The following is a 1,043,022-nucleotide window of genomic DNA, read 5'->3' as shown; positions in this document are numbered from 1 at the left end:
TATGTATGTAATGTTATATATATATATATGTATGTAATGTTAAGAAAAAAATATATATGTATATGTAAAAATATAGAAGAAAAAAAAAAAATATATATATATATATATGTAAAAATATAGAAGAAAAAAAATATATATATAGATATGGAAAAATATAGAAGAAGAAAAAAAAAATATATATATATAGATAGATATAAAATTTATAAAAACGAAAAGAAAAAAAAATCCTTAGCTCACTCACAGTACACATGTACTATATGTTTAATAACTTTTTGTGGGTTGGAACAACATAAAAAAAATCTTTACAAGGCCAGGTATTGCTAAATTATGTTAGAAAGTCAGTTATTTACTTAACTGGCTTTCTGCTTTTTTAAGAAAAAATAAATGCTCCTTGACACCAGTATTTCAGCATGATCAGTTTACAGTTTTCAATTGCTTTATACCTGATTCCAAAATGGACAATGATGTTAGCAGTTGTAAGTAACAAGCATCATTATGAACTGATTATGCATACTTTGGTAAAATGATACAATTTTTGAATATATATATAAATATATCATGCATAATATAATATTTTATAATATGCAGCAAAATAAGTACAAAAAGTTATAATTCAGTGGAGTATTTCAGCATGATCAGTTTACAGTTTTCAATTGCTTTATATCCGATTCCAAAATGGACAATGATGTTAGCAGTTGTAAGTAACAAGCATCATTATGAACTGATTATGCATACTTTGATAAAATGATACAATTTTTGAATATATATATAAATAAATCATGCATAATGCAATATTTTATAATATGCAACAAAATAAATACAAAACGTTATAATTCAGTGGAGGCTTAAGATTTTTGCTGAATGTCCAGAAAAAAAAAGTTCAAAATTTTTGAATTTTTTTCATGTTGCAAATTTGTAAAGAAGTATCTTCTTTGTTCTTAAAACTTTTAGTTTACTGTATATTTTATTATTACTATTTATTTGTTATACATAAAATGTGACTCAAAAATTTCTAGTATTTTGACTTTTTTTTGTTTAACCCTTCATAAAATTGAACCTTTATAGTGTTCAACAAAATATATGCCATGTTCTGGTGCTGATCCATCTCACTCTCTGTAAGTGGTTCAGTTTCATTATCATACTACTTGATCCTTGGAAACCAAAGCTTCTCAGTATTAACAAAAAGTATCTATCTGTGCATTAATGAAGCAGGGATCAGAATTGGTGATAATTATATAGCACAAGGACTGAACTGTATGTTGGTTATGTGACAAGAACCAGCTCCTTGAAATTTTCTGGCATGTTCAGTGCTATGTGTCTGGTCTGGTGTCCTCTGGAAGGAACACCTGCTTCTGAATGGCTAGTGCTAAGTATCACTTGTACAGAGTAACATACTTGAGAATGAAGAACTGTCTTCAAGAAGCATCTTTCTGTAATTAGTTCAAAGGGAATTGTACTCTTGAAATGTACAAGAGTACAATTCAAGAGTACAATTACCCTGTTCTTTTCAGTTTGATGCATTGATTTTGTATTTGGATTATTGCCACATGTATTTCATTTAACAATTTGCTTGATAAAACATTTGTCCCACAGATTAGTAAACATTTTTCTACAGATAGTGTACAATTTTTTTATGGAGTATCATGTTTGGCTGTCAGTTGACAAGTATCTGTAGTCAGGCCAGCCTTTCATGGCTTGATGCCAGTAACCTTTAGCCGAGATGACCTAACCAATGCCAAAAATTCCTCCCACTTGTTCTGAATGCTCCTGGCATTAGTGTACATAAATTGCAGTAACCTCTTAGGCCTACTGCTGTCCTTATGCTTTATACTAACTATCCCATTGTTACCAGTGGTACTAACTTAAGCATTTTCTGCACATTCTTACACTCAGCTGCCTCACTGGTATCTATGCTTACTCAACAACCTCTCCCTTAAAAGCTGTAGTTTCCCTGATTTTGCACATCCACTCTCACTTCCTTTAGCAACACTTTTTCCAGAGTCTGAACACCAAATCCATTAAGATGCAAACCATCCTTCTTTCATAAGTCCTTTCTTCTGCCTAACTCATTCCACATATCCACAAACTCCACATGATTCCTCCTGCATAACCTATGCATTGACTCATTTGCTATTATGGCCCTCCTCCTCATCTCAAGTCTGTCGTACTCTGGAAACAGCCACATAACTCTCTCTCACTCTTTTCTTTTGCTGCTTTTAGTAACTTTCATGTCCTCCAATTTGTTCTAGTCAAAATAATCAATTCTTCCGTTTTACCCTTTTGCATTCTAATAACATCGCTAATATTGTTAATTTTTGCACCCGGAAAGCATGATTTTGTCAACCTCTTGCCAAGCACACCTCATTCATCATCTTTCTTTTATTTTTTGGTAAATTATGTTGATATATACATAGCAGGTCACATATCATTGGATCTCTAATTATTGGAGTACTCTGGTTATTAGGTTGTCTTGTTAGATGTGCCAAGTCCTATGATTGGTTTATAAATGAGCAAAAAATAGAAATTGACATAATTGTTTGTAAGTAATTTGTGTTTTGATATTAAAAATGAGTAAATCTACATGCAGCTACCCGTTTGAGTTTGCGCACAAAAATTACTTGTTTAGCACCAAAAGCGTTTGTACTAAACCAGTAATCACTGAGACTGATCATTGATTATCCTCCATCAGTTGCTAATACTAACAAGTGGTTGGATATCAAACAAGTTAAAATCAATAAATTCTTTAATGCCTTTTTATTTCTCAAAGAAAGCAGGGAGAATTCAAGTTTTGGAAATTTGCAATCAGCCAGTTCACGTCTACCAGTTATTATTTGAAGGCATTATTATGTGACATCTCCATAGAGTTCAAGCATCATGGGATGAGTACAGCTCAGTAACTGGATTTTTGTCTGTTAATTGTGCATATTCTCTGGCCAGTTTGCCTGTATGTGAGATTAAAGACCCTACTACCTCTGTATGAGCACATCCACTCATTAACTTTGAGTGGATGTGCTAACTCACTTTCTGTTGAGAAAGTCCATATGAAGATTTTTCTCATTGAAATGAGAATCAGATTTTGGATCCTTTCCACTCAAAGTGTGTTTGTCCTGTCATTCTCCCACTTGTAGTATGTTGTATGCAAAGATCTATAGGTGTCAAGAGTACATCAGGCAACTGTCACTATTTCATGTTCCTCACTAACTGGTATTATTATTATCTGAAGTGGTGTGAGGTCTGTCAAGTTTTCTGAATTGTGAGGTTAAAAACCCAAGTTCCACAGTGATAAAAACTGCTTTCTTGTCAAAGATTATTTGAGTCAAATAATCTTTGACAAGAGAGAGAAAGATCTATAAAAAGTTTTACTAATCAGTGACTAAAATCAATCTTTTAATGGATTTTTTTTTAGCATTCAAGCATTATGAAAACATTGCCACAGGGTGACAAGACACCCTGTGTGATTTTAGTGTACTATAATATTCTAGTATAATTTTATTGAGTAATATGTTGAACTGGTAGTAATGTTTTGAGAATAATAAAATTCTTAAAAATGCATTTTGACAGACTTGAGTTACATTATGTTACTACTGCTTTTAAGTTAATATCCTGCTGTTACATTTTTATATATTCTTTAAAATTTTTCAAGTAGTGTTTTTATATTTAAAAAAAAAAAATCAGCTCAATTAATAAAAAGATAGCACTGTTGAATCTCATGTATCCATGTATACATTGGAACTATGAATTAACATGGGGGTCCAAAGTGCCCAGAGCAGCACTTTGGGTCTCTGCCTAAAGAAAAAAATGGTATGAACTTAACGGTATGTAATGGTACAAACAGATTCATCATAAATGCTAGAAAACAAGGCAATTTTGAAGTTTCACAGATAGCTAATATGGATGAACTGCCTCTGACTTTTGATGTGCCCTCAAACAAGACTGTTGACTCCAAAATGATAAAAAAATATATTATTGTTAAAACTTCTGATCACGAAAAAACCCACTATACTGTTGTTTTTTAGTGCTGTATGGATGAAACAAAATTGTCACCTCTTTTAATTTTTAAAAGAAAAACAATGCCCAAACCAAAGAAAACTTCCCAAAGGCATTTACATTCATACTCATCCAAAAGGATGCATGGATAGATGAGGAAAAGATGAAGTTATGGATTAAGAAGGTGTGGTCGGGACATCCTGACATTTACAAAAAAAAAAAAAAAAATTATATATAGGCATAATTCGTGCATCTTATATTGCGACGAATATGTTTTTTCCAAAAATTCAACATGAAAAATGCAATGCATCCAATACAATGTTGCATCTTATAAGGCAAAAAATATGGTATGTCCCATTCAGATATGAATCTGGTTGAATACAGTTTCAGATGATTATTAGAGAAGGCAATTAATAGAAATTAATTATTTCTATTAATTTCTTGTTATGCTACACTACTTACAGATTTTTATGTAAATGATGTAGCATCAGATCATGAGTAAAATTCTCTTAATATATCTTTTATCTAAGTCAAATTTAATGGGATTTACCCCCCCCCCAAATTGGCCAAAGTGGATGAAATATTCGCACCTTAGAATCAACACCTCATCAGCCATTCTGCCTTTTCGTGGTGGTGATCGTGTAATTACGATCACCACCATTAATCCTTTAATAGCCATTAGTGGATTAACTCTAATGTAGTGACCTTTGTGTCACTTGACTTATACTGTGGTACTTGGAACTTCCTTCAATATATGAACTTTTTATGGCATAGTTTATTTATGTCTGTTCCCAAAGATAAAAACAAATTTCACATGTGTGAAAATTAATAGTCTTGAAATGACCACAAATCTGCCTTTGAAGTGAATTTATTTAGTAATAGCAAATTGATTGTCTTTTATTTTTCAATTTTTCAAGTGCAGTTGAACATGACAGTTTATGTCTTTCATTTTACTGACAATATTGGAGAAATTATTTTCGAGCAATTTTCGAATGCCTGCATTGAAAATTATTGTGTTAATTATATACAATATACACACTTCAAATAAGATTTATTAAAATGAATATGAACTTTTGTTTTCTTTCCTTGCAAAATACCATTATATGGATCGTGATGCTTCATTTTTAGAAATGAGTGTTTCTGTTTTTATGAACAACAAATATTAAATTGTAAATTTTCAGTATCAAAAATTTATATCTAGTGATACTTCAGCTGCCTTCTTAAAATTGCAACAGATGATTTTTAGTTTTAGTTTTTTTGTTGAATGCACATTCCTATAATATTCAGTGCTTAATCACTGTAGATATAAAAATAGATGAAAGATATCCTATACCGACAGATTCAAAATTTATGCTTATTTTGAAGATTTCCAATTGCATCCTCTCCCTCTTCGCTCCTGGAGCTGAATTATAAATAACTCAAATTTTTTACTGGGTGATTTGAAAATTTTCACAGACAGTATTCAAAATCTATCACTTTATTTTACAATTTTGATAAAAGAAATAAAGCAGTTATATTATTGTATCTGTCTGTTTCCAGACTATTTCTTTGCTATCTACAATTTAGAAATGCTATGCTATATTTTCACCATATAAAAACTGTTTATACATATGCCAGAAAAAAAAAAGTTATTTTTTTTCTTAAAAATTTCAAATATTGGTACTTTTCCCACTGCTAGTTGTCATTGCTGAAATAAGCTATGTCTTAGAAATACTATATAATAATCCTCTCAGCTGGATTTAAAGGCTAAAAGTTTAGATTACTCTCACTGCTATCGAGAAAGAAAAGAAGGAACACTTCCTCAAAAGTGACACTAAAGAGCCTCAAACAGTAGGGCTGAATACATTAGCAGTGCCTTGATTCATTTCAAACTGATTGATTGATTAACATACATGTCAAAATAATTTCTTAATTTATAATAATCAAATTTCACTTTTATTATTGAAAAATTATAAATTATTTGATTCACTTATCTTGGAAAGAAAGAAAGATTTGATTTTTTTTTTTTGGAAAAAAAAAGTGCATGTGTTTACATAAACATTCACTTTTTTTAGCATTAAGCATCCTATACCAGAAAAAAAGTACCCAAAAAGCAATATACTACATCTAATGAAATAACTGCCTTAAAAAGTTCTATATGAATAAAAATATTATTATTACAAAAGCCGATAAGGGAAATGCAACAGTTATCCTGAATCAAGAAGATTATAACAGAAAAATTCAAGATATCCTATGTGACAGTTCTACATACCAAATTATAGATCGAGATCCCACTATGTCTCAAAAGAAAAAAGTCCAAAAATTACTGAAAAAAGTGACTTCCTGGCCAAAAGAAATCATCAAAAACATAAAACCCAGTTCATGTTAAACCACCCTGTATGCATGGATTACCAAAAATCCACAAACCTAATATCCCCCCTATCCCCCATAGTCAATAGCATAGATAGTCCCACATATAAACTGGCCCAACAATTAGCCGAGTTGCTTGCCACCCTTTACTGGCAACTCCCCTCGTTTTGTAAAAAAATTCAGTCCATGTCAAAACACTAGTTGAAAATCACATCTTTAAAAATTCAGACATAATGGTTAGTTTTGATGTCACCTCTTTATTTACCAGTGTACTACTGATAGATGCCCTTGATTTGATCAAGTCTAAATTTTCCCCCTGATAAGAACACTTTGAAAACAAAGTACTTACCATAGCTACATACAAGCCACTAGTGTGGTTATGCTATGTACATGATGTGTTTGCCATTTGGCCCCATGGACAAGTTTGATGCGTTTGTCACTTACCTAAACAGCCCAAAATCCACTTCACAGTAGAAAAAGAATCAAATAACTGTTTACCATTTCTTGACACATTAGTCACCTGCCTTTCAGATGGATCACTATCTTTTTCCATTTACAGAAAACCAACACACACACAGGAAGATACTTACATAAACAATCACATCATCATCCAGTTCCACAGTATGGCATTTTAAAAACACTTACACACAGAGCCAGAGCCATTTGTTCTAATGATATAGCTCTGTCCACAGAACTCAAATATCTGCTCCATACGTTCTTGGCCAATGGCTACAATCCCTACAAAATAGATAAAATACTCCATAGCCCCATGATCCCTCCCTCCCCTAATACACAGGAACACAACATTACCATTTCTATTCCCTATGTGAGAGGTACATCAGAAAAGGTAGCCAAAGTACTGATGAAACATGGCCTTCGCTCACATTCAAACCTCACGTTAAACTAGCAATTCTGATCCGTTCACCTAAGGATAAATTTCACCCTCTAGAACACCCTGGAGTATGAAGTTCCCTGTGACTGTGACTCTACTATGGGCAAACAGTTAACATCCGCCTGGAAGAACGGATCAGAATATATTCGCTACTATTACACTATGGACTAGCAGACCACTCGTTGGATATCCCTTTACACAGGATTAGACGGAGGAAAACGAATGTGCTGTTTAGAAGCATTATAGATCTGAAAGATTATATTTTGAGTTAGCCATCGTGGCTTTGAAGAATTCTCCTAACCTAAACAAATATGGTTGCATTAATTTGCCAAAAATTTGGGAGAGTGTTATTCTAAGAGCAACTTCCACAGCTGTAATACAGAAATGCGTAAGGGTTTTTTTGTTTATACATTAGAGGACTCCAAAAAACAAGACATCTTTTGTCCATTACAATTGTATTGTTTCACTTACTCACTGTCACCTATATTAGCTCTGATGATGCTGATTTGAAATTCAGTGAAATATAAGCAGTTAATAAAACATCCTTTGATGCAATTGTTTGGTGTTGTTAATATCGTTATAAATAAGTCATGGAAACTTAAGAAATTCTACAGACTCTCTTACCCCCTTGACATTAGCATCCTTATTAAGTTTTACAATGAACTTTGGATATTTTACATAGCAGGAAAAAACCTATAAATAGATTGAATTTCTTATATTAGCAGCTTTATTCAGTTTTACAATTAACTTTGGTTATTTTACATGGCAGGCAAAACCTACAAATAGATTGAAGGCATGACTATGGGCTCCACCCTGCCCCCATAATCTCTTCATGGAACATTTTGAAATTTAGCCTTAAACTTAGCCCCCTCTCAAACCAACAATTTGGTTGTGCTACATGGACAGTGTGCTCTCCATTTAGCCACATGGCAGGGATACATTGGAAATATTTTTAGCAAACTCCAATACCCAAGGTATGTTTCACCATTGAAAAGGAAAACAACTGTCAATCCTTCCTTGACACTCTTGTCACCTGACTTGTTAATGGATCCCTATTCTTTCATGCCTGCAGAAAACATATCCACATGAAGGTTCATATATCATCATCAGTCACATCACCACCCTTCCCAGCAATATGGTCTCATGGAAACTTTATGAAATCTTGCTAGAACCATTTGCTCTCACCACGCTATTCCCTCCAAGAAATCGCTGACATCTGGGACACTTTTTTTAGCCAATGGATTTCCCCCTTCATAAAATGAACAAAACTCTTAGCTCATCCCAGAATCCCTCTCCTCTCCATAATTTAAAATACACAAAATCCATTCTATTCTCTATATCCAGAGCACCTCAGAAAAAATTTCACATGTTCTAAAACAGTCCACCATACTGATCTCCTTCAACCCATGCCAAAAACTATCTAACCTTATCTGCCCACCAAAATATCCTTTCTATTGGCTAGACCATCCTGGAATCTACTGCAGCCATTGTCCTGCAAACTCTCCTCATTTAAACAAACAGGAAGAACACAAGAATAGCAGACTGTGCCCTGGATATAGATCATCAGATTCAGGGGGAAAATCTTTGCAAATCAAATAATGCAAAGATCTGGAAGACAATTATCATGTGATCTTCAGCAAGTTTCCATCATCACACCTATAGAGGGTGCCAGTTAGAATTGTAGGATCCTGCCAGTGACACTTGGTCCATGTTTGCTTTCTTTGCAGCGTGCCTGCATGCACATGCTTGGTGTTTTTTCTCGTGACTTTATATTTTGCCATTTGAAAACCAATGCAAAATATTGACATAATAATTTATTAACCAACTGAAGTCAGTTATTATTTTATCTCTAGACATGTATCTATTCCACAAAATATCAACATGAATGGAGTTATCCATTGCCGAGAATATCTCTTCAGCTATAGAACCTTGTGCTTTTCAGTTATTGCCACTTTATTTATATATGCATTAATTAATTTGATATTGCTTTCTAATGGTTCTTAAAATTAGAATGGTGTAAGCATAGCAATCAAGTTACTTAACTTTGATGTAAATCTATCATGTCTCAAAGATGTGTAAATGTTTGCTTACACAATTGTTAAACAATCTGTTTTTATCCAGCAAAACTATTCTAAAAGTGTTACTTTGAATATTCTAACTCAGTGATATTTGTCTTAGTTGTATTTTTTTATTCTTTTCAAGTTGAAATTTCTTGTTATTTTGTTCAGAAGAAAGAATACAGAATTGAGGAATTTTTACTATCAGTTGAACAGTTTCTTCTATAAATAAGATATCTTCATCGCATTATTACTTTAGAACTGGGCTTAAACCAAATTAAATTTAAAAAATCCTTAGAATAGACATTTTAGTTCTTGTTAAAAACTCAAAAATTTCATGTAATATAAAAGTACATACATTTCATACAAACTAGGTGCAATCAGTTAAGTGAATCAGATAGCCATTTGTTAGTGTTAATCTTAGGTTTTAGAAATAAGCAAGATGCTATTCATCATCCCTACTCCAACATAAAAATAAAGCTTTTACTCATCTTAGGTTCTCCCCAACCACCATCATTGCCATTGATGGCTCATTAATGTTTTATCAGAGGTTACTAAGAATTGCGACCCTGCAAGCAAGTAGTTTCAAGGAAAATGGCTGAAACTTCATGCTAGAAGTTTAATGTAACTTAAGTTCTTATTAGCATGTTAGTGATATAAAATTTAATGGTATTATAAACAACATCACAGGGAGAAAAATGAATCAGTTGTTTTTTTTTACTTGGAAGTAATTGCCATTTAGTTTTATGGATGATAAAATTAAAATTGAATGTTGTATTGGAAACAAAAAGTGGGTAAGAAGATTGTAAAATGAATAAAAGTTGAGCAGCTTTCAGAGGTGAACTGTAGATTAAAATACTATGCAAAAAAAAAAAAATGAAAGCATTTGAAACAAGAAATGAAACCATGGAAATTTATATGCAGACCTTGAAGGAAACTCTTTGATTGATTTGCTCAAATATGCATTGTAGTAAGGTTGTCTACAAAGATAGAAAAATCAGAACTCAGTGATGGACTTGGGAATTGAATAGGCAGTGAAGGAAAATAGGGAATTGTATTGAAAGTTCCATACATGTAAGTCAGCTTCTGCTGTGAGAAAAATTAAAGAAAGTGAAGCACTGTGTAAAAGTAGCTAAAGAATTCATGCGAATTATTATTATTCAGGCCTCCATGGAGTCAAAAGACTCATCGTGGGAGGTCCTTCCTAAGAAACACAAAGTCTATCAAGACTCATCGAGGGGAGGTCCCCCCCCCCTAAGAAACACGAAGTCTATCATACCACTCCTTGAACTCACTGACCATTCTCGCTCTCACCACCCCATCAGGCAATGCATTCCATGGTTCAACCACTCCTCACCCTCTTGCTCACAGTTTCCTTTAGTAACTTCCAGGGATGGCGTCTTGTCATCACTCCTTCCTGCTGTTCAACCAAGCGAAAGAACCCCCCAATGTCAACCCTGTAACCACCTCTCAACAGTTTAAAAGTCTCAATCATATCACCTCTCCTTCTTAAAACATAAATATATTTCAGGAAAATAGTAAGATATTTTGGAAGCTATTGAAAACATTTAACAATGGAGGAAAGAGTACTATAAAAGAAATCAGATGAAAAAGTGACATGAAAACTGAAGATAAAGATATTCTAGTTGTCTGAAGTAATTAATTTGAAAGAATTGCTAAATGAAACAAACATTGACAGCACAGTGGTCGAAAACATTCAGAAGCAGTGCAATCTGGATTACATGTCAATACTTCAAATAGAAAAAGCCATCAAAAACCTGAAATGTAAAAGACAGCTGGATCAAAGATCAAAAATGTTCAAATTATGAAAGTATAAATATTTTAGAGTGGCTACATTGCATATTCAGAAGGCCTAGTTAAATGGTTGAAAATAAAACTATATGTGAAAATTGATTAAATTTTCTTACTCAGTTTCCTGGTAAGATTTATGCAAGTATACTGGAGAAAAGGATAAGAAAACTTGTGGAAGGAAAGCTTAGAGATGAACAAGCTGGATTCAACCCAGAGGGTTGTCAGTATCAGATTTTTACTTTAAGACAAATAGTTGAGAAATTATGAGAATATAACAAGGATCTGGATTTGGTTATAGCATCAGAAGAGTTGATAATAACTGAGTTGACGTCTCTCCCACCAGTTGGAGAGAGTGACCATATGGTGTTGACATGGAAAATGAATAGACATGCAGGAGTATCAAAGAGACGGGAACTTATGTGGAATTATAAGGCAGGTGATTATAATAGTCTTAGACGTCAACTTCGGGAAGTTTCATGGAGGGAGGAATTGGACGGCCGGGATATCACCAGTGCGTGGGAAATTGTGAAAGAATATTTGTTATCAGCAATGGTAAGTTGTATACCACGAGTGAAGAAGAGGGCGCAATTTGGAGTAAAGTGGATGACAAACAACATTAAACAGGAACTGCATGCGAAAAAGAGGCTATGGAAGAGATATAAGGAGACAGATGAAGAGAGGATGAGTGAAGAATATAAGACACAGGCCAGAAGAGTGACTCGTGTGGTAAGGAAAGCGAAACTGGAATATGAGAGGAGATTGGCCCTAAGATCCAAAGAAAATCCTAGGGAATTTTTTAGCTATGTGGCCAGTAGGAGGAGAAATGACTGTGGAAGAATGATATTGTGGGATAAAAATGGGAATAGAGTGACTGATGCAGAGGACATAGTGGAATTGTTCAATGAACACTTTATTGGAGTATTTCATCCTAGAGGAGTCAGTTTTAATGCTAGAGGGATAGGACTGGTACGAGGTCTGGAGGTACAGGAGGAGAGTGTGTTTCAGATACTGAGTACTCTGGATGTCAGTAAAGCTGTGGGACTGGATGGTATTTCGCCACGAGTTTTGAGAGAATGTGCTAGCGAATTGACAATACCTTTAACGTGGCTTTACAATGAAAGTCTGGCTTTGGCAAAGGTGCCCAGGGAATGGAAGGAAGGTAAGATAGTGCCATTGCATAAGGGTGGTAACAGACTGGAAGTGTCTAATTATAGGCCAGTCTGTGTGTCATCAGTAGTTGTTAAGATCTTGGAGAAAGTAGTGAGGGACTGTGTACAGCATTGGGCAGATGAGGGTAATGTTATCTGTGAGAATCAACATGGATTTGTGAAAGGACGCTCTTGTTTTAGCAATATGCTAGCCTTTTATAATAAAGTTACAAGAGCATTAGATGAGGGAAAGGCATATACTGCAATTTTCTTAGACTTGGCGAAGGCATTTGACAGGGTGCCACATGATAAGCTGATATTTAAGTTGCAGCACATGGGTCTGGATGTCAGATTGGTCAACTGGATTCAGGATTGGCTGTCTGATAGGTATCAGAGAGTTGTGTATGGTGGAGCAGTTTCCAGGAGGCAGAGGGTTACAAGTGGGGTCCCACAGGGCTCAGTACTAGGACCTATATTGTTTAACCTTTATATCAATGACATAGCCAGTGGATTGCAGGGGGATATTCAGTTGTTTGCGGATGATGCGAAGCTGGGAAGGATTATTAGTAATAGCGCAGATGTGGTAGCCCTGCAAGAGGATTTAAATAAGCTAGATAGATGGGCAAATGAATGGGGGTGTCAGTTTAATGCAGCAAAATGTAAGGTCTTGAGGTTTGGGAAACATCGATGGGATGCTGCATACTCTATGGGAGGAGTTATACTGGAGGAAGTAGGGGAGACAAGAGATCTGGGGTTGATGATTGATAGAAACCTGAAGTTTAGGGGACATATTGCAAAGGTGGTGAAGGTAACACAGAGGATTGCTGCTATTATGAGAAGGACACTGACCTGCAGAGATAAGAGGGTTATCATTCCGTTGTATAAGTCTCTGATCAGACCACACTTGGACTATTGTTCTCAGATTTGGTCCCCAGGATTTGAAGGGGATAAATTAACTGTGGAAAGGATACAAAGACGGATGACAAAGATGGTTTCAGGACTGTACAATGATAGTTATGAGGATCGGCTGAGAGAATGTGGACTGCAGAGTTTGGCGGATAGAAGAAGGAGAGGTGATATGATTGAGACTTTTAAACTGTTGAGAGGTGGTTACAGGGTTGACACTGGGGAGTTCTTTCGCTTGGTTGATCAGCGGGAAGGAGTGATGACAAGAGGCCATCCCTGGAAGTTACGAAAGGAAACTGTGAGCAAGAGGGTAAGGAGTGGTTTCTTTGTGTGGAGGGTGGTTGAGCCGTGGAATGCATTGCCTGATGGAGTGGTGGGAGCGAGAACGGTCAGTGACTTTAAAGAGTGGTATGATAAACTTTGTGTTTCTCAGGGGGGGACCTCCCCTCGATGAGTCTTGACAGACTTTATGTCTTAGGAAGGACCTCCCTCGATGAGTCTTTTGACTCCTTGGAGGCCTGAATAATAATAATAATAATAATAGTAATAATAATCTGTATCTACATTTTGTAGTTCTGTAAACGGCATGTGATAAGGTGCCAAGAAAAAAAAAGGCTAGCTGTTCAAAGTGCTAATGGCTCTATGATGTAAATAGGACATTAGATCAAGCATTATATAGTATATGTTTGAGTGGTAAGTCACATTGCAAAGGAAAATGGAAATAAACCTGATATCAAAATTGGAAATGTTAATCTCAGCTCTTTTCTTTATGCAGGTCATGTTATACCCATAAAGAAATCCAGTACAAATCTGCAGGATTCCCTAACTACATTTAATAACTGTTGTAATAAATTTTGTATGAAAATCAGCATTGAAAAGATAGACAAACTGAAAATAGGCAGAAACATTGAAAACTTCAACTGCATCCTGAATGGAGAATCTACAGAACAAGTCAAATATTTCAACTATTTAAATACAACTTTTAGCAAAGATGGAAAATTAAATATGGAAATATTAATGGAATTAACAAAGCTGGTATGGTGGGAAGTCAACTGGATAAATTAATATGGAATAAGAGAGAAATTAGTCAAAACACTAGACTAGCTGAAAACAAGACAGTGTTTAAACTAATTTTAATTTATAAATCTGACAGCTGATCAAAGACAAAATATCACAAAGAAAATCTGGTAATGATTGAACATTAACCTGGATTCAGTATCCACTTGATTTTTATAATTAAACTAAATATTTCAGGTTCTTTATATAGTTTGCACAACTTGTGGTTCCATCTGATTTTCTGGAAACAGTTATCATTTGCTAAACCATTTTCAGAGCCAAATAATATACCTACATATACACACAGATATAACAGCCAACTTTGCAATGGATTGTCATACAGAGCTTTGAATGATCAAGTAGCATAAGCCATTCCAGATTTGGTCTCTTTATTGAAGATTGCAATACTCTTTTTTATGCACCCACAATAAGTATTGTAGTATAAGTCCAGTAGTATAACATGTGTTGATTGGGAAGGGTTACTATGAGCCTACACTTATTATCCATAGATATGGGAATTCCTTACATTGTAGTCTTTCCGTAGTGTGGAAGGATGCAATTGTGCTGGAATATCATCTTTAATATCTTTCACTTTCATCATGTGAACTTCATCTAAAGCAGTCCAGATATGTTATTATTATTATTATTATTATTCCTGATACCTCCAAGGAGTCCGAAGACTCATCGCGGGAAGACATCTTCAACTGTCTCTACATCTTACCTCTACTACGAATCAACGCCATCTACCGCCCACCTCCAACACTACCACAACTAGTAATTTTTGTCTGTAAATTGCGTGTGTTCTGAAGGGCCGATTTGTATGTATGTTTCCTTTGTTATTGCTGGTAATGATTGAATATTAATCTTTTGGACTGGTACAGACATGTTTAGATAACTTGATGCAATTTAATCCCAAATCCCCCACATGGTGCCAAAGCACTATTGTTTCATTTTTATGAAAATTTCTGTAAGTAAATGTTATTGTTGCATAGTCATATAAATATTTTTTTTCTGAAAATGTCACATGGCATAGTCATCCTCTTCAAAAACATGTGCAGAATATGCACCTTACAGGGGAACAATTGCAGCCTTCTGTGGAAACTTTGAGTATTGCAAATCTCCTGCACTTGTAGTATGGAGGATTTCAGTTATCTGACAGTAGCTTGTGTTGGCTTGAAGTAATTTTGCAGAAATGCTTCCCTTATTAGACTCAGTGTTTGCCTCACTTGCACATTTCAACTCTTCATATTTCTGGTTTGAAATATGAAGCCTCATAAGTATCAACATGCTGTTTAGATCAAGCTATGGGGGATCACTCTACATTGGTATAGTATTATCCTCAAGATTTTCTTAGCCTTCTTGAAATGCTTAAATCACTTGGACATATGACACCTCCATTCTCTAGATGTTTTTGTCTTTATTTCATATCCCTTAAATATTACATAAATTAAAAAATTTTACATTAACAAGCAATTCATTGCAACAGTTCTACAAAATATTCCATACAAAAAGTTGTAATAAAATATTTCAAAATGAAATCGGGCATTATGTGATTTATTTTTAAATGTTGCCAAATGTTTGACTAACCTGGAAAAAATAAATATGTAATGAGTTTGTTTACTGAAAGAAAAAGAAATTAGACTAAACTATTGTCATGTATGTGTGTATGTATATACACACACACACATGTTGTAATTATCTTTTTCATAGAATGTGGGGATTCCTGTTTCGGTAAGCAGTAAATCACTTCAACTATGGTCCATTGTTTCTACGAAAGATCCTGGTCAAGTGAGTGCTACATCATGGTCTATCGGTGCCTTCACAAGTGCAAGTAAGACTATAAAAAATTGCTTGAAAAATTTTGAAGGCATGTGTGTAGAACAGTTCATTTAAAGAATTTTGAGAGCTTATATTGATTTCATTATTACAGTGTATATAGACCAATTATGATATGTCTCCTCTTCATATGCATTTCAAATAAACAGAAATTGCTCTCCATTTTTTTAGTTTCTAAAGATTTTCCTGTTGAAATAAAAGTGATTTGAACCTCTTTTTTTTTAACTTGTATATTCCTAAGTGAAATATGAGAATAAACTGTATGAAAGAAGAAAAGAGCCTAAAAGCTTCAACTAGGCCTCAAATCTTCCCCGAAAGAGAGTATAAGAATAATGACGCTCATTATGATTTTATACCAGGTAGGCATTCAACATACATTGACTTATGTTGGGCAGAAAATAATCTCATCTTCAGTTATTTGCTGACGATGCTAAACTGGGAAGTGCAGTGGTAAATGAAGATGATGTGGAAATCCTACAGGAAGATTTAAACAGACTAGCAGTATGGGCAGAAGTAAATGGCTGCCAGTTTTAATGTGCCCAAGTGTAAGGTGAGATCAAGAAGCTGATGAGGCCAAGCACTTAGATGTGATTGTGGACAGGGAGTTGAAGTTTAGAGAGAATATTGCAAAGGTAACCAAAACAGCATATTACATAACATGGTTGTTGAAGAACACGCTAACAAGTAGGGATAGAGAGATTATTTTATCCTTATATAAGGGTGCATTTTTCGTAAGGCCACATCTGACTACTGCATACAGATTGTGGCAGATTTGTGGAATGTTCCCTATAAGAATAGATTGATGGTCTGTAGGCTTCAAAAATTAGCTGATAGGCAAAAAAGAGGTGACATGATAGAAGCATTTAGGAAGTTATTAAGGAAATTTTATAGGATTGACACTGAAATCTTTTTTCAGTACATGGTTGCCAGAAGTGGTTGCAGGTGCTTCATCAGTGAATGAGTTTAAGGAGGGATATGAATGGGTATTGTGTGAATGATGGCTGGTGTGTGTTAATGGATCTCCCACAATGAGTCTTCTGACTCCATGGAGATGCCTGTATAATAATAATAATAGGAATGATCTTCTCATCCCCCCCCCCATGCATTAGGCTTAGTGCCCTGTCACAACCAAGTAACTTTACTTCACACTTATTAGCTAATCTTATTTGCATAGTCTACTATGTTTGTAAATGCATGGCTAGATTTTATCTTTCAGGATAAAATCTAGCCTAGCATATTCTTTGGCTAGATTTTATCTTTCAGGATGAAAGAACCTGCGTTTCTGGGAGGAATATTCTGCAATCTCTATATAAGATCAGCTAACTCTCCTTTTGTTGAAAAGCTCTTTTAAAAGTTCTTTATATTCAAGATGATGTTCGAATCCATCCATCTAGTTTTCTATCCATTGGACATCATCATGATGAATCAAAGGATGAAACCAAATTCTTATGGGAGGATAACACCTTCATAACTTACTCATGTAATTTTGATCAGTTTCATTTATATGAAATAGAATGCATCTTTTTGTTTAATTTTACTAACAATTTCTTGAATTATTAAAACATTACCTTCAGGTAATTCGGATTTGGTTGGTTTTATGCTTCTTGTTTCCTTTTGACATTCTGAAGAGATTATGAGTGTATGAGCATACACGTGTCCTCTCCAACAGTGGACTCTGAATACAGTAGTCCTAATTATATGACTATTACCTGGCATTCCAGTTTATATGACTGGAATGTCTTGGTAAATCACAGCTTTTGCTGTGATTTACCAAGGATTTAACTGCAGAATTTAATCCTGCAGTTTTTCAGCCAATTATGATTGTTACCTTGTTTCCTTTTGACATTTTGAAGAGATTACGAGTGTATGAGCATACATGTGTCCTCTCCAACAGTGGACTCTGAATACAGAGTCCTAATTATATGACTATTACCTGGCATTGCAGTTTATCTATCATATCTAGTGATGTGAACACTCTTTTAAGCCTAAGTCTTAGCTATGTACAGTGTTGAGATGTGCATGCATTTGATACAAATACCATTGTTTTTGTCTGTGCTAGTGCAAATTGTACAAACTGTAATTAATTGATTTATGTTTACAATGGAAAAAAAAAATTCATGACAAGTGAAAATAGAAAACAATGGTTCTTTCAATTGAGAAAAAACTTGGATCTTAAAAAAATATTATGAAAAGGTCTGTGCAAACAGTTGCATCTAAACTTGGCATAGGAGACTAATCTTTAAAGGTACCTATGATATAACTATAAACAGCAAATTACATGATAACCGCAATAATTGACTTTAATGAAAATACAGATATTTCATAACTCTCATTAAAGTTAATTACCGTGCTTATTATGTAATTTGTTGTTTATTGTTTTGGCATAAGAGAGTTACAATTGGCATGCCTATATCAAATCCTGTATACTCCAAGCAAAAGCTGTGATTTACCAAGAGGAATTTAATCCTGCAGTTTTTCAGCCAGCTTATTAGCATAGATTGGCTTCATTGATGAAAAAAATTATGCCAAATATTCGTGGAAAAAATTATTGTCAAGTTTTGAAGAATTTTTTTTTTAAATTTTAAAATAAAATTTCATCATCTTACCAAAAATGATTGAGTATCAGGAGAGGAATTATATAAGTGCATTGAACCTTTATAAAATGCTGCCTGCAAGAACTTCATCCCATGCTGAAGCTTCAGCTTATGGATATAAATGAAGTAAAAAAAAAAAAAAAGTGACTATTCTTACTTGGAGTGATAATGCTAATAACTTTAAGTTACAGCTTGCATTTATTAGAAAGTTAGAAAAACAACCTAGCTCATACAGTGCTTTCAATTTCTTATGAGAACCAGAATAAAGCATGGCTGGATTCAGATGGCTTCTGAAGGCTAGTTTTTTTAATGAGTTTGTTCATCAGTAGTAAAGTTTTTGAAGTTGCTAAACTGGACTTTAGTTTTTGTATGTTTTTAACTTTGTATCAAAATTGATACCAGCCATCATTGTTATATCTTTACTTTACCAATTTTATTGACATTTTTCTTAAGAGTGCAAATTAAACTTCTAAAGGGGTGCTTAAGGGTCAAAGCTGTATAACTAAAAGGAGACCTCCACATAGCCTTTAAAGGAATGCGGAGAACGGACCAGGGCTTCTGACCTAATGTCCAATCCTCACCTTCTTGTAGTGCACCCTGTTGGGTATCTACTTGGATACTGAATAAAGCTAAATCCCAAATTGCCAGAGGATGGGCTGGCAATTTGGGATTTAGCCGACCAAATTGTATTCTTATTGGTTAAACCAAAATATAGAATGATGGTACAACATGACAAAATTTCATGCCGGCTGGGGCTTCGCCCGGTTAAACAAGGCCCCCGTTGTTTTCGCCAGGGAACCAGGGCAAACAGCAAAAAGTCAGCTATTGGAACAAATCTGAAAATAAACCCCAACTCAACATCACCAGAGTTAAAGATCGGTACTATCGACCTAAGAAGCCTAAATGGCAAAGAAATGGAGCTAGCTGAGGAATTAGATAAGTACCAGATCGACATCATAGGGGTGACTGAAACAAAAAAAAACAAAAAAAACTGGTGAGATCTTTCTGAGCAATAAATACAAAATGTTATATTCAGGCAGTGACAATCAAGGAAAAGAAGGAGTAGCCATAGTATTCAACACAAAATACGAGGCTAATCTTCTTGAATGGCACTCAGTCTCAAGTAGAGTAATGTGGGCAAATATGAGAATGGGGAACTGGACAATGAGACTTATTTGTGTCTATGGTCCCACAGAAGGTTCTACTAAGGTAGAAGTGGAGAAATTTTTTGAGGCTTTAGAAAAAGCAACTGACACAATGAAAAAGGAAAAGTTGGTCCTTGTTGGGGATCTAAATAGCAGAGTAGGAAATGATTGTGAGACATACATAAATATTTTGGGAAAATTTGGAGAAAAGAGCAAAGCTAATAATAATGGCAAATATCTGTTGGATTTCTGCTCAGGACATGGACTGGTTATTACTAACACCACGTTCCAACATAAAAATGTGCACAAATTCACGTGGAGAGAAGAGGCAAGGAATAAGAAAAGTCTCATTGACTATGTTATTGTTGATAGTGATGTTTTCTCCCTGGTGCAGGACACCAGAGTGTACAGAGGATTTGAAATTGGAAGTGATCACTATTTAGTCTTGAGCAGGATAAAATTGGATTTCATATTGAAAAGAATGACATGTAAGAAAGTTTTAAAGCGAATAAAAGTTGAGCAGCTCTCGGATGTGAACTGTAGACTAAAATACACAAAGATTATTGAAGAAAAAATGAAAGAGTTTGAGAACAGGAATCAAACCTTGGAGATTCAGTGGCAAACTCTGAAGGAAACATTGATTGATTCTGCCAGAGAGGCATGTGGTGAGGTTGTGTGCAAGGATAAAAAAATCAGAACTCCCTGGTGGACACAGGAAGTTAAAGAGGCAGTGAAGGAAAAGAAGAAAGCATATCAAACGTTTCTGTCAAATAAGTCAGCTTGTGCTCTTAGAGAATATAGAGACAAATGCAAGAATGCTAAACACTGTGTAAAACTAGCTAAACAAAAGTCATGGGAGGACTTTGGCAAGAATGTAGAAAATAAATATCAAGAAGGTGGCAAAATATTCTGGAGGTTGTTGAAGAAGCTTAGGAATGGAGGAAAGAGTGCTGTAAAAGGAGTTAGAGATGATAAAGGTGACATGAAAACGGGAGAAAAAGATATCCTTGAAGTATGGACTAATTACTTTGAAAAACTGCTAAATGAAACAAGCAGTGATGATAGCACAGTGATAAAAAACACTGACCAGGCATGCAGTCAGGAATACATATCCATACTTGAAGCAGAAAAAGCCATCAAAGGCTTAAAATGAGGAAAGTGGTATTAAACATGATATCAAAATTGGAGATGTTAATGTCAGCTCTTTGCTTTATGCAGATGATGTTATACTTCTAAATAAATCTGCTACAAGTCTGCAAGATTCTCTGACTAAATTGAATAGCTGTTGTAATAGATATGGTATGAAGGTCAGCAATAAAAAGACAAAGACAGTGAAAATAGGCAGAATCATTGGAAATATCAACTGTGTTGTGAATGGAGAACCTGTGGAACAAGTAAAACATTTCAGCTACTTAGGCATGATTTTTACTGAAGATGGTAAATTAAATATAGAAATAGACAACAAAATCAGCAAAGCTGGTGTGGTGGGAAGTCAATTGAATAAATTCATATGGAATAAGAGAGAAATTAGTCGGAACACTAAATTAGCTGTATACAAGACAGTGTTCAAACCAGTTTTAACTTATGGATCTGAGAGCTGGGTCAGAAGTAAAACACTTGACCAAAGACTAGAGGCCGCAGATATGAGAGTCCTGAGAAAGATTATAGGCGTGAACAGATGGCATCAATGGCAATATCATATTAAAAACGAGGATATTAGGAAAGAACTTGACATTGTCAGCATCCAGGAATGTGTTAGCAGCGCTAATCTCAGGTGGTATGGTCACTTAAACAGAATGGACGAGGAAAGATTAGCAAAACAAGTGTTCTCTGCCAGGTTTGCAGCAAAACGACCCAGAGGAAGACCAAGATATAGGCGGATTGATGCGGTACAAAGTGTCTTAGACGATAGAAATATAAGATCTGATAATGTTGGAGTCTTGACAAATAACAGACTGATTTGGAGGAAAATTGTAGATAGGAAGTTAGTAATGATGTAATTTTTTTCATGTAGTACTATCATATCCTGTATACCCTTTGAGAGTACATGACAGGAATTTGATGATGATGATAAATTATGTACATGTGGAAACAATACCATCAGAAATGTATTGAGCCATTGTTTACATACTTCTGTTTTTAAAGTTTGTCTTCAAATCAGCAATGAATTTTGAAGTTGCAGTTATGATTTGATGTACAATATAATGTGCTGTGTGCATGATGCATGCATGCATGCAAGTGCATATCAATGTATAGATGGTAGCATAACATATATATACAGTGGTGGGAGGAAAAGTGCATAAAAGCAAATCTGCATAAATCAGTAGTTGCCTGTGTAGTGATGTGAATAGATTTTCTTTTTAAGACCCACCAGATTAATTCTCATGGCATTATATATTACCTTTTGAAAGCAATGATTGCAATTAATATAAATCATTTTTGCCCTAAAGTCAAATTGATGTTCCATTATATTCAGTTGATCCCTCAGATCTATCAGTAATCTTTTTTTCACAATTTAGTTTCACAAAAATTGTTGTGACATTTCCGTTACTTTTGAAAATTGGTCACACGACTTTTGTTTTATATATCATTATTTTTATTTTATATAGCATTCTTTCATCTGTCATTTTTTTGAAAAGCAGTCAACATATTAACTCTTCCCTTCCCTAGCTTCGATAAGTAGACCATCAAGGGGCATTGCCTTCTTGTTTTTCTTTTTGCTTAAAGTTTATACTGTCTATTTTTTTGCTATAGATTATATATTTATTTATTCTAAGTGAATTTTCTTGATTATAGAATATGTGAAAATATCTTTATGATTGTTCTATCATACAGTATCTTCATTCCTTGTTGATATACTTTGGTTTTCATTCATTATATATTTTACTTTTATTATGGCCTTAGTCATTTTGTGTGTTTTGCCAGTCTCTAAATTTGTTTTTCTTCTAGGATTGCCAACTCTTCCAGGGCATGTGCCAGAAAATTACATTCTGGCCAGTGATTTACATACCCACATACCCTCCCTTGAGATGTAAATTTCAGGAGTGTTAAAAAAATTCATTTTATTTATTTTTTTTTTCTAATTTTGATATCAATAAACAAAACATGATCAGACCAAATTAAATATTTATAGTATACAAAATAAACATTGAGTTATTTTTATTTCATCAACAAACTAAATAAACATTCTTTATCAAAAAAAGATAGTTTTTTTTTTTTTTTTTTTTTTTTTAAATTGTGGACTTTGGCAGCCTTTAAGGGTGTAATTTGTTTAGGTCATTTGAGATAGCAATGACTGTCTTGCATTCCATATTAAATTTCACATAACTAGCTTTGATATCTATAACTCATATGTAAAAATGAGTATATTTATATTATGTTATTAAAATTTAATTAAATAAAAATTATACACGAAGTTAGCTTTGCATTATGAAAACCCACCTAATAACTCTTTGGTTCACCTCTCTGTGCAATCACAGCTTGCAGATGCCTAGGAACAGATTCCACAAGGTGTTGAACATCCTTCATGCAGAACTTGATCCCATATCTGCTGCATCAACTCCGTCAGTTCACACTGTGAGGTCCATTGCTGATGTTATTTGGCCCAAGCGAGGCATTGTTTGTGATGTCTGGCCATCATTGTGGATACCCTGGTTGGTCTCTGGCTGTGGAAACCCAGGCAAAGCAAGGTACAGGGCATGATGCATATGAAAATGAGTCGAACAACCCTGCTGTTGTACTGGTGGGTTAGCTGTGTGGTTGTTGCATGTCATTGCTGAGATACCAGTCGTAACACCTGACGCTCACCTCTAGGATCAACTACCCGTGACTGACCAATGTGAGCCTGTCTGCCAGATGTATCTAGTCTTGGTACACCCTTGATACTATAGTACAAGAGCAACCAACAAGTGCAGCTTTTTTTTTTTTTAAATACAGTCATCCCTCAACTTACGCCAGGGTTATGTTCCATCTGGCAGGACATAAGTCAATACATTAAATCAACAGATTAAGTTAGGGACTTAACTGTAATAACTATACTGTCATTTTAATTTTTAAACCTTATAAAACTGTACTGTGTGTTACTGCCACTATAAAACAGGAGAATAATCACCCAAATCTTCCTCCACAATCACATCTTCATTACCTTCCCTATGTGAAGGACCAGACTGCACCTCTTCTGGTGTAATCTTTTATTTTTTGATGAAAATGTCCAATGTGCTTTGCTTATTCCCCTTCTTCTTTTCATCACAAATTTGTTTATAGCAAGCAAACACATCACTTTCCTTTTTACTAATAAGTAGTGTTCAATATTGGGGTCATGTCTTCAGCCATTTTGAGAACATTGCTAACTGCAGAGAACATTTCTGCAAGACCCTTCACTGTGAATTGTTTAACTACCTCCTCTTGTTTCTTTTTTCCTCTTCCTTTTCTCGTTCTTTCTCTTTTGCAACATGTTGTTCCTCCAGTTTGACCAATTCTTCGTTGGTCAACTCTTCAGGAGCACTTTCTTTGAGTTGGACTATGTTGTCATCAAAGGTCCACTTCAAGATTCAGATTGTTTGCTAGACCTACTATTTCTTCACTCAATTTACAAAGGTCTTCATTTTTTTCAAAACTTCCAGAATCACGCACAAACCTTTTTTAGTGTCCTTTTCCATATTCCACTCATATATTGCAAGGTCACTTCGTCCCAAGTCACAGCAATATTGTTAATAGCGTGATAAATATTGAATGTGTTTCAGAATTGCATGAAAGTCTGATTATTTCCTTCAGTGGCAGAAATGGCTTGGAAAAATTTCTCCATAGATGATAAGCCTTAAACACTGCAAGAACTCCCTGATCCATTGGTTGGATCAATGAAGTAGTGTTTGGAGGGAGAAACATGACCTTAACCTTGGAGTGAAGATCACTAATGCAAGGTGGATGACCTGGAATATTATCTAGAATTAATAAAATTTTTAATTCTACATTTTTTTTCACACAATAGCTTTCCATTTCACTCGCATAGCAGTTGATTAAGGCATCGTCTAACAGTTTTTGAGTTATCCACGATTTCTTATTGTTCTGATAATGAACTAGAAGAGTGTGCTTCCTAATGTTTTTGAAGGCTCATGGATTGTCATTGTGCCATATCATAAATGGTTTCAATTTATATCCAGCCACATTACCAAATCATAACATGATCTTTAAGAGCTTTGAAACCAGGCATAGAATTTAGCTTTTGGTGGATGAATGTCTGCTTGGACATTTTTTTCCAAAACAAGGTTTCATCCATATTAAATATTTGCTGTGGCAATATAATTTTCCCCCATAATAATTTTATCCAATTTCTCCACAAACTTTCTCCAGACTTCTCATTGTCACTTGCGATTCACCATACATTTTTACATTATGCAGCACAAAACTCTACTCACAGCTTCTACAATTTTATCCTTATTTTTCAAAATGGCCGTCACTGTAGCATGAGACCATCCCAAGTCATGTGCGATCACATTGACGGGCTTGCCAGCTTCATGTTGCCTTATAATTTGCAACTTCATTCCAAGATCAATTGTTCACCTCTTTTTCTGTGATTCTTCACTAGGTTTTTTTGATTGGACATGTAGGGGCCATGTTGCACAAAAGATCACAACGTATTTAAGATAAATACATAAATAACCTATTTCTCAAACAAAATCAACAGAGGAACTGTTGAAGACGTGCTAAATGCACTGTTGTCACTGCTCATGATGCATTGCTGCTAAATAGAAACCTTTTTATTTTATACTTACTTACTTGCATCTTGTTCAAAAGTATAGTTGAAAATGTTGTTTATTCCCTTATGGGATCACAGACATAAGTCATGGGATGACTGTACTGTCACCTGCCCTCTGTGCCCCAACTATCTGCCCGAGGTCAAAGTGGCTTATGTAGCCATGTTTCCCCATTACTGATAAACATTTACTGATTACATACAGAGATTAGGTGTGTCCATTTATAATAGCTGCATGTAATGGTGATATCACATGACGCTGTATTTACTTGAATATAACTCACACTTTTTATCCCAAAATTAAAGTTAAAAAATCGTGATGTGAGATATATGCGGGGATTTTCAGAAACTAAAATTTCAGGAAAAAACTGAAAATGGGTGACTTGTCAATTATCTCCTATTCACTATAGCTACTTCTGGCCTCGAGAGTGGTTTCCTTGTGTGCATCGTCAGAGTCATCTACCCAAATAGCATTATCTCCTTTAAAGCAGAACGTGAAACAGACAGCAATGGTATGCTGGTAGACACAGAGCAACTATGAAGACTTGCATGTGATTGGTGCAGTATTAACAAAAGCTCGCACAACCCAATGACAAAGGCAAGGTGACAATTGTTGAGTTGAAATGCTAATTGTTTTCAAATTAATTCCATAATATCTGAAACTGCCATAACATATTTTTTAATATTTTTTTTTAGTTTTAACACATTCATGACTGGGTGGTGTTTTGCCCTTTATTCGTTCCAACAAACTTCTCATTACCGTTTGTGTACCGCTTTTGCGTTGTGCAGGTGGGCTCAACTCGCACGAAGTTTCAACCCTTTGGTTGAATTTTATTGCTGCTTGTTTGCGTGTCACTTCTGCATCTTTCAATTCGCTGTAGAATTTTATTTGAAGTTAACCATTGTGATCTGTCTTAAAGACATCGAAAATTACAAAGGCAATCAAATAAACACTTATTTCATGTATTCGAAAAATTGGATGGTAGTTTTTAGTTAGATACTGTGTTTGCTGGTGCAACATGTGGTTTTGCTTGAGTCTATACAGCATAGCTTCTGTGGGAGGAGGACATGTGATTCATTAGTTAGTACTATTTTTTATCCCAGTTTTCTCTAATTGCACTATTTGTTCGGAAATATATTACACAGACTGCAAATGTCTCTGTACCTTATTCAGGAATACAATAAAATTACTTGTTTTTCTTGTATCTGCAGTATAGTGGCTGTGTTGTTTACTACAGCAAGGGAGTTACTGTTCATAAGGCATATTCCGGTAATTGGACCACATTTTTTTATTAAGCTAAAAGCACAATAAAGAAATAAAACCCGACAAGTTTCGTAAGTCATTTGACTTACATCTTCAGGGGTAAAAGGTAACTGAAAGTTAAAACAACAAAAAAGAGAAATTAATGGTTCATACTATATAGTTGTAGCCGTCTGACTGTTTATAAAATTAAAAAATCGGAATGCAGATTCAAAGCAGTGCTAAGTTTAAACAATGCTGGATGATGCCATTTTCTGTTGTTCACGATCATAATGTCCGAGGTCTGACTGAGGTATATTTTTTATCAAAGCTGACCAAACTTGGTGTAGAATTAAGCCTTGGTTTTTATTGCATTGTGTTGGAATTCTAAGTATGTTTGCAGCTTCTTTAAATTTCCTTATGTAACAGTTTTTTTCTATATAAGACATGTGTGTTTTCTGCCAGAGTACATTGTGGCTGGTGGAAGTGGTATGGAAAGCTAGACCTGATTTGTGTTCTCTTCTGTTTTGTACATCCTTTTGGTGTTCGTTCATGCGTATTTCCCCAGATCTTCCTGTCTATCCTACGTAGCAGATGCCGCAAGAACAATAAATTTTATTAACACCTGGTTTTTTTAAAGGATTATGTGGAGGTTTCAGGGGATATAGAAATCTTTTCCAGAGGCAGAAAGGCTAATTTGATGTTATGTTTGTTTATGTAATTTAGCCATCTTGTCTGTAACATTCTTGATATATGAAAGCATGATGGCATTTATGAAATATTATTTCTGTGGGATGCTTGTAGGAGGTGTGTGGAGGATTTTTTTGATAGTCTTGGGTTCATAACCAATTTTTTTGAGGATCTGTGTTAAATATTCCAATTCTTCATTTCTCTGTTTTTCTCTGCTGGAAATATTATAAGCTCTGTCCCTCACGGTTTTTATTAGATCTAGTTTTTGTGAATGGTGGTGGTGTGAGGCTGCATTAAGAAATCTTCCTGTGTTGGTGGGTTTTCTATATATTGAGAAAGAAAGTTTATTATCTTTTTCATTGACTTCTAATAGGATTTCAAGAGAAGGAAGTTTTCTAACTTCTTGTTCTAAAGCAAATTTTATATTCTTATGTAAATTATTCAGGTAATTTTTGAAAGCAATGAGTTTTTCTGTTGTTCCTGGCCAAATGATGAAAATGTCGTCTACATAGCATAGCCAAATTTTAGGTTTTTTTTTTTATGATAATTGATTAAAGCATTATTTTCAAAATGTTCCATAAAAAGGTTAGCTAAAGCTGGAGAGAGGGAAGAGCCCATAGCCAATCCTTCTTTTTGTTCCCAAAATTTGTCTTGATACATGAAAAAAGTATTGTTACTATTGCTGTTACTGTTGCCCCAACATGAGCATGTTTAAACTTTTTTTTCGTTTGTGAAGTATATGCAAAACTTTTTAATTTCTTTTTTTTTTTTTGTAAAGTAAAATCAGGGGGTGTGAGTTATACATGAGGGCATGTTATATTCGAGTAAATGCAGTACTTCATTATCGCCGAGTATGTAAATCAGTGGGGTGTTCCAAATGCAAAGCTAAATCAGTGTATTAGCAATAAAATGTTTATATTGGTAATTTATTTATTCATATGGAGTTTCCTCCCTTTTCTCCCCCTTTGCTATTGGGGTGAGTTGAGCCCCCTTATAGGGGGTAAAGTATTTATGGCTGTAGATCCGTGTGTTCACGAGGCTGATTTGCTTGCTTGCAGGATGAAAAACCCCAGATAAACTGGAGGGGGGACCCTGCTGTCCACGCCTAAGACCGGCTAACTTGGCTATGGCTGAGGAAGATCCTTAAGCTCCTCACGTCGGTGACAGGAATCGAACCCAGGACACTCCTTCCCCAGGCATATGGTTGCGAAGCGCAAAGCCACTAGGCTAACCGTGCGGACTATATTGGTAATATAAGATATTAACATATGGAATTATAATTAAATTTATCAAGTTTTAGTAGTAATGGTAATATAAGAAAAATATACTTGAATTATGGTGCATGTGGTGGGAAATACACATAACACATCAAATGTTGAAATATGCAGAACCAATGAATTCATATCACTTGCTGTTCTATAGGCACGGGGATTGGCTTGCCATTTTGAGAGACGACAAACCCGAATTTCCAAGAGTAAAAACCTACATCCCCCATATGAGACTAACTCACCATTTGATTGAAAAGACTTGAAAAAAAAAAACTGTTTTTAGTTTTTCAAGTTTGAATTCTGGAGAAAGCTACTTTACTAAATTTAAAATATGTCTTTTTTTTTTTTTATTTCACCAGTCTCATTTTCCAATTACTGCACTGTGTAGAAACATAACTATTTGTTTTTAATGTAGATTTTAGGGGGTTTAGCAAACAATAATTATATTGTTTAAATAATCCAAATGTTCTTTATGTTATTTTAGGAAGAATATTGTCATATAAAGATATATTTTGCATACATATGTGTTGGTTACATTGTACTCCAGTTGTTAAATAACTTTTAAAAAGCCTAATTTAGCATTTAAAAACTGGTATCATGTCCTAGTTATTTTTTTATATATTTGAAGAATAAATGAAATTTTCCTTTTCTAGTTCGTGTATTTACATATTTTGTTGATGTTTGGGATCCTGCATTATTCGTAAATTTATTGACTTCTTTGGTTCTCAATTCTGCTGTTGTGTTTGCAACATTGTATTACAGACAAACAGCATTATCAAAATATGTGTAGTCTAGTAAGTATGAATTTTATTTATTTTCTCTCTTGCTCTCTCTCTCTCTCTATATATATAGTATGAAATCTTCGAATCTTTTGTTAAGAAAAATAAAAGGGTACTCAAGAATTATACATTTATGTAAGGTGTTGGCAACCAGGGATAGTCAACCTTTTCAGACTGTCAGGCCACGTTCAACTTTTATCTTTAATAATCGGGCCACAACCGTTTAATTAAGAGAAAATAGTGAGTGAAAAAAATACTTAAGTTATCAATTAAAAAAAACAGAAATATTTAAAGTACGAGATATGAAACTCAATGAAAAATTATCACATAAAAACAAAGTAATATAGTTTATACATTACAATATATGTGTCTCCTTGCTTAATGTGACTTCTGTGATTGTTTTCCCGTAGCCAAGTTATCTATATCCACTTTATAACCTGAGGTGCAAATTTGAATTGAAGCATGCAAATGTGCATCAGTCAGTCAATCGAGAAGAAACTTTATTTTTTCTAAAACTCACCATATGTATGTGCTTCCAAATGCAACTATCATCTTCCTTGTGTAACTGATTAATACTTCACATTTTTTTGGTAAGCATCGATAACATTTTTGGATATTTTCTAACAGAGATACGTTCTTTAATGTTTCATTGTGTTGTAATTCCAAAACTTCCATCTGTAGTTGGTTTGCTATACATCATCAATGTCGACATTAAAAAAAGGCTTCAAACATGATTGCATTTTGATGCTATTTTTATGAAAATCAACTATTCCTTATCCCCAATACCTATATCACACATATCGCATGTGCGATACCATGTATATCGCCCGTGTGATATTTGTGATATAGGTATAAAATTATTTTTAATTTATTATTCATATTAGAAAATGTATTATTTAAATAATTCAACATGTGAGCCACTGATTGCCGATCCCTGGTATATTAAATAGCCATTTTCTAGAATAAAGAAGACACAGTCTTGTAACCTCATATTTCAAGTAAAACTTGTAGCTGTAATAGTTTCATGCATCTTTCCATCCTCAGACTCCTGTATTTCTATTTCCGAAAATTATATAATGCTGTAGAGATTTTGGATGTCATCAGAAAGTTCTAGAATTTTAATGTCAGACCTGTGGTATGTCTATCTACTCAAACACACCAAATAAGCCAGATAGCCAAGATAAATTGTATAATTCTAATGATTAAATTAATGTTAAAACCTTGGAATTATGCATTTTATCTTGGCTATCTGGCTTATTTGGTATGTTTGAGTAGAGATAGACATACCACAGGTCTGACATAAAAATTATAGAACTTTCTGATCACAGAAAACTTGGAAACTCAGTAGAACTGATATTCAGAGCACCATGATGTAGTGTATACACTGAAATTTGAAGTCTAGTTGGTCTTCTACAATTAAATCCTCTTCCTACACAGCTAGGAATAAAGTGATCTATCTATTGAGATATGGCATTAGTAATCCTTAGAAGCAAGGCCAAAGCCTCTGTTGTACTAGGCACTGCTAGTACTACCAATATAATACCATTACTTTGCTTATTGGAAGCCGATACTTTTATAGCTTTTTATACTATATTCGGCATGAAACTCTCTGATTCCAATCTTTGAGTTTCTTATTCAGTTTTAAAACGATGTGGGATCTAATATCCCCTTAATTTAATTAATGTTTATATCGCCAAAATGAGGCCTGTTGGCTCTTTATATTTAAGTAACTTAATGGGTGCACCTTTTTGGACAACTCGTATAGCAGAGTATATAAGTTCTTTTCGCTTTACCCTTTGGTATTAATTTGTATTTTATATACCCTTTGGTATTAGTGACCTCCCTGCCATAATGTAATAACAGCATACATTTCCTAGGAAATGTTTTTACATTATGGAAAATTCCAAGAATAGCAATCGGAACTTTCCCCACCTTTGCAACGAGTTGCCCGTGTTTGTACTACATGGATCTAATATCCCCTTAATTTAATTAATATAAAAAATTGATAAAAAAAATCCTTAGCCCACTTATAGTACCAAATGTTCTATAGGTTTACAGATAGCCTTTTATAGGCAGGAGCAACATAAAAAACTTGTATGCTGTTTGATTCTTTTTATCACAAAAGTGATATTTATCATGTTTGCTCTGATAAACCATACGATGTCAGAGCATCTCCAACTAAAATCTCTGCTTTATAATGCACTTTTGGCTAAAGATCTTTGCTGCTATCAAATTTATTTGTTATTATTAAAGCACTTGAACCAACTAGAACTGAACTCATTAAATAATATGATCTCACATCTAATTAACAGTAAATACCATACCCCAAATTGCAACAGCGAAACCACTTAATAACATTTAAAATATATTATCTAAACCATATAAAAACATACTTCATTATTATTATATATATTTATCATTACTATATCCTGCTTATTGGAGACCTAAAGTGGCTTGAAAAAGTTCCATGTTTAGTTTCTAGAACAGGGTTTCCAGATTATGTAAAAATAAATTAAAAATAGAAAAAAAAATATCCTTAGCTACCCACAGTACAAAATGTGCTATAGGTTTGCAGATAATCTTTTGTGGGTGGGAGCAACATAAAAAGAAAGAAACTCTGTTGTTGTAAATATTTTATTTATCATAAATTATCATAAATTAAACCAAGAAGTTATATTCTTGGTTTAACCCATTATCCGAGTGTAAGCAAACAAAGTATGCACATGAAGTAACTTCATGAGAGGACACCTTATATATAGAAGCTAATGACTTCGCATCAATTGCCTTAGTATTCTATACTGCAATGCACATATCCTTACGAACATGTATAATGCTATGCATTATGGGAAGGGTCACTACCCAGACCATTTTTGACCTTTATTGAGGTCTGATCAGTGGAGCCAGATCCAGAAGTGATACCAAGGTTGAAGTAATGCAGAAGTCATATTTCCATATACAAGTAGTCAAAAGGTATGACACCTTATTACTAAAATACTCTGGATTAGAGATAGATGTTGAAAATTTTTCCACTTGGTTATACTATAAATTAAAGATGCCAAGAAGTTATATTCTTGGTTTCATCTTTGAAACTTTGAAAGATTGCTAAATGATACTAGAAGTGTAAGCATGGTGGCAAAAAACATTGAAGAGGAATGCAGTCAGGAGTACATATCAGTACTTGAGGTCTACCTCAAGTACTGATATGTACTCACTCACTCTCTTGTTCTGGTAGCTTGCTAGAGCAAGCCACCAGACACATGAAATGTGAAAGGCAACTGGAGTAGATTATATTCGACCAGATGATATTCTCAGAAATGCTCAAATATGGAGGCATAAAAAGTTTTAGAGTGGCTACACTTCATAATTCAAAAGGCCTGATTAAAGGGTCAAATTCCAGATGATTGGAGTAGAGCTCTCATATTACCATGTATAAAAAAGGGAAACAAAACTGAACGTGAGAATTGTAGAGGAATTTCTCTGAGTGTTCCTGGTAAAATTTAGCAAGCATGCTTAAAAAAAAGGCTAAGAAAAATTGTGTAATGAAAGCTTCTCCAAGCTTTCATTACACAATTTTCTGGCTTGAAGCCAAATAGAGGTTATCAGGATCATATTTTCACCTTAAGACAAATACTTAAAAATCATGAGAATATAACATGGTAATGTATTTTAGTTTTGTAGATCTGCAAAAGGCATGTGCCAAGAGAAAAGCTGATCAAAATGTTGGTTATGTGGTATAAATAGGACATTATATTGAGCATTATATATAGTCTTTTTGAATTGTAACTCAGGAATGAGACAAGGGTGCATATTATCTCCACTGTTATTTATCTATATGAATCACATTATGAAGGAAAGTGGCATTAAACCTGATATTAATATTGGAGATGTTGATCTCATTTCTTTACTTTTCTTTACTTTGTCTGTATTTTATTTTGTAGATCTGGAAAAGCCATATGACAAGATGCTAAGAGAAAACCAGATCAAAATGTTGTTTATATGGTGTAAATGAGATTATATATTGAGCATTATTATTATTATTCAGGCCTCCATGGAGTCAAAAGACTCACTATGGGAGGTCCTTCCTAGAAAACACAGTCTATCATGCCACTCATTAACCATTTGTGTTCTCACCACTATCAGACAATGCACTTCATGGTTCAACCACCCTCTATGCAAAGAAACCACTCCTCACTCTCTTGCTCACAATTTTGTTTTGTGACTTCCAGGGATGGCCCCCCTTTGTCCTTGATCCTTCCCTCTGTTCCACCAAGCAAAAGAACACCCCAGTGACCCTGTAACCACCTCTCAGCAGTTTGTCTCAATCATATCACCTCTCTTTCTATCCACCAAACTCTAGTCCACATTCCCTCAGCCTTTCAAAACTAACATTGTACAGTCCTGATACCATCTTTGTTATCTGCCTCTGCACCCTTTCTACAGTTAATTTATCCTCTTCAAATCCTGGGGACCAAATTTGAGAACAATAGTCCAAGTGTAGTCTGATTAGAGCTTTATACAATGGAATGATAACTCTTTTATCTTTGCAGGTTAGCATCCTTCTCAGTATTGCAGCATTCCTTTGGGTTATCTTCACCACTTTTGCAATATGTTCCTTGAATTTCAGGTTTATATCAATCATCAACCCCCAGATCCCTTGCCCCTCCCACCTCCTCCGGTACAGTTCCTCGGACAGAGTATGCAGCCTCCCATCAATGTATCCCAAACTTCAAGACTTTACATTTGCAGCATTAAACTGATACCCCCATTCATTAGTTCATCTGTCTAGTTTATTCAAATCCTCTTGCAGGGCTACCACATCTGCACTATTACTAATAACCTTTCCCAGCTTTAAATCATCTGCAAACAACTGAACATCCACTTACAATATCACTGATATAAAAGTTAAACAATATAGGTCTCAGTACTGAGCCCTGTGGGTTCCCACTTGTAACCTTCTGCCACCTTCATATTGTCCCCATACACAACTCTGTGATACCTATCATATAACCAATCCTGAATCCAGTTCACTAACCTGACATCTAAACCCATGTGCTACAATTTAAATATCAACTTATTATGTGGTGCCCTGTCAAATGGCTTTATAAAATCCAAAAAAAATGTTAGAATATGCCTTTCCCTCATCAACTGCTCTTGTCACTTTATTATAAAAAGCAATCATATTACTAAAGCAAGAGCTCCCCTTAACAAATCCATGTTGACTCTCACAGATAACATTACTCACATCTGCCCAAAGCTGTATGTGGTCCCTCACTAATTTCTCCAAGATCTTAACAACTACTGATGAAACACAAACTTGTCTATAATTTGACACTTCAGTCTGCTACAGTTGGTACCTTTTCCTATGGCCAGACTTTCATTGAAAAGCCAGGTCAGTGGAGTTGTCAGTTCTTTAGCACATTCTCTCAAAAACTCTGGCGAAATTGCATCCAGTCCCACTGCTTTATTGACATCCAGAGTACTCAGTATTTGAAATACACTCTCCTCTTGCACTTCTAAATCCCAAACCTGCCCTATTCCTCTACCATCAAAACCTACTTTTCCAGGATGAAATATCCTAATTAAGTGTTCATTGAACAACTCCACTGAGTCCTTTGCATCAGTCACTCTGTTCCCATTTTTTTGACCATATAATGTCAATGGCATTATGTAGTCTGTTCAAGTTGTAAATTCAATACAAGTCTTCAAGATTCCCAGACTAAATTGAAAAACTGCTGTAATAAATTTGGTATGAAAATCCGCATTGAAAAGACAAAGCGAAAATAGACAGAAAGAAGCATTGTAAACCTGAGTGGAGAACTTATACAACATGTAAAACACTTCTACTATTTAGGCACAATTTTTAGTGAAAATGGCAAATTAAATGTGGAAATGGACAACAGAATTAGCAAAGCTGGTATGAAGTCAACTGAATAAATTTATATCGAATAAAAGATAAATTAACTAAAGTAGCTATATAGAAGACGGTGTCCAAACCAATTTTAAATTATGGATTTGAGAGCTAGATTAGAAAAGAAAAAAAAAACTTGATCAAAGACTGGAAAACACAGATATGAGAATTCTGAAAAAGATGAGGAGAGTGAACAGATAACATTAGTGGCAGTATCATATTAAAAATAAGGATATTAGGAAAGAATGTGCCATTATCCACAGGAATGTGTTATTTAGCAGAGCTAATCTCAGGTGGTATGGTCACTTAAACAGAATGAGAGAGGAAAGATTAGCAAAACAAGTAGTTTTTTTTTTTGCCAGGCTGGCAGGTTAAATACTTACTGGAAGACCAAGATGGATTGATCAACTAAGAAGTGCCTTGGAAGACCAAAGTATAAGTTCTGATAACATTGGAGTCCTGACAGGTAACAGATTAATTTGGAGGAAGGTTATTAATAGGAAATTAGTAATGGTGTAATCTTTTCTTGCAGTACTATCATAATATCCTGTACACCTTCCCCTAGAAGTGCATAATATCACGAATTTGATGTTGATGAAAACCAAGCATTTAATCAGAGAAAATTATGAATAAGTTGGTGATCACTAGCACTGAAATTTAATATTAGTTGCAGAATTGGACTATATTAATGTGTGCCTGCTGGATACTGTGTCATATGATCACTAAAATCAAACATGAGACTGGAAATTTATAACAGGTTGCTTCAACATTGTTTATGGAAAGGCAGTGCTTTCCCTTGCAAAATCATGACTGCTGACTGGGGACAAACATTATGTTCATTATGACCATGAAATGAAAATCATTCCATTGAATATTGCCACCCTACCTCAGTGGGAAAAAAAAATTCAAAACTCAACCTTCTGCCTAAAAGTACATGGTTACTGTCTTTTGGAACAGCAAAGATCTATCCAGGTCACTTCACACTCTCTTGCTTTTACAGCAAGACAGTGTGAAGTTACACATGCATTCACTTCAACAACTAGAAGATATCAGATTTGAAGCATCCTACCTACAGACTTGGCTTCATCAAAATTCTCATTTCTTAAATTGAAGAGACATCGCAAGCATGCCCATTTGAAAATCATGAGAATGTACAACCACAAATGAGAAAATGGTTCTGAAAGCAACCTGAAGAGTTATGGTCGTACAGCTTTGGGGAAAAAAGTATTGAGATGAGGGAAATTATATTGAGAAATAGCATATGAAAGTAAAGTAGAGAGACCTCAAACTATCTTATGTTTATTGACATATCTCATTAAAGGAGATGTATGTTTGACATATTTTTAAATGAACTTTTCACTGCTTTCTGCTTTAAGATCTATATTTGTAAAAAGTGCATTTTTTATTTTGATTGCATGAATCACTTTCTGGCTCACTTTTTTTTTTTTTTTTTATATAACTATTGAATAGAAATACTTCAAAAATATTATTTATCTTTTTATTTACTTATCAGGCAGAATATCCTGCAAACATAAAATTGCCAAGATGAAATAATCTGAAAAACTTTTCCATATTGAAAGAAACTGTTTGCCAATTGAAACTGAAATGTTTTAGAATGCCAGTTTAGCAAATCCTAAAATGTAATTCCAATTTTTTTATTTTATTGCAAAATATATATATATATATATATATATATATATATATTTAAAATTGTCATTTTATAGAATTCTTATATCATTAATTGTTTCTCTGTTATAAGTTTATATTCAGAAGCAATTTATTTCATTTTTTAATCAAAATCTGAACTTAAAAGAATTGTATGATAGTATTGTTTAAATGTGATAGGTGTTTCATAGCTTAGAATTTTCTTTTACTTTCCAGTACAGTGCAGTTTTTATGAAAAGATATTTGTGTGTATATATGTGTTTAAGAATGTAGAAATCATATGCCGAGATAGTCAAACATTAGAATAGAATATTGCAACTTTTTAATATACAGTTCAGTGTCTGGGTGTAGTTTCCCATGTTCAAGTGTGTCTTAATGAATCTCAACTGTATACAAAAATTGACAAAAGTGAGGAGCTTGTTTAAAAACATACACTTCATTATCTATGAATGACCCATCAAATATTTCCGTATAATCAGGAATAGTTTCAGCAACACAGAAGCTAAAGAGTTAAGAATATTTGACCCCTCATTAAGAAATGTATTAAAGTTTGTTTAAAGTAATACTAGGAAATACAGCATTTTTTAGTATTTTCTAATATAACCTTTTGTCTCGCACATCTTTTCTCAGTCTGGTGCACATCGTGCAATAAATCTAAATAAATGTAAGTACTCTGTAGATGGGTAGTCCATTTCAACAGGAAAGTTTATCATTTGCTGTGCCAAATATTGCCAAACTGCAATTTGCAGATCATATAGTGGACCATTAGTAAGCATTTATGGGATGGTTGAGGATCAAAAGGACTGTTGTAAAATGTTAAGTTTTCTTCACTTAACTTGACCAAATGTGACACATGGGATAAGTTGCAAATGAATTAGGCAAGGTGATTCAAATTACTTACCTGGCAGAATTGTCCAGTCTGTATTTTGAATAAGCAGAATGTCAAGTCAAATAAAAAGCAAGCAAATAAATATTTGCTCTCTCTTCCTCTGTAGTATGCTAAATACCGTTTGTGGTTTTATTTCAAGAGATGTTATTTCTGCTTGAAAGAGCATCTTCATCTCTTTAAGGTGTATTCTATAATGTGGTATTTTAATTATTTTTAATGTTCATGAGTTAAATGATTGGTTTAACATTAGTTCAGATATACTGAAATATGGATAATCCATGAAATTTAGAAAATAAAAATATCATAAAAATATTGCAGTAATGCAATCTTTTTATGATAATTCATGATAATAAATATTCACTGTTGGTTTTTAAAACTCATGACGTTCAAATCAGTAGTGAAAAAGATTACAAGAATTGAACATAGGCAAAAAATTAGAAAACATCACTTGCAGTATCCATACTAGATCACATATTTATCCAGCAAAATAAATTGATGCAGATTAAGTAGGAAAATCAAAACACCAACTGATTGAGTTGAATTGAATGTAGTATATAAGATAGGATCTTTAAATAACTTTTACCATTTAAATCAGATAATAAGATTCTGTGAAGATATTTGAGTTTGTTATACAATCAGATTATTTAGCTGGAAAAATAAGATCCATAAACAGATTAGAGTGTGGCCATTGGGAACCATGTATCTCTCCCCATCTTTCGCTAATTATTATTTAAACCATCTAGAAGATACTGTATTCTCAACCATTCATCCTCGGTCCTCTTTCTAGGTTTGCTATGTAGATGACAGTTTTGCCATCTGGTCTCACATGAACTAACCACCTTCCTACATAGAATCAGTAGCACACATTCACATATTCAATTCACATTGTAAAAGGAGATTTCTGAGAGTTCACCCTTCTTGAACACACTTCTTACTCACACAGCATATGACACTTTGTCAGTCAGTATATATAAGAAACCTGTCTTTACTGACTAAATCTTCTACCATCTACAAAAGAAAAATTTTCACCATTGTCTGTAGCTGATGTTTAAACAGTTTCCTTGTTAATCTAATCTAACATACTTTGCACAGACAGGCCGTTCTGTAGAAAAGAGGACAAACATCAGTATTACATTTGATGAAAAGCAGTATGATATTGAGATGTGAAAGAAACATCCACAAAAATTGTAAATAAATAGTTTAATTCAGTAACAAATGGGTACACGAAGACAGTGCTCAAAGCAAGAGGTCAAAATGAGATTGTCCAAGTGCCTCAGTAAGGATGTGGTCCCCTTACAGCAATTTAGCACTTACAGTGACAGTTCATACTGTTTATAATGGTGTCGAGCAGCTCAGTTAGTAATAACAACCATTGCTCCTGCAAAGTCCTCTTAAAGTCCCTTAGTGCTTTTGGGGGAACACAGCAACACATCTACCAGGAGCAATCAAGACATGCTCAATAGGATTAAGGTCAGGAGACCTGGCTGCCCAGTCCATATGTACAATAGTCTCTTCGTGAAGATATTGTTCCATGAGCTTTGCTTGATGAGAATGAACATTATAATCTTGTAGGATAAATGTCTCCCCATCACACCTGCATATGGATGAACATAGCAGACCAGGACCTTATCTCTGCAAGTTGCTACATTCATAGTTCTGCTAGAAAGCAATATAGAGGTCAGCGCATCGACCCAATGAGATGCTTTCCTAAACCATCATGCCACCTCCACTGTAATCAGCCCTTTCATTGATATTAGAGAGAGATGATAACACGTCCCTGATTCTCTCCAGATCAGTGCATGCCTGGTATCGCTTTGTAGAGCAAATCAGGACTTGTCAGTAAACAATACTGATCCCAATAATGTATATAAATATACATTATTGTTAGTGTAGCATTTCAGGATAAGTTCTTTACACCTTGAAATCTGTGTAATGCTAAAAGTGATTTCTTTTTCCTTGGTGCAATTGCATACAGCAAACAAGGATTTAAGGATTTGTGCCTCATATGTTATTCAAATATCAAACAAGTTTGGTCATAAAATTGTATTTGACATTTTTTACCTTACTAAAAATTCATGAAGTTTTTCATGAGTATCTTTTGTTCTTGACAAATAGATATTAACCATGGATTATTAAGCAAACATGAAGTATTAATTATTTGTTGTTTGTTATGTTGATTGTTAGAAATTAGTTACTTCATTGCATGTTCACTTATCAGCTGTATTTTAGAGAGAAAGAAAAGAAAGGGATGAAAAAGTAATAATATATATAAATTTCCTTTTGCTGCACTCAGTCATTATCATCACTTAAAAAGAATCAAATATATATAGTTTTCTTGATGATGAGGATCATGCTGAATACATACTTATTGGATATATTAAAAATATCTGTGTGCCAAATGGAATCCATTAGTGACTAAGATTATTTCTGGAAGACAGTATCTGCATTCAAGTGGGTGTTATTATGGGTCATGATTAATGGAAGACAATAGTGGGAGCCAGACTTAAGAATACCTTGTAAACAGGGGACCTGCTAAGATAACTCTGCATAAGTGTCCAAGTATACCACAAATGGTGATAAACAGACTTTCATGTTAACATCGAATGTGTGGTCATAAAAACGAATTAATGTGAAAGACAAGCAGATTGACAGGATTGAAAACAGACTCGCAAAAATTCCTTATATGACTGCCCAGGCAACTAGACACTATGAGAAAATATATCTGAATACACCATTGCATTGGACTCTCTCTGTCCTGGATGGAATATAACAGCAAACAGCCATTATGGGTACTATGCCTTTCAAGTAAAAACAAGCAGTTACTATTAAGGTGAACAAATAGGTATAAACATTGGGCATAAGGCTGAGAAAAGTCACATGGAATGATGAATCTCAGTTTCTCTTATTTCATGCCAACATGAAATAGGGTGGGAACTTGTCATTCATTGGTTTCAACAATGCAAGATGATGGCAGTGGAATTATGATGGTCTGGGCTATATTTCCTGATGTGGCTTAGATCCCTTTATTTATTTATTTATTCATATTGAGTTTCCTCCCTTTTCTCCCCCGTCCCTATTGGGGCAAGTTGAGCCCTCTCATGGGGGGGTTAAGTATTTATAGCTATAGATCCATGTATTCATGGGGCTGGTTTGCCTGCTTGCGGGATGAAAAACCCCAGATAAACTGGGGGAAAATCCCTGCTGTCCACACCCAAGACCAGCTAACTTGGCTATAGCTGAGGAAGATCCTTACGCTCCTCATGTCAGTGATGGGAATTGAACCTGGGACACTCCTTCCCCAGGCATATGGTTGCGAAGCGCATAGCCACTGGGCTAACTGCGCAGACATCCCTTTATTGAGTTTCAGGAATGACTTGCTCTGGCATATCAAAGCTGTTCTGAAAGCTCACAAATATCTAGCATGTTTTTAGGTGAGTATCTCTAATAAAATGGCCACTTGTATATTTTGTTGTGCACATATTTTAACTTATGTTGTTAGATCATAATATTATGGTGTGGTACAATTTAATCCACATTTATTGATATTGATCTGTTCAGGTATTACAGATCTTCCTTCTCTCTCTCTCTCTCTCTCATGCACACACACACACACCATATTCCTCTCTAATTTTGTGGAATCCGCCAAAATCGCATGACTTTGAAGGGCTGAAAATGGAAAAATCCAAACCCTGTCACCTTTCTTGAACAAGCTCCCAACTATCTTTCAATTATCCACTTACGTATGAATAGACTTGGCTTAGAAAAATATCGCCTGTGAAAAAAAATATCACAAGTGATGCCGATGTAATATTTTTATCACTGCATTTTAATTGCTTTATGAGTCAATTACTCAATGATTATATGTTTAATCCTATTTACAGTCACCCCCCCCCTTCACTATAGTAAACATTGTTATAACAGACTGAAAAGCTAATTGGTATTGGTAACTGCAAGTTCTGTGTTGTGAAACTATAAGTTAATAATGAAAGTCATGCAAGTCAATCTTGCATCCTTTTCTTTTCAAGATGTTAACATTATGTTTCTGGAAGTGTCAGGAAGTAGTGTTGCAAAACTCTAGAAAAAGACCAGTTTTTATTTACTTTTGTATGATTTTTAGACTCTCTTAGAGTGATTATGAGTTCATTCTTTCGAATTTAATTTATACGTACAGTAGAATCCAGTTATTTGGGACATATCTTAAAGAACAAAACCAAATCGAGAAAATTGTCAGAGTTTTCTTTGCTTATTTGGGACAGGAGACTACAACACTCAAGATTATCCATCTAAGGTAATCACTCGTAAATGGTCAGTGGTTTAAGGATTATTGCCAAAAGGAGAGCAAAGGTCACACTTTGCCAAACTACAGCTTGTAAATGACTTATCAGCTTTGTTCCACATGTTTTCCCCATGATTACATGGCATATTACTTTTTAAATATATTACCTTTTTTATAGCATCAGTTGTGTGCACTTGTCATCTTTCATGCTGAGCCGATGACTAACCAGAAAAGTATAGAGATTTTTCATTGCTCTGTTTTTGGATAGTTTTGTTTTTAATTTTAATTGTAAAATTTGGGACCCTTACCAAGATGCCACATAAAGATTTGTCTAACAGAAAAAATTGCCTTACTAGACTAAATCAAAGACCAAGTGGAGTACTGAAATTTACTATTGCACATTTTATATTATAACAAGATATGTGGAAAACAAGATACATACCAAAAACGAAAGTGTGAAGGATGAGTAGTGTGCATTAGTGGTCCAATGTTAAAAAAGAAGTTGGAGGAGCTAGCTAAGAAGCTGGGTCATAATCATTTTAAAATAGGAATATATTGAAGGACTATGGTTAACAATTCATTGTCTCTGTTGATATTGATGATGATAATGGAAATTTAAATATATACATATTTAAATTTCTATTATAATTATAATAGACTATTATAATTAATCTAAATAAATTATTTGTTCCTCAGCGAGTTAGTCTTTTTATATCTTTTGAACTATTGAAATGAAACTTCACATAATTCGGGTAGCTGCATAATTGGGCCAAAATGATCTAGTCCCAATGTGTCCTAATTAACTGTAACTTACTGTATTTAATGAAAGTGATGTGTGATTCTTTTTGATGAAACAAGATGAGGAACAGAGGATTCGTGTCTGGATGAGTTTGTATTATATAATGTGTAAGTAGTGACTATACAACTGAAGGAGAGCTCATACTCATAAAATTTATTCAGAGAGTAGGGAAAATGACAAAGCCCCAGGGAGGGAAGAGATGAAAGTAGTATATTAAGGTGGAGAGTAGAAGTAATATGGTGCAAAGAGATACAATTAAAGTAATAAGAGGAGAATGAATGATGAGATTGATATTAAAGAAGATGAACTGATGTGACAAATAGGGAGTTGGTGAGAATTGAATGTTTTCAGGCATTTATAAGGGACGAAATTGATGAACTATGCAAGGAAAGGAGTTGATAACACAATAAACCATCTTAAGGCTCTGACCTCCTTGCCTTCCATACACATACATTTGTAGAGGGTCTTATTTATCAAAATTTTTCATTTGTTATAAAATGTTATGACACTTAATACCTACTGATTTCCTAGATATTGGCCATATACATTATTACACTACAGGTAACTGTCATTATACATGATTTCATTATCTACATTTTCATATTTGTTACAGTAAATATTACAGCACATAAGGACTATTGCCGTTTCCTGTGCAAGGTTTGGAAACTTCTGTGCATGCGCCTTATTTCCTGTCGCCATCCGCTGTGTGGCTCTGTGTCCATTTTGTGTCCCTACTCCTTATTGGTCTATGCAGTATTGTCTGTATCTGGAAAAAAAAAAAAAAACTTCTCTCTTATCACAAAATGTCTGCTAAGTGAAAATAAGAATGTGAATTAAAACCATGTGAAAGAAAAGGCCTAGGAAATCCCATTCTTTATCTGTGGAGTTGGAAGTTCTGAATCGGTTTGATAAAGTTGAACATAGCGTTGACATTCAAAGGGCCACTGGATTGTGCGATTCTATAATGATAATGGCTGATACAATTTGCAAGAGCGCTCAATCATTCACGAATTTCATCGTGACCACAGTAACAAAATCTCAATCTCGTGCATTTGAGAAAATGGAAAATATGCTGGCTATATGGATCAAGCAGCAGAACATGCCTTTGTGTTGGGTAGTCATATGAGAGACAAAAGATTTGTATGAAGATCTGATGAAAAGCAACCGCCACCATCTGCTGGAAGTTGTGGGTTGTTTGCTCACTATAAGAGTCGCTGTTCCACAATCTCAACAAGACTGGTGAAGCTGCAGATCACATTGCCACCAAAGAATTTTGCAAATTTCTTGTCAAAGCAAAGATTGCAGAATGATGTTACACATTGAGAGGATACAATCAGAAGTTGAAAACTGCAAGTCAGGTTTCTATTGAGAGATTCTTGAAAATGCAGTTTTCAACTTCAGCATGCCAGCTAAGAAGATGTGATTACAATGTATTATTATTATTAATATGTGACACCTCCAGGGAGTCCAAAGACTCATCGAGGGAGAGTGTGCCAACAGCATCGAACGATTGACCCCTTCCAACTACTAGCTGCTCTCAAACTTGCTTAAGTTTTTGCGAGCCATTAGTAACAAAGGCTCTACCAATCGACCAACCTTTGATGGCAATGATTAATCATGAAAATAAAGAACTACTTGAATAGCTAATAGTTATTTGTTTTTCATGTGTTGAATATTTTATTTACTACTCTTATGCCTTAATATATATGAAAAAAGTGCGTTTTTGATTAAATTAATCTTGAAAAATTGGAATCTCACTTGTTTAGGAATGTAACTTCTATAAAATGAGAGGCTTATATGTTATAAGCCTCCCATCTTATGTGTTTGATATTTATGCGTCTATTCTTGAGAATGCAACCCCCCCCCCAGCATATAATGAGAGTTACCTGTATTTTATTAATTGGAGACTGAAGATATAAAATTTTAAAAAAATACTGAAAAAAGTTAAAATGCGAAATTTTAACTTTTGAAATTTTAAAGAAGAATAAAAGGAAAATAGGTTGACTACATATGAGTGAGCATGTTCTGCACCGTGAGAGAGAGAGATATTGCTGTTGGCAAATGTATGTCTGCTGAAGCAAGACTTCTGTTTCCCTGTCTTGCTTCAGTAAAGAAGAATTCTGGTAATGAGAAGTAGGGAATTTAAAAATGCTTTACAGGCACATGAGGGAAGAATATTTTAAAATTGTTTGCATAGATGTACAATCAGGGGTGCGCTAGCCATATGTGCAATGTGTGCGACGCACACAGACACCAGGATAGTAAAGGCTCCAAAGAGGGTGGGGATAAGGGCGCCAACTAAAGTTTTGCACACAGGTGCCGGACGCTACTGTCGCACCCCCTGTGTACAATGCAGATTGTTATCACAGAGATTGTAGAGAGGTTAAAAAAAAAAAAAAAAAAGAGCAGATGAAATTATTTTCTTCTGTGAAAATGAATGGTTGCAAGGAAGAGGACTGTACATAGTGCGTAAAATTTGAATGTTTTTGAAATGATGGATAGAATTGTGTGTTGTATTAAGGTTTTCACAGTAGAAAGCTGAGCGAAAGAATACTGGTCATAAATGATATGATAGCTGGATGTATAGAATGAGTGATCTGGAATATTCGATATCAGTTATAAATTTGAACATGCTCGCTCATGAGCGTGCATGTTCTGCACCAAGAGAGAGAGAGCGAGATTGCTGTTGACAAATGTATGTCAGCTGAAGCAAAACAGGGAATAGAAGAGTGTGAGCTAATTGTTACAGTACAGACTGGTGATGGAACACCCAACAAGAATGATAACAGTTTATCTTACAAGTTCACAGATGAGATTTTATGCTTTATTGCAATTTCCTAGGAACTGGATAAAAGAAAAGAAAATATTGCTAATTAAATTAAATAAATTAACTTTATTTAAATAAAATAAATGAAATCTCTCCCCACTCAAAATGAAGAAACAAGATACTAGTGACATTACTTTCAGGTTGTTTGGCACATTGGAGTTGAGGTTAATAGAATGAAATATGTTATATGTTGCCCATAGAGCTGGAAATGTTGAGACTGCAAGATTGAGATATGAGATATATTAAATATAGCAACATATAAAGGATGGAATAAAGGAAATGTGAGTATTTTTCTTGTTGAATTTGGTAATACTAAAACAGGATATGATAGCAAACAAAGTCTATGTTTCTTCCAGTTGGTAATAATGATTATGTGATCCAAACATATTTTCCTTTACTGAAGGAAAGAATATATGCAATTGCAAAGTAAGAGATAATAGTATTGATAACAGTTTCAGGAGACCGACTGCAAATATGCTATGGCAGAAGGATCCAATTAATGTTGTTGAATAACATTTATTAGTTAGTTTGAAATTACTTGAAAATGGCATTGTCAAAATGTTTTCTATTCTGAGAATTAGTAGAATAAATGGTGGGTAAATAATTAAATTAAGCAAGAATTTCAGAAAAAAGTACAAATGATATACAGATAGGATGGTAATCAAAAGTTTCATAAAGATTATAAGGACATACTAAGAAAATGACAAGCTGAATAGGGGAGGAGAAATTGGAAGGAAAATCATAATGAACTGAAACTGAAAGCTGAAAGAACATCCCAAGAAAATCTTGGAATTTCTTTAGTTATGTGGCCAGCAAAAGAAAGGCAAGTGTGGTTGCTTAACAAATACAAAATCTCTGCAATATTATGTGAACCTGATGATAATAATAAGCTAGGATGAGATCATCGTATTAATAGGAATGTGCTGAGGAACGAACTGACATAACCTTTGATCTGACTGTTCATTATGTGAACCGGAAAGATCTAAGATATGAAGATATTTTGTTTCTGGAGTGTTGGCAAAGATTTTATTATAATCCCAATCAGAATGAAATTGAGAAAAGGAATCTTGACCTCCCCTTAACAAAAACCCATGCTGAAAAATTAAAGTTTCTTAAGGGGATATCTTATTTCAGTAATTTAGTCATATTTTTTGGGTAACTTCATCAGAAAAAATAAAATTACTTGGGTAATTTTCCTCTTCTGTAACTCTTTGATTTGGCAGTTCTAGTGTCATTTGGAGTTCTGAATTATCTTGATTGTTCATATTGTCTTGAACCTATTCATATTCTTGAATGTTTAAAGCATTATTTTCATTGGAGTTTGGTTAATGAAGTACAACTTTGGCATCTGCTCTTTGAATTTTATATAATACTGGCCTGGTTGGCTGAGTGGTTAGCAATCCACTCTCCAGCCAAAAGGGCTGCAGGTTCGAATCCTCCTGTGGGCATGGATGTTTGTGATTATCTGTGAAAATAGTAGTGGTGCTGGCAGGCATTGGTGTAAAAGATCTGGTTTGCTGCAGTTGGTGAATTTGAGTGGTGGAGACGGAGAGTTGTAGAGAGTAAGTGCCCTCCCTCGATGAGTCTTTGGACTCCTTGGAGGTGTCACGTAATAATAATAGTAACAAAAATCTCCTTTCCTACAAATATGAAGATTTATGGGTGGTGTTTGCTTATCCATTCAGTCTTCTATCATGCCTGTTGGGTGTGGTCAAGTATTTGTACAGACAAAGAGAACCACCTGCAGGTTAGTTCTGAAGCATTTAATGAAGTCTGTTCCCAACCCGTATCTCACCGAACTATGCTCAGATAATTGAAGATGATGAGTATTAGCAGTTGCATGCCTATACAGAAAAATACAGTAGTTTCTGTATAGGCATGCAACTGCTAATACTCATCATCTTCAATTATCTGAGCATAGTTCAGTGAGATATGGGTTTGGAACAGACTTCATTAAATGCTTCAGAACTAACCTGCAGGTAGTTCTCTTTGTCTGTACAAACCTTATGTTACCTTATGTTACACGTAATAGTTTTGTTGGAACAGTAGTGAGCCAGTATATGGCTTGATGTACTACCGACCTTATATTGTTATAATTTCCAGCAATGAGTTAGTTGGTGTCATCTGGTGGAAGCCAAAAATGATAACAACAATAATATTAAAAAGGAATGAACACATTACATGATATTTCTATATTATAAGTCAGGAATACTTAATAATAAAAGTTTCTGTGGCCAGCATGTGCAGTATATCTGTCCTGTTCATTGTTAGATCAAAAGAAGCAGCACTGCATATTTCTTTGTAGTTAATGTCTCCTCTTGCTTATTGATAAATATTATTATTATATGGGCACCTACCTGCAGTCTACCAAACCCCACCTACTCTTTCTGGCAGAAACTCAAATCTCACCTCCCTCCAACACTATTTACCTCAACCTTCCAAATTACACACTCTTTAACTCCCTTCAACCCAAGGGGGTGGCATTTGTGCATACATCCGCTCTGACATACCTTGCCAGAGAGCACCCAATTTGACCTTCTTTGGATGAAAATGACCCAACTCAATCAAATTCATATGCTGTCTTTATCATTCCCCTAATGCAACCAACCAACCACTCTGAGCTCTTCAATTTCCTCTCCTTAAAAATTGACTTTCTCCAATCCCACTTTCCCAACAGCGAAATCATTCTCCTAGGAGATTTTAATGTCCACAACACCAACTGGCTTTCCTCCTCCAGCTACACAGATCTTGCAGGCAGAGATACTGGAACATTCACCATCACTAATGACCTTACACAACTAGTTCAGATGCCAACCAGAATATCCGATAACCCAAACCACTCTCCAAATACCCTAGACCAGTGTTTCTCAACCTGTGGTTCACGACGATGGGACAGGTGGTCTGCAGGCAGACTTAAATCAAAATTGAATAAGTAAATAAAAATTATTGAAATCAAATGGAGACTTAAAAAAACAACAAATAGCATCAGAATGTTCAAAGGCAGAAGCAATAAAACTATATTGTTGTTCACTTCACTCCTCTTATTATTCGTCATTCCGCTACTACAAATTATTGTAGTGCCAGAATGACGAGTAATAAAAGAGGGGTGAAGTGAACAACAATATAGTTTTATTACTTCTGCCTTCCCTTGTTGTTTTGTCAGATTTGAAGTGAACATGTGTTATTCACATTTTAACCAATTGCTTGTTGTTTATTGATTTTTGTTATTGAAGGTTTTTCTCCTTCAACCAAGGCTCAGTATACCTTCAGAAGTGCTAAATGATACTTGGACAAAGTGTGTCCTGAGTTAACCCCAGTATTTATATATTTTATGGAAACCTTTTTTAATAATGGAAAAGTGGCTTAGAACTAGGACTTTGAAGAGCAAATGAAACAGGTGATGCTAATCCAAATTGTGATACTTGTTGTAACGCTGAGTAAATCTGATACTATTAAAGTAGAAGAAACAAGCAGTTCAAAGAAAAATTACAGTGGAAAATATAACAGTTCATATTTGGAATTTGGGTTTACTTGGTGTGGAGATGAAAGTGAACAGAAATCTCAATGTGTTTTGTGTTATGAAGTGTTGTTGAACGAGTGCATGAAACCTGCGAAACTCCGACAACATTTAGAAACTAAACATTGTGATGTGAAAAATAAGCAAATTGAAAAAAAAAAGCCAATTTCAGCAAATCTTAGTGACATTAAATCATGGGGAAGATGTAGTTTTGGCCATACATTCAATTAATAGCAAGGCACTGGAAGCATCTATCTCTTAAGTTTATGCATAGAGAAAACAGGGAAACCTCAATTCTATTGGGGAAAATTTGCTACTTCCAGCTATAAAAGATGTGGTAAAAACTATGTTTGGCAACAAGTTACTAAGAGATATTGATTTGACTCCCATTGACACTGTAGGTTGCAGAATTAACGATATGGCAGTGACGTAGAATCTCAGTTAATCTAAAGAGTTAAGAAAAGCCCTTATTATGTATTACAAATAGACAAGACTACTGATGTTACAGATGATGCCCTGTAAATATGCTACGTAAGATATGTGCATGATAACAACATTCATAATGATATTCTGTTTTGTAGAACTATGTCATACTGAACAACTGGAGAAGAAATATTTCACACTCTCAATAATTACATAATACACAAAGAGATCCAGTAGGAAAAATGCATGGGCTTCTGTTGTAATGGAGCTCATGCCCTACAGGCAGGCATAGTTGGGGGTTGTTTCTATGGTCAAGGAAGTGACTCTGGATATGAATCGGGTATATTGTTTCATACATAGGGAAAGGTTGGACTCCAAAGGGAGTGCCACCAGAATTTAAAACTGTGCTATACAACGCTGGAAAGCTAGTTAATTTTATTAAGGCTTGACTGTTAAATAACAGGTTATTTTCAGTACTCTGTGATGAAATGGGCAGTGAATATATATATATATAACTTTTGCTTCATTCTGAGATTCACTGGCTTTCTAGGGGCAAAGTACTAACAAGATTATTTCAATTAAGGCACAAAGTTTTAATGGTTTGTAAACGAACGTAATTCTAATTTTGCATCAAAATTTCGAAATTCCTTGTTGACGAACGGTTCTCAACACTATCCTATCTTTCAGACATTCTTTTCGAAATTAAATGAACTAAATCTCTCCCTTTAGGGAAATTCTTTAACCGTTCTTGATGCCTATGACAAAATAAAGGCATTCGAGGGGGGGAAAAACTGATGTTGTGCATCAGTTATTTTCTCCTAAACTATGTAAAAGACAGATAATTTGCACCTTTTCCAACATGGGAATCCTTTTTAGGGGAAAATGATCTTATTGTTGATTTTGAGTTTCTGGAAAGGGTTTGTGACCACCTCAAAACTCTGAAACAGAATTTTGAAACATATTTTCCGAATAATTAAATAATTAAGAAATTGGCTACATGGTGTGTAGTGTTTTCAGAGAGCTCCCGAAAGCTAAGTATAATTTTGATGGAAAATTGGAATATTGGTTTAAATCGTAACGTAGTATTGTTTATTTTTGGTAGCTTGTTGTGTCTGTGTGAATTCCGTTTTATTTAACTTAGTATTTTAACAATATGTTTCATAGAATAGCACATGGCACCAATGCGACATATGATAATGGCGTCCAAAAATATGACGCCTTTGTTCAAAAACTGTAATGTGAAGGAGTTTGTCCAATGTGATGTGTGTGGGATGTATGCATTCCTGAAGGAGGCTGGAGTTTGGATGGAAAGTGATAGTCGTCGGAGAATGTGCAGAAAGTGTAAGCAAAGTGAGGAATTGAAATATGTGTCAGGTCGTGAGATAGTTATAGGTGAAGAAAGACAGAATATGAGTGAAAATAGTGGCTTGATAGGGAATTGCGATGGCAATGAGAGCGGTGATCAAAGAGAGAGAGTGAAAGCAACTGTACAGAGAGAGAAAATGGTTTAAATGATGAAAAAAAATGAGAATTATTTGTAGGGAGTGAGATCGCTAGGTTGCACGCAGTGATACACAGTGCGCAGCGGCAGTTGGAGCACCTGCAAAACCCTTTCCAGAGTGCCTCGGCTAACAGAAATAAACAAGTGTTTGAAAGGAAAAATAAGCGTAAGAGTGGGAGAGTTTCTGAAATGAAGGAAAGAGTATTGTATGGCGACTTGTTATTAAGAGGAGTGATAGATGGGATTTTAATTAAATCGTACTTACCGGGTGCAAAATTTAAGGATGTAAGTGAGAGTATTGGAGCGCAAAAACCGAGGGTGAAAGAATTGATAGTTGTGGTGGGTACGAATGAATTGAAAGGAGATAAATTTTTTATGAGAGAGGACTTGAAAGTATTGTTAAAGGTAGTGAAAGAAAAGAGTGACAGAGTTAGGATGGTGAGTCTGTTGCCATGGTACGACAAAAAGGAGTTTAGAAGGAGGGCCATAATCGCAAATGACTTTATGCGCAGGATATGCAGATGGTGTGGTGCGGAATTCGTGGACATGTGGAATGAGTTTGATGGGCGAAAGGATTTATACAAGATGGATGGCCTGCATTTGAATGGATTTGGTGTGGAGAGACTGGAAAAAGTGTTGCTGAATGAAGTGAAAATAGATGTGCAGAACCAGGGAAACTAGAACTACCAAGGAGGGGGGGGGGAGTGGATATGTGGACATCAGTGAGACAGTTGAGTATAAGAATGTATATAATGTACCCAAGCCAATACTAAGGACAAGAAATCAGAATGGGATAGTCAGAATAACGCATCAAGATAGGGGTGGGACAAACGGACCTCTCCATTTCATGTATACTAATGCCAGGAGTATTAGGAACAAGAAGGAAGAATTTTTGGCCTTGATTGGCTCTTCCTGGCCACAGGTTATTGGCATTAGAGAGACATGACTGAAGGAAGATGATATAGTTAGTGGGATACAATGTGTAGGTTATAGTGTAGGAGGGACAGAGAGAATAAAATGGAGGGGGGGGGGGGGGTATTGATGATAGCTGATGAACTGCAGGCAAGAAGAATTGAAGTTGTATCGCAGGATAGTGAAAAGAGCTCATTTGAGGCTATTTGGTGTGAGATTGAGACTGGCAGAACAAAATATACAGTTGGGTGCTGCTATAGACCAGGTGATGGATTAGTTGGTGGAGATAGTATGCATAAGCAAATAGAAGCAATGAGTGGAAGGAGGGTAATTATTATGGGGGATGTCAACTATGGTAACATCGATTGGAAGGAGGCGAGAACACATCTGAGAAAGAACTGAATTTTATTCAATTATTAAGGGAACGCTATCTGAGACAGCATGTAATTGAAAATACTAGGGGTTTGAGGTTTGAGAGTGCTTGACCTGGTAATAGCATCTGAGAATTTGATAATGAATATGACCATGTTGCCACTTATTGGTGAGAGCGATCATAAGGTCTTGATAGGAGGTGGCTAAAGCTCTGGAATTTTCAATTAAGACAGGGTATATGTAGAATTACTGTGCTGGCAAGTATGACAAGCTTAGGAGATTGCTTGGTTCAGTGCCATGGCATGTAAAACTGCAAGGGCTGGATGTCGATAGAGCATGGGAAGTGGTCAGGGAGCATTTACAGGAGGTTATGGCTGATTGTATACCTAGGATCCGAATATAATAAATTTAGTTTAATCCTTTATCCAAGTGTGAGCAAACAAAGTTTGCACCTGAAAGTATCTTCAGGACTGGGATAAGGTGGTACAACACCATGAATTTATTTTATGGTGTTGTACCATAAAATCCTTTATCCAAGTGTGAGCAAACAAAGTTTGCGCCTGAATAAGGTGCTTGGATAAAGGATTAAACTAAATTTATTATAGTCTAACCAAGTGAAAAATAAACTTTCAACATCTTTCTCTAAATCCAGAGTAATTTATTAAAAAGGTGGCACACCATTTGGCAACTCCCATAGGTAGAGATGACTTTGCTAATGCTTCTGGCTGGTATCTCCACTTGGGCCTGGCTCCCACTGAAGAGACCTTAATAAAAGTTGAAACTAGTCTGGGTAGTGGCCCTTCCCTTAATGCATAACATTAGCCATATCTGCAAGGAGATGTGTTTTGTATTATGGGAGATACTGAGATAGCAGTGATGTTAGCTTGCTCCACCTTTGCAAGGAGTTGCCCTGATGTTGTACCACCTTACCCCAGTCCTGGAAGATACTTTCAGGTGCAAACTTTCTTTGCTCACACTTGAATAAAGGATTAAACTAAATTTATTATATTCTAACCAAGTGAAAAATAAACTTTCAACATCTAGGATCTGAATAGTAAAACAAATAGGGGTTAAATGGATGAATAACACCATTAAGCTTGAGCTGCAAAAAAAGAAACAACTGTGGAGGGACTTTAAAGAGAAAGGTGACCTGCAGGCACACGAACGGTATAAAGCACAGGCCAGAAAGGTAACGAGTGTGGTAAAAAAAGCAAAAGCGGATTATGAAAGGAAATTAGCTATGCAAGCTAAAGAGAATCCTAAATAGCTCTTTCAATATGCTGCAAGCAAAAAAAAAACTGTACACGGCAGAATGATTTTAAGGAATGACGATGGTAAGGAGGTCACTGAATCAGTTGATATAGTGGAATTACTGAGCGAGCCCTTTGCAAGAGTATATTATCCAGGTGGTGACATTGAAAAAATGAAGGAACCATTACTTTATATGGGAATCGTGATGAATGAAGTGAAGGTGAATAGTCTATTACAGAATCTTAATGTGAATACATCTGTGGGATTGGATGGTATACTGGCACGGGTCTTACATGAAGCGGCTAAAGAATTATCAGTGCCCTTGACCATGTTGTTTAATCCGAGTCTCAGGTCTGGTTTAATCCCGAAGGTATGGAGAGAGGAGAAAATAGTTCCACTGCATAAAGGAGGATCCAAGATTACTGTTGCAAATTACCGACCGATCAGCATATCAGGAGTCGTTGTCAAGGTCTTGGAGAAAGTAGTCAAGGGAAAAATACAGGAATGGATTGATGAAAATGAGATACTGTACGGTGGACAGCATGGCTTTGTGAAGGGTAGTAGTCATACCTCAGTAACTTTCTCAAGTTTTATAACATAGTGACGGCTGAACTGGATAAGGGTAATGGGATTACAGTGATACTGCTGGATCTGGCTAAGGCATTTGACTGGATACCACATGGAATTCTAATCCATAAACTACATCATATGGGAATGGATATAGGGTTGGTGAGATGGATAGGTGGGTGGTTGATGGAGAGAAATCAGAGAGTAGTTTATTCAGGAGTAGAGTCCAAAAGATGGCCTGTGACTAGTGGTGTGTCGCAGGGTTCTGTTCTTGGACCACTGCTGTTTAATTGTTCATTAATGATATAGGGAAGGATCTAAGAAGAACAGTTCATTTGTTCGCTGATGCAAAGTTGGGTAGGGCAATAGTGAATGCAGAAGTTGTTAAAATCTTGCAGGACGACTTGGATAGATTGGAGTTTTGGGCTAAGGAGAATGGATGTCAATTTAATGTGACAAAATGTAAGGTTATGCATTTTGGGATGAAAAGATTAGCAGCAGTATACCACATTGGTGGAACTATACTCCAGGAGATTGATGAAGCCAGGAACTTGGGAGTGTTGGTGGATAGGGAGATGAAGTTTAGGGTGCACATTGCATAAGTGGCTAAATCAGCTCATCGACTCACTTGGTTGTTGAAAAATGCTTTGACGAGCAGAGACAAGCAAGTTATTGTACCTCGGTACCGAGCCTTGATAAGACCTCATCTTGACTACTGTGCCCAGATTTGGTCACCTAGGTTTCTTCTTGGTGGGGAGGAGGTGGAGAGATCCAGAGGTGAGTGACCAAAATGATAGCAGATCTATGGAATGAACCTTATGAGAACAGGTTGAAGATTTGTGGGTTGCAGAAATTAGTTGATAGTCGGAAAAGGGGAGATATGATTGAGACATTCAAATTGCTAAAGGTTTTCTATAGGATTAATTCAGGGGATATTTTTGAGATCAGGACTGGTCGTAGGAGAACTAGGGGATACCTATGGAAGCTGGGCAAGGGTGTTAGAGCTGGGTTCTTCACTTTTAGAGTGGTAAATGAGTGGAATAAGCTGCCAGAGTCTGTTGTGGGTGCTATGACGGTGAGTGAGTTCAAGGCAAGGTATGATAGATACTGTGAGAATGTCGTATAGTTGTGTGGACATGATGTTTAGGGCCTCCCTCGATGAGTCTAAGGACTCCCTGGAATCGCCCATAATAATAATAATAACTCTTAAAAGAAATTTCTGTGGGTTCAAGATCTATTTCAGGCTTATAGTCACGAGAACGACCCTTCGATCAAAAAAAGAACAGTTAATTGAGCTTTCAAGGGACAACGGGCTTAAAATGCAATTCCGTGAACTTGGTTTGGCTCGATTCTAGATCTCGCCTTCAGTGAGAAGTGAATTTCCCGAATTATCTGAAGCATTGAAAATCGTCATGCAGTTTTTTACAACCTATCTTTGTGAGAAAGGATTTTCATCGCTCCTTCAAATAAAAACAAAATACAGAAATCATCTTGGTGTGTGTGTGCAGATCTTCGACTGAAGTTGACCAATATTGAACCATATATCTAGCAACTCTGCAGAGGCCGAGAAGCTGAATCGTGACATTAAAAGTAAGTAGTAACATATTTATATCATATTATTTATTTGGACTGCAGTTTCTGATTATTCTTGTTACTGGTTTTGGAATTAATCCATTTCCAAAATCGGGGATGAAATGAAAGTTACGCAAAGTGACGTCACTGTGAGGCTCAGCTCTACTGATGAGGAGGATAGCTACCCGCATATCAGTTAGTGAAGTTCCGTATCTCTTACGGCTGCTTGCGGGGAATATGAGGCCGAGAACACCGAATCCGTCGCATGCAGACAACAACAACATCCGTACGGTTATGGATTGTACAGAAACACACATCACAATGTGATGGATATAAATAAAAGCACCACATGATTAATTAATCTGCCAGATTTACGACGACCACTGTTGTGCCTCTGGATAAAACAGAACGGATATAATTAAAACCACCATCATAACAAGATTAGTAAAAATCACGTGCATACGGTCGCTGGCAGGAAAATGCGACTGACATCATGGGTTGGACTGTTTATAGATATCGGGAAGGACCTCACATAACAGGTTGTCTTAAATTTTTTTGCTGGTCAGGGAAATAAGGCAATTCGTATCAACAGGAAGTGTGTGGGAATGGATGGGGGGTGCGCATTAATGGCTTTGGGATGTTCTGAGTGAAATTTTTGGGCATCTGCAGGGAATGGTTTGGACAGATCAAGGGATGTCATCCATGATGGAATCCATGGATGTCAAGTTCGTATTCAGTATTATGATGAATGGAGTAAGATGGGAACAACATTTTTTCCTCGTCTCACAATGCACTTAGCGAATGGAACAGTTTAAATGTCGCAGGTCGAATCAGAGAGGGCGTGAAGATAAAAGTTGTTGTGAGGGAGAGCAGACCTCCACATAGCCTTCAAAGGAATGCAGAGAACCAACCAGGGCTTCTGACCTAATGTCCAATCCTCACCTTCTCATGGTGCACACTGTTAGGTATCTACCTGGGTACTGAACGAACCAGGATAGGCTGACAATTTGGGATTTAGCCAACCAAATTGTTTTTTTCTTGGCTTAAACCAACATTTCAAATGGTGGTACAAAATGACAGAATTTCATGCTGGCTGGGGTGTCGCTCGTTTAAACAAGACCCCTGTTGTTTTCGCCAGGGAACCAGGGCAAACAGCGAAAAAGTCAGCTATTGGAACAAATCCTAAAACTTACCCAAACTCAACATTACCAGAGTTCAAAGTCGGAACATGAGATGCCTGAATGGCAAAGAAATGGAGCTCGCTGAGGAATTGGATAAGTACTAGATCGACATAATAGAGGTTACTGAAACAAAAATGACAAAAACTGGTGAGATCTTTCTGAGCAATAAATACAAAATATTATATTCAGGGAATGATAATCAAGGAAAAGAAGGAGTAACCATAATATTCAATACACTAAATACGAGGCTAATCTTCTTGAATGGCAGGCAGTCTCAAGTAGAGTGATGTGGGCAAATATGAGAATTGGAAACTGGACAATGAGACTTATTTGTGCCTATGGTCCCACAGAAGGCTCTACTAAGGTAGAAGTGGAAGAATTTTTTGAGGCTTTAGAGAAAGCAACTGACACAATGAAAAAGGAAAAGTTGGTCCTTGTTGGGAATCTAAATATCGGAGTAGGAAATGATTGTCAGACATACAAAAATGTTTTGGGAAAATTTGGAGAAAAGAGCAAAGCTAATAATAATGGCAAATATCTGTTGGATTTCTGCTCAGGACATGGACTGGTTATTACTAACACAATGTTCCAACATAAAAATGCACACAAATTCACATGGAGAGAAGAGACAAGGAATAAGAAAAGTCTCATTGACTATGATATTGTTGATAGTGATGTTTTTCCACTGGTGCAGGACACCAGAGTGTACAGAAGATTTGAAATTGGAAGTGATCACTATTTAGTCTTGAGCAGGATAAAATTGAATTTCATATTGAAAAGAAGAACATGTAAGAAAGTTTTAAAAAGAATAAAGTTGAGCAGCTCTCAGATGTGAACTGTAGACTAAAATACACAAATATTATTTATGAAAAAATGGAAGAGTTTGAGAGCAGGAACCAAACCTTTGGAGATTCAGTGGCAAGCCCTGGAAAAAACACTGATTGATTCAGCCAAAAGGCATGTGGTGAGGTTGTGTGCAAGAATAGAAAAATCAGAACCCCATGGTGGATACAGGAAGTTAAAGAGGCAGTGAAGGAAAAGAAGAAAGCATATCAAAAGATCCTGGCAAATAAGTCAGCTTGTGCTCTTAGAGAATACAGAGAAAAATGTAAGAAAGCTCAACACTGTGTAAAACTGGCTAAACAAAAGTCATGGGAGGACTTTGGCAAGAACATAGAAAATAAATATTAAGAAGGTAGCAAGATATTCTGGAAGTTGTTGAAAAAGCTTAGAAATGGAGGAAAGAGTGCTTTAAAAGAGATGATAAAGGTGACATGAAGACAGGAGAAAAAGATATCCTTGAAGTAGAAAAAGTCATCAAAAACCTGAAATGTGGAAAGGCAGCAAGAGTAGATGATATTCGACCAGAAATGCCCAAGTATGGAGGTATAAAAGTCGTACAGTGGCTGCACTGTATAGTTCAGAGGGACGAATTCCAGATGACTGGAGTAGAGCTCTCATAGTACCCATATATAAAAAGGGAAATAAAACTGAATATGAGAATTACAGAGATATTTCTCTACTGAATGTTCCTGGTAAGATATATGCAAGTGTACTTGAGAAACAGTTGAGAAGGATTGTGGAAGAGAAGCTTGGTGAAGAACAAGCTGGATTCAGACCAAATAGAGGTTGTCAGGATCAGATTTTCACTTTACGACAGACAGTTGAGAAATCCTGGGAATATAACAAAGATCTGTATTAAAGTTTTATAGATCTGGAAGGCACATGACAAGGTACCAAGAGAGAAGCTATTCCAAATGCTACAGTTATATGGTGTTAATGGGGCATTATATCAAGCAATACTTAGTCTTTATTTGAGTTGTAAGTCAGCAGTTAGAATTGGAGAAAGTACAGTAAGATGGTTTAATGTTAAATCTGATGTCAGACAGGGATGTACATTATCCCCTCTCTTATTCATTATCTATATGGATCACATTATGAAGGAAAGTGGTATTAAACCTTATATCAAAATTGGAGGTGTTAATCTCAGCTCTTTGCTTTATACGGATGATGTTATACTTTTAAATAAATCTGCTACAAGTCTGCAAGGTTCCCTGAATAAATTGAATAACTGTTGTAATAGATATGGTATGAAGGTCAACATTAAAAAAGACAAAGACAATGAAAATAGGCAGAAACATTGAAAATATCAACTGCAAGTGAATGGAGAACTTATAGAAAAAGTAAAACATTTCAACTACTTAGGCACGATTTTTAGTGAATATGGTAAGTTAAATATGGAAATAGACAACAGAATCAACAAAGCTGGTATGGTAGGAAGTCAACTGAATAAATTTATATGGAATAAGAGAGAAATTAGCTGTATACAAGACAGTGTTTAAACCAAACCAATTTTAAGTTATCTGAGATCTGGGTTAGAAGTAAAACACTTGACCAAAGACTAGAGTCTGCAGATATGAGAGAGTCCTTAGAAAAATTAGGGGCAGGAACAGACTGCATCAGTGGCAATATCATATTAAGTGACCATACCATCTGAGATTAAGCAGAGTTAATCTCAGGCACTATGGTCACTTAAGCAGAATGGGAGAGGAAAGATTAGCAAAACGAGTGTTTTCTGCCAGGTTGGCAGGAAAAAGAACCAGAGGAAGACTAAGATATAGGTGGATTGATACAGTACTTTTGCCTTAGAAGACAGAAATATAAGACCTGATTAATATTTGAGTCTTGACACTTAACAGACTGATTTGGAGGAAAATTGTAAATAGGAAGTTCGTAATGATGTAAATTTTTCATGTAGTACTATCATATCCTGTACACCCCTTTGAGGGTATATATCAGGAATTTGATGATGATGATGATGATAAAAATTAAAACTTTGTTCAGTGATGATACACTTTTAATCATTTACTTCCACCTTAATTAACAGAATTAACCAACTTAATTATGTTTCCATATGTATTCAAAACATGCTTTTAAATTTATTATGTTATAAAAGGCACAGTTTTTCCAAAATGTTGGTAATTCTCACATAAATTAAAAAAAGAAAATTACATAATTTAGTGGTCTGTAGAATTGTATTAGGCATTTTACTCGTCCTTGGGCTTAGAAAGGTTGATAAACCCTGCCCTAGACCTCTTCCTGACTAGTCACCCTTCCAAATACACAGTGAATGTAGAGAGCCTGCTTGGCAATTCTGACTACAACCTAGTGCTCATCTCCTCCCCCATGCAACAATGCTTACACAGCCACTCCCATGCAAGAGTAGTTTGGGATTATAACAGTGCCAAGTGGGACAGTTTCTGCAACTTCTGTGCCTCATTCCCATGGTTAGACTATTGCCCAACCCAAACACATGCACTGAACTCATAACCAAGTAATCCTCACTGGCATGGAATCATACATTCCCCACAGTACTCTGACCTGCCGTTCCCTAACTAAATCCTGGTTTATGCCCCAAAATGAAAAACCAAACATACCATTACTGGCTTAAATCAAGAGCCCCCATCATCTTCCTTTAGAGCTTATATCCAAGCCTGAAATAAATGCAAAAAAAACAATCAATGCTTCCAAAACAGAGTTCGAAAGAGCAAGAAGCAGAAAATTAGCAGCCTGTCCAAATGGCAGCCGAGCCTTTTGCTCCCTTGCCAAAGCAATCGGTTGTAACTTCTGCCCAACTCTATTCCCATCTGTGTCATACCCAGATGCAGCGGCAGCCGGTGAAAATATTAAGTGGGGGTTCTGCATATATAAAATAAAATAAAATTCTTTTTTTCCTAATCAGTAACCAATTTATTAATAAATAAATTTACATGTTAAAAAATTGCTTTATTAAAAATATTTCACCTTCACCATGAACAAACATCAATAATAAAAGTTTCGTATCTCACAGAAATAACACACTCAAGCATACGATACACTGCCCAAAAGAGTAGTGTCAAGCGTAAACGAATATTGGCGAGTCTACCTGCAATTGGCGCGATCATTCTCGCACTGCTTCGGATCGCAGTGCATTTGTTTCGTGTAACCATAATTGAAAAAATATAATTCTTTTCAGATTTTCAACAGTGACACTCATCATAATTCAGCCTGGTATGTATAATAAATAAATAATTATATGTTATTTTAACAAAATAAAATAAGATTTGCAAAAAAATAGTTCACCCTTTCGTATCTCGCAGAAATAACGTGCACAAGCCTACTATACACTGCCCAAAGAGCAGTGTCAGATTCTCTAGTTACATGCAATGAGAAGCGCAAATGAATATCGGCGAGTCTGGCTGCAATTGGTTGAATGTGATAATTCGGATGTTGCGTTAAATAGCAGTGCATTTGTTTCATAATCTAAAGCGCTAATTGAACAATTCCAATTATTAACTATTCAATGTCGAAACATAAGCTGGAACCTTTATCATGTTGTATTGCATTTATATAATGTTGTAAGCATTGTTATTATTTATAAACATAAACAAAATTTAATTTTTTCATTTTTTCTTTCGGGGTGCTGCAGTGTCGCAGTGCTTATGTACGGGCCGCCACTGCCTAGATGGCTCCATTGCATCATCACCTACAGAAAAGGCCAATCTCCTGGCCTTACACTTTGCTTCCAATGCACACATAATCGACAATGACAAATGTCCCCCCAACCATTCCAGATGCCCAACATACAATGCCCACTATAGCCTTTTGCTAGAAAGAGATCAGCAAAATACTGTCCAAATTAGACACAAAAAAGTCTCCCTGTCCTGGTGGCATTACTCCAATTGTCCTGAAGGTTTGTGCACCAGAACTGTCTCCTGTCCTATGTCGCTTATATATACTGTCTTACTCCACTGGTATCTATTCCACAGCCTGGGAATTGGCCTATATTCAACCCATTCCCAAGAAGTCACTGCCATCCAACTGCCTCCCCCCCCCCCTCGCTCACCTCAGTCCTGTCTAAAGTAATGGAAAAAATCATCAATTCCCAACTCTTACATTACCTTGAAGCTACCCGTCTAATAAATGACTGCGAGTATGGATTCTGTCACTGCTGATCAACAGGTGATCTGCTCACATATGTCACTCATCTCTGGACAAATGCCATGGAAAAGTTTGGCGAATCTCATGTGTTTGGACTTGATATCTCCAAGTCGTTTGACCGGGTCTGGCAGAAAGGCTTACTAAGCAAACTGCCGTCATTTAGTCTATCTCAAGACCTCTGTAGTTGGATTGCCAGCTTTCTGTCTGGATGCACACATGGTGGATGGCTCCTTATCCTCTCACCATTCAACTAATGCCAGGGTTCCTCAAGGTTCTGTCCTCTCACCAACCCTCTTCCTACTATATATGAATGACCTACTTCAGCTTAACCTCCAACCCAATACACAGTTTTGCAGATGACAGCACATTGCACTCCTCCCTTTCTTTTGATAAACCTTACTCCACACAACTCGCCTCAACCTACAGAACAGCAACCACCACTGCTTTCAATTGAGACCTCCAAGCCATCCTCCAATGGGGTTCAGATAACCTGGTCAATTTCAATGCAAATAAAATCCAGTACTGTCTCATTTCTCATAAAAAAGAACATTTTCTCCCAGTATTATTTTTGACAACACCCAAATTTCCAAACAATGTGCGATTTCTCTTCTTGGAATTACCCTGACATCAAGCCTCTCCTGGCATAAACACATAACAGCCATTGCATACTCAGCTTCTAAAAAAACTAGGATTTCTCTTTCACTCAAGACGTTACCTCACCCCTGAACAGCTGTTAACCTTATACAAATCACAAATCCTTCCAACCATCGAATACTGCTCCTGCATGTGGGTTGGACCCCCAAATGATCCCTCAAAATGCTCGACTCAATACAGAGGAGAGCAATCAGACTTACTAATGACCTATCTCTTATGAACTCACTCCTCCCACTTTTGCACAGACGATTGGTCTCTACACTGTGTTTTCTACAAATATTTTCATGGAAATGTTCATCCGAAATAGCATCAACAATTCCCCCACATAGTACTAAGCTCGTTGGAACTTGTGCAGCTGCTGCTCAACATCCTTACACAGTGTACCTTAAAACCCACAGAATAAGTTTCTTCTCCTCCTCCTTCATCCCTGCAACTGCTATACTGTGAAACAGTCTTCCCCTTGATATGTTCCCTAAAGAACACAATATACAGTCATTCAAATCCATTGTGAACAAGTACCTTCTTTCCCAACCGATACATGGTACTAATGTACTATAGGTTGATCTACGAACCTCTCATATGGGCTGAACATAAAAATAAAAAAATAAATAAAAAAAACTCCATGGAGTCCAAAGACTCATCATGGGAGACCTAATCTCTCCTTGAACCCATTAACAGACAAAGCACTCAACTGACTCTGCCAACCCATTTCACTCATTCACAACTCTCCAAACAAAAAATCTAGTCCTCACAACCCTACTAACCACACCTTTATTCAAATACTGCCAGGGATGATCCCTTGTTCTGGTCCCTCTAGCCAAGTGTGCTGAAACATTTCCCCTGCATCTATCCTATAAAACCCTTAAAGCAACTTAAATGTTTCTATCATATCCCCTCTTTTTTTCCTATCAACCAACTTCTGCATTCCACTTATCTTCAATCTGTCCTCATAGGGAACATTCCATAGGCCACTTACCATCTTGGTCACTCACCTCTGAATCCTTTCCACTGCTTCCTCATCCCCAAAACACCCAGGGGACCAGACTTGAGCACAGTAATCCAGATGTGGGCATATCAAGACCTTATAAAGAGGAATGACAACTTCCTTATCTCTATTTGTTAATGTGCTCTTCAATAGCCAAGTAATATTTTGATTATTATGGACTACCTTAGCAATATGTTCTTTAAACTTCAATTCTCTGTCTACCACCACTCCTGATATACAAAACGAGTGAGAGTAATTCAGATATTATTGGCTTGCAACAACTAAAAATGTACTTTGATTATTTTTCAATCTAGTAATTATAAGTTTTTTTGACTTGTTGCTTAAAGTCATTCTCTAGATATTTTTAAATATTTTTCACTTTAAAATGACCCCATCACAATGATACTCATAATGCACACCTAATAATGTAATAGTTAATTTCCAGACTACATGGGCTAGATTCCTTTCTAAACTTCCTGTTATTTACTGAATGATTGCACTGTTTTAGTGACCGTTGATTACAAATTATCAAGGCAACAACCTGAAGTTTGTTATTCATGACAAGCTATTGCATTTAGCTATCTGTATGCAATTGAGGCAAGATACCTTACCACTCTTAAGTCTTACTTAAGGGATGCACTAAGCCATAATTCTTTGCTATGGTAGGATACACTTTCTCTCAAAGGTAAATAATGATGGTAACACTGAAGATAGCTCTGCTTGTGATTATTGATCACCCTCCATTTGTTTCCATACTTTTCATTGCAAATTATCAGGTAAATATTGCTTATGAGAGCATCCTCAAATAAAATTGACTCACTTTACCTTTCCCTTATTGGAATTTATTGTTCAGGTTTAACATTGTACATGTAGAAAGTAAAGCATATATTTTAAAACTATGCAGGTGCACAACTCACTGGCATAAATAGTTGTATTTAAATGCATAACTACATAATTTTTTGTATGTGTGCATTCTGATAGATCATTAGGTAATTACACTCAACTCTCACTATGGCAAACATCATTATAACATATTATGGGTTGTACTGATGTCTCACAGGCACTGTTCTGTGCTAAAGAAAACTTGCTATTCAATATAACAAATTATTTCTGTGAGTTTTCTTCAAAAATAGCATTGTGCCTGTGAGACATCCTGTCAGACCTAGCAATATGTTATTATGATGTTTGCTATAGCTTGATGATATAGTTTAATTTTGCATAATTTTTGATATAGCTGTATCAAAAATTATGCAACTAGAACCATAGGTTATGATTTTCCATTATCATTTCCAGAATGGTTTACCAAAACATCATTCTGGAAACATTTTAAAGCTAGTAAAGATGTCTTTGATTCATTTTCATATATAATGTTCCTATTTGCAAATTCAGCATATGATAACTGCATATTTGTCTTTTTTATTATCATTATTTTGAATATTGAATGTGTATATACATTACAAATATGTGTCAGCTGTATATAATGAATTGTTAATAAATTGTTATGCAGTCTAAAATGTGAATATATTATAAATATAAAACATATACAAACATTAATCAAATAAAACATATTTGTTGTTAACATGTTTCTATATTTAACAAAATTCACTTTGATATTAGAAAGTGCAATAGGGCAAACTGCTTTTACAGAAAACTTAAGTCACAATTATAATATAGTTGCCCTTGGTTAGATGGTTTTTCATTCCCTGAATTGTCATGTTTATGTTAGTAAGTGAATTCACAATATGTCAAAACTAAGGCATTTAATCTTACTTAGTTGCTTGGTATTTTTTGTTTTATGCCAACTGTGGTATAATTGTGTAATAACATATCCACACACAGCATTCATTTGCTGTAGACTTTGCAGCCTATAGCAGAGCAAGGTATTGGGGGGGGGGGGGGGGTGGAAGCTGTGTGTGACAGCACTGTCCAAACTGTTCATTTTTATTTCCACTGCTGTTCAATTTTGATTGACAATATTCTAGATGTTAATGAAAAAAAAGAAGCAACTATGTTTGCAGATGATGTGGTAGTTTGGACGTATTCAGAAGATCTACAAATTAAACAACTGGAATAGTATATAATGACACAGAATGCTGCTCAGTTGCATATCAATATTAAGAAGAGTAAATCAGGGAGAAAATGTACAAATTAACAGTGTTAGACTTGGTGACAAAGTTCCTGAAGGAGTGAAATTGTCAAATATTTGGGAAGTTTAGATCAGAAAATATTGAATAAGATAATTGAGCCCTAGCTTCTTTAATGATATAGGTGGTCTGTTTTGTAATAGTGAAGTCACACTTGAAGTGTAAGCTTTTGATCAACACAAGCTACTTTTTTTTTTTCATCCATTTTGTTTTATACAGCAGAGATTTCCTGACTATTCATCTGATTTCACTGCCATTAAAATGTTATTTCCTTGCTCTTAGTATTGATATAACTTGAAACTGCAGATAAGATGGGATGTTTTCCCCTTTCTTGGCATAAAAAAATTATTGACTCAATACGAGAAGTTCAGCAACCAAGAGCTATCTGTTGAGAAAATAATTTTCCATAAAATTAATGTTTTTACTATTCTTCCTGTTTTTTATTTACTACCTTTTCCTTCTTTGAATGATTCTCACACAAAAAAATATTCTCTAACCATGATACAGCACCACTAATCACTTTAGGAACTCTATTGACTTATTGGGACATATCAATAAAAAATGGGAGCGGAGAGTATATTTTTTGCATGGTGAGTAGCATTTGACATAATTTATCATCCCTCAAGCAGTGAAAAAATGTTGACAGACAGCAATCAACCTAACAAAAAATAAATCATCTTTAAAATGAACAGCAGAAAAATAAACATTGCAAAGATCTTAAAGAGCAAATGTGTTGTATCTGGAGTGTTTGCCAATATTGTGTTAATGTTATGAGATCTCTGTATGAAAAACCAGACAAGACAAATTGTACAATACAAAATAAAGTCATGATGTGGGATCTCTATGAAATCTCATATAATGACTGTATGGGTTCTAAGGGATGGTGATTGCTTAATATTATGAAATCCTTGACTTCATGATATATAACATATAGCCTCTTCCCACCTCAAATACCTCAAATACTCACATGGTGGAACCTGTTATCACAAAAAAGGCTCTGGTGACTGGGTATCAGAGGTATAACTGAAACATCTAGGCGATAGTAAATGCTTATGTATAAAATGCATGTCTGGATGCTGAGATAGTAGCCCTACCACCAGAATAAGAACTCTGTGGGCTAACAACTCGCAAGTCTTTGAAAATTTAAATACTGTTTTCCAGTCAGATAAATGCATATCCGACTGGCAAATTAGAAATGAATTGGCCAATGGAATGTTAAAACACTCTTTCAAACAGAAAAACTAGCACAACTAAGAAAGGAGATGGAAAAATATAAAATTGAATTATTGGGGGTGGGGGATGATGGAATTACTGGAATAAAGAAACACATTTTCCCGGTGGGAATGTGTTTCTTTATTCAGAGATGCCTAATATAACTGATATACATCAATATGGAGTTGGAATCTTCATGAGCAAAAGATTTAGTTAAGCAATGATTGAATGGGAACTAATTTCAGAATGAATAATAACAGTAAATCTTAAAACTAATTGGAAGACTAAGAGTTGTTCAGTGCTATGTCCCAACTGAGAATGCATCCTCTGAATTAAAAGAAGAGTTTTTACAGTCTGCTTGATAAGACCTTGTTGATGACACATGGTAATGAGAGCATACTTCTCATGGATGACTTCAACTAAAGTTGGTAAAAATAATGAGGAGTGGAGAATGTAACGGGTAAGCATGGTTTTGGAGAGAGAAATGTAAACGATAAACTGTTGGTGGAATTGTGTGACAACTATAACTTAGTAATAGGTGGCACAATCGTCCAGCATAACAGAATAAATGAAGTAACTTGGGTGTCACCAGGTGGCAAAACACAGAATCAAATCAATCATATTGCCATCAGCCAGAGATGCAGGAAAATGTTATTAGATGTCCAAAATAAAAGAAATGCTGATATTTGCTCAGATCATCACCTAATAAAATAATATATCTATGCAGTTATATATTCGAAAAAATCATCAGGGGAAAACATTTAATAGACAAAAATTTGATATTGCTAAATTACAAAATGCTGAAGTCTCTAATGAGTTTAAAATAAAGTTAAGGGAAAATGTGGATATTAATTTTGATAGTGGAATAAGGAATGATGATATAGAGACTAAATTAGAAAAAGGTAAAAAAGTCCTTAATGATACAGCAGAACATGTTTTAGGATATGCTAAAAGAAAGAAAAAGAATGGTTATCAATGATAACTTGAAGATTAGTGATTGAAAGAAAAAAAGTAAAGCTGAAATTATGTGCAAGAAATACTCCCCAAAAGGAAAACGAACTTAAAGACAAATATGAGATTTTAAATAAAGTCAAGAGAAGTGCTAGAAAAGATAAACAACAATGGTTTGAAGAACTGGCATCAAGGACACAACAAGCTGCAGACAAGTATAACAGTAGAGAGTTGCGCAGTATTATAAGAAGACTTTCTAGAGAAGCCATGCAAAAGAATGTCTCAACAGAAAAATTGTACTGTCAACAGAAGAACAATTGGAAAGGTGGAGACAACATATTGGTCAAATGTTAAACAATAGCTTGATAGAATACAAACAAAAAAAAGAGTAGATGAATTAAAAATTGATACCCATCATCTAAATTGGAGATAAAAAAAATTTTTTTTTTAAAAAAACTATTAAAGAAATGAAAAATGGGAAAGCAGCAGGACATGATGGTATCGTGGCAGAGGTTTTAAACTCTGACACCACAATCACAGGTATGCTCTAGCCACTATTCCAAGATATCTGAAAAAAAGAGACATTCCCTAGAGATTAGAATACAGGAATAATAGTAAAATTTCCAAAGGAAGGAGATTTAATTGGAAGGGCATAAGCCTGCTATGTGTCATTAGCAAAATTTTCTTTAAAATTATTCTTTCAAAACTCAATTTTATATATTTTTTGCAGATATCAAATTCTGACTTTTTCAATGACACAGCTGACTGTTGAAGAAAAAAAAAAAAAAAGTCCCAGAGGATGTTTTGCTACAAAGTTTTTTTTTTTTTAGAAGGTTAGAACAAATTTACAAGTAATGCCTTAAGTCGTTGCCTTCTCTCCTATTATTACACTATCCGAAATTAAAGACTATGCCAAGCTTAACCTCTTCTTTTAGTAGGGTTCTCATAACCAGTGCTGCCCTTATCCCCAGGCAGTAGGAGCATCTATCCCTGGGTCCTGCATTTAGTAGGTCCCACTTGTCACAAAAAATGAAATAAGAGATAAAAAATTAAATATTGACAATCAGTCTTCTGATAAAATAAATTTTTAAAAAATCTAATGTTTTTTTTTATTCACCATGGAGACTAAGCAAGGCCATTTTTGCCTGGAGACTGAGGGTATAGTTCAATTTCCACTAGTAGCCAATCAGAGATAGCTGGCCCAAGACAACCGTTAATTATAAATGGCTGAGGAAAATAAGTGTTGCCATCTTATGGTTCCTAATACAGCATGTTATTTGAAATAATTTGGGTTCTACGGTGGATTTTCTTTGAGTTTATGGGATGAAAAACTGAGTTTCGAGGAAAAAAAACCTGCATGTCCATGCTTGAGATCGACTAATTCAGGAACCATTATCTAATCAATAAAATTTATTTAGTGTGTGTAGCCCTGTGGAAATGGCATTTGCACCTATAGTACTAGGCCACTCAAAGAATGGATTAGAAAAAGTTGCCGTCAGCAACTACACTTGAATTGAAGACATTTCTGTGGGCAGCATAAAAATTAAATATTCAGAATCAGTCAATGAAAAATAATTTTTTTTTTAAATCTGCTAATGTCATTTATTCACACGACTAAGCAATTTTTTTTTTTTGAAATAAATATATAATTTATAACTTATGTCTTGATTTTGTTACTCATCCAAGCATCATTGGTCCACCAAATACACAATGATAATTAAATTCAATCATCTTAGATATTTTTCCAACTTTCAGTCATATAAAAACCATCGCTTTACACACATTTTTCAGTTTTGTCATAATGAAGGTATGTTTGCCAAGGTAGGAGAATTGAATTTAACAATTTGTTAGCTTGATTTATAACTTTTAAATCTTCAGATGTATGTTATGTGCAGTACCGTCGACATGGTGTAGCATAGAGGCAGCCTGCCTCACAGCGCGGTTTAATAAGGGCACTCGTTCAGCCATATTGCAGTAGGCGCTGTCACTACGCTAACAATTCCTGTTAGCATAGCAAGTGCAGAAAGAAGTTCTTCCAAGCTTAAACTGATTAAAAATTATTTGCGAACAGCAATGACCCAAGAAAGCTGGTTGGTCTAACAACTATATCGATATAGGCAGACATAGCTTATAATTTAGAAGAGCTTATGAATTAGAATTATAAAATAGAATTATGAATTAGAAGAGCTTATAAACAGTTTCATTGTGCAATATTCCCGTAGAGCAAACTAATATTATTATGTAATCATTTTGCATTAATGTTTCTCTTGTAATAAAAACAAAATAGTAATTGGAGATTTTCTTATATTTTTATCTTATAATCCATCAGGGGTGTTAATTGTTTGCCTCAGGGTGCGATCTAATCTGTCGACGGCCCTGGGTATGTGGGCATCAATTTGTACTCTTGTCCTGTCCCAGGCTACGGAAGCAAAAATTACGAGGAGGACCTGCTTATAACCTCATTAGCTTTGATACTAGTAGAATGTTCCATCTTATCTATCACAAAAAACACTTCCATCGCTCTTACTTTGCAATCTCAAAACATGGTAAAGTTTCTCTTCTTTCTTAGATCATTAATTATCTTTATAGCATAAACATATCACAAGTACTTTCTCAGCAGTGAAGAAATTAGGTTTTCTCCTTTTCTCTAGATGTTATCCATTCATGAACAACTACATTGCTCTTTAGGAGTGGAGTAGGCAAAGTATTAATTATAGATGTAACTATACAAATCGCAGATCTGTTCAACCATTCGTATTGTCTGCAAATTTGAGATGGTGCTTCCTATATATTATACACAGGCGGCGCAGAAGAAAAGGCGCCTGAAAGATGTAAAAAAATATGAGATAAGAGTTTAAATGAACAACGAATGGTACATATAATTATGAATGTACGTCGTCTTCCGTTCGGGCCCCTTCAGATCTTCCCGGAAACAAATTCTGAAATTGTATCCTGGACCTGATTATTTTTTATTAAAATTTACGAAAATATGCCTAAAATAGTTCTTCTTTATTTTTTGATGTATCATAAATCAACTTATTAGTTGTCGAGTTCCGTGTAAAAAAAATTTGTATAAGCATGACTAATCCGTAGGTAGCATTATACTGTAAAGCAGTTTTCATTTGTTTTTCATTTCCTGTTCGTTTTATTCACACTTTATTCAAAAAAAACTTTTTTGGAAAGATGCCAAACATTAATCTCACACACAAGAAAAATACTAGGCACTGTGTGTGTGTGTGTATATATATATATAAAAATCTTAGATTAATGAAGAGGTCAGATTAATTAAAAATCCAACTCTTGCCAGTTTTTTGCATATTTGTTTCATGCAGACATTACTTTTTTTTTGCATGAATTTTCTACAGATGGTCTGTCTCTAATCCAGAATATTTTAATAAGGTGCAACACTTTTTGGCTACTTGTATATGGAAATAAGATTTCTGCATTACTTCAACCATGGTATCACTTCTGAATCTGGCTCCCACTGATGAGACCTCAATAAAGGTTGAAAACGGTCTGGGTAGTGACCTTTCCATGCATAGCATTATATGTGCTTTGCATTATGGGATACTAAGGCAATTGATGTGAAGTCATTAGCCACTATATATGAGTTGTGCTCTCACGAAGTTACTTCACGTGCATGCTTTGCTTACCCTCAGATAATGGATTAAACCAAGAATATAATTTCATGGCATCTTTAATTTATTCTATGGTCAGTGTTCCACAGAATTGGCAACAATAATTCTCCCCCCCCCCTCCTAGTTCTCTAAATCTTTTAACTCATTGCTTGTACTGCTGTCCTTTGGAATCATCTCTTATAAGTTTCAAAACCAGATGTTAACAAGCATCTTCTTTCTCCTCCACTTTCTGTTCCATCTACATTTCTAAAGTAATATAGGTTACAAATTCTTGTGACTAATGAAAAAAAAAAGTCTTGTTATTGATTAACGAGGAAATCAAAAGAATGTTTTATTGAATAATTATTGAGTAGTGATAAATATCACTTTTCAGTTCAGGAAAATTCTGTTTTGTTGGATTTTTATATATAAATTATTATGAATATTTTTTTATATATACATGTAACATAATGGAATATTACCTTATTATTAAATATTCTGGATCAGAGATAGTTGTAGAAAGTTTTACTACTTGGTTACTTATATAATTAATATATAGAAAAATATATTAATTATAAAAAAAATATATAATAAAAATTATAGAAAATACATGACTTCAACATTGATTTAATATTATCATTATTATCCAAGCCTCCATGGAGTCAAAACACTCATCATGGTAGGTCATTTTTAGGAAACACAAAGTTTATCATACCACTCCTTGAACCCATTGACCGTTCCAACTCCAACCACTCTCTCAGGCAATGCATTCCAAGGTTCAACCACCCTCCATGCAAAGAAACCACTCTTCTTGTGCACAGCCTCCTTTTGTAACTTCCAGGAATGGCCCCTTCTCATCGCTCCTTCCACCAAGTGAAAGAACTATCCAATGTCTACCCTGTAACTGCCTCTCAACAGTTTAAAAGTCTCAATCATATCACCTCTCCTCCTCCTCCTCCTATCCACCAACCTCTGCAGTCCTGAAACCATCTTTGTTATCCGCCTCTGTACCCTTTCCACAGTCATTTTATCCTCATCAAATCCTGGGGACCAAATCTAAGAACAATAGTCTAAGTGTGGTCTGATCAAGGTCTTATTCAACAGAATGATAACTCTTTTATCTCTGCAGGCCATTGTCCTCAGTATTGCAGCAATCCTCTGAGTTACCCTCACCACCTTTGCAATATGTTCCCTGAATTTCAGTTTTCTATCAATCATCACCCCCAGATCTCTTGTCTCCCCTACCTCCTCTAACACCCCCATTATGTCAAGTGTAATATATATATTTAAATATATATATATATTAAGACATAGTTTTAGTTTTTAATGGCAATTTCCTAGGTATATTAAGATATAGTTTTAGTTTTTAATGGCAATTTCCTAGGTAGCCTGTGTAGCTCAGCGGATGTGGCGTTTGCACACCGCCGCGCTTGGCCGCACGAAGGAAGACTTGGTTTCGAGTCTAGTCGGCGACTAGAGGAAATTTTTCTAAGCCTTTTTTCGACCGGTTCCCGAGTTAGTCGATCTCTGGCACGGGCAAGCAGGTTTTTCCTCCCGGAACCTCGGTTTTTTCGTCCTGTAAACTCAAGAAAATCGACCGTAGAACCCACATTATTTCAGACATTAAATATATTGTGTTAGGGACCACGAGATTGCTGCACATTTGAGCCGTCTCTCTTCACTGTGTACCGCTTAATTAGTGATAGCCTTGGGCCATCTGTCTCTGATTAGGTACCAGTGGAGATTGAACTGCCCACTCAGTCTCCAAAAGTTAGATAGGGCTAAATGGCCTCGCCTACTCCCGTATACGGGAATAAAAAGGCGTTAGCTGATTTTTTTTTATTATGGCAATTTCCTATACATTTAGCATACAAGTCCATCATTCAGATTTTGACAGGAGAAAAATTTCAACTTTCTTTTAAAAAAGACCTTCAAATTTATACTTCTGTTATCCCAAAGAATCATATGGTTAGTGTTATTAATTCCATGTTCTTCAAAATCAAACTTCTCAACATTTGTTTAGGTCAGTATATGATTGGCGTTCATAAATATATTTGTGACTGAGTGGCAGGTTTGGGTGGCAATCTTTAACAGTAGGCAATCAGAACGTGGCTTCAACAGTTCTGTTGATTTTGGGTTTTAGAAATAGAAGAAAAAAAATCAGCTAATGCCTTTTTATTCCCGTATATATAGAGAGTAGGCGAGGCCGTTTAGCCCCATCTAACTTTTGGAAACTGAGTGGGCAGTTCAATCTCCACTGGTTCCCAATCAGTAGCTGGCCCAAAGTTATCACTAATTAAATGGCATGCACTGAAAAGAGACGGCTCAACAAGTGTCGCCATCTCGTGGTTCCTAACACTCCAATTTAATGTCTGAAATAATGTGGGTTCTATGGTCGATTTTCTTGAGTTTACAGGACAAAAAAACCGAGTTTCCGGTAGAAAAAACCCGCTTGCCCTTGCCAGAGATCGACTAACTCGGGAACCGGCCGAAAAAATGCTTAGAAAATTTTCTTCTAGTCGCCGACTAGATTCGAAACCAAGAAGTCTTCCTTCGTGGTGTTCAAACGCCACTGAGCTATACAGGCTCCATTTTAGAAATAGATTACTTGTTAATTTCTCGTTAAATATTTCGCGATATTTTGTGCAACATGGTCCTCCCTACACGTCCAATCCAATCAAAAAAACCCCTAGTGAAGAATCACAGAAAAAGAAGCAAGCAATTGATCTTGAATCGAAGTTGCAAGTTATAAAGCAACGTGAAGCTGTTAAGCTAATCGATGTGATCACACGACTTCGGATGGTCTCATTCTACAGTGACAACCATCTGCTACCGTTAAATCGACGATAGTGACGAAGCAACAACAAGGTCCTATTGGTGATATGGAAAAAGCTACTTGCATCATGAATAGAGAGCTTGAACCAAAAGCGCATATCCCTTAGCACTATGACCATAACCACTAAGTTTCTTCAACACGCTGATGGAGGAAGTAGGGCCGATTACGACTACGAATTCAACGCATTTTCCGGTTGATTCAAGCAGAGTTTTGCGATGCATAATATGAAAATATATGGTGAATTTGCAAGAACCGATGAGAAGGGTACCAATGAGTTTGTGGAGAAATTGGATAAAATTATTACGGCGGAAAATTATTTGCCACAGCAAATATTTAATATGGATGAAACTGCCTTGTTTTAGAAAAAATGCCCGAGCGGACATTCATCCACAAAAAAGCTAAAATGTATGCCTGCTTTCAAAGCTCTTAACGACCATGTTACGATTCTGTTAGGGGGGGGGGTAATGTGGCTGGATATAAACAAACCATTTGCGATAAGGCACAGTGACAATCCATGAACCTTCAAAAACATTAGGAAGCATACTCTTCCGGTTCATTATCAGAACAATGAGAAGTGAAAGAAAATGTAGAATTTAAAATTTTAATAATTCTACATAATGCTCCACCAACCTTACGTTGGTGATTTTCACTCGAAGATTAAGGTCATGTTTCTCCCTCCAAACACTACTTCATTGATCCAACCAATGGATCAGAGAGTTCTTGCAGTACTTAAGGCTTATTAAGGCAGAAATGGCCTTAATTAAGGCCATTTCTGCCACTGAAGGAAATGATCAGACTCATTCAATTCTGGAAAGCATTCAATATTTATCATGCTATTTAAAATATTGCTGTGACTTAGGACGAAGTGATCTCACAATGTGAGTGGCATATTGAAAAACACTAAAAAGGTTTGTGCACGATTTTGGGAGTTTTGAAAAAAAAATGAAGACCTTTGTAAATTGAGTGGAGAAATAATGGGCAAAGCAAAAAAATCTGAATCTCGAAGTGAATGATGACGACATAATCCAACTCAGAAAGTGCTCCTGAAGAGGTGACCAAAGAAGAATTGGTCGAACTGGAGGAACAACGTGTTGCGAAAGAGAAAGAACGTGAAAAGGAAGATGGGGAAAATAGAAACAGGAAGAGGTAGTTAAACAATTCCCAGTGAAGGGTCTTGCAGAAATGATCTGTGCAGTTAGCGATGTTCTCAAAATGGCTGAAGACGACCCTAATATTGAACACTACTTATTAGTAATAAGGAAGGTAATCATGTGTTTACTTGCTATAAACAAATTTGTGATGAAAAGAAGAATAAGCAAAGTACGTTGGACATTTTCATCGAAAAAAAAAAAAGTTACACCAGAAGATCTACAGCCTGGTCCATCCAATCCAATAGGGAAGGTAATGAAGATGTGATTGTGGAGGAAGATTTGGGTGATTATTTTCCTGTTTTATAGTGGCAGTAAGGCGTAGTACAGTTTTATAATGTTTAAAAATTAAAATGACAGTATACTTATTACGGTTAAGTCCCTAATCCGTATAACTTGATTTAATGGATCGGCTTAAGTCCTGCCGGATGGAACGGAACCCTGAAGTAAGTCGAGGAATGACTGTATATAGACGATTGAGTGAGGCTTATGTCTTTTAAGTAGTCCACGCTAAGGCAACTCGTGAATGACAGGGAGTGTAAGTTTGTTGATCAACTTACCTTATGAAACTTTCATAGTTTCTACATTTGGATTTGAAATTAATCTAGATCTAATATCCACTTTGCCTGTGTAATTTTGCATCGCCGAACTGAAGCCTTTTGGCTCCTTAACGTGTGAAATGAAAATAATAGGAAGAATTATAAAAATAAAATTTAATAGAATATCAGTTACAACCAATAAACGAAATCATAAAATAAATTGAGTTCAGAATGGAATGAGCATGTAAACAGAATGGATTGGGAAAAAAATGTGAATAAAATATGAATTGGGAGACACTTAAAAAAAGAATAGTAGACCTGATTTATCACCATAATCACGAACCATGGGCCCACTGTCCGATGCCTCCTTTGCTATCTTCTTCCACTTTTCTTTGTCCAGTGTACAGTGTCGCAGTTTCTGTACACCCTTTCCATACCAGTGCTTTATGTCGTCTATCCGTTCTTTGTATGGTTTACCTCTTCTGTCCACACCATCCATAATACCAAACATGAATGCCTTTATCTTCCAGTCCTCACTCATTCTGCAGATGTGTCCAAATAATTACAGCTTCTGTTTTATAATCTTCTGCATTAGATTCTCCTTTGGTTGAATCTTCCGATAGAGCTCTTCATTTGGACTTTGTGTACCCATCTTATTCTTAGAATCCTCCTTTAACAAGTTCTTTCAAATGTCAAAATTATTTTTCTTGATTCCTTATTTATTACCCACGTTTCAGATCCATACAGTACGCTGGTAAAGATGCATGTTTACAGTATTCTTAGTTTCGTTTGCAGGCTGATCACTTTACTTTTCCTGATGTTATCCATGGCCTTCAGATTTGTTCTTCCCTTTGGAAGCCTGGTCTTTATTTCTTTTTTACAGTCGAAATCATATGTCATTTTACTTCCCAAGTATGTGAATTGTTCTACATTTTCTATATCAATTCCATCCACCTGTATCTTTTGTTTCATGTTCTCACCCAAATACCATTATCTTTGTTTTTTCCAAGTTCATAACAATTCCAAATCTCTTCCCTTCCTCATTTAACAGTTTCAATTTTTTTGTAGTTCTCTTTCTCTTCTTCAGTAATAGCAATGTCATCTGTAAATCTCAGATTGTTAATTCCCATCCCATATACTGATGTTCCTTTTGCATCTTCCTTCATTTTATCCATTGGTCTTTCTAAATGTGCGATGAAAATATTTGGTGGTATTGGGTCCCCCTGTCTAGTACTTCTGCTTGTTCTAAACCGTTTCCCCAAATCATCACTAAATGAAGAACTCTGCCTGCTGCAACATAGCTATTAGTTTTCTATCAATTCCATAGGATTCTAGCTGCTGATGTCACTTTCTGGTCGATACTGTCAAATGCCTTCTGAAAATCAACAAAGCAAGTATATATGTTTTTGTTTTTTCTCCTAGCTTTCTCTGTTATTAACCCATCATCAAAATCTGTTGAACTGTAGTTCTATCTTTTCTAAATCCTGCTTACTCGTCTGCAAGGTATACTTCCAATTGTGTTCTCAATCTTTCTGTCAATATCATTATCATCACCTTATCAAGGTGACTTGTCAAATCAATTGTTCTATAATTTTTACATTCTAGCTTATTTCCTTTATTTATAATGTCACTAATATCGATTTCACCCACTCATTTGGCATTTTCCCGTCTTTCCATAGCATATTACATAGTTGGTGCATTTCTGTAACCATTCTTTTGCCACCATATTTAATCATTTCTCCAATGATATTATCATTACCAGGACTCTTGTTGTGTTTTAGCCATCCTATTGCTTTTCTCCCTCTCCTCTTAAAATGGCCATATCATACTCATTACCTGGCGGTGATATCTGCTTTAATTCTTCAATCAATTTCCCAACGTTATCTAAATTTAGATTTTCTTCATATAACTCACTACAGTATCTTGTCCACTGCTGTACAATTTTATCTTTATCCATCAATACTTTGCCTTTTTTATCTTTAATTGTGGTCTGTTTTGGTTTCTACCTTCTATTAATGGTTCTAAACATTTTGTACGCCTCCCTAGGTTATGCTCTCCATAGTGCTGTTCTATGTTATTGCATTGGGCTTCTGACCAGTTCATCTTATCTATTCTCACTGCCTTTTTTCACCTCATTGCACTTTCTCCTATATTGCTCCTCTATTTGTTCTGATGTATCCCTTCTTATCTTAAACATTCTCTTCTCCTGTGCTAACTTCAGCGTTTCTTGTCTAATTCACTGCTTCTTCTTGATCTTCTCTTCTTCTGGTACTGTTTCTTCAACTGCATCTTCTATCGCCTTCATTACTCCTTTCACTCTTAGATTCGAATTTGTTTCTCTGTCCACACTTTTCAGTTTCTCTTCAAACACTGTTCTTTACCTTCCTCCTATTTCTCCTTCACTTATTCTTGCTATATTTTCTTCGTTTCTGATGATGGGGTTTATATTTTCTTTTTAATTTCAACTTGATGTTTGCAATCACTAAACTATGATCCGAGTCTATATCCGCTCCTTGAAAAGTTCGACACTGCTGTACTGATGTTATTTATCTTCTTTTAATCGTAATCATATCGATCATGTTCTTGGTTTTCCAATCATTTGATCGCCACGCCCATTTTCAACTCTTTTTGCTAGAATCTTGTGTTACAGGTCATCATCTCGTGATCCACAGCAAATTCTAACATTTTTTCACCTCGTTCATTTCTCTCTCCAAAACGATATCTTCCCATGACGCTTTCCAAACCATCATTATCTATTCCGACTTTGGCATTCCGATCTCCTTCAATAATTAGTACATCTTCCTTTGGTATTGTTTCAATTGATATTATAAACATGGCTTTATAAAAGCTTTTCAGCTGCAGGCAAATTAGACAGTATTATGCGATGGCGGCATGGTTTTTCGCTAGTATGAAAGGAAATTAGCACCTTGTGCTCAAAATATTATCATAAAAGAATAAATTCGCTAACGTGTTTTATATGTAATCAAATTTTTGTATATATGATATAACTGTGTTGCTTTTAGACCCTGTGTTTTTTGCGTCCCTGACGTGTATCCTATTTGTTTTCACTTCTTAATGAACTGCACATCACATCATGAGCTGTATTCAGTTAAAATAAATAAAATAATGTGTGTGTATAATACGCCGCTTGGAAAGAAGTCAATGGACACCATAGTGTGAGGAACAAATAGGGAATTTCGGACCATTCTTTCTATAGGCATGTAATGGGGTCCTGGACTGTTGTGGGGCAGACGTCGCATGACTTCACCCAACGTTCCAGTTCATCCCACAAATGTTCAATAGGGTTGAGATCACGATTCTGTGTGAGGCCTGTCAAGTGTGGTGACATTTATGTTTACAAACCACACAGTTATAGCAGTCTTAATTACAAGGTGCAATGGCTTGCTGAAAGAGACAATAGCAAGTTCCGTAAAAACATCACAAAGTAGGTAGGTTCTAAGATAAAAAGCCAAACGGCTATTTTTTCTGGCGAAGTTAATTGTAGGTAGGTTCTGTTCTCTCACCAACCCTCTTCCTGCTATATATCAGTAACCTACTTCAGCTGACCTCCAACATAAACACAGTTTTGCTGATGACATTGCATTGCACTCTTCCTTTTCATTTGATAAAGCTTACTCTACACAACTCACCTCATACTACAGAACATCAACCACCACCACCACCACCACCACCACCACTGCCCTCAGTTCTGATCTTCAAGCCATCTTCCAATGTAGGTCAGATAACCTAGTCTATTTCAACGCTAATAAAACCCAGTACTGTCTTATTTCTCATAAAAAAGAACCATTTTCTCCCAGTATTATTTTTGACAACGCCCAAATTTCCAGACAATTTGAGATTTCTCTTCTTGAAATGACCCTTACATCAAGACTCTCCTGGCATAAACACATCACAGCCATTGCATCTTCAGCTTCTTTAAAACAAACTAGGATTTCCTAATATTGCTCTCACATATGGGGTGGGGACCCCAAAAGCTCTCTCAAAATGCTTGACTACAGGGGAGAGCATTTAGACTTATTAATGACCCATCTCTTACGAACTCCCCTCACTTTCGCACAGACGATTGATTTCTGCAATATGTGTATTCTATTCTACAAATATTTCCATGGGAAATGTTCATCTGAAATAGCACCAATAATTCCTCCTACTAAGCACATTCACGTGCTTAGTACAATAATTAGTACTAAGCAGGTGTTCCAACGAGCTTAGTACTAAGCTCGTTGGAACATGTGCAGCTTCTGCTCAACATCCCTTCACAGTGCCCCTTGAAACCCACAGATCAAGTTTCTTTTCCTCCTCCTTTATCCCTGCAACTGCTGTACTGTGGAACAGTCTTTCTCTGTTGTGTTCCCCAAGTATAGTTTATGAATATTTTATATTATAATATACAATATAAAATATTGTATATTACAATATACAATCATTTAAATCAAATGTGAACAAGTTCCTCCTTTCCCAACACTACCCATACTCGGTATTAATGTACTATAGGTTGATCAACCAACCTCTCGTGTATGGATTCAACATAATAATAATAATAATAAAACGCCACCTCGGAATTTCATAGTTAGGGTTACTCACTCTGGTAAGATACGTTCACCGCACATCCGCCACAACACACAACCAGTCCATCTGCTCAGTAGAGGATATAGCGTGATTCGTCAGTCTATATAAAGGCTTTCTGAGCTTCCATATCCCACTGCACACGCTCTTGGCACCACTGAAGACGACGCTTAGTTTGGGTAATGTGGGGCTTGCATATTGCAGTCTTACCATGGAAATCCATATTGCGAACCTCGGTTCTGAATGTTTTGTGCAGGTTCGTGTTCCAGTCGATGACCAGAATTCTGCATTTAACCTATCGGTCGACGAATGGTGGTAATTTCATATCCTTCGTATTACCCTACGGTCATGGTCGATGAGTGTGGTGAGTCGTCTCTCCCGGTTAGCACTTGCAGTTGACTCCATGCACTTCATCTTAGTATGGTATCAATGATTGACTTGGGATGGCCCAATTTGTCAACAATTTGCCCAACAGATAGGTCTGCAACATGTCATCATATCACAACACCTCTTTCAAACTCGGTCAGTTCCCTTCTCTGGAGCATGTATTCCTTCAATTTATACCTGCTACAAACACATGAGTCATTACATGACACGATGCACCTTTTCATCAAAACAAGAGTGGATCTCTCGCTTTGATCCATGGGACTCCATGAAAAATAACGACACCATAAAAAGTTTCCCTTTCTGCAACTTAAACACTACAATTATACCAAAGAACCTATTTAAATAATCCCAAACAGAGTTACCATTAAACTTTCTGGCACCCTGGACGAAAAATAATGTGGCATATTCTTTTTTCTTTTTTCTTTTTTTTTATTTTCTATTCTTTTTTCAATTTCCCACCTGGGAAATTCTTCGAGTTCCTGGTTGTTGCTGAGCGTTTTGTCTGCGATCGACATACCCCTGCAACAGCTATGAATTAGACTTTGGCACAAAGGGACAGTTACTTAACAATGTCTTCATTGTTACCAAACGATGTCTTCACAAGTTCTGTGAAGACATCGTTTGGAAAAACTCTGCTTCTTGCCATATAACCCGTTCATTAAGTGATAATCACACACACACACACACACACACACACACACACACACACACACACACACACACACACACACACACACACACTGTTTGTCTCTTTCATGTGTACTGTGCAGTACAGCAACGAGGGTATGAAGCGCCTGTGGCAAGTTTCTAACTTGCGCCCCCCTAACCCAAAAATGACAAAAATTTTGAAAAATTTAAATGTAACAAGTTAAATTTTACTAAATGCAATATGTTAAATATTATTAACCCCATCAAAATGAGTTGCGGTGTGTTTAAAGCGGCGTATTGCCGAAATTTAAAAATACAATATAAAATAGCGGACTTTTATATCTATTTATTTATTTTTATTTTTTATGTTTTGCGCCTCAAACCTACTTGCGCCCGTGGCGAGTGCCTCTTTCGCTACGCCCTCGTTACGGCACTGGCACAGTGCAGTCAACTTTGCGTGTATAAAACACGTTCCAACAGAGAGGGGGGGGACAAAAAAGAAACATTCCTCTGAAATCTGCAGCAGCTGAAAAGGCCAATACAGCAGTAGCGCACCCAGGGAGGGGGCCAAGGGGACCCCCCCCCCAAAAAAAAAGAAAAAGTTAAAAAACACTAGAAAATTTTCCAAAATACTTTTTTTTTATTTATGTTGTGTCATGTCTTCTATTTCTATACTACTTATGAATTAGGGATCACATAAGGTGAGAGAACCCTATAGCAGTGTTTCTCAACCTATGGTCCGCGGACCACAGGTGGTCCAAAAGCTTAAATTAACCAAATAAATCTATATATTTTAATCATTCAAACAAAACAAATTAAAATTGAATAAGTAAGTAAAAATTATTAAAATAAAATGAATACTTTAAAAAAAATAGTGGCAGAATGTTCATTCCATGAACATTCTGCCACTATTTTGTAGCGGCAGAATGACGAGTAATAAAAGAGGGGTGAAGTGAAAAACAATATGCTTTTATTGCTTCCACCTTCCCTTACTATTTTGTCAGATTTGAAGTGAACATGTGTTGTCCACATGACCACATTTCAACCAATTGTTTATTGTTTATTGATTTTTATTGTTGAAGGTTTTCCTCCTTCAACCAAGGCTCAATATATCTTCAGAAGTGCTAGACAAAATGTGTTGTGAGTTAACTTCAGTATTTACCGTATATATTTTTCGAAAATCGCGCAAAAAGCAAGCTGACAATTGAGTTTAAATGCTAACTCTCTTCAACCGAATTCCAATAATATGTGAAACTGCCATAACAGCATTCACTATATATTTAAATATATCTTAGTTTTAACACGTTTACGAATTTTAACACTTTCGGTTGAATTTTATTGCTGCCGAGCGAACTCACACAATCTAATTAATAACAATAGTTTTTAGTTAGATACTGTGTTCGCTGGTGCAACATATGGTTTTGCTTGAGTCTATATATACAGGATAGTTTCTGTATGAGGGGACATGTGATTTATCAATTAGTGTAATTTTTATCCCAGTTGTCTCTAATTGCACTATTTGTTGAGAAATATATTACACAGACTGCTTATACCTTATTCACTGACATAATAAAAGTACTTGTGTTTCTTGCCTCTGCAATATAGTGGCTATTAGGGGAGGGCGTGTTGTTTACCACGGGAGCAAGTTACTATCGCTCTGCTCTGAACGTGTTTCAGCTTTTTTCATTTGCGAGGCATATGCGAAACTTTTTAATTTATTTTTTTCGAAAAGTAAAATCAGGGGTGAGAGTTATATGCGAGCAAGTACGGTATTTCAATTATGGATAAGTACATTGGTACCTTCTTTAAACGGAAAAATATCTCGGATGACAGTGATAATACAAAACGAGTTTGTAATGACAGTTTGTGTTCACAGAATTCCCATCAGTTGCAATGCGATAATATTAATACGCTTAACGAAAGGAAAGATTTGCTGACTTGCTGGACACTCGACCAGTAGATCGCATTTATAGGTAAATACAGTTGGTTATTTTGTAGGAATTTTTCTGTTTTGTGACTTTCTCCCTTTACGGTAATTATGCTTACATTGTTGTGTTATTATTCAACAATTGTTTACAGGTTTGAATGTGTATATAAAGTCAACATCAACAGTAGCTTGATTACGAACGCGTGATGAAAGGGACGGGGAGGTTTGGAGCTTCCTCCGGATAGTATTCAAAAGGTAAATACAATTGGTTATTTTGTATGGGGCCCCGAAACTTATTAGTTTAGAATTTAACCACTGGGGAAAGGGTTTGTGTCCACCTCAAAACTCTGAAACAGAATTTGGAAACATTTTCCGAATAAATTTTTATAAGAAATTTCTGTGATTTCACAATCCATTTCAGGCTTGCAGTCACGAGAACTACCTTTCGTTATCGAAAAAAGAGCAGCTAATTGAGCTTTCAAGTGACAGTGGGCTTAAAATGCAATTCCGTGATCGTGGTTTGGCTCGATTCTGGATCTCGCCTTCAGTGAGAAGTGAATTTCCCGAATTATTTGAAGAAGTTGAAAATCGTCATGCAGTTTTCTACAACCTATCTTTGCAAGAAACGATTTTTATCGCTCCTTCAAATAAAAACAAAATACAGAATTCGTCTTAGTGTGTGTGCCGATCTTCGACTGAAGTTGACCAATATTGAGCCAGATATCCAGCAACTCTGCAAGGTCGAGAAGCTCATCCATCTCATTAAAAGTAAATAGTAACATAATTATATCATTTTATTTATTTGTTTAATAAAAATTAAAACAAAGTTTTAATTTTTATCCACAAAATTTAATTTTTTATCTATATATCCGGACTGGTTGGCCGACTCTCCAGCAAAAGGCTGCGAGTTCGAATCCCGCCGTGGGCATGGATGTTTGTGATTGTCTGTGGCAGTGAAAATACTAGGGGGCAGTGGCCGGCGGTAGACAGCGTTGGTAGATGATTATTATTATTATTATTATTATTCCTGATACCTCCAAGGAGTCCGAAGACTCATCGCGGGAGGACACCTACAACTGTCTCTACACCTAACCTCTACTACGAATCATCTCCATCAACGCCATCTACCGCCCACATCCAACACCACCACAACTAGTAATTTTTGTCTGTAAATTGCGTGATGATGATGATTGTAGTTGTGGTTGGTGAAAACGGAGAGTTGTAGAGTATGTGCCCTTCCTCGATATGTCTTTGGACTACCTGGAGATGTTATGTAATAATAATATCGACTAGCTTTATATGTTCATTGTGCATCACATAGTTTGAATTTGGCACTTGGAAATGCTATATCTGTGACAAATAAGAAATTGCATTGGTATAATTGAAAAGGTACACAATTTCTTCAACCTCTGAAAGACAGGACGTCCTTGTTGTTTCTAATATTATAATATTAATATCTTTTAAGATTTATAATATCTTTATTTAGCTTGCAAAAAATATTTGCGTGCACCTTACCATTGTCTAAAATAATGCAAAAATCTGACCTCTTAATTGCCCTAAATTTTGTTGATGATGCTGTGGCTCAATTAAATATCGTTTGTGAAACACCAGATTCTTCATTTAAAGATGTTTACGATGAAGAGTGTATAAAAGCCAATAATTTTAATATTGACATTAAAAAGCCAAGGACTTCATCAAAACAAACATTAAGGTCCAAGTTCCAGGCGATTCTGCAGAAGAGTATTTCAGGAGAACTATTTCATTCCATTTATTGACCAAATATTGACTCAACTTCATGAACGTTTCACTCGGCGCCGCAATATTTTTTTCTCTTCTACCAAATGGAAAAGATGCCCCAACAGCAAGTGCAATGGAAGATTTTCGTCAATTGTGTGAATTTTATGCCGGTGATTTGCCTTCTACAAATCCAGCAATTTTGAACGCCGAATTCAAGTTGTGGTATAAGAAATTTGACAAACCGTTTGCAATAGATCCATGCAAAAATGCCGTTGATGCAGTTTCAAAGTGTGAAAATGATATATCCTAACATCTATAACTTATTAAAAATATTTGCAACGCTTCCGGTAACAACATGCGTCAGTGAAAGGTCATTTTCTGACTTACTCCTTTTAAAAACCTATTTTAGATCTACCATGACACAATCACGATTGAACGGACTGACTTTGCTATATATATATACACACACACACACACACACACACACACACACACACAGAGATTAATGTAACCACGACTGAAATAATTCAAGAGCTTTGTAAAAAGAAAAGAAAACTGGATTTTATTCTTTAAAAATTTTTTTATAATTACCTAATGAATAAAATTTAATGAATAAAATTTAACGAATTTTAGTTGAACGGATAAAAATATTTTTAATGCAAATTCATTGTATTAAATATATTTTTATCCGTTCAACTCGCCCCCCTCCCCCTAGATTAAATCCTAGGTGTGCCACTGCAATACTTGTAAGTATATCACTTTCCTATAATTATTTCGCCTACTCCACCAAGACCTCAACTGTGTAGGCCGGCCTGTAGGGGAACAGGACACTTACGAAAATACAAATAAATCTAAGTAGCTTAAACACCAACTTAGATTTTGATTCTATATCTGTCCACTCGTTGACCCATTAGATAGATGGGCTGATAATATTTCAATTTGTGTTAACGGTTCAATTTTTTTTTTTTTTATTAGGATCTAAACTATTTTACCTTCTAATAAATGATACTTAATTAGTTTCATTACAAAAATGACCTCATCATCATCATCATCATCATCAAATTCCTGCCATGTACCCTCAAGGGGTGTACAGGATATGATAGTACTACATGAAAAAATTACATCATTACTAACTTCCTATCTACAATTTTCCTCCAAATCAGTCTGTTATTTGTAAGACTCCAACATTATCAGATCTTATATTTCTATCGTCTAAGGCACTTTGTACCGTATCAATCCACGTATATGACCTATACCACAAAAATGACCTTTAAGCTGCATATGTTAACTTGCTTCATTTATAGCTAAGTAATTATTTCCTGTAAGCATTTTGACAATCAATCTGGAAATTACCTAAGTATATTCAACAAACGCAGTAGTTACCGGTAACATCACTACCGTATCACGGAGTTTCGCTGTACGGTAAAGTTTTACGGGGATCCGGAGAAAGTACAGTACTGTTATGTCCAACGAGCTTGTTACGAAAACCTTGACAAGTGCTTCGCCCCTGTTTCTTATAATTGTACCATAGCAATAGATTACAAAATCATCTTACTCATATGCGGGGGTGCTCGCGCGCATTTCAAGTATATTTCTGTGAGTATAAAATGGAGAACTTTGGATTTTCAGCGCAGTTACGGAGGGTGAGCTATTGATTTATGAAAGTGAATGGCTGATAAAATTGCAAACAGTTGAGAAGAACGATTACATTATACGCATGCACTGTTTTCTAACTTGCACAACAAATTATACGGGTTCATAAGACATGACCTTGATCACCTCATTATAGTCTGTCTTATTTCATACTCATAAGGGAATTACCACGTGATGTCCCTGTAGCGCAGTGGATAGCGCGTTGGACTTCTAATCCAAAGGTCCCGGGTTCGAGTCCCGGTAGGGATGAATATTTTTTCCCCTTTTTTTCTTTCCTTTTTTTTTTTTTTTTTATTTCCCCTTCTTCCTTTTTTATTTATTCTACAATTTTTTTTCTTTTTTCTTTTCCTTAATTTTCCAATTTTTATTAATTTATCTTCGATTTAAAATTTTCCCTTTCTTTTTTCTTCATTAAAATTTTTTTCTCTCTTTATTTTTCTCCTTTTTTTTAATCTTTTTCTTTTTCCTGCATTTTTATTACGTATTTCCTTCTGTAATTTTCATATCTCTTATTTCTCGTATTACTTTTTCTTTCTTTTTTTTTTTTTTAAAGAATTGGTGGAGCTGTTTCATTGACTTTTAAAGTACAGTAATAATTCTTAAATGAACGGAAGTATATAAAAGAATTTATAATTCTTCTGATATGTGGATATATATATATATATATATATATATATATATATATATATATATATATATATATATATATATATATATACAGGGTGTCCCAAAATTCACGCAAGATTTAAATTTAACGCCATTTGTGTGGTAAAGTGTTGCCAACGAGAAACAAAAGACAGCATGACAGCTGACAGTTCAGGGTTATTAAAAATGACCACACACAGCGAATAGAGTTCGTTGAATGGATTATGGAACAACAACAAGTGGATGCTTATTTTTTGAACAAAATCATCTTCAGCGATGAGGCTCATTTTCATCTTGATGGCTTCGTCAATCGACAAAATTGTCGCATTTGGGGTTCAGAAAATCCACAAGTGATTGTTGAGAAACAAATGCATCCACAACATGTTACTGTTTGGTGCGGATTTTGGGCTGGAGGCATCATCGGTCCATTCTTCTTCGAAAATGCGGCTGGTAAGGCAATAACAGTTAATGGCAACATGATAATCCAGTTTTTTGTGCCTAAATTGCAAGATGTGGATGTGGACAACATGTGATTTCAACAAGACGGTGCCACGTTCCATACAGCTAGAGAAACAATTCAATTACTGCATGAGTCATTTCCTGGTCGTGTAATTTCCCGTTTTGGTGATCAGAATTGGCCGCCCAGATCATGTGACTTAACGCAGTTGGACTTTTTTTCTTTGGAGTTTTCTGAAGTCTAAGGTTTATGCCAACAAGCCCACGACCACCGACGCCTTGAAGGAGGAAATTGGGCGCTGTATCAACGAAATTCAGCAACATTTATGCAAAACGGACATGGAAAATTTCGACAAAAGAGTGCGTATGTGGCAGCAAAGCCGTGGAGGCCATTTACCCGATATGCTATTCCATGCATAACCGTATACTGTATACTTTATGAATCAATAAGAAATTACAATTTTTAATTAAAAACCTGTGTTTTCTATCAAAATTACTTCTTGCGTGAATTTTGGGACACCCTGTATATATATTATTATTATTATTTTTTTTTTTAAATTTTTTTTTTTTATAAGAGATTTAATGACTAAAACCGAGAATAATTATAAGGCTTTAATGATATAAAACACTACTAGTTTCGGCTTTTGACAGCCTTCTTCAGGTGTCTTCTAAAAATAGGAAACAGTAATAAAAACACTGAAGTTTAAAACTGAGAAGCACAGGAAAATTGCAGCACATAATTGACATGAAAAAAAACGTTGTATTTTCATTTAAGTTGTTCTTTCAAACGTGGCATTGTTTGTTGAGTGCGTGCCTGCAGATATATATCACGTTCCTCGCATTTTCCACCTATCAACCAATTTCTGTAACAAACAAATCACTCCTCATATGTAGCATCCCATAGACGTACATTCTTCTTGGTTCTGTACAGCCTCTGGATTCTTTCCACCACTTTCACATCTCCAAGAGATGCAGATGATTAGATTTATGCAGATGATTAGATGAGTAGATCCAGATGGGGCTATACCAAGTCCTTATAAAGAGGTTTAATAACCTCTTTATCTCTGTTTGTCACCAGGTAGACCTATAAACAATTTCAGCCACTTTTGTAATATGATCTCTGAACTTTAACTCACAGTCAAGGTTGTCGTTTTCCCTCTCCCTCCAAACTTGTCACTCCTAGGCATTACTTCAGTGGGTTAGTGGATTATGACGGTCTTGCATATATAAGTTATAAACGGATCAACTTATGTTAAACATCACATATTTAACATAAGCTGATAATCGCCTACTCCCTATATAAGGGAATAAAAAGGCGTTAGCTGATTTTTATTTTATGATAATAAGTTTATAACAGGCAGCATAAGTTTTTGAAAAGATACTTCCTTCTTCTTCACTTTTTTTTTCTTCTTCTTCTGCCTGGTTGACCGAGTGGTTAGCGTACCCTCTCTCCAGTCATAGAGGCTACGAGTTCGAATCCCAGCATAGGTGTTTGCGATTGTCCAACTAACTTTGTATGGAAAGGACATCTGTGACCCTACCACTTCTAGAAGAAAGGCTTCTCTCCCAAACCCCTATGAGATAAGAGAGTGACCATACGGAGTCCATTGACGTCATATGCAAATAACTGACTAACCTCTCTTCTTCATTAATTGACTCATGGGAATGTGGTGCATGATCCTTTTACAGACTAAAAATGTTTATATAATCTTCTTGTGGCCCGATTGCTGATGAAATGGCCTATCTGGTAACATAATTATTACAGATTAAAAAAATCAGTTGATCAGAATTAAATATTATGAAAATTATTACACTACGCTATGTACACTATTTATCTTATATAATGGCTTCAATATATTATGTTCCGTAATCACTAGATAACTTAAAACTGGGAGGAAGCCCTGTTATCAAAGAGCTGACTAAACTTTTAGTAAATGCCTAAAACAGAGAAAAATTCTAAAAAATTGTAACAATTCACTTCTAATATTAATTTTTAAAAAGGGCAATAAGGAAGAAATTAAAAACTACAGCCCTACACCCTACTCCCTACTATATATAAAATCTTCACAAAAATTATAAATAATAGAATAAATTATAAACTAGAGGGAATGGAATCCTGTGAACAAGCTGGATTTAGAAAGAATTACAATACTTTGGACCATATTCACGCATTAAGACAGCTCATTGAAAAATCAGTTGAATAAATACAACAAACCCTTATGTCTGGCCTATATAGACTACGATAAAGCATTTGATTCAGTTAAAACAGTGGCAACACTAAAAGCACTTGAAACCCAGCGAACTGAGAAACCGTATATTGAAACACTACAACATATTTACAATAATGCAACTTCTGTAATTAAATTATATAAAAACAGTGAAAAGTTCCCAATACAAAAAGGCATCCGGCAAGGCGACACCATATCTCCCAAATTATTTACAGCTGCACTAGAGGAAGTCTTTAGAAGCCTTGATTGGGAAACAAAAGGAATAAACATAAATGGAGAAAGGCTGCATCATCTGAAATTTGCAGATGATATTGTCCTAATAGCAGATAATCTTGAAGTTCTGGAAGAAAGGATAAATCAGCTAAATGAAGCCTCCAGAGTAATTGGATTAAAAATAAATAGAGAAAAAAAACAAAAATAATGATGAATAAATACATAAACCATAGAACTGTCAAAGTTGAAAACCATGAAATAGAACAGGTTATTCATATGTATATTTTGGCCAATTGTTATCATTTGAGTATTGCCAAAGAAAAGAGATTGAATGAGGAATTCACCTTGGATGGGTGGCTTATAGGAAAATGAGAGGCATATTCAGAAGATTCCTATGAGTCTAAAAAGGAAAGCTTTCGACCAGTGCATACTTTCTGTCCTAATATATGGAGGAGAAACATGGACTTTAACAGAAGCTCTAAACAAAAGGCTGAGAACAACACAACATCGCATGGAGAGAAGTATGCTAAAAATAACATTAAGAGATAGGAAGGCAAATATCTGGATAGGATCTCAAACAGGTGTCATGGATATTGTAAAATACATTAAACAGGCTAAGTGGAGATGGGCTGGCCAAATTTCCAGATGCAGTGACGGGAGATGGACTACGAAAACAACAGACTGGAGACCAATGGATGGAGCAAGACAAAGAGGAAGACCGAGAAGAAGGTGAAGGGATGAACTGGAACAAATTGCAGGAGCGAAATGGATGGGAGAGTCAGAAAACCGAGTGGTCTGGAAAATCATAGGGGGAGCCCTTTGTCCAGCAGTGGACAGAACCAAAAGGTTGAAGAAGAAGAAGAATCACTAGATATAAGGAAATTGCAAATCGCATGACGAACTTTAAAATACTGATTTTCTTTATAAAGCTAATACAGTATAACTATTATATTAATATATTAATTAATATAATATTTAATATAATACTTATTAATAATACTGTATAATATAATTTTTATAGTGTACTACAGGAAAAAATAAACACGGGTTCTTTAAGTAAGATGGCAGCACGATCGATTTTGGAAAGGCTGAAAATAATATGAAATAACATTTGATATATGCAGTAGAATTAAGTACAGTATATTGAATTTAGAATACGTATGTGAGAATGTGAATATTACTTCTTCAAAAGGTATTATTTAAAATCATGAATTAATTAATGCTTTTTGTAGTATATTGTTTACTTATTAATATGATTTTAATATGTGATATAAGTGTGTAATTCTCAGTTGGATGCTTCTTTGAAGTTGTGTTGGGTATTTTTGTATTTGTTATCTGCTTGTATATATGAGTATGGAATCGTTGTTATTAAGCCTAATCTTGCTATTGTGACAGTGTGTATGTAGTGGGTGTCGGCTGGTATTTAATATAGTCTTTTTAAATTGAAAATTGTTGATTATAAGTGTATAATAATCAGTTAAATGTTTCTTTGAAGCTACGTTTGTAAATTTTTTGTGTTAGATATTTTTTGTTTGTTCAATGTTGTTCATTTAATGATGTATTTGGTGAAGCATTTTGGCAATACAATACATGCATAGTCTTTAAAGTAGTCAGGTGAGTAATTCGTTAATTACATGACTTGTTGTAGGAAAATTAAGCCTAATTTTCTTCATTACAGTTGTTGAAAAATATGTCGCATCAATAGGAAATCAGTTCTAATGTGTATATATATATATATATATTACCGAGGAAATAATTATTGAATATGCTTGTCTGATTATATTAAAAGTACTTCGGTTAGATTATATTAAAAGTACTTCAGTTATGATTTATAAATGTGTTATTGAATATTTACAACTGCTTTTAGTAAGTGGATTAATTTGTAGTGAAATTGGTGTTTAATAAAATCTAATAGATGGAAACTGGCCAAATTTGTTTTAAGCGGAACAGTTACGAGACCAATATATTAACCGCCTTTTATCGGTTATTTTCAAATTAAGTCCTGGTAGACTGATATTAACATGTGAGGGATTGAGTTTAAAGACTCACAAAATGGCGTTATCTGCATGTAGTCCTTTCTTTCAGAACTCCTTTATTGAATATTCTTGTAAACATTCTATTATTATTCTTAATGACATGATATACACTGATCTGAAAACAATTGTAGACTTAATGGAGAGGTGAAGATTTCACTGGAACAGCTTCCTGCACCTGAAAGCAGCTAGTCTTTAAGGGGGAAAGGTTTAGAAGCCGGTCACGGGTGAGGAACTGGGTGATTCAGATATTATAAAGAAGGAAGTAATTCAAGTTTTGAAGCTTTGTCTGATCCATCTGAGACATCCACGTCCAGTTATACTCCTCGGGATTCAGAACAGGTTATCAAATCAGGCCATGGTATCATTTAGAAAGAACTTCCCACATCGCTAGTGAGAGTAATAAAGTCATGACAGGTATAATATATGGCGATTCCATGATTCCGAGTGTGCAGAGTAACATGTTCGAAGAGTACTTTCATGGTGGAACAATGGAGAGGGTACTTTAGCCATGAAGAGAGGACAGAATGTGGAGATGATAGTAATGGCTGGCGCTAATTGACTTGAGTGGTAGCATTAATTGGGTGCCAAAGGATCTGAGAGCAATGTTAGAGACTGTGCAACAGAAAAGTGTGATGGGGTAGGGTAATGTGTGTGCTTCCTCGCTTTGACAATGCAGAGTTAAGTAGACGAACAGTGATAATGAATGATATAATTGCAAGAATATGTAAGAAAAGAAGTCTAGAATATGTTGATATTTGGAGTGCATTTGATGGTAGAAGAACGCCATATGCAAAAGATGGGTTACATCTGAATAGGGAAGGACACAAGATTTTAGAGGTTGCTGTTCTCTGATCAAGTGGAAGTGTTCGGACAGGGAAACTAGAATTGATAGGATTGAGAGCAGGAAGTGCAGCCTCATGTAGGGAAGAAGAAGAGTTTGGGTGTGAGGAAATTTCACCACGTGTTTTGACGAAATGTTCCGGAGCGTTAACAACAGCTTTTTCATATCTTTTTAATATGAGTTTTGCACTCGGCCAAGTTCCAAAGGAGTGGAAAGAGGATAAAATTGTTCTGATTCATAAGGGAGGTGATAAGACTAGGGCTTTGAATTATAGACCAGTCTGTGTGTATTTGAAGTTGTGGTTAAAGTGTTAGAGGGGTTAGTTAGGACCAAGATTCAGAATTGGGTTGACAACAGAAAAATACGCTTTGGTGGCTAGCATGGATTTGTTAAAGGAAGATCGTGTTTTAGCAATCTGCTTACTTTTTATAATAAAGTGAAAAATGTATTGGATAAAGGTGTTACATACATAGTGGTATATATTTAGATTTTGCAAAGGCCTTTGATAAATTGCCACATGACAAGCTGGTAATTAAATTGAAACGAATGGGGATGAACAGTAGATTATTTCGCGGTATTGAAGATTGACTGTCTGATAGTATCAGCGGGTTGTCTATGGAGGAGCGATATCTCAAAAGAGGAAAGTTATTAGTGGTGTAATTCCAAGGGTCTGTTTTGGGTCCACTGCTGTTCAGTGTGTATGTAAATGATATTGGGAGAGGTCTGAATGGTGATATGCAGTTGTTTGCAGAGGATGCAAAATTATGGATAGCTATCAGGAGTAGGACGGATGCTGTGGCTTTGCAAGAGGACTTGAATCCACTAGCTGAATGGGTAAATGAGTGAGGATTTCAATTCAGTGTTGCAAAGTGTAAGGTTTTGAAATTTGGGAAGCATAGATGGGACGTAGAGTACACAATCGGTGGCAATATCTTTGAAGAGGTAGAAGAGATCTGGGAGTGATTGTGGACAAGGCCTAAAATTATGAGATCAGCACAGCGGATAATGGGAATGATGCAGAGGGCACTGACTTGTAGAAGTAGGGATGTTATGGTTCCCTTGCACAATGCTTTGATCCATATGTGAGTTACTGTGCACAGATTTGGTGACGACCTGTATGCAAAAAGATGAAGATGTATTGGAAAAGGTCCAGAGACGATTGACTAAGGTGGTTTCTGGTCTCTGGAATGTTGAGTATGAAGACAGATTGAGAAATGCAATTTGCAGAAACTGGTGGACAGAAGGAGGAGAGAAGATATGATCGAGACCTATAAGCTGTTGAGAGGTTATTACCAGATTAATGCCAGGGAGGTTTCATAGAATGGTAAAGACAGGGAAAGAACAAGAGGTCATCCTTAGAAGCTGTATAAGGAGATTGTGAGCAAGGTGGTGAGGAGCAGTTTTTTTGTATGGAGAGTAGTGAGTGATTGGAATGCATTGCCCGAGAGTGTGGTGAGGGTTGAGACGGTGAACATATTTATTGCGTCGTATGATAAACTGTGTGTAACAGTGAGACCTCCCACGATGAGTGTATGACTCCTCCATGAAGGTTTTATAATAATAATAACAATAATAATAATTTTTTAAATAATAATAATAATATTAATATATATATATATTATTATAATAATATATGATAATAATAATAATAATAATAATAATAATAATTTTAATAGTATAGTGAGAGTGCAACTACGGAAAGCTAGTGTATACGATTATGACTAAACTGATACAAACGCATGCGTGTATATTTCGCGGTGTGTGTGTGTGAAATGCAGTACAACATTTCGTAAACTAAGGGAAAGGAGGTTATTTACACTATTGGAGCCACTTTTTTTAATGGGTTATAATCTAGTATTACATAAACGAGAACTTATTGTAATACTGAAATGTGTTATTATAATGAATATTTTCATGTTTTAGGGAATTCAAAATATCATTGGGTTCAAGTGTATTTATATCTGACCTAAAGCAACAGAGCAGTACAGGCACATTATATAACAATATATATCATTATAGACATTTTTAACAATCGGCAGTTTTAGTTTAGCTTGTCATAAAAAGAAACTATGGTAAATATTTTTAATAGATTAGTCTGTTAGGTACATTGGGACGCCATTTTAGACTACTATGATCTCATATTAACGACAAGTGATATATCCATTTCTTCATTTTTTTTTAAATTTCATTTAATCAGCTATAATTCATTTTATAACAAAAATAATTTAATAATTGTTTTTGTTTTAAAAGGAAAATAAAGTTTTAATTATATGTAATCTAGACTACATATAAGAAACTTCACCTCCCCAATGCATCATTTATATCCTGATTATGTGTACATACTCGTATTGAAGATAGTCTCAGATCTGTGAAGTGTGGAATATTCCTTATGAGGATAGACTGAAGATTTGTGGGTTATAAAAATTAGCAGATAGTAAGTAGAGAGATAAAATAAGTAAGCTGATAAAATGGTTTTATTTGAATGGAAGTAGGAAGGGGAAAGTTTTCAATATATAGCGGTGAGGGGTTAAAGTAAAGCAAGGATATGAGCTTAGATTTTTTTCTACGAGGGTGGTGAATGAGTGAAATGGATTGTTTCACGTTTTCAGTGGTTGGTCGGTGAATCAGTTTAAGGAGAGGTATGGTTGGTTTGTGTCTTCCGTGGTGAGAGATTTTGGACATCGACAGGTTTATTGAGAATATTGTTTGTGCGGCTTCCGCACACAAACGTCCACCACACCGCTTATACAAGCCTTCAATCTCCCAGTAAACTTGGTAGAAACGGTTGATATTGTTTCTTCTTTCGCAGGACTATGTTCTTTAACTTCTTCAGTCCACCACGATCTAACATTTTTGCAAACAGTGTTATCTTCAGATGTTGATGGTAAGTCTCTAATGTTTGAATGCTGTTTTCAGGTTATTTCGCTTTCAGGTCACTCTCACTTCTGAAAGGTGCTCAACGTTGATTGTTTTGAAAACTTTTTTTTTTTTTTGGACTCAGTCATTGATTCAAAAAATTTCAGAGCAGGATTCCTATTTATCAAATAAGAATATTTTAAATTTGCCATTTCTTCATTCGGGAAAAAATTCATAATCCAGGAGAAAAATTGTGGATAACTTTGAGCTTTAATATATATATATATATATATATATATTAACTGCCATGCAAAATTAAGTAAAAGTGCTATGTATTTCACTCTTACTATTATTAAGCGATCCCATATTTTAACTGGATTTTTTTTTATTTTTGTAGAAATAACTAGTTCACATTACTCGGTAATATTATTTTGATTTTGAATATAAACAAAACGAATTAATTTATTAAATTAAAATAAAAAAGTTTTTAATTTTTGAAGTTCCCAGAATTTGAGGTCCCCTTGAAATATAAAGGCTCAAAAGGCTGCATCAACCCATTAGAAGACAAACCTTGTAAACTTAAGAAGTCGGTATAATCCAGAGCAAACTTTTACAAACAATCATCATAAACTTTATTAGCTGAACTATTAAGTTGATGCTTATTTCCGCTTAGAATAATGAACGATGAAATTATTAATAGGCGTTGTTAATGTGCAAAGTAGAGACTAGACGATCCCTCCCCCCCAAAAAAAAGTCAAACCAACGTGAAAAACGCGAACATTCTACAAACATAATATAAATACGCTTTTAGGATATTTCAGAGCAACCAAGTATAACAATTTCCAAAAATATACATTTCCTTCTTGTCCGATGTTAATTTTAAATCATGTCAATGAAGACAAGTCTTTATAGGGTTGGACTGGATTGATTAGAATTATGGCCGAAGCTCCCAATACTATGATCCCAGCATATTATCGATGAATTTCACAGCACTGCAAGCAGTGATAGCTAATGATGTCGTCACATTTTTCTTCCTTTCTCTTACCTTATAAAGCCAAGTAGGTCAGCGGAGCCAGAATTTCTCTCGTTCAAAAGAACAGCATTTGGTAGGTCAGAAAGTTATCGGAATTGGAACGAACACATCCCACGTGCGAGCAGTACACCTAATTGTAATCCTAGGCACAACTTCCTTCAAGCCTTTTGGGGATATAATTTCAGATTATAAAATCGAAGACATTTTTTTTTTTTTTTAATTTCAGTAGCCAAATTGACTATCTTACTTTGTTAGTATTCATAGTGTGTCAAGGGCGGAGGGAGAGTTTGCACTCATCTCTAGTAGAGAAGCACACACGTGGGAATAAAATAATGATTTAGAAAAGTGGAATGGGTGGTGCTTCAAGGCTTCCCGATAGTATCGACCAAACCAAATTTGTTAGCTGTACTCCTATTGCGGATGACCGGTTTTCTCTGAATGGAGAAAGAAATGGTATAAAAGGAGCTATTGCACTAACCTTTCCACCTTTTTTATTACAATGCACCTTCAACACTGGCGTGATTCACTGTCGAAGAAACTACTTATGATCAGAGAGAGAGTTTTTGTTTGTATTTCAAACAAAAAACATGTCTTTTGTTTGGAATACAAACAATACGATCACTGAATTGGGTATCCGTTTGAGGAAATGCCCAGCAGCAAGAGATAGTATTGGAGAAAACACGAATCATATGTACTCTGTCATGACATCACTTCATGATTGATTTTGTGGAACGTGCATGTTGTCGTTAATTACTGGGGGAGTAAAAGTCCATCGAGTCATGTTTTAGCGAGTTTGTCATGAAAACGATTAGTCGTGTAGTGTTCATGTGATCTGAGAGATAAGGGATATGTAGTGCCGATCGATGACTAATGACATTTGGAGAAATATATGAGAAGGGGGGGGGGTTCTGTGAAGTTGTGATAAACACCTAGAACAAAATGATATTAAAGCAAGTGAGATAACCACGAGGAAGAACATACCAACAGCAGAGTTATGAAGGTAATTTGTGTTCTTATATTATATCCTCGTACGTTCTTTCCAGACCCCGTCCCATCGTATCTTGACGAGACTAGTTATCTGGTCGTGTCGAGATTGACATCCCATTATCGACACAGAGCAGATATCTCTTTAACATTTTGATGGCTTAGTATCCAGTGTTGTTATTTCGAGACTTCAACTTAAAAAAAAAAAAAAGAAGGAAATATTAGCTATAATAAATTATAACGAATATTTTCAATTTGGGGACTTCATTTCTGGTACCAGACTCTTAGAAACTCGCTAGAGCGCCAAAGTAGAAAATAATATCACTCCACAAAACTAACAATCTTCTGAAGGTTGTAAACTTTGTGGAGGAACATTATTTTCTACTGAGATGACAAAGATTAACACAACTGCCTCTGAGGACAACGCTGAAACTGAGAAGATGAAGATCATCCTCATACTTAAAACGAAAAATGTGCATTTTTAGTTATAATATATATATATAAGTTTTTTTTATATAAGTTTCTTTTATTACAGTATCATTAGAAATAAATATTATTTCTAATCAAGGAAATAAGGCATAACAATAAATTATTTCTTGAGTAAAATACATTAATAAAACAAGAATTGTTTAAAAAAAACGCATAAGCATATCTAAAGTTTTCTTGCTTACCAATATCTAAATTATCCCTTATAAAACTGAAATCCGAACATCGGCCATTGCTCTGTAATAACCCTGTATAAAGGCATATTTTGTGGCAACGCTGCTAGTGCCGTAATGGTAACTACAAAAGAAAGATCATTATATGTTCGATTTCCGGAAAGCGCTTTGACACCGTAATTTTTAAGCAAGTAACTCAGTCAATCTTTTATTCCGGCAAGTAGTATTTTTTGTACTCCAGAAACTAGGATTTTAATGGCATAATTAAAAGACCATAGAATTTACACTTTTTCGAATAATATCATTTAACGGAGTAATACCATTTCACGGAGTGACTGCGGCCATCACGTGTACACAAGATGATGGCAGTTATTCCGTATTTATCTTCAACGAGGCCTAAAAAGCATCGGCAGTCATGAACTCAACTATTTGCGATAACTAAGAGACGAGTTTGGCTACCTACCGATTTCCAAAAGTTTAAGACTAAGAGTTCTGCCTGCATCGTTTTTGTTTTCTTGGGGGGAGGGGAATTAAAAAGGCATTACAGAGGGCCAGTTAAGAAATTTGCTTTTGGGACCCTAATTTAATTAACAATTGTTTTCTTTAAATTATGATAATTGTAGTCTGTTTCTATTGTAATTCATTATTATTATTGTTACATAAGTACAAAAAATAAGTCATTTGTAAAAGCACAAGAAATTTTTAATATTACGATATGTTTTGACAGTGCCTCTTTTTTTATAGGAAACATAAAATTATTTAAAGTTAACCTTTAACGGAAAACCACTCTGTGATTTATGAGGTTTCCAATTAAGAATTTCGAGACTTAAAATATTATTATTTAACACACACACACGTTCTTGTCCTTCCAAGACGGATTGAATCCTCTAATAAGGGTTTATAGCAATTTTATGAAGTCTTCTTGCCACTCCTCCAAGGATAAGTATTTTATGTCTGTAAATGAGTGTGTTCATGGTGTCGATTTGCTGTTTTGAGGGATGAAAATCCCAAATTTCAGGGAGGAAAAAAAAATACTCCACCCCCCCCGCCTTCCGTATGAGATTCATTAACTCACCGATAAATGAAAATCCTTGATAAAGGTTCTTCACAACTCCAAGTCTTCGTCGAAATCGACTGAGGTAAGACTCCATTTTATTTCTTTGTTTCGCCTTACGTATCATATGACATCACCATCAGTATTAACTCATTGCTAGCTTCAAGCCTATCAACCAAATTCATAATATGTTACCCTCTCCAAAGGCCAAATTTTCACCAATGATAGTGAAAGTATTTGATGTGTACCATGTTCGTGAGACTTGTCTTACTGTCAGTAAACGAATTTCTAATTGAAAACCGCATCCTACTTATCAAACCTCGCAAATCGGAATATGAGCTTTCTTTCAAAGAAAGTGCTGAAGCCTTACTTTTACGACCGAAACTTAATTGTAATAACTGCCTTACCATCCTTAAAATTTGGAAAATTGTTATCTTAACTATATTAAATAAGTTGTATTTTATTTTAATTATCATTTCCAACTGAATAAGTTTTAATTTAACGAGCATGAGACTTATGTATCGAGTTTCTAATTTAACGCATGCTCTCTACCGTTTCTTTTGTGCAAATTCCTTACTGTTGTTCTTCGCTCACACTGCTGATGTTTGTACAAAAAAAAAAAAAAAAAATCTACTATGGTACACAACGGGTTTTATAATGAGAAGCTTCAAAGGTACTCTCTTTTTAAATACGTGCATACGTCGCATTTTTTTTTTTGATGGTTTTGATTACACAGATGTTTTTAAACTGTTTTCACGCTTTATTTTATCTGTAGCTGAGTCACAATTATTCACTGGTCCACTACGCTGAAAAAAAAAATAAATTGTCATATAAATTCAGACTATTTTTTCCTAGAAATTTCAAAATTTACAAAGAGGAATTAATAAGTGCCTTCTTTAAAAAACAAAAAAAAATCGTAAACGATGCGATATTGGCATGTAGAAGCGAGTTTCTTTTTTAGCTTGATGTCCATTTATCGTTTTGAAATGAGTCGATCAAGAAAATAATGAATGATAAAAAAATTTGAACTTTACGGATTCTCGTGACATAAACCAAAAGCCGCATAAACCATAATTTATGGTTTAGCCATAGTCACATGCAAATCGAGGTGTGTATGTCAACAGCACTGTGTTTTATGCCCGAATAACAAACAAACTGACAGACATTAATCTTTGTAAATAAGTTTCTGGAGTCTTATGTGAATCCCATCCACGAATGGTTATTAGCCGATAGTACACTAATGTTAATACCCCGACTAGGCTAAGGGTTAGATAAATCCGAAAATCGGCACTCGTTTACTAAACATGAAACTTTTTCAAGCCACTTTAGTCCTCCAATAAGGTTAGATAGTTTAGTTTTGGTTGTTCAGGTTATATGGGACTTTATTCTTTTTTGTTATTGTTGTGCTGTCGACTTAAAGGTTATATTCTTGCAAGAAGGGACAAATCTTTTACCCTCCTTGTCCTCGTTATGGTATTTTTCTTATGCATATCAGGATATCACTATGATTAACAAAAGTCGCGTTAAAGTGTTTTGCTTAAAAGGCGTGGGAGGTTCACTTCTCGTGTGGGACTTCCTGCAGGTAGAAGGATCAAATGCACGCGATCGTGAAGACCGTTGTAATAGTCAATCGTGCACATCTAAACAACGATCACTCTTACACCCCCATCAGATAAGTGCTTGAACAGTGAAAGTTAGCACCGCCTCAAGTCGTCTTCTCCAGGCTATTGAGAGTCGGAACTACACCACGCGTAAACAATAGGTACGTCTTAGGCTTACTAACGGGGGGTCACTCCGCACCCTCGGGGCTGCTCAACCAGTGGTGGGTTTAAGTATAAGGCGAGGCGAACAGTGCCACTGCAGACTAGGAGCATCGTAACAAATCGGTACAAGCCACCGTTGGTGAGAGGCGTCTTGAAACAGATGTGGCCATGAAGGCGTTATTACGGATGATTGGAGTGTGTTTCTGGTTGTTGCTGGTAATTATCAACGGGAATTTCGTAGCCGCATACACCAAAGGTGAGTAAAAGTATCTTTACATTGTCAAGAATAGTGTTTTTGTAACATGTGCTTTCCTAATGCACGTGTTGTGTGCAAGCAAGTTACCGTACACTACCCGAAGCAAGACCACCTCTCGCTTTCTTACAATACCACCTGTTACATGTTTCTTGAGCTGTCCTTTCACACCTGATTTTTTTCGTCTAAACTTTTCATTGGTAGGTATCAGAAGTGTTATATATCGTTAGACCTTCAACAAAACTCCGAAATACTAAACAAAACTGCGTGAATACAGATTATTTACCGTGAATAAGTGCCTACCAATCAAGGTCGTCTCTGCAGAAAACAGGAAATGAGGATAAGCAAAACGAGTGCAATATGATAATTTTAAGTATCCCCCAGATGTTTTCTATTTCAATGCTATCTCAGCTACAATACTTTAAAGAAAAATATACATTTAAGATAGGGTGTCGATATACCGAAGTGGCCAAATAGGACATATTTTTGTGTGGAAGAGATAAAAACTTGAACAATAATACGGACGTATTAGTTTTTAGTACAATAAATACATTTTGGCAATCACAATATTAATGTTCCAATAACAGAAGAAAAATCATTCAAAATAAAATTATATAACTAAAATGTAAATTATCGCACAAAATTTTGAAGAGAACCTTTTAATAATTTTCGTTAATTAAATTCATGAAATATTTGCATTTCAGCTCTTTTCAGTTAATCTCCATAATAATGCTAATTTTTAAATCAACTAGCCATTACAGCGAAAAAAATAGCCGATACTATCTGTCTTGTTTAACAAAACAAAGGAAATTCTGCATAATTAATAAATAAAGACGAGGCTAAATCTCGCTTTTTATTTATGCGTAGTAGATGACATGCACTGTGTCATCTACCACGCGCTAAGTTGTGTTTGGCTGTCAATTGCGTGTGGTCTAGCAGATTTGCTTCTTTGTCGAATGATAAACCTGAGTTTTGGGGATAAAAAAATCTTTTATTTCCATATGAGATCGGCTAAGTTGCCTACAATTGACGAAGCAAACAAACATTAAACAAGGTTTAAACAAATAAATAAAATTCTGCTCTTTCTAGTACTACTTTTATTACTTTGTGCGTTTATTTTGACGGAAATGCTGGCTCAAATTAATAGCTTACAATTCATTTAAGCCCTCCAATTTATCTAGTGACTTCTGATAGAGACGAATCTTATCTTGTTAGACAAAGCTGTGGCAAATATACTTAAGACTTTATTGAAAAGTTGGCATTTTTGTAAAAGTTGATTTATTACTTACTATTGATTACTAAATAAATACATCAACAGCCTTGATAGTTTTCACTATGTTTAAGATTTTCCTTCTCAGATTCTATTTTAGGAATGTTGTGTTTTATTTAATAAGTATGAAAATCTTTTTCAAATTGGATGTTCTAAATTTATTTATTTTTGTTTACTTTATGTTTTGGTGGACGTCGGAACAGTTCTATGAAATCGGGAACACATCCGATAAAAGTGGGACGTATAGAGACTTAACTTGCGCATGCTAATATATAAATTGCGATCAGGCAAAACCTATCCAATAAATTTTGCGGCTGAAGTTCAGTTTTGTGTTTATATTCTAGATAGGATTTTTTTTTTTTTTTTTTTTTTATCTTTTATCCATCTTTCGTGGATGGGATTCACATTAAGAATTCTAGCCTAGAAAAATCTCCCGATGAGTGCTGATTTCAGGAGATGCTTAAATAATAATTGGCCGTGTGGATAACATTTTCGCTTTCCGGCCATCAAGCTCTTCTTGCAACTCACCTTCAACTGAAGGTCAGTTAGCAAGTCGCCTTCAGCCGATGAGTAAATGCCTCGGCTGTGTATTTGGAGGCGCTCCCTCACCTTTCTTTGGTAGGATTGTTTTAAAAAAAAAAAAATCGTGTTTAGGATTATGATAACCTATTAGTTGTTTTTTTTTTAATCATAATTTTTTTTAAATTTTTTAATAATTTTTAAACCAGAATGCCATGCTCTGTTCATAGTGGAAAAATATACATTACAAGGGAAGAACAGCTATAAATTGCCCATGGCTTGGTCTTGAGCAATTCATTATCTCCTATATTAGTAAATTTATATTTAGAAACATTTGAGGAAAAAGCAATCAGTTCCTTAGCTTTAAATCTCTTAAAGCCAAGGGATTGGAAAAGATATATTGATGAAGTGTTTTCGTAATTTGGAGCAATGGACCTGATTCTTTAAAAGAGTTTCTGAACCATCTCAACAATCAACACCCAAGAATACAATTTACCTCGGAATTGGAAGTTAACTGTTCTTTCCCCTTTCTGGATGTCAAACTCACTCCTGTGTCAGAACTGAAGATCTCTATTTATACAGTAGAAAACCCACATATACTAACATATCTTCATGCGCTATCTCATCAAGATTCACCCCAAAAGCTTGCCATTATTTCTCCATTAAGTAAACGTGCTTGCTCCTAAACAGACTGTTCATAAGCTACTATTTAATTCACCTGCTCACCCACTGAAGTAGTACTGATGTAAAAGACTTTATATCTCCATCGTATATCAGCTCCATTTCACCAAAGTTAGCTGAAATCCTCATAAAATTTAAACTCCTCACTTCTTTTACTCCTCTATCCAAACCGCATTCCTTACTTGTACACCTAAACCAAAACATGACAGCTTAAAGTATCCAGGAGTTTATCGTCTTTGATATAACTGCAAAGTACCCTATCTTGGTCAGACGGAGAAATCCATTCAGTTGCGTATGGAAGAACATGTGAGAGACTTCACATGTCAGCGCACTATCTAATCATGTTCTTAATTCTGCTCACCTTAACGATGAAGATTCTGTCACTCATCCAGTGATCTGGAAAATCAGGAAACATTTTTAGATGCTACGGTGAACTGGAGAGAAGAATTGTGGAATCAGCAGAAATTGTCCTCATTCCTGTCCATTTTAATACTAACCTTAGCTATTATTTATCTGATTGTTACTCTTCACCTATCAACTTTGGCGTACATGAGATCATGCCTGCTCAGCAATACCATGGCATCCTGAACGCCTTCAGATGTCAGCAATATTGACGTTTGCAAGTTAATTTATCGCTGCCTCTTGCAATGTTTATTTATTTTTTATTTATTTATTTCTCTTTTCATGTTATGCAACGGATGAAGTCTTCTAAGAAGATGAAACTAGTTCAAATAATAAATATATACTTTTTCTCTATTTTGGTATCTCTCGGCTTCTAGTCATTAAATTTCTTTAATTATGTCATAATAGCTGAATAAATCATTTGCATCATATACGTATATATATATATCGCATTTTCTTTTTTTGTCCCACATGATGGATATTAATGAATTCTGGTAATAATTTAGTAATACTGAAACATAAACTCAGCATTCAGTTTTGATCAAGATTGGCAAATTTTATGTACTGTTTTGCTTACATCGAAGTTTATACACAACAGCCCGATAAAAACACTTTTATTAGGGTAAAAGCCTGTTTTTCTATGTTTCTTGAAGTAGGGCTCGTGCAGAATGCTAACAGTATTGTGAGCCTGCTCTAATAGGAAATGGACAGTTTGTGTGTGTTTCTCTGTTCATTATGTACCAACTTTGGGAATTTATGTCATATGTCATAATTATTGGTTAGTGATTAGAATAGGAACTTGATCGGTGTGTCCAATACTAGCTACGTATCGTATCCCAACATCAGAAATCTTGTTAACTCATCATACTAATTATTGTCTTAATATTCAAGCTACAGATAATTTATGCCTTCGAGTTGTTTTTACTAATTGTGGAGATCTATAGTAGATGATAGTTCGCTTCGAAAATTTCGCAAAGTTACACAAAATTTCGGGCGTCATATTGCCTGCTGTCAAGTCCGCCGATGCACCAATTTCTGAAAGTTTTTACACTGCATTTATATTCCTATTAGAAGCAAATTATTATAACATTTTCGCTGTTCATGAAAAAGTTACTGTCTAAACGTCTGAGGAGCGAGATTTTTTAATTTAATTTAATTTTTGATTTAATAATTAAATAAGTTTACAAAGTAAAGAATGTCTTGAAATGTTCCATCTTGGAAAATAGGAAAACCATGGAGTTGGTTTACTCTGTGATTTTCCTTTTGATGCATAATTTGATGTATTTTCGCCTGATAATTAGTTCCAAGTATCAAATACAAAAAAGTTTTGACTCATAAATATCATTAAAAAAAATTGCAGGCATTAAAAAACTTGTTTCTGCCGTGATCTTAAAATTTGGTAAATAATAATTACGTTGTTAATATTTCACCTCCCGGTGTGAGACCACCTCCTCACTTATGGGAGGCTTGAAGAAGTTCCATGTTTCGTACCTAGAGTAGGGTTCTGGAACTGGTAAAATATTAATAACAATGTAAAAAAAAAAATCCTTAACCCACCCGTGGTATGAATATGCTATAGGTTTATAGATTCCTTTCCTGTCTGGGAGCCACATAATTTTATCCTCCATTCTTTCTCGGCATAAACATATCATGCATATCGCTTCTTTAGTGTACCAAGAGGCCAGGCGGCTTTTTCTTTCGCTTACTTTACTTAGTAGTTACTTTACCTCTAAGTAAGAACTGAAAATCCTCTAAACGTCGGAAACTCCCCTCCCCCCAAAATGGTATCCAGATGTAAGGATAACTGTTCTTACATATGGACACCACCGTAAAGGTTTTTTACAGATCATTAAATCAACAGTAAAGTTGATTTAATGATCTGTTTTTAATTTTTCCTGCTCTAAAAACCAAGTTCAAAATGCGTCTGCACGTCGGTCTCAGTACTTGCAACTATTAATAGAAATCAGAACAATTTAATACAAAAATTAGTAATTTGTGCAATTTACGTTATCATGTGTCACCCAACCGAATAATAATAGTTAGTTAGATAGATAGTAATAATAATTAAATGGATCTTTTATTATAATCATCTAATTCAGTAGCCCAGTTTTGAACCATTTTATCTTCACTTTTGTTTATGAATCTTTGGAGACATTCCGGCTGAAATCAGGAATGCTTCGATTGTTTGAATCCGTCTTCAATCTCATAAATGAATGTTCTTTGAAGTGAAGACGGATAATCTTTAAAACCATTTTATTTTATTACAGGATTTTAAATGTTTTCTGCTACGACTTGCTCAGGAATGAGTCGTTAAGATAATGGGAGGGGAGCAAAAGAACGAAAATATTTGTCTGTTTAAGACATGAGACGAAAACAAAATAATTGACTCAAAGGACTTTTGTAGATTATTTCAAGATGATAATCTTCAGCTCACGTTTGTATTTTCAGTATGTTAAGGAGAACGTGACGCTTTGTAGGTTTGCCTTATGATGAATGGGTATTTTGTTGATTAATTCAGAGCAGATGTTTAGTTGAAGAAACGTACAAGTAATAAATAAAATAAAAACATTGCAGGCATCAATCATTAGAGACACCAAACAATACTGAGATTACTAACTTTTTTTTTAATTTTATGGCAGACCTAGGTTTGAAGCTCACAATACATCAGTAAGCGAAGCGTTAGTTACTTTTTAAAAAAACCTTGCTCAGAATGCCAGATATGGTCTCTTTCATACCACTTAAAAACACCACTAGTCAAACATGGCGTTACATCGGATAATGAAAGTCATCTATCCATATCATATATTGCATGATGTTGATTATTGTTTACAGTTTACGAACTAAAGCATTTGACATTTAATGAAAATTATTATTTTTTATATAACAAATAAAAAAATGTAAATTTCTTCTATATTCCTACCTCTACCTTCCCATGATACCTCTGTTTTATAGCTCCTCAATCTTTCATTGGTGAGGTTACCATAAAAAGAAAAAAAAAACGTCAAACGTCAGGGGAAGGAATTGAACTTTTCTGTTTTGTCATGCCAGCCTTCTTTGTAGTTTTTCTTCATTTCTTTAAACGGAAAAACCCCAAAGGAATGTAGTGTGTGTGCTAAACCATGATTATTAGCCAGTTAATAATTTGGAGGCTGTTTTGAATTTAAACAACCGCACAATAACTTCTGTTTGCTGTGGATAGCTAAGCTGTAATTCCACATCACTCCCCAAAACGACAGGCCACTGTATTTGAACGCATGAACGTTTTTCCTCCCACCTTTTTCCGTTTACTTAATTTCACAAGTTGTTTCTAACTTTATACATTGACATAGGTATAAGCTTTTTTTTATCTGCTTCACTTGGATTTCCTTTCTTAGAATACTTGGAAATAAAGAAGCATTTTAATACTTAGAAGTTGTAAATATTACCAACTACTGCTGAAGGACTAGCCTAGTAGAAACAACACTTTCAGTGTCCACCAATGTTATCTCATTAATAAGACACTGACGAATAGCCAAACAAGATGCTTTCACAGGGAGAGGTTGCTCCTAATTGTGATAAATGCCGGCGAAGGCACTTCGTGGCAGAGCTAATGTGCTATTGTCGGCAACTGTGATTCCGGGAGCAGAGCGTGAACTTGAAGCGCCCATCAGTTCAGTTATCTTGTCGTGTCAAAAGGATGGCTATTCATTAATGTAGAGACAGGATAAATACTCTCTCGGATCGGGTTCCTGAGAGATGGTTCCACTTTTCTTAGACCATCAGAGGTTTCTTTGTGGCATTTATCTGTTGGACGTTGTGCATTCTTTTTCTTTAGGCGATGACTCGATCCAGATGAGCTTTCACTTGATCGTTTAATCTATCTCCTTAAATGACATTTTGTTTTTATTTCTGTCATTCTCCCTTTTTTATATTATCTTTCATTCTCCCCCCCCCCCATTCTCTTCTCATACATGTACAAATTTAATTTCTCTCAGCAGTTTCGATTTGCACTGTTTTTTTTTTTTTTTAAAAAAAGCACCGAGGATGTTGCCAGCATCTAGACTTGAACGTTCGTCCATTGTTGGCGGAATAAGTGGAAGCACCTAAACACAGGGAGAGAGAGAGACCGAGAGAGTTTAAGTCGACATTGAAAAAAAAAAAAAAAAAAAAAAAAAAAAAATTCAGTATCGCATGGTACCGTTGTCAACCATCTTTTATGGTATGAATGTTTCATTATTGAAGTTTCCTCTCGTAACTGCTACAGCGAGTTGAGTGGATTTAACATTTGGTTCACCTTTGTGCAAGAACATAAAATCGCTCTACGAATCAGCACAGATTAAATTCATCGTGTGTGTAATTGTAAGATTACGAAGGGTATTTGAATAGGCCTGGAATCAAGTGTAGTCGCTCCGTATAAAAATCCTTTTCTGCTCTCGGCCACCTGCATAAAATAATAACAAATTTATGAACGTCATCATCAGAGTGAAAAAAAAATAGTTGTAATGTTTCTTTTAACAAAGTATTTTTTTAATCAATTTATTTCTCAAATATATAGTTGATTAGGTATATGTAATGCGCGCTACTTACCTATAGACATTATACGGTAGCTAGAAGGAAAAAAAAAAACAGAAAAAGAAAAACAACTAGTAATCCATCAGGCCTTGATGCTATAGGCTAATTTCATAAATACCACACGTCCTGCAGCTAGGGTCAAGGGACGATGACGCTGCGCGTGCTTGTGATGGCAGTATCCACAGGAAGGTCATTTCGTTGTTAATAGGATTATACAGAGAGTTACGAGGCGTTTCTCCCCACATACAGCAGACGAAAGAATAAAATAGAAAACAAAAGTGCATAGATCTATTTCAAGATAGCTGCTATTGGACAGTTAGACTGGCCAACTGATATGATATTTCAGTGATTTTAACGTACAGGCGCAAACATATGTACAACATAAAAATTTACTCCTGAAAATTTTTTTTATAAAATTTTCAGGAGTAAATTTTGTTTATTCGATGTTAGGTTTGAATGCGAGAGATGTATATTAAAAACAATTATGTTATGTTATGCAGTATCATGTGTTCGCGTAAAGTTGCATATGTCATAATAGCTTGAATGATTCCCTTGTTCCTGTTTCGTGGAAAGCAAACACCCATTCGACTCAGTTTTCATCCCATCTTTCGATAGATTTCGTACATGAATTTCCATGAGATTAATATTTCTCATATTTTTATTTGTTTATTTTTGTTGACAAAAACAATCATCTCTACCTGGATTTTTTAAATTAGTCCATTATAACACAATGCTATATTCAGGGAAATTTTATGTCCGATATTAGATGTGCAGAATATAATGTTATAAGAAAAACAGTGACAGATATAAAGACTGTATTTTCAAATACGTTGGGTCCCACGTCCTTAAAATAGCTGATTAAGATATCTCCCCCAAATGCTTAAGTAAGTTCTTTCAGATTGAAAGTAAACTACTTTGCGCAAATAGCTATGAGAAAGAATTTAATATTGTGGGACTTTTCCAATGGGGAAAAGTTTTTTTTCCCAGTATGGAATTCGACAATACAGAATTCTGTTTGCACTTAAGAAATAATGGTAAGACTTATCTTAATGGTCGTCTTTTTGACTATACGCCTTGCTTAGTTGAGTGGAACAAATTCCAACCCTCCCCTCCCCCACATCCTTCCGGTCTGTTTATTTGGCCTTTTAAGTAAGCAGTAACTTGTTGACTAAAGATACATCTGTTCATTTTGGGTGGTGCTTTTCCTCAATCTTTTGTTTATTGTACAAACAGCCCACAGAGACGCGCACACTTGAGAGAGGAAGAAAAAAAAATTCTCATGCAGAAGAAACAGAGCATGCACCCAGCTGGATGTACATATTTTTGGGTATATTTTTAGTTTCAGTTTGATTTCTCTCATCGTAACTGCACTGCCTACTTGAAAATGAATATAAAAGAGCAAGCAAACAAATAAACTTCATAATGCTTGTACTGTCGGTGGTGATACATGGATGTTTTAGCTTTATTTACTACTACGAAAGGAAGTACTACCCTTTCTGAGATAATGGAACATACAGTGAATGATTTTGTGATTCCATGGCACACAATTTGGCCAACTTCCTGTCATATTACTAATATGTATTTATACGTTTGTAATATTGAGCACGGAATATTTATAGATCTGTTTCTGTCTAGAAAGATTCCGATTGACTGGGCCAATTATATACGAAAACCTTATAACTCACACATGTGTAATCGCGTTTTATGTTAGCGAAGGCACAGTTTTCTGCTCCTTCGTACGTTGTCAAGTGGTTTCGCTACTCATGTATGAGGTCTTTTCAGATGGGACCACTACTCGTGGAATGGAAAGGTCGTGAAGTTTAATAGTGTTGATAGGATAGCCAGGCGGCATGCCAACTTATGAACAGAACAATTTTGGTCAGCCTATACATTCTTATGAACAGATATCACGAACAAAAACATTAATTAATTTCGGCATCAAGGTTGATCATGCTGCTGATAGCAACTTCAGGCGAGTACTGTCTGTAGCACTTCATGAGGTACTGTCATTTAATAGCAGCAATTGCATAAAACATAGTTTTGGTCGCTGTTTAAACTTTTTGAAAACTAAAAAGGACCATTCACTCTGATTTATTAATTTTCGTATTTCTTTTGAATACAGATACTATCCGACATTTGTGACATGTTCGACATTCTCACGAACTTAAAATTAAGTAATAGTCTTATGATGAATGATGTCTTATCAGTATCTTATTCGATTATGTCGCATTGCTTACCTTCTTAAAACTATGCAAAATTATTCCATAATTGAAAATATAATAAAATCAATTCTGTACAGCTTACATAGGTCATTTATTTCTCCCCGTCTTTCGTCGATGAAATAATCATCGACGAGATGATTATTTCTCATCATCTCGTCGATGAGAAATAATAATTTCTCATTATTATGACAAATTATTATTTTTTAATAATAATTTTTGCTAATAGTTTAATAATAGTTTAATAATAGTTTTGCTAATTTTTTAATAATAGCTTATTAAAGCGACAGCAGACATTGAACTTGGAAATTAATTGTGCACTTGAACTCAAAAATGAGATCTTGCAAGACAGTGCAGGGAGAACAGTAATATTCTCCCTGTACTGATATAAATCTGCATTTTTCGCCGTTGGAATTTTATTCACTGATATGTTTAAAAACATTCATTTTGTTTATTGCGAGTCGGCTAACTAAATAATATTCATTGTCTTTGAAGTAGTGTCTTCTCAATCAGCAAATGATAGCAACAGCAGATGACAATCTTCTTTTGGATAATTTAGTTGTCTGGGCGTGAATATCAAATATATATTCTAGTCACGTTCTGAATGAACTTAAGTAGCCATTTGCTAGGCCAGATTGCTGTCATCATTCATGTTGCATGAATGATCTCTCTCTGTGTGTGATATGAAGGAATTAGAACACACACACACACACACACACACACACGAGAGAGAGAGAGGTCGATGATCATTCCACTTTAACAGACAGATTCAACGGCGTTTCATTGGACAAAAATATAAAATAACATTTTTAAGTTTCCGTAAGCGATTGCTCCATAATGGTCTACATGCTTAGTCCACCTTAACCCACGAGTTACCTTGGCATTGCGGCCATTTTTGGAAACTTCATCTTCCTCTCACAAATATTAATAAGAAATTATTACAATATGTTTTGCTAACATTAAATTGACCGAGTATTTGCTTTTCTTGGCACTACCTCCACTAGTCAGATTTCTGTCGCAGCGATACTCATGATTGACTATTCTGTTCACTATTATGCACTTTATTTATTTATTCATATGGAGGTTCCTCCCTTTTCTCCCCCGTCGCTATTGGGGCGAGTTGAGCTCCCCCTCATGGGGGGTTAAGTATTTATGGCAGTAAATCCGTGTGTTCATGAGGCCGGTTTGCCTGCTTGCGGGATGAAAAACCCCAGATAAACTGGGGAAAAAAAACCCTGCTGTCCACGCCCAAGACAGGGTAACTTGACTATGGCTGAGGAAGATCCTTAACCTCCTCACGTCGACGACGGGAATCGATCCCAGGACACTCCTTCCTCGTGCATATGGTTGCGAAGCGCAAAGCCACTAGGCGAACCACGCGGACACTATTAATACGAATATGCACTGAACACTTTTAATACGAAGCATATTGCTCCCCCCCCTTTAAACAACAACATAAACTTTGGTTGTATTTCTAGAAAAGCGACGTTTTTTATTTTATTTTAGTTTTTTATTATTATTGGCAGCTATCTGAATGGTCCACTGTAGCAGAAGCGGAGAACCTGTGGCCTTCATTGTGCAGTGTTTTGTGACCTTCAGCACAACATTTCTTTTGTGAAGGGTAGGTCGTGCTTCAGTAACTTGCTCATGTTTAATAATACGGTGACAGCTAAGTTGAATAAAGGTAATAGGTTTGCAGTGATACTGCTGGACTTTGCTAAGGCATTTGACAGGACACCGCATGGAATTCTAATTAATAATTTACATGACATGGGGATGGATATAAGGTTGGCGAAGTGGATAGGAGGGTGGGTGTGGAGAGATATCAGAGAGTAATTTATTCAGGAGTAGAGTCTAGGAGAAGGCCTATGACCAGTAGTGTGCCACAAAGCTCTGTTTATGGGCCGCTACTGTTTATTTTGTACATTAATGATATAGGAAATGATCTGAGAGAAACTATTCAGTTGTTTTCCGATGATGCAAAATTGGCAGAGCAATAGTTAATAAAGATGCTGTTAGAACATTACAGGATGACTTTGGATAGACTGTCAGTCGAGGCAAAAGAGAATAGATATCATTCTAGTGCTAAACTATCAACATACACTGGATACGTAAACAGAAAGCACTGAACAAAATCTCGTGTCCTGCCTGAAGATCAAGTACAACACCAGTCCATTTGTCTCTTCCTCTCGCGAACGTGTTAAGTAAAGCATTTTATTAAGTTTTATCGCTTTCGCAGATGTTCTGTTCATCTAAGAAGTAATGCAAAAAATTGTCTTAAATCATGAAGTAAAAAAATGAAAAGATAGTTAAGAAAAAGGACAAGTGAGAAAATGAGTGACATAGCCTCTTCATTAAAAGTGGCTGTGTCAAAGACTGCTTTTGTTCATGATAGTATCAGCGTCCAACAGCAAGGAGTGACTGACATTAATGACTAGCGAAGACTGTTGATTAAAAAAAAAATAATAAAATCTGTGCGAAGTATAACTGGCTAAATTATCAAAATAAGTGACTTTGATGCAGGACCCTTGTTAGGGCATATGCAACCCGTAACGTCCCCTAATTCAAGAAAATATTTAACTATTTTTATTTTAAAAAAGGTGTTTTTTTTTTAGTGGTTGAGATACAATTTTGCCTCCCTCAAAGCCCTCTCCTAGTTTTCGTTTCCTTATTGTAAGGAATGAGGAAACAATGAAGTTGCCTATTTTGCAAAACTAGACAGCAAAAGCTAGTATCTTTAAGAAGGAAAACATTGTCACACTATGAAGTAAAAATATTGGGCAAATGCTTATTTAGTTTTCTTTTCTTTTAATTTCCTTCAAATTTTCCATTTTTCCCGCTGGAAGAAAATGAGTACCAGCACTTTTTTTTTTTTACAAAAAAAAAAAAAAAAAAAAAAAAAAAAAATTCCATTGATGCATCATCTAATGAGGCGGCATGAGCCTGGAACATACAGGAAAAAAAAAAGTATTTAGATTGTTTGATAAGATGCTACAACACTTGGCGTTACGTACTTTAGACCTCAACGTAATAATTCTGACCTATCATCATCTTCATTATCCATCTGAAGCGGGTTGAGCCGCAATGAACACCAGCTTTCCATTCCACTCTGTCGGCAGCCAAGAAATATATTTTTGTTGTAGCTAAAGTTATGTTTTTGATGTTTTCTTTTTCCATTTCTTTCTTGGTGTCCCTGAAAGGTCTCTCTGCTCTTCCCTTTTAGAAATGTGGAAGTCTTTAGCATTCTGTACACTTGTCCATACAGCTGTAGCTGTTTTTTTTTTTAATTCCTGCTATTATTGGAATAGAGTAGTTCAATTCGTTTTTGCTCTCGTCCTTGTGGTTCATTGTAGTCCATACTATTTTATTATTCTTCTCAAATACTTATTTCCAAAACCCCGTTAATCTTTCTTTTGTTTGATAACCCATGTCTCTCACTCTGAACTGTAAAGAACTATGAGAAATACCAGTGAGCTGTCTTTAAGTTATTTGGAGAAATGTCATTTTTTCTAAATATTTGTAAGTTTATTCATTGTAGAGTAGCATAGATTTATCCTGTAGTTAATAGTTTCTTCGTAATTTTACTTGTCTGTGATTAAAGTACACATCTAAGTGGTTATTTTTTAAACCGTTCATTTTATTCCCCTCAACATTTTATTTGGGTTTAAAATTTAGCTCTCTTCTTAAAATAAATATTACTTTAATGAATTAATATTTAGACACGCTATAGCACGAGTTGGCAACCAATAGCTTAAAGAATATTATGAATTTCGTAAGGTATACCTGTGTTCAAGAAGTGCTTTGTCCTTTACGTATAATGTAGGTGTGGCTATTGCCACATGTGAGGTAACGCAAGACCTTGTTTCTGTGTCACATAGCACTTGTTTTTATTAGAGTCGCCTAGTAATGTTTTGCTAATAGTAACTGGATGCACCCTTGGGTTCGTTTTTCTTCATCCTTGTACTAGGAAGGTTAACAACACTGGTCCTGGGGAGAGAGAGTGGGGGATGAAGGACTGGAAAATTACACCTCGTAGCCGGAAACTTTGCACTAAATCATTTGACATGTCAAAAACTTCACCATAAGGAATTGTTTTCCCCCTAAGCCTTCTAGAGGTCGGCGAATTATAGATCTTTAAATTTGTCCTCTCTTCAAAGTAAGTGCCGCTGTCTGGGACCTTTTGGGCATAAATATCCAGAAGGATCACGTTCTGTTCTTCTCAGCGTCATCAAAACCTTGTCTCTAAACTCTCTACCCCCTTTTTGTTGTTGTTCGTCTTTTTTTGTGCGAGTGTGCGGTGTGGTACAAAGTCGTAATTGTTTCTAGCCCACACACGTAAATAAACTGCCCTTTCTGATGACCCTATATTTTGACAAATGATATCTCTCTCTTTCCGAACCGATCCCTGGAGCTATGTCGAGGAACCAGTAATATATAATGAAGATATCCAAAAAAATCTCATTGTCAGATATCACTTATATCTTCATTGTCATTATAATGTCTGCATATTTTTCAGATGCTAGTTTTTTTAGAAGTACTGATTGGAAGCACATGTTTAAGAGTGCGTTAATTCACCTCAACGTAAAACTTGAGGCTCATAAACAATCAACAGATCTAAATAGTGTTTCAAAGCTAAAATTAAGGCATCATTATAATGCACGATATATTGTATTATCTCACTCGATGGGTAACGGAAAATGAATCGCTAAATGCTTTCTCTGGCTAGAAGAAACTGAACACAAATCCTGGTTCATTACAAAGGTGCACTTCGCAATCAGACAGCAAAAGGAACGGATTTTTTACAAATTTTTAAAAAGTTTTTAAATTTTCGTGTAAAGATTTTGAAAAATCTATACACTTTGAAATTTTTTTTTTTTTTTTAAAAGAGAGAAATACTTACTAAGTAAAGCGTACACTGTTAACAAGAAGAAAATGTTTCATGTTTCTAAAGCATTCGTGGGGGTTGACTTCACTCTAATTTGTCTATGTCAGTGGTGGCGAACCTTTTTATGTCCGCGTGCCAAAAATTTACAAATCAAGTTGCAGACGTGCCAGGCACGTCAGCAACTAATTAATACAAAATTAATTGCAGAATTTTATTGAGACAAGTTTAAAAATCAATATAGAATTTCATAATAATGAACACATAATTTGACATACACATTGTCGTATACAAATCAATATTAACCTTTTATCAATGTCAATATATCAATTTATTAATAGATTTTTGCTGTTGCACATTAGATTATCAGGTTCATATTTTGTCACTTTTAGTAATACACACACGGAAATAGATTCATCAGTCATTCTATTTCTTAAACTTTCTTTTATAAATTCATTAAAAAAATAATGACTCACAAGCATATATAGAGGAGAAAATTGATAATATAGCCATCGCTAGTTTTTTTTTAAACAACAAAAGGTTTCAGGAATGGCATTCCAAGTTCTCAATATTTCCTCTTCTGCATTCTTTTTAATTGCCCCCAATAATCGATCATTTCCCATTATTTCCAAGTCATTTCTCAAATCGACAAACTTTTGTTTCCATCTAGAACTAGCTTGAAAATCGATTAGTTGCATTTCTGTATCTTCCAAATCCAGCCACTCGAAAATCTCCAAATTGAGTTTATCTGTTGATGTTGTGTCCGGAGGCAAAATAAATTTTGATGTCTCTGCAAATTGCCTGAACTGCATAAATATTGAAGAAAATTCGTTAATTATCGACTGAATAACTGTAGAAAACTCTTTTGTCAATTTAACTTGATCTGTTTTTTCATGGGATTCTGGATCTGCAAAGACATTTTTTGTATTTGGAAAATATCGGAAGGTATTGGAAATGACGTCACGATTAAAAATTGGTAATTTAGCTTCGAATGCTTTGATTAAATCAAACATGACAATAATTGTCATGTTAACACCTTGTTTAACATTTAATTCATTTAAATGTAAACGCAAATCAGTAAAAAAACATTAATTTCGAAAGCCATTCGACGTTCATTAATTGATTGTATTTTTCAATGATTTTCTCATTATGTAAAAAAAAGTCTGACTTCATCTAAGCACTCAACAAATCTTTGAAGAACTTTCCCACGACTTTTTGTGGGAAAAACAGCGGACGTTGTTGTACATAAGCCATTGTACACCGAGTTTACCTCGCTTAATAATTCTATACATTTTCGTTTATTTAAAGCGCGTGCCGATATAAAATTGACCAATTTTGTTACAATGCTCATAATATCTTCCAGTGGCTTGAAACTAGCCTTTGCACATAAAACCTGCTGATGTATAATACAATGAAAACCCAGAACTGAATGTCCAATATATTTGGTAAATGAATTGACGAACCCATTTTCCTCTCCAGTCATACTGCGAGCACCATCAGTAGTTACTGATACAATTTTGGAGGGATCTATATCTCTTTCAGCAAGTGCATCTATTCCTTTTGTTGTTGTTAATGATGCTAAACTTATCAATTCTTCTTTGATGTTATTCCCAACACAATAACGAATAAAAATTGCTAAACGAGCTTATCCAGTTATGTCAGTATTCTCATCAAGACAAACGGAAATTAAACCAGAAGATTTTATATCTGTTTTTTGCTGATGAATTATATTTTTTTTTTAGCCATTTCTGTGATTCTATCTTTCGCCGTGTTTCTAGCCAAAGGCACATCTTTTATTCTTTGAATAATTTTTTCCTTGTGAGAACTGGTGCGCATTTTAACCATGCTTCCTCTCTATATATCCCCCATCACTAAAAAGTTTCCCGTGTTTAACAATTACATTTGAGGCAAAAAAAATAGCAGCAGTTATATATGAACGACTGCCGATAAATTTCATTAGGGTTGATGACTGGATATTCCTATTTTTAATTGCCCGAACAATAAATTCTTTCTGTTCGTCCTCAAGGAGCGATTTATGGTTTGTCTCATAATAACGTTTTACTGACGACGTTTTGCACACAACTGCCCCGGAACATAAAATCGTATATTGCTTTATTGTCTTTATTAATCATGCCATACTCTTCACTCCACCAGCTTTGGAACTCTCTGCTGATAATTTTCGTTTTTTTATTTTCGCCAGCCATGTTCGGTAGAACTGTAACAAAATAATTCACAACTTAAATCAAATGCATTTTTTATAGTCTCAAAAAAAATCAACATTTTATTATATGCCTAAATTAAATTATCTTTATAATTCCCATTTACAATAGCAAATACAAAACAGTGCACATACGCAACAATAATGCACCTGCCGCTGCTTATTTCTGCCTACTGGCGGATGCGCGGTGCGAAATGCATAATTAACGCACGGCCGATTAGAAATGGGAAAAGTCAGGGAATCCTAAGGATCAGTCGTTCTCAATTCTTTTTCTATAGACTATTTTTATTTATTCTTACTGTATTAGAGGGTTCAGTCCCAACAAACTTACTCGTAAATACCGTTCCCATTTTTTTAAAGTTCATACATTAAACTAACATAAGTATTAATATTATATAAATTAAGTGGATATTAAATCCAACATTATTTCAAAGCCGACTACAGTAACTATAGAATTTTCGTGGGAAATTTGGCGAGTGTATTCTCATAAGATATCTGGTCAAATTTCGCAAGAAACGTCTATAGTTTCTGTAGTCTGCTTTGAATATGTTGGATTTAATATCCACTTAATTTATATAATTTTGTATCGACGATGTGAAGCCTTTTGGCTATTTATTTTACTAAATAAGTATTAATAATTAATTATGGCATAATCATAGAGAGTATTAATACACTTAATGCATATGGTGTAGCATGTCGACAAATATAAAAAAAAGTACGCATTTAAATTAGTTATTAATCACCGAACTAATGTTACAATATTGTAGTTTCCTCAGGCCAACATCATCATCATTAAATTAACTTCTGGTAAGTTTCATTGACATATCCCATTCTGATCACCAAAAATTTATAATATTATTCAGTATTAAAATTGATTATTGCATTATTAAATTGATTTTAATGATGTTGGTTTGAAAAAAAAAACGGTAGTCAGAAAAATATTTATGCATTGTAACTCACCATATAAGTCAGCGGAGCAGGGGAAGTAGCAGAAGAATGTCGACTTGTCGGCGAACGCTTACCATCGCATATAACTTGCCCTCGCGTATAACTGGCACCCCTGATTTCACTTTACGAAAAAAAGACATTAAAAGGTTTTGCATATATAACTCCCACACAAAAAAAAGAAAGTTTTATTGTATCTCTGAATAAGGTACACAGGCTTTTGCAGTCTGTGTAATATATTTTTCATCAAATAGTGCAATTAGAGACAGCTGGAATAAAAACGGCTCCTAACTAATGAATCACATGTCCCCTCTCACAGAAACTACGCTGTATAGGCAAGCAAAACCATATGTTGCACCGGAAACACAGTATCTAACTAAAACTATTGTCCAATTTTTCAATTACATGAAATAAGTGTTTGTTTGATTGCATTTGAAATTCTCGATGTCATTATGACAGATCACAGAGGCTAACTTCAAATAAAATTCTACCACGAATTGAAACATGCCATATAATGCTTGTGTGAGTTCCCCTTCCAGCTAAAACGCAAACAAGGCAATAAAAACCAATCATGGGTTGATACTTTGAGTTGAGCCCGCCGGTAATGAGAAGTCCTGTCTCTGTCGGAACGATAAACGACACCCCGTCGTGAATGTCTTAAAAATAAGAATTATATAGTAAATGTTGTTATGACAGTTGCAGATATTATGGAATTCGGTTGAAGAGAATTAGCATTTCAACTCCAAAATTGTCGGTTCCATTTGTCTTTGGGTCGCGTGTTCTTTTGTTAATACCAATCAAATTCATGTCTTCATAGCTGCTCTCTCCTGTAAAACAAAATTTAACTTGTACGTATTGTAACAATTAAAAAAAAAGGCTGAATAATTTATAAGCGTATAAAAGGATATCACATGTAAATCGTTGACGTGCCAGCAAAATTCTCGGGTGTACCGCAGGTTCGCCACCACTTAGTAGAGAAAAGCACGTTGAATTGTGGTTACCGACAAATTTTGTTTATTCGCGATAAGCAGTTTGTGGAGAAAGTTTCTACTGCAAGGATTAGAAGTCCTTAACTTCAGTAACCGAACTAACTTGGGACAAATTTCGTTGGGCGTTGAACACTTGTAAATAAAACTTTGAATTGTTCTTGATGATGTATGCTTCACTTTTGTAATTCTTCTTTTTTTTTTTTTTAATAACTGTTAAGGCGCATTATTACAGAGATAATTTGTGATAACCCAGTACGTTGATTATTTATTGAAAAACCTCACTACCCAAGCCAAACACTAATAATTCATTACTGTTTTATAATTGTATATGCATGAAATATTGATTTTTGAAGTTAAAAGAAAGAAAGAAAGATTTAAGAAAGCTTGTTATTCCCAAGGCACAGGAATATGGTATATACCGCCATTGATTTTTTTTTTCAACTCTCAGCCAAAGCAACAAATTAAAATGGTGCTGATTTTTTGTTTAAACTTAAAAACGCCTAACTGATTTCAGGCTAGAAGGTTTTTGCTTCAGCTCCACGAGATATATGCATAGTAGTAAAAATTGCAACACAGACTGTAGACTGACAGTTTTGATTTTTAGCATCCCCCCCCCTCCCGTTTAACCCTTTTAATTTCTTCACTTGAGCTACCTTATTAATTTTTGATAGTTATGCTCTCCATAATAGGTTGGTTTTTCTGTTCTCCTGCTGTGGGAAGGAAAGATTGTCGGTTCATTGTAACGACTTTTTTTTTTTTTTTTTTTTTAACCATTGTCAGACAATGGTTAAAAAAAATAAAAACTGAAAATAAAAAAATAAAAATAAATAAAAAATATTAACCTACTGAGTATGTCGTGTACATATTATTATACCTTCTCTCTCTCACTGAAAATTTGTTAATTCAATTAGCTACGAATGTATTAGATCGGACATCTGAAACACCCATCTGGAGCGTTGAAAATCTCTGCCCGTGATTAGATTTTAATGATAAGTATAACGCCGTCCTTTTAAGTGCCTTATGCTAGTTGATATTTTTTAATTAATATTTATTTTATAGTTTTCAGAATGAAAGAAAATCACTTCAGTCGTGTAATTAATAATTTTCTAGCGATAGACGAAGTAAACATTATTTCCACAATGGGAAATTTACAAGCAGGGGAGAAACCTAATGCGCAGTCTCCAGTAGCCAGTCGTTAAGTTAGTAAATATTTACCGATTGGTTTGTTTTTGGTTGTAGCTAACCTTGTACATTAAAATGAATAATATGAAACTAACTTCTAATTTAGATTCTGTTTTAAACTCTGTTTCGTGGATTATTTCATAACCTTTTGCATTATAACAAATTTAGTTTTAGCAGCTTAAGTCTTGCTACTTTTTACTATACGCTCTCAGTGATCATTTTTTAAGATCAACTGTTGGGTTCAAGGAGAAAAAAAAGATTTTAAAAGGTATTTTTTGTTATGTTATATTCAGGGACGAATGCTGGTCTTGAAATTCACGCTTGCTCTTGTTATCATTCAGAGAGTGAGAGGTATGATTGAAGTCTGATTAGCGGAATAATGAATTACTGACCATTTAAAACTATATATTTAGAAATGTATGTACATTTAATCACACAAATACAACATTTATTTTACAAATGATATTCTATCTTTTTCAATTTAGCTACTTGAATACAAATTCTACCCTATGTTTCTTCTTTATGAACTGATCAATAACATCATCATAAAAAGTTGGTTGCAACTTAATTTTCCCAAGCAACACGCACACTTTTAAAGGCTGGCTGAAGCTCACTGGCTAGAGCTACGTTGTGTATGGCCTGTGTTTAAGCAACAGAGTGAGACGACGTGAAATGGCTATGCGCGCGCATGAAATCACAGTGCTGCAGCGAGGACCTGGAAGCTCCCACAACTAAGCAAGCCAAGGTAGCTTTGACTAGACGAGCAAGCATCTGCCTTCGATACACAACGCAAAGCTCAATTATATATTTGTTAATAAATGCATGCATTTATTAACAAATAAATATTACTTTTCAAATAATGAGCTTGCACAGCAAGCATGGAGAATTTGCTTATATTTATAATTCGGTTATATTCCATAAATTTTCCGAAAGTCTGCTCTGCCTAAAACTTCTAATTTTTTTCTAATACAGTATTGACTTGTTTCGAGATTTATGACTACTTCTAGCTTAGAATTCAAACTCATTGCTATCCCTGGTTTTTTGTCTGCTTTAGCCATGTCCTTTACTTTATTTACAAAATGCCGCAATTCCTCTAGGCACTTGCATTAGGAGAATATGTGGTTTAAAATTCTGGGTGTGGGCTACAGACACCTCAAGATACGAATGCATCTCCAAGGCTGATTATTGAGCTTTGTAACTCCTACACTGCTCATAGTTTACAAAGTATTGCGAAAAATTCGCGCATTTTGAAAATTCTTCCCGGCAAACTATAAAGTAAATAAAAAGTATTGTAAAATCCATTTTTTAAACTCCATATTTTAAATATAGCTCATCTGTAGCGCAGTTGGACGATCGATTCTCTTGACAAGGGAAATCTTTATATGGGTTTTTTCAATTTAAGGTGAATTAGCTGATATCATACGAGATTAATAGGGGTTTTCATCTCGTATACATGCAGATCGGCCAGAAAATACACTCAATTTACAGGCAAATTACAGACAATTAGTGGGCGGCAGGCGGAGTAGTGGCTTAGTGTCTAGATGGAGGGTCAAGCAATTAAGGTTGTGTTTGTGTAGAGAGAATTCTTCCGCGTGAGTTTTGGAGGTGTCACATGATAATAATAAATACTGACACATCCATCTGGATTAAGTACAAAATTTTAAATGCATTATTTTTCCTGCTCTATTAATATTCCCCCCCCCTCGCTTTGTAATGTCTGAAATAAAACGGTTGGCCTTAAAGTTTAAAAAAAAAAAAATTAATTCAAAAATTGCCTTCCAAGTGAAAAACTTTGTGCTAAGAAAATGACTGAGTGTACTATTTTGTACTACAAATTGCAACAGTTCTAGTGGTAAAATAGCACCGTTACTGGATGAGTTTTATTCATTTAATACGATTAGCATCCACTTCTAAACATATAATACATTAGTACGCTCGCCCACTAGATTTTGCCAGCTGACGAGTAACAACAGACAGACTGGACAAAATAGAATCTTTTCAATTAATAAAAAATAACTTCCTAAAATATCTTTTTTTAACTTAAAAACAGAATCAGCACTACTGATCAGTTTATCGATCTTCTATTATTAAAATATTAATTTTATTTATTTTTATAATTCGGACTGACAAGATTGGGGATGTTTCAAGCTTTTATTGACTTTTAAATAGCAAATACTTTTTTTTTTTTATTTCTTTCAGAAAATAACTTCACCATAAAAGAACTCGGTTTGAGGAGGAGGGCCTTACGAAACTTTTTTTTTTTTTTTTTTTTTGATACAAGTAGGTAAACTGGTGACTTCGCCACCCTCTTCATGATGCGTATATACGAGTTTAGCCATAACCGGCTATAGGTTTTTTTACCGCCCCAAGCTAGAAAAAATGTAACTCCCCCGTTTTTTTTTTTTTTTTTTAATTTTTACTTAATAATTAGTCAAAATTTAGAAAACAGCGAAATTTTATATTTCATAAAAGAAAAACGTTTCCTTCGAATTAGTCATTTTTATTTTAATGTAATCAGTTACAAAATTACAGTATTGAAGATCTTAAAAAAAACATTGTTTTCCTGTTGATGGAATGTCGTTCCTATAAGTGTGCGGTCTCAAACACGCCCCTTTCTTTGCTGGAGCCTAGAGTCGACCCTGAGCTGAGCCCACTTATTGTACTAAGGTTGCACTTATATTTTTGTGATTTCAGGTATGAAGTAATCGGGTTATCCTATAGTTGTGGTAATATTAGAAGCAGTTCACAGAAAACTGCTTCTGACTCGTATTATGGTAATAATTACTAACCAGAGTTCGCTGTTTAACCTGCACATCCCCTGTCGTTATTTCTGTTACTGCGGGAAAGGGAATCCACCAAATCTAGCCGCTCCATCTGTCCGCACCACTAATTTAATGTAAGCGACCGTCAGCAGTTGTGTTTTGTTGGCAGATGCTTATCGGTGAGTCATGCGCATCCTTTAGATCTTCCCTCGCCATATGAGGTGAGGTTTAATGGTGGCTTGCGGCACCACCTCGTGCATTCAGGAAGTGTTAACGCCCCTCCTTAGGTGGAGCTGGCACGAAGGACCATGGGAGGGCGGACACTGTGTCGCCACGGTGTGGGCTGCCATCAGAAGGCACTACACAATAAAAGGAAGTTTGTATTGCTCGAGAGTTGTCACTCAAACTGCTCTCTTCGATATTTTATTTTTTTTTGCTAGCCTATCTATCCATTTTAAAATGCCTCTGCAATCAAACAAACATGTTTTTCCCCCCTTCTTTATTCATTTCCGATGTGGTGAATCATTGGAACAATCATATCACTACGTGAATCATAAGATTGCATTTAAATAGGATTGTTCCATTATGAATGGCGCACTGCCTTACATGCGTTTCATACAAACGGAAGTGTTTATAAAATTATCAAATGTTTCCCATTGTCATTTCTTGACTGATGATTCGACATATCGCTAAGCATTATAAGTAGAGTGACCAAACAATACTGGGAACCCGAACGCGAAAGATGTTTTTTAGGATATTTAATAATTATTTTATACTTTTAATCAGTTTCGAATAATTTTTAATAATAAGAAAAGTTGCAATATTGAAAGATGTAAACTAGTTAGCAAAGAAATGATTTTAAATTAAGCTTTATCAGTAAATGATGACTAGGATTTAAGGGAGCCTCTAGTTTTGGAAACCGAAGTAATAGCATGCAGTATATGGGCAAACTGAAATTATAATTTTTTAAAAAATTATATTTTATGTAAAAAGCGATAAGAATTGATATTTCAAGTTTTTTGGACCTCCCAGAATTTCCTCATTAGTTACATTCATTTTGTCTGTCTCTCCTGGAGACAAACAAAATTCACCTGGAGCATTTTTCTTAATCAACTTTGTAACCCAGATATTTACTGTTCGTTCCACACACCCCAGAATGCCATAGTTGCACTCAGCCGGGCTTCATGGAAGTCATTCCTACTTTGTGTGGGAGTGAGCACAGATCTGAACTTGACTTTTAGGATGGGAGCGGTTAAGATTTTAAAGGAACCATTAGGACTTTTATCATTTCATCTTAACATTATTTACCGCAGTTTTCACTAATAATATTTATTTCATTCTCTTTTAATTTGATAAACATTAAAGTACTGTATACACAATAGTATTTATTATTTTAATTTTTAGTGGCGAGAAGATTGCTTCTGCCCTTAGTAAAAATATGTACTGATAACTTCTTTATGTCCTTCGAACTGGCTTCAGAAAATGCATAAAAAAGTCAACTGCCCGCTATGAAATGTCATCTCGATTCTGCAGTGATTCTGTGAAATGTCTTGTTGAATAAGTAATAGGGAGGGTCGCTTCTCCTAAGAAATTACAAGGAAAAAGACCCTCAGTCTTTAAATTTAAATAACACAAATCTCACCGCATTTTTTGAATTAAACGGAAATTAAAAGAGCTTCGTCTATTCCTTCGGTGAATAAAAAGCATTAGAGGATTTTTTAAGAGTAACATTTAAAAGTAAATGTCAGTGAAAATAGCAAATTAAATTAATAAAACAAACACTAAAAAATCAGTTTATTCTTTCCCTAAGATCTCAGTCTCTTTCCAACGTTAGTCAAGTCTTGATTCGCATATGATCGCTAGGAATGGAAATATGTGGACTGTCTAATACTCTTATTACTCACTAGATGGCAGCACTAACACTGAATTTCTTTCTTTCTATCCTAGGTGCTTTTCGATACCTACTGTATATGCTAAGAATACAATCTCAGCAATAATTCTCATAAGTACTTTGGAAATTATTCATAGCTGCAATCTGACCTACATATCACTCCCAGTTTGTGCACATTATATTCTGAGCATGCAAAAGTAGAATATATTACTGACAGGACATGCTTTTAGAACACGAACACTGCAAATTAATAAATAAATATTTAAGAGCTCATTGGAGTAAGAAAACCAAGTACAGCATACATATTTTTAAAATTTGAAATCGAAACTTTTGTAACGCTCGATGCTACTTGAGCTCGGGCCTAGGCAGCCAAATATAAACTATTGCCTTATCACAAGGATAAAAAAATAAAAATAAAAAAAATCTGCGTGTGTTGAAGAACTAAAAAAAATTGCAATTACAGTATTTTAAACTTCTATAATCGCACATACTTCTTATAGCGCCTGTTATTGTGTATGTGAATAATAAAACGGGTGGATCTGTTTGGATAAGACAGATAGGATGTTTCTTTGACAATAAGTTACATTGCCAAGAAAGAAGCTATCCTTTTGTTAATCAGCGTAACTTTATTAGAGTATCACTACTTCCAAATGTTCTTTTTCGTGGTCATCTTATCGCACTTACAACCGTTTTTTGGCACGGCTTTAAACGTGACCATGGAAAATAAAAACTAGAAATATACAAAATCTCTGAATTTTCAATTATTTGGAATTAAAATAAATAACGTGCTACTTCAGCCGAAACTACGTAAAAAAAAAAAAAAAATTGATGGAACTGGCCCTCACGCAGCACAAATTGCGAAAATTAGTTGTGCATTATTTTCCAACATTTAATCAATTATGCGATTCATCCTGTATTCGCCTAATAGTGAATAATGTTACTGTTCTGTATACTTATTATTGTATTTCTTATTTCGTTATTTTTTTTTTTTTTTAAATAATGTGCAATGTACGATTATTTCAACTCTTTTTACGCATTTATTTCAACGTTATTTGGAGAATATTGACTTCTTTATATATATATATATATATATATATATATATATATATACACACACACACACACACACACACACACGAGAGTATGACATTTGGAAACAATTAAGCCTGTTAGAAGATTAATTTTTAAACGCCACAAAATAATTCCTGATAGTTCTGCTTTATGGTACTTGATCAAATATTTCCTTCAGTCCCTAACTAAAAGGGACTGACGGAAATACTGCAAGAAATGTTTAGAATTTATGTGCCTAGACAGTAAATAGAGGTGATGCTGTGTGACGAAATAAATTTGAAAACTTGAGATTAATATGCAGTTATCCTTTTTTAAATTTCCAAAGTACAACTATAGTACATGCAATAATAATAAGATAAACGCTTATGTATGGGAGACCTTCCATTTTTGTCAGTTGTGGAGTTGACAGTAGCCCATAAAAGGAAACAGTTGAATGAGGAAACTGGGAAATAGCTTAGAGGAAAGAACTGAGTGCACTGTATCAACAGTTATGTCATATTTTTAGGAAAGCACCCTTCCTACATTCGCAGGTTATGAATGCACATATCTCCTTTTTGCTCTTTTTTTTTTTTTTTTTTTTTTTAATATATGGTCCACACACGAAAGGCCACAAGACCTATAGCACATTAGTGCAGTGTGCGGGCAAGAAGAATAGAAGAGAGGAGGAGTTTGTTCGCATTCTGCTTCAGCTGAGGGTTGTAATCTTTGGGGAAGGCAGAGTGAGGGAGACTGTTCCAAAGGACCGAATTAGATGGGATGAAACAGGAGGCAGTGAAGATAAGCGGGAGCTGTTTCTTGTGAGAGATCACACAGAATTGAGTTTTGGTGGCATTGCAGTTTACAAGGTTGACCTTGCCCACCGGGATATAGCTAGGAGCTCAGAGTTCAGGTTCCTGCCCTTGTACATCTTGAGGATCCTAATACTTGAGCACTACAAGGTTTGTCGAATGTAATCAAGGAATGGAGTATATTGTCGTCAGCAAAGCTATGGATGGGATTGGAAGTTTGTGAGAGTAGATTATATATATATATATATATATATATATATATACACACACACACACACAACAGGAAGAGAGTGGGTGAAAGAACAGAACCATGGGGCACCCCTGCATTGGTGGGGAAATCTCAGGACAGTAAACAGTTCACCATGACACGAGGTGAGCGACAAGTGAGAAAGTTGCCAATCCAGTTGCAGACTATAGGATGGCAGTTTAAGTAGGTCCCTGTGCCAAACCCGATCAAATGCCTTTGAAATGTCGAGGGCAACCACGTAACTTTCTACAAATTACTCCATATCCTGAGTCCATAGGTGGGTGGTGAAGGCAAGAAGATCAGCTATAGATGCGAATGGTGGAATCCATACTGCTGGTCATTGATTAATTGATAATGTCTCTGGGTGGTTCAATAGTGGGTTGCTGATGACCTTCTCCATAATTTTTAAAGAACCAAAGTGAGAGCATTTGATCGGGTTGACTTATCACCTTTCTTTGGGATGGGTTGAATGTGGACCCGTTTCCACGTTGTAGGGTAGATACCAGTTGAATGGGATAGATAGAAGAGGTGATACAGGATAGCTGTTAGTTCTGGGGCGCAATTTTTTAATACAATAGCTGGAATACCATCAGGACCAGATGCCTTGTTTGTGTTCAGGTTATTAAGGGTTCTTAGGATTTCTTTTTGTCAGAAGATTATGAGAGACATGAAAGCCATTCTTTGTGGAGTGGAAGGAACTTTGTCCAGGTCATCAATGCATTAATTGAAAAAAAAAAAAAAAGTGATGCCAGTAAGTTAGTCTTGCTGTTTGGTGAGGTAACTCCAGTACCTCACTAAACTGGATGGGAGAATGGTGGAAACCTGGGTGGGCAGAAGTTGTGCTCAGGGGCCTTGTCAAGGGAGGCAAGTTTACAGCATTTGGCCCTTTCAAAGTTTGACTTGGATTTGGTGATAATTCTTTTGCAAATGTTGCGAGCTGCAGAGAGGGCAGTTGAAGTTTTGGTCTTGAGCCAACTGTGGTAAGCAGAGGTTTCTTGTTTACAGCATTGGCACACTTTTTTGATAACCAAGGTTTTGGACGGTGACTGAGAATTTGGAGTGGAATAAGGGATGAAAGCATTCCTATGAGGATGATTTCTGTTATTCGGTCTGAGCAGGTGTTTATATCAGAACTGAGGCACTAGGGAGGGGGGAATGGAAATCACTGAGGTCTTCCCAGTTGGAAGACCTCAGTGATTTCCATTGTGGCAATTCTGGTTTCGCTCAAAATTTCTCTATCAGAAATTTTACAGAGGGGAGTCAGTCTCCTCTCCATAAGTGGCCTCAACAGTTCCCTCTTTAGCCACAGTATTTGGTGTCCTTTCAGTCACGAAAAACTGGTACAATACTTGGTTGCCGCTAGCTGATCGGGAAGCCTCCTGGTTCGGCCCGTGTATTAACCAGTGGCCGACCTACCGAACCGTTTTACTGCTGTCCCCTCGAATGGGGAGGCTCCGGGTCTCCTACAGTGAAATTAGTATGTCCTTGATGGTATCACTCATTGCATGTGAGAAAAGTGGGGGACAGAAACCCGGAACCCTTGCTCTAGCGACCAAACATGGCTGAAGCCAGTTCAGGTCTCTAATAAGCAAGGTTGAGGAATTTCACCGGGGAATGAAAGACATCTACCACCTAGAGGTTTAGTTGGCATTTCCTCCAACTTGGGAAGATATGCTTTTGCGCTGGCAATGCTCGCCAGAGGCCCGTTTGTGGAAATGACTATACCGTTTCAAATATAATTTTAAATAGTACGATTTTTAATCACTATGGTATATATCTGACTATAATAAATTCCGAACACTAAATCAAATTGAAATCAAGTTGAAATTCACATAAAACAGGTAATCTGACATTTAAGGACTTATTATGACGGTTAGCGTATTCGCTTTCTAGCCAAAAGGCTGCGGGTTCGAATCCCGCCGTGGGCATGAATGTTTGTGATTGTCTGTGAAAAATACTATAGTGGTAGTGGTGGACGGTAGATGGCGTTGGTGTAGTTGTGGTTCATTGTGGAGAGAGTTGTAGAGTAGATGCCCTCCCTCATGAGTCCAAAGACTCGCTTGACACCTCCAGGGGCTCCCTGGAGGTGTCCAGCAATAATTATAATTATTATTGTGGGAGGACGCTCTTCAGTCCACTGTCTAAACTTATTAATCGTGTATGTGCATACATACAATGACATCACCACCATCTGAGTACTACCCCACCTATCGCCCACGAATAGTGTTCCTGTCTGTAAAAACTGCATATATTCTCTGGCTGATTTGCCTGCGTGCACGAAAGAAAAAAAAAAAGCCAGTTTCCAGGTTCTTCCAATTTCGCTACTGAAACAATTAAAAAAAAAAAAAGTTTTTCACCTCAGTGTAAAATGATACTCAGATTAATGAAAAACAAATAATATTCCTTTTGAAAGTTTCGGTCTTATAGACATGAAATACTATTTTATTTCTTTCAAGATGTAAATAAATTTACACATCGAATAGGTGTGTAAATTTTTTAAATATTTTTTGAAATTTATATATTAAAAAATATAATTCGAGAAACACAGATTTTTAAAATTTTTCCTATAAATTTATTTCTGTTTTTTATATCAGCAATTATATATAATAATTATTATTAAGAGAGATTTCCAAGGAGTCAGGGACTCATCAAGGGCGGCTACATACACCACTACACTACTTGCACATGCAACATCCATTGGCAATCCATTCCAATTACACACTACTCTATGAGAGAAAATCAAGGATGCCCCTCATCCTTTTCCCCACCCTCCATAAATTGAAAAATTCCATCAACTGAAATCCTCTATGACACTTTCAGAAGTTTATAAGTCTCGATCAAATCACCTCTCTCCTGTTGGCTAGTGTCTGCAGTCTAACAAATTCTCAGTCTGTCTTCATAATCAGTATTCCACAATCTTGATATCATTTTTAATACCTCCTTTTTCTCCACTGTATCAGAATCACAACGGAGACCAGACCTGCGCACAATAGTCCAAATGAGGTCTTGTAAAGAGGCAAAATGATATCCTTATCTTTACATGTGAACGTTCGTTTCAGCATTGAGATTTATCTTTTGTATTGTATTTGCAATCTTTGCTACATGGCTCCTAAACTTCAACTTGCTATCTACTAATTCCAATATCCTAGCTTGGTCAGTTTCTTCTAGCGTAATCCCACCAACGTAATATGACATTGGATATCTAATCACGCCAAAGCGCATGATTTTGCATTTACTGACATTAAACTGATCTCTATTTTCCCATGCCCACAATTCCAGCCTATTCAAATCATTCTGCAAGTACTGCATATCAGCAGTACTTGCAGAATCAGCAGTACTGCATATCAGCATTCCTGATTACCCTACGTATCTTTGCATGATCAGAAAAGAGTTGTATGTCGTTAAAGTACAGACTGAATAACAGTGGACCAAGGACTGATCCTTGTGGTACACCACTGTTTCCCTTAAATTTTGCACTCCCATTCCCCATATCCACTTTTTGATATCACTTAGCCATTCTCTTATCTACGCTAATATTTTATAATACAATCCCATATTATTCAATTTATGCAACAGTTTTCCATTCTGTATTTTATCAGAAGCTTCAGCAAAATCCAAAAATATTGTGGTATATCCATTTCACTTGTTCTAACTCAGTAGTACCATTATTATGGATGTTTTTTTTTTTTTTTTTTTACTATCTGATCCAAATACGAAAGGCTACAAGTCCTATAGCACATTAGTGCCGTGTGTGAGAAAGAGGAATAGAAGAAAGGATGAATCTGTTCTTGTGCGAAAAGTACACTGAGTTTTTTTGGCGACTGCAGAAGCTATAATTGAAATATGGTTGTCGCAGGAAAGATCAGAAGTGCAGATCAGTCCAAGAAGAGAAATCTGATCATGTTTGAATATCAATATTACTGAAGGTAAGGGGAAGAGATGTGACTCCTTCTTGCGAGAGTTCAGACAGGATACCAACTGAATGTGAGCAAGTTGCTAAAACATGATCTTCCCTTAGTAAACCTGTGCTGTTCGTTGCATAGTATAGATTCTCTATCAACCCATTTCTGAATGCGAGCCCTCCCCAACTTTTCCAAACCTTCACCACCACTCCTAAGATACTGATCGGTCATTAGTTGGATACATCACTCACCGACATATGAAAAATTGTTACTAGTATTACAATCATAGGCCTCAATACTAACTGGATTCAATTCATCCGATATTAGTATCCGAAGCAGACATACCAGTTAGTATGTCTGCTTCTGATAGCCAGGTCTCATTAATGCCTATAATCTGAGGTACCAACGTATTGACGAATTTATTGTATATTATAATAACTTTATATCTGTCTGAAACTATGCTTTCTGTAGCTCCTTTTATAATATTAGATATAAAAAGATAAACTAACTTTCTTTATGTAGCACCCTCGGATCTTTTTTTTTTTTTACTGTAGTTTTTTTTTAATACTACGTGATGGTTTGAAGTAAGGCAGTTTTGCGAATACTGTCATCAGAATGAAAAAACAAAATTTTATAGTGCGCGTTATGCAGGCTGTGCCAATGATCTAATGGCATTTTGATTGGGGGAAGGTTTTTCGTTAAGGCTTTAAAAGAGATGCCGTCAAAACAAGTTCTGAGCTAAGGATACTCCTTTAAAAAAAAAAAAAAGCATTGCTTTTCTCTTTATACTTACTATAATATCGCCTTTAATATTTTAAATACATTAAAGTGACTTCTAACCTGAAAAATTCAAAACAGTTATTTTCTTTTTACATCATTCGAGACATATCTTCTCCTCATCACAGTGTTGCACTTTCTTCAACTCTTTTTTTTTAAAGCGTGACATTAATAAAGAATAACCTGGACAAATGCTGTAAAAGTATACCGTCCTGTAGATTGAATGCTAATTCACTAGAATTCTCTCAGTTCGAAATATTCTAGATTTATTCAGCCCTTACTAGTAAGATTGAATATAACTCCGTCTCGTAAGTGAAAGATTATTTTTATTCCCATAGTACACGGTTTTTCCTAATGAGTAGACTTTCTAGGAGAAAATTTCGTCCATTAACACCCACAGTGATTCATAGTTCGGTGGTTAGATCAAATCAACACAGGCTAGTATGTCGCTGCTACCCCCCCCCCCCTTACCCGCAGACCATGAGATTTTTTTTTTTAATTTAATTATTTATTTAATAATGTTTTTGCCATTTGATAGTTATGTTTTGGTTGTATAAAGTAAACTGGAGGAGAACATCCAGAGCGACATATAGTGGTTTTCATCGGAGCGTATGTAGCTGTTAAGTGTAATGGACCAAGCGAGTTTGATGGGCGCAATTTATGGCCACACCCTTCTATAAATATACTGTAAGGAAGTCCAGACCCCTAAGTCCTGTGTTATGGTTACTTACCATTAACCGCGCGAACCAGTTAAGCTCAGATAAGTCAGATAACTCCCAGCCGATCGCATTACGCCTAGCGTTCGTGGGATAATGGACCTTACTAACGACATTCTTATTAACGCTTTTGGGGCTGTTGTGTATATTCACCGTCTTCATTTCTGCTTGTAACATATGGCTGAGTACGGTTAAGTGACTGCCAATTTTTTTCCCTCGGGTAGCAAAAGAGGGTGTAAGGTTTATAAATTATCCAACTTTTGGCCTTTTGCCTGCTTCTGATGCTAGCCGCCACTCTGTGTCTTATCAGCTTCCTGTCTCTGACAAAACATATTTAAACGCAGTTGAAAGAAGAGAGAAACGAGCAGAAGAAGACACGAATAGCTTTCATCGCACCTAGGGAAATTAGTACTTCGTTTGTAAGAGTTAGATCTCTACTTACTTACGTTTTTATACAGTGTAAATGTGATTGCATTTTAATTCACATCAGTTGAATATACCGGCGTGGATTTTGTACTATCATTAACAGGAAATCGAGCTCTTCATATCCCAGACTTATTTGAATAAAGAGCTTAAGTCTTCGTCTTGGTGTGGAAAACATTTAAAAGAAAAATAAAAAAAATTCATTAAAAAATGAAACTTCTAAAGTAACTCATGCAGCCTTCAGCGTGAGTCGCTCGACACTGCACTGCTTAAAATTGCATGATCCACGAAAACTCCACGTATTCCCCCCCCCCCCCCACACACACACTTTTTTTTTTAAATAATTAAAAGATCCACTTACCTGACAATACTGTTTCATATGTGATTATACAGGCTCGTCCAGTGGCGCACCCAGCGGGGGGAGGCCAAGGGACCCGAGCACCCCCCCAAAGAAAAGGAAAAAAACACTAGAAAAATTTCCAAAAATCTTTTCTTAATTAAAATTCGTTTTTTTTATTTATGTTGTGTGCTACTTATGAATTAGCGATCACTGCAGATGCTCAGTTATAGGTCGTATGTGATGTGTAGTGTGTATTCGCAAAACGTCTATTCAACTCGGCCCCCTCCAAGATTCAATCCTGAGTGCGCCACTGGGCTCGTCTATGATCACCTTTGGTACTACATTAAGTTAATTTTTAACTTAATGTAGTACCAAAGCAATTCATGACGAATATCACGCTGTATTCGCAAACTGTCGAACACTTCCCGAACTTTTAATGAAGTTTAATGTTTCCTAATTGTATTATTTTGGTAAAATATGAAATTTTGATCTTCCATATAAATAATGGTATATCCCAACTACTCAAAACTGGAGAACATCTGTTTTCTGTTAGATGCAGTATGTGAATATATTTAAGATGTAGTACTTCCCACTTAGTACTGTCAAGGATCATCACAATGTCGCGAATTAATGGTTCTTCCACCTCTCTCTCGGGCTCAACCCCATTTCAGTCACACAGATCGTGCGCTTCAGTCTTCCACCTTTTGGTTCTGCAGATTAATTCTCTGGACACGCACCTGAATGCCATTTCTCCGTGTCCCTTGAACCTTAATGGATCGAATATAGGTTGGCCAACACCAGCAAATGTTGAACAGGTAACCCATACATCGCCCAATTTGAAATCTGCCGAATTAGTTGAAAAGAAAAGTTTTTTTATTATTATTATTATTTACAACCACTAGCCCATATATGCAGTATAAATAATCTTCTGTAAACTTGAATGAATCTGGAGGTACATAGTCACAATCACAAATGAATACAGTCAGTTCTCGATTTATGACGTAATCAACTATCAATCTAGTTGTTTATTTATTTTATTTTTTTTTTTTGAACACGCTCACGTCATTTTTAATGCTACTGCGATGTTCATTCGAACATCCTACTGCACTGAAGTGGAAGGAAATTTTCATTATAGTATTAAGGTACCAATATATACAGATGCTGTTTATTATTACTTAATTTAAATAAACGAACCAAATATAGAATTTCCCTTACTTATTGGTTTTTAATATGTCCGAAAACCTATTCCTTCCCTTCCGTCTCTACATGGTTTTGGTTTCGATGGAAGCGCATACTATGATTGATGGAATGCTCACTCCAAGGTCAAGTGAGACGATTTGTCCCTTCTTGTGGCAAATGTATTAACTTTTATTATTTTCGACTTCAGACGCATAGCCATAATCTAATGACGACCGCTCCATCCCCAGTACGATAACGTAACGCTTTCATTTTGATTTTTTTGAAATGTAATTTCTTTGTGAAAATGGAAATCAACCGAAAAAGAGATGTTATATAGGGATTTTGCAGTACTAAAAAATTCTAAAACTCAATTTTTTTAAATGTCGATAACATGAAGCTGCACACAAAATGTGCATGAAACTGAAAATACACCGGCCACAGCACATTTGTGTATTTTCCTGTTTTGACATTCCCATTTTGTGCGAGTTTTATGTCCCTGAAAAGTAGTCTAACTGGCCGGTGAAATTTTAAGTTGGGGTGCTGCCTATACAAAATAAGCATAGGCAGCACAGCACCACTTAAAATTTCACCGGCGCCACAACTAGACTACTTTTCAGGACGCCTAAACAAACCCTAATATCGTAATCTATTAAATGAAAGAGTTACTGTGCATGGAAAGTCACGAAGCAAGCTATCTCTCTCTCGAGAAATCGCAGTACCGTAGTCCCCCCCCCCCCCTTATACGCGGTCAACCCCGGTCCGAAAATATTAAATCGAAAATTCCAAAAATAATTTATAATTACATCAGCGAAGTGGATATTAGATCCAACATTATTCCAAAGCCGAATGTTTGTAGAAACTATGAAAGTTTCTTAAGTTGACCTGATAGCTTACAATCCTCGGAATCCCCGAGTTGCCTTAGCTACTTAAGTCAAGTAGCGCAAGCTAAGGCAACTCTGGGATGCCCGAGGGGTGTATTCTCGTAAGCTCTCAGGTCAGCTTAAGAAACTTTCATAGTTTTCTACAAACATTCGGCTTTGAATTGTTGGATCTAATGTCCACTTTGCCGATGTAATTTTACATCGCCGAAAGGACTCTTTCTTTTAGTAATAGACAATTCTTAAATTTTAAATTGCCCGCCGTTCTGAGTAATTCTCGGTTATCAGATTGATTGTGCAGTATCGTATTGCTTGTGTTCAAGTATCCCTTATTTTACTTAATAATGGCCCCAAAGCGCAAGAGTAGTGATGCTGCAATTCGGATATGCCAAAGGGAAGCCGTAAAGTGCTCCCCTTTTAAGTGAAAAATGTGAAAGTTCTCGACTTCATAAAATAATAATAAAAATGTATGCTGAGGTTGCTAAATTCCATTCATATTCTGATAACTTTTATTACAGTCTGTTGTTATAATTGTTTTATTTTATCATGTTATTGTTGTTATTCTCCTACTGTGCCTAATTTTCAAATTAAACTTTATCATAGGTATAAATATATAGGAGAAAAAGAGTATATGGCGTTGGTGTAGATGATGATTCTAATTGGGGTTCGTAGGTGCCCTCCCTCGATGAGTCTTTAGACTCCCTGGAGGTGTCATGTAATAATCTACTCTATAATACAAAATGATAAGCCTTTTTTTTTTGTAACGTTTTTGTGTTACGTTTTTCTGTCACGTTTTTTGTCAAGTTATTTGAAACTTTTTGAAACTCAGGGGCTACCCTGAGTGTCGAGTCTTCAAAATTCGAGTCATCAGAATTCAAGAAGAACCGGCCTACCAGTCCGAAACTCGGGGGGGGGGGGGGTTGGGCGCCGTAGGCTCCAGGGATCGGAAATCCCCTTTCGAGTCTTCAAAATTCGAGTCATTAGAATTCAAGGAGAACTGGCCAACAGTCCGGAACTTGGGGGGGGGGGGGGCGTCACAGGCGCCGGGGTGGGTGGGAGGGCCGCTCCTTTTGAGCTTTCAAAATTCGAGTTATCAGAATTCAAGGAATTCTGATAACTCGAATTTTGAAATTCGAGTTATCAGAACTCCCCGATCTCCGGCTTACCAGTCCGGAGATCGGGGAGTTGGGTGCAGTAGGCGCCAGGGGGGGGAAACGGAACCCCTTTCGAGTCATCAGAATTCAAGGAGAACCTGCCTACCATTTGGAACTCGTGAGGGTTGGGCGTCGTAGGCGTCAGGGGGACGGAGCCCCTTAATAATAATAATATACTAATAATAATATATAGAGGGTTCGGTACTATCCGCGGTGTGTCTTGGAACGTATCCACCGCGAATAAGCGCCGGGGGGGGACTACTAGTTGTGCTGTTTTTAGCGGACTTGAATACCTTAATATCTGCTCTTTTGCTTTAATAATTGGTAAAATAAATATTAGGTACAGTAAACTGTATTATTTAATTGTTGTTTGATCCATTAGCAGCAACAATAACAAAAAAAAATCACCTTTATTTCAAATAAAAACATCTTATAAATAAAATTATAAAATCTTATAAGATATTTCAATGCAGTGTCTGCTGACTTCATCATTCATGTCTACTAACAGGTATACTTTTCTTCACAGATCTGATAGATTGAAGGTTACCAGTGTTGTCATTGATAATATTAGCATTTATTCAAACTGGCCATTATTTCGTTTCTATTAAAAATTTTTTCTTTAATAATTTTATTCCTATATTACAAAATAAGTAAAAGTAAATCTGCTCGTTCATGATGAATTCTTTTCTTTGATAAGACAAGGTCATCCGAATATGGGAACAGAACGCGATTTCTATTGGACTTTCTTAAAATCAAAAAAGGAAAGATGTTTATTCATACAGTATTTCTGCCAACTAAAGAACACAGTCCTTCACTGTATTTGCCACTTCTTGAGATAACGTATCACAAAATAATCTGGGATTATCACTATGGCGTCACAAAGGTTTGCGGGATAGGAAATATCCTACAGTTTAGTGTCGAGATTGCTCTAAAATAGAGAATAAAATTATTTGTTTAAATAGGTCACATTCGTTTAGAAATTGTCTACAGTGCAAGTTTTAGGATCCTGTAACCTTCATGTGTGGTGAGGTCACGAAGAAATTCACTTGGTAACGATTCGTGATTCAGGCAGTTTGTTTTCAAGATATCATGTTAATTCCATCCAAATATGAAACACATTCTCTTATACTCGTATATAAATGGAATTAAAATGATATTTAGAAAACAAATTGCCTGAATCACGAATCATTACCAAGTGTGTCATACGGAGTCATAGCGACAACATCCGCTGATTTGGAATGATATGGATTCGAATTTCATAAAGCTCACAAGAAATCTTTGTGTACTTTTCAGCTGAAGGCGAGTTAGCCAGTCTCGTGCAGAGGTGTGTACTCTCAAAAAGCAGACAAATTAGCCACCTAACACAGATTGACATATTCCTCATCCTGTAGAGATAGGATATTAATATATCACAGCATCAGTTAGGCTTACTGTATTCGTACTTAAACATGTGACAGAATTTTCAATGCCATTTAATTGGCAAGGCATTTTTTCCCGAAAAGTCACTAGTTTTCCCCCTCTCAGAATAGCCAAATAGGCCAGAAGCCCACACGCAGTTAACCGACAAGTATATTGTCATCATAATTTTAGTTACTTTGGCCGTAATTCCAATCAACTCTACCCATGAGCAGAAGAGCAGGTTCTTATTTGGCAGTAACACTCAGTTAAGCCTAACTGTATGAAGAGGAAAGTGAGATGATACGCTCTTGTGTGTATACGAGGGATATTTCCATATCAAGAAGGGAAAAAAAAATCTTTAAACTTTGATTACCAAATATACTAAACAAATGGTTTTTGCTCCAGAGTCTATCAACGTCTGGATAACATCCATCCGGATTAAATGGCTACCAATAATGGCAGATTGAACGAGCGAATTTGGTGGATTCACCATAATTGCGTAGGTTCTTGGGCTCGTGGGTCCAGCTATGGGAATGGATATTTGTTCATGCCTTTAGGTTGTAATTAAATTTCATTGCCTGTTGTAAGACTACTATCCTGTTTATTTGATGGCGTGAAATGGTTTGAAAAAGTACCATATTTGATCTGTATCGAGCTTTTCTGAATTATTATTATTGAGCGAGACCTCCGGGGAGTCAGGGACTCATAGAGGGAGGCCACATGCTACAGGCCAGCTATCATACTTGTACTTGAATTCATTCACACTGCATGCACACACAACATCCAATGGCAATCCATTCCAATCATGCACCACTCTGAGAGAAAAACCTAGCCGTCACCCTCTTCTTAGCAGCATTCATTCGCAGCTTCCAAGGATGCCCTCTTGTCCTTTCCCCATCCTCCATAAAATGAAAAATTCCATCAACTGAAATCCTGTATGACCCTTTCAGAAGCTTGTAAGTCTCAATCATATCACCCCCCCCCCCTTTCTCCTTTCTGCTAGTGTCTGCAGTCTACAAATTCTCAGTCTGTTTATATAATCAGTATTCCAGTATTCCACAATCCTGACATATTTTTAACACCACTTTGCTCTCTCTCTCTCTCTCTCTCTCTCTCTCTCTCTGTATATATATATATATATATATATATATATATATATATATATACTGTATCGGAATCACCACGGACACCAGACCCGCACATAATAGTCCAAATGAGGGCTTATCAAGGCCTTGTAAAGAGGAAAATGACATCCTTATCTTTACACGTCAAAGTTCGTTTCAGCATTGCAATTATCTTTTGAGTCGTATTTTTAATCTTTGCTACATGGCCCCTGAACTTCAACTTACTATCTACTAACACTCCAAGATCCCTATCCTGATCAGTTTCTTCTAGCATAATCCCACCAATATACTACAACATTGGATATGTAAACACACCAAAGTGCATGACTTTATATTTACTAACATTGAAATGACAGCCATTTTTCCATGCCCACAATTCAGCCTATTCAAATCATTCCGCAAGTACTGCATATCATCAGTCTTCCTGATTACCTTACCTATCTTTGTATCATCAGCAAATATCGCCTGTCAAATCCTTCTCATTATCATGGTCGCAATGATATTATAATGTCATTATCAATGTCTCAATGTCTAGTTACCTTAAATCTTGCAGACTCACATCCTCCGTATACCACTTTTTGTTATCTGACAGTCAGCCATCCTCTTAACCACGCTAATATTATATTTTATTATCCAAATCCATATTATTCAATTTATGCAACAGTGTTGCATGCTGTATTCTGTTAAAAGCCTTAGCAAAATCCAAAAGTATCAAGTTTTATCCATTCTCCTTGTCTAATTCAATGGTAACATTATTATAAAATGTGATTCTGTTCATTGCGAAGCAGAAATTCGCTGTCAACCTGTTTTCTGAATGCGAGCCCTAACCAATTTTTTCCAAAATCTTCACCTGATACGCTGATTGGTCGATAGTTAGATACATCGGTCTCTGCACCATCCTTGTGCAATGGAATTGCCATACATTCTTTCCACTCCTTCGGAATCTTCCCTGTTCTGAAACTCAAATTCTATAGCCTAGTCAAAGGAGTAGCCTGTTCAGCTGAACACTCTTTTAGCACACGTGCTGATATCCCATCAGCCCCTATTGCTGAATTCTTCAGTTTGTGCAACAGCTCTAATACCTCCTCTTCATACACCTGAGTTTCTTCATCCAGTGGGGGAAGTAGCAGTGAACTCAATGTTGCATACACCAGGTTGATAGGTTTTAGCAAAATGGGTACTCATTAGTTGAATAATCTCTTCTGCATCTATCACCCTCATACCATCTGCATTGAATAGTTATTCTTTCATGTTTTCTTTTATTGCAGCATTTTGATAGAATTCTTGTAGGTTATCTTTAGCTTGTAGAGCCAGTTTCTTTTCATACTCAGACTTATCTTTCCGTACAACAGTCGACTCTTCTGACCTGCTGCTTATAATTTTCATGACGGACAACATCCTTTGCACATGGTATTCCTTCCGCGCCATTCTTTTCTTACGAACCTTTTGCTTAATAAGATTACACATCCATTTAACTCCTACCCTATTTATTCTTCGAACTCTCGGGAAACATTCTAATATATCATTTAAGTATTTTTTAAATGCTTTCCATGCAGCTTAATAAATTTCATTCTTCTCATGAGATTTTACTGCTACCCAATCAATGTTTGGATAATTAAAGTCTCCCGTTATGATTACTCTTTTCGCGTTCATCGTCTCTATTTGGTGATGCATTTCTGCATCACTAGTAACCGATCCTCCAGGCCTGTAGCAACACCCCATTATGTATTTGATATTGTAAGATTCCATCTCGCACCAGATAGCTTCAAACTCACTGGCACATGAAATACCTTTTAATTCTGCAATCTAGTACTGCAGTCATAGGTCTTCACCCTAACTGGATTCAACTGATATCATGAGTATCCCCCCTTCTCTTCTATCGTGTCTCTATCCTTCTTAAAAATACTGTACCCTTTACACTCGATTCCAGTTAGTATGTCTGCTTCTGATAGCCAGGTCTCATCACCAATGTGCTTGCCTGTTAACTGCGTGTACTTTTCTGGCCGATTTGCTGTTCTGAGTTCTGTGGGACGAAAAAACTTGGGATTTCTAGAAGGGAAAAAAAAAAAAATAAAAAAATAAATAAATATATATATGTTTCAAGAGAAGTATACACACACACACACACACACACACACACACACACACACACACACACACACACACACACACACACTCGGGTCTCTTTTTATGCGTATCTTTTTTATGCGGTTTTGAAGTTATGTACCGTTGTACATAATGAACAGCGTGTTGCAGCTCATTCTTGCGTAACGTGTAAGCAGTGAGTGTCCGTGAAGTTTAATTTTTCATGTAAGTTTGTGTTTGTCTTTTTATTACCGTAAGTCTAAAGTTTGCTAATTTTTATTTTAAAGATTTAATTTGGCCCAATGGAGAAAAAGAAAAGCAATTTCTTCGGAAATGGAAATTGCAATTTTAGATCGCTTAGCAAAAGGAGAGAGATCTACGGCGATTTGGTAAACATTTTAATTTAGGCGAATCTACTATAAGAGCAATTAAAAAGAATGAAGTCGCGATAAGAAAATCTGTCATTTCTGGCACACAAAACTACTCAAGAGATGCTTTATTAGGAAAAAAAAAAGAAAATTAGAAAGGAACGAGCGCTCTTAATTTGGATTGAAGAATTAACTCAAATAAGAATTCCTATAAGTGGTTATTTAATTAAATAAAAAGCTCTTCGGTTTTATGAACAGATGAAGCAATTAGAGCATCTACTTTCTCTTCCCGGGCTGATAAAGAATTTTCGGCTAGCAAAGGATGGCTAACCGGCTTTTTAAAAAGGAATGCATTTCATAATGTGAAGATTACAGGCGAGTTCGCAGCAGCCAAAAATTTTCAAGAGAAGTTAGTCAAAATTATTGAAGATGGTGGATATTGTCCCGATCAAGTGTTTAACGCTGACGAAACAGTATTGTTTTGGAAGAAAATGCCTAGTCGAACTTACATCGCAAAGTCTGAGAAAAAAGCAAGTGGGTTTAAAGCAAGCAAAGATCGAGTAACGTAGTTTCTTTGAGGCAATGCATAAGAGGATCGAATGTTGAAACCCCTCCCAGTAAATCGCTCTCTAAAACCACGTGCTCTAAAAGGCAAAGATCTAAAACAGCTGCTGTTACATTGGATGGCTAATCCAAAGGCCTGGATAACAACTGCTGTATTTACTGAATGGCTCAATAATTGCTTTGTACCAGAAGTGGAAACATATATGAAGCAAAAAGCTCTCGATTTTAAAGTTTTATTAATTGTTGACAATGCACCAAGTCATCCGCATTTAGAACATCCAAATGTGCAGGTAGTGTTTTTTCCACCCAAATACAACAAGCATTATTCAACCATTAGATCAAGGCATAATTGCTGCTTTTAAAAAATATTACGCTAAGCACACTTTTCAATTTATATTGGATAAACTAGAAAATGAATCATTAACAGTAACTGATGTTTGGAAAAATTTTTCTATTTTGGACTGCTTAAATCATGTTGCATCTGCTATCGCTGAAATAAGACCACAAACTTTAAATGCCTGCTCGAAAGCTGCTTGGCCTGGATGTGTTGCAAACATTGCAACCATCCAAACATTTACATTATCAGCTGAAATCATTACTTTGGCACATGAAATTGGTGGAGAAGATTTTGATACATTTAGCCAGAATGATATAGATGAATTGCTTGTGGATAATGCCTTAAGTGACGATGATATTATTGGATATCAATTAACTTTAGATATCGTCGAAGATCCAGAAAACGATAGTGAAGCGGAAGAAAAACCTGTCCCCCTCACTGCAAATATAATTCGAAGTCTAGAACTCTGAAATAAATTGGAAAATCATTTTCTTGTTCATGAGACAAATTCTGAACGAGCCTTTAAATTCCAACTTGAACCGAAGAATTGTATGTCTAGATATCGCGAGCTGTATAAAAAAATTTAGTAAAATCATCATCGCAAAGTTTAATCGCTGATTACATTGTCAGAAGAAAAAAAATCAGCGCAGAACGAGGGTCAAGCTAATTCTGTTTGTGAAGCCTTGACCATACAGATCTGATGCGCTGACTATTTTTTCTGGTGATGAAAGTGATTTCGCCCCAGTTCGCAAACGTTGCCGAATATTGTCTAATAGCGACGATAAGTCTGATGAAAAATATGCAAGAGGAATAGACGAGAGGAGGAATCTGTTTACATTTTTCTTGAACAGCTGAGGATCGTAATCTTTGGGGAAGACTGTTCCAAAGGACAGAAGTAGATGGGATGGAGGAGGCAGTGAAGTTGGTTCAGTGATTTCAAGATGGACTGTAAAAGGGTGTTGGTTATCAGCGGCTCTTGTTTTAATGATTTTGGAGGAGAATGGAGGAATTATAGTGGCCAATTCAGCAGAGCACTGTACATGAAAGTATCTGTAAAAGAGGCATAAGGAAACTAAACGTCTGTAAGAGGATCATTATTCGGATTGCCCTTCTTCTGGATAGATCAAGCAATTTTAGAAGATTTTGGTGCACCACTCCAAATATGGCAGCAATATTCCATGGCTGGGCGGATTTGAGCTTTGTAGAGAGTTAGCCGCTGTGAAAAACTGTCTTGTGCAAAAAAAGAAATAAGAGAAACGTAACATTTAAATCTTCGTTCACTAAGGGATCCAGACCTGCAACGAGTTACTTGTTTCATGATACCAACTCAGAAAATTTCTGATTCTTAATATCGATTGGTGTGTATGTGCGTGTGTCAAAAAAAAATCTCATACATTAATAGCGAGTTCTTCCTACAATCATTTCGATCCTTAATATTATTGACTAATAAAAAAACAAACCCTCAAACGAAAGGTTTAATTTTACAAAAGCACTTGAATTCAAACTTTTCGAAACTAGAACTTTATAAAAAAAATCTTGTTAGTTAGCAGTTAGGGGAGAAGTTACCACCCGTTTATGTGACAGCTGATCTCAGCTTTTCACTTTTCCTATATTGGGGAATGAACTCAATGGAGCTACTCATTGTTCTTTTCGACCACTGATTATATACAAAACACACATAAACTGAGTTTAACTGGTCGGAGTTTTTTATTGTAAAGTAATAACTTACTAGTTTCGCCGACTTGACTGTTGGCTTCGGCTGAGCATACAAGTGACAAAACAGCTTAAAAAAAATCATAAAACAAGTTAAGGATATCAGGTTATAACATAAACGAATGTTAAATATTATCTTAATTCAAATAAAACACTACATCAAACAGTCATTGTTATACATGTATGCTCTATAATTGGCAGCAAAATTGAACTCCGATGTGTTTAGTGATCTTATGAGACTTTTCCATATGTCACCAAGGATCATCCTTTGGTTTCTGTTCAGGCTACCTCTTGAACGGATAACTACTGCAGCTTCTTTGATGTTGCGGGAACGAAAATCTTCTTCCAAGTACGACATAGTACTTTTATTCTATTCAATGTTGTGATTGGTATTAAAAAAATGGAGCGCCAAGCCAGAATTGTTTTCTCTGTTGTTATTAACGTCCCCGATATGTTCTTTCTTTCTTATCTCTAGACTTCTAGACGTTTGTCCGATATAATTTAAACCACAAGAGCAGGGAATGTTATAAACTCCAGGATGTTTAGGATGTTTATAGAAAGCATTTTTGTCCTTAGGTGATCTTAACAAGTTGTGGATAGTCTTTATTGATTTGAAAGCCACTCGGATCTCATAAGGTTTGAGCATTTTAGCAATTTCTGTGAAACAGACCTAGCAAAAGGAATGGAAATTGAAGATCTGTAGTGGGTATCTTGAGTTTGTTGGGAGGGGTTGGAGAAAAGAATCTTATTTATGAAATTTTTTGGATAGTCATTGTTTATTAGAGTTTCGAAGATGAGGTCTAATTCATGTTTTAAAGTTTTGTCATCTCTTGTGATGCAAGATGCTCGCTCTTTCAGCATATGTAAAATACTCAACTTTTGTGAAATGTGGTGTGATGAGGAAAAATGTGGGTCGGCTTGCGGTAAATCTTTAGGTCAATATTGCCATCGTTTGTTTTGTGATTAAGACGTCTAGAAACGGCAATTTTCTTTCTCTTTCGAGTTCTAAGGTAAATTTTATATTTTGATGAAATGAGTTTATTTTAGTTAGGAATCCAAGTAGTTCTGCTTCTGTATGTTTCCATATGATGAAAATATCATCGACGAACATTTCATTGAAATGTTGTGTATTTCTAATACACATCAGTCGAAAGTACAATATGGTAAGATGTGGGAATTATCATATGGATTTCGACTGGAAAGTCACTTCTCTTTACAGGATCTAATGCAGTGATTCTTAACCGGTGTTCCCCGGAACACTTGTGTTCCGCGAACTGGTTGCAAGTGTTCCGCCGGTAAAAGATATCACATGGCACAGTTCTGAGTGTAAATGGTTACTCTGAATAAAAATGTCGAGGGAATTATTTCCATTATAACAGAACAATTAACAATATTAGAAGAAAAGATTTCAAGTTACTTTCCTTCCTTAAATACACACAATTATGACTGGATACGAAATCCATTTGGCACAGTTCATACATAGAGTTGTGAATTTTCGTAACAAGAAGAACAATTAGTTACCTTGTCAGCGGATCGTACTCTAAAAATGAAATTCTCTGAAATAACTCTTGAGGAATTTTGGATTTTTGTCCAAGCCGAATACCCAGCTCTCTCCACAAGAGCACTGAAAATTTTGGTACAATTTTCAACATCATTTGTGTGAGTTCGGTTTCTCAATATTAACCCATATAAAAACTAAAAAGCGTGAAAGACTTCCTAATATAGACAAAGAGATGAGGGTAGCTATATCACATATTAGACTTGATATTGCTGAAAGCCGACAAGCTCAAGTATCGCATTAAAATAAGTTCCATTTTTACTCGTATAAAAAGGTAAGTCCACGCATTTTATTGTTAGTTTTATGACCGTAATGCTTTTGGTGTTCCCCAAATTTTTCTTATAATCAAAAGTGTTCCGTGACTCTGAAAAGGTTAAGAACCACTGATCTAATGAATACTACATTAAATATAAACCGTTAGCTACGTATGTAGCGGTAAATTCTCAGGATCCTGTGACCTTAACGTGCTGTTGATGCTACTGTGTACAAGTATGCGATCATTTGAAAAAGACTGCAGTGTAAATGCATGTATTATAACGTACTAGCATTTTCTAAGACCAGAAATGTCCAATACGGATTAGATAGATTTGTTCAGACACTTAGACTCCGTCATTTTGATTCAGGGTCTTCATTGTTCATTGTAATCAAGTTGTGACACACTCACTGAAATGTGGGTTATCAGCAAATCACACATATGAATGAAGATATTTCGAAGTTGTTGCGATAACGCACTAAATCTAACGAAAGGTAACATGTTTTCTGAAATCATTCGCAAACTTTTACTCTTCACCCCACACGACTCTCTCTCTGTGTAATGATGCACTGATGATAGACATAAGAAATCTGTAAATCAATCAGTGCGATTTATCCGGACACAGTGTTTATCGTGGCGAGAAGTATGACATCGTGTCATCGACGAATGGATGCGGTAGTGGCATGCACAAACGACTTTGCTTTTTTTTTTTTTTTTTTTCAAAAATTAGTCGCTTTATCGTTTTTCATTTCATAACAGCAAAAATCAAAATTGGTAATATTTGATGTCCACGATTTTTCACAGTATGTGAACGGTCCAGAACTTTGGTAGATCGATATCTTATCGTATTACGATTAAGAAATCCAAGGATAAGTACTTGGAAGGCTGTGGGCGCTTAGGTGCCTGTTAATGTCATTGATGGAATGGAATTAAATGTAATTTCTGGGAGGGGGAAAAACTTTATTGAATGGGGAAGATACTAAATTTTGTAAGTTGACTTATTACTAGAACAGTTACGTTATTTTATTATTTGTAACATTATGTATCATTATGTTTTCTTGATTAAATATTTTGTAGGTAACTGTTCATTGTCATGATTTATTTCCGATCATTTTTTAATGAAAACTTTCATAGAATCTGCGGAAGGATTCCTTACAGTAGTTTAAAAAGTTCAGTAAGAAACATTATTGAAGGGGAAAAAAAATTACCTCGTGGTGAGGTTGGATTATCCTCTCTACATAAGCGATGAATTGAGAAAATTTTCCGTTTTCTCTATTTGTAAATGAGAACCACATTATTGAAGAAAAAAAAAGTTTGTATGTGTGGTAATACAGAAACGGTTATTTGTTTTGCCTACTCCCATTAATTTACGATCATATCTGTCTGCAGCAGTGAGTCGTTTTCGTTTAATGGAGAGCACAAGAAGTTTACAACTCATCTGTAATTAGTTTCGTGACATTTAGTATATCATTTATTTAATAATAAAACTAAGTTATTATTAAAACAGTGATACTAATATCTATTTATGTTTAAAAGTTAAATTATAATGATAATAAAATAGATCTGCTAACGTCTTTTATTCCCTTATACGGAGTAAGCGAGGCCGTTTTAGCCCTACTAACTTTTGGAGACTGAGGGGGGGGGTCAGTTTATTCTCTACCGGTAGCAATCAGAGATGCTGTCCCAAGACTTAATTATAAACGGCATCCGGTGAAGAGACGATTGATAGTCGAAATTATAAAAAAATACTAAATTTATTTAATGACATATTAATTTTTTTAATATCTTTAATTTATTATACTTATTGATTTCACAAATATTTAAATTTACATCCAATGAATCGGTATGCTACTGGCAAACTAGCACCGGGTTCAATCATAGAACAACAAAACTTCAGGTTTATCTTGTGATGCCATTCTGCGTTTTCCTTTTCTTCATATGTGGGCTTAATTTTATGTAAAGAACGTTACTTTATGTGAGGATTTTTTTTCTCTTTTTTTTTTTTTTTAGATATGCTTTAATATTTATTTGTTAAAATGGTATCCAAGTACACTAATGTAGACTGAAAATCAACTTCTTGTTACAAAAATATGAAGAGTGGGAAAAAAAAAAGTGCATCCACATTCAGAGTGAGCACTTCCGCTTCCCGCTTTTGTGTTTATACAACGGCATGTGCCGTATAACAACCAACGCGACCCTTTACCCCTCTTACGTCAGAGTCCGTCATTTTGATTGCTCACAGTCATCGAAGTGATAAAGTTTGGCGACATGCTGATAGTCAACTTGCGAACTACTGATAACATAGCGAAAGGTAGTAATTGTCTCACACATTGTGTCTAATATTTTTTATGCCTGGGGACCATACTTTCGGAAGAGGAGAATTTATTATTATAGGGATGGTGAGAATTAATTTTTTTCCATTAAAAACGGAATTCGACTGAAAAAAAAGTTCATAGACTTTTATAGCCACGTATGGAGTATAATTTTTAAGCCAGTCAAAAAAAAAAAAAAAGCTAAACAGATTTTATTAACTAGGTGTTCTGTCCTCAGAAGCTTTGTTCACCAACCAACAATACCTGTAGATGACTCTACAATAATGCTGTGTAATCCGAACTTGACTAAATATGAAGGTTTTCCCATATGAATGTAGAATATTGCTTGTCAGTTATGATTTTACAGCTTATTACTGTATAATGTAATAAGTAGCAAATGATCACTGTTTGCATATGGATAACCTGTATAGACAATTTCCCCGCTCTCTTCCAAATTGCTCTGTTTTCTAATGTTTTCAGCATTCATGTTTGCAATTATCGAAGGTTTTTCATTACACGATTTGTTGTTTTATTTTTCAAATTAGGCGTGTCTTATAAATATTCAATGCTAATAATATAAGGTGGGGGTCAGCTAAGATACAGAGCCAGAAAAGCTTCGGTTTGGAAAATTAAGTAATAAAGAATGAAGATATTAAAGATATACTGTTTTTGTTTCTGATTTTTATTTTATGGCGAAATAAAATAAAACTTGAAAAGTTGCCAGATTTTTACCACAGTTTATGAGAATATGACCTTTGGCATCAGAGTTTCCGCTTATATTATTTAAAAGACGCGAACTCTGTCCAGGACGGAGATAATGGATCTTACATATCCTCAAGTGAACGCATCTTTTAAGGAGGTTATCTTGTCCACATCATTAATATATTTATAATATAAAGATGAGGTTTACAAAAACATTATGTTAGAATACAGGCTTTGTCTTTAAAATTGTGTGTTATACTTGAAGTCTTTCGTCATTTTACTTGCGAGGCCTTAATTTATGAAAATTTCGACTTCCAGAAATTGCTCATAGAATGGGGTAGAAAAAAAAATCCAATCTACTAGAAAAAGCGCTTGATAATGATGCAATTATGCCTAAAGATATGTACATTGAACGTCAAAATGTTATTTCGCCTGAAATTATACACTTGTTTGACTTCTGCCATTCCTTAAATTATCAAGCTTGTCTCTTACGTGCTGGGAAAAAAAAAAAAAAAGCTTTGTGATCTGTCGAGTCGTCTCGAACTGGTCAGCTATTCACGATTAAAATAATCCAAAAAGTAGATGCCTATATTTCAGTTTCAGAAAATAATCACATATGCAATAGAATACAGGTAAGTACATAATAAGTAGTAACCGACGTCTCCCGAAAAATTTTACTATTATCAGAGCACTAAACATATACAGTTCAAGGTCATCTAAGACATACTATTTAACACGTAAAGGTGTCCCACATGCTTCGAGTCAAAATTTCCTACGTATCCTGATTTTTACATAATTATTTACAAACTGCAGAACTGGTCATGGAATCCGTAGGTTTTTAACACATGAACAACTGTATGTCACGAGTCCGAAGCGTTAATCATTTAAAAATAAAAATCATACTAGTAGTACATGCTGCGAATACTGTTCACAGCGACCTATTATAACGGTATTTTACAATCAATTTCAATTTGGAAAGCAATTATAAACCACAATATAAATTATTGATTGACTTGAAAACGAACCGAATACAGAATTAGAAGGAAAATGCGCCAATTAAAAATGACGATTTAGCGACGAGAATCCATAGGATATCTATTTTTTTTCTATTTTTTTTTTTTTTTTTTTTTTAATATCTGGGATTATCTGTGTCGTGAGAGAGAAAAAAAAAGGAGTAGGGACTAGGGCCTAAAAATCTAAAATATATTTACTCGTAATTTATATATTGCTATTAACCACATATCGTTTCCCACTGTTTGAATAAGTAATGGAATTTCACTTAATATTCCTTTTTTTTTTTTTTTTAAATCGCTGGCAATATCAAAATGGGTTTAAACTTAATGTAGAATGATGAAAAAACACTACCAGTCTGGGTAGTGGCCCTTCCCTTAATGCATAACATTAGACATATCCGCAAGGAGATGTGTTTTGCATTACAGGAGATATTGAGATAGGAGTGTTGGTAGCTTGCTCCACCTTTGCAACGAGTTGCCCTGGTGTTGTATCACCTTAACCTAGTCCTGAAGATACTTTCAGGCACAAACTTTGTTTGCTCACACTTGGATAAAGGATTAAGCTAAATTTATTATATTTTAATGTAGAATGAGTTAAATCTCAAATAATGTCATTTGAATTAATGTCATTTATCTTTCACAAATTAGTTTTTTTCTTTTTTCCAAATAAACGAAAAATGTTGATGTAAAAGTCAGTACCCTCTAATCCGTTGTATGTTCTTCAGTAAGCCATCTGGTTTGTTAACTTCACATGTGTTTGATGACCACTCCAGTCACTGTAATTATACGGATGCAAAAAGTATCAATATTTACGTAAGATCTGCCAAGACGTGTATCTGGAGACGAAACACCACCGTAGACTTAGTAAACAATACTAGAAGCAGCTGTCGGATATACTCATACGTGCAAGCACCTTTTTGATTATTTTTCTTACTAAAATTAGTGCCTTTGCTAAATTTACAGTTCAGACATCTGAAAGCAGCAGTGCTTCCAACATGCTTCTTGGAGAGACTTACCTAAATGGATGATCAAATAGTTTCAGGCTGTCGTTGTAACATTAAAAATACTGTTTATCTTTGAAAATAAGATATCAGAATGGACATGTTAATGATTCATGTCAGATATAAACAACATTAAAGAAAACAGTGCACTATTACGAAACAGAAATTTTCCGTTTACCTACATTTCTGCATATCCTTTATAATAACTTAAACCTTTTGTTGAAGTTACAAAAATAGAAATAAATATTTCAGCATTGCGTGACCTGGGCCAGAGAGGGAAACGAATTTCCGTGATACTTCGTGGCATAGGGAAGAGAGGGTGGATGACTCAAAAGTCTTGAAAAAAGTGACATCGTCTAGGGATCTCCTAAACCTAGTTTTTCAGTTAATGAAATAAATGTTTCGAAGCCCAGAAAGATGCCGCACTAAAAGACGACACAGTAAACTCGCCAGTTTTTGTAACAAATAGTTCGTATTCGTGTTTAGTTCGAATGGTCAGAAGACATTCGCGAGAGCGGACTTGCATTGTAATTTATTGAAGCATTATTTTCGTATGCAATAAGTTTCAAATTTACTGTTTACCAAGTTTCTTTTCGACCACTAATTCATCCAAGTCCTGTAGGAAATATGACGTGTTGTTCCATTGGACATAGGACCGAATAGTTGGTGACAGTCGTTGCATGTATCAACAGATTTAGTAGAGGAGACATTACTAATTCCAGTTCTATGCACATACTATATATATATATATATATATATATATATATTGAGACCTCAATAATATATATATATATATATATATATTATTGAGGTCTCGTCAGTGGGAGCTCCCACTGACGAGACCTCAATAAAGGTCGAAACCGGTCTGGGTAGTGGCCCCTTGCCTTTAATACAAAACATCATGCATCCCCTTCTTGGAGATGTGTTTTGGCATTAAGGGTAAATATTAAGATTAGTGATCGGAGCTTGTTCCACCTTTGCCACGAGTTGCCCTGGTCCTGCATTACCTGTGGGATCAGTTAGACTTGCATCAATTGCAGGCGCAAACTTGACTTTTAGTCTGTTTGCTTACTTGGGAAATGGAGTAAAACCAGGTTTAAAATTGCTTGGTATCTTTAACATATTTATACCCAAGGTAAAAATACCTTCTATATATATATATATATATATATATATATATATATATATATAAAATTAATAAAAAAAATAATAAAAATTCGTAGCCCACTCACAGTACTAATGTACTATAGTCTTACAACCTTTCGTAAATTTGAACCACATAAAATAAAAAAAAAGCAAGTCATGATCAGTGAAATCATGTGATAAGTTAGGACACAGGTCTGTTTCCTATATTTCTTTTCAAAAGTGTTCCATGGCCAAATAAGTTTCAGATGGTTTGGTAGAATTACGGTCAAAGCAACTAAGTTAATGAAATTAGTGTGGTATGTTTGTTTATTACTTGTGTGTGTTATCCGGTCAGTTCGCCCGTTTTGCAGGATGAAAAATTCGAGTTTCCAATAATAATAAATCCTGCCCACTGCCTTATGAGACCTAGCTAACGCATATTCATTTCAGAATCCCCTGTAAAGGTTCCTTGCTTCCCCAGATTTGAACCCAGATCTCTTCGGCTGAAGCATATTGTAATCCTCGGCATTGCTCTACGGAGGCCTATTAATTCGGAAAACTGCAGTAATGTGTTAATATACTATATTTAGATACTACTGGGGTTGAATTCGGAGTGCATAGAAGCTGCGGGGGAGAATTATTTAAAGTTGTGATTTCAGGATGAAGTCAGCTACTATGACGAGAATAATTGTCAAGCCAAGTATTATATTGCAGTTTTGATAAATTATCCCGTATATATTTTTTCTGAATTTCATCCCCCATATTCAGAAAGTTAGTCTACAATGTAGATTTCACTATTATTAAGTTTTAGTTTCAGATTAGGGATCACAAAATCTAACCACTGTGTATTCAAATTGCATTAAGTGGGATAAAGTTCAGACATCAACTAATAATAATGACAACCATCGCACATACATTAATATATATGCTAATAGCAGGTCTTAGTGACTGCAGATGGAAATCTGTTTGGGAATACAATGTTAATATCAGATTTTTGTTCATATCTATGCGTAATGGTTTTCATTTTCGAACCATTTTTAAACCAATCTTACAAGAAATAACATTAATTATATCGATTTTAAAGGCATCTATTAATAAGAGTGTTGTAACATGTTACGCTACATACAAGTAACGTTGCATAATAAACATATGCTAATAATTGATAACGCAGCTAAAAAAGAAGAGAATTTGTTTAACTATGATTTAAATGACTACATGAATAATACGTATGCGAATGGGGTTGAATGAGCTGCACTGGATGAACGACATATTTATTTTCTAAAAGTGTAAGGTTGTAAAATTGTCCTGCTGGGATGCTGACAAATAAGTTTATCAAATGGATAAAATAAATCACCACCAAAATAGTTAAATATCTCCAAATGTTTGCTTGAACAGTAAGGTTATCAGATCACGGAGCGATTACGAAGCAGACTCTGTTAGCTTCAAAAATGAGTGATTTGACAGCAAAGAATCGAATGTTCTTCCAAGGTCAAAAGAGGGAAAATTCATCACTTTTAATGAGGATTTTTGCTGTAATTTACAACTGACCTCATTCTTGTTTAGTTTGGATTTATATCTTGTCGAGATTGCATCGGGCACGTGTTCCTGTAGGCTTGATTCAAACTTAAAAAAAAAAAAAAAAAAAAAAAAAAAAAAAAAAAAAAAGGAGGGGGAGACCACAAAAATTCTTACGAATATGAGAGATGCAGCGTTAAAATGTGTAATAGGTACAGGGTAAAAAGACAATCAGCTGTGTGCAGCCATCGCAAAGTATTTTTGAAATAATGGTTGGAAAAATTTATTACCGGATTGAAAAAAAAAAATATAAAATAATGGATTGCGAGCAGTTTCTGATTTTTCTTGCTTTCATTAATGCGTTACTTTGGCATAGTTCTTTTCCCTGAAGCACTGCCTAACAAGGTCTCTACTTCTGCTTTATTTGCGGATGTATGAACTATAACCTTTTCCTCCTTTTTTTTAAAAAAAAAAAAAAAAAAAACTCGGTGTATTCTATATTAAGAATTGATTTAAAATAAATATTAATAACTGTAAGATTAATACAAGTAGTTGGGAATAAGTAGCTATTCGAGGTAGAAAGCCCATGCACAAATGCTTCAAAATAAATATTTCGGAGGACAATAAAAGACAAAAAAAAAAATGAAAAAGAGGGAGAGAAAGATAGGTTATATTTAGATCCTCCAGCTATCAAGAGAATTCGAATGGCCTTTCTTTCACTTTACCCAATCAAGACCACTTACCGTTTCTTTAGCTGCCACTGCGCATTTCATCGAATTATGTGAAACATTTCTTTGGTCTCGGTAGGTCTGAAGAATTGTCTGCACGAAGGAAATTTGCAGGATTAGGAAACACGCCCCTAGCTTCTTACCATTTATAGAGAATGAACAATAGTTTAAACCAGAAATAGATAATAAACATATGATAAAGATAACAATATGATAGCGAAAAATAACGCAAAGTTGAAAAAAAAAAAAAAAAAAAAAACGAAAATTCCAAGCCTACGTGGGAAGGGGAGGCACCGAAAATGTTCATCTTTGTATACAGAGATATCCAAATAAGCAACAATAAGGTTATAGAAAGCTTCTTATTTCAAACCCATAAATTCGTATTAGTCATTTTTTATTAATTTGTAGGTTTTTTTTTTTTTTGTTTTTATATTGGTATCAGCGTTTCTGATAAGCAAATCTTGCTCTGAAGACCAAACATGGTCCTTTTTGTCAAACCACATCAGACCTTCAATTACAGGATGGTCGGAGACCACACGCAATTAATAAACGAAGACACTGGACTCATCTTTGGCAGTAATTCCAAACAGTCCAGCTCACTGCGGTATGTTTTAAGTAACGACTCCTTAATGATAAGCTTAGATCACAAATAGCATTGATAGATAAAATATTGTCAACTTTGGCATATCCATGTTGCAAGCACATTTTGTTCAAACAAGGCTTCCTTATTGCTTTCAAGACCTTTTTATCTTCTACAAGTACGATGTGTTTAATTTTGACAAATCTGCCTTAAACGTTTTCATGAATTTTTTTAATTTTGAACCAATTACTTGTTTTTAATTTTATTTCAGTGATCGAAGCTAGCATAAATTTGTCAGTTATCGAGTTTTATGTAATCTTTAATTATATATAATAATAAGAAGAAAATATTATCTGTTGAGTAGTAGTAACTTTCTTCAACTTTCCTATATTTCTGAAAATGCTATTTCACTCCCCTTTACTGAGAACTTAAAGAACCTCTCGACTCAGATAACATAGTTTAACAAAGTAGTTGACCCTGTAAGGCAATAGTTTTTCTTTTGAAAATCGCATTCCTATGCATTTATGTGCTGAAATATGTGCCGATTTCTTTTAATGTATAATATTTCTTTCTGGACGAGATCCAAAGGAAGTATGCTAACATTTTAGATTAACAGCGATGAATCGAGACCGGAAATCAGTAAAGTGAGTGACTGAGAATGATGCAATACAAACCGAATGACAGAATGGAAGCAAGGGAAGTTTTGAATAAGCAAATCCTAAGCTGCTTTGCTTATTCAAAACTGGGCTAGGAAGAAATTTAAAAAATTGTTATACTGAAAAAAAAATATTGTGTTAAGGTTCAAATGATCATTAATTGTATAAATACTGCTGTACTTCTGGTTTCGGCTTCGTACTTTGTCGGCAGCTTTTTGGCCCTTCACGTATATTCGTATGTGACGCAATGAATCGGCATGAGAGTAAAACGTGCCACAGAATACCTAACTTTGCTGATTCATTCAAGCGCATAGAATGAATTAACACTCAGTTCAGTAACAAAATCTCATGCAATTTTTGTGCAGATTTGAACAGTTCACCGCCTCATTAAATTTAGATTTATTCTAGATTTTAATAATACTTGATTACTTTTGTCTCGATTAATCAAACATTTAATCCTATTTAAAAATAGCGTTAGGAGCTGCAATAGTAATATCAATATGGTATATATAAACTTCTACAGTTACTATTTGTCTGCTTATCTGCTAGATACAAATTTTGTATTTAAATCCACAAATGTACACGACATTAAGATGACCACGATGATGTTGATTCAAACGTATCGTATCTTAAGTTTGTACTTGAATTTGTTTTGCTAGAAATCTTTCAACTCGTGTTTTTATTAACGGTCAGCAGTTTCTAGTGAATTAATCATTTATTTTGAACTCGCAAAAAATGTACACATCTGTTTTTGAAAATACATTAAAATTACAAATATACCAAAACAAAACTCTTTATAATTGACAAACAGAATCAAACCTCAAATTTAAAAGAAGAAAAATCTGAATGTCACACAAAAAAAAAAAATTACTTTTAACAATCACGTGATAATGTATAATTTCAATAAAAAAAACACACATGCAAAACCGTCTAGCGCAGGTAAAGAAAACAACATAATTGACACTGTCATTTCTGCATAAAATGCATACTAGTTTTCACCAGATTCATTAGAATGCCAATATCCGAGAAATTCTCACCAGGCTCGGCATTGCTGAATGATATAACTTTACCTGCAGCGCATTACTTTGAATGATTACCCTGACTTTATGTACAAAAGCTCTTAAACAAGGACTTCTCGTTATACGCCGCACGTGTTACATCCTTAACTGTGTTTTTATCTGCATTCTTTATTTATTGATATTATTGTTTTGACTTGTATGCTTGAATAAAAATGTCAACGATGTTGTATATTATGCTTTTACATTTCTTCAGCGTGTGTGTGTGTGTGTGTGTGAGAGAGAGAGAGAGAGAGTGTGTACGACGATGCCCTTTGGTTGTAAAGATCTCAGTTTGAATCCCGTTTAAGACGCAAGGAGCCTTTATAAGGGCTTTTCAACTGAAGGAATTAGCGTATCTCTTACAGAATTGGAATGGTTTCCTCATCCCGGAGACTTGGGTTTTTCATTCCTTAAAATATACACACCATGCAGAAGAACACACACAATTAGCTGGTTTATTCAAATCAAAAACTGGCAATCAAAAACAGACGGAGAGGGTACTGTGAAGAAATTGTACAGCAGAGAGGATAAGGAAAATTTGGAGGTGTCCTCTTACCAAGAAAATTTTCGAATTGGAACCTCCTCCACTTAGGCATGAGGTTTTAAGAGCAGTTAAAGAGCTTAATAGCAATAAGGTTCCTCGTATAGGTGGAATCTCAGCAGAATTAAGGCTACAGGAGATAGAGGGATAAGAGTGTTTCATATATTGATTACAAGGAAATGGGAGACAGGATCATGGCTTAGAGACCCGAAGAAGTCTGTTTTCATACCACTACACAAAAAAGGGAGATATGAAGGATTGCAATAACCTATAGAACTATTAATTTAATCTCTCATGTAAGCAAGATTTTATTAAAGATCATTCTAAATAGGACCGAGGCAGAAATGCCTGAGGTATAGGCAGGTTTTAGGAAAGGAAAAGGTACTAGAGATCAGATCTGCCTTAGATCATTGAAAAGTATAAAGAATTTAGACACCTTATGGTAATGCGTTTCATAGTCTACTCCAAAGCTTTTGACTGTTCAGCATATGAAATTGTGGGAGGTAATGAAATTATGAAAAATGAATTGGGTTTTCTTCAACACATTATCTGGTTGATAGCTAACTTGTACAGTGAGCAAGAAGCCGTTGTAAGAACAGGTGTTGGATTAACTGTCTTGCTTCAGGTCGGTGCAAGGGAGTTAGGCAAGGATGCCTACTTTCTCTTCACATGTTTATTATCAGTGCAGAGGACATCATGCGTGAAGTATTTGATGAGCTTAACACAGGAATTAGGATATGTGGTAGATTAATCATAGTAATCTGAAGTACGCTGATGATACAGTACTCCTTTGTAATGACATGAAAGAACCAGAATGAATCCCTAACAAACTTAATGAGATCAATAAGAACAGAGGACTTCAACTCAATCCTAGCAAGACAGAGATTATGGTTCTCAAAGGAAATACAGACAGGGAAGCTCATGAGAAACAAGTGTATCTTAATGGAGAAAGAATTGAAGTCCAAAAGTTCGAACACCTGGGATCCATTATTAATACGAAGAATTGCTATTCGGAAGGCATCAGAAGAAAACTAGGAATGACTAAAATACTAGTCAGACTTGTCTAAAATCTGGAAGGATAGATCTGTTTCCACAAGAACAAAGTTGAGAATTCTGGATACAGTTGATTTTCTAACAGCATCTTCTCGATGTGAGACTCGAAACCTAAAGAAGTCTGATAAAAAAAAAGAATAGCGGCTTTTGAGATGTGGCGTTACAGAAGGCTGTTGAAGATATCATATACCGAAAGGCGGTCAATTGAATGAGTGCTAGAAAAGATCGGCAGAACTTTAAGGCTCCTTAGAGATATTCAAAAGGGTAGACCGTCAGTGAGATGAATGGATGGATGGTATGTCTGATCTTCCGCGAGTTGAAGCCTCCAGAAAAGCATACAATAGGACCACCTGAAGTGGACTGGTTTGGAACATCACCAAGGAAAGGAGTGACTATACGGCATCTGATGTCTAATGGGTAGATGGATAATACATTGTACTCAGCACTTCTTCGTCCGTCCGTAAATCCGAACAGTATCGCAAGTTGTAAACTTAAGCAGTTCAGTATTGATGGGGATTGAATTATAATCACCGCAGGTTTCAGTCGATGACTTATCCACTAATGTATGTTATGTTATTTTATTTTTTTTTTTTGTGTTGTGCGTGTGTTGTCGTTTTGATTTTTCTTTTGATTTTTTAAAGTAGTTAAATAAATCTAGTGAGTATATAACTTAGGAATAGTTCTTTTTTTTAAATTTACGCTGAAGTGAAATGCCAAAAGGAAACTATTTAATAAGAAAGAATTATTTAAACAATGAAATTTTTGTTATTCTGAACCATCTCATTAGTGTTGCCAAAAGTGCTGTCTTAAAGGGGGGAGCGTATCCCATATAAATTGAGACCATGGACCAGGACAAATTTCAGCTTCTCTGGAATCCAAAAATTTGGAGAGGAGCAATCAAATATTCAGGTGTATGAATTAATGAAGAGACTTGCTTCGATGAAAATAAGGGAAGCAAGAAAAAGAAAATTTTGAAATTGCCACTATTCTAAAAGGATTTTAAATGAATTTAAATTTTTTTCTAGTATTTCCTTACCCCCCCCCCCTTCTCCCCAGCTTATCCACTCCCCTGACTAGCTTACTGTATGTCGTGATTCTCTAAGTCAGGTTGGTAACAATAGGTATTCATTCTGCAACTAGTCCAAAAAATGTAGTAATTAAGCTCTGAAAATGGTTGTACTTAAAAATTCACCATGTTCTCTGTATTTAAAAAACAACAACAAAAGTCTTAAGATTACGCTGACTGTCAGTACGAATTACCTTTTTTATGGCTCCTCTCTATTAGTTTGTTCCCTCTCCCTCTGGCCTACTTCTGATTCTAACACTCTTCCACCTAATACCGTGCTGAACCATGCCATACTTGTACACTGCAGTTATTATGGTCGACTTTATATTAGTCTACCTTTTTAAAATGCGGTGTGCCTAGTTAGGTTGTGGAACAAAGAGCTATTCATATTTGCAATTTAGAATACGGCAGTGTTTGAAGATAATTGCCTGTCTCAACTGGAAATGACTTACAAAAGATGTTCATTACTTACCTTTGTTGGTTATACGGATAGCCAAAATGATTCCAAGGTGGATTAATGAGCTAAATTTCTTCCGAGTATTATCTCAATTGTTTATTTTGGTTTTAAAGCACGTTAAGAATAAAATGTTTAAACCAGTGTACTAGCATTCATAATACATACACTCGGAAACGTCAGCATGACAATTTGCAGCTAGTCAATTATGAGAAGCGCTACGAAATGTTTCATATGCTGTTTAGATATCAGTGGTTTTCTCGAATGCCATCAATCTTTTATGCCAAGCATGGAGAACAGGAAAGAGGCTTGGATATCTTTCTGTAAATCCCATTCGTAAAGGCTTTTACGGATGGGATTTACATGCCTTTAAAGATATAGCATATTAATATTAGTAAGGTGGGTGAAAGGGCTATGGGTTATACTTGGGGAAATACTTGCATGTGCTCTTTGTATAGCAATTATGTATTCACAAATCCATAATTGGCAGTGTGAGAAATGGAAATCTATAGGTGACACTCTTGAGCTCAAAGTACAAATTAGCCGTATTTTGTGCTCAAGATACGATCCTCGACAGGGCCGATTATCTTGTCACTAGGTCCTAAAACATTTTGGAAATAACAGCACCGTATAAGTATTTAGTGACCCGTAAGGAGTTGCATGCTAGTAGTTTTCCACGAAGAGCTTATTAATAACATTGAATACACATCGTCGATTGGCATGGACCAAGGCGCACAGAAAGCTGGACCATCGGAAAATGGAAATTAATCATGTGAAGGAACGAGCCGCACTTCACGCTCTCCTAATTTGATGGATCCAATGCATGAAAAGTGTTTTTTAAATGATCGGAGTGCGTTATTCCAGCGAGGAAGTTGGGGGGGAGGAGTTGCTTCTAATGATTTGAATCAGTTGTGACAATTTTATGGTACTTTTATCTTTCCAACAGGATAACGATGCATCTTGAGAAGCAATATTGTATAAATCTGGCTTGATGCAGTGGTCAGCACAGAGGCTCAGCTTGAATCCGATAGAATCTGTGGGACGAACGGGAACACAGAATTGGGACTCTGCGTAATTTCGTTATCACTGTTCGTTTCATTAATTTCATTCTTTCTACTCATATTACTCAGGATGTAATTCATAAAGATATTTGATACCCTACCGAAGTGTGTACGTTTCTCTTTACTCAAATACTATATTTGGTATCAAATATAACATACTTAAGAACAGTTCTCCAAGAACAAACCGATGGTGACTGTTTAGTTATTTCGTATACATATAATTCGGCTGCATAGTAAAATTACCAGTACAAATAAGCATATGGACGAACGAGTTTGTGTTAGATGATGATGCTGAAATTATAATTATTCTTAGTTTTAATTGTTATTTATGTCTAAATTTTCTGGTGGGGTGATCTGCAAGAAACTGGAATGGAAATAAGTCATTTAATAACTAAATTAGACATTTAATTTAGTGCTAAGAATGCTATGACTATAGCATTTTTAGCACTCTAAGAATGCTATAGTCATAGCATTAATTTGGACTTCTCTGAAGCCAGGTTAGTTCGTAGTGACGAATTATTAATATTAAGCCTAGAAACTTACAGCTTCCAAAGAAGGATTTTTCGGAGCTAGTTAATTTGCGTGCGCTTTGATTACACAGAAATGTTCTAACCGAGCGAACAATCGACAAATTCATAATTTCAGATGTGTGTAAAATGAAACATTGTTTAGTCTGGAACTTGATCTAGGTTGATATTTTAGTATGGATCCCACATCACAAATTGCCATATGCCATATTGAAATTCATTAGTCATTTTGTGTATATCCACTATAACTACTGTTGTATGTAATATGGTTAAAAAAACAAAATCAACTTCATTACACAGCATCTTTCTGATCCAAAATCTCCATATAATCAAAATTATATTCCCAGCGCTTAGCGGACTAATACACCATCATCTCATCTTCTTTATACCCGCTTTTACCTTGCGGTGTCGAGGGTCCATTGATCATCGGACCTCAATCCGTTTACAGGATAAGGTGGTCAGCCCTATGCCCCGGTATATCCTATGGCCTGTAGTGTTAAGTTCTCAAGTCCAGTTTGTCTGCTTTGCGGGATGAAAAACCCCAGAATAAACTGGGGAAAAACCCTGCTGTCCACGCCCAAGACTGGCTAACTTGGCTATGGCTGAGGAAGATCCTTCAGCTCCTCACGTCACCGACGGGAATCGAACCTAGGACACTCCTTCCCCAGGCATATGGTTGCGAAGCGCATAACCACTAGGCTAACCGCACAATCGCGATCCTTCAGTACTTAGTATCGTCTATTGTTCTTGATGAATTTCTTTATAATGCATATATTTAATTCATATTTCGGACGACATCGCTAATTTAGCTTAACAAATTTTGGTAAGGATACCAAATCTGAGCAAAAACTACAGCTCTTATAAGTGCTTATATATTTTGAGAAACACACACACATTTAAAGAATGAAATAGGAATGATATGTACGACGAATCTCTAGTTTTTCGATTTTACTACAGTGCAAATATACTAGTAGAAGTGATTGACCGTTAGATACATACAATCGGTGCAACATCATACGTACAAATGTGCGATTTTTGTGTGTGAGAGAGAGAGAGAGAGATCAAACTGAGTAAAATGATCACACGCGGAGATGCGTAGCGTGATCCAGTTTTTGCACGTTAAGGGGTTCCGCACCAGCAGAACTTAATCGTCAGTTAGAAGTACAGTATATTGAGCCGACATTGGAAACAGGTTTGGACTTGGGGTAATAGCTTTGCTCATCTCAGGGCTGATATCCAACATGAGTGGGGATCTAGATTCCCAAGCACGTCCGCCTTGGCCATAATCTCAAAGATATATTCTTACTCAGCGAAAACTAAAGCGTTAAATTGTAACTTCGCCCAAGAGCATAGCATCTGTAGTTTGTGAACATCGTTTTTGACCGCCTTCATTAAGATAGTTCAGTTAAGGAAGCTTGAGTACTAAAACTCACGGATGTTCGCAAAGTTCTTGAATAGACTGGCTCTTCACTGCACAGTCCTGACTTTGCACTCGGTGATTTCTTAGTCTCTTCGCACCACTAAAAGAGTACCCCGGATAGCAATCAGTTTGTAACTGAGGGCGATGTGTAGCTCACTGTCTTTCCTGGTTACGCACTTGACACCAATTTGTTATACTTCAGAACAAATGCCGTAAACATCTTTGACACAATGTGCAAAAGCAATATATCTACCAACAAACTCCAGCGATTGTTGAGTCCAATTGACAAAAAAAAAAAAAAAAAATAAAAAATAAATAAATAAAATAATAATAAATAAAAGTAAAATAAAAATTGGAAAATTTTGCTGAACCGAAAAGCAAGAAAAGTTTCTTTATGATTAGTTTCTTTTGGGTAAAAGTAATAAATAAATATATATACCTCTTTTTCATATTATTTAATAGCTATATATATACCCGACATCTGATTATCTTAAATTAGTTCCCCCCCCCCCCCACACACACGCCAAAACGATCCCAGTTTGGGTTCAAACTGGGACTGCCAAAGTGTCTCATACATATGCATCCAAGCCGTCATCATATTTTTAACAACTTTGTCTACGTTGTCTCTTATCTGCTTGTATATTCAACACCGAAATATTGATCTGAAAGAATACAGCGCAATCTGTTGATCAAGTAGTAACTGTTACTGCTAGACTATTTCAACTTCACTCCACTTATATTAATATTCATGCTGTGTCTTAATATGTTTAATATTTTGGATACTATTGTAGTAAAGAAAGGAATATTGGAATTTGGTTTAGAACGGCTTACTGGAGCAACCCAAAATTTATTTGGAAGGAAGGAAGGAAATAATTTGGGGAGGGTAAATGAAATGTTAAAATCCAGTTTATTTCTGATTCTGTGAAGGGGGAGACAGCTATTCCCCCCCCCCCCCTCCTGGTTACGTCTTGTGCGCTGCGGAGTTCCTAGTTCAAAAAGGGAAAGGAGAAAAGAACCCAAAAGTTGAAGCCATGGCTTAAATCACCAATTATATATTTACGTGTAAATGTATATACATTTACACGTACGTTTAGACTGCCTTTTCGGATCTTTGGGATCCCAAACATCAAAAAATATTAGATTCATCTTTATTATCATTATAATTATAGGGACACTTAATATCTTGATTAGATTCATATTTATTAGGGACGCAAGATCATCACTTATTTCTAAAGACAAATACAACAGCAAAGAAACTAAAATTATCTCTGTCTGTTTGACGAAGCCTGGTAGCTTTTGTTATAACAGAATAAGCCACCTGTCGGACGGCATTGTAAATGGATTATGGCTGAGATATATTCCAAAAACGCACGCACACAGAGTGACGTAATAACAAATATATATACTTCCTATTTCCTGAATTGGAGGTTAACATTGCTAGTTGCAGTTTGAACTGAAAATAAAGCATCCATTCACTAACTTAAGAACTTTTTATCTCGTGAAAACGTTGCATGATAAGACGCATGATGCACTTCGCCGATGGCTTCAAGTACGCATGTGTTCAATGGCACGGAGCAAAACTGCACCTTTCCATTCACGAGTGACCACCTTATTGAATAGACATCGTCTATCTTGAGCTACACAGCTGAAGTGACGACCCACCCGCCAGTCCTTTTCGCTTTTCACAGTGAGATAGTCGGCTGAGAAAAGGAGTAAGGCTTCAGACGCCGGTGACTACGGGTGTCTGTGTTTCGTTCTTAGTCGTTTAGTTTTGTCGGCATCTACAGACACGCGATTTTTGTTTGTTCTCGTCAGAGAAATGCGAAGTTTTTTGTACTGCGTTCGTGGTCATATGATATTGTGGAAAGTTGTTAGCATTGTATTGATAGTCACGTGTTCGACGAAAGGAGAGGATACAAAAGAATATGCTTCTGCCGAGTGGTACAGGTGGTCAGTACCGTGGGATGACTATTACTACTGGGACCCAGGTAGGAAATTGCGTACTACATGCTTTTTAGTTTTAGAATTGTATTATTTATGAGTAACAATACGCTCGATTTATTCAAAGAATATTAATTAAACAAGGGTCATTCATTGAAAAACATCAGTCACGCAGCAGGAACGAAACATCGTGCAGCTCTGAACATTACGAAATGAAAATTTCGACCACTTCATTCCTAACACTAAGGTGACGTCAGCAATAAAAAAAAAATCCTTTCGGTTTCACGAGGTCAGTATAACAGTGTTATCCTCTGTTTGCTTTTCTAAATTCGAGGAAGAGAACGACATCTAGTGACTTGTGTAAGCATATCATGCAATGCAATATATAAAATATTCTAGAAAGTGTGATTAAATATTAATTTCATTTTGTGAAATCAATAATGCGTAAATCACAAATTCATTTTAAGTTGTGGTATCTTGTTTGCATTAGTTGCATGACATTAAATAATGGATATTAAATTTCTCGGACCCTACGCTACTAGCCTCCACTTGCTACATTTACCATTTACTTTCTGTTAATGTCTCTTCCCGAGCGCGCGCGCGAACACACACACACACTTATATATATCCGGGAGTTAATTCCGGATATATGCACAAATTCTGCTACGTTCTCTTGACTGCGCTACAGAGGCCTTCTATGTTCAATATATTTAGAATTGAGCACGGATTCATAAATGAACTACTATAAAGTATTTTGTATAAGGCATTCATTCGAGGAACCTGCAAGTTTCTTGTGCCCAAGGTTATCTATCACATCAAAAGCTTTATTTCTTTTTATAGTTTATGCATATACACTTCTGAAAGAACTGCACAAACAAAAATTCAGTCAGTCGGCTATATATTTATTTTTAATATAGTGAGTATTGACCTCGGAATTGTAATTGCCGCTTAGGCGTTGTGCTCAGTCATTTCGATGAAGTCTTTTAATTAGTAAAACCTGGATTCAAATCTCTCTAAGACGCGAAGAGCCTGTAGGGATTTTCGACCGAAGATGAGTTAGCCAGTCTTATGCGAAAGATTTTTTATCCCGCAACTAAGCAAACCAACTATTTGAATTCACGTAATTTGCTTACAAGAATATATCTTTAGGCATAAGACTAACTACTTTATAAAATTACAGTCCTGTAAGTACCACGGATATTATTATATAATTACTTAGTCTTTGTTGCATGCCACGTAGGCCTTTTCCAACTCATCCCGTAATAGTCATTGAGTTCTGGCTCGAACTAGCTGTACTATACGCGTACCACGAACTTGGTAACAACACATTTCCATGTTTTTCGGTTAAGGTAATACGTTACATTATCAGTTCTTTGGAGAACATCTTGCTGTTCCTTAGAGCCCAGCCTCTGCTTTACTGAACGGGGCCTAGAAGTCAGCGGACAGTTCACTTCTACATTCAGAACTTAACTCCTAGGACTCTTTTCTGTAAAACTGCGCAGCGGTCTGTTCTTGATTCAACGTTGATTGCCCATTTTTGTCTTCCACTCACATGTGCATATGTTCAAATATTTAGAAACGTAGGGTTACTAACATCTCCAACTATTGGACCTGTTTCAAATTCATACCACTCGACATTTTGCTGCTCTTCCGTCATTGACAGGAGGCGTCATCCCATATCAAAAACTAGACATGGATCCCTATTTTTAGTTGAACTAAATAGTTGACGATATGTCCACTCCAACTTGGAGTTAACTGGCGTCAGTTCATTTTGTTCTTGCTTTAGTCGGATTCTTTTCCTAGCAAACTCATCCCGACCACGTCACACAACTGAACTTGCTTTTTTAGTGATATTTGTTTCCATTAATTGTTTCGTGACTGTTAATTCAATTTCTCCTTGTATGTTGGTATTTGTCGTTTTTTCTTTACACTTGGTGGTTCATATTTCTGTGCCATATGTCATAGTGTTGTTCTAATCAAATCAGAATTTGACTTTTCAGTTATCGCACCAATTGTTGTATAATTCATTCATAATGACTAGTCTATTCCAGTTGGTTATTTAAGGATACTCCAGTAAATATTAAGCCTAGATAGTTGAATATCTGTCCGTATGGATGGTCATATGAATTATATAATTTCTTTTTTTTTTACATTGAGGAGATTTTTTTATTTTAAATTCTGTATCTATCTACTAGACCTCACCAAGCAAGATCCTTACTATTAATAGCTCAAGTTTGGAAAGTATTTTCAGAATCACAAATAGTTAATTGAACAAATACAGGAAAACCTCGCTTGACGCGATTAATTGATCAATTAATGCGCGCTAAGCGAAACCACGTTAAGCGAATGCAATAAACAATAGGAATAATATTAATTCATCCATCAGTTAGCGTAAATTTGGATAAAATATTACAATATAAGCTATATCAAAGGATAAAATCATCGGAGTTGATAAAAATCAATTACATTTTTATTTCATGTCTAAACATTTCATTTTGAGGTACTTTTTACAAAAAAAAAAAAAAAGTAAAGATGTTTGAATCGTGCTCAACTTTTTCATCTTGTCATGAGATTTGCGATAGCTGGCGATCGCTTTATCAAGATTTCGAAGCTTCGTTCCATATTAGCATCAAACAAAATTTCCTTAGCATGCTCGGTGTGATTGAAAACTAGCTCAAGTTCTTTTGCAGTTGGCTTCTTAGTCGTAACATCATATGAACTCGTAACTTCTTAGTCTCTTCTTCATATGAACGCGGTTCTTCTAGTTGAAGATCCTTTTCGCTTAACTGTTCTGAATGGGAATCGAGCAAGTTTCTCGCATCTTCATTATCCAGTTCATCAAATCCAAGTTCTTTTCCAATTGTGCTGATTTTTTAAATAATGTTAGATCTTGGATTTTGCGAACGATAAACTAACATAGGCTTGAGTTTAAAGTCGCCTTCAGCATTGCCTCCTAATAAAAATCGATCTTTAGATACTTTGTATCCTGATTGAGATACTTCAGTTTTAGCTAGGAAAGTTTTTGTTGGCACATGCTTCCAAAAGAGTCCAATTTCATTGAATATTTGCCGATTGCCATAATCACCCTCTTGAATTATCCTTTTGCAATTCTTCAGGAAACTTAGCCGTAAAATCTTTATCCGCATTAGCAGATTCCCCAGTTATTCTTACGTTATACAGTCCAGTTCGATTTCTAAAACGGTCAAACTATCCTAAACTCACAGTAAAGCTTTCATATTCCTCTTGAAATTTGATCTCTTTCAATGAGGTAACAATGAGAGCTTTTGCCTGAATATTCCTGTACTAAGAGGTATTCCTTTTTGATTATAATCCTCAATCCAGAGTGATAGAAGACGCTCCATCTCGATCAGTAAATGGCTTCTATTTCTGGGATCTGCATGTTTAAAGAAGCAGTAGCAACTTTTCCTTGTTCTTTGTATTCTTTGTTCTTATTTCATATAGTCCAAACTATAGACACGCTGTATCCCAGGTCTCGCACAATCATTGTATCACTAGTGCCACTTTCATGTCTCTTAATGACTTCTAGCTTTTCCTCTCGCTGCAGATTGGCGACAAAAAATTTCGCGTAACTTCAAAAATTTTGCGTAACGTAAAAAATCGCGTTAACTGATTAATCACTCGCTTAAAGCGGGAAAAAGTATCATTTCACTCCATCGCGCATATCGAATTCGCGTTAAGCGAGATTTTCCTGTAGTTCAGTCGACAAATCCCATTCAAAAGCTCGATTGTTGTATTTAGTTGGGTCCATAATGTGCATATAAAACACTGTTAGTCACGTGTATTAGGTATAATTACGTATTGATTTTTAAGATAAGGAAGTCACCAAATTACAGCGATGACTTTTTTTTTTTAATTGTTATTCTATTTTGAATTAGAGATAGTTAGTAGATTTCGATTTACGGTATAAGCAACTCAGGCTATGAGGCTAGTGTATTATGTCTGTTAATTGCATATGTTCTTATGGCCAGTTTTCCTGTTTTGCGGAATGAAAAACCCGAATTTCTGGAAGGAAAAACCCTGCCACCTCCCTTGTGAGACCGGCTAACTCATTTGGCATGAGAGAGAGAATAGCTGGTTTTCGGACACCCAGTGCCGACGAGGGGAGGTTCGGGCTCTGGTGGAAATTTTTCCAGTAATAAGAACGGACTGGCTAACATTTCCGGGTTCCCTTCCAAGATACTGATATTTGTACCCCCCCCCCCCACACACACACACACGCACACTTGTCAGCCTTGCTAACATCTGCATGTTTCTGAATATCAGCCAGTTTGTATATGGTACGGTGTGAATTTGAAAATGTCATCTCATCTTGGCTATTAACATGTTGAGGAATATATTTATTTGATATTTAATTCGTGGTAACTTGTGATAAGAATATTATTGACTCCGATTTCTGGAAATTATGGATTTGCTCAGGCAGCTTAAGTCAAAGTAAGCATAAGAAGTTTAAATCATTTTTATTATATCCTTAGAATCCTTGGAACTCGTTAATATATATATAAAAAAATTCCCTCTCCTGGAATTTCAAAATTATTTTATTATGCTTTTTTTTTTTTTTTTAGTTGTTCACCCACGTTATGGTCTTCATATCATCAGTGGTCTGAAGATAATCTCGTGATCAGTAGTACTCAGTATTGCATATCTCATTCGAAATCAGCGTTCATTATTTAAACTGATACCCCCCCCCCCCTCAGAACTGTATAGGCTTCCAGGAAAAGCTATACAGAGAACTTCCTGGGTTTGCGAGGATGACTCTGTTTTATAAATTAATATAGATCCGATTTTCTTCTCATATTCGAAGCCACTGAAGATTCTATTTGTTCACTGGGTATTTCGAACCATTAACAAATTTCAACAGCAAAAGATCTGTGTACTGGGCTTCCTTTGTACACATGCTCAGAATGCTGACCTTATTGTTTAGTGAAGCCGAGTTCAAACATCTACATATTTTAAGATAAATTTCTGAATGTGGGTATTTATAAAAGTATGTTATAAACGATAACGATGATCAGGCACAGAATATTCCCCCCCCCCCTCTCCTACTGTAGAAAATTAAGTTGATTACAGCTCTGCTAAATTAGCTCTATGCTTAAATATTACTTTTAAAAAAATCAGAGCGGATGTATCAGATTTCTAATGACAGATTGTTTGGAACCAAGTGATCAAATTCAGTACGCATATACGGAGAGAAAGAGAGAGAGAGATCAAATGCCACATCCACATGTCATTGTATGATGAAATATAACGCACATTCATGTACACTTTAGGACACAACAGTTTCAAGTTATAACTGAAGCACAATTAATGGGTGTTGTCTTTTATTCAGCCCCTCTAGAGTAGCGTTTCTCAACTTTTCCTGTACTTGGATTTAAGTTTCAAAATAAAAGAAACACAAAGCTGCTAAATTAAACAAATCAAAGTGATGGCACGTATAGAACTTTAATTTCATAGTGTGTGTATATAAATATAATAACAGATGTACATACATTTTGTACATTTGCTTGTCACAGGCTTTTAGATTCCGGACAGTTTAGAGAAAATGAACAAAACTTAAATCACTTTGAATAGGCTTCCCCCCCCCCCCATCCTCGCTTTCCACATACAACGCAATTTTTTTCCTTCCGAAGTACGCTCGTCTCGCTGAGGATCATGATTTCCCGCAAAGGGAGAGAGTACAATTGGTAAAGACTGTGGGTTCTAATCGCGCTTAAGGTATCGATGTTTGTAAAAGTCTGTTCTGGACGAGCTTATATTAGTTCCTTGTAAATAAGGCTATATTTTCTTTCTTTCTTTCTTTCTTTCTTTCTATCATTTCCCCGCTTACTACGGATTTGATAACCTATTATACGTTAGCCATGAATTGCATAACCTGCATAACCTGCCCTAGCGACGAAACATGATTCTTCTTCAAGCTGTTTCATGTACCTTTATAGCGTATTTGGAAGAACGACGGGACATGTGTTGACGGGACAAGTTCATTTTTACGAATATTTTTATACGCATGGTCAAAGTAATAATGCTAAAATATAGGATACTTTTCGGCTGTAACACAAGTAGTAGAGGGCTAGCCATGTAGAAGTGAAGTAGATAAAAGCAGCAGTATGCTTGAAGAGAATCAGAATACTCTTTTATAAGATCACTGCAACATTTTATTACCGAGTATCGAATTACAACATGGATTTGAATAATGAAAGCTAACATGAATAAAACGTGCTATATCAATATGTAACTAGTTAATCGTACTCGAACTAGTCATATACAATAAATTGCTGTATTTTGCGCCACGTAACATGCACAGTTTGCGTTAAGATGGCTGTACAATTTCGTAGTAATGATCATGAGACCAGATTGGCAGAAGAGAATCCTATAGACTATTTTCAAACCATTCTTTCAGTCTGTTCCCGAGTTACCTGTTTTGCGACTCGGTTAAATAGCATTTGCCGGTTTTACAAAATAATACTAGTTCGTGTAATGATATTTCGTGTTCCTAGTTGAGATTAGGAACACGAGTAGCAGTAGTTTTTATATTTAGTACTTAAGATCTCTGTAATACAACACAAACTTTAACAACGTTTTATATATTATTATTATTATCGTCATTATCATCCGAGACCTCCAGGGAGCCAAGGACTCATCGAGGGAGGCTATAAATCACCCAAACTAGCATTCATACCTTCCCTTAAATTCATTCACACTAGATGCACTCACCACCACTAGAGGCAAACCATTCCACTCACTCACTGATTTTGTAAGTGCTGAACATCAGTAGCATCCCTGATTGCCCTGCCTATCTTTTCATCATCGGCAAACAGTTGCACATCTGATGTTAGACCCTGCTTGATGTCATTAATGTATAGATTCAACAATAATGGCCTAAGGTGAACCCTGGGTTACACCACTGTCACTTAAATCTGACAGATTCACATACACTGTATACCGCATTTTGATATCTGGATTTTGATATTTTTCAACCATCCCCTGATCCAAGTCAAGTGTTTATATTCCAATCCAATATTCTCCAGTTTATGCAATAGCTTTTCGTGTTATTTTTTTATTACCTTATTTTTTAACGCCTTATTTCCTATTAACCCAATTATCTTAAAGATTAATTATTATTTTCTATTATTTCCTAGCACGTGGCAACAATTGTATTTTAATAATTGATCCACCGAATGTCGTTACTTGTATTCCATTCCTATAACTGTTTGTGTAACACTGAATATGTACTATTAGTTTTAGTATGAAATATCTGCACCTTTATTAATTAAAAGTTATTACTGTGGTCTTACGTGTTCTTTTAATAATTATACTATGCCACAGGTACCTCTAAAAATAAAAAATTGTCATTTCGAAACTTTTTTTTCTAAAATGTTATGATAAAAGTTATCAATTGAGAACAAAAACTGAACCGTGCAGACAGCTTCTTGTACTGGCAACTTCTACTAATTCCGCTAAATCAGAGAGTTATTGTAATACATAATTTGGACACGTTATAGTTGTTACCCAGAATATAGCTGAACTGGAACGGTTCGACATTTTCTTGTAAAAGTTTCAAATAGCGAATCTGAATCGGATTCGCTTTTGAAACTTTTATTCATCCCATAATAATTATATTTGTTTTATTATGGGATGAATAAAATTCATCCCATGATAATTAACTGTATTGAAGTCGCATATTACTACTAGTAACAATAATAATAATAATGGAGCTTGCGTAAACTGGGCTTTTCCTCCCGGAAACAGGCAAATCAGTCTCATGATCAGATATGAAACAGTTATCGGACAAGAAATACAATAAGAAATCATATTGTTCTATAATTATTCCCTATTAAAGTACCATTGGTATTTCACTCTGCACGGTTCAGTTTTTGTTCTAAATGGATCACTTTTATCATAACATTTTTTCGAAAAGTTAACATTTTCGGTGAATTGTTTTTTCTATGAATTGAATTTTCGACGAATTGTCGTTCGATGAATCGTTCATTCGATTAATTGCCTTTTCGATGAACTCTCATTTTAAACGGAGTGCAATAAAAATCGGAATGTGACGAAGTAAAATGGAATATAATTAAGTAAAATAAGCGCGAATTAAATTTCGCCAATTAAAATTTATTTGCAAATGTAATTTATTTACGATCAAATTATTTTACCAAAGAGAAATATTTTGCGTTTATCATATAAAAGTATTTTAAAATAAGTTTTAGGCTCTTTTGTATCCGACATCTAATCTACACTCAGACTCTTCGAATATCAAAACACATTCTTCCCAAAGAAATTACTACGGTAGCGTTGGCGTCACTTATTCTGATCTCACAAGGGAATTCCAACTTCATAATTAACAACTCCGTGACTTCCTATCTTCAGGCCGTGATCTTCCCAACGATTCGAAGATATTCAAAGTGTAGGGATTACATCATTTTGTGGGGATTAATGTCACGACATCTGTACACCGACCAAGCAGTTGTTTATCACTACAGCTTGGAATTAGTGAACGAATTAAGAAAATTGAACATCAGAAGACAAAAAATAATTGTTTTTGAATTGCTTATACAGTGCAAGTCAGATAAATTCCTTTCATAGATTGTGGTTAGCGATTAAAGATCCATAATGCACACTATTTCGAATCAAGTGATAATTCATTGAGCGGCGTCATATAAATGTAGCTTCCTCATTAAAAAAAAAAAAAAAAAAAAAAAACCAAAAAAAAAAAAAAAAAAAAACGTTAGTTGGTTTTCTCTTGCATGGCAGTGACTGCATTCCACTTTGAAACCTGGAGCCAACACCAAATTGCATTCGAACGATATTTTTCTTTTGCCATTTATTATACGGCTTGTAGCCTACTCCTTGACACTCTTACAACCTTTTGGTTCACTCAAGAAACTATTCATGGATAACAAGTTTGTTTTTGAAGAAGTCAGAACGGTCATGCTTCCGACAGACCGAAGCGAATATTTTTTCCTACAAAAAATGCTAGTCTTTGTTTCCAGGTGACTTAAAGTTATTCAAAAGGACGAAAATGGCGATTCACGATTACCCCCCCCCCCTCACCCCAAACAAAAGGTAAAATGAGAAAATTTTATAAGAATGTAAAATGAGTGTAAAAAATCTCTAAGTAGGGAGTGGCATTCAAAAGTAATTCATTTTCATTTGCAAAACATTATTTTTGCATAAGATAGGTAAGTACAACTGCAACAACTTAGTTTCTTAGGGCCATTTTAAGAAAATGCATTAAGATTTAGTATAATTTATTTTGTGAATTAAAAGATAGGAAATAATTTCTGCTGTTATTGTGATTTTTTTAACAACTCTCCTCATTATTACTTTATTTTACACGGATTTTTCAAAAAATTTTCCCCGATCTAACTGCCTTTAGAACCGCACAACTAAACAGTTGTACAGTGTGGACTTGGTTTTTGCACGAGAAATTAATGTTTGTTTAAAAAGAACTGGATGTTGAAATTCTGAACAAAATATCTTCCCAGTAAGTTTAGCTAAGTCTGACTTAATCTTCTTTTTATCTTGTTGTATATTGCATCACATTCTAGTATGAATTTATTAGCACATTGGTTACCTTGTGGATAATTAATATTAAACTGTGTATAGCCATCTAGAATTATCACACAGATAATGAATTTAATTTAGCAAAAAAAAAATATGAGTTAAAATTATTTTTCTAACTTGTATTTCATGATATTTAGTGTAGTACAGACATCGATCGGGAAGTCGTATACTTCATATTTGTTAAACTGATATGCTTTGCTTTGATAACCGAGAAAAGAAATCTGATGGGAGGTATGCTCTCTTGTTCCTTATTCAAGAGAATAAGGAACAAGAGAGTATACCTCCCATCATGTTCAAGAGAATAAGGAACAATTTCTCGACAGTTTTAAGCAGACCGGTTTGTGAATACATTCTCCCAATATCGACATTGTCCTTATCCTATCCAAATTGTGTTGAAAGTAAAGTAACGTTATCGATTATGAACATATGGGATGACATGAACGGAAAACCTGAAATCTTATTTGTTAAGGGTTTAGATGATAACAAAATTATTTTGGTTAGGCATTTCAATTTCTGAACATTTTCCGGTAACTGTCATTTATTAATTACGTCCCCATTACTTTTAATTTGCATGTAGAAGAACGGAGGTTCCCCTTATACAAACAGGCTTTTGAGTACTACTTGTCAATATAAGTTTTAAAAATCCAGAAAAGTTGTAGTTTAGCAGAAACATTTTGATGTTGGTCGAAATGTAATACGAAGTATAGAAATGTCTCTGACATGTAAGGCGCCTTTTGTGCAAAAAGTTTCCCCCCCCCTCCCCCATAATTATTTTTATTACGAAATAGGACAGTGGTTAAGACTCGATGGGAAGTCTGGAATAAGTACGACTATTTTCATTACATAGTTTTAATAGATATCAATTAAAATACCACAAATATAGTCATAATCAATAGAAAGACGGAAGGGTTTTGATTTGTATCTACATAGGATACTCGGCTCGTACTGGTTAGATCGAGCTTCCCGGAAGTGTAACAATATGCTCACTAGAAGAAGACAGCGGCGCCGATAGTTTCAGATTGCGCGATACGTGCGGTTTCTGTGAATTGATATACAGTATACTTATTTCGGAAGAAGTGAAATCTGACGTAAGCGAACACATGTAGATGATGTTCTGAATGGAGAATTGATTTTTAAAACTTAATTTTGCGCCCTTCCCTTTTTATGGTGCCCTTTGTGCGACAAACAACCAGCACAACTGGTTGCTTGCGGCCCTGAGGGGGGGGGGTATTATAGTACTAGTGCTGTGAGCGAGCTTTCATACAAACTTTTGCCACTTGAAGTCTTCAGTAAGTAATGTGGTGGCGTTGACATGCACTGTGTTAAAGTATAGCAACCTTTACATAACTAATTTATAAGCTCTCTGATTGGCTACCAGTGGAGATAGAACTGCTACCTCAGTCTAAAAAAAGAAAGTTAGGGTTAAATGGCCTTGCCTGCTTCTTATAGGAAAATAAAAGGCGCTAGCCAACATATTGTATAGGGCCACTCAAAAGCATGTGAAATACGTGATCAACATGCAGATGGCAAAAAAGTTCGTAAAAACTGGAAGAGGCATAAAAATAACGGTTCCAATCCTGGTGGAAAAATTTTGATCTTCTATAATGGATCAAAGATATTTGTACCATGTCATACTTATCTAATTCATAACTGAATGCCTCACAATTCTAGATTTTATGAGCGTCCACTGAACAAATACACGAGCTTCTTCTGTGCTAATGTACTATACGTTTACAACCTTTAGTGGATGGAATTTACATAAATATACATATTTAATTTCATACTCTAAATTAGTCGATCAGTGATAAAGAAAAAGTCACCTTGGAAGTTATTATTATTACTTTTTGTCATATGATGCCTCCGTGACACAATTGGAAGAATGAGGACATGCACTTTCAATTGAAAAGACTGGGATTCCATTCTCTCCAGACACGAAGGATATTTATATGGGCTTCAGTGGTGAGTTAGGCAGTCTTATACGGAGGTATTGTATGCTCACACTTCGTAGAACTGACCTTGGCTTTGTGCCAAGAATAGTCAATTTGTGCTGAAGGGGGGTGAAAGAAATAAAGGATGTATGAATTGGCTACCAACACGCGAAGTCACATGCTTATACATAAATTTTCAGACTGTTGTACAAGCAAAATAGCTACCACATGAAGAAGTAGAATTTTCATAAAAGAAAAGCTAATTTTCTGATGTACAAGAATAAACACTCATCCCACGAAACGCATTGATTACCGTAATATCGGAATGGATTCTTCTTTTGACATGCGCAGAAGTGTCGAAGGGGTCTTGCATCTGTGGGTTTACAATAGCATATACAGGGGAATAAAAGTTAAAGTATTCTTACTTAAAGCCTTATGGAATGCCATCCGGTGATTCAAATGCAACGAAACTTTTCAGGAATGCATTGTGCATCATGCAGAAGCGATATCTGAGGGGTGGAAAGCAGCTCAAAAATTCACCACCAGGGGCTTCCATATGATATACTGAATATAGATGCAATTTTTCCGAGTTTGTGTGTGTGCACGTGCAAGAAGGAGAAAAGCGACACAAGCATAAATAAATAACACATTTTTATTCACTTCTGTTATGCATTCACGGACTGTACTGTTTGATGTGCTGTTCTTCCCAGTATGACGCAAACTGCATCCTTTGCACAGAGTGTTTAATGATAGAACACAGCTGGTTGGGACTGATATTGTGTTATGCTGTCTTTCAGCATTGGCAAGTTATCAGGATGATCCTGATAAATCCAGTCTTTGAGAAATCTTGAAAGCCAGAAGTCACAGATGATCAGATCAGGTAAACGAGGTGGCCATGCAGTGGGAAATGCACAGCTGATCACTCTGACTTCCATGAAATGTTCTCGAAGACCCTCCTGTATGAATTGACTGATGTGTGCAGGAGGTCTATCTTGCATAAAAATGACTGAATCCATTCACAGGCATTCCTGTAGCTATGGCACAACAAAGTTATTTATCATATTGCAATACTTCTCAGCAGTAACTGTCACAGGACCTGACTGGCAAATGTCCTCAAAGAAGAAGAATGGTCCAATGATAAATGAAGCTGTAAACCCACACCAGACAGTAACTTTGGGTAAATGCAAAGGAATTTGTGGGAAGTAGGTTTTGCATAGTCCATACCTGGCAGTTGTGTGGGTATTTACAGCTTTGTTCAAGTGAAAGTAAGCTTCATCTCCCCACAAAATCATCCACAGCCATGCATCATCCAATTCCATTTAAGCAAGGAGTGTTAAAGCAAATGTCAGTTGATTTACAAAGTCCTGCAGGTTCATCCCCTCTGTCATGGTTATATTGAATGAGTAGAAATGCAGAATTTTTCAGACAATTGTGTAAACATGCACTCTGGGAACCAATGTTGTTATTCGTGGCTTGCTCCACAACAGCAGCAGCAGCAACTTCATTGGTTGCTACTGCTGTTGTGGAGCAGGTTGTTATATACCCTTGCAGAGGGGTCGCTGAGTAACTCAACTATTTTATCTGCTTCTGTTTCCTCATGACCATCACTCTTGTGCTTTTCATTATTATTATTATTATTACATGACACCTCCAGGGAGTCCAAGGACTCATCAAGGGAGGGCATCTACTCTACATCTCTCTCTGTCTCCACCAACTACAACTATACCAAGGCCATCTACCACCTGCCATTACAAGTGGCAGGCGGTAGATGGCCTTAGTAGATATTTTCACCAACAATCACAAACATTCATACCCACAGCAGCATTGCCATCCATTACCCTCCCTGGATACCATTTTAGTCGCCTCGTATGACATGCATGGACTATAGTGGGGCTGATATGTAAGTAACGCCCTCTCTAAAAATTAAGATGACTCCCTGGACCACTCCCTACGAGTTACCGAAAGATCGTCCAACTCAGCGTTGGTTCCACTCAGTGATGGCATGGGATACTAAGGCCAGGGCCAGTGGCATAGCTAGGGGGAGAAGGGGAGATCTGCCCCAGGCAGCACTTTGAACCTTACCCTATACGTGGGTTTGACTTTTTTTGTGGTATTTTTGGTGTGTATTGAGAGGGGTGGCAAAAGCTCTAGCAACGCCACTGGCCGGGGCCATCGCCAGATTAGATTGTACTCTGAGGCAAATAATTAAATATCGACCCTGATTGATTATAAGACAAAAATATAAGAAAATCTCCAATTGCCATTTTGTTTTTATTACAATAGAAACATTAATGCAGCACGATTACATAATAATATTAATTAAATGTTTGCTCTTTGGGGATATGGCCAGCGCCTGGTTGGCCGAGTGGTAGCGTATTTGCTCTCCAGCCAAAAGGCTGCGGGTTCGAATCCTGCCATGGGCATGGATGTTTATGATTGTCTGTGAAAATACTAGTGGTGGTGGTGGACAGTAGATGGCATTGGTGGTGGATGTAGTAGAGTAGGTGCCCTCCCTCAATGAGTCTTGGACTCCCTGGAGGTGTCAAATAATAATAATAATATTGCACAATAAATCTGTTTATAAGCTCTTCTAAATTTAAATTATAAGCAATGTCCACCTCTATCGATATAGTTGCTAGACCAACCATATGATTGTCTGTGAAAATACTAGTGGTGGTGGTGGACAGTAGATGGCATTGGTGTAGATGATGCAGTTGGTGGTGGATGTAGTAGAGTAGGTGCCCTCCCTCGATGAGTCTTGGACTCCCTGGAGGTGTCAAATAATAATAATAATATTGCACAATAAATCTGTTTATAAGCTCTTTTAAATTTAAATTATAAGCAATGTCCACCTCTATCGATATAGTTGCTAGACCAAGCAGTTGAGACAAGTTGATAAACAGTTGTTACCAGGTTAATGTGGAAGGAATTTTTTGTAGAATGGGGGGAAGGGGTAGAAAAAGGGGATATGCCTGGAAGTTGTAAGGAGGGTGTGAGCAGGGGCATAAGGAGTAGGTTCTTTGATTGGTGAGTGGTTGGTCAGTGGAATGCATTGGCTGACATTGTGGTGAATACAGATACATTGAATGAGTTTAAAGTTTCATGGGCTTTGTGTGTAACAGTGTACGCCTACCGTCAGGGCCGGCGGAAGCGGGCATGCAGAGCATGCGGGCGCCGCTACGATGGGGGCGCCGCCGCCAGGGAGCGGTTCATAAGTTAATTTTTAAGAAACAAAATTTTTATCATAAAAACAGAAAATTCTTAGAATGATCAATATTAAAATAAATAAGGCCGGATACACGGAATAAAAATTAAAAAAAATGTATATTGCCGCCTCTTTGATCAGCCGGCTGTTTACAATTTGCAGCTAGAGCAGGCTAAATGCTTGCCTGCAGAATGTTGTGTCTACTGCAGTCTATCTAAAGTGAAACGGTTTTTATGCGCAGAAACAAATTTTCGTACAAAACATTTGTTGCTAGTTAGCCAGTCATATGGTACGCATCTCAGTAGGCTACTTACAGTAGCGCAGTGCCGACTATTATTTCGTCTCTGTGTCGTGTTGTGTAATAATTTCTTGTGGGTATAAAATAGAAATGGAATCAAAAATTTAAAAAAAAGTTATTCAGTGCACAAAATCGTAAGCGTCATGCTGCGAAAGAATCAGATATTAAGAAACAAATTGGGGCTCTTAATAAATTTGTTAAAATATTAAAATATTCTGATGCAGATTGTAATCAACTCGATACATCAGAAATCAGAGTTGAAGAACCGTGCACATCATCCAGTTTTCAAGAAAGTACTATTGCAACTATTGAACAAGATAATTGAACATGATTTAAGTGAAAAATAGTTAGGATTAGTCAACTACAACAAGATTTAGTTGTAGTTGACCACGAAACTAACACATTGCTAGTCTCTGTAAATTTAGAAGATCCAGGTGAATGGGGAAATATTGATGAAACATTACGAGCTGTTTTAATTGAAATGGGGCCTGTTCAAAAGAAAAATATAATATATCCCAGAGATACATATGGTCGTAAATTTGGCGACACGTATTATAATAGAAAAATGGAAAACGGGAGCTCGTGCCAAGAACATGGCTCATTTATTCCGAAACTTTTAAATTCCGTTTTTTGCTTTTGTTGCAAACTTGTCGCACTTACTAAATCAACTGAATCACCTACTGAGTCTTGTAGAAGGTTATAACGATTGGAGAAATGTGAGTACAACTTTACATAGACATGAGACTAGATTAACTCGCATGAAAAATTTCTTTAAATGGAAGGAACTTGATAAAAATTTAAAAAAAAACAAAACTACTATTGATTTCCATTCTCAAAGCATGTATGAAATGGAAAAGAAACATTGGACGAGTGTTTTAGAACACTTGATTGAAATTTTAAAATTCTTTGGTAGTCGAAATTTAGTTTTTCACGGATCATCTGATAAATTATATGAAAGAAATAACGGCAATTTTTTAAAATTAGTCGAACTGTTTGCGAAGTTTGATCCCGTTAAATCATGTTGAAAGGGCCCTACAACGAATACAATAGGGTACACTATTTGAGTAAAGACAGTCAAAATGAAATATTGAAAACTTTAAGTAATGCAATCAGGGATACAATTTTATTATCAATTCGAAAATCTAAATATTATTCCAAAATTTTAGACTGCACACCTGATGCAAGTAAAACAGAACAAATGACCATTATTATTCGCTTTGTTTCCTGTGACAATGGAATTGTCAAGATCAGGAAAAACGTTTTAGGTTTTGCAGATATATCAGATTCCACAGGACGTGGTTTCTGTGCAACAATAATGGAACAACTGGAAAAATGGAACATTCCCATTAAAGACATGCGAGGTCACGGGTATGACAATGGGGCAAATATGGGCTCCAAAATATGCTTTTGAACAAAAATCCTCTAGCTTTTTACGTGCCATGTGCTGCTCATGCTCTAAATTTAATCGTTAACGATGCAGCCAAAGTGAATGTTGATACATTTAGTTTCTTTGCAATTATTCAAGAAATATAAAATTTCTTTTCATTCTCTTACAAACGTTGGGCAATCCTTTTAAAGTTCTTAAAAAAAAAAAAAAAAAAGTAACATTGAAACAGCCATCAGAAACGCGATGAAAAAGTAAAATTAATGCAATGATGCACTTTTTGAAATTTTAAATAATGAAAATTTTAATAAAGAAACTGAGCATGAAGCACAAACATTATGTGCTAAAATAAAGGACTGCAAATTTATTTGCTCTCTTATAACTTGACATGATTTACTTAACAGAATAAACCTGTGAGTAAAATGCTCCAAGACAAAAATATGAACATTACACTTGCTTTAGAATCTACCGAAAACTTTAAAATTCTTACAAGAGTATCGATCAGGTACAAATTTTAAAGAAGTTCAAAAAACGGCAAAAGAACTGAGTGAAGAGGTGGATGGAGAACAAAGAATTTAAAACTGGTACGGAAGTTCGACGACGAAAGAAGACACTACAATTTGACTACGAGCATCATGACGAATCGCCAGAAGATAAATATAGAGTGAATGTGTTTTATACACTTATAGACGTTGCAATGTGTTCGTTAATAGAACGTTTTGAACAACTAAAAACATATGATAATTCCAATTTCTTGTATAGATTACTACAAATTAATAACGAAGATTTACGAAAAAATTGTGCCGATTTAGAGTTCTCTTGAAGGACTGCGACAATAAAGACGTAAATGCAATAGAACTATATTACCAGTTATGTGCTTTCCGGGATATTTTTCGGAAGGATAATTTAAATATTCAAAAGCCCTTTCGATATTCTTAATTTTATTGTGTCCAATAATTTATCTTTAACTTTTCAATTGCTTTAAGAATACTATTAACCTTACCTGTTAGTGTAGCGAGCGGTGAACGTTCCTTTTGCAAGTTGAAATTGATTAAAACGTACTTAAGAACAAGTATGTCACACAAAAAAAAAGCTTGTTAATTCGGCGTTAATAGCTATTGAAAATGATATATGTGCTGAATTAAACGTTAAAACCATTATTTCTAATTTTGTGAATACGAAATCAAAAACTTTGAAATTTTAATAAAAAAAAAAATTCAAGTATATTTATGTAATTTAATTTATTTCCTGTTATTCTATAAAGATGTCATTTTTTGAATACTTATAATAAATGTTCTAATTATTTCTGAATTCTTTTCTTATTTTCTCATCTATTTTGAGTTTCTTTTATTTTTCTAAAAGATAGTTCCACTTATAAAAATTATTAAAAAAATTTTTTACAAGTTACTAAGAATTTAGTAACTTGTAAAATGCAAGAATATTTTAAACTTTAGTTCAAATAAATTTTAACTTCAATTAAAATTCATTTTAATTTTATTAGCGATTTGGGTCGGTGAGAAGGCTATAATCCCTGTATCATTATATTCAACGATTAAAGTGAAGTGGCTTTATCAAAATTTACTTTGACTTTTGAGAATTATTCTGGTTTTTTAACATCCTGCCTAGCCAACACCCCCGGTTCGTTACATTTAGCGAACCAACGTGTGGCAGTTCCGTCAAAATTTATTTAACAAATTCAAATAATTAAAATTTTTATTATCGTAAAAGAACCACACTCTCCCGGATCATTACAGGGGCGCTTAGATAGAAATTGCATGCCAAAGACCCTAGCGCTGGCTCTGCCTCCCGTGATGAGTCTTTTGACTCTATAGAGGTCTGATGTTAATAATTATAATAATAATAATGTAGGTCTTAATTCTTAATCTAGATTAATCTTAATCTTAATTTAGATCTTAATTCTTCATCAACCTACATGGTTGATGAAGAATTAAGATCTAAAAAAGGCTAATTGTTTATTTACTTCTTCTAAGGTGAATTGAATCATGGGATGAAGTGCATTTAATTTAGAAAGAAACGGTTGTAACTCGGAGAAAGAACTATTCCAAATTGAAAAAATATCATCCACATATCTGAACCAGCATGTAGGTGTAGGTGAAATGTTATCAGAAATACACTGTTCAAAATGTTCCATGAAGAAGTTGGCAAAAATAGTATTGCCCATGGCTGTTTCTTTGATATGTTGATATAATTTATTTTTCTAAGAGAAATAACCAGAATGTATTACAACAAATATTTTAACAATATCTGAAGGAAATTCTTGTTGAAGTAATTCGTTGGTGTCAGATAAAGGAATATTAGTAAACAAGGCAGGGACGCCGGCCATATGTGCAATGTGTGCAACGCATATAGCGACAGGACAGTAAAGGTACCAAAGAGGAGGAAAAACTTAAAAAAACGTTTTTTAAAAGTGATTTTTTTATTGGGGGGGGGGTAGGGGCACTAACTAAAGTTTTGCACACAGGCGCCGGAGACTACTGGTGCGCCCCTGTAAACAAGGATACAACATTTACAGGAAACATTTGAACTAATTATAATATCTGAAGCATCCAAGTGAAGATTAGAAATTTTATTTTTAAAATCCAAAGTATTTCTCACAATGCCTATGATACTTAAGTGAAATTTCTGTGCTAAAGTTTTTACATGAGTTTTCCTCTGGTTTTATAATTCTCTCAAAATGTTCCACATAGAAGTTGGCTCGGGGTGGAGGGGGCTAAGCAGTCCCTTCCAGCTGTTCGTGTATTTTTTCTTTCCATATGAAATAACCAAAATAAATGGTGAATTTGGATAATTTAGTTATGTCAGAATAGAAATATGGCTTAATGAGGCAAGGATCTCTGCCAAAGGTGCATTGAGGAACAATGAAGTAATGTCAAGGCTAATCATGTCAGAATCTGTGGGTGTAAATTTTTTTTTGTTTAGTAATGTTTTACGGTGCAGACAATATTTAGTAAAAGTGAACAAGTTATCTGTTTGGGGGGGGGGAAGTGAAGATGAATATTTGTCCAGTTTGTAGGTGGGGCTGTCTCTTAGCTATTGGACAAAGGAGATTATTAGATTTGTGAATTTTTGGGACCTCCTATATCTGGGGTAGTTTAACATGAATTGTTACATTTGAGTTGTTTCCAGTGATTTAGTTGAGTACCTTGTGCTTGTCATAGTTATAATTTGTGCTTTGAAGATGCTGGGTAGGAAACCAGCAAAATCTAAAGTTTAAATAACTTAATCAATTTTTTTCATGTATTGGTGTCATTAATACTATGAAACGCTAGTATGAATAATCAAAAGGTCATTGTTTTTGAAGGTCAGGTGAACGGTAGATTATTGTATCTCATTGTCTTTATTTTTGATACTCCTGGTATTTGCATACAGAAAAAACAGCGTATTGCCAGCTTTCTCCATATACGATGGTGGTCTGAAATGTTCTTGGCCTCTACCCTAAATGGCAACGCTATCGGCAAGATTTTTTTATCTAAGTTGGCACATCTGTCAAAAGCATCCATATGAAATTGCAAGTCATTCTATCAAGTAGTTTGTTTTATACAGCTGTCTGAAACAAAAGTGTTGTCTGTATCCCTTGAAATGGATAAAATTGAGTATCGTACAGTTTTAAAATTCTTTATAAAAGATGGTCTAATACCAAAATCCCTTGGTATTTTGGTAAAAGAAATTCATTCGAAGTTCATAAATGTTTGTGGGCACTCTTCTCCTTCGTTTTCAATAATTAAAATATGGGCTGCTGAGTATAAACGTCGCCGTACCAGCCTTGAAGATGATCCATGTGAAGGACGTCCAAAAAGTGTAACAACACCAGAAATCATTGATCATGTGCACAATATGGTATTGGATGACTGGTGAGTCAAAGTGTGTGAAATTGCTGAGAATGTAAGCATTTCAAAAGAACGTGTAGGATATATTTTTCATGAAGAATTGCAAATGAAAAAGCTTTGCACAAGATGGGTGCCGTGCTAGCTCACAGCAGATCAAAAACGCACTTGCATGAAATTCTCTGAACAGTGCTTGGAGTACTTTAACAAGAATAAAACTGATTTTGTGTGTTGATTTTTTACTATGGATGAGACTTGGATTCACCATTGGACAGAAGCCGGTTGTTCAGCACCAAAGAAGACAAAGTCGGTTCCATCAGCAGGAAAGGTCATGGTATTGGTGTTTTGGGATGCTAAAGGCATTTTGTTTATTAATTATCTTGAAAAGGGTAAAACAATACCCAGGGAATATTATTCCGATCTTTTAACCAGACTAGAAGAAAAAATCGTGAGAAAACACCCGGTTTGCAGAAGAAGAAAAAATCATGTTTTATCCGGACAATTCACCTGCCCACAAAAGTGTTTTGGAAATGGGAAAATTAAGGGAATCTGTACTACAAATTGTTGGAACATCCACCATATTCCCCAGATTTGGCTCCCTCTGACTTCTATCTCTTCCCAAAACTAAAACTCTTCCTCGCTTGTCAGTGTTTTTCTTCGAATCAAGAGGCGATTGCAGCTGTAGAGGGGTATTTTGCAGATCTTATTGAGAACCACTACAGGGATGGAATAATGATGCTGAAGCATTGCTGGAATAAATGTATTAGTCTTAAGGGAGATTATGTTGAAAAATAGAAATAATTTTGAAATTATAAATTTGTTTTTTTCATGGTTAGGCTGAGAACTTTTCAGACTACCCTCGTATATGTACCAGTACTCGCAGTTGCCACATATCTCTTATTGTCTTCACCAGCTTCTGTCCTTCTTCAAGAATGTATAATCTCCCAAACCACCTTTCCCTACACAGTCATTCTTGCCATCCTCCAGTCTATCAATTCTAGTTTTCCTACTCCAATTTTCCTATTGGCTCTGGGAACAGTAACTCTCCAAATGCCTGCATCCTTCCATAATCAAATCATGGTATCTCCACTTGGGCCTGGCTCCCACTGAAGAGACCCCAATAAAGGTCGAAACTAGTCTGGGTTGTGGCCCTTCCCTTAATGCATAACATTAGACATATCCGCAAGGAGATGTGTTTTGCATTATGGGAGATACTGAGGTAGGAGTGTTGGTAGCTTGCTCCACCTTTGCAAGGAGTGCCCTGGTGTTGTACCACCTACCCCAGTCCTGAAGATACTTTCAGGTGCAAACTTTGTTTGCTCACACTTGGATAAAGGATTAAACTAAATTTATTATAATCAAATCACTTGTGTACAGTTCTCTTTTGCCATCAAATGCACTCCAAACATTCACATATTTCAACTTCTCTTCCTGCACATTCTTGTGATCATGTCAATCATTATCAGTACTCCTCTCTGTTTTTCTTATGTTTGAATAATGATGAGAATAACAGAAAAATTCTTCACTTACCTGAAGGAGTTGATAGTTTAAGATAGTATGCCTCATGAGCTGCAACAAATTTGCTTACATTAGTGTTTTCAGTTTATTTTTTTTGATTATCAGTTTTGCTTTGTACATTAAGTAGTCATATTATTAGAAGTTGCCATATATTAATCTTTAGAATATGTTTGATATGTCATAATATTGTTTGGTGTAGTTCTGGAAACACTTTGCAGGTATGTATTCTTCCCTAGGTATATGTGATGAAATCGTATAGTTCCACAAGATTTTCTGGCAGTTTGCATTTATCTCAATGGGATTAAGGTAGAATCACAATAGTATTCCTGTAACCATTCTTAGACAGCACATACCCTGTGACATGGTATATTATTCCACTGGAAAGTCCAGTAGCATAAGGATTTTTACTGGGGATTTACCATTTAACAGCCATTTTATTGAACATGATATACTCAGGTAAACAGTTCGTATGAATAGATTTTTATTTAGCTCTTGCTTTGCTAATGTCAAGGGAAGATCCCTAAGGAGTTCCAGGAAAACACGCTTTAGATCAGTGGGTCTCAACCTTTTTAGTGATTGGCACCCCCTTGAATCTAAAAATAAGTTCTCGCACCCCCTTGAAAAATGTGTTTCTATTTCTTTATTTAGGAAATTACATCTATTGCAAGATAATTTATTTATTGAAAAATAAACACATACATTTACATATTTACAAAACAATATCTCAATTTTTAATGGCTATGTTGTTGTTGTTTATTCATAATAATACTTTTGAAGTGAGGCTCCTTTTTTGAAAGAGCCACGCTTAAGTCATCAGTTGCATTTAAGTGATTTCTGGCTTTCGTTTTTATGTGCAAAAGTGATGAAAATCCCATTTCACACAGGTAGGTGGTGGCAAATGGTAAAAGTGTCTGAAATTCTGCTTTTGCCAGCTGTGGATAAGGTTCTAACTGTGTACACCAGCATTGTTGTAATTCCAGTTTTTCAAATTCCATTTGAATACGTGCATTGGCTCGTATTTCAATAAGATCGTCTTTTATTAAATAGCTGTCGTCCATCGAATCTGGGTCAAATAGAAATGGATCCAATATCCATCTCTGAACTTTGCTAATATTTCCTGTGGTAAAATATCCATGAAATGATTCACTCATTTGTTGGAGGTGTATTGCAATTTCAGGTAGAATTATTATTTTCTCATTTTCCAGAACGATTGAATCAAGCAAAGGAAATTTTGTAAAATTCCCATTTTCAACTCAACGTTTCCAAATTTTTAGTTTTTCAATAAATGAAGATAATTTTTCATTATCTGTTATTATGTTCTTTCCAAATTCTTGCATTGATGTGTTGAATTCATTCAGATGGCTAAATATATCTACTAAGTAGGCTAGTCAAAGTATTGCTTCTCTTTTTTCAAAAGCTTTAACTAAAAATTAAGCGGATAAAAATCCTATGTTGTTATATAGCCAGTAAGTGAAACTCAAGATTGAGAACTATGATATATATGAGTTCCAGTGCCAAAAAACTATCGGCGAAGGCAATTCGAAGCAAAGGTGGAGCAAGATCCCTCACTATTCTTGATATTCTCTCATAATGTAAAACACAGCTCCTAGGAGATGTAATACTGTCATTACATTATGAGGGGAGGTCACTACCCAGACCGGTTTCAACCTTTTTTGAGGTCTCATCAGTGAGTAGGTAGACCTGGAAGATATCAAAGCTTAGTGAAAAGAACTTACATACCTTCACTATACGAATGCCATAAAGGTGTGCTTGTATTTTGTAATTAAAATGAAAAGCCAAACGGCTAGTTTTCTGGCAACTTAATAGAAATTAAGCGGATAAAAATCCTATGTTGTTATATAGCCAGTAAGTGAAACTCAAGATCGAGAACTACGATCTATATGAGTTCCAATGCCGAAAAACTATCGGTGAAGGCAATTCGAAGCAAAGGTGGAGCAAGATCCCTCACTATTCTTGATATTTTCTCATAATGTAAAACACAGCTCCTAGGAGAGTTGGGCTTTTCATTTTAATTACAAAATACAAGTACACCTTTATGGCATTCGTTTAGTGAAGGTATGTAAGTTCTTTTCACTAAGCTTTGATATCTTCCAGGTCTACCTATCAAGAATAGTGAGGGAGCTTGCTCCACCTTTGCTTCGAATTGCCTTCGCCGATAGTTTTTCGGCATTGGAACTCATATAGATCGTAGTTCTCGATCTTGAGTTTCACTTACTGGCTATATAACAACATAGGATTTTTATCCGCTTAATTTCTATTAAGTTGCCAGAAAACTAGCCGTTTGGCTTTGTATTTTAATTACAAAATACAAGCACACCTCATGGCATTCGTATACTGAAGGTATGTAAGTTCTTTTCACTAAGCTTTGATATCTTCCAGGTCTACCTACTCACTGATGAGACCTCAAAAAAGGTTGAAGCTGGTCTTGGTAGTGACCTCCCCTCATAATGTAATGACAGTATTACATCTCCTAGGAGCTGTGTTTTTCATTATGAGAGAATATCAAGAATAGTGAGGGAGCTTGCTCCACCTTTGCTTCGAATTGCCTTCGCCGATAGTTTTTCGGCATTGGAACTCATGTTGATCGTAGTTCTCGAACTTGAGTTTCACTTACTGGTTATATAACAACATAGGTTTTTTATCCGCTTAATTTCTATTAAGTTGCCAGAAAACTAGCCGTTTGGCTTTTCATTTTAATTACAAGCTTTAACTAAATCACAATTTTGGTTAGTAAGAAACTGTATAATTTCCTCGTGTAATTCAAAAACCCTGCTTAGCATGCAGCCCTTGGAGAGCCACTGTACTTCAGTGTGATAAAGAAGCACGGTATGAACAGCACTGATTTCTTTGCACAAAGCACGAAAGATATGATGATTAAGCACTCGTCCTTGTATATACTTTACTACATTTACTGCAGTAGTTAAGTGTTTTAAATTCTCTGGTAAAGCTTTCGATGCAAGTGCATGACAGTGCAACATGCAATGCATTATTGTAACTTACGGTATTTCTGTCTTGATGTATGAAAAAAATCCAGAATTTTTGCCCAACATTGCAGGGACACCATCAATGCAAATTGAGCCTATCGCATTCATGGGTATTTGATGTTTCAAAAAAAAAGTTTTTAACATGATTGAAAACATTAATTCCTTTTGTCGTCAATTCCAGTGGCTCGCAAAATAAAAATTCTTCCAATATTTCTTTTTCCTTAATGTATCGCACAAATACCAACAACTGACTGCAATTATCAACATCAGTTGACTCGTCCAGTTGAATACTCATTTTTAGAGGACTGGCTTTGATATCTTCTACTACTTGCAGTAAAATATCAACACTGAGATCTTGAATGCACGATCAAATCACATCGTTCGATAACGGAATCTGCTGAATTTTCCTTTGTGCATCAGAACCCAATACAATTTTTGCAATTTCAAGTGCGCATGGTTTTAAATTCGTCAGCTATTGTATGACCTTTTCTTTTCTTAGCACACAGATATGCCACTTGATAAGAAGCTTCTAACAAGGGTTTTTGAACTGCCTGCAACGTCAAATTTTGTGATAGTACCGCTGGTATCAAATCATGCCTTCTTATACTTCAAGATGTTAAGAGTATGTCCTGCAGATTCACCACCATGCTGATTGTTGAAATGCTCTAACAACTTTGACGGTTTAAGATTGGAGTTTGAAAATATTTTGCAACATAAAATGCATTGTGGTCGTTGCATACCATCTTTTTCTGTTGTACAAGTGAATCCATAGGCAACATAATCGTCTTTCCATTGGTTGACATAACGAGGGTTACTACAATCAATAAAATAATAATTATAATTTTTCAAAATTTGCAGAAAACCTTTATGTAATCAATTGATCGTATCCGGTATGGGCTTTAGTCACTGATTAATGTTGGTAAATTAAAGAAAATTAGTATTCGTTTCTGCGTCAAACCACCTTGTTAACATTCGTACTCGGAGTATGCGAACACGTGCGCGTATCAACCAGTTTCTTATTGTACTGCATGTGCTGGTAAGTGTGATGCGCTGAGGCAAAGGTAGAGAGGGTAGGAGTGGGGGTCCCAAAAATCGACATAGCGTTCACTAGTTTCTCACAGGCGGTCAGGCAGTAGTTTCCATATTGAAAATTTAGAAACTTCTCTCGCACCCCTGGAAATGCTTCACCCCCTCCCCCCAGGTTAAGAACCACTGCTTTAGACCATTACTCAGCTGCCACTATGTTGCATTGTTGTGATCAGGCATAATGGAGACATGTCATGTTTTGCGCTACCCCATCCTTGTATTCACATGAAAGCTGAAATTTGGATTCATCACTATTTGATCCCCCCTCCATCCAATCATCTGGTGTCAGCTTTTCAACAGAAATAAACATAATACTAGTCACTAGTGCATGGGACATTCAGATATACATGCTTGTAATGCTAGTGGTATTGTTCAGTCAGTTGACCATTTAACACATCCTTTTGATTTTATGATCCTGTTAGTCCATCTACCTTTCACATCAATGTTTCAGTTATTTTTGCTGAGCCATTTTCAGCCACATGCTACATTCACTTAATGTTTTCTGTGTTTATTTATCATTGCTATTCTGTTATACCTGTGATGCTGTTGCATATAGTCATCCTAGCATGGCAGCGATTTCACAGCACTCTTAATAGTAGTATTTAATAAATTCCTGGTTTTCTTTTATCTGTGAAACTGATATTTAAAATATTGTACTATGTCTATAAGCATGTCCCTACTAGATGGCTAGAAAGAGCTTTCCAGAACTAGAAAGACTAGTAATACTATCCTTTCTTGTTCTCACTGTCATTCTATTTAGAGTTGCTCATAACACATGAACTTTGCTTAAATTCACACTTATTAAGATCATATTTATCTTTCAATAATTATAACACAACACACACACACACACACACACACACACACACACACACACACACACACACACACACACACAAAGGGCACACACAAATATATATGTTAGTTTATTATAGGCAGTTATTATTATTATTATTCGTGACACCTCCAAGGAGTCCGAAGACTCATCTTTTGAATTAAAGATTAATTTAAAATGGTAGTGGTATGCTGCTTGCTGTTATCACATTAAAAGAAAGGATATTTATAGGAGATGCTCAATATTATTGGAGAGTAATTTGAATATTGCACTAAGCACAAAGATGTCTCTTCACTGGTCTGATCTGCACATGATATTCCAGTTTATCCTAAACATGCATGTTCTTTTGTGTTGAGATTGGGTCTCTGTGCAGCCAGCTGAGCTTTTTTGCATAATTTTCTCCAGACCATGCTGCAGTAGCACCCTTCAGTATGATACAGTGCATTGTGTGAACCTATGCAGACCCTTTGTGCAGTTGGTTAATCATTTCCATGTTGGATTGCCAAGATTTTTATATCAACCTTTCAAGTACCCTTTAGTCCCTTTCTGAATCTTATATTTTTTGACTGAGGTGCATCTTCACATTTTCCATCAACTAATAATGCTGTCTGTAGTTAATTTTTGATGAAGTCTTTTATCAATGTCAAAAATGGATAGACCACTGATATGACATTCCATGATAACATCTCTTTTAAAGTCTGGTCTTGTTTAAAATTGAGGCAGAAATAAAACTTACATGAAAATTATCTTCTATCATTAAAATAATTTTCCCATAAGTTTTATTTCTATCTCATTAATCAATTATGACAGCTTGGATACACATCCTTAGATATCTTAATTTCTTCTCCTTGTACTTTTGACAGTAAATGTATATTTGATTCTGGAAGTATATATATTGCCATATACAGCAATATAGGCTATACATGTTGGCAAGAATATATGTATTAGTTTGTTTCATTTTAAATGGGAAAGGTCCCAGTACTTATTTTAGTATAGTGTATATGCCTTATTCAGATACTTCTGTGTATTATACATTTATTTGAATACTATTATATATTTTTGTTTTCTGATTTGTCTTCTAGATGGTAATCCAACAAGAGGACTTTTTCCAAATGTATTCAACTTAGCAAGTGGGGCAAATATATCTGTGAATGCAACATGTGGTGAAGCAGGTCCTGAAGTATACTGTAAACTTGTTGAACATGGCTATGTTAGGTAACTATAAACAGTTCAAAAAGCAGTGACAATTGTTTCTATGTTCTTTTGCAGTCAGTGTGAGAATGTGAATAAAAAAAGGAATATATGTTAAACTATAAGAAAGATGATTATGACAGACTGAAAAGGCAGCTGCAAGCAACCCTTGCCATGAATAATTGCATGGTAGGGGAATATGCAAAAGTATTCCCCTACCTACTGCTTAAAATATTAAAAGTTGTTGAGATTGCATTTTGCAATACATTTGCAAGACAGAAGCTGCGAACTATACACCTGTTAGTATCTCAAAGTAGGTGGTTAAGGCTAGAATTCAGGAAAGTAATTGAGGAGTAGCATAGCACCTCATGTTGGAAGTTTAATGGAATATTGTTTGACTTGGCAAAGGCATTTGATAGGATCAGTGGCGTAGCAGGGGGGAGGGGGGGTCAACACCAAGAGGCACTTTGAATGTTACCCTATACGTCGTTTTGACTTTTTGTAGTATTTTTTTCTTGCATTGAGAGAGGGGCAGCAAAAGCTCATAGAAATTCACTTAGTAATCTGTTAATTAAACTGGAGCAAATGTGGGTGAATATGAAGTTAGTGATGTGAATAAGAAGGGCTGTGAATCTTATTCATGTCTTACTCAATTTTATTTGCAGTGAAAATAAAGCAGAATCAAAGAGAAAGCAAGTCACCAGGATGTATAGCTGGTTACTGTTTAGTCTTTTGCTATTTAATTTGTAAATTAATGATATTGGAGACAATTTAAAGATGATATCCATTTGTTTGCTGCTGATGATGATAGTGGTAAGGGCAATAGAAAACAAAGGATAATGTTTGCCAGTTCAGCGTGTGGCAAAAGTGTGAAGTTATGCACTTTGAGCTGAAAAGATGTAAACTATATATTATATTGATGGGATTATGCTGAAGAAAATTGATGAAGCTAGGGATTTGGGGATAACGGTGGACAGAGAGTTGAAGTTCAGAGCGCATATTGCAAAAAGTGAACAGAATAGCATGGTGTTGATAAACACACTCACAAGTAGGGATAAGGAAGTTATTATCCCTCTTTATAAAACTTTAACGATGGAAGTCACGTAAAATTGTTTATTTGTATTTTTAGAAAAATTTTGGCAATGTTTCATAGCCATTTTCAATACATTGCAGGAAAATAATCGCAAAAAAAAAAAGAGAGAAACAATTAAAGTGAAAGTGTGTGATATTATATGCACTATGGACTGCAGGAGAATACCTCCATCTTCATTAATAGATATCAAGAAATAAAATAAAAATGATTAATAAAATATTTTAAATAAATAATTAATTAATTACAATTTATGAAACATGAATGGTGAGTATTAGTTAGGATGACTTCCCAAAATTTAGAATTTATGGCAATTATTTTTGTTAAGGTCGGGATTGTGAATGTGTGCTTCACAGCTCTCTTTGTATAGTCTTTCCAAAAGAAAATAGCTTTTGTGTAGAACTTGGTATTGTTGCACTGATTTCTGTATTTTGTAGATAAGGTGTAGTTTTAACTAGATTTATTGGACTCCTTAAATGGTGCATGCTACAGTAGGGGAAATGGAGAAACCAAATTTGAACAAAATAATCTCAGTGTTTTTTTTTTTTTTTACCTAAACCATTTGATTTGGTACAGATATGTTGATAAGGTATTTGATGTATGGAACTCCTCTTTGTCTTATCTTCATGAATTTCTTGAGAAAATTTATTTAGTAAACCCAAGAATCAAATTTACCTAGAAGTAGCAGATAAATAATAGAAGTAGCTTATTTACGGAAAGAAAAGGCAGGGTAGACCTAAAAAAAAAAAAAAAAAAAAATAAGAAGGATATTGGATGGATAATGAGACCGGAACAGACCAATATGGTCTATACCCATAATTAGTGTTATGATGAATGCTTATTTGTTGACTGAAAATAAATATTTAAAATATTTTTTTCTTGTTTACAAAAAAAAAAAAAAAACCTAATTTATTTTTCATCATAAATTAGAATTCTGTTTTCATATATAGCATATTAATTTCAAAGATAGAAGTGACACTGACTTTAGGTGCACCAGGTTAATATAACATTGTGAATAATGTAGTCAGATGCTCGAGACTGCAACTAACTGTCTTTGCACTTCAACTTTTTTTCTTTGAAAACCATCATCGTTTGTTTCTATATATTAACCTTATGCATCTTATTGATAATTACTTAAAAGTTTGGAGATTGTAGTCCATGTCAGAATGTTATTGTAGAGGACAGGCAGGTGGAACAAATGAGGATGAGAATTTGGTTTGACAGGTTTGAAGTTAGACTGTGAATGGATGTTGATCAGCTGATCTCATTTTATCAAGTTTACAGGAATGATGGAAACCAGTTTAATAGAACACTGCCCAAACAAACTGTGAAATAGCATTAAAGTGATATTGCGATGATCCATGTATCTTGATGCTTGATGCTGAGTAGATAGCACGTCTACTCTCTATCAAACTGGCTGTGGGTTTGAATCCCACAACCAGTTTGGTCATGGGTGATGGATGGTCATGGATGTTCATGAATGCCTTTAGGTGGCAACTTTTTTGTGTAGTGTGAAACGACCATAATCACCCTGCTTATTGGAGATTTGAATATGATAAAGACGAATAAAGATGACCCAAATGTGCTCTGTTTGGTCTCTAGAACACGGCCTCCTGATTTTTAACTTTTTCCCACCAACAGTATGCGATATACAATAGATTTACAACCAAAATTTTGTGGGTGAGATTTACATAAAAGCAAAATTAACTAATATAAATTAATTAAAATAAAAATTAACATATTATGAATGACATAAATATATTACCTTCTTCTGTATAGTATCAAGAAGTTGTAGGAGCTTTGGTGTACCATCCCATATATAAGAACAGTATTTTCAAGTTGGACAGACTTGGGATTTGTTTGGGGTTATCAGCTATATGGGTGAAAAGTAGTATCTTAATCAGAAAGCCATGTTTGATCTTGTTTGGAGAGCTGGGTCTTATCAAAGGTAAGAGGAAGAATTTTTGCTTTTTGAAAGAAGACAGGACTATGTTTTTGTAGTACTGCAGAAGGAAAGGAGATCAGTATTCAAGGCATAAATTATGGTTAATTTTGAAATATGAAATGTCTGAGCGCTGCAAGATTTGTCAAATATAAAGGAGAAATGCTTTTTGATGTTGGGCCCATTTAGGAGAGGTTGGCTGGTCAACCTATAGTACGTTAGTACTATATATGGGAAGTGGGTTGGGAAAGGAGAAACATTTGCATTTGATTTAAAAGCCTGTATGTTGTATTCCTTGAGAAATATGTCAGGGGGAAGACTGTTCCACAGTAAAGCAGTAGCAGGGATGAAGGAGGAGGAAAAGAAATTTGTTCTGTGAGTTTCAAGGTGTACTGTGAAAGGATGTTGGGCGACAGCTGTTCATGTTCCAATAGGCTTAGTACAGAGTGGGGGAATTATTGAAGCTGTTTCAGATGAACATTTCCCATGGAAATATTTATAGAATATACAAATTACAAAGACCAAATGTCTGTGTGAGGGGAGCGAGTTGGTAATAGATGGGTCATTTATCAGTCTGTGTTAAGTCAAGCATTTTGAGGGAGCTTTTAGGAGCCCCACTCCAAATGTGAGGAGAGCAGTATTCGAACAGTATATGTGGATTTGTGATTTGTATAAGATTAACAGCTGTTTGAGGTGAAGTAATGTCTTGAGCAAAAGAGAGAACCTAGTTTTTTTGGAAGCTGAGGATGCAATGGTTGTGATGTGTTTATGGCAGGAGAGGCTTGATGTCAAGGTAATTCCAAAAAGAGAAATCTCATCTTGTCTGGGGATTTGAGTGTTATCAAAAATAATGCTGGGGGGAAATGGTTCTTTTTTGTGAGAAATAAGACAGAACTGGGTTTTACTAGTGTTGAAGTTGACAAGGTTATCTGAGTCCCATTGGAGGATGGCTTGGAGATTAGAATTAAGGGCAATGGTTGTTGATGCTCTGTGGGTTGAAGTGAGTTGTGTAGAATAGGGTTTGTCAAATGAAAGGGAGGAGTGCAGTATGCTGTCGTCTGCAAAACTGTGTATTGGGTTGCAGGTCAAATGAAGTAGGTCATTGATATTATTATTATCTCAGACCTCCAGGGAGTCAAGGACTCATCAAGAGAGGCTGTAAATTACCCAACCCAGCTATCATTCATACCTTCCCTTAAATTCGTTTACACTAGATGTACTCATTACCCATAAGGGCAAATTATTCTACTCACTCGCTGCTCTCTGGGAGAAAAACCTAGCTCTTAACTCTTTCTTGACTGAGAACAACTTTAACTTCCATGGATGCCCCCCCCCCCCCCCATGTTCTCTCCCCGCCTCCCATTTAACGAAAACTTTCATCATTTGAAATGCTATAACACCCATTCTAAAGTTTATAGACCTCCATCATATCTCCCCTCTTTCTCTTGTTAAACAGAGTCTGTAATCCACATACTCGCAATCTGTCCTCATAATCTAAATCTCATAATCTGGATATAATCTTTGTAACGCTTTTTTGCACCCTTTCCACAGTTTCTTTATCCCCTTGGAACCTGGGAGACCAAATCTGCACACAGTAATCCAAGCATGGTCTTATCAAAGCCTTATAAAGAGGCAAAATTACCTCCTTATTCTTACATGTCAAGGTTCACTTCAACATAGCAATTATCCTCTGAGTTGTATTTGCAACTTTTGCTATGTGACCTTTGAACTTAAAATTCTTATCCACCAATACACCAAGATCCCTTGCTTATTCAGTTTCTTGTAGCATAACCCCGCTAATATAATATGCCACTGGAACTCTAATCACACCAAAGTGCATAACTTTACACTTACTAACATTAAACTGATAGCCATTTTCGTTTGCCCAGATTTCCAGTCTATTCAAATCATTTTGTAATTGCTGAATATCAGTAGCATCCCTGATTTCTCTGCCTATCTTCACATCATCAGCAAACAATTGCGAATCTGATGATAGACCCTGCTTGATGTCATTAATGTATAGATTGAACAATAATGGCACAAGGACTGAACCCTGAGGTACACCACTGGTTATCTTAAATCTGGCAGATTCACACCCACTGTATACCACTTTTTGATATCTGTCTGTCAACCATTCCCCGATTCAAGTCAATAGATTATGTTCCAATCCCATATTCTCCAGTTTACACAACATCCTATTGTGTGTATCCTATCAAATGCTGTAGAAAAATCCAACATTATCATAGTGTATCCAACTCGGCCGTAACATTGTTATCAAATATGAACAAATTGTTAAAACATGACCTTCCTGTAATAAACCCATGCTACTCCTTGCAGAGTATAGCTTGCTTGTCTACCCATTTCTGTATGCAAGTTCTTTCCAACTTCTCTAAAATCTTCACTACGACACCAGAGATACTGACAGGTTGATAGTCAGACACATCAGTTTTTGCACACCCTTGTACAATGGAACTATCATACATTCCTTCCATTCCTGAAGTATAATTCCTTAGCTGAGACTCAAGTTATACAAATGTGAGAAAGGCCTAGCCAATTCAGCTGAACATTCCTTTAACAAACAGGCATATATTCCATCTGTCCCTATTGACAAATTCTTATCTAGGTTATGCAAGAGCTCTTCAACCTCATTTTCATGAACTTCTAACTCTTCATCCAACTTAGCAGTAGTAGCATGCACCATGCTACATCACATACACCTGGTTGATATATCTTAGCAAAGTGAGCACTCATTAACTGAACAATCTCCTTAGCTTCCGACACTTGTGTACCATCTGCATTCAATAAAGTTATTCTTCCGTATTCATTCTTTCTTTTGCTTGCAGCATAACGATAAAATTCTTTTGGATTGCCTTTAGCTTGCATGGCCAATTTCTTTTCATACTCCATTTTAGCTTTTCTCACAATACTCGTTGCTTTTCTGACTGGAGCTTTATATATTTCATAACTCCTCTCACTCTTATTCTCATGATATTCTTTCCACATCATCTTTTACTTGTGGATCTCTAGCTTAATAAGGCTGCACATCCATTTCACTCCCAACCTATTTATTCTTCAAACACTAGGGATATATTGAGATACCGCCTCATTCAAGCACTTTTTCAAAGATTCCCATGCATTGCTGACATTTTTTCCATTCAGTAACTGATACCATGGTACCAAAGATAGTATTCTTCTAAGTTTATATCATAATTTCTAGCTTTGTAATTCAGCATGTTGTTTGATTTAATTGGAGCTTCAATACAAGTAGATACTTTTCAAGAAAGAACAGCGTGATCACTGTCACTAATTGGTGGTAAAATAGCCATATTCTTGACAGAGATCCCTTGTGACGCTATGAGCAAATCCAACACTCTTTGACCTCGAGTTCCTTCTTTCACATGCTGCTTGAGAAAGTTATCTCGCAACATTTCAATAAATTCCTGTTCTTTCTGATCATGAGATTTCTCTTCTACCCAATCAATGTTTGGAAAATTAAAGTCACCCATAATGATCATTCACTTGGTACCCATAAGGCTAAATTGGCATTGCATTTCTTTGTTCCCTACAACTGAGCCGCCAGGTCTGTAGCAACACCCCACCCATATTTCATTCTGTTAACCTCCGCTTCACACCAAATAGACTCAAACTCATCGTGACATGGGACATTGTTACCATCATTGTTTTCTTGTATTTCTACCCTAACTGGACTTAAGTCATCCGATATCATTAGTAGCACTCCTCCTCCTCTCCTATCTCTTCTGTCATTCCTAAAAATAGTATATACAGAAGGAAGAGAGTCGGTGAGAGAACTGAACCTTATGGGATCCCAGCATTAGTTGGATGGTGAGAAGACAGGGAGCCATCTACCATCACACATATACTATCATCCAGACAGGAAGCTGGCAATCCATCTGCAAAAGTCCTGGGACAGTCCAAATGATGTAGGTTTCCTTAGTAAGCCTTTGTGCCATATCCGGTCAAAGGCTTCCGAGATATAAGTGCAACTACTTGGGATTCGCCAAATTTCTCCATGGCATTTGTCCAGCGATGGGTGATGTATGAGAGTAGATCTCCTGTTGATCAGCATCGACGGAATCCATACTGGTGGTTGCTTAATAGCCAGATACCTTCAAGGTAGAATAGGAGTTGAGAGTTGATGGTTTTCTCCATCATTTTGGATAGTACTGAAGTTGAGTGAGATAGGGCAGTAGTTAGATGGCAGTGATTTGTCACCCTTTTTAGGAATGGGTTGAATATAGGCCAGTTTCCAGGCTTTGGGATATATACCAGTGGAGTAAGAGAGTATGTACAGATGGCATAGGATAAGAGTCAGTTTTGGTGCACAGACCTTCACAGGACAATTGGTGGAATGCCATCAAGGCCAAGAGACTTTTTTTTTGTGTCCTATTTAGGCAACAGGTTTATGATCTCTTTTTAACAAAAGGATACAGGGGGCATCGTATGTTGGGCATTTGGAATGACTGGAGAGGGCATTTGCCATTGTCAGTTATGTGTGTATTAGAGGCAAAGTGTGAAGCCAGGAGGTTAGCTTTCTGTCAGTGATGTTGCAATTGAGCCATCTGGGTATGATAGGGGTGGGAATAGTGTAGGGCAAAAGTTGTGACCAATTGCCTTGGCGAGAGACCAAAAGGCATGGCTGTCATTTGGACAGCTGCAAGCTTCCTGCTTTTTGCCCATTCAAATTCTGTTTTCGAAGCATTGATAATTTTCTTGCATCTGTTTCTGGCTTCAGTATAGGCATCGAAGGAGGATGGGGTTCTTGATTTCAGCCAGTTGTGATATGCCTGGTTTTTCATTTGTACAGCCTTGGCACATCTTTTGGAGAACCAGAGTTTAGATAGGGGGATGGCAGTTCAGAGTAGTGTGGGAAATGTATGTTTTCATGCCAGTGAGGATTACTTTGGCAATACGTTCGGTGCATATGTTTAGACTGGAAACAATAATACAACCATGGAAATGAAGCATAGTGGTCTCTGAGACTGTCCCGATTGGCATTGTTATAATGGCAAACTACTTGTTTGGGAATGCCTGTGTAAGCGTTGTTGCATGGGGGAGGAGATTAGCATTAGATTGTGGTCAGAATTACCTTGGGCTCACTACCTTTACAGCATATTTGGAGGAGTCATTGATGAGGAAGAGATATAGGGTATTTGGGGAGTGGTTTGGGTTATCTGTTATTCTGGTTGGCTTTTGAACAATTTGTGTAGGGTCGTTAGTGATGGCAAATGTTTCAGTATCTGTGCCTGCAGGATCTTTCTTTTATTTATTCTATTCATTATCTCTAATTCATTATTCATTATCATTATCTAAATATTATTTTATTCATTGCAATTAATGTATTTCAAAAGCTTTTTTCTCATAGGACTCTTTCATAAGAATAGCATATATCACTAGAGGAATTTCCTGTGTGTGTGTGTGTATATGTGAGAGAGCAAGAGATTAATGTCTCTCTCTCTCTCTCTCTCTCTCTCTTTCACACACACAGTGTTGCATCAGAGATTAGCTTAAACTAATCATTGATGCAACCATGAACAAATGCCATTCATCGAATCATGTTTTCTCCTTAGAATTTCTCTTCATCAGTTAATGTTCTGCAAAATGCAAATTCACTCAGAAAAAAAAAAATTGATAATTCTATTTTTTTCGACCACCGACTTTAATTTAATAATAAAATTAGACTAGGATATATTGGCTGAAGATTAGTTGGCAAACCCAAAAAAGTTGATTCAGAAGATACTTTTCTCCAACCCCTCCCAACAGTAACCCAAAGAAACTGAATACAAATCTTCATTGCCATTCCTTATGCTGGGATAGTCTCACAGAAGATTGCAACACTTCTTAAACCATTTGAAATAAGAGTAACTTTCAAACCAATTAAGACAGTCCACATCTTGTTAAGATCACCAAAGGATAACAATGCTTTCTTCAAACATTCTGGCATTTACAACATCCCTTGTTCATGTGGTTTTAATTACGTAGGACAAACTTCCAGAAGTTTGGAAATAAGAAAAAAAATATATATCGGAGATGTTAATAATAAGAGAAAAGATAATTCCCGGTTAGTCCTTCATTTCTCAAATACCAATCACAACATTGAATGGGACAAAAGTTCCATGCCATATTTAGAGGAAGACTTTTGTAACTGAAACTTCAAAGAAGCTACTATGGTAATCCATTCAAAAGGTAGCCTTAATAGGAACCAAGGGCCTTGCTGATATATGGAAGACCCTCATAATATCACTTAGCACACCAGAATTCAACTTCATTGCAAATTACAGAATGCACTTGCATAACAGTGTCTGACATCACACACGCTCCATGCATTTGATGTAATGCGTCCAGTTTGATATGTAGCAGTAGCGTTGTTATCCGTGCTCTTCTTAAAGTAAGTATTTTTATTAATAGTATCTGCATTTGATTAAATTTTCGGCACTGATCTGCCGGCCGATTGTGAACAATACTTGAAATTACCAGAACTGTGTTCATTAGTATTTCCTGACTCGTTTGGCAACCACGTGTAGTACGTTCGTATTAATGGCGGCTGCTTAACATTGCCTTAGCTCTTTGTGCACATGTGAACGTGAAGTTGTTTGGAACTCCACTATCGTGCTTCGTTCCTGACCACCAGTTATATTTATGTGCATTCATATCTCTTCCCACGCGTTGAAATCTCTTTACCTTTTATTCTGAAGTGCATAATCTTGAGCCGTGAATTATATTCTGCCGTGTCTAGTAACTTTTTACTATGGCACAATCAAAAATAATTCGGGATTTTTCCACTCGAGTTACTTTTGAACAACGTGTTGACGAAGATATTTTGTTGTCAACTGTCATGGAAATAGTAGGATTAAATAATATGAAGGCTTTAAACTGTTGGGATGAAGCACGTGGATGTTTTGAAATCACAGTTAGGAACATGGCTGCTAAAGAAAAATTGATTGATAAAGGAATAAATTACGATCAGAAAAATTATTCCGTCAACTCAGTCGGATCAAACATAATAACCATGACAATTAGAAGACTTCCAGTAGAAATTACTGATGATAATCTGCAAACTGTCTTCCAAAAGTATGGACAGGTACTCAGCATTAAGAGGCTAGTGTTCAAGAATTTTCCCACAGTAGAAAATGGCATTGTACACATAAAAATTAAAATGTTAAAAATGATACCAAAATGTTAAAAATGATACCAAACATTATTTAGTTATTGTACCAACTTACGTTGGTACAATAACTAAATTATGTAGTAGATGCTACGAAGAAGGCCATCTCGCAAAAGACTGCCCTAATTCACGCTGTGGGAACTGCTCTCTCATTGGCCACACCCAGCCAATATGCACTGCCCCATGCAGGAAATGTGGCACCCAAGACCATAGGACATATCAGTGCCAAATCCAAACATTTGCTGATGCAATCAGCAAGAAATCAACCACCGTGAATAAAAAGAATTTAAGCACACCTCAGGCAAACATAATAGGAAAAGAGACACCCAGAGATAACAAAATTGAAAATGGCAAACCAAATTCTACCCTGACAACAAGTGTTGAAACACAGGAGACACTAAATGGAAAAGATACAAGAAGTACTACACACTCACCTACAGAAAATGAGAAAACAGAGACAACCACAAGTCAGGAAACCTCAATAACACAGATGCAAGATCATCACTGTAACTCAGAAAGAGAATGTAACATTTTGTCAATACAGGGAAATGCAAGACACTCAACAACCCCAAACCCTCCAGCACCTTCTAAAACTACAAACACTATCACCCAATGTAAAGAATCAGACCAACAACCAAATTCAGAAGAAGGGACGCCAATAACAAATACCAGAGAAATTGAAGATAAGGTGGATCCTACAGTAGGAAATGTTATAAATACCCCTAAGCAGCTAATAATTCCGGAATCAATTGAAGACAATAACACTGATGGGAAAAAAAGGGGAAGTATCCCACTTGATGATAAAATCAAAACCAAGAGAAGCAGTGGAACACAATCACTGCCTACCCCACAGCCCAACTCATCAACTACTCCCAAGGTACAGATTAGTTCGATCAAGAGCGCCAAGAGAAGCCTCAAAACAAAATAATACAACTAAAAGCAGAACAGAGGCATGCCCAAACCCAAAAGCAACCCCGGTTCACCATACAAAGACACAGAATAGAGCAACACAGAATGTTGAGCAACCTTCAAACCAAGAAACCAAGGATCACACTAAAACTAATAGTACAATAGAAACCTTTTCAGAAACAAAAGATCACAGGCAAAAAAACTGCCCAACAAACAGAGAAAATATAGCAGAAATTGACATTCTAGATATTCCTTTTGAAACAGTATGTCACAGCAACTCCACTACCGTCAATGAAAAGACCAAAGAAAATAGCAGGAAAGTGAAAGGAAAAGGAACCAGCTCAAAATAGGAAAAAAAATAAAAATAAACCCTCTAACTCAACAATGGTTAGAACGCTTCTCAGAATAGGCACCCTAAACACAAGGGCTGCATAACTCCACAAAAACAAGGAGAAATAATCAACCGAATGAAAATAAAAGGCATCCATGTGCTTTTCCTTCAGGAAACCCATATCACCAAACTCACAGAAATCAAGAAAATGGAGAAAATACACAACATCACAGTGTACTGGAGTGGAGGAAGCAATATTGCCAGGGGAACAGCCATAATCCTGGCAGCAAACTTTCCAGGAAAAACCATCTCCAGCACACAAGACCAAGAAGGAAGAATAATATCTGTAATAACCAAACTGGGAAACCAAAGAGTAAACTTCACAAATATATATGCACCCAACAATGGACACCAAAGATCACTTTTTTTTAAGAACCTTGACACTTACATGGAAGGGCCCCATGATCACATTTGGAGGTGACTTCAACTGCTTAACAGATGAATCGGATAAAATAAAGAGGCAACACCCATAGAGGAATACAAGGCAGAACCGACTTAAACACTCTATGTGTGAAATACAGCCTGGAAGAACCACACAAAATCCTAAATACAACCTAACCCCCACCCACTTGGACCAATGGAAGAGTATCCACAAGAATAGACAGGCTTTACTTCAGTAAAAACCTACATCACCTCCTAGACTCAACAGATACAGTCTCAGTAAATAACAGTAAAAATCTATCAGACCATATGATGGTAATCATCAACATAAATTACAAAACCACCAAATCATGGGCCTGGATTCTGGCACATGAACCCATTTCTAATGAAAGAGCCAGATCTACTAGCAACACTGGAAGAGACTGTAACTGCAAACTGGGAAACAGGAAAAACAGAACAAAGCAGAACTCAAAGACCACTAATGGAAGTGTGTGAAAACCTAAAGGGAAAATGTCGTACAATAATAATGGAATAGGAAAAAAACAAAAAGAAAGAACAAAGACAGATGACTTCCACACTCTACAAGAAAATCAATATACTAAAAGCCGGCTCAAACAACCACAACATGCCCAGAATGAAGGACCTGATCAAAAAGTATGAATCAGAAATAGAAAGAATCAAAGAAACACAACTAAACACCCTACAGTTAAAAAGCAGGTTGACCAACATAACAGCAGAGATAAAATTCACCAAGCCTTTCTACAACCAAATTAAAAAACGACAGGAACAGGCAATAGAGGAAATACAGCACCTAGGCTTAACAGTTACAGATTCAATAGAAATAAGTAAAATCTTCACAACTTACTACAGAGAACTACATGCCACAAAACAATCAAACAAGAAGGAATGGGAGGAAATAATCAGTAACCTACCTAAGATACCACAAGAATACAGAGAGGACTTAGAAAGAGAAATTACAGAAATAGAAGTAAAGCAGACAATCTCCACACTGAAAGTAAATAAATCACTAGGCTCAGATGGACTTGGGAACGCCTTTTACAAAACATTTAAAAACAATCTAGCTCCCATCCTGACACAAGTCTACAACACACTCACCAAGATGGTGAATTAGCACCTTCACAGAAACTAGGAATTATAACCCTAATCCCAAAGCCTAAGACAGACATATTGCAGGTCAGCAATTGGAGGTCCATCACCTTGCTGAACACTGACTACAAAATATATTCAGCCAAAATAATAACCAACAGACTGAGCCCAACACTAAAAACAATAATAGACACAAATCAAACCTGTGCTATACCAGGCAGACACACCTTCCAGACAACTAGTTTAATCAGAGATATCATCCAGTACACCCAAGAAAAAAAAATAAATGCAACATTGGTTTCCCTTGACCAAAGCAAAGCTTTTGACAGAGTTAACCATGAACTCTTAACAGCAACCCTAACAGCACATAACTATGGCCCACACTTCCTACGTATGATAAACTGTCTATACAAGAACATAATTAGCAAAATATGTATCAACGGTAACCTCTCTGAAGACATCAACATAATGCAAGGTGTAAGGCAAGGCTGCCCTGTTTCACCAGCTTTATATGTAACACAAATTGAGTTGCTTGCAAAAATGATCAGACAGAACTCAGAAATTAGAGGATTTATAACACCAACAAAGAAACATGAAATAAAATGTGTTTTACATGCTGATGATGTCACTTGCATCATAACCAACAACACTGCCCTTAAAACTCTCTTCCAGACAACAGAAAAGTACAACAGAATAACAGGATCTCAGATTAACAAATCAAAAACAAAAATAAAAGTATTAGGAGCTGGTGCAACACAACATCCAGCACCAATCACTATACTAGGAATTTCTTTCAACCACCTAGGCCAACTTGAAAACGAAGAAGAAATAATTAAAATAAATAATTAATTAAAATAATTAAAAAAAAAGAAAATCATCTGTATAAAAGAAACTTGGCAATCTGTACTCCTAACTGCCACTGGAAAAGCACAAATCATGAAACAGTTAATGATCCCCTTGATAAAATACTACACAACTCCATTTCCACTCAGCAAACTACAAACTAAAAGACTGGAAGACATTATCTACAGTTTTTCTGGAACAATAAAAAGGCAAAGGTCAGTAAAGACAAATTGGCCCAAAGAAAGGAACAAGAGAGTCTAAACATCCCAGGAATAAAAGACATGCTTTCAGTAGAAAAAATTATGCAGGTAATTAAGATTATGCAAACTGCATATCCTTCCCATGAAATGTGCCAGTACTGGCTAGGAGTAAAGTACAAAATGTTCACAGGCCAAACCCACAGTGGTGAAAAGGCAAAAACTTCATCAGAATACTACAGAACCATATCTAGACAAGCAAGAATCATCACCACAAAGAAGAACAAACAGCACCTTCAAGAACTAAAAAAAGAGGACATATTACAGGCAATTAGTAACATTCCAACAGATACACTCCCCCAAGAAAAGGAAAAATAGAAACACTGTTACTTCAAGTACACCTACCCATCCAGACACAATTTTAACTGGAGGATGTTACACAACATCTTACCAGTAAATGCAAAACTCCTGAAATGGAGAATACTTCAAAGTGCAAATTGTTCCTTTTGCACCCTACAAGAAACCCAAGAACACCTGTTCTATGAATGCGCAGTGGCAACACAAATATTGGCATGTAAGCAACACCTTCAACATCCCCACACTCAGGAAGGAACAAGCACTATACCTGCAAGACCTACCAGGGAAAGGAAGCTTGAAAATTCAACTACTCTACCTACTAATTGAAATTAAATATCACATTTGGAGAATTAGGAATATTGTAACATATCAAAAACAAAAGAAAACAATAGAGGATATCAAAAGAAGTTCAAGAGCATCAATCAAAAACTACCTGAGACTACAGTTAGCAGAACTGGGACCAAATCTTTTCAGGAAAAGATGGAGTTCCCCACCTGCATTATGCTACCTATTTGAAGGCAGCATCATTCTGAAATGATGCTGCCTTGAAATGATGAATTCCAAGAAAAGTAAACAAAATGGCCACAACAACCTCATTTTTTTTACTTATTTCTATTTATTTTATTTATTTTTTACTATTATTATTATTATTATTATTATTATTATTATTTTTTATTTTTTGTTATCCCCAAAAAATTCTCACTTTTACAATTGATTATAATTTAATCCTAAACAGATCTTTATGTTAGCCTGGCCCCCATGCTCAGGTTTAATCAACCTCTTAGGTTCATTATTTACTTAAAGCCTATGGTACTATACTCTTAAATAATGCCACCAGAGCATATGTTAACCAGGCTAACAAGCACACCAATATCTCTATTACTTTCAGAGAAGTGTTTCCCCCCAAGCCTCTGACATACACCTAATAACCAATATTAGCAACTCTCTGGATGCAGAGAAGAAAAGCTATTATCATTATCCCGTAACCAAAATTAATGATTAAATAATTATTAAATAAATAATTAATTAAATAATTAAAAAAATTAATAAAAAATCAAAATAAAAACTAAAATATAAAAATAAATTAAAATAACTTAAAATAAAATTATATAACATAGGCAAAAACATTAACAGTAAGGGAAAACACCAAACAAATTAAAAAAGACAAAACTGTCTAGTCCATTGAGTTGCCAGAACCCACTTTTGGGAAACTGTCCCCCAAAACTGGAGACAGCCCCTTAAAAGTAAAATTAAATAGGAAAATCCTATATGATCTATAATTATTCAACCCCCCCATCTCCTTCAGGACAGACCACTCACTTCATCTTTCCTGTCTTCTTATCTCTTAAGGCCATAGCTTCATAAGAGACTGTCAACTTTGCCACAGGAGCAAAAGACCTGTTCCTGTAAGAGTTGATTACAACCTGAAAAACATGCAGACAATGTCAGTACTCAAGAAACAAGATGGCAAGCAATTAAGGTACAAGTGATAGCTAGAGTGGTGGAAAGATACTGAAACAGCTCTAATTATGACTGTAATGAATACAACCCTCTCTGGTTTTGGTGGATGAAAGTCCAATACCACTAACAAGAAGGCACTAATTACATAATTAGTAAAACAAAGATCTGGTATTCAAACAAGTTCGATGTGATGCGTCTTTTGAATTTGTATAACGTTTAGTACTTGTTTATGTTTCTTGCTTCGGTTGTTTTAAGTTGTTTTTTATCACCTTATGTATGCCCAGACGAAGCCAATAGTCTAGTTGGCGAAACTAGTCGGCTTAATTATTATTATTATTATTACCACCCCAAGACCTCATGGAGTCAAAGACTCATCTGGAAGGTCTTTTTATCACACACATATCTCATCATACTGTGTTTTAAACACATTCAAACTCTTTGCAGGCACCACATTCTCAGGCAAGGCATTCCAATCATTCACAACTCTGCATGAAAAAAATCTGCCTCTCACTCCCCTACTCACACCCTCTTTATACAGTTTCCAGGGATGACCTCTGGTTCTCCCCTGATCTCCCACTATTCTCTGTAAAACTTCTCCAGCATTGATCCTATAACAACCCCTAACCAACTTGTAGGTTTCTATCATATCTTCCCTCTTCCTCCTGTCGACCAGACTCTGCAAATTACATCTTCTCAATCTTTCCTCATACTCGACATTCCAGAAGTCAGAAACTACTTTAGTCAGTCTCCTTTGGACCCTTTCCAACATCTCTTCATCCTTCTGAAAACCCGGTGACCAAATCTGGGCACAATAATCCATGTGTGGCTTAATCAAAGCCTTATACAACTGAACAAGAATCTCCCTACTTCTGCACGTCAGTGTCCTCCGCATCATTCCCAGACGCCTTTGTGTTGGCTTCACAATTTTGGCTATGTGTCCCCTAAATTTTAGATCCTTATCCACTATCACCCCCAGATCTCTTATTTCCTCTACCTCCAACAATATGTTCTCACCAAGCATAAATTCTGCATCCCATCTTTGTTTTCCAAATTTTAAAACCTTACATTTTGAAACATTGAACTCACATTCCCATTTCTGTGCCCAATCACTCAATCTATTCAAGTCTTCCTGTAAGGCCACAACATCGTCACTACACTTCATGGTTCATCCCAACTTTGCATCATCTGCAAACAACTGAATATCTCCATCCAAATCTTCACCTATATCATTAATATACAAGTTGAACAGCAATGGACCTAAAACAGACCCCCTGAGGCACTCCACTAGTGACTTTCCTTTTCCTGGATATCGCTCCCCCATACACAACTTGTTGATACCTATCAGATAGCCAGTCTCCAATCCAATGCACCAATCTAATATCCAACCCCATCTGCTCTAGTTTGACTGTCAACCTATCATGAGGTACTCTATCAAAAGCCTTTGCGAAATCCAAGTATATTACTGTGTATCCTTTTCCTCTGTCCAAGGAAGCAGTCACTTTATTGTAATAAGTAAGTAGATTACTAAAACATGACCTCCCTTTAGCAAATCCATGCTGTCCATCAAAGATAATACCATTATTATCAACCCAACTCTGGATCCTAGTTCTCACAAGCTTCTCCAACAACTTAACCACAACACCTGACACAACTACTTCCCTACTGCACTTTCAGTAGAACACAGGCAAAATTTCATATAATTCAACTTAACATGATGGTTCATGTTATAAAAATTCATGCTTTTATTTTAGTTAAGACATTCGCAAAATTTTATGAATAATTTTTGTTTACCTAAATAATCAGATTGTTTAAATAAAAAATAAATCAGTTACTGTATTATGGATAAGAAGTTGTACTAAGTTGTCTGCTAATGATAATTAGTAATCTCATTTAACGTGTTACTAAAATCTTCTGCCAATATATCCCAGTCTAATTTTATTATTGAATTAAAAAAAAATAATTCTAAATTTTGTTGATGGCAAAACAAAATGACTTTTATACCTTTCTCTGAGGATATTTCAGTGCATGTTTGGTGAAATTCAGATCTTGCAGGATCATTCAGCTCTGCTTGAGTTATCAAGTGAGGTGATTAAATCACTGCTGGCTGAAGGTCTGAATCCTGTTTATGAGAACATGATGCTTCAATATCAAGTTTTATTGGTAAACTTTGTTAACAGTCATGAGATACTAATCTTGTGGCTGATTCCAAGTTAGAACTATTGTGTTAAATTGTTTGACTTTGGAAAACACAAGTGTTTTTTAATCAGAGTTGGCTCCTTCTATATGCCACTGAAATAGCAAATGGTATTCATGGATATGCGCCATTTAAACATCCTCTTAAATGCACACCTGTTTGCAAACGTGTGGGTAGCCCAGTTCTAGTCCTGATATCCTGCTTTACATCTATAGTATAACTTATACTTTTTTGATCAGCAGAGTGGATGCTTAGGCTAGGTTCCCGTGCAATTTTGGTGATGTATATCGCTAGATTGGTAGAAGAAAAATCTTAAATTTGATTCTGGTCAGTGGAGGAACATTTTCTACCCCCCTCTCCCATGATTTACTGAGTTAGTCAGTCATTAATTTGGATAAGTAGAGTTTTTATCTCCAAGAAGATATTTGGGAGGGAGCTTAAACCTTACAACAAGGAAAAAAGTCAACTGTAGAATTCAACTCATGCTGTATTTACACAGTAAGACAAAAGTCTATAGATACACTCATCTTCCATTAATGATAAAGGAGGAGGCCACCTGCAAACTGAATTCCAAAACTTAGGTAGCACTCCAGTGTTTTTTAGCCCTGTTTGTTTTGAAGAATAAGCAAAAAAAAGTGTAGAGGATTTATTTATTAGGAGCAACCACTTGTTTTACAGATTTTAATTCATTTCAACATGCGCATACTATCAGAATGAATCTGCACTGTTCACATATTGGGACATAATGCAATAACTTCAAATAGTGAGCAAAATCATGTAGTCTCTGCCTGCCTTTTGTGCAAGAAGTGAGTAACTACACCAAAAGTGCACTCACTAAATCACTGAATGCACAGCATGTGCATGCTCCTGCTCTTCATTGATGTGTGGTTACAGTATATGAATAGTGCCTTGGTTAGTGACAGCAGTATGTGTGACATAATGTGATATTATAGTCTTTAGGGGTCTGTTGAACAAAAGACAAAAGATAGTTTTCAGCAATAACATAGATGTCATTTTGGCATTAAGCGCATACACAATTAAAATCATAAAAGATCCGGGTTTGAATTTCATCTAGGATAGAAGAACATTCATAAGGGTTCTTTTAATTGAAGATGAGTTAACTGGTCTCATATAGACATGCAGAACTTCCCCCTTGGAAACTTGGGTTTTTTTCATCCTGTGAGATGGGCAAACTAACCACAAGAATGCATGCACTTAACATGATACACTGGCCTTATAACCTAATTGCATTAGTTGTAATTCAAAACAATCCAACAAAGCGATTGTCTACTTCCCTACTGCTCTTTCAGTAGAACATGGGCAAAATTTCATATAATTCAACTTAACATGATGGTTCATGTTATAAAAATTCATACTTTTATTTTAGTTAAGGAATTTGCAAAATTTTATAAATAATTTTTGTTTACCTAAATAATCAGATTGTTTAAATAAAAAATAAATCGGTTACTGTATTATGGATAAGAAGTTGTACTAAGTTGTCTGCTAATGATAATTAGTAATCTCATTTAATTAATTAGATGCTGTTATCACTCATATTTTTATTTATAGGAAGCAACAGATGCCTGAGAATGACGATAATAATAATTAATATTATTGCATGCACTCACTACCTCTAAAGGCAAACTATTCCACTTACTCACTGCTCTGTGAGAGAAAACCTAGCCCTTATCCCTTTCTTGACTGTGAATAAACTTAACTTCCATGGATGCCCCTGTGTTCTCTCCCCACCTTCCACATAATTTAAATTTCATCCTATGACATTGTATAACACCCATTTTGAATTTATAGGCCTCTGTCATATCACCCCCTCTTTCTCTTGTTAACCAGAGCCAGTAATCCACAGACTCACGATCTTTCCTCATAATCTAAATCCCATGATCCCAATATTAATTGTAACTCTTCTTTACACCCTTTCCACAGCTTCTTTATTCTCTTGGAACCTGAAAGACCAAATCTGTGCACAATAGTCTAGGTGCTGTCTTCTCAAGGCCTTATAAAGAGACAAAATGACTTCCTTATCATGTCAAGGTCAACCTCTCATGTTCAACCTTGCAATTATCCTCTGAATGGTATTTGCAACTTTTGCTATGTGACCTTTGAACTTCATATTCCTCTCCACCATGATGCCAAAATTCCCAGCCTCATCAGTTTCTTGTATTATAACCCAGCATAATATAATATGCTCTTTGAAATCTCATCATGCCAAAGTTCCTAACATTATACTTACTAACATTAAACTGATAGCCATTTTCATTCATCCAATTGAAACCATTGAGCCTATTGAAACCGTTTTGTAAGTGCCGGATATCAGTTGCATCCCTGATTGCCCTGCTTATCTTCATATCATTGTCAAGCAATTGCATTAATGTGTAGATTGAATCAATATAGATAGATAAATAAATCCTGTCCAACCGCAGATGCGAGATCCTCGGCTGGCATTGTGCCAAGAAGATTCATGTTGAAGGGGAGAAAGGAATAAGGCGATGTATGAATTTGTTACCAACATGCGAAATCATGTGCTTTATATGTAAATTTCCCAACTGTTATACAAGCAGAATAGTTATCACTTTAAAAACTAGAATTTTCATAAAAGAAAAGCTAATTTTCCAACGTATAATAATAAACACTCATCCCATGAAATGCACTGATTATCCTATTATCGGAATGGATTCACCTTCTTCTGCCATGAGGGATCTCGCATCTGTGGTCGCACAGTAGAATGAATTAAATCTAATGGAATCACACCCTGTGTATACTACTTTTTGATATCTGTCTGTCAACCATCCTCTGATCCAAGTCATGAATTTATATTCCAATCCCATATTCTCCAGTTTATGCAACAGCCTTTTGTGTGATATCCTATCCAGGGGTGTCTCTTGCATAGGCTCTACAGAACTGCAGCACCCCCAATTTTTCTTGATATATAAATATATTTATTAATTTATTTATATATCTTGTAATATTTAATTTTATCATCAACAATTCTATACAATTCTCTTATTTTGTATAAAAAAATAATAAAAATCCATCTTGTAGCACTTAGGCAGGCAAAGGACGCTAGCAGTGTCATATTGCTATGCATGCAAGCATATGCACGTCATAGTGAGATGCGAGCTATTAGCATAATGCGGCACTGTCCGTCGCGCAGTTCCACTGTTGTTTATATGCAGTTTGTGCCAGTAGTAGAGTGTTCATAGTTCTTATCGTGTTTACTCCATCCCTTTAAATATTTGGACATTACAATTAAAGGATTTAATTGTAATGTCCAAAAATTGTAAATCCATTCCTTTAATTACAATTAAAGGAATGGATTTTATTTTTAAGTAATTTTGAATTATACTAAACTATATAATTTTATCGATCATAAACAATATTTTTTCATGAAACAAAACAAGAAGAATATATTTTATTTTTAAGTAATTTTAAATTATACCAAACTGTATTATTATTGATAAAATTTTAAATTTTATCGATAATAAACAATATTTTTTCATGTTTAATTTTTTTTAAAAATTTTTACCATAATTTTGATATTTTATCCAAACACGTATATGTATATTTTGAAAGATGCAGCACCCCCACGATTTAAGCCATGAGCCTACTGATCCTATCAAATGCCTTAGAAAAATCCAACATTATCATGGTGTATCTATTCCTTTATCCGACTTGGCCGTAACATTGTTATAAAATATGAGCAAATTGTTAAAACATGACTTTCCTTTAGCAAACCCATGCTCCTCCTTTCAGAGTATAGTAATAATAATAAATGTTTTGCTTGTCTACCCATTTCTATATGTGAGTTCTTACCACCTTCTCTAAAATCTTCACTCCCACACTAGAGATACTGATAGGTTGGTAGTTAGACACATTAGTTTTTGCTCCACTCTTGTACAATGGAACTATATCATATATTCCTTCCATTCTTGAAGTATCATTCCTGAGCTGAAACTCGGGTTATACAAACATGTGAAAAGCCTAGCCAATTTGTTGAACATTTCTTTAGCATATGTGCTGATATTCTATCTGTCCCTATTGACAAATTCTTATCTAGGTTATGCAACAACTCTTCATCCAATGCGATATTTAATTTTATCGACTACAAACACCTGGTAATTAACTAACTTTTATTTAGTTATTAAACTATTATCCAATATTTTGTCTTGGTCATCATGGCATTTCCCAGGTACAAGGATATGTTGCCAGTAATTTATGAGATTTTGATTACTGATCATAGTACTTCTCCTGTTAAATAAATAAATTCAGTGTGATGATACAGCGTTCCCCCTTTATACGGGAGTTCATGGTACCATCTAGTCCCCCCAAATTTTATCTGGGTTCCGGAACCGGTATAGGCTGATGAATCAGACCTATGGCTGGGTCAGTATTTCTGACTGTAATCCGTGTGTGTCCTCTGACCGGTTTGTCAGCTTGCGGGATGAAAAACACCAGATAAACTGACGGACAAAAACCCTGCTTTCCATGCCAAAGACCGGCTAACTTGACTATGGAAGATCCTTGAGCTCCTCACGTTGTTGACGGGAATCGAACCTAGGACACTCCTTCCCCAGGCATATGGTTTCGAAGCGCAAAGCCACTAGGCTAACCGCACGGATACTTCTCCTGTTAAAAACTATGCACTTCATATCTTGCTTGTCAGACTTAATCTTTAGCGATACTAATATTATTCAATTTTATTATTCAATTTTGATATAGTCTTCCTTTTACTAAAAGAAACTTCAGAACTCATCCAGACTTTTTTTGCTTCTGCATAACAATCTGTATATAGGTTTTATAGCAAGTAAAATAACCAGCACACACAGTAAAGGCTTAGATGTCTTTTCACTTAAGCCCTCAATATGGCCAATGAACACATTGTCAGTGGTACATTCATAATGTCTGAATGTATATGTTGGATAGGTTAGAAATGTTTTAATGCACACTTTAACTGCCCTTACCCTGGGATCTGTTTTACTATTAAAAACATTTTCAATTCATTCATTTCCCTTCTTTGACACTCTAGTTACTTTGCCATCCAACAGATCCTTTATCATGTTCTGTGTACAGAAACCCTCCCTACACCAGTGGGTACATTCATCTTTCACATTATCACTCACCCATCAATATGGTGTTGATAAACTGTAGCAAATTGAGCTAAAACTGTCTCTTGGTATCATATTAGTCCCCTCTTTCTCTTGAAATCAGTGATATCCGTGACAGTTTTTTTTTTTTTTATGGCTAATGACTTCTCTGCAAAATCAGCAAATTCTACATTCTTCTCCAAAACTCAGATCACAAAAAATCAATTGCTGCCCCTTGTATGTGGAGTACCTCAGAAAAAACTTCATTTCTTTCAAGTTATAATATTCAAACAGGCATCAAGACTTACTGAAAATTCTCATCTCATCTTCCTTGTACCTTTCGGTATCGAGGGTTTATTAATTTGGCTATGGCTGAGGAAGATCCTTCAGCTCCTCACGTCACCGACAGGAATCGAACCTAGAACACTCCTTCCCATATATGGTTGCAAAGCACACACAGCCACTAGGCTAACCGCACACACTTACTGAAAATTAGCTATCTTATTCATTCACACAAGATTCTCTTCACCACTTAGATCACCAAGAAATCTGCTTGAGTTATAAATGTGTGAATGCTGTATGTACTGCTATAAGTTTTTGCATAACCCCTTGGGTTCCATTGAACAGAATTTAAGAAACACTGTCATAGAGGATGCAATTAGGACTGCAAGGTTATGCAGTTTTGAATTCACTCTGTGTTTGCTTTTCTGCTGTTTAGCTTGTTTATTTGCATATTTCATGACCTTGTATCTGTGAAAAATGTCCTGGTGACCCAATAAAAATATCAGCAAATAATAACTAAATAAGTTTATTGTTATTCCCAGGTGTCTTTTTCTTCCTTATATACAAAAACATTAGCAGTATAGTAGTTCTCATAATGCATTTATTTGAGACCTTGCAATGAGACCACACACAATAAACTAAACTAAAATAAATAAAAATAGAACTAGTTTTGTCATTCAGAATTTAAATATTGATTTATTTTTTTAAATAAATGAATAATTTTATTTTTATTGAAAATGAAAATTAACTATTTATCAAAAGCTTGATCAGTGATGTCATTACTTTTGAGGACTTTTGTAGTACACAGTATATTTTTAGGGAACCACAGTGTGGCGTATGTGATGCTAGTGGAGCAAGTCCTGATAAACATCATCCTATTGCTCATGCAATTGATGGTACAAATCAGTGGTGGCAAAGTCCAACTCTACAAAATGGGAAGCAGTATGAATGGGTTACCATCACTTTGGATCTTGGGCAGGTAAGCAGTTACATTTAATCATCATCAAATTCCTGATAATGTATCCTCAGGGGACATTTAGAATACTATGATAGTATTACATGATTAAGTTTGCATTATTACTTACTTACTTTTCAAAATATCCTCAAGTTTAGGTTGTCATTTGTCAGGACTCCAATATTGTTAAATAATGTTATATTTTAACTAAAACACTTTTTTTGAATGTTAGTCAAGTGGGTTTTAATTTATTGTCCTACATGTTTCGCCGATTTTTGCTATCGGCAATTCTTCAGGGAATACAATTGGTAAGCTATATGAAGGTAACAGACTAGGTTTTAACTGACCTAAAAATATAGGTAAAAAAAAAAAAAATTTTATTTTTTTTTGGTCAGTTAAAACTTAGTCTGTTACCTTCATATAGCTTACCAATTGTATTCCCTGAAGAATTGCCGATAGCAAAAATTGGCGAAACATGTAGGACAATAAATTAAAACCCACTTGACTAACATTCAAAAAAAAGTGTTTTAGTTATTATACAAGTAGTCAAGGAAGAAAATCACAATGTTATATTTTGTTTTTACAGTACATCTAACTGCATCATTCAACCTGGATCTTATCTTCCTCTAAGTCTTTTTTTTTGTCATCCTGACATCACTTGTTTTGCCAACCTTTTCCATTCTGTGATCATGGCACCTTAGATCAGCTCTTTTCACACATTCTCAATGCTATTAATGTCAAGTTCATGTGATTCTACCATTGATGCCATAAGTTCATGCCTTGTAATTTTTTCTAATTTCTAGTTCTTGATCCAACTGTTTTCTTTCTAGCCCAGTTCTCAGATCCATAAGGTCAGATTCATTTGAACACTCCTGTAAACAGTTACTTTATTGTTTTGACTAACTCTGTGTTATTTCATATAAATTTAATTAACTCCTCATCATATTGGCTTTGCTTATTTTGTTATTTATTTTATATTGAATTTGCCATCTTCATTAAAAATTTTGCTTTTAATAGCTGCAGTATTTTACTTATCCTGTAGGTTCTCTGTTGAGATTACAGTTAATGTTTTACCATGTTCCTGCCAATTTATATATTCTCTGTCTTTTCATTATTATCTATTTGTGCATGGCCACGGAGTCAAAGATTCATCACAGGAAGCATGCATTAATCATTATTCACAGATATGTATCATACATCTCTTTGAACTCATTCACTGATAATGCACACATTGTTGATGTTTTTTTGGGGAGGCAGAAGATATCTTAAAAGTATTATGAAATTCTTCACATAAAACATGAAGCTAATACTGAAAGGCAGTGCTGAATTTTTTGTGTTCATCTGTTTTAAGTTGTATTTTTCAGTGTTTGCATGAAAAAAAAATTTACTCTTTTTTTTTTTTTTAATCCTTTAATGTCATTTATAGAAGAGAAGGCAGGTGACTAATAATAAAGTATTGCAGGGGCACCATTATGTCCTCTGTTATCTAATACATTAGTGATATAGAGAATGACTTAAGGGTAGATATTCATTTATTTGCTGATGTTGCAAAACTAGGAAGAGAAATAGTTGATGTCAATATATAGAGATCCTGCAGAATGACTTAAATAGACAGGAAGTATGAATCAAAGATAAGTGCCAGTTTAATGTAGCTAAGGGTAGCTTATCACTTTGGGATAAAGAGAACATGAGCTGTGTACTATATTGATGGAACTGAACTGCAGGAAATTAATGAGACCAAGGACTTGTGTAGTGATTGTTGACAAGGAAGTTGAAGTTTAGCATATTGCAAAAGTGGCCAAAACAGCACATATGATTATGTGGCTGTTGAAGAGCACACTGACAAGAAGGGATTAAGGAGGTTATTATTCCTCTTTATAAGGCATTATTAAAGCCACATCTAGACTACTGCACACAGATCTGGTCATTATTAACATTTGATCTCCATGGAGTCAGTTCCACAGAGAGGATCCAGTGGCAAGTGACCAACACTATGTTAGGTTTATGGAATCCCTATAAGAATAGATTGAGGATCTGTGGGCTCAAATCCTCAGATCCGAAAGTTGAATAACAGGGGACATTTAGAAGCATTTAAAGGGACATGATAGAAGCATTTAAGTTATTTAAGGGGATCTTCTAGGATTAACACCAATTTATTTATTTATTTATTTTATTATTACATGACAGGAAGGGAGTGAACATTATATAAGAATGTGGTTAATATTCTGAAAATTGTATAAGAATGTGGTTAATAAGGCTGTTAAACTAGATTTTTCATTTTGAGAGAGAGAGAGAGAGAGGGGGGTAGGGTAGAATGTTTTGCCAGTGGTGTTTGTGAGTGCTTCATAATGAGTTCAAAGAGAGGTATGATGAGTATGGTGTGAACAGTGGTTAGTGATTTCCCATGAGTCATTATGGAAATACCTGAGAAATAATATTTTTTACATCATAAAAAAACAGTGAAGTTTTTTAATGATTTTTTTCAGCAATGTGCTATTATTATCACACATTTTAATGCAACAATTAATCAAAATTTTTTAATTAGATACAAAATTTCTGTTTATTTAAAATAAGGTATTATAGTTTCCATAATATTTTCAGTAAATTATGAATTTGAGACTTGAAATAATGAAAATTTGTTAGTGATTGTCGATCCAAGCACTGTTTTGCCAATTTTTTAAAGGCATGTTTCTCAACATTGCTGAAGCCTGTAAGGATTGCTTTGGCTTTTATAAACTTTATTATAAATGCAGTGATGTTTCTAGAGATAATGTTAAGTTATAAAAATGTTTAATTAGCAGTTGCCAATGGTTGGATTAACATTAGAAAAAAGGAAAAAAAAAATCTGATTTAGTACTGAGAAACCTTAAACCTTCATCTGTGATATGTCAAAAAGGTCAAATCTGAGAACACGGAATATCGCAGAGAAATTTTTAGGCATATTTTTAATTATTAGAATTAAAAAAAAAAGAAGCCAGAAATTGATATTTTTTTTATTTATTTTTATTTATTATTTTTTAAAAAATTTTTATACTGAGTTAGTGTTTTGTTGTATACAAAACACTAACTCAGTATAAAAAAGTTGCATTTACATGCACACAAAGATGATTTAAAAATATGTTTTTATAGAATTTTAGAATTAAATGATTTATTCTTTGAATAAGTGAATATGACTTTTTAAGATTTCATTAAAATTCATTTTCAGGAATATCAAGTAGCATATGTCATTGTAAAAGCTGCAGTCTCTCCCAGACCTGGTAACTGGATTTTGGAGCGATCTGTAGATGGCATTATCTATAAACCATGGCAGTACTATGCTATTAGTGACACTGAATGTTGGGAAATTTATGGAATTCGTCCTACTGTTGGTAAGCCTTATTACAGAAGTGATGAAGAAGTGATCTGTACTTCTTATTATTCCAAGCTTAATCCACTGGAAAATGGAGAGGTAAACATTAACATTTTATGGTTTTTGTAGCAATAAAAATATATTAGATGTGTATAACTGTTATTGTTCTTGTTATTAAATCGGCTATTAGCTAATGCTTTTTATTCCTTTATAGAGAGTAGACGAGGCCTTTTAACCCTATCTAGCTTTGGAGACTGGGTGGGCAGTTCAATCTCGACTGGTAGCCAATCAGAGATAGCTGGCCCATGACTTTCACTAATTCTATGCAGCAACCAATGAAGAGATTGGCAAACAAGTGCTGCCATCTCTTAGTACATAACCCTAACAAGGTGTGTTACTGTCTGAAATATTGCGGGTTCGACAGTTGATTTTCTTGACTTTATGGGAAGAAAAAACCAGTTTGCCCATGCCAGAGATCGACTAACTCGGGAACCAGTCGAAGAAAGGCTTAGGAAAAGTTCTTCTAGTCAGCAACTAGACTTTAACTTAAGTCTGTCTTCAGGTGGCTTAGTGCAATGGATGAAAACATCACTTCCACTGAACTAAACAGGCCTTGTTCTTGTTGTTATTGCCAATTTATTTATTTATTCGTATGGGGTTCCCTTCCCCTTTCCTCTGCCATCCATTAGGACTGGTTAAACCCTTCTAATGCGGGATTAAGTATGTATTTTATGACTGTAGATCTGTGTGTGTGTGTTCATGGGCTGGTTTGCCTGTTCTGTGGGACGAAAAACCCGAATTTACGGGTGAAAAAATCCTCTGCCTCCATATGAGACCATTATTGCCAATTGCAATCTGTAGTTCTTATTACTCCAAGCTTAATACAAGAGGAGAGGTTAGCATTAACATGTTTTTTATTTTTTCTATAGCATTAAAAATATATTAATATATGATGGTAATGTTGTTATTATTGGTATTACCAATTCTGCCTAGAATTGTAAGGCTCTCTAGAATGGCAATGGTCTGAAGAAATCTATTGTTGTTGTCAACTTATTCTCTACCTCCTCTGTCTGTTCCAGATGTTTATATATAATGTTCCTTGTTCTTGCAATTTATCATTTTATGGTCAAGCTGGAAGAACATAATTCATATTTATAAATTTAGGGACACAAAACACACGTGTTGAAAAGATTATTTTACTAATTATTAATAAAATAGCTTGACGTTTCGACCCCTGTATTGAGGTCATCATCAGAAGGGTACATGTATATAGGAACCAAGCTACATGCTGTTGCACTCTATAAAGATAAATTAAATCAGCGTTGTTAACTAATCTTTTTCTTAGCCCGACCTCTAGTGATAAAAAAAAATAAATAATAAAATAAAATAAAATAAAAAATAAATAAAAACTACAATAGACTCTGCTAAAGTCCTTAAGTACTAAGATTCTTCTGGAATGGTACAGTTCATATTGTTATATTAGAATTATCTTCTGGATTTGTATGTTCAGAAAAAAAAAAAAAAAAACCACTTCACCAAGTCTTCTTGTATTGAGATTTTTCTTTGTGGTTGCTATGAAGGTTGCAGATGGGTCCTCCACATTCTTGGAATGGTTAGACCATCATTTTTATTCCAATTCAGATTATGTTTGAGCATTTCACATGCTCCTTTGAATTTCCACTCGAACCAGCTGCTCATGCTTTGTTACACAGAATCAAATAGAAAAAAACTACTATGCTTCACCTTACCAGATACAAATATGAAAGACTTTTTTTTTTAAAATCAGCAGCAGATTTAAAAAAAATTATTTACTATAGCTTTTATATTCTCAGTGTCATCTAGACTAATGTACTCAAAATTGTCAGAGAAACATGTGTTTAGAGTTTGCTGAATTATATTTTTCTTCTTTATGATAATATTTTTCAAAACCAGTATGTTAAAAATGGCATTTGATATGTTAAGTGTCATTTACATGCATCTCTTAGTTTCAGATAGGATTTTCACAATGTAAGTTACTTAATTTACAATGTTTTGGGCTTTTCAGACATCATCTAGTTTGATAATATATTATCCAACTTGCAAAGATCGTTGGAAGGAAAAACCAGAAAATTTGTTACGATAACTTTCTTAAGACTGTAACACCATTCTTGCAGGGTACTAGGAACAAGCCACAGAAATGTGTGGTATGCATAAGAAACACAACATACTATTTGAAAGTATTAGGCATTGCAACAGAATGACAAAAGTACCAAAAATGTGAGTGATGACTTGCATCATAATTTTTGTTTCATGAGTGTTCTACGGTTAAACGTAATTTGTTCCTCATTCTGTATCATTGTACAGTTAATTCTCTCTATAGCAAGCACCGTTTAAACTCGTATGCTATAACAAACTACTAAACTATCCTGATCAATCCTCATTGAGCACAATGCTATGCCAAAGAGAATTCATTGTAACAAACTACTCCTATAGTCCCTACAAGTTTACTGTAATCAGTTAACTGTATTTTACTTCTTTGCCTTAGAGTTTCACGTTTCTGCTTTAATAATAAAGATTACTGCATACTTAGCATTCATTTTGAAATTGCAAATCCATGTTGTTTATTAACATTTTTTCTGTATAATAAATCTGAAAAAAAAATGTATAAGAGTAGAACTTTTTCACAAGATGTTGATTATAAATTGCTTATCTCTTTCAGATTCACACGTCGTTAGTTAATGGAAGGCCAGGTGCAGATGATCCAAGTGATAAGCTGAGAGTGAGTTTTATATTGATTTTAATATCTGTATTTGTTATTCTAGGAAATGGTTTAGAAATCAAGTTACTACTTATGAAATCAGATGATGTGTCTTTTTATTGGACTAATTTCAAAGGTACCTGTGGCATAATATATGGAATAATATATATGGATTATATGGAATAATAAATAACACAATAACAGTAATAGTTTTAATGAGATAAAAGTAAGATATTTCGTATACTGAAATTAAGAGTACATCATCAGTGTAGTCAATAAGCAATTCAAAGGAATGGAATACAAAGTACATAACAGTTGGTGGATTACCGATTAAAATTGTTGCTGCGTGCTAGAAATTAATATTAATAAATATTATTAAAATTATTCTGATCTGGCACAACATAGTATTGACTCTAAACACAATATCCACTTGGATAAAGCTTGTCTTCTCTATAGATGCAAGTTTAAATATGAACATCTTTTCAAAGAAGTATTGAAGGCCCTTTTACATCGGCGAAATCTGAATTGGAATCATTGTCTCTCTCTCTCTCTCTCTCTCTCTCTCTCTCTCTCTCTCTCTCTCTCTCTCCCTCCCCCTCCCTCCCAAAAGTTTGGGAGATTCTTGCCTTATGTAACCATCAAAAAAAAAAAAAGTTTTTAAGAATAATATTTAATAATATTTATTAATATTATTAAATTTTTTTCTCTGTAACACAAGTGTTCTTTAGTGGTTCTGCTTTTGGAGTTTCATTGTTATATATTGTGTTATTTTTGGGTTACTGAGAAGGCAAGGCAAGGTGTCACAGTCAGCAGCATTTGCGGTGGAAAGAAGATAAGTTTTTGCTATTTAGTATAGTTGAATATAGCGTTTTTATATATATATATATATATTTAGCGTTTAGTTTAGTAGTTTCTCGGCAGTAAGGAATGATGGCAGCTGCAGCTGCAATCACAAATGCCATGTCACCAAGTCCTCCATCATTTAAGAACTCCACTATACGTAACATAATAAAGGACTTTGTGGCATGCAGTGCTTGCTGCATGTATGTGACCCAGGAGTTGGATATGTGGCGAGTGAGAGAAGGGGGATTAAGATGGTTTCTGAACTGTGCAATGATAGTTATGAGGAGCGGCTGAGGGAATGTGGACTGCAGAGTTTGGTGAATAGAAGAAGGAGAGATGAAAAATTGGCATGTTATTATGGTACCTTCCATATAATGAAAAATTTCATCAGATGATACCTATAATACCCATTCAAAAGTTTATAGACCTCTATCATATCACCCCTCTTTCTCCTGTTAACTAGAGTCTGCAATTCACATACTCGCAATCTATCCTCATAATCTAAATCCATAATCCAGATATAATCTTTGTAACTCTTCTTTGCACCCTTTCCACAGCTTCTTTATCCCCTTGGAATCTGGGAGACCAAATCTGTGCACAATAATCTACGTGGTGTGGTCTTATCAAAGCTTTATAAAGAGGCAAAATACTTCCTTATCCTTACATGTCAAGGTTCGCTTCAACATCACAATTATCCTCTGAGTTGTATTTACAACTTTTGCTACGTGACCTTAGAACTTCAAATTCTTATCCACCAATATGCCAAGATCCCTTGCCTCCTCAGCAGAGGCATAGCTAGAGGGGGGCGGTCCACCCTGGGTGACACTTTGAACATTTTTGAACTTTTGCAATTAATTCTAAAATACAGTCTCGAGAATTCGGTTCCAACTATTGTAATACTACCGCGAATTTTCCTTACAATTGCTGTAAGTATTGCTAGTTGTGAGAGGAGTTTTTCTAAATAAAATTGATTAAGAATTACCTACATTACTATGAAATAGACTTCAACATTGTGATCGATTTTACTAACAGAAAAGCAAGAAAAATAACATTATATAATGTTGAAATTAAAGTTTTATTTCAGAAATAAATATAGTGTTTTAATTTATTTCCCTATACGTCGTTTTGACTTTTTGTAGTATTTTTGGTGTGTATTGAGAGGGGTGGCAAACTTAGGGACCGCCCTGGGCAGCAAAAGCTCTAGCTACATCACTGCTCCTGAGTTTCTTGTAGCATAATCCTGCTAATATGAGCCGCTGGAACTATAATCATGCCAAAGCGCATAACTCTACACTTACTAACATTAAACTAAGAGCCATTTTTGTTTGCACAAATTTCCAGCCTATTCAAATTATTTTGTAAGTGCTAAATATCAGTAGCATCCCTGATTGCCCTGCCTATCTTTGCATCATCAGCAAACAATTGCACATATGAAGTTAGATCCCGCCTGATGTCATTAATGTATGGATTGAACAATAATGGCCCAAGGACCAAACCCTGAGGCACACCACCGGCCACCTTAAATCTGGCAGATTCACACCCACCATATACTACTTTTTGATATCTGTCTGTCAATCATCCCCAAGTCATCCAAATTATTCCTTTTATATTACTTTTCTTTTAAGTTATGTTTTTAAAATATACATCATTAATGTTTTAGTTTAACTGGAGTAAATAAAGGCAATGATGTTATACATGGGCTACTCCTTATGAAAATAGCAAAATAGCCATAAGTATCACTATCAATTTTAGAGGAGTCACATGGAAATTTTCTAGAAATAATATTTAATTTTAATTTTTTTAAAAAATTTGTCAATATAATAAATTTATACTATAAATTTATAAAATATATACTAAATTCTTATGATGCATAGTGTATATATATATATATATATATATATATATATATATATATAAATCTTACATGTCAGATCTTTTCTTATCTTTATATACAGGAGTTTACTAGAGCCAGATATGTGAGATTGAGACTTCAGAAGATACGTACTTTAAATGCAGATCTCATGATGCTGCAAACGGATGATCCAGAAAAGATTGATAAATCAGTTACAAGAAGGGTAAATGATTTTTTTTTAGTGTTATACTGAATATTTCTTTTTTAAAAAAAGAAATTAAAACTAAATTTGTTCATTCACAAACAGAGCTGCTTTCAGATGTTTCAGTGTGCTTTAGCATAGTGTCGAAGTTACTAATGTTATTAATGTTATAATGTAATTAAAGTAACTATAATGTTATTATAGCAGAAGATTCACATTTTGAATCTTCTGGTATAATCCTAACCCATGTCAAATGCAAAGTTTCTTTGACAACAGAGCAAAATCCCAGTATTATTGAGATCCATGCACAGCTGTTTACCTACATAACTAGATCTGATTTTTGTTTATTATTAAGTATTGTATAACCTATATATAAAATCATTAAAGAGTCTTGATCAGTGCAGCATAGTTAACTTAAATATATAACTTCCTAAGTAATTGTCTTGAATGGGACAGAGACATTTATATATCATCATTAATATTCTTTGTTATGCTTTTTGCATGATTGTCTCTCAGGGCATGTAGTGGTAGTTTAGAAATTAATGGATGCATAGTTTGGACATGTTTAAAAGCATCTGAGACTATCTTACATTAATGAGTATCATAATAAAAAAAATTCTGTCTGTTGAAGTTTTCGCTTGTGCTCGGACATCTTTGAATCTCTTTTGTTTGATTAATTTATTATCATGTTTCATGTTTAAAAGTGCTAGCTGTAAAACAAGCCCGAGCTACTTTTGTTTTATCTGTAGTAACTCATTTACAGATGTTAAGCAGTGATAGCACATCACGTGTAAGGACTGCATTCTTCCATTACTTTTGGTGTGAAATAGGAACCAAGATAAAAAGTGACTTTCATTACTTAGAGTCCACTTTTTACATCATGTCCTGTTAAATTAAAAGCCATTGTCTGACTTTTGAGGTGCAGATGATTGAGGAGAATATATTGTTACTTATGCGTATGTAAAAAGTATTTTACACCTGAGCAAAGCACACTGTAGATTATACATATATACCCTGGCTTTTCTAGTGTGAAAGAGCCAGGGTATGCACTCATACTAATTGAAATTCTGCAAACTGAGATTTGTGGAATTTCTGGTATTATATAGTTATAGGGGTTGCTTAAGGGTCAAAGCCCTGGGAGGTGACCTCCATATCACCTTGCAGAGAACCGACTAGGGCTTCTGATCTAATGTCTAATCCTTACCTTCATGTGGTGCACCTCATTAATAGGTATCTACTAGGTACTGAACAAATGAGTATGGACAGGCAATTTCGGATTTAGCAAACCAAACTGTACTCTCTCTCTCTCTCTCTCTCTTGACTTAAACTACAAATGCATATGATGGTACAATATGATGAGATTTCATGCGGCTGATTGACTAGTTAAAAAAAAGCCCCTGCAATTTTTGTCAGGAAACCAGGGCATATGGTGAAAAGACATCTACTGGAACAAGCTCCAACTCAACATCTCAAAGAAGAGTTATAAATCTTCTTTGAGATGAAGAACTGTAGATAGGAACCATCAGTATAAAGAGCATTAATGAAAAGTAAATTGAATATGTGGTAGAATTAGAAAAGTGTCACATGGACATAATTGGCATTACTGAGACAAAGAAGACAAAAACATGAGATCTTACTTAAATAATAAGATGCTATTATATTCAGGCAATAATGATCAAGGGAAAGAAGGAGTAGTGATAACATTCAGCACCAAAAGTGAAGATTCTTGATCAGAAGGCAGTTTCAAGTAGATTGATATAGGCATACTTCAAAATAAGAAAATGGACAATTAAACTTATTTGTGTGAAATATTAGTTTCAAAGAAGGTTCTTCTGTGGAAGAAATTTCAGTCGCAAAATGGAAAAAGTGGTCCATTTTTGGAGATCAACAGCAGAGAAGGAAATGAATCCCACCAGTCATATAGGAATGATTTGGAGAAAAGGAAAAAGCCAATGATAATGTTTGCTGAAATACTGCTCATGGACTAGTCATTACTAACACCATTTTCATCTAAGGAAATATGTGCTGAAATTATCTACAAGAATAGAAAAATAAGAACCCCATGGTGAACATAAGAAGTTAAAAGAAGCATTTATTGAAAAGAAGAAGGCATACCAACAGTTCATAGTAAATAAGTCAGCAGATGGCCTAAAAGAATACAGGGAAAAATGTAAGAGAGTTAAGCTATGTGAAAAGTAGCTAAACAAAAGTCATGGGAAGACTTTGATAAGAGTATGGAAAATAAATATCAGCAAGGTGGCAAAATATTCTGGAGGCTATTGAAGAAGCTTACAAATGGAGGAAAGAGTACTGTGAAAGGAATCAAAGATGATAAAAGTGACATGAAAACTGAAGATAAGAATATCTTATATGTCTGGAGTAATTACTTTGAAAAACTGTTTAATGAAACAAGCAGTGACAGAACCATACTAGAACTTTTTCGGGAGGAGTACATATCGATACTTGAGGTAGAAATAGCCATTAAAAATTTGAAATGTGGAGTAGATGATATTCGACCAGAAATGCATAAGTATGGAGCTATAAACATTTTGCCAGTGGCTATGCTGCATAATTCAGAGGGCCTGGTCAAATTCCAAATAATTGGATATTTGGATAAGGGAATAAAGCTGAATATGAGATTACAGAGGAATTTCTCTGCTAAGTGTTCCAGATAAGATTTATGCATGCATACTTGAAAAGAGGTTGAGAAAGATTGTAGAATAGAAACTTGGAGAAGAGCAAGCTGGGTTTAGGCCAAATAGAGGTTGTCAAGATCAGATTTTCAGTTTATGTCAAATAGTTGAGAAATCATGGGAATGTGACCAGGATCTGTACTTAAGTTTTATAGATCTGGAAAAAAACATATGGCAAGGTGCTGAAAGAAAAGATTTTCAAAAGACTACAATTATATAGGGTAAATGCAAAATTAGACTGAGCAGTACATAGTGTATATTTAAGTTGTCACAACAGTTACAATTGAAGTAAATATAGTAAAAGATGGTTTAATGTAAAATCAGGAGTAAAACAAGGATTTGCATAATCTTCACTCTTATTCATCATCTATATGGATCACATTATGAAAGAAAGTGGCATTAGGCCTGATATTAGAACTGGAGATATCAAACTTAGCTCTTTGCTTTATACAGATGATGTACTTCTAAACACATCTAATGCAAGCTCCAGGATTCTCTAACTAAATTGAATAACAACTCTAACAATTATTTGATATGAAAATAAGCAATAAAAAGACCAAAACTATGAAAATAAGTCAAAACATTGAACATCAACTGCATTCTGAATGGAGAGCCTATAGAATAAGTAAAATATTTCATCTATTTGGGCACAGTTTTTAGTGAAGATGGCAATATTGAAGCTCACAAGTATTAGACTAATCTGGAAGAAAATTGTGGATTGAAACTAATAATGTGAACTTAATCATGGAGTGTTTCACAGTAGCCCGAACATCCTTGAGGGCTATATATCAGGAAATCGATGATGATGAGAGAATTATGACCACACTATGCATTTTATTCATTATTCATTTTATTAATTGCCAGAATGGCATAAAAAAGCAGTCGGATGCCATATTGCAGGTATTAAATAGATTTTGGAATGTTGTCTTTCTAAAGACTATTTTTTTTTTTAATATCATGTGTAGGTGGAGATAGTCTTTAAAATTGTTGAACTGAGGACCATCTGCAAACTGAAAGAGATCTAAGTGCAGTCACACATATTTGCCAAAGAAAAATTAAACATACAGCTATGTTAACATATGTTATTATTATTTATCATTTTTCATCACTGTAAAGAGATTTGTAAAGAGTTCTAAGGTATGATTGGAGGAATTTTTTATAGCTTTAGAGAAAGCAGCTGACACAATGAAAAAGGAAAAGTTGGTCCTTGTTGGGGATCTAAATAACAGAATAGGAAATGATTGTCAGACATACAAAAATATTTTTGGAAAATTTGGAGAAAAGAACAAAACTAATAATGATGGCAAATATCTGTTGGATTTCTGCTCAGGACTGGTTATTACTAACATCATGTTCCAGCATAAAAATGTGCACAAATTCACATAGAGAGAAGAGGCAAGGAATAAGAAAAATCTCATTGACTATGTTATTGTTGATAGTGATATTTTCTCCCTGTTGCAGGACACCAGAGTGTACGGAGGATTTGACATTGGAAGTGATCACTATTTAGTCTTGAGCAGGATAAAATTGAATTTCATATTGAAAATAAGAACATGTAAAAAAAAGTTTTAAAGTGAATGAAAGTTGGGCAGCACTCAGATGTGAATTGTAGACTAAAATACACAAAGATTATTGAAAAGAAAATGAAAGAGTTTGAGAACCTTGGAGATTCAGTGGCAAACTCTGAAGAAAACATTGATTGAGTGAGCCAGAGAGGCATGTGGTGAGGTTGTCTGCAAGGATAGAAAAATCAGACTTCCATGGCGGACACAGGAACTTAAAGAGGCAGTGAAGGAAAAGAAGAAAGCATATCAAAAGTTCCTGGTGAATAAGTACGCTTGCGCTCTTAGAGAATACAGAGACAAATGTAAAGAAAGCTAAACACTGTGTAAAACTAGCTAAGCAAAAGTCATGGGGAGACTTCGGTAAGAGCATAGAAAATAAATATTAAGAAGGTGGTAAGATATTTTGGAGGTTGTTGAAAAAAAAAGCTTGGAAATGGAGGAAAGAGTGCTGTAAAAGGAATTAAAGGTGACATGAAAACTGGAAAAAAAGATTATCCTTGATGTATAGAGTAATTACTTTGAAAAATTGCTAAATGAAACAAGCAGTGATGACAGCACAATGGTAAAAAAACACTCGACAGACATGCAATCAGGAATACATATCCATAGTTGAAGTAGAAAAAAAGCCTGAAATGTGGAAAGGCAGCTGGAGTAGATGATATTTGACCAGAAACACTCAAGTATGGAGGTATAAAGGTTTTACAGTGGCTACACTGCATAGTTCAGAGGCCCTGGAGAAGGATGAATTCCAGATGACTGGAGTAGAGCTCTCATAGTATCCATATATAAAAAGGGAAATAAAATTGATTGTGAGAATTACAGAGGTATTTTCTTGCTGATTGTTCCTGGTAAGATTTATGCAAGTATACTTGAGAAATGGTTAAGAAGGATTGTGGAAGAGAAGCTTGGTGAAGAACAAGCTGGATTCAGCAACATGAACACAAATGCATCACTGGCAATATCATATTAAAAACAAGGATGTTAAGAAAGTACTTAACATCGTTAGCTTCCAGGAATGCATTTGCAGAGCTAATCTCAGGTGATATGGTCACTTAAACAGAATGAGAGAGGAAAGATTAGCAAAACAAGTGTTCTCTGCAAGGTTGGCAGGAAAAGGACTCAGAGGAAGATCAAGATATAGGTGGATTGATATAGTAAAAAGTGCCTTAGAAGACCAGAAATATAAGATCTGATAATGTTGGAGTCTTGACAGGTAACAGATTGATTTGGAGGAAAATTGTAGATAGGAAATTAGTGGTGATTTAAGTTTTTCATGTAGTACTGACATATCCTGTACACCCCTTGAGGGTACATGTCAGGTGTTTGATGATGATGTAAAGAGATTTGTTTTTACACCGAATGTTTAGTAAATATACACGAGTTCAGTCTGATTGGTGCAATGACTTTTTATTCTATTATTTTGGAATCTGAAAAATTAATGACTTAAGACTAAATAAAAATATATATATATAATATATGTATTTAACAAAACTAAAATATTGTATAAATTTTAATTCAAATTACATCACTACAAAGCTAATTGGATCTAACAGATACTAAAATAAGTCTACTCTTTAGAGATTTCTTTATCTTAAAAAACATATTCACTCTCTGACGCATTCTGTTACTAGGCTGTGTAACACATACTTAATCATGTCTACCAGATTAGCACCTTGTTTTCGCAACAAAATGTTCATCATTCAGTTTCTTTTTTAGGTGACAGACAGTTTTATATTTTATCTGTGGGCAGACAGTTTTATATTTTATCTAAAAATATAAAACTGTCTGCCCACAGGTGAGAGAACTGTAGTTGGCAGAGTGCCAATAAGAGTCAATTCATGTTGAAGGGGGGGGGGAAGAATAAGCGACATACAAATTCGTCACCAACACACAAAAACACGTGCTTTTATGTGTAAAATTTTCCAATAGTTATAAAAGCCAAATAGTTCCACTTTAAAAACTAGAATGTTCACAAAAGAAAAGCTAATTTTCCAATGTGTAATAATAAATACTCATCCCATGAAACATATTGATTACCCCTATTATTGGAATGGATTCACCTTCTTCTGCCATGTGCAAAAGTGTTGAGGGTTCTCTCTTCTGTGGTCGAACTATACCTCTTCACTTCCATGGGCTCTTTGTTTTATTTCACCATTTTACATATGCCTGTCTTAATCATCCTCTTTGCCTCACTGGAGTACTCATATTTTTACCTCACTCAAATCAATATGACACAGAAATCTCAAATTCCTTATTAGACAAAAAAACAGCTTCTTTTACTTCATAATATATCCAAGTAGTGGTATTCATGTTAAGTCACAATTTCAGAATTTGCCAATTCCATCACTCAAATAGAATAATAATTAGATCTGGCGTCTTTTAAACAGAAGATGTTACTTGCCATTTATTTTCATCAAATGTTGAATTAGAACATCTACTGAAATGTCTTCTTTTATTTACTGATCACTTGGCAGTCTCAACTCTTCCAGTTTAAAGATTCACAGTGCTACAAAGTCCCTTTCAGAATCATCTATTAATATTCTTCTGACTATCACATTTTCTTAAAAACTTCTTAAAACAAAATTCTCTTGTTGCCCTTCTCTCTCTCTCTCTCTCTTCTTGTTTTCCTCGTTACCGAAGTGCCAAATGCTCTCTCTGTCAGCTCAATCATCCGTCACTTTCTTCAGTGACCATTCACACTTCATGTAAATGTCAAGCGAGAAGTGGGGTAGTAATAGCTGACATGTTGTCGTCATTAGCAAAAAGAGAATGTCTCTACAAGGAATGAGAGATATATGAGCACTTAACAATTCTGAAATACAATAAAGAGGATTGAAATTATTACAAACCATCAGAATCTAGTAAGTATGAGGATGGTCTGAAAAGTTCTTGGCTTAACAATGAAAAAAACGAATTTATAATTTCAAAATTATTTTTATTTTTCAACATAATCTCCCTTAAGAATACATTTATTCCAGTGATGCTCCAGTGCAATTATCCCATCCCTGTAGTGGTTCTCAGTAAGATCTGCAAGACACCCCGCATAAGCTGCACTCACCTCTTGATTCGAAGAAAAACGCTGACCAGCGAGAAAGAGTTTTAGTTTTGGGAAGAGATAGAAGTCAGAGGGAGCCAAATCTGGAGAATAGGATGGATGTTCTAACAATTCATAGTGCAGATTCCTTAATTTTCCCATTGCCAAAACACCCTTGTGGACAGGTGTATTGTCCTGATGAAAGATGATTTTTTTTCTTCTGCAAACCGGGTCTTTTCTCACGAATTTTTTCGTCTAGCCTGGTTAAAAGATTGGAATAATATTCCCCGGTTATTGTTTTACTCTTTTCAAGATAATTAATAAACAAAATGCCTTTAGCATCCCAAAATACTGATTCCATGACCTTTCCTGCTGATATAACCAACTTTGTCTTCTTTGCTGCTGAACAACTGGCTTCTGTCCATTGTTTTGACTGCTGTTTGGATTCTGGTGTGTAATGGTGAATCCAAATCTCATCCATAGTAATAAATTGATGCACAAAATTAGTTTTTGTTAAAATGCTCCAAGCACTGTTCAGAGATTTTCATGCGCGTGCATTTTTAATCTGCGCAGCACCTATCCCATCTTCTCAAAGCTTTTTCATTTGCAATTCTTCATGCAGAATATATCCTACATGTTCTTTTAAAATCCCTATAGTCTCGGCAATTTCACGCACTTTGACTCTCCAATACCATATCGTGCACTTGATCGATGATTTCTGGTGTTGTTACACTTTTTGGAAGTTCTTCATGTGGATCATCTTGAAGGCTGGTATGACCACGTTTATACTCATCAGCCCATTTTTAATTGTCGAAAACGAAGGAGAAGAGTGCCCATAAACTTTAATGAACTTTGAATGAATTTTTTTTGGCGTTTAAACCTTCTTTTACAAAGAATTTTTTAACTGCACGATACTCAAGTTTATTCATTTCAAGAGATACAGACAACACTTTTGCTTCAGACAGCTGTATAAAACAAACTAGTTGATAGAATGACTTGCAATTTCACATGGATGCTTATGACAGATGTACCAACTTAGAAAAAAAAATTCTTGCTGATAGTGTTGCCATCTATGGTTGAGGCCGAGAAATTTTCAGACCACCCTTGTACATCAAATCTCAAAAGCCTTAATTTCATTTTAACAATAACAATACCAGGTACATTGCAAATGTTTGATCATATGTGTTACAAATACAAAAACTAATAATCAGTACCATCTACAGGGTGTAGCATAGAGGCAGCCTGCCTCACGGCAGGGTTAATAAGAGCACTCGTTCAGCCATATTGAGGTAGGCGGCATTGCAACGCTAACAGGAATTATTAGCTTAGCAAGTGCAGAAAGAAGTTTTTCCAAGCTTAAACTGATTAAAAATTATTTGCGAATAGCAATGACCCAAGAAAGACTGGTTGGTCTAGCAACTATATCGATAGAGGCGGACATAATTTATAATTTATATTTGAAGAGCTTATAATCAGTTTTATCTTGCGATATCCCCATAGAGCAAGCATTTAATTGATATTATTATGTAATCATTTTGCATTAATATTTCTCTTAATAAAAACAAAATAGCAATTGGAGATTTTCTTATATTTTTGTCTTATAATCCATCAGGGGTGATATTTAATTGTTTGCCTCAGGTCATGATCTGATCTGGTGATGGCCCTTCTAATAATATATTAGAATAGTGAAACAGTTGTAAAAAGATTCATAATTGTAAATTATGATTATTTTTACACACAATATATATTATAGCCTGCAAATCATGATCGTGAATTTTGAAGCTCATTATTTGTTGCATTAGTATTGTGCCTATAGCTGCTCAACTCTATAGTGCAGAGGAAAAGAATGAAAAGACTTGCTCTCTCTCTCTCTTTCTGTTGTGCAATGAATATCACTGCTCAATGTTTTCATGGTGAATTCATTTAACTACCTAGGATGTATGATCACATATGAAAAAGATATAAACGCAAAAATTGCAAAATATTTAAAAATAACAGGTGTAATTAACTCTATATTTAAACCAAACCTAGTTCAAAAACAAATCAGGCTAAAAGTATACAATGCATTAGCCCTACCAGTCTCTTAATGTATGGAAGCGAAATCTGGACAATAAAACAAAAAGACAAACAAAGATTAACAACAGCAAAAATGAAGTTTATGAGAAAAACTGCAAAGTATACCCTATTTGATCACAAAAGAAACGAAGATATTATGAAAGAATTAAACCAAGAACCAGTAATAGAAAAAATTAAAAAATATAAACATAAATGGATGGAACACGTTCAAAGAATGAAAACAGAAAGATTATCAAAACAAGCCTTAAAGTACAAGCCATTAGGAAAAAGAAAACCAGGACGTCCTCTTAAACGATTCAACTGTGACTTCTAAGGCCGGAACAGGCCATGCTAGGCCTAAATCCTTGATACGTATGATGATGATGATGATGTTTTCATCTATTTGAAGAGGTAGGCTGTTGTCTCAGCTCTTGAAATATATTCAACCAAGCTGGCTAAAAGTATATGTTAGTTGCATATTGTTTGCGTTTATTTGTAATACGGTGACTTAAATTTCTTATACTGACATCCTAGATAATGCAGCACTTTCCGTGATGATGTAAAAGCTTACACATTTAAACAAAATAGTATTATTCTCATATTTGGATGTGTGTGACTAGGTTTAAAGGACTGAAATGATATCTCAGAGCACACCAAATTATAACTATTTTTCACATTTGTGGAATATGTTGGAAATGTGCATTAAAAATCACCTGCATAGGTCCATCTGAAAAAAAAAAAAAAAAAAAAAAAAAAAAAAAAAAAAAAAAGACTGTTATACAAGAAGAACAGAAGAATAACCTGCTGATATATCAAATCGGTGGAAAGTATGCTGCATAGGCTGTGTTGTAAGTTTATGTAAGATATATACTTTTATTGATTGTTCTTTAATTTAATAACCTTTCATACTTTACAACATTTTGCTTTACATTGATCCACTCACGTAATGGTTTAATAACATTATGCTGCCATGAATCAGCTGATGCACAGGCCCTTGGACTTTGGTTATATCATTTACCTTTACATTTGTGTTGCTTACCTTGTTGTTTGCTGCATCTTTCTGTGTTTTGGTGTTTCTCTATGAATGTTCAACTGTTTATAACTAACTTTATTGTTGCTAATAATGGCAAATAAAAATCAAGTATAAGGGTAGGCTTTCAGTGAAAATAAAACTTGCACACCTATTACGTTAGATGCTAAGATTATAATTATTAAATTTAGTGACAATGGTGTCACTAAATATAATAATTTAATGACACCATTGACATAGGTTGGAAGCTAAACATAAATTTGCATTATTGTTGTTACATTTGTTAAAAGCAAAGATAAAGCTCTTGGTTTACTAAGAGCTTTATCTTTGCTTTATCATTGCTTTTTTTTTAAACTTTGCTTTTTTTACTTTATCATAAAAGTAAAAAAAGTGCTACACCAGTTAATACTACAGTTGTTCATAAATGGGACAGTCTTATTGCTAAAATGGAGGAAATCTTCCATTTCAGCAAAAAAGTTTTCATTTTAGAAAATTATTTAAAATTTTTCATTTTAGAAAATTATTCTAAATTTTTAATTTGTGTAACAAACACTGTTTATTCAAATGCCAGGATAATCAGGAACAAAGATGTTGAGTTTGTTGTCTCGGTAAATACATTGTAGCCTAAGATTGTTGGCATTAGTGAAACCTGGTTCTCAGAGTCAGATGTAATAACTGGTATAGTATTTTTTAGGAGAGACAAAAGAGAGAGATGTATGTGTGGATGTGGGCTGGCCAATATATACATTCTGATGCTTACCACCACTTTTCGCAAAAAAAAAAAAAATGGAATCTTGAACACCCTCAAAAACATAGCCATATTAATTTGCTCTAATGAGCAAGCTCTTAAGAAAGAATTGAGAGTTATTAGCAATACATTTATAAATAACAACTATAGAAAAAATACCATCAATAAAATTCTTCATAAAACTACACGTAGAAATGCAAATATAGGTTACAGTAAAACAATTGCTATTCCTTACATTAAAGGGGGTTATCAGATAAAATAAATACAATACTACACCATTAACAACCTTAATTCTACTTTTAAACCACCTATAAAATTAAGCATTCAGCTTTTCCAAGGATCCCCCTCCCCCCACTTGGTCTATCCTGGCATATACTGAATCCATTACACCTGTAACTTACCTTATATTAGTGAAATGGATGCACAATTCCAATCCATAAAAAAAAGAACATAAATGAAAAAAATTAAAAATTTTGGTAAATCAGGCATCTTGGATCATGTACTTAACACTCCACACCAAATTGATTGGAAAGGGGTACCTGTTCCTTAGGCCATTCCAATAGAACCATGTGCGAACACAAATTTAAGGAAGTATGTGAAATTTTGACCAGCCATCCTAATTTAAACAGTGGTGGCATAAAAAATCTCGAGAATATGAATGGCACACATTCAGACTACATAACTTCTGTTTGAATTTCTCCAGCAAACCTCCACTTTAGGACTGTAAATAATAATTTCAATTCTTATTTCATATATTGACCACCATCAATACTGTTTTTGTTCTAATTTATTTGTGAGTAATCTCTAGTCTAACTTTTGTTAATTTATCAGTTAGTAATTTCTAACCAAACTTATAACAGGACTTTAGTTTTGATGTAATAAGTTTTTATTTTATTTTATTTTTTTACCCCTCCAGAGTTCAGGCCAGTAGCTTTAATGTTGATCAAATTATCATGTATTGTCTTGTAGTTTGTTCCTTTGTATATATATGTGTATGCTCCCAGATGATGCCCTTGATATCAAGATCAAAATGTCAGGTGATCATTTTGGTCTATATTAAACTGAAGTTTTTACTAGACATGGTTTTATTTTATTTTTTAACTTAATGGTGATCACCATGTAACCATGAAAGAAAGGATTCCCTAACTTATTAATTTTTATATTTTTTGTATTATTTATTCATTTTTTTTACCTAGTTCAGAAACCCTGCTCTAGAGACCAAACACAGAACTTTTTCAAGTGCTACTTCAGGTCTCTAATAAGGATTGTGATAGTCTCACACTAGGCAGTGAAATTCATCTACCACCTAAAAACAGTCAGTCAGCCTGTTGGCTGGAGAGCAGTCAATTCCCCTTTTATTTTTTTATTGAAGGATTAATTCACTTGATTATGTGTCATCTCAAGAACAGGGTTCTTACATTATCTAATTCTTATTCCATCCATGTTATCAATGCACTGTTACAAAATTTCAATACAAAATATTTGTAAGTTGTGAAAATTCATTTGTTACTTAGTGCAGTGAAGTATACATCATTTGGTTGATCAGTATACATATATTTTCTTTATTTATTTACTTATTTATTTTTGTTTTCTTTTTCAGTATTTTTATTCTATTAAAGATATATCTATAGGTGGACAGTGTGTCTGTTTTGGACATGCAAAAGATTGCCCTTCTGACAAAATATCTGGTGTAAGTTTTGATTTTATAGCAATTATTAAAATATAATGAACAAATTAGATCATGTTTTATGAATCAGTAAGTCTCTCATAGAAAGGTTTCAGGGTTCTCATGAAAGCAGGGAAATTGGCCCAACGAACACACACATAAAGATATAATACGCTCATCTTTAGAGCACACAGCAAAGACATGTTAGAAAAATATGGAATTTATTAAAAATATTCAGTGTGGGACATCATCAGAGAGAAACTTTAACCTCTCTGATTGTATGCCAATTTCAAAGTTTTAGAAAGTAATCACTATTAACTTCATCATGATATATTACCAATATTGATTAGGTTATTCAATTTTAGTTGGAGAAGCTATTCTATTGGTTCCTTCGAACTCTAATAGTTGATTCCTATCAACTCAGATGTGACAGAGACATAAGCTAGTAGTCACATGCTATGTGACTCATATCTTATGATGCTTGTTTCTATGTAGGAAAATGTATGATGCATGTAAGACTGATCTCTTTTCTCAGTATGTTGGATGAAATATGTTGAAGATTTTTTAATAAATTCTGTGTTTTTTCAATGTGTGTTAGATGTAAATGTTTAGAAATATATGTAAATATTTTCATATATCCAAAATGATTTTTAAATAACTATACATATTGAAGAGGGGTGGGAGTGTAAAAAGTGTCATATGGTTGGAAGGGACGAAGAACATAGCCAAGTAAGCACCTGTTTTTATTTAGTTATTTATTTTATTTATTTTTGCTGCAGAGATAATCATTACAAAATTGCCTTTCTTTTGGTTTTAATTATTGAATTAAAATTTTAATGATGAATTACAAAGCTGAAAATTATGATCAGCTTAGGAGAATACTATCTTTTGGTCCCATGGTATCAGTTACTGAATGGAAAAAAATAATAAATTTAGTTTAATCCTGTATCCAAGTGTGAGCAAACAAAGTTTGCGCCTGAAAGTATCTTCAGGACTCGGGTAAGGTGGTACAACACAGGGCAACTTGTTGCAAAGGTGGAGCAAGCTAACATCACTCCTATCTCAGTATCTCCCATAATGCAAAATACATCTCCTTGCAGATATGTATAATGCCATGCATTAAGGGAAGGGCCACTGCCCAGACTAGTTTCAACCTTTATTGAGGTCTCTTCAGTGGGAGCCAGGCCCAAGTGGAGATTATCAGGCAGAAGCATTAACAAAGTCATCTCTACCTATAGAAGTTGCCAAACGGTGTACCACCTTTTTATTAAATTACTTTGGATTTAAAGAAAGATGTTGAAAGTTTATTTTTCACTTGGTTAGACTATAATAAATTTAATTTAATCCTTTATCCAAGTGTGAGCAAACAAAGTTTGTGCTGAAAGTATCTTCAGGACTGGGGTAAGGTGGTACAACACCGGGCAACTTGTTGCAAAGGTGGAGCAAGCTAACAACAGGGGAAAAATGTCAACAATGCATGGGAATCTTTAAATGAGGTGGTATCTGAATGTAACCCCTTAGTGTTCGAAGAATAAATAGGTTGGGAGTGAAATGGATGTGCAAGCTTATTAAGCAAGAGATCCACATGAAAAATAAGTTGATGATGTGGAAAGAATATTGTGAGAATAAGAGTGAGAGGTGTTATGAAATATGTCTTGGGCCAGAAAAGTAATGAATATTAACGAACATGCAAGCTAAAGGCAATCCAAAAGAATTTTACCATTATGCCGCAAGTAAAAGAAAGAATGAATGTGGACGAATAACTTTATTGAATGCAGATGGTAGTTGTGAATTGGAAGCTAATGAGATTGTTCAGTTAATGAGTGTTCACTTTGCTAAGATATATCAAAAGGCACCTTTTGGTGCACAGTGCTACTACTACATTGGATGAAGAGTTAGAGGCGCATGAAAATGAGGTTGAAGAGCTGTTGTATAACCTGGATAAGAATTTGTCAATAGTGACAGATGGGATATCAGCATGTTTGCTAAAGGAATAATCAGCAGAATTTGCTAGGCCTTTAACATGTTTGTATAAGTTGAGTCTGCTCAGGAATGATGCCACAGGAATGGAAGGAATGTATGATAGTTCCATTGTACAAGGGTGGTGAAAAAACTGATGTCTAACTACTGACCTATCAGTATATCTGGTATTGGTAGTGAAGATTTAGAGAAGTTGGTAACAACTCACATACAGAAATGGGTAGACAAACAAGCTATACTCTGCAAGGGGCAGCATGGATTTACTGAAGGAAGGTCATATTTTACAACAGTGTTACAGCCGAGTTGGATAAAGGGAATGGGAAAACTATGATAATTTTGGATTTTTCTAAGGTATTTGATAGGACATGAAGTGCTGTTTCATGAACTGGAGAATATGAAATTGGAATATAAACTTTTGACTTGGATCAGTGGACGGATGATTTGACAGATATCAGAAAGTTGTATATGGTGGGTGTGAATCTGCTAGATTTAAGGTGATCAGTGGTGTACCTCAGGGTTCAGTTCTTGGGCCATTGTTGTTCAATCTATACATTAATGACATTAAGAAGGGTCTAACAGGAGATGTGGAATTGTTTGTCAATGATGCAAAGATAGGCAGGGCAATCAGGGATGCTGCTGATATCCAGCATTTACAAAATGATTTGAATAGGCTGGAAATTTTCGTTTGTCCAAATTTCTATTGTGGACAAACGAAAATTTAATGTTAGTAAGTGTAAAGTTATACACTTCGGCATGGTGTGATTTCAAGTCACATATTATATTAGTAGGGTTATGTTACAAGAAATTGATGAGGCCAGGGATCTCGGCATAATGGTGGATAGGAATCTGAAGTTCAAAGGTCACATAGCGAAAGTTGCAAATACAACTCTGAGGATAATTGCAATATTGAAGACACCTGGATTATTATTATTATTACAGGCTACTCCAAGGAGTCCTTAAACTCATCGAAGGAGGCACTAAACATGTGAAGAACTATCCAACATTTTGTATTATCTATCATACTTTGCTTTGAACTTATTCGCAATCATGGCATCCACAATAGACTCTGGCAACCCGTTCCACTCATTCACCCCTCTCCAAGCAAAAAACCTGGTTCTAACACCCTTGCTAACTACACTCTTACTCAGTTGCCATGGATGGCACCTAGTTCTCCCATCACCAGACCTATTCTGAAAAATTTACTCCGAATTAATCTTGTAAAAACTCCTCAGCAATTTAAATGTCTCAATCATATCATCCAATTTCCACCTATCAACCAGTATCTGTAACCCATAAATCTTGTTAGTTCTAAGGTTCATTCCATAGACCTGATACCATCTTGATCACTTGCCTGTGAATCCTCTTCACCTTCTCCTCATCACCAAGACAACCTGGTTCCCAGATCTGTGTGCAGTAGTCAAAATGGGATCTTATCAAGGCTCAATAAAGAGGAACAATAACCTGCTTGTCTCTGCTCATCAAAGTATTCTTAAGTAAGCAAGTAATCCGATGAGCTGCTTTAGCCACTTTTGCTATGTGCTCCCTAAACTTTTAACTCCCTGTCCACTAAACACTCCCAAGTCTCTGGCTTCATCAATTTCTTGCAGTACAGTTCCTCCAATGTGGTATACAGCTGGTAATCATCCCTCCAAAATGCTTAGCCTTACACTTTGTCACATTAAACTAACATCCATTCTCCTTTGCCTAATCTGCCAATCTATCCAAATCATCCTGCAAAATTTTGACTTCATCTGCTATTGCTCTACTCAATTTTGCATCATCATCAAATAACTGAATAGTTTCTCTCAGATCCTTTCCTATATATCATTAATGTACAAATTAAACAGTAGCGGTCCTAGAACAGAACCATGCCACTAGTCACAGGCTTTCTTTTGGACTCTACTTCTAAATAAACTACTCTCTGATATCTCTCCATCAATTCCCCCCCACTTCCCCAATCCATCTCGCCAACCCTATATCCATCCCTATGTGCTGCAGTTTACCGATTAGAATTTCATGTGGTATCCTGTCAAAGGCCTTTACAAAGTCCAGCAGTATCATTGTTAACCCATTACCTTTATTCAACTCAGCCGTCACTGTATTATAAAACATAACCAAGTTACTAAAGCATGATTTACCCTTCACAAAATCATGCTGTCCCTCATACAGTATCTCATTGTCCATCTATCCATTCTTGTATTTTGCTCTTGTCCAACTTCTCCGATACTTTGAAAACAACTCCTGTTATGCTGATCTGTCGGTAATTTGCAGCATCAGTCTTGCAGCCTCCTTTATGCAATGGAACTATTTAACCCTCTTTCCACCCTTTTGGGACTAAACCAGAGCTGAGAGTTAGATTAAACAATATGGTCAAGGACACTGACAATTCTCTCACTGCTTCATGTAAAACTCGAACTGGTATACCTTCCATTTAAGGTTACACGGTGATCAGCATTCATATTAATTAAATTAAGGAAACAAAACACACGTGTTAAAAAGATTATTTTACTGATTACAAATAAAATAATAACTTTACGTTTCGACCCCTGTATTGAGGTCATCTTCAGAAGGATACATTCAGAAGTATAAGAACAAGCTACATGCTGTTGCACACTACACAAGTAAATTACATCTACGTTGTTAATTAATCTTTTTTCTTAGCCTGCCCTCTAGTGGAAAAATAAATAAATAAATAATAAAAAAAAAAAACTACAATAAACTCTGCTAAAGTCCTCATGTACTAGGCTTCTTCTGGAATTATACATTTATATTACGATTATCTTCTGGATTTGTCCAGGTTGCTATTGAATGTTCAAGGGGGAAAAAAAAAACAAAAAAAAAAACACTTCACTGGGTCTTGTATTGAGATTTTTCTTTGTGGTTGCTATGAAGGTTGTAGATGGGTCCTCCACATTCTTGGGATTATTAGACCATCATTTTTATTCAGATTCGGATCATGTTTGAGCATTTCACATGCTTCCTTGAATTTACGCTCAAACCAGGTTTTGGTGCGGTGTAGGGACTTGGTACCTTTCCAGTCAGTTCTGTGGTATGTTTGGAGTGCATGGTCAGAAAGGCCGGTTTTTCCAAATTGGAGGTATTTTACGTGACGTTTGTGTTCATCCTTTCTGATTGGGATGGTTCGTCCTGTTTCCCCTATGTACGGTATGTTACAAGTGCAATCTATTTTGTAAACCCCCGGGTGGGCTAAGTGTGGCAGGGGATCCTTGGAAGAATTGAGTAGGTGCCTTAATTTTGTCAGGGGTTTGAAGGTGGTTTTGATGTTGTATTTGTGTAGTGTTCTGTCTATTTTTTCTGAAATGCCTCTAACATATGGTATAGCAATAGCATTCTTGACAAGTGTAATTGACAGTATAAAAACTGTATCCATTTTTTATAAAGGTATGTTTGATGGTCTCATATTCATGGTTAAGAGCTTGTTCAGTTGAACAAATGGTTTGAGCTCTGTGTTTAAGGGTGCTTATAACCCCTAGTTTTTGTGTTGGGTGGTGATAGGAAGTTTTGTGTATGTATTGGCCTGTGTGTGTAGGTTTGCAGTAAACTGAGAAGGAGAGACAGCCTGAAGTGAACGCATCCAATTCACCATTGAAATAGAAAAAAACAACTCTCTTCCGTTCCTAGACACACTTGTCACACGTCTTCCTTCAGGCTGTCTCTCCTTCTCAGTTTACTGCAAACCTACACACACACACAGGCCAATACATACACAAAACATCCTATCACCACCCAACACAAAAACTAGGGGTTATAAGCACCCTTAAACACAGAGCTCAAACCATTTGTTCAACTGAACAAGCTCTTAACCATGAATATGAGACCATCAAACATGCATTTATAAAAAATGGATACAGTATAAAAACCATTCACAAGATCCTCCACAAAGATACCACTAATAACAAAAAAGATTTCAAGAATGCTATTGCTATACCATATGTTAGAGGCATTTCAGAAAAAATAGACAGAACACTACACAAATACAACATCAAAACCACCTTCAAACCCCCGACAAAATTAAGGCACCTACTCAATTCTTCCAAGGATCCCCTGCCACACTTAGCCCACCCGGGGGTTTACAAAATAGATTGCACTTGTGACATACCGTACATAGGGGAAACAGGACGAACCATCCCAGTCAGAAAGGATGAACACAAACATGACATAAAATACCTCCATTTTGGAAAAACCGGCCTTTCTGACCATGCACTCCAAACATACTGCAGAATTGACTGGAAAGGTACCAAGTCCCTACACCGCACCAAAACCTGGTTTGAGCGTAAATTCAAGGAAGCATGTGAAATGCTCAAACATGATCCGAATCTGAATAAAAATGATGGTCTAATAATCCCAAGAATGTGGAGGACCCATCTACAACCTTCATAGCAACCACAAAGAAAAATATCAATACAAGACCCAGCGAAGTGTTTTTTTTTTTTTTTTTTTTTTTTCCCTTGAACATTCAATAGCAACCTGGACAAATCCAGAAGATAATCGTAATATAACTGTATAATTCCAGAAGAAGCCTAATACATGAGGACTTTAGCAGAGTTTATTGTAGTTTTTTTTATTTATTTATTTATTTATTTTTCCACTAGAGGGCAGGCTAAGAAAAAAGATTAGTTAACAACGTAGATGTAATTTACTTGTGTAGTGTGCAACAGCATGTAGCTTGTTCTTATACTTCTGAATGTATCCTTCTGAAGATGACCTCAATACAGGGGTCGAAACGTAAAGTTATTATTTTATTTGTAATCTTGATGTTATCTGGTTAATCGAACCAGATAACATCAAACTTCTTGAAAAACTATTTAATAAAATATATGAAAGTGATGAATTTCCATCAGATTGGCTCAAATCTACATTTATCACTATCCCAAAGAAACCCAAAGCGAATTCCTGTGGTGACTTCAGACTTATTAGTCTAATGAGCCAAACATTAAAAATATTTTTGAAAGTAATTCAGAATCGCATTTATAGAAAAAGTGAAGAAACTCTAAGTGACACACAATTCGGCTTTCGGAATGGTTTTGATACTAGAGAGGCCCTTTTCTGTACCCAAATATTGATACAAAAATGCATAGAAAAACAGAAATCTGTCTTTATGTGTTTCATAAATTTTGAAAAAGCATTCGACAAAGTCAGACACACCAACTTAATAGAAATCCTTCAACAAATAAGGCTAGACGAACAAGACATAAGACTAATAACAAATCTGTATTGGAATCAGTCAGCTACCGTTCAATTAGACGACATTACCACCAGTGATATTAACATCAAAAGAGTAGTGAGACAAGGATGTGTGCTCTCACCACTCCTGTTCAACATATATGCAGAGGTAATCTTTAAAAAACCATTGGAAGAATGTCCAGAGGGAATCACAATAAATGGAAAGATTGTTAACAACCTACGATATGCAGATGACACCGTGCTAATTGCAGATAACATTATGTATCTCCAAAAACTTGTTGACAGAGTATACATAGAAAGCCAAAGAATGGGAATAAATATAAACATCAACAAGACAAAATACACGATCATCAGCAAACATCCAGCCTCATCAATGAAACTGACACTCAATGGGAAAAATATTGATCAAGTGTCAAGATATAAATATCTTGGTTGCTGGCTTAATGAACGGTGGGATCCAGAAATAGATATAAAGACAAGGATTGAAGTTGCACGGCAGTCCTTCATGAAAATGAGAACACTATTCTGCAATAAAGACCTAAACATGGAAGTCAGATGCCGAATGCTGAAATGTTACGTGTGGTCTATTCTGCTCTATGGAGTTGAAACATGGACATTGAAGGCGACAACCATCAAGAAAATCGAAGCCTTTGAGATGTGGCTATACAGAAGAATGCTAAAGATATCATGGACAGAAAAAATTACCAATGAAGATGTCTTAAAATCCATTGGCAAAGCTAAACATCTTGTACAAATAATCAAGAAACGAAAAACATCATATCTTGGCCACATCATGAGAAACAGCAAATACCAACTTCTGCAAACTATTTTGGTAGGAAGAATTGATGGCAAAGGAACTAGAGGAAGAAAAAGAATATCATGGTTTGACAACATCAAGACATGGACAGGAAAGAGCAGTGCACATCTGCTCAGATTAGCACAAGAGCGCAGTTTGTTCACCAAGATGGTCGCTGACCTTCGATAGAAGATAGCACAATAAGAAGAATCAGTAAAATAATCTTTTTAACACGTGTGTTTTGTTTCCCTAATTTAATTAATATGAATGGTATACCTTCCAATTTCCCATAGCCGTATTCACATCAATGTTCTGTAATATGCTATGCGCCTCCATTTCACTTACCTTAGTTTCCATATAAGCCTTTGGTTTTCACGTTCTTGCAATATCACCATCTGGATGATATACTGATGCAAAGTGTTCACTTAGTAATTCTACTATTTCAACTGATTCAGTTACCTCCCTACCATCAGCATTCATTAAAATCATTCTGCCCATATACATTCTTTCTTTTATTTGCAGCATATCGAAAGAACTGTTTGGGATTATTTTTAGCCTACATTACTAACTTCCTTTCAAAACTCTGCTTTTGCCTTTCTTACCACACTAGTTACTCGTCTGGCCTTTGCCTTGTGCTGTTCATGTGCCTGCTGGTCACCTTTCTCCTTAAATTCCCTCCAGAATTATTCATTGTTTTTTTTTTTTTTTTGCAGCTTCAGCTTGATGAAATTTATCCATTTAACTCTAACTTGATTTACTCCCCTGACTCTAGGTATGCAATCTGCCATTACCTCCCTCAAACACTCCTTTACCACTTCCCATGCACTATCAGTATCAAGCCCTTGCAGTTTTACATGCCATGGCACCGATCCAAGCAATCTCCTTCTTAACTGAAAATTCCACACATTTAGCCACCTCCCAGGTCAAGACCATATGATTACTATCACTAATTGGTAGCGACGTAGTCATATTTGTTATAGACAAATTCTCAGATGCAGTTACTAGATCTAGCACTCTCAAACTCCTAGTATATTCCATTACATACTGTCTCAGGTAATTGTCCCTTAGAAACTGCATAAATTCCATTTCCTTTCTCCCATGTGTCCTCTCCTCCTTCCAATCCATATACCCATAGTTGAAATCCTCCATAATAATTACCTGTCCTCCACTCATTGAATCTATTTGCCAATGGATATTATCTCCATCATCTTTTCCATCCCCTGGTCTATAGAAGCATTCAACTGTATATTTTGTTCTGCTGGCCTCATTCTCACACCAGATAGTCTCAAATGTGCTATTTTCACTATCCTGCAGTTGAACTTCTACTCTCTTTGGTTGCAGTTCATTGACTGTCTCATCATTAACACCCCCCCCCATTCTTTTCTCTTTGTGAAGTGTATAGTGAACACACAATACCCTTCACATTCTATCTGATTAACTATATCATCTTCTGTTAGCCATGTCTCACCAATGCCAGTAACCTTTGGCCAGGATGTACTAATCAATGCCAAAAATTCCTCCTGCTATTTCCAAATGCTCCTAGCAGTAGTGTACATAAAGTGCAAAAGCCCCTTAAGCCTACCGCTATCCTCATGCTTTATACTAACCATCCCATTCTGGTTTGTTACCAGTGGTACTAACTTAGGCATGTTATACACATTCTTACACTCATCTGCCCCACTGATGTCTGCATATCCACTCAACAGCTCCCCCCCCCTTTCCAAAGCTCCAGTTTACCTGACTCTGCATATCTGCTTTTACTTCATTCCAAAATACTTTTTACAATCGCACCAAATCCACTCCGAAACCATCCTTGTATAAGTACTTTCACATGTCAAACCCACTCCATACATCCACAAACTCCACACCATTATTGTGTGCAGATTTAGTCTCCTTCATTCCAAGAGAAGAATAAAGATGTGGAAAGAATGCAAAAAAGAGTTACGAAGATTATATCTGGATTATGGGATTTAGATTATGAGGATGAAATGTGATCATGTGAATTGATCATGTGATGAAATTTTTTGTTATATGGAAGGTTGGGAAAGTACATGGGATCATCCATGGAATTTTATGATCATGGATGATCCCATGACTGTAAACAAACATGGAAGTTATGTTTGTTTACAGTCAAGAAAGGGATAAGAGCTAGGTTTTTCTCTCACAGAGTAGTGAGTGGGTGGAATAGTTTGACTTTAGTGGTTGTGAGTGCATCTATATTTTTTAATATATATATGCTCTCACATATATATTTGTGAATGAATTTAAGGAAAGGTATGAGAGCTGGTTTGGGTGATTTATAGCCTCTCTCTTGAGGGGTCCCAGGAAGTCCTTGAAGCAAATGATTTACCTGTGCTCCATTTACCTGACAGAAAGTCCTGTCAGGTAAATGGAGCACAATAAAAATATATATTAAAATAGCAATAGAAAGAGTTGAGGAGGAGGGGCCATGGTTGCAAATGAGTCAATGCATTCCCTGCATAGGTTGTGCAGGAGGAAAGGTGTGCAATTTTTGGATGTGTAGAGTGAGCAAATTTGATGAACAAAAGAACTTATATAAGGTTGATTATTTGCAGTGGATTTAAAGTTAGGAGTCTGAAAAAAGTGCTGCCAAATGTGAAAAATTGGAAGATCAAAATCAAAACAGCTATAGGGATTGGGAGGGGGGGGGGATGATACAAATTAGTGTGTATGAGAGAGAGAGAATGATGAAAAGAAATTGCTAAATATAGTTCCTCAGGTAATGAATTGGAATGGACAGTTGCAGGCTTGAGGGGCTGTTGTACAGATAGAATGAATCTCCAATTCATTACCTGATGATGCAAATTAGTGTCATCATCATTCTCTCTTTCATACACACAGAACAAGTGTGTGTATGAGAGAGAGAATGATGAAAAAAAATTGCTAAATATAGTTCCTCAGGTAATGAATTGGAATGGACAATTGCTGGCCTGAGGGGTGGGCTGTTGTACTTTATGTCAGAAGCACCAGAAGAGGAAGTGGAGAAAGAGTTTCTGGCATTGGTTAGTATTTAGCCAAAAGTTGTTAGTGAGACATGGTTGATAGGTAATATAGTTATTATGATAGAATGTGGAGGATTTTGTATTTTCAGAGATAATAGAGAGAACAGAATAGGAAGGTTATTACTGTTGATAGCAGATGAATTGAAGCCAAAACGAGTGAGAGGAAATTCATCAGAAGGTCAGAGACAAAGAAAACTTTTGATCTGCTGAACCTTCATTTCAGGATTATATAGACAGAAGCCAACAGGACAAAATGTGTGGTTGGTTGCTTCTATAGACCAGGGGATACAAAGGATGATGGGGAAGCTGTGTATCAGAAATATGAGTGGAGAGTAAGTAATAAGTCATTATTATGGGGATTATACTATGGTGACACAGATTGGAGGAAGGAAAAACTTTACGACAAATAGTTGAGAAAGCATGGGAATATAACAAAGATCTGTATTTCAGTTTTGTCGATCTGGAAAAGGCATATGACAAGGTGCCAAGAGAGAAGCTATTCAATACACTACAGTTATATGGTGTCAATGGGGCATTATATCAAGCAATACTTAGTCTTTATTTGAGTTGTAAGTCAGCAGTTAGAATTAAAGGAAGTACAGGAAGATGGTTTAATGTTAAATCTGGTGTGAGACAATGATGTACATTATCCCCGTTCTGTTATTCATTATCTATATGGATCACATTATGAAGGAAAGTGGTGTTAAACATGATATCAAAATTGGAGAATGTTAATGTCAGCTCTTTGCTTTATGCAGATGATGTTATACTTCTAAATAAATCTGCTACAAGTTTGCAAGATTCCCTGACTAAATTGAATAACTGTTGTAATAGATGTGGTATGAAGGTCAGCATTAAAATCTCAACAGGACAAAGACAATGAAAATAGGTAAAATTGTTGAAAATATCAACTGTGTTGTAAACGGGGAACCTGTGGAACAAGTAAAACATTTCAGCTGCTTGGGCACGATTTTTAGTGAAGATGGTAAATTAAATATGGAAATAGACAACAGAGTCAACAAAGCTGGTATGGTAGGAAGTCAATTGAATAAATTCATATGGAATAAGAGAGAAATTAGTCGGAACACTAAATTAGCTGTATACGAGACAGTGTTCAAACCAGTTTTAACTTATGTATCTGAGAGCTGGGTCAGAAGTAAAACACTTGACCAAAGACTAGAGACTGCAGATATGATCAGAGGCGTGAACAGATGGCATCAATGGCAATATCATATTAAAAACGAGGATATTAGGAAAGAACTTGACATTGTCAGCATCCAGGAATGCGTTAGCAGAGCTAATCTCAGGTGGTATGGTCACTTAAACAGAATGGGTGAGGAAAGATTAGCAAAACAAGTGTTCTCTGCTTGGTTGGCAGGAAAACGACCCAGAGGAAGACCAAGATATAGGTGGATTGATACGGTACAAAGCGCCTTAGACGATAGAAATATAAGATCTGATAATGTTGGAGTCTTGACAGGTAACACTGATTTGGAGGAAAATTATAGATAGGAAGTTAGTAATGATAAATTTTTCATGTAGTACCATCATATTCTGTATACCCCCCTCGAGGGTACATGTCAGGAATTTGATGATGATGACAGTTATATGGAATATTTTTCTGTGACTTCCACTCACAATTGATCATTTATGGTACTATGAGTGGGTTAAGCTTTTTTGTTTATATTGTTTATATTTATTTATTATAATTTTTTTTCTAATTTTTTACATAAACCAGAAACTGTGTTCTAGAGATTAAAGAGAACTTTTTTAAGCCACTTCAGTCATCTATGGTATAATGGTATAAATTAAAATTATGGCAGAATGGTATAAATTAAAGATGTCAAGAACTTATATTGGTTTGATCCTTTATCCACGTGTAAGCAAACAAAGTTTACACATGAAGTTACTTCATGACTGAGCTACTTGTATATAGAAGCTAATGACTTCACATCAGTAGCCTTAGTATCTCATAATGCAGTGCACATATCCTTTCAGGCATGTATAATGTTATGCATTATGGAAAAGCCATACCCAGACCAGTTTTGACCTTTATTGAGGTCTCAACAGTGATCCAAGGTTCGAATAACTTCATTCACAAACTTTGTTTGCTTACACTTGGATAAAGGATTAAAGGGAGCAAGATACACTTTTAAATATTTTGTAGCACATAACTGAGTCAAAAATTCCTTTGAGCCTCACTGTTTGACTAGATTAGGAACATCTTTAATGTATAGTATAACCAAGTGGAAAAACTTGCAACAAGCAGAATGGTGGTCTCACACTAGGAGATGAAATTCATCTCTTGCCTAAATACATTCACAAACAACATCCATACCCATGGTAGGATTTGACCTCAGAGCTTGTTGCAGGGGATCTGGATCATGTCAGTATTAAGTGCCCCTTTCTTTTTCCTAAATATTCTATGGAGTACTTGATTTATTGATTTTCACTTTTAAATTTTCTCCAACAATCCCAAAACGATCATATACCTGTTACACGTGAATCGAATCATTCACGTTATGAATCGAACATTTAATGGTTTTTACAAGAGCAAGTTGTATGCATTAACCTTGGTGATTCCCTTGAAAGCATGGAAACCATTTTGGACAGACTTGTTGGCCTCTCATGTTGATTATGTTACCTTTCTCAGTTTTCTCAGGAAAAAAAAAAAAAAAACCTGTTACATCAACTTTTTTATTTTTAGTGAAAGATTATTGCAACATCATAATGTCATTTTTTTTCTTTCCCATCTTCATGTATCTTGTTTACAATATTTTTTCTCATCAAGGTGGTTGTGAAGATATTTAGTTACCTTAGTGGTATAAGAAGCAGAAACAGTTCAGCTTCTAAGATAATAATGTACATTTATACAGAGCAAACAGCAAAAGTGAATACAGCTTATCTTCTCTTTCAAGAATAATTTACTTATTAAAACTTTCTCAACCATTTTCTTAAACCATTTCCACTTTTTATCCCCTTGTAGTATATGGTGCACTATTATCATATTGATACTTAATTGGTTCCACAAATGTGCATTGTAAGCAACAGAATTATCAAGAATCAAACAACAACATGCCACATGCTAGAGAAATTATATTAAAAAAAATAAAAAGAAGAAAAAGCTATTTTTGATCTTTACATATGATGAGAATCGACCAAACATTTTTGGGGTAGAGAGAGAAAGAGAGCAAGAATCATTTTCATCCAAGTTAGGCCAGTATAAATGTGTTTCAGGACTTTCTTTGAAAATATGAAAAATTGTAAAGCCTGTTTACACCAGCATAACCTGAATTAGAATGACTCTCTTTCTCTGTTTCTTGCTCTCATTCTCTCTCCCAAAAGTTTGGGAGATTCTCATCTTATGTAAATATCAAAAATACTTTTTTAAAATATTATTATTTCTCTAGCATATCATGATACCATGTTTGTTATATTTAACAGGTGGGATGATACAATCTGCTACTAATCTTCTCTTGCAACCAGAAAATAAAAATATATCCATCTGATTTCATGCATGATTTATTATTCCCATCACTTTTCCACCCTATTGTACTATCCTATTGAACTTGAACATCACTTTTGGTGACATTTGGTTTGTACACAGTGGTCTTTCTATGGCAATTTACCCATATCACTCTACTTTAAATTGTCTGCTATTCAAGGTTTAGAAGCCTCTATAGTGATTATTGACAGTGCTAATCTGTTAGAAAGAACTGAGTTTGAATTCATGTAAGACGCACAGAACCTTTTTATAAGGTTTTTCGACTGAAGGTGAATTAGGAAGTCTTATATAAAGGTGATAGAGTTTACCTCTCAGAAACTTTGGGTTTTTCATTGTGCAAACCAGTCAAAACACATGGATTTAACAGATATAGTATATTGGCTGCATAGCTTTAGTTGCTTCAGTTTAGTTGCTTATATATATTATAAGTTTAATTACAATTAGGTTTATTGGTATTTCCACATCACTATTTTTTTTATAATTTATGCAGTACTTAAATTTTGCTGTGTCCTTTGATAGAAACAACGCTGCAAATGTGAACATAACACCTGTGGAGAAAACTGTGATGTTTGCTGTCCACTTTTTAACCAGAAACCATGGCGAGCAGGAACAAATACCGATGGAGCTGTTTGTGAAAGTGAGTTTTCTTTTATACTTTCATTTCCTTTCCCAGTCATTTTTTTAAGTTATGAAATAAAATTTATTTTCTACATAATGATACTTCATATGATATGAAGAGACCTCTGCATTACTTTTAAAGGAATGCAGAAAATATTGAACACATTCAAGAGGAATGCATATAATATTTGACATAGGAAGAACCTTCAAAAACTTGAAATGTGGAAAAGCAGCTGGAGTTGATGGTAATCAACCAGGAAAGCTCAAATATGAAGATATAAAAGTTTTACAGTAGCTACACTGCATAATTCAGAAGGCCTAGTTGGAAGGTTGAATTACAGATGACTGAAGTAGAGCTCTCATAATACCATCTATTAAAAAAAGTAAATAAAACTGTTAGAATTATAAGAATTTCTCTACTGGGTGTTTCTGGTAAGATGTATGCCAGCATTCTTGAAAAAAAGGGCAAGAAAAATTGTGGCAGGTGAAGTTGGATAAGAAGAAAGTGGGTTCAGGCTTGTCAGGATCAGATTTTTACTTTAATACAAAAAATAGTTGAGAAATCATGGAAATATGGCAGGAATCTGTATTCTGTATTTGAGTTTTGTACATCTGGAAAAGGCATATGTATAGGTGTGTGTGTGTGTGTGTGTGTGTGTGTGTGTGTGTGTGTGTGTGTGTGTGTGTGTGACAAGATAAAAGCTGTTCAAAGCATTGTAATTATGTGGTGAAAACAAGACTTTATATCTAGCAATATTCTATATTTGAGTCATAAGTCTAAAGTTGAAGCAAGAGTTGGTAATAGGAAGATTTCATATTAAATTGGTTGTCAGACTGTTGTGTTCCCATTACTTCTTTTTGCTGTTATTCATCATCCATATGGATTACATTATGAAGGAAAGTAGTATTAAACTTGATCTCCAAATTGTAGATGTTAATCTTATCTTTTTACTTTACGTAAATAATGTTATGCTTCTAAATAAATCCAGTACAAGGTCTGCAGGATTGCCTAACTAAATTGATTAACTGCTGTAATAAATTGGTATGGAAAACAAACAGCAATAAAAAGAAATGATTATGCAAGTAGGCAGGAACACTGAACACGTTAGATGCATTCTGAATGGAGAGTATATAGAACAAGTAAAATATTTCAGCTATTTAGATACAATTTTTGGTGAAGTTGGCAATTTAAATATCTAAATAGACTACAAAAGTAACTGACTTGTATGGTAGGAAATCAACTGAAAAAATTTATATGAAATAAGAGAGAATTACATGATGGAAATGTAAGCCATGATTAGAGAAATAGCAACTCATTATGGATTTAATACACATATAATGTTCGTTATTTATTTAACATAGTATTTTAGCCCTAGTATCAAAGATATCTTCAGTATGACCAAATTAAACAGGTCAAAGAGAACCAAAAACTCAATAATGAAAATGTGTGAGGTACACATACATCATATAGAGTGTCTTGGTCTAAAATACTTTTTCTTTTAAGGTTACATGATGATCAGCATTCATATTTACGAATTTAGGGATACAAAACACACATGTTGAAATGATTATTTTACTTATTATTAATAAAATAACACTTGCCGTTTCGACACATGTATTGAGGTCATCATCAGAAAAATACAGGTGTATAAGAAGACAAGCTACATGCTTTTGCTCTCTTCAAAGGTAAATAATATGCTGTTAATTGATTTTTTACTTAGCCTAACCTCTAGTGGTAAAAAAACAAACCACAATGAACCCTGCTAAAGTCCTCCCATACTAAGCTTTTCTTCGGGACTTGTACAGTTCAGGTTGCTATTGAATGTTAAAAAAAAAAATAAAAAAAAAAAAAATCTTCACTGAGTCTTCTTATATTGAGATTTTTCTTTGGCTTGTTCTGGTTGCTATAATGGTTGTAAGTAAATGGGTCCTCCACATTCTTGGAATGGTTAGACCGTCATTTTTGTTTAGATTAGGATTGTGTTTGAGCATTTCACATGCTTCTTTAAATTTCCTCTCAAACCAGGTTTTGGTGCAGTGTAGGGACTTGGTATCTTTCCAATCAATTCTGTGGCATGTCTAGAGTGCATGGTCTGAAAGGCCGGTTTCTCAAAAATGGAGGTATTTAAAGTATCGTTTGTGTTCATCCTTCCTAATTGGGATGGTTCGCCCTGTTTCTCCTATGTATGGTAAGTTGCATGTGCATAGCATTTTGCAAACCCCTGGGTGGACTAGGTGTGGAAGAGGATCTTTGGAAGAACTGAGTAGGTAAATTAATTTTGTTGGGGGTTTAAAGGTGGTTTTGATGTATTTGTGTAGTGCTTGTCTATTTTTTCTGCCTCTATCATAAGGAATGGCAATGGCATTCTTGAAATCGTTTTTGTTTTTAGTGGTGTCTCTGTGGAGGATCTTGTGAATAGTTTTTTTTTACTGTATCCATTTTTTATAAATGTCTGGTTGATGATCTCATATTCCTGGTTTAGAGCTTGCTCATTTGAACAAATAATTTGAGCTCCGTGTTTAAGGGTGCTTTTGACACCTAGTTTTTGTTTTGGGTGGTGGTAGGAAATTTTGTGTATCTACTGGCCTGTGTGTGTGGGTTTGCAGTAGACTGAGAAGGAGAGACAGCTTGAGGGAAGACGTGTGACAAGTGTGTCTAGGAAAGGAAGAGAGCTGTTTTTTCCTATTTCAGTGGTGAAATGGATATGTTTTGTGTTGTTTGTTTAGGTGGCTAAGGAATGTATTTAGTGCTTCGCGACCCTTGGGACCAAATGGTGAAAATATCATCAACGTATCTGAGCCAAATTTTAGGCTTTAGGCACACTGACTTTAGCGTTCGTTGCTCAAAGTCTTCCATATGAAAGTTAGCTATGGGGGGGGGGGGAGTGGTGAGCCCATGACTGTACCTTCTTTTTGAAGATAAAAATTGTTTTGGCACACGAAATATCCAGAGCAGAGTATGTGGGCAAAGAGAGCCATGATGTCATGTGGAAATATGTTCTGTAGGAGCACAGTAGTATTGTTGATTGGGACGTTGGTGAAAAGGGCACTTATGTCAAAGCTGACTAATAAATCTTGATTGTTGAGTGTAATGTTTTTAATTTTGCTTATGAAATGTTGTGCATTTTTTATGTAGGAAGGGGAATGACCTACCAATTCCTTGAGTGTGGCTGCTAATTTTTTTGGCTAAGTGGTAATTTGGGCTTTCAATTCCTTCAACAATCGGAGATAGTGGCGTGTTTGTTTTGTGTATTTTTGGCAGACCATAAATTCTGGATACACGGTTATAATAAGGTATTAGTTTTTTGGTAGTTTCTTCTGGCCATGTGTTAATGGATTTAATTAATTCAGTTGTTTTCTTTTTGATGCGTTTCGCGATTGTAGTTTACCATTTGGTAGGTTTTGTGGTTGGATACCAAATGGTTTATTTTTTCTATGTAGGTTGTCTGATCTAAAACAACAACGGTAGCATTCCCTTTATTTGCTTTTGTGATTATAATGTCCTTGTTGTTTTTTAGGGATTTGATGGCCAATTTTTCTGTTTTGTTTAAGTTGCTGCTTAGTTTTTTGTTTGTGTTTAGTATGCCCGATGTTTCCATACGTATTTTGTCAGCTAGAGATATCGAGAGAGGTCTAAGATTCCTCAGGGAGGGTCTTAGACCTCTCTCGATATGATAAATGATATCCAATTTGTTTACTGACCTTGGCGCAGTGCCTTAGTTTAGGCCTTTTTCCAGTAGCGAGAGTTCACCTTGGGTGAGGTTGTAGCTTGATTTGTTAATAACCAGGCCATGGTCTGATGGCGGTTGGTTGCTCCTAACTTTGGTTGTTGGTGATTGGCTGCTCTTTGTAATGTTGATTTGTGATTGGCTGCTCCTTTGGTTATTGTCATCCTGATTGTCTTGTGCTTTCTTGCTGTTTTAGTGCTTTGTCTTGGTCTTGGAAATTGGTTTAAAATACGTTTAAGGTCCAAACTGTATGCAAATTCAAACAAGAGAAAAGAGATACGGCCATGAGTAGTCAGTACTCTTTCTCCAACAGTTGCTAACTACTTCATGGAGCAATTCAAATAGTGGCCTTGCTCCTGTCCTTTGTGTTTGGATTATGAGCTTTCTTTTCATTTCATTATATGTCACTGTGGATGGCATCCTCTTATCATATTTTTCTTTTAACACTGGGGCACAACAGGGATCTGCTTTCTTCCATACTTTTCCTTCTTTTCTTATTAGCTTTAAATCCTATGCATAATTTTGCTAATATCGGTACACAAAACTCTTTAACGCTCAATTAATTCAAGCCTCAAGAACTTATATAACTGATGAGCATAAAATTGATCTTCTTACAAGTCTTATGTGGATTGAATATAATCTAATGAATTTCAGTGCTCTCAAATCACTGTTCTTGCTTAAAACAACTTATATAGACAATCTTGTCTATACAAGTTGTTTTATGTCCTTTCAAAAGAGGTGCAGTGTGACATTTGCTGTTCTTGTGCCAATAAATCAACCAACCTTTCAAAAGATTTTAAAAGATCTGGTCAGTGTCGAGCATTTTATGCACATCAGATTTATGATATTCTTCTCCATATTGAATATAGTATTGGTGTTTACTAATTCTCTTCTCTTCTCTTCTCCCATGGAGAAGTTCATTTGTTCAAAATGAAAAAGGGTAACATTCATTTCAGATCATATAAATAACAGGTAGAGACAGAGGATAGGTTATCCTTAGTGGTAAAGAGGAAACTAGGAAATTTGTTGATAAAACTTGGGAACAGGATGAAACTTCCTCACAAACTTTTGCAACAGGCTCAGAGAAACATAAGAGATAGGAACAAAAACATAAGGTATAGGAGCTCTTCTTTCCATTGTGGTATCTCAGGTAGTTGCAGTGGATATTTGAGTCAATGATCTGTTGAATTTTCTAAGTTGTAGTTTAATTGGAATAATTCACTGGAGTATACCCATTTAACCCCATAATGGATTTGATAGTTCAACATTCTTATTGTAAAGCTGAAGAAGAAGAGCAAATAGTTTAGGTTTTGCTAAGTAATATTTTAATGATGCTATTCTTCTGGTAGATGATGAGCCAAATCTTGTATGTACCTGTCAATGAAGATCGGGTTTGGGTTCAGGATGCTAAAAGCACTTTGGGTCAGTCTCCTTTTCCATAATGAACTTGATCTGTGGATGGTGTTTTTTGTAAGATCAACTTATTTTCTGGATGCAGCTAGATTGCAAAAATATCAGATGTAGTGTACCAAAGATGGTTAAGATGAAATGATGGGAAACAATATATCTTCAAGACATTAAAGACAGTAGTTGGCATTGAAAGTAACAGAGGTCTTCCCATAACTGTACCTTCAATCTGCTTATTTATAGATATTATTCTTCCAACTAAAATGACCTGGCTGCATAATGAAGTCAAAAATCTTCACTATAATATATAAGAAAAGTCATGAATAATGTCAAAAGTGATCAATAGAGTGTAGAGAAATGTCCTAGATTTTTGTAAGGAGATCTCCAAATTTTCTGATAAAAGAACTAGACTGTCCAACATGTGCACTCAACTGATAAAAATTTTGCAACCTATAAAATCTATGATACAAGGTGCCAGGAAAAAAAATGTTCAAAATGCTATAGTTTGAGGTAAACTGGATATGGACATATATAGTTATCTGGGCCAAAAGTCAAACTGCAGCAGTATTGATTAGATTGAATTAGGTTTGTTCATATTGTGTTAGAATTATCTAATTTATTTATTTCTATTTTCAAATATAAAAATAAATTAATATCACATAATGAATAAGCTTACATTCACTTCATAGAGTTTCAACATTGAAAATGATTGGAAAACAAAAAAAAACAAGAAATGCTGAAAGAATAAGGGAAGTGCAGGAAGAAGCACATGAACAAAATGCACCACATAGTGAAATGGAAATGGTTTATACATTAACGGTATATATTAGAACACAGAAACTAAGTAAATAATTAATTTATTAACTTATTGCTGATATTTTGCTGGTGTTATAACCAGCATCTTCAGAGCACAAAAACACAGTTTGCCACAATACACGAGACTATAACAACATGTTGTAATCAACGGACTAGTTAAACAAAATTGTAGCAGCAACACAAAGACTAGAGTCCTGATTTTGATGCCACACCTTCTTGGCCAATGGCTATAATCCACATAAGATAACAAAATACTAAATGCTCCTAAGAAACCCCTCCCACCATCCACCACAGAGAACTACAACAAAACAGTCACCATCCCATACATTAAAGGCACATCACCATGTAGCAAATTAGCAACCCTTATCCGCTCACCCAAGGACAGCATTCCCCCTTTATCACATCCAGGAGTCTACCAAGTACCCTGCTCATGTAATCAAGCCTACTACGGTCAAACAGGAAGAACTGTGAACATCCACATCAGCGAACACAAAAGATACGTCCGGAATTATCACTATGGCAAGTCAGGCCTGGCAGACCATGCTCTCGATACCCCTGCACACAGGATCAACTGGAAAAACACAAAAGTACTACACAGAAGCTCTTACAAGTCGGAGAGATTGTTCTTAGAGATGACAGAAGCCCTGAAACACACTCCAAATCTCAACAAATATGGCTGTATTAACGTTAACTTGCCTAAGATATGGGAGACAGTCACCTTAAGAAAAAACTAGTTTTTTTTTTTTTTTTTTTTTCAGATAGAGGGCACCAAAAATCAGGACTCTAGTCTTTGTGTTGCTGCTACAATTTTGTTTAACTAGTCCGTTGATTACACCATGTTGTTATAGTCTAGCGTATTGTGACAAACTGTGTTTTTGTGCTCTGAAGATGCTGGTTATAACACCAGCGAAATATCAGCAATAAGTTAATAAATTAATTATTTACTTAGTTTCTGTGTTCTAATATATACCGTTAAAAAATAAACAACATGTTCGACGAACACATAAGTCTGTCCACAGGTTTATACATTAAGAGATAGGTTTCACAAACATAAACTATTGCTGATCTGCTACTCAGGAAGACCATCAGAGTTGCTGAAATTGTGGCAGTTACTCTGAGACTGCAGAATGCTTGAGTGCTGAATTGGGCATCTCTAGAGGCATTCTTTAAGAAGAAGAAGAACACTAGATGACTGCAGAGTTAAACCTTATTGGCCATACTTGATCCACAGTCTTATATGGTATGGTGCAAAACAAAAAAAAAAAGTACTGAATTTTGAAACCCCCCCCCCCCCCTTCAGTACACACACTATGAGATATGTCATTTGATTGTATGCACATTAATAGAAAGAGCATGTGTAGAGTCTATACCATTACATTTAGCTGTAGCAATAGTGTTGACATTGGAGTTGGTAGAAGAAATGGTCCAAGCATACAACATGTTTGTAAGCATGCCCCAAGCAACAGTGTCATCATTGCCTCAATGGTGAGGTTCCGATGTACGAGAATATTTTGTCATAATGCATAGGGTTAAGGAGGAGGGCATTGATAGCAAATGATTTCACTCACAGGCTGTGAGAGAATTGGTTGCGAGTTTTTATATGTATGGAGTGAGTTTGATGGCAGAAAAGGCTTGAATAAGAGGAATGGCTTGCACTTAAATTCATTTGGCATCAGGAGCCTGGAAAAATTGCTTCTTGGTATGAGATCTAATGCAGAGAGTCAGGGAAACTAGATCATCAAGGGAGGAATGGGAAAAATGTGTATGAAAGTCCAGCTATGGTATGCAAATGTGATAAAGATATGAATGTCTTCGAACATGGTTATGTATGTGGTGAAGGGGTGGAAAAATATGCTTTGGATTCACTTGTTTTGAGTATGTCTGGGGAAGGAAAAGAGAAAGTTCTAGAACAAGACCAAATAGATTGCATATTTAATTATAAGAATAGGCTAGATGGTAATTTATTGTCTATACACAAATGCCCGAGCATCAGAAACAAAGTGATTGAGTTCATTGCTTTATTGAATATGATACGGCCTAAGATTGTTGGCATTAGTGAAACCTGGCTATCAGAATCAGATATGGTAAATGGGATCGAGTGTAATGGGTATACTATTTTAAGGAATGAAAGAAGAGATAGGAGAGGAGGAGTACTACTAATGATATCAGTAGTGAGTTTGAGTCTATCTGGTGTGAAGTGGAATAGCACAGAATGAAATATATGGTGGAGTGTTGCTACAGACCTGGCAGCTCATTTGCAGAGGAAAAAGAAATGCATTGCCAGTTTAGCATTATGGCTACAAACGAGTGATCATTATGGGTGACTTTAATTATCCAAACATTGATTGGATAGAAGAAAAATCTCATGATAAGAAAGAAGAGGAACTTATTGAATTGTTATTATTATTATTATTTTTGGGCTACTCCAGGGAGTTCTTAGACTCATCGAGGGGGGCCCTTAACATCATGTCCACACAACTATACGACATTCTAACAGTATCTATCATACCTTGCCTTGAACTCGCTCACTGTCATAGCACCCACAACAGACTTTGGCAGCTTATTCCACTCATTTACCACTCTAAAAGTAAAGAACCCAGCTCTAACACCACTGCTAACCACACTCTTGCCCAGCTTCCATAGGTGTCCCCTAGTTCTCCCACCACCAGTCCTGATCTCAAATATATCCTCTGAATTAATCTTATAGAATCCTTTTAGCAATTTGAATGTCTCAATTATATCTCCCCTTTTCTGCCTATCAACCAGTTTCTGCAACCCACAAATCTTCAACCTGTTCTCATATGGTTCATTCCATAGACCTGCTATCATCTTAGTCACTCGCCTCTGGATCCTCTCCACCTCCTCCCCATCAAGAAGGAACCGAGGTGACCAAATCTGGGCACAGTAGTCAAGATGAAGTCTTATCAAGGCTCGGTACAGAGTTACAATAACTTGCTTGTCTCTGCTCGTTAAGGTATTTTTCAACAACCAAGTGAGTTGATGAGCTGATTTAGCTACTTTCGCAATGTGCCCCCTAAACTTCATCTCCCTATCCACCAACACTCCCAAGTCACTGGCCTCATCAATCTCTTGGAGTACAGTTCCACCCATGTGGTATACTGCTGCTAATCTTTTCACCCCAAAATGCATAACCTTACATTTTGTCGCATTAAATTGACATCCATTCTCCTTAGCCCAGAACTCCAATCTATCTAAGTCATCCTGCAAGACTTTGACATCTTCTGCATTCACTATCGCCCTCCCCAATCTGTTCCACTTAGATCCTTCCCTATATCGTTAATAAACAGATTAAACAGCAGTGGTCCAAGAACAGAACCCTGCGGCACCCCACTAGTCACAGGCCGTCTTTTGGACTCCACTCCTGAATAAACCACTCTTTGATATCTCTCCATCAACCACCCATCTATCCATCTCACCAATCCTATATCCATTCCCATATGTTGTAGTTTACGGATTAGAATTCCATGTGGTATCCTGTCAAACGCCTTTGCCAGGTCCAGCAATATCACTGTAAACCCATTTCCCTTATCCAGTTCAGCCGTCACCTTGTTATAAAACTTGAGCAAGTTACTCGGGCATGATCTACCCTTTACAAAGCTACGCTGTCCCCTGTACAGTATCCCATTTTCATCAATCCATTCCTGTATTTTTCTCTTGACTACTTTCTCCAAGACTTTGACAACAACTCCTGATATGCTGATCGGTCGGTAATTTGCAACCATAGTCTTGGATCCTCCTTTATGCAGTGAAACAATTTTCCCCTCTTTCCATGCCTTCGGGACTAAACCAGACCCGAGACTCAGATTAAACAGCATGATCAAGGGCACTGATAATTCCTTAGCCGCTTCACGCAAGACCCGTGCCGGTATACCATCCAATCCCACAGATGTATTCACATTAAGGTTCTGTAATAGACTATTCACCTTCACTTCATTCATCACAATTCCCGTATAAACTAATGGCTCCTTCATTTTTTCAATGTCACCACCTGGATGATATACTTTTGCAAAGTGCGCGCTCAGTAACTATACTATATCGACTGGTTCAGTGACCTACTTACTATCGTCATTCCTTGCCATGTACAGTTTTTTTCTTGCTTGCAGCATATTGAAAGAACTGTTTGGGATTCTCTTTTGCTTGCATAGCTAGTTTCCTTTCATAATCGGCTTTTGCTGTTTTTACCACACTCGTTACCCTTCTGGCCTGCACTTTATACCGTTCGTGTGCCTGCAGGTCACCCCTTTCTTTAAATTCCCTCCACAGTTGTTTCTTTTTTTGCAGCTCAAGCTTAATGGTGTTATTCATCCATTTAACCCCTACTTGTTTTACTATTCGGACCCTAGGTATACAATCAGCCATAACCTCCTGTAAATGCTCCTTGACCACTTCCCATGGACCACTTCCCATGCTCTATCGACGTCCAGCCCTTGCAGTTGTACATGCCATGGCACTGATCCAAGCAATCTCCTAAGCTTGTCATACTTGCCAGCACGGTAATTCCACATATACCCTGTCTTAATCGAAAATTCCACACCTTTAGCCACCTTCCAGGTCAAGACCTTATGATCACTCTCACCAATAGGTGGCAACATGGTCATATTCATTACAGTCAAATTGTGAGATGCTATTACCAGGTCAAGTACTCTCACACCCCTAGTATTTTCAATTACATACTGTCTCAGATAGTTATCCCTTAATAATTGAATAAAATCCATTTCCTTCCTCACATGTGTCCTCTCCTCCTTCCAATCAATGTTACCATAATTAAAATCCCCCATAATAATTACCCTCCTTCCACTCATTTCATCAATTTGTTTATGCATACTATCTCCACCATCTATTCCATTACCTGGTCTATAGCAGCACCCAACTGTATATTTTATTCTGCCAGTCTCAATCTCACACCAAATAGCCTCAAATGAGCTACTTTCACTATCCTGCAATACAACTTCAATTCTCCTTGGCTGCAGTTCATCAGCTATCATCAATAACACCCCTCCCCCCATTTTATTCTCTCTGTCCCTCCCCTAAACACACCATAACCTACACATTCTATCCCAGTAACTATATCATCTTTCGTCAGCCATGTTTCACTAATGCCAATCACATGTGGCCAGGAAGAGCTAATCAAGGCCAAAAATTCTTCCTTCTTGTTCCTAATACTCCTGGCATTAGTATACATGAAATGCAGTGATCCCTTTGTCCCACCCCTATCTTGATGCGTTATTCTAAATGTCCCATTCCCATTTTTTGTCCTTAGTGCTGGCTCAGGTACATTATATACATACTGTCTCACTGATGTCTGCATATCTACTCCCCCCCCCCCCCATCCTTGGTAGTTCTAATTTCCCTGGTTCTGCACATCCATTTTCACTTCATTCAGGAACACTTTTTCCAGTCTCCACACACCAAGTCCATTCAAATGCAGGCCATCCATCTTGTATAAGTCCTTTCGCCCATCAAACTCATTCCACACGTCCACGAATTCCACACCACACCATCTGCATAACCTGCGCATAACGTCATTTGCGATTATGGCCCTCCTTCTAAACTCCTCTCTGTCATACCGCGGCAACAGACTCGCCATTCTAACTCTGTCACTCTTTTCTTTCGCTATATTTTCGCAATACTTTCAAGTCCTCTCTCATAAAAAATTTATCACCTTTCAATTCATTCGTACCTGCCACAATTATTAATTCTTTCACCCTCTGTTTTTGCACTCTAATACTCTCACTTACATCCTTAAATTTCGCACCCGGTAAGTACGATTTAGTTACGCTCCCATCTATCACTCCTCTTAATAACGAGTCACCATACAACACTCTTTCCTTCATTTCAGAAACTCGCCCACTCTTACGCTGGTTATTTACGTTAGCCGAATCACTCTGGAAAGAGTTTTGCAGGTGCTCTAATTGCCGCTGCGCATTTTGTATCACTGCGCACAACCTAGCGATCTCACTTCCTACAAATAATTCCTCATTTTTTTTATCATTCAAACCATTTTCTCTCTCTCTGTATAGTTGCTCTCACTCTTTCTTAGATCACTGCTCTCATTGCCATCTTGTACATTGCAATTCCCTATCAAGCCACTATTTTCATTCACATTCTGGCTTTCTTCAACCATAGCTGTCTCACAACCTGACACATAATTCAACTCCTCACTTTGCTTACACTTTCTGCGAGACACTTTTGTTGCAAGACAACTTTCTCAAGCAGCATGTGAAAGAAGAAACTTGAGGTCAAAAAGTGGTGGATTTGCTCATAGTTTCAGAACGGATCTCTGTTAAGAATATGGCTATTTTACCCCAAGTTGGTGACAGTAATCATGCTATGCTTTCTTGGGAAGTATCTAATTGTATTGATGCTCCGATTACTATAGTTTACGTGCTGAACTACAAAGCTGGAAATTATGATCACCTTAGGATAATAGTATCTTTAGTCCGATCGTCTCAGTTACTGAAAGGGAAAAATGTCAGCATTGCATGGGAATCTTTGAAAAACTGCGTATCTGAATAATATCTGCATATCAGGCATTATCTGAATGTATCGCTAGTTTCCAAAGAATAAATAGGTTGGGAGTGAAATGGATGTGCAGCCGTATTAAGCAAGAGATCCACAAGAAGATAATGATGTAGAAAGAATACCGTGAGAATAAGAGTGAGAAGAATTATGAAATTATAGTAACTATCCCATTCTGATTTGTTGTCCTTATTCGCTCGGGCATATTATACTCATTCATACACTCAACTGCCTCCCTAAGATCTGCATATCTACCCCCCCCCTTAATAAATGTAGTTTCCCTGATTCTGCACATCCACGTCATTCAACAACACTTTTTCATGTCTCCTTACACCGAATCCATTTAAATGCATGCCATTCACTTATATAGATCCTTTTGCCCATCGAACTCACTCCACACGTCCACAAATTCCACACCACTCACCACACATAACCCACTCATAAAGTCATTTGCAATTTTAGCCCTCATTTTAAACACTTCACTGTCATACCGTGGCAAAAGACTAATCATCCTAACTCTCTCTCTCTCGTTTCTTTTGCTACCTCAAACAATTCATTCAGGTCCTCTATCATTTCCATTTTATCTCCTTTCAAATCATTCGTACCTGCCACAACAATCATTTCTTTAACCCTTTCCTTTTGCTCTCTAATAGACTCAGTTACGTCGTTGATGGTCGCACCAGATTGGTACGATTTTGTCAAATCCTCTGCTAACACACCTCGTACTAACGAATCTCCATACAGCACTCCCTCCTTCATTTTGTTTACTTTCACCCTCATACTCTTATTTTTCCTATCATACTTTTTATTGTTGGCTGGTACACTCAGTAGACTTTTGTTCATACGCTCTAGCTGCCGCTTTGCTCTTTGTATTGCTCCGTTCAACAACACGATCTCACTCATTGCATCTATCTCATCTTTTTTATTTTCTGTTAAATCATTAATTTGCTTTGTATTAATACCATCATTCACACTTTCTACATTCACGCTCTCACAGTTCTCTGGTACAACCTCGCCATTTCTTGTCATATCACTATTTTCTTCATTCTGAAGTTTGACAAAATATCACACTCACAACCTGAAATACACTTTAATTCCTAATTTTTCTTACATTTTCTACACACATTCACTCTCCTTTATTATCATCTAACCATACTCCAACCGCACACTGCAAATCGGGGCAAATCACCGCAAAGTAAGACTACTGTTAGACAAATGTCCTGCACACCTTGAAGATCTGCAGCTTAGAAACATTAGATTAGTGTTCTTTCCCCCTAATTGTACAAGTGAGCTTTAGCCATTAGATCTGGGCATCATCCATGCATTTAAATGGAAATATAGAAAAATGCTTATTGAAAAAGCTGTGTTTATACATGATAGTGGTATGGATCCAAAACAAATGACCATATCAATCCTTATAATAAATTTAGTTTAATCCTTTATCCAAGTGTGAGCCAACAAAGTTTGCGCCTGAAAGTATCTTCAGGACTGGAGAAAGGTAGTACAATACCAGGCATCTCATTGCAAAGGTGGAGCAAGCTTACATCACTCCTATCTCAGCATCTCCCATAATGCAAAACACATCCCCTGCGGATATGTATAATGTTATGCATTAAGGGAAGGGTCACTACCCAGACTAGTTTCGACCTTTATTGAGGTCTCTTCAGTGGGAGCCAGGCCCAGATGTGGAGATACAAGGCAGGAGCAATAGCAAGGTCATCTCTACCTATTGGAGTTGCCAAAAGGTGTGCCACTTTTTTTTATTGAATTACTCTGGATTTAGAGAAAGATGTTGAAAGTTTATTTTTCACTTGGTTAGACTATAATAAATTTAGTTTAATCCTTTATCCAAGTGTGAGCAAACAAAGTTTGTGCCTGAAACTGGTGGTTTCAGAAAATGCTGGTGTGTGAGATCATCAATGGTACCAAGTGTAGACGACATCCTTTCCAACCTTTCCACTGTGGTGAAGAAGAAGTGGTCGAAGAAGTTGTGATCAAGGACCTACCATCCCTACTACTAAAGATGCAATGAAAGCTATATCTGTTTCATGAGAATAAGAATGACTGGACTTATAAACTGTGGGCTAGAAAACGTTATTAGTATTTTATGGACATCTAAATTGAAATATTTAAAAAAAAATGGTTGGGCTGCAAGTAAAAGAAAAAATTCACATGGAAGAATAATTTTTGTAAATGCAGACACAGTACCCTTGTGCCAGAATTAGATGCAATTGTTGACATAATGGGTGTTCATTTTAATCAGCTTTATCAATCCAGTTTATGTAACATAGTGCACAGTGCCACAGCATTGAATGAAGAAGTAGAGTTCACAAGAAGGAGGTTCTAGAGCTATTGCATAACCTGAATAAGAATCTGGCAATTCTGGCTTTTCAGTATCTCTTGGGTGCTTGGGAGATTTTATAGAAGTTAGTAAGAACTTGCACACAGAAATGGGTTGATAGACAAGCTATACTTTGCAAAGAACAGCATGGGTTTACTGAAAAGAGGTCATGTTTTAGCAGTTTGTTTGCTTGTATTTGGTAATAATGTTATTGCCGAATTAGATAAAAGGAATGGGTGCACTATGATGCCATTGTACTTTGCTAAAGCATTTCATAAGATACCAGATGAAAGGCTGTTGCATAAACTGGAGAATATGGGATTGGAATATAAACTGTTGACCTGGATATGTGGATGACTGATGGAGAGGTAACAGAAAGTAGTATATGGGGGTTATGAATCTATCGAATTTAAGGTAACTAGTGGTGCACCCCAGGGATCAGTCCTTGGACCATTGTTATTCAGTCTAGACATTAATATTGGGAAGGACCTGACAGTAGATGTTGAATTGTTCATTGATGATGTAAAGATAGCCAGAACTGATATAAGACATTTAGAACTGAGTGATTTGAATAAGCTGGAACAGTTGGCATGCTAAAAGGCAAAAGAAAGGAAATTGGAAAAGACATGGGAAATGTTTATTTGTAAAATTTTTGCCTCTGTTTCACAGCATCTTTAATACAAAATTGGAACAGCAACTAAATAATAACAGAAAATTCTGAAAAGTACCACCTTAGTAGCTAGTGTGAGACAGCACATATAGTCAGTATTTTCCTAAATAATTAAAAAAAAATGTAATTATATTTAGATATTGTTTTTCTGAAATTTTTTCAGAATTTAATTATATTTAATTAAAACTTGGTACTTCCTAAATCAGCTGATCTTTTCTATTTCCCATAAAGGAGATAAACATAGACCACCGGATCTATTTAGGTTAATACAGTGGAGCAAAATTTCACAAGTTTGTTTATAAAGTTGTTCTATTAGAAATTGGCTTTGAAGGATTTTTGTCTTATTCCAGTGAACTCTTGCTTGGTGGTGATGTTATGTTAAGCAAGTTGAGACTGTTCAGGCTCTTGCTATTTGTTAAAAGACTTTTTCTCTTTGTAATGAAGAACTTAGGTCATATCAAATATCTATCTATCCTTCTCATCCATCCTAGGGCGGATTGAGGTCCCATCCTAATGAGAAGTTTCTGGCTTATTAATGCAGCTGGTTCACCACTCCTCTGCTATATCCCCTAAGTGCGATATTCATGACTGTAATCTGTGTGTGTGTGTGTGTGTGTGTGTGTTCACTGGGCCGGTTTGCCTGCTTGCAGGATGAAAAACTCCAGATAAACTGGGGAGAGAACCCTGCTGTCCACACCCAAGACCGACTAACTTGGCTATGGCTTAGGAAGATCATTCAGCATCACTTCCCCAGGCACATGGTTGCGAAGTGCATAGCCACTAGGCTAACCGCATGGACTATCAATTATCAGCTAGGAAAATATTCATCATTTTGTTATCTTGTACTCGCTAATAAGGTGGCTCTCGTAGATAGGCTTATACGTTGGTTATGCATTTCTAAATAACTTAGGGAATTGAAACAACGTAGATACGAATATAAATTAAATAATACTTTAATAGATATTTCCGATATTTCGGCAATGTCTCATTGCCATTTTCTAAAGGAACTTACAGAAAGGCAGGAGCACACAGGCCCTAACAATACAGTAACTGGAAATGAAGATATGAAGCTATCTTTCTCCTAGAAGTCCTGATGGTGCCCTCTGGTGGGCTAAGTAGGCATTCTTGGCCGTTGGGCTGAAGGTCTGCTGATGTATGCCTCCCAAATTTGGGGCAGTCACATACAACCAAATTTGTTGAGGTTTGGAGAGTTTCTTAGGGCAGAGGCTGATTCCATAAATAATCTTTCAAATTTATATTTGCTCCGGTGTATTATTTTTGCTTTCTTCCACCGTATTCAGAGCATGGTCTGCAAGACCAGAATGGCTATATTTGTAAAACCGGATGTAGTGCACCTCAGAAAAAATTACCAAAATCCTAAAAAAACACGACCTCACCTCCTGTTACAGACCTTACAGAAAATTGGCATCCCTTATCTGCTCTACCAAAGACCAACCACTTCCCCTAGACCTACCTGGTGTATACCAGGTCCCTTGCAGTTGTAAACTGTCGTACTTTGGCCAAACAGGCAGGACAGCGAATATCAGAATTTCTGAACACAAGGACTACATCCGGTTTTACAAATATAGCCATTCTGGTCTTGCAGACCATGCTCTGGATACTCGCCACAGAATACGGTGGAAGAAAGCAAAAATAATACACCGGAGCAAATATAAATTTGAAAGATTATTTATGGAATCAGCCTCTGCCCTAAGAAACTCTCCAAACCTCAACAAATTTGGTTGTATGCGACTGCCCCAAATTTGGGAGGCATACATCAGCAGACCTTCAGCCCAACGGCCAAGAATGCCTACTTAGCCCACCAGAGGGCACCATCAGGACTTCTAGGAGAAAGATAGCTTCATATCTTAATTTCCAGTTACTGTATTGTTAGGGCCTGTGTGCTCCTGCCTTTCTGTAAGTTCCTTTAGAAAATGGCAATGAGACATTGCCGAAATATCGGAAATATCTATTAAAGTATTATTTAATTTATATTCGTATCTACGTTGTTTCAATTCCCTAAGTTATTTAGAAATAATAAATTGGCTCATATTAGAATTTTTTGTTATTGCTTAATTGTTGTTCCCTTTTTGTTCTGAAGATGCCTGTGAAACATGGGCAATAATTTTACAAATAAACATTCTTTTCCCTGTGAGATTTCCATTTTTTATATTTCATTCTTAGTATGTCTACTCATGGCATTCCAATCTTAAAACAAACAGTGGGCAAATGATGTCTGTCAATTTAATGTTAGTGAATATAAAGTTATTTTTGGTGCAATGAGATTTCCAGTGGCATATTATATTGTTGGTATTATGCATGGAGAAACTGATGAGGCTAGAGATATTGGAGTTATGGTAAATAGTATTTTGAAATTCAAAGGTCACATAGAAAAAATTGCACATACAAACGAGAATAATTGCTAAGCTGTAAGAATAAGGGAGTTATTTTGACTCTTTATAAGTCCTTGATATGACCTTGCCTGGATTACTAATGTGCACAGATTTGGTCTCTTGGATTTTGAGGGGATAAAAAGCTATGGCAAAGGTGCAAAGAAAAGTTACAAAGATGATATCAGGATTATGAAATGAGGGTTATTGAGATTATGTGGATTGCAGACAGTAAACATGAGAGAGAGAGAGAGAGAAGGCTGATATGATAAAAGTCTATAAACTTGTGAGAGGGTGTTATAGGATATCAACCGAGGAATTTTTTCTTTTATATGGAAGGTGGGGAGAGGATAAGGGGCATCAGTAGAATTTAAGTTTGTGTTCAGTTAAAAAGGTGAAAGCTAGAATTTTTTCTCACAGAGCAGTGAGTGAGTGGAACAGTTTGCTTGTTGGAGTAGTGAGTGCATCTTGTGTGAATGATTTTGAGAGAAGGTATGACAGCTGGTGTGGATGATGTGTAGCTTCCCTTGCTTACTCCATGAATTCTAAGGTCTCTCATGATGATGATGATGATAATAATAATAATTAAGGTTCTTTGCATATTGTTGGGATTCAAACTCCCACCAATACCTTATCAACTGAATCAAACAAAATCAACTGAATCAAACAAAAGTTGTTGGTTTTCAGTTGTCAGTTGAAAACCATCAACTGAGCTATGGAGACTATTTATATTTAATATTCACAGTGAATTCTACACATACTATTTAATTGGCAAAAATATTTAAAGAAATAATCTTTAATTTTGTTCAACCTTCATATCAATGATATTGTCATTGGATTACAAGGGGATATTCAGTTGTTTGCAGATGATGTGAAGCTGGGAAAGTTTATTAGTAATAGTGCAGATGTAGCAGCGGTGCAAGAGGATTTGAATAAACTAGACAGATGGACAAATGAATGGGGGTGTCAGTTCTATGCAGCAAAATGTAAAGTCTTGAGGTTTGGGATCCATCGATGGGAGGATGCATACTTGATTGGAGGAGCTGTACTGGAGGAGGTAGGGGAGATGAGAGATCTGGGGAGTGATAATTGATAGAAAACTAAAATTCAGGGGCATATTGCAAAGGTGGTGAGGGTAACTCAGAAGATTGCTGCAATACTGAGAACGACGCTGCCCTGCAGAGATAAAAGAGTTATCATTCCGTTGTATAAGACCCTGATCAGACCACACGTAGACTATTGTTCTCAGATTTGGTCCCCAGGATTTGAAGGGGACCAAATCTGAGAACTAAATTGACTGTGGAAAGGGTACAGAGGTGGATAACGAAGATGGTTTCAGGACTGTACAATATGAGTTATGAGGATTGATTGAGGGAATGTGGATAGAGTTTGGTGGATAGAAGAAGGAGAGGAGATATGATTGAGACTTTAAAACTGTTGAGAGGTGGTTACAGGGTTGACACTGGGGAGTTCTTTCGCTTGGTTGAACAGCAGGAAGGAGCGATGGCAAGAGGCCATCCCTGGAAGTTACGAAAAGGCTATGCACAAGAGGGTGAGGAGTGGTTTCTTTGCATAGAGGGTGGTTGAACCTTGGAATGCATTGCCTGAGAGAGTGGTTAGAGCGGGAATGGTCAGTGGGTTCAAAGAGTGGTATGATAAACTTTGTGTTTCCTAAAAACGATTTCCCACAACGAGTCTTTTGACTTCATAGAGGCCTGGATAATAATAACAATAATCTCATTTCCATCTTTTTTTTCTCTGAAAAGGACAGCCCTTTATGCATTTGAACTGTTTTACTATTATTCATTTAAAGGAACAAACATAAAAAAAAATGTTCTTTAATTTAACGATTATCAGTTTCTTCTTTTCTAACACTTTAATCCAGGCATGGTACTAGAATGCTGTAAGCTGGGGGAATGTATATTTGTGGAGTTAGTTTGGATCTGGCTTAGAAAGAAGTGATAGTTAAGAATTTTTTTATCACAGAGTAGTGAGTGAGTGGCACAGTTTGCCTGTTGAAGCAGTGAGTGCATCCAGTGTGATTGAATTTAAGAGGGAGTATGACAGCTAGCGTGGATGATCTGTGGCCTTCCTTGATGAGTTCTCAACTCCCTGAATGTCTCAGATAATAATAATAATTTTGTGAAATATTTTTTTACTCTTCCAAAAGAAACTAAGTTGATCAAATCCCAGCAAATATACATGTAGAAGCCAGCTTTCAGATTGACCTTGAAGCAGCAGAGATTGCTTTTCTACCTAATGAGTCAGTAACATGCTTTGGAAGATCTCATTATCATCATAATGCTAAATATGGATATAGACCATATTGATCTGCTTTGCTCTCAGTTTCGATCTGATATTCTCTTTTGAGGTCTTCCCTGCTTTCTCTTTCTAATTGATTTATATTTTATTAATTGTTTAGGATATATGGGTGTTGGCTATTCAGTTTACATGCTCTATCCAATTTTGTGTGAATTTGCTTCATTTTTCTTCAATTGATTTTATTTTTAACATTTATAAAATATATTCGTTTTTTTTTTTTTTTGTGTGTGTGTGTGTAATAATGTCTATGTTGCAGTTCTTCTCATGAATCTCATATCCCTTGTTTTTATTCTTTGTTTATCTTGTTTATTTCTTGCCCAGATTTTTCTGCCATATAATAATGTAAGTGCTGCTAAAGTAATTATGTTTTTAAGCATGTTTCTTATTTGTACAATATTAGGATTGTGCATTCTATTTATCAGACCTATAATCTATAACAATTTAAGTTTTTAATTTTATGTCTTTTTTCTCCTTTATATGATATTTCATCTCAAAGATAATTAAAAGTTTATTTGTTTTATTATTTTATTATTAATAACTATTCTACTTCAAAGTGCAGTTTGTCCACAAAATGCCATTGTTAGTTTTATCTATGAATATTTTCATTCCAAACTGTTATACTATGATGTTTAAATTATATATTTCTCTTTGTAACGTGTCTTCCTTATCTGATATTATTATCTGATCATCTGCAAATAATAACATTTATTTGATTATTCCTGGAAATTTCTATACTAGGGTTATTTAAAGTGTTCTGCTGTATTAATTTTTAATTAATATAAATATTAAAAAAGCGCTAGAGATTACTCCTTGGTTTATAGATTGTTTTTGAGACATTTTTCATTTATTTTTATTTTGTTATCTTTGTATATATTCAATATTGCTTATATTAACATATTAGGTATATTTATTCTTTGTAATATATCAAACAATAGATGTCTTTTACTTTATTAAAATCTATAAACAAAAGGTGAGTTTCTAAATTAAAACTTCTTTTTCTATATAAGAAGTTTTAAACAACAACAAAAAAAAGCTGCATCCTTTTCTAAATCCATTTTGTCATTCTGGTAGATGTCATAAGGATAAAACATAATTTTACCTCCATTCTATCAAATGGAAAGATTTATGAAAAAAAGGAAAAAAAAAAGTAACTTCTAAATTCAAGCCTGTTGAAACAGCTGCAGAAATCTCCATTTCTATCCCCCCCCCCCAAAAAAGAGATGTTTGGGAGGGATGAGGGGAAATGTATATGTATCCTAACAATCCTAGAGAAAAATGGATATTTTATTTTTAGCCTCTGAAGACTTTAAGACAATCACATGTCCATTTCTGGATTCAAACCAACAGCCTATTGGTTGGAAAGTGGTTATGGTAACCAATCGTGTGATTGTCTTTAGGCGCGAGATGTTGTAGTCCTTCTTTTATTCTCGGCCAATACCAATGTTGAAGGATTACAACGTCATATAGACTGGAACTCAACTTCAAACATCCATAAATGCTCTGATGAATTAGAAAGACGTATCTTGGAATCCAAAGAAATAGTTCTCGACCCTACCCATCTAAACAGCAATCTCAGTTACAGCCTGTCCGATTCACATAGCGCTGTAATTCAGTTTTGGCGCACTCATGGTATCATTCACACGCACAGTGCTTCATGCCAGAACTAACACTCGAACTCAATTTCAAACACAACTACTACTTATTCTAAACTTTGTTTTGTCTAAAGTACAATATATTTTTAAGATGTTGTTTTTTCCATGGTATTCACCTGTTGAAGTCGGCATTTCTGATGAAACTAGTAGTGAAACCTTATTAAATCTCTTATATTTTTTCTAGGTGTTTAAGTCAGTTAATAATTTTAAACATGTATGTGTGTGTGTGTGTGTGTGTGTGTGCGTACACCGTATTTTTCGATTTATACAAGAAAGTCTAAATTCGCTAAAAATGAACATGCGCGGTATACATTAGAAAGGTATGAGAGGTAAATCAAATGTAATAACAAAAGTAAGGTAGAAGTATTACTTAATATTTATTGAACATTACATTATTCAAATTCAAAAAATTCTTCGTCAGACTCAATATTGAAAGAATCAATTGCGTTAAAAATTTCGTTTGGTATTTCTTCAACTTTATAATCATTGTCACCACTGCATTCCCTTGTGCTTTAATGAAACCATTTCTAACACAGTTTTCACTTACAGCAGCCCAACTTTCTACAGTCCACGTAACTATATCTTTATATGACGTTCTTTAGATCTGCCCTGTTTTGTTATATTCGTGGATGCCATTCATCATCCAGTCTTCCCACTTAGCCCGCAAATTGTCTGTGAATGGTTTATTTACTGCAAGATCAAGGGGTTGGAGTTTTTTTTTTTTTGTTAAACCACCTGGAATGACGGCCAATTTGGACTATTTACAATTGTTTTAACTTCTGCTGTCATGTGTGCCCCACACAAATCCAACGCTAACAAAGATTTTGGGTTGAAAAATGCCATTTTTCTCTTTTGCTATGCATTCTCCAACCAAAATTTCATAACCTCGGAATTTATCCAATCTTTATCATTAGCAATAACAATAATATCTTTGGAATCGCAACCTTTTGGAACAGTCTTTCTTTTGAAAATCACCATCGGTGGCAGTTTGGAATCATCTGCAGTTACGCAGAGAACCACAGTAAAGTTAGACCTTTCATGCCCATTGTAGCAACTGAAACCTCTTTTTCTCCCTTCAGATTCACAGTCCTAGAACTAGGCATGTCAAAACTTACGGGAACCTCATCCATAATCCCAAAGTGACAAGCATCAACCCCACACAAGTTTTCTCTCAGAAACAAACGAAATTTAGCTACTTTTGCTTTCAAGTTGCATAGCAAATTTTGTCCAACACTAGTGGAGGAGCACACACTTAAATTGTTTCTCTTCATAAATCCAAAAACCCAAGATGGGGTAGGCCTTGAAATCCTTTATATTATCATTTTGCGCAATTCTTTTCAACACACGGACAGTAGATATTCTCATACCCTTTAGCTCTTTCACTAACAACCCAATCAAACAGTTTTTTTTCTATAGTTGTCCACAAGCACCTTCTAAACCTCATAGCACTTTTCCTTGTATGTAAACATTTCAGGACTGTTTCAGCCTTTCGCCATTTACGAACATCACTTTCTCCAACACTGAACAATTTACCAACTTCACGATTCCCTTTTTCCTTTGCTACTTCTACCACTTCAAGCTTGAACTGTGCTGTGTAGGATTTTCTCCAAGAAGTACTTCTGTCTTCCATGGGTAATTCAGATCTAATAACAAAATATAAACAAATAATGATTTACTTTATGAAATATTTAAAACAGGATGTACGGAATAATCGATCACTGCTACTAGCAACGCACATGCTTTTAAAGAATTCCTGCATCCTCTGTCTGTACTTCCTTACTCTACTGCTAGTTGGTGCATGTGCGTTATCTATACATTCAAAAGGAGTGATGAAAATGTTGGGGGTGCACGTTATACATTAGGTGGGTGTTATCTATCGAAAAGTATGGTGTGTATATATTTGTGTATTTATGTATGTGATGGGTGCAAAAAAAAATCTCCACACAATCTTTGGAAATCTGATCTAGACTTTACAATGTTTTTTCATGTAAACTTATTAATAATTCCAAAAATTATAGATGCTTAAAAATTCTGAAATGACTTTTTTTTCCCCTTACTAGAATGTGAATGCTTTGGGCATGCAGAAGAATGTGTTTACAGTGAAGATGTTCACAACAGACTTGCCAGTTTGAATGCTGATGGAAAATATGAAGGTGGAGGAGTTTGTAAAAATTGCCAAGTATGTATCATGACTACTGACACAAACTTTTTTTAACATGGAACATGAGAAAAATGTATCACTTTTTTGTCTCCTAAAATTGTCTTGTAGAACATAAAATAAAAAAATTATAAAAATAGGTGAATTTCATTATAGTAGCATTCAATTGTTATTGCAACAGTTGAATCTAGAGCTGTTTTTGGCATATGTACTATAGGCATAATTTGGTTTCTTTTCCCTTTTGGTCCAGTTTAAACAAAACTGAAATAACTCAACAAATTTTAATCAAAATCCTAAATAATAAATTCTGTTAAATTCTATCAAGCCAGAGAAGAATTATCGTTATTTGAATCATTTTGCTAGTAAAAATAGTTTCATTTATACAGAGGGGAACTCCCCCCCCCCCCATTCTGTCACATATGTACATATTCAAAAGGGCTCTGTTGAATAGTAAAAATTGGAATGTTGTGATGCTTTAAAATACAAGGTTTATGAAAATGTAAATAATTTTTTAGTTGTCTTGCTTAATTGAAGTGACCTGACAACTTTGAATAGAGATTCTATCTAGCCCTTGTAGATTTATTCACATTTGAAATCATTTTGCCAATAAAAAAAAGATTGGTTATTTTTTGGTCATTCTAAATACCAAATTTATTTAATGTCTGAATAATTTGTCCCATTTTGTTCTTACGAATGACCCAGATCTAATAAATACAAATTGAGATGGCCTGTCAAATTTTTACAAGCTTCCAAAAACTGAATTTCATTGAAAATTCATCCATCCATCTAGTCTGTGGATAGTTTGTGTACAGACAGACAAAAAATTTTAAATTTAATATGTGCTGATACCTTTTGCGAGATGTAATTAAAATATTAAGGAGAAAATAAGAGGGTGACTGTAGTTTAGAAGAGCAAATAGCTTGCTTACATTATTTTTATTAGTGATATTGTTCTGCTCCCACTATTGTTTATAGTGCTGCTTGCTCAAATTTCATGGATGATTTTATATTCTCAAAAATTAAAACAATATGCTTGGACCCTTAAGTGACCAATGGGGGGGGGGGGGTCATTTAAAGAATGTGGAGAACCAATGCCCCTGATGATGCTCAATCCCCACCTTCTTGTGGTGCATATTAAAAATTAAGATTTTGGAAAGGAACTTGACATTATTAGCATTCAAGAATGTGTCAGTTGAGTTAATTCAAGATGGTACAACCACTTAAATAGCATTGGTGAGGAAAGATAGCAACACAAGTGTTTGATGCCAAAATGACAGGAAAGAGAACCAGAGGAAGACCAAGTCTAGGTAGATTGATTCAATCAGAAGTGCCTTAAAAGCATGAAATGTTAGATATGACAATATTGAAGTGCTCACAAGTAATAGATTGATTTGGAGGAAAGTTGATGATAGGTGATTAATAATAATGTAAACTTAATCATGTCATGATAACCTGAACTTCCATTGGGGTACATATCAGGAAGTTGATATTGGACTTCAACTATGGGGACATGGCTGTAGGAGAGAAGGGTGCATGACAAGATGTCATGGAGGAGAGGAGAGGCTTGAGAGTGCTGGATCTGGTAATAGCATCAGAAGATGTATCCATAATAACCATGGTAAGTTACCTGCCTCCAATTGAGAAGAGTGAGTGAGTCTTGCTTTTGGGAAGTTGCTAAACATGCACTTCTCTGTCAAAAACAGGTTTATGTTGAATTATCTTGGAGCAGTACCATGGCTTGAGAAGCTACAAGGAAAGAATGTCAGTAGTGAATGGGAAATGTTCAGGGATTGTTTAAGAGAAGCAGTTTTACACTACATACCCACAGTTAGGAGAATAAACTAAATGGAGGTGAAGTGGATGAGTAGAGATATAAAGCAAGAGCTACAAAAGAGAGAAAGAGAGAGAGAGCATTGTGGAGGAATATATAGAGAAAGGCAATCAGCATATTCATAAACCACATAAAGTGCAAGCGAGAAGGGACTAGTATGGTAAGGAAAGCCAGATCAGATAGAGTGAAAATGAGTAAGCAGGGCAAAGTATATAGTTGGCCAAGTGGTTAGCTTATCTGCTCTCCAGCCAAAAGGCTGCAGGTTCGAATCCTGTTGTGGACATGGATGTTTGTGATTGTCTGTGAAAATACTAGTGGTTGTGGTCAGCAGTAGATAGTGTTGGTGTAGATGATGAACGTAGTTGCTGTTTGTGGAGTGGTGGAGACGGAGAGTTGTAGTGGGTACCCTCCCTCGGTGAGTCTTTGGACTCCCTGGAGATGTTAAGTAATAATAATAATATCTAAAAGAGATTTATACAAGTAGGAGGAAAAATAACTATGGAAGGATGACTTTAATCACTCTGATGGTACGAAGGTTACAGAGACAAAAGGAATAGTTGAGTTGCTGAGTGACCCCTTTGCAAAGGTGTATCATCCAGGTGGAGATTTTGCATTTGCTGATGTAACAGAGACTCATGTCAAAGATATGGATAAGCTGAAAGTGCTCAGCGTATTTAAAAATATCAGTATGAATGCAGCAGTGAGACTGGATGGCATGTCAGCCCATATACTATGTGATGTGCAACAGGGCATTGGCTCAGAATGTTGTTCGAATAGGGGTAAGATAGTTCTACTATATAAAGATGGTGGTATTACATAAGATAATGCATGTTAGAATTCAGTTAATTCACATTCATTAGATATATTAGGAATTGTCAAGATTAATGCTATTTGTTTAACTTTTCTATACTTATAAAAATAAAGTTACTGGAAATTTCCACACACCCAGAACAAAAAAAACTAACTGATTTTTTCCAGCACTTTCAATATTATGAACAGATATGTATTTTCTGGCTAAGAATAATTATCATTTAAACTTGTCAGTTTTCGACATTTGCATAGGCATAATACCAAAATATTATTCCCTATACAGTTTTCTTGCAGTAAAGAATTATAATGATTTGCTACTTATATGTATAAAACATAATATTAAAATACCTGGTTGCTGAGAGATCTAAAATATTGGATTATTTCACATTTAAAAATTCTGCACTGATGAAAAATGTGTGACGTGCATCCATGATTATTCTAAGCTGCAAATCCATTGGGGTATTCAAATTAGTATATGATTCAGAATGATAACTATTATGCACAAAATTACTATTTGCCTGCAACTCATCCCAGCCAACTATTGATGAAAAGAAATGAAACTTTACATAATATCATCATGATTTCCTGGTTTATCTCTTCAAGGAATGGTAGAATTATGATAATAATGTAAACATTATTATAATAATGTGAACTTAATCATAATTAAGTTCACACCAGCTTACCAGCTTCCAGTCAACAGTTTTTTTCCTAACAAATCTATTATTTGTTAGGTCTCCATATTTTCAAATCAAAAATTTTTGACTTCTAAGACATTACTAACTGAATAAATCAACCTATATCTAGATCATCCTCTACATCTTTTTTTTTTTTTTTTTTTTTTGTTTGTTTGTCATTCTGTCATAATGCACACACCTGTTTTGCTTAACCTTTCTTCTCTCAAAGAACTGGAGATGTGAAATATGCTGTCAGCTGTAGTTAGCAGCACATTCCATACTTTATGCTAATAAATCAGTATAGTACACCCAAGATGAACTGATAATTTCTCCTTCCTCTTTGTCAGGTTTCATCACTGTATTGTATAGTACATATTGGTCATCTATAGCATATCAACAGGTAATAGTAAAATCATTCAGGTTATGATAGTTATTTTGCATCCTCTTTGCTTTTTTAAGCAAAGAAGATGCAAAAAAGCCCACATTTGGAAATATTTCCATTGGTTTGTACTCATAGCCCTCAGTAATCATTGAATTGGAATAATCTGATTTCATTTTTTATGTATGTTTGTCAATAAAATTGCCATTTAGATACATTTTTCAGATTACATATTTAATATATGGTTTTAATTTTTTTAAATAGCATAACACAGTTGGAATAAACTGTGAGCAGTGTAAAGATGGCTATTATAGGCCCCTAGGAATTGCACGTAGTGATCCCAACCCCTGTAGAAAGTGTGCCTGTACAGGTCCAGGAATGACTGGCATATGTGTGAAGGATGAATCTCATTTACCAGAAGGATTAGTAAGTTTCTTAATATATCATATGCAAAGTGTTATAATGTGCTATCTATTTGGTTGTGCATGGCAAGAAATATTTTGCCATGTACAACAACAACAGAAATATATGGCATAAGTTGCATTCCGGCACTAAATATTTGGAATTAGCAACCACTTATCTTTCTATTACATAAAGATGGTGATATTGACCTGTTGCATTCCACTGCTGGGAAGCCACATCCAGTAGTTTTTTGTAGTTTTTTCCTGTTATTTCCCTGATCTCATTTCATCTCTTTATTTCATCCTCTGTCTTCCTGTGAATCTCTTGTGCTCTTTCTCTCTCTGTATTTGGGAATCCAAACTATAGAATTAATATAATACACGCATCATATAATTGTGATATTTGACTACATCTGATTGTAATATAATATAATAATCATTATATCTGGTGTATCTAATATATGGCACTGCAAAAAATAAAAATAAATAAAAATTACATTTTTCATCAAAGATGGAGGCATTACATGGGCTTTCCCATTCTACTGCTGCTTCTCTTCCATCATCAAGATGGGTTGAATCTCATATGGATAAGAGCCTTCCACCATTCTCTGTCTAAAGCAAGTTCTTTCATATGCAAATGGCTTTTCAAAAGCAGTTCTAATGACTTTATGCCATGTTAATCTTGGGCTTCCCCTGGATCTTATACTCTATATAGTGCACTTCAGTTCCATTTGCACAATGCAACCAAACCAGTGGAATTGATATCAACTGTGTTAGGAATTGTTGAGTTAGGGATATTTCGCACTTGTACATTAGTCTTATGTTCTGTCCTATTGATTTTCATAAAATGTGTTTAATTTCAAATGCCAGCAGAGTCCTTTCTCCTTTTTTTTTAAAGATCCAAGTTTCTGCCCCTAAGAGAGCTGTTGATAGTATTATTCTTTTGTATAATATACACCCTCTGTCCAAAAAGAAACCAAACTTTTTGAAAATAGAAGAAACTAGTGGCACCATCTGTTGTATCTTTTTGTTGTCGAAAGCATCAACCTTCATTAATGTTGTATCAACTGTTTATGACATTTGTTTCATTAGAAGCTGAGTTATAGTGCTAAGAGTGACAGTGTGTTTTGATAAATGGTCGGAAAATGAGTTTCAAAAAGAGAGCTGCGATTGACTTTTGTGTTAAACTTGGTAAAAGTTTTACCGAAATGCATCGAATGCTTCAAAAAGCATACAGTGATGAATGCTTATCCCGTACTCAAGTTTACGAGTAGTGTAAGTGATTTCAAAGTGGTCGTGAGATGCTTGAGGACCACGAAAAGCCGGGCCAGTCCAAAAACTGGACTGAGTGAAGTTAACATATAAAAAGGGTGTGATTTCATCAAAGAAAACCCAAAATTGTCCATGAGATTGAATTGGGGATTCTAAAATCAACTGTGCACAACATTTTGACTGAAAGTTTGGGCTTCGTAAATTGAATTCACGATTGGTTCTCCACAAGTTAACCGACGACCAAAAAATGTATATCAAGTTGAACACTGCAAGGACCTCATTAAAACTGCTCGTAAGGACTCAAACTTCCTTGAAATGATCATTACTGGTGATGAAACGTGATGTTTTGAGTATGAGCCCGAAACAAAGTGCTGAGTGGTGACCACCAGAAGAGAGGTATCCGAAAAAAAGTTGCTTGGAGAAGTCAAAAGTAAAGACAATGCTGATTTGTTTCTATGATTCTAACGGCATTATCCACAAAGAATTCATTCCGCCTAGCCAAACGGTCAATGGTGAGTTTTATCTCAAAGTTTTGAAGTGATTGATAGCGAGAATTCGTTGCATATAGCATGAATATCGTGATGCAGGCAGCTGGTCACTTTTGCATGATAATGCACCATCTCATCGTTCGAACATTGTGAGACAGTTTTTGAGCAAAAAACAAGTTTATCACTCACCGTATTCACCTGATTTAGCATCCTGTGACTTCTTTCTCTTCCCCCCGACTTCATTTGCCGATTTAAGGAAAGTGATACGACACCATTGAAAACATTCAAGCAGCAGTAACCACGACCCTCAACAGTATCCCAAAAACAGATATAAAAAATTCATTTAATGAATTAATTGACTGTGCCAAATGCTGTATCGAAGCTGAGGGAGAGTATATTGATTGAAATAAATAATTTGTTTAATTAATTGAACTTGTTGAAACAGAAGGTTCTACAGGCCAATTATAATTATTTAAATAAATGATTTGAATAATTATAATTGGCCTGTGTTTTATTTTGTATCAAAAGTCAAAAGTTCGGTTTCTTTTTGGACAGAGGGTGTAATTTTATTTTTAGAGTTGTAGGAATTTTGTTACTTTTACAAATTTTATTAAGTTTATTCATCGTTGACCTTGCTATGGAGAGCTTGTGTTTTATTGTTATTATATCATTTAAATTTGAAGTCAGATATGCTCCTACGTAATTAAAACCATTAACTTTTTCTATGGGGTGTTAAGGGTCAAAGCTGTATAACTGAGAGGAGACCTTCACATAGCCTTTAAAGGAATGCGGAGAACCGACCAGGGCTTCTGACCTAATTTCAAAACCTCACCTTCTTGTGAGGTTTTGAACAAACGAGGATGGACTGGCAATTTGGGATTTAGCCGACCAAATTGTATTCTTATTGGCTTAAACCAAAATACAAAATGATGGTACAACATGACAAAATTTCATGTGAACTGTAGACTAAAATACTCAAAGATCATTGAAGAAAAAATGAAAGAGTTTGAGAACTGGAACCAAACCTTGGAGATTCACTGGCAAGCCTTGAAGAAAACCCTGATTGATTCAGCCAGAGTGGCATGTGGTGAGGTTGTCTGCAAGGATAGAAAAAATCAGAACTCCATGGTGGACACAGGAAGTTTAAGAGGCAGTGAAGTTAAAGAAAAAGCATGTCAAAAGTTCCTGGCAAATAAGTCAGCTTGTGCTCTTAGAGAACACAGAGACAAATGTAAGAAAGCTAAACACTGTGTAAAACTAGCTAAACAAAAGTAATGGGAGGACTTTGGCAAGAACATAGAAAATAAATATCAGGAAGGTGGCAAAATATTCTAGAGGTTGTTGAAGAAGCTTAGAAATGGAGGAAAGAGTGTAAAAGAACTTAGAGATGATAAAGGTGACATGAAAATGGGAGGAAAAGATATCCTTGAAGTATGGAGTAAATACTTTGAAAAACTGCTAAATGAAACAAGCAGTGATGACAGCACAGTGGTAAAAAACACTCAACAGGCATGCAGTTAGGAATACTTGAAGTAGAAAAAGACATCAGAGGCTTGAAATGTGGAAAGGCAGCAGGAGTAGATGATATTCGACCGGAAATGTTGAAGTATGGTGGTATTAAAGTCTTGCAGTGGCTGCACCGCATAGTTCAGAAGGCCTGGACAGAGGAACGAATTCCCAATAATTGGAGTAGAGCTCTCATAGTACCCATATATAAAAAGGGAAATAAAACTGAATGTGAGCATTACAGAGGTATTTCCCTACTGAGTGTTCCTGGCAAGATTATGCAAGTACACTTGAGAAACGGTTAAGGAGAATTGTGGAAGAAAAGCTTGGTGAAGAACAAGCTGGATTCAGGCCCAATAGAGGCTGTCAGGATCAGATCTTCACTTTACGACAAATAGTTGAGAAAGCATGGGCATATAACAAAGATCTGTATTTCCGTTTTGTCGATCTGGAAAAGCTATATGACAAGGTGCCAAGAGAGAAGCTATTCAATATGCTACAGTTATATGGTGTCAATGGGCCGCAGTTAGAATTAAAGGAAGTACAGGAAGATGGTTTAATGTTAAATCTGGTGTGAGACAATGATGTACAATATCCCCCTCTGTTATTCATTATCTATATGGATCACATTATGAAGGAAAGTGGTATTAAACATGATATCAAAATTGGAGATGTTAATGTAAGCTCTTTGTTTCATGCATACGATGTTATACTTCTAAATAAATTCACTATAATTCTGCAAGATTCCCTGACTAAATTGAATAAGTGTTGTAATCGATATGGTATGAAGGTCAGCAATAAAAAGACGATGAAAATAGGCAGAATCGTTGAAAATGTCAACTGCTTTGTGAACAGAGAACCTGTGGAACAAGTAAAACATTTCAGCTGCTTAGGCACGATTTTTAGTGAAGATGGTAAATTAAATATGGAAATAGATAACAGAATCAACAAAGCTGGTATGGTAGGAAGTCAGTTGAATAAATTCATATGGAATAAGAGAGAAATTAGTCAGAACACTAAATTAGCTGTATACAAGGCGGTGTTCAAACCAATTTTAATTTATGGATTTGAGAGCTGGGTCAGAAGTAAAAAAACACTTGACCAAAGACTAGAGCCTCAGATATGAGAGTCCTGAGAAAGATTAGAGGCATGAACAGATGGTCAATGGCAATATCATATTAAAAACTAGGAAAGAAATATTAGGAAAGAACTTGACATTGTCAGCATCCAGGAATGCGTTAGCAGAGCTAATCTCAGGTGGTATGGTCACTTAAACAGAATGGACGAGGAAAGATTATCAAACCAAGTGTTCTCTGCCAGGTTTGCCTGGAAAATGACCCAGAGGAAGACCAAGATGTAGGTGGATTGATGAGTTACAAAGTGCCTTAGATGATAGAAATATATGTTCTGATAATGTTGGAGCCTTGACAAGTAGCAGTCTGATGTGGAGGAAAATTGTAGATAGGAAGTTAGTAATGATGTAAATTTTTCATGTAGTACTATCATATCCTGTACACTCCTTGAGGGTACATTGCAGGAATTTGATGATGATGAACTTTTCTGTGGTTTCCTGATTAAGTGTTATCTGTATATCTTCTGGGTGTCTTCCAATTTTTATTATCTTTGTTTTACTTGAATTTATAATCATATTATAATTTCTGCAGGTTTCTTGTAATTTTGCAAGTTAGTATTGGAGATTTTATTTGATATCTGTTATAATTACTACATCATCTGCATATATGATATGTGTGATTGGTCTTCCATTGACTTTTACCTCATTTTGCTGAGAACAATACTACTTTAATGAGTTCTTGGATGAAAATGTTAAGGCATTGGGAGAGTGGGCATCCTTGCATGTCTCTTTTGATTTCAAGTTTTTTAGTTGTGATATTTTTATATTGAACTATTGCATTGTATTTTGAGAGTAGTTTGAAACAAATCTCAGTATTTCAAAGTCGATGTTTTTTTCTTTGTTAATATTTGAATAAGTTTTCCTCTACTGACAGAATCAGATTCTTGTTTAAAATCCATAAAACAGCAATAAAGCCAGTTCGTTATTTTTATATTAACTGTTTGTAACTATTATAAAAATAATACAGAATCATCTAAATAAAGATTTTGTAAGAGTGGAAAAGAAGAGTAATTGATCTACAGCATAATTGTTTCATTTTTGAACATCCGTTTTTATATGTATAGGCAAGATTTTGTCCTATTTTCCATTCATTTAGGATAATCCCAGTGAAAAGAATATTATTGAAAACTTTGGTTAGCTGCTTAATTAGATCAGGTCCACCATTGTCAGAGCTCTGTGGGTATTTATTTCATCAATTCCAGGTGCTTTTGATGATTTCATTTGATTTAGTAAAAGATTACTTCCTCCTGCTGGATTATAGGTACTTTATCTTTCTCACTGGTTGGTATATGTGGGTGAAAGCTTTCCCATAAAAGAATGTTTTATATTCTCTCTAAAAAGAGAATACAGAAATATTCTGTGTTATGTTTTTTTATATTACTGAATGGCAGTTTATATATATTTCTGAAGGTTTTAGTGAAAGAAAAAACTGAACCTTATGAATTCATGTGAACTGATTTGAAAATGCTTATAGATATAATTATGAAACACGGTATTCCATGTATAGAAACACAGGAAAAGTTGAATAAAGTAATACATCATTATGAATCGTACTTTACAATAGGTGTGTAGTTTTTTTTTTTTCCTGCAAGGCTGAGCAATGTGTTATATTTGACTAAAAAAAATTATATTCTTAGCTTCATCCATATTTACCAACGTATATGCATGCTAGTACATGAAGTATGTTCATGGCTGTTTTTTTGTATACCAAGAGAAACGATGAATAATTTTATTTATTCTTTTTGGATTTGTAGTCTATTATAGATATAATTGTTCTGTATTTTTACTACAGCTGATGAGCAGAATAGTGGTGTGTGTGTGTGTGTGTGTGTGTGTGTGTGTGTATATAACACTAATATTCCATATTATATTACCATCAGTATTATATAACACCAGAAACAACAACAACAAAAAAGTTTGTTATATTGATGTAGGGAGGGAGAGAGAAAGAAAGAAAGAAAGTTGTCCATTTGCTCTTCATAAGTAAATCCAACAAAAAATCTTATTATAAAACTTTTTTTTTGTTTCAAATAGGATATTCAATTGAAACAGTTCTCTTAACACGAAAACTTCATTCAGTTGATTAAATCTGCATAACGTATTTTCAAACATGATTGTTTGTTTAAAGAATGTGCTGAAGATGTATTACATCACCTCCTGAATCTCAACTGCAATGAGTTTATTCATCCCCAGAATTTGGAAAATTGTGATTTGCGGTTCCATCCATATGTTCATTGGACATCAACAGATGCTGTATGATCACTCAGATGCTCATTGATGTGCTATGTCATTCCTCACCATGGGGGTCTTGTTGTATGCTTTTCTGGAGGCTTTAACTCTCTGAAGATCAGACATACCATCCATCCTTCTCACTGATGGTATCCCCCTTCATCTTTTTCCAGGAACTTTGCTTCTATTACTGTTTTGAGACATCCTCCTTCCATCCTTTCAATGTGTCCAAAGTATTTCAACTTTCTTCTGTCAATATCCTTAAGGAGCCTTGAAGTTAGGCACCACTACTACCATTGTATAACAAAACTGTCACATTCTCTCCATTCTTGCAGGATCTTTCCTAAGCTGAAACCCAAATCATACAGACATGTTAAAGGCCAAGCCAATTCAACTAAACATTCCTTTAGCATATGGGCTGATATATCTGCCCCCATTGCCAGATTCTTATCCTGGTTATGCAATAGTTCTATAACCTCCTTCTCTTGAACTCTACTTCTTCATCCAATGTTGTAGCACTATGCACTATGTTACATACACTGGATTGATAGAGCTGATTAAAACAAACACCCATTATGTGAACAATGTGACATTGTTCACATAATGGTGTTCGTTTTAATCAGCTCTATCAAAATCAGATGAGATCAAAATCTCACCTGATTTTGACACAAGTTTGTCTGCATTTACAAACATTATTCTTCCACATTAACTTTTTCTTTTACTTGCAGCACAATTATTTTTTTTAAATATTTCAATTTAGATTTCCATAAAATACTAATAACTTTTCTATCCTCCAGTTTATATGCTACATATAAAGCTGATTAATAAGAGTCCAGTCACTCTTATTCTCATGATATTCTCTCTGCATCATCTTCTTATGGATCTCTTGCTTAATAAGAATACATATCCATTTCACTCTTATCATATTTGTTACATTCAGATACAGCTTCATTGAAGCACCTTTTCAAAGCTTCTTCCTATCCATCCATCCATTCATTGGACATCAACAGATACCGTATGGTCACTCAGATGCTCGTTTATGTGCCACAATAGTCCTCGCCATGTGGCCCTGTTGTATGCTTTACTGGAGGCTTCAACTCTCTGAAGATCAGACACACCATCCATTCATCCTTCCATCTCATTGATAGTCTACCCCCTTTCTCTTTTTTCCAGAAACTTTACTTCTATTACTGTTTTGAGAAGTCCTCCCTCCATCCTTTCAATGTGTCGAATGTAATTCAACTTTTCTGTCAATATCCTTAAGGAACCTTGAAGTTCTACTGATCCTTTCTAGCACCTACCCACTCATTTGTCTGCTTTTTAGTATATGATATCCTCAACAGCTTTCTGTAACACCTGAAAAGCAGCTATCCTTTTCTTATCAGACTTCTTTAGGTTCTAAGTCTCACACCTATAAGTCGCTGTTTGAAAAACAGCTGCATCCAAACACAAGATGAAATCCTGTACATCAGACATGTCAAACACGTGGCCCACCGACAAGTAATATACGGCCTGCCAAACTGTGTAATCAATGTGGTTATTTAACTTTTGACAACACCAAATTAAATAAACATATTTAAAAAATTAACATTTCCACTTAGATTATTTTATATACCAAACTACTCTGCAATTTCTTAAGGAAATAATGTTCTATTTGTCATTTCAGAAAATCTTGTTACACCACTGCATAAATATCTAATTTTACCAAATTTTAATGCTCAAATCTACGTACACGGCTACATCTACTGACCACGGCAATCGGAGGCTAGCCGTTAGCAATTTTCAAGTCGTAAGAAAGTGTAGTGTTTTCTTTATAATTAATAAAGAATTTATAAAAATGTCGAAACCTTCAACCGGTATTAGTAAAAAACGATTAATTGAAGAAGAACGTCATAGTTTTCAAGAAAAATAAGTTGCAATATTTTTGTATTCAAGGGAAAAAAAAAATTATGCCTGATATGTAGAAACTCTATTGCAGTTTGCGAAGGATATAATATTAAAAGGCATTACATTACAATACAAATCATAAAGAAACCTATGACATATGTTGCGAAAATTCGTGAAGATAAATTGTCAGAATTAAATTTGACACTTCAAAATCAACTAAGTGTATTTACCAAACCTATTGTAGATAATAGAGCTATGGTAAAAACCTGTTATTTGTTATCACATTTAATTGCAAGTAAGTCGAAACCATTCACTGAAGGGGGAATTTATTCACGAATGTATTTGAGCAATTGAAACATTGTGATCAATTAAAGAAATTTAAAAATATAAGCTTATCTTGCAATTGACGAAAGTACAGATGTATATGGGATATCGATCAGCTGGCTGTTTTTATTTGTGGATGTGATATGAACTTAAAAGTAAGTGAAGAATTTCTAGAAATTATTCCTATGCACGATAACCACCGGAGTTGATATTTTTGATGCCCTTATGGAAGTTTTGAATGAATACAATTTACCATTAAAAAAGCTAGTTTGTCTTGCAACTGATGGTGCTCCTGCCATGACTGGTGTTGTTAAAGGAGTTATTACAAATTTAAAAGAAAAATACAAAGAACAAGGTAATAATAATTTTTAATTTTTAACATTTTCATTACATTATTCATCAGCAAACACTATTCTCTAAAGTTTTAAATATTGTTCCTAAAAAATGTCAATAAAATTGTAAATTATATTCGTGTACGTGGGCTTAATCATTGTCAATTTAGTAACTTTCTAGAAGATATAGAAAGTGAATATAGCGATCTACCTACCTTATTATACAGAAATTAGATGGCGTTCCGGTCATAAACTTTTAAAGTAATTCTTTGAATTGCTAGACAAAATTACCATTTTTTTTAGAATCAAAAAATTATGAATGCGCAATATTAAAAAATGATCAATGGATAAAGGACCTGGCTTTTTCAGTTGACGTTGTAAGTCACCTTAGTCAACCTAATCTTAAGCTACAAGGCAAACATCAAGTAGTTACCATGTTATATGACAATATTAATATTTTCAAACAGAAATTATTACTTTGGAAAAAACAAATTCAAAAAGAAAATTTATCCCATTTTGAATGTTGTCAATCATTATTACAAAAATCACTGAAATTGAAATTTTCAGAATATGCCAAAGAAATGAAGTTATTAGAAAATGAATTCGAAAGAAGATTTTTAAATTTTAAGAAATATGAAAATCAGTTTTGCCTATTTACTTCTCCTCTCGATTGATGTAGAAACTGTTGACGACAATTTAGTAGGAATTAATCGAAATTCAGTGTGATTCCGTATTGAAACAGAAATATATGGATGTTGGAATTCCAAAGTTTAATAATTATTTATCGTTGATTGGTACCCCAATGTGTTATGTGCAATTATGTGTATTTTATCTATGTTTGGTAGCACATATTTATGTGAACAATTATTTTCAACTTTAAAAATAATAAAACTGTGGAATGATCAAGATTAACAGACCAGCATGTGCAATCAATATTGAAAATAACTACAGCTCAACAAATTCAACCAAATTTTGAAGATTTCATTAATAAAAAACGTTCTCAAGTTGCTTCAAAAAAATGATATGTATAATTTTATTTAAATATGTAAACTTTATATTTTATATGTATTTTTGTAACATGGCTGTATTTTTTACTTATATACTCTAATGTTAATATTAAAAATCTGTTTGCTGTTTATTTCGAGATTTTTTTTCTGTTGCGGCCCACGGCTTGATGTATAATTCTTAATTTAGCCCTCGAAGGTAAATGAGTTTTATATGCCTGCTGTACATGAAGATTTTAGACAGGTCTCTTACTGTTGTTTTAGCCATTCCTACTCTTCACATTAATAATGGATCCCAGAACTTGCTGACCCTCAATTCTTTCTCCATTAAGATACCCTTGTTTCTTAGGAGCTTCCCTGTCTGTATTTCCTTTGAGAATAAATCTTTGTTTTGCTAGGAATGAGCTGAAGTTCTCAGTTCTTTCTGATCTTGTTAACTTTGTCAAGAATTTGTCTGAGTTCTTCTTTGTCATTATAAAAGAGTACTGTATCACCAACATCCTTAGATTATTGATCAATCTGTCACCTATTCTAATTCTTGTCTTGAGGTCATCCAGTGCTGCACGCATGATGTCCTCAGCATAGATATTAAACAAGTAGGAAGAAAGTAAGCATCTTTGCCTGACTCCCTTTCCAGCCTGAAGCCAATCAGTCAGTCCAACACATGTTCTTACTGTGGCTCCTTGCTCACTATACAAGTTAGCTATCAACCTGATAGTCTTTTTTCCCCATCCATTTTTGATTTCCATTTCTTCTGTTAGTACCGCTCCATTCCTATCTTTAATAGCATTCAATTTGGTCTTAAACTTGTGCTTTAGATCACAAACTAATTAAAAAATCCTTTTATAATTGTGCTTCCTCATCTGGAACACTATCTGTTCATATTTACTAGTATAAAACTTTTCCTTGTCTTGTCTGATGGCTCTTCTGACCTCTCTATGTAATCTCTTATATTCTTTAGTCCCTGTGTCTCTTTGTTTCTCCAACCACCTTCTTTCGATTAGATCTCATATTGAATCTGATATCCATGTGCTTCTTGGTCTTCTTATAGGGCTAGATACATCTTGGCTGTTTCCTGTATTATCACCTTGACTCTTTCCCAAAACATTTCCTGCGAGTTCCCTTCACTAGTCTCCAAAAATCATCCAGCTGAGTTGATGTTTTTTCTGTGAATCCACTAGGAATTACTCTGACATTCAGTCTAGTGGGATGTGCCTGACTTTTGAAGGTTTCAGAGTCTTAGTCTTACTTTGGCTTTTACTATCTGATGGTCTGTACCACAGTCTGCTCCAAGACAAGTATGCACATCAGCGATGCTTGTCCTCCACCATTAGAGAGCCAGGATGTAATCAGTCTGCCTTGACCTATCAATGTTAGATGTCCAAGTACAGGTCCATCATGGGTGTTTCTGGAAGTAGGTATTGGCAATAACTAATCTGTTAGCATGGACAAATTCCAACAGTTTTTCACCACAGGTGTTACATTCACCAAGGCCAAACATGCCATACTCAGGCCTAATTCTCATACTCTTTCCCACTTTTGCATTTAAGTCCCCTTAGATGTAAAGTATGTCTCTCCTTGGTAGGTAGTCCAAAACAGTCTATAAGTTTTCATAGAATTCCTCACTCTCTCCACGTGGGGTACATAAACTACCATAATTGGCACAGTGTCTAATACAAAGTATCTTGTCATTAATAGGATTATAACCAGAAAGGGATCTTGTCTGCACTGTCTTTAGTATCACAGCTACTCCCATAATGCTTTGAGTCACCTCCTGAATAAACAACCAGATTACCATCCTGTCTTTTGAAGTGACCTTCTCCATTCCAAATGATCTCTGTAATTCCCATGATGTCAATTTTATACCTCTCCTTCTCTTTAGACAATCAAGAATACCTATCTGTAGAGCCTGCACATTCCATGTGTCTATCTAAAATTCCCCTGTGAGATTAATCCTATACCTTCCATTTTCGGCATTCAGAATATCACTGACTTTTGTTCGAGACTGTAATATACTTCTCGAACTGGACCCTCTGCCTAAGCCCTGAATAGGGCTCTGACTATTCTGCACAATAACCAGTGCAGCATGAGATGTATTATAAGGCAACCATATTAGTATTTTTGAATGAAGTCACTGCAAGAAAAATATGTTAATATGGTTGTGCCTTATTTGGAAAATTGTGATTTACAGTTGTATTAATTTTTTTTCCTCCAGTGAGGTTATTGTTATAAGCTCTCAATAATGTTGTAGTTTTATGGTTTATACAAGAAGTAGGGAGCAGTACAAATCACTTTTCACTTTAAACAACAGTGAAAAAATACAAAGTAACAATTATTTTATTTTATTGGTTTCTTATGCACTATATCCTACTTCATCAGTAATGAAACTCTTACTTTTAGTTTTGTAACTCTTACTATTAGTAAGAGTATTGCTACTTGGTTGCCTTGTGACTGCATACAAGGAAAAAGTCCATTCTCCATGTATCTTTATCATTGTTTGATTTTGAATTTCCCACTGTATCATACTACACTGAAGATGGTTCATGATATGTGTACTGAAATATCTGTGCTGTAATTAGTCTTGGTCAGTTAAATGTTTACCTAGGATTAACTTATAGTTCTATTTCAGTGAATACCACACATAATATTCACTGAAATAGAGTGAAACACGAAATTCTGTGCTTAGTGAATTGTGTTTGAAGGAAGCTCTTTTTTGTGAAGGAATAAAGTTGCAAACTTGGACCTTGTAATGTCTCAAAGACATCATATACAGTAAGTGATTTCACATGAGGAAGAATTGTTGGAAAGCTTGAAGGCCCCAGATATTTTCTAGAGGTCACCCTCACTCTATCATGGACCATGAAGACAGATTTTTTGGTCATAACAGGAAAATGTAATTGACACACCTCAGCAGGTCAGGAACACAGATATTTCGACAAACTGTGGCAAGATGTCTGCAATAAGTAGACCTGTAAGCCCAGAGGCCAAAAGGTTTGTGTCCCTTTATTCACAGTGTGTTGTATTCATAAAAAATTGGACTAGACACCATTTGTGACTATTAATGTACTCTTTACAGATGAGAGTTGTCATTTTAGTCTTTTCTCTGATTTTAGATGACACTTGAACAGGCATGAAAGTGGTACTGCTTGCCATCACAAGAATGTTCTTGAAAGGGATAAATATGGTGGTGCGGTGTCATAGTGTGGGTAGGCATTGTGCTTAATGGATGCACTAAGCTAAAAGTGCTGGAGTGGTCAGTATACTCCTCAGATCTCAACCCCCATAGAATATGTTTGGGACACAATAGGGAGATGCATTGCTGCTTGAAATTCCTCTCCAGAAAACAAACAAGGGCCATATCCATACCCACTTCTCCTTTGAAGGAGGAGTGGACCAGTTTGCCTCAAGAATTCCTGAATTATTTGAAGGTAAGCATTGCATGACGTTGTGAGAGCTGCATTGCAGTTCGGGGTGGACATAATCCATACTGAAATGTCACTCCACATAATTTTATGTAAGCACTGTACATTAATTCCTTAACTTTGTTCTTAGGAAATTTGTAACTTTTGCCAAAAATGTATTGCAATTTAATTTGCACAAAATTTATATGACTTTTTTTTTAATAATATAATTTATTAGTCTGCTGGCAATAAATTTGTCCACATTTGACTATAGTCATGAAAATGTTTTCATATAAGGTAAGAAATGTAGTTTGTCCTTAGATTTTGGACACAAGTGTATTTTCATTGTCTGGCCAGGATCCAAATAAACCCTATACACAACCCATGCTGAATAATATATGCACGTAAACACAAGAAAGATATTTAATTAACCAAATATTTCGGTCTGGAAATAGCAGACCATTTCAGTGGCACTACAAGAACAGTTTTAAAAAAATACAAGGTGGAATACTAACAATAGATCATTCAAAAATAGAACAAGCTGCGTGATGTTATATCACTAAGTATTAAAGGGAATATTTTTAAGCAGAGACATGATTGAAATAAAGATATTAATTAATAATATTAAATAACATAAAATTAATATGAATTAATGAGTTATCCTGATTAGACTTTCTCAGATTTTTGATATAGATATACAGTCATTCTGATTCAGGTTAGGACGATGGAGTAAGGCCTCTACACTTTCTTTGAATAAATGTCCAAATTTATAACGGGATCTATGTAAGAGGCGAGTTTTTTGACCAAAGGATGTTGTGGTTAGTTTCAATCCCGTGCTGAGCCAATCCAATTTTTCAGGGTTGTTGTGATGAATGGAGGATTGATGTTCTTGGATTCTTTTTTCAAGAGAATGTCCAGTTTGTCCAAAATAAGAGAGATCACAGTTGCAGGGAATTTGATAAACTCAGGAAGAGATATAGTTGAGCGTTTGTCTTTAGGAGAAGGAAAATGGGAAGATAATTTGTTAATAGGTGAATACTTAGCTGTTAACTCATATTTCTTCAGAATTCTTGTGATAGGTTCTGAAATCCCGGAGATGTAAGGAATTGGAACTCGACATATTGAATCTTCGTTGTTTTGTGGTGAATTATAAGAATCGAGAAGATGTTGAGTACTCTTTTTGGAAAAGCCATTGAGTTTCATGTGTTGTTGGATAGTAGAAAGTTCTTTCTGTAGAAAAGTAGAAGTAGAACAATTAGTTTTGGCTCTTCTGATAAGACATTTTATGATTCCTGTTATCATCCTTGTCAAAAAACAAAAAACTTGTTGAAAAAAGAATCCAAGAACATCAATCCTCCATTCATCACAACAAGCCTGAAAAATCTGGATTGGCTCAGCACGGAATTGAAACTAACCACAACATCCTTTGGTCAAGAACTCGCCTCTTACATAGATCCCATTATAAATTTGAATGTTTATCCAAAGAAAGTGTAGAGGCCTTACTCCATCGTTCTAACCTGAATCGGAATGACTGTATATCTATATCAAAAATCTGGGAAAGTCTAATTAGGATAGCTCATTAATGCATATTAATTTTATGTTATTTAATATTATTAATTAATATCTTTATTTCAATCATGTCTCTGCTTAAAAATATTCCCTTTAATACTTAGTGATATAACATCACGTGGCTTGTTCTATTTTTAAATGATCTATTGTTAATATTCCACCTTGTATTTTTTTAAAACTGTTCTTGTAGTGCCACTGAAGATGGTCTGCTATTTCCAGACCGAAATATTTGGTTAATTAAATATCTTTCTTGTGTTTGCGTGCATATATTATTCAGTCTTTATGTCACAAGTATCATTAAAACATCACAATCCATGCTATAAACTACTTCTAAGTATCTTAAACCATAAAATCTGTTTCTCAGAGGAAATTGAAGAAAACATGACACTTTCTTTCTTGGATATGCAAAACATACTATCTTGGTATGCAATAAAAAATTTAAGACTGGCAGATATTTACATGCTACTTCTCATCATTACCCTACAGAAGTGAGCTGTCATAAAGAAATAGAGCATATACCACATCTAGACACAATAACAAAAAAGAAAAAAAAAAAAAAAAGGAAATAGATTACCTCAGAGAAGTGCTTCTAAAGAATAGTTACAATTTGAAAACTATCAACAGCATTTTACAAAAAGCACCAAATGACTCAGTACACATGCAAGCAAACATTAACTATGAAGGCGAAGTTACTTTACCATACATCAAAAACATCATTGATAAAATAGCTAATGTATCGAAGCAGCCTTCACACCTATGATAAAAAGTTTCTGTGTTGCCCTTCCAAACAGCCTCATTCTGATAAATTGAATGTTTGGGGAAATTCACATGAAAACCTATCAAAAGTGTAGAGAAAAATAGAGCTCACAAGTCAAGCCTGGCTTTTCATATTATTAATATCAGGTTATTTAGCCACTCACAAGAATGACATTTATTGAATTTAACAGCAGTATTTAAAAATTTAAAGAAGCTGCTGAAATGACAGGATGGTCAACACAGTGTAATGTAAATCAAAGCCTTATCTTAAATTATCTGTGGTCACCTTGTGTAAAGGATGTGAGATACTCAAAACTAGGTTATGATAGCCATTACACAGCACAGATAAACAATGACATCTTGATATGATATTATCACCAGCTTAATGACGAATCTGTCATCATCAGCTTATATATGAAAAATCATTCTATTACTGTATGCTTTCAAATTAAAAATGGCTTTTTTTTCCCTGATGAAGTACTCCATAGTGTGTAGGAAACTCATATAATAAAACACTTTTTACTTTATTTTTTCATTGTGGTTTATACTGGAAATAGGTTTTCAAATTTTTTTAAGCACACTGAATTTTGTAGGACAAAAATATATGTCCTACAAAAATACCTTGAAATATATGTTTGTCAGTTAATGTTGAATTAATTAAAAATTTTCATCCTTAAATTTTGGCTACATGTTTTTCTAATATGGAGTCTAGGGATGCAACAAACCATGATTTGGCTGAAGCACCAAATATTCAATTTTTGCTTTGGTATTCAGCATATTTTTCAAATATTTGGCTTTGGCTAAATCAGCAAAAAGATTCGATATTTGACTAGCCGAAGCAGAAAAATTTCTATTACGTGGCTTATAGCAAATGCAACCAAAATCAGGGAAAGCCATCCCTTATTCCGTGCAATCACATCCAAAGACTTTTCGATTGTGATAGGTACTTTCTATGGTGATGTTTTAGTCTATATTATGCAGTCTCAAAAGTCTATATCATGCAGTCTCAAAAGTATCAAATACAGGGTGGCCGTTTATTAACTTTCCCTCTTTGGAGGTATCTGTAGCTAAAACTAATACATGAAATGAGACCACATTTTATATTGAGACTTTCGAAGGTATGGGTAGATGAATTCCGCAAAAAAAAAAAAAAAAAAAAGATTTAGTACCAAAAGGCGCCAATAGGGAAAATTTTGGCGCTGGCAGAGCTGAAAGCAGTCAAATATTTGCAGTAAATGCAGGTAAAAAGGATTATGCAAATTTTACTGTGCGTATGTGACAGCAGCACCACCAATTCCACATTTCAATGGTGTAGCTGTCGCTTACACCATTGAAATGTTATTATTCCTTTTTATCTGCCTTTAATGTAATTCTTGTTAAAAGGTGTACACGATTATTATATGTTGGTGTACACGATTATTATATGTTGGTGTACACGATTATTAAATTACTTAAGGAATTTCCGCAACGTAAAGTGGAATATAAATTAAAATAAACTTTAATATATACTTCCTATATTTCTACAACATCACGTTGCCATCTTCATGGGAACTTAAGATTAAGACACATGCATGCAGGCACTAAAACAGCAAATGAGGTCGAAGAGAGAAGACTACTGTTTTTTCTAAAGTCCTGATGGTGCCCCCTAGCGGGCTGTATTAGATATTCTTGGCAGTTGGGCTGATGTTCTCATGATGTATGTCTCCCAAATTTGGGGCAGTCTCATGCATCCAAATTTGTTGAGGTTTGGCACGTTTTTTTTAGGGCTGAGGTAGATTCTATGAATAGTCTTTCAAATTTAAACTTGCTGCAGTGTATTACTGTGACTTCGCAAGCCACAGCAATACACCGCACCAAAGTTTTGAAAATTTGCCAGAGAGTTTATGAGAACACATAACATTCAGAATCGCTTTGCTTTGCACCGTTTAAATGACATGAACTATACCCAGAAGTCTGAATATTCACCTTTTTATTAGTTCATTGATTATTTTTCACAACTGTCTGCAGCTGTTGGTTCTCATCAAATGCCAGGCTTCAAATTGCCAAATGCAAATGTGCAAAATCACATCAATTCGATTGTATGATTGCATTTTTATTGACGTATGAAAGTTTTAAGAATGCATAATGCATCAGCGCTCATCTTAATTGGTCCAATGTGTTTAATTGTAAAATTACTTTGAATACTTTAATTTATCAATTAATATAATTTTAAATATGGAAAGCATGAAGGTCAAATGAAGTATAATGCTCCATGAGCACCATTTATGTGATGAGATTAGATTATCATTGGCAAATACTAGAATGAGACTCAGATAATTTGAATTTTGATATGATTTTTAAATGCAGCCATACAATGTGCACAGAAATTGTAAAAAAATAATCACTTTGTAAATGATTAATTTTCTGGATTGAACTAAAAAAAACCCAAAATAACTTATTTTACTTACTTATTTACAGTATAAACAAGTTCCAACCTCCTTTGACTATAATCATACAATCCGTGAAGGCTCTGGCAGAAAACTGGACATTCAGTACATCGTCAATGCTGTTTCCCATTGTAAATATGGGGAAAAAGTTGTAAATTATTTACAGAAAACTGCTTGTCTATATCAGTGTTCTAACCAGTCAGTTCATGTTTCATGCATGCAAAACAGATGAAACTCAGAAAACAAAAAACAGTACCTAATGACAATGTTCAGTTGGATTGGTTGACACGATAACGAATCACAACCACTGATTTCTAGGTGCTATTGTCTCACCGCACACCCTACTTTGCCTTCTGGGTGATTTTAAACCACTTGAATGCCAAGAATCTGACCTGCTGTGCCATCTGTTCAAAGGGCTCAAAGGTGTCTGTATTTGTGACCTGGGCTATTAACACAAACATGATGCAATGTTTATAAGTTAAAAAGTGTCCTCTTCATGAAGCATTAGTATATTGTGTTTAATTTTATTATCATGCGAAGCCAGGAAACAATAGGGGAGTCTCTAACGGGAACAAATGCAAAAATATAATATTGGCGATATTGCTATTCCATGAGTGTGTACTCCACATCTAGCACATCCTGAATATATGCCCCTGATATATGCACTCATTAAAATTTTTATCCTTTTTAATGAGTATTTTTCTTTTAAAACATTACGTTATAAAATTTATTTTAGAGTATTTTGTTCAAATATCAATGCTTTAGCCAAATCATGGTTTAGTGCATCCTTACCAAATATAGAATATTTGGTTTAAAAGTTTGCCAAAGCATAAAATATTTGGCTGAAGCATACTGATTTAAATCTTATAAACAAATGTTTTTTTTGGGAAAAAATACTCATTAAAAATTGATTAAAAAGTTTAATGAGTGTGTATTTATTTATTCAAAACATTTGTTTATAAAATTTAATTCAGTATGTTTTGGTTGAATATTCAGTATTTAGGACAAATTGCAGAATGGAGAACGATTAAAAAAAAAAAGTGTAATAATACTTTACCTAACTATATAACCACATGAAAATGCAAAAAGAGTGATCCTTATTTCATAGTCAATTATGTATATAGAGAAACTTTGAAAGTTTCAAAAATTGACACAAGAACTTTGAAAATATGATCCTCGGCATTGGAGTTGCATTAGCTTGCACTACTTAAGATATGAGCACTGTCCAGGCATGCATATATTCACTTTTTATTTGTTCTTTTGATTAAGGATTTCACTGACATGACAGCAGTTTCAAACTACTGGCTCTTATCAGAGATAAGATAGAAACCTTAAAATGACAAGAACCATTATTCAATACCAAAACAATCCTGTTTCAGAGAGTTGTATTTTTAATAAGTGAACAGCAGTTGGTGCATAAGAGTAACTATCAAATTTGATTAATAATTTGACTAAAGATACATGCTACTCAGAGCCTAAAAGCCATATGAAGACAACTCTGATGGCAAGGATTGTATACTCATAAGTTCTCTGGTCTTTATTCAAAACTTTTCAAGTTTCCATATTTTCAGCTATTCAGCTTTGAGTAGCATGGATCTTTAATATCTATTTCTGTTTTACATTGCCAAAAAAAATGAAGTCTTTAAGCTCTTTTTTGATGAAAAGATAAAATAAAAATTTTTGTTTTTGCTAAATATAACTGTCAAACGTTAAATCATAAAGCTGAAAGGTTTCAATTTTGCATAAGTGAGATACTGAAATGGGGGATATTATGGATCCATCCACATTTTATAGCCTAATTTAACTAAGGAATGTTCCACTAGCTGATCTTCCCAAGTTCCATGACAGCAAGAACTGGGGTCTTCTTTAATAAGGCCATGCACCAACACATAAATTTTGATTAATAGTTTACTGTAATAATAATAAAAATAATAATAATTTACTGTAATAATGAATGCTAGGTTTTGCTCATTGTAGAATGTACTTGAATCAGCTTGGTCTGATAGATTGAATCATGAGCAGAATAATACTTCATTTTTAATTTTTTAAAAATGAAGGAAAGATGGATTCAAAAATATATTGTTCATTAATGTATTTTTACTGATACTGTAATGCTAAAATTTAAAAAATAAATGTATATAAAATTAAAATTTACAAACTAAGTTCAGGTAAAAAGGCAGTATTGCATTAGTCTGATTAGATAATTTTCTTAAATAATCTGTATAGAAATTATTTCTTCATTTTATTTTTCAGAATCCAGGAGATTGTTTGTGCAAAACTGGTTTTACAGGACCTTCTTGCAGCCAGTGTGCTGTTGGGTTTAAAAATTATCCATTGTGTGAGCCATGTCCTTGTCATTCTGCTGGAACTTTAGATGGAACAACATGTGAAGGAGAATGTATTTGCAAGGTGAGAAATGTGATTTTACAATATACTCATTCATACTTAAAAAATCTTATTTCATTTATTTTGCATGCAGTTTATGTTAGGTAGTTAGCTACTAGAGAAGTCTAGTATTGCAGAATATTTCATACTCTTTAATGTTTGATAATAGGATCAGCAGGGAAAGAACACTTCAAAGCCATTTTAAACATTCTTAACTTTAATTGCAGTGAGTTTTGTTAATATCATTTTTGACATAGTTTGATGAATAGGCAATCTGCATGTTGTTTAATGTCTCCTTTCATTAACTTTGGTAATTTTATAAATTTTCCATGAAAAATTTAACTGTAAGGTACCAAAATGTCAGAATACATTATTTATATTCCAAATAAGTGTGGTCGTTTTAGAAAGGAAATGTAGTGATTGGGTCCGCTTGGTCATTAGGTTTGAAGGCTTTGAGATAAGTGTTTCCTAGATGTCAGACAGTTCTGTGCATCTAACATTTAGGACTTTAGGCTTTGCTTTGTTTCCTTATATCATATGCACTTACTTATATAGTGTTCTTAAGTAAATTAGTTATTATCATATCTGTTTTTCTTATATGCTATAATTTATACAGAATCGTATTAAATGGATAAATTTGTCAGTTTTCCTGACTGTAGCATAGAAATAAAGATGTTCAGAAATGAAAGGAACATCTTGATTATTTAATATATATTTCTATTTAATATTGTTAAGATATTTGCATACAGGTGAGTTATGATGAATAAGTACTTTGTTGGAATACTCATTCATCATAATTAAAACTAATTATCTACAAACTAGGTAAATAACATTATGAAAAAAAAAATTAGTAAATTCTTGTAAAAATGATTGTTTTAATAATAATTGGACCACTAATGGACAGGGATGTGCAACATGCAGCTCTCCTTGTCAAGTCAAGCCCACCATTCCACAGTGTGGTCTGTTTCCACAAATGGGGCTCTGGTGATACCAACTAGTATTTCCACTACAAAGGGATACCTTTCCTAGTTGGAGGAAATGCCAACTAGACACTATGTGGTAGGTGTTTTTCATCAACTAGTGAAATACTACCGCCTGGCTCATTGGAGGTCTGTAGTGATAAATGACATGTTTGGTTTCAGCCCCCCCCCCCTGCACGTGCTGTGAGTGATGCCCTTCAAGGCTATGATAAACATACTCAGGGATCAATAACCTCCTCCATTTTGAGGGTAACTATATCTCAAACAGCAGGGTTCTAGACCAGCCTCCAGTTAGTGTGTGGACCTGAACCTGTCACTAATGAGTCAGGAGGCTTCTCAATCAACTGATGCATAATTCTGATGCCACATACTCTGCTAGGTTGTGCCTGGAGAGGGAGTCTGAGTAATGGTATATGGGGATCATGAAGACTAGTTTCTTTCCATATGAATGTCAGGTTCAAGAGTCATCTTCTCTCATTGCACACCCCAACTATATCCCTCTGTCTCTTTAGTGAATCTCTTCACTAAAAACTCACTTTCGCATCCATTTTACTAACATCTGTGGCATTAACACAAACATAAACGATGTTTACCATAACTTGCAGTCTTCCAAACCAGGCCTCTTATTCTTGACAGAACTACAGATTGCAGCTACATCTATTACTGTCTGTCTCCAGTGCCCAAACCACACACACTTCACAATTCTTTTCACCACAAGAGTGGCACCTGTACTTTTGTGAAATCTGACATAGCCTGTCAGAGAATGGCTAATTTAGAATCCCCTGCTTTTGAATACTGATAACTACTCACTGATAACTACCCAGATATCTTCACATTCCTTTCCACGAAACAACCACCTGCAATCTGGCTGTTCCAAATAGTGAGTTCATCTTTCTGGGTGACCTCAATGTCCACAATTTCAGTTGGCTTCCCTACTCCAACACCACTGACCAAGCAGGATGAAAAGCCAAAATGTTTGCTATAAATAATGACCTAACACAAATCAGACATTGTTTTTGACCAGTTCTTCTTCCAGATATATCATAGAGGTCACCTCTCCTCTTGGCAACTCAGATAACAATCTTGTACAAGTCTCTTCTCTCACAGAATGCTCCTCCTTCGACCACTCCTGACCTTGTATCCTCTGGCACTAAAAGGAGTCAATTGGGATGTTCTCTGGAATTTCTACTCCTTTCCTTGGTTTTACTATTGCTTCACTCATCTGACTCTAACACCATCTGCAAATGAGTCACAGAAATTATTCTTACTGGTAAGAAGTCTATCATCCCCCATTCAATTCATAATCCTCCTCTGCTTTCCCAGCCCTGGTTCAACTGAAAATGTATCAAAGCAGTTGAAGGGAAAAAATTCAGCTTAACGCATGTGGCTTGCATTAAGAACTCTGTCTTTATACTCTGCCTGTACCAAGGGCACGCAACATATGCAAATCACTCATCAGCAGATCCAAATCAGATTTTATAAAGGCCAACAGTAGAAAACTTGCCTCCTGTCCAAATGGAAGCCATGCCTTTTGGTCCTTTGCTGTGAAGATATTGGACACAACTTCTGCTTTCCTGCACTTCAACTTCTCTTATCCTGATGGCACTACTGTTACTTCACCCAAAGATAAAGCTAACTCTGTGCATCACTGTTTTTCCTCGAAGTCCGTCCTGCATAGATGACAAAGGGAAATCATCTCCTTACCATACTGGAATCCAAGCTCCATGTGCCTGCTTTAGTTTTTTTGACAAAAAATACATTAGAAAACTACTGAATAACTTGGATACTAAAAAGTCTTCAGGTCTCCTGATGGCATCTCTCCAGTTCTCAGCCATTGGGGTACAGAGCTAACACTGATCCTGCATTGTCTCTATAATTCATTATACACATCTGGTACTTATTCTAATGCATGGACGCAATCTCATAACCATCCTATTCCAAAAAAGGGTGATAGAAGTCAACCATCAAACTACTGACTAGTTGCCATTGCCTCTGTCATCTCCCAAGTAATGGAGAAAGTCATCAATAGCCAACTCCTCCACTCCTTAGAAGCCAATCAGTTAATCTACCATTCAAGATCCACAGCTGACCTTGTAGCTTACATCATCCACCACTTGACATGTACTATGGAAAGATTTGGAGAAACTTGTGCTGTTGTCCTTGACATTTCCAAAGCTTTCCACCATGTGTGGCATCGAAGCCTACTAAACATTGCCATCCTTTGGTTTCCTTGCCACCCTCTGTAATTTGGTAGCCAGCATTCTCTCTCTGGTCATTCTCTGTTAGTCATGGTGGATGGTTCCTTCTCTTTAAGCTTCACCACAAATGTTGGAGTACCTCTAGGCTCTGCCCTATCACCTGCTCTCTTTCTCCTGTACATAAATGACCTACTCACAATAACCAATAATCCTATCCATAGCTTTGCAGACAATAATACTCTCAACTCATCCTACTCATTTAACACAACATGCAGTAATCTGACATCCCAGGCTATAAGATCATCTACAACTATTATCTTAAACATTGATTTACATATTGCACATTTACATTACATATGTCTTGTCTTTTCTTGCACAAAAGAAATTCCAGCTTACCTATCCCTTTACCCCTAGTAATACACACTTCACCAGACAAGATCAGATCTCTCTGCTTGGACTGACGTTTAGCTGCATTCTTTCCTGGCATAAACCCATCACATCAGTAGCCCTCCTCATGAAGAATTCCCAAACAACTAAAACCTGCAACTCTTCAAAAAAAAAAAAAAAAAATCTCAGTCCTCATCTGCTACCTACACACAGCACTAATGTGCTTATAGGTCCCTTTGGCCTCTTGTGCATGGTCCTTTATGACCTATATATATATATATATATATAAATGTCCTAGGCGATGGTGCACTAAGAAATTTTAATGTACAAATTGTTAAATGTACAAATTAAACGTTTTTTGACATGTACAAATTGTTTGTTGACACGTAAGGGTATACTAATAATGGTATATACTAGTAGTTATCTGTATGTCTTATAAACTCCTAATTTTTGTTTTTTTTTTTAAGAGAGAGAGAGAGAGAGAGTCCCATCTTATGACTGTTTACTGCTGGTGAATTGTAACAATATCTATGGTTAGTTGGTTATTAAGTGTAGTAAAAATATTACCTGGATTCTGCTGCTGACTGTGAAGACACTGAGATATATGCCTTGCAGATTACTGTTTACTGCTCAATCATCAAAATAACATTCAGAGTACTATTAACTTTCCTACTGGCCATGACCTATTTATGCATCTTACTGACAGGCTTTGTTGGACTTTGTTCATAATATTACTACTTAAAATAAGTAGTGAAGACTGTGTTTACATATCCACTGTAATTTGAATGTAAAGCATATGACAGTGTTGAAGAAATATGGATAAAAAGTGCTAGTTTAATCCAGTTAAGCATTCAAGAAAACACTAATCAGATTAACTTGTATACATAGCTGCCTCTCTGAGACAGTAATACTGAAAGCAAGAAATGTGTAGGTAATTTTAGTATATGCAGTGCAGCTGTAATTTTAAATGAGATATTAGACTACACACATACACTGCTTGGAAAGAAGTCAATGGACAAGGTGCATTGTGCCATATAATGAGTAACGCATTTGTTGCCAGTATAAATTGGAGGAATATGATGCTTCCAAGTCAGTGCAATTGTGTTCTGTAAAATGACTGCAAGAAGGGAACTGATGGAGTTGAAAAGAGTCATTGTGGTATGATGCAACATTGCAGGCATATCTGTTTGGCAAATTGTTGACAAATTGGGTCATCCCAGCATCCCATGTCAACAATCCATGATGCCTTACTGAAATGGAAGCACCTGCAGTAGATAACCCACCACACTCACTGAATGTGACCATAGGGTGCTACGGAAGATAATATGTAAAAACTGCAATTCGTTGGTTGACACATTGAATGTGGAGTTCTAGGCATCCACTGGAACACGAATCTGCACAAAAACTTTTGGTTTTTATGTCATGGGTTTCCATGGTAGGACACAATATGCAAGCTCCACATTATCTGAACACATTATCTCCACATTATTATATGCAGTGTATTAGGTGGTGCAAAGGGCATATACAGTGAGATGTGGAATCTTGGAAAGCTGTGTTATGGAGCAAACGAATCATGTTACACCCTCTATCAAGCAGATAGACAGGTATGGATGTGGTAGATGCTCAATGGACATCTCTTACCAGAGTGTGTAACCCCAACTATATAATTCAGAGTTGGTGGTGTGATGATATGGTCCTGTTTTTCCTGGTTTGACCTTGGACTTTTTTTTTGTTTTGGAACATGAACATCGAACTCAGAGTGATATCTGAACATGTAAAAACCATGCAGTGGTTTTTACATGTTCAGGACAATGGACATCCGGACAATGCAGTGATTTCTGTGACTCATTTGCAGCTGGTGTTAGGGTCAGATGAGTGGAAGCACTAGTAAAACCAAGGAAAGGAGTAGAAATTCCAGAGATCATACCTTTCTATGGGACTGACCATTGTCTCTTTCAGCAAAACAATGCATTGTGCTATAAGACTGTTGCTGTAACTGCAAGGTTTGTGGATATGAATATCACCACTCTTGACTGGCTTCCATAGAGCCCTGATATCAACCCTGTTGAACATCTGTGGGATGAACTGGAGCATTGGGTGAGGTGAAGGGATGTTTACTCCACAACAGTCCAGGATCTCATTACATAATTACAGGAAGAATGGTTCAAAATTACCATTGATTGCTATCATACGCTTGTGGAAAGTATGTACTGTAGGATTGCTGCAGTCATTGCAGTGAAATGTCCTACATCTTGTTAAGGTGGGCACTATGGCCATTTGATCCTCACACTATGGTGTCCATTGACTTCTTTCCAAGTAGTGTATTTATACATACAATTTATTTTTACATTTCTAGTTTTTTTTTTATCATATAATTATAGTTTATTGTTAATGTTAATGACAGAGCAAAATAAGCAGCCCTAAATTTTTTTGGCTCCCATCCACAAAAGGTTTTAGTAAACCTATAGTACCTGTGTGTTCAGGCTTAAGTGCCGTAAGGACATCATGTTGGAGGCTTAATGGATTGAATACAGCTCAGAAAGGATTAAAACGGAATTTAATACTTCCTATATTTCGCCTCAGTCACTGAGACATCTTCAGGGATTACAAAAAAACTAATGTAACATATACACAAATACCACACAATACTAAGCCACCCACGTGGGTGACTCTAAAGTCCTAGCTAGATGGAGCGCCCTCTATGGGCACTTGTAGATGGCCTGGAATGTAAGTGGGATCTCTGATGATTAGTGTTTCCCAAATCTTAGGGAAGCTTAATGCAACCATGTTTATTTAGATTTGGTTGATTTCTGAGAGCTGCTGAGATTCTAAAAATAGTCTCTCTTTTTTTTTTCCCAAGAAAAATAATGCCCTATTGTGTGGAGCATGATGGTTTTTTCCAAGAGATCCTGTGGGTTGTATCCAAGCCATGGTCAGCCAGACCTGACTGACCATAGTCGTGGTTGCAGATGTATGACTTGGATGACTATTGCAAATGTTTCTCTAGGAGGATAGTTGCTGATCTGCCTGTCTGTCCAAAGTACACCAGCTTACAGGAACAGGACACTTTTTAAAATCCAGGCACTGAGAGAGGAGGGAGCTGATCTTTTGTAGAACGGAAAAGGGTAGCAAGTTTGCGGTGGGGCTTGAATGCTGTGTGTAGGCTGTACTTTTTAAAAATCTTGGCCATTTTTTCTGACGTGCCACTGATGTAGGGAATGGTGATGGCATTTCTAAACTCTTTCTGAAGAGATGGGCGAGGAACTGATTATTTTTTTAATAGTATGATCGCTGTAGCCATTGGAGAGAAGGTGTTGTGTATGTGGTAGAGCTTAGTTGCAAGGGCAGTTCCACTGGAACAAAGATTGTGGACTCTCTTGGTTAGAGTTTTAATAATGCTATATTGTTGAGTAGGGTGATGGTGGGAGAGTCTGTGAATATATCTGCCTGTGTACGTAGGTTTTCTATATACAAGTGAAGGAAAGTGTACCATTAGGAAGGCGTGTAACTAAGTTGTCTAGGAAGGGTAAACTATTGTTCTTTTCCATCGTAAACTGGATTCTTGGATGTAGGCTGTTGAGGCAACTGAGGAAGGAGTCTAATGTGTCTGGGCATGAGGCCAAATAGAGAACACATCATCTACATATCCTAGCCAGATAGAAGGTTTGAGAGGGGCTTTCTATGGCTCGTTTTTCAAAATTTTCCGTATAAAAATTGGTGAGGGGGGGGAACCCATGGTGGTTCCCTCTATCTCCTTGTAGATTTTGTTCTTCCAAGAAAAATAACGAGAATTGATGGCAAATGAAAAGAGATCTAATATGTTCAAAGGAAAGACGTTTTCTAAGAGTGTTAAGGTATCAATTAAGGGAATATTGGTAAGCAGTGAGGAGGTGTTAAAGTTTACCAATAGGTCTGTTATTTAAGGTTAGATTTTCTATTAGGGTTTTAAAATGAGTATAGTTTTTTATATGGCATCTGGAAAGTCCAGTGAGGAGGGTCAGAGAGTTAGCCACTGTTTTGACAGTTTGTAGCAAGGTGCGTTAGTCGCATCTGACTGACCATAGTCGTGGTTGCAGATGTATGACTGTTGCAGATTGTAGCAAGGTGTGTTAGTGGCTGGGGGGGGGGGGGGGATGGGAACAGAAAGGTTTGAGTTTTTTCTTAACCTTGGTTGGTTAAGGATTTTTGTCCTTTTTTTATTAATTATATATATATATTTTCTCTCTTTTTTTTTAATTTAGTTTTTTCACATGGTCTGGAAACCTCATAGAGACTACACATGGAACTTTTTTGACGCTATATTATGCACGGCATTGGTCTCATCTCCCACCTAAAGACAATCACAAACATTCATGCCCATGGCATGGTTACATACCCATGCTCCAACCTACATTTTGTTGGTTGGAGCATGGGTATGTAACCATTCAGCTAACCAGATTAGCAAATGAGTAAAGATGGATGGATGTGGAAAATTACATGGTTGCAGTAATTTACTGCATGTTAATCATCTATTAGCCTGGGAAATGAAGTGCTAGAGGGAGGGCCCGCTCACCAATTCTGCTTAGAAGTCACTTCGCAGAATGCTTAGTTTCTACACTTGTATGATTTTTATTTACAAAAAACAAAAATATTTTCACATACTATTGCACATATTATAATAATGTACAATAGTATGTTATCTGATTTCAGCTTCTGTTTCCCCTTTCTCCATTTCAAGGAAAAATACATTACAAATTGGAATAAGGTTATGGAACAAATTATGTACCAAATGATGTCTTTGTATGAAATGAAACTAAATCAGTATCAATATTAATGTTACTCTTATAATTATTTTTGATGTTTGACAAAAAAATGCAAGAAAATGATATTCTGCATGTTCACTTAGTTTTAAAAAAGAAAGAAAGAACATTGTAAATAAAATTTGATTTTGAAAAGATCATGTCTAGTGAAGAAGAAAATACTACATATTATTATTCGGTATCTTCTTGTAGTAGGAAGAGTAATATACTACACATCTGGAAAAAAAAAGCCCTTACTGCTAGGTTTGAAATGTGGAATTTTTGAAATAGCCATACTTTTACTACTGCCTCATGCTACACTAAAAATGCTATACATGAAAATGTTTATTAACATCAGACCATAGACCTGGAGTCAGAGACTCATTGTGGGCTTTATACCCTGTCACACACAAAGCTTATCAAATCATGTCCTAAACTCATTCAGTGTGTTTGCATTCACAACATACTTCAGGTAATAATCTGACCCATTTTGCATGCAAAGAACCTGATCCTTTGCTCACACCCTCCTTATACAGTTTCCAAGGATGACCTCTTGTTCTATTCTACTCAACCATTTCCATTCTATGAAAAAAAAAAAAAAAATTCTTCCATGTTAATCTTATAATAACCCCTCAGCCACTTATGTTGTCTCAATCACGTTGTTTGCAAGCTGTGTTCCCTCAAGGATTTCTGCTATATCCTTGTCCCATGAAAACCATGTCCCATGAAAGACCAGATCTGTCACAATAATCCATATGAGGTCTTATACAGTGGAACCATAAGCTCTTTATTTCTGCATGTCAAGGTCCTTTGCATCATTGCCATTTATTCAATGTGATGACTTCACAATTTGTGCAATGTGACCCCTGCACTTCATGTCCCTGTTCACCCCCGGTCCCAGAACTCTCATTTCCTCTACCTTTTTCCAAATTTCTCCACCAAGTGTATGCTTTGCATTCCATCATTGCTTACCAAATTGCAGAACCTTAACTTTTTGAGCTGATAGTTTCGCATACTTGCCCATTCATGCAATCTCTTTCAAGTCCTTTGCGTCAAAGAGATGTTGTGTCCTCTTGTAAGGCCACAACATCTGCATGCCTCTGTATTGTTCTCCCCGATTTTGCATCATCTGAAAACTGTTGCTTATCTCCAATTAATCCTATCCCACTATCATTAAAATGCACATTTAATAACAGTGGTCCATTTGCTGGCCTGGTTGGCCGAATGGTTAGCATATCTGCTCTCCAACCAAAAGGTTGTGGGTTCGAATCCCCCTGTGGGCATGGATGTTTATGATTGTCTGTGAAAATACTAATGGTGATGGGCAGTAGATGTCTTGGTGTAGATGATGCAGTTCACTGTAGTTGGTTAATTGAGTGGTGGAGATGGAGAGTTGTAGAGTAGGTGCCCTCGCTCGATGAGTCTTTGGACTCCTTGGAGGTGTCACGTAATAGTAATAATAATAATGCAGACCCCTGAACATCCACTGATGACTTTCCTTTTTTGGGATACTGCATTCCCATATGCAACTTTCTGATACCTGTCTGACAGCCAGTCACCAATCCAACTCGCTACTCAGTTATCCACTCCCATCTATTTCAGTTTATTTAACAGCTTGTTGTGTTGCAGTTTATTAAAGGCTTTTGAAAATTTCAAAGTATACTATTGTATATGCATCTCGCTTGTCAAATACATTTGTCACTTGTACATAAGTCGGTAAAACATGACCCCCCCCCCCCCATTTAACAAACCCATGCTGATTACATCAGAGAATGCTGCTGTTATCAACTATTTCTGTATACCAGTTCTCACAACTCTCTCAAATACCTTAACTACAACTCGAGATATATAGATTGGCTTATAATTATAGCGACAACCTTATCACCACCTTTATGCAGTGGAACAGTTTTAACTTCCTTCCTCTCTCTTTGGACCTGTGCTATTGTGAGACTTATTAAACAGATATGCCAGTTCTGCTGCCAACTCCCTTGAACATTCCTTTAAGACATGATATATCATCAAATCCTATTTTCTTATTGACTTGCTTCTTATTTAATTAAATCTTGCTTCTTATCATGCTTATTTAATTCCTTATATGCTTTCTGCCCCCTTGCAATTTAGCCATCCTCTCCTATTTCCTCTACTTGAGCTTCTCATGATTTTGCTCTGATGACGAAGAAAAACTTTTATAAATTGTTCACTGAATACCTCAACTATGTCCACTGCAGCAGTACTATTCCACCATCTTTCTACCATAATCATTCTTCCTTCTTCTACCACATATCTGGAAAAAAAAAAAAAAAAAAAAACTATGATTTTTCTTGGCCTGATTTTCCAATTTCTGCTCATTCTGCACTTTTGCTGCCTTTACCAACTGAGTCACTTTCCTGGTCTGGCAGTAGAATGCTACAGTTATTCATTTTGTGCTGCCTCCACAGTATCCTCTTCTTCCAGATTTCATGCTTAATCCCTTCTTTCATCCATTCGACACCTACCTTGTTCAACCTTTTGACCTTCAGAATACATTCACAACATTAATGTTGTTAAATATCTCTTAGTCAGTTGCCACGCAGCACGTCTCCCTCCTGCTCAACTCCTTATTCCATGCTATAGCTCGGAGCTATCTCCTAAGTTATAGATATGTACAAAGGGGATTTGGAAAGTTCTGATAAACACCTAGAACAAAAAATAAATTAATTTTATGTCCTCGTATATATCCTAAAAGAAAAAGAACAAATTATTACAGTTTAATGAAACATGGAGGGGGTAAAGGGTTTTAAGATATGTTCTTTCTTGTGATTATATCAGTTGCTTTAATATCATTTTTGTTCTAGATGTTTATCAGAACTTTTTCAGGACTCCCCCCCCCCCCTCCCTGTATAAGCACATGTTCCCAAGTGAAATATATTTTTAATGAAAATCTGAAATATCATAGTTTGAGGAGGCATTTAAATTTTTTCTCAAACATTTGAAACACAGCTCACAGCTACACTTTTTACTTTTTCCAAATTGTTGTTTCCTTTGAATATAATGGTAACAAATAATTTACAGTCTTTCAGTAATAAAAGCGAAGCTATGAAACATACTTCTTAGGGCTGGTTAAGCAGAACTAGTTATCACAAAAAATGTATCAGCCTACAAAAGAAATAACAGTATTTCTGTTTAGGATGTCTACTATCAAACAGATGGATGTAAACAAAACATATAATTATGCGATTAACAGACACATCAACTTTACAGAGAAGGATAACTGCTCTGTGATATTGATTGCATTTCTATGAAGCCAAGTTATTTAGCCATGACAGGCCACCCTTGAGCCTAACATGTTGAGGAAGATGAGATAACTAAATGATGTTGATGATCTTGATGCAGGTGATGGCAACAACATGAAATTTTTATTACATAGAAGTAATTCTCCTTATTGTTTCATTAATATTCTCCAAAATCAAATTCTTGCCTTGGTTACATAAAGTATTGCCATAAAATTGTTATTTTATTAATGTGTATATATATATATATATATATATTTTTTTTTTTTTGGTTTAATTGAGGGGGGGGATTTTAAATTGTGACAATGAAAATATAGGAGAAGTAAGGAAGATCTGGTGTAATCATTATTTTAATCTGTGTTATTTTACTGTAACTTTTAAAGATCTTCATTTTGAATATAGAAAAGTGGGATATAAAATACGAGGGTGGTCTGAAAAGTTCTTGGCCAAACAATGAAAAAACGAATTTATAATTTCGAAATTATTTTTATTTTTCAACATAATCTCCCTTAAGACTAATACATTTATTCCATTGATGTTCTGGCACCATTATCCTGTCCCTGTAGGGTTCTCAGTAAGATCTGCAAAATACACCTCTACAGCTGCAATCACCTCTTGATTCAAAGAAAAACGCTGACCAGCGAGGAAGAGTTTTGGGAAGAGATAGAAGTCAGAGGGAGCCCAATCTGGGGAATAGGGTGGATGTTCCAACAATTCATAGTGCAGATCCCTAAATTTTCCCGTTGCCAAAACACTTTTGTGGGCAGGTGCATTGTCCTGATGAAAGATGATTTTTTTCCTTCTGCAAACTGGGTCTTTGCTCACAAAGTTTTTCATCTAGTCTGGTTAGAAGATCAGAATAATATTTCCCAGTTATTGTTTTACCTTTTTCAAGATAATTAATAAACAAAATGCCTTTAGTATCCCAAAATACTGATTCCATGACCTTTCCTGCTGATGGAACCAACTTTGTCTTCTTTGGTGCTGAACAACTGGCTTCTGTCCAATGTTTTGACTGCTGTTTGGATTCTGGTGTGTAATGGTGAATCCAAATCTCATCCATAGTAATAAATTGATGCACAAAATCAGTTCTTGTTAAAATGCTCCAAGCACTGTTCAGAGATTTTGATTTTCATGGGAGTGCATTTTTGATCTGCTGTGAGCAAGCGCAGCACCAATCTCGTGCAAAGTTTTTCATTTGCAATTCATCATGCAAAATACAGTAAACCCTTGCCAAGCGCAGATTTGCGGAATGCGATTTTGCACATATGTGTTATCTTAATTGTTTCCATTTAATTTGTACAATGCTAGAATTTCATTCATACGCGGTACTCTGCAGAGCGTCAGCCGGCAACCCTGCTTGGTGCTGCCCGCTAGCTGAGTGACCCAGGACGAGTTGCTGTCATTTCACTCACGTTAGAGGAGCTGTAATTATCAATGTTTATCCTCTTCTCCTTTTGCATTTGTATTTCTTTTAATTTCAAAAATTCAATATGACATCTAAGAGGAAGAATGAAGATGATAAAGCAGCAAAAAGATGCAAAGTTTTGACATTATTTCAGAAAATTGAAATTTTAGATAAGTTGAAAAATGGTACATGTGTTTCATCGCTTGCAAGAGAACTAGCTATAAATGAATCAAGCATAAGAACAATACGGGAGAATGCAGAAAGATTCGGTCTAGTGTCAAAGCTTTAGGCGATACTTCGGCAAAAGTTGCTCAAATTTCAGGAAGAATTACGCAATTGGAAAAGATGGAAAAAATATTAATAGCTTAGATTGACAATCAAGTAAATGAAAAAGGCTCAGTTGTAGATGGCGTTGCTATTCGAAACAAAGCTTTAAATTTGTTTTCTTCCATTTTAAATAAAGATGGCCAATTGTCAGAGAAAATTGACTTTCAAGCAAGCAAAGGTTGGCTTGAAAACTTTAAGCGTCATTTTAATTTGCACAATGTAAAGCTTCAGGGAAAAGCCTGCTCTGCAGATAAAGAAGCAGCAGAGAAATTCAAACCCCAATTTTTGAAATTTATTGAAGAGAGTGATTACGTTCCGCAACAAGTTTTCAATGCAGATGAGACGGGCCTATTTTATAAGCAAATGGAACAACGAACTTACATCACAAAGACACAAAAGGTTGCCCCAGGTTTTAAAGCTTTTAAGGATAGACTCGCTTTGCTTTTTTGTGGAAATGCATCAGGCGACTTCAAGTGCAAGCCTCTGCTCATTTATCGATCTAAAACGCCTCGTGCATTGCAGGGAAAAAATTTTGAGCAATTGCCCGTTATGTGGAAGTGGAATAGAAAAGCTTGGGTAACAAAAGCCCTCTTTAATAACTGGTTTGAAAATTCATTCGTTAAAGAAGTCAAACATTACTTAGAACAGCAAAACTTGTGCTTTAAAGTTCTCCTAATTCTCGATAATGCTCCAGGACACAATGCTGAAGCCCTCACAACATTGCATCCAAATGTAGAGGTTTTATTCCTCCCACCTAACACCACTTCCTTAATCCAACCAATGGATCAAGGGATCATAAAAACATTCAAAGCCTATTATGTCAGGCATGTTTACACCTCTGCAAATAAAGCACGATACGCTAAAGGCATTTTGGAAGCAATTCAACATAAGCCACTGCATAGAAATGATTAAACTCGCATGGGAACAAGTGAATTCATCAACATTGAATGCTTGCTGGCATCAGCTCTGGCCAGAAGTTGTCAATAATTTTAAAGGATTTCCATCGATTGAAAATGAAGCCAAAGAAATCATACAAATTGCAAAAGCAATTGGCGGTGAAGGATTTTCAGATATGGAAGAAGGAGAAGTCAAAGAATTAAGAATGACGAATGAAGAATTGGATGATCTTGTAACACCAGCCGACAGTGAAAGCAGCGATAGTGAAGAAGATAAAGTGCCTTTAACTTACAAGAAGTTAAACGAATTGTTAAAAAAGGCACAGGAATTCTGATTTTGCAATGGAGATTGACCCAAATGAAGAAAGAAGAGGATACTTTATGAAACATTGAAAAACTCTGTGCTCCTTACTGCGAAACTTTTAAAGAGTTGCGTCAGTCATTGTCCCAAGCAAAAATCACTAGCTTTTTAAAAAAATAATTGTATCATGTACCTACTTATTAAGCAGTAATAAAAATCCTTTCGGTTAACATTTGTTTCATTTTTTCCTTCTAATTACAACAATATTTAGGTTAGTTTAAATTATACATACATACTTTCTTAATTTGAACTATACCTAACACATTTTTTTCCATAGAAAGTTAACTTTGTGGAATGCAATTTTGCCATGCACGCAATGTATTAATGATGTAACCCCCGCATTCAGCAAGGGTTTACTGTATATCCTACATGTTCTTTTGAAATGTCTATAGTCTCAGCAATTTCACGCACTTTGACTTGCTGGTCATCCAATACCATATCGTGCACTTGATTAATGATTTTTTTAAACTCGTTTAAACTCACAGCCCATTTCTTAATTATCAAAAACGAAGGAGAAGAGTGCCTATAAACTTTTATGAACTTTGAATGAATTTCTTTTGGCGTTCGATACTCAGTTTTATCTTTCAAGGGATACAGACAACACTTTTGCTTCAAACAGCTGTATAAAACAAACTAGTTGATAGAATGAATTGCAATTCCACATGGATGATTATGACAGATGTGCCAACTTAGAAAATAAAAAATCGTGCCATTGATGTTGCCATCTATGGTTGAGGCCAAGAACCTTTCAGACCACCCTCGTATCTCATTTTCTTTCTTTCTTTCTTTTTTTTTTTACATGAAAAATACTATTCAAAAGCGTTATTGCAAAAATTTATTGCAAGATGTTCTACAGGGAATTTTACAATTATTAAATTTCAGAATTGATTCCTTGAGTGATTAAATAGTTAATTATTAATAAAATATACTAAACAGTTATGGGTTTGCTTTTTATCAAATATTGAGATAGCAGTTGTAAGAATCAATAACAATTCATCAATAATCCACCCTCTCCCACTTACTTTCTAACAAATCCATTGAAACACATGCAACTACCATGCAACATCCCTTCACAGTCCAACTCCATAAAGTCTCTTCCTCCTCCTTCATTCTTACCACTGCTGTACTCTGAAACAGCCCCTGTTCCAATCTGTTTCCCAAAGAATATAAACCACAGGTCTTCAAATCTAATGTGAACAAGTTTTTTCTTTTACAAATCTCTTCTTACTCATAGTACTAGCATACTAACCTCTTGTATGGGCCCAACATAAAGGAGGAAAAAAAATGACAGGCTATCTGGCTATCTTGAGGATTACTGATGATTTTTTCCTTTTTTAATCAAGTTTGATTGGTGCACATGGATGTCTGTGGAAAATTAGATCATTTGGTGTGTGTGTGTGTGTCAAGATGATATTAATCACTACATTCCAAATAATGTGTTATTATGCAACAATCCAGAAAGCAGACATTTGAGCAACTATTATAAAAAAGATTATTATTGATTATTTCTTAAAATAACTGACTTCCCAGCTAAGTTTCATTATATTAAAGCATTTTCTAACTTCCAATCCTAAAATAAATGTTCAACACAGCATTCTACTGTCATTTTTTTCCTCCTTTATGTTGGGCCCATACAAGAGGTTAGTATGCTAGTACTATGAGTAAGAAGAGATTTGGAAAAGAAAAAACTTGTTCACATTAGATTTGAAGACCTGTGGTTTATATTCTTTGGGAAACAGATTGGAACTCCATAAAAAAGTCCAACTCCATAAAGTCTCTTCCTCCTCCTTCATTCTTACCACTGCTGTACTCTGAAACAGCCCCTGTTCCAATCTGTTTCCCAAAGAATATAAACCACAGGTCTTCAAATCTAATGTGAACAAGTTTTTTCTTTTCCAAATCTCTTCTTACTCATAGTACTAGCATACTAACCTCTTGTATGGGCCCAACATAAAGGAGGAAAAAAATGACAGTAGAATGCTGTGTTGAACATTTATTTTAGGATAGGAAGTTAGAAAATTCCTTAGCTGGGAAGTCAGTTATTTTAAGAAATAATCAATAATAATCTTTTTTATAATAGTTGCTCAAATGTCTGCTTTCTGGATTGTTGCATAATAACACATTATTTGGAATGTAGTGATTAATATCATCTTGACACACACACACACCAAATGATCTAATTTTCCACAGACATCCATGTGCACCAATCAAACTTGATTAAAAAAGGAAAAAATCATCAGTAATCCTCAAGATAGCCAGAATGATTTTGAAGTTATTCTTCTATATCACTATTAACAATATATTATATTTTATTAGCATGAACAATCCTTGCATTGATTGTGTAGACAAGGCTGGTAACAATTAAATTGTAATAATTCAGATAATCATCTGGGTTATTAGAATTTAATTATCAGATTACTCACTTTGGAATTTAATATATTTAATGTATGTTCAACTGCTTAGTAAATCATCTGTTAAAAGTTTTGCTGCTGTCTTTTATCTTAGCCCAACGTGAAGGGTCCTCGCTGTGATCAGTGCAAACAAGGCTATTATAACTTAAATGCCGATAATCCAGATGGGTGCTCCCAATGCTTTTGTTTTGGAATAACTCATGAGTGCGAAGAAGGTGACTGGGGAGTTGAAGTAGTAAGTTTCAAACTTCTGATTCTCTAACTATATGATCCATACACTCTTGTAAATTTTTTATAAATGTGTGTAATTTTTTCATGAAAATTGATCACAGTTTTCTAAAATGTACTTTCCAGGATGTAGAGATGCTGTGATAGCTAGACCAAGATAGTTCAGGTTACAAGTTGCTGATCTGTCAGTGATGCCATTGGTTATCTTTTAAATTTTTAATTTATATATTTTTTGTAGAATTCTTGCATCAGTGGCTTCCAGTCTTGTCAAGTTTTTGTTTTTCATCCAACTCCAATCCATACATTAAAATTTAGACACTTTGTTATATTTTATACTGAGTTTGGTGTGTTTTCTGATTTTATTGTTGTTTCTTATAAATTGGTTTTCATTAGACAGAAATTGATGACTATTATGTTTCCATCACGTTAAAAAAAAATAAAAAATAAGTAAATAAAAACTTAAATGCATTGCTTGTTTGATTAATTCATTTTTGACAGTGTACTCACATCGGAATGAAAACTGCAGCTATTAAATTTGATTGATGAGTATGAAGAGAGAAAGAGACTCCTTTATAACTTGAAGTGAATTGAGGAAGATGACACAACTGCAAAGGTTTTTCAGGGTTTCTTTACCCTTTTTTTTTTGTACGAATTAATCTGCTGTTTAATTTGATCATTTCTTGTTCCAGGTAATTCATTTAATCTCTAGTTTTTCCTTAGTATAATTTTTGCTTCAAGCATATGTTTTGATGTCTTTCATCTGGCAGAATGTTAGCTGGGGGGGGGGGGGGGCATAGCTGTACCCTCTATTTGTTTGTAGAATTTTCCTTGCCAAACAAAATAGCCCAAGCTCATAGTGAACTGAAACTGAGCCCAGATATTGGGAGGAAATTCTGCTCGGTAAGAGCCACAGTGTCCTTAAGTGGGAAATTTGTGAATAAGGAAGCAACAGAAACTGACCATTAAGTCAGTGTTGCAGAGTGCAAGGTCTTGTATACTGAACTTAAAATGGGTTGTATTTTTGATGTGTGATGAGGTATTGCCAGTAGTATAAGAAAACACTTTGGCTAAATGTTTAGCTAATTTGTAGTTAGGTGAGTGTATACCATCTACAATAGGGTAGAGGTACCTTATCCTCTTTATGGATTTTTGAAAGTCCCTACAATTCCAGACCTCCCCAGCCATATTTATGGACTTCCAATTATTGATGAAGAAGATGTACCTCTATACCCTATTATCTCACCTTTTCATATCTCCTCCAGCAGCACCACATCTTCAATTTGCCTCTATCATGTTTGGTCAGGTTGGTTGATTTGAACTTATGGCTAAAGCAACTCAGGCAATGAGGCCAGCATGCATATTATGTTTGTTAATTGTGTGAGTTCTAATAGCTAGTTTGCCTGTTTTGCGGGATGAAAAACCCAAGTTTATGAGAGGAGAATACCCTGCTACCTTCATTCGAGACCAGCTAACTCACCTTCTGTTTGGTCAGTGTGCAAGTTTCTGAAGCATCATCCGCTATACATAAAAGTTTATCATTCTTTACTTTAAGGATCTCTTCTCATATTTGTAGTAAGCAAAATTTTTCTGGCTATGCATGGTACTTTATTTTTAAGAATTTATCATTTTCTATGATGAGGCATCTCAAGTATCTGACTTTAAAAACTTTTTAAATTTAATATATTATTTTTTTTTCAATAATTAGATATAAGCTGTGTAGTATTTTGATCATTGCCATATATTTTGTCTTTATGATATTTATTATGATTCTGTATTCTCTGTTATGATTGACTATCCATCATTTTCTTTAAGTTATTTTTGCATTGGGAGATGATTGGCCTTGTTATTTGCCATCATGTCTTCTGCAATGATGTTAATGTATTAACATCATGAGGTGTATTCTGCTTATTACAGATACACATTGTTTTACTTCTCATGATATTTACAAAACTTTGAAGCTTAATGAAAAGCACTTTGTTATAGATTCTTACTCTAGAGGTTTTGATGAAGTTTTTTTTTATTTCTGAGGGCACACATTGACTGGCTCTCCAGGAACTTTTGATATAGTTCCTTCTTCTTTTAGAGGATTCTGTTTAACTTTTTGGTTCCATAAAGTTCTGATTTTTCTGTCCTTTCAGAGAACTTTATTGCATGCCTCCTGGGCTGAGGCAGTTAGTGTTAAAAAAAATTAGAACTAAACCTCTAAATGCGGTTGTCATTTTCCAACTCTTGCTCTCACTTTTTCATCAAACCTGCTTCATCTGTAATTCTTTTAAAACTTTTATATATCTTTATTTTCAGGAAATAATGAAATATTATTATATCACATATTTCATTATTATGTGATATTTGTTTTTATCCTGCTGAAAACTTACAATGGTTATCACTTTCTATTTCAAATCCCCTACACATCCTTGTATCCTTAACCAGTCTAAAGATAAACGGTATCAGCAATAATCTAATCATTAAAACTTCTTTCTTGTATGTTTTCTCCTTGTGAATTCAAGCATATCTTGATATTAGAACATCATGTTAATAATGAACAGAAATCCAAACAGGTACTTACCATTGATGTTAGAGACCACTGTTGTTAGAGTAATGAGAAGAATTAGGAGAGTGAGCAGGCATCATGAATGGCAGAATCATATTAAAAATGAAGATATTATAAAAGAACTTGACATCATTAACATTCAACAATGTGTGAGAAGAACTAATCTTAGGTGAAAGAATGAGAAGAATGAGCTTGAACAGAATGAGAAATGAAAGGTTAGCAAAACGAGTGTGAAATGCTGAGATGGCAGGAGAAAGACCAAGATAGAAGTGGATTGATGCAGTTTGTAGTGCCTGAGAAGACTGGAAATATTCAATTTGAAAATATTGGAATACATTGCAAATAGCAGATTACAGAATCCCTCACTTTCCATAGTTAATGTTTTCTTCTTTTTCTTCCTAACATGGATTTTAGTCCAAGTGGCCTGTTCCAGTCTCATGCCATCTCTTTCTTGGTCTTCCAATTCTTCTTTTTTCCACTTATTTTGTATCTGTATTTGGTAGTTTGCCATTGTCCATGCGACTTAAATGTTCTAGCCATTTTTGTTTATACTGTCTTATGTAGTAATTAATTGGTTTTATTTTCAGGGATTGTAAGATTTCTTCATTTGTTTTGTGGTCCCACTTGATATATCCAGTTGTTTTTCTGAGGAACTTCATTTTTGCTGTTTGAATTCGTTTTTCATCTTTTCTTTTTATGGTCCATGTTTCGTTTCTGTACAGTAGAGTTGGTTTTGACAAGAGAGAATGAGAAGAATGAGCTTTATATTATATAGTCTGATTCTAGTGTGTTTTTGTACTAGGGATGGCTTAAATATATTATTTATTATGCCATTTACTTTCACAAAGTTTGATATTTTAGAGTCTGCCTTTTTCTTCTTCTTATGAAAGATCACATCCCAAGTATCTGAAAGTGTTTACTTGTTCTAGTATTTTATTATCTATCACTATTTTATTTCTTATTGGGTTTTCTCCTTTGAATGCCATTATTTTTGTTTTTCTTTAGATATTGTCATATTATATTGTTTTGAGATATCATTTAATGATTTTAATGATCTTTGTAAATCATTTTCTGATGTAGTTAATACTATTTGATCATCTGCAAATAATAGTATCTATCTTCATTTGCAGGGTCATTTGTATACCAAATGGGTTACACTGTTTCCAGATTGTTATAATTATATATATATTGAAAAACAGAGGTGAGAGGGTACATCCTTGTTGTACCCCTCTTGATATATCTTTCCATTCTGAGATGTGTTCTGATTTAACTGCTATTTTATTTCCTGTATATATTTCTTGAATGGATTGTAAAAGTTTGGTATGTTTAAATCGGTTAATATTTTAAACAATTTTTGTCTACTAATTTTGTCAAAGACTTTTTCATAATCAATAAAGGCCACGTGTGTTTCTCTTTGAAATTCTCTTCTCTTTTCTATTAATAATTTTAAAGTAAAAATTGGATCTATGCAGGGTTGGCCTTTTCGGAAACCAATTTGTTCTTCTAGTAGTTTGACCTCTCATAGTTAATGTATCCTGTGAAAATGCCATGCTAAGCAAAAATGTGTTAATTGAATATATTAAATAATGAAATACAATGTAACTCATCTGTGGGATTTCAAAATCTTTACTATTTTTTTTTTTTTTTTTAATATATATTTGTTTTTATAATTTTTACTGCCAATAATCAAAAATAAAATGTTTGAGACAATTGAAAGTTTAATTAAACTATTAATTAATTAAACACTGCATAATATGTATTCATGATTATTCATACATATACATTTAAAAGAAAGATTGTGGGAAATATTTGAACATGGCAGTTTGCGATGCTTTCGCTTCTTTTTCTGCATTTACATCTCACGATACAGCTCATAACTTTTTCTACATTCCAGTAAACTTTATGAAATGAAATTTAGGGTCAATATCCATAAGTTGCTTTAAAGTTTCAATAGTTCAAAACAGTGATTAAAATTCTTTTAATATTATGTTCTTCAGTGGCACGTTTTCTTCTTTGTTGCAGTCATGTTGTTCTTCGTATGTATATTGTATATCGATGTTAACGAGGTCATTATCAATCATTTGTTCTGAATGAAAATTGCTAAACATTTATAGTGTCCATTTCATTTAAGCCCAGTTCTTTTTTCAATGTTAGCTATTTATTCAACAGCAGAATCTATCTGTTGGGTAAAAGCCTACAAAATCATTTGTACACAAGTTTTTTTTCTATACACCTATTATGTTCTATACACCTATAATGCCTCCGTAGCGCAATTGGAAGAACGACGGTACATTGCGCCCTTCGATTGGAATAGGCCTAAGTTCGATTCTCGTCGCGACGGGAGGAATCTTTATCTGGTCGATTTCAATTCGAAGGTGAGTTAGCCGATCTCATACGGAGGTAGCAGGGTTTTTTCTCCCGGAAACTCGGGTTTTTCATCCCGCATACATACAAATCGGCCCTTCAGAACACACGCAATTTACAGACAAAAAAAATTACTAGTTGTGGTGGTGTTGGAGGTGGGCGGTAGATGGCGTTGATGGAGATGATTCATAGTAGCGGTTAGGTGTAGAGACAGCTGTAGATGTCCTCCCGTGATGAGTCTTCGGACTCCTTGGAGGTATCAGGAATAATAATAATAATAATAATAATAATGTTAATGTCACTTGGTGCCATGCTTTGTCAGTATTTTCAGTAGAATTTTTATATTATAATTTGTCCTGAACTCCACCAATGTAATCGGCTTGCTGCACATAATTGCTAGAATCCTGCTCTTTTGTCAAAAGTTGGTTTCATGTAATGAGCCTTAAAAAGTTTGCAGTTGTACCTTGATCCTTAGGCTGTGAAATTAATGTTATATTTGATGATAAATATATCTTCTATATATATTTTTTCATTTAAATCATCTAGAGAAACATATTGGGTAAAAGGGATTGTCTAAAAACAAAACAGCCCAATGAAGATTTTCTTTACAAGACTTTTCAACTAATGGACAGAAAATTTGTTGAACCAGTCTTCATAGATATTAATGTCCACCTATGCATTTTTTTGTTAGCATGCTGAATGACAGACAGTAATTGCCAGCTAATTTAAGTACTCTAGGATTTTGTATATGGTACATACACAAGCATGGGCTTCAGTTTAAAATCTCCTTCAGCATTACCACCTATTAAACTGTTATTCAGTCTTTTGATGATTTATAACTAGGTTGTGATTTTTCATTCTTTGCAAGAAAAGTTACAAATAAAATTTGTAAAATTATTATTTGTGATATAGAAAATCTCAAATGCAATTCTGATTTCAAGTTGTATAAGTCTTTATTTGCTTATGAAAATTTGCTTTACATAAATCGGTTCGTTTCTGTGCCCATTGGTTGCATTATAAACAGAGTTACTATGTATTTCTGCAACTGAAATTTTGAAAGAGGATATATGACAATGTTTTTAGTTAGATACCATGTTTGATGTTATAATAAAACTGTTTTGTTGGCATGTATGTGCAGTATAGCATCTGTGGGATGGGAGATGTTTTTTTTCCAGTTGTCCCTAATTATACTAATTGTTGCTGAATATATCACAGACTCTGTCTGTACTAAGTGATGCAATAAAGCTTCACCTTATCTCAAGGTCAGCCTGAGAAGTTTCATCAGACCAGTGAGAAGGGAACGTGTTAAATAAATTATGGTATCGGTTTATTCACAATGTTAATTTGAAAATCATATTATTTGAAATCATGTAAAGTGGAGGATTCCTATATTTTTTGGGGAAAAAAAATTAATAGGATGCATATAACAATGAACCTAATTAAGTAGTACTTACTTAGATTCACATTATTATAAGGAATGTATTCCAGACACTCACTGAAGAATGTTCATGTCAGAAAATGATGGAAAAAAAGTAGAACAGTTCCTTGAAACACTTAGAAATGGTATAAGATAGAAACAGCATGTCTAAGAAAGCTATTGTATTGAGCCTGTGAGATAAGTGTCATCAGTTAACTGGCTTGCTTCATTTTGGAAGCATCAATAATTTTTATGGGTTTTGTGGTGCAACTGCAATATTTTAAGGTTGGGCAGATACGAGAATTGTGCAGAGTTAGCATCTATACAGATGAGAAGTATATCATGAACAATAAAGGATATCAAGTTTTTTAGAAGCTAAGAAGAGTATGGATGCAACATTTATTCCAGGAAAAGCCAGTGTTATAAGTCAGCACAAGAAGAGAAGTGTGATGTTGGGCAGATATGAGAATTGTGCAGAGTTAGCATCTATACAGATGAGAAGTATATCATGAACAATAAAGGATATCAAGTTTTTTAGAAGCTAAGAAGAGTATGGATGCAACATTTATTCCAGGAAAAGCCAGTGTTATAAGTCAGCACAAGAAGAGAAGTGTGATGTTGGGCAGATATGAGAATTGTGCAGAGTTAGCATCTATACAGATGAGAAGTATATCATGAACAATAAAGGATATCAAGTTTTTTAGAAGCTAAGAAGAGTATGGATGCAACATTTATTCCAGGAAAAGCCAGTGTTATAAGTCAGCACAAGAAGAGAAGTGTGATGTTTCCTGGAGACCTTGGTGTTATCCGAGTTAAGGGAAGTGAAGTGACACTTTTTTATTTTATTTTATTAATTTTTTTAAAATGAGAGAGATAGGGGTTTAACACTAGCAAACGTAAGATGAATATGAAAAATAAAACAGGACTGGATGTTTTGATAGAATAAGAGTTCAGATCAGGTTGTCCTCACCCCATGGAAAATGTTAAGATCAGTGCTCAGGTCATTAGTGTTGGGAGATCTTGGAAGATTTGAACACTACAAAATTTGATAAATGAAGCAAATGAGTGGAGTATACTATCATCAGCAAAATATGGATTTGAGGTTACCAAGAGAAGATCTTTTCATCTTGTTCCATAATTATTATTCCCTAGTAAAGTAGCATTGCTACCCCACCAACCATTAGGTTGAGGAGAGAAGAAGAAGAAGAAGAAGAGAGGTCATTTATTTATAGATGGATGAGATTAGCTAGAAGTATGAAATCCTAGGGTCCTCTGATATTGGTGGGGAAAGTGGTAATAAATATTTTTATCTTATGATGGATACAAGAGAAATGGGTAATACAGTATTTGGATATAAATGTAATAACAAACTCAAAAAGTACTATACTCATTACTGTTACCTAAAATGCCTATCCTAACCCCCCTCCCCTTTTTTTTTTCTGTTTAATGTAACCACAACTGAAATATTTTGATCGTATCTTATTATTAGTGAAATTAATGCCTCCATGGCATTTACTAATTACATTACAGTTGCCACACTGGATAAACAAAGTACAAGTGAGTACTACTTCCATCTTATAGGCTAGCCCTACTCTTTGCTTGGTTTACCCACCCTTCCAAACCAGTCTTTGATTTCATCTTACTAATCTATCCCAATGGCTAGAGGAGGTTGGAACTTATGTATCTCACTGCATGTAAAACATATATAAATATAATGCATTTAAATTCATATTTATTATATGTGACCCTTACTAAATCATGTATTTTAAGATTATACAAGTCTGTTATATTACAGTAGTCATCACTATTTGTTAAATATTTGTAACAGATCACTATTTGTTTATAATAATTCAGATTCAAAAAATGGAAGACTGGAGAGTTACAGACATTAATGGAACCCGTGTTGTGATACCAGTAGCTGAGAATGGAAATCTTGTAATTGCTAATGATGATATGGCTGGATACAATGAATATTACTGGCTTGCTCCTGCAGATTATCTTGGCAAGAAAGTAGGTAGAAAAACTAATTTATCATTAATTATGAATTTAGAATGAATTAGCATGAATCTTTATAATAATAGTATTTTACTTTAAAATGCATTTCAATTATCAGCAAATAAATTTATATTAAATGTTTTCATAAATGGTATAATTTATTAATAGAGACAGTCACATTAATAGCATGTTCTGATTATGGATTTGATTTAGTATAGTATTTTGGTGACCTGGTTAGCCAAGTGTATACTCCTCTTTCCAACCAACAGACTGTGGGGTTGAATCCCTCTGTAGACCTGGATGCTTGTGAATGTTTTAGGTGGTAAACTATTTTCTTCACTGAGTGTGTGAAGAAAATAAACCACCACCACCTGCTCAGCAAGGCCTGAAGTGGCATGAAAAAGTATCATGCTTGGTTTCTAGTTCAGGGCTCTTAGATTTTCTCATCCTTAGCCCATCCATTTCCTGATATTTACCTTCAAAAGGGATATATATACTATGATAGTAATACATGTAAAGTTGATGTTATTACTAACTCTTCCTTTCAACAGTTTTCTTCCAAATTAATGTAGGCTTCAGTATATTTAGATCTTATATTTTGGTCTTCAAATGCACTTCTGACTGAATGAATTCACCTAGATCTTGCTCTTCCTCTGGATTTTTTTCTTGCTATTACTGGAATCAAACACCTTTTTGACCAACTTTTCCTCTTCCATTCTATTGAAGTGATCATTCTACATCAGATCAGCTCTGCTTACAGATTTCTGAATGAAGTTCTGATTTTTATATCCCTGCCTGCCCGTTAATGTTTTCTTTAGTTCTTATTTCCACAACAATAAAACCAAAACAATCCAATTCAAACTGTCAATCCAATTTTTTTAAAAATAAAACTGCTTAATAAATAAGTTAGCTGATTTATTAAAATAAAATAAAATGTGCTTTGTCTGAATGAAAATCATTAGATACTCCACATTTTGCTTTCTTACATTTTTCTCTGTATATTTTCTGTATTCATGACTGCCTCTTAGATTTCCTAAGTCCACTATGAAGTTCTGATTTTTATATCCCCACCTGCCTCTTAATGTTTTCTTCAGTCATCTGCCACTGTGTCTCAAATGTTTGATTACTGTTTCTGAACTGTTTTAATTTTTTTCTCTAGTGATATTTGTATATTCAAATCTACTGTTCACCTTTGAAAGCTGCTCAACTTGGATTCTTGTCCATGTACATATTAATACATATTTTCTTTTTGATAAGATAAATCATTTTTCCTGTTCAAAACCAAATGATGATCACTTCTTATTTCAAATCCCTGTATACTCTTGTATCCTGAACCAGCTTGATAAAACTAAGTATACTAGTACCAATAACATAGTATGATTATTTTATAATATCATCTCTGTGCATGAGTTTGTTTACATCTTTTATTATTATTATTATTATTGTTCCGGGAAACTCCAAGGAGTCGACAGACTCATCGAGGGAGGCCCTAACATCATGTCAAGAACAACTATTCAACATTCACACAGTATCTATCATACCTTGCCTTGAACTCATTCACGGTCGTAGCACCCACAACAGACTCTGGAAGCTTATTCTACTCATTTACCACTCTCCAAGTAAAGAACCTAGCTCTAACACCCTTGTCAACCACGCTCTTGCCCAGCTTCCATGCATGGCCCCTAGTCCTCCCACCACCAGTCATATTTTCAAAAATATCTTCTAGATCAATCTTATAAAAACCCTTCAGTAATTTGAATGTCTCAATCATATCACCCCTTTTCTGCCTATCGTCCAATTTCTGCAACCCACAAATCTTCAACCTATTCTCATAAGGTTCATTCCACAGACCTGCTATCATCTTGGTCACTCGTCTCTGGACCCTCTCCACTTCCTCCCCATCACGAAGAAACCCTGGTGCCCATAGCTGGGCACAGAAGTCCAGATGAGGTCTTATCAAGGCTCGATACAGGGAACAACAACTTGTTCGTCTCTGCATGTTAAAGTATTTTTCAGAAGCCAAGTGATTTGGTGAGCTGTTTTAGTTACTTTTGCAATGTGCCCCCTAAACTTCAATTCCCTATCCACCAACACTCCCAAATCCCTGGCCTCATCAATCTCCTGGAGTATGGTTCCACCAATGCGATATACTGCTGCTGTTCTTTTCACCCCAAAGTGAAAACCTTACACTTTGCCACATTAAATTGACATCCATTTTTCCTAGCCCAGTCCTCCAAACTATCAAAATCATCATGTAAAATTTGGATATCCTGTGCACTCACAATTGCTCTACCCAACTTTGCATCATCAGCAAACAAGTGAACACTTCCTCTCAGATCCTTTCCAATATCATTGATGAACAAATTGAAAAGCAGTGGTCCAAGAACAGAGCTCTGTGGCACTCCACTAGTCACAAGACGTCTTTTAGACTCCACTCCTGAATAAACCACTCTTTGATATCTCTCCTTCAACCACCCTCTTATCCATCTCACCAACCCTATATCTATACCCATCTGCTCCAGTTTACTGATTAGGGTTCCATGTGGTATCCTATCAAAGGCCTTGGCAAGGTCCAGTAGTATCACTGTAAACCCATTACCCCTATCCAGTTCAGCCGTCACTGTGTTATAAAACGTGGGCAAGTTACTGAGGCATGATCTACCCTTCACAAAACCATGTTGTCCCCCATACAGTATCTCATTTTCATCTATCCAATCCTGTATTCTTTTCTTGACTAATTTCTCTAAGACCTTGACAATGATTCCTGATATGCTAATCGGTCAGTAATTTACAACAGCAGTCTTGGAACCACCTTTATGCAGTGGAACTATTTTCCCCTCTTTCCACCCGCTCGGGACTAACCCAGACCCGAGACTCAAATTAAACAAAATGGTCAAGGGTACTGACAATTCTTTAGCTGCTTCTCGTACAACACGAGCTGGTATACCATCCAATCCCACAGATGTATTGACATTGAGGTTATGCAATAGACTACTCACCTCCACTTCATTAACCACAATTCCCGTATAATCTACTGGTTTATTCGTTTCTGCAATGTCACCACCTGGATGATATACTTTTGCAAAGTGCTCACTCAGTAACTCAACTATCTCAACTGATTCAGTTACCTCCCTACCATCGGCATTCTTTAAAATCAATCTGCCATGTACATTTTTCCTTTTACTTGCTACATATCTAAAAAACTGTTTAGGATTCTCTTTAGCCTGCATGGCCAATGTTCTTTCGTAATCCTTTTTTGCTTTTCTTACCACACTCGTCACCCTTCTGGCCTGCGCTTTATACCGTTCATGTGCCTGCCGGTCACCCTTCTCATTAAATTCCCTCCATAGTTGTTTCTTTTTTTGCAACTCAAGCTTAATGGTGTTATTCATCATTTAACCCCTACTTGATTTATTATTCGGACTCTAGGTATACAGTCAGCCATTGCTTCATGCAAGCACTTCTTAACTACCTCCCATGCACTATCAACTTCTAGTCCTTGCAGTTGTACATGCCATGGCACTGAACCAATCAAACTCCTAAGCTTGTCATACTTTCCAGCCCGATAATTCCACATGTACCCTGTCTTAATTGAAAATTCTACACCTTTAGCCACCTCCCAAGTTAAGACCCTATGATCACTCTCACCGATTGGTGGCAATGTGGTCATATTTGTTACAGCCAAATCCTCAGATGTAATTACTAGGTCAAGCACTCTCTGACCCCTAGTATTTTCCATTACATGCTGTCGCAGTTAGTTATCCCTTAATAACCGCATAAAATCCAGTTCCTTCCTCCCGTGTGTCCTCTCCTCACTCCAATCAATGCGACCATAGTTGAAATCTCCCATAATAATCACCCTCCTTCCACCCATTTCTTCTATTTGCTTGTGCATACTGTCACCACCATCTTTTCCATCACCTGGTCTATAGCAGCACCCAATTGTATATTTAGTTCTGCTAGCCACAATCACACACCAAATGGCCTCAAATGTGCTCTTTTCTCTATCCTGCAATTCAACTTCTATTCTCCTTGGCTGGAGCTCATCAGCTATCATCAACAATACTCCTCCCCCCATTTTATTCTCTCTGTCATTCCTGAACACACTATACCCATCACATTCAATCCCACTAGTTATATCATCTACAGTCAGCCATGTTTCACTAATACCTATAACCTGTGGTCTGGAAGTGCCAACCATGGCCAAAAACTCTTCCTTCTTGTTACTAATACTCCTAGTATTAGTGTACATGAATTTAAGATCCCCATTAGCCCCAACCCTACCTTGATGCCTTATATTAACTATCCCCCTCAGATTTGTTGTCCTTATATGCTCTGGCATGTTATATTCATTCTTACATTCAACCGCCTCCATAAGGACTGTATCTCTACTCCCCCCCCTTAACAAATCTAGTTTCCCTGAATTTGCACATCCACTACATTCAGCAACACTTTCTCAAGTCTTCTTACACCGTAACCATTCAAATGCAAGCCATCCATCTTATATAGATCCTTTTGCCCATCAAACTCACTCCACACATCCACAAATTCCACACCACGCGTCATACATAACCCACGCATAAAGTCATTCGCAATTATAGCCCTCCTTTTAAACATTTCACTGTCATACCATGGCAAAAGACTAATCATTCTAACTCTCTCACTCTTTTCTTTTGCTACCTCAAACAATTCATTCAGGTCTTCTATCATTTCCATTTTATCTCCTTTCAAATCATTCGTACCTGCCACAACAGTCATTTCTTTCACCCTTTCCTTTTGCTCTCTAATAGACTCAGTTACGTCCTTTATGGTCGCACCAGGTTGGTACGATTTTGTCAAATCCTCTACTAACACACCTCGTACTAACGAGTCTCCATACAGCACTCTATCCTTCATTTTGTTCATGTTCACATTCATACGTCTATTTTTCCTGTCATACCTTTTATTATTGGTTGGTTCATTCAGTCTACTTTTGTTCATGCACTCTAGCTGCTGTTTTGCTCTTTCTATCGCACTATTCAACAACGCGATCTCACTCAATGCATCTATCTCATCTTTTTTGTTCTCTGAGAAACCATTTATACTATCATTCACACTTTCTACATTCACACTCTCACAATTTTCATGTACAACCTTGCCGTTTCTTGTCATATCCCTATTTCCTTCATTCTGAAGGTTGACAAAAATATCACACTCACGATCCGAAATACACTTCAATTCCTCATTCTCCCTACATTTTCTACACACATTCAATCCTTTATTATCATCTAACCACACTCCGACCGCACTCCGCAAAGCGTACATTTCACAGCTAGTACACTGGCTCATTTCTTTTATGCTACCGTTCTTTGATAACGATGGCGAACCTTCATTACTGGCCGCCATTTTCCTTCGCACAGGTGCCATACTTATCTGTAACGTGTTTTGTCAAATTATACGTTATAACACACCAAAAATAGACGCACTAAAATACGCAAGGCAAACAAAACAAAACTACACAATATTAAGTAATTTGTATCGATAACTGAAAATGATACTTATCTTATCTGGAGCTTGCACGAACACTACACATTACGAATTCATCTAGCGGCGACTTCCCGACATAGTTTATGTTATAAAACACTTTAGTACACTAACCACGCTAATAAAGCTCCAATAATATACCAAAATTACACACTTAAGTCCATTAAATTGAATCCAAAACATCAATAAATCAACAAAAAACACAAATCTCTCAGGAGCTCTCCGATAGCACGTCCGTTCACCAGCTAGCCTCGACACCAAAAGCATAGTTTTAATGATGACTAGTCTGTTCTGAACAAGAATTGAGCAGGTACTTGCCATTGTTACTTGTTGTTTACTCCAAATTTTCTGAAAATATTTCTGTACGTCTACTATGCATTTTTATTCTTTTGTATAGATCTCCAACAGCAACCAAATGTTTCTGTTTTTTGTCATTTGCCTTTTCTGTGGTCCCATATTATGAATTTGCCCTCTTTCAAGAGTGTTTGTGTTTAGTGTTGAATACTCTAGCCCTTCCATTTCCTAATCATTATTGCCTGGATATAACAACTTGTATTTATTATTTAGAAGAATCCCCCCCCCCTCCCTTTTTTGTCATCTTTCTTTTGATAACACCAATTATGCTAATGTGGTACATATATAATTTTTCTGCCAATTCCACTTCTTTTCCATCAATACTTCTTACATCAGTGGTGCCTGTCTTGAATTCTGATAAGTTGAGTTTGGGTTTGTTCGTGGCTGACTTTTCATCATTTGTCATGGTTCCCTGATGAAAACTGAAAGGCCCCTTTAACTGGTTGATGCCTTAGCTGGTATGGTGTTTCATTTTGTTTTACCATTTTCTTTTGGTTTAAGCCAATATAGAAGATAGTTTGGTTGGTTAAATTCCAAATTGTAGTGTCATCCTAAATCATCCAGTATCTAGGCAGATGCTTGTTAATGGAGTGTACAATGAGAAGATAAGGATTGGATATTAAGTCAGTAGCTCCATTTCTCTGCACATCATAAGACTAATGTGGTCATCTCCTTCTGGATTATCTAGCTTTGAATATTGCTTGACTTCCTTACCCATGTGCGGGATTCGCTTAAAAAAATTAATAAGTATATAGATTTCAGTATTTAAAATGAAAATTTAAAATTATAAAAAATCTGAAAAATATATAAGGTATTAATTAATTATCGTATGATGATACAGTGGCTATGAGTTTCCTTTATGGAAATGTATGGCACCATCTCAGCCCCCCCCCCACACACACAAATTTTATCTGGATTCCAGAACTGGCATAGCTGATGAATCAGGCTTATGGCTGGGTCAGTATTCTTGGCTGTAATCCAGTTCATGGGCCAGTTTTCCTGCTTGCGGGATGAAAAACCATGGATAAACTGACAGAAAAAACTGTTGTCCATGCCCAAGACTGGCTATGACTATGGCTGAGGAAGATCCTTAAGCCCTTCACGACGTCGTCGTCAACGGGAATTGAACCTGGGACACTCCTTCTCCAGGCATATGGTTGTGAAGCACAAAGCCACTAGACTAACCGGTTTAAGAAAGACTCGGTTTAAGAAGCTATATTTTATTAACTATTATTATTATTATTACAATATACCTCCTAGAGTCTGCAGACTCATCACATGAAGTTGCATTATATTGCACAAAGCTTCATCAGCTACATAATCCATCATCCACAGTACACCATTTCAGACTTTTCATAGTATTTTCTATCTCAAGTATTGATATGTACTCCTATCTGTATTTCTCTTGAATATTTTCTGCTGGTGCTTCTTTGTTATTGTCTTTTGTTGTTATTTCTTGTTCTGTCACTTCTTGTTACTTTTAAGTCTCAAAGTAATTACTCCAAACTTCTAGAATATCTTTACTTCAGTTTTCATGTCTCCTTTCCTTTTACAGTACTCTTTCCTTCATTTCTGAGCTTGATCCTCCCCTTCTCTCCAAATAATCCAGAACTTCTATACTCTTTTAGGTATCTGACTTATTAGCTTGGAACTTGCAATGTGCTTTCTTCTTTTCTAGGACTGTTTCTCTATCTTCTTGTGTCCACCATATATGGTCTTACTTTTTTTATCCTTGCAGACAACTTCACCACATGCCTTCCTAGTCAGTGTTTTTTCTACAGAGTTTACCACTGTGACTCCAAGATTTAGCTCTAGTTTTTGAACTGTTTCATTTTTTCTTGAATAATAGTTGTATAATTAAGTATACAGTTCACCTGTAAAAGTTTCTCAACTTTAATGTTTTTTTTAAGCTTTCTTACATATTCTTCTTTTTGATGTGATCATCATTTTTATCCTATTTAAAACTAAGTGATGATCACTTTCAAATCCTCTGTATACTCTTATATCCTGAATCAGCATGAAGATATTGCTGTCTGCAATAACATAGTCAGCGAGGCTTTTTTTTTTTTTTTCTTCTTGTGTCTTCTTAGACACTTCTGCTGTTAAATATATTGTAATTAGGACCCATGCAGTATCTGTCTCCTTTCCAACCAACTTCACTTTACATGCTCTAGCTTTCATTTGTGTCTAAGTTTCTCATCACAGACCTTTTAATTCTGCCTATATCCTTTCCCTGCAGAGGTTCTCATGGTCACTTTTGTCCAAATGGAGGAAGGTTAGCTGCTCCATTTACTATTACATCCTTTGATGTGATAAGATCTGGGATACACAGCCTTAGTGTGTGTGCCCTATGTTACGTATTTCCTAAGATAGTTTTACCTTCAAGAATTCAAAAAATTCATTCTCCTTATTCCTTGATGCTACCTTTTTGTTTTAATCAGCGTTACCAGAATTAAAATCACCCATAATGATCACCCTTCTCTTGCTCTACCCTTTACATTCCCTAGCCTATAGCAACATCTTACTAAGCATCTTATCCTATCAACCTATAATCTCACACCACACCATAACCCTGTACCTTGTACAGATGTAATTCCCTTGCTATCATCAGCATCCCCCACTTCCTGTCTTGCCCTTCTTATCCTCATAAAAGCTTCTTATCCATCCATTTCTATCTGGCATTGTTAAATAATCATAGCAATTTATCTCTTGGGTTGTAACTAGTCCTACCCATGTCACTCCCTCATCTGTGACTTTTCTACACCAACTCTTGTGTACTCTTCTTTATAACCTTTATCCTATATATCTCTGGTTACTCAAGGATTCATGCATTCATTACCACTTCAGTAATCCACTCTTCTTACACTATGTTCCCCCCCTTCCATTTTCCTGTTTTTGCATTCTTATCTCACACTCTCATAAATAGTTTGGTCTTACCTGTTCTATCCTCCTAATCCACATTGCTTTTAACTTCCTCTGATCTTTTGTTCACATTACTCTTCTTTCTAGCAACAGTGTCTCCATTTGCTCCACACCAGATCTGTTTAAATGCAATCCATCTCTTTTATTTCCATCCACACATCAACAAACTTCACCCCTTTCTCCTCAGACTATTCTGCTAGCATACTGTTCATTATTTTGCTTTCTGTCTCAATTCATCATTATCATACCCAACTACCTTTCCCACCATACTCTTACACTAGTATCCTTCAGATATCTGTCCTCACATTCTTGCTATGTCTGTCCAAATCATTTGTTCACATTACCACTGACTCCCTCACACATTTACTTCTCAAATCCAAATCATCTCTCACTCTGTTCATCCTTCCTTCTGGAAAACAAACCTTGTGCACTCTCTCTCTCTCATCCATCGCACTTTTAACAATGTAATCTCCATAAAATACTGCTCCTAAGTTCATTTGCCACTTCTTTCCTCCAGTATCTTTCATTTTTATTCTTTCACTCTTCCATTCATGTCTATCAGTTGTCTCATTTTATTTTGCACATGCCTTGTTATACCTCATTTTTTCCCAATCATCTCATCATATTTTGCATATACCTTATTCCTAATTTTTTCTCATCTTAATCATCTCATTCTTTAACACGTGTATTCTGTCAGTTGCATTCTCTTTTGTACTGGCAGTCACTCTCACTTTTGCTCTGTTAGCCATGCTCATTTCCATTCCTGCAGGGATAATTGCATTTGCTCTAGTCAGCCATATTCTTTTTCATTCCTGCAATGACATCCACTTTTGCTCTTCCAGTCTGTTCTGTATTTGCAATCATGTTCTCTGCACTCGGTATTCTCTCACCCACCCTTCCGACTGATATCATTCTTATTCTTACACTTTTCACCGTCTTTTAGTGAGAAGCGTACGAATTCACTTGCAGGCCATTAAAATATCACACTTTCTGTAGATGCATACTCTCTCACTTTTCTTGTTCAATCTCTTGACAAGCACATCTTCCACATTCCCCATGCATACTTTTCATAGCACTTACAACATTTAATTTTTTTTGCTATCTATCTAGTTGTTTTCACTGCCATTTTGTCATTATTAACCATAAGCTGTATAATACAAAATTCATGACAAAACCTATAAACAATCTCAACAGGTCTTAACTATCAATAATAAATAACCATAGACATGCATACAATTTTTCACTAATATAACAGAAAACATCTTGGTTTGAGCACTTCCCAGTGATGTTCTGCTGACAACAACCATGTCATCTACCTTATTTAATAACAAAATTTACCATGCTACAGGAACAATATTAATACATAAAATCACAGATTCGTATAGATAAAGTTATATATAGGAAAATAAAATTGAAAAGTATTAAAGTACGTTAAAGCTTAATTTTCCTAACTTTAGTGTCAAAATTTATGATAATTTCCTTGAAGTTCAGTCAGTTCATATTAAGTTGAATGACACTTAGCACTGGTGTGCAGCGTTATGCAAATTCATCTCAAATAATTCTTACCAAGTTTAACCTGCTAAACCTTCTTTCAGCTGTGGTTACAATTGTACCCATTGTAAGGAATATGTTAAGTTTTTTTTTTCAATATCTGGGTAAGCTTCTTACAATTCCTAGATAGCCAATATATTTAAAATATGTAAATGATATATATTATGGGGAGTTTTGTTTCCCAATATTTTCAATAATTTGCTGTTTAAAGCAATTTTAAATTGGTCCTGATTTACTCCAGGATATTTTTCTGTAAATAAAATTGGTCTAGTTTCTAAATCCTCATTTGTTGAATGGAACCACTTCACCTGTCAAAAAATTAAAGCCTTTTGCTATTTTTTTAAGATATTCAAATCTATCTAAATATGTTAGAATATAATTAATTATTAATAAACAGGAAATCTTTAATGCATTGATGTTCAGTGATTCATCTTCAGCATTCTCACCTGGTTTTTTTTTGTTTTGCTTTCCATTTTTTTTCAATTTTAGTAAAAATCTAAATTTCTGTCTTTCTTAGGTCCTTAAAATAATCTACAAGTCTTTGAATTAATATGCATGATTGATCAATAAATATCTTTTTTTTCCCCTGCAGTTTTGTTGACTCTTTCACTTGTTTAGACTTAATTGCTGAGTAGAACTCATATTGGAGTGAAAACAGTACTTAGAAAGGAATTAAAACCACTATTTTGTTTCTGTAACAGAGACATTTTCAGGGAGTACACCATAGAATTATAGCGCGCGCACGCACACACACACAGAGGTAACACAAAACTAAGTGAAACTCAGAAGATACAAGTTCTAAGTTGGTAGGGTGCCAGTCAGAGGCCTCAATTTTAACATGGGATCTCTGAAACTAATGTTTCTCATATTTGGGAAGTTTAATGCATCCATATTTATTGAGATTAGGTTAGTTTTTGAGGATATCTGCAGATTCTAAAAAAAAACCTTTCACTTCTAAATTTGTTGTAATGGAGCATTGTGGTTTTTTTCATTTGCTTTCTATGTGTAATATTCAACACATGATCCATTAGAACCAACTGACTATAGTCATTATTTGGTTTTTTTTTATGATTCTTCTATGCAGATGGTATGTATCAAATTCCAAAAACACAAACTTGTAACCTCTTCATTTGACAGTACTACAATGATTTTGCAAGAGATAATGGGATGATCTTTCATTTTGTCTAATATTAAAATAATTTGTTTGAGTTGCCATATATTTACTTCTGAACACCATCTTGTATTGGTATATCTTCAGGCTGATTTTAATGACTAATGATAGTTTTCCCCATCTACTAATGGATGAAGAGCAGAAATTGTAATGACTATATAATAGTTTCACAAAAATAGCACATCCCCATTAATGCTGGTACATGTATTCCTATCAAATTGAGATTATGTGATCAACATACAGTATATTGTGCAAGCAGATTATCTTTTTGAAAAATAGTTTGAATACCTTTGCTTTGCACTTTCCTGCCACAAGCATCATGCCTTGACCATGTATATTTTTAATGAATAGACCATCTGGAATTAGTTTTTGATTAATTTCTGATACAATCCACTCTCCTGTCCTTCTTGTTGTATGTATGAAATTGATGTTCCTCTCTTTGAATGTATATTTTTCATCTGAATATTTTCCACAATGAATAATTTCTGTTAATTGATATCTGTGCAGTATGTGGAGTGCTACCAGATATTATACTATAATATTTGAATCCATTTGAATGTCTTTTATTATTTCACTTTGGTGCTTTTGATGCTAATTAATTATTAATTAACTGTTAATAATTAAGAAATTATAAACACTGCGCTATTACTTATCACAATTATTTATCACTAGAAGTTCATTTTGAACTTCTGGTAATAAATAATTCGTGTAGTGTTTGGTATGCAGTTCAAGAGCATTTTTCTTACCAACTTTGAATTGGCTGACAAATTTGATCAGGTTTGTAAATATACCACAAATCTTTTTTTTTCCCCCTTATTACTACCATGTCTATGAAATACAGCACAGAACAATATATATTTTAATATTTTTCAGTATATGTGCTGTTTCAAAATTTCACTTCTTGGTGCTGTAATGAATTCTCATAAAATGTTTGGATTTTAATGTCTATGTTCCTTAATTAAATCCAAGTTAAAAAACAGAACGTTATTTGGTGCTAGATACAAGGGCACAGAAAACAGTATATTGCGACTTTGTTTTTGTAATAAAATAGCTATTTCCTTTTTTTCTCCAAAAAAAAGTTTTGTTCTATGAATTATTGTAATATTTGCTACTAGTGACAGTAGAAATATTAATACTATATATCTTCTGAATCACATTGAAATATATATAATTTTTTTTTAAACATATCTGTTTATATATATGTTAAAATATTATGCAGTTGGATCATTAAATTCACACTGTCATGTTCTGTATCAATATTCATCAATATTATTACTTTCAAGGTTATTATGTTGTCTGTGCAGTATGCATTCAGATTTAAAGATGGATGTACTCTCCAGCTGCCCTCTCATAATATGCCATTTGGCAAAAGTTTATATCATCTCATCTTTCATACTCATCTTGATGCAGAATCTGTGGGAGACAAAATGTTATGTTGTTATGCTGCAATGCCACTATTTTGGTGAGAAAAGTGGAAGCACAGCTGGACAAAAACAAAATTTACACCCAACAACTTTTACAAGAGACATATAGAAAAAATGACCGTCATTGCATAGGTGGTGAGTTTATTTCATTTACCCCTATCAAAACCAGATTTAGTCCCTTTAATGGTGATTAGTGCAGGCTCTAAATGAAGCTGGAATTTTTGTTTCAAGTCACTTATGATAAGCTGTTATTTTTTTCTTGGTTTACACTTTTTTTTTCTGAAACTAGACTGAAAAAATTTTGCTCTTAATAAATATTTATTTCCAACATAAATGAATTCTATAATTTATTTACTTGGATTATCCCTCTTTTACCTGTTTGTTAGTGTCTACAGTCCACACATTCTCAGTCTGTCCTCATAATACATTTCACAATCCCAATATATATATATCTATCTTTGTGCTTTCTTCATAGTATGTGCATCACTTCAAAAACCAGGTGACCAGATCTGTTCACAATAGTCCAGGTGAGGTCATATCAAGATCTTATAAAGAGGCAAAATTGAAGTTCTAGGGTCACATAGCAATCTTCGCTATATGAACCTTTGAACTACAGCTTCTAATATGTCAAAACTCCAAGATCTCTATCCTGAAAATTTTATTCTAGAATGATCCAACCAACATAATATGCCCTTGGAATTTTCATCACACCAAAGTGTATAACTTTGGTGTGATGAATTTTCATTCTTCCACTATTCCAGCCTATTCAGATCATTCTGCAAGTGCTACATGCTGGTTGCTTAACTGCCTATCTTTGCATCATCAGCAAACAGCTGTAAGTCTCATGTCAAATCATTTCCAATGTCTATAATATAGCAGTACTCTATTATAACACTAGACCAAGAACTGTTCACCTTAATTCGTGCAGGACCCCCCCCCCCTGCGCACAGACAACAATCCTGGATATGTTATTCAGCCATTCTCTTATACAAAGTAATAGCTTATAATCCAATCTCATATCCTCCAACTTATGCAAGAGCCTTCTATACTATATGCAGTCAAAAAGTCCAATAATATCATAGTGTATCTATTCCTCTTCTCTAACTTCACTGTAAGATTATAATAAAATGTGAGTGCGTTACTCAAATATGACCTTCCCTTTGTAAACCCATGCTGTTCTTTGCAAAGTATAAATTCTCTCTCAACTCATTTCTGTGTGCAAGCTCTCACCATCACTCTGGAGATATTGATAAATTCATAATTAGATACCTCAGTCTTTGCTTCACCTTTGTGCAAGGGGATTATGATATGTTCATTTCACTCCTGTGGATTCTTCCCTATGCTGAGACTCAAGTTACACAGAATAGCCAAGAACACAACCAGTTCTTCTGAAGCTTGTTTAGCATTCTTACTGAAATTCCAGCAGCTTCTGTAGCCAAATTCTTACTTTATGCAACAATATACTTCCTACTTGTATACTTGAGTAACATCCTTGTGTGTAGATGTATTGTTGAGCTCTGTGTTGCATGCACCAGGTTGGTAGCTGTTGAAAGTTTTTTTCACTTGGTTATGCTATAAATTTAAAGTTGCCAAGAAATTATATTATTTGTTTTATCCTTTAATCCAAGTGTAAGCAAGCAAAGTTTGCATGTGAATTATCTTCATATGCAAACTTGTGCTAAGGGATACTAAGCATTATGAGATATTGCATTAAGGGATACTAAGCATTACATACACCTGAAAAGGTGTGTGTAATGCTGTGCATTATGGGAAGGACCAACCCAAACTGGTTTCGACCTTTACTATGTTAAAGCGTGAGGATACTTCTCCAAAAACTTTGAATGAAATACAAGATCACTCCAAATCTCATTGAGTGATCCTAAAGGATCACTACTAAATCCATCATTCCTGACCTGAATCACTTCAGGACTGGAAACTCAGCAGTGACTCAGTGGCAGACAAAAAACAGCCACCAAGCAGAACCTCTTTGCTACTTCTGTGTTGTCTTTTCCTTAATTTAGTATATTTCTAATAGCAGTAGCATCTGAAAGCCATGTTTTGTTAATGCTTGTGATCTGAGGCCACAGTGTATTCAAACAAACTCGACTCTTTGTTTCTGATACTTTGGCATTTGTGTTCAAAGATAAATAAATTATCTCCAGTCTTTTTTATGTATTCACTTTCTGTATCCTACCTGGTTCATTTGGACAACTTGGATCCTTATTCCTCTGTAATGCTTTACTTATACAGATATCCTTTCCTTCATGGTTACACAGTGATCAGAATTCATCATCAAAATTATGAAAACAGCTACCATGTTAGAGTAAAAATTTCAGTTTAATTAAACCAAAATAATCACTCGACATTTCGGCCTTTACATTAAGGTCATCTGGAGTATACACATATATACAAAGAAACAAGCTGCACGTTGGTGTACACTAGAGTCCTGTTATTTTTATCTATTTGGTTATAAAAATAAATTAAGTTAGAGAGCAACATGTTTACACAAACTTACTCATATAAGTATACATATAAATTTAAACAAAACAGTATGGATGGTGGCCAATAATAGCTGAAATAATTGCTTACAGTCCTAAAGTCAGAGTTTGCTATAAAACTTGAAGAACTAAGTGGGCTGAATGTGTGCCATCCAAATTCTTGGGATTTTTATGCCACCATTGTTAAGATTAGGATGTTTAATCAAAATTTTGACAGGCTTCTTTAAATTTCCATTTCATACCAAGTTTTTGTATGATGTAAAGAACATGTACTTTTTCAATCAGTTTGGTGCAGGGTGTTAAGAGCATGATATGATAAGCCTGCTTCACCAAAATTGTTAAATTTAATGTGTCATTTGTATCCTTTTTTTTTGTGGGTAGGAATTATATGTCCAGTTTCTCCAATATAAGGTTAGTTATAGCTACAACAGATACAATAAACTCTAGCATAAGCCAATGGGGGGGGGGGGAAGGAGAGGATCCTTAGAGGAGTCGAATATGTTTCTTAATTTTATCATCATCATCAAATTCCTGCCATGTACCCTCAAGGGGTGTACAGGATATGACAGTACTACATGAAAAAATTACATCATTACTAACTTCCTATCTACAATTTTCCTCCAAATCAGTCTGTTACTTGTCAAGACTCCGACATTATCAGATCTTATATTTCTATCGTCTAAGGCACTTTGTACCGTATCAATCCACCTATATCTTGGTCTTCCTCTGGGTCGTTTTCCTGCCAACCTGGCAGAGAACACTTGTTTTCCTAATCTTTCCTCTCCCATTCTATTTAAGTGACCATACCATCTGAGATTAGCTCTGCTAACGCATTCCTGGATGCTGACAATGTCAAGTTCTTTCCTAATCCTCATTTTTAATATGATATTGCCATTGATGCCATCTGTTCACGCCTCTAATCTTTCTCAGGACTCTCATATCTGCGGTCTCTAGTCTTTGGTCAAGTGTTTTACTTCTGACCCAGCTCTCAGATCCATAAGTTAAAATTGGTTTGAACACAGTCTTGTATACAGCTAATTTAGTGTTCCGACTAATTTCTTTCTTATTCCATATGAATTTATTCAATTGACTTCCCACGATACCAGCTTTGCTGATTCTGTTGTCTATTTCTATATTTAGTTTACCATCTTCAGTAAAAATTGTGCCTAAGTAGCTGAAATGTTTTACTTGTTCCACAGGTTCTCCATTCACAACACAGTTGACATTTTCAATGATTCTGCCTATTTTCATTGTCTTTGTCTTTTTATTGCTGACCTTCATACCATATCTATTACAACAGCTATTCAATTTAGTCAGAGAATCTTGCAGACTTGTAGCGGATTTATTTAGAAGTATGACATCATCCGCATAAAGCAAAGAGCTGACATTAACATCTCCAATTTTGATATCAGGTTTAATACCACATTCCTTCATAATGTGATCCATATAGATAATGAATAACAGAGGGGATAATGTACATCCCTGTCTCACACCAGATTTAACATTAAACCATCTTCCTCTACTTCCTTCAATTCTAACTGCTGACTCACAACTCAAATAAAGACTAAGTATTGCTTGATATAATGCCCCATTGACACCATATAACTGCAGCGTATTGAATAGCTTCTCTCTTGGCACCTTGTCATATGTCTTTTCCAAATCGACAAAACTTAAATACAGATCTTTGTTATATTCCCATGCTTTCTCGACTATTTGTCGTAAAGTGAAGATCTGATCCTGACAGCCTCTATTTGGCCTGAATCCAGCTTGTTCTTCACCAAGCTTTTCTTCCACAATTCTTCTCAACCGTTTCTCAAGTATACTTGCATAGATCTTGCCAGGAACACTCAGTAGGGAAATACCTCTGTAATTCTCACATTCAGTTTTATTTCCCTTTTTATATATGGGTACTATGAGAGCTCTACTCCAATCATCGGGAATTCGTCCCTCTGTCCAGGCTTTCTGAACTATGCAGTGCAGCCACTGTAAGACTCTTATACCACCATACTTCAGCATTTCTGGTCGAATATCATCTACTCCTGCTGCCTTTCCACATTTCAAGCCTTTGATGGCTTTTTCTACTTCAAGTATGGATATGTATTCCTGACTGCATGCCTGGTCAGTGTTTTTTATCACTGTGCTGTCATCACTGCTTCTTTCATTTAGCAGTTTTTCAAAGTAATTACTCCATACTTCAAGGATATCTTTTTCTCCTGTTTTCATTTCACCTTTATCATCTCTAATTCCTTTTACAGCACTCTTTCCTCCATTCCTAAGCTTCTTCAACAACCTCCAGAATATTTTGCCACCTTCTTGATATTTATTTTCTATATTCTTGCCAAAGTCCTCCCATGACTTTTGTTTAGCTAGTTTTACACACTGTTTAGCTTTCTTACATTTGTCTCTGTATTCTGTAAGAGTAAAAGCTGACTTATTTGCCAGGAACTTTTGATATGCTTTCTTCTTTTCCTTCACTGCCTCTTTAACTTCCTGTGTCCACCAGGGAGTTCTGATTTTTTTATCTTTGCACACAACCTCACCACATGCCTCTCTGGCAGAATCAATCAATGTTTCCTTCAGAGTTTGCCACTGAATCTCCAAGGTTTGATTCCTATTCTCAAACTCTTTCATTTTCTTTTCAATAATATTTCTGTATTTTAGTCTACAGTTTACATCTGAGAGCTGCTCAACTTTTATTCGCTTTAAAACTTTCTTACATGTTATTCTTTTCAATATGAAATTCAATTTTATCCTGCTCAAGACTAAATAGTGATCACTTCCAATTTCAAATCCTCTGTACACTCTGGTGTCCTGCACCAGGGAGAAAACATCACTATCAACAATAACATAGTCAATGAGACTTTTCTTATTCCTAGCCTCTTCTCTCCATGTGAATTTGTGCACATTTTTATGTTGGAACATGGTGTTAGTAATAACCAGTCCATGTCCTGAGCAGAAATCCAACAGATATTTGCCATTATTATTAGCTTTGCTCTTTTCTCCAAATTTTCCCAAAATATTTTTGTATGTCTCACAATCATTTCCTACTCTACTATTTAGATCCCCAACAAGGACCAACTTTTCCTTTTTCATTGTGTCAGTTGCTTTTTCTAAAGCCTCAAAAAATTCCTCCACTTCTACCTTAGTAGAACCTTCTGTGGGACCATAGGCACAAATAAGTCTCATTGTCCAGTTCCCCATTCTCATATTTGCCCACATTACTCTACTTGAGACTGACTGCCATTCAAGAAGATTAGCCTCGTATTTTGTGTTGAATACTATGGCTACTCCTTCTTTTCCTTGATTGTTATTGCCTGAATATAACATTTTGTATTTATTGCTCAGAAAGATCTCACCAGTTTTGGTCTTTTTTGTTTCAGTCACCCCTATTATGTCGATCTGGTACTTATCTAATTCCTCAGCTAGCTCCATTTCTTTGCCATTCAGGCTTCTTACGTTGATAGTACCGATCTTTAACTCTGGTGATGTTGAGTTGGGGTTTGTTTTCAGATTTGTTCCAGTAGCTGACTTTTCGCTGTTCGCCCTGGTTCCCTGGCGAAAACAACGGGGGCCTTGTTTAACCGGGCGACGCCCCAGCCGGCATGAAATTTTGTCATGTTGTACCATCATTTTTTATTTTGTTTTAACCAATAAGAATACAATTTGGTCGGCTAAATCCCAAATTGCCAGCCCATCCTCGTTCGTTCAATATCAAAGTAGATACCCAACAGGGTGCACCACGAGAAGGTGAGGATTGGACATTAGGTCAGAAGCCCTGGTCGTTTCTCCGCATTCCTTTAAAGGCTATGTGGAGGTCTCCTCTCAGTTATACAGCTTTGACCCTTAAGCACCCCTTCTTAATTTTATAGGTGGTTTAAAAGGGGCATTAAGGTTATAATGGTAATGGTGTAGAATTCTATTTATTTATTTATTATTATTATTTTTTTTTGATAACTCTTTAATGTATGGGATAGCAATGGTTTTACTGTAATCTATATTATATGTATTTTTTGATGAAGTTTTATGAAGAACTTTATTGATAGTTTATTGATAGAAAAGAAGAATTACAAATTACTAGCAATACATTTATAAATATTGAAAGTTTATTTTTCACTTGGTTAGAACATAATAAATTTAGTTTAATCCTTTATCCAAGTGTGAGCAAACAAAGTTTGCGCCTGAAACGAGTTGCCCGGTGGTGTTGTACCACCTTACAAGGTTTGTGCCTGAAGATACTTTCAGGTGCAAACTTTGTTTGCTCATACTTGGATAAAGGATTAAACTAAATTTATTATGTTCTAACCAAGTGAAAAATAAACTTTCAACATCTTTCTCTAAATCCAGTGTAATTTAATAAAAAGGTGGCACACTGTTTGGCAACTCCTATAGGTGGAGATGACCTTGCTAATGCTTCTGCCTGGTATCTCCACTCGGGCCTGGCTCCCACTGAAGAGACCTCAATAAAGGTCGAAACTAGTCTGGGTAGTGACCCTTCCCTTAATGCATAACATTATTATTTATCCGCAAGGAGATGTGTTTTGCATTATGGGAGATAGTGAGATAGGAGTGATGTTAGCTTGCTCCACCTTTGCAATGAGTTGCCTGGTGTTGTACCACCTTTCCCCAGTTCTGAAGATACTTTCAGGTGCAAACTTTGTTTGCTCACACTTGGATAAAGGACTAAACTAAATTTATTACATTTATAAATAATAGCTATAGCAAAAATACTATCAATAATGTTCTTAATAAAACCTCTTAAAAAAATACATATAATATAGGTTACAGTAAAACCATTGCTATCTCATACATTAAAGAGTTATCAGAAAAAATAAATAGAAATCTACACCATTATGATCTTAATGCCACTTTTAAACTGCCTATAACATTTTAAAAAAAACAAGCATATTCAACTCTTTTAAGGATCCTTTTCTCTCCATTGGCTCACCGTGGAGTTTATCCTGTCTATTGCACCTGTAACTTACTTTATATTGGAGAAACTTGACATATAATCCCTATCCGTTTAAAAATAAATAAATAAATTAAAAAAAAATGACACATTAAATTTAACAATTTTGGTGAAGCAGGCCTCTCAGATCATGCTCTTAACACCACATGTTCTTGGATGTCTGCAGAAAATTTTCTGGTGGGGGGGAGCTTGGAGATAAATAATTACATCAATAAATTTTTATTTAATGATTTCATTTTTTGTTTTTTTTTATTACAAGTAAATTATAGAATACAGTATTGCATCAATACAAAACACATACATAATGTATATAAATTTGCAATATAAAGGAAACAAGAATTAATATAATATATATAAATATACATATATAAATATATATATATAAATAGACAGATAATAATATCAATAATCATGTATCATATATGATTTGAATTTTCCATCTATCGCTTGCAAACCTGTCGATGACATTTTCAATAAATTTCTTCTTTACCGCTTCCTCTTCTAGTTTCTTCCTGTGCACACTAATCATACATAAGCCTGATAAGCACATTTCTGAGATAGTGGACCTTAACCTTCTCTCTGTGTACAAATATTTTAATGTTAACCATGTACAGGGGTGTAATTACACCCCCATGCATTTTCAGTGCAAAATGTAAAGAAAAAACTTTGGCATAAAACTTCCAGCATATATTAGAAGGCCAATCATAGTATAGATTTCATCTGTATCCTACCAAATACAAGGTCGTTTGTATTGCTGTGGATTTCTGGATGCATTGTAATGATCTCTGGCTTTTCTATTTGTTTCACACATAATCATGTTTATAATTGTTTCAGGAATTATTTGTTTGAAACAGTCCATTGCGGAGAGTAGATTTTGAGTTAATATTGCTCTGGTAATTTCCTTCTCTTTCTCAAAATACCTGAAAGTCAGGAACTTTATGTACATCAGGAGGAACATTGGTCTATCTTCTGTGCATTTTTGAGTTTCTATTCGGATACAACATTTTCCAGGATATTCTCAGCATAAAAACCAGCAGCTGAAGCTTCCACAGTAGCTATAGATTCTGCATTTGCTTCTTCTTCTCTTAGTTCTTCATCTAATTGTGGTATATATTCTTCAGCATCATCGTCAAAAGCTGAGAAATAGCCATCAAAAATATCGTTTTCTAATTCCACATCTGAATCATCATCATCATCATCACTTGACATATCTGATGAAGCAACTGATGACACTTTCTCTAAAAGATCTTTCAACTCGGAACTGGTACTATGCCTTTTTCTTCCTGTCATAATTATCTAAAATATCCACAAAAGAAAAAAATATTCTATAAAAAACTACAATAAAAAAAAATAAACATATCACAAAACAAATTTACAAACTTAGTAGTAATAAGTACTATAAAATAAGCAGTAATGAAGGGGAAAAAAAAGCAATAAACACAGCAGATAATAGTTCGTAATTCACAAGACGATGTCAGATATGAAAACCATAAACACTTACCACTAATTTAATAAAAAAACATATATTACTTTGAAATGAAGCAAAGACTGAACTGAAACTGCATCAAATCATTTTAGAGATAATGAAATTATTCTACAGCGTACACCAGTAAGCTGAACAAAAAATTACTAAAAACGAAGAAAAATATACATGCTCATACAAGAATCATACATAGTTCCAAAGCGAATATGGTAGCAAAGCAAAAAATATATATTTCAGGCAACAGGAATGTAAATACAAAACAAAGTATAGGAAAATACTAATGCAGCCGCTTACAAAAACCAGTTTTTGTATGGAGAATATTGCGGTGCATATGCAACCATGTACACAGTTAAGCGCTCAGGTGCCTTTTGAAGCCTTACTACTACATTCAAATACACCGATTTCAATGAAATGTTTTTTCAAATTGTGTGTGAAACATATCACAGATAGCATTCCTAAGAAAACTTTGGAAATTTTCCACTTGGCAACTTTTTATTTACATTTTTATTAGCTTGGGATGTGTTTGCACCCCTATACACAGAGAGAAGGTTAACTGTGTTTTCATGCATCTCAAGGTGCTGAAATTTCTTTCAATGGTACAGGTCATAACAGGTAATGTCATACCAATAGTTATTGCTGAATTAATAGAAGGGAAATAGTCGCAATATTCCAAAACTTCTGGTAAAGGTTGGGGAATAACAGTCGAAGGAAACTTTGTCCATTTTTCATACCATGTTGTTGCTTCTATTTCTAAATATTGTAAATTGTATTTTTCGCTTACTCATGACATTGTTTTGGAACTTTATTTTATCTATTTTTAGAATATTCTTGGGATGAAACTGAATTACTGAAAATGCTATTTCATTATCCAAGAAAAATCTTAATTTTAATGATGAAATTAAAGAATCTAAATATAGGATAAATATTGATTGCCTATAATAGTCTTCAGGTGTGATTCCAGGTTAATTGCATCTATATATCTGTATGGACATCGTCTAGGTACTTCTATTTTTATTGTTAATTTTTCAGCCATATCTAGTAAAAGTTATAAATCTCTTCAAACTTTTCTTCAGATTTTTCCCTATGAAATGCAGATATTTTAACTAAGTCCTCAATATGTTAGTGAGCAGCTAGTAAATCTACATCTATGGCTTGTAATGCTTGGATTATTAGTTCAAGAATAGCAGAATATTTTGCTATTATATTTAAACAAATAATAAACATTGAAGTACTGCAAGATGTTACTAAGCGATGCGCTTCTTGATGTTTGATTCTGTCCAGTTAATAGACATTTCTTCTAATTTATTGAAAATGAGTTGAAAATTCTTTGAAAAAACCGATATACTTTGATCCTTTCCTGCCATACTTGCACAGCCATCGTATCCTTGTCCAATTAAATAATTATTCAGTGCATTTATTTAAAATAGCAGAACTAATACTTTTTTGAAGTCCATCTGGTTTCTGAAAGTAAAGGAATTGTTGGCACGGTGGCTCTTCATTTTGGACTTTCTCTAAAAAAAATTTTACTATAGATTTTATAATTCCCATTGTCTGGCGAACTTCTGGTACAATGTTTAAATCATTCACAACTAGGTTTAATCCGTGAGACGCACAATGTACGTTAGTGACTTTTGAATATATATTTTTTATCTGGGCTTGAACTCCAGCTTCCTTTCCTGCCATACTTGCACAGCTATCATATCCTTGTCCAATTAATTTGTTCATGTCCAAACCATATTCAGTACATTTGTTTAAAATAGCAGATCTAATACTTTTCGCATCCATATCATAGAGTTTAGTAAATCCTAAAAATTCTTCCCTTATATTTTTATTTTTGTTAACAAACCTAATTCCAAGTGAAAGCTGCTCTATTCCAGCGATATCTGCGGTTTCATCAGCTAAGATTGAAAATGCAATAGATTTATTTGCAGAAGATACAATGCTTTCTTGTATTTCATAAAGTTCTGTTAGTTGATGTTCAATTCTTACAGACATTTACCAGGCATTTGGTGAAGCTTTCATCAAATGATCTTTTAAAATTAAGTCTCATGCTTTGATCCAAAATTGAAATAAATCATGTAAATTTCCAGAATCACTCCTTTTCACTCATAATGGTGAAGCATGTGTGGCACAAAATACAATGGCTGATAAAATAGAACATAATTTAATTCTACTGGACTCTATAGTATTTTGTACTGATTTATCAATTTAACAAATTATATCTTTTTCTGGATGTTTGTGGATTGTTATAAAATTCTGTGCATCAGTAGCAGCTTCTTTATGTCATTCAGATGGCATATGATTTCTGGCGGTTTGATTAAAATCTTTATATTTTATAAATGGAGTTTTTATAAATGCACCTTGACAGCCCTGATGTACTTTTGATACAAACAAAATGCAGTATTTGCAAAACGCACCTTTTTGTAGTTTTGAATAACACAACTGTGGTGAATATTCCTCACCAAGCAAATCTAAACTGTCTCTTTTCAGAAGAATCTTTTTTGAAATCATAGTCCTTGTTGAGGACATAAGTATTAGAAAGGATTTCGAATTTTAAAGTTAGTATTGTTAGAAATTATTCATTCAGAATCTAACATAAGAATTTGGCTAACTCAGATAATACCTGGTTAACAGCACAGTTCTGAATTTATGTTATATAGGAAGTTGTGTAATAACATGTAAATCGCACTAGAAAAATCTTGTAGTTGAAAACTAAACTGAGGGATTATCAGATAAATAAATTGATAATAAGGAAATAGTAGTATAATCTTGTCCCATTAAGCTGTCTTAAACTTAATAAGTTGCCAAAGAAGTTGAGAGTACGAGTGCAAAGGTCGAGTTACATATGCACGTATCGGCTGTAATGCCGCAAGCTACAACGTATGAGGAAGATGACGCATGCGGGATTCCCTAGAATACAGCACCTAACGGCAGCTAGGACTTTGAGGATCGTCTTGAGGGCATGAAAACTAAGGGTCGTGCGGAAAAGAAGGGACAAAATATAAGGCAATGTGCGCGATAATACAGGGCTTTTTTTCTGGTTGTTCCTGACTTCACCTCAAGGATTCCTGACTAGTGGACGGAATAGGGACGAGCGAGAGGGTCCCACAATGCCGGATAAAGGACAGGCATCCTGAGTAAGCTGAACAAGATTCCATGACGAGCAGCACGCGAATCATCGGCCTATGCAGAAATTGTGTCAGTCGCCGGATGTTCCACTCGAGTAGGAGCAGAGACAACACTGTATCGAGGCAGTGAGAAGCATGAGTCCGGAAGAACTCGAACTAAAACGGACGGCGTGGTCATAAGCCTATTGCAGAAGCAACCGATCGAAGGAGGACCCGAATAACACCTGGCCGTTAACAGACCTTCGGAAAAAGAATGGGTAACGTAAAGACCTGTTTGAATGAGACAGAATATAATGTTAGATTATATTAAGTGGACAATTCATAGTGGACTATAATAAGGATTTGTATTATTTGATAGAGTAATTCTGCTGAACAAAGGAATGTCAGGAATGAAATTTTAGCTGCATGTGACTGAGATTATATGTGAATTTGTAATTTTGTAGATGATCTATACCAGAATAGTAACGGTTTGCGAAATGTCTTTAAATGTAGCATGCAATAAGAGTTTGATTTAGAATAACATAGTTAGCTAGTTTTAATGTTTTATAGTTTGTGTGTGATTAGCAATTTGATCTGTGAGTGTTTTGTTAGATTAGCATTGAGTAACTAACTTAGCAAGAGATTTTGAAAAGCTTAGTATCCTATTCCAATTATAGTTGTAAGGTGTAATTTGTTCCAATAAACATGTTTTGTTGTATATGCCTGACTCATGCCTGATTTTGAGAATTCAAATTACCACTTGCAAAAATTTAGAACCACAGCGGGAGGGAACTTAATGAAAGTGTTTGAGTAATAGATTATTAGCCACGATTGCAATTAGTACCAGTATCTATTTAGTGTATATTAGAATGAATGCCAATTAACCTAGGAATATTCCCTGAATTTTGAATAAGCTCATATTATAGGACTCTGGCTGGTGCAGCAATAAAAAATAAATTTGCCAGTGTCCGAAAAGGAATCATTCCTAGGTAGAGTTGTGTTAGGCACACTTTAAGGAAGTATATTAGCATATTACAGCAGTGAAGTAAGTAAGAGAAAAAATAAATAAATATAAAAGGAAGAGAGAAAGAAAGATACAAATAAATAGACAATATCTTTAACAATAACGAAAGATAACGAAGATATAACAATATTATAGCGGAAACTCCAACATAAGAACCAATATCATATTCTAATAAATTATTTGATAAAATTGACTCGTCAGTCATTTTGAATTGATGTTCCAGGAATCAGATCAACTTGTGTATCTGAAAGCTGTTTTTCCTGCTCAATTTCTATTTTACGTCTTTTTGCATTTTTTTCTAGGGAAGAAAAATAATTCTTTATATCCATTCTGAAAGAGGGGAAACACAAATAAGAAAATTTTTTTTAGAATAAAACTATAAACACATTATTTTCATTTTACATCGCTCTTGCACGGAGGGTGTAAGGTTACATATCTCAATCGCTTTTATTATTACCATATTTATTCGAATATACCTTGTGACAGTATGCACAAGCAAATAGAAGAAATGAGTGGAAGGAGGGTGATTATTATGGGAGATTTCAACTACGGTCGCATTGATTGGAGTGAGGAGAGGATACACGGTAGGAAGGAATTGGATTTTATGCGGTTATTAAGGAATAACTATCTGCGACAGCATGTAATGGAAAATACTAGGGGTCAGAGAGTGCTTGACCTAGTAATTGCATCTGAGGATTTGGCTGTAACAAATATGACCACATTGCCACCAATTGGTGAGAGTGATCATAGGGTCTTGGGAGGTGGCTAAAGGTGTGGCATTTACAATTAAGACAGAGTACATGTAGAATTATCGGGCTAGTAAGTATGACAAGCTTAGGAGTTTGATTGGTTCAGTGCCATGGCATGTAAAACTGCAAGGGCTAGAAGTTGATAGTGCATGGGAGGCAGTTAAGAAGTGTTTGCATGAAGCAATGGTTGACTGTATGTCTAGAGTCCGAATAATAAATCAAGTAGGGGTTAAATGGATGAATAACACCATTAAGCTTGAGCTGCAAAAAAAGAAACAACTATGGAGGGAATTTAAGGAGAAAGGTGACCGGCAGGCACATGAACGGTATAAAGCGCTGGCCAGAAGGGTAACGAGTGTGGTAAGAAAAGCAAAAAAGGATTACGAAAGAACATTGGCCATGCAGGCTAAAGAGAATCCTAAACAGTTTTTTCGATATGTTGCAAGTGAAAGAAAAAATGTATATGGCAGAATGATTTTAAAGAATGCCGATGGTAGGGAGGTAACTGAATCAGTTGAGATAGTTGAGTTACTGAGTGAGCACTTTGCAAAAGTATATCATCCAGGTGCTGACATTGCAGAAACGAATAAACCAGTAGATTATACGGGAATTGTGGTTAATGAAGTGGAGGTGAGTAGTCTATTGCATAACCTCGATGTCAATATATCTGTGGGATTGAATGGTATACCAGCTCGTGTTGTATGAGAAGCAGCTAAAGAATTGTCAGTACCCTTGACCATTTTGTATAATTTGAGTTTCGGGTCTGGGTTAGTCCCGAGTGGTTGGAAAAAGGGGAAAATAGTTCCACTGCATAAAGGAGGTTCCAAGACTGCTGTTGTGAATTACCGACCGATTAGCATATCAGGAATCATTGTCAAGGTCTTAGAGAAATTAGTCAAGAAAAGAATACAGGATTGGATAGATGAAAATGGGATATTTTATGGGGGACAACATGGTTTTGTGAAGGTTAGATCATGCCTCAGTAACTTGCTCATGTTTTATAACACAGTGACGGCTGAACTGGATAGGGGTAATGGGTTTACAGTAATACTACTGGACCTTGCCAAGGTTTTTGATAGGATACCACATGGAACCCTAATCAGTAAACTGGAGCAGATGGGGATAGATATAGGGTTGGTGAGATGGATAGGAGGGTGGTTGAAGGAGAGATACCAGAGAGTGGTTTATGTAGGAGTGGAGTCTAAAAGATGGCTTGTGACTAGTGGTGTGCCGCAGGGCTCTGTTCTTGGACCACTGCTTTTCAATTTATTCATCAATGATATAGGAAAGGATTTGAGAGGAAGTGTTCACTTGTTTGCTGATGATGCAAAGTTGGGTAGAGCAATTGTGAGTGCACAGGATGTCAAAATTTTACAGGATGATTTGGATAGTTTGGAGGACTGGGCTAGGAAAAATGGATGTAAATTTAATGTGGCAAAGTGTAAGGTTATGCACTTTGGGGTGAAAAGAATAGCAGCAGTATATCGCATTGGTGGAACCGTACTCCAGGAAATTGAGGCCAGGGATTTGGGAGTGTTGGTGGATAGGGAATTGAAGTTTAGGGGGCACATTGCAAAAGTGACTAAATCAGCTCATCAAATCACTTGGCTTCTGAAAAATACTTTAACATTCAGAGACAAACAAGTTGTTGTTCCTCTGTATCGAGCCTTGATAAGACTCCATCTGGACTACTGTGCCCAGTTATGGGCACCAGGGTTTCTTTGTGATGGGGAGAAAGTGGAGAGGATCCAGAAACGAGTGACTAAGATGATAGCAGGTCTGTGGAATGAACCTTATGAGAATAGGTTGAAGATTTGTGGGTTGCAGAAATTGGTCCATAGGCGAAGGGGGGTGATATGATTGAGACATTCAAATTACTGAAGGGTTTTTATAAGATTGATCCAGAAGATATTTTTGAAAATATGACTGGTGGTGGGAGGACTAGGGGCCATGAATGGAAGCTGGCCAAGAGCGTGGTTGACAAGGGTGTTAGAGCTAGGTTTTTTACTTGGAGAGTAGTGAATGAGTGGAATAAGCTTCCAGAGTCTGTTGTGGGTGCTACGACTGTGAACGAGTTCAAGGCAAGGTATGATAGATATTGTGTGAATGTCGAATGGTTGTTCCTGACATGATGTTAGGGCCTCCCTCGATGAGTCTGTCGACTCCTTGGAGTTGCCCGGAACAATAATAATAATAACTTCAAATAAATATGGAAAAAAATTGTGGTGCAAGATATATGCAGGGATTTTCAAAAACTTAAGTTTTCAGGACAAAAAACTGAAAATGAGTATGATTTATCAAGAATCTCCTGTTCGCTATCGCTACTTTCGTTCTTGAGAGTGGTTTCTTCGTATGCATCGTCAAAGTCGCTTATCCAAATAGCATCATCTTCTTTCCTATTATTTCTAGCAAAATTAACCATTAATTTACAACACTTGATGTACATCCTTCTTGAATGACTAATGAATGCTAAATGACTAATGCTAAATGGACAGCAGTTGTAGACCAGTAGAGATAGAGCAGCTATGAAGATGTGCATATGATCAGTGCGGTATTAACAAAAGATCGTGCGACCAAACGACAAAGGTGAGCCAATAATTGTTGTGTTGAAGTGCTAATTCTCTTCATCCGAATTCCATAATATCTGAAACTGCCATAACAATATTTACTATATATTTCTTAGTTTTAACAAGTTAATGACTGGGTGGTGTTTTGTCCGTTTATCATTCCAATGGAACTTCTCATTACCGTTTGTGTACCGCTCCCGTGTTGCATGGGCAGGCTCAACTCATACTAAGTTTCAACCTTTTGGTTGAATTTTATTGCACAGATTATATGGCGTGTTTAAATTCGTGGTAGAATGTTAGTCTTTGTGATCTGTCTTAATGACATTGAAAATTTCAAATGCAATCAAACACTTATTTCAATTAATTGAAAAATTGGATGCTGTGTTTGCCTGTGCAACATATGGTTTTGCTTGAGTCTATACAGCATAGTTTCTGTTGGGGGGGGGGGGATGTGATTCATTAGTTAGTGCTGTTTTTATCCCAGTTGTCTGTAATTGCACTATTTGTTGAGAAATATATTACACAGACTGCAAATGTTCTCTGTACCTTATTCATTGATACAATAAAACTACTTGTTCTTGTTGTGTAGGGCATGTTGTTTACTGCATGGAGCAAGTTACTCGCCCCAACATGAACATGTTTAAACATTTTTTTGTGTGCTTGGTATATACGAAACTTTTTAATATCTTTTTTTCATAAAATAAAATCAGGGCTGCGAGTTATATTTCAGTAAATACAGTATAATTTGGGGAAATTTTTTACTCGCAAATGGGTGGGACACTCACCCACTCCTCTGCAGACTCCCAGGGTTCTTTACATCTAACTTTAAATTTTTCAGGAAATGAAAATGTATACTAAAATATTAATTAAAAAAAACTGTAATCAATACTTTCCTATATTTTGGCAATGTTACATTGCCATCTTCTGGGAACATAAAACTATGATATGTGCATGCAGGCACTAGCAACTAGCCAAAATTGCCGAAATATAGGAAGGTATTGATTAAAGTTATTTAATTAATATTTTAGTATACGTTGTCATTTCCTGAAAAATTTAGTCATAGTTCTTTACATCATGTTTATTAAACATGATATCAAAATTGGAGATGTTAATGTCAGCTCTTTGCTTTATGCGGATGATGTTATACTTCTAAATAAATCCGCTACAAGTCTACAAGATTCCCTGACTAAATTGAATAACTGTTGTAATAGATATGGTATTGAAGGTCAGCAATAAAAAGACAAAGACAATGAAAATAGGCAGAATCGTTGAAAATGTCAACTGTGTTGTGAACAGAGAACCTGTGGAACAAGTAAAACATGTCAGCTACTTAGGCACGATTTTTAGTGAAGATGGTAAATTAAATATGGAAATAGACAACAGAGTCAACAAAGCTGGTATGGTATTCAGTCAATTGAATAAATTCATATGGAATAAGAGAGAAATTAGTCGGAACACTAAATTAGCTGTATACGAGACAGTGTTCAAACCAGTTTTAACTTATGTATCTGAGAACTGGGTCAGAAGTAAAACACTTGGCCAAAGACTAGAGACCGCAGATATGAGAGTCCTGAGAAAGATTATAGGTGTGAACAGATGGCATCAGTGGCAATATCATATTAAAAGCGAGGATATTAGGAAAGAACTTGACATTGTCAGCATCCAGGAATGCGTTAGCAGAGCTGGTCTCATGTTGTATGGTCACTTAAATAGAATGGACAAGGAAAGATTAGCAAAACAAGTGTTCTCTGCCAAGCTGGCAGGAAAACGACCCAGAGGAAGACCAAGATATAGATGGATTGATACTGTACAAAGTGCCTTAGGTGATAGAAATATAAGATCTGATAATGTTGGAGTCTTGACAAGTAACAGACTGATTTGTAGCAAAATTGTAGATAGAAAGTTAGTAATGATGTAAATTTTTCATATAGTACTATCATATCCTGTACACCCCATGAGGGTTCATGGCAGGAATTTGATGATGATGACAGTCTTTGATAAACTGCTTTATTCCTAACCCAGTTATCAGATCCAAATGTTAAAATTGGATTTGAACAATGCCTTGTGTGCATTGGTTGGAGAGTGAGTATGCTAACTACTTGGCCAACCAGGCTAGCACTGTTTTAAAGGAAATAATATCTATAGCAGTGATATAATAGTATCTATTATTATGATGTAAATTTTGCTTACACTCTTTTAAAGAAATACAAATATGGATGGTTTTGATAACACAGTAAATATAGTTTTACCAAAAACTGTTCTGATTTCTCTGGGATTTCATCCACAAGTGACTATATTTTTTAACTCCCAAACTACTGGTATGTTGCTGTTATGTGTAACTCATGAAGCTGTTTTGCTCTTTTAAAGTGGATTTCTTGCAACAATATAAATGCATTTTTTTTATCACTTCACTCAACGTTAATCTGGTGGCATTTTTTGTGAATTATGAATCGCAGATCAGCTGTCATGTTTGTAGAAATTAAACATGGAAAGTAAAACTTACGTAAAGATTTAACAGATATAACAGATTGCCTTAGTATTGAAAGCATCCTCAGTACGTTGACAATGTTCCATTGTCAGTGTACTGAAGTTCAAAAATTAAACTCCAACTTTACCTAATAATTTATGTATTCCTCTGTTTCTAATAAGTTCATTAATTCACTTAGGCATGGACTCTATCAATGTAGAATATGTTTTTATTATTTCTGCATCTCAAAACCATACTTTTATAATGAATTGTATTAAGTTATCCTTTGTATCACAATTGAATTTTTGAAGTCTCTTTTTCACTGCGGCCCACAAATTTTCTATTGGGTTAATGTCAGGAGCGTTCACTGGCCACTGAAGCCATTGGATGTTGTAATTTTTGAGGAATTCTTTCACAAGTTCTTTGTCTTTCTGGATCTGTGAGACCACTCTGTCTCCAATATTTTTATATTATCATAATCTTCATCATAGTTTAGTCACACTATGATACAATGTGAAAAGAGATTTACATTAAAAATTAAAGATTGCAAATTATGGCCCATTCATTTGCCCATCTGTCTAGCTTATTCAAATCCTCTTGCAGGGCTACCACATCTGCACTATTATAATAACCCTTCCTAGCTTTGCATCATCCGCAAACAACTGAATATCCCCCTGCAATCCACAGATAATGTCATTGATATAAAGGTTAAACAATATAGGTCCCAGTACTGGTCCCTGTGGGACCTCACTTGTAACCCTCTGCCTCCTTGAAACTGCCTCACCATACACAACTCTCTGATACCTATTGGACAGCCAATCCTGAATCCAGTTGACCAAGCTGACATCCAAACCTATGTGCTGCAACTTAAATATCAGCTTATCATGTAGTACCCTGTCAAATTCCTTCGCTAAATCCAAGAAAATGGCAGTATATGCCTTTCCCTTATCTACTGCTCTTGTAACTTTATTATAAAAGGCTAGCATATTATTAAAACAAGAGTGTCCCTTCACAAATCCATGTTGACTCTCACAGATAACATTACCCTCATCTGCCCAATACAGTCCCTAACTAATTTCTCCAAGATCTCAACAACTACTGATGACACACAAACTGGCATATAATTAGACACTTCCAGTCTGCTACCGCCCTTATGCAATGGCACTATCTTACCTTCCTTCCGTTCCCTGGGTACCTTTCCCATAGCCAGACTTTCATTGAAAAGCCAGGTCAAAGGAGCTGTCAGTTCTTTAGCACATTCTCTCAAAACTCGTGAAACATCATCCAGTCCCACAGCTTTACTGACATCCAGAGTACTCAGTATTTGGAATACACTCTCCTCCTGCACTCTAAATCTTGAACCTGCCCTATCCCTCTAGTATTAAAATTTACTCCTCCAGGATGAAATACACCAATAAAGTGTTCATTGAACAATTCCACTATGTCCTCTGCATCAGTCACTCTATTCCCATTTTTATCCCACAATATCATTCTTCTACAATCATTTTTCCTCCTACTGGCCACATAGCTAAAAAATTCCCTAGGATTTTCTTTGGATCTTAGGTTCAATCTCTTCTCATATTCCAGTTTCACCTTCTTTACCATACTAGTCACCCTCCTGGCCTGTGTCTTATATTCTTCATGCATCTGCTCTTTATTTATCATCCTTATATCTCTTCCATAGCCTCTTTTTCACATGCAGTTCCTGTTTAATATTGTTTGTCATACATTTTGCACCAAATTGTGTCCTCTTCTTCACTTGTGAAATACATCTTATTTCACATTTGTTAGCAGCAATTTTACTATTGCTGCTAACAAATATTCCTTCACAATTTCCCAAGCACTAATGATATCCTGGCCTTCCAATTCCTCCCTCCATGAAACTTCCCCAAGTTGATGTCTAAGACTATTATAATCAACTGCCTCATAATTCCACATATGTTCCTGTCTCTTTGATACTCCTGCATGTCTATTCATCTTCAAAGTCAAAACCACATGGTCACTCTCTCCAACTGGTGGGGGAGAGATGTCACCTCAGTTATTATCAATTCTTCTGATGCTGTGACCAAATCCAAGACTCTTGAACCTCTTGTTGTCTCTATTACTTGTTGCCTAAGACATTTGTCCCTCAAGAATTCTAGAAATTCCATTCCCTTTTTGCTACATGCATCTTCCTCTCCCCAATTTATACTGCTGTAGTTAAAATTTCCCATAACAATCATTCTTCTTGCACTTGCCAAGCTCAACTCTCTGGTCCCCATCTCATGGTCCTCACCCTCTGTGCTCCTTGCATTTTGCAGCCATTGTTTCATGATTTAATATTGAAATATATATTAGTACCTGAAATATTATTATTAGACACCTCCAGGGAGTACAAAGACTCATCAAGGGAGAGTGTGCCAACAGCATCGAACGATTGGTCCCCTTCCAACTACTAATTGCCCTCAAACTTACTTAACTGAGCAGAGGCTCTACTAATCGACCAACCATTGCTCACATATAGAAACATTATATGCTTTTCTGCACCAGTCCATAATCCACCTTAGTTATTTTTGCATTTCTGTTATGTGACAATGCACATAATGATACCTATTTGTGATTCACCAAATCTATAATGAATTTCACAATCCCATAGTTAGTTATTTACTAAGAAACCAAAGCTGCCTTCATTATTGGTTGTTTATTTTTTTCTACAACCACAATCCCATTTTTAACTTTCTTTTCAATCCAGAGTTTGCAAATGTGCAAATAAAACTCATGCCTATAAACTCAACTGCTTTCCACATGGCAAGATCATATTAATTATTCATTATTTATTTTTCTTTCAATAGAATACAAGTTTGATGCAGTGGTCAGCAGAGTATTTGAGATGAATGGTTTTATCTCAGATTGTTGTGAAAATGTATTAAGAATTCATTCATTCGTAGTAGAAATATAACATTTCATTATTTTAAGTATTATAAATTTTATGAATGCATGGTTGATTCTTTTGTACAATTTGTTTTTATGATAATATTCCAGCTGTATTCTTATGGAGCAGATTTGAAGTTGACAGTAAGCTATGTTGTAGCAAGAGGTGATACTTCAGGAACTTATACTGAAGGACCAGATGTAATATTAGAGGTAATGTATGCTGTTAAAATAAATCCATATTTTAGGGATTTTATTTTACAAAATTGCTATTAAAAAAGGTACATTTGTCTTAGACAGTTGTTTTTGCAAAATGATGCCTTAAGTTAATAAATGCAGAGAAAAATTGATGTAAGGATTGATGGCTTCAGAAAACTTGACTGTCTATTATTATTGGTATGGTAGTCCCTTACATTTAGAATGAAATGTGTAGTAAACATTTCTTCTTTTTGCATATGATGCAATTCATATTTGATATTATTACTTTTTTTTATTACTTCCTATTTCCCCCATTATATTGCATTTTTATCCATTGTATTTATTTATTCCATTCATTATATATACACTGCTTGGAAAGAAGTTAATGGGCATCCCCATGAGCAAGGTGCATTATGCCATGTAATGAATTACATGTTTGTAGCCAGTATAAATTCAAAGAGTTTGAAAGAGAAGTTGTGATATGAGGCCACATTGCAGGCTTATCTGTTTGGAAAATTGTTGACAAATTGGGCCATCCCAGGTTAACAATCTGTGATACTGAAATGGAAGCACTGGGAGTCGACTACAAGTGCTACCTGCAGTAGATGACCCACCACACTCACTGAATGTGACCATAGGGTTCTACAGAGGATAATATGTAAAAACGCATTGAATGTGGAGTTCCGGGCATCCACTGGAATATGAATCTGCACAAAAACATTCAGAACTGAGGCTCATAACATTGTGTCCTACTATGGAAACCCATGTTTTGAGCCTCGGTTCTGAATGTTTTTGTGCAGATTCATATTCCAGTGGATGCCTGGAACTCCACATTCAATGTGTCGGCCAATGAATGGCAGTTTTTACATATTATCCTCCGTAGCATGCTATGGTCACGTTCTGTGAGTGCAGTGGTTTATCTACCACAGTAGCGCTTAGCTGACTCGTTGTGCTGCTGTAACTGCAAGGTTTGTAGATGTATCAACCCTGTTGAACATCTGTGAGATGAACTGCAGCATTGGGTGAGGTGAAGGGATGTTTATTCCACAACAATCCAGGACCTCATTACATGACTACAGGAAGAATGGTTCAAAATTACCATTGAGCACTATCATATGCTTGTCGAAAGTATGTACCATAGGATTGTTGCAGTGATTGCAATGAAATGTCCTACATCTTATTAAGGTGGACACCATGGCCATTTGTTCCTCATAGTATGGTGATCGTTGACTTTGTTCAAAGCAGTGTATATTATGATTTTAATATCATCTAGGATGATATGAATTATGTTATTACAAAATTATTGTGTATGTAGGTGATGGTTATTTAAACGTTGCATTTCTCCTTTGGTATTTATTATCTTGCTTGTTTATTGTAATTGGCATCAATCATTTATTAACCAAGTTGTATCCGGTGAAAGTAATTTCATATCAATATTATTATTATTATTATTATTTGTCTATTGTTTTGAAATGACAGTAGCAAGTATATTATTTGCTTCATGCCTCAATTGGCATTTTGTGTGTGTGTTTAGGGGAAGGGAGATGAGGTGTGCAACAGAAAGATACTTTTTGCCATTAAGAAATTTTTTACAGTGTCATATGATAATAATGTAAAAACTGTGCTTAGAATAGAATGTTTTACATCATGAAATTTGTTTGCAGTAAACCTTATAAAAAAGTCTGATGTATAGGTAACCCTCATATTTTAAATATATAAACAACAATGACATATCCAACAAAAAATATTTTTATTTAATTCAAATAACTCATGTAAGTTAAGAAAACACATAAACTCTGAAACAAATACATAGTATAAAGTTATAAATTGTATGTAAACTTCATTGCACATAATGCATAAATGTTTTAGGCAAAATAAAATAAAGTGCATATTTTAATCTTTCATAGCACAAGGATTTGAGGATTGATTAATAAACATTGGTTTATTAATCAAAAAAAAAAATGTTTTTTTTCATGTAATCACCTGATGCATTACTACAAAACAGTAGAGTAATTCTATCTTTGGAAACTTTGAATTCAGGAGCTGATCTTCCATTTTTTTGAAATATAGGGGCGTTTTTTTTTTTTTTTTTTTTTTTTTTTTTTCCCAATATAACCCAGATTGATTTGCATTGAACACCTGGTCTGCACTATAAATGTTCATAAACTTTGAGAGAATTTTTTGTTTAATAAGATCTCCATCCAAAGGAATTTTCTTTTGAGTGCAAGCTTCTATCCAAATCATTAGAGATTTCTCCATTTTTTCCATTAGAATTTCGAATACATGAGCAACTCGCTTTGCACTTACTGTTGACCCAGCAATAAACACTTTCTCAGATTTTATGTTAATTTTGTTTGAATTGTTGATTAATTTAAATTCAAAGTCCTTGCAGCAACTGCTGGTTTTTCCTCCATTTTTCAACAGATCTAAGATTTAAATTTTTTCTTTGAGTAATGAATTTTCTTTTCAATGTTTGTTTCCCCCTTTCGTTGCAGTTTGTGGCCATTACTAAAAAAATTTTTTTTTTTACATAAAAAAGCATCACATATTAATTATGTATGTAACCCACCAGAAAATGAAGTGCTCAGCTTGAGATTAACACGCTTATGATTTCCTGGCAGAAAACGAAGACAATTTTCAACAATAAACACTTTACACGATAAACAATTGACATACATGCATGCTAAAGGGTATTTCCCCTAATATAAATTTGCTACTTATAACTACGTGCAGGATGCGGGCAGACACAAATTTAACGAAGATAAAATTTGATTTTTAAGTCGCACGGTGAAAAATATATGAAAAGATAAAGGGTTATTACGTGTTTTTATCAGAACGCATTGTATGAGTACTGTGGTGAACAAGGGTTACTGCAATTTGTAGACTGCATTATAGTGAAACCGCATTGTATAAGTACCTCGTTATACGAGGATTACCTGTATATTTTATAATTATATTTGGTATAATAAATATGATAAATTATACATGATAAATAATACATCATAGTTTCTAATTGCAGTTTTGATTTAAAATACATTGAAGCAGAGTTAATTGAAATGGCTGACTTTATTTGTATTTCTTTATGAGCAGGGCTGACATTTCTAAAAAAATGAAAGTTTGTATAAACTAATGATCATTTTATTGTTTTTAAAAAACAAAAAAGAAATGGTTATATTATGAACACCATATTTGTTTATGCTACACAGAACTCTAATGGTGGCAGCCAAAAGCTGTTCTAAGATTAAGATTAATGTAAGATTAAGCAGTGTTGCTTAATCTTACATTAATGATATTGGATTGGGACTGACAGGAGATCTTCAGTTGTTTGCTGATAATGCAAAGATAGGCAGGGTAATAGGTCATGCACTTTGGTATGATGTGATATCCAGTAGCATATTATATTGGTTCTATTATGCTTGGAGTAACTGATGAGACTAGAGATCTTGTATGAAAGTTTCAAGGTCAAGTTTGATGTGACCTCTTTATTTACAAATGTCCCACTCAAGGAAACTTTAAAGCTAATCCAAGCTAAATTTTCTCCTGATATCTCAGCCTTATTTCAGTTCACAATGAACTCAGGCTATTTCGTTTGGCAGGGAAAATTCTACAAACAAATAGAGGGGACAGCCATGGGTTCACCACTCTCCCCACCCTTGGCCAATTTCTTTATGGAGACCTTTGAAGAAAAAGCCTTAGCCTCTGCCTCACAAAAACCAACCATATGGCTTCGCTACGTTGATGATGTGTTCGCTATTTGGCCACATGGCTCTGAAACACTTCTCTCCTTCTTAACACACTTAAACAACCAACACCCTAGAATCAAATTCACTCTGGAAAAAGAGGAAAACAACAGCCTCCCTTTCCTAGACACACTAGTCACCCGCCAGCCTAATGGATCCTTGGTTTTCTCAGTTTACAGAAAACCCACCCATACAGGCAGATACATTCACCAACAATCCCCCCCCCCTCACAACAATATGGAATAGTGAAAACACTATACAACAGGGCTAAACTAATCTGTTCAAACGACTTGGCCCTAAACACTGAACTAAATCACATCCTCAACACTTTCTCAGCCAATGGCTACCCCCCCAAAAAATCCAAAAAATATTAGAACCTACAATCCACAGATCTCCCCCCCCCACAACAAGGATTACCCTAAATCCATCAACATTCCCTACATCCGAGGCACCTCGGAAAAGATTACCAAAATCTTAAAAAAACATGATCTGACCTCCTGTTACAAACCTTACAGAAAATTGGCATCCCTTATCTGCTCCACTAAAGACCAACCACTTCCCCTAGACCTACCTGGTGTTTACCAGGTCCCTTGCAGTTGTAAACTGTCTCACTTTGGCCAAACAGGCAGGACAGCGAATATCAGAATTTCAGAACACAAGGACTACATCCATTTTCACAAATACAGTCATTCTGGGCTTGCGGACCATGCTCTGGATACACGCCACAGAATACGGTGGAAGAAAGCTACATTGATACACCGTAGCAAATACAAATTTGAAAGACTCTTTATGGAATCAGCCTCAGCCCTAAGAAATTCTTCAGACCTCAACAAATTTGGTTGTATGCGACTGCCCCAAATTTGGGAGACCTACATCTGCAGACCCTCAGCCCAACGGCCAAGAACACCTACTTAGCCCGTTAGGAGAACAATAGCTTCATCTCTTCATTCCAGTTTCTGTGTTGTAGTGCCTACGTGCACGTAACTTTTTTGTAAGTTCCTTTAGAAAATGGCAACATGACGTTACCGAAATATCAGAAAATATTTATTAAAATTTAATTTAATTTATATCCTTAACTACGTTGTTCTATTCCTTAAGTGTTTTAATAATGCATAACCAACGTATAAGCCTGTCTACGAGAATTTCAAGGTCACATAACAAACATTGCAAATACAGCTCTGAGGATAATGCTTAAGGGTCAAAGCTGTATAACTGAGAGGAGACCTCCACATAGCCTTTCAAGGAATGCGGAGAACCGACCAGGGCTTCTGACCTAATGTCCAATCCTCACCTTCTCGTGGTGCACCCTGTTGGGTATCTACTTGGATACTGAACGAACAAGGATGGGCTGGCAATTTGGGATTTAGCTGACCAAATTGTATTCTTATTGGTTAAACCAAAATAAAAAATGATGGTACAACATGACAAAATTTCATGCCGGCTGGGGCATCGCCCTGTTAAACAAGGCCCCCGTTGTTTTCACTAGGGAACCAGGGCGAAGCGAAAAGTCAGCTACTGGAACAAATCTGAAAACACACCACAACTCAACATCATCAGAGTTAAAGATCGGTACTATCAACATAAGAAGCCTGAATGGCAAAGAAATGGAGCTAGCTGAGAAATTAGATAAGTACCAGATCGACATAATAGGGGTGACTGAAACAAAAAAGACGAAAACTGGTGAGATCTTTCTGAGCAATAAATACAAAATGTTATATTCAGGCAATGACAATCAAGGAAAAGAAGGAGTAGCCATAGTATTCAACACAAAATACGAGGCTAATCTTCTTGAATGGCATTCAGTCTCAAGTAGAGTAATGTGGGCAAATATGAGAATGGGGAACTGGACAATGAGACTTATTTGTGCCTATGGTCCCACAGAACATTCTACTAAGGTAGAAGTGGAGGAATTTTTTGAGGCTTTAGAAAAAGCAACTGACACAATGAAGAAGGAAAAGTTGGTCCTTGTTGGGGATCTAAATAGCAGAGTAGGAAATAATTGTGAGACATACAAAAATATTTTGGGAAAATTTGGAGAAAAGAGAGCAAAGCTAATAATAATGGCAAATATCTGTTGGATTTCTGCTCAGGACATGTGCTCTTAGAGAATACAGAGACAAATGCAAGAATGCTAAACACTGTGTAAAACTAGCTAAACAAAAGTCATGGGAGGACTTTGGCAAGAATATAGAAAATAAATATCAAGAAGGTGGCAAAATATTCTGGAGGTTGTTGAAGAAGCTTAGGAATGGAGGAAAGAGTGTTGTAAAAGGAGTTAGAGATGATAAAGGTGGCATGAAAATGGTAATTACTTTGAAAAACTGCTAAATGAAACAAGCAGTGATTACAGCACAGTGGTAAAAACCACTGACCAGGCATGCAGTCAGGAATACATATCCATACTTGAAGTAGAAAAAGCCATCAAAGGCTTGAAATGTGGAAAGGCAGCAGGAGTAGATGATATTCGACCAGAAATGCTGAAGTATGGTGCTATAAGAGTCTTACAGCGGCTGCGCTGCATAGTTCAGAAAGCCTGGACATAGGGACGAATTCACGATGATTGGAGTAGAGCTCTCATAGTACCCATATATAAAAAGGGAAATAAAACTGAATGTGAGAATTACAGAGGTATTTCCCTACTGAGTGTTCCTGGCAAGATCTATGCAAGTATACTTGAGAAACGGTTGAGAAGAAATGTGGAAGAAAAGCTTGGTGAAGAACAAGCTAGATTCAGGCCAAATAGAGGCTGTCAGGATCAGATCTTCGCTTTACGACAAATAGTCGAGAAAGCCTGGGAATATAACAAAGATCTGTATTTAAGTTTTGTCGATTTGGAAAAGGCATATGACAAGGTGCCAAGAGAGAGGCTATTCAATACGCTACAGTTATATGGTGTCAATGGGGCATTATATCAAGCAATACTTATTTGAGTTGTAAGTCAGCAATTAGAATTGAAGGAAGTACAGGAAGATGGTTTAATGTTAAATCTGGTGTGAGACAATGATGTACATTATCCTCTCTGTTATTCATTATCTATATGGATGACATTATGAAGGAAAGTGGTATTAAACATGATATCAGAATTGGAGATGTTAATGTCAGCTCTTTGCTTTATGCAGACAATGTTATGCTTCTAAATAAATCTGCTACAAGTTTGCAAGCTTCCCTGACTAAATTGAATAACTGTTGTAATAGATATGGTATGAAGGTCAGCATTAAAAAGACAAAGACAATGAAAATAGGCAGAATCATTGAAAATGTCAACTGTGTTGTGAACGGGGAACCTGTGGAACAAGTAAAACATTTCTGCTACTTAGGCACAATTTTTAATGAAGATGGTAAATTAAATATAGAAATAGATAACAGAATCAGCAAAGCTGGTATGGTAGGAAGTCAATTGAATAAATTCATATGGAATAAGAGAGAAATTAATTGGAACACTAAATTAGCTGTATACAAGACAGTGTTCAAACCAGTTTTAACTTATGGATTTGAGAGCTGGGTCAGAAGTAAAACACTTGACCAAAGACTAGAAACTGCAGATATGAGAGTCCTGAGAAAGATTAGAGGCGTGAACAGATGGCATCAATGGCAATATCATAGTAAAAATGAGGATATTAGGAAAGAACTTGACATTGTCAGCATCCAGGAATGCGTTAGCAGAGCTAATCTCAGGTGGTATGGTCACTTAAACAGAATGGGCGAAGAAAGATTAGCAAAACAAGTGTTCTCTGCCAGGTTGGCAGGAAAACGACCCAGAGGAAGACCAAGATATAGATGGATTGATACAGTACAAAGTGCCTTAGTAAATAGAAATATAAGATCTGATAATGTTGGAGTCTTGACAAGTAACAGACTGATTTGGAGGAAAATTGTAGATAGGAAGTTAGTAATGATGTAAATTTTTTTTCATGTAGTACTATCATATCCTGTACACCCCCTTGAGGGTACATGGCAGAAATTTTATGATGATGATGATGGATAATTGTGATGTTGAAACCAACCTTGACATGTAAGGTTGTTTATTTTGCCTCTTTAAAAACAGATTAAGAAGGTGTACGGACTTTGCAAAGAAGAGTTACAAAGGATATTAGGGAGATGGAATGGAGATTATAAGAATAGATTGAGAGTATGTGGACTATAGGCACTGGTAGACAGAGAGAGGTGATATGATAAAGGCTTATAAACTTTTGAGAGGGCATTATGTGATTTTGGGTGATAAAATTTTTTGTTATATGGAAGGTAGAGAGATGACAAGAGCTTATTCATGGAAGTTATTTGTGCAGGTAAGTGCTAGATTTTTTCTCATTATGTCGTGAGTTAGTGTAATAGTTCACCTTTTGAACGAGTGATGCATCTAGTGTGAATGAGCTTAAAAAAAAGGTATGACAGTGGTGCAGGTGATGTATGGCCTTGTTCAATGAGTTCTTAAACCCTCCCTGGAGGTCTAATAATAATAATATATCTTCTAATCCAGCTGCATTTAGTTCACACATTTTAAGTTTTTAATGGCTTTTTCTACCTCATTCTACTTCAAGTATTGAAACATATTCTTTATTGCAATCTTCTTGAAAATTTTTTATTAAAATTTCCAAGAAGATTGCAATAAACAAGTGCATTAAACATGACAAAACAGTGCATTAAACAAGCACGGTTTTGTCAGTGCTTGTTTCATTCATAGTCTTTTAAAGTATTATTTCAGATATCTAGGATATCCTTATCTTTAGTTTTCATGTCACCTTTATCATGTTTTATTCCTTATACACTACTCTTTCCTCCACTTCTAAGCTTTTTTCAAGAACATAGCCTCAAGAACATTGTGCCACCTTCCTGATGTTTACCTTTTATATTGTTACCAGTCTTCCCATGACTTAGGTCTCTTACATTTTTCTCTGTATTCTTTTAGGGCATCTGTTGACTTATTTGCTAGGACCTAGTCAAATCAATTAATTTTTTCTTCAGAGTTCACCACTGACAAAACTCCAAGGTTTGGTTCTTGTTTTTGAATTAAATTTTTTTTTCAGTAATGTTTGTATAATTGGTTTACCTGTAAAAGTTGCTCAACTTTAATTCTTTTTGAAACTTTTTTGCAGACTGGTTTTTTTTTTCCAATGCAATATTCATTTTATCCTTACAACCAAATGATGATCATTTCTGATTTTAAATCCTTAGTACACTCTTGTATCCTGAACCAGCATGAAGATATCATGCTCAACAAGGTAGTAAATGAGACTTTTCATATTTCTTGGGTCCTCTCCACATGAACTTGTGCACATCTTTATGTTAAAACATGGTGTTAGTAATGACTAGTCCATGTCCTGAACAGAAATCCAGTGGATACATATCAGTATTATTAGCCTTGCTTAACAGTTCTGACTGCTGACTTACAACTTAAATATAATATTGCTCTGTATAATGCTCTGTTTATCTCATTCAACTGTAGTGTTTGAAAAGTTTTTCTCTGGGCACCTTGTCATGTGCCTTTTCTAAATCTTTAAAACCTTAAATACTGATCCTTGTTATATTCCCATGATTTCTTAACTGTTTGTCATATAGTGAAAATCTGATCCTGACAACCTGTAATTTGGCTTGAAGCCAGCTACTTTTTCTTGAAGGTTATCTTCACACAATTTTTTCAGTCTCTTTTCAAGTTTTTTATGTATTTCTAAACTATCAAATGAGTGAAGTTGGCTTTGTATAAATGGGTATTGTCATAATTGAAAACTGTCATATGTGCAGAACATCGTATGGCAAAAGATCATGAGGTGCGGCCCTTACTGTATACAATGAGAAGTAGTTGTAGATGTCCATTCCACCTTTGAGTTAAGTCTGGAGATATGAAAAAGCTTTTCATTGTTGGCCATATTTGCCATAGTAAGATTTCTATTATGATTTCTGATTATCTGTTTTTGTTGCTAAACCTAAAGAACTTCTGTATTGTGACAATTTATTTGTAAGTGGATGGCATACAGAATTACTTGCATTCAGGAAAAAAAATTATTATTAACAGATTTTTAGATCTTGTTTTGCAACTGTCAGAATAGCAGTTGCATCCTATTAATTGCAAGTGGAAAGCTTCACTTATGAACTATTCGAATTCAAGAAAACAAAATAAAAATATTTATCACAGAATTTTATTAATTCTAGGATAGGAAAGTGGACGGCCAATGTGATTTCCAATAAAAACTCTTTGCATGAATTCAAAATATTTTATGGATGATATTATAACAATCAGTTGATAAAACATCATAACTCAGTGGCTATTGCCACTGACTTATGATGTTTATATTTGTTTTTATGATAACTGAAGAATGCCATATCCAAATATCTTATCATCAAATTACTATTAAACATGCAATTCTCCTTGAATCTCATATCAGTGCCAAGAAAATTGTTGTTAAATCTCATTACTATCTAAAGATTTTGTAGATGATTTTGGTAGTAGCTTCGAAAACTATTCTCGCCATGGACTTCGTGTTTAATACGAATAATGACCTTCATAACATTTCTTATTCTACTGCAAATAGAATTTGTCGTCAGGCAACATATTTCTTTAGATGCTATATTTCTGTAAATTCAACATTGTCAGATGTTATTTTTCAGCATTGCTAAAATAGGCATTGCAATGTGTATTGAGCACATATCTTGTTAAAATCTGTGTCTCCTCAAGCTGGTCTGACCAGTAATGACATTTTAGCTCCAGCATCTCTCAAGCACAATAAGTATATTATAATGATCAAAACTGATAGCAGACATGCTGTTGTCATTCATGATGAAAAGGACTATTTCAGGGAACTTAACCTTTTACTTAAGGATCATTCCACATATAGATTTATCTCTAGAGATCCTACCCAGCACAAATTAATAAACTGAATAGTCTTCTGAACAAAGACAATCTTGGGATGAAGATGATCAAAAAGGATTCTCTTTCATCATACTAGAACTTCCTGACTTTATGGCCTTCCTAAGATACATAATGAGTATGTTTCTTTGAGACATTGTAAATTACATTGGCTGTTATTAAAAAGACTATAAAAGAAAGCTGTGAAGCATTAAATGAACTTTAACAGAAATGACTGTATGAAGCCTTCCCAAATTTTGGGAAGTTACCCTTAGCTTTTCATTGTTGTTTTAAGCGATTTGTTTTGGTTAATTATTATTATTGTTTATTTGTTTCCTTGAATTATAATAGTTGATGATGGGGCTCTCTTCCTGCAATTAATATCATGCATTGTAACATGTGCTTTACTTTCAACTATTATTCTGCTGATAATAAAATATTTTTTCCCTAACATAAAGATATCCATAATTTTCCCTTTTCATTATAAAGAATTACTGCATATGCTTTTGTCACAATACTTTACAATGTTTTAAATGCTTGTATTTAAAGTATACCGTTTTTATAATCAGTATATTTCCTTTATATAGATTAAGTATAGACTGAACCGATAAATAATTATTTTTTAACATTGCATATAAGTGGAATAAAATTACATGCTAGCATGTCTTGAGGTAAGAAAGTGGAGAGGAGAAGATGTCAGTGCAATAATTAAATAAATAAAATAAAAGAGGAACAAATAAGTGGGAAGGGAATGGGGGTATATTGTTGTCTGGTGATATTAAAGTTTATTTGATGTCTCAAGGGTTTGGTAATGTTGCAAAACTTAATACTATAAAGTATATGGTCTATGCTTAATTAGTTTAATAATGCACAAATATATGTGCTATCTTAAATGAATAGAGAAAATTAGGTCCATTCTCATCCCATTTCTTCTTCTTATTATTATTATTCCTGACACCTCCAAGGAGTCCGAAGACTCATCGCTGGAGTACACCTACAACTGTCTCAACCACTACACCGAACCTCTACTACGAATCATCTCCATCAACGCCATCTACCGCCCACCTCCACCACCACCACAACTAGTATTTTTGGTCTGTAAATTGTGTGTGTTCTGAAGGGCTGATTTGTCTATATGCAGGATGAAAAACCTGAGTTACTGGGAGAAAAAAAAACCTGCTACCTCTGTATGAGATTGACTAACTCACTCTTTGATTGAAATTGTCCAGATAAAGATTCCTCCCGTCGCGATGAGAATAGAACTTAGGCCTATTCCAATCGAAGGGTGCAATGTACCATCGTTCTTCCAATTGCGCTATGGAGGATTTCTTATATCATTATTTCTATAATGCTCTACTTGTGATATTCCTTATCCATATTAGCACTTTCATTTATGTCTTTTGTAATTGTTTTTTAGAATGTCTATCTTTCTATTCAGTGTCATTGCATGTATAATCATTTCTTCTACTATTTGCATTTTATATCTAGTGATATCTTCTTGTAATGCCCTTCCTTTTTTTTTATTGCTCTCCATTTTTGGAGGCTTAATGGATTTTTTACAACACTCAAAAAGAATTAAAATAGAATTTAATACTTCCTATATTTCATCCTAGTCACTAGGACATCTACGGGGATTACAAAAACAGTTAATGTAACATGCACACACAAATCTTACAATACTAAGCCCAACCACGTGGGTGACACTAAAGTCCTATCTAGGTGGAGCGCCCTCTAAGGGCGGTAGTAGGTGGCCTGGAATGTAAGGTGGGATCTCTGGTGATGAGTGTTTCCCAAATCTTCGGAAGCTTAATGCAACCGTATTTATTAAGATTTGGTTGGTTTCTGAAAGCTGCTGCTGCTTCTAAGAAAAGTCTCTCTTTCTTGAATTTGCTGTGGTGGAGCATGGTGGTTTTCTTCCATGATACTCTGTGGGTGGTGTCCAAAACATGGTCAGCCAAGCCTGAATGGCCATAGTTGTGTTTACAGATGTAAGACTTGTGTTCCTCCAGGCGGATGGATGCTGATCTGCCTGTCTGTCCAAAGTACGCCAGCTTACAGGAACAGGGTACTTTGTAAACTCCAGGCAGCGAGAGAGGAGGGAGCTGATCTTTCATAGAACGGATAAGGGTAGAGTTTGCGGTAGGGCTTATAGGGCTTACCGCCCTTAGAGGGTGCTCCACCTAGATAGGACTTTAGTGTCACCCACGTGGTTGGGCTTAGTATTGTAAGATTTGTGTGTATGCATCTTACATTAATTGTTTTTGTAATCCCCGTAGATGTCCTAGTGACTAGGACGAAATATAGGAAGTATTAAATTCTATTTTAATTCTTTTTGAGTGTTGTAAAAAATCCATTAAGGCTCCAACATGATGTCCTCACAGCACTTAAGCCTCTTCACACGAATTGCTCTCCATTGTTTTCTCTCTGCATGTTCTTTGTAAATACAGTAATCTCTCAATTATCCAGGAAAAGAGAGATTTTGCCATTCTAATGGTTAAAAAATTGGATACTATTGTGCTGTGCCAGAAGTGAGATGACACTGTAATCCATTAAGTCAGTGTTGAAGGGCCATTCATTTGAAGCTTGGATAACTGAGAGATCACTGTATTTTGCATTATTTATTACCTTTATTTTTTCATATATTCTGCAGTACTATTTTGAGTTCTTTCATTCTGTTTATTTATGTTAGCCCCCCCCCCCCCCCCTCCTGGTGATAATTTTATACATCTTGTTTCAAAGCATTTTCCCAGATGTGTTTTTGCATGGAAATTTTCTATTCATATCATTGGCCAGCCTGGTTGGCCGAGCGGTTAGCGTATCCGCTCTCCACCCAAAAGGCTGCGGGTTCGAATCCTGCCATGGGCATGAATGTTTGTGATTGTCTGTGGAAATACTGGTGGTGGTGGTGGTGGTGGTGTGATGGAGGCAGGCGGTATATTCCATTGTAGTTGGTGGATTGAGTGGTGGAGACAGAGAGAGAGAGAGATGTAGAGTAGGTGTCCTCTCTCAATGAGTCTTTGGACTCCCTGGAGGTGTCAAGTAATAATAATAATAATAATATACTGATTCTAGTAAATTATGGAGACAACTACCATGTTATTAGTAATAACTTCAATTTAATATAAATCACAATAATCCCAGTAATTTAAGTCATACTACTTTGGTCAGTCATTAACACTACTGGTCTGACATCTGGTGGCCAAAAAAATTTGCTACATCAAAGCTACAATCCTGTTATCTGTTTAGCTAGAATGTATTAACAGATAAATTAATGAAAGTTAGGCTAAAGATTACTCACAGATAAATTAGAACAAAAACAGTATTGAGGGTGGCCAATGCATGAAATAAGAGCTGAAATTATTGCTTAGGATGAGTCCTAAAGTGACAGTTTGCTGAATAACTTGAAATAGAAGTTATGTGGGCTGAATGTGTACCATCCATATTCTTGGAATTTTTAGGCCACAGTTATTGTTTAGATTAGGATAGTTGATCAAAATTTCACAGGCTTCCTTAAATTTGCATTCATAGCAGGTTTTTATATGACATAAGGAACAGGTACATTTCCAATCAGTTTGGCATGGAGTGTTAAGAGCATGATACAAGAGGCCTGATTTACCCAAATTGTTACATTTTTGTGTCATTTTTGTTCCTTTTTTTAATGGATTGGAATTGTGCATTCAGATTCAGCAATTATAAGATAAGTTATATGTATACAGGTGATTTGGTATACCTCAGGATAATTCAAGGGGGAAGGTGATCCTTGGAAGAGTTTAATATGTTTGATTTTATAGGTGGTTTAAAAGTAGCATTGAAGTTGTTAATAGCATAGCTTTCTATTTATTTTATCTAATCACCTTTAATGTATAGAATAACTATGGTTTTACTGTAATCTGTATTACTTTAATTTTACACACACACCATTACAACCTTAATGCTACTTTAAAACCACCTATTAAAAAAAAAATTCAGCATCTCCAAGTAACTCCAGTAATGGTATGTTTATCTAGGTTTATTCTCATGCCAGTATTATAAAAGGTGAAGAGAAAAAAGAGCAGGGAATACAGTGAGAGGAGATAGACAAAAGTTAGTCACCACCACCCTGTCCTGAAATCTTACGCTGAGAAGTTGGTAGTTAAGCAAATGGCAACAGCAACTCAAACTTGTATATATCTATCCTGCCATAGATAATTTTGCCATACATGGACTTTATGATTGTTAGTGCTTCTCTGTTGAGCGTATCATTGCATGACCTATGGTCTTACTCCAGAATTAACTCAAAAATCATTCCATTTAATGAGAATCCACTTGTCAAAAAAAATTATGGCAAGGATATCACTTAAAGGTGAACCAATAGACCCCCCCCCCACTCTTTGAAAAAATGGATACTTTGGTATTGACTTAAAGTAAATTAAACTTACTAGCTGATCCTGACACATCATATGATATATTGAAATTTTGTCCAGAGGAAGAGTTGAATGATGGCCATTCTTAGTTCCCAAAATCAATTGATAGATTGGATGGACAAGTCGACAAATCCAAAACAATATGAAAAATTTTACAATGGAATTGTTGTGGTTTTCTTTAGAATACTGATGATATCAAGGTTTTGCTGCAGAAACACCAGCCTCTCTGCCTACAGGAAACATTTAAAACCTAGTGAGAACCCTACCTTAAGGAATTTCACAGTTGTATACAAGGACAGAACTGGAGATGGACCTGCTTATGGTGAAGTAGCTATCTTAGTGGGCATCATGTCCAGCTTAAAACTTTTCTGGAAGCAGTAGCAGTTTGCCTATCTGTGGGATTTCTTATTACAGTATATTCAATTTCTTTACCTCCAGGTTATGAGATAAGTGAGCTGTAATTTGATAATGTTATATTGTAACTGCATGAGCCCATACTTCTTGTGGATGACTTTAATGGGCACAACACTGTGGGATTCTGTTCTCTCCTTGTTGGCCAACACAAATGGACAAAGTCATATCATTGAATGAGTCCTTGAAAATAATGACCTCTCCCTTTTGAATAATAGACTCATTATTTTCTTCCATATGCCTACCTACTTATATTTGGCAATCAATCTTACAATCTGCTCCCTTGCCATTTTCCACTGCTCATATTGGGATGTTGAAGAGAATATATAGGGAAGTACATATCCTGCCACATCAAGCTTAATAGCTTTTCAACGTAAGCATGTTATGTGAGATGTCACAGTCAAAAACAATCTTGGATCCATTTTATTTACCTCATTGAGGTTAAATACAGAATCCACTGTTGGTCTATCCTAGACCAATAATGGATGTGCTGTTGCTGATCTCAAAGCTATTGTAGATACTCTGGGAGAAAATTTTGCAGAATCTCAGCAACAGCTTCATATCCTCCTGAGTTTTTAATATTGAAAGAGCAACAAAAGAAACGGTTGCTAAATTTTTCTATCAGTGGTTCAATCCATATAATCAGCCATTTGTTAAGGAGGAACTAAAAAAAATCATTTTTTTTTGTCTCACCATGCAGTATGTCCTGATGGCATCCATTATAAAATGATAAAACAACTTCCATTTTCTCTTCAGCTTTTCTCTTAATATATAACAGAATACTTTTAGATGATGAGCTTCCAGATTCTTTTCATAAGTCAGTTGTCATTGCTATCGCAAAACCAGGAAAAGACACAATGCCAGCAAACAGTTATCAACCTATTTGCTTTGACCAGCTGCCCTTGTTAAATATTAGAGAAAATGGTTAATGACAGACTTCTTGTATTTAGAAAGCAACAATCTTCTCTCCAGTACACAATGTGGCTTTCATAGATTTCTCAGCCATATCAAGAATAGGCTGTGTTCTCCAAGGTTCCATTTTAAGTGTGTCACTTTTTGCTATCAAAGTTAACTCATCATTAAACAGCTTCCTCTAGACAAACATATGCTCTATATGTTGATGACTTCACAATTTACTTTCATCCTCATAACATGAGTGTAATCGAAAGACAACATCAGCAAGCATATAATCATGTATTTCCATGAGCTCTTAGTGGTTTCAGGTTTTTAGCTGAAAAAAAGTATCTCTGTACACTTCTGAAAATGCATATTTTCACCCACATTCTGTGTTAAAAATGGGACAAACTGTTGTCTTTGACAGAAAACCTCATTCCTTGCTCACATTTGTCAACTAAGGGAAAAGTGCAAGAGGGCATTGAATCTCCTTCGCACTCTATCCTCTACTAAATGGGGTGCTGATTGATCTTCATTGTTTTGTCTTTAATGTGCACTTATATATTCAAAGCCAGATTACGGGTCTTAAGTCTGTAGTTCTGCAAGGCAGTGTATCCTGCAATCCTATCCTGCAATGATTGTATCCCATTCATCATCAGGGTATACAGATAACTATTGGTATGCCCACTCAAAGCCTTTATGTTGAAGAAAATAAACCATCTCTATCACTTAGGTGGAAACAGTTGTCCCTTAGCTATGCCCTAAAAATAAAGTCTCTTCCAGTTTTTTCTACGTTGGGAGGCTCAATATCATTCACATTAGACTGCCATACCTCCTTTTGGTGCATGTGTTAAAGAGATTATGTGGCATAATGTTGATAACATTACATCCATTAAACATAACAGCATTCCTCAATGGTAGGTTTGCACTTCTCCTGCAATCTTTCATTTTGTCAACTAAAAAAAAGTCTCATACACCACCATCTGTCCACCTTCAATCGTTTAATGCATACAAATCAGCCGACTCTGATTTCTTCCATCTATACTGATGGTTCAAGATCAGAGATTTCCATTTGCTGTGCTGTTGTGTTTCCTGATGTTACTATCTCTTACCAGGTCCTACTCAGTTTCATAATTATACATCAGAGTTGCATGTCATTCAGCTTGCATTTGTGCATATAAAAGAAAAACACTAACAAAAGGGTGTAATTTATACAGAATCATTGCGTTCTTTACAGGCTATCTCCTCTCCTATGTATAATCCACATCCATTGCTTTGTGAGGTGTTACAACCGTTGTACAAAATGAAGATCCTTAATTTTGGTGTTTTTGGTTGTGCTGGATTTCCAGCCACATTTCAAATTAGGGACAGTCATCATGCCACCCTGACAAACAATTGCATGATATTAATCATTGGCAGTCTAGTTAATATAGAAACAGAAGAGTGAGGAAGTTGTTCTTACTAGTCTCCACATAGGTCACAGTCATCTTACACATTCTTATTTATTGAGGACTAGTGACCCACCTATATCCGAAAGATGCAACACATGTCTTACAATTTATCATATTCTGGTGGAGTCATCTCTTCACACTAGAAAGGAATGAAATTTTACTGATACCTTAACTGGCTGAGCCATATACCCTCAGACAGATGTTATCAGACTCAAACAAATTCCATGGCATATTTAACTTTTTATGAAGAATTAATTTTTACAACCCATTTGATTATAAATTTTATTTATATTTAGATACTGCATTGCTTAACTTAGTTTTTTGTATATACATATTATTTATTAATTTATCTCTTTATGACTATTTGTTAATACCTTGTGTACTGCTATAACCTTTGCTATAATGCTTAAATCAACCAACCAACTCTCATGGTTATGCAACAGAAAAATCTAGTTCTTACCTTTCTTAACTGCACACAAACTTGACTTCCATGGATGCCTCTTTGTCCTCTGGGAATCTTCCATGTAATGAAAAATTTCATTAGCTGATATCGTGTAATACTCTCTGAGAAGTTTACACACTTCTATTATATCACCCCTCTTTCTTCTATTTAATAGCATTTGCATTCTACATACTCTCAATCTGTCCTGATAATCTACATTCCATAATCTTGATATTATCTTTAATTCTTTGCAGCCTTTCCACAGTTGCTTTATTCCCTTTAGCACAAAGACCAAATCTGCACACAGTACTCCAAGTGCTGTTGTATCAAGGTCTTGTAACAAGTCAAAATGACTTCCATATCCTTACATGTCGGTCTTCATTTTAAACATTGCAGTTATCTTCTGAGTTGTATTTGCAATATTTACTATATGACCTTTGAATGTCAGCTTCCTATCCATCTTAGTTCTATGATATCTAGTCTTGTTAGTTTCTCCGGGCATATTCCCACCATAATAATATATTCCATTGAATATCTCATCATGCCAAATTTTCGTAACCTTACAGCCATTGTCATTTACCCACACTTCCTGCCTATTCAAATCAACATGTAACTGCTGTATATCAGTGATATCTCATTGCTCTTCACATCTTTACATCATCAGTAAACAATTGAACATCTCCTCAGGCCCAGTATCATTAATCTCTAGATTAAACAACAGTGGTCCAAGGACTGATCCCTCGGGCACACCACTGGTTACCTTAAATCTGGCATTTATCCCATCCTTTGTATACCACTTTCTGATACCTGTCTGTCAGCCACCCACTTATTCAAGCCAATAGGTTATATTTCAATCCCATATTTTCAGTTTATGACACAGCCTTTCACGTGGTATCCTATCAAATGCAGTATCAATGTCCAACTTTTATAACATACCCATTTTCTTTATCCAACTCAGCCATAACATTATTATGAAATAAGAGCAAATTTTTCAGACATGACCTCCTTTTAGTATGCTTATGCTGTTCCTTGCAAAGTATAGCTTGTTTGTCAACTGATTTCTGTGTTCAAGTTTTCACGAACTTCTCTAAAATCTTCACAATCACCCCAGACATACTGATAGATTGAGAGTTAGACACATGTCTTTACACTACATTATGCAATGAGATTATCATATATTCTTGCCATTCGTGTGGGATCTTTTCTGAGGCTGCGATTCAAGTTATACATCTGAAAATAATAATAGAAAATTTATTTCTCAGTGATATGGATACCCTAGTATTTGGTATCATGTCACTGTTCATGAACATACCACTAAATGAAACAATACATTTAACCCAGGCTAAAGTGCCTCCATACTTAGCAACTGTTCTTCTTTAATAAGGAATTTTCATCTGAAAGTCAGGTAGCAGATCTTTTGCAGAGTGGACAGGGTTTTCCACCTGGAAAGTAAGTTTTTCAAACACCGCCAAACAGGCAAATCAACCGAAAGAACATGTGCAATCAACAGATACAGTATGCTTGCATCATGTGCTCTCCCTCCACCAAACACACCCATGAAAGCCTATGAACAAAAAGGTCACCTTTGCCACTTGCAGACCTCAAAATATAAAGATCAGCCTCAGACACGTTTTTCTTGAATATGCCTTAGGAATTTCATAATTTGTAGAGTTTAGACCACTATTACATTAGATGGACGAACATCTCTTGTTAATTTCATCTTAGCTTGAAGAATGCATGTTAACTATTCTTGGATGACTTAATAACTAGACTTCCAAATTAGATTTCAAAGTTCTTTATCTTTCAATATACGGAAAATCTATCTACACAGAGATAGCTGCAGAAAAATTCAGACCTGCATGCATAATTATATGGAAAAATGAAAACTTTTGCCTGTTTTCTAATTGACAAATGCATAATTGCATAGCAGTTTTGTATTTGTGTTAAGATTGTTTTGCATAAGTTAAAAAACTTGAAAAATTGTAAGAAGTTATTTGCATTTGTAGAAAACTAGTATATTTAAAATGTTTAGGAAGAGATTTTGGGATAAAATAGATATGAAAATGCTGAAACAAATTTATAGCATAGATTATTCGCTAAATATGTTGTTTGCCTAAAATTCAATCAGGCAAGCACAACTTTCATATCGTAATCTGTAATGAGCTTTTATATTAAATGAAGTATTTTTGTATTTGTATTCACTGGTAAGTTCACTTAGAATGCTGAATTTTATTATTTGTAGGGTAATGGTATACGTTTAGGTATTAACTGGGGAGTACGACCTGAAGAGGAGTCAGTTGTCATTAGCATGCCTCTTCGTGAACAAAAGTGGTTTATCCTGACATCTTCAGGCAAGAGAAGTGGCCCTGTTAACAGGGAAGCATTTACTCTTGCCTTAAATAACTTGAGTCGGCTAATGATTCGAGCTAAATTTCATACAGATCAGATTGAAGGAGCGTGAGTATAATATTTGCAAATTAATGCAGTATATAATAAAAGCACATAATATAATTCTAACAAGTTTCATTCATAATGACCTTCATGTTTTATTTATTCTAATTTTGTTTACATGCTTCAGAGCCATTGTACAATCAGGAACCCATTTCCTACCACCTAAATTTTTGCACTGCTTAGATGATAGCGGATTTTAGCAGAGCAGAATTTTGAAATTTTATCATACACAAGGCTATGGGACTAGATGGAAACTCTTCAGATCCAATCTGAAACTTCTTTGAGCATTTCGGTCCTCCCTCAAGCAGGGTAGTGATCTCACACTAAGAGATGAAATTCCCCTTCCACCTAAATGACATTTACAAGCATTTCTGCCTCTAGTTATTCAATCCCACATCCTATGGTTGTGGAGCCCAAGCTCTCTTCACATGAGCTAACCAGACCAGCATTTCATGCAAATTGTATTATTATCCTAATATAAAAAAAAGAAACAATACATAAAAATGAATAAAAAATAAAATAAAAAATCTAAAGCCCACTCACAGTACTAATGTAATATTGATTTACAACCTTTCATGAGTGGGAAACAAAAAAAAAAAGAGAAAAGATTTTTATTCTTTCACTTGATGGTAATGTTGCAAGTACTTTTGATTTTGCAGCCTCTGGTAGATTATAAGATGGGGGTGGGGGCAGTGATGAGCTATAAGGGGGCTCGCCCGAGCCCTTTGTTAAATTTTTCTCAAATTTGAGAGTCCCTTGTTCTTATTGTTTACTTTTTTATTTTTCAAAAAAAAAAAAAAAAAAAAAAAAAACCATCATTTTTTGAAATATATTAAGCAACAAACTCATACGGTAACCTAACAAAGTGATTTTATTAAATAAAATATTATATTTACTGTTACCACCATTTTGCAAATAAAAATTCACATTTGGTAATTGCATATAAATAAATGGGACTATAAAATAATGCCCCTTGATTGGTACCATTGATTATCACATGAAGTATGTGAAGTATAAAAACAGAAGAGAAATACAACATATTTCAATATTATTGTGTTTAGATAATATTTATTTATTATTTATAGATTGTTTGTCATAAAAACTACTATCACAAACAAAACAAATTTATTTGGTTTATAAAAAATGCGGACTATTGCATATGCGTGATTAATAAAGATTTTATTCTTATTATATTTTGACAGTTAAAAAAACGTTTTTCTTATGTAAGATAAATTAACACAGATGATTGTGTGCAAATATTTCATGTTTAGATCATGAAATATTTGTTTAAAAATGATAGCCTTTAGAGGTTGATTGTCCCCCTCATACTTTTTGATTAAGGAGTACACAAGCTGTTTTAATTTAATAAAAGTTTTTGTGTGAAATACGGCTTTTTTTTTTTTTTTTGACGATGGGAGCCCTTTGTTAAAATTTCCATAGCTCACCACTGGGTGGAGGTAAGAATTCATAAAGGAGTTGAAAAGAGTTCTTAACTTGGGGGTGGTGGGGGGAGGTCACATATAATTCTAAGATTATATTTGCAGACAACTCTATCAGTTTTATTTCAAATACCTTTAATTTATTGAACTGTTGTTTTTGTATCTGAGTTGCTAATGGTTTATTAAGTAATGATTATTTAAAATGATGGCTGATAAATGTCTTGCCAACTATCATGTGTGTGTGTGCACGCAGCTCAAATAACCAGAACTGTTAGAGCAAGTTTTTTGACTAGGTTGGATAGTATATTACAGAGTTCAAAGTTTTCACAAATTAATACTGATATTTTAAATGCAAATGTTATTGTTGAAATTAAAATAATATTGGTTTTCATCAACTGTAAAGCTGTGTGTGTTCCCCCAATCCCATTCTGATGAAGAGATGTAAATATAGTAACAGTGCAACAAAAAGCTTGAAGGAAAAGATATTTTTTATTATCCAAAGTTTGATTAGTGTAATTAGTTTAATGAAATTGACGATGTTAAAGAATGCAAGTCTAGGAGATACCCAAGAACATTTTTAAGAAATTATTGAGTGCATCCATATTGATCTTTCTCAGATAGGTGACTACTTTGATCTTCATGAAGATCAAAGCATTCACCTATCTGAGAAAGTCTGGAGTTGGTTTCAGTTGCTTCGCTGTTCATGGTATTTTCAAAATTTTTTTTTCACTGTAAGCTACATAAGTTGCTGATCACTCAGCATACTTTAGAAACAAATAGACAACTCTATTTCTGATCTGCTTTGATTAGGTGTATATTGGAAAACAAAGCATATGATGATAGTTGAGGAAACTTTCACAGTAAAATAGTAACTTAAGGTTAATCACTATGTTCTGCATTTCAGGGAATGTAAATAGTGAAATTTTAGGTTCTGACTTGCCGAAAAAAGAATTTGGCAAACTGGAAAAAAGATTCTCCAAAAGCAATATCTGTTTGTATAGATATTAACAGTTTCCCTGCACATTCCTTTAAAATGCGAGCTGATATCCCATTCAGTCCCACAGCTGTATTTGCATTCAGATTTTGTGATATCCTAAGTACCTTCAATTCATCAACTTCTGTTCTCACCTCTGTCATAACAATATCTTCACTTGGATACCTCCTTGCAAAATTATCACATAGTAGCTCAACAATTTCACCTGCTTCTGTTACCTCTATATTATTAGTACTCATTAAAGTTATCTTTTCATATTCTTCCTCCTACTTGCCACAAAAAAAAAAAAAAAAAAAAAAAAAAAAAAAAAAAAAAAAACCTTTTCGGAATTTTCTTTCACCGTTTTGGTTATTTTCTTCTCATAATCTGATTTTGCCTACTTTACTATGCTGGTTTCTTGCCTAATCCTTTTACTTTTCATGAGTTAGGGTAATTTCTTGTGCAGAAATCTTTGCAAATGAAAAAGAAAATGTTTAAGGATTGACAGTTAACTGCAGGGCAGTAGATTTATTATATCATTAGTAAGGGGACTAATGTGGATAGAATTTATGAGAATGGGAGAAGGATAATTCATTCAAAAGTAGTTCGTTGCATCCTGGATATGCACATTGCATGAAATTATACCAGTCTATCTAATTCTGATGTTTCTTTACTCTAGTTAGGGTTATTAGATAAATATCTAATATTTACTAAATATTAGAACTAAATATCTACACACTCACATGTATCATATTGAAACTCATTCATAAATATTAGTATAAAAGATTAGATTAAATAAAAAGCAGTGAACAGGCAGACAGCAGAAACAAAGTGTGTGTGTGTGTGTGTGTGTGTGTGTGTGGTGGTGGTGGTGGGGGGGGGGGGGGTTCTGACACTTAAACAGAAATTGGATGCAAAATTTTTTTTAAGGTTGTTATCAGCATGAATTTTGTTTTGAGGAGCACTGATGAATCCTTGGGCAACTAAATTAAACTATTATTAATGTCACCTTATGGAACCAGGCTTAAATTATACATATTTTTGGTCATAAAATGTTAAAAAATATAAGACTTATAGATGAACTGACCATAGATTTTTAATTCATACATATGTTCGTATAATATTGCTTACCGGTTTCGTGTGTAACTGACTAGCTTTTTCAAGGCTTGCACAGTACAAAAAATTGATAAATGCAAAAAAAGGTTTAAGAATACAAAAAAGCGTTAGTACCTGTTAGGTAGCTAAGGTAACACGTTCATGTGACATGTCTGTATGAATTGTGACTTTCTACTAAGTATCATGAACACGCGTTACATGCAAACGCGTAGTATGATTATTCGCATACTGTAGTTCTGTTGAACTGAGGGAATTAATTAGATTTTTCCAAGTATCGTTCAGTATGGCCCCTTGATTTCTGTTTAGGTTGCTGCCTGTACGTAGCACTACTGCCACTTCTTCGAATAATCGATGTCTGTAATCATCAACTACGTAGCGCATAGAGCGGTTATCCCAGTCTATAGTGGTTCGAAGTTGAAAAGTGAGGTACTAAACTGGAGGTGATCGTTCTGTTGTGATTTACATCGCCAACATGAATAAGTGAAATACAAACATCAAAATATGAGTGAGGAAAAAATAAATCAGACAAACAAGAATTATAGTATCTGGTATCAGTTTGAAATGCTGATCTAGAAGTGATGCACAGCATGATGTAGTGCAAACATACAATTCTCAAGAAGTGTGCTATACATACTTGAAGCAACCTGGAATAAAGATATCTTCCCCCTTCATGTATAAAGTGCAGTGTCCTGTCATGGTCAAACAACTTGTTTCACTTAAACCAAATTGATATCATAATAGAGCAGCTAGTCCTATCTGAATAGTTTGGTATGTCTGTCAAAGCTTGTATTTTGTAGCCAATTTATGTTTGGCAGGATTTTGCAGTTTCCAGGAAAGAAAATGCTTTTTCACCTTTAGTTGAAAAGCTCTAATAATGGTTCCTCATGCGAGAGGTAGAATTCAAACCAGGTCTTCCTGAGTAGAGGCATTACTGATATTATTATTACACAAACATCTCCTGGAGTTAAGACTCATCAAGGACTATCAACTGAGCTACACAAGCTCTGTAGTAAAATTAAGGGTGCATCTTAACTGATAGCTGGTTGTGAAGGCTTCACATGCAGACCTTTGTTTGCTTATGCCAGATTAAAATATTGATAAAATCAAGAATATAATTTCTTGTTAAGCATATATATATATATATATATATATATATATATATATATATATATATATATATATATATATATATATATAATAATGTAGTGGTTTTCTTTGTGAAAAACAAGACTTTAGGTAAAGGACTTAAAACTATACTTCTACACCAAGTTTAAGTTTTACAAAAATAGTAGCTTATTCTGCACTTTTAACTTGTAATAGTATCATTTTAATGCTCTAAGATTCTTGGTTTTAAAAATAGCTCTAGTCTGCATCTCATTCTTTCAATATTGGTATGCATTAATGTTCTAGGATCTTAAGAATAGCATCTGGCACATAACTTGTACCATGCAGTAGTTCGATCATGTTCTTCCATAGCATACCAAAACATTAGAATTCTAGTTACATTCTCATTGTTCTTCCACTGTGGACATAATTTATCAATTTTTTATTAATGTTATTCATGTGGATAAGTTTTTATTCAGATTCCAGAGGTTTTTTTTTTTTTTCTAAATGGATTTGTTGTAATTTTTTAAACTATCTTTTGTAAATTGGTGTTTGCTGTCTTAAAATCTGATTAGTTGTCAGCTAATTTGACCAATCCATAATGGTCTGATTAGTTGTCAGCTAATTTGACCAATCCATAATGGTCTGATTAGCTTACTGGATGCATTTACTTCTCAGAGCAGCCTTGATATGGAGACTGAAAAGTTGCAAAGTTTTAAAGGTGGAAGTGAAATTTGGACAATGAAACAAAATGATACGCAAAGATTAATTGTAGCTGAAATGAAATTTGTGAGAAAAACAGCAAAATACGACATATTTGATCATAAATGAAGGAAAAATTAAGCCAAGAACCATTAATAGAGAACATAAAGAAAATAATCAAAATCAGATGGATCATGCTAAAAGAATGTAAATAGAAAGACTGCCCAAACAAATATCTCATTATAAACCATCAGTTAAAAGATCATTGTGGCCAAAAAAAGGGTGGCCATTGAAGAGACTTGCTGATGGCTTCTAAGGCTGGAACAGGCACAATAGGCCTAAATCCTTTAAGTGCATGATAATGATGAAAGTTCTATTCCTTTCAACTTTTCAGATTTTATAAACTCTTTAAAATGCACAACATCAGTGCTTTACTGGATTTCTCTACCATCTTCAGAGAAGGTGAGACAAATGCAGAAATAATAACTAGTCAACCTATGGAACTACTTGCGTATTAGTTTGGCCCACTCAGACCTTTTGAATATAGAAACTATATTCTAAAGGTCTGAGTGGATTTTTTTTTAAAATGCAGGTGTGATTATGCTATTCGAGACTCTTGGTTTTCTTAACTTCTATAACAAATAAAACACAGGGTATATTTCTACCTACAATATTTATGACTTTAAACAAGGTAGAAATTGAACACTGGCAAAATGGTGTTTCCCAGTGTTCAATATTTCTCCCTGAAATGTCTAATGCCCTGGAAGTTCTAATGTCTATTATTATTCTGATAACAATCTCGCTTATAACACAGTTCAACACAATTTTTGCTGACTTTTATATGAGACTTGTTCTTTTTTACTAATTTGGGTGTGCTGATTTCAAATATCAAACCCATTTTTCTCTATCATGTCAGGTTTTTCCTCTATGGCATTTTCATTTTTTTTTTTTTTTTTTTTTGCTAATTTGTAAGTTTTTGATAGTTTTAAGGAGGCAGTACTATTTAGAGGATCAAAAAAATCGATTTTTTAATATTATTTTCTGAAAGTATGTACTTTTTAAAAATCTGTTCCTAACTTTTTATCAAGAAATTCGAAAAATTCCCGAAGATATAGCCTATTATTCAAAGCGGTGCACAGATCAGAATCGGAGCGCTCACCGCTCTCGCTTATTAGTAAACGAATAAATGCGTAAGAACCTGCAATGGCACGTACTGGCGCTTTGAATGCGAGAGAGGCCAATAATTAGATACATAACTACTTAACAATATTCATTAAAAATTACAAGAATATTTATAAAAAAATAACAGTTTTACTTACACATGAGTTTCAGGGAATAAATTTTTGTTTGTAGCAATTTCTGCTGTGTGTTCTGTTTTGGCAATCCCTTTGAATACTCCAACAGTAGTCGGCCATCATGTGAGAATCCCATCTTCCTTGGTACCGATCTTCCATAGTTTTAAATTCTTGATGAAATCTTTCTCCTTGTTCATCGCTTACAGCACCTAAATTTTCAGGAAATCTATCAAGATGACTGTATAGGAAATGAAGCTTTATGCTCATGTTGCAACCTAGGCGCTGGAAATTTTCAAGCATTGTTTCCACTAGATCTTTGTAATTGCACGCTTTTTTGTTTCCAAGAAAATTATTCGCACCCATCATAAATGAAGTCCAGGCCTCTTTCTCAATTTCGTTCATAGATGATGAAATTTGGGTCTCTCATTAAAGTTCTAATTTGCAGTCCATAAAATACACCGGCTTTAATTTTTTCATAACTAAGTCGTGGAAATTTTTCACATATGTATTGGAAACAGTCACCTTTTAAATCTAAAGCTTTAACATACTGCTTCATAAGACCTAGTTTGATGTGTAAAGGGTGGAAAAATGATTTTTTCTCTGTCGATTAAAGGTTGATTTATAACATTCTGTTCTCCAACATTTAAGGGTATTCTAAGAGGCCAATGTTTCTGACTCCAGTTTTGGTTTCTAGCTCGACTATCTCCCAGAAGCATAGAAAACACGGAAACTTTGTATATCCTCTTGGAAAACCAAGTAAAAAGTTCACCATTTTAAGATCCACACAGATGATCCAGTTATGGTCTGTATATTTTAATAACTTCAGAACCTTTTTAATGTCCTCATATGTTTCCTTTAAGTGGACCGAATAGCCAATAGGAATTGAACCATATACATTCCCATTGTGTAGTAAGACACACTTGAGACTCTGCTTGAACTGTTGATAAATAAAAGCCACTCATTTGGATGATATTGTACAACACTCATTTCAGTTAGTAAACCTGACACATTTTTACAGTAAACAAACCCACACTCATGTTTAAAATATTGTACAAGGTTACTTTCCCTGCTACGATAAAAAGTTATCTTCATATCTTGCTCCAGTAAGTTTTTTCATTTAATCTTGAAGCTAACAATTGTGATGATTCCTTTGATAGGCCCAAATCTCTTACTAAGTCATTCAATTCCGCTTGAGTAAAACATTGTGGTCCAGAACTAGAAATTAAATTTTCATTGTCTAAATCAACATCCGGGTCTTGGTCCTCGAGAACATCTGGCATATCCCGATCATGCTCGTTCTCAAGTAAAGGAAGTCCTTCATAAATTGGCACGGCTATTTCATTGGAATGAGCAACTGGCCGAATTGCTGAGTCAAGATTTGGATACACAATTTTTTTCTTATTCTTCTTATTATAAAGAAGTCTGAACTAAACAAAAATAGCAATCATCTACGTGATTTTTCGGTTCACACCAAATCATTGGAATGCCAAAAGCTAATTTTTGGCGTTTTCCCTTGCTCCACTGTCATAAATTTTCTACACATGACTCACACACTTTATTTGGAGCCCATGAATTGTCCTGATTTGCAATTTTTACGTCAAAGTATGCAAAGTACACTTTCTTAATGAAATCAGTGATATTTGTCCTTTGACTGGGAACAGTAAAGCTGCCACAAATGTAGCAGAAGGAATCTACACTATTGACACATTTTCGAGTGGTAGACATGATGTATTTTCTTCACTGCCGACTAACATGCAATTAACAAGACAAAAAAAAAAAAACCAGAGACTTTATTGAAACGCTATAAGCGCTCATCATACTTTCACGATCGATTAACGATTGACTGATTTCGATCGTTCTTTGTCCGCTATGATGCATATAGCATTCATTTGTTTTAGGCAGTTGTCATCGCCTACTTTTCATCACCTAAATGTATTAGGTCGGTTATCGGCCTCTCTTGCATTCAAAGCACCAGTACATGCCGTTGCAGGTTCTTATGCATTTATTCATTTACTAACAAGCGAGAGCAGTGAGCGCTCTGATTCTGATCTGCGTACTGCTTTGAATAATAGGCTATATCTTCGGTGATTTTTCGAATTTCTTGATAAAAAGTTAGGAACAGATTTTTAAAATTACATACTTTCAGAAAATAATATTAAAAAATCGATTTTTTTGATCCTCTAAATAGTACTGCCTCCTTAAAACTATCAAAAACTTACAAATTAGCAAAAAGAAATGCCATAGAGGAAAAACCTGACATGATAGAGAAAAATGGGTTTGATATTTGAAATCAGCGCACCCAAATTAATAAAAAAACAAGTGTCAGATCATAATCAGCAGAAAAAAAATTTTTTTTTGCTGGCCAATGTAATTATTCTGATAACAATAAGTTAATCAGAGGTATTCAACAGAGGTATAATATTTCAATAAACAATAACAGTTGTATTTATATTTCTGTCTTCAAAATTTAGTTTAATATACTACAATTTCAGCCTTCATAATGTGGGAATGGAAACTGCCTCAAATGAATCAGGAAGTTTAAAACGACTAGAAGGAGTGGAAAAATGTAAATGTCCTCCTGGATATTCTGGATTGTCTTGTGAAGTGAGTAAAACGATAAATATAGGTGCTGTGTTAAAGTATTTATGTCTCACTATAACTTTTTCAGTTGTTTCATAATTAATACTTTTTTTTTTTAGTTGCATGTGAAGTAGAAAACTTTTGTTTCAAGACTTAATAAAATCACAGTACTGGCAAAAAGTCATGGTTTTACAAGAACACAGAAAAAAAGTTATTACTAATATCCCCATATTTTTCTGCATGTGAATGCAGAAAAAAAAAAGAAGAAAGAAATGAAATTCATGTAAAATGCAAATTAAATAATCATATATAATCTATTTGATGATGCCTTTAGATATCACGAGAGGTTTTTGCTATATCCTGAATATGAGGGGCATTCTCAAAGTAAGGCTTCTGCTATGATAATTCCCCACTCACGGATGTTAATGAAACAAAAAATAAAAGATAGTGCAGTTGTCTGTTTTATTTTTATACATGCTTTCTCAACATAACCACCCTTCCTACCTTTTCTTTCTTGTGTAACAGACTTTCAAAGATGTCACAGCAAAACTCTTCAGATTGTTTTTTGCAACCATTTTTTTTTCAGTTTATATTGACCTGTTTGTCATTTTCAAAATGGATACCTTCAAGATGTCTACAGTCTAGGTAGGTATATTTCCATGTTCAAATTTCTGTAGTTATTGCAATAATTCACGTTGAACTTTTTAATTCAAAAACTTCACGAAACTGCACTGAAAATAAATAATTTACTGAACTAAATTATTTACAAGCTTGATGTTTCACTCAGGCTGGCATCATTAAAGGCTTTAACATATTCACATCAAGACGATCATGTAGTAGCTCTCTCACTATCACCCTAGTTATCTGACAGGGCAAGAGAAAATGCTGTGCCTGTGGAAAGTTCTCTTACATTTTGGTAGATGCACTATGTATTGTAATGATTGTTTAATTGTAAACAAAACTTCATAGAGGGAGAGGGGAACTATGTGTTTATTTTAGAATACATTGAAAAACAATAACGAAGGGGAATGCTATATATGGTGTTCATGTCTTATTTTTAATGGTATTAACAACATCAAATGAAACTATTTTATAAAAAGATGTTTTATTCACTTGCTTATATTTTGCTGAATTTCAAATTAGCATTATCAGAGCACAACACAGCATATATATGCAACAGTGAGTAAGTGAAACAATAAGATTATAATGGACAAAAGATCTCAAGTCCTGTTTTGGCACCCTCTAATGTAAAAAATAAAATAAAATAAAAAACATTACACATTTCCATATTACAGCTATATGGAAGCTGCTCTTACAATAACAGTCTCCCAAATTTTTGACAAATTAATGCAACCATATTTGTTTAGGTTAGGAGAATTATTCAAAGCCATGGCTGACTCAAAAAATAATCCTTCAGATCTATAACTGCTTCTAAACAGCACATTCATTTTCTTCCATCTAATCCTACATGAAAGGATATCCAACGCATGCTCTGCTAGTCCTGACTTGCTATAGTAATAGTAGCGAATATATTTTTTATGTTCTTCCAGGCAGATGTTAACTGATCTTCCTGTTTGCCCATAGTAGGCCAAGTCACAAGGGAACTTCATACACTCCAGGGTGTGCTAGAGGGTGAAGTTTATTCTTAGGTGAACAGATCAGAGTTGCTAGTTTAACATGAGGTTTGAATGCTCCCACATAGCTGTAATTTTTTTTTACAATATTAGAGGACACCAAAATAGGACTTTAGGTCTTTTGTCCAGTACAAATATATTGTTTCACTTACTTACTGTCACGTATACATGTGTTGTGCTCTGATGATGCTGATTTGAAATTCAACAAAATATAAGCAAGTGAATAAAACATCTTTTTATAAAATAGTTTGTTTGGTGTTGTTAATACTGTTAAAAATAAGTCGTGAATAACATCAACACCTAAGTTTATATGCTAGATTATATTTGGTTGATATATTTGAATTATTCAAGGTGTAAATATATAAATATGTACCATCATTAATAAACCATGTGAGAATGGGAAATGTAAAGGAAAGAACAAGTGTGAGTAAAAATACTTTCATTACTGGCAAACAAATTATTATTAATTAACATTTGTGATATTATATGTGTGTCCTGTAAGTTGCTGGGTGCAGTGAATGCATGTGATCCTATAATATACATGCATAAATGAATTTATGATGGAATAATTAAAAAAAAATCTCTTTTCCTCTCCTTGTATGCAGAGGGGTAGAGATTTAACTAACCAATAATAAACAGCTGCTGTATACATTTGGTAGTTCAGTAAATAATTATAGGGAGGGGCTAATCTGATGAACTATTTAATAATGTTGATCAGGCAATTCCTTTAGGCTGGAATACATGTGAGTGGATTGGAGCAGCAAATTATCTTGTAAATTTTGTTGTGCTTGTTATGTGTATTTATTTCTCTGTTTGATTTATATTTCACTTCGTTTTCTAAGCATGGTCTTTTGTTTGCATTTTATCAGGATAGTATACATTTTACGCAGTAATAGGATACATAATATCCAATTATTATCGGAATTATCCATGCTTTTGTGAATCCTACATTTATTACTTTTTTTTTATTATTGTCAGCAGCTCTTTTGTCATATCAATAGATTTTTCACATGCAGATACTTCTTATAATACATAGAATTATTCATTTTTATTCAGAAATTATAAATGTTTACTACGAAGACCTTTTTTTCCTATGTTCCTATACATGAAGAACATTTTCTTGCTTCTGCAGAATCAGAGACATTCATATTGGAAAAACAATCCCCTCCCACAGACTGTTCTGCATGAATGCAAGTAAAACAGATTTATTGCAGCCCCAAATATAACAACTAACTAAACACATTTCTAGCATCCTCTTGCAAGTTTTCTATTCCAGAAATACATATAACAGCTGATTATAATACGGTCATTAGATATGGAAGGCACACAATTCTCTTCTTCTTCTTTGGTGCATCAATCTGAAGATTGGTAATTATAGCAGCACATCATAACATCCTGTCTTGTGACCTCCTTTTTATCTCTTCATAACTCTTAGCGCCAGTTAGCATCATTATGTTATTTATATATGAAATTCTTGGTCTACCCTGTGGCCTCTTTCCTTCCTTCCACAACCCCTCCTCCATTATTTCTGTAATCAGTGTCATCATCATCATCAAATTCCTGACATGTACCCTTAAGGGGTGTACAGGATATGATAGTATTACATAAAAAATTTACATCATTACTAACTTCCTATCTACAATTTTCCTCCAAATCAGTCTGTTACTTGTCAAGACTCCAACATTATCAGATCTTATATTTCTATTTTCTAAGGCACATTGTACTGTATCATTCCATCTATATCTTGGTCTTCCTCTGGGTCGTTTTCCTGCCAACCTGGCAGAGAACACTTGTTTTGCTAATCTTTCCTTGCCCATTCTGTTTAAGTGACCATACCAGCTGAGATTAACTCTGCTAATGCATTCCTGGATGCTGGCAATGTCAAGTTCTTTCCTAATATCCTCGTTTTTAATATGATATTGCCATTGATGCCATCTGTTCACGCCTCTAATCTTTCTCAGGACTCTCATATCTGCGGTCTCTAGTGTTTGGCCAAGTGTTTTACTTCTGACGCAACTCTCAGATCCATAAGTTAAAACTGGTTTGAACACTGTCTTGTATACAGCTAATTTAGTGTTCCGACTAATTTCTCTCTTATTCCATATGAATTTATTCAATTGACTGCCTACCATACCAGCTTTGTTGATTCTGTTGTCTATTTCCATATTTAATTTACCATCTTCAGTAAAAATCGTGCCTAAGTAGCTGAAATGTTTTGCTTGTTCCACAGGTTCCCCGTTCACAACACAGTCATTTTCAACAATTCTACCTATTTTCATTGTCTTTGTCTTTTTATTGCTGACCTTCATACCTTATCTATTACAACAGTTATTCAATTTAGTCAGGGAATCTTGCAAACTTGTAGCAGATTTATTTAGAAGTATAACATCGTCTGCATAAAGCAAAGAGCTGACATTAACATCTCCAATTCTGATATCATGCTTAATACCACTTTCCTTCATAATGTGATCCATATAGATAATGAATAACAGAGGGGATAATGTACATCCTTGTCTCACACCAGATTTAACATTAAACCATCTTTCTGTACTTCCTTCAATTCTAACTGCTGACTCACAACTCAAATAAAGACTAAGTATTGCTTGATATAATGCTTCATTGACACCATATAACTATAGCGTATTGAATAGCTTCTCTCTCTTGGCACCTTGTCATATGCCTTTTCCAGATCGACAAAACTTAAATACAGATCTTTGTTATATTCCCATGCATTTCCCATTCAGGCCAAATAGATCCTGAAAGCCTCTATTTGGCCTGAATCCAGCTTGTTCTTCACCAAGCTTTTCTTCCACAAATCTTCTCAACTGTTTCTCAAGTATACTTGCATAGATCTTGCCAGGAACACTCAGTAGGGAAATACCTCTGTAATTCTCACATTCAGTTTTATTTCCCTTTTTATAGATGGGTACTATGAGAGCTCTACTCCAATCATTGGGAATTCGTCCCTCTGTCCAGGCTTTCTGAACTCAGTCTCCTATGCCTCAAATAGTGTCCAATTAGGCTTTTTCTTCTCTTATTGATGTGTTTCATTAATGACCGCTCTTCATGAACTATATTCAGAACTTATTCAATACTTTTCCTTTCTGTCCAACTAATTTTTATCATCTTTCTCCAGCACCAAAGTTTAAATGCCTCCAACTTTTTGATGTCTTGTTTTGTTAGAGTCCAGGCCTCACAACCATATAATGCAGTGCTCCATTTGTATGTTTTCACTAGCCATTTTTTGAGCTGGGTGCTAAGTCCTTTACTGGTAGAAATGTTTCTTTTGTTATAGAATGCACACACACAATTCATGTAGTGCAAAAAGATCAATATGAGAATATATATATATATAATCTGAAATCAGTTTCAGATACGTTTGAGATATTCAACATCATCCAGACACTTCACAAATATTAATTTTACAAAGGAAATTCTATCAGAAAAGTTGCAACTAACATGCCATATAAACTTTGTGAAAATGCAGCCATTCTACATGGAAGTGGCATGCATGCACACATGCAGACACTGCCGGCATGAATGTGTTAGCAATACACAGACAATATGGAAACCAAAAAGTGAACTAGTACAACATTCCTTGGAGGAAACCCATTTCATCAGATTTGGAAAAGCCAGGCTACTTCATGAATTTCAGTTTAAATCAGAGACAGCAGCACAAGTTCTAAAATCTATTTAACTGCAACAGAACTCAAGGTGTGTGATCTTGCATATATTTTGTGCCCTGCCCTATCATCCCATTAAGATTAATAATAGAAATTACCATTGAGAGTGTTGTGGTTCTTTCTTGTTCTGGAGGTCATTTCATTCCCTATCTTTGCTGACTGTGTTAAAGCATCTCTGATAAATGCTAACTTGAGCTGGTAAAACGTTGGCTTATAAATAATTAATTTTAGTCAGTAAATTATTTATTTGCACTCCAGTTTCAAGTAGCTTTGGGTTCAGAAACTTCAGAATGATGAAGTTTAGAAAATAAGCAAAGTATGATGGAGCAAAATGCATGTCATAAGTAGAATGTTCTACTTTGCTCTGATCTCTTTAATATTTGTTGAAGTGAACATACTCATGTACAGCTTTGCATTGTCATGTTACAAATGCTATGGCTGTTACTTGGCACAAAAAACATTAATTCATTGTTTCAACTTTCTCAAGGTTTCACATAACTTTGTAAATTTATTGTTACTTTTCATCATGCATTCCTGGTGAATTGACATTTTTTCTGCCCCAAAAGGCAGTCACCATGTGCACCATCCAGCAGAAGGTTGAGCTTTGAACTTTCCAGCCCTCAATGAGGTAGGGTTGTGATATTCCGTAGACTGGATTTTCATTTCTGACTCATCCTAATAGAGCTAAATATCGCCTGTAGTCACAATTTTGTGAAGAAAGCATTGCTCTCCCTTTGATAATGTTGAAACACTTGGCAACAAACTTCCACTCTCATCTGTTTCATTTTCTAATCAGATGATGGGACACCAAACGTGTATTTTGTTTGTTTTTAGCCTGTGTCTTCCCCACTTCTGGGTAAAGGCCTCTCCCATTGTGGGAGGGTTGGGACTACTTCTCCCATGGTGACTCATTCCATCTTGGGAGAGTGTATATATAGTTGTATACAGCAAGATTTGAACCTGTAGCCTTTTGGCCGGAGAGTAGGTACACTAATCACTTGACTGACCAGGCTGGCATGTGTACTTAATTGTAGCCCAATTTTGGAACTCAATCTGGTTGACTCATGCTAATGTAATATTCAGTTTCAGTGATTTCTGACTTATTTGCTGATTTTCTCTTCCAGATATACTCTAGATTGCTAGTTCTTTTCTTAGTGACTCAGACCTAAACCTTGTCCAAGATTCCCTTACTACAGAACATACTTCAACCAATCAGTCTTAGACTTGTGTCATTTAGTGTCATGATGGTGCTCTTATGAAATTTCTGAAATAATTCTAACTGGAATGATGGCCTTTATCATCATTCTTCTCAAAGATTCCCAACTGCTACCCCTTCATGTGAGGCTCCTGTTCGTGACAGAGGGACTTCCCAGTGATAGTACAGGCCCTTTTTGTTTTTATTATTTTTCTATGCTTTTCTTCCCATAATCTTCACTCAACATGAGTCTTTTTTACTATCCTATCATCCAGACTACCATCATTTGGACTGGAACCTTGCTTCCATATTCACCATGCAGTGCAATCTGTGGACATCCAGAAAGGGGAATTCTGATAGTCTTGCACTATTTTGCCTCTGCTTCTGCAAAGATGACCAGACCTGAATGGGCAGCCACAATCAGTCAGCTAGTGGACATTGCCTGCAAGGGGCAATGCTTTCAAAACACATCAAGCATAAGCATCCTTTGTGTTTTGAAATTTTAGAACATTTCAACAATTTTTTGAATTAGTGAATTGTGATAGATGTGAGTACATAGTACATTTGAGGCCAAGGGGATGCAAGAGAGTGATATGAATGATATATGGCAAATTAGCATAATGAATGTATCCCAAGTAATTATTATAGGTGACTTCAACTATGGGGGCATAGATTGAAAGGAAGAAAGTTCACATAGAGGGAAGGAAATCGTATTTATGAACTTGCTAAAGGACATAAATAATTAAAAATTACAAAATCAATCCCATAACAAACTCAGTAATCAAATATAGGAAAAACTGGCTAGATCATATAGCAGGAATGCAGAGAGAGAAAGGCTACCAAAAAAGATCCTAATATGTAATCCTAGAGGAACAAGGAATAGGGGACAACCAAGAAGAAGAAGATGGACTGAGTCTGGAACAGGCCACATGGCTTAGAGCCTGGATAGGAAGACTACGACGATGGCTAAAGAACATTTATTTCTAAATAGCATGTAATGAATGGGACTATGGATTCAAGAGTGCTGGATCTGGTAAAGCATCAGAGGATCTGTCTATAACAAAGTGTCCACATTGCCTCTGATTAGGGATCATCAGGCTTAATTCAAGATGCTTCTAAAAATGAGGAATTTTCAGTGAAAAGGAAGTGGGAGGTAGGGTGCATATGGAACTACGAAGCATGTGAATATGACAGGCTTAGGAGATACCTTGAAGTAGTGCCATGGCATAGGAATCTGCAAGGGAAGGATGCTAGTTGTACATAGGAGCAAGTCAATGGTGTTTAATATTTATTTATTTAGCGTTTAGCTAAGAAGAATACATGCATATGCTACTGCACACAAAAAAAAAAAAAAAACCCACATACAAGACAACAAAATGCATAAAAGAATACAATAGTGTGAAGTAACACAGTAGTCATATATACATATAAAAATATACAAATAAGCATGAAATTAAAATTGAATGTCAAATGTGATATGATATGTTGTATAGTTTGGTTATCCTCACCACGTTCACAAGATAAGTTTGGTCTTATCCCCCCAAGAAAATAAGGAAGCTCCGCACCTACCATGGTTGGTGCGAACCCTGATGGAGGGTTGTTTGAGTTAACGACAGTCTACCAGATTACCGGGGCTTTGGCAGTCCATTCCGTCTGCCATGCTATTGTTGCATCATAGCCCTCAGTGACAAGTTGTTGTGCCGTTATAATAGGCAGGTGTCTTGACTTAAGCCTCTGGGATCTAAAGCTGTGAATATCAGAGTATATAGGAAGTAGTGGATTCTGGCAATTTTGTTATATTCACAAATCAGGTTGTCTTGGTATCGTAGTTGTGGTGGTTGTATGTGGCTCAGAACTGGTAGCCACTATGATGGAGTTATCTTTATTGTTCCAGAAATGATACGCATTGTCTGATTCAACACAGTATCAATTAATTTAACATGTGCACTCTTCAGCCAGACAGCTGAGCAGTATTGCAGTTAAGTAGATGAGGCCCAGAGCAGATGTCCTTAATGTGGGAGCACAAACCACACAGGTTGTTCTGGCAAGTTTATCCAGTATGTTATTTCTAGTTCTGAGTTTGGCAGCAATATTGGAGAGGTGTCTATTAAAAGAGAAAGTTCTGTCCAGATACTTTGGATTAAAATTGTGCGGTGGTATGTTCCCATTTAGTGGCACTCTTAAGATGTCTCGTGCCATGCTGTTGTTCAAATGGGAACAGCACGTTTCAGTCTTGGTAGTGCTTGGAATAAGATGCCACTTCTCAAAGATGTGGTTTAGCTCCTCTAGGTCATTAGTTAGTATGTGCTCTATAGTACAGAAGTTCTGGTGTTGGAATGTGATGCATAAATCATCAGCACATGCGAATTTTCTAGACGTTGTCCATGGAAGGTCAGAAATATACAAATTGAAAAGTACAGGGGCCAGAACTGACCCTTGTGGGAGTCCATTGTTAAGTTTTCTTGGCTTGCTCATATCATCACCTAGAAGTACCTGTATTGTTCTATTAGATAGAATAGTGTTGATCAGATGGGTCATTTTTTTACATTTCAGTATTTTAAAGCGCTTATAGATCATGCTGTTCTACAATGGTGTTTGATGGAGTAAGTTTTAAAAGAGGTATACCGTGAGTAGACATATCGATACAAAATTAATAACGGAAAAAACTCACGTACAAAGATTATTTAATAGTATAATTTTTGCCTGTGTGTCACAGGCATCTTCAGCACAAAGATGTACTGAAGATGCCTGTGACACACAGGCGAAAATTATACTATTAAATAATCTTTGTATGTGAGTTTTTTCCATTATTAATTTTGTATCGGTGTTTGATGGAGGCTGTATCAGAGTGTATTCTCAATGTCAAGAGGATAAATCAGTTAGGATTTAGCTGGATGAGTAGTATCATTACAGAAGCTACAAAAAAGAGTGTCAGTATAAGACTAGATTTTTCTTTTGGAGAGTAGTGAATTAGTGGATGGATTGCCATGGTCTCTTGTATTTTATTGGTGAATGTGTTCAGAGAGAGAGAGAGAGAGTTAAGATAGGTAGTGTGTGATTAGATTTAGACTGGACCTCCTACATTGATTCTTCTGACTCCATGGAGGTGCCTTAACAATAATAATAATTGTTTACCTAGTTCTGATGCATCCACAAAAAAAAAAAAAGTATAAGTAATGCTGGTGAATTTCTTTGAATCTAAAAAAAAAGAAATGTACACATTTCAATAATAATTGAACAAGTCAGAAAAAAGTGTCTGTTTTGCACACTGATTTAATTTTCATTATCTTTTTGAATTAAAATGCAATGGATAATTATGTTTATAAGTGTATACTTATTTTTTGAGTTGGCTTTCAAAAACTACATTTTGCATTTAATTTCTTGTTAAATTTTGTTAAAGTTACAAAAGAGAGTAGTAAATAAAAGGATAAAAAGTAAGTTTTTTGAATGGAGAGTGGTTGGAGCATGGAATGCATTAGAGGGTGGTGAACATGCAGACAATGGATGAGTTTAAGGGTGTGGTATGATAGACTTTGTGTTGACCTTCCATGATTAGTCTTGTGACTCCACGAAGGTCAGGAAAATGATAACAATAATTTCAATTAAATCAATCAATAATTTAAATTAAAGATGCCAAGAAATTATATTTTTGGTTTAATCCTCTATCCAAGTGTAAGCAAACAAAGTTTGCACATGAAGTTACTTCACAACTGGGCTACTTGTATATAGAGGCTAATGGCTTCACATCAGTTGGCTTAGTATCCCCATAATGCAACACACACACATATCCTTATGGACATGTCTAATGCTATGCATTGGGGGGGGGGGAAGGGACACTATGCAGACTAGTTTTAATCTTTGAGGTGAAAAAGTAAAGGGTTGCTCATCATAGGCTTAGAGTAGAGGGGTGCAAGAGAGCCTGATAGTATTAGGAGAAAGACCGATAGATAACATGAGTGATAGAGAAAAGGCCTCATCATATCATCATATAGCCAAAGGCCATCAATTTTCCTTTTTCACCAATCTCATATAGATGAACAACCAAAAGACCAGTTGAAACTAAAGTGCAAAGATGACTGATACCCAGGTGGTTAGCCCTGTGTGGGTTAACTGCCTTGAGTTGGCCTTCTCTGCCTGGGATTGTTCTCCAGTCATCCCCACAATTGACTATAAGATCACATTGAATTAAGAGGATGACACTATTTAAAAACCTCTCATAGCAAGAATAGACAGAATTTTATCTCTCCCTGGTGGATATTGCACAATGTATTTATTGCTAATATATGTTGAACATTTTTAGTAGCTTTACTTGGAAATTTATTTAAAATATAAGCCAGTTATTGCCAGAATTTTTTTTAAGAGCGGGTTGATTTCGTTTTGTGTACTAAATACTTAAGTCTTAATAATCATGTTTGTTTTTTGAGGGGTAGTAATATGTATCTCTGAAGATATTATCTAGTATTGAGTTGGTTTTCCGTAGACCACGAAGTTGAGGTTATCATCTTGTTATTGGATGCTGTAAATGTTCAAGAAAAGCAACATTTTTATACTTTCCACGGTAAATTTTCCAGCCTGGTTGGTCGAGTGGATAGCTTATCCGCTCTCCAGCCAAAAGGCTGCAGTTTCGAATCCCACTGTGGGCATGGATGTTTGTGATTATCTGTGGAAATACCAGTGATGGTCAGCAGTAGATGGCATTGCAGTAGTTGCAGTCATTTGGTGATTGAATGGTGGAGATGGAGTTGTAGAGCAGGTGTCCTCCCTTGATGAGTCCTTGGACTCCCTGGAGGTGTCAAATAATAATAATAATAATTTGTGGGTGTAATTGATTTTCTCTTCAATTAAATCAATGGTAGTTTATGAATTAGGCAGATCACAAAATTGTTATTGATATTAGCCAAATAGTGGATCAAGATTCTTTCATAGAATTTTAACCCATATTCAGTTTAAGAATGTGTAGGATCTTCAAATTCCTCCACCAAATGTAAGAATATCAATCTGCTACACTGAAGCAAATTAAAAATGTTAGAAATATTAAAATTTTTAAAAAAATGTAAAAATTGCACAAAATAGGTTGTTGTGATATATGAAATTTGATGTAGTATGTTAGATGTACAATAATAATAATAATATTTTTGCAAGTTTTGTTAATCAGCTCTGAATGGTGTTTTTAATAGTTATGTGCACCAGGATACCGTCGCATAGCCAGCAGCCTTCCTGGAGGCGTATGTGAACGTTGTGATTGTTACAATCATGCTGAATCATGTGATCCCATTACAGGACAGTGTCTGGTAAGTTATAAAGATTTTTCATAATGGAACATGAATTCAGCTTTATTCAGAAATGGCTGTGATCTAAAGAAATAATTTGTTAGAATATTTGCAAATATTAAAAAAGCTGACTATGCAAGCAGAATATAATAATTATATATTTAGTTTAATCCTTTATCCAAGTGTAAGCAAACAAAGTTTGCGCTTGAAGTATCTTCAGGACTGGGGCAACTCGTGGTAAAGGTGGTATAAGTTCTCATCACTTACCTTAGTTTCTCCCATAATGCAAAGCACATCTCCTTGCTGACATGTATAATGCTATGAATTAAGGGAAGGGTCACTACCCAGACTGGTTTCGACCTTTATTGAGGTCTCATCAGTGGGAGCCAGACCCACTGGTGCTGATACCAAGGTGGAAGTAATGGAGAAGTCATATTTACCTATACGAGTCACCAAAAGGTGTCTCACCTTATTATTAAATTACTCTGGCTTAGAGAAAGATGTTGGAAGTTTTTTCACTTGGTTAGACTATACATTATATATTTAATTTAATCCTTTATCCAAGTGTAAGCAAACAAAGTTTGCACCTGAAGTATCTTCAGGACTGGGGCAACTCTTGATAAAGGTGGACTAAGCTCTCATCACTTGCCTTAGTATCTCCCATAATGCAAAGCACATCTCCTTGCAGACATGCATAATCCTATGCATTAAGTTCAGGTGCAAACTTTGTTTACTTACACTTAGATAAAGGATTAAACTAAATATGTGATTTATAGTGTAACCAAGTGAAAAAACTTCCAACAGAATATAATAATAATTATTTATTTATTAATGTTTATATATATATATATATATATATATATATATTAAAGAATAGTACATAAGAGATGATGAACTGTAAGAAAGGAAGTTAAAATAATAATAATAAAAAAGTTCTAAAAGAATGACTTTTGTGAAGATATATATGGTCATTTTGGGCATTCAGGTTGCCAATTTAACTGAGAGCGCAGTTTACTGAATGTGAAATTAGATAGTGCTCTTCTAGACATCAGTTTGACACTCTAATCTGTTCGCTGGCTTGAGATCACTATGTGTATCTCTGTATACATATATTTACTGTAAAGATATAAAAATATTAACAGTTAAAATATTGTTACTGTACAGTGTTTTGTATTATGTGGAGTACTATCACATTAGCATGGATTCTTTTAAAAATTGAGACTTAATAGGAAGAATTCATCATAAAATATTATTACCAGAATCGCTTGTGTTTAATTTAAATGTCTTTATTTGTAAAATTTTTGTCTAAATTTCATAGCCATTGTCAATACAGTTATAGGAAAACACAAAAAAGAGAACATCAGTTCAATTGAAAGTATGTGATATTATGTGCACTATCGGCTGCAGGAGAATAGCTCCATCTGCATTAATAGATATTCAAAATAAATTACAATAAAATAATTTAGTTAATAAATTATTTTTAAATATAAAAATAATTTAATTACTTAAAAAATTAATTACAAATTAAGGAACACATGAATTGAGTATTAGTCAGTATAACTTCTCTCAAACTTGAGCAAGTTTTAGGCAGTCGATTTGTTGGGATCTTTAAGTGAAATGTATTCTTGATGTACTTCAAGATGAATTTGTGTAGAACGAGCAGTTTGTCCCAATAACATAAACCACAAGAGCAGGGGATTATGTAAACTCCATCATAAGAAAGAGGAGGATATTTGTCTTTAAACAAAGAACTATTTATTATCAGAACTACCTTTATCTCTAATGGTTATAAAGCAAAAACTATTAAAAAAAATTAATAATTATGGCCATCATCCTAACCTGCCTCAAGAAGAAATTACCAGAATTTGAATTCCACATGTTAAAGGACTTTCAGGAAAAACGGCAAGACTACTTTGACAGATTAACTTACAAGCCTCTTTCCATCCTGTTTGCAAACTTAATACCTTCCTTATCTCACCTAAAGGCATTAGCTTGGGAGAATAGCATTCATGCATGACTTAGAAATCTTACAGCAAGTTTGTAGATTAATTGGTAATACACAACGCTACCATTATACTTCACTCAACAACTTCTGCAATTATCTTGAATGCCAAATTCCATCACCATCTGCTGCAAAAATTGGCATTATGCAAATTCTAAGAGACCCCAGCATACAAAATCTTCAGCAGTATAGACAAAAGAGCTAGAATACATCCATTTCATTCTACCAAAACATCTTCAACCAAACATTAGTTAATAAAATCTTACAGCAATCTCTATACCACAAATGAACAAGAAAATCAATTACAAAAGTGCATGGGATCAATGCCTGTTGTCTGATGCCATCTTGATAAGATTCTTCCACTGCATTCTAATTTGTGCAAGATGACTCAGTTTGTGTATAGAGTTTCCATACCATTTGACGATGTCATCGCCCCATTCTCTGTTTGGTCTTCCTCTTTTGTTCTTTCCTTCAATCATTCCAATGAGCAATGTTTTTAATTTTCTCTCATCATTCAGTCTACATATATGGCCAAATAGACGTAGTTTCCTTTTGATTATTTTCTGTATCAGGTTTTCTTTTGGTTGTATTTCTCTATAGATTTCCTCATTGTTCACTTTCTGGATCCATCTTATCCTCAAGATCTCATATCCTCCTTTCAGATTCTCTCAGGAGTACCCAGGCCTCACATCCATAGAGCATGCTGCTGAAGATACAGGTTTCCACAATGTGCAGTAGTGTGAATCTTTATAGCTCTGTTCTTCCATATTTTGTCTATGGCTTTTAAGATAGCTGTTGCTCTGGCTGTTCTAATTTTTACCTCTTTTTTTTTTGGGTCCAAGTCATGAATCATGTGACATCCAAGATAAGTGAAGTGTTCCATATTTTCCAGTTGAAATCCTTCAATGGTAACTTTGTTCAGTAACTCCTGCTGTCCAAATATCGTTGTTTTCATAGGTATTAAGAATGCATAGAAATGGAGGAAAGAGTACCACAAAGGAAATAAGAGGTGATTCTTTATATGTGGAATAGTTCTCAACATGTTATAGATATTTGGAGTAATTACTCTGAAAAATGATTAAATGAGATAAGTAATGATAGAATTATCATAACAATATTCAAGAAGATTGCAATTGGAAGTATATATATAATAGTTGAGGCAGGATGAAACTATCAAAAACCTGAAATGCAGAATGGCAGGTCTAAAATATGATGATATTAAAGTTTCACAACGTAATTTAGAAGGTTTGTTCAGAAAGTCCAGTGCACAAGTGATTTGAATAGAGTTGTTAATGTTCCAATTAATGAAGAATGAAAATAAAGCTAATATATATAGCAGAATGTCCTTGCTGAATTTTCAAGGATTATTTTGCAACTATATTAGTATATATCTTTTCTAGATAAGAAAAAAATGTTGAACAACTGGATTTAGGCCACATAGGAGTTACAAAGACTAGATTTTTACTTCGGAACCAATAATCAAGAAATTATAGGAATGCAATAAGAATCCCTATGAGTTTTGTTAATCTAAAAAAAAAAAAAAAAAAAGCACATGATAAAGTAGCAATGGCAAAATTGATTAAATCAATTGAAATGGATAAAATTGAGTATTGTGCAGTTATAAAATTCTTTGTAAAAGAAGTTTAACGCAAAAAACATTCATTTGAAGTTCGTAGAAATTTATGGGCAACCTTCTCCTTCATTATCGACAATTAACAAATGGGCTACCAAGTTTAAACGTGGCCGTACTAGCCTTGGAGATGATCCACGTGAAGGACGTCCAAAAAGTGTAACAACACTAGAAATCATTGATCAGTGCACGATACAGTATTGGATGACTGGCAAGTCAAAGTGCATGAAATTGCTGAGACTATAGGCATTTCAAAAGAACGTGTAAGATACATTTTGTACGAAGAATTGCAAATGGAAAAGCTTTGTGCAAGGATGGGTGCTGTGCAGATCAAAAATGCACACGCATGAAATTCTCTGAACAGTGCTTGGACTGTTCAGAGATTTTCAAGAACAGTTTTATTCTTGTTAAAACAAGAATAAAATTGATTTTGTGCATCAATTTATTACTATGTTTGAGACTTGGATTCACCAGTACACACCAAAATCCAGACAGCAGTCAAAACAGACAGAAGCCGGTTGTTCAGTGCCAAAGAAGACAAAATCGGTTCCATCAGCAGCAAAGGTCATGGCATCGGTGTTTTGGGATGCTAAAGGCATTTTGTTTATTAATTATCTTGGAAAGGGTAAAACAAGAACTAGGGAATATTATTCCAATCTTTTAAAGGACTAGATGAAAAAATTCCCGGTTTGCAGTAGAAAAAAAATCATCTTTCAACAGGACAATGCACCTGTCCATAAAGGTGTTTTGGCAATGAGAAAATTAAGGGACCTGCACTGAATTGTTGGAACATCCACCCTATTCCTCAGATTTGGCTACCTCTGACTGCTATCTCTTCCTTGTTGGTCAGCGTTTTTCTTCGAATCAAGAGGTGATTGCAGTGTAGAGGGGAATTTTGCAGATCTTACTGAGAACCACTACAGGGATGGGATAATGGTGTTGGAGCATCACTGGAATAAATGTATTATTAGTCTTAAGGGAGATTGTTAAAAAATAAAAATAACTTTGAAATTATAAATTCGTTTTTTTCATTGTTAGGGTGAGAACTTTTCAGACTACCCACATATTTATTTATTTATTTATTTAAGAGTAATATTAAGAGCAGTTATTTAAGAGTAATCAAATTAAACTTGGGCCATTATGGACTGGTGATTGCTCAATACAAACCTCTCCCAATCAAGTTATCCCTACTGTTAAATTGTGAATGAATACAATTCACTAAGGAATGTTTCATTCATAATTTGACAAGTTAAAACCCTTGAAAAGGATATGCTTGTATTTTAGTATAAGTTGTATATAGCCTGACAAATATTGGATACCGTAATTAGTGTAAAACTTCGTGTGTAGAGGCTTAAGTACTGTGAGGACATCATGTTGGCGGCTTAATGGATTTTTTTACAACACTCAAAAAGAATTAAAATAGAATTTAATACTTCCTATATTTCATCCTAGTCACTAGGACATCTACGGGGATTACAAAAACAATTAATGTAACATGCACACAAATATCATACAATACTAAGCCCAACCATGTGGGTGACACTAAAGTCCTATCTAGGTGGAGCGCCCTCTAAGGGCGGTAGTAGGTGGACTGGAATGTAAGGTGGGACCTCTGGCAATGAGTGTTTCCCAAATCTTCGGAAGCTTAATGCAACCACATTTATTAAGATTTGGTTGGTTTCTGAGAGCTGCTGCTGCATCTAAGAAAAGTCTTTCTTTCTTGAATTTGCTGTGGTGGAGCATGGTGGTTTTCTTCCATGATACCCTGTGGGTGGTGTCCAAAACATGGTCAGCCAAGCCTGAATGGCCATAGTTGTGCTTACAGATGTAAGACTTGTGTTCCTCCAGGCGGATGGATGCTGATCTGCCTGTCTGTCAAAAGTATACATGAACAGGGTACTTTGTAAACTCCAGGCAGAGAGAGAGGAGGGAACTGATCTTTCGTATAAAAGATAAGGGTAGCAAGTTTGCGGTGGGGCTTATATGCTGTGTGTAGGTTGTACTTTTTTAGTATCTTGGTTATTTTTTCAGATGTGCCACGGATGTAGGGTATGGTGATGGCATTTTTAAAATCTTGTTGATGAGAAGGATGGGGAAATAACTGATTATTTTTTTGATACTGTTTTTGCTGTAGCCATTGGAGAGGAAAGTGCTATGTTTCCTCTCCAATATGAGGGCGGTTCCACCAGAACAAAGATTGTGGGCTCTCTTGGTAAGATTCTTGGTAAAATTGGCATTTTGGAAACTTCCACACAGAGAGAATTTCAAAAAATAAAAAATAAACACGTCAAGAAATATAGCAACCTGGTTAAAGACATACCACAACCACAAATTCAACTGCTCCAGACAGTAGTAAACCTCTCTTCCAAAAGGCTCAACGACGATGCCGTCAGCACCCTTTGCCTCGGCCGTAATTTTGCAGTCGCTCCGAAGGAAGTGCCGATGCTTGATGTAATGGTTAACATCGAACGGGGGATCGGTAGCTTACCATCAGAGATAGCCAACAACATCAGACTTGATGTAGAAAACATCCTCGTTCATTCTTTGCCTCCAAAAAGTAACTTATCGTATGCCCAATGCATGGCTCACCTGAAACTACGGAAAGAAGAAAGTATCGTCATCACCAGAGCTTAATACCAGTGAATACAATCGTAAAATGAACGTATCCTCCACGATCGCACTACCTACATCCCACTAGAACACGACCCCACAAAAAACACAAGTTAAGAAATTAAAAATATTACTTAAAAAAGTATCTTCCGGGCCCCCTGACGTCACGAAAAAACTTAACCCCCCCCGAATATACGGTTTACCAAAAATCCACAAACCCAATTCCTCACTCAGGCCTATAGTAGATGCCACCAATGCACCTTGCTACGGACTGTCTAAACAGCTGGCCAACACTCTGACCCCTCTCACTGGAAAGTCCACTTCCTATATAAAAAACTCGACCCACTTTAAAGCCCTCACAGAAAATTTAACCTTGAATAATGCAGACATATTGGTAAGCTTTGATATCTCCTCTTTGTTTACCAATATACCCTTAACTGACACCTTATCTCTTTTAGAAAACGTTTTTCCCTCTGACATCGTAGATCTCTTTTCCTTTGCCATTAACTCTGGGTATTTCTCTTGAAAGAACAAAATCTACAAGCAGATAGAGGGAACTGCCATGGGTTTCCCCCCCTCTCACACCCCTTGCCAATTTCTATATGGAAGATTTCGAAAAATGAGCCATAGACTCAGCCCCACTCAAACCTTCTATCTGGCTAAGATATGTAGATGATGTGTTCTCTATTTGGCCTCATGGGCCAGACACGTTAGACTCCTTCCTCAGTCATCTCAATAGCCTACATCCAAGAATCCAGTTTACTATGGAATAGTAAAAGAACAATTGTTTATCCTTCCCAGACACCTTAGTCACACACCTGCCTAATGATACACCTGCCTTCACTGTATACAGAAAACCCACACACACAGGTAGATACATTCACAAACTCTCCCACCCCTCTCAACAATATGGCATTATTAAAACTCTTACCAAGAGAGCCTACAATCTTTGTTCTAGTGGAACCACTTTCCTCTCCAATGGCTACAGCGAACACAGTATCAAAAAAATAATCAGTTATTTCCCCATCCTTCTCGTCAACAAGATTTTAAAAATGCCATCACCATACCCTATATCCGTGGCACATCCGAAAAAATAACCAAGATACTAAAAAAGTACAACCTACACACAGCATATAAGCCTCACCGCAAACTTGCTACCCTTATCTGTTCTACAAAAGATCAGCTCCCTCCTCTCTCTCTCTTGCTGCCTGGAGTTTACAAAGTACCCTGTTCCTGTAAGCTGGCGTACTTTGGACAGAAGCAGAAGCAGCTCTCAGAAACCAACCAAATCTTAATAAATATGGTTGCATTAAGCTTCCGAAGATTTGGGAAACACTCATCACCAGAGGTCCCACCTTACATTCCTGGCCACCTACTACCGCCCTTAGAGGGCGCTCCACCTAGATAGGACTTTAGTGTCACCCACATGGTTGGGCTTAGTATTGTATGATATTTGTGTGCATGTAACATTAATTGTTTTTGTAATCCCCGTAGATGTCCTAGTGAGTAGGACGAAATATAGGAAGTATTAAATTCTATTTTAATTCTTTTTGAGTGTTGTAAAAAATCCATTAAGCCTCCAACATGATAGTGTAAAACTTGTAAACATTCCCGTGTAATATACCTACTAAATTGTATGTTAGACAGTGAATATGTTATATACATATTTTCTGTTAGAATTGATATAAAAGAATTACTGTGTAAATTGCATATAACCAACTGAGATTATAAGCTCAAAGTACACGGGCAAGACACCGGATTAGTAAGTTGCTTCAAGTGGTCATGTGTGCTTACGGCAAATGGCAACCTAAGTTTTCAGGGAAGACACTATGAAAAGGCAAGACCCACAAGTACAAAGGAAGAACGTGTTGGTTAAAAATTTAGGGTTACAAGGAGTCCTGGTAGGGGTTGATATAAAAGGGTTGGAAACCACTCCAAGAGACTTTTTGTCTGGAGTCTCTGTTCTCTCTCGGTGGCAGAAGTTGGAGGTGTCGGGTCGTGATTAGAGGGATCACAGATTCAAAGGTCCTACGATGAACGAATAATGGATTTTCAAAGCAACGGGCAACTCCCGGATAAGATAGTGGCCAGGCAGCATGCCTTATGGATGCAGAATCGCCTCATGCTAAGAATATTCTAGGCATATATGATCAGTATGCAGACTCCATGAGGACCAACCTAAGCTGACAGGAATTTTAGCCTTAACATAGAGGGAAGAAAATGTTTGGAAGGAAAGGAATCTAAGAATCGAAAAGACAAGCATGAGGAATCCTCGCGTTCGGTATAGTAAACCTTTAATCAATTAATGTGTGAGAGGAAGGTAATTATAACTTAAGAATCATAGATCTTCATAAAGTTTTGTGACTCTATCTAAAAATTAAGACAGAACTGTGATATTTTAATTGTAGTTAGTGAGCAATATGTGCTATGTATTATAATTGTACTTGTGTTGGTTGCTAGCTATGTTTAAGAGCTATAGAGATGTCTAATCCAGACAGCTTGATTAACACCTAAAAGTCATTATTGGTTTTATAATCTAAGAATGCGAGCTTTGAATCTTTGAACATAATGTTTTTGTAGTATTAATTACTGTGTGATGCATATTGATTAATTTTACTTTGTAATACAGTAGTACAGTGATAATTGAAAGTTTTTTACTTTGTGTGATGATCATTATGTTAAATAAATCTTTTGCTCTTATTAATTTGGTTGCCTGTGTCTAGGAATCCGATGCGCCACTCATAAATTATTCAGATCTAAGCGGGAGATAATTGTTAATTAAGACCACGACATGGTTGATTATAGAAGGTATTGATAATTGTTAACTTAGTATAGAAATAGATTAGATTAACCGCATGCATATCTGAAGGTTCACTTCTTGACCGAGAAGTTTTTCCAATCTAAGGGTTCTGGGTGGCACAGCGGAACAAATAAATTTTCCCAGAACCTTAAAAGAAGTTAACTTCAGAATCTTTGTTACTAAGCAGTTGGTTTAACCTTGAGACAATCTCTTTGTAGATCAGACTCGTGCACGTGATAATCTGAGGGGCTGAAGTTTATAATAGTAAGACAAAGACAGACACATTATAGGCATTGCTTTGATAGGACAAATCATTCAAGAGATAGTTAAGTAAAGGAGTTAAACCATAATAAGTAAATATTACCTACGATGACACATCATAACACTACTTTCCTGTGGTGTGACTTCTTTCCACAATTGGGAGCTCTGGCAGGGCAAGTATTGCTGTCTTAAATGCATAACTTCCCTCCTTGTGAGGAAATGCCAGATAGACCTGTAGGTTGTAGATGTTTCTCATCACCTAGTGAGTATTATTACAGGTATCTCCATGGAGTCAGTAGACTCATCACTGGAGACCCAAACTATCAAAACAATATTTATTATACTTCTTCTTGAATTCATTTGTAGACGAAGAACTCACAACTGAGTCAGGCAATGCATTCCACTCATTCACCACCCTCCAAGCAAAAAATCTAGTTCTCACACCCTTGTTAACCACACTTTTCCTTAATTTCCGGGGATGACCTCTTGTTCTTCCATCACTATCACACAGTTGAAATATTTCCCCTGTATCAATCTTATAAAAAACCTTTTAATAATTTAAATGTTTCTATCATATCCCTTCCCCCTTCTTCTCCTATCAACCAACCTCTGCAATCCACAAGCTCTCAATCTATCAATGTAGGGAGTATTTTTTACATCATTCAAACTTAGTCATTCTCCTCTGAACCCTCTCCACAACCTCCTCATCTCCAAGGAATCCAGGTGACCAGACTTGAGCATAGTAATCCAAATATGGAAGTATCAGCTCCTTATAAAGGGGAATAATAACCTCTTTATCTCTGGATGTTAGTGTGTTCTTCAATAACGAAGTAATCCTGTGTGCAATCTTGGACACATTAGTAGTGTGCCCTCTGAACTTCATCTCCCTATGCACCAACCCCAAGTCCCTAGCCTCATCAATCTCTTGGATTACCGTTCCATCAATGTGGTACACAGCTGGTAATCTTTTACTCCCAAAATGCATAACTTTACACTTTTCCACATTGAACTGACATCCTTTACCTTTTTCCCATTTTGCCAGCTTATTTAAATCTAGTGAAACACCATAACCCTGCATTTTGGGGATGTGAAGTGGCTATTACCATGTATGATCCCTAGAGTAGGTCCTCCATCAGCAATAAAATAATCTAACAATATGAAAAATACAATAAAATAATTGGAATAAATAATACAAATATTTCCCAACCATCAAAATGACACGAAAAAAATTTTTCCAATAAAACACAATTCCATATTCATTTCACCAATATTTGAGACATTAATACAAACATCAGTGATACACACTACCACTTACAGACATCAAAACCTGATTGATCTCTTTTCCCTAACAGAACTACAATTGGCATCATCCACTGCCACAGTCCACCTCGACTGTCCCAACACATCCTGTATGATGCATTCCACAAAAAAGGGAGGAACATGTGCTTTTGTAAAATCTGATATCCCTTGTCAAAGACTATTCAACTTGGAATTCCTTCTTTTCGATCTGCTCTGGTTCAAGATTTCCTTATCTCACTTTCAGCTTTCATTTGTTGCCTTTACTGCTCTCCTAACTCTGACAATCATGCTGCCCTTTTTGACTACCTATTACCAAGAATTGATTTCTTACAAACTAATTACCCAAACTGTGAGGTTGTCATCCTTGGGGACTTCAGTGTTTACAACACAAACTAGCTCCCCTACTCCAGTACTCGAGGCATCTGAAATCTATCCACATCCGAAACCTGAAATGTGGAAAGGTACACAGAATAGATGTTATATATATAGATGTTATCCAACAAAATTTCTCAAATTTGGAGGTAAAATTAATACAGTTTGCTACAGCAGACTCCTCTTAATAAAAGCTGGGAGTGTATACAATGCATTTTGTCTTGTCCCACAACAGCAGAAACAAGTAAGTATCACATGGATTGCTTGTGGAGAGCATTAGGCACAGTTTTTTTTTCCACTTTTTATAGACAGATACTATGAGAAGTTCAATCATCCAGAATATGACCTTCTGCTCTCCACAAGCAATCCATGTGATACTTACTTGTTTCTGCTGTTGTGGGACAAGACAAAATGCATTGTATACACTCCCAGCTTTTATTAAGAGGAGTCTGCTCTAGACATAGCCAAACCGTTTGAGTTTGTCCTGCACTCTGGCTGTTTCTTTTACAGAAACCAGTTCTACAAACAAATGAAGGATTTGCCATAGGAAGCTCCTTGTTACCAATACTTGCCAGTTTCTACTTAGAGTATCTTGTGGATTCCCTATTCTCTTCAATATAACCTCAACCTTCCTTTTGGATACAATATGTGGATGATGTGTTTGCCATCTTACCAGACTCAGAAACATTTCTATCAACCTTAACCAAAATCAATAGCTTATACTCACACATCAACTTCACCATGGAAAAAGAAATGGATGGAAAATTAGCCTTCCTGGACATCCTTCAATCATGTATCCCTTCTGATATACTTATAACTGTTCACCATAAACACCATAAAGGCTGCTATTTCCAAAAAGAACCAGCACATCATCCATCTCAGAAAAGTTCTGAGATCCATCTTCAAAGTTATGTTCAATAGAGTACTTATTTGCTTCAATTTCCAAGCTCTCCAACAAGAATCGAGGGTCATCCAGTGCATCATACTATAGAATAGCTTCTCCTCAAGGAAGTTTAAACAGATCCTGGAAACATACAGGGCCTAACCCCAAGAAACCTGCACAGTGAATCCTGATTCTGAAAAGATTGAATTTAGCCCCTACATTCTTCATTATCGACATAGCTTTCTTCTTATTTTTGCACTTTTTTCCTGATTGGTAATTTTTACTCATGAAAACTTTTTTTTTTAAATTTATTTTCTTTTGTTGTTTAATTTTATTTTGTTTTATAGCAATTGTGAATGTTGTATTTCAACATCCTTGATCAGCAAGCATCCATATGGGAACATGGAATTGGTAATACCACAGTCTCTCTTCAAACAGAATTGAGCTAACCATGTCATTGCATTTTACTGATTGTAACATGGAATTGGTAATACCACAGTCTCTTCAAATAGAATTGAGCTAACCATGTCATTGCATTTTACTGATTGGTTTCTGCTAGAGAGTCAGTTAAGAAATTTTCTCCAACTTTTAAACAAATTCTTTGTATTAGTTATTTATTTATTTATTTATTATTTTCTGTTTTTCATTTAAACAGAAATGCTTAAACTATACCACTGGTGAAAAATGTGATAGGTGCTTGCCAGGATATTATGGAAATGCAAGAAGGGGTACTCCCGAGGACTGTAAGAAATGTGCTTGTCCCTTAGAACAGCAAGAAAATAATTTTTCTCCATCATGTCAAGCTATAACAACTTCTGCTGGAGAAAGTGATTATATTTGTACTGCTTGTGCTCAGGGATATGAGGGTGACAAGTGTGAGAGGTAAATTATTGATAGCTCAGTAAATTTATTATCATTAATTTGAAGCAAGACATTTAGAAGATATGTCAGCTTTCAATTCTAAAATATATATATCGATTATATAGCATATAAGGCTTCTGATTTTGTTATTATTATATTATAGCATTGATTAATTCAGTGTTATTAATTTTTCTTTTAAAGTTTCTAAATTATTATTTTTTTTTTTTTTTAAGTATAACTTTTTTTGCACTTGCATTTATTTTATGAATGAAATTTTATGAAACATTTCTTAAATATATCGCATGCTTGCTCATGCTTGAGAAAATATCTTGGTTTCTGAATTCTCAGTATAAGACATAAGTTGAAACCACCCAAAAAATTTTTTTTTAAATTTCTAAAAAGACAAAAAATTAGGGTGTGTGTGTGTGTGTGTGTGTGTGTGTGTGGTGTGTGCATTCCTGCACACAGAATTTGATAAATATACTTGCCAGTGGTAAGTAGTGTTTGCCAGCTGGCAAATCATTGCAGACTGGATAAAATAGAATATTTTTTATTTAATGAAAAATGACATTCTAAATAGAACCATAATAGAATCTTTGAGAACCATAATATTTGTCTTGCTAAGATTGTCAAGAATTTGTCCTGGTTCTTCCTTGTCATTACAAAGGAGCATTGTATCGTATTATCAGCATACTTCAGATTACTGATCAATCTACCACCTATCCTAATTTCTGTCTTGAACTCATCCAATGCTACACGAATGATGTCCTCAGCATAGATACTAAACAAGTGAGAAGAAAGTAGGCATCCTTGCCTGACTCCCTTTCCAACCTGAAGACAATCAGTCAAACCAACACCTGTTCTTACTGTGACTTCTTGCTTCCTGTATAAGTTAGCTTTCAGCCTGATGTGTTGAGGAAAACCCATTCTTTTCATTACTTCCCTTTTATATTCTTCCCTTATATATTCTTTTATGCTTTCCTATGATCTGTCTAAGGCAAAGGATCTGATCTCTGGTACCCTTTCCTTTCCTAAAACCTGCTTGTTCATCTCTGCATTGACTTTGGCCTCAATCCTGTTTAGAATGTTTTTAATAAAATCTTGCTTGCATGAGTTATTAAACTAATTCTAATAGTTCTATAATTCTCTTTCATATCTCCCTTTTTTATGTAGTGGTATGAAAATTGACTTCTTCCAGTTGTTAGGCTATGATCCTGTCTCCCATATCCCTGCAATCAATCTGTCATCTGGCAAACTCAAAAAATAGAACATACAAACAATAGATTTCATGCTTATAGCAAGTCGCAAGTTAAATTTTTCATCTAACTGGTTTTAATCTGCACAGTAATATAATATAATATATATATATATATATATATATTATTTTTTTAAATTGCACTTATTAAGAATTAAAGCCTTTCAAACCTTCAGTTTGGAAAATTTTAATTCTTCCTGCATAGACATTGAGTTTATGCAATAAGACCTTTGAGCTTTAATTAGCCATTTATAATTAAAATGGCTTCTGTAGATCAAGGATATGTCAGACCAAAGTATTATATGTTCTGTGTTGACTCCATGCTGAATGAGACTAAAATTAATACATTTTCAATAACAGATATAGTGTGGTGTCCTTGAAATTTCTTCTATTGAATGACCAGTTTATCTAACAATTCTAGAGAATGCATTTATGTGAAACTTGGCAAACACTCAGTTGAGACAGTCATGAAAGTTTTGGTTACCAACCACCAAAGTTATGGAAAAACATAGTTATAAGATAATAGGATTCTAGCAATTGGTGTAGTGATACCATAGATGTAAGTGATAGGAACCCTATGCAATAATAGTTACATGTGATGATTTTACTAATCTTTAATTGAGTTAATAATTAATTTGACATGGCTTATTTATTTATTTGGATTAGACGATTGACCAAGTCTTCATTCTTACATTTATACTGTTTGAAAGGAGATAAATTCAGCAATTATTTCTTGGATTCTGGCTAAATTAGATTAACATACCTGATCTTTGCTCTTATTTTTTATGTGGTATACTTTCAAGATCTGTTATTCAAACCATTTTATTTAAATAGTAACAAGTTGTAGTGAGATTGATGAAATCATCACTGTACCATCTTTTTTCATATGTTTTTTGATATAAAAAAAAAGTGCTAATGCTTCTAGAAACATTTGGCAGATGCTTCTTATAATAATAATATACTCTATGGGTAAGTTTGTGAATATGCCAACCATGTTTAGACTTCCTAATAATCTGTGTGTTTTAGGATCACATTTATTTTTTAAATAAAATTTTCTGGAATTTTTGATGTTAGAGTCCAGCTTTCCAATTTGTGGATCAGATTGTTTGTATAAGAATTGACCAGCTTTGGTGGGTATACAGCATTCAGGAGTTGGCATAATGGCACCTGAAGTTCACATAATGGTTTGTGAACTTTAAATGCCTTGGGAGAAATCTATCTCTGATTTTTGTCAGGGTTTATCTTCCATACAACAATAATTTTCTGCCAAACATAATACTGTTTGGCTGAAAACTCAAACGTCTGCTGTGTGTAGCTGTTATATCACAGATAAGGTCAAACAGGTGTCAGAAATGATTTGTTCACCCACTGAATTCAACAGGAATAACACAGGTTAATGAAAGCCATACTTAAGTAAGCAGTCATCCTCATATTTAACATTATTAATACAAAGACTAATTTTGTTTGACTAGTGCTGTTTGATGGTCTTAACTTTTAAGAGATGATACTATGGGTATGAACATATTTTTAAGTATATTATTGACAACTTTATCCCAAAGAAGCAGACCAAAGATTCTGCAAAACGTTTTTATGTAGACATATTGCATTTTTGGCATTAATCACAGAAGCTTAAAGATGAGGATTATTTATTACTCAGTGCTTTTAAATGTCGATATTTTACAGTTGTCAGCTGGAGTAGATGATATTCGACCAGAAATGCTAAAGTACAGAGGTATAAAAGTTGTCAGTGGCTACACATCATAATTCAGAGGACCTGGTCAGAAGGTCAATTCCAGATGATTGGAGTAGAGCTCTAATACTTCCCATCTATAAAAAAGAGAATAAAACTGAATGTGAGAATAACAGAAGAATTTCTCTACTAAGTGTTTCAGGTAAGATTTATGCAAGCATACTTGAAAAGAGGTTGAGAAAGATTGTGGAAGAGAAATTTCGAGAAGAACAAGTTGGGTTCAGGCCAAATAGAGGTTGTCGAGATCAGATTTTTACTTCAACACAAATAGTTGAGAAATCATGGGAATATGACAAAGATCTCTATACTTAAGTTTTGTAGATCTGAAAATGGCATATGACATGGTGACCAGCCGGCCTGATTGGCCGAGTGGTTAGCGTATCCGCTTTCCAGCCAAAAGGCTACAGGTTCAAATCCCGCCGTGGGCATGGATGTTTGTGATTGTCTGTGGAAATACTAGTAGTGGTGGTCGGCAATTGATGGCATTGGTGTAGTTGCAGTTAGTTGAAGTTGGTGGTGGAGACAGAGTTGTGGAGTGGGTGCCCTCCCTCGATGAGGCTGTGGACTCCCTGGAGGTGTAATAATAATAAAACACCACAATTATACGGGGGTTAATGGAACATTATACAGAACAATACCCACTACATATTTAAGTTGTAAGGTATCAGTTACAATTGAAGGAAATACAGGATGATGGTTTGATGTAAAATGAGAGGTAAGACAAGGATGCATATTATCTCCACTCTTATTCATCATTTATATGGATCACATTAAGAAAGTGTCATTAGGCCTGATATTAGAAATGGACATGTCAGACTTTTTTCTTTGCTTTATGTACTTATAAACACTTGCAGGATTCTCTAACTAAATTGAATAACAGCAGTAACAAATTTTTGCATGAAAATCAGCAATAAAAAGACCAAAACTAAGAAAATAGACAATGTATTCTGATGGAGGTTCTATAGAGCAAGTAAAATATTTCAGCTATTTGGGCACAGTATTTAATGAAGATGGCAAGTTAAATCTTGATAATGATGATGATAGTTTGAAGTTTCATTTTGTTAAGGGTCTTTAGAATAAGTAGTGGCTAAAGACAGAAATTTGAGATCATTTTGAAACTACCATTTGTTTCTAATATAGTGAAATTTTCTTTTATGCTCAAGAAATTTATATTTATCATGAAACTGTGCATACTTTTATGGTCTCACTGCCAGAACAATGAACAATGCTAACTTTTATATTACTGAAAGTTTATATTTTTCTCAAATTTTAACTTAATTTTTCTATATGTATTATATGTCCTGACTATAAAAACTTTCCCAGTTATACATTTTGTAGTTTGCTTCTCAGAATTTTTTTATCCTCCAGTATAGTTGGATTCCTTTCTTAATCAGCAATGCAAAATATGACTATATGACTACACACTTTGCATTATGCACTTATCTCAGCCCTATTTCAATTCCTTATGAACTCAGGCTATTTCATTTGGCAAAGAAAATTCTATAAACAAATAGAGGGGACAGCCATGGTTTCTCCAAGTCTGACCAACTTCTTTATGGAGACCTTTGCAGAAAAAGCCTTAAACTCTGCTCCACTTAAACCTACTGTTTGGCTACGCTATGCAGATGATGTGTTCGCTATTTGACCGCATGGCTTGGACACATTCCACGACTTATCACACTTAAACAATCAATACCCCAGGATCCAGTTTACTTTGGAAAAAGAAAACAATAACAATCTCCCTTTCCTAGACACTCTGATTACACGCCAGCCTGGTGGATCCCTGGCTTTCTCTGTTTACAGAAAACCTACACATACAGGTAGATTCATTCACCAGCAATCACCCTGTTTTGATATGAGATTATTTGAATTTAATCCCTGTTAAGAGAAGATCTCTGTTTGACTGCACCATTTGTTTAGATAGGATATTATTATTAATTTTTATTCAGTCTATCTTCATTTTTATGAGATTTTCTCTATAACAATTATTTCTATTTCCAAGTGTATTTATATATCACAAGAGTTCACTCCACTTAGTGCAATGATGTTTTTACTGTTTCTTTCAGAATACAAAAAATTCACTCACTCAAGACCAAAATACAAAAATTAGACATTTAATAAAACAAAAACAATGTACAGGTATCCCTCGATTAACGGAGTTAATTAATCCCTCGATGTTACTGCGTATATCAAAATTGTGTTAATCAAATTTAATAATCAATGGTAAAAATTACAATTCATCCATGATCGATTACTGTATTAATAATTCGTTTTATATGGTACTCTTTTAGGAAAGATAAAAAAATGAATGCAAAGTAAATGTTTAATAAATACTTGAACCTACATTATTTACTGCAATTTTTTTATCAAAAGAAGTTATCAAGAGTCGTTCGAACAGTTTTAGTTTTTTTCTTATCGGCATAAATTCTATGATAACAAGCAAAATGACTCTCCAGACCTCGGCAAACAAGCAATAAAACATAAAGAAAAAACACTGCAAATATAATATATGATGGTATAAATTAAGTGAATATTGAATCCAACATTATTTCATAGCTGACTATAGAAACTACAAGAGTTTTGTGCCAAATATATAGAAACCAAATGTTTTGGCAGATGCAAGCATAAGCAACCTTATGGGCAACGCATAGTAAAGGTCGAGTAAGCTCCAGATCACTTTCTTAGTATTTTCCATAATGCAAAGCACATCTTCTAGAAGACATGTATGATAAATAAGCCTTTGGCTCTCTATTTCAGTAATACGTGATGGTTTATTTATTTTCAGTTACAATCTAGAAATGATCGAACAAAGAATAAAAAAAAAATTCTAAACCATACTATACTGACATCGGAGGTTGCGGTATCTCTCATATACAATTTACTGTCAAATATCACAAATCTTTACATAACATGTGTTAAACCAAACTTACAGCAAAAAAAAACAGTGCGGAATATCACTCGTAACATAAGAATGCACAGCTACTCATGACCTCCAAGCTATACACTGAATTGTGTAAGAATATTTATATTAAACATCTTGCATGTATCTGTCAGATCAGCTGCGAGCTCCGCAGCATTAAAGGCGTGTTAATCAAAACTCTTGCCGCGTATATCAAGGGATTGTAACAATTAATTTCTCCACATTAATCAAATTTCGCGTTAAAGAAGGGATACCTGTATATACACTTCAAACAAAATTACATAACTAACTACAAAATTAATTGGATCCTAGGCCTTTTAAAATAAACTTACACTTAACAGATCACCCATTTTCTAACTCATTCTATTACTGATTTGTTTAACATATACTTCATCACAACCACTAGACTAAACACTTTGTTTATGCTGTAACAGAATGTTCATAGCCAGTTTCTCTGTTAAGGCCCTTTTCCGAAGATATAAGATTCTCTTCTTCTTTTTCATAGGATCCTTTCTCATTAACTCTCATGTAGCACACATTAATTCTTTCTGACCCTGAAGTTGTAGATATTATGAATTCACCAAAGTATGATTACTCTCACTTCATGCTATTCAATTTTGTTAATTTTTATACCAGCAAAAAAGTTTCTTCTATGGCTTTATCTAAGTTGCTAAATTCCGTCTCCTATTCCAGTATAGATAACATATAGATCTGGCATCCTTAAAACAGATGAAATTTTCAATCAGTGTTTCCTCGAACATTCCTTTAGAACATCAATAGCAACATCTTCTTTTATTCACTAATACACTTTAACAGTCTTAACACTTTAAAACTTCATAGTTCTAAGATTCCTTTTTCGGAATCTACTATTAATCTTCTAATCAGCATTTCCTCGAACATTCCTTTAGGATGTCAATTGCAATATCTTCTTTTATTTATCAATACTTATTGGCAGTCTTCCACTTTTAAAACTCACAGTTCTACGATTCCTTTTTCGGAATGTACTATTAATTTTCCTCTGACTGTCACATGAAAAAAACTTAATTTCCTCAGAACCCAAATATCTGCCGGCCTGCGTTCTCTTTTCTTCCTGAATGCTCTTTTGTTTTTTCCCGTTACCTCGATACTGAATGCTCTCTGTGTCAGCTGTCAATCGCCCATCAAACTCCTCGGCAAGCATGCACACTCCGTGAAAGTGGCAAGCCAGAAGCTAAGTATAATGGCTGAAACGTTGTTTCCGTTAATACAAGAGAATGTCTTCACAAAACGCAACACTTAATCATTTTAAACTGCAATAAAATTTCTGAAAGTAACACAACTATCCAAATCCTGTAAGTACATGAATTTTTTTTAAATGCTTTACATTTCATTTTGACAAAATAACATCAATAACACAAGTTCCAACAATACGTATTATGAAACCAAAAACTAATAAACATACTAACATAAACAATTTGTAAAAATATTCAGAATTTTAAATTATAATGATTTTTACATCAGTTTCATCTTTCTCTGAAAATAAAAAAAAAAAAATTTTTTTTTAATGTTTAACCTATATCTAACAAAACTTTTAATGCTTATTCCTAGATCTTAAATAATAATGTGATTCTTGCTTATCATTATTCATAATCTCTGAATCAGTAGTTTCAGAATCATCTCATGCTAGAGATAATTCAGAATTTACATCTTCCAATTTATTATACAGGTAACCCTCATATAATGCGGATGTAATGCTCCATAGAAATGCCTTGTTATATAAATTGCGTTATACGAGTCATAAATCACATAGAAAAAGTAGGGTTAGTTTCCGAATTTTTTTTTTTTTTTTTTAATTATAAAAACAACAATGACATATCCAACAAAAACAATATTTTTATTTAATTCAGGTAATTCATGTAAGTTAAGATAACATAAACTATGACAAATACATAGTATAAAATTATAAAAATTACAAATTGTACATAAATTTCATTGCACATAATGCATAAACGTTTTAGACAAAATAAAATAAAGTACATATTTTAATTGTCATTACTGTCTTCAGAAATAACATTTCGTAGATGTTCTTTAAGTGGCCGGAGGTCGTCACCACTTTAAATCTCTTGGACATCATTTGTATAATTCTCATTGCATACTTCGGCTGGTTTAGTCATCAAGAAGTCAGTAATAAGACTTTGCTTTCCACTATGTTGCAATTTTTTTATTAAGTTCATAATATGGCGCTAAACAAATATCCAATTGTCTCGTGAATTTTTCCAAGTGCTCCATTGAGGGATAATTGTAAAATAACTTTCTTGCCAAGTCCAATCCTTTTGCTAATTTCTTAAACTGAATTCTTTAACAGATTCATCAAAATCAGAATCTTCAGCAGAACTTTCCCTGCCATTTGGTTCGATGCATCTATTAATTGCCAGTTGCTCCTCATTTAAATCTCTTTCTCCATCAATTAATTCACTAATTTCGTTTTCAACCATATCGCAAAAGCCCTCTCCACCAAAAATGTGTGCGACGTTTATTATATGACGTAGCTCGGCATCCACTGGAGGTACGAAATTTTGTTCCATTATGGCTTCAGGCCATATTTTTTTCCAGCAAGCATTCAGCATAGAGGATTGTAATTCCTTAATGGACAGAGAAATAATTTTTACACAATTCAATATTGAAAACTCTTTCCACGCTTGAGGCAGTGTCATGTTTGGATTAGATTCCATTTTTTCCAAAATTAATTGAAATGTTCACTGAATATAATATGACTTAAATGTTGATATTATTCCTTGGTCGAGTGGTTGAATAAGTTTAGTAGTATTAGGCGGCAAAAAAGTTATTTTAATATTCGGATGGCTTAAATTTGTTGGTTGGCCTGGGGCGTTATCTAAAATTAGTAGAATTTTGAAGTCCATATTCTTTTTCTTTGTGTAACTTTCTGCATCAGGTACAAAACACTTGAAAAACCAATTTTCAAACATGCTAGTTGTAACCCATGCCTTTTTGTTGGCCCGCCAACAAAAGGCATGGGCAGGATGGACTTCTTGAGCCCTTTCATTGCATGATTTGCAGATTGGTTAATAAACATTGGTTTTGTCATGTAATCACCTGATGCATTACTACAAAACAGTAGAGTAATTCTATTTTTGGAAACTTTGAATCCAGGAGTTGATCTTTCATTTTTTGAAATATAGGTGCGTTTTGGCATTTTTTTCCAATATAGCCCAGATTTATCCGCATTGAACACCTGGTCTGCACTGAAACCACCTTCTTTTATGATTTTTAAAAGTTCTGCTGGGTATTTCTGGGCAGCTTCAACATCTGCTGATGCTAATTCTCCCTGGATTTTAAGATTATACAAAGAAAACTGCTTTTTAAAGTTTTTGAACCAACCCTTACTGGCAGAAAATCCATGCTGAGAAATTTCTTCTGAAGAATCTTGATCAAGTTCTTTTAAATGTTTATAAACTTTGAGAGTTTTTCTTAATAAGCTGTCCATCCAAAGGAATTTTCTTTTGAGTGCAATCTTCTATTCAAGTCATTAGAGATTTCTCCATTTTTTCTATTAGAATATCGCGAACACGAGCAACGCACTTTGCACTTACCATTGACCCAGCAATAAACTTTCTCAGATTTTATGTTCGTTTTGTTTGATTGTTCGAATTGTTGATTCATTTAAATTCAGAGTCCTTGCAAGAATTCCTGGTTTTTCTCCAATTATCAACCGATCCAAGATTTTAATTTTTTTTTCGAGAGAAATGAATTTCCTCTTCAATGTTGGTTTTTTCCCCTGTTGTTGTAGTTTTAGTGGCCATTACAATAAAAAATAAACTTTTACATTAAAAAAACCCCATTAAATATGTATGTAACTCACCAGAAAATAAACTGCTCTGCTTGAGAATAACACACTTATGATTTTAAATGCGCTTTCCTTGCTGAAAACAAAGACAATTTTCAACAATAAACACTTTATACAGTAAACCCTAGATGGCAAACCTATGGCACTCATGCCAGAGGTGGCATGTCTGAGAAATTTGCTGGCATGTCTGAGAAATTTGCTGGCACGTCAATGATTTACAGGTGATATCCTTTTATACGCTTATAAATTATTCAAGTTTTTTTTTAATTGTTACAATACGTACAAGGTGAATTTTGTTTTACACAAGACAGCAGCTATAAAGATGTTTTGGTGCATTATTAACAAAAGATCACACGACCCAAAGACAAAAGCAACTGACAAGTGTTGAGTTGAAATGCTAATTCTCTTCAATCGAATTCCATAACATCTGAAACTGTCATAACATTCACTATTAGTTTTAACATATTCACAACAGGGTGTCATTTATTGTTCTGATGGAACTTCTCATTACTGACTGGCTCAACTCACACAAACGTTTCAACCCTTGGTTAAATTTTATGGCTTCTTGTTTGCGTTTGAGGTGGCAGGCAAACTCACGCATCCATTATATGGCATGTTTCAATTCTTGGTAGTCTTTTATTTTAAGTTAGCCTTTGTGATCTGTCATAATGACATCGAGAATTTCAAATGCAATAAAAAAACACTTATTTCATAATTGAAAAATTGGATAATAGTTTTTAGTTAGATACTGTGTTTCGGTGCAACATATGGTTTTGCTCAAGTCTATACAGTGTAGTTTCTGTGAGAGGGGACATGTGATTTATTAGTTAGCACCGTTTTTATTCCATCTGTCTCTAATTGCATTATTTGTTGAGAATGACACAGACTGCAAAAGCCCTCTGTACAGTACCTTATTCAGTCATACAATAAAACTAAATTCGATACTTATAACTACTTGCACGATACGGGCAGACACAAATTTAACGAAGATGAATTTGATTTTTAAGTCCCGTGGTGAAAAATATGAAAAAAAAAAACAAATAAATAAAATAAAGGGTTACTAGAAATTGTAGACAGCGTTATATCGAAACCGCATTGAACAAGGGATACCACAATTTGTAGACCACGTTATATCAAAACTGCGCTGTATAAGTACCGCGTTATACGAGTGTTACCTGTACTTACAAATTTCATTTCTGTACTTCTCAAATATTTCATTTAAACAACTTGAATTATGCCCTAAATCTATAGAATCATCATTATCAGAATCAAATTCTACAGGTTTCTGCGATTCTTTATCCTTATTAACTAAATTAGAGGTATTTTCACATTCCTCTGGTTTATTTAACTCTAAGTTAACTAGCCTATGATATTCTGCTATTATTTCATCCATGTTAGAGTCAGTTTGATTATCATCACTCTTACATTGTACATTATCTGAATTATGTACCCTGGGATTGCTAAAATTTCTTGTATTAGGTTTTGATTTACCTGAATTTAAATGAGTTAAAGGCAATGGATTTGAAATCCATTGGGGGTTTCCCTGTGCAAGTTCGAATCCTGCCGACGGTGCCATTTGTTGTGTCGTCCATCCTGGCTTTGAATCCGCCATCTTGCTGGAACGTTGTTCTTATTTAAATTAATTAATTGTTGGTTGATTACTAATCAAATATAGAGAAATTTATATTTATACTGCACCACCCTATATTCAGATTAGTCTATGCAGAATAGTAGAATCAATCATCAACTAATTTAAGCAATCTCATTATTCATACAGGCTGAGTTTAAAATTAACATTTAAGGCTTCCGCAAGGTCTGATATCTTTATGAACGGTGCAATGAAAGAGAATCAGGCACACACAATATTGAAATCAATAAAACAAAACATTTAGTGCAGGGTTATAAGACAAGTACATAAACTTAACTCTGAAAACAAGATAATGCAAATAACTTAGTTCAACTGGTCATAACATTCTCATAGATTTAGACATTAGACATCCAGTTATTAAATCTATAGTTTTCCTAATAATTAAAATGGCTCACACAGTTCATTATTACAGAATCTCTCAGTAAATATTTTAACAGTTGTATTCTTTAATTTATCACTTAGTCAGCAAACACTTAATTTTTGTCATGAGGAAGTACTTCAAGGGGGTGGGGCGCAGTTTCAAGCTTCTAACTACGGCTAATCTCAGCAAAACGCCACAGTTAATGTTGGGATAAAATAGGAGGAGCCAACTCTCAAATCTTCACTCTGAAATACAATAAAATAGGATTGTTCTTACCGGGTTAAATCCTTGCACATCTGTTCACTATAGGCACACTTTAAAACTATATTTTACTTATCACTCTGAAGCAACACTATTCAAAAGAAATCTTCTCAATGATAACTGAATTATTATTCATCGCGCTTCACAAGTCTTGACACACTTGTAATAAGGCAGAATACTTATTCATATCTACTTCTATATGATAAATTCAGCTTTTCACTATCCTTCTTTAAAACGACTTTGGAATACGTAGTAATTCTAGAACTCAGTAGAATTATTCTGAATTGCCTATTAATTTCCCGGTCCTTTATTAATCCTATTACAGCACTGTAATTCCTATTACTGCAGCCCCTTACTTTACTCCGTGCTGCCTATAAACTCATTTCCCGGTCCCTTCTTAATTAATTACAGCACTATAATTCCTGATACTGCAGCCCCTTACTTTACTCCGTGCTGCCTCTAAATTTTCTCCTCGTCTACTGTACCATCCTGAGTGCTCCCTCCTTCCCTCTTATCCATACTGTCGTGAGTGGTTCTGCCCCCAGTGCTCCTTGTTTACTTTCGCTTTCTGCTTTTATACCTACATTTTCCCTGCCAAAATTGTTCTCATAGTCCAGCTCATACTAATTCTTTCTCCTGTCAAATACCATAGCTCACATTCCATGCTTGCGCTATCTATTTTTAACTCTGTCTCCATGACAACAACCAAAACAAAACATAAACAGAAGCATTACATAAGATTATACCTTTACATACAGTAATGAAATATAAAAAAAAATATTATAGTTTACATAAGATCACGCCATCATTTAGTAATAAACAAAATTCAGGGCAATTATATGAGTAATACAGTTTAAGCAAGAGACAAACAATAAACAATATTTACAAGTCTTGCTTAAGATATGGAAGATTATGTTGGATTCTGAAAGAAATATCAATAACTTTAATTTCTCTTATTTCAGAATCCAACAGTACCCTGGGATTTCTAAAATTTCTTGTATTAGGTTTTGATTTACCTGAATTTAATATTCTCTCTTGCTGTGTATTTGAATTATGAGCTTTAAAACTATTCCCCTTCCTATCAATTGATTGTGAATGAGGTGCACAAATAGTATCAGGAAAACAACCCTCATCTTTCAATATTTTATCCACATTGTCTCCTAATGTAATTAAATTTCTACTCCCTAAAAGAGTACCTTTTTAACCTATCATAGTGTACACTTATAATCTTACTAGGATTTTTGACATCTTGAATCCTAAAATTCACAGCATAAAATTTGTCTAGAATTCTATATGGACCTGAAGCTTTCCTTTCTAATTTTCCAACCCTTTTTATACTAGATTTATCATCTAACAATACTAAATCTCCTAATGCAAATGACTTATACTTTCTAAAACGATTTATATGCTGTCTAGTTTTCTGTGAACTTAATTTACTTATTTCACCTACTAATCTGTGAGTAGTGGAAAATTTATCTACTACTGTTTCCAAATATCCATTTATGTCGTATCCTGTATTAGGAATGACTGAAACAAGTTCATTCCTAATACAGGATAGCAGAATGAAAAGCAGATCTGCATGCAAATAATGCTTGAGAAAGATATGTGTCCCAATCATTCATTTAAATCTTCCTAACTTTGAGTAATGTACATAATTGTAATAACAATTCAGATGTAAAATTTGTTCCTTGATCTGAAAGTAAGGTCTGAGGAGTTCCATATCTACAAATTATCATATTCAAGAACTTTCTTGCAATAGTCTTTGCAGTTTGATCCTTCATTAAGACTGCTTCAGGAAATCTAGTTAGCATATCTATGGCTACTAGAATGTACTTATTGTCTTTTTTAGTAGTTGGCAGTGGACCTACTACATCAATAGCAACAGCCTGAAAAGGTCTAGCTGGAATTGGAAATGATTGTAGTGAGCTTTTCTTCTGAAAGGGGATCTTAATTACCACTTATGGCATGATTTGACATATGTGAGTATGTCACTCTTCATACCTTTCCAGATGTAATGATCCTTTATTCTTTCCCAAGTTCTAGAAAATCCTTGGTGTCCTGCCAAGTTAGAATCATGGAAAGTGTACATAATCCAAGGAATCATTTGAGTTGGTGCCAATATTTTTACTTTCAACCTTCCTTCCTTCTTCCATTTGTCTAGATAAGAGTAATCCATCTTTAAATATAAGTTTTCCAGGTTTAAACGTGTATCCAGTTGAGTTTCACCCTTCAGTACTGCTTCATAAATAGTTTTGAGTATTGGATCATCTTTCTGAGTTTGGACAATCTCATCCTTTTCCCAAATTTGTGAACTAGGTTCCTTATTTTTTAGAGTCTCAATATTAAACACTTGATCATTATCATCAGTGTGTTTAAAAACTTCAGGAGACTGCTCTAATTTTCCATTGTCACCTGATGTCCTGTCCAAACAGCATTCTACTCCACACAAGGACACTGTACCATCAGCAAAATTACATGCAAAAGCATGACGTTTCAGAAAATCAATTCCAAATATTACTTGTACATTTGGATTAGAGGATTCTGGAAGAACTATTAATGGATGACAAACTTTCAAAGGAATACAAGGAATTGAAATAAAAGCATCTATTTGCTTATTAGCTGAAATTTCTGATTCAAATATACTCTTCAGTTTAATTGGATAACTTAAAATTAAAATATCATTTGGAATTAGAGTTTTAATTTTATTAAACAAACTGTCAGAAATGAGTGAAATATGTTCACCTGTGTCAAGTAAGATTTCACAAGCACATTTTCAATAAATCCTTGTGAACTGTCAAAGGATTATCTCTATTAGCATAAGGAGCTAATGATACATCGAACTCTCTTTCAGGGTTTGAGCTGTCTTTAGCTTTACCCATGTCTAATGAGTAGTTTGACATTTCTGTCCTTGCCAGTATGATATTGGAGTAATAATTATTTCCAGATTTTCCTTTATTCTCTGATTTCTTATGTTGAAAACAAGATTTATCCTTAACGTAACGTCTTTAGCAAAATGACCAGGTCTATTGCATCTAAAGCATTTTGGAACATATCTCCTTTGAGATCTTTTATTCCTGTCAATACCATTAGATTTACAAAAGAAAGATTGATTTTCTGTAAGATTCTTGGATATTGTTAAATCAGATATCATCTTAAACAGAAGTTTCTGTCCTTTTACTATTGGTCTCTGTTGTCTTTCTATTTCTTCACTAAGAAATGTTTTCAGTTCCTCTAATTTTCCCAAATCATGTGATTGTACCTTGCACTCAGATCTGGAACATTTTCTGTTAGATTTACAGAAATTTCTTTAGACTGTTTCTTTTTCTTAGCACCTTTTAATTTTTGAAGCTTCCCTTCTCTCACTTTATCTGTAGCCACAATGTTAGGAGAATGAGTTTCATTATACTGAAAAGAGTCTATTTGTTTATTATTTGTGGAATGAAATATATCTCTAAGTCTCTCTCTCTCTTCCTTTTCCCTAACAAGTTGAAAACACTGTTCAAGATCTTTATCTTGTATGCTGTCTCTTTCAAATTATCTTTAAGGCCAAGCCTAAATTGATTAAACAGCAACCATTCTAAAGAGGATCTCTCTTCAGATGAAACATTAAATTTATGAGCAATGCTCCAAAGTCTGTGATAATACTCTGAAACAGACTCCCTATCACCTTGGATGCACTGATGAATTTTTCAAATGTTAGTCCCTAATTCTCTTACACTTGAAAATTCTGATATTAGCAAAGCGGATGTGTTTAAGAATGTTTTGGCTTTGCCCAATAATTTATTACGAAGTATAATTAACAAATGAAAATCTGACCATTTTCCTAAATCTCAAATTTTTTCTGCATATCTAAAAAATGTTTCTATGCTTTCACTACTATCTCCTGAGAAAGAAGGTATTACTAAAGTTGGATTAATTAACCTTAAAAATTCCTCATATTTAACTAAAGAAATGTCACAACTAGAATTACTATCTCCTGTAGCCATTTTACTTTAGTCAAGATTTACTTTCTGTAGTCTAAAATAAAGTTAAGTCACAAACCAATCCTGTTGACTGCGCCGTTTGTTTTGATATAAGATTATTTGAATTTAACCCTGTTAAGAGAAGATCTCTGTTCGACTGCACCATTTGTTTAGATAGGATAATATTATTAATTTTTATTCAATCTATCTTCATTTTTATGAGATTTTCTCTATAACAATTATTTCTATTTCTGAGTGCATTTATATATGCACAAGGGTTCATTCCGATTGGTGCAATGACTTTTTTACTGTTTCTTTCAGAATCCAAAAAATTCACTGACTCAAGACCAAAATACAAAACTTAGACATTTAATAAAACAAAAACTATATATATATATATATATATATATATATATATATATATATATATATATATATACTAGGGGGCTCCACACCCTAATGCCTATGGCACCCAACCGCCTGTGTTCCAGACTGGTAGACCGGTTCTCCTTGAATTCTGATGACTCGAATTTTGAAGACTCGACACTTTCACTACTCCGATGACTCAAATTTTGAAGACTCGACATTCAGGGTAGCCCCTGAGTTTTGAAACTCAGGAGCTACCCTGACTGACTTGTCTGTTTGTTTACTTGGGAAATGGAGTAAAAACCAGGTTTATATTTAAAATAACTTGGTATCTTTAACATATATTATACCCAAGGTAAAAAATTTTCTACATCTATCTCTCATCCTGAGATTTTTATTTAATAAGGTCAAAGCACCTTATGGTAACTTGTGTTGGTAAAATATTTATAAGCTCTGTATTACTTAAAACTTAGTATTTCTTAGCCCACTGATGAGACCTCAATAAAGGTCAAAACTGGTCTGGGTAGTGGCCCCTTCCCTTTAATACATAGCATCATACATTTCCTCCAGGAGATGTGCTTTGCATTAAGGGTAAATATTAAGAATAGTGATCAGAGCTTATTCTACCTTTACCATGAGTTGCCTTCGACTTGCACTACGTGCAAGGTCAGCTTGACTTGCAACACTTGCAGGCGCAAACTTGACTGACTTGTCTGTTTGCTTACTTGGGAAATGGAGTAAAAAACAAACCAGGTTTATATTTAAAATAACTTGGCATCTTTAACATGTAATATACCCAAGATAAAAAAAAAAAATTTCTACTTCAGTTGTTTTCTTCAGCCATATTTGTTTAGTGTTAGTTCCTGTGTGCACATATAATTATTTTTATGTTCTCTGAAGATGGTAATGTAACATTACCGAAATATAGGAAGTATTAATTAAAGTTTTTTTAATTAATATTATAGTATTCATTGTCTTTCCCTAAAATCTGACAGTTATGTGAACTAGAAATTAGCAGTTTAGCATCTTTTCATAATTTTTTCTTTTGATTTCCTTGACAGGAGGAATAATTTCACACAAATTCCAGAAATAGTTATGCATATTATCCAATATTTCAAACAACAGTCTACTGTTTGGTTGTATTTCATTCTAATTTCACAACATAAATAATAAAATACTGCTACGGTAACTATAAGTCACTCCTAGTGGAAAGCTAAGTATCCAAGCTCTTACTCCTCACTGTGCAAGCCATTTGTCAATGAATCTACCTATTTTGCAGTACATGGATAGTTGACTTTAAAATTAGCACGTACTGTTGTGCCACTCCATATGTGTCATATCTGTCATAAACAGTTAGAAATGGCTACGATTTCATTAGGTAATCATGTTCCCAACAAAAGTTTTCTATTATGCAATGAAGAGAACTGCCTAAAGAGAACTATAGATATACTTTTTGAATGTTTAGGTCACCACAGTGTATACATGCTGAATGTTGAAGTTTGATTAGTCTGCAGCAGCCAACTCTCTGCTGCTTACACTTTTGTGTTGTTGTTTGTTAGTAGCCATAGAAATATCCCCTAGTCAACAGGCATTTAACCTTCAGAGAAGATAGAACCAACATTGCCACAAGTAAGAGTGTAGCAGTCACACTCCTTAAAGGAAAGACTAAGTCTCTGTGGTGCTAGGCATCATTGGATGTAGAATAAGTTTCATCACCTGATATGATGCCACCACTGGTGTTATTATTGGAACCTTGAAGTGTCCTCCCTCCCCCAAAAAGTTTGGATTCCAGAGCAAAGACCGTTTAAATTTTAGATTAGATCAACTGGCAAATAATCTTACTGATGCTATTTTCACTCATATTGATGTTTAGTGATAAGAATATACACCTAATGCTATTAATTAACTAACAAAATTTTTGTAGCTAAGATCACTGAGGCAATATTTTGCCTAGATCACAAAGGCATCTTCATGGGCACATAGATAATCACTAAGCATGTGCATACAGGCAGACAACTAATTATAAAATGCAGGCTTTTACAGTTCTAATTGGTGTCTTCAGTAGGTGTGGTGGTAGTGGTGGTGGAGTCTTGCTTAATTCTAGTAGCAATCCATAATTCCGTAAACTAATTACCAGTCTTGCTTAAGGTCCCAAAATGATAAGTTCCAAGATTTTTGATTGATGTGACACAGATGAATTTGTTTAAGTTTGGAAAATGTTGTAGTGTTGTGTCATATTACAGACATAGTTCTTCAAGTCTGTCCTAAATATGTCCATCACCTGCACTGCAGTAATTCTGGAGTGACAGACCATGAATCAATGCAGATCATCAGATCCAATGAGGATGGGACTCTCTCTCTTATATGAAAACTGATTTAAATCATAGAAGCTATTTCTGAAATCCGCTACAGCACCATACAGCTTTTAACTTATTTAGTAATCATTACTCACTTTATCCCAGTTACCTATTCTTTGACTCTAGATCTCAAAGGTGAAATTTGTGCATATGTTCCTTCTGATATCCTGTGTCAGAGAATGTATACAACTTAGAATCTCCCATATTTGTTCTTTGGCTGAGATTCTTTTGTTCCTTATTTTATCAGATTTTTTTGCTATCTTTATTGGTTTTTTTTGATGTCACCAACCATTCCAAACTTTTTGATTGCCTTTCCTTAAATGCTGATTTTTCACTGTCCAACATTACTTCCAAGTCATCTTCCTCATAGCTTTTAATTTTCATGTTTCAACTGAGGTGACTTTCCTTTTCTGGCTAAACTTGATTCATCAGATAGAAATACCAAGTCATTTGCTGTTACCAATGATTTTTTACACAAATTGATCACATGCCTAATAATTCTAACCCCTGTACACATACTTTTGATCTCTCTCTCTTAACAGTATACCTAGGATGCTTTTTGTTCTCTAAAGCAATTCAGATCATAATACAGTGTTGATTTCTTCTTCCATGGAACACTTGCACAGCCACTCTTATCTGTATGTCTGTCTGTCTGTCTGTCTTTAGTGTGTAACTTCTCCACTGGGTAAAAGCCTCTCCTATTGCAGGAGGATTCGGTATATTTCTCCCATGGTGATCCATTCCATCTTAGGAGAGTGTAAAAAATTTTCTGGATGAATGTATAGAGGTGAAAGACAATCACAAACATCCATGTCCTAGATGGATTTCAAACCCACAGCCTCTTGTCTGGAAAGTGGATACGCTAACCACTCATCCAACCAGGCCAGCTTATATATTTATAGTCTGGCATTATAAGAGTGCTGAATGGAATGAACTTTGATTTTTCTGCATAATTTCCTTGGCTGGATTATTGTTTTTAGTCTTCTGATCTATGCATTTGTACTGAGATCATCATCAAAATAATTCTTATTGATTTGAAAACTTCACTTCCCATTTCAATTTAAATTCTCATCTCTTATTTAAGCTTTGATTCTCCAAGAAGCATGCCAGGAGAAGAATCAAGTATATTCCAAATGACTTTCTGAGATATCTCCATCATCCTTTTCTCTCTACACTAATGCCCAAAATAGTTGCAGGCAAATAATCAATGGCTGATTTTGAAGAGGTTAAAGGCAACAAATTTGCATCATGTTTAACCACCATACCAGCCTTGATGTGTATATATGTCCATAATTACATGGATGTAAAGTCATGAACTCAATATAACCTTTGGATATTATAGAAATAATATGGATACAAAGCATATATTTTGATATTTATTTGTGTGACTGTTTGGTGGTTAAATGCTAGATCATGTTTTCTAATCTCATGTAAACTATTGGCATAATCTATTCCAAAAATATGTTAAAAAAAAGAGAATAAAAAAAGCAAATCTTCTGACTTCATACATCTCCTTTGTTTTAATTAAGTTGTAGTAAATATCCAAATGGCCATTCCAAATATGCTCATTCAGTATCTCCCTTTGATTTTTCATCAAAAAGAGATCAGAAGCATCTTGTACAAATCACGTAGTATTTTTGGTATTTCTAGTAAATAGTATTTTTATTTTAAATAGTTCTCTTTAAGCCTTTATTTATTGTCTTGTTCATTTTCTAGGCATACTTATCACAGAAAAAAAAGTGATGCTTTGTTTGTTAAGATTTGAAACATTCAGATTTATTTCCAATTATGTTTTAACAATTGTGTCAGACTCTTGTTTCTGACCACTTACCTACACACTTCACTGTTGTGTCATAGGTCTTGGGACCTTTCTCTTTTGTGATTGATAATAAAAACAACAAAAGATGCCTTCATCATTGTCACAAATAAGTGTCAAAAATTCACTCTAGATTCTGTATCCATCCTCTTCCTATCTCTGCTTATTCTTACAGCAAGACAAGCTATATCTAGAGACTGATTTTAAGGAATTCAAACTGAATTTTAAGGAAGCCAATACTAAATCAGCATTAGTTTCTCTGGTATTATCTCAGTGGTGCTCAAGGAATTGCTTGATCATTATGCGATATCATACCAGTCTGTGGAATTTGTTTTTTGTAGCTCATACAACTGTTATACTTAAGATTTTTACAGAGATTAGACTAACTTGTTCATATAATAATAAAAAAAGTGATTTTTTTAAAATTCAACCATGGTAATCAGATCTTCCTTATTTTTATTTAATTAATTAAGTTATTTTTTAATATAATGCTGCAGCAGTGCCTTTATTTTGAAGAGTCACTATATTTATTTATTTTATTTTTTCCTTTTTCAGTCAGTTCAAAAAATCTTACAGGAAGTTAATATGGGAACTATCAGTTAATTTTATTTCTGATTACACCCTAATATGAATCGACATGCTAGATACATGCAATGTATGTCAGGGAGATCTTTATTAAGAATATGAACTTCTCATTTTCCTTCTATCTATAATCCCCCCCCCTCCTTGCCATATCCTTAATCAATTTTACTACTTTTGTTAACATTGCAGATGCTCAGAAGGATATTTTGGCAACCCAAGGTTCCCAGGAGGCTATTGTCAGCCCTGTGATTGTAGTGGCAATGTTGATACGTCCATTCCAGGATGGTGTGATTGGCTTACTGGTCAATGTCTGAGATGCATTGGTAACACTGGTGGTTGGAACTGTGGTGAATGCTTGCCTAATCACTATGGAAGTGCTCAACATCATACATGCAGAGGTAAGTTTTCATTAGTAGATTTTAAACCGAAAACTCATAGCTAACTTCACCACATGCTCCCTGGGCTGAATCAGTCAATATTTTCTTTAGGGTTTACCAGTGAGTCTGCAGGGTTTGATTCTTGTCCTTCAACTTTTTCATTTTTTTATTATTTCTATACTTGAGCCTACAGTTCAACTCTGAAAGCAGCCCAACTTCAATATTTTTTAAAACTTTCTTACGTGATTATCTTTTCAATGTGATGCTTAATTTTATCCTGCTGAAAACTAAATCACGATCACCTGTTTCAAACTCCTCTGTATACCCTTGCATCCTGAAGTAGCATAAAGATATTGCTATTATCAATATCATAGAAACATAATAACTACTTCCTCAACTTCAAGTGGTCTAACTTATAACTTCAAAATAGAAAACACTGAACTAAATTACAACTCAAACTTGCACACAGATTCGTACTCCAGAATATCTCATATATAACTTAACTTCTTAATAACCATTTAATTCATTAAGAGGCTTTGGATATCCTTATAACCAAAATAAAAATCTCTAATTTACAAAAAGTAACACCCAAACATATACAACATAAAATCAATATAGCTTAAACAGATGGCAGTATATTATTATTATTGGTTGAAACCTCCAGGGAGTCAAAAACTCACTGAGAGAGAGAGAAGGAGAGAGGCTATAAATCACCAAAACCAGCTGTCGTACTCTCCCTTAAATTCATTCATACTAGATGCACTCACTACCCCCCCTAAAGGCAAAACTATTCCACTCACTCACTGTTCTCTGAGAAAAACCTAGCTCTTACCCCTTTCTTGACTGTGAATAAACTTACTGTATTTGCTGGCATATAAGACGCACTTTTTTTCTTTGAAAATAGGTCTGAAAAACATGGTGTGTCTTATATGCCGATACTCAGTTTTTTATTATTTTAATTTCTGGAAATTTTCTCTGTTCCGAGTTATGCGATTTCTTTGTTGCTTCCTTGCGGTGTGTGTGTGAGCATTCCAGTTACGTAGAGCAGTGTTTCTCAAACTTCAGACATCCGCGTTCATATGATTGGTGCAGTATTAACAAAAGATCGTGCTACCAAATGACAAAGACAGGCTGACAGTTGAGTTGAAATGCTAATTCACTTCAACCGAATTCCTTATATAATATCTGAAACACATTCATTATATATTTCTTCGTTTTAACATGTTCACTCAAACAAAACCATATGTTGCACCGGCAACATATGGTTTTGCTTGAGTCATACAGCATTTTCTGTGGGAGGGGGACATGCGATTCATTAATTAGTGCTGTTTTTATCCCAGTTGTCTCTAATTGCACTTTTTGTGGAGAAACATATTGCACAGCCTGCAGCTCTGTACTTTATTCAGTGATACAATAGGAACGTTTTACGATCTCGAACTTCACGGATACATTGAATTTTATTCTATGTGTTAATGATGCATAGCCGAAAACTGCCATGGACCCCATGAAGACCTTTCATGTACCTCCGGGGGGGTATGTGTACCACACTTTGAGAAACACTGACGTCGAGTTCAGTGGATGCGCATGCGCTGTCATCGACGATCACAGCCGTGTCCTGTTAGTTTAAACTTTCCAATTGTTGTCGCAGTTGTGAACGGTGATAAATTTCTGCCGTTAAATTTTCTCTAAGTTTCTTGGCAAATTATGGCTGAAAAATGTCGGCATTGTTACAGTATTGCATACAAGTTACGTGTGATTGCATATGCTAAAGAACATGGAAACAGGGCTGCAGAGAGGCATTTTGGACCACCCCCAACTGAGAAAATGATAAGAACTTGGCGGAATCAGGAAGAGGATTTAAAAAAAGCAACTCACAGTAAACATAACCTATGAAGTGGAACTGCAAAATGGCCAGAACTTGAGGCAGAACTGAATACTTGGATTTTAGACCACAGAAAAACAGGACTTTCATTATCTACAAAAATGATTATTCATCAAGCAAAAATGATAGCCACTAACAGAGGGATCGCCAACTTTACTGGATCAGCATAATGGTGTTCAAGATTCATGAAGAGAAATCAGCTATGTATGCGGACTAAAACAAAAATATCACAAAAGATGCCAGCTGAATATGAAGAAAAAATGATTGAATTTCTCGATTTGTCATTAACGCAAGGAAACGAGAAAATTTTGAATTGCCAAATAGGAAACATGGACGAGGTTCTGCTGACTTTTGATGTGCCCTCAAAGAAAACTGTAGATTCCAAGGGCACTAAAAGTGTTACTATTAAAACTTTGGAGCACAAAAAAACTCACTACACGGTTGTTTTATTCTTCTGTGCTGATGGGACAAAATTGCCGCCACTATTGATTTTTAAAACGAAGACGTTATCCAAAAACTGCGTAAAGGAGTGTTTGTGCATGTTCACACAAAAGGCTGGATGGATGGATGGAGGAGGAATGAAGTTATGGATAGATAAAATTTGGTTTAGGCACCCTGGTGGACCGTTGAAGAAGCCTGCCATGTTAGTATGGGATCAGTTTCATTCTCACAGAACAGACGATGTTACAAATAAACTCAAGGAATTGAAAACTCAGTTAGCTGTAATTCCAGGAGGTCTAACTAGTGAGCTTCAACCTTTAGATGTCTGTATTAATAAACCATTTAAAGGATTTACGAAGGAGAAGTGGAACAGCTGGATGCAGTCTTCAGATTTTGAGGTTATGCCATCAGGAAGAAGGAAGAGGCCTAGCATTTCGCAAGTTTTTGAGTGGGGTCAAAGCTGCATGGGATGCTGTGAAAACTGAGACAGTGGTTAAATCATTTAGGAAGTGTGGAATTAGTAATGCACTGGATGGTACAGAAGACAATTTGTTGTATGAGGACTCAGATTCTAATTTAGAAGAGGTTTCAAGTGTCTCTTCATTTAGCTCTGGAGATGAATTTCTGGGTTTTGACGATTAAAAGGTGGTTACTCTTTCTTAGTTAGATTAGGTATTTGTTGAAAGTAGACTTAGTTATTACTTTATATTTGAAATACTGTAAATTCATTATAATATTCAATGATAAAGTTTTTTCCCTAAAAAATGTGTACAAAAAAGGGGGTGCGTCCTATACACCATGGATGCTCCCATGTTCTCTCCTCACCTTCCATGTAATGAAAAATTTCATCAGATGATATACTATAAAACCCATTCAGAAATTTATAGATTTCTATCATATCATTCCTCTTTCTTCTGCTAGCCAGAGTCTGTAATCCACATACTTGCAATCTGTTCATAATCTAAATCCCATAATCCTGATATAAGCTCTGTAACTCTTCTTTCTCCCCTTGGAATCCAAACGATCAAATCTGCACACAATAATCCAGATGCAGTCTTATCAATACCTTATAAAGAAGCAAATTGACTTCTTTATCCTTACATGTCAAGGTTCGCTTCAACACTTCAACTTCACTATTATCCTCTGAATTGTATTTGCAATTTTGCTATGTGACCTTTGAACTTCAAATTCGTATTCACCATTACGTCAAGATCCCTAGCCTCATCAGTTTCTTAGCATAACTTTACACTTACTAACATGAAACTGATAGCCATTTTCCTTTGCCCAAATTTCCAGCCTATTCAAATCATTTTGTAAGTGCTGGATATTAGTAGCGTCTCTGATTTCCCTGCCTATCTTTGCATCATCAGCAAACAATTGTACATCTCCTCTTAGACCCTTCCTAATGTCACTAATGTATAAATTGAACAATAATGGCTCAAGGACTGAATCCTGAGGTATGTACACCAATGGTCAACTTAAATCTGCCAGATTCACACCACCGTATACCGCTTTTTGATATCTGCCTGTCAACCATCCACTGATCCAAGTCAAGAGTTTATATTCGAATCCCATATTCTCCAGTTTCTTCAAATTAGTTTACAACACAAAAATAATAAGAAAATAATTAAAGATTTATTTAACTTACTTGCTGATATTTCACTGGCAAAATACCCAACATCTTCAGAGCACAAAAACAGTTTGTCACACTATTCAAACAGCAGTAGGATCAGTTGAAAAAATTGTAATGGACAAGACAAGGAACTGAAGTCCTAATTGGCATAATCTGTTGTTAGATAAAGAGAGTATTCATTTGATCTTAAAATGATTATCTCTCAAATTTTTGGTAAATTGATTGATACAGCCATACTTGTTGAGGTTTGGATAATGTTTTAAAGCTGATACTGATTCCAAGAATGCCTCTCTAACTTATGACTTCTGTGTAGCACTTTGTTTTTTTTTCCATTTGATTCTGTGTGAAAAGGGGGGGGGGTGTATCCAAGGCATGGTCTTCTAGTCCCAACTTGCCATAACGATGGTGCCAAATATATTATTTATATTCTCTGAGGTGGATGTCAGCAATTCTTCCTGTCTATCCATATTTTTTCACTTGGTTATACTATAAATTAAAGATACCAAGAAATTATATACTTGGTTTAATCCTTTATCCAAGTGTAAGCAAACAAGTTTGCAGCAACTGCCTTTTGGGAACTCGTATATGAAAATATGACTTCTGCATTACTTCTACCTTAGTATCACCTCTGGGTCTGGCTCCCACTGACAAGACCTCAATAAAAGTCGAAACCGGTCTGAGTAGTGACTCTTCCCATAATGCATAGCATTATACATACCTATAAGGATATGTGCTTTGCATTATGGGATACTGAGGCAACCGATGTGAAGTCATTAGCTTCTATATACGAGTTGCCCTAGTCCTGATTATATTTCAGGTGCAAACTTTGTTTGCTTACTCTTGGATAAAGGATTAAACCAAGTATATAATTTCTTGGTATCTTTAATTTACTGTCTATCCATAGTAAGCTAGGTCACAAGTATAGGCACTTCATATACTCCTGGGTATGATAAAGGAGAGAGTTTGCCCTTAAGTAAGCAAATAAGAGATGCCATTTTGCTTTATGGTTTTAAGCGTGGTGAGGAGCTGATATGAAGTGCTTTGGATATCTTTTATTTGCCCTGAAATGATATTCAGAGCAATTAATAAATATCAACTGCTTACCCACTTCTCTGCATTCCTTAAAAGGTCTTGTGGTGGCCTTTGACCAGTTTTCTAGCTTTGAGCACTAAGTGACTCCCATCTATTTATTGGATATCATCTGATGCAGTATGGTCCTCACACACCAGTTCTCATCAGATAGTCCTGTTGTAGGCTTTTCTGGAAGCTTCAATTCTCGGAAGATTGGTCACTGCAGGCACACCATCCATCCATCTCATCGACGGTCTACCCCTTCCTCTTTTTTCAATAACTTTACCTTCTATTACTGTTTTGAAAAGTCCTTCTTCCATTCTTTCAGTATATTCAAAGTATTTCAACTTCTGTCAGTATCCTTAAAGAGCCTCAATTTTTTCTATTGATCCTTTCACCCAGCTGTTTGTCTGCCTTTCAGTATATGATATCCTCAACAACCTTCTGTAACACCACATCTCAAAAGCAGCTATCTTTTATTATTATTATTTTAATATCAAATATTAATATTTTAATATCTTGTCTTTCTCAAATTAGATATATTGGATATATTATTTTAGATACATTAGATTTTTTATTTTATTTTATTGCATTACATATTAATAGCATTAAATTCTAATTATTATTATTTTATAATAAGATAAGATATTAGTAATTAGCAATCATTTATTTTAATATCTCACTTTATTATACCTAATCAATATGTTCATAGATTGTTTTGTATATTACATATATATCATTTTTTTTATATTGTAAAATTATCATCATCATCATCATCAAATTCCTGATATATACCCTCAGAGAGTGTACAGGATAATTATAATTGATCTGTTACCTTTCAAGATTCCAATATTATCAAATCTTATTCTGTATTTTAAGGTGCTTTTACTGTATAAATCCATCTACATCTTGGTCTTCCTCATTTTTTATCACCAGACAAAGAACACTTGTTTTGCTAATCTTTCCTCTCCTGTTCTGTTTAAGTGACCATACAACTTGAGATTAGCTCTATAACACATTCTTGAATGCTGACAATGTCAAGTTCTTTCCTATTATCCTCATTTTTAATGTGATACTGCCATTGATGCCATCTGTTCACTCCACTAATCTTTCTCATAACTCTCATATCAGGGGTCTACAGTCTTTGATCTGGTGTTTTATTTCTAACCCTGTTCTCAGATCCATAAGTTAATATTGGTTTGAACATCATCTTGTATACAGCTAATTTTGTGTTTTGACTAATTTCTTTCTTATTCCATATAAATTTATTCAACAGACTTTCTACCATACCAGCTTTTACTAATTCTGTTGTCTATTTCTATATTTAATTTGCTATTTTCACTAAAACTACAAATTTTATTCAAAAGGTAAGAGAAACAACAAATGTGATTTGCTGAAAACAAGTAAGTATCTTGGTTTACTTGTTCTATAGATTCACCATTCAGGATATAGTTGATGTTTTCCTCGTTTCTGCCTATTTTCATTGTCTTTCAATTTCTGTTGCTGATTTTCATACCAAATTTATTACAACAGTTATTCAATTTAGTCAAGTAATCTTGCAGACTTGTATTGGATGTTATACTGGAAGTATAACATCATCTGCATAAATTAGAGCTAAGATTAACATCACCAATTTTGATATCACATTTAATACTGCTTTCCTTCATAATGTGATTAATATAGATAATGAATAATAGTGGAGATAATATGCATCCTTGTCACACGCCTGATTTTACCTCAAACCATCTTCCTGTACCTCCATCAAGTCTAACTGCTGACTTACAACTTAATAAGAGCAATACATATAGACTATGTATTACTTGATATAATGTCCTATGAACACCATGCAACTGTAGTGTTTTGAAGAGCTTTCCTCAATTATCTTGGCACCTTGTCATATTCCTTTTCCAGATCAACAAAACTTAAATGCAAATTCTTGTTATATTCCCAAGATTTCTCAACTATTTTTCTTAAAGTGAAAACCTTGTCACACACCTGATTTTACCTCAAACCATCTTCCTGTACCCCCATCAAGTGTAACTGCTGACTTACAGCTTAATAAGAGCAATATATAAAGACTATGTATTACTTGATATAATGTCCCATTTACACCATGTAACTGTAGTGGTTACATGAAAAGCTTACCTCAATTATCTTGGCACCTTGTCATATTCCTTTTCCAGATCAACAAAACTTAAATATAAATTCTTGTTATATTCCCAAGATTTCTCAACTATTTTTCTTAGTGAAAACCTGATCATGACAACCTCTATTTGGCCTGAATCCAGCTTATTCTTCACCAAGCTTCCCTTCCACAATTTTTCTTAGCTGTATCTCAAGTATATTTGCATAAATCTTACCAGGAACACTCAATAGGGAAATACCTCTCATTCAATTTTCTTTAACTTTTTATAGGTGGTGCTATTAGAGCTCTACACCAGTTTTCTGGAATTCAACCCTCTGATCAGGCGTTTTGAGTTATGCAATGTAGCCAATGTAAAACTTTCATAACTCCATATTTGAGCATTTCTGGTTGAATATCATCTACTACAGCTGCCCTACCGCATATTAGGTTTTTGTTGGATTTTTTCTACTTCAAGTATTGATATATATTCTTGTTGAGTGTTTTCTAACACAATGCTGTCACTGCTTGTTTCATTTAGCATCTTTCAAAGTAAATACTCCAGACATCTAGAATATCTTTGACTTTGATTTTCATGTCACGTTTATCATCTGATTCCTTTTAAAGTATATTTTCCTCCATTTCTAAGCTTTTTCAATAGCCTCCAGATTATTTTGCCTCCTTCCTGATTCATATGTTTTACGTTCTTACCAAAGTGTTCCCATGACTTTTGTTAAGCTAGTTTTCTCTGGTCTCGAAGAGCACAAGCTGACTTACTTAAAGGAACTTTGAAATGCTTTTAACTTCCCAAGTCCATCATGGAGTTCAGATTTTTCTGTCCTTACAATCTCATCACAGGCTTCTCTGACTGAAACAATCAATGTTTTCTTCTGGATTTGCTGCTGAATCTCCAAGATTGGGTTCTTGTTTTCAGACTCATTTTTCTGAAACAAGAATTATGGAAATTTTAAAGAGTGCAGGCAAGAAGATCTTATCTTCATTATGCTAAAACCAGTAATGTGCAGAAATTATGATTTTCAGTTATGCCAAAAATAATATCAAACATATAACAGTTAAGAATATGCAATGTTGATTTCCTGAATTTTAAATTCTATTTAAAACTTTAACTGTGTTTCTTGATTGTTTTGGCATAAGGGAGATGATATATATCTTACATGTTTCTTGTTTATTGAATTTCAAAATGCTAATTGTTATCTGATTATATGAAAGGTTGTAGAGGTATATGTACATTATTATTAATGCTTTGGGGTAGATAATCCAGAAAGCCTGCTCTAGAAATGAAACACCCATTAAATTTCAAGTTCCATGTTTAGGCATTGACTTCAGGTGTCTGATAAGCAGGGTGATTAGCAGAATTAAAGACATTCACAAACATCGATATCCACAACAGGATTATAATCAATGGCTTGTTTGGAAAGTGTAAACATAATCCAGTTTGTCAAACATGCTGGCCAAATTGTATGTAATTGTACATTAAGTTCAAATTATCTATAGCATGTATTGTAAATATATATCTTTCACTTTTTTTTTTTTTTTTTTTTTTTTTTTATCAAGCATGTATTTCAGTTCTCTGTTCCATATCATGTACACTGCTTTTGACTAAAAATTGCTGAACCTCAAGTTTTGACTATCAGTCATTCAAGGTTCAGAAAGGCTAGACTTGAAAATTTTTGATAAATTCAACTCCAGTCAGTGCTCTCAAAGAGTAAAATTAAACTTTTGCTACTGAATAATAAGGAAATGTTCATCTTGTTGTTTACGTTCATATATTAGTTTTGGTTTTGTAACACGCATATCAGCTAGCGATGTGCCTGCTATTGATATTATTATTATTATTATTATTATTATTGTCAAAATGAAATGGAAATTTTGATGTGCTTACTAGATTCTGATAATTGTGTTACTTTCAATCCTATTATTGTAATTTAAAATTATCAAGTGCTGTGTTTTGAAAAGACATTCTTGTTATGCTAATGGAGACAACGCGTCAGCTATTATACTTAACTTCTCACTTGCCATTTACATGGAATGCACTTGCTCATCGCGGAGATGGATGGGTGATTGTAAGCTGACAGAGAAAGCATTCAGTATCAGGGTAACGAGAAAAACGAGAGAGTTGATGGAAGTTTAAGAATGCAGACCAGAGAAATTTTGTGCTTAGGAAGTTTTTAAGTTTTACATGACAGTGGGGAGAATATTAATAGAAGATTCTGGAAAGGAATCGTAGAACTGTGAGTCTTTAAGCTGGAGGAGTTAAGACTATCAACAAGTATCTAGTAAATAAAAGAAGATATTGCAGTTTACCCTGTTTATTTTTTTCTAAAAGAACAAAAACAGAACATTCATTCATAGACTTGTTACTGCTATTGATTCTTTTGAAAAATAATAGTCAGTGTTTATAAAATTATAGTTGTTTTTAAATTTAGTTAAATTTATTTTTTGCAGATTGTGACTGCAGCCCTCATGGTTCTTTAAGTTCTCAATGTGATAAGACAACTGGACAATGTCTCTGCAAAAGTAATTATATAGGACGCACTTGTGATCGATGTTCAGTAAGTGGATTTATATTAATTTTTAAATTTTCCATCAGCCACTTACCAAGTCAGTAGGTTATTTTCCAATTCCATATTCTCCAATTTATGCAACAGCCTTTCATGTGGTATCCTATCATTTGTCTTAGCAAAGTTAAACAGTATAATAGTGTATCCATTCCCTTTATCTAACTCATCTGTAGCATTATTATAAAATAGAAGCAAATTGTTCAAACATGACCTCCCTTTAGTAGGTTTATGCTATTTTTTGGAAAGTATAGTTTGTTTGTCAACTCATTTCTGTATGTGAGTTAATACCAACTTCTCTAAAATCTTCACTGCCACTTGAGTGTTAATGATAAGTCAATAGGTAAGACACGTCAGTTTTGCACTACCCTTGTATACAATGGACCTGACAGGACCTGTACTGAGACTCTAGTTATGCAACATGTCAAAGGCCTAGCCAGTTTGACTGAACATTCCTTTCGTCTATGTGTTGATAATACCATTTGTCCCTATTGCTGAATATTAGTTTATGGAACTCCTTCTCATGCACCTTCCCACTTTCTCTCTCCATCTAATGTATTGTTGAATTACCATGTTGATAGATCTTTGAAAACTGAGCACTGATCATTTGAACAATCTCATTGCTTCTGAGGCAGGTCTGTAGCAAAATCCCACTATATATTTTGACCTATTAACTTCTACTTCACATCAGATAGCCTCAAATTCAATGCTGTGTGGGACATTATTACTTTTTTTGCTTTGATAAGTTTCTACCCTAATTGTCTTCATTAAGTAACATGATTCTTCCATGTTCATCCTTTCTTTTACTCTTTTAATATTGGACCATGCATGAGAGGTTGGTTGATCAACATATTGTATGTTAGTACAGCATATTGGTGGTGAGTTACATAAGAAAAGGCTTATTTACATTTGATTTTGAAGAAATGTTTATTGTATTACTTGGGAATCACATGAGAGAAAGACTGTTCAAAGTTCAGCAGTAGTAGGGATGAAGGGAAATGAAAAAGAAACTCATTCTATTAGTTTCGAATTATACTGGGAAGGGATGTTGTGTGGCAGCTGCACATGTTTCAACAGATTTAGTAGAGTGGGGGAATTATTGATGCTAGTTCATATGAGCATTAACCTTTGAAATATTTATAGACAATACATATTGCAAAAACCAAATGTCCTTTATGAAAGAGGGTGGACTGAGTTGGTAAGAGATGGGTCATTGATCAATCTGCTGATTGTCTTCTTCTATAATGAGTCAAGTACTTTGAGGGAGCTCTTAGAGGCACTACCCCAAATGTTGAGAGCAGTATTCAATAGTTGCAATTATAATAAGGTTAACAACTCTTCAGAGGTGAAGTGGCATTTTGTGCAAAAGAGAAATCTATATTTTTGGATGCTGAGGAGGCAGTGGTTGTGATGCATTTATTCCAGGAGAAGTTTAATGTCAAGATAAATTCCAAGAGAGAAATCTCATTTTGTTTAGAGATTTGAGTACTGTCAAAGTTAATACTGGAAGAAATGTTTTTTTGAGAAACAAGACTGAACTGTGTTTTACTAGCACTGAAGTTGATGAGGTTATCTGCTCATTGGAGGATGGAATGGAGATCAGAATTGAGGGCAAAAGAAGTGTGATGCTCTGTAAGTTGAGGTGGTTTGTCAAGTGAAAGGGAGAGGTGCACTGTGCTGTCATCAGCGAAGCTGTGTATCGGGTTGGCAGGTCAGTTTTAATAAGTCATCGAGAGTATTGAGTACTGGACATGCAGAATTGTTGTGTGTGTGTGGGGGGGGGGGATTTACCAGGATTGGTTATACATGCATTGGAGGAAAGGTATGAAGCTAGGAAATTGGCTTTTTTGTGGGTGAAGATGCAATGGTGCTGTTGTTGTTGTTGTGACAGGTGTGGGAGAAGTATTGGGCAAACATTATGACCAACTGCTTTGGCAAGGAATGAAAAGGCTTGGACGACATACAAGTTTCCTGCTTTTTGTTTGCACTTACAAAGTTTGTTTTGGAAACATCATTGATAGTTTTCTTGGAGCTATTTCAGGTTTGGCTTTAAGCACAAAAGGAAGATGGAGTTCTTTTTGATAGTTTGGTATGGTATGCTCATTTTTTTTTTTTATACAGCCTTGGCTCTTGGAGAACCAAAATTTAGATAGGGGACAGCAGTTTAGTATAGTTCCAACCTAAACACAATGTGTTTGGGTTGGAAGGTTTAAAACTGTAGTCCAACCAAGGGAATGAAGCTTAGAAATCATAAAGGTCTTCCCACTTGGCATTGTTATAAAGCCAGACTCTTCTTGATTGAGAATGGCAGTGTGAGTGTTGTTCCATGAGAGAGGAGATAAGTACTAGATTGTGGTCTTGAACATTTACAGTGTTCTTGGAAGGGTCACTAGTGAGGAAGAGATCTAGGGTGTTTGTGGAATGGTTTTGAGGTTATCTAGTAGGCATGTGAAGAAAATGTGAGAGATCAATAGGAATAGGAAATGCTTCTACATCTCTGCCTGCTTATACTGCACAGACCTGCTTGGTCTGTGCTGTGTGATCTCAAATTCTTTCTTTCACATGCTGCTTGAGAAAGTTGTCTTACAACAGCTCAATAAATTCTGCTTCATTCTTATTATGAGTTTTCTCTGCTACCCATTCAGTGTTTAGATAATTTAAATCATGTATAATGATTACTAGTTGAGTATTCATCAGAGTAATTTTGCATTGCATTTCATTGTCCCCAGCAACCAAATTAGCAGGTTTGTAGTAACACCATATCATATATTTCATCATGTTAACTAGATAGACTATCATAACTAGATTCAAGTCATTTGATATCATTAGTATTCCCTCTTCCTTTTGTCCTTCCTAAAAACCCTTTATATTCATTCAAACCCTTGCACTCAAACACTCAGTTTCTTTACACTAAAAACCTTTTACACTTATGACTATACACGAATTCCAGGAACATCAGGAACAAAGGGGGTTGAGTTTCTTGCCATAGTGAACATGTTTTGGTGAAACCTGGCTCTAACTCTGACTCTTAGAGTTAGAGCCAGGTTTCACCAATGTCAGTAATCTTAAATCTTAAAAAAAATCTTAAATAAGAAAGTATGTAGCACTTGCTATGAGCAAACTTGTCTTTGTAAGATAATTGTGTTTTTTTAAATAACAGTATTAAAAAGCATTTTCATTATGTGATATGTTCAAGTATTTAATTATGCTAAGCTAATTCATGTTATGGAACTGAAAATCAGCTTAGAAAGTACTACTATATTACAATTGTGCACTTACTTCAGATGTTAAGGTGTTGAAATAATAAATGTATGGATGTACTAAAGCATTTAATTAGATTAAAAAATAGTTCTGAAACTTAAAGGAGATAAAAAGACAGAAGAAAGTGAAGATGAGTTTACTTTATGACTTTTAGAGAAAACCAGCAACAAAATTGCAAGTCCTTTTATGATTTTAATAAATTTAGTTTAATCCTTTATCCAAGTGTGAGCAAACAAAGTTTGCGCCTGAAAGTATCTTCAGGACTGGGGTATGGTCTGGTCACCTGGACTTGGGCCTGGCTCCCACTGAGGAGACCTCAATAAAGGCCGAAACTAGTCTGGGTAGTGGCCCTTCCCTTAATGCATAACATTAGACATATCCGCAAGGAGATGTGTTTTGCATTATGGGAGATATTGAGATAAGAGTGATAGTATCTTGCTCCACCTTTGCAAGGAGTTGCCCTAGTGTTGCACCACCTTACCCCAGTCCTGAAGATACTTTCAGGAGCAAACTTTGTTTGCTCACACTTGGATAAAGGATTAAACTAAATTTATTATATTCTAACCAAGTGAAAAATAAACTTTCAACATCCTTTTATGATTATTTAAAAGGAAATGCTGCAGCATTCAAATTCTGCATTTCAAATGCAGAAGTTTTATTTCCTACTCTCTGGGAATAAAGCTTTTTTTTTTTTTTAATAATAATTTCATTGTCAGCCACCTGGGATAAAATAACATGTCAGTGAATGAGATAAATGGTTTGAAATAAAATAAAAATGTTGTCAATTATGTCCAAAAAGAAATAATATATATGTTATTATTATTACGGGTATCTCCATGGAGTCAGTAGACGCATCGCGGAAGACCCAAACTAGCAAAACAATATCTGTCATATCTCTTCTTGAATTCATTTACAGACGAAGAGTTCACAACTAAGTCAGGCAATGAATTCCACTCATTCACCACCCTTCAGGCAAAAAACCTCGTTCTGACACCCTTGTTAACCACACTCTTCTTTAATTTCCAGGGATGACCTCTTGTTCTTCCATCACTATCATACAGCTGAAACATTTCCCCTGCATCAATCCTATAAAAACCTTTCAGTAATTTAAATGTTTCTATCATATCCCCTCTTCTCTGCCTATCAACCAACCTCTGCAATCCACAAGCTCTCAATCTATCAATAGGGAGCATTTTTTAAATCACTCACCAACTTAGTCACCCTTCTCTGAACCCTCTCCACAGCCTCTTCATCTCCAAGGAATCCAGGTGACCAGACCTGAGCACAGTAATCCAAATGTGGAAGTATCAATGCTTTATAAAGGGGAATAATAACCTCTTTATCTCTGGATGCCAGTGTGTTCCTCAACAACCAACTAATCCTACGTGCAATCTTGGACACCTTAGCAATGTGTCCCCTGAACTTCATCTCCCTATCCACCAACACCCTTAAGTGCCTAGCCTCATCAATCTCTTGGAGTACCGTTCCATCAATGTAGTACACAGCTGGTAATTGTTTAATCCCAAAATGCATGACTTTACACTTTTCCACATTGAACTGACATCCATTACCTTTTGCCCATTCTACCAGCTTATTTAAATCATCACACAAACTTTCAACATTAGCTTGATTTTTTATTGCGCTACCCAACTTTTCATCATCAGCAAACAACAATATCTCCCTATAAGCCATTTCCTATATCATTTATATACAAATTAAACAACAATGGCCCAAGCACAGGGCCCTGAGGCTCACCACTGGTCACCTGCCTCATCCTGAACTCTGCTCTTCCATATACCACCTTCTGGTATCTCTCCCTGAGCCATTCTCCTATCCATATCACCAATTTAGTATCCATTCCCATCTGCTCCAATTTGCATAACAGTGTTCCATGGGGTATCCTGTCAAAAGCCTTAGCAAAATCCAGAAGTACCACTGTGTAGCCAGTTCCTTTGTTCAACTCAGATGTCATTCTATTATGAAAAGTTAGCTTGCTAAGGCAGGATCTACCTTTAACAAAACCATGTTGGCCTCTATAGAGTATCATATCCTGATCCATCCATTCTTGAATTTTGTCTTTAACCAATTTTTCCAATACTTTTACCACTACTCCTGAGATGGTGATTGGTCTGTAATTAACTACTGCAGTTTTAGAGCCACCCTTATACAAAGGAACCACTTTGCCTAACTTCCACTCCCTAGGGACCATACCAGAGTTCAAACTTAAATTAAATATCCAAGTAAGAGGGGTTGACAATTCATTTGCATGTTCATGCAACACCCGAGCTGATATTCCATCTAAGTCTACAGCAGTGTTTGCATTTAAACTTTGCAATATATGAAATACCTCTGATTTCTTAGCTTCAATTCTCACATAAGTTATTGCTACAGGTACAGAGATATCCTCACTTGGGTGATAGACTTTTGAAAAGTGATCACTCAGTAACTCGACTATTACATCTGATTTTGTCACCTCAATACCATCAGCACTCACTAAAGTTATCCTTCTGAAGTCATTCTTCCTTTTACTTGCCACATAGCTGAAGAACTCTTTGGAATTACCCTTGATCTCTTTGGCTAAGGTCTTCTCATAATCTGATTTAGCTTTTCTTACTATGCTGGTAACCTTCCTAGCTTGAGCCTTGTATACTGATCGCCTTTCTCCCTGTAAGTTTTCCATAACATTTTCTTTTTTTTGCAGATCAAGCTTGATACTACTGCTCATCCATCTAACACCTGCCTTGTTTGACTTCCTGACCATTGGGACACAATCTGATATTACTTTTCTCAGATACCCGCTGATTTTATCCCATGCACTGCTAACATCTTTCCCCTGCAATATGTTCTGCCATGGAATGGCTGCAAGCTCACTCCGAAGCTTGTTATAATTGCCTAACCTGTAGTTCCGTATATACCCTTTCTTAACAGAAAAATCTACAGATTTTGCAATCTCCCAAGTCAATACCACATGATCGCTTTCACCAATTGGAGGTAACGAGGACACCTTACTTATGCATATATCCTCTGAACCAATAACCAGGTCCAACACTCTCACACCACGTGTCCCTTCAGTTATGTGCTGTTTCAAGTAATTATCTCGTAGAAGATGCAACTCCATTTCCTTTTTGCTACGTGATATTTCCTCCTTCCAATTGATATCACTATAGTTAAAATTCCCCATAATAATCATTAAACCTGCACTCGTTGCACTAATTTGCTGATGCATGAATTCAATATCTCCCCTTGTACTCCCTGGCCTATTGCAGCATCCAACTGTATATTTGGTTGCATTGGTCACTATTTCGCACCAGGCTGCCTCAAATGAACTCTCATTCACATGTCTATCATCTTGATATACTACTTTCTTTGGCTGCAACACATCAGCTATCATCAACAGTACTCCTTCCCCTGTTCTGTCTTCTCTATCCTCCCTGTTACATTCAATTCCAGTGACCACATCTTCTACTGACATCCAAGTTTCACTAATGCCTACAACTTTTGGTGAGATTGCACTGACTAAAGCCAAAAATTTTTCTCTCTTATTTCAGATGCTTCTTGCATGGGTATACAAAAATTGCAGATTCCCTCTAGATCTTGTACTGGCTTTAGAATTAATATATAAGTCAGTAATTTCAGTAGTCCCATGCCGATTTTTATCCCCTCTCTTCTGCAATTTATTATGCGAATAAGGATCAATAAATATACAATCAGTGCTATAGTTTCTCTCTCTTACACTCCACCTTTTCAATATTAGTTTACCTGCCCAATTACTTCAACTTGTTCAGAAAACAGTAACTTCTTCAATCGCTTATGTCCTTCCATGTTCTGATGCAGCCCATCTCTAGCAGACAACTGTCTTTTTCCTTCAAACACACTCCAAACATCAACAAATTCCAGACCTCTTTTTTTGCACATTCTTGCAATCATATCATTCATTATCATTGCTCGTCTACTTAACTCATAATTGTCAAAACGAGGCAGCGCACACAATCCTCCCATTGACACTTTTCCAGTTCACAATATTTAACAATGTTCTTAAATCTTTTCCTACCCGATTTATACCACCACTCTCAGGTCATTTGTACCCACCATAACTATCATCTTGTCTGCTTCATGCCCTCTCTTTATTGCTAAAGCCACTCTTTCTATTGTCCCACCAGCCAAGCACTCCTCATGCTTACCACTCTCCATACCCTTAATCATAGAATCACCATAAATCTTATCACTCTTAACTTCATTCAAGTCCACACAAGCGTCACTCATGGACTCATTTTCTACGCTATTCAGCATGACTCTCCCAGTTTCATTACTCAACGCCCTTTTACTCCTCCCCCCACGACATCTCGTTTCTTCTAGGTCTCTTGTGGTTTTATTTTGTTGACTCCCAATCAATGCTATACTATTTATTACTGCATCATTCACCAAAGACTCACCCATACGTAATCCTGTTCTAGTTACTTCAGCTAAAGTAATCTCTGTAGTCCTAATTTCTCTGTTTAACACATTAAACTCACTTTTAACTTCCAGTATCTCCTTACTGAGCACTTCCAATTCCTCATGCAGAAGATGAAGGTCATTTTCATGAACTCCTGCCAAAGTTCTTCCACTACAGTCCCAATGTCAGCTTCCATTCCTAAACACTCCAGCCTATCCTGACACTTCTCACATACGTCGATGTTTTCGTTCTTCTCATTAGCCATACTGACCACAGATCCTTCACATTCTTCGGCGCATACATGTAGCAGTTTCTGCAACACATCCATTGCGAAAAATCTAATGCTGAGCCAGCCTTTCGTGTAGAAATAGAAGCCCTGCGACCCGCTGACGTACGTTCCTTGTTGGACGCCATTTTTACACGTTGTGAAACAAACGGCAGCGAAACACAATATATACAACACAGTTTCAAACAATAACATCATTGAAGGACAGTTGTTTCTAACTGATGCACAACTGCAGCACAATTTGAGACAAAAAGCCACACTATATTTACATTTAAAAACACGTTTTCTAGCCTAACTAAACACAACCGCCACATTGACCAAGGACACTAGCGCCACCAATGTTGAATGCATTTAGAATGAGGCTGACAATTCACTTGCTACTTGACTCTGTGGTGAGTGGATTTCAGGAGCACTATGTAAAGAATAGTGACACAGAAATAGGATATTATATATAATACTACATATATATATGTTCATTTTAATACAAACTGACTAAAAATCCGAATTATAACAAATTGAGATTTATTTAAAAACACAACATGTTTCATCGGGATTGACTTCATCTGGCATTAAGAACATAGAAAGCTATTAAAAGACACTGAAAAAAACATTGAGACACTCTAAAGCTATACAATTTGTTGTACACTTGTGCATGTGTGGAACCATGTGATCTCCATTATCTGATAGTAGAGCTGAAAGAGTCAGGCAAATTATAGCTGAGATTATTGTTTATATGAAGAGGGTCCAAGGTGATTTCTTTTGACTCGACAATGCGGCGTTCTACCTCATCATGGCAAATGTGTAGGTTTGAAGTTGTTGTCCAATTTACTTCATGTTGGTGGCTTTCGTTGTTCGTGTTTATTGAAAACAAGACATGGCCTGATAGGGCAGTAGTTCTGGTTCTCTTGTAAGCAATGTCTTTCTGGTGTTCCTCGAGACGTAGGAGGATAGATTTCTCTGTTTTACCATAGTAAGGTTTTCCGCACTCACATGTGACTTTGTATGCACCTGGGAATTGAAGAAGGTTGCGAGATTGTTTGTAGTTGCTGAAACTTGATTTTATTTTTGGAAGAGTCGAGAAGCACGTTTGTATGTTAAATTTCTTTAAGATTCTACTCAGTTTTTTGGATAGTGTGCTGATATATGGCAAGGAGATATAACCTTTGGAGTCGTCCTGTGTCTCTATGTTGATGGTGGGATTATTGTTTGTTGATACTTTTTAAAGAATAACCATTGCTTTTAAAGGTCCATTTAAGATGTTGTAGTTCTTTTTTTAGTTCTTCTTCATCTGACAGTCGAGATCTTGCACGATTCTCAAGAGTTGATATAATACCCAACTTTTGCGCTAGATGGTGATGTGAGGATGCATGCAAATATCTGTCCGTGTGTGTTGGCTTTCTAAATATAGAGACTTTTATTGATCACTCCATGATCAATTTGATATCCTGATGGAGGTTATTTAAGGGGTTGAGAAACCTGTGAAGATTCTCAATACTATGCTCGCATATGAGGAATATATCATCCACATATCTAAGCCAAATTCTTGGTTTTAAACTAAAAGAGGAGATTACCTTTTGTTCAAAATCCTCGAAAAGAATGTTTTCTAATACAGGAGAGAGACGGGGCTTCCCATGGCTAATCCTTTGACCTGTTTATAAAGTTTACCTTCGAATTCAAAATAACCAGAGTTTACACAGTGAGATAGCAGAGAGAACATTTTATTTGAAATCTTGTTCTTTAAAATATGGAGAACGTCCTGTGTCGGAATGTTGGTAAAGAGTGCTATCATGTCAAAGCTCACCATGATGTCAGAAGATTTGAGTTTTAAGTCCTTGATTTTAGAGACAAAATCTGTTGAGTTTTTAATATAAGAAGATTTTCCTGCATAAGCTTTTAACGATGACGCCAGATATTTGGATAACCTGTATGTGGGTGAGTCAATGCTGTCTACTATAGGTTTCAGTGGATAGTTTTCTTTTTGTACCTTAGGGAGACCATATAACCTTGGAATGAGTGGGTGTAAAGAATGGATGGAAAGCCGTGTATTTTGTGGAATTTCTGTGGTCTTTTGTCGGAGATTATTGGTTCTTTTGTGCAGTTCTCTTTTTTGGATCCCTCTCAATTTACGAATAACTATCTGACTCTAACAATGTTAAGATTTTTTCTCGGTAGTCTATTTTATCTAGAACTACATTCTAGATAAAATAACCAGAATGGATAAAATAACAAGAATGCAGCTGTAGAACTACAGCTGCATTCCCCTTATCAGCTTTTAAGATGACGATGTCCTTGTTAATTCTTAGATTATTAATTGCAAGTCTCTCACTAGGGGATATATTATCAGAAGGAGGTTTTGCATTGTTGATTGCAAGAATTGTTTCTATGCGAAGTAAACTCGCGTCTGCTGTAGGAAGTTGGAAAGCTGCTTTCTCCATGTTAGTTAAAAGTAGTTCTTTAGGAATGCATTTTGGTGCCAATAAAAAATTTAGACCTTTTTCGAGAATTTTCTCTTCATCGGGACTTAGGACATATGACGATTTGTTAATCACCAAATTTTTAAGTCTGTTATGACAGTTATTTAGAGTAGACCTTTCTCGTCTTGAACTTGAGTAACTTGAACTTTCTGATTAGCTTGTGTTTGTTTAAGTTTTCAGATCATAATGCGTGCTGTGTACTTAATTCTTTAATATAATTCCAAGAATCAAGGTCTAAGCAGGCTGCTAATTGGTTTTCTAATGATGTTTTTTCTGTGAAAAGCAAAGATAAATTGCGTATTGTGTCGCAAATCTTCTCCTTTAAAAGATCTAGTTTAGCCTTAGTGTAAATTCGATGCACTCTTTCTGTAGTAATGATTTCTTTAAATTGTAGGAACTTTGGAATAATTGAGGAAAACGTGCATCTTTTCAAGAAGATGAGTCTGTTGATATTAATTCCAATGCTGTTGAGTGTCTTCTGATATGCTTTCGTAAGTGCACAATTACTCTCGTGAGAATGGAAGTGATGGCTATTACTATTAACTCGGAGGTTGGATGTGTTAATTTTAATATAAACTGACTAAAAATCCGAGAATTATAACAAATTGAGATTTATTTGAAAACGCAACGTTTCGTCAGGATTGACTTCATCAGGCATTAAGAACATAGAAAGCTATTAAAAGACATGGAAAAAAACATTGAGACACTCTAAAGCTATACAATTTGTTGTACACTTGTGCGTGTGTGGAACCACGCTATCTCCAGTATCTGATAGTAGAGCTGAAAGAGTCAGGCAAATTATAGCTGAGATTATTGTTCATATGAAGAGGGTCCAAGGTGGTTTCTTTTGACTCGACAATGCGGCATTCTACCTCATCATGGCAAATGTGTAGGTTTGAAGTTGGTGTCCAATTTACTTCATTCATATTTATGAATTTAGGGACACAAAACACACGTGTTGAAAAGATTATTTTACTGATTAATAATAAAATAATAACTTTACTTTTCGCCCCCTGTATTGAGGTCATCTTCAGAAGGATACATGTGTGTAAGAACAAGCTACATGCTGTTGCACTCTATACAAGTAAATTACATTTATGTTGTTAACTAATCTTTTAGCCTGCCCTCCAGTGAAAAAAAAAAAATTAAATAGATAAATAAAATAAAATAAACAAAAATAAAATAAAAACTACAATAAACTCTGCTATAGTCCTCACATACGAATTATACAGTTTATATTGTTATATTACGATTATCTTCTGGATTTGTACAGTACAGGTTGCTAATGAATGTTCAGGAGGAAAAAAAAAAAAAAAAAACCCACTTCACCAAGTCTTCTTGTATTGAGATTTTTCTTTGTGGTTGCTATGAAGGTTGTAGATGGGTCCTCCACATTCTTGGAATTGTTAGACCATCATTTTTATTCAGATTCAGATCATGTTTGAGCATTTCACATGCTTCCTTGAATTTCCGCTCGAACCAGGTTTTGGTGCAGTGTAGGGACTTGGTACCTTTTCAGCCAATTCTGTGGTATGTTTAATGTGCGTGGTCAGAAAGGGCGGTTTTTCCAAAATGGAGGTATTTTATGTGACGTTTGTGTTCTTCCTTTTTGATTGGGATGGTTCACCCTGTTTCCCCAATGTATGGTATGTTACATGTGCAATCTATTTTGTAAATCCCTCGGTGGGCTAAGTGTGGTAGGGGATCCTTGGAAGAACTGAGTAGGTGTCTTAATTTTGCCGGGGGTTTAAAGGTGGTTTTGATGTTGTATTTGTGTAGTGTTCTGTCTATTTTACATCAGCTGAAGTGCTCCGTATCTATGCCAGGCTAGAAAAAGCTTTGTTAAGAGAAAAAATTCATGAGACACGAAAGAACTTAGCATTGACCCAAGCCAAAGTGTTACAACTGAAATTTGAGCTATCCAGTTACGTTAACTATTACACAAAAGCAAAGAACAGTTAATAACCAAGTTTCAAGCATTAAAACTACAGGAAAGCACAAGACAGTTATGACACCATAACGGAAGGAGCAGCCAATCACTCAACAACGCAGTTAGGAGCGACCAACCACCATCGGACCACTGTCTGGTTATCAACCAATCGGATTACACCCTCACACAAGGTGAACTCTTGCTACTGGAGAAAGGTTTAAATTACGGCATTGCTCCGAGGTCAGTAAATAAACTAGATATAATATATCATATTGAGAGAGGTTTAAGATCCCTCCCGCCAATTTAGCTGACAAAATATGGATGGAAACTGTCTGTTTACTAAATTCAACCATAAAATTAAGCAGCAACCTAAACAAAGTGGATAAACTGGCCCTCAAATCCCTCAAAAATAACTGTGACATTATTATCACAAAAGCTGATAAAGGGAACGCCACTGTTGTTTTAAATCGGACAACCTACATTGAAAAAATGAACCATTCTGTATCGGACCACAACACCTACCAAATGGTAAATTACAACCCCATGCAATGTAACAAAAAGAAAACTACTGAACTACTTAAATCATTAACACGTGGCCGGAAGAAACAATTAAAAAATTAATACCGCAGTATACCCACGTGCCTAGATTTTATGACCTGCCAAAAGTACACAAAACAGACACACCATTACATCCAATTGTGGAAGGAATTGACAGTCTGAATTACTACTTAGCCAAAAAATTAGCGGCCACATTCAAGGAATTGGTTGGTCATTTCCCTTCCTACATAAAAAATACACAGCAATTCATAAACAGAATTAAAAATATTACACTCAATGACCAAGATCTATTAGTCAGCTTTGACATAACTTCCCTTTTCACCAATGTGCCAATCAATGATACTATCCTACTCTTACAGAACATATTTCCACACGACATCACGGCCCTCTTTGTCCACGTACTCCACATACTCGGATATTTCGTGTGGCAAAACAAATTTACCCCCCCCCCCCCAATAGTAAACTTTTATATGGAAGATTTTGAGCAACAAGCGCTAGAATCGGCGTGCCTAAAGTCCAAAATTTGGCTCAGATACTTCGAAGATATTTGGCCCCATGGCCACCAAGCACTAGATACATTCTTTAGCCACCTGAACAAACAACACAAACGCATCCAATTCACCATTGAAATTGAAAAAAACAACTCTCTTCCATTCCTAGACACACTTGTCACACGTCTTCCTTCAGGCTGTCTCTCCTTCTCAGTTTACTGCAAACCTACACACACAGGCCAGTACATACACAAAACTTCTTATCACCACCCAACACAAAAACTAGGGGTCATAAGCACCCTTAAACACAGAGCTCAAACCATTTGTTCAAATGAACAAGCTCTTAACCATGAATATGAGACCATCAAACATACCTTTATAAAAAAAATGGATACAGTATAAAAATCATTCACAAGATCCTCCACAAAGATACCACTAATAACAAAAAAGATTTCAAGAATGCTATTGCTATACCATATGTTAGAGGCATTTCAGATAAAATAGACAGAACACCACACAAATACAACATCAAAACTATCTTTAAACCCCCGACAAAATTAAGACACCTACTCAGTTCTTCCAAGGATCCCCTACCACACTTAGCCCACCCAGGGATTTACAAAATAGATTGCACATGTAACATACCATACATAGGGAAAACAGGGCGAACCATCCCAATCAGAAAGGAAGAACACAAATGTCACATAAAATACCTCCATTTTGGAAAAAACGCCCTTTCTGACTACGCACGTTAAACATACCACAGAATTGGCTGAAAAGGTACCAAGTCCCCACACTGCACCAAAACCTGGTTCGAGCGGAAATTCAAGGAAGCATGTGAAATGCTCAAACATGATCCGAATCTGAATAAAAATGATGGTCTAACAATTCCAAGAATGTGGAGGACCCATCTACAACCTTCATAGCAACCACGAAGAAAAATCTCAATACAAGAAGACTTGGTGAAGTGGGTTTTTTTTTTTTTTTTTTTTTTTTTTCCTCCTGAACATTCATTAGCAACCTGTACTGTACAAATCCAGAAGATAATTGTAATATAACAATATAAACTGTATAATTCGTATGTGAGGACTATAGCAAAGTTTATTGTAGTTTTTATTTTATTTTTGTTTATTTATCTATTTAATTTTTTTTTTTTTTCACTGGAGGGCAGGCTAAAAGATTAGTTAACAACATAGATGTAATTTACTTGTATAGAGTGCAACAGCATGTAGCTTGTTCTTACACACATGTATCCTTCTGAAGATGACCTCAATACAGGGGGCGAAAAGTAAAGTTATTATTTTATTATTAATCAGTAAAATAATCTTTTCAACATGTGTGTTTTGTGTCCCTAAATTCATAAATATGAATGCTGATCACCGTGTAACCTTAAAAGAAAGAGACGATTTACTTCATGTTGGCGGCTTTTGTTGTTCATGTTTATTGAAAACAGGACATGGCCTGATAGGGCAGTAGCTCTGGTTCTCTTGTAAGCAATGTCTCTGGTGTTTCTCGAGACTTAGGAGGAGGATAGATTTCTCTGTTTGACCATAGTAAGTTTTTCCGCACTCACATGTGAGTTTATATACACCTGGGAATTGTAGAAGGTTGTGAGACACACGGACAGATATTTGCATGCGTCCTCACATCACCATCCAGCGCAAAAGTTGGGTATTATATCAACTCTTGCGAATCGTGCTACAGATCTAGCACGATATTAGATATTAATAAGGCTGTGGGAATGGATGACATCACCATGTACTACTACACAGTAGCACTGCTGATGTTAATTCCCTTCAGCAGTAGACCTTTTACTTGGAAAAAGAAATGGGGTTGTAATTTTAATATTAATAAATATAAGGTGTTGCATTTTGGAGTGCAGAAATGTAAGGCTATGTATTATATCGACGGTACCATACTGCAGGAAGTAGATGAAATTTGAGAGTGATGGCTGACAGTAGACTAGAGGGCATATTGCTAGTGTTGCAAACGTTGTGCATTGTAGTGCTGCTATGATAAGAAGTATTCCTACATATGGTGAAAAAGAAATGGTTGTGCCACTGTATAAAAGCACTGGTCAGACCACACTTGGACTATTGTGCTCAAATCTGGTCACCTGGTTTCAGTGAAAAATAAAGCCTTATATTTCTGCACTCCAAAATGCAACACCTTATACTTATTAATATTAAAATTACAACCACATTCCTTTTTCCAAGTAAAACGTCTATTCAAAAGTCTATTGCCAAAAGGAATGTGGTGCAACAACATATAGAAGGGAGACAAATTTTACAAGAATTGGAAGTGAAACAGAAGTGTATCGGGTGTTGGTTGGGATAGATATTAATATTGAGGTGGGAATGGATGACATATCACCATGTACTACTACTACACAGTAGCACTGCTGATGCTTCAGCCCTTCAGCAATAGACTTTTTACTTGGAAATAGAAATGGGGTTGTAATTTTAATTTTAATATTATAAGTAGCACTACTAGTGCTACTTATAATTCTCCCCAACTTTGCATTATCAGCAAACAACTGAAGATACCCAGTCAGTTCATATGATATATCATTTACAAAAAAGTTAAACAGCTGGGCCCCAAGAACAGAACCCTGGGGCACGTGACTGATTACTCCCCCCCCCCTTTTTTTTTTTTTTTTTTTTTTTTTTTTTTTTTTTTTTGTGACACTGCTCCATCATACACAACCTGCTGGTATTGTTCAGAGAGTCAATCTCCAATCCACCTAACCAATAGACAATCTATTCCCATCCTCTGCAGCTTGTATACCACTTATCATGTGATAATCTGTCAAACACTTTTGCAAAGTCCAAGAATATCACTGTATATGATTCTCCTTTATCTAACACACCCATTACCCTATCCTAAAATGCAAGTAAATTACTAAAACATGACTTAACTTGTACAAATCCATGCTGACCATTATAAAGAATGCTATGTCCATCAACACAATCCTGTATTCTATTCCTAACCAGTCTTTCCAACACCGTGACCACATCTGCAGTTATACAGATTAATCTATAATTGGAAACTTATATCCTAGAACCATGATTGTGAAGTGGTACTATTTTGCCTTCTTTCCACTCCTTAGGAACCCTACCCACTGCAAGACGTTCGGTAAATAACCAGGCCAAGCTTATGGCCAACTGTGGTGCACATTCCTTTAGAATACATTGGAGAGGGTGCAGAGACCAAGATCATATTAAGACTTTGGAATGCTGACTATGGAGAGAGGTTGAAGAAATGTGTATTGGATTGCAGAGTTTTAATAGATAGGAAGAAAAGAGGTGATATTATAGAGAAATTTAAGCTAATGAGAGAATTTTATCAGATTAATCCAGATGAGATTATATAAAGAGTAGAAGGCAAAAGGAGGAAAAGCCAGATGCCATCCCTGGAAATTATGTAAGAGTGTGGTGAAGAGGGGTGTGAGGAATAGATTTTTTACATGGAGAATTGTCATGGAATAGAATGCATTACCAGAATGTGTTGTTAATGCAAGGACTGTTAAGAATTTTAAGCTTCGATAAGATAAATATGTTGTCAGTTGAATGAACCTCTCACGATGAGTTAGCCAACTCCATGGAAAGTGCAGCAATAATAATTATATATATATATATATATATGGGGTGCTTAAGGGTCAAAGCTGTATAACTGAGGAGATCTCCACATAGCCTTTAAAGGAATGCAGACAACCGACCAGGGCTTCTGACCTAATGTCCAATCTTCACCTTCTCGTGGTGCACCCTGTTGGGTATCTACCTGGATAAAAATGATGGTACAACATGACAAAATTTCATGCTGGGGCATCGCCAGGGAACCAGGGTGAACAGCAAAAAGTCAGCTACTGGAACAAATCTGAAAACACGCCCCAACTCAACATCACCAGAGTTAAAGATCGGTACTATCAACATAAGAAGCCTGAATGGCAAAGAAATGGAGCTAGCTGAGGAATTAGATAAGTACCAGATCGACATAATTGGGGTGACTGAAACAAAAAAGACAAAAACTGGTGAGATTTTTCTGAGCAATAAATACAAAATGTTATATTCAGGCAATGACAATCAAGGAAAAGAAGGAGTAGCCATAGTATTCAACACAAAATATGATCTTCTTGAATGACAGGCAGTCTCAAGTAGAGTGGTGTGGGCAAATATGAGAATGGGGAACTGGACAATGAGACTTATTTGTGCCTATGGTCCCACAGAAGGCTCTACTAAGGTAGAAGTAGAGGACTTTTTTGAGGCTTTAGAAAAAGCAACTGACACAATGAAGAAGGAAAAGTTGGTCCTTGTTGGGGATCTACATAGCAGAGTAGGAAATGATTGTGAGACATACAAAAATATTTTGGTAAAATTTGGAGAAAAGAGCAAAGCTAATAATAATGACAAATATCTGTTGGATTTCTGCTCAGGACATGGACTGGTTATTACTAACACCATGTTCCAACATAAAAATGTGCACAAATTCACATGGAGAGAAGAGGCAAGGAATAAGAAAAGTCTCATTGACTATGGTATTGTTGATAGTGATGTTTTCTCCCTGGTGCAGGACACCAGAGTGTACAGAGGATTTGAAATTGGAAGTGATCACTATTTAGTCTTGAGCAGGATAAAATTGAATTTCATATTGAAAAGAATAACATGTAAGAAAGTTTTAAATCGAATGAAAGTTGAGCAGCTCTCAGATGTAAACTGTAGATGAAAAGACACAAAGATTATTGAAGAAAAAAATGAAAGAGTTTGACAACAGGAACCAAACCTTGGAGATTCAGTGGCAAGCCTTGAAGAAAACCCTGATTGTTTCAGCTAGAGAGGCATGTGGTGAAGTTGTCTGGAAGGATAGAAAAATTAGAACTCCCTGGTGGACACAGGAAGTTAAAGAAGCAGTAAAGGAAAAGAAGAAAGCATATCAAAAGTTCCTGTCATATAAGTCAGCTTGTGCTCTTAGAGAATATAGAGACAAATGTAAGAAAGTGAAACACTGTGTAAAACTAGCTAAACAAAAGTCATGGGAGGACTTTGGCAGAAACAGAAAATAAATATCAAGAAGGTGGCAAAATATTCTGGTGGTTGTTGAAGAAGCTTAGGAAAGGAGGAATGAGTGCTGTAAAAGAAGTTAGAGATGATAAAGGTGACATGAAAACGGGAGAAAAAGATATCCTTGAAGTATGGACTAATTACTTTGAAAAACTGCTAAATGAAACAAGCAGTGATGACAGTACAGTGGTAAAAAATACTGACCAGGCATGCAGTCAGGAATACATATCCATACTTGAAGTAGAAAAAGCCAACAAAGGCTTGAAATGTGGAAAGGCAGCAGGAGTAGATGATATTCGACCAGAAATGCTGAAGTATGGTAGTTTAAAAGTCTTACTGTGGCTGCACTGCATAGTTCAGAATGCTGGGCAGAGGGACAAATTCCCCATGATTGGAGTAGAGCTCTCATAGTACCCATATATAAAAAGGGAAATAAAACTGAATGTGAGAATTACAAAGGTATTTCCCTACTGAGTGTTCCTAGTAAGATTTATGCAAGTATACTTGAGAAACAGTTGAGAAGAATTATGGAAGAAAAGCTTGGTGAAGGACAAGCTGGATTCAGGTCAAATAGAGGCTGTCAGGATCAGATCTTCACTTTACGACAAATAGTCGAGAAAGCATGGGAATATAACAAAGATCTGTATTTAAGTTTTGTTGATTTGTAAAAGGCATATGACAAGGTATCAATACAGAAGCTATTCAATACACTACAGTTATATGGTGTGCGTGGGGCATTATATCAAGCAATACTTAGTCTTTATTTGAGTTGTAAGTCAGCAGTTAGAATTGAAGGAAGTACGGGAAGATGGTTTAATGTTAAATCTGGTTTGAGACAAGGATGTACATTATCCCCTCTGTTATTCATTATCTATAAAAAGGAAAATAAAACTGAATGTGAGAATTAAAGAAGTATTTCCCTACTGAGTGTTCCCTCTAAGATATATGCAAGTATACTTGAGAAACGGTTGAGAATTGTGGAATAAAAGCTTGGTGAAGAACAAGCTGGATTGAGGCCAAATAGAGGCTGTCAGGATCAGATCTTCACTTTGCAACAAATAGTTGATAAAGCATGGGAATATAACAAAGATCTATACTTAAGTTTTGTCGATCTGGAAAAGGCATATGACAAGGTGCCAAGAGAGAAGCTATTCAAAAACGCTACAGTTATATGGTGTCAATGGGGCATTATATCAAGCAATACTTAGTCTTTATTTGAGTTGTAAGTCAGCAGTTAGAATTGAAGGAAGTACAGGAAGATGGTTTAATGTTAAATCTGGTGTGAGACAAGGATGTATATTATCCCCTCTGTTATTCATTATTTATATGGATCACATTATGAAGGAAAGTGGAATTAAACATGATATCAAAATTGGAGATGTTAATGTCAGCTCTTTGCTTTATGCAGACGATATTATACTTCTAAATAAATCCGCTACAAGTCTGCAAGATTCCCTGACTAAATTGAATAACTGTTGTAATAGATATGGTATGAAGGTCAGCAATAAAAAGACAAAAACAAGAAAATAGGCAGAAACGTTGAAAACGTCAACTGCATTTTGAACGGAGAACCTGTGGAACAAGTAAAACATTTCAGCTACTTAGGCACGATTTTTAGTGAAGATGGTAAATTAAATATGGAAATAGACAATAGAATCAACAAAGTTGGTATGGTAGGAAATCAATTGAATAATTTCATATGGAATAAGAGAGAAATTAGTTGGAACCCTAATTAGCTGTGTATGAGACAGTGTTCAAACCAGTTTTAACTTATGGATCTGAGAGCTGGGTCAGAAGTAAAACACTTGACCAAAGACTAGAGACCACAGATATGAGAGTCTTGAAAAAGATTATAGGTGTGAACAGATGGCATCAATGGCAATATCATATTAAAAACAAGTATATTTGGAAAGAACGTGATATTGTTAACATCCAGGAATGGTTTAGCAGAGCTAATCTCAGGTGGTATGGTCACTTAAACAGAATGGGCGAGGAAAGATTAGCAAAAGAAGTGTTCTCTACCAGGTTGGCAGGAAAATGACCCAGAGGAAGACCAAGATACAGGTGGATTGATACAGTACAAAGTGCCTTGGATGATTGAAATGTAAGATCTGATAATGTTGGAGTCTTGACAAGTAACAGACTGATTTGGAGGAAAATTGTAGATAGGAAGTTAGTAATGATGTACATTTTTCGTGTAGTACTATCATATCCTGTACACCCCTTGAGGGTACATGGCAGGAATTTGATGATGATGATGATATATATATTTAAAAAAAAAAATTTTTTTTTGTAACATGTTGCAGAATTAATCCATGTTGTCTTTACTGATCACTGTTCAACTGAAGTTTGAAGGGTCTCTGCAATTTAACATTTTTTATTTACTTCACATTCATGTATCATTATCATCTCATCATCACATCATTTTCTGATATGGGCTTTCGAAATGTTTATTGTAATAGTGAAATGCAGAGAACAGTTATTATAGGTATTATTTCTGAAAAAATTCCCATGCTACTCTAAGCAAATATTATTTTATATGGCTATTTAGCCTCATTTTGTTTAGGAGTGCCCCTTTTATATAATGTCATTGGCTTTTTTACTCATATTTTAGGGCATTACTGATGTTTTATATGGACAGATATATGAAGAATATACAGGAGGAATAATTCAGACGTTTGTAGGATGTTGCTGGCTGTCTTCTTATTCAGTGGCACCCCCGGCATGTAGCGATATACATTCATCTGCTGTTAAAGGAAAGGGGGGTTGCAAAATGTAGGGGTAGAGAGATATGGGAGAATTATTGGTGAGGCAAGCGGTATTGTGAACTTTTTGAAAAACTTGGTTTTTTTATATGATTTAAAGGTGGGCAGAGAATACTTTGGGAGGCGGGTGAAAATAGAAATTTTTGGGGAAGGGGAAGGATAAGATGAGGGGTGGGAATAATGGGGTGTGAGCCATTTCGACAGTTCGTCATCTTCGGAGCTTGTGGGGGAAGTGGAGGTTATGTCATACCAGCCTGGTGTTTCTGTCTTTGGTGTATCTGAGTTGTTTGAAACTATTGGTCAGAGTAGTGACCTGATTTTTATGTTATGGAGCTTCCAACTCTCCTCACCTTTAATAATATAAAAAAAACCTGTGTTTTTTCAAAAAGTTCACATACCCCTTGCCTCTCAAAGAATTCTCCTACATCTCTATACCCCTACATTTCCATCTCCCCCCCTTCCTTTAATAGAATATATATCGCCTCATGCCAGGATGCCACTGAATAAGAAGACAGCCAGTAACCTTCTACAAAGGTAAGTTCGAATTATTCCTCCTATATATTCTTCATATATCTGTCTATATAAAACATCAGTAATGCCCTAAAATTTGAGTAAAAAGCCAATGACATTATATAAAAGGGGCACTCCTAAACAAAAATAGTCTAAACAGCTACAAAAATAATATAGAGAACAGTGTTTTTATACTTTGCAATATATGTTAACTTTATTTTTAGGATGGTTTTGGTAATGTAGAAGCTGGTTGCTTACCTTGTTGGTGTAATCGTGATGGAGCAAGATCAGAAACTTGTGATCCAGTTTCAGGTCGATGTCATTGTAAGCCTGGTGTCTTTGGTACTAGATGTGACTCTTGTTTAGAAGGACACTATGGATTTTCAGAAGATGGATGTAAAGGTAAATAACTCATGTGCAAACACCAGTAATGCTTTAATAAAGTATGTGTAGAAAATTCACCCGAAAAAAAAAAAAAACTCACGGTTTTTTTTTAAATTGAAAAAGAAGTATGTGTGTGTGTGGGGGGGGGGGGATCGCTATTCATCGAATGACAATCAGAAATATACACTACATCAAAAGTCAAAAAAATGTACAATTAATCAAATGCTGTTTCTTTAAACAATACACTTTTTTTTAAAATCATACTGTGGAATGATTAAAAAAAAACGAATAAAATAAACTTAAAACACTAATAAATTTGAACATAAATAATTCTGTGGTTTATTAAATCATATAATTTCCAGTATGGAGACCACATGTTTCTAAACATAAAGAGATTTATTAAAATAAACAGTATAAGCTGACAAGTTGCATAAGTCATCAGCCTGACATCCTCAGGAGTATTGCAACTGGAGTATTACTATTCAATCAGAAATGCTGATATATATATATATATATATATATATATATATATATATATATATATACCCAGAGGAAGACCAAGGTATAGGTGGATTGATACGGTACAAAGTGCCTTAGACGATAGAAATATAAGATCTGATAATGTTGGAGTCTTGACAAGTAACAGACTGATTTGGAGGAAAATTGTAGATAGGAAGTTAGTAATGATGTAATTTTTTCATGTAGTACTGTCATATCCTGTACACCCCTTGAGGGTACATGGCAGGAATTTGATGATGATGATGATGATATATATATATTACTACTACTATTAACTCGGGGTTGGGATATGTTCATTTTTAATATAAACTGACTAAAACCCGAGAGTTATAAGAAAATGAGATTTATTTGAAAAACGCAACGTGTTTTGTCGAGATTGACTTCATCAGGCATTAAGAACATAGAAAGATATTAAAAGACACTGAAAATAACATTGAGACACTCTAAAGCTATACAATTATAAAGTTATAATATTCGACTGTGAATTACAGTTATTATGAACTTGTGCTATAGTCCGTGTTAAAGTTCTATTGTTGTACACTTGTGCATGTGTGGAACCACACAATCTCCAGTATCTGATAGTAGAGCTGAAAGAGTCAGGCAAATTATAGCTGAGATTATTGTTCATATGAAGAGGGTCCAAGGTGATTTCTTTTGACTCTACAATGCGGTGTTCTACCTCATCGTGGCAAATGTGTAGGTTAGAAGTTGTTGTCCAATTTACTTTATGTTGGTGGCTTTCGTTGTTCGTGTTTATTGAAAACAAGACATGGCCCGATAGAGCAGTAGCTCTGGTTCTCTTGTAAGCAATGTCTCTCTGGTGTTCCTCGAGACGTAGGAGGATAGATTTCTCCGTTTGGCCATAATAATCTTTTCCACACTCACATGTGACTTTGTATACACCTGGGAATTGTAGAAGGTTGTGAGATTGTTTATAGTTGTTGAAACATGATCTTATTTTTGGCAGAGTCGAGAAGCACGTTTGTATGTTAAACTTCTTTAGGATTCTACTCAGCTTTTTAGATAGTGTGCTGATATATGGCAAGGAGATATGACCTTTGGAGTCGTCCTGTGTCTCTACGTTGCTATGTTGACGGTGGGATAATTGGTTGTTAATACTTTTTAAAGAGTAACCATTGTTTTTAAAGGTCCATTTAAGATGTTGTTGTTCTTTTTTTAGTTCTTCTTCATCTGACAGTATAGATCTTGCACGATTCGCAAGAGTTGATATAATACCCAACTTTTGCGCTGGATGGTGTGAGGACGCATGCAAATATCTGTCCGTGTGTGTTGGCTTTCTAAATATAGAGACTTTTATTGATTCAAGCATCTTGGTGAGTTTAACATCTAGGAAACAGATGGAACTATTTTCTTCAATCTCCATGGTCAATTAAGTGGTTGAGAAACCTGTGAAGATTCTCAATACTATGCTCCCATATGAGGAATATATCGTCCACATATCTAAGCCAAATTCTTGGTTTAAACTAAAAGAGGAGATTGTCTTTTGTTCAAAATCCTCGAAAAGAATGTTAGCTAATACAGGAGAGAGGGGGCTTCCCATAGCTAATCCTTTGACCTGTTTATATAGTTTACCTTCGAATTCAAAATAGCCAGAGTTTACACAGTGAGATAGCAGAGAGAACATTTTATTTGAAATCTTGTTCTTTAAAATATGGAGAGCGTCCTGTGTCGGAATGTTGGTAAAGAGTGCTATCACGTCAAAGCTCACCATGATGTCAGAAGATTTGAGTTTTAAGTCCTTGATTTTAGAGACAAAATCTGTTGAGTTTTTAATATAAGAAAATTTTCCTGCATAAGCTTTTAACGATGATGCCAGATATTTGGATAACCTGTATGTGGGTGAGTCAATGCTGTCTACTATAGGTCTCAGTGGATAGTTTTCTTTGTGTATACCTTAGGGAGACCATATAACCTTGGAATGAGTGGGTGTAAAGAACGGATGGAAAGCCGTGTATATCGTGGAATTTCGGTGGTCTTTTGTAGGAGATTATTGATTCTATTGTGTATTTCTCTTGTTGGATCCCTCTCAATTTCCGAATAACTATCTGACTCTAACAATGTTAAGATTTTTTCTCGGTAGTCTATTTTATCTAGAACTACAGTTGCATTCCCCTTATCAGCTTTTAAGATGACGGCGTCTTTGTTAATCCGAAGGAGGTTTTGCGTTGTTGATTACAAGAATTGCTTCTATGCGAAGTAAACGCGCATCTGCGGTAGGAAGTAGCGAAGCTGCTTTCTCCATCTTAGTTAAAAGTAGTTCTTTAGGAGTGCATTTTGGTGCCAACACAAAATTTAGACCTTTTTCGAGAATTTTCTCTTCATCGGGACTTAGCACGTATGACGATTTCTTAATCACCAAATTTTTAAGTCTGCTATGACAATTATTTAGAGTAGACCTTTCTTGTCTTGACTTGAGTAAGTTGATCTTTCTGATTAGCTTGTGTTTGTTTAAGTTTTAATATCGTAATGCACGGTGTGTACTTGATTCTTTAATGTAATTCCAAGAATCCAGGTCTAAGCAGGCTGCTAATTGGTTTTCTAATGATGTTTTTCAGACTTATCTTCTTGAAGAGATGTAAGTTTTCCTCAATTATTCCAAAGTTCTTACAATTTAAAGAAATAATTACTACAGAAAGAGCGCACCGAATTTACACTAAAGCTAAACTAGATCTTTTATTGGAGAGGATTTGCGATACAAAACGCAATTTATCTTTTTTTTTTACAGAAAAAACATCATTAGAAAACCAATTAGCAGCCTGCTTAGACCTTAAAAAAACACAAGCTAATCAAAAAGTTCAACTTACTCAAGTCAAGACAAGAAAGGTCTACTCTAAATAATTGTCATAGCAGACTTAAAAATTTGGTGATTAACAAATCGTCATACGTGCTAAGTCCCGATGAAGAGAAAATTCTCTTCATCGGGACTTAGCCGCCAACATGAAGTAAATTGGACAACAACTTCAAACCTACACATTTGCCACGATGAGGTAGAACGCTGCATTGTAGAGTCAAAAGAAATCACCTTGGACCCTCTTCATATGAACAATAATTTCAGCTATAATTTGCCTGACTCTTTCAGCTCTACTATCAGATACTGGAGATTGTGTGGTTCCACAAATGCACAAGTGTACAACAATAGAACTTTAACACGGACTATAGCACAAGTTCATAATAACTGTAATTCACAGTCGAATATTATAACATTATAATTGTATAGCTTTAGAGTGTCTCAATGTTATTTTCAGTGTCTTTTAATATCTTTCTATGTTCTTAATGCCTGATGAAGTCAATCTCGACGAAACATGCTGCGTTTTTTAAATAAATCTCATTTTGTTATAACTCTCGGATTTTAGTCAGTTTATATTAAAAATGAATATATATATATATATATGGAAGTGTAAAAGTTTTGCATTGGTATGATATACAGTTGTTGTTATTATTATTACCTTAAGACCCCATGAAGTCAAAGACACGTCCCTTTTGTCATACACACAGCTCATCATGCCATGCCTTAAAACATTCAAATTTTCTGCAGGCACCACACTCTCAGGCAAGGTATTCCAATCATTCACAACTCTGCATGCAAAAAACCTGCTTCTCATTCACTTGTTCACAGCTTCCAGGGATGATCTCTTGTTCTCCCCTAATCTCCCACTATTTTATGAAAAACCTCTTCAAAATCGATCCTATAGCCAACCCTTTACCAACTTGTACATCTACATCATATCTTCCTCCTATCCACGAGACTGTAAATTGCATCTTCTCAACCTTTCCTCATATTCAGCATTCCAGAGATCAGTAACTAACTACTTTAGTCAGTTGCCTCCAGACCCTTTCCAACATCTTTTCATCTTTTTGAAAATTAGGTGACCAAATCTGTGTATTGCACACCATGACCTTCTTCTTCTGGGATATTGCTCTCCATACACAACTTGCTGATACCTATCAGATAGCCAATCTCAGGTCCAATGCACTAGTCTAATATCCAACACCATCTGCTCTAGTTTGACTATCAACTTATGTGGTAATCTATCAAAAGCCTTTGCGAAATCTAAGTTTATTACTGTGTATCCATCTCCTTTGTCCAATGAAGCCATCACCTTATTGTAATAAGTAAATAAATTACTTAAACACGACCTTTGTTTAGCAAATCCATGCTGTCCATCAAAGATAATACCATTGTTGTCAACTCAATTCTGGATCCTGGTTCTCACCAGCCTCTCTAACACTTTAACCACACTACTGACACACAGATAGGCATATAATATTGATGCTTGAGTTCTGCCACTTATGATGTGGCATAATCTTGCCTTCCTTCCACTCTTTTGGAAGTTGATGCAGTGCAAAACTCATATGAAACAAATATGTTAATGCAGATGCCATCTCCTTGGCACAATCCCTCAAAATACATGGTGATATATTATCAAGTCCCATAGCCTTATTAACATCAAGTTTGCTCAATACCTCTCTTGCTTACTTACAGTCAGTCTCTCCTCTCCCTCATCCACTACATACTTAACTCGAGTCATTTCTTTTTCTCCTTATTCATCTTAGAACCTTCTTGAAATTCAACTGTACTCCCTTGATCCAGGTCATCCCCCCCTTTTTTTTTGTCTACATATACTCTCTCTCACACACACACACACACACACACACCTGGAGCATCAGCCTTACTCACTCTGTGTTCCTCCTCTCCACTCTGAGCCTCCCCATTTCCCTGTTGTCTTTTGTACACTTGTTTTCTCATTCTTTATACTCATGTTGCCCACTTATTCATTCATGACTACCTCTTCAGTGTCTCCTTTCATCTCTCCTACACGTTCATTCCACTTCTTACTTGATCAGAGTCATTCTCTGTACTCATTTCTCTACCTTCCAGCAGCAGCAGCTGTCTCTCCAAATGACTCGCATCAAACCATGTAAATGTAGTCCATCACTCTTATACAGTTCAGTTTGTCCTTCAAACTCATTCCACACATTAACAAACCGCACTCCTTTCTTCTTGCACATTTCTGCTAACATATCATTCTTAATCTTTGCTGTCCACCTCATTTCATCACTGTTATATCCGGGCAACACACTTGATTACCTTTCCGATCATACTCTTATATTTTATCCATCTTGACAACCTCCTGATATCCAGTTTTACATTCTCCTTGTTCCCAGTCGAGTCATTTGTTTCTATTACCACTACCAACTCTTTTGCTTATTTACTCTTCATAACTAATGCCTCAGCCACTCTGTTCATTCTCCCCAGCAAAACAAGCAAAAGAGTTGCTTGTTTCACATCCATTTCATCTCTTGCCTCATCTTAACCAACTCAGCTTTCAAATTTTGCATCACATTTTCACTTTCATTCACTCTCTCAGTTTCATTGCCAGCCATACACATTTGTTTTCACTGTTAATGCCACTTGCCACCTTACATTTAATTGCACTCCATTTTTCAACTTCTATTACATCACTTTTGTCTTTCTTACGATTTTGTCGATTTTGTGTCACTTTTGTCTTTCTTACCATCAACCGCTAACTTCATCAGATTGCTTGTTCGCTTTTGAAAACTTTTTTACTATTTTTTTTTCACTGCTCTTTTTAACACTGTCCATCTTTTCTATGAGAGCACTCATCCTTCTTTGGCATTCTCACTACTAACACTTTTAGTTGCCAGTATGTCACCACTCATCAAGTCCTCATTCAGATCACACACAGTCACTTCTTCCATCCATAATTTATCTACATAATCAAACAAATATCTGTAGCACACCTTGCATTTCACGAAACAACTGAAATCAAAATTAAATTCTTGCAAAGTGTTATTATGTTGTTATATCTAGTTATATCGATATTTTTCTACTTTTTATATCTTTAACTCAATTAGTTGTTTTACCTTTATCTATCCTTTCTTACTTAAATCTTATACGATCAAAATCCAACCGGCTGCTCTATTGTTATATATTTATCTTTCGTTATTTATTCTTTCTTCTCTTACTTTAATCTTATTTTTATATCTAGGATTGTTTCCTCTTCGGATACTGGCAAATTTATATTTTGCTGCGCCAGCCAATATCGTATAGCAGAAAAGATCCTTGCTCAGGGATACAATATTAGAATCTGAAGATTACCTACACAATATCTTAATTTTACTGCCGTATAGATTCAGATTATTGCAGTCGTGACCTAAATCTATATTTTATATTCACTCTCTCTGAATCCTTCCTGCCAAATTAGGTTCTATTTTTATAAGTGGTAATTTGGAATCGTAATCAGGCATGACTCAGGTTCAGGAATATATGACATGTTTATTGGAATATCTAAAACACAATACAAACTCAATACTAAATAAACTCAAACTAAGAGATTAACACATTCGAACTAATTAAAACTTATAAGGCATGCTAAACACAGTAATTACACGTTGCGATATAAATCAAATGATAATAAGTTAAGCTAAATCCCTTCTAGCAGTATTACTCATAAGAACAAACTATCAACCCTAATGTTACTGAGACACTAAATTCTACCTTTCATATCGCATCAAGTTAATCCTATCACATACAAGTTTCAAAAGATCTCTCCTAAACAATTCTTACTTACTCACAAACGAAGTTAACTTTCTAAATAGTGACTGTCCACAGAGTTCCTTACTATAAAGTTCTTAATTTCACAATTGTAAACAATCTTCTTTCTTCTAATGATCATTCACACCAAATTAGAGCAATAGCACCTTACCGACTTTTTTCAACGTCATTCTGCACCACGTGTTTGTCTGGATATTTCTCATCTATTTTGGCTGTCTGTACACCAACGTAGGGGTTACGCTATCTTCATTCTTTCTGCTGGAAATGGACACTCAAAATCTTTGTGTTTCAGGAACAACTCGATGGGGCTTTTCAGCGATGGCCTGATTCTGCTAGGACTGGAATTTTTACCTTCAGTTTTGCTTAGAATCCAGCTTCATTTCTTTACGAACGCTCATTGCCCAACATCACAGACTTCACTCCCCCCCCCCTATGCGAAACTGCCTGCCAACTTCCGAACCACCCAACAGGAAAACGATACAACAAGAGATCAAGACAAAGGTCTGTGTTCCAGGCTCAACCCCCCCTTTTATACTCCTGTAGAGCGCCCTCTTTTTCAGCCCCTTTTTTGCACATGATCCTTACTAATTTCACCCTTTGGCTTATCCTTCGTTTCTATGATGCTGATATACTTGGATTCATGGGATACATGGTTATGTGATTTTCCGAATAAGCTATACCCACCAGCATTACGCTGTACGCGTGTAGCTTTAGGCCTTCCAGGAATTAATACTTAATTCCTGGAAGGCCTAATGATAACTTTATGATAACTCACAATAGATTTTACATAGCTTAAGTAAGGCTTAAATTTAATTCACATTATCCCTCTTTTTTAAGACATATAAAATGAAATCTCAAATTAATCACAATAGCTTAAATATAAGGTGCTTAAATAAAGAATACAAATTTTTTACATAAAGTGAGGAAGTTTCACTTTTAATTACAACTGATGTGCAGGTATTTCTCTATGTTTGCAATTTTTATATGTTAGACCCTAAATGAATGATTTCTTTCCAAGATTTCTTCATTTAGGATCTAACAAAAGGCAAAGCCACTGCAATCTTTCCTTCACCAGTTACCATACTAAGCTCTTAAGTTTAATGATTTCAAAGCAAACAAGCTAATACACCAGAAACAGTGCAAATGCACAACTTTCACAGCAACTCTTACTCATAAGAACACACTTATTTACAATTAATTATTCAAAAAAAAAAAATAATTTATTTGAAACAGGAGCCTTCTTTACACAAACATTCCAACAAAACACCACCTGCCGGCAAATTCAGAAGGGCTGGTAAGAAGGTTCAATTTGAGATGATTTGAGCAGAGCTCTCATAGTTTCCATCTATTTATTTATTTATTCATGTGGGTTTTCCCCTTTCCTCCACCATCCCTTAGGACTGATTGAGCCCTATGAATGAGGGATTAAGTATGTATTTTATGACTGTAGATCCATTTGTGTGTTCATGAGCTGGTTTGCCCGTTCTGAGGGGCAAAAAAAAAACAGAGTTTCTTGGTGAAAAAAACCCTCTACCTCCATATGAGACTGACTAACTCACATTTAGCCAAAAGAGACCAGATAAAGGTTCCTCAAATCATGGACAGGAATCAAACCCAGGTCTTTCTGACCTAAGGGCTTCGTATATACAGACTGAGCTACAGATGCTCTAGTTCCCATCTGTGAAAAAAGGGAATGAAGCTGGATGTGCGAATTACAGGAAGAATTTCTCTTGCCATATGATGTAAATAAGTCTTGTGAGAATTCAGTCTTATAGAACAGGTTCACCCATACAGCTGAATTCTTGCAGCTCATTAATACATGTTCTGGTGTTGAGACTGGATGCCCTCTGTATGGGCCACATGTCTAAGAGCCTATCTTCTCCCAGAGTCTGTTCCTGCTCTTTTTTCTCATTGCTTCTGAAATACTAACATATTAGTAAAGCCAAATAATAAATCTAATATATCTGCAATTAAACTAAAAAAAACAAACCTCCCTTGATTAAAAAAAAAAAATCTCAAACTTTACAAAAAAAGAAATTCTACCATATTCATATAAACACCAAAGTAAATGATGTGCACCATCACCTGTAGGCATTCACACCTGATCTGTTTTTTTTTTTGACACAAATTACTACCACAACTACAACAAAAACAGTGCATCTTTATTGTCCAACTTGCAGTCTGTACCTTCCATTCACCACATGAATAGCATCTGTGCTTTTGTGCAATCTTGATATTCCTGGCTGGAGATGCCTAATCTAGAATCTCTTCTTTTTGACCTTCTGAGGCTTAAGATTTCCTTGACTCTACATATCATTATTATTATTATTACGGGTATCTCCATGGAGTCAGTAGACTCATCGCGGGAGACCCAAGCTAGCAAAACAATATCTGTCATATCTCTTCTTGAATTCATTTACAGATGAAGAGCTCACAACAAAGTCAGGCAATGAATTCCACTCATTCACCACCCTCCAGGCAAAAAACCTTGTTCTGACACCTTTGTTAACCACACTCTTCTTTAATTTCCAGAGATGACCTCTTGTTCTTCCATCACTATCACACAGCTGAAACATTTCCCCTGCATCAATCCTATAAAAACCTTTTAGTAATTTGAATGTTTCTATCATATCCCCTCTTCTTCGCCTATCAACCAATCTCTGCAATCCACAAGCTCTCAATCTATCAATGTAGGGAGCATTTTTTATATCACTCACCAACTTGGTCACTCTTCTCTGAACCCTCTCCACAGCCTCCTCATCTCCAAGGAATCCAGGTGACCAGACCTGAGCACAGTAATCCAAATGTGGAAGTATCAATGCTTTATAAAGGGGAATAATAACCTCTTTATCTCTGGATGTCAGTGTGTTCCTCAACAACCAAGTAATCCTATGTGCAATCTTGGACACCTTAGCAATGTGTCCTCTGAACTTCATCTCCTTATCTACCAATACCCCTAAGTCCCTAGCCTCATCAATCTCTTGGAGTACCTTTCCATCGATGTAGTACACAGCTGGTAATCTTTTAATCCCAAAATGCAAGACTTTACACTTTTCCACATTGAACTGACATCCATTTTCTTTTGCCCATTTTACCAGCTTATTTAAATCCTCCTGCAAACTTTCAACATCAGCTTGATTTTTTATTGCACTACACAACTTTGCATCATCAGCAAACAACTGAATATCTCCCTTTAAGCCGTTTCCTATATCATTTATATACAAATTAAACAACATTGGCCCAAGCACAGAGCCCTGAGGCACACCACTGGTCACCTGCCTCATTCTGGACTCGGCTCCTCCATACACCACCTTATGGTATCTCTCCCTGAGCCATTCTCCTATCCATATCACCAATTTAATATGCATTCCCATCTGCTCCAATTTGCATAACAGTGTTCTATGGGGTATCCTGTCAAAAGCCTTAGCAAAATCCAGAAGTACCACTGTGTAGCCAGTTCCTTTGTCCAACTCAGATGTTATTCTATTATGGATAGTTAATAGATTGCTAAGGCAGGATCTACCTTTAACAAAACCATGTTGGCCTCTATAGAGTATCATATCCTGATCCACCCATTCTTGAATTTTGTCTTTAACCAACTTTTCCAATACTTTTACCACTACTCCTGAGATGGTGATTGGTCTGTAATTCAATACTGCAGTTTTAGAACCACCCTTATGCAAAGGAACCACTTTGCCTAACTTCCACTCCCTAGGGACCATACCAGAGTTCAAACTTAAATTAAATATCCAGGTAAGAGGGGTTGACAATTCATTTGCACATTCACGCAACACCCGAGCTGATATTCCATCTAAGCCTACCGCAGTGTTTGCATTTAAGTTTCGCAATATATTTAATACCTCTGATTCTTTAGCTTCAATTCTCACATTAGGTATTGCTATAGGTATAGAGATATCCTCACTTGGGTGATAGACTTTTGAGAAGTGATCACTCAGTAACTCGACTATTACATCTGATTATGTCACCTCAATACCATCAGCACCCACTAAGGTTATCCTTCCGAAGTCATTCTTCCTCTTACTTGCCACATAGCGGAAGAACTCTTTGGGATTACCCTTGATCTCTTTGGCTAAGGTCTTCTCATAATCTGATTTAGCTTTTCTTACTATGCTGGTAACCTTCCTAGCTTGAGCCTTGTACTGCTCATGGGTGTCCTGATCGCCCTTCTCCTTGTAAATTCTCCATAACATTTTCTTTTTTTGTAGTTCAAGCTTGATACTACTGCTCATCCATCTAATGCCTGCCTTGTTTGACCTCCTGACCATGGGGACACAATCTGATATTGCTTTCCTCAGATACCCGCTGATTTTATCCCAAGCACTGCTAACATCTTTCCCTTGCAATATGTTCTGCCATGGGATGGCTGCAAGCTCACTCCGAAGCTTGTTATAATTGCCTAACCTGTAGTTTCGTACATACCCCTTCTTAATAGAAAAATCCACAGATTTTGCAACCTCCCAAGTCAATACCACATGATCGCTTTCACCAACTGGAGGTAACGAGGTCACCTTACTTAAGCATATAACCTCTGAACCAATAACCAGGTCCAACACTCTCACACCACGTGTCCCTTCAGTTACGTGCTGTTTCAAGTAATTATCTCGTAGCAGATGTATGAACTCCATTTCCTTTTTGCTACGTGATATTTCCTCCTTCCAATTGATATCACCATAATTAAAATCCCCCATAATAATCACTAAGCCTTCACTCATTGCACTAAGTTGCTGATGCATGAATTCAATATCTCCCCCTGTACTCCCTGGCCTATAGCAGCATCCAACTGTATATTTGGTTGCGTTGGTCACTATTTCGCACCAGACTGCCTCAAATGAACTCTCATTCACATGTCTATCATCATGATATACTACTTTCTTTGGCTGCAACACATCAGCTATCATCAACAGTACTCCTCATCCTGTTCTATCTTCTCTATCCTCCCTGAAAATACTGTACCCATCACATTCAATTCCAGTGACCACATCTTCTGCTGACAGCCAAGTTTCACTAATGCCTACAACTTTTGGTGAGATTTCACTGACTAATGCCAAAAATTCTTCTCTCTTATTTCTAATGCTTCTAGCATTGGTATACAAAAATTGCAGATTCCCTCTAGATCTTGTACCGGCTTTAGAACTGATATATAAGTCACTAACTACCGTAGTCCTATGCCGATTTTTTTCCCCCTCTCTTCTGCAATTTATTCTGCCTATAAGGATCAATAAATACACAATCAGTGCTAAAGTTTCTCTCTCTTACACTCAACCTTTTCAATATTAGTTTCCCTGCCCAATAACTTCAACCTGTTCAGAAAACAATAACTTCTTCAATCTCTTATGTCCTTCCATGTTAAGATGCAGTCCATCTCTAGCATACAACTGCCTTTTTCCTTCAAACACACTCCAAACATCAACAAACTCCAGACCTCTTTTTCTGCACATTCTTGCAATCATATCATTCATTATCATTGCTCGTCTACTTAACTCGTAATTGTCAAAACGAGGCAGCACACACACTATTCTCCCATTGACACTTTTCCTCTTCACAATATCTAATAATGTTCTTAAATCTTTTCCTACCCGATTTATACTACCTCTCAGGTCATTCGTACCCACCATAACTATCATCTTGTCTGTTTCATGCCCTCTCTTTATTGCTAAAGCCACTCTTTCTATTGTACCATCAGCCAAGCACTCCTCATGCATACCACTCTCCATACCCTTAATCATAGAATCACCATATATTTTACCACTATTAACTTCATTCAAGTTCACACTCATGGACTCATTCTCTACACTATTCAGCATGACTCTCCCAGCTTCATTACTCAACTCTCTATTACTTACCCCCCCACTCTCACTACATCTCATTTCTTCTTGGCTACTTGTGGTTTTATTATGTTGACTCCCAATCACTCCCATACTATTTATTACTGAATCATTCACCAAAGACTCACCCATATGTAATCCTGTTCTAGTTACTTCAGCTAAAGTAATCTCTATAGTCCTAATTTCTCTGTTTAACACATTAAACTCAGCTTTAACTTCCAGTATCTCCTTACCGATCACTTCCACTTCCTCATGAAGAAGATGAAGGTCATTTTTCATTTTCATAAACTCCCGCCGAAGTTCTCCCGCTACGGTCCCGATGTCAGCTTCCATTCCTAAACGCTCCAGCCTATCCCGACACTTCTCACATACGTCGACATTTTCTTTCTTTTCATTTTGCCAGACCGACCACAGATCCTTCACATTTTTCGGTGCATACATGTAGCAGTTTCCGCAACGCATCCATTGCGAAAAATCTAACGCTGAGCCAGCCTTTCGTGTAGTAGTAGAAGTCCTGCGCGCCGCTGACGTACGTTTCTTGTTGGACGCCATCTTTACACGTTGATATAGTGATACAAACAGCAGTGAAAACACAATATATACACCACAGTTCTAAACAATAATACCACTGAAGGACACTTGTTTCTAACCGATGCACAATTTTAGCACAACTTGTGACAAAAAGCCACACTATATTTAACTTTAAAAACACGTTTTCTAGACTAGCTAAACTCGACCGCCACATTTACCAAGGACACTAGCGCCGCCATTATCTTGTCTCTTATTTCAATCATTCATCTGCTATCACTACTGTTTCTACAGTCATTTTCCTTTTGACTTATCCTTTCTCACTATATAGTGAGCCCTGCAGTGCACAAATATCTCATACCACAAGATCTCAAACAAGATTCTAAATATGATTTCTGTCATTCTTCAGAGGAACAATAACAACCTAATCATCTTCAATGTTTCCAAAATAGTTTTTTCTCTTTTTTTTTCCTTGAAAAAAAAGACCAAAGTTTGTTCTCCCCTTGCCTTTGATAATGTTCAAATCAACAGGTGAAGACTTGATCTCTTTTTGGACTGACTCTTACTCCTGGCCTCTCGTAGCATAATAATATCACTTCTATAAGCATCTTCTTTTCAATCAAGAGATGTTACTCTGTATGAACCTAAAATTCACTCAACCATGGAATACCTCTCATTTGGTGTGGTTCACCTAAAACCTCTCTCTAAAATTCTTGTTTAGAAGAAGGCATTTCAGTCAATAGTGACCTTTCTCTCTCTCTCTCTCTCTCTCTCTGAAATTTTCTTCAGCCACTGTCTCATAAGAGGCTAGTAGCATCCATCATGCCCCTCTCCACACATCTCTGCACCTACAGTAACTTGAGCAACAGTTGCTAACATCCTATTACAGCTGAACTGCTGTTGAATGAACCTGCTACTCCCATTCATCTTCCATTCCACTTCAGTTCTATGGAACAATCTTAAATCCCATGTACTATTCCCCAAATATTTTTCTTAGTTTGCTGTTTTTAAGTATGCTTGCATTTGTCTTACCTCAGACACTCAGTTGGGAAATTCCTCTGTAATTTTCACATTCAGTTTTGCTTTCCTTTATATATATGAATAAGCACTGTAGTGTGCAGGATCACCACTGTAAAATGTTTCTATCTACATATTTGATTATTTCTGTTTGAATACCATCCACTACTCCAGGTGCTTTTGCATATTTTAGGTGTCTGATGTTTTTTTTCCCTATTGATTGCAGTCATCCTTAGTATTTTCTTCCACTGTTGTCTCTGCTTATTTGATTTAACAGTCTTTTAGAATAATTTTTCTAGACATCTGGAAAATCTTTATCTTCAGAACTAAAGTGTTAAAATGAAGATTTTAACACTTCAGTTCTCTGATTAACCTCTGATTCCTTTTACAGTGTTCTTTCCTTTATTTATAAACTTTTTTTAACAACCTCCACAACATTTTGCCACTTTTGCCCTGTTTTTTTCCCCTATATTCTAGTATCATTCCATGACTTTTGTTTAACTGTTTTTACAATAGCTCAGTAGAAGTAGTGTGTGCATCTAGAGTGCTAGGCTATGTGAAGAATGGCAACCCAAGTTCAACTCTAGTCACTGACTAGAGAAACATTTATAGCACCTGTGTAGCTCAGTGGAGTGGCATGTGCTATCCATGGATCTAGATTAACAGCTAGGTGCTACACTGCCTGGAGAAAGAGTGCAGTAAGTTCCATTCTAGTCATCAACTAGAGGTGCTTTTACTAAGCTTTTTTTCAGCTGGTTCCCAAGTTAGTCAGTGTCTGGCAAGGGCAAGGAGATTGTTTTCTCCTGGAAGTTTGGGTTTTTCATCCCATAAACTGAAGAAAATCGACCATAGAATCCACACTATTTTCAGACAGTAAACATAGTGCTAGGATTATAGACCATGAGATGGATGGCACTTTTCAACTACCTCTCTTCACCAGAGGCATGTATAATTAGGAATACCAATTGATGTGAAATCATTAGTCTTTGTATACAAGTGGCCTGTTTGTGAAGTGACTTCACATGCAAACTTTATTTGCATACACTTGGATAAACAATGAAACCAAGAATATAATAAAGAAAACCAAGAATATAATAAGAAAATAATTTCTTGGTATCTTTAATTCATTGTCTTAGACCAGCTATCTTTGATTGGCTACCAGTGGTGATTGAAGTTTCCCCCTCAGTCTCAAAAAGTTAGATAGGGCTAAAATGACCTTGCCTACTTACTCCCTGTATGGGAATAAATGGCATTAGCTGATTTTACACATAGCTTAGCTTTCTTACATTTTTCTTTGCATTCTCTCAGAGAATTTGCTGACTTACTGCTAGGAACTCTTTCTGTGCTTTGTTCTTTTCAAAAGATGTCTTTAAATTCTTGAGTTCATTATGAAGTTCTGATTTTTCTATCCTTACAAAGAAATTTACCTTGTGAAATTTGGTTGTAAAACCATGTACCTGCCTCATTGTTTTCAGCCTTATTTTTTCTTGAACAGAATTGTATATTTAAATCTGTAGTTCACCTAAATAAGCTACTCAAATTTAATTCTTTTAAAAACTTTCTTGCATATTTTTCTTTTCAGTATATTCATTTTTATTCTGCTTTTTTGACCTGGTCCTGCATGAAGATGTTACATCAATAAGTAGTGAATAGAACATCACTAGTCAGTAAGGTTTTCTTATTTCTTGTATCTTCTCTCCATGTGAATTTGTGCATATCTTTGTTAGAACATCTTGTTACTAATGACTAGTCCATGTCCTGAACAGAAATCCATCAGGTACTTAGCATTATTATTAGCTTTTTTTCTCCAGATTTTTCCAAAACATTCTGAATATCTGAGATTCATTTTCTATTCTCCTTCTTCTTGGCCAGAGGGAGGAGAAAGGAAAGAATCCATTGTAGTATACCATCGAGCAGTTTGTATATTTTCCATTTCTATGAAAAATAATCCAAGTGTATACATGTGAACTGTTTCTGCAAAATCTGAATATTATGTTTATTTACACAGTTATTATTTGTGCTCAAAAGATGTTTATTTGAAATCCAGTGAATTACCAGTAACAAGAAAAAATTATTTATGTTGGTCTTCTGGTACTGTACTTTATGGCATAAACAACAAATAGATGTTATATGTATTTCTAATACTAGACATCAAAAATGAAAAGATAATATGAAAAAGAAATTTATATTTATTTATAGGTATAACGATTCATGCATTGATAAGGAAGAAAGCAATGATATGATAGTAGCCTAGTGCAATCGATACAATTCTTTGCCTAGCCTATACACTAATGAATGAATTGTTATAAAATTTTTATTTTATGCTAATTAATAAATAACATAAAATTAACTAGTTAATAACAGTTAATTTTATGCAATAATGATTTAACACTGCATCTTTACATTTATTTATATTTCTCTCAACTGCAAATGGTCATGTATGGTCTGGAAGTGTATGTGTGTGTCTGTGTGTAAGTTTTGATAAATTTTAACTTTTTAGAATAGATTTGTGTATAGTTTATGGTAGTAAATGATAAAATAGAGTAGTATCTACATATATTTTATACATTTGTAACGTACCTAACCTTTTCTTGATTTTTTTTTTTTTTTTTAGATATTTCTAGGCTACACAGTTCATCTGCAAGTTTGTTTAACTTGTTCCATTTTTCAAAAAAATTTTCCAATATATTTATTCAAAAAAAAATGTGTATAAGTGGACCCACACAGTTCAAATCTGCATTCTTCAAGGGTCAATTGTATTTACAATTTTTATACAAAAACTGTCATTGATTTACAAAAAAAAAGAATATTAGCTAATAAATGATTTTTATACATGCAATAATAGCTATAATAACACTTATATACAGTGAATTTCTTCAGAAGTTTCAAATAGTATGGTAGATTTTGAAGCATGGTGAAGCATACAACCCTATTTGGCAATTGGGGTACCGCATATGCGTTTCTCTGTGAACCTTCTTTTCTCAAAGTGGTCTTGTGCAACAAACTGCACATTTTCTTCTTGCCTCTGCTTGCTTGCTTTGCAGTGGGGGAGGGGGATATATATTGTAGACAGTCTGATTGGGTCCCTTCCTTTAGCTGGTCTTCTGCCTTTTTTTTTTTTTTTTTTTTTTTTTTTTTTTTGTTAGCCCTTAGAGTAATAGTAAGTTTCAATGATCTTGTCTATGAGATCCAGCCTAAAAGCTGTCTGATCAAGCTTACCACCTAACCTTTATGTGTCGGACAAAAGCATTGTGCACAGAGATATGTAAAAGGTGTGAATATTTTTACATAGCATCTCTGTTTCTTCCAGGTAGCAGGATAATATGAAAGTATTTGGTCTAAAAATTAACACCTCCCATGGTGTTGTTGTACTGCATACCACAGCTGGGTTTTTCACTGTTCCTTTCCTTATCGCTATATCCTCTATTTTGTTCCCATGAATGGTGCTCAACATAGTGACATCATTCTTGTCTTTCGATTTCAAGAGGCAGTGACCTTCCCATGCTGAAAGAAATAAGTTTCTCCTCTCTTCAGCTTCTTCAATCTAAATTCCTTGGGTATTTCTTTTCAGGTCGTTTCCATAAAGATACGTTTTCTTGGTAACTAAGTAGTCTGTGAGCTCAGGACTGTTCAAATAATTATCTAAGGTAATGCAGTACCCCTTATTCAGCAGCGACAATGCTAAAGTAACAACAATTTGCATACCAGAAGCAGCATTAGGCGATAAACTACATACCTGAGTGCCTTTACCTGTTTAAATTATCAGTTCATATACATAGCCACTAGTGATTCACAAAGAATTTCAAACCAAAACAAACAAATATCTTGTTATGGTGTATAAACTTTCTGGAACTTTTTTTGAAAAAAAAAAAAAGCCTATTTTTTTTTTTTTTTTTTTTTTTAGTTTTGGATTGGGATAATTAGAATCCTTGTTGGCAAAGTGTAAAAATTTCATTATCAAGTAATACCTACATTCAGACATCACTTCTGAAAAAAAAATGGTGTCTCAGTCATCTGTTTTTTAGACCAATAACATTTTATTTCTGATTTCTCAAGACCTTGAAGCAGTAATAATGCTAAAAACACTTTCGTTTCACTACTGTCTGTGTCTTTCCAATAAAAACAACAAGAAAAACTTTTGAGGGTTGTAGTAGCAATGAACTGCTCTTTGTTGGTCATTTCCTGAACTAAACTGTTCATTATATCTTCATCAAAATATAATTCAAACAGTTCCAGTGAGCAACCACTTACAGGGATATCTTGAGAAATACCACGTATTCTCGTAAAAGAAAAGTGAGGACGATGTAAACATACCAATCCAACTGGTATATGGCACCATTCTCCTAGTGCTTGGGACAAACACAACTGTCTTCATCACTATTAGAACTCTCCAATGACACATCAACATCGCTGTCATCACTTACATCTAAAAAGAATTCATCTTTTTCCTGTTAATGAATCATTTTTCATCTGATTCATTAACAGAATCTCTTGTAAATAATGCAGCAGATGTCTTGCATTTCTACAAACCTGATGTTGAAGCCATTTTTTACACAATGCGCATCCTTCAAAATACTTCATTTCTATGTGTAAGCAAGAAAACTATATCATAAATATCTATAGTGGTGGGTATAGCGATTATAAAACGATAGTTTATGGAAATGTGCTCAGAGCTAATATTAGTGACACTAATAACAAATTATGGAAATGCACTCAGCATTAATAACATTAAAGAAACAATACCAACGAATATGCTCATCATGTTTGTACGTTTAAAGGGTTATATAACTGCTCAAACCTAAAGCAGCATTAATGTAAAAGGTAGTGTTAGGTAAAGTATGAAAGTTAGATAAAGTTACGAAAGGTAACTCTTTCATTTTTTCTTGAATAATGTTTGTGTATTTTAGTCTACAGTTCATATCTGAGAGCTGTTCAACTTTTATTTGCTTTAAAACTTTCTTATATATTCTTCTTTTCAATATGAAATTCAATTTTATCCTGCTCAAGACTAAATAGTGATCACTTCCAATTTCAAATCCTCTGTCTACTCTGGTGTCCTGCATCAGGTAATAAACATCACTACCAACAATAACATAGTCAGTGAGACTTTTCTTATTGCTTGCCTCTTCTTTCCATGTGAATTTGTGCACATTTTTATGTTGGAACATTTTGTTAGTAATAACCAGTCCATGTCCTGAGCAGAAATCCAACAGGTATTCGCCATTATTATTAGCTTAGCTCTTTTCTCCAAATTTTTTCATATTATTTTTGTATGTCTGACAATCATTTCCTACTCTGCTATTTAGATCTCCAGCAAAGACCAACTTTTTCATTGTGTCAGTTGCTTTCTCTAAAGCCTCAAAAAATTCCACCAGTTCTATCTTAGTTGAACTGGTGGAATTTTGCTGCCTGAATATAACATTTTGTATTTATTGCTCAGAAAGATCTCACCTGGTTTTGTCTTTTTTGTTTCAGTCATCCATATTGTGTCGATCTGGTACTTATCTAATTCCTCACCTAGCTCCATTTCTTTGCCATTCAGGCTTCCTGGTGATGTTGAGTTGGGGCATGTTTTAAGATTTGTTCCAGTAGCTGACTTTTCACTGTTTGCCCTGGTTCCCTGGTGTTGTTCCATCATTTTATATTTTGGTTTAAGCCAATAAGAATACTTAATAAGAATTAAGCATTTTTAATAAGTATTCTTAATAGGAAAACTCAATAAAATATACATATATAATGTCAACTTACACGAAAATGGAGATAATATGACTTTGCTTTGGGTGGAGCTACTACAACAGATGGAAATATTATAATGAAGTACCTCTACTATGTTTCCTTCCTTTTTATTGATTTAAGGTGCTTTGCCATGTGATAAAAACCATAATTTATTTTAGATAATGTTCTTCTCTAATATTCTAAAATAAAAAACATGATCTTTTACATTACTTTAAATTTTCAAACTGAAAGCAAATAGAAGTATAGAAGTATTTTTATTTTAATTATAGAATGTGGTTGTAATCCTAGAGGTTCTTTTAACCTTCAGTGTGATGAAACCACTGGCCATTGTGCCTGTAAGCCACATGTTACTGGTCGTGCATGTGATAAATGTGAGGTATGTCTCTCTTTCAATAATTGATATTTAGTATACTATAGTTGAAAATATAGTAACACTATAATTTCCTCAAATGTACTCTGAAGTACACTGGTGTCCAGGTGGCTTTGGACAAACTACATTTTTACCTGTATGTGAAAATAATTTAATGACTACAGCCAAATGTGGACATACATTAATTGCCAGCATACTAATAAATTATATTACACAAAAAATGTGTTATAAATTTTGTACAAATTAAATTGCAATATTTTGTTGGCAAAAGTTACAAATTTCCTAAGGATGCAGTTAAGAAGTTAATGTACATTGCCTACAGAAAACTATCTGGAGAGACATTTCATAAGGAATGTGTCCGCCCCAAACTGCGATGCAGCTCTCGCAATGTCATACCCCTTAATCCACCAAGTGATTAAGGGGTTCTTGAGGCAAACTGGCTCACTCCTTCAGAGCAAGGATAAGGCCTTTGCTTTCTGGAAGAGAATTTTGAGTAGCAATGCATCTCCCTACTGTGTCTCAGTCATGTTCTTGGTGATTGAGATCTGGGGAGCATGCTGGTCACTCAATTCGATTATTATCCTTGGTCTCCAGAAGTATCTCCATTGTTCATGTACAATACAATGCAGCATTGTTATCCATAAATATTAATTCTTCACCTAGTAGCACCACACCGCACCACACCACTGACGGACCTTTGGGAACTGAACAATCGAAAATAATGTTGAAGAACTTTGCTGCAATATCATTCACCAGTCATAGTCTCTTTTTCCAGCACTTGTAGCTTGGTGTGTCCATTAAGCATAATGACTCCAGTACCACCATATATATCCCTTTCAAGAACATTCTTGCGATGATAAGTAGTACCACTTTCATGCCAGGTCAAGTGTCATCTAGAATCAGAGGAAAGACTAAAATGACTCATCTTGAAAGAGTACACTAGCTTATTGGTGTCTTGTCCAACTTTTCTGGCTACAACACACCACTGAAAATGTGTTTTGCAATGAGCTGAGAATAAAGGGATGCAGACAGGCCTTTAGGCATATAGGCCTGCTTGTCTCAAACATCTTGCTACAGTTTGTCAAGATATCTGCATACCTCTGTTTGAATGGAGCTGACTGTTGTGGTGCATTGATTATGTTTTGCTGTTATAACCAAAAATCTGTCTTCATGCTCTGTGGTAGGGTGAGGATAACTTTTTAGCAAACACTTGGAACGTATTCCATTGGTTTGAAATACTGCCCATAACCTGGATACAATGCTCTGTGAGATTCCAAACTATCTGGAAATATCAGTAATTCTATGGTCATTTCCAAGTTTTCCAATAATTCTTCCTCATGTGAAATCATCTAGATAATGTCTAGAAGACATCCAAGTTTGCAATTTTATTCCTTTATGAAAAGAGCTTCCTTCAAACACAATTCACTTAGCTCAGCCTTTTGCCTTTTATCCTGTTAGTGCTACAACATTGACCCCCTTGCATGCAATTTGAAAATTTGAATTTGTACCTGCTTTCTATTTGAAATCATCAGTTATACAAATTGCCACAAGCTGACTCATCTGAATTTGCAGTGGTAATCTTCAGAAATAGTGTTCACCCTTAGGTTTTGGGCACCAGTGTATATGGGATACTATGATAGCCCCAAAAATGTCAAGACTGCACGAACAGCTTTCTGTCAGTAGGCTGTTATTTATTTGTTAAGTATCTAGCTAGTATTGTTGGTCATCTGTCTGTATAACCCAATACATCTCTCAGTTATCTCTGACCTTCAAATGACTGAACCATCAAATTAACCATGGTATGGATTAGTTTATTAACTGACTTCTAATGCATCACAACATATCATATCTTCTACTGTAATTAGATAATTGAGATATTATTGTATATCAACTTTATAGTTAATTAGGTTTGACTTAGATTATATTAAAGTTGATGTAAATCTGTTCATAATGAACTTCAAAAAGGTTACTGTATATGTTGAAAGAACCATATAGGTTACTAAATTATACTTAAGGAAATAAAACTTCTTTAAATTTAATGAAATGGGACAATTGGATTTTGTGCTCAGATCTGGTCACCAGGATTTATGGGGGATGAAGTAACCTTGGGCACAGCACAGAAACTGATTACAAAAATGATATCAGGACTGTATAACATTGATTATGAGGTTAGGCTGAGAACATGGAGTTGGTTGATAGAAGGCAAAGTGTGTGTGGGGGGGAGGGGGGGGATATGACTGACACATTTAAGTTGTGAAAGGTTTATTGTCATATCAACATTGAAAATATTTTTCATATGGTAGAACGAGGGAAAGGAGCAAGGACACGGGATCATCCCTGGAAGTTGCAAAAGAAGCTGGTGAATAAAAGGGTAAGAAGTGGGATTTTGCATGGAAAATGGTAGGAGCATGGATGCATTGCTTGAGAGGTTGGTGAATGTGCAGACTGTAGTTGATTTTAAGGAGTGGTATGATGGACTTTCTGTTGACTGGTGTTGGCTTCCCACGATGAGTCTTGCAACTTCATGGTCAGGAAAGCTATAATAATAAATAGCAGTGAACATGCAAACACAATATATATATATATATGTATATATATATATATTATTATTATTTTTTTTTTTTTAAGGAGAATCGCTTATATGACTATATAGCTGAATGTCGTCATCATCAAATTCCTGCCATGTACCCTCAAGGGGTGTAAGATATGATAGTACTACATGAAAAAATTACATCATTACTAACTTCCTATCTACAATTTTCCTCCAAATCAGTCTGTTACTTGTCAAGACTACAACATTATCAGATCTTATATTTCTATCGTCTAAAGCACTTTGTACTGTATCAATCCACCTATATCTTGGTCCTCCTCTGGGTCGTTTTCCTGCCAACCTGGCAGAGAACACTTGTTTTGCTAATCTTTCTTCACCCATACCACCTGAGATTAGCTCTGCTAATACATTCCTGAATGTTGACAATGTCAAGATCTTTCCTAATATCCTTGTTTTTAATATGATATTGTCATTGATGCCATCTGTTCACACCTATAATCTTTTTCAGGACTCTCATATCTGCAGTCTCTAGTCTTTGGTCAAGTGTTTTACTTCTGACCCAGCTCTCAGATCCATAAGTTAAAACTGGTTTGAAAACTGTCTCATACACAGCTAATTAGTGTTCCGACTAATTTCTCTCTTATTCCATATGAATTTATTCAATAGACTTCCTACCATACCAGCTTTGTTGATTCTGTTGTCTATTTCCATATTTAACTTACCATCTTCAGTAAAAATCGTGGCTAAGTAGCTGAAATGTTTCACTTGTTCCACACGTTCTGCATTCACAACACAGTTGACATTTTCAATGATTCTGCCCATTTTCATTGTCTTTGTCTTTTTATTGCTGACCTTCATACCATATCTATTACAACAGCTATTCAATTTAGTCAGAGAATCTTGCAGACAGGCGTAGCGGATTTATTTAGAAGTATAACATCATCTGCATAAAGCAAAGAGCTGACATTAACATCTTCAATTTTGATATCATGTTTAATACCACTTTACTTCATAATGTCATCCATATAGATAACAGAGGAGATAATGTACATCCTTGTCCCACACCAGATTTAACATTAAACCATCTTCCTGTACTTCCTTCAATTCTAACTGCTGACTTACAACTCAAAAAAGACTAAGTATAGCTTGATATAATGACCCATTGACACCATATAACTGTAGCATATTGAATAGCTTCTCTCTTGACACCTTGTCATATGCCTTTTCCAAATCGACAAAATTTAAATACAGATCTCTGTTATATTCCCTTGCTTTCTCAAATATTTGTCGTTCTTGCTTGTTGTGGAAGAAAAGCTTGTTCTTTGCCAAGCTTTTCTTCCACAATTCTTCTCAACCGTTTCTCAAATATACTTGCATAGATCTTGCCAGGAACACTCAATAGGGAAATACCTCTGTAATTCTCACATTTAGTTTTATTTCCCTTTTTATATATGGGTACTATGAGAGCTCTACTCCAATCATCGGGAATTTGTCCCTCTGACCAGGCATTCTGAACTATGCAGTGCAGCCACTGTAAGACTTTTACATTACCATACTTCAGCATTTCTGGTCGAATATCATCTACTCCTGCAGCCTTTCCACATTTCAAGCCTTTGATGGCTTTTTCTACTTCAAGTATGGATATGTATTCCTGACTGCATGCCTGGTCAGTATTTTTTACCACTGTGCTGTCATAGCTTGTTTCATTTAGCAGTTTTTCAAAGTAATTACTACATACTTCAAGGATATCTTTTTCTCCAGTTTTCATGTCACCTTTATCATCTCTAACTCTTTTTACAGCACTCTTTCCTCCATTCCTAAGCTTCTTCAACAACCTCCAGAATATTTTTCCACCTTCTTGATATTTATTTTCTATATTCTTGCCAAAGTCCTCCCATGACTTTTGCTTAGCTAGTTTTACACAGTGTTTAGCATTCTTGCATTTGTCTCTGTATTCTCTAAGAGCACAAGCTGACTTATTTGCCAGGAACTTTTGATATGCTTTCTTTTCCTTCACTGCTTCTTTAACTTCCTGTGTCCACGATGGAGTTCTTATTTTTCTATCCTTGCAGACATTATCACCACATGCCTCTCTGGCAGAATCAATCAATGTTTTCTTCAGCGTTTGCCACTCAATCTCCAAGGTTCGATTCCTGTTCTCAAACTCTTTCATTTTTTCTTCAATAATCTTTGTGTATTTTAGTCTACAGCTCACATCTGAGAGCTGCTCAACTTTTATTCGCTTTAAAACTTTCTTACCTGTTATTCTTTTCAATATGAAATTCAATTTTATCCTGCTCAAGACTAAATAGTGATCACTTTCAATTTCAAATCCTCTGTACACTCTGGTGTCCTGCACCAGGGAGAAAACATCACTATCAACAATAACATAGTCAATGAGACTTTTCTTATTCCTTGCCTCTTCTCTCCATGTGAATTTGTGCACATTTTTATGTTGGAACATGGTGTTAGTAATAACCAATCGATGTCCTGAGCAGAAATCCAACAGATATTTGCCATTATTATTAGCTTTACTCTTTTCTCCAAATTTTCCCAAAATATTTTTGTATGTCTCACAATCATTTCCTACTCTGCTATTTAGATCCCCAACAAGGACCAACTTTTCCTTTTTTATTGTGTTAGTTGCTTTTTCTAAAGCTTCAACTCCACTTCTACCTTAGTAGAACCTTCTGTGGGAACCACAGGCACAAATAAGTCTCATTGTCCAGTTCGCCATTCTCATATTTGTCCACATTACTCTACTTGAGGACTGACTGCCATTCAAGAAGATTAGCCTCATATTTTGTGTTGAATACTATGGCTACTCCTTCTTTTCCTTGATTGTCATTGCCTGAATATAACATTTTGTATTTATTGCTAAGAAAGATCTCACCAGTTTTTGTCTTTTTTGTTTTAGTCACCCCTAGTATGTCGATCTGGTACTTATCTAATTCCTCAGCTAGCTCTATTTCTTTGCCATTCAGGCTTCTTATGTTGATAGTACCGATCTTTAACTCTGGTGATGTTGAGTTGGGGTTTGTTTTCAGATTTGTTCCAGTAGCTGACTTTTCGCTGTTCGCTGTTCGCTCGGTTAAACAAGGCCCCCGTTGTTTTCGCTAGAGCAAAAACAACGGGGGCCTTGTTTAACCGAGCGACGCTCCAGCCGGCATTTAATTTTGTCATGTCATACCATCATTTTTTATTATGGTGTAATCAATAAGAATACAATTTGGTCGGCTAAATCCCAAATTGCCTGCCCATCCTCGTTCGTTCAGTATCCAAGTAGATACCCAACAGGGTGCACCACGAGAAGGTGAGGATTGGACATTAGGTCAGAAGCCCTGGTCGGTTCTCCGCATTCCTTTAAAGGCTATGTGGAGTTCTTCTCTCAGTTATACAGCTTTGACCCTGAATGTTAAATTAGAAAATAACTAATTTTTAAGGGCACTACTAGTTTCATCTTTCTAGAAGACTTCATTGGTTGCGTAATACACAAAAGAAAAATGAGATAGACAAAAAAACATTGCCTTGGTACATCACTAAAAATTTAAATTATTAACAGATTGCTCAAATTAGAATGGATTCGCAGATCTGCGACTTTCTGCTTGAGAATGACAATGCAGCTGGTCTGTGAATTCATAACAACCTCCAATTCATTCACCTTGGTTCCCACAGTAGTCTTTCCCTTATGTCACAGCAGTGACATCACGTTGATGATATACCATTGCAAAGTGGTCACTCAGTAACTCAACTATTTTATCTGCCTCTGTCACTTCATCATCATCATCACACATGTAGGTTATTCTTCCTCTCATTTGCCATATATTGAAATAACTCTTTGGGATTTCATTTGGCCTACTCAGCTAGTCTCTTAATCTGAATTTGCCTTCCTCACTATCTGGATACGATTCTGCAACATCCATTGAATAACATGGATAAGAAGTGCAGTTTTGTCTCTCACTATTTCATCCACCTCAGCCAGTAGGGAGGTTAAAAGTATTTAGAGATAATGATCTTAATAAGCCATCAACTATTGAGTTTGCTGACACAATATTGTAAAACTCAATAATTTAAATATCTAGGCTCTATAATCACCAAAGATAATAAGATGCAAACAGAAATAAAGATGAAACTCCAAACAGGGAATAAATCACACGTCTCACTTCATCACCTCCTATCATCTAAAAATCTGTCATATGAATCTAAAACAAATACTTACAGAATGCTAATTAGATCAGTCGTATTATGCGGTGCAGAGACATGGAATATAACAAAAGCTGATGATGATCAACCGCAACGTTTCTAACAAAAAATCTTAAGGAAAATATTTGGGCTAGTTAAAGATCCTGTGGCAGATAAATGCAGAAGGCGAACAAATAAAGAACTGTATGAACTTTATAAGAGGCCACTAATAATAAATGAAATCAGAGCTAGTTGCATCAGATGCTTAGTTCACCTGAAAAGAATGGGGGGGGGGGGATAACAGGCTAGTGAGGAGAACTCAAATGGAAAATGTTGTAGAGGAAGACCCGACAGAAGATGAATAGATAACATCAAAATGGACATGAAAGAGCTGAACCTGCGAAACTCGAAGGAATTGGCTAAGAATAGGAAAAAATAGAGAACTGTAGTGCTTGCAGCTAAGAACCTTAAGAGTTTGCGAAGCTTGAGAAGAAGAAGAAAGCTCTCTCTCTAGTCACCTAACACTAAAAAAAAATTTAAGGGATGCAATCTGTCGACATTATAAATTCTTCATTCTGTCAAACTCAGGCCATAGGTTCAACAATCTGACATCATTCCTTCTGCACAATCTGCATATGGATTCATTTGCTATCAACATCCTCCTCCTTTGTTCACCTCTGTCATTTTGTGGCAAAAATTACAATTTTTACCTTATTTTTCACTTTGTCCAACAATTCCTTTCCATCTTTCCTCATAGAATACTTCTGTCATCCCAGATCAGTAGTGCCAACCAAGACAATTAGTTCTTTTGCCTTACCTGACTGCATCTGGATGCCATCAATAATATGATTAATTTTTGCACCAAAGAAACAAGATTTTATTGCACTTCATCAAGTACTCCTCTGATCACTGAGTTTGTGCACAAAATTTTCTCCTTGCTTTGACCACTTGCTTCTTTTTATACTCAGCTCTGCTAATCTCTTTTCATTTCTGCAATTTTTCAGTTTCATACTTTGTCCTGTAAAGGATAACATGCAAGCATGCCATTTCCTTATTAAGGCTTGCTTCATTTTGCTGAACTTCCACCACCACACATTCAGCAATAATTCTGACATTAACATTTCTCAATCTACCACTGATATGCGTACTTTAATAACACTTGATTTGTTCTCACCACTGAACTGCAATTACTCTTGAAACACTTACCACACTTGCTTACCAGTTTTGCTCTCCTTCCATCAATCGTTTTGCAACAAATACATCCCTCTCTCGTGCATGTGTGCACAAACACACACATACACACACACACTGTGCAAAATCAGATAAATACGATTCACCCAACAATGAAGTGTTTGCCATCATTGCTCTACCACCCATTCATGCCATACATATTGAATTTAAACAAAAACTACAGTGAAGTAACCTATTATTAGTAACTAAATCATGAATAAATGACATCTCTCAGCACTGCTAATAACAATACAATATATAAAATGTCCCACCTCATGGTGAATCTGATAAAAAAAATATATAATTTTTTTATCAGATAATTTAAAACGGTAAAAATTTTTATGCCAAAAATTCAGAAAATCATCAGCATTAAGGATGTATATTTATTAATTACAGTCTGGATAGTATATAAATTTCTGTTGATTACAACAAACTTTAGATGATGTTCTTTGCTTAACTGTTATTCACTTCACTGTTTGCTGCATGTTGCATATCAATCAGTTGTTTTTGTGCTAGATACCAGTCATGTAAATATCTCACTAGCGAGGTGTCCGCCAAGTGGAGTACCATGGTCATCTGATATATATCACAGTTGTATGTTCACAACTGTGATATACCAGGTGATTATAAAATAACATCAAGTGTTCAGAGCCCTCTAGCGAGTAATGTATTGGACAAAACACACAAATATTCGGTAGACATACACAGTGGAACATGGGGATTCGATTTAATGGAAAAAAATAGTACAAAAAGTCGCCATGGGGAAATTTTGGCGCTGCCAAATTAATTTTAGTAGGCATGACTAATGAATGACTAAATGACAAATGAGAGACAGCACACATCAATTTCATGATGTTTATTGTTGATTACAAATGAGGTTCAATATGACCACCATTCTTATGTTCCAGGAACTGCATACGGTGCACGACATTTTCCACAGCGGCTCGCAACATATTGGAATTGATTTGTCTCCCGTGTAACATTATTCGATCTTTCAAAGTTGGAATATCAGATACATGTCCTTGATACACAATGCTTTTAAGAAATCCCCACAGACAAAAGTCAAGGATTGAGATCAGGCGATCTCGGTGGCCATGGCGCAGGAAATGCACGACTAATGATTCTTCTGTCAGAGAAATGTTGTCGCAAAACACGCTGTACCTGTAGTCCGATGTTGGGTGGTGCACCATCCTGCATGAAGATGGTTGAATTGCGACATCCTCTTTGCTGCAGTTGTGGAACCACAAAGTTCAGTAGCATATTGGCATACCTGTTAGCATTGACGGAACAGGTCACTGGTCCATTTTGGTGATTTTCCTTGTAAAAGTATGGACCGATGATAAAAGATGCCGTAAATCTGCACCACACTGAGACTTTGGGCAAGTGGATAGGCATCTGCAGACACACTTGTGGATTAGTTGCAGCCCAAATGTGACAGTTGTGTGTGTTAATATTGCCATTCAAATAAAAGTGCACTTCATCACTCCATAAAATCTGCCACGGCCATGCATCATCCACTTCCATGCACGCTAAGAATCTCAAAGATAAGTCGATTCATGTGGTCGCAATTCTTGAACATGACTGATTTTACAGGGATAAAACTTCAACATCTGATGTAGAAGTTTTATCCCTGTAAAATTTTCCACACTTGTGTATACGATATCCATTTGCCGGGATATTGCTCGTGCACTGCTGGTACCCTGCACATACGTCATCTCTTTTTCCACAATAGCAGTTGCAGCTTGTTCAACTTGTTGGTGATTGATTGGTTTGCGTCCCCTTCCTACCTGACTGCTAGAGTTCCAGTAGTTTCAAATCGGCGAATCAATTTTTGTAAGTTTGTTATGCTAATCTGTCCTTTTTGTAAATTTTTCATACGCCGAAAATCACGAAGACAATCTCTGGCATTATTGTTCTGCTGATAATAGAGTTTGACTAACAAAGCACGCTCACACAAGGTAAGAGGCATCGAAAAGCAGTTTGTCTATGAATGATAAGTACTCTCACAGGCTTTTCTTTTATTACATGATCGCTCACAAGAAATGTGATAATGCAAATTAATGCATTTTACTCGGTAAACAGCGCCAAAATTTCCCCTGTTGGCGACTTTTGGTACTTTTTTTTCCGTTCCCCATGTTCCACTGTGTACGTCTACCGAATCCCCATGTTCCACTGTGTACGTCTACCAAATGTTGGTGTGTTTCGTCCAATACATTACTCTCTAGAGGGCTCTGAACACTTGACGTTATTTTTTAATCAACCAGTATATCAGATGAACTTGGTTGTTTTTAAGCTTTTGTTAATGTGGCTAACATTTACTCTGTGTTACTGCCAATGTTGAAGCAAATATGTTAACTATTTAAATAGTAGCTTGTTTATCAATCTGTTGGACAGATTGATAAAAAGAAAACCCAAACATTTTATTGTGATAGATTACCATTTATTATTATTTATTTATTAATAATATATGATTATTTTCACACACATTTTCAGTTCTAATGATTATAGTATGTCTTGACTCTTTTATGCCACTATCCCCAAAAAAAAAAAAAATATATATATATATATATATATATATATCATAAAAACAAACAACAACAACAAAAAAAAAAAACTCAGTAAAATGAAACTCTTAACATTTGAAAAGCATTTAGGTTACATTTTTAGAATCAATATAAAGTTTATATATTTTTGGAAAATAAAAAAAATAATTAATTCATTCTCAACTATCCAACTTTCTACACATTCCATTATTAGGTATGAAGTAAACTAATTATGAGTGTCCACTGCTCATGTTTTAGGTTGTTATGTTATGATTAGCTGGTTACTTTGTCGTATGCCTGAGTACTATCTAAAGATAAAGCGATGCATGCATATTCTCTCATCTTATTAACTCTGTAATGGAACAGAGTTCCATTACAGAGTTAATTATAATTCAAAAAACAGGTGAATTATCATTAGTAGTAGGTGCATTAAGTAAGTTTTTTTTTTTTTTTTTTTTTTAACTATTTATGACATAAAGTATGTCATGAAACACCAACATTACACAAAGAGAAAATGGTTTGAATGATAAAAAAAATGAGGAATTATTTGTAGGAAGTGAGATCGCTAGGCTGCGCGCAGTGATACAAGATGCGCAGCGGCAATTAGAGCACCTGCAAAACTCTTTCCAGAGTGATTCGGCTAACGGAAATAAACAGCGTGGGCGAGTTTCCGAAATGAAGGAGAGAGTATTGTATGGTGACTCGTTATTAAGAGGAGTAATAGATGGGAGTGTAACTAAATCGTACTTGCTGGGTGCGAAATTTAAGGATGTAAGTGAGAGCATTAGAGTGCAAAAACAGAGGGTGAAAGAAATAACAATTGTGGCTAGTACGAATGAATTGAAAGGTGATAAATTTTTTATGAGAGAGGACTTGAAAGTATTGTTAAAGGTAGCGAAAGAAAAGAGTGACAGAGTTAGAATGGTGAGTCTGTTACCGCGGTATGACAGAGAGGAGTTTAGAAGGAGGGCCATAATCGCAAATGATATTATGCGCAGGTTATGCGGACGGTGTGGTGTGGAATTTGTGGACGTGTGGAATGAGTTTGATGGGCGAAAGGACTTATACAAGATGGATGGACTGCATTTGAATGGACTTGGTGTGCGGAGACTGGAAAAAGTGTTGCTGAATGAAGTGAAAATGGATGTGCAGAACCAGGGAAACTAGAACTACCAAGGAGGGGGGGAAGTGGATATCCAGACATCAGTGAGACAGTTGAGTGTAAAAATGTATATAATGTACCTGAGCCAGCAATAAGGACAAAAAATGGGAATGGGATATTTAGAATAACGCATCAAGATAGCGGTGAGACAAAGGTAACACTGCAATTCATGTATACTAATGCCAGGAGTATTAGGAACAAGAAGGAAGAATTTTTGGCCTTGATTGGCTCTTCCTGGCCACAGGTTATTTGCATTAGTGAAACATGGCTGACGGAAGATGATATAGTTAGTGGGATAGAATGTGTAGGTTATAGTATGTTTAGGAGGGACAGAGAGAATAAAATTGGGGGAGGGGTGTTATTGATGATAGCTGATTAACTGCAGCCAAGGAGAATTGAAGTATTGCAGGATAGTGAAAAGAGCTCATTTGATGCTATTTGGTGTGAGATTGATACTGGCAGAATAAAATATACAGTTGGGTGCTGCTATAGACCAGGTGATGGAATAGATGGTGGAGATGGTATGCATAAACAAATTGATGAAATGAGTGGAAGGAGGGTAATTATTATGGGGGATTTCAACTATGGTAACATTGATTGGAAGGAGGAGAGGACACATGTGAGGAAGGAAATGGATTTTATTCAATTATTAAGGGATAACTATCTGAAACAGCATGTAATTGAAAATACTAGGGGTGTGAGAGTGCTTGACCTGGTAATAGTATCTGAGAATTTGACTGTAATGAATATGACCATGTTGCCACCTATTGGTGAGAGTGATCATAAGGTCTTGACCTGGGAGGTGGCTAAGGGTGTGAAATTTGTGATTAAGACAGGGTATATGTGGAATTACCATGCTGGCAAGTATGACAAGCTTAGGAGATTGCTTGGATCAGTGCCATGGCATGTACAACTGCAAGGGCTGGACGTCAGTAGAGCATGGGAAGTGATCAAAGAGCATTTACAGGAGGTTATGGCTGATTGTATACCTAAGGTCCGAATAGTGAAACAAGGAGGGGTTAAATGGATGAATAACAACATTAAGCTTGAGCTGCAAAAAAAGAAACAACTATGGAGGGAATTTAAAGAAAGGGGTGACCTGCAGGCACACGAACGGTATAAAGTACAGGTTAGAAGGGTAACGAGTGTGGTAAAAACAGCAAAAGCCGATTATGAAAGGAAACTAGCTATGCAAGCAAAAGAGAATCCCAAACAGTTCTTTCAATATGCTGCAAGCAAGAAAAAAACTGTACATGGCAAAATGATTTTAAGGAATGACGATGGTAAAGAGTTCACTGAACCAGTCGATATAGTGGAGTTACTGAGCGCGCACTTTGCAAAAGTATATCATCCAGGTGGTGACGTTGAAAAAATGAAAGAACCATTAGTTTATATGGGAATTGTGATGAATGAAGTGGAGGTGAATAGTCTATTACAGAACCTTAATGTGAATACATCTGTGGGATTGGATGGTATACCGGCACGGGTCTTGCATGAAGCGGCTAATGAATTATCAGTGCCCTTGACCATGTTGTTTAATCTGAGTCTCAGGTCTGGCTTAGTCCTGAAGGCGTGGAAAGAGGGGAAAATAGTTCCACTGCATAAAGGAGGATCCAAGACTATGGTTGCAAATTACCGACCGATCAGCATATCAGGAGTCGTTGTCAAGGTCTTGGAGAAAGTAGTCAAGGGAAAAATACAGGAATGGATTGATGAAAATGAGATACTGTACAGAGGACAGCATGGCTTTGTGAAGGGTAGATCATGCCTCAGTAACTTGCTCAAGTTTTATAACAAGGTGACGGCTGAACTGGATAAGGGAAATGGGTTTACAGTGATACTGCTGGACCTGGCAAAGGCGTTTGACAGGATACCACATGGAATTCTAATCCGTAAACTACAACATATGGGAATGGATATAGGGTTGGTGAGATGGATAGTTGGGTGGTTGATGGAGAGATATCAAAGAGTAGTTTATTCAGGAGTAGAGTCCAAAAAACGGCCTGTGACTAGTGGTGTGCCACAGGGTTCTGTTCTTGGACCACTGCTGTTTAATCTGTTCATTAACGATATAGGGAATGGTCTAAGTGGGACAGTTCATTTGTTCGCTGATGATGCAAAGTTGGGTAGGGCAATAGTGAATGCAGAAGATGTCAAAGTCTTGCAAGATGACTTAGATAGATTGGAGTTCTGGACTAAGGAGAATGGATGTCAATTTAATGTGACAAAATGTAAGGTTATGCATTTCGGAGTGAAAAGATTAGCAGCAGTATACCACATTGGTGGAACTGTACTCCAAGAGATTGATGAGGCCAGGGACTTGGGAGTGTTGGTGGATAAGAAGATGAAGTTTAGGGGGCACATTGCGAAAGTAGCTAAATCAGCTCATCAACTCACTTGGTTGTTGAAAAATACCTTGACGAGCAGAGAAAAACAAGTTATTGTACCTCGGTACCGAGCCCTGATAAGACCTCATCTCGACTACTGTGCCCAGATTTGGTCACCTCGGTTCCTTCTTGATGGGGAGGAGGTTGAGAGGATCCAGAGGCGAGTGACTAAGATGATAGCAGGTCTATGGAATGAACCATATGAGAACAGGTTGAAGATTTGTGGGTTGCAGAAACTAGTTGATAGGCGAAAAAGGGGAGATATGATTGAGACATTCAAATTGCTAAAAGGATTCTATAGGATTAATTCAGATGATATTTTTGAGATCAGGACTGGTGGTGGGAGAACTAGGGGACACCCATGGAAGCTGGGCAAGAGCGTGGTTAGCAGGGGTGTTAGAGCTGGGTTCTTTACTTTTAGAGTGGTAAATGAGTGGAATAAGCTGCCAGAGTCTGTTGTGGGTGCTATGACAGTGAGCGAGTTCAAGGCAAGTCATGATAGATACTGTGAGAATGTTGAACAGCTGTGTGAACATGATGTTTAGGGCCTCCCTCGATGAGTCTAAGGACTCCTGGAGTAGCCCGTGGTAATAATAATAATAATAATAAATGAAGTTTCAGCAATGAAGCTGAAACTCCTGTTTTTTTTTTTTTTTTTTCCAACCACAAATTCTCATCATAAATAAACAGATAAGCATTTTTTTCAAGCACTACCAATGCTAAATATATCCAAAGGTTATAAGTTAGGACATATTTTTGTGTATTTTTTATAATTTCCATAGCGTATAAAGTGCATCTGTTTACTTTAGAATACAATCATTTATAAGGGTTTTGTCTCTTCTCTTATTTGATGACATCTGAAGTTGGAGTATGCCGAGAAGGGCCATTACACTTATGTTTATTTTTCCATGTTATGTTACTTTTGTTTTTATCTATTCTCTGACAGTTCTGATTGAGGACGTCATTGGTAAGCAATGTCAGACATATTGATCTACCCTACTTTAGGTAGTTTTACCTGGATTTAGCAAGCATACACAGAAATTTTAAAATTAGTATGATTTTTTTGTATATCCTTTATAATTTCCATAGCTTTTTTATATTTCTTTCTCCAATTTTATATCTTTCTCCAATATAAAGTATCTACACCTCTTCACACTGCAAAATATCTTTCTGAAATATTTCTGAAACTTAGATTGCTAATCTATGTTAGTGCAAGTCTCTACCTTAAGCTGAACTTAGCAACTCTATAGAAAAGATTATCTTCTCACAAATAAGAATAGACTATTTTTGCACTTTAGTCATCATCGTGGATGACAACACACAGTCATAAAAGAAAAACTAAACTTTTATCTCTTTGTATTCTGAAGTATGCATTGCTGAGTAAACCCTAAGAACAGGAAACATAAAAACTGCCTCTACCTTTGTTTACTGACAGATCTATCAGGCATTGGTTACAACAGGTATGTATAGTAGCTAACAACGAAAGAAGTGACAGTTCATTGGTGTGGTTGGCTGAATGTTTAGCATATTCACTGTCCAATCTTTGGCTGCAGATTTGAATACTGCTGTGGGTGTGTGGATATTTGTGATGTTCTTTAGGTGCTTCTTTCTTTATTTGGAGGCTTTCAAAAAACGTTCCATGCCTGGTTTCCAGAAAAAAAAATCCAGATTATTTAATTTTTTTATTTTTTTTAATTATAAAATTAATAACAATGAGAAAAGAATCCTTGTTCTTTCATAATACTAATGTATTATGGGCTTACAACCTTTTGGGAGTGAAGGGGTTATTTAAAAACAATTTGATGAATGCATTCAAAGTATTAGCATTGTAACTTGCGCATAGGTTTTTCTTCTTATTACTATTGTACAGACACCTGCATGGAGTCCAAAGACTCATTTCAGGAGACTACCCACACAGTCTATCATACCTCTCCTAGAACCCATTAACAGACAAAGCACTCACAACTGACCCTGGCAATAAGGGCCACCGAGAGAAATTTTCGGGCCCGTGACAAGTCTGTGGTTCGGGCTTAAAAAAAGTGCATCACTTTTGTTTAATAAAAAAAGTCATATAAAACATTTATTTAAAAAAAGTGTACAATAAATTCAATAAATTCAAAATCTTGATCTTCCGTCTTCAAATATTTCAGTATTAAATGCTTTTTTTAAAATCTTCTTTTGCCTTCTCACGATCCCTTTTTCCTTTCGTTTTTGTTTTCCAGATTTTTGATGATACATTTCTGTTGGTCAAATTTCTATTTTTAAAAATATAATTTTAATAATTAAAAAATTAAATTAATAAGAGTTTATTAATTTTATTTTTATTTTATTTTTTAGCGCACGGCCTCCACTATACAGTTGCACACTTTACAAACAATCACAAAACCTTCGTCTATCAAAATACTAACAAGAACCAAGCGTTCTGGCAGGGAACATTACTGTGAATGCAATTACTAGCTAGCGCAACCGACTGCAACATCCTTTCACGAATGCCTATTAACGTTATCACCTGCTATAACTATAGTGATCTGTGCCGAGAGAAGCAGTGTCTTCCGGACACTCACGGGGAGCTAAAGAGCATAGCCGTCTGTCTAAAACCAAACACAGTATCATTCTTGATATGTCATTATCCTTTATCATTGTTATATTATTACGAGAATTGAAACCATGCATTATAAACACAGTTATGTGACACGTCGGGGCCCTTTTCGATGCCAGGCCTGTGACAAAAGTCTCAGATGTCACCCCCTCTTGGTGGCCCTGCTGGCAACCTATTCTACTCATTTCCAACTCTCCAGGCAAAAAAAAAGCTAGTCCTGACACCCCTGTTACCCACAACTTTCTTCAACTTCCAGGGATAATCTCCTCTTCTGGCCCACTCTAAGCTGAGTGCTGAAACATTTCACCTGCATTAATTCTATAAAATCCTTTAAGCAACTCAAATGTTTTTATCATATCCTCTCTTTTCCTCTTATCAAACAATTCACACTCTCAATCTATCCTTATATGGAACATACCACTCACCATCTTGGTTGCTTGCCTCTGAAACATCGCTGAATCTTCTCCACTGCTTCCTCATCCCCAAGAAACCCAGAAGACCAGACTTGAACAGAGAAATTCAGATGTAGATGTATCAAGGCCTATAAAGAATAACAACTTCCTTATCTCTGCTTGTTAGTGTGTTCCTCAATAGCCATATAATCTTATTGGCTACCTTAGCAATATGTCCTCTAAACTTCAACTCTCTGTCTGCCACCATCTCTAAATCTCTAGCTTCATCTATTTCTTGAAGTACAGTTCCATCAATGTGGTACACAGCTTGTAATCTGTTTATCCCAAAATGCACCCTTTATCTTTTTCCCATTCTGACAGTTTCTTTAAATCCTCTTAAAAGCTCTCCACATTGTCTTGATTAACTATTACCCTACCTTACGCTACATAATTTTGCATCATCAGCAAACAACTGAATATTTCATTTCAGGTTGTTTTCTATATCATTTATGTACAAATTAAAAAGTAGTGATCCCAGCGCTGAGCCTTTCAGCACACCACTCATCATCTGTTTTTGTCTTGATTCTGCCCTCCATCCACTTTTTGATATCTGTTCAGCAGCCACACTCTTATCCACATAACTAGTGGCATCCATCCTCATTTGTTCTGATTTGCATAACAGAGTTTCATGTGGTGTTCTGTCAAGAAGATTTGCTCAATTTTGCTCAATTTTGCTTTTGCAAAATTGAGCAAATCTTCTTAACTACTTCATCATGTAGCCATTTCTTTTATCCAACTGAGCTGTTTCTCTTATAAAAAGTTAGCAATTACTAAGGCATGATCATCCCTTTACAATGCCAAGTTGTCCCTCATACAGTGTTAGATTTTTATCCACCCATTCTTGAGTTGTCTTTTTGACCAATTTTTCCAGTATATTTTTTCCACCATGCCTGATATAGTGATTGGTCTATAATTTATTACTGCAGTCTTAGAACCTCTTTTATGCAAGGGAATTATTTTGCCCTCTCTCCACTCCTTTGGACTTCTACCATGACTTCTGAGCCTAGTCAGAGGCATTGCCAACTTCCTTGCATATTATCGAAAAACCCTAGCTGATATCCCATCTAATCCTACAGCTATATTTACATTGAGATTCTGCAATATCTTAAGAACCTCCAATTCATCCACTTCTGTTCCCGCATCAGTGTCTGTACATATGTTACAGCAGTAACCTCACTTGGATGATGTATCTTTGCAAAGTGATTACTCAGTAACTCAACTATTTTATCTGCTTCTGTCACCTTGTCACCGTCAGCACCCATTAATTTTAATCTTCCACAATCATTCTTTCCCTTACTTGCCACATGACGAAAGAGCTCTCTGGGATTTCCTTTGACCTGCTTAGCAAGATTCTTCTCATAATCTGATTTTGCCTTCCTTGCCATGCTGGTCATCTTTCTTTCCTGAGCCTTGTATACACTTCACAGCATATTCTTCTTCTTCATGCTTAATGATCTTACTTATTGATCTAACTCCTATCTGATTAACCCTCCTTACCTTAGGTATACAATTTAATATTGCTTCCTCTAGATGACCCTTAACTATATCCCATGCACAACTAACATCCTTACTCCGCAGTGTTTTATGCCATAGCACAGTTTTAAGCTTCTTTCTAAGCTTGTCATAATCACCTACCTTGTAGTTACACATATATCCCTTCTTGACAGAATATTCCTCATGTTTTACAATCTCCCAAGTCAGGACCACGTGGTCACTTTCATCAATCAGAGGCAATGTGGTCGACTTGGTTATGGATAGGTCTTCAGATCCTGTGCCCAGGTCCAGTACTCCCCCCCCCCCAGTCCCCTCCATCACATGCTGCCTCAAATAATTACCTCTCAGTAGGTGTTAAGCAAGCACTAGAAGGAATTGTTCCAGGACCAAGGGTTAGGGATCGACCTCAATTAAAATGGACTGATAACATCAAAAAAATGGACAAATTCCTCCCTTTCTCAACTGACATCACAAACAAGAGACCGAGATGACTGGAGGAGGCTAACCAAGACTATCACCTACCAACCATGAATGACCCAACGGTCCATTTAGGACTATAGGAGAAGAAGAAGGTGTATAAATTCCATTTCCTTCTTGCCATGTGATGTTTCTTCCTTCCAGTATATATCTTCATAGTTGAAGTCCTCCCATAATAATCACTTGACCTATACTCATTATATTAATTTGCCAGTGCATGTCTTCCAGATCATCCATGGACCCTCTATAGCAGGGTTTCCCAAAGTGTGTTCCGTAGAAAGTGAATAAGTGTTCCGTGATGTTAGTGACCAAGCCATGTATTTTTAAACATGGAAGTAATTCAGGAAAGGGAATACTGCTGATTATGACAGGTTATAAAAATTGCCTGCAAGCCGATTACAGTATTATGACAGGTTATAATACTGCTGATTATAACCTGTCATAATCAGCAGTATTATAACCTGTCATAATACTGCTGATTATGACAGGTTATAAAAATTGCCTGCAAGCCGATTACAATAATGGGTGACGTATTCTCTATTCTAAAAACTGAATGAAATAACATCTCTGTTGCAGATGTTAGTGACCACAGCAAGGAAGTATAAAGAAAATTTTTCCACTGAAATTGAAGATCAAGATAGTCTGTATCCGGTTTTCAAATCTAGTAATACTGAATACTTTCTTCGCAAGTTCGTATTGTAGGGTGAAAGTGCTTGTTTCGAAACCATAGTGCCATGATTTTTTAAATGTAATAGGCCTACAGATTTAAATTTTAATATGAATAAGAGAGAAGGGACTTTGTTTAATTTTGGTGTTAAGAAATCTCTTATTGAAGGCGTTTGTGATGCAACAGATAGCGATTCATCCACCTCCAGCCTACAAAGCGATCTCTAGGATGTACAAAAAGAGGGTAAAACTGCCAGCACACAGGAGAAAAAAGTCTGCATTCACTCGTAAGTACTTATAATAATATTATAAATTTTTGGTGAACAGAATGGGATATGTCAATGAAAATTAGCACAAATTAATTTAATGATGTAGACCTGGGGAAACTACAATATGCTACAAAATTTCATTAGTTCAGTGATTGATAACTGATTTAAATGTAGTTTTATATTTGTCAACATGTCACACCTTATACATAAGTGTCCTAATACTCTTTATGATTATGCCATAATTGATTATTAATACATTACAAAATAATCAAGGTGTTCCGTGAAAATTTCAGGATTTGTGAAGTGTTCCGTCATAGGAAAAATCTGGGAAACTGCTCTGTAGCAACAAGCAACTGTATATTTTGTCTCACTGACCTTGATCTCACACCAGACTGTTTCAAACAAACAGCCACCCTCACACCTGTTTCTATTCTTTTTGAGTGCAATTCATCTGCTGTCATCAGCATTATACCCCACCCCTCCCACCCTGTCTTCTCTGTCCTCCCTGAAGATACTAAGGATACTTGTATTCTGTGGCTGTAACTACATCATATGCTGTTAGCCAAGTCTCACTAATGCCTATTACTTTTGGCAAAGTTGCACTAACCAATGCCAGAAACTCCTTATTCCTGATACTTCTGGCATTAGTATAGGGAAACTACAGCATCCCTTTAGCCCCCGCCCCCACCCTGCCCTTTACTTCCTGAAATGACAATCGTATTCAAAATTTATTTGGTCATGCATTCGGTCAGGTTCTCACACTTACTCACTTCATTGGTTCCTATTTGTGAGTGCTACTCTGAGGAAAAGTGAGTTTCACTTTGAAATGTGTCATAGAATAAACTTCAAGGTAAAGCAATAAAGTGCCTTCTTGTGATGAGTCTTTGGAGGTGTCATATTGTAATAATATCATGGTATTAAAAAATAATAATAAACTTGATAGATGCATATGTATGCTTTAATCCATGCACTTTTAAAAATTGAAATGTTAAATGATATTGAGTTTTACTCTGCAGCAAACTTATAGTGCATTAACAGGGTTCCCATGAAGATTCAGTTTAGCACTGGTAGCACATTTGAATTATTACATAATGCCATTAATCTTTATATCTGATGTATTCAGGATTCCTAATTGATTCCCAAATATTAAATAGAGTGTGTTATTGTCTCTATCTTCTCTGTTAATTTGAATTTGAAGTAATGTATTTTAATTAGGGAGGATACTGGAATCTACATTCTGGTCACGGATGTGAAGAATGCCGCTGTAACTTGACAGGATCAGTGTCTTCTGCTTGTGACCAAATTACTGGACATTGTAACTGCAAAGTTGGAGTAGGTGGAAGATTTTGTGATCAGTGTTTACCTGGGCATTTTGGTTTTACTTCGAGAGGATGCAGAAGTGAGTATGTCTTCCTTTTCTAATACTCATTATAATTATTATGGGCTACTCCATGGAGTCCTTAGACTCACCGAGGGAGGACGTTAACATCATACCAAGCACCATCTAACATTTGAGCAGTAACTATCATACTTTCCTTTGAACTCATTCACAGTTGTGGTACCCACAACAGAATCTGGCAACCTGTTCCACTCATTTACCACTCTCCAAACAAAAAAAAAACCTAGTCCTCATTTTGTGAAGTTGGAAAAATTACTTTCTAACTACACTCTTACTCAATCGTTAAGGATGGCCCCTAGTTCTCCCACTATAAGACCCGTTCTGGAAAATTTCTCCTGTATTAATCTTGTAAAAACCCTTCAGTAATTTGTATGTCTCAGTCATATCACCCATTTTCCACTTGTCAAACCAATTTCTGTAAGCAACAAATCTTCAACCTGTCTCATAAGATTCATTGCATAGACCTGATACCATCTTTTGCCCCAGGATCCTCTCCACCTCCTCATCCCCAAGAAACCCAGGTGACCAGATTTTTGTGCAGTAGCCAAGATGGGATCTTACCAAGGTTCTATAAAGAGGTATAATAATCCACTTGTCTCTGCTCCTCCCAATGTTCTTCAGTAACCAAGTAATCTGATGAGCTGCTTTAGCCACTTTTGCAATATGCCTGTAGACTTTAACTCGCTATCCACTAACAACCCCAAATCCCTTGCTTCATCAATTTCCTGGAGTGCATTTCCATCAATATGGCACAGTAATCTTTTCACCTCAAAATGCATAACATTTTGCATTTTATTTTGCTTCATTGGCAAACAACAGAATAGTTCCTCTTGGATCGTTTCCTGTATTTTTAATGACCAAATTAAATAGGAGGAAGGATGTATATGGGAAGAAAGGTCATGCAGGTGGATGTGCAGGGGAGGAGGAAGTGTGGGTGGCCAAAGAAGAGATGGAGGGAGCTGGTGGAGGAGGACTTGAGGATGAAGAACTTGAATGTAGTTACAGCCTAAGACAGGAGGATATGGAGGAGACTCATTAAAAACAGTGACCCTACTTAAGTGGGATAAGCTGCAGAAGAAGAAGAACAACAACAAAAATAGTAGTGGCCCAAGAACAGAGCCCTGTGGTATGCCACTAGTCACAGGCCTGAGGTATAATTAGTTACTGAGCTACAATCACCTTCCCCCCCCCCCCCCATATAGTATTCCATTTCTGTCTATTCATTCTTGTATTTTGCTCTTGATCAATTTCTCCAGTACCTTTACTATGACTCCTGATATGCTGATGATAATGATATGTACAAGTACAAATTTTGCACATAGTTTTATTATTGCAATATTTTTGGTTGCACAGTAATATTTCTTGCAAATTATTAAAAAAACAATTTTTTTTTCCTTTTATTTTTCTAGTTTTTTAAATTCATTTTTATAACATATGGTACTGATATGAAAGTGTACAGTTTATTTATTAAATCTTTCTGTGTGTGATTTACACCCACACACAAAAATGCTTTTTTTTCTAAAATTATAGGTAACAGTATTCATTCCTACGTTAGCACAAAAATCGAAATGATATGAAAAGAAAATTAAAAAATTATTTACTGATAGCTTTCCTTCATTGTGTGATAATGAGTTTGAAATAAGGGCAGCAAGTTAAGCATATAACACATAGTTTATTAAGCATAAATCTAGTGCACAAATATATAAAAAAATAAGTAAATATTGATTGGGTAGCAGTAGAATCTCATGAGAAGAATGAAAATGCATTTATTGAGCTGTTGCTGGACAACATCCTCAAGCAGCATGTGACAGAAGGAACTCGAGGTCAAAGAGTGTTAGATTTGATTATTGTGGCAGAGGGCATTTCAGCTAAAGACATAACTATTCTGCCTCCAGTTGGTGACAGTGAACACTTGGGAAGTGACTACGTTTATGAATGTTCCATTCAGAAAAGGTTACATGCTGAACTACAAAGCAGGAAATTATGACCAACTGAAGAGTTCAGTGGGATCGGTTGCTGGATGGAAAGAATATTGACAGTGCATGGGAAGCATTTAAATAATACTTAAATGATGCGATATCAGAATGTGTCCACAAGTTCGAAGAATAAATGGAGTAGGAGTCAGATGGATGTGTAATCTTATTAACAAGAGATTCGTAAGAAAAGGACGATGTGGAAGGAATACCATTTGCACAAGGATGACGACCATTATGAACATTATAAGCAGCAGGCTGGAATAGTCACAACTGTTGTATGGAAAGCAAAGTCTGAGTATGAAAAGAAACTTTGCTCTGCTTGCTAAAGACAACCCACAAGAATTCTATCGATATGCTGCAAGTAAAAGAAAGAATGAATATGAAATAATAACTCTTCTAAATCCAGATGGTGTGAGGATTCCAGATGCAGAAGAGGTTGTTCAGTTAACGAGTGTCCATTTCATTGAAAGCTATCAACCTGGTGAACGCAACATTGAACTCGCTGTTACCTTTTCACTAGATGAAGAAACGCAAGTGTATGAGGCTTTGGTATTAGAGTTGTTGCACAAATTGAATAAGAATTCGGCAATAGGGACTGATGGAATATCCGCACGTGTTCTAAAAGAGTGTTCAGCTGAATTGGACATTCCTTTGACCAGGATGTTTAATATGAGTCTCAGAACAAGGATTCCTCAGGAATGGAAGGAATGTATGGTAATTCCATTGCACAAGGGTGGTGCAAAGACCGATGTATCCAACTATCGACCAATTAGTATCTCAGGAGTGGCAGTGAAGATTTTGGAAAAATTGTTTAGGTCCTGCATTCAGATGACACTGAATCTACTTTGCAATGAACAACATGGCTTTACTAAGGAAAGATCATGTTTTAGCAACTTGCTCACATTCTATAATAATGTTACCATTGAACTAAACAAAAGGAATGGATACACCATGATACTGTTGATTTTTCTAAGGCTTTTGACAGAATACAGCATGGTAGACTGTTGTATAAATTGGAGAAAATGAGTTTATGTTAGCATGGATAAGAGGATGGCTGACTGACAGATATCAGAAAGTGGTATACGGAGGATCTGAATCTGCAAGGCTGGCTCAGGGTTCCATCACTTAGATGGCTGATCCTACACTTACGGCTCTCCAGAATCGTGAAGTTAGAACTATCTTCTTCCCATATCTGCAGAGAGGCTTTCTATAGCCCATTAATACAAAAAGACTTTAGTCAGGCTAAAGGCTGGTCCCGTTATCAAGGTACCTTAATTGAGTCAGCACCTGCAGAACACAAGAGATGGGCATCTCTGCTGCACTGTTCTGTAGATGGTGCTCCTTTGATAAGGTCAATATACTCGAACCCAGGGAGGAGTCTGGTGCTATCCCTTATCCAGTCATGCCTCCCCAGCATGATTGGATAAGGGACAGCACCAGACTCCTCCCTGGGTTCGAGTATATTGACCTTATCAGGACGAGGATCAATGCCCTGTCCACTCGAGCCTGCACAGCTCGATGGGGGTAGTGACAACTCAAACTGTAGGGCCGGCTGCCACTACAGTGAGACATTGTCTCATATAGCCCAGTGCTTCCCCACCCATGGGGGTCCGTGTGCGAAGGCATGATGCCGTGGTCTCCATTCTGAACAACTGCTCTAAGAACAAAGGTTCTTAGAGGTGGAACCACATTATAGGACCTCTGCGGGTTTGTGTAAGCCAGATTCTGTGATTAAAACAGATGGTGACGTTTGGGTAGTTGATGCCCAGGAAGTGGGAACAGGGTGCCCACCAGCCTATAGTAATAATAATAAGGTAAACTATTATAAGAATAACCAAGATCTAGTTAGTAAGATACAGGAGGAACATGAGGCAACTCTGAGGTTTACCGGTGCCACCATCTCTTTACATTGTGTACGGAGCGCAGATATAAGGACAGCTTGGGCTTATTCAGACGGATATAAAAGTTCTTTCCTTGAGGGTGCTACAGGGCACACTGGTGGCATGGCATTGCCACCAGAGAATGACTACAATGATAACTAGAACAGGCATAGGGTAAAACGCTTGTAAAGGTTTATGCCTATATCAAGTTTGGACGTGATGTAAATGTAGTACTGCCCATAACCAGTACAAAGATTAATTTTTTAAAAAAATAATAAGTGGTGTACCACAAGGATCAGTGCTTGGTCCACTGTTATTCAATCTGTACATTAATGATATTGAGAAGGATTTGACAAATGACATACAGCTATTTGCTGATGCAAAGATAGGTAGGGTAATCAGGAATGCTGCTAATATGCAGAATGATTTGAATATGCTGGAATTGTGGGCATGGGAAAATGGGTGTCAGTTAAATATCAGTAAATGTAAAGTCATTCACTTCGGCATGATTAGATACCCAATGTTGTATTATTTGGTGGGATTAGGCTAGTAGAAACTAATGAGGCTAGGGATCTTGGAGTGTTAATAGATAGGAAGTTAAAGTTCAGGAGCCATGTGGCAAAGATTGCAACTCAAAAAATAATTGCAATGCTGAAACGAACGTTCACATGTAAAGATAAGGATGTTATTTTGCCTCTTTACAAGGCCTTGATAAGACCTCACTTGGACTATTGTGTGCAGGTCTGATTTCTGTTGTGATTCTGATATATTGGGGAGAGTACAAAGGAGAGTGTTAAAAATGATATCAGGATTGTGGAATACTGATTATGAAGACATATTTGAGAATTTGTAGACTGCAGACACTAGCAAACAGGAGAAAGAGGGGTGATATGATTGAGACTTCCAAACTTCTAAAAGGGTCATACAGGATATCAATTGATGGAATTTTTCAATTTATGGTGGGTGGGGAAAGGACGAGAGGGTATCCTTGGAAGCTCAGAATGAAGGCTGCCAAAAAGGGTATGAGGGCTAGATTTTTCTCTCAGAGGGTACATGATTGGAATGGATTACCTTTGGATGTTGTGAGTGCAAGCAGTGTGAATGAATTCAAGAATAAGTATGATAGCTGGTGTGTGTGTGTGTGTGTGTGTAGTATGCAGTCTCCCTTGATGAGTATCTGAACTCCCTGGAGGTCTCTCATAATAATAATAATAAAATGTATGTGGTAATTTTAATAAAAAAAAAGTTTGTATAGTAAATATTAAAAGTTTTATATAGCAAATATCTTAATAGTGGATGTAATGAAAAATGTAAATTTAATTAAATAACTACACTTATTTGCATACTAGATAAATGTGTTAAATATGCTTTATATTATAAATTTCTACCTGTATTGCATCCATATGTTACACTTCACTGTTCATAAAGGTGCTGGTATCATGGTATGTCATACTCTTATGTACCTTTCAAAATAATAATAATAAAAAAAAAGCACTACATGTTGTGTGTGTAGGACTAACTAATATTGATACTTAAGTGTTATTAATTTGTAAATGAGTAATTTAATTTAGTTATAACAAATTGGAAACAGCCAATAAATTGTGGAATCCTATGAGGATTCCACAATGAATCCTTTTCATTGACCAACATTGGACCTCACATGGCAGCAGACCCAGGTAAGAGAAGGTGAAAACCCTAAGAAAAAATCCTTCCTGATGCTGGAGCTTTTAAAGGATCACACTTTATGTATGCATGCGCACGTCTCTCGAAACTTCCATGTATGGTCATGGATCATCATCTTTTGAAATTGCCATATACGGACTTGGATATACATTGATGCACAATGACATCATATTTCATGCATCACAATGGTTTAACAATGCCATGTGATTAAGTTATTACATGCAAAAAGATTTATTTTAAGAATACAAACAGTGACCTCTCGTAGACAGGCTTATACGTTGGTTATACGTTACTAAATAGCTTAAGGAAATTAACAACGTACACTGAATGTAAATTAAATTAAACTTTAATAAATATTTCCAATATTTTGGCAACATTACATTGCCATCTTCAAAGGAACTTACAATAAAGGCATGTGCACGCAGGCACTACTCACAGCAGTAACTGAGAACGAAATGAGGAAGCTAATGTTGTTTTCCTAAAAGTCCTGATAGTGCCCCCCCCCCCCTAGCGGGCTATGTAGGTATTCTTGGCCATTGGGCTGAAGGTCTGCTGATGTAAGTCTCCCAAATTTGAGGCAGTCTCATGCAACCAAATTTGTTGAGGTTTGGCATGTTTCTTAGGGCTGAGGCTGATTCCATGAATAGTCTTTCATTGAACTTGCTATGGTGTATTATTGTAGCTTTCTTCCACCGTATTCTGTGGCATGTATCCAGAGCATGGTCTGCAAGACCAAAGTGGCTGTGCTTGTGGAACCGGATGTAGTTCTTGTGTTCTGAAATTCTGATATTTGCTGTCCTGCCTGTTTGACATGTCTGATATACCTGGTATACACCAGGTAGGTCTAGGGGAAGTGGTTCGTCTTTGGTGGAGCGGATAAGGGATGCTAATTTTCTATATGGTCTGTAACAAGAGGTCAAGTCATGTTTTTTTAAGATTTTGGTAATTTTTTTGGACATTCCTCGGATGTAGGGAATGGTGATGGATTTAGAGTATTTATTGACTTCCAAATGTGCCATTACATCCCATAGTGGATGGCACAAATAGCTAAACATTTGGCCAAAGCACTCACACCATCACACATAAAAAAACTCAGCCCACTTCAAAACCAGCATAGAAAACCTTACACTCCAACATACTGACAATGATTAGCTTTGACGTCTCTTCCTTATTCACAAATGTCTCACTCAAGGAAACCTTAGAGCTAATCCAAGCTAAATTTCCTCCCGATATATCAGCTCTATTTCAGTTCACAATGAACTCAGGCTATTTCGTTTGGCAGGGAAAATCCTACAAACAAATAGAGGGGACAGCCATGGGTTCACCACTCTTCCCCCTTGGCCAATTTCTTCATTGAGACTTTTGAAGAGAAAGCCTTAGCCTTTGTCCCACAAAAACTAACCATATGGCTTTGCTATGTTGATGATGTGTTCGATATTTGGCCACATGGCTCTGATACACTTTTAAAGGATCACACTTAAAAACCTTGGTTTTTTTTTCAGTTTTATAGAAAACCCACCCATACAGGCAGATAAATTCCCTCCCCCCCACAACAATATGGAGTTGTGAAGCCACTATTCAACAGGGCTAAACTAATAATCTGTTCAAATGACAATGCCCTAACCACAGAACTAAATCACATCCTCAACACTTTCTCAGCCAATATCATTATCATTGCCCCCCCCCCCCCCTGCAAAAAAAATCCAAGGAATTTAGAAACTAGTAACCCCCCCCCCCCTTCACAACAAGGATTACTATAAAAATCCATCACCATTCCCTACTTCTGAGGCACCTCAGAAAAAATTACCAAAATCTTAAAAAAAACATGACTTGACCTCTTGTTACAGACCATATAGAAAATTGGCATCCCTTATCCGCTCCACCAAAGACCAACCACTTCCCCTAGACCTACCTGATGTATACTAGGTCCCTTGCAGCTGTAAACTGTCTTACTTTGGCCAAACAGGCAGGACAGCGAATATCAGAATTTCAGTATATCAATGAACACAAGGACTACATCTGGTTCCACAAGTTCAGCCATTCTAGTCTTGCAGACTGTGCTCTGGATACACGCCACAGAATACGGTGGAAGAAAGCTACAATAATACACCATAGCAAGTTCAAATTTGAAAGACTATTCATGGAATCAGCCTCAGCCCTAAGAAACATGCCAAACCTCAACAAATTTGGTTGCATGAGACTGCCCCAAATTTGGGAGACTTACATCAGCCAAGAATACCTACATAGCCCGCTAGGAGAGCACCATCAGGACTTTTAGGAAAGCAATAGCTTCTTTGCTTCATTCTCAGTTAATGTAAGTAGTGCTTGCATGCATGTGCCTTTATTGTCAGTTCTTTGGAAATATTTATTAAAGTTTAATTTAATTTATATTCTAGTGTACGTTGTTAATTTCCGTAAGCTATTTAGTAACAAACAATGCCATTTTTTGTGTTATTACTTTAGAATGAAAAAAAACCTTGTGAAAACGAACATGATAAATTATTTATCATGTGAGATTTTACAAGTTCATGGAAATATACCATTATGATGTGTTAGCCATTTTGACACTATTATGTGAGAATGATCAATCTGGTACAGATGCTTGGAAGTTGTTTAATCATGTTGATGTTTCCTGTAATAAAACAGACATCTAAAGCTAATCATTTACTAACTAAACTTATTTAGCTCATCACACAATGCCTTAAACACATTCAATATCATTACCACTACACACTCTCAGGCAATACCAACACATAAGCAACCGTGTGGCTTATCAAGGTTAAGGCTTCATTTTCTGAGTTTTCTTTCGTAAATAAGCCTTGCTGAGAACACAAACAATGACATAATGATTCAATTTTATCTGAACTCTCCTTTTCTCTAAATTACGCAAAACGTTGAAGCATGTTTTGTTTCATAGTGGCAGCATATATTGTATTCTTTCAACACAGCAATGTTTTTACAAATGAGACATACAGCTTTATCCTTTGAGTTCGATTGTATGAAGAAGTATTTTATTCCCCATTCTTCATTAAACACACGACATTCATGATTAACTTTCCTTTTCCTTTTCTCATCAATGTTAACCCTATAAAAGAGAATAAATTTATAAATAATTATAAAAAATTCTTTATTTATTTTAAAAAAATGTTTGTAAAAATTATCAAAAAAAATCTTATCACGATAATTTCTATGTGCAAACTGATACTTTTTTTTTTTTTTGAAATAGCAGAGTTCCTTTTTTTCTGTTCAGGAAACAATTTGTTTAAATATTTGCTAGTCGTTAGTTTTTCAACTGAATATACACCAACAATTTACATGTAACTTTTTTTTAATTTCGTATAACTTCGAGTTTTTTGTCAATGAATACAGTACAAATCGGGAAATTTTGCTTTTATTTCATTGTTTGCTTGTTAGTTCATTTTAACTGTGTTTTTGAAGACTTTTTTAAGTGTTCTTATTTCGTGTGACATAAATTTTTTTTGTTGATAAAAAAGTTTATTCGGATGTAACTTTTTTATTTAGTTTTGAATTCTTTTAAATATTTTTTCTTCGTTAGTCCATTTTAACCAACCTTTTACAGTCAGAAAGACCTTAACTTGGATTCCGGTTACTTTTTGCTATTCAGGAATATATTTTGAACACAATTTTAATTAATGCATTTGAAATCCATCAACACCCCGTTTTTTTTTTTTTTTGCGGATTCTTATTGAAAAATTGGTCCACTTGGCAGGCCAGATAAAATCATATCGCGGGCCCCATCTGACCTGCTGGCCGTAGTTTGGAGATCCCTGCTCTAGATGATGACCTTAATAAGAAGGTCAAAACGTCAGGAAATTAAAATAATTATTTATAACACAGTGGTAGAGTCCATAATTTGCATAAAATTAATGCTGATCACCATGTTCCTTTTAGGAAAGGAACAGCATGGACTTTACTAAATTTTCATATAGCATTTATCAAGAGGTGAGTGACATAAGCTAGATAGTGATGAGTAATGTGAGGAACAGTCATGGTAGAGCTCCTATTGGCAGTCGGTAAAGACACTATAAGAAGTTGGCAGTTAAGACAAGTTTTTCACTTTTTTTTCTCATCTTAACATGGATTGATTTAAGGTTCTACAGTATTTTGATTTTTTTTAATTAGCTGTCTTTGCACATGTATAGAGAAACTAAGACCTGGATAATGGATAAGAATTCAGGGTAGAATGAGGGATGAAAGTATCCCTATCACTAAATAGCTTTCTTTCTTTTTAAAAAAAAAAAAAGAAAAGGGAGCTATACAAGCTTGTCCAGAGCAGGCTTTTACAACCATCAGTGCCCAAGATAGGATTTGAACCCACTCCGCTTGGCCAATCAGGCTGGCTTATTTAATTCGTGTGTTCTGAGCACATGTCAGGTTTGGAAACTGAAAGTAATTGCCCAACCAAGAAAAATTATTCTAAGATAAAACAAGTTTAAAGTTCTTAATTCTGTATGTTAGTCAAGTAAATAATAGTTTAATATCTGACATTTCACTGACTGATATCTGTCAGCATTTTCAAAGGATACGCTGGTAAGCAATAGAAAGTAACAACTAGGAAACTAACTGACAATTCTAAAAAATATATAAAGTTATCACTGTGCGTGATAACAATACGACACGTGATACAATACGCATGTCGCAAGTACAACATTTTATTTGTTGAGATATTTATTGAAATTTTCATGAAAGTGAATAGGTCAGCACAATTCTTGTATCGGCCTATTCTTAGAAAATTTGGAAACTCAAATTTTATCCCAAATTACCCCTAAACCAACCTACCTCGTCAACATACCTAAACCACATGGTTTAGGTATGTTGACAACATCTTCATCATTTGGAATCACAAAAAAGAAGAACTAATAGATTATCTAAACAAAATTAATGGCTTCCATAACACTATCAAGTTCACATTGGAACTAGAAAAATATAATAAACTTCCATTCCTAGACATCCTTATTAAGAAACAAACCGACAATAGCATCAAGCTGTCGGTATATAGAAAACCTGCTATCACTTGATGCTACCTCCATTTCGACTCGTCTCACCATATATCCCAGAAACTCAGCATTATCCATATGCTCAAAAAAAGAGCTATACAGTGTACCACAGACCCTGGCAACTTACAAGAAGAATTAATGAAAATATCCAGAGATCTATTCCTAAATGGCTACCCTACAAGAATCATCAACAAGATTCTCTTTAATGACATACCACAAAGACAACGAGATGAAACCCAATACATCAGCTCTATAACAATTCCATTTGTTAGTACCATATCCAAAAAATTAGCTCTTCTTCTAAAACCATATAATATCAGAGTAACCTTCAAACCTATTGAGACCCTTCAAAAGTTTATAAGATCACCGAAAGATAGTCATCCTTTCTACAAATACTCTAGAGTTTATAGCATACCCTGTTCATGCGGTATCAATTACATCGGACAGACATCTAGAAGTTTTGAAACAAGAAAGAAAGAACACAGGCTATGTAAGGAATAACAGACAAGATATATCAGACCTTTCTTCCCACTTTGCCTCTACCAACCATAATATTGAATGGGATATGAGTCATATGCCCTACATAGAAGATAACTACCATTCCAGAACATTCAAAGAAGCTGCTACAGTTGCCCGTTCAACAGGTAACTTAAATAAGAATCGAGGCCTAATCCTACCAGATATATGGAAAACTCTAATCAGATCATTTAACCAAAAAGAAATGAACTTTCATGAAAATTACAATAAATATCTCAACAAATAAAACGTTGTACTTGTGACACACATATTGTATCACGTGTCATATTGTTATCACGCACAGTGATAACTTTATATAATTTTTAGAATTGTCAGTTAGTTTCCTAGTTTTTGTTACTTTCTATTGCTTACCAGTGTATCCTTTGAAAATGATGACAGATATTAGTCAGTGAAACGTTGGATATTAAACTATTATTTACTTGACTAACATACAGAATTAAGTCTTTAATTTATTAATACTAGTGGTCAAGAAAAAGGTCATAAGTTTAAAGTTCATTGCACTAAATGAAAATAAATATGTGTGATTTAAAACTAACTGATGAATCATACTGTAAATCAAATTACAATCAGACTTTATGTTATTACTGTATTGTTTTACATCAGCAGTAATTTTTATTAGATAAAAAAGTTCAGTCTACTTGTACAAATTCATCTCAGTAATCAAAAAGATATACTTGCCTTTGGAGTTTTAATTAATTCAAGCTGATAGGATGAATGGATTTTTAAGACAAAATGTTTCTTTCTTTCTTTCTAAGTTCTTTCTAAAGATGTGTAGACTATAAATAGTTTTTTCTTATTGCATCACATGGAGTGTAGACTCAAATTATAGTTTTTACCATCTTTACTCAAATGTAACTCACCCTCACGTATAATTCGCACCCCTGATTTTACTTTACAAAAAAAGAAATTAAAAGGTTTTGCATATACATTACACACAGAAAAGAGTTTAAACAAGTTCATGTTGGAGCAATAGTAACTTGTTCCCTGCTGTGAACAACACACCCTCCCCAACAACCACTATACTGCAGATGCAAGAAAATGAGTAGTTTTATTATTATTATTATTATTCAGGCCTCCAAAGAGTCAAAAGACTCATCGAGGGAGGTCCTTTCTAAGACATAAAGTCTGTCAAGACTCATCGAGGGGAGGTCCCCCGCTGAGAAACACAAAGTTTATCATACCACTCCTTAAATCCACTGACCGTTCTCGCTCCCACCACTCCATCAGGCAATACATTCCACGGCTCAACCACCCTCCACACAAAGAAACCACTCCTTACCCTCTTGCTCACAGTTTCCTTTCGTAACTTCCAGGGATGGCCTCTTGTCATCACTCCTTCCCGCTGATCAACCAAGCGAAAGAACTCCCCAGTGTCAACCCTGTAACCACCTCTCAACAGTTTAAAAGTCTCAATCATATCACCTCTCCTTCTTCTATCCACCAAACTCTGCAGTCCACATTCCCTCAGCCGATCCTCATAACTATCCTTGTACTGTCCTGAAACCATCTTTGTCATCTGTCTTTGTATCCCTTCCACAGTTAATTTATCCCCTTCAAATCCTGGGGACCAAATCTGAGAACAATAGTCCAAGTCTGATCAGAGACTTATACAACGGAATGATAACCCTCTTATCTCTGCAGGTCAGTGTCCTTCTCATAATAGCAGCAATCCTCTGTTATCCACTGTCAGATCCACTGTCAGCAAATGTCAGCAATCCACTGTCAGATTTCTATCAATCATCAACCCCAGATCTCTTGTCTCCCCTACTTCCTCCAGTATAACTCCTCCCATAGAGTATGCAGCATCCCATCGATGTTTCCCAAACCTCAAGACCTTACATTTTGCTGCATTAAACTGATACCCCCATTCATTTGCCCATCTATCTAGCTTATTTAAATCCTCTTGCAGGGCTACCACATCTGCACTATTACTAATAATCCTTCCAAGCTTCGCATCATCCGCAAACAACTGAATATCCCCCTGCAATCCACTGGCTATGTCATTGATATAAAGGTTAAACAATATAGGTCCTAGTACTGAGCCCTGTGGGACCCCACTTGTAACCCTCTGCCTCCTGGAAACTGCTCCACCATACACAACTCTCTGATACCTATCGGACAGCCAATCCTGAATCCAGTTGACCAATCTGACATCCAGACCCATGTGCTGCAACTTAAATATCAGCTTATCATGTGGCACCCTGTCAAATGCCTTCACTAAGTCTAAGAAAATGGCAGTATATGCCTTTCCCTCATCTAATGCTCTTGTAACTTTATCATAAAAGGCTAGCATATTGCTAAAACAAGAGCACCCCTTCACAAATCCATGTTGACTCTCACAGATAACATTACCCTCATCTGCCCAATGCTGTATACAGTCCTTCACTACTTTCTCCAAGATCTTACTAACTACTGATGACACACAAACTGGTCTATAATTAGACACTTCCAGTCTGTTACCACCCTTATGCAATGGCACTATCTTACCTTCCTTCCATTCCCTGGGCATCTTTGCCAAAGCCAGACTTTCATTGAAAAGCCACGTTAAAGGTATTGTCAATTCCCTAGCACATTCTCTCAAAACTCGTGGCGAAATACCATCCAGATCACTAAATAAGGTACAGAGACATTTGCTGCCTGTGTAATATATTTCTCAACAAATAGTGCAATTAGAGACAACTGGGATAAAAAAACATTACTAACTAATGAATCACATGCCCCCCCCCCAGAAACTATGCTGTATAGACTCAATCAAAAACCATATGCTACACAGTATTCAACTAAAAACTATTGTCCAATTTTTCAATTACATGAAATAAGTTTCTTTGATTGCATTTGAAATTTTCGATGTCATTAAGACAGATCACAAAAACTAACTTCAAATAAAATTCTACTGCAAATTGAAACATGCTATATAATGTGTGCAATAAAATTCAACTGAAAGGTTGTGAGTTGAGCCTTACATGGAAGTGGTACACAAATGGTAATGAGATGTTCTGTTGGAACGATAAATGGGCAAAACACCACCTCATCATGAATGTGTCAAAACTAAGAAATATATAGTGAATGTTGTTACGGCAGTTTCAGATATTATGGAGTTTGGTTGAAGAGCATTAGCATTTCAACTTAACAAATGCCTGCTTGCCTTTGTCGTTGGGTCTCAGGATCTTTTGTTAATACTGCACAAATCATATGCACATCTTCATAGCTGCTCTATCTCTACTGGCATGCCATTGCTTTCCATTTTGCACTCTGCTTTCACTTCTGATTAGTCATTTGTGAAGGATTGTACATTATGTATCTCAAATCTTGGAAATTACTAGTAATTTTTGCTAGAAATAATGGGAAAGAAGATGACTCTATCTGGGACTTTGACGATGCACACAAGGAAACTGCTCTCGAGGCTAAAAGTAGCCATAGCGAATAGAAGATTCTTGGTAAGTTATACCCATTTTCAGTTTTTTTTCCCTGAAAACTTTAGTTTCTGAAAATCCCCACATATATCTTGCACCATGATTTTTTAGCTTTAATTTTGGGAAAAAAAAGTGCGAGTTATATTCCAGTAAATACAGTACTTATGGCATAACATGAAACGTAGATTATAATTTTTTTTATGCCATATCACAAGAGTGTAGGCTATAAATAATTTTCTTTATACTATAACATAGGATGTGTTAGGATTAACTTCTTCACAGTCTTCATAAATTGCTAAATGTTAATAAGTTTGGAATACTTAATCCTTCTAACTTACACCCACTGTCCAAAAAGAAACCGAACTTTTTAAAAATAGAAGAAACTAGTGATGCCACCTGTTGTATCTTTTTTTGTCGAAACGCCAACCTTCATTAGTGTTGTGTCAACTGTTTATGACATTTATTTCATTATAAGCCGAATTATAGTGCCAAGAGTGATAGTGTATTTTGATGAACGGTCAGTCATCATGATATTCATGCCGTACGCAATGAATTCTTGCTATCAATCACTTCAAAACTTCGAGATAAAACTCACCATTGACCGTTTGGCCAGACGGAATGAATTCTTTGTGGATAATGCCCTTGGAATCGTAGAAACAAATCAGCATTGTCTTTACTTTTGACTTCTCCAAGCGACTTTTTTTTCAGATGCCCCACTTCTGGTGGTCTCCACTCAGCATTTTGTTTTGGTCTCATACTCAAAACACCATGTTTCATCACTAGTAATGTTCATTTCAACGAAGTTTGAGGCCTTATGAGTGGTTTTTAATGCGGTCCCTGCAGTGTTCAATTCGATACTTTTTTTGGTCGTTGGTTAACTTGTGGGGAACAAATCGCGAATTCAGTTTACGAAGGCTCAAACTCTAGGTCAAAATGTTGCACACAGAGGTCAGTTTGGAATCCCCAGTTCATCTTCAATCAATCGCACGGACAATTTTGGGTTTTCTTTGATGAAATCACACACTTTTTTGATGTTAGAGCTTCTCTCAGTCCAGTTTTTGGACGGCGTGGCTTTTCGTTGTCCTTAAGCGTCTCATGCCCACTTTGAAATTGCTTAAACCACTCATAAACTTGAGTACAGGATAAGCATTCATCATCATATGCTTTTTGAAGCATTTGATGTGTTTCGGTAAAACCTTTATCAAGTTTAACACCAAAGTCAATCATAGTTCTCTGTTTAAATCTCATTTTCCAACCATTCGTCAAAACACACTGTCACTCTTGGCACTATAACTCGGCTTCTAATGAAACAAATATCATAAATAGTTGACACAACACTAATGAAGGAGTTGCCACTTTCGACAACAAAAAGATACAATAGGTGGCGCCACTAGTTTCTTCTATTTTCTAAAAGTTCGGTTTCGTTTTGGACAGAGGGTATATTTGTGCTGTATAAAAGAAAATTTATTTTGTTATATCCTTATTGCAGCTATATCTGTGTTTTTAAGAGTATAATATATTTTAGCATTTCCCCAAACATTAAAATAGAATGCTTTACAGGAATTTCTTTTCTTCTGGTAAATTAATTTAATTGTCACTTTTTGGGTACTCTCCACTTACAGTATTAATTCTCAACACAGTTACATTCATTTATTTATAAGTTCTTTTATGGAGATAAACCGTGTTACTTATTTTTGTCTGTAAAATACTTTTTTGAACTAACAAATTCTCTTGTATCTCTCTCTCTCGCTCTCTCTTATCTTCCATTTCAAATCTAATAACTGTTAACATTTGATAGATATCATTGTTATAACTATGTGCAGACTAAGTTATCCAATTTAAGACCAATGATTTAATAATGGCTATCATGCTCTTTGGCAAGGCTAAAATCTCTTTACAACAACAACGAAAAAAGAGATTATTGAATAGCAATTTCAGTGATGTATAGAGCAAACAGGCAAGTGCCAGTAGAAAGTATATTTGACAACCAAAACTAAAACTTCTTATTATTGGAAGTTTTTGGTTTTTTTTAGTCATAGAAAACTTGGTACTACTATTGGTATGTTTCAGATATACTAAAAGTATGAATAATGATTTAAGGCATATATAAAATAGGATTTGTTGTCTCTTATATTTTATTATTTTATTGCTTGTTAGGGCATCTTCACACACACCCCTCCAAAAAAAACCACATGTGTGCACCACACACGCACATACAGAGAGAGAGAGAGAAAAATGTTATGAATGTGACATGTTACATTTTGAATGTAATTTTAAATAACACATCTTTATATATGAGCCCTACTTGGTTTATTTATTCGTGTAAGGTTCTCCCCTGTTCCTTGACTGCCCCTTAAGACTGGTTGAGCCCTCCTAATGAGGGATTAATATGTATTTTTTGACTATAGCAGTGTGTGTGTTCACAGGGGCGGTTTGCCTGTTCTGAGGGATAAAAAAAACCTTAGTTTCTGGGAGAAAAAACCCTCTACCTTCATAAGAGACCGGCTAATTCACCTTTAGTCGAAAGAGACCAAAGGTTCCTCACGTCATGGACGGGAATCGAACCCACTTCTTTCTGACCAAAGGGCTTTGTCTACAGTGACTGTGCTACGGAGGCTCTTAGCTCTACTTAGTAAAGGGATTGTTAAATCTATCATACATTAGTGCCATGTGAGGGCTAAGGATTATATAATCCAGATATCCCATTCTTTTAGGAAGCTGCTAGTACCATAATTTTTGATGGTAAGATTATTATGTGCTTTTAATTCTTTATCATATAAGCATAGGAAAGGTTCAATACTGGGGGGGTTTGATGCTATTATAACAAATCATGGGCTGAAAGCCATCCTGGTTGTCTGAGCGGAGAGTGGACATGCCTGGTTAGCATGTCCGCTCTCCAGCCAAGAGGTTGCAGGTTTGAATCCCGCCATGGGCATGGATGTTTTGTATATTTTGTGACTTTCCTAACTCTGTGAGAAAAGGGAATCTGTGACCCTACCACTTATTCTAACAGAAGACTTCTCTCCCCAAACCCTATGAGGTATTGTTGCAAGTCAACTTTACATTGCATTATTACAGAACTATTGTTATTTTTTAACTACAAATATAAGAATTGTCCTTCTCTTAGAAACATTAACAGTAAAAAATTTCTCACCTCTTGCCATCTACAAAAGAAAAACTGTCACCTCCATCATTAGCTGGTGTTTACCAGATACGCTGTGAATATAATCTAACATACTTTGGGCAGACAGGCCGTTCTGTGGAAAAAAGAATTAATGAACATCAATATTATATCGAGTACATGAAACTTCAAAAAAATCTGGTCTGGCACAGCATAATATTGACACTAAGCATAGTATCCAGTGGGATGAAGCTCATCTTCTCCATAGAAGCAGGTTTAAATATGAACAAGTTGTGAAGCCCTTTTACATTGGCCAAATTTCAAGTGGAACGATTCTCTCTCTCTCAAAAGTTTGTGAGATTCTTATCTTATGTAACTATCAAAAATAGTTTTAATAATATTTTTAATAATATTATTTATTAATATTAATTTCTAGCACGTGGCAACTGTTTTTAATTGGTAAACCACCGACTGCTGTATGTATCTTGTATTCCTGTTCCTTTGATTTGCTCGTTTCTACACACTGGTGATATACTGTTATTTTCAGTACAAAATATATGTACTTTCATTTCATTAAAGTAAATTACCGTGGTTATCGTGTAATTTATTGTTAATAGTCATGCCACAGGTACCTTTTAATTAATCATACTGAAAGGTGAATGCATGCAGTTATCAATATCTTGAACACACACACACAAAATCATTTCATGACATATCTGATATGATCGTGGTACTATAAGTGAAAAATCAGAAATTTAATGGATGAGAACATTGCTTTATTGAGCAATCAGATTTTCATAAATTACAATACTTGTTTTCATTAAATGTGACATCCGAATGTAATTTAATTATCCTGTTTTAATATTTTAAAACAGCTCTTAAGTTGTCAAAAAAAAAATGAATCTCTTAATTTATTTTTCTTTTTATACTTTTTTTTTAAGAATGTGATCCATGTGATTCTCCTGGTCGAACTTGTGATCCAAAAACAGGCAGATGTGTGTGTCCTCCATACACAACTGGAAACAGATGTCAATTCTGCTCTTCAAATGCTTGGGGTTATGATTCTGTAATAGGATGCAAGGTAAAATAAATAAATAAATGTTTTGTATATTTTTGTACATTCTTTATCTTCTTTTAATTTAAATACATTGAGTTCTAGTTTAATTATCTCATATTACTGCAGATGTAGAATGCTGACAGTTTAACTTGCTATCTGTTTTGAATGTACATGCATTGTAAAAATATATTCTGCTTGCTGAAAAGTATACTTTTCAACAGACAGTAATAGCATGTTTCTGGGACATTGCTGAAATTCTCTTTAAAATAATTTGTTCCAGTTTCTTAAAAAGTTTAGTTTTACAGAATTAAAGAACAACTTGATTAGATATCATGCATGCAGATTTTGCATGAATAATAAGGATTTTCTTTTGAATAACATTTTCATTTAATATAAAAGTTAACTCAAATTCCTTAAGGAGCATCCATATCACAGCCACTCCATATCATAGTCACAATAGCCTCTTAGTTGGAAATATCTGGGATAGTATCTTGTGTAGGACACAAAGAACCTTTATAAGATGTTTCAGGTGAATGATAGCTACCCAGTCTTGTGCACAGGACAGGATTGTTCATCTGATAAGACCAACAAACTGACCTGAGAATATACACAACTGACAGACATAGTACTCAATGCAGGTAGGATTAACAGTAATATCAACAGTAATACCACCATATCAACAGTAAGAGATCATTGAGTTTAGCTTGTAAGAGGAAGAAGAAAAATAAATTCTTTATGCTAATGACACTTTTATTAACAAAAACAGCAGCAGCAACACTTTATTTATAAACAGTTTACATAATATTAAAAGATTAAGGGAACAATATTTTTAGCAAGGATAGATAGGAGAGGAGGGAATGTGCTGCTAATGATATTAGATGAATTGAATCCATTTACAATTGAGACCTATGACTACAATACTAATAACAGTTTTTCATGTGGAGTGAGTTCGAAGCCATCTGGTGTGAGGTGGAGTCCAACAAGATCGAATACATAGTGGGATGTTGTTATAGACCTATTGGATCAGTTGCCAGTGATGAAGACATGCATTACCAAATAAACATGATGGGTGTGAAACGAGTAATCATAATGGGGAGACTTTAATTATCCAAACATCAATTGGGTAGCTGTGAGAAGAATGAAACGTGAATTTGTTGAGTTGTTCCGAGACAACTACCTCAAGAAGATGAGGCAGAAGGAATTCAAGGTCAAAGACTGTTAGATCTGCTTATAGTGTCAGAGGGGATTTAATGAATATAAAGGTGAAGTTGATAAGAGGATGGTTGATGGAGTGATATCAGAGAGTACTTATTTGGGAGTAGAGCCAGGTAAGAAGGCCTGTGACTACCACAGGGCTCTGTTCTTGGGCCACTACTATTTAATTTGTTCATTAACAATATTGGAAAGGATCCAAGAGGAACTATTCTATTGTTTGCCAATGATGCAAAATTGAGTAGAACAATAGTTAATAAAGATGATATTAAAATTTTGCAGGATGATTTAGATAGACTGGCAGCCTGGTCAAAGGAGAATTGATGTCAGTTTAATGTGGCAAAGTGTAAGGTAATGCATTTTGGGATGAAAAGATTACCAGCTATGTGTCACATTAATGGAACTGCACTCCAGGAAATTGAGGAAGCCAGGGATTTGGGGATATTAGTGGATAGGGAAGTTTAGAGACATATTGCAAAAGTGGCATGGCTAAAGCAGCTCATCAGATTACTTAGTAACTGAAGAATATTCTGATGAATAAAATGGAATATTACCAAACATGACATTGACAAGGATTATAACATGCTCCTGGAAAATCTATCCAAGTGCATGGAAAATTCAGCAACACTTCCAAAAAGAAAGACTTTCCATACAAACTTTGAATTTACTAAAAAAGAGAAGAGAACTGAAAGATAAACCAAACTCACAAGTTGGATATAAAATTATTTGCAAAGTATTAAGAAAGACGATCCCAGAGGACTATCAAACCTACAGGGAAAAAAGAGTGAGAAATGCCGCTTAATATAAAAAGAGTTGAGAATTTAACTATGAAAAGGCCAATCCCAACAGCATTACTAGATCAAGATGAAAGAAGGCACCCCCCCACCCCCCCACACACAAAATGGAAAAGATAGTACAAGACTTTTACAATGACTGTTTTGCATCAAAATATCCTTTATCCGAACCAAAACCAAAACTTGATGATATATATGATTACCAGAAGTGCTCCCAGATGAAATAGAATATGCACTCAAAAACATGAAGCCAAATACAGCTTAGCACTGATCAGAAGAAAATCGAAGATATTCAGTAAGGAGGACCACAACTTTATAAAGCTCTGACCAAAAGATTTACTTAGTACCTAAAAAGAAGGAAATTTACCATCAAAATTGAAGACATCAGAAACTATTCTCCTATTCAAAAAAGACAATATAGAAGACATCAAGAATTACCATCCTATATGTCTGCTACCACATATAAGTTAATGACAAAAATTATATCAAAACAGAATCAAAATTCACCTTTAGGGTGAACACTGCTAAAGAACAAGCAGGATTCAAAAAAGATTATTCTACAATTGATCTCATACCAGTAGTCACCCAGCTCAGTGAACAATGTAAACCAGATCCCTCTTTGCTTTCTATTTATCGACTTTAAAAGCCTTCAACACCATAGAAGATAACAGTTTTACAGACACTGCTAGAATAAGACATTGATCCAGTTTATATAAATCTAATTAAAGAAATTAACACTGGTAGCTCTACACAAATAACTTTATTTGATGACCTTATAACAATCACCATAAACTGAGGTGTGCGACAAGGAGATGTCATATCACCAAACTTTTTACGTGTACTGAAAATGCTTTAAAGAAAATTGACTTAAACGGTGGCATAAACATCGACAGAGAGCTGTTCCACATATTAATGTTTGCAGATGGTATAATATTCGTAGCTGAAGACCTTCCACAACTTGAAGCAATGCTTCATCAAGTGCATGATGCATGATAGGACTAAAAATTCACTATGACAAAATCAAATGGATGAGAAACAAATACTACCAAACGCACACCATCTAACTAAATAATTTCATCATAGAATGTATAGAATCCTACACATACCTTGGTCAAACAGTAAACATGGACAATGATATTTCTGAAGAAATATCAAAAAAAAAAAAAAAAGAGCTGCATGGACCTTCTTTAACCATATCAAACCATAATCACAGATCCTAAGCTAGATATCAAAATAAGAGCTAGCATGTTTAACAGCTGTGTCCTTGTCCTCTAATCTTTAACCTATGCCTCCAAAACTTGGAGCACCACGCAAAAAGAAGAACTTAGTCTACAAACTCAGCATGCCATAGAAAGAAGAATCTTAGAGATAAGTAAAAAAGACCACATCACAAATACAACTATCGTCAAATTACCCAGAGTAAAAGAAGTGGTGAAAGCCATATATGACAACAAGGCACAGTGGACAGTTCGAATTGCAAGACTCAATGATAACAGGTGGACCTACTGTGTCACAAATTGGTATCCAATATCAACCAAGAGAAAACCCAGTAAGCCTTCAGCTAGATGGGAAGATCCTCTAACTAGAGTGATAGGAAACAAATGGAGAAGAATGGCCCAAGATCACCATCACTGGAAACTTTTGTGGAAACACCCAGAATGAAACAACATGTCCATCAAGGTAAATCCTGATGAGCAGAGACAAATGAATTATTATACCTCTTTATAGAGCCTTGGTAAGACCCCATCTTACCAAGATGGGGTCTTACCTACTATCTGGTCAACTAGGTTGCTTGGGGATGAGGAGAGGATCCAAAGGCTAGTGACTAAGATGGTATCGGGTCTATGGAATGAATTTTATGACAGGTTGAAGGTTTGTGGCTTGTAGAAATTGGTTGATAGGTGGAAAAGGAGTGATATGATTGAGACATGCAAATTATTGAAGGGTTTTTACAAGATTAATTCAGAGAAAATTTTTTGTCAGAACAGGTCTGGTGTTGGGAGAACTAGGGGCAATCCTTGGAAACCGAGTAAGAGTGTAGTTATCAGGTAGTTTTCCGAACTTCAAAAAATCAGGACTAAGTTTTTTGCTTGAAGAGTGGTAAATGAATAGAATAGGTTGCCAGAGTCTGTTGCATGTGCCATTACTGTGAATAAATTCAAAGTAAAATATGATTGATAATGTGAAAATGTTCGGTTAATACTTGGAATTATGTTTAGTGCCTTGTTGGATGAGTCCGAGGACTCTATAGAATAGCTCATAATAATAATTACTATATTGCATTTATTTGCTAGACCTTTGTAGTTTTACAGAAATGTTTGTCATTTGTTTATGAGGATGTTATTACATTATTTGGGAATGATAGTTTAAGAGCTCTATCTTTAAATTTCTGATTATCATTGATTTTGCTTTATTAGCATTCATGTGTGAAGTATTACATATTTGTATATTTTTACAAAGCATTCATAATAATTTGTCATTGCATTGCCATCTCTATATTGAAAGACCTTTCATGAGTGGAAGTTATTTAATGTTATGTTCATAAATGTTAAATAAGTCTGCAATAGTAACTGATCTCTGAAGAAATATATAACTAGAAATCAGAGCAAATTATTTGGAAAATGGGTGTGTGTGTGTGGGGGGGGGGATGATTGTTTGCTTCCATATTCTGTTTAGTTTTCTTGAGTGTGAATTTAAATCATCCAGAGTCAGGTTTTTCCACCTCTTTTTAAATCACTTTTACAGTTTTTTCATAAATTAATGTCCTCATTTAAAAATTTTCCATGATGTTTCACAGACTCAAGACATTTAAACAGTTATGGTTTTTCATGCTATCACAGTTGCACCATTGATTCAGATATGTTTGTAACGTAAACCAATATATTTGAATACTTCTGATTGTTATTACCAGCAATCAAAAATCAGTTCTATTACTCTATATTTGCCAAAGTTTCTTTGCTTCAACTTACTGAGTCACATTCTTGGCTGAGACTATTCCTTTTAAAGATTTTAACCTAAATCCTAAAAGATTTTTAGGATTTAAATCTGTTTATGAATTAATTAAGATAATTTTTGTAAAAATATTTCTGAGCATGTTTTATGATAATGTCTTCATTCATTTATTTTAGCCTTGCAACTGTAGTTCTCGAGGATCTCCAAGTCAAACATGTGATCCTAATACAGGGAACTGTATATGCTTAGAAGGATTTGAAGGACGTCATTGTAATCGTTGTCATCCTGGTTACTATAGTTTTCCCAACTGTCTTAGATGTGATTGTAATCTAATGGGTACAGAACTTATTCAATGTCAGACAACCGGACATCAATGTCAATGTGATGACATGGGACAGTGTCCCTGTAAGGTGAGTAATAGGGACATTTGTAATACTGTTGTAAACTAAAGATGTCTTGAACTTTTAACACTGAAGAAAAATATAAAAGTCTTTAACAGAGATGTGAAAATGTCTTCATTCACATGAAGCCTGAAAAAATTAAAGATTTTTTATGTTTATTCATTTTTACATTATTAGTTCTTATTCAGTATTGTTAAAAATGAATTATGTAGTAGATTGATTTTCATCACCTACTGTGTGATCACCTTCTTACTTACTGGGTTACCTCAAGAGCTTTTAAAAATACCATAGTTGGCTCTAAGCCCAATCAAGATACTCTGCGTGAGATACCACAGATATTAGAATTCTGAGGAAAATTAGGCAATGGACATATGACCCTACACTAGTAGAACTTTATTAAAATGAAGATATCAGAAAATAACTCAACATTATTAGCATTCAGAATTGTGTGACGAGCAGAGCAAATCTAAGGTAATGTCATTTAAACAGAAGGAAAGAGAGAGGAAAGATAAGTTAAAAAAAAAAATGGGTGTTTGATACAAGAATGGGCAGGAAAAATACCCAGAGAGAAACCAAGAGCTAGGCTGAAAGATTATGTGAATCTTGAAGGCCCAGCAGTTCACATTTTAATTTGGAAAGAAGTTGATAAGAGGCTCATAAAAAAAGTGAAAAATGATAACGAAAAGTTTTTCATTTTCCTGTTTTCATTATCAACCTCCTATCAGCAGTTTTTTTTCCAAATTAAAATGTCAATTGTTAGGAGTTCAATATGGTTAGCTGCTACATTTATGTCTTATTAAATTTCATTGCTAACCACATCAATCCAACCACACCTTTGTCATTCTGTTGGTATTTTTCCATATTACCTTACTACCTTAGATTAGTTTTGTTCACACAATTAAGAGTTAGACTCTCTTAATATTCTGTACATGCCTTGGTGATACATATCAGGAAATGTAATGATGATAATGGTATTGTATACTGAATTTGATTTAACAGTATAGATGCGAACACAGATTGATAAGAAAATAACTATTTATTAACTTAAAAGCTAATATTTCGCTGGTATTATATTCAGCATCTTCAGAGCACACAAACAAAGTTTGTTACAAATGCAAGACAACTTTCAAAGACTACTATTTGGACTACTGTTTTTTTTTTTTTTTTTTTTTATTATTATTATTATTATTATTTAACTTAGAAGGTACCTCATTAGGACTTTAGTCTTGTGTTGCATGCTGCAATTACTCATACTAGCCCCACTGTTACACTGGATTGTGATTGTCTTGCATTTGTAACAAACTTTGTTTGTGTGCTCTGAAGATGCTGGATATAATACCAGTGAAATATTAGCTTTTAAGTTAATAAATTGTTATTTTCTTATCAATCTGTGTTCGCATCAATATTGTTTAAATCCAATTCAACATGTGTGACGAACACATAAGCCTATCCACACGGTTAAATATTCTTCACGGAGATAATATCGTACGCAAGGCACTACAATATGGTAAGTGGAAAGTAAAATTGGCGTGGCAACTGAACAGGTTAGCCTTCTTAAAAATGTGCCGAGATACCAATTTGATACCAAACTGTATAAAAATTAAGAACAAGTTACACTTGGCCAAAGCCCAATGTATTTATAAACGAACGAGTTTAGCACTATTATGAGAACAGGTATACGGTACTCACCAAGAACTTTCAAAAATAAATTCTTTAATCAGTGCACTATGTGATATACTATCTGACATTTTGAACCTTGAGCTATGGGACATCCTGGATAGAATATCCGGCTCTATAGCTAACGAAGAATTCGCTAAAGTTAAAAACTGGCACCAGAAGAAATTTGAAATCCTTCAGCAATCCTTCATTGTGGCCACTACGTACCACTTCAGCAGTGGTACGTAGTGGCCACAATTACATCAAGATGGCATCATTGTGAACTTATCATCGGTAACCTTAACCAAAGAAGCCACGAGTGCATTAAAGTCATGGACACAATTTTGCTGTTACTCCTAAAGAAGTTCCAAAAACCAAAATAATGGCTTCCGTTGAACATGGAATATACGACCTGCATCCAGCAATTGCCAGTAATATTAGGTTAGACATGGCCAATATCCTAATCCATTCTAAGCCTCCCAAAAATAATATCCCACATAAAGAAATAATGGCTCTAAAAGAGCTACACAATAATAACCACATTACAATAACCAAATCAGTCAAAGGAAATGCCACTGTAGTAATGGATACAAAAGAACATGAAAGCAAAGTGCACACACTTCTCCAAGACCGGTCAACATATCAAATTATAGATCGAGATCCCACCAACTCACAAAAGAATAAGGTGTGCAAATTATTGAACAAAGTCACTTCCTGGCCAAAAGAAACTGTCAACGAACTCAAACCTTTTCATGTTAAAACACCCAGAATATATGGAGCTCCAAAAATTCACAAACAAGGTACACCTTTATGCCCTATTGTAGATAGTATAAACAGTCCTATATATAAACTAGCTAAACATTTAGCCAAACTACTAGCCACATGCACAAACAATTCTCCTTCTTTTGTTAAAAATTCTACCCACCTAAAAAGTATTCTAGAAAACCACACCTTAAATAGTTCAGACCTAATGGTGAGTTTTGAGATCACCTCATTATTCGCTAATGTACCATTGACTGAAACACTTAACTTACTAAATTCACAATTTCCCCCTGATATATTTCAGCTATTTAAATTCACAGTACAGGCAGTTATTTTACATGGAAAGGGAAAATATACAAACAATTAGATGGAACAGCTATGGGATCCCCCTTTTCTCTCCTCCTTAGCCAACTTCTACATAGAACATCTGGAAAAGCTAGCTATCAACACAGCCACTCTCAAACCTGGCCTCTGGCTACGCTGTGTTGATGATGTGTTTGCTATTTGGCCACATGGCCCAGACACGTTGAATACATTTTTAGTGCATCTAAATAGCCAGCACCCTAAAATCCACTTTACAATGGAACAAGAAGCCAATGACTGCTTGCCCTTCCTCGACACACTGATCACACGTATTCCAGAAGGTCCCTTATCATTTTCGGTTTATAGAAAACCCACACATACAGGGAGATACACAAACAATCACACCATCATCCTTCTCAACAATATGGTATCTTAAAAACACTAACCCATAGAGCTAGAGCAATCTGTTCCAATGACATTGCTCTCACTGCTGAACTTTCTCACCTGCATCACACCTTCCTAACCAATGGCTATAAACCCCATATGATAGATAAAATACTAAATGCTACCCAGAAATCCCCCCACTATCTACCACAGAAGACTACAACAAAACTATCACTATCCCATACAGTAAAGGTACATCTGAAAAGATATCTAGGGTGCTTAACAAACACCAACTGTGCACCGTATTTAAACCTTATGTGAAATTGGCAACTCTCATCCATTCACCTAAGGACAGATTCACTCCTTTATGACATCCAGGAGTCAATGAAGTGCTCTGTTCATGTCATCGAGCCTACTACGGACAGACAGGAAGAACTGTGGACATCCACCTCAGTGAACACAAAAAATATATCCAGCACTTTCGCTATGGCAATTCGGTCTGGCAGACCATGCTTTGGATATCTCGGCACACAGGATCAATTGGAAAAAACCAAAAGTACTGCACAGAAGCTTCTACAAGTCAGAGAGGTTGTTCCTGAAATCAACAGAAGCCTTAAAACATACTCCAAACCTTAACAAGTATGGCTTTATAAATCTACCAAAGATTTGGGAGACAGTCATCCTAAGATCAAATTAATATTTATTTATTTTTATTTTTTTATTTTTTTTTCAAAACTTTGGACTACCATTTTTCTGAACTTTCAAAGAGTGCTATTTGGACTACTATATTTTCAAAGCTTTGGACTACTGTCCAAAACTTTTTTTTTTTTTTTTTAACTTAGATGGTGCCTTATTAGGACTTTAGTCTTGTGTTGCACGCTGCAATTACTTATACTAGCCCCACTGTTACACCGGATTGTGGTTGTCTCGCATTTGTAACAAACTTTGTTTGTGTGCTCTGAAGATGCTGGATATAATACCAGTGAAATATTAGCTTTTAAGTTAATAAATAGTTATTTTCATATCAATCTGTGTTCGCATCAGTACCATTTAAATCCAATTCGACATGTGTGACAAACACATAAGCCTATCCGTGCAGTATTTTATTATTTAGCAATGTTAATCCTTTAACCCAGAGGCACTGCTTCTGTGTTAAGCAGTTAATAAGGTTAGAGAGAACACTACACATCAGAAACTTTTCACTTGTGTGGTAAGTTTATAACTTCATTTTGAAGGCACATAATAGACTAGATTATAACCCAACTTCATAAATAATTTGAATATACTAAATGTGATAAACATCATAAAGACATGATGATTTCCATTATCATAGCTTATATGCATTTTTATTTAGGTAAATACTGGGGGAAGAACATGTGATCGTTGTAAAGAAGATACGTTTGGGCTTAGTGCCAGTAATCCCAAAGGATGCTTTGAATGTTTCTGCTTTGGTCATACATCTAAATGCTACCAAGCTAGTTTATCATGGTCAAGGGTAGGTAACAAAATATGATTTGAAAAATATATCTTTATGTACTGTGTTTAGTGCATAATTAAAAATCATAATGAGATAAGGTAAATTATTTTTTTTTCTCCTTACAGTTTGCAGATCTGTCATTATTCTGATTTAGCTAGATTCTTTGTGATTCCTCACCCAGTTGTAAACTAGCTGTCACAAATTTTTGAATTAACATCTAACTATCTGTCTGACATATAAATATTTGTCATTAACCCAAGCAGAATCACTGTGGAATGTTTATATGTCATCTCTCTGACATAAACATTCTGCATTGATTCTTCTTGGGCTAAAATAAAACTTCTTGACTTGAAAGAACACACACCATGCTTGGAAAGAAGTCATGGATACCTCCATGGGCGAGGTGTATCATGCCATGTAACAAGTCATGTGTTTGTAGCCAATATATTGAATATAATATATTCAATATGTAGAGTGTGGTGGTCTACAATATATATTGTAGCCCCACCATGCTCACCTGTAAACACCACCATTCGTCAGCTGTCACGTATTCAGGGCATTGACTGGAACACGAATCTGGATAAAAACGTATAGAAATGAGGATCACAACATGAATTTATATGGTGGGACTGCAATATGCAAGCCTCCACATTACCCAAACCAGCGTGCAGCAGCAGCATCATGTTCGGTTGTGCAAAGAGCATGTACAGTGGAACATGGAACCTTGGAAAGCTGTGTTATGGAGCGATGAATCGCACTACATCCTCTGCCAAGCAGATGGACAGGTGTAGCAGATGCCTAGTGAACATGTCTTACCTGAACTTGGAGGTGGCATTGTGATGTATGGTCCTGTTTTCTGGTTTGGTTTTGGACCTCTGTTTTGTGGCACCATGAATACTGAACTCCAAGAGGTATCCGAACATTATGTACAATGCAGTGCTTCTTACTTTGTGGAATTTCTGTGGAAATGACAGTTGTCTCTTTCAGCAACACAATGCACTGTATCAGAAGGCTGCTGCTGCTGTAACTGCGTAGTTTGTGGACATGAACATCACCACACATGACTGACCTCCACAGAGCCCTGATCTCAACCCTATTGAACATTTGTGTGATGAAGTGGAGCATTGGGTGAGGTCAAGCGACGTCTTCCCCACAACAGTTCAGGATCTCATTACAAATCCAAAATTCCCATTGATCGTTATCATATGCTTGTGCAAAGTATGCCCCATAGGATCTGCAGGCATGACTTACCTCTTATTAAGGTGGTTCCATGGCTGTTCGTTCCTCACGCTATGGTATCTGTTGAGTTGTTTCCTATTGAGGTCTCTTCAGTGGAAGCCAGACCCAGAGGTGATACCAAGTTGAAGCAATATAGAAGTCATGTTTACCTATTCGAGTTGCCAAAAGGTGTCACACCTTATTATTAAATTACTCTGGATTAGAGAAAGATGTTGGAAGTTTTTTCCACTTGGTTACTATAAATTATATATTTAGTTTAATCCTTTATCCAAGTATAAGCAAACAAAGTTTGTGCCTGAAGTATATTCAGGACTAAGGCAAGTGATGTGATGTGGATACTAAGGCAAGTAATGTGAAGTTTGCCCATCTTTGCAACGAGTCGCCCCAGTCCTGAAGATACTTGTGCAAATTTTATTTGCTTACACTTGGATAAAGGATTAAACTAAATATGTAATTTATATTTTATTTACTAAAGATCTGGGAGGCTATCATTTTAAGTCTTAATAGCCAGACTTTCCTGAATTAACTTATCTGATCCATAGAGGGGGGCACCACATAAGGACATTAGGTGTCAGTTACAATTTAAATTGTTTCTACAATTACTTGGTTTAGTGCTGTGCACCTTTCATGGTTTCATTGTGCCCTGATGATACTGGATAGAAAACCAACAAAATATTAGTGAGTTTAATAAATAATTTTTTTCCCTCTTGGTGATAATTATACTGTTAAGCTTTATTACAGATAATGAACAACATCTAAGCCTTTTTTTTGTATGAATGACACTGGATTCACAGCCATTCCCAGGATGCCACTTGTTTGCATCACTCATCTCTTTCCTAATGCTGTGGAGAGGTGTGAAGAAATCTAGACAGAAACCTGTTCTCTAATATCTCCAACACTGGAGATATTAGAGAACAGCCTTTCCTTGTACAGTAATATTCCCGAAAGTTGTTTTATCTTCTCTTTCTTCTTTTTTTCCCCCTATCTCAGTAACTGTTTCTCATCTGAATAAATGCTTAGTTCTATAAATTCACTATCCATACAGATATGAAATAATGCTCTCATGTTTGGGAAAGCACTTTCCAGAATGTCTTAAATTTCTGATACAGTTCAGTAGAGCATAATCAGATCGATTAAATAACTCTCCTCTCTTACTAATTCACTTCACTTCACTTCCTGAAACAGATGTTCTACTCTATTCTTTTACAGGCACTTCCATATCTGAGCTGTAAGCTTGTATCTGTAATTCTGCCACTCCTCAAAATGTACAATAGCTTGAGCAGCAATCATTTCACCTCCATCAATTCAACTTCAGACATATATATATATATATATATATATATATATATATATATATATATATATATATATATATATATATATATATAATATTGAGCCTCTTTTCTTTTCTTTTTTTTATTTTAAATTAAATTTTTTAAAATTATTTATTATTATTACTACTACTTAACACCTCCAGGGAGTCCAAAGACTCATCAAGGGAAGGCACCTACTGTACAGTTCGTCTTCACCACTCAATCCACCAACTACAATGAACTGCAACTCCACCAATGTCATCTACCACACAATCACAAACATCTATGCCTGCAGCCTTTTTTTGCTGGAGAGTGAATACACTAAACATTCAGCCAACCAGGCGAGCATAATAATTTTTTTTTTTTTTTTTTTTTTTTTTTTTTTTTTTTTGTCACGGAAGAAGATTCTTCTTCTGTTAATTCTGGAAATCGATCCCAGTGTGTTTAAATAGAAACTGATAATTTTCTACTTAGCACTTGGTTCAGTTATAGTATGTACTATAAATTTTGAATATTTTCTGGATGAGATATAAATTCTGCAATCAAACATAAATAAATTAGAGACTTGTCGGATTATGGAATTTTTCCACTAGAACAAATTCTGATTGAATGTAAACACTGTTAGATCAGTAGCTTCTGATCTGTTGATCAACTTTTAGTCAATGTAGCACTGCAGTTTGCACTACTGTATCATACATCACGTGTAACTCCTATCTTTTGTTACATTTATCATTTTTATTTACACCTCAGCTCAAATTTGTATTATTACTATCAAAGGCTAGTGCAGTGCTAACCAGAATACTAGATACTGATCTTTACCAATGCATTTACATTGCATCATATAACAAAAATGGAAATGATCCATTAGAATGATAAAAAAATTTGTGTTCTCTTTTAACAAAATACCTGCAGTTAACTCACAGCATTACCAACTAAAATTTTTGCTAATGCTACCTCTGTTTATAACATGCTGTTATTATTATAAATGCTGATTTATCATAGTTTTTGTTTGAATTAATCAGTTAAATCAGCAAACAATGCAATGGCAGTCTTATATGTTGACACATCCCAATATCACAGCAAATTAAACCCAGTACTATGAGATGTATGAGTAAATCTACATATAATTTATTTATTGTTGCTCGTAATGTGAAATTTTTTGTAATTTAAAATCATGCTATCTAATGTTGGTACTTAAAATGACCTGATATTTAATCCAAAATTGAGAAGGCTCAATAAATTTTAGTAAAGATGCAAAATGCCAAATTTTCTCAAAAACCAGAGCAGATTTACTTATGCATGCAAATACACTGATAAATGAAGGGACAGAATGAATTCAATAAGTATCCACATGTATGTGCGTGTATGTGTGTCTGTATATATATCGGAGTTCATATTTACTCAGTTAATAATATTATGAAAATAAATATAGCTTGAATGACTATAACACCGAGAATAAAAAAAAGAATAAGGTTTAATTGTTAAACACTACTAGTTTCGTTGATAAATCAACTTCTTCAGGTGTTTTGACACCTGAAGAACAAATACAAAGTCAAATTTATTTTCATAACATTATTAACCGAGTAAATATGAACTCTGATATCAGTACTCCTTATGACGAGTATTTAAATTTGCTCATCAAGGATTATCAGAAAACTCTCATAAGCATTGATTTATTCATCAACAGACTAGTCTTCCTAAAAAGATGTATGTGCCATTCCATCATACCTCATTTTCTTAATTTTAAGGAATCAATCAAAACAGCTAGAGCTCAAAGAATTTACCACAGAGCTAAACTGGATCTGTTATCTGAAAGCATTGTGGATACCAAACGTAGTCTAGCTGCTTATTTCTCTAAGAAAACTTCTCTAGAAAACTGCTTAAATAATTCTCTGGACAATTTATCTTGGAACAAAATAAAAGAAATTAGCACTCTCAATGCTTCAAAATCCCAGAACACAAATAAAATTAATCTTATCAAAAAGTTTGATTATCTAAAACAGTGCTTCCCAAACTTTTGGATGTAAAGGCCCCCTTGGAAAAATTAAAATATTTCACAGCCCCATCGAAAAAAAAATCGTAATACAAACATATATTATTATAATATATATTGTATTTATATTCAATTCAAAACATACACAGCGAATATTGCAAAAATCAAATGCAAATATTACATTTTTAGCATCTTACATACACATTTGATATGGCACACGCTTAGTCTTAAAACATTTTAAATTTGTTTTCATTATTTCACGGCCCCCTCAACAAAACTAACTGTCCCCGAGGGAGTCGTTGGCCACAGTTTCGGAAGTGCTGATCTAAAACATATGCAAGATCATTCCTCATCTCATCACACTTCTACCTATTTAAAAAAAGTTGTCATAAATAAATCCTTCCATACTCTTTCATCGACAGAAGAAACTGTTCTTGCTAAAGGTCTCAATTTTGTTCTCGCTCCTACATCCATCCCCAAAGAACCTATCCTAACAAAGATAGAAAAAGCTGCTTCCTCACTATCAAACCAAGAATCAAACCTTCTACGTATGGAAACTATATTTACTATAAATCATGCAAGACCCTCCATCTGATAACATTTCTCATACTGAAAGATTAGCCATTAAAAACTTAAAGAAGAATGAAGATATCATAATTCTTCCTGCAGACAAATGGAATGCTACTGTCATCTTAGACAAAACTGATTACCATAACAGAATTATTGAATTACTGGAAATTGACACTTACTCTGAACTGAATAGTGACCCTATAAGAGAACTCCACAATAGAATCAACAATTTGCTAAAAACCACCTCAGAGTTGCCAAGGACCATCCTTCTTTCCCTCAGATCTATTCATCCGCTAATCCCACAATTATACAGACTCCCAAAGATCCATAAAGTGCACACCCCACTTAGACCAATTGTTGAAGGTATCAACTTGCCTACTTACAACTTGTCTAAATATCTTGCTTCTTTCTTGAAAAACCTAACAGGAAAATCCTTCTCTTATATAAAAAATTCAGCTGACTTCGTGTCTAAAATCAAAGACTTCAAACTTAACAAATCAGATTTAATGGCTAGTTTCGATACAGTTTCTCTCTTAACGAATGTTCCTACCCAGGAAGTCCTCAATCTTCTCAAGAGTAAATTATCCAAGAAATTCTTTTCCTCACTTTCTCACTGTGTTAATTCAAGATATTTCAAATTTGAGATTAGATCTTGAAACAGAACTCAGAATTAGCTATGGGTAGTCCGCTCTCTCCGGTATTTGCAAATATATTTCTTGAAGACTTCAAAGAAAAGGCAGTTAATTCCTCAACACTAAAACCTAAAATCTGGTACCGGTTTATTGATGATGATGCTTTCCTTATTTGGGAACATGATTTAAACAACCCCCATTATTTTTCTAGATTATCTTGACAACATTCATCAAAAAATTAAATTCACATATGAACTAGAATCCAACAACTGTCTCTCTTTTTTAGACTTAAAACTTACAAGATGCTCTGAAGATATCAAAATCTCAATTTTCAGAAAGCCCCCACGCATGGACAGATACCTTCATGTTTCCTCCTTCCATATGAAATTTCTTCCTTCCATATGAAAGAACACAAAGGGACGTATCCTACAATAGAACCTGAGCCAGCGCTCTCTCAAGCCACGTTCTATTCTCTATAAACTCCGATGAAGGCTGCCAATACCTCATAGACTGGTCTCAAACGTCCAATATATACATACTTGTTTTGATGAACTCGAGAAAAGGATCTAAAGAAATATCCTTTGATTCAATCCATATGAATAACAGCCTCAGCTACAATTTATCTGATGAATTTATCTAGGGTCATCAAATGCGATCCCAGATGCCACGGTCTGCAAATTACTTTAATCAATAGGAAAATGAGGAATTTTGATTTTTTTTTTTTTTTTTGGATACTTTTTGTGGCAAAAGGAGTATTTAAAAAAAAAAAAAAAAAAAAAATCATCGCTCGAGTTATCTTGTAGTTGCCATTCTGAGAGAAGTCATTCTTGTGGAAAGGCTTAGACGTTGGTTATGCAATTTTTACTAAATAATTTAAGGAAATTACAACATCAACAAGGATATACATTAAAATAAATTTTAATATACTTCAGTATTTCGGCAACGTCACATTGCTATTTTCAAGAAACTTAAGAACAAGACACATGCATGCAGGTACAGCAAACAGTAAGTGAGGAAGAGGCAAGAAGCTATTATTTCTCCTAAAGTCCTGATGGTGCCCTCTAGCAGGCAATGTTGGTATTCTTGGGCGATTGGGCTGAAGGTCTGATGTAGGTTTCCCAAATTTGAAGCAGTCTCATGCAGCCAAATTTGTTGAGGTTTGGATTGTTTCTTATGGCTGAAGCTGATTCCATGAAAAGCCTTTCATATTTGTATTTACTACGGTGTATTATCGTGGCTTTTTTCCACCGTATTCTATGGCAGGTATCCACCGCATGGTCAGCAAGACCAGAATGGCTGTATTGGTGAAACTGGATGTAGTCCTTGTGTTCTGAAATTCTGATATTTGCTGTCCTGCCTGTTTGGCCAAAGTAGGACAGCTTACAGCTGCAAGGGACCTGGTATACACCAGATAGGTCTTGGGGGGGGGGTCTTTAGTAGAGCGGATAAGGGATGCCAATTTTTTATATGGTCTGTAACAAGAAGTTAAGTCATGATTTTTTAGGATTTTTGTAATTTTTTCGAGGTGCCTCAGATATAGGGTATGGTGATGAATTTAGAGTAATCCTTGTTGTGATGGGGGGGGGGGGGGGGGGGGGTGTTACTGGTTTCAATATTTTTTGGAATTTTTTAGGGGGGGGGGGTAGCCATTGGCTGAAGAAGTGTTGAGAATGTGGTTTAGTTCTGTGGTTAAGGCATTGCCATTTGAACAGATAAGTTTAGCCCTGTTGTGTAGTGTCTTAATGACTCCATATTGTTGCAAGGAGAGGTGGTGGGAATGTATCTGCCTGTATATGTGGGTTTTCTATAGACTGAGAAAACCAAGGTTCCATCAGGCTGGCGGGTGACTAGTGTGTCTAAGAAAGGAAGGCAGTTGTTTTTTTTTCTTCTTCCAGGGTGAATTTGATTCCGGGGTGTTGGTTGTTTAAGTGTGTTAGGAAGGAGAGGAGTGCATCGGAGCCAAATAGCGAACACATCATCAACATAGCAAAGCCAAATGGTTGGTTTTTGTGGGGCAGAGTTTGAGGCTTTCTCTTCAAAAGTCTCCATATAAAAGTTGGCCAAGGGTGGGGAGAGTGGAGAATCCATGGCTGTCCCCTCTATTTGTTTGTAGAATTTTCCTTGCCAAACAAAATAGCCTGAGTTCATTGTGAAGTGAAATAGGGCTGTGATATCGGGAGGAAATTTAGCTTGGATTAGCTCTAAGGATTCTTTGAGTGGGACATTTGTGAATAAGGAGGAGACATCAAAACTGACCATTATGTCAGTGTGTTTGAGTGTAAGGGTTTTCTATGCTGGCTTTGAAGTAGGCTGAATTTTTTATGTGTGAAGGTGGGTTGCCAGTATAGTGTGAGAGAGCTTTGGCCAAATGTTTAGCTAGTTTGTATATGGGAGAATCAATGCCATCCACTATGGGACGTATTGGCACATTTTCCTTATGTATTTTTGGGAGTCCATAAATACAGGGGGGTGGGGGGTATGGAGTTAAATGGTTTTAATTTGTTAGTGATTTCCACAGGCCAACAAGTGACCTTCTTAAGGAGCCTGTGGAGTTTTCTAATTTGGGGGGATTGTACTCGATAGGGAGGTAAGTAGCCCGATCTAACAATAGAGCTTTCAGCTTACCCGTGTAATCTTTTTGGTAAAGCAATACTGTGACCTTCCCTTTATCAGATTTGGTGATTATTATTTTCTTGTTTTTCTTTAATTCTAGTAGAGATTTAATGTCCTTACTGGACATGTTGACTTTTGGTTTAGCTTTGGTCAGAATACAAGCCACATTCAGTCTAATATTGTTGGCGACATGGTTTGGAAGGTGTCGTATCCCGCGTTCAATTTGTTTCATAATATCTTCAGCAGGTTTTCCCCGCTTCAGTGCACGAGAAGTCGTATAAAATAGACCAAATTTCATGGCTCAAGGTGCTTGGAAGGTCATCTTTGAGTGCCCGGATAGCTAAGTTAGCTATCCATGAAGAATTTAAAAAAGTACGAGATGACACATCAAAAAATTTGAAAATTTAAAAAAGAACTTGATCTCGAAACCACAACTTCCTACCGAAACAGTAGTCAACCTTTCGTCATTTAGTGTGAAACCTGAAGCACTTGACGCCCTCGCACGTGGCCACAACTTCACCATTGCACCCAGAAGAATACCTGCTGAAGATGATATGATACGAATTGAACGCAGGATACGACACCTTCCAAACCACGTCGCCAACGATATTAGACTGGATATGGCTTGTGTTCTGACCAAAGCTAAACCACCAAAAGCCAACATGCCCAGTAAGGAAATTAAATCTCTACTAGAATTAAAAAAAAACAAGAAAATAATAATCACCAAAGCTGATAAAGGTAAAGCCACAGTATTGCTTAACCAAAAGGATTACACAGGTAAGCTGAAATCTCTATTGTTAGATCGGGCTACTCACCTCCTTATCGAGTACAATCCCACCAACTCACAAATTAGAAAACTCCAGGCTCCTTAAGAAGGTCACTTCTTGGCCTGTGGAAATCACTAACAAATTAAAACCACTTAACTCCATACCCCCCCCACCCTCCTGTATTTATGGACTCCCAAAAATACACAAGGAAAATGTGCCATTACGTCCCATAGTGGATGGCATTGATTTCCCCACATACAAACTAGCTAAACGTTTGGCCAAGGCTCTCTCACACTATATTGGCAACACACCTTCACACATAAAAAAACTCAGCCCACTTCAAAGCCAGCATAGAAAACCTTATACTCAAACACACTGACATAATGGTCAGTTTTGATGTCTCCTCCTTATTAACAAATGTCCCACTCAAAGAATCCTAAGAGGCTAATCCAAGCTAAATTTCCTCCCGATATCACAGCCCTATTTCAGTTCACAATGAACTCGGGCTATTTTGTTTGGCAAAGAAAATTCTACAAACAAATAGAGGGGACAGCCATGGATTCTCCACTCTCCCCACCCTTGGCCAACTTTTATATGGAGACTTTTGAAGAGAAAGCCTCAAACTCTGCCCCACAAAAACCAGCCATTTGGCTTCGCTATGTTGTTGATGTGTTTGCTATTTGCCACATGGGCTCCGATGCACTCCTCTCCTTCCTAACACACTTAAACAACCACCATCCCAGAATCAAATTCACCCTGGAAGAAGTAAAAAATCACCTGTCTTCCTTTCTTAGACACACTAGTCACCTGCCAGCCCGATGGAACCTTGGTTTTCTCAGTCTATAGAAAACCCACCTATACAGGCAGACATTCCCACCACCTCTCCTCGCAACAATATGAATTCGTTAAGACACTCTACAACAGGGCTAAACTTATCATCTGTTCAAATGACAATGCCCTAACCACATTCTCAACACTTTCTCAGCCAATGGCTACCCCTCCAAAAAAATCCAAAAAATATTTGAAACCAGTAAACCACAACCCCCCCCCCCCCCCCCCTCACAACAAGGATTACTCTAAATCCATTACCATACCCTATATCTGAAGCATCTTGGAAAAAATTACAAAAATCCTAAAAAAAACATGACTTAACTTCTTGTTACATACAGACCATATAAAAAATTGGCATCCCTTATCCGCTCTACTAAAGACCCCCCCCCTAGACCTACCTGGTGTATACCAGGTCCCTTGCAGCTGTAAGCTGTCCTACTTTGGCCAAACAGGCAGGACAGCAAATATCAGAATTTCAGAACACAAGGACTACATCCAGTTGCACCAATACAGTCACTCTGGTCTTGCTGACCATGCGCTTGGATACCAGCCTTAGAATAAGGTTGAAAAAAGCCACGATAATACGCCGTAGTAAATACAAATATGAAAGGCTTTTCATGGAATCAGCTTCAGCCCTAAAAAAACAATCCAAACCCCAACAAATTTGGCTTTATGAGACTGCCTCAAATTTGGGAAACCTACATCAGAAGACCTTCAGCCCAATCTCCCAAGAATACTAACATTGCCCGCTAGGGGGCACCATCAGGACTTTAGGAGAAATAATAGCTTCCTGCTTCTTCCTCACTTACTGTTTGCTGTGCCTGCGTGCATGTGTCTTGTTCTTAAGTTTCTTGAAAATGGCAATGTGACATTGCCGAAATATTGAAGTATATTAAAATTTATTTTAATGTATATCCTTGTTGATGTTGTAATTTCCTTAAATTATTTAGTAAAAAATCTGAAAGAAGTAATACTTCCATACGCCAACTATGAATTACCTTCTACTGGTTCTAGTTATCACTGTGTATTGTTTCATTGTGGCGGCTTGTGCAAACTAGTTGATTCTTGCAGAGTTAGATTCAGTCTAGATATCATTCAGTTTTATGCAAAGTGCACATACAACAGCATACAAATCATGTCACAAAAAAGAAAGCTAGCATAAAGAGAAATAGAAATTTATGCAAATATGAGTGAATCAGATTGTGTGAACTTTCTACAGGATGCTTCAGATGTCAACGAAAATTATCAGTCATCAGATACAAGTACAGGTGAAAATGACGAATATATGTTCGAAAGTGAAACCGAAGATGAAGACATTCAGCAGCAATCTACAATGAGAGAGAAGAGATATTTTTGTCCAGTTTGTAAAGAAAAACCCACCATATGTGTGAAAGAAGGTTTCAAGAAATATCATGCAAAAAATATTTCATATACCTTGAAAAATTGAAAATGTGAAATGTTTTTTTATTTCCTGAATAAATCCATTTTATTTATGATTTGTTTCATTTCCTGTCACCATCAAGGCTTTGGATGGACTTGCCACAAATGCCCAATACGTATAATTAGCACATATTTGCTACGAGAATGATCATAGTTAGCATCATAGATAGTCCTGGCCACCACGGGATAACTCGTAGTGGACGTTCAGTGGCAGACCACCAACTACGAGTTATCTCCTATTGGCAGTCAAACTGTTAAAAATCGTATCGAAATTCAAATTACTTATGTCTCACTCTAGTATTTGCCAACGATAATCTAATATCACCACGTAGTGTATGAAAACTTTTCATATAAAGCATAGTTATTGCTCCTTTGGCCTTTATTCTTTCCATATTTAAAATTATATTAATTGATAAATTACAGTATTCTAAAGATGAAAAACAAATTCGAACACCAGAAATGAAGTTCCTCAGAAAAACAGCTTGATATTCCAAGTGGGACCACAAAACAAATGAAGAAATCTTACAATCCTGAAAATAAAACCAGTTAATTACTACATAAGACAGTATGAACAAAGATAGCTAGAACATTTAAATCGAATGGACAACAGACTACCAAAAATATTATACAGATACAAAATAAGTGGAAAAAGAAGAATTGGAAGACCAAGAAGGAGATGGCATGAGACCAGAATAGGCCACTTGGCCTAAATTCCATGTTAGGAAGAAGAAGTATTCCAAGTTAATTAATTGCACATTGGACCAATTAAGATGAGTGCTAATGCACTATGCAATCTTAAAACTTTCATACATCCATTAAAATTATTGAATTGAATCTATGATATGATCAAATTGCCATGACTTTTGAAGCACCGGTTGCATAAGCCACACGGCAGCATACCTAACCTATATTGGCACATGATGCCACTGATATATGTGGGTGGGTGGCCTGAAAAGTTCTTGGCCTCATCCATAAATGGCAACACTATCGGCAACATTTTTTTTCTAAGTTGGTATATCTGTCATAGACATCAATGTAAAATTTCAAGTCATTCTATCAAGTAGTTTTTTTTTATATAGCTGTTGAAAGCCAAAGGGTTGTCTGTATCCCTTGAAATGGGATAATGGCACTGGAGCATCGCTGGAATAAATGTATTAGTCTTAAGGGAGATTATGTTGAAAAATAAAAATAATTTTGAAATTATAAATTCATTTTTTATTGTTAGGCTGAGAACTTTTCAGACCATCCACGTATATATATACAAAATACCGCTCTACAACTGCAATCAACTCTTGATTCGAAGAAAAATGCTGACCAGTGAGGAAGAGTTTTAATTTTGGGAAGACACAGAAGTCAGATGGAGCCAAATCTGGGGAATTGGGTGGATATTCCAACAATTCAAAGTACAAATCCCTTAAATTTCCCATTGCCAACACACCTTTGTGGGCAGGTGTATTGTCCTGATGAAAGATGATTTTTTTTCTTCTGCTAACCTGTCTTTTGTCATGAATGTTTTCATCTAGTCTGGTTAAAAGATTGTAATAATATTCCCTGGTTATTGTTTTACCCTTTTCAAGATAATTAGTGAACAAAATGCTTTTAGCATCCCAAAACACCAATGCCATGACCTTTCCTGCTGATGGAACCAACTTTTGTCTTCTTTGGTGCTGAACAACTGGCTTCTGTCCAATGTTTTGACTGCTGTTTGGATTCTGGTGTGTAATAGTGAATCCAAGTCTCGTTCATAGTAATAAATCGATGCACGAAATCAGTTTTATTCTTGTTAAAACACTCCAAGCACTGTTTAAAAATTTTCATGTGAGTGAGTTTTTGATCTGCTGTGAGTAAGTGCAGCACCCATGTTGCACAAAGCTTTTTCATTTACAATTATTCATGCAAAATATATCCTACACATTCTTTTGAAATGCCTATAGTCTCAGCAATTTCACACACTTTGACTCGCCAGTCATCCAATATCATATCGTGCACTCAATCAATGATTTCTGGTGTTACACTTTTCGGACATCCTTCACATGGATCATCTTCAAGGCTGATACGGCCACGGTTAAACTAGGCAGCCCATTTCTTAATTGTTGAAAATGAAGGAGAAGAGTGTCCATAAACTTTTATGAACTTCGAATGAATTTCTTTTAGAGCTTAACCTTCTTTTACAAAGAATTTTATAACCGCTTGATACTCAATTTTATCCATTTCAAGGGATACAGACAACACTTTTGCTTCAGATAACTGTATAAAAAAACTACTTGATAAAATGACTTGCAATTTCACATGGATGATTAGGACAGATATACCAACTTAGAAAAAAAAATCTTGCTGATAGTGTTGCCATCTATGGTCGAGGCTGAGAACTTTTCAGACTACCCTCGTATACACACACCCATTTATATAACGTGTATATTTAATTATATTATTACTATTTGCTTTCTTTCCGCATCATCACGATGATATGCACTTATAATTCTAATACTTGGGTGAGAAAATGTAGGTGCAGCTGAGCCAAAAGCATGCTTTGTAGTTGTAGTCAATTTATTTAGTTTACTTTCTTGTTCTCCTTTATGTTCTGAATACAAACTTTTCAAGTTTATGTTTGTATTCATATCTTATTTTCAAATTTGCTTATCTTTTCTTATATCTGCTCACCCACTGAATCACTTTTACCCAATCGTAATAGCTACTTTTATCTAATTTATCCTTCTTAACAAATAAATTCAGATAGATATATGTATATACTTCAGGAATGAATATTTTCATTCCGTCTGCTCTTCAAACTTGCTATGATTTGTACAGACCAGTCTGATATTCTCATCTTAGCTATCGAGACAAGTGGAAATATATATTTATATATATATACCTACTTTTCAGAAAACAGTGCCTCCTCGAGAAGTGACTATGGAAATAGGAGATTCAGAAATTTCTACTTTATTTGGATTTAGGATTATTCCAGGGCAAACAGGCAGTGCTCGAATGGCAATACCGTATGTTCTTGATCAACCAATTTATTGGAATTTACCTTCAGAATTTCTAGGTGATAAGGTAAGAAAATTTAACTCAGTACCAGTAATAATATATGATACAATATATTTAAAGTATAAATATATCATCATATTTGGAATACCTTTTAACCTTGTGGAGGTCGTGGCTGATCTGACAGATAATAAACAAATTGTTTAATATAAGTATTCTTACACATATCCAGTGTATAGGTTGGAGGTCATGACTAGCTGTGCATGCATATATTACAAGCGATATTCCACACTGCTTATGCGGTCAGTTTTGGTTTATCATGCGTTATGTAAAGATGTGTGATATTTGATAGTAAATTGTATCTGAGAGATACTAGCAAACTCCAATGTCAATATAGTATTGGTTTTGTTTTTTTAATTTACCATTAAAAATGCCTGGAAAAATATATTGATTGGATAATCCATCAGATGTTGAAGAGATTCAGCGATTTTGTTACTAGAGTCCAATGATGAGAATGATAGAGTCGAATGCGAAGTGAAAGTGATATTTGATAATAAATTGTATCTGAGAGATACCGTGAACTTCGATGTCAGTATAGTATTTGTTTAGTTATTGTTTTTTTCTTTGTTTCTGTTCAATAATTTCTAGATTGTAACTGAAAATAAATAAATCATCATGTATTATATTTGCAGTGGTTTTTTTTTAAGTTTTATCGCATTTTAGCACATACTAGTAATGAATCTATCTCTTAGATACACACGACCTAACCTACGCTGCAATTTTTTTGACCGTGACTTCCACAGGGCTAAGAGATGTATAGATATGACAGTCCAGTATAATCACTGGTTCATTCCTGTGAATAGTTTGTTCCTAACTGGTCTGCATTCTAGGTTCTTATTTGATCTGCTTTTATTCTTCTGTCTTCTAAAACATTGTTTCTGAAACTGTGTTCCACGAAATCCTAGGGTTTGTCTAAAACTTGTAGAGGTTTACCAGAGTACACAGACATTTATAGCTTGTGTTGATATAGTTTCTGAAAGAAAAAAAAAAACTTCGATGAATAAGGGAAATACTATTTTTTAAAAAAATTCAATTGACTTCTTTCTAGAACAGTTATATTAATTTACTATTTGTAATATTATGTTTCATGTGTGAAGTGCTTAAGGATCAAAACTGTATTATTGAGAAGAGATTCCACATAGCATTTGAAGGAATGCAGAGAACTGACCAGGGCTTCTGATCTTATCATGATGCACCCTGTTAGGTATCTACCTGGATATGAACGAACAAGAAGGGGCTTGCAATTTGGGATTTAGCCGACTAATTGATCGGCTAAATTCCAAATTGCCAGCAAAAACAAAGGCTCCTATTGGTTTTACCAGGGAACCAGGCAACAAATCCTGAAACATATCACAACTCAACATCACCACAGTTTAAGATTGGTACTATCAACATAAGAAGCCTGAATAGCAAAGAAATGGAGCTAGCAGAAGAATCGGATAAGTATAAGTACAAAAACACAAACTGGTGAAATCTTTCTAAGCAATAAATACAAAATGTTATATTCAGGCAATAGCAATCAGGGAAAAGAAGGAGTAGCTAAGGGAAGATGGTCCTTGTTAGAGATCTAAACAACAGAATAGGAAATGGTTAGCAGATATATAACAGTGTTTTGGAGGAATGCAGAGAAAAAAAGAGCAAAGCTAATAATAATGGCAAATAAATGTTGGATTTCTGCTCAGGACATGGACTGGTTATTGCTAACACAATGTTCTAACATAAAAATGTGCACAAATTCACATGGAGAGAAGAGGCAAGGAATAAGAAACGTCTCATTGACTGTGTTATTGTTGGCGGTGATGTTTTTTACATGGTGCAGGACACCAGAGTATACAGAGGATTTGAAATTGGAAGTGATCACTATTTAGTCTTGAGCAGAATAAAATTGAATTTTGTATTGAAAAGAAGAACGCTTAAGAAAGTTTTAAAGTGAATAAAAGTTGAACAGCTCTCAGATGTGAACTGTAGACTAACACATGCAAACATTATTCAAGAAAAAATGAAAGAGTTTGAGAACTGGAACCAAACCTTGGAGATTCAATGGCAAGCCTTGAAGAAAACCCAGATTGATTCAGCCAGAGAGGCATGTGGTGAGGTTGTCTGCAAGGATAGAAAAATCAGAACTCCATGGTGTACACAGGAAGTTAATTGGAAGTGAAGGAAAAGAAGACAGCATCAAAAGTTCGTGGCAAATAAGACAGCTTGTGCTCTTAGAGAATACAGAGACAAATATAAGAAAGCTAAACACTGTCTAAAACTAGCTAAACAAAAGTCATGGGAGGACTTTGGCAAGAACATAGAAAATAAATATCAAGAAGGTGGCTAGATTTTCTGGAGGTTGTTGAAGAAGCTCAGAAATGGAGGAAAGAGTGCATTAAAAGGAATTAGAGATGATAAAGGCAACATGAAAACTAGAGAAAAAGATCCTTGATGTATGGAGTAATTACTTTGAAAAACTGCTAAATGAACCAATCAGTGACAACACAGTGGTTAAAACACACTCAACAGGCATGCATTCAAGAATACATATCCATACTTGGAATAGAAAAAAAAAGCCATCAAAAACCTGAAATGTGAAAAGGCTGTGGAAGTAGATGATATTCAATCACTGATGTTCAAGTATGGAGGTATAATAGTATTGCAGTGGCTGCACCACATAGTTCCGAAGGCCTGGACAGAGGGATGAATTCCAGATGATTGGAGTAGAGTTTTCATCGTACCCATATGTAAAAAAGGGAAATAAAACCGAATGTGAAAATTAGATAGGTATATCTCTACTGATTATTCCTTATAAGATTTATGCAAGTATACTTGAGAAACTGTTGAGAAGGGTTGTGTAAGGGAAACTTAGTGAACAAACCGGAATCAGGCCAAATAGAGGCTGTCAGGATCAGATTTTCACTTTACGACAAATAGTTTAGAAATCATGGAATATAACAAATATCTATATTTGAGTTTTGTAGACCTGCAAAAGGTATATGCCAAGGTGTGAAGAGGAAAGCTATTCAATACACTACAGTTTTATGGTGTCAATGGGGCATTATATCAAGCAATACTTAGTATTTGTTTGAGTTGTAAGTCAGCGGTTAGAACCGAAGGAAGTACAGGAAGATGGTTTGATGTTAAATCTGGAGTCAGGCAATGATGTATATTATTCTCTCTGTTATTCATTATGTATCTGGATCACATTATGATGGAAAGTGGTATTAAACCTGATATCAAAATTGGAGATGTTAATCTCAGCTGTTTACTTTATTCAGATGATGTTATACTTTTAAATAAATCCAGTACAAGTCTGCAAGATTCCCTGACTAAATTGAGTAACTGTTGTAATAAATTTGGTATGAAAATGAGCAATAACAAGACAAAGACATTAAAAATGGGCAGAAACATTGAAAATATCAACTGTATCGTAATGGAGAACCTATAGAACAAGTAAAACATTTCAGCTACTTAAGTACAATTTTTAGTGAAGATGGTAAATTAATTATGGAAATAGACAACAGAATCAATAAAGCCAGTATGGTAGGAGGTAAACTTAATAAATTTATATGGAATAAGAGAGAAATTCATCAAAACAGTAAATTAGCTCTATACAAGACAGCATTCACACTAATTTTAACTTATCAATCTGAGAGCTGGGTTAGAAATAAAACACTTGACAAAAGACGAGAGATCACAGATATGAGTGTCCTGAGAAATATTAGAGGCATGAATAGATGGCATTAATGGCAATATCATGTTAAAAATGAGGATATTAGGAAAGAACTTGACACTGTTAGCATCTAGGAATGTGCTAGCAGAGATAATCTCAGTTGGTATGGTGACTTAAACAGAATGGCAGAGTAAAGATTAGCAAATCAAGTGTTCCATGCCAGGTTGGCAGGAAAAAGACTCAGAGGAAGACGAAGATGTAGGTGGATTGATATAGTAAAAAGTTCCTTAGAAGGCAGAAATATGAGATCTGATAATGTTGGAGTCTTGACAGATAACAGATTGATTTGGAGGAAAATTGTTAATAGGAAGTTATTAATGATGTAAATTTTTCATGTAGTACTATCATAATATCCTGTACGCTCTTTGAAGGTACATGTTATGAATTTGAAGATAGTGATTATAATGTATCATATGTTTTCTGGATTAAAATATTTTCAGCTCAGAGTTTATTTGTCATATTTTCTTTCCAGTAATTTTTATGAAAATTTTCATAAGGGTTCTGCAAAAAAGGTATAATTTTATGTAGAGCTTCATATTTCTCAAAAAGTTTAAGAAAAAACATTGTTCTAAAGATTTCCTAACTGCATTAGACCATCTCCATTTCATCATTCTCCTAATTTGGGCTTTTTTCCCCCTGCCATTTTTGTTTTAAATACCTATTTTTCTAATTAAAGATAGGTATTCTAGTATTTCTTAGTCTTTGATCTTTTGATGACAAATCTGAAATCTGAAAACACATCCCAACTCAACATCAGCAGAGTTAAAGATTGGTACTATCAACACAAGAAGCCTGAATGGCAAAGAAATGGAGCTAGCTGAGGAGTTATTACATAAGTACCAGATCGACATAATTGGGGTGACTGAAACAAAAAAGACCAAAACTGGTGAGATCTTTCTGAGCAATAAATACAAAATGTTATATTCAGGCAATGACAATCAAGGAAAAGAAGGAGTAGCCATAGTATTCAACACTAAATATGAGGCTAATTTTCTTGAATTGCAGCCAGTCTCAAGTAGAGTGATGTGGGCAAATATGAGAATGAGGAACTGGACAATGAGACTTATTTGTGCCTATGGTCCCACAAAAGGTTTTACTAAGGTAGAAGTGGAGGAATTTTTTGATGCTTTAGAGAAAGCAACTGACACAATGGAAAAGGAAAAGTTGGTCCTTGTTGGGGATCTAAATAGCAGAGTGGAAAATGATTGTCAGACATGCAAAAATATTTTGGGAAAATTTGGAGAAAAGAGCAAAGCTAATGTTGGTTTTTGTGCAAAAAAAATTCCATTGCCACATACATCATCATGTTAAATATTAATTCGCTTCATTCATTCAAGAAGGTGCTCTCAGTAGCACTATATTGTTTCCATAACTCCCTGCCTAGTTTTAAAGCTGCACTCATAATCTGGATCATTTTTTATGAGTTGGTTCATAATTTGCATGATTGTACTAAGAATGCCTGTACTAAGTCTGTACATCATGTTCAGAATCAGAGGCTGTAGATTTTGCCTGAATGTCTTGCTCAGCATGTCTCAAAGATCATTGTTTCTAACTTTGTGTGTGTGTGTCTTTTCTCTCTGTGGTTGTCATTATAACCTCTAAATCAAAAAATCAGAATACTCAATGTGTTGTGAATGATATTGTGAATTAAAATGTTGTGAATTTCTATGAAATAAATTAGAATTTGCAGTTCTAATGTATTGCATAGAAAATAATTATCCCCAGATAGTGAAAGGCAGAAGCGCAAAAGCTTCTTATCGAACTTAACCAGCCGTTCTTCTGTTTGCTGTGCCTTCCTTCGGTAAAACAACTTCTGAACATAGGTAAACATGTCAAAAGCCTCGAACATCAATGCTTTAATAAAATTTTTATCTCCAAAATATGTGCAGTCGAAGCTAAGCTAGAACAAATTGAAAACCAGTGCAATGCAAGCTCCACTCCGCCAGTGAAAGAACTTCACGATCTAATCGCATCAATGGTAAATGACTTGATGGAGGCTAAACACAAAAAACTCAATGCCATCATTTTTAATTTCCCGACGGAAAACGGAAAATCATTACAAGAGGACATCAACAAACTAGCTGACGAATGCAATATCGATCCTAAGAATATCGTCAGGTGGCATCGTTTCGAGCCTATAAATAAAAGGAAGGACGGTACGAACTTTCCACGCCTAGTAAAAGTGACTTGCGACATGCCGACAAGCACATCAAAAATAATAATAGCGATCATCAACAAGTTCAAAGACACCTGTCCCCAATTGCGCATACATGCACAACCAGACCTATCATTTTCGCAAAGGGAACAAAGACGCCAGCTTTGAAGACAACTCGAAGAAAAATGTCAAAATGGTGACAACAGTTGGACCATCGACTACAGACAAGATAAACTGGTGAAAAAACCAAGCGATGCCCCTAGCAGCCACCATGGAGACCAGCCAGGCACCGCATAGGAAACGTGCAAGACCCATGCGGTCCAACATACGACTCACAAAACCCTACACATCCACTTCACCAACATCTGTGGCCTAAACTCCAACCTAGTGTTCCCTACCACCTACAGTCTACCAAACCCCACCTACTCTTCCTGGCAGAAACAAATCTCACTGCCCCCCCCCCCCCCCCCCCCAACATTGCTTATCTCAACCCTTCAAACTACACACTCTTCAACTACTTTCATCCCAAGGATGGTATCTGTGCATACATCCGCTCTGATGTACCTTGCCAGAGAGCAGCCAACCTAGAATCACCCAACTTTAACCTCTGTTGGTTGAAAATATCCCTTCCCCGCTCAGTCCAATTTATCTGTGTCTCTAATCGCTTCCCCAACCACCCTGAGCTCTAATTTCCTTTCCCTAAAAATCGATTTTCTCCAATCCCACTTTCCCAACAGTGAAATCATCCTCCATTTTAACGTCCACAACACTAGCTAGCTTTCCTCCTCCAGTTGTACAGATCTTGCAGGCAGCTATGCCAAAACATTTGCCATCACCAATGACCTTACACAACTTGTCCAGATGCCAACCAGAATACCAGATAACCCAAACCACTCCCCAAACATCCTAAATCTCTTCCTCACCAATGACCCCTCCAAATACATAGTGAAAGTAGTGAGTCCCCTGGGCAATTCTGACCACAACTAGTGCTCATCTCCTCCCCCATGCAACAACGTTTACACAGACACTCCCATACGAGTAGTTTGGCACTATAACAGTGCCAAGTGGAACAGCCTCCGCAACTTCTATGCCGCATTCCCACGGTTGAACTATTGCTTCCAGCCTTCCAACCCAAACATATGCACTGAGCTTATTACCAAAGTAATCCTCACTGGCATGAATACATACATTTCACACAGCACTCTGAACTGCCATTCGCTAACGAAACCCTGGTTCCAAAAGACTCCAAGGCTGTAGAGATAAAACACCAGACATACCACAACTGGCTGAAATCAAAAACCCCATCCTCCTTCAAAGCTTACATCGAAGCCCATAATAGATGCAAAAAAAAAAAAAAAAAAAAAAATCAACACTTCAAAAACAGAGTTCGAAAGAGTAAAAAGCAGGAAATTAGCAGCCCCAAGCCTTTTGGTCTCTTGCCAAAGCAATTGGCCGTAACTTCTGTCCAACACTATTCCCACCCCTATCACGCCTGGATGGCTCTACTGCATCATCACCCACAGAAAAAGCCAACCTTCTGTGGGTGATGACAATGGTAAATGTCCCCCAACCATTCCAGACACCCAACATACAATGCCCTCTATATCCTTTTGCCAGGATGAGATCAGAAAAAACACTGTCCAAATTAGACACAAAAAAGTCTCCTGGCCCTGATGGCATTCCCCCAATTGTTCTGAAAGTTTGTGCTCCAGAACTGACCCCTATCCTATGTCACCTATATATACTCTCCTACTCCACTGGAATCTATCCCACAAACTGGAAATTGGCCTATATTCAGCCCATTCCCAAGAAGGGTGACAAGTCGCTGCCATCCAATTACCCCCCTATCTTGCTCACCTCAGTCCTGTCAAAAGGTAATGGAAAAAATCATCAATCCCCAACTCCTTCACTATAAATGACTGTCAGTATGGATTCCGCCACTGCCGATCAACAGGAGATCTACTCACATATGTCACCCATCTCTGGACAAATACAATGGAGAGACTTGGTGAATCTCAAGTGGTTGCACGATAGCTCCAAAGCCTTTGACTGGGTCTGGCACAAAGGCCTACTAGGCAAGCTACCATCATTCGGCCTGACCCATGACTTCTGTAGGTGGATTGCCAGTTTTTTGTCTGGACTCACCCTGTGTGTGATGGTGGACGGCTCCCTATCCTCTCACCACCAAATTAATGCTGGGGTCCCACAAGGTTCTGTTCTCTCACCAACTTCTCTCACAAAGCTCTCTCAAAATGCTCGACTCAATACAGAGGAGAGCAATTAGACTTAGCAACGCTCCATCCATTAGCAACTCTCTCCCCCCACTTTCACACAGATGTATGGTCTCTGCAGTATGTATATTCTACAAATATTTCCATGGGAAATACTCATCCAAAATAACATCAATAACTCCTCTGCTCAATACTAAACTCATTGGAACACATGCAGCTGCTGCACAACATCCCTTCACAGCACACCTAGAAACAAACAGAACAAATTTCTTTTCCTCTTCCTTCATCCCTGCAACTGCTGCACTGTGGAACAGTCTCCCACCTGCTGTGTTTCCCAAGGAATGCAATTTAGTCATTCAAATCAAATGTAAACAAATTCCTCCTTTCCCAACCCATTACCCATACACAGTACTGATGTACTATAGGTTAACCAACCAACCTCCAGTGTATGGGCCCAACATTAAAAAAAAAATAAAAAAAATAAATACAATTTAAGTTCAGACAGTGAAGCAAGGCTTCAGCACTCTCTTTAAACGAACATTCAAATTTATAGTGACACCTAAGGAATAGGTACAGACCACAGTTTTATTGTGATCCATATCTATTATGCTATGCCATGCCAGATTTCTCAGATTTCCTGTTGTTGATATAAGATTGGTGTTCTCGTATTCTTTTTTCCACTGAGCATGCAGTTTGTCCAAAGTAAAAACAATAGCAGTCATAAGGAACTTAAGAGAAGCCAAGAAGAGTTGGGGGGGGGGGGGATTTATCTTTCTTTGGAAGACAAAAACCATGATAATATGTTGATAGCAAGAAAAGCAGTCACTAAATTCTATTTAGTATTTATGGGTTCTGAGATGCCAGAAGTGGATGGGATAGGGACTCAACTTATTGTTTCCTTGTTATGTGAGCTAATATTATAGGAATCAAAAAGACATGTGGTCCCTGAGAAGCCGTTGAGTTTTATATATATATCATTTCATGTTTAAGAGTTTTTGCTGTAATTTTTGAGGTGTAGAACATATAGTATAAGCACGTCATACTAAAGTTTTGATTATTCCAGTCTTCTGCGAGGGATGGTGATCAGATGGATGTTGAATGTAGCATCTGGTGCAAGTATGCTTTCGATAAATGGAAGCAATTAGTTCACCTGATGATGAGCAGAGGAGTAGAATATCTAAGAAGAATAATTTGTCTTTTTTCTATATCTCTAGTAAATATAATTTATGGGTGTAGATTGTAATGATGGTCTGTAATATATGGCTTTAAATAAATATTATTTACTTATTTCCTTGTGTTTTCATGTGAAGTAGAGAAGACTAATAATCACCATCATCAAATTCCTAATATGTATCCTTGGAGGATGTACAGGATACTATGATGGCACAGCATGAAAAGTTTACGTTGCTGCTAACTTCCTATTGACAGCCTTCCTCCAAATTACTCTGTTATCTGTTAGGATTCCAATATTGTTTTTATATTTTTGTCTTCTAATGATTAACACTTCTAACTGCATCAATCTACCTACATCTTGTTCTTCCTGTGGATCTTTTTCTTGTTATCTTAGTAACAAATGCCATCTGTCTACTTCCCTAATTTTTCTTAGAACTCTCATATCTGTGGCCTCTGTTATTGATCAACTATTTTATTTCTAAACCAGCTCTCGTATCCAAAAGTTAAAATTGATTTGAATACTATTGTATACAGTTGTTTTTGTATTTTGATTAATTTTTCTCTTATTCCATACAAATTTGTTCATTTGACTCCCCCACCATACTGGCTTTGCTTATTCTGTTGTCTGTTTCCATTAGAAATAGATAACAACAGAACATATTCTCACTCACTCACTCACTCACACACACTGTAATTAGTTGCACAATAAAGATCCTTTGTTTGCAGTATTGGATGCACATAATACAACACCTATGAATTATTATTAATTTATTTGGTGTGAGGAATGTATTTATATTCACACCTATTCTTTCCCCTCTTTTAACATGTCTTGATGATTTGCCATTTTGCACTTTGTCTTTTGGTATCCAGATCATACTGGATGCACTAACTGTTACCATCAGTAATAATATTGCTTACAAAACCAAGTGCAGTATTAAAGCTTGAACAAATCTTTGCAAGCATATAGATGACTGAATTTTCTTCTTCATGCAATACAGTGTGGAGCAAACTTCATGCAGATCTTCCTTATTCTCTGGCCTATAATAATTACGAAACTTATTTATTCCACAGTCACATTTAACTTCCTATCATTCTCAGCATAATCAGCAGTGAAATATTATTCACTGCTGAATTATTAAACACCTGTGAATTATTATTAATTTATTTGTGTGTGAGGAATGTATTTGTATTCACACATATTCTTTCCCCTCTTTTAACATGTCTTGATGATTTGCCATTTTGCACTTTGTCTTTTGGTCTCCAGATCATACCGGATGCACCAACTGTTGCCATCAGTAATAATACTGTTTACAAAACCAAGTGTAGTTTTGTAAACAGTATTATTACTGTTTACAAATTTTCTTCTTCATGTAATACAGTGTGGAACAAACTTCATGTAGATCTTCCTTATTCTCAAGCCTATAATAATTCCAAAACTTATTTATTCCACACTCACATTTAACTTCCTAGCATAATCAGCAGTCAATGGTTAGTAAACTGTGTGCTTTATTCGTTAATTTAGGGGTGCAGTTGATTTTCAGTCATCTATCTTTGTTCCATTCTTTCATTTTTTGACATTAAACCCAATGCATTAATAATGTCATTAAAAAAAAAAAAAAAAAAACTGAAAATTAAGGCCAACTTCAGTTGAGATTCCCAAGGTCAAAATTCTGTTTTTTTCTTGTGCTCTCTTAGGGAACAATACTTGCATGTCTGATTTTTTTTTTTTTTTTTTTTTTTTTTTTCCCATAGTGTGTCATCATCAAATTCCTCAGTGTAGTGTATATGATCTTTTGATAGTACATGTAAAGGTATATCATTTCTAACTTCCTATCAACAACTTTCCTCCAGATTAGCCTGTTATGGTTCAACATTCCAATATTATCAGAACTTATATTTCTGTCTTCGAAGGCACTTTTTACTGTATGAATTCTTCTACATCTTGGCCTTCCTCTGGGTATTTTTCCTGCCATCCCTGCAAAGAACACTTATTTTGCTAATCTTTCCTCTCCCATTCTGTTTAAGTAGCCATATCACCAGAAATTAACTCTGTTAACACATTTCTAAATACTAACAGTGTCATGTTCTTTCCTAATATCCTTGTTTTTAATATGATACTGCCATTAATTCCTTCTCTTCGGTCCCCTAATCTTTCTCAGCATTCTCATATCTATGGGCTCCAGTCTTTGATCAAGAGTTTTATTTCTGACCTTGCTCTCAGATCCATAAGTTAAAATTAGTTTGGATACTGTCTTGTATGTAGCTTGTTTAGTGTTTTTACTAATTATTCCATATAAATTTGTTCAGTTGACTTCCTCTCATACCAGCTAATTCCGATGTCTATTTCCAAATTTAGTTTGTCATCTTCACTAAAAATTGTGCCTAAATAACTAATATGTTTTACTTGTTCTATAGGTTTTCCATTCAGGATGCAGCTGATGTTTTCAATGTTTCTGCCTATTTTCATTGTCTTTGTCTTGTTAGTGCTCATTTTCATACCAAATTTATTACAACAGTTATTCATTTTAGTCAAGGAATCTTGCAGACTTGTCCTGGATTTATTTAGGAGTATAACATCATTTGCATAAAGTACAGAGCTAAGATTAACATCTCCAATTTTGATATCAAGTTTAATATCCCTTTCCTTCATAATGTGATCCATATAGATCAGGGGGCAGGGAACTTTTTTACCTATTACCCCAAAATATATTTATTTGTGCCGACGTTATCCCATTGATTTGAAAGGGAGAAAATCATAGATTATTTAAATTCAAAAGGTTTATTGAATCTATTTATATGGAGAATACAATTATAAATATAAAAAGCATAAAATAAATGCAATAAAATAAATTAATATCCTCATTATGAAACAAAAGGATTTCTTTGAAAACTTTTTCACTTCAGGTTTTGGAGAAATGATGTTTCATTTTTGATACAATAACATCAAAATTGGGGCATTTTGATGTCAGAGCAATTTGGATACTGTCTCTGGGATCCAATCGATTTCTCTGCTTTGTTTTCATGTTCATTAGAGTGAAAAATCCTTGTTCGCAAAGATAGGTTGTCGCAAAAGGCAGCAACTTTTTGACTGCCTCCTCATGTGCAGTTTTGAAAGCCTTTGCAGCTATTGACATCCAAAAATATGACAGATCTGCTTTGTTTTCAAATTCAATACCGTGCTTCATTATTGGATCGAAGTTCAAGAAGTGCCTCTGCCACCCTTGAGGCTCTTCTGGTACATCAGCAATTTCACATTTTAAGGGATCTACAACCCAACTGATGTATGTGAATCAAGATCTGGAAAGTAATCAGAGAACTGCTCTTTGAGTTTGGTAAGATGCCTTATAACTGTATCCTTGATGTCGTTAAAAGTAATATTTTCATAATCTTCCAAAAACAAAGCTAACTTTGAAAAGGCAGCTATTTTGTTTTGTTCTGCTTTCTGTCTCCAATATAAAAGCTTTAATCCAAACGCTGAAATCTTTTCTCTGGCTGAAATTATATCGATGTTTTTTCCTTGCAATTCTTTGTTCAATGCATTCACATACTCAAAAATATCAGCTAAATATGCGAGATGTTGCAATCCACTAGGAGTTTGTAAACTTATCTGCGAGAACATGCTTTTGATCAACCATAAAAATTTCAAGTTCGGTTTTGTCTTTTAGGACATTTCCACATGAGAGCTACCTCACTTCTGTTATGATAAAGGAAGTCTGTATATTCAGCCTCACCATCTTTACATAATTCACGAAATAGTCGCGTGTTTAGTGCATGTCTTTTTACAACATTGAAAGCCTTGATAACATCATGCATGATGGCTTCCAGTGCAGTTTCCAAATGTTTCACAGGCAGTGCCTGGCGATGGATCATACAGTGGTTAACTTCAATTTTTGGATTATTCTCTCTCGCCAAAGCCGAAAAACCACTTACATGACCCAACATAGCTGGAGCTCCATCAACAGACACAGCAATGCAGTCTTCCCACGTTAAATTAATGTTAATAAAGTATTCATTAACTTTATTGAAGACATCAATTCCACGAGATCGCAACCCGAAAGGAGAACAAAACAACAATTTCTCTTCAATTGCATGTAAACCTTTGTAGCGAGCATACACCATCAGCTGTGAATTACTACTGACATCTGTAGTCTCATCAAGCTGAATAGCAAAGCATTTACTCTCTTTTATTGAAGAAATAACTTGTTTTCTCACATTTTCTGCTAAAATAGAAATTCTTTCTTTCACAACTTTTGCACACAAGGGCACTGAATTTAGTTTCATGGCTTCTTTCTGACCACACATAATCTCTGCCATTTTCAAAGCTGCTGGTTTAACCAATTCCTCACCAATAGTATATGGTTTCTTGTTTCTGGCAATCAACCAGGCCTTCAAAGCTCACTTTTGATGCGGAACGTTGATAGAATGTACCTTTCAAGTCTGTCCAGTCTTTGTCTTTTGACAGACATTTCCAAATTTACAAAGTATTCCAGCAGCTTGGAAGACAGATGTGGGTGCAAATTATCCAAGTGTTTCTTCAGTTGACTCTTTTTGAAAGATTCTGCAGTCAGTACTTTCAAAGAGACAACACACTGTGGTTTCATTATTCCTTTGTCTTCTATTTGTGTAAAGCCATAATTGAGGAACTCTTCCTGGTATATTCTTTTTCTAGTTGATGTCATCTGAAGGGTAAAAAAGACAGTGATTGAATTTAAGTTTATTTTTTATTTAAAGTTCATTTAAATTTACAATAATTTAATTGGTAAATGTGGCACTAAGACATGTCCTCAAGATGAAGGCAATATTTAATTATTTTATTGACCATTGAAAATTAATTGAGCAAGGAGAAAATATATTAATCAAATTATCGAACTAACATAAAACTAAAATATGGTTAATAAATGAAAATCTTACACTTAAAATAGAACTATTGAAATAAATTAAATTAAATAACTACTTAAATCCACTTACACAAAGCAAAAACACATGTCAAAAAATGAGGTTAAGGCTGGTAATAGACAACTGACAAATAATATCTGTTTAGCCACTTGACAACGCCTGAGCAACCAAATTGTTTGGAGTTCAACATGGCGTGACGTCTCCTAAACACGTATATTACATTGGCCAGATGCGGTGTTGCCAGAAAAAAAATTTCTGTCGTAATAAGGAACATGCTTTTTATATAATTTTATTTATGTCTATTGAGTCCTCATTATCCCCAAGAATTTCATTTTTACCCTTGGGGTAAAAATGAAATTCTTGGGGATAATTACACTTGGGGTAATTTACCCTGGTTCGCCGACCCCTGATATAGATGATAACAGTGGAGATAATGTACATCCTTGTTGCACACCTGACTTAACATCAAACCATCTTCCTGTACCTCCTTCAATTCTAACTACTAATTTGCAACTTTGATAGAGAACTGTGTATTGCTTGATATAATGTCCCGTATATGGTGTAAATGAAGCATTTACATTTATATGGTGTAAATAAAGCATTTTGAACAGCTTTCCTCTTGGCACCTTGTCATATGCCTTTTCCAGATCCAGATACAAAACTTAAATACAGATCCTTGTTATATTCCCATGAGTTCTCAATTATTTGTCTTAAACTGAAAATCTGATCCTGACAATCTGTTTAGCTTGAATCCAACTTGTTCTTCTCCAAGCTTCTCCTCCACAATTTTTCTTATCTGTTTACCAAGAATACTTAAATAAATATTACAGGAACACCCAGTAGAGAAATTTCTCTGTAATTCTCAATTAGCTTTATTCCCTTTTTTATAGATGGGTACTTATGAATGCTCTACTCCAATCATCTGGAACTTGACCCTTTCTCCAAGCTTTCTGAATTGTGCAGTGTAACCAATGCATCCACATTTTAGCATTTCTGATCGAATATCATCTACTTCAGTTGTCTTTCCACATTTCAGGTTTGTGATTGCTTTTGCTACTTCAAGTACAGATATATATTTTAGGTGGCATTCCTTTTGAATGTTTTCTACCACCATGGTGTTATCACTACTTGCTTCATATAGCAATCTTTGAAAGTAATTACTCCATACATCAAGAATATCTTTATCTTCAGTTTTCATATCCCCATTATCATCTCTAATTTTGCAGTATTCTTTTCTCCATTTCTGAGCTTTTTCCATAGACTCCAGAATATTTAACCACCTTCCTGATATTTATTTTCTATGTCCTTACTAAAGTCTTCCCATGACTTTTAACTAATTTTACGCAATGCTTTGCTTTCTTACTTTCTCTGTACTCTCTAAGAGCGCAGGCTGACTTATTTGACAGGAACTTTTGATATTTAATTTCCATGGTTTTCTGATTTTTCTATCCTTGAAGATTACTTCACCACATGCTTTTCAGGTGAATCCAAGTTTTCTTTAGGGTTTGCCACTGTATCCCCATGATGTTTTCAGACTCTTTCGGTTTTTTTGTGGATAATGTTTGTGTATCTGAGCCTACATTACACAAGTGATAGCTGTTCAACTTTGATTCATTACAAAATTTTCTTACACACCCTTCTTTTCAATATAGAAGTTAATTTTATCCTGCTCAACACTAAATGATGATTGCTTCTTATTTCAAATCTTCTGTATGCTCTGGTGTCATGAACCAGTGGGAAAACATCTCTATCAACAATAATGTAGTCATTGAGAATTTTCTTATTCTTTGCATCTTATCTTCATGTGAATTTATGCACATTTTTATGTAGGAACATGGTGGGTGTAATAACTAGTTCATGTCCTGAGTAGAAATCTAGCAGGTTTTTACTATTATTTTTAGCTTTGCTCTTTCTTCCAAAACATTGTTATATGTCTGCTAACTATTTCGTATTCTGCTGTTTAGAACTCCAACAAGGACCAACTTTTCCTTTTTTCATTGTGTCAGCTGGCTGCTCTAATGCTTAAAAAATTCCTCCACTTCCTCTTTAATAGAGCCTTCTGTGGGACCATATGTACAAATAAGTCTCATTGTCCAGTTCCCCATTTTGATATTTTTGATATTGCCTATCATTCAAGGTTATCAGGGCAAAAATATTTAATGTTGAATACTATTGCTACTCCTTTTCCCTGATTGTTATTGCTTGAATATAACATTTTGTATTTATTGCTTAGAAAGATTTCGCCAGTTTTTGCCTCTTTTTGTTTTAATTACCCCTATTATGTCGATCTGGCTTATCCAATTCTTCTGCTAGTTCCATTTCTTTTTTATTGATTCTTTTTATGTTGAAGGTGCCAATTTTGATCTCTGCTGATTTTAAGTTGGGGTTTGTTCCAGTAGCTGAATTTTTGCCGTTTGCTCTGGTTCCCTGAGAAAAACAATGGGGGCCTTGTTTAACTGGGTGATGCCCAAGCCAGCCTGAAATTCCATCATATTGCACCATCATTTTGAGTTATGGTTTAAGCCAATAAGAACACAATCTGGTTTGCTAAATCCCAAATTGCCAGTCCATCCTTTCTATTTAGTATTCAGGTAGATACCCAACGGGGTGCACCATGAGAAGGTGAGGATTGGACATCAAGTCAGAAGCCATGGTTGGTTCTCCGCATTCCCAAAAAGACCATGTGGAGGTCTCCTCCCAGTTATCCAGCCTTGACCCTTAAAAGCCATAGTATGTGTGTTTAAAAACAGAAGCTGTTAAGTAATTTTTTTTTTTAATTTTCCAAACATTTTTGCCCCGTATTTTGCATACGTTACATGGGCAACTCTCTGAGACTTGGTGCAGTAGTTGGTTTTAATTTGTTATTTTTGTGTAGGACACATGACATGTTTTCCTTTGAGAGTCTGTATCTTAACGATGTTACAATATTGTTTCTGATGGAGTTTTTAATCAGACTCTGGAATGATAAGGTGATATGCACAGAATAGCAAAGCAAAAGACAGGTTATAATTATTAACAGTTTTTAATTATTAATTTATTATTTTCATTTCAACTGCATGTTTGTGAACCTAAATTTTTAATAAATTACCCTTTACAGAGCAGAAATTTACATTTAATCTGAAATAGGTGATTTTACTATAATCACATGCGCTGAATCGAAAAATGGCAGTTACATTGTCCATCACTTACTATTTGCTTAAGAAAATATCTTTCAGCAGAAGTCATTAGCATTGAGCATCAAAAAGATGCAGCAGGTGTTCATAGTATTTGAGAGAGAGAAATATGCATTTGTTAATTCTATTTTATCTCACTGGTAATGCAGGAAACCTAAAGATTATGCAATTGATTGCCACTTTGTTTAACAACTATCTGCAGCTCTTCTGCAGAGTCAAAGCATGCAACACAGTAATACTCAAATTTGTCATCTGCTATAATTAGTATTCATAATAGTAACTAGCCAGTTCCTAAACTACCTGAGATAAGTATCAACAAAATTTAGATTTCTCTCCCCTCTCTCTCTTATGGTCACATGGATGTTTTGCAGCAATGTTAACTAAATGCCTGGGAAAACAAAACAAAAAATCTTGTAGAAGACATTTGTTCTTAGTTACATCAAAGCTTAGTTTGAATGTGGCGGTGCTTCAGAGATTTTTGTATCAGGAAAGAATAGCATTTTGCATAATTTGAAAAGTTTGGTAAAAATTTTTGTTAGATTTTTAAATAAGACTGGAGATAGTTTCTGGAGTTAAAAAGACAAGTTCCAAAGAATAAGAGATGCAATAAAAAGGTATTTTCACCTGTTTTTTAGAGTTTGTTATAGTTACATATATCTTGAAAACGGCATGCTATCAAGCAGTGGTATGCACAAGGTCCACTTTATTCATTCACATTTTGATTTCTTGGTGATCATTTAAATGCTGTCAATGACAAATGGTAAATGACTCTATCAGGGTGTTTCTTGTTCAGGAAAACCTCGCTTAATGCAATTAATTAATTCATCAATTAATGCACGCTAAGCAAAATCATATTAAGTGAATACAATAAACAATAGGAATAATTATAATTCATCCATCAGTTAGCGTAAATTTGGAAACAAATTATAGTATACGCTATATTAGAGGATAAAATCATCAAAATTAATAAAAATCAAATGCTTAAATTTTTATTTAATGTCTAAATATTTGATTAAGGTACTTTTTTACAAAAATTTAAGTAAAGATGTTTGAATCGTGCTCAACTTTTTATCTTGTCGTGAAATTTGCGATCGCTTTATCAAGATTTCGGCAGACGTCAAAGCTTCATTCCATGTCAGGATCAGCATCAAACAAAATTTCCTTAGTAAAAGAAGTAGCTCAAGTTCTTTTATAGTTATCTTCTTAATCATAACATTCTCTTCTTGTTCACACTCCTTATCTTCTTCTTCATATGCATGCCGTTCTTCTAGTGAAGGAGATAATTCTCACTTAAATGTTCTGAATGGGAATCAAGTTTCTCAGATCTTCATTATCCGGTTCATTAAATCCAAGTTATTTTCCAATTGTCCTGATTTCTTCAATAATGTTAGATCTCAGATTTTGCTCATGATAAACTAACACAGGCTTGAGTTTAAAGTTGCCTTCTGCATTACCACCTAATAAAAGCATAAGACAATCTTTAGATACCTTCTATCCTAATTGAGATGTTTCAGTTTTAGCTAGGAAAATTTTGTTGACATACACTCAATTTTGTCAACGTTGAATATTTGCTGATCATTATAATCACTGTCCTGAATTATTCTTTGCAGTTCTTCAGGAAACTTGGCTGCAGAATCTTTATCAGCAGTAGCAGATTCCTCAGTTATTTTTAGGTTATGCAGTCCAATTCAATTTTTAAAATGGTCAAACCATCCTAAACTTGCAGTAAAGCTTTCACATTTGGCCTGATTGGCTGAGTGGATAGCGTATCCGCTTTCAAGCCAAAAGGCTTCAGGTTCGAATCCCGCCATAGGCATGGATGCTTGTGATTATTGTCTGGGGAAATACTGGTGGTGGTGGTCGGCGGTAGATGGCTTTGGTGTAGTTGCGGTCAGTTGGTGATTGAATCGTGAAGACGGAGTTGTAGAGCAGGTGCCCTCCCTCCCTCGATGAGTTCTTGGATTCCCTGGCGGTGTCAAATAATAATAATAATTCCTCTTGAAATTTGGTCTCTTTTAATGAGGTAAAAATATTGAGAGCTTTTGCCTGAATATTCCTTTTACTAAGAAATATTCTTTTTTGGCTATAATCCTCAATCCAGAGTGATAGAAGACAATCTATCTTGATCATTAAATGGCTTCTATTTCAGGTGATCTGCATGCTTAAAGAAGCAGTAGCAACTTTTCCTTGTTCTTTGTGTTCTTTGCTCTTATTTAAATAGTCCAAACTGTAGACTCACTGTAATCATTGTATTACTAGCACCATCATGTCTCTTAATGATGTCCAGCTTTTCTCTTTTCTCTTCGCTGCTGATTGGTGATAAAAAATTTCACGTAACGTAAAAACATTGTGCTAACTGATTAATCACTTGCTTAAAGCTGGAAATAATATCATTTCACTCAGTCATGCTAACTGATTATTGTGCATATCGAATTCGGGAAAACCTCCCATTAAGCAAGGTTTTCCTGTACTTTGGCAAATGAAATTCTGATATGACTACTGAATTTTGTTGATTCTTTATTATTATATGAAATTTCCATAGTATCTGAAATCTCATCACAGGAGACCCTCTTATTTAAACCATCATATTTAAACGAATCAAAAAAAAAAAAAAGCATTCAACAGTTGCTAGAGATGACCTCTTGTACTCTTCTTTCCTTTCATTTATTGAAAACTTTCTTTTGCATCAGTCCTGTTAGACCCTTTTAGTAACTTTAAAGTTTCTGTTATATCTCATTTTTTCTACCTATCATCCAATTTTCATAACCCACAGATCTTTAGCGCATCTTTACAGGGTACATTTTATAGGTATCTCTTATTTTGATTACTTGCTTTTGGATCTCTACCTTTTCCTCATCTTCTCCCCCCCCCCTCCCCCCCAAAAAAAAGACATCTAAATCTGTGCACAATAGTCCTGATGAGGCCATATCAATTTAATAATAATATATTACAAAGCTTGTTATAATTTCATTTCTCAGAATACATAACATGAACTCTGATACATCACACTGATAATCATTATCATTTGTTCACTCATCAGTCTATTTAAATTGTCCTACAACCTCTTCATCATCTTTATTAATAATTGCTTACATAGTTTTGCATCATCAGCAAGCAATTGGATATTTTTCCTCAAATCATTAGTGAACAAATTAAGTTACAGCAGTCCTAAGTAGCACATCATTTGATGCTTGTCCATCATTCGTCCTCTTACTCATATCACCAGCTTCAATAGCTGAAATTTATATAACAGAGTTCCATGCAGTATTTTATCAAATGCCTTTACAGAGTCCATATATAATTATATATAATTATGGCCTTCATAATCATATTATGAAGACCATAAAGAACTCAGCTGGCATGTTATAGAAAATCAGCAAATTACTATGGAAACTCTTCCCTTTTATGAAGGTGTGCCATGTCACTAATAAAGTATCATATTCCTGTCTACCTATTCTTGAATTATGACTTTGACTAACTTTTCTAATACCTAAACCACCACTCCTTAGATATTGATTTGTCTGTTATTTTCTGCTTGTCTTGGAGTGTTCTTCTGTCCACTTGCATTCTCACTTTAGATCATTTGGATCATTCTCACTTTCATATTAATTTTCACATTCAAATTTTTGAATTGTGTGCAAAAGGGTCATGGTAGCATGCAACAGGATAAAAGGCAAAAGGCTGTGCTAAGAAATTGTGTTTGAAGGAAGCTCCTTTCATGAAGGAACAAAGTTGCAAACTTGGATGTCTTGTCTCAAAGACATCATCTAGATGATTTCACATGGGGAAGAATTATTGGGAAGCTTGAAGATGGCTGCAGGATTACTAATATTGCCAGAGAGTTTGGAATCTCATATAGCATTGTATCCAGGCTCTGGGCGGCATATCAAACCAAAATGTAATAGATCTACAATGACAGGTCAGCTTATAAGTCAGCTCCATTCAAGCACAGGTATGTGGATATCTCGACAAGCTGTGGCAAGACATCTGCTACAAGTATGCCTGTGGTCTGTGTCATTTTATCCACAGCTCATTATAGAGCACATTTTCAGTGGTATTGTATCCATAAAATTTGGACAAAACATCAATGGGCTAATGTATTCTTTACAGATGAGAGTCATTTTCATCTTTCCTCTGATTCTAGACGACACTTTGACCTGGCATGAAAGTGGTACTGCTTACCCATACAGAATACAGTGGTGCTGGAGTCATGGTGTGGGGAGGCATTATGCTTAATGGATGTGGAGAGCTACAAATGCTGGATAAAGGAAGGGGCCATGACTGGTGAATAATTTTGACGAAGTTCTTCAACTCATGTTCTATCGTTCAGCGGTGCTGTAGGCAAAGAATTCCTTTTCATGGGTGATAATGCCACACCACATCATACGTTCTGTTACAATTGGGGTATGGTATATATTTGTGTAATGGATGTAGTAGCAATAATCCTTTGAGCCAGTTACTTAAACAGATAAGAAAAACAAAGACTGAGGATATTAATCGAATCGAGTGACCAGCATGCTTCCCAGATCTCAACCCCATGGAACACATTTGGGATGCAGTAGGGAGATATATTGCTGCTCGAAATTCCCCTACAGTAAACACATAAGGCCCAATCCTTGCTCTAAAGGAGTAATGGGCCAGTTTGCCTGAAGAACTCATGAATCACTTGGTGCTATGTATGGTACAACATTGTGAGAGCTGCATCGCAGTTCGTGGTGAATATTTTCCATACAGAAATGTCTCTCCACATAGTTTTCTGTAAGTGCATTAATTCCTTAATTGCATCCTTAGGAATTTGTAACTTTTGCCAAAAACATATTCCAATGTAATTTATACAAAATTTATAACACATTTTTTATGTAATATAACTATTAGTATGCAGGCAACAACAAAAGTGGTTGTTGTCATGAAAATTTTTTTTTCATGTACAGGTAAAAATGGAGTTGATCCTTAGCCTTTGGACATCAGTGTATTTGTCTAATTATTGAATTATTCATTCTGCTTTTTCATTCTCATAGTTGGTATTTCTTATATTAAAATCACCTGTTAATAATAATTTTCTTTTTCTTATCTGTTTAAGTAACTGGCTCAAAAGATTATTGCTACTACATCCATTACACAAATATATACCACACCCCAACTGTAACAGAATCCATGCTTATGTTTCTCCACACTATCTCAAATTCCTGTTCTGACAACAGGATTTCAGTGTATGATTAATCTTCTCTAATCAATATGATAGGCATGTTACTAGTTAAGTGGAATCACTATAAACAACAAATTACACGATAAGTGTCGAATGTAATTTGCTATCAGTACCTTTGGAGTGCATTTGCAAGGATATCATGACATTTGTCATTCATCTGAAAGACTGACTTTAATTGAAATCCAGCCTAGAATATGAGAAACCTTTCCTGCAGCTTTGCAGTTAAAGTTGAGTTAGCCCATCTTATGTGGAGGTGGAAGAGATTTTCATCCTGGAACAGACCAATTGGCCCAAAGAACACATGCAGTTAATAGTCATGATATGCTGCTGGAATTGGTAGCCTTATTTGCTTTGGCCTTGATTCCAAAAAAATCCAACTTATTTGTTGTTCTTAAATTAATGTTGACATTATTTTATTATTTACTCATTATTTTATAATAACTGATAGTCATTTTCTTCATAACTCATTCTGTAGTAGTCCATTCTGTCTTACTTTACTTTTATTTTATTTTATTTATTTATTTATTTTTTTAGTGTGATATAAAAATGTCAATTTTACTTAATTTTATAGGTAACTTCTTACAGTGGAATTTTGCATTTCCGCCTTGATAGTAGAAGTGGAAGTCATTTTCCTGAGGCAACCATGCAGCGATTTCCACTAATTATTTTGCAAGGAAATCAGCGGCTAATTTTGATTCATTCTCCTTCTACTGTAGTTACCAATGGACAGTACAGTGTGAAGCTTCATGAGGTGAATAGAAATTTATCGATATATGATTTGCATTAATGATTGTCTAAAGTTTTTAAACTAACTTTTTAACTATTATTCATATTCTTATTCCATAGATCTACAGATGATATCCCACATACACTTTAGTGTATATATCAAAGATCCTAATTGGTGTGACTGAATTGAGAAATTGTCTGCCTTTTGCTTATTCATACATATTATTAATAATGTATTTTAATGTCTATTAGCATAAAACTTAAAACATTTAGCTAGTTAGAAAGGTTCTCCTGTAAACCTATAGCATGTTCATATCATGGATGAGCTGAGGATTTTTCTTCTTTTTTATAAATTATATATATATATATATATATATATATATATATATATATATTGCATGGTATTTTTTATATAGTGCAGAAACTCTGCTTAAGAGACCAAACAGAACATTTTCTTTTTTGATAGGCAAAAAAGAGGGGATGCAATAGAAACATTTAAGTTACTGAAAGGGTTTTATAGGACTAATGCAGAGGAAATATTTCAGCACTTGGTTAGAAGGGGTAGACAAGAAGTTATCCTGGAAAAGTGAGTAAGAGAGTGATTATTATATTTTGCTTGAAGAGTGGTGAGCGAATGGAATGAGACTGCCAGAGTCAGTTGTGAGTGCTTTTTCAGTGAGTTCATGGAGGGGTACAATAGATATTGTATGAAAAGCTTGAGTCAGTCAGTCATGAGTCTTTGGATACTATAGAGCAGAAGTTGGCAGACCTTTTAGACCATTGACCCCTTCATGGAATCCTTGATCCCTCATCGACCCCCCGTCATGTTAAATAAATGTTATCAGTAATACATTTCACAATTTAGAAATAATAATTCCTTCACCCCTTTATTCATTACCGCTTCTCAATAAGTAATATTTAAAGAAATTTAAAGAAAAATACTTAAAGAAATTTATAAAGAACATTAAAAATGTATTCACATTTTATTGATTTACTAGGAATGGTTAATGAGAACGATGTACTTGATGAATAGTAACCAGTTGGCTTTGAATGTTTACTAGGTGTTACTCAAAATCGTTTTAGGTGTTTATTGATCCCCTTTGACCACTAGACATTTATCGACCATTTTGCCAACCCCTGCTGTAGAGGAACTTGTGCAGTAATAATTTTGCTACCTTTCTCATATTTATATTTCATATTCTTTTGAAAGTCTTCCTATTACTTTTGTTTATTTTACATTTGTTTATTTCTTTTAATTACTTTTATGGTTTATTTTCCTTTCTTACATTTGTTTCTGAATAACAGAAAATAACTGAAAAACAGAATACAAACATGTCGTACATAGAAAAAAACTGTTACATACGGAAATTTAAAGAAGCTGCAAACATGCTTAAAATACCAACACTGTGTAATAAAAATCAAGGATTAATTTTCCACCAAGTTTGGTGAGCTTTAATAAAAAAAATATACCTCAGTCAGGCCTTGGACATTATGAACGTGAACAACAGAACATGGCATCATCCACCATTGTTTAAACCCAGCACTGCTTGGAATCTGCATTCTGATTTTTAATTTTATGAATAGTCAGATGGCTACAACTGTATAGTATGAACTGTTAATCTCTTTTTTGTTGTTTTAACTTTCAGTTATCTTTTACCCCTGAAGATGTAAGTCAAATGACTTACGAAACTTGTCGGGTCTTTTATTAATTCATTGTGTTTTTTATAACTTATTAAAAAAAAATGTGGTCCAATTACCAAAATATACCATGTGAACTTCTAAACCACAGAAACCTCCACTTACAAAAATACTTTTTTTACTTGCAAAAAGAAGGCACAGCTAGCAGCCTCCCTTCCCCACAATTGCTAACTTTTATATGGAAGCTTTTGAGCAACATGCTCTAGATTCTTTTACTTTAAAAGTCTGACTTAGGTATATTGATGACACTTTCATTATCTGGCCACCATACTTTAGACACCTTCCTCAGCCATCTAACCAAACAACACAAATGCATACAATTCACAAATGAAATTAAAAGTCAGAACACACTTCCATTTTCTTATAATCTAGACACTTGCTACATGTCTGCCTTCTGGTAGTCTTAACTTCACTGTTTACCATAAGCCTGCATGTACTGGCTGGTATATATGCATAAACTCTTAACCACCACCCAACACAAAAACTAGCTGTCACTCAAAAAACATGGCTTTAAAGATTTGCTCCATTGAGCAAGCACTTAAGCATGAATTAAAAGTTATCAGCAATACCTTCCTAAAAAAAATGGCTACAGCAAAAATACTATGAACAAAATTCTTCACAAGACTGAACTTAATAATAAAAATAAACTAGATTACAATACATCTGCAGCCATTTCCATACATCAAAGGGATATTAAATAAATAAAATAAACAGAATACTACACAAATACAACCTTGATGCCACCTTTAAACTGCCTGCAAAATTAAAGAACTTATTCAACTCCTCCAAAGATACTCTTCCTGCCCTGGAGTATATCATATTCGATGCATCCATAACTTGTCTTATATAGATGAAACTGGCTGCACAATTCTTATCCAGAAAAACAAACATAAATAACATATTAAATTGAATAACTGCATTAAATCTGACCTTTCTGATCATGCCCTGAATACTCTATATAGAATTGACTGAAGGTACCTATGAAATTCTAATCAGCCAGCCTAATCTTAACATAATGATGGGTTAAAAATCCCAAGATATGGATGCTCATATTTTGTCCACATACTCTTTTGTTCTAAGAGTTCATCATAAATAATAACTTAATATAAAGATCCAGGATCTTAGCCTTAATATAACAAATAAATGTGTTAAATTATTGATTAGGCCACCAATACTGCTATATCGAAAGTATTAATATCAATTTGTTTTCTGACCATGTTATAAACAGGGTATATAGCTTTGATGTCATTTTTTTCCCCACTAGAGATAAGGCCAGTAGAATAACAGTTTTAAGTTATTCACAACTGCATGATTCTCATTACTAACAAAGTACCGGTCTTTGTAGTCTATAATTGTTAAATATAAAATTCCCTTCCCATCTATTTCTTTTCATGTTTGACTTTTATTTTTAGCATCTACATTTTGTACCAATAGAAATGTATGGAATATCATGTGAGCATCTTCTCACTACTTCTAACATGAATACACTGCTGTAAATTTAATATCTTTCTTTCATCCTGGTGTTTAGGCTTATACGTCAATTCTCATGCATTGTGTTGTTTCAGGAAATTGACAACATAGAGTAGATAATAACTCATCATTATCAAATTCCTGCCATGTACCCACAAGGGGTGTACAGGATATGATAGTACTACATGAAAAAATTATATCATTACTAACTTCCTATCTACAATTTTCCTCCAAATCAGTCTTTTACTTGTCAAGACTCCAACATTATCAGATCTTATATTTCTATCGTCTAAGGCATGTACCGTATCGATCCACCTATATCTTGGTCTTCCTCTGGGTCGTTTTGCTGCCAACCTGGCAGAGAACACTTGTTTTGCTAATCTTTCCTTGCCCATTCTGTTTAGGTGACCATACCACCTGAGATTAGCTCTGCTAATGCATTCCTGGATGCTGACAATATCAAGTTCTTTCCTAATATCCTCGTTTTTATTATGATATTGCCATTGATGCCATCTGTTCACGCCTATAATCTTTCTCAGGACTCTCATATCTGCGGTCTCTAGTCTTTGGTCTAGTGTTTTTCTTCTGACCCAGCTCTCAGACCCATAAGTCAAAACTGGTTTGAACACTGTCTTGTATACAGCTAATTTAGTGTTCCGACTAATTTCTCTCTTATTCCATATGAATTTATTCAATTGACTTCCCACCATACCAGCTTTGCTGATTCTGTTGTCTATTTCTATATTTAATTTACCATCCCCAGTAAAAATCATGCCTAAGTAGCTGAAATGTTTCACTTGTTCCACAGGTTCTCCATTCACAACACAGTTGACATTTTCAATGATTCTGCTTATTTTCATTGTCTTTTTATTGCTGACCTTCATACCATATCTATTACAACAACTATTCAATTTAGTCAGAGAATCTTGCAGACTTGTAGCGGATTTATTTAGAAGTATAACATCATCCGCATAAAGCAAAGAGCTGACATTAACATCTCCAATTCTGATATCATGTTTAATACCACTTTCCTTCATAATATGGTCCATATAGATAATGAATAACAGAGGGGATAATGTACATCCTTGTCTCACACCAGATTTAACATTAAACCATCTTCCTGTACTTCCTTCAATTCTAACTGCTGACTTACAACTCAAATAAAGACTAAGTATTGCTCGATATAATGCCCCATTGACACCATATAACTGCAGCGTATTGAATAGCTTCTCTCTTGGCACCTTGTCATATGCCTTTTCCAAATCAACAAAACTTAAATACAGATCTTTGTTATATTCCCATGCTTTCTCGACTATTTGTCGTAAAGTGAAGATCTGATCCTGACAGCTTCTGTTTGGCCTGAATCCAGCTTGTTCTTCACCAAGCTTTTCTTCCACAATTCTTCTCAACTGTTTCTCAAGTATACTTGCATAGATCTTGCCAGGAACACTCAGTAGGGAAATACCTCTGTAATTCTCACATTCAGTTTTATTTCCCTTTTTATATATGGGTACTATGAGAGCTCTACTCCGATCATCGGGAATTTGTCCCTCTATCCAGGCTTTCTGAACTATGCAGTGCAGCCACTGTATGACTCTTATACCACCATACTTCAGCATTTCTGGTCAAATATCATCTACTCCTGCTGCCTTTCCACATTTCAAGCCTTTGATGGCTACTTCAAGTATGGATATGTATTCCTGCCTGCATGCCTGGTCAGTGTTTTTTACCACTGTGCTGTCATCACTGCTTGTTTCATTTTGCAGTTTTTTCAAAGTAATTACTCCATACTTCAAGGATATCTTTTTCTCCCGTTTTCATGTCACTTTTATCATCTCTAACTCCTTTTACAGCATTCTTTCCTCCATTCCTAAGCGTTTTCAACAACCTCCAGAATATCTTACCACCTTCTTGATATTTATTTTCTATGTTCTTGCCAAAGTCCTCCCATGACTTTTGTTTAGCTAGTTTTACACAGTGTTTAGCATTCTTGCATTTGTCTCTATATTCTCTAAGAGCACAAGCTGACTTATATGACAGGAACTTTTGATATGCTTTCTTCTTTTCCTTCACTGCCTCTTTTGACTTCCTGTGTCCACCAGGGAGTTCTGATTTTTTTATCCTTGCAGACAACCTCACCACATGCCTCTCTGGCTGAATCAATGAGTGTTTTCTTCAAGGCTTGCCACTGAATCTCCAAGGTTTGTTTCCTGTTCTCAAACTCTTTCATTTTTTCTTCAATAATCTTTGTGTATTTTAGTCTACAGCTCACATCTGAGAGCTGCTCAACTTTTATTCGCTTTAAAACTTTCTTAAATGTTATTCTTTTCAATATGAAATTCAATTTTATCCTGCTCAAGACTAAATAGTGATCCCTTCCAATTTCAAATCCTCTGTACACTCTGGTGTCCTGCACCAGAGAGAAAACATCACTATCAACAATACCATAGTCAATGAGACTTTTCTTATTCCTAGCCTCTTCCCTCCATGTGAATTTGTGCACATTTTTATGTTGGAACATGGTGTTAGTAATAACCAGTCCATGTCCTGAGCAAAAATCCAACAGATATTTGCCATTATTATTAGCTTTGCTCTTTTCTCCAAATTTTCCCAAAATATTTTTGTATGTCTCACAATCATTTCCTACTCTGCTATTTAGATCCCCAACAAGGACCAACTTTTCCTTTTTCATTGTGTCAGTTGCTTTTTCTAAAGCCTCAAAAAATTCCTCCACTTCTACCTTAGTAGATTGTTCTGTGGGACCATAGGCACAAATAAGTCTCATTGTCCAGTTCCCCATTCTCATATTTGCCCACATTACTCTACTTGAGACTGACTGCCATTCAAGAAGATTAGCCTCGTATTTTGTGTTGAATACTATGGCTACTCCTTCTTTTCCTTGATTGTCATTGCCTGAATATAACATTTTGTATTTATTGCTCAGAAAAATCTCACCAGTTTTGGTCTTTTTTGTTTCAGTCACCCCAATATGTCTATCTGGTACTTATCTAATTCCTCAGCTAGCTCCATTTCTTTGCCATTCAGGCTTCTTACGTTGATAGTACCGATCTTTAACTCTGGTGATGTTGAGTTGGGGTTTGTTTTCAGATTTGTTCCAGTAGCTGACTTTTCGCTGTTCGCCCTGGTTCCCTGGCAAAAACAATGGGGGCCTTGTTTAACCGGGCGACGCCCCAGCTGGCATGAAATTTTGTCATGTTGTACCATCAGTTTTTATTTTGGTTTAACCAATAAGAATACAATTTGGTCGGCTAAATCCCAAATTGCCAGCCCATCCTCGTTCATTCAGTATCCAAGTAGATACCCAACAGGGTGCACCACAAGAAGGTGAGGATTGGACATTAGGTCAGAAGCCCTGGTCGGTTCTCTGCATTCCTTTAAAGGCTATGTGGAGGTCTCCTCTCAGTTATACAGCTTTGACCCTTAAGCACCCACTGACCCTTAGGCACCCCCCCTATTATTTCTTATATTTTGCCAAAGATAATTTGGCATCTTCGGAGATTAATACATTGGTATCAAACACGTGCATGTAGGCACACTTCAGTATATAAACATGGAACAGGAGAGATTGGATGACCTAAAGTCCTATAATTATGCCACCTATTAGCTTTGGTTGGGTGTTCGTGGCTACTGGGCTGAATGTGTGCTGATGAGGGTTTCATATGATTTGCTTTACTCCACCGAAGCAAATTTAACTTTGAGAGGCTGTTCCTCGAATCTGCTGCAGCACTTACTAACTATCCCAACCTAAACAAATATGGTTGTATCAAACTGCCTCTCATAAGGTAAATCCTCATCTTCAGTGGAGTGAAGCAAATTTAAATTTTAGAGGCTGTTCCTCAAATCAGCTGCAGCTCTTACCAACTATCCCAACCTAAACAAACATGGTAATATCAAACTGCCTCTCATATGGGAAACCCTCATCAGCCAACATTCATCCCAATGGCCAAGAACACCCAACCAAAGCTAACAGGTGGCATAATTATAGGACTTTAGATCATCTGGTATCTCTCCTATTCTATCTTTGTTACTCAAGGGTGGCTGCATGCACATGTTTTTGATACCAGTGTATTAATCCACAAAGATGCCAATTTAGCTTTGGTGAAATATAGGAAATAATAATTAAAATTTTTTTAGTTATTATCTACTCTACATTGTCGATTTCCTGAAACATCATGATGCATTTCTAAACATTTGCCATTCTTCAAGCAGAAGAATAATTTTTCCGTATGTATTATTTAGACATTGAGGGTATGTGGCTATTTCAGAATAATTCCTTAATTTGCCTATTTTTGAAAAAAGATGCAAAGGAGGTAGTATTTCTAATTTCATTGGAGATTATTTTGCATGTAATAGTTCATATAATTTAGAATATGGATAGAAAAGAGGAATAGAAAAATTTTTATAACCCTTTGGTTCACTTACACAAATCTTATCATATTTTAAAACACAATCATTCTTAGAGATTTTTTTATATACATTTCTACAAAAATGACTAAGAATGTTGAGTGCTTTCTCTTAAAATTCACAAAATAATGATTCTCTGGTATATTATTAAATTAACATGAACAGATTAACAATAGATTTAATCGATAATTCCAAATATGACTCAAGACATCCAGGAAGTTTATTATAAATTTTGTTCATGTTGGAATAATTTCTCTAATGTAAATTATTTATCTAACATTCTGTTATGAGTGGTTTATCCTGCCATGAGTTCATTTCAGTATTTAAGTCAGCTTGAGATCTCTCACATACAGAATGGCAAGTAATAACCTCATCAGTTTCATATACCATGAAGCGACTAAGATAAAATGGTAGGTATACCCAGGGCTGTTTCTACATTTTGCAAAATGGAAAAGTGGGGCCCATGAAAGTTATTAACATTTATGGAAATTTTAAATGGAAGAATATCTTGTTAATTAATTAATTAAATCAAATATGAAAAATATTTATGCATATAAATAAGCATGCTCTTTAGCATCAATTTAAGTAAAGGGAAAAAATTAGTTAAAAAATAAATCTGTTTGTGTGTACATGATATATTATTTTATTATGTAAGTACACATTATCATATAAATACACCAGAACAATGATTTATTTAATAATATAAATAATAATATAAAAATATGAAAAAAATATCCATTTTTACTATAAAGAATGAAATATATATATAACAACTTATAAGATTTAAAAGAAATCTTAATATATTAAATTTTATTTAACCTAATGCGCTTATCAATAAAATCATTTATAATGCTATCAGAATTCAATTTCTTTACAATTTCATGCTCTATATATATTATTGCCAGGGACGACAAACGTTCTTGAGACATAAAAGATCGCAAATAGGTTTTTTTATTAATTTTAATTTGGAAAATAACCTTTCTGCTGATGCAACCGTAACTGGACTGGTCAATAATATTTTAAATGTCGTAGTAATATTTGGATAAATATCCGACAAATTATTTGCAATTATGAATTTTAAAATATTAATGGGTGCATCTTCTGGAACAATATTTCTAAAAATTAATTAATTCATTGTAAAATTCAGATTCATCAGTATCTGTATTTAATTTTTGATACAGCTGTTTGCAGCAAAATTTTAATTCATTTTCTGTCATTTTTCTTATTCATTTCATATCATAAAGAAATCCAAATAATTTTTGGTGAATTTCATACAATTCAAATCTTTTTTTGACAGATTGTAGAGCAGTATCTAAAATTACAAAAAAGAAATTTATCCTAAAATTATCTTTGTTTATCACCTATGTGTGATTGATCAGGCATTTCATAATCAAAAAATACTTTTCTTCGACGTACTCGACTTTCTTTACATTTAATTTCTATTTCTAATAGATTTGACAGTTCTTTAGCAATCTCAAAAAAGCTATCGAATCCCGATATTCTCTGCTCTTCAAAGTACTGCACTAACTCTTTAATATGCTTAGTTGCTACGTCTATGGGAAGTTTTGCATTTCGTAATACTTTACTTACTAAATTAACTTTTGACAAAAGCTCACACCAAATTACAAGGCTTAGTGCTGAAATTCTCCAGCAACGCAATGTTACGCAGCGGCTGCAATTTCATCAAGATGGCGTCGTTGTGAACCTATCATCGACAACCTTATCCAAAGAGGTCATGAGTGCATTGTCTTGGACACAATTTTGCCATTACTCCTAAAGAAGTTCCTAAAACCAAAATAATGGCTTCCGTTGAACGCAGGATATACCACTTGCCTCCAGTTATAGCCAATAATATTACGTTAGATGGCCAATATCCTAATCCATTCTAAGCCTCCCAAAAATAATATCCCACATAAAGAAATAATAGCTCTAAAAGAACTATGCAATAATAACCACATTGCAATAACCAAATCAGACAAAGGAAATGCCACTGTAGTAATGGATACAAAAGAATATGAAAGCAAAATGCATGCACTGCTCCAAGACTGGTCTATATATATCAAATCATAGATCGAGATCTCACTAATTCACAAGAGAATAAGGTGTGCAAGTTACTGAACAAAGTCACTTCCTGGGCAAAAGAAATTTTCAAAAAACTCAAACCCTTGCACGTTAACAGCCACTCAAAGTTAAATTTGCTTCGGTGGAGTAAAGCAAATCATATAAAACACCCAGAATATATAGTGCTCCTAAAATACACAAACAAGGTACATCTTTGCATTCTAGATCTTCTTCTACATATAAATCTTCTACATATAAACTAGCTAAACATTTAGCCAAATTACTAGCCACTTACACAAACAATTCTCCCTCTTTTGTTAAAAATTCTACCCACCTAAAAAGTATTTTAGAAAGCCACACCTTAAATAGTTCAGACCTAATGGTGAGTTTTGATATCACCTCATTATTCACTAATGTACCACTGATTGAAACACTTAACTTACTAAATTCACAATTTTCCCCAGATATATTTCAGCCATTTAAATTCACAGGCAGGTATTTTACATGGAAAGGAAAAATATACAAACAATTAGATGGAACAACTATGGGTTCCCCCTTCCCCCCCCCCCAGCCAACTTCTACATAGAACATCTGGAAAAATTAGCTATCAACACAGCCATTCTCAAACCTAGTCTCTGACTATGCTATGTTGATGATGTGTTTGCTATTTGGCCACATGGCCCAGATACATTGAATATATTTTTAGTTCATCTAAATAGCCAGCACCCTAAAATCCACTTTACAATGGATCTAGAAGCCAGTGACTGCCTGCCCTTCCTCGACACACTGATCACACATCTTCCAGAAGGTTCCTTATCATTTTCGGTTTATAGAAAACCCACACATACAGAGAGATACACAAACAATCACACCATCACCCTTCTCAGCAATATGGTATCTTTAAAACACTAACCCATAGAGCTAGAGCAATCTGTTCCAATGACATTGCTCTCACTGCTGAACTTTCTCACCTATGTCACACCTTCTTAACCAATGGTTATAATCCCCATAAGATAGATAACATACTAAATGCTACTCAGAAATCCCCTCTATCTACCACAGAAGACTACAACATAACTATCACCATCCCATATGTTAAAGGCACATCTGAAAAGATATCTGGGGTGCTTAACAAACACCAACTGCGGACCATATTTAAATCTTGTGTGAAATTAGCAATTCTCATCTGTTCACCTAAGGACAAATGCACTCCTTTATCACATCCAGGAGTCTATGAAGTGCCCTGTTCTTGCCACCAAGCCTACTACAGGAAGAGCTGTGGACATCTGCCTCAGTGAACACAAAAAATACACTTTCGCTATGGCAAGTCGAGTCTGGCAGACCATGCTTTGGATACCACAGCAGACAGGATCAATTGGTAAAAACCGAAAGTAATGCATAGAAGCTTCCACAAGTCAGAGAGGTTGTTCCTGGAATCAACAGAAGCCTTAAAACATACTCCAAACCTTAACAAGTATGGCTGTATAAATCTACCAAAGATTTGGGAGACTCATCCTAAGACCAAATTAATTTATTACTTTTATTTTATTTTATTTTTTTCAAACTTTCTAAGACTGTTATTTGGACTACTATTTCAAAACTTTTAACTACTTTTTTTTTTTTTTAACCTAGATGGCGCCCTATTAGGACTTTAGTGTTGTGTTGCGTTGCGTTGCACGCTGCAATTACTTATACTAGCCCCACTATTACACCGGATTGTGGTTGTCTTGCATTTGTAACAAATTTTGTGTTGTGTGCTCTGAAGATGCTGGATATAATACCAGCAAAATATTAGCTTTTAAGTTAATAAATAGTTATTTTCTTATCCATCTGTGTTCATATCAATACCGTTAAATCTACTGCAACATACAAAGCTTAGTATAAACTCAAATGAATCTATTTGTTCATATATTGAAACCACTTCTACTTTGATAGTATTATCTGATGCAGTTTTAAATACTTCTTTTAGTGCATTTAAAAATTCTGGAATTTGAAAATGTACAGCTCTAACTGATTCTATTCTACATTCTAATGGTTTTGAAGTTAATTGTTTAATAAATTTCTTTAATATGTCCTAACGTGAATTTGAGTCAGCAAATAATGTATATATATTTTGTATAACATTAAAAAAATGTATTACTATAATTGATGATTTTGCAACATCCCCTAAAATCAAATTTAAATTATGACAGGCACAAGGAGTATAAAATTCCCTTTTCGTTTTCATTTACAATGTAACCACGGACTTCCTTGTATACTCCTTTCATATTTGCTCCGTTATCATACTCTTGCCCTCTACAATCTGACAATTTAAGATTTAATTTATTCAAAAGTGATTTTATATTTTCATATATACCTTTACCAGTGGTCATTAGTTGTTAAAAATGTCAAAAGGTGTTCACGAATTTCAATATCGGCTTCAAATATATGTAAAAATCTAAAAATTACTGAAATTTGCTCCTGATGACTAACATCAGGACTACAATCGAGAATTATTGAATAATACTTTGCCTGTTGTATCGTATTTACAATATTTTGTTGAATTTTGGGTTCCCATATCAACAATTAATTCATTTTGCACAATGGGTGATAGATACGAATTTTGTTTCTTATCTATAATTTTTTTTCTGAACATCGCATTAAATTATATTTTAAAAGTGGATCAAATTCTGCAATTAATTCTATGATTCCAAAAAAATTACCATTATGGGCTGTGTACAAAGTATCAAAATTACCTCTAAAAGCTAAATTATGTTCGGATAAATAAAGAATTGCTGCTACTATTCGTCTTACAACATTTCTTAACTGTTCTGCTTCAAAGTTTATGACATTTTGATTTGCCTGATCAATTGTATTGTGATTTTTTAAATTACATTCCATTTGTGTCCATGAATACATGCATTTCATGTGCACTGGATTTTGTTCGTGCAACTTTAATCTTTCACTTACATGTCGCCAGTCAGAAAAGCCATTATTAGATAAAAAAAATTATCATCAGAAGAAAATAATTTGCAACAAAACAAAAAATAGAGTTGGAAGAGTTTGAATATACAAGCCATCTTCTGTTTTGCTTCTCTCCGTTTGCAATTGTCCTAACAAAGTGAGCTGTGGAAAATCACCTCTTGTTGTCATCTTTTGGAAAATCATTTTCAGTCGAAGGAGACGGTGGACCACGTTGTACAATTTGTGTTAGTGTTGCGTTGTTCAAAATTTTGGGCCATTTTGCTGGATCATCAATAGTAAATAGTTCACCTTCCTCTGGTGTCTCAGTTTTAGGATCTTCAATACTTATTGTTTGACCAAACGCGTCATGTTCTCCGCTTCCTTTGAGTATTTTAGAATGCTCATTATTAATTAATGTTGAAGCGAAAGAACTGTTTGTAGTTATTTTAGAACTCTCGTTATCAACTGATATATCTGAACAAATATATGAGTTCAACTTCATAAATTTAAACATGTGAATTTCTTTGACGTTCCTCAGCCGCTTCTTTTTCTTGTTTTTGCTTTCGTTTTTCATGTCCACTTTGGTATTTTCTTCCATAATAATCTCTCTCATGACTAGTCATACTCTAGAATTAAATACGATAGATTTAATTATAAAATAAGTTAATAAATTAAAACAAAATCAATTATCTGATAAATAAAATATATCTAAAATAGATAATATTAGAAAATAAATAAATCTAATATAGATTTAAAACTGCTATTGAAGAAAAACTCTGATGTCGGATAACCTAAAACCAGTTTACAAAATATATTTTTTAAGATGTTTTGCAAGTAATGTCACATAAAAAATTGCCATGACAGTACATTGATATACTTACTTGTTCATAAAATCATAACCTAAAATCAAAAAACTCCTTAAAATTATTAAAAACACCTGTTTTAAAATGCACTTTCGCCTATTTAACACTATGTTGTACGATATTGTTATATATCTTAGAGTAGTTTCAAATACTACCGCTCTACCTCTACAATCTTATTTCACTTAACACTATAACAACAATAGTTGGTTGTAAAATTATATACATATATTTTTTATATAATAATTACAATATTAATTTATATAATAATTAAAAAAAATAATTGATTTTTTTTTTTTAATTTTTTGAGCTTTGCAGGGCCCTGTGCCACTGCACAGTTTGCACGCCCATGAACACGGCCTTGGGTATACCCATTGATCAAGCATGATTGATGAAGCATTCCTTCAAGTGCAGTAGATGGAGTTGTGATGCTGCAATATAGATAAATAATTTTTTGTATATTTTCTTGTTCATAAGAAGAAGAAAAAAAAATCTGTTTTTTTCCACTGTATTATTCTGCAATCAACTACCACTGCTGCATTGGTTAACTGTTTGTTGATCCTTGATTTATGTACAAATGCATGATTGGTTTAAGAAAGAAAAACATTTATGAATTATTCTTTCCCCTCATCTTTTTTTGTAAATTAACTTTTAAGCTGCATATGAAAATGTATCAAATCAGTTCTCATATATTAATGTCTTTGTTTTGTTTAGGATGAATGGAAGTTATTAGATAACCCACACTTACCACTTACAAGAAAGGTTTTGATGGTTGCTTTGCAGAACATACAAATGATTTTAATTCGTGCAACAGAAGGTGCTGATGTGAAATATGCAAGGTATTTTAATACTTTAATTAAAATTCTTTTTATTTTTGTCATTTTTTTCTTTTGCTCTGATTCCTGTGCTTCTTATTTTTGAGTATTTAGAGATATTGATATATGGTTCCAAATATTCTTATGTGTCATATATCTTTCACTTTGGTCACATATAATTAAACACAAACTGGTGCATTATCCAGTGCATACATATCATAAAATTATTTTTATGATCATTAGAAGTTAATGAAGATATTAGGTCTTCATCTGTCTGTTGTTGGTATTCCTATGCTCTGTACCCAAAGCTGGTTGTTTTTAGCTGATAAGAGCAAAACTGCTATCCTAAGTTGTGTTTTATTACCATTATTATTGTTGTTGTTATTAAAATCTATGGCATATACAAAAGGAAGATGCAAGAGCATGAGATTCCTTCTGCATCAGGGATTTTCCCATTATCAAATCTTACACTTATATAAGAAAGGTAAAAATTAGTTATAAATTAATGAGCAATTCTAAATACACATACCATAAATGTTATTTTTCTTTTCAGTATTTATAATTATTTATCTTCAAAAATATTAGTTTCCCCTGATTCTTAACCAAATCTCATTCATTACATGCATTCATATCAGTTGCAGCAATAAGACAAGAGAATTGCAAGCAGATGCAGTATTATTTAAAATTGTTTAATTGTGCCAAAAAAAAAAAAAGTCTCTTATGCATGCATGCATGCGCGCACATGCACACGCACACACATTTTTTTTTTATATAGAATTTAACTACTAAATTTATAGAAATCTTGCTAGATCCTTCATAGTTCAGTCAGTAATGACAACATCCTTTGGTTGGAAAGAGCTGTGTCCAAATCTTGTCTAGGACGTTCAGAATCTTTATAAGAGATTTTTGACTGAAGGTGAGTAAGCTGGTCTCATATGGAGGTGGGAGTATTTTCCTCTCAGAAACTTGGGTTTTCCATTCTGGAAGACAGTCAAACCAGCCAAATAGCATAAATAGCGTGCCTGTTTAGTAATGAGATTGATTTTTCACAGGGCAGCCCTTTCAATAAAAGTAACAAACATGTTTATAGTTTTTAACTGTAGAGTATGTTGTAATGGCAGGTGCAACTTTCGAGTCGGGTGATGCAGCAGCTTTTGTGTGGCAGCCATTGAAGTAAGAGTGTAAGCAGCTGTGATAAAATTTTACTTAAAATTAGGAAAATCTGCTACAATAGTGTACCAAGACCTAAAAAAATTTATGGCAATGAATGTTTGAGCCATGCGCAGGTTCTAATGGTTTTCAACATTTAAAGAGGGCGGGGGGATTTCCTGGAGGATGAACCACAGTGTGGATGGCCAGTTTCTGTATAGACAAATCAAAATGTGATGAAAGCTAGGGAAATTGTTGTTTTCCTAGATTTGGTCTAGGTTTCTGCCACACATGTTGACACACGAACAGAGAGCGCACCCAATTGCATGTTGTCAAAATTTCATCCATGCAGTTGATCAAGATCATGATGTGTTGCCACTGGTGATGAAAGCTGGTGTTTTCAGTTTGATCCAGAAACGAAACATTAAGAGCATGGAATGGCATGGAACATCTCCCCAGCAGAAGAAAGTCAGGTTACAGAAATGACATGTCAAGACAGGGCATTGTTTTTTCGATACTGCTGGAATTATCCACTGTGAATTTGTTCCTGAGGGCACCACAGTGAATGATCAGTATCATTTAGGAGTAATGCAATGTCTGTATGCCTTCATGCAACATGTCAGGAAAGAACTGTTCCACAACAATTGGTTTCTGTTGCACGACAATGCACCCATGCACTATTTGCTGCCTATGAAGCAGTTTCTTGCTTCGAAGTCAATCTGTGATCGAACATCCCTCTCCTATTTGCCAGATTTGGCTCCTTCAGACTTTTTTCCTCTTCCCAAAGATGAAGTGTAGTTTGAAATGGGAGCACATCAGTGACATTGAATACATCCAACAGAGTGTGACCCAGAGACTGAAGGAAGTTCCTGTTCGGGACTTCTACCTTACCTTCGAACACCTGTATGACAGGTGTAAACGTATGGAGTTGGAGGGAGATTATTTTGAATCTGTGTAATTGACAATTCCAAATATAGTTCTTTGTTTTGATATAATAATTGTTGTCTCATTACTTAATGGGCACACTGTGTACATATTTCAGCAGACATAGTGGACAGGGCAGTTAATCCTATCTAGCATTAATTAGGTTTCCAAAAAGCATGGAATCAGATAAGTTAGTGCATAATAATAAAAATTGGGTAAATCAAGTTGAATGTAAATAGAAGAATGTTATTTGGTATGGTGACTATATCATAAAAGATGCCATTGAAGAGCGAATTATAATGTAAATTTTCCTGGAGCAAAAATTAAAAATGCAGTGTAAGCAACTGAAAAACAGAAAAGCAAAGCAAAAGAGGCCATAATAATGATAGGTACCAATGACCTAGTGATAACTTCAATAATGAGAGAGGACATGAAAGGATAGTTGTAAGAAGCAAGAGTGAGAAAGTAAAAATAATTAATATATTACCTGATATGATGGAAATAAATTACAAAGAAAGGCTATGATGACAAATGCAAGGCTGTGTAGAAGGAATGGATATCAGTTTTTGGATATAAGGAGCGAGTTTGAGAGAAGAATGTATTTTGTATAAGAGGTACGGCATCAGGAGTCTTGAAAAATTTTTAATTGGTATGAAACCTAATGCAGAGCCAGGGAAACTGAATTATGATGGGAGGAATAATGAGAATCTGTGTTTTAAAGAGGTAGTAACTATGTTAATAATGAGAATGAAGAGAGAACGATTCTGTGTTTGTCTGGTTCAGACCTATCAAGCATGTGTAAAAATGTCTGCATTCATAAGGAACTAGATAAGAACCGAGATGTGCAAGTTGTCAAACTGTGTCATGCAAGCCACAGACAAGTATACAAAAAAGCATGCAGGTAACTATGCCTGTACACAAATGCTAGGAGCATCAAAAACAAAGGAGTAGAGTTCATTGCCTTTAATATATTTAGAACACATGTTATAGGCATTAGCGAGATCTGGCTATCAGAAGCAGACATACTAACTGGTATTAAGTGCAGAGGGTATAATATTTTAAGAGAGGATAGCAGAGAAAAGGGAGAGAATACTGCTAATCCTGTTAGAGTTGAGACCTATACTGCAATACTAATAACAGTTTTTCATGTGGAGTGAGTTTGAAGTCATCTGGTGTGAGGTTGAGTCTAACAAGATCAAATACAGTGGGATATTGTAACAGATCTGGTGGATCAGTTGCTGGTGACAAAGAAATGCATCATCAAATAAACACAATGGGTGCGAAAAGAGTAATTACAATAGGGGACTTTAATTATCTGAACATTGATTGGATAGTTGTGATATCAAATGGAGAAGAATGAAACTAAATTTATTGAGCTGTTGCGAGACAACTTCCTCAAGCATTATGTGACAGAAAGAACTCATGGTCAAAGACTTAGTTTGATTATAGTGTCAGAGGAGGTTTCAGTTAAAGATATAACTATTCTGCCTCTGATTTGTTGACAGTGATCATGCGATACCCACTTAGGAAGTGGCTAAGTTTATAAATGTTCCATTCAGAGACTACATGCTGAACTAAAACGCAGGAAATTATGACCACCTGAGGAGTATGCTGGGTCATGTGGCATGGTATTAGTTGTTGGATGAGAAGGATATTGACAGTGCATGGGAAGTGTTTAAAAAATACTTAAATGATGTGATCTCAGAATGTGTCCCTAGAGTTTGAAGAATAAATAGAGTAGGAGTGAAAGGGATGTGTAATCTAATTAAGCAAGTGATTCCTAAGAAAAGGATGATGTGGAAGATGTGCATGAGGATGGTGTTCCTTCCCTTTATGTGTCATCTCCAATCCAGGAGGTTGGCTACCATAATGTAACTCATGGTTGACTACGGGTGTAACGACATGTCGTGAGGACCCTATGTCTTCCACATATTGAAGAAGTAATGTCCTCATAGGGTAATACTTGTAAGTATTCATGGCTGTAAATCCATGTTTGTTCACAGGGACGATTTGCCTCTTCTGAGGGGTGAAAAACCAGAGTTTCTGGGTGAAGAAAACCTCACCTCTGTATGAGACTAGCTAAATTCATGTCATGGACAGGAATCGAACCCAGCTCTTTCTGACCAAAGGACTTTGTCTATACCAACTGAGCTATGAAGGCTCTATGGATGTTGCCAGTTATGATAATTATAACCAGCAGGCCAATAGAGTCACAAGTGTTTTACAGAAAGCTAAGTCTGAGTATGAAAAGAAGCTAGTTCTGCAAGTTGAAGACAACTCAAAAGAATTCTATTATTATGCTGCAAGTAAAAGAAAGAATGAATTTGAAAGCATAACTACTGAATGTGGATGGTATGTAGGTGACTAATGCAGAAGAAATTGTTCAACTAATGAGTAGTCATTTTGCTAAAGCTATCAACATGGTGTATGTAACATTGAGCTCATTTCTACCTCTTCACTGTATGAAGAAACTCGTATATATCAGGAGGAAGTACTAGAGCTGTTGCACAAATTGAATAAGAACTCTGCAATAGGAACTAATGAGATATCAGTATGATGCTAAAGAGTATTGGAAGCTGAATTGACAATATTTTTGACTAGGCTATATTATTTGTGTCTCTGAACAGGGACATGAATTTGAATTAAGATTCCACAGGAGTAGAAATAACGTATGGTAATTCCATTGCACAAGGGTGGTGTAAAAACAAATGTATCCTACTATCGACCAATGAGTATCTCAGTGGTGGTGAAGAATTTGTAAAAATTGGTTAGGGCTTGCATTCAGAAATGGGTTGACACAGAATGAACAGCATGGATTTACTAAGGAAAAGTCATGTTTTAGCAACTTTGCTCACATCCTATAATAATGTTACCTCTGAGTTAGACATGGGGAATGGATATACAATCATATTTTTGGATTTTGCTAAGGCTTTTGACAGAAGAATATGGGATTGGATTATAAACTATTGGCATGGATAAGAAGATGGATGACTGACAGATATCAAAAGTCATATATTGGGGATGAATCTGCAAGATTCAAGGTAATCAGTGGTGTACCTCAAGGATCAGGGCTTGGTCCATTGTTATTCAGTCTGTACATTAGTGACAATGGGAAGGATTTAACATGCAACATAGCTATTTGCTGATGATGCAAAGATAGGTAGGGTAATCAAGAATGCTACTGCTGATATGCAGTACTTGCAGAATGATTTGAATAGGCTAGAATTGTGAGCATGCGAAAATGGCTATTAGTTTAAGATTAATAAATGTATGATCATGCACTATGGTATGATTAGATATCCAATTTCATATTATATTGGTGGAATTATGCTGGAAGAAACTGAGGCCAGGGATCTTGGAATTTTAGTAGACAGGAAGTTGAAGTTTAATGGTCATAAACTAAAAAAAATATATATATTTTTTTTTAAAAAGAACCACAGATATCATAGATTAGCTGGGTTTTCAAATAATCTCCTTAATTTCCTAAATTTACTTACAGGAAACAAAGAAGTAGAGCAATTTTTTGCTCACTTATTTCTTTCCAAAAATATCATTTCCTTTTCTTTAAATTTAAGCAAAACTTGTCCTTCCTCAGCAGATTTCAGAGTTAATGTTTTAACTAAATTTAATTCTTTCCTTTAGAATACATTCAAAAAGATTAATTAATTATAAATTTTTTTGTTGATGGACAGTTTATTTGTACAGGCTTTTCAGCAGAGAAACTTTATTTTCTTTTCCTCAAATTATTACTAGATATAACATACTTTGTTTTATAATATGTAAAAATTATGTAAGGAACACTTAAAATTAAAAATGGCTATAATTTTATAAACAGCTATAGAATAAAACTTTATCTCCACTGCTAATAAATTTTATCTAACTCTGTTATAATAACTTTTAAAACAATAATTGAGGTCGTCTTGAGATTTATATCTTCTGTTGATCATTCAGTATAAAAATAAATAAATAAATAAAAAACTTTCAGCTAAAATGGTTGTCTCTATTTTTTCATTTCTTAACTTTCTTTTAATTCTCCAAAAACTGTCTTACATTTGAATCTCAACATGCTCATGATATTATGCAGATATGATATGTTGAAATTCTGAATATTAGATATGCTGAAAATTAGTTGCACCGATTCACCAAAGTCTGAATCTGCATACTCACTAGGAATACTTAAGGTGTTCTTTCTTCAGGTTGAAATGACAAGTGAAATTAATTCTTTGTGGTAATGAAAACAGTTTCATTATACAGATCATTCTGCTAAAGAAAAGGATGACATATTCTTGACAAAATTCTTAATAAGCTTTGGCATCTCTTTTCACTAATGTTCCAGTGGATGAGACGCTGAAGCTTCTTTCCAACCCCCCCCCCCCCCCCCGATATTTGAATATTCTTTAAGCACTAATAAACAGCTCTTTTAAAACAAATTATTGAAGGTGTAGTAATAGGATCATCACATTCACTCCCCATTACTAACTTATACACAGGATCATTTAAAACAGCACTTAAATCAGCCCCCCCCCCCCTCCCAGGTCCAAAGTATGGTTGAGGTATATAAATGATGTTTGGCTTATAGGCTCTTTCCAACTTTTTACAATTCTTCAAAAATATCCTCCCCGGAATATCTTTTAATGTTGAAGAGGAAAAAAGAGTAAGGATTCTTCTAGCTGTCTTGGATACGTTACATAGCAACTGGATGGGTCCTTCACGTGTTCAGTCTATAGGAAGCCCCCCCCCCCCTTTCACCCCCACACAGACAAATTGTTTATGTTCCTAAGATAAATTATGGACCACCAGCATCCTTTCTCCTTCCCAAGTGTTACAGTGTTCTCTGTCAATGTGGGATCCAGTAATGTAGACAACCAGGATGGACCATCATTACTAGAAGAAAAGAACAAAAAATATATTCAGTACGGACAATCAAAAAGTGGACTAGCCCAACACACGTTAGATGAAGACCATTTCATCAGGTGGAAAAAAGTGAAGCAACAACAGGAACAGGAATTTCATATTGAAAAGAAGAGAATGAAAGAAAGTTTTAAAATGTATCAAAGTTGAGCAGCTTTCAGAGGTGAACTGTAGACTCAAATATACAAACATCATGCAAGAAAAAATGATAAAGTTTGTAAACAAGAACCCAATCTTCAGGATTCATTGGCAAACCCCAAAGAAAACATTGACTGATTCAGTCAGAGAAGCATGTGATGAGATTGTCTATTAGGACAGAAAAATCAGAACTCCTTGGTGGACTTGGAAAGTTAAAGAGGCAGTCAAGGAAAAGAAGAAAGCATGTCGTAAGTTCCTGGCAAGTAAGTCAGCTCATGATCTTCTAGAGAAAAATGTAAGAAAGTGAAACAGTCTATAAAACTAACTAAACAAAAGTCATGGGAAAACTTTGGTAAGAACATAGAACATATGTATCATGAAAGAAGTAAAATATTCTTGAGGCTATTGGAGTCAAAATTACCATAAAAGGAATCAGATGATAAAGGTGACATGAAAACTGAAGATATTGATATTCTAGGTGTCTGGAATAATTACTTTGAAAGACTGCTAAACAAACCAATCATTGTCAGCATGGCGATAGAAATCTCCCAACAGAAATGCATATTGATACTTGAACTAGAAAAAGCCAGCTATTTTTCCACATTTCAAAAATTTGAAATGTTGAAAAATAGCTGGAGCATATGAAATTTGATGAGAAATGTTCAAATATAGAGGTATAAAAGTTTTACATGGCTGCATTGCATAATTCAGAAGGCCTGGTCAGAGGGTAGAATTCTGGATGATTGGAGCAGAACTCTCATAGTTCCCATCTGTAAAAAGGGAAATAAAACTGAATGTGAGAATACAGAGATATTTCCCCACCCAGTTTTCCTGGTAAGATTTATGCAAGTATACTTGAGAAATGGCTAAGAAAAATTGTGGAAGGGAAGCTTGGTGAAGAGCTGTTGTCAGGATTAGATTTTCTCTTTAAGACAAACAGTTGAGAAATCTTGGCAATATAACAAGGATTTGTATTTAAGTTTTGTTGATCTGGAAAAGGCAGATGACGAGGCGCCCAGAGGAAAGTTCTTCAAAATGCTACTTATGGCGTAAATGGGACATTATATCCAACAATACATAGACTCTATTTAAGCTCTAAGTCAGCAGTTAGAATTGAAGGAGGTAAAAGAAGATGGTTTAATCTTAAATCAGGTGTGTAACAAGTGTGCATATTATCTGCACTGTTATTCATTATCTACACCCTCTGTCCAAAAAGAAACTGAACTTTTCAGAAATAGAAGAAACTAGTGCTGCCATCTGTTATATCTTTTTGTGGTCGAAAGCAGCAACCTTCAATAGTGTTGTGTCAACTGTTTGACATTTGTTTCATTAGAAGTTGAGTTATAATGCCAAGAGTGATGACAGTGTGTTTTGAAGAACAGTCAGAAAATGAGTTTCAAACAGAGAGCTGTGATTGACTTTTGTGTTAAACTTTGTAAAAGTTTTCTGAAAGGCATCAAATGCTTCACAAAGCATACGGTGATGAATGCTTATCTCAAACTCAAGTTTACAAGTGGTTTAAGCAATTTCAAAGTTGTCGTGAGACGCTTGAGGACGACAAAATGCTGGGCCATCCAAAAACTGGACTGAGCGAAGTTAACATACAAAAAGTGCTTGACTTCATCAAAGAAAACCTGAAATTGTCCGTGAGATTAATTGAAGATGAATTGGGGATTCCAAAATCAACTGTGCACAACATTTTGTCCGAGAGTTTGGGCCTTTGTAAATTGAATTCACGATTTGTTCCCCACAAGTTGACCAACAACCAAAAAATGTATCGAATTGAACACTGCAAGGACCTCATTAAAACCACTCATAAGGACTCAAACTTCCTTGAAATAATCGTTACTGGTGATGAAACGAGGTGTCTTGAGTATGAGCTTGAAACAAAGCACCATAGTGCTCAGTGGTATTTAGGATTAGGATAGTGGCATTGTTAGTATTTAGGAATGTGTTAGTAGATCTAATCTCAGGTGGTGCAGTCTCTTAAACAGAATGGGAGAGGAAAGATTAGCAAAAGAAGTGTTCTTTATCAAGTGGCAGGAAAAAGCCTAGAGGAAGACCGAGATGTAGGTGGATTGATATAGTAAAAACTGCCTTACAAGACTGAAATATAAGATCAGATGATGTTGGAGTCTTGACAGATAACAGATTAATTTGGAGGAAAACTGTTGATTGGAAGTTAGTAATGATGTAACGTTTTCATGTAGTACTGCCATAATTATCCTTTACACCCCCCTGTGAGGGTACATGTCAGGAATTTGATTATGATGATCTCCAGTGAGTCAGGGACTCATCCAGGGAGGTCATGTACCAGCTATCATAATCTTCTTGAATTCATTTGCACTACTTGTACAGCCACACACACAATATCCAGTGGCAATCCATTCCAAGAGAGGTCACAACACTATGAAAGAAAATTCTAGTCCTCACCCCCTACTTGATAGCATTCATTTTCCTCTTGCAAGGATGCCCTTTTCATACCCTTCATAAAATGAACAGCTTCATCTACTGGTATCCTATATCATCCTTTCATCAATCACTAATAACAACGAAGATTTATTAGTCAGCTTTGACGTAACTGCCCTTTTCACTAATGTCCCAATCAATGACAATATTATTCTCTTACAGAACATGTTTCTGCCTGACATTACTGCCCTCTTTGCCCACGTACTCTGCTCTAGGTATTTTGTGTGGCAAAATAATTTTTACCTACAAAAAGAAGGTATGGCCATGGGCTCACCCCCCCCCCCCCTTTCCCCCAATAGCTAACGTTTACATGGAAGACTTTGAGCAATGAACTCTGGATTCAGCCAGCCTAAAGCCTAAAGTCTGGCTCAGATATGTTGATGATATTTTCGCTATTTGGCCCCATGGGCACAAAACTTCAAATACATTCCTAAGCCACCTGAACAAACAACACAAATGTATCCAGTTCACCATCGAAATTGAAAACAACTCTCTTCCTTTTCTAGACACTTTCACACATCTTCCCTCAGGCTGTCTCTCCTTCACAGTCTACCGCAAAACTACACACACGGGCCAATACATACATAAAAATTCATACCATCATTCAATACAAAAACTAGGAGTCATAAGCACCCTCAAACAATTTGCTCTAATGAACAAGCTCTTAACCAAGAATTCGAAATCATTAACTAAACATTTGTAAAAAATGGCTACAATAAAAAAACTGTTCACAAAATCCTCCATAAAAATGCCACTAAAAACAAAAAAAATTACAAGAATGCCATAGACATGCTATATCAGAGGCAGTTCAGAAAAAATAGACAGAACACTACATAAATACAACATTAAGACCACCTTCAAATCCCTGACAAAATTAAGAAATTTACTTAGATCTTCCAAAGATCCTCTTCCATACCTGGCCCACCCAGTGATATTAAAAATCCCATGTACCTGTAACCTACCCTTACATAGGAGAAACAGGATGCACTATCTCAATCAGAAAAGACAAACACACAAATGACACATTAAATACCTCCATTATGTTAAAACAGGCCTATCAGACTACGCACTCCAAATATGCCACAGAATTGACTGGAAAGGCACCAAGTCCCTACACCACACCAAAACCTGGTTTGAGAGAAAATTCAAAGAAGCTTGAAATGCTAAAACATTATCCTAACCTGAACAAAAATGATGGATTAATCATTCCAAGAATGTGGAGGACCCATCTGCAACCCTTATAGCAACCAGAACAAGCCCACAAGAAAATCGCAATATGAAATGACTTTAGAAATGTTTAATGTAGTTCCATTTTTAATTTATTTGTATTTTAATTTTTTATTTTATTTATTTATTTGAATTAAAATTTTATTTTATTTATTTATTTATTTATTTATATTTTTTTCCCCACAAACGGTCAGGCTAGGTTAAAAGATTAACAAGCATTTAGATTCATTTTACTTCGTATAGTGCAGCATCATGTAGTTTACATCTTATACATATGTATTTTTCCTGATGATGACCTCAATACAGAAATCAAAACATCGAATGTTATTTTCCTAATGTTAAGTAAAGTAGTTATTTTAGCACGTGTGTTGTGTCTCCATAAATTCTTCGGTATGAATTTTATTATATCAGATTATTTCAATCCTAATTGATTAGGTTTTATTTCAATATAAAGTTTGAAATTCTTTCAGGATTTAAGGCACTTTTATTTTATAGACTCCTTGATGTTAGCATGGATGTAGCTGTTTCTGGCTATCAAACATCACAAACAGCTGAAAGTATTGAGATGTGCCGATGTCCTCGACAATATGAGGGCACATCTTGTCAGGTATGGTATCACACATCCTATGTTTAAAAATTTTTTTTTTTTTTTTTTTATTTATATGCCAAATTTTATGACTGAAAAAATACTAAGGAAAGCATTTCATAACCATGTTGATGCTAGCAATACAGTGTTAATATGAATAACTGAATGAAAGTTATTTTATTTTATTCATTCAGTCATTTATATTATAAAATAAATTATTATTTAATGTATTCATAAATAAATATATAAATAAAAAACAACAACAATGAATTGGGTAAAATATATTGTTCTACTCTTTTGAAGATGGATTTAAAACTGATTATGGACTATTCTTCTTTCCTTATTGCAAGGGAATTTGTAGTTAGGGTGTGTCCATAGTCCTATTATGATAGCTGCTTCAGTTTTTAATATTTGCCTTTCTGTGTATTTGGTGTTATCAATACTGTAAAGAGCTCGTCTAATGCTCTTAATAAAAAAATATCCCTCAAATAAACATGTAATTATAAGTAATAATTTCATTAATAATAGTTACTCCAAACCAGCAATCAGTTGTTTCAAGGAAGGAGAAGCAAATAAATACTCTCAACTCTAATCTTTGATTGATCTTATTCATCTTGATAAATTACTTCATGAAGGAGAATTAGTTCAGAGTATGTTTAGATTGTGATAGTTTTGTATGGTAGTATTGTATTTATGTTAGGGTTAGAATATAATTTTATCTTGGTATGGTCAGGAAATCTAAGAAATAATTGACAGCCAGTCTAAGAAAAAAAAAAGAAGTAGAATTTAAGAGTTCTGACTGCATTGAGATATGTGCAGTTATTATATGTAGTTGTTATATGTGCAGTTGTATTGATCATATGCAGTGCAAAGAAAGTGGTACAAGTAATTTTAGATTTATTTGTAAGCATTGCTTAGAAATATCTGAATCAAATTAAATACACCCAATTCTCCATTTACATAGTAGATTGGTTCCAGAAAAAAAAATGCAAAAAAGAATATAGTGCATATGAAAAAACAGAAGAAATAAAACTCTATTTCATTTTAATGGAATATTTTTTATTTTAAATACTTTTTTAAAGTACGAGGGTGGTCTGAAAAGTTCTCGGTCTAATAATGAAAAAAAGAATTTATAATTTCAAAATTATTTTTATTTTTCAACACAATCTCTCTTAAGATTTATTCCAGTGATGCTCCAGCACCATTATCCCGTCCCTGTAGTGATTCTCAGTAAGATCTGCAAAATATCCCTCTATAGCTGCACTCACCTCTTGATTTTAAGAAAACGCTGACCTGCAAAGAAGAGTTTTAGTTTTGGGAAGAGATAGAAGTTAGAGGGAGCCAAATCTGGAGAATAGGGTGGATGTTCCAACAATTCATAGTGTAGATCCCTTAATTTTCACATTGCCAAAACACCTTTTGTGGGCAGGTGCATTGTCCTGATGAAAGATGATTTTTTTCTTCTGCAAACTAGGTCTTTTCTCGTGAATTTTTTCGTCTAGTCTAGTTAAAAGATCTGAAGAATATTCCCCGGTTATTGTTTTACCCTTTACAAGATAATTAATAAACAAAATGCATTTAGCATCCCAAAACACCAATGCCATGATCTTTCCTGCTGATGGAACAGACTTTGTCTTCTTTGGTGCTGAACAACCAGCTTCTGTCCACTGTTTTGACAGGATTTTGGATTCTGGTGTGTAATGGTGAATCCTAGTCTCATCTATAGTAATAAATCGAGGACAAAATCAGTTTTATTCTTGTTAAAACGCTCCAAGTACTGTTCAGAGATTTTCATGCGAGTGTGTTTTTGATCTGCTGCGAGCAAGTGCAGCACCGATCTTGCACAAAGCTTTTTCATTTGCAATTCTTCATGCAAAATATATCCTACATGGTCTTTTGAAATGCCTATAGTCTCAGCAATTTCACACACTTTGACTCACCGGTCATTCAATACCATATCATGCACTTGATTGATCAGTGATTTCTGGTGTTGTTACACTTTTTGGACTTGCTTCACGTGGATTATCTTCAAGGCTGGTATGGCCACGTTTAAACTCAGCAGCCCATTTCTTAACTGTCTAAAATGAAGGAGAAGAGTGCCCATAAACGTTTATTAACTTCGAATGAATTTCTTTTCGCATTAAAACCTTTTTTACAAAGAATTTTATAACTGCACGATATTCAATTTTATCCATTTCAAGGGATACAGACAACTGTATAAAACAAACTACTTGATAGAGTGACTTGCAATTTGACATGGATGCTTATTACAGATGTACCAACTTAAAAAAAAAAAAAAAAAATCATGTCGATAGCGTATTATCTCAACCTTGACCATCTATGGTCAAGGCCGAGAACGTTTTAGACCGACCACCCTTGTATATACAGCTTTCTTAAAGGAAATAGTGTGTCACTAATAAAACAGAAATTCAAAAAGGCCCAAATACACCTGGGCATATGGTTATTATTTAAATTTTATTTGCCATCAATTTCTGATGGTAGTCGCATTCTTTTGTGTGAAACTGGAATTAAATCACTTCCATCACTTGAAACATTTTGGTCATCCTGTTCATACTGCAATGGCAAAACGTTTTCTTCAGGAAAAGTTACTAAAATTAGCACTAATTTCCAATAATTCTGAAGGTTGATTTTTTTTTTTTTTTTTTTTTTTTTTTTTTTTTTAAACCATGAACTCTGTAATTAATTGTTGAGATCTTGTTTTGACTAGATTGTTGTATAATTTTTCTTCTTATTGCACCATACACGACTTCAGTTCACGTTTAAGCTGTTCACCTCGTTCAGCATTTAGATCACGTGTAAGAAAACGACTTTGCAATTTACTAGCCATTTGAAGCCCTTTTTTAATTACTCCTGCAGTGAGTGGAATCTCTACATTATCACTTTTTTCTTTTTCATCGAGATTCTCAAGGATAGCTTCTATTATTTCATCTTCACTAACAGCCTTGTCAACCATCAATTCTTCAATATCTGCAGACGAAAAATCATCAAATCCTTCTCTGCCAACTGCACGTGCTAATCTGATATTGGGATATTCAGTTGTATGCAAAAGGGTACAGGGTTTTTCTTTTTCACATATTCTAGCCAAGTAGCTTTCCAGCATGCATCTAAAGTTGATGGTTTCAATTCTGATAATGCAAACTTAGCAAGTTTGATGCAATCCAAAATAGAAAATTTCTTCCACAGATCACTGACTCTCAATAAATTATCCTTATCTAATTTATCTAAAATGTATTGGATTGTTGTTCTTATATAGTAAGTTTTGAAGATGGCAATCACACCCAACTGGTTGCATTAAGGATGTTGTATTAGGTGGCAGAAAACAAAATTCCACATTTGGGTGTTCTAAAACAAGATGGCCAGGCGCATTGTCTATAGTCAATAAACCTTTAAAGTCCAGATTTTTTTTCATCAAATAGTTTAACTTCTGTAACAAAACATTGATTCTTGAACCATTCATTAAAAAATTTCTTTTGTAACCCAACCTTTTTTGGTTTGTCTTCCAGTGCACTGGTAACGTGTTAAAATCCATACCTTTCATTGCCTGTAGTCTTAGGGATCGATTAATGAGTAATGGTTTTAATATACGATCTCCTGAAGCATTGCTGCAAAATAATAGTCACATGATCCTTAGTTGCTTTAACACCACCAACACTTTTGTGATTTTGCTATATAAGTTCTACTTGGCATTTTTTTTTTCCAACAAAGGCCAGTCTCATCTGCATTCCAAACTTAATCAGGGGGAGTGTAACCACCATTTTCAATAATTTTGGACAGTTTTGAAAGAAATTCGCTAGCTGCCAGCTCATCTGCAGATACAGCTTCTCCTTTATTTTTGCATTATGAAACACACATCTTTTGATAAATTTTGAAAGCCAACCTGTGTTTGCAGAAAAATCACAATTGTTGTTTAATGTTGTTGGCTCCTTTTCCTGAATCTGTTTGTACAACCACAATGCTTTCTGTTTGATGACATTTCCATCTAAAAGTTTTTTTTTTCTTTTTTTTGTGAGCAATCTTCTATTCACATCGCTAGGGTCTTTTCTTTCTTCAAAATTTAATACATACCTTTATAACTCTATTGCTCTAACAAAACTTTCATGAACAAAACACAAGACATTGAAATGTTTTGAACTGTAAACAAGAAATGATTATTTAGCAAACAGCTTAACTCCTTCCAAGCAGCTTTATATAGGCAGGCTTTCTGTAGCAGACCAACTTAACTTGAAGGAATCGGCATAGCACCCTTCTGCTTCTAGGAACCAACCGCAAGTGAATATAGTGGATCATCTGTCGGATTAACTTCGGGAATCGTAATTACAAAAATTGATTTTTTTTTGTTGTCGTCACAGTTGTCTAAGGAAATGCAAACAGAAAAGAGCTCTTGAGAAACGTGTACTTTAATGGAGAAAGAATTGAGAAAGTCAGCAAGTTTTAGTACCTGGGATCCATTATTTATATGAAGAATTGCTGTTCAAAAGATGTCAGAAGAAGGTTAGGAATAAACAACAGTCAGAGACCTATCTAAAATCTGGAAGGATGGATCTGTCTCGATGGGTACAAAGTGTGGATTTTGGATGCAGTTGTTTTTCCAACAGTGACTTATGGATGTGAGACTTGAAACCTAAAGAAGTCATATAAGAAAAAGATATCTGCTTTTGAGATGTGGTGTTACAGAAGGCTGTTGAGGATATCATATACTGAAATGCGTACAAATGAATGGGTGTTAGAAAAGATCAGTAGAACTTTAAGGCTCCGTAAAGATATCGACAGAAGAAAGTTAAAATATTTTGGACATATAGAAAGGATGGAAGGGGGACTTCTCAGAACAGTAATAGAACGTCAAATTCCTGGGAAAAGAAGAAGGAGTAGACATCAATGAGATGGATGGTGTGTGTGTGGAGTGACTGATCTTCAGAGAGTTGAGGCCGCCAGAAAAGCAAACAACAGGACTACATGGCGAAGCCTGGTGTGGAACATCATCCAGCATCGGAGTGACCAATGAACATATAGATAGACAGTTGTCTACATTCTGGCATTCTGTAGCTTAGCATTATCCCTGATATTTAAAACATTGAGGGGATTCCCCAAAATTCAAGTTTTAAATACATATGTACCATCTAGGAAATGATAATAATAAAGGAAATATCCTTTTTAACAGAACTGAATTCAAACAGAAATTTTAAAAATAAGCACTATTTGAACCATGTTAAATCAAAATATACCATGCAAAAATAGAATTGCTTTTCTTTTCTAAAACAGTGTTATTTCGAAATCGTGTAAAAGAAAAGACTAAAAAGAGAGTTACCTGTACTGTAGATAGTAACAAATAAGACTGTACTTATTCTTAGTGCAGTACTAAGTGTAGACAGTTTAGTTGATGATATATCATGTAAGTTTAGGAATTGTTTAACTGACGAGTTAAACAATTTATTTAATATAACTTAATCAAGTTATTTAAAGAATTCATGATTTTTGGGAAAAGAGGATTTAATATAGGATAAGTTTTCTTATTCATAAAGTCTAAATGAGAACTGAATACAACAAATCAGGGATAGATAATTCTGGCTATAATTCTGTTTAAAGTAGCTGGTGTTTGATAGATTAATCCGTTGAGGAGAAGGAGTCTGTTAAGCAGTACTCCTTGTCTGGTTCCCTGATGAAAACACCAGGGATCTTATATAACTGGAATAGCCTATTTCACTTCCATTCTCGAAACAGCAATCTGTGAGTTAGAATCCCACTGCAGACATTGATGATTGTAAATGTCTTTAGGTAGATGAATTTCATCTGTGAAATTCATCTTATTAAAATTTTACATAATTTTTCTCTATTGGATATCTAATCTTCAATCCAACAAAAATAAATAGAGAGAGAAAGAGACATGATGCACAGTTGACTATAGAAAACTTCTGAGGCTCAAGAATAGTTTAAGTCGATTGTTTGCTATAGTGAATTTTCTGTATTATAGCATTGCTCCTATGGGGCTTCAGTGAGGGACTTTTTTATGGATTGATATAACAAGCAAATTTGTTCTAACAGTGTTTGCTATATTCTGAAAGTCAGCTGTAGCATCATTGTAATGTACTGTATTCAGTTTTAAGCCTATTGTTTATACAGTTTTTTTTTTTATCTTTTATCCTTTTTTTTTTAATTTTTCCTAAGAACAGTTATTAAAATCTCATCTATGCCACAAGAATCATCACATTTTTATTATTATTTTTATTATTATTACGGTTATCTCCATGGAGTCAGTAGACTCATCGCGGGAGACCCAAACTAGCAAAACAATATCTGTCATATCTCTTCTTGAATTCATTTACAGACGAAGAGCTCACAACTGAGTCAGGCAATGAATTCCACTCATTCACCACCCTCCATGCAAAAAACCTTGTTCTGACACCTTTGTTAACCACACTCTTCTTTAATTTCCAGAGATGACCTCTTGTTCTTTCATCACTATCACACAGCTGAAACATTTCCCCTGCATCAATCCTATAAAAACCTTTCAGTAATTTGAATGTTTCTATCATATCCCCTCTTCTTCGCCTATCAACCAATCTCTGCAATCCACAAGCTCTCAATCTATCAAATGTAGGGAGCATTTTTTATATCATTCACCAACTTGGTCACTCTTCTCTGAACCCTCTCCACAGCCTCCTCATCTCCAAGGAATCCAGGTGACCAGACCTGAGCACAGTAATCCAAATGTGGAAGTATCAATGCTTTATAAAGGGGAATAATAACCTCTTTATCTCTGGTTGTCAGTGTGTTCCTCAACAACCAAGTAATCCTATGTGCAATCTTGGACACCTTAGCAATGTGTCCTCTGAACTTCATCTCCCTATCTACCAATACCCCTAAGTCCCTAGCCTCATCAATCTCTTGGAGTACCTTTCCATCTATGTAGTACACAGCTGGTAATCTTTTAATCCCAAAATGCATGACTTTACACTTTTCCACATTGAACTGACATCCATTATCTTTTGCCCATTTTACCAGCTTATTTAAATCCTCCTGCAAACTTTCAACATCAGCTTGATTTTTTATTGCACTACACAACTTTGCATCACCAGCAAACAACTGAATATCTCCCTTTAAGCCATTTCCTATATCATTTATATACAAATTAAACAACATTGGCCCAAGCACAGAGCCCTGAGGCACACCACTGGTCACCTGCCTCATTCTGGACTCGGCTCCTCCATACACCACCTTATGGTATCTCTCCCTGAGCCATTCTCCTATCCATATCACCAATTTAATATCCATTCCCATCTGCTCCAATTTGCGTAACAGTGTTCCATGGGGTATCCTGTCAAAAGCCTTAGCAAAATCCAGAAGTACCACTGTGTAGCCAGTTCCTTTGTCCAACTCAGATGTTATTCTATTATGAATAGTTAATAGATTGCTAAGGCAGGATCTGCGTTTAACAAAACCATGTTGGCCTCTATAGAGTATCATATCCTGATCCACCATTCTCGAATTTTGTCTTTAACCAACTTTTCCAACTTTCACCACTACTCCTGAGATGGTGATTGGTCTGTAATTAAATACCGCAGTTTTAGAGCCACCCTTATGTAAAGGAACCACTTTGCCTAACTTCCACTCCCTAGGGACCATACCAGAGTTCAAACTTAAATTAAATATCCAAGTAAAAGGAGTTGACAATTCATTTGCACATTCACGCAACACCCGAGCTGATATTCCATCTAAGCCTACAGCAGTGTTTGCATTTATATTTGCATATAGTTCATAGCACTTACAGTAGAAAATATTTCATATTCTGTGATAGGCTTTAAATCTGATATTACCATGATATCCTATGCTTAATCTATCAGATAATTCAGATATGGGCTTAAATTTGATAATTCCTGTTCTGTTGAGTGTTTATGCATTGATCTTTGGTTGCCCAACTGATTGTTTGCCTGTGGAGAGTACTTCTGCTGTCCAGCCATTAGTTTGGGGATTTGAATCCCACTATAGGCACATATGTTAATGAATGTCTTTTGATGGTAGATGAATTTCTTTTCCACAACCTTGCTTACTGGAAACTTAATTTCACTTGAAAAAGTTCCTTGTTTGGATTGTCTAATTGCCAGTTCACCTATGGTATTAATTAGTTAAGTTAAGGGGATAATAAATCCCTCATTATTTTAAAGCTGGATACGAAACTCGGAGATCGAAATCTAAGAGTTTCATGCCGAAGAACTATCGGTGAATCCAAGCGTAAGTCAACACCTGAGTAGTACAACACTAGGGCAACTCAGAGCAAAGGTGGAGCAAGCTCCATCACTATCCTTAATATTTTCTCATAATGCAAAACGCAGCTCCTAGGAGATGTATTACTGTTTTCATTATGAGGAGAGGTTACCCAGACCGGTTTCAATCTTTATCGAGGTCTCATCAGTGAGTAGATAGACCTGGAATACCAAGGTTTAAGTGAACCGAACTTACACATACATATAAATTGCCAGACTGGTGTACCCATATATTATTATTACTACGATAAAGAGCCAAGAAGCTATTTTTCCGGCGGTGTAAATTAAGTTAAGGGGATAATAAATCCTTCATTATTTTAAAGCCGGATACTAAACTCGGAGATCAAAATCTTTCAAAATCTAAGAGTGTCATGCCAAAGAACTATCGGTGAGTCCAAGCGTAAGTCAACACCTGGGTAGTACAACACTAGAGCAACTCAGAGCAAAGGTGGAGCAAGCTCCGTCACTATCCTTAATATTTTCTCATAATGTAAAACGCAGCTCCTAGGAGATGTATTACTGCAGATACACCAGTCTGGCAATTCGTTAGTAGGGGTATATGTAAGTTTGGTTCACTTAAACCTTGGTATTCCAGGTCTATCTACTCACTGATGAGACCTCAATAAAGGTCGAAACCGGTCTGGGTAGTGACCTCTCCTCATAATGTAAAACAGTAATACATCTCCTAGGAGCTGCGTTTTACATTATGAGAAAATATTAAGGATAGTGATGGATCTTGCTCCACCTTTGCTTCGAGTTGCCCTAGTGTCGTGTACTACCCAGGTGTTGACTTCCGCTTGGACTTGTTGATAGTTCTTCGGCATGAAACTCTTAGATTTCAATCTCCGAGTTTCGTATTCGGCTTTAAAATATGAGGGATTTATTATCCCCTTAACTTAATTTATGCCGCCGGAAAAATAGACTCTTGGCTCTTTATTGTAGTATTAATTAGTAGAAGGTTTATAATCTTCACTGATAGGATACAGGAGGAAAAAAAAAATCGAGGATTCTATCATTGATGCTTTACTTGTTTGTTATCATTCTAAATGTCAAGAAAATTTTATTTTGCCTGTCACACTGTCACGACTGCTTTTTCCAGTCAGACCTTTTGTTTTTGATTTGGGAATATTTATGAAAATGACTATCAAAGTCCCAAAATAGTTAACTGAATTTTTTTTTTAGTTGGTTATGTCATGCAACAAAACAAAATTGTTAACTTCTCTTCAGTTATAAAAGGACTTTGATCCATCATGATATAAAACATACTGCATATGCAGATCCTTCCAAGTCAACTTCTTTGTCTCTTTCATTCTATCTGATAGTGTTCTAGGAACACTCTCCCTCACTCTATCTTTCTCAAAATCTAAAAACCTTCAAAAAATCTCAATAGATTCCTCCTTTTTCTTACCTTCTTGTCCACACATGGCACTGGTGATGTGTGGGTAAGAAAACAACAAACTTTTAGAACACACCAGCTCAATTTATGAAACCTAAATTGGCTTTCTATTCAATATCTATCACTAGTAAAACTAAAAATGAAAGAACTTTCATTTTTAGTTTTTCAAAGGCTGCAGGTTCAAATTCTGCCATGGGCATGGGTGTTTGTGATTGTCTGTGAAAATAGTATTGGTGGTCGGCAGTAGATGGTGCTGGTGTACATGATGATGGTAGTTGTGGTTAGTGGAGTGGTGGAGACGGAGAGCTGTATGGTAGGTTCCCTCCCTCGATGACTCCTTGAACTCACTGGAGGTATTATTACTAAATCACTTAAGGAATTGAATAATGTAGATACGAATATAAATTAAATTACACTTTAATAAATATTTCTGATATTTTGGCATCGTCACGTTGCCATTTTCAAAAGGAACTTACAAAAAAAGGCACATGCACGTAGGCAATACAACACAGTAACTGAGAATGAAGAGATGAAGCTATTGTTCTCCTAAAAGTCCTGATGGTGCCCTCTAGCAGGCTAAGTAAGTGTTCTTGGCTGTTGGTCTGAAGGTCTACTGATGTAAGCCTCCCAAATTTGGGGCAGTCGCATACAACCAAATTTGTTGAGGTTTGGAGAGTTTCTTAGGGCTGAGGCTGATTCCATAAATAATCTTTCGAATTTGTATTTGCTACGGTGTATTACTGTAGCGTTCTTCCACCGTATTTTGTGGGGTGTATCCAGAGCATGGTCAGCAAGACCAGAATGGCTGTACTTATGAAAGCGGATGTAGTCCTTGTGTTCAGAAATTCTGATATTCGCTGTGTAATAATAAAAATATTTTTGTAGGTTTTTTCAGTTTTCTAAGTTTATTTAGTTAAATTTGAGGAATTTAACTAAATCTTACTTTAAATGAAATTTAACTAATAATTTAACTAAATATGATGAAATTATATTTCATCATCATAGAATGAAAATATCATTCAAGAAGAATATCAGCAAAATTGGCTACACCACATAGAAAGGATAAAAACAATAGGATTCATATTTTGGATAAATATAAACCTACAGGAAGAAGAGACCATGGACGTCCAAGACTAAGATGGAAAGACCAACTTCATCTGCAAAACAGGAACAGGACAAAAAAAAGTCTATACCTGAATCTCAGACGACGATGACGAGAATGAAAATATATAATGTCAGTATTCATATATAAACTAGCATAAAAGTTTATCATATAGCCCAAGCATCTGATGATTGGTAATACATATATAAGGCTTTCATCCTACCTTAATGAATTGCGTGATAACATCATGAACATGATTAAGAGGCGAAATTTAATATACATCCATCCATCTGTTCATTGGACATCATCAGATGCTGTATGGTCACTCTTTACTTCAGTAATGTGCCTCGCTAGTCTTCCCCAGGGGTCCTGTTGTATGCTTAATAGAAGTCTCCAGAAAAGCATACAACAGGACCACCTGGAGAGGACTAGTGATTTACATATCGAGGCTGCTGTTCTCTAAAGATCAGTCACTCCAGACACACTATATAAACTAATTTTAATATCCTGCTTCAATATTTATAAGTTAGGTATTCTTAGTTTCATTTTGTCTATTATTATAGAATTATAAATTTTGATGTAGCAGAGACAGAGTGGGTGATACTGTATTTGGAAAAATTTTTAAATTTGATAAGTTTTTATTTAGGAAGAAGATTGCATGTCTTTTTCAAGCAAATTATGATGGAAAAAAAAAAAACAGAATTTTTATTCTATCCTGATATTAATTGTTTCATTATAGGATCCTGCATTAGGCTATTATCGGAAAAGGAAACCTAATTACTTAGATAGTAAGGATGTTCTGGATTTGGTGGGATGGGCAGAGCCCTGTGCATGTAATAACCATACCCGTTTCTGTGATAAAGAGACAGGAATTTGCATTGTAAGTTGTTCATTTATTCAAAAAAATGTTTTTTATTACATAAACTTATTATTATATTAACTTATTTTATTATATAAAATGTTGAATATGCTGTAGTAGGAATAAAGAAAGAATTTTTATTATTGTAGAATGCCCATAATTTTATTCATCATTCATGGAAGAAATGATATTGAGACTTGGTCTCATGCCTTTATCTTTCCATGATGTGATTTTGATATTTTTCATTCAAAATTTCAAAATAAATTTGAAAAAAATTGAAGTCTTCTAATCTGATACTTTGAGTAAATTATAGTAGACAAAAATTGTTTTAATCCTTTACTCCACAGTTTTTGGATGAAATATCTTCACCTACTACATTACTTGTACACACATATTGCTGTTGATTTCAATTGCTTTAGTATATCCCATAATGCACATGGTCTTATTCTACTATATTCTGTGATCTAGAGTATTTTAATTATATGGTGATACACCATTTACATTTCTTGTACTTCTTGCAAATCAGTGGATGATTCTTGTATATATAGAAAATATGACTTCTGTATGAAGGATGAAAAACTAGTTTCTTGGAGGAAAAAACCCTGCACCTCTATATGAGACTGGCTAAAATTGAATAAAACTGATACAAGTTCCATATCTCATAGATGGGATTCAAACTCGGGTCTTTCCAACCAAAGGGCTTATCTATACCAAGTAAGCTATAGAGACTTGCATTATGGAATACCAACTTTTTATAATATATTATAATAAGAAATTATAACATCACCTGTAACCATTCAGCAAACTAGATCTTAGTAGATCTCCTATTTATATTTGAGTACGGAAATGTAACAATAACAGGCAGATGGTAAGCAACAGCTTTGGACGGTGGGGGGGGATCACTTGATATGATAACAAACAAAAAATAAATAAATGCATACTCTCTAGCAGTAAGTCATAGGTTGATCCTCAAGCCCAGCTTTGTAATGACTGCTTCAGAAAACTGCTATGCAAAATGGCCGTATATGTATTCTTTCACAGTTTTCTAATAATGTGTAGCCTGGAAATTTCTTGTTTATAACCTAAGAACAACTAAAGTTAGTTACTTTACTAACATGTTGTTTTTACTTTTTCATCTTTGCATGGCTAGAGAAAAGAGAGAGAGAGAGAGAAATATTTAGTAAACATTGTTTCTGTCTGTGTCCCTTTAAAGTACAAAACACAGAGTATCTGTTATGAATCTGCACAGTAGCTATTTTTTTAAATAGCTAAAATGATGTTTAATGATAATTCTGCCAGTGAAAGCAAACCTGTGGTACATTTGTACTTTGGATAGGTTAAGAGTAAGATATCCTTGAAATCTGCTGTGAAGACTTTTTTTTTTTATTGACCACCACCTCAAATTACTGATAAGCAAGGTAGTATTTTCACAATCATCATCATCAGTAATACTATCTAGCTACACCGCCTCCACTTGGAGAAAGTGATCATGTAGTCTTAACCTGGGAGATTGCTAAACATGCAGAATTTTCAATTAAGAAGGGAGATATGTGGAAATATAAGACAGATGATTATGACAAATTGAGGAGTTAGCTTTCTTCACAGTCATGGCATAAGAATTTGAAGGGAGAGAGAGATGCTGGTGGTGCATGGGAGGTGGTCAAGGAGTGTTTAAAAAAAGTACTAAATGTATCTAAATGTATAACTAGAGTCAGAAGCATAAATCAGGAGGAGTTAGCGGGATGAATAGCTTTATTAAGCAATAGTTGCACATAAAAGGTTGTTGGGGGATTATAAAGAAGAAGGTGATCAGCATGAGCAGTATAAGGCATGGGCAAGAAGGATGACCGATGTGGCAAGGAGGACTTAAACTAATTATGAGAGAATGTTATCTGATGAGGCCAAAAGAAACTCTTAAGAATTATTTTGCTATGTGGCAAGTAAAAGGAAGAATGACTATGGAAGGATGACTTTAAAAAGTGCTGATTGTGGGAAGATAACAGAACCCAACCACTTAGTTGAATACTGAGTGAGCATTTTCAGGAATTTACCATCTAAGTAATGACATTGCAATGCCAGATGTGACATCGACTAATAGGAGAATAGAAATTGAAGAAATGGAGGTGCTTAAAATATTGCAAAACCTCAATATGAACACAGCCACAGGATTAGATGACATATCGGCCCATGTATTATGAGAATGTGCAAGGGATTATCAGCTTCTCTGACCAAGCTGTTTAATTTAAGCCTCAGAGCTGGAAAGGTGCCAGTGGAGCAGAAAGAAGGCAAAATACTCCCATTGCATAAAGGAGCCCCAAGACAGAAGGAGCAAATTATAGGCTAGTCAGCATCTGAGGAGTGGTGGTCAAAGTATTGAAGAAATTGGTAAAAGACAGAATTCAAGACTGGACAGATAGGAATATGATGCTCTGAGTACAGAGCATCATATTCCTATTGCATGAATTGAAGCAAGTAGGAATGGATATGAATCCGATGATTTGGATTAGAGGGTGACTGATGGACAGATATCAAAGAGTTGTTTATGGAAGAGTTGAGTCCAGGAGAAGGCAAGTAACCAGTGGTGTACCACAAGGCTCAGTATGTGGTCTTCTGTTGTTTAATTTGTATATCGATGATATAGGAAATGATTTGACAGGAAATATTCGGTGTTTGCTGATGATGCTAAACTGGGAAGGGCAATGGTAACAATGAAGCTGATGCAGAGATCCTGCAGGAAGACTTAAACATACTATCAGTACAGCAAAAGTGAATGGCTGCCAGTTTAATGTGGCCAAGTGTAAGATGATGCACTTTGGAAAGAAATCAGAAGCTGTGTATTATATTCATGGAACTGAACTGCAGGAAACTGATCAGGCCATTCACTTGATGATTGTGGACAGGTAGTTGAATTTTTGATGTTCCACACAATAAACATCCTAGAAAGGGTTCTTGATGGAAGACTGAGAGAGGAGGTAGAGATTGCAAAGGAGCAGTTTGGCTTCATGCTGGTCGATCGATGACTGATGCTATCTTTGGGTTATGGCAGATAATGGAAAAGTTTCGAGAGAAACAATGGGAGCTACACCTGGTATTTATTGATCTGGAGAAAGTATACCATAGAGTGCCAAGGCAAGAAGTCTGGAAGTGTCTGAGGAAGAAGAAGAAGATACCAGAGAAATATGTAAGATTGGTGCAGGAGATGCACAGAAATGTGAAGAGTTCAGCCTGCTTGGGAGAAAACTTTCAAGTGACAGTTGGTTTGCATCAAGGGTCAGCATTAAGTCTGTTCCTGTTTAATATTGTGATGGAGGTGGTGACGAAAGAGGTGAGAGAAGATGTATGTGCCTTGAACAATGTTGTATGTGGATGACATCGTGCTGTGTGCAGAATCAAGAGAAGAAGTGACGGGTAAATTGGAAAGACGGAAAGAGGTATGAGGCTGAGCAGAAGTAAGACAGAGTACATGTGTTGCAAAGGGGATGGCAGGCAAGAGGCAGAGCTGGAAGAAAATGTCATCAGGAAAGTTAGTGACTTTAGATACTTAAGTTCAATGGTGAAAGAGGAGGGAGAGGGTGAGAAGGAAATGGGATGCGGGATACAAGATGGATGGAGGAACTGGAGAGAGATGGCTGGAGTGCTATGTGATAAGAGGATGCCAGTCAATCTAAAGGGAAAAATCTATAGGACAGTGGTGAGATCAGCTATGACATATTCTGTGGAAACTGTGGCCCTGAAGAAAAATAATATCAGCAGGATGGAGATAGCAGAGATAAGAATGTTTAGGTGGATGTGTGGTTTGACCAGAAAGAATTGTCTGAGAAATGACTATGTAAGGGGAATGGTGAAAGTTACAAACTTAGGAGCAAAGATACAAGAGGCAAGGTTGAGATGGTTTGGATAGGATATGAAGCATGAGGATGAGTATGTGGGAAGAAAGATCATGCAGATGGATGTGCAGGGGTGGAAGCGTGGGCAGCCAAATGAAGAGATGGAGAGTGCTGGTGAAGGAGGATCTGAGGATGAACAACTTAGATGTGGTTACAGCCCAAGACAGGAGGATGTGGAGGAGACTCATTAAAAACAGCGATCCTACTTAGTGGGATAAGCTGAAGAAGTTGAAGTTTAGAGGGCATATTGCAGAGATGACACATCAGATTACATGATTGTTGGGAGCACACTAACAAGCAGGGATAGAGAGGTCAATTGTTCCTCTATATAAGGCTTTAATACGGCAACATCTGGGTTACTGCACATGAATCTGAACTCCCTGATTCCGTGGAGATGAAGTTGTGGAGAGGATTGAGAGACGAGTGACAAAGACTGTGGAAGGTATATGGAATGCTCTCTATGAGAATAGATTGAGGGTCTGTAGGCTTCAAAAATTAGCTGTTTTATAAGATTGACACTGAAGACATTTTTCAGCACATGGCAAGAAGATAGAAACAAGGGGCCACCAGTGGAAGTTGTTTAAGACTGTGATTTGCAAGTTTTAGGACTAGATTTTTGATTGGTGAATGGGTGGAATGGGTTGCCAGAGGTGGTTGTGGAGTGGTATGATAGGTATTGTGTGAGCGATGGCTAGTGTGGAGACTAGCCACCATGCATCTTCCATGATGAGTCTTCTGACTTCATGGAGATACCTGTATAATAAGAATAATAATATATCCTCACTGGAAGTGAAAATCATCTCCCATAGAAGGCTTCACAAATATCTATTACAGTGGGATTGTGAACCTGTAGGTTGTAAAATTGTAAAAAATCTTGTAAAGTTTTTACAATTTTTACAAAAAGAGTTACAAAGCCAGAAACTTTGATATTATTCACACGTCTGCTGACAATTTCTGTATAAATTCTAATGCAACCTTCAGATACTGCTGTCATATTTGGAATGGTACACTCCCCCCTCTAAAAATTATTTTCTTTTCATTCTTTTTTTTTTTTTTTTAAATCAACCTCACATAAAAGGCCACAAACCTGTGACATAGCAGTGTGAAGTGTGGGTAAGATAGAATGAAAGAGAGGAAGTTTGAAGCTGAACTGTTATAAGATGCTGCTCATATGTTAGAAGAAAGTAGAGAATGATGATGGAGCAATATCCATGAATATACCTATTGAAAAGGCATAATGCTGAATTGAGCATGTATGAGTAAGTGATTGTTAGGAATCTGAAAGAGGAGTCACCTATCAAACAAATCATCCTCTTCCAAATAGTAACAAGTAATTTAATGATAGTTTTTCATGCACTACTCCAAATGGGAGAACAGTATTTTCAAAGTTTGGTGCATTCGGAATTTGTACAGAGTTAGTTAGATTAGACAGAGATGAAAAATAATATCTTGAATGAAAAGAATAATAGATTTTTTGGAGGCTGAAGAAGCCCTTGATATGATGCAGTTCAGATCTTGACTGGAGATCTGAATATTTTCAAAGGTAAGCGAGCGTAAAGGGAGATCTTTCTTCCAAGAAATTAAACAACGTTTTTGTAACAGTGAAATTCACTAGACTGTTTACATCCCATTGGAGAATGTCAAAGCTCACTGCTTTAAACATTATTTATGGAATATCTTGATGCCATCTGGAAGGTTGAATGAAGATGAGGAATTGAGTGTCTATACTGTCATTAGCAAATCTATGGATACGATTTGAGGTTACTGAGAAAAGGTCAATAATATATATCAGGAAGAGAATGGATAAAAGTGGAGTCCAGTAGGTATCTATGTCTCTGCATTTGTTTAAGAGATCTTCATAATAAAATCTATCCCAATACAGAGGTCACATGTTAGGTTAGTGAACTTAATAAAGTATTCATCATGAACTATAAAAAAAAAATAAAATAATCTTGATGACTTCATGTTGATTTTTTGTTACTCTTTGTATCAGTTACTTTATGATGCCTGTTAAGACAAAATACTTGTTATAGCCCTAAATATTCAAATACCCACTTCCCACCCTCAGCATAGATCATTCTGCTTAGTAGTAACCCAACAGATTATGATGTGTGTTTTTTAAATATGAATTTTAATGTTTTTATTATTTATTTATTTATTTTATTTTACGTATTTATTTATTTTTTGGTCATTAGAATTGCACAGGCAATACCATGGGGCAGCAGTGTCATTTGTGCATTAAGGGATATTATGGTGATCCAGTCAGAGGACCTTGTAGACCTTGTGCATGTCCCCTTTCAGCCAATAGGTATGTTCAAGGAGTCAATAGACAATTTCGTTTAATGTGTAACTTATAATCATTCAAAATCTCTGTTTACATCATTAAATATGTTCTGCTAAAAATTACAATAAAATGTTTTTATAACAACACATCAATTCAATTGAATATTTGAGGGCATTATAATCAGAATTTGATTACAAATTCTTAGTTAATAATACATAGTGCAGATGATTAAAAACATACAAATACAGATTAGTTTATTCAAAGTTACTAACACTTGGTTACAGCACCAGGATATTGTAAAAATAAACATAATAATATAATATAAAAGAAATATAAGCAAAAACATAATAAATGCATTTACATCCCTAATATTTAAATGACTGGGACAAATGTTTGTATTTCTATTGCTAAACTTTTTTTTTTTTTTTCTCAAATGTGTGGAAAGGCTTATGTGTTTGCTGTGTATGTTAATTTATTTTCACGGTATAGATAACAACACATAATGATAAGAAAATAATTAATATTTATTAACTTATTTGCTGATATTATATCCAGCATCTTTCAGAGCACAAAAAGAGTTTGTCACATTATGTGAAACAACAATTTGATATAGCAGTGGGACTAGTTTAAAAAATTGTAACAGGCAACACAAGGGACTAAACTCCTAATTAGGCACCATCTATGTTGGAAAAAGAGAGACAGCAAGTATTAATTGGATCTTAAAATGACTGCCTCCCAGATTTTTGGTAGATTTAATATATAATATAAATCAAGGATTTCAATTAACTATACATTTGTAAATAGGGAAGCAGTATCAAAACACCTTTTTAAGATATGGTTTTCTTGGGGTGCTTAAGGGTCAAAGCTATATAACTGAGAGGAGACCACCACATAGCCTTTAAAGGAATGTGGAGAACCAACCAGGGCTTCTGACCTAATGTCTAGTCCTCACTTTCGCATGGTGCACCCTGTTGGGTATCTACCTGGATATTGAACGAGCGAGGATTGGCTGCCAATTTGGGATTCAGCCGACCAAATTGTATTCTTATTGGCTTAAACCAAAATACAAAATGATGGTACAACATGACAAAATTTCATGCCAGCTGGGGCATCTCCCGGTCAAACAAGGGGCCCCCCCCCCCCGTTGTTTTTGCCAGAGAAACGCCAAAGCATCTTCTCCACAGATAAAAAAAATAGACACAATTACAACCTCCAAATCAAAATATCATCATCAAATTCCTGCCATGTACCCTCAAGGGGTGTACAGGATATGATAGTACTACATGAAAAATTTACATCATTACTAACTTCCTATCTACAATTTTCCTCCAAATCACTCTGTTACTTGTCAAGACTCCAACATTATCAGATAGTACATTTTTATGATCTGAGGCATTTTGTACTGTACCAATCCACCTGTATCTTGGTCTTCCTCTGGGTCATTTTCTGCCAATCTGGCAGAGAACACTTCTTTTGCTAATCTTTCCTCGCCCATTCTGTTTAAGTAACCATATTACCTGAGATTAGGTGATATGGTTACTTAATATGGTGATATGGTTACTTGATATTGTCAGCATCCAGGAATGTGTTAGCAGAGCTAACACATTCCTGGATGCTGACAATATCAAGTTCTTTCCTAATATCCTCGTTTTTAATATGATATTGCCATTGACGCCATCTGTTCTTGCCTCTAATCTTTCTCAGAACTCTCATATCTGTGGTCTCTAGTCTTTGGTCAAGTGTTTTACTTCTGACCCAGCTCTCAGATCCATAAGTTAAAACTGGTTTGAACACTGTCTTGTATACAGCTAATTTAGTCCGACTAATTTCTCTCTTATTCCATATGAATTTATTCAATTGACTTCCTACCATACCAGCTTTGTTGATTCTGTTGTCTATTTCCATATTTAATTTACCATCTTCACAAAAAATCGTGCCTAAGTAGCTGAAATGTTTTACTTTTTCCACAGGTTCCCCATTCAAATCACAGTTGACATTTTCAACGATTCTACCTATTTTCATTGTCTTTGTCTTTTTATTGCTGACCTTCATACCATATCTATTACAACAGTTATTCAATTCAGTCAGTGAATCTTGCAGACTAGTAGCGGATTTATTTAGAAGTATAACATTGTCCGCATAAAGCAAAGAGCTGACATTAACATCTCCAATTTTGATATCATGTTTAATACCACTTTCCTTCATAATGCGATCCATATAGATAATGAATAACAGAGGAGGGGAGGGGGGAAGGATAATGTATATCCTTGTCTCACACCAGATTTAACATTAAACCATCTTCCTGTACTTCCTTCAATTCTAACTGCTGATTTACAACTCAAATAAAGACTAAGTATTGCTTGATATAATGCCCCATTGACACCATATAACTGTAGTGTATTGAATAGCTTCTCTCTTGGCACCTTTTCATATGCCTTTTCCAAATCGACAAAACTTAAATACAGATCTTTGTTATATTCCCATGATTTCTCCACTATTTGTCGTAAAGTGAAGATGTGATCCTGACAGCCTCTATTTGACCTGAATCCAGCTTGTTCTTCACCAAGCTTTTCTTCCACAATTCTTGTCAAACATTTCTGAAATATACTTGCATATATCTTACCAGGAACACTCAGTAGGGAAATACCTCTCTAATTCTCACATTCAGTTTTATTTCCCTTTTTATATATGGGTATGATTATAGCAGAGCTCTAATCATTGGGAATTCGTCCCTCTGTCCAAGCATTCTGAACTATGCAGTGCAGCCACTGTAAGACATTTATAACACCATACTTCAGCATTTCTGGTCTAATATCATCTACGCCTTTCCACATTTCAAGCCTTTGATGGCTTTTTCTACTTCAAGTATAGATATGTATTCCTGATTGTATGCCTGGTCAGTATTTTTTACCACTGTGATGTCCACACTGCTTGTTTCATTTACCAGTTTTTCAAAGTAATTACTCCATACTTCAAGGATATCTTTTTCTCCTGTTTTCATGTCACCTTCATGATCTCTAACTCCTTTTACAGCACCATTTCCTCCATTTCTAAGCTTCTTCAACAACCTCCAGAATATCTTACCACAATGACACAATGAAAAAGGAAAAGTTGGTCCTTGTTAGGGATCTAAATAGCAGAGTAGGAAATGATTGTAAGATATACAAAAATATTTTGGGAAAATTTGCAGAAAAGAGCAAAGCTAATAATAATGGCAAATATTTGTTGGATTTCTGCTCAGGACATGGACTGGTTATTACTAACACCATGTACCAACATAAAAATGTGCACAAATTCACATGGAGAGAAGAGGCAAGGAATAAGAAAAGTCTCATTGACTACATTATTGTTGACAGCGATGTTTTCTCCCTGGTGCAGGACACCAGAGTGTACAGAGGATTTGAAATTGGAAGTGATCACTATTTAGTCTTGAACAGGATAAAATTGAATTTCATATTGAAAAGAATAACAGGTAAGAAAGTTTTAAAGCGAATAAAGGTTGAGCAGCTCTCAGATGTGAACTGTAGACTAAAATACACAAAAATTATTGAAGAAAAAATGAAAGAGTTCGAGAACAAGAACCAAACCTTGAAGAAAACACTGATTGATTCAGCCAGAGAGGCATGTGGTGATGTTGTCTGCAAGGATAGAAAAATTAGAACTCCATGGTGGACACAGGAAGTTAAAGAGGCAGTAAAGGAAAAAAAGAAAGCATATCAAAACTTAGTTCCTGGCAAATAAGTCAGCTTGTGCTCTTAAAGAACACAGAGACAAATGTAAGAAAGCTAAACACTGTGTAAAACTAGCTAAACAAAAATCATGGGAGGACTTTGGCAAGAACATAGAAAATAAATATCAAGAAGGTGGCAAAATATTTTGGAGGTTATTGAAGAAGCTTAGAAATGGAGGAAATAGTGCTGTAAAAGGAGTTAGAGATGATGATAAACGTGATATGAAAACAGGAGAAAAAGATATCCTTGAAGTATGAAGTAATTACTTTGAAAAATGTAATTATTTATTTATTTATTTATTTAATTATTTATTTTAATTATTTAATAATTTTAATTTAATTACCTTTCAGGCGCAAACAAAGTTTGCACCTGAAAGTATCTTCAGGACTGGGGTAAGGTGGTGCAACACCAGGCGACTCTTTGCAAAGGTGGAGCAAGCTACCAACTCTCCTATCTCAGTATCTCCCATAATGCAAATTGCTCCACCTTTGCAAGGAGTCGTCCTGGTGTTGCACTACCTTACTCCAGTCCTGAAGATACTTTCAGCGCAAACTTTGTTTGCTCACACTTGGATAAAGGATTAAACTAAATTTATTATATTCTAATCAAGTGAAAAATAAATTTTCAACAGCTTTCTCTAAATCCAGAGTAATTTATTAAAAAGATGGCACACCATTTGGCAGCTCCTATAGGTAGAGATGACCTTGCTAATGCTTCTGGCTGGTATCTCCACTTGGGCCTGGCTCCCACTGAAGAGACCTCAATAAAGATCGAAACTAGTCTGGGTAGTGGACCTTCCCTTAATGCATAACATTAGACATATCCACAAGGAGATGTGTTTTGCATTTGGGAGATACTGAGATAGGAGTGTTGGTAGCTTGCTCCACCTTTGCAAGGAGTCATCCTGGTGTTGTACAACCTACCCCAGTCCTGAAGATACTTTCAGGCGCAAACTTTGTTTGCTCACATTTGGATAAAGGATTAAACTAAATTTATTATAAGTGTTCTCTGCCAGGTTGGCAGGAAAATGACCCAGAGGAAGACCAAGATATAGTTGGATTGATATGGTACAAAGTGCCTTAGATGATAGAAATATAAGATCTGGTAATGATGTTGGAGTTCTGACAAGTAACAGACTGATTTGGAGCAAAATTGTAGATAGGAAGTTAGTAATGAGGTAAATTTTTCATGAAGTACTATTATATCCTGTACATCCCCCTGAGGGTACATGTCAGGAATTTGATGATGATGATGATGAAAGGCATTTTCATAAAATCTGTAAAATCCAGATGAGTCTTCAAATTAAATGCCAGCAAGATAGTTCACAAAACATGAGTTTTTCTCAAAAGTTCTACTGAAAAAAGTTTCAACTGGTATTCATTAAATATTGATGAATTTCCAAAAATGTTTTTGCCCAGTGCAGAAAGGGCATAATATATGGTCAAGCAAACTCTCATCTGATGTGCAATAATGACCGTGAATGAGTTCAAGGTGAGGTATGATAGATACTGTGTGAATGTCAAATAGTTGTTCTTGACATGATGTTAGGGCCTCCCTCGATGAGTCTGTTGACTCCTTTGAGTTGCCCTGAATAATAATAGTAATAATATATGGTCTTTTTAGTCCTCTCTCCACATGATAAGTAGAAGAACCTAGAGTATAATGTGAAGTGAGGGTTGAAGAAGTAGGAACGTATTGGCATTTTCTTGAAAATTTAGAGATTTGGGAGCACATTTTGAGGAAGCTGTTTCAGAGTATGGAAGAAGATGGAATAATGAGGAAAGGAGAAGAAGTTTAGTGCATTTGTAGTTACACTGTAAAAGGATGGTTGTTGTGTAGAGGCTTAAGTGCTGTTAGGACATTATGTTGGAGGTTTAATGGATTTTTTACAACACTCAAAAAGAATTAAAATAGAATTTAATACTTCCTATATTTTGTCCTAGTCACTAGGACGTCTACGGGATTACAAAAACAATTAATGTAACATGCACACAAAAACTTACAATACTAAGCGCAACCACGTGGGTGACACTAAAGTCCTATCTAGGTGGAGTGCCCTCTAAGGGCGGTAGTAGGTGGCCTGGAATGTAAGGTGGGACCTCTGGTGATGAGTGTTTCCCAAATCTTCGGAAGCTTAATGCAACCGTATTTGTTAAGATTTGGTTGGTTTTTGAGAGCTGCTGCTGCTTCTAAGAAAAGTCTCTCTTTCTTGAATTTGCTGTGGTGGAGCATGGTGGTTTTCTTCCATGATACTCTGTGGGTGGTGTCCAAAACATGGTCAGCCAAGCCTGAATGGCCATAGTTGTGTTTAACGATGTACGACTTGTGTTCCTCCAGGTGGATGGATGCTGATAAAAAACATAAAAAAGTATAACCTACACACAGCATATAAGCCCTACCGCAAACTTGCTACCCTTATCCGTTCTACGAAAGATCAGCTCCCTCCTCTCTCTCTGCCTGGAGTTTACAAAGTACCCTGTTCCTGTAAGCTTGCGTACTTTGGACAGACAGGCAGATCAGCATCCATCCGCCTGGAGGAACACAAGTCGTACATCGTTAAACTCTGTCACGTGGTCACAACTTCATCATTGCTCCTAGGAAATTACCAACTGAGGAATTCATGATCCAGATTGAACACGGGATTCGCCACCTTTCAAACCACATCGCTAACGATATTAGTTGGATGCAGCCTGTGTTCTCACGAAAGCAAAACCACCAAAAACCAACATATCCATTAGTGAATACAAGTCACTACAAGAATTGAAGAAAAACAAAGAAATAGTTATCACCAAAGCAGATAAGGGGAATGCCACTGTGGTACTCAATCATAATGACTACACAGGTAAGCTTAAGGCTTTACTATTAGATCGAGCTGCCTACCTCCCCATTGAATACAATCCCACCAACTCAAAAATTAGAAAACTCCATAGGCTCCTGAAGAAGGTTACTTAAGTGGAGATTGCTAACAGACTAAAACCATATAACTCTAGACCCCCCCCCCCCCATATATATGGGCTCCCAAAAATACACAAAGAAAATGTGCCATTACATCCCATACTGGATGGCATTGATTCCCCCACTTACAAACTAGGTAAGTATTTAGCTAAAGTGCTCTCACACTATACTGGCAATACACCATCACACATAAAAAAACTCAGCCCACTTCAAAGCCAGTATAGAAAACCTTACACTCCAACATAATGACATAATGGTCAGTTTTGATGTCTCCTCCTTATTAACAAATGTCCCACTCAAAGAATCCTTAGAGCTAATCCAAGCTAAATTTCTTCCCGATATCACAGCCCTATTTCAGTTCATAATGAACTCAGGCTATTTTGTTTGGCAAGGAAAATTCTACAAACAAATAGAGGGGACAGCCATGGATTCTCCACTCTCCCCACCCTTGGCCAACTTTTATATGGAGACTTTTGAAGAGAAAGCCTTAAACTTTGCCCCACAAAAACCAGCCATTTGGCTTCGCTAATGTTGTTGATGTGTTTGCTATTTGGCCACATGGCTCCGATGCACTCCTCCCCTTCCTAACACACTTAAACAACCAACACCCTGGAAAAAGAGAAAAACAATAGCCTCCCCTTTGACACACTAGCCACCTGCCAACCTGACGGAACCTTGGTTTTCTCAGTTTATAGAAAACCCACCCATACAGGCAGATACATTCACCAACAACCCCCCCCCACACACAACAATATGGAGTTATTAAGATGCTATTCAACAGAGCAAAACTTATCTGTTCCAATGATCAAGCCCTAACCACTGAACTAAATCACATCCTTAACACTTTCTCAGCCAATGGTTAACCCCCCCCCCCCCCCACACACAAAAAAAAAAAAAAAAAAAAAAAAAAAAAAAAAAAAAAAAAAAAAAATCCAAAAAATACTTAAACCAGTTATCCACTTCCACCCCTTCACAAAAAAGATTACTCTAAATCCATCACCATCCCCTACATCCGAGGCACCTCAGAAAAAATCAACAAAATCCTAAAAAAACATGACTTAACTGCCTGTTACAGACCATACAAAAAATTGGCATTTCTTATCTGCTCCACTAAAGACCAACCACTTCCCCTAGACCTACCTGGTGTATACCAGCTCCCTTGCAGCTGTAAATTGTCCTACTTTGGCCAAACAGGCAGGACAGCAAATATCAGAATCTCAGAACACAAGGATTACATCCGATTTCACCAGTACAGCCACTCAGGCTTGCAGACCATGCTCTGGATACCCACCACAGAATAAGGTGGAAGAAAGCCACAGTAATACACCGCAGCAAGTTCAAATATGAAAGACTATTCATGGAATCAGCCTCAGCCCTTAGGAACATGCCAAATCTCAACAAATTTGGGAAACATATATCAGAAGAACTTCAACCCAAAGGCCAATAACTACCAATATAGCCCGTGAGGTGGCACCATCAGGACTTTAGGAAAATGGTAGCTTCCTCGCTTCTTTTCTCATTTGCTGTTATGTAGTACTTGCGTGCACCTGTTCTTTATTTTAAGTTCCCAAGAAGATGGCAACTTGACGTTGCCGAAATATTGGAAAGTATTTATTAAAGTTGTTTTAATTTATATTTCTAGTGTATGCTGTCAATTCCTTAATTATAAGTTATCATGTTTAACCAGCGTATAAGCTTTTCAACAAGAAGTATATATCAAAAACATAAACTAAGGGAGCTATCACTATAATTTCTCTTCTCCACTCTTCACTTTACCTCTGCAGCAATCTTTCAACTTGTTATTTTTTCAAAACCAATCAATTCCTTTTATTTCCTTGTTATTGTTTATACTTATGAAAATTATAAACATTGTTTTCTGATATTATTGTTTCTTTTCTCCCTAATTTACTGTAATTTGTGTATGGTTTCAGCTTTAGTGATACATGTCGCACTGATGGAATAGATTATGTGTGCATTGATTGCCAAACAGGGTATTCTGGTAGACATTGTGAAAGGTAAGGATGAATTCTTTAAATTGTTTCTTCCTATAAAATAATCATATGCTTTCTATACATGCATATAACTGTGAATTTAATTCATATTTTTTATATAAATTTTCCATTCATTCTTTAGATGTGCAGATGGTTATTATGGCAATCCAGCAGTACAGGGAGGCAGCTGTCAGCCTTGCAACTGTAATCCGTATGGATCACATGGCAGAGGTTGTAATCAACTAACTGGCCAATGTTCTTGTAGAGAGGGAATTAGTGGAAGAGACTGTACTGTATGTAGACATGGATTTATTCTCACAGAGTATGGCTGCAAATGTAAGGATTTTATCTCTAATGGAGTAATATTATTAAGAATATAATTATATTATATTCTTAATTATATTATATTATATTATATTGTATATATATTTGATATATACATACATGTCAAAAGAACAACTTCCTCATATATAGTTACCAAAGTCTTCTACTCTTGATAGTATCGAGAGTAGAAGACCAGTTATATTCTCGTAGACAGGCTTATACATTGGTTATGCATTACTAAATCACTTAAGGAATTGACAACATAGATACGAATATAAATTAAATTACACTTTAATAAATATTTCCAATATTTATTAAAGACACTTCGTTAAAGACACTCTTTAACGAAGTGTCTCTAACGAACCAGTATGATTGTAGTATAGCTTGTTTCTTGTGTATATTTGTACGCTCCAGAAGATGACCTTAACATAAAGGTCGAAACGTCGAATTGTAAAAATTTTAGTAATAGTAAACTAAAGTTTTTATTCAAACACGGTAGTTGTCTCCATAATTTCCAAAAATGCATTCGGATCACTGTGCAAGCCTAAAAGAAAGGTTTCCAACACTTTGATCACAGCTGCAGATATAGACTAGTCTATAATTGGAAACTTATGTTCTCAAACCATGCTTTTGGACAGATATTATTTGCCTTCTTTCCACCCCTAAAGAACCTTCTCCACTGCTGGGGAAGGTTTCATATTTTTCATATGCAAGACTTATTTTAATTGACAACATTACATCATCCTAATTGCACAGGATTTTTTCAGGTGTAAGCATACAAACTACTAAACTAGTAAGCAAAACAGCAAGGACTAACCAAGGTGGCAACTGTTATGCAGAGATCGATATTATTTTAAAATATTTCTAATTGTTCAAATGTTGTGCATGCTTATGTATTCACAAGAACATGTTTGTCTAATGAAGGCTACGATGTACTCAGACAAGTTAATACTTGAGTTAATATTTAGATGTTTAGGATCTAATGCTATTTCCAAAGGCTCTCAGATTTTTCTCTTCATTGTATCATAGCAATGATGTAATAGTTCAGATTTATTATTATTATGTGGATACCTCCATGGAGTCCGAAGACTCATCCCAGGAGATCCAAACTATCCACACAATTTATCATACCTCTCCTTGAACCCATTAACAGATAAAGCACTCGCAACTCACTGTGGCAACCCGTTCCACTCATTCACAACTCTCCAAGCAAAAAATCTAGTCCTCACTCATCTACTTAACCACACATTTATTCAACATTTCAGGGATGATCCCTTGTTCTGGACCCTCCAGCCAAGTGCTGAAATATTTCCTCTGTACCAATCCTATAAAATCCTTTAAGTGACATAAATGTTTCTATCATATCTCCTCTTTTTTCCTCCTATCACCAACTTCTGCAATCCACACCTTCGATCTGTCTTCATACAGAACATTTCACAGACCACTCGCCATCTTGGTCACTCAACTCTGAATCTGCTCCATCGCTTCCTCATCCACAAGAAATCCAGGAAACCAGACTTGAGCCCAGTAATCCAGATGTGGGTGTATATTGAGGCCTTATAAAGAGGATTAACAACTTCCTTATCTCTACATGTTAATGTGTTCTTCAATAGATAAGTAATCTTATGGACTACCTTAACAATTTGTCCTCTAAACTTTAATGCTGTCTCCCACTACCCCTAAATCTCTAGCTTCATCTATTTTCTGGAGTACAGTGCCATCAATGTGATGCATAGCTTGTAATATATTTATCCCAAAATTCATAACTTTACATTTCTCCACATTAAACTGGTGCCCATTATCTTTTGGAATACAGACAGCCTATTTAAATCATCCTTCAAGTGCTCCACATTGCCTTGATTAACTATTACTCTACCTAATTTTGCATCAGCAAACAACTGGATATTTCCTATATCATTTATGTACAAATTAAACAGTAGTGGTCCCAGCACTGAACCTTGCAGCACACCACTAGTGATCTGTTTTCATCTCAATTCTGCCCCTCCATATACCACTTTTTGATATCCGTCCAGCAGCCACCCTCTTATTCATTTAACTAGTATCGTATCCATCCCATGTGTTCTAATTTTCTTAACAGAGTTCCATATGGTATTCTGACAGGTGCCTTTGTAAAACCCAGCAGAATCATTGTGTAGCCATCTCGCCTCTGAATCTTCTCCATCACTTCATCTTCTTCACCACTTCCTAACCCACATTCACTCTTTTCATTTATTTTATCCATCTCTGCTGTTACTCTATTATAAAAAGATAGTAAATACTTCATTTATCTCATAAAACTGATGTCTCGTTTGTGAAGCATTTTGTAAGTCAGCTGAAGAGAGCACATGTGATTATGAATTATATATATAACCATAAAGAAGAACTTTTTCCTTCTAACATAATGTTAGTTTCTCTAGAAAGTACACATAATAATTCTTTGTGTGCCTAACTGATGGCAAACTGGAAGTATGGGATAATTTGTTGCATCCCATCCACGGGCGAGTACAGAAGAACACAATTTGTGTTCTGTCCATCATGAAAGTGTTAAATGAAAACCTAATTTATATTGCTTATATGGAACTATGTTAATTTTTAGTGTCAAGAAAGTCAATATTTAGGTGATTTTTATCATCCAATGTATGTAGTAGTATCTAGAACAGGATTCCCAGCTTATATATAACCTTTAGACTGACTATCTTAAAGAAAAGTATAAAGTAATTTTAATCTATTGTGATTTGAAGATTTTATTTAATCTCAAAAGACAGAATCTTATATTATAAAGAATTTATGATTAACTTGATAATACATTGCTTTTAAATTACTTTTACATTTCTGCTTACTATAGAAATGCATTTTTGTTATGAATTTGCAAATTATTTATGCAGATTTTTATATTTAGCATGTGATGATGAGTGTACTGGTACACTGCTCATGGAAGTATATCAGCTGCAGCGTAAAGTTGAAGATACAAATTTAACAGATGCACCTGTTCTTCCTTGGAGATATTTATATACTATTGAAAATGCAACAAATGCATTAAGAGTAAGTGAATTAGCATATTTCTTTATTCTCTCTCCCACTCTCTCTTGTATGTATGTGTGTGTCTATGTATATATCTATCTATCTATAAATATATATATACTATTGAAAATGCAACAATTGCATTAAGAGTAAGTGAATTAGCATATCTTTGTTATTCTCTCTCTCTCTCTCTCCCACTCTCTTGTGTATATACCTCTGTTAATGTAGATCGAATTTTCACAGATTCAAACTTTGACCCAATGTTTTTTTTTTTTTTTTTTTTTTTTTTTTTTTTTTTTTTTTTTTTTTTTGCACATCCAGCATGCCTAGGAAGAGTCAGGAAGAATCTAGTAAAATGACTGCTGAGCAAGAGTGAGCTGATGATGTTCATGTGATCTGCACATGACATTCAAGCTTCTTGTTAATCTTGTTGCTGCTGACTTGATGTTAAATTAAGTGCTCGTGGATTTGATTTATTATAAATTCATTTTAATACACTTCATACAAATTGTAAATTACTAGTAGATTATGAGACTAAATTAATAAAAATATTAATATCAAGAATACTCAGCCATCAATATTGAGTCACATTCAGATGATTTACCACATCACTAATTAGAAAAGTTTGATGAAGGTAAAGATGGTGATGATCATGACCCTGTGGAGGATAACCAGCCCTCTGAATTTGCAAAATTTGTCTAGGTTTTCATTAGTCTGCAGGCATTTAATAATAATAACAACCATGCTATTATTATTTCTCTATTCAGTCATGAAACATCATAATGAAATCTCTAGCTGGCAAATGAGTCCAATTTGGGCCTTATCCAAAGGCCAAGGAAATGACTAGATATCGTGCAATATATGAGATGTCCTTAAGTGCCATTTTTTTTGTAGTTGAGATGATGTTATATCTGAGAGGCTAAGCTTCTCCAGATGTTTCATAAATACACTTGATATTGCTCCAAGTGATCATATGACATTTGAAACTTTGCCCTTTTTGTCCAACCTGCTAAATTTCAGTGTCCAAATCTCCATACTTGGTTAGTTTTCCCCCTGGTATTGCCTCATCAATAGACCACATGTTATTGTTAGATTACATTATTCTTATTATTGAACTGAATGTGCATCATACTTAAATAGCCCAAAAAAGTTATGTTAAGCAATATTATTATTATTTATATGGATATTCCATGAAGCCAGAAGACTCATTGCAGGAGACCCACACTATTCATTAACACAATACCTACCATACATCTCCTTAATTCACATTTGGGACACTTACAACTACCTCTGGCAATCCATTCTACTATGCATTCACCACTCTCCAAGTAAAGAATGAAGTCTGCATCCTTACTAACCACACTCGTAGACAACTTCCAAGTACAATCCTTTGTTTTTCTCTACTCCCCATGTATTGAAAAATTTCTTTTATGTCAATCTTATAGAATCCCTATAGTAACTTTTATGTTTCTATCATATCCCCTCTTCTCTGCCTGTCAGCCAAACTCTGCAACCCACACACTTTTCTATTTTCATAAGGTACATTCCACAGACCTATCGCAAGCTTGGTCATTCATTTCTGAATCATCTCCACCAACTTCTGGTCCCTTAGAAAAGTAGGTGACCAAATCTGTGCACAGTAGTCGATTTTGACCAAATCATAGCCTTATAAAGAGGGATAATAATCTCCCTATCTTTACTTGCCCATGTGTTCTTCAACATCCAAGTAATCCTCTGAGCCATTTTGCCACCGCTTGCAATATGTCCTCTGAATTTCAAGTCTCTATCCACCATCATCACCAGATACCTAACTTCCTGTAAACTAGTACTACCAATATGAGATGAAGTATATAATCTTTTCATTCTAAAGTGCATTATCTTACATAATATAACATTAAACTGACAACCATTGTCCTTTACCCACACTGCCAATTTAAATCATTCTGCATGATATCTGTCATCTTTATCAACTATTGCCCTCTCAATTTTGTGTCATCAGCAAATCACTGAATATCCTCCCCCCACCCCTCAAAGAGTAATGGTCCTGGTAATTAAAGAGTAATGGCACTGAGGCACTCCACTAGTCACCCTCATTTGCCTTAATTCTACTCCACCATACACTCCTCCCAACCATGCCACTACCCTCATATTTATTCCCATTTGCTCCAACTTATATAATAATTTTCCATGTGGTATTCTGTCAAATGCCTTTGCAAAGTTCAGAATGTCACTGTATAGCCATTTCCTTTTTCCACTTCCACTGTCCCATTATTATAAAATGTGAATAAATTACTGAGGCAGGACCTCCCTTTTGCAAAGCCATGCTGCCCCCCCCCCCCCCATAGAGTATCATATTCTTATCCACCCATTCCTGAATTTTACTTTTAACCAACTTTTCCAATACTTTAACCACCACTCCAGAGATACTAATTGGTTTGTACTTTGGAGCCACCTTTATGCACAAGCTGACATACCATCCAGGCTCACTGCTGTGTTCACATTGATATTTTTCAATATACTGAGTACCTCCAGTTCATCTACCTCAATTCTCACATCAGTCTGTCACATTGGTAATTGCAGTCACCACCTGGATGATATATCCTTGCAAAGTGATCACTTATTAACCGAACTATTTCTTATGCTTCTGTCTCTCTCCCACCATCAGCACTGAGTAAAGTTATCTTTCCATAATCATTCTTTCTCTTACTTGCTATGCAGCAAAAATCCTCCTTTGGATTTACTTAGCTTGGCCTGCTTATCTAATTTTCTCTCAAAATCTGATTTAGCCTTCCTTACCATACTCGTTACTTTTCTTGCTTATGATTTAATGCTCATGAGCATGCTGATCACCTTTTTGTTTATGACAGGGTTAAAAATAATATTTTTTTTTATAATATAAGAGTGTTAAATAAGACAGGTGCTGAGAGAAAAGTGGTAGAAAATAAAGAATGCAATCAGAAGTCATATTAATACTTGAACTGTAAAATTATAATTACTCATTGACTAATTATAATTTGCACTGCATAATTCAAAAGCATGTTCAGAAAGTCAAAATGCAAATGATTGGAAAAGAACTCTCATAGTACCAATATTTTTTAAAAAAAAGGACATAACACTAAATGTGAGAATTACAGAGGACATTCCCTATGTAGTGTTCCAGGTCATATTTGTGCAAGTGTGCTTCAGAACATGCTAAGAAAATTGTGGAAGAAAAACTTGGAAAAGAAGAAACTAGGTTCAGGCCAAATAGGAGTTGTTAGGATCTGTTTTTCACTTTACAATAAATGTTTGATAAATCTGGAAATGGCACATGACAAGGACAAGGTGCCTAGAGAAAATCCGTTCAAAATTTTATAATACAAATGACATTATATTGAGAAATATATAGTCTGTATTTTGAATGCAAACGATCAGTTAGAATTCAAGGAAATACAAGAAGATATTTTGATATAAAATCAAACCATCTTCCTAAGTCTCAAATTAAAGGAAAATGGCTGATGTCCACTCTTTACTTTATGCACATGATATTGTACTCCTAAACAAATTCAGTATGAGTCTACAGAATTCCTTATGTAAATTGAATAATTGCTATAACAAATTTGGTATGAAAATCTGCTTTAAAAAAAAAATCAAAGACTGAAAATGAACAAGACATTGAAAACATCAGCTGTTCTGAATTGCAGAACCTGTAGAGCAAGTGAAACATTTCTACTCTTTAGGCAAGGAAGTATATAAGACATTATTCAAAACATTTTAATTTATGGATCTGAGCTGGATTAGAAATGAAACACTTGATCGGAGACTGGAGACTACAAATATGAGAGTTCTGCAGAAAATTAGAGGAGTGAATAGATGGCATCAGTAGACCACAGAGACTGGAGACCACAAATATGAGAGTTCTGCAGAAAATTAGAGGAGTGAATAGATGGCATCAGTAGTAGAATCATATTAAAAATCAAGATATTGGTAAGAAATTTGTGAACAGAGCTAATCTCAAGTGGTATGGTCACTTAAACAGAATGGGAGAGAAAAGATTAGCAAAGTGGATGTTTGTTGCTAGGATGACAAGAAAAAAGATCTAGAGGAAGACAAAGATTTGGATGAATTGAGTCAGTTAGAAATGCCTTAGCATGACAAATATATAAGATATGATAATATTGATGTCCTTGCAGATAATAGACTAGTTTGGAGGAAAATTGTTAATAGGAAGTTAGCAACTATGTAATCTTTTTTCATGTATTCATGTAATACTGTCACAGCATTTTTTACACCCCTTAAGGATACATATCAGTGATTTTATGATGTTGATCATGAAGGGATGCAAGATTTCTTCTTTATCAGGATATTGCTTTAAAATAGTCATTCCACAGACCAAACACAGGATATAAATAAGACCAAGTGTAATTGGTAATACTTCCAAGTCAGTGAGCATATAATGTTGCTGTTATTCTGCCAGGTTTGCCTGTAGTAAGTTCAAATTGTGATATGCAAAATAGTTGTGGAGACCAGTTTACAAGTTGAAATTCTTCATAGCATGGCTTGATAAGAATCCATTACGTTTTTTAGAATTCATGTACCTATATTCCAACATGTGAATACAGTCACACTTCTCGGTCTTCCAGCTTCATTCACAAATATAAATGGTCTTACCTCCCATCTCATAGATGTTCCTTTCTTCTTCTTTCGTAGTCTGCAAAATGACACACACACAGATTCTTAACAGATACTGAAATTTCAGCTTCTTTGAGCACTACTCACCTCAGTTTTCCTATTTTTGCTCTTGTTGATTATTTTCATCTCAAAGATGATATCTATATACATGTTTCCTCAAATATACCATGTCAGAGAGTTTTCAACTTAGAATCTCCTTTTTCTTTCGATCTTCTATGGCTAAAAATCTCTTAACACCATTCTACCAGATTCATTTTTTGTCTCTGCCACCACTAATACCACCAGATTCTGAACGCTGATATCCTTTCTTTAAAAGTTGATTTTCTCCAGTCTAGGTTTACTAACAGTGAAGTCATTTCCTTGCTGATTTTAATATTCTGCAACTCCTACTGACTTTCCGTATTCTACTGCACAGATCGCGCAGGTACAAAGATTCTAACACGTGTGTTGTGTCTCCTTAAATTCTTCACTATGAATGCTGACCACCATGTAACCTTAAAAGAAAGGAAAGATGTTAAGGCATTCTCTATTACCAGTGATCTTACACAAGTTGTTCACACACTTACCAGATAATCTTAATGTTTCTCCAAACAGTCTAGATCTCCTACTTACTAGTGATCCTTCTATGTAAATTGTAGATGGTTTGTCTTCTAGTAATTCAGACCACAATTTAGTATTGATTTCTTCTTCCATGGAGCAACATTCACACAGTCACTTTCACCATATGTTGTCTGGCATTATAAAGTTGCCAAGTGGGTTGAGCTCTGTTATGTATATGCCTCATTTGCTTGGTTGCATTATTCATTAAAGATACCAAGAAATTTTATACTTGGTTTTAATCATTTTCCCAAGTAACCAAAAAAAGTTTTGCACGTGAAATATATGCATGTCTGAGCTACTTGTATATAGAGTCTAATGACTTCATATCACTTGCCTTAGTATGTATCCCATAATGCATGGGATACACACTTAAAAAATTCTTCTTAATATATGGTCCTGAAGGCATTTCTCCACTTATACTGAAGGTTTTGTGCTCCATACTTGATTTTTTTTCTACGTTTCCTTTTTATTTATTCTCTCCTATTCCATTGGTATCTATCCTGCAGTCTGAAAATTAGTCCGTATACAACCCATTTCTAAGCAGAGTGACAAATCAGAGTGAATCATCTAATTGCCATCCAGTTTCATTCATTTCATTTCTTTTTAAAGATGGAGTAAACCATTAACACTTCACGTGTAAACAGTCACCAATATGGATTCTTTCACAGTCAATCAATATAGGATCTTCTTGCTTATGTTACCCACCTTTGGGAAAAATGCCATGGAAAAGTTTGGGGAATCTGAAGTGTTCTTCATATCTCTAAAGCAATCAACTGATTTTGGCACAAAACCAATTGATTCCTTTAGAATTTAGAGCTTTGGGAAATATATAAAAATAATGAAGATTTATAGCCTAGCAAGTGATAGTAAAGATGATGAAATGGCAATATTTTATGAAGATGTCAAAAAAGCAATACATGAAGATAAATGTCAATATACCATAGTCACAGGAGATTTAAATTCTAAATTGGGAGTCAAGAGGAGCTATAATGAAACGTGTAGGAAAATATGGAGTTTGCTTTGGAATGAAGGGGGAGACAGGATGATCAACTTCCTGACTAACTTCGAAACTATGAATACCTTCTTCAAGAAGAGACCCAACAGAAGATGGACTTGGTTGATCCCAAATGGAACAACACAAAATTAAATAGATTTCATACTTTCTTCAAGTATTCATATCTTCAAGGATGTAGTGTTTTAAACCATATTGACATTACCTCTGATCACAGAATGGTGAGAGGTAAAATAGAAATATTTTCATCAGTGAAAGCTGAGAGAGTTGTATTGCAAAAAAGGAAAAATATTATAAAAGCTGAAACACTTTACACAAATAGTGATACCTTCAAGGTATTGGTGGAAAAGAAACATAAAGAAAATATACAAATGATATGAAATACAGGAATAAGCATTGACCAGGAAAAAGAAAAAATAAGAAACATTCTTATTGAATCAGCACAAAATTTAAAATAAAACAAAAGGAGCTGGATTGGGAAACTATCAGAAAAAAATAATAAACCTCATTGAAAAATGAAAACAGTTGACTGCAGAATATGGTCACTTAAACAGAATGGGAGAGGAAAGATTAGTGTTCTCTGCCAGGTTGGCAGGAAAATGACCCAGAAGAAGACCAAGATATAGGTGGATTGATATGGTACAAAGTGCCTTAAACGATAAAAATATAAGATCTGATAATGTTGGAGCCTTGACAAGTAACAGACTGATTTGGAGGGTACGTGTCAGGAATTTGATGATGATGATGATGAACACCAGAATGGAAGAAAATTATTTAGCAAACAAGACATCACAGAAGAAGTAAAAAATTTCTACATGAATCTATATAAAAGTGAAGATAGAACGAAAATTCCAGAATCAACAGAAAAAAATGAACTATGACAATAATACCTTTGATATATCTCCATTTAAACTCTTTGAAATTGAAAAAGCATTAAAACAAATGAAAAACAATAAAGCTGTCAGAGAAGATGGTTTAATTACAGAGATGATTGAAGAAGGTGGGATATTCTTAAACAAATGCATCAAAAATGGAGAAACATCCCAAATATGGAATAATGAAAACATTATTTTACTGCATAAAAAAGGAAGTAAATTAAAACTAGAAAATTTCAGACCTATTAGTTTGTTATTCCCATATTTATAAGCTTTTCACTAGAATTCTAACCATCTTCTCTGACAGCTTTATTGTTTTTCATTTGTTTTGATTAGTAACAAGACTTGATTCAATACAACCTTCTGAACAAGCTGGTTTCAGAGAACTTCAGTACATATTCAATTAATGCAATGAATACAACCTTCCTCTTCACATGGCCTTCATAGATTTTTTTTGAAAAAAACTTTTCATTGCATAAAAACATCAATAATAGAAGATCTTAGAAATTATGACATTGAAACACAATTTGACATAATATATTTATGAAAATACTACAGCAAATATCATTCTCAGCAAAATAAGCAAAAAATGTCACATAAATCAAGGAGATGCCATTTCTCCCAAACCATTTCACATAAACACTGGAACATGTAATGAGCAATTTAGAATGGTCCAATAAAGGAGTCAGTATTAGTGGAATTAAATTAAACAAACTAAGATTTTAAGTTAAGGGGATAATAAATCCCTCATTATTTTAAAGCCGGATAACTTAATTTACGCCACCGGAAAAAAAAAAAGTAGCCTCTTGGCTCTTTATCAAACTAAGATTTGTTTTTGATATTCTTATTATTACAAACAATATGATATGAAAGATTTAAAAGAAATGCTAGAAAAACTGATAACTAATTCACTAGAAATTGGATTAGATTTTAATTCTGAAAAAAAAACAAAATAATGACAAACTGTAAAGATATGATGAAATGCAGCATTATTTCAAAGATAAAATCAAAAATGAAGAAATATAAGAGCTAAAACAAAATTTTTAGATATTGGAGAAAATATACTTCAAAAGAAATGGATGGGACACATCACAGTAGAGAAATTGAAATAGTAGATGAGTATGTATACTTAGGAAAATTGTTAACAATGAAGAAACAAGGAGTCATGGAAGAAGTGAAAAGAAGAACAGCAATGGGATGGTCCATAGTGAAAAATTTATGGAGGCACAACACAAGTTAGAATAATTACTTTACTTATCATTAAGAAAGTAACATTCAACGTTTCAACCTCTGTATTGAGGTCATCATCAGAAAAAAATACATATATGTAGTGTACATGACAATACACTACACAGAAGTAAGATGAATGTAAATGCTTTTTAATCATTTACCCTAGCCTGACCTCTGGTGGGAAAAAAATAGACTAAATTAAACAATTTCTAAAATCCTCTTGTATTAAGATTTTCTTCTGTTTGCATTGTTCTGGATGCTTATACGGGTTATAGATGGGTCCTCCAAATTCTTGGAATAATTAATGCATCATTCTCGTTCATATTTAGATGATGTTTCAGCATTTCACAGGCTTCATTGAATTTTCTTTCAAACCAGATTTTGGTGCAGTGCAGGGACTTTGTGCCTTTCCAATCAATTCTATGACATGTTTGAAGTCTTACTGGCCTGTTTTACCATAGTGGAGGTATTTAATGTGCCATTTGTATTCATCTTTTCTTAATGATAAGTAAAATAATTATACTAATGTGTGTTGTCTCTGTAAATTCTTCACTATATATGTTAACCACTCTGTAACCTTAAAGAAGGAATGGAATGGTCAGCTTTTGGAAAATTAAAGAGATTTTTAAACAGCAAAATAAAATCTGAGAACAGCACAAGACTGTTCAATCAGTGTGTATTACCTGTTATGACATATGGAGCAGAAACCTGTCCAATCAAAAAGGAAATAATAGATAAAAGACAAAAAACAGAACATAAAGATGTCTGCTAAACATAAAATGCAAAGATAAAATGAAGAAATAAGAGCTAAAACAAAATTTTTAGACATTGGAGAAAACATACTTCTGAAGAAATTGAAATGGATGGGACACATTGTGATATGCAATAGATGGACAAAAGTTTTACTGGGGTGGCAGCCATATGAAGGAAAAAGATCTGTGGGAAGACCTGAAAGAAGATGGTTAGACGATATATAGAAAACAACTAGAATTCCCTGGCACCAACAAGTTCAGGATAGAAACAGATGCAGAGAATTGGAGGATACCCATAGCCAGAAGTTGCTATAATAAGGGTTAAAAGAAGAAGTTTCATACCCCCACCCACCCACTCACCCACTGTGGTATTAAAATATTATTGGTTGAACACCTTCTCATGGATGAAATTGCCAATTTAAAAAAAATAATAAAAACAAATCCATGCCACAGTGGTATATTGTCCATCATATCAGTCTATCCCATTTTGCATTCTTCTTATGATCTGGTAACATGTAATCATATGTTCTCCTGAATTTCATTTCTGCTGCAATAAATCTGTTTTTATCCTGATCTTTAAGAGTACACAGTTTGCTTTCACAATTAGAACAGGTGTCACTGATGTTTTATATGCTTTAATTTGGGTATATTGGTATACTTGTGAGATTTTAAACATTATTTTTTACTACCATAAATATGTTATAGGTTTTCAATTTTAATATTAATAATTTTTCTTCATTGTGCGATGTTATAACCAAGATTCTCAAAACTATTAGTTTCTTCGAGCATTTTGTTATTTATACAAATTTTATTTCTATTGTCTTCTTTTCTTCTGAAGGGCTGATGTTCATCTTTTCAGTATATGGCTTTTTTCACTACTGTTTCTCAGGGACATTAAAGTGAATCTTTGTAATCCAAAGTTAGCAAACTTATTTTACAGATTTTTGTTTCATTGTTTATATTTTTATGTTAATATCCTCTTTTTATGTTGATTCTATTTATTTAGCTTGTCATTTCAAGCACACACTTTTTAATTCTGTAACTGTGAATAGAATTTTAAAAAAAATGTCATTTGAATTCAACCAAATAGCATATGTGAACCAAATAAAACTATTTTGAAAACAAATACATTAAAAATTTATAAATCTGTTGATTTCAATAATCTTTCTTGGTATACATTAATATGATGTACTGCTCCTAATTAAATTTGATATTAAAAATGCAATTATTATTTCAGCCACCTGTAAATGAATATGAGAGGAAAGTTACACTAGGAAAACAGCTGGTGAACAACTTTACTTTTTATTTTGATTTGGAAACGAAGGCAGATCTTCTGTTTGTAAAGGTAATAGAAATACTATATTTCATTTTGTAACCTTGACTTTAGCTATTTTGATTAAATTATAGGGTTGATATAGCTCTCACATGATTGCGTTTTTATGATTACATAACAATTTTTTTTTAATTTTTATTCTTTTTTTTCTATGATTCTGATTTCATTATTGAAATGCTAGTATTGCTGTAATAATATGAATTTTCAACTTGTTTTACTCTATACTAATAATGTGTTCTTATTTAATAGTGTTGATGAAACAAAGAGAATGAGTTGAATAGATGAGTCCTATTAATGCTGGTTTTTTTTATGTGGATGATGACATGATAGAACATGAATGAATGAATATAATGTGTGTGTGTGTTCTTCCAGAAAACTGATGACTGAATGCTTTCATCTGGGTAGAATAGAACGAGATCTAAAAAGTAGGGGTATGATATGAGGAGATCTGAAAAGCAGATACAGTGGTGTCATTGGCAAATCGTTACCTCACCGAAGACTTAGGTTGAATGTACCAGAGAATACATTCAAACTTTCTCTGTGAAATAGTTAATCACAGTGGAAGATAGATCCCATCACTGTTCCTTCATCTTGTTTATATTTTGCAACTAAAATAGCAGGTGTGAATTACAGAATCAAAGAGTCTGATAACTGGGAAAACAAAGAATTTGTCCAGTTTATGGTAAAATGACTTTGAATAAGATTATCAGTATAAACATACAATAGCAATATTCCCTGAGTCTGTTCACAATTTGCTTGAACAATTGAGGGTTGTAGTCTTTGGGGAAAGCATAAGGGGGGGGGGGGGAGGAATAGTGTTCCAAAGGACAGAAAAAATGGATGATCATGATTCTAGTAGCAAGGCTTATACGTTGGTTAGACATAACTGGTAATTAGTTTACGGAATTAACAATGCATATAAAGTATATTAATTAAAGGTAACTTTAATGAATAACTTTTATATTTTGGCAACATCACGCTGCCATCTTCAGGAACATAAAGATATGGTATGTGCACGCAGGCACTCACAAAGCAAATGAGGAAGAAAGCAAGAAACTAATATTGTTCCTAAATTCGTAATGGTGCCCTCTGGCAGGCTAATTTGGTAGTCTTGGCAGTTGGGCTGAAGTTCTCATAATGTAAGTCTCCCAAATTTGGGGTAGTTTCATGCACCCAAATTTGTTGAGGTTAGGAACGTTTTTTAGAGCTGCTGAAGATTCTTTGAATAATCTTTCGTATTTAAACTTGCTGCGATGTATTATTTTTGTTTTCTTCCAACGAATTTTATGGTGGGTATCTAAGGCATGGTCTGCCAGCCCAGAGCGGCTGTACTGGTGAAACCAGATGTAGTCTCTGTGTTCTGAAATCCTGATATTTGTTGTTCTGCCTGTTTGGCCAAAGTAGGACAATTTGCAGCTGCAAGGGACCTGATATACACCAGGTAGGTCTAGGGGAAGCGGTTGGTCTTTGGTAGAGCAGATAAGAGATGCCAACTTTTTATATGGTCTGTAACAAGAAGTAAGGTCATATTATTTGAGGATATTGGTTATTTTCTCAGAGGTACCCTCGATGTAGGGAATGGTGATAGACTCGGTGTAATCTTTATTGTAGAGGGGGGAAGGGGGTTGTGGTTTACTGGCTTTAGTATTTTTTGGATTTTTTTGGGGGTTATAGCCATTGGCTAAGAAAGTGTTGAGGATGTGGTTTAGTTCAGTAGTTAGGGCCTTGTCATCTGAGCAGATTAATTTTGTCCTGTTATATAGTGTTTTTATAACCCCATATTGTTGTGATTTGGGGGGGAATTGCTGGGGGGGGATTCCCCTCTATCTGTTTGTAGAACTTTCCTTGCCACACGAAATAGCCTGAGTTCATTGTGAACTGAAATAGGGCTGAGATATCGGGAGGAAACTTGGCTTGGATGAGCTCTAGGGTTTCTTTGAGTGGGACATTAGTGAATAGAGAGGAGACGTCAAAACTGACCATTATGTCAGTGTGTTGGAGTGAGAGGTTTTCTATACTGGCTTTAAAGTGGGCTGAGTTTTTTATATGTGATGGTGTATTGCCAGTATAGTGTGTGAGCGTTTTGGCCAAATGCTTGGCTAATTTATATGTGGGGGAATCAATGCCATCCACTATGGGACATAATGGCACATTTTGTTTATGTATTTTTGGGAGTCCATATAATCGGGGGGGTCTAGAGTTGTAAGGTTTTAGTTTGTTAGTGACTTCCACAGGCCAAGAAGTGACTTTCTTAAGTAGTCTGTGGAGAGTTCTAATCTGTGAGCTGGTAGGATTATATTCAATAGGGACGTAAGTGGTACGGTCTAGTACTAAAGTATTAAGCTTACCTTTGTAGTCCTTTTGATTTAGCACCACAGTGGCTTATCCGCTTTGGTGATTACACTATTTTTTTGTTGTTTTTCAATTCTTGTAGGGCTGCATATTTGTTTTTGGATAAGTTGGTTTTTGGAGGTTTGGCTTTAGTGAGAACACTGACTACATCCAGTCTAACATTGTTGGCGATATGGTTAGGCAGGTTGCGAATCCCACGTTCTATTTGGATCATGATTTCTTCAGCAGGTATTCTTTTAGGAGCTAGGGCGAAATTGTGACCACGTGCAAGTGCGGTGAGTGCTTCAGGCTTTAAACAGAAAACCCACCCATACTGGCAGATACATTCACCAGCAATCCCCCCCCCCCATCACAACAATATGGGGTTATAAAAACACTATATAACAGGGCAAAATTAATCTGCTCAGATGACAAGGCCCTAACTACTGAACTAAACCACATCCTCAACACTTTCTTAGCCAATGGCTATAACCCCAAAAAAAATCCAAAAAATACTAAAGCCAGTAAACCACAACCCCCCTCCACAATAAAGATTACACCGAGTCTATCACCATTCCCTACATCGAGGGTACCTCTGAGAAAATAACCAATATCCTCAAATAATATGACCTTACTTCTTGTTACAGACCATATAAAAAGTTGGCATCTCTTATCTGCTCTACCAAAGACCAACCGCTTCCCCTAGACCTACCTGGTGTATACCAGGTCCCTTGCAGCTGCAAATTGTCCTACTTTGGCCAAACAGGCAGAATAACAAATATCAGGATTTCATAACACAAAGACTACATCCGGTTTCACCAGTACAGCCACTCTGGGCTGGCAGACCATGCCTTAGATACCCACCATAAAATTCGTTGGAAGAAAACAAAAATAATACATCGCAGCAAGTTTAAATATGAAAGATTATTCAAAGAATCTTCAGCAGCTCTAAAAAACGTTCCTAACCTCAACAAATTTGAGTGCATGAAACTACCCCAAATTTGGGAGACTTACATTGTGAGAACTTCAGCCCAACTGGCAAGACTACCAAATTAGCCCACCAGAGGGTACCATTAGGACTTTAGGAACAATATTAGTTTCTTGCTTTCTTCCTCATTTGCTTTGTGAGTGCCTGCGTGCACATACCATATCTTTATGTTCCTGAAGATGGCAGCGTGACGTTGCCGAAATATAGAAGTTATTCATTAAAGTTACCTTTAATTAATATACTTTATATGCATTGTTAATTCCGTAAACTAATTACCAGTTAAGAAAAAATGGAATAAAAGAAGAGGCAGTGAAGTTGGTTTGGTAAGTATTAAATTAGACTGTAAAAGGAGTGAGTTAGCACTGCTATGATAAGAAGTACTCTATGAAGAAGTATTGTATAAAGCACTGGTCAGACCACACTTGGACTGTTGCGTTCAGGTCACGTGGTTTTCAATGTGATGTGGAAACATTGGAGAGGGTCCAGACACAAGTGACTATCAGGATTTTGGAATGCTGGCTATGGAGAGAGGTTGAAGAAATGTGGATTGCGGAGTTTGGTGGGTAGGAGGAAAAGAGGTGATATGATAGAACATTTAAGTTAGTGAGAGGATTTTATCGGATTAATCTAGATGGGATTATAAAAAGAATAGAAGGCGACAGGGAACAAACTAGAGGCCATCCCTGGAAATGATTTAAGAATGTGGTGAAGAGGGGTGTGAGGAGTAGATTTTTTTACATGTAGAATCATCACTGATTGAAATGCATTACCAGAATGTGTTGTTAACAAGGAGTTTTAAGGATATTAAGATTCAGTATGATAAATATGTTGTCAGTTGAATGGATCTTGCACGATGAGTCTGCCGACTCCATCGAGAGTGCAATAATAATATAAGTTAAAAAATAGGTCATATTAAGAAAGGAGATTACTAGTATATTTTTGGAAGTGAGTACATGATTTATGATATTTAGCTAAAACATTTTGCTCTTCTTGAATTAGAGAACAGCTGGTAATGTTTATTAGTAATTTGTTGGTCTTCACTATAATAAATTGTAATGACAATTAACAGGTTGACAGTTACTTCAAACTTGGATAAAGATTCTATTAAATAATTATGTGGAGGTCTGGTTTATGACACTAAATGGTTTGAGTGACAGTGTCAATAATAGTCCTTTATAAATAGATTAATGTTCACATTACAAAATGCTAATGATTTCTGGCATCATGAAGTTGACATATTAGCAGACATTTGCTGGCTTGTAAATAAATGCGGTGAGCCTTATCTTGTCATCCTTTAACTCAACAATGAAGTAATATTCCCTCCAAAAGCCAAGAATTTGCATTCGCTCCCAAATTTATTCCTTAACATGTTTTAATGGTGATAGACGGGGGGGGGGGGGAATAATAAGGACACGACAGTGTGTGGAAGGTTAGCATTATGTAGTAGAATATACACTAAAATGTGAATATTGCGGGGGGAAATATTTATAATAATTGATTAGAAGAGTTACTTATTATAATTTAAGAGTTAGTCTCCCAAATTTTGAGATGAATATATGTTGTCACATTAAGATTGGGTGAGATGATGATGATTTATGGCACGAGGACAGCAGAAGTCATGCATTGGTCATACTATAAGATATCAAAGGTTATAACAGTACTTATATAAGGTACGACAATCACAAACATCCATGCCCACCATCAGGATTCAAACCCACAACCTGTTAGTTGGAGAGCAGGCATGCTAACTACTTGACCAACCAGGCTGGATTAGGTAAGATAAGTAGTCACATTGAGATTCGTTGAGGCTTTTCCAAATTTTTTGAAGTATTTTTCAAAATGCAACTTCTTATTTCATTTGATGAGTTGTTAGTACTGATGAGCAACCAAGCCAAATCCTACAAGTTTTCATGAAATGCTTTAATCCTTATGCTCTTCGGTCCAGTTTCAGCCAGATTACTATTTGTGTGTTATAGGAAATGCTAATAAGGTAAGAAAGCCATTTGGTGGCAAAAAAGAAATCTACATTGGTTGATATTTTTTGACAATTCTTGGTGTAATACGACATCTGAAGATCAAATGGATATAATTCCTAGAGAAGGATATTGATAGGAATCTTGAGAATGCAAAGAAAATCATGTTTTATTAACCTCCTAGTATTTTATGTTACTGTAATATAGGGATTAAATCGAATGCGACGCAGCATGTTATATTTGAATTTTAACAGAGCTTTTGGTTGGTACTACATGCTTCATGAAAGACATTGATATGATCTTAAGAAAATTAAATTAATGGAAAGTTGAGTTACAAATGAAAGTACATCCGAGGAATCTGATCTGCATTTTATTTGTAATTTACATCTCAATGATATTCCTGGATTGTAATTGGAGATATCCATGGCAGCTATCATACACACATAAACACACACCATGGGGATGAATAAGTTATAATTTTTAAATTTGATTATTAGGTTAAATAAAGAATATCTTACTAAATCAAAAGGTACATTGAGCTATAAAGCGTGCAATATGCTTTTTATCATTTCTTTCTCCCAGGAATGAATATGGCAAAAAATTTATTAAAAGAATAATGAGCTCCTTCATTGCTTGAAGGCCCCTGTCAGTTCTACCTGTTAAATTTTTCTGTAACTGATAGGAATGTAGCAGCATGTTTTATTTTAAAAATATATTTTATTTACTATTATATGTTATTTGATTTTGATGAACATAGAATTATAAGTAAATAATTATTTATTGACTTATTGCTGATATTTTGCTGGTGTTATAACCAGCATCTTCAGAGCAGAAAAACACAGTTTGTAATAGTTCTCTTAAGATGTAAGATATAACTAGTAGCTGCTTTCTCTCCCCGTTTTTTAGAACTTCAGTCTTCGTGTTGTTGCTACAGTTTTATTTTATTTTTTAATTTTTATTTATTTATTTTATTAATTAATTTTTTTTTTTTAAGATAGAGGTCGCCTAATTAGAACTTTAGTCTTTGTGTTGTTCCTACAATTTTGTTAAACTAGTCCCTTTGTTACACCATGTTGTTGTAGTCTTGCATACTGTGACAAACTATGTTTTTATGCTCTGAAGATGCTGGTTATAACACCAGTAATAAGTCAATAAATAATTATTTACTTATAATTCTGTGTTCTGATATACCGGGTGATTATAAAATAATGTCAAGTGTTCAGAGCCCTCTAGCAAGTAATGTATTGGACGAAACACACCAATATTCGATAGACTTACACAGTGGAACATAGGGATTCGATTTAATGGAAAAAAAAGTACCAAAATTCGCCAACAGGGGAAATTTTGGCGCTGCCAAATTAATTTTAATAGGTGTGACTAATGAATGACTAAATGGCAAATGAGAGACAGCACACATCAATTTCATGACGTTTATTGTTAATTACAAATGAGGTTCAATATGACCACCATTCTGATGTTCCAGGAACTGCATACGGTGCACGACATTTTCCACAGTGGCTCGCAAAATATCGGAATTGATTTGTCTCACGTGTAACGTTATTTGATCTTTCAAAGTTGGAATATCGGGTACATGTCCTTCATACACAATGCTTTTAAGAAATCCCCACAGCAAAAAGTCAAAAGGATTGAGATCAGGCGATCTCGGTGGCCATGGCGTGGGAAATGCATGACTAATGATTCTTCTGTCAGAGAAATATTGTCGCAAAACACGCTGTACCTGAAGTCCAATGTGGGGTGGTGCACCATCCTGCATGAAGATGGTCGAATTGAAACATCCTCTTTGCTGGAGTTGTGGAACCACAAAGTTCTGTAGCATATTGGCATACCTGTTAGCATTGACGGAACAGGTCACTGGTCCATTTTGGTGATTTTCCTTGTAAAAGTATAGATCAATGATAAAAGATGCCGTAAATCTGCAGACACACTTGCAAATTAGTTGCAGCCCAAATGCGACAGTTGTGTGTGTTAATATCACCGTTCAAATAAAAGTGCACTTCATCACTCCATAAAATCTGCCATGGCCATGCATCATCCACTTACATGCACGCTTAGAATCTTAAAGATAAGTCGATTTGTGTGGGCACATCATCAGGGTACAATTCTTGAACATGACTGATTTTATAGGGGTAAAACTTCAGCATCTGATGTAGGATTTTCCACACCGTTGTGTATGCGATATCCGTTTGCCGGGATATTGCTCGTGCACTGCTGGTACCCTGCACATTCGTCATCTCCTGTTCCACAATAGCAGTTGCAACTTGTTCAACTTATTGGTGATTGATTGGTTTGCATCCCCTGCCTACCTGCGCTGCTAGAGTTTCAGTAGTTTCAAATCGCCGAATCAGTTTTCATAAGTTTGTTACGCTAATCGGTCCTTTTCGTAAATTTTTCATACGCCAAAAATCACGAAGACAAGCACTGGCATTATTGTTCTGCTGATAATAGAGTTTGACTAACAAAGCATGCTCACGTAAGGTAAGAGGCATTGAAAAGCAGTTAGTCTACAAATGATAAAAAATCTCACAGGCTTTCCTTTATTGCATGATTGCTCACAAGAAATGTGATAATGCAAATGAATGCATTTTACTCGGTAAACAGCGCCAAAATTTCCCCTGTCGGCGACTTTTGGTAATTTTTTTTTTTTTTTTCGTTAAATCGAATCCCCATGTTCCACTGTCTACATCTACCAAATATTGGTGTGTTTCGTCCAATACATTACTTGCTAGAGGGCTCTGAACACTTGAAGTTATTTTATAATCACCCGGTAATTTCCTTCAAAATTAAACAACATGTCCGACGAATACATGAGCCTTTCTACACTATTATAATTTCTTCATCCCTAATGGTGTCCAACTTATAAATACCCTGATTTTTGCTAAATATGTTTAACTGGGGAGAAATGGGGTTTTTATTTTGCAAACATATAATGCATTAGTACCATGGGCAGACTAATGATTTTTTTTCCTGTTTTTATTAATTTTTATATGTCTGGAAACACTGTTCTAGAGAGCCCCAGGCAATGAAATGTATCTCTCACCTCTCTACTGATAATTTTAATTCATTGGATTTGTAGGCTGAGAAGTGGAGATGTTTTTTTTGGTGCTCATTTTGGACAGGGTAGGGATGAAATAATGTCTTATTGCTCTTCTCCTGTTAAAATTACAGGAATAGAGAAATGATGGTATTAGTCACATTATTTCTTTATCTCACTACTCACCATTACTATTATTTTTATCATATCACAATTTTTTAAAATCTTTTCTATAGCTCAGTCAGTATCAGTGATATCATTTGTTTGGAAAGACATGGATTTATTCAGTCCAGGATGCAAAAAAAAACTGCTATAAAAGTTTTTCCATCTAAGGTGATTTACTTGATCTCATATGAAGGTGGCCAGGTATTTCCTCCAAGAAACTTATCTTGCAAAACAGACAAACTTGCTAGAAGAACATGAAGTTTATGCACATAGCACACTGGCTCATAGTCTTAACTGCTTCAGCTTTGATTCCAAAGAACCAATCAACTATTGATCGCTTTTGTAGTGCTTTTTAATTATGATGCTTTCCAAAATCTAGGAACGAGCCTACATTTTTATCTGAATATGAAAATATTTTCATGACTACATTCAAATGTGGACATAAATCCAGCATACTAATAAATTATATTACACAAAAAAATGTTATAAATTTTGTAAAAATTAAATTGCAATACATTTTCGGCAAAAGTTACATCCTAAGGACAGTGCTTACAGAAAACTATGTAGGGAGATATTTCAGTATGGAATATGTTTACCCTGCACTGTGATGCAGTTCTCACAACATAATACTGTTTTTATTATTAATTATTGTAATCAGTTGTTCCAGTTATTTAAAAAAAAAACTGTCAGCTACACCATTATTTATTTTAATCCTTTTGTGTCTCTGTAAAGAGATTTTTTACTCTGAGTGTTTAGCATTTACACAAAATTCAATTCCGATTGGTTTAATGACTTTTAACTATTTCTTTTAGAATCTGGAAAATTATTGACTTGAGACCAAATAAAAAAAAAATATATATATTTAATGAAACTAAAACATTATATACATTTAAATAACATTACATATATATAAAATTTTCAAGTGGATCCAAGGCCTTCTAAACTAAATCTACCTTTAGAGATTTTCTTATCCAAAATATTAAAATCATTCATTCTGTGACTGTTTGACATATACTTAATCATGTCTACCAGCTTGTTTTCACAACAAAAATGTTCATCGGAGTCAGTTTCTTTGTTAGGCCCTTTCCGAAAATATAAAATTTTTTTCTTCTTTTCCATGGGATCCTTTTTTTATCTTTCTTGTGTAGCATACAATATTATTCTTCCTATCCTACTGAAAGAGGCAAGAATATTTATATTCTTGCCTCTTGCAGTTCTGTTTGATGCACAATTTACTAAATTTTGTACCAGAGAAAAAAGTTTCTTCTACTACTTTATAAACAACACATCTAGGGTTGAGCTCTTCATGTTACAATTTTAAATTTCTATAGTAATCCGGTGTCCTTAACACAGTAAGATGAAACTCTCCATTCAGCATTTCTTCAAACATTCATTTAGCACGTCGACTGCAATATCAGCTTTTATTTACTAAATGCTTGTTGACAATCTCAACTCCTCCAGTTTAAAGACTTACAGTTCTATGATGCCTTTTTGGAATCTTATATTAATATTCTACCGACTGTCACGTACAACTTAAAAACTTCCTAAGAACAAAATTCCCTGTTTGCTTTTCTCAAATTTCCATTAGCTCTACTTGTTTTCCTCATTACTCCAATACTGAATGCTCTCTCTGTCCGCTGTCAATCATCCATCATTCTCCTTGGTGAGCATGTGCACTCCATGTACATGGCAAGCAAGAATTTACGTATAATGGCTGACATGTTGTCTTGTTAGCGCAAACAAGCCACCACAAATACCTCAACACTTAACAATTTTAAATTACAATAAAAAAAATTGAAAGTAACAACTATCAGAATCTAGTATGTATATCAATTTCAAATAATTTACATTTCATTTTGACAATAATAATATCAATAACGGTCACATCACAAGTGCCAATTTCCATTTTACGAAACCAAACCTAATAATATATTAACATAGACAAATGTAAAAAGATTCATAATAGTAAATTATGACTATGTCCGTAAGGTTAGTCCAGGGCTATGCACTTCGCAACCATATGCCTGAGAAAGGAGTGTCCTGGGTTTGATTCCCATTGCTGACGTAAGGAGCTTAGGACCTTTCTCAGGCATAGCCTAATTAGCTGGTCTTGGGCGTGGACTGCAGGGTTTTTCTCCCCAGTTTATCTGTGGTTTTCATCCTGCAAACTGGCCTTGAGAACTCAGTGCTTCTACAGAACATAGGATACACCCGGAGGCTTAGGGCTAACCACCTTATCCTTGTGTGCAGTTGCAGTTAAATGAATAGAAAATCCTTGATACTGCAAGGGAAAAAGGAAAAAGAAGAAATCATGACTATTTTTACAATAATTTATGATTATAATTATTTTTACAATACCATGCTTAGCACCAAGTGATTCAGGAGTTCTTGAGGCAAACTGGCCCACTCTTCAGAGCAAGGGTAAAGACTTGTTTGTTTTCTGAAGGGAATTTTGCGCATCAGTACATCCCATATTGAGTCCCAAATGTGTTATATGGGATTGAGATCTGGGGAGTGTGCTGACTACTTGATTCGATTTAATATCCACGGTCTCCAGAAGTATATCCACTGCTTGTGTATGATGTGATGTAGCATTATCATCTATAAAAAGGAATTCTTTGCCTACAGCACCACAGAACAATTGAACACGATGTTGAAGAACTTCGTTGCAATATCGTTCGACGTGTCCATTAAGCATAATGCCTCCCTACACATGACCCCAGCACCACCATATCTATCCCTTTCAAGAACATTCTTGCAATGGTAAGCAGTACCACTTTCACACCAGATCGAGTGTCATCTAGAATCGGAGGAAAGACAAACAACTCTCATCTGTAAAGAATACTTTAGCCCATTATTTTCAGCACTGCACTTTCTGTGGTGTCCAGAGTGCTCCTGTCGCCCGCTTGAAAATCCGAGGGAGAGAGTGTGATTTTTGTGCCAGACCGTATCCATATCTTCAGCAGGTCTCCAAGGTGAACAACCTCTAGTCAATAGAATAATGTAGGTAAGGGAAGTTGACAAGACAGATCCATAACCTTGGGACAAGGATTGGCTCTAAGGACTGAGGTTCGAAGCAGGTATGGTACTGCACCGGGACTGGGCGAAACTCTCCAGTGATGGACAGTTGAGCCCGAACCAGCGTTTGAGGCCTTCTTGTAGAATGCCTCAGCTGCGCAGCATGTCAGATGGCTTGTCTGGTGCGACCATTTCGGCTGGCAACTAACAGCTGACTCAGAACTGGCACAGACCAGGGGAAGCTGACTTGTCTAATTAAAACAAAGCATATTGCGAATTGGCTTTGAGAGGTGTTGCTGCTAATGTGATTTCTACCCAGTAGTCTGAATGTTTAAGTGAAAGAATATCAATCAAGATTGCACGTAATTGGCAGGAGTAAACATGACTCTCCTTGAGGTAGGTGTGCTGAATGGAGCCCTTGTTCAGCTGGTGAGATTACTTAGTGTTTCTATTGTCATAATTCATCAGGGGAAGCCTGATATGTACAGAAAGCACAATTCTTTGGTGAGGAATTTCTGAAGATATAACAGGATAATAATAAATATTTATAAGTTTTCAGTAGCATACATCAGAGAGAGCCTATTGATAGGTACTGGAAGTAATTCCTGGTTATACCAGTTCCTGGTGACCTTGAAGGATCCCAAAGAGATATGCCTGGGCTAGTTGTGGATCCGAGAAGGATCGGGCCTTCGTGCTGTCTTTAACGTGGAGTTGGTCGCCCACTCTGGCATACCTGTGTGCTCATCATGGGGAATTAAGACCAATACGACGATGTCTAGTTGGGAAGAGATGAGAGTGCCCTTAAAGACTCTTTCTAACTCACAGACATTGGTGTTCTCGGTGGATTATAAATCATGGGACTCGCTGAGTCGACATGCCTAATAATGAATTACTCTGAGTGATGAATGTATAATTATATTATATTATTTTATTTTATTATTATTTGAAGTTCCCTGGTAGGAGTAGGAGGGAATCTAGTTAATAGATGTAAGCTAGTTTAAGTTGGGAACAAGTAGTCATGTGCTTGGTCAAATATTTGAGAATGAAATTGAGTTGCTAATTCAAGTGGCGATTAGGCCACTAGAATGGAAGCATCAAGGCAGCCATTGAGACAATACGGCAGCTGCTTCCTACGCCACACCATTCAGGTCTGATGTGCAGGCACCATACTGTGATCTATTGAGACTCATCCTCTGAGTGGAGGATTTGTCTCCACACCCTGAAGACCCACCCAATGGTTCCTGTTCTAGTGGTTGAATAGAAGGCTGGTGCTGATGCAGTACAAGTGAGAGCATGAAAAATAATACAGGTCTGTAGGTATAATATTAGTGGCAATGGAGCATGAATTGAATGTCTTTAGGTTCATGTACCAAAGGGCATGAAGGACTTGAACGCTTTTAAGTCTTTGATGCCAGATAGGAGTGCATTGCCAAGAGAGCCCATCCTGCACAAGATGGGAGACAGGGTAGTTTTACCCTACTGATGACTAGTCATTGCAATAGTAATCCTGCTCATTACTAGAGGAACTGCAGGTTCATACACTTGGCACATGTGCTTGGTCGAGTGACCAGTGGTGCAAAGCTACCATCCGTGGGATCATGACTGAATGCCTCTACGTCAGATTCCCGTCTAGCCACTATAACGATACCATTCATGCTTTGTGTGTTAAAAGGCAGCGCTAGCCAGAGTTGCTTTCGTATTGTTACGGTGCGATTGCTCTGGTGATGAGGCCACTAGAATGGAAGCATCGAGGCAGCTGTTGAGACTATGAGGCAGCTGCTTCCTAAGCTGCACCATTCAGGTGTGATGTGCGGGCACCAAATCATCTGCAGGCGACCTAGGTACTGGTCTGGGTGTTGTGCTTAGAAGAGCAGTCACAGTACTGCGATCTATTGAGTCATCCTCTCTATATGCTCCAGATAACGACCTTATGATTATGGAACACCTCCAAGGAGTCGAAAGACTCATTGAGGGAGGGCAGCTACTTTACAACTCTTCACCTTCATCTCTTCACCATTCAAACCAGCTAGAGTGAACCGCATTATCTATATAGCTTAATAAATGCCGCTGGCCTGGCTGACCAGATGGTTAGCATATCTGCTCTCCAGCCAAAAGGCTGCAGTTTCAAATCCCGCTGTGGGCATGGATGTTTGTGCATGTCTTTGAAAATACTAGTGATGGCGGTAGATGCCGTTGGTGTAGTTGTGGTTTGTTGTAGTAGGTGGATTGAGTGGTGGAGACAGAGTTTTGTAGAGTAGGTGCCCTTCCTTAATGAGTCTTTAGACTCCCTGGAGGTGTTGCATAATAATAATAATAATATATGTGTATGCTCCAGAATCATAACCTTATGATTATGTGACACCTCCAAGGAGTCCAAAGACTCATCGAGGGAGAGCAGCTGCTCTACAACTCTTCACCTCCATTCAAACCAGCTACAGTGAACTACATCATCTACACCAATGTCCTCCACTTGCCCACCACTGGTATTTTCACAGACAATCCCAAACATCTGTACCCCTGGCAGGATTCAAACCCCCATCTTTTGGCTGGAGAGTGGATATGCCAACCAGGCCAGCATGAATTAAGGTTGAAATATCAGGAAATTAAAGTAATTATTCCTAACACAATTGTAGTTTTAATGAAAGTTTTCCTGAAATGAATGCTGATCACCATGTGACACTAAAGGAAAGGATACTTACAATTAACAGACATAGTATGCTATGTAGACAGCATTAAACCTTATAAAGCATTCATCTTTTTTTCTAAGAAGCCACATTACTTGACTATGAAAGGCTACTGAAAGACTACTGGTTAGCGTATCCACTCTCCAGCCAAAATGCTGTGGGTTTGAATCCCACCATGGACATGGATGTTTGTGATTGTTTGTAAAAATACTAGTGGTAATGCATTATTTGGCATTGGTGTATATGATGCGGTGGAGATAGAGAGTTGTAGAGTAGGTGCCCTCCCTTGATGAGTCGTGGGACTCCCTGGAGGTGTCACATAATAATAATAATATCTTATCTGTATTTCAGGCAAGAGATATGGCAGCCAAATCACCTGAAGTTTCTGAAAATGCCGATGAAACAAGAAAAAATGCCGTTGCTTTCTTTGAAGAATTGGACAAAATATGGAGCACTATTCAAGGTATGGAGTACTATTTTGAAATGATATAATTTTACAAATTAAAATGACCTGTACAAAATTCAATATTTATTATGATAAAATGTCAATTCCTGTAGAGGACTGAGCTCAGAATAGGATACTCCTAAGCCTCCAACATCTGTTAAAACAGGGTATCTCAATTGTCCTGTTAGATAGTGCATCCCTAATCCACTAAGATGCTTCTTTGTAGTACAAGAAAGCTAAATGTGTAAACTGTCGAGGATATCATCCAGCATACTCCTGTGCATGTCAGAAGTGGAAAGATGAGAAAGAAATACAGAAAAATAAACATCAAACAAAACATATCATATCAGGATGCAAAAAGAAAGTTAGCCACTACTACTACTACCACACCCGCTCTGAGATCCTGTTATTCTGAGAAGGTAGCAATTGAGAAAATGTCAACAGCATCTCACACTTGCTCATCTATTCCACCATTTGATAATTTCACCATACCTGTACTTTATGATCATGACTGTTTCTCTCTTGAGTGCATCAGTCGCACAATGTATAGACTCCAAAAATGGTTCCATTCAATGAGAACCCACTTGTGAAAAAAATTGTGGCAAGGTTATCACTTAAAGATAAACCACCAGACCCTCCTACAGAAAAAATGAATACTTCAGTATCTAGGAACTTGAACTTATCCAGTGATCCTGATACACTGTATCAATATGAGGTGTAGTCGATATTTTTCCAGAGGAATCAGATGGACACTGGTCATCCATACTTCCCAAAATCTAATGAGAAATACAAACCCAATATGCAAAAACAAACAGACCAGTCTATGAAGCCTAAACAAAAGGTAAATTTTTAAATTGGAACTGTCATAGGTTTAACAAGAATACTGATGATATCAAGCACCTATTACAGAAACACAAACCTTTTTGTTTATGTTTGCAGGAAACTTATTTGAAACCCAGTGAGGATTCAACCTTCAGGAATATCACTCTTGTACAGAAGGACAGAATTGGAGATGGCCAAACACATGGTGGAGTAGCTATTCTCATGAGCTGTCATACACCTTTCTATCATTTTTAGTTTAACACTGTTCTGGAAGCAGTAGCAATTTGCCTGTCTGTGGAATTTCTAATCACAGTATGCCCAATATATGAGGGTGTGCTGAAAAGTTGCAATAAACACCATGAAGGAGTTGAGGTAGAACCATGTAACTTATATAGTTTTCTATATATCTCCCACAAAGTGTTATACACATGTTACACCACTACTGTATCATTTGCAATCCTCTGAGAAATTGCACAAACCAGTCCTCAGCTGCAAATATGACTTCATCATCTGTGGCAAAATTTGTTCATTTCAAGTGTTGTTTAAAGTTGGGAATAGGAAATAGTTAGATGGGGCCAATTCTGGCAAATAGTGTGGGTGAAGCAGACATTGAAAGCCCAAATTATGTATTATCTGTTTGGTACATGAGCAGTGTGAGTGGATGCATTATCCCTCAAAAGCAACACATACCTCTGCTCAGTTTCCTGCAGCGTTTTTCCTTCTATATCTCCTTCAATTCCTTCAGAGTTGTTGAGTAAACTGCTGGTGTAACAGTTTCACCTTTTATGAGGTACTTGGTAAGGATTATACCATCCATATCCCAAAAGACAATGGCGAGAACTTTCCCTGCTGAATTTTGGGTTCGGAACTTTGGCTGTGAATCTTTGTGTTCCCACTCCATTGATTGCTGTTTGATTTCTGGGTCATGGTACTGAAGCAGTGTTTCATCAACAGTCACAATTTGACCGTTTGAGCCAAACAGTCAAATGAGCCTTGAGATGACAGCAGGTTCTCTCTTTTGGGCACCATTCAAACATTTGGGGATCCACTTTTGCTGAAAGCTTCTGCACGTCCAGATGTTTGTGGATAATGACTCCAACTCATTCTCTGGATATCCCCAGAGTCTTTGCAATGTTTTGGCTGGTATTTGTTTATCATCAAGGATCATGGCATGCACTCTATGTTTTCAGGTGTGATCACTGTGGAAGGTCTTCCTGACCTGGGGGCATCAGTTTTTTTTAGGATGCCCAGTTTTAAACTTGGCCTCCCATCTGGCGACTGTTGGATATGCTGGGAAACAGTCCCCTATAGTCTCACACAAAGCTTGGTGAATCCCAGTTGCAGACTTTTCTTGCAACATGAAAAACTTGACAACAGCCTGCACTTTTGTGTCTTCGAATTTCTTCAAAACCTCTGAAAAAGAACAAATTATTACCATGTGATGAAACATAGCAGTTGAAGGGTTTTAAGATATGTTCTTTCTTGTGATTATATCAGTCGCTTTAATGTCATTTTTGTTTTAGGTGTTTATCAGAAATTTTCAGCCCCCCCCCCCCTCATGTTTAGCTCTAAATTCTGAATTAAAGGAAACCAAACTCGATTATCTCATTTTGCAACCCCCTCAACCCTACTGGGTGACTTTTAATGTCTGTGGGGTAGCACCAACACGAATAGACGAGGTTGTATCACCAATTGAATGCTTGATAACCATAACCTCTCCCTTATTAAGAACAGTATAAATGCCTTCTTTCACTGCTCACATAAGATGTTGATTAAAACATATATGGAAGCGATCATCTTCCACTTATCAGCTTTGTCTTCACAGGAATCATGTCTTCCTACACGGATGCCCATGTGAAAAATGAACCAGGCTGATTGGAATACATTTTACCATCTTTCAAAATTTAATACTGAAGGAGTCAGCCAAACACCTATTATGAAGATTGTATTGTATTGTATATACAGTCACTGCAGCAGTTCCAAAACCATCATCCCGATTTGATGACAGCCTGAACTTTTGTGTCTTCGAATTTCTTCAAAACCTCTGACATGTCTTTTTATATATCCTAAAAGAAAAAGAACAAATTAGAGCATGGATATATTTCATAGATATCATACTACAACCAACTTAATAGTATTTAAATGTACTTGATCAACGCACACAATGTGAGACTTCAGAGTCTAAAACAATCCGGGATTAAATTTATACCATTGATTAATCAAACAACTAGTGCAATAACTATCTGAGGTAAAATGAGGAAGAGGAAAAATAGATACAGAACACACCATTTGTCTATTTTGATCAGCAAAGACATAATGGATGTCTTGTTGCTGATTGAAAAGCTACTGCAGACACATTGGAAGAAACTTGCCAGGATTTCAGCACCAATTTCCTATCCTACTATTTTTTTTTTTTTTTTTTTTTTTGTAAGTTTGAAAGAACAAGAGAAACAGCAGCTAAGCTTGGGATTGAGCCATGCAATCTACCATTGTTAAAGAGAAACTAAAAAAAAAAGAGAACTTCACCCTCATCCTAGCATAGATGGCTCTGATGACATCCATTATGAGATGATATAACATTTCCCACCATCTTCTGTGGATCTGGATCTTCTCCTATTTTTATTTTACAACAGTATATTTATAGAGGATGAATTTTCAGACTCTTGGCTTAAATCAGTTGTCTTTGATATCCCAAAGCCAGGCAAAGATCCAGCCTAGGCCAACAATTATCACCCCTTACTCTGAATAGTTTGTATGGTGTTGGAAAAAATGGTAAACACAAGGCTTCTCTGGTGCTTAGAAAGTAACAAACTTCTTTCCAGTACACAATGTAACTTTTGTGCATCAACTTGAGACAATTTGGTTAATTTAGAAACATGTATAAAAGATGCTTTCCTGAAATAAGAACATGTGGTTTCAGTGTTCTTCGACATGGAAAAAGCCTACAACACAGCCTCAAGATATGGCATCTTAAAAGACGTGTTTAATCTTGGTCTGTGGAGGCACCTTCCTGTTTTTATTTAGAACTTTCTATCCAGCTGTATATTCAAAGTCCAAATGGGAATCATGTTATCTTGGCCATATCATCAAGAAGATAGGGGGGTCCCCTCAAGGCTCTGTCTTAAGTTAATCCTCTTTGCTATTAAAGTGAATGAACTTAATTACTGAACTTAATCATTCACACAAAGCAATTTCCTACTGTGGGAAGAAGGAAATTGCTTTGTGTGAATGATTTCACAATTTACTGTCACTGCTGCATTAGATTCTCCTTTGGGTGTATCTTCTGATAGAGCCCTTCATTTGTGACTTTCTGTACCCATCCTATTCTTAGAATCTTCCTGTAACAAGTTCTTTCAAATGCCGAAATTCTTTTTCTTGATTCGTTATTTAATACCCACGTTTTAGATCCATACAGTACACCGCTAAAGATGCATGTTTCCATACTCTTAGTTTTGTTTGCAGACTGATAGCTTTACTTTTCCAGATGTTATCCATGGCCTTCAGATTTGTTCTTCCCTTTGCAAGCCTAGTCTTTATTTCTTTTTTTACAGTCTAAATCGTATGTCATTTTACTTCCCAAATATGTGAATTGTTCTACTTTTTTGAAGTTCTTTTTTGCCTTCTTTAATAATAACAATGTCATCTGCAAATCTTAGATTGTTAATTCTCATCCCATGCACTGATATTCCTTTTGCATCTTCCTTCATTTTATCCATTGCTCTTTCTAAATGGACGATGAAAATGCTTGGTGATATTAGGCCCCCCCAGTACCTCTGCTTGTTTTAAACCATTTACCCCAAATCATCACCTATTCTAACTGCTGCAATTGCATTCTTATAAACGTATTTTAATATAGCTATTAGTTGTCTGTCAATTCCGTAGGATTCTAGCACTGGTAATGTCACTTTCTGGTCAGTATTGTCAAATGCCTTATGAAAATCAACAAAGTAAGTATATATGTTTTTGTTTTTTCTCCTAGCTTTCTCTACTATTAACCGCATTGTCAAATGAAGTTAATAGCAGAGAATGCTCAAATGCCTTAGCAAAGTCCATCAGTATTAAAGTGTATCCATTGCTTTTATCCTTTGCTGTCCTTGCACCATAAAACACCAAATCAATCACTCAATCAATGTGCAATCCACATTTCTTCAACCTCTTTCCATAGCCATCATTCCAGAGTCCTGATATTATCTTAGTCATCTGGACCCTTTGCAGTGTTTCTACATCACACTGAAAGTCAGCTGACCAAATCAGCACATAATATTCCTTTGGAAATCTCATCATGCCAAAGTGCATAACTTGACACTTACATTAAATTGATAGCAATTATCATTTATCCACATTTTCAGCCTACTCAAATCATTCCATAAGTACTGGTATCAGTAGCATCCCTCATATTCCTGTCTATTTTGCATTATCATCATCAAGTAATTGCACATCTCCTGTGAGATCATTCTCAATATCATTATTATATAGATTGAACAACAGTGGCCCAAGGACCGATCCTGTGGTACACCACTACTCATCTTAAATCTTTCAGATTCACACTCTCAATGTACCACTTTCTGATACCTGTCCGTCAACCACTCACTTATCCAAGTTAAGAGTTGATATTTCAATCCCATATTCTCCATTTAAGTAGCAGCTTTTTGTGTTGTATTCTATCAAATGGCTTAGCAACACTCATCAGTATCAAAGTGTATCCATTGCTTTCATCCAACTCAGTCATATTATGATTATAAAAATGAGCAAATTGCTCAGATGTGACCTTCCTTTGCTGTCCTTGTAAACCTGTGCTGTTCCTTGCAAAGTATAGTTTGTTTATCCATGCATTTTTGTATGCCAGTTCTTAATAACTCCTCTAAAATCTACACAATCACTCCAGAGATGCTGACATATCAACAAACCAGTTAAACCCATCAGTCTTTCCATCATCCTATACAATGGGATTGTCATATATTCTTTCCGTTCCAGTGGGATCGTTCTTGATCTAAGACTAAATTTATACAATCCATGAAAAAATAAAAGAATTTGGAACGTGAGGCTAAGAATCAAACCAAGACTCACTGACAAACTCTGAATAAAAAATTGAGTCAACCAGGGAAGCATGTGGTGAAGTTGTTTGCAGAATATTTCTAGATTTTAAAGAATGACATATGAAAGTGAAACATGGACTCTAAAAAACTGAAGATTACTAAAAGAAAAATGGAAAGATTGCTACTTAGTATTCCCATTCAAGATAGAAAGCACAATACTTGGGTTAGAGCTCAGACCAAGGTGAGAAACATTGTAACAGCCATTAAAAATCCAGATAGTAGTAGGATGGGCATACTGCAAGAAGTAATACTCAAAAATGGACAAACTTGATATCTGGCATTCTTGATATCTGGAGTGCCATCATTTATGGCACTCCAGATAAGAAGATCTATAGGAAGACCAAAGAGATGGTGGGGGGATGAAATTAAAGAGGTGGCTGGAACTCAGTGGCATAGAAAAGCTCAAGATAGAACAAAATGGATTATTTGGGGATGGAGGTGCCACTGATAGAGATGGAGGGGCTCCTCTATCAGTGGACCAAAAATGGCTGATGATGAAGCGAAATATGTGGTCAAAATCAACATCCACACTGTTTCATTAAAATACTGATTTGGAAACAGCCTGCCACTTTCTGTAACTGGATATCCAACTTTCTCTCTCTGGTTGTTCTCTGACACACAGTGAACAACCAGAGAGAGAAAGTTGGATATCTCTCTCTGGTTGTTCAGAGAGAGATATCCAACTTTCTCTCTCTGGTTGTTCACTGTGTGTCATGGTGGATGGAACCTCTCTTTGAGCTTTGTCACCAATGCAGGAGTGCCTCAGGGATGTATTCTGTGTCCTGCCATCTTTTGCTTATGCATAAATGACCTACTTTCAATCGCTACCAACCCCATCCACAACTTTGCTGGTGATAGCAATCTCCATTCATCCTACTTCTTTGACAAACCATGTAGTTCTCAGACTTCCCAAACACCAAGATCATCTGTAACCACACTGCCTTAATCACTGATCTCATGACTTCCTTCAGTTCATTGATACTGGGATAACCTGGTCACCTTGAATTCCACCAAAATGCAGTCTTGCCTTTTCTCTGGCTCTCCTTCCTTTATCCTCAGAATTACATGCACATGTATCACATCACCAGACAGGATCAGATCTCTCCCCCCCCCCCCTTGGACTCACATTTATTCCCAGCATCTCCTGGCACAAACACATCAGTCAGTAGTTTTCTCATCCTCTAAAAAACAAGGCTTTGTTTTTTATTCAAGAAGCTGTTTTACACCCACACAGATACTAAATGCATATAAATCCCCAGTCTTCTCATCCTTAAAATACTGTTCATGCATTTGGGGTAGGGCACCGAAAATGTCCCTAAAAATTTGTGATGTTGTTCAGAGACGACCCTTCTCTCACAGGCTCATGTCAATTTCTATCTCACAGATGCAGCATTTCAGCTCTGTATCTCTTCTATGGTATTTCCATAGTCACTGCTCCAGTGAAATGGTAAACATAATTCCCCTGCATACTGTTGGTCCTGTTAAAACATGAGCAGCAGCTTCTCAGCACTTCTTGTTAGCACAACTGCAAACATATCAAACCTGCTTCTTCTCTTCCTCACTTATTCCATCTGCCTCTGTAACAGCCTTCCTCATGTTTCCCAACAACTTTGACCTCCAGCTCTTTAAGAAAATTGTCAATATATTTCTTCTTTTTCAATCCTTATCTGCACCTTATACATTGCACTGATGAGATAATTCTTAATCACTTTACTACTGTGGCCCTAACTAATTCTCTGTCCTCTATATCCTTCAAGACTCTAGCAAATCTCCATTACTGTAAGACATGATTATAGGACATGAGCAGTGGATTACTAAAGTAAGTGCTATCTTTAAAAAAACCATGTGATCTTCTGTAGTAGATCTTAGTACTGTCTATTAACTTTTGGATGTGATTTCTAACCAACTTCTCTAATACTTTGATGACCAAACCAGAGATATTGATTAGTCTGTAATCGTATTCAACCTGCAGCCCTTTATGTATAATAGAATTATCTTACTGTCCTTGCATTTGTTGAAATTCAAAATGAACAGATCGGGTACACGATCATGGCTCACTCTTATGCATGTTCCTTCAACATCCATGTTGGTATTCCGCCTGGTCCAACCACTGTATTTGAATCTAACTCTCTTAAAGGCTTTAATACCTCTAACTCATCTACCTCTGTTCCTTCATCCAGTTCCTCCTCGACATTCAGAAAGCTACTGTGATTGTCCAGAATGTATACCTTACTAGAGTGAACACTTAAAACTTTGTTGTTTCCAGTGCATCTGACACTTTTCTTTCAATATGACTGTCAATTTCATGACCTGCTCTTTATACTGTTCATAAGTCTTATTCTCACGATATCAAATCCACAGCAGTCTATTTTTTATGCATTTTTTGGTTTTAAAATCAAGAGTATTCGGTGAAGTAAAGTGTTATTCATCCATTTAAAAACACCCTTGGTGTTTATTCTCTTAACTCAGGGGGATATCATTCGGAATCAGTTAACAGGGTGTTGATCTAGAGCAAAATCACAAAATTCCAACCCACAAAATAGTATGAGAAATAATTATGTAAAACTTTATTTTCTGCACATATTCTGTGTATGTGTTCTAAACTAAAGTGGATACAGAATGTCATGTTTGTTCATGTTTGTATTTTTATGATGATTCATTTTGCAAATAAATTTTTTTTTCCTAATAATGATTTAGCTCATAAATCTAACAAACTGACTCATTACAAAAGATTGGAGATACTCCTCTCTGATCTAATAATATTAAGGAATATGAGTTGCTACAATGATTGATGTGTTCTATATATTCTAGAGGTAGTGGCTCAGCTGCGAAGGTATGGACTAGATCCCATTAGACCAGGTTTATCGTTTGAAAGGCTGTTGGCAGAAGCTGAGAGAATTCTCCAGTATATTAAATCACAAAATTTTAATCCAAATAAAGAAGAAGCAGAGCGTGAATTGAGGTACAACTATAATTTTTATTAAATATTTGAATATGTTTGCCATACTCAATTGCATCTAATAAAAATCACAATGTTTAAAATTTTCGTTAACACACACACACACACACACACATGGCACCCACAACAGACTCTGGAAGCTTATTCCACTCATTCACCACTCTCCAAATTAAAAACCTAGCTTTAAGACCCTTGTTAACTACACTCTTACTCAGTTTCCATCGATAGCCCTAGTTCTCTCACCACCAGACCTGTTCTGAAAAATTTCCTCTGAATTAATCTTGTAAAAAAAACCCTCGGTAATTTGAATGTCTCAATCATATCACCCCCTTTTCTGCCTATCAACCAATTTCTGTAACCCACAGATCTTCAACCTGTTCTCGTAAGGTTCATTCCATAGAACAACTACCATCCTCTCTACCTCCTCCTACCCATCAAGAAGAAACCCTGTTACCCAGATCTAGGCACAGTAGTCAAGATGGGGGTCTTATCAAGGCTTGATAAAGAGGAACAATAACCTGCTTGTCTCTGCTCGTCAAAGTATTCTTCAGCAACTGCAACATCATCAGCATATACTGTCAGAGTTATGGTTTGGTGAAGAAAGTTTAGGACGGGATGCCCTAAGCAACAAATTTACTTTGTGCAGAAAAGGCTCTATGGCGATTATGTAAAGGGGACTGAAAAAGGGACAGCCTTGTTTACTACCTATACTGTATGGTATGGACGTGGTGAACCTGTTGTTTATTTTCATGCAAATGTGTGCTTTAGCATATAACATCTTAATGGCTTGAATGATGCCTGGGTCAATACTCGAAGGCTTTTAAGCATTTGAATAGGTAATAATGTTTGCGATGGAAAGCTTTTTCTTGGTCTAGTGTTAGAAGCCAAATTGGTCTTTATAATTTGAAATAATATATTCATTCATTTCTAGGGAGATTTTCTGGGGACGGAGGATGGAGTGTTCACTTTAAACCATTGCGTAAAACCTCGATTTCTTCTAAAGAGATCTGCATGGTTAGCCTAGTGGCTTTGAGCTTCGCAACCATTTGCCTAGGGAAGGAGTGTTCTAGGTTCGATTCCTGTCGACAACGTGAGGAGCTTAAGGATCTTTCTCAGCCATAGTCATGTTAGCTGGTCTTGGGTGTGGAGAGCAGGGTTTTCTCCTCAGTTTATCTAGGATTTTTACTCTTGCAAACAGGCAAATTGGCCTCCTGAACGCACATGGAATACAGTCATGAATACATCCTAGCCATATGCCGGTCGTGAGCCGGATAAAATGGGAGGGGGAGCAATGGTGAACTACTCTGTAAAAATCTCACCAGGAATACTTTTTTTGTGGGCAATGCATACAAGTCACTTGCGGTCGGAAATGTCTGAAAAAGGGAAAATCTGTCAGTCAGTCGTCTAAAGAATGCGTGTAGTTGATTATACCAATCTAAGAGTGCAATGATTGGTGGCAAGTGGAAAGTGCAGGTGGGTAATAGAAAAGTGCTAGGATGACACCATCTGCATCAATATATTTGTTAATTTCTTTTTTTATTATGCCACTCTTCTATTAATCGTTCGATCTGACTTTAGAAAATTTTTGCCGTACCTTTGGGTCTGAACGGCAATTTCAGCAATTCTTATTTCTCTGGATATAGTTATGTCTATGTTTTTATACAGTAATTTTATACAGAACATTAATCCCTCGATTAATGTTCCCCCGATTAATGCGACATTCTTTTTCGATACCCAAATTCGATTAGTGCTCCTTTACACATCTTAAAAATAAATGTTACAGATTTTTTAAATTTTCTATCTATACATTTTTATGGCTAACTATTTTAAAAAACCACTCACCAGACTGAAATAGTTTAGTTACCGATTTAAAGCATTTTACAAAGTTATTTTTAATGTCATACTAAACTACTTCCCTGTACACTATGTATACTGTGTTCCAAATTTTTACTGCTAAAATTTGTCTTCTGCTATAGTACGTCCACAGATTCGAGACCCTTCGACACTTCTGCGCAGGTCACAAAAAGGAGAATCCATTCCGATAATTAGTGTAATCAATCCATCTTCTGGGATGTTTATTATTATATGTCAGAAAATTAACTTCTCTTTTATGATCATTGTAGTTTTTAAATTGGTAACTATTTTGCTTGTATAACAGTTGGGAAATTTTATCTATAAACACGTGATTTTGCTCATTGGCGACCAATTCGTACGTCTTTCATTTCTTTTTCCCTTTCATGACAACGTCCAAGAGTTAAATAAATCTCATTCTGAAGAATTGTGTGATTCCCACCTGCTAAATTTAGATGCACAGCAGGAAGATCCCGAAGAATATGAAGAAATGCAACCACTAATAGTCAACCAAAAGAGATTTCACAGAAATAATTTCAAAATATTTTTTTGTACAATCAAAGTTTTTAAACAGCAATGTTTTGAGGCTGACCCTGATGAAGCAATAAAATTTTCGGAAGAGTAGAAGAGGCAATAGGGCCATACAGTCGGGTGTATGAAAAACGCCAAACTACATTAGTTCAAGGGTCAAAAAAGAAATTTGAGGAATGAATTATACTTTTTCCCATAGGTGTGTTAGAAGAAGTGTTTACGTTATTCAGAAGAGGTTATAAAACTGTTAAAGAGGAAAGCCGTAAATAGGGTGATCTGGAGGAGGGAATTCTGTATATCCACAGGGATTCTCAAACTATGGTACGCATACCACTGCCAAGTGGTACGAAAACAGAGTATAAAATAAAAGGATTAATTAACATATTTTTTTACTCGCAACATGAATTGAGAATTAAAAATGTATGAACAAATATTTAACAGTTCTACTTAAAATATTTCATGCAACTAAATGAAAACAATTAGATTTTATATTATCATTAAAAACTTTTGTATAATAATATACAAAAATAATAAGATTTGAATTTAATAAGTATTAATCAAATGACAATGACAGAAAGTAACTCAAACATATTTGATCGGACAACAATGGGAAACAGTTTGTTCGTTGTCGTTTGTTTAGTCACGAGCAGCAGTTACAGTTAACAAAGTAGTGGCGTTAGATTATTGCCTTTGACTGTGAGATTTTATTTGCAAAATTGTCATATTTATATGTAGTTTGTTCCAGAGGATAGAAATGGAACATGAATAAGTAGTTAACGAGCAGGGTCCTTAAAAAGATTGAAGGGTGAAATTGGTGTAAGCGGGAGAAACAATTCTTCTCTGCCAGAAGCCACTTCTTCGAATCCTAACCAACCGACGGAGCACATCGTTGTACAAGAATGCAACAAAAGCCCCATACAGCACAACGTAAATAAAATCTTAGTTATTTATTATATGGTTTCACGTATATTGGGAAAGGAGCCGCACCTGTTCCCCATTGTAATTTGTTATGAAACACTATCAAAATATTCGATGAAGCCTTCCCCCTTTTTAAATGGCATTTTGAAACCAAGTGGCAATTTAAAACACAAACCTTTGGAATATTTCCACAGAAAACTGTCCGATTTGTCAGCAAGGAAAAAAAAATAACCTCATTTTCAGGATTTAACACGAAGGGTCTGGAGGCATCTTATGAAGCCAGTTTAAGAATAGCTAAGGCAGAAAAACTTCACACGATCTGAGAGTGATTAATATTACCAGCAGCTACAGATATGATTAGAATAATTTGGGGGAGAAATTCTGCAAAACAATTTGAAATGATTCCATTATCCATGACACCATATAGCGAAAAATTTCAGATTTGTCTTCAAATGTTAAGAATCAGTTAGCAGAAAAAGTTCAGGCTAGTAAATATGTTTCCATACAGTGGGATGATGCTACTGACATTACCAGCATGGCTCATCTTCTTACGTATATAAGATTTATAGTTGGGAAAAGTGTGAAGGAAGTGTTCTTGTTTTATGATCCACTGCCTGCTCGAACAACTCAAATGAAATAATTTCAAAATTAGACCAATTTATGAAAATCAAATAGAATGGAATAAATGTGTTGGTGTTTGTTCTGATGGAGCACATGCAATGGTTGGGAAACACTGGCATTTCAAAAATTAAGAAGTAGCCCTAAAAGCAACATTTGTGCATTGTAGCATTCATCGTGAGGCTTTAGCTGCAAGAAATATGCCTGTTGCTCTGAAAACGATTTTGAATGAAAGTGTGAGAATTGTTAACTTTATTAAGTCCAGAGCTATGAATTCACGACTATTTTCCATTTTGTGCAATGAAATGGGTGCTGAACATGATTCTCTTTTGCTTCACATCGAAGTTAGGTGGCTGTCGAGGGGAAATGTATTAGTAGTAATGGTGACGCTTTGAACCAGATCAAGATAAGGAATCGTGACGTGATTGGTTGACGTCATTGTGGACGTGGCTTCATGGGTTTGGAATGTCAGGAATTTCCCTGTGGACATATGTGTCAATGGCTTCAGTTGTGTTTTGGTTCGCGTATGGAATTATGGGTGATGGTTGAGATAAGGATTCGTGTTGTGATTGGTGGACACTTCTGACCAGATCAAGATAAGATGAGGTATCGTGATGTGAATGTTTGTTGTTATGAGATGTAGATAAGTGACGTCATTTGTTAGTTGTCAATAAGTGACGTTATTGTTTTGAATGGAAAAGGGAGATATATTAGTGTATAAGGAATCGTGTTGTGATTGGTGGGACACTTCTGACCAGATCAAGATAAGATAAGAAGTGTACCACCAATCACAACACGAATCCTTATCTCATGTTGTAATCCTTATGTTGTTATAGAGTTTGGAATGTTTGGTATTTCGCTGGGGCCCTCTTCTGTCAGAAACATCACGTGGTGTTTTTGGCTCGTTTATTGCCTTGTGGGTGATATTTAGAGATAAGAATCGTGACGTTATGTGTTTGGAAATTCACAGTTTCAAGGTTTTCTGAATAATTTAATTATATGTTATGTCACTCAAACATACAGTTTTTTGTTTTTTTTTTCCTTCTATAGATGATTGTACTAATTTTCAATACATTTTGGGGTATTTCTTTACTGTTAAAGGGTGGGAATTCTTAGAGTATGTCGTGATGGTAGGTGTGATTAGGTTTTCTGAATAATTTAATTATATATACTAATGTAACTCAAACACACTTTTTTTTTTTTTAATAGATGGTTGTACTAATTTCCAATACATTTTGGGGTATTTCTTTACTGTTAAAGGGTGGGAATTCTTAGATTAAGTCGTGATGGCGGCAGTGTTTCGAGCTTTTCTGAATAATTAATTATATACTGGTGTCAATCACACACACACACATATTAGACATGACAAGTCACTAATGTATTCATGTTGATACTCTATGTACCCTATGATTATTCTTATGAAAAAAAATAATAATAAATAAAATATAAATAAAAAAAAATTCAGTATTAGAATACGCTTACCAAAAACATACGACCAGTAATTATTGAAATTACAATTATCAGTTATGTTTAAGTTAAAAATTAACTTACATTTCTTTCCAGACTGAGAACATCTTGGTACTATCTAGGTTTTCTGAATATTCCAAATTGTTGATTATTAACATATATTCACAGTCCGTGCGGTTAGCCTAGTGGCTATGCGCTTCGCAACCATATGCCTGGGGAAGGAGTGTCCTAGGTTCGATTCCCGGGAGCTGAAGGATCTTCCTCAGCCATAGCCAAGTTAGCCAGTCTTGGGCGTGGACAGCAGGGTTTTTTCCCCAGTTTATTCTGGGGTTTTTCATCCCTCAAAGCAGGCAAACTGGCCTTGAGAACTCAACACTACAGGCCATAGGATACACCGGGGCATAAGGCTGACCACCTTATCCTGTAAACGGAGTGAGGTCCGATGATCAGTGGACCCTCGACACCGCAAGGTAAAAGAGGGTATAAGGAAGATGATGATGATGATGTGTGACAAGCTATAGTTTTACTGTTGTTGACTATGCTTATCAGATCCCTTATGACATGTAGGTTTTCATGGATGGATTGTCCTGGGATAGAATAGCTCTCGCATCTATTATTTCATTCAGCATGGATTTGAGTTTGTTGGCAATGGCTTTTGATATTATCTTAGAATGGTGTTTATAATGGAGATGGATCACCAGTTTCCTAATTTTGTAAGGTTTCATTTCTTGGGGATAAGAAATCTTGATATGACAATCTGACACCCAATATAACATCTTAATAACAAATGTCATATTGGGTGGGAAGCCATTGTTAGTGACTTTGACATATATTCTGTGAAGGATAGGTCCAAGCTATTCCCAGAAGGACTGACAAAATTCATTATTCAGCCAGTCTATGACATGAAATTTATATTTTGGTAAAGAAGTGCAAGCAGCTCTCAAATCATGTACCATGATGGGAAGTTCTGTCTTATGCTGTATCATGCATTAGAGTGTTTTGGCATCAGAGAGGATTATACTAGTTGCATTAATGGATGCTGCATTAGCTTGGTGTAAATTTTTATAATACTGCATGTAATATAGGAGGATTTCATCATGATCTTCTATAATGCTTCTATTATTATAGCAGAAATGGAGGTGCACTCTTGTTGGCATTTTTGCAGTGAAAAGAAATACTTTATCGGTTCATCTGTGAAGCTTGCCTGCATCATGCTCTTATAAGCTGTCCTCTTGCAGTGTGCTCTAGACATCAACATATGGTGGCTTCTAGGAACTTGTATCCCTCAAAATCCAGATGATGTAATTCCTGTTATTGTAGATAATCTATACATGAACCAGGTGATTATAAAATAACGTCAAGTGTTCAGAGCCCTCTAGCGAGTAATGTATTGGACAAAACACACCAATATTCGGTAGATGTACACAGTGGAACATGGGGATTCGATTTAACGAAAAAAAATAGTACCTAAAGTCGCCAACAGGGGAAATTTTGTTGCTGTTTACCGAGTAAAATGCATTAATTTGCATTATCGTGTTTCTTGTGAGTGATCATGCAATAAAAGGAAAGCCTGTGAGATTTTTGATCATTCATAGACGTACTGTTTTTCGATGCCCCTTACCTTACGTGAGCGTGCTTTATTAGTCAAACTCTATTATCAGCAGAACAATAATGCCAGTGCTTGTCTTCGTGATTTTTGGCGTATGAAAAATTTATGAAAAGGACCGATTAGCGTAACAAACTTATGAAAACTGATTCGGCGATTTGAAACTACTGAAACTCTAGCAGTGCAGGTAGGCAGGGGACACAAACCAATCAATCACCAATAAGTTGAACAAGTTGCAACTGCTATTGTGGAACAGGAGATGATGAATGTGCAGGGTACCAGCAGTGCACGAACAATATCCCGGCAAACGGATATCACATACACAGGCAGAGGTTCTTCTGAAGACCAAGTTTCTTTAGTGGTACTTGGTTGTTGATTTTGGATCCTCAGTATTTGGCTGAAAGTTTTGTACTTGAGATGTTTACTGTGGTACTCCATTTTTTTGAATTTAATGTTTCATGTTTCTGGTTTTCTTATCTGTTTTGGTTAGTAGTATTGTTAGCTGGTCTCTCATTCTATGTGGCAATAAAAGCAGCAGCAGTAATGTAAAAGGTGTAATGTACACTGTGCATATTTATTATTTTAGGTATTGAACTGATTGTGTTGTCGTGAAAGTGCATTAAGGCCCTAAAACTTCTGATGTGGATGTACTCATGCTTAGTAGTAGAGGCTCACAACATTTGGATTTTGCCTCAGGCTGCACCATATTTTGACATTAATCCATGAAGCATTTAGTGGCTTATTTCCATTGTATGCTGTGAATCTAACCAACTGGCGAAGCAAGTAAAATTACCAGCAATTTCGTTCCTGTGTGCCGTCGGATGCACCACTTTTCATGGCAGTTTCTTCAATTGTAACTAATCCTGCATTGTGGGGAGGGGGGTTAGGTAGGAAAAAAATGTCTTTTCAGAATATATTAAAAACCAATAATTAAAGAGAATGATATATTTTATTATTAGTTACTATACTTGATTTACTAAAATATGTAAATAGCTAACATAAGGAAGAGAAAGAATATGCTTGAATAAAAATACTTTCAGTACTGTAAAATGGATTATGAATAATTTACATCTGTGATACTATTTTTTTTATTATAATTATTTGACACCTCCAGGGAGTCCAAAGACTCATCGAGGGAGGGCACCTGCTCTACAACTCTGTCTCCACCACTCAATCCACCAACTGACCTGCAACTACACCATGCCATCTACCGCCAATCACCACCACTGCTATTTCCACAGACAATTGCAAACATCCATGCCCATGGCTAGATTAGAACCCACAGCCCTTTGGTTGGAGAGCGGATATGCTAACCACTCGGCCAGCCTGGCTGGCAATTACATTATGTGCTTGTGTTGTAAGTGCCTGGGGTGGAGTGAAGAATATGGAATATGTGATCTTATAAACTCTAGACTTTCATAATTAAAAAAAACTTATGAAGAGATGGAAAAGGATTTGTTTGCAACATGTAAATCACTAACCAATAAGAAACAGCAATTGTATACATTGCTAGCTCAGTAAATAACTATACACTTGTTGGTTTTCATGAGATGCATTCTTCTTATAGAACATTAGGATTCATTTTCAGTTAGGAATAGATAAATTTTTACTTCCCACGTGTATACTATCTGAAGACTGGAAGCAGCTGTCCCTATATAGTGAAAACACGTCCTCCCTAACAGCCACTATGCTACAGACACAAGAAAAACAAGTAGTTTAATTGTATCACTGAATAAGGAACAGAGACATTTGCAGTCTGTGTAATATATGTGTAAGCAAATAATTCAATTAGAGACAACTTGGATAAAAATGGCACTTCCTAATGAATCATATGTTCTCTCCCACAGAAACTATGCTGTTTAAACCCAAGCAAAACTGTTTGTTGTACTACCAAACATGGCATCTAACTAAAAACAATTGTCCTAACATTTGTTCAAATTTTCAAATATATGAAATAAGTGTTTGTTCACAAAATTGTCAAAATTCTACCGAAACAGTTGCAACTAACATGCCATATAAACTTTGTGTCAGTTGAGCCTGTCCATCTGATGTGGAAGTGGCACACAAATGGTAATGAGAAGTCCCATCGGTACAATAAACATGTAAAACACTACCCAATGTGAATGTTAAGTAATGAAATGAAATACAGTATAAATGATGCAATGCAAGTGGATTACTTGTGCTTATGCTTCATACCACTGTCATCACTGTGAACTGGCTCTTGCTTAGAAACCCTAACCGGAATTAAATGCAAGCAAAATAAGCTAAGGCTCAATCAAAATCAAGAGATCACTAAGTGAGCATGCACACAAGCAAAGCCATCTATGTCAGTCCAGTGTGCTTGGTGGAATTTCATCAGCTCTATCTTAATTTTGTCTGAACTAAAGGAGGTGTCAAACCATGTGTTGCCAGAAAATCTGTGTTGTATCTATCTGTTTAATTTATTATTATTACTATTATTATTGTTCATGCTTCTTCAAATATTTCTTCATGAAATGAATATGCTCAACTGAAATAACTCGGACAACGTTCATGTAGTCCATTTGCCCACACCACATGCCATAAACTGTAAAACTCTCCTTACCAACTTATGTGATTATGTGCTTCTCTCCTCTCTGTTTCTCAATGTTTGAAAACCTCATTCTATCAGTCTCTCCTCACATGCACAAATCCAGGGTCTAGTGACTTCACAAGAGGATTAATTTGAAGACTGTCACATTATCAATGAACTGAAAGTAAGTTTTCTGTGTTCTTTTGAACCATAATCATATGTTACCTTTGATATGCACTGGTAACATATGATTATGTTACCAGTGCATATTTATGCTGCTAAACCTGTTGTTGCATAACTTAATATTTCAGCAAATTTTGTTTGGGGCTGTTATGATTACGATCCAGCATCTAGACACAGAGTTCAGAAACCATCACAGAAGATATACACTAATTATTATTCACACGGTATCTATGATATCTCTTTGTAAGCTTTGTGTCACTCTAAATACTCACAATCACCTCTAGCAATCCATTCCACTTGTTGACTGCACTCTCAGTAATTCTTTGTTCTCCTTACTCTTATCATTGATTGAAAATTTTCATTTGTGTCTATTTTGCTCATAGGAACATTCACAAACTTGTCACTGTCTTGATCACTTGGAACTGGATCCTTTCTACACTTCCTCATCACCAAGAAACTAAGCCAACCCAAATCTGTGCACAGCCTTAAAATGTGGTTATATCCAAGCTTTATAAAAAGGATGCTAACGTTGCTAGTGAATGTAGCGGTCGTGTTGAGCTATGCTAGAAAAAGTGTTCTTAAATTAAAGTATAGTGTGGCTTTTTGTTTCAAATTGTGCTGCAGTTGCTTCGGTTGGATGCAAGTGTCCTTCAGTGGTGTTATTGTTGAAACTTTTTGTATATATTGTGTTTTCACTGCTGTTTGTTGCACTACTTCAGCATCTAAAGATGGCATTCAACAAGAGACGTACGTCAGTGGCTTGGAGGACTTCTATACAAAAGTCTGGCTCTGCATTGGGTTTTTCTCAATGGATGCATTACAGAAACTGCTATATGTATGTGCCAAAGAATGTGAAGGATCTGTGGACTGTTTGGCTAAATGAGAGGAATGAAAACGTCAACGTATGTGAGAAGTGTCGGGATAGGCTGGAGCGATTAAGAATGGAAGCAGACGTCGGGACCGTAGCGGAAGAGCTTCAGCAGGAGTTCATGAAAATGAAAAGTGACCTTCGTTTCCTGCAAGAGGAATTGGAAGTGCTCAGTAAGGAGGTTCTGGAAATTAAAACTAAGTTAAATGTGTTGAATAGAGAAATTAGGACTATGGAGATTACTTTAGCTGAAGTAACTAGAACAGGATTAAGTAAGGGAGAGTCTTTGGTGAATGATTGAGTAATAAATAGTATGGGAGTGGGGAGTCAACAGAATTAAAGCACAAGAGGTCTAGAAGAAATGAGATGTCGTGAAAGTGAGGGAGTAAGTAAAAGAGCATTGAGGGAAAGTAATGAAACTGGGAGAGTCATGCTGAATAGCATAGAAAAATGAGGCCGTGAGTGACGCTTGTTTGGATTTGAATGAAATTATGAGTGGTACAATATATGGTGCTTCTATGATTAAGGGTATGGAGAGTGCCATGCCTGAGGAGTGTTTTGCTTGTGAAACAATAGAGAGAGTGACTTTAGCAATAAAGAGAAGGCATGATGCAGAAAATATGATAGTTATGGTGGCCTGAGTGGTAGTATTAATCGGGTAGCAAAACATTTAAGAACATTGTTAGATATTGTGAAGAAGAAAAATGTCAAAGGGAGGATAGTGTGTGTGCTGCCTCGTTTTGACAATTCTGAGTTAAGTAGACGAGCGATGATAATGAATGATATGATTGCAAGAACGTGCAAAAAAAAAAGAGGTCTGGACAGCTGTATGCAAGAGATGGGTTGCATCTGAACATGGAAGGTCATAAGTGACTGAAGAAGTTATTGTTTTCGAACAAGTTGAAGTAATTGGGCAAGGAAACTAAAATTGAAAAGATTGAGTGTAAGAGGGAGAAACTTATGCAGTGAATGTATATTTGTTGATCCTTATTCGTGGAATAAATTGCAGAATAGAGTGGATAAAAATTGGCAAAGGACTACTGAAATTAGTGACATGTATATCAGTTCTAAAGCTAGTACGAGAACTGAAGGGAATCTGCAATTTTTGTATACTAATGCAAGAAGCATTCGAAATAAGAGGAAAGAATTTTTGGCATTAGTCAGTGCAAACTCACCAAATGTTGCAGGCATTAGTGAAACTTGGCTGTCAGCAGATGTGGTTACTGGAATCAAATGCGATGGGTACAGTATTTTCAGGGAGGATAGAGAAGATGGAACGGGGGGGGGGGAGAGTACTGTTGATGATAGCTGATAAGTTGCAGCCAAAGGAAGTAATATATCACGAGGATAGACATGTGAATGATAGTTTCTTTCTTTTAGTGTTGCACGGTGATCAGCATTCGTTTTAGAAATTATGGACTTTGCAACCATGTTATAAATAACTTTTAATTTCCCAATGTTTCGATCTTCATATTAAGATCGTCATCTGGAATATATACAAATATACAAGGACAATCTGAGTTACCTTATACACAGTAAGCTAAAGAAACAATGATTTGATCATCGGTTATTCTACTGGCATGACCTCCAGTGGGAAAAAAAAAAATTACAAATTAATTAGTTATTTAGAAACTACATCAAAGCTAAATTCTATTTAAGAAAACATGAGAAAAACATTCTTTCTTATAGATAGTCTTCTTTCAGTAACAATGCTGTCCTATTTTTAACATTACAATTGTTATTTTAGATTTAGGATTCTGGATTACTTACAGTCCTGTTTATAGTTAACGCTTAAAGAGAAAGGTTCCATGGGTAGAATATGTGCCTTCCACATATGCTTGGGATTTTTAGACTATCATTATTGTTCAGATTGGGGTGATTAATAAGAATCTCACAGGCTTCCTTAAATTTGCGTTCATACCATGTTTTGGTGTAAACAACTGGTGCTTTTCCAGTCAATTCTATGTAAAGTGTTCAGGGCATGATCAGAAACTATAGTGAAGCTGGCTCTTCTGATCATGCCTTGAACACTTTACATAGAATTGACTGGAAAAGCACCAGTTGTTTACACCAAAACATGGTATGAACGCAAATTTAAGGAAGCCTGTGAGATTATTATCGACCACCCCAATCTGAACAATAATGATATTCTAAAAATCCCAAGCATATGGAAGGCACATATTTTACCCATGGAACCTTTCTCTTTAAGACTTAACTATAAACAGGACTGTAGGTAATCCTAAATCTAAAATAATAATTTTAATGTTAAAAATAGGACATCATTGTTACTGAAAAAAGACTATAAGAAAGAATGCTTTTTTCATGTTTTCTTAAATAGAAATTAGCTTTGATGTAGTTTCTAAATAATTAATTTGTAATTTATTTTGTTTTTTTTCCCCATTAGAGAGGTCATGCCAGTAGAATAACCGGTGATCAAATCTGGAGTATATGAAGATCGAAACCTCGGGAAATTAAAAGAGTTATTTATATTACGGTTGTAAAGTCCATAATTTCTAAAATGACTGAATGAATGAAAGTTCATTTGAGGCGGTCTGGTGTGAAATAGTGACCAATGCAACCAAATATATAGTTGGTTGCTTCTGTAGGCTAGGGATGCAGGGGGTGATATTGAATTCATGCATCAGCAAATTAGTGCAATGAGTGCAGGGTTAGTGATTATTATGGGGGATTTTAATTATGGTGATATCAGTTGGAAGTAGAAAATATCACGTGGCAAAAAAGGAAATGGAATTCATACACCTTCTAAGACATAATTACTTGAAACAGCACATAACTGAAGGGAATTATGGTGTGAGAGCGTTGGACCTGGTCATTGGTTCAGAGGACATATGCATAAGTAAGGTGTCCTCGTTACCTCCAATTGGTGAGAGTGATCATGTGGTATTGACTTGGGAGGTTGCAAAATTTGTGGATTTCTCTCTTAAGAAGGGGTATATATGGAACTACAGGTTAAGTAATTATAATAAGCTTCGGAGTGAGCTTACAGCCGTCCCATGGCAGAACATACTGCAGGGGAAAGATGTTAGCAGTGCATGGGATATAATCAGTGGATATCTGAGGAAGGCAATATCAGAATGTATTCCCATGGTCAGGAAGACAAACAAGGTAGGTATTAGATGGATGAGTAGTAGTATCAGGCTTGATCTGCAAAAAAAAAAAAAAAGAAAAGAAAAGAAAATGTTATGGAGAATTTACAAAGAGAAAGACAATCAGTACACCCATGAGCAGTACAAGGCTTAAACTAGGAAACTTAACAGCAGAGTATAAGAAGACCTTAGCCAAGGAGATCAAGGGTAATCCCAAAGAGTTCTTCTGCTATGTGGCAAATAAAAGAAAGAATGACTTTGGAAGGATAACCTTAGTGGATGCTGATAGTATTGAGGTGACCAATTCAGATGTAATAGTAGAGTTACTGAGTGATCACTTTTCAAAAGTCTATCACCGGTGAGTATATCTCTGTACCTGTAGCAATAACTAATGTGAGAATTGAAGTTAATAAATCAGAGGTACTTAGTATATTGCAGAATTTAAATGCAAACACTGCTGTAGGTTTAGATGGAATATCAGCTCGGGTGTTGCGTTAATGTGCAAGGAATTGTCAATGCCTCTTACTTGGTTATTTAACTTAAGTTTGAACTCTGGTATGGTCCCTAGGGAGTGGAAGGAAGGAAAAGTAGTTTTCCTTTGCATAAAGGTTTCTCTAAGACTGCGGTAGTTAATTACAGACCAGTCACCATCTCGGGTGTGGTGGTAAAAGTATTGGAAAAGTTGGTTAAAGACAGAATTCAAGAATGGGTGGATCACAATATGATACTCTATAGGGATCAACATGGTTTTGTTAAAGGTCGATCCTGCCTTAGCAATTTATTAACTTTTTATAATAGAATGACATTTGAGTCGGACAAAGGAAATGGCTACACAGTGGTACTTCTGGATTTTGCTAAGGCTTTTGACAGGATACTCCATGGAATACTGTTGCGCAAATTGGAGCAGATGAAGATGGATGCTAAACTGGTGATATGGATAAGAGAATGGCTCAGGGAGAGATACCAGAAAGTGGTGTATGGAGGAGCAGAGTCCAGGATGAGGCAGGTGACCAGTGGTGCACCTCTGAGCTCTGTGCTTGAGCTATTATTATTTAATTTGTACATAAATGATATAGGAAATGGCTTGAAGGGAGAAATTCAGTTGTTTGCTGATGATGCAAAGTTGGGTAGCACAATAAAAAATCAAGCTGATGTTGAGAGTTTGCAGTATGGTTTAAATAAGCTGGCAAAATGGGCAAAAGGTAATGGATGTTAGTTCAATGTGGAAAAGTGGAAAGTTATGCATTTTGGGATTAAAAGATTACCAGCTGTGTATTACATTGATAGAACGGTACTCCAAGAGATTGATGAGGCTAGAGACTTGGGGGTGTTGGTGGATAGGGAGATGAAGTTCAGAGGACACATTGCTAAGGTGTCCAAGATTGCACATAGGATTACTTGGTTATTGAAGAACACACCACACTAACATCTAGAGACAAAGAGGTTATTATTCCCCTTTATGAAGCATTAATACTTCCACATTTGGATTACTGTGCTCAAGTCTGGTCACCTGGATTCCTTGGAGATGAGGAGGTTGTGGAGAGGGTTCAGAGGAGAGTGACTAAGTTGGTGAGTGATGTAAAAAATGCTCCCTACATTGATAGATTGAGAGCTTGTGGATTGCAGAGGTTGGTTGATGGGCTGAGAAGAGGGGATAGAAAGAAAGAAACATTTAAATTACTAAAAGGTTTTCATAAGATTGATGCAGAGGAAATATTTCAGCTGTGTTGATAATGATGGATGCACAAGAGGTCATCCCTGGAAATTTAGGAAAAGTGTGGTTAACAAGGGCGTGAGAACCAGATTTTTTGCTTGGAAGGTGGTGAATGAGTGAAATGCATGCCTGACTCAGTTATGAGTTCTTTGTTTGTAAATGAATTCAAGAGGAGATATGATAAATATCGTTTTGATAGTTTGGGTCTCTCGTGATGAGTCTACTGGCTCCATGGAGATACCCATCATAATAATAATATTAATAATTTCCTTCTCTCCTTGTATGATAGACTTTGTGTTTCTTTGGGGGGGGCCTCCCCTCGATGAGTCTTGATAGACTTTATGTTTCTTAGGAAGGACTTCCCACGATGAGTTTTTTTGACTTCATAGAGGCCTGCAAAATAATAATAATAATAATAATATTTATACATCTTTTTTCCAGAAAGGCACACAATCTCCTTGCACGAGTTAAAAAGTTGTCACTTGATAGCCAGCACCTTGATGATCTTAATGACAGAATAGATCGTTTGGGTGAACTGTTAAGTGACATTATCAGAAAAATAGAGGAAGATGTTGACAGACCTTTAGAACGTGCACGGGCTACTATTCAGACTGCTCGACTTCGATTAACTGAAGTTCAGGTAAGGGGAAATTTTTTTTTATATTTTTCTGTATTACTAAAATACTGTAATAATTATTTAAATAATTAGCCTCACCTGCTGAAGAAATGTCAGTGCTACACACACAGACAAATATGCATATATAAATTTTTTTACGGGCAGTGAGAACTCTCTTACGAAGAAAAGGCAAACCCTTTTTATAAACAAATAGCTGATAGCTTGAAATTTTGTTGATCAAATTCTATTCTCTAGTAACTTAAATCTCTTAATTGCCAGTATGGTAAGCTTATTATAGTAAAAATCTTGGTTTTGGTTTCGTTGTTGGGTAACATCCCCAAAGTTGTTGTTGTCAACACCAAGATAAACAGTGATAAGTCAATTAGTGGACAACCTTAATTGGCTTTAAAAATTAATTCTACTTTTCATAAATATACAATTATTTATTATGACATGCCAGTAATAGTGACTAGGGAAATTTCAGGATTTTGGAAAATCAATTTGTGCCTGTAATTAGATGTTTTTTAAAACATCTAGTTGTTTAGTAGACATGTTATATTAATAATGGTTAACACATGCAGATGTGTTAACCATTATTAGCTAAATTATAAAGTACTATCTCCCATAAAGATTAAGAATAAAGATTAGCTGAATTATAAAAATACTATCTCCCATAAAGGGGATAGACATAAACCATCAGATCTGTTTAAATTAAGCGAGTGAAGTAAAGTTTCACTTGTTTCTTTATAAAGTCGTTCCATGAGGAACTGACTTTTGTGAAGGACTCTTGTCTTTTTCCAATGAACTCTATGTCTAGTGATGATGGCATGTTCTGCAAGTCCAGACTGTTCAGGTTCAAGGTATTGAATATAAGACTGGTGTTCTTCTAGCCGAATAGATGCAAATCTTCCTGTTTGTCTGAAATAAGATAATCCACAAGAGCAAGGAATCTGGTAAACTGGATAATTAAGATGTGGAAGCTTGTCCTTAAGAGAAGTGAGAAAGGTGGAGATTTTTCTGAACAGTCGAAAGGCAACAAAAATATTCAGTGGTTTTAAAACTTTTACCATACGTTCACTAATGCCTTGTACGTAAGGGATAGGAATGTGCTTTATTTCTTCTGTATTTTAAAGACATTAAAACTACTCAAAGCTCTTTTGATGAAGGAATTCTTATATCCATTAGATAGAAAGGAAGTAGTAATATATTGCAGTTCTTTCTGTAATAGATCGTCTGAAGAACAAAAGGAGTTGGCCCGATGAACCAGTGTTTTAATAGTTCCTGCCTTTTGACTGGAATGGTGATGAGATTCAGCATGGATATAATGGCCTGTATGAGTCTTCTTTCTATAGACTAAGAAATGTAGGTTACCATCTGGTTGGCGAAGAATTAGAAGATCTAAAACAGCTAACTGCTTATTTCATTCTACTTCTAGGGTAAATGTCAACAGGAATTTCCTTCAGACATTGTAAAAATATTTGATTTTGTAATACATTCTGGTTATTTTTCCTTTAAAAATAAGTTGTATCAACAAATTGAAGGAACAGCAATGTGCAATCCTCTTTCTCCTGCTATCTCCAACTTCTTTATGGAACATTTTGAACAACGTATCTATGACAACATTTCTCCCAGACCTACTCATTAATTCAGATTTGTCGATGACATTTTTGCTATATGGAATGGCTCTTCTGATGAACTTCAACAGTTTCTCACTAAATTAAATGCACTTCATCGAAGGATCCAGTTTACCCTAGAATTAGAATCAAATAAGCAGTTAGCCTTTTTAGATCTTCTAATTCTTCTCCAACCAGATGGTAAAGAGAATGCTCCTGTTCCCTTCAATCATACTGCAGAAGTCTCAAATATAATAAGTTTGGCATGAGAAATTTGCGGAGAAGGATTCGATGATCTTATGTCAGCAGATATCGAAGAATTGTTAATTGATAAATCTCTTGGTGGAGATTGTTTCTGAGACTCCTGAAAGCGAAGAAGTTAATGATAATGATCAAGATAATCCTACTTTTACTGCTGATATTATTAAAGAAGGTCTTAAACTGGCTAGTAATTTAGGGCAATTATTTTGCCCGACATGATCCAAATGAAGAACGTGCTGGGAAGTTTTCACATGAGCTTAAGTTGTTAATGTCTTCATACAGAGAATTATATCGCGACTTATCTGAAGCATCAACACAGCGATTAATAACTGAGTTCATGCCTAAAACTACTGAAACAACCAGTGATACTTTTGTTCAAGACATGACAAGAAGAATTCCACAAGTTGAGGCAGAAGTCGATGACGATAATACCATATCTAGTGATATTACAGTCTCACGAAAATGAAAGCTTTCGCATTTATTGTCAGAAACTGATAGCAAATAACATAATTTTTTTATAGAATCCTTAGCAAACAACTGAAATGAATATGTTTTTTTTTAAAGTTATTAAAATTCATTATATGTAGGTGTGTTCTCCATGAAATGTAAATAAAACTCTTATGATCCTAATGAATTTAATGTTTGTTTTTTTCATTATTTTGCTTATATTTCAGGTTTGGAACCAATCTTCACTTTTTCTATGGAGTCAGTAGTTCTTTTTACGCGAATCTATTTACGTGTAATTTTTAGGAACGTATCTATCGCATAAAAAGAGGTTTAGGTGTATTACTTCTTCTTTTCTATCTAATGGATATAAGAATTCCTTTATCAAAGGAGCTTCGAGTAGTTTTAATATGTCTTCCTCTTCAAATACAGAAGAAATAACATGCATTCCTATCCCTTATGTACAAGGCATTAGTGAACGTATAGCAAAAGTTTTAAAACCACTGAATATTTTTGTTGCCTTTCGACTGTTCAGAAAAATCTCCACCTTTCTCACTTCTCTTAAGGACAAGCTTCCACATCTTAATTATCCAGGTATTTACCAGATTCCTTGCTCTTGTGGATTATCTTATTTCGGAAAAAATATCTTATTTCAGAAAGATTTGCCCCTATTTGGCTAGAAGAACACTAGTCTTATATTCAATACCTTGAACCTGAACAGTCTGGACTTGCAGAACATGCCATCATCACGAGACATAGAGTTCAATGGAAAAAGACAAAAGTCGGTTCCTCATAGAACGGCTTTATAAAGAAACATGTGAAACTTTACTTCACTCACCTAACTTAAACAGATCTGATGGTTTACGTCTATCCCCTTTATTGAAGATAGTACTTTATAATTCAGCTTATCTTACACTAGCTACTTAGGTGGCGCTTTTTGGAATTGTCAGTTATTGTTTAATTTGAGCTTAAAATGTACTGTGACACCCAGGCGAAAATTATACTATTAAGTAATCTTTTTATATGAGTTTTTCCGTTATTAATTTTGTATTTTAACAAGATAATATTTATTGCTTCTCATTCCACTGAAGACAAAAAATAAAGGATTTATTTGAATCATTAATCAGAAGTGAAATGAAACTGGAATGAATACCTTATTGGATTGGATTTCTTCCCTGTCCTACTAGATGACCATAAATTCAAATTAAAAATTTCTTTCCCTCCATAATTGTATTCTGTTAGCCACACAAGAGTAAATGGGGGGGGGGGGGTTTGACTTAGGGTCAAAGCTGGTTAACTGGGAGGAGACCTCATGTAACCTTTTAAGAAATACGGAGAACAGACTAGGGCTTCTAATCTAATAACCAATCCTCACTTTGCTGTTTTTCACCTGAATATTGATTGAATGGGGGGCAAACTGTATACTCACTGGCTTAAACAAAGGTAAAATAATGATACAGCATGATGTAATTTCATTCCAGCTGGGGCACTGTCTAGTTAAACAATGCCCTCCCCCATTATTTTTGTCACTGATTGAGCAAAAAGTCAAATATGGGATGAGTATCAGCAGATTAGCGTGATCAACAAAAGAAGCATGAAAAAAGAAATGGAACTAGCAGAAGAATTGGATTACTATCATATCAACATCTGCCATTTGAGTTTCAGAAAACAAAAATAGATGATATTCTTCTAAGCAACAAATACAAGATATTATGTTCATCCAGTAATGATCAGAAAAAAGGAGTAACTATAGTATCCAACACTAAATACAGAATAATCTTCTTGAATGATAGGAAATATCAGGATTTGGAATTGGACAGTGCCTGTGGTCACATATAAGGCTCTACCAATAAAGATATGGAGAAATTTTTCATTACTAAAGGCAGTTGACACAAATCAAAAAAAGGAAAAGTTGGTCCTTATTGGAGATCTAAACAGCAGAGCAGGAAATGATTACCAGGCATATGGAAATGTTTGGGGAAAATATAGAGAAAAGGGCAGTGCAAATAATAATAGTGAGTACCTGCTTGATTCCATATATATATATATATATATATATATATATATATATAGGATATGGACTAGTCTCTACTAACTTTATGTGGATAAAGATAAGGACAAATTCATATAGAAAGAAGACAGAAATAAGTCTCATTGACTTTGTTGTTGTTAGTAATGATATCTTCATGCTGGTTCAGGACACGGGTTATACAGAGGATTTGAAATGCAAAGTATTCACCATTTAGCTTTGAGAAGAATAAAATTGAATATCACATTGAAAAGAAAAGTAAGAAATTTTTAAAAAATCAAACTTGAGCAGCTTTCAGAGATGAACTATAGACTAAAGTGCACAAATAATACTAAAGAAAGAATTAGACTTTGAAAATGAGAAACAAACCTTGGGGATTCCATGGCAGATGTCTAAAAAAACATTGCATGATTCAGCAGATTGTCTGCACTGATAGATAAATGGTGTACTCAGGAAGTTGAATAGGCACTCAAAGAAAAGAAGAAAATGAATTGAAAGTTCATGGCAAGCAAGTCAGCATGTGCTCCAAGAGAAACATGGTGAAAAAAATGTAAGAAAGTGAAACAGCATATAAAACTAACTTAACAAAAGCCATGGAAAGGCTTTGGTAAGTACATAGAAAATATATATCAGGAAGGTGGCAATATTTTCTGAAGGCTATTGAAAACACTTTAAAAATAGAGGAAAGAGTACTCTAAAAGGAATCATATATTATAAAGGTGACATGAAAGCTGAACATAAATGCACTGCTTGAAAAGAAGTCAACAGACATCCCCATGGGCAAGGTGCATCATACCACATGTTTGTAGCCAGTATAAATTGGAGGAATATGATGCTTCCAAGTCAGTGCAACTGTGTTCAGGTGAGATGGCTGCAAGAAGGGAACTGATGGCATTTGAAAGAGGAGTTGAGATAGGATGCCATGTTGCAAGCCTATCTGTTTGGCAAATTGTTAACAAACTGGATTATCCCAGATCAACGATCAGTGATTCTATACTGAGATGGAAGTGCAGGGAGTCAATTACAAGTGCTACCCACAGTGGATGACCCACCACACTCACCAAATTTTACAGTGCTACGAAGGATATGTAAAAACTGCCATTCATCAGTTGACACATTGAATGCAGAGTTCCAGACATCAACTGGAACACAAATCTGTTCAAAACCAAGGTTCACAACATACATTTCCATGGTAGGACCACAACATACAAGCCCCACATTACCCAAACCAATATGCAGCGTCATCTTCAATGGTGCAAAGAGCATGTTCAATGGGACGTGGAAGCTTGGAAAGCCGTATTATGCAACGATGAATCATGCTATACTCTCTACCAAGCTGGTGGACTGTTGTAGGTGTGGTGGATGCCAGGTGAACATCTCTTATCAGAGATGTTCACCTGACATCTCTTAACAGAGTGCGTAACCTCAGATCTGAAGTTAGGAGGTGGCCATGTGATGGTATGTTCCTGTTTTGGCTTTAGGCCTCCGTTTGTAGTGCTATGAACACTGAACTCTGAGAGGTACCTGAACATTGTGGTAAATGCAATGCTTTTTTACTTTGTGGCATTTCTACAGAATTGACCATTGTCTCTTTCAGGAAGACAATGCACTGTGTTGGTTTGTGGACATGAATGTCACCACACTGGACTGGCCTGCACAAAGCTTTATCTCAACCCTAATGAACATCTGCAGGAGGAACTGGAGCATTGGGTGAGGTCAAAGGATGTCTGTCCCATAACGGTCCAGGATTTCATTACATGCCTATAGGAAGAATGGTTCAAAATTCCCATTCATCACTATTGTATGCTTATGTCCCATAGGATTGCTGCAGTCATCGCAGTGAAAGGAGGTCCTACATTTTATTAAAGTGGGTGCCATGGTTGTTTGTTCCTCACACTGTAGCTTCTATCTGTTTCTTCTTTCCAAGCAGTGTATATTCTAGATGTTTGGAGTAATTACTCAAAGGATTGCTAAATGAAACAAGTAGTGACACCATGGTTGTAGAAAATATTCAGTGGAAGTGCAGTCAAGAGTACTTGTCAATACTTGAGGTAGAAAAACCAAATATGTGGAAAGGCAGCTTGAACAAATGACATCCAAAATATGGAGGTATGAAAGATTTATAGTGACTACATGGCATTACTCTGAAGGCCTGATCAGAGTGTTGAATTCCAGATCATTGAAGTAGAGCTCTTGTTGTACTCACCACCTGTCAAAAGGAAAATAAAACACTGTGAGAATTGCAGAGAAATTTTTGAATGCTTAAATAGAAGAATACTTGATTAAAAGCTATGAAAAATTGTGGAACTTAGAGAAGAATAAGCTGGACTCAGGCCAAATAGACATTGTCAGGATCAGATTTTTACTTTAAGACAAACAAATAGTTGAGAAATGATGAGAATATAATAGATCTGGAAATGGCATGGTACAGGTACAACAAGATATCAAGAGAAAAGGTGTTCAAAATGAAAATTATATTGTGTAAATAGGAAAAGATATTCAGCAACACATACTTTACATCTGAATTGCAAGTGAGTAGTTAGAAGTGAAAGGTACAAGAATGTCTAATGTTAAATAAGGCATGAAACAACAGGGCACATTATCTCCTCTATTATCCATCATCTATATTGATCATATTATGAAGGAAACTGTCATTCAAGCTGATATCAAGTGGAATGTGATCTCAGCTCACTGATTTATGCAAATTGTTGTACTCCTAAATAAATCCAGTACATCTCCAGAATTATTTAAATTGAAATAAAAAAATCAGCTATAAAAAGACAAAGATAATGAAAATAAGAACGTCGAAAACATCAACTTCATTCTGAATTGAGACTGAGTTATAAAATTTAAAATGAAATAATAAAAGATTAAAAACTAGAATGTAAGGCTGTAAAGGATAAAAAAAAAAGGGGGGGGGAAGGAATGTAAAGACATTGAAAGTAAAACATAAAAATAAAATATATAAATCTACGATGAAGATGAAATCGATTTATGGGGTAGAGTAAGGCCGTTTCAGTATAGTTGTCATTAGAATAGAAGGATAAAATTTTGTGGTTTACGTTATGTAGGCTGTGTTAATGTCATTAGGGTGTTTTAATTGGTGGAAAGTTTCAGATTGTGGAGAGCTGCCAAACCTCAGTTGGCAGCTCTCCCTGTTGGGGTATTTGTCATTGACAGTTGAAATGTGGTGTTTTATTTCAATGGCTTCTGATATTCTTAACTTTGTGTGTTTCATTTTTTGGAAGCTTGGAATGGTTACTTTTTTATTTGTGGTGTATGGTTATATTCTATTGCACGTGCTGCTGTTTCTGTAGTTGGGGCTTTTGTGGTTATACCAAATTGTTGTTGTTGTTTCATGTACTGTGACAAACTGTTCTTGTGTTCCGAAGATTCTGGATATAACATCAGCGAAATATCAGGTTATAAGTTAATAAATATTAATTATTTTCTTATCATTGTTTTGTAATCAATACCTTTAAAATAAACTAACATGTACTGCCAACAAATAAGCCTTTCCACTTGTTTAAGGTATTTGACTATTTATGTGGGGTGCTTAAAGGTCAAAGCTGTATAACTGAGAGGAGACCTCAATATAGCCTTTAAAGGAATGCGGAGAACCGACCAGGGCTTCTGACCTAATGTCCAATCCTCACCTTCTCGTGGTGCACCCTGTTGGGTATCTACCTGGGTACTGAACGAACGAGGATGTGCTGGCAATTTGGGATTTAGCCAACCAAATTGTATTCTTATTGGCTTAAACCAAAATACAAAATGATGGTACAACATGACAAAATTTCATGCCGGCTGGGGCATTGCCCAGTTAAATGAGGCCCCAGTTGTTTTCTCCAGGGAACCAGGGCGAACAGCAAAAAGTCAGCTACTGGAACAAATCTGAAAACACACCCCAACTCAACAGAGTTAAAGATCGGTACTATCAACATAAGAAGCCTGAAGGCAAAAAAATGGAGCTAGCTGAGGAATTAGATAAGTACCAGATCAACATAATAGGGGTGACTGAAACAAAAAAAGACAAAAACTGGTGAGATCTTTCTGAGCAATAAATACAAAATGTTATATTCAGGCAATAAAATTGTTGGAACGTCCCACTTAACTGACTGTTCCATATATGATGGTTTGTTAAACTTATTTTTACCTCTTTAAATTCCTTTCTTCGTTAGTTGTTGATTGATGCTCATCTGAATATAAGGAAATTTATATTATACTGCGCCACCCTATATTCAGATTAGTCCAAATAATACAGAAGAATCAATCATCAACTATATTTATATTATCACTTTATTTTCATGCCGGGGTTGTTAATAGCATTTAAGGTTTCCACAAAGGTCCGATTAGGAAATTTATATTATACTGCGCCACCCTATATTCAGATTAGTCCAAATAATACAGAAGAATCAATCATCAACTATATTTATATTATCACTTTATTTTCATGCCGAGGTTGTTAATAGCATTTAAGGCTTCCACAAAGGTCCGATTAATTTTATGAGCGGTGCAATGAAAGAAAATCAGGCAAACACCAAGTTTAATTCAACAAAAGAAAACATTTAATGTGGAACGGTACAACATAAACATACAATTATAACTATCTGCAAAAAGTTATCCAATTAAAATTTATAAGAATACATATTCAGATATTAGTAACTTCTAAGTTAGGTTTGTAGATTGTGACTAATGTTGACATTTCTTAATTCTAAAGCTTTAGTATTTCTTTCACATAGTTCTCTCTATCCAATTGGATGAATCATATCATTCTTTATGCTCAAGTCAATCAAGTTGAGATTAGTTCTTAAAAGTTTAAGAACTAATCTCAACTGGCTACACTGTATTCTTTCTCAGTCAGCTAACACCTAATAGAACAACATAACACTTATTGCTTCGAGGGGAAAATACTTCAGTACAACTAATATCCGACCATTGATTGACATGATATCACAGCTCAGGTCAAAATATATCCGACGGAATTAACTGATATTACTTCACAAGTCATAGAAAGGACAACTCTTACCGGGTTACCACTTCAAAGCATCGAATTCGCATAGGCATAATTGGATTTCTTATAGACTTTTACTTTATGGCAACACAATTTAAAAGAAATCTTCCAGTATAATAACTGAATTATAGACAAAGAAATACATAAGACTTGATGCACTTGGTTTAAGTTATTTACTGATTCATTATTTTCTTCTATGTATTGACTTCAGTTCTGCACTATTCTTCCACAAACCATTAGGAAATTATTGAATTCCAAATGCCTATTAATTCCTTGTCGTTTCCTAGACGATTTTCAGCATATATCAACTCCCCTTCTGCCACTCACTACCAATCTCTATGCTGTCTCTAGGGCTTCTCTCTTTACTTTTTATTTCCAGTCAACTACATTCTCCTTTTCCCATCAAAATCCGATTTTAACCCATTTAGCTTATAGCAACTGGCTTTTCTCTTTATACACAGTAGCTCATGCTCTCCGCACGAGCTAACTAAAATAAACTCTGTTTCTCTGTCAGTAGCCAATGAAATCTCATCAGTAAAATTCCATAAAATTATCTTTACTTATAGAAATAACAAAAAATATATATCACGGTTCACATAAGATACATTTAAATTTATATACACACAGTTTCTTATAATAAATTTTACAGAATTAAGTAAATAAATTGAATGTCATTTTTATATAGAGTCTTTTTATTATTAATACATATCATAAGGTTATACAATTAGTTTATAACAAACAAAACTCCAAGCATTTATATGAATAATATATTACAAGTAAAAAGACTAACAACAAATAATATTTACAAGTCTTGCTTATGACATGATGCGTTATGTTAAATATGAATGAAGTATTATAATATACAGAATATCTTTATTCACAATTTAACACAATAAAGAAAAAGAAAGAGTAGCCATATTAATCAACACTAAACACGAGACTAATCTTCTTGAATGGCAGGCAGTCTCAAGTAGAGTGATGTGGGCAAATAACAGAATGGGAAACTGGACAATGAGACTTATTTGTGCCTATTGTCCACAGAAGGTTCTACTAAGGTAGAAGTGGAGGAATTTTTTGAGGCTCTAGAGAAAGCTACTGACACAATGAAAAAGGAAAATTTGGTGCTTGTTGGGGAGCAGCGTAGGAAATGATTGTCAGACATACAAAAATATTTTGGGAAAATTTGGAGAAAAGAGCAAAGCTAATAACAATGGCAAATGCCTGTTGGATTTCTGCTCAGGACATGGACTGGTTATTACTAACACCATGTTCCAACATAAAAATGTGCACAAATTCACATGGAGAGAAGCGGCAAGGAATAAAAAAGGCTCATTGACTATGTTATTGTTGACAGCGATATTTTCTCCCTGGTGCAGAACACCAGAGTGTACAGAGGATTTGAAATTGGAAGTGATCACTATTTAGTCTTGAGCAGGATAAAATTGAATTTCATATTGAAAAGAATAACATATAAGAAAGTTTTAAAGTGAATAAAAGTTGAGCAGCTCTCAGATGTGAACTGCAGACCAAAATATACAAAGATTATTGAAGAAAAAATGGAAGAGTTTGAGAACAGCAACCAAACCTTGGAGATTCAGTGGCAAGCCTTGAAGAAAACCCTGATTGATTCAGCCAGAGAGGCATGTGGTGAGGTTGTCTACAAGGATAAAAAAATCAGAACTCCATGGTGGACACAGGAAGTTAAAGAGGCAGTGAAGGAAATGAAGAAAGCATATCAAAAGTTCCTGGCAATTAAGTCACCTTGTACTCTTAGAGATACAGAGACAAATGTAAGAAAGCTAAACACTGTGTAAAACTAGCTAAACAAAAGTCATGGTTGGACTTTGGCAAGAACATAGAAAATAAATATCAAGAAGGTGACAAAATATCCTGGAGGTTATTGAAGAAGCTTAGAAATGGAGGAAAGAATGCTGTAAAAGGAGTTAGAGATGATAAAGGCGACATGAAAACGGGAGAAAAAGATATCCTTGAAGTATGGAGTAATTACTTCGAAATGAAATGCAAAATGAAACAAGCAGTGATAACACAGTGTTAAAAAATACTCAACAGGAATACATATCCATACTTGAAGTAGTAAAAGCCATCAAAAGCCTGAAATGTGGAAAGGCAGCAGGAGTAGATGATATTCGACTAGAAATGGTGAAGTATGGTGGTAAAAGAGTCTTACAGTGGCTGCACCACATAGTTCAGAAGAGCTGGATGGAGGGACGAATTCCTGATGATTGGAGTAGAGCTCTCATAGTACCTATATATAAAAATGGAAATAAAACTGAATGTGAAAATTACAGAGGTATTTCCCTACTGAGTGTTCCTGGTAAGATATTATTATTCCTGACACCTCCAAGGAGTCCGAAGACTCATCGCGTGAGGTGTGCAATATATATGCAAGTATATTTGAGAAACGGTTGAGAAGGATTGTGGAAGAGAACCCTGTTGAAGAACAAGCTGGATTCAGGCGAAATACAGGCTCTCAGGATCAGATCTTCACTTTACGACAAATAGTTGAGAAATCATGGGAATATAACAAAGATCTGTATTTAAGTTTTGTCGATCTGGAAAAGGCATATGACAATGTGCCATGAGAGAAGCTATTCAATACACTACAGTTATATGGTGTCAATTGGGCATTATATCAAGCAATACTTCGTCTTTATTTGAGTTGTAAGTCAGCAATTAGAATTGAAGGAAGTACAGGAAGATGGTTTAATGTTAAATCTGGTGTGAGACAAGGATGTACATTATCCCCTCTGTTCTTCATTATCTATATGGATCACATTATGAAGAAAAGTAGTATTAAACATGATATCAAAATTGGAGATGTTAATGTCAGCTCTTTGCTTTATGTGGACGTGTTATACTTCTCAATAAATCTGCTACAAGTCTGCAAGATTCCCTGACTAAATTCAATAACTGTTGTAATAGATATGGTATGAAGGTCAGCAATGAAAAGACAAAGACAATTAAAATAGGCAGAATGGTTGAAAATGTCAATTGCATTATGAACGGAGAACCTGTGAAACAAGTAAAACATTTCAGCTACTTAGGCATGATTTTTAGTGAAGATGTTAAATTAAATATGGAAATAGACAGCAGAATCAACAAAGCTGGTATGGTAGGAAATCAAATGAATAAATTCATATGGAATAAGAGAGAAATTAGTTGGAACACTAAATTAGCTGTATACAAGACAGTGTTCAAACCAGTTTTAACTTACGGATCTGAGAGCTGGGTCAGAAGTAAAACACTTGACCAAAGACTAGAGACCACAGATATGGGAGTCCTGAGAAAGATTAGAGTCGTTAACAGATGGCATCAATGGCAATATCTTAATAAAAACGAGGATATTAGGTAAGAACTTGACATTGTCAACATCCAGTAAGACGTTACCAGAGCTAATCTTAGGTGGTATGGTCATTTAAACAGAATGGTAGAGGAAAGATTAGCAAAAGAAGTGTTCTTTGCTAGGTTGGCAGGAAAATGATCCAGAGGAAGACAAATATATAGGTGGATTGATATGGTACAAAGTGCCTTAGACGATAGAAATATAAGATCTGATAATGTTGGAGTCTTTTCAAATAACAGACTGATTTGGAGGAAAATTGTAGATAGGAAGTTAGTAATGATGTAAATTTTTCATGTAGTACTATCATATCCTGTACAATTTGATGATGATGACGACTATTTATGTTTAAAAATTTCATACATTTCTTTTCAATTTAATATTTCATTTTTATCTTGCTTTGCATATTTCACACTTCAAATTCTCTACAGATTCATCATAATGAAATTCCTGATATGTACCCTGAAGAGATTTAGGATACTATGACATTACTATTGAAAAGATGAAAGGTTAACAAAATACTTGTTTTGCTAACCTTTCGTCTCACATTCTTGAATGTTAATAACAATATCTAGTTTCTTCCTGATATCCTTGCTAATAATTTATATTGTCTCTGAACTTCTAGTTCATGTTGCTCCTTTTGTAATCTTCAATATGATAAGCCAAGCTTTTATGTTATGGAGTACCTTTTAGATCAGGATGTGTCTTTTGATTTTGACTTGTGTATTGAGGAAAAAGAAACCATTCTAAATTTACAAACATCCTTGAATAACTTTTGAGTAACAGATTGCACTTCACCACAGAATGTGAAGGAAAAAAACTAGATAAATTTTGTAAATCTCTTACTCAATTATATAGAAAAATTTATCATAAACCCACTAACATAGGAAACCACATACACTTTGATGTCTACCATCTTTACACCATTAAATCAGTAGTACTTTCTCAATGCATACACATATACAATGGTTCACAAAGATTTAAATAAACCAAAAAATTACCCATCTAAAGCAGAACTTCTTAAACCATACTTATCCCCAACAGTTAATCAACTACATTAATTCAACAGCCAAATTAAGAGCAGCCAACTCTTGGGAGAAAGTAAATATTTCTTAAAATAAAATCTTAAAATTCCATATATATACAGACTATCACACAAGACTACAGCAAAACTGTTACCATCCATCCCATACATTCAAGGCACATCTGAAAAGATATCTTGAATTCTTAATAAATATCAGCTATGCACGATATTTAAACCATATGTCAAATTGGTAGCTCTCATCCATTCACCTAAGGACAAACTCTCTTCTTTATCACATCCAGGAGTTTATGAAGTGCCCTGTTCTTGTGACCTAGGCACCAAGGCAGATGTCAACAGTTCTTCCTAGAGAGGAAGAACTGTTGACAACTACCTTGGTGAACATAAACAAATATATCTGGCACTATCGTTACATCAAGTTGGATCTAGCAGACCATGCCTTGGATATACCTCTCTTCACACAAGATCAAATGGAATAAAACATCCATAAAACATCTGACTTATGACTTCTGCTATACAGAAGTCGTAAGTCAGAGAGATTGTTTTTGGAATCAACATCAACTTTAAAACATACTGCAAACCTCAACAAGCATGGCTGTATAAATTTACCAAAATCTGGGATACAGTCATTTTAAGATCTAATTAATGCTTGTTTTCTCTTTTTTTCCAACACAGATGTTGCCAATTAGGACTTTAGGTCCTTGTGTTATCTGTTACATTTTTTTCTTAAACTAGCCACACTGTTATACAAAATTGTTGTTGTTTCGTCTACTGTGATAAACTATTCTTGTGCTCTGAAGATGCTGGATATAATATCAGTGAATAAGTTAATAAATATTATTTTCTGATCATTCTGTGTTGTAATTGATATCATTAAAATAAACTAACAGTCAAATACCTTGCAGATATCTATTCCAATTCTATCATTCCAATGGTGCACTACTCAATAAAAAAATCTCGCTGTCACCCCTTTCTTCTCTTCTACATTCATTCTCAACTGCTGTGGATGCCCTCTCACCTCTCCCACCCTCTATAAAATGAAAAATCCCACCTATTGGTATCCTGTATGACCCTTTCAGATGTTTGTAGGTCTCTGTTATATCAACTGTCTCTTTCCTGCATGCTAACATCTGCATTTCACAAATCATTTGTTAACTTCTTGAACTCCATGGAGTTACAAAATTCATTATGTGAGATCAACACTAGTCAATACAAAATCTATCATACCACTCCTTAAACTTATCCACCTTTTGCACTTTCATTACCTTCTTAGGCAATGCAGTCCATGCTCCTACCATCATCCATGCAAAAAAGTTCTTTCCTCTCATTCTACCACATAAAAAAAAAAAACTCATGTTATTGCTTGTTTTTGCATTGCCATTATCTTCGTAATCTTTGCTATATGGCCCTTGAACTTCAAATTCCAAATAATGTCACATGACATATTATATTGGTGTAATATCTCAAAATACCAAATTACATAACTTCATCATCATGATCAAATACCTAGTATGTACCCTCAGGTGTATACAAGATAGCACTACATGGATAAATTACATTATTGCCAACTTCCTATTGACAGTTTTCCTCTTAAGTAATCTGTTATCTGTCAGAACTCCAATAGAATAGTCAGATCTTATATTTCAGTCATCAAAAGCACTTCTTACTGTATTAATCTACCTAGACCTTGGTCTTTGAGGGTTGTTGCTGTCATACTGGCAAAAAAGTACTTGTTTTATTAACATTCTCTCCCATTCTGTTTAAATTGTAATACTACCTGATATTAGTTCTGAATGCTAATGATGTCAAGTCATCAAATTCTTGATATGCACCTTTGGGGGGGGGAGATATAATAATACTACATGAAAAGATTGCATTATTACTAACTTCTGATCAACAATTTTAATCAAAGTAATCTTTTATCTGTCAATACTCCAATGTTATCAGATCTTATATGTCTGCTATCTAAGGCACTTTTTACTGTGTCAATCCACCTGCATCTTGATCTATCTCTGGGCTTTTTCTCACCAAACTGCTAATCTTTCCTCTCCCATTTTATTTACATGACCATACCACTTGAGATTAGCTCTGCTAATACATACCTCAATGCTAAAAATGCCAAGTTCCTTCTAATATCATTTGTAATGTGATACTGCCATTGATGCCATCTGTGATCCTGGTTTATACATTGATTTGCCAGCATCATGTTGTTTCTGGAAATTAACAATAGACTAGATAATAATAGGGTGCTAGCTTTTTGTGCAGTTTATAAGTGGTCACAAGATTGTGCTTTTTTACGATTTTGGCCACCTTTTCCATCACCATCCCCTGTATTCATGGTGTCTCAGAAAATATGGCCACGATCTTAGAAAAAGCACGACCTTGTGACCACTTACAAACTGCACAAAAAGCTAGTAAGCCTTATTTGCCCTCCCCCAAAGACCAGCTACAACCTCTGGATTCACCTGGAGTGTATCAGGTACCCTGCAGCTGCAACTATTTATACTATGGTTGAACAAGTAGGATAGCCAACATCCATACATCAGAGAACCAGGATTACATTCGTTTCCACCACTACAGCTGCTCAGAATTAGCAGACAATGCCCTGAATACCTGCCACTGTATCCATTGGGGGGGGGGGGGCACCTTACTCCATCAAAGCAAATTTAAATTTCAGAGGCTTTTTCTCAAATCTGCTGCAGCTCTTACCAGCTATCCCAACCTAAACAAATATGGTTGTACCAAACTGCCTCTCATATGGGAAACCATCATTATCTGTATCTATATGGATCATATTATGATCCATATAGATAACGAAAAACAGTGGGAATAATGTGTACCCTTGTCCCATGCCTGATTTAACATCAGACTGTCTTCCTGTAACTACTTCAATTCTCACAGCTGATTTACAACTCAAATATAGACTAAGAATTGCTTTGATATAATGTCTCATTTCCACCATAACTGTAATGTTTTGAACAGCTTTTCTTTTGGCACTTTGTCAAATGCCTTTTCCACATCTGCAAAATTTAAATATAGATTCTTGTTATATTCCTGTGACTTCTCCACTATTTGTCTTAAAGCAAAAATCTGATTCTGACAACCTTTCGATCTGAATCCAACTTGTTCTTCACCAAGCTTTCCGTGCATACTTTTTTTTATCCATTTGCTTAATATACTTGCATAAATATTACCATGGAAACTCAATAGGGAAATATCTCTGCAATTCTTGCATTCAGTTTTATTTCCATTTTTATAGATGGGTACTATAAAAGCTCTACTCCAATCATCGGGAATCGACTTTCTGACCAGGCCTTCTGAATTATGCAGTAAAATCATGTAAAACTTTTATACTTCCATATTTGAACATTTTGGGTTGAATATCAACTACCGCAGCTGCCTTTCTACATTTTCATAGCCTTCTCCACTTCAAGTATCGATATGTATTCCTATTGAATACTTTCTATTACTACTATGCTATCCCCCAAAGACCAGCTACAACCTCTGGTTTCATTTAGCAGTCTTTCTCCAGACATAATTACTCCAGACAACAAAGATATCTTTATCTTCAGTTTTCATGTCACCTTGATCATCTCTGATTCCTTTTATAGGCTCATTCCTCTATTTCTAAGCTTTTTCCAAAGTCTATTTTTTTCAAAAACAGTATCAAGTTCTTTCTTAATATCCTCATTTTTAACAATTCTACCATTGATGCCATTCAATCTCTTAATCTTTCTCAGAATTATGTTATTTGTGTTCCCCAGTCTTTGATTATTATTTCTAATGCCACTCTCAAGGCCATAAGTTAGAACTACTTTTGAAAACTGATTACATCTAGTTTAGTGTTTTTGAGCAATTTCTCTTTTATTCCATATAAATTTATTCAGATGACTTCCTGCCATACCAGTTTTGCTGATTCTGTTATCTATTTTTCATATTTAATTTGCCATCTTCACTTAAAACTGTGCCTCAATAGCTGAAATATTTTTCTTGTTCTATAGGTTCTATATTCATGATGTAAATAATGTTTTCATTATCATACCAGTTTTCATATTCAATTTATTACAGCAATTATTCAGTTTAAGTTGAGAATCCTGAAGGCTTGTACTTAGTTATTTAGGAGTTTGTCAATTGCATAAAGCAAAGAGCTAACATTAATCTCTAGTTTGGATATAAAGTTAAATACAAATTTCCTTCATAATTTGTGCATATACAGAATGGATAACAGTGGAGATAAAGGCTACTCTTGTCTCATGCCTGATTTTACATAATTTTTTACCTCCTTCATTTCTGGCTGTTGACCAGTTTGTAGGCCTGATTGCCCGAGTGGATAGCGTATCCGCTCTCCAGCCAAAGGGCTGCGGGTTCGAATCCCGCCGTGGGCATGGATGTTTGTGATTGTCTGTGGAAATACCAGTGGTGGTAGGCGGTAGATGGCGTTGGTGTAGTTGTGGGTCAGTTGTGATTGAATGGTGGAGACGGAGTTGTAGACCTGGTACCCTCCCTCGATGAGTCCTTGGACTCCCTGGAGGTGTCAATTAATAATAATATAATGTCCACTGCTGGGTGAAAGCCTCTTCCTAATGTGAGAGGGTTGGGTCTAATTTTCCTATTGTGAACCAGTCCATCCTGAGAGAGTGTATACATCTGTAAAATTCATGAGAGACAATTAGAAACATCTTTGCCTGTGAGGGGAATTGAACCTGCATGCTATTGGCTGCAGAGTGAATACGCTAGCCACTCAGCTAACCAGACTGGCTAATGCAGACTTATAACTCAAATATAGAGTATGTACTGCTCAATGTTTCATTTATACCATATAATTGCGTAGTATAACTGAAACACAAATCCTTTTCCATAGCATTTTGAACAAGATTTTATCTTGGTAACTTGTCATATGCCTGTCCCCTCCCCCAGACCTACTCAACTTAAATACCGATCCTTATAATATTCCCAGGATTTCTCAGCTATTTGTCTTAAAGTGACAATCACTAAATCACTATATAGTCTGAACTCAGGTTGTTCATCTCAAAGTTTATCCTCCAATTTTTCTTGACCTTTTCTCAAGTATACTTGTATAAATATCAGGAACACTCAGTAGAGAAATTTCTATGTGATTCACAGATGCAGCTTTGTTGGCAAGATTGGTTTCACTTTTTATAGATCTTCTGTATGTGAGCTCTACTCCAGTCATCTGGAGTTCAACCCTCTGGCTATGCCTTTTGAATTATGCAGTGTGGCCACTGTAAAACTTCATATTTGAGAATTTTTTGTTGATTATCATCCATTCTAGCTGTGTCCACACTCCATGATTTTTTATTGCCTTTTCTACCTCAAGTATTGATGCATACTCTTGACTGCATTTTTTTTTTTTTAATGTTCCTGCAACATTTGAAAGTAATTACAGCTTTCATGTGATGGCTATCATCATCCCTGATCCTTTTATGATACTCTTTCTGCCATTTCTAAGCTTTTCGATAGACTCCAGAAGAGTTTTTCACTTTCCTTATAGTTATCTTTTATGTTATTACTGAAGTCTCCCAAAGTTTTCAGAAATTTTAAATATATTTTGTTTTTTTTTCCTTGAGTGCATCATTAACTTCTTGAACACCCATGTAATTTTTAATTTTCTAACCTTACAGACAACTTTGTTACATGCCTCTCTGGCTGAATCAATGTTTTTTCAGTTATCTGCCATGGAATCTCCAAGGTTTTGGTTCTTGGATTCATTTTTTCTTCAATAATATTCATGTATTTGAGTCTCTACATTTTGAAAACTGCTTAACTTTGAAAATTTCTTCAACACTTTTCTTTTTCAATATGATATTCAATTTTATTCTGCTCAAAACTAAATGGTGTCACTTGCTATTTCTAATCCTCTGTATACTTGTGTCTTTAATTTGCATGAATATACTGCTGTCAACAATAACAATCAATAAGATTTGTTTCTTGTGTCATCTTTCCATGTGAATTTGTGCAAATCTTTATGCTGTAACATGTTAATAAGAATTAGTCCATATCCTGTATATGGTCTCCAGCAAGTACTTATTCTTGTTTGCTTTTTTTGTCCAATTTTTCCAAAACATTTCTATATGTCTGGTAATCATTTACTACTCTGCTTTTTAGATATTCAACAAGGACCAACTTTTCTTTTTTTTTTCTTTGTGTCAACTATCTTTTCTAATAAAAAATTACTTCATTACTTAGCTAGAACCTTCTGTGGGACCATAGGCACAAATAAGTCTCAATGTACAATTCCTCATTCTGATATTTGATAACTCTACTTGATACTGTCTGCCATTTAAGGTTATCTTCATATAAATACTATAGCTACTCTACTGCAGTGCATAACTTGACATTTTCTAACATTGAACTGATAGCCATTTTCACATGCCCACAATTCCAACCTGTTTAATAATTCTGCGAGTTCTGCATGTCAGTCATATTTCTGATTACCCTGCCTGGCTTTGCATCACTAAGAAACTGTCAAATCCTTTTCTATGTCATTAAGTTACTGATTGAATAATGGTAGACCAAGGACTGTTCAGAGAAATACACCACTGGTCACATTTCATTTTGCAGATTCCCATTTCTCATACACCAGTTTTTGGTATTTGTCAGTCAGCTATCCTCTCTCTCACCAAGCTAATATTTTATAATTTAATATCATATCCTCCAAGTTATATAACTACTTTCCATGCTATATCCTGACAAAACCCATAGCAAAGTCCAAAAATATAATGACATATCCATACCCTTTTCAAACTTAGTCATGAAATTGTTATAAAAAAAGGTGGCAAGTTACTGAAATGTGACCTTCCCTTAGTACAACTTGGCTGTTTAGTGCATGTAGATTCTATAACTGAATGATAAAACTAATGTTAAAAACTATTGCTAAAAAAAATCAGAGATCTTTTATCACGTTGTACTTGAGTACAACTACCATAGTATTAAATTAAAAATGATTTGAATGAATTCTTGGACTAGCTGTTTTACCATACTCAAATGAGGTCATGGTCTTCTTCTTCGTGATCTATTATAACCTAGTCTCCCAGGTTTCAAGGAGATAAAGAAGCTGTGGAAAGGGTGCAATGAAGAATTACAAAATTATATTGGGATTATGGGATTTAGATTATGAGGATATATTGCAAGTATGTGGATTACAGGTGCTCGTTAACAGGAGAAAGAGGGGTGACATGATAGAAGTCTATAAATTTCTGAATGGGTATTATAGGATATTGTCTGAAGAAATTTTTTGTTATATGGAAGATGGGAAGAAAACACGGTGGCATCCATGGAAGTTGTTTGTTCCCAGTCAATAAAAAGGAGTAAGAGAGCTAAGTTTTCTCTCACAGAGCAGCAAGTGAGTGGAATAGATTGTCTTTAGAGGTAGTGAGTGCATCTAGTATGAATGAATTTAAGGGAAGATATGAGATCTCAGATGATGATAATAATATTACATATGCTGTTATAATACAATAATAATAGTGATGAAAGATCTTCAGATCTCATTCTACAAATTATATATCATTAGGTTTACTTGAATGAGGCATAACTATAATGATTTAACATGTAAACATAATAATAATCCAGATAAAAATGCAATACATATATCACTATTATATTTTGCTTAATATTTAAAATGTTTCATTATATTTTTTACATTTATATTACTCAATTTTATTTGTATATAAATAATATATATATATATATATATATATATTTGCTTTTCATTTTCTCATCATTATTTCACTAAATCCTCATCATTCAAACTTTACACAGGACACAGTTGGAGGAATACAAGAGCTAGCAGATGCTACCAACAAGACATTAAAGGATGCTGCTAATTTACTTCACAAAGCGAGGACAGCAGTTATTGATGCTACAGTGAAATTTGAAGTGAGTTTCAAATAACATGAAAAATGCAGTTTTTAGAAGATTTTCATTAACTTGACGTCCCCCCCCCAGTTTTGTGTTCCCTTTCCATTTTCCCGTCATTATTTTACTAAATCCTCATCATCAAGTTTTCTGATATTATAGCTTCAAGGGGTATTCAGGCTACTATGACAGCACTACATTATTAAGTTTACATTATTATTAATCTCCTATCAACAAATTTCCTCCAAATTAATCTGTTACTTGTAAGCATTCCAATATTGCCATATCTAATATGGCAATATTGGATACTTCTGATTGAATCAATCTACCTAAACCTTTACATATATCACTATTATATTTTGCTTAATATTTAAAATGTTTCATTATATTTTTTACATTTATATTACTCAATTTTCTTCCTTCCTCTGAGTCTTTTTCCTGTGTCTTGGCATCATACACCTGTTACTTTAACCTGTCTTCTCCCAATTCTGTTTATATGACTTTACCACCTTAAATTATCCTTGCTCACACATTCTTGAATTCTAAAAATGTCAAGTTCTTTCCTAGTGTCTTCATTTTTAATATGATTCTACCATTGATACCATCTGTGCAATCTCTTAATTTTTCTCAGAACTCTCCTATCTGTGATCTCTAATCTTTGATGAAGTACTTTATTTCTAATCCAACTCTTAGATCTATAACTTAAAACTTGGAACAGTATCTTGTATACTTGTTAGTTCAGTGTTTTAGCTAATTTCTCTCTTATTCCATATAAATTTATACAGCTTGCTCCCACCATACCAGCTTTCCGTATTCTGTTATCTATGTAATTTACTATCATCACTAAAAACTGTGCCTAAATACCTCAAATTTGATATCTCTGATTCTAATATCAGGTTTCAAGTCACTTTCTTTCATGATGCAGCACAAATAATGTAGATCCTTGTCTTACACCTCATTTGACATCAAACTATTTTGCTGCATTTCCTTCAGTTTTAACTGCTGACATATAATTTAAATAAATATGTATTGCCCTGTTTAATGTTTCATTTACCCTATACAATTGTAGAGTTGGAAAAACATTTCTCTGAACACATTGTCATATACCTTTTCCAGATATACAAAACCTTAGTACATTTACTTGGTATATTCTGCAATTTCTCAAGTATTTGTCATGAAGTAAAAATCTTATATTGACAACATCTATTTGGCCTAAACCCAGCTAGTTTTTCTCAGAGTTTCTCTTCCACAATTTTTCTCGGCCTCTTCTCGAGTATATATTAAAGATACAAAGAAATTATATATTTTCAGGACTGGGACAACTCTATATAGAAGCTGATCACTACACATCATTTGCCTTAGTATCCATAATATAAAACACATATCCCTTACAGTTATGTATAATGCTATGCATTATGGGAAGGATCACTACCCAGAATGGTTTCGACCTTTATGGAAGTCTCATCGGTGGGAGCCAGACCCAGAGATGATATTAAGGTTGAGGTAATGCTGAAGTCATAATTTCTTATATGAGTAGCCAAAAGGTGTCAAACCTTATTATTAAAATGCTCTGGATTAGAGATCGTTGTTGGAAGTTTTTCCACTTGAGTATACTATAAATTAGATACCAAGAAATTATATACTTGGTTCAATCCTTTATCCAAGTGTAATCCTTTATCTGACACCTTTTGGCTACTCGTGTAAGAAATTATGACTTCAGCATTACTTCAACCTTAGTATCGCCTCTGGGTCTGGCTCCCACTGATGAAACCTCAATAAAGGTCGAAACTGGTCTGGGTAATGACCCTTCCCATAATGCATAGCATTATCTATCTTCTCGAGTATGTTTGCATAAATCTTCCCTGAAACTTTTAGCAGACAAATTCCTCTGTAATTCACATTTAGCTGTATTACAATTTTTTTATAGATAGGAACTATGTGACCTGTACTCCAGTCTTCTGGAATTCGACCTTCTGACTAGGCCCCTCTGAAAAATATGTTGGAGTTATGCAATGTAGCCAGTGCAAAACTTTTATGCCTCCATATTTGAAATTTGGTCGAATATCATCTGCTAGAGCTGCCTTTCCATATTTCAAGTTTTTGATAGCTTTTTGGTCTTAATGTGTACTGCAAGCCGACACACACAGGCTGTTACATGCATTTTGCCTCATCACACCATATTTCACAAAAATTAAGCATTATGCATATGCTGAAGAACAGGGCAACCTCTATCGTAAGAGATGACAAAATATTAACAGATGAATTAGATTTTATTCTTCAAACATTAACAAACAATGGATATCTGAAAAAAATAACAAAAATAATACTTTTCTCCAATCCCTCTCCACAGCAAATCCAAGAAACTTATGATAGGACTTTTATTTCCATTTCTTTTGCTAGCACACTTTCACAAAAAATTGCCAACCTCCTAAGGTCTCATATCATTAGAATTGCCTTCAAACCAATAAGCAATATGTTACACTCACCAAAAGACAAGAATCCTTTCAGTAAACACCCTGGAGTTTACAACATTCCTTGTTCTTGCAGCCTGAATTACATCGGACAAACTTCTAGAAGTCTAGAAATAAGACAAAAGGAGCACGTCAGAGACATAAACAACAACAGTGAGGAGAGTTCTGGTTTATCTTTCCATTTTTGCAACACTAACCACAACATTGATGGGATAAAAGTGCTGTGCCATACATAGAAGATGACTACAGCTTCTGCAACATAAAAAAGCTGCAGTAGTTATCCGCTCACAAGGCACCCTGAATAGAAACCAAGGGATGATCCTTTGTGATATCTGGAAATCACTCATAAGATCCTTCAACACATCAGAGTTTAACTTCACAGCCAATTATAAGACGCACCTGCTTAACAATGACTAAGTGCTAGCATCCACGTTCCATGTATTTGTGTAACGGTTCCTATGAATTTGATAATTTTTCATCTTTTAGTTATGTATTGATTCGTAACCTAAGCTCATTTTGTTTTAAGCTGTTACAGGGTGTTCGGGATAAATTTGACATATTTATAATTAATTATATTTTTCCGTAAGTTACATGTATTAACACACACTTCTCTTCATTTAAAAGTTTGGACCCTTCTTCATTCATATACAAGATGTCAGAAAGGATGGATAGCTGGAACCCACCTGAATCATGGAAGAGAATAACTTGTATCATGATGATTCGTGCCTGCCATCAAAATAAGGATATTACAACTGCTGCCCAATGCTCCCTGAATACAGTAAAAACAATCAGGCATGAACTAGAGACTTGCAATGGTGACTACGAGGATGTAGCAAGAAGAAAGATCCCTAGCAGACGATCTGATTGCGTTCGTACAGCAGAATTCCTCGCAAATCTGCAGGAACAGGTGTTGAAGAACCCTGGCATTGGAATTCGGGCTTTGTTCGTGGAGTTGCTAACTGTAGTCAAGCCCTGGATAACAAGGGTAGCCAATGGTAGGCCGTATGTATGGCAGCAGGATTCGGCCCCTTGCCACACCTCTGGGAAAAGTCAAAAATGGTTGTCTGAAAATTTCTACGACTTCACCAGTCCAAATGTTTGGCCTCCAAACTCCCCTGACCTTAACCCCATGGATTATTTTGTATGGGGCGCAGTTGAAAAAGACACCAATCGCACTTCCAGTAATACAAAAGCCCAGTTAATGGATAAAATTAAAACAGTTTTTGCGGCCCTTCCCAGGGAGACTGTAGCATCAGCTTGTTTGAGGTTCCGCAGCAGAATTGAAGCTGTGATCGATGCTAATGGTGGTTATTTTGAGTAAATCTTGTTGATAGTATTGTAATTAACTCTGCCTGTAATGTTTTTTTGTCAATTCATTAAATTTAATAGATACAAAGAAGATTTTCTTTTTCCTTACGAAACTGTCAAATTTATCCCGAACACCCTGTATATGTATATTTATCAAACCCAGAAGAAGCCACCAGTTAATGTGATGAAACTAGTAGGTTAATAGTTGTATCAAATTTCCAACCAATTAAAATGTAATTTTTCTGTCATCTTATTTGAATAGTGATTACTTTGCTAGTGTGTATCATAAGTGGAGATATTGCAATGAGTGACAAAAACCGATGTGAGAAAAGAGGTAGTGAAATGGAGGTGTATGGAATATCATTCCAAGCGTTATGAGAAGACAAAATAGCCCCCTCCTTGCACAAAAGATGCCCTGTTGCATAAAAGATGATCCAAGAAAGAGGTAGAAAATTATAAGCTGATCAGTATCTCAGAAGTGGTGGTTAAGTTATTTGATGAGCTGGTCAAAGGCAAAATTCAAGAATGGATTGATTGGAGTATGGAGGCATCAAAGGACATCATACATGTGAGGCAGATCAAAGACTCTGGAGGAAGAGTATTAAGGAACGATGTGGATATAAGAAACAGATGGAGAATATACTTTGAAGGGCTTTTGAATGAAGAAAATGCAAGGACTCACAGAGAAGATGGGGAGCCATATGAAGGGATGATGCAGAACATTAGTGGAGTGGAAGTGAAGGAAGCCATAAAGAGGATGAAAAATGGAAAATCTATGGGCCCAGCGGAGGCATGGAAGGCACTGGGAGAAGAGAGAATTGACCTGCTGTGGGACCTGTTAATAAAAGTTTGTCAGCAGGAAAATATTATTATTATTATATCACACCTCCAGGGAGTCCAAAGACTCATCGAGGGAGGGCATCTACTCTACAACTCTTCGTCTCACTACTCCACCAACTTTCATCATAACACTAATGCCATCTACCGCCAACTACCACCACTAGTACTTTCACAGACAATCACAACATCCATGCCCACGGTAGGATTCGAACATGCAGCCTTTTGGCTGGAGAGCAGATACGCAAACCACTCGGTCAACTAGGCCAGCATGGTTATAAATATACTTGAGAAACAGAGGGAAAGTACTCATGTCCCCATCCACAAGAGTAAAGGGGTTGCCAAAGACTGTAGGAATTACAGAGGAATAAAGTTGATGTCCCACACAATGTAACTAGAGATGGTTCTTGATGGAAGACTGAGGAAGGAGGCAGAGATTGCAAAGGAGCAATTTGGCTTCATGCCTGGTCGATCGACGATAGATGCTAACTTTGGGTTATGACAGATGATGGAAAAGTTTCGAAAGAAGCAATGGGAGCTACATCTGGTTATTGATCTGGAGAAAGCATATGATAGAGTACCAAGGCAAGAAGTCTGGAGGTGTCTGAGGGAGAATAAGGTACCAGAGAAATATGTCAGGTTGGTGCAGGAGATGTAGAGAAATGTGAAGACAAGAGTTTGAACCTGCCTGGGAGAGACAGAAAGTTTTCCAGTGACAGCTGGCTTGCATCAAGGGTCAGCATTAAGTCCATTCCTGTTTATTATTGTGATGTAGATGGTAACGGATGAGGTGAGAGAAGATGTGCCTTGGACTATGTTGTATGCAGATGACATCGTGCTGTGTGCAGAATCAAAAGAAGAAGTGGCAGCTAAACTGGAAAGTACTGGAAGAGAGAGATATGAGACTGAGCAGAAATAAGACAGAGTATATGTGTTATACTTTAGATACTTAGGTTCAACAATGAAAGAGGATGGTGAGGCTGAGAAAGAAGTGGGATACAAGCAGGATGAAGAAACTAGAGAGAGATGGCTGGAGTGCTATGCGATAAGAGGGTGCCGATCAATCTAAAAGGCAAAATCTACAGAACAGTAGTGAGACCAGCTATGACATATGCTATGGAAACTGTGGCCCTGAGGAAAAATAACATCAGGAGGTAGCGAAGATGAGAAGGCTTAGGTGGATGTGTGGTGTGACCAGAAAGGATCGTCTGAGAAATGACTGTGTAAGGGGAATGGTGAAAGTTACGAACTTAGGAGCAAAGATACAGGAGGCAAGGTTGAGATGGTTTGTCATGTGATGAGGAGGAAGGATGAGTATGTGGGAAGAAAGGTCATGCAGATGGATGTGCAGGGGAGGAGGAAGCACGAACGGCCAAAGAAGAGCTGGGGGGAGATGGTGGAGGAGGACTTGAGGATGAAGAACTTGGATGTGGCTACAGCCCAAGACAGGAGGTTGTAGAGGAGACTCACCACAAACAGCGACCCTACTTAAGTGGGAAAAGCTGCAGAAGAAAGTTGATTGGAGTAAGGTATGTAAGAATGGTTGAGACAACACAGCTTTGTCAAGGCAGGTCTTGCTGTTATAATTTACTTTTTTAAATAACGAAACCTATGGTGCGATCATAATTAAAAGAAACACACGTATTAACCACAGTGAAAATTATTTAATTGTAAATATTTCATCCTAAGTATCTTAGGACATCATCAGTACAGTAGTTTTAAACAATAATAGGAATAACATACAGTTAGGGCACATGATTACAATAGAATCTCATTAAACGTGCTACAGTAGTACAAAAAAAAAAAAAAAATTATTTAACATAATTTTGTATGACAATTTCCCATACTTTAGGAATAGTAAGACCGTCGTTGCGGTTTAAGTTTGGTCTGTGTAGTAGGGCTTCAGAACTTTCTTTGTATAAACGTTCATGTTTATATAAAGATCTATTATGTAAAAGTTTAGACTTTTCCCAATGGATCCTATGGTTTGGATTCTCAATTCCTTGTTGAGAGAGGCCAGATTTCATTGGTTTAAAAAGATGAATGTAGTCTTGATGTTCCGAGATGCGTTTCTGAACAGACCTACCTGTCTGTCCAAAGTAAGACAATTTGCATGAGCATGGAATTTCATAAATGCCAGGCAACATCAAAGGTGAGAGTTTTTCCTTAGGAGAAGGTAACAAGTTGTAAATTTGTTTGATAGGTTTGTAAGTAGTGGCAAAATTGTATTTCTTCATAATTTTAGAAAGACGTTCTGAGATGCCTTAACGTAAGGTATGGGAATCCTATGGACTTCTTCCTGTCTGGTTTGATGTGTGGAGAAGTGACAACTGATGATTTTTTTGAGTTGTTTTAGGATTATATCCATTTAGGATGGCTGTATTTTTGATTACTTCTAATTCCTGGTTTAGATTCTTCAGAGGAGCAGAATTTGTGTGCTCTGGAAACTAGTGATTTAGTAATGCCAGATTTCTGAGATGGATGATGAGCAGAAGAATTGTGAATGTAGCGACCTGAGAATGTAGGTTTGCGAAAGACAGATGTGGTGATGGAACAGTCTTCTTTTCTTTGGATATGTAAATCCAAAAAGGAGATACCCTGTGGAGATTCTTTTCCTAACGTAAAGTTGATGCGATGATGAAGAAGGTTAATTTTATTTAGAAACAGTTGTAATTCATGTTTGGGATGATCCTAGAGTGCAAATACTTCGTCGACATATCTTAATCAAATTTTTGGTTTGGGTTCAAAAGTGAATATTTTTTCCTCAAGATGTTCTAGAAACAAGTTTGCTAGGTTTGGTGATAAAGGAGATCCCATTGCTGTTCCTTCTTCTTGCTTGTAAATTTGACCTTTCCAGGTGAAGTAACCTGATGCAATAACAAACTTGAACAATTCAACTATATCAGATGGAAATTTTTGAGTTAGTAATTCTATTGTTTCTTTATGGGGAATGTTTGTGAAGAGGGAGACGATGTCGAAGCTGATTAACAAGTCAGTTTTTGATAGTTGAATGTCTTTAATTTTTGTGTGAAACTCAGTAGAATTTTTGATTGAAGAAACTGAGTGGCCTATGTGAGGGCAGAGAAGGTTAGATAAGAATCTTGATAACTTGTATGTTGGACAGCTGAAATTATTGTTTAAAACTAATGTACTGATGATGTCCTAAGATACTTAGGATGAAATATTTACAATTAAATAATTTTCACTGTGGTTAATACGTGTATTTCTTTTAATTATAATTTACTTTGCTTACTATAATAAAGTGATAACTGAGTTAGGCAAAGAAAATTGCTATATCATTATATTGCTGGAATATTGCACAGACACTTGAAATAATGACACTGAATGATCTTATAAAAATTGGAACAAAATGGCTTGGATATGACGCTGTTAGCATTATTTTAAGAAGATGCTGATGGTGAGATATGTAGTAGTAGTGGTTTTTTATTTTAATTGTTGCTCCCACCCATGAAAGGTTATTTTTATCCTATAGTACATTTTGTACTCTGGGTAGGCTCAGGATTTTTTTTTTCTATTTTTATCAATTTTATATATTATTTTGTATTTTTAATTTATTTTTTGCATAGTCTGGAAACACTGCTCTAGAGACCAAACATGGAACTTCAAGCCACTGCAGGGTGGTAATCTCACACCAAGCAATGAAATTCATCTCCCACCTAAAAAGTATGGAGGAAAAGAATCAGGAAAAATTAGGTGACTGTTGGTATGCTGCAGGGCTCTTCTGTACTTGTGCCAATACTATTTAATTTGTACATGATATGTTGTGATATATGATAAATAATATAGGAAAATATCCAGTTGTTTACTCATGATGCAAAACTGTGAAGGACATTTGTTAATAAACATGATGTAAAAATTGTGCAGGATGATTTAAATAGACTCATGCCGTGGGCAAAGGATAATGGTTACCAATTATGTATTTTGTGATGAAAAGATTACTAGCTGTATATTACATTTAATGGACTGCAGGAGATTGATGAGGCTGTGATGGTGGATGAGGAGTTGATGTTTAGGTAGCATATTGCAGAAGTGGACAGGATACCTCATATGATCACTTGGGTAAGGAAGTTATTATTTCTCTTTTTATAGCTTTGATATAGCTACCTCTAGACTATTGTGCACAGATTTAATTGATTGCATTTTCAAGGATGGGTAAGTGGTGGGGACAACCCAGAGGCGAGTGATCAAAATAGCTATAGCTTTATAGAATGTTCCCTATAATAATAAATTGAAGATTTGTGGATTACAAAAAACTGGCAAAGAAGATATACAATAGAAACATAAAAGAGATTTTATAGGATGGATGTAGAATAAGTTTTTCACTTCATGATAATTAGATAGGAAGTTAGTAATGATGTAAATTTTTCATGTAGTACTATCATATCCTGTACACCCCTTGAGGGTACATGTCAGGAATTTGATGATGACGACTTCATGATAAGAAAAGAGGAAATGAGGGGTTATTCTTGGAAATTGTGTAGGAGGATAGTTGGCAAGATTTCTTGAGTGGCGAATGAACGGAATAGGTTGCTCAAGGTAGACATGAGTTCTTTTCCAGTGAATAAGTTTAAAGCAAAGTATGATAATTACTGTGAGAATAATATAGAAAGTTTTTCCACTTGGTTATACTATCAATTAAAGATGCCAAGAAATTATATTCTTGGTTTAATCCTTTATCCAAGTGTAAGTAAACAAAGTTTGTGCATGAAGTAACTTCATGACTGAGCAACTCGTACACAGAGGCTAATGACTTCATCACTTTCCTTAGTATTCCATACTTGTCTGTATATGAGTTGTACAGTCGTGAAGTTACTTCACGCACAAACTTTGTTTGCTTCCACTTGAATAAAGGTTAAACCAAGAATATAATTTCTTGGCATCTTTAATTTATAGTATTACCAAGTGGAAAATCTTTCAAAATCTATCTCTAATCTAGAGTATTTCAGTAATAAGGTGAGACATCATTTGGCTACTTTTATATAGAAATATGGCTTCTACATTACTTCAATTTTGGTATCACTTCTGGATCTACTGAAAGATCCAAAAGCTGAGATTGTTCCTGAATACTATACTGAATACTCTGTGCTTAACTCTACAACTGACTGCTACAACACTCTGACATTGACATTCTTTCCATTAAAAAAAAAGTAAAATTTGGTATAAAGAAATCTTTAATGTCTCTCGTCGCAAACTTCCACAGTTGGGTACTGAAACAACAATTTGTTTCATAACCTATTGAAGTTCCAAGGATGCCTTAACTGGAGGGATCTTGCTTGGAGAATTGCATATGGTTGCCTTCCAGTCAATACCTTCAAATGGAGGTACTTTAACATTGAAGATCCAATCTGTGACATCTGTTACAGACTGGAAACAGTAGAACATGCAATCTACAGCTGCCCTCTTGCCCTGCATATTTGGAACAGATTATGTAATGTGGTTGTCAAAGTCCAGCATGCTAAAATGATTGTACTATTAAAAAGAATTGGATTAGATGGTAAAGACATCAGGATCATTGAAAACTTATATTGGAACCAAAAGGCATCTGTTCAAGTTGATGACATTATTACAGACTCCATTAACATCAAATGAGGAGTAAGGCAAGGATGTGTGCTGTCACCTCTTCTTTTTAAGATCTACTCAGAAGCCATATTTCAAAAAGTTTTTGAAGGAAGAAAGGAAGGGATTAGTGTAAATGGTGAAATCAGCAGTAACATCCAATATGCCGATGATACAGCTCTTCTGGCTGACAATATTCAGGATCTTCAAAATCTTTTGGAACTAATAAATGAAGAGAGTGAAAAAATGGGATTAAAAATAAATATCACCAAAACTAAATTCATGGTCATAAGTAAGAAACCAATTCTTAATTTAGCACTTTCTTTAAATAGGAAACAAATAGAAAGAATGGCAAAGTTTAAATATCTCAGATGCTGGTTAAATGAAGATTGCAATCCAGAAATGGAAATAAAAGTTAGAATTGAAATGGCAAGAAAATATTTTCTCTTGATGAAATCAACACTGTGTAACCGCAGTTTAAACTTAGAGTACGTATGGTCTGTACTGCTGTATGGTGCAGAAACTTGGACCTTAAAAACAACATCAATAAAAAGACTTGAAGCTTTTGAGATGTGGTTATACAGACGAATGTTAAAAATCCCATGGACAGCAAAAATGTCCAATCAGGAAGTACTGGAACAAATGGGGAAATCACGTGAACTTTTAGATACCATAAAAAGAAGGAAAACTACATATCTTGGTCACCTACTTCATAATGAAAAATATAAGATACTTCAACTGATTATAAAAGGGAAGATAAATGGAAGAGGACAAGGAAGACGAAGAAAATCTTGGCTGGCAGACATCAGACAGTGGACTGGTATGAACTCTGAGAGACTGCTCAGAGTAGCTGAGAATCGCTCAAAATTTGCCAAGGTGGTCGCCGACCTCCGATAGGAGATGGCACTCAAAGAAGATGAAGATGTAATGTGGTGGGCATTCCATTACTTACAACAGAACAGGTTAATTTTTTGCAGTACCCACCACCTGTCAGCAATGGAAAGAGAATTTTGAATTCATTTTTATAATTAATGAATTAAAATACCATTTATGGAAGGTTAGAAAGAAACATGAATTTCAAAACCAGCAATATAACATCCAAATGCTTTATAATATTGTACTTTGGAAATTTTATTGTTCATTAAATTTTTGTACTTAGAAAGAAGCATTCTAGGAAGCATTAAATTTTTGACTAGGTGGTGTAGACCAGAGCTTCTTAAACTGTGGGTTGTGACCCCAAATGGGATCGTATAACCGAATGTGGGGGTCACAAAAAATTTGGAAACAGTAAAAGGTTTCTGAACGCACAGCAACCAAAAATTAATTCAGATTCGAGGGTATTGTTTGTAATTCTTTACATAAATGGTAAAATTATATGGATACCAAAGAATTATTTTAAAATAAATTTCTTTATGATTTATTATCAGTAAATGTTTAATTTATATACCTATTTTATATATCTATATACCTGGGGTCGCGTAAAAATTTCTCAGGTGAAAAGGGGTCACGAGTGGAAAAAGTTTAAGCGCTGGTGTAGACCACCCATATTATGCAGTATTCACCAGGGGTGGGGTATAAAGTTCTGTCTATTTTTGCTATGAGAGTTTTTTAAATAATTCCATCATTCAATATCAATTGCAGGGATGTCTGCAGAGCAGTCCTGAGCAGAGAAGGCCAACTCAAGGCAGTTATCAGATAAGGCTAACCACCTTGATATCAATCATCTTTGCGCTTTAGTTTCAATTGGTCTTTTGGTCGTTCATCTACATGAGATTGTTGAAAAAGGAAAACTGACAGCCTTTGGCTACATGATGATATAAAAGAAGCCAAGGCCTTCTCTCTCTCTCTCTCTCTCTCTCTCTATCTGTCTTTTCTTTCTCCTAATACTATTAGGCTCACTTGCACTACTCTAGGCCTATGACAAGCACCTCTTTACTTTTTCACCTTAATAAAGATCGAAACTGGTCTGGGTAGTGATCCTTCCCATAATGCATAGCATTATACGTCTGTAAGGATATGTGCTTTGCATTATAGGATACTAAGGCAAGTAATGTGAAGTCATTAGCTTCTATATATGAGTTACCCAGTCCTGAAGTTACTTCAGGTGCAAACTTTGTGTGCTTACACTTGGATAAAGGATTAAACCAAGAATATAATTTCTGGCATCTTTAATTTATTGTGAGAATAATGGTTGGTGTGGGACCTCTTTGAAGGATGCATTGAGTCTGCAGACTCCATGCATATGCTCGTATAATAATAATCCTGAAACACTTACCTTCTGCTACATCACTTTCTGTTAAATCTAATAAACCCAAACTCTGAGTTATCAACTGATGAAATTTTTCATTATATAGAAGGTAGGGAGAGGCAAGAGGACATCCAGGGAAGTTACGTTTGTGTGCAGTTAAGAAAGGAGTGAGAGCTAGATTTTTCTCTCACAACAGTGAGTGATTGGAACAATTTGCATGTTGAAGTGGCAATTGCATTCAGTGTGAATGAGATTAAGAGAAGGTATGACATCTGATGCTGGTGATCTATGTCCTCTCTCTCTGTAATTGACTTCTTGGAAGTTTCTAATTAGCTTAATACAAGGGCTGTTCGATAAGTCCATGCAAAGTCTAAGAGATGGTGCCACCAGTACATATCGAGGTTATTTTTAGTTGCTGGCAACTGTTGGAGGATCACACACTAAGTTTCAGTCAGATAGATCTATTACTCTGTGTTTGGCATTCATTTGAATCGATCAAGTACCGTGATTTGTGAAAAATGGATGAGAAAGAATTTCGTGTAATGATTAAACATTACTTTTTGAAAGGCAAAACAGCTCAGGAAACTAAAGCTAAGCTTGTTAAACATTATGGTGAGACTGCACCTTTGATTAGAACGGTTTATAAGTGGTTTAGTAACTTTCGAAGTAGCCATATGAGCACAAGTAACACTGAACATTCTGGATGCCCTGTTGAGGTCACTACTCCAGAAATTATTGAAAAAATTCATGATATGGTGATGGATGATAGAAGAGGGAAGGTACATGAAATTGCTAAGGCTGTGGATATCTCAAATGATCGCATACATAATATTTTACATGAACATTTACATATGAGAAAACCATCCACAGGATGGGTGCTGCGTTTGCTCACACTGGATCAAAAGCGTCAATGTGTGAATTGTTGCAAGGACAGCTTGAAGCTGTTTCAATGGAATCCAGAGGAATTTTTGTGTTGTTTCGTAACAGTAGACAAAACAAAGATTCATCACTACCAGCCTGAAACCAAGGAACAGTCAAAAGAATGAATTTCAAGCAGGGGAATCTGCACCAAAGAAAGTGAAAACTGTTCCTTCAGCAGGAAAGGTTATGGCCACCATCTTCTGGGATGCTCGTGGAATAATCTTCATAGACTTCTTGGAAAAGGGCAAAACAATTACCGGAGTGTATTATGCATCTTTGCGGGATCATTTAAATAACGGAATAAAGGAAGAAGTGAGCGCTTACTCTTCTGCAATTGTGACTGCAAAATCGTTCGCTTTACACTACGAAGTCCTTTCGCATCCCCCCCTCTCTCTCTCTCTCCAGATTTGGCTCCCTTGGACTACTCTGTTTCCAAACATGAAAAAATGGCTGGCTGGCAGGAAAGAGATTTTCATCAAACGATGAGGTAATTGCCAAAACAACTGCCTATTTTGAAGAGTTGGACAAATCATACTATATGGAGGATCAAAAAACTCAAGCATTGTTGGACTAGGTGTATTGACCTCAAAGGAGACTATGTTGAAAAATAAAAAATGTTTGTCCAAAAAAATTATGTTTTCTTCATTTTTGCATGGACTTATTGAGCAACCCTCATAACATTGCCTTGCAATTTCATTGTGTTTGATGTCACAAGCATAGCATAATTCTGTTTATGATAATTGTGATCTGCAGTCTGGAATTAATGAACTAATAATAAAAAAAAAAATTCTATTAAACCTAATATTGCCCTCACCACTTGTATTGTACTTGTTGATATGATCAGCATACCATAATGCAATCAACAGTCTTCCATGCTCAAATTCTAATTTTCAGGAACCAACTATTTTTCCTGCCACTAATGCCAAATAAATAAAAGTTTCAGACTCCATAACACAAATACAATCCTACCTTAATGTACCACTCTGCCTTACTCTAAACTAATTCTTCTTAGAATTAGTTTAAAATTAAAATTAGAAACTGTTAAAGGAAAAATAAGATGTTATGCATCTTTATGTGTTGGCTTACATATTTCAGTAGTGGATAATCTGTCAATGAAACTTGTTTTGCCTGTGTCTGTCCTGGCATGAACAGTTGACAAATGACAAGGGAACTAGAAGATCCAAGATGCACATACTTAAGTTACATCATTATTACCTCACATAGTTAAATATTGGATCCCTAATGTTATTAGTAAAAAGCGTTTTCCAGATATTTGAATGGACTGACATTCAGTAAGATTTAGGTAATATGGTGTCTTGCATGTTCTGCTAATTATTTGAAAGGTGTGTCTTCTGTGTAGAATCTTTAGTTTACTGCATTTAATGTAGTGGTCTGTAGAGATCTCATGGTTGGAAATTCCAGATGGATTGAATGTGAAATAGATGTTGTCCTGTTGTTCTTATATTCCAATTAGTACAGAACTTCCTGTTTAGTTTATATATGATTGCTTACAGTGAGATTAAAATTTGTCAGATTTCTGGATGAAAGAAAGGATGACATCTGTCTTTTGCTGAGCAGATAAGGAAAGCGTTTTTTTTTTTTTTTTTTTTTTTTTTTTTTACCAATTTAAAGATAGCATTCAGATCATATGTTGTCAAACTTTGGCTGTGTTAGCTGAGTATCCTTTTGGAGAAGTGAGATGACATTATGCAGTTCTTACAATCTGTGTTCAGGAAAAGGGTAAGCCAGTTATTTTTAGAAAGTTTTTCTTAAACATGCACAGGTTTCTAATAAGTAATCTTGGTAATATCCAAGCAGCTGATTCAAAAGTTTGAATGTGATCAAAGGTCCTTGATCATATTCAAAACCTTTTCTTCATTGGTATAAATAAAGGATATTTATTATCCTTTCTTTTAAGTTTCATTTCTAAGTTGAAGCCTTTATAGTCTTTTCTTCCTTAATTACATTTCAGTTTAGTTATGTCTCTCTCTCTCCACTCCATATACTTCATGCAAGCCACATACATCGATGACATTATGCTACAGACAGTTGTTACTTTTGTGATGATTCTAGACTATTTTATCTTAACTTTAATGGTGCTCACAGTCACAAATGTACCAAATAACTGATGCTAATATATGCCATACACACAATTTGTTTCAAATTGTTATGGTTGACAGTTTACAGCCAAGTCAATAATTTTTTTGCTGAATTGTTGTATTTGATTTTTAGTTGGAAAAATAAGAAGCATTTCATCATTTTATATTTCATCCAAAATTTTATTGGGGATGAAATACCATATTCTGGCTGTATTCTGCATCATGGTATCAGTTGTTCCATGGGAAGGATATCGACAGTGCAAGGGCAATGTTTAAAAAATACTTAAATGATGCAATATCAGAATCTATCCCTAGAGTCAAAGAATAAATAAAGTAGGAGTGAAATGGATGTTTAGTCTTATTAAGCAAGAGATTCATAAGAAAAGGATGATGTGGAAGGAATACTGTATGCATAAGTCTGTTATGAAAATTATAACTGGCAGGCCAGAAGAGTTGCAACTGTTGTACAGAAAACTGTCTGGATATGAAAAGAAACTAGCTATTCAAGCTAAAAACCCCACAGAATTCTATCATCATGCTGCAAGTAAAAAGAAAGAATGAATATGAAAGAATAACTACTGAATGCAGATGGTGCAAGGGTGACACAGCTGCAGAAGAGGTTGTTTAACAATTGAGTGCCCATTTTGCTAAAATGGTGTATACAACATTGTGCTCGCTGCTACCTCTTCAGAAGGTATTAGAGTTGTTGCACAAACTAAATAGGAATTCAGCAATAGTGACTAATGGGATTTCAGCACAGATGCTAAAAGACCATTCAGCTGAAATGGTTATTCCTTTCACCAGGCTATACAGTTTGACTCTAAAAACAAGAAAGATTCAATAGGAGTGGAAAGAATGTATGGTAATCCCATGGCACAAAGACTGGCGTTTCCAACTGTTAGTATCTCTGGAGTTGGTAGTGAAGATTTTAGAAAATTTGCTTAGGATGCACGTTCAGAAATGGATTGCCAGAGAATATCTGCTTTGCAGTGAAAGGCATGGGTATACTAAGGGAACGTCATGTTTTAGCAACTTACTCACATTCTATAATAATGTTACCACGGAGTTAGACAAGGAGAATGGATACACTATGATACTTTTGAAATTTGCTAAGGCTTTTGACAGAATACAGCATGGATCACTGTTGCATAAATTGGAGGATACAGGTTTGGATTATAAAATATTAGTGTGGATTAAAGGATAGCTGTCTTGACAGATATCAAAAAGTGGTATATATGGGATGCGAGTCTTAAGGTAACCAGTTGTATACCACAAGGATCAGTCCTTGGTCCACTCTTATTCAATCTCTACATTAGTGACATACAGCTATTTGCTGATGATGCAAAGATAGGCAGGTTGATCAAGAATGTGACTGATATGTAGTACTTGCAGAATGATTTGAATAGGCTGAAATTGTGGACACGGAAAAATGGCTCTCAGGTCAATGTTATCAAACGTCATATTATATTGGTGGGATTATGCTAGAAGAAACCAATCAGGCATGGGATCCTTGATTGAAATGAACTTTGACACATAAAGTCAAAAAAAAGTAATTTTGTCTCTTTACAAGGCCTTGATAAGATATCACTTGAACTATTTAGCGCAGGTCTGGGCTTGTGTTTCCTTGGTGATTCTGATACTGTGGAAAGTGCAAAAGAGAATTTTAAAAATTATATCAGAATTGAGACTTTCAAACTTCTGAAAGGGTCATAGGATTTCAGTTGATGGAAATTTTCATTTTATGGAAGTTGGGGAAAGGATAAGGCATCCTTAGAAGCCAAGAATGAATGCCTTCAAGAATGGGGTGAGAGCTAGATTTTCTCTCATAGATTGGTGCGTGATTGGAATGGACTGCCAATGGATGTTGTGTGTGCAAGTAGTTTGAATGAATTTAAGAACAAGTATGGCTGCTGAAGCATACTGTACATGGCCTCCCATGGTGAGTCGCTGACTACTTGGAGGTCTCTCTTAATAATAATATGAATTCAAATAAAATGAACAAAAGACTCCCCCTCCGATGTAGAAAAGGAAGTAGTAACAAGAAAACAAATAATCAGGAAATCATAATTTCAACAGAAAGAATAAATTCTTTCTTTTAAGTTTACACGGTGATCAGCATTCGTATTTATAAATTTAGGGACACAAAAACACACGTGTTGTGAACAGATTATTTTATTAATTGCTAATAAAATAAAACTTGACGTTTCGACCCCTGTATCGAGGTCATCATCGGAAGGATACAAGTGCATAAGGAACCAAGCTACATGCTCTAGCCCTGTATACCGGTAAACTAGATCTACATTGTTAATTAATCCTTTCCCCTAGCTTGACCTCTAGTGATTAAAAAAATAATAATAATAAATAAATACAACTACAATAAAGTGCTAAAGTCCTCATGTATTAATATTCTTCTGGATTTGTACAGTTCTGGTTGTTATAATATGATTTCTTTCAGTTGCTGTTGATTGTTTTCCAATCAATTCCGTGGTATGTTTGGAGTGTGTGGTCAGAAAGGCCAGTTTTTCCAAAATGTAGGTATTTAATGTGTCGTTAAATACATTAAATACCTCCATTACAATTATGTTGTACAGTCTACATACAACATACATTGAAAAAAATGAACCATTTGATATCGGACCACAACACCTACCAAATGGTAAACTACAACCCCCACAAAACATAACAAAAAGAAAACAACTGAATTAATCAGATCCGTCCACACATGGCCCGAAGAAACAACAAAAATTAATACCTCATTATGCCCGTGTGCCCAGAATTTATGGCCTGCCAAAAATACAGAAACCAAGCACACCACTAGGTCCGATTGTTGAAGGAATTGACCCAAATTATCACTTAGCCAAAAAATTAGCAGCCACACTCAAGGAATTGGTAGGTCAGTCCCCTTCCTACATAAAAAATACACAACATTTCATTAATAAAATTAAAAACATTACACTCAACAACCAAGATCTATTAGTCAGCTTTGACATAACTTCCCTTTTCACTAATGAGCCAATCAATGACACTATCTTGCTCCTACAGAACATATTTCCACACGACATCACGGCCCTCTTTGCCCACGTACTCCGCTCCAAATATTTCATGTGGCAAAACAATTTTTACCGTTAAAAAGAAGGTACAGACATGGGCTCACCGCTTTTCCCCCCCCCCCCCCCCCCCAATAGCTAACTTTTATATGGAAGACTTTGAGCAACATGCTCTAGAGACAGCATGTCTAAAGCCCAACATTTGGCTCAGATGCATCGATGATATTTTTGCCATTTGGCCCCATGGCCGTGAAGCTCTAAATACATTCCTTAGCCACCTAAAAAAACAACACAAATGTATCCAATTCACCATTGAAATGGAAAAAAAACAACTCTCTTCCTTTCCTAGACACACTTGTCACACGTCTTCCCTCTGGCTGTCTCTCCTTCTCAGTTTACCGCAAACCTACACACACACACAGGCCAATACATATACAAAAATTCTTACCACCACCCAACACAAAAACTAGGTGTCATAAGCACCGTTAAACACAGAGCCTTAACTCTTTGTTCTAATGAACAAGCTCTAAACCAGGAATACAAGATCATCAACCAAACATTTATAAAAAAATGGATACAGTAAAAAAACTATTCACAAGATCCTCCATAAAGATACCAGTGAGAACAAAAAAGATTGCAAGAATGCTATTGCCATTCCTTATGTTAGAGGCATTTCTGAAAAAATAGATAGAACACTACGCAAATACAACATTAAAACCACCTTTAAACCCCCAAATATGTTAAGACACCTACTTAGTTCTTCTAAAGATCCTCTTCCACACTTAGCCAACCCAGGGGTATACAAAATACAATGCACATGTAACATACCATACATAGGGGAAACAGGGCGAACTATCCCAATCAGACAAGACGAACACAAACGACACATTAAATACCTCCATTTTGGAAAAACTGGCCTTTCTGACCACGCACTCCAAACATACCACAGAACTGATTGTAAAAACACCAAGTCCCTACACCGCACCAAAATCTGGTTTGAGAGAAAATTTAAAGAGTCACGTGAAATGCTCAAACACAACCCAAATCACAACAAAAATGATGGCCTAACCATTTCAAGAATGTGGGGGACCCATCTACAACCTGTATAACAACCTAAACTAGCCATAGAAAAATCCCACTACAAGAAGACAACCTGGTGAAGTGTTTGCAACATTCGACAGCAACTGAAAGAAATCATATTATAACAATCAGAACTGTACAAATCCAGAAGAATATTAATAATGAGGACTTTAGCAGTTTATTATAGTTGTATTTATTTATTTTATTTTTATTTTTTAAAATTTAATGTTTTTTTTTTATCACTAGAGGTCAGGCTAGGGAAAAGGATTAATTAACTACGTAGATTTAGTTTACCGGTATACAAGGCTAGAGCATGTAGCTTGGTTCCTTATACGCTTGTATCCTTCCAATGATGACCTCAATACAGGAGTCATCATCGGAACATCAAGTTTTATTTTATTAGTAATTAATTAAATAATCTGTTCAACACGTGTGTTTTTGTGTCCCTAAATTTATAAATATGAAAGAAAAAATAAAATTAGCACTTCTGTAGTGCATTCAGTTGTGATGTACCTATTGGTTGCAAAGGGCACACTGAGATTAAATCTGTTCTAGAATGTGAGGAACTTTTATAAATAGGTTTCCAGCTGAAAATGAGTTGGCTAGTTTCATACATTGGTAAATGGTATTCTTCCTCCTGCAAAGCAGATAAACAGAACACACACACAATTTAGAGGGAGCAGACTATTCCAGACAGTATTATACATCATATCATAAAGCTATTAAGCTCAACATGTTAAAGGGAAAGATTAGATGAATAAATATAAAAATAAATACACTGTAATAAAATAAATATGTTGTCACAGCAATTTAAAACTGTTTGTAATTATTTAGTTTTTGTTCACCAAAAATAATTGGCTTACATTAAACTGAAAGTTTAATGAAAGTCAATATACATTGTGTAAGGAACATACTACATATGGATTCATCGCAAGTTACTCTATGTATTCATTATACATAGACTGACTTGTGTTGAATCCAACTGCTATCAGTAAACAAAACAATAAATAGGTCATGAATAGAAGCCTAATATTTCTGTAGTTTAATAGTTGTTCATTGAATTGCCAGCATAGTGACATATATTCAGTACCAAGAACCAATTTTATTAAAATAAGAATAAAACCCAACTAGTTTCATAAGTTGTTGGAGACTTGCATTATGAATCAGGAGGAGATCTGGGATGTGACACATACTAAAGAAGTGACAGCAATAAATAGTTTTTGTTCTGTCACATACCATATATACGTGACATAAATGCACTCCAAACATGGTGTAGTATTAAACCTTGTTTACTGTTACACTGTATTGGGATATGGAGTATTTATGGAGCCTCCTTAAATTTTCTCATAGAACAGTTATGAACAATGTACAGCATTTCCATTTTTTGCCCTAATACTTAGTGGCCTGTTGGTTGTGTGAAACACTATTCTTAATGTATGTTTCCCTATCTTCACAACATCTTTTACATGCTGTTGTTGCATTTGCAATGTAGGCCAGATGGGATGCTCCAGAGAGAGATCCATATATCAGAACCTGTAAAAGATGTTGAAAGGGAAAGGAATCATAGATCTGGATTAACCTTTCACACAACCAACACAGGCCACCAAGTATTATGTGAGGGGGGGGGGGGGAATGCATACATTAATCATAACTGTTATGTAAGATAATTTAAGGAAATTTCAGAAATGCTCTATTTCTGAAATTGCACCATGCAGTTTAACAAAAACCAAGGCTTACTAAGTCTGCATTTATTAAAAATCTGATACGTATGGACCTGTGATACTAGATACATTATGCCACAAAACGTGACAAATTCAACGTGTTTTTGTTTTAACAAAATTAGTTCTCCTTACTAAATATGTAGTGTCTATGCTGGCAATCCAATTAACAATTAGTCAGAGTTACTTCTTTCACATACTACTATTGTTTACATATGCTAGGGTAAAATATCAATGAAAGTATGATTATGATTTCTTATCATAATAAACTGATTTCAGCCACAAAATTGGAGATACATTTCTGACTATCTGAAATCCAGAGTGTGAGTGGAGAGAGAGAGGGAAGAGTATATAAAAGGATGTTTGCCATTGTGTTAGCTTAATATATTTCCAATGTGCAAGCTATCTACAGACTAGCAGACTACACTTTAGTAAATGTTACGTGCTATAAAATGACTTGTTATAATATTTGATAATTTGTATAAAATTGCCTGTGTTAATGATAATTATATTTTATTTAAGTATCTTCCAAGAATTTTGAAAAGTTTAGGAAATGCCACCGGTGAACTGGAACAGAAACGTAGCATCTTAGCTCGCTTAAATCCCTTATATAAAGATAATGTAATTGCAGCTCAGAGACATGCAGATGATCTAGAAAGGCAAGCCAGAGCTTTAGCTGGGTAAGAAACTTTCCTATAGATTTAGTTGACAAGTCATAATAGTAAACAGAGTTATAATTTTTAGAGGTACCTGTGGCATAGTATAATTATTAAAAGAATACGTAAGACCACAGTAATAACTTTTAATTAATAAAGGTACAGAAATTGTATTAAAATACAATTGTTGCCACGTGCTAGGAAATGATAGAAAATAATAAATAATTAATCCTTAAGATAATTGGTTTTTTATTGATTACATAAAAGTCTCCCAGATCTTTGGGAGAGAGACAATCATTTTGATTTAAATTTGGTAAGTGTAAAATAGCTTCACAACTTTCTTTAAAAAGGCATTTATATTTGAACCTGCATCTATGGAGGAGAATAGCTTTATCCCACTGGATATTATGAGTAGCGTTAATACTGTGTTGTGCTAGACCAGACTTCTGAAGTTTCTTGTATTCAATATAATATTGATGTTCTTTAATTCTTTTTTCCACAGAATGGCCAGTTTGTCCAAAATAAGAAACATCGCATTCACATGGTATTGTAAATGATACATCCAAAGATAGAAATGACAGTTTATCCTTTGTAGAAGGCAATAAAGAGGAAATTTTGTTGATAGGAACATACGTGGGAATCAATTGATACTTTTTCAAAATTCTACCTATAGGTTCTGAGATTCCTGGAATGTAAAGGATTGGAACTCTGCGGACTGTTGAAGAAGAAACCTTAGGTAGTGGAACATAGGATTCAATTATCTGTTGGATTTGATTGGGGTTGTAATTATTCAATTCCATTAACTTTTTAATGAGGGAAAATTCTTGTTATAAGATTACTGGAGAAGAGCAAACTTTATGTGCTCTATTAATTAGAGATTTAAGAATGCCAAGTTTTTGAGATGTGTAGTGAGCAGACTTTTTATTTATGTATCCGCCAGTAAATGTGGGCTTTCGAAAGACGCTTATAGATAAGGTACCAGAAGAAGTTCGAGTAAGGAGGATGTCCAAGAATGGTCAAGTACCAGAATTTTCTTTTCCCATGGTGAATTGAATACGTGGATGAAGGCTATTTATCTGCTGTGGAAAGCTCATCTTCAGTATGTGGCCAGATAGCAAAAACATCATCAACATAACGATACCAAAGGGATGGTTGAGGATGAATGGATGAAAACATAGTGTCTTCATATTGTTTCAAAAAGTAGTTTGCCAAAGTGGAGACAGAGGGCTACCCATGGCAGTACTTTCAACTTGTTTGTAGATCTTGTTTTTCCAGCTGAAAATGGATAACCTGAATGGATAACAAATTCTTGCAATATCTGGAGGGTAATCTTCATACAATAATTTGGCTGCTGGCTAATGGAATATTGGTAAACAGAGAAATAATGTCGAAACTGACTAACAAATCAGACTCTCTGATTTTTATATCCTTGATTTTTTCAAGAAAATCTGTCAAATTTTTTTATATAAGATCTAGAAAGTCCAGTGAAAGCATTTAGGGAACGTGACAAGACTTTTGCAATTCAAATGTTTGTCTCTCTTTCTCAAAGATCTAGGAGAGTTTAATTATTTATTATTTTCTGACTGATCATTTCCTAGCACGTGGCAACAATTGTATTTTAATAGGTGATCCACCAAACGTTCGTTACTTGTATTCCATCCTATAACTGTTGTGTGACACTGAAGATGTACTATTAGTTTTAGTATGAAATATCTGTACCTTTATTAATTAAAAGTTATTACTGTGGTCTTACGTGTTCTTTTAATAATTAAAGAGTTATAATAATCTTTTTAAGTCTTTACATATAAAAATTTACTCACCATATATATTTTTGCAGTTTCTGTAAGGATATTTTATCATTTCATAAATCAATTTTTCCTTAAAGTGATTTTTCTTACTTTTTACTTTTTTATTTTCTTATATTTAATAACAAACAGTGGCAAATCAAAGCCTGCTGAATCACTGTTTAAAAAAAATAAACAGAAATAGGCCTGGCTTTAAAGAAATACAGTATAACTTCAGTAGTACATTTCATAGATAATTCAAAGCTGTTTAATTCATTATGCTTGAAAACCTATTTTGTCTATACAACATCTTAATCTCCTTATTGCCATGACAGTATAGCATGAAAAAGAATTATACTGGAAGATTGGAAGGGTGGGGAGTAGATTTATATTTTTCAGACAAATCATGACACTCAAAGATGAAAGATATTATTATGCTATGCCTCCAGGGAATCCAAGGGACTTATCAAAGGAGGGCACCTACTCTACAACTCTGTCTCCACCACTCAATCCACCAACTACAACAAACTGCAACTACCATCATCATCTACACCAATGCCATCTATTGCCATTACTGGTATTTTCACAGACAATTACTAACATCCATGCCCACGGCAAGATTCGAACCCACAACCTTTTGGCTGGAGAGCGGATAAGCTAACCACTCAGCCAACCAGGCCGGCATATGGTTCACGAATCACAGAAGAAGGGAAAGGAATATGCTTGATGTAATATTCCTTTCCCTTCTTCTGTGATTCGTGAACCATAGAAGAAGGGAAAGGAATATGCTTGATGTAATATTCCTTTCCCTTCTTCTATGGTTCACGAATCACAGAAGAAGGGAAAGGAATATGCTTGATGTAATGCTTACAGATGGAATACCCTCTCAGTTTATCAGATGATCAAGAGCAGATATACAGGATACTGACTATCCAGTACATCATGCATTCAAAGTGGACATATCACAAGATATAGCATAAGATGGCTTAAATTATTAAGAGAATGAAGATTGATGGATAGCAGTAGCAGAGGAAAAGGCCAAAGAAGAGATGGCAAGATGATATCATGAAGAGTGCAGTGAATGAAAAAAAGCTAAAAAGAAACTGGGGAGGCTCTTCCATTGCTGGACTGATCGTGTTTCAAGAAGAAGCTTTTGAGTTCTGTAGGTACTAAGAAGATTATATTTTTATGATCATTCTGTTGCTTTCTTTAGGGAAAACCCAAAATATTTATAATAGATAACTCACTATTGGCTTTAATTATCAAAATTGCAAAAAGAATATCACTGTTATAATCGCTTTACCCATTTTTTGAAGTTTTATTTTGACTGATGATTTGCATAGAATTTGTAAAACAGGTATACTCACTTGTTGACCTTATCCCGCAGTGAATTGGTGCAAGGCGATTCTCTGCCATTCTGTTTTGTGCTGTAAATGTTACTGTTTTCTGAAACATAACTGGAATTTATCCTTAGGAAATGCTATTACTCATTTGGGAATGAAATGTTTAATGTACAAAACCTTATCTTCTGGGTTTTTTGTTTTTTCTAGAAGTCAAGAATTACTCTAATTGTAAAGAAAATACTTTAACTAGATATTTAAAATGATTATACATTTACCAACCTGGTTGGCAAGGAAGCAATGTGTCCACTCTCCAACCAACAAGATGTGGAGTCAAATTTCACCATGGGCATGGATGTTTGTGACTCTCATTGTTCTCAGATGGACATGAATTTCATTGCCCATCGTGAGACCATTCCCTCTGTTTATTGAAGGTCTGAAGTAACTTTAAAAGGTTTCATGTTCACAGTTCTGTATTATGTAAAAAAAAAACTTTAGGTCAGTCACAGCATTAATGTACCAACCTTTCATGGATGGGAGTTGCATTAAAAAAAAAAAATTAGATCATTCAATATATGTGTGTGTTGCATATGTATTACATATAAATGCAAGTGTGAGCATCAAGCGACATCCCCCCCCCCCAAAAAAATAGGTTCATGCAGTTTTTAGAATGAATAAAATAGTCATCAAAAATTACTAAAAATACTTGGAGAAATAAGCACCTTCACAACCAAATAACTTTTTCCAGTGTGAGATATCACTCCTCTAAGAGTTGTGATTTAAAAATCATTCAGAAGTGAAAAAAACTGTTCAGCGTAGTCTTTGATACTTCTTGGTTTTGAACTTGCAAGTTGTACATATGATTGTTGAGCATTATGACAAGGTGCTGATCAGATGTTGAGATGTCTGAGACATATGGAGGATGGATAGAATTTTCCAACTAAGGCTGTGAAGCATGACTCTGGACTTCTGGATATATCTGGACTTTATCAGTCCAGATATGTTCCTCCACTAAGGGCCATTGCATCTCTGCAGTTAACCATTGTAGGATTTTAACATTTCATCATGAACCTGCTGCAGTTTGCCAAGAGATGTGCTTGAAATTGTTTGGCCAAAGAGTAGAAGCTCCTGCTGAACAACATCAGCATTGGTGTGTGACTCATCAACCAAAGCAGATTTTTTGGGCTGTGAGCACTCATTGTATCTTTCCTGAATGACATATGTATCTTGATGATAGTTTGTATGGCTTTTGTGCTTCATTTATAATAATAAAGTAACCATGCTTGTATAACTGTCATTGAGGTGGCTTTGTTTTCATCGCTCAGCATTGTACTTCTGGAAATTCCTCAATGGCTTCCACATAATTTTTGTTAAAATAAATTTGCAAAGATTGTTTTTTTTTTTTTTAATCATCTGAGTGCTCATTTTTTCAGTATGGAAAAAGAGCATCCTGATCTCAACAAATTGGGAAAAAAAAAAAAAAACATAGAATAACTCTAAAAGCAAAAACCCAAGCATATGTTATGCTTGGGATTTTTGATCTGGATTTGATCTGGAAGACATTAATCACCAAATTAATACGAGTACAGGTTGAGTGATAATTATGAGAGACTTCAACTATCAAGATATAGACTGGAAGGAAATAGAATTTATACACCTGCTGAGAGATAATTACTTAACCTCCCTACCGGCAGAGGTGGATGAAATAATGAGACCAAATTGCACTTCTTATCCATGTTATTCAACAGGTGTCACAGAATTGTATCCAAATTTAGCTGGACATCTGTAGACGTCATGGCTGGTTGGGGGTTAAGGCAGCATGTGATGAAGGGGACTAGGGGGGTGGGAGAGTACTGGACCTGGTCATAGGATCAGAAGAGCTATCCATAACCAAGGTGACAACATTGCCTCAAATTGGTGAAAGTGACCATGCAGTTATTATTTGGGAAATTGTAAAACATGAGGAATATTCTGTTAAGAATGGCTATTTGTGGAACCACAAGGCAGGTGATTATGACATGCTTAGGAAGAAGCTTAAATCTGTACCATGGCATAAAACACTGCAAAGTAAAGATGTTAGTAGTACATGGGATAAAGTTAAGGGCCATCTAGAGGAAGCAGTATTAAATTGTATACCTAGGGTAAGGATGGCTAACCTCCCTACCGGCCGTGGTGGATGAAATGGCGAGACCAAATTGCACTTTTTATCCATGTTATTCAACAGGTGTTACAGAATCGTATTCAGATTTTGCTGGACGTCTGACATCATTGCCGGTTGGGGTGTTAATCGGGTAGGAGTTAGATGGATGAGTAATATCATTAAGCATGAGCTGCAGAAGAAGAAAATGCTGTGGAGCGTATATAAAGAGAAAAGTGACCACCAAACTTATGAACAGTACAAGGCTCAGACAAGAAAGGTGAACAGCATGTCAAGCAAGGCAAAATCAGATTATGAGAAGAATCTAGCCAAGCAGGCCAAAGGAAATCCCAAAGAGTTCTTTCGTTATGTGGTAAGAGGTAGAATGACCACGAAAGATTAACCTTAATGAGTGATGATAGTCACAAGAAGACAAGCAGATAAAATAGTTGAGTTACTGAGTGACCAGTTTGCAAAGAGTATATCATCCAAATAAGATTACCGCTGTAACATGTGTGACAGACACTGATTTGGAAACAGAAGTGGATGAATTAGAGGTTCTTAGGATATTGCAGAATCTCATTGTAAATACAGCTGTGGGATTAGATGGGATATCAGCTAGGGTTTTGTGAGAATCTGCAAGGGAATTGGCAATGCCTTTAACTAGGCTCTTTAATTGAAGTCTCAGCTCTGGTAGAGTTCCAAGAGTGGAAAGAGGGCAAAATAATTCCTTTGCATAAGGGAAAGTTTTAAGACTAGGGTAGAAAATTATTGTCCAATCAGTATCTCAGGCATGGTGGTAAAAGTACTAGAAAAATTGGTAATAAAAGAGAATTCAAGAATGGTTAGATAAAAATATGATACTGTATGAGGGTCAACATGACTTTGTAAAGGGTCAGTCATGCCTGAATAATTTACTAACTTTTCATGATAGAATATCAGCTGAGTTGGATAAAGGAAGTGGCTACAAAATAATTTTACAAAGGTATTTGACAGAATACCACATGAAACTCTGGTATGCAAATTAGAACAAATGGGAATGGATATGACACTGGTTAAGTTGATAGGAGGGTAGCTGCTGGACAGATACCAAAAAGTGGTATATGGAGGGACAGAATCGAGGTTTCAAAGTTCAGTGCTGGACCGTTACTGTTTAATTTGTACATAAATGATATAGGAAATGACCTGAAAGAAAATATTCAGTTTTGCTGACGGTGCAAAATGGGTGTCAGTTTAATGTGGAGAAATGTAAAGTTATGCATTTTGGGATAAATAGATTACAAGCCGTGTATCACATTGATTACACTATACTCCAGGAAATAGATGAAGCTAGAGATTTAAGGGTGGTGGTATATAGAGAGTTAAAGTTTAGAGGACATATTGCTAAGGTTGCTATGGGCTACATTGGCTACTGAACATGTATTATATATATAATGAACTCAAGATGTATTACTTGAGCACAGTAATACATCTGTATTACTGTGCTCAAGTCTGGTCCCCTGGGTTTTAGGGGGGGATGAAAAAGCAGTGGATAGGATTTGGAGACAAGTGACCAAGATGGTGAGTGGCCTGTGGAATTCTCTATGAAAATAGATTGAAGGTGTGTAGATTGCAGAAGTTGGTTGTTAGGAGAAAAAGAAACATTTAAGTTGTTTAAAGGATTTTATATGATGGGGTCATCCCTGAAGTTGAATAAAGGGTGTGATTAGAAGGGATGACTAGATTTTTTGCTTGGAGGGTTGTGAATGAGTGGAATGGATTGCTAGAGTCAGTTGTGAGTGCTTTATCTATTAATGGGTTCAAGGAGTGGTATGATAGATTGGGTCTGGCACGATGAGTCTTCAGACTCCATAATGTACCTGCATAATAATAATAAATTACGTTGTTGTTGAAGAAAACACTGACAAGCAGGGATAGGTAAGTTATTGTTCCACTTTATAAGGCATTAATAAGACCACATCTGGACTACTGCACACAGTTCTGGTCACCTGCATTTCTTGGTGATTAAGAAATGGTGGAGAGGATCCAGAGGTGAGTTACAAAGATTGTTGCAGATCTGTGGAATGTTTCATGTGAAGAAAGGTTGAAGGTCTGTGGGCTACAAAAATTAGCTGATAGACGTAACAGAGGAGATATGATAGAGGCATATAAATTATTAAAGGGTTTTTATAGGATTGATACTGATGACTTTTTTAAGACCAGTGCAGGAAGGGAGAGAATGAGGAGCCATCCCTGGAGATTGTGTATGAGTGGGATTAATAAAGGTGTTAGGACTGTATTTTTTGCTTGGAGGGTTGCGAATGTGTGGAATGCATTGCCAGAGATGGTTGTGAATGCTTTGTCTGTTAATAAATTTAAGGAGAAATACTATAGGTATTGTGTGAATAATGGTTAGTGTGTCAATGTAGGGTCTCTCGCGATGAGTCTTATGACTCCATGGAGACACCATTATAATAATAATAACTTATAGGATACTATAATTACATCTGCTAGGGTAATAAATCTTCCAAATTCATAAAGAATCCCACTAAATAGAGCTAAATGCCAGTAAATTGTTCAGAGATATTATTGAATGGCTTTTGAGTAACAATAAAGATGCAAATTATAAAGAATTAGTTGATTAACTAATAAAAAAAATACCACAAGGTGAGAACTAAGAAGGGAAGCAGAAAGAAATAGAGAAGATTGGCTTAAAAAACAATGTGAAGAAATGGAAAATTGTGAGAGAGTGGAAAGATATGATCTTTTGTACGAAGAAGCATGAATCTCAAAAGAAATGGAATTAGAGTTAGAGGCTGGAGTCTTGACAAGTAACAGACTGATTTGGAGGAAAATTGTAGATAGGAAGTTAGTAATGATGTAATTTTTTCATGTAGTACTGTCATATCCTGTACACCCCTTGAGGATACATGGCAGGAATTTGATGATGATGATGGCATAGAAAATAAGAATGGGAAAATCATAACTGAAGAAGATCTATATGACAAGGAAAATAAATAGACCAAATGAGTTGCCATTAGAAGATATAAAGAAGGTAAATGAAGATGATCTAGGCCCAGAGATTTTGAAGACAAAAGTAGAAATGGCCATTAAAGAACTAAAATGTGGAAAGGCAGAAAGATAGATGAAATACCTGCAGAATTCCTGAAACAACTTCAGAAGAAAAGAAATGAAGAAATAACCAAAATAATAAATTTAATTTATAACAAAGAAGAATTAACAAAAGATTTTGACCTTAATATTTATACCTATACCAAAGAAAAGTAATGCAGTGAACTGCAATTTAGAACAATAAGCCTCATTTCCCATACATCAAAAATACTTTCTAACATGGAGCATTGCATCTAAGATGGAAGAATTTCGGAAAGGTAGGGGAACAAGAGATGCAATTGGACTGTTAAGAATAATAAGTGAAAGAAGTCTGGAAGTAAATAAAGAAGTTAATATCTGGTATATAGATTTTGAAAAAGCTTTTGACTTTGTAAAATGGGATAAGAGGTGGAAGTAATGGAAAAGATTGGAAAGACATGTGGTACAACAGAACTAGGTATCATTCTAAGAGGAGTAAGATAAGGCTGTTCTCTGTCACCAATTTTGTTTAACATGTATTCCGAAGCAATGCTAAAAGAAGCACTGGAGAATTCAGAAGAAGGAATAAAGACTGGAGGTAGACAGATATTTGCAATACAATATGCAGATGACAAGGCATTTTATCAAATACTGAAACAGGACTACAACATTTGTTGAACAGATTACTGGAGTCCTGTATCAATTATGGAATGAAAATTAACACAAGGAAAACAATGGTAATGAAAATAGCAAGGAAAGAGGCAAATATGGATATCAGAATAAATGGGGAAAAATTGAATCAAGTAAAGACATTTAAATATCTAGGAAGTGTGATTAGCAGTGATGGAAGATGTAAAAGTGACAAAAGCAAGAATAGCGATGGGAAGATATGCCTTTAATCGAAAATGGAATTTATTCAGAAGTAAAATGGACAGAAACCTAAAGAAAAGACTAATAAAATGTTGTATGGAGTGTTGCTCTCTATGCAGCTGAAACTTGGACATTGAAGAAGGATGCCATCGAAGGAAGAGTAAGGAAAACAATGCTAGATGACATGCTGAATGGAGACAGGTACACAACCTTGAAAGAGAAGGCTCAGAACAGAAGAGAGTGGAAGGAAAGTTTTTGCTTCTAAGAGAAGAACCTGCTCATTTGCAGAATACTTAAGAAGAAGAGAACTAGGATATCACTGACTATTTACTTCCTTCATAAGGTAAGTCAAGCATGATAAACAGCTTCACCAAGGAAACTGGAATATTAATATGATGGAAGAGTATTAAACACTCTTCACCAACCAGGTCACCATGGTTAGCTGAGTAGTTAATGTGCCTGCTCTCCAACCAACAAGCTTTCAGTTTGAATCCCACCAAAAGCATGGATGGATGTAATTGTCCTTAGGTGGAAGTTACCACATCACTTACTGGAGTGGGTTGAAAAAGTTCATGGCTGTAATCTAGAACAAGGTTTTGGGATGATATAAAAAGAATAAATAAAAATTCTATATTCCCCCCATTGTACTAATGTGCTAAAAATTTACAACCCTGTGGATGAAAGTCACATAACAGTAAAAGATTTATTGAAATTAGGCAGCAAATATTTTATAGTGCATCATCAGTGTGGAATAAACGGGCAATTTTATTGAGGCAGAATGCAAGGTAAGTCCACCAATCTGACAAATGCCATGATCTAGAAGGATAACATCCAATAGTTTTCAGTTACTTATGTCAGTACTGTTATTTTTAGTATGACATATTGTTTGCTTAATTTAAATAAATCTTTTGCTCTGTTTCATACTATATCGGTATATCATGTTCCATGAAGGGTATGATATAGTATGGCAAATTGCATTGGTATTTTTCAAAACAAGACAGACTGAGATGCTTATTCGCACTTTTAAATTTGTGTGTATTTTTAACAGTTGAAAATGATATTTAAAATATTGTAAAATATGTAGGTACTTGGATTTGGGCTATTTATATTCATTGTACAAAATACAGTAAATTTTTTATCCTAATTAACAGGGTTTTTTTATTTAAATATAAAGAACTAAAAAGCTTCATTTCGGCGATATAAACAATATTAAAATTAAGGGGATATCAAATCCCACATTGTTTTAAAACCGAATAAGAAACTCAAAGATCGGAATCAGAGAGTTTCATGCCGATATAGAAAACTATAAAGTATCGGCGACACTAGCGTTAGCAAATACAAGTGACCCTAGTACGTAGTACAATACCGGACAACTCGTAGCAAAGGTGGTGAAGCTCTGATCGCTATTCTTAGGTATTTTCCATAATGTAAAAACACATTTCCTAGGAAATGTATGCTGTTATTACATTATGGTGGAAGGTCACTACCCAGATCGGTTTCAGCCTTTTTTAAGGCTTCATCAGTGAGTAGCTAGACCGAATACCAAAAGTGTATAGCGAAAAGAACTTATATACTTTGCTGTACAAGTTTCCAGACAGGTGCAACCATTCGGTTTTAAAACAATGTGGGATTTAATATCTCCTTAATTTTAATAGGATTTTTTAATTAAAAAATAAAAAAAAATAATAAAATTTTTTTTTATAACAAACAGTACTTAGTCAAGCTTATTTTTGGAATATCAAAACTGCTCTGTTTTGATCTTAATTCCCAAAATCCTTGTTGATTGATATAATTAAAAGTTTACTGTGTATTTTTATTTTTTTACTACTCTTACTTGCCCGAAAAATGTTCTTTTTAAATTTAATATTTTCAAGTTTACTGTGTATATTTATTTTAATATATACTTTATGTTTACATAAATAGTAACAAGTTTTTCTTTGATTTAGTCTCTTCAATGCAACACGAGAAGTTTCAGAATTCCCTCTGAAAGCTGCAGGCGCTTATCAATCAATTATTGATGCACTTGCTGCAGCCGAAGAGGCTGCCAATAGAGCAGATGCTGCTGCTGAGGTTGCATATAATAAGGTGAATGTTTGTGTACTAAAATTTAAAATATTTTCATATATTCCAGCTTAGGTTACTGAATCAGTAAAGTTGATCACTTGGCCACTATTTAACTTTAAATTCATATATCATAATGAAGGAATGAATATTTCTAAAATTTCCTCTATATTAGCTTATTATTAAATAGACCACTCCAAGGAGTCCTAGTCACCTTGAGATTGATACATAATACATATCTCCCCTTGAATGCATTTACTACAGATGCATTCACAACACTTTACATTGATCTATTCCACAAACTCACCACACACCATGATAAGAACCTGAACCTCATATGCTTCCTAACTATACCCTTTGTTATCTTCTAGAGATTACATTGAATTCTACCTCCACTTACCATCTCACTTGTATCTATACTGTAAGGTCTCCTTAACAATTGGATGTTTCTTTTCTCTTCTCCATCTATTCCTCAAACTCTGAAAACCACATTTCCCTCAGTCTCTCCTCATATGCAATTCCATAGGCCTGTTATCATCTTGGTACCCATTGCTGGGTCTTTTCCAGCAATGGGTACCAAGATGATAAAAGTTCTCCCTATCTTATCGAAACCTGAGTAACCATATCTCACACATTTACATTTACTGTATATCACAAGTTAGCAATCTGCACTATAGAGATATCTTCAGGACTGCTGTTATCTGATGTGATGTAATTACCTTAGCAGCATGGCTCCTAAACTTTAACTCTCTGTTGAATATAACCCTCAAGTCCTCTAGCTTCCTTTGCTACTTGCAGGAAATTTCCATTAATATAATACTCTGGCTGCAGTGCTCTCCATGCAAAGTGCATAACTGTGCAGTTGTCAACATTCAACTGATATTCATTGTCATGTGCCCATATAACCAGTCTGTTCAAGTCAATCTGCAGAGATTCTGTATCAGTTGCATCCCTTTTTACCCTTCAGGTCATCCTACGTGTTATTAATATACAAGTTAACCAAGCCTCTATAGCTCAGTATAGAGGTAAAGCCAATCCTCTTGGAAAGATGTAGGTTCCAGTCCTGTCTAGAAAGCGAAGAAGCTTTGTAAGGGCCTTTCAACTGAAGGTGAGTCTCATACAAAGGTGGCAGGGTTTTTCCTCTGGGAAACTCAGGGTTTTTTATCCCACAAGACAAACCAGAAAATATTGATAGAACACATAGCAAAATATGTAGATAGAATTCACATCTCTATAGGAGCATTAATTAGATTTCTACAATGGCAAGTTACTTGGCTGCAATAGTACCCAAACTTAACTCAGTATCCTAAATCACTTTCTAATATTTGTCAGTCAGCCATTCTCCTATCCATGTCACTAGTGTCCACTCTCTTACCAACAGGTTGCAGGTTTGAATCCACCATGGGTATGGATGTTTGTGATTGTCTTGTGAGACTATTGTCATTGCTCAGTGTGAGACCACCACCCATTGGTCTCTCACTAAATTAATAAAAAAAATTTTTAAAAATCCTTAGCCCACCCATATGAGGAATTATAGGTTTACAATAACCTTTCATGGGAGGGAGCCACACATAAAAACGAATAAATAGTCTTAAAATACCCATCCCTTTAAAGAGCTTGTATAACAGCCTTGCATGTGGAATCCAGTTCAGTGTCTTGGCAAAATCCAGGAGTATCATGATATCTCCATTTCTATTATCCTTGTCTGCTTTCACAGAGTGACAGCAGACTTGGATGCAAGCAGATTATTAAGGAATATGAGCAGATTACTAAAAGCAAGATCTATCTTTAACAAAACCATGCTGCCTTTTATAGAGGATCATAGCGCTGTCTGCTCAAATTTGGATGCGATTCCTAAGCAGCTTTTCCAATACATTGATAACCAAAACAGATGCAGATTGGTGTAATAATTCATTGCATTACTAGAATAATGGAATTATCTTGCTCTCTTTCTACTGATTCGAAGAATTATACATGTATTGAGACTTAAGTTGAACACCCAGGTTAGGGGCATTGCACTCTCTTATTGTACATTCCCTTTAGTTGTGTTGATATCCCATCCAGCCCAGCTGCTGTGTTTAAATCAAACTCTTGCAATAGCTTTAATACTCCTAACTCACCCACCTTTACTCTTTCATCTAGCTCCCCCCCCCCCCTCCTTAATTGCATGCACTTGACATCCAGAGTGCTAATGTGCCTATCCTAGAATGTATATCTTGCTGAACACTTAACACCTCACATTATAGCTTTAGAAATTATTAGTTGTATAAAACAAAATGATGTTGGAAAAAAATTTTGTTTCAACAAATTTTTTTTATGAAAAAACCAAGCTTCTAGAATATAAACTGTGCCATCTTAGTAGGAAAAGAGGTAAAACTAGCAGAAAATTACTTCAAGTTGAAGACTAAAACAGGTGGGATTCTTTTAAATAATAATAAGAATAATTCACACAATAGAGATCAGAGAAGGGAAAGACCAACTGGAGCAGTCAGCTATTCATAAAAATTACATTTTTAAACAGGAATTGGTTTAAAGGAGTGATACAGACATATTTCAAACTGCATATAGAACAATTACTCATTTGTGCCTGTGGTTTCAATGAAAGATTCTAAAATACCCATAAAAATACCAAGTAGAGAAATTTTGGATAGTAATAGGAGCTGACACATACTAAAAGGAACAGATGATTCTTGTTGGACTAATGAATCACAGTGCGATATGAATTTTGGACATTCAGAAATGTTATGGCAGTTTGGAGAAAAGTGCAGGGCTGATAGTTTTCTATCCTGGCAATAAGTACTAACCTATTATCTGGGTAGAAAAGTCTTGGTGATCATGTCACAAGATCATAGTGTATGTGGTCTATCCACTAGAATTTATGTTTTTATGTTGGAATACAATCTTACCATTCAGAATGTGGAATAGTCATTAATAACACTGCATTCCAACAAAAAATCATCCAAAAATTCAGATGGAAAGATTACATACACACAAACCAAGAAGTCTTGTTGATTGTGTTAATGGGGAGGGGTCTTCAGCTTCGTCTGAATATGAGTGTGTACAGTGGATATGAAATGGGAACTGAGCCTAATGTTGGGCAGGATAAAAATCATTATCACATTGAAAAGAAAAACGTGTCTAACTTTCAATAATAAAGTTGAACAAATCTCAAATATGTGAACTGTGTACTCACATATTAAAAAAAAAAAGAAATAAGAAATATTACTGTAGGAAAAAACAAAAGGTCTTTAAAAAAAAAAAATCAAACATTAGAGGTTGGTGCTTATTGACCCACAAAGGGAGCATGCTAATCTCAGATTTGTATGAAAAACTTTATTACATGGTGCCCACCCAGAAAGTATGTAATAAAATAGTTGTCTATAAGGATATGAAAATCAGAACTCTATAAATGGCCAGGAAGTTGAGGAAAAAGTCCATCGAAAGAAAAAGAAAACATATGGAAAGTTCCTGACTAATAAGTCAATGTATGCCCTTATAGAATATAGAGGGAGGCAACATATACACAAAACTTCCCATAAAGCTTTTGTGTAGAGGGAGGGAGGCAACATATACACAAAACTTCCCATAAAGCTTTTGTGTAAAAGTTGCTAAACAAAATTCATGGAGAGATTTTGGAAAAAAAATCTCAGAATTGGTGGAAAAAGTACAGTTAAAGAGATGAAATAGGCATAAAAATCCAGAATTTCCAAATATCCAGAATATCCTTCTGGATATTTGGAATAATTATCCTGACAAATTATTACATTAAGTAGGCATCAGCAGGATTCTGATGATAGGGAAATATCCAGGAGGAATGCAGTCATGAACATATTTCAGTATTAGAGGTTAAAAAAAAAGTAATCGGAAATCTAAAATGTAGAAAGGCAACTGGAGAAATATTAGACTTGAAATACTTCAGTATAGAAATGTAGAAAGGCAACTGGAGTAAATATTAGACTTGAAATACTTCAGTATAGATGTATAAGTTTTACATGGTTGCACTGCTTATCAGAAGGCTTGGCCTGAAGATTTAATCCCAAATGACTGTAGCAAAACTTGCATTGCTCCAATTTATAAAAAGGGAGGGATATCAGAATTATATGAGAGAACTACCTAGCGAGGCATTCGAGGAAAACATTATACAACATGTTTAAGTTAAGGGATATACATCCCATATTGTTTCTCAGCCGAATAAGAAACTCAAAAGAGTTTCATGCCGAATATAGAAATTATATAAAGTTCGGCGTATCTTGTCAGCCATTGTTTGGCTTAAACTCAGATTATTCTTCACTACTTATCCCAATATTAATTTTCTCAAGAATATGTTGTATAATTTACTAAATATATGAAGAGCCAAAGGCTTCAATTCGGCAACATAACTTGTCGAAAACTCTTTTGATGAAACTCTTTTGAGTTTCTTATTCGGCTGAGAAACAATATGGGATGTAATATCCCTTAACTTAAACAAGTTATATGTCGCTTTGGCTCTTCATATATTTAGTAATTTATTAGGACACCACTTGGCAATTCTCATAGAAGGGATGCAAGTTCTGTTCGCTACAAACTTGGTATTAATTAGGTCTACCTACTCACTGATGAGACCTCAATGAAGGTTGAAACCGGTCTGGGTAGTGACCTTCTCTCATAATGTAGAACAGTAATATAGCTCCTAGGAGCTAAGTTCACATTATGGGTAAATATCAAGAATAGTGATTGGAGCTTGCTCCACCTTTGCTACGAGTTGCCTCAGCTTGCACTACCTTAAGGGTCAGTTGCTGCTATCCAGGTATTTGCTTACGCTTGGAATCGCCAAACTTTATATAATTTCTATATTCAGTATGAAACAATATGGGATGTAATATCCCTTAACTTAAGCAAGTTGTATGTCACTGAATTGAAGCCTTTGGCTCTTCATATATTTAGTAAATTATACAACATATTCTTGAGAAAATTAATATTGGGATAAGTAGTGAAGAATAATCTGAGTTTAAGCCAAACAATGGCTGACAAGATCATGTATTTATTTATTTATTTTACTTTATGACAAATATCCATAAAATTGGGATTATTAGTGTCTCTGTTTTGTTTATCTTGAGAACTGCATGATAATATCATTTTTAGAGTTACACAAAGACATACTTGAAAAACCTAACAGCCCATTTCAGGTGTTTTTTTTGCGAGTTATTTTCTCAAAATCTCTCTCATTTTGAAATCTTTATATATTTTAAAATATCGAATAAATAATTTAAATGATTCATAAATTTTGCAAATGTTTGTTTCAACATCATTTCAAAAAACACAACAATCTAGTAACCTGAGATATAAATGGATTGCAGAGTTTCATTGCAAAATTTGTCATCATAAAATGGTTTCATTTTGAAATAATATTAGCACATTTCCATTCAGGCTTATCCAGGAACAGATGGTGCATTGACAAAATTAGCAAAAAATGCCAAAGAACGTAGTCTGCAACTATTAGCTTTAGCAAGACGACTAAGAGATGAAGAAGTTCCAGGTATGTCGCAAATACAGAAATAGTAATAATTACATATTAACATGTAAGTTGTCAGGCGTATAAACAACAAAAGACTAGAACAATTAATTACACATATTAGATGTTATCAGAATTTCACAATTGGTACATACAAATAAGTAACCCAGAATAAAAACATTCATTCCAACATACATACAGTAATGAATGTAACGTTTTTATTCTGGGTTACTTATTTGTATGTACCAATTGTGAAGTTCTGATAACATCTAATATGTGTAGATAATTGTTTCTAGTCTTTTGTTGTGTTTAATTTTTTGCTAGTATGATACAGGTCTGACAACTTACAAAAACTTGTAGGGTTATAATTGTTTATTTTTATTAAACTCGTTATTTATCTTGAAATGTGGTCTCAATACTGGAAGCTTCCCACAAAATAATTAAATATTTCTAAAATTAATAAATTTATTTTTACTTTATTATCATCATCCAATTCCTGATATGTATCCTCAGGGAGTATACAGGGTACTTTATACAAGATAATCTTACATTATTAACTGTAATTGAAACGTTTTCTTCCAATTTAGTCTATTATCTGTCAGGACTCCAATATTATCAGATCTTTATCTTTCATTCTTTGACCTTCTGATATTATTTATCAGGCCTCCATGAAGTCAAAAGACCCATCATGGGAGATACCACTGTCACACACAGTTCATCATACTATGCCTTAAACACATTCACCATCTCTGCACTTGCCACATTCTCAGGCAGTGCATTCCAATTATCGACCACTTTCCATTGAAAAAGGGTGCCCTCCTTGCTTACATCCTCTTATACAACTTTCAAGGATGACTTCTTGTTCCCTCTACCTTCTCCCATTCTAAGTAAAGTTTCTTCCTTCTTAATCTGATAATAACCCCTTAGCAACTTATATGACTCAATCTTATCATACCCCCCCCCCTCTTCCTCCTATCCACCAACTTCTGCAAATTACATTTCCTCAAGCTATCTCTTCATATTCAACATTCTAGAAACCAGAAATCCCCTTACTTAATCATCTCTGGATCCCTTCCAATAGCTTTTCATCCTTTTGACAACCAGCTGACTAAATCTGTACAAAGTAATCCATGTGCAACCTGATCAAAGCCTTATATAGTGGAACCATAACATCCTTACTTGTCAATATCCTCTGCATCATGGCAATAATCTGCTGTGCCCCAGAAATTTGAAGCTCTTGTCCACAATCAGTCTCAGATCCCTCATGTCCTCATCAGAATGGTTCAAAGCTGATGGAATGCATTTGAATCAGTTTGGTATTTATTTAATTCATATGAGTTTCCTCCTCCCCCCATCCCTTACAATGGGTTTGAGCCCTCCTAATGAGGAATTAAGTACATATTTTATTCCCTGTGAACACACATGGATCTGCAGATCCATGTGTGTTCACAGGGAAGGTTTGCCTGTTCTGAGGGATGAAAAAACCCTATACCTCCATATGAGACTGGCTAACTCACCTTTAGCCAGAAGAGACCAGATAAAGGTTCCTCATGTCATGGATGGGAATCAAACCCATCAAAGGACTTCATCTGTACTGACTCAGCTATGGAGGCTCTAATGGATTTGGTGTTGATCATTTAGAGTGATTGTTTACTAAGAGTACACAGGGTTCATATGAAATTAGTACCCACTAAGAGTCAGAGAGAGTGAGAGAGAAGTTAAGAAGCAGGTTATGGGAGGACAGGAGGAGCAGGATGGATACAAAAGTGTGAAAGTGATTACAGCAGGGCAGAGTGATGCAGTGCACAATGATAGGGATGATAAGAATATAAATCGGAGTCAGATCAGGGAAACGGGAATGGTCAGAATGAAGAGAGAACTGCACTACAGCAGAAAGAGTAAAGAGTGATTGTGTTCATTGGATGGCCTCAAAGAGTGTAGAATTGTTATGCTGCTTGTATGTATGGAGTATCAGAAATAAAGGGGGTGAGTTTGTAGCATCGATCAAATCAGCATGCCCAAAAATAACTGGAATAAGTGAAACTTGGTTGGCAGAGGATGATATACTGTCAGGACTTAAAATGGTAGAATATAGAATTTTCTTAAAGGATAGGAAGATGAAGAGAGAGAGAGAGAGGGGGGGGTATTGTTAATGGTAGCAGAGGAATTGTGTCCTTCAATATGATTTAGACTTACAAACTTCTGAAAGGGTCATACAGGATTTCAGTTGATGGAATTTTTTATTTTATGGAGGTTGGGGAAAGGACAAGAGGGCTTCTTTGGAAGATGAGAATGAATGCCGCTAAAAAGGGGATGAGATCTAGATTTTTCTCTCATAGAGTGGTGCATGGAATGGATTGCCATTGAATCTTGTGTTTGCAAGCAGTGTGAATGAATTCAAGAACAAGTATGACAACTGGTAGTATGTGGTCTCCCTTAATGAGTTCCTGACACCCTGGAGGTCTCAAATAATAATATCATTTGCTATGGTTACTCTGCTACCGTAACTATCCACTAGTGTCAACCTGCCATAATTATTTTCCTTCTTGCTTGCCACATAGCAGAAAAATTCCTTTGGATTAGCTTTGACCTGACTGACCGATCTCCTCTCATATTCTACTTTTCTTTTTTAACCATACTTGTCACTTTTCTGGCCTGAAGTTTATATTCTTCATGCATGTGTTCAGTGAGTTTTTATTATCCCATGCAAATATTACACCAGATCATAGAGGTCAAATTCACATATTTTATACAGCACTTTTTCTGGGTTGTTATAAAGTTCACATTTAGAAATGTGAACTTGGAAAATAGTTTTTGCCTCCACACCTTGTCAAAAGCATTGCTAAAATCTATAAAAGCTGCAATGGTGGATTTGGTAGGTTTGGTCTGGAAGTTATCTTGAATTGGCTGGGTTAAATAGAAAAGTTGATCAGTTGTTAAGTGATTTCTTCTAAAGGTAGCCTGAAAACAAGGTATTGTTCAGTGCCACAAGACACAAAGTGTCTTGTGGCACTGAACAATACTGTAGATATACAATACTGAACAATACCTTGTTTTCTACAGTATGATACTGCTTCTGGCCTTCTCTTCCTAGCACCTGCTCTGATTTAATAACAGAAATTATTCTGACTGGGATGAGTGCTCTTATTCCTCACTCCACTCAAAACCCTCAACCCTTATCCAAACCCTGGTTTTTTAACAATCGTATCAAAGCAGTCGAAGTCAAAAATTCATCATATACCCACCGAATCAAGAAAAAGAAATCCAGCCTCTCAGTCAGTTTACACTACAGCTCATAAAAACTGGGGGGAAAAAATCATCAGCAGTAAATCCAAGACAGACTTTGTGAGGGCTAAATGCACTAAGAATACTTCATCAGTGTTCTCTGATGAAGTATTGTCTCCTGTTTCAGACTTCTGGTCCCTTGCCAAGGCTGTGGGATGCAACTTCTATCTTTCCAAGTTTCCATCTCTCTTACATCCTGATAGAACAATGGTAATATCACCTAAAGATAAAATAAATGTCTTGGCATCAGTTTTTTTTTCCCCTCCAACTCTTATATAGACAACCAGGACAGATCTCCTCTGAAATAATGTTAGAAGAGCATCAAAAGTACTTAGCAGTTTTGATACCAATAAGACTTCTGGTCCTGATGGCATTCCTGTATTGTACTGAAAGCTAGTGCTCCAGAACAACCTTTCTAAGCCCAAGGACCAGTAAAATGCCTAAAACGGACCCACTAAGTTACATTTGATTTCAATAATTTTTACTTACTTATTCAATTTGAATTTGTTTTGTTTGGATAATTAAAAAATATATTTATTTAATTAATTTAAGTTTGCCTGCGGACCACCTGTCCCATCGTTGTGGACCACAGGTTGAGAAACACTGCTCCAGAACATACACCTATCCTATATCATCTACTCAAACTGTTATATTCATCTGACATCTATCCAACAACTTGGAAGCAAGTTTTTATTGAATCTGTTTCCATTAAACAGCAAACAATTGCTCGGACCTCAGTACTCTCAAAAATAATGGAAAAGATCAACACTGCCATTCTCATTCTACTACTCATCCTAGACAGCCTGCCTGCCTGCCGGCCATGGAAAGATTTGGAGAAACTCAAGTGGTTGTTGCCCTTGATATTTTCAAGACATCTGACTGAGTCTAGCATCATGGCCTTCTTGCCAAGCTACCATCTTATGGTATTCCTCCTTTCCTTTGTGAATGGATCACCAACTTTCTTTCTGGATTGCTGATTGCAAGTCTTGGCAGATTTTTTCCCATTCATCTGATTTCTCAATCAATCCCAGGGATCTGTGCTTTCACCTACACTCTTTCTCCTGTGCCTCACTGATGTTCTCTCTCTCTCTCTCTCTGACATCCAGTCCTATTCACAGCTTTGCTAATGATAGTACACTCTTACTCCTCTTTTTAACTTTGAGAACCTCTGGTTCAGGTAATCCACACTTCAGGATCTTCTATAACCAGTGCCTTAAACACTGATCTCCTTGCCATTCTCAAGTGGGAGGTGAAGATGACATTGTTAATTTTAATGTCAGAAAATGCAATCGTGTTTTTGCAGCAGAAAGACCATGCCTCACTTCCTCTCTCACTTTTGACAATATTCTACTTGCCAACCAAGGTTAGTTTCTCTTTTTGAGTTAACTTTCACATTTAACTTATCCTGGCACAAGCACATCAGGTCCATAGCATCTCCAACCTCCAAAGAGCTTGATGTTCTTTTTCATTCCAAACAGTACTTCTTTCTCACTTAACTCCTAACACTATAAAAACTCAAATCTGCTTAACCTTAGAAAATTTTCCCACATTTGTGGTGGTGTACCTCTCTTTCACACTCCCCCTCCAGTCTCTTTCCCACAGATGCTCTGTTGCTGCATTATATCTTTTCTGTAGGTATTTCCATGGGCACCTCTCCACTGAACTTACCATTCCTCCACTTTCCTCATATCACATATGAACATGAACAGATACTGGTGAACATGCATTCATAGTTCAGGTCCAAACTTATCGAACCAACTTCTCATCCTCCTTCATTCCCTACACATCTGCTGTTTGAAATACTTTTTTCCATACCATTTTTTTCAATTATTACCAGGTCTCTTAAGAAACATCAACAAATTCCTTTCTTCTTTGTAACCACTTGCCCACACACACACATGGTATTGTCATGTCATAGATATTAGGAGATCTTGTGCGTTGGACTGATACCTAAAAGGGGTGCATGTTAAATTAAATTCTAGATATGATATAAATCCAAAGAACTTCTTCCTTCTCAATCTTGAACTCATTGGAGGTTGCAATTATAATTAAAAAAAGTTTTGTAACTGTGAACTATCATGAAATGTCATTAGGCATGATACCTAACTGATTTAAGTGATTTAAAAATATCTCATAAAAGGTACTGCACATTAAAACAGAACTAGATTAGCTAAAGAGTGATTTCTCTTTTGCACTTTTTTTTTAATAAGTTCTATTTATATTTAGCGTTGGAAGAAATGCTATACAGTAAAAAAAGAGATTTAGATAGGGTGGCAGAAAATGTAGTTCTAGGCCAGAGGTCTAATGATATTATTAACCGAGAGCTGGATGCACTACCAAAAGGTAAGTAATTCTTAATAATTTACATTTTTGTTATTTTACAAGAACAGAATTTTAAAGATTATTCTTATACACTATAAAACATGCTGTTTTAGCAGAATCCTAATTTGAATTATGGAGAAATCTGGATCAATATTCCCAACAGTAGTAATGATATTTTAAGCTGACCATTACAAAATCCATTCCCCAGAATTGTTTTTATGCTGAATGCATGGATATTTATTGAACTTAATCTTCACATTGTAATAACCATATTGGTATAGATAGTAACAATTATGAATTGAAACTGAACCACTGCATTTCTGAATTTCTCATAGGTAGATTGAAAAGTTAGGTTTGCCTAATTTATAACAAATTTCTTCAGAAAACCAACTGTAAAAACTAAAATTAATATGATTGTGAGTGGATGATTTGTTTGTTCCTTTATCCTGGAAAATGAAGTGGCTGGTCATTGCTAGTAGGTACTTACTTTTGACTGAGCCATTACTGTTTTTGCTCTAATTTATCTTTGAGTAATATCTAGCCAAATAGGTAATAGGACTCTAGCTTTGATGTAGCTCCCCCCCCCCATGGGCCAGTAGTGTTAATAAGGGATGACCAAATTATTGTGAGTTTAACTTGCTATACTTATTGTTGTGCAGTGTGCCTCTTTGTGTGTGTGTATGTATATATATATATATATATACACACATTTACTCCAGATGATGACCTTGATACGAAGATCAGAACATCAGGTGATTATTTTGGTGTATACTATTAAGTTGAAGTCATTACTAACACAGGAATTTCCTCCATAATTTATGATTTTTTTATTTTTTTTTTTTTTAAATTCTAAATGTATATTGATATTAAGATAGGATTAAAGTAAGGAGATACCCTTTCACCCATCCTTTTTAACTTAGCTTTAGAAAAACATATTTTTTCAAGAAACTGTAAAAGATAACACAAGCAGTATTGTAATAATAGCATAAGAGTATGATATATGCTTAGTTGGAGAAAATGCTTAAGCCATTAGAATAATATTCAGAAAATTCAGAACTTTTGCTGAAAAACTAGATTACAAATCAACCAAGATAAAACTGAATATTTAAAAATATGTAGCACGTCAAGGGGAAAATTACCAGTTTACCATCAATAACCTGAAATTTAAAAGTGTTACCTTCTTCATGTATCTTGGAACATTAATTACTCAAACTAATAACAGACATGCAAGTTAGAATGCATGCCTCCAATAGCTCTTATCATTCACTACATTACTGTCTTCCAAAATTCTGTCAAGCAGAGTTAAAACAGAGATATACAAAACAATCATTAGACCTGTTGTTTTATATGGAGCAGAAACCTGGAACATAACAGACCAACAGGCAAAAGCTTTGCAGCTTTTTGAGCATAAAATCCTCAGAAGTCTATGGACTTCTGAGGTAACACAATAGTTGAATGGTGAAGAAGACATAATCAAGAATTATATGAACTCTATTGATCCCCACTTCCAGCTGATGAAATCAGAACTTGCAGATCAAGATGGCTCAGACACGTGAAAGAATGGGTGAGGAGAGAATGACTAAATAAGAATTGAAGATGAGGCCTGATAGAAAGCAACCTAGAGGAAGACCACAGCAGTCCCTGGAGAATAATATCCAAAAAAACTGGAATTGGAATCCTAGACTCAACTGAACTAATCCATGTAATATATTCTGACTAATATTAAAATTCTCTTCACTCCTTTCACCTAAGGAGTGAAGAGAATGCTATCGTATCCAAGCATTTACTGCATATTAAAGCCTCCATAGCTCAATTGGTATAGACGAAGTCCTTTAGTCAGAAAGACCTGGGTTGGTTCGATTCCCGTCCATGACATGAGGAACCTTTATCTGGTCTCTGTCGACTAAAGGTGAGTTGGCTAGTCTCATACGGAGGTAGAGGGTTTTTTCATCCCTCAGAATAGGCAGATCTATAGTCATAAAATACATGGCCAATCCCTCACTAGGAGGACTCAACCAGTCCTAAGGGACGGTGAAAGAACGGGAGTAAACCCCCCATACGAATATACGAATAAATAAATAATTGCTTATTTTATTCCAGAAGGCTTGCTTATTTTTGCCCAAACTGGAAAATGTGAAACAACTACATATGCTATAGTCAACCAATTCCAAACCTTGTGAAATGTGAAATATACTACTGATAGTGTGCCTGCACACCTAGACAGCATTTTATGGGAAAAGATGAAAACTTATGTGCAAGTTTTTCCATAGAAAGTCTTTTCAGAGAAAGCTGTAAGAATGGTCCACCTTCATCACATCTCCTAAACTTAACAGAAATGATTATCTGAAACTTTCAGAATTCTGAGAAACATTTTTTTTTAATGCTATTCATCTGACTTATTATCAACAACAAAAAAAAAAAATTTTAATTATGGGACTACAAAACTAATAGCTAAGTTTCAAGCTTTATACAGCACAAAGCTGCATGTCATGTATTAACATACTATGCATATTGTTACTTTTATAGAATTTGATAAATTGTGTTAACTTTCTTTACCTGTCATAGTAATATCTACTTTGATAATGATTAAGACACAGTCAAATTATCAGTGATTCATTAGAAGAATCTAAGTATTATCCTATATATCCGTGATGTTAACATATCAGAAAATTAATGAAGATTTTCATGAAGTTGAGGATTTATAAAGTCAGACAGACATTTAAAAAGACATTTGGTGATAATTTATAAACAGATAATATTCAAGTTGGTTAGTACTAGATAAATGTTAATCTTAAAAAGAATCTTTTATAAGCAAATCTGTGGTTACTTTTATGCCTTTCCTAATGCACAACTGGAACTTTCATTCATTACGTATCATCATCAACAACCATGGGTCCAGTGCCCGTAGGTGTCTGCTGCCATATTGATATGATTCTTCCACTGCATTCTGTTTTATGCAAGATGACTCAGTTTGTGTATAGAGTTTCGGCACCATTTGACGATGCCATCGCCCCATTCTCTGTTTGGTCTTCCTCTTTTGTTCTTTCCTTTAATCATTCCAAACAGCAACATTTTAATTTTCTCTCATCATTCATTCTACGTAGGCTGTTCAATAAGTAATAAGATTATATTTATACAGAAAACAGATTACATGGTCTTTTTTGAAGTAACTACCATGAGACGCGATGCATTTGTCCCAACGTTGCGTCCACTTCTTAAACGCATGTTAAAGTCTGTTTTTTTGAGAGTTCTTTCAAAACTGCCTCTGCAGCTTTTACACATGCTTTGTTGCTTTCGAAATGGCGGCCTCTTAGTGGTTTCTTGAGCTGAGGAAACAGCCAGAAATCGCACGGTGCAAGATCAGGACTGTATGAAGAGTATGGTAGGATATCTATGTTGTTCTTCTGCAAAACATCCACTACACAACCAGCAATATGTGGCCTTGCATTATCGTGGTGCAATAAAAAGCATTCTTCAGCAATGGACACTTCCTTTTGACATGCTTGATGATGATCACTGCCGTGTTGATCATTGTCTCTGTGATGGACTTTGAAGATCTTCCCTCATGTTCAAGATCGTCCACATTTTGCCTGCCATCCTTAAAAGTTTTATGCCAGTGAAAAACACTTGCCCTCGACGCTTCATCGTGGAAAGCTTTGCGTATCATGTTAAAAGTGTCCGATGCCGATTTTTGCAAATGCACACAAAATTTAATCGCATAACGCTATTCCAAGGATGCTTCAATTTCGAAGACTGGTCGCGCCTTATAGACGCACCGATGAGCACTTGCGTTTAGTCATGTGACACTCTTGCACATCAGCCCGTATACGCCATCTATCAACCACTTTTGTTAATACAGACAGCAACATTTCTTTATTCCACAGAAATTAATATTGTGATGAGTGGTTTCGCCACAGTAAAATTAGTCTTATTACTTATTGAACAGCCCACATGCATATATGGCCAAATAGACGTAGTTTCCTTTTGATTATTTTCTGGATTAGGTTTTCTTTTGGTTGTATTCGTCTCTAGATTTCCTCATTGTTTACCTTCTGTATCCAGCTTATTCTCAAGATCGTTCTATAGCACTTCCTCTCAAATGCCAATATCCTCCTTTCAGATTCTCTCAGGAGTACCCAGGCCTCACATCCATAGAGCATGCTGCTGAAGATACAGGTTTCTACAATGCACAGTTTAGTTTGCATCTTTATAGCTCGGCTCTTCCGTATTTTGTCCATGGCTTTTAAAATAGTTGTTGCTCTGGCTATTCTAATTTTTATCTCTTTTTTGGGGTCCAAGTCATGCGTCATGTTGCATCCAAGATATGTGAAGTGTTCCACATTTTCCAGTTGAAATCTGTTTATCGTAACTCTGTTCAGTAACTCCTGTTGTCAGAATATCATTGTTTTAGTTTTTTCAAAGTTGACATTTAGTCCATATCTTTTTTTCCTTCTGTGTATAGTGTTTGCAATGTCTGTTCCAGCCTTGCTGCGTCTTCTTCAATCAGGATGATGTCATCTGCAAAGCAGAGGTAGTTTATTCTCATGCCATTTATTGAAATGCCTCCACCTTCTTTAATCTTATATAGTGTTCTTCCCAGATGTGTGATGAAGATGATTGATGATATTGGGTCCCTTTGTCTTGTGCCTTGACTTGTGGCAAACCAATCTCCAGTCTCTCCTGCTATTCTGATTTTTGCTTGTGCTTGGCTGTTTATATCTTTCAGCAGGCGGATCAATTTATTGTCCACAAAACAACAATATATCTTTTTGTTCTTTCTTCGAGCTTTTTCTGCTATTAGTCTTAGTGCGAGTATACTAATTACGTATACTCATTCTTTTATAAAAACGTCATTTAATTTTTTGATATATAACTAACTATAATTTTTTATTGTATAAAAATAAATCTTTACAATTTTAGGATCTCACTTATTACCTGGTTAACTCATTACCTTATTAAACAGACTTGATAAAATAACATTAATCCTTGTTGAAACAAAGAGTTTTTTCAATATAGATTTCAAGAAAAGCTTTAAAAATTATTTGTTTTTTATTTTATTCCACCACCCCCCCCCCCCAGGAATTGGAAGTGCTCTTCGGAATATTGATGCTAAGCAGAAAACAGCTCTCAAAAAAGCTGAAGGTGCCAATGAGAAAGTTGATTACATCAAAGATAAAGTTGAAAATGATTTAATTCCTCGTTTAGAAACCATGAAAGCAGGCAGTTTGGCAGGATTAGAAAACTTGACAAGAACAAGTAAGCTTTCTTTTTTATTAAAGGAAAGGAGGATGCAAATCATTAGTTTTCACTCTCTAACAAGTATCATATATTTAACTTCATATAAATTACCAACTTAGTATTCCTCTTCAAAGTTTGCAAAAAAATTGCAACATAATGAAAATTTCTGATAAAACTAATAACTTGGTTAAAAAAAAAATAGTAATGAAATATTGTTTAGTTGCAAATCCTGTTTTGCCTTGAGAGAGTTTATTCTAAGAAATGTTGATGGCAAACAGATAACATTTGTTATCACCAGTTAGTTTTGAATAGGATAAAAATTAATTTTTAGTACTGAAAAGAAAATACGTAAAATTTTTAAAGAGAATAAAACTTTCAGAGGAAATGTATTGAATTGTAGACTGAAATATACAGAAATCATGGGAGAAAAAATATGAAAGAAGTTTGACAACAAAACAGATAACATTTGTTCTTGTTTTGTTGTCAGATTTCTGACATTCTTTTTGACCTGCAATACTGAAATTTACTCATGCCGAATTCTCTCTGGATAGCAGTTTCTATCTCTTTTCTGTCACCTGCTTTTCAAAAGTAATTACTCCAGCCTTCCAGAATATTCTTACTTGTTTCCCTACTTTTACAGATAATTTAGCTTGTTTGCATTTGCTTCTGTATTCTTTGACTGATAGGAACCTTTGATATAATAATCTTTTTCAGAACTTTCTTTAACTTGTTCAGTCCACCATGATATTTTGATTTTTTTTGTCTCTAAGGGTTGGTTCTTGTTTTCACACTCCTTCCATTTTTTTCTTCTATGGTTTTTGTATATTTCAGTCTCCAGTTTAATACATTTCCTCTGAAAGCTGCTCAAAGTTTTATTCTTTTTAAAAATGTTTACGTATTGTTCTTTTCAGTATTAAAAATTAATTTTTATCCTATTCAAAACTAATTGGTGATCACTTCCTGTTTCAAATCCTATATATATACTTTTTGTGTCCTGAACCAGCATGAAGGTTGCTATTTACAATTAGTCAAATGAAACTTTTTTTTTTTACTTCTTGCATCATCTCTCCATGTGAGTTAATGCACATCCTTATACCAGAACATGTTATTAGTAAATAAAATATATAAAAACAAGTATAAAACATAAATAAAACTTTAGCTCGCCCATGGTACTAATGTATGATATTATTTTATAGTTGATCAAGCTCAGCGTGATATTAGAGACAGTTCTAAGAGTGCTGATAATGCAGAAGCATCATCCCATAGAGTGAGACAAAAACATAATCAGATGCAATTAAACTTAAAGGAATTAAAGGACAAGATTTTATTAGCACGACAGAGATCTTCTAGTGTAAGTTTTATTTTGTTTTCTTATAATACTGTGTTGGAAAAAAGTTTGCTGTATTCTAGTGCACAGCCTAGGATGAATGAATGGGCATTCACTTGGAGTGAAATCCCTAAAATCACTTTATGGAATTATTTCCCTAATTTCAGTGAATGATAGTGCAATTAATCATTGTAACAAATACATTCCTTTCTGACCTGAAATTATTTTTGCTAGGATGACTGGGTTAATTGTTATTGTGCCTTGACAATGAATAATTATTTTATGTATCAAGCATCTTGTGGAGTTTCAAACACTCACAATTATAGATTTGTTATTTATTATATTTTTTTATTTATTTCCTTTTTTTTTATGAAAATCTTACTCATGAAAGTTTGTAAGCCTGTAGCACAACAATAATACTGGCCTAGACATGGTACATTTTCAGATCATTTCTTCAGAAAGCAGAGTGTTGGATCCACATAGAGACAGTGGGGGGCCTCACAAACATCTGTTGTCCCAGTGGGATTCAATCCTATAATCTGAGTTGCAAGGCATTCTGTTAATTAAGTTAGTTAATCTGGATTCTATCCAGATTAACTAACTGAATTAAGTAATTTAATTAGATCTACATAAAAAAATCTTGTCTAAATTCACATCTTAAGTCCCTATGAATGACAGTTTAATTCATTCAAATTGACATGATGTCAAAAACTGAATATTGCTTTTTGATTTATTGGACTTTATTTAGGATGCTAACTTTTCCAGGTATTTTTAATGATGCTATATTGAATGTTTCAGCTTAGCTTTTCACATTTGGCTATGTTGTCAGTGACACATTCAAATTTATTGAGATGGGGTATGTGAATACATGTCAACTATATAATTCCATAAGTTTTTCTAACAAATATTGTATAATTTAAACACCTCTTTCTCTCTTTCTCTCTCTGCTAGCCTGGTTGGCCAAATGGTTAGCATATCCACTCTTCAGCCAAGAGGCAGCGAGTTTCAATCCCACCATTTCATGGATGTTTGCGATTGTGTTAACCATTTACCATGTGTACTGCTGTAAACCTGTGTCCTGGCACAGTGTAACCTCTGATGTCTTTGCACCATAAAAAATCAACTCTCTCTCTCTCTCTCTCTCTGTCCTTTAAATTATTTCATTATTCATGAATTGGCTAAACTTTTCCATAACTTTTAAAATTTTCTCTTAAATTTCTTTTACGTTTTATTCAAATTAACAGTATATTAATGTCTCTGGAACATGTTTTCCATAAAAGGATATTGGGATGATAAGGTAATCACTGTTTTTTTATTATTATTAAGAGCGACCTACAGGGAATCAGTCATATGGACTGGTTGGCCGAGTGGTAAGCATATCCTCTCTCCAGCCAAGGCTGCAGGTTCGAATCCCGCATAGGCATTCCTCATACTACATGCATGTAGTATGAGGAATGCCACATACTACATGCATCAGCTGTCATACGTGTTGTTGGATTCATTCACACTACATGCACATGACTCCATGAGAGAAAAATCTAGATCTCATTCCTTTCTTGATGATATTCATTCTCAGCTGCCAAAAGGACGAAAGGATGCCCTCTTGTCCTTTCCCCATCTTCCACAAAATGAAAAATTCTTTTAACTGAAATCCTGCGTATTAAATCATTTTAGAAGTTTGTAATTCTCAATCATATCACCCTTCTTTCTTTCTCCTGTTTTTCTAGCATTGGCAGTTTACAAATTCTCAATCTGTCTTCATAATCAATATTCCACAATCCTTATACCATTTTTAGCATTCCCAAACTGCGTTCTGCAGAAAGTGAATAAGTGTTCCATGAAAAATTATCGAAATTAATATGAGCCTGGAATGGTTTTAAATGCTGCGACTAGTTCAAATATGTTTGAAAATGAGGAGCTCCTCACTCTGCATGTGGATTGTGCTATTAAGGCTAGTGCACACTGGCCTTGACTCAGCTGCTGGCTGACAGCCACCCACGGTTGTCAACACCTCCAAGCGCGAGTGAAGTACGGAGGTATCTATTCTAGGAAACATGTGGTCACAAGCAGGATCTATTATTATTATTATTATTATTATTATTATTTCGGGCGACTCCAGGAGTCCTTAGACTCATTTTACAAATTCTCAATCTGTCTTCATAATCAATATTCCACAATCCTTATACCATTTTTAGCATTCCCAAACTGCGTTCTGCAGAAAGTGAATAAGTGTTCCATGAAAAATTATCGAAATTAATATGAGCCTGGAATGGTTTTAAATGCTGCGACTAGTTCAAATATGTTTGAAAATGAGGAGCTCCTCACTCTGCATGTGGATTGTGCTATTAAGGCTAGTGCACACTGGCCTTGACTCAGCTGCTGGCTGACAGCCACCCACGGTTGTCAACACCTCCAAGCGCGAGTGAAGTACGGAGGTATCTATTCTAGGAAACATGTGGTCACAAGCAGGATCTATTATTATTATTATTATTATTATTATTATTTCGGGCGACTCCAGGAGTCCTTAGACTCATCGAGGGAGGCCCTAAACATCATGTCCACACAAGTATGTGATTACATTCTCACAGTATCTATCATACCTTGTCTTGAACTTGTTCACCGTCATAGCACCCACAACAGACTCTGGCAGCTTATTCCACTCATTTACCACTCGAAAAGTAAAGAACCCAGCTCTAACACCCCTGCTAACCACACTCTTGCCCAGCTTCCATAGGTGTCCCCTAGTTCTCCCACCACCAGTCCTGATCTCAAAAATATCCTCTGAATTAATCCTATAGAATCCCTTTAGCAATTTGAATGTCTCAATCATATCTCCCCTCCTCCGCCTATCAACTAGTTTCTGCAACCCACAAATCTTCAACCTGTTCTCATATGGTTCATTCCATAGACTTGTTATCATCTTAGTCACTCGCCTCTGGATCCTCTCTGCCTCCTCCCCATCAAGAAGGAACTGAGGTGACCAAATCTAGGCACAGTAGTCGAGATGAGGTCTTATCAAGGCTCGGTACAGAGGTACAATAACTTGCTTGTCTCTGTTCGTCAAGGTATTTTTCAACAACCAAGTGAGTTGATAAGCTGATTTAGTTACTTTTGCAGTGTGCCCCCTAAACTTCATCTCCCTATCCACCAACACTCCCAAGTCCCTGGCCTCATCAATCTCTTTGGAGTACAGTTCCACCAATGTGGTATACTGCTGCTAATCTTTTCACCCCAAAATGCATAACCTTACATTTTGTCACATTAAATTGACATCCATTCTCCTTAGCCCAGAACTCTAATCTATCTAAGTCATCCTGCAAGACTTTGACATCTTCTGCATTCACTATAGCCCTACCCAACTTTGCATCATCAGCGAACAAATGAATTGTTCCACTTAGATCCTTCCCTATATCGTTAATGAACAGATTAAACAGCAGTGGTCCAAGAACAGAACCCTGCGGCACAAAACTAGTCACAGGCCGTCTTTTGGACTCTACTCCTGAATAAACTACTCTTTGATATCTCTCCATCAACCAACCACCTATCCATCTCACCAACCCTATATCCATTCCCATATGTTGTAGTTTACGAATTAGTATTCCATGTGGTATCCTGTCAAACGCCTTTGCCAGGTCCAGCAGTATCACTGTAAACCCATTTCCCTTATCCAGTTCAGCCGTCACCTTGTTATAAAACTTGAGCAAGTTACTGAAGAATGATCTACCCTTCACAAAGCCATGCTGTCCCCTCTACAGTATCTCATTTTCATCAATCCATTCCTGTATTTTTCCCTTGACTACTTTCTTTAAGACCTTGACAACGACTCCTGATATGCTGATCGGTTGGTAATTTGCAACCATAGTCTTGGATCCTCCTTTATGCAGTGAAACTATTTGCCCCTCTTTCCACACCTTCGGGACTAAGCCAGACCTGAGACTCAGATTAAACAACATGGTCAAGGCCACTGATAATTCTTTAGCCGCTTCACGCAAGACCCGTGCCGGTATACCATCCAATCCCACAAATGTGTTCACATTAAGGTTCTGTAATAGACTATTCACCTCCACTTCATTCATCACTATTCCCGTATAAACTAATAGTTCCTTCATTTTTTCAATGTCACCACCTGGATAATATGCTTTTGCAAAGTGCATGCTCAGTAACTCCACTATATCGACTGATTCGGTGACATCCTTACCATCGTCATTCCTTAAAATCGTTTTGCCGTGTGCAGTTTTTTTCTTGCTTGTAGCATATTGAAAGAACTGTTTTGGATTCTCTTTTGCTTGCAAAGCTAATTTCCTTTCATAATCCGCTTTTGCTTTTTTTACCACACTCGTTACCTTTCTGGCCTGCACTTTATACCGTTCGTGTGCCTGCAGGTCACCCCTTTCTTTAAATTACCTCCACAGTTGTTTCTTTTTTTGCAGCTCAAGCTTAATGGTGTTATTCATCCATTTAACCCCTACTTGTTTTACTATTCGGACCCTAGGTATACAATCAGCCATTACCTCCTGTAAATGCTCCTTGACCACTTCCCATGCGTTATCGACGTCCAGCCCTTGCAGTTGTACATGCCATGGCACTGATCCGAGCAATCTCCTAAGCTTGTCATACTTGCCAGCACGGTAATTCCACATATACCCTGTCTTAATCGAAAATTCCACACCTTTAGCCACCTCCCAGGTCAAGACCTTATGATCACTCTCACCAATAGGTGGCAACATTGTCATATTCATTACAGTCAAATTCTCAGATGCTATTACCAGGTCAAGCACTCTCACACCCCTAGTATTTTCAATTACATGCTGTCTCAGATAGTTATCCCTTAATAATTGAATAAAATCCTTTTCCTTCCTCACATGTGTCCTCTCCTCCTTCCAATCACTGGTACCATAGTTGAAATCTCCCATAATAATTACCCTCCTTCCACTCATTTCATCAATTTCCCTATGCATACTATTTCCACCATCTATTCCATCACCTGGTCTATAGCAGCACCCAACTGTATATTTTATTCTGCCAGTCTCAATCTCACACCAAATAGCCTCAAATGAGCTCCTTTCACTATCCTGCGATACAACTTCAATTCTCCTTGGCTGCAGTTCATCAGCTATCATCAATAATACCCCTCCCCCCATTTTATTCTCTCTGTCCCTCCTAAACACACTATAACCTACACATTCTATCCCACTAACTATATCTTCTTCCATCAGCCATGTTTCACTAATGCCAATAACCTGTGGCCAGGAAGAGCCAATCAAGGCCAAAATTTCTTCCTTCTTGTTCCTAATACTCCTGGTATTAGTATACATGAAATGCAGTGATCCCTTAGTCCCATCCCTATATTGATACGTTATTCTAAATGACCCATTCCCATTTTTTGGCCTTAGTGCTGGCTCGGGTACATTATATACATTCTTACACTCATCTGTCTCACTGATGTCTGCATATCCATTCCCCTCCTTGGTAGTTCTAGTTTCCCTGGTTTTGCACATCCATTTTCACTTCATTCAGCAACACTCTTTCCAGTCTCCGCACACCACGTCCATTCAAATGCAGGCCATCCATCTTGTATAAGTCCCTTCGCCCTTCAAACTCATTCCACACGTCCACGAATTCCACACCACACCATCTGCATAACCTACGCATAATGTCATTTGCGATTATGGCCCTCCTCCTAAACTCCTCTCTGTCATACCGTGGCAACAGACTAACTATGCAATGCAATTCAGCCCAGCACACCTGTAGTGTGTGCTGTAGCACTTTTATGATGTGATACAACCTTCGGTGATAGTGTGCACACTTCGGTGATAGTGTGCACTTAGTTTTGCATTGAATATGAGACCAATGATACTCGACTCTAACCAAGGTGTTCCATTAAAATTTCAGGATTTGTGAAGTGTTCCGTCGTAGGAAAAGTTTGGGAAACGCTGCTCTACAGTATCAGAATAGCCAAGGAAATAAGGAGACCAGACTTGCACACGACTAGTGTAAGTGAGGTCTTATCAAGACCTTTTGATGTGCCAACAAGCACATCAAAACTAATAACAGCGATCAACAACAAGTTCAAAGACACTTGTCCCCAATCGCTCATATGTGCTCAACCAGATTTATCATTTGCACAAAGAGAACAAAGATGCCAGCTTCGAAGACAACTCAAAGAAAAATGTCAAAATGGTGACAACAGTCGGATCATCGACTACAGACAAATTAAACTGGTGCAAAAACCAAGTGATGCTACTAGCAGCCACCATGGAGACCAGTATGCATGCACTGCATAGGAAATGTGTAAGATCCTTGTGGTCAAACATATGGCTCACCAAATTCTACATATCCACTTCACCAACATCCATGGCCTAAACTCCGACCAGCACTATTCATCTCAACCTTCCAAACTACTAGCTCTTTAACAACTTTTGTCCCAAGGGTGGTGTCTGTGCATACATCCACTCTGACATACCTTGCCTGAGCACCCAACTTCGACCTTCTCTGGTTGAAAATATCCCTTCCCCACTCAGTCAAATTCATTTGCTGTCTCTATCGCTCTCCCAACACAACCAACCACTCTTGGCTCTTTAATTTCCTCTCCTTAAAAATTGACTTTCTCCAATCCCACTTTCCCAACAGCAAAATTATCCTCCTAGGAGATTTTAGTGTCCACAACATTAGCTGGTTTTCCTCCTCCGGTAGTACAGATCTTGTAGGCAGAGATGCTGAAATATTTGCCATCACTAACGACCTTACACAACTTGTTGAGATGCCAACTAGAATACCAGATAACCCAAACACACTAGATCTCTTCCTCACCAATGAACCCTCCAAATACACAGTGAAAGTAGCGAGCCCCTCTGTGTAATTCTGACTACAGTCTAATGCCCATCTCCTCCCCATGCAACAACACTCACACAGACACTCCCATACAAGAGTAGTTTGGCATTGTAACAGTGCCAAGTAGGACAGTCTCCGCAACTTCTTCAACTCCGCACATTCCCATGGTTGGACTACTGCTTCCAGCCTTCCACCCAAACATATGCACCAAACTCATTACCAAAGTAAATTCTCGCTGGCAGGGAAACATACATTCCACACAGCACTCTGAACTGCCATTCCCTAACTAAACTCTGGTTCTCCAAAAGATGTGCCAAGGCTGCACAGATTTCCTCTCAGACATACCATAACTGGCTGAAACCAAGAATCTCATCCTCCTTTAGAGCTTATACCGAAGCCCAAAATAGATGCAAAAAAACAATCAATGCTTTCAAAACAGAGTTCGAAAGAGCAAAAAGCAGGAAACTAGCAGCTTATCCAAACGGCAGTTGAGCCTTTTGGTCTCTCGCCAAAGCAATTGGCCTTAACTTCTGCCCAACACTATTCCTGCCCTTATTGTACCCAGATGGCTCTACTGCATCATCACCCACAGAAAAAGCCAATCTTCTGGCTTCACACTTTGCTTCCAATGCATGCATAACTGATGATGGTAAATGTCCTCCCAACCATTCCAGACACCCAACATACAATGTCCCCTATATCCTTTTGCCAGGATGAGATCAGGAAAATACAATCCAAATTAGACACACACACAAAAAAGTCTCCTGGACCTGATGGCATTCCCCCAATTGTCCTGAAAGTTTGCACACCAGAACCAACTCCTATCCTATGTCACCTATATATACTCTCTTACTCTACTGGGATCTATCCCACAAACTGGAAATTGGCCTATATTCAGCCCATTTCCAAGAAGGGTGACAAGTCACTGCCGTCCAATTATCGTCCTATCTCGCTTACCTCAATCCTGTCAAAAGTAATGGAAAAAAAAAATCATCAATTCCCAACTCCTACACTACCTTGAAGACATCAACTGCTTTCAAACTCTCCATGCTGTCACATTCACAAGAGTGAAAGACCTTTGTGGACTGCTCATCAAGTATCTCCACTATATCTTCTGCAGCAGTTGTTCTTATACCATTTTCTCCAGTCAGTGTCATCCTTCCATAATCATTCCTTTTTTTGCTCGCTGCATATCGAAAGAACACCCTAGGTTTTGGCTTCATTAGCTAACTGCTGCTCATATTTCACTTTTGCTACCCTTACCAACCAATTCATCTGTCTTGCCTGCTCTTTGTAATACTCATGGAATTGATTATTACATTCCTCTTATATTCCTCTGTATTGCATGGTTAATCTCTTCATTCATCTATTTCAACCTTATTTAATCTTCTCACCCTTGGAATACAATTAGACATTGCTTGTAGTAGATAGTTGTTGAATATTCCCCAAACTGCACTGACCTCTTTTCCAGCTGACTCCTCATTCCATTCTACACCTATAAGCTGTCTCCTAAGCTCCTCATAATCACAAGTCTTGTGGTTCCACATAAACCTACTCTTTTCTCACACTGCTGGCAACTACCCAGATAATCACTTCATGGTTGCTCTCACCAACTGGAGGGTGATATGACACCTCATTTATAATTACATCCTCTGATGAGATGATCAAATCCAAGACCCTCATGTGCCCTCTGTTGCATACTGTTTGAGGTAGTTGTCCATTAAAAAACTCAAGAAACTCATTTTCTTTACTTCCAGTTGTTATCTCATCATCCCATAATTAAAACCACTCATAATTATTACCTTTTCTTATTTGCTTGGCTAATTTGATTATACATTTCATAGTCACTACTATCCAAATTACCAGGTCTATAACAACATCTAAGTATTTCATTCTATTCTCCTCTATCTCACACCATACTGCCTCAAAACCACTGACACTATTTCCCTCTTGCATCTCTATTTTGTATGTACATAACTGTTTCTCTATCATCAGTAGCACTTCCTCTCCCTTTTTATCCTTCTATCTTCACGAAACACATCATACCCTTCCATCTCTATTCCTGTCAGGATGTCATCCTCATCCAACCATGTTTCATTCCAACAATTCTTGGGTGAACAGACTCGATTAATGCAACCATTTCATTTGCTTTGTTTCTTACACTTCTAGCATTTGTATACAAACACAGCAGCTCATTCTTGGATCTGTAGCTAGTTCCGCTGATGCCACTTATTTGATGTGACTTCTCCATGCTTAACTCAAGCCATTTCTTTTTCTCTTTATTCATCTTAGAACCTTCTTCAAATCCAACTGTTTTCCCTTGATCACAGGTCATCCCCTTACCTTTTTGTCTACACATGCATTAAGTACCTCCGTAGCGCAATTGGAAGAACGACAGTATGCTGCGCCCTTCGATTAGAAAAGGCCTAAGTTAGATTCTCGTTAGAAAAGACGGGAGAAATCTTTATATGGACATTTTCAATCGAAGGTTAGCCAATCTCATACGGAGGTAGCAGGGATTTTTCTCCCAAAAACTCAAGTTTTTCATCACACATACAGACAAATCAGCTCTTCAGAGCACACGCAATTTACAGACAAAAAATACTAGTTGTGGTGGTGGGTGGTCGATGGCATTGATGTAGATGATTAGTAGTAGAGGTTCAGTGTAGTGGTGAAGACTGAGAGTTGTACAGTGAGTATCCTCCCGCAATGAGTCTACGGACTCCTTGGAGGTGTCACAAACAATAATATCCGCTTGGAAAATCAAACTTTCTCATGCTGTGTTCCCCCGAGCCTCCCTGTTTCCCTGTCTGTCTTGCACACCTGTTCTCTCATTCTTTACTCATGCCACTCACTTCATTCATAACCACCTCTTTAATCTCTCCTCTCTTACTCTCCTGTTCTTCCACAATGCTTTCCACTTGATCATATTCATTCTCTGCACTCCCTTCTTTACCTTCCAGCAGCAGTCCATCACTCTTATACATTTCACTTCATCTTTCAAAAACTCAAAACTCATTCCACACATTAGCAAACTGCACACATTTCTGCTAACATATCATTCATAATCCTTCCTCTCCACCTCTCACCACTATCATACCTGGGCAACAGCTTACTACCTTTCCTATCACATTATTATCTTTTATCTGTCTCAACAAGTGCCTGATATCAAATCTGATGTCTTCTTTGCAGTCAAGTCACATTTGTCTCTATTACAACTACCATCTGTTTTGCTCGCTTACTTCTCGTATCCAATGCCTCATTCTACCTCCAGTAAAACAAACTTTGTGCATCCTCTCATCCAGCACACCTTTAATAACTGAATCACCACACAACGCCACTTGCTAGTCATTCATTACCTCTTATACATATCTCGAATTCTCTTAACTTCATTCCACATCCATTTCATCACTTGCCTCATTTTAACCAACTTAACTTTCAAATTTTGCATCACATTTTTGCTCTCATTCACTCCCTCAATTTTGTTGCCAACCATACATGCCTGTTCGCCGCAGTCAACACTGCTTGCCTCCTTATCTTCAACTGCATTTTGTTTTTTAACTTCTGCTACATTCACATCAGTTTTGTCTTTCTTACCCTCAATTGTTAAGTTTTTCAGATCGCTCATTCTCTTTTTTATAACTTTTTTTTTACCATATTTTCACTGCTCTTTTACACCTGGGCAACACACTTTCTATCAGATGGGCACTCATTCTCCTCGTGGCATTCAGTCTACTAACACTTTCAATTATCAACATATTGGCATTCATTCAGCTCACACCCTCCTTCCATCTACCTGAAATATCCATAATTTATCTACATAGACGAACAAGTACATATAGCACACTTCACATTTCATGAAACAACTGAAATCGAAATTATTTTAAATTAAATAAAGGTTAATACATTTTAAAACGCATAGAATTTATTAGCTCCTCTATATTTCTTCCTTTTACAAGGATATTGTCAGGGAGGTTGAATATTATTAATGGAAAAGATCCATTAATAATATTCAACACACTGTGATGTGTCATGCAGCATGTGTTTACCTAATCAGCCATAAGACAAGGAAACACACTATCTCCACTCTTCTTCATTATGTGCACAGATCACATTGTGAAGGATAATGGCATCAAGCCTGATATTAGAACTACAGATATTAAACTTAGTCTTTATTTTATGCAAATGATGTTATACTTCTAAATAAATCCAGTGCTAGTCTGCTGGATTTTTTGATTACGTTAATTATGCTGTAACAAATTTGGCATGAAAATCTGCAATAAAAAACCAAGACTACAAAAATAGGCAGAAATGGCAAGCCATCCTTTTCAATGGAGAACCTTCAGAAGACAAAATATTTCAGCTATTTAGGCCCCATGTTTAATGAATAAGCAACTACACTATAGAATATGCAAAGCTGGTATGGTGGGGAGCCAGTTGAATAAATTAAATAAAATTAAATTTTTATATATACAGGGTGTTCGGGATAAATTTGACATATTTATAATTAATTATATTTTTCCGTAAGTTACATGTATTAACACACACTTCTCTTCATTTAAAAGTTTGGACCCTTCTTTCATTCATATACAAGATGTCAGAAAGGATGGATAGCTGGAACCCACCTGAATCATGGAAGAGAATAACTTGTATCATGATGATTCGTGCCCGCCATCAAAATAAGGATATTACGACTGCTGCCCAATGCTCCCTGAATACAGTAAAAACAATCAGGCATGAACTAGAGACTTGCAATGGTGACTACGAGGATGTAGCAAGAAGAAAGATCCCTAGCAGATGATCTGATTGCGTTCGTACAGCAGAATTCCTCGCAAATCTGCAGGAACAGGTGTTGAAGAACCCTGGCATTGGAATTCGGGCTTTGTTCGTGGAGTTGCTAACTGTAGTCAAGCCCTGGATAACAAGGGTAGCCAATGGTAGGCCGTATGTATGGCAGCAGGATTCGGCCCCTTGCCACACCTCTGGGAAAAGTCAAAAATGGTTGTCTGAAAATTTCTACGACTTCACCAGTCCAAATGTTTGGCCTCCAAACTCCCCAGACCTTAACCCCATGGATTATTTTGTATGGGGCGCAGTTGAAAAAGACACCAATCGCACTTCCAGTAATACAAAAGCCCAGTTAATGGATAAAATTAAAACAGTTTTTGCGGCCCTTCCCAGGGAGACTGTAGCATCAGCTTGTTCGAGGTTCCGAAGCAGAATTGAAGCTGTGATCGATGCTAATGGTGGTTATTTTGAGTAAATCTTGTTGATAGTATTGTAATTAACTCTGCCTGTAATGTTTTTTTGTCAATTCATTAAATTTAATAGATACAAAGAAGATTTTCTTTTTCCTTACGAAACTGTCAAATTTATCCCGAACACCCTGTGTGTGTGTGTATATATATATATATATATATATATATATATATAGGCTTAGTCGTTTGAACATAGTCGTTTCAGCTCAGTAAAGATCCTGCAGAAATGGAAATAATGTATAATACTGCCATTGTACAAGGTGTAGTGCAAAAACTTTTCTCACTACTAACTTTCTGGAGGAGTAGTGAAGATTTTAGAGAAGATAGTAAGAACTTGCATACAGAAATAGGTGACAGACAAGCTATACTTTGCAAGGAATAGCATGGATTTACTTTAAAGGGAAGTCATATCTGAGTGATTTGATCATATTTTATAACAATATTGTCAAGGCCTGGTTTAAGGTTGATGTGTCCCTAAACCATAACTTTTAAGAGATCCTCTACTGAGTAAATATTAGGTATCTATACTGAGCAAGAGGCCCTTGTAATGTGAAGCCCTAAGCTGTAACATGTCTATCTTATGTATAAATCTGGCCCTGAATGTTATGGCTGAGTTAGATGAAGATATTGGATGCATTATGATACTGTTGGAATTTGCTAAGACATTTAACAGGATAACACATGAAAGACTGTTGCATCAATGTTGGAATATAAACTTTTGACTTGGATAAGTGGGTAGCTGTGCCAGATTTACAACAGTGATCAGTTGTGTACCCCATGGATCAGCCCGTGGATTCAAGATGTTCAACTGTTTACTGATGATGGGGGGGGAGAGGCAGGGTAATCATGGAAGCTACTGATGTCATACTTGCAGAATGAAACTCACAGAATAATAGGCTGGAATTGTGTATAATGATAACTGCTGATTCAGTGTTAGTAAGGGTAAAGTTGTGTACTTTGGTATGATGAGATTCCATGAGCATATTATATTGATAGGATTATGCTTAGAAAAACTCACAAGGCTAGGAATCTTGAAGTTATGGTGGACAGGAATTTGAAGTTCAAAGGTCACATACTAAAAACTGCAAATACAACTCAGAGTATAATTGGATTCCTCAAAGGAATACTGATAGGTAAGGCTAAGGAAGTCATTTGGTCTCTTTATAAGGCCTTGATACAACTTCACCTGTACTACTCTTTGGTTTCCTGGATTCCAAGAGGATAAAGAAGCTGTGGAGAGAGAGAGAAGAAAAGTTACAAAATTAATATCAGGATTATGGAATTGAGATTATGAAGGCAAATTGTGAGTATGCAAGCTGCAGATAATGATAAATAGGAGAAAATGGGATAATATGATAGAGGTCCATAAACTTTTGAAAAGGATATCTGTTGATGGACTTTTTCATTATATAGATGTTGTGTTTATATGCATTCAAGGCTAAATTTTTCTCTTAGAGAGATGAGTAAGTGGAACAACTTGCCTGTTGAAGTGGTTAGTACATCTAGTGTGAATGAGTTTAAGAGAAAGTATGACAGCTGGTATGGGTGATGTATGACCTCCTTCAATGAATCCTTAACTCCCTGGAGGGCTCTAATAATATTTAATTTATGGATCTGAGAGTTGGGTTAGAAATAGACCAAAGATTAAAAACTACTGATGAGAGTTTTTAGAAATGGAGAAAAAAAAGGAGATATCTCATGTGTATAACTAAATGAGATTTTGCAGCTTATGGTAGGTGGATGTCAAAATCAGGATAATCTCTGAAAGATGATTTAGTCAGTATTTGGAACAAGCTACCATTAGATGTGTGTCTTCAATTAATGATTCAAAGTGAGAGAGAGATAATTACTTAGACATGAGTGGCTAAAAAGTATCCTTCATCAGCGAGTCCTTGGGCTCCAGGAAAAAGTTGTGATAATGATGATATCTGTTCATGTGTGTGTTCCACTATTTATTTTTTTCTGAGTTGCAAGATTAAAAACTCAGACTTCTTCCAGGAGATGGAAGCCTAAAAAACGGTTATCTATTTGTTTGATAAGAATCAAACATATAATGGATAATGGTCTTTCTTCTTCAAGACCTGACATTATGTATCAATTTATATTTATCTGTAAATACTGTATAACATGTATTTACAGATAACATGTATCATTAACATGCATCTCTATTAAAAATTAATAGTAACAAGTTTACTGTTAGAAATGATATGTGTGACTTTACATTGGCAGAGAACCATTCTGAATGAATAAAACTATTCTTTATATGATACTTGATTCATTCCCAATAGTAAATACTATTACATTTGTTCATTTATTATTACTCTGAATTAACACATTTTTATCCAATAAGATATCATTTGGTAACTCTAATGTGAATCTGTAGCATATGCAACCCATGAGAATTAGCAGAATCTATGAATATTATAATACTGAAATATAAAACAGTGTCATTTCTTTCAAAGTTATATTGTCCCATATATAAGTTTTATTTTTATACCCGTTTTTAAGAAAAAATTTCTACACCTCCGAATCAAAAAAATGATAATAATCAAAGAAAATGTGTTGAATGATTTGCAATTCTGATTTATTACATAGAAAATAATATTATCAAATATAAATTAGCAGAATCTAAATCTTATGTACTTTGGATATTACATAACCATGTAAAAAACATAAAAATGTAATATAAATTATAAGAAAACTGTTATTTGAAAGCATTCACAAAATTAGAATAATTTTTAACATGGTTCAAAATATTAGAATAATGCACAAAAATCACAAAGGGAGACAACACGATAAGTACTTTGTTGCATCCCCCTTAGCCGAACTGCTACATCCATCTAGGACAGTACTGAGAGAGAGAGAGTGAGAGAGATAGACTTTACCTAGGATTAATGTGTGGATGAGTCTAGGAAGAAGGAAATAATTCAGAGTGAAAAGTATCTGTTGAGGTTAAAGTGGGGCATTACAGAGAGAAAATCCTAGAGTGGATGGAAAAGAGGAACAGCCTGTTGGAGAGAAGAGAACATCAAGGTATCTCCACTTCTCCAGAGATTTGTTTCGTTTGTTTTGATTTTTTTTTTTTTTTATGGCACAACAACATCAAAGGTCATACTCTTCCAGGATACAGTTTACAGCAGTACATATGGTAAAAGGTTAGTAGGTAAAATTTGGTAAAAGGTCAGTCACAAACATCTATGCAATTGGTGGGAACCTGCAGCCTCTTGGCTAGAGAGCCTCCAGAGATACCTAGAATGCAAGAATGTACCCTGCAGGGAAAACTCAAAATTCTCAACTTCAATTTCTTGTCTCTACCTGAGAGGACAAGAGAGAGAGTACTTGACTTTGTCACATTGATGTTGCCTTGAACTTGAAAGAAGTCAACTGCTTGGTAGAAGAGTTCCTGCAATCCTTCTCTAGTACAGGTTATGAGTATAGGGTCATCAGCAAATGACCTATACTCCTAATGTCATTCGCTGATACTGAGAGTAACCATATTGGCTGCTCTCATACCCAAGAGAGTAGCCAATGTGACTTTAAAGAGGGTGAAGAAACTCATCAGTGACATCTGGAGCCCAGGGTAATAGTAAGGGAATTTACAGAGTAAACCTCTGATACATAGGTGGGGAAACTTTTGGACATCCTGCAGTGTACAGTGCTCAAATTATAACTTGAAGGAAGACAGTGTCAAAGGCTTTCTGGAGGGCCAAGGACACTATAAAGTGATGCTGATTGGCATTAGTATTCAGAGAGAAGAGAGGAAAGAATGAAGATGATCTCAGCACAGCCATCTGCAGGGATAAAGGCTCTGTGCCTAAAATTATGTTGATGTATGACTGAAGAAATTTAGTTAACATTTCTTGAAAGAGACATAAGAGAACAGGAGCAACTGTAATTGGATAGTAACCAGAGGACACAGATGCATCTTCCTTCTTTTGAATGTACAATGTTCTTGACTGGTGAAGATGTGATGGTAAACATTGAATAAACAGAAGTAGATCAGTTAAATTTTAGATAGGCAGAAGGACCCACAGCTGATGAAGTAGCTGGAAGTGAAGACTTTATTTCATCAAAAGAAGATGGAGGAAAAAGTTCTGTTTCTGGAATGGACCTTGAAAATGGAAGGAAGAACTAAATTAGGTAGGTATGATGGCAGATGCAAAAGACATCCCTCCAGAAGTGGATAAACTCCTTGTGCATCTCATGTGGAGGAGGAGGAGGTGTTCCATCCATAAAGATGCTTTCTCTCTTTCCACTTAGATTGAACAGGTGATACAGGATGATACTCTACTAACTGGGAAAGAGGATGTCACCTGGAAAATTCCATCTTCTAATAATGATTCAACTTGACTGTAATACATACTTCATTGAGTGCAACATGGGTGAGCTAAGGATTAAAGAATCTAGAAATGCTATTTTGGAGATCAAGGTTGGAACTATTTCAATCCACCTCAGACCCCCAATGAGCATGATGGCAGCCTCACACTAGGCAATAAAATTAATCTAAGAAATTAATAAACATCCATGTCCACAGTGGGATTCAAAATATCATGACTTATATGCTTGGGGAGAAGATATGCTTTTCTTTTTTATATTCTGAATTCTTAGGATCTTTGTTAAGTAATCTATGGTTATCAATGTAGAAATTGAGCACCATGTCTTTCACCAAATGCCCTCTTTGATTTCGTTTTAAATATACTCTTAATCCCTAATTTTGTAACTTAAAACATACAACTTTACCTCTATTTTTATTTTTTGTTCTAGTAGTCATTAAAATTTTAATCTCATTTTTAAAAATTTGCATCTTATTTCCAAGAGTAATTCAGTTCTTTCAATTAATTAATTTTTCTGTTACAAAACACTGATTGAGAAAGAGATAGTTCCATTCATCTTGTTGTAGTTACATTAGGCATTCAGTTTAGTTAACTAGAATTATTTTACCTGTGAATTTTTGCAATGAGATATGTTCACTACATGTCAATGAAATAATCAGCAATCTCTCTAAGTCAAAGCATTTGAATAGTCTCATTTATAATGTCATTCTGTTTGAAAGGGAATGGTGAAATTCACAAAAGTTATTTTTCCTGCTGCTTCACCAACATTACTTGAAAATAGCCCTGTAAGTGTTAGGGAATTCTTTTTTTTTATTATTATTTTTTAAAGATAAAATTGAATCAAAGCATTTTTGTTTTAGGATTTATGCTGAAAAATGACTTTTGACTTACAAATTTTAAAAAGTGTTTTTTTTTTTTTAATCTTATTTCCAGATTCGTGTTGCTTTAACTACAGATAAAGATGGTCACTGTGTAAGATCATACAAGCCAGTCATTGAAACTACTTCAACAAATAATATTATATTGAATTATGCAATAAACAGTAAAGACCGAGACAGTCTGTTATTATTTTTAGCTAACTCCAAAGCTGTGAGTACATTTCATTATTAGTTTAGCAAACAATATAAGAGACAATTTCAGTATAACTTTGAGTCTGTAGTGTTGTGTTTATTTCCACTTAACATATTAATTTTCATACAGAATGATTTCATGGCTGTTGAAATGCTCAATCGGAAGATCCGCTTTTTATGGAATGTTGGAGGAGGAATTCAAGTTATCCAGCATAATAAGACAATAGAAACTAATAATGAACAACTGCTGAAGAATGAACAGTGGTTTAAAATTGAAGTAAACAGGTAAGAACAATCATTGCATGGTTTTTAATCATATAGCTATATTGTGGCATTTATATATGTGCAGGCTTCTGACTTGGGTGTGATGGATAACTTGATTATTCCAGCATATATTTGTCTTTTATCAAAAGCAACAGTCCTAGTTCTAGTAATGCTCATTCAGTTAGTTTGATTGCTGTTGTTTAAAAAGAAATTAAAAAAATAAGAAGAAGAAGAAACCAAAACATTTTTAGTGGATAACTGTAATAGAAACTTTTACCAAATGACTACACCTGATGTCATTCAGGTTAATACTATTTATTATGCATGTTATATCATAATGTTTTCAGTATCTTAGTTATAAAAATGATAAGTAATTATGTTATATTTTATTACACTATTACATTATTATAAGATATTCTGGATGTCTGGAGTAATTACTCTGAAATATTATTGTGATAGAAAATTTGCAGAAAATAACTATCAGGGATGCAGTCATGAGAACATATCGATATCTCAGGAAGAAATAGCAATCAAAAACCAGAAATACTGAAATATGGTTGCATAAAGGACTTGCAGTACCTTCACTGCATAATTGTGAAGGCTTGATCACAAAGCCATATACCATATGGTTGGAGTAGAGTTCTTAATGTGAAAATTATGAAGGAATTTCCTTGCTGAGTGTTCCAGACAAAATTTATGCAAGCACACTAGAGAAGAATACAGACAATTGCTGAAGTTCTGGAAAAGTGGAAGGACATTCTGTGTTTAGGACAAATAAAAATCTCAGATCAAGAAATCTAATAAGAATCTCTCTTTAACCTTTGTTCATCTCAAAGGACGTGATAAGATACCATATATAGAGCAGTATATTGCATGTAAATTGCAAAACAGTTAGGATTGATGTATGAGAAGATGCTTGATGTGAAATCAGGTATAAAACAGTGCTGCATGCTGTCTCCAGGATGCAACATTTTTCATGGATCAAATAATGAATGAAAATGGAATTAAACCTGATATCAAAAGTGTAGATATTAAACTTATCTTTACTCTTTGTGGATGATAAATACATCTCCTTCAAGGTAGATGTAGTCTATAACCAGTGGTGTGCTGGAGATAGCTTTGTGCTAGCTAGTTGTTAAACTGACAATGGCTGTAAACTAGAGCAGCATGCATTGCAGTCCACTTATGCTAAATGACTAGCATTAGTGAAAATGCTTGTATATATAGTAATAGAAAATCCATTAAGGGGGGGGGGTGCTTATTTCAGCACATTTGTGCTTCTTTTCCCCTGCTCCTTCTCTATATGGCAGCCTGTGTAAGAATTCTCTCTCTAGCAATTTTACAGGAATGTTCTTTTTCAATGAACACATGCTTAATTTTGTATGGGCCATTTCTTCTTAAAGTAATATTCTCATATTCAATGTCTGTCAAAGATTTCATATTTCTAGAATTTTTAAACCTAATAAGATCATTACCTAAGAAGTGGCTCATACAAAACATTTAAGCAGCTATTTGCTAATAATGGAATTGTTATTTCCAGGGGACTATAATTCTCATAAGAGAAAAACCTGCAAAGGATACAGTAGAGGTGTTCAGTGAGCAGTTCATCAAGATATTTCATCCTCAGTGGGAAATCAGATGCTGAGGTGTAGAGAATGAAGAATTAAGCAAGCTAGGTGCCAATAAGGCACCTAGCTTGCTTAATTCTTCGTAGAAATAAGACCTTGATCAAGCCTTGTATAGATTACTGTGCACTGATTTGGTCCCCTGGTTTTCATTGTGATGAGAATATGTTGGAAATGGTCTAGAGAAAACTGACTAAGATCATAACTGGCCTTTGGGATGTGCAATATGAGGACAGATTGAGAGAATGCAGTTTGCAAAGCCATTTGAATAGACATTTAAGTTAGTAAAGGGTTGTTACCAGGTTAATGTGAAAGAAATTTTTTGTAGAATGGGCAATGGGATGAACAAGAGGACATACCCGGAAGTTGTATAAAGAGGGTGTGAGCAGGAGCATAAGGAAAGTTCTTTTTGTGGAAAGTGGTTGATCAGTGAAATGCACATACATTGAATGAGTTTAAAGCACAGTTTGATGGACTTTTTGTGTAACATTATCTGCCTCCTGCAATGTGTGTTTTGACTCAATGCAGGTCTGGTGTTAATAATAATAAAGCATTGCTTTGCTATAGAAGGCTTGCATAGCTTTGTTCAAGGTAGGTCTTGCTTTAGCAATTTGCTCACATTTTATATTAATGACAGCAGACTTGGATTAGGGGAGTGGATTTTACCATGGCATTTAACAAGATACATTGGAAGTGGCTATGAAAACTCAGAGGGACTGATATGCAAAATAGGCTTGTAACAGATAGGATCTTTCATCATGTATCAGAAACTACTGAGCCTAAGAGAAGAAGACTGACCAGTCTGGTATTTGGGCCATTGCTGTTTAACTTGTACATTAATGCTATTGGGATTGGTCTGGATAGTAATATACAATTATTTGCCAATGATGCAGAGTTCAGAGGGACTATAAGGGACATTCCAATATATAGAATACTTACAGGCTGATCTGGACAAATTCACACCCTGAGTAAATGAACAATGAATGTCGCTTCAATGCTAAGTTCAGAATTATGCATTTTGGATTGAAAACATTGCTAGCAGAGTATTATTAATATAATAATTGTAATCTGCTACAAGTTGTCAATGAAACTAAAGATCTGGGTTTATGGCCAACAGAGATATAAACGTTAAGGGCTACATTACTAAGTGATTGCAAGTGGTTAAGTATCTTCAACTTTGCAGTTATCTGCAATGTGCTCAGGGGCAAAGGAGATGAGAAGACAGTTGAAAAGATCCATCAGAGAGTAATAACCAAGATGGTATCAAACATATGGAGTTGTGCATATGGGAATAGACTAAAAGAATGTGGTCTCTAAAATTTAAATAATAGACAAAAGAGAGGAGAAATGATAGAAACATAAGTTGGTGAATGGAGCAATGTCATGTGCAATTTGAAAGGATTTATCAAATTGCACATTTCAAATTCTAATATTAAGTTGAACAGTACTTAATATTATATGATTATCAACATATAACTTCACAAAAGTACTTTTATAACATCATGAAAGCAAATTTCCAATAAATATGTTTTTATTTTCTCAACTATGCCACAAATGTTGTATTTGGGAAAAGATATTTTTTGTAGCCACTTTAAATCCTGCACATGAATGGATGTTTGTAAAATTCTCTCTGGAATTGTTGTTAAGGGTGGGGTGTGGGGAAGATTAATTTGTACATTTTTCAAAGAAGATCAAGATCTCAATATAATTAATGCTATATGTGACTAGTAAATATTAAAAATCAGGAAAGACTTAAATATGTTGAAATTATATGGTTTACAAATTAAAAAAAAATATATATATATATATATTGTGAAATGAGTTGAATGACTTAAACTGAGAATTGCCATGATGAATTGGAGAGGGAAATCACAATATGTATTTCAACTGAGTCAATGAATCATTATATATATATATATATATATATATAGCCTAAGAATAAATCATCTTTCTTTTAATAGAATTGGCAACCTTGCAACTTTGAGTGTTAAACACACACCAGAGGGTCAGAAACCTGATCTTTTTGAGGTTACTGGTGCATCTCTTGTTGGATTCTCCAAACTAGATTTAGATTCTAGCTCACATTTCTACATTGGTGGATTACCTCCAAATTATCAAGTAGGTGATCCTTTTTAAGTCACTGCATATGAACACAACATTTTTAATATTTCATGTAATATCACTGTGTTAATAAAGTGAAGATGCTTTATTTTGGACTGAACACTTTTAAATGGCAGTAAGTTTTTTTTTTGATGACACCAAGTTTGAGATGGAGAAAAGATGTTCCATGACATGCAATTTCTTCAAAAACCATTGAAGTGAGGCCTCATGTCACGATCTTACAAAAGCATTGGCTGTTTCTTGGCATAAACACAATTAACTGTTTCAATTCTCTGAAAATTTAATATCACCCCTTTAACCATATGGTCCTGACAAGTGATACTTTTGTTGTCCTGAAATTCAGTTCATCTTTCTGGAGGATGGTTGAGTTTGAACTTTTTTTATCCTTGTTAAGGCAGGATGGCAGTATTCCATAGATTGAATTTTTATTTTGGAGTCATAATAACAGACTAACTTCCATCATCATCTGACTTCTACGGTTGTTATTCATGACATTAATCATTGTCATAACCATAAAATAGAAGAAATTTGTTTATTTAACTAGTTCACACTTCTTTATCAGGAATACATTAAAAGGTATTGATACAAGAACTGTGAAGCATAAAAAGTAGACTTAAAACTTATAAAGATCTAAAATCGTTGATTTGGAATATGTATTGTTCATTAAAAATTTAAGATGGGAAGGAGTAGCTGGTAAAGATGGGTAAAGACTTGATTTTTGTTGCACTGAGTTGGACACCAGATCATTTCCTGATTTGTTTAAATTTAGGGACATAACCACTGTTCCTATACCTCATCCCATTCACCTCTACTGCGGTAGAGGTGAATAACATCCCATGTATTTATTCATATAATACATGGGATGTTAGCCCATGTATTATATGAATGCAAGAAAATTGGCATTGCCTCTGATGAATTTGTTTAAGTCTCAGCTGTGGCAGGGTTCCAGGGGAGTGGAAAGAGGGTAAAATAGTTCCATTGCATAAAGGTGGCTCCAAGACAGCAGTAGCAAACTACAGACCAATTAATATATAAAGAGTGGTTGTTAAAATATTGGAAAAGTTGGATACAGGACCCGTTACAAAGCCATGTTGTCTTAGTAATTTATTCACATTTTATGATCAAGTGACAGCAGAACTGGATAAAGGAAATGGCTATACCATGATACTGCTGAACTTTTCCATATATGGTATTCTGTATTGTGTCAAATGCTTTTGCAAACTATTATGAAAGTTAGAACAAATGGGAATGGATATGAAATATGAAGCTACTAGCATGGATTGGGGGTGGGGGGAGAAGCTGACTAACAGACACCAGAGTGCAACATTAAATTATGGTGGAATGGAATCTAGGAAAATGAGGGTGACTAGTGGAGTACATCAGGGTTTTATATTAAGGCCTTTACTCTTCAATATGGATAGCAATGATATAGGGAATAACTTAATGGTAGATATTCAGTTGTTTGCTGAAGCTGCAAAACTTGGGAGGGCAATGTAGATATTTTATTTATGCTAGTTTTTTAAATGAACCTGCAGGATGATTTAAATAAATTGTTAATGTGGGCAAAGAGAAAGTAATTGGTAAGCTTGAGCAATACGAGGTGCAAGCCAGAAGGGAGACTTGTTTGGTAAGAAAGACCAAATCAGTTTATGAGAGAAAATTAGCTAAGCAGGCTAAAGTAAACCCAAAGGAGTTTTTTGTTACATATCAAGTAAGAGGAGACATGATAGAAACTTTTAAAATATGAAAGGGGATTTATAAAATTGAGGTATATGACAGTGTTAGTTCCCTGACAGTGAATGAGTTTAAGGAGAGGAATGATAGTTTTTGTGTATGTTATAATCTGTTTTGGTTTCCCATGATAGGTCTCCAGACTCATTGGAGATACCATATAATAATAATGATAAAAACCAAAACACCTGTTTGCAATGCATGCAACAGATGTATTGTCTACACAGTAATGTGCAATTCCAAAACTATGGTGGAACCCTGAATACCATGCAGCCAAAAAACATCAAGACAGAGAATGGAGTATATTTTAGTGACATGCTACCGCATCAAATCTTATAGCTTTTAAACATGTTCTAGTCATAGCACATTCCTTTTGACTGATGTCTAATGTAATCTTGGATTCCATTCTTACCATCTATTAATCATGCAATCCATGCCAAAGTAGTAAGGAGAAAACCCAGAAAATTAAGTTGGATATAGAAGATGTCATTCGCCTACCTTAAAGAATATTTGTCCATGTGGGGCACCTGTTTGTGGTGGATTGGATCTCCCAGCGATAGTACCAGCCTTTTTCATTCTTCCTCTTTTTCTATACTTTTATAGATCCTGGTAATCTTATAAAAGATTACCAGGATCCTCTTTCTGGATGCCCATGGCATGAGAAACATGGCAGCAGGGTGGTGGATCCCGGTGCATCCAGAGAGAGGATCCTGGTAGTCTTGAATTACTTTATTCTGCTTTGGCATGATGGGTGGTTCTGGATGGACCAACCAGGATCTGTTGACTAATGGACCTGCTGCAAAGGTCAATGGGTGTTGCAATAAGTCCCCTGTCCCATGGTCAGGAAATAGGGCTAATGGCTTGTTGCAGTGGTGATATAACATCTAGGATAACTCTGGCATTCCACTTCTGAGAGCATTTATTGTTTCCTAAATAATAGACATCCATGGATCTACATGATAGGTGGAGATCTCTGACAGTAAACACCAAAGAAATTCCTTTGAGCATAAATCTTACAAGTCCTTCATCCTGAAATTTTTCAGGGCACTCATAAGGTCCCAACAAAGCATGGATACTATAAGTACATCATTTGATAACAGAAATAAGAAACAAAATATGACATCCATATAAATATACCAGTGTTTCTCATCCATGCAACATGTGAAAAGCAAATTTTATTCAGAAGAATTTAGAAAGTAATGCAAGTTTTATAGTTTATTTATTAATCATATCATTCATTACTGGATTAATTCTCATCTTTTAATAGTATTCTATTATTTTTACACTCAACTCCTTTATTCGTATCTGTTTTAAATTTTAAAATTCAATGGAACTCCATCTTATTAATTTACCTATCACTAATGTCATACTTATTCATCACCAGCTGCAATCTCCACTCCAAATTTCAAAGATTGGTATTGCCAAAAAGTACAACAATGGTAGGCAATATATATGATCACTACACTAAATTTTTATTTTATTTTTAATTAAAGAAATAGAGTTGCAGTCAAAAGACGCATTCTAATCTAGGGTGCTCCAGAACATAAAAGCTTTGCTTATCTATTCATATCCCTTTAAGTAATTTTTTTATTTCCACTTGTCTTATCTGCTTGCATATAGCCTCACATCACATTATGAATCTTTACACCCAGAAAATATGTGAGATTTTATTTTCTGGCTATGAAAAAACAGTTGCCAACCTTCCACACACACAGAAGAGGTTACAAAACCTAAAATTCAACAGTGCCACTAGTCACACTTATTTAGTTTTTTTACTGGAGTTCATTTACATACCATAAATGAACTCCAGTAAACTAAATAAGTGCGACTAGTTCGCTACTAAATAATCCAACTTTGCTAAAAGGAAAATCGCATAAGATTATAATGTAATTTTCTTTTAGCAAAATATGGAAGTATTCCAAGTGCACAAAACTACAAATGCTCTAAAAAAAATTTGGATTTTAATGGAATTACAATTGGAAGATAAATAGGTGAAGATAGTATTTGTTATTCTTCTCTAGGAAGAAACCTTTTATTACTATTACATTTATTTAATTTTTCTCTAATAAGTGGATTTGTACGTATATATTGTATGTGCATGTACACTTCTGAATTACTGTTTTTTGTTTATATTTTCACTTTACATATATATTATCTTCCTTTCCAGTTGCTTTAATTAGTACTTATTCATTTCAGTCAATATTTTATATATATCATCTAGATGAGTGACAGGTATCAGAGAATAATATATGGAGGTGCCATATATTATTATGAGTGCCCTGATTTTTATGAGACCTAAGGAGGACCAATGGGATGCCCTAGGCTTCTGTACTTTGACTATTGTTGTCTTGTATTAATAGTATTGGGACTGGTATGGATAGTAATATACAATTATTTTCCAGTAATACAAAATCAGGAAAGGTGATAAGGAGCATTTCTAATATAGAATATGTGCTGGCTGATCTGAATAGAATAAACTGCAAGTGTAATTTGCTGCAAATGGTCAAAGAATCTAGAAACCTGGTGGTGACAGAGAGAGAGAGAGAGAGAATTTTCTAGGGGCCACATTGCCAATGTGGCTAATTTATCACAATACATAACTGTGTAATGTTGAAGGAAACGAGACTTAGTAAGGTTTACAAAGCTTTTCTCCCACTTCACAAGGTTTAGTAAGACCACATCTGGACTGCTGTGCTCAGGTTTGGTTGCCTGCATTTGACAAAAATGAGGAAATAAAAAAAAAATCTTACTATCTTAGACAATAAGATGATACCTGGCTTAGAATTTTGCATATAGGATGGGCTGAGAGAATGTGGTGTTCAACATTTGAGTACAGATAGAAGATAAAGAAGCTATGATAAAAACATCAGGTGATAAGGTTCCAGGTTCTTCTCATGGCACATGGAATGAACTACCAGCAGATGTTGTTAGTGAATGTTTTTAAAGAAAGATATAAGTATTAGGCATTATATGACATGGAAGAGGCCCTCCTTCAATAATCCTCGACTCTCTGGAGGAGCCTACATAATATTAATATATGAGATATCCCAAAAACGAATTAGCAAGATTATAGAATTGGTTTCTTGATTGATTGTAAACAAAAAGTTATCATCGATGGGTTTGATTTCTGAATGACATACTGATATTAGAAACAGTAAGAAAAATTTTAAGTTAGAAAATCTATTTTAAAAAATGAATATAAATAAAGTTCTTGTAATAGTTGCTTAAAATGTGAGATGCACTGCACTAGGAAAATCATCCTGATTTTCCTAGTGCAGTGCATCCTTATCATTATCTTTTGCTCATACACTAATGCTTTTATGGGACTCTAGGAGTCTTTCAAACATGAACCATTGAAGTCTTTTACATGATATGATAATTATTTCCTGATATGTACCCCCAAGTGGTATATAGAACACTATGATAGTAAAACAATTTAGTTTTCATTGTTATTAGCTTGCTTTCAACAGCTTTCTTTTATAAGAAAACTTTTTTTGGCTTCTAAATTATTGCACCAATCAATCTGGGTTTTGGTTTTCCTTGAGTGTCTTTTTTTCTCGCCAGTCAAGACTTCAGACACCTGTTTTGCTTACCCTACCTTTCCTGTTCTGTTTAAGTAACTATTCTCTTAAAATTGGCTCTTCTTCTTGAATTCAAATAAAGTCAGGTGCTTTTCTAATCTTTTCATTTTTTTATAGTTCTTCCTTTGATGTCAATCTGTTCACTTCCCTAATTTTCCTCAAACCTCTCAAATCTATGATCTCTCATCTTCAATTAATGGTTTTATTTGTAATCCTGCTCAAATCCATAAGTTAAAATTGGTTTGAACAAAGTCTTGTGTTAGTTTGCTATTTTGGCTAATTTCTCTTATTCCATATAAGTTTATTCAGCTAGCTCGTCATGATTCTTGCTTTGCTTTTTCTATTGCCTACTTCCCTATCCATCTCTGCTAAAAATTGCATCTAAACAGCTAAAATATTTTGCTTGTTCTATTGGTTTAACATTGAGAATGCAGCTGAAGTTTTTCATGTTCTTGCTTGTTTTCACAGACTGCATCATTTTATTCTTTAATTCACACCAGAGGACAAGTTATTTAATTTAGTTAGAGTCCTGAAGGACTAGGTAGATTTATTTGGGATTATCGTCATTAACTGCTTGAAATGAAGAACTGAGTTTAATTAATATATCCAATTTACATATCAAACTTAATACCAATTGCAATTCTGCTTTACACCTGATTTAACAAGATACTTTCCTCAACATCCTTCATTTCCAGTCACTGATTTGCAACTTAATAAGCTATGCATTGCTCCATATAACAACATTGTAATTTGCATCACAATGATTTAGTGTTTGCTGAAGTGTACTTGCACAAATCTTTTACCGGAGAACTCAACAGGAAAATTCCTTTGTAATTCCCATGTTGTTTTATTTCTTATATATATATATATATATATATATATATATATATATATATATATACATCAATTGTTATAATGAGGGTTCTATCCATCATTTAATATCCAACCTTTGATCAAATCTTCTGAATTATGTACTATACCCATTTCATGTTGAATATTTAATTTAACCACATCGGCCTTGATGTCCATAATTACATGGATGCAAAGTGTCCATTGAAATCAATATAATCTTTGGATATTGTAGAAATAATATAGTTATGAAGCATATATTTTTGATATATTTTATCTGGGTGACCATTTGGATGGTTAATTCATTTTGGCCAGAATGAATGATTTAAAAGGTGGAAAGTGTCCAAATGCTAGAGGATATGAAAGAGTTACTGTAAGTAAAGGAGTAAAGTTTGCAAGTCTCTTACCAAGGTATGGTAGAAGTGAATTGAATGGATGAAAGGACTTTTATATCTACCACATGGACTGCACTTGAGTAGATTTGGAGTTAGATCATGGAAACTTTAGCTATTAGGACAGACAGGTAAGCATGAGTGTAAAATTGAGAAAGATAATGCTGAATGTGGTTTAGTATCAAATCTGGACTTACTGCTCATTACAAAATTTGAGGGTACATCTGGTACAAAAGGATATTGTAATACATGTATACTAACGCCAAAAGTATCAGAAACAAAGTGGAAGTTTTTAGCATTGAGAATAGAGAGAGAACACTATTGGAATGTGGTTTTGCAATTATAATAGCAGACGAATTACCACAAACAAAAGTAGAAGTTCAGCAGGAAGGAAGTACACCTGTTGAAGCTATTTGGTGTGAGATAAAATCAATAGGGTAAAATATATAGTTAGTTGCTCTAGTATGCCTTGGGGAGGAGAAGCAAAAGAAGATATGACATGTACTATCTGATTAACTCAATGAGTATAGGGCAATTAATTATGATGGGGAACTTCATATTGGGAAACATATTGGAGAAAAGGTCCCTCCTTAATGCACCCATGCATTAAGGAGGGACTGCAAAAGAAGAAATCATTATGGATGGTATATAAGTAGAAAGGTGATCAGTGAGCTCATGAGCAATATAAAGTATATGAAAGAAAGATAACATGGCAAAATCAGATGATGCAGAAAATTAGCTGAACAGGCTGAAGGAAATCTTACCGCTTTCTTTTACTCCATGGCAAGCAAAAGGGAAGGAAATTGAATTTTTGCAGCTGTTAGCAGATAATTAACTGAAAAAAGCATGTGATGGAAGGTACCCAGGGTTAGAGAGTGTTGAATCTGGTGATAGCATCTGACTGGGGAATGTGATCATGCAGTCTTGACCTGGGAGATGGATAAGCATGCAAAATATTCAATTAAAAATAGGTACATATGGAACTACAGGGCTGGTAATTATGGCAAACTGAGGAGGCAACTTGCAACAATACCACAGCTTAAGAAACTGCAAGGGGAAAATGTTAGCAGTGCATGGAAAATTGTCAGTGTTTTTGAATTTGAAAAAAGCAGTATCAGATTGCCCACCTAAAGTTAAGAGGATAAATTAGGTAGGAGTTAAAAGATGGATAACATCATTAAGGAGGGACTGCAAAAGAAGAAATCATTATGGATGGTATATAAGTAGAAAAGTGATCAGTGAGCTCATGAGCAATATAAAGTATATGAAAGAAAGATAACATGGCAAAATCAGATGATGAAGAAAATTAGCTGAACAGGCTGAAGGAAATCTTACTGCTTTCTTTTACTCCATGGCAAGCAAAAGGATAATGTATGATGATGGTAACACTTTTGATATATTTACCCATGCATATAACTTTCTATGTGCTTTTGCCTTGTTTGGCTGAATAAGTTTTTTTTAGTTTGCCATTTATTCTCCGAGTTTTTGTTTCTTATTTTCAAACTCTCAATTTTTCTCCAGTTTTATATTGGGTGCAATTTCACATTTGAAAGCTCTGCTCAGCTAGATTCTTTTTAAAACTTTCATATACATTTCTTTTCAGTGTGACATCCAATGTTATACTGCTCAAAACCAAATTGATCATTATCTATTCCAACTCCCCCCCCCCCTGTGCATTTTACATCCCGAATCAGTCTCATTATCAATAATAACATAACTCTCATTTCTCTGATATCTAAAAACTTAAATCACTGTGTGACTGTTTAGTAAGATCTTAAGCAGTTTGTGGTCTCATGGCCAAATGTCATATATGGTATTAGTCTCATGACCACATGGTATTTCTGCAATTCCCCTGTTAGCTCCACAGATGTTTCTTATGTTGATCATGCCTGTCTCAGACATTTCATTGTTCTTCCTGGTTTCCTGTCAAAAATGAGGAAGGGTGGGGATTGGGGAACTTGTCAGCTGATGCCTCAGCTGCCATGATATCTGATTATGCTATACCATAATAGTGTATATGTAAAGCTTCAATCAATACAGAATACAGTTTAGTCAGCTATGTTCCAAATTGCCAATCCATGCCTCATTCATTCAAATGGATACCTAGTAATGAAGCATATTATGGGAAAGTGAAGAATGGATTTAGGATCTAAAGCTCTAAAGGGTGGGGATTGGGGAACTTGTCAGCTGATGCCTCAGCTGCCATGATATCTGATTATGCTATACCATAATAGTGTATATGTAAAGCTTCAATCAATACAGAATACAGTTTAGTCAGCTATGTTCCAAATTGCCAATCCATGCCTCATTCATTCAAATGGATACCTAGTAATGAAGCATATTATGGGAAAGTGAAGAATGGATTTAGGATCTAAAGCTCTAGTTAGTTCACATTCCTCGCACCCTATGAAGCAGTTATTTAGTTTAGACCCTAAGGTGATCTGCAAATCTCATTCATGCCTGTAATTTTTGGACAGAATGTACTGATAAATGCTACTAATTCCTTATTCCTGATGCTTTTAGTATTAGTAAACATACATGCTAATCATCCCTTCAACTGATATAATTGCCTGCCTCCTAGTCATTGACCTGTAATGCAACAGGTATCCACTTTTCCCCAGCTGATACATAATTCCCATACCCTTCCCATAAGCAATTATGAACTGATTCTATAGTTAAATTAGGAAAAAGTCCTTGTTACCATATCTTTTAATATAGAAATCATAAATATGAGAAGTGTTAAACTAATTCCAGCTATCTGTAATAATGACTGAAAATAACATATAGCTCTAAAATTAATTTTACAACTATTAATAATTTTGGTATACAGCAATGAAAAGAAATCATTCTTTCCTTAAGGCACCAAAAGAGCTACAAACAAGATCATTTTCTGGGTGTCTGTATGAATTAATACTGGAAGGAAGACATGTGGGACTATGGAATTTTCTAACTAATAAGGGCTGTGATGGCTGTAAGGAAGGGTGAGTTGTAATATTTTACCCATTTGATGAATGAAAGAATTGGGAATTCTTACATTTCTAAACGAATGCAAAATTATTATTTCCCCATATATGAAGTTAAAAATGTTTGATTGTGTAACTTCCAACTTAATTTCATGATACTATTTGTAGTGTTAATTGGTGCCACTGCTTATATACTAATGATGACATTCCCAAGACAATGAACATCATCTACAATATTTTAATTTATAAGACTAACTTGAATACACATTTTACACTGATACCTTTAGTGTAATCTGAATAGTAATATTGGTGAATTTCTTTACACTGGAGCTAGATATTTGTTATCAAGGCTTTGGATTATAATATCACTTTGTTGAATTTTTTTTTGCACAAATAGAGATACAATACCTTTTGCCCTCTTTCCTGTTAATGAAGTACTCTGCATTGAGAACACCAACAGCATAAATATGCTAATAAATAAATTCAATAATTATAACTAATTATATCTTTTGGTTGAAATTCACAACAGAATATGACAAAAATTAAATTCCATTAATTTTCCTTAACTCAAAGCTTTCAACATAAACTAATCATAATCGTATTGAGATTAAAGTTTATTATAAATCTACAAATACTAGCAATGATGTGTGCCTCTCTTTTTTGACTGTCTATATGACAAAAAGATCTGGTGTTCTTTAGTGATATAATCAGATGATGTGCAATGTTCATTTTATTGACTTTTTTTTTTTATGTTAGTGCCACACTTAAGAGATAGTGGAATCTATGGCAAATTAGTGAAAAGCATTAGGAAAGAAGGAACTTATTGATATTTTTCTTGAAAAGCTGGAAGTTGTAATTGTTAAGTAACACTTAATGTGAAAGTCTGTTCCAGAGAATGGAAGCATTGGAATTATGAAATAGGAGAAGCAAGTTGGGGTGCTTAATGGTATATTCAGCTGTATATCTGAGAGGAGACCTCCACATGGCCTTTAAAGAAATGCAGAGAACCGACCAGGAGCTTCTGACCTTATGTCCAATCCTCACCTCGTGGTGCATCCTGTTGGGTATCTACTTGGATACTGAACGAACGAGGATGGGCTGGAGTTTGGGATTTAGCCGACCAAATTGTATTCTTATTTTTTAAATAACGAAACCTGTGGTGCGTTCATAATTAGAAGAAACACACATATAAACCACAGTGAAAATTATTTAATTGTAAATATTTCATCCTAAGTATCTTAGGACATCATCAGTACAGTATTTAAACAAAATTAGGAATAACATACAGTTAGGGCGCATGATTACAATAGAATCTCATGAAAACGTGCATAACGTGTTAAAGTAGTACAAAAAAAAAAAAAAACTATTAATTATTTAACACAATTTTGTATGATAATTTCCCATGCTTTAGGAATAGTAAGAACATCATTGCGGTTTAGGTTTGGTCTGTGTAGTAGGGCTTCAGAACTTTCTTTGTATAAACGTTCATGTTTAAATAAAGATCTATGTAAAAGTTTAGCATTTTCCCAATGGATCCTATGGTTTGGATTTTCAATTCCGTGTTGAAAGAGGCCAGATTTCTGTGGTTTAAGAAGATGAATGTGGTCTTGAAGAATCTTGAAACCAGGAATTAGAAGTTATCAAAAATACAGCCATCCTAAATGGATATAATCCCAAAACAACTCAAAAAATCATCAGTCACTTCTGCATACATCAAACCAGACAGGAAGAAATGCATAGGATTCCCATACCATGCTTCAAGATTCCCATTCTTGAAGCATGGTGTAATTACTTCAAAAAATTGCCAAATGAAACACTCAACAGCATACAGTCAAGAATACATATCCATACTTGAAGTAGAAAAAGCCATCAAAGGCCTGAAATGTGGAAAGGTAGCAGGAGTAGATGATATTCGACCAGAAATGCTGAGGTATGGTGGTATAAAAGTCTAACAGTGGCTGCACTGCATAGTTCAAAAGACCTGGACAGAGGGACAAATTCCCGATGATTGGAGTAGAGCTCTCATAGTACCCGTATATAAAAAGGGAAATAAAACTGAATGTGAGAATTACAGAGGTATTTCCCTACTGAGTGTTCCTAGCAAGATCTATGCAAGTATACTTGAGAAACTGTTGAGAAGAATTGTGGAAGAAAAGCTTGGTGATTCAGGCCAAATAGAGGCTGTCAGGATCAGATCTTCACTTTACGAATATAGTTGAGAAAGCATGGGAATATAACAGAAATCTGTATTTAAGTTTTGTCGATCTAGAAAAAGCATATGACGAGGTGCCAAGAGAGAAGCTATTCAATACACTACAGTTATATGGTGTTAATGGAAAATTATATCAAGTAATACTTAGTCTTTATTTGAGTTGTAAGTCAGCAGTTAGAATTGAAGGACGTACAGGAAGATGGTTTAATGTTAAATCTGGTGTGAGACAAGGATGTATATTATCCCCTCTGTTATTCATTATTTATATGGATCACATTATGAAGGAAAGTGTTATTAAACATGATATCAGAATTGGAGATGTAAATGTCAGCTCTTTGCTTTATGTGGATGATGTTATACTTCTAAATAAATCTGCTACAAGTCTGCAAGATTCTCTGACTAAATTGAATAACTGTTGTAATATATATTATGAAGGTCAACATTGAAAATGTCAACTGCGTTGTGAATGGAGAACCTGTGGAACAAGTAAAACATTTCAGCTACTTAGGCATAATTTTTAGTGAAGATGGTAAATTAAATATGGATATAGACAACAGAATCAACAAAGCTGGTATGGTAGGAAGTCAATTGAATAAATTCATATGGAATAAGAGAGAAATTAGTCGGACTAAATTAGCTGTATACAAGACAGTTTTCAAACCAGTTTTAACTTATGGATCTGAGAGCTGGATCAGAAGTAAAACACTTGACCAAAGACTAGGGACTGCAAATATGAAAGTCCTGAGAAAGATTAGAGGCGTGAACAGATGGCATCAATGGCAGTATCATATTAAAAACGAGGATATTAGGAAAGAACTTGACATTATCAGCATCCAGGAATGCGTTAGCAGTGCTAATCTCAGGTGGTATGGTCACTTAAACAGAATGGGCGAGGAAAGATTAGCAAAACAAGTGTTCTCTGCCAGGTTGGCAGGAAAACGACCCAGAGTCAGACCAAGATATTGGTAAATTGATATGGTACAAAGTGCCTTATATGATAGAAATATAAGATCTGATAATTGGCGCCTTGACACGTAACAGGCTGATTTGGAGGAAAATTGTAGATAGGAAGTTATTAACGATGTAAATTTTTCATGTAGTACTATCATATCCTGTACATCCCTTGAGGGTACATGTCAGAAATTTGATTATGATGAGAACAAGTTTACTAAGTTTGCACTTGGACTGGAAAAAAATGTTCAGTCTGGCCTCAGATTTCAACAGGCCCATTGAAAAGCAGAAAAGAAATGGACCAGTACAGTGGAGTAATAGAAGTGCCTGAAGATAATACAGAGTAGGTCAGGAAAAGCTTTTGTGTAGAAGAAAGACAAAGGGCAAAATGAACAGACCCCTGAGGAACTCCTGCATTGGAGGAACTTGAAGAGAGGTAGCTGGCTACCATGAGACAGAGAGCCAGCTAAAAAGTGAAAGGTAGATCATAGGATAGCAATTTGATGAGTAGATATTAATGCCAGACATGATGAAATGCTCTAAAAATTAAGAATAATAGCACAGGTTGCTGCAAACTTTTCTAAGTGGGTGATGTAGGTTAAGAGATCTGCCATGAACCTAGCAAAGCAAATCCATACTGAAGGTCTGTAAATGATAGTAGACTTTTTTGGAATGGACTGAATGCAGATTTATTTCCACATATGGAAGAGATGCCTGCTGAGTATAAAAAAGTGTAGAAATGATATAGGACAGATATTAGTTCTGGAGCACAAATTTTTAGTATACAAATGTCTTCTGGTCATTCTGGTGTATTCATTAGGATCAAAAGCCCTTTTTTTTTTCTATATAGATTATTTAAGATTCTTTTGTTGTCTTTTTTTCATTCACTGTTATTCAAAGACCACAGGAGGCATATGGCACTGTTTCTGGTATGAGATGATTTGCTTTGGTCATCTCTGCAGAAGTTAGAGATAAAGACCTCTAATAGGATATTGATGCCATATGGATGAGAGAGGTGGCATCACGGGTGAGCAGCAGTTGCAGACAACGACCTTTGTAAGGGACCAGAAGCACAACTGGCTGATTTCTGCTGTCGGCACTTCAAAGTCAAATTTGGATTTCTTGATTTTTGTTGAATGTTACAGCATAGGCCAAGTAAATGAAGCTCTTGTCACAAGCCACTTGTGATGGTTCAGCACTTACAGAAGTGTCATCATGAGGTATGATGTTACAATGTTAACATAAAGAATGAAAGGTACATTATCATTCCAATGACATGAAGTCTTGTATTATAAACTGAAGTACTGTTGATATTGAAGGGAGTGCAACCTTATAATGAGATAAGGTTCTTTCATCATCAGGTTTTGTCAGAAGGTCCTGTGACAAGAGAAATAATCTTGCATAACAAGCAGCATACATAGAGTAATGAATGTGTAGAAGGCTGTAAACATTAGATAAAGATCAGTGACTGATAATAATGAAGTATGTACTGAGAAAAGAGCTCATCTTTGTTGGGAGGATTAATACTGCATCAGGGGTGAGGGATGGAGAATACATTTTAAAAAAGCACCTCTAATGCATTTTAATTATTTATTGTAGTGTGATGATGGTATACAGATTTTGGATAATATTATGCAGTCATATTTTTTGCTTGGAGAGTGGTGAATGAGTGGAATGGGTTGCCAGAGTCTGTTGTAGGCACCATGACTGTGAATGAGTTCAAAGCAAAGTATGATAGATGCTGTGCAAATGTTAGATAGTTCTTGACATGATGTTTAAGGCCTCTTGGCATAGCCCATAATAATATTTTTGTAGGTTTGGATGGTTAACAATTTTCTTTGCTACTGCTTTCAAGTAACTTTCTATCAAAAATTTTTTCAGTCTAATTTGTGGACCTCTAGCAAGACTTGATTTGGTATGACAAAAGTACTGAATGACATTTTTGTTTGCTTCTTGATACAGATTACAGTTATACTTGGAGATTTTCCAGTGAGAGAAATATGCCAGGTATACTACTAGATTTCATGGGGGGGGGGGATAAAATCTTTAGAGGAACTAAATTAGAAAGATTGGTAGAAGGTCAGAAAGTAATTTTTACTTCGTATTTCTTTAACTCTTCTGGCTGATTTTTTTCTTGGAAATCTCTAAAATAAGGTATGGTTACTGCCACTGTGTATTCAGCAGGGTTTCTTGCTGGTACCTCATGGTTGTGTGACCAAAGTTGGATTGCACTGCCTTATAGGCATTCATAATGGAAGATCTGAGCAAGGTGTCCAATTCTTGGTGAGTGAAGGGCTGGTTTTGTCAAATAGCCTTAGCTCAATTAGTAAGGATGTTAATCACTCACAAACATCTGGGAAGGATGGCAATGTAGCAGCCTGTGTGTGTGTGTGTGTGAGATTTCAGTATGAGGTGAAAAACAAGTTGCTGTTAAGATGTCATGTGATTAATATATCCAGGAATGATAGTGTTGAGTAATTTTCTATTTCTATTGTACACTATGTATTATTTAAATGGCTAAGGAGTAAGTATAAAGTATGGTAGCCAGATAAGTGACAAATCCATCAACAACATATCGGAATCATTGTACTGGTATCGTGGTACTACTGGCCCTTTTCATTCTTCCTCCTTTTCTTTGCTTTTTCTTCATGTATTCTCGCTCTCCTTCTCTTAAGTCTTTTTTACTATCCTATCTTCCAGGCTACTATTATTGGGATTCAATCGTGTTTGCCATGCAATGTAACCCATGGACATTTGGAAAGGGACATTCTCTGCTCCGGCAAGACAAGCAAGTCCTGGATGGCCTGAACAGGATTAATCAGTTAGTGGGCTTACTGCAGAACTCGTTACTTGTATGTAAGTCTCCTTGCCCATGGTCTGAGAACAGGGCCCAAGGTACTCATATAGCATCCCTGGTAACCCTCACATTCCATTCCTGGGCACAGTCATTGCCTCACAAATATGAACTCTTCATTGTCATTTGTTTCAGGGACCCTGGACCCTAACAAAGTCCCAACCAAGTAATGATATCATTGATATAGCTTTCAACAACAGAAATAAGAAACAAAAAGACATGATACCAGGATAAATTAACCAGTTTTTTTTTTAATCATCCATGTAACAGGTCAAAAGCCAATAGAAAACTGTCACTCTTCTTCATTCAAAAATGTTTAGAAAGACTGGCAGATTCTCCCACAACAGTTAATAAAATATATTTTGGTGATGTCCTCATATAGATATGTCAAGAACAATCTGAAAAATACTCAGAGCAACATCAATGGGTGAGATACCAATAACAGTTACACTGCCCCCCATAAAACACTCAGTTCCTGTAGATGAGTGATCTCAAAATGGGATCTTCTAGATGTTCCTGATGAGGAGATATGTTTAGAACTCGGAAGATCAGAGGATGACAAGTATGAGGTTGAAACCAGAAACATCATCCTTACTTTTGATGCTCCTAAGCTTCTAACATCTGTTAGAGAAGGGCATCTGAGTTGTCTTTTTAGACTGTACATTCCTAATCAACTAAGATGATTCAAATGGCAGAAATACTGACATGTCCAAACTGCCTGTTGTGGCTCTGCCACTTGTCCCGGATGTGGTAGCAAAGAACATGTGTAAATGCCTAAATATGTAAACCGTCAAGGAGATCATCCAGCACACACGTGTATGTCAGAAGTGGAAAGATGAAAAAGAAATACAAAAGATAAAAACAGAACAAAATATATCATATCAAGATGGAAAAAGGAAATTAGTCACTCCCATACCTCTTCTGAGATCCTCTTTGCTGAGAAGGTAGCAGTGAAGAAAATGTCAACAGCAACTCAAACTCATATGTCTATTCCACCATCTGATGATATCGCCATACCTGAACTTTATGATCGTAGCTGTTTCTCTGTTGATCACATCAATCACACAATGTATGGATGCACTCCAAAGTTATCACTTAAAGACAAACTACCAGATCCCTCCACAGAAAAAATGAATACTTCAATATCTACTGAAAGCAACTTGAACTCATCCAGTGATCCTGACACATCTGAAAATGTATTGGAATATTTTTTCAGAAGAGATGGACAATGGTCATCCATACTGTCCAAAATCTAATGAGAAATACAAACCTGATAAGGGCAAGTCCTCAACCTCCTAGAAACAAGACAAGTCTACAAAGCCTAAACAATAGGTAAATTTTTACATTGGAATTGTCATAAGTTTCACCAGAATATTGATATCAAGCACTTGCTGCAAAAACACAAGCTTTTTTTTTTTTTTGTTTGCAAGAAACTTATTTGAAACCCAGTGAGGATTCAACCTTCAGGAATATCACTCTTGGATGCAAGGACAGAACTAGACATGGCTGTACATATAGTGGCATAGCTATTCTTATGGGCAGTCATATGCCTTTCCATCATGTTCAGCTTAATACTGTTCTGGAAGCAGTAGCAATTTGCCTGTTTGTGAACTCTCTTATCACAGTATGCTCAATATAATCTATCACCAGGTTATGAATTAAATGAAATGGAGTCTGATAATCTCATTGTAAATGCCTTAGCCCATACTCCTAATTGGGTGACTTTAATGAGCATAACACTATTGGGAACAGTGCCAACATGAATATACAAGGTTGTATTATGAGCAAATAAAGAAACTTGACAACCATGATCTCTCCCTTATTAATAATGGCCCTCTATGTAACACACCTGTATGTGGTGGAGGGGGACCTCCCAGTGATGGTATTCTTTTCTTCCTGTATTCTTGGCTCTACTTCTCCTGAATCTTTTTTACTATCTTATCTTAGAGACTACCATCACTGAGATCTAATGCCTTGTTACTGCATTTGCCGTGCGGTATAATCCGTGGACATTCGGAAATGGGGGGGGGGGTCCTGGTAGTCTTGCACTACTTTCCTCTGTTTGACAAGACATGTGGTCCTGGATGGCCTAGCCAGGATCAGTCAGCTGGTGAGCTTGCTGCAAGGATCAAGGGTGTTGCAGTAAGTCTTCCCCCCCTCAGGAACAGGACCTAAGACTTGCTGTGGTGCTTGTATAACATTCAGAGTAGCCTGGTGTTCCACTCCTGAGCACAGTCATTGCTTGCCAGAAGTTTATTTTGCACTTGGTTAGACTTTAATAAATTTCGTTTAATCCTTATCCAAGTGTAAGCAAACAAAGTTTGCACCCTGAAAATATCTTCAGGACTGAGGTAAGGTGGTACATCCCGTGGCAACTCGTAGCAAATGTGGATCAAGCTCTCATCACTCCATGTCTCAGTATCTCCCATAATGCAAAGCACATCTCCTTGCAGACATGTATACTGCTATGCATTAAGGGAAGGGCCACTACCCAATGGGTAGTGGCCCTTCCCTTAATATACATTTAAATCCCCCTTACTTTTAATGGGGATTTAAATCGGATAAAGGACAGACACATATTTGAGAAAGAGTTGTGCTTGACAACAATCTGTCTCTTAAACTCAGGCAGCAACATCCTTCCTCCATGCCTATCTAAACCATTCGTTGCCATTGACTTAACTATCTGCTCACCCTCCCTTTTCCTACTGTTTAAGTGGGAAACTGATGACAACCTATTTGGGAACAATCACTTTCCCATGATATCCACTTTTCTTTTGTGATGTAATACATGTAATACTTTGTGATGTAATACATGGATGGCCATGTAATACATGGCCATCCATGTATTACATCACAAATATCACGGTGAAAGATTGAGCAAGCTGACTGGCCACCTTTTCTTCCTTGGCAGATTTTGATTCTGCAATAGTCAGTTCATCTCCTATTAGTGATGCAATGAAGTGTAACAATATATTATAGCAGCAGTCATAACTGTAGTTCCTAAAACAAAAGTCAGTTTCCACATTTTCCTAATTCATGGTGGAATGATAATTGCACAGCAGCCAAAGAAGCCCAGAAGAAAGCTTGGGATATTTTCTGTAGATACCCCACAACAACAAACCTAATTGCTGTCAAACGTGCACAGGCTCGAGCTTGGTACATCTGTCGCCAGAGCCAGAAAGATTCAATTTATTTCTTCTATATCAAGATCCACTAAGAGCAAAGAAGTCTGAAAATGAAAGGCAGATATACCATTCACTGGCTGTCCATTCTTGAGCAGAATAGTTGCACAGTTGCTGATTCAGCGGCAATTGCACTTGGGACAACTTTTTCAAAAACATCTGGCAGTATCTTCTTTCCTCCCTGAGTTCCTCATCCAAAAAAGCAAAGCAGAAAAACAACAAATCCGGTTTTCTTTGAACAGCACAGAAGAATACAATAGGCTATTTACCAAAGTAGAACTGAAGGCTAATTTGCTTGAATGTAGTCCAACTGCTGTTGGACTAAATAATATCCATTACATAATGGAACAACTGTTGCACCTTCATAACAGAATTTTCTGTGAGAGCATATTTCCAGATACCTGGCAAAAGGCAACTATAATTGCATTTTCTAAGCTGGGGAAGGATCAAATTCCCAAATAACTACCATCTGCTCTGACCAGCTGCTTGTGCAAGATTCTAGAAAAAATGATTAACTCTGATCTTTTATGATTTCTGGAGAGAAACAACTTTTTCACCATAACACAATCTGGCTTCCGAAAATATCACTCTACTACTGATCATCTTATCCAGCAGAAGGCATCTATTAGAGATGCCTTCCTAAAATGAGAGTATCGTTTTGTTTTTTTTTTTTTCAAAGGAGAAACATTAACCATAACTTCAGATATAATATAAAGTTTTTAGCATATCCTAACAGCCAACAAATCAGTTTCACAATTGAAAAGGAAAATAACTGTCTGCTCTTCCTTGACACATTAGTCCCTAGGTTACCTAAGATAACCTTTTCTGTCTACAAAATCAACAGAACTCCCCATTCTTTGCAACCCCCCTCCCCCAAAAAAACCAGATAACAATACTGATTTCAAGTGTTGTGAGTGAAGATAAGATTATATTTGAGCTGTGCTAAGAAAAGTATTTTTAAATAGTGTATAGTAAGGCTTCTTTTTTTTTTTTTTTCTTATAATTGTGCTTCATTTTTTTCATGCTAGATACAAGTGTTGTTCAGTAATGTTTGTTGTTGGAATTTTGTTTATTTGTGATTTTGCTACTTACTTGTTCCTGCTGCTTCTGCTTTCTAAAAATTGCATCCATACAGATGCATATCTGTAGCATCGAAAACTTCAGCACAAAGATAGAGTTCTTCTGGATTTTTCCCAGTGGATGCATTGCAAGAATTGTTTCATGTAGACACTGAAAAATATAAAAAAAATTGTGGACTGATAGTGAATGAAAAAAAAGAAAGCATACGTGAAAAGTGTATTGATAGGCTAGAGTATGTTTTGAAATGGAAGTTAGCGTTGCCAGTAGTAGACAGAAAATCACATGGGAGTGTTAATCATGATAACTAAGGAAATGGAGTAAGAGCTTAAGCAAAAGTTGATGAGAATGAAAAGTGAAATGGAGCATATGGAAGATGAGATTAAACATCTAAAAAATAGACTGGCTAATATGAATGAGGAGGAGGAAGTTAGCACACACACTGGCCACTGAATTAGAAACTTTTATTTAATACTATGTTGGACCTCCTTTAGCTCAAATTACAACACATATGCAGTTTGGCATGGATTCTACAAGATGTTGGATTGCATTTACAACATACCAGGCATTCACTAGACAATCCTTTAACTGGCTCAGATTTGACAGAAGAGGACTTTGTCCCTATATCTGTTTTTCTAACATGTCCCTACATTCTTAATGGAGTTCAGATCTGGACTTTAGGATGGCCAGAGAAGAGGATGGATGTTGCTGTCATGTTTGATGAACCACTGTTGAACCATTATTGTGCAATGGACAGTAGCATTGTCATCAATGAAACAACCATCACCTACTGCATAAAAAGTCAATGTTGCAGGATGCACTTGATCGAAACAATATTCAGATATTTCTTGGAGGATGCCTGACCTTCCAGCAATATCAGCAAACCCATTCTATACCAACAGAACATGCCCCACACCACCTCCAGAACCTTGAGTTGTGTTCACAAGGCAAGCTGGGTTCATTGTTTAATGAGACTCCCATTGAACTCTCTACCTACCATCGGTACAGAACAAGATGTACGATGACTCATCAGACCACCTGACTTTTTTCCAATCTTCCAGCTCCAGTCATGTTGTTCCTAACACCACTGTAGACACCTTTCCATTTCTTTGTAGAAATCAGTAGTTTCCATATAGGCATACAGCTACCAATACTGATCCTCTTCAATTCAATGCATAATTCGGTGCATGGGTCAGGAATGACTTTCATTAAATGCTAAAGTAAGCTAAACATGCTTTCCTTGTGGAACATAGAAATAATTAATGTTTTGCAGAGAAGGAAAGAGTGGGCATCAGAATTAGTGGTAGTTATATGTATGAATGACTTAGCTGACAAAAAAAAGAATGTTGATAGAGACCTTGAAGAAGTTGTTGTGGGAGGTAAAAGATAATATTGTTGAAAGGGTTGTGCATTGCCCAGATATGATAATAGTGAGTCGAGAGGAGAGCAGAGAATGAATAGCAAGAAAGCTGAGTTGTGTGAGGCAAAGGAGGTGTTCAGTTCCAATTCATCCAAAATGTGAATCTGTTGGATGAATTGGAAGGGAAATTGGCATGTTATCAAGTTGATGGATCACATTTGAATGGGTTTGATGTTGGGCATTTAAAAAGGCTATTGTTTGCAGAGTAGGCACAGAATCAAGAAGTAACATAGCTTAATCAAAGGGCACTTTGTGAAGCAGGATAGTACAACCAATTGCATGGTATGGCAGGAGGAAAGTGGATACTAGGTTGAAAATGTGATTGCGCAGGACAAGATGATGTAATGCATAAAGGTGAGGATGAGACAGGTATGAATGCCAATCAGTCAGGATCAGGGAAATGGGAGTGGTCAGATTGAAGAGAGAAGTGTGGCATAATGGCTTGAATAGAGAGAATGTGGGTACTGGTAGAATGGCCTCAAAGACACAGGGATTATTATGTTTGTATTCAAATGTAAGGAGTATTCATAATAAGAGAGAGAGCTGAATTTGTTCATCATCAAATTCCTGCATGTACTCTCAAGGGGTGTACAGGATATGATAGTACTACATGAAAAAAATTACATCATTATTAATTTCCTATCTACAATTTTCCTCCAAATCAGTCTGTTACTTGTCAACACTCCAATATTATCAGATCTTATATTTCTGTCATCTAAAGCACTTTGTACCGTATCAATCCACCTATATCTTGGTCTTCCTCTCGGTCGTTTTCCTGCCAACCTGGCAGAGAACACTTGTTTTGCTAATCTTTCCTCGCCCATTCTGTTTAAGTGACCATACCACCTGAGATTAGCTCTGCTAATGCATTCTGGGATGCTGACAATGTCAAGTTCTTTCCTAATATCCTCGTTTTTAATATGATACTGCCATTGATGCCATCTGTTCACGCCTATAATCTTTCTCAGGACTCTCATATCTGAAGTCTCTAGTCTTTGGTCAAGTGTTTTACTTCTGACCCAGCTCTCAGATCCATAAATTAAAACTGGTTTGAACACTGTCTTGTATACAGCTAATTTAGTGTTCTGATTAATTTCTCTCTTATTCCATATGAATTTATTCAATTGACTTCCCACCATACCAGCTTTGCTGATTCTGTTGTCTATTTCTATATTTAATTTACCATCTTCAGTAAAAATCGTGCCTAAATAGCTGAAATGTTTTACTTGTTCCACAGGTTCTCCATTCACAACACAGTTGACATTTTCAATGATTCTGCCTATTTTCATTGTCTTTGTCTTTTTATTGCTGACCTTCATACCATATCTATTACAAGAGCTATTCAATTTAGTCAGAGAATCTTGCAGACTTGTAGCGGATTTATTTAGAAGTATAACATCGTCTGAATTTGTTGCACTGATTAAATTAATCTGTATAAGTGAATGTGGTTGTCTGAGGATGATTTGATGTCGGGAATAGAAATGGAAGGATATACACTTTTCCTGAAGAATAGGAAGGTGAAAAGAAGAGGGGAAGTAATGTTAATGATTGCAGAGGAACTGTTTCCACAAAGTGTAGAAGTTGACCGTATGTGCAGTTTTTGGATCTGTGTGGTGTGAAGTTGAAATTAACAGGCTAGTATATCTGATGGGATGCTGTTTAGGCCAGGAAATGTAGAGAATACTGATTGTGAAATATTTAGGCAAATTGGTTGGAATATAAAAAGATGGTGATAATGATGGGAAACTTTAATTACAGAAATATATAGAATGGAAGGAGGAGATTTGTATATATATCCTATAAATACAAATATAGTATACCTACTGCTAATGATAATATTAATAAGTATCCTATCATTTTTACTCCTTATGCACTTTTATTTATATTTTAAATTTTTAAGATTCACTGGAGCTCCATCTTATTAATATCATTCATTCATCACTATCTGCAATTGCCATTTCAAGTTTCAAAGATCATAATTGTCAAAAATACAGCATAGGTAGCCAATAATACCTATATATCATCATTTCATTAATTTTTTAGTTTAAAAGTTTTGCAGTCCAAATATGCATTCTGATCCAAGGGTGCTCTATAAAAATAAAAGGCTTGCTTATTTCTTTTTTGCTAAAAGGATTTCCAACATATCTCCAACATTGGATATGCTGCTCAACACCAGATTACCTAGTAGATCAGTATTCTTTCCTGTCTACAGGAAACACACCCACTTTTTTTTGCCAATGGCTTCCTCTCTCCCAGATCAGCTGAACTCTGTCCATTCCCCAAAACCCAGATCGCAAAAAATCTACTACTACCCCATTGGCACTCAAAAATTCTTGCATTCTTAAAAGATATAACATATAAGACTTCCTTTAAAGCCATAACAAAAAGTGGCTACCCTCATCTGCTCACTGAAGATCTTCTGTCATGTAAATTATCCTGGTGTCTACAGTATTACTTGCTCTCATAAACTGACATGTGTTGGACAAACAGGAAGAATAGTTACATTTGAATATAGGAATTATGTCCATTATCTACACTACAGCCATTGTAGGGTGATGGAACATACCTTTGACATTGATCACTTAATGAGAAAATACTTCCCTATTATGCAAATGAAAATCTGAAAGACTCTTCCTGGTATCTGATACAGTACTACACACCATTCTCTAAATGTAAATAAATATGATTGTCTCACCTTACCCAAAATCTGGAAAATGATCAGCTTGAGAGTGCCAGATAGGACTTTAGGACTTTTATGTCTTTGTTTCCTTCTTACTTGCATGTTTGTATGCATGGTACAGTATATATGTTTGTGCCATGAGGATGTCTTGGTGACCAAGGCAAAATATTTATTTAATAATTTAATAACTAAAGAAAATTAGTTAACTATTATTCCTAATAGTGTGTTTTCTCCAGTAAACAAAAACATGAGTTCTACTTGCACTTCTGCTATCATAACAATACCCCCATCCTCTTCTTTCTCTTTCTTCTGAAAATATAATATCCTTTACATTCTGTCCCTCTAAAATATCTTCTTTGATCAAGAAAGTCTCATAATTGCTGTCAACTCAAACTAAATAATATCAAAAGTCACATCATTCCTGATTCTTCTGACATTAGTATAGATCAATTGCAAAAATCCTTGATGGACTAATAGCTGCTCTTGCATCTTTTAATGACTGTCCCATTAAAATATAACATCTTAGAAACTGCATTCACTATTCTTTGGTCTTCTCAAACTCACTTATCTCAAGGATGAATGCTCACCTGCATTTCTCCATTCCTCTCAATACCTCTAGTTTCCATTATTTTTGCATTTTCACTCTCACTGAACAAAATTTTCTCCACCACATAACTTTAAATTCATTCAAGTGCCAGCCTGCTCATTTGAGTGGATAGTACTCTAACCAATAGATTGTAAGTGTGAATCTCACTGAGAACATGGTGTTTGTGAAAGTCTACAGGTGGTCAGTTTTTGTCATCTAATATGAGACCATCACCTTACTTTGTATAATGATGCATACATACATACACAGAAGTAGTATAAAAAGGCATCTGTCCAGCAATGGACTGAAGAAAGCTGTTAATGATGATGCATACACAACCTTTCATGATGAGGACACTCATATCAAAAAAGTGAAATCCATCCATCACATATAAATCCTTGTCTTGTTGTCCATCATATTCACTCTGATGACAAATCAATTTGTCATCAGAGCAAATCAGCTTTGACCTGTTAACCAGGATTTTTACAATGCCATACTACTGAGAGAAGTGATAATTCATTAAACTGCCTCTCATCTACACTGACAATCAGCCCAATGGCTAAGAACATCCAGTCAGGTGTCCACTAGATGGTGCATTTAGGACTACAGGCCTTCATTTATTTTTCCACTTTAATCTCACTTATGTACTGCCCACAGCATTTATCTGTACTAGTATTATTGTTTCCCTGATGATACCAATTTAACTCTGGCAAAATATTGAGAGTAGTAATTATATCTATTCAGTTATTACATCTTCTGCATTGCAATTTCTTATAACAACAAGATGAAGATCAGCTGTGGTGCTGATGGTAAAAAGAAATCCAAGAAGCAGTTGATCAGCCCATATAAAGTGATAGAAAGGGACATGAAAGCACTGAAAAGAGTTGTGTTCCTCCGGCCATCTCTCAGTGATTCTCTCAACCAAGAGGTAAGAGCATCTACACGTGTAGAGGTCATCTTCACCTTCCACTTAATATATCAGGCTCAATGGTCTGTCACAGAGAAGTAATTTAGCTTCATATAAATCCAATATTAAATTAAAACAGAAGAGTTAATTCTATCTATATACTCATGTTTGTAAATGCTTTTACAAAGTTTTTCATCTTGAAGGATGAAAAAATCTGCTGCCTGTGTATGAGAACTAGCTAGCTAGTTTTCAGTTGAAAAGTCCTTTTTCAATCAAGTTTCCTCACATTCCTAGATGTAATTAATCCAGATATTTCCATCCAAAACATTCTCAGTCAATACTGATAATGTTTTGGATGGAAATATTACTTACTTACTGAATTTTACATTTCATTTTCCATGGAATTACTATTGCATCACTCCGGACAATCTCAAGTTCAGCTTATGATTCAGAATTGTGCTCCTGATTGGTATTTCACAATTGTCAGATGTAGCATGAAGCGACAAATCATTATGCTCTTCAAATAGAGGGACACGTTGAAGATGCAGCAGTTATCAAAGAAGAGTGTATTTTATCCATCTGTTCCATGTTTGATGGTGGTAGTATTATGTTGTGGAGATACTTCTGGTTTAGGCTAGAACACCCAGAAACATTAATGGGGGTGTCAGTTTAATGCTGCATACTCTATGGGAGGAGTTATACTGGAGGAAGTAGGGGAAACAAGAGATCTGGGGTTGATGATTGATAGAAACCTGAAGTTTAGGGGACATATTGCAAAGGTGGTAAAGGTAACACAGGATTGCTGCAATTATGAGAAGGACACTGATCTGCAGAGATAAGAGGGTTATCATTCCGTTGTATAAGTCTCTGATCAGACTTGGACTATTGTTCTCAGATTTGGTCCCCAGGATTTGAAGGGGATAAATTAACTGTGGAAGGGATACAAAGACAGATGACAAAGATGGTTTCAGGACAGTACAAGGATAGTTATGAGGATCGGCTGAGGGAATGTGGACTGCAGAGTTTGGTGGATAGAAGAAGAAGAGGTGATATGATTGAGACTTTTAAACTGTTGAGAGGTGGTTACAGGGTTGACACTGGGGAGTTCTTTCGCTTGGTTGAACAGCAGGAAAGAGTGATGACAAGAGGCCATCCCTGGAAGTTACGAAAGGAAACTGTGAGCAAGAGGGTAAGGAGTGGTTTCTTTGCGTAGAGGGTGGTTGAACCGTGGAATGCATTGCCTGATGGAGTGGTGGGAGCGAGAACGGTCAATGAGTTTAAAGAGTGGTATGATAGACTGTGTTTCTTAGGGGGACCTCCCCTCGATGAGTCTTGACAGACTTTGTTCTTAGGAAAGACCTCCCACGATGAGTCTTTTGACTCCATGGAGGCCTGGATAATAATAATAATAATAATAATTATATTGATATTATTGCCTGTATGGTGGCAGTGGCATGGAGTTATCATGATACATGCAAACTTTATTTGCTTACTTGAATAAAGGGGTTCCATCAGGTGGTGTGTGTTTGATGGTAAGACTGTGTTTGAAGAGCTCCAAAAGATAAGTTATTTAGTTTTAAAAAAATAGCATTATTAGTTTAAAAATTGTGCTAGAATTAGAGTATATTTAATTAGTTTAGCTTAAGAAGTTTGTTTTAAATAGTGTTAATTTAGTTTTCTGATAAGATATGGTAGATAAGTAGTGTAGCACATGGCACCAATGTGAAGTAGGGCAATGGCATCTAAATTGTCGTCATTGTTTAAAGAATTTAACCAAAGGGAGTTCATCCAGTGTAAGGTCTGTGGAATGTATGTTTTGCCGAGATCAACTGGAGTTTGGTTTGAGAGTGATAGTGGTGTGAAAGTGTCATGAAAGCAAGGATCTAAAGTATGTCTCAGGTCGCGAGATTGACATAGTGGATAAAAGTCAGAATGCGATAGAAAATTGTGATGTAATGTCAGATAGCATTGAGAGTGAGTTTAAAAGTGATACAGTTGAAAGTAACAGTAAAAGTACAGAGAGAGAGAGAGAGAGAGAGAATGGTTTGACTGATATAAAAAATAAAAAGTTAGCTGCAATGAGGGAGATAGCTCGGTTGTCTAGAGTGATACATAGGGCAAAGCGGCAGCTGGAGCGATTACAAAAGATTACAAAAATGTCTACCGAAATGCGAGATAAGAAAAATGAGAACATGATTGGGAGTGAAAGAAAAATTAAGGTCAGGTGTTATATGGCAATTCAGTAGGAAAAGGTATAATAGATGAGAGTTTGACAAAATCGTGCTTTCCTGGTGTGAAAATGAATGATGTAAGTGAAGCTATTAAAGCACAGAAGCATAGGGTGAAAGAAATGATTGTAGTGGCCAGAACGAATAATTTAAAAGGTGAAAAGTTTGCTGTGAGAGAGGACTTGAAAGAATTACTAGAGGTAGCAAAAGAAAAGAGTGAGAGAGTTAAGATATTGAGTATGTTGCCGCAGCATGACAGAGAGTAGAGTTGAGGAGGGCCATAATTGCGAATGACTATGCAGAAGGAGTGGTGTGGAGTGAGTTTGACAAGGGAAAGGACTTATACAAGAAGGATGGTTTGCATCTGAATGGATTTGGTGTTCAGAGACTGGAAAAATTGTTGCTGAATGAAGTGAAAGTGGATGTGTAGAATCAGGGAAACTAGAGCTTGGAGGTGGGGGGACTGTTGAGTGGATATGCAGACATCAGCGAGGCAGTTGAGTGTAAGAATGTGTATAATATGCCTGAGTTAGTACGAAGGATAACAAACCAGAATGGGGTAGTTAGTATAAGGCATCAAAGTAGGGATGGGATTTTGACTTTATGTACACTAATGCCAGGAGTATTAGGAACAAGAAGGAATTTTTGGCCTTAGTTGGTTCTTCCAGGTCATAGGTTATTGGCATTAGTGAGACATGGCTAACAGAAGATAATATAGTTAGTGGGATAGAATATGAAGGGTATAGTGTGTTCAGGAAAGACAGAGAGAAAAGAATTGGGGGGGGGGGAATGTTACTGATGATAGCCGATGAACTGCAGCCAAAGAGAATAGAAGTGTTCAACTGCAGGATAGTGAAAATAGCACATTTGAGGCTATCTGGTATGAGATTGAGGCCAGCAGAACAAAATATACAGTTGGATGCTGCTATATACCAGGCGATGAAATAGATGATGGAGATAGTATGCATAGGCAAATATACTCAATAAGCAGAGGACAGGTAATACAGGGACTTTAACTATGGTAACATTGATTGGAAGGAAATGGAATTTATGCAGTTGCTAAGGGAATAACTACTACCTGAGACAGCATGTAATGGAATATACTAGGGGTTCGAGAGTGCTCGATCTGGTAACTGCATCTGAGAATTTGACAAATTATAATGAATATGATCACGTTGCCACCAATTGGTAAGAGTGATCATAAGGTCTTGACCTGGGAGGTGGCTAAATGTGTAGAAATTTCAATTAAGACAGGATATATGTGGAATTACCAGGCTGGTAAATATGACAAGCTTAGGAGATTGCTTGGATCAGTGCCATGGCATATAAAACTGCAAGGGCTGGATGTTGATAGTGCACGGGAAGTAGTAAAGGAGTGTTTGAGGGAGGTAATGGCTGACTGCATACCTAGAGTCTGGAGAGTAAATCAAGGAGTTAAATGAATGAATAGTAGAATTACTAAGCGAACACTTTGCAAGAGTATATCATCCAGGTGATGATATTGCAGGAATGAAGGAACCAATGGCTTATATGGGAATTGAGGTGAATAGCATATTACAGAACCTTAATGTGAATACATAAGACTCAAGCTGGTATACCAGCTCTAGTCATATATGAAGCAGCAAAGGAATTGTCAGCACCCTTGACTATATTGTTTAATTTAAGTCTCAGCTCTGGGTTAATCCCGAGGGGGGGTGGAAAGAAGAGAAAATAGTTCCATTGCATAAAGGAGGCTCCAAAACTGCTGTTGCAAATTACCATCTGATCAGCATATCAGGAGTCGTTGTAAACGTATTGGAGAAATTAGTCAAGAGCAAAATACAGGAATGGATAGATGGAAATGGGATACTGTAGGGGGGGAGAACGGCATGGTTTTTGTGAAGGGTAGATCATGCCCCAGTAACTTGCTCACTCACATTTTATAATACAGTGGTGGCCGAACTAGATAAGGGTAATGGGTTTACAGTGATACTGCTGGACTTTGCTAAGGCCTTTGACAGGATACCACATAGAATTCTAATCAGTACTGCAGCACATGAGGATGGATAGGAGGGTGGTTGATGGAGAGATATCAGAGAGTAGTTTATTCAGAAGTAGAGTCCAAAAGAAGGCATGTGACTAGCGGTGTGCTGCAGGGTTCTGTTCTTGGACCACTGCTATTTAATTTGTTCATTAATGATATAGTAAAGGATCTGAGAGGAACTGTTCATTTATTTGCAGATGATGCAAAGTTGGATAGAGCAATAGTGAATACACATCATCAGAATTTTGCAGGATGATTTGGATAGATTGGCAGACTGGGCTAAGGAGAATGGATGTCAGTTTAATGTGTCCAAATGTAAGGTTATGCATTTTGGGGTGAAAAGATTAGCAGCAGTATACCACATTGGTGGAACTGTACTCCAGGAAATTGACGAAGCCAGAGATTTGGGAGTGTCTGGATATGGAGTTGAAGTTTAGGGGGAACATAGCAAAAGTGGCTAAATCAGCTCATCAGATCACTTTGACCAGCAGGTTATTGTTCCTCTTTGAGCCTTGATAAGATCCCATCTTGACTATTGTGCCTAGATCTGGGTGCCAGGGTTTCTTCTTGATGGGGAAGAGGTAGAGAGGATCCAGAGGCAAATGACCAAGATGGTAGCTGGTCTATGGAATGAGCTTTACGAGAACAGGTTGAAGATATGTGGGTTACAGAAATTGATAGGCGTAAAAGGGATATATGATAGAGACATTCAAATTACTGAGGGGTTTTTACAAGATTAATTCAGAGGAAATTTTTCAGAACAGGTCTGCTGGTGGGAGAGTTAGGGGGCCATCCATGGAAACTGAGCAAGAGTGTAGTTATAGCAAGGGTGTTAGAACTAGGTTTTTTACTTGGAGAGTGGTGAATGAGTGGAATAAGCTGCCAGAGTTTGTTGTGGGTGCCATGACTGTGAATGATTTCAAAGCAAAGTATGATAGATACTGTGCGAATGCTGAATAGTTCTTGACATATAGTTTAGAGCCTCCCTCGATAAGTCTAAGGACTCGTTGGAGTTGCCTGTAATAATAATGAAGGATTAAACCAAGAATATAATTTCTTGGTATCTTTAATTTATAAGGCTTCATGTCATGTGGCAAGAGCTATGGTGATATGGTTTGAGAAAATGAAGTACACTGGTAAGATCAATCACATCGAGAGTTCCAATTTTAACCATCTCAGTTATATGGAACAAATTTAGGAAGAGAAGAATGTCATTTGAGGACAAGACCATAACATTAACTACATGAACTGAGTACTAGGTTCCTCTAATGAAACTGGTTGATGTAGTGTCTTACTACTACTTCTCACTCCCCACTCTAAAAAAAGTATTTTTTGGGAAAATATTTAGTGTAAAATTTACATAGCAATATCTTTGAAATGTTTTGTAAAACACCCAATCATCCATAATTTCTGCAACAAAGTATATCAGTATTTATATAATCTCATGCATTTTTTTGTTGAAGTTATAATTAAATCTTATTTCAGAGCTACAGAAGAAATTGACTTTAGTTCATACCAGTTCAGAGGAAAAGGATATGCCATACTGCCACAGATCAGATATTACAGTAAAAAGGATATCACTGTTTCAATGGGCTTTAAAACATTCAGTGAAGATGCTCTTCTCTTCCTCTCATGCAATCTTAAAAATGTAAGTTGAAATCAGTCATCTTTCAAATTTTCATTTCAAAATAGAGGATGTAATTTTAAAAAAATTAAAAAGTATATTTTAAATTAACAAACAAAAATAGACAAAAAGCCATAAAAATTAATAATTAACAAGTACTACTATTTAGTATGTGACAGATGGATTTTCATTGGAAGATGTGAAACTGTTAATCAGAAACTTAATTACGAGTTCTGCCTGTAGATAAGTCTGTATGGTTGATGAAAAATTGGAATGCTCAAAAAAAGAAGAAAAAACTATCAGCATGAATAGATACTGACAACTTTGTATGCATTTTATAAACAAACTGCTTTCTTTTCTTTTATTTCAATTATCCTAACAATAAAGTTAATATAAGATTACTAATATTACTCTGATAAGAAAATCCTAATTTTGGAGAGTGTTCACAATGTATACTAACAAACACTTCATTCCTTTCATGTTCCTTAAAGGAAAGAATATACAGGATATTATGGCATGATAATCCAGTACACTTAAGATTATTTCATTATTTAATGAACAGTCCAGTCTGTTAGAAATGGACAGAATTATTAAGCAGATCATTTATGATATTGAAGAAATTAATAATAATGTAAAATTTCAAAATATTAATATATACATTTATTATTTCATTTTAATGATTTTTATATCATTTCGTAAGAGATTTTTATATCTCTTACGTCTACTTGTGAAATGGACATTTTAACGTATACTGTGGGGGTCATTGTATGAACTGTAGATTGATCATTTCAGGATATACCATCCCTCCCCCCTTCAATAAGCAAACCAAACTTACAAACTAAGAAACTCATATTTGATAAAACATTATAAGGTTAGTGATCAAATATCTGGATTTAATAGTCCTTAGTTTAATTAGGAAATCTTTGGGTGATCAGCTTTATAAAAAATGGTGATTATTATCATTATTATTTCATGACACCTCCAAGCAGGCCAAAGACTCATCAAGGGAGGGCACCTACTCTACAGCTCTCAGTCTCCATCATCCACACAAACGCCATCTACTGCTCATCACCACTAGTATTTTTTGTCTGTATGCAGGATGAAAAACCACAGTTTCCAGGAGAAAAAACCCTGCTACCTCTGTATGAGATTGGCTAACTCACCTTCAATTGAAAGAAAAAAAAAAACTCGTTGTGATGGGAGGAATCTCCCATCACAGTGAGAATTTATCTTAGGCCTTTTCCAATTGAAGGGCGCAAATATTTCAAAAAGAAATAAACAAATCAATCTTATGCTCCTTATTTGGATGTATCAGCTGATATTATTAAAACTTGAATATAGAAATAATATTATTTCAAAGCCGAAAGTTTTGAAATTTTGACCAGAGAGCTTATGAGAATACAATCCTCGGCATTGGAGTTGCCTTAGCTTGCACTACTTTAAAGACATGAGCATTGCCAAGCATCCATATATTGGCCTCTTATCAGTGCATTTGATAAGGATTTCACTGCCCTGACAGTGAAACCCTTAATATCCACTATTTCTATATCAAAGTTTTAACAATATCAACTGATTCATCCAAATGAGGAGCATAAGATTGCTTTGTTTACTTCTTTTTGAAAGTTACTGAGGAAAGCTGTTTCGAACTAGTTGGTTCTCTTCAGAGACCAGGCAGAAACCTTAAGAGAGCAAGCACTTTCATTCATTCAAAGAGAATATTTTTCATAAGTGGACTCTTAGTCAGTGCATAATAGTAATTGTCAAAAAAAAAAAGCCATTTTTTATTTTATTTTTTATTTAATGTTTAGATAATTACTATTACATGCTGACTGTGAGTTCACTTATGAAAAATACAACTCTCTGACATTGGATTGCTTTGGTGATGAGAGTGGTTGAGAGATGAATAATGAGAGTGCTTGCTCTCGCAGTTTCTGTGTGGTGTTTGAAGAGAACCAACCAGCTCAAAACAGCTATTCAGCTAGTGAAACTTTTATCAGATGTACTAATAAAAGTAAATATTTGGATTTGGCAGCACTCATGTCTTTTAAGTAGTGCAAGTTAAGGCAACTTGGATGCCAAGAATTGTATTCTCAGATCACAATTTCAAAACTTTAGAAGTTCCTATATACATTCAGTTTTGAAATAATGTTGGATCTTTAATTTAGTTGGATCCACTATTCCTATATAATTTACATGGCCGAAATGAAGCTGTGTGGGTTTTTTTTTTTTTTTTTTGGATAAAACTTTGATACTTTTATGTTAGTTAGTAAGCTAATTAATATGAAGAAGCTATTATACAAGAATTTCTGGATCATTTTGTACTATACCTTATCTTCCCTTTTCATGTTAGGTCTCATACCGAAGTAACTTGCCTTCTTACAACCATGCTCAATGCTTATGACAGCAGACAATGCAGATAAGATTAACTGCCCTATGCCTTTTCTGTTAAAGACAGGTTAACTCGCTTTCATTTGAAAAGCCCTGATAAAGATTTACATCCTAGACAGACTTTGAACCCAGTCTTTCCTGATAGAGAGCATTATCATTACTGATTGAACTACAAAAGCTCAACACTATATATATATATATATATATATCAAAATGTTCCAGGAAATGTAATGGCTATTTCTCTAGTAAAAATGAGTTGTGATTACAAGTATTAATCAAAAAAACTAATTTCATAAAATTCACTGTTCTTTATTTCAAGTTCTTTGCAGCATCATATAGAGTAACAGAGAATATATTATTTGAGATTCACATTATTACTCCTTTTTATAGAAGATTGTTGATTGATTTTGTGTGGAAGATAAATAGTAAGTAAGCAAACTGTGAACTGATGGAAGTAGGCTATCTTTGTCGAGCCGAGCAGAAGTTGCAAATTTGTTATACACTGCAATGACAGTGAAGCACTACTACGTTGAAGACATTTTTAAGATGTTGAATAAACTGAATTACTATTCAGTAAATATTCAAACTGTTTCACATTCATAGCAAAACTAAAGAATTTATAAAGAAATTCAGGTTATGAGAAGACAATGGCTTTACAATGTTTTGCTCCATTAAGAGTTGATGAACAAAGCAAGCATGAATAATGAAGACTCAAATACTTCAGAAACTGATTGGTGCATAATTCAAAATATTTGGCTTTGAATTTGATAATTTTGCTTTAAACAATATTATCAGAAAGGATAGTCAGTGGATATATACTTACTGAAAATCGTGGAAACAGCTCATTGCTATAAAAGGAAGACATATTTTTTATTTATTTATTTATTTTATTTTTTCTGTAAATCCCACCCATGAAAGCTTGGGTAAGATTTAAAACATTTTTATTTTTGTAATTTCACTGAAAAGTACCACATACTATGGTCCTGCAGTTAGGACCAGAAGAGGCCTATGTCCCCAAACAATATCCTGTGCTATCCAACTTCAGACCTTCATGCTTCCCCATGTGGTGGCCAGGGAATAAGAATAGCCCCACTATAGCCTATTCATGTCATACGAGGCAACTAAAATGGGTACCAGTGCCTGGGGGTATAACTGGGTCACTCTGTCTTTCGGGGGTCATAAATACGGAGACCTGGTTCTCCAGGTTGGGGGGTGGGGCATGGGGCTGACAACTCCACCTTGGAAAAAAAAAAACTTGTTACGAAATCTAAAGAAATAACTGCTGGATGGACTAAATGGCAAATGTCTTAAGGATTTGAAAATTGGATTATGGAACATACTTTCTCTTTACTAATCTGGAGCTTTAAAAATGCTGTTGGAGTAATTAGATAAATACAGGATACTTGTTACGGCTATACAAGAAATGAGATGGACAGGAGAGGAGATTATGGAAAAGAAAAATCATATTTTTTATAACTGCCCTTCTTTTTGAAAGTTCTTTGGAACAGGTTCCATTGTAAACAAGAGGATAAAACATCTTATCATGGACTTCAAAGCAAACTCACCTCGAATGTGTAGGTTATGAATTAAAGGACAGCTTTTTAACTACAGTTAAATCTGTGTACATGCTCCAACTGAAGAAAAGAATGATGCTGAAAAAGAGTTGTTTAAGATAAGATCTATGGGGAATGTCCATATAGGTGATTTAAATGCCAAGATAGGCAAAGAGGATACACAACAGGCCAACCATTGAGGAAATATAGTTTACATAATGAGACTAATGATAATGGGACTAGATTGATCGACTTCGCTTTTTCAAGAAATATGGTTATTGGTAGTACGATGTTTAATCATAAAGATATTCATAAAATTACCTGGAAGTCTCCTGATGGAGACACCTTTAACCAAATTGATCATATTTTAATAGATGCAAGACACCTATCCAATTTGATGGATGTTAGAACCTACAGAGGAGCAAATATTGATTCTGATCACTTTTGATTATATCAAAGATTAGAAGCAAAATCTCTAATGCAAGAAAGATATATGGATCCAATTCAAATATACCTGGTCAATTAGATGATATTGAAGAGAGCTAAGGCCTAGAAGATGTTGAACCAGTACCAACAGATGTAGAAGTGGTGCAGCTATTTAAAAAACTTAAGAACAATAAGGCCCCAGGAATGGATGGGATACAAGAAAAATTAAAAGTGCAGGTACAGAATACTTCAAGCAGCTGTGTCAACTTATCAACAAAATCTGGATTAATGAAACAATTTCAGATTAATGGAATCTCAGCATCATATGCCTAATCCATAAGAAAGGTGATGTAATGATATGTTCTAACTATAGAGGAATTAATTTATTATGTTATATTTACTATGTATTATAATTAATTTTATAACTTATAAAATTTTCTCTAACATTCTATTTAAGAGACTATCCCTATGTAGAGAATGCTATTGGCAATTATCATTGTGGATTCTGTCAAGGAAGATCTACAAATGATCAGATTTTTAATATACGCCAATTTCTTGAAAAATGTAATGAATTTGGAATTGAAACACACCACCTTTTCATAGATTTTACAGCCACATATGATAGCATAGATAGATCTAACTTATTCATTGCAATGGAGGAACTACAGATTCCATGAAAACTTATTGCTTTAGTTAAAGCTGCAATGAGAAATGCTCATTGTCAGATCAAAATTCAGAACATGTTGTCTGATCCAATATACAGTATATAAAAAATGGTATTTGAAAAGGGGATGGCTTAGCTTGCTTACTGTGTAACATAGCACTTGAAAAGGTTTTCAGAGATGCTGGCATTAATACAAAGGGAACTATTTTCTACAAGTCAGTACAAATTATGGCATAATCAGATATCAATATTATAGGATCCAAGTGTAATCAAACAAAGTTTGCACCTGAAGTATCTTCAGGACTGAGGCAACTCGTGGTAAAGGTGGACTAAGCTCTCATCACTTGTCTTAGTATCTCCAATAATGCAAAGCACATCTCCTTGTGGACATGTATAATGCTATGCATTAAGGGAAGGGCCACTATCCAGACCAGTTTCGACCTTTATTAAGTTTATTGAGGTCTTGTTAGTGGGAGCCAGTTTTTTTTTTTTGTGTACCTTGCAGGCACAGTGGGCTTACCACAAAATATTGTTTGGGTTTAAGCCTATTCTGGTCCTATGAGTGGGACCACAATATGTACAGGACTGGCTTAACACAGTAAGCAGTCGATGCGTCGCATCGGGGTTCTTTCTTCAAGGGGCACTGAAGTGAATAGAAAAAAATAAAATAATGACGACTTCAATAAAGGTCGAAATTGGTCTGGATAGTGGCCCTTCCCTTAATGCACAGCATTATACATGTCCGCAAGGAAATGTGCTTTGCATTATGGGAGATACTAAGACAAGTGATGAGAGCTTAGTCCACCTTTACCACGGGTTGCCTCAGTCCTGAAGATACTTCAGGCGCAAACTTTATTTGTTTTCACTTGGATAAAGGATTAAATTAAATTTATTATAGCCTAACCAAGTGGGAAAAAACTTCCAATATTATAGGAAGGACACAAAAAAGCAATGGAAGAAACTTTCATCAGTTTAGAAAAGGCAGCAAAGAAGATGAATTTGCAGATTAACCAAGAAAAAGCAAAGTATAGGAACTAATTTCAAATTGAAATTAGTTCCTATAAATTTGAAATTGTACATAGTTTTATATACTTGGGATCAGAAGTCAATTGTAAAAATGATATCAGTTCTGAGATTCAGAGATATATTGTTTCCACAAATAGATGCTTTTGTGGACTTAGGAAACACCTACAGTCACATCTGATCTCAAGAAAAACAAAGATAATGATGTACAAAGTACCTGTAAGACCATTGGTAACCTATGCCTCTGAAAACTGGGTATTATCAATTGCAAATGAAAGATTGCTAGGTCTGTTAGAAAGAAGAGTTCTCAGATATGTTTTTGGAGGAAGTACAAGAAAATGGTTTGTGGAAGAAAAAGGTACAACCATGAGCCAGTACATAAAACTAAATAGATTAAGTTGGGCTGGACACAATGTTACTGGATAGTAATAGAATAGTTAAGATGTTTAATGCTAAGCCAGAAGGAAAAAGAAAAATTGGAAGACCTAAATTAAGATGGGAAGATAGAGTGATGCAAGATATTAAAGTTTTAGGAGTCAAAAATTGGAGGAGTTTGGCATTGAATAAGGAAGGCTGGCAGAAGTTTCTGAAGAAGGCCTTCAGTATGCTTGTTTACTTGTATTTTGAATAAAGACAAGGATGTTGTGGATCATTTTTAGTTGTAATAAAAAGGATCTATGTCCTTGTCATTATTCAAAACAAACAAGCATACTTAAGGAATGAAATACTGGAGAAGGAATCAATGGCCAGCACTGATCCTTGCTCTCCAGCCAAGAAGCAATATGTTTGAATTCCACATCAGAAATGGATGTCTTTAGGTGTTAGATGAATTTCATCGCCCAGTGTGAAACCACATTCTGTGTATTTGGTGGTAGTGGCTTGAAAAAGTTCCATTTGTGGTGTCCAAGAAAAGGATTTCAACATACTCTTTTTTGTGTACCTTGCAGGCACAGTGCAGCATGGAGGGCTTACCACAAAATATCGTTTGGGTTTAGGCCTATTCTGGTCCTGTGTGTGTGGGACCATAATATGTACAGGGCCGGCTTAATACGGTAAGCAGTCGATGCATCGCATCGGGGTTCTTTCTTCAAGGGGCACTGAAGTGAATAGAAAAAAATAAAATAAAAATGTATTTTACTATTAAATTTTATTAAATGTGGGCCTGAACATAAAATTGCATCAGGATGTCTAGAGCCGGCACTGAGTATGTAGCATTCTTTTCTGTGTGAAGTTATGAAAATAAAAATTAACCTTTCATGAGTGGGATTTACATAAAAAATGAAATAAATAAATAAGTCTTCTTTTTATAGCAGTGAGTTGTTTCCATGATTTTCAGTAAATATATCATGTTATCTAATATCCACAGCCTATCCTTTCTGATAACATTGTTTAAAGGGAAATTCTCAAATTTTGAGTTATGTAGTGATCAGTTTCTGAATCTTCATTATTCATGTTTGCCTTGTTTATCAACTCTTAATGGAGCAAACATTTTAAAGTTCTTCTCTTTTCATAACCTGACATACCATACTTGATTCTTGCATCAAGCTATGTCATGAAGACTTACTCATAATAATAGGACTAAGAGAATATAACTTACAAACTTTGTTAAATTATGTTGAAGAGTTGGGAGATAATGAGGAAACATAAATTAACAAAAGGATTTTTTATAGGAATGGAAATGGGATGGGGGATATTTCACTGCATCACAAGGAGCTGGTCATGAAGACTAAGAGTGATTTTCTTCTTGAGAATATATAACCAGAGAGGAGAGAGAGAACAGTGTGCATCAACTTGGAGCACATTTAAGAAGCAGCATGACATGCATAGATTATGAGTCTTGGGACTCCATGGAGGTTTAGAATAAATCCAACTAATGCTAGAACTTTTGCTGATCTGGATGGTTAGCGTGTCGTGAACTTGGATGTTTGAATTTTTAGATGGGAGATAAATTTCATTGCCTGGTGTGAAACCAAGTTTGCTTATATAATGGAAGCCTGAAGTGGCTTAAAATAAGTTCTATGTTTAGTCTCTAGAGCAGGGTTTCCAGGTTGTGTATGAAAAATAAATAAACATACAAAAATCAACAACAATAACAAAGAGGGGGAAAAAATCTATAGCCCACCCATGATAATGTATTATAGGTTTACAACCTTTTGTTGGTGGGAGTAACTTAAAAAAAATATAAAATTAATATCTGTACTTCTTATTTTATTTATTTTTTTTTTTCAGGGACATTATATATCATTACAACTAAAAGGCGGTTATGTTATATATGAATTCAGTATGGATGGAAGGTCTGTATTGACATTAAAATCAAAAAAGAAGTACAACACTGGAAAATGGGTTAGAGTGGATGCGAGTAGAGATGGTGTAGAAGGTGAGTTTTGGATTTTATGGTCTTATTTTATCTTTCAATTTTATTTTATTTTTTTAATTTTATATCAGTAATTATTCATTTTTATTGACTAAAAATCATTTATAAACCTAACAAACATACATTAGGGTTAGATAATCCAAACATGGAACTTCTTCAAGCCACTTCAAATTTCCAAGTAAGCAGGTTGGTGTTCTCACATCACATTTTGAATTTCATCTACCATGTAAATTGAAAAAACATCAGGCATCTAGTTTTTTTATATAGTTTGATTAAAGCTTCATAGTGGTTCTCATAGATCTTATGAGAGACAATAATAAAAAACTCTACTGTTGTTTTATCGACTTCAAACAAGCTTTTGACTCAATAAACAGAAGCAAACTCATTAAAATTCTAGAAAACAGAGGGTTTGACAAATACATATTAAATTGTATCAAGAATTACTATTCAGAAACACAAGCAATAGTGAATTACAAAAACATAGAAACAGATCAAATAGCAATTAAAAAAGGATTATGCAAGGCTGCCCATTGTCACCATATTTATTCAACCTGTAGCTAAGAGAAGTAGTAGACGAAGGACTACAGATGTGTGAAGGCATAACTATAAATGGAAGAAATATAGCACATTTAAAGTATGCTGATAACATAGTTATCATTACAGACAGCCAAGAAAAATTAGAAAATATCCTGACCAAGCTGCATCAAACAAGTAACAAATATGGTATGAAAATCAATTTAAGTAAAACAAAACTAATGGTAATAAGAAGAAAAAGGGAAGCAATCCAAATGAAAATAGAAAACAATAATATAGAACAAGTAAAGCAGTTCAATTACCTAGGATCAGTGATCACTGAAGATCTAGACTATTTCAAAACCATCAAACGCAGAATCAATAATGACTACAAAAAATATGGAACAGTAAAAGATTAAGCAAGATATATAAAATTATATATTAAAGATATATAAAACAATGATAATTCCCACAGTACTCTATGGCTCAGAATGCTGGATCTTAAGGAAAAGAGAAATGGATCAACTCAATGCTTTTGAAATGAAATGCTTAAGAAAAATCAATGGAAAAAACTGGACAGAAAGAAAAACAAAAAAAAGTCAGAGAAGAACTTAACTTTAAAGACAATAATTACAGCACTAAAAAAGAGCCAACTAAGCTGTGGAGATGTTTCTAGAATGAACCCAGAAAGACTACCAAACATACTATTAAATGGTAGAATTGAAGGACAGCCCAGCAGAGGAAGACCAAGAAAGAAATGGATTGACAACATTAAAGAAAGCATCCACTTAAACTTCATCAAAAGACACCAGACAGAAAGAAATGTCTTTCTTTTCTGTCTGGCAAAAATTCATCTTTGAAGAACTCAACCTGCCATGAGCAGGAGAAGAAGAGAGAGAGAATGGTTCTCATAATGTTGCACTCATTAAAATAAATAACCTAAATAAATGAGAATTAGAGAAGTGTGCTGATGGATCTTTTCTACACTGACTGTATACAGAAAATCTGCTGCAGGAAGCTTGAGCGATAGAGTCAGTTTGAAGTTGATTTATTGCTGTTTGAGTTTTCACAGATTTTGAGGAGAGTGGAATGGTTAGAGTGATTTAAAGGAGACCACTAACTTAATTGTTCTCTGTTGAATTTATACTATTAGTATGCCTCAAAGTCACCCAGGGTATATTCTCAATTCAAGGATTTTTAAGTCATATCTTTAAACATATAGTATTCTGGAATTTAGAGTGGATAAGTAGTTGGAAGAAAAGAGAAGCCCAGTTTTTTGATTGCCAAGGTATATATGATTCTTTTTCTTGACTTTGACTGTAGATAGCATGAAAAGGAGAAATAAGGTGAATTCTGTTGGAATTGAATGCAACAAAGTTACCTTTCCTCCACTGGGAATGCTATATAAATATTAGTATTTAAAAAAGAGAGTGTACTGATCTTGTTTATTTAGACAGAGATGGAAATAAAACTAATTCAAAGCAAGTAAGATCTCACTACGAAACAGTGTTGAAATATCATACAAGAATTTGAACAAAGGAGAGCATTTAAAATACCATGTTAAAATAAGTTTTTTGGCATCCACTGTTTTGAATGAAACACACTGATGGGCATTTTCCTATCATCATCATACATAACCAGTGCTGCTGTATAAAACAAACAATATCAATAGCATCTGAAGAAGAACTTAAAGACTTTGAAAGTGTTATCATAGAATATTATACCAGCAGCCTATCTATGCTTGATATTGGTAAAAAGTCTGCATCACCCGAAATAAACTTTAGGCAACATCATCAGCTGATGGAAATGTGAGGGCACTACCTCAGATAAAAACTTAACAAAGTGTATAGTAAAGGATGCTCAGAAGAGTTGTAGGGAAATCTCAGCAATTGTGATCTGGTTATAGGATTATAATACCATAACCAGGTCGCTATACTAAATTCTTGATATAGAGCAAGATATCAAGCTACATGCTTTTCATCAGATGGATGATTGTGGGCGAGGCTGATGTTCAGGGAATGTCTTTGAGTGTATTATCTCACCTTAGCTCAGAACTGTAGTTTAGTGGCAGAGCTGTTTCTCCTGGTAGGACTGGAATGTTGTTTGAACAGATGGTCAGACGCAATTACTTATGCTAACTCCTAGTTTCCAATCACCCCTTTCAAGGTAGTCCTCTTGAGCATGTATACAGTGATTCCATGCATCCCTCAAAGTCCTCAAGTATGAATATATTGAGCACCTCCTGCAATTCTGCCTGGATCTCCTTAGTCATATCAAAACGACCTTTCAACTAGAATTTCATCTTGGGAACAGGAAAAAGTCACAGAGGAGAGATCAAGTGAGTGGGGGGGGGGGGGGGCTGTTCGACAGAAAATGTCAAACAGCGAGTGATGTGTGGGTAGTATTGGAGAACCCAGTCACTGTTCTTCCATTTGTCTGGTTATTTGCACAGATTGCTGTCCTTTTGCCATGTCAAAACCTCACAGTAAAACTTGCCATTGACAGTTTGACTGGGAGGGGGGGAATTCCCTGTGAACAATGCCTTGGATGTCAAAAAAAAAAAAAAAAAAAAACTGATTTGATACTGCTGTGGACTCTATGCATTTTTTTGGCCACAATGAATTTGGCAACTTCCACTGTGCATTTCTGCAGCAGTATTTTCGAAGATGAAACAAAATTGATGCAGATTCTTTGCTCCTTAAAATCTATCATTTTAGATGGGGAAAAAAATCGCTGAATCACTTAAACATAAGATGATACAAAAATGCACATAATCCAAGAATGCTACCTCTCAGCTTGCCAGGTGTTGGCTTAATGATTCACAAAGAGTACTCTCATCCCTTATAGTGGCAAAAGGCCATACTACAACCAGTTTGCACATGCTATTCAAATTCTCCAAACTTTTGGTTAGCACCTCATATATTGTGGCAGTTTTATGGAACATATCTACAAAGGTGGTCTGAAAATTTCTTGGCGTAACAATGAAAAAACGAATTTATAATTTCAATTTTTTTTTTTTTCAACATTATCTCCCTTAAGACTAATACATTTCTTCCAGCGATGCCCCAGCACCATTATCCCATCCCTGTAGTGGTTCTCAGTAAGATCTGCAAAAGACCCCTCTACAGCTGCAATCACCTCTTGATTCGAAGAAAAATGCTGACCAGCAAGGAAGAGTAAGTTTTGGGAAGAGACAGAGTTAGATGGAGCCGAATCTGGGAAATAGGGTGAATGTTCCAACAATTCATAGTGCAGATCCCTTAATTTTCCCATTGCCAAAACACCTTTGTGGACAGGTGCATTGTCCTGATGAAAGATGATTTTTTTCTTCTGCAAACCGGAGGAAGAAGGGTCTTTTCTCATGAATTTTTTCGTCTAGTCTGGTTAACTATTATTATTATTAATATTACATAGCACCTCCAAGGAGTCTAAAGACTCATCGAGGCAGGGTACCTACACTATAATTCTTCATCTCCACCAACTGCAACTACCTTCATCATCTACACCAAAGCCATCTAAAGCCGACCACCACTAGTATTTTCACAATCACAAACATCCATGCTCACAGCAGGATTCGAACCCGCAGCCTTTTTTTGGCTGGAGAGCAGATATGCTAACCACTTGGCCAACCAGGCTGGCAACATTCCCGGGTTATTGTTTTACCCTTTTCACAATAATTAATAAACAAAATGCCTTTAGCATCCCAAAAACACTGATGCCGTGACCTTTTCTGCTGATAGAACTGACTTTGTCTTCTTTGGTGATGAATAACTGGCTTCTGTCCACTGTTTTGACTGCTGTTTGGATCTTGTGTGTAATGGTGAATCCAAGTCTCATCCATAGTAATAAATTGATGCACAAAATCAGTTTTATTCTTGTTAAAATGCTCCAAGCACTGTTCAGAGATTTTTATGCGAGAGCGTTTTTGATCTGCTGTGAGCAAGTGTGCCACCCATCTTGTGCAAAGCTTTTTCATTTGCAATTCTTCATGCAAAATATATATCCTACATGTTCTTTTGAAATGCCTATAGTCTCAGCAATTTCATGCACTTTGACTCGCTGGTCATCCAATACCATATTGTGTGCTTGATCAATGATTTCTGGTGTTGTTACACTTTATGGATGTCCTTCATGTAAATCATCTTCAAGGCTGGTACGGCCATGTTTAAACTCGGCAGCCCATTTCTTAATTGTTGAAAATGAAGGAGAAGAGTGCCCGAAACTTTTATGAACTTTGAATGAATTTCTTTTAGCGTTAAACCTTCGTTTACAAAGAATTTTATAACCGCACGATACTCAATTTTATCCATTTCAAGGGATGCAGACAATACTTTTACTTCAGACAGCTGTATAAAGCAAACTACTTGATAGAATGACTTGCAATTTCACATGGAATCGTATGACAGATGTACCAACTTAGAAAAAAAAATTGTACTGATAGCATTGCGATCTATGGTCGAGGCCGAGAAATTTTCAGATCACCCTCATATATATCTTTCCATTGTGAAATTATACTGTATCATGCTGCAGGTGCTATTGTAACAGGTTTATACAAAAAATGACTGGCCATTGTAGAATCTTATGCAACAGAATGTGTGCAGCAAAATTAGTGTTTCAAACAACTGGCTGTTAATGGTCATGAGAAAGCAGTCCAAAATATTATTATTATTGTATGGGCACCTCCATGGAGTCCTAAGTCTCATCATGAGAGACCCAAACTATCAGTACAATAACTATCATACCTCTCCTTGAAACCATTAACAGACAAAGCACTCAACTGACTAAAACCCATTCCATTCATTCACTCTCCAAGTCAAAAATCTAGTCCTCATGTCCTTGCTAACCATACTCCTACCAACTTCCAGGGATGTCCTCTTGTTCTGCCCACTAGCCAAGTGCAGAAACATTTCCCCTGCATCAATTCTATAAAATCCTTTAAGTAACTTAAATGTTTCTATCATATCCTACCTTTTTTTTTTTTTTTTTTTGCCTATTAATCAACTTTTGTAATCCACAAACCCTCAGTCTGTCCTCATAGGGAGCATTCCACAGACTACTCACCATCTTGGTGACTTGCCTCTAGATTCTCTCCACCATTTCCACATCCCCAAGAAATCCAGGTGACGACCTGAGTACAGTAATCCAGATATTGTCGTATCATGGCTTTATAAAGAGGAATGATGACTCCCTTATCTCTGTTTGGTAGTGTGTTCTTCAATAACCAAGTGATCCTGTGAACTATGCTGGCAACTTTAGCAATATGCTCTCTAAACTGCAGCTCTCTATCTATTACTAACCCCAGATTCCCGGTTTCATCTTCCTGGAGTACAGTTCCCTCAATGCGATACACAGCTTGTAATCTTTGTATCTCAAAATGCATAATTTTACACTTTTCCATATTAAATTGACATCTATTACGTTTTGTTCATACTGTCAGCCTAGTTAAATCATCCTGCAATCTCTCTACATCACCTTGATTAATTATTACCCACCCAAAATGTATTCTGACACGAGATTGATTGAGATGAGTCAGGCCAGTGAAGCCTTAATCAAAAGCACTAATAAAAGGCAAGCATATTTCTGAGTTTCGTTACCTTTCTTTTTAAGTAATATAATACCAATACAACCCCAATTTCAAAGGTTGATAAGCTCTTGTTTTAAGTTGCAGATACCAGGCTATTGAAGAATAAAAGATTTTTAATATCTTTTTATTTCATTAATTTTACAATACCAAACAAAGCCTTCTACTCTTTCTCTTCAACACTTATAATTCATTTCACACACCGACCAGATCCCACTGATGAAAAATACAGCTTTCCAAATTGGGATTGCTTTGGAATTCTGCCTGCTATTGTGTGGAATCAAATTCAGCACAGTGCTGTTTGGCAGAACGTACCCTCCTGGAGTAATCCAAATTCAAAGTAATGAGAGAGATAGGCCCTTATGAATCGTTCAGTTTTTGGAGCCAGGAACTTTTGAATAGATTGCTTTTTACTTTGTCAGTGATGAGAACAGTTAAAGAACTGTCAGAGTAGTGATTAAAAGTACTAATGAAAGGGACTAACATATGCACTACTTAAAAAAAATAAACTGTGGGCAGCAGAGTTTGCTGTCTTCTTAAGTAGTGAAATACCAACGTGACTCATACTGAATGCTGCACTTACTCTCATAAGTTCTCTCTAATCATTAATGAAACTTTTCAGATTCAAATATTTTGCTACAAAAGAATAATAGATTTTTAGTATATTTTCACTGCTGCTTTTAACCTATATTTGGAATACACAAAAATTAGCCTTGGAAAACAGTGGTGTTTGAATTACAGTAGGTAGCAAAAATATCAATGATCTCATATTCACTGATGACATTGACCTAATAGCAGAGAATAAACATCAGTTACAAAAATTAACAGACAGAGTTTCTGAGGCATATAGTGATTATGGATTAAAGATCAGCATTCACAAATCAAAAAAAAGCCTCTAAAAGTTTCAGTTAACGATGAAAAATTGGAAGAAGTAGAAAGATTCACCTACTTGGGAAGCATACAATACAACAGAGATGGCCAGTCTAAACATGATATTAAAGCATTGCTAAAGCAACTATTGTCCTTCAGAGGTTACAGCCACTTTTAGGAAAAACAATAAGAGTGGCTGTAACCTCCGAAGGGCAACAGTTGAAGATGAGAAAATAGCATTGGCCTTCGAGATGAAGTGCTACAGAAAACTTTTGAAGATACCATTACACATAACAAATGACAAGGTCAGAAGAAGAATCCACTCCACTGCCAGAACACAAGAAAATATCATTGAAATATGTTGAAAACAGCTCTGGTAGCTGGACCTCGTGGCTAGATCTGATAGTTCAGCTAAAATAGTGCTAGAGGGGTTTGACTTCTAGTAAAAAATAAATAAAACAGGCAACACTAGAATCACCTGGATAGATAATATCAGAAAATAAACTAATTCTTCCTTCTCTACCTTATTAAGAAGATCCCGAGAGAGAAAGAGAAAATGTTACTATTGTCGCCTTTATAGTGCCTCAACGGTCTACATGGACTATTTTAGTTATTGTAACTGAAGTAACCAATTTTCAAATTTCTCTCTGTAATTACTCAGGATCAAAAGTTTAAGAGAAATACGTGGGCTGTTCAATAAGTAATAAGACTAATTTTACTGTGGCGAAACCACTCATCACAATATTAATTTCTCTGGAATAAAGAAATGTTGCTGTATGTATTAACAAAAGAGGCTGATAGATGGCTGATGTGTCAGTGTCACGTGACTAAACGCAAGTGCTCATCGGTGAGCCTATGAGGTGCGACCAGTCTTCGAAATGGAAACGTCCTTGGAACAGCGTTATGCGATTAAATTTTGTGTGCGTTTGCAAAAATCGGCATCGGACACTTTTAACATGGTACGTGAAGCTTTCCACGATGAAGCAATGTCGAGGGCAAGTGTTTTTCGCTGGCATAAAACTTTTAAGGAAGGAAGGCAAAATGTGGAAGATCTTGAACGTGAGGGAAGCCCTTCAACATCCATCACAGAGACAATGATCAACACAGCAGCGATTATCATCAATCATGTCAAAAGGAAGCATCCATTGCTGAAGAATGGCTTCTTATTGCACCACGATAATGCAAGGCCACATATTGCTGGTTGTGTAGTGGACGTTTTGCAGAAGAACAACACAGATATCCTACCACACCCTCCATACAGTCCTGATCTCGCACCGTGCGATTTCTGGCTGTTTCCTCAGCTCAAGAAACCACTAAGTGGCCGCCATTTCGAAAGCAACAAAGCATGTATAAAAGCTGCGGAGGTGGTTTTGAAAGAACTCTCAAAAAAACGGACTTTCACATGTGTTTAAGAAGTGGATGCAACGTTGGGACAAATACATTGCATCTCACAGTAGTTACTTTGAAAAAGACCATGTAAATGATGACGATTAAAGGTAATCTGTTTTCTGTATAAATATAGTCTTATTACTTATTGAACAGCCTACGTACATCTCACATATAGATATCTACATAATGCAAATCACAGATCTAAGGAATTTAAAAATCTTCTTAATTTACTCAATTTCAAATGTTCTCATTCTTCGTTAGCTAAGCACAGCTCTCTGTGCATTTTTTTGGCAGCATTATCGTCTGTTTTTTTGTGTGTACATTTCACCCATGAAAGGTTATAAACCTATTATACATTAGTATCATGAATGGGCTAAAGATTAGATATCACATAAGCCCTGCTCTGGAGGCCAAACATGAAACTTTTTTTAAATAACTTTGGCTCCCCCCCCCAATAAGTAGAAAGGAACATAATGGACAATGAAAATCATCTACCACCTACACATTCGAAATATCCATGTCACAATGAGATTCAAATCCAGCCTGTTGGTTGGAAAGATGAGATGCTATCTATTCATCCAACTAACCAGACTAACAAATTTATGCTGAGTGGACACACTTTGTTAGGAACACCTCCCCATATAGGAAAAATGGGGAGTGTTCCTAATTAAAGTGTCCACTCAGTAGAAGCACTATGAATTTATTGCTCAAGCAAAGTCACTTTTGTACTATATGCTGTCCATTATTATAATACTAGTACCAGGGCTTTTCTTAATACTGAGGTGATTTTCAGGAATATTTTTGCATTATTTTCATAATTTATTTTTTTTACATTAAAAAATATAGGTTTTATTAAAAACTGACAAAGTCTGACTGACAGGTATCATTGGCTGGTATCAGTTATGTTTTATCATATTTAGATTTAGTTAAAGATTGCTAGGCCATAACCTTTGTTCTGAAAAATGACACACACACACAGATATTTAACTTTGCTATATAAATAATTTCCTTACACTGACCACAATCGTCAATTGTTCTCAATTTAAATAATAAAATTGAATATTATCAATATTACCACGTAAAACAAAAGCTTTTCTTTCATTTATTATTTCAGGGCAAATGCTAGTTGAAGAAGAATTTCTCAGTGACAGAGCTTCGCATGGAAGGACATTAGCACTAGACCTAAAGAAAAGTGATCTGTATTTTGGAGGTGTTCCACCAAATTTTACAACCACGTTGTATGTGTTGAGCTTTATTATCCCATATTAAATTATTGAACATCTTAAATTTAGAACTTTTTTTATATGGTAACTTCAAATATGAAAGACTTCCTAACTTATGGTAGATTATTACAATGAATAGGTTGACTTCATCTTCATAATATAAGTTGATATTATGCTGTTTCTTATTCGTTGTAAACCAGTGTTTCTCACCTGGGGTTCTGCAACTGATTGTGATTGAAAAAAATAAAAAATAAACAAAAAGATATAATTTTTATTCAAGCATTCCTCCAGGGTAAAAAGATTGAGAAGGACTGCTCTAAACCCTAATGACAAAGAATAACACTAAAGAGACAATAACCTAGACGTTACTGTTGTATCTCACTGGTCGTTATAACATCAAAATGTAAGTGTTCTACTAACGGTGAATAAAACAGCAAAGCAGAAACATGATGGCAATATAAAATTTTCATGCCCAGTATATTGTTTCTTCCTGAGAATTTCTGGGAAAATCCATAATTTTAAAAATGCTAATTTGCCTGGAATACTATAAATATTTTTTGAGTAATTAAAGATGCTTTTAATAATCTCATATGATCTAAAATCCTCATTCTTGCCATGACAGAAATGGGGTATTCTTGAAGTGTAATCCTAGTCCCTTCAAGCATGTCCAATGTGAAATTGAGGTATTTAAAATAATCAATTTCCTGATATGTACCCTCAAGGGGTGTTCAAGTTACTATGACAGCACTACATGGTTAAGTTTACTTCATTAATAATCACCTATCAACAATTTTCCTCCAAATTAGTCTATTACTTTTCAGCACTTCAATATTGTTATATCTAACATTTCAATCTACCCAGACCTTTGTGGATTGATTTAGTTGATCTTCCTCTGGGTCTTTTTCCTGCCATCTTAGCATCAAACATCTGTACTAACCTTTCCTCTCCCATTCTGTTTAAGTGGCCATATCACCTTAAATTAGCCCTGCTCACACATTCTTGAATGTAAACATTGTCAAGTTTCTTCCTTATGTCTTCATTTGTCATGCGAGTCTGTCACTGAGGCCATCTGATCACTCCCATAATCTTTCTTAGAACACTCATATCTGCAGTCTGTAATCTTTGATCAACTGCTTTATTTCTAACTAAACTCTCAGATCCATAACTTAAAACTGGTTTGAATACTGTCTTATATAGTGCTAGTTTGATATTTTGGCTAATTTTTCCCTCATTCCATATAAATTTATTCAACTGCTCCCCATCAATACCAGCTTTGCTTATTCTGTTATCTATTTCCAGATTTAACTCGCCATCTTCTTTAAAAACTGTGCCTAAATAAATCAAATATAAAAATAAATAAAAAATGTATATAATAATAAAATAATATATACACTCAATGGGCAAAACATTAAAGATAGGGATAATGGGAAATTGATACTGGCATCCCCTGTGCAGAGTAAAACGTACCCAAACCGAATGCAGACATCGGGGCTTCCCAACAGTGTATCGCAATCGACGAACATGGATAAATATGACGATCTTAGCAACTGATTTTGGCCATATTATTGGCATTGTACTGAGCTGGCAGGAGGGTGCAAGTATGACGTCGACAGCTTGAGGTCATAGCATTGTCGTGCCAGGTCGGCTCTGTTCCAGGAAGTGGTGGCTCTTCAGTTTGGGAAGCCTTCATTCTACATCCAAGTGGTAAAAACCCCTAGGGTTCTCAAGGGCAACTGCATCAAGGGTCTACCGCGAGTATACCATCAATGGAAGTACCAGCACCCAGTGAGCAACTGGTGGCCAGCCACATGGCATTGATGACCAGAGTCGACATACAATGTCCAGGTTCATACAGACCAACAGCAGCACAAATCGCATCCAGTTTCAATGTCAGAGATCAAAGCAGCATCACTAAATGAATGGTATGGTGTACCCTGCATACTATGGGTTACAGGAGCCGACACCCTAATTGTGTACAACTGTTGACAGCTCGTCATTGGCCATTGTACCTTACCTGGTGTTGGGACCATCAAAACTGGACCTCTGCAGAGTGGACTAGATTTTTGTGGGCTGATGAATCCCATTATCAGTTGTACTGAGCTGACCGGAGGGTGCGGGTGTCACATCAACAGCATGAGGCCATGGCAATATTGTGCTAGGTTGGCTCTGTTCAAGGAGGTGGTGGTGGTTCTGTTATAGTTTGGGAAGCCTTCTCATGTGACACATTAGGTCCCTTAGTGTGTCTGGAGAGGTTCTTAAATGATGTGAACTATTAGAATGTGCTGGCTGATCACCTATACACTTTCATGGCCATCATGCAGCCAATGGTCTGTTTCATCAGGACAATACGCTACCCCACCCAGGCATGGCTCCCAAGATCCCTGAATTTAAATCTGATCAAATCTTTCTGGGTTGCCATAGAACAGTATCCATGTATCTGGGAGGGACATCTAAGGCTCACTTGTTGACAATGCTGCACCAGTCATAGCTGGAATTACCTCCAGCATCTGTTGTGGTCAATGGCTCAAAGAGTACATAGTACATGCTGTTATTCATGCTGGAGGAGGACCAACACACTATTAGGTAGGTATCTCTAATTTTTTGTCCATTGAGTTAAATATAAACAAAATAAAATAATAAATAAAAATAAATATTATTTAACTCTTTTTATTATTATCAGGGATTAGGCATTTGTCTCTTCTAGCTTCACTGGTCATTCCATCATTTTGAATAAAACTAATTTCACTTACTTTATTGTGGTTTATCCCCTAACACTGAGTAAGAAGCATGAGGAATGTTAACAGTGTTTTAATAAACATGGCAAAAATCAGACAGATCATTCTTAAATGGGTTCCAAAACATAGCAATGCAGAGCAACATCAGTAAGTGGACTTCATCATCTCAAACATAGTCATGGCATGGAAAGAAATGAAAAAAAAAATAGTGATGACAATGAGCAAATACCATCTACTTAAAAACAAACAATTTTCAATTTGTCAAATAGCATATTCTTGAGGAATTTCTGTTATACTATTGTAAAGATAGATTTTATACAAGAGAGTTTCTCTAAAAGAGAAATGCAATTACTAAAAAAAAAAAATCTATCATCTCTTATGGCAGCATTAATACAGTTGAATTTTGTTTTAGGGTGAGAACAATGGCTCACCCTTGGAAACTCCTTTCAAGGACTCACCACAGTGAACAAATTTAAGGTTTGCGTGGATCTCCTGCAATTCAATACCATGGGGATACCCATATCATAATATAATAATAAAAGTGGAAATGAGTATGGAAGGATAACTTGAATGAGTGCTGGTAGTAAGAGGTGATAGAAAGCAGGTAAAATAGTTGAGTTACTGAATGACTGCTTTTCAAGGGTCTATCATTCAGAAGATACTGCAGTTATAGATGTGATATGAATTAATTTTGGAATAGAGGTTGGTGAACTGAACGCACTTATTATATTGCAGAATCTCAGTGCAAATACCACATATAGTGAGCTACCTTGAACACTGCAGCAATATGCCCTCTGAACTCTAGTTCTCTACCAACACCTTCAAATCACTAGCTTCATCAGTGGAATAGACAGCTTGTAATCTTTTCATCCCAAAATACATAATTTTACACTTTCACATTAAACTGACATCCATTATCTGGCTCATACTGTCAGCTTATTTAAATTATCCCATAAGCTCTCTACGTCATTTGATTAACTATTATGCTGCCCAATTTTACATGAGCAAACAAATGAATATTTTCCTTAAAATAATTTCCTGTAATTTATGTACAAATGAAACAGTGGTGGTCCAAGCTTGTGCCACACTGCTAGTCACCAGCTTTCTCCTGGGTTCTTGTCCTCCATATGCTACTCATTGGTGGTATCCATATATAGCTTCATGTCTATTCTCATTTGTTTCAGTTTGTGTAACAGAATTCCATGTAGTATCCTGTTAAATGCCTCTGAAAAACTAGCAGGATCATTATGTAGCAATTCCCTTTATCCAGCTCTGCCATCAGTATTATAAACAGTTAGTAAATTACTAAGGCATGCTGTACCCTTTACAAAGTTATGCAGTCCCAAATAAGTGTCTCATTCTGATTCACCCCTTCTTAAATTCGGTCTTTGACTACCTCACCCAAGATAACTGATTAGTCTATAATTTGCTACTGCAGTCTTAAAACATCCTTTATGCAACAGAAATATTTTGCCTACTCCCATAGCTAAGACTTTAACAGCCTAATTGGATGCAATTCCTTTGCACATTGTCATAATAGGCATGCTGATTATCCCTCTAATCCTATGGCTGTATTTGCATTGAGATTCTGTTATACCATAATTACTACCACTTCATCAACCTCTAAACTAACATCAGTTCCTGTCATAGTAATATCCTCATTTGGATGATAGCCTTTTGCAAAGTGGTGACTCAGTAATTCTTCTATTTTATTTAATTCTGTCACCTTGCTACCATCAGTACTTGTTAAAGTTTTCCTTCCATAGTCATTCTTGTCTTCCTTTTACTTGCTGCATACTGAAGGATTTCCTGCTTGGCTAATTTCTTCATCATCTGGTTTTGCCTTCCTTACCTTATATATATATAGATAGATATAGACACACACACACACATATACAAGCAGTTAACCGTGTTGCTCACTTTCCCATTGTATTCCTTAATATGGCAATACATATGAGATAACTGTCTACTGATACTGTTTGTTTCTGTAGGTGTTTACAGTATGTCCAAGTAGCACCAACTGGAATATGATCGTTTTTTGGAGAACAAAACTATGCTATTGGGAAACTGAGTAGACATAGTATTCCATCTTATGATGCGACCTTTAGTTATCAGCCTAATTGGATGCAATTAGGCTGATAAACACACACACACACACACTGCTTATAAATAGTCATTTATATGCAGTGTGTGTGTGTGTGTGTGTGTGAAAGTTGTTTAGGGTTTAGGCACATCAACATTGGTATACAGAAAGAATGCATTATTTTATTATTTAGAAAGGATGCATCTAAAGAAGAGAAAATATAATTCAGATAGCTAGAATTCTCTTGACTGTCTATATTACTACTGCAAAGTCTTTTTGTTTGCTTGTCTGACTCAGCAACCTTCAAGATATTATTAATAGAATACGATAGTTATATTATTGTTAGAATACCAAAGTTTTTGGGTTTGAGAATTATTTCTCAGTATTATCATTTGCTAACTCAACATTTTATCATAACAAACAATATACATAAACCATGGTTATCTTTTACCTCAAGCTATACAAAAAGGGGAATGTTTACACTGTCAGAACACTTTTCACAAATGGTGAATAATCCTAAACAGTTCTGCTGATGAAGCACCCCTTTAAAAATTATCCAACTAGGTTACAGAGATGCTAAATAAATGGGATTATATTAAATAAGGATTATTAATTTTGACTTGCATGCATTTCTTGAAGTTAAGTGTGATACAGAACTCTGGACCAGGACTTAGACTGAGTTGGTATGTATTTAAGAAGTGTTGAAGATGAAGAGCCAATAGTCTGATGAGCATAGATATATTTAGCAGATAGCCAAAACATGAATAAACCAAATAATGAAGAAATGAACTAAACAAACTAAGAAATTTAGAGAGTTTAAAATAAAGAATAAAAAGGAACATAAAACAGAAAATCCTGTCATATACAGTCTTGCCATAAATACTGTTACAACTTCTGCACACCTCTGCAAGGCCCACAGAATTGTGTCAGTCCATTTCCACTGTGCACAGCCAACATTTGTATGTTTATTAGTTGAGGGAGTACTGTGGAGCTGTAATAGCACTTCACAAGGTTGAAATGCAGCCACCTGTTATTTTCAACATGCTATAAATGCTCAGGATCAGTAGGATGTTTGTATATCAAACTATTAATCATTATAATGATACAGAAGATGTATTTGACTGCCAAAAAACAGATTGACCACACTGCATTAGGATGTAACAGCTTGTGAGAGCTGTGAAGGCATGCCTCCATCATAATTCTGTGAGAATGCAGAAAGTAATGTCACGAGAGATAAATGTTTCACAGAGAACAATGTCAGTGTACTAACTGATGACCTGAGAGAGAACCTATCATTGTTCTACAGGACACTTCCTAGCATCACAACTTATGCAGCAGAGGGTGATAAAATCAAAGGCACTTCTCCTGCAGTATGCAAACAACAGACACAAAGATATCCCCCCTTCATAGAGGAGAAGATGTTCACCACTGAAGAGTCATTTAACAGCTAAAACGATTGGGTATATGCCCTAGATAGTCACGGGCAGACACTATAGCACCCAGGATTCAGAGAGAGATTACCCCACGTCAGTGATTGGTTGTTGTAGATTAGGGAGTATTTAAGTTGCATTTCTGTGAGAGAGAATTAAAATATCCACAAAAGTGTATCAAGACACCATGCTGCAACCTGCAACAGTCCCTAACAATACTTTGTTTCATAATAGGCAGTCAACCTTCCAACAGGACTCAGCCCCTGCACACAAGGCAAGGACCACACAACAGTGGTTGGAGGCAAATGTGCCTGTTCATATATTACCATCTGATTAGCCCTCTGGAGGTCCCAGTCTGAATCCGTTGGACTTCAAATTGTGATTGGAGCTTGAGAGAATATCCTGTAAGAAATGACATCCCAGCATTGCCAGCCTGAAGGTGAATTTGGAGAAAATAGCGGTAGCATTTCTGTTGGATCTTGTGCATGCCACCATCGATGTATGCCCTTACAGACTTTGGGTGTGCATGAAGGCAAAAGGGAGACATTTCAAACATTGAGTGCTGCTATATGCATGTTATATATATGATTTGTATGTGCTGAAAGCTGTAAATGATTTACTGAAAGATTAAAACTTTAAGCACTGTTCAAGTTGTAACAGTATTTATGGCTAGACTAGGTATTCATGACAAGTAAACAGTATGACAGGTGCTAACCATTTCATTTTTAAATATCATCAGATATGGAACAGAGATAACTGTGAGCCTATCGTATGGTTTAATGAAACCACTTATTAAGAGAAGTGAGATTTCGGTTGAGAGTATTGGGAAGTTAACTTGGATTAAGTGTGTTGAACTGTTTAGTTGGTTTGAAAGTCATGGAGAGTAATTTATTTTATTTAATTGCCACAGTTGAGAGAATAAATTGGGTCTTTTTTGTGTTTATGGTATATTGGATGGTTCTTATCACTAATGATTCAGAGCAACATAATTTCATTTCGATTTCTTGATCGATGAGTGACCTTCTCAATTTGAGGGATGTGTTTGTATTGCATTGCATTGCATTGCATTACATTACATCTCAGTGGTGGGATTTTTTTGTGTGTGTCTTTTTTTAGTTGTGACAAGTAAGTGGGCTGGTATGGGAATATTGCAATCTCAATAATGATCAAATTAGGTGTGATTTTATGGAATGAATGGTAGACCCAATATAGCAGGTATCGCATCATGACTGGTAGTCAAACTTATAAACAGCTTTATGCCATAATAATATTGTTACATAACACCTCCAAGAAGTCTAAGGACTCGTTGTGGGAGGCACTTTACTCCACTCCACTAAAAATATTTCACTGTCTCCTCTACTACTTAATTCTCTCACTACACATAACTACCACCAACACCATCTTCTGCCCATCACCACCAACATCAACAGTATTTCTTGTCTGTAAAGTATTTCAGACAAGACATGATTTTCCTATAATGATTTGCATGATGAAAAACCAGAGTTTGCTGGAAGATAAAAGCCCATACAAAGAATTCTCTTGTCACAATGAAATTCAAACTTGCCCTTTTCCAATCAAAGAGTGCAATGTACTGTAATTTTTCCAGTTGTGCAACGGAGGCACTTAAATATGTCTGTCTGTCTGAGTTATATTGTAGTTCTGCGATTAAATGAATTTTGTAGTCTGTTACTGGTAGTGAAGGCAGTTTTGTAATTGGAATTTCTGAAGATCTGTTTTCTGGCTTTATAAATGTTATGAATACATGAGCATTTCAGTGCTATATAGAATTTTAATTATTTCTTTGCAAAGAGGGAAAAGGAACATGATTTTGGGCTGAGTGAGTAGTATATTCTATTAGTTGTTGGGGATAGTGGCAAGAACAGAAGATCTCTTTTTGATGTGATTTCTTGGTTTAAATTGGTGATAAAAGATGAATATTTGTAGACATTAATGAATTATGTCAGTATAACTAAGTTTTTGATATAATAAGGGTGATATAAGGGTGAGGTGAAATGTAAATACTTTCCAATTTTAGCAGGTTTGTAGTATGCTTTGGTACTGGTGTGATGACTGGATGTAATAAATGTCGGGATCAAGAAGTTTATGGATTTATTTCCTTCATGTTCAATGGAGAATTTTAATCCATGGCCAAGTATGGTGTAAGAATGAAATAGCTGTAGAAAAAGATACCAGCAGGCAGAGAAGAAGATAGGAATTGTGTTTCTATATGGGCAAGAAACTGTTTGGTCAGTAGACTGCTAATGTTTTGGTTCATGGGAAGACTGAACGTTTGTTTGTAAAAATGGTCATTGTATTTAAAGAAATTTGCAGAGATTATTATTTGTATTAGTGAGAAGATATCTGATGGAGATAATTTAGTAAGTTCCTGTAGATTCTAGTCATTTATAAGCAGTGTGTGTGTGTGTGTGTGAATGTTGTTTAGGTACATCAACATTGGTATACAGAAAGGATGCATTATTTTATTATTTAGAAAGAATGCATCTAAAGGAAAGAAAATATAATTGGGCAAAATGGTGATTTGCTTAATGTGTTGAAAGAGTTTATCAATATTTTTAATCATGTGAATAGTTCAGTAAAGGTTTTAATAATTGTATGATAAATTTTGATAAAAGGGACCATTGTGGTGTGTTTGTATAATACAAGTGAAAGTGCATAAACCAGGCTACCTGGTTTATGTATCTTAACTTGTCCAAACTAGCAAGGGAATAGTTTGGACAATAGGCAATTTTTAAGCAGTGCATTTTCCTATTTTGCTTTTGCTTTCTTCTTTGAGTTGATATATATACATTTTTCGGTTTGTTTTATAATGCTGGGAGTAGGATCTTCAGTGACTTCTTTGTAATTCTTTGTATCATGAATGATGCCTAGAATTTTAACGTTAAGAACAACATGATTTTCAGAGGTTAAAAAAAACCTAAACATTTATTTCTTCTTTATTAGGTGGCCTACCATCACATTTACTAAATTTTTAGGATGCATGAAAGATCTTCAGATTGATACTACACCTCTTGATTTATCAAAAAGTGATTATTATGATGTAGAACCAGGATGTAAAGATAAAGTAAGTTATGAATAGTATCGGTCTTTTCAAACATTTGGCAGTTTCTATGTTAAATGTTTCTTTTAATTGTACATCTTCTTCTTCCTCTTTATAGCACTTTTGATCTGGCTTGTTGCAGAGTCTGGCATTGGGGGTGGGGTGGACAATTTTTTATGACTGTAGAAATGTGCATGTTCACAGGGTCAGTTTGCCTGTTCTGTGGGACGAAAAACAGCCTACCTCTATATGAAACTGGCTAACTCACCTTTAATTGAAAGAGATTAGATAAAGGTTCCTCACATCTTGGACAGGAATCGAACCCAGATTTTTCCAACCAAAGGGCTTTGTCTATACTGACTGAACTGTGGAGGCTCTTTCTTTTAATTGTACATAAACCTGATATGCAAGGGTGGTTCCATAAGTTTCCAGCCTGACTAACTTTTAGAGGTGATAGAAAGAAGACAACTGTGTCACTTTTCAACATTATCTCCCTTTACTTCAACACACTTTTCACCTCTTTGACTTAACATTTCTATGCCCTTAAGAAAATAGTCTGTACTTTTGTTTGCAAAACAGCCTAAAATTGCATCTTTCACCTCATTATCATCTGCAAATTTTCTTCCTTGAAGGTCTTTCTTCAGTTTTGAGAAGGGATAGTAGTCACTGGGTGCTAGATCTGGACTGTAGGGTGGATGCTCAATCTCCTGAAAGACACAGTCCTTCACAACAATAGCCATATGGACTGGAGCAGGCAAACATCATGACTCAGCATTCCTCGTCTCTTCTCCTTTATGGTGTCATGCAGCTTGTGCAGGAGTGAGGCATAATATTCTGCATTCACGGTGGTGTTCATTTCCTTGAGGTGAATCACCCTGACAATCTCAAAAGATTGCTGCCATGATCTTCTTGGTGGACTGAGTGACCTTGGCTTTTCTTGGTAGTGCTTTGCCTGGTTTGCACCACTCCATGGATTCCCTTTTGGAAAGAGGATCATAATAAAGGACCGTGGTTTCATCCAAAGTTGAATATCAGTATTACACTGGATTTTAGCACTTCTCTCTGGTTCCCTTGGCAAAGCTCTAAAAACTTGTGAGAACAGGTCACATGATGCTCCTTCTGAATTGAAAAGAGAAGTCAGGGCACCCACTTTGCACTGACCATCATGTGAAGCTTCTTGTGAATGATGCAAAGAATGGTTGCTATAGAAAGCCCCAACCTTGCTGAGATTTCTTTGAGCTTCAGCTGGCTGTCATTGAGTAGTTCCTCCTCAACAAAAGACATTTTCCTTAGTCATGACTTCCACAGGCTGACCATCATGAGGATTATCTTCGATGCTCTCTCTCTTTCTAGGTAAAATTGTTTAGCCCATTCCTTCATAGTGGAATATGAAGGAGAAGCTTCCCCATAAACATGATCCAATTGTTTGATAGCACTACATGAAAGCCCTTCTTCAGTGAAAAACATGATCACATCTGTACTCAATTTTTGACATTACAGCCACGTGTTAGTCAAACAAGTGCCTCCAACTGGATGATGCAAGTAAAAAGCTGAAACTGGTACACTTAGCTCCCCATAGATAGTGCTATCTATCAGCACACCATTTTAAAATTGACATGAATTTTGGAACCTACCTTGTATTATAACTGTTTACTTTTTTTTTTTTCTCTAAATCAGACTAACTTGTCTAAATTGTAAACAGAATAAGGAAATATGTATTTTCTTATTATTTCTGGAACTTCTGAAAAATAATGACGATAAGGATAGCAAGTATGTTCCATTCAGTATTTCAGAATACTGGAATAATAAAATCCTTGTTTCCTTATTTTTTCATTCTTAGCTTGGTATTTATCCTACTATTAGAAACACTTTCACACCATGTACTACTACTAATAATAATGCACCACATTGTACTTTATTTGTATTTATTTCATTTTTTTTTACATGAATAACAATGAACTGTTATAGTACATTAGGTACCAACAATGGGGTAAGGGTTATATAATTGAGAAATGTTGCTATAGAGCAAAGCATGGAACTTTTTCAAGCCACTATGGATCTTATAAGTAAGGATAGTGGTCATGCACTAGATGATTTTATCATCTAGTTTGTGGCATTCATACTGCCACATAGGATTTGAACCTGCAGCCTATTACAGAGTAATCATGTCCACTCAGCCAGCACTTGTGATAAGGAGATTTCTAGTCTTGTTGGATTCAAGTCTCTACAATAATCAGTAAAATTGTCACCACAGCCACTGCCCTTCTCATCTTGTTTGCCCTCCAAGGTAAGGTATCTAGAAGATACCTTACCTTGTATTTTTGTCCATTCATCCCCAACCCTCTTTGATTTCATTACGATGATGTTTTTGCTGTTTGGCCTCATTCTGAAAATGAATTTACCACTTTGCCACATTGGATCAATAGCCTTCACACAAGCATGGAAAAAGAAAACACTAGTAGTTTACCATTATTGGACATCCTTCTTACTTGGACTGCCTCCAGTACGCTGTCAATCAGTGTTTATCAGAAACTATCTTCACTGGCAGATGCATTCATCAAAAGTGTTCATCACACCTCAAAAAAAATTGGCATTTATCAAGTCATTAATTAATAAGCACATAATGTGTGTTTCTATCCCTCAAGCATATAACAAGAACTCCTCACTATCAAAATTTTAATGGAATTAAATCATTACAACCCTCATCAAATCCAACCAATAATTGACTCCTATGTTCTAACACCTAAGGATTCTTTGCCTGACCACCGAGTTACAATCCCTTATATTTTTAGTATCTCTGAACCTATTGGGAGAATTTTCAAGAACTATAGGTGGATTGATACAGTACAAAGTGCTTTGGACGATAGAAATATAAGATCTGATAATGTTGGAGTCTTGACAAGTAACAGACTGATTTGGAGGAAAATTGTAGATAGGAAATTAATAATGATGTAATTTTTTTCATGTAGTACTATCATATCCTGTACACCCCTTGAGGGTACATGGCAGGAATTTGATGATGATGATCACCTTAATTGCACATTTTCCTATCAACAAAATTTCTCATCTGTTACCATCTACAAAAAAAATGCAATAAAGAAATATGTGTGAAAATGAAAGTATTAAGAAATACAGTTCATAAAAAATAGACAAAACAACAAATATTTGACAGAGCAAAAAAAAAAAAAAAGAAGGGATAAAAAATCAGAATGGAATAAGCAGATAAATAGAACTCAATCAAAAAAAAAAAAAAAGAATCACCTTTCTTTAAGCTGGTGTTTAATAAATCCCTTGTGAAAGTTAGTGATGGATTGTTACCAGAATTAATGTAAAAAAAGATATTTCACAGAGTAGAGGGCAGCAAGGGTAGAAGTAGAGACCATTCATGGAAGCTGTATATATAAGGTGTGTGTGAGAGAGAGAGAGAGCAGGAGAAGGAAATGCATTGCCTGAAAGTGTGGTGAGTACGGAAACTGTGAATGGGTTTGAGGCACAGTTCAATGACCTTTTAGCATGAGAGAGTATAAAAATCTCATGATGAGTCCTTTGACTTCATGGAGGTCAGATAATAATAATGATGTAATTTGACATACTTTGGGCAGACAGGCCATTTTTTTGGGGAAAAAAATTAATGAATATCAGTATTACACTGGATATGTTCACCTCAAAAGTCTGGTCTAGCAGCATAGTAGTGGCAAAGAAAGTTGTGATGCCCTTTTACATCAGCTTAACCTAAATCTGAATGATTGGCTCCCCCCCCCCCCCCAAAAAAAATAAAAAAGTTTGGGAGATTGTCATTTTATGTAAACATTAAAAATAGTTTTAATATTATTTATTAATATGTGGCAACTATTTTTAATTGATGAACTGATTGTTGTTTGTACCTTGTTTTATGCCAGTACTTTTACATTTTTTGAAACAAATGCAATGTTAACTTTTGGTAAAGTAAGTTCTCAGTCATCAATTTTCTTGAACTGTGTATAAACACTTAGTACTCATGGGAATAAAATACTTTGTCTCCAAATTATATAATTCAGAGACTGAAGCTAAATGCTCAATAATTACTTTAAATCCAAGATCAATCAGAGTATTTATTTTAAGTTAATTTTTCAAATACTTAAAAAATTGTAGATTTGCAGTAAAATAATAATTTAAAAGTAAATATCATATTTATTAATATATTTTTATCCTTTCAGAATCTAAAAGTAGCCACATTTAAAGGATCGGGTTATTTGGAACTCAAAGGACAGCCATTTCTCTCAGATGCCAGCTTTGGATTCTCTTTTCTTACTTACCAAAAGGATGCACTCTTACTTTTGTCAACATTTGAAGATGAAAGAGAAATAGAAGCTCATAAAGGTTCCAGTTCATTGGAAGAAAAGAAAGGGGTAATTATTTATAAATGTTATAATAACAATTATCTGTATAATCAAATCATCAATTTATAAAAATGTACAATTAATGGACAAAACATTAGAGATAAGGTTGATGGGAAGTTAAACTGGCATCCCCATACAGAGTGAAATGTACCAATACCAAACACAGATGGTAAATAGGCAGACATCAGGCTTCCCAACAGCGCATCATAGTTGACAAACATGAGTAAATGTGGAAATCTTAGCGACTTTGATCATGGACGTATTATAGGCTCAAGAAGATGGGTCATTCTATCGCTCAAGTGGTAAGAGCCCTAGGGTTCTTGAGGGCAGCTGTGTCAAATGTCTACTGCAAGTGGTGACCAACCACATCCTATTGATGACTAGGATCGATGCAGACTGTTCAGGCTCATACAGACTAATTGCACAGCAATGGCAGCATAAATCATCTCCAACATCAAAACTGGATGTGATTTATGCTGCCATTTCCCTGCAATTAGTCTGTATGAGCCTGAATAGTCTGCGTCGATCCTAGTCATCAATAGGATGTGGTTGGTCACCACTTGCAGTAGACATTTGACACAGTTGCCCTCAAGAACCTTAGGGCTCTTGAGACAATACAGTGTATCCTGCATAGCATGGGCTATTAGCTGATGCCCTAATCATGTACCACTGGTGTCAGAACCATCAAATTGGACACATGGAGGGTGGAAGACTTGTGTGGTCTGATGAATCCCATTATCAGTTGTACTGAGCTGACGGGAGGGTGTGGCTCCTCTGTGATGGTTTGGGGAGCTTTCTCATGTGACAGGTCCCTTAGTGTGCCTAGAGAGGTACTTAAAAGCCTTCACGCATCTTACAGTTGATGGTCTGTTTCAGCAGGACGATGCACCATCCCACCAGGCCACAACCACCCAGGCATGGGTTGAGAAACACTCATCGTTTGGGCATATCCAGTGTCCCCCCCCCCAGGCTACTGGATTTAAATCTGATTGAATCTCTCTGGGATGCCGTAGAGCAAGACATCAGATCAATATATCTGGGACTGACATCTAAAGCTCAGTTTTGAACAATTCTGCAACAGGTATGGCTGGAATTACCTCTGCCAACCTTCTGACATCCGGTGGAGTCAATGCCTTGGAGAGTACAGGTTGTTGTTGATGTTAGAGGAGGAGGACCGATACACTATTAGGTTGGTATCTCTAATGTTTTATCCACTGAGTATATACAAGATGTTAATTATTGAAATTATTTTGTATCTGTATGCCTCTATTCAAAAATGTTATACTGAATGACATGAGAAGCTAACTGCATATAATTAGTCAGTTAATTTTATACCAAGAGGATATAAATGCATCATTAATTGAGTGATGTTACCTCAGTTTCGCCCCGTTCTATTTTTTTTGCAACATAATACATGCAATATAATATTAATATAGTATATATACATACACTGGTTTCCATAAATTAAGGAACAAAAAGAAAAATCATCATAACTCAAAAATTGTAGGATAAATTTATACAATTCAATGAAAAGCAGTTGATAACAGATGTGAAAGAAACAGCCACAAAAATTTTAAATAACTAGTTTAATTCAGTAATAATGGGTACGTGAAAATAACTGTCAAAATAAAGTTTAAAATGAGATTGTCAAAATGCCTCAAATAAGGAATGTGATGACTCTTCACAGCAATACAGTACTCACAACAATGCTTTATACTATTTATAATGTTATCCAGGAGCTCAGTTGGTAATAACAAACATTGCTCCCATCAAGGTTTGTGGAGGGGATTGAGAGCAGCAAAACATCTACCTAGAGCATCCCAACATTCTCAACAGAACTAAAGTCAGGAGACCTGACTGGCCATTTCATAAGTAAGATAGTCTTTTCTTGAAGATATTGGTTCATGAGCATTATTGTCTTCTAGGATAAAAGTCTCCCCTACAGCAGCCACATATGTATGAACTTAAAGATCCAGGACTTCATCTCTATAAGTTTCAACATTCATTGTTCTACTAGGAAGCACAACATGTTAGTGTGTCCACCCAAAGAGATGTCTCCCTAAACCATCGCATTACATCCACCATAAGTGTTCCTTTCACAGATATTAGAGAGATGATATCCCTGGTTCTCTCGAGATCAAAGCATGACTGATATTGCTATATAGAGCAAATTGGGGCCTCATCTATAAACAAGACCTGACCCTCTTCTCATTAGTCTTGACTCCAGTTTTCATGAAGCCTTGGCCCATTTTGAACATTCCCTCTCTCTCTCCCACCCTGCAGTGTGGGGATAGGGGAATGCAGGTCCTAGCTTACAGACTACCTTCATTAAGCCTTTTGTGCATAGTGAAAGATACCAATGTTCTTTTAGCCAATTTGGGTAACACTCATTTCAGTAAGCAGATAATTGGAGATATCAGTCACCCGCTGCAGTTGTGGCCCATGGTCCTTCTTTACTGTATTTCTGGGATTCTGTTTGTAACTGTTGGAAATGGTTCCACCAATTGTCAAATTTTTCCTAGGTTCACAGTCTCAGTCTGTGAGCCAAGGAATGACTTGCATGCATAAGAACTCTAGTCTTAAAGAGTCATCATCCAAATTCATTGGCTAAATGATGTCTTGCAACCATATCCAAGAATTTTACTATCACATCATGCCTTGTTCTCACTCCAGACATGAAATGGAATATCACTTCAAAACACCTTATGCTGTGGCTCCTTTACATACAATAACCAGACTCAGCATCAATTTTTATTTTTATATAAGGTTCCCCCCCCCACTCCCAGGTTATTGTGATTTTTCTCTTTATTCCTTAATTTATGGAACCCAGTGTATATATTCAATGTTCACTTACAACAAGAACTACTATTATGATGAATGGGTTTGTTAGAATGAACTCCTAGAAAGTTTTAGCCAAAGTTGCAAATTCACCATAAACCTTCCATTATAACAAACTGTTATAATGGAAGGTTAATGAAACTTGCGACAAGCTCACAATGATCTTCACTAACCATAGTAATCTCTGAAAATTGAATGTAGGTGTAGTGTGTAATAGATACATTAAAAGTAACGGGTTTGGAATACATGCTAGAGGGTATTGCAAGTCCGGCATCATTTCCTGCTGCATATTCTTAAGGAGTATACAGAATAGTGTAATAATATTTCAATAAAATTAAGTCTGCATTATTACTAGCTTCCCAGTTTCTTCCAAATGAACTGTTAGTTGTCAGGTCTCCAATATCAGTTACGTTTTCACCTTCTATGGCATTGTTAATTGCATCAGTTCACCTAGACAACTTCCAAGGATGTTCCCTTGTTCCCACCTTCTGCTCTATATATAATCCAATCTATATAAATCCACTAAAATCCCTTCACTAACTTAAACATCTCTATCATGTTAACTCTTTTCTGCCTATTCATTAAATGTTGCAATTTAGAATTCCTCATATTGCCTCAGTTACTCATCTCTGAACTTACATCAATGAAAATAAGTGACCAAATTTCCCATATGGGGTTGCTTAAGGGTCAACGCCACTGGGAGGAGACCTCTACATTGCCCTTCAGAAATGCAGAGCATCAACTGGGGCTTCTGACCTAATGTCCAATTCTCACCTTCATGTGATACACCCCATTAGTAAATATTTACTAGATATTGAACAAACAAGGATGGGCTGGCAATTTGGGACTTAGCCAACCAAACTGTACTCTCTATTGGCTTAAACCACAAATGCATATGATGTGATGAGATTTCATGCCAGCTGGGGTGCTGCCCAATTAAACAACGCTCCCGCTGTTTTCAGCAGGGAACCGGGACAAACAGTAAAAAGTCAGCTACTAGAACAAGCTCACCATCTAGAAGAAGAAACCCAGCATCAGAAGAACTGAAGATAGGAACCATCAATATAAGGACTATTAATGGAAAGGAAATCAAACCGAAAAGTACCACATATATATAATTGGCATTACTGAGACAAAGAAGATATAAACAAGTTAGATCTTACTAAATAACAAGTATAGGATGTTATATTCAGGCAATAAGGATCAAGGAAAAGAACGAGTAGCAATAGCATTCAACAACAAACATGAAGATAAACTTTGATTGAAAGGCACTTTCAAGTAGAGTCATGTGGGCAAATGTCAAAATGGAGAAATAGACAGTGAAACTTATTGTCTATGGTCTCACGTAGACCATAGACAATAAGTCTATGGTCTGTGTGAGAGAAAGCAGAGGAAGAATTTTTTGGGTCATTAGAACAGGCAGCTGACAAAGAAAATGGTGGTCATTGTTGGAGATCTAAACAGCAGAGTAGGAATTGAATCCCATGGGCATATAGGAATGTTTTCAGAAAATTTGGAGAAAAAGGCAAAGCTAATAATAATGGTGAGTATTTTCTCAATTTCTGCTCGAAACATGGACTATTCATTACTAATACCATATTCCAACATAAAGATGTGCACAAGTTCACATGGAGAGATGACAAGAAATAAGAAGAGTTTCATTGACTGTGTCATTTTTTTTGATAGTGATATCTTCATGCTGGTTCAAGATACACAGAGGATCGGAAATTGGAAGTGACCATTACAGTGCTGGGCAGGATACAAACATTACTGAAGAAAATTTGAAGCAGTTTGACAACAAGAGCCAAATCTTTGTGAGTGAAAGATAGTATCTCTCACTCACAAAGAAATATTCGAACGCCACAACGTAGTCTACAAATTTCCTTGTCAAAAAGACTGTGACGTCACCTACACTGGCTCTACAATTAGGTCGTTATGGACTAGACTACAAGAGCACTTCAGGGATTGCAATATTCCCATTCCAGGATATCTGAACACAAAAAAACATCGCAACATCAAAAAGAAAAACAGAAGACAGAAATTGCAGCTCACGCCCTTGAACTAAAACACATCCCCCAAATCGACAAAGCCATAATCATAGACAAACAAGACAACGAAATAGAATATCCGAAACTATTGCCATAAAATGCGATGAGAATTCTATCAACGTCCACCGCCCCTACCTAATTTCCGAATGTTGGGACATTCCAAAACTTACAAATTAAGCCACGCCTCCAGCCATTTAGCAACAACAAATGCCCTAATTTGGCAGATGCAACTTGCAGCCTTGACATAGCCCTACAGTCATTCCCACAAAGTTCCGACGATGGTCAGACGATGACCGAAATGGTCCACACCCCGTTAACCCTTGTCCCAGTTTCCACATAAGGTTACCCTTCGTTTCCCCCCATCTTCCTCCCCATCACAAAATAATATATATATATATATATATATTTATATATATATTATTAATAATAACCCGGGTTTCCTAACTTATTTCCCGCGTCTAAAGCGCACCCCCATGTTCTTTCCCTCTCCCCCCCCTCCCAGTTTATATACTTTATAAACCAAGGAGCTTGGATTTAACAAGGCATCATTAAACCAAAAACAAGGTATGTACAAAATTTTTCCACATTTTTTATTTCTGCCATAATTGCCTTCTATACTTGCCCATAATGCCCTAAAATATATATTTATATATATATCCTTTTTTGAGTTATGTTAGCCAATGTTTTAAAATACAGGACACTCCTAAACAAAAACAGGCTACAATAGCCGTTAATTATATTAATAGCTTACTTCAATCCCTTGTTTTCCTTTGAAAGTCTGTCATCCATTAATAGTTCTTCCAGAATCCTCAATTCCAAATGTGCAGGTAATATTTGGAATTGATTTTCTGAAACATCATGCTTTTGCATGTAATTTTGTATGGTACAGTATCCTTATGTGGTGGAGAATGATGTTTTGACAGGATATCAGGTTACAATGGAAAATTAGAGCAATCTCCAATAGTTTTTAAAGTCCACTGACGATGATCAAGTGTTTAATATTGAGACTCTAAATAATGATAAGATTGAAAACATTGAAGAAATAATAGAGAACTTACTGGAGAATTCACTGAAATTAGTAGCCACTTTCTAGTGAAGAAAGGAATCGAATTGCAACATTCTTTAAAGCCTGAGATTTGTCTAGTGTTTCACAGAGGATATTCTTTCATTATCTTACACTTATGTAGTAAAACACTCAGTATAAATTTGTATACTTAATCTCCTATTTACATTAGGCAATATCAGATGCAGTGAAGTACATGGAGCATTTTCAGAAACTACTACAGGAATATGAAAAGGCAGGGATTGAGAAATCAAATTCTCAATGGAATAATCCATTCATCTTAATTGAAAAAGAAAATGGAAGCCTGAGAAGTCTTAGATTTGAGAGCCATCAATAAGGTTACAAAGCCTGTTGATCTCCCACTTTGACTTAGGAATAATTAATCTGTTTGGAAGGAGCACAGTATTTCACAAAACCAGATTTAAATTCTGGCTATTTTCAGATCCCTTTGAAGAAAGAAGACAGAAAACACTCTGCAGTTACTACTAGATGGTAGAAATAGTAACTATGTAGGTTACTGCAGGTGCAAAAAATTCTGCCATTTCAATCTTTAATGAATGCTGGTCTTATCAGATATGTTGGGAAATGGAGTCATGTTTTCAAGATGATCTTTTAGTATATTCACAAGATTTGGATTGCAATTATAAAATCTTGTGGAATGTTTTAAAGAGATTAGATGAAGCTAATCTATCTTTAAATTGCTCTAAATGCCAATTTTCCTTAAAAGAAGTTGAATATTTATTATTATTATTACTTGACACCTCCAGGGAGTCCAAAGACTCATCGAGGGAGGGCATCTATCTACTCTACAACTCTCTCCACAATGAACCACAACTACACCAATGCCTTCCACCACTACCACTAGTATTTTTTTTACAGACAATCACAAACATCATGCCCATGGCAGGATTCAAACCCACAGCCTTTTGGCTGGAGAGCGAATACACTAACCACTCAGCCAACCAGGCCAGCATTATTTAGACCTTAAGATCACTAAAAAAGAATTATGCCAAGTCAGTCAAATGTAGAGAGTATATTATCAGCTAAACCTCCAAAAACATAGTTAAGCAGGTTTGCAAATTTCTTGACATGTTACATTTTTAGAGAAAGTTTATCCCTAATTGTTTGCAGTTGTTGAGATCCTTAGTGTACTTAACAAAGGAAGGTGCCAGATTCACTTGAGGTAATTCTCAACAAGATGCATTTGACAGCTTAAACCAGTATTAACTAAAGCTCCAGTTCTTACTTACCCTAAATTTGTTGAAATTTTTATCTTTCTGCTGATGCATCAAATGACTGCATTGTTGCTGTAGCTGTATTAGAACAGAAAGATGGAGATGATTTTAATCCATTAGCCTTTGTTAGTAGGAAATTATCAGGTCCAGAACTGAACTATTTGACCTTAGAGAAGAAGGCACTAATCTTTCCTTAGAGAAAATTTAGGTACTTGTTGTTAGGATAACATATTAAAATAAGATCCAATAACCAGCCTTTGTCATTCCTATGAAAGATAAAGAATCAACAGATAATTTGATGGGCACTGGAACTTTAGGAATATAATATTGATATGACATATTCCAGAAAAAAGAAATAGTAGCAGTTAACCTATCTCAATCTTTAGGATCTGAAAATGATTAATTATCTAGGGATAACCACTTGAATCAAGATGAGAAGCCATGTAATTGGTGAGGGTGACCAAGAAGTGATTACCTAGGTGGTTGCCAGCAGTGTGATGAAAGGGTATATGTGGAACTACAAGATTGGTGATTATAAGAAGTTCAGGAGACAACTTGCAGGTATAGCATGGAATGAGGAGTTGGATGGAAAGGAGATCAATGCTGCTTGGTTGGTATTCAAGAACTATCTGGTAGAAGCAATGTCCAAATGACTCCTAAGGATCAGAAGGTTAAATAAGGTAGATGCAATGAATGAAGAAATTAAACATGCAATGCAGAGAAGAAGAAAAAAGTATTATGGAGGCAACATAAGAGGAATGTCAATAATCCATGAGGAATACAAAGAATGGGCAAGGAGGGTGGTTCAGTTGGAAAGGGTAGTAAAAGTTCATTATGAACAGCAGTTAGCTAATGAAGCCAATAGCCTCTGTAGCGCAATTGGAAGAACGATAGTACGTTGCGCCATTCAATTGGAAAAGGCCTAAGTTCAATTCTCGTCATGACAAGAGGAATCTTTATATGGATTTTTTCAATCGAAGGCGAGTTAGCCAATCTCATACGGAGGTAGCAGGGTTTTTTTCTCCCGGAAACTGGTTTTTCATCCCGCATACAGACAAATCGGCCCTTCAGAACACACGCAATTTACAGACAAAAAATACTATCTGTGGTGGCAGTGGGTAGTAGATGGCGCTGATGTAAATGATTGGTAGTAGAGGATCAGTGTGTGTGTAGTGATGGAGATGGGGAGTTGTATAATAGGTGTCCTCTCGCGATGAGTCTTCAGACTCCTTGGAGGTGTCACGAATAATAATAAAAAGTAAAAATAAATCCTAAGGAGTTCTTTCGATAAGTAGCTAGCAAAAATAAGAATGATTATGATAGGATGACAATGATTGGAGAAAATGGTATAAGAACAATGCGGCAGAGGATATAGTCGAGATATTTAATGGGCAAATCTTTCATTCTTGTGAATGTGACATCATGGATAGTTTAGAGCAGTGGATGATGAGGAGAGATTAATTTTAAGTGAACAAGAGGTATATGGGGAATTGAGCAAACTTGATGTTAATGAGGTTGTGGGACTTGATGATATATCACCACATATTTTAAAGAAATGTGCAGGAAGTTGACATCTTCTGTCTTAACATATTTAACACGAGTTGTACGTTGAGTCAACTTCCAAATAAGTGGAAGGAAGGCAAGATTGTGCTGCTTCATAAGGCAGGTGAAAAAACTCAAGCATGAAATTATAGTCCTATCTTTGTGTCAGTTGTTGCGGTTAAAGTGTTGGAGAGGCTGGTAAGAACCAGGATACAGAATTGGGTTGATAACAATGGTATTATCTTTGATGGACAGCATGGATTTGGTAAAGGGAGGTCATGTTTTATTAATCTTACTTATTACAATAAGGTGATGGTTTCATTGGACAAAGGAGATGTATACACAGTGGTATACTTAGATTTTGCAAAAACTTTTGATAGATTACCACATGATAAGTTGATAGTCAAACTAGAGTGGATGGAGTTGAATATTAAACTAGTACATAGGATTGGAGATTGAGTATCTGATAGGTATCAACCAAGTTGTGTGGGGAGCAATATCCCGGAAGAGGAAGGTCATTAGTGGTGCCTCACGGATCTATTTTAGGGTCGTTGCTGTTTAACCTGTATGTTAATAATATTGGAAAATATTTGGATAGTGATATTCAGTTGCTTACAGATGATGCAAAGTTGGGATGAATTATGAGGAATAGAGCAGATGTTGTGGTCTTACAAGACTTGAATAGACCATGTGAATGGCATGGGAGTGGGAATACCAGTTCAACGTTGCAAAAGGTAAGGTTTTAGAATTTATGCTTGATGGGGATGTGTTGTTGAAGGTGGAGGAAATCTGAGATCTTGAAATTTGAGATCTTCTGGCAATGATGCAGAGGACACTGACTTGTAGAAGTAAGGGGATTCTGGTTCCCTTGTGTAAGGCTCTGATCATACCACATTTGGACTATTGTGCACAGATTTAGTCACCTGGGTTTCAGAAGGATGAAGAGAGAGGTCGTAGAGGGTTCATAGGTGAGTGATCAAAATTGTTTCTTATCTCTAGAATGCTGAATATCAAGAAAGGTTGAGACAATGCAATTTTCAGTCTAGTGGGTAGAAGGAAAAGGGATGATATGATATGATATGACGTACAAGTTCATAAGGGGTTACTATAGGATCAATGTTGAAGAGGTTTTTCGTGAAATAGTGGGAAATTGGGGAAGAACAAGAGGTCATTCCTGGAAGTTGTATGAGGAGGGTATGAGCAAGGAAGCGAGAAGCAGATTTTTTTGCACATGGAGAGTTGTGAATGATTGGAATGCACTGTGTGTGTGCACGCGCGCATCGTGCATGCTGTCTGCAGAGAATTTGAATGTTAAGGCAAGGTATGATGAGTAGTGTGCATGACAAAGGGACCTCCTAGATGAGTCACTGACTCCATGGGCACTTAGGATAATAATAACGATTAAATCATTTTCTGATTCTTGTGATCCCAGGAAAATTATTTTAAGGGTCACCTCAGCATATGGAAATTTAGTTCTGATTTACTTGCCTTAAGTATTCATCATGCCTATTTTTGGCCTTGATTTAAAAAAAAAAAAATCCTGCCTTATAATTCCACGTATATTCCCTTCTCTTTGATACTCCTGCATTTGTATTCATCCTCCAAGTCAAAACCACAACTGGGGGTAGAGATGCCATCTCAGTTATAATCAGTTCTTCTGATGCTATGACCAAATCCAAAACTCTTGAACCTCGTGTTCCTTCTACTACATGTTTCCTAAGACATTTGTCCCTCAAGACTTCTAGAAAATCCATTCCCTTATTACTACATACAGTTTTCTCTTTCCAATTTATACTGCTGTAGTTAAAATATCCCATAACAATCAGGCAGTGTAAAAGATATGGATGCGAGTTTTTAGATGTGTGGGATGTGTTTGATGGCAGAAAAGACTTGTATAAGAAGGATAGCCTGCATCAGAATCCTGGAGAAATTACTTCTTGGTGAGAGATCTAATGCAGAGAGTCAGAGAAACTAGATCATCAAGGGAGGAATGGGAAAAATGTGTTTGTGGAAGTTCAGCTATGGTGTATGCAAACGTGATATAGATATGAATGTCTTCAAACATGGTTATATATGTGGCAAAGGGGTGGAAAAATATGCTTTAGGTTCAGACGTTTTAAGTATGTCTGGGGAGGGAAAAGAGAAAATTCTAGAACAAGACCAAATAGATTGCATATCTAATTATAAGAATAGGCTAGGTGGTAATTTATCATGTCTATACACAAGGGGGGTTGAGTTTGTTGCTTTATTGAATATGATGTGGCCTAAGATTGTTGGCATTAGTGAAACCTGGCTATCAGAATCAAATATGGTAAGGGGGATCGAGTGTAATGGATATACTGTTTTTAGGAATGACAGAAGTGATAGGAGAGGAGGATGAGTGCTACTAATGATATCAGATAACTTAAGTCCAGTTAGGGTAGAAACACGAGAAAACAATGATTGTAACAATGTCCCATGTAGCTGTGAGTTTGAGTCTATCTTGTGTGAAGTGGAATTAATAGAATGAAATATATGGTGGAGAGGATGTTGCTATAGACCTGGCAGCTCAGTTGCAGGGGACGAAGAAATACATTGCCAATTTTAGCCTTATGGGTACCAAACGAATGATCATTATGGGTGGCTTTAATTTTCCAAATATTGTATTGGGGTAGAAGAAAAATCTCATGATAAGAAAGAAGAGGAATTTATCGAATTGTTGCGAGACAACTATCTCAAGCAGCATCTGAAAGAAGGAACTCGAGGTCAAAGAGTGTTGGATTTGCTGCTCATAGCATCAGAAGGGGTCTCTGTCAAGAATATGGCTATTTTACCACCAATTGGTGACAGTCAGTAGTGCGCTCAGGATTTAATCTTGGGGGGGGGGGGTCGAGTTGAGTAGACGATTTGAGAATACACACACTACACATCACATACAACCTATGACTGAGCATCTGCAATGATCGCTAATTCATGAATAGTATAGAAATAGAAGACACAATATAAATAAAATTTTAAAAAAATGAATTTTAATCAAGAAAACGTTTTTTGAAAAATTTTCTAGTGTTTTTTTTTTACCCTTTTTATTGTCACCAATGGTGCACCCCCTCCCGGGTGCACCATTGGTGACAGTGATCACCAAATGCTGTACTTTCTTGGGAAGTATCTAATTGTATTGATGCTGAGATTAAAACAGGTTACATGCTGAACTACAAAGCTGGAAATTATGATCAACTTAGAAGAATACTATCTTTGATCCCATGGTATCAGTTACTAAATGAGAAAAATGTCAGCAATGCATGGGAATCTTTGAAAAAGAGCTTAAATGAGGTGGTATCTGAATGTATCCATAGTGTTCGAAGAATAAATAGTTTGAGAGTGAAATGGATGTCCAATCTTATTAAGCAAGAAATTCACAAGAAGATAATGTGGAAAGACTATCGTGAGAGGAATTATGAAATATATAAAGCTCAGGCCAGAAAAGTAACGAGTATTGTGAGGAAAGCTAAATTGGAGTATGAAAAGAAATTGGCCATGCAAGCTAAAGGCAATCCAAAAGAATTTTATTGTTATGCTACAAGTAAAAGAAAGAATGAATGTCGAAGAATATCTGTATCGAATGTAGATGGTATGCGAGTGTCAGAAGCTAATGTTCAGTCAATGAGTGCTCACTTTTCTAAGATATATCAACCAGGTGTATGTAACATGGTGTACAGTAGCAGCATTGGATAAAGAGTTAGAGGTTCATGAAAATGAAGTTGAAGAGCTGTTGCATAACCTGGATAAGAATTTGTCTATAGAGACAGGTGGAATATCAACCCGTTTGCTAAAGGATTGTTCAGCCAAATTGGCTATGCCTTTCAGATGTTTGTATAACTTAAGTCTCAGCTCAGGAATGATACCACAGGAATAAAAGGAATGTATGCTAGTTCCATTGTACAAAGGTAGTGCCAAAACTGATGTGTCTAACTGCCAACCTATTAGTATCTCTGGTGTTATAGTGAAAATTTTAGAGAAGTTGGTAAGAATGCACATACAGAAATGGGTAGACAAACATGTTATACTCTGCAAGGAACAGCATGGGTTTACTAAAGGAAGGTCATGTTTTAGCAATTTGCTCATATTTTATAACAATGCTACGGCTGAGTTGGATAAAGGGAATGGATACACTATGATAATGTTGGATTTTTCGAAGGCATTTGATAGGATACCACATGAAAGGCTCTTGCATAAACTGGAGAATATGAGATTGGAATATAAACTCTTGACTTGGATCAGGGAGTGGTTGACAGACAGATATCAAGAAGTGGTATACAGTGGGTGCGAATCTGCCAGATTTAAGGTGACCAGTGGTGTACCTCAGGAAGGATCTAACATCGGATGTGCAATTGTTTGCTAATGATGTGAAGATAGGCAGGGAAATCAGGGATGCCACTGATATTCAGCAATTACAAAATGATTTGAATAGACTGGAAATTTGGACAAACAAAAATGCCTGTCAATTTAATGTTAGTAAGTGTCAAGTTATGCACTTTGGTGTGATTAGAGTTCCAGCAGCATATTATATTAGCAGGGTTATGCTACAAGAAACTGAAAAGACAAGGGATCTGGCATATTGGTGGATAAGAATTTAAAGTTCAAAGGTCACATAGCAAAAGTTGCAAATACAACTTAGAGGATAATTGCAATGTTGAAGCGAACCTTGACATAAGAATTGGAAGTCATTTTGCCTCTTTATAAGGCTTTGATAAGACCACACCTAGATTATTCTGTGCAGATTTGGTCTCCCTGGTTCCAAGGGGATAAAAAAGCTGTGCAAAGAAGAGTTACAAAGATTATATCTGGATTATGGGATTTAGATTATGAGGACAGATTGTATGTGGATTGCAGACTCTGGTTAACAGGAGAAAGAGGGGTGATGTGATATCGGTCTATAAACTTTTGAATGGGTGTTATAGGATATCAACTGATGAAATTTTTTGTTATAGGAAGGAGGGGAGAGAACATAGGGGGCATCCATGGAATTTAAATTTATTTGCAGTCAAGAAAGGGATAAGAGCTAGGTTTTTCTCCCAGACAGCAGTGAGTGAGTGAAATAATTGCCCTTAGGGGGTAGTGAGTGCATCTAGTGTGAATGAATTTAAGGGAAGGTATGATTGCTGGTTTGGGTGATTTATAGCCTCCCTCGATGAGTCCTTGACTCCCTGGAGGTCTCGGATAATAATAATAATTTATTTTTTCTTTTTTTTATAGCATTACTACTCAATATCACTTGTGAATGGAAAAGTACAAGCTCGATTCAGTAGTGGGAATGGTGAAACTACAATGTACTCTGATCAACCTGTGAATGATGGAAATTTCCATACCATCATTGTCCTTAAAAAGAACGGAGAGTAAGTCAAACTTCAGAATGATTTTGTGACAATACAAAAATGTTAATAGAGAAGATCATAAATTATAAATATCAATATTCTTCACTAATTAAAAGAAACACGTATTAACCACAGTGAAAATTATTTAATTGTAAATATTTCATCCTAAGTATCTTAGGACATTATCAGTACAGTAGTTAAAAACAATAATAGGAATAACATACAGTTAGGGCGCATGATTACAATAGGATCTCATGAAACGTGCGTAACGTGTTACAAAAATATATATATATTATTTAACACAATTTTGTATAACAATTTCCCATACTTTTGGAATAGTAAGAACGAACGTCATTGCGGTTTAAGTTTGGTCTGTGTAGTAGGGCTTCAGAACTTTCTTTGTATAAAAGTTCATGTTTATATAAAGATCTATTATGTAAAAGTTTAGACTTTTCCCAATGGATCCTATGGTTTGGATTTTCAATTCCGTGTTGAGAGAGACCAGATTTCTGTGGTTTAAACAGACGAATATAGTCTTGATGTTCTGAGATGCGTTTCTGAACAGTCCTACCCGTCTGTCCAAAGTAAGACAATTTGCATGAGCATGGAATTTCATAAATGCCAGGCAACATCAAAGGTGAGAGTTTGTCCTTAGGAGAAGGTAACAAGTTGTAAATTTGGTTGATAGGTTGGTAAGTAGTGGCAAAATTGTATTTCTTCATAATTTTAGAAAGACGTTCGGAGATGCCTTTTACGTAAGGTATGGGAATCCTAGGGACTTCTTCCTGTCTGGTTTGATATGTGGAGAAGTGAGTGATGATTTTTTTAGTTGTTTTCGGATTATATCCATTTAGGATGGCTGTATTTTTGATTACTTCTAATTCCCGGTTTAAAGATTCTTCAGAGGAGCAGAATTTGTGTGCTCTGGAAACTAGTGATTTAATAATGCCAGATTTCTGAGATGGATGAGCAGAAGAATTGTGAATGTAGCGACCTGAGAATGTAGACTTGTGAAAGACAGACGTGGTGATGGAACTGTCTTCTTTTCTTTGGATGTGTAAATCCAAAAAGGAGATACCCTGTGGAGATTCTTTTTTCTAACGTCAAGTTGATGCGATGATGAAGAAGGTTAATTTTATCTAGAAACAGTTGTAATTCATGTTCGGGATGATCCCAGACTGCAAATACGTCGTCGACATATCTTAACCAAATTTTTGGTTTGGGTTCAAAAGTGAATATTTTTTATTCAAGGTGTTCTAGAACAAGTAGGTTTGGTGATAAAGAAAATCGAGACCACATTCGTCTCTTTAAACCGCAGAAATCTGGCCTCTCTCAACACGGAATTGAAAATCCAAACCATAGGATCCATTGGGAAAAGTCTTAACTTTTACATAGATCTTTATATAAAGATGAACGTTTATACAAAGAAAGTTCTGAAGTCCTACTACACAGACCAAACTTAAACCGCCATGACATTCTTACTATTGCAAAAGTATGGGAAATTGTCATACAAAATTGTGTTAAATAATTTTTTTTTTGTAACACGTTACGCACATTTAACGAGATTCTATTGTAATCATGCGCCCTAACTGTATGTTATTCCTATTATTGTTTTAAACTACTGTACTGATAATGTCCTAAGATACTTAGGATGAAATATTTACAATCAAATAATTTTCACTGTGATTAATACATGTGTTTCTTTTAATTATGATCGCACCACAGATTTCGTTATTTAAAAAAAAAAAATTCTTCACTAATATTCATTATACTTTGGCATATAGGCACTTCTTATGTGAAACAATAACCACATTACATGTAGTCAATGCAAAATTATGGTATTCTCTCTCTTTCTATAAATATTGCAGAGTTATTTATGCCAGCTGTTTTTTCTCACTCTGATTAAAAAATTTAAACATAAATCTAATCTAGACTGTAATAATATTTATCATAAATTTCTCTGAAGTATAGGATACTATGATAGTGCAATGAAAAAGTTCTAAATAGTTTGTCTTCCAAATTCAGCATTATTTTTAGGTCTATAATTTTATTTTCGATCTTTTAAGAACAGATCTCGCTATATCAATCTACCTCAGTCTTTTTCTAAACTTTGATTTCCATTTTTGTTTCTTGCATGTATTTTAATTAGTGTAACGATAAAACTGTTCAATATAAAACATATGTAATAAGTTTTGTCACTGATCCCACCTGCTGACTTCTTCATCTTCAGAATCTTTATGGATCTCCAGTTTTTCTGAAGTGTTTTAATCTAACTTAAATTTCAAATGCATATGTTACGATTGGTTAAAAGTTAACCTATCATGTAAATATATCTTAATATGATAATCTCTCCTGCATACTGCTAGTTGAATTGATTATTCATTAGAATTTCAATACACCTCTCTCTCTCTCCATATATATATATATATATATATATAATCATTCAGGGTATTTACTTGGATTGTAGACATTTTTATATTAGAATTTTACTGACTAGAAACACCGAGATAAGATAATCAATGCAAAATTATGGTATTCTCTCTCTTTCTATGAATATTGCAGAGTTATTTATGCGAGCTGTTTTTTCTCAATCTGATTAAAAATTTAAATATAAATCTAATCTAGACTGTAATAATATTTATCATTAATTTCAAATGCATATGTTACAATTGGTTAAAAAATTAACCTATCATGTAAATTTATCTTAATTTGATAATCTCTCCTGTGTATGTGTGTGTGTATATATATATTATTATTACATCACACCTCCAGGGAGTCCAAAGACTCATCGAGGGAGGGCATCTACTTTACAACTCTTTGTCTCACTACTTCACCAACCTTCATCATCTAACACCAACGCCATCTACTGCCGACTACCACTAGTACTTTCACAGACAATCACAAACATACATGCCCATGGCGGGATTCGAACCCGCAGCCTTTTGGCTGGAGAGCGGATACGCTAACCACTCGACCAACTAGGCTGGCAATTATATATATTATTATTGTTGTTGTTGTTCCAGGCAACTCCAAGGAGTCGACAGACTCATCGAGGGAGGCCCTAACATCATGTCAAGAACAATTATTCGACATTCACACAGTATCTATTATACCTCGCCTTTAACTCATTCACGGTCGTTGCACCCACAATAGACTCTGGAAGCTTATTCCACTCATCACCCTTGTCAACCATGCTCTTTCCCAGCTTCCATTCATGGCCCCTAGTCCTCCCACCACCAGTCATATTTTCAAAAATATCTTCTGGATCAATCTATAGAAACCCTTCAGTAATTTGAATGTCTCAATCATATCACCCCTCCTTCGTCTATCGACCAATTTCTGCAACCCCCCAAATCTTCAACCTATTCTCGTAAGGTTCATTCCACAGACCTGCTATCATCTTGGTCACTCGTCTCTGGATCCCTCTCCACTTCATCCCCATCACGAAGAAACCCTGGTGCCCATAACTGGGCGCAGTAGTCCAGATGGGGTCTTATCAAGGCTCGATACAGAGGAACAACAACTTGTTTGTCTCTGCATGTTAAAGTATTTTTCAGAAGCCAAGTGATTTGGTGAGCTGTTTTAGTCACTTTTGCAATGTGCCCCTAAACTTCAACTCCCTATCCACCAATACTCCCAAATCCCTGGCCTCATCAATCTCCTGGAGTATGGTTCCACCAATGCGATATACTGCTACTATTCTTTTGACCCCAAAGTTTCACCTTACACTTTGGCGCATTAAATTGACATCCATTTTTCCTAGCCCAGTCCTCCAAACTATACAAATCATCCTGTAAAATTTTGACATCATGTGCACTCATAATTGCTCTACCCAACTTTGCATCATCAGCAAACAAGTGAACACTTCCTCTCAAATCCTTTCCTATATCACTGATGAACAAATTGAAAAGCAGTGGTCCAAGAACAGAGCCCTGTGGCACTCCACTAGTCACAAGCCGTCTTTTAGACTGCACTCCTGAATAAACCACTCTCTGGTATCTTTCCTTCAACCACCCTCCTATCCATCTCACCAACCCTATATCTATCCCCATCTGCTCCAGTTTACTGATTAGGGTTCTATGTGGTATCCTATCAAAAGCCTTGGCAAGGTCCAGTAGTATTACTGTAAACCCATTACCCCTATCCAGTTCACCCGTCACTGTGTTATAAAACGTGAGCAAGTTACTGAGGCATGATCTACCCTTCACAAAACCATGTTGTCCCCCATACAATATCCAATTGTATTCTTTTCTTGACTAATTTCTCTAAGACCTTGACAATGATTCCTGATATGCTAATCGGTCGGTAATTTACAACAGCAGTCTTGGAACCACCTTTATGCAGTGGAACTATATTCCCCTCTTTCCACCCCCTCGGGACTAACCCAGACCCGAGACTCAAATTATATAAAATGGTCAAGGGTACTGACTTTAGCTGCTTCTCGTACAACACGAGCTGGTATACCATCCAATCCCACAGATGTATTGACATTGAGGTTATGCAATAGACTACTCACCTCCACTTCATTCACCACAATTCCCGTATAATCTACTGGTACATTCGTTTCTGCAATGTCACCACCTGGATGATATATTCTTGCAAAGTGCTCACTCAGTAACTCAACTATATCAACTGATTCAGTTACCTCCCTACCATCGGCATTCTTTAAAATCATTCTGCCATGTACATTTTTCCTTTTACTTGCTACATATCTAAAAAACTGTTTAGGATTCTCTTTAGCCTGCATGGCCAATGTTCTTTCGTAATCCTTTTTTGCTTTTCTTACCACACTCATTACCCTTCTCTCCTGCGCTTTATACCGTTTGTGTGCCTGCCGGTCACCTTTCTCCTTAAATTCCCTCCATAGTTGTTTCTTTTTTTTGCAGCTCAAGCTTAATGGTGTTATTCATCCATTTAACCCCTAGTTGATTTATTATTCGGACTCTAGGTATACAGTCAGCCATTGCTTCATGCAACCACTTCTTAACTACCTCCCATGCACTATCGACTTCTAGTCCTTGCAGTTGTACATGCCATGGCATTGAACCAATCAAACTCCTAAGCTTATCATACTTTCCAGCCCGATAATTCCACATGTACCCTGTCTTAATTGAAAATTCTACACCTTTAGCCACCTCCCAAGTCAAGACACTATGATCACTCTCACCGATTGGTGGCAATGTGGTCATATTTGTTACAGCCAAATCCTCAGATGTCATTACTAGGTCAAGAACTCTCTGACCCCTAGTATTTTCCATTACATGCTGTCGCAGATAGTTATCCCTTAATAACCGCATAAAATCCAATTCCTTCCTCCCGTGTGTCCTCTCCTCACTCCAATCGATGCAACCATAGTTGAAATCTCCCATAATAATCACCCTCCTTCCACTCATTTCTTCTATTTGCTTGTGCATACTGTCACCACCATCTTTTCCATCACCTGGTCTATAGCAGCACCCAATTGTATATTTAGTTCTGCTAGCTACAATCTCACACCAAATGGCCTCAAATGTGCTCTTTTCTCTATCCTGCAATTCAACTTATATTCTCCATGGCTGCAGCTCATCAGCTATCATCAACAATACTCCTCCCCCCATTTTATTCTCCCTGTCATTCCTGAACACACTATACCCATCGCATTCAATCCCACTAGCTATATCATCTACAGTCAGCCATGTTTCACTAATACCAGTAACCTGTGGTCTGGAAGTGCCAACCATGGCCAAAAACTCTTCCTTCTTGTTCCTAATACTCCTAAGCATTAGTGTACATGAATTTAAGACCCCCATTAGCCCCAACCCTACCTTGATGCCTTATATTAACTATCCCTTATATATATATAAAAATTTATGAAATTTTACTATAAATACACTTTTTGATACTTTTGTTTAACTAGTAAATTTAATGAATATATCTAGAGTTTATCACAGCTGAGTATAGAAAAATGTATTATTATTATTATTATGGGCAACTACAAGGAGTCCTTAGACTCATAGAGGGAGGCCCTAAACATCATGTCAAGAACTATTCAGCATTCGCACAGTATCTATCATACTTTACTTTGAACTCATTCACAGTCATGGCACCCACAAATCCATCCCACAACAGCCTCTGGCAGTTTATTCCACTCATTCACCACTTTCCAAGTAAAAAACCTAGTTCTAACACCCTTGTTAACTACACTCTTGCTCAGTTTCCATGGATGGCTCCTAGTTCTCCCACCACCAGACCTGTTATGAAAAATTTCCTCTGAATTAATCTTATAAAAACTCCTCGGTAATTTGAATGTATCAACCCTTTTCTGCCTATCAACCAATTTCTGTAACCCACAGATCTTCAACCTGTTCTCGTAAAGTTCATTCCATAGACCAGCTATCATCTTGGTCACTCACCTCTGGATCCTCTCTACCTCCTCCCCATCAGAAGAAACCCTGGCACCCAGGTCTGAACACAGTAGTCAAGATGGGGTCTTATCAAGGCACGATAAAGAGGAACAAAATATATACAAAAATAAAGATACACAGCCTCACATAATTTAGATTACACTGTTTTGTCCACTAGTATTTGCCTCTATCTATGTATTAATTCCATATTATGAATACCATTTTAATTAAAAGAAAATGGTATTCATATACAGGTTTTAGTAAAGAGAGCATATTAAATGCATTCATCCCTCAATTTATGAATTCAACTGGTGCAATGACTGTTTTGTAAGTTTACTAAATTCTTATGTCATTTCTTCTGATTAGTACACAGAACAAAAATACATTCATTATAACTCATTTTCTTTTAATTAAAATGGTATTCATAATATAGAATTACTTAGATAGAGGCAAATACTAGTGGATAAGAACAACATTTGAGAATAGTTTAATGGGAATTATTTGAGGCTGTTCTTTATGTTTTGTATATTTTTGCTCCTCTTTATCGTTCCTTGATAAGACCCCATCTAGACTACTGTGCCCAGATCTGGGCACCACATATACTTGTTCTGTTTATGTGGTATTTTCTGCCTATTTTTTTTTTTTTTTTTTTTAAGTTTCATAAATCTGATTACATCAGTTATTTAATTTTATTAATGAGTTTTGCTTATATATTTAAATAGAAGTTGTCAGGATCAGATTTCCACTTTACAACAAATAGTTAAGAATTCTCATAGACAGGCTTATACGTTGGTTATGCATTACTAAATCACTTAAGGAATTGACAACGTAGATACGAATATAAATTAAATTACACTTCAATAAATATTTCCGATATTTCGGTAACGTCACGTTGCCATCTTCAAAAGGAACTTACAAAAAAAGGCACGTGCACGTAGGCACTACAACACAGTAACTGAGAATGAAGTGATGAAGCTATTGTTCTCCTAAAAGTCCTGATGGTGTCCTCTAGCGGGCTAAGCAGGTGTTCTTGGCCGTTGGGCTGAAGGTCTACTGATGTAAAACTCCCAAATTTGGGGCAGTCTCATACAACAAAATTTGTTGAGGTTTGGAGAGATTCTTAGGGCTGAGGCTGATTCCATAAATAGTCTTTCGAATTTGTATTTGCTATGGTGTATTACTGTAGCTTTCTTCCACTGTATTCTGTGGCGTGTATCCAAAGCATGGTCTGCAAGACCAGAATGGCTGTACTTGTGAAAACGGATGTAGCCTTTGTGTTCAGAAATTCTGATATTCGCTGTCCTGCCTGTTTGGCCAAAGTAAGACGGTTTACAGCCAAGGGACCTGGTATACCAGGTAGGTCTAGGGGAAGTGGTTGGTTACTTTAGTGGAGCGGATAAGAGATGCCAATTTTCTGTATGGTCTGTAACAGGAGGTCAAGTCATATTTTTCTAAGATTTTGGTAATTTTTTCCAAGGTGCCTCGGATGTAGAGAATTGTGATGGATTTAGAGTAATCCTTGTTGTGGAGGGGGGGGGGGGTTGTAGGTAATTTAATTTATATTCGTATCTACATGGTCAATTCCTTAAGTGATTTAGTGATAAATAGTTGAGAAATGGGAATATAAGAAAGATATATATTTAAGTTTTGTAGATCTAGAAAAGGCATATGACAAAGTTCCAAGAGAAAAGCTATTCAAAATAATACAGTTGTATGGTGTCGATGGAGCATTATATCAAGCAATACTTAGTCTTATTTGAGTTCTAAGTCAGCAGTTAGAATTGAACGAAGTACAGGAAAATGGTTTAATGTGAAATCTGATGTCAGACAAGGATGTACATTATCTCCTCTGTTATTCATTATTTATATGTATCATATTATGAAGGAAAGTGGTATTAAACCTGATATCAAAATTGGATATGTTAATCTCAGCTCTTTACTTTATGCGGATAATGGTATACTCTTAAATAAATCCACTACAAGTCTCCAAGATTCTTTGACTAAATTGAATAACTGTTCTAATAGATATGGTATGAAGGTCAGCAATAACAAGACAAAGACAATGAAAATAGGCAGAAGTATTATTGAAAATATCAGCTGCATTGTGAATGGAAAACCTACAGAACAAGTAAAACATTTAAGCTATGTAGGCAAGATTGTAAATTAAATATGGAAATAGACAAGAGAATCAACAAAGCTGGTATGGTAGGAAGTCAAATGAATAAATTTATATGGAATAAGAGAGAAATTAGTCAAAACACTAAATTAGCTGTATACAAGACAGTGAACTAATTTTAACTTATGAATCTGAGAGCTGGGTTAGGAATAAAACACTAGACCAAAGACTAGAGACTGCAAATATGAGAGTCCTGAGAAAGATTAGGGGTGTGAGCAGGTGGCATCAATGGCAATATCATATTAAAAATGAGGATATTAGGAAAGAACTTGACATTGTCAGCATCCAGGAATGCATTAGCAGAGCTAATCTCAGGTGGTATGGTCACTTGAACCGAGTGGGCGAGGAAAGATTAGCAAAAGAAGTGTTCTCTGCTAGGTTGGTAGGAAGAAGACCCAGAGGAAGACCAAGATATAGGTGGATTGATACAGTAAAAGTGCCTTAGAAGACAAAAATATAAGATTTGATAATGGTGGAGTCTTGACAGGTAGCAGATTGATTTGGAGGAAAATTGTAGATAGGAAGTTATTGGTGATGCAAGTTTTTCATGTAGTATTGGGTTGACAAATAAGTTTGTTCGGTTTATGCATTAGTACAAATTTACGCTTCGCCTGATACTATTGCGCAGTTTAAAAGCGACATTTTACATCACCTTTCAGTGAATTTTCATTCGGCCTACTTCAATTGCGTGTGTTTAACATATTTTTAGAAATGGAAGGAAATAACGTACATTACCGGCATATTTTGCTTTTTTATTTCAAAAAAGGAACAAGCTGCGGAGGCCCATAAAAAAAAAATATGCATCGTATATGGGGATGGTGCCTTAACAGAACCCATATGCCAAAAGTGGTTGCCAAATTCCGTTCTGGAGATTTCGACGTCAGTGATGCGGCTCGCACTGGTCACCCGACCGAGGTTGATTCGAGTGTTGTGAAGGATATCGTCGACAAAAATCCATCACAAACAGTGCGGGAGATTGCTGCAGTACTGAACATATCCCATACAAGCGTTGAAAACCATTTGCACAAGCTGGGATATGTTTCAAAACTCAATGTTTGGGTACTGCATGAATTGACTGAGGCCAATATGACTGCTCGCATATCCATCTGTGATTCACTGCAATGTCACCAAGAAAACAACCCATTTTTGAAGCGGATGATTATGGGAGATGAAAAATGAGTCATGTACGAAAGCGGGATTGCACCCAAAAAAGATCATGCTCTCTGTGTGGTGGGATTATAAAAGTGTTGTCCACTACGAGGTGTTACCATCTGGCAGAACGATTTATTCAACTGTCTATTGCTCACGGTTAACATGACTGGCCCGTGCAATCAGCACAAAACATCCTGCATTGGCAAATTGGAAAGGAGTTGTCTTTCACCACGACAATGCCAGACCCCACATATCGTTAACAACCCGGAGTAAATCGTTGCGTCTTGACTAGGATGTTTTGCCGCATCCTCTGTATTCACTGGACCTGGCATCTTCTGATTACCACTTATTCCGATCGTTGCAGAATTCTCTGAAGAGGAAAACTTCATTAATGAGGAGGCTGTCAAAAGACACCTGGATCAGTTTTTCACCAGTAAACCTCAGGAGTTTTATGAACGTGGCATAATTAAGTTGGTGGACAGATGGCAAGAGGTCAGTGATAAAGAGGGTCAATATATAACTGACTAGTATGTATTATATATATTAAATAAAATGTGTTTCATTCCACTCTGAAAAACTGAACGAACTTATTTGCCAACCCAATACTATCCTATTCTGTACACCCCTTGAGGGTACATGTCAGGAATTTGATGATGATGACTTAAGAAGATATCATCTATGTTCATTTTAATATCTCATATTTTGCCACAAAGTTTCATATTAACTGATAATGGAATTCATGTAAATCATATGTTGTCAACTCTTAAGGCCATCAAATCACAAAGCAGACAGCCAGTACCATTTCAGAATATTTTATTTTCCTGATGAAGAGATAAAAAGTGAAGACAAACAGTGAGGGATCGTTGATCTCATGAATATTAACATCAATTTTCAAAATGAACACTATTATTAATTTCTCGAACAATAAAACTAAATAATAAATTTATGCAGTCTAAATAATCTGATAAAAACATATGGTATGAAAATATCAACAGATAAAACAAAAGTCATGCCCTTCAAAACTGCTAATCCAATAAGAAGCAAAATAGTAATAAACAACAAAATCATTGAGCAAGTAAATACATTCAAATATTTAGGATGCACAATGTCATATGAAAATTAAGCTGATATAGAACCAAAGATATCAAACTTTTTCAAAGTTAACAGGCATTATAAATAAAATTTTTAAACCCAATTATGTACAAAAACATACACGAATAAGAATCTACACTATAGTAGCTAAACCTACCTTACTTTATGGATAATAAAAAAAAAAGTAGATGAAAGAAGAATTGAATCATCTGAAATGAAATTTCTGCACAGAACTGAAGGAGTCACAATAATGGATAAAATGAAAAGCAGCGAAATCAGAAATAAACTTGGAATTACAAACTCTGTAAATGAAACAGTTATTTGCTGTAGAGAAAAATGGAAAGAACACGTACTGAGAATGAATAGAAGCAGAATACCTAAAGAAATTCTAAATTACCACCCAAAAGGTACCCAATGCAGAGGAAGCCCCTTAGAATGATGGAAAAGATGAACAGGCCACTTGGCCTATAAGCCTGTGAAGGAAGAAGAAGAATAAGTAACGTTATTCATCATAACTTATGTTATTAGAGATCTCACACCATACTAAAGAAGTGGCCTGCTAAAAGGTGCATGTCCATTACCATGTTTGAAAGAGGGTGGCTGCCACTCGTATATAGGTTGTAAATAATAGTAACATACAACTGCCTTATATCCAATTTAATCAAACCACCTTCCTTTACATCCGTCGCTTCTTGATGCTGACTATAAGCATTAGTCAAATATACAATAATTCTTCTCATATCTAAAACACTGAGGAAGCCATCTCACTTGCAAACATTTGTTAAGTGTTTGCAAGTGAGATTTCCAAAGATGAAATTGTCTTTTAAAAAAATTTGTTGTCAGATTATATTAAGTTGCAGCAAGTTATCAGAAGTGATGCTGGTGTAATGACCTTTCAAGAGAATTTGAATAGTTAATAAATCAATGAGGTTACCAGTTTAGAATAAGGTTTGCACTATGAAAATTAAAATGAGTCTTGGGACTATGTACGGAATACTTTAAGTAGTGGGGCTAAGGTTGAAGTAGAGAATGCGAGGATGGTCCTGTGCAACAAAAACTAGAAAGGACAGATGAAAAAAATCTAGATTCACTGAAAAAAATAATAGTTACACATTTTTGTGATTCAACAACCATGTATTCAGTCTGATGTTTTGAATAGCTCACAGGTGGATGTAGTTTGCATCAGTTGTGCTGGAGAACTAAATTCACACAGGACTACCTGTGTGAATAAATTTACTATCTCATTGCTCCTTGAAGCATTGAAATAGGAAATCATAGGCAAGATAAAGCAGTGTAAGTATAGACCAAGCTATTTCATAATTATCTGCAGATTTAACCATGAAATCGATTGCAAAAATTCCTGACCTATCGCTTTTGATTGTGAGTGGTGTTATTGCATCACTGCCATTCGTAAATTTGACAACTTATTCCAGTGTGATCTGTTGGTTTGCCGGATGAATAGCAAATTTTATAGACCCAAATAGAAATACTGTTCTGGAGATATGAAAACACTGAAATTTTTGGGCTGGCTGATGCCCATGTTTAGTAGTAAGTAAAGTAAGGTTTTGTAAAGAAATAAAAAGGAGAAATTGATAAAAGATTATACATTTCTTCTTCTTTCTATGGCTCTACAGCCCAAAGCCTTAGTTTCCTGGATTCATCATCTCCATCTCTATCCAAACATCACTTGTCCAGTTTGAACAGTGTAGGATGATGTTCCTATCTTGACTGATGGCATCTGTCCGTGACGATTTTCTTGGTTTTCGTGTTGGTCTTTTACCCAAATATTTCATCATCATTTATAGTCTTCTTAGGAATACAGTCATATGGAAGATGACTTAACCTTCCTACTTACCATATTATAACATCATACAGGTGACCTCAGAACAGTTTCAGATAAGGTTGCTGCTTCAGATTTTTCCATGTACTGGTTTACAACAAATAAATATAGTGAGCCATTACCTAAAAAATACATAATGCTAATTTAAAAAAATCCAATGTCACCATTTCAAGTATGGGAGGTCTCAGAAGTGAGAGCAGTGCCTTAAAAGTTCTACATCCACTGGAAACAAATCATTAATATGATTAATGGTTTCTATCAACATATTTATAAATAATAATGTTACATCCAGCCTAGCCACTATGTCAGATTGGTTGAATTGCATTAGTCAGTTTATCTACCAAATGAGAGGAATTTTCAGGCGATTAGTAAAGAATCTTAAGAAGATAAGTAATAGAAGTCATGATAGAAGCCAGATCAGCTCGGCTTGTTAATGAATTCATTTTTTCATATAGGAGTGGACAAGTCAAATCATTGTCTCTAAGTGGGAGGTTCAAGGAAAGCACAGTAATTTTGGGTGCAGAATCTCTAGCATTCATGATTACTGATGTATCTTCTTTTATCTAATAATAGTTATATTGGAATTATAGTTATTATTTTTATAAGAAATTACAGTACTCTTGGGTGACTTTCAAAAATAACAAATTGTATACAGAAAAAACTAAAAAGGACAAATGTAAAAATTTCTAAACGCACTGAAAAGAATACCAAAATTACTTTTTTTTTTTTTTTAAATCTGTTATCTAATCTTATAGGTTTCTGCAGCAGCAAACAATCCATGGCATATGCAGTTTGTTGCATATGTCATGGGTATTACTTACTCTTCCCTCTGAATTATTACTTGTTCAAAAAAAAAGGTAACAATTGTAACCTACAAATCAGAACACAGTGCTGGAAACACAGTGAGGGAAAAAAGCTTATAAACTTGAAAAAAGAAAACTGGTAAAACTTCAGATATTCAAATCCTTTCCCACAAGTCATAGATGGTTTGCAAATTATCCCTTTTGGAACTACTATATTTCAGAACATAGCATGTATTTTATTATTATAATTAATGTTTAATTAAAAATGACTGTAAAGAAGTATATCTTTTGAAAAAGTCTGTCAATCTAATCCAAAATATTATTATTATACAGGTATCTCCATGGAGTCGGAAGACTCAACCCAAGAGACCACACTAACCCTTATACACACAATACTTATCATATTCCTTAAACTCATTCAGTGTCAAGAACTTCCAACTAATTCTAGCAATCCATTCCATTCACTCCCATTCATTCATTCATTCTCCAAGCAAAAAAATATTATTATAATTAATGTTTAATTAAAAATGACTGTAAAGAAGTATATCTTTTGAAAAAGTCTGTCAATCTGATCCAAAATATTATTATTATACAGGTATCTCCATGGAGTCGGAAGACTCAACCCAAGAGACCACACTAACCCTTATACACACAATACTTATCATACTCCTTAAACTCATTCAGTGTCAGGAACTTCCAACTAATTCTAGCAATCCATTCCATTCACTCCCATTCATTCATTCATTCTCCAAGCAAAAAAGTTTGCACACCCTTACTAACCACTCTCTTACACAACTCCCAGGGGTTACCTCTAGTTCTCTCTTTGTCATGTATTGAAAAATTTTTTTTGTGTTGTCTTATAGAACCCCTTTAATAATTTATAAGTTTCTATTCATATCCCCTCTTTTCCACTTATCAAATTAACTTTGCAACCCACACAATAGGGAACCTTCCACAGACCTGTCACCAGCCTAGTCACTTGTCTCTGAATCCTCTCCGCTACCTCTGATCTCCAAAAATCCCAGCTGACCAAATCTATGCACACTAGTATGATGTGGCCAAATCATAGCCTTATAAAGAGGGATAATAACTTCCCTATCTTTACTTGTTAGCATGCTCTTCAACATCCAAATAATCCTTTGAGCTATTTTACCAACTTTTGCAGTATATCCTCTGAACTTCAACTCTCTGTCCACCATTATCTCCAAGTTTCTAGCTTCATCAATTTCCTACAATCCAGTACCATCAATATAATTACACCATATGTAATTCAGTGTAATTATATTGAAAAGCCTTCAGGCCTTTCCAACTTACATTTTGCAACATTAGCACTATACCCCACCTTACATTTTGCAACATTAAATTGACAACCATTATTCTTTGCCCACAATGCCAATTTATTTAAATCATTCTGCAGGAGAATATCTATTTCACTTTTATCAACTATTGATCTTCCCAGTTTTGCATTATCATCATCCAACCACTGAATATCCCCCCCTTAATTCTTTCCCTACATCTTTGATATACAAATTAAAGAGCAGTGGCCCTAGTGCAGAACCCTGAGGAACTTCACTAGTTACCCTCATTCTCCTAGATTCCACCCCACCATATACTACTCTTTGGTATCTGTCTGTCATGTATCATTAGCCATACCCCAGCTACTGTCCTATTTCCACTATCCTCTCTGAAAATACAATACCCTTTACATTCCATTGCTGTATGTATATTTTCTGTCAACCAGGTGTCATTAATGCCTATAATTTTTGGCCAAGACTAGCTGAGCTATGCCAAAAAATCCCTTTTATTTCCGATACTTTTGGCATTTGTGTGCTTACATTTCCAACATCCTCCCTTGGACTCAAGGTTACCCTTGTGTAAGGTCATTACCAACCCATTTGGATTAGAAACCTTGATACTGCATTTAATTGCATAATCATTTATGTACACACACACTCATTTGTCTCAGAGGTAGTTGAACCACACTAGACTGCATTCCCCCCACCACCACCCAATATTTCTAGTTTCTCTCAGTTTGTACTAACAACACTCTCCAAACATGTAATTCCAAAACTATTTAAATGCAGCCAATCCAGCATATACTAATCCTTTCATTAATCAAATTCACTCTGTGAATCTATGGACTGCAAACAGTACCTCCTGCACATACTCTTCTTGTTTGCTTCTATCAGCAACTCTTTCATATCTTCTCTCATTGCATATTTCTCACCTTTCAAAATCATTCATGCCAGCCAAAACAATCAATTCTTTCACTTCTCCCCTCTTCAAACTAACTTTCTATAGCATGAGTTAAAATAATGATTATGTGTTTCCTTACCCATGAACGGTTATTAGTAAACATATAGTACATCAATACCACTAGTAGGGTAAGAATTTTTTTTCTATTTTTTAACAATTATATAAGTTTTAATTTTTAAATTTGTTTTTGCATAGTCTATAAACTTTGCTCTAGAGACCAAACATGGAACTTTTTCAAGCCACTTCAGGCCTTCAATAAGCAAGGCAGTGAAAGTTATCTCCGACCTAAAGGCAATCACAAACATCTACACTTGTAGTGGGATTCAAATCTGCAACCTGTTGGTTGAGAATGGTTACACTAACTCGGCCAACCTGGCCGACTAATTTATCCCTTGATGGACATGAAATGCCAGCCAACTAGGCCAGCATTACACTGATTATCAATTATATTGATTATTAATAATCTTCTACAGCACTATAACCCACTTTAATAATAATTCCATTATTTTCTATGGAAAACTAGAAAATAAGTATTCTTTTGGCAACTCATCATAAGCCATTTTAAACTCTACAAAGCCCAAATATCAATATCTTATTTAACACTATTGGAGTAATGAGGACCATATGCAAAAGGAATATAGAAGTTCATATATGTTTCGTTGACCTTGAAAAAGCATTTGACATGGTGAAATGGGAAAATCTGATGGAAAGTGTTATGCAAAATAGGTTTAGATTGGAGATATCGAAGGTTAATAGCTGAATTATATATGAACCAGATTGCCATAATAAAGACAAAAGTAGGAAAAATTTAAAAAAATGCGTGATTGGCAGAGGTGTAAAACAGGGATACTGCCTGTTACCAGCGGCAGCCGGAGCAAATGTGGGCAAGTTTTTTTTCCGCCCTTCGGTCGAAATTGTATATGTATATATAAAAATTATATATATTAATATATAGTGAATAAATAAATAAATATTTTTGTGTTTATTATATAATGAGTACATAATTTTAACACAATTTATAAATATTACATAAATCACATTAAATATGACAAAACAAATATGAAAAAATCTAAATTAAGAATTAACAATTTTAATTATTTTAAAAAATAAACCTTTCTAGCCTTAATTTCGACAAAAGACTTTACTTCTTCTAGATCTAATGTCTCGGCTATGTCACTTTCAATAGATAAAGTGGCTAAGCCATCTAATCTCTCTTGGGACATTGTGGACCTCAAATAATTTTTAATAAGTCTTAATTTAGAAAAACTGCGTTCTGCACTTGCAACTGTAGTTGGGATTGTTAAAAGAATTCATAGTGATGTGTACACATCAGGAAAAAGACTTATGCAGTTATTTGCACAAATATAATTTAATACTTCTTTGGGAGAATAATTATTTGATATCCTCCGAGACAATATTTTTAATTCATCTAATAAATCTATTGCTGAAATATCTTTTTGATCACCATCAGACAGAACAATTTCTAAGTTGAACAAGCTTTTTTTTACTGTATCATTATCAAATTTTAAATTGCCAATGTTAAAGAGAAACCCAAAAATTGATTCATATTTATTTAGCTGTTCAAATCTCTCAGTAATTGATGTTATTGCTGAATCAAGAATTACATTAAAAAAATTAATTTGAAAATGTCACTCAAAATTAGTAATTGATTCGTCAGGACATACATAATCAAATTGAGTTTTTACATGTCGAGTTCATGTGCTGTCGTTAGTTGGGAAATCAGCATTTAACTCAATATTTAGAGCAAAGTTATGGGCTTGGTGCTTAACTTTCATAAAATTATTTTCGCTTCTATATGACGTCAAGAATTTTTTCGTGACATCTAATGATTCAAGGCTTCCATAATATTGCAAGAGATATTTTGCAATTGTTTGCTAAATGCATTGATTTTACTTAGAATGTCATACCAAACAAATGTGCCAAATATAAACATGAAAGAATTAACTTAAATAAAAGAGCCAATAGGCTTCATTTTGGTGATGTAACATTATTTAAATTAAGGGAATATTAAATCCCACATTATTTCAAAGCAGAATAAGAAACTCAAAGATTGGAATCCAAGAGTTTCATGCCAAATATAGTAAACGATAACAATTTCGGCAGATCATAGAGTAAGCTAAAGTACATAGTTCAACACTAGGGCAACTCATTGCAAAGGTGGGTAAAGTTCTGATCACTATTCTTAGTATTACCCATAATGTAAAACACATCTCCTAGGAGATGTATGATATGATGTTATACATTATGGTGGAAGGTCACTACCCAGACCGGTTTCGACCTATGTATAGGTGAAGCGGGCTCTAAAAATAAGACAATCCCAAAAGATTGCCCAACTCAGTGTTGTTCCACTCAGTGACAGGCTCACTCCATTACCAAGAAGAACTTCTCAGTATTGGCTCTACCCAGTGGCAGGCTCGCCCCACCACCAAGCAGAGCCATGATCTCAGCAGTGGCCCTTATCAGAAACAGGCAAAAACCTATCCCAAAACAGAGCCTCTCAGAACTCAAGCCTAACCCGCACCGGTTTCAACCCTCTTTGGGGTCTCATCAGTGAGTAAGTAGACCAGGTAATACTGAGGTTATAGTGAAAAGAACTTATATACTTTGCTATACGAGTTGTCAAAACAGGTGCACCCATAAATTACTTAAATAAAAGAGCCAATAGGCTTCATTTCAGCAATGTAACATTATTTCAATTAAGGGGATATTAAATCCCACATTATTTCAAAGCAGAATAAGAAACTCAAAGATTGGAATCCAAGAGTTTCATGCCAAATATAGTAAACTATAACAATTTTGGCAGATCAAGAGTAAGCTAAAGTACATAGTTCAACACTAGGGCAACTCATTGCAAAGGTGGGTAAAGTTCTGTTCACTATTCTTAGTATTACCCATAATGTAAAACACATCTCCTAGCAGATGTATGATGTTATACATTATGGTGGAATGTCACTACCCAGACCGGTTTCGACCTTTATTGAGGTCTCATCAGTGAGTAGGTAGACCAGGTAATACTGAAGTTATAGCAAAAAGAGCGAATAGGCTTCATTTTGGTGATGTAACATTATTTAAATTAAGGGGATATTAAATCCCACATTATTTCAAAGCCGAATAAGAAACTCAAAGATCGGAATCAAAGAGTTTCATGACGAATATAGTAAACTATAAAAATTTCGATGGATTGTAACGTAAACTAAAGCACATAGTTCAACACTAGGGCAACTCGTTGCAAAGGTGGGTAAAGTTCAGAGCTCTTTTCGCTACAACCTCAGTTTTACCTGGTCTACCTACTCACTGATGAGACCTCAGTAAAGGTCAAAACCGGTCTGGGTAGTGACCTTCCACCATAATGTATAACATCATACATCTCCTAGGAGATGTGTTTTACATTATGGGTAATACTAAGAATGGTGATCAGAACTTTACCCACCTTTGCAACGAGTTGACCTAGTGTTGAACTATGTGCTTTAGCTTACGCTACAATCTGCCAAAATTTTTATAGTTTACTATATTCAGCATTAAACTCTTTGATTCCGATCTTTGAGTTTCTTATTTGGCTTTGAAATAATGTGGGATTTAATATCCCCTTAATTTAAATAATTGAAAGAATTAATTTTTTTTGCTAACAAACTAGCTTCCAATTTTGTTTAATTCCCAATTTTGTTAGTCAAGTGTGGTCTGATCAGAGTCTTATACAACGGAATGATAACTCTTATCTCTGCAGGTTAGTATCCTCATTATTGCAGCAATCCTCTGTGTTACCTTCACCACCTTTGCAATATGTCCCCTAAATTTCAGGTTTCTATTAATCATCAACCCCAGATCTCTTGTCTCCCCTATAGATCCTCCCATAGAGTATGCAGTGTCCCATTGATCTGTCCCAAACCTCAAGACCTTATATTTTGCTGCATTAAACTGAAACACCCATTCATTTGCCCATCTGTCTAGCTTATTCAAATTCTCTTGCAGGACTACCACATCTGCACTATTACTAATAATCCTTCCACAACATCATCTGCAAACAACTGAATATCCACTGACAATGTCACTGATATAAAGGCTAAACAATATAGGTCCCAGTACTGAGCCCTGTGGGACCCCACTTGTAATCCTCTGCCTCCTTGAAACTGCCCTACCTTACACAACTCTCTGATACTTATCGGACAGCCAATCCTGAATCCAGTTGACCAACCTGACATCCAGACCCCATGTGCTGCAACTTAAATATCAGCTTATCATGTGGCACCCTGTCAAATGCCTTTGCTAAGTCCAAGAAAAACTATCTTACCTTCCTTCCATTCCCTGGGCACCTTTCCTGCAGCCGGACTTTCATTGAAAAGCCAGGTCAAAGGCGCTGTCAGTTCTTTAGCACATTCTCTCAAAACTCATGGTGAAATATCATCCAGTCCCACAGCTTTACTGAGATCCAGAGTACTCAGTATTTGGGAACACACTCTCCTCCTGCACCTCTAAATCGAACCTGCCCTATCCCTCGTATTAAAATTTACTCCTCCAGGATGAAATACTCCAATAAAGTATTCATTGAATAATTCCACCATGTTCTCTGCATCAGTCACTCTATTCCCATTTTTATCCCACAATGTCATTCTTCCTCAGTCATTTCTCCTCCTAATGGCCACATAGCTAAAAAATTCCCTAGGATTTTCTTCGGATCTTGGGCCAATCTCTTCTCATATTCCAGTTTTGCCTTCTTTACCATATTAGTCACTCTCCTGGCCTGTGTCTTATATTCTTCATGCATCTTCTCTTCACCTGTCTCCTTATATCTCTTCCATAGCCTCTTTTTCGCATGCAGTTCCTGTTTAATATTGTTTGTCATTGAGATTTAGAGGTGCAGGAGGAGAGTGTGTTCCAAATACTGAGTACTCTGGATCAGTAAAGCTGTGGGACTGGATGGTATTTCACCATGAGTTTTGAGAGAATGTGCTAAAAGTGTACAAGATCTGTGATGACATAATTCAAAAGCAATTTTAAGCTGTGCAATTGAGATGCTTCGTGAAACATCTGTAAAGATTAGAGAGCAGGAGGGTTGGTAGTGGAATAATAATGTACAAGAAGCAGTGATGGCTAAGAGGAAGGCAAAGCAGAAGTGGGACGAGTCAAGATTGGAAGAGGACAAAGCGAGAAGCCAAGAGAGTTGTTGCACAGGCGAAGGCCATGGCATATCAAGACCTTTATGATCGATTAGAAACAAAGGAAGGACAGAGAAAGATTTATTGATTGGTAAAATGTAGAAATAAGACATCAAAGGACATCATACATGTGAGGCAGATCAAAGACTCTATAGGAAGGGTATTAATGAGGGATATGGATATAAGAAACAGATGGAGAATATACTTTGAAGGGCTTTTGAAAGAAGAAAATGCAAGGACTCACAGAGAAGATGGGGGGGGGGGCTTATGAGGGGATGGTGCAGAACATTAGTAGAGTGGAAGTGAAGGAGGCCGTAAATAGGATGAAGAATGGAAAATCGATAGGCCCTGACAGGATCTCGGTGGAGGCATGGAAGCCACTGGGGGAAGAGGGAATTGACCTGCTGTGGGACCTGTTAATAAAAGTTTGTCAACAGGAAAATATACCTGAGGAATGGAGGGAAAGTACTCTTGTCCCCATCTACAAGAGTAAAAAGGATGCAAGACTGTAAGAATTACAGAGGAATAAAGTTGATGTCCCACACAATGAAAATCCGAGAGGGGGTTCTTGATGGAAGACTGAGGAAGGAGGTGGAGAACGCAAAGGAGCAATTTGGCTTCATGCCTGGTCGATTGATGACAGATGCTATCTTTGGGTTATGACAGATGATGGAAAAGTTTCGAGAGAAGCAACGGGAGCTACATCTAGTATTTATTGATCTGGAGAAAGCATATGATTGAGTGCCAAGGCAAGAAGTCTGGAAGTGTCTGAGGGAGAAGAAGGTACCGGAGAAATATGTCAGGCTGGTGCAGGAGATGTACAGAAATGTGAAGACAAGAGTTCAGATCTGCCTGGGAGAGACCGAAAGTTTTCCAGTGACAGTTGGCTTGCATCAAGGTTCAGCATTAAGTCCGTTCCTGTTTAATATTGTGATGGAAGAGGTGAGAGAAGATGTGCCTTGGACTATGTTGTGTGCAGAATCAAGAGAAGAAGTGGCAGCTAAACTGGAAAGTTGGAGGAAAGTACTGGAAGAGAGAGGTATGAGACTGAGCAGAAATAAGATGGAGTATATGTGTTGCAAAGTGGATGGCAGCCAGGAGACAGATCTAGAGCCGGAAGGAAATGTCATCAGGAAGGTCAGTGACTTTAGATACTTAGGTTCAACAATGAAAGAGGATGGTGAGGCTGAGAAGGAAGTGGGATGCAGGATGGAGGAACTGGAGAGAGAGATGGCTGGAGTGCTATGCGATAAATCTAAAAGGCAAAAGCTACAGGACAGTAGTGAGACTAGCTATGACGTATGCTATGGAAACTGTGGCCCTAAGGAAAAAGAACATCAGGAGGTAGCAGAGATGAGAATGCTACGGTTGATGTGCGGTGTGACCAGAAAGGATCATCTGAGAAATGACTGTGTAAGGGGAACGGTGAAAGTTACGAACTTAGGAACAAAGATACAGGACGCAAGATTGAGATGGTTTGGTCATGTGTGATGAGGAGGGAGGAAGAGTATGTGGGAAGAAAGGTCATGCAGATGGATGTGCAGGGGAGGAGGAAGCACGGGCGGCCAAAGAAGAGATGTGGAGGAGGACTTGAGGATGAAGAACTTGGATATGGCTACAGCCCAAGACAGGAGGTTGTGGAGGAGACTCACTACAAACAGCGACCCTACTATGCTATGGAAACTGTGGCCCTAAGGAAAAAGAACATCAGGAGGTAGCAGAGATGAGAATGCTACCGGTTGATGTGCGGTGTGACCAGAAAGGATCGTCTGAGAAATGACTGTGTAAGGGGAACAGTGAAAGTTACGAACTTAGGAACAAAGATACAGGAAGCAAGATTGAGATGGTTTGGTCATGTGTGATGAGGAGGGAGGAAGAGTATGTGGGAAGAAAGGTCATGCAGATGGATGTGCAGGGGAGGAGGAAGCACGGGCAGCCAAAGAAGAGATGGAGGGAGATGTGGAGGAGGACTTGAGGATGAAGAACTTGGATATGGCTACAGCCCAAGACAGGAGGTTGTGGAGGAGACTCACTACAAACAGCGACCCTACTTAAGTGGGAAAATCTGCAGAAGAAGAAGAAGAAGTCATCCACTTTACTCCAAATTGTGTTCTCTTCTTCACTCATGGAAGACAGCTTACTATTGCTGCTAACAAATATTCCTTCACAATTTCCCAAGCACTAATGATATCCCGTCCTTCCAATTCCTCCCTCCACGAAACTTCCCCAAGTTGACGATATAATGGACAGAAGAGGATATCAAGAGATGAAGGAAGAAGCAAGAGACAGAGGAAATTGGAGGAAGAGAATCTGCTGAGATATACCATTGGACCTGTCAAGAGACTGAACACTAATGATGATGATTTAATGCTAACCCAGTATAAATTAAAGATCCTAAGAAATTATTTTCTTGGTTTAATCCATTATCCTAGTGTAAGTAAACAAAGTTTGTGCTTGAAGTAACTTCGAGACTGGCCAACTCGTATAAATAGGCTAACAACTTCACATCAATTGCCTTAGTATCCCACAACGTAAAGAATATATCCTTATTGACATTTATAATGCTGTGCATTGTGGGAAGTGTCACTATCCAGACTGGTTTTGACCTTTATTGAGGTGAAAAAGTAAAGGGGATGCATAGGGATGCAGGAGAGCCTGACAGTATTAAGAGAAAGAAAAGACAGATAGATAGATAGTATGAGAGAGAGAGAGAGAGAAGGCCTCAGCTTCTTTTATATCATCATATAGCCAAAGGCTATCAATTTTCCTTTTTCACCAATCTCATATAGATGAACAACCAAAAGACCAATGGAAACTAAAGTGCAAAGATGACTAATAGGTGGTTAGCCTTATCTGCTTGGGATTGCTCTCCAGTCATCCCTGCAATTGACCATAAGACCACATTGAATTAAGAAGATGGAACCATTTAAAAACCCTTTCATAGGAAAAATAGACAGAATTTTACTCCCCCTCGTGAATATTACATAATGTGGGTGGTCTACACCACCTAGTCAAAAATTTAATATCTCCTAGAATGCTTCTTTTTCTAAGTACAAAAATCGTCTGACTGAACAATAAAATTCCCACAATACAATATTATAAAGCATCTGGATGTCATATTGCTGGTTTTGAAATCCATGTTTCTTTCTAACCTTCCATAAATAGTATTTTAACTCATTAATTATAAAAATCAAAATTCTCTTCCCATTGCTGACAGTTGATGGGTACTGCAAAAGAAATAACCTGTTCTATTGTAAGTATTGAAATGGCCAAACATTACATAATCTGTTCCAAATTTGCAGGGCAAGAGGGCAGCTGTAGAATGCACATTCTACTGTTTCCAATTGGTAACAGATGTCACAGATTGGATCTCCATATCTAGTACCTCCATTTGATGGTATTGACTGGAAGGCAGCCATCAAATGTCCATCCCTCCTGTTAGGGTATCCTTGGAACTTCAATAAGTTATGTAACAAAGTGTTGTTGTCAATACCCAATTGTAGAATTTCATGGCAAAAGAGATTAAAGATTTCTTTATACTAAATTTTACTTTTTTTTTTTTTAATAGAAAGAATGTCAATGCCAGAGTATTTTAGCAGTCTTAAAGTTAAGCACAAAGTGTTGTAGTATTCAAGAACAGTTGCAGTATTCAGAGACTTCACATTTTGGACCTTTATAATCATTAACTCCAAACGGGAAGATGAAAACCTAGGTAGTACAGGAGAAGGTCTGCACATGTGTGATTATTCTACAGTATTTTATGGATTTTTGAAATTGTATTGCTTAAATAGCAGAATTTTAAAACTGGAAGCTCAAATTCTCCATGCTTCTTTGATAGTTGAAAAAATTCCTTTCTAACTTCTTGGTGTCAGGTAGACCAAAACACAGGTTTAATATATAATTGCTTTTCTTCAGCTTCTATGATGTCTGTAATATTTATTAAGTACAACTGAGCAGGAAAGATTATGGTTTTAAGTACTATGGCTTTAAAAGAAAAGGATACTGGCCCTATTTTCCAGTCTTCTAATGTTTCTAGGTTATTGTATATAAGTTCTTGGACTGGTAATATTGGGTAAGTGGAGAACAAAATTCCAAGTATAATAATGGGTTCTCTCTTAGGGGTTAGTCCAAAAGGAATACCTCCAAGATCCCTCTTTCCAAAAACTCTTATTTTTGTGTTGTCTGCATTCGTAGTTAATCCACTGAACTTGCTGAATTTTTCCAGAATACCAAAATATATATATATATATATATATATATATATATGGAATCATTATCCTTCAAATTGCCCACTACATCCTCAGCATATGCTAATACCTTATTTTACTTCATAGTTGAAGTATTTAATATTCCTTGCATAGTATGTGTCAACTTCCTGTAAGAATGGTTCAACAACCAATGCAAAGAGCGGTGGACTAAGAAGGCAACCTTGCTTTACTCCTTTTTGAATTTTGACTGGGTCTGACAGGAACCCATTAACTAGGAGGCAGGTGGTTGAATTGGCATAGGCTCCTTTGATAACAGATAGCAGCTTGTTACCTACACCAATTTGCTGTAGGATGTGGAACAGAAAGGGATGCCAGACATTATCAAATGCTTGAGTCAAGTCTACTGATAGCACTTCCATCAGCTGCTTGTTCATATTAAGTAAGCAGATTAGATCACATATCATGAAACAGATTAAATTTTCTACTTCTTGGCCTGGAACTCCATACACCTGTGTGCTTTTGATTATGTATCTCATTCCCACTTTGAGCCTGTTATTGATAATGCAGAAAAATATCTTGTATCAGTATTAGATAGAGAAATAGGTCTCCAGCTGCTGATCAAGGTGTGATCTCTGTTGGGTTTTGGAATGAAGATGGTATGGCTTGCTACAAATTCATTTGGTATGTGACCTAATGAGAGAAAAGAATTAAACAGTACCACTATAATGGAAAGAATAAAATCCCTAAGGCCACAAGGTAAAGTTCTATTCCTAAGACCATCAGGGTCCTGAGTCTTGTCTGGCATTGTTTATAGGCTATGGTAACTTCAGATGCTATAATTGGCCTGTCAAGTCTTATCTTTGATATGAACAGGAAAGTCATTAATGTTCCAACAGTGCTATTATCTTCAAACGTACAAAAATATGTTTTTAAAAGGAATTAAGGATGTCTTGAGTGGGGCATATCTTCACCATCAATGCAGATTTGAGTGATAGTCCTTTCTTTGCAGAATTTAGTGAATTGTCTATTGAAGAATGCAGCTGAAGGGCAATCTGCTAAGTGCTGCTGTATTCTTATTTTAAAATTTGTTTCTTCTACTTATTTCTGTCTTTCCAGTTCTATCTCTATGTTAATGTTTCTAATGATGTTGCTATACTCTGTACTGTACTGTTGCATTGGTTAGTTATAAACTAGCTTCTCTCTCTCTATATATAGGTCTTTCAACTTTTTTCTTTTGAGGAAAGTCCGTTCCTTTCCATCATATTCTGTTTTACTATTTGTTTGAATTTTAACTGCATATCCCAACATTATTCCAAGTTGAACAGAGGGGTCTGGAATTTGGTTGAAAAGATCAATGGAAAATTTGGTGAAAGTCTCTATGGTCCAAAACTGATCTCTACTTGTTCCATGCAGCAGAATTTAAGTAGAACTGGATTATGATCTGACATGTTGATGTCAAGATGTTTTATCTGAATTATCCTATTTCTAAGGGAAGAAGAGATATAAATTCGATCAAGATGGGTACCAATATTCATGTACATGTAAGCCTGGAGAATTAGGACTGTGAATCTTCCATATGTCTAATATTTGAGCATTGTCAAGACATGTTTGTAAGTGTGCATATCCCACTTTTCCACTCCAGGGATGTACTCCTATTTTGTCTAATGTGGGGTTTTTGAATACAATTCCAGGTTCCAGCTGTTATGATGTAGTGAGCACTGTATAAATATTGCTCTAATTCCTGGAAGAATTTTTCTAACTGTTCCATTGGATGGATTATAACCCTTATTACACATCCACAGTCTTTCCAGTCTATTGTTAAGATTCTCCCTTCTGCATCCCTTTGGATATTACAGAATGATCCAAGGAGGGGGACAAGAATAAGAACTCCTACTCCAGCCCTATTAAATCTTCTAAAGCTCCAATAAGAAAGAAGATATCTATCTGTTGAAGTTTTTATATCTGCAGAGCTATGCTTCTTGGAGAAATAAAAACCTGATATTATGGAGTAGCATAAGTTTCCATATAGTTTCTTGTTTAATTTGCAATGCAGAAAGGAGATGCTATGATTAGTGAAGTGCCACTGGTAAGTCTTTAACTGCTAGATTTTGAATGAACCTGATAAGGTCTTCAATTTGTGAAGGACCAATTCTGTAGTCTGCTTTTTGTAAACTGTTTTCCAGTTTTTTACAATTGCTTTCCATTATTTCAATTTCATGCCTATCTTGATTTGGAAGCTAGTTATTTTCTTTTCATGTAGATGATAATCATATTGAGAAAACTTTGAATCGGTAAACTTTATTTTTCCTTTATTTGTATCAGATGGTTCTTCATAGTCCGTAAACTCTTCTGAGCCTGAAGACTTTTTATTTGACAATCTGCAACCTTCTTCATCTTTACATTTTTTATTACGTTTTCTTTTAGATGTAGTTCTTTTTTTAATTTTTTGTTTGTTTATCCTCAATTTTTTTTTATTAATTCATCTTTCCTTTTTGAGGCTCTTGTCTGCATATTAATCTCTTTCAATTGTCTTACTTGTTTCTCCTTGTAGCACAGTTTCATGATTTTACATTTCGTCTTACATCTGTTCATTTGTTATACTAGGTTCATTATTGGTAATTTCAACTGATGTTGTTCCCTCCATATTTGACTGGGAAAGTGGCTGCTGAGGTTCTGGGATTTTGGGGCTAATTTCTAGCTGATTTGGTAAAATCACAAAAAGCATGCAACCAAATGTAGTTTTTTTTTTAAATGCGCCATCTTTATTAGACTGAATTGGTAGATCTGGGAACTCTTTTTTATGCTCTCTGATATATTCGGTGTTCTAATTGGCTCTACTGGCACTAAGTGCAAGTTCTTAAAAGGACAATTGTTAGTGGTGTTCAGAACTTTCTCATTTCTGACATGGTTTGAGGCACTGATTAGCGATATGTCTGATCTCCATGCAGTTGAAACATTTAGATTTGGGGCAGTTACCACCCAAATGATCGTATGAACCACAACACAGGCACTGCCTTTGTACTCCAGGATAGCTTACCATAACTCGGGTTGTACCAATGTTGACAAAATTTGGTATGGAGTGTTTTCAAATCCATCAGGGAGGTGACATCCAGAAAACCAGTTTAGATCTTCACCTGATAAATCCTTTTGTATGTTGCTAATTTTACCTCATTATGAGAATGTCTGTATAAGAATTTCATTACTCATCTCATCAGTGGTAGCCAAACACAGAAGTGATACAAAATTGAAGTAATGCGGAAGCCATAATTCCATGTGCAACTAGTCAAAAGGTGTCACACCTTATTACTAAAATACTCTGGATTAGAGATAGATGTTGAAAGTTTTTTCACTTGATTATACTATAAATTAAAGATGCCAAGAAGTTATATTCTTAGTTTAATCCTTTATCCAAGTGTAAGCAAACAAAGTTTGCACATGTTGAAAGTTTATTTTTCACTTGGTTAGACTATAATAAATTTAGTTTAATGCAATCAAAGTTTGCACCTGAAAGTATCTTCAGGACTGGGGTAAGTTGGTACAACACCAGGCAACTCGTTGCAAAGGTGGAGCAAGCTAACATCACTCCTATCTCAGTATCTCCCATAATGCAAAACACATCTCCTGTGGATATGTATAATGTTATGCATTAAGGGAAGGGTCACTACCCAGATTAGTTTCGACCTTTATTGAGGTCTCTTCAGTGGGAGCCAGGCCCAAGTGGAGATACCAGGCAGAAGCATTAGCAAGGTCATCTCTACCTATAGGAGTTGCCAAAGGGTGTGCCACCTTTTTATTAAATTACTCTGGATTTAGAGAAAGATGTTGAAAGTTTATTTTTCACTTGGTTAGACTATAATAAATTTAGTTTAATCCTTTATCCAAGCACTTTATTTAGGCGCAAACTTTGTTTGCTCACACTTGGGAAATACTGAGATAGGAGTGATGTTACCTTGCTCCACCTTTGCAATGAGTTGCCTGATGTTGTACCAACTTACCCCAGTCCTGAAGATACTTTCAGGTGCAAACTTTGTTTGCTCACACTTGGATAAAGGAGTAAACTAAATTTATTAAAGTTTGCACATGAAGTAACTTCATGACTGGGCAACTCGTATATAGTGGGCTTACATATATTGAACTTCATATCACTTGCCTTAGTATCCCTGCTTTATATGGAAATGTGACTTCTCCATTTCTTCAACCTTGAAATCACTTCTGGGTCTGGTTCCCACTGATGAGACCTCAAATAAAGGTCAAAACTGGTCTGGGTAGTGACTCTTCTCATAATGCATAGCATTATGCATGTGCATAAGGATATGTTCTTTGCTTTATGGGATGCTTACACTTGGATAAAGGATTAAACCAATAATAATTTCTTGGCATCTTTAATTTATAGTATAACCAAGTGGAAAAACTTGCAACAATTTCAACTAACCCAGTATGTTTTTTTCAGTAACCTTTTCTCAGTTATGTTATGCATAAATCTTTCCTGGTCTGGAACATGCAAAAAGGAAATCCCTATAATTCTCACTCTCTCCTATATTATTTTTATGGCTATTTAGCCTATTTTGGGTTAGGAGTACCCCTTTTTTATAATGTCATTGGCTTTTTACTTTTAATTTTAGGGCATTACTGATGATGTTTTATATGAAGAATATATAGGAAGAAAAAACTGGACATACCTTTGTAGGTTGTTGCTTACTGACTTCTTTTTCTATGGCATCCCAGTGTATGGTAATATACATTCATTGTTGAAGGAAGGATGTATGACTGAACGGAAGGGGGAAGCGTCGGAAAAATGGGAGCAAACCTTTTTGAACATTTTTGAAAACCCGCGGTTTTTTTTTTTATATTTTTTAAATTATTAAAGGTGGGCAGAGAATACTTTGGGATGGGGGGAAAGGAGAAGGATATTATGGAATAAGATCAGGGAATTTTCCCAGAAATAATACCTATAATCCTCTTCTATATATTTGTACAGCATACATAAAGCTCCATTTAATGTAAATACATAACCAAAAGAGGTGTTAAATCATTATTATATTGAGTATCAATTATACTGATTATTTACAATCATCTGCAGCACTATATACTATGAGTTTTTCTTTCTCTTTTAAATTCAGGCTCTTTCTGAGAATAGATGATGAAGAAGTTTCTCAGATTTATTTGACAACAGGAGCAAAAGATATAGAAGCACCTTTTAATGGTGGGTTATTCCTTGGAGGTGCCAAAGATACTATACCAGTTGAAGCAATGGCTGCAAGCAGGCAACCACTTATGGGTGTTATTAAAGATGCAGTATTTAATGATAAGTAAGTATATAAGGAATTTGAATAATATTTTATAATTATATTACTTGCATTTCTTATGTGCATCCTTTTAGAAAATATATACAATTTGAAAATAAAAATGAAGTTACATGAACAAAAGAATATATAATCAGTAGGTTTGCATGCGGTTCTACAACTTACGGCTCCAGATATATATATTTTGGAGGGATAAGAAGCACCTTTTTTGGATATACCAAGTCATTTGTAAGGCTGAAAATTAGAATTTTTCTTGCCATTAACATTTAGAAAGTTTTCGTATAGTTTTACTCAGTACAAAAGTGAAGCAAAAAAATTTGGGGATTTTTTTCCTTAGATTGTATTTTCATTGTATGACAAAATAAATAGGTTTGCTGATTACAAGATAGCTTTTATGGATAAAATCACAAAATTTTGTCTGTTCTTGCAGACAAAATAATGATAAATACAAAAAAAAAAAAAAAAAAATATATATATATATATATATATAAGAAAAAGAAATGATAAAAGCAGTAGGGAAAGGAGGAGTAGCCTGGACCCATGAACTATTTAATAAAGTGTGGAGAGAGGAAAAGATACTGGAGCATTGGATAAGGAGATTTTGTAGTACCTGTTTACTAACAAAGGTTTCAATGGAAACTACAGAGGAATAAAACTTACAGAACATGTACCAAAGACATTTGAAATAATAGTGAATAAAAGATTCAGAAAAATAGTGGATATTAACCAGATGCAATCTGTATGATGAGACAACTAAAAGTACCTCGAGAAAAATAAAAGGCTGATCCATATATTTATGGAGATATATGGTTGAAATGTCAAATACTATTTTCTTAATTATAAGTAAAGTAATTATTTCAACACATGTTTTTGTCTCCATAAATTCTCTACTGTGAATGACTTCCTTCTGTTTTGATACATCTACATGTCTATTCATCCAAGTCAGGATTACATGGTCACTCTCACCAAATGGGGGGGGGGTATTGTTGGATCGTAGCTTCTGCTCAATCAAGTTTTGTCGTCTTATAGTTATCTCTTGTTAGTATTTAACTAGTTGTAGGCTGATATATCATCTGAACATAAAGAAAATTTGTATTATACTGCGCCACTTTATGTTCTGAATTGCATGAGCAACTTTGATAAATCAACCTTCAACTGTATTATAAAGCTGATTTTAGGCCGAGGTTCTCACTTTGCTCATTAATATTTAATGAGCGGTTCAGTGAAAGAAAATCAGGCAAACTCTAGATCGATCTCAGATAATAAAAAAAACATTTAATGCAGTGTCACATATTACATCATAACACAATGTTCCAACAGGGGCATAAAATTAAACAAATATAAAACTCTCATTAAGATACTAGTACACTACTCAGCTGAGCTTAAAATTTATAATTAAAAACTATATTAACAGATCTTATTCTTCTTGTTACAAAGAACTTCTATCACAACTCCACTCTCAAGTTACATCTCAAAACATTTTAAATATCAAATCAGTTCATTCAAGATATTCAAAAAGAATACAACTCATGAACCATCAGACATTCATTTGTAATTCTCTAAGCTCAGTCAATCAAACTTAGTTCTTGTAAGTTCTTAACTTAAATTCAATTCTGTAACTTAATTCAATAATATAGCATTTGTCACTTGAAGAGGAAAAAGTCTTAGCACATCACACATTCAATCTTGACTCGCTGAATACAGCAACTAGGAATAAATTATTTTCGGCGGAATTAATTTTCGTTACTTCACACTAAGTATAGTAAGGTAATCTTACCAGGATATAGCTTCATCACGTGATAAGGAGATTGAAACAACATCTTTAAAGTCCTTGCTGACTTTTACTTTGTAGTAACACAAACTTAAAAGAATCTTCTATTTCCGCGATTGATTTATAGGCTCGGGAGAATATAACCTTTTTGCATTTGGTTTAAATTATCTACCCATTTCTTCCTTTTCTTATACGTATTATCCTATGTCCTGCACTTTTCCACTGCTAGGCATTAGGAAGTTTTGGTAGAAATCCAACTCCGAAAAAGGTAAGTTAAAATGCCAAGCAATTCCCGGTCCTTTCTATTCTGTTTTCGGCACGTCAAAATCCCCCTTCAGTCTCTAGCTACCGTTCTCTATACTCCCCCACTCGTTTCTCTCTTTTCGTTTTCGTGTCCATTCGTTCCTTTTTCCCCGCCAGTAACTGGTTCTCACCAGTTTAGCTCACATCAAACTTGCTTTTCCCTTGGTATATAGTAATTCACGCTCCAACATGCGCTAGGAGAAATTTGAATGATTTCTCACAACAACCAATCAAATGATATCACAAGGAATCTTCTGAATATATTAAAATTACATACATCACAGTTTCTTATATTATTATTAAAGGAATAAAGCAAATAAAATAAATGACAATTTAATACAGAGCCTTTTCATGTCTATGATATACCCTAAAATTACATAAATAAAATTAACTAACAAAACTCAAAAGGAATTACATGAATAACATTTTATAAGCAAAAGACGAACAAAATAAATTTAAATAAGTCCTGCTTATGATATGGTAGGTATTGTTAATTATAATGTTCAATAAAATCTTCATTCACAATTTAACAGTATGTCATATTTTTCATATACAAGTAGCCAAAAGGTTATTAAAATACTCTGGATTAGAGAAAGTTGTTGGAAGTTTTTCCACTTGGTTATACTATAAATTAAAGATACCAAGAAATTATATACTTGGTTTAATCCTTTATCCAAGTGTAAGCAAACAAGTTTGTGCCTGAACTATTGTCAGGACAAACTTCTAACAACTTTCTCTAGTCCAGCGTCTTTTAATAATAAGGTCTGACACCTTTTGGCTACTTGTATATGAAAATATGACTTCTGCATTATTTCAACCTTAGTATCGCCTCTGGGTGTTGCTCCCACTGATGAGACCTTAATAAAGGTCGAATCCAGTCTGGGTAGTGATCTTTCCCATAATGCTATGCATTATGGGATACCAGGGCAAGTGATATGAAGTCTTAAATTCTTTTTCCGAGTTGCCCCCAGTCCTGAAAATAGTTCAGGCGCAAACTTGTTTGCTTACACTTGGATAAAGGATTAAACCAAATATATAATTTCTTGAAACATAGTAATATGTATATTCCTTTTGTCACATACGTATCATAAGGCCAAAATATATATCCTAAGCGTTCACTCCTACATCTGTGTACTGTTACTTACATACACTGAGTGAATACATTAGAATCTGATATCATCAGTTGATCCATTCAAGACAGATAAAAGCCTGTCGCCTACAATCAGCTGATGGAAAATCGAGAGTGCCACTTCACTCAAGAAGACACAGGAAGTAAACACCCAATGACACACCCAAAAGAGTGATTCAGATATCTCAATAGTCCAGTGTGAAAACGAACAAGGAGGATTTCAGAGTCTACATAGGATAGGATTCAGATTAGAAGTACATAAAGTTTTATGTTCTCTGTTTCTAGGGAAGGCCAGGTGTAATGGTATGAAGCTATTTCTCCTAGTATAGGCTCAGTCTTTTGGTTGTAATGCCTAGAAATATGAATTAGAGGATATGCAGTGCTACTATAAGAATGTTACAGTACAGACTCAAGTCTATTTCAGCATAATAACGCTCATATCACACTGTATTTTTGAAGAAAAATGATGTAGAAAAAAAGTTGACTGACTTGAATACATGCATTCTGATTTTAACATAACATCTTTGAGTTCTCATTTCAACAGCTCACTATTTAGGTTTCTCTGAAATATAGTGCTGTCCTAATAATGGGAGTGTATTAAAAGTAATAAAAAATAAGTAATATATATAACAGACCTTGCATCAGTTTAAGATAAACATTTTAAGTAAAAGATTTTTTAATTACTCTTCTTTTTTTTTTTTATTCTCCACAGACTACTGAGGTTCAATGAACCTGTGAATTACAAAGGAGTTGATATAGGTTTGAGTAACAACAAAATAGGGTCTCCAGAAGAAGTGGAACAAACAGTGCTTGCACATCCTGGTGAAAGCTGTGCTGAAAGTCCTTCTTATTCATTCGATAATGGTGCCATTAATTTTGGGAATATTCCACATGATCATATACAAAAACCTCTTGGAAAAAAAGAACTTTTAAAAGAGTAAGCAGACAATGTATTTAAATATAAAGGATACAAATATATATACATAATACAAAAGATAAAATTCTCTTATTTTATTGGGAAGTTTATATACTAGTTTGCTTTTCTAGTTAATGATCCAAGAATAATATAAAGTAACTTCTGTATTTTCTTTTAAATTAACCTTTTCCTTTCAGAGCCTTATCCCAATGAGGCTGAGTTAGCCAATATCAAGCGAAGCAGCGATGCCTCTCCAGGATGTTCAATTTTTCCTTTCTTCACCTTACTAGAAACATTACATGTATATGCCTGTTATGGTTATCAAAACATCATCAATTTCCTGATGTGTACCCTCAAAGAGTGTTCAGGCTACTATGACAGCATTACATGATTAAATTTACATTATTAATCTTCTATCCACAATTTTCCTCCAGATTAGTCTATTACTTGTCAGCACTCCAATATTGTCATATCTAACACCTTGTGCATCTAAAGCACTTCTGACCAACTCAATACATTTAGACCTTGATCTTCCTCTGGGTCTCTTTCTGCCATCTTGGCATCAAACACCTATTTGCTAACCTTTCCTCTCTCCCATTCTGTTTAAGCGATCAATACCAACTTAGATTAGTTCTGCTTACACATTCCTGAATGCTAATAATGTCAAGTTCATTCCAATATCTTCACTTTTTTAATATGATTCTGCCATTGATGCTATCTGTTCACTCTCCTTTAATTTTTCTCAGCACCTCATATCTGTGATTTTTTTCTAACCCAACTCTCAGATCCGTACCTTAAAACTAGTTTGAACACTGTCTTGTATACTGCTAGTTTGGTGTCTTGGCTAATTTCTCTCTTATTCCATATAAATTTATTCAGCTGACTACCCAATATACCAGCTTTGCTTATTCTGTTGTCTATTTCCATATTTAATTTGTCATCTTCACTGAAAACTGTACCTAAGTAGCTAAAATATTTTACTTGTTCTATAGGATCTCCATTTAGAATGCAGCAGAAGTATTCTTATCCTCCTGCCTATTTTCATAGTTTTAGTCTGTTGCAGATTTTCATGCCAAATTTGTTACAGCTATTATTCAATTTAGTTATAGAATCCTGGAAACTTGCACCAGATGTGTTTAAGAGTACAATAATATTATCTGCATAAAGCAAAAAGCTGTTTGATATCTCCAATTCTAACATCAGGCCAAATACCACTTTCTTTCATAATGTGATCCATATAGATGATGAATAAGAGCAGAGATGATGTGCGTCCTTCTCTTACACCTGATTTTACATCAAACCATCTTCCTGACAACTTAAATCTACTCTATACTATAAAACAATAAGCTGAAATTGGACATGGATGTAGGCTGTAACATTTTTATGTAACGTTTTTGTCAAGTTATTTGAAATGTTTTGAAACTCTGGGTAGCTCCTGAGTGTCGAGTCATCAGAATTCAAGGAGAACCAGCCTACCAGTCCGGAACATGGGGGGGGGGGGGGGGGGCTAGTATAGACTATGTAATTTTATGTATAATGTTTCATTCACTCCATATAGTTGTAGTGTTTTGAAAAACTTTTCTCTGGGCACCTTTTGCCTTTTCCAGATCTACAAAACTTAAATACAGATCCTTGTCATATTCCCACAATTTCTCAACTATTTGTCTTAAAGTGAAAATCTGATCTTGAAAACCTCTATTTGGCCTGAACCCAGCTTGTTCTTCAAGTTTCTCTTCCACAGTCTTTCACCTCTTTTCAAGTATGCCTGCATAAATCTTACCTGGAACACTTCGTAGAGAAATTCCTCTATAATTATCTTTTTTATAGACAGGATCTATTAGAGCTCTGCTCCAATCATTTCTAAGTTGACTTTCTGACCAGACTCTGTATGCAGTGTAGCCACTGCAAAACTTTTCTACCTCCATACTTAAGCATTTCTGGTCGAATATCACCTACTCCAGCTGCCTTTCCACATTTCAAGTTTTGGACAACTTTTTCTACAACAAGTATTGATATGTACTCTTCTTTTTATAATTGTTGTCAAAACAATTCTCTCAACTACTGCTGACAGTGGTGGGATTTCATTGAAATAAAAACTGAAATTTACCAATAAATTAAGTGAATAGCTTCCAGTTCACAAAACCAGAAATTAATTTTTAACTGATAAATAGCTACAGAATGTAAGCAAAGAATTATGCTTATCCTTTACATATTGTTTGAAAAGTTTGTTTAAAAAATAAGTTAAACACATTTTTTTTGGAAAAAATCGCCTTTATTTCTCAACATGGTCTACACATTTGGTCCAGTGAGTTTCCAATTTTTTCATCCCAATTAAAAAGTAGGATTTGTCAAATTGTGCAAAATAGTCATTGACAGCCTTGATGACATCCCGGTTCGAAGAAACTTTTTTCCCACCTAGCCAGATTTTTAAGTTTGGGAACAAGAAGTCACACGGGGCCAAGTCTGAAGAATACAGTGGATGTGGAAATAATTCGAACCTCAATTCATACAATTTTGCCATTGTGATGGCCAAAATGTGGGACAGTGCATTGTCTTGACAAAAGAGCACTTTTTTTGTGTGCCAATCTTGGCCGTTTTTTCTTCGGTTCTTCTTTTAAACAGTCCAACAGTGACGCATAATAGACTCGTGTTATTGTCTTACCCTTTTCCAAATAGTCTATTATAATAATTCCTTAGGATTTCCAAAAAATAGTTGATAAAACGGTCTTCGCTTTTTTCGGTGCTCTTTCACTGGGCATTCTCCACTTTTTGTTTGGCTCAGGTGTGTAGTGGTGGATCCAAGTTTCATCTACAGTCATGAATCGATGCAAAAAATCCTGCGAATTGCGATTAAACATCACCAAACACTGCATTAAAATGTCTTTTCGCATGCATTTTTGATTGACAGTCTACAATCACGGCATCCATCGCATGCACACACAGCTATTTCATGTGCAATTTTTTGTGCAGGATATTATACACCTGTTCAGTTGAGATATCTACAATCTCACTCGGCAGTCTTCCATAATGATAACATGGATTTTGTCAATCATTTTCTTCATAGTGACCTCAGTCGGGCGTCCAGAGTGCGCTTAATCTTCAGTGGACTTATAACCACGTTTAAACTCATTTATCCAAAAATAAATAGTCTTTAATGCTGGTGCAGAGTCCCCATGAACTGCATCTATCTCAGCTTTGATCTGCACTGCTGCTGTCCACTTCTTCAAATAAAAGTGTTTTATCACTGCATGAAACTCATTTTTCTCCATTTTTATGAAAAATGCAAACATAGTCATTTTAAATGTTTGCCAAATGAGAACTGCATGTCGCATATGGCTAAACTTTTGCCAGGGATCATGAAAAAGATCATATGTGCCGACACTGGTATGAATAAACGAATTGTGTTATCATCTATTGAAAATTTACCAAACTTTTCAAACGAACCCTTGTATGTATCAGATCATGTCAGCAGAAATTTAATGGAATAGGTACTATCTTTACTGGTAAGTCCATTCTTATGAGTGTTTTTTTTACTTTCTTTCTTCATGCATGGTTAATGGTAAATACAGAACAATTTTTCACTTGTAACAATCATGCTGTTTCTTGCAATTACATAAATATATATTTGCCAGTATGATCCAGTCAGTATTTTACTATTTTCAAAAACAATCCTGATAAATTTTTACAATCATGTCATTGGCAGTGTAGTATTAATATCAATGACAATTTATGTTTCATTCATTTTCTAATGTGAATGAATAGTACTGCACAGCAGATGTGAATCCATATGTTTATACCCTTTTAGTTATCATCCATATAGAAATGGACTGTTGATTAAAGTTAATGTGACAAAGTGAAGGAAGCCAAATCATTTGCCATTAGTCTTGATTATTACAAATAGTTAACCTAACCTACCAACCATAATACCAGACAATCGTCATCATCCTTCCAGCACTTTGAACCTTTTCTTAACCAGCTCTCCCTCCAACTTCAATATAGACATTTGTTCTCCACTTAGCAATTCTGATCATAATCTTATCCAAGTCTTCTTTTATACAGATCATTCTTCTCCTAGCCAAACTCAGCCTTGTACCCTATGCTGCTATAATATTACCAACTGAGATAACCTGTGGAATTTTTATGCCTCTTTTTTCATGGTTAGATTACTGCTTTTGCGACCTTGATCTAAATATCTGCACTGAACAAATAATTGAAATTATCCTCGCTGGAATGATGATCTTCATTCTCCAATCCACTTGAAACTCCTAACCCTTATTCACAGCCCTAGTTCTCTAAAAAAAAAAAAAAAAAAAAAATGTGCCTCTATAGTCCATGATAATAATACAGCATATGTTCAATTTATCAACAATTCCAAAAGCAGATGTCATGGTAATTAAACGCAATAAGCTTGCTTTCTGCTCAACTGGCAGTCATGCTTTCTGATTCCTCACTAAGGTTGTTGGGCATAACTTCTGCCCTTCCTTGTTCCCACCTATCTTATGTGCTGATGGTACCATGGTAATCTCACTTAAATATAAGGCAGGCATCTTAGCATCAGTCTTTTTTCCCCAACTCTTCTTTAACAAACCAAAGCAAATCCCTTCCTACACTGTGTGCCTCCTCTGATCTGTCATGAGGACATCAGAAAAATCCTGATTAATCAGTCTCCTGGTCTGGATGGTATTCCTCCAGTTGTGCTCTAGAATTAACGCCTATACCTAAACAAGGGATAAGTCACTATCAAACTATCATCCCATTGCTCTCACCTCAGTACTCTCAAAAGTGATAGAAGTCATCAACAAACTTCTTCCCTACCTGGAGACCTATCAATTACTTAGCAATCACAAATATGGATTCCACTATTCTCATTCTACAGCAGACCTCCTTCCTAATCTTACCCACCTTTGAACACAGGCCATGAAAAGATTTAGAGAAACCCATGCAGCTGCTCTTGATATTTCAGAAACATTTGATCATGTCTGTCATCAAGAACTGAACAAGCAACTATCTTATGATCTCCCTTCCTTTTAGGTTGTCTATGTATCGTGGTGCATGACTTAGTCTCATCAGATTTCTTTATCATGTTGGAGTATCTCAGGATTCTCTACTCTTACCCACACTCTTCCTCCTTTACATTAATGGCCTCCTCTCTCTAACTTCAAATTCTTTTCAAAGAAAGAAGAGGAATGGAGAGTATTGTCATCAGAAAAACTATAGTGCTCAAATGATTGACACCTCAAGATTTGCTGTAACCAGTATCTTAAATACTTGCCCTTCCCAAGTGGAGTGAAGACAATTTAGTGAACTTCAATGAAATGTCGGTAATTAAAACTGAGTACTGTTTTATTACCGACAAGAAAGATCTTACTTACCCTGATCATGATATCTTTTCTAGATCAGGGCTGAATGTCACATCAGCTTATCGTGGCTCAAACATATTATATCAATAGCCACCTCAGCCTCTAAAAAACTTGTTTTTTTTATTCTAAATACACTACTCTCCTGCTCCGAACATTTTATGAGTCCCCAATCCAGCCAAGCTTGGCACATTGTGCACCCAAAACCTCCCTAAGAATTCTTAATGATTATGAAGAGGATGATGTGCCTAATAGATGACCCCTCTCTTATCTTATAGTTTCCTTTCAATCACTTTCCCCATAGACAATTTCTGCATTATGCCTTTTCTATAGGTAGGTACTTTCATGAGCATTGATCCACTGAACTAGATGCTACCATCCTTCCACTTTCTTCTAATCATGTAAGAAGCAGGTAGGGCAGCCCACTGATCAACACCCATACACTCTCCAACTCCAAACATTCCTAACAATCTTTTCATCTCCCTTCATTCCATCCATCCAACTCTGTTCTGTAGAACATTTTCCCCCATGCTGTTTTTCTCAATGAGTATGACTGCCAGCTATTTAAGAAATATATTAATAGATTACTTCTTTTCCTTACCACTTGCCCATATGTAGCATTGGTGTGGTAATTAAAATGACTTGAGCAATTGTAGTAAAGCCTACAATATAAATTTACGTTAAATTCTATTGAGCTGGAAACAGAAGTACTATTGCTAAGAATATGTTTTTCTAGTAGTATTTTTACAGGAAAAAAAAAAAGAAAGAAACAGAAATTATTTTTTTATGTTCTCGATTAGTTTCTTGAAAATTCTTTTGTTTTGCTTTGCTTCATCAAGGTAATTAAATGAATAAACTAAAAAATTAGAAAACCAACTTTAACAACTCTAGTGAAAACATTTGAACATGTTTAAACAATGGAAAACATGCATTTGCTGCTACGCTGGCTGCTGGTTCATGAGTTACTGTATACTGCTGGTTGATACAAGTGTGTTGCAATGAATTAATGAAGAGCAAATTTGATGTAAAATCATCCCTTGTTTTTTGTTGCACTTTAGAAGATTCTTCATTTCAGCTGATTCTTTGTACACTTTTAAGGAAAAAAAACAGCAATCTAAGTGGAGCATTTTTGTTTCTTGCTTTGCTACTAGATGTTTTGTTTCTGTTGTATGCACTGCCAGCCCTGATTTGTGTCTTCTTCCACTCTGAACATCTTTCAAATGTTCGAATCAGCATACCTCTCCAGATCTGCTTTTCTGTCTGTCCTACATAGCGTAAACCACAACTTCATCTGGAGGTCAAGAAATAAAAATAAATCAATACAAAAACTAACATTTGATGAAAGATTCGTATACATGTATCATTTATTGTTTTATGTTACTTCTTTAATAATAGATCGTTCCTGTTAAAAATAACTGATGACAGTTAAGCATGCTGCCTCTTTAGTGCAGTCATTTCACTTACCTCTTCCCACCCTCCAAGCATCTGTTGCTTGGTTGATATCAGCAGTGCCCTTTGGTTGGCAAGTCTTGTCAGGTAAGAACATGTGATTAACAGATATAATACCTTTAGCTTTAGTTACTTTGGCCTGTCACCCAAACTTTCTCCCTCCCCATCCCACAGATGTAAACTGCTGATATATGTTGGTAATTACTTGGGGGAAAAAAATGGATTTTTTTTTTCAATTTTTTTCATTAATTTGTACTATATTTTTGCTTCCCTTTTATCCCTAGTAATCAGTGTAACCACATATTATAGCAGCAATCAACTAAAACCAAACCCTTGAAAATCCAGACTGGCCTTTTCCACCTTAACAATCAGGAAGCTACAGATTTCTTGGGAAGGTTCTAATATAGAACATTCCTGGAACTCAGTCTACCTTGGTGTGACTCTCGAATGCACCCTCTCATATAAAACACACATAGAAAAAACAAAGACAAAAGCGAATGCAAGAAACAATATACTAAGAAAGCTTACCTCCTCCAAATGGGGTGCAGACCCTAGCACATTGAGATCTTCAGCCTTGGCTCTTTGCTATTCTTCTGCTGAATATGCCTGCCCGATGTGGTCCAGATCCTGCCACGCTGAAAAACTTGACCCAGCATTGAATGAAAGCTGCCGCTTAATTACAGGATGCCTGAAACCAACACCACTAAAAGACCTGTATACTTTGGCTGGTATTGCACACCCTTCAAGTCGAAGATCTGCATTCTCAGCTGATGAAAGAAGTAGAGAAATAAATGATGAATATCACCCACTATTCGGCCAGACCGCAGTGCCCCAAAGACTGAGATCCTGACATAGCTTCCTGGCAACTGTGAACCACCTAAAAACCTCCTAGAGACAGGCCTTCAACAATGCTTGCACTATATCCTGAAAATAATACTGGTATTCCAACAGTCGAACATCTTCCATGTGGTGCCTTCTTGGACTGGAATACTGGAAAAGGCCTCAGCAGTCTTCGAATGACAGGATGCTGCAAACAAAACCTCATTAAATGGCCCAGATAATTGTGAGTGTGGGACAACCCAGTCCATGGAACACCTTCTTTCTTGTCCCTTTCTTCTATCACTTTGCACAAAAGAGGACTTCATATCATGCACAGAAAGAGCAGTTGATTATGCAAGATACTGGAACATCTGACCATATTTATTGTATACAAGTTATGTATAGTTTCCCTTTTTTCATATTTAATTATTATTCCCTGTATAATTCACCTACCAAATTTAAGCTGTTCTCATTTGTAACATATCCTAATTTGTTGTAAATAATATTGTACCACTTGTGTTTGAATAAAAGTGTTATTTTAGATAAAAGCAGTTTGACTGCTTTTGTATACAGAATACTGACTTTTTTTTTTTTTTTTCAATTTTCTTTTTTTCTCTTTTAAAGCTTTAACATCAGCTTAGAATTTCGTACTCATCATCCAGATGGCCTTCTGCTCCTAGTGAAAAGTACACGTAAAAGAAACTACTTGGCTATAACGTTATCAGGAGGACAAGTAGTGTTAAACATTAAAGTGAAAAAGGATGAACATATGCTTTTCTCTCAGCTTGGTCTAAATGATGGCAGATGGCATAAGGTAAGTACCTTCAGTAAGTAATTAATTGGAATAAATCATCTTACCCTGGATTTCTCCAATGTTTGGCATAAAGAAGTTTAAAATGAAACTACAGTAATTTAAAGAAAAAAATTGTACCTAATGATTGTAAACTGCATTAAAAATTATTTAGACTAAATAAACTGATTCTTATGTCTGTCAAATTAATGATTGTTAGAGGAAAATAAAATAACATAATAGATCACTATCAGAATTTTGTCACACAATTAGGCAATTGTTGATACAGTACATTAAATAAGTATGTAATATCAGCCACATGCTCACTTCTTTCAATTATTATTATTATTACTATTAACATCTGACCTCCATGGAGTCGGAGACTCATCATGGGAAGTACACACTATTGCACACAATGCTCATCCAATCGTGCTTTAAACTAATTTAATGTGTCTGCATTCACAACACACTCAGGCAATGCATTCCATTCACCAACCACTCTCCATGCAAAGAACTTACTCCTCACACCCTCCTTATACAGTGTCTAGAAATGGCCTCTTGTTCTACCCCACCCTTCCATTCTATGAACAATCTCTTCCATGTCAACTTGATAACAATCCCTGACTAGCTTATATGTCTCAATCATATTCCCTCTCTCTTCTTCCTATTCACAAGGCTCTACAACTTACATTTTCTCAATCTGTCCTTGTACTCCACATTCCAAAGGCCACTAATAACCTTTGTGCATCTTCTCTGGACCCTTTCTCGTCACCATGAAAACCCAGTAACAAATCTTTGCACAATAATCCATATGAGGCCTGATTAAGGCCTTATACAATGGCAGCATAACCTATTTCTGCATATCAGGGTCATCTGCATCATTGCCATTATCTGATGTGATGTCTTCACAACTTGTGTAATGTGACCCTGAATTTCAGCTCCTTGTCCACCATCACTCCTAGATTTCTCATCTCCTCTACTTCCGTTAAAGTTTCCCCACCAAGTGTATACTTTGTATCCTATTGTTGCTTACCAAATCTCAAAACCTTAACTTGGCAACACTGAACTGAAGTTCCACTTACCTGCCCATTCATGCACCTATTGAAGTCCTCTTGTAAGGCCATAACATCTGCTTACTCTGCATTGCTCTCCCCAGTTTTGCATCATCTGCAAACAGCTGCATATCACTAGTTAAACCCATACAAACTGAACAACAATGGCCCCAAAACTGACCCTTGCAGCAAAAAACTAGTGACCTCTCTCTTTCAGGATACCACACCCCCACATGCAACTTTCTGATACCTATCCGACAACCAGTCACTGATCCAACTCAGACGTCTGTTATCCAATCCCATCTGTTTCAATTTATTTAACAGCTTGTCATGTGGCAGTCTATCAAAAGCTTTTGCAAAATCTAAGTATACCACTACATATGCATCTCTCTCTCTCTCTCTCGTCCAAGGCATTTATCATCTTGTTATAGTACATAAGTAAGTTAGTAAAACATGATCTACGTTTAACAAACCTGTGCTGATAACTACAGAGAATACCAGTTATCAACCCATTTCTGTATCCTACTTCTCACCAATCTCTCCAGGACCTTCATCACAACTCCAAATATACAGACCGGCCTATAATTTGAATCTACATCCTTATCACCACCTTTATGCAGTGGAACAATTTTACACTCCTTGTGGAACCTTTGCTGTTGCAAGACTTTTATTAAACAGGCATGTCAATGCTACTGTCAATTCCCTAGAACATTCCCTTAAGATGCATGGTGATATGTCATCAAATCCTATTGCCTTATTGAAATCAAGGGTATTTATTTTCTCAAATGCCTTATTTGAGGTCAAATATTCAAATAAGCCATCCTCTCCTATGTCCTCTACACTAAGCTCCTCATGCTTTCACCCTGATCAGGATGAAACACCCTTATAAATTGATCACTGAATCTCAACAACATCTTCTGCAGCAGTCACCATTCTACCACTTTCATCTGTTAACTTTATTTTACCATGATCATTCTTCTTATACTTGCCACATATCTAAAAAAACTTTCTAGGATTTTTCTTTGTCTGATTTGCCAATTTCTGGTCATACTCTACTTTTGTTTTCCTTACTAACTGAGTCACCCTCCTGTCTTATTTTTTATACTCTTCATGTAACTGATTATTACAATGGTAATAATCAGTTACATCTTGATATGAAGTTTTGTATTCAAATCCATAAACTTTTTATGGAAGTTGTACGTACAATTCAGCTTGGTTGCATAACCTTTGGAAAACACTATGAAGCACTCAAAGTGAACATCCTAATCTGCCTTAAATGGACTTGGACAAAAAAAATGATGAAAAAGTTGAGGATTATCCAGAGGAAAATGGAAAAATCGTTACTACATTTTACATATAAACTGTATATTATACATACGTGCACAGAATATACGAGGGCTGTTCAATAGGTAATAAGACTAATTTTACTGTCGCAAAACCACTCATCACAATATTCATTTCTGTGGAATAAAGAAATGTTGCTGTCTGTATTAAAAAGAGGTTGATAGATGGCTTATATGGACTGATGTGCCAGAGTGTCACGTGACTAAACGCAAGCTTGTTTCGGCGCGCCTACGAGCCGCGACCAGTCGTCGAAATGGAAGCATCCTTGGAACAGCATTATGCAATTAAATTTTGTGTGCGTTTGCAAAAATCGGCATCGGACATTTTTAACATGCTACGCGAAGCTTTCCATGATGAAGCAATGTCGAGGGCAAGTGTTTTTCGCTGGCATAAAACTTTTAAGGAAGGAAGGCAAAATGTGGAAGATCTTCAACGTCCATCACAGAGACAATGATCAACACAGCAGCAATTATCATCAAGGAGGATCGCAGAATTACAGTATGCCAGCTGCATGTTGTCCTGAATATTTCTGTGGGAAGTGTTCACTCAATCATGGCTGAACATTTGGGACTGAAACGTGTTTGCGCCCGATGGATTCCCAAACTCGACACCAGAGCAAATGCGGCATTGAGTGGATGTGTGCACAGAATGGAAAGAAAGACTGGAACAAGAAGGCGACAACTTCTTAAAATGCATCATTACAGCAGATGAAACTTGGTTGCATCACTATGACTCTACAATGAAACAACAAAGCAGTGAATGGAAGCATCCATCTTCGCTTATCCCCAAGAAAGCAAAAACTGTCAAATCGGCTGGTAAAGTTATGACCATAATGTTTTTTTGACTACAAAGGCATTGTTTACCAACACACTGTAGAACCCGGGAATACTGTAAACGGCTCATACTATGCGGATGTTTTACGGACAATAGTACAGCACGTCAAAAGGAAGCATCCATTGCTGAAGAATGGCTTCTTATTGCACCACGATAATGCAAGGCCACATATTGCTGGTTGTGTAGTGGACGTTTTGCAGAAGAACAACATAGATATCCTACCACACCCTCCATACAGTCCTGATCTCGCACCGTGCGATTTCTGGCTGTTTCCTCAGCTCAAGAAACCACTAAGAGGCCGCCATTTCGAAAGCAACAAAGCATGTGTAAAAGCTGCGGAGGCAGTTTTGAAAGAACTCTCAAAAAACGGACTTTCACGTGTTTAAGAAGTGGATGCAACGTTGGGACAAATGCATCACGTCTCACGGTAGTTACTTCGAAAAAGACCATGTAAATGATGACGATTAAAGGTAATCTGTTTTCTGTATAAATATAGTCTTATTACTTATTGAACAGCCTCCGTATATAAATGCAAAAAAAGCCATTAGCCCACCCATGTTACTAACATGCTATAGGGGGTACAACCTTTTGTGGATCAGAGAGGAAATTGACAGTCTCAACAATTCAATGTCAAGAAAGCAGCAGATTCCAAATTGCAGCCAACCTCATGCTTTCTCAGTATTTGGTTCACTTTTTTACTGATGAGATTTTTTATCTTGTAAATTTTATAAATGACAAAAAAAAATAATCTTGCATAAAATTTACAAGATATCACTTTTTTTTTAACATGAAGATCAAAGAATAACAGCCAAAAGTTACATCAGTTAAATGATGTAACTTGCAGAAGTCTATGGCATTTACTTTCTTCTCCCTCCATTCTAGCCTTAGTCTCCATTTTGCTGTTTCAAAATTTGTTAAGGGACCCTTGAACAATCATATTTAGCTAGTACAGGAAGTCCTCCTCCATATTCCCCCCCCCCCCTCCCACACACATATTGTAGTCCTATTAGACTGAATTTCTTAAGAGATCTCAGCAAAAATCAAATATATTTTAAATTTGATTGAAATCCATTGAACAGTAACCTGTGAAGAGATCAGCATTTTTTGTGTGTTTTTGCTATTTTCAAATGTTCTCATTTTTCAAATAATTAGGTTTAACACTTCAAACTTGACAGGCTGTGCCCTGTTGAATATTACTGTCAAATAAAAGTGTAAAAATGTAACTCTCCAGCTACTTATAGCTGGAGAGTTACAGCAGCTGGTCAAATTCAAATTTCTACCCTAATGATTCTGAAATATGAGTAATCAGTAACTGTTGTAGTGCTTGACCTAAGAATTACTGCTAATAACCCTTAATAAAAACATAATCCCAATTTGTGCTTGTGAATTCTGCTATACAACTGAATAAGTCCATTATGCAATTAGAAAAAATAATAATAATAATAATAATTCTACTTAAATTAAGGGGATATTAAATCCCACATAGTTTTAAAACTGAATAAGAAACTCAAAGATCGGAATCAGAGTTTCTTGCCGAATATAGTAAACTATAAAGTATCGGCGACACAAGCGTTAGCCAATGCAAGTAATCCTAGTACATAGTACAATACCGGGAAACTCGTTGCAAAGGTGGGGGAAGTTCAGATCGCTATTCTTAGGTATTTTCCATAATGTAAAAACACATTTCCTAGGAAATGTATGCTGTTATTACATTATGGAGGGAGGTCACTACCCAGACCGGTTTCAGCCTTTTTTGAGGCTTCATCAGTGAGTAGCTAGACCTAATACCAAAGTGTATAGCGAAAAGAACTTAGAACTTAGCAAAAAGAACGAGTTTTCCAAACAGGTGCAACCATTAAGTTACTTAAGTATAAAGAGCTAATAAGCTTCATTTTGGCAATTATTTTACTTATACTTAAGTAAAATAATTCTACTGTTTTATTGCATAAAACAGTAGAATTATCAACATAAATCAACCCAAAAAAAGGTTATAATCCTATAGTAAATGTATATTATTACCATGGGTAGGCTAAGGATTACATCTAGAAACTCTGTTCCAGTGATCAAACATAGAACGTTTTCAAGCCACTTCTGACTTTCAACAAGAAAGCAAGCTGGTGGTCTCAACTGGGCATTAAAATTCATCTACCAATTAAAGAAATTTTCAAACATTAAATTTCACAATGGTATTCAAACACCACAGCTTGCTGGTTGGAGAGTGGATACCCAATCCAACCACCCAACCAGGCTAACAAGATTTACTACAAGAGTTACTTGGTGCAAGGCCTCCGCTATGCTATAGCTTGGATTATCATAAAAAAAAAAAATCATTTAAAATGTCTTAATACTTATCATGAATGCTGTATTATGCTTTAAAATATTAATTTAATTCCTAATTCTAATATATCAAATATTAAAATATTCATTATTAATCACTTCATATCATAGCATCAAATTTTGGCATTATAATTTCAAATTAGAATAGTAAAGTATGAAACTGATTTTTTCCCCCCCACAGATAAGCGTGACAAAATCTGCACAGAGCTTACTGCTGTCAGTTGATGAAAAGAAATTATTCAAAACAGCTGAAGTTCGTCGTAGGTTACCCATTAAAGGTTCACTGTATATTGGAGGCATCCCAGTAGGAACTCAAGTCAATAAAGGAATTGTAAGTTGTTTATTATTAATCACTAGATGTATCACTGCTAAATAGTGTGCCAATCCACTAAGAAAAATGCACACTTTCAAACTAGAGAATTCTCCAAACTTTTAACTGTCAGCTGGTCTAGAGAGTTTTACTAAAAATGCATTGAAATTGGCATTTGTTATTATCAGTCACCCAACCCATAGATCACAAGTCTATGACTCCATAACTGCAAGCTTTTTTTTAAAAAAAAACTGCCAGTGTTATCCTTAAGCAGCAGCACTATCTTTTCCCCTTATTCTTCTACCATATTTTGCATTTTTTTATTTTTTCCTCATTAAACAATCAAACTAATAAGTAATGTTAATTATTTCAAACCTCAGAGCATCCTCCCTATATGAGGACATTTGTGATTGAGGGGGCCTCGCATCACTGAGAAGACTCCATAAACAGATCTTTATCTGTTGTTTTTTTCTTGTATTCTTTACTCCACTTCTCCTGAATCTTTTCCTTTTTTTTTACTCTCCTATTTTCCAGACCACAAGCATTGGGATCCAATGCCCTGCTGCTGCTGTGTTTGCCTTGCACCATATGCCTTCCAGAAAGGAAGATTCTGAGAGTCTCGCACTACTTTGGCCAAATGGGCAGTCTTAGATGGCCCAGCCAGGATTAGTCAACTAGTGGGCTCGCCTGCAAAGGGTCAGGGCCAATTGTGTACTTTGGGCTAGCCCTGGTATTCTTCTTGTGGGGGGGGGGGGGCTCCATGGTAGGTGGTAAGCTCTGGTGCTAAATTATTCCTTTTTTTTTTTTTATAAGAATGTCTGTCATCCTCAAATTTATTAGGGTCCCTCAACAAGTTCAAACCCAGTACAAAAACCATTTTTACATCAACTAACAGCAAAAATCACAGACATGAAAATATACCATCATTTTTTATTATCTTTTCTCAGTGTCAATATCAGGAAAAAATTCAGGAGATATTCTCATCAAAATATCCTCCCAGAAACATTCAGAGTAACTCCTTGGAGAAATAGCAATCATAGTAATCCTTCACCCAAAAAAAAAAAAAAAGGAAAAAAAAAAGAGGAGTAATGTCAGAGTGGGACCTCCTCAATGTTCCTGTCAAAGATATTTGCTCTGAATTAAAAGATTAAGGAATGATAGCCATAAAAATTTTGTGATAGTATCCTGGTGCTGACAAGGAATATCATTTACCATCCCAGGCTCCCACACATTAGTGAAAGCAGGATATCTAAAGTGCCCTCTTCGGCTTTATATCCTGAACCTTTTGCACTGCTTTAAATGTCAGAAATACAACCTACCTGTTGCAGCTCTGTCATTTGTGACTGTTGTGGTACTAAAGATTGTGAGAATAAAGACCAAGTGCAAAAAACACCCAGATGTACTAATTGTGAAGAAAGATATCCAGCGTATTTTCAAGTATGTCAAAAGTGGAGAAAAAAGAAGATTCAAAAGATCAAGACTAAGGCAAAATGGAAATAAACTACAAGACAACATCTAGTGGAACACCTTACTCTATCTCCTAAGAAGGCAACAGTAAAGAAAGTGGCAAATGTTATAGGGGGACATTAACATGTTTTGTCCCCACCTGACATCATCCCTGAATGGTATGACTTTCTTGCAATCTCCATGAAGCAAACTAGAAGGGAAAAAATGATAGCCTCACTCCTGAAAACACATAAAAAATTATTCCAATACATAAAACCCACTAGTTAGAAAAGTAAAGGATTGTGCATCCCAATGAATAAAGGAGATGCCACCAGATCCAGGAGCTATCCTTCAGATACCTCTGCCTTCCCTTTTTCCTTCAGAAAATGAAATCATTAAAATAACTAATGTTGAGAGTAGAATTTTAAAGCATCTTGGATATCTTTCCTGAGGAAGAAGAAATGCACACTGGCTGTCCACAATCTCCTAAAAAGGAAAAAAACTCAAGCCAGATGAAAGCAACTCTTCACACAACTGAGAGCCAGATGCATCCACCAGCCATAAATAACTAACAATTCCCATAATAGAATTGTCATACCTTCCACCAAACTATGGATGATATTAAGGTCCTGTTCCAGACTACAGTGACATAAGCTAGCTGCTTCTAATCTGTAAAAAATGTATTTGAAACCTGGCAAGTATTCTACATAGTGATATAACTATTATCTGCAAAGACAGAATGAGGAGATGGACCTGTCCATCAAGAGCTTACCGTCCTTGCAGACACCATATCCCTTTCTAACAAGTAGTTACCATTCACCTCTCAGTAGGATCTACCACCCAGTGTAGATATTTCTCAGGATGATGTCATGTTGCAGTTAACACTCTATACTCTTAATAGTGTATTCAAATGGCTGCAATACTCTGTGAAGTAGTAGTATACACACCAACATAAGAGGAAAAGTTGCAGAATGCATGCTTGTTAATTAACAATAACCTATACCTCCTAAATAGTGTAGAAAACTATTTCATATGTTTCTCAAAATAGTCGCTGCTGCCAACTGAACAATTTATTCACCATCTTCCCACCGGATACAATGAGAAGTAGAAGATAACATGTATGGGAGTGATCATTTTCTCCGTGATATCCACTCTCTCATATAGACAACTAATACTGCTTGGAAAGAAGTCAATGGACCACCCACTCCATGGTCGAGGTCCATCATACTATGTAACAAATTACATGCTTGTAGCCAGTATGAACTGGAGGAAATAATGCTCTGAAGCCAGTGCAACTGTGTCCAGATGAAATGGCTTTGAGAAGGGAACTAATGGAGTTTGAAAGAGGCATTGTGATAGGATGCCATGTTGCAGGCCTATCTGTTTGGCAAATTGTTGATAAATTGGATCATCCCAGGTTAACAAACAGTGGCACCATACTGAGATGGAAGTACAGGAAGTCAACTGTAAGTGCTATTCGCAGTGAATGACCCACCACACTTATCGAATGCGACCTTAGGGTGCTACTGTGTCTAAACAGCTGAAATATTTTAATAGTTCTATAGGTTCTCCATTGAGGATGCAACTGAAGTTTTCTATGTTCCTGCCTATTTTCGTAGTTTTGGCCTTTTTATGAGTATTGCTGAGTTTCATGCCAAATCCTAATAATCAACGTTGTACAGTCCTGATATTATTTTTGTCATCTGTCTCTACACCCTCTCCAAGGTTACTTCATCCCCTTCAAATCCCAGTGACAGATCTGAGCACAGAAATCCAGATGTGGTCTGATCAAAGTTTTAAATAATGGGACCAGCAAACTTATTTCTTGTAGTCAATGTTCTCTTCAAACATTGCCACAATTTTCTGAGATGCCTTCACAACCTTTGCAATATGTCCTTTAAATTTCAAATCTCTATCCACAATCATCCCAAGATCCTTTACTTCTTCCAGTATAACTGTGAGTGAGTATGAAGCATCCTATCTGTGGATCCCAAATTTTAAAACCCATGTTTAGTTGTATTGAAAGAAAATGGAAACATAATCACAACTACAAGGAAGAGCTTTCTTCTATGTAATAAGACAGGACTATATTTTAGTAGCATTAAAATTCACTAAGTTGTCTTCACTTTACTTGACAATGGAAAGTGTTTAAAACATCGGTTATAGATCTTGAAGATTGAATCGTTTGAGTACTGCAAAGTTTCTTGAATTTACATTAAATTACTTCCTTTAAGAAAGAAGTTATAGATGTATAACAGCCTTAATGAGGGACCAGAAGTTTTGACCGACAGTTAAACAAGAGGAAAGTTTATCGCATTCGGCCCTTATGAAGTCTGTTTTGGATTTGTTGATAAAGTTTGCCCACCGTTTGTAGATCTTTCCTTGGCATTTTGCCAAGAATAGTCGATTCATGCTGAAGGGGAAAAAGAAATGAAGGATGTACAAATTGGTTGCCTACATGTGAAATCACGTGCTTTCTTGTCTGTCGCTGTACTAGTACTAGCTTGATTTTTGTTGTCGCTTTTTTGCATTATTTTTTTATTATTAATTTATACGATGGATCCAGTACAGTCAACAAGTTCTGCTGTTAAACGTTTCAGTAGCTCTTGCAAAAGAATGTTGAATAATGTGCTGACATTCTGCGAAAAAGAATAGTCTCCTTGTTCCCCTTTCTCAAGTCACGTGCAAGTGTAATTGTGGGCGTATCGGGGTCAACTGTTAAAAGAATTCATAGGGAATCAAAAGGTGAAGGTAAGCCAAAATTTAAATCTCTTAAAAAAAAAAAGCGCCAGAGTAAAGGAAACCATCAAAACCATAGCTTTGAATGATTTTGATGTAGACGTTATAAGAAGAACTATTCACGAATTTTACGTGGTCGAGAAAAGAGTGCCAACTGTTTCGAAATTGATTCCTGTGCTTAAAGAAAAAATTAATTTTCCTTGGAAAAGAGAAACTTTAAGAAAAATACTTCATGAAATCGGATTTTGTTTTAAAAAGTCCCAGAATAAAAGGAAACTTATCATGGAGCACAGTGACATTGTTTTATCTAGAACGCAGTATTTAAGAGCAATAAGACGTTTCAGGGAGGAAAAAAAAAAGATTGTGTATCTAGATAAAACTTGGATTGATAGTAATTTAAATTATGGAAAATGTTGGCAGTCTAAAAAAGAATGTGGAGTGCTACAAACCACAAACCTCGCGCCGCATAATAATTTTGTGTGCGGGTGGAGAAATAGGTTTTTTTATCGAATTCAAACTTACCATACAAAGCCAATTACCATAGGCAAATGAATTCTACAATCTTCGAAAAGTGGGCAGAAGAAAAACTGATTCCAAACCTTCCTAAAAATGCTGTTGTTATAATTGATAATGCTTCATATCACTCTCTTCGATCAAACAAAGTTCCAAATTGTAATAAGAAGCAAGTTCTTATGGATTGGCTCACTGCAAATAACATTTCTCATTCCCCAGATATGCAAAAAATTGAATTGCTTAATTTGGTCAAAAGAAACTCGCCCACAACTAAACTATTTAAATTTGATACGATGCTCAAAGAGCATGGATTTCTAGCTTTGAGACTACCACCATATCATTGTGATATTAATACTATCGAATATATTTGGGCAGAAGTGAAAAGTTTCATTCGCCATTGCAACGTAACTGGAGATATTGACATGTCGAAACTTTTTAAGCTTTCAGAACAAGCGATTAAAAGTATTACAGTTCAAAACTGGAGAAAATATTGCTTTCATGTCACCTCATTGGAAAATATGTATTGGGACAGAGACGGAATTATCGAAGAATTATGCGAATCTTTGGTGATCAGTTTAAGTGAAAGTGATGGCGGTTTGGACACCGATTCAGATGACTATGAAAATTAAATGGATTTGAGAATGGTATTTTTTCCAACCTTTTTTTGCATGGGTTTGTTAAAAGAGTCACAACAAGTCATAAATAATTAATCGGTTTAGGACATTAAAGTGTCTCAATTCTCTCAACTGCAAGTTTAGAATATCTAAGTTCATTTGAAAAAATTTCTGTTTTTCTATATAATTATTTTATAGAAAACTTTCTTAAAAATAAACTTAGGTATAACATAAAACAAAAAATTAACTTTTTTAATTTTGTTAATACTCGACGTACATTTTTCCAACTATTATACAAGCAAAATAGTTACTTTAAAAACTACAATGTTCGTAAAAGAAAAGCTAAATTTTCCGACCTGTAATAATAAACAAACACATCCAAGAAGACAGACTGATTACCCTATTATTGGAATGGATTCTCCTTTTTCTGACATGCGCAGAAGTGTCGAGGGACCTCTAATCGGTGGGCGAACTATAATTTGCTTATACTTGTATCAGGCTATAGTGTAGGCTGAGCAAGAAACTACAGTTCTTTACCTTTACTTCAGCCACTGAATATACACTATTTTTATCATGGATGGCAAAAGCACAAGACTATGGCTTGTACAGAGGTTTTTTGTGTGGGGGGAGGGAGGGAGATTGCTGTGAAGCGGAAAAATAAAGTTTTGTTTATTTGTTTTGGTTTAGTTATTTAGTCAGAGCAAATGATAACAGAAACAGTAATCTGATCATGAAAAAGAGGCACAGAAATCTTGCATTCTATCCTACTTGGCACCAATGTAATGCCATAAGGTAAAAGTCAGAGACTGGCCAAGTGGCAATCAATCTGTAGAAAAAGAGACATGGGTAAGATTATGGTCAGAGTTTATTATACTTAAGGAATTATCTTGTTTTAATCCTCCTGTCTTGTCTTAAGCTTTTCATGAACCATTGAGGTTCTTTAGCTGTGGACCTTGCAACTGTGAGTCTTGAAGATAAGGTGGTTGACCCATGCCTCCCGGTGTGTCCTATGTCTGTAGATGTGTATTCACGGGGCTGGTTTGCCTGTTTTTGAGAATAAAAAACCTGAGTTTCTGGGTGAAAAAACGCTCTACCTCTGCATGAGACTGGCTAACTCACCTTTAGTTGAAAGAGACCAGATGAAGGTACCTCACATCTTGGACGGGAATCGAACATAGGTCTTTCCAACCAAAGGGCTTCATCTATACTGACTGAGCTACAGAGGATCATTTTAATCCTCTACCACAGCATAAACAGTTTGCATGTAAAGCATTGTCATGACTAGTCATGTTGTGGGATTTGCAGACATGCAGAATGAGTTTGATGGCTTTTATATAAAGGATGATTGTTTGCATTTGAATAGATTTGGAGTTAGATATCTTGAGAAATTAGTTTCTCCTGACTCTGCAACTTCTGAATTTGCACTAAGTGGTTTTTTTTTTTTTTTTTGACAAGTGGATAGGGAGGAGATGCAAACAAGCATCCTTGAGGAGGGTACGATTTACTTGCTGTACTTACATAAAATTTAGCATGATGTGATCATGCTAAATGTAGCTCCTTGAATTCTGAAAATTAGCAGAATAATCAACATAGATTGTGTGCCAAAGGGGTGACACTGCAGTTTATGTATATTAATGCCAGAAGCAGTGAAGGAGTTCGGGACATTGGTTAATTAAACTTGACCAAAAATTATAGACATTAGTGAGACAGTTGACGAGAACGATATAGTGAGAGGGATAAAATGCAATCCCATTCATGTGCCATCTCCTATTTAGGAGGTTGACTACAATGATGTGACTCATGGTTAACTATGGGCATAACAACATGTGGCGAGGACCCCATCTCTTCCACATATTGTTGTAAATCCATGCGTGTTCTGAGGGACGTAAAACCAGAGTTACTGGGTGAAAAAATCTCTACCTCCATATGAGACCAGCTAAATCCCCTTTAGTCGAATGAGACCAGATAAAATTTCCTCACATCATGGACTAGAATCAAACCCAGGTCTTTCCAACCGAAGGGCTTCGTCTATACCAACTGAGCTACGGACGCTCTTAGAATGCAATAGGTATTTTCAGGACAGAGGAAACACACAAGATGGGGCAGATTTTGTTAATGATAGTAGAAGAATTGAAGCAAAAGAAAAAGTTCAGCAGGAAGACAGAGATGCAGAGCACAGTGCATTTAGCTATCTGGTACAAGAAAGAGGCCACAGGGTGAAATATATAGTTGGCTGTTACTATACACCAAGGAATGTGAGAGAGAGAGTGTGCATGGTATGCATTTGTGAATTACAACAATGAGTGTAAGGCAAGTAATTATGGAGGATTTCAACTATGGGACATACAATGGAAAGAAGAAAAATCACAAGAAAGGAATAAAATAGAAAAATCTGACATTAGTATAACATAAATTGAAGTATCACCCCATTGACACACAACCTCTCACAACTTACGTTGACTATTCTGTTAACTTTTAGAATCCAAGGAGCTAAATTTTATGTAAATACAAAGATGCTTGTTTGCATCAGTCAGTTCCCCCTGGCTCTGTAACTTCTGAATTTGAACTAACTAATTTCTCAAGATATCTAACTCCAAATCTATTCAAATGCAAACAATTATCCTTTATATAAAGGCCATCAAACTCATTCTGCATATCTACAAATTGATACAACTGATAAGAGATAATTACTCGAAACAGATAATGAACAGAACTCGGAGTTTGAGAGTGCTGAATCTGGTAATAGCAGAACTTGGTGGTGACCAAGGCAACGGTACCTCACTTTAGATAGCGATTGTGGTCTTAACCTGGGGAAAATTGCCAGACATGAAATTTTCATGTGGAATTACAATACAAGTGATACCAAAAGTCAGGAGAAGAAATCAGGTAATAGTTAGATGGATGAATAACATCATTAAGCAGAAGTTGCATTAAAATTTATATAAATACATGAACAGTACAAACAGACCAAGAAGAGTGGTATGGACAGCAAAAGCAGATTACGAGAGGCAGCATCTAAGTGGACAAAGAAAATCCCAGAGTTTTTTTTACAACTGTGATGATTTGTACACTATGTGAGTAAATCGGAAAACAACTGTGGAAGGATTACTTTGACTAAGTGCAGAAGGTAAGGAGGCAATGGAAACAGAAAAAATAGTCGAGTTACTGAAAGGGTGTCCCATTCAAGTATTACAGCTCCAGATGTGACAATGTCTGATTTGAGAATAGTTACATGAATTGAAGGTACTTAGGATATTGCAGAACTGCATCAGATTAGATGAGTTGTCAAGCCTATCTATTACAAGAACATGTAAGGAAATTGGTAGCTTCTCTGACTAAGCTGTCATCACAAAACTATGAATAGGATTTTAAGTTAGAAAGAAAGTTATTTATATACTCTAAATCTGGGCTCCATGAAGGTGTCAAGGGAATAAAAAGAGAGCAAAATATAGTTCTGCTGCATATAAAGGAGACTCCAAGACAGAGGTAGTATATTATAGGTCGTTTAGTATCTCAGGAGTGGTAATTAAAGTAATTTAGAAATTGGTAAAAGGAAGAATTTAGTGAAAGGTCGCACAGTTATGTGAAGAGACATTTGACCTTTCTATAACAAAGTAACAACTACCGTATTTTGCGGTGTATAAGACGCACCCAAGAAATTTAATACAATTTTCTGGAAAAAACCTAAACTTTACCTAAACCAAAACAATGCTCACATGCTACTTTGATTACATGTGTACGAATCATTTTTGTTGAAATGGCAATGCCATTTTGCCGATTTTTTTTGCACCCATTTCAAAACTTCGGTCTCTAGTTCTGGCCACTTTGAAATTTTTCCATGTTCCACACACTTTTCATTACGCAAATTGTACAAAATCTCCTTCTGACCACACCAAGTTCTAATCATTTTTTCTGTAGGCAGAGGTCCAAAATGTCTTTCAGCTTCCCTATTCCTGTGTTCTTCTGCATATTTTACAACCTGAAATTTGTAACTTGAAGTATATGAATGTCACCTGTTTTTTTCCATCACTAAAAATCTATGGAGAAATATCAAAGTAAACACAAAATATCTCAACATGTCAACTCAATACTGATAAACATCGGTAACTGATTACTCGGATAAGATATTATGAAACTTGAATAGGGACTCCCCGTTCTTAGCCAATGATGCGCTAGAAGTCACGTGAAGGTCACGCATCAATTTGATTGCACCATTAACCGCCTACAAAGATCTTGGAACATAAAAGGGAGTGCGTATGACTTTGAGAAGAGGAAACAATCTTTGCCTTCATTATATAAGATGCGCCCCATTTTTAAGACGAATTTTTAAGGTAAAAAAGTGCGTCTTATACGCCAGAAAATACGGTAAGTTGGATAAAGGAAATGCCTACACAGTAATATTGCTGGACTTTGCAGAATTTGACAGGATACCACATGAAATTGTTACATGCATTGAAGTGAAATGGATGTGAAGCTTGGAAGCCCTTATTTGTGGCTCCAATGGGAAGCTGGTGATTGTCACACCTTATTATTAAATTACTCTGGATTAGAGAAAGATGCTGGAAATTTTTTTCACTTGGTTAGACTATAAATTATATATTTAGGTTAATCCTTTATCCAAGTGTAAGCAAACAAAGTTTATGCCTGAAGTATCTTCAGGACTGGGGCAACTCGTGGCAAAGGTGGTCAAACTTTTATTTTTAGATTAAACTAAATATATAATTTATAGTCTAACCAAGTGAAAAAAACTTCCAACATCTTTCTCTAATCCAGAGTAATTTAATAATAAGATGCAATACCTTTTGGCAACTTGTATATGGAAATATGACTTCTGCATTGCTTCAACCTTAGTATCACCTCTGGGTCTCTCTCCCACTGAAGAGACCTCAATAAAGGTCAAAACCGGTTTGGGTAGTGACCCTTCCCATAATGCATAGCATTACACGTCTGCAAGGAGATGTGCTTTGCATTATGGGATACTAAGGCAAGTGATCAGAACTTTGTCAACCTTTGCCACGAGTTGCCCCAGTCCTGAAGATACTCTAGGTGCAAACTTTGTTTGCTTACACTTGGATAAAGGATTAAACCAAATATATAAATTATATTGATATAATATAGATTTATTATACCTGTTATTATAGATATGCATCATTGTATGTGTTTACAGGTTCCTCCAGTTGTGTGACAATTGTAGCATATGTTGCACTTAAACTGTAGCATCAGTGCTGTATAAATACTCCATCAAATTCTGTACAGGATATGATAGTACTACATGAAAAATTTACATCATTACTAACTTCCTATCTACAATTTTCCTCCAAATCAGTCTGTTACTTGTCAAGACTCCAACATCATCAGATCTTATATTTCTATCATCTAAGACACTTTGTACAGTATCAATTCACCTACATCTTGGTCTTCCCGTGGGTCGTTTTCCTGCCAACTTTGAGCCCTTGAGGTATACTGTTACATTTTTATTCGTAAATCATTTGGTATTTTATCCTTAACCTAACCTAAGTTAAATTAAGAATTAATTTTGTCGCTTTACTATTCTATTCTGTTGAAATGCTCCTGATGATGACCTTGTTTCACTAATAAAGTGAATGCTAATCTTCTAAAGGCTGTTTACTCTAGGAGTATGCTAAAGATCCTTAGGGGAGGGATATGAGGCACTTGTTTGTTTTTTAATTATTACTGGTTTGTTTTTCTTTCTTTTATATTTTTGTCATCATATTATCACAGATAAGTACAGGTTTTTTCTATAATTTAAATTTTTCGATAACAAAAAAAAAAAAATCTAAAAGTTTAAACAAAGTGTTTGTATCAACTGCCCTCCATTCTGGCCACATCTGGTTAACAGATGGTTGCATTCTCTGCCAAATTTTATTTATCTCATTAAACTTTTTTTAATGCTTTAAAATTTAAATTTCATAATTTTTGTTTTTATGTATACTGGATTCATGTCCGCGCGGTTAGCCTAGTGGCTTTGTGCTTCGCAACCGTATGCCTGGAGAAGGAGTGTCCTGGGTTCGATTCCCATCGCCGATGTGAGGAGCTTAAGGATCTTCCTCAACCATAGTTAAGTTAGCCGGTCTTGGGCGTGGACAGCAGGATTTTTCCCCCCAGTTTATCTGGAGTTTTTCATCCCGCCAGCAGGCAAACCGGCCCCGTAAACACATGGATCTACAGCAATAAATACTTAACCCCCCCATGAGGGGGCTCAACTCACCCCAATAGGGATGGGGAAGAAAAAGGAGGAAACTCCATATGAATATATAAATAAAAAACTGGATTCATAATAATGCATTCAATAATTTCAGAAAAATTGATTTGCCTGTTTGTAATTTATATACCACAAATGTTTTTTAAACAAAAACAAAAAAAATTGTCAAAATGTTAAAAAAAATGACAAACACGAATATCATAAATATAACTTCTCCCAAATTTTCTTTGCTTGAGGAGGGGGTGTTATACCAGTGTTATGGAAATTTTAAAAGGGGTTATGTGGGTACTGAAAGTTTGGGAACCGCTCTTCTAAGGAAATAATGAAAAGTTAAAAACCTAGATAAGAGAACAAATCTCTGAATTTCGGTTGGCACAATATGCAGTCAACTCTCACTATAGAGACTCTTTAGGGCCACAAGAATACTATTTTCTTTATAACAGCATTGTTCCTTATGAGGCTTTCATCAAGAATTCATTATAGTGAATGTGTCTGCTATAGTGAGAGTCAAGTATATTTTTAAAAAAATAATTTTTTTCCCACTAGAAAGAGGTATCATTTGGATGCCAAAAAATTAAGATAGAATAAAGAATATAATTTTAGAAATATGAACATTTATTAAACAGACCAGTTTTAGTCACTGGAGTTTCATATTCAAATTTCTTATTTAAGACAGAAGAAACTACAGGTAACTTGAAAAGAAATGTTTGTGTTTTTCCTTTTTCAGGATATTCAAAGCATAAAAGGATGCATGAAAAATATTAATATTAATGGAAAGTTTCAAGATATAAGTAAGAACATTAATGGCAGATATTGTTATTCATACACAGAACGTGGAGCTTTCTTTAATGGAGATGGGTATGCAATTTATGGTATGTTTTCTTGACTACCTACTCTTATTTCATAATTTAATTAGAAATGGTCCAATTAGTTTTCCTAGTATAAACTGGCTCGCTGGGTCAGTCCCAGTTCATAAAAACAAGATGACATTTCTCCTATGTTGTCCTAGTATGTAGTGGATTTAAATCAGATCTAGGATAATAAGCATTTCAAATGAAGGTAACCCACACAAGTAACAAACAGATATGGGCATCATAGTCTTAGTTGCTTTTCCCATAATTCCAACCAGTAATACCAAATGATACAGATCACTTATTAGCTGAAAATCAATAAATCATATTGATATTATCCCACAAACATTATTATTGACTAATTATAGACAGCGTTTAAATTACACTGCAAATTTACATAGTAATTAATGAGCAAACTTGCACTTTTTCTCTGCAATAATTTTTCCAAAACATGAAATCAAACTTTTACTTGATATTTGTAGCAAATTGCAGAAATGTTTACCATAAATGATATTGTATGTCAAAATCTTGGCCAATGCAAAATCTAGAAATAAAATAATTATTTTCTATGCTGAAAGTAATTATTTTATTTCTAGATTTTGCATTGGTCATTTGGGGATACCTGATCTAGAATTTAGTAATATAAGTTTAATAACAGTTTTTGTTCTGCTTTCTTAATTTTGAAGGCAAATGTAATATGGTAAATCAAGCAGTATTTGGTGAATTCCAGTCTTCTTCTATTAAGACCTATGACATTCAGCAGAACTAGCCCATCTCAAAAATATTTCCTTAGCTGGCAAAATATTCAGTGTTTAGAAACCCACATGCACACACTGACTGAAAGATTGTGTTTCAGCCTTTAAATTCCCTATCAACTTATTTATTATTATTATTATTACCCCCAAGACTCATCTGGGGAGTCCCTTTATCACACACAGCTCATCATACCATGTCTTAAACACACTCAAACTCTTTGCAGACACCACACTCTCAGGCAAGGCATTCCAATCATTTACAACTCTGCACGAAAAAAACCTGCCTCTCACTCCGCTACTCACACCCTCTTTATACAGTTTCCAGGAATGACCTCTGGTTCTCCCCTGATCTCCCACTATTTTCTGTAGAACTACTCCACCATTGATCCTATAACAACCCCTTACCAACTTGTAGGTCTCTATCATATCTCCCCTCTTCCTCCTGTCCACCAGACTCTGCAAATTACATCTTCTCAATCTTTCCTCATACTCAACATTCCAGAGGTCAGAAACTACCTTAGTCAGTCACCTTTGGACCCTTTCCAACATCTCTTCATCCTTCTGAAAACTAGGTGACCAAATCTGGGCACAATAGTCCATGTGTGGCCTAATCAAAGCCTTATACAATGGAACAAGAATCTCCCTACTTCTACATGTCAGTGTCCTCTGCATCATTCCCAGAAGCCTTTGTGTTGTCTTCACAATTTTGGCTATGTGTGCCCTAAATTTTAGATCCTTATCCACTATCACCTCCAGATCTCTTATTTCCTCTACCTCCAACAATACATCCTCACCAAGCATAAATTCTGCATCCCATCTTTGTTTTCCAAATTTTAAAACCTTACATTTTACAACATTGAACTCACATCCCCATTTCTGTGCCCAGTCACTCAATTTATTCAAGTCTTCTTGTAAGGCTACTACATCTTCACTACTTTTTATGGCTCTTCCCAACTTTGCATCATCTGCAAACAACTGAATATCTCCATCCAAATCTTCACCAATATCATTAATATACAAGTTAAACAGTAATGGCCCTAAAACAGACCCCTGAGGCACTCCACTAGTGACTTTCCTTGATATTGCTCCCCCCCCTACACAACTTGTTGATACCTATCAGATAGCTAGTCTCCAATCCAATGCACTAATCTAATATCCATCTCCATCTGCTCTAGTTTGACTGTTAACTTATCATGTGGTACTGTATCAAAAGCCTTTGCAAAATCCAAGTATATTACTGTTTATCCTTCTCCTCTGTCCAAGGAAGCAGTCACTTTATTATAATAAGTAAGTAGATTACTAAAACATGATCTCCCTTGAGCAAATCCATGCTGTCCATCAAAGATAATACCATTGTAGTCAACCCAATTCTGGATCCTAGTTCTCACAAGCTTCTCCAACAATTTAACCACAACACCTGACACACAGATAGGCCTATAGTTGGATGCTTGAGTTCGATCACCTCTTTTATGAAGTGGCACAATCTTGCCCTCCTTCCACTTCTTAGGAAGTTGACCGAGTGCAAGACTCGTATTAAAAAAAAAAAACACGTCAAGGCAGGTGTCTACTCCCTGGCACATTCCTTCAGTATACGTTGTGATATATTATCAAGTCTCACAGCCTTATTAACATCTACTTTACTCAACTCCCCATACACCTCTTGCTCACTTAGTCAGTTTATGTAACAGATTATGTTGCACCTCTTACAGTGAGAAACAGCAATCTTCCATAATGGTTGCTGTTAGTTTTTAACCAAGCTAATAAAGAAGAAAAAGTTGTTCATTAATCTGCACCATGCCCTTTGTTAATACAGTTGGCTCTCACTATAGCTATCAGGCGTGGAGACTTTTCAGTAGTTTGCCATAGCAGTATTTGCTACAGTGAGAGTTAATTATATACCCCCCCTTTCACCTTTGCAAAAGAGATATCTGATGCCACAGAATTATAGATATGACCCGATCTTGGGTAGGTTCATATTGGTGATAATCAATATGCCAGTGCAATAAGCTTCCTGAGATAGAACAGTGCTATTGCCATTGACTGCTTAAGCAACCCTAAAAGAGGGGGAAGGGAGTGAAACTGACATATATTATTATTATTATTACATGACATATCCAGGGAGTCCAAAGACTCATCAAGGGAGGGCACCTACTCTACAACTCTCTATCCCCCATCAACTACAACGAACAGCAACTACCATCATCATCTACACCAATGCCTTCTACCATCCACCACCACTAGTATTTTCACAGACAATCACAAACATCAATGCCCATGTCAGGATTCGAACCCGCAGCCCTTTGGCTGGAGAATGGATAAGCTTATCACTCGCCAACCAGGCTGGCAGTGCTACTTTGACTGGCCCACTTAACAACGAAGAAATTTTAGTTGGGCAAATGTAAAGAATACTTGTTCTGTACCTTGAAGAAAAACAATACCTCAGTCCTAATATTATTTTTTTGCTTGTAATTGTAACTATATCCAAGATTTAGTGTATTGAAAAAAGATAGATGATTTCTATAGATTAGGATAAAAATTATGATGTGGTACAAAAAACAAACTTTTTTTGGTTCTAAAAAAGCCTTATGTTTTTATATATTATATAAAAATTGCATATAGTACATAATAAATCACAGGTTAGTAATTTTCATAATACATAAATGTTATCATATTAAAAAAAAAATTAATTATGTCTCAAGTGCGAGCAATCCTGGAAAAAATCTCAAAACAGGTATTTTGTCTTCTTTTTTCAAAAAGTAAATCATGAGCTGTGGACTATTTAGGGGAGACCAGATAAAGAAATGATATCTTTTTTTTTTTTTTTTTTGCTTTGTAACTAAAAGCAAAAAAAAAAAAGATATAATTTCTTTATCTGGTCTCCCCTAAATAGTAGTCCACAGCTTATGATTTACTTTTTGAAAAAAGAAGACAAAATATCCAAATATTACAATATTTGGTTCTTTCTGTTCTGACCACAATCTCCAACTAGCTCAAACCTTAATTCTACTAAAGCTACAAAATAAAAAAATATAAAAAATTAAGGCCAAATTGAAAAGGGCAAGAAAACTTCTGTATTTCACATCTAGTCAGGGCATGAAAACAAGACTAAACCTGGCAGTATTGGCCTCAAGTCTACACTGATGATTAACATACTAAAAATCAATGCACTCCATTCCAATTCATGCCAGATAGAATCAAAATTTTTTGTATCTAACTCGCAAAAGATTTTTTATTTTTTTTCCATTTGAAAGACCTGTAATCAATGCCTTAAACACTGATCTCCTTGCTGTATTTCAATGGGATAAGAACAACCTTGCCAACTTCAATACCACCAAAACATAATCTGCCTTATTTCATGTAAGACCATACTCCACATTATCAAAAGTTAAAGAAGGTAAGATCTCCACAATTAAATTACATCTCTTTTCTTGGACAGGTACACACCAGATCCACTGCAACCTTCCAAACAGTGGTTGAATGAAGGGATATGAAGGAAAAACTTAGTGGTGCACTACCCAAAACATGTGAACAGTATTTATGGATGGATTTGGAATGTGTACAGAGTTATTAGCTGGATGAATGAAAAATAGCATCTTCAGGAAAAGAAAGCCTAGTTTTTTATAGGATATACTGTATCATAATATATCTCAAGTTGCTTGGATATATTTTGATTTGCCACACATCCTAATTCCTGTTTTCAGTTAATTCAGTGTTACATGTATTATGTCCTCAGCATAGATGCTGGATTGGTGAGGAGGAAAGTAGGCATCTTTGCCTACCTGAAATGAATCATTCCTACACCTGTTCTCACTCTGGCCTCTTACTCACTGTTTCTTCCATTACCTGCCACAATTTCACAAGCTTAACCCAGCACTGCCTGCTCTCACACTGAATGATTCACATTCCATCTAACTGGTAAGCATCTGTGCTCACAGTGGGTTTGACTCCACAGCCTGTTGGTTCGAGAATAGATATCATGTCCACTTTGCTGAACATGTTCGCTAACAAATATCCCATGTTTCTTTATCTAAGAAAGACTAACTTTTTTTCTTCTTACGGAGGAATGAAATAAAATCAGTAGTAAATAAATGGACAGAACATAAGATAATGCACAAGTACTGCAAGATTTTCATATCCCTAATTCAACAATTCATAACACAGTTAAAAAGCATAAATTCCATTGGTTTGGCAACATTGTGTGAATAGAATCAGACAGAGAATACCTTGTTTTATGTTTGAGGGCACTATTAGGGAAAACAAGACCTAGGAGAAACTGACATGGCATAAAGTCCCATTGCTTTTGACAGAGAAGGGTTGAAAGCTGTTATCCATGAAGGACTCAACTTAACTTATCTTGAAGATGGAAGAGAAGTAGTAAATAAAATTAACTCTAACAGCATGCCATAATGCTTTTACAATAAAAAATAAATAAATAAATCTGATTTATAAATCAATTTTTTTTAATCGAACAATTATTATGTGACACCTCCAGGGAGTCCAAAGACTCATCAAGGGAGAGTGTATTAACAGGTGTTTAAGGCATATTAAAAATTTTCTTTTTCTGTCATTTTATTACTGTTTAAAACATATTTATTCCACATGTAATGTAATTTAGTTGATGATTAAGATCATACCCAGGTAAATGTAATGTGTCTGTTCTACAAGAAGAAAAATTCCAAAAGGAAAAATTCTGTTATATAATACCACGAAATTTGCCTCTCTAGTCAAAAAGCAATTATAAATGTTCCCAATCAAATCTTTCCTCGATTGCTGAACCATATCAAATTAAATATCAGAAAGGAACTTAATTATTAATATTCAATAATGTGTAAGCAGAACAAATCTAAGATAGTAATGGAAGAATTTAAGCAAAAATGGAAATAAAAAAACTCAAGTGAAAAATTAGATACAAGTGAGTGGTTTGCTTTAGAAGAATGACAAAAGATCAGATTACTTTACAAATAAATAAAGCAACTGAGGAAGCATTAACTGAAAATGATAAAATTTTAAAAAAAAATCATAAATGCAGAAGACTATCCTTGTATCTACACATCCACTGAAAGCATATGCAATAATATGAGAATGACAAAAGAAAACTAGCTCGTATACAAATAGTTCATTACAGCATGACTAAAATAAGAAAACCATCAAAATATCACTGGTTTACAGAAAGTTTTCAGTTGATTACAAAGTAAATTATAATTTACAAGAAATTATATTCTTGTTAATCCTTTACTTACAAGCGTAAGCAAACAATGTATGCATGTGAAGTATCTTCAGGACTAGGCTACTTGTATATAGAGGCTGCTGCTAAGTATCTCATAATGCAAAACATATGTCCTTTTGGATGTTTATGTTTATATTGCTATGCAAGGGAAGAGTCACTACCCAGACCAGTTTGCAAGTCAAGTATCTTCACAACTAGATCACTTGAACGTACAGGACTATGGAATACTAAGATAAGTGATGTGAAATGAAATCAACAGCCTGTATATTGAAGCAGTCTAGTTGTGAAGATACAGCAATCCCTTGATTAATGCGCCTAATGCATTCTTTAAAACATGCACATTAATCGAAAACTCACTAATAGAGCCAGATCCAGAAGTGGCTCCCACTGATGAGAAATCAATAAAGGTCAAAAGTGGTCTGGGTAGTGACCCTTCCCATAATGCATAGCATTATACATGCCCATAAAGATATGTGCTTTGTATTATGGAATACTAAGGCAAGTGATGTGATAGCTTCTATATACAAGTTACCCAGTCCTGAAGTTACTTCAGGCACAATCTTTGTTTGCTTACACTTGGATAAAGGATTAAACCAGGAATATAATTTCTTGGCATCTTTAATTTATAGATTTTGCTCATCTGCATTCTTATATCCAAATCTCACTGTCATTTCTTTTTAAAATCTTAACTGACACTGCAGAAATGTAAACAGTAGTCTGTATAATAAATTGGAATTACAGTTAATATGTAACATGAATAATACAGTAAGACCCTGGTTAATGCTACCCACATTCAATGCTGTTTTGTTAATGCTTGGTAAAATGGTAATTTCCCAAACTTGCAGCCTTCAAGCAATAATGCTGAATGTACTGACTTGGTAATTCAACATGGTTGATACAAAATGCATGTATTCAGTTTTTAAATACATACAGTTTTTAAATAGTGTTTTAATTAGTTTAAAAAAAAAAAAAAAAAACATTTCTTCTTTTTTGAGCCATAATGCCTAGAAAATATTAGCAATTGTGAAAAATCAAAGATGTATAGAGAAAGCATTTCCCTGAATATAAAATAGTAAATGTTAAGATAGAAGCAGGCAAACATCAAGTTGATATAGGTGCTTCTTTAAATTGGGCACACATCTACTATAAAAACAATTATGAAAAATGCAGACAAAATAAGATTTTCAGCAACAAAGGTAATGCTTTTCAAGATGCTATACTCACTGGAGAAATTGGGGGGGGGGGGGGGGGGGGGGCTTTGCATTTGGGTGGATGATCGACCTAAACATAACATACAGATACAGTTAAGTCAGTTGATAATAATGGAAAAGACAAGAAACATTTACAGCTAGTAGAGGCTGGTTTGATAGATTTAAAAAGCATAGAACCTACATAGAATATACATATGTCATTGGAGAAGTGGCAAGTTCAGATATAAAAATAGTGCACGAATTTCCTAAAATCTAAAAGCCAGAGTGAGGCAGTTATTCTAAAATTGTTTTTAATATGGATGAAACAGAACTTTTCAGGGAAAGGATGCCTTCCTGTACTTTTATTTCTCATGAAGAAAAATGCACACCTGGCTTCAAGGCTGAAAAATATCAGTTTTCAAGGCAGAAAAATATATTTACTTATCTGCTAGGATAAAAAGAATTTAGTAGTGTTTATTAATAAAAGTATCACAACAATCATGCAAATTACAGACCAATTCTTAGAAAATAACCAAGATTACAAGCAGAACTCTAAATCTAGGCAAGGTGTTATTGAAGCAATATATTGCTACCAAGAGCTCCTTCATGAACAAAAAAAGGAAATGACCCTTTGTGGCTCAGTCTTCAATATGCCAAAGCTCCTAGAAGATGCTCAAGTCCCAGCCCTTCATCTGAAATGTAAAGCTATAAATATATTATACAGTATAAGTTTATATATAATGATATTATTGAATAAAAGTTCGATACTGTTCTATTCAAGATTGTATTTTCACCTTTTCCTATTTACATAATGTTAAAATGACTCCATTTAGTGCTCTAAATTCTAAGAACTACATTCAGGGTCTTACTGTCCTGTGTTTCTGATGCTGAATATGTTGAACAGAAAATTAATATCTAATAATTATTTATCTCTTTAAGATCTGGAATTTGATATAGGCCAGAAAATGGAAATAGAACTTCTCTTTAGGACTGTAAGACTTAATGGTTTGTTAATATACCTGCAAAGAAAACTAGGAGTGCCATCCTTTATTCTAGAACTACAAGATGGCCAGGTAGCTATGACTAAGATATATCTGTGTGTGTATATATATCTTTTTTAACAGAATAAAATATAGGAAACTTAGTTCTTTATTTATATATACCCTTACTTCAGAGTAGTTTTTGACAATCTCTAGTGTATCTGTCTGTTGCTTCCTGAAAAAAGAAAAAGCAGATGCAGACAAAAATCTCTACTCTTGAAACTAGACAAATTTTATGGACTATAGGAAGTACTATTTCTAAATTTTTATTCTGCAATCTTTTACGTATGATAATCCCAGCACGATACTATAATGCAGTGCTGCACAGTAATCATAGAATTATACAAATCCAAACCTGAAATATTTGAAAGATATGGTATATTCAGTGCTGAGCCAGGCTAAGAGTTTCCCTGCTCTAGCAACTAATGCTTTTTCATACTACTTCATATCTCCAATAAGCAAGATGATAGTCTCCCATCACATAATGAAATTTGGGGATTTTCTTAATAAAACTGTAGCCATGTATATAGCGCTGATGAGACGGTATTGTTTTGGTATTATGTTCTCTTTGATAAGAGAATGGTGTCTTATTAAAACTGCCAGCTTATCAACTTATAAAAATTTTCTGTTCCATATTATACTCATTTGCAGTTAATGTAGTAAGTTGGCAGTTTTAATAAATTTAGACTCAATAAATGAGTCAGTTTGCAACATTCTGAGGCAATGCATTCCACTCACCACCTCTCCGTGCTAAGAACCTGCCCCTCCTTACTTACCCTCTTATTCTTTATTCTATCCATCTCTTGTTCTATGAAAAAAACTCCTTCCACATTAACTTGGTAACAACTCCTTTCCAACATATGTTTCAATCATATCCTCCTACTCATGAAGTTCAACAAATTGCACTCCCTCATTTTGTCTTCCTTCTCTGGACCCTTTCTAATATATCTTCATCCATATGAAAACTTGGTGACCAAATCTGTGCATAAATAATCCATATGCAATCTGATCATGGCATTATTGTAAAGTCACACAATTGAAAGTTTGAATTTGTACCAATTGTTTCCAAATCATTATAATAATTCCTTATGCCACTAGATATTACCATCATATTATTACAAACTGTTGGAGATGCCAAGTTCACTGTGATATGTACAAGTTGTTCTTAGTGTAGCTTTGCTCATTGTGGAAGTGAAATGTCTTTTTCCCAGCCACAACAAGGTTTCATTTTGGAAAGTTATTTCACTTATCATTCTTACACATGTTGCCGAGGAATTTTGCAAGAAATATCTTTATAGCAGTCTCTCAGAAGTCGATAACAAGATTAGTGCATGAAACTGGATCTGTTGCAAATAGGAATCGCTCTGGAAGATCCTCCATTTTGACTGACAATAAAATGGATGTGGTAAAGAGAGCATTGCAGTTGTCCCCAACAAAAAGCCTCAGGAAATTTGCCATGCAATCTCAATGTCATATAGCAGTGTTCAGAAAGCTACAAGATCGTTACACCTTCATCCATATCATGACAACTCAGTCCATGAACTGAAGGACCAAAATAAAGGCAAACGAATAATCTTCTGCAGATAGTTATGCTTATTCATTGAAGAACATAGTATGGAGATGCTTGATACAGTTTTCTTCAGTGACCAGGCCTGGTTTTATCTCAGTGGTATGTGAATAGTCAAAACAATAGGATTTGGTCATGTGAAAATCCATGCCTTTCATGAAAAAGTTTTGCATTCTCAAAAAATTGGAATTTGGTGTGTGATATCACACAGCCGTATAGAGAGACCCATTTTCTTTGAAATGATGGTGAATAGTTCCATCTACCAGGACATCATCACACAGTTTGTGGCACCTTGATGTCAGCGAATGGCATTGTTGGTTCCACCAACATCAAGGTGCCACAAACTGTGTGATGATGATGTCCTGGTAGATGGAACTATTCACCATCATTTCAAAGAAAATGGGTTTTCAAATTTCAAAAAATGTATTGTGCTATTTGGTGCAGATCATGTGGCACTGTCCCACACCAAATAGCACGATACATTTTTTGCAAGAAATTTTCAGTGACCATCTCATCTTGAAAGAATGGTGGCCTCCAAGATCACCAAATTTTTTCCTTTGGAAGTATCTCTAAAAATTAAAGATACCAAGAAATTATATTCTTGGTTTAATTCTTTATCCAAGTGAAAGAAGCAAACAAGTTTGCACCTGAACTATTTTCAGGACTGGGGCAACTCATATAAAGAAGCTAATGACTTCGCATCACTTGTTTTAGTATCCCACAATGCAAAGCACATCTCCTTACAGACATGTATAATGCTATTCATTATTGGGTGTATCTCCAAAGTGTTTTTTATTGGATTAATCCTCACACGTTAGAGGAACTAAAAATGAACATTTCAACAGTAATTGAAAACTGTCAGTGTGTAGGTGCTTCACAAAGTGGCGAATTCTACATTCTTGCTGCGCAAGCTCATTACTTGAGAAAGAAGTACTATTTATTTGTTAATAAATGCATGCATTTATAAGCATTCCATTTAGGCTTTTATTTTTGTAGCCAGAAGACGTCTTAAGATTGCGCGGCAGTAATTGAGCTTTGCATTGTGTATCGAAGGCCGATGCTTGCTTGTCCAGTCAAAGCTACCTTGGCTTGCTCGGTTGTAGGAGCTTACAGGTCCTCGCAGCAGCACTGTGATTTCATGCGCGCACATAGACATTTCACGTCATCTCACTGTTTGTTAAACACAGGCCATATGCACGTACTCTAGCCAGTGAGCTTCAGCAACCATTACAAGTGTCATGTTGCTTGGGAAAATTAAATTGCAACCAACTTTTAATGACGATGTTATTGACCAGTTCATAAAGAACTGTAGGGTAGAATTTGCCATTTTCAAGTAGCTAAATTGAAAAATATAGAATATCATTTGTAAAATAAATGTTATATTTGTATGATTAAATGTACATAAATTTCTAAATATATAGTTTTACATGGTCAGTACAGGTAACCTTCATATAACATGGTACTTATACAACGGAGTTTCTATATAACACAGTCTACAAATTGTAGTAACCCTTGTTCAATGCGGTACTTATACAATGCGGTTTTAACAAAAACACAGTCTAGAAATTGTAGTAACCCTTTATCTTTTCATATTTTTTTCACCGCGCAACTTAAAAATCAAATTTTAAATTGGTGTCTGCCCGTATCGCACAGGTACGTAGTATAAGTAGCGAATTTATATTAGGGAAACATCCTTTAGCACGCATGTACGTCAATTGTATACCGTATAAAGTGTTTATTGTTGAAAATTGTCTTCGTTTTCTGCCAGGAAAGCACATTGAAAATCATAAGTGTGTTATCTCAAGCTGAGCACTTTATTTTCTGGTGAGTTACATACATAATTAAAATGTAATGCTTTTTTATGTAAAAAAATTATTTTTATAGTAATGGCACAAATTGCATTGAAAAGAAAATCAAAATCATGGATCAGTTGAAAAATGGAGAAAAACCAGTTGTTGTAAGGACTTTAAATTTAAATGAATCAACAATTCACACAATGAACATAAAATTCGAGAAAGTGTTTATTTCTGGGTCAACGGTAAGTGCAAAGCTCGTTGCTCGTGTACGCAATTTTCTAAGAGAAAAATGAAGAAATCTCCAATGATTTGGAAAGAAGAGGCACTCAAAATAAGATTCCTTTGGATGGAAATCTTATTAAACAAAAAACTCTCAAAGTTTATGAACATTTATAATGCAGACCAGGTGTTCAATGCTGATGAATCCAGGTTATATTGGAAAAATATGCCAAAACGCACCTATATTTCGAAAAATGAAAGATTAGCTCCTGGATTCAAAGTTTCCAAAGACAGAATTTACTGTTTTGTAGTAATGCATCAGGTGATTACATGACAAAACTAATGTTTATTAACCGATCCTTAAATCCTCGTGCTATGAAAGATTAGAATATGCACGTATTTTTATTTGCCTAAAACATTTATGCATTACGTGCAATGAAGCTTAATTGCAATTTGTAATTTTTATAACTTTATACTATGTATTTGTGTCATAGTTGATATGTTTTCTTAACTTACATGAATTACCTGAATTAAATAAAAATATATTTTTGTTGTTTATATAATTTAAAAAAAAAAAAAAACGATTTTGGAACATAACCTTACTTTTTGTATGTGATCTGAGTCTCGCATAACCTGATTTATATAACGTGGCATTTCTATGGAAAATAACATCTGCATTATATGAGGGTTACCTGTAATTCATTATTCCAATAATCAGATTTCAATCACACCTCTCACTCCCTGAATGATAACAAGAGCAAGCGTGAATTTCAACACCAGCATTCACCCCTGCCTTGTAAAAAAGAGCAAAAGTTTGCATTCACAGAGGTGGCCACTTTTAACATGTTATAATGGGGTTCATATTCTTCTTTTATTATAAAGTTCCAATTATAATTTATATTTATAGCTGTCCGATTTTTAATATACTTATAATTACCTTGAAATGTGTTGTTTCTGAGCTGGATGATGTTATGATCAACCTGTACAATGGAAAAATAGTCCCCTTTCTGCACAACAAGGTCCTCTGCATTATTGTCATAATCTTATATGATGATTTTGTGAATTATTTAATATGATCTAAACTTGAGGTCCCTATATGCCACCACTCTCAGATCCCATCTTTCTCCACCTCTTTCAGAATTTCTCCATCAAATGTATACTTTGCATCCTATCCTTGCTTATCAAATTTAAGAACCTTATGCTTGCTTTGCAATAATAAACTCATACAATTAATTCAAATCCTCTTGTAAGGTCACAGAACATCTGCTTGACTTCTCATCGTCCTCCCCAACTTTGCATCGAATGCACACCTGCATATTTCCAGTTAAGCCCATTCCAGTATCATTAATATAGAAGTTAAACAGCAACAGCTGCAAAAACAGTCCCCTTTGGCACACTATTACTAACTTTCCTCTTTCAAGATATGTTCCCATACAAAAACTGCTGATACATGACAATCCTATCCAACTCATTAATGTAGTATCTAATCCCATTCATTCCAATTTAGTTTCCAACTTGTTGTGTGATGATCTATCAAGCCCTTGCAAAATCTAAATATACCACTGTATGTGTGTGTATATCCATCTCGCTTGTCCAATGCATTTGGCAAGCTGGTAAAACATGACCTCCCTTTAACAAACTCATACTGATCATTACAGAGAATACTGCTGTTATTAACCCACTTGTGTATATCCTTGCTCCCACCACCCTTTCCAAAACCTTAACCACAACTCCAGATATCCATCTCGCTTGTCTAAGCATTTGGCAGACTGGTAAAACATGACCCCTTTAACAAACTCATGCTGATCATTACAAAGAATATTGCCGTTATTAACCCACTCGTGTATCCTAGCTCTTGCCACCCTCTCCAAAACCTTAACCACAACTCCAGATACACAGATTGGCTTATAATTTGTAGCCTCAGCCTTACAGCATCACTCCCTTTCTGAAGCAGAACAAATTTACCCTCCTTCTGAACTTATACTATTACAAGACTTTAAATAGGTACAAAGCTACCATTAACTCCTGCAACATTCCTTCAAGACCCATTGTGATAAGTCATCATCCTATTCCTTTACTGACATTGGGTTTACTTAATTCCTAATGTACCTCTTGCTCACTCACTAGCAGTCCATTTTCTTTCTTTTGTCTACACCATCTCACGTCACACTGATAGATGAAATACTCTAATGACCTGCTTATTGAATGCCTAGACTATGTTCAATGCAACAGTTATTAAGTTGCCATTTTCATCATCTTAACTTCTTCTACAGCTTCTCCCACTTAAGTGGGGTCACTGTTTGTTATGAGTCTCCTCCACACCTTCCTGTCTTGGGCTGTCACCACATCCAAGTTCTTCATCTTCAAGTCCTCTTCTACCAGCTCCCTCCATCTCTTCTTTGGCCGCCCACGCTTCCGCCTTCCTTGCACATCCATCTGCATGACCCTTCTTCCCACATATTCGTCCTCCCTTCTCATCACATGACCAAACCATCTCAACCTTGTCTCCTGTATTTTCGCTCCTAAGTTCGTAACTTTCACTGTTCCCCTGACATAGTCATTTCTCAGATGATCCTTTCTGGTCACACCGCACATCCACCTAAGCATTGGGGGGGGGGGGGGGTGGGGGGGGGGGGGGGTGGGGGGGGGGGGGGGTGGGGGGGGGGGGGGGTGGGGGGGGGGGGGGGTGGGGGGGGGGGGGGGTGGGGGGGGGGGGGGGTGGGGGGGGGGGGGGGTGGGGGGGGGGGGGGGTGGGGGGGGGGGGGGGTGGGGGGGGGGGGGGGTGGGGGGGGGGGGGGGTGGGGGGGGGGGGGGGTGGGGGGGGGGGGGGGTGGGGGGGGGGGGGGGTGGGGGGGGGGGGGGGTGGGGGGGGGGGGGGGTGGGGGGGGGGGGGGGTGGGGGGGGGGGGGGGTGGGGGGGGGGGGGGGTGGGGGGGGGGGGGGGTGGGGGGGGGGGGGGGTGGGGGGGGGGGGGGGTGGGGGGGGGGGGGGGTGGGGGGGGGGGGGGGTGGGGGGGGGGGGGGGTGGGGGGGGGGGGGGGTGGGGGGGGGGGGGGGTGGGGGGGGGGGGGGGTGGGGGGGGGGGGGGGTGGGGGGGGGGGGGGGTGGGGACAAAAATAGGTAAAGAATTTTAGATAAAGAAGATAATACTGCTTGGATATTTACTGAGGTGGGACACTGACTCGCTGTGAATGCTTTTCTAATGTTAGTGATCTAGCAGGTAGAGATATTGGGGCATTTACCATCCCATCTAAAACACATTAAATAATTGATTACAGAATTGATGTTATATTATAAGTCATTTTAGTGATAGTTAAGGTTGCAGTAATGATGAAAAAATAATATGTTTGTTTTTGCAGGTAATAGCATCATTTAATGGAGGAACTCATCCTTTCCATCTCAAAACACATCTGCATTCCAAATTTGATTTGTGTGATAATCAGTGGCACAGTCTAATAGTAAATTTTGATCATGGCACTATAACAATGAATATAGACAATGGAAAATCAGTCCAAGGAAAAGTACATCATCTGCCAAAAACAGTTAATCAGCTTTTCATTGGAGGCCTACCAGGTATATCTTAGGATTGACAATCAGCATAGAGAAACTTGCTAATATAAATATAAACAAAATAGTTAACTCTCACTACAGCTATAAAGTTTTGCATCCTCTCTAATGTAGGTTGATGTATTTAACTAGGGAAAGTCCCCACCTGAATCTATCTACAATAGATTCAGGTGGGGAATCATGCAATACATTAAAGCAAATTCGCTATAACAAACTATTCCATTGATCCCTATAAGTCTGCCCTAGTGAGAGATGACTAATATATAAAATCATCCACTGAAATTTTTAATTAATTTCTATTAAATTTATCTTGTACAGGCCTGCTAGTTAACTTCTTATGCTCACTGGAAATGCACTGGTTTCGACAAACTTTCTAATTTTACTGTATTTTGACGTGGAAATATTTCATAATTGTAAAAATTAAATGTCTGTATTTATAATGCTCTTAAGAGATATTATTGCTGTTTTATTCCTTGTATTGAAAATGAAAATAGTAACAATTAGTCAAAATTTTTATTTTTCCTTAATGAAATCTTCATGACTCTTAATGCATAGATTGAAGATTGGATGAACAATGGATCTTGCAACTATTAGTCTAGTCAGCACGTTGTCAGACATAATGTACAACTCACTGCTCTCAGAAAGTTATGGAAAGATAAAAGTATTGTTATCACCTGTGTCTGGACAGTTCATCACGGGAAAATTGATCGCCGACAATTCATTGCTGGAAATTTAATCGTGGGGAAAATTAATCGCATGAAAATTCATCGTGGATACAAGCGAAAAAAAAAAAAATGTTTTTTAATTTATGTATATAAAGTTATTCATATTCTTTCTTACTACAGGCTCTGCAGATGGAATATTACAGAACTGGGATAGGATGGTGAGGGATAAAAGCACCATATTAAAGAATATTTAGGGAGAATAGTTATATCCAACTAATATCGTGGCAATCTTAAGACATAGCTTCTAGCCTAGTGATAACCAGAAAGGATTATTAAAGATCGCAGATTTCTGAGAACAATCTGTAGTTGTAATAATCGACACTTACTTTTAGGGGGTAAAAGAATACTATAAATGATATTATACATGAAAAGATAACGTGAAAATTATTTGAACTGTTTGTTATCCACTAAAACATGTTAAAACAAGAGTTGTGCACCTAAAAGGCATGAATGTCATGATGGTTCTCTGTTTTTATTTTATTCCTTCAGAATTGTACTATTAGCCACTTTGAAGGAGCAATTATTATTCTGTTGTTATTAAAACAACTTAAAAATTTCTCTTCAAGAGGAACTGGAATCAGTACAATCAGGCATCCCTCTATCAATATTTATAGTCCTGAAAAGGACTGTTTTGATGATCATGAAAAGGAACACTTTTTATTTCATACTGTTCAAAATTGAGTAGTATGAGGGAAAAATAATATGGATCAACCTGAAACAAAAAGGTGAATGCACAGGCACAAAGTTTTAAAAATAAAAAATTATGGGCAAGTCCTCTTAAGTAATCAAGAGTTTCACGTGTGTGATAGTTTGGAAGGGCGAGGGGGTGAGCCATCAAAGACAAAATACAATTTTAATTCTATTATGAAAATTTTGCAAATAAAATTTCATTTTGATGCAGGCACCTATACATGTTTCGAATGATAAATTGTAGGAAAAGTATCACTACTTCAAAATTGCTGCATGATATCAAAATTAGCAGAAAATATGTACATAACAGTTCATTTCAATATGTAATGAGCAATTCCAGGAAACCAAGAAAGTTGAAGTGCAAAGAACTACAGATTACATTATAAATATTATACATTATGTGATATAGATAATCATACTTAAATCTTGAATCATATCTATAAAGGTAATATGTAAAAGACCGAACCTTCACACAATCTGTGAACTAATTTTCTAAGATTATGAATAAAAAATAAAGAAAACAATTTGTAACAGATAGAGGCTGTATTTATTTTAAGATTCAGATTTTTATGAATTTATAAAATAATTGTTTGACAAAAATAATTATCTTGAATCAAGTTCTGGGAGAATAAAATGCAGTGGCGACTAAGATAATTAGTGAAAAAAAAAAAAATTATAGTGGCATTGTTCTCCAGAGTGATACAATCTTAAGTGAAGAAATATGAAAGGATCTCTTATTTGCACTGCCATTAAAAACTATAAGTATACAATAAAACAAATAGCAAAAATAAATGAAACTTATAGGTGATATAATTTATATTCCAGTTACCAAGCAAATGGCAAGCAACTGCATTTCTGGCAATAAGTAACTGAATGTAGCTATGTATGCAAGGTAATCTGGTTAAGTGTTCTAGTCGGCATGAAGGATTATCACACCTTCTAATGGATATGACAGTCAAATGCACTTGATATCCATGTTTTTTCAACAGGTGGTCTGACTCTTATATATACGTCCTAGCCGGTTGAGAGGTTAACCTTGTGGAGGTTGTGGTTGAAAATATTGCAGCTTAGGTCGCGTGTATCCAACATTCATTACTAGTACGTGCTGAAATGCAATAAAACTTTAAAAAACCACTACAAATATAATACAGGATGGTTTATTTATTTTCAGTTACAATCTAGAAATTATTGAAAAAAAAAACTATACTGACAGAGTTTGCTGTATCTCTCAGATACAATTTACTATCAAATATCACTTTTGCATTCGACTCTATCATTCTCATCATCAGACTCGAGTAACATTCGCTGAATCTCTTCAAAGTCTGGTGGATTATCCTGTCGATATATTTTTCCAGCCATTTTCAACAGTAAATAATGCAAAAAAAAAAAAAAAACTAAACCAATACTATACTGACATCGGAGTTCGTGGTATCTCTCAGATACAATTTACTATCAAATATCACACATCTCTATATAACATGTTAAACCAAACTGACTTCAATTTTCTAGCGAATAACGCTTTCAGCAAATTTTTCTTGCAATGAATTCTTCCTGCAATAAATTTTCTCCTGTGATCAATTGTCCATGAACCATCATCACCAGAGCAAATAAGGGTAATGTCATGGAATATAATTGAAAAATTAATATTATTCTCCAAGATTGTGTTCCCACAAAAACACAAGTTAAAAAAATTAAAAATTTACTTAAAAAAAGTATCTTCCTGACTGTCAAACATTACAAATAAACTCAAACCCTTCAGTTCTCATCCTCCCCCCCCCCCCCCCAGATAAATCGTTTACCAAAAATTCACAAACCTAATTCCCCCCCCTCCCCTCAAGACCTATAGTAGATGCTACAAAATTTCCAAAACAGCTGGCAAACTCTCTTCCCCCCCCACTACAAAAACCTTAATTGAAAATTTAACTTTAAATAATACTGATATACTGGTAAGCTTTGACATAACCTCACTGTACAATATTCCCTTAAATGATACCTTAACCCTCTTAAAAAACATTTTTCCATCTGATATCTTAATCTCTTTTCCTTAGCCATCAATTCTGGTTATTTTTCTTGGAAGAACAAAATTTACAAACAGATAGAGGGAACCACTATGGGTCCCCCCCCCTCTCTCTCACCTCCCGCTTGGCAATTTTTACATGGAAAATTTTGAAAAACAAGCAATAGACACAAACCTTCTGTCTGGCTAAGATATGTAGATGTGTGCTCCATTTGCCACATGACCCAGAAACATTAGACTCCTTCCTCAGTCACCTCAATAGTCTACATCCAAGAATCTAGTTTACAATGGAAATGGCAAATAACAATAGTTTATCTTCCTAAACATCTTAATAACATGCCTTCCTAATGGTAACCTTTCCTTCACGGTATATAGAAAACTTGCTCACTGTAGCCACTAGAAATGGCTACAGTGATCACAAAATTAAATAATCAGTTCCTCTCCCATTCCTCGGCCAATGCTTCAGAAGGATTTCAGAAATGCCATCACCATCCCCTACATCTGTGGCACATCGGAAAAAATAGCCAGGTCCTTCAAGTACAACTTCTACACAGCTTTTAAGTCCCGCTGGAAACATGACACCCTTATCCATTCTATCAAAGATCAGCTCCCTCCTCTCAGTGCCTGGAATTTATAAACTATCCTGTTCCTGCAAGTTGGCTTACTTTGGACAGACAGGCAGATCAACGACTATCCATTTAGAATACAAATCATACATCTGCAATCACGACTGTGGTCAATATGGCCTTGCATACCATGTATTGGATACAACCCTATTGTTTCCCAAATTCACTACCACTCGGCCAGCCTGGCTGGCCGAGTGGTAGTGAATTTGGGAAACAATAATTGTCAGAGTTCCCACTTTACATCCTAGGCTGCCTACAAACACCCATGTGCACTACTTAGACAGGACTTTAGAGTCATCCACATGTTTCATTTAGTATTGGTTTGCTATGTATGTGTGTGTTACAGAGTTATTTGTAATCCCTGAAGATGTCTAAGTAATACGAAGGTGGTCTGAAAAGTTCTCAGCCTCAACCATAGATGACAACACTAACCAGAGAATATTATTCTGATCTTTTAACCAGACTAGATGAAAAAAATTTGTGAGAAAAGATCTGGTTTGCAGAAGGAAAAAAGAAAAAAATCATCTTTCATCAGGATAATGCACCTGCCCACAAAGGTGTTTTGGCAATAGGAAAATTAAGGGATCTGCACTATGAATTGTTGGAACATCCACCCTATTCCCCAGCTTTGGCTCTCTCCGACTTCTAGGAGCTAAATCTGGGGAACAGGGTGAATCTATACAATTCATAGTACAGATCCCTTAATTTTCCCATCGCCAAAACACCTTTGTGGGCAGGTGCATTGTCCTGATGAAAGATGATTTTTTTCTTCTGTAAACTGGGTCTTTTCTCACGAATTTTTTTTATCTAGTCTGGTTGAAAGATCGTAATAATATTTCGTGGTTATTGTTTTATCCTTTTCAAGATAATTAATAAACAAAATGCCTTTAGCATCCCAAAACACCGATGCTATGACCTTTCCTGCTGATGGAACCGACTCTTCTTTGGCGCTGAACAACCGGCGTCTGTCCACTCTTTTGACTGCTGTTTGGATTCTGGTGAGTAATGGTGAATCCAAGTCTCATTCTTACTGATAAATCAATGCACAAAATCAGTTTTATTCTTGTTAAAATGCTTTAAGCACTGTTCAGAGATTTTCATGCAAGTGTGTTTTTGATCTGCTGTGAGCAAGTGCACCACCCATCTTGTGCAAAGCTTTTTCATTTGCAATTCTTCATAATATATCCTACACGTTCTTTTGAAATGCCTATAGTCTCAGCAATTTCACGCACTTTGACTCACCGGTCATCTAATCCATATCTAATCAATGATTTCTGATGTTGTTGCACTTTTTGGACGTCCTTCATATGGATCATCTTCGAGGCTGGTACAGCCACGTTTAAACTCAGCAGTTCATTTCTTAATTGTTGAAAATGAAGGAGAAGAGTGCCCATAAACTTTTATGAACTTCAAATAAATTTCTCTTGGCATTAAATCTTCTTTTACAAAGAATTTTATAACCGCATGATACTCAATTTTATCCATTTCAAGCTTCAGACAGCTGTATAAAGCAAACTACTTGATAGAGAATGTCTTGCAATTTCACATGGATGCTTATGACAGATGCACCAACTTAGAAAAAAAAAAAATCTTGCCGATAGTGCTGCATCTATGGTTGAGGCCGAGAACTTTTCAGACCACCCTCATACATGCAACACTATTACCTGTCATCTATTGCCTGAGATTAATAATATTTTGCCTATGAGCTGTGGGTGTTCTCTGGCTGAATGACTTCAACTTGTATACAAGTCAGTGAGCCAGAGAACACCCATCTTGTTTACAAGATAAACCTGAGTTTCTTGGAGAAAAAGCCCTGTTGCCTCTGTATGAAGTTAGCTGGGTGAAAAACTCACTACAATTGAAAAAGTCCATATAAGGATTTCTCTCGTCATGATCAGAATATATAACTCTGGTCTTTTTCAGATGAAGGATGCAATGTCCCATCCTTATTTCAATCGCACTACAGATAGAAATACCAAAGGTCATCCCACATAGCATTATTATAGTACAATAAGTATTAGATTACAACTGGCTGCAGGAGGTCAGTCTGTAGAGAAGGAAACATTCATAAGGTCAATTGAATCATTCCAGTTTTGTGACCACATTTTTATTAAAAAAGACTGTTTTTTAAAACTAAACAAGTACTAAAAAACAAACCCGACAAGTTTTGTTAGTCATCAGACTAACATCTTCAGGGGTAAAGAGAACTAACAGTTTAAAGCACAAACTATAAGAAATTACAAAAAAACAAGTTTATTTATTGATATTATGGACATCAAAAAAGTTCGTTAAAAAACCGAATAACAGATCTATATAACCGTTAATACATGTTAGCTGGAAACAATGCTATTTGATGTCGCATTCTGTGGTTCACTTTCACTCTGTCCGAGGTCTGAACTGGGTAAATTTTTAATAAACACTGACCAAACTTCATTTAAAATCATGCATTGTGTAGGAATTTTAATCATATTTACTCCTCTTTGAATTTTCTTGTGAAACAGTTTTTATCAATGTAGGACATGTTTGTTCTGTCCCAGATTACATCATGACCAGTAGAAGCTGTGTGAAATGCCGAGCCAGACTTATATTCTCTCTTTTTTTGTACATCCTTTTGATGTTCGCTCATACGGATTTCTCCCGATCTCCCCGTCTGGCCTACGTATCAGATGCCACAGGAACAGTGAATATTATAAACTCCCGGTTTTTTCATTGGGTGATGTGGAGGTTTCGATGGATGAAGAGATTTTGATATTTTTTCAAGTGGCAGGAAGTCATGTACTTGTAGAGAAGTTTGGCTAATTTATCTGTTACATTTTTGATATAAGGAAGGGTGACTGCATTCTTGAAGTCTTGTTTATTTAAGTTTCTTGTAGGTGCTGTATTGAGAATTTTCTTAATTGTCTTAGTTTTGAAACCATTCAGTTGTAGGATCTGTGTTAAGTATTGTATTTCTTCTTTCCACTTTTCTTCTGTACTGGGGATGCTGTATGCTTTATCCCTTAAGGTTTTTATGAGGCTTATTTTTTTGCTTGGGATGATAGTTTGAGATAGCATGAAGGAATCTTCCTGTGTTTGTTGGCTTTCTATAAGGATGTCTAGGAAAGGAAGTTTTTTTATTTTCTTCTAGTTCCAGAGTAAATTTTATGTTAGGATACAAGTTATTAAGATAGTCTTTAATTGCAGTCAGTTCTAGTGCTGTTCCTGGCCAAATGATGAAGATATCGTCTACATAGCAGAGCCAAATTTTTGGTTTGATGTGCCAGTTTTGTAGAGCATTATTTTCAAAATTTTCCATGTAGAGGTTTGCTAGAGCTGGTGAGAGAGGTGAACCCACTGCTAGTCCTTTTTGTTCCCAGAGTTTGTCTTGGTAGAGAAAGAACGTGTTTTTTATGCAATGTTCGTAGAGCTGTACAATGTACACACACACACAAATTAGCCAAACTTCTCTACAAGTACAACATAAAAGTGACTTTCCTGCCACTTGAAAAAATATCAAAATCTCTTCATCCTCTGAAACCTCCACATCACCCAATGAAAAAACCAGGAGTTTATAATATTCAGGGAGAAAAACCCTTCTACTTTAATATTTTTATTCTGTATAAAGTGAAATTAATATTTTGATCACTGATTGGTGAATTCCCTAATTTCTGTTTATTTCTTAAAATAATATTTTACAAAGTTTGATAGGGAGGTGGTGAAGTAAAAGCATCAAATTTAAGAATGTTTATTTTTGCAAACTTTCACTATTTTCTTATGCACTTAAAAAACATTCATCAAGGTGCCGTTTTTTAACTAAATCAAAAATAAGGGACACCCGTGTAGTTTATAATTAACTCCACATTTCCTGCATAGTAAAGAAATTTTGAACATTTCTTTAAAATTTTAAAAGAATTATTGTTTTACAGGGATAAGACTATATGTGCACTTCAGAGTAATCTTATTAAACAAAGTGACAGTGAAATTACATAAATCCTTTCATGGCACAAATCAGCTGTGGCTAATCACTTAGTCAACAATACATTTTATTTGTTCTGGAAAAATTAGATTCAAGAGAATTATTTTTGTCAAACAATTTATTTTATAAATTAATGAAAATCCAAATTTAAAAAAAAAAAGGGGGGGGGAACTCTATATGAAATTAGAAAGAATCCTAGGGAGTTCTTTTGATATGTAGCCAGCAAAAAAAAAAAAAAAAAAAGAATGATTATGGAAGGATGACATTGATTGGAGAAAATAGTATTAAGACAGCTGTTGCAGAAGATGTGGTGGAGATACTTAATGAGCAGTCGATGATGAAGAGGAGAGACTGATTGTAAGTGAGCAAGAGGTGTGTGGGGAGTTGAGCAAACTAGAGGTTAATAAGGCTGTGGGAGTTGATAATATATCACCATGTATTCTAAAGGAATGTGCCAGGGAATTGACATCTGCCTTGACATATTTTTTGAATATGAGTCTTGCACTGGGTCAACTTCCTAAGGAGTGGAAGGAGGGCAAGATTGTGCTGCTTTATAAGGGAGGTGATCGAACTCAAGCACCAAATTATAGGCCTATCTGTGTATCAGGTGTGGTTAAGTTGTTGGAAAAGCTTGTGAGAACTAGGATCCAGAATTGGGTTGACAACAATGGTGTTATCTTTTATGGACAGCATGGATTTGCTAAAGGGAGGTCATGCTTTAGTTACTTATTACAATAAGGTGAATGCTTCTGTGGACAGAAGAGAGGGATACACAATAATACACTTCGATTTCGCAAAGGCTTTTGATAGATTACCATATGATAAATTGATATGCTCAAACTATCAACTTATGGGTTTGGATTAGTGCATTGGATTGGAGACTGGCTATCTATTAGGTATCAGATAGCCAGTCTCCGATATTCCTTTTCCAGGATATTGCTGGAAATGGAAGGTCACTAGTGGTGTGCCTTAGGGGTCTGTTTTAGGGCCATTACTGTTTAACTTTTATATTAATGATAATGGCAAAGATTTGGATGGGGATATTCAGTTGTTTTCAGATGAGGCAAAGTTGGGACGAACTATGAAGACTAAAGAAGATATTGTGGCCTTACAAGAAGACTTGAATAAATTGAGTGATTGGGGATGCAAGTACAATGTTGCAAAACGTAAGGTTTTAAAATTTGGGAAAAAGATGGGATGCAGAATTTATGCTTGGTGGGGATATATTGTCAGAGGTGGAGGAAATAAGAGATCTTGGGGTGATAATGGATAAGGATCTGAAATTTAGGGGACACACTGAGAAAATTGTAGAAACAACACAAAGACTTCTGGGAATAATGCAGAGGACACTGACTTATAGAAGTAGGGAGATTCTTGTTCCATAGTATAAGGCTTTGATTTGGCCACAGATGGACTACTGTGCCCAGATTTTGTCACCGTTTTCAAAAGGATGAAGATATGTTGGAAAGGGTCCAGAGACTAACTAAGGTAGTTTCTGACCTCTGGAATGTTGAATATGAGGAAAGATTGAGAAGATGCAATTTACAGTCTAGTGGATAGGAGAAAGAGGGGAGATATGATAGAGACCTAAAAGTTAGTAAGGGGTTATTATAGGATCATTGTTGGAGAGGTTCTACAGAAAACAGTGGGCAATCAGGGGAGAACCAGAGGTCATCTCTGAAACTGTATCAAAAGGGTGTGAACAGGGGAGTAAGCAGCAGGTTTTTTGCATGGAGAATTATGAATGATTGGAATGCCTTGCCTGAGAGAGTGGTGTCTGCAGAGAATTTGTGTGTTTAAAGTGTGGTATGATGAGCTGTGTGTATAATAAAAGGACCTCCTAAATGAGTCTTTGAATCCATGGGGTATTGGGTAATAATAATGTTCCAAATTAAGTTTTGTTTATTTTTTTATTTGATGTAACACACCCCACTCAACATCACCAGAGTTCAAGTTCGGTACTATCAACATAAGATGTCTGAATTTAAAAGAAATGGAGCTAGCTGAGGGATTGGATAAGTATCAGATCAACATAATAGGAGTGACAAACAAAAAAAAAAAAAAAGCATTCAACACTAAATACAAGGCAGTCTCAAGTAGAGTGGTGTGGGCAAATATCAGAATGGGGAACTGGACAATGACACTTATTTGTGCCTATGGTCCCACAGAAGGTTCTACTAAGGTAGAAGTGGAGGAATTTTTTGATGCTTTAGAAAAAAGCAACTGACACAATGAAAAGGGAAAAGCTGATCCTTATTGGGGATCTAAATAGCAGAGTAGGAAATGATTGTGAGACATACAAAAATATTTTTGGAAAATTTGGAGAAAAGAACAAAGCTAATAATAATGGCAAATACCTGTTAGATTTCTGTTTTCTGGTTCAGGACATGGACTGGTTATTGCTAACGCCATGCTCCAACATAAAAATGTTGCACAAATTCACATGGAGAGAAGAGGCAAGGAATGAGAAAAATCTCATTGACTGTATTATTATGGATAGAAATATTTTCTCATTGATGCAAGACATTAGAGTGTACAGACGATTTGAAATTGCGATGGATCACCATTTAGTCTTGAGAGGATAAAATAGAATTTCATATTGAAAAGAAGAACATGTAAGAACGTTTTAAAGCAAATAAAAGTTGAGGAGCTCTCAGATGTGAATTTTAGGCTAAAATACACAAACATTATTCAAGAAAAAATGAAAGAGTTTGAGAACAGGAACCAAACTGATTGATTCAGCCAGACAGGCATATGGTGAGGTTGTCTGCAAGGATAGAAAAATCAGTACTCCATGATGGATACAGGAAATTAAAGAAGTAGTGAAGGAGAAGAAGAAAGCATATCAAAAGTTCCTGGTGAATAAGTCCATTTGTGCTCTTAGAAAATGCAGAGACAAATGTGAGAAAGCTAAAACACTGCAAAACTAGCTAAACAAAAGTCATAGGAAGACTTTGGTAAGAATATACAAAATAAATCTGAAGAAAGTGACAAGATATTCTGAAGGTTGTTAAAGAAGCTCAGAAATGGAGGAAAGTGTGCTGTAAAAGGAATTAGAGATGATAAAGGTGGTGTGAAAACTGGAGGAAAAATCCTTGAAGTATGGAGTAATTACTCTGAATAATTGCTAAATGAAACAAGCAGTGAGAGCACAGTTGTAAAAAACACTCAACAGGGATCAGTCAGGAATACATATCCATACTTGAAGTAGAAAAAAGCCATCAAAGGCCTGGAATATGGAAAGGCAGCAGGAGTAGATGATATTCAACCAGAAATGCTCAAGTATGGAGGTATAAAAGTCTTACAGTGACTACATAGTTCAGAAGGCCTGGACAGAGGGACAAATTCCGGATGATGGGAGTAGAGCTCTCATACTACCCATGTATGAAAAGGAAAATAAAACTGAATGTGAGAATTACAAGATATTTCTCTACTGAGTGTTCCTGTTAAGATTTACGCAAATATACTTGAGAAACGGTTGAGAAGGCTCTTGGAAGAAAAGCTTGGTGAACAACAAGCTGGATTCAGGCCAAATAGAGGCTGTCGGGATCAGATCTTTACTTTACAACAAATAGTTGAGAAATCATGGGAATATAACAAAGATCTGTATTTAAGTTTTGTAGATCTGGAAAAAGGTATATGACAAGGTGTTAAGAGAGAAGCTATTCAATATGCTACAGTTATATGGTGTCAATGGGGCATTATATCAAGCAATACTTAGACTTTATTTGAGTTGTAAGTCAGCAGTTAGAATTGAAGGACGTACAGGAAGATGGTTTAATGTTAAATCTGGTGTGAGACAAGGATGTACATTATCCCCTCTGTTATTCATTATCTATATGGATCACATTATGAAGGAAAGTGGTATTAAACATGATATCAAAACTGGAGGTGTTAATCTCAGCTCTTTACTTTATGTGGATAATGTTATACTTCTAAATAAATCCAATACAAGATTCCCTAACTAAATTGAATAACTATTGTAATAGACATGGTATGAAGGTCAGCAATAACAAGAAAGACAATGAAAATATCAACTGCATTGCGAATGGAAAACCTATACAACAAGTAACACATTTGGCACAATTTTTAGTGAAGATGGTAAATTAAATATGGAAATAGACAACAGAATCAACGAAGCTGATATGGTAGGAAGTAAATTAAATAAATTTATATAGAATAAGAGAGAAATTAGTCAAAACACTAAATTAGCCTATATACAAGAGTGTTCAAACCAATTTTAACTTATGGATCTGAGAGCTGGGTTTTAAAAGTAAAGCACTTGACCAAAGACTAGAGACCACAGATATGCGAGTCCTGAGAAAGATTAGGGGCATGAACAGATAGCATCAATGGCAATATAATATTAAAAACAAGGATATTAGGAAATAACTTGACATTGTCAGCATCCAGGAATGTGTTAGCAGAACTAATCTGAGGTGATATGATTATTTAAATAGAATGGGAGAAGAAAGATTAGCAAAAGAAGTAGTCTCTGCTAGGTTGATAAGAAAAAGACCCAGAGGAAGACCAAAATATAGGTGGATTGACACAGTAAAAAGTGCCTTAGTAGACAGAAATATAAGATCTGATAATGTTGGGGTCTTGACAGGTAACAGATTGATTTGGAGGAAAATTGTAGATAGGAAGTTAGTAATGTTGTAAATTTTTCATGTAGTACTATCTTATCCTGTACACACTTTCAGGAATTTGATGATGATTATTATTTTTTTATTCATAATCAGAGTTTAAAGAATACTTTATAGACTGCATGAAGGTGTACACTTATCATTTATAGAGAACAATACAAAAAAATATTTAATCATATCATGAAATGTGTAATCTTTATAGCATAATCTTTTTTCTTTGCACTCCAACTTTCTTGGTTTCCCAGAATTGCTCATTACACATTGAAATCAATAATTATGAAGTAAATTGTTATGCATATACATTCTGCTAATTTAGATATTATACTGCAATTCTGAAGTACTAATACTTTCCCTATAGGTTATCATTTAAAATATATATAGGTGCATGTGTCAAAAGAGAATTGAATTTCCAAATTTTCACAATAGAATAAAAATTGTTTTGCCTTTGATGGCTAAACTCCTCACACAAAATAAAACTGCAAAGTAACAGAGCTGCACTATTTTTTTTTTTTTTTATCCAAACATGATTGTACCAGATAATTTTTGATTTTTTGATATAGAAATTAAATTGTAATTACTATAAATCAGGAAATTATGTGATATGGATAACTGGGGAAAGTAATATAAAAAAAGCACTGTATCATCCTACAAAAGCAACATCAGAATAAAATATATTGAATATCTGATTCAGAAAGGTGAAAAACAAATTTCTGCATGTAAGATATTCAGTTATTGTTTGGGGCTTTTTAATGTGCCTATTGGGATATGTTCTTTCTTCTGAATCTCAATAGGTGGTCAAGCAATGCCTATTACTTGAGCTAATAGTAGGAATGTTAGCATTTATATCCAAGACGATTCATTTCTGAGATGGCAAAGTAGCAGAAGTTGCACAAGGAGCGGTAACATTCAGGGTAAAAAAGAAATGTTAGGAAGATGCAGAAAAGTTGGAGCCTCCACCTTTCAAGTAGTTTTTGCTCAACTGATGATGAGGAAAATTTTTCTAGCTCTGAAGATAGTGATTCTGCCTGTAGTTTAGATGTCTCTGTACAGAAGATGGGTGATCACCACTGAATGCACACCACCTGTCCATGATTTCTATTCATAAGTAAGCAAGGAATTACTGAAGACTGATCCAACATATTTTAGGCTCTTTCTGTCTATTTTTGGATGATGATATTCTTTCCATCAGAGTGGAACAGGCATGCTTGCCAACAACAATCTGTATTATCACATTAAACTTTAGAGCTCAATGGATACTGGTCTAAAAGAATGAAAGCTGAACATGCATCATGAAGTATTTGCATTTTCAGAATAATGAGGAACATGATCAAGAAACACATCATTGCTCAACAAAGCAAATGATCTTTTGATGAAAATTCGTCAGAAATTTAGATCGCTACACATTCCTCAGAAAGACTTAGTATCGATGAATGACTTATGCCATTCAAAAGGCTTACTTGAATTGTAAGCAGTATATTCTCCGAAAGAAAGCAAAGCATGGAGTGAAATTTTTTTATGCTTTGCAAAGCACAATGTGGATATCTATGGGATTTGAAACCTTATAAGAAAAGCAGACTATATGTAAGCATGATAAATATTCATATCTCCCCTTAATAATGCAATTATTAGACTCTTTACTGGGGAAAGGTTAATGCCTTACAATGGGAAACTGCTATATGTGTCTTGGACTGCCGATTTGCTTTTACAGCATCATACAGATAGTTATGGTACTGTAAATCCAAAGAGTAAAGACATGCCTCCAGATCTAGCATCAGAGGCATTGAAGGGGAAAAAATGCAAGCTTATTAACAAGGGAAAGTCTTTATAACGTTGGAAAGAAAAAAAATGTTTTTCCATGATCTTCCTTGCACAATCCATCCATGGAATCTGTAGAGAAGCATGGTTTCAAGAAACATAAACCCACTGTTACATGTGCATATAATGACACTTTGGGTGGAATCAGTAGGTGCAATGAGAGGCATCATTTTATTCTGTAATGAGGAAACAACATAAAAATATTACAAAAGGCATTTGGACATATACTGAATTTTATCATTTGGAACATTTTTCTCCTGGAAGGATTTTGGATTTGGGAAGATTTCCAAACTTTTGAGGTTGAGTTCTGGTAACAAACCATCTTCCAGAACCTTTACCATCCACAGCTCAAAACAGCATGCAAATGTTATGTCTGCTCATAAATTTTTTTTTTTTTAAATCAGAAAGGAGACAACAGTCTGGCATATCCTAAATGTAGAACTACTTTGTTCGTTTGCTCATAAAAACCTTTATTTTAGGGCGTTCCACACTGTTCGTTGCAACTTCCTGTTCATGATATCTACTCTATAACATAAAATGATAAGCTTTTTTTGTAATTTTTGTGTCACATTTTTTGTCAAGTTATTTGAAATGTTTTGAAACTCAGGGGCTACCCTGAGTGTCATCAGAATTCAAGGAGAACTGGCCTACCAGTCTGCAACTTGGGGGATTGGGCGCTAGAGGGACCCCCTTCGAGTTTTCAAAATTTGATTCATCAGAATTCAAGGAGAATCGGCCTACCAGTCCGGAACGCAGGCAGAACCCCCTAGTAGTATATAAATTTGAACAGGATGAAATCAAAAATATTTCTTTTCAGGACTAAAAATATTGATACACAGATGCCTGACTGTACTGATTCCAATTCTGCTTGAAGGGCAATTTTTTAAGCTTGATAATTTGTTGCTCTTTTGAAATGGCTAATAGGACATTTTTGAAGGAATAAAATAAGAATAGGAAGAATCATCATGGCACTTATGCCTTCCAGATGCAAACACTTTCCTTTTTTCTGCTTTTTTTTATGTCTAGAACCACAAAAGTTTGGAAATCTATAATATATTAATACTATATGTTGGTCATTAACATCTGAGATAAGACTAAACATGTTTTTTTCAAACCTCCAATAAACTGAATAATGGCCTTGCACTTTACAAAATCAAATTCATCTACCACCTAAATATTTTCATAAACATTGGTGTCAGTGTGGAGATACTAATTCACATCCACTTAGCAAAACAGCAACAACTCTCGAATTATAGCTACCCAAGCATAGTCATCGCAATCAGAAAAATTACTGAAATCTCAGTTTGTATAAGGTGAAAAGTAAGGCCATGATTCTGTTTTGATTGGAATTATAGCAGCAGCAACTATGAGACAAGTGCATTGTGCGTCTGATATTTTCCAGCTGTTTTGCATGGTGAAAAATGCAACTTCCTGGTAAGGAAGTTGTACAAGACGGGCTAACTTCAGTTGAAAAACCCTGATGAAGATTCTTAAAGTACTAGAAAGGTTTCAAAGAAAGGCATTTCTGACCAAAGAAAGCTCTCCTCTCATCTGCATTAGAGGCATACACTATGGACCATGTATCTTATCTGTAAAGCACATGTTTTTTGGCTGATTTGATTATTTTGCACAGCAAAGAGACCTTAATTTCTTATTCAAATTCTCTGCAGACACCATAGTCTCAGGCAACGCATTGCAATCATTCACAACTTCTCCATACGAAAAAAAAACATGCTTCTCACACCCTCCTCATGCAGCTTCCAGGGATGATCTCTTGTTCCAAGTTAATCCTATAGCAACCTCTTACCAACTTGTACCTCTCTCGTATCATCCCCTCTTTCTCCAACTCACTAGACTCTAAATTGCATCTTCTCAACCTATCTTCATATTCAACATTCCAGAGATCAGAAACTACCTTAGACTCTGGACACTTTCTAACATTTCTTTGTCCTGTTGAAAACCAGGTGACCAAAATTGTGCACAGTAGTCCATATGTGGTCGCTAATCTAAGCCTTATACATTGGAACCAGAATCCTTACTTCTACAAGTCAGTATGCTCCACACATCATTCCCAGAAGTCATTGTGTCCTCTAAATTTTAGATCCTTATCTACCATTATCTCAAGATCTCTTATTTCCTCCACCTCCAACAATATTTCCCAACCAAACATAAATTCCTACATCCCATCTTTGTTTTCTAAATTTTAAACCTTACATTTCACAACAGTGAATTGGTATCTCCATTCCCATGCCCATTAACTCAATCTATTCAAGTCTTATTGTATGGTCACAACATCTGCTTTACTCCTCATAGTTCATCCCAACTTTGCATCTTCTACAAATAACTGAATATCCCCATCCCAATCTTCCCCAAGAATATTGCTTCCCCATGCACAACTTGCTGATACCTATCCAGATAGCCAATCTCCAATCCACTGCACTATTCTAATATCCAACTCCATCCATTCTAGTTTGATTATCAACTTATCATAATCCTTTGCAGTCTAAATATACTACTGTGTATCCATTCCCCACAGCCAATGCTGTTGTCACCTTACTGGAATAAATAAGTATAATACTAAAACACAACCTCCCTTTACCAAATCCATGCTGTCCATCAAAGATAATACCATTGTTGTCAACCCAGTTCAGGTTCCTGTTTCTCATCAGCCTCTCCAACACTTTAACCACAACAGCTGATACACAGACAAAGCCTATAATTTAATGATTGTGTTCTGTCACCTCCCTTATGAAGTGGCACAATATTGCCTTCCTTCCACACCTTCAGAACTCAATCCAATGTAATATTCAAACATGAGTATTAACTCATTAATACTCATGTCAAGGCAGATTTCAACTCCCTGGCATATTCCTTCAAAATATGTGGTGATATATCATCAATTCCTCATATACCTCTTGCTCACAATCAATCTCTCCTCCTCTCCATTATGTCACATTCACAAAATTAAATATTTTGTGAATTTGTGTCCATTAAATATCTCAAATACATCCTCCACAGCAGTTGTTCTTATACCATTTTCTCCAATCATTGTCATCCTTCCATAATCTTCTTTTGTTGGCTACATATTGAAAGGACTCCCTAGGATTTTTTTTGGCTACATTAGCTAAATGATGCTCATACCGAACTTTTGCTACCATTACCAACAAAGTCATCCTCCTTGCCTGTTCTTTATATTCCTCATGGAATTGATTATTACCACTCATCTTATGTTGCTTCCATAATGCTTTTTTCCTCTGTATCACATGCTTACTCTCTTCATTCATCGTTTTTACATTTACCTTATTTAACCTTCTGATCCTTTGAATACAGTTAGACATTGCTTCTACTACATAGTTCTTGAATATCACCCAAGCAGCATTGATCTCCTTTCCATCCAAACTCCTCATTCCATGCTACACCTGCAAGCTGTCTCCTGAGCTCCTCGTAATCACTTCATGGTCACTGTCATCAACTGGAGGGTCATTTGACACCTCATTTATAATAGCATCCACTGATGAGATGATCAAATCCAAGACCCTCAATCCTCTTGTGCCCTCTGTTATATACTGCTTGAGGTAGTTGTCCCTCAAAAACTCATCTTCTTTGCTTCCAATTGCTATCATCATCCATATCTATATTGCGAAAATTAAAATCACCCATAATAATGATCAACCTTTTCTTATTTGCTTGCTTGATTATACATTTCATGGTCACTACCATCCATATTACTGGTCTATGGCAACATCCCACTAAGTATTTCATTTTATTCGCCTCTATCTCACACACCATACTGCCTCAAAACCACTGCCACTAGTTCACTCTTGCATCTCCATCTTGTATGGACATAACTTTTTCTATGATCAAATAATCACATCCTTCCATCTCTATTCCTTTCAAGATGTCATTTCTCATCCAACATGTCTCACTTGTTCCAATAATTTTTAAGTGAACAAAATCAATGCAATCATTTCATTTTCCTTGTTTCTTATACTGTTAGCATTTGTATACAACCATTACAGCTTATTCCTGGATCTATAACAAGTTTCACTGATACCACTTATTAGATATCACTTTGTCATACTTTCCTCGAGCCATTTCCTTTTCTTCTTATTCATTCCAGAACCTTCTTCAAATCCAACTGCTTTCCCTAGTTCCCCGATCATACCTTTGCCTTTTTTTTTTTTTTTTTTTTTTTTTTTGTTTACACATACACATTCATATCCTGGAGCTTGGAGCTTCAGCCTTTCTTACACTGTTTTTCCCTGTCCTTGTTTGTCTTGCACACTTGTTCTCACATTCCTTACACTCCTGCTACCCACCTCTTCACTCATAAGCACCACTTCAATCTCTCCTTCCTTACTGTTCTGCTCTTTCACATTCTTCTTACTAGATCAGATTCTTTCTCTGCACTCATACTCTCCAGCAGCAGTCTCTCCAAATGCAAACAAACAGTGTTGCAAGTTTTACATTACTTGAAAAGGTAAACAAAAAATATGGCTACCTGCAGAATACAGAAAATAGCATTTTATTATTAGAGTGGTAGTAGTTTGTTATAAGTGGGATAAAAAGACTCTTTTCATGTACATATAAGCTTATATTAGAAAACTTACTTTGTGATCATGATGTAAATTGCTGACCTGGTTGGCCAAGTGGTTAGCATATTTGCTCTCCAGCAAATTATAGACCAATCGGTATCTCAGGCATGGTGATAAAAGTACTAGAAAAATTGGTCAAAAAGAGAATTCAAATGGGTAGATAATATGATACTGTATGAGGGTCACATGGCTTCGTGAAAGAAAATTTACTAATTTTTTTATAATAGAGTTACAGCTGAGTTGGATAAAGGAAACAGCTACATGGTGATTTTGACAGAATACCACATGGAACTCTGTTACACAAATTAGAACAAATGAGGATGGACATGACACTGGTTAAATGGATAAGATAGTGGCTGCTTGACAAATATCAAAAAGTGGTATGTGGTGTGCTGCGACCATTGCTGTTTAATTTGTACAGAAATGATATAGGAAATAACCTGGAAGGAAACATTCAGTTGTTTGCTGATGACGTGAAATTTAGGTAGAACAATAGTTAATGAAGGAATGGAGAGCTTGCAGGAAATTTAAATAGGTTGTCAGTATGGATAAAAGATAATGGTTGTCAGTTTAATGTGGAGAAATGTGAAGTTATGCATTATGGGGAAAAAAGATTACAAGCAGTGTATCACATTGATAGCACTGTACTCTAGGAAATAGATGAAGTTAGAGATTTAGGGGTGGTGGTAGACAGTGTGTTAAAGTTTAGTGGACATATTGATAAGGTAGCCCATGAGATTACTAGGCTAATGAAGAACACATTAACATATAGAGATAAGGAAATTGTTATTCCTCTTTATAAGGCCTTGATACCTACATCTGGATTACTCTGCTCTGGTCCCTTGGAAGATGAGGAAGCAGTAGAAAGGATTCAGATGTGAGTGGCCTGTGAAATGTTTCCTATAAGGATATATTGAGGGCATGTGTATTGCAAAAGTTGGTTGATAGGAGAAAAAGAAGGGATATGATAGAAACATTTAAGTTACTTAGAGGGCTTTATAGGATTAACGTAGAGAAAATGTTTCAGCACTTGGGGCCTTAGTATCCCATAATACAAAGCATGTATCCTTATGGATATGGGAAAGTCCATACCCAGATCAGTTTCAACTTAAATGAGGTCTCATCAGTGGGAGCCAGACCCACAGGTGATGCTAAGTTTAAAGTAATGCAAAAGTTATATTTTCATATACAAGTAGCCAAAAGGTGTGACACATTATTAAAATACTCTGGATTAGAGATAGCTGTTGGAAGTTTTCCCACTTGGTTATACTATAAATTAAATATGAAGTTTCGTTTTCAATTATATACTAAACAGAAATACTGATATTTCTTTTACAGACTTAATTTATAATAATCACAGGTTTACTCTGATTATCAAAAAATTAAATTATTTAAGAAAGAAAGAAGGATTGGAATTTTTTTAAAAAAAAGGTTTAAAAAATGTCCATTAAGAAATTCCAAGTCAACGTTTCAGTTGTTTTCAAGATATATATTATTCACTTTGCAAGACGTGTTACTCGAAATATTGTGTAAATGATTTTTGCAATAATTTCTAAAGTTTGAGTTAATATGATTACTCAAGATGCACATATAGTTTTACGCTATCCCTGTAAAACTATAACATTCAAAATCTCTTTAGTATGCAGGAAAAGTGAAGCCAGTCCAAAATGCAAAAGGGATCTTGTAACTGAAAGCACCTTATCTTCTGAATTAGTTCAGTAAAAAAATGTGGATAAGTGTCTTAAGTGCATAGAAAAATAGTGAAAGTTACAAAAAAAGTAAATAAACATTCTTAAATTTGGTTCTCTTACTCGTAACCACCCTATAACACTTTTGTAAAATATCAATGCCCTATCTACAGTCTGTAGTATCTAAGTAAGAAAAAAAGGATTAATATTTTAAGAAATAAGCAGAAATTAGGGAACTCACCAATCAGTAAAATACAAAATATTAATTTCAACTTTATACAGAAGTGAAATAAAAAATACAGAAATAAACTATATGTTTTAAAATATGCCTTGTTTTGCATATGTGTATCCTTACAATATTATTTCAGTTTTCTCGTGATGAATTTTTCATGAACCCTTTGCGTATCATATTCCTATACCCATTCCCGACTCCTATCCTTCACCAACCTTTCCAATACTTTAGCTGTCCTTTTCTGAATACCAATTGATCTATATTTGCTATTTATTGTGCGGTCTCCTTTATGTAATGGAACTATCTTGCCCTCTTTTTCTACTACCTTGGGAGACCCTTTTAGTGCTGAAATTTAAACAGACACTGCCAGTTCTCTTGCACTCTCCTGCAAGATATCCCATTTAATTTCATGGCTGTATTTACATTGAGATTTTGCAATATCCCGAGCACTTCCTCACCTACCTCTAATCTCACATAGGTTCCTGTCACATCAGTTAATACATTTTCTTCACCTGGAGAAGCCTGATTGTATGTGTGTTGTGTAAACACACACAGCATTTTTAACATCCATGTGACTACATTTTACTGTCAGGTCTATAACTAAGTTTCTGTTTGAGATCTTCTAATGTGTGGAAGATTTCATTTCCATGTTTCAGTTGGATTAGGTGTTGAGGAATATCTGTAATATCAAACTACAAAGACAGGCAGATCTCATTTTTCTATTTGTACATATACTACTCTAAAAGAGTTATAGTATGTAACTACTTGTTTTACTAATTTTATATTTCTCTTTTAGATCATTTGGATAATAATCAGAGCAGCTTCTTCGGATGTCTCCATAAAGTGAACATAAATGGAAACTCAATTAACTGGATGGCATTACCATTCGTACACAACATATATGCTTCTTCTTGTCCTGTGTGACTGAACTTTTAAATCTGTTTAAATTAAAATATTAAGTTTTATCTGCAGTTGTGTGAATTAGTTTTATATAAAAAAAATTAAAAATAACTATAGTGGTACAAAATTAAATACCTACTGTTTTTTTCAAATCTGACTGGTCATTGTTTCAAAGTACAACTTGACCACCTTTTCAAGAGAAAGATCTTCAGGTCAGTACATGAATAGTCACTGAAGTAAAGGCTCTTAATTGCAAATTGTGTTTATGCAGTCCCTGACTTAACATACAACTGCTATCTGTTTTTAGTTCTGATAATAAAACTTTGGCCCAGAAACCTAGACAAAAGAGAACAGACAAGATTGATTTGTAGTAGCAGGAAATTTGGTTTTACAATTACACTTTTCTGAAAATTAATTATGAATACATTACTTCTTTCAAAACTATGAAAATTTTGAAAGAAAAATAATTTTCAGAAATATACAAATATGCATTTCCCCTTCATAACACACTGTGGCATTCAGTGTAATTTTTTAAAGATATCTTTCATTGTATCGTATTACTGCACACAAATGATCTTGTGAAGATATAGGCCTCTCATAATAAGTTTAGTTTAATCCTTTATCCAAGTGTGAGCAAACAAAGTTTGCGTTTGAAAGTATCTTCAAGACTGGGGTAAGGTGGTACAACACTGGGAAACTCGTTGCAAAGATGGAGAAAGCTCTCTCATCACTCCTATCTCAGTATCTTCCATAATGCAAAGCACATCTCCTTGCAGATATGTGTAATGCTATGCATTAAGGCAAGGGCCATTACCCATACCAATAAAGGTCGAAACCATTATGGGTAGTGGCCCTTGCCTTAATGCATAGCATTATACATATCCACAAGGAGATGTGCTTTGCATTATGGGAGATACTGAGATAGGAGTGACGAGAGAGCTTTCCCCACCTTTACAATGAGTTCCCCAGTGTTGTACCACCTTACCCCAGTCCTGAAGATACTTTCAGGTGCAAACTTTGTTTGCTCACACTTGGATAAAGGATTAAACTAAACTCTCAATATAGGCCTCTCAGTTTACTTCAAGAAGACTGAAGTAATGCAAATAGTGCATATCAAAAATATATGTATTTCATAATAGCATTCTTGTATAGTGACATCACTTCACAATAACTGAACGAAAGTCATTTTTGATATTTGTACTATATCCACAATGTTCACTTGCCTACTGCCACTAAAATGATCTAATTGAAATTACTCAAATTTTAATAAGGATTCTAAATACCAAATTTCATTAAATTCAAAACTAGAGAGGAATTTAATCATCATCCATCATTATCATCCAAAGAATCATTAATCAATTACCTCTGAACCGAAGTCCAAAAATTACACTTATAACTAAACATCCATTATAACTGTTTACATGCAACAGTTTGAAACTGTCCAGGGATGAATTTTTGCTCATTGATATTTCCACTGATTTGGGAGAATCATATCTGCAACAAATTTACAAATCCAAAGAGTATTTAATAATAACACTTTTGTAAAAATGCATGAAGTATAACAGAAGTTACAGCATAGTTTATGAAATTAATTGTTTTTAGCCTATGTTTAATGTTTCAATCAAACCATTTATGTTTAAATGGTCTGATTGAAATAACATGAATATTTTAAGAGATCCTAAACACCAAATGCCAGCCAGTGCATAATTATTACTTGCATTTCAAATATTCTGCCTTTGGGCCAATAAAAGTGGTTCAACTGAAACCTAAACTGAATTACATACACAGTTTAGCATACACCTTAATACCAGAATTCGTTAAATTTCATCCATCCAGGGGAGAGTTATTGTTATATATAATTCTGAAATACTTAAAACAGACAAATCATTTGACTGAAAAGAACTTCCTAATTTTTTGTAAAGATTACAGCTATTGAATTTCAATAAAATTCTGTCCAGCCAATATCCAGGAATTGACTAATAATGGGCAAGTGCTGTAAGCTAAAAGGATAATATCAAACAATTTATCATTTGTGATAAGGATGAGAATCTCCCATACTTTGGGAATTGAGAAGTAATCATTCCAGTTTAAAGAACGGGTGTAATAAAGCTAGTATGGAATTATCACTATCATTTCGTCAAAAAATGTACCAATAAAAATCGAAATATATTGGCAGAATTATGAAGAGGTTTCATCTATAAGCTGTAAAACCACAAATTTTACAGTATAAACTTGTGTTTATACTGTAAAATTCTCTTCTCAACTTATATGTATCTATCATATCTCCTTCATTTCCTGTATTACAGAAACTTTGAAACCAAACTTCAGTCAAATACCATCTTGGTTACCCACCACTGGATCTTTACACTTCTCTCTTCTGGAATGAGGTGACAATATCCAAGTACAGTAGTAAAGATATCTTATCAAAACCTTGTAGAATGGAAGAATAACTTCCTTACTCCAGCAAGTTAGTGTTCTATTCAACATTGCAGTTATCTAATATCTAATATGATGACTTAATCACCTTAGTAATGTGGCTCTATCAATACCTCCAGGTCTGTAGATTCATTAGCTACTTGCAAATCACCATTAATCTACCTTTTCATCATCATCATCAGAAAATAATTGTACATTACTATCCAAGCCAACTTTATTATCATTAATATACAAGTTAAACAATAATGGCCTAAATATAGAACTCAATGGTATGCTAACTGGTACACTCTCCTCTTAGACTTAGAACTGCCATACATTACTTCTGATACCTCTCACAAGCATATTTCGCATATCTATCTTTTTGAATTTGTATAAAAACTTCCCATGTGGAATCTTGTCAGATGCCTTGCCAAAAACCCAAAAGTATGGAATTCTGCAAACATCATTTCCCTTATCCTACTCTACAGTTACTCTATAAAATATGAACAAATTGCTAAAGCAAGATTTACAGTATCTTTAACAAAGTAAAGCTCTCCTTTATAGAGGATCAAGATGCTACTACCCACCACTGGACACCACTGGATATAGATCATAAATAATCTTCCAACATCTTAATAACCACTCTAGAGATAATGATGGCCTATAATTGGTTGCCTGTGTTCTAGTTACACTCTTGTATAATGTAATTATCTTGATTTCCTTTCACTTGTTAGGAAGTGCACTGGTGTTGAGACTCATTATGTACAAAGTCATAGGAGCTACTAATTCTCTTGCAAATTCCTTAGTACTCTTTAAGATATCCCATCCAATCCTAATGATGTGTCTAATACCTTTTAAAACAGTTTTAATATCTTCAAGTCATCCACCTCTATCCCTTCACCTAGCTACAACCTCAGTATCCTGATAGCTTATAGCTCTGCCTGAGCTGTATACCTCACTAAAGCACTACTTAACAATTCTGCTATTTCTAAAGCCTCTGACATTCCTTACCTTCTGCTTTTCTTCCATGGTCATTCTTCTGTCTGTATGTGGTGCCAAGGCACTGCACATGAAATCAAATGAAAAAACTATTATGCTTCATTGTAGCAAATCCAAAAGTGAGATTTTTTCCAGAATATGCATCTGCCCTTAAAAAACAGCCTAATTTAAAAAAGTAAGATATATTAAACTTCCCTAAATATGGGAAAAAAGCATCTGTTGGCAGCCTAGGATGTAAACTGGAATGTTGAAGTATTAGTGTTTCCCATATTATAAGAAGTTTAATGCAACCATATTTATTTAAATCGGGCTGATTTCTGAGAGCAGCTGCAGATACCAAAAAATGTTCCGAGTCCTCTCTTACAGCATAACTTAATCACATACACCACACCTTATCAAATGACTACAGTTCTCATAGTATAAAAAAATAATCAATCCTTCTCCCAATTCTCAACCTTCCCCTTCAGAAAGATTTTAATAATGCCATCATCATCCCTTATGTGAGAGGCACTTCAGAAAAAATAGCCAGAGTCTTAAAGAGATAATCTATGACAACTTTCAAGTCCCACTGAAAGCTTGCTACCCTTATATATTCTACTAAAGATAAGCTCCCTCCACTCTCTGTGCTCTGTTCCTGTAAGTTGGCCTATTATGGACAGATAGGAAGATCAGCCAACATTCACATAGAAGAACATAAAAAATACATCTGCAGTCATGACTATGGTCAATCAGACCTTGCACACCATGCTTTAGATACAGCTCATAGAATCAATTGGAAAAAGAGCATGGCGCTCTTTTTCCAATTGATCGCAGTAAATTTAAAACAGAAAGACTATTTTTGGAATCTGCAGCTGCTCTCAGAAATTAGCCTAATTTAAATAATTACGGTTGTATGAAACTTAACAAAATATGGGAAACACTAATACTTTGAGATCCCAGTATACATCCTAGGCTGCTAGCAGATGCCTACAGAGGGTCCCCCCCCCCCACAGACACACCTAGATAGGACTAGTCTTTCATTTACATGTTTCACTTAGTTTTGTGTGTATATTACAAGTCTCATATTCATGACATTTTTTTTTTAAATGTTATAACTACTGTATTTAGTTATAACAGTCTCCCATATTTTTGGCAAATTAATGCAACCGTATTTGTTCAGGTTAGGAGAATTCTTCATAGCCATGGCTGACTCAAAAAATAATCTTTTGGATCTGTAATGACTTCTAAATAGCACATTAGTTTTCTTTCATCCAATTCTGTGTGAAGCAGGGGTCCAAAGTGTGGTCTGCCAGTACTGACATGTTATAATAATGGTAGCAAATTCACTTTTTATATGTTCTTTCAGGCAGATGTTAACAGATCTTCCTGTCTGCCTTGACTTGACTAACTGTTGGGCAAGTTTAATACATGGGACTATCTATGCTATCAACTATGGGGCATATTAGATTTGTGGATTTTTGGTAATCCATAAATGCAGGGTGGATGAACCAGTTTTATTTTTTTGATGATTTCTTTTGGCCAGGAAATCACTTTTTTTTTTCTTTTTTTTTTTCCCCCAAATTATTGAAACCACCAAAGGCTAAACCAACAAGAAAGTAATATACCACATAACGAAATAGCTGCCTTAAAAAAGTTGTATAAGAATAAACATATTGTTATTACAAAAGCCAATTAGGGAAATGCAATTATCATTGCTCAAGAAGATTATAACAAAAAAAAAAAAAAAAATACAAGATCTCCTATGTGATGGCTCTATGTACTAAATTATTGAGACCCCCACTATGTTTCAAAGGGAAAAAAGTCTGCTAATTATTGAAAAAAGCAACTTCCTGCCCAAAAGAAACCTAAAAAAAAAATAAAAATAATAAAACTGGTTCATATAACAAGCCAAAAGGCTTGTTATATGAATGATGAAACCTCAAAAAGGGTTGAAACCAGTCTGGGTAGTGACCTCATAATATAAAACAGTAATACATCACCTGGAGCTGCGTTTTACATTATGAGAGAATATTAAGGACAATGATGGAGCTTGATCCACCTTTGCTCTGAGTTGCGCTGATGTTATACTTCCCATTACACTTGGGCTCGCCGATAGTTTTTTCGCCATGAAACTCTAGGATTCAATGGATTTTGATCAGAGTTTCGTATACCCGGCTGTACAATAATACGGGATTTACCATCTCCCTTAAACTTAAAACTGGTTCATGTTAAACCACCCTGCATTACCAAAAATCAACAAATCTAATATCTCCCCTATGCCCAGTGGTGAGCTATAAGAGCCCTTTGTTAAATTTTTCTCAAATTTGCAAGCCCCTTGTTTAATAATCTTGTAGAACTAGAAAATATCACCGCAGAATGTATACATGCTATTATAATTGCTACTTTAAGTTCATATGGATTTTCTGATAACTATTTAAAAAATCATCTCATTGCATTTTGTTCTGATGGAGCTAGTGTAATGTTAGGAAACAAATCAGGTGTTGCAATCAAACTTCTACAAAAAATTTTCCAACGTTGTGATTTGGCATTGCACTCACCGTTTACACTTAGTATTAGACGATTCGATAAAGAACATTAAAGAAATAAATCATTTTGAAATATTTATGGATAAATTATATGCTTTTTATCATCAATCACCAAAAAATCAACGAAAATTAAATACGATTGCAAAAGACCTTGGTATCTAAATTTTAAAGATCGGCCGTGTGTTTGGACCACGATGGGCAGCTTGCAGTTTACGAACGGCTCTTGCTTTGTGGAGAAATTACCCAGCTTTATGCAAGCATTTTGAATCGAACCATAAATATAAGGGCTTTTTAAACCAACTTCTCAAATTGGAATTTTTAAAAGATCTAGCATTAATGATTGATATCCTACAGGAATTATCATATCTGTCAGAAGCTCTACAAAGCTGCAATATGAGTATTATAAGGGTTAAGTTAGCCCCCTCCCCCTTTTTTTTTTTTGCTCGACGATGCAAGCCCTTTGTTAAAATTTCCATAGCTCACCACTGCCTATGCTCCATAGTTGATAGCATAGATAGTCCAAAGTATAAACTTGCCCAACAGTTAGCCAAGTCCCTTACCCCCCCCCCTTCTTCCTTACTAGCAACTCCTCTACTTTTGTAGAAAAAATTTAGTCCATTTCAAACCAATAGTTAAAAATCATACCCTTAAAAATTCAGACAATGGTCACCTCTTTATTTATCAATGTACCAATTATAAGCTCTTGATTTGATCAAGTCTAAATTTCCCCTTGATATCTATGAATTATTCAAATTTACTATGTATGCATGTTACTTGACATGGGGAAGAAAAATCTACAAGCACATTAATTGTTCTTCTATGGGTTCCCCACTACCACCCCCCCCTTTAGCAAACTTTTACATAAAACACTTTGAAAAGAAAGTACTTACCACAGCTACATACAAGCCCCTAGTGTGGTTATGATGATGAGTTTGTCATCTACCTAAACAGCCAACACCCCAAAATTCATTTCACAGTAGAAGAAGAATCTAATAATTGTTTGCCGTTTCTTGACACATTAGTCACCTGCCTTTCAGATGGATCACTATATTTTTCCATTTACAGAAAACCAACACACACAGGAATATATCTACATAAACAATCACCATCATCCAGTCCAACAGTATAGCATTTTAAAAACACTTACACAGAGTCATTTGATCTAATGATAAAGATCTGTCCATAGAACTCAAATATCTGCACCATACTTTCTTGGCCAATGACTACAATTCGTACAAAATAGATAAAATACTACATAGCCCCATTACTTCTTCCTCCTCTAATACATAGGGAATAGAAATGGTAATGTTGTGTTCCTATGTCAGAGGTACATCAGAAAAAATAGCCAAAATACTGATGAAACATGGCCTTCACACTACATTGAAACTTCAGGTTAAATTAGCAACTCTGATCTACTCACGTTAAAGATAAACTTCACCCTCTAGCACAACCTGGAGTGTATGAAGTTCCCTGTGACTTGGCCTACTATGAAGATGGAAGATTTGTTAACATCTGCCTAAAAGAACATAAAAAAAATACATTCACTACCATTATCATAGAAGTCAGGAATGGCAGACCACACTTCCGACCGCTGCTTCACTCAGAATTAGATGGAAGAAAACTATGTGCTACTTAGAAGTCATTACAGATCTGAAAAATTCTTTTTTGAGTCAGCCATGGCTATGAAGAATTCTCCTAACCTGAACAAATATGGTTGCATTAATTTGCCAAAAATTTGGGAAACTGTTATCTTAAGAGCAACTCCCACATAAGTGGTGTTTTAACAACATTAGAGGATGCCAAAATAGGACTTAGATCTTTTGTCTGTTACAGTTATATTGTTTCACTTACTCACTGTTGTGTATATGTTACAGCTAAAGTGCAGAAATCAGTTATTCTGCAGATTATCTAGGTATTGTGCAGATTAACTACGGTGATCCGTTAATGTGCGGAAAATTGTTTCATTTCTCAAATTACCTAGGTAATCTGCACATTACCTACTAGGCACTCGTTAAAGTGAAAATAAGATCTTTGCTGGAACAACAGCAACGTTTCTGTACGCTTAAATTAACGTAATGTTATTTATTTATTTTTCGATATCTAAAGAATCAAGTTAATACAATCAAACAATCAACAAATTAGTTGATAGAATCAATCATCAATTAATTAATATAATACAAGGAATCAAACAGTTTAAAATATTATTACAATTAAGAAAAAAAACATATGATAAAATTATGTTTACTTATTAAAAAACCAAACTGAAAGTGGAGGGAGAGGGGGGAAGGAGTAGGGAAAGGAAATGAGAGAAACAAACTTTTGAACTTTAACGATACGGAAGCCGTTAATGTGCACATTACCTAGGTAAAATACGGAAAACTCTTGATTCTGCACGTTAACGGAGTAAATCAGTTAATCTGCAGATTAGCTAGGTAATCTGCACATTAACGGTTTTTGCACTTTAGCGGTAACATATACATGGTGTGTTGTGCTCTTATGATGCCGATTTTAAATTCAGCGAAATATAAAGAAGTTAATAAAATTTTTATAAAATAGTTCATTTGCTGTTGTTAATACTGTTAAAAATAAGTCATGAATAACTGTCAACCCCTAAGCTTATCTGTAAGTCTCACACTGTACTCCCTGATGATATCTCAGTGACAGATTAAATATTTTTAATGCTTTCTCAATGCTATTTCACTCCATTAAGCCTCTAAAATGAGTTTCTCTCAACACTTAAGCCTTAACACGTGCATTTTGCCACTCCAACTACTCTCTATTGAGAGGAATCAAACTGCTTGTGGAATAACAGATCAACACCACTGAAACAGTTATTTCTATATTGTTCAATAATACATTTCAATAGTTATTTTCTAATTGTAATATGAAAATGTCAAAAGTCAGAAAACCTTTGGATATTAATGTTGTACTGAAGCTTAAATATCATTAGCAGTATAACGTACACACACATATGTATAAGATTTTTATACATGAACATAAAAATGGACATTTTTATACATGAACATAAAAATGGACATAGGATTTTTATGTATGTCAGTTATGCCTAGTGTTCAAAACAGATCCATTGTTCAACTATCTTTTTTTTTTTTTTCCACTCCAACGTAACCACAAAGACTATCCCCTTACCCAACCATACTAGCAACGACTCTCTCTCTCGCAAAAAGAGAACATAAAAAGATGAAGACAGAATGAATATACGAAACTAATTTAACATATAAGATATGTGAAATGGCCTTCATCAGTGGTTCATATAAAAAGTGAATTTATATAACAATTAAGAAGAATTATGGTTTTATTTTCATTAACATTTTAATAAATTTAAAACTGTGTTCTAATTTAATATGTCAGTGTACAGTGGTGATTACTCTTTTTTAGCACTAAGTCGTGGATCTCTGGTTGCTGCTTGGTTTTTCTCTGGATGCTCTAGTTTACTTAACTAAATATAAAATTGACCCCCCCCCCCTCTCTCTCTACTAGAATCATTTTTTCTCACTGACAGATTATAAAAAGGGCCATTTTCAATAAGAAAAACAGTTATACATAAAATTTACTGTAAAACAATTCAGCTGAAGATATGTCATCAAACTGCTACATCGATACATTAGTTTTAAGTGAATCCCACACAGAAAGAGTTGTAATCCTATCACACACACATTTAATACTGCAAGTAAACTGGTTACTTAATCCAATTCCTTTTTAGAAACCAAATTTAGAAACCAAACTTACTTTTTGTGGCAATTCTGTGATAAGGGGAGTACTTCACAAAAGTACTACAAAATCTTGCTTCTCTGGTGCAAAAAATAATATTATTAGTAATGCTGTCATAATGCAGAAATAGAAGGTGTAACAATTGATTGTTTTGGCTGAAACCAATGACCTGACAGGTGGGAGTATTATATAAGGGAGAATGTGAAAAACTAGAAGTGAAAAAGAAGAGTGAGAGGGTGAAGTTAGCTAGTCTGCTACCATACTCCGATAGAGGTAAACTGAGAAGGAGGGTAACGAATCAATATGCAAGTTGGGCGAAAGGAATGATGTTGAGTTTGATGGACAGAATGATTTGTACAATGTTGACAAACTGCACTTAAATGAATTTGGAGTTAGGTTTCTAGAGAGAGAAATTTGTTCATTGAGAGTGTGAAAGCTTAAAGGAAATTAGGACAGATGCAGACAAGTGTATGCACCCATGAAGCAAATGAGCGTGAATGAACAAAAAATGCAAAATCTAGTCTCTCGGGCAACAATATCAAATGGGGTAGTCATTTCAGGGTACAAAGGTGGTTGGGGGCCCCTAAGGGGATGCTACAGTTTCTATATACTAATGCTAGAAGCATTACGAATAAAAGGGAGGAGTTTTTGGCATTGGTTAGTACAACCTCTCCAAAAGTTATAGGCATGTGAGACAGCTAACAGCAGATGAAGTTACAGAGATTACAGAGATAGAATATTATGGATTTAGTATTTTCAGGGAGGATAGAGTAGACAGGTCAAGGGGGTGGTGTAGTACTGCTTCTTTTTTTTTTATATATATATCTGATCTACACACTAAAGGCTACAAGACCTATAGCACATTAGTTCCATGTGTGGGAAAGAGGAATAGAAGAGAGGAGGAGTCTTTCACATTTTGCTTGAACAGCTCAGGGTTGCAATTTTGGGGAAGACTGTTACAGATAGAATGATAGAGGAAGAAGTGAAGTTTCGGCGAGTTTCAACATAGACTATAAAAGGGTGTTGGTTAGCAGTGGCTCTTGTTTTAATGATTTTGGAGGAGAGTGGAGGAATTATAGTGGCCAATTTAGCAGAGCACTGTCCATGAAAGTATCTGTAGAAGAGGCACAAGACAGAAACTGAATGTCTGCGAGAGAGGGATCATTAATTAGCTGGACTGCTCTCTTCTGGATAGAATCAAGCAATTTTAGAGAGAATTTTGGTGCACCACCCCAAATATGTCAGCAATATTCCATGGCTGGGCAGATTAGGGCTTTGTACAGAGTTAGCAGCTGTGAGGGTGTGAAGGAGTGTCTTGTGCAAAAAATTACACCAAGTTTTTTGGTAGCTGCAGAAGATATAGTTGAAATATAGCTGGACCATGGGAAGGAAGAATAGAAGTTAAGAGGTCCTCCCAGTGGGCAACCTTGTAGTGTCTAGGACAGGAGACTGTGAACTTGTGGGTGTAAGTTATTCTGTGACAAGAGAGATTTGTATAAGGTTATGGTCCAAGTTTCCAAAAGGAGAGACCAACAACCACAGTATACCTGGAAGGGAAGCTTATTAGGAAGAGGTCAATTGCATTGGCAAATTGGAGAGGGTTGTCATTCTGGTAGGAAGAGTGATGATCTGAGATAGATCATTGCTGATGGTGAACACCTCAGCATCCCTGCCTGCTTGATCGGTGAAACTGTAGAAGCCAATATGAGTTGTGGATGACCTCACTATTAGGGTATTTAGACTGTAGAAAGTCTAGCTTTTGAGAGAGAAAGTTGAAGAGATCAGAGCAGCTGAAATTTGAAGAGCAATAGACAGGGCATATGAAAAGGACAGGTTGATTTGGTAAAAATGTTGAAAGTTTTTCCACTTGATTACACCATAAATTTAAAGATGCCAAGAAATTATATTCTTAGTTTAACCCTTTATCCAAGTGTAAGTAAACAAAGTTTGATGTGAAGTTACTTCACAAACTGGGACTCGTATATAGAGGCAAATGACATTACATTGCATCAATTGATTTGGTATACCATAATGCAAAACACATATCCTTATGGACATGTATAATGCTATGCATTATGGGAAAGATCACTACCCAGACCAGTTTCTACCTTTACTGAGGTATCATCAGTGCGAGCCAGACCCAGAAGTGATATCATGGTTGATATCACTTTTCATAATGCAGAAGTCATATTTCCATATATATAGCCAAAAGGTGTTCCAACACATTATGTTGGGAGTTTTTCCACTTGGTTATACTATAATTTAAAGATGCCAAGAAATGAAATAATTATTATTACTTCATTTCTTCTGATCCAAATATCTGCTCAGACCAAATAGCAGAAATCATTCTCACAGGAATGAAGGCTTTCATCCCTTATTTCACTTCCAATTCTCAGCAACCATCCAACCCTTGGTTCTTAAAAAAAAAAAAGTGTCTCAAAGCAAAGCACATATCCTTATGGACATGTATAATGCTATGCATTATGGGAAGGGTCACTACCCAAACCGGTTTCTACCTTTATTGAGATCTCATTGGTGGATCCCAGAAGTGATATCATGGTTGAAGTAATACAGGTCATATTTCCATATATAAGTAGCAAAAAGGTGTTCCAACACATTATGCTGGAAGATTTTCCACTTGGCTATACTATAAATGAAAGATGCCAAGAAATTATAATCTTGATTTAATCCTTTATCCAAGTGTAAGCAAATAAACTTTGCATATGAAGTAATAACCTTCCCCATCATGCATAGCATCATGACCTTCATTGAGGTCTCATCAGTGGAAGCCAGTTCCAGAAGTGATACCAAGGTTGAAGTAATGAAGTTTGGCTATTTGTACATTACCATATACAAATAGCCAAAAGGTGTCACACCTTATTACTAAAATACTCTTGATTACAGGTAGATGTTAAAAGTTTTTCCACTTGGTTATAATACAAATTAAAGATGCCAAGAAATTATATTCTTCGCTTAATTCTTTATCCAAGTGTAAATTTGAATTTGAAGTTACTTCACAACTAAGCAACTCATTTCGGTAGAGAAATTTTGAGCCAAAGCAGATCAAACAGTGGGGATTCAACTATTTGCAGCTCTGGCAAGGTATGTCAGTTCTGACAAATGCACAAGTGCCACCCTTGTGGTGGAAAGAGCAGTGTAATGTATAGTTTAGACAACTGAGGTGTACAGTGGCTGTTGAGATTCCCAATTGGGTTTCTGAAAGGAATAGTAGTTCTGGTTTAGATGGCTGTAGATGGTGGTGCACATCGTTTATATTACTGTTTAGTCTACAGATATTGATGAAGTGGATGTGGAAACTTTTTTGGTAAAAATTAGTGTTGGTGGTGTTGGATCCTACTTCTTCTAATCTATACCTTGGATCTGACATGATTACTATTACAATGTTCTTAACTAATTGATAAGTAGTAAGTTGATTTCTAATTCAAATATAAAGAAAATTTATATTTAAAGACTGCGCCACTTTATATCTGAATTAGTTCAAGAATTGAAGATAAACCAACTCACAACTATCTCTCCTTTATATGATGTTAATATTGTATATATTGGCCGAGTATATTCAACTTATTTATCTCTCCCACTTTAGTTCGAATATTTTATGAATGGTGCAGTAAAAGAGATTCAGGCAAACTACAACTTTTGATAAACAAAAACAAACATTTAATTTTAGAATCACAAATTTTACATTTAAGATCAAAACACTAAATAAGTTATTATAAACACTTCAGCCTTTCTGATAATACTGTCATACAAACTCAGATAATGGGTAAATCTGTTATCTCTAATACAGTCTTCTCACAGTTCCTTAAGTTCCAAATACAATAAAATCTGCACTAACACCTCTTTACAAGCAAACACTTTTAAATTTACACTTCAGCTAATCTTCGGAATAATTACTGTTAATATAAGGAAATTCTAGGATGAACCTCACACACTTCTCTGTATAGGAATATTAATGGTTGGAATAATCTTGCCGATAATCTTTTTTCTTCATCAACTTATACGCAAACACTTTTTATAACGGTAAACATCTTAAACGTTAAACGGCACTCATTAAAATAATTCTTCTAGGTAATAAGTGAATTAATCATCGGTCACAATACACAAACAAAAGTTCTTGCATGAAATACTACTGATCAGTTATGAAATAAGGCAACACACAATAATTCCTTAGCTTGAGGTTTTATATGCACAGTTGTTCATTCCTCCGGCATTCAATTAATTCTTTAGACACTACAATTCTAAACACAGCTATCGTTAAATTTCAACTATACAGCTCTACTAATTCTCTAGTTACTCCGTGTGTCCTTGAAAGGTCGGCACTGAAATTAAATCTCAACTCAAGTATCGCTAGTCTATTTAGTAGTCACTCAGCTGTCTTCCGTAGCTATAATTGTTATTCTACAACTTATTAGCTAACCGCTTCTCGACTAGTAGACCTTATTTAGCTGCTTGAGTGACTTGCCGACTCGCTATTAACGTACTGTGATTTCTGAATGCTACGATTCCAACCTAATGCCAATCCTCTCCTCTCTCTCTCTCAAATTCTTCTAATTTCAGCGTTCATCGCTTTTTATATCCATTCTTCCCGCCTAAATTGTTCTCGTGATTTCTTTCTAAAACTCTTTTCAATAAACCTCACGTGGTGTTCCAAAACGTGCTCGCTCACTTACATACATTTCCATGACAACAAAACAAAATATAATAAAATTGAGCTATTACCTAACGTTAAACTTTACAAACAGGAATAAATAGAGAATATTTACATTTCAATTAATGCGCAGTTAAATAGCTTGATAATATTTAATACAGTCTTATCATTATTAATACATATATCTTTGATTAAATAATTAGATATTAGACAAAATTAAAGTAGTTATATTATGAATATTAAATTGTAAAATAAGTTGTTTACATTAAATAATATTTACAAGTCTAGCCTTTGTGATGGAAGATCATGTTGGATTCTGAAGCAAATAATAATTACTCTAATCTCTACATAATCAGAATCCAACAGTGGGTTGTTTGGTCAGATTTTTGATGGTTTTTTAACTATTTTGTGTGGGAGAATTTTTGAGATCATCAGTAGAAATGCATTTCTTTTGGTTGTGGGATATGTAGTGATAGGCGACAGACTCGAAAACAAACTGCTCACACAGAGGGGGGGGGGGAGTCAGTCTCCTGTCCATATGTGGTCTCAACAGTTCCCCCTGTCATGGAGTGTTCCTCCCTCCAGTCACGAACTACCAAAATATGTGGTTGCAAGATTTGTCGCTAGCTGATCAGGAAGCCTCTAGATTTGTTACTACCTGGTTCAGTCCCATGAACTAACCAGCAGCCAACCTGCAGAAACGTTTTACTGCTGGACCCTCAAATAGGGAAAGGTCCAGGTCTACCTACAGTAAGATTGTGTGTCATTGAGGGTATCACTTCCACACCCCCACTCTCCCCAACTTTTCCCAGAAATGTGGGGGGGGGGGGAATAGAAACCAGAACGTTGCTTTAGCAACCAGACATGGCTGCAGCCACTTCAGGTCTCTCATAAGCAAGGTGTGAAACTGAGGCCAACAAGACAAAATATAAAATTGCTACTAAATGCCAGGGGGTGCAAGGGATAATGTGGTAGGCATGCCTGAGCAGATTAGTACAATGAATGCAAGCTGAGTAATTATGAAGGAGAACTTTAACTTTGGAGACAGACTGGAAAGAGGAAAGGCAGGAAGGAAATGGAATTTATAAACTTACTGAGAGATAATTACTTGAAGCATAATGTGACTGGGGGGGAGCCTCAGGGTTCAAGAGTGTTGGATTTTGTCATAGGATCAGAAGACCTCTCCATAACTAAAGTGGCTACATTGCCTCCAATTATGGAAAACTCATGTAATCTTCACTTGGGAAGTAACAAAATGTAAAAATTCCAGTTAAGAAGGGGTGTATGTGGAACTCCAAGGCAGGTGAGAGAATATTATTTTTGGGATAATTGTTTTGATAACAATTATAAAGAGAGGAGTACATATCAATACTTGATGTAGAAAAAGTTGTCAACAACTTGAAATGTGGAAAGGCAGCTAGAGTAGATGGTATTCGACCAGAAATACTTAAGTGTGGAAGAAGAAAAGTTTTGCAGTGGCTACATTAAATAATTCAGAGAGCTTGTTCAAAAGGTTGATGTCCCGACAATTGGAGTTGAGCTCTCATGGTCCTCATTTATTAAAAAGGGAATAAAGCTGAATGTGAGAATTACAGAGGAATTTCTCTACTAAGTGTTCCAGGTAAGATGCATGCGAGTGTACTTGAAAAGAGGTTGAGAAAGACTGCAGAAGAGAAACTTGGAGAAAAACAAGCTGGGTTCAGGCCAAATAGAAGTTATCAAGATCAGATTTTCACTTTAAGACAAATAGTTGAAAAATCATGGGAATATCACAAGAATCTGTACTTAAGTTTTGTAGATGGAAAAGGCATAACAAGGTGCCCAGAGAAAAGCTTTTCAAAACATTTCAATTATATGAGGTGAATGGAACATTATACAGAGCAATACACAGTCATTTAAGTTGTCAGTCAGTAGTTAGAATTGAAGGAAATACAGGATAGTTTGATGTAAAATCAGGTGTAAGACAAGGATGCACATTATCTCTGTCCTTATTCATCATCATCTATATGAATCACATTATGAAAGAAAGTGGAATTAGGCTTATTGTTAGAATAGGAAATGTCAAACAGCTCTTTGATTGTGCAAATGATGCTGTACTCCTAAACACATCTGGTGCAAGTCTCCAGGGATTCTCTAGCTAAATTGAATAATAACTATAAGACATTTGGCATGAAAATCATCATCAAACAGACCAAAACTATGAAAATAGGCAGGAGCATAGAAAACTTCTGCTGCATTCTGAATCTAAATCCTATAGAACGAGCAAAATATTTCAGCTATTTAGGCACAGTTGTTAGTGAAGATGACAAATCAAATATGGAAATAGACAACAGAATAAGCAAAGCTGGTATGGTGGGTAGCGAGGTGAATAAATTTATATGGAATAAGAGAGGAATTAGCCAAAACACAAAACTAGCAATATACAAGACAGTGTTCAAACCTATTTTAAGTTATGGATCTACGCATTGGGTTTGAAATGAAGCACTTGATCAAAGACTAGAGACCACAGATATGAAGGTTCTGAGAAAAATTAGGGCATGAACAGATGGACCTCAATGACAGACAATCATATGGACAGATGAAGCTCAATCACAGACAACCATATTAAAAATGAAAGGAACTTGGCATTATTAGCATTCAAGAATGTGTCTGCAGTCTAAGGTGGTATGTGGCCACTTAAATGGAATGGTGAAGAATGGGAGGCCATTGTGAAACAAATAACCATAAATTCATCATCATTACTTTGAATCAGTCTGAAAGTCCATTATGCAACAAATAACTATAAATTCATATATGAAACAAAGTTTTTAAAAAGTTATGCTTTCCTTATTTTAGGTTCACCCAATAACAGATATATAGAAGTTAAAAGTCTATTATGGATCTAAGTTTTGACTTGTATCAGCAGCAACTGATACAAGTCACAACTCATACATGTTATCAATTATATATTTGGCTTAATCCTTTATCCAAGTGTAAACAAACAGAGTTTGTGCCTTAAGTATTTTCAGGACTGGGGCAACTCATGGTAAAGGTGGAATAAGTTCTGATCACTTGCCTTAGTATCTCCCATAATGCAAAGCACATCTCATTGCAGACATGTATAATGCTATGCATTAAAGGAAGGGCCACTACCCAGACCAGGTTTCGACCTTTATTGAGGTCTCATCAGTGGGAGCCAGACCCAGAGGTGGGTGATGCTAAGGTGGAAGTAATGCAGAAGTCATATCACCATATACCAGTTGCCAAAAGGTGTCGACACCTTATTAAAATTCTCTGGATTAGAGATAGTTGATGGAAGATTTTTCACTTGGCTATGCTACCAATTATATATTTGGTTTAATCCTTTATCCAATAAAATACTGAAAGTTTGCACTTGAAAATACTTCAGGTGCAAACTTTGTTTGCTTATACTTGGATAAAGGATTAATCCAAATATATAACTGGTAGCATAGCCAAGTGAAAAAACTTCCAAACAGAGTTTGAACCTGAAGTTCTTTCAGAACTGGGGAAACTCGTGGTAAAGGTGGTATAAGTTCTCATTACTTGCCTTAGTGTCTCTCATAATGCAAAATATATCTCCTTGCAGACATGTATAATGCTATGCATTAAGGGAAGGGCTGCTACCCAGACCGGTTTCGACCTTTATTGAGGTCTCATCAGTGAGAGCCAAACCCTAAGGTGGAAGTAATGCAGAAGTCATATCACCATATAACAGTTGCCAAAAGGTGTCAACACCTTATTATTAAAATTCTCTGTTATGTTATGCAGTATTGCACTGTCTGAATAATAAAGTATGTAAGTTTGGAAACAATCTTTAGTTAAAATTAACTACAGTATAAAGAAATTTTATTCATATATCTACTTTTTTGTGTGTAATTTTGGTGGGGAGAAATATTGTGATTGCCTTGCTGCTATGCATCCAGAACGTTTTTCAGCTTTTGAAAGCCATCATGAAAATTATTTTTAAGCTGCTTAATAGCTTCTCTTTTCCTGAAGGTTGTCTACAGACAGAAATTAAGATACAGTAGTTCTTTATTTTTAAAATGAAAACACAATGGTCTAGTAAGTGTAGCAAATGTTCTAAGACATCTTTTTTGTATCAAAACCTTTCATACACTAATCACTGATATAGTTAAACACTTATAAAGATGATGATAAGACAATTCAGCTAGTATATCTGTGTAGCAGTCATGTTTAGTGCCAGACTTGTCTTCTGTCAAATATCATTTTCTCTTTCATATTCATGTCACATTTCTTTATTACAAAAAAACTCTAAGCTGGAATATTGGCTCTTGAACATAAGATGGCATCTTTCAATTACAGAATAGATGAAGTGAGTAAATCAAGGCACCTGACTGTTAATTTAAAGGGATCTCATAAGCAGCATTTGGTAGATTCAAAGCAGACAACTGAATAATTTAATGAAGTAGAGAGAGAGAGAGAGAGGTCACTCATCCTTCTGAAACTAATGTATAATGTAATACAAACCTTACAACAATGAGCATATTTCTGTAAGGCCTACATGCTGACATTCTCCTCTTATTGTGAGAGAAAGAAACATCTAATGATTTTCCAGGAAGCAGTGAATGGATCATATAAAATTTTGGAGGAAGAATATGATGGGTAATGTGTTGGACTACTATATCCTTGAAATCAATGAACATACCCATGCAAATAATAAACATGTTTCAATCGGTGCAAATATCTTGGAAGAAGTAGAGGAAATGAGAGATCTGGGAGTGATTGTAGACAAGGACCTAAAATTTCGGGGACGTTACTAAAATAGTGAAGACAACACAGCGGATAATGGGAATGATGTGGAGGACATTGACTTGTAGAAGTAAGGATGTTATGGTTCCTTTGTATAAGGCTTTGATCAGGCCACATATGGATTACTGTGCACAGATCTGGTCACCTGGTTTTCAAAAAGATGAAATTGCGTTGGAAAAAGTTCAGAGGCGATTGACTAAGGTGGTTTCTGGTCTCTGGAATGTAGAGTATGAAGACAGATTGACAAAATGCAATTTGCAGAAATTGGTGGATAGAAGGAGGAGGGGGGGGGGATATGATTGAGACATATAAGCTGTTGAGTGGTTATTACCAGATTAACGTCGGGGAGGTTTTGCACAGAATGAGTGAGGATAGCAGGAGAACAAGAGGTCATTCCTGGAAGCTGTATAAGGAGGGTGTGAGCAAGGGAGTGAGGAGCAGGTTTTTTGCATGGAGAGTGGTGAGTGATTGGAATGCTTTGCCTGAGAGTGTGGTGTGTGCAGAGACAGTGAATATATTTAAGGCACAGTATGATAAACTGTGTGTATAACAGTGGACCTCCCACAATGAGTCTTTGACTGCATGGAGGTTTTTATAATAATAATTATAATAATAATAATAATGGTTTTCAGTCATTCTTCATTTGAAAATACCTCATAATACCATGCTATATCACAAAAACAATCAATCACATTCATTCTGGATATGTTCTAATAAAGTGCCTAGTGAGAGTATCACCAACCTGAAGTTTTTTTTTAATACACACTGATGAATTATTTAAGTGGAAGATTACTCCAGCGATGGCTATTGCTTAACTAATAATGTGTCTATCATGTCGAAACCCAAACTCATTTACACTCTTAGCATTTACAATAAATTCTACTTGCCAACCACCATCTATGTAATTTCGTCCTTTATTCTATTAATAATCTTAATCCCCTCCAGTGTACTGTTTAATACTTTAATGGCATGTCTGGATCTCTCCATGGAATTATTGATTTCTCCAAATGCCTCTGATACCTGAACAATGAAGTTAAGAGGCCAAAGTCAGTTATGAGAAAAAGTTAGCTGATGAGGCAAAAAAACCCTAAGGAGTTCTTTTGCTAGGTGGCAAGTAAAAGGAGCAATGACTATGGAAGGATGACTTTAGAAAGGTACTGATGGTGACGAGGTCACAGAACCAAACCAAATCCAAAGAGTTGAATTACTGAGGGGTGTCCTATCTAGGTGCGACATTGAGTTGCCAGATGTGACATTGACTGATAGGAGAACAGAGGTTGAAGAAATGGAAGTGCTTAAAATATTGCAGAACCTCAATATGAACACATACATGGGATTAGATGACATATTGGCCCATGTATTATGAGAATTTGCAAGGGAATTATGTTTGATTTAAGCCACAGTAGTGGTAAGGGTGCCAAAGGAGTGGAAAGAGGGCATAATAGTCCCATTGCATAACGGAGGCTGCTCTAAGATAGATGTAGCAAACTATAGGCCAGTCAGCATCTCAGGAGTGGTGGTTAAGGTACTGGAGAAATTGGTGAAAGAATTCAAGGTACTGGGTGTATAGGAATATGATACACTATAAGGGACAACATGGTTTTGTGAAGGGTAGGTCTGGCATTAGTAATCTGCTTACTTTTTTTTTTTTTTTTTTTTTTTATATAAAATAGTGACAATGGTGTTGGATAAGGGAAATGGCTACTCAGTGATGTTGCTAGGCTTTGCAAAAGCATTTGACAAAATTCCACATAGAACTATTGCATAAAGTGGAGCAAATGGGGATGGATATAAATCTGGTGATTTGGAATAGAGGGTGGCTGATGGACAGATATCAAAGAGTGGTTTATGGAGGGGTTGAGTCCAGGAGAAGGCAAGTGACTAGTAGTGTACCAGAGAACTCTGTACTTGGTCCTTTGTTGTTTAATTTGTATATCAATGATATAGGAAATGATTTGACAGGAAATATTCAGTTGTTTGCTGATGACACTAAACTGGGGAAAAGCAATGGTAAATGAAGGTGATGCAGAGATCCTGTAGAAAGACTTAAATTAGTAATTGGCAAAAGTAAATGGCTGGAAGTTTAATGTAGCCAAGTGTAAGGTAATGAACTTTGGGAAGAAATCAGAAGCTATGTACTATACTGATGGAACTGAACTGCAGGAAACTGATGAGGCCAGGGATTTGGGCATGATTGTAGATAGGTCGTGAAGTTCAGAGGGCATATTTCAAATGTAACCAAAACAGCACATCAGAACATGTGGTGGTTAAGGAGAACACTGGCAAGCAGGAATAGAGCGGTTACTGTTCCCTATATAAGACTTTAATTAGGCCACACCTGGACAACTGTGCACAGATATGGACTCCCAGATTCCCTGGTGATGAAGTTGTGCGAGAGGATCCAGAGGCAAGTGACAAAGATTGTAGCAGGTATGTGGAATGCTGCCTATGAGAACAGATTGATAGTCTGTAGGCTTCAAAAATTAGCTGACAGACAAAAAAGAGGAGATATGATAGAAGCATTTAAGTTATTATAGGGGTTTGGTTTTATAGGATTGACATTAAAGAATTCTTTCAGTACATGAAAAGAAGGGAGAGAACAAGGGATCACCAGTGGAAGTTGTATACGAGTGTGGTTAGCAAGGGTGTTAGAACTAGATTTTTTGCTTGGAGGGTGGTGAATGGGTTGTCAGATGGGGTTGTGGGTGCTTCATCAATGAATGAATTTAAGGAGAAGTGCGATGGTTATTGTGTGAACAAATGGATCTCCAGTGTTCAGTGTTCTAACTCCATGGAGATACCTGTATAATAATAATTTCTTGACAAGTTTAAAATAAATATAGGGAGATTATTTTGACTATTGTGTGTCACTTGGGTTTCTGGATCAGGAAGTGGTGGAAAGTATCCAGAGATGAGTGACCGAACTGGTGACAGGTCTATGGAATGCTCCCTATGAGGAGTGATTGAAAATGTATGAATTGCAATGTTTAGTTGATATGCAGAAAAGAAAGAACATGATAGAAAGTTATGTTGCTAAAGGAGTTTTATAAGATTGACACAAAAGAAATTTTTCAATACATGACAGAGAGAGAGAGAGAGAAATAGGAGGTAGATTTTTTTTGTTTGGAGAGTAGTGAATGAATGGAATGGATTGCCAGAAGTTGCTGCGAGTGCTCTGATTGAATGAGTTAAGGAGAGGTGAGAGGTATGATAGGTATTGCATGCATATCAAAGTTAGTGTGAGTCTCCTGCAGCTGACTCCATGGGATACCCATATAATGATGATGATGATAATAATAATATGCAAGGGAAGATCAGAAATGGCTAAAATTCTCAGGCCTCTCAACATTCATGTAGTATTTCTTTATGTCTAAATTATTTCTGTTTTTCTTTCTTCATCCTTAAGACACTTCCTCATTAAACTTTTTAAATCATCTATCAGATTCCTTATTCTTTTGGCCTGTCATATATTGAATAATCTGAAAGATTTGCTTTTGTTTGTTGCAAGGAACATAAAGAAGTACTACTTCCATGAACCAGAACTAACTGGCCTTATAAAACATACCATGTCTTTTAAATGAAGTACTGGAGAAGTTGTGAAGCATTATTAAATCATCCTCATTTGAACAGGTCTATGTTTACTTCTTTATGGGAAATTGTACTTCTACAGCATTCCAATCTTTCCTATGGCAAATTTTTTTTATTTCGTATCCAAACACAAGTGGTACAGTAGTAAGTCGTACAACATGATTTACAACGAATTAGGATATATTACAATGAGATTAGCTTAGATTTGATAGATGAATTATACAGGGAAATAATAATTAACTATGAAAAAAGGAAACTATACATTACTTATATACAATCAATATGGTCAGATTCCTCCAGCATCTTGCACAATCAACTGCTCTTTCTGTGCAGGATATAAGTTCCTCTTTTGTGTGCAAGGTGATGGAAGAGAGGGGCAAGAAAGAAGGTGTTCCATGGACTGGGTTGTCCTACATTCACAATTGTCTGGCCCAGTGAGGTAGCCCCATTTGATGAGGTTTTTGTTTGCAGCTTCCTGTCGTTCGAAGTCTGTTGAGGCTTTTCCAAGTATTGCAGTCCAAGTGGGCACCACATGGAAGATGTTCGGCTGTTGGAATACCAGTATTATTTTCAGGATATAGTGCAAGCCATTGTTGAAGTCTTGTCTCTGGGAAGTTTATAGGTAGTTAAACAGTTGCCAGGAAGCTATGTCGGGCTCTTAGTCTTTGGGGCACTGCGGTCTGGCCGAATAGTAGGTGGCATTCATCATTCATTTGTCTGCTTCTTTCATCAGCTGAGAATGCAGATCTTTGAATTGAAGGGGGTGCAATACCAGCCAAAATATACAGGTCTTTTAGTGGTATTGGTTTCAGGCATCTTGTAATTCAGCAGCAGCTTTCATTCAATGCTGAATCAAGTTTTTCAGCATGGCAGGATTTGGACCATACTGGGCAGGTATATTCAGCAGAAGAATAGCAAAGGGCCAAGGCAGAAGATCTCACTGTGCTAGGGTCTGCACCCCCATTTGGAGGAGGTAAGCTTTCTTAGTATATTGTTTCTTGCATTCGCTTTTGTCTTTGTTTTTTCTATGTGGGTTTTATATGAGAAGGTGCGATCGAGAGTCACACCAAGGTAGATTGGGGTTCCAGAAATGTTCTATTTTAGAACATTCCTGGAACCCCAATCTTCCTCGCAAGAAATCTATAGCTTCCTGCTGGCTTCCTTATTGTTAAGGTGGAAAAGGCCAGTCTGGATTTTCAAGGGGTTTGGTTTTAGTTGATTGCTGGTATAGTATGTGGTTTTTTAAGGCAAGTGATAGAGTAGTTTCAGTGGACTTGAAATTTTTTGATTGAGTAGCTATGGCAAGGTCATCAGCATAGATAAAATTTCTAGTTTCTGGAAAGATGGGGAGATCATTGACATAGATGTTGAAAAGTAATGGTGATAACACACTTCCCTGGGGGAGGCCATTTTTTTGGAGATGTCAGCAGCTCTTCCTACCCCCCCCCCCCAGGTCGACATAAAAGCATCTGTTTTCCAAGAGTGATTAGATCAGGAGGACAAGCGATAATCTCTAGTTATTCTGTATATTTTATTTCTGAGTGTGAGATGGTTTATTGTATCATATGCTGCAGTTAGGTCTATGAAGACTACTCCTGTGGCTAGTTTTTGCTCATAACCATTTTCTATATATCTGAAAGATCTGCTTTTGTTTGTTGCAACTTTCATGAACCAGAACTAACTGGCCTTATAAAACATACCATGTCCTCTAAATAAAGTATGGCTAAATGAGATAATAGGATAGATTGTGATAAAGGAGATCAAAGTCCAGTGCAGAGAAATCAATGCTGAGATGACACATGTTGAACTGGCTATGCGCCTAAGAATAAGTTAATACATGTTTATTTACATGGGGTGCTTAAGGGTCAAAGCTATATAACTGAGAGGAGACCTCTACATAGCCTTTAAAGGAATGCGGAGAACCGACCAGGGCTTCTGACCTAATGTCCAATCCTCACCTTCTCGTGGTGCACCCTGTTGGGTATCTACTTGGATACTGAACGAACGAGGATGGGCTGGCAATTTGGGATTTAGCCGACCAAATTGTATTCTTATTGGTTAAACCAAAATAAAAAATGATGGTACGACATGACAAAATTTCATGCTGGCTGGGGCATTGCCCGGTTAAACAAGGCCCCCGTTGTTTTCACCAGGGAACTAGGGCGAACAGTGAAAAGTCAGCTACTGGAACGAATCTGAAAACAAACCCCAACTCAACATCACCAGAGTTAAAGATCGGTACTATCAACATAAGAAGCCTGAATGGCAAAGAAATGGAGGCTAGCTGAGGAATTAGATAAGTACCAGATCGACATAATAGGGGGTGACTGAAACAAAAAAGACAAAAACTGGCGAGATCTTTCTGAGCAATAAATACAAAATGTTATATTCAGGCAATGACACTCAAGAAAAAGAAGGAGTAGCCATAATATTCAACACTAAATACGAGGCTAATCTTCTTGAATGGCAGTCAGTCTCAAGTAGAGTAATGTGGGCAAATATGAGAATGGGGAACTGGACAATCAGACTTATTTGTGCCTATGGTCCCACAGAAGGTTCTACTTAGGTAGAAGTGGAGGAATTTTTTGAAGCTTTAGAAAAAGCAACTGACACAATGAAAAAGGAAAAGTTGGTCCTTGTTGGGGATCTAAATAGCAGAGTAGGAAATGATTGTGAGACATACAAAAATATTTTGGGAAAATTTGGAGAAAAGAGCAAAGCTAATAATAATGGCAAATATTTGTTGGATTTCTGCTCAGGACATGGACTGGTTATTACTAACACCATGTTCCAACATAAAAATGTGCACAAATTCACAAGGAGAGAAGAGGCAAGGAATAAGAAAAGTCTCATTGACTATGTTATTGTTGAAAGTGATGTTTTCTCCCTGGTGCAGGACACCAGTGTACAGAGGATTTGAAATTGGAAGTGATCACTATTTAGTCTTGAGCAGGATAAAATTGAATTTCATATTCAAAAGAATAACATGTAAGAAAGTTTTAAAGCGAATAAAAGTTGAGCAGCTCTCAGATGTGAACTGTAGACTAAAATTCACAAAAATTATTGAAGGAAAAAATGAAAGAGTTTGAGAACAGGAATCAAACCTTGGAGATTCAGTGGCAAACTCTGAAGAAAACATTGATTGATTCTGCCAGAGAGGCATGTGGTGAGGTTGTCTGCAAGGATAAAAAAATCAGAACTCCCTGGTGGACACAGGAAGTTAAAGAGGCAGTGAAGGAAAAGAAGAAAGCATATCAAAAGTTCCTGTCAAATAAGTCAGCTTGTGCTCTTAGAGAATATAGAGACAAATGCAAGAATGCTAAACACTGTGTAAAACTAACTAAACAAAAGTCAACATTGTCAACTTGACATTGTCAACATCCAGGAATGTGTTAGCTGAGCTAATCTCAGGTGGTATGGTCACTTAAACAGAATGGGCAAAGAAAGATTAGCAAAACAAGTGTTCTCTGCCAGGTTGGCAGCAAAATGACCCAGAGGAAGACCAAGATATAGGTGGATTGATACAGTACAAAGTGCCTTAGACGATAGAAATATAAGATCTGATAATGCTGGAGTCTTGACAAGTAACAGACTGATTTGGAGGAAAATTATAGATTGGAAGTTAGTAATGATGTAATTTTTTTCATGTAGTACTATCATATCCTGTACACCCCTTGAGGGTATATGGCAGGAATTTGATGATGATGATGATATAAAGTGCAGTTTTTCACACCCTTACTAAGGGTAATAAATAATATCATATGCAGGCCTACAACCTACTAATTAAACTTCCATAATATCTCAAACAATCTATATTTAATAACTCAACCTCTCCTCATTCTCCACTATTATATCCAAAGCTATTTTCCTTCCTCCAACATGGAGTATACTGATAAAATATTCGGTGGCATTTTTATTATATCATCTGCAACTGTCTCACTTCTTCAGCAATTAACACAGTTCTTCCATCCTGCTGTTTACTGGTAAACAACTAAAAAGCCCCTAGGACTACAGAGCCTGCCTTTATGCATTCCAACTTCTGCTTCCTTCTCATGCCTCTTACTTTTCATGTATGCACTATACATCTAATGCAACTCTACCTATTTGCCTGTTTACATCTCTAAAACATTTGCCCTTATATTTCCTACCTAATCTCATCTTTCATCTGTTTCACAGTATTCATATCCTAACTCCAGGAATGCAGCCTAATAGTTGCTTTTAAACAGTCTTCAACTTCCAGGGGCTACTGCTCTCTCTCTCTCTCCTTTTCAGTTCTTTCTGCCATGATTTTCTACTTTTTCTCACTTGAATTAACTACATGCTTTGTAGTTGTACATTCCTCATCACAGAATAAGCATCTGTGTGCTCTCTTCCCCATCTGGAGAAGTACAGAAATGTAATCACATTATGAAGTCTGAAATAAGTGTCCCTGCCATTTTCATTGTCCTATGCTGTGTGAAGTAATGGTCACTAACCGAATGAATTTTAAGAAATTCATTTAGTCAGGGCTCCTTCATGCTTTTTTTAAGCCATTTACTGCAGTTAAAAATCTCACTATTGGTGACAGTGGTCTGCAGATCCTTTGGATCAATGATGCCTACTGAAGGAGTCAGTGACCATTTATAGAATTAATTTTTCCTAGCAGATTAATAAAGTACATTTACATAAAAAGTACAATCTGAATTTAAAATTAAAAAAAAAAAACCTCAGTAGAAGTAAAGACATTTGAAATTTAAGGTTAAAAATTAATTTAGTACTGGTCACTTGATTTGTAGAAACAGCCCAAGGCACCATCTGTTTTTACAAATCAAGTTACTAGTACCAAATTAATTTGATTTCATCCTGAAAAATGGGGAAGTCACCTTATGAAAAAGAGCCAGAATGGCCTAGAACAATTATAAAGTAGCTGAATGTAAGTAATGAAGTTTTAAGTGCATTACTAAACATGTGCATTGCTTGAATCTGATTCTAACAGCACATTGTGGATAAACATATCCGTGGGTATCAGAGTCAGATTGCTGGCTTGCTTAATGAGAGAAACTGAAGATCAAGAAGTAAGAGTGATTTCACTTCTTTGTATGAAGTGTTCATGCTCATAGCTAAGGTTAGAAAACCTCATAGCTGATATTACCTGCTGCTAAAGCCATAGTACAGTGATCCAAGAAAAGCAATAAAAGATTTAACTTTGCTGATATTTTTTCACTTGGTTATACTATAAATTAAAGATGCCAAGAAAGGTTATATTATAAATAAAAGATGTCAAAAAATTATATTCTTGGTTTAATCCTTTATCAAAGTGTAGGCAAACAATGTTTGCACGTGAAGTATCTTCAGAAATGGGCTACTTGTATGTAGAGGTTAATGACTGATCTCACATAAATTGCCTTAGTATCCCATAATCAATGCCGGCTCTACTGATGGTGCAAGACGTGCATTTGCACAAGGCAGCAAAATCCCTGCCCATAATGCAAAACACACACCCTTTCAGATATGTATAATGAACTAATTAATTTAGCCCTTTTATATAGTGTTTTAAGAATCCCATACTGTTGGTTCTGGGGAGAGTTAGTGTTTGTGAATGTATTTACCAGTATGTGTGGGTGTTCTATAAACAGAGAATGCTACGAATCCATCAGGCTGATGTGTAAAAGGGTCAAGGAAAGTTATTATTTATTATTATTCAGGCCTCCATGGAGTCAAAAGACTCATCGTGAGAGGTCCTTCCTAAGAAACACAAAGTCTATCAAGACTCATTGAGGGGAGATCCCCCCCCCCAAGAAAAAAGTCTATCATACCACTCCTTGAACTCATTGAAAGTTCTTGCTCTCACCACTCCATCAGGCAATGCATTCCATGGTTCAACCACCCTCTATGCAAAGAAACCACTCCTCACCCTCTTGCTCACAGTTTCCTTTTGTAACTTCCAGGGATGGCCTCTTGTCATCACTCCTTCCCACTGTTCAACCAAGAGAAAGAACTACCCAGTGTCAGCCCTGTAACCACCTCTCTACAGTTTAAAAGTCTCAATCATATCACCTCTCCTTCTTCTATCCACCAAACTCTGCAGTCCACATTCCCTTAGCCGATCCTCATAACTATCATTGTACAGTCCTGAAACCATCTTTGTTATCCGCCTTTGTACCCTTTCCACAAATCCTGGGGACCAAATCTGAGAACAATAGTCCAAGTGTGGTCTGATCAGGGTCTTATACAATGGAATAATAACTTTTATCTCTACAGGTCAGTGTCCTTCTCATTATTGCAAAATCCTCTGTGTTACCTTCGCCACCTTTGCAATATGTCCCCTAAATTTCAGGTTTCTATCAATCATCAACCCCAGATCTCTTGTCTCCTCTACTTCCTCCAGTATAACTCCTCCCATAGAGTATGCAGTGTCCCATCGATGTTTCCCAAACCTCAAGACCTTACATCTTCCTGCATTAAACCGACACCCCCATTCATTTGCCCATCTATCTAGCTTATTCAAATCCTCTTGCAGGGCTGCTGCATTTGCACTATTACTAATAATCCTTCCCAGCTTCGCATCATCCACAAACAACTGAATATCTCCCTCGCAATCCACTGACAATGTCATTGATATAAAGGTTAAACAATATAGGTCCCAGTACAGAGCCCTGTGGGACCCCACTTGTAACCCTCTGCTTCCTTGAAACTGCCCCACCATATACAACTCTCTGATACCTATCGGACAGCCAATTCTGAATCCAGTTGACCAATCTGACATCCAGACCCATGTGCTGCAACTTAAATATCAGCTTATCATGTGGCACCCTGTCAAATGCCTTCACTAAGTCTAAGAAAATGGCAGTATATGCCTTTCCCTCATCTAATGCTCTTGTAACTTTATCATAAAAGGCTAGCATATTGCTAAAACAAGAGCACCCCTTCACAAATCCATGTTGACTCTCACAGATAACATTACCCCCATCTGCCCAATGCTGTATACGGTCCTTCACTACTTTCTCCAAGATCTTACTAACTACTGATGACACACAAGCTGGTCTATAATTAGACACTTCCAGTCTGTACCAACCTTATGCAATGGCACTATCTTACCTTCCTTCCATTCTATGGGCACCTTTCCCACAACCAGGCTTTCATTGAAAAGCCAGGTCAAAGGCACTGTCAGTTCCCTAGCACATTCTCTCAAAACTCGTGGTGAAATACCATCCAGTATTTGAAACACACACTCTCCTCCTGTACCTTTAAACCTCGAACCTGCCCTATCCCTCTAGCATTAAAACTGACTCCTCCAGAATGAAATACTCCAATAAAGTGTTCATTGAACAATTCTACTATGTCCTCTGCATCAGTCACTCTATTCCCATTTTTATCCCACAATATCATTCTTCCACAGTCATTTCTCCTCCTACTGGCCACATATCTAAAAAATTCCTTAGGATTTTCTTTGGATCTTAGGGCTAATCTCTTCTCATATTCCAGTTTCGTCTTCCTTACCACACTAGTCACTCTTCTGGCCTGTGTCTTATACTCTTCATACATCTTCTCTTCACCTGTCTCCTTATGTCTTCCACAGCCTCTTTTTTGCATGCAATTCCTGTTTAATATTGTTTGTCATCCACTTTACTCCAAATTGTGTCCTCTTGTTCACTCATGGTATACAACATACCATTGCTGCTAACAAATATTCTTTCATAATTTCCCATGCACTAATGATATCCCAGCCTTCCAATTCCTCCCTCCATGAAACTTCCCCAAGTTGACGTCTTAGACTATTATAATCACCTGCCTTATAATTCCACATACATTCCCGTCTCTTTGATACTCCTGCATGTCTATTCATTTTCCAAGTCAAAACCATATGGTCACTCTCTCCAACTGGTGGGAGAGATGTCATCTCAGTTATTATCAATTCTTCTGATGCTAGTTGTTTTCCTTTTCTAAGCTGAACTGGATCCTGGGATGTTGATTGTTTAGATGTGTTTAAAAAAAAATGTTGAGCGCATCCATGCCATGTGGCTATATAGAACACATCAACAAGACATGGGTAAACAGTGCATCTGTGTGGGGCAAAGTTTAAGGCTTTCTTTTCAAAAGTTTCCATGACTTAATTAACCAGAAAGCCCATGGCTTCCCCATCTGTTTGTAGAAATACATGCCAGCCTGATGGATACCTGACATTCTCCATTCACAGAAAACTCACGTAAACACCAGTAGATACATTCACAAAACAGTCACACACACACCCCTTTCCAACAGTATGGGATTATTAAGACACTATATCATAAGGCTAAATTAATAAGTTCAGATAACAGTGCCCTTTCCACCGAACTTGACCACATTCACACAACATTCTTAGCCAATGGCTACAATTCCCATCATATCCAAAAAAGATTATCCCCCCACCACCACCACCAAAAAAAAAAACTCCTTTCCCCTCTCCGGAACAGAGACTACCAAAGTTATCACCATTCCATATATTTGAGGCATATTCTCTTTCAAAACAAATTTCAGAGAAAGAATTTAGAATTTTCCTGCCAGTATTTCAGTAGTATGCCAATAAATATTTTAGTGCACTGTGGGTTTACTATAACTAATCTTGAATAGAAATAAGATTTTTTTTTTTTCACAGTATTTTTCAAACAAGCAATCCCTCATCCACCTCACTAATCTATCATTCATCCTTAATTTGTACACCAGCATACCATGTAATAATCTGCATTCATGAAATCCAAATATATCACCATACATAAGTCTCCTTATATCAGCTCATCTGTTTTTAAACAGCTTGTAGATTCTCAAGTCCTCTTTAAATTTTTGTTGCCTTAGAATTGGGGGGGGGGGATTGAGACTAGCCTAAAGTAGATATGGTAGAAGGGGCATGAAAATGGACAAAGAATTTTAGCAGAATGCAAGATGAGAAAGTGATCTGCTATGCTATCCATTTATAAATAATCAAACCACTAGATTTTACTGACCAACATTTCAACTTTGTGTTGTTGTTTTTTTCTTTGTGGTTCCTCTTTGATTTTGGAGGAAGAACAGCCAATTCTGCAAATTAAAGTTAGTGCATATATAAATAAATATACATACACAACAGTCTTGTATTTATAAAATTAAATATGTCAGGAAATTATATTATTGTTTCATCCTTTATCCAAGGCAAGAAAACTTTGAATGTCAAGTTTTTTCATGACTAAGCTACTTCTATATAGAGGCTAATGATTTCATATTAAGATTTGATATTAAGATTTCATATTAAGATGTGTGCTTTGCATTATTCCATAATGCAAAGCACACATCATTTTGGGTGTGTATAATGTGGGAAGGACCACTAACTAGAGCAGTTACAACGTTTATCGAGATTACATCAGTGGGAGCCAGACCTAGAAGTGATACAAAGGTTGAAATAATGCATTAGTCATATTTCTAATAAAAAAAATTTCCCATATTGTGTTTATAAAAGGTAACAGCAGTGGTTCACAGGGCATTGGTTTGTTGCAATGGTTGGGGAAGCATTAAATAAATAAAATTATGCCTAAAAATATATTTTAAGAACATTTCATTTAGTTCCTTGTTATAACTTTCTTTTTTACAGTTTTTATAACTTTAAAAAATAACTTATAGCCTAATAATAAATTTAGTTTAATCCTTTATCCAAGTGTGAGCAAACAAAGCTTGCACCTGAAAGTATCTTCAGGACTGGGGTAAGGTAGTACAACACCGGGCAACTCGTTGCAAAGGTGGAGCAGTTAGCAGTTAGCTTGCTCCACCTTTGCAACGAGTTGCCCGGTGTTATACTACCTTACCCCAGTCCTGAAGATACTTTCAGGTGCAAGCTTTGTTTGCTCACACTTGGATAAAGGATTAAACTAAATTTATTATAGTTTTACCAAGTGAAAAATAAACTTATAGCCTAATAAATAAAATTTCTTGCATCGGTATTTCAAAAATGTTTTGTTATAAATTATATAAATTTTGTTAATATTTTGCCATTATTTTGTAGTTATGGTATAATGATAATTAAATTTATGATATTCATAAAATCAGTTTTGAAAAGGGAACGTTAGAAAATAAATGTATGTGAAAAGGAGGAGAGGAACCAAAGATGAAAATCATTGATTAAAGTAAAGTAAAGGGATTATCAGTTGAAGAGTTTCTATGGAAGCATGAATTGAAAAAAAAAAGTATACTTTAAGAAATAGACTAATAGAATGCAGAGCTGATAAGAGAGAAGCTATTAATAGTTAATCTGCCTTGTTAAGAGAGGCCCCCTCCATTAGAAAGTAATGCCTAGATTGAAAAAGAAAGCCAAGACATTTATTTTTGTTATGGTGCGTGTGTGGAAACCTTATACATGTTATATTTTCCTTTGGAATAATCTTCCCTATACCATTTTTTTTCCAATGAATACAATCTTCAGCTCATCAAGAAGCACATTTACATTTTCTTCTCTCTAATTACACTTGCCCAAGCACTGCATCTCTAGTTGTCCTATTATGGGTTATATACTTCTTGCATGTGAGGGAGATTAAAAAACAGTGGATTCTGTGTCAGGAAAACCTGTAGATGTATGACTAATAAAGCAGTATCTGGTAGTTTTTTCTGCTAAGAAGAATCCAGGATATAATCACCTCAGTAATTACCTTCCTGCAACAAGTAGGATTCTGTGCAAGAAATTCATTACAGAAATAAAAACTTCTCAACAGATTTAGAATGAATGGAATAGAAGACATTATATATTTGTGAATGCATTTGTTCCAAAATATGGATTACAATGACAAAGCATTTATTACGTAATGAAGAATGATAAAACGAAAGGGGGAGGAGTGCAAACTACAGATAAGTGGATACATAATAAAAGGCAAAAGGGTGGTCCAAAGGGCCTATGAGGTATAGTCCTAGTAGGAAGAATCTACAATCAGTGTGTCAAAAACCGGTGAATGACCTATAGACAGCGGACCACCCAAGCAAGACCTTCTATGGACTACTTTATAAGGTAACCATATTGGTAATTGGACTGTATTAAGTGTACAGCTGAAATTGTTATTTATTTAAAGTTTTTACAGTAAAATATTGATTTCTTTCATTATTTATTTTTTAAATAGCAAATGCAATGAAGATCTTAATGAAATGTTAAAAATAAATATGAAATTCATTAAGAAAATTTGAAAAAGCTAATTGAGTTAGGCCATACCAGAAATGTTATCCAGTATTCAACGTAGCTAACAGTTATTTTCAACATATTCTTACGCCCAAGTAAATGAACAAACAAGGAAAAATTAATTCTATAATTTAAAAAAAAATTATAAAACGCGTTTATAGAGCCAAACTATATATATATTTAGTGAATTTTTAAATGAATGTTCGAAATTTTCTTTTTCACTAAATATTTCAGTTGGCACTTCTTTATCACGTATAAAACCTTGAATGAATGTCACAAAACTAAACTCCCCCGAAAATTATGTAAAATATCCAATCCCAAAACCAAAGTTACAGTAAAATATTTCAATATTTTACTGTAACTTTGTATTAAAATAATGAAATATTTTACTGTATTAAAAAAATTTACTTACTAAAATAACTAAGCAATATTGTATAATATGCTTCAATAACTGATATTATAATATAATACGCTGATGTTTTGTGTCGAGCACACCTCCCGCGATGGGTCTTGTACTCCATAAATGTGCCAGTGTATAATGAAAGAATTCCATAAATGTGCCAGTGTATGAATAATAATAATTATCATCATGGGCGTCCGCAGAGGGGGAAAAGCCGGCACTCCTCCCCCCCAGGGTCTATTTGTGAAAATAATAATAATAACCAAATAAATTTTTATTTAATTTTTTATGTAATTATTTGTCTCCAATTTGTCCCCCCCCCCTCCTGGAAAATTTTCTGTGGACGCCCATGATTATCATAATTACTGATATCTGAGTAATTTTATTTAAATAAATCGACTTTATTTTTTGAACGAAGAAAGTGGGCAGACTTTTCTTAGAGCGATTAATAATCGTTCATTATTATTTTTATATGGGCGCCTGTATGGAATCCGTGGGCTCATCAGGGAGGTCCACTATATCAATCATTTGCATACTATTTATCATTTTATTTTCGCATTGGGGAAGTTGCCAGTGGAATGATATTTTAGCAATTAGTGAAACTGTTACACTATAAAAGGCGGTTAACTACGAATTTGCCATGGGCTCTTTTTAGTTATGCTGCTGCTTTGAACTCATTCATTGACAAAGTACCTACAACAACTGACTAACAAATCATTCCACTCGTTCACCATCTACGAGCAAAAAAATCTAGTCGTCACGCCAACCCTCAATTTTTCCAACACTAGTCATGTGTATCAATCCTATAGGACTTATAAATGGGAAATCCCTTAAGCGACTTATTTCATACCCCCCAATCTCTCTGCCTATCAACTAGCTTCGATCTTTCTTCATATAGAGTATCGTATCCCATAGACTTCTCACTAGATATTCGTTTCCACATCTTCGCAAAACCGAAGAGAACAGATCTGTGCACAATAATGCATGTGGGGCAGCATCAAAGCTTATAAATAACTTATTTCTGCTTGTCAATGTAGGCTTGTTCTTCAATAACCAAGTAATTCTATGAGCTATTTTAGGCAATTTTGCAATACGACTTCTACACAGTTGGTAATCTTTTATCCTAAAATTCATAACTTTACACTTTAACAGCCAAGCCCGCCGTAACAAACCCACTAAGGTAATACCCAGGGTGACAAAAACTAACAAAATTATATGTTAACCATAAAAACGCCGTTTTTAATTTTACATATTTGGCCCAGTGGTTAGCGTATCTGCTCTCCAGCCAAAAGACTGCGGATTTGAATCCCGACTTGGGCATGGATGTTTGTGACTGGCTATGAAAATACTAGTAGTGGTGGTCGGCAGTAGATGGCATTGGTGTAGATGAAAAGTAGTTGGTGGAATGCGAGTAGTGGAGAGTTGTGGAGGAGGTGCCCTCCCTTGATGAGTCCTTGGACTCCTCGAGGTGTCACGAAATAATATTTTCTTGAATTTAGGGGTGACAAAATAGTGCTTGCCTGGGGACGGCATAATGACCATAAAAACCGTCCTGCTGACAGCCACCATTCTTTTTTTTTGTCTATACTGCCAATCTGTAAAAATCATCCTGCAAGATCTTTGCATCATCCTTATAAACTATTGCTCTACCCAGTTTTACATCATCAACAAATAACTGATATCTCCCTTCATATCATTCATTATTGTTCAAGTTAAATAGCATTAGCTCGAGTATAGAGCGTTATGGCACACCACCTGCACTCTACTCCTTCATGAACTGCTCTGATGTCAACTGTTCCATCGGTCAACCGCCTCTTATCCATGGTATTACTTTACATCCAAGCCCATCTGCCGCAGTTTTTGTAACAGTTCAGTGCAGCATCTGTCAAATGTTTTCGCAAGGTCGGCATCATCCTGTGCCCTTATCCAACGCAGCTATCCCTTATTATAATAATATATATATAAAAAAAAAAAAACGTTGACTGCAGCGATCCTACTGAGCACACTTTTCACAAGCGTACGATAGCGATCGATGATAATTTTGGACCATTCTTCCTCGTAGGCACGTAATGAGATTCTGGACTGTTGTGGGAAGAACGTCCCTTGACCTCACCGACGCTCCAGTTCATCCCATGTATGTTCAACAGGGTTGAGCTCGGGCTCTGTGGGGGCCAGTCGTGTGTGTGATGAAGTTCGTGGCCACAAACCACGCAGTTACAGCAGTAGCCTTATGACAGTGCATTGTATCGCTCGAAGAGACAACTGTCAATTCCATAAAAACGCCACAAAGTAGGGCGCATTACAGAATTGTCCAGAATGTTCGAATACTACTCGGAGTCGATGTTCGTGGTACCACAGAGATCCGAGGCGAAAGCAGGAAAAACAGGACAATACCATCACATTGCCACCTCCGAATTTCGTAGCTAGAGTTACGCACTCTGGTAAGAGACCTTCACAGGGCATCCGCCACACCCGTCGATCTGCTCGGTAGAGGGTATAGCGTGATTCGTCGCTCCATGACACAGCTTCGCAAGCTTCCACGGTACACGCTTTTTGCTTCACTGAAGACGATGCTGCATGTTGGTTCAAGTAATGCAATCCTACCATGGAAACAAATCCATGTTGTGAGCCTCGGTTCTGAATGTTTTTGTGCAGATTCGTGTTCCAGTCAATGCCCTGAACTCCGTATTCAAGGTGTGGGCCGACGAATGGTGGTTTTTACATATTATCCTTCATAGTACCCTACGGTCACATTTGGTTAACGTGGTGGGTCGACTACTGCGGGTAGCACTTGCAGCTGAATCGCCAATTTGTCAACAATTTGCCGAACAAACAATCCTGCAACATGGCATTCTATCACAACACCTCTTTCAAACTCCGTCAGTTTCGCAGCCATTAGACTAGTGTGTGTGTTCTCCAGCTGGTTCGTCGGTTTTCAAGAACAGTTGGCGATTAAAAACCTTGCTAACCCCAGAAAATAATTAGACACTTCAGTTAGAACAATAACTAGCCGATAATCTGCTGGTCGTGATTGATTAAGCCAGACGGTACTTGCTGTGTCAGAGTTGTCTATAAATTGCATTGATGTCCTTGGAGGAGAAGAGATATCCAAAAGTTTACGTAAGATTTTCGTTCATTTTATAATAATAATAAATTACTAAGCCAAAATATAACTTTACAACACATTTGCAAGAGAGAAATAACTAGTATAATGGGGAAATGGACCTCCCTTCAGCTAGATCATTCTCTTTGAAATAAATAAAACGACCATTTTATATAAATATTTTTGCTATTCATTAATTCCAATTTAATTCACTTCTTGACAATTATGATTCAATCTACGATTCGTAGATTCTGATTCTTTATTCTAATTGGCAGTTTGCATAATTAGAAAGTTAATGTTCTAAATTCAAATCGATGTACTCCTTAAATTCCAACCATTCAGATAGGGTTATTAGACATCTCTGACTGGTTGGAATTTAATTTTATGATACCCAATAGTACATATTAAAGAATTTACTGTTTAGTACAGACTTAAGAATAGGTAATATGCAGTTTGCGAAACATCTTCGAAATTATCATTGTATAATCCTAAAATGATTTTCGTGTGGATGAAATTTACATGAAAAAATAATTTTTTTCCCCACCCTATATGAAACACTAAGAAAATTTTCAGGAAACAAACAAAAAATGCATTGCTGGAATGAAATGGCCAGACAACAAAGGTTATCAATCGATGATACCAAAGAACCAAAAAATTAAGAAAAACCCACTTGCTATTTACATTCGACCAAGTACTGAAAATAGCTGGAAACGTGCACTGATTTTTTTAAAAAAATAAAATAAATAAATCTCATCGTAAAATCAGACAAAATAGAATTCATGTCTACAGTGCCAAACATAACGTTCAATTATAGTGATATAGAATGATGTCATTATATATGAATGCCATTACAAAAGTTTTTTTTTTTTTAAAAAAAAATCAGTGTACGATCAACTCTATTATGTATTATTATTAACAGAGCCTAGAACCTCCATAACTCAGTCGGTATAGATCAGTGGCGTAGCTAGGGCTCTTGCCGCTCAGGGCGGTCCCTGAGTTTGTCGCCCCTCTCAATAAACACCAAAAATACTACAAAAAGTCAAAACGACATATGAGGAAATAAATTAAAACAGTATGTTTATTTTTGAAATAAAACTTTAATTTCAACATTCTAAAATGTTATTTTTCTTGCTTTTCTGTTAGCAAAATCGTCGATGACATTGGTAAAGTCTATTTCATAGTAATGTAGGTAATTCTTAATCAATTTTATTTAGAAAAACTCCTCTCACAACTAGCAACACTTACAGCAATTGAGGAAAATTTGCGGTAGTAATACAATATTTGGAACTGAGTTCTCGAGACTGTATTTTAGAATTAACTGCAAAAGTTCAAAAAGGTCCAAAGTGTCGCCCAGGGCGGACCTCCCCCTCCGCACCCCCCTACTACGCCACTGGTACAGATGAAGCCCTTTGGTCGGAAAAGCCTGGGGTCGATTCCCGTCCATGATGTAAGGAACCTTTAACTGCTTTTCTATTCAAGTTGAATTAGCCGGTCTAATACGGAGGTAGATGGTTTTTCCACCGAAACTCTTTTTTTTTTTTTTTAATCTCTCAGAACAGGCAAACCGGCCGAGTGAACACACATACACGGATCTATGGTCATAAATACATACTTTATCCCTCATTATGAGGGCTCAACTCATCCTAAAGGAGGGGGGGGGAACCCGATATGAAATAAATAAATTAACAGGGGACCTCAAAAGAGTTTATATAAATCATTCTCGGAGATCCACATTAACGATTCATTTTGCCTAATTTTGCCAATAAAATGGCCCGATTAAAACCAAAATTGAGATGACAAGTTACAGTCTATTCTGCATGAAAATTCCATAAATTCCAATCAGTCAGAGACTGACTGGTTGCGAAACATTTAACAATGATAATCATAAAATGATTTTATGATTGTCGTTTGGATAAAATTTCCATTAAAAAAATTAGAATTTTTTTTCTTTATTTCATCCTATATGAAACACTAAGAAAATTTTTCGGGAAATTGAAAAAAATAAATAAAAATAAAAAATGCACTGCTGGAATGAAATGGCCATATAGCAAAAGGGTGATCAAGTGCGCCTATCAGGTGGAAATCAAACTTAACTTGTTAACTGCAAACTTGGTAGGTAGCCTATAGGCATCGGACCACCCGACAGTTCATTACCTCCATTTGATATTTATACTATCGTGAAATCCATGTGTGCCACTAATGGCTTCTTTACTCTCAACAAAACATTACGAAATTAAGAAAGATAAATTAAAATTTTAAGATGTAGTATATTAATCTGAAAGGTTTCAAAATAATTACTGAAAGATATTCGTTTACACTTTGAATTTCATATATATTAAGGGTATTATTTTATGAAATCAAGGCCACCCCGATGGAAATATCTAAACAGACATAAGGTCTCTCCGCGAACTCATTCCTGATTGGTTACTCAACCAAGGAGGCGTTGCCAAAGCTTACGTTTCTATATACAGTAAATACTGTGTTGACAATTTTCTGGAAATATGATCAGCAAGCTAATGTTTGTAATTACACTTTAACGACAACAAAATAAAAATAATAATGAAATTGAGAGAGAGGAAAATAGTAGCCATTGCGGCAATCTTAAATGCTGAATCCACTTTGGTATGCATATGCAGATAAAACCATAATTAAGTACGATAAAAAAAAATAATAATAAATCACAACAATAGTTGTTCTACAGGTGCAAATAACGTAACCGGATGTGAATCATTCCTTAAAAAATAAACTATCAAAACAAACCACATGGGTTTATTCCACGAGTTATTTAATGAGCTGAATTGCTTTTAAAAAATATATGATCTGGAGATCTCTTCAATTAATTATGCGTTAATTAATTTAAATTAATTACCGAAGGTTTTTTTTGTTTGTTTACTAATTTGTTATTATTACATTCAACCTCCTGGAACCTAAGACTCACCGAGGAAGAGAAAAAGGTTTTTTTTCTTTTTTTTTTTCTTCTCGATAGAATACAAGAAACTAGGAACCCTTTCCCATGATTTATAATAGGGTTTCCCAAACTGTGTTCTGTTAAAAATCAAATTAATATGAGCCTGGAATGGTTTTAAATGCTGTGACAAGTTCAAACATGTTTGAAAATCAGGAGCTCCTTACTCTGCTTATGGATTATGCTATTAATCCACAAGCAGAGTAAGCTTGTCGACACCTCCAAGCGCGAGTGAAGTACGGAGTTATCTATTCTAGGAAACGTGCGGTCACAAGCAAGGTCGATGCGATGCGGCCCGGTGCGCCTGTAGTGTGCGCTGTGGCATTTTTGCGATGCGATACAGCCTGCTTCGGTGATAGTGTGCGCTTATCTTTACACTGAATATGAGACCGATGATACTCGACTAACCAAGGTGTTCCGTTAAAATTTCAGGATTTGTGAAGTGTTCCGTTGTAGGAAAAGTTTGGGGAAACGCCGATTTATAAGATGCACTTATGTGCTAGCTACTCGTAAATCATATCTGAAGGGAGCAGTTACATGACGTTTACTTATTATTTATTATTTTTTTTTTAAATAACTTCGTGCGGCGAATCATAGAAATTAAAATTTATAACTGTATATGATAAGCATGATATTTTTACTTTACTGCTGTGATGACACACAACAATCAGTCTACAAACATACTTCTGTATTCTACCACGCCACTTTTCATTCTCATTCATGAAGCTCACGGCAACATAGTTGCAGCCTGCCGGTGTGACGCGTCCATAAACGTCCGATTTCCAAATGATCTCTTCTGTATGCATGCAACGTGTGTGTTCAAAGAGTCGTAAGAAGAATGACTGATGTGAGCCCTTTGATTGGAAAAGTGCTAGGTCCCAACCATTGGCGCACCCAGGGAGGAAAACATGGGCCTTCCCCCCCCCTCCCCAAACAAAAAAGAAAAGGAAAAAAACACTAGAAAAATTTCCAAAAATATTTTCCTAATTATTTTTTTTTTAAATTTATGTTGTGTCTTCTATTTCTATGTTACTTATGAATTAGCGATCACACAAGGTGGGGATACCCTATAGCACTCGGGAATCCTGGCCGCTGTGAACGCAAAGTGAATGAAGTAGTGCTCGGGAGCTACTTCGTTTGCCCGAGCCGGACCAGAGGAGATCACAGGTATCATATATCCGGACCAGAGGAGATCACGGGTATCATGTATTGGCGATCACTACAGATGCTCAGTCATAGCTCGTATGCAATGCGTAGTGTATATTCTCAAATCGTCTACTCAACTCCCCCCCCCCCCAAGATTAAATCTCGAGTGCCCGAGTGTGCCACTGGTCCCAATCCTATTAGCATGAGAGCTTCTGTAAATTGAGAATAAACTCTTAATGTTTCAGCATATCAGGAGGGGGGGGGGGAATGGGCGGTGACAAGGAAATGAAGATAATATAATGAGTATTCCACATCCCGCTTAAACACAAGTGATATAAAGATCCTACAGGATGCCTTGAATAAACTGATACTTGGGGCGGAGGTGGGTTATAGTTTATTTGCGCAAGAACAGCAAAAGGAGAGGACGGTTGCCAGTTCAATGTAACTAAGTGTAAAGATACGCAATTTTGAGCTGAAAAGATTACAAGCTATCTATTATACTGATGGAATTGCGCTGCTAGAAAGAGATAAAGCCATGGATTTTATCACAGTGGATAGAGAATATACTGCAAAATTAACAAAACAGCACAAAAAGATCATTTAGATGCTGAAAAATACACTAACAAGCTGAAGTATTGATAAGTACTGTGTGAATAATGGCCAATGTGGGTCTTCGATGAGTTTTTGGATCTCATGGGAACATAGGTTCCTAATGCCAACGTCGTTGCCGATCTGTGACTTTACATTAAAATATGATAAAGCATGATGAACTCTCTTTATAAATGTTTGATATCCACATCTCGATTACTGTGCTCCGTTTGCTCCCTTGAATTTAATAAAATGGTGAAGGATTCGGCGATAAGTGACCAAAATGCGCCAAGACTATAGTATGCTTTGTAAGAAGCCAGAAGCATACCGGCCCAAACATGCTAATTTAGCATGTTTGGGCCGGTATGCCTGTTTTGATGGATGAAATTTATCGGGAATGAATATCCAAGTTTTCAGTAAGGAAATTTCTATTATACAGAGTAGGCGCTCCCTCTCGAAATAAAAACGTTTATCCCTCGTTTTGCTGAATTTTACATTTTTTTTTTTACTTAAATATTAAGATAAAAAGTTATATTTTAGTAAAATAAAAACTTTTCCTACTAATGCTGCTACTGATGTTAATTATTTTTATTTTATCACGGTTACAAATTAAACTACTGAAGATTTGGAAAAAAAAAAAACATACATAAGTGATGGAATGCTGCCCTTCTGTGTCCCACCAAACATGGCATACTTTGCTGGTGCCTAAAGCTGGTTTCGTACATAGTATAGTTCACACCCCCCTCCAACTCATATGAAGTTGAGTCCTTAACTGAATTCGAACTTAATCTTTCCGACCGATGGACAAATATCCCGATGCCCGCGCGCTGACGAATTTGGCTGTTCTGAATTGATAAAGAGAGAGCTAATGGCTAAAGTTGGTGCGTACCTATAGAGCTGGCTACTCGTGTGTGCATGTGTGCGCGCACGAGAGAGAGGGACCATTCTCCTCAACAAACCAATAGTAAAATAATATTGTGAATTTCTAGATAAAGAAAAAATGAAATTTTCTGTCTGTATAGCTGGAATTATGATCACTAAGAAATTGAAGACTTGAGCAACATGAACCAAAAGGTTCCGAAAGTCTCGATAAATTGTTTACATGATTTATTTTGTCAAGTTTTATGCACATTAAAACACTAGATATAATTGTTATTAGTGAAATATTAAAAACCGTGTTGATGAAAAAATATTTAAGAAAACTAAAATAAGTATCTCGCCCTTTCGTGCCTTGCATTATTTCCTTTTCTCCCCAAACCACTGCTTAAACCATTTAAATCGAAAGCTTTTACTGCAAAAGGTGAAGGAGATAATCTTAGGAAACTAAAATATTGCGGATGCACTTATAAAAAGGGAGCAAAATTATCCGAATTCGAGACTGGAGTGGTGAGAAATATTAGAAAACACGAACCTTAACGAACTACTGTGATATCGAACATTCATGGCGCACGAAGTACTGAATTGCTGTGGGTAATGTCAGCGCACCAAGAATGATTCTAGCTGCTCAAGCAAAAATCTTTCAAAATATCCTACTAATTTTCTCTAATAAATTTTTAAAGTCATTTATATGTCTTGGAACAATTATTAATAGTAATGATAACATCACCACAATTAACAGTTGCAGTAATGCTATCATTACAAACCTAGAAAATTATCAGAACGCCGGAAAAGTTGTTAAAATCACGTACATAGCCGAGAAAACCAGTATATATGATCATCCTGTGCAAAACTATAAGTCAATCGCAACATTTACATAAAACTAATACAACTAAAATAATAAACAATATAACTGGAAACTACAAATGCACAAGTATTTGGGGGTGTGATTACCTCTTCAAGAAATAAGCTTACCTCCTTTTGTAGCAGAGTATCCCATTTTCTTATATATTGAAATTGCCACGGTTATTTTTAAAAGATATTACTGATAATAACGAGATATACAAATTCTATTGGGATTAAAATATAACTTATTCTGGATAATTTTGGGATCTTCATTTAGGCCTAATAAATCTTTTCAAAACGTTTAATAATAAAATCAAACACAACGTGATAACCATTCGGAAACATATTTCACAAATAAATAAATATATATATATAAGAATGAAATTTTCATCCGCACCTTTAATTGACATCTTGAAATTATACGGGGCAAATATTAAATATAACACATGATGGTGAAACTAAACTAAAAACAACGAAACCCACTTTCTTCTGAATGTCATTAACGACCAGCTAAAGAGCTAAAAACGTGTGCTTCGTATCAACGTATTTTGTGTTCCAGGCGGCGCTACATTCCGAAAACAAGTAGTTACTAATTTGAATAGTATCACAGAATTTCTATAAAAGTTGTGTGATAAAAACCATTTTCTGGCATCGATTTTTTTAATCATACGAATTATCTGCAATACTTCCGAAAGTGTTGAACATAGCTCAACACTTTCATACCCCCCTCAAAATCTAAATTTACAATGAAGAACCATTATCCCAAAACAAGTTGGAAATACGAATACCCAAAATTTACATGTCTGCGGCAATGGCATCGATTTTTTTTTTTTTTTCATATAATACTTTTATTTTCTGCTGTGATTTTTTCTAAACAAAACAGTATAATATTGGTGTGTGTTATTTTATAGCCTGAGGTGTATTATATTATAAAATTAACTTATTTATGTTATTCTTCTTATCATCAGTGATTAGCATTAGTCTGTTCCGACTTTACTGCTCTTTCCATCTCACAATGAAGCTCTCTGTGTATGTGTGTGTGTCTTCAGTCTATATTAATTCACTTCTTTTGGCAGTCTATAGTTTGCCATCCTATGTTAATGCACTTTCTATTTCCCTCGAATATTCCTTTATGGTGCGAGGTAGAGATGAACAGGATGAAATATTTAGTGGTGTATTACTATAGACCTGCTAATGTGGAGTGCAACGAAAAGGAAATGTATAGGCAAATTAGACTGATAAATAAGAAAAGAATGGTGATTGTGGGTTATTTCAATTATGGTGATATATATTGGAATGAAGATGTCGTCTGGGAGCAAAGCGAATGAGTTTCTGGAATTTTCGAAAGACAACACCTTAGTCAGCATGTAGCAGAAGGTAGACGAAGATTAAGGATCTTGGATCTGATCATCTCATCAAATGGTGTTATTATAAATGAGTGTCAAATCTTTCCACCAGGTGGTGAGAATAACCATGAGGTGATCAACTGGAGAGTGGCTAGTCATGTGAGGACTTCTGTCTGTAAGAAAGAGATACATGTGGAACAATAAGACTGGTGATTATGAGAAGCGGGAGATAGCTTGCAGTAATAACATAGAATGAAGAACTGGAAGGAAAGAATATCAATGCTTCTTGGGCCCCTACTCAAGTACTGTCTGCGGAGGCAATAGCAGAATATATACAAAAGTTAAGGGATTAGATAGAGCAGGTGTGAAATGGACGAATGAAGAGGTAGGGCATGAAATCTGTAAGAAGAAGAAGCATGAGTGGTAATAACTAGTAGCATGAAGTGTACAAAGAACAGATGAGGATGCGAAAAGGGTAATACCTGCAACGGTTTGCTCATGAGTCCAAAAAAAAAAAAAAAAAAAAAATTAAAAAATTCCAAAGAGTTCTTTCGAGACGTAGGCAGTTGAAGAAAGGATAATGGTTAAAAGTTGATACCGGTTGGTGAAAAATGGTAGATAACAACTGCAGAGGATATAGTTGAGAAGTTTAATGAGCATTTCTTAAAGGTATTTCATTATTGCGAACGTAACATACAGGTAAATGTTGTTTATTTATTTATTCATATGGAGTTTTCTCCCCGGACCCTATTGGGGCGAGTTGAGCCCCCTCATGGGGGGTTAAGTATTTATGACTGTAGATCCGTGCGTTCACGGGGCCGGTTTGCCTGCTTGCGTGATGAAAAATCCCAGATAAACTGGAGTCGGGAATCGAACCCAGGACATTCCTTCCCAGGCATATGGTTGCGAAGCGCATAGTCGCTAGGCTAACTGCGCGGACGGTAAATGTAGTGGGACTGAAAGAAGAGGAGGCACTGATGGTGAGTGAGCAGAAGGTATGAGTATTACATCCATTAAGTGCATGTGCTTTCTGGACGGGTATGTGTTTTGCAGGACGGAAAAAAGTTTTTAAAAAGAAGATCCCCTCCATCTATTAAACACTCCTCCAAGTGAGGGAAAAGAAAAAAAAAAAAAAACACCATTTATAAAGATTCTTTCGTCCAAGACGAGATTAAATCCAAATCATTCCACCTAAAGAATTTCCTCGATACCAACTGAGCTATAAAGCATTTTGTGGATAGTAATACTCACCATGAGATCCATTTTAATGGGCAACATTAACAAAAAAGTAGGATTAATAATTATTAGTACATGAAGTGCAGGACGAGTCATATATGCAATCAAATATTATATCCACTGAGCCTTTCTCTCTCCCTCTCTCTTTCTCCTCTTGCAATGACATTTCTTCTTCGATATTTCATAAATGTGTATGAAATAACCTACCAGTGGTGTCCTGATTCCAATTCCAATCTCTTCACAATGTGGGAGGAATGATTAGGCCACCAAACTTCGATTTCTAGTCAATACAATTATTTATTAATTTATCTGCATTGGTTAGGATTTCAACACGAAAACTGTCTCTAAGATATACACATGGAAGAATATATTATTTACTCTGAGAAAGACAATCTTTTGAGGCCTTAGAAATAAGCGCTTCTGTAGCGCAATTGGAAGAATGAGGTACGTTGCGCTCTTCGATTAGAAAAGGCCTAAGTTCGATTCTCGTCATGACGGGAGGAATCTTTATATGGACTTTTTCAATTGAAGGTGAGTTTAGCCGATCTCATACGGAGGTAGCAGGGTTTTTTCTCCCGGAAACTCGGGTTTTTCATCCCGCATACAGACAAATCGGCCCTTCAGAACACACGCAATTTACAGACAAAAAATACTAGCGGTGGAGTTGGTCGTGGGTGATTGGTAGTAGAGGTTCTGTGTGTTAGTGTAGTTAGAACTCTCACCCCGCACAACCCACCGTCTGCACTTTATGGAAGAATGCATCCATCCCCTACTTTAAATGTTTTCATTTTGTATTTATGCAATTTTCAATTGTGTGTGTGTGGGGGGGGGGGGATTCTGTGAAGCTCATATATCACATAAACAGGAGACTCACTTTGTATCAGGGGCGAATGCTGGTCTTGAAATTCACGCTTGCTCTTGTTATCATTCAGGGAGAGGTGCGATTGAAGTCTGATTAGCGGAATAATGAATTACTGACCATTTAAAAATATATATTTAGAAATTTATGTACCTTTAATCATACAAATACAACATTTATTTTACAAATGATATTCTATCTTTTTCAATTTAGCTACTTGAATACAAATTCTACCCTACGGTTCTTCTTTATGAACTGGTCAATAACATCGTCATAAAAAGTTGGTTGTAACTTAATTTTCCCAAGCAACACGCACACTTGTAAAGACTGGCTAGAGCTACTTTGACTGCATATGGCCTGTGTTTAAGCAACAGAGTGAGACGACGTGAAATGGCTATGCACGCGCATGAAATCACAGTGCTGCTGCGAGGACCTGGAAACTCCCACAACCGAGCAAGCCAAGGTAGCTTTGACTAGACGAGCAAGTATCGGCCTTCGATACACAACGCAAAGCTCAATTATTGCAGCACAAGCTTAAGACGTCTTCTGTCTACAAAAATAAAAGCCTAAATGGAATGCTTATAAATGCATGCATTTATTAACAAATAAATATTACTTCTTTCTCAAGTAATGAGCTTGCGCAGCAAACATGGAGAATTCGCCCCTGCTATGTATGTACAGGATGGCCATAACTAAACTTCTAGTCAGAGCCTTATGTAGCTCACACACTACCCTCTTTACCACCCACAAAAGCCAGCATCCACACACTATTCTTACCTACAGTTGAATTTTTGTTAATTGTTCAAAAAAACACGTGGGTAGATTGAAGGAATCTCTTCCCAATACATGGCGTGATTCGATAGAGGTTTTGCAACGTTTTCGTGTAGGGGAGAGAAGAGTGATACAAAATTAATTTTAAAATTTTGGTTCTGATTTCTGCGAGGAACGACTGTCTCTCGCTCACCCCTTTGCAGATTCGCTACTAATACAACGCTGCAATAACAACCATATTGCGAAATGTTATACGGCGACAAAGAATGGGGGGGGGGGGAGGCCTTCATCACTAAACTCTCAAGTTTAGTGGTGAACGCTTTAAACACTTTTTGAGAGATTACAATTTATTGTAATAACTTCACTGAAAACACAGATGAAAGTACGCCAGTTTCCCCATTATTTTCACAACTGTAAGAAAGCAATGCAGTTATCTATGATTGCGGAGAACTTTCTCAAAATGTAAAAAAAATCTGCCGCTGGTATTCAGTTGCAACTGACTTAAAAAAGCAACAGGAATCACCTCAATTACTCTCACACGATATAGAATAGTGTCTTGCTTATAAAAATCCGATATTGTCATTAACCTACAAAAAATATTCTTTTCATACAGTATCCTTAGTTCGAATAAATACATAAATAACCCATATTTTAATAACTATGTAATACAGAACGTTCTTGCTACTCAGCACTTCAAAATATAATTAATAAATAATTTAGTTGGGGTGGCCTTAAATTATATATATTTCCAGAAAATTCGACTTGAATTATTAACTTGTTTGTAAATTTCTTTAGTTATTCATTGCAAAATGAAACAATGTATAATTATTTTGAAATAGATTGAAGAAGAATATATTTGAATTAAAAATTTTAATGTTCATTTGTGCACCAATTTATTTATAGCCGATCTGTTATATCCTATATAAGGAATTTAGAAAGCTAACCTTACGGGTGGTCCGATATCTACAGGTGGTACATAAACAGAAAATAAAATCGAAAAAACCCAAAATATTTGTATCATAACAGGCTGTGTACAAAATATTAAAAAATCACTGCCTCGTAGATGTTAGTCGACACTACTTTTTTTCTTTTTTTGGGCCCTCGCTTTTCTTCATATCTTGAACAAGCATGCTACTCAAAGTGTATATGTTTCAACAGGTATGTAAATTTGTAGCTTTAGTATAAAACTTATCTTTAAAAAAAAAAAAAAGGACGAAGGATATAAAACTAACTTGAAAGATATCGCAGACGACAGGAATTTAGTAGATGCAGCGGGTGGAGTGTCCGCGATTTCCGGCCATGTGGTTCTTACCTGTCCAGGGACGTCTCCCAGGGTGGTGAAAAGAAAAGTATTTCTAACATAACAGGCTGTGTACAAAACATTAACGAATCACTGCTTCGTAGGTGTAAATCAAAGGCAGTGTAAATCACTGCCTCGTAGTTGACTCCCCCCCCCCTCTATCCCCTTCATCGTCCTTTAACAAGTAAGCTACAAAGTTTGCAGTTTTAACGGAGATGTAAATTTTTTAACTTAGTATAAAAGTTAGTGAAATAAAAAAAATTAAAAAAAAAAAACGGACATGAAAGTGACTTGAAGGACACACAAAAAAAGATTTCTGTGTTGGTAGCATGCAGGCGTACAGTGCTTTGGGATGTCTTTCGTCATTGTGTGTGTGGGGGTGGGATTAAAACAAAAGCTATTCCGTTTTGTGGTGAATGTGTTATGTATGTTAGTTATCTGAGACTCCAGTCATTTTTCGTTCGGACACTTGTTTATTCAAAATGCTTTTGGAATACTCTAGTCTCGACATATACATTACTGTTAGTACTTATAGTACCGTTCAAGTACATTCGTCGATCTAAAAAGCGCGCTGTTCGTTTCGCCTTCGTTTCATGTTGGCACGATGTACTTTTTTCCAACAGCAGCTCTGCGTTTGTACATTAATAAATGGTATTGCATAGGCAACTAAAAATGCAGTTTAGTTCAGTCTGCTTATTTTATTTAAGCCGGAGGGCGGCTAGTTGTGAGAGGAGTTTTTCTAATAAAATAGATTAAGAATTACCTACATTACTATGAAATAGACTTCGCCAATGTCATCGACGATTTTGCTAACAGAAAAGCAAGAAAAATAACATTTTAGAATGTTGAAATTATTAAAGTTTTACTTCAAAAATAAACACAGTTTTAATTTATTTCCCTATACATTGTTTTGACTTTTTGTAGTATTTTTCATGTGTATTGAGAGAGGCTGCAAACTCAGGGACCGCCGCTGAGTTTGCAGCGGCGGTCCCTGACTGCAGAGTTTGGTAGATAGAAGGAGGAGAGGTGATATGATTGAGACTTTTAAACCATTGAGAGACAGTTACAAGGTTCACACTGGGGAGTTCTTTTGCTTGGTGGAAGAGCGGGAAGGAGCGACGACAAGAGGCCATCCCTGGAAGTTACGAAAGGAAACTGTGAGCAAGAGGGTGAGGAGTGGTTTCTTTGCATGGAAGGTGGTTGAACCGTGGAATGCATTGCATGATAGAGTGGTAAGAGCAAGAACAGTCAATGAGCGGTATGAAAACTTTGTAATGGTTAACAAGAGTGTGAGGACTAAATTTTGGGGTTAGAGGGGGGTAATCGAGTGGAATGGGTTTGTCAGAATCAGTCGTGAGTGCTGAGTCTGTCGATGAGTTCAAGAAGAGGTACGACAAATATTATTATTATTATTATTTAGCCCTCCATGGAGTTAAAAAACTCATCTTGAGTGGTCCTTCCTAGGAAACACAAAGCCTATCATACCGCTCATTGACTGTTCTTGCTCTTACCACTCTATCATGCAATGCATTCCACGGTTCAACCACCTTCCATGCAAAGAAACCACTCCTCACCCTCTTGCTCACAGTTTCCTTTCGTAACTTCCAGGGATGGCCTCTTGTCGTCGCTCCTTCCCGCTCTTCCACCAAGCAAAAGAACTCCCCAGTGTGAACCTTGTAACTGTCTCTCAATGGTTTAAAAGTCTCAATCATATCACCTCTCCTCCTTCTATCTACCAAACTCTGCAGTCACATTGTATAACCAACATTGTATAGTCCTGAAACCATCGTTGTTATTCGCTCTATACCCTTTCCACAGTTAATTTATCCCCTTCAAATCCTGGGGACCAAATCTGAGAACAACAGTCTAAGTGTGGTCTGATCAGGGTCTTATACAACGGAATGATAACTCATATCTATAGGTCAACGTCTTTCTCAGTATTGCAGCAATCCTCTGGGTTACCTTCACCACCTTTCCAATATGGTCCCTGAATTTCAGTTTTCTATCAATCATCACCCCCAGATCTTTTGTCTCCCCTACTTCCTCCAGTATAGCTCCTCCAATTGAGTTGCATCCTCACATCGATGGATCCCAAACTTCAAAACTTTACATTTTGCTGAATTACATTGACATCCCTATTCATTTGCCCATCTGTCTAGTTTGTTCAAATCCTCTTGCAGGGCTGCCACGTCTGTACTATTACTAATAACCCTTCCTAGCTTCACATAATCTTCAAACAACTGAATATTCTCCCTGGACTCCATTGACAATGTCATTGATATAAAGGTTAAAAGATGTTGGCAACATATATATAAATAAAAAGCTGGTGAAATATTTATGTGGATATGGTTGGAGAGAACATTTTTTACAGCATCATGTAAGATTTCCATATGAATTGAATAATGATACGGTAAAAAGGAATAAAATATAAACTTTTTACTTATTTTTATCACACTGCTGGGGGGAGGGCTTGTTAATACAAGGTTCATTTAGTTTTTGGTTACCCAAGTGGTTTGAGTAAGGATTTCTGGATTATCTAACCTTTAGACCAATGTCACAGTAATGAAAATAAAAATAAACAGCCATAGTTATTTTAATCAGGGGAAGTTAGATAACAGGGTTTTTGCTTAGTTATTATTATTATTATTATATGACACCTCCAAGGAGTCCAAGACTTCGTCATGGGAGGGACACACTACTCCAATACAAGTGAATGTCTCCCTTGCTTAATCTTTCAACTACACACCATCAACACACAGTGGCATCTACTGCCTGCCACCACTACTAGTATACATTGTCTGTATTGTGTGTGTTCTCTTGATTGATTTGTCTGTACATGGGATGAAAAACCGTGTTACCTCCTTTAGATTACGTAAAAGCCACTACTTGTTTATTACAAAGATGTAGTTTCAAATCCTGTGTTCAAATCCTTTTCAAATCATGGAAGTTTGTAAAAGCATGGGCAAAGTTAATTATACTTCGCAAAAATTATATTCTTGTTTAATCCTTTACTAAAGTACCAGTGAACTTGGTACTTATATTGAGTGCATAGTTTGGTCTCCCACGAATAGTCTTCGGACTCCATGATGGTGTCCGTATAACAATAATATACTGTTTTACTACAGAAATAAGACGATTAATATGAGATATAAAGAAAATAAATAAATTCTCTAATGACTTTTCATTCACTAGGGAGTGAAAGGGAACACTCTTAACCCTAATGGGAGACAACTCATGTCAGACCGCCGCCAGCTATCTGCTAAACCCTTATTGGTATTATTGTGCGAAACAGTGCGAGTCCTAAGGTCGATTTTTCCGAGCAACGGGATTAAAACCCTCAGATTCCGAGGGGGAAAAATATTCACCAGCTTTGAAAAAGTTCTACTAGTCAGCGAGGAGAACAAAACCAGTATTGCAGTTATGGTTAGCTTAGTGATAGCGTCTGCGAGGTACAAACAGCAGGCCGTTACATGTTTGTGAATGAAATTCATGTGAATTCATGAAATAGATGAATTTCAATAAGCAGGGTGGAACACCTCCACCTTGCTTACTAGAGATTTTTTTTATTTTATTTTTCAACTTAACACTGAAAAAAGTGCTACATACTATGTTTTCACATGTAAGCTTTAGCCCCCCCCCCCCCCCACAATATCCTGTGCTATCCAACACCAGATCTGTGGATTCTAGAAGTCATTCTCTGGTAAGTCCTCCATTGAGCACTGTGCCAGCAAGGTACGCAAAGAATGCATCTTGAAATCAGTCCGAGAGAGTTCAAAGCTTATTAAGTCCATATAACTCTGCTAGCACCAGACACCTTTAAAGGATACAGTTGCAGAAGAAAAGTTTGCTACATGTATGTTCTTCCTGAAGTAGCTATAGGAAGTCTTGATATTCAGCATAAGTAGGCAGCTTTCTCATGACGGGAGTGGTGTGTGGTCCTCCCAGCACCAACTCGTACATTAAAAAGAGGAGATGAGTTAGTCCCATAACGACTAACTCATCTCCTCTTTTTCTATAGGATCAGCTTTCCTTAATCCAATGCTGGTCCTATAGTTGGGTTCTATTGCTGTTATCCAGCATTTGTTCTTCAACCTATTCTATATAACCCTCACTATTTGCATTGTGTGTTCTGATTGGTACTCCATGTGTGCGATAACAACGTTGCGCAACATGAGCCAAAGTTTCTATACTCTGAGAGCTTGCTCTGCAGTTCTGTGACTCGAGCTCGTACAGCTCGGGGAAGAAGTACGACCTTTAGTTGGCAAAGCATTGAATCTTGTCCCAATTAAATGTATACATTCAAAACTTGGCAGGAAGAGAGTCCCGTCCTTGATCCATTGATGCTGAGAGGGAATGTGTTTAGATCTTGTAATGTAGTTCCAATTGACTGAATGATTGCAACATTAAAGCCCATCTCCTTTGTTCAGCAAGAGGCTGTCGTAACTGGTGTCCTTCCATCAAGCACACATCCAGAGGTATGTCGATAATCAACCTAACAGACGAAATGCTAGAGGCGGCAAGACATCTGAAGTGGAGAGAGGAAATTTCTGTAATATGCATACATAATCTAGGCACTAACCATCACAATGACGGAATCTCAAGACCTCCATGGCTTATAGTGGCACGAAAAAAAATGCTAGTGGCACATAATGAAAAAGATAATACCACGAATGGGACTGCTACATCCATCCGGGAGAGTACTGAGAGAGAGAGAGACTTTATCTAGGACGATGATGTGGATGAGTCTAGGAAAAAGGAAATAATTCAGAATGAGAACCTTTGTTGAGGTTTATGTGGAGCTATACAGAGAGAAGAGAGAAAAGATCCTAGATTGGATGAAAAAGAGGAACAGCCTGTCAGAGAAAAGAGAACACCAAGGTATCTCCACCCGTCTACACCAGAGATAAGATGCAAGGTAATGCCGTGCAGAGAAAACTCAAAGTTCTCAGCTTTCAATTTATTGTCTCTACCTGAGTGGACAAGAAAAAGTGTACTCGACTTTGTTACATTGATGTTTAGGCCTCGAACTTGAAAGAAGTCGGCTGCTTGGTTGAGGAGTTCCTGCAAACCTTCTCTAGTAGAGGCTATGAGTATGAGGTAATCACAGTAGTTAAATTCTAAACGAATAAGTTCCGGGGTCCTATACAAAATAACCAATTGTATTTACCTTTGGATGCAATCTGGGGAAGCTCCAAACCTCCCTGTCCCTTTCACCACGCGTTCGTAATCAGGCGACTGTTGATGTTGACTTTATATACACATTCAAAACTGTAAACAATTGTTGAATAATAACATAATAATGTAAGCATAATTACCGTAAAGGGAGAAAAGTCACAAAACAGAAAAATGTTCCTACAAAATAACCATTTGTATTTACCTTTGAATGCGATCCACTGGTCGAGTGTCCAGCAAGTCAGCAAATCTTTCCTTTCGTTCAGTGTATTAATATTATCGCATTGCAACTGATGGGAATTCTATGTTTCTGTGGATTCGTTACAGACCTCTTTCTCTTCAGAAACTACACATCACAAACTGTCATTACAAACTTGTTTTGTATTATCATTGTCATCCGAGGTATTTTTCCATTTAAAGAAGGTACTAATGTACTTATCCATAGTTGAAATACCGTATTTACTCGACTATAACTCGCACTCCTGACTTTACTTTTCGAAAAAAGAAATTAAAAAGTTTCGCATATACCTCGCACATGAAAAAAGCTTAAACACGTTCACTTCGGGGCGATAGTAACTTGCTCCCGCGGTAAACAACACGTCCTCCCCAATAGCCACTATATTGCAGAGGCAAAAAAACAAGTACTTTTATTATGTCAGTGAATAAGGTATAAGCAGTCTGTGTAATATATTTCTCAACAAATAGTGCAAATAGAGACAACTGGGATAAAAAATACACTAATTAATGAATCATATGTTCCCTCATACAGAAACTATGCTGTATAGACTCAAGCTAAACCATATGTTGCACTGGCAAACACAGTACCTAACTAAAAACTATTGTTATTAACATGTTCATTGCCAATCACGCGATATCGCACGATGCGAGTTCTCACCAAACGGCTGATCACGCGTTATCGCGTGGACGTCGTTAACTAAATAAAAAAAAAATAAAAAAAAAGTTGGCCACCACACAAAATTCCAATTTTCAGCTTGATAATGAAAGTGTTAATTAGATGTGTGTGTGAGTTCGCTTGGCAGCAATACAATTCAACCGAACGTGTTAAAACTAATATATATATATATATATAATATACACACACACGAGGGTAGTCTGAAAAGTTCACATATTTGGTTGAAGAGAGCATTTCACCTCAATTGTTAGCTATGTTTTTATCTTTCGGTCGCTCAATCTTTTGCCGCACCAATCATATGCATGTCTTAATAACTTGCCATTTCTGTCTGTTTCGCGTTGGGCTTAATTACCGTAAAGGGAAAAAAGTCACAAAACAGAAAAATGTCCCTGGTCCGGTGGATAAAAAAGTTCCGGGGCCGGGCCCCAGAGAGTCTGGCTGAATATAAGCACCGGGTAATCAGCGAATGCCTCAACATTAACAGTAGTTTTGTCAAGATAGCCAATATGGTAATGGCGTAGATGAGAGCGAAGAAACTCAACAACGCAACTGAATAAAACAGGAGAGATATTATGTGCCACGTCGAAAAGGCCCTTTACTTTTTACCTGAATCTGTTGCAAATGATATTAGATTAAACACTGTTATTCTTCTCTTGTCTTCTTGTCCTCCAAAAGAACATTAGCTCCTTAGAAAAAAGAGCACTGTCTAGTTTAAAGAAGAATAAAGATATCATAATACTTAAGGCAATTCTATGTTGTCTTGAATACGAGGGATTATGTGTCAAATATTTCAATTTTACTTTCTGACACATCTACTTATCAATTAGATTCTGATCCCACTTGGACGAACCATGTAGAAACAACCTTCTACGTAACATGACTACATGGTCGACGGATCTTAAAAAAAAAAGAGCTAAAATCCATGCATCCGTTAACTCCACCTTTATAAGGATGGATCGCCGAAAGTACAGAAGACCAATTGTGGATGGGATAAATTCATCAACTTATTTGTTATTTAAACATCTCGCACATCTACTGAAGGCGCACATTAGACACACGGACGCATATATCAGAAATACGCAACACTTTGTAGAAAAGCTAAGAGAAATCTCCATCTCAAGAACGGACATTCTAGCTACTTTAGATGTAGTGTCTTTATTTACAAATGTCTCGGTGAACGAAGTTATGGTTCTTATAGATAATCTGTTCCCTCAAGACATCTCCTAACTCTATAAACATTGTCTTAACTCAAATTATTTTCCAATGGAATGGAAAAATCTACAAACAACTTTCGGGCCTCCTTGCGATGGGAAGTCCTCTATCTCCTTCCTGTGCAGACTTATTCATGGAAAAGTTCGAAAACGACATCTTATTACGTACAAATCCTAAACCATCAATTTGGTGGAGATATGTTGACGACATAATATGGAAACACAGTGTAGCAGAATTATATGATTTTCTTGCATCCATAAACTCGTTTCACCATAAAATCAAGTTCACCTTAGAACTTGAGAATGAAGGAAAATTACCTTTTCTGGACATTTGAATTATGAAACAAGCGGACGAAAGCATTTCTCTCAATGTATACAGTAAGCTGACCTACACAGGTCATTACATACATTTCTCCTCATTACACCATATTTCGTAGAAATTGAGCATTATACACATGCTGAAGAACAGGGCGATCTTTATTATAAGAGATGAAAGAATATTAACAGAAGAATTAGATTTTATTCTCCAAATATTAACCAGCAATGGATATCCTAAAAAATAGCAAAAAGAATACTACTCTCCCTCTCCACAGTAAATTCAGGACATTCGTTACAGGACTTCAATTTCCATTCCTTTTGTTGGCATACGTTCACAAAAAACTGTCAATCTCCTAAGGTCTCACAACATTAGAGTAGCCTTCGAACCGATTAAGACAGTACGGAATATGTTACGCTCACCTAAAGACCACAACGCTTTCAACAAACCTAGAGTTTACAGCATCCCATGTTCTTGTGGCCTTAATTACAGAGGACAAGCTTCAAGGTCTAGAAATAAGACAAAAGGAGAACATTGGAGATGTCAACAACAACAACAGAGAGGACAGTTCAGGATTGGCATTCCATTTTTCCAACACTTGCCATAACACTGAATGGGATAGAAGTTCTATGCCATACATAGAAGATAACTACAGCTCTCGCAACATAAAAGAAGCTACAGTGGTAATCCGCTCACAAGGTACCCTGTTGGAAATTACTTATAAGATCTCTCAAAACATCAGAGTTTAATTCCGCAGCTAACTATAGGGTGCAGCTGCTGAACAATGACTGACCATGTGCTAGCATCCACGCTCTACATATTTATATTGTGTAACAGTGCCTATGCATTCGGTATTTTTTCAATTATGTAGTGATTTGTAATCAAAGTTTTAAGTTTATATTTGTATGTTCATCGAAAACCCAGATCAAGCCACTAGTTGGCGTGGTGAAACTAGTCAGTTACTAGTTGTATCAAATTCCGACTAATAAAACCCAGTTCAGTTATCTTATTAAATTAATTTTGTGGTCGAAAATAACATACTGATCAAGAGACAGAGGTCTCCTTGGCTTGTGCCTGAGTGCTGGACATCGATTTGGAGCCCAGGGTGATAGTAAGGGAATTTGCCAGTAAATCTCTGATGCATTGGTGAGAAAAACTGCTAGAAATCCTACAATGCACAGAACTTGAAGGGAGACACAGTCAAAGGCCTTTTGGAGGTCCAAGGATGCCATAGAGATCTCTCATTTGGCATTGGGATTCAAAGAAAAGAATGCAAAGAATGAAGATATTCTCAGCACAACCATCTGTAGGGATGAAGGCTGCCTAAAATCATGAAATCGCTTGAAAATGTTCCATACTCAGTCTCCATGGAAGTGTTTCCGGATTATATAATCCTCATCCCCATAGCATTAATATGAGATGAGTATACAGGTAACCCTCGTATAACGCGGTTTTGATATAATCCGGTCTACAAATTGTAGCAACCCTTATCTTTAGTAACCTTTTATCTTTTCATATATTTTTCAATGCGCGACTTAAAAATCAAATTTTATCTTTGTTAAACAGGCATAATGACATGTAGTGAGGACATGAATACTTACATTGTTGTAAGTATTCATGGCCGTAAATCCATGTGCGTTCACAGGGCTGGTTTCCCTGTTCTGAGGAACAAAAAAACCCAAGTTTACAGGTGAAAAAACCTCTACCTCCATATGAGACCAGTTAATTCGTGTTTAGTCAAAAGAGACCAGATAAGGGATCCTCGTGTCATGGATGGGAATCGAACCCGTCTTTCTGACCAAAGGAGGCTCATATATATATTATAGTCTGAAATAGTATGGGTTATATGGTCTATTTAATTGTGTTTGTGGGCATCGACTAACTCGGGAACCAGTTGAAGAGAGGGTTAGAAAAGGTCTTCTAGTTGGCAACTAGATTTGAACTGAGAACAGCTTTCTTCAGGTGACCTAGCACTAGAACTATGGGTACAAACTCCACTTCCATATGTTTTTTTAAAAAATTTGTTTTCTTACACAACTGGCATCCCCCCCCTCCATAGAATATGTTCTAGGAACATCGATTTATGTAAAAATTAGTAAAAAGATTAAATAAAAAATTTGTTATGTATTATCCTTGAGAAAGGCCTATGTAACTCAGTGGGAATGGCATTTGCATCTTCTGTGTTAGGTCGCACGAAGATAGACTTAAGTTCAAGTCTAATTTGACTGGAGGTACTTTTTCTAAGCCTTTCTTCGACCAGTTCACAAGTTGGTCGAGCCCTGGCACGAGCAAGCTGGTTTTTTCTCCCAGAAACTTTGAGTTTCACATCCCATAAAATCGACATAGAACTCACACTATTTCAGACAATAACATATCTTGTTAGGGATCACGAGATAGCAGCACTTGTTTGCCAGTCTCTTCATTAGGCCAGCTATCTCTGATTAGTTACTGGTGGAGATTGCACTGCCCACTTAGTCTTCAAAAGATAGACAAGTATTAGAAAAAGGCCTCCTACTCTCTATAAGGGAATAAAAGGTGTTAGCTGATTTGATTCTGATTATTCTTGAGGTGATTCAACACCAGAATAACAATGGTCAAAGAATTAATCTAGTTTCACAGGGAATGTCCTGGGCCAAGGATATAACTTAAAATGCACCAGCGTCAGAATTATCAGGAACACTGATATCATGACTTGGCTTAAAAATTATAGGCATAAGTGAGACCTGATTGACAGAAGATGATATTGTTATAAAGAGAAAAGTTTAAAAGATAATGTATTTTCGGGAAAGACAGTAAGCGATGGGATATTAATGATAGCAAAACTCCAACAAAAGTAGAGATGTTGGGAAGAACAATAATGGGATGAAAGTAATGCAATTTGAAGCAATAAGGGTCAAAGCTGTGTAACTGAGAGGAGACCTCCACATAGCCTTTAAAGGAATGCGGAGAACCGATCAGGGCTGCTGACCTAATGTCCAATCCTCACCTTCTCGTGGTGCACCCTGTTGGGTATCTACTTTGATACTGAACGAACGAGGATGGCTGGCAATTTGGGATTTAGCCGACCAAATTGTATTCTTATTGGTTAAACCAAAATAAAAAATGATGGTACAATATGACAAAATTTCATGCCGGCTGGGGCGTCGCCCGGTTAAACAAGGCCCCCGTTGTTTTCGCCAGGGAACCAGGGCGAACAGCGAAAAGTCAGCTACTGGAACAAATCTGAAAACAAACCCCAACTCAACATCACCAGAGTTAAAGATCGGTACTATCAATGTAAGAAGCCTGAATGGCAAAGAAATGGAGCTAGCTGAGGAATTAGATAAGTACCAGATCGACATAATAGGGGTGACTGAAACAAAAAAGACCAAAACTGGTGAGATCTTTCTGAGCAATAAATACAAAATGTTATATTCAGGCAACGACAATCAAGGAAAAGAAGGAGTAGCCATAGTATTCAACACAAAATACGAGGCTAATCTTCTTGAATGGCAGTCAGTCTCAAGTAGAGTAATGTGGGCAAATATGAGAATGGGGAACTGGACAATGAGACTTATTTGTGCCTATGGTCCCACAGAAGGTTCTACTAAGGTAGAAGTGGAGGAATTTTTTGAGGCTTTAGAAAAAGCAACTGACACAATGAAAAAGGAAAAGTTGGTCCTTGTTGGGGATCTAAATAGTAGAGTAGGAAATGATTGTGAGACATACAAAAATATTTTGGGAAAATTTGGAGAAAAGAGCAAAGCTAATAATAATGGCAAATATCTGTTGGATTTCTGCTCAGGACATGGACTGGTTATTACTAACACCATGTTCCAACATAAAAATGTGCACAAATTCACATGGAGAGAAGAGGCTAGGAATAAGAAAAGTCTCATTGACTATGTTATTGTTGATAGTGATGTTTTCTCCCTGGTGCAGGACACCAGAGTGTACAGAGGATTTGAAATTGGAAGTGATCACTATTTAGTCTTGAGCAGGATAAAATTGAATTTCATATTGAAAAGAATAACATGTAAGAAAGTTTTAAAGCGAATAAAAGTTGAGCAGCTCTCAGATGTGAACTGTAGACTAAAATACAGAAATATTATTGATAAGAAAATGAAAGAGTTTGAGAACAGGAATCAAACCTTGGAGATTCAGTGGCAAACTCTGAAGGAAACATTGATTGATTCTGCCAGAGAGGCATGTGGTGAGGTTGTGTGCAAGGATAAAAAAATCAGAACTCCCTGGTGGACACAGGAAGTTAAAGAGTCAGTGAAGGAAAAGAAGAAAGCATATCAAAAGTTCCTGGCAAATAAGTCAGCTTTTACTCTTACAGAATACAGAGACAAATGTAAGAAAGCTAAACAGTGTGTAAAACTAGCTAAACAAAAGTCATGGGAGGACTTTGGCAGGAATATAGAAAATAAATATCAAGGTGGCAAAATATTCTGGAGGTTGTTGAAGAAGCTTAGGAATGGAGGAAAGAGTGCTGTAAAAGGAATTAGAGATGATAAAGGTGAAATGAAAACAGGAGAAAAAGATATCCTTGAAGTATGGAGTAATTACTTTGAAAAACTGCTAAATGAAACAAGCAGTGATGACAGCACAGTGATAAAAAACACTGACCAGGCATGCAGTCAGGAATACATATCCATACTTGAAGTAGAAAAAGCCATCAAAGGCTTGAAATGTGGAAAGGCAGCAGGAGTAGATGATATTCGACCAGAAATGCTGAAGTATGGTGGTATAAGAGTCTTACAGTGGCTGCACTGCATAGTTCAGAAAGCCTGGACAGAGGGACGAATTCCCGATGATTGGAGTAGAGCTCTCATAGTACCCATATATAAAAAGGGAAATAAAACTGAATGTGAGAATTACAGAGGTATTTCCCTACTGAGTGTTCCTGGCAAGATCTATGCAAGTATACTTGAGAAACGGTTGAGAAGAATTGTGGAAGAAAAGCTTGGTGAAGAACAAGCTGGATTCAGGCCAAATAGAGGCTGTCAGGATCAGATCTTCACTTTACGACAAATAGTCGAGAAAGCATGGGAATATAACAAAGATCTGTATTTAAGTTTTGTCGATTTGGAAAAGGCATATGACAAGGTGCCAAGAGAGAAGCTATTCAATACGCTGCAGTTATATGGTGTCAATGGGGCATTATATCAAGCAATACTTAGTCTTTATTTGAGTTGTGAGTCAGCAGTTAGAATTGAAGGAAGTACAGGAAGATGGTTTAATGTTAAATCTGGTGTGAGACAAGGATGTACATTGTCCCCTCTGTTATTCATTATCTATATGGATCACATTATGAAGGAATGTGGTATTAAACCTGATATCAAAATTGGAGATGTTAATGTCAGCTCTTTGCTTTATGCGGATGATGTTATACTTCTAAATAAATCCGCTACAAGTCTGCAAGATTCTCTGACTAAATTGAATAGCTGTTGTAATAGATATGGTATGAAGGTCAGCAATAAAAAGACAAAGACAATGAAAATAGGCAGAATCATTGAAAATGTCAACTGTGTTGTGAATGGAGAACCTGTGGAACAAGTAAAACATTTCAGCTACTTAGGCACAATTTTTACTGAAGATGGTAAACTAAATATGGAAATAGACAACAGAATCAGCAAAGCTGGTATCGTGGGAAGTCAATTGAATAAATTCATATGGAATAAGAAAGAAATTAGTCGGAACACTAAATTAGCTGTATACAAGACTGTGTTCAAACCAATTTTAACTTACGGATCTGAGAGCTGGGTCAGAAGTAAAACACTTGACCAAAGACTAGAGACCGCAGATATGAGAGTCCTGAGAAAGATTAGAGGCGTGAACAGATGGCATCAATGGCAATATCATATTAAAAATGAGGATATTAGGAAAGAACTTGACATTGTCAGCATCCAGGAATGCGTTAGCAGAGCTAATCTCAGATGGTATGGTCACTTAAATAGAATGGGAGAGGAAAGATTAGCAAAACAGGTGTTCTCTGCCAGGTTGGCAGGAAAACGACCCAGAGGAAGACCAAGATATAGGTGGATTGATACGGTACAAAGTGCCTTAGACGATAGAAATATAAGATCTGATAATGTTGGAGTCTTGACAAGTAACAGACTGATTTGGAGGAAAATTGTAGATAGGAAGTTAGTAATGATGTAATTTTTTCATGTAGTACTGTCATATCCTGTACACCCCTTGAGGGTACATGGCAGGAATTTGATGATGATGATGATGATGGTTCTAAGGCAGTAACTCAAAATTTACAGTTGGTTGCTACTGAAGGCTTGCTATGGAGGGCACAAGGAAGTACAGATGACATGTATCAGCAGATTAGTTCAATGAGCATTAAAAGGATAATTATTGTGGGGTACTTTAATTATGGGAATATAGATTGAAAAGAGAAAAGATGCGGTTAGGGGTGAAATTAAATTTATGCTGCTACCGAGAGATAACTTAAAACAGCATATGATAGAGGGGGGGGACAATTTGTGAGTGTTGGATTTGTCTATATATGAGGTACCCATGAATAAGATCAAGGAGCATGGACCTAAAAGGTGGTCAAGTGAAGTATTTGAGGTTTAAGAAAGGGTATTTATGGAAGTAGGGAATCTGTGAATACAAAAAAACTTAGGGGGAAACTTGGAGGCTAGCATGGCACATGAATCTGCTGGAAAAGGATGACAGTAGTCCATAGTAAATAGTCAATGAATATTTGAAGGATGCAGTATGACTGCATATACAAGGTCAGGAGGATAAATCTAGAAGGGGTTAAATAGATGAGTCAAATCACTGATTCTTTAATGATTCCACTTTAAATCATTAATCAGGACCCACAAAAGAAAAAAAATGTTAAGAGAATATAAGTTAATATGTGATCTGCTAGCTTATGACCAGTAAAAGCAAACAGGCAGACAGCCAGCTTGATGTGACATTTATCAAGCTTGATAAGACAACTGATAACTAGATTCATCAGACCACACGACTCCGACTACTCTATAGAGGTCTGGTTTTAATGTTCCCAACACCAAGCAAGAACATTAAAACAGGACCTCTATAGAGTGGATCAGGTTTTAATGTTCTCGCTTGGTGTCGGGAACATTAAAACCGAACCTCTATAGAGTGGATTTAATGTTCCTGACACCAAGCGAGGCACAATGCCCAATGATGAGCTATCAACAAGTGATACATGATTAGGGCATTGGCTCCCATAGCTCATGGTGTGCAGAGTATGCCATACCATTCGCTCGCTGATGCTGCTTAGACCTCAGACATTGAAACTGGATGTGATTTGTGGCACTGTTGCCCTGCACGAGCCTGAACAGTCTACATCGACCCTCTGTCATCAATGGCATGTGGTGAGCAACCACTTGCTCGCTGGTATGTCCGTTGATGGCATACTCGCAGTAAACCCTTGATACAGTTGCCCTTGAGAACCCTAGGGTTCTTATCACTTGGGCGATAAAATGACCCATCTGTCTTGTGCCGATAATACGTCCATGATCAAAGTCGCTAAGATGGCCACATTTACCCATGTTCATCGATTGTGATACACTATTGGGAAGCCCCAATGTCTGTCTATCTGTCTGCATTCAGTTTGGGTACGTTTCACCCTGAACAGGGGGATGCCAGTGTCAATTTCCCATCATCCCAACTTTAATGCTTTGTTCATCGAGTGTAATATCCAAGTTGCTGATAATGCTAGGTTAGTAAATAAGTGCTATAGATATCCTCCAAGATGACATGAATAAATTAAGGCCCAAGGATAATGATTTACAGTTCGGTGTGGCAAAGCAAATTTATGCACTTCAGACTGAAAAAAGATTGCAAGCTATGAATTATATTGTTGGGGCTCCTCTGCTAGAAGTCAAGGATTTGGGATTGATAGTAGAAAGGATATTGAAATTCTGAGGACATAATGCAAAAACTGGCAGAATAGCATAGCATATCACTTGAAAAATAACTGACAAGTAGAAACAAAGAATTTATCTCCCTCTTTTGGCTCCTTCCAGCTTGATCCGTGAAGTGAGAGGAGGAGGAAACCCAGTTTGAGTTATGAACACTGAAGTCTCTTCGGGAGATAATCTCACAGTCTGGGTACTCAGACTGTATAAAATCAACTTTCAGATAAAAATAATCACATAAGTTAGCATGGTTCTATGAATTACGTGTATGGTAAATAAAAGGCAGTAAATAAAAGCTATAAAGTGTGGTAGGAAATCTTAAGCAGAACAGATGGTATTGGAGAGCTCAAGGTTGCAAGGAACAACTGATTTGGAGAAAAAAAAAAAAAGCAACACATGTCCCAATCTTTGTAAGGAATGCATCATCCATGATGATGTAATTAGAACAGCAGGGTTAGAAATATATACCATTGATATGGCATATATTTCTAACATGAAGAGACTGAGAAAAAGCTCTGAAGACATGAAGCACTGTTATAAAAATAGTGGTGTCTTCTAGTATTATTTGGCTTCGTGCATCTTTCCTGTATTAAAGGAATTCTACTCCTGTGAGAAAACTAGAGTTATTGGTTCTGTTGCCAAATATTCAACCAGGTTGCCCCAAACTGTCTCACATCCTCATGCATTTTGGTGCATACACTTCAGTCGATTTTCTGCTTCTATTCCAAACCTCACTCTTATTATAACACATATTGGCATTAATGTACGATAACCATTGGCACTACTAATCTTGCAATGGTATTCAATTGTGAAACGACATCAATGTCAGTAAAACCATGAAAAGCAGTATCATGTTATCATGTAGATGTGATGTCTGCTTGGAGAATGAGCTAAAAAATAGTTACCTGACTATTATTCAAGGAGATTTTTTGTCACGTGGAAATACAACAAATCTTCTAACCCCTTTTATTCCCCTACAGGGAATAGCATAGCTTCTTATCCCTAACTTTTTGAAGATCAGTAAACAGTAAATCTACATGCTTCAAGTATTTAGTGATAAGTCCAAACTATCAATAAATCAAAGGTTTCAAGAGAGAGAGAGAGAGAATACAGCAGACAATTGCCACAATTTTATAGCTCTAAATCATAACACTAGTGTTATTGTCTGTAATAGTTCAAGTTTTATGGTCCATTTTCTTGAAATGCAGGTCCCCCCCCCAAGTTTCTGAGAGAAAATTGCCCATGCCTGAGAGCAGCTAACTCGGGAACAAGTCAAAGAAGGCCTCGAAAAAGTTCTCCCAGTCAGCGTCTACAATAGAACTTAGAATGGACTTTCTTCAGACATCCTATCACATGAATGCAAACTCCATTTCCACTGGGCTACAAAATTTTTAAGAAAAAATAATAAAACATCGCGTTTTGTTGCAGGTAGAGTATGTGCGCTTATACAGTAGAAAGCATACATGCTCCATTTAAGCATAAATGCAATTGAATCACTGCATCACATGAATGAACATCATAGAACATGAAGATGATATCAGTGACATCACTGAGGATGGTGTGACGTGATATTTTTAAGAACATCATGGACAATATGTATCTGTTTTTATCAATCGGAAACAGAATAGAGAAAAGAAAACCTTCAACAGCAGGATAAGCATGACAAGCAAACTTAAATAGCAGGGAGTCCATTGAAGTTATATGCAAATTGTCTCCAGATTATTTGGAATAAAAAAAAGGAGAAAAATGTTCTTCTATAACTTATAAGGAGCATTGATTTGGGGCAGTTGAGAATGGCAGGATACTTTATTGCACAAGAAATTGAAATTCTTTGCAGTCTACTTAATAGTCAACAACTGATTGAAGCCAAGAACAATATTTGACTGAGAGGATGCCTAGAGATGCTATCCATATCTAAATGGAATGGTTATCAAATGGAGTTTTATTTTGATTGAAGGGAATGAAATTTATGGTCAAAGACATGAATGTGTTTATTAGAAGAACAGCAAAGACTGTCTGGAGATACATAGAACTCTGTTTATCCATGTATGAATTTCCATATAATGATAGATGGATTTTATTGCAGACACTGCAACAAGACTACTGACTGCAGTGTCTGTTAAATGAGTGTTGAAAGTCTTGCGAGTGCTATACTAACCAACAAACGAAGAGTCAGCAAGGATAACAATGCCATCATACTTAAAGATTCAAGATAATTTGAGAATATGATTGCTTGGTTTAGATTTTATTAGGAATGTTGGCTAAATAAGTAAACAGATATCATAATTACAAAGATGAGGATTTCTCTTAACCAGAATCCTCACCTTAACGTGGTGAAGGGCTTGCATAAGGACATATTTAGATATGCCGGTGGTAGTGTATGCTACCAGCAAGGCCTTTCACGTTCTGGTTTTCCCTTTCAGTCATTTTCGACCATAGGTGACTTTGTAGGCATTGTCCACAAACTATTCCTGATGACATTTTTACAAGGTAGTTCACCATTACTTTCCCCAACCCCCCAATTTTATCCGAGCTCGGGACCGGCATGTGGCTGGTCCCGAGAAGAAAATGTGTGTTCACGAGGGCGGTTTGCCTGTTCTGGGAGATGAAAAACCAGAGTTTCCGGGTGAAAGAAACCCCTGCCTCTGTATGAGATCGGCTAACTCACCTTTAGTTGAAAGAGACCAGATAAAGGTTCCTCACGTCACTAACGGGAATCAAACCCAGGTCTTTCCGACCAAAGGGCTTCGTCTATACTGACTGAGCTACGGAGGCTCTGGGTCTCTCACGTGAAGAGGTCAATTCTGAGGAACCAGACTAAGAAGGATTCTGACTGAGTGCATCCAGAGGAGTAGTTTCCCAACAACATCTGCTACCCCCCTTAGGTGGGGCAGGGGGGGTAGCAGATGTTGTTGGTCACTCAGACATTCTGAGAGAGAGTAGTGTAGATTGGATAAGAACAGAGGCAGGTTACCTATCCTTTTGGCAAAAAGTGATAATATCTACAATGCCGTTCCATAGCTCTAGTTAAATGAGCCACTGTCAATACTCTCCCAAGCTGATTTGTCATCATGGAGGATGATGACCGATTAAAATCACAAATATGTTACATACAAGAACGAGCTCACAGTAGCCGGCATCATTGGCCTTACAATCCCTGGAGAACCTAGATTGGTAGAATAATGAAGCTACTGAATCAGATATTCCATTGTTACTGCAAAATGTTATTCCATTCAATTGTTACTCCAAAACAAAATAATAAAAGCAAGAAATTAATTTCACTGTTGCTACATACAACATAAGAACATTAGCAGATGATGAAAGGTACAACTAGAATATAAAACAAGCAAAATGAAATGCAATATACTAAGAATAAGCAAAGCAAAAAGAAAATCAGAAGAATGCATAACACTAAAATCAGGAAATATGCTTTACATGAAAGAACCAGATAATGTCAAGCCAAGAGGAGAGTAGGATTCTTTATAAACAAAAATAGAACATACAATGTAACCAAATATTCAGGAATATTAATAGCTCAGACAGCATCTATCATAGTGCAAACATCAGAATGGAAACCAATTAAAATGATAAAAATATATTATTATTATTATCACCCAAGACTCCATGGAGTCAAAGACTCATCTAGGAGGTCCTTTTATCATACACACAGCTCATCATATCGCACTTTAAACACTCAAATTCTCTGTAGATACCACACTCTCAGGAAAGGCATTCCAATTATTTACAACTCTGCATGCAAAAAACCTGCTTCTCACTCCCCTGCTCACACCCTCCTTATACAGTTTCCAGGGATGACCTTTGGTTCTCCCCCTAATCTCCCACTGTTTTCTGTAGAACCTCTCCAACATTGATCCTATAACAACCACTTACTAACTTGTAGGGGTCTCTATCATATCTTCCCTCTTCCTCTTATCCACTAGACTCTGTAAACTGCATCTCCTCAATCTTTCCTCATATTCAATATTCCAGAAGTCAGAAACCACCTTAGTTAGTCGCCTCTGGATCCTTTCCAACATCTCTTCGTCCTTTTGATAATGAGGTGACCAAATCTGGGCACAGTAGTCCATGTGTGGCCTTATACAATGGAACAAGAATCTCCCTATTTCTACAAGTCAGTGTCCTCTGCATCATTCCCAGAAGTCTGTGATGTTTTCACAATTTTGGCAATGTGTCCCCTAAATTTCAGATCCTTATCCACTATCGCCCCAAGATCTCTTATTTCTTATACCTACCAACAGTATATCCCCACCAAGCATAAATTCTGCATCCCATTTTTGTTTTCCATATTTTGAAACCTTACATTTTACAACATTGAACTCACATCCCCAGTCCTGTGCCCAATCACTCAATTTATTCAAGTCTTCTTGTAGGGCCACAACATCTTCTCTACTCTTTATAGTTCTTCCCAACTTTGCATCATCTGCAAACAACTGAATATCTCCATCCAAATCTTCGCCAATATCATTAATATACAAGTTAAACAGTAATGGCCCTAAAACAGATGCCTGAGGCACACCACTAGTGACCTTCCTTTTCCAGGATATTTTTCCCCCATACACAATCTGCGGATACCTATATGCACCATCCAGCAGTCACTAAGATGAAGTAGAAGAAGAAGAATTCTATGGCACATGTCCAATACAATATGGCAGGATCCTACAGTCAACACAACAGTGCTGGAAGACTTAAATATACATCTGAGGAAAAATAAAAATGAAATCTTGAAAAGTGTATAGAAAAAAATGGCACAGCAGAATGAAATGAAAGAGGAAATATGTTCAACTTTATGATGAGGAATGAATGCTGTAAATACGTGTTACAAGAAAAGACCACACAAAAAATACACATGGATTAGTCCAAATGAATAAACAAAAAGTGACAGATTATATTTTATTATCTCATGTAAGGATATTTAAAGATGTGTCAGTCATCAATCCAATAGGCATAGGAAATGATCACAGATTAGTAAGGTGAATAACAACAGAAGAAAAAAAATATTACCATTATTATTATAGGCTACTCTATGTTCTTAGACTCATTAAGGGAGGCCCTAAACATTGCCAATGTTTCAGTTTCGGTACCTACAACAGACTCTGGCAACCTATTCCACTCTCCAAGCAAAAAATCTAGCCCCTGCTAACTACACTCTTGCTCAGTTTTCAAAGATGGCCCCTAGTTCTCCCACCAGACTTATTCTGAAAAATTTCCTCTATTAATCTTGTAAAAACCCTTCAGTAATTTGTATGTCTCAATCATATCATCCCTTTTCTGCCTGTCAACCAATTTCTTTAATGCACAGATCTTCAACCTGTCATCATAAAGTTCATTCCATAGGCCTGATATCATCTTGGTCACTCACCTCTGGATCCTCTCCTCCTCATTGCCAAGAAACCCAGGTGATCAAATCTGCATGCAGTAGTCAAGATGGGGTCTTACCAAGGTTTGATAAAGATGTATAATATCCTGTTTGTCTCTGCTCGTCAGGTTATTCTTCGGCAACCAAGTAATCTGACAAGCAACTTTGGCAATATGCCCTTCAAACTTGAACTCCCTCTCCACTAACACCCCCAAATCCCTAGCTTCATCAATTTCCTGGAGTACAGTTCAATGAATGTGGTACACAGCTGGTAATCTTTTTGTTCCAAAATGCATTAACCTTACATTTTGTCACATTAAACTGATATCCATCCTCCTTTACTCTACCTAATTACAAGATGAAACAGAATAAAATAAAATATGTAAAGATAATACATAAATATTTGTAGCCAACAAAAAAATTATACCAAGAAGAAATTGCAAATAAAAAAAAATTATAATCAAGGAAATAACAAGAAAGAAATCTCAAAACTGATAATATACAGGAAAATTGTAATCTAATCTAGAATGCACACATAATTATTATTATTTAGATGGGTATCTACATGGAGTCAAAGGCTCATTGTGGGAGACCCACACTACCCATGATTTACACAATGAGTATCATACATCTCCTTAAACTTATTCACTGTTGGGACACTCACAGCCACCTCTGGCAATCCATTCCACTCATATACCACTCTCTAAGTGAAGAACCTAGTCTATGCACATCTTACTAACCATACTCTTAGACAACTTCCAAGTGGGACCCCTTGTTCTCCCCTACTCCTCATATACTGGAAAATTTCTTGTCTTAATAAGACTGCAAAAGATAGAAAAAGATTAAAAATTAAAGCCGCTCAGAGAGAACAAAAAAAAATCTACTGGAGAAAATAAGACAGCTAATTGGAGAAGGTAAACGAAAAAGGTAGAATGCGTGGAATATAAAATAAGCAAAATGAAATGGGATATAATAGGACTAAGTGAAGCAAAACACAAATCAGAGGAATGCATAACTTTTAAATAAATAAATAAAACAATAAAGAAGATAAATTGATACAACAAACAGTAGATAACAAAAATGTGTAAGTACTACAAAACAACTGGGAAAAAAAAAATAATAATACAAAGGTGAAAGTGGGCAAGATATCAAAGAGAAAAAAAGGCATCATGGAAAAGGCTAGATAGCATCTTTCAGATTGTATAACAAACACTTTTAAAAACACTATTATATGGAAACCAAATAACAGGAGGAAGAAGAAAGTATTTCAGAAATTTAAAAAAAAATTGAAATAGAACAAGCAAGGAATAAGACATGAAAAATAATAAAATGCCATAGTATTATTTCTATTGGTGTTACAATAGAAATAATACTAGAACTAAAAAAATCTATTTAATAAATGCCTAAAAGAGAAAGGTGTGCTAAGCAGCTGGAACTATGCTATCATGAGTAGTCTTGTTCAAAATGGATGAAACTGTTTATAATAATAATAACAGAGTCATATTATTGGATGAAGCCAAGCCCAATGAACAAGATCAATTTAGAAATGGGATTAGCACAGTCAATCATCTGCAGACATTAAACTAGCTAAAAGACAAATGCAGAGAATACAACTTACCATTGTACTTAAGTTTTATAGATTATTCACATAAATTAGATACATTATGTAGATAGTTTTATAGACTATAAGAAGAAATGAGGATGGCTGATGGACAGATCTCAAAAGTTGGTGACTAATGGTATGTCACAAGGTTCTGTGCTAGGGCCACTACTGTTTAATTTGTATATAAATGATGTAGGAAATAATCAGAAGGGAAACATTTAGTTGTTTGCTGATGATGCAAAATTGGGTAGAATAGTAATTAATCAATGTGGAGAGCTTGCAGGATGATTTAAATAGATTGTCAGTATGAGCAAAAGATAATGGGTATCAGTTTAATGTGGAGAAATATAAAGTTATGCATTTTGAGATAAATCGATTACAAACTGTGAAACACATTTATGGAGCTGCATGCCAGGAAATAAATGAAGCTAATGATTTGGAGATGGTAGTAGATGGAGAGTTGAAGTTTAGAGGGCATACTGCTAGGGTTGCCAAGGTAACCCTCATAGGATGATTTAGCTATTGAAGAACACACACACTAACAAGTACAGATAAGGAAGTTATTCTTCTTTATAAGGTATCAATACTTCAACATCTGGATTACTGTGTGCAGGTATGGTCACCTGGATTTTTTGGTCTGTTGAACTCACCCTCTCTCCACTGCTTCATTCCAGGTATGGTCACCTGGAATGAAGTAGTGGAGAGAGGATCCAGAGGCAAGTAACCAGGACAATGAGTGGTCTGTTGAATACTCTCCACGAGGATAGACTGAAGGTTTGTAGGTTGCAGAAGTTGTTTGATAAGTGGAAAAGAGGATATATGATAGAAACATTTGTTCCTTAAAGGGTTTTATAGGATTGAAGCAGGGGAAGTGCTTCAGTACTTCTTTGCTACAGGGACAGAACAAGAGGTTATCCCTGGAAGTTGGGTACCTCCCTGCCAAAGTACTGCCCATTAACAAAGCGAGTGCTTTGTTAATGGGTTCAAGGAGAAGTATTATTATTATTCAGGCCTCCATGGAGTCAAAAGACTCATTGTGGGAGGTCCTTCCTAAGAACATAAAGTCTGTCAAGACTCATCGAGGGGAGATCCCCCCCCCCCCCCCAAGAAACACAAAGTCTATCATACCACTCCTTAAACTCATTGACTGTTCTTGCTCTCACCATTCCATCAGGCAATGCATTCTATGGTTCAACCACCCTCCATGCAAAGAAACCACTCCTCGCCCTCTTGCTCACAGTTTCCTTTCGTAACGTCCAGGGATAGCCTCTTGTCATCACTCCTTCCAGCTGTTCAAGCAAAAGAACTCCCCAGTGTCAACCCTGTAACCACCTCTCAACAGTTTAAAAGTCTCAATCATATCACCTCTCCTTCTTCTATCCACCAAACTCTGCAGTCCACATTCCCTCAGCCGATCCTCATAACCAAAATTGTACAGTCCTGAAACCATCTTTGTACCCTTTCCACAGTTAATTTATCCCCTTCAAATCCTGGAGACCAAATCTGAGAACAATAGTCTAAGTGTGGTCTGATCAGAGACTTATACAACGGAATGATAACCCTTTTATCTCTGCAGGTCAGTGTCCTTCTCATAATTGCAGCAATCCTCTGTGTTACCTTCACCACCTTTGCAATATGTCCCCTAAATTTCAGGTTTCTATCAATCATCAACCCTAGATCTCTTGTCTCCCCTACTTCCTCCAGTATAACTCCTTCCATAGAGTATGCAGCATCCCATTGATGTTTCCCAAACCTCGAGACCTTACATTTTGCTGCATTAAACTGACACTCCCATTCATTTGCCCATCTATCTAGCTTATTCAAATCCTCTTGCAGGGCTACCACATCTGCACTATTACTAATAATCCTTCCCAGCTTCGCATCATCTGCAAACAACTGAATATCCCCTTGCAATGTCATTGATATAAAGGTTAAACAATATAGGTCCTAGTACTGAGCCCTGTGGGACCCCACTTGTAACCCTCTACCTCCTTGAAACTGCTCCATCATACATAACTCTGATACCTATCAGACAGCCAATCCTGAATCTAGTTGACCAATCTGACATCTAGACCCATGTGCTGCAACTTAAATATCAGCTTATCATGTGGCACCCTGGCAAATGCCTTCGCTAAGTCTAAGAAAACTGCAGTATATGTATGATAGATACTGTGTGGATATTTTGGGTCTCCCACAATGCATCAACTGCATGGAAGTGTCCATACAATATTAATATTAATATAAAAAGCCTTCAGTTTGGTTGAAAAACAAGCAATCCTAATTGCAAAGAAGAAACATGGAGTAAGCCAAAACAAACCCAAAGCATACCACGTTGAACTTTAACACACATTCTTGCCATTCTTCCCATGATGATCTAGTTTTCCTGACTCTCTACATTAGGTCTCATCCCAATAAGTAATTTTCCAGGCTCCTGATACCAAGCCCATTCAAGTGCAGGCAGTCCCTCTTATACAAGTCTTTTTTTTTTTGCCATCAAATGCACTCTCCACATCTTAAAACTTGCATCCATTTCTTCTACATAGCCTGCATGTTAAATCATTTGATATCATAGTCCTTAACTTGGTACTGTCATACTTGGTAGCAAACCTACAATTTTTACTCTCTCACGTTTCCTACTCACTTCTTCCAACAGATCTTTCATATCTTCTACAGAGGCTCTTTCAAAAAAAACTATCCAAATTGTTAGGTCCAACGAGAACTATCATCTCTTTTACTCTTCTTTTCCATTTTTCTGTTACATTTGTTATATCTTTAATTTTTGCTACAGTTTTGGCAGTTTATACATATTATATCCTTTGCATTCTATTCTATGACTACATCAGCCTTGGTCAATGAAGTCTCATTAATGCTTAAAACGTTTGGTCAAGTTGAGCTAACCAATTCCAAAAACCCCTTGTCCTGAATATTTTGGCATTAGTATATATAAACAGCAATATTTCCTTCATCCCACAACTGCTGTTACACCTTGTGTTGGTTAGCTACTAAAGTTAAGAACCTGGGGAGCTACATTCAGCATCATGTGATCATTCTGCCACTTACTTTTACATCAGATTATTTAATTACTGAAGAACACACTGACAAACAGAGATAAGGAGGAAGTCAGTGGCGCACTCAGGATTTAATCTTGGAGGGGGCCGAGCACTCACGATTTAACCTTTGGGGGGGGGCGAGTTGAGTAGAGTTTTGCGAATACACACTACACATCGCATACGACCTATAGCTGAGCATCTGCAGTGATCGCTAATTCATAAGTAGCACCAAAACATAAATAAAAAAAAAGAATTTTAATTAGGAAAAGATTTTTGGAAATTTTTCTAGTGTTTTTTCATTTTCTTTGGGGATGCCTGGGCCCCTTGGCCCCCCTCTGGGTGCAGCACTGGAGGAAGTACATATTCCCCTTCATAAAGCTTTAATATGACCACATCTGAACTACTGTACACAAACCTTATTGCCTGGATGTCACCACTTCCTTGATCCATTACGATGAAGTGGAGGAAAGGATTGGAGGTGAGTGATAAAGATTATATGATGTCTATGGAATATTCTATAATGACAGATTGAAGGCATGTTGGCTACAAAAACCAACTGATAAGCAAAAAAAGTTGACCTGATAGATATATATAAATTAATGTGGGGTTAAGATTGATACTGAAGACTTTTTTCAATAAATAACAGGAAGGGAGAGAACAAGAGGCCCTGAAAATTGTAAAAGTATTATTAGCAAGGGTTTTAGGACCAGATTTTTGCCTGGAGGGAAGTGAATGAATTGCCAGAGGTTGCTTTAAGAGCTTCATCAGTGAATTAGTTCAAGAAGTATGTGGGGACTGTGTGAATAATAGTTAGTAGAGGCCTCCTGCAATGAGCCTTTGTCTCCACAGACATGACTGAGAAAATAACGTTTTAATCTCTCTTCACTAAATATCAAATACTTAAATTTTGTTCATCAAGATTCAAATCTGATAACTTCACAAGAAGTCCCAATATTGTCATGTAAATTTTATTCAGATTCATTAAATATATTCTGCAAAAATTTGTACTTTAGCTTCAAGTGGCCTTTTGCAAAAGCATATAGATTCTGAAAGTATAGATACTATGGTATGGCACAAAAAACACCCCCATTTACTCTATAATATATTGTTGTAGTTATTCAGTACTTTTTTTTGTGTGTGTGTGCCATACTGGTGTTTCGTGTGGGTCCACCCCCAATTTTTCCTCAACCATCCCTTAGGACTGGTTGAGGAAAAATTAATTAACATACTTAAATCTCACCTAATGAGGGATTTAAGTATGTATTTTATGACTGTAAATCCATGTGTGTTCACAGACCAGTTTGCCTGATCTGAGGGATGAAAACACCCAAGTTTCCTGGTGAAAAATTTCTCTACCTCCGTATGAGACTGGCTAACTCACCTTTAGTCAAAAGAGACCAGATAAAGGTTCCTTGTGTCGTGGATGGGAATCAAACCCAGATCTTTCTGAACAAAAAGTTTCATCTATACTGATTGAGCTAAGGAGGCTCTGTGCCATACTGTATTAATAACAATAAGAGCCTCCATAGCTCAGTCGGTATAGATGAAGCCCTTTGGTCAGAAAGACCCGGGTTCAATTCCTGTTAAGACGTAAGTAACCTTTATCTTGTCTCTTTTGACTAAAGGTGAGTCAGCCATACGGAGGTAAAGAGTTTTTTCACCTGCAAACTCAGGTTTTTCATCCCTCAGAAGAGAGTAGGGGTCACTTAAAGTCGTATCATGTAAATAGTGGACCCTGCACCAAGTGGGATAATGCGAGGAAGAAGAAAAAAGACTTAAGAATAATAACAAAAATCAAATTTAAAATGCCATTTATTTTTCCAAAACCAGTAGATCCAGCTGTTAACATACAATATATACAATATGGCTAGTGTTTTGCTAGCTTCCTTTTGTTAATGTTCTTCGAAATAAAATAAGTTTCTTTGAAATAAATGCATGCCCACATTTGTGACAAAGTAATATATTGTTATTATTATTACACCTCCAGGGAGCCCAAAGACTCATCGAGGGAGGGCACCTACACCACAACTCTCCATCTCCACCACATCCACCAACTACTTTCATCTATATCAACTGCATCTACTGCCAACCACCACCACTAGTATTTTCACAGACAATCACAAACATTCATACTCGCGGTGGGATTCGAAACCGCAGCCTTTTGGCTGGAGAGCGGATACGCTAGCCACTCAGCCAACCAGGCTGGTTTTTATTACTTAAAATATATTATTAAAAATCTATAAAGAATGTTGAATTATATTTTCAAAATCCACAAGAACAATAAATCTTGAAGAAAGTGCAGTGTGTTAGACAGCCTGGCTGGCCGAGTGGTTAGTGTATCTGCTCTCCAGCCAAAAGGCTGTGGGCTCGAATCCTGCCGTGGGCATGGATGTTTGTGATTGTTTTTGGAAATACTAATGGTGGTGGTCAGCGGTGGATGGCATTGGTGTAGTTGTGGTCAGCAGTAGATGGCATTGGTGTAGTTGTGGTCAGTTGGTGGATTGAGTGGCGGAAATGGAGAGCTGTAGAGCAGGTGCCCTGCCTCGATGAGTCTCTGAACTCCCTGGAGGTGTCTAATAATAATAATAATAATTCTAAAAATCATTGGATCAGCTTAAAAAATAACATTTTACAGATTATTGCAATTATTTTGGTCACAAAGCACATTTCATTCTTTTGAGACATTTCAATAAACCATATTTATTTAAAAACGCAAGTATTCATTATGATAAAGGAAAGGCATTTGATTTTTATATAATTTATTTCATTTCAGATATTAGTATGCATATCAGATATTAGTAAAAAACGGCAGAAAAAATAATTTAAAATGAAAATTTAAAATTTTTATTTTAAATTATAAAATTATTATATATATAATTATATTTTTATTATAATATAAATTATTAAAATTAGAAAAATTTTTAAATTTTAAATATCTGTTAATATATTTTTAACAAGGATTATTATTAACAAAAGATGGACTCTACATACATCTTACTAACAGCTGACCACAATTTTCTCTCTCTTTGAAATGTGTGCCAGGACAAAACAACAGCATACTAATTTCCCCATTGGTTTCTTATTACATTCTTGATTTCATGTTGTACTTCTAATTCATGACTGACTAGCTATTACAGTGTCCAATTTCTTATCGGATAGAAATTTTCTTATGCAAATATCACATCTCAATATATGTATGTGTGTGGAACAAGACTTTAGGATGTCTTGTTCAATAGATGATAACTACATTAAAATTATGGCCAATATCTCTATGAGAATGTGACAGCAACATTCAGCCTTTTTTGAAAACAAAGCCTGTCAAAATTGGGAAAGAAGTATGCCAAGGTGACACCATATCACCAAAGCTTTTTAATGTGGCACTATAGAGTGTATTTTCTAGCAATGAATTGGGAAGGAAAAGAATCAAAAATTAATGGAGACTGCCTTACCCATTTATGTTTTGATGATGATATTGTTATTTTTGTCAATACTCCACCTAAATTACAAAACACAATTCAGGAACTAGCACACAAAACTCTCGTGTTCTACTTTCTCCCCTGTCTTTCAAAAATATGCCAAACAAGCAATTTTAAACCTGGTTTTACTCCATTTTTCCCAAGTGAGCAAACAGACAAAATGTCAAGTTTGCGCCTGCAATTAATGCAAGACTAGCTGATCCCACAGGTAGTGCAAGACCAAGCAACTCGTGGTAAAGGTGGAGCAAGCTCTGATCACTAATCTTAATATTTACCCTTAATGCCAAAACACATCTCCAAGAAGGGGATGTATGATGTTTTGTATTAAAGGCAAGGGGCCATCTGGGTATTGGCCCCTTGCCTTTAATACAAAACATCATACATCCCCCTTCTTGGAGATGTGTTTTGGCATTAAGGGTAAATATTAAGATTAGTGATCAGAGCTTGCTCCATCTTTACCACGAGTTGCCTTGGTCTTGCACTACCTGTGGGATCAGCTAGTCTTGCATTAATTGCAGGCGCAAACTTGACATTTTGTCTGTTTGCTCACTTGGGAAAAATGGAGTAAAACCAGGTTTAAAATTGCTTGGTATCTTTAACATAATTATACCTAAGTTAAAAATACTTTCTATATGCCAAACACTTTAACCTAAAAGAATGTTTTCTGTTAATGATAATTCATGAACACCTTTACCCAAAATAAAGCTGTAATGTATGAAGGCAGAAACTATCATCTCCATTATTTTTAATACTCTAATATTCATATAAAGACAAAGCTGGTACATTGCCAGTGCTTCTGTTATCCCTATACCTGATATTGTTCTCTTCTGTCTACAGTTTGTTCTGTGATATGCTTCTGTCATCCAAACCACAGTCCCAACATCAATGCATTTCTGATTTCCTCCATCTAAACTCATTCAAATTCAACTCATCTACTGCATACCACTTTCTCTTGTTATTGAGAAGATGTCATCAGTTAGTATCCAGTTACCCAGGAGTTGTCCTGTCAAGTTTGTTAAGTGGATACCATGTTTTAGAAATTTACTGACAGATTACAGTAAGATGTTACAAGGAAGAAGTTGGTCTGGTTGTCAAGTGATTTGTATACCTGCTATCCAACCAACAAAATGTGGATTTGAACTCCACTGTGGGCATGATGTTTATAAATGTCCTTATGTGGTAAATGAACATCATCACTCAATGTGCAACCATCACCTTGCTTAATGGAAGCAGCTGCTTGATAAAGGTTCCAAGTTTGGTTTCTAGTGCAGAATGTCCAGATTACCTAATCTAACTCACGCACAGTAATAATACCAATGTACTATAGGCTACCAATCTTTCATGGATGGGATTCACATTTAAAAAAGGTTATAAATTAAATTAAAAAAACCAAGAAATTATATTCCTATATATATTCCTTTATCCAAGTGTAATCAGATTTTGCACATGCAGTATCTTCATGACTAGGCTACTTGTATATAGAAGCTGATGACTTCAAATCAAACTGCCTTAGTATTACCTAAAGCAAAGCACACTTCCTTTCAGATGTGAATGTACACCAGTGTCCAAAACCTAAGGATGAACGCTATTTCTAAATATCACAACCTAGACAAATCAGCTTGTGGCAATTTGTATAACTGATCATTTCAAGTAGAAATTGGGTACATATTCAAATACTCAAATCATGCACAAAGGGATCATGTGGTAGCACTCAACAGAATAAAAGGCTATGCTAAGTAAATTGTGTTTGAAAGAAGCTCTTTTTCATGAAGGAATAAAGTTGCAAACTTGGATGTCTTGTAATGATATCACCTAAATAATTTCATGCAAGGAAGAATTATTGGAAAGATTGAAGAAGGTCACAGAATTACTGATACTGCCAGAGAGTTTGAAATCTCACATAGCGTTGTATTCAGGCCCTAGGCAGCATTTCAAACCAATGGAATGTGTTCCAGACGTTTGCTAAGAGGTTGTCCTCGCTCTGTTACACAACATGAAGACAGATTTTGGGTTATAACAGTAAAACATAATTGAAACACCATGGCAGGTCAGCATGTAAGTCTGCTCCATTCAAGTACAGGTATGCAGATATCTCGACAAACTGTGGCAAGATTCTACAACAAGTAGGCCTATATATATGTCCAAAGGCCTGTAGTCTGCATCCCTTTATCCACAGCAAATCATAGAGCACATTTTCAGTGGTGCTGTATTAATCAAAAGTGGACAAGTCGCCAATGGGCTAATGTACTCTTCATAAATGATAGTCATTTTAGTCTTTCCTACAATTCTAGATGACATTTGATCTAGTGTGAAAGTGGTACTGCTTACCATCACAAGAATGTTCTTGAAAGGTATAGATACAGCAGCAGCAGGGCATGGTGTGGAGAGGCATTATGCTTAATGGATGCACCGAGTTATAAGTGCTGGAAAAAGGGACTATGAACTATGACTGGTGAACGATACTGCAACAAAGTTCTTCAATATCACGTTCTGGTGCTATAGGCAAAGAATTCATTTTTGTGAATCACAATGCCACACCACGTTGTACACAAGTAGTGGAGATACTTCTGGAGATTCAGGATGTTAATCGAATCGATTGGCCAGCATGCTGCCCAGATCTGAACCCCATATAACACATTTGGGATACAATAGGGGGAGACATTCTGCTCAAACTTCCCCTCCAGAAAACAAAGCCTTATCCTTGCTCTAAAAGAGGAGTGGGCCAGTTTGCCTCAAGAACTCCTGAATCACTTCATACTAAGCATGGTATGACATTGTGAGAGCTGCATTGCAGTTCAGGGGTGAACATATTCCATGCTGAAATCTCTCTGCATAGTTTTTCTCATAAGCACCGTACATTATTTCTTAACTACATCTTTTATAACACATTTTTTGTGTAACATAATTTATTAGTATGCTGGCAATAAATTTACATCCACATCTGGCTGTATTCATCAACATTTTTTCATATACAGGTAAAAATGTAGTTTGTCCTTAGCTTTTGGATACAAGTGTATATTGCTATGCATTATTGGTAAGTCACTATGCAGACCGTTTTTGACCTTTATTGAGATACTCACACCTTAACAGTATCTCAATAAAGGTCAAAACCGGCCTGTAGTCTGCAAGTAGCTCTCTCCAAACACTCTGAGTGGTCTACTATAGCACTCTAAATCTCAATGAGTGACTCACAAGGATACTACATAGATCTACATATCAACATGAACAGTTATATAAAGGAAGTGCTGAAGCCTTACTTCATAAACCTAATCTTAATCAAAATGATGGTCCCGCTATTCCAAAAGTGTGGGAAATTGTTACCTTCAATTGTATGCAATAACTCATCTGCTATATTTTGATTTAATTAAGTACTTTTAATTTCAGCCCAGTAGTTTTTTAATCCATGAGCATGCGACTATATACATAGAGGGATCTAATTTAAACATACACACTAGTGTTTTTGTTTTTTGAATTCAATTGCTATTGTTTGTTAGTTGTACTGATGATGTCTTAGATATATAAGACGAAATATTTAGATAAAAAAAGTTATTTACTGTGGCATATGTGTTATTCTATAGTTACCACAAGAGTAGCACCTATGCCTTTGTGAGATCTCATATAACCTACCAGAGAATGGTTAAATACAACTTATTTATTAATTACTGACCATTTACGAAAAACAAAACTACATTAGAGCCTACCAGTTTCGCCAGCAAACTGTCTGGCGTTTACGGAGACATGAAAACTAGTAAATGCAAATTGAAAGGAACATAAAAAACGTTGTAAACCAACTAGTAGCTAAGGTTACACGTTCGCGTGACAGGACACACAAACTGAGCATTATCCACATGTTGAAATATAGGGCCAGAAAGTTTATATCAGAAGAGGAGGATACACAGACCGAACTCTCACTAATAGCCAATACATTATCACAAAATAGATATCCTCAAAACATCAACAAAAAATATCTATACAGTGACAACCCCAGACAAGAAGAATCATGCTCCCAGCACATTTCTACTGTAGTGATCCCTTTCATAAAGTCAATTTCTTATCAAATAGCCCAAATACTAAGAGCCTACAACATCAGAGTGGTCTTCAAACCAACCACCAGCATCAGACAAGTTTTAGGATCCCCAAAAGATAAGGTGCCTTTCTACAAATATCCAGGAGTATATTACATTCCTTGCTCCTGTGGTCTTGCCAACATCGGACAAACTTCACGGAATTTAGAAATCAGACAAAAAGAACATGTTGGTGATGTAAACTACAACAGAAGTATCTCTTCCGGCTTAGCACATCATTTCTGTACATCTAACCACACGATAGAGTGGCAAAACAGCTCTATGCCATATCTGGATGACGACTACAGACATCGTTTATTCAAGGAAGCCACAATAGTGTTAATAACCGGTGGAAACCTCAACAGAAATCAGGGTGCAATCCTAAACAGTTCGTGGAAAAATCTGATCCTCTCTCTAAATCAATCTGAACTACAGCTAGCCAGTAATCACATTACACGTTTACAACAAACACGCATGCATGATAATGAATAAGAACAATAAGTCCTCTCTGTCATGCGAACGTGTAACCTTAGCTACTAGTTGGTTTACAACATTTTTTATGTTCCTTTTAATTTGCATTTACTAGTTTTCATGTCTCCATAAATGCCTTGAAAAAGCCAGACAGTTTGCTGGCGAAACTTGTAGGCTCTAATGTAGTTTTGTTTTTCGTAAATGGTCAGTAATTAATAAATAAGTTGTATTTGAATTATATAAACGACCAAATATGTTTAGTTTAAATAGAGAATGGTTAATTTAGAATCCCTTACTTTTGATCTTTTCTAGTTCAAAGTTTCCTTGCCCCCATTTAGTAACATTCATTCACTGCGTTTACTGGTCTCCAAATGCTGATAGCCACTCAGATCTCTTCACATTCTTTTCCATGAACCTCTACCATTTGCAATCCAGCTATCCAAATAGTGAGGTCATCTTCCTAAGTGACCTCAATGTCTAGAATTCCAACTGCCTTTTCCAAGCCAGACAAGAAGCAGCAGTCTTTGCTACAAGCAGTGACCTAATGCAAATCATAAATCTGCCTGCATCAATTCCTGATAACTCTCTTCCCTCAACAAATACACTAGATCTCTTTTTCACTAGTTCTCTTTCCAGATATGCTGCAGAGGTTACCTCTCCTCTCGGCAACTCAAACTACAATTTTGTGCAAGCCTCCTCTCTCAGAGAATGTCCTTCCTCAAACTACTCCTAGATCTTACATCCTCTAGCACTACAAAGGTGTTCTCTGGAATTTCTACTCCTCCTTTCATGTATGTGACTATTGTTTCTGCTCATCTAACTATAACACCTGCTCCAACAAGTCAGAGAAATTATCTTCACTGGCTTGACGGTCTTCATCTCCCATTCTATCCCAAATCATCATCCATCTCCCAAACCACGACGCAACAGAAAGTGCATCAACGCAGTTGCAGAAAAAAATTCAGCTTACCACAAGTAGCTAATCAAAAATTTCAGCTTCATACTTAATGTTTATCAAAGCATGCAACAAACACAAAAGAGTTATTAGCAGATCTAAATCAGATTTTATAAAAGTACACCATGCCTTGTACAGGAGGCAAGTTTTCTGCCATTAGCCATTATTTCTTGCTAAGGCTATCAGATGCAACTTCTGCTCAACTGCATTTCCACCTCTCTCATTCTGATGGCACCATTGTTACTTCACCCAAAGATAAAGCTTACATTATAGCATCTCTGATTTCCCCAAACCGCTGCATAGATGACCAAGGAAATCACCTGCTACCATACCAGAATCTGAGCACCATATGCTCCCTGTAGTTTTTTTGACCAAAAGACATCATAAAATCAAAAAATTACTAAATAACTTGGACACCAAAAAGTCTTTTGTTCATGATGTCATTTCTCCAACTGTTCTCAAACATTGTGCTCAGAGCTAACTCCTATCCTGCATCATGTCTACAATCTACCATATATATATATATATATATATATATATATATATATATATATATATATATATATATGTGTGTGTGTGTGTGTGTGTGTGTTAAAGATACCAAGCTATTTTAAACCTGGTTTTACTCCATTTCCCAAGTAAGCAAACAGACAAGTAAGTCAAGCTTGCACCTGCAAGTATTGCAAGTCTGGGTGACCCCACATGTAGTGCAAGTCATATATATTTTTTTTTTTTTTTTAAATATGTATCTCACACATTGGTCATCCAAAAAGGGGGGGCCAAGGGGCCTGGTCCCCCAAAAAAGAAAAAGGAAAAAAAGAGTAGAAAATTTTTCCAAAAATCTTTTCCTAATTAAAATTCTTTTTTTTTTTTTATAAATTTATGTTGTGTCGTGTCTTCTATTTCTATACTACTTATGAATTAGCGGTCACATAAAGTGGGAATACTCTCTGGCTCTCAGGAATCACGGCCATTATGAACGCAGGGCGAATGAAGTAATGTTCGGGCGATACTTTGTTTGCCCGAGCTGGGCCAGAGATCACGGGTATCGTCCATTTGTGATCACTGCAGATGCTCAGTCATAGGTCATATGCAATGCGTAGTGTGTATTCTCAAATCATCTACTCAACTCCTCCCCCACCACCACCACCAAAGATTAAATCCTGAGTGCGCCACTGATCCCACACACAAGAGGTACAAGAATGTATAAAACATCAGTGTCGTATGTAAGATGCAAACAATTGAAAATAAAGAAATGTATTGACATACTTCTTAGGGAGCTGAAGGTTAAAGTTGTTGAGAAACACACTATGAGGAAGGCTGTTCCAGAGGACAGAGGTAGATGAATGAATGAGGAATAGGAGAAGAAGGTTTGATGTGTTTGTAGTTGTACTGAAAAGGGATGTTGAGCAGATGCTACTCTTATTTTAACAAGCCCAACAGTAAGTGGAGGAATGATGTTTACCAATTTTTTTTTAATATGTATTCCACACAAGAGGTACAAGAATGTATAAAACATCAGTGCCATCTGTATTCACTGAAGTAGCGACTACAAAAGTGTTGCACAGAACTGAAACATTGCATCTGTGAGAAAGAGATTGAAGTGAGCCTGTAAGGGGAAGGGGGGGTCATCTATAAGTTGAATTGTTCTCCAGAGGATAGCATCAAAAATTTTTAAAGAGGTTTCAGGTGCACGATCCCAAATGTATGAACAGTATTCTAAGGATGAGATTGGGATTTATATTATTAGCTGCGTGGGTATAAAATAGCTCTTTCACTTCAATTCTTCCTTCAAACTCATTGCACACATTAACAAACTGCACTCCTTTCTCTTCACACATTTTTTGCTGACATATCATAATTCTTGCTCTCTGTCTCATCTGATCACTGTCAATACCTGGGCAAACACACTGACTATCTTTCCTATCACACTATTATCTTTTATCCTTCTCAACGACCATGGCTGGTGGAAGCGGGCATGCAGAGCATGCGGGCGCCGCTACGAAGGGGGCGCCGCCACCAGGGCACAGTTCATAAGTTCATTTTTAAGAAATAAAATTTTTATCATAAAAACAAAAAAATTCTTAGAATGATCAATATTAAAATAAATAAGGCCGGATACACCAAATAAAAATTTTTAAAAAAAATTGTATATTGCCACCTCTTTGATCAGCCGGCTGTTTACAATTTTGCAGTGAGAGGGCTAAATGCTTGTCTGCAGAATGTTGTGTCTACTGCAGTCTATCTAAAGTGAAATGGTGAACGGTTTTTATGCACAGAAACGAATTTTCGTACAAAAACATTTGTTGCAAGTTAACCAGTGATATGGTACGCATCTCAGTAGGCTACTGACAGTGCGGACTATTATTTCGTCTCTGTGTCGTGTTGTGTAATAATTTCTTGTGGGTATAAAATAGAAATGAAATCAAAAATTTTAAAAAAGTATCCGTTGCACAAAATCGTTATCCGGTGCACGTCATGCTGCAAAAGAAGCAGATATTAAGACACAAACTGGAGCTTTTAATAAATTTGTTAAAATATTAAAATATTCTGATGCAGATTGTAACCAACTCGATACATCAGAAATCAGAGTTGAAGAACCGTGCACATCATCATCCAGTTTGCATGAACATACTATTGCAACTATTGAACAAGATAACATCATGTTGGAGGCTTAATGGATTTTTTACAACACTCAAAAAGAATTAAAATAGAATTTAATACTTCCTATATTTCATCCTAGTCACTAGGATATCTACAAGGATTACAAAAACAATTAATGTAACATGCACACAAATATCAAACAATACTGAGCCCAACCAAGTGGGTGATACTAAAGTCCTATCTAGGTGGAGCGCCCTCTAAGGGCGGTAGTAGGTGGCCTGGAATGTAAGGTGGGACCTCCAGTGATGAGTGTTTCCCAAATCTTCGGAAGCTTAATGCAACTGTATTTATTAAGATTTGGTTGGTTTTTGAGAGCTGCTGCTGCTTCTAAGAAAAGTCTCTCTTTCTTGAATTTGCTGTGGTGGTTTTCTTCCATGATACCCTGTGGGTGATGTCCAAAACATGGTCAGCCAAGCTTGAATGGCCATAGTTGTGTTTACAGATGTAAGACTTGTGTTCCTCCAGGTGGATGGATGCTGATCTGCCTGTCTGTCCAAAGTACGCTAGCTTACAGGAACAGGGTACTTTGTAGACTCCAGGCAGAGAGAGAGAGGAGGGAGCTGATCTTTCGTAGAACGGATAAGGGTAGCAAGTTTGCGGTGGGGCTTATATGCTGTGTGTAGGTTGTACTTTTTTAGTATTTTGGC

At 35.7% G+C, this 1,043,022-nt stretch overlaps 2 protein-coding genes and 1 non-coding gene across 3 annotated transcripts; all 3 read left to right on the top strand.

Moving 5' to 3' along the window:
• The first annotated feature begins 410 nt into the window (after window positions 1-410).
• LOC150101109 (solute carrier family 66 member 3-like) lies at window positions 411-29,522 on the top strand. The gene is made up of 3 exons (XM_090402164.1): window positions 411-476; window positions 15,918-16,038; window positions 29,386-29,522. The coding sequence occupies exons 1-3, from the start codon at window positions 411-413 to the stop codon at window positions 29,520-29,522; spliced, it is 324 nt and encodes a 107-aa protein (XP_090258290.1).
• A 57,827-nt stretch (window positions 29,523-87,349) lies between these two features.
• On the top strand, window positions 87,350-87,422 carry TRNAR-UCU (transfer RNA arginine (anticodon UCU)). The gene has a single exon. It is a non-coding gene; the product is annotated as a tRNA-Arg (tRNA).
• Window positions 87,423-166,116: 78,694 nt separating this feature from the next.
• On the top strand, window positions 166,117-956,005 carry LOC150101107 (laminin subunit alpha lam-3-like). Its single transcript, XM_090402236.1, has 64 exons — window positions 166,117-166,380; window positions 194,102-194,234; window positions 218,466-218,625; window positions 221,807-222,049; window positions 224,649-224,708; window positions 227,486-227,605; window positions 240,310-240,399; window positions 255,404-255,521; window positions 279,429-279,547; window positions 283,484-283,645; window positions 304,200-304,355; window positions 321,441-321,581; window positions 329,761-329,916; window positions 364,729-364,830; window positions 385,240-385,454; window positions 394,570-394,681; window positions 406,347-406,460; window positions 418,952-419,178; window positions 440,469-440,677; window positions 450,272-450,378; window positions 472,376-472,553; window positions 493,049-493,155; window positions 514,377-514,560; window positions 533,130-533,269; window positions 538,380-538,613; window positions 543,064-543,204; window positions 557,468-557,638; window positions 580,750-580,929; window positions 595,076-595,200; window positions 606,490-606,601; window positions 618,097-618,237; window positions 624,299-624,411; window positions 633,005-633,088; window positions 633,207-633,400; window positions 636,288-636,430; window positions 646,787-646,894; window positions 661,445-661,556; window positions 670,268-670,418; window positions 686,271-686,469; window positions 707,992-708,108; window positions 729,916-730,073; window positions 741,196-741,334; window positions 746,717-746,825; window positions 752,313-752,429; window positions 757,488-757,664; window positions 758,843-758,997; window positions 776,330-776,485; window positions 776,597-776,751; window positions 780,317-780,473; window positions 789,889-790,010; window positions 811,598-811,760; window positions 820,020-820,167; window positions 829,632-829,755; window positions 838,950-839,070; window positions 843,243-843,434; window positions 857,384-857,523; window positions 887,707-887,895; window positions 891,805-892,029; window positions 900,258-900,447; window positions 906,172-906,321; window positions 918,563-918,707; window positions 926,798-926,931; window positions 933,838-934,051; window positions 955,834-956,005. The coding sequence occupies exons 1-64, from the start codon at window positions 166,212-166,214 to the stop codon at window positions 955,959-955,961; spliced, it is 9,555 nt and encodes a 3,184-aa protein (XP_090258362.1). The 5' UTR covers window positions 166,117-166,211; the 3' UTR covers window positions 955,962-956,005.
• Window positions 956,006-1,043,022: the final 87,017 nt, after the last annotated feature.

The sequence above is a fragment of the Typopeltis vanoorti genome, chromosome 12 (genome assembly GCF_054136105.1).
Source record: "Typopeltis vanoorti isolate ZY-2024b chromosome 12, IOZ_Tvanoo_1.0, whole genome shotgun sequence".
Taxonomy (NCBI): domain Eukaryota; kingdom Metazoa; phylum Arthropoda; class Arachnida; order Uropygi; family Thelyphonidae; genus Typopeltis; species Typopeltis vanoorti.
The sequence above is the reverse complement of the archived record's forward strand: the minus strand, read 5'-3'. Positions and strand labels throughout refer to the sequence as shown.

What these genes read in the sequence shown, in the direction of transcription:
- LOC150101109 (XM_090402164.1), top strand. Translation starts at nt 411, where the DNA reads ATGATCAGTTTACAGTTTTCAATTGCTTTATACCTGATTCCAAAATGG. An exon ending in GGACAATGATGTTAGCAGTT is followed by an intron (nt 477 to 15,917) that starts GTAAGTAACAAG and finishes TCTTTTTCATAG; the next exon opens with AATGTGGGGATTCCTGTTTC. An exon ending in CGGTGCCTTCACAAGTGCAA is followed by an intron (nt 16,039 to 29,385) that starts GTAAGACTATAA and finishes TTCCTTTTCTAG; the next exon opens with TTCGTGTATTTACATATTTT.
- LOC150101107 (XM_090402236.1), top strand. Translation starts at nt 166,212, where the DNA reads ATGCGAAGTTTTTTGTACTGCGTTCGTGGTCATATGATATTGTGGAAA. An exon ending in TGGGACAGTGTCCCTGTAAG is followed by an intron (nt 538,614 to 543,063) that starts GTGAGTAATAGG and finishes ATTTTTATTTAG; the next exon opens with GTAAATACTGGGGGAAGAAC. An exon ending in ATGAGGGCACATCTTGTCAG is followed by an intron (nt 606,602 to 618,096) that starts GTATGGTATCAC and finishes GTTTCATTATAG; the next exon opens with GATCCTGCATTAGGCTATTA.